Genomic DNA, 1,110,786 nt, shown 5'->3' with positions numbered 1-1,110,786 from the left:
CAGTGGTCTCAGCAGCACACAGTGTGGCATGCTCTCTCCTGTCAGTCATTTCAGATGACCCCCGACCCTAAGCTGGGCCTCCATACGCAAAAGTCTCTCTGGGTTGGACGAGGCTCCTGCAAAATGGGTTCAGCGGGCCTCAGAATTTGTCTTCGCGCTTAAAGTTCATTTCCCAGCACCCATGTCCATGAACGCTTGTAGCTCCAGCTTCAAGGAATCCCACCTCCTCTTTTGGTGGCTTCAAGGACTTTGAGCATGTAGGCACACACACACACACACACACACACACACACACACACACACACACTCATACACACTCACAAACACATACTCACTCTTTAAAAAAATGGGTTGAGAGAATGCCAAGAGTTAATCACACCTTTAATCCCAGCACTAGGGAGGCAGAGGCAGAAGGCTTTCTGTAAATTCAAGGCCAGTCTGGTCTACAGTGCAAGTTCCAGGACAGCCAGAGCTACACAGAGAAACTTTATCTAAAAAAATCAAAATTAAAATTAAAAACATGTGTGCACACACACACATACACGCACACACACGTGTGTTTGTGTACCCTGGTGTTTTGCCTGCATGTATGTCTGTGTGAGGGAGTCAGACCCTGGAACCTAAACAGCTATGAACCCCCCATGCAGGTGCTGGAGCTTGAACACGGGTCCTTTGAAAGCACAAGTGCTTTTAACCTCTGAACCATCTCTCCAGCACCCCAGCACCAGGGGTGGGTTTTTCCCCTCCCAGGAAGGGGCTCCATTCTTCTCACTCACCAGGTAAAACTCACAACAAGCTTTGTGGTTGCCTGGGATACCAAGGGGCAGGTGACCAATATTTCTTCCTTCGTCCCCCTTGTCTGAGGGCCATCTGTGTAGCAGCTGCCCAGCTTGAGTGCAAAGAGGCCTCTCAGGTCTGCCACAGAGCCTGTTGAAAATTAAGCGGCACCGGGGTGCTGTTTTCTAACCCACTGAGAATGGGTGTGGGCTGCTTCCCAGCCTTCTGCCTCTATCCTGCCTTGTCCCCACAATTTCCAACCAGACTTCTGCTCCGGATGCACAGAATTGCCCCACCTTCTGCGAGCACATGTCAAAAGACCAATGTTTTCTAGTGACCTTGGCAAAGGCCCGGGACGGGGATTGGAGGCCATTCCCCTGGCAGGGGGCAGAATTCTCTGCATTGGTTCCGGTAGGAGAGGTGACTGATGGAGCCCAGGGTGGGGGGTACAGACCCCTCCCCTCAGTATTAATTCCGAAGGCCAGATGTGTGGCTGAGGCCTCAGCTTATTTGTGGGTAACCACCAGGCCTCTAGCCAGCCCATCTCTGCAGCCTCAGCCCAGCTCCAGCCCCAAGCCCTTCTGCCTTTGGCAGGCCCCATGGCACTGTTGAAAACAGACGGACCAGGGGGAGCAAGTGCCAGGGTTGGTCACCAGTTCCTTAAGCCTCAGTTTCCCCTTCTCCTATCCCGAGAAGTCTAGATCAGACAGATGAGATTCAACTGTCCTGTGGTGACTGAATTAGACCCCACAGCAGGCCTGAGAGATCCAGAAGGGGTGGAGAGCCCCTCCTCCACCTTGTGCTGTGCACTGGCTCCTCCCTTAACCCTGGGTCTACGGTAAAATAGAGTTTATGGCCAGGGGCCAGTGGGTTCAAAGTGTGCATTGCAATGCCAGCGGATCTGTGTAGAGGGTGACTCCTGACCCTGGGAGAGGGGACTGCAGGATCCAGACCATAGTCCTGAGGCCTGCTTGTCCATGCATTCCTGCAAGATCCCTCTCGCTGGTCCCCTCTTTTGTCCTACACGGTCTCCTCCCTGGCTCCCTATGACACATGCCACACACTAACATTTGCTGGGCCCTCAGTGGGTCAGGCCTCAGACAGAGAGCCTGGGAGTTTCTTTCACTTTGCCTAAGGGCTGTGTGGTTATTATCACTGTTGGCTCCCTTTTATACCAAGGGTTGGGGATCACAGATTTGTCCAGGCCAGCTAGGAGGCTGGGGTCCTGTGGTGGGTGCTGCAGCCTTATCTCCCCCAACCCCACCAACTGCCTTCAGGCATCACTCTGGACTCAGCCCACCACCCTGCTTCTGTCCTCAGTGTTCTGAGCCCAAAGGCCATGGGGCTCAGGCAAGCCCTCTCTCCAGGATATACGCATCCTGCCCTGGACTCTGAGAACACTCCTGGCATCAAAAATCCCTCCCTGGCTCTTCAAGTCGTTTACCTATGGGCCTCAGCATGGGGTCTTCCCTGGACCCTCAATAGTATGGGGACAGCGCAGATAACAGCCCCCCCCCAGGGCCTCCCACAGCCTCCTGCTCCCATGGGAAGCCCAGTCATTGTCCCACAACTGGCTTGACTGTTGTCACCCACCCACCCATCCACCCACCACAGCCCAGGGACAAGTACAGCCTGGGGCTGGCTGGCCACACACCAGCTGCCCACACCATTCTCTGCTTTTCTTCTAGAATTTGTCAGTGTTCAGCCCCTGCCCTAGCCTGGTTCAGCCTCAAGCCACATCTGTGGGGGGCCATGGACCCCAGTCCCACCCTAGCCTGTAAATATGGGCTATTTACATTTACATTGTTGTCTCTCGGGGTGGCTCTGGGATTGAGCTAATTTACAAGACTGACCTTCACATTTAGTGTCTGGTTGACATGCACAGGACTTTTTTTTTTTTTTTTAGGTTTATTTATTCATGCATTTTTCTGTATGTGAGTGCTCTGACTTCAGACACACCAGAGGGCATCGGATGGATCCCATTACAGATGGTTGTGGGCTACCACGTGGTTGCTGGGAATTGAACTCAGGACCTCAAGCCATCTCTCCAGCCCAGTGATGGAGGATTTACAGACAAGAGCCAAAAAACACTACGAAGATAGAATGAAAACCTGAACCTGTCCCTTCTCTGACTAAAAGCTTGTTGTGTATTACCTGGGGGTATGGTCACATACCCACATGGGTCCACTCGGACCCCAGGACCTGACCTGCAGGCTCCTTCTTCTAGCTGCTCTATCTTCAGGAGGGTCCTTCCTGCTTCAGATGACATCCCTTACAGTCCTGTTCCTTCTAGATATGGGCCCACGCCACCCCCAGTCTCCGTGCATGCCCAGAATGGCCTCGAGCTGTTGGAGCCAGGGGGGGTGTCTTCATTGACCAGAGCTTTACTCAAGCAGCAGTTAAGGGCCTTCCTTGGTCAGGGACTGAGCTTCTAAACCCCTCCAGGCCTGGTGCAGTGGGCACTGTCTCCTCACCTGTGTGGAGAGGGGCAGTAAGACTCCCTTAGTTCCAAAGGGACTCGGGACCCTGGACACTCAGTCGGACAGAGCTGACAACTCCTAGGGACGCTAAGTACCAGCAGCTGTCCTCTGCCCCAGTTGTCCAACCAGCTGGTGGCCTGAAGCTTCTCAGCTAGGGAGGGGAGAAGCCTAGGTTTCCAGGAGCCTATGGCTGCACAGAATGGCCACATTCCAGTGAATTCCGGCTGCTGGCCACACAGACTTTCAAACCTGGCCAGACAGACTAAAAGGCTGAGCCCTCTGGAGGCTGCGTCTGTCTAGGGAACAAAGGCTTCCAGGCCAGTCTCTGACCACAAAGAGAGGTCGGACTCCCAGGACAGCTGGAATTTCAAAACATCTAACCCATTGTTGGAACGCTGGCCCTGGTGATTGGAAATTTACCATGACTGTCTGGTGGACATGCCCAGTACAGGCCAGGTTGTCTCTGACCCAGACTATGTCTTTCTGTTGGTCTCAGAGGCCACAGCCTGTTCTTTGCCCACAGAGGCCTGCCTTGATGCTGCAGTGGGTGTCTGTCCAGGGGAGTCTGTCGTTCTGGATTCTCCCATGCTCACTCATTCTTTGAGAAGGGGGAAGGACAGAGCATTATTCCATGCTCCTCCTCTCTAACACAGGAGACTTGAAGCAAAGCCTGGGATGCTGAGAGACTGCTCTGGTCATGCCCTGGGGCAGAAACATACCTTGTGGCCAAGCTAAGATGACCGCTCTTTCAGCCCTCCCCCAACTCACTCTGACATACAGGACTTTCAGTTCCTAAGTGGAGGTGCATTGATCACTGTAGGAACCTCAAAGGTATGCAGGCCCTGAAGCAGGGGCTAGGGCAGAGTGAAGCCAGAGGAGGGCCCCTTGCCCCTGAAGGCTCCAAGGACTTTCACCCTCACTCAGACTCTGAGGGGTTGTAGTGGTTTGAATATGCTTGGCCCAGTGAGTAGCAATACTAGGAGGAGTGGCCTTGTTGGAGTAGGTGTGGCCTAGTTGTCACTGTGTGACTCTGTGTGTCACTGGGTGACACTGTGTGTTCCCGTGTCACTGTGTGTCACTGGGTATCAATGTGTGATATTGTGTGTAACTGTGTGTCACAGTGTTTCACTGGGTGATACTGTGTGTCACTGGATATCACTAGGTGATACTGGGTGATACTGTGTCACTGTCACTGTGTGACTGTATGATACTATGTGTCACTGTGTGCCACTGTAAGTCACTGTGTGTCACTGGGTGACACTGTGTCACTGGGTATCACCTTGTGTCACTAGGTGACACTAGGTGACACTGGGTATCACTGTGTTACAGTGGATGTCACTGTGTACCACTGTGTGTCACTGGGTGACCCCGTGTCAATGTGTGACCTTGTGTGTCACTTGGTATCACTGTTTGACACGGGGTGTCACTATTTGACACACTGCAACTCTATCATACTATTTCTCACTGTGTGCCACTGTGTGTCACTGTGTCATTGTGTGACACTGTATAGGCTGAACTTTGAGATGCTCCCCCTAGCTGCCTGAAAATCAGTCTTTGCCTAATGGATCAAGATGTAGAACTCTTGGGGCGGTTAAGAGCACTGACTGCTCTTCCAGAGGTCCTGAGTTTAATTCCCAGCAACCACATGGTGGCTCACAACCATCTGTGATGGGATCTGATGCCCTCTTCTAGTGTGCCTGAGGACAACTACAGTGTATTCATATACATGAAATAAATAAATCTTAGAAAAAAAAAGATGTAGAACTCTGAGCTCCTCCTGCACCATGCCTGCCTGACCCTGCCATTTTCCCGCCTTGATGATAATGGACTAAACCTGTGAGCCGGCCCCAGTTAAACTCTTTTCCTTTATAAGAGTTGCCTTTGTCTTCTTGTCTCTTCACAACAATGGAAACTCTGAGCCAGTGGTCACGGGCCAATGGAGGCCACGGAAGAGGGATATGTGCAGACTTTTTTTTTTTTTTTCCTTATTTCTTGACCAGCCTTAGATTTTAAACAGTATTTGTTTATTTTGTGTCAGAAATGTAATCCAGGGCTTGTATGTGCTAGACAAATGGTCTACCATTAAAGCTGAACCCTCAGCCCTCCGTTTATTGACCTGAGACGGGATCTCCCTGTGGAGCCCTGGCTAGTCCAGAACTCAGAGATGTGCCTGCTTTTGCCCCCAACCCAACCTCAAGTCCTGTGCCACTAGGCACAGCCATTCTATCTATTTTCCTGGCAACTCACTGCATAGCCCACGTAGGCTCTAAACTCGTGGTCTGTCTGCCTGTCTCTCAGTGCTGGGACTACAGATGTGTGGAACCACAAGCCTTGCAAATGGACTAAGGTCATCTTGAAAATGGTTAAAACATATTTCTTTTGAGACAAAGTCTCATTACATAGCCCTGGCTGACCTAGAAGTCTCTATGTAGATCAGGCTGCCCTCACAGGAGGAGCCCATCTGCCTCCATCTTCGTGTTGTGGTTAAAGGTGTGTGCTACCATGCCTGGTCCTGAAGATGACTTTTTACATTTATTTTTTGCTTGTTGTGTGTGTTTGTGTGTGTGTGTGTGTACACACACGTGTAGCAGCATATTTATGTACTGGGCCAGATGACAACTTTCAGGAGTTAGTTATCTCTTGCCATGTGGGTCCCAGAGATGGAACTCTGGGCCATTGTGCCTGGTGTCAGTCTCCTACCTGCTCACCCAGCCAGCCCGCCCCAGCAGATCACTATTAAAATATAGTCCAGCTGAGCTAAGTGTGGCGGTGTAGACTTTAACACTAGCACACGGGAGGCGGATCTCTATGCGTCTGAAGAGAGTCTGGTTTACATGTAGCGTTGTTCCAGGCCAGCCAAGACTCTATAGTAAAATTCTGCCTCCAAAAAAAAAAAAAAAAAAAAAAAAAAAAGAAAGAAAGAAAGAAAAAGAAAAGAAATGGTGGGGGTGGAGGACTGGGAAGATGGCTCAGTGGTTAGAGCACTGATTGCTCTTCCAGAGGTCCTGAGCTCAATTCCCAGCAACCACACAGTGGCTCACAACCGCCTATACTGGAATCTGCTGCCCTCTTCTGGCCTGCCGGTGTACACGTGCAGATACAGTGTTAATATACATGTAAAAAAAGGGTGGGAGGTGGGGGTTTGGAGAGCTGAGAACTAAGATCTGTTCCCAGCACCCACATTAGGTGGCTCACGACTTGGAAGAAGAAGCTGGAGGATCAGACTTTTAAGACCAGCCTGATAGTGAGTTCAAAGCCAGCCTCGGCTACATAGACCCTGTTTCAAACACAAAACAACAACAACAACAACAAATCAACCAAAAACCAAATTAAAGCCAGGCAGTGGAGGTATACTTTAAACCCAGCACTCGGTTGGCAGAGGCTGGCAGATCTCTGTGAGTTCAAGGCCACCCTTGTCTACAGAGTGAGTTCCAAGACAGCCAAGGCTACGAAGACCATGTCTCAAAAAACTAAAACCAACCAACCAGCCACACAAACAAACAAACAAAACCCTTGGGTTTCTAAAATTCTCAGACAGGGACTAGATTCTGGGTGACATCGCTCAGAGCTGACACCCCAGAGCTAATAAATGGGGATTGGTCCTTTACCTGGGCTCTTTGCCTACCTTATCCAGACTGTTACAAGCCTCCTCTATAACTGATAGTGCTGGGTCAGGGCTGTTAATCACATCAGGTGATTCCAAGACTGCAGCAAGTAGGAGGCCAGCCTGGGCTACACAGTGAGTTCTAGGACAGCCTGGGCTACCTTACGGTTCTGTCTGAAAAGCTTCCCGTGTAAAGGATCTTTGGACACAGGAAAACCAAGAAGGCTATGCATGGTCTGTCACTCTACCATCAGGACCACAAAGATGATGTCATGTGTTGTGGCAGCAGCACAGACCTCTGCCAAGAGCCACAGCATGTCAGTAAGGAGAGTGAATGAAGAGACACTGGGGACACGTGAGGGAACGCCTGCCCAGCCCCTACCTCACAAGTTGGGAGCACACTTGTGTGACCAGACATAGAAAGCGGGCAGGGACAGAGGAGCAACACCCAGCCACTGAGTGCTTTCCCTGGCAATTCTCCCTTTCTAGCCACGCCCTCCGTGGTTAACTCTCACAGGTGTAGACATACTGGCACAGAGCATGCGCCAAAGCCTCATTCACAAGAGTGACCCAGATGTCCAACTTGGAAGACAGGTTTCAAGGTGAAGAGGTGGGAGAGATGCCTGGCCTCTGGAGAGATGACCCCAAAACCCCTGGTGGACTCCTGAACGTTGACTCTGGCCTCCACGTGCACATGGCATCTGAAGCCACACCATGCATGAAAGGACAATCAAAGCGACAGTGTAAATGTCATGAAGCAGAGAAATGGTAGTATGGCTTCTGGTAGTTTGGTATAGCTTGTGGCACAGGGCTTGCCTGGTGTGTGTGAGGTTCTGGGGTCAATCAGAACCACCAAAACAGAGAAAACAGTTTGGTGAGCCTTCTGGAGCAAAAGCAGAGGTGGAAACCGTTTCACTGTGCCCCTGCAGTGGGGACCCAAGTCTAATATGCAGGTTTGATAGTCTGTATGGAGGTGTTAGACAATGTTAGAAAGGTTTGAAATGTTATTGTATTTGTGTGGGCCCACGACATATGTGGAGGCCATTCTGGGGCTGATTCTAGCTTCCCCCTTTTTTGTGGCTCCTGGGGCTTGAACCCAGGTCATCAGACTTGCAGAGCAAGGCTGTTCACATCCTAAACCTTCTAGCCAGCCCATTGGACACTTTTCTTTTCAACTGTTAATGGAAGGTTTAGCAGCCTTTGATTTCTAAGCTCTCCCCTGCCCCCCAGTGTATGTCTGTACGTGTAGTCCTGAGCTCTGGCTGCCCTGGAGCTCAAACTACAGACCAGGCTGGCCTGGAACTCAGAGTGCCTTGTGCCTCTGCCTCCCCAGCATTGGGACTAAAGGCATGTGGTGCGTATCTCGTCACCACATCCGCTGATTTCTAAGCTCTTGATTTACTGAGTCAACACTGACTACAGAAAATTTCCAGCCCCTCTGCAGGCTGTGACAGGATCTAGAACAACGTGGCAACCATGGTGTCTTGACTCTGGGACCTGTTTTCTTCATTCCACTCCCTTAAGCCTTCTTTCTAGACAGAGACAGACTTGTCAGTTTCTGAATGAAGGCAACAGTCAGCTGCAAGGTGTGAATCCAGACTTTGCTGGGATTGAGTTGATGCTTCACTGGGTTCGCCAACCACTTGGCATCACTGCCTACCTAGGATCTCAACACTGAAGGACCTCTTCTACCCCAAACACCAACCCTTACCTTGTCCAGAAGACTCTGCCTGCACAGAGCCCTCAGTCCTGCCAACAAGCTATCTTCCAACACTGGTCTCCTGAGCAGTGCATTTAAAGAATTTTATACGTAGACTCCTGAGCTTGCGGCTTCCTTGGTGCCACCCACTCCTTTCCTAGAGAGCAACGGTAGGGAGGGAGAACCTTCTCTCTCATCCCCACAGCCAGCAGCAGACACCTCGCTGGGCTGCTTGGTGAGAACACTCTGGGAGCTCGGTGTCTCTTCACTACTTGGCAGAGTTGGTCAAGCCCCAGAAACTCAGCAAGTTCCAGAGCATTACAAAGACTCTAGCCAGTGACTGCTGGCTGTCCTAATGACAGCTGGCTGGAAACCATGGCAACTCGACTGCCCCTGGTCTGTCCGGTTCAGCTCTATTTGCTGATCCCCAAGGCTTTGCTTACTCCGCCCTGGCATGTGCGATTCAGGCACCCTCTGCCTGGGTAAATCTCCTTTCAGCTTGTGCCCTTACCCGCCCTACAGCTGCTCTTTCCTGGCAAGGCCTTGGGGTCATTTAACTGTGTGAGGCCTTTCCAAAGAGGCCCTGCAGGTCACATGCCTTTCCTCCCTCAGCACAGATGGCCCCCTTATTTATTTTAGCCACTGTTGGGCTTGTCAGCAAAATCTGGTTCTCTTTGCTGGGGCACACCAAGTCAGGGAAAACCAGAGTTGCCCTGGGCTACGTTCTGAGGAATCTCTTGCAAACACCAGTTTAGGTGTCACTGTGACCTGGGTTCAATTCTCAGCACTCACATGGCAGCTCATACCTGTCTAACTCAGACACGCAGACAAAACACCAATTAATATAAAGTAAAAAAAAAAAAAAAAAACAAAAAAAAAACAAAACCCTCTGAACTGTGGCCAGATGCAGGGGTGTATACTTAAGAGGGCATCCGATCCCCTGAAGCTGGAATTTCGGACAGGTGTGAGTCATCACCAGGGTGCTGGGAATCACACCCTATCCTCTGCATAAGCAGCAAAGCTCTTAACTATTGAGCCACGCCTCTAGTCCTGGGGTTCACACCTCTAATTCTGGCTCTGGGAAGGCAGAAGCAGAAAGGAGTTCAAGGGCTGCCTGGTCTTTATAGCCAGTCAGGTTGGCCAGGGTCACAGACTGTGATCTCCCGTCAGTAAACCGATCCACCCAATGCCTGACCTCTCTCCCTGGGGCACAGCCTCTTCCAGGTAACACTCTTCCCTTTACTGCAGCCTCAGGCAGGAACCTCTCTGGTGGGCTTTCCCTGGCCCTAAGTGCATTATCCTCCTTCCAAAGCTATTTCCATTCATTCCCACTGCTTAAATGTTTAAATAACTACCTGGGATAAATTCTCCTTACACACTGAAATACACAAACCCACGTTCTAAGAATTTTTTAAAAATCAAATTTAACATACGAGTGCTCTGTTGCATGTATATCTGCCTGCCCGAGGAGGTCTTCAGATTCCCCTATAGACGGTTGTGAGCCACCATGCGGTTGCTGGGAATTGAACTCAGGACCTCTGGAAGAGCAGCCAGTGCTCTTAGCAGCTGAGCCATTTCACCAGCCCCCGTTCCCAGAAAAATTTAATGATCAAGTTCATAGGTAATGAGAGATAGCTAGGAACCAGGCACAGTGGAGAATGATTTTATTAACTCACAGAGTCAGGTGTGATTCAAATTCACACTGCCACCTATGCACTGGGCCCTTACCGACAACTTTAAAAGCAGTATGTGAGGGGCCGGGTCGAGGATGTAGTTTATCAGTGGTAACCAAGACTGTCAGCACACTTCACAAGAGACACCAGGCAAGCGTTGAAGGGAAGCCTGCCAGTCAGGAGCTGTGTACCACACCCTTCTCGAGGGACAAAAAAACCTTCACGCCTGCCTTCAAAGAGTTTATAACCACAAGAGACAGGCTATACAAAGAGAGAGGCTTTCATGGACCATCTCACTCGTCACTCTGGAACACGAAGGAAAGACACCAGGTAGGTTCCCCCTCAGTGGTAAAATGGCTCACTCAGCTCCAACAGCGGAGCACCAGGTCTCACCCACTGCTCTGCCGCCCCAAGCTAATGAACAAAGGACGGTAAGGAGGTTAGAAGAGGTGGACGCCTAGAGTCCCAGCACCTGGGAAACGGAAGCAGAGGACCACCAGAGATGTCAGCAGGCTAGCAGTGAGCTCTAGGCCCCTGGGCCAAGAGTGAGATGCTGTGGGGTGGGAGAATAAAGAGAAAGGAAGGAGGGGCTAGGAAGTGGATAGAGACCACAGCCTGGAGGGGGCTTGTGTGTCCCTGTCTCAGTGTCTGGTTGAGATGAGGCCCTGGGTCTATCCAGCAGCGTCTCTCACTTATTTATCTAGTAGACTAACATGGGTCCCTTATCTACACCATCTGATTTCCATATCATGGACTAGGCAGAAGCCCCAAGTCAGAAGCTCTTATTAAAGTGATCCTGGTGGATGATGAGGCTTCCTGCCCGCCTCCCGACCCTCTGCCCAGACTCTGTGGAGTCACTCCAAGGCTCCCACAACCTCTGCACTGTGCTTTCTTGGGTCTGGAATCCCTGATGACCACAGCGGGACAGCAACAATTCCTAGGATGCAACTCTAAGGAGCCATAGAACTGGCAACTTGGGGTTTGCCTTCTCACGGTTCTACAGTGTTCTTAAAGAAGTGTGTGTAAAGACTACAGTGGAGCAGGATGGACCATCTAAATAGAAACGGCACACGGGACACACTGTGATACCAGCACTTGGGAAACTGGCAGAATTGTGTAGGAGTCTGAGGCCAGCCTGTTCATAGCAAGATCCTGTCTCCACACCCCACCCCCACAAAGATGGCAGAGCTGAAACCTTGTCCCAAATGCTGACACCACAATTGCACTTGTTCCAGGTCTCACCAAAGCCAGGCTTCCAAAGCAAGACCTCCCCACTGGGAAACCGGCCTCTGCTCCCACAGGCACCTGCCCATTGCCCACAGCCCCCTCTACTGCTGACATGGGTCCTTACTGGTGGGGACTGACAAGTCAGCATTTAAAATGCTAATGTAAGCCTTCAAGTTTAAGCCTGACTTTATCATCCCTGGAAACGGGTTCCTCGCCAGGAATTACGATGGAAACCCTCATGGATGAAAGTTCCTGAAGACCCGAAAGACCCAGAAGAGTATTCCAAGTCCACATGCTGGTGCTAAAATCTGTTTGAGCTGAAGATTCTTTTGAACCAGGTCTTAAGGCTGAGGTATCCAGCCTGCACCAGAAGTGGGAAACCTGAGCTGGAACTATGAAGGCCCTGGAACTAGGCCAGTGTTCAGAGTGTGACTCCCACCAGGACACAGATTAAGCTGTGGCCAGTGTTTGGTTCTGGTGTGATTTTTAACTTTGTTGATTCTAGCTAAATAATAAAGTTTAAATATTTTTTTTTTAAAAAAAGGAAAATGCAGATGGGAAAACTGGATTCAGGATCTTTATTATTGGGAAGACAAGATCTGGGGAACGGGACAAAGGTGACAAAGGCTGCCTTAAAACTCTCTGCAAGGCTAAGATGGCGAATACCTGTGATCTGAGCACTCAGGAAGCAGAGGCAGGAGGATCAACAGAGCCCAGAGATCTGCCTGAGCAGCAGAGTAAGAGCCCCCTCCCCTCTAGAAAGGCTCACCCCCAGCTCAAGTGAGACACAGATGGGGGTGGGGTGGGGACTAGTTAGTGAGCCCCAGAGAGTCTGACTAATCCAGAAGCAGCTGCTCGGCCTCCTGATGGGATCTTCAGAAGCTGAGGCCACCACAAAGATGGTGCCAAGCAGAGGAGCCTAGCCATCCTCCTGTGGCTACAGACGAGATGAAGATAGTGGTGTAAGCCTTCCACAGCCTTGGTCTCTCATGATCCTGTGAAGGTGGAGTCTTTCTTCACAGATCCATCATGCCCGCCTGAGAAGCTCCTCAGGGTCCTGCTTTGCAACCACAAAGATGACTGATTACATCACCCTCAGTGGCCTCTGGTCCTTAGAAGAAATCCGTTGATAGCAAAGGTTTGCCCAAGCCAGGCATACATGTGTCCACTCCAGGCTGGTGGGCCCCACGCAGTCTCTACAGCCTCAGGCTGAGTCAGGCAGAGCATCCCCAGAATTAAGGAACCAAAGATCTCCATTAACTTGGAGGCTTTCAGGATGTCAGAGCAAACTCTTCAACATAAAGCCTGATGATCGAAAAGACCCAGAAAGTAACAGACGAAATGCAATTCTCTAACACGTGATTACAGCACTGGGAGATTCGATGGCATCAAAGGATCAGGCCCGCTAGTTGCTAAAGTTCTGGTTGCTAAGGTTCACATGGCTCAATGTGAGCCTCTTACTCACGTCCACTGAGCCTGCTCAGGTCCCAGGCTGTCATGCGCTGCAGCTGAGACCCCGTGGTCAGCCTGCTGCCCAGTTTCTAGGCCTACTTTTGTGACTGATTTCCTTGGAGAACTGAAAGGCTGTCTCTGTCCTGAGGACATCAGCTTTCTTCACCGCTCTACAGGGCTCCAGGAAGCTCCACACACCCGGACGACTACTTGCAGCCAGCATCACCACAGGTCTGAGGTGTGGCCCTCGAACAGCAGAGGTAGGAGGGCCCAGAGCTTGAGGCCAGTCTGAGCTATGAGACCCTCCATGTCTTAGAGGGAAAAAAAAGAAAACGGAGGGGCTCGAACCACTCTTAACACAGCACATTTCCCAGTTATGGGAACCCTGGGCACGGGCACGAGGTCAACAGCCACACAGCCCACTCTGCTGACTGTAGCTCTGGGACACGGAATCCAGGCGAAGTCTCTGCACACCCAGCCTCTATTTTCTTCTCTGCCGTAACTTGTGTCTCGGCACAGCATTCCCATACTCCCTCTCTCCAATTTTCTCTGAGGCTCCAAGAAGTTTTAAATTATAGTCTGTGGTGACGTAAGGAACAGTCCCTTCGGGCCCAGGCTGAAATGGAAATACAAAACACACAATAAACACTACATCTCCAGGGGCTGGAGAGGTGGCTTAGTGGGTAAGAGCACTGACTGCTCTTCCAGAGGTCCTGAGTTCAAATCCCAGCATGCACATGGAAGCTCACAAGAGATTGTCTGTAACTCTAAGATAGAAGACACACAGACACACACGCAAGCAAAACATCAATGCACATAAACAAAAACTGGAAGAAAAAAGCGTATGCCCCCCAAGGACCCACTGCCTCGATCATGGCCGTCAGCTCGGTCTCACTTGCCCAGGTTTCTTGAGGCCTGTTCTATGCGGACTCACCTGGTTCTTGAAAATACAATGTGGAATGGAAATGGAGCCAATGAGCAGACAGTTCACAGTCTTTAAGTCTTCCGGAGGCAGCGGGGTGAGGATGTGGTACATCCGCTTCTCCATGTCAATGCCTCTGCAGATACCTTCAAGACACAGCGCGGAGTCAGCCACTCTGCAACGCTGCACATGTCAACCACAGGGACTCGAAGCTCAAAGCTGACATTAAAAGCTTAACTTTTGAATTTTACAGGTGAATATTTGGTTAGCAGTTAAGAGCGTTTGCTGCTACTCCAGAGGACCCAGGTTCCATTTCTAGATCCACATGGCGACGAGCACCTCTACTCCGTAGGGTCTGATGCCCAGTTCTGGCCTCAGGGCACCAGACACATGATGCAGACAGACATGAAGCACAGACACATGGAATAAATTAAGGAGTCTCGATTTCCAGAGCTTTACTTTCAGAATACAAAGTGCAGTCGCAGGGCTGAGGAGGTGGCCCAAAAGGGAAGGGGCGCTCGCTGCTCTCCATAAGACCCAAACTCAGCTCCCAGCACCACCTGCAGACAGCTCACAACCAACTGGAATGCTAGCTCTAGAAGGCCAACACTGCTGGTCTCTAGAGGCCTCTGGACTCATGTAAACACTCCCATGTGAGCTCCTGTGAACGTACCACATAATTTAAAAAATGACTTTTTTTTGGAGACAGGGTCTATAAGCTCTTGTTGTCCAAGAACTTGCTACCTGACAAGATTGTCCTCAAACAGGAGACCCACTTGCCTGTGCCTCTTGAAGTGAGCCACAATGCCTAGCCAAAAATAAATTTTAAGACGGTGCCATTTAAAGAATGTGGACGTCCCATGTTCAGCTGTGAGGGACTGAAACAGGCTAACAGAATGTGATGTAGGTAAAAAACAAAACAAAAACAAAACCCGCCATCTATGAACAAAGAGACATTAATTTTTACAGCGACAGGTGATTGTCTGGCACCAAATAATACAGCGTACAGACAGAAGGCCTGCTGTCTCCAGTGAAGAGGACAGGGTAGGAGGCACTGCTCCCTGTTCACTCACCAAACCCCAAGCAGTCACAGATGGGGTTCTGGGCAAGCAGGATGGGGCCCCGAGTGTAGCCTTTCAAATCGTCCACGATCCTGCAAAGGCCAACCCAGCTGGCATTCACAGCGTACAGTATGTGTGTAGGTGCGACATCTGCGTGCGTGATCCGGATAGCGACGGCAGTGAAGGGGACCTGGAGAATACGCCGTAATGTGCACCTGATTAGCCTCTCCTTTAAGACCGGTCTCCCTGAGACTCCTTAACTATGTCGTATGTGTTCATACATATATACTTTGAGCACACACATGTGTAGTCAGAAGTTAGTGTGGGCTTTGCCACTTCCAGCACTCTCTAGGTTGTCTGAGATCACAGGGTTCTTTTGCAGACAGTCTTACTATGTAGCCCAGGCTTACCTGGAACTCAATATGTAGACCAGGCTGCCTCAAAACAAACCCAGCAGGGGGTCACACCAGGCTCCCCTTTCTTCTCTCACTGAACCTACAGCTTGCTGACTTAGCTAGACTGCCTGGTCAGCAAGCGCCAGCAACCTTGTGTCTGTCTTCCCCGTGCCATCACACCCGGCCAAAACCTAGGGTTTTAAAAGCACAATTTAGGAAATGGCTCAGTTGATGGGGTCCTGGCCCACCATGGAAGTCCTGGGCTTAATCCCCAGTGCCACAAAACCCTGGGCGCGGCACGACTCATGGCACATGGCAGGCAGAGGCAGGACCCGAAGTTCAAGGCAGCCTGGGTTACACTTTCCTTCTTCCTAGATTATGTCCGTATGTTGATATCAAGGAGATACTGACACGTAAGAGACAGAAAGGTCAAGAGGTCACGGGGCCCCGAGGCTGCGGGAGAAGGGATGTCCCAGTAGGTCTTGGCAGCCACCTCCGCTCAGCTTGTGTCTGAAGCATTTGCTGGCTATGCTTTGCTGAGTGTGAACTTGCTTTCTTGGTTCCCTTCTCTTTAGAAGCAAACCTCCCGCCACCTCCATGCTTCATCATATCTAAGACATGTGCCACAGGTTGGGGCAGTGACAATTCTGGAATTACGGTGTCTTTAAAAAAATCCACAGAAATATTTTAAGAATATATTTTTTGTTTAATCCCAAATGTGGGATCTGGGATTGCTTAGGACTATCCAAAGTCTATGATTTGCCTCATGCCCAGAGAGGGTGGCTGGCCAGCTGCAGAAAGTTTGTGAGAGTGTGACTTCAGAGGCTATCTAAGTGCCAGGCCCTGAGAGGCGGGGCTGGTTGTGGTTTCTCAGTAGCCTTGCTCAAAGAAATCAGATTCAAGGATCTCCAGTGGGAGGGGAGAACCCACAGGTAGCAAAGCCCAGCTCCAGGCCACTTTACCCTTCAGAAGTAGGAGAGCAGAGGACAGGCTCTAGGACTCAGCCACCTCCTACAGACACAAACACAGGGGACTCTTTTGACATATCCAGGTAACTATGTCCCAGGTTTCCTCCTGTGTAAAGCACAGGGACTCTTGTTCTACAGAAGAGATGTATGCTGACATTACTTATTAGTCTTCAAACAAGTGCTTCTTGGTTTAAAAAACAAAATGCTGATGCTGTGTGTGTGTGTGTCAGTCTGTCTGCTTTGCCGCCATATTCAAAGCCTTTGAAACAGTAAGCCTGACCAATTAACCTCTTGTTATAAGCGACACAAACCTGAAGCTTAGGCTGAGTGTCATCCCACCAAACATAATCTATCACATGACACTAACTCCACCACCCTGGGTCCTAACATAACGTTTTCCCCCAAAGCAATTCCTAGCACCCTGGGCTCCACATTGTAGACCTGACAGGAATAACTAAGCCACAGCAGGTGCTCTAGGTACCAGGTACTGCCAGGAAGGCTCAGAGAGTCCTACAGTATCCTGAGACATCCTAAGACATCAGGTACTACCCCCATGCAGTTGTGCAAATGTGGGGCGGCCACCAGATCAGATAATTTACAGCTGTCATGAAATGACAATGCATGACAGACACTGAGGCCTGCCTGTCAAGGACCAAACGCCAGCTCTGCATCTTCTTCCAGGCAACCCAGCCTCACTGTTCCTTAGTCTCCCCATCTGAGAAATGGGAACAGTATCAGAACCCACACCACAGGGCTGTTTTGAGAATTGAGCAAAGAGTAATACAGGAGCAGACAAGTGCCCACCAGGACTCAGAACAAGCATCTTATCAGTATCAGATAATTTTGCCCACCAGCTCCAATTACCTGATAGGGTGTCAGGCTGTGCAAAGGACCAAGTGGCTCTGGCAGTGGAAGCATCATCTGGCTAAGGTAGCCCAACACTGCCAAGTCTCGAAAGATCCGGTTGTATTTGGCCCTGAAAAGCAGAGCAGAGTACCAGGAGTAGATAATGAGAACCACACCCACAACAGCGTCACAGCGACAGCACAGCACACTATACCCACAACAGCGTCACAGCGACCCACAACAATGTCACTATATATTAGGTAACACTAGACTTTGCTCTTTCAGGATATTTCTTAACCATAGGGTTGGAGATATGATTCAGTTTGGAGGGTCTGCCAACAAGTCCAAGACCCTGGTTAAATGGACTGTACTACACCTCTACACACACACACACACACACACACACACACACACACACACACACACACACACAGCAATCTCCATCTAAAATCCTGCTTTGACAACACACAGTCCTCCAAATACCAGGAATCCTAAAGATTCCTTAGCACTGGCAGCGGCATCAGAAGCCCTGCCTCCATACTGGGAACAACTCTCCTTAAAAAGTAGTCATGATAAACCTGAAAATCTTACATGGTTAACAGGGTTATTCTTTTTTTGTTTACAGGGCTTCACAATGTACTATAGACTAGCCTTGAATCCACGATGCCCATCTCTGCCTCCCCAGTGCTGGGATGATCCGCAAAGCCGCCAGGATACTCACACCTGAGCAAAGCGGCTGGCCCGCAGCAGGATGGTGTTCCTTACAGGGGGTGCACTTACCTGTTCTTCTCATTTTTACTACTTAAGAATTCTGAGTGCACAGTTAACAGTATATGTCCAGTGAAGACTGGAACTGGACTAGACTCTTTTTCTTCATCAGCAAATTCCAAATTGTCTCCAAATTCTGGAATTTCAAAACCTCGGTATCTTCGGATCTTGCTTTTTGTATACAGGCCATCTGTGAGCTCCACATATTCGGAAGTGAGAATCGGCACCGATTTGCACCGATCGTTAGACAACTGCACGACATAGTTGGGAGACAGCACGCGGATCAGGTCAACAAGCAGCAGCAGCCCGTCATCTGTGAGGGAAGACACCACAGGCACAGGTAAAGCACTGAACAGAAGAGAGGGCAGGCAGCATGTGCACACCTATCAATCTGCTGCCCTCTTCTGGCCTCCAAGGACACTGCACCCAGCATTCGACAAAATAGAAAAATCAATTAAAAAACAAACATAAATAAGGTGAAATATGTAAAAATATTAATTGGTTTCCCTTCAAGCCCCTGCTCCCAGAATGATGACTCTGAGACTAATTATTTATTAATAAATGCACTGCCATAGCCTTGGCTCATTCAATGATGAGCCACAGCTTATTTAACTCCTTCACTATTCTGCATGATTAGTTACCTCTCCTTCGGTCCCAGCGTGCTCTTTCTTAGTGTCTCCCTCAGCATTTCCTTTGAATCACTTATTTTCACTATTTCCCAGAATCCCGTCTCTTCCTGCTAGAGTCCCGCCTCCTATTTCCTGCCTCAGCTCATAGGCCATCAGCTTTTTTATTGACAGGTACTGCTTATGAGAGATCTGCTCTACAGAATAAGCAGCAATCCAAGGCCCTGAAGTTGGAGCCAGGGGTCCTGGGTTTGATCCGCAGCACCCCATGAGATGGGCAGTCATAAAAATGCCTACACTCTGCATGGGAACCTGTGGTAGGATCAGACATTCAGGGCTGCTCTCAGCTACAAGCTACCCACACTGACACTCATCTACACACTACAGTCTACATGGACAGATGTAACACACCCTGTAGACATGTGTACACGGCTTACCTGACACCCAACCCATTGTGTTGATGACAAGTGGGAATTCTCTCTTGTAATCTCTGAACACGTATTTTACTATCTCAATGTAGTTCTCATACTCATTGTGACAGTTCGTCTTCCCATAATACACCATCTTCTGTGGCTTCCTCTGGTGGGTATAAGGGGGTCCTAGGAAAATGAGAACAGGAGCAGTTACTAACCAAGCACTTGCCTACAACACATCCACGCTAGGGCAGTGCTCTCAACCTTCCTAGTCACCTTGGAGGTGACCCCATACCATAAAACTAATTTTGTTGTTACTTTGTAACTGCAACTTTGCTGTTGTTATCAATCATAATGTAAACATCTAATGTGCAGCAAACACTGCAGGGGTCAAGATCCGTGGGCTGAGGCCCTGCCAAGCTAAGGTGAACATGCCATGGCCACAAAGCAGTGACCAAAATTTTGTGTCCCTGCCAACTCTGACAATGATATTAGGAATTCTCAAACCACCAAGAATAGCCCCAATTTCATGTATGTAAGTGAATTCCAATCATGTTCTAACATGGCTGTATTTGTTCCAGGTACGTGGGATACAAGTGTGCACCTCTGCACATTTTAAGGCTGACAGACTATTGAAAATGTAATTAATGACCGTCAATAATCCCATGCTGAGTGGTGGGATATACTTCTATTTTTAAAGATTTATTTATTTGCATGAGCACACTGCCACTGTCTGCAAACACACCAGAAGAGGGCGTCAGATCACACTGGAGATAGTGTGTACGTTCCTTCCACCAAGGCCGAGCTCTGGCTTTCCCTTTGGGGTTTGGGGCCCTTACTGTGTACCTCTGGCTTGCTTGGAATTTGCTGTGTTGGAAGTCACAGAGTTCCAGCTGCCTTGTCCAAAATGTTGGGATTAAAAGTGTGTACTGGGACTGAAGAGATGGCTCAGCGGTTAAGGGCACTGACTGCCCTTCCGGAGGTCCTGAGTTCAAATCCCAGCAACCACATGGTGGTTCACAACCATCTGTGATGGGATCTGGTGCTCTCTTTTGGTGTGTCTGAAGACAGCGACAGTGTACTCATATAGATAAAGAAATAAATCTTAGAAAGAAAAGCAAACATAAAATTAAAAAAACAAAACAGTGTGCTGAACTTGATAATGAATGCTTTAATCCCAGCATAAAGGAGGCAGAGGCCCGTGGGTCTCTGTGAGGTCTAGGACAGCCAGGGAACACACAAAGAGAAAGCTTGCCTCAAAACAGTTAAAAAAGAAAAGAGTTAAAAAAAATCAGGGACTTAGCCAGGCCTTGCTGGCACATGCCTTTAATCTCAAGTTTACATCTGTGTGCAAATCCATCTCCAAGGGATCCAACACCCCCAGATTTACATGCAAGTCAAACATGATGCACATAAAAATATTTTAAAATGTACATAAAATGTCCATTTCCTAAAGTACAAACATGCTCAAGTTCGTTGTGGAAGCCAGCAGCAGAGTGATTCACTGCGTATTTTTCATTTTGTACAGAATTTTGTGAGTAGCCAGAGACAGTAAGCAGCGTGTAACACATACCCAGAAGTGGCTCTGTGATGTTGAGTAAAGAAATACAGCCGGGAGGAGTGAACTCTGTCTGCCCCAGATCACATTCCAGATAGTCAACCCCGGGAATGCTGAAATAGAGAGAGAGATCTCAGCCAGCCTTCCTCTGTGGGACGACTTGTGACACACAAGTATCATCACCCCGTGTGGCCTTGTAGCTGTTGTACTTCAAAAGGTGAAGGCCACGGTGCCACCCACAACAGCAAGGTATTGTGGAAACGAACGGAGGGCTCCGTGCTGAGCTTGGGGACAACACCTGACCAGCACAGATCCAGACCAGGCTCCCTTCTTCTGCAGAGCTGTCAGGATGAGGGACTCAGGCCAGCCGACAACCCCCAACTCAAGTCTGCCCATCAAGCTGGGCATGATGGCTTATGCCTGTAATCACAGCACTGGGGAGGCTGAGGCAGGAGAATCACGAGACCACACCTTAGAAGATCAAACAAAACCAAGTTTCTCCACTCGAATCTCACTTCATGCCCAGGTGACCAATGAAAACACAAGCAAGCTTACCTATTTAATAACTGGTTAATCAGTATTCTATTGAACGTTGATTTTCCAATGTCACAAGCGCCACACAACAGGATGACAGGGCAGCCATCTACTTTTGCAGGTAAAACAAACAATGAGTCCTGGTGTGAGCCAGTCCTCAGGACTCTAATTATGAGCAGTGACTGAGGCTTTGGGGACACCGGCATTTACGGCAGGCAACACTCACCACAGGACACACTGACTAACTCTTCCAGGGCAGAGAGTCCGCTCTCACTTAAGCAGATGCCTTTCTTCCTCTTCTGTCTCCTGATGCCGATCTTCTTCAGAGCTACAAACTCGGCATTGGTCCGAGCGGAAATGTCCTGAAATGTGACAACTGAACTATAAGGGACGTTTTTAATTAGCAGGCATTTGTTTACTTCTAAGTTAGTAATCACCATGGAGCTGTGAGTTACAAACGGAAAAAAGGCGGCTCCTTTCTCTTCATACCCAAAATCCAACCCTCACCACACGTCCCACCACCAGCCCCTGGCTCCCTCTTGAGTGCAAGTCTGTTTCCACAGCCCACACCCTCTAGAGATGAGGTGGGCATGGAAATGGAGGGAAGGCTCAGCAGAGGCCATGAAACACAAGAACCCAGAGCAGATGCAAACAAAGCTGAAGAGTAAAGGGCCGTGTGCATTTCCCTGAGGCCTGCCAGAAGCAGACAGAAGCCACAAAGGGCATGTGCTTGCTGACGGAGAGGCACCGGTGAAAAGATGTCACTATGCAGAGAAGGAACCTCACTCAAACACATGCAACCAGCAGCTCAGTGTAATCAAACACTCCTAGAGTCCCTCCTACGGAGGGTAAAAACGTAAGAGATGGCTTAGTGGCTAAGAGTGATCACTGATCTCGCAGAAGACCAGAGGTTGGTCCCCAGCACCCTTGTCCGACAGCTCACAATCAACTGCGCTCCAAGGAATCTGATGCTGTCTGAAAATATGTGGGATTCACAGACATATAAATGGAAACAAAAGACTCCTCAGAATACAATCACACAAAGGGCTAGGGAGATAGTGCAGTGCTGAAACTCTAGTTATTGGGACCAGAGTTCAAATCCCCAGTGCCCATGAAGAGCTAAGGAGATGTGGAGGCTGCTTGTAATCCCAGTACTTGGGAAGCAGAGATGGGAACTCTGGGAAAAACTGGAAGAGCAGCAACTGGAGGCCCCAGGTTCAGCCAGAGTCCTCCCCTGTATGTGGGCCTCGGGCACAACCTGAAGATCGCATTCTACATCAAGTTCTGGCCTCCACACGAGCATTTGTGCACAAAGAAAGAATAAAAACTTAACCACATGAGCCACCGTAGTAGAACCTATGCAATCCCATTTAGCTTCTCCAGAAGACCGAAGCTCTGTTCCCATCATCCATGCAGAGTGGACCCCACCTCTGTCCTCCACAGAGGCTTTGCACACATTAAATCCTGAAACAACAATCCCAGCAGCACGCCCACAACCAATCACTCCCAATCACCCACTCTTTCCTCACAGCAACTGAGGCCGCCCCTCTGCTCCCACACCAGGACTCGAAGGCTATGAGAGGACTGCAGCGTGTGCCGGCCTCTGCTACTATGCACATGAGCTGCCTGTGGGACAGCTGTTGCACACTAGTAATCTTAGCAAGCACACACCTATTGTTTGATTGACTGGTTGTCTGTCTGTTTTTTCTGAGACAATGTTTCTCTGTAGTCTGGGCTGCCCAAAGTAGACCAAGCTGACCTTGAATTCACAAAAAATCCTCCGACCTCCGACCTCTGCCACCGGAGTTCTTGGATTAAAGGTATGCACCACTATACCAAGATTAACATTAGCATTTAAAGGGTTGAGAACAACCCAAGTCCCAAGAAAATAGCAAGTCTCAAAAAACAAACAAACAAAAAAGGAAAGGCCATCTTGAGTGCCATTTAGTCCCAACAGAGAAAGAGCTTTAAAGGCTAGCCTGGTCTACAGAGTGGGGTTCCAGGACAGTCAAGGCTACCCAAAGGAAAAAAACAAACAAACAAATAAAAAACATTGAGAGACAGAGAGAGATAAGGGGGTGGGGGGCTGTTCTTGTAAAAGGACTGGGGTTTGATTCTTAGCACCTACATGGAAGTTCACCACCAGGCACACACAAGGGACACATGCACATATACAGGCAAAATACTCACATACACACAACATAATAAATTTTCTTAATAAGTATTTAAAGCCTGTTGGTGGTAGAGCACATCTTTACTCCCAGGATTTGGGAGGCAGAGGCAGGAGGATCTCTGTGAGTTCAATGCCAGCCTGGTCTACAGAGTGAGTCCCAGGATTGCCAGGGCTACACAGAGAAACCATGTCTCTAAATAAATGATAGATAAAATAAAAATAAAAACACAATTTAAACAAAACAAACATCTATCTGGTAACCCATGACCTGGGAGGCGCAAACACAGGCTGTAAATGCCACCCACCCACCCACCACCCACCCAACCAGCCTACTTGGCAAGCTTCAGGCCAGCCAGAGACTCTGTCTCAAAAGACAACGCCGGAGTAACAAAACGTAAGGTATCCTCTGGATATTCACACACACACACACACACACACACACACACACACACACACACACCTCTACACACATACACAGAACTATTTGTTCCTCCCAAGGTGTCAGGTCCTGGGGGCTTCCCCTCTCAGCACCCTCACCTCTCCCTGCCTCTCTCTTCTCGTCTTTCATTCCACCATCTTTCATTCAAGCAGGTTGTTTCAGAATTCCCCTTCACAAAGGTATTGCTGAACTCTGGCTCCATCCCGCTTAGCTTGGAGCCTCCGCTTCACTTCCTTTTCTTCTGAGCCCTTCAGCTCTCTCCTCCAGCCTCTTGACCTCACCATGAGACCCTCCCTCTGAATCTACTGAAACCTGTCTTGTCCAGATCCTCAGCCTTTACATGTGCCTTTCTCAGACCACCTTAGACTGGAAATGTCCCCAACCTCAGACTCCTCTGTAACTTCTGTACCTTAACTACCTCTGAAGGGACACTGCCCATACCTCACATCCTCCCCTCGGAGGCTACACCAGGGTGCTCTCTCTCTCTCTCTCTCTGCTCATTTGTGCTCTCAGATACCCTCCCCTCTGCAGCTCCCAAATGCACAGCCCTACCCTCTTCTCATAACTGCACTCTCCCATGCACTGCCTATCCGACATGTGCAACTGGGTGTCTCTTCTTCATAAAGCGGTGAGTTCTCCTGGGCAATGAAACCAAGGAAGCAGAGGGAACACGTTCCAGATAAACATCCTGTGAGCGCCTACATGAGTGTACACCTTGCCTCATATGTGAGATCAGAGAACAACACTCAGAAACACTCCGCTCCTGCCCGGGACAGGAAACACATCTGTCAGGTTGTTCAGCAAGTGTTTCACCCATGATACATCTCTCTATATAGACTATCTCCTGATAACACATGCCATTCCCCGGGACACCTATCTCGATCACAGGACAGAGGGAACGATCATTCTGAGAAAGGTCCCTACAGAGCCTTTCAGCTGACTGCTCTGGTGCAAAGGATCAAGGAGCACTGGCTTTACCTCCTGCAGGAGCACGTACGAGGAGCACTTAAAAGTCTTCAGGAAGTCCACCAGACGAGTCTGCAGCCGTTCCAGAATCAGAATGGAGCCCAGAGGAGGAAAATACCGTACAACCCAGTTTCTGTCATCTGCAAAGAGAAGAGGAAGGCACCTCAGCAACAGCGACAATTCCAGATACTGCAGGGTCTCACCCCAACTGCTAAGCTCTAGGCTGTCAAGAGCATCTCGAGGTACAGCTGATCTTTCCACATCTGGGCGGAGACACCTGATCCAAGTCTGCAACCTACTAGCTTCAACTTTAATAACTTAAGAGATACTCCATGACTTTTGAATACAGCGTCCAGAACATAAGGAGCTCTTAGAATCATTAGCCTCAATCGATATAGAAAGTGGAAGCCAATTACCAAGCTTCGTGTAAGGCTTGAGCAGGGCCCGGATCTCCTTTCTGATCCCCTTCTCACTTTTCTCAGGTTCCGAGTACGGAACCCCATTGATGGTCAGGTAAGAGTGGGTGTAGACAGAAAAGACATCTTGGGGAGGCTGGCCTTGTTTGATGATATAGCCGTATATTTCCAACTGGCCGTAGATGCAAGTCACACGGCAGATCCCACTAAAAGTAAAACCCTAGCAGAAAAGAAAAAAAAAAAAAATTATGGATGCTGATACTAAAGACAGAAAAACTCTAACACCTTAACACCTATCAAAATGATTTTTCTTTCTCAATTCAGGGCCTCAAGGCCCTGGCTGTCCTAGAACTAAGTTCCTTCGTTAAGATCCTACCATACCTGCATTCAGAGTGCATGTCGCCACACCTGACAGGGAAACCCATTTCTAAGTATCAAACTACACAGCACAGGGGCCGGCAAAGGCTGCTCATTGGATAAAAGCAGTGACTACTTTACTGGAGAACCCCGGCTTGGTTTTTACTTGAACACCCACATGGTGACTCCCAACCTTCTCTGCAGTTTCAGAGACTCCTAGGCTCTGTAATACACGGCACAGGCATCGTGCACAGAAATGCTGGCGGAACACATTCAAAACATAAACGAACTACGCCATACTAAGTAACCCAACATCTGTCAGGTTTTTAACCTAACCCTAAACACAGTACCTACATTGCAGCTCCCAACACACTCTCACACCCGATGCCTACAAAGGCTCACAGCATTCCAGAGTCTCCAATTCCTCAGGCTTCACTTCTGGACATAAGAGGGGTAAAGTCCTAGACCCGAGTCAGACTGCCTCCGTTTGACTCCTGGCTCTGCCCTGCTACTGTCTGACCTCTAGCTCGTTACTTACTTTGTGTTTTCGGCCCATAAACTCAGGAAAGAAATGGCAACTGTCACTCCCGTGAGAGATAGGGATGTTAAAAGGTTTCGAACATCAGGAACACTGGCGGCTCAAGTGCCAGTAAATCCGTCCCAGTAATTTGCTTAGGAGAGCACAGCTGTCAGGCCTCCAGGCTCCGGAGCAGGAGGATAAGGATGGTCTTGCACCCGAACCTGCATCCCGAGGACAAGGGCGGGGACCGTAATAGTCCGATCACCAACAGCGCCTCGCGGACGACTCACCTCTCCCGGCGGCAGCATCAGCAACACGCGGCCCGAGCCTAGGTCGCGCGCGGGCTGGGTGACGTTCGGCGACACCTTTCGGACAGGGCGCCCGGACCGGCTCTGGGGCGTGGAGTGGTTGCGGGGATTGAGCAGGCTGCAGGACCCGAGCTGGGTGCAGGGCGCGGGCGGGTCGCTCGGCGTGGGTTGGCTGCAGGGCGCCGGCCGGCTGCGGGCCCGGATTTTGCACTTTGCCGCCACGTGCGCGCCCGGGGGGACACCCAGCTTCCAGTCCCCGCCCAGCCCGTGTGCCCGCAGCAGCCGCCGTCGCAGGCGCCGCAGCTCACCCCGGGTCAGGACCCCAAACCGGCGACGGCCCCGACGGCTGAGGAGGAGGTGGGGCCGGATCTTCCGGACCCGCTGCCAGGAGGAGCGGCTCGGGACCCGCCGGAGCATCACCTCCGACTCCGCCATGCTTGGCCCGGAACCCCTCTGGAGGGACGATCTCGCGAGACCGCGTCGCCCCGCCCTCAGCGGAAGACGTGCGGGGCTGCCGGCGCCCCCTCCTGGCCAGTTTCTGCAACACATCATCAAACCCTGGGTTGCCAGGAGAGAAGCTTGGAGGTCCCACTCGGGGACCCATTTACATTATGCAAATGTCCATCTTGGCCTGTTGGAGACAGGGGAGCCAACCCCCCCTGGGTTTAACCACCAGGCCACCTCTCAGGAAATCCACCTGGGATTTTTTTTTCTTTCTGCAGAAAAAAAAAACCTTCAGGATTGGCATTTTAAAACAAATTCGGTCCATTTGTGTATGTTGGGTTTGCATACATTTGTCTTCTGGCGGATGGGAACAATCCTGGACAACAAGGTTAAACCACGATGATTAGCTCACACTTTGAATGTCTGAATACTGGGGTAACCACAAAGCCTGCTTTCAAGTTTGCTACAGAGGTTTACTATGTTCTGTAACTCTTGCTGACATAAGCCCGCAGGGCTGTCAGCTACTCCTGTGAAGATTTGATCCCTGGAGTTCAAAGCCAGCCTGGGCAACAGAGCAAGGGAACACTTAAAAAACAAACAAACAAAATAAACTAGCTCCGTGATAGTAACCCTGACCTTCAGTGCCCCAGTCCTCCCTCTCCACCCTGAAAACTAGCAGGACTCCCTTCCTGAGACAGGTGAGCCAGAGCAAGGACAGAAACCACAACCGTCCAGAGGAGGGGTCTCAGGGATCCACCTGGTTTCCATCCATGTCCTGGCCCTGCCCAGTTCCTGACGGAGACCACAGCCCGGAAGGCCAACAAACAGCCTTTCCACAGCTGGCCTCCAGTCCCACCCCTTTCAAGGGCACCAAGTTATGAAGCTTCTGGGCAGCTGTCATTCCTTGTATTTAAGCAGCCCTGGGCAGAGGTGTGCTCAGCCATGCTGGGCAGAGGGACATCTGGCCAGCATGTTTTTGTGGGCAGCGCACCTGCTGCTGGGCCTGCAGCTTGCCTTTGCTTGCTGCTGGGCTTTCAGTTGCCAAAGGACAGAGTCTTCTCAGGGCTTCAGTCTCCCTGGGGACTTCCTCCTTGCAGGTCTGTTCTCCCTCCATGGTGACTGTCTGGAGATGAGACACAGACCTCTGGTGACAAGTTGTGACAGGTAAGTAGGGGCCAGCCAGAGCTGTCACTTGGTGGGTTGGGGATGTGTCGGTTTGGGGCTTATATGTGAGGCTCTGGGTTTAGTTAGGCTCAAGTACCATATCGGCTGGAATTGGTGGGTAAGGCATTAGTAATACATATAATCTCTGGGAGATGAGATCTCAAGTTCAAGGTCATCCTCGGCTACACAGAGAGTTCAAGGTCAGCCAAGGCTAGAAAATCCTGTGAGAGAGACTCTCCCTTAGCTCTGCTCACCTCTGAGCTGGCCACTCCTCAGCAGCCTGAGTTAATGACTGAAGTCAAGCTGAGAGCTGACAGTTCATCCATTCTGCTATTTAGTCACGTATATGAGTACTCACCAGAAGAGGGCATCGGATCCCAACACAGATGGTTGTGAGCCACCATGTGGTTGCTGGGATTTGAACTCAGGACCTCTGGAAGAGTAACCAGTGCTCTTAACCACTAAGCCATCTCTCCAGCCCCTGTGTATTATTATTTATACTATCATATATGCTTGTGTTTGTGCTGTTCCAGTGGGTTGTAACTCTATTCAAGTCTCTGGCTTTTCTCCATTGGGCAGTGGAGTTCCCCGTCAGTTTCCTTTCCAAGATGAATGCCTGCAGTCTATGCAAGGCTCACATTGGGAAGGGAGGTTCAGAGTGCTGGCACTGCCCGACTGCTGGCTAGGACGTGTGGTTCTGGAACCCCTGGCCTGTGAGAACTAGGCCTAAGAGCAGCAGATAGGAAGCTGGGGGGAGAAATCTTGGCCTTGAAAGACAGGTTCCCAAAAGGAAACAAGGAAACTGGATTCAGGCTGGAGAGACAGCTCAGAGGTTAAGATCACTGGTTACTCTTCCAGAGGTCCTGAGTTCAATTCCCAGCAACCACATGGTGGCTCATAACCATCTGTAATGGGATCTGATGCCTGCCCTCTTCTGGTGTGTCTGAAGACAGCTACAGTGTATTTATATACAATAAATAAAAGACAGCTACAGTGTACTTATATACAATAAATAAAAGACAGCTACAGTGTATATATATATATATATATCTTAAAAATAAAAAAAAAATAAAAAAAAAAGGAAACTGGCTTCAGGTAACTGAAGGACTTACGGTGAGGAGGCCATGAGCCTCTCAACCCACTCTGGGGACACAGGTGACAGACACAAGGGGGAGGACCTCTTTAAAAAGGTAGAGAGCTGGGAAGCAGGGCAGATGGACACATGCTTTTTGTGTCAGATCCTCAGTCTCCTGTCCCTGGTGACAACAGTTACCAAAACTCACATCCTGGGTTGAGCCATGCGAGGCAGGTGTGATAGCTAATTTTACAAGTCAGTTTGACCAAGAGATGGCGCCTCAAGTTGCTGGCTTAAATGTCAGTTCAGAGGTTACTGCAAAAGTGTGTGTTTGGTGTGGTTAACATTTACACTGGTAAGCTGCGTGAGAGAGCTTGCCCATGGGCTGTAAATGGGCCTCACACCATCCATTTAAGGCCTTCAGAGAGAAGACTGAGGCCCTGGGATGGATCAGAGTATCTGTCTGTCCTCAGACTCAGCTGACTGTCCAGCCCCATACTGTCATGGGAACTAGTTCTGTAAAGTAATCCTCCCCTGTGCTTGTTTCTACATGCTTGAGGCTGGGGGTGGGGCGGAGTATGTGTTAACCTTGTTTCTTTAGAGCAGGGTTTCTTAAACTTTTTTGTTCATGGCAACTTTTATCTGGAAAAGGTTTTTAAAGATTTATTTTTGTATGTATGGGTATTTTGCATATAAAATGTATCTGAGTGTCTTAGGGCATCATATCCTCTGGCACTAGAATTACAGATGGTTGTGAGCCACTGTGTGTTTTCTGGGATTTGAATTCAGGACCTCTGGAAGAGCAGTCAGTGCTCTCAACCACTAATCTACCTTGCCGGTACCCCGAGGATTTTAAAAAGGTTTCATTATATTTAATGTATGAGCACTATCTGCATGTACACCTGCGTGCCAGAAGAGGGCATTACATCCTATTACAGATGGTTGTGAGCCACCATGTAGTTGTTGGGAACTGAACTCAGGACCTCTGGAAGAGCAGTCAGTGCTTTCAGCCTCTGAGCCATCTCTCCAGCTGCAGCCCCCTGAGAATTTTTAACATGACTTTAGGTATTCAAAATAGATAGATGTCTGGGCATGGCCATATACACCTTTAATACCAGCACTGAGGAGGCAGAGACAGGTGGATAGTTCTAGGCCAGCCTGGTCTACATAGTCACAGGCCATCCATCCAGGGCTACATACTAACGTTGTGTCTGAAAAAAAAAAAAAAAGAAAGAAAAGAAGAAAAAAGAAAAGACTATTGCATACTAATAAGATGAATGTATTTGTTTATTTTTTACTTAAATCTCAGCTGATTATTTGGCACCTCTGGACACAGAATTTTTTCAGAGTTAGTATATTGACTGCTGAGGACACTACCTCAAATATACAGTATGAATGGCAAAGGCACGCTTAGGGCTATTTTAGAAATTATTGGAAAGTCTGTCCCACTGCCACGCCTAAAAAAATCACTGGGCCAGACGCTTGGGTAATCTAGCGTTCTCCCTCCATCCAATCTGAAGACACACTGATCCGAGGCTTCCAAGCTATAGAACAGCAGCAGCCAAGAAGGAAAGGTCTTCGTTTTCCTTTGTTAAACCACCATGTTCCTGTAAGAGCAGAAAACTTTGTATGTTCAACAAAGACACTGCACTTTGTAATGTGTGGTGGTCTCAGTTCTGAGAACCTGAGGCCAGGCGTTTCAGACTGGTGCTGGTTTGGACAGAAACCTCAGAGCTTCCTTTGCCTAGGATGTGGGAGGCAGGGGGTGGGGAAAGGATGGGGGATGGGGGCTGGGGCTTTTACATTCTCAGTTCTCACCCGGCTTTCACTACAGGCCTGACAGCTTCAATGGCCATGGCTACCACCTCTTCCAGGCCATGCGGTTCACCATTGAGGAGATAAACAACTCCACAGCCCTGCTTCCCAACATCACCCTGGGGTATGAACTGTATGATGTGTGCTCAGAGTCTGCCAATGTGTATGCCACCCTGAGGGTGCTTGCCCTGCAAGGGACTGGCCACCTAGAGATGCAGAGAGACCTTCGAAACCATTCCTCCAAGGTGGTGGCCTTCATCGGGCCTGACAACACTGACCATGCTGTCACTACAGCTGCCCTGCTGGGCCCTTTTCTGATGCCCCTGGTAAGCTGAGCCTCAGGGATCTCTAGGGTGGAGGGCAATGGGAGCTGCCATCCTCTCTGAGACTAGGCCGCCACCCCTTGATGTCCCAACAGCCCCTGTTCCCTAGGAAAGGCTGCAGGCATCCTGCCTGCCATTGCTACTGCCCAATCTTCCTGTCTGCCTCTCTGCTTTCAGACTTCTGCCTCAGCCATCATGGGGAAAACCCATCCTTTAAAGTTTTTATCCCCCCACCCTCTGGGCTGGAGAAATGAATGGCTCAGTGGTTGAGAGCACTGGCTGCTCTTCCAGAGGTCCTGAGTTCAATTCCCAGCAACCACATGGTGGTGGCTCACATCCATCTGTATTGGGATCTGATGCCCTTTTCTGGTGTCTGAAGACAGCTGCAGGTGTACTTATATAGAATAAATAAATCTTTAAAAAAAGAAAGATTTTTTTCTTTTGTTTTGAGACAGGGCCTTACTATGTAGCTCTGGCTGTCCTGGAACTCACTATATAGACCAGGCTGGTCTCAAACTCAGAGATCTTCTGCCTCTGCCTCACAAAAGCTGGAATTAAAGGCCCACACCACTACACCTGGCCCTCCTTTGGAAGTGTTGCTAGCTAGCACTCACTTTCTGTGACTTTCCTCAGTCCAAAGGCTCCCTTGTTGCCTTCGTTATCCAAACACCCTCTACCTCCCACACCAGACACGGTATCACTGGCTGGCATGCCTTTTCTTCCTTGCTATTCCTTGGTGACTCAGTACTGCCCTAAGCCTGGTCCCCTGCTGTGTTCAGCAGTAAAGGAGACAGGGATCCCTCTTCTCCATCCCCTGTGCGCATGTTCCTGGCTTTCCCTGCCTGTCCTAGTCAGGGTTTCTATTCCTGCGCAAAACATCATGACCAGTAAGCAAGTTGGGGAGGAAAAGGTTTATTCAGCTCACACTTCCACATTGCTGTTCATCACCAAAGGAAGTCATGACTAGAACTCAAGCAGGTCAGGAAGCAGGAGCTGATGCAGAGGCCATGGAGGGATGTTACTTACTGGCTTGCTTCCCCTGGCTTGCTCACCCTGCTTTCTTATAGAACCCAGGTCTACCAGCCCAGGGATGGCTCCACCCACAATGGGCTGGGCCAGGGATGGCACCACCCACAATGGGCTGGGTCCTCCCCCCTTGGTCACTATTTGAGAAAATGCCTTGCAGCTGGATCTCATGGAGGCATTTCCTCAACTGAGGGTCCTTTCTCTGTGATAACTCCAGCTTGTATCAAGATGACACAAAACCGGCCAGTACACTGCCTCTTGCCATTGGATTTCCTAGAATGCTCTAGTGTAGCTTCTTTGGCTCTTCCTTTTGTGCCTCGGTTTTGGATTCGGTCCTCACTTGATCCAGCTGTAGCAGGAGTACCTACCTTGCAGAGCTACAAACCAAACAAGCGCTTGTCAGTCCCTTATCCTGCATGGTTCCTTTGTGACATGTCTGCCTGCCCACTGGCTCCTTGCATGGCGCTGTCCTTGGCTTCATGTCCTCTCCACCCATCTTTTCGTTCAGCTGCTCTCTCTCCATCTCTAGGGAGGTGCTTTTGCCCTTGAGGCATCAGGTATTTGGTATTTCCCTGGTCTCCTCTTCCCTGAAGTTCCTTGCAGGCCATGGAGACCTGGCGCTCTGACTTGTAAGCGCGAGTCCGTCACCCACTTTCCTTCTTCAGCCTTGCCATGGCATACGTGGGCCCCCCTTGGGTTTTTACTGCCAGTTTCTAGATCACCATTGAAGTCTGGTTTCCCTTCAGAGTCAGCCTTTCATCTTCTTGGCTTTTTGAGACAGAGCCTCATGTAGCCCATGTACCAGAATCACAGCCCAGAGCAGCTCTGAACTCCTGAATCTCTTCCCTCCTCTTCCTAAGAGCTGGAATTACTGGTCCTACCTGGTTAAACCTTTCACCTTTGAGAGTAATGTGTCCAAATCCCTCATACAAGTGATTTCATCAGCCTCTGGCTCCACTGAACATCTCCAGAACATCCTTCACTTTAATTAGAGATGTACTCCTCAAACTTGATCTGAATATGTTATTTCTCAGAGGGAACCTGAACTCCCCCAGTGTGCAGGACGGGAGAGTTAAGGTCCCCTGCCTGCCCTGCCCTATTCATGCCGAGGACCTACGGCCGAGAGAGCATGGCTTGTCCTGTCCGTTGGCCCCTTTGTCTGTCTGTCCGGCAGATCCCCACACTTGTGGAACCCCCTAGAGAGGCCTGTCCCCTTTGCATCCTCCCTATCCTGGGTGGGCACTGTGGGGGAGGGTTGATGCTGCTGGGACCCCCACTGGATGGAACCCCTCCCTGCAGGTGAGCTATGAGGCAAGCAGCGTGATACTCAGTGCAAAGTGGAAGTTCCCGTCTTTCCTTCGGACCATCCCCAGCGACAAGCACCAGGTGGAGGTCATACTGCAGTTGCTGCAGACTTTTGGGTGGGTCTGGATCTCACTCATCGGCAGCTACGGCGATTATGGGCAGCTGGGCATACGGGCACTGGAGGAGCTGGCCACGCCACGGGGCATCTGCATTGCCTTCAAGGACATCGTGCCTTTCTCTGCCCAGGTAGGTGACCTGAGAATGCAGCACATGATGCAGCATTTGGCTCGAGCCAGGACCACCGTGGTCGTGGTCTTCTCTAACCGGCAACTGGCTGGAGTGTTCTTCAGGTCCGTGGTGCTGGCCAACCTGACCGGCAAAGTGTGGATCGCCTCAGAAGACTGGGCCATCTCCACGTACATCACCAGTGTGCCTGGGATTCAGAGCATTGGGATGGTGCTGGGAGTGGCCATCCCGCAGAGACAAATCCCTGGCCTGAAGGAGTTTGAAGAGTCCTACGTCAGGGCTGTACCGGCTGCTCCCAGGGCTTGCCTACAGGGGTCCTGGTGCAGCACTAACCAGCTGTGCCGGGAGTGCCACACTTTCACGACAAGTGACATGCCCATGCTTGGGGCCTTTTCCATGAGTGCTGCCTACAATGTGTATGAGGCTGTGTATGCTGTGGCCCATGGCCTCCACCAGCTCCTGGGATGTAGCTCTGAGACATGCTCTAGAGGCCCAGTCTACCCCTGGCAGGTAAGAGATTCCAGCCAAGGCATCGGCATCGGGAGCGTCCAGTCCTGGCTGTATGGGTGCACCGAGTACCTGAGGAGACAATCAGTAGCGGGCTGGTGTCTCTCAGAGAAACCTTCCACTTCTTTCAGCTTTGTCTTCTCCCACCATGCATGCCCCAGGGAGGTCAAAGGCCAATAGTGTTTACAGAAGAGTCCTTTGTTAGAGGAGGCTGGTCAGGGGTCAAGGGAAGCTCCAGAAGTGAGACTAGTTTGCCGGAAGGAACCCGGCCTTTTAGGTGGGTTGGAGCCATCCAGGACAGAAGCACTGGAGAACCCTGCTTGGTTCCTGGGCTGCCTGGGTCAGTGTGGTCTGTGGTGGCTCCATGACATCTGTCTGTTCCAGCTTCTGCAGCAGCTCTACAAGGTGAATTTTCTTCTACATAAGAACACTGTGGCATTTGACGACAACGGGGACACTCTAGGTTACTATGACATCATTGCCTGGGACTGGAATGGACCAGAATGGACCTTTGAGGTCATTGGCTCTGCCTCACTGTCTCCAGTTCATCTAGACATAAATAAGACAAAAATCCAGTGGCCCGGGAAGAGCAATCAGGTAATGGGACGTGGTAGCCCACAGGATGACTGCTTTGTGTTACCAGAACCTGGGGAGTGATGTCTACCCAGAGCAGGACAGGGGTCCCACATATTAGGCTACTCAGGTCTGCAGTCCTGCCGGGGAGGCCCGGCTGGATCCTGGCCCAGCTGACCTCAGACTGTGCTCTGACAGTGAACCTGGAGGGTGGCAGCACAGATGTCTCGTCCCTGTCCCCACTGGGAGCTAGCTGTCCCTTGACTGCAAATCACTGTGGCTTCTAACAGGTGCCTGCGTCAGTGTGTACCACGGACTGTCTGGCAGGGCACCACAGGGTGGTGGTGGGTTCTCACCATTGCTGCTTTGAGTGTGTGCCCTGTGAAGCTGGGACCTTCCTCAACATGAGTGGTGAGTGAACAGCAAGAGGGTGGGTGCTCCAGCATCCAAAGCGAGTGCTCCACCACCCAAGGGCCCTGGAACTTGGCTTCCAGCTCACTGGTTTGTCAGTTAGTGTCCTAGTTAGGATTTCCATTGCTGTGAAGAGACATCTACATCTTTTCTTCTCTCTCTCTTTTTTTTTAAAGGCAACTCTTAAAAAAAAAAAAAAAAAAAGTGGGTTTATTGAGAATCTGCTCTCAGGAAAGTTCACTTGGCCCCAAGGACTGAGGCCAAGAAAGTGGTCATAGGAAGGGAGAGAGAAGTGTGTGTGTGTGTGGGGGGGGGGTGTGTGTGTGAGAGAGAGTGTGTGTGTGAGAGAGAGAGAGAGAGAGAAAGAGAGAGACAGACAGACAGACAGACAGACAGAGACAAACAGCTAGCCAGAAAGAGGAGAGAAGAGAGGAAGGAGAGAGGCAAGGCAATGCTTACAGAGGCAAACATCTTACTGGAGCTGGCTTACAGGTTCAGAGGTTCAGTCCATCATGGTGGGAAGCATGGCAGTGTTCAGGCCGACTTGGTGCTGGAGAAGGGCCTGAGACTTCTACACCTTTATCTGAAGGCAGCCAGGAGGGTCTTTCTTCCACACATGAGCATAGGAGACCCCAAAGCCCGCCTACACAGTGACACACTTCCTCCAACAAGGCCACACTTCCTAATGTGCCATGGCCATGGGCCAAGCATATTCAAACTACCAGTTGGGTTCAGGTTGGAGGACACTTGCCACTGGGCTGAATTCTGATTGGGCAGGAATCTGGAAGTCTCAGGCCCTGATGTGTCCTCTATGTTAGAGCTCTGCTTCCACACCCACCAGCTCCTGCAGATCTGCTCCTAAATGCAACTTCTTTATTCAAACAGACAGAGCGCTGCTGTGCTGTTTATAAGAATCCCCTTCCCTGTGCCAAGGAGTCAAGTACTTGGATGGTTTGAATTAAACTCACATGCTAGCAAGTTTATATCAGAAAGAAGCTAGTGTGCCCCATTCATTGACTCAAAGTGGAGGGCAGAGAGCACAGTAGGGGGCTATGAACTCAGCTTGGAGCTTGGGGGGGGGGTTGCATTCTTTCCTTTCAATATCTCTGTGGAGATAGGAGTGTCTATTGTCCATCACCAGAGGGAGTCAGGACTCGGATATCTTGGAGTACAAACTCAGAAGGTGGACCTGGTCAATGGAAATCTTGCAGAGAGAGAAGAAAATATCTTATCGTTAAAGCTGGTTGCTCTTGGGGGGGGGGGGAGGCTGGAGAGATGGCTCAGAGGTTGAAAGCACTGACCGATTTTCCAGAGGTCCCGAGTTCAGTTCCTAGCAACCATATGGTGGCTCACAACCATCTGAAATGGGATCTGGTGCTCTCTTCTGGCCAGCAGGATACATGCAGGCAGAACACACCACACACACACACACACACACACACACACACACACACACATACATAATAAATAAATAAATCTTAAAAGATGGGGGGGAGTGGGGCTAGGATTGGGGATTTAGCTTAGTGGTAGAGTGCTTAGGCCCTGGGCTCGGTCCTCAGCTCTGGAAGAAGAAAAAAAGAAAGCTGAACTGGTTCCTCTTGAGCTGGTCCCTCTTACCAACTCACAGCCTCAGTAGCAAGAGCTACTTGCGTAAAGCTCTGTGTTTGCAAACCCCCTTTGGGATCCTGAGCCAAACAAGCACACCCCTTTGAGGACGTGCTAAGCCTCTAGCTGTTCTAAGCTCAGCCTCTCACTATGGCTCCAAAAACCTGCCTGCCAAGGTACAACTCTCCCAGAGTCTTGCAGGCCTGAAAGACCTAGACCTCCCTTCCCCACCTTCCCTTTCTTCCTCTCACCTGGCTCTCAGAAACCTTGTCTTCCCTTCCAGAGCTCCACACCTGCCAGCCTTGTGGAACGGAAGAGTGGGCACCCGAGGGCAGCACAACTTGCTTCTCACGCACCGTGGAGTTCTTGGCTTGGCATGAACCCATCTCTTTGGTGCTATTAGCAGCTAACACGCTATTACTGCTACTGCTGGTTGGGACTGCTGGCCTGTTTGCCTGGCATCTTCACACGCCTGTAGTGAGGTCAGCTGGGGGTAGGCTGTGCTTCCTCATGCTGGGTTCCCTGGTGGCCGGGAGTTGCAGCTTCTATAGCTTCTTCGGGGAACCCACGGTGCCCACGTGCTTGCTGCGTCAGCCTCTCTTTTCTCTCGGTTTTGCCACCTTCCTTTCCTGCCTGACAATCCGCTCCTTCCAACTGGTCATCATCTTCAAGTTTTCTACCAAGGTACCCACATTCTACCACACTTGGGCCCAAAACCATGGTGCCGGTCTATTCGTCATTGTCAGCTCCGCGGTCCATTTGCTCATCTGTCTCATGTGGCTTGTAATGTGGACCCCACGGCCCACCAGGGAATACCAGCGCTTCCCCCATCTGGTGATTCTTGAGTGCACAGAGGTCAACTCTGTGGGCTTCCTGGTGGCTTTCACGCACAATATTCTCCTCTCCACCTGCACCTTTGTCTGCAGCTACCTGGGTAAGGAACTGCCAGAGAACTATAACGAAGCCAAATGTGTCACCTTCAGCCTGCTCCTCAACTTCGTATCCTGGATCGCCTTCTTCACCATGGCCAGCATTTACCAAGGCAGCTACCTGCCTGCGGTCAATATGCTGGCAGGGCTGACCAGTCTGAGTGGCGGCTTCAGCGGCTATTTCCTCCCCAAGTGCTATGTGATTCTCTGCCGTCCAGAACTCAACAATACAGAACACTTTCAGGCCTCCATCCAAGACTACACAAGGCGCTGCGGCACTACCTGATCCGCTGGGACTGTTGGGAAGGGGCAGACGGGAAGCCTCCCTTCTTGTGCTGAAGGTGGAGGGTCCAGTAGGGCGGAGAGCTTGAGGTGTCTGGGAGAGCTCATCCACGGCTTGCGATGTATAAGCACACAGAAGAATCCAATGCAATAAAAACGTGACATGTGTTTGTGTGTGTGTGTGTGGCTTCTTGGCTGCTCTTCCGGTCTGGGGAGAACTGGGGACCGCAGGCCAACTAACTGGAGTCCGAGCCCAGCGCACAGCTTGGTGTTACTAGGCAACTCGGGACCGAAGACCCAGAGCAGTTGGATTTACCCTTGGCACCGCCCCCTATGTTGTCCATTGGCCTTTCTCCGAGGCTCCGCCTTCGAGGCGGGTCCTAAGGACTTTGTGCCGCCGAGGCGTCCGGTTCTGGCCTGCGCGCCTCTACGTCACATCCGGCGCTGCGACGGCGGCGTCTCCGCGGTGTGGGCCGGGCAGTAGTTAGTCTTGTGGGCGGTGGAAGTGGTCTAGCCCGGAGCAGTGAGGCCGGTGCGAGCCGGAAGGACCGGTAGGGTGAGGAGGGCACTGGAGGGAGGCGGCGGGCCATCTCGGGCTCTAAGGAGTGTGGCCGCCGCCTTCCGCTTGCCGCCTGCGACCTGCAGGCGCGGCGTGGGCTTGGGTTACCTGTGCGCAGACGCCGTCCTGCCCTACTGGCTGTGCATTGGGTGCGCTACAGATCAGTTGGCGTTCACGCTTGTCTATTTCCAAACTCTCATTTTCATTTTTTTCCCACTAGCACCCTATCCCGACCGACCCTGTCCTGTCTCGCGCCATGCACTTCCTATCCGGCTCTCTCCCCTCTGGCCAACCCAAGCCGCTCCCCGCCCCAAGAGGCTGTCACTTCACTCTAGCTGTGTGCTCCGAGTGCACCTTCTAACCTTGACCCAAGCCTTCATCCCGACCTAGGTGGATGTTAAAGTGTCTATCTCACTCGGTTTAAAAGAGCTTTCCCGATTGGGGCTGGCCAGAGTGTCATGTTTGCCTTTCCTTCCAGATTATGGATGGTTCCTTTGTACAGCACAGCGTGAGGGTTCTGCAGGAACTCAACAAGCAGCGAGAGAAGGGCCAGTATTGCGACGCCACGCTGGACGTGGGGGGCCTGGTATTCAAGGCGCACTGGAGTGTCCTGGCGTGTTGCAGCCATTTCTTCCAGAGAATCTACGGGGATGGTTCCGGGGGCAGCGTTGTCCTCCCTGCAGTTTTTGCTGAGATTTTTGGCCTCCTGCTGGACTTTTTCTACACTGGCCACCTCGCCCTCACCTCAGGGAACAGGGATCAGGTGCTTTTGGCAGCCAAAGAGTTGCGGGTGCCTGAGGCTGTGGAGCTTTGTCAGAGCTTCCAGCCCCAAACCTCAGTGGGACAGGCACAGAGTGGACTGGGCCAGCCTGCCTCCCAGGATGTGAAAAGCCACCTCAAGGAGCCAACAGACTTGGATGAAGAAGTTTTCAGGACTCTGAGCCTGGCCTCCGAGGATCAGGAGCCCAGAGACAGTGAGCAGCCACAGCTCAGTACACCTGCTCAGAGCAGCCCAGCCTTCCTCTGTGGGAAACTCAAGCAGGCTTTGAAGCCTTCTCCCTCAGAGGACAAAGAGTCTGAGGACTGCAAAGAGCCCCCAAGGCCCTTTGAGGCTGAAGGTGCCCCCCTGCAGGGCGAGAGCAATGAGGTACTGTTTCCAGGGTGCTGAACTGGGGAGGCAAGCATAAGGGTAGAGCCGGACACTTCTGGAGCAAGCATAGGAAGCCAGTGGTCTCAGCTGACCTTCGAGCTACACTTGTCCATGGTTACCAGCTTCCTTGGGGTGGAGTGAGCATCAGGGTTACAGGTATTTCCATAGGATAGTCAACCTGGCCAGCTCCCTGCTAACATAGCCACTGTGCTCCAAGTCCAAGATGGCAGTCTTCTCTGGGCCCTGGAGGGAACTGTCTCTGGTAAAGGGACCATGTCGGGGGTGGGGCTTATGTTGGAACTAAAGTCGGGTCCCTGCTGATACATGGGTGACCCTACCCCCTCCCGCTGCCTCCTCTACTCTAGTGGGAAGTGGTGGTTCAAGTTGAGGACGACAGGGATGGCGATTACGCATCTGAGCCTGAGACTGTGCTGACAAGGAGGAAGTCAAAAGTGATTAGAAAGCCCTGTGGGGCAGAGCCAGCCCTGGTTGCCGGCTCCCTCACAGCTGAACCCACTGAGAGCAGAAAAGGTGCTGCAGTTCCCGTCGAATGTCCCACATGTCATAAAAAGTTCCTCAGCAAATATTACCTAAAAGTCCACAACAGGTAAATGCTGTTTTTTCTATTTTCTTTTCCTGTCTGCCCTTAAACGTTGTGAGAGGGGTCGTGTACTTCCCTCCTCAGGGCTCTGTGGGGCTGGGGGTTCTATGGCAGGCCCAGATAGTGCCTGCTCCGCATGCCTCCTCTTCCTGTGGATTGTGGGTTTGTGGACACCTGGTCAGTTGATTCTTCGCACTGTGAAGTTTGATTGTGGGCAAGCCTCTGCCCATGTGAGACATGAGACAAGCCTCTGGCCCCTTCCTGAGCTGGACCTGAGGTCTGATAGGCAGTGTAGGCTGTGACAAGAGGCTAATCTTAAAGACGGAGGCTGCCTGTGTTTCTGGGATGTTAGCTTTGCACATCAGTGATGTATAAGGGACCATTTGTCTAACAAGGACCCCCTATGACTTGAAGGTTTTTTTCCACTTATTAGTTCTGTGGGGCTTTTTGTTTGTTTTCTTGCTTGTTTTTTGAGACAGGGTTTCTCTGGGTAACCCTGGCTATCCTGTAACTCACTCTGTAGACCAGGCTAGCCTCAAAATCACTGAAATCAGCCTGCCTTTGCTTCCGGAGCTGGGATCAAAGGTGTGTGCCACTAACAAACTGTCCCTCCTTCCCCCCTTTTTTTCAAGCTGACTTGGAATTCACTATGTAGACCAAGCTGGCCTAGAACTTAGAGATCTACCTATGCCTGCCACCCGAGTGTTGGTTTTAAAGATGTGTATACCACCATACCTAGTCTTAGGACTGTTTTAAAACAGCAAAGCTCCCTCTCCGAAGGGTCTCTCTGTGTATCCCTGGTCCTATAACTCTCACTGTGTAGACCAGGCTGGCCTCTAATTCAGACACCTTCATCTGTCTCTCAAGTGCCAGGATAAAAGCCATGTGTCACATACCTGACTTGTTTTGAGTTCAAACTACTTGAGATCCAGTGCTACACACCAGGAATGGTGGTACACACCTTTATCTCAGTGCTTAGGAGACAGAGGGAGGCAGATCTCTGAGTTTTAAGGCTAGCCTGGTCTACAGCCAGGGACACACAGAGAAATCTTGTCTTGAAACCAGCGCCTTCCCAGCACACCAAAAATAATAACAGTGCTGCAGACACAAGCCTCCTCTTAGTTGCTTGGTGGGCATGCAGTTCTCCTGTTCTGCTGCAGCTGCTTTTGTACCAAGCCAGGCTGTGCTGAGCCACACTGTGTTGTCCCTGTGTCACGCTGGCAAGCCACTAGTGCTCACCTGGCGTAGGAGTGAGACCTGTTTGTCACGCCTGGGTTTGGCCTTCGGGTAGGTGAGGCTACACATGTCAGTCCATGCTCTGTTCATTCCTTCCTTGGTCTGTGGTCTGCTGATGTCCCTGAGAACTGGGAAGAAATGGCTCCAAGAGATTTTTGTATCTAGGTATGTTAGCACTGTTCTGTAATCCCAGCACTTGGAAAGCAGAGGCAGAAGGATTGCTGCAAGTTTGAGCCTGTGTAGTGAGTCTCAGGTGAGCCAGGACTACATAGGGAGACTGTGTCTCAAAAGAAAATCAGAAACTGAGGTCCTTGCAGTGGCAGGGACTAGGGGGACAGGGACACTTGTAGAGAAGAGGATAAGAGTAGGTTTGACTTCTGGACATACAGGAGACTCAGTGCTTCCCATGTGCTGAGGTCAGGCTCTGCTTAGTTTATTCTGCAAGCTGCTAGGTTTGGGACAAGATGCAGGTGACGGCCTTTATGGCGCTCGGATGCAGAACAGATAAAGCCTGTGTCGTGCAAGAAAGGAAGCAGTGCTTTAGAGTGAAGCAGACAGCCTGAGACTACACTTTCGCACTTTTAGGGAGTTCCAGGCCAGTTGGGGCCAGTGTGTGGTTCCCTGTTTGGGGAGGAGTGGGAGAGTAGGGCCCAGGAATTGGGAATTGGAGTCTGCTGTATCGATAGGGTTAGTTTCAAATAACTGTGGCCTGGGAGGTGATATTTATTTAATAAGAAGGTGGTGAACTTCCCCCTGCCCTGTGACCTTCAGTGCTAGAGACTGGGGCCAGGAGAAGGGAAGAGCCATGGCTGGGAATAGAGCTAGCAGTAATGCCCCTGGGTTAGGAGTTAGAGCCTGACCTGGAGTTGGGCATGGGGCAAGGTTAGTGAGGGGCAGGCTAGCACTTGTTACCCATGTCCTCTGCCCCCTGGGCTCTCTCGGTAGGAAATAGGAAGCACTGGAGGGTTGTGAGCCAAGAGGTAAAGAGGGCTGCCTTTTCTGCAAAGACTCTTGGACTTACCTCCTGAAGAGATAGGTAGGGAGCCAGGGACCAGTGGTGACTCACAGACCCCATGAACTGCTACAGCCACAGTTGCTGGTACCGGTGAGACGAGGTGGGCAGAACTGGTTGTGAAGTTTTACATTTACTTACTTACTCCATTGTTGGGGATGGGTGATTACGTATAGACATCAGAGTACAGCTTGTGGGAGTTTGTTTTCTTTCACCATAGGTGTTTTAGGGATTGAAGTTGGGTCCTCTGGCTTGGCAGCCAGAGCTTCTGTCCATTGAGCCATATCACCTGTCCTCCATATATCACCTGTCCTCCATATATCATCTGTCCTGTCCTCCATATATCATCTGTCCTGTCCTCCATATATCACCTGTCCTCCATATATCACCTGTCCTCCATATATCATCTGTCCTGTCCTCCATATATCATCTGTCCTGTCCTCCATATATCACCTGTCCTCCATATATCACCTGTCCTCCATATATCATCTGTCCTGTCCTCCATATATCACCTGTCCTGTCTTCCATATATCATCTGTCCTGTCTTCCATATCACCTGCCTCCATATCACCTGTCCTCCATTATCACCTGCCCTCCATATCACCTGTCCTGTCGTCCATATATCACCTGTCGTCCATATATCACCTGTCGTCCATGTCACCTGTCCTCCATATATTTATTACCTGTCCTGTCCTCCATATATATCACCTGTCCTGTATATATCACCTGTCCTCCATATATCACCTGTTCTGTCCTCCATATATCACCTGTCTTCCATATCACCTGCCTCTACATCACCTGTCCTCTATATCACATCACCTGTCCTCTGCCATGATGTTGGAGGTGGGGACCACAAAGGGGAGGATGTCATTTTATGTATGTGAGTACACGGTAGCTGTCTTCAGACACAGCAGAAAAGGGCATTGGATCCCATTTCAGATGGTTGTGAGTCACCATGTGGTTGCTGGGAATTGAATTCAGGACCTCTGGAAGAGCAGCCAGTGCTGTTAACCACTGAGCGGTGTCTCCAGCCTGCCAGTAAAGTTTTGAGGCAGCCATTGAGGGAGGCTGGCAGAAGTAGGCCTGCTCTTCCTGGCTCCCAGCTGTCTTTCAAGCATGGGGCCATATGTTTCTTTCCTCCCTGAGGATCTCTAAGCTGGAGGGGTTTTCCAGCCTTCCCTTACATTACCTACCTGGGTGTCACTAAGCCTACATGGTTAACTCCGGCTAGCCTCAGGACACCTCTTCCTCCTGGGCAGCACAGTATGTCTGGAGCAGGAGCTAGAGGGGATCCTGAGTACCAGAGAGCTGGGAAATGCTCTTAGCCCCCACACGTCTGTGGCCTTTCTTCTTCACAGGAAACACACTGGGGAGAAACCCTTTGAGTGTCCCAAATGTGGGAAGTGTTACTTTCGCAAGGAGAACCTCTTGGAGCATGAAGCCCGGAATTGCATGAACCGCTCAGAACAGGTACTTGGGAATTGGTCCAGGTATTTGTGGGCAGCAGCACAGTGTCTTCGTGCCACCTGGGAAGGGTCCTCAGGCAACCCCACGGGATTATAAAATAAGAACTGCGGGGCCTAGCACATGTAGGACTCATGAGTTCAGAGGGCACGAGAGATAAAGCCCTGAGGGATAGTTTGGGTTTGCCTGCCTGGGCTCCTGGTCCAGCTCCATCTTACTCTTTGGAGCAAGGAAAGTGTGTGTGGGAGATGGCTGCTGAGAAGGGCCACCTTGTCAGCCCCCTGCCCCAAGTGGGTACGTAGTGTATAGCTAAACCCCATCCCTCTGTCTGGAGCCGAGAAGGGTCTGGCGTGTGGTAGTGTGCAGTGCTCTGATGGTCAAGGCAGGCAGGTTACATGTTGCCCTCTCCTACCCCAGCATCCCCTACCCCAGGCAGACACTTCCCAGCAGCGTTTGGAAGCCCCTGCAGAGGCTGCCGTCGCAGGCAGAGGCCCTCCCTGATGCTGGCCCTGCTTGCCCCTCACACTGCCAGGTCTTCACATGCTCCGTATGCCAGGAGACCTTCCGCCGGAGGATGGAGCTGCGGGTGCACATGGTGTCTCACACAGGGGAGATGCCCTACAAGGTCAGGCCCTCTTTTCCCGGGGCCATGGGGTTGGGGGTTGGGGCGCAGCTTGTTGCCTGGGGTGGTGCCTGGCACCTCTTTTGAAGCCTGCCTTCTTTGCCCATCCAGTGAGACCGCGTCTGTAGATAGGGCCACTGTTTGTAGCCTTACTTAGCAGTTTTGTGGGGAGGAGATAGTATGGATGGCTGAATATTGCCCCCTCGTGGGAGCCAACCTTTAGCCATCAGGGACTGTCCTTGTGTAGGGCCTAGGCCTTTCCCCATGTGCTGAGAGCAGGGCACTGATGGTGCCCTCTGCACTGGACCTGAGGAGGCCTGTTTTTTTCAGTGTTCCTCCTGCTCCCAGCAGTTCATGCAGAAGAAGGATTTGCAGAGCCACATGATCAAGCTGCATGGAGCCCCTAAACCCCATGCAGTAAGTGCCAGGCAGGGCTGGGGTTCCTGTGGCTCCTGGACAGCTCCACGCTGTCCTCACCTGGATCCGCTCCTGTCTCACTCTCCTGCAGTGCCCCACTTGTGCCAAGTGCTTCCTGTCTAGGACGGAACTACAGCTGCACGAGGCTTTTAAGCATCGTGGAGAAAAGCTCTTTGTGTGTGAGGAATGTGGGCACCGGGCCTCGAGCCGCAACGGGCTGCAGATGCACATCAAGGCCAAGCACAGGTATGGATGAGCGTGAGCCGCTCCTTCCAGGGTGGAGGTGAGGGACGGGCAGCTTTGTTGGGCTGATGGGGAGACTCAGGCTGAGGCAAGTCTCTGCCTCCTGGGGCTAATTCCTGTCCTTTGCTTCTGGGAATGGTGTCCCTCACTTGGCATCACCCAAGTCCTACTGCTTACCATGTCCAGCTCCAGCAGAGCAGGTGGACAGGGATGGCTTCCCCACAGTGACGGCCTCTGCTTTGTGTTGCCATCTGAACAGGAACGAAAGGCCTTATGTCTGCGAGTTCTGCAGCCATGCATTCACGCAGAAGGCCAATCTCAACATGCACCTGCGCACACACACAGGCGAGAAGCCTTTCCAGTGCCACCTCTGTGGGAAGACCTTCCGAACCCAAGGTGAGGCAGGCCCGTCCCCTCTTTGCCCCAGGGCCGAGACAGCAACTGAGCCCCACCTTGTCCCCCACAGCCAGTCTGGACAAGCACAACCGCACCCACACGGGTGAGAGGCCTTTCAGCTGTGAGTTCTGTGAGCAGCGCTTCACTGAGAAGGGCCCTCTTCTGAGGCATGTGGCCAGTCGCCATCAAGAGGGCAGGCCCCACTTCTGCCAGATCTGTGGCAAGACTTTCAAAGGTAATTAGTTGGCAGGCTGTACAGTGAGGGCCTGGCTTCTGTCTCCTGCCTACCTGGGTGGAAGCTTTACACAGAGATGAAGGGCAGCAGTGGCTTCCACGTGCTCCTTAGACCCTTCCAGCCAGCCATCTTCCATGTGCTGAGATGAGTGAAGCTGTGTGACAGTGGGGGCGGGGACAGGGCACCCTGCACCTGGGCGGTGGTGACCACTGTGCGGTACTGTAAGGCCTTGAGTCAGGAGACCCTGCTCCTAATGCCCATGGTCCCATCCCTCCTGCAGCTGTGGAGCAGTTACGAGTGCACGTCAGACGACACAAAGGCGTGAGAAAGTTCGAGTGCACTGAGTGTGGCTACAAGTTTACTCGGCAGGTAGGCCAGGCCGGGTCTTTCTTCTGCTCCCCTCCTCCCTTCTGTTCCCAGCTCTGAGCTCCTGCTTCTCCCCAGGCTCACCTGCGGAGGCACATGGAGATCCACGACAGAGTGGAAAACTACAACCCACGGCAGCGCAAGCTCCGCAACCTCATCATTGAGGATGAGAAGATGGTGGTTGTGGCTCTCCAGCCACCTGCAGACCTGGAGGTGGGCTCTGCCGAGGTCATTGTGGAGTCCCTGACCCAGGGTGGCCTTGCCTCCCAACTCCCTAACCAGAGACTGTGTTCCGAGGAGAGCTTTGCTGGCTCCGGGGTCCTGGAGCCATCTCTCATCATCACGGCTGCTGTTCCCGAGGACTGTGACACATAGACCCCTGCCCAGTTGTCCCCTTGACCAGTAAACATGTGACTTAGCATTCCGTTGGTCAGTGGTCTGTCTGCTCCTTGGTGTTCTGCAGCTCAGGCCTGGGCTGCACTGACGTGCTCCTTCCCAGCCAGCCCCTCAAGAATCCACTCAGTCCTCGACAGGAGCGCAGCTGCTTCTGGGCTCTGCTAGCCCCAGCAAAGCTGAGGCGGGAATGGAGGTGGCTTCTGCCTGTGCCTCGCTCCTGCTCACCAACTGGTAGTGTCCTTATTTAGGAGGCCAGCTAGGGGTTGAAACCTCTGAAGTTGAACAAAGTGGCCATTGTGATGTCTTCATTGGCCAAGAATTCAGCAAATCCAATGAAGCTGCCCATGGCAGTGGCAGCTAAGCAAGCTGGCTTGATAGGCTTCTTGCCCACGTAGGGACCCATCCCTTGGGAGGGCCCTGTCTTGGCGCAGACCTTCCTTTAATGAGAAAGCTCATAGGTGGTCCCACCTCTTACAGGTCATGAGTAGCGCAGATGCTTGTTTAAATCTCCAACTCCTGGGTGAGTTCAGCAGCCTGGTGGAAGCCATGCTCACAGCTGTGGTAGCTGGAGTGGGCTTTGCCAGTCCCCTTGCCTCACAGGATGGCATAGCCATGCCTGCCCACCCCACTCTGTTCCCCAGTGGAGTTGGGAGACTAGGAAAATGGTTTCACTCAGAACTTACACACCCACATGACTCTTTCATTCCTTGAAGCAGCTGAGGTAGAGGTGATGTGTAGTCATTAAGCTGATTCAGACCTGTTCTGGAGATGCTACAGGCTGCGGGATTGAGGTGTGGCTCGGTGGTGTAGCACTCAGCACAGGAAGTCCTCCATCCATCCTCAGGGACCCTAGCCTGTTTCCTTCCCAGCCCAGGCACTGGCCTCCCCTGGTTTTAGACAGGCTCTGAGGAAAGTGATCCAGCTTGAAGGCTTTGAGGGCTGGGGAACCCTCTAAAGTAGTAGCTCTCAACCTTCCTAATGTTGCAACCTTTAACCAAAGTTATTTTCATTGTTACTTCATGACTGCAACAGCTCCCTCAGATGCTGGGCTCCCCAAACTTACACATGCTGACACTGCATTCTCATCCCCTCCTTCCCACCACACCTGCCTCCCACACCAGTGTGGGCCTTTGCACTAAGGATTCCCAGAAGACAGAGTAGCAAGATGTTGACCTAGCAGTTGGGAGGCAGAGGCAGGTGGATCTCTGAGTTTGAGACCAGCCTGGTTTACCAGTTCCAGTAGAGCCAAGGCTACACGGAGAATCCCTGTCAAAAGATGAAGGCCATGACACCTAGCATATAGGAAACATTTTATTTCAAAAATTAGGGAAGCATCCTAAAACCTTAGGATGCTGGACACAGAAGCTACAAAACAGACAAAAATAAATATACAAACCTACCCAGCCACTGGTGACTGAATGCCTTCCTCCTAAGGAAGGCGATCATAAGTCTCTGAAGTCATAAATATGAGAAAAAGTCCTTACAGATCAGCATCAAATACCAGGCACAGAAACTCGCATAACTTAACGTTGTCCTAACATATAAAAGCCTTACACACATGACCGGAACAGTCCCATACCCAGGTGGCCCAGCTTCAATCCCTGTTAGTGTAGAGACGTGTGTTAAGCAGTGGGTTACAGCCTAGAGCCAGTGGCAGAGGTGAAGCTGAGGGAGGAACTGCCCTGGACTCCCGGTGGGTCCAAAGGAAGCACCTACTTTCTATTATTAGTTTTTCTGGGGCCCCGATTTGGAAACCTGAGTAGCTCTGGCAAGCAGAGGGACCCTGTGTAAGCGTGCACTAGAATGCGGTAAACTTCTGCAGGCTGCAGGAACGCAGCTCCCTCCTCTGGAAAGCCTCCTAGCCTGCCCCCAGCACTGAGGTGTGATACACACACAGGATCCCACCCTGCTGTGCCAAGGCACCCCAGAGCAGAAAGAATGTCCACACCTACAGGTGGCCCCGGGAGGCAGCTCTTTAAGGTTCAGAAGACGAGGCACTCGAGGGATGATGGGCTGGTGGCACCAGAGTACTAAACAAGCCACCGCTGCACATCCCCAAGGGAACCCTGGGTCACCAGTGGGCCTGGGTTGGGACAGCATTGCCCCAAACCTACTGTCTTTCCCAGAGCTAGGTGCCCAGCAGAGCATTCTAGAACATGGCTTTCAAACTCAACAGGGTTGACATCTGCAGTACACAGTATCAAACCGGAAGCAGGTGGGTACCTGGGAAATTAAGGCAGCCTTCTCTGCCACCTGGCCGAGAAGAGGACAGAAGGCACGTGATGGGGTAGAGACATCTGCTCCTAGAGCCTCACCCGCCCTGGAGATCTCTAGGAAAAGGCATCTGTGAACTCTGGCTTTGTCTATAACAAAAAGTCCTAATGGCCTCTTCCCCAGAAAGGTAACAAACCCCACTGGGTACACAGGGGTCTCAGCTCCCAAACCCACAAAACCAAAGTCACAAAGAAACCAGGGATCCCCTAAGCAGTGGTCCAAGTGCCTTAGTGCTCATGTCCCTGGGCCTACGACCCTAGAATCCCTAAGTTTTCCACACACGACAGAGAAAATTCTCCTAACGATGGCTTTACACCTTCAAGTCAGAACCAACTTGTCTCTTACTGCTCCCAACTCTGCTTCTTTTTGAGGTCAAACCACAAGCATTTCAAACCTACAGCCAAGTGCTGGGGCCGCCCCACTCAGCCCTCTTCAGAAGCAGGATTCTGCTCCTGGGGAGGGTCTCCCTGTCAGGGAGAACATGTGCCATGGGAACAGACCTTGGGCTCACACGGTGGCAGTCCTCCAGCCCAGTCTCAGTACTGAAACTCCTGTATGGTGAGACTGACATCCTGCTACCTGCAGCACTGGCTACAAGGATCCTTGGTATTGGATGGGGAGTTTAGCACTTCACTGTAGCCTTTGTCTTCCTGGATCCCCAGCGCCAGACCAGGCCACTTTTCTGACCATTACAGGGCCCTTCTCTGGGAACAAACAGGCCCAGGAGGGGGCGTCGAGAAGAGGTACCCTGCAGAGTGAGCTGGATGCTACAAGCTGGAGGTGACTTCTGAAGGCAGATACATGCTGGTGGTCACCACCAGCTTAGTCCCCAGAAGGGTGACATAGGCTCCGAATGCACAGAAACCTTTACACGGTGCATCTAGGGGCTCACTAAGCACCCTCGAGCCACTCCCCTGCAGGTGCCAGGCCCCTTGCACCAAGGCCCTCCCCTGGGCCAGGCCTGGGCTAGCGTAGCTCCTCAGGGTTCTGTGGCAGCCTGTGGTGGCCTGCATCCATGTCACTGCTGCCACTGTTCAGCTCAAAGCCGCGGCCCCCTGCCGGTGTCTGTGGCATGAACTGGCGGAAGATGCTCACGCTGCCATGCCAGAACGTGGGCTCTGGTAGCCGCCCCACCACACTCCACGCCCGGGTCTCTGGATCATAGGCCTCCACCACGTCTGAGAGTTCAAAGGTGTTGTCATACCCCCCAGAGACATAGAGCTTGCCTCCCAGGACGGCCAGGCTGCCCCCGACGTGTACCTGTGGGTCAAGGAGGGGGAGTGAGAGGGACAAGTGACTGGCCGGGCAGACCTCCCTCCCCGATTGTTCTAGCACATCAAAACCACAGCACTGAGAACCATCCTCAGCCAGCAAGTATAGACAGGACAATGCTTCTTGTTCACAAACTCGAAAATGGGGTGCCCCATGTGGCCAGCATGGTCTCCAGGCGTGCGTGGCCCACACCCAGCATCCCCGCATCAGCCCCTCTAGGGCAGGCTTATCCCTCCTTTCCATCCTACAGACAGGACAAAGGATGCTGGTACAGCCATCAGGGACCCTGATGCTACAAAGCTTTCCAAGGGCCAATTATACCATCAGCCTTAGACCTTCCTTCTCAGCAAGCAGAGACAGGAGACCCTGACCAGACAGCAGCAGTGAGGGTGAGCCCCACCAGCACATGTGTGTTCAATAAACGTATTACCTCACCAAGGCCAATTCCTCAGGCAGCAAGTAGGGGTACGCCATATCCAGAGACCCGTCTGAAACCATTCCCTTCAGCCACAATGGCTGCTGGTGCTCACACAAACACACCAGCCCTTACTGTCTGTGAAAAACTCATCTGACTCCTCACCTCCCCTGCTTGGTGGCTCACAGGAAGGGTGGGGCGACACTAGCCTGGTACCAGCAAGTTTCAAAGGCAGATGGTAGCAGCAGCCTTCCATTGACTCAGAGAACACCTGGACCGGTCTTAATAGAAGCCCCACCTACCATGACTGTCCTCCAAACAATCTAATGACAGCTCAGCTGCAAAAGGCTTCCAAGGGCTGCCGCACCTGAAGATTTACCTGATTCATAGAGGGGATCTTGTCCCATTCGTCCTTAGTGGGGTCGTATACATCCACCTCGGCAGAGTCATCCCTGTGGAGCAATGAGGGAAGAAATGGCTGGTTAGACAAGCAGCACCTTGGGTGTGAAGGGCCAGAGGGCCCTCAAGTTGCTGACTCTTCCTGTGAACCTGTATGTGTATTTTTGAAACAGGGTTTTGGTTTCTAGTCCAGGCTGGCTTTGAACCCACTGGGTATCTCTACACTTCCTGCCTTCTTTCCAGCAGAGACCAAGAAGTCACAGCTTGAAGGGGCCGGGCTGGACAGGGCTCCCTATTCTTTTTTCAGCACACACAGGAGGCCCCAGATAGCAGCTCTTTCACATGTCACTGACAAGAGCTACAGGACCAGGACGCTATGGCCTTCTGGGAGCTCTGGCCATGCTCCTGACGGGGCTATCAAGACATAGGGGCACTCTGGACATGGGGTCACAAAGCACTGCCTTCCTTTATCCAGGCGTCTAGGTTGGGCTGAACCAGCTTCCTGTGTGGACGGCACAGAAGCAAGCCACTAGCTGGGTGAAGCCCTCCCACGTGGAGGGCCAGCGCCATCTGTTAAGGAGAGCCAGCAGGTGTCAGGACCCAGAACAGCCATGGGGAACATCCTGCCCTAGGACCTTAGGACAGGGAGGGCATTCTCAAAGGTACTGGGCTGGCAGCCACTGTAGAGGGGCTGAAGCAAAGACCTGGCACTCTTCGAAGTCCTATTTATAGCCAGACCCTCCCACTTCTTGAAGATATGGCAGGAGGAGGGGAGAGCCAGCAAAGGGCCAGGCAGTTTTATAACAGGATCCAGGAAGGCTCCAGGGCAGGCTCAAAGCAGACTGTCAGGTCCTGGGATTTAAAGACATCAGGTCCCTCAGCTACTTAGATGACAAGCAAAACACCTGTGTCCCCTTTAGACTTCTCGGGGCGAAGGGGCAGGGCAGGCAAAGGCCGGTGAACTGTTGCTGTTCTCAGGCCCAGAAGCAGAGGGCACACACCTTTGGGATCCTGGATCAAAGTCTGTGACCAAAAAGAGACTGTCATTCCCCTCCATCCCCCACGGCTACGGGCAGACTCTAGACCAGGAAGGGGAGCGGCAAATACACACACATGCACGCACACATGTGGCCTGCGGGTGCACTGCCAAGATCCCACTATCCTTGAGGCCTGATTAAGAAACACCTAAAGCCCACAGCAATGGCCTAAGGCGTGTCCCTAGCCTCTGATCCCAGCTTGACCACCCAGTACTCATCTATGAAATGGGTACAGGGATGAAGACACCCCCCCCCCCCCAAAAAAAAACCAACAGTACAAAACAGGTAGCCTCACCTGACAAAGTACATGAGTCCATTCAAAGTCACAGTTTTGGGTGCAAAGGACCAGGGTGGGAGCTGGCCACAGTCCACCAGCGACCACAGACCGGCGGCCGGGTCATAGCATTGTATCACCATGGTCTCCTTGCCGGCCAGGGAGCCAATGGCGTAGAGCCGGCCTCTGCAGGCTGTGGTAGAGCAGTTGTCCATGGGGTAGGTCATGGGCTGCAGGGCCTCCCAGGAGTCGGTGGCGTGGTCATAGCGCTCCGTGCTGTCGGCTGCCACCACGTACAGAAGCCCGTCTAGCACCGAGGAGCTGTGGTACTCTCGGGCCTTGAGCATAGGCGCCACCTCTGTCCACTCGTTTACACTTGAGTTGTATCTCCACACGCAGTCATAGAGCCGGGAACCGTCGGACCCGCCTGCCGGGGCATACAGAGGACAGATGGTCAGCCCACGTGCGGTGAGTCACCCACCTGTGCCTTCCTGGACTTCAGGGTGGCCTCTCCCTACAGAGGAACTAGTGTCATCCAAAATACATCTGTCCTTTTGGGGGCTTCACCAAGCTGCCACTGAGGCACTGAACAGACCCAGTAATTGCTATCAAACCACGGCTAAGCTGGTAGAGCGCTTACCACAGCATGCGTGAAGCCCAGGTTTGCTCCCCAGATAGGAACACAGCTAGAATTCAGCACTCCGGGTTACCCTGGGAGACATGAGACATCCCAAGAACATCCTAAGGAACAAAGTAAGGGTGGAGACCACTGGCTACCCTTGCGAGGACCCGGGTTCCATTCCCAGCACCCACATGGCAGCTGATAAGCATCTATGTCTCTAGTCCTAGGGGATCCGAAGCCCTCTTCTGGCTTCGGTGGGCACCAGTTGTGAATGTGGCACATACAGGTCACAACCATATTATAAGAAATAAAATAATAAAATGAAAAAGTACCCTCCCCCACCAACACCATCACACCCCTTAAATTAACTCAGAATGTCCCCTCCCCCTTAGATCTGAGCGGCTCTTTGGGTAGACACTAAACATGGGTCTTGGCCACCAAACCCTAGACTTCTGGACACTTTCAAACCAGGACTGTGCCAGGAGAGGAGAATCCGAATTTTCCAAAGAGACCTAAGGCAGCAAGCCACGCCTCCACACGCTCTGGGGTTCTAGTTTGCACTTCAAGGGAGGGCACAGGGGCATTTCGCTTAAAATTCTTACAAGTGTGACAGACACTGGTGTGTATGCGAGTGTGTACAAAAGTCATTTTTAAAAGGCTATTAAGGAGGTGAATCTCTGTGAGGTTTAGGCCAGTCTGGCCTACAGAGAGTTCCAGGGACAGCCAGAGCGACACAGAGAAACCCTGTCTCACAAAACAGAAGTGTAAAGTAGGTCTAAGACCATGAAACTTTCCTGCTATCAGGTGACTGCAGGAACCCTGGGGGCTGTGCCCCGGCTTTCCCGGCTGGCGCCGTGAACAGGACAGAGACATTCTGTCTGTCTCTCAGCCCACAGCTTTTGAGGAAGGAGAGTCTGAGGCGTCTTTGGGCCTTTTACAGGGACATGGCAAAGCAGCTGAGGTGGCTTCCTGACCCTTAGGAAAATCCCCTGCCAGCAGCTGAATCCGAGGTTGGTGCCACCTGCATGAACCTGATTAGCTGTTCAGCTGTGACATTTATCCAAGGGCGAGTCTGGCCAGTTCTGGGAAGGCGTTCTCTGCTCAAAATCACTAGTCAGACTTCGGAGGGGAGGGGGGCAGGGTGGCAAGGGAGGAACCCCAAACAACACAGGGTCAGCCTCAGGTTGTTAAAAAGGTATACATTCTGGTAGGGGTCAGTGGAGGGCTGGATTCAGGGTGGCTGGTCAGGAACACTGAGGTCAGAGCTGACACTGACCTGAGTCGGGATGTGTCCCCTCTTCAGCTCGACACAGCAACATCAGAGTAGGCTTTATGTGGGATGTGCAGCGCTGGGCACAGCTCCCCCCCCCCCCCCCCCCGGGACGACCCAGCCTCACGGCTGCCTGCCTGCCTGATAATAGGGCCAGAGCCCTCAATGGTCTTTCCTTATATAGCAGTTCCAGAGGCCATCCTGGTTGGCCTCACGTAGCCTCCCTCCTTCCAGTTTGATCAGGGACTCATCCTCAGTGAAAAACGTGGGAGAAGCCCAGGACCGGGGCAGGCTGCGGCCCGCCTACCGTGACTGGGCAGTGTTTTGGGGTTTCAGCCAAGTAACTGGAAGAAAATCTCTCAACATGTGACCATGTTTACAGTTGTAGACTAGTGCAGCCTAAACACCATGTGATCCGCAGTGCACCGCCTAGGTGCAGGCTCTAAGAAACCTTGTCACTGGTGACAAAGCCGTGAGTCAGGAGGCCCCTGTGGCTTAGCAGGGAGGGAGAAATGTCCCAGCTTTGGGGAGGGAGAGATGCCCCCCCCCACCAGGCGCCAGCCTGCATCCTGTCCCCGAATTCCTTGGGGATTAAAAGAAAGCACCCATTGTGCCAGGTCAAAGCCCGGGTCTTTTCCAACCCAAAAGAGGGAGGCACCTCGGGGCAAGGAATTGGCTAAGCCAGACTGGCTGTACCACACGGGGCCCAGAGACCCACAAAAGAACTATGTATCTGCTCCTACAGAGGCTCTTCTAGCTTGAAAGCAGATGGAGAAATTAACGCAGCCGCCCTGCCAAGGGCTAGGTCGGGCCTAGAATGCCAGGTCCTGAGTATATCTCTCTTGGAAATCCACCAGTGCACTCACCCGTCACGTAGATGTCGTTGCCCAGCGCCACGATACTATAGCCCCCGCCTAAGTGATCGGGGAACTCAGCCAGGTAGCGCCACTGGCCGGTCTGCGGATTGTAGCAGTCGACCGTGACCAGCTCGTCGCAGTCCTGGTCACAACCTCCCACCAGCACCAGAATCTCTGCCAGGCCGGTGGACGGGCGCGGACGCATGCGGGGGCAGGGCCCGCGGTCGTGCCGATCGTAGCGAGCCGCCTGGAAGTCGCGGGCCTCCCGCAGCAGGCGCAGGCAAGGCGGGCAGCGCGCCACCAGGGGCTCGGCCTCCACGTGTGCCAGCAGGTAGAAGCGGCGCACGAAGGGCAGGCGCACAGCCTCCAGCAACTGCGGCCAGTGCGCCGCGCGACGCGGCGGGTCCGCGCGGACCCAGCGCAGCGCCAGCTGGTAGGCCGCCTCCTCCTTGGGCACGCAGAGCCCGTCGTCGCGCAGGTAGCGCAGCAGGCGCGCCAGTGGCAGCCTCTCGAGCTGCTCGGCGCCCAGTTCGCCCACGTGGCGCAGGATGAAGCGCTGCGCCGCGCTCGCCAGCCCCGAGCAGCTGAAGGCCTCGGCGAAGTCCTGCATGTCCAGGCAGTTGGCCAGGTCGAGCTGCTGCTGCAGGAAGGCGCCGCACGCCTCCTTCACGGCAGGGAACTGCAGCAGGTCGGCGGCGCGCAGCAGCGGCTCGGCGTTGTCGCCGCTCACCGCCACCCGGCCGGTGTAGCTGAAGTCCAGGAGCAGCTGCAGCATGTCGGGCGGCACCCCGTGCAGGCGCACGCGCTCGGCGCGGCTCTCGCGCAGCTGGCCCGCGAACATGGCGCGGAAGTAGGGACTGGCGGCCGCCAGCACGGCGCGGTGCGCGGGGAAGTCGCGGCCGCCCGCCGCCTCCAGGGTCACGTCTAAGAACTTGCGCTCAGCTCGCAGCTGGCTCAGGCCGCGCAGCAGGCTCAGGGCGTGCGCGGGATCCGAGAAGGGAAGCACGGCCAAAGGCGCCGGCCGCTCCATGACGCGGGGCTGCGGGTCACAGGGACGCCCCGGCGCGCCCAGCACCGCCTCTATAAATACGCAGGCCAGCCGCGGCCTCCGTGGGCGGGGTCTGTCGGGGCGGAGCGCCACTAACCGTGCCCATTTAACCCTTCTGTTCCCAGCATTGCGGTCTGAGTCACCGCCGCCTACGCCTGTCCCTTTCCTCCCTTCCAGGGGTTCCAGTCGTCTCCAGCTGATGCTCCGCGGGGAACGGCGAGTGACTAGTGAGGGCTGACCCCTCCCCAACCCAGTGGTTGGCAGAAAGAGGCCTGGAAGAGGCGAGCTCGGCGCCCGAATCCGTCATCACCCCTTTGGTCCTAGATTCCCTATTGCGGCGCTGGAAACCTCAGGACTTCTGGAAGCCGCGACTCTGTTTTAGTTTCAATGGCTCCAGAGATAGCTACTTAACCCAGTCAGATTTCAAACAGTACTTTCACAATTCAGCACCAAAATACGAGCAATTTGAAAGGTTTTCTTTGTCGTCATCTTTTATTCTTGGCGCTCCACTATGTTCATGCCTGAGTTTCTAGCGCATCATCGGCAGTCAAGTTTAGTCAGCAAAGTAGTAGCTTTACTTTCTGGGCAGTCTTCCGGGGGTGGGGGTGGGGGAGGCGGGGTCAGGTCTGCTGGGAGTCGCTCAGGCTTCCAGCCCTCCGGGTGGCTCGATGGGTCCAGCTCGAGGTCCGCCAGGGAAGCACCTTGAAAAGCTGGAGAGCCCGTCTGCAGTCACAGCCCATCTGCAGTCACTGGGGGCTGTTTGTATGTATACCTATGTAATATATATGTATGGTACACTCGGAAAAGGAGCTCCCCACTTAGAAGCCATATTTGGGTTTTGCTTTGCTTGGTTTCAGGCAAGTGTGGCTAGAGAAACGGCGGCGTTTGCTAGTTAACTGTCTCCCGCCTCCTTTTTGAAAGCATTCCAGCCTCAAGCCTGCCCGTTGGACCCAGGGAGGGCCAACACCCTGAGGTCAATCCTCTGCCATTCCTGGACTGCTAGGTTGATACAGCCTTGGCTGGAGTCATGTAGTCTCCCATTTCTAAAACCTTTCAGGCTGTCCACGGAAGGGACCTCTCCCCCATTTCCAGTGAGAATGCATCTGGTCTAAATTTCAGGGTCAGCATGGGAGGCACAGGTTCTAAGAAAGCAAACATGCAGGTACCCAGGCAACCGCCTGTTGCCCATAGAAGGACTGTTCACGCAGCTATTAAAGGCAAAGCAACATTCCTGGGCCCAGGAGGCTGGCCAATAGCTTACACACAGCCCTTCTGACAGGCTGAGCAGCCAGGAAGTGGGATGCTGGTAGGAAAGTTCCTCGGAGTCAGCTCCACTCAGCATGAAGCCTCAGGATTAAACGCTGCCTCCAAGAACTGAGTATGGATTTTGTTTCTGCTGGAGATGGAATCGAGGGCCTCGGGCAAACATGGCAAGCACTTTATCAACTGAGTTCTAGTCCCTGCTCTCTGCTCCCCTCACGCCCAACATCAAAGGGTTATATGCACGCCATGTGTGAGCCCCATAATGCACCCCTTTAGGATGATTATGTAGAGTTATTTAGATGGGAAGACATGCATGTGTGTATGCTAGGTCTGTCAAGTCAGATTGCACATAGTGGGACCCAATTGTACCCACTTAACCTAGAGGGGAAAATGAGCCTTCTCTGTTCTTTTTTTTTTTTTTTCCATTTATTTATTTTACGTATGAGTACACTATTGTTGTCTTCAGACACACCAGAAGAGGGCGCCAGATCTCATTACAGATGGTTGTGAGCCACCATGTGGTTGCTGGGAATTGAACTCAGGACCTCTGGAAGAGCAGTCGTTTGAACCCAAGGCCTGGTTCCTACTTCATGTATCACATAGCTCTATCGGTAGCCCTAGAATTGTTTAATTTTTAGCTTTCTTGTGGTTTTACTTTCCTGTGTTAGGTGTGTCTTCATCCCTTAGAGTTCAGCTGTGTCTGAGAGGACACTAGCCTCAGGTGCTGACCCTTGACTTGCCTTGTTTTTGAGGCTGCTTGGATCTCACCGAGACCCACCTGCTTCTTCCTCTTGAATGCTGGAATTAAAAGTAACCAAACCTGCTAGCCTACCACCTTGCCTAAGACATTCTCTTAGTTTTTCACCAGGAACATCCAGACTGGGTGGACTTTAACCTTTCTCCACCCCCACCCCCATCTCCCCTGTAGCAGGGCTGGGATTACAGTGGATTCCATTAAATCAGTATTTATGTGGATTCTGGAAAATTTTGTTTTGTTTTTCAAGACAGGGTTTCTCTGTGTAGCCCCTGGCTGTCCTGGTACTCACTCTGTAGAGCAGGCTGGCCTTGAACTCGAGATCTTCAGTGCCCCATTCTTTCCTGACAATCTCTTTTACCTACTGAGCCACCTCCCCAGCTCTGTTTGTAAGGATTTTAAGACATGTAATCCAGGCTAGCCTAGAACTCACTATATAGCCCAGGCTGGCCAGGCTGATGATCTGCCTTAGCGTCTTCCTAAGAGCTGGGGTTGGAGGCGTGTGTCACCATGCCCATCCTGTGTTCTCTCTATGATGTACACAGTACTTTTGTTACAGAAGGAAAATGCAGGCATGGAAAAACAAGACCTGTGCCTAGCAGGTCCAATTCCAAGCCCCACACAAATACAAATAAATAAAGCTAAAAATGCTAATAAGAATTAAGCTTGGCCAAGCCTTTAATCCCGGTATCTGGAGGGCAGAAAAGGTGGATCTCTGTGAGTTCCAGGTCAGTCTGCTCTATGTGGCAAGTTCCAAGACAGGTATGATTAGTGAGACACTGAGAAAAATCAATTATACCCCAGCCGCTAATTCATATGCCCAGGGGCTTAGCTCCAGACTGGTGGCCTACAGAGTCCTCTTGATTCTTTTTTTTTTTTTTTTTAGATTTATTTATTAATTATATATAAGTACACTGTCTCTGTCTTCAGACACACCAGAAGAGGGCACGGGATCTCATTACAGATGGTTGTGAGCCACCATGTGGTTGCTGGGATTTGAACTCAGGATCTCTGGAAGAGCAGTCAGTGCTCTTAACCACTGAGCCATCCATCTCTCTAGCTTTCCTCTTGGTTCTTGAGCTGTCTTTACTAAGTTTAGTGTTGCCTTCCCCTCCCCCAGTCAAAGAACCTTCCCTTTATAGCCAATGAAAACTGTCACAGAAAACCACAACTGGACACAACAGGGCTCACAGCCCCAGTGGATACATCTACACCACAGCTCCTCCATCTATGGCTCAGGGAGCGTCCTAGAAGAGAGAGTGGGAAGTGTTAAGAGCCACTCACTGTACCAGGGATTCCACTGTCCCGCAGCCTCCTCTAGAAATGACTACATAAACAAGATTGAGACAGTGGTAGTATCCAGGGACATACTAACACGGTAGGGCGAGACTTCATGGGGTCTCGGCCAGACAAAGAAATATGGGGAGCTGTCAGAGCTGTCAATAGCTCAGGGCTAGTCCTTCCTTCCTACAGATGGGTCCCCTAACTGGTTGTCCAGTCCAAACTGGTTGGCCCTGAAACCACATGCACACTACCAACAAAAACAGACTCAGCAGGCTGTATTCCCGTATGTTTACATACACATAAACTCACATATGGATAACTGGGAAGGAGGGACCATCAATCTGAAAAGGGGAGTGAGGCGCTGTCATCAACAACATAGAAAGAATAATTAGCATTTAAGACCTTTCCCTTAACCACTGCTACTAAATATTCACAGTATGGTAAATACACTGGGCTTTTTCTTCTTTAACTTTTTATCAGATGTATTCACGTTGAGTAGTCTCCTTTCCTGTCTTTCTGTGCTCCGAAAGCTTGCTCGGTGCTGGGGGGGCTCCGAAGGGATCGCCACACACACTGAACCAGCTGGAGATGATTGTGAACCATCGTGGGAGTGAGCTTTTCTCAACCGCTGCTGAGCCAACTCACCAGCCCCACACTCTGAGTTTTGAGGTCAGCTTGGGCTTACTAGTGAGACCTTGTCAAAAGAACAAAACAGACATCTTGTGGGTTTTTTCAGTTTGCAGTGCTAGGAGCTGGTCTCTGGGCCTTACAGTTGGCTAGAGGAGCACCTACCGCTGAACTCCAGCCACAGCCCTTTCACTATTTCTGGCAGGCAGTTACTAAGTTGCTCAGGCTAGCCTAGAACTTGTATTCTTCCTTGTTCTCACTATCAAGTCATTGGGATTATTGGCATTAGCCATTACTACCAGCTCAAGTTAACATTTTTCTCAAGGTATTTAGGTGTTTTATTAATTTATTTAAAAATATTTTAGATTTTCTTATCATTTTATGTGTGACAGTTTTGCCTTCATATGTATCTGGGTACCAACATGTGCTGGTCCTTGAGGAGGTGGTGAGCCTCCATGTGAGTGCTGGGAATCGAACCTGGGTCTTTTGCAACGAGAACAAGTGCTCTTTAATTATCTCTCCAGCCCTTGGTTTGTTTTTTAAATTATTAACATTTTAGGGGCTGGGGAGATGGCTCAGAAGCTAAGGGCACTTGTTGCTCTTGCAGAGGACCAAAGTGACTGTTCATGACTTATGTAAATCCAATCCCAGAGGAGTTGATATTCTCTCCTTACCTCCAAGGATACCAGGCAAACATGTGGTGCAGGCAGGCAGACAGACAGACAGACAGACAGACAGACAGACAGAGAGACACACACATGCAGGTGAAATAATCATACAGATAGAATAATAAGTAAACCTAAATCTTTTTTAGCTCATTATGATGCCATCAACTTAACAGGCAGGGACTGGAGACCAGGAATGTGGTGAGAATAGAAAGGCCCAGATTTAGATCTCTCAGCTGTGTGTGGAATTCTGCATGGCCTATCAACCCAGGCATGCTAGTCCCTCCTTCTCCTTGGGAGTCTCAAGGGCTCAGCACGGGAATGTGAGACATTTACTTCATGCAGTGTGACAATGTCAGCCGCACACTGAGACTGAATGTGAGGACATTCTGGCTGTACTAAGGTAATTAGACCTTGGGTTATCCAGCACCCAGGTGTGGTACAGGCTCCTCTTTGGAGAGGGAGATGTTAAACTGTCAGATGACTTTATTTATAGATTTTAAATTTTATGAAAATCTGGGTTCACCTCTTCTAAAGAAAAAAAGAAAAGCAGTGCTGGAGGTAAACAGTTCGGTGGGTAGAATGTTTAGCACACGTGGGCCCTAGGTTCAAATTCCAGTCCTGGGGGGAAACTATTAAAACCTGTACAAGCTGCTGCTTCCTCCTCCTCTTCTTCCTCCTCTTTCCCCTTCTTCTCTCTCCCTCCTCCTCTTTTTCTTCTTCCTCCTCCTCCTTTTTTTTGAAGCAGGGTTTCACCATGTAGCCTTGGGTGGCCTGGAACTTGCTATGTAGATCAGGCTAGCTATGAACGCACAGAGATCTGCCTGCCTCTGCTCTGTCTCTGGAATGCTGGAATTGGAGACATTACCTAGCCTAAGTGACTTGGTTGTGATAATGTGAATTTAATGTTTGATATGTGATTTAACCAATGGTATTACTTAAATAAACAAAACCCCAACAAACAAGAGTTCTGGGCCTATGAGGTGGTGGCTCAGTGTGAGATTTTTGTTCCTAAGCCTAGTGACTGAGTTTAATCCGTGGAACTCACACTGTGGAAAGAGAGAACCAGCTGACATACCTCCTCTGCTCCCTATCCCTACCATAACCATTACACTCACTCAAATAAGTACAAAAAATTAAATTAAGAAACTATTTGCACAGGGTTTGATAGCACAGGCCTGTAATTTCAGCATTCGGGAGTCTAAGTCAAGGAGATTTTGAATTTGAGGCCAGGTTATCCCCCACACACACTAACTCACACTCCAAACTCAGGCCATCCCTGGATAGAAGGAAAAAGAAAGCACTTCATTTGGTGTTCAGATTCTAATCTTAGATAGGCAGGAGGTACCTTCCTTAGGTTTTGTCTCAGTATTCTTTGAGGGGGGGATCTCACCATGAAACTCTGGCTGCCCTAGAGGTCACTATGTCTGTCTTCAGACACACCAGAGGAGGGCATCAGATCCCATTACAGATGGTTGTGAGCCACCAAGTGGTTGCTGGCAATTGAACTCAGGACCTCTGGAAGAGCTGCCAGTGATCTTAACCACCGGGCCATCTCTCCAGCCTCCCTCCCCTCCCCTTTTAAAAATAGCTCAGAAGTTAAGAGCACTGGCTTCAGAACCTGGGCTTGATTACCAGCACCCACAGAGTCATTCACAACCTTTTTTAAGTCTAGTTTCAGGAGATCTGATGCCTTCTTCTGGGCTCCAGTTGCTCCAAGCACACATGTGATGTCCAGGTATACACAGATACAACATCTGTAAATACAATAAACGTTTTATTCATTTACTTAACATATCTAAGTGCTCTACCTGCGTGTATGCCTGCAGGCCAGCAGAGGGCATCAGATCCCATTACAAATGGTTGTGAGCCACCATGTGGTTGCTGGGATTGAACTCAGGACCTCTGGAAGAGCACACAATACACTTAACTTCCAGCCCCAATAATTCATTTACCTTCATGTGATTGTGGCTGTACATACACATTGGTGTGAGTTCCAGGAAGCCAGAAGAGAGGGCAGAACCCCTGTAGCTGGAGTAAGAGGTGTCGGGAGCTTCCTGATGTGGACTCTGTGAGCTGAACTCTGGCCCTGCAAGCACAGCAACTGCTGAGCCATCTCTCCAGCTCTTGTGTTCTGTTTGTAATCTACCAGTGGGAACCTAACATAAGCTGACTTGATTTCTTCACGACTATTCCCTGTGGATGATTCAGTGTGCAAAGTACCGATGAATTACTCATAAGTGTGCTCAGACTATAGGCCAGTACTACAAACTGACAACAGACACACACACACACACACACACACAGAGGACACACAAACATACACATGTAAGAAAGACACACATGGGCTGGAGAGATGGCTCAGTGGTTAAGAGCACTGACTATTCTTCCAGAGGTCCTGAGTTCAAATCCCAGCAACCACATGGTGGCTCACAACCATCTGTAATAAGATCTGATGCCCTCTTCTGGTGTGTCTGAAGACAGCTACAGTGTACTTATAAAAATTAAAAAAAAAAAACACACATACACACAAGATGCACACACACACAGACAGACAGACGCACACTCACACGTGTACACGCAGTCTCCTGAGCAGGAGGACGGGAGGATTCCTAAGAACTCTGGCTGGATCAAGTGCAGCAGCGTCAGAGACACTGTGGGCAGAACAAGCCTCTGGTGCAATTCTCACCCATACTCCCAACACAGTAACACCTGGAGGCAGAGAGTGTTCCCCAAAGTTCCCCCAAGTGAAGGAGCCAGTGAGATTTAGGTAGGTGGGGCTATATTTGGAAAGTCAATTAAAATAACAGCATTCTCAAATTACTTGCTGGGAAACCATGGTGTTCTTAGTATTTTTAACTTGCTGTCCCCTGGGCTAACGTTGGGCTCCTTCTCTCCTTTCATCAGCAATCACTACTGAGAGTCGACATTAACAAGCACATACTTCACACCCACCCCTGGTGACTCCCAGGGACTGGACGCTGTGGCCAAGCTGTTACTGAAGGAGTTCTAGGATCACTCATGGTGGGAGCTGGGAATAGGACACTGAGCCTGAAAAACCAAACAAAAGGCCAATGGCTCCCCAGCCAGAGTGAGCCTGGCCACAGCTGCAGACTAGGAGGCAGCTTGGGTTAAAACACTTCAAGTAAATTTAGGAAGTGGCTGAGAGCCCTGGCGGCACAGGCAGAGGACCACATGACTGACACCCTCTCCTGACCGCCACAGGCACTGAACACATGGTGGAGATGGTGCAGGCAAAACAACCGACACAGTTTAGATTTTAAAATACTTTCAGTTAAATGTATATACTGAGTGTGGGTCAGTACACTGGGCGCCTCTAGGGGTGGACACACAAATGGCTGTGAGCCACCAGGTGGTTGGTGGGAATTGAACTCAGGACCGCTGGAAGAGCAGTCAGTGCTCTTAACCACTGAGCCATCTCTCCAACACCTATTCATCCATTTTTTATTTGCTGCCCCATGACCTGGCTATCTGTTGACTTTTAAACAGTGCTAGAGATAGAGGGCTTTCACATGCTGAACAGCCACAGAGTAAACAAGTTCCTGCTTAATTTTCTTTTGGAGGGGGGCCGAGACCACTTCAGTGTATAGGTAGCCTAAGCTATTTCAGAACTCTGTTCAAAGCCCAGACTTAGGTTCCCTTATGTTGGGATTAGAGCCATAATCAATCATGCCTGGCCTAACTTTATTTTAACTTTTAGATTTGTGTGTATGATTATTTTTCCTTGCTTTTATCCTGTTCATGTGTGATATCCAGAGAGGTTAAAAGAGCTCACAGGATCTGCTGCAACTGGATTTACAGATGGTCATGAGCCACGGGGTGCCAAGAACCAAACATGGCTCTTTCTAGCCCCTTCTCTCTCTCTCTACAAGATTTTATTGTTAGTCTTACAATGTAGCTCTAGCTGGCCTCACTCTCAGAGTTCCTCCTGCTTCTGTGTGGTGAGTGACGGAATAAAAGGTGTTTGCTGTTCATTTTTATTTTATTACTATCATTTTGTGTTTTTTTTTTTTTTTGAGACAGTGCTTGCCTCTGCACCCCCCCTCCCCCATTGCTGGAATTAAAAGCATAGGACACCAAGTCCCAGTACAAATTTCTACTGTAAAATATGTTTCTGAGTGTTGATATTTTATATGGAAGTACTGCCTCAGAGGCCAGTGAACACGTGTCCCCTGAAGCTGGAGTTACACTCAGTGTAGGTTGTATGGTGTGGGTGCTGGGAACCTAGCCCAAGACATCTGGAAGGGCAGAGCTCTCTCTCAAGCAAGGAGGGAGGCCAGTCCTTCAGCCAGTGTGAGAAGAACTTTGTTTTTTTTTTTTTTTTAAAGATTTATTTATTAAATGTAACTACACCGTAGCTGTCTTCAGACACACCAAAAGAGGGCATCAGATCTTATTGCAGATGGTTGTGAGCCACCACATGGTTTCTGGGATTTGAACTCAGGACCTCTGAAAGAGCAGTCAGTGCTCTTAACCACTGAGTTATCTCTCCCACCTCGACTTGGCTGTTCACTGTGAAGTTTTTAGCACAAGGAGTAAAGCTCAGGTGTCACCATTTACCTCTTGGTTTGTATCTGCATCTTGAGATGGGCTCTTGGGACATCTGGGCTGGTCTCAGACTTCTTAGGGAACTAGGGTTGACCTGTCCTAATTCTCTTCCTCTGTCTCCCAGACTCTGGGCTTTCCAGGTGTGTGAGATCATGCTAGTGTGGTGTGGCACTTTCTTTTTTAGATTTACCTTTTTTAGATTGCACTGTGTTCATGGTCACCTCAAGGTCAGATGAGGGTGTCAGGTTCCCAGGAATGGAGTTATGGAGGGTTGTAAGTTCCTAAGTGAGTGCTGGGAGTTGAACCCCAGTCTTTTGCAAGAACAAGAAGTGCTCTTAACTGCTGTTGGTCTACCTCTGAACTACTAAAGATCCCATATCCTAAGCGAAAGCCTTGCACACAGCTCGGAACGTGCAGTCATCTTGGCTACAATCCTAGGCACCCCACCCCCAACCTTTTTGAGATAGGGTTTTCCTAAACTGTTCTGGTCAACCTCAGAACCTCTCTGTAATTCAGGAGTGGGGGTTTAACTTTGAGGAATCTTGCCTCAGCCTTCGGGTGCTGGATTTACAGACCAAACATCTGGCCATGAAGTCCTTTTTTATACAGGAAAAAACTAAGGCACTTCGGGTGACTCTGACCATGGGCAAAGGAGTCAGTCTCCAGACTTTGCTCTGGCCACAGCAATCAGGTAGCATTGTAATTCTGCGTCTACCTGAGTTTCATCTGTGCATTGCTTCACAGGGTCTCACTGTTGCTCACACCACGAAAAAACAACAGCAGCAGCAGCAGCAAACTACCTTTATTGACTAAGTCATGGTGATAGGTATTTTATGGTTTAGGGAACTGAGGCCGGTAGTATTTCTGAAATCAACCCGATGAGAGTGTCTAATGTTCCCCATGCTGGTGGTCCCTAGTTAGGGACAACTCTCCTTCCCACTTCCTCCTCCCCCTTATTCACAAAAGGTTTGACTGGCCACGAACTCACTGTGTAGACCAGGGTGGCTTCACATTCAGCTGGCTCCTTGCTTCAGGGCTATAAAGACGTGGGCCACCTCGCTTGGCCACACCTATTCCTATTTTAATCACTATTCTCATAAAAATTAGCTGAACCAGGAAAACAGCAATATTCACTGATAAACCTGTTCACACCCAGGCTCTCAAATATACTCTTTTCGGATGCGTCAGAATGTTTTCTCATTCGAATTTAAAATCTTGTCGCTCCTTTGACAGTTTTTAAAGTTATCAGGTATAGTACGGAATGTGTATTTTACGTACGTACATTTTTCCCTCTAAACGACTACTAACGTTAAAATAACAGTAGCAGCCTTACGGTAATGTCCCCAAGGCACTCCGCTAAGCGTTCCGAGTCGATCTTCCACACCCACGGGAGACCACTGCCCACTCAACCCTCGGAGTCACGGCGGGCACCACGCAGCTCTCGCGTTTCCCCGCACCGGCCGCCTCGGATCCCAGGAAAAGCGAAACTCGGGAGGCGCGGCGTTTCCCGTCGCCGCAGCCCTGAGGACGGCGAGGTGAGAAACAAAAAGCGAACTGAAGCCGGTGCGTGTGTGGCGGTGCTGCGCTGTCCCGGAGTTCGGTTCTATCTTCCGCTGCCAGCACCGGGCACCCCCACAAGTGACCCCGTCAGGCCCAACGCCACCGTCGCCTGGAACCTAAAGCTAAACGCCCGCGGCCGCGAAAACAAGTGCGCTCCGCCCTCGCGGACGTCAGCGGTCCGCCCCCATCCTGCCCTAGTAGCCGGGACACCCCCGCCCCACAAAGGCCGAAGCTGAGGCCCCACGGGAGAAAGCGGAGCCCGGGCCACCGCCCTCAGAGACCCAGGCCGCTGCTTGACCCCGCCCCGCGTAGCTCTCGGGCTGCCGCCCCTCCCCCACCAGTCGGGCGGTGGGAGCCCCCGCACCTCCCCCGCTCTGAGGCTCCCGAGTCTTGTCAGCACCGCCTCCGCATTCGTCCGCTGCCGCAGCGCCTCCTGGGAGTTGGAGTTCTCAGACAGTCACTAGACACCGCGGTACACCGCTAAGGACTACCACTCCCATAATGCTGCGCGCCGAGCGGGCCACACCCCCACATGACGAAGTATAGCCAACCTGGACTACAGTTCCCGACGACCCTCGCAGCGCTCCCGCCCTCCCTCCCGAGACACGAGCCGAACTGGGCGTCAGGTCGGGGAGCCGGTCGGGTTCCCGCTCGCTGTCGCCGCCGCCGCCCCCCACAGTGTCTCTCCCGCTTCTCCACAGCGCCGGACGTGGGAGCTGCATCCTCCTTTCAGTCCGCTGTGAAGACTCCAGTTTGGGATCATCGAGCCTGGGACGCGACACACCGAAACCCCCGTCACCTCCAGCCCGGGAGACCCCTCCCCGGCCGGGTCCGCCCTCGCCCTGCGCGGAGCCGGAGCCCCCCCTGGCCCTGAGTGTCCCGTGGGCCCGCTCCAGCACTCCGGCCTCGGCACTCCCACAGCCGCCGCCCCCCACCCGGAATATGGACTCCGACTCCTGCGCCGCCGCCTTCCACCCTGAGGTGAGTAGGAGCTTCGCCTCGCCGCCCCCTCCCCGGCCTTCGCTGCACTCCGGGTCGAGCGGGACCCCGGGAAGCCGTCTCGAGCCCGGCCTCCCTCCCCCACGTTCGCCCGGCGCCCCCAGCTCGGGCCCGCGCCTTTGCTCCCCGCCGGTCCTCCGGGCGCCGCGCCCACCCTCCGCCCCGAGGACATGGCCCTCCGCCGCCCCGGCTCGGGCTCGCGGGGTCTCCTCCCCACTTCCCCGGTGCGGCCCGGCCCCCTCGGAACGGCTACGCGCGCGGTCCTGCCACCCCCTCCACCGGCCAGGCCGCGCCCCGCCCCCACGGCGCCCGCGTCCGGGGGGTCCGTAGTCTGAGGCCGGTCTCCCGCGCCCGCCCCTCCCCCTCCTTCCGGGGAGCGGCCCCCGCGCAGCGCCTCAGGGCTGGGGTCGCGGTGCGGGGTGTGCGGCGGGGGCGGGGCGGGGCCCCGGGGGTCCACCGTGTCGCAGCTGCGGGCCGGAGGCGATGGGGCCTGCGCGGCGCCGGGACACCCACTCGAGTCCCGCGGGCGTCCCGCACCCCACGGGTGGGCCCCGCACCTTCCGGGGCCTGCGCGGGCGGGCGGCGCGCGCCATCTGCTCCGGGAGGGAGGGCGGGTCCCTGGCCACCGCCGCGGCGCCGCCCCGCACTCCTGTCCGAGGCCCGGGTCTTCCTCCCCCTCCCCCGCGATGTTCCTTCGGGCGAAATTAAAGTTTTTCCCGAGTTGGGGCCCGGTTGGACCGCCCTGTGGTCGCCCGAGTGCCGGGAGCGCGCGGCCGACTCTGTTGCCGGTCGCCTGCGGGGCTGGCCGAGGGGCGGGAGCGAGCGGCCTGCTGGAGCAAGTTGGGACCGTGTTTGAAAGTGCTGCGTCGCGCGCGGCTTTGCGGGAGGCTTCCGGAGGTCGGCCCAGTGCCCCCCCCAACTGGCGGAGCACCTGAGCACGGGTGGGGGTGGCGACAAGGTGCGGGGAGTCACCGCAGGGAATGTCGCCGGAGCCTCGATGCTCCGCCTTCTCGGGTACAAAAATTCCTTTTTGTGGAGGGTGCGTGGCGGCCGTTGAGAATGGTCCACTGAGCTCCAGAATAGGTCTTATGTCTTATGTGCGCACCGAAACCAAACCATGTTTTCCTTCTGACTCAGTCCGAGGGACACTTCGGTGTCCCGGCATCCTGCCCTGACTTGGGGTTCGGATGTGTCCCCTGAGCTACGGACGCTGGGCTCTCCCTCCCTGCCTTGGCCTGGAGAGAGTCAGGTTCAGAGAGCAAGGAGAGATTTAAGTAGCTGATCTTTAAAATCACTTAGAATGTATCTGTTTAGAGCCCCAGCTGCGGTTTGTTTTCAGAGTGGGGAATCTGTAGCAAAAATGTAGAATTTGGAGCCCTTGATAGGCCTGCAGGGACCAACAGATAAGGCGAATGCCAAGAGGTGGACTATAGACCACTGTTATCTCTTAGCCCGTTTCCAGTGTTCTTGGCACAGAATCTTAAAATTCCTCTTTCCACCTTAAGAAAACTGTTGTTTCTTGACTCCCAATTTACCTTATCTTGCTTCTAGACTAAATCCTGCAGTGTTTTGTGACTTGGCAATAAAAGTTGCAGCTTGCTTTGTTTTGGTCAGTTCCCTCCGCGGGAGCCTCCTCCACTGACTCTTTGTTCCCCTCAACAGGAGTACTCCCCCACTTGTAAGAGGCGCCGGACTGTGGAGGACTTCAACAAATTCTGTACCTTCGTCTTGGCCTATGCGGGCTACATCCCCTACCCGAAGGAGGTAAGGATCACAGGTTTTGGAGCAGATGCTCAGCCCAGGCAACATGACTTCAAAAGCCTTAGTAGGCTTGTCTAGAAAGCATCTAACTTTTTTTTCTTTTTTTTTCTTTTTTTATTTAACAACTTAATGTTTATTTCCAGTCACTCTTGTCATCCCCTTACTCAGAAGGATGAGGGAGATTTGTTTGAGGATAGTATGGGCTACACGGGGACATCCAAGCCAGCATGGCTTAAGAATGAGACCCTATCTCAAGAAAAGATTAACCACAACAACAACTAAGTAGAAAACAATCTGTGTTTGAAAACACCTTGGTTGGGTCTGCTTTTTTTTTTTTTTTTTTTTTTAAAGGGCCAGTATTGGGATGGACTGCCTTTAGAAATAAGAGCTCAGTGCTGTTATTTCTCCCTCTGCTTTGAAGAGTTCTGTGGACATTTTCTTGCCATAGGATCCGGGTTTTACCTGGTTGTTGGGAAAGGGCAGAGGGCTGCTGTGGGGTTCAGGCTGCCTGAGTCTGGTGTGGGGAGTGAGGTCTCACTTGCTATGCAGTGCATCCTTTACCACGCAGCTGCAAGTGCAGCACTTAGCCTGCTGTTTGGGGCACTCATTATCTACTTAGATTTTGCAAAGTTTTGGAATGCCTCCAGTTTTTACTTTTCACCCCCAGACAGGGTTTCACTGTCCTGTAGACCAGGCTGGCCTTGAACTCATATGTACCTGTCTTCCCTTAAAGGCATGTCTCCTGCCCTGCAGTTGTTTTTTTTTAAAGGTCAAACATTTGAAATAACTTCTATTCACTTGATCTCAAAGTATTTGTTGAAAGAACAAATGGAGAGGATTCTTACTGAGAGAAGAATAAACTATGGAAGTGTCTGGTGTTTTTGTGTAGGATTTGTGAAGGTGTTTGTGTGCAGTTGCACCCTGGTCTGAACCCCTATATTTAACCATGAGCTTAGTCCTGGCTCTGGGGCAGGGGTGAGGGTTCAGTAAGGTGGTCTGCTGTCACATTAGTATGCTAATGAGGTTGAGCCCTGTGGGAGCCCTGGGTTCAGTTGTATTTGCTCAGTGCAGGACTGACCTGGGGGGCGGTGCTCCTATTTTTTGGGGCTGGCTAATTACCAACTATTTCTTGTTATCCTATTTCAGGAGCTCCCCCTGAGGAGCAGCCCCAGCCCCGCCAACAGCACTGCCGGGACCATTGACAGTGATGGCTGGGACACTGGTTTCTCTGACATTACCTCTTCAGTTCCCGACCGCTGCTTCAGCCACCTGCAGCCTTCCCTCTTGCAGAGAGCTAAGCCCAGTAACTACCTGCTGGACAGGAAGAAAACTGACAAACTGAAGAAGAAGAAGAAGAGGAAGCGCAGGGACAGCGACATGCCTGTGAAGGAGGGGTACAGGGGGAGCCTGCTGAAGCTGGAAGCTGCAGATTCATATGTGGAGACCCCCTCAAGTCCCACCATTCAGGATATTCCTCAGGCATCTGCTGACCCCTGCTCAGGCTGGGACTCTGACACTCCCTCAAGTGGCTCTTGTGCTACCACTGTGTCACCCGATCAGGTCACAGAAATAAAAACTGAAGGAAAACGGACTATCGTCCGCCAGGGGAAGCAGGTGGTGTTCCGAGATGAAGATAGCACTGGCAATGATGAAGACATCATGGTGGACTCAGGTGAGTGTTTTGAGGAGAGAATCCAGGCCCCTAGGGTGGGACCAGAGTGCACTTAGGATTTGAAGGAGAACACGTGGAAGGAAGGGTGATAGGATAGGTGCTCATAAAAGAGTGTGAGCTCCTGGATATAGCCAGATTGCTCTGCAAGCCCAGGTGGGAAATGATGAAGCTGGTGAGTGAGAGGTGGAGCGATGGCTTGTCACACTTAGCCACTGTGTCTCTTGGATGTACAGTTCCCAGGGGAGAGGGCTCAGGAGGTCCCCATCGCTCAACTGTTTATTTCCTTCCAGATGATGATTCCTGGGATCTTGTCACCTGTTTCTGCATGAAACCCTTTGCTGGTCGCCCCATGATCGAGTGTAACGAATGTCACACCTGGATTCACCTGTCCTGTGCAAAGATCCGCAAGTCCAATGTTCCGGAAGTGTTCGTCTGCCAAAAGTGCCGGGACTCCAAGTTCGATATCCGTCGTTCCAACCGGTCCCGAATGGGCTCCCGGAAGCTTTTTCTGGACTGATCTGCAGCTACTGAGGAGATAGGCGGCGGGACTGGAAGGGCCTGGACTCTGGCCTCCCTTAGTTGAGCACAGAACTCCCAGCTCTGGTTTGGGCAGACCCTGCCACTCAGGTGCCTAAGCAAAGGACAAGCCGTCCAGATAGAACTGTACATGGCTAGTGAGCAGATAAAATGGTCAGAGCTGCTGCTCCAGCTGTGTTCTCTGTTTCGGAGGCAGACTGAGCACCACGTTTGCTTCTGCTAACAGGGTGCACAGGCATTGTTCGCTAGTTCCCGCCGGTGCTCGCTGTCAGTCCTGTCTCCTCTCTGCTCCAGAGCGGAGGTGTTGTGTTTCCCTGGCTGTGTTTATTCCAGTGTTGCTCTTTTATCACAAGTGTCTATACAGCAGCCGTCCAAGTTGTCCGCCCCTTTGTGGTCTCACTTTCTGCCTCAGTTGTACTTACTAAGCAAGGGAGCTGTTTTATGAGAGGTCTGGTGTCCCCAAGAGGAGCCGTGGGTGGAGGGGTTCTTTGGTTTTCGCCGTTTGTTTAAAGGAATAATGTGTAGCTGCTTTTCCACAGAGAAGGTTGGGGTGGAGGTGTTCTGTGCTCATAACTCAGTTTCTTGTTTTGCACGATGTAAAAAACAAAGGATTTTCCCCCCACGATACAGCCCAAAGTATTGGCCACTGTCCCACTGGGTGCCCATTTCTCAGTGCCCTAGGGTGCCCAGCGCTGTGCTATGGGAGCAGGCCGTTCCTTTTTAAGCTGCTCCAGTAGCTTGTCCTTGGAACCTGTGTGCTGTTCTTCTGATAATGGGTGAGAAGAATCGGGCATTCTGCCTTGCATCCAGGCTGACCTGCTGGGTTCCTGGGCAAGGCAAGGGTTGGAATTAGCGCTGTAACATCGGCTTTCAGGGTTTCAAGGCTGTGAACCTGGTCTAGTTGAGAGCTGGCTCAGCTCCTGGACATGGTAGTCCTGGGGCAGGGGAGGAGGGTGGTGCTTCTCCATCTAGCATTTCCAATGGCTGTTCTTTCTCAGCAGTGTTTGGCACAGCAGTGGGTGTGTTTCATACCTGCTTATCACAGGAGTTCTTTGTTAGACATGAGGCAGAGCAGAGTGGCCAAGTGTGTCACCTTTCACCTTTCTTCCCCTTCCTGAGCACCTTTGCAGGGTCACCAGCATTCTCCCATGAAATCTTAAGCACCAAAGGAGCTCAGACTGTAGACTGTGATTTGGCTGATCAGGATTTTTTTGTTTTGTTTTTTGTCTTAGCATCTTTTCCACTTACAGTTAAAGTAACTTTTTTAAACCCGTGTTGCTCATGTTAAAGTACAGAGAAGTATTGGCTGAGCTGTTGGTTGTGCAGACCTCAAGGGAGAGCTCTGCTAAAGAGGAGATATGACAGAAACAGTCTTGTCCCCAAGCTCTTGTGTGGCTCTGACTGGGGCAAATACCCAGGACAAGTTACAGGAATTTGCCAAAGACCTGCCCCGTGACAGTTCTTGTCCAGTGTCTTCACCCTGAGAATAACCAAAGTTCCAGTAGTGTTTTTTTAAGTGCATTTAGGAATATGTGTGGTTTTGTTGTGGAACGGTGGAGCTGGCCATTACTTGTGCTCAGAGATCCAATGCCTCTGGAATACATCTGACATCTCAGTTTTTGTTTGCTTGCTTTATGTTTTTAAGGGGATCCTTCCCTGTGGGTGGTGTCGGAGGTCAGACACCTTGGTTTGGGGGTAGGTTGAGCTGGGCAGCTGCAGTCAGCTTGCTTATGCAAACTGGGCATGACCCTCTAGGGGCTCCTGGCTGATGGCTGATAATGGGAGGGAAAGGTGTCATCCCCAAGTAGACCCTTCCCGTTGTCTTCTGCCAGGCCAGACACAATATCGTTTACATGTTCTGTGTAATTATAAAGTTTATGTGTATAAAGCAAGCTGTTTCTGTGAAACTGTATATTTTGTAAATAAAGATATTGCTACTTTGAGGTCCTGTGTCACCTTAAGTGCTCTGTACTGAAGAACACCTGGTCTCAGTCACTTGCCAGAGGGTTGGTCTGTCAAGGCTGAACTGATGATGGCCTTTAGCTGTGACCCCTGGTCCACTTATCCGCATAGCTCTTAGACCCAGTGTGTACTTTTGAAAGGCTTCCCTATTCCTCAGTTCCTGTCACACTTGTCTGTTCGGGTGTTCTGGCCACCCCTTCCCCTTAATCCCCAATTGCAGGAGCCTTCGAAACCACAAAGCCTTTGGGCTCTAGGAAATTTGAGATTGGCCGCATGCCTTTAATCTGGCCACACGCCTTTGATCCCATCCCTTGGCCAGCAGAGGCTGGTGGATCCGAGTTTGAGATGAGTCTAGTGCTAGGCATCTTTTGTCAAGTGGGAACTAAACCTTATCTGCGAGGCTGAGATGAAGTGAGTTCAAGGCCAGTCAGGCTCTGTAGGAGTCTCTAATTTGACAAACCCAACCCCTCCCGCCCCCGCCCCCTCCACCCCGCCCAGCAGCCCTGGAAGCTATAAACTATAAGGTGAGTTAAGAGTCGACGCTTTTTTTTTTAGTCTCCGTTTCCAAGGTTGTTACTTGGGCACAAGTTCTAGGAGGTTATTCCTCTGCCCTAACTTGGGGAGCTGAGCAAGCCTAGCTTGTAGAGCCCGGAGCCTGCAGACCCCGCCCCTCAGGCTCCGCCCCCGAGGCCGCGGAGCCGCCATCTTTTTTAGGGGCAGTGGGCCCTTCTTCGAGATGCCGAAGTCTTGTGCGGCCAGGCAGTGCTGCAACCGCTACAGCAGCCGTAGGAAGCAGCTCACCTTTCACCGGTGAGGGATGGGAAACTGGGAGCCGACCCTACGGAACGCTCGCGGGCCTCAGTGCCCGGGCGGCCCAGGGTTTGCGGGCGAGGCGAACCGGGGCTGCGGGGAGGGGACGGGCCGGGCGTCGGCGGTGCTCCCGCGCTTGGCCTCACAGCCTGAGCTCCGCCGCCCCCTCCTCGCCTGGAAACAGTAGGTGCTCAGTGCGAGCTAGAGGAGTGTGAGTGGCGTCTGGCTGTGTCCCTGCTCTGGCCCCTCGGCGCCTGCGTCACCTCGCGGGAGGCCTGGAGGAATGAGTCCTTCCAGGCTGGCCCGGCCTCATGGCAGGGACTTCGGTTGTGGGAAGGTGATGGATCCCCCGTCCTGCAGCCCCGTGATCCTTTTTTCCAGCACGATTCGTGCAGAGCCAGGGCTCGGCTTCGAGCGATGTCTGTGTCCCCAGGAGTTCCTGCGTCCAGGCAGCCCGCACCCTGCGTTCTCGCCCTCCCCGCCCCCAGCACACTGTTAATGCTTCTACTGAAGAGTAGCAACCACAGAAAAATGCACACATCAGTTGGCAGCCCACAGAATACGCTGCTGGCACTCATAGGCAGTCTCTTCTCTCGTCTGCCTACAGGGAGATAGCCTGCATGTGGCCCGGATTGCTGTAGCTCAGGTGTATTTTTCTTCCTTTGGGCCAGAGTCGTCCTTGCCCCACACGCACCATTGAGTTCTTTTCTGCATAGTATTCCATTGAACACGTACCAGAACGTCTGTTCTGCATTGAAGGGCCTCCGGGTGGCTGCATGGGTAGTTACCAGTAAGGTATCTCCAGGGAAACACACACCTCTGTTCGCTCTCATTTTTTCTTTTTAAATTAAGTTTGTGTGTAGAAGCATCACGGCTCTTGCCATGGTCAAAGGACACTTTGTTTCCTGTTTTGTGGGGCCACAGGGATTTTGCCAGGAGCCTATCTTAATAGCCACCTCCCCCCCTCCTTTTGAGACAGGGTCTTTTTCTGTAGTTCTGACTGAACTCAGTGAGCTCATTCTGTAGCCAAAACTGGCTTTGAACGTTCAGAAATACCCCATTCCCTTAATGCTAGGATGCAGGTACCATGTCTTCGAGACTTTTCTATTTTACTCTGGTATTGGGGATGGAGCTTGGGCCTTCAGGAGTAGTGGACAGACAGGTACTCTACTTTGGAGCCACACCTCCACATCTTGTTTTTTCAAGACAGGGTTTCTCTATATAGCCCTGGCTGTCCTGGAACTCACTCTGTAGACCAGGCTGACCTCAAACTCACAGAGTGTTGGGTTAAAGGAGTGTCCCATCACTGCCAGACTTAAGTGTTGCACGTCCTGGTAGGCTTCCTGCGGACAGTTTTGATCTGTGTGTACCCCATATTTTGACATGTCTCCTGTGCCCTCCCGTCTGCCTCCTGACTCTGTTCGTCTTTGCTTCAGGACGGTGTTGCTTCTGTTTATTTGAGAGGGCCAGTCTTGTGTAGCCCTGGTTGGCTTTGAGCTGGACTCCTTCAGGTGTCCACCACCTTGCCCCACTCTGTCTTGTTTGTATGTTCCAGTCACCTGGCTTTGCCTTAAGGGAACTCTCAATAGCTTTTGACCAGCTGGGTCTCTTCCCATGTGACTCCCCGGGTGCATCCTGACCTTTGCCCCAGATCTCCCTTGTCAGTCTCCATAGCTGAATCTTTCCCCCTTCCTACACAGTGCTGGCAGTTTAAGATGGGCTTCTCCCCAGTGCTGAGTTCTCCCAGGTAGGGACATCCTAGGCCTGGGTGCTCTGAGCTCTGCCGGTCTGAAGAGCACCTTGAGGACCCTCCTCCAAGGAAACATGGAGACAGGAAGCTCCTTCTTTTCCCCTTTCATCATCCTCAGGCAGACCTTGATATCTAGTGTTTGCTTTTTCTTCCTTTCCTTCCCCCTTCTTTTCTTTCTCTTTCTTTATTATTATTATTATTATATTATTATTATTATTATTATTTATTGCATGTGAGTACACTGTAGCTGTCCTCAGACACACCAGAAGAGGGCGTCAGATCCCATCACAGATGATTGTGAGCCACCATGTGGTTGCTGGGATTTGAACTGAGGACCTCTGGAAAAGCAGCCAGTGCTCTTAACCTCTGAGCCATCTCTCCAGCCCTCTCTTTTTTTTTTTTTTCTTCCTCCTCTTCTCCTTCCTCCCTCCCTCCCACCCTTCTTTCTCTCCCCCCTCCAAGTTCCCCTATCCAGCCTCAGCCATCCTGGAGCTCGATCTGTAGACCAGGCTGGCCTCAAATTCAGAGATCCACCTGCCTCTGGCCCCAGAGTGCTGAGATTAAAGGTGTGCGCCACTACCTGGCTGGTTTTGTTTTTGATGCGGGATCTCATTCTGTAACACAGGCTGTCCTTGAACTCACGTCGGTCCTACCTCAGCTTCCAAGTGCTGGGATTGCGGCTGAAAGTTGCTCGCTAAGCTGGCAGTGCTCTCACAGAGCCCTACTCTGTCCTCAGCTCTTTGCTTGGCTGGCTCATCTCTCTCTTCATCCAGAACCTACAGTAAAGCCCCCACCCCTAACTGAAGCCCTGTGCCACGTGGTCCTTCTTCCTCCAGGTGCCCCAGCTAGACCAGCATCTTTGTCTCTGTCCCACCTATCCTTTGTAAAGGCCACAGGCTTATCAGCACTTGCTGCAGGGTCTGTTCAAATGTCATTTTGGCCAGCCCTGACTACCACAGGGCTTCTTCCTGTTGTTTCCCCTGCTCCTGCCCTCCCAGCCCAACCACCTCAATGAACCTTGCTACTGTTTGAGGTGCAGGCTCCTAAAGTGCAGGGACTTGGTCCTGTCCACTGCCACCTTCTGGCAGGAAACCAGAGACTTGGCAAGCGGAGCTCTCGAATGACCAGAGGTGGCTCCTGGCATGTGCTTTGGAAGCGTAGCTCCCTTGGGCCCTTTGCCCACGTTTACGAGCCCGGGATTCATATATATTTGTCGGTAGAGGCCATGGTGATAACGTGACTAACAGTGGGTTCCTGAGTTTCCAAAGCCGTGCCACGGGGTGCTGTGCCCACAGGTTCCCGTTCAGCCGCCCGGAGCTGCTGAGGGAGTGGGTGCTCAACATTGGCAGGGCCGACTTCAAGCCCAAGCAGCACACAGTCATCTGCTCGGAACACTTCAGACCTGAGTGTTTCAGCGCCTTCGGGAACCGCAAGAACCTGAAACACAATGCTGTGCCCACCGTGTTCGCTTTTCAGAACCCCACACAGGTAGGGCACTGGCCTGACATCCAGCCAGTGGATGTTGTGTGTTGTTCAGAGGAGAGCTTAGAAAGGAGGTGGTGTTGGACTGAGGATGTAGCTCAGTTGTTTGAGTGCTGGCCTAGCATACAAGAAGCCCTGGGTCTGATCCCTAACACTACTTAAATCTGGGCTGTGTGCAATCATGGCACTCCAGAGGTAGAGGCAGGAAGATCAAATAGTCAACCTTGGGGTCTGAGGCTAGTCTGAGGTACATGAGACTCTGTCTCAGAACAAGAAAGCCAGCTGTGATGCTGCATGCCTGTAATCTCAGCTCTTAGAAGGCAGAGGCAGGAGGACTGCCCGACTCCAGCCCGCAGCACATAGTGCGCCCTGGGCCATGTCTGTAGAGGTAGGGCAGCCCGACAGCTCTCAGTGTGCTGATGGGAGAACAGGCAGGGCCAGGAGCGGAAAGAAGTCTGAGCATGCTCAGATCCTCAGTTTAACTTCAGTCCTCAGATCCCCACATTGAATTGGTGAGAAGCTGCAGATGGCCGCTGTGGTCACTGCTGGTCAGGGACTGTGGATCTGCTGTGAACCTTTCCATCGCATGGCGCTCTAGGGCAAACGCCCATTGAGAGCAGTTACCTGGCTTCAGGGCGATGCAAATGCATCAGGTCCTTGGCGCCAAGGGACCTGTCAGTATTGTTGGGTGTGCCCCACTATAGGCTGAGCAAGGAGACTTGGGTACCCTTAGGCCACCACCTGGCCCATCCTTAGGTTCCACTGTGTCCTGCCTGAAGCAGGGCTGTCTTGTAATTGGTGTGGGGGAGAGGTGAGAGCGCACCAGGGCTCTCCACACATCCCAGGGTGCTGTGCGGCTTCCTGGTCAGGCAGGGCTCACAAGCTTGAGTCTGGTGAAAGGTGAGGACACTCCCTGAAGACAGCAGGGTTGTGAGTTCAGGGTGCTTTCCTCAGGGAAGCTATAGCCTCAGGCTTCCTCCTCCTCCTCCTGCTGTGAGAGCTCAGTGGACCACAGGCTGGACACATGGACTTGGTGGGAGGGAGGGAGAGGGAGGAGCGGGCTCTGAGTGCAGAGGCACAGGGATTACTCAGGGATGGACAGTAGCAGCTGTAGGAGCTGGAGTGGGCCAGCTCAGCCAGCCTGACTCCGCCTGCTGTTCCCAGGTCTGCCCTGAGGTGGGGGCTGGTGGGGACAGCTCAGGGAGGAACATGGACGCCACAAGGGAAGAGCTTCAGCCTCCAAACCCCGAAGGCCCTGTGCAACAGGTAAGACCCTGGGTTCGAGGTGGTCTCAGAGGGATGTATTTTACTGCAAACAAAATGAAGAAACTCAGTGCCCTAGAGGACCCAACAGGAGCAGCGGGATAGGTGGTTGACCAACATGACAGCTCATCAGGATTTCCGAAGGGGAAATGGGCTGGGGCTGAACCAAAAGGGTGATGGGCAGCTGTGGCCCCAGCTCATGCCTTCCTGCTGAGGACACAAGGCTCTTCCTCAGGTCTTACCAGACAGAGAAGTGACGGAGGCCACGGAGGCTGCTGGACTCCCTGCCAGCCCCCTGGGGTTGAAAAGGCCCCTTCTGGGACAGCCGTCTGATCACAGCTATGCCCTTTCGGACTTGGATACCCTAAAAAAAAAACTCTTCCTCACGTTGAAGGAAAACAAGAGGCTTCGGAAGTGCCTGAAAGCCCAGAGGCTGCTGCTGCGGAGGACATGTGGACGCCTGAGAGCCTACAGGGAGGGACAGCGGGGACAGAGGGGACCACGGGCCAGACGGCCAACACAGGGAAGCTGAGTCTGAACAGGCTCTGGGATGTAGACGCTTCCACTCAATGCTCATACTGCAGGGCCCCTTGAGCTGGGCAGGATGGGATGCCACGACAGGCAGTTGTCAGGTGGGGGCCCAAGTACCGGGGAGTGAGAGGCACAGTCCGAGGTCTGGGCTGAGGCCATCAGCCTCGGGCAGCAACCCTGTCCACATATATTCCCCGAAGGAGAGGTGGTCATTCTAAAGCCTGTGGGGTCCTCGCTATATCCCCACCGGAGCCATTGTGATAGTGGGCAGGGCCAGAGTCCCAGTCAGCCTGTATTTGAGTGACTCCTTTTGTGCCTGGTTTGTGTGAATGTGGAATAAACCCTTTGAAGTCTCTATATAGGCCGTTACTTGGTTGTCCCCTTGCTTCTTAGAACTCTCTACCCCATAAAGGACAGACTACCTTGACTACAGACCTGACTTAGAGGAAACAGGTGGGGTGAGGGCTGCTGCATTCACACAGACGGCTCAGTGGTTGAGCGTTTGCTCTTGCCGAGGAGCCAGGTTCAGTCGCATTTACGGGAGAGCCCCATAACCACCTGTAACTCCAGCTCTTGGGGACTCTATGCCCTCCTCAGACCTCTGGAAACACAGTACACAGGCAAAGTTCTGGTCCACACAGAACGTATCTCTCAAAGGCTAGAGGTGCAATGCAGGAGGATCCGGAGTTTGGGGCCAGAACAAACCACATAGCCAGACTGAGTCAACCCAAACACCTTAAGTCTAACTTCCTTATGAGGTTCTGTATCTTAGACACTTAGCATGACTTCAGGTTGCAGCCAGTGGTCTAAGCTAACACAGGGATGGAAAAGGAACCCAGTGTGTGCCAACTGACTGTCCCTTGGTAACACGCACAGATGGACAGAAAGAGCCTCAGCTTTTAGGTCAGCTTTATTGTTGGGCAGTGCTGCCACAGTCAGCTTCAGACAGAAGGGGCAGCAATGCCCAGGGAGCCACAGGGCACTGAGGCAGGGCTCATGCAATGGGTCTGTGGGGCAACGAAACATCCTCCCAAAAAAAAAAAAAAAAAAAAACCAGAATGGAACTTTTAAAAACTGAAGGGTTGTGAGAGTGGCTGAGGCAATGCTTGCCTTCAGCAGCTACTGCTCCAGGGCCAGGGCCAGAGCCTGCAGTGATATCCAGGAAGTGTGTACCAGAGGTATCTGGGAACAGACTCCCTAAAGGGACCCTGTGAGGCCTGACGGGTACCAGCGCCATCTGCTGGGCACGCACTGGAGGTGCAGGTGCCTGGGCCGGCCTTGGATCTGGCCGACTCATGCCTGCCTCACTCCTTACAAAGGTCCTCTCCTCCTTCCAACACCACTCTAGGGGAGGGGGTCCTGAAGGCAGGACAGATGTCTCGTGTGGGGTGAAGGGTCCACTGGCAGCAGGGCCTCTTCTCTTAGCACTGTGGGCAGCGTACCTGGGCAGTGCACTTGGGGCCTGGAGGAATGATTTGAGAAGCTCTGTAAAAGTGGGAAGAAAAGAGACTAGTTTCCAAAGCTGTTGTTCACAGATAAAAAGCAGTTTTATAAACCCGCAGTCCTCTCCAGTCCATTCAGTGACGTTTCAGAAGAGAGGTGGCTTGTGGGAAGTCTACTGAGCAGCACACGACATGCCTTCCTTTCTTTCCATGTTTCCCATGAGCAGTGGGCTTCAAGGAAGAGCAGTCCCACGTGTGAGGGCAGAATGAGCTGCTGTGCACAGCCACTTAGGAGGAGGGCCAAGGGGGTGTGACCTCAGAGTCAGCTCAGGCAGGCCCCGCACTCCAGGAACATGATCCTTGAGGAAAGACGTGGCCGTGCTGTGGTGTGGCCAGGGGGCTCCTCAGTCCTACCCACAGCACCATGAAGCTAGGCTGTCTGCATATCCCTTCACATAATTGATACAGTGCCACCTTCTGGAGAAATAAACTAAAAACATCTCATGTCTGGGTTTTCCCTGCTTCCAAATTTGTAGCCTCCTAGGAAAAAGTTTTCGTAGCCTCTTTTTTTCTCAGGTTCCCGAGCAGTTTACCCGTCCGCATCGATCCTGTGAGCTGAGAAAGAAAAGAACAAGTCAGACAAGACAACGGCCAAGGAAGCTGCCTCCACTGCCTTCTGCGCCCCTGCTTCTGCTGCTCCTGAGGTTTTAGCCCTGGCTGGCCTGGAGCTCAGAGATCACTGGCCCCTGCCCCGAGCCCCACCACACTCAACTTTAAGCAACTGCTTCTGTGCCCAGGAAAAAGGTGGCACCTCTACACTGCCACTCGCAGCTACGCCAGGTGCTACATCTCCCAACCCCCTTTTAAAGTTTTTGTGTGTGGTGTTCTGTCTGAACAAACCACATGCATGCTTGGTGCCATGGTCAGAAGAGGGCATCAGATCTGAAACCGGAGTCACAGATAGTTGTAAGCTACCATGTGGGCACTGGAGACTAACCCTGTTTTCTGCAAAAGCAACACATGCTCTGCACTGCTGAGCCATGTCTAGCCTTGTTTTTCTGAGCTTGACTATGTAGCTCAGGCTCATCTGGAATCCACAGAGTTCAGCTTCCTGAGTGCTCAGAGGCCCACCCCTGGCCAAGAGTGTGCTCCAACTTTATGTGACAAGGCCAAGTCCCTGGGCCAAAGCATTTTTGTCTTTGGTACCCCAGTAGCTGTCACCTCATACTCAGATGTCAGTGTGACCCTGCCTGCACAGGGAGGGTGTAGAGAGCAAGAGGCAGTTACTCACATTGCTTTGGTATCCTCAGGGCCTCACTGTCAGGCACCATAACCTGGTGGAGCACGCCTCGGAACTGGTACAGCACTCGAAGGCTCTTTTCCTCCCCAACACATGGGTCATAGAACCCCGGCAGCCCGGCCTGCATACAAGCAGAGGGTCAGGTCTGCCCTGAGCCCCACACCAATCCCCTCTACCACCAGCTGAGCGTGACCTCGCTGAGGACACACACATCGGTGCTGGTGAAGGAAGAACACTTTATAGTTTACTTAGGTAGTGCCAGACTGGTCCTCCAGCCCCTTTCTCAGTCTAGCCTGAAGCCTGCCAGACATGGACACAGGTGACTTCTGAGCCCACAGCCTCTTTCTGAACCCAGCAGAGGAAACACAAGCACCAGGAAGGCTTTGCCAGATGTTTGCTGCCACTTGGCAGCTTAGTGGCTCCTGTACAGAAGCTATTCAGGCACTGAGGCCTGACTGTTCTTGTCACATGGATCTGGATCCTGGGAGCAGGTGGCCAAGGTGACCTGTGCTGTACCTTGGAGGCCTCTGTGAGGATGAGCTTGGAGTCCTTCACCAGGCACTGCAGGGGAACGGTCACGTCAATCACCTTCACCTTCTCATTCTTCCTGCTCTTGTCATTGACAAATTTTCCATACCAGGCGTTCACGATGATCAGCCCTGGGCACAGAGCAGCAGGGCTGACACAGGCCATCTTGCCACTTCCCTCTGACGATTTGAGAACCCCAGTGCCCTGCCCAGCGCAGCCCAGCGCGGGCGCGCCTCCTCACCCATTCGGGACTCCTCTGCTTCGATTATTCTCCGGACAGATTCCTGCATCAGCCGAACCTAAGAGAGAGGACGCTGGGCTTTAGTCAGAGCACAGCAAGCATCCAGCCGTGTCCATGTCAGGACGTCCAGTCAAGAACCGAAGGGAAAGGGGCTAATGCTGTGGGCTCAGCTTCACAAATCTGAAGCCCCGAGACCTATCTAAGATATTGTTGGGGAGTCACCTAACAAAGTTGACCCCACCTGATGACACCAATGGAAATGACAGTACCTTTCTTTCTCCTCAGTGATTTTGTACATGCAGGAGATGGATGAGAAATTACTGAAAACATGGTCAATGTTTAAGAATAAAAAGATTCATAGTGATGAACTAAAGGCTAACCCGGGCTACATAAGAAGTACGGTGTCATCTAGAACATGCCTCAAATTAGAGCAGCTGGACCCCTACATTTCTTGAAAAGGACCTGTGTTCTTTGTGAAGCCATTGAGCTGGGTAGGGCTGTGTGCTACCCCAAACAGGCACATTTGCCTAGGGACATGCATGGGGTCATGTGGTCTCTCACCTGTGTCACAGGAACCCCATGGCACCCAGGTATTAAATCACATAACAGGTAGCACACAGGAGGAGAAAACGAGGCAATGTGTGCCATGCTACAGAGCTGGGACTCTGGAGCTCGTGTCCCTCCCAAGGCACAGACTACAGTTTCCAGAGCATGCCCCTCTGACACGGAAGCTCAGGAGTGAATGAGGTTGTCAGTGAAGTAAAGCCCCTGGTCTCTGTCCGGGGTCACAGACGCAGCTTCAGAAGGATGGGCCAGAGGGTGTGCAGGTTTGCCCTGTGCTCTGTGTATCGGTGGTGGCACACTCACCGCAGCCTCTGCCTCTTGCTTCTTCTGCAGGATGTCACTGGCTGTGTTCTCTCTCTGCTTTTCCAGTTCCCTTTCAGAGAAGCAACCACAAGTCACTCTACAGCAAGCCCACTGTGCCCCCTGCTCGACTGAGCCCAGAGTGCCGTCTGTGATCTGAATTGGATTTCTACTTCTAGAACTTAAAAGATACTTCCAAAACAACCCCAGGCTGGACTATGCACCTTTCTTTAGCTTGAGATGGCCTTCCCTGTCCACCTCCTCCGTGGAGTCCTAAACTGGTGTCTCCCTGGGAGACAGCTCTGGCAAGCAGGGGTGATTCAGACTACTTTGGAAGCACATAAATATCTGTTCCTAAAGCAAAATACGAGGGCTCAAAGTCAGCTCACACAGCCATGTCAGAGACCGGATGGAACATATTCTCTGCTCTAGGTCTTAAAACATCCAAGGAACTGGGTCCCTACGCTGTGGTGGGTCACAGCCAGAAGGGCGCCCTGTTCCTCCTCTCAAACATAGCATTCGGAGCTTAACAAAGGGCCTCTCCATTTTTTGAGGGATGCTTAGACTCAGTTTTGGCTCAGAGGGTTTCCTACAAGAAACTGCAAAGCCAGCTGTTCTGTGTAGCACAGAACTAATCCATTCCACTTCAAGCTCAGTGACAGGGTGACATGTCTAGGAGACGGCCCTTCTGCTGGTCCTGTTTAGAGTCTCAAGTTTACAGAGCAGAGATAGTCACTTCTGAAAGTAGAAACTGGCTGGCCAGGGAGGGAGCACAGTTCCCTGTGGCTGCGGCAGCTGGCTGACTAGTACCTGTCAGGACCCAGGTTGCATGCTAAGCACTCTCTGGGCATTAACTTGTCACACTTTTCCAGTTCTCTTTCCAGTTTAGACGAGACGGAGGCGCGGGATTCCCACGTAAAACTCACTTCTCTTTCTGAGCCCTGAGGTACGGTCTGATAATGAGCCGGTGTACTGCCAAGTAGATGACCAGCGGCCCCACGGTGGCATAGAACACAGCGCTGGGGAGCAGCTGATCCGTCAGGTGGATGGGGAAGAAGTAGGTCTGACTGGCCCTGTTCAGCCTGCGAGGACACAAGGAAACCCACAGAATGGGTCAGGTCTTCCAGGGAGGAGAGGGAAACAGCCCCAGAGCCCAGGGAGGCACCGGGTTAACCTGGGGAGATGGAGCGGAGTATATGGGGTTGTAAAATGTGTTCATTACAAAGGATTCAAGTTAGGCATGGTGATGTGCATCGTCAAGCCTAGCAATGGGGCACAGAGGCCCTTGGAGCTTTGTGAGCTTGAGGTTGGCATGGTTTATCTAATGCGACCCTGTCTTAAAAAAAAAAAAAAAAAAAAAAAGGAAACGGTTGGAAGAACATGTTACCAATAGGAAGGTGACAGGAACAGAACAATGCTGAGAAATCTCAGACTTACACATTCCTTGAAACATGGTCAACAAAACAGCAAGTTAACAGAAGGTGACACAGAAAAGCTCTGTTTACATATAAAAAAATTGAACTCATTTAGATTTAAGTCCTACCTCCAAGATTCCTATAACACACACACAAATACTTGGAAACCTGAACTCTAACACTTAGGTCAAGGGTGAGGGACATCCAGCACCACAGCTGGAGGTTTGCAGCTGCTCAGGCCCGGGGTCTGACAGCTCGGGCCTCTGGGTACCCCCCGCACTTACGTGCATACAGAACCACAAATACACACAATTAAAACTAAATCTGTTAAAAAATTGTTTGGGTAGTTTAATATTATCACAGGAAACACAAGGTGACAGCTTCTCCCCAGGAATTCGCAGAAGTGCTCAGACCAAGCCTAACTCGAATCCAGTGCCCAAGCTGTCCCCGTGGCTCACCAGAGCTTTCGATCAGACAGAGGGCTAGAGTACACATAACCTGACTCCCGGAACCCAGGAGTCATCGGAGATGTAAAATGGAAGTGTTTCTGCACAAACCTACACATCTTCACTAGTGAGTGTGTGTATGTGTGTGAGTATATATGTGTGTATAAGATAAAAACATATTTGATTCATGTGCAGCAGGGTTCTGCCTGCACCATGTCTGCACCAGCTGCATGCAGTACCTGCAGAGGCCTGAAGTGGGAAGTTTGATTCATTGGAACTTGAATTATAGAATTTTTGTACTCAGAACATTTTTGGGGGGTGGGTATCCCTGTATGGAGGTCAGAGACAAAGTCAGGTGTCATTCCTAAGGAGTTGCTTCCCCTTTCTTTCCCTTAGACAAGACTTTTCATTGGCCTGGAAGGTGGCTAGCAGGACAGGCTGGCGGCCAGCAAATCCCAGGCACCAGCGGGTCTGCCTCCACGGGCTTTGGGGAGCAAACCAAGCTCTCCTCGAAAGCATTTTGTTGACAGTCATCTTCTAGGACTGCTGATGCTCAGAAGGCAGACATGACTGTCATGTCCATTGGCTTCTTCAAGTGTCTAATATGAATGCTGTATAAACAGCTATATGCTGCATTATCTGGATCTGTAACCCTCCTTCAATATTCCGATCCCAGCTGGCTTAAGTCCATACATGTGATTATCCATGGATGTGAGAGGACACTGTGTGTATGTGCTAGATTTTAAGGAAGCAGGCCAAGATGGGGCTTTAGAGGTGAGGAGTTTGGAAAAAGAGCCAAGCCATCCCTTGAGATTCATGGGACATGGGTTAGGCACAAAAAACACAGTCCATGTGGGAAGAACCCACACAGACAAGGCCTGAGTTCCCGCAGAGCTGCTGACACCAAGGCAGAAGAACAGGACAGCTGCCCTCTGCGAGCAAAGGAAGATGTCCAGGCGGCCACAGGCTACACCTCCAGGCGGGCTGGGGAGGACAGCAGCTGCAGTGTGATAAACAGATGAGCAGACCCGGAAGCTAAGTGCACGCACCTGAGTATGTGAGACTGATTCAAACAAAACATTCAAACCCTGGGCACTCACATGGCATGACTCAAGAACTGAGCACCATGGACAAAGGGAATGTGCTGGCATGCTGTCAGACAAGGTGATACTGCAATGCCATGGTGGCACTTTGCAGGCTTGGTGAGGTAAGGGCCCAGTGGTCACATATCACCTCGAACTCCTGCCATGTCTGTGTTCCCCTGACCTCTGCTCACATAGCTCAGATAGAAGCAATGGCATACTCAAGAATTAAATCCCATGCCCTGGTCAACAAGGGTCAGGCTCAACTTACTTGACTTTGAGAGATACACCCTGAGGGACGCCAATGCTCACAGCTGCACCCAAGACACTGTGTCGGGAGATCTTCCTCTCAGCTCCATACTCCACTATTGTGCCAAAGAAGCCTGCCCTGTGGGTGCAGAACACAGTTGCTGGCATGGTTTCCCTCTTGCCCACCAGCCCGCTCATGTGAGGTGCCTGAGAACAGAGCTAAGTCCCTATACCTCCCTCCCCAATCCACATCATGCACAAGAGCAGATACCGCCATGCTCTGGGGTACCCTGGAGGTTCTCTTGCAGTAGGGCCTCTCAGGGCTGGCTATAGAGCAGCAAACTGAACCAGCAAGAGGCAGTCAGGACATCACATGTGTGAGAATGACAGGCAGCTGCTGGTCAACAGCTCCACCCTGAGGCCCTCCACAGAGCTGGCTCACCCCTGTGCCACCAAGGCTGAGACTTACTTGAGGGACCCTTTCACTCGAGTCTGGTCGTCGTCCTGGAACTTGTGCTGATAACTGATCAGTGCAAACGAGTGAGGAATCCCCAGCTGAGGAGAGGGGTAAAGCACGTAGGGTCAACCTCACCACTGTGGAAGATGATGCCTAGCTGCCTACCCGGGCTGGGCACCTGCAGGCAGGAAGCTTCAGACATGTGAACATTTCCCAGCAGCCACTGTAAGATTCTCACATCACAAAATAAGGAACCAGAGACACCATTGGGTGACATGGTATTATTCCGAAATCCACCAGACAGGAACTGTAAACGCCTGACATGTCTAGTCAAGAGTACAGTGTATGAGACTCTCATGAAAAACCTCTGGCGGCACCAAGCCCATGGAGCTAAAGGCCATTCGCTCTCAGACGCCCCGCCCCCAGAGTACCATACTGATTTGAAGACGTGAAGCTACTTTACTTTTAAAATGATCTGAACACAGCCACCTGGGTGCCTGAGACATCCTCCTTCAACACCAGGGGCCGGTCACTGCTGAGTGTGCCCAGAGCTGCCCCTCAGGGTGCAGGAGGGTGAGGAGCCGCCTCCCTCGACTCCGGCTGCAGCTCCTCTACTCACCTGCAAGGCCACAGTGAAGTGGCAGGTCTTGGTGTCCCGGACGATGCTAGTGTTCATGGCCGACTGTATACCCCAGCGCCACTGCAGGTAGCCTACAGTGTTCTTGTCCAGGTTCCGAGCTAGGACAGTAGTAAGGCCGGGCCGGATTCCACGGGATGAAAACTGCAGAGCACAGTTTGTCGTCACAAAGCTGGGGACACAGACAGAAAGGGTCCAGCTGTCACTTAGCTCTACCGTGTCTTCTCATTATCAAACATCTAAGCCAGGAGAGCAGCAGCAGAGTCTTCTAGAATCCTCCTGGGGACCTCACTTCCTGTCGCTCACCGTTAGAGCCTCTAAATGTTTGCTCTGAGCTATCAGAAGGCAATCCTGCTGAACCCGAGCACGGACAGCCTCCAAGTGACATCATCGCCCCACCCACATGCCAGACTGAGTCCGGAGTCATGGGTGGAACTCTACCGTGTGTGTATACACACACACACATATTTTGTGTGTGAATGTTTTGTCTATACTCACCTATGTGTGCCACACGTGTGCCTGTAAAGTCCTCTGGAACTGGGGTTACAGACAATTGTGAGCTGCTATGTGGGTTTGAGGACTCAAACGGAGATCCTCCTCAAGAGCAACAAATGTTCCTAATTGCGGAGCCATTTCAGTTGATACCATCAAATTTTAAAACCTGCCCAAGGGACCAAAGGATCCTGAGATTCACCCCTGCTGTGAACTAGTCAGAAAGGCAGCTTTCCAGAAAGGAGCCTGAAGTCTGCGGTAGAGAAGAGCAGCTCCACCTTCTGGTTCAAGAAGGTATTTCTACAGTGCAGGATGAAGTCTGACAACAGCGCTGTTCAGATGCATCTCAACACTCATTCACTGAGTAGTCTAGTCACTTCTTTCTGGGACCATAAAGGTGATGATACACTAACTGTTCTAAAGATTTATTTATCTTATGTATGTGAGTACACTGTAGCTGTCAGACACACCAGAAGACGGCACTGGATCTCATTACAGATGGTTGTGAGCCACCATGTGGTTGCTGGGAATTGAACTCAGGACCTCTGGAAGAGTAGTCAGTGCTCTTACCTGCTGAGCCATCTCTCCAGCATTAACCCTTAATCATTATTGCTTCATAGATCCTTCCAGGAGCTCCCCTCAACTAAAAGAGCCAATTCCTCAGTTGCCACAGGACCCAGCCCAATGTCTGTCATCTGTCTGAAACTCAAGCCATGTTCTGCTTCAGCCAACATGAGCTAGGGACCCAGCAGAGAATGAGACAGCTAGAGCCCCAAGAGCTCAGAAAAGTGAGGCACAGGAATGCAACCCCAGGCTTACCACAGACTTAGGGTTTGATCCTGTCCCAAAGAGAGGGAAACAATCTGGTAGATAAGCAAGTCAGACACTGGACAGAGAGAGAGCATTCCACAGGGCAGTCTGCTCTGGGGTCTGACATGCTGTGTAGCCCAGGCTGGCTTTGGACTCCTGATACCCCAGCATCTACATCTCAAATGATGGGACCACAGGCATTTACAACCATGCTTGCCTTTCCTGTTTTTTTAAGACAGGGTCCATAAGTCCACACAGCCTCAAATCTGTAATGCTCCTGCAGCGGTGGGGATCACACACCAGTAAGCCTCATCTTACCAACTTTCTGTTTGTTCTGACACTGCCTTCTGTGTCCCATGGCCTCAAACTCTCCATGAATAGCTGAGGATAGCCCTCAGCTTCTGATCTTTCTCCTGTCTGCTTGGCTCTACTCAGCAAATTTTAGGACTGAGTTTAGAAGTGCCATGGAGTCTTGGAGGGAGACGTGGATCACCTAGATGTTCTACACCAGCGAGGACAGATTATCCCTGGCTGGCCTTAAACTCACAGAGATTCACTTGTCTCTGCTTCTGAAGTGCTGGGATCAAAGGTATGTCCCACCACCCCTGGCCTCTTTGTTCCTAACTACAGCTGTGATGAGGTCAGTTCCCTAAGTTCTTGCTGCTGTGACTTCCCACTATCATGGACTGTTACCTGGAAATGTGAACTGAGATAAACCCTCCCCCACTTAGCTGTTTTCAGCAGGGTGCTCTGTTACAGCAGCTGGGAAGGAAAAGTAGGACAGAAGCCTGGATGGAGGCGGTGTCGCCTCGTCAGCTACATTGGCCATAACCCCCCCACCTTGTGTGGCCAGGTCCACGAGACCAGGTAGTCCCACAGCCTCTGGGGGTAGGGGGGAACCACACATCTACAAACAATGTTTCACATCCTCACAGGATTGAAGGCAAATGGTCCCAAGTTGGGAAGTCTCTCAGCTCAGAAGATAGTCTGCTGGGGCTGGGCCACGCTTTCCAATACAGATCTCTCTCCAGCTGCAGGTGCCTATGGCACTTGTCCAACTGTGCTCACACCCAAGTAAGTGCAAATGTTCATGATCAAAAGATTTCAGCACCAAAGAGGAGTTATCTTGTATATTTACCATCTTGGTGTGAGATTACGGAACAGCTTGAGACCAAATAAAGGCCCCTGGAGGTCTCCAGCTCCAAACTCCAACTGTTTGGAAAAATAACAAAGAAAGCATTCACTGATGTTGTTCCTCCTGTAGCAGCAGCCCAGGGCTTGGCCTATACCTGGCCAGGCTCTGGACATAGGGCTGGCAGACTCCCAATGTTTCACTTTTCTCTCTGTCCCTGGAGTTGACTGCAGCCCCAGACCCACAGGGAGCACCGAGTGTAGACATAGACTCCTCCAAAGAAAGTCAACCCTGCATTCTGACCTCCCTTAGCTCAGGCCGGAGAGGAAAGAGGCTGACAGTCCACACCCTCTCTGCTATGAGCGTGTGCAAGTCCACACGCTCCCTGTAGTGCTGGCTCCTCTGACAGCAAGGTCTCCCTGGTTCTGGGAAGGGTCCTGGCCCTGCCATGCAACTCTTCAATATCTCTTTACTGGGCCACACTTGCTTAGCAGTGCTGCTGGCTTTTACTGCCATCAACCCTGGACTGGTGCCACCTTCTGCTGGTATCGCAAAGGGTCAGTTCAAAAAAGGACACGGACTTCCCAGGGTTAGATTGCTTGAGGACACTGATTCTGTCCCAATGTAAATCCCTCAGAGGACTGCTGGGACTCCTGATACAAGACATCTCTCTCTTGTGGCAAGTAGCATGACCACCTCAGGCAGGTGACTGTTCACTATCGGGACCACTTACCTCTCCCCACCCCTTTGCAGAGGTGACACGTCGGAGTGCAAAGTTAACGGAGCCACCGCCGTTGCCGTTCTGGGTGGAGAGACTTCCAGAGAGGATGGCTGTGTCTGTAGCTGTCAAGGGCGCCTAAGAGAAGACACCTACTGGTAGCAAGTGAACGGAAGCAATGGGATACAGTCCCCCCAGCAGGATGGCACACAGGGACAGCTGGCCTGCTCGGCCGCTCTGGTCTCTTCTTGTTTCACACCAATAACATGCGACCATGCAGGTGCTACTATGTTTTACAAAGCTTTGCTTCTGAGAGGATCTAACTAGGTAGCTCTGGCTGTGGGGCTACATAGATGAGGCTCCTGCCCTGTCTCCTGAGTGTTGGGAGGTAAAATCATACCCACCATATGCATTTCTCTATGTATGTGGTCCTAGGGATGAAGTCCACAGCCTGCTCTTATCAGGGAGACATGCTACCCCCTGAGTTACCTGTTGAGGGGCAGAATTTCAAGGGGGAGAATCTACAAACCCACAGGGAATGGCTGAACAGAGTCTAGTATACCATGGCAAGAGCTATGACCATGAGCTGCCCCATAATGTGCTATCTGGGTTCCCTAGTTCCAGCCACCAGGGTTCTTTAAAGCAGAAAGGTTCCTGGAGTTAACTCCATGGGGTCAGTCATGCACTTGGTAATAAACAAACAGTCCTTGGAGGCAGAGACCCCGATGCATCCAGGGTCAGGGTGGCACTCTAGTTCCCGGCTCAGGACCAGTTGCTATTGTCTTCCACAGTCGAGTACTTAGACTGAGAAAAGCTTTGAGAATTATTTGCTGGCCAGAGCTGCCTTCTTTCCTAAAATCACCATGACCCTGGGCTTCTATGCTTACACCATTAGCATTCCTAATTGGTAAGACCTGGACCTTGGGAGTTGAGCACGAGCACTCAGCTGCCTTGTGTGTGGGCAAAGCAGTAACAAGGCCCAATGGAACATGCCTGCATGCTCTCTCTCCTCCCTCTGGCTAACTGCAGCCCTTCATAAATAAAGATGAGGAGAAACCCTGAGTCGACTCCCATCCAGCTGCTCCGGCACTGTGCCTCATTAACTCAGGCCCAGGCTGTACTTGGAGAGGTGTCTGTGTGCTTTACCTCAATGGACTGGGATATGTGCATTTTATTAATCTCAATCTGCGGAAAGCCACTTCCGGACACATCTTCATATTCCTCATCATAGCGATCAAAAAGGTCAGTGGCATCTACTCCGACGCTGATGGTTCCCTGGGGAGGAAAAACAAGCAGTCAGCACGAAGTGCTGGGATCTGTGGAATAAAAGCACTGAAGCGGATGCTCAGCGTCCGACTCCGTGGAAGGACAGTGCACCATGAAGCCTGCACAGCATGAATGTCACATTCAAATAAAAAGCCGCAGATGACTCTAAGAGCCAGAAAACACCAGTGCCATGGGATGAGCCGGTCTGCCCACCTACAGAAGGAGCACGCACCAGGGGCAAGACATGGGAGCAAGAACCACATTACTTGACTATGTAGGGACCACACAGGACCCTGGCTTCATCACCTAGACATGGGCCTTGTGGACTAAGCACCTTCACTTCAAAACCACATTACAATTCCGAGACTCTAGAGTGCCCTCCAGACTAAGAAGCAGGTACAAAATATACACGTGTTCACACACTGCTCTACCTCTGAAAACTCAGTTGAGCAACAAAAGAAAGCATGTTCACAAGAAATACTAAGCGAAACTCTTGCTCATGATTGTCTTAGGGCCATGATGGCTGTGATCAAACTCCACAACCAAAATCCGTCTGGGAAGGAAAGGGTTCATTTGGCTTACACTTTCATAGTCCATCACAGAAGCAAGTCAGGACAGGAACCTGGAGGCAGGAGCTGAGGCAGAGGCCATGGGGCAGGGCTGTTTACTGGCTTGCTCAGCCTGCTTTCTTATAGAACCCAGGACTACCAGCCTGGCGATGGCTCCACCCATCAATCACCAATCAAGAAAATGCTCGGCAGGCCTGCCTACAGCCCGGGCTTAGGGAGGTATTTTCTTAATTGGGGTTCTTGCCTCTCAGATGACTCTAACCCGTGTCAAATTAACATGAAATTAGACAGCACATTGATTAAGAAAATGCTTCTCCTGAAAAACAATGTTCATTTTCTTTCAAAGTTCTAAGACTTCTCATGGGTACATATCTGAACCCTGTGGGATGTGCGCGTGTGTATACACATGTGTGCACAAAAATTACACGTTTTTATTAATTTCTTCTCAACCTATTATTTTTCAAGACAGGGACTCACTCTGTGGCCTAGCTGGTCTAACGTTCACTATGTAACTCTTTCGCTTCTCTGATTCTCAAATGCTAGGATTATAGAAATAAGCTGATGGATCAGCTTGACTCCATGTGTTAGGCGGTGGTGATACACACCTTTAATCCTAGCACTCAGGAAGCAAAGGCAGACCTCTGTGAGTTCAAGGCCAGTCTAGTTTATGGACTGAGTTCCAGGAACACAAAGAAACCATGTTTCAAACAACAGCCCAGCTATGTTGTTATAAGGTCAAAATAAGTTCATTCTTATTTTGTGTAAAACTTTGGTTTGATCATGTCTTGATCCATTTTCTGGAATTTGACATGTTCCAAACCCTATATCCTGACTTCCACCAATAAGACTGGTTGCCAAATAATTCTGAAATGTTTAGCCAAGTTTCTACATAACCAAAATTCCTCTGGAAAGCTCCCAACCTTGACCCGTCTCTGTGTTTTTGGACTACGAAAAACCCATCTACTCCTGACTGATAAAAAATAAAACTTGGATAATTTGACCAAAGAATCTGGGCAATGGTCTTTACTGTCATTCAGCGGGCTCTACACCAACCAGCTCTCACTTCTGATCCTCCTCCTGCCTCCACCCCCGGGGCTGGGATTATGTGTGTGCTACCAGGCCCGCAGGATTCCACGTTTTGACAGATGATGACATTCACCGAGCCATCACCAAATCAAGACAGGCTATTCCTATCACCCCAGAAGTAACTCAGTGTCCCCAAGGGGGGGGGTGATGAGTGAGCACAGACTTATGACAGACATAAGTGGAGTCTAACTGAAGAGCAAGGACAGAGGCCACTTGGGGCTGCATGAGGCCAAGGAGAGCTGTTGTTTAGAGCTGGATTCTTTAAAGACTAGGATCTGACTTGGCGATACACACCCATAGTTACAGCTGCTAGAGGCAGGGGTATCTTTTGAGCCTAGAAGGTCAAGTCAGCTTAGGCAAAAGCAAGCACCTGCGCCCTGAAACAAACATTCTTCCCCAGCTTTGTGCTTTCAGAGTGAGACCCAGATCTCTCTCTCCTTGGTTCCAAGATGAAGGACTCCACATGTCTCCCACATGGTGCCGCTACAGGCCTCAGAGCAGCACCAACAACAAACCCTGCAGAGGACAAACCTGGTCTTGCTTTTCTTTTAGAGACAGGGTTTTTTTTTTACTTGCTATGTAGCCCTGGCTGGCCTATGATTTAAAGCTCAGACTAGCTGGCCTCAAACTTGTGGCAACCCTTCTGCTTCACCCTCCCGAATGCCAGGATCACAGGCACATGCCACCACAAGCAGCTAAGATAAACACTTTGTGTTTGTTAAGTAACTCTATCCGGTGTTCATAGAACTATATACAGTTATAGAAAACCCACACAGGAGAATGGCACACTGGGGTCTCAGAGGGTGTGCCATCCAGAGGCTGTCTGAAATCACACCAGCTTCACCTTGTTGACCAAGACTTTTCATGCAGTATCACCACCACAGTAGCAGCTTTGAATTAAGATCAGAGTGGAGCTGGTAGACGGCTGAAGCCTACACTGCTGCCGAGCCTGACAGCCTCAGCTCAGTCTCCAGAATCCATGATGGAGGAAGGACGGAACAGAGTAAGTGATCCTCATCTCCACAGATGCACCACAGCCCCTCCAAATAAAATGGCAGAGTGCCCTAGCAGGTCACACTCAGCGTTCCTTTAGGGAATCTGTTGGTGTCTCTTGCACCTAACATACGGGGAGCTGAAATGCCCAGCAGGACTCCCAGTCCTCTCCTGTAATCTACTGCCTTCTGACTATTTATTCACCCACGCACACGATGTACAAGAAGAAACCTGAAGAGGGCATTAAGTGTCCAGTTTCAGGCTAGAGAGATGGCTCAGTGGTTAAGAGCACTGACTGCTCTCCCGGAGGTCCTGAGTTCAATTCCAGCAACCACATGGTGTCTCACAACCATCTGTAATGGGATCTAATGCCCTCTTCTGGTGTGTCTGAAGATTGGGACGGTATACTCATATAAATAAATCTTTAAAAAAAAAAGTGTCCAGTTTCTCTCTACCTGCTCCTTTGAGGCAGGGTCTGTCCCTGAGCCTAGGGCTGGAGGTCAGCAAGGCTCAACGAGCCTCCTGTCATGCCCCCATCATGTGCAGTGGAGAGGAACAGGACACATGATAGTTATGCGGGCAATTCCAGTCTTCACTGGTCTCAGTCCAGCCCACAAGGCAATCACCACACACAAACCAGCAACTGCAATCCATCCAGAAGAAAGCTCGAGGCTGACCAACCTGCCCCAGGAATCTCACCAGAAGTTCTTTGGTGCGTTTCTCTCGATGACGTCACCACAATGTAAAGCACTGTATACGTGTACTATCAGAGCTCAGATTCTGGTATCTGACAGATTCCAACACACAAGGCTGAAGCAAATATGGACCACCGAGCTCATGATGGAGAGGTCAGATGTCCGCTGAAGCTTCTAGCTGAGTGTGTCACACTAAAGCATACGCTTGTAAAAGTAAAGAAGCACTGACAAAGAACAAGACCCTTTTAATATCTACCACCAGAGAAATAGGTGACCCTCACACAGCAAGAAGGACTCCTGGAAACTGAGCAATCCTTGACTCGGCCTCTGTAACTCTGGGTGCATAGGGGTTAAAAGATCTAACCCACAGTAAGGAGATTATTAATTACCCCCTTTAGGCTGGTAATAATTAGTTTCCTGTTTATTTAGTCAAGCCAGTCAGAAGAATGAGACAAGCACACATTCACTGCCACAAGATCCCCTACTTCCCTTCCCTTCACCAGCCGTTGCTGCTCTCTCCTGAAAGAAACTGCAGCTGACAGACTTGTAGAGCAATCTTTATTTTCTCATTAATGGTCATGGATAAACACACACACACACCGGCTTTTTTTTTTTTCTTTTGAGACAGATCCTTACAGTTTCAACAGTGATCTTTATTAATTGAAAAAGGCCCTGTGGTGACTTGAATGAATGTCTGCAGTGGGCTTGGCATCAGACACTTGGTCCCCAGCTGGTGGCACTGACTGAGGAGGTTCAGGTGATCCAGCCTTACTGGAGGGATTCAAAATCTTCCAACACTTGCAGCTCGCCCTCTTGGCTTCCTGCTTTGCTCATGGCTATCCCTCCCTCACTACCAATGCTGCCAGGCCTTATCATTAACCCTTAAGCAGAAAACAATATAAAAACCATTCCATTACTTTAAATACTCTAAAGGTGGCATTTTGGGGGTGGACAGAGAGGATCCCACACATGACAGCCATGTGCTGTTTCAGTAAGGAGCTCCACCCACAGCCTTAGAGATGCTTTTGAGCCCAAGGGAAGCCCCTGTATAGGTTCCATGACGAAACACGGTATCTCCTACAAGGGATACACACGCATGTGAGCTGTATCGGGAGCGGTTCTTCAGGAAACTGCCAATTACCTCATACAGTTTCATAGGCTGGGGACTGAACCCAGGGTCCTGTGCACACTGAGCTATAGTCCCAGACATGCCAGACAACCTTTATTGTCAGCCAGGGCCTCACTGAGCTATCCATGGTAGCCTCAACTCATGGCAGCCCTACCTCAGCATTAAGGTGCTGGGATTATAGGCGCTGGCCACACCAGGTCCTTACACATTTGAGATGTAAGATTTAAACTGATAGCCCTACTCTGGAGACAAAGTCCACTCACACTTTCACACTACAGCACAGATGCTGGAATGAAGAGTGCAAGCAGCCCCTCCTCTGAACCTTCGGCGGCCACTGCCCATTCAGGAAAGTGTGTTCTGCCTCACTGCAGACACAGGCTACATCAAGAGGCCATGGAAAGACTACCAGCTCCTTATCATGACAGAAACAGGCTGTACAGCAGGGCTATCCAGACACACTGACAGGGCCACTCTGGGATAAGCAGCAAGGCCTCGCCCCACCTAGTTTTATATGCTGTCAGTTCAAAAAATGTCATTATTTCAACTTGGCTTTCTTTGTTCTCTGTGAGGCGGTGTTGCTTACCTTGGGGTTCGTTCGCTGCTGCAGTCTTCTCTCCTCACGTTCTCGCTGGAGCCTCTCAAACTCTTCTCTGATCTCGGCTGGTGTTCTCTTTCTTTCCACCACCTGGGAACATAATTGAGGAGGTGACTTGAGGGCCAGAACACCTAGAGAGCTGGACTCTTGCCTGACATACACATAAGAGCTAGGGGCCAGCCTGGCCGCCCTTGGGCTCTAAAAGATACGGAAGGAGCTGCAAAGAGCAACCCTGTATAAGGAGAGCAAGGCTGTGCTGGATTCTGGGCTCTCAAGATTGGCATTCTTTGTTCTAGTAACCTCTCAGAGGCTGTAGGAACCTCAAAGGAAATTCTACAGTTCAAATTTTGTATCAAGAAATCAACCTTCAATGAGGCACCCTGTGGGTTACAGAACTTGAGTGCATAAGAATCCCATCTGCATATGACAGGAGGCTCAGCACTGAACTGCCAGCGATGCTATAGTCTCAGGAATCAACAGGAGACATCATCAAAGTCATGTGTCGGTGACAAACTAGGACACTCTAGCATGACAGGAAGGCCATGAGGTTGAGGTTTCAGAAGCCGAACTTCATGAAGAGAGGGAGGCCACTGAGAACATTGGTACCCCATTTCCGAGGACACTACTTCCAAGTCTAATCCCCATGGGAGCAGGGTAAACAGTGTGGGGCTGGGACTCAGACCCTGACAGAAGAAACTGCCATCTGCTGCAGCCTGTCAGGAGCTCCAGTGAGGAGCCCAGAGCTGCTGTTCCTTCTGCTTGTGCCTGTACTTTATACTGCTGGTGCAGCATCAGAAGCAACTGTTTCTCCAGAGCGGTGAGGACACTTCTTGGGTGCAGGCATCTCCTTGTCACCCATGAGCATCTGTCATCAGGGTTCATCTGACAGATACTTTGACACTAAAGGGTTGTCGGGGTGGGAGGTGGGGGAGGGTCGGGGGAGACAGCTCTGGATGTGGTGTCCAGAACCTTAGCTGTCTGCTGGTGAAGTCCCCTAACCCTGGAGTTCATCACAGAAGCCTCAATCACCAGGACCAGTCCCCAGTCACAGTCTAGGCCTAGTCACAGGTACCCAGAAAGAGGGGTAGTGGACATCTGCAGGGCACATGGGGGATGGGCAGTTCACCTCCAGGGAGAACATCCACAGCCACAGTCTTTAGGCATTGTTGGCTCTAAAAAGTCTAGGATCCTAAGTCAATTTTCTTGGTGGTGGGAGGGGTTATTCTGAGATGGGTAGGTCTCTCTGTATAGCCCCGGTGTCCTGGGACTTACTGTGCACACCAAGATGGCCTTAAACCCACAGAGGTCCACCTGTTTGTGCCTCCCATAGAGTGCAGGGGCTAAAGGCATGTGCAGCCACACTTGGTTCAATGTTAATCTTTCTAAAAAATATTTTCCTAATCTTAAAATTTTTGTTTTATGCATTTGGGTGTTTTGTTAAAATGAATATCTACACCACTCATGTGCCTGGTGCCTAAGGAAGTCAGAATAGAGCATCAGATCCTCTATTAGAAGCCACTATGTAAGTGCTGAGATTTGAACTTAGGTCCTTTGAAGAGTAGCCAGCGCTCAAAATGGCTGAGCCATCTCTCCAACCCCAATGTCAGGTCTCATGTGGCCATGGACCACCAGTCAAGTCTACAAGACCAGCACTGCACATTCCTATTGGCAAATCCAGACTTTGTAAGTTCTGTGGGTTTCCCAGTAATGAAGCACCTGCATTTACTCTCACATTGTCTTAGTGGTCTCTGCTCTGAAATCTCCTCTTCTGACACTGGCTGTATTACAGGGTTTCATGGAAGCTAACTTTCTTGGGAGCTCTCCCAGAGGAAATGGACAGTGTACAGGCCCGGGGGAGCAGTCTGAGTACAGTTTCCACTCCACCTGCGGCCATGAGTGCTGAGACTGTCCAAGTGTCTATAGTTCAGTCTAAATTTCTCATCCTCAACTTGGGAACGGGCATCACACTGCTAGCCTGCTCCAGGCACTCACGTGGCTGGAGTCACAAGCTGGGCTGTCTATTGGTCAACATAGCAAGTTCCAGACCTCCCAGAGCTTCATAGTCAGACCCTGCCTTTAAAAAAAAAAAAAAAAAGAGCCCCAATTTCATCCCTAATTTCCTCCATTAAATGGAAGTGACATCACAGCTGAGGCCAGGTGCTTTGAGGTTTTTGAGCTGAAGCCACTTCATATACCCCACAAAGACCTTCATCCTCTACCAACTATATAAATGTCTACTGTGTTAACAGACTTTGACAGACACCCTTCAGCCACCAACAAAGACACAACGAACAGGGTATAGTGTCCTTCATGGAGCAAAAGCTACAACTGTGGAGAAAATACACGAAAACTCTCCAACCCCCGCCGCCATTCCTTGAAGGAACACTGGAGAGCTTACACGTTCTGTGTGAGTTGGGGAGCTGGCCTCCTACTGCACATGTGGTGCTGTTAATAACTCAAGATGAGGGCTGGAGAGATGGCTCAATGGTTAAGGAGCACTGACTGTTTTTCCAGAGGTCCTGAGTTCAAATCCCAGCAACCACATGGTGGCTCACAACCATCTGTAATGGGTTCTGGTGCCCTCTTCTGGTGTCTGAGGACAGCTACAGTGTACTCACACACATAAAATCAATCTTAAAAAAAAAATTAGCTACCTCCTCCCTGCCGCCTTCAGGAAAAAAAAATTAAAAACACCAAAAAAGCCTCAAGATGTTTTCTTTTTTCTTCTTTTTTTTGGTTTATTTATTTTCCCAAGATGGAGGGAGATCAGGCTGGTCTGGAACTTCGGCCTCCAATGAATGATTTTTCTGGGTTCTGCCCCCCAAGAGCTGGGAATTCTCCTGTGAGCCATTATACTGTAGAGAAGGGCTGATGACAATATGGTGTGGAGGACGGGACAAAATGAAAACATAGCCTAGCTCAAAGGGCAGGGTCCCCAGGGGAACTCAGGCCCGATGCTGCTAAGCTTCAGAAAAGAGCAACTGGAGATTCACAAAACCTCCCAGGACTCAAATCTCTGTAGCTACAGTTCACGGTGATGTGTCCATCAAAGCCCAGGTACAGATGGAAGGCAGCCACGAGCTCCCATTAGAACCAGTCGGCTCTGCCTTCTTCCCACCACAGCTCAAGCCTGAGACTGTCAGGGTCAGAGGTCAAACACAAAAACTGCAGGGGGAGTTCTGCATGAGGAAGACCACAGAAAACTGGCACGGGCGGCACATCCCTGCTAGTGTCTGATGGGATCCCACGGTGCCAGCACACAGACCTCCCAACAAAATTAAGTAACAACACAGGTAAACTGTGTAGCGATTTGGGGTCTGGCTTGCCCATACTCCTGCCCCAGGGAGGGGCAGAGTGACCGTATCTCGGTGTTATAGCTAGGTCCGTCACAGGCCCTAGGCCGCTACGGTGTGCTTTGTCAGTCTCACGGCTCCTCTTACCTCCCATCCTTCCATCTCCAGGCCTCTCTTCCCATAAATATCATAGATAGCCCTTGTTTGGGGATCGCTGAGTACTGCAATGGACAAAAGAAAAAAAAATCAAACAATGTACAACATGAATGTCCCCTCAGTCCTGATAATGCCGGAGGTCTTCACATTATTTTTTCTCTGAGGTCCCGTATGTTTTCAGGACCAAGAAGTGATGTAAACAAGTCTGTCCACACTCAAATCTGGTAGAGTAGAAAGAAGTGTGGGCCACTGTAACACACAGAGCCTAACCTGTTGAGCTAAACGGATTGACCCTGCTGAACAGGATTCGTGGTGTCTGCTGCGCTTTCACTGGGAGGCAGGCTTTCTGTTTACTTGTCTTTAGGTCTCTGAGCTACACAGCCAGCCATGTGTACCCCTGAGACACATCAGAACTTTGGTCACCAGACTGCCTATCATACACCACTGCCTAATTTTTACTAGTCACTAAAATTTAGATTTTCCCATTTTTCCCCAAGATGTCCTGGAACTCATTCTGTAGACCAGGCTGGCTTTGAATTCTACCTGTTCTTGCCTCCTGAGTAAAGACTAAAGGTATTACCACTTCTTGCTCAAAATCTAGCTTCTTTGCCAAAAATGGTAAGGTAAAATATGCCACCCATTTGGCCTGCATTTGAGGAGTCGTGTCATGTTGAGACACATTATATAACTTTTAGCCTCTAGTTAAGGACAGATTACAGGGGTCTGGAATGAGTAACTGATTTTTCCTAATCTCTAAATACCGAGAGAGAATGTATTTTAGTTTTTTTTTTTTTTTTTTTTTTTTTTTTTTTTTTTTTAAATCACTGTAAAACTTTTTACAACCTAAACCACTTTCAAATGTTCAATTTGGTAGCATGAAGCTCACCTGGCCACCATTCTTTCCAGAACCTTACGCCTTCCAAGAGACAAACATATCCCCAGTTTTCTTCTTTATGTGTAAGCCATAAATCTAAGCTCCTGGATGATTAGTCCCATCAGCCTGTTCACACCAGCTTTTGTTAGACCCTCTTTCACTGACTGATTTTTAAAAAAAGTCCTGTAGCTTTTCATAACCCCCCCCCACACTTTCTCTCTCTCTCTCTCTCTCACACACACTCTCTCTCTTTCTCTCTCTCTCTCTCTCTCTCTCTCTCTCTCACACACACACACACACACACACACACACACACTGGCTGGAGCTTGGACATCCTCCATCGAGACCTGGCCTGTTTCTTCATCTGGACTCTCATTTTCTTCTTACTGGACACATATTGATTTCCAAAGCAAAAAACGAGTCTTTCAAAGGGCTCTGTCAGTAAAAGGTACGAAACCAAGTACCTCTTTTATACACCTCTAAGGACTCCAGCTCTATCTTCCACAAGTCAAGTCTCTTAAAAATCGAATGTCTGTGTGCATGCAGCCAAGTCCCCCACCGACCTTCATAAGCTTGGTGCACAAGGTTAAACAGCCGTTCTGCCTGTGATTTGAGCTCTGGGTCCCTGTGCTTGTCTGGATGGTAAAGCATACACAGCCTCCGGTAAGCAGCCTTCAGCTCTTCAGAAGAGGCCTGGGAAGAGAAATTCCATTAGAGAGCAATCAATGGCACTTAAAACACTGTCATTATCAGAACCAGCCTTGAACCGGGGGCTGTCAGCCACATCCCATCCTGCCCTCCACATAGGACATAATCAAGTTATGCTTTATCTCCCCAATAAGGCTCCATTTCCACAGTTAATAAAGTGATCAATTATGTACATCAATAGCAACTGTGTTTGCTGGGGACAAGCTATCAGAGGGAATGAGAAAGGCTGTCTCCACCTTGGCTCACATGCTGCCCGGTTACACGTCAGCTAAGTCACCCACAGCAGACAGCACACAGGAGAGAACAGTGAGGTGCCACAGGCACAAGATGTCCACCAAATCCTCTCCGATAGAAAGGACTTAGCATGTACCAATTCTTGAAAGCTAAAGAGTGTAAAAGCAACACCCTCCTAACTTGGCCTCTTGACAGTGAACATGGAAAATGTTCCATTTAGCCTGGAGCAGACAGGCTTATACAGGAAATGCAGTAAACAGGTCTTTCCTGACAGGCCTGAGAGACACAGGCTTGGAGTGCAGGAAGAGGCCAGCACAACCATCTTCTCCTTGGCTATGCAGCCACCGAGAGTCCCTCCCGAGTCCTTCCATGGCACTGGGACCATCTGTTTGGCCAGCCTGTCTCTCTAGAACCAGCATGAAGTACATGCCTCCCCCCATCTTGACAAAGGAAGCATCCTGTGGGGTCACTGACTATGCAAGAGGGACCCAAGAGACCAGCCATCTAGGTGGAGATGGGACACCAAGGATGATGATACCCTAGGGTCAGGTACCAGCATGTAGGGCCTCAGAAAGAGGTTCCAGGGGCACAGTGAGCTCAGGGAGAGAGTGATAAAGACAAGGCCACATGACCTTCCATTGCAGGACTAAGCCCTGGTCTGTGTCCGTGGTAATCTCTGGCAGCATGACTTCTCTCACATTCCCGGCAGCATACCAGGCAGGTGTTAAAATCCAGACCCTGAGGAACCCCCAAAGGGAGACAAGATGCTGGGAAGGTGTGACATAGGTTCAGGGCTTGCTGGCTGACCCCCCAAAACCCAATGTGTCTGTAACTCAGAACAGCAGCGCTGAGGTTGGAGCCTGCAGCTGTCTACCGGACAGACTTACATCAGGAGCTGCCAGGAGATCCCCATTAGCTGATATCAGAAGAGGGCCAAGAATCAAGCGGAACAGCCCTCATCTCTGAAAACTAGGCTGACTGTCCCTCTGTCGGCGGTTTCCTCCTCTGCCTTCTCTCCCAGCAGCCTCGGGAATGTGCTGTAGAGCAGCTTTAGCTGCCTGCCTCTCCTTCCTCTCTGTACCTGTGTGATTTGCTGGGTGGTCTATGCTGACCTTTCATTCCAGTGGCTAAGAAGACAGGCTCGGAGTCCAGCGGCCCATGTCTAGACCTAGCCTATGCCATTTCCAAGCTCGGTGATGCTGGAGGAGAAAGCTTTCTATCGCCGCAGTCAGACAGCCCAACACAGGAAACTCACAAACGGTGGCTCTTCAGAACCTGCTGTTCCCTCCCTGTGAAACCTAGAGTCAAGACTGTCCCTTAGCTATAGTGAGTCGTACACCATTTGCTCGAATGCAAGCCAAGCAGAGCACACCACCAGAGAGCAATCCCCACCAGCATCGGGAGGAGCAGCGGACCTGCACCACACCCACCGGCCGTGCTCAGGACACAGCAGTCCCACTGCTGAGACTTCTGCTCACACTAATAACCATGCAATACTTCCTGCAGCGCTAACATGTCAACCACAGGAAACCCTGCATTCAAATTACAATCATCAACAGAAAACACACATCCTTCTGATAGCTCACTACTATGACTTAAAATTAAGTTACACATTCATTTCTGTAAATTTTTCTTTCTTTTGTTTTACAACAGAGTTCCTCCACTTAGCCCTGGCTGTGCTGGAACTGTCTGTAGACCAGGCTGTCCTTGAAGTCAGAGATCCACCTGTCCCTGCCTCCCAAGTGCTGGGATTAAAGGCGTGTGCCACCACTGCCATGCATTTTTTTGTTTTCTAAAGATTATTTACATGTTTGTATACACATGTGTGCACACATGTATATAAAGGTGTCCATGGAGGCCAGGAGAAAGCATGAGATTCTCTGGAGCTGGAGTTACAGACAATGTGAGCCATCTGACCTGGGTGCTAGAAACTGAATTCTGGTTCTCTGGGAGAGAAGCTGGTACTCTTAACCACTGAGCGTGTATCACTCCAGGCCCTGCATTCACTTGAAATAAAAATTATAGTGTAAGTGAAAGGCCCCAAAGCGGGGAGACCCTTACTCAAGTCTTGGGATAACACCCCCCCCAAGAACTCACAAGAGACTGTCCTTGCTGTAATCACAGGTTTATTTGGAGCCAGCACGCTGGGGCCGAGACAAATATCCCACACACGAGTAGAGGAGTTTGACCCCCGAGTAGCTGGGAGAAGGGGTATTTAGAGGGGAAAAAAAAAAACAAAAACAAAACAAAAAACCCACAACCCAAAAGGGGTAGGAAGGGAGTCATTGGAAAATACAGAAAATACCTGTGAAGAATCACGAGGGAAACACCTGGTTTTGGCTCTATTCTGCCTGCTAGGGGGTGGGGAGTCTGGATTTATCTTGGTCTTTCATAAGCATGTTTCTATATGTGGTAAGTGTGAGCATGAGGGTGACACACTGCACATGTAGAGGTCGGGGGTAATTCTGTGAAGTCTGTTCTCTTCTGCCACCTTTACATGGGGGTTCTAGGATCAAACTCAGGCGTCACACTCACGTAGCAAACACCTTTGTCTGTTGGGCCATCTTACCGGCTCCCTGGGTTTTTGAAGTAGAGACTTACCATGTAGCCTAGGTTGGCCTTGATGTGATCACATGCATTCTTACTCCAGCTCTCTCAGTGTTGGGGGGATAGGTGAGGAACACTGTCTGGCCTTCTTCCTGCAAACTCTGCTTTCTTGTGTCTTATGAAAATGACCAGTACAGGATAAATGGACCTGACTGACTAGGTTAGGAAGATACGTCCTGGTTATTAAAATAAAGCCAAGTGTCTGGGGAATAGGAATCTAGTCTGCAATGCCACCTTTAATCATATTAATAAATGGCATAGAGTGCTATTGATTAAGTAATGGAAATGAGAAGTTTCATTTTTAATAAATATCACATTCAATAAAGGTTGGATTGGGCCTTTCATCACAACTGAGTAGTTAAGGTCACTGGTTCGATATTTCATAAATGATAACCTTTCTCACTACCATTCAGCTCCGGGTGCCATTTCGGAAGGTAATGAGATGCCATTAAGAAGGGCACCCAAGGCTACATCTATCTCCAAACTTCCACAGTAAAATCCAGAGATGTCCCAAGTTTAAAACCAGAAAGTTTGATAGCCCCAGTCATCTGAAGAGAATATGTTAGGCCACAAATTAAGCTTCCATAAATCTTTTAACAAGATTTTTATTCTTCCATGTGAGCACAAACATACGTGTGTGGCTGTCTGTCTGCTTACACCACATGCGTGCAGTGCCCACGGAGGCCAGAAAAAGGAGACGTAGCTCCTTTAAAGCCAGGGCTACAGGTGGTTGTGAGCTGCTAACACGGGTCCTCTCGAGAACAGCAAACACTCGTAAACTGAGTCATTGGCCCAGCCCTGCAACAGAGCTTAAAGACACACACAGAGTCATTCCTCTTACCCACATGAGATCAGAAGCCTATTAGAGGAGACTAGACACTGTGGCTGTCAGACAACACACCACTCAACCCTCAGGAACCAAAGGAGGAATCATCAGGCAGGTTAAATACTCAAAACATAGGAAAATAAAATACAACAGGCCAAAAATCTATGGGATGGATCAAAGGCAGTATTAGGGGGAAAATTTGTGACTATAATCCACTACATTAAAGTCATAAAGTATGGCTGGGGAGGTGGCTCAGTGGTTAAGAGAGAGAGCTTACAGTTCAAATGAGGACCAGGGCTCAGATTTCAGCATTCATTTGACAAGCTGGTCATTCCTTCCAGCCTCTGGAAATGCACAGGTACATTTGCCCATGCCCACACATTTGTGCATACATTCACATAAATAACCACTCACCCACTCATCTGCCTTCCAAGAATGTCTTGGAAGTGTGCTAGAAGCTTGGTCCCCAGAGTTGATGTGGAAGTTGCTGTGGCATGCCCTCGGGGAAAGGTCAGAACCCTGGCTGCTCCAGCTCCCTGGGATCATCTCTCATGGCTCCATAGGTTTCAGTGGCATTCGTCACAAGGCCTTTCCTTACCAGAGACGAAGAGAAGCTGCTGGTACGTATGCCTCACATCTATCTCCCAAACAGCAGTCCCCAACCTCAAGCATTTTATTATAGCAGCAGAAAATAGACTAACACAAAAACTAAATAAAGGGAAAAAACTCTATAAAAGATAAAATCACAAGCAAAGGGCAGAATAAGCTCATACCTATTCAGGATATAGGAGTCAGACATCAAGGTCTTGCTCTCTCTTTTTAGAAATTTATTTATTTTATGTATATGAATACACTGTCACTGTCTTCAGACACACCAGCAGAGCGCGTCAGGTCCCATTACAGATGGTTGTGAGCCACCATGTGGTTGCTGAGAATTGAACTCAGGACCTCTGGAAGAGCAGCCAGTGCTCTTAACCGCTGAGCCATCTCTCCAGCCCTCAAGGTTTCCTAATGCAGCCAGGCATGACAGATTATGCTGGTAATTTCAGCATTCAAGAGTCTGATGAAGGAGGCCTGGATGAAGTCTGAGCCAGCCTAGGCTATAAAATGAGACCCTGTTTCAAACACCAAATAGTATCCCTCAAACAAATGACCAAAATAAATAAATAAATAAATAAATAAATAAATAAATAAATAAATAAAAATAAATAAATAAAATCACTCAACAAAGAGCACGGTTCATTCTTCTCAACATATTTTAAAAACCGAAGAGGAAGGAACTATTTTAACCATTCCACAGGGTTGGTATTCCCCATACCAAAGCTTCCTTCCTCCAAAGAAAGCCCGTCTGGGAGGGCTGCAGTGCGCCCAATGGCACCAAGCAAGACACCAACAAAAGAACCAGGGCAGGGAGGTCTCATGTCCAGAGCCCACTGATGATGAAGAGAACAGCTCTGACCAGCAGAAGTGCCCGTGAGAGGGACACCCCCCCCCCCACACCCCTCTCTCACAGATCTGGAACAAAGTGCTTGCTAGAACAGTTGTGCAAGATAAAAGAACACACTCAACTATAAAGGAACAGATTAGCTGTCTTCAGGGTGACATGCCCTACATATGGAATATGTACACACACACACACACACACACACTCTCTCTCTCTCACACACACACACACACACACACAACCTGTTACTAACAGAACACAAATTTAGTACAGTAGCAGAATACACAAAACTAGTTACATTTTCAGACAGTATCTGACAAAGGAGAACAAGGACAGCCACAATCAGAAAGATGCCCCACAGTGAGGACAGAGAACGCCCACCATCAGCACAAGCAACGAGAGGCAGCTCATGCCCTCTCAGCAACACGGAGACCTGCACTGCATAATCCGGGCCGGCCTCGAACCTCAAACGACCCCCCACCTCAACGTTTACTACATTTTCCATCTGTGCACACATGAACATATGACACAGAGTTCACGTATGTGAGAGAACCACTTTCTTAAGTTTGCTCTCTCCCTCCACCATGTGGATCCTGGGAGAAGGGGAGAAGCAAACTCAGGTTGTCAACAAGAGCTTTTCTCACTGGCCATCTCAGCAGCCCTACATCTGCCACACTCATAGCTCGGTTGTGTTTTGTCTGGGTTTGTTTTGTTTTTGAGACACTTGAACATCTGAAGCTGAAGTGCCACATGTCCAATTTCTATTGATGGCCTAGAACAAGCGACATGGTCCCCACACACCAAACAGGCATCAGGAAGAGAGTGGTCCTACTATGTGCCAGGCAAACAGAGAGCCAGTAATACTTGCTCAAGGTGCTTACAATGACAATACTCAAGCTCTTAATTCAATCCTGCGAAGAGTGAGCAGAGCACACTCAGCAGTGAGTCAACCTCAACCACACTGCACTTTAAGAACAAAGCTTAGGCTCTCTCTCTCTGAAGCCTGTGCCCTACTGACAATCACCACAACCGAGGACATGCGGACACCGCCTGTAAAAGAAAGACTCACCTAGTAAAAGTCCGGACTCTGGAAAATGATCCTATAGGGTAGAAGCTGATTTGGGAGCTAGTGAACGCCGGACCGGATAGGAGCCGCCGCCGCCTAAGGAACGGGGCCATGGTTCACTCAGTCACTAAGATATTGACAGCAGAGACCAAACCCTGCTCTCCGCAGGGCTGGGAACGTAGAGCTGGGTGGGGCACAGCCTTCTGTAAAGCGCCCTCCTCTACAGCCTGACCCTTTACAGTCAGATCCTCACATGCTGAGACCATCTGCCCACGCAACAGTTTCCCCTTTCCTTTTCCTTTTACTATACAGCTAGCCCTGGGTAGCCCAGAACTTGGAGATCTGCCTTCCTGTCTCAGTGAGATTCTACTGGTTATTGGGAGAACTTCTCTGTAACCACTAACTCCTCAACCATGCAGAGAAGAGCCTGTCAAGGAGGAAAAGACAGCATGGCCTCTGCACTGCAGAATGCGCCTGTGGCTGTGCAGGGCTGGCGAGAGAAACAGTGTGCAAAATCCCTCCCTGTGGGAAACTTGCTCTCTTTTACAGACATTACTGAGTTGGTGAGAAAGACAGTAGACAGACAACCCTTCCCGCTGCAATGAAGAACCTGAGAGGAGGCGAAAAGGCCAAACCCAGTGGGAAAGCCTCGTTTTCCTCTGGGCGCTGCCCACAGGCCTGCAGAGACCCCAATGCTCACTGCTCTGGGTCAGTGCACCCCTGTGTATGAATCTGTTCCTTTCCTCCTGTATCTGACTTCACACCGTTTTCATAAGAGAAAGCACAGATTTTCTAAAACAAAGATGAAGAAATTTCTTCTAGTAGCCAGTTCCTGAAGCAACTAGAAGACTTTACTGGCAACTGGAGCCTCAATACAGGGGTCCCAGGGATCCTGGAGATGGAGCAATAGACCCAGAGCTCAGATCCTCCCTCCATACTGTGTAAGCAGCAGGTGGGTGTGGCAGCCTGTTTAAACCCAGTACTCAGGAGAAAGAGACAGGACCCCCCAGACAAGGTGGCCACCTAAACACCTGAATTAGCAAACTCTGGGTTCAACACCAACACTAACCACCCCCCAACAACATACCCATGCAAAACAAAACAAAATTCTAAGGGTGGGTGTTCCACGAAGTAAAACAAACCCATATAGGTGAGCAGGTGGCCAGCAAATGCATACCACTCCTGTCAGCAGGACGACTAATGCCAGCTAGGTTCTGGGTACCACCAAAGAAACAAAAACACCACAGGATGGTCTCTACCCTCAGGGGACAACAGACTAGATGTGGTTTCATTCTTGAGACTTAGGAATAAGGCTGTAGAAATGGTCAAGCAGTTAAAAGCTCTTGTACAGCTCGTGCAGAGGACACAGGGGCAGGTCCCAGCACCCACACAGGCTGCTCACAACCACTTGTCACTGCAGCTCTAGACCAACTCCACACACACACACACACACACACGCAAGCTGGCAGCAGGTCAGAAGGCAAGGAAAGAGATCTAAGTGTGACTTTGGCTCGCATCAACTGGAGTGAGGCTAAGGCGTACACAGCACCAGAAGGACAAAGGAAGCCCGCTGATGGAAGCGCTGCTGTGGACAGCGTTGAGAGGGGAGGAAGGGGGCGGGCAGCTCACTGGACACCTGTCCATCTACTCAGCCCTTTAGCGGACATTTGCTAACAACACTCCTGCACTGTTCAGCAAGGAAGTGCTGCAGAAACATTCGGTGGCAATCTCAGCCACCTGAACACCAGAGTGGGCTCTGACAAGATGGCTAAGCACTTCTGAACTGTTCCCATCTCTGTGCACACAGTAGTGACAGATGCAGTAACTGGTCAGTTTCCTCGCAGTGGAAGACATAAATGTCACCACAAAGCAGAGAGCTAACATAAAACATCTGGTTCACTAATGGCTTTCAAAATGGATCTAGGTGACAGTGACATGGTTCAGTGGATGGGACACTTGCCGCCAAGCTGACAACCTGAAGGAGAGAAATGACCCCCACAGTCGTCCTTTGACCTCTTCTACGGGCATTATGACGTGGGAACATCTCTGTGTTTCTATACTCCCTCCCCCACAACACACCAATTTCATTAATGGAGCCCGACTTCAACACTCAGAAAGTAAGAGGGAATAATAGACCAGAACCGTACTTGTAACCCCAGCCACTGAGGGATGGCGGCAAGAGGATCAGGAGCTCAAAGTCATCCTCCAATACACAGTGAGTTCATAAGCCAGCCTGGTATGCAGGAGACGAATTCTTAAAAGTGTGTGTGTGTGTGTGTGTGTGTGTGTCCAAATGAACTGCCTGCCCACTCAAGGAAATATACAGAGAGGGATCTGCCAGGGACTCCTCCGCATATTTAAGCAGCTAATTTCAGCACTCACCCAGACACACACCCAGAGACACACACACACACACTTTTTTGAGACAATCTGGATTTTGACAGTCTTACTATAAAGACGCACTGGCCTTATACTCAGAACAGTCCATGCAATGTGGCGTAAGCGCTGCTAACACAGGTGTAACTACTCTTCGTTTTTATTCCCTGCAGAGAAGGCAGGCAGACGGGCTCTGGAGAACCGGCTGTTGTCTCTACAGGAAGTACCGTAAGCACCACACTTCAGCCTTGCAGACAGTAGAACTACTATAAGGATGAAGAAACAGATTCAGACAGGGCAAGCCACCCATCCCTTCAGCTGAGGCTGCCTCACACATCTGACCCCATGTGGAGACTATTTTCATTAAAGCGGCTTTCATGCACCCTTTGAGGCTTCACTATCTTCTGTGGACCAACAAACGCACAGAAAAACAATGTTCAAGATACTGGGCTACACTGTCAGACACCCTTCTCTGTGTCTGAGCTCTGTCATCAAGGTCAGGGGTCAAGTGGACATACCACATTTCACACGTCCCTCTGACACGCACCTTGGCCTTCATCACTCTTTCTGGCCATGCAAGCCTGCGTGTTTATTTAACGCCTTTGAGACAGCAGAACAAACGAACAGGAACGGTCTTTTGAAACATGCTTCCAGTTCTGGGCTCCATCAACAGAGATAGGAACTTAATCTGCTCTGCGCATATGTGCCCCACCCTGCCCACGCAGGCACACTCCTAGTAGTCCATCTCTTTTAGCTTGGCATTTTCCTTCGGGAGAGGTCTTTGGTTTCTGTACACCAGGGAAGGAACACTATACTCCTGACATGGAGGAGTAGGTCTCACAGTTCACGAGACCCAAAGGTGGCTGTTCCTTTCAGAGTGGAATCACAGTGAGTCCTTACAGCATCGAGGAAGCCACATCCCCAGCGGCCATCTCTCCCAGTCAGAGATGTGTGCCTGGCTCCTCTTTGAAACGTGTACAATTTATTAATCTCTTGTCTTAAATCCTTATTTGAACAAGGAAGCTATAAATGAAATAAGCAAAATTAAAGCAGGCAGTTAATAAGAATAAACACCCAGTTTTATAGCTAAGCAAAGCACGGGCCCCATATTTTCTTCTCTATTGTTTTATTACCAAATTTATAACAAACACAAAAGCTTCCAATTGGAGTCTGAGAGAAAAGGAGAGTGTTTGGCTGGGTAATGCAAACCAAAGCATAAAAATTTCAAGAAGCTATTACCGAAATGCCCAAAGCAGGAAGGTATTAACTGGCTTATGGTTCATTAACGAAGTAAATTTAACTTTGTATTGTTGGCTAATTACATTGAGATGACATTGAACCTGGCCAAGCATCCTCCATGGCTCTCCACACCACAGGCCGCCTCTCTCAAATCCAAATCCACTCCTAGTCACCCTGGCCACCACATGTCCTCACCTCCTCTCGTCCTGCCTCACTCTTTGGAGCATCTAGTGTGCCCCTCCATCGGCATCTGCAATTTCTAGTTTCTGCCCTGAGGTACATCTTGTTCTCAGGCTCGCCTTCCAGCAGAGCCCCACCCTAAGTCAGTTCTGCAGGAAGCTCCGATCCGAAGGACAGCGATAGCTTTTACAAAGAATAAACTCAGCTCACAAAGAAACATGGAAAACTTTGGGCACACATAACCTAATGCACACATTCTGACACTCTTTCTATGGCACTGAAGTTGCAGCCCAGGTCCATGTGCACACGTCACCTCTCTACCACCGAGTCACGCCCCCAGCACTGATTTCCGGTGGTACACCAGATAAGCAACTTCGTCAGCATAAGGCTGTCCACACACACACCTTTTTGGCTTGTCTTTTGTAATAGGGTATCATGTGGTCTGGAGTATCCTCAAACTCCCTACAGAGCTGATGTGGACCTTGAACTCCTGACCTTTCGTTTATCCTCCAAGTGCTAGAACACATGCATGCTTCACCATGCTGAGTCTGGTTTCTTCTTTATCACTCTCATGTTACACTTTAAAGAATTTCATTTTAGCAGTGCATTCTGAAGCAGTAAAATTATCTTGAGTTCAAGACCAGTCAGGTTTACATTAAAACAAACAAAACAAACTCTGTCTAAAGAAACCTGGCTGGTTAATCAAACATCTTTTTCAAAGAGGTTTGTGGCTCTGACGTTTGGTCATTTTTGTACTGTCTGCCATTGTCCCTGTGGTACTTTGTGTGAAGGTCAGAGGACAACTTGCAGGAGCTGGTTCACCTTCTGTGACGTGGGTTTCTCTGCATGAGGTCAGTAAGGAGTCTGGGGCTGACCCTCTGGAGTTTCCCATGGATACAAGTTCAAAGTGTGACATTCGTGGCAGTGATTGTGAATCAATGCTTGCCTTGGGCGTATAAGGTCAGGCCTGGCTGACCACAACCAGAATTGTCCAGGTAGCTACATTCTTTGTGCCAGCCTGTGAGCCAGGCGGCTCGGGGCCAGGAACCACAGCTCACTCTGCCTGACCTCACCTGCAGTTCTTCGCAGTGGAGACTCTTGGTTTGGTCTTGGTGCTTCTGTTGGGAGGTGCACTGCTCTGCCTGTTTTCCTTTTCGTGTACTACATGCAGTGCTTATTGTATGTGCGCATGCACATCATGTGATTACATGTACGGCAGTCAGTTCTGTCCTTTCACTGTGTGGGAGCTCAGGGCATCAGGCTTGGCCACAAGCTCCTTTACCCACCAAGACAGCTTACATGCCAGTCTTGTTTTCTTTGACACAGAAGTGTAGCTAACAGGCTGGGTGTGGTGGCACGTGTCTTTAACTCCAAGACTCCAGAAATGGGCCGGCCTGGGGGAGTGGGGAGGATGGCGCTGTGATAAGCACGGACTGTAAGCTAGGGCTGCACACTGCCAGTTGGGTGGAATGTGTGTAAAGTGCTAGACATGTACATTATTTAGGAATGAACTGGGTTTAAATTATATCAGTTCAAGAATGCCATAAAAAGAGCCACAGAAATAGCTCAGTGTTCAAGTACACTTGCTGTCCATGTAGAGGACCAAGGTTCAGTTCCCAACACCTTCCAATAGCTCACAACTACCATAGGAATGCATATGGTGCATATATTTACATCCATGCATAGCACTCAAACAAATCTTAAAAAAAAAAAAAAAAGCATTCCATAAAAAGCTATCAATCAAAAAGTTTAATGCTGAAATGGAAAGATGGCTCAGTGGTTAAGAGCACTGTTCTTCCAGAGGTCCTGAGTGCAAATCCCAGCAACCACATGGTGACTCACAACCATCTGTAATGGGATCTGATGCTCTCTTTTAGTGTGTCTGAGGACAGCTACAATGTAATAAATATGTAATAAATAAATCTTTTTAAAAAGCTTAATGCTAATTTGCTGTCAAGGAATTCTTTTTCCAGATGGTTTGGAAAAATCACCCCAGAAATCAGATGAGTTTGATTTTAGTCCTTATAAGGCATCTAATGCTACAAACCACACAGCCAACCTGGTCTGGTGAGCTCCACTAATGATAGATTACCCCAGAGGGCAGGGGCCACTCTATCAACAGAAGCTCCACAAAAGTGGAGAAAGGGGCCTCACTTGGGCCATGGGTTTTGTTTACTGCAGGATTTGGTGGTCCTGGCTACTTCCTGACACAGAAATTCAGAGTGCTATCGTGTAGTTTAAAACCTGAGGAGGGAGATTGTGGCATTTACTACTTTATTTAATTCTCTTCTGCATCTAACTTTTCTTTACCTTTATGAGACGTGGTCTCACGTAGCCCAGGGTGGCCTCGAACTCATTTTGTAGCCAAGGATGACCTTGAATGTCTAAACCTACTGCTTCTACTTCCCAAGTGCCACTGTGCCCAGTGTATTTTGTAAATGCAGTACCTGGTATGGACCATGGTTTCATGCATGTCAGACAAACATTCTACCAAGCCATCCACAGCCCAGTTCAGTCTTAGAACCTGCAAACACTGTCCTGGTTCTGGAGAGCTGCTGCCACTCACAACTGTTCATGGTGGAACACTGATCATTCTGAAGACGCCCTTTGAAGATGGTTCCAAGTGCTGGTGGGAAGAGGAGTGGATTCCTACAGTAACTCACCAGGATCAGAACAGACAGCAAATGCAGCAGCTGCTCAGACACTCATTTAACACACAACACAAACACACACTCTTCTCATATGCAAGCACAAGAACGGAGACTTCTTGTTTTGTTCTCCAGTTAAAGCATGCTATTTCAACGTTAGGTTTGAAAAAAAGTGAAACAAACAGAAACCTCTAGTAAACACCAATGTCATCATCTTTAAAGCTCTCTTTCCAGTAGAAGCAGCAGCCCAGGCACAAAGTCAGCAAGCAGACAATGACACTCAACACTGAATGTGTTGACAAGAACATCCTGAGACAGGCTTGTCTGGTGAGGACTTCATCAAGTTACAAATGCAGGGAGCGCCTGCACTCTCCGGCAGAAGTAAAGCATTCCTTTAAAAGACATATTTCTTTGGCTCCTATCCCAGCACAATAGCAATCAAAGGCCCTAAAATCCCAGCGGGTTCACATTTCCTTCTGAACCCCTGAAGCTACATAGGTTCAGTAGCTCTGGCCAACAGGTAAATCCCTGCCAACTAGCTTAGGACTCTGAGGGATTTAAAACAAAAGAAAACAACAAACCCATCACTGAAAGGTCGGCTCCTTTTGCCACTTGGCTTCCTGAAGAACCAGGAAATGTTTGGGCAATGTAGCTCTTGCCTTTCTTTCTAACATTTGAAAGGCAGCCAGATCTCTGTGAGTTCAAGGCTAGCCTGGTCTACATTGACTTCTTGCCAGCACTACAGAGTGAGATCCTGTGTCAGAAACAAAACAAAACCAAACCAAAATCCAGGGGAAAATTTGCAGTTTCATTCAACTTCTAAGTGGCTGAGTCAAAGAAACAATCTGCTCAAAGTCTGAGACTTTCAGCTATAGATCCAGAATGAGAACCCCCAGGTGCCAGGCTGCCGCTTTAACAAGACGGCAAAGTCCAGGAAACATTTCCTGGGGAGTTTATGCAGTAAGCAGTGGCTGATATGGGGCACACTATCAGGACAAGGAGCTTTGCTGTACATGATGTGGTAAACTGAGGCAGCTGCGGAGTTCAAGGGCTGGGTTTCTGGAGTTAAGACTGCCCAGGGATGAATTACACCTGTTTGTTCCCTCGGATATAAGTAATGGTTATGAGGGCAGCTATCACAATTTAAAGAGACACAGAGACAGTTCTTTCAGCAGGTGGCTGTGTACAAAGCAAACACTGAGAAACATGTTGGTTATCAGCACACAGACTAACGTTTACTGGCAACTGGGCTAGCTTTGCTGAGGATAGCCCAATTCGGCTACTTTTGATCACTACCAGAGAATCTAAAAAGGATTGGGATCTGTCTGGCAGGGCTGAAGGCCTGGACCCAGCAACCACAGACATCACGAATGCACACTATGACCTGACCTTGGAAGCCTTTCCGGAAGCCCTTCTCTGAAGGAGCTCAAGTGCAGGCCAGCCATAGAGAATAAGAACGTGTGAGAAGTATACACGTGCCAGACAGTGCGGACCTCTCGGGTGACTTTTTACTCTCGAATAGACCGCGTGAATCCACTTGACCTGGATGCTGAAGTCGGGTCAGAGCGCCGGTGCGTCTATGGCCTAGCACTTCTTGCTCATCCTCGGCCCCTTGAGTCAAGGCTGTGGAGGTCCTGCTCTCCAATTTCTGGGCAAAGGCTCAAGGGATCGAAGGAGGGCACGGAACGGTAGCCTGTAAGGCTAGACTCGGCTTCGGTAGCATCAGAGATTAAGGGGTTCGACTGAGCCCTGGAGAGGCTTCCGTGTGGCCTTGACCTTGGTATCCCGGGCTCCGTTTGCCCACCTGCTGGCTCAGGCCGGTAACCCTAACCCCTGGTCTAGGGCGGAAATATGTAGGGGGAGCGTGGGACCGGGTCGCCGGGACCGGGTACCATTGCAGCGGCTTCCCGCGGCCCTTGTCCCCTTCCGGCGAGTGCGTGGGTCCCGACCCGGCCTGGGCACGGTGCACGCCACGCACAGGACGCGGAGCGCGGGGCGGACGCTGGACCCGTGCCAGGGCGCGAGGGTCGCGGCGGTGTGGACAGCTCGACGGCTGGCAGACGCGCATAGCGGCGGGGTCACGCGGCCTCCGGGCCGGGCCGTGGCCTTGCCGGGGCGGCTGCGGGACCAGAACCGCCCGTCCGACCGTCCAGAACCACCGAGCCGGGCCTCATCCCCGCCGACACCGCGCCGCGGGCCTCACCTCCCTGCGCACGTTCAGCAGTGAGTAATAGTCTTCATTGTCCAGCTCCTCCTCGCTCAAGGCCGTCGCCATCTTCGCAACCTTTCACCCCGCCAAACCGGCGAGGCCGTGGTTAAGAGGGTCCCGCGCTGCGCGCGGCGCTCCCAGCGCGCCTCCCGCCTACGCCACAGCGGCCCCTGGTGGCTCGGAGCCGCACTGCAGGCCCTCGCGACGCGCCTGCGCCCCCGCGCGGCCGAGGCCGGAAGCAGGGAGGAGGCGGGGAACCTAGCACGTGCTTCTGAGCCAGACCGAGGCTTGCAGCCTGTGTGCTGTGTGTGTGTGTGTGTGTGTGTGTGTGTGTGTGTGTGTGGTATTTGTGTATGAGTGGATGCATTGTGTGTGGGTGGTAATGTGTGTATATGAGTGGGTGTGTGCTTCAGTGTGTGTGGTGTTTGTGTACAAGCGTGTAAGGTGTATGTGATATCGTGGTGTATGTATGTGAGTGAGTGAGTGTGTGTGTGTGTGTGTGTACTGACTTACTTGTGTGGGCAGGGTTAGCAGCCACACAGGGCCGCACCACACACATAAGACCCTTATGGCCCTGGTTCTGGGTGCCTAACCAGGGATGCCTGAGCTCCTTCCTTTTGTTTGGAGCTTGTTGTAAAGCCACCCTGAGCCCAGGCGCATCTCCCAGGCCAACCCCGGGAGGGAAGCCTCTGGAGGACCCCACATGTTGACTTCCTTGTGCTCAGGAAACCTCCGAAATAGTTGCCTATACCCTTTGTGGTCCACAGAAGCAGCCTTATCTTCCTCTTTTGTTTTTCTTAACCGTTGCCCTGCATTTAAGAGCACCTGGCCATTTTTTTTTTTCTTCTGCCAGGTAAATGAGGAGGCAATATCCATTTGCTTCTTAATTGCGTCTGGCGTGCATATATACCTGTGGTTCATACCTCACAGCCGTGCTACTGGAAATTTCTCCCGTATAATTTAGCAGTGGAGTCTAATTGATTTCAACCTGGTGCCTGCTGTTTGGCGCCTTATTAAAAACGTCTTGGTTACAATCATCTAAATATTTTAAGTGCCTTTGAAATTATGTTATCAAGTGGTGGGCAGCAGGGTAGGCTCCTCCACCTGTTGGTCCACATGACCTGTATCTTTTCTCAGGGGCCCCTGCCCTTCCACACACATACATTAGCTTGCCCTTCATAAGCTGGTATCCTGGGAAACCCCAACACCTGTCTGAAGATAGGAGAGGTTGATTTCTTTCCCATCCTAATTCTTAGCCAGATGTGCGCCATCTGGGTCTGTGTCGTGTTCCTTCCAAGTTGCCCACTCCTCTTAAGATCCTTTGGCTGGAGACATCTAGGTGTGTGGAGTCAGCCTGCAGCAGGCTTACTCCACGACAGAATCCACAGCCACAACCCATTGGCTCTCTCCCTGCAGGTTTATGGGCTTCCCTTCTCTCCCTTGCTTTGCAGAGCTGTGGTTCGGACTAAACTATCTGCTGACGTTTTCTGGGTTTTGAAAATTTCATACAGAGGCTGTGTGTGTGTAAACTCATGTATGTTGAGTTATCTCCTTTTTCCTCAGGTTTGTAGATATAAATTGGGCTCCAGCACTCGCTTGGGGAGAGGAATCCATGCAGTCCCTCCTCTGCTTAGGAGAGAAAACACAGCCTGTAGGCGTTACGTAACTGGAACATAAGGTGTGTTTCACGATGCAGGTCTGTGTTTCTGGGGTTGAGAATGACCTGGTTTTGATCACCACTCAGACAAGATAAATAATGACTCCGGGAGGCTCTGGGCCTGTCCACTCGGACTCACGACATTTTGTGTGGTGGATCCTTGGGAAGTGGCTGTGACAAATGGAGAGCTCACTTCGGTTCGACACAGGCTTAGGGAACGTATTTATTTCCAGGGTTGGCCATTTTCCTTTCTCCCCTCCAAAAAAAAAAAAAAAAAAAAAAAAAAACCCTGATGCGCTTATGGGCAAAATAGTGGGAACCAAGGGCTGTACAAATGTGTAAGTCAGAAAGCACACATCCAACATTCTCCTGGAGCCAGGGTAAGAGCCAAAAAGCCACTGTCCTTTGGAGCCTGGCACTGCATGCCTGGTGCCTGAGGATGTCAGAGAAGGTACCAGATCTCCTGCAATGGGAGTAACAGAGGCTTGTAGGTCGACAAGTGAATTCTGGGAACCCACCTGGGTCCTCTGCGAGGGCAGCCTGTGCTCTTCACCACGGAGCCATCTCTCCAGACCTTTGTTTTTGTAACTATGGATACATGTGTCTAGTCTACGTACACACAAAAGCTATTACAAGTGCACATGTGGAACACGCACACATAAGCAGCTGCTGTGGCACACTTGTATTATTATTATTTTTCTTTATTTTATTTTAATTTTTTTTGGGACAGGGTCTCCTATAACCTGGGGACCTTGAATTTGTGATCTCCCACCTTAACCTCACACATGCTGGGACTCTACTGTGAGCACCATTCTTGGCCTTTTTCTTTTTCTTCTTAAAAAATATTTGAATTCTTCATTGTACATTTATTTATTTATTATATATAAGTTCACTGTCGCTGTCTTCAGACGCACCAGAAGGTGGCATCAGATCCCATTACAGATGGTTGTGAGCCACCGTGTGGTTGCTGGAAATTGAACTCAGGACCTCTGGAAGAGCAGTCAGTGCTCTTAACTGCTGAGCCATCCCTCCGGCCCTGGCTCTCGTTTTCAAACAGTAAATCTGACACTCATCTCCATTATCACATATTCACGACCCTAAAATGTTCCACTCTCACTTAGCCACTCTGTAGACAACCATGAAGTTTCTTTTGCTTGATGACTTAATCCAATTTTAGGATCCTCCCTTCTAGCTTGTTCTGGAGATAGATCTGCCACATTAAATAAAGGATTTATTAAGTTGAAATTTAATTTCAGAAAGCAGTAATTACTTAGTTTAAGAGTAATTATGGGGCTGGAGAGATGGCTCAGTGGTTAAGAGCACTGACTACTCTTCCAGAGGTCCTGAGTTCAATTCCCAGCAACTGCATGATGGCTCACAACCATCTGTAATGGGATCTGATGCCCTCTTCTGGTGTGTCTGAAGACAGCTACAGTGTACTCACATACATAAAATAAATAAATCTTTTTTTAAAAAAGAGTAACTGTATTAACTACTTTCCTCATTGAGACAAAACACCAGGCCAGAGCAACTTAAGGGAGAAAGGTTTAGTTCTGCTCGCAGTTCCGCAGTGCAGTTCCGGGTGCAGCCCATTCTGCAGAAGTCCTGATGGTAGGAATGCAAGGAGGCAGTTGGTCACATTGTATCTAAGGTCAAAAAACACAGTACAGGTCAGCAATATAGCTCAGGGAGTAAAGGGACTTGCTGCCAAACCTGAAGCTCTGAGTTTGATTCTCAGAACCTACAAGGAAGAGAGAAACAGACTCCTAAAATCTGTTGTCCAATCCTCCATGCACTCAAAGGCATTCATGGACACACACACACACACACACACAAATGTAGTGCCTGTCAGGTTACAGTTCATTTTAACCATCATGATATTAATATCACATGGGGCATATACTAACTACCTATAACTCAAATTCAGCAGGGAATTCAGTTTGGATTAGAAATGTTCCCAGTGTGAGTGCGTGATAGGCTTGTTCCCCGCTGTGGTGTAGGCGGGAGTCAGTGGGAACTGTTGGAGCCAGAGTAGTGTGAGCAAGCGTAGTTCCTTATTGTGCCCTTAAGAGGGTTTACAGGACTGTGCTAGTCTTATGTCAGCTTGACACAAGCTAGAGTCATCTGCAAAGAGGAACCCCGGGTGAGAGGAAACACCTCCATGAGGTCCAGCTGTGGGCAAGTCTGTGGGGCATTTTCTAAATTAGATGGGGAGGGCCCAGCCGATGGTAAGTGGTTCTGACTCTGGGCTGGTGGTCCTTGGTTTCAAAAGAAAAGCAGGCTGAGCAAACCATGAGGAACAAGCTAGTAAGCAGCACCCCTCCATGGCCCCTGCATCAGCTCCTGCTTCCAGGTTCCTGCCCTGTTTGGATTCCTGTCCTGACTTCTGTCAGGGATGGGCTGTGACTGTAAGCTGAACAAACCCTTTCCTCTCCAGCTTGCTTTTGGTTATAATGTTTCATCATAGGAATAGTGACCCTAACTAAGACAGGGACCGGCAACCTTCTCTTCCTTTCTGTGTGATAATTGGCTTTCTCGGACACATCTTCTGTTACAGTATGTGACAGGTCCCCAAAATGCCAGGCCAGTTAGTCATGGATAGAAACTTCAAGAGCTGTGAGCCAACATAAACTTTCCTCTCTGTAAGCTTGTGGTCACAGAAAGCGAAGGAACACACAGGGCATCCTATAATTTCATCTGCAACCTCCAACTAGAGGCTCTCTGGTCCTTCCTCACTTCCGTTAGCCCTGAGAGATGAACAGCCGGCCCGCCCTGCCCCTTCTCAAGCCGATGAATCCCTGTTCTCAGTCTATGACTCAGGAGGAGGAATTACCTATAATCTTTTTATTATTCCTCTGTCATCGAGTCTGGGCTGGGATTTAGTGTTTGCCTGCCAACCACAGCCAATTCTTCCTGTGCCTCATGAGGGCTGATAACCCTGTTCACCGACAGATAGGGGGAAAGCCTCAGCTACAGAAAAGAGGGAATTTGCAGGCACTCAAGAATTAAATTTTCTCGATGTTATCTGTTCTCTGACCATCCAGTGACTTGTCACGGACATCTTTAGTCACGGCGATAATTGCAGTGGGGTCACCCGGAGGAAGAGTCACACCTGTCTCTGCCAGCCACACAGCGAGGTGGAGCCACACTGGCTGAGAACCCAGTGGCAGCCTCAGTGGCTCTGGAGACATGGAATCAAGACAGGGACATACCAGACACTCCCAAACTGGGCAGCTGAGCAAGAAGTACACACATCCTAAATCTCTAGTCCCAGCCTCCGCCCTTGGGAATCAGTATTTCACCTGCAATGTCATTTGTCCCAGGTGTTCAGGGGACGGCCTTCCATCACGTGGCTCCCAAGGATTCCACTAGGGTCCTCGAAAACAGAGGCAGGTGCCTTTACCCATCCAGACATCTCACCAGCCCCAGGCTCTACCTATTAAGGTAACCCAGCCTTTATACTCCCTTGGGAAGATGCAGGCGGGTCTCTTTCCTGTGTGCCTGATTGGACGGTCAGGTGATCCAGCACCTGCGTGTCTGGTCCTTCCTGCCACATCTGTCCTCATTCAGCAGTCTGTCTCTGTCACCACCCTCTGACTCCTCCCAGGCTGGTCAAGTGTGAAGTTCATGCTCTCTGACTTCTGTTGGGCTCAGTGTTAGACGACAATGCTTTGATGTGCACTTTAAAAAAAAAAAAAACACACCGATTTCTCTCATAGTGTCTACCCCACTTAGATTTACGGTCGGTAATGGACACCAGGGTTTCAGCAACACAGAGAGGGAAGAGGTTTCTGTGCTTGTGTGTGTGTGTGTGTGTGTGTGTGTGTACATACATACAGACAAAAAAAAAAAAAAAAAAAAAAAAAAAAACAACCAAGGCAGTTTGTATGCAAGGTGATTTGCCTTGGTTGGGGAAAACCTATCCCAAGAGGAGATTCTGAACTGCCAACTTAGCAAGCCCTGGAGGAAGAGCCTGCCTGTGCAGAGGCTGTGAGAGAGACAGGCGTTTGGTGTGCTTTGGCACCAGGTGGAAAGCCAGGGCACATGTGGCTGGTGTGGGCAGGGACAGGGCACATGCAGCTGCTGGGGGCAGGGGACATTTAGAGAAAATCAGAGGTGAACTGGGAGAAGTCCTGGGGACAGGGCTTCAGCATGCTGATAAGGAACTGAAATGTTTGTTCCTGACTTGCAGTGAGAAGCCATTGAAGGGTTTTAAGTTGCAGGGCAACTGTGAATTCTAGCCCCTCCAACACCTAAGAAATTAGAGCAAGGGCACCCAACCTCTTGTTTTTGGGATCTACGGTCATTTATTTACAAATACGCTGGGCCACATCCACAACCTGGAAACACCCTGTTACTGTGTGTATCAAGAGGTCATGGATGTGTCTTGGGGGTGGGATGATGGTGGCCTTGGATCAAGACAGGAGCAATGGTCAGACACAGGCTACCCACTCCTACGGTTTACACGCTGTTAGTTCCTCAAGGGCATGGGTGTTAGAAACTTGGTCTACAGTGGGGTGACATGGGAGAGGACAGGCCACTGGGCAGTGCAGTCCCAGAAGGAAGGATGTAGCTCTTTTGGGACAGTCTCAGACCTGTCTCAGTCATGATGATCTCTCTTCTGCTGGAATGTCATCTGCCTTGATGTGGCACTTCTAGAAGACCCTCACCAGGGCCAGCACCATGCCCTTCAGATTTCCAAACTGGAAGTGTGGGACACAAAACCATGCACCATACTTCTCACAGAACAGAAACCTGTTGCATGGTCACCTAGGTCCAAAACAGAGTTCCCCATGCTAATGAGGTGCCTAGAGGCCTGGAGGCTTAGCCAATAAACTTCCCTTCCCAGACATTCCTCCCTGCAGAAGGTACTAAATCTCAGGCCCACCCTGAGAAGTGAGTTCGGGTTTATGGATCCATTTTCCTTCCCCGGGAGCCATGGAGAACTTATCTCCCATAGAAGACCTCTCTGTGCTTTCACCCACCAAGTCCGCCACAGTCAAATTAAGGACAATCACCCTGCTGGGACAAGCCAGAGCTTCCCTCCCCTTCCCATCCCCAAGGCCAGATGCTCCCTTCTCTGCTCTTCCTCCACTCCCAGTGGTGCCTGATGACCAAGGGGCTGAGAATCCTAAGGCCTGGGGACCCCCCAACTGGCTCTGGCTTTCTCAGGTCTCAGACTGCGCCTTCCCATTGCAGTGCCTCAAAGCTCTCCTACTGCCCCCGCCCCGCCCCTCCCTTGCAGCATAGAACTCCATCCCACCTCCCCAAGAGGCCATGCCCCCTCCCCCCCCCCCCGTGGCAGAGGATGCAGCCTACATCCCTACATGTAAGCTACAAGAACCTTATTTCTTTGTGCACTATCTGTTCCCAGGAATTATCACAGCAACAGAAAGCAGACTGACATCTCACTGGACCTGGACCAGCCGGGGCTGCTGGCAGAATGGGTCTGGGAGTGGGGGTTGGGGGGTGAAGGGTAGGCGGTGGTGTGCTGTGGGGGAAGAGGGTGGCTTGAATAGGCTTGAGTAGGCTATGGATTTAACCCCATGCCTTTATACCCACTCTGTGACTACGGGAAGCCAGGAACTTGCCTATCAGGAAGACCACCCAGACCTTAATGGCTTCTACCTGGACTCCAGGCAATGTTGAACAATGTTACCAACCTTCTGCCTCTGGGACTGCACGAGGCTTTATCCTCCTCCGAGGGTCTGTATTTTCTCCACTGTTCCAGTCTCATCCTGTTGCGGGAGCCTGAAGCAGAAACCACGGCAGACACTGCTTGCTGGCTCACCTCCAGGATCAAGGTAGCCAGCTTTCTGACAGTGTCCAGGACCCCAGGCATGGATGGTGCTGCCCACACTTAGGATGGCTTTTCTCCACTGACTTGCTAAGATGGCTGATCTCCTACGTGAGTCTGCATCCCATAAAGCCGGCAAGGGATATTGACTGCCACGGGCCATCTGATGCATGTGTCTTTCAGGGCCATGTCCCTGACTCTCCTTCCGGACGGAATCCTTTGTTCCTGGGAGAAAATTTTTCCTTTTTGCTTATTCCCTGAATGCTCCCTGAACTTCTCTGCTCTGGTTCCCTTGTTGAATTTCTGGGGTCATTGACCCTCAGCCTCAAACCTCCGTGTGGAATTCTCTGGGCGAGCCTTCTGAGATTGCTCTTGGAGAGCCCTCTCCCGTTTTATCTGAAAATGATTTTTTTTTCTATCTGTAAAGAATACAGAAAGGCAGAAAATGTTTACTTTGGCTATTGTTTTGTTCTCCAGAATTTGGGCGATGCAATTTCATCCCCTTGGGCTTCTACTGTGGATGTTTGAAAATGCTTTTCTTTTGACTTTTGGTACCCCAATTAACCCTATTAGACACTAAGACCCATTTATTCTGTCTTTTGCTGCCTCTCCGTCCTCCTGCAGCAATTTAAGTCTCTCCCACATTTGCTTCCTTTCTTCCTTTTATCTTGTACCGTTTTATTGATGTATAGTTAATAAGAAATAAAACACACACAGTTTTTCTCTTCTTACTATTTTTAAACTTTAAAGCTGGGTGTGGTGGAGCACACATTTAATCCCAGTGCTTGGGAGGCAGAAGCTGGCAGATCTCTGTGAGTCCCAGGACAACCTGGTCTACAGAGTAACAACCTGCCTCCAAAAATCCAACAACAAACCCAAATAAAAGGTGTTAGGATGACAAGTTATGTCCTGTACATTGTAAATTACCACTGAACACAGGGACTAATGGGGCTGGAAAGATGGCTCTGAAGATAAGAAGACCTGGGCTCAATTCTCAGCACCCCCTGGCAGCTCACAACTGCTTGTAGCACAGTTCTAGGGGACCCTCACCTTCTTCTGGCCCCTATGGGTATGAAGCATGCAGGTAATACACCGACATACCTGTAGGCAAAACACGCAACACATAAAATAAATAGAACAAAAATAATATTTTTTGGTTTCGGGCATGGATGTCAGGTGTGTTAAAGCACACTCCCGACCCCAGCGCTGAGAATGAGCAGAGACAGGTGGAGCCCGGTGCCCTGCAAGCCACTTAGCCAAGCCTGCGAGCTCTAGGTTGTTCACTGTCTCAGAAAACAACGTGGAGAGGAAGAGAGGAAGATGCCTGACGTGGACTTCTGCTTCTACCTGTGCATGTGTGGAGGACAGACAGGCAGGTAGACAGACAGGCCTGGGAGAGAGGTGGGAGGAGGGAGGGAGAGAGATGGTTCTGGAGCTCTGACCTCTGGGAGCTTTTGAATTCAGAAATTTCAAAATTTTGTCCTCACTGTCAGTTAGAAAGCCAAGGTACATGCAGAGGTGCTGTTGGGAGGTCAGCCACACAACGTTCTAGAATTCCAGCAGTAGAATGTTCTAGAATTCCAGCAGTAGAATGTTCTAGAATTCCTGGAGTGTTCAGTGTGCACCTGACCTGGTTCTCCCAGCTTGGGCTCTACTTTAGAGAAGTGGCTTTGGTCCCTATGACAGGTGAAGATATCTTTCCTAAGGAGAAATGGGGTTTCAGCACCACCTCTGCTGAGTCTGGCACACGTCCTCTCTGCCTTGCCGATGCTGAGTATCCTTGGTCTCCACCCACACTCTGGTTTCCAGAAGCAGCGCTCTCCACCTGTGACAAGCACTCACGTGTCAGGTATGGTAGGAGTTCCAGGAGGAGGTCCCTCCCCGGGCTAGTTACTTTTCCATCGCTGTGACACAGTACAAAATGTCCCAAAGGGGTTATTTTGGCTCACAGTTTGAAGGTACAGTCATCTTGACAGAGAAGGCACTATGAAAGGAGCTGGAGGCAGCTGGTCCAACACCACACCTGCAGGGGGGAGGCAGCTGGTCCAACACCACAGCTGTAGGGGGGAGGCAGCTGGTCCAACACCACAGCTGTAGGGGGGAGGCAGCTGGTCCAACACCACAGCTGTAGGGGGGAGGCAGCTGGTCATACCACAGCTATAGGGGGGAGGCAGCTGGTCATACCACAGCTATAGGGGGAAGGCAGCTGGTCACACCGCAGCTGCAGGGGGGAGGCAGCTGGTCACACCACAGCTGTAGGGGGGAGGCAGCTGGTCCAACACCACAGCTGTAGGGGGGAGGCAGCTGGTCACACTGCATCTATAGCAGAGAGAAGTGTATGCTGGTGTCCACCTTGCATTCTCACTAAGAAAAGATTTCTTTCTGGTGGTTGTGTGCCACATGATACGGGTATAAGAAACCAACAGGTCCTCTGAAGGAACCCTGAATGCTCTAACCTGGCTGCCTCTTCCTCCTTTTTACTCAGTCCGGGGCAGAAGCGTATGGCAATTTCCCACAGTCAGAACGAGTCTCCCATCCTCAGTCAACATAATGTACTCTATGTAATCCCTCACAGATACACCCAGAGATTGGTTCCTGTAGAGATCCTAAGTCCCATCAAGTTGAAAATCAAAATTAGGGGCCGGAGAGATGGCTCAGTGGTTAAGAACACCAACCGCTCTTCCAGAGGTCCTGAGTTCAATTCCCAGCAAGCACATGGTGGCTCATAACCATCTGTAATAATGATCTATTGTCCTCTTCTGGTGTCTGAAGACAGCTACAGTGTGCTCATCTATAATAAGTAGATAGATAAATAAATCTTTAAAAAAAAAGAAATGAAAAATTAGCCGTCACCATCCATAAGCACAACCCACCTTTAGTTATGAGCTCTCCTAGGCGAGGGATAGTGAAACTGTCCACACACCGTAGGACCTTCTGTACCATTTCTCCACCCGCCATCTCCTGTGTCTTCTTAGCAGCTTCTAAAATGAAATAAAACAAGAAAATCTTTGTGGCATGTGTGTGTGTGTGTGTGTGTGTGTGTGTGTGTGTGTGTGTGTATGTGTGTGTGTGTGTGTGTGTGTGTGTGGTGCGTGTGTGTGTGTGTGTATGTGTGTGTGTGTGTGTATGTGTGTGTGTGTGTGTGGTGCGTGTGTGTGTGTGTATGTGTGTGTGTGTGTGTGTGTGTGTGTGTGTGTATGTGTGTGGTGTGTGTATGCACTCGGGGTGTGTTGCTAGGGCCGAGCCCGGAGCCTTGGGCATGCTGTAGCATTCAACCTCTGACCTACACCCCAACCTGAACAGAAAAAGCCTTAAGAGCCCCGTGAAGAAGAACGTTTGCTACATACCTGGCACCAGGTGTTAAGCGACTTGATTAACATCTCATTTGGTCTTTTCACTAATCCTGATGTCCTTAGGACTGGCCTCATTTTACATCCGAAGTCAGCTAGGCCTGGAGACGTGAAGTCCACGGACATCCGAGCAGAGGAGCGGGGACCCAGACTTGGGTTGTCCCTTTTCACTGATGGCTTCCCAGATACTCTCTTGTAGATTAATTTGTACGATGACGTTTCAGAGGACCTCTTGCTGCGTTTGATCGTGTGAGCGTTATTCTATCATTGCTCGGGTGTGCGGTGTGGAAATTTGTTATCTATGAGCACCTAAGGTGGGAGATGTTAGACCCTCCGTTCAACAGCTCCGCCTCCCAGATAACATCTCTGAGTTCCAGATAAGGAATTGCAGAGGGACAAAGCTGATTGCTCGGCCAAAGCCCGCTTCCTAGTTTTGTGGAACTGCTTAAGTGTCCCTTTACCAGCAGAGGGCAGACTTGTGGGCCCAGAAAGCAGAACTGGGCAAAGAAAGCACGCGGAGAGGGGGAGACTTGTGGGAAGAGGCACTGGTCTCGGACGCTTGTCCTGAGCGGGACCATTGTAGGCTGTATGGCTGCACTCGGCATTCGTTGTAGTCTGTGGAAAACTCACGAGGGCCCGGCGAGTGTGCAAGCGTGAGGTGTGAGTTCAGATCTCCAACACCCACGCAAAAAGCCAGGTGCTGTGTCTGATCTCAGCACTGAGGAACCAGAGGCAGGAGCTTCCCTGGAGCTTGCTGGCTCCACATTCAGTGATAGGCACTGTCTCAAAAAAATATGGTGGAGAGGGGAAAAAAGGCAGAGGTTGACAGCTGGCCTCACATGCACACACATTCTCTGTGTGTGTGTCGTTGTCTCTCCCTCCCCTCCCCCTTTCGGTCTCTCTCCCTTTCTCTCCCCATCCCTCCTCCTTTCCTTTCCCCTCCCTCCCCCTCCGCCCTCTCCCACCCTCCTCTTCCCCTCCCCTCCCCACTTTCCTCCCCTTCCCCCTCTCTGTCTCTCCCTCCCACTCTGTCTCTCTCCCTTTCTCTCCCCATCCCTTTTCTTCCCATCCTCCCTCCCCCCTTGAGCTCCCCCTTCCTCCCTCTCCCTCCCACCTCTCCCCCTCCCCCATCTCTTTCTCTCCATCTAACAGGAAGTTGAAGTTCCACCTGGCTTTGCTTTCCTGGTCCTGGTTTCTAATATTGAGCTGCTCAGGTTTCAAGGGCCTGGGCACTACAGGTATTATTGGCTGAGAAGGTGCTGTAGGCCCTGTTGGTCACGGGATGGACGGTGCTCCTGCCATGGCAGTCAAGATGCAGAGTTTTTTCTTCCACATCCTCCTCACTGGTAGATTCTCAGGGGCTCAGTGCCACAACTGCAAAGCAACCATGTGCTCAGAGCCCAGCGAGCTACACAAGAGCCCAGCATGCTCCTGGAGGCACGACACTGAGTCCTGAAGGCAGTGATGGATGTACTAACAGGAGGCTTGTCACCCTGGTCTTTATTTCACAGAGAAGGAAATTACCACCAGAACCCTTCGCCAAAATCCTGTCCGAGGCTGACAAGCTAATGAACTTGCCTGAGGTTTCACATTTACCTGCTTCCCCACAGGAAGGCCCCGGGAAGGGCCACCAAAGTGGGGGCTTCTCCAAGATTATTCAGCTTCCTGGAGAAACGGGCTCTCTCCTGCTGCCTGATCCTTCTGCCGGCCCCCAGAACTACATAGGAGCTTGGCAGGGTCGCATCAGTCACGGCAAGCCTCAAGTACAGCCCCTCCCTTCTCTGTGGAGTATCACACTCTCAAAATCTCTTCTGAGTCGGAGTGGTGGAGGCTGGTAAGTGTGAGAGTTTCCGCCTCCCCTAATTCTTCGATCCTTCTCACTCTGAACCTGTCTGATTGTGTTGGAAGTATAAGCTGGTTGCTAAGCCAACGGCAGGGGTCATTTGAGGGGGGTGAATCCAAGGATTCACAGATCCATTTTCTTAAGGAAGGCCAAAGGGAGTCCTCACCCGGAGCTAGGCACGCCTCCAGAACCAGTCCATCCATCGCCCACGAGGTTATGGTTAGTAGGCAAACGAACTAAGAGGCCAGAGTTTCAGTGTTTGGCTTCCTTGTCATGTTGGGTCTTAGAATGGTAGGAACTGGTCTCTTGATTCCTCTGAAATCAGCCAAAACCTGGAGGCCCAGAGGGACACCCACGCAAGCTTAGGTTTCAAACTAACAAAGCTGCCAGATAAAGCTCCCAGAAGAAGATGCAGCGGACTAGAGGCTGGCATTCCGAGGGCACGCCTCAGTCCAGAATGTGATTCTAATTTGGGAACGTTTCTGCAGATACCACTAAGGAACTCAAGATTAAATTACCCTGGATTTAAGGGTGACCTTAAATCAAATGATAAAGGTTCTTATAAGAAAAAGACTGGGGGATGAAGGCAGAGATAGAAGCAACGTGACCTGAAGCCAAAGGCATTTGTCCCCAGAACCAGGAAGAGGAAAGAAGTCTCTTCCAGAACCTTCTGAAGGATTGTGGTCCACTCGATACCCAGATTTGGCACCTTATCCCAAGTGTGATCTCTGCCCGCCAGCCCGTTGCTCCATGCAGGGAGCCCTTTTCCTGTGACCAGAGAAAAAAACTGTTTTTAATCCTGAGAGTAAAACAGAAAGGTGCAGGCGTGTGCGGCTCAGATGTCTAGATCTTCAGAAGTAAACCTAGGATGCGCAATCTGCACTGGCTGGTTGTGGTGTGTTTTGTTTTGTTGTCGTTGTTTGTTTGAATCAACCTGACACAGGGTCATCTAGGAAAAAGGAACCCGGGTGCCAGAGGTTGCCTGTGCCCTGGACTACTCCCCCCCCCCCCCACTGCCCTTCGGCTGAAGGTGTGGCGGCATAGAACCAAGGATGCAGACTCTGGGAGTAGGTGAGAAATGCTGCTCCGTTAATCCCCTCCTCCCGCGCCCCATTGGTCCCAAGAAAGCATCTCTTCTAAACAAATTCTAGATTGGATGGCGTTGTGTGCACCAGCAGTCCTCAGTCTCTCAGGCAGTCCTCAATTAGGTCCTCCTGCAGGAGAAGCTTTTTCGGCTGCAACCCCCACCGTTCCTGCTACAAACCTCACCTGAGAAAATGTATCCATGGGAACGGCCTGTACGCAAAACTGCGGGGCATTTTCTTAATTTCTTTTTTTCCCTTCCCTCCCCACTTTGGTTTTGAGACAGGGTTTCTCTGTGTAGCCCAGGCTGTCCTTGAACTCGCTCTGTAGACCAGGCTGGCCTCAAACTCAGAGATCTGCTTGCCTCTGCCTCTAGAGTGCTGGGACTAAAAGTGTGAGTTCTACCTTGACTGTACTGTGGGTGGGGCCATCCCTAGGCTGGTGGTCCTGGGTAAGGTAAGAAAGCAGGCTGAGAAATCTGTGAGGAGCAAGCCAGTAAGCAGCACCCTTCTCCATGGCCTCTGCATCAGCTTCTGACTCCAAGTTCCCACTTGCCTTTCTGCCCAGTCTTGTCTTGGTGATTGACCGTGATCTGGATGTGTAAGGCAAATCAACTCTTTCCTCCCCAAGTTGCTTCTGGCCATGGTGTTTATCACAGCAGTAAAAAGCAAACCTAAGACCTCAGCTCTGCTTAGGTCACAGGTCTGGTCTTGGTTAGCTCTAGACTCCCTTTGCCTTCTGGAACCACAGGTGAGCTCCCAGGGTCCTTTGTCTTTCCTGCTGCCCACAGCTCATTTCGAGGCTAGTTTCTGTTGCTACTACTCCTTCCATGCACCAGCCAGCATCCTCTTTTGTAGCATCATAACTGGTTTCCATGGATACAAAAGGCTGGGGTAGACTGGCGTCCGTGTACGTGTAAACTTCAAAATTGAACGAAGCACCATTGTTTTTGCCTGTTGTTGTGTCCCATTCATTGTGAGCACACCCCAGGGGAATCTGGGGTGGGTATCTCCGACTCCCTGGTCTCTAACCATATGCCAGCCTGCCTAGCTAACGAATGGGGGATCCCACCCCCAACACCCCAGATCTCCACCTCCCTCCCTCCTGCTTTCTCTTAGCTTTGGCACGTGTGTGGAAATGTCAACAGGTAAGGGAAGGTTTGCTATAAATAAGCAGTTGGTCTCCACAGGGTAGGTGAGATGGGAACTCTAGCAGGCACTGTCACAGCCAGAGTCCCCAGTCTAGATGTGTCGTTTGTGCATTAGAGGAGGAACACAAACCCCAGTCTGCTGTACCCACTCACAACCCCCAGTGGACACCCAGTTTCTGCTGGTTGTCTCCTGCTCAGGCTTCTGGTCACAACAGAGGCAGACTCTAGTCAGCCCTTGTCTTAGTCACCTTCCTGTTGCTGGGCTAAAATACCTCCACCAAGGCAGTGTAAGGCAGGAAGCGTTTAACATCAGAGTCACAGGGATGAGACCTGGGAAGGCAGAGCCGAGGCGTGGCGGCGGAAACCAGCAGCTTCAAGCTCTCATCCTCAGCCCTCAAGTAGAGGACAAACTTCAAGCGGGCAAGGCTTCCATTTCTCAAATCCTGCCCCTACCGACACACTCCTTCGACAAGGCCACGCCCACCAGCCAAATGTTCAAATCCGCGAGCCTATGGGAAGCATTTCTAGGAATGGAGTTGGGGCAAAAGAGCTCAGGGAGAGATGGGTCACGGTCTCAGTGTTCTATGGCTGTGAACAGACACCATGAGCACAGCAACTCTTACAAAGGGAAACATTTCACTGGGGCTGGCTCACAGTTTCAGAGGTTCAGTTCATTATCATCATGGCAGGAAGCATGCTCGCCTGCAGGCAGACATGTGCTGGAGGAGCTGAGAGTTCTACATTTGGATCTGAAGGTAGGAGAGAGAGAGAGAGAGAGAGAGAGAGAGAGAGAGAGAGAGAGAGAGAGAAAGAGAGAGAGAGAGAGAAGAGAAGAGAGAAGGAGAAAGAGACCAGGACTGGCTTGAGCTTTTAAGCCCATCTCCAGTAACTCCCCCCAACAAGGCCACACCCTGTAATCCTTCTCAAGCAGTTCCAGTTCCTGATGACTAAGCATTCAAGTGGCCCCCTCTAGGGGCCAATCCTATTCCAACCACCACACTGCAGCTCTCTGACCTTCAGAGTCATCAAAGGTCTGCACTCTTTCTAAGAGATGCCACTTTGGAAATTGACAAGGAGGTTCAGGGGTAAATGCACTTAATGAACACACATGAGGACCAGGTGTGAATCCCCAGAACTCACGCTGAGGAGTCGGTGCACATCCCTATGAGGAGATGTGACAGGGGAGCCCCTTAAAGCTCACTGATCCATGTGTAACACCCACATTCATCCATGTGAATTCAAATTCAGGCACGCACAGATTAGAGGGCGAGATGCCACCTGGTGATTAAGGCAGAGAAAGTGAGCCTTAGGTGGGGGTGATCTTAGAATTTTTTTTTTCAGAGTGAAAAGCGTCACCGTTAACCATACCATCACACAGGGCATTGCCTGAACTCTCTCTGGAAAGGGGGACATTCAGAACACTAACTTTAGGTCAACTTGTCCCTGGCTTTGTTACAGACACCAGGGCAGAAGAATCCCAGGACTGACACCAGGTCCCAAAGATGAACTGTGGGACAGCTGTGGGGATGTGCTAAATGCGTAGAATTCATACCAGGCCTCTCCCCACGTGGAAGCAGAGGCCACCGGATCTGTGAGTAAGGGGTAAGCATACGCCTGGTTCACACAGCAAGTTCTGTAATAACCAGGGACACATAGTAATGTTGCATTAAATAATAATAATGATAATAATAATAATAAATGCACCATTTCACACTATGCCGGGCACCGGCAGGGTGTTCTCACCTCTGCAGACGCTCTGACCCTTTGCTCTAAAATCTCTCCACCCAAATCCCTAAGTTCCCGTGGCGGGTCACTACCACACCAGCCCCACCCATCAAATTCTGCGCCTTGTCACCATACCTGTCTTTGGAACTCGTTTGCGTCACCGCATGAAGGAAAACACCACACAAACTTACTTTAGAATCAACAGGTAACTCAATCACTGGGCACAACTACCAACATCCTAATTAGTAACATGCTAATTAATACTAAATTAAATCCTCAGGTGGCGGATCTGCCATCTAACTGGGGGTCTCTAGTTCATTATATCTTGTATCCCCAAATCCTCCCCTCCCAAAGGCCTCCTCTCTTCCCCCACTTCGACCTGGAAGTCCCACCTTCCTCGCCCAGTGATTGATCCCCTGAAAATTTTATTCATTAGGGGAAGGTCCTTGCCACATAGTAAGATCTTGGCTCAAAAAAAAAAAAAAAAAAAAAAAAAAAAAAAAGAAAGAAAGAAAAAAGAAAAAGAAAAGTTGGGGCCTGGGGAGATGGCTGTCAATAAAGCATGAAGCTACAGAAATATTGGGGGAGCTGAGAACAGATCCCCAGAACTTCAAAATAAGCTGTGTGGTTGCAACCTCCTGGTCCCTGTACTGTGGATGTAGCAGGTCAGCTAGCTGAGCCAACTCTGGAAGGCCCAGGCTCAGTGAGAGATCCTGTCTCAAAATATAAGGGGCTGTTAGGAACTAAAGAGGTGGCTCTAAGAGAACTAAGAGCTCAGTTAAGAGGAGTACCTGCTCTTGTAGAGGATTCAGGTTCAATTCCTTACACCCCCGTAGTGGCTCACAGTTACATCTATAATCCCTTGAGATCCCAGGGGATCTGATGTTCCCTTCTAGGTTCTTGTGGCAACAAACACACATGTGGTGCTCATACATAGGTACAGGAAAACTACCCACAAACATTTAAAAATATATAAGGCGCCGAGCTCTGGAGGACTCAGTGCTGACCTCTGACCTCTGACATGAGCACCCACGTGCGGTACCCTGCCCCACAAAACACACTTGAAAAAAAAATGTTCAGAGTCAGACGCCTGGCGGAAGAAGGGGAGATTTATTTTGGCTCTGGAGCTGGGGAGGTAGAGCACGGTGACCCGGAAGAACATGGCCGCACAATGCTGACCCCGTAGGGAGTAAGGGAACCCGAGGCTCAGCTTATCTGGCTTCCCAGAGCTCTCAGAGCTTTCTCCTCGCAACCACGCACGACAGAAAGCCCCTTTGTCTGTCATTTGCTTTTGTGGTTTGGGTTCTCTGAGGTCCACCATGGCTCCCAAATTGAAGTAAACAGGTTTGAAAGCTGTCCCCTGTTCTGAACAGGAGGACAAAACCCCGAGTCTTTCCCCTGTGTCTCACCCAGGATGTGAGTCACGCCTTTGTCTGGGGGATCCGCCTGGATGAGCCACCCACCCGGCAGGCTTCATTTCAATCAGCGGATTAGCGACCAGTGCACCACAGTGATCACGTGACCGCACGTGGAGCCTCATCTATGTCTTTCACTAAACTTACTTCATCATCTAACCCACGTCACCAGAGGAGGAAATCCGAGGACACTGTACTTTGTGAGAAAGACCATATTCACACAATCTTATAGCAATCTCTTAATGTAATTGCTTAATTTTATAATTACTTGTGGTGAATTTTTACCGTGCTAAAATATCTTTTTTACATTTATTTGCATGTGTGCATGTGTATGTGTGTGTGTGTGTGTGTGTGTGTGCACACGCATGAGTGCAAACCACTGCATTTTTGTGGTAGCCAGAGGGCAACTTATAGGAGTCAGTTTTCTCCTTCCACCAGGTGGGTCCTGGGGATTGAACTCAGGTCCTTAGTCTTAGCTGCAAGCCCCTTTAAGACAGGGTTCTATGTATCCCAGCTTGCTTCCTACTGTGGAGTGACTTTGAACTTCTGATTCTCTCCTCTCATTTCCCAGGTGTAGGAATCACAGATGTAGGACGGCACACGCAGTGCCTATGGTGCCAGCTTAGCAAACACTGAGCCAACCAAACTTCATTCTCGTCCCCCTTTCCCCTCCATCCTTACTGAAACAGGGTCTCACTGGGCCTAATTTACAAACTGAACTTTTGAAAGAACGTACTTTTAAACGTAAGCGCACAAGTGTGCACCTGACGCATGTACCGGCATCGTGTGCGTCAGGAACCCAGGGAGTGAGAAGAGGAACTAGAGTTACGGGCGGTTGTGAGCCGCCTTGCAGGGCTGCAGTGAACTGAACCTCGGTCCTCTGCAAAAGCAGTCAGTGCTCTTAACCGAAGAGTCGTCTCTGCAGCCCTGACCAGTCAACTCTACCGCGGTGTAGACGTACAGGAAGCCGGTTTAGGCACCCACTGATGCCTTGGAACATGGACAAGAGGGGACCACTGTGCCTTTCCCACCTCTTTCCCGTTGACTGTTTCCCAAGTTCCTCCTGTCATTCTCTCTTCAGGCTCTGCCTCCTCCTTTTCAGGAATTCCAGAGACCTCTCTGCCTTTGTCCTGGTGGCTCCCATCCTTACAAGGCTCTCAGCAGCCGCTCTGTGGCTTGAGGACCCTCTCTTCCTAGGTCTGTTCCATCTGAGTCCCTTTGGCCAGTGTATATGTGCACACTGCCCCCTCCTGACATCTCACATTGTTGTTACTAGGTTTTTCCTCATTCATGTACACCAGGGCCTCTTGGACCATATATTTTATTAATGTCTTCCCACTGAAACGTGATAGTTAAGACAGATTTAAAACCTTTCCTTTGTCCCACGCTTTTCTTGCAGTTCCCAGCTTAGCCCCGAAACACACTTGATGCTTGGTGAATACTTGTTGGCGGTGGTCACCTGGACTTCTCCTGAGTGTTCGGTTTTCTTACAGTGTCAAGATACTCAGCCTGCTTTCCGCTGAGTACAGGGTACCTCTACTGCCGTGTGTGTGTGTGTGTGTGTGTGTGTGTGTGTGTGTGTGTGTGTGTGTGTGTGATTTTTGTCCCCTAGGAGGACATCTGGCAATATATAAAGATATCTGAGGTTTCTAAGAAAGAACCACAGGCATGTGGTGGGTAGAGAGAAGAGATCCTTCCCAGGACCCATACAATGCACAGAATACTCACCATAAAACAAGATTATACGACAACTCTGGGAAGGTCTAGAAACTTCGGAACAGCCTTTTCATGTTCCGGGTCATCTAATCTCACTTAACAGGACGTAAGCTTCTTGGGGACAGGCTCTTCTAGATTGAGTCAGATCCCCCAAATTCATACCGTGAAGGAAGTCCTAACACCCAGTGCCCGAGAGCGTTAGAAACTAGGACCTTTTAAATAATTAAATTAAAACGAGGCCACTGGAGTGGGCCCTGGTCCAAACTGAATGGCGTCCTTACAGTGCGGGGAAACTTGGACAAAGATGCAGGCAGAGGGAAGGCGGTGTGGAGGCATGCGGGGAGAACCTGGGCGGCAGGCAGAAGCCATCCAGCCAGAGGCCAAGAGATACCAGGCAAGCAGCAGAAATGGAAGCCGCGGGAGGAACCGCCCTGCAGAGCCAGAGAGAGCTCAACTGTGCCAACACCTAGAATCAAATTTTTAGCCTGCAGGAACTGGAGAGAAGCCGGGAATCTTAGGCTTCTCCCCTCATGACTCTTCCCACCCCAGAAATCTCTTTAAAAGTTTTTATTAGCATATACTGTTATACACAGTCTTGTATCGCATCACATTTCCATATGTGTACATAATGTACTTTGATTATATTCAGCCCTTCTTAGCCTCTCGCTCCCACCTTCTCTCCCAATTATCTCCTTCCTTTTGCAACTACGCCTCCTTCCACCTGTCTCTCCCCTACTCTGTGAACTATTGGGTTTAATTGGGTTTATTTACAGTAGCTTCGGTGAGGGGTTATTTACAGGACTATGGGTAACTCACCAGTGGCTATACTACTAAAGAACATGTTTGTCTCCCGGGCATGGTGGTATATGTTTTTAATCCCAGCACTTGGGAGGCAGAGGCAGTCAGATGGATGTCTGTGAGTTCAAGACCAGCCTGGTCTACAGAGAAACCCTGTCTTGAAATACCAAAAAAAATAAAAAAATAAAAAATAAAAAAAATAAAAAAAAATAAAAGAAAATGTGTGTCTTAGTAACTATTCACCGCCTATAAATTCCCTATAGATTCAGGGAGGGGTACAGCCTTGTGAAGCTGTCCCTTTCCTATGATAGAATGTGATGGGTTCAAATTTTTTTAAAGAAATGACATCTATCTATCCATGTATCTACCCATCATCTATCTATCTATCATCTATCTATCTATTATCTATCTATCATCTATCATCTATCAATCTATTATCTATCTATCTATCATTTATCTATATCTCTCTATCTATCATCTGCCTGTCTAATGTAGTGCTTTGCCTACACACATCTATAAATCACCTGCACACCTGGTGTCTGTGGAAGCCAGACGAGGGCATCAGATACCCTGGAACTATGAGCCATTATGCATGTGCCAAGAATCAAACCCAGGTCCTCTGCGTGGGCCACAGATGTTAACTGTGGAGCCAGCCAACTCTCCAGCCATCAGGACACTTATCTGAAAGTAATTCTTCGGTGTACATATAATTTTACCATCTACTAAAGACAAAAGCATGTGTGTGTAATGATGATACAGTTGTGCTTGTTTTCACATGAGGAGGCCTTGGCTGGATATTTGATATTGCAGGTTGAAGCCCATCATCAATGTCCTTCAGTTATTGATCCTTTGATTTTTATAAAAAGATCAATGCTGAGAGCTCTGCTTGACATTAAGTACATAGTACAAAACGACAGATATGTTTGGGGTTGTCTTAGTCAGGGTTTTACTGCTGTGAACAGGCACCATGACCAAGGCAACTCTTATAAAGGACAACATTTAATTGGGGCTGGCTCACAGGTTCAGAGGTTCAGTCCATCATCATCAAGGTGGGAACATGGCAGTTCCAGGGAGGCATGGTGCAGAAGGAGCTGAGAGTTCTCCATCTTCATCTGAAGGAGAAGACTGGCTTCCAGGAAGGTAGGATGAGGGTCTTAAAGCCCACACCCACTGTGACACACCCACTCCAACAGAGCCACACCTCCAAATAGTGCCATTGCCTGGGCTAGGCATAATCAAACTACCACAAGGGGTCATTTTCAGAAATGGCTGAGAACACCACTCTAATCCAAAACCAAAATACGTCAAACACTTCTTTCTTATGGAATTCAAGTCAGCAACTCAGACAGCAACTTTAAAAGCCAAACACTCTGACACAGTCTGACCCAAGGTCACACAAATTTGGTGCCTGTGTACTGAGGAGCCACGGTAGGAGATTTGAAAAAGTCCTGTTTTCTCAGTTAGACTGTTGTGTTCTTGAAAAGGTTGGAAACTTTGAATGTGCTCCCAGTGTACAGGGCAGAGAGTCTGAGCTGAGGGGTCTCGGGCAGCATCCTTTGGCTTTGGGTGTCATGGTGGTTGTGTGTTCAGAACCACGGCCATAATGAAATTTCAAAGAACCAAGCGGGCAAGCGCTTTCAGAAACAGCTCGGACTCACCATGCGTCTGAGTTAATTTTTTGGTTTCTGCGTGTTCAGAAAACCTTTGCTGCTAGCAAGGTTTGATTTCCTCCCCTGTGTTCAGTTATGGGGTACCATGTAGCATCATGTACACAGTTTAAGAAACTGGAGTTTGGGGCTGGAGAGATGGCTCAGTGGTTAAGAGCACTGACTGCTCTTCCCGAGGTCCTGAGTTCAAATCCCAGCAGCCACATGGCGACTCACAACCATCTGTAATGGGATCCGATGCCCTCTTCTGGTGTGTCTGTAGAAAATTACAGTGTGCTCATATAAATAAAATAAATAAATAACTTAAAAAAAGAAAAAGAAAGAAGGAAGTTGGGGTTTGAGCTTCCAAGTCTCTCTTCCTTAGTTACAGCTGCCCAAGAAAATTGATACCAGGGTACAGCCAGTTCCTAAATCCAAACTTGACACCAATGAGCTGGGTGCTTTGTAACAATTACATTAGCTTCTTGTGAAGGAAAGATGTGGACGGGGCTGATGCCTGGATGTGCAGTGTTTGACCCGTCAGGACCTCATCCGGCTTGGACTCAGCTTGAAGTGTGCATAGTAAATGTTCAAGGCCACCAGTCACAGGTCCCTCTATCAGGAAGATGACACAGGCCCAGGATTTCTCTTTTTTCTTTTTGCTAATATTAACACTTGGGTTCTGTTTCAGATCAATGAAAGAAAACAAAACAAAAGAGAAGAAAAAAACCCCGGGCGTTCTCATAAATCCCAGTGAGCCCATCCTCACTGCCACGTGATGCCCTGGCAGGGGCCCTGTCCGGCGGCTGACCACAGGGCCATCACCCAGCACGAGTGTAAGGAGAGCCTTCAAGAGCATCTGGCTTACCAAAGGACACGGTGTCATGCAGAGTTGACTGGAGGTTCTGCAGCTCCAAGGAAGGGCAATGCTTTCTAACACAACCACTTCCTTAAAAAATAAACCGATAAAGTCGGTTTCGGAGTAATGGAAGACTTGGGTTTAAGGGCGACTTACTGTCCCAGGACCAAGATTAATGTTGTCTGACAAGTTTTTGTGGAGATCCTGTGTAGCCTGGTTAGTTAGCTGGGCCGGGCCTGCTGAGATAGTGTCTTTTCACATACAGAAGATGCTATTGATTTCCTGTTAGGATTATCCTGACAATGTGCAGCGTATATCTATGGAGCAGAGACAATCTCCCACCGCCGGCTTTTCAGGAGAGAATGGTTATTGTATCTTTCCCCCATAAAATATAATCTCTCTCCCTCTTCCAGAATCCTTTCACCCAACCCCCCCCCCCGGGGGAATTTCCACTTGTAATCTGTGAAAGTGAATTGATTTTTTTATTATTATTTCTGCGTGCGCCAGGCTTTTTATCTTCGGCTCCTCTACATTCTCTCATTGTTCTCTGGAGTCTGGCGTTTCTAGGTTGTTACTGGTGCTATCTATGAATACAGAAATAAATAAATAAATAACCCAGGGAAGAATCCTCAGTCCGATCGAGAGACACGCAGCTACTCACATGATGGCGGATGGATGTCAAGTTCCCTGACTTGGCTCGGCCGAGGCAGCCCTGCTCGGCCCCTCTGTGTGTTCCAGCAGACAGAGGAACACAGGACCCGCTGAGCGGAGTGTTCCTGTCCACCGAGGTTCTTAGTGCTGTGTCTGAGGTTAGCCAGAGAATCGCTGTGATTTCTCGGGATGACCTCAGACACGGGACAATCATATGTGGATTGTCTCACGTCTGTGACCTCAGCACCGAACAGGCAGAAACGTGAGAATCAGAGTCCAAGGTTGTCTTGTCTGCACATGGAAACCTGTCTCGAACAAACAAAACAATTCATCCAGGGCTGGGGAGATGGCTCAGCTGACAAAACAGTTCCCCTAACTTGTGAAGGTCTGAGTGTAATGTCTAGAACTCACATTTAAAAAAAAAGGTTGGGGGGGGGTCTTAATGCCAAGTTCTTACAGTCTCAGGGCTGGGGAGGCAGAGATGGATGGCCGGCTGGTTTTAGTCTAAGTGGGGTAGTCCAGACCCTTGAGAGACTGTCTCAAAGAAGATGACATTTTTGAGAATGACACCCGGCTGAAGAGATGGCTCAGTGGGTAAGAGCACTGGCTACTCTTACAGAGGTCCTGAGTTCAATTCCCAGTAACTACATGGTGGCTCACAACCATCTAAGATGGGTTCCAATGCCTTCCTCTGGTGTATCTGAAGAGAGGACAGTGTACTCATATAAATGAACAAATCTTAAAAAAGAGAGAGAGAGAGAGAGAGAGAGAGAATGACACCCCAGGTTTTCTCTAACCTCCACACAAACACATGTGTATACCCCCTTCAGACACACACACACACACATTCTTAAAACAGGAAAGGGAATTGGGGGCTGGAGAGATGGCTCAATCCTGAGGATGCATGTTCAGTTCCCAGTACCTATGTTGAGTGGCTCACATTACCTGTAATAACATATCCACATGGCATAAAGACATAGATATTAATTTAAAAAAAGAAAAGGAAAATATCCATCAAACCCCCAAACAACAAAGACACAAGGCATTTAAAATATATAAATCTCTATACACACATACATAGTAATTTTATTTATTGTGAGGATGTCTGCATGTATGTGGGCATGTGTGTGAGGTAAGAGAACCTGATGAGAGTCGGCTCTCTCCATCCATCATGTGGGTCCTGGGGACTGGACTCAGGTCAGCAGGCTTGGTGGGAATCACCTTTACCTACTGAGCCTTGTCTCAGACATAGAGCCTGCACTGTATTTTAAATATCATGCTGGGAAACTATCTTCATAGCTGACAGGTTTGTCTGAGAAGATTCTCCCCTCCCCCTTCCCCCTCTCCCTTTCTTTCTCCCTCCTCTCCCTTTCCTTCTTCATTCCCCTCTTATCTCTCCCCCCTCTGCCTTCCCTTTCTCTTCCCCTCCCCCTCCTCTCCCATTCTCTTCCCTCCCCTCTCTTCCCTTCCCCTCTCCTCTTCTCTCCTCTTCTTAACCCCCCCCCCATAGGGGAATGATAGTTTGGACACTTTTCAGCAGATGTGGGAAGGTGCCAGGTCACATCTGGCCAGTGGCTGCTCGCTCTGTGACCTCAAGAAGAAATCAATTCCAGTCTCCTTCGGCTGACCCTAGGGCTGTCATCACAGGCCTGCCTTCCTCTGTTGTAATTAGATTTTGGTCTGTGATTTATACAGTCCTGTTTCTTTCAGAAATTATCACCAAGGTCCCGATGAGGCAAGGAAGGGAGGTCTGTAATTATGTTCAGCCTAGAGACAGCAAAGAAAGAGGGGACAGCTGCTAGCCAGTCTGGTCCTCCTGTGCCTGGGAGTGCAGATAACCCACCTGGCCATTCTAGAAGCTTCAAGAGGAGAAGTGTCAATAGGTCAGGCTGTGCTGGGGTGGTGTGGGTCATCATGGTCTCTACAAAGTCTCTGAGAAATAAGTTAGAGCCTTTCTTTAATTGTGTGTGTGTATGTGTGTGTGTAATGTGTGTATGTGTGTGTAGTATATGTGTGTAGTGTGTGTATGTGTGTGTTTAGTATGTGTATGTGTGTAGTATATGTGTGTAGTGTGTGTATGTGTGTATGTGTATGTGTGTGTAGTATGTATATGTGTAGTGTATGTGTGTATAGTTAGTGTATGTGTGTGTAGTGTGTGTATGTGTAGTGTATGTGTGTATAGTTAGTGTATGTGTGTGTAGTGTTTGTATGTGTGTAGTGTGTGTGTATGTGATTGTGTGTGTAGTGTGTATGTATGTGTGTAGTATATGTGTGTGTAGTGTTTGTATGTGTGTAGTGTGTGTGTATGTATGCCAGAGGTCACCTCAAAGGTGCCCATCTTGTTTTTTGAAAGTGTCTCCCTTAGTCTGGGGCTGTCTAATTCAGCTAAGGAGCTCCCGGTTCCCTCCTGTTTCCACTTCCCCAGGCATTACAAAGTTGTACCACATGCCCTATGTGTTTACATGGCTCCTGGGTTCAGACTTGGGACCTTGAGATTGTGTGGCCAGCACTTAGCTGACTGGGCCACCTCTCCAGCCTTTTCCGAAAGTTTGGAGCAAATTTCCTTGAACCTGTGCAACTTTGGTGTAGGAGCTACTGATGGCCCCAGGGGACCAGGGAACTGAGAAGGTAGGGCTCAGCTTTCCCTCTGAAACAAGTGCTCCTCCTGTCCCCTCCAGCCCCTTGGGCTGCGGAGATGCAGACTCCTATTCCGGCCGCTCCTGGGGCCCTCTGAAGACTCCAAATCAAGATTCCTAAACTAGGGTCATCTGCTCAGGTTATCTGTCCCTTCCAGGATCTGTCCCGGATGTCGTGTTTCTGGCCAGTTTCCATGGATATCGGCCTTGTGATCCTGGCTTTCTGCAGGCAGAAGCCGAGCTTTCCTGGGCTTTTCTCACTGTGAGAACTAATCTATGCAAAGCTCTCAGGATAAACCTTGTTTGTTTGTTTTAAATTATTTTTTAATGGCGGCAGAAGGATTATAGATCCCGGGGAAGCCACATGTGGGGGGAAGGGGGGCAGAAATAAATTCACACATGCTTGTTTATTACCAAACACTTGCATCTTGTTTTTTACTCAAAGTGCAAATCTGCCCCCCAGTTTAAGTTTGGAGGATGAGATGGTTGCTTCTGTGGCTGGGGACCCCTCGTCATTTTGTTCACTCTGAGCAGCATAAGGTCTTGGGTCCAGGGCCAGGAACACTGCTGCACCCCCACCTCCTCAAAGCCACACTGAGCGGCTGTGGACAGACGCACAGAGAGCTCTCCACCTGTGCTGGATGAAGAAATGGATATTTTCCCTTTTTTCTTCCCTCACTCAGCTGAAAAGAACAATTAAGTTTAAGACGCCTAGTTTAAGATGTGGCTTTTCTGGTTGTAAAAAGAAGGGAATGGGGGAGACACTCTAGGAACTGGGAATGAGGGAGGGGAGGGACCTGCGGCGCTGAGTTTGCTGGTGAACGCTTTTAATCCACCTTTAATCCCGGCGGCACTCCGGAGGCAGAGGGAGGTGGATCTAGATGAGTTTGAGGCCAGCCTGGTCTACAGAGTGAGTTTCAGGACAGTCAGGGCTAGAAGGAGAAACTGTCTCAATAAAATAAAATAAGGGGGAACTCCACAAAACACAAACCAAACCCAAATACCATGCTCCCATAAACAAACAAACAAACAAACAAACAAATAAACAATCAACCAACCAACCAAAAGAGGAAACAAACAAAAAATTGAAGCTGCTAGGGTGGTCCTGCTGGATGCGGGGCTAGGACCCTGGCAGCTTGCCGTCCGCACCCTCCTTGTTTCTGGCTGTCTCTCCTGATTCTGGTTGAAGAAACCGGCCTAAGGGTCAGTTCCACCCCCCCTTTCTAGCATGTTCCCAGTGAAGCTAGCCATGGTGACTTCCACACAACTGTATTTCCTCATGGGAGAGGAAGCGCGTTTGCTTTTAAGGGGGCGTGTATTATAGCTCACATTGTTGGTGTGGTCCAGTTTAAGGAGGGGGTTCTTTTGGTTCACAGTTGGAGGCTACATCCATCATGATAGAAAGGCAGGGCTGCAAAAGTGTGTGGGAGCCGGTCACATTGCCTGTGAAGCGGGCCTGTTGTGACCTCCACAGTTCCCGCCCCCCTCCCCCATCGCCTCCCGGCCAACCAGCATCTCTGTAGGCTTTCTGCGGTGGATTTTAACAGCCCTATATAAACTGGCTCTAGCAATAAGGCAGAGCTTCCGCTGGCAAAATTCCTAACAGTTTCAAACAAAAAGCTCAAATATAACTGTCTGTCTGAGTACAGGTGTCATCTGTGGCCAGAGAGTTATTGGATTCCCTGGAGCAGGAGTTTGTGAGCCACCCAACGTCCTGGGAACTGCTGATCTACTTACTACCTGCTGAGCCATCTCTCCAGCCCTGTTTATGGCTCTCAATAAACAAAGTCTTGGGTTGTGGGTTTGCTGTATTTCACATTGTCCACCTTTGGATGGTTAAACTGCATGGGCAGTGAGCTTGGACCCTCTGTGTTCCCAGAGGAATGTTCAAGAGAGGTAGAGGGCTGGAGAGATGGCTCAGTGGTTAAGAGCACTGGCTGCTCTTCCAGAGGTCCCGAGTTCAATTCCCAGCAACCACATGGTGGCTCACAACCATCTGTAATGGGACCTGATGCCCTCTTCTGGTGTGTCTGAGGACAGTGACAACACACACACACATGAAAGAGAGGTAGAGAATTTATTAGTGATTAATAGGATTCTTTCTTTTTTCTGTTTTTAAGATGTGGGAAGATTTGACTAAAGTTAAGGTTTAGTGTTTAATCAATGGCTAAACAAACTAAGCAAATACACATACACATCTCTCACACACACCACACATTCATGTGCACACACACTCACACACCTGCACACATTCACATACACACCTGCATGTATGCATACAAAATACACAAATGCATACACACACACACACACACACACACACACACACAGCCATAAGCAAGTCTATTGCTCTGTTTTGGGCTCTTCACTGGCTTTTCTGGAACCTATTTTAGGCCCACAGGCTCAACGGCTCCACCTTTATGTGTTCGTGTGCATGTGTATGTTTCCACCTGGAACAGGCTCACGTGTCACACAGGCAAAGAAAATGGCTGTCTGGTTCTGTCCTTTCCTTCTTCGAAGGTTGGTGCTCGGCAAGTGCTACTTTGGAGATGATAATTAATGTGTCCCATTTTGGTGCAAAAATATACCTTGTCCCGGGTCACATGACAAATGTAGCCATAAAAAGTTTAAAATGCTATTATTTAAAATTTATTTTCTCATAAAAAAATGGTTCCTGAAGTGATCATAATTTGAATAACTTACTCTATCGTTATAACACATTATGTCCTGGCCGGGCTCCAGGCTCTGTAATCTGGAGTTGGGAAGGAAAGAGCTCAGTCTTAGGACTGAATAGCTGACACCCCCTCGGGTGGGTGCTCCTGAGTCGCCTGAGGTCGAGTGTCCCAGCTTCCCACCTGCCACAGCTTTCCCGTGGAAAGTGAGTGTGCAGGGTTAAAATGGCCTCTAGGGGGCGGGAGAGATGGTATCGGAGAGACAGCTCAGTTATTAAGAGCACTGGCAGTCCCGGAGGACCAGAGTTCAAATTTCAGCACCCTCGTGACAGCCCACAGCTGTCTACAACACTTTTCTGGACTTCAGAGCACGGGACATTCGTGTGGTGATGGGGAACATATGCAGACAAAACACCCATAAAATTAGAATAAAAAAAGAACGCGGGTTTTAGTGTGCTGTGGTGGAGCATTCTTATGATGCTGGATGGAGGCAGGAAGTTCGGAAGGTTGGAGTAGCTATGGTTACACAGTGTGAGCTGGAGGCCTGCCTGCTGTGTCAAAAAACAAAAACAAGCAGGAAAACCATTTTAAGAATTGAGTGGACTCTAACTCTTAGATGGAAGGACCCCTTTGTGCTTCAAAGACGATTTATTTATCTATTTTATCTACCTACCTATCTATGGAGACAGGGTCTCATGATGTAGCACCGGCTGGCCAGGAGCTGACGTGTAGACCAGGCTGGCCTTGAACCGGCAGACGCACCTGGCTCTGCCTCCAGAGCGCTGGCATTGAAGTCTCACTGAAGTAAGAGGATTAAGACTCAGAACGACGTTCCCAAGATACCAATTTAGGTAGGTATGTACCCTTCCTGCAAGGACGCATTTTCCCTTTATCGCCCCCAAACCCGCAATGAGGTGCCGGGTGGAGAGTTATATTCTTCCACACTAACAGGAACACAGCTTTGTGACATCTGCTCCAATGCCAACCTGCAAGGTGAGGACAGCTTTCAGGCGATGCCCGGTCGTCCTCAAGCCAGGGGCTCATCATGCCCGGGTCCCCTTCCCCCAACCCCGCATCCCGCAGTGCTCTCTGCCTGATAAGGTTTTGTTTCTTCTTCACCGTGTGGTTCCCTGGGCCAGCTGCTCTGCCACACCCGAGCACTTGTTAAATGGGTCAGGTCCAGGCTGTGTGACACACCTGCTGTATCAACGCGTGTATCCTAACCAGGTCGCCCATGGTTCTTGTGCATGTTAGAGAGGATCATTTAGATCATAAGCCTTCTGAACTTTTCCCTATTCCCCCTAACCCCCTTCCTCCCTCCGGTGTCCTGAGACCGGATTCCTACAGCCTGGGCGTGGTTTCCTCAAGGCTGGGCGTGGCTTCCTGCAGCCCTGGCTGGTATAGCTCTGCTGGGTCCCAAGGCTGGGTGCCGGGTGGTGTCTCTGGGGGTGCAGTCTGGGAACCTGGCCGGTTCCTCTGGATGCTGCCTCTGTGTTGGGTGTACAGTGAGTTATCTGGGGACAGTACTGGACACCCTGTCTCTTGTACAACAGCAGAGAGGCAGAGGGGAATGAATGCATGGCATGTCTTTGACCTTGGTGTTAGACTGATCCTTCTCCCTTGGAGAGTGCTTCAACATGTTGGCCTGGTCCGTTCCGAGCGCTGTGGAGTTTTGGCAGAGTGGCCAATAAGTATTTTTAGTTCCTTCCTCCTTAGTCTTTGCCAGAAAACCACAGTCATTACTCAGGAGCAGGAGACATTTCCTTCCAGACCTCCGAAGAGTCCAGGTTCGCCCTCAGACGCCCACGGAGGCACCTTGGCCTCAGGCTCTCGCCCTCAGATACCCACCACAGCACCTTGGCCCCAGGCTTCAAGATGTTCTGAAATCAGAGACATTGCTAACACCTACGGCAAGGCAGAAGAACACCATGTCCTTTTTAATAGAACAGCCTGTGCGTCCCCTTCATTATTAATTCCTTTAAATCGTGGTAAAATGTGTGCTTCAGAAAACTTAGTATCTCGGCCACTTCTCAGTGGCTCAGTGGCACAGGGTATGTTCAGATGACTTGGCACCCGGCTTCCGGCACCACTGGCTGACTTGGAAACTCATCCTCTTGTCAAACTCTCCCCATCCAACCCTCAGCGTCCCCTCGTCCTGACCCTAGCATCCGCCATCCCTCCTTCTACTCGTATACAAGGAATACAATAATATCACCTCCCCACAATTTCTTCCGTAACCGACTAACATATCCCCCTCCCAACTTCAGGACTGCTTTCTCCTCTTTTGATAACCTGTTAAGTCTTCTTAGTGCTGCCTGCCTGTAGGTCAGTGTGGGGACATCCACCAGAGCAGGGGAACCTACACTCCTCAGAGAGGATGACCCTCCCTTTTCAGCAGCTGTGGACTGCCAATAGCTCCTTAGTAAAGGGTGGAGCCTAGAGAACGCCCCTCCCATCTCTTATTCTCTCTCTCTCTCTCTCTCTCTCTCTCTCTCTCTCTCTCTCTCTGTCTGTCTGTCTCCCTGTCTCTTTGTCTTTCTCGGTCCTGCTGAGATAGACCACCTCACTGATCTGGAGCTCCCTACATAGTCAAGGCACCTCAAGTTTATAGTAATCCTCCTGCTTCGGCCTACTGGGTGCTGGGGTTATAGGTATGCCCCACCTAACTGGCTGCTCTGCTGGGGTTGAACCCAGGGCTAGCACCCCTCACAGTCCTTCGCTTCTGCTTTCTGATCCTGCGAATCTGACCCTCTCCGGGTGGAGGCTTCAGCGCTGAGGTGCCGGGTGGAGCAGCCCATGCTGGTTTTCTTTAGTCTCTCTCTCATCCCACTGACAAAGACGATACTCGGTTAAAACACAACGACTGCTTTTTCCTTCTAGACAAGCAGTTTCGGATGAGTCCCGGACTGTCTGCACACGGAGGGCAGGGTTGCTCTGACGCCAGCACCAACGGCGGTGAGAAGAACCAGCCCTCTGCTTGGGTTTGAGGTCGGCTGCATAGGAGAGACATAAAGGAACACCCATATTTCTTTATTTGTGATTTTAACCTGCTCTTGACCTTTCATTTATAATCTTTAAAAAAATATAATCACATTGTTTCTGAGCTCCTTCTCTGCGGTCTAACCCCACCTATGTACCCCAAATTTATGCCCTCTTATTCTTCAATTATTGTTATCATATACATATATATATGCAAATCAATTCAGCTGCCAAGTCTGCTTATATGTATATTTTTGAAGGCTGACCGTTGACTATCAATATGACCATTTAGGGGCCTCTCTCAGGGGAGAACAAATTCTTCCTCTCTGCTACCTTAATTGGCAGCTCTTTGCCTAGGGGTGGGGCCCTGTGAGATTTCCCCCATCCTCGTTGGCATGACAACCTGTGTTGTCATTATTCAAGTCGTGTTTAAGCAGCCATATTGTGGAGAGTTCATGGGTGTCCCTTCCCTGTCCTATCTAGAAGGCACGACCTCACAGGGGACTTCCTGGTCCTCTGGCTCCTACAGTCTTTCTTACCCCTCTCTTTTGAGATGTTCCTTCAGTACAGGAGATATTTCCTGCCTGGGACTGTAAACCTGGTCAAAAGCCCATGTCTTAGGAGGCCATAGGCTAAGGGAAAGCCTATTACTGCTGTTATTTAAGCTGCTTTTTGAATATTTATGCGTCCTTCTATAGGTTACTGTGGCTCTCCGTCTCACTCGGGTAAGCTTCTTTGTGCTGTGGGCAGCAGTTAAAATGGGACATCTTTATCAACCTCACAAGACTCAGAGAACATCGAGGGAGACGGGGAGAGGTGCTGGGAAACACTAAATTCTGGACCTGTCTGGCCGCAGCTGTGGCTACCTGCCGAAGACCTTAGTAAGCCAACGAGGTCAACCAGCACTCCAGAAGACAGAGCCAACTGAACCCACTGAGCTAAGATGCAGTAGGGGATGGTTACGGGGCTCAAGCCTTAAGAGCATTGCAGCGGTCTGGGTTCAGTTTCTGAATTCACATGCTTGCTCCAGTGCCAAGAGATACAGCGCCCTCTTCTGGCCTGAATGAGCACTGCATGCACGCGATGCTCTTACATGCAAGCCACACATAAAGTTAAAAACCAAACCAACCAACCAACCAACCAACCAACCAACCAAACAAACAAACAAACAAACAAACAAAAAACCCAAGCGATCTAGAGAAGACATAAATGTGGGAGGGAGGGAGTATATAGGGAGTATCTGAGGGGAGATGGGGGGCAATTGGGGTGGGTACGATCGAGATGCATTGTGTTTGGCTGGAGAGATGGTGAAGAGTGTGTATTGCTCTTGCAGAGGACCAGAGTTTGCTTCCTAGTACCCATTATCTGCCACGTAATTCCAGAGTCAGGGGAATCTGACGCCCTCTGCTGGCCTCCTTGGATACCTGCACTCAAGTGCACAGACAACAGACACACAAAATAAAATTAAAATCCAAAAAAAAAAAAAAAGATCCATTGTGAGCCATTTGGCAATATGAAATTGCCAAAGAGTAAACAAAAGATAGTAAGAAAACATTAAAATGAACGAATGGTTGAATGAATGAATGAACCAGCAAGCCAAAGACCTTTGCTGCTGTGCAGATGGGAGTGAACTAGAGAGAGCCAGTCATCTGGGAAACTCCGACCATCAGGAGAGAAGGAAACCTTTGGGTTCAGATCTTCTACAAACATAGACATACCAATCCCCGCTGTGTGGGGAGAGTTCCTGCACTTTCAGCATCTTCAGTCTTGGTCCCTGCATAGATCTCGGTTTAATGGCTGTGCTTTCTAGACCGCAAGGGACTGGCTCCCTCAGAAAACTTTCTCTAGCAGGAGGCACAATAGCCTGGAGGATCTAGTTCACTAGACACAGGGTTCTTCTGCAGTGCGCTTTCCAAACGAAGTGCACACTTTGGGATTAATTAAACTCTTTTCTAGCTGCCTGCCAGTGTAACCTTTCTTTTATGCTTCTTAGGGGGGTACACGAGTAAAAAGTCAAATCTATTATGTTCATGACTCGGAGGGAAAGATCTGGAACAAAATTACCTTACGCACTGTTTTTTGCTTTCAAAAAAAATTTTTTTTTGAGTCCTGGATCAAATAGCTGTCTGGTCTCTGTGTTAGCTGAGCCATGCATTTGGCCCGGGAGAGGAGTGGTTTGAGATTTCAGCAATAGAAGCCAAGGAGAGGTTTCGGGGATGCCAGCACAAACCCCTAATTTCTTGGCACAGTAGGGGGGCAATCCGGAAGAGTATGGGAAAGCTGCGTGCTGACTGCCGGGCTGTGCTCCACTCTCATTCCCGTTCGTCCTGTTTTTGAGTGCGTGACATTTAATTAATTTTGCAGTTAACTCCGTACACCGTTCCATTTTTGACAAAGTGTCACTTTGATCTCTCAGCTGGTTGGGGGGGAAACTGTGTGTATCGGTCATTACCCTTGCTCAGGCCACAGCAGGAGGCTCGAGGGACAGCAGCAGACAGGATGCAGAGACAAGGATTCCGTTTGTGGACAGGTTCCTGGAAGAAGCTCAGTGCAGGGCGTGGCTTCCCTGCCAGGCCCCTCCTTCAGGGCATGGCTTCCCTGCCAGGCCCCTCCTTCAGGGCGTGGCTTCCCTGCCAGGCCCCTCCTTCAATGTTCCCCCTCACCTCAGTCACCATGGTCTTGGGGGGGGAGAAGCTTGCTTGCATCTTTAAGAGTTTTAAAAATACTTTATAGTAACAAAATTAAGTGGAAAAGGAGGGCTGTGCCCTGAACTCAGTGGTGAGGGTGCTTGTCTAGCACACATAATGCTCTGGATTCAATCCTAGACATTGCACATTGTATATATGTATATGTTCATAAATATGTACAAATACATATCAAACATACATAGATGAAACTGTCAAAAAATAAACAAAAATAGTAAAAAGATAAAAATGAATGAATGAATGAATCAGCAAGCCAAAGATGGTCATACCTTTGCTGCTGTATATACACACACACACATACACACACACATAAACACATACACACAAATACATACATACATACACACACATAAACACACACATATACATACATACACACATATACACACATATACATACATATACACACATATACACACATATACACACATACATACACACACATAAACACACACACATATACATACATACACACATATACACATACACACATATACACACATACAGTCATACACATACACACATAATACACATTTACACACATACACACATATACACAGTTACGCACATACACACATGCACAAATACACATATACACACATGCAAATACACACATTTACACACATATATACATATACACACATACACACACACATATATATACATACACACACACATATATATACACAGATACCTGTGTGTATACATCTATATATGTGTATATATGTGCCAGGCTTTTCTAGAGGAGCAGAGTTTACAGAATACATTCTTCTCTCTCCATGCATATGTTCAGTTAGTCCAACAATGGTTGTCTATCATCAGAAGGTCCGGGACTCCAGCAGTTGTTCAGTGCAGGAGACTGGCTGTGTCAGCTGGGCTTCAGTCTACACGGGGATGCTGACCAAGGCAGGCTCCAATGCCAGCGGAGGAATGACAGGCAGGGAGAGCGAGAGCAAGCGGGCAGAGAGCACTTCCTTCTACCTCGGGCTTTATACGGGCTGCCTCAGAAGATCTGGATTAAAAGTGGATTTCTCATCTCAAAGACCTGGAATGTATATACGTGTGTGTGTGCACGTGCATGTGTTCGTGTGAGTGTGTGTGTGTGTGTGTGTGAGTGTGTGCATGCATGTGTGTATTAGCATTGTTTTTAGCTAGGTGTGGTGGTGAAAGCCCATGAAATCTACTCAGAGCTTGAGGCATGAGGATGAAAAGTTTCAATTAATTAAAAAAATACACTTTATGTGTATAGCTGTACACTACCTATACAATATAGAGATATATATATATATACAATACACTTTTGTCTGCTTGTGTCTGTATACCGCATGTGTGCCCGGTGCCTGTGGAGGTTAGAAGATGGCAGTAGGCGCCCTGGACTTGGAGTGACAGACAGTTGTGAGTGCGTGTAGCTGCTGAGGAAGAGCAGCCAGCGCTCCGAACCACTGAGCCATCTCTCCAGCCCCAAGAAAGGGATTTTGAGAAGCAGGCTTCCCACGCTAGCCTGTTCTGTAGCGCGCCTTCCTCAGAGGCTTCTTCCCCTTCCTTAGCCGTGTTCTGCCTCCAGGGCACCAGGATTGTGGGCATTCGCTATTACAGCCGTGGAAGAGGGCCTTGGAGTGCGCACAGAAAACACCTGGACACCAAGTTCCCAACACCAAGAGATGTATTAGATGAGGGAGGGGGTGAGGACGGGCTGGGGGGATAGGGTGGGGGAGAAGCTGCCTCTAGATCCGTCAACAGACAGGTGTGACTGCAGGACTTGTGTTTAAGGAGAAAAAGGGCAAGTCTGTGTTAGGATGAGTTGGTAAATCCTGATTGGACAGGTCAGTCAGTATAGCCAAATAAAGCATTTGAGTGCTGGACCTTGGTGTTGAGTCTCAGGAATGAGTTAATGGTCAAACAAGGAGATGGGCCTTGGGGGCATCTAAGCAGAGGGAAGAGGAAATGTTTGCCAGGCCATACAATACAACAGGACCATAGTTTTCCCTCCTCCCTTCATTCTTCCCAGTCCCCCCGCCTCGTCCCCAGATCCACTTCTCTGCTTGCCTTCAAAAGGGAGCAGGCCTCCAAGAGAAAACGACCCAATACCACAAAGGCAAAAGCCCTCACACTGAGGCAGGACAAGGTTTCCCAACAAGAGGACAAGAGTCCCAAGAGCTGCCATCCCTGAGTTCTTAACCGTGTTATGTTTGTGTAAGGGCCCACGATTTTCTGAAGACCGGTACCCCAGACTCTAATAGTATGTAAACTCGAAGAATGTTTTATTCTGCAGGAGTCCAGCGTGCTGGGGTCTCCCATTACCAAGATGAAGAGACAGCCAAGTGAGCTCACAGCCTGATTTAAAAGCACATTAGGGGAATTTCGGGGAGGCGTAGGTGACCTTTATCTTAATGTTTGCTCTATCTCTAGGGACATTCCAGAACCATTGCTGGGGGAGGGCTGGAAACTGTTGCTGCGGAAGTCTGGAAACTACCGCTGACCCAGGCCAGATGGCAAGTTCTCAGGGCAGCTTCTGAGGCCTGGACCTGCTCGGTTCTTGGAAACAGAGATTTAGGCCTAGTCTCCTAAACTGCCAATTTGAAGCCTCTTATGTAGTCAGTCTAGCCTGTCTCACTTTAATCCCTGTTTCAAAAAGAGGATTTAAAAAAAAAGTGTCTGTACGGGTCCCAGAGGGTACGCATGCGCACGGTGCGCATGCTGCACCCGAGGAGGCCAGAAGTGGCCTTCAGATCCCCGTCAGTGGAATTTTAGGTGTAAGCAGCTCATGGTGGGTGCTGGAAACAAATCTGGATCCCTGGTAAGAGCAGCAAGGGCTCTTACTTGCGAGCCATCCTTCCAACCTCCCCTCAACTTTTCTGAGCGACTCTGGTAGCCCAGGCTGGCCCTGAACTTGCTATGTAGCGGAGAATGGCTCTGAAGTCTCCAGTCTCTGGCTTCTGCCTCTCCAGTGATGGGATTGTAGCCGTGGGTCATGACGGTTTATGTGGTGCTGGGCCTTGCGCATGCTAGCTAAGGGCACTCCCGATGATAAACATAGGCAGGTTAATTTAATTCTTCCGCGGTTTCTTCTGCTGCTCTCTGATCCCGCCTCCACAGAGGGACTGCTGAGTTTTGGACACTGTTGTCTGACACCGGAATAGATGAAGATGTAGCTTGTGTGCCCACCCCGCCCTCTCGGATCCCCTTTCTCTTTACCGCTGCCTTACTAAGGCCTGACTCATCTGCCTTTCCCCTTTTATTTTTATCGCCGCTTTATCGAGATATGATTTACATACCATATACTTCACCACGTGAAAACGTACAGTCGAGCGGTTTTGAGTGTGTTCTCAAAGGTTCACATCCACCTCTACACTCCATCAGAATAAAAATCCCGAGTCGTCCTGCCTCCCTGGCACCAGGACCTGGTGCCTCTCAGCCTCAGTCTCTCCTCTTGGACGCGAAAAGGGATCTGACCATGGCTTTGGTTTGTACAACTCTAACTACTGATGATTTTGAGCACTTTTCATGAACTTATGTGCTATTTATGAAAGTGTCTGTAAAAGCCTTTTTCTAGCCAGGCATGAGGGCACACCTTTAATCCCAGCAATCCAAATGTAGAGGCAGGTGCATCTCTGTTAGTTCCAGGGACAGCCTGGTCTACGTAGTGAGTTCTGGCTGTTGCTACACAGAGAGACCCTGTTTCAAAAAGTCTTTTATTGCTGCTTCTGGTGGCACACACCTTTAATCCCAGGACTTGGAGGTAGAGGCAGGCAGATCTCTGTGAGTTTTAGGTTAGCCTGGTCCTCAAATAGAGTTCCAGGGGAGCCAAGGCTACACAGAGAAACCCTGTCTGGAAACAAAGAAACAAACAAACAAGTCTTTTATGTGCTTTTAAAATTGGGTTGTCTGTATATTATTGAGTTGGCAGAATTCTTTATATATGTTAGATAATACACTTTATTAGATTTATATATTTTCTCCCTTTTAAAGTTTAGCTTTTTACTTTTCTGGGGTTTTTGTTGTTGTTGTTGTTTGCTTTTGTTTTTTTTTTTTTTTTTTTTTTTGAGACAAGGCTGCTCTCCTGGTTAGTTTTCTGTCAGCTTGACACAGCTATCGTCATCTGCTAGGAGGGGACGTCATTTGAGAGAAACACCTCCCTAAGATGCAGCTGTAGAACATTTTAATTAGAGATTGATGGGGGTTGATGGGGGAGGGTCTGGCTCATTGTGGGTGGTGCTATCTCTGGGCTGATGGTCCCAGTTCTACAAGAAAGCAGGCTGAGCAAGGCACGATGGGTAAGGAACGCCCCTCCTTGGCTTCTGCATCAGCTCCTGCCTCCAGGTTCCTGCCCTGTTTGAGTTTCTGTCCTGACTTCCTTTGACAGTGAACAGTGATCTGAAAGTGTCCCTCCTCAAAACAACAGACCCCATTCTTCAGCCTTTCTTGGTGGTTCTTTGGGACACCAACATTTTGGGGTTGGGTGAAGCTGAATTTATCTATTTTTTTGTTTTGTGACTGATGGTTTTCCTGTCTGATAAGTTACTGCCTAGCCAAAGTCAAGGCTTTACAGCTTCTAGACGTGTGCCCTTATGTGTTGGTCTCTGACAGGGTTTTCACTGAACGTGTGGGCCATTGTGGGGAGTTGCCCTCTGTCATATTGGACTATCCTCTGAGCCAGACTGGTTTGGTCTTCACCAGTGCAAGGTGGACCTGGTGCCCAAGATCCTCACAGCTGGAGTTGTCTGTTAACCATCCCTCTGGGTAGGGGGTCCAGGGGAGCATCTTCAGATCCTCACCTGAGCATCCTACTGCTCCTCTCAACCAGTTGTATGCAAGTCTCCCCTGATTGTACCTGGCCTCAAGGCCTGGGAGAGGCTGAAGGAGAAACGCAGAGAAGGCTAAGGGGAGGGGCTCCTTTTACACAGGCAGTGGGGACACATGGTGCATGCTGGGTAAAGACCTTGCAGTGTGGCGGCTGTAAGGTCACCCCATGTTCCTCTCCATAATTCCTCACCCAGTGCTTTGTCAGGAAGCCTAATAAACTTGTTGGTTCCCCAGAGTGAACTCTGGAGGAATTGCTAGCCAGTGTAGAGGGAAGGACTGAAGTAGTTTGTATGTCCCTGGGGAAGGAATTCTAGCATGCATGCTAAGGCCCCCGATCTATAAATGTGGATCCCACTAGACAGATCTTTTGAATGTCTTCCAGTTGAGAATATTTGTAAATTTAGTAAACTACTTACTTAATTAACTTTGAGACAGCACGTATGTATGTAGCCCTGGCTGGCTTAGAACTCTCTGTGAATAGGCTGCCCTTGAGTCCACAGAGATTGGTCTCTGCCTCTTCATGGTGGCATTAAAGGTGTGTGCCACCTCGAAGACTTCGAAAGGTGATTTTTGTTATGTGTACAGGTGTGTGTGCCAGGTGTGTGCAGGTGTCCCCAGAAGCCGGAAACGGACATAGGACGCCCTGAAGTTAGACTTAGAGACAGTCGAGGCTGTCCTGACAGGAGTGCCGCGAATCTGCCTCCCTTCCTTTGGAAGAGCAGTGACTGCTCCTAACTGCAGCCACTTCTCTCTAGCCCGGGACATTCTATGGCGTTTAGCTTTTGCTGCAGCTGCAGACAGAGCTACTTTCTTAATCCACATTCCGGTTGTTCATAGACTGTTTGTAAACCTGTTGTTCATAAACCACACTTCGCTGTTGTTGGTTTGTATTTCTTTGAGAGCGGTTCTTGCTAAGTAGCCCACTCTTGCTAGGAGCACACATGCTCTTGTTCCTGCCTGGTGAGAACTGGTGAGAACTGGTGAGAACTGGCATGCTGACACAGGTCCACGTGGTAGAGCACCCGCCATCCTGAAATCCTAGCACTCACGGAAGAGCTTGAGTTTTAGCTCTGGAACCCAGATTGTGGTAGATGAAAGAGGCCGGTTCTAAGAGTGTGCCTGCCAACTTTTACACATGCCGCATGTAATGTGCAACACATGCACACGAGCACACACAGATACACAACACATATAGTAAGAAAATTAGACAAACAGATGAAAACCTAGGAGAGCTGCCAGGTGGAAGTGGGGGCTGGCAAAATGGCTCAGTCGGTAAGATTTTGCACTGTGATTGCAAAGGACCCGAGTTCAGTTCCTAGCACCAACACCAGGTGGCTCAAAACTTTCTGTAGCTCAAGTTTCCAGGGAATACAATTGGTTCTTTTGGCCATGCTGGATGCCTGCGCGCACACACACACACACAAACACACACACCTAAAAAGTAAAAATAACTCCTAACAAACAGGGAGTGTGGGAGCAGGGAGATGGCTAAGAGGTTAAGAACACTTGCAGCTCTTCCAGTGGACTTGGGTTAGGTTCCCAGCACCCATCTGGTGGCTCACAACCATCTATAACTCCAGTTCCAGGGAATCTAATGCTCTCCACAGATATGCACTTAAAGCACATATATTCATGCAGGTGAAGCGCTCATACATGAAAAATAGAAAGAAAGGCGTGGAGTGGGAAGTTTGAAGCATGATGTTGACATGCATGAGGGGGTGGGTCTGAACCCCAGTACAACCCGTGCCCACGAGCAGTCACACCATCTGCGAAAAGACATGGCAGCCTCGCTGTTTAAACAATCTAGGCGCCTGCTTTACTTGCTCGACCGTCCCAGCCAGAGTGCAAGACACCCTGTCCAGGTGAACAGCATCTCTGAGTCACCCCTGGTTTCAGGTGACACACTTCAGTTTGTCATCGCAGAATGTGACATTCTATGTGTGCAGCCTCTGGTTTGAGGAGTGGGGCACATATTGATGGCTGCTGGATTTGTCAAATGCCTTTTCTGTAGTGGCTGAGATGACCGTACGGTTTTATCCTCTATCCAATTAACATGGAACGTCACACTGATTGATCTTCATATGTTAAACCAACATTGCATCCCTGAGATAAATCCCACCTGGTCACATAATCCTTTTTATATGGATCGGATTCAGCGTGCCAGCACTTTGTTGAGGATATGGGTGTGTAATTTTGTGAGCTTTTGTCTGGAACCATAAATATTGGTCTTATACACTGAGTCAGGGCATAGGTCCTTTTGCTATTGTTTGGAAATGCTCACGATGGCGTTTGCTACAATTAAAAAGATGTGTGCCTCTCTGTGTGTGTTCATGTATGTATATGTGTGCATTCCTGTGTAAGTGTGTGTATTCCCATGTGTGTGCACGTGTGCATGTGTTTGTGTGTGCATTCCTGCTTGTGTGTGCATGTGTGTATATGTGCATTCCTCTGTGTGTGTGCGCATGTATGCATGTGTGTGTGCATTTCTGTGTGTGTATGTGTATATGTGTGCGTTCCTGCATGTGTGTGCACATGTGTATATGTGTGCATTTCTCTGTGTGTATACATGCGTGCATGTGTGCATTTGTGTTCTCGTGTGCGTGTCTCCCTCCCACTCACCTTTCTTTCTGTGGAATGTCTGGAGGCCAGAGGTTAAATTGGGGTGTTTTCCTCAGTTGCTCATTTCCTTGCCTCCTTTTCTGAGATGGTCTCTCATTGAACCCAAAGTTCTCCATTTCTGACAAACTGGCCAGCCAGCTTCCAGAACCTGCCTGTGTCTTCCCATCACCCCTCAGTGCTGGGCTTGCAGGCCACACCAGTGGGGCCTGGGAATCTGCATCCGTGGTCTCCGGCTGTACAGACTTCTCCCATGGAGCCATTGCCAGTTTCCCCGCACGTGACATTTACTCTCTTGAATCGCTGTCAGTTACTTCTGTTATAGGTGTTATCATTTGGGTCTAGGGATCAGACTCACATGCTAGGCAAGTGCACAGCACTGGACTACACCCCATCCCAGTATCTTTCTTCCCTTCTCAAAATAACTTCTTGCTTCCATTCCTTTAGTTTTTGAGGTAGAGTCTCACCGTGTATCCCTGGCTGGCCTGGAACTCACACTGAAGTTCGGGATGACCTCAGATGAGCAGAGGTCCTTGTGCTGCCTCCCAGGTGCTGGGTTTGAAGGCCTGTGCCAACACATCCTCCTCCATCATCCCCATCTCCTCCTCCTCCTTCTTTTTAAAGATTTATTTTTGTATTTTATGTGTGTGAGTACACTGTCACTGTCTTCAGACACACCAGAAGAGGGCATCAGATCCCATTAGAGATGGTTGTGAGCCACCATGTGGTTGCTGGGATTAGAACTCTTAACCACTGAGCCATCTCTCCAGGCCTTCTCCTCCATTTCTTTTTCTTCTCTAGGCTGGTCCTGACCTTGTGATTTTTTTTTTTTTTTTTTTTTTGCCTCAGCTCCCTGAGTGGCTGGGATTACCAGCCACTTTCTGACTTTGACTTCTTTGCTGTCAAGGGTCCAAGGTTTTGATTGATGCTCCAGTATGGAAGACATTGCTTCATTTCCTTCTCCCTCCGTGGTCACAGCACTGACCAGCAGCACTTGAGAATGTGACGATGGGGGTGGGGGGATTTTGCTTCCTTGCTCCCCACCACCAACCAAGTCTGGGCCACTGTGGGCTGAACAGAAGTCTTCCTTCTTGCCTCTTGGAGGATTGTTTTGCTGATGGCTATGGCACTTGTGGGAATCCCCACAAAAAGTAAGTAGAGATCAAATCGGACGAATGACCTCCGCCTGGATGACAGCCTCAGTCAGGTGCGTCCAGGGCCCGCTTCATTCTCACCATCACCACTGTCCCAAATATAAAACTATTTTTGATTTGTTCCATCAGTGGCTTATGATAAGAGTTTTGAGTCACAATTGGGTCTCATGGGGGTTTTATCTTTCTTTCTTTTGAGACCAGGTCTCAGGTATCTCAGGCTAGCCTTGAATTTATTATATAGCAAAGGATGACCTTGAAATCCCGTCTCCTCTGCCTCCACCCTTCACGTGATTTGATCACAGGTATGGACCACGGTGGCCAGTTTCCACAGTCAAGCACTGTGTCATACAGGTGGCACCCCTCGGCCATTACTTGCCTGGTCCCTTCGTTGTTTGTCTCTGAGGGTCTGTGTGCACCTCTCTTTGTGGTAAGGTTCACCTCTTAACCTACTACCAATTCTTTCCCAAGTTCTCTGCTATCCCACCAAATCCCCTCTTTTACCAGCGACATCTCCACAGCACTCTGTCTTGCTGTTCCACAATAGGCAGGTGCTCACACAGGTTGACTTTGGAAGCCATTGTCCCGAGTTCCTGCAGCCACCAGCTCCCCGGGATCACCTTGACTCCTCTGGGCCATGGCATTTCCCTCGTCCCTAGATCTCTTTTCAAATCATATCTTTTTATTCTGGGTTTCTTTCCCATCATTATGGAACTTACCTTACCTCTTTTTTCCTTAAAGGAATAGTCTAGATCTTTCCAGAATATGATTTTAACAGGATTTAAGAGGCAATGAGCTCACATTGAAAGTGTGCCTGCAAATGCCCCAGAGAGAAAGGTGTGACATAAAATCAAGGAATTGATTTCATTGTTAATTCCTTGTGACTTTTCTCTGGTTTTGACTAATTATCCATTCTGCGGGCTAGATTAATTTTTGAATTTAATATCATCGTATATAGAGTTCATTCGGAAAAGGGGGTAGCCAAAGTTAAGGCTGCTACACAATTAAGTTGTAGTTTTCCCTTCCTCCCTAAAATGGAAATGTTAAGAATTTACTTCCTTAACATTAATCCAAATATTGAAAAGTCTATCAGCCACTATTTAAGGGAGATAATGTATGCACCATCCCCACTGGCACTTAGTAAGCTCCCTCCCCACCCCTGCCATCCCCCCCCCCCGCCACCCCCCCCCCCACCCCATGGGTATAATTTGTATTTCAATCAGGTGCTGCATGGAAAATATTTTGGCTTAATTCAACACTTTTTTTTTTTTTTTTAAGGGAAAACAAATTGAATGTGCAGCTCTTCTTTGTAAGGGGGATACGTTGTTTTCTGATGAGCAGAAAATCAAGAGGTGAAGTTTTGGGCCGGTGAGTCTCAGGGGCAGCCTGAGGGTTGCCTGTTAATGGCAGATCTTGTGACATCTCACTTCACGTTAGGAAGCTGGTGGCTGCTGTTCCAGATTTTTAACTTTGCGTCGAGAATTCAGGAGAGAGCCAGCCTAAGATCCTAGCACTTAAGAGGTGGGGGCAGGGGGATTGGAAGTTCAAGGTCACCCTCAGCTATATAGTGAGTCTGAAGCCAGCCTGGGCTATATGAGAACCCACCTCAACCCATCCCTCACTCCCAACTCCCCTCCTCAATCAATTCAGATTGGAAAGAAATTAGGGTAGGCCTGGGTTACCGGCTCATACCTGTAATCCCAGCGTTTGGGAGAAACTGAGGCAGGAGGATTGCTGTGAGTTCAAGGCCAACATAGACTAATGAGAAATTGTCTAAAAAAAAATCAAGTCAGAAAGAAATTAAAGAAGAACTTTATGTAATGATTATACCCAACACTGAAGGACTGAGGCAGGAGGATTGCCTTCATTCTGAGGCCTGTCCAGACTCCTTATGGCATCCAATGCCAGTCTGGGAAATTTAGAGAGAATTTTAAAAATAAACTTTAAAAATGTGAAAACTGGGACCTGGAGAGATGGCTCAGTAGTAGCCAAGAGCTCTAAATGTTTTTCCAGGGGACCAGGGTTCAATGTCCAGCACCCACAGAGTGGCTCTCACTGTAACCCCAAGATCTGACACTCACACATGTGCAGGCGAAACAGGAATGGACATAAAAAATAAATGAAAGAAATAACTGTAGTAGTAGAGCAGGTCTTTAATCCCAGCACTCAGGAGGCAGAGGCAGGTGGGTCTGTGAGTTCAAGGCCAACCTGGACCACACACCCTGTCTCAACAAAATAAGCAAGTGGCTATTGTGAAGTGATGAAAATCACACAAACACTGAAAATGTTTGGCATCCATGTAAGTTCTGAGCTTATTTTTTTTCTCTGTGTGAGTATGTGCTATATGTGAATGTACGTGTGTGTGTGTGTGTGTGTGTGTGTATGTGTGAATGTGTGCTTGAGTGTATGTATATGTGTGTGTATGTGTAGTGTGCATGTATACATGTGTGTATGAGTATGTATATGTGAGTGTATATGTGAGTGTATGTGTGAATGTGTGCTTGAGTGTGTGTATATGTGTGTGTATGTATAGTGTGCATGTGTACATGTGTGTATGAGTGTGTATATGTGAGTGTATATGTGTGGGTATGTGTGAGTGTGTGTATGTGAGTGTGTGTGTATGACTGAGTGCATGTGTGTGTGCTTGAGAGAGCGTATATGTGTGTGAGTGTATATGTGTTTATATGTGAGTATATATGTATGTGAGTGTGTATGTGTGTGTGAGTGTGCATGTGTGTGAGTATATATGTATGTGAGTGTGTATGTGTGTGTGAGTGTGCATGTGTGTGAGTGTGAGAATGTATGTTTGTACAGATGCATGTGAGGTTACACATCAAAACCAGATGTTGATGTCAGCGTCTCATTCTGTTGTTTTGAGACAGGGTCTGTTACTGAGTGTGCAGCTCTCTGAGCCCACTGACTGGGTTTGAGTGTCTGGCCAGCGCCCCCCCGGAGTCTCCCTTTCTCTGCCTCTCCAGGACTGGGGTCACAGGTGCTCATCACAGTGTCTGGCATTTTGATCTGGGCTCTTGGGGATCAAAGGTCTTCTCACGTGTGACCAACCCCTCGGCAACTGAGCCATCTGCTCCGGCCTTCTTTTCCTTCCCTCCATTTCTTTTATTTCTTAAACATATTTTAGAAATTATTTTATGTGTATGGGTGTTTTGCCTGCCTGTGTGTCTGTGTGTGTCTGTGTGCATGGTGGCCAGCCAGGCCAGCGGAGGGCATCGGTTGTGAGCTGCCGTGTGTGTGCTTGGGATGGAGCCTGGGCTCTTAACTGCCCAGTCATCCCTCAGGCCCCTTCCCTCTCTGTTCTGAGTCTTTATTTACACAGGCCATTCTTAGGTTCTTGGGCCCAGATGATCCTCCTGCCTCAGGAACACAAGCTCCAAACCTGCAACTTCTGGGTGAGGTCAGGGAGTATTTTCACCCCTCTCCGTTAGCATGAACGTTTGGATGAGGTAAGCAACTGCGAGACAGAGACACATGAGCAGCTGATAAAGCTCTTTCCCGGCTGCCATCCCTCAGGTGTAAAGAGGGAAGGTCCCCTCCTACCGCCTCCCCTTCGGAAATGGTTAACGGTTCCAGGTGAGGGTGCTGGAGCTACTTGGGAAGTGGAGCGGGGACAGATGCCTTCCTGATAATAACGTCTGTCACTTAGATCTTGAAACTGCCACTTCCTAGGTTTCCCCCCTTAATTTACAGTGCAGTAAAAGCGGTAATAAACGTAGGTGCACTTCACCCTTGCAAGGAGGTACGTATGTCTTTATGATTCCGACGAAGCTCACATTCTTGGTTTTACCCTCACGCTGTCCCAGGCTCAAGTATTTAATATTTAACAATCTGTATTCTATAAATAATGGATACCACCTGCCTTCCCCAGTGAAGACGAGCAGCAGGTTTTTATTGTTGACAAGAGTGATAATATTCTCTCACCTTCTTAACTTTTGATGGTACTGTTAATTTCCCCTTTGTGGCTGGGAGTCTAGGGAGGGGTTTGGGCCGTTCAGGAGAGAAATGAGAACCCGATTGGAACGGAGCACCGGGGAAGCTTGGTTAACTCTACGGCATCGCAGTGATTGAGGTCACAGACATATGGCAACCTAAGCCAGAGAGGAAGCATCCGGATTTCCCAGACTAAGGAGGTGGCAAATCTCTGGCCCGTGCCATCACCTGCTACCTGCAAAGGACACTGACAGTACCGGATCTGGCCACTGTCTCATGCCTAACTTGCTGCCAAGCCTAAGGACATCAGTTCTAATCCTAGGATCCACACAGTGGAAGGAGGGAAAGAACTGTCCAAATGTGTTCTCCATCCTTCACAGCATGCTCGACCTCCCACAAGTAAAATGTAATAAGAACAGAAAAAAAAAAAGAAAGAAAAGAAAAAGAAAAGGGAAGCAACCCTGGCTCTTAGAACTCAGATCATACACTTCCAGCCCTGCTGTCTAAGGTGACGTCACTCTGCCAATCAGCCAAAGTCTGAGGAAGCCGAGAGAAACTGCAGCACATCTCCAGTTTTTTGGGTGCGTTTCTCTCTATGGAGTCCCAACAAACGCAGCTCAACTATGCAATGTAAAGTGGACCAATACAGGAGTATTGTTATGGAAGAATCCTTCCTCTTGTGAGCTTTCACATGCTTGCTTTAGCAGAACATCCTGTGTCTGCTTTTGACAAACATTGTATCCACTTCAAGGGAAACCTTCCTCTACCTGTTTGTTCCAGCAAAAAACCACCCAACTGACTTTCCAAAGAACCCTTGAGTTTCCACTTCACCTCCTAGGTCCTCCCATGTGGAGACCAGAGGACCATCTGATCTGTTGTTCCTCCAGCTTCATCCACCTTTTACTTCTGTGATCATAACCACCTACAGCTCACCTATTGTCTTAGTCAGGGTCTCTATTCCTGTACAAACATCATGGCGGAGAAGCAAGTTGGGGAGGAAAGGGTTTATTCAGCTCACACTTCCACATTGCTGTTCATCACCAGAGGAAGTCAGGACTGGAACTCAAGCAGGTCAGGAAGCAGGAGCTGATGCAGAGGCCATGGAGGGATGTCACTTACTGACTTGCTTCCCCTGACTTGCTCAGCCTGCTTTCTTATAGAACCCAGGTCTACCAGCCCAGGGATGCTCCACCCACAATGGGCTGGACCAGGGATGGCTCCACCCACAATGGGCTGGGCCAGGGATGGCACCACCCACAATGGGCTGGGCCCTCCCCCCTTGATCACTAGTTGAGAAAATGCCTTACAGCTGGATCTCATGGAGGCATTTCCTCAACTGAGGATCCTTTCTCTCTGCTAACTCCAGCTTGTGTCAAGTTGATACAAAACCAGCCAGTACACCTATTCGGTGAGTGTAGCTGTCCAGTGATGTCTCTGTCTTATCGGAACCGGGACTACAAACATTCACCTGGCTTCTAACTTCATTTTTATGTTTATGGTACATGGGGTTTGTCTGTGCACCACAGGTGTGCTGGTACACAGAGATCTGATCCCCTGCAACTGGTAGTTACAGATGCATGTGAGCCACCATGTGGGTGCTGGAAACTGAACCCAGGTCTTCTGGAAGAGCAACCATGGCTCTTAACTGCTGAGCTGTCTCTTCAGTCCTCTCTCTGGCCCTTTAAAAGATGTGGGTTTTGAGGATCATGGTTGTAAAGCAAGCACTTGGTTGACCTGAGTCCGTTTTCCCAGGTTTGCACAGACATCACTCTGGAGTATACTCATCCGGGTACCCTTGTGCTCTCCTGAAGGAGGACCTGGAGCCTCAGATGCAGCAAATCCTGAGAGGATGTGGGGGAGGTGGTGAAGGATCAGAGGCAGCTCATCGAATGCAGATGAACATTTAGAGTCTGGGAATAACCTTCCCACCCCTGGGTGGCTGTGACCTCAGGTCAGCCCTGGTGTTGTTTATACACGTGATTTGTTTTTTACCAAAAGTTAATGAGCCAAATATGAATTTCCCTCCTTGCTTTCGGAACATAGAACAAAAACAGTCTAGTTCTGTTTCGGCTGAGTTGAGTAAATAAATGGGCCCTGTAGACACAGACGGGAAATGACCAGATGGCTTGGTACCTGCCTGGAAGAGAACTCTTACAATCCCTGGGAGGCTGAGGCTAGAGGATCTGAGGCAGGGGATCAGGAGCTCAAGGCTAGCCCGAACTACAAATTTAGATCCAATTTAAGCTGGGCATGGCAGGGCATGCCTTCTGCCCGTGAGCTTGGGAGGCAGAGGCAGGCAGAGCTATATGAGTTCGAGGCCAGTTTGGTTTACAGAGTTCTAAGACAGCCAGGGCTACACAAAGAAACCCTGCCTACAAAGTACCAAAACCAAAAGCTAAAAACCACCACCACCACCAACAACAACAGAAGAAGAAGGAGGAAGAAGGGGGTGGGGTGAGGAGGAGAAGAAGAAAAAGAAAAGACCATGCCTGAAATTTTATATCTATGCAAATGAAAAAGAAAACTTACAGATTTTGTTGGAAGTCACAGAGCTGGCTTCTGTAATTCATACCACTTCAAACAACAGCACTCCAATTTAGAAATAAACCTGAGGGCCGGCAAGATGGTTCATTGAGTAAAGGGGCCTGCTGCCAAGCCTGATGACCGGAGTTCTATGGTTGGGACACACACACATGGTGGAAGGAGAGACCCAAACTCTGCAAGTTATCATCTGACCTCCACACATGTGACATGGCTTGTGCACTTGAATATATATATAGTAGAATATATATTGTGTATATATTTAAATATATACATTGTATATGTATTGCTTGTGCACTTGAATATATATATAGTAGAATATATATTGTGTATATATTTAAATATATACATTGTATATGTATTGCTTGTGCACTTGAATATATATATATAGTAGAATATATATTGTGTACATATTTAACGAATATATACATTGTATATGTATTTTTAGGACATATATTGTATATATATGTATACAAATGTAATTTATTTTTTAAATAAAGAAGAGAGTGATGTCCCTGGCAGGTCCAAAGGAGCTCCATCAGGCATGATCCCACTGTGCCTTTCTGTTGCTGTGATAAACACGGAAGCAACTCGGAGAGGAAGCATCCATTTTCTCTTACAGATTACAGTCTGTCATCAACAGAAGCCAAGGCAGAGCCAGGAGGCGGCAGCTGAAGCAGAGGCCATGGAAGAATGCTGCTTGCTGGCTCGCTCCCCACGGCTGGGACGACCTGCCCCGGACTGGCACCACCTTCAGTGAGCTGCACCCCGATCGATCAATCGATCGCGAATCAAGATAACGTCCCGGAGACTTTCCCACAGGCCAATCGGAGGGAGGCAAATCTCCACTGAGGTTCTGTCTCCCCAGAGGACGCCAGCCTGTGTCCAGTGGACACTCCAGCCTGTGTAGATTTCTTTGACACTCATGACCACACAGGAGATGCCGCAGAGTCTGTATTATATACATTTTAAATTTAATTTATTCATTTGATTTGAGAATCGATCTTTCCATATTTCCCAGGCTGGCCTCAAATGGATAGTCCTCCTGCCTCAGCCACCAACTAGCTGGGTCTCCAGAGGAGAGCCACCACATCATATTTGACATTGGCAGAGGCTGGCCCAGGAGGCAGGTCTGGTGGGTGAGACGGTGCCTTTTGCCGACTGCTTCCGAATGGCGCAGCCCGGCTGGAAAGCCGAGGGGTTTCTGCTGATCCCAAGTAGGAGTTTGGAAACAAGCCCCCTCGCCGTCCACCACCGATTTCCTTTTCCCTCTCGTACAATTTACTGCTGACTGTGCGGTGGTTTGGCAAATGAGGCTCGATAGTGGCTTCGGTCTGTTGTCATGAACATGGCAGGAGAACCCCAGATCTTGTTAAGTAACCCTCTGTAGCCTCTAATTGTGTCCCCAGGGATGCCTGCCTTGAGGGGAGGCAGGCCGGGAGTCCAGGGTCCAGGCTGTGAAGAAATGTGTGTGTGTGTGTGTGTGTGTGTGTGTGTGACTGCAAAGTGGGCGCATGGCTGACCTCCCACAGTGCCACTTTAGCCTTGGTGCCAACAAGACCATGTCTCTGGGGAGGTTTTGGGGGTCAGGGCAGCGCTGGTGGGGGCGGAAGAGGGAATGTGTGCTACAATGTCGCCTCTCAGGGCCGGCAGTTTCTGCTCTTTATATTCAGTCCCATTCCCGGCCTATGCCAGGAGCCGATTCATAAGTCCCCACGACAGCCAGAGCGCTGACCGTGGCTCGCTTTCCCCCTTCCTAGGCTTGTACGGGTAACCGGGTAACCGGAAGCTCTTCTCACCCCGAGAAAGGGGCCTCTGTGGGAAGGCAGGAGCTCTCCCCAGCCTTTCACATAGGCTCTTCCCTGGGACGAGCAGCTTCTCTTTCCCATATTGGTTTCTAGCTCAGGATGGTGGGAAGCGGCAGGCGACTGGTCTCCTCCGGCCTCGAGGAGAACATCTGTTCTGCCGTTCAGCCCGTGAGGCTCACAGGGGACTCAGGACGGGTGGTCTGACTGCCACATTGGGTGGGCGAGCCAGCAGCCTGGGGGACGGAGAGAGGGCTTTCTTCCGGAAGTCCTTGTGTGCACTGGTGAATTCCGAAGTGTCCCAGTAAACATGGGTTGTTACTCGCTCCCAGTCTGAGCCAGGCTTTTCCGCACAGCAAATTGTCAGGTAGACTGGCTTTTAGCAGGCTTCCCCCACATTCCCGTTACAAAGAACTACCACAGATACGCTACGCCAAAATAACAGTTGGTTTGATCTCAGTCCCACAGACCCCCCCCCCCACCCCCCAAAGCCAGCATTTTATTTGACTGTAGTGTTTTTTAGAAAACAACACTTGGAGTCTTTGCGGCGTCTCCCCCTGCACAGAACTTCACGTGAGGGAGAGCTTTTCCAGTGTTGCCCTTTAACCATCAGAAACCCCGTTGTTTGTTGTTTGGCTGTGCGATGCTTGCCAAGGCAAAGAGACACGTGCGCATAGCCACTTTTGCGTTGTATTCGACTCTCTGCTTGTGTACATAAAGTGAATATCCTAGTTGGTTTTTGTCAACTTGACTCAAACCTAGACATATCTGGGGGTGGAGAGAACCTTAACTGAGAAAATGCCGCATAACACTGACCTGTAGGCAGGCCTGTAGGGCATTGCCTTGGCTAATGATTAATAGGAGGGGGTTCTGCCCATTGTGGGCGGAGCCACTACCGAGGGGTTGGTACTTGGTGGAAAGCAAGCCACCAACCGCCTCTGCTTCAGTTCCTGCCTCCAGGTTCCTGCCTTGTCCAGACTTCCCTGGATGATGGACCTGTAATCTGCAATATGAAAGAAGCCCTTTCCTCCCAAGTTGCTTCTGGTCATGGTGTTGATCACAGCACCAGAAAACTCTAAGTAAACAAGTGTGGTATGAATTCTTCATTGACACCTTTACTGAAGTTATAACAGCCATGGACACAGACGCCTGTCTATGCGGTTGTTTGAAATATTTACTTTTATTATTTAAAATGATGTGTGTGTGTGTGTGTGTGTGTGTGTGTGTGTGTGTGTGTGTGTGTGTCCAGAGATGTCCTGTTCCCTTGGAGCTGGATTTCCAGGTGGTTGTGAGCAACCCAACATGGATGCAGTGAACTGAGGTGGGTCCTCTGTGAGAGCTACACACATTCTTGCCAGCTGAGCCATTTCCCCAGGCCCAGTGTCTCCAGCAAGGCTTATCTGGGGGGAAGTTTCACCTCACCGTAGGTGCCGTCTCATGGTCTGGGGGCCTGGACTGAACCATTCATCTCTCTCTCTCCTTCTCTCTCTCTCTCTCTCTCTCTCTCTCTCTCTCTCTCTCTCTTTGCTTCCTGACTCTGTGTGGAATGTGATAGGCTGTCTCGCTTTCCTGTCATGGAGCTTTTCCTCAAACCAGGGCCAAAAGAAGCCCACCTCTCCCCCCTTTCTAGCCTGCTGTTGCTAGGTACTTTGATGCAGAAGAAAATAATATACAGAGGCAATTTTAAAGAAAGGCTTTATTGGGGCTGGTGAATTGGCTTAGGGCTGGATGCACTTTTGCTGGTGCAGAGGACCCTGGAAGGATCAGGATGTACCACTGCGCCTGCTTTCCCTGGGCACTTCTGACTCAGTGAGGCGGGGCAGCTCAGACACACAGATATCTTCAATGTGTTCTTAGATGGTCTTGGTGCCGATAATCCAAGGGCCCTACTTTTGAGAACCCTTGATCTAGAGATGTGTCTGGTTTATTACTTCAAGAAAGAAGGTTCATTACTCAAGATGACCCACATCTAACCCACCCGATTTCTGAATTTCTAGTTGGGCATTTCTAGAGAACTCTTTATGTTCAGCAGAAACAGCAACGAACGGCAAAGCCCATCTCTAAAATGACCCTTTTGCTTCCTTTGAGAAGCACATTGGTGTGGACTCTGGTCACGGAGAAGCACTGGCTGCCTTCCAGACTTGGAACTCATGGCTAGTGCCTTCCTAATATTCATCTGCCATTCAGGTCTCAAGGACTGGGACAAGTTCCTGAGAAGGTTTTCGTTCCTTTCTTGTGGGTGAAGTGAACTTTACTGATGGCATTCAAGAGAGTAGGAAGGGCTCCCTAGGCCCCTCCTGTTATTATGGGGGTCTGGGATGGAAATTGTGAGGGAGATGCTCAGTGTTGGGGGCCGAGTTGGGACGGGGACTCCTCAGCAGTGAGGAGGGTCTCTCTTTTGCTCCCAGTGTCTTTGCTGGGGGGTGGGTGGTCCAGGGTTTCTTACTCCTTGGAGGCCATGTAGGCCATGAGGTCCACCACCCTGTTACTGTAGCTGTATTCATTGTCATACCAGGAAATGAGCTTCTCAAAGTTGTCATTGAGAGCAATGCCAGCTCCAGCATCAAAGGTGAAAGAATGGGAGTTGCTGTTGAAGTCGCAGGAGACAACCTGGTCCTCAGTGTAGCCCAGGATGCCCTTCAGTGGGCCCTTGAATGCCTGCTTCACCACCTTCTTGATGTCATCGTACTTGGCAGGTTCCTCCAGGCAGCATGTCAGAGCCACGATGGATACATTGTCAGTAGGAACAGGGAAGGCCATGCCAGTGAGCTTCCCATTCAGTTCTGAGGTGACCTTGCCCACATCCTTGGCAGCACCAGTGGATGCAGGGATGATGTTCTGGGCTGCCCCACAGCCATCATGCCACAGCTTTCCAGAGGGGCCATGCACAGTCTTCTGAGTGGCAGTGATGGCATGCACTGTGGTCATGAGCCCTTCCACGATGCTTTGGATGTCATGGATGACCTTAGCCAGGGGGGCTAAGCAGTTGGTGGTGCAGGAGGTGTTGCTGACAAGTTTGAGTGAGTTGTCAAGTGGTTCAGGCCTATCACAGACATGGGAGCGTCGGCAGAAGGGGCAGAGATGATGACCCTTTTAGCCTTCTAGTGAGCCCCAGCCTTCTCCATGGTGGTGAAGACTCCAGTAGACTCTACAACATACTCAGCACCAGCATCAGCCCATTTGACGTTAGCGGGATCTCGCTCCTGGAAGATGGAGATGGGCTTCCTGTTGATGACAAGCTTCCCATTCTCAGCCTTGACTGTGCCATTGAATTTGCCATGGGTAGAGTCACACTGGAACATGTAGACTACATAGTTGAGCTCAGCGAAGGAGTTATTGATGGTAACAATCTCCATTTCGTTAGATGAGCAAGCAGCCCTGGTAGCCAGGCTCCCAATACAGACAAATCCATTCCCTCCGACCTTCACCATCAGGAGGAAGCCAGGAGGAAGGGGGGAGGAAGAAGAAGGGAAGGAAGAGGAGAAGGGGGGAGAGGGGGAGGAGGAGGAGAAAGAGGAAGACGAGAACATGGCCAAGGCATGTCCTTAGTAATCCAGTTCCTTCTAAAGGAGTCAGTTTATCCAGGACAGCTGGCTTGGGGCACCTCCATTCAAGAGCAGGTCTAATTTTCCCGCTAAAGGAGGCTTCTAGCGTCGCAGTCCCTTGCTTGCTCGTTGGGTCCAAGCTGCTGCCTCCTCCCACTGCTGTGTCTTCACAGCCAGCCCAGACTGTGCTCCATCTGCCTCCCCCGTGGATCTTGTTTTGGGGATGCTCTGTGTCCCATGACGCTGTCTGGATTCCCAGCTTGCTTCATAACTTCCCCTACCCCCACCCTGTGCTAATTCACCTCCTTTGTACCTTTCTGTTCCCCACCAGGTGGGCAGCATATCAGGTCAAGTCCTTCGACCTCCTCTTGCTCTTGGAACCAAAGCCGCAGCTCTTCCCTGCTGGAGGAGCCCTGAACCCAGGTCAGCTTTGAATGCTTGGTACCTTTCTTTTGTTTTCCTTTGCTGAATCAGTTAATCTTCTGCCTCCTTGCCTTTCCACTGATCCACAGGGAAGTCTGCCCCAGGGCCTTTGCACTGGTTCTCCCTCTGCCTAGGAAGCTCCGTCCCGAGGGATCCCCAGGGTTCCTTTCTTACCCGCTTCAGCCTTGTTCAGTTCCCTGATGGCTGCCTTTTCTCACAGCTATATTTAAAATTGCAACTCTACCCCTCATCCCCCCTTCCCACTTAATTTTACCCCGTCTACTACCGGATATATATATACATACATACATACACACACACACACACACACACACATATATATATGTCTCACTGTATAGCCCTGGCTGGCCTGGAACTTACTACATAGAAAGGCTGGCCTCAAACTCAGAGATCCATCCACTGGTCCTCAGCCTTCTGGGCACCTGGATTAAAGTCGTATATCACCATGCCTGGCTGATGTGTACATTTTAAACTCTGTTATTGATGTCTATATTATTTGATTGCCTCATGACTGAAACAGGGAGAAAGGACTTTGGGTCACAGTTTGGGGTGCTGTCTATCCTAGTGGAGAAGGCTCGGCTGCAGGAGTATTAGCTCATCTCGTCGGAGGCTGGAGGTAAATCTCTTGGTTGGACAAAGTCACATGTCTTGCTATGCTGGGCCTAGTCCTTAGTCAGGTGCAGACAGTGAGAACACTTCTGAGTGCTAAGCTCTTACTGTATACTTCATAAAGAAGCACACAGGGCCAGCTCATGTTTGAAACTCAGATCGAGTTTGAAACAAAAAAAGGAAAAAACGTTCATTCTGAACATCAGACGCCCAATTAAAATCCAATTCTGAGCCTGGCAGTGGTGGTGCATGCCTTTAATCGCAGCACTTGGGAGGCAGAGGCAGGCAGCTCTCTGTGAGTTCGAGGCCAGCCTGGTCTACAGAGTAAGTTTCAGGACACCCAGCTCTACCCAGAAACAAACAAACAAAAGACCAAACAAAAAACCCTGCCTCCAAATGACAAACAAAAAACTACAAAAATCAAGAACCAAACCCAAGCAAACCCAACAGCTAAACAACTCTCCTGCTCAGCCTGGCAACAGAACCATGTGGCTGCCATCTTTGAAAACCAGGAGGGCCCTGTTCTCCCTTTGTCTTCTGTCTCTCTCCTTCCTGTCACCCTTTGCAGTCACCGCAGCAGGGACACCACCTCCTTCCTTAGCCGTTCTTTACCTCACTTCAGTGTGACGCTGCCCTTGGCCTCCGCAGGAGCAGCACCCGTCAAGGTACCCACTAGGTCAGAGCCGAACAGGTCCTGTAACCCTGTAACCCGAGCTCTTTACTTTGTTTTGTGTTCACTTATTACGTGCGTGCACACTGTGCCGTGTGTGTGTGTGTGTGTGTGTGTGTGTGTGTGTGTGTGTGTGTGTGTGTTGTCAGGAGACAACTTCTCACCTTCCACCACAGTTCTGGGAATTTCACCATCAGGACTGTTTTACCTGCTGGGCCATCTTACTGGTCTCTGTGTTCTTTGTTTTGAGACAGGGTCTCAGTCTCACACAAGCTACCTGAAACTTACTCCGAACAGGCAGATTTCAAACTTTGGTGGTGGTTGTTGTTTGAGACAGTCTTACTGTGTAACCCTGGCTGTTCCGGAACTCACTATATAGAGCAGGCTGGCTTTGAACACATATGAATGTTCCTGCCTCCACCTCCCAAGTGCTGGGATTAAAGAAATGGGCCACCTTGCTCAGTTTTTCTGTGGCACCCAACAGCCCTCTGACTCAGCTCTTGAGCTCAGGATTACCACACATTGTTAATTAGTGAATGGAGCTGAGAAGGCTCAGAGGTTAAGAGCATTGGCTGTTCTTTCAAAGTACCTAGGTTCAATTCCCAGCACCCACATAGTGGCTCACAACCACTTACTTGTATTGCTAGTTCTAGGAGACGTGCTGCCCTCTTGTGGCCTCCATGGGCATCAACCACAACAACGGCTCACAACTACAACTATATTCATACATATGAAAACTAAAACAAAAACCCCAAGGAATTAAAACAGAATTTAACGACTCTCTGTTTTTCTGGAAAGCTTTAGAAAAGATTTTAAAAAATGTATTCTTGTTTATTCTTTAGATGAGTTTGCCTACATGTGTGTATGTGTATCATTTGCATGCAGTACCAGTGACGGCCAGAAGGGGGCATCAAATCCCTTGTAATTGGAGTCCCAGATGGTTGTGTGCCCCTTGGCCAGGAACCAAACCCGCCTTCTTTGGAAGAGGGTTGGTGCTCTTAACCACTGAGCCATCCCTCCCACCCTTGATTCCTACCCCACTCCCTTTTTTAGTCTTGGAGTTAAATTCTTACAGTTAAATGTTGCTTGTAGGGAGAATCTCACGGGTTGTGTGGTCCAATGCGTTTATCATCTTTGCACACGGGTGGAAATACCAGATAAACAAATTTCAGATGCTAAACAGAAAGGAAATTAAACTTCCGGTCTCAGGACCATTCACTTACTGTGCACGATCGCTCAAAATCTCATAATCTTACCATCCAATGTCATCTAATAGTTCGTGGTTTTCTTACCTTTCTTTCTGTTTTCAGAGAGAAAAACCCATCCTTTGGTTAATGACAATTATTTTTTTAAAAAAGGACTACTGCTTTTAAAATGACACACTCCTCCTCCTCCTCCTCCTCCTCCTACTAATAACAAAAGAGGTAACTGCATGAATGCCAAGAGAAAATGTCAGTGCATAAGGATTTTAGCCAGAGGCCTCTTTCTTACCCATCTCTAGGCACCTGGACTTTAATTCACAGGCATTTGTAAACTTCCTTTACTTTACTTTTCTCTGTTGTTGTTTTGAGACAAGATCTCAAACATATTTGACTGTGTAGCCCAGGCTAGCCCCAGCTTCTTACATGCTGGGATTACAGGTGTGGGCCGACGCCCTGAGTTCCCCCTGCTTTAAAAAAATGCATCTAGTTCTTTTGCACCTGGATTTTTTTTCATGTTGCCATATGTCTTGGCAATTGTACATCTTCGAGTGTACAGCCCAGTGCTTGGGACGGTGAGGACATGTAGACTGGCAAGCATGGGTGCTGCTGGAAATCTTCTGGAGTTTTCCATGCTATGCCAACCTCCCACTTTTCTTCCAATTGCACTTGTGTTGACCTCACTATAAAATCATATTTAAAAACAGGTTTCTCCAGGCAAAAGTGCCTCCCTTATCCTGAGACTTAGTCCCCGTAGACATGGGACCCCTTTAAAATAAAACCAAAACCCAAACGTTTTGGGATGATGTAATTAACGTTATTTCCCATTCATTTTCCTCCTTCCAAACCCTCCTATAAACCCATATTTTCTCGCTTTAAAATTTATGGCCTCTTTTTCATTAATATTTCATAGTATTAATTATTGTTATATAATTAATATTTAAATGTATACTTATGTTATAATCAATATTTAAATCTATTAATGTATATTAATATTTTATATTAATATTTTATTAATCATAGCTATGTGATATTTATACCTATATCAATAATCTATCATATATATGGTGTATATATATATATATATATACATATATACAAACATATATATATTCCTAGATACAACCTGCTCATTCTGTATACTGTTACTTCTATGTATATACATTCAGGGTTGATAATTTGGTATTGGATATCTATTTGGTGGGCTCCTCCCTAGGGAAGAGCATTCCTTTCTCAGCATTCCTGCCTGTGGTTCTTTGTTTAGAGTTGAGCTTCCCTCTGTCTATGTTGCATGTATGCTATTGCCTTTCCTCAGGTCATATTCAGAGAGCCATGTTGATGAGCCTCATGTGTATGAGCTCAGACAACCTACTGCTCCTCTGGCCCTTACAATCTTTCTGCCCTCTCTTCCAAAATGACCCCCAAGCCTTACATGCAGGAGTTGCCTCACAGATATATCCACTGTGACTGGGCTCCACAGCCCTGCATTTTGATTGGCTGTGGTTTTCTGTAATGGTCTCTGTCTATTGCAAGGGGAACTACACTTATCTGGCTAGACCCCAGAGAAAGCTGTGCAGGATCTGGTTGCATAACTACCCGATGTAGGAAGCCCAGGCATGCCACCTGTGGGGGCATTCCAGGGATGCCCGGAAGACAGCAGGCAGAATTATTAGTTCTTAAAGATGAGACGCCAGGCGTTCAGTGAAGTTGAGTGTCCTACCCCAAGTGATTCAGAGGGAGAGGATGCAGATTGGCCGGGAGGTATGCATTTAGCATAAGATTGATACATTGTATTCATGGATGAAATTACCCAAGATCTGGGGTGGATGGGGAGAGGAAGACAAGGAAGAGAAGGAAGAGAAGAGAGGAGGCTGCTTGCAGCAGTGTTTACATGGAAGGACATTTGGCCAGTGTGAGAGGAATGACCTGAACAAAGACAGGCGGCCCTTCATGTGGCAGGAGGTCCTTCATGTGGCAGGAGGTGGCACCAATACTGTTTCGTTCTCCAAATCACCGAATGACTGATTGCTCATGTCAGAAGAGTCTAGTCTGTTACAGGTTCAAATGCAAGCCCTGAGCTCCATCCTGCAAAGCCCAGACCCGCAGAACCTCAGGATGGGACTGCATTTGGAAGCAGGACTTGGAAGGGGAAAATGCTGGGGTTAGGTGAGACCTTTAGCTTGGGTCTTCACCCATCTCCTCCGTGTGCCTGTAAGGAGAGAATGCACTCACAGAGGGAGGACACCTGAACGGGACAACTTGCTGGTGGCCATTTGCCAGGAAAGAGAGAGACCTCAGGGCTGGAGGGATGGCTTAGTGGTTAGAGAACCCTGGTTCAATTAGCAGCATCCAGATGATGACCCACAACCATTTGTAACTCCAGTTCCAGGGGATCTGACACCTTCTCACCTTGACAGGTTCCAAGCAGGCACATGGTACTCATGTGCACTTACAGGCAAAAGCTCACTCATGTGAAACAAACAAGTCTTTAGAGATGGGGCTGTACTCAGAAGAAAACAAACCTGCAGATAAGCTGATCTCAGATTCCCAGTCTTCAGATCCGCGAGACAACCAATTTCTGCTGTTGAGGTGCCCAGTCTAAGGCGTTCTGGACAGCAGCCAGAGCAAACTGATACAGTATCCATCCAAGGGTGGTTTTAGCTTCTCTTCTACAGTGCACCGGTTCCTCTGGATAATGCTGGACCAGGCATCTCTGTGTGTATGCATCCATTTCTCCGTCCTTCCGGGCTCCGCCCGAGCACACAGTGGTGACCGACAAACATCTGCTTGTCACAGAGTGTTGTGAAGCCACTTCCTTGGAACTGAAATATTCCTTTCTGAAAGGAGGGAGGGGGCTCAGGAGACTCAAAGAGTAAACAGCTTTACAAATCCCAGGGGACTGAGATGCAAAAGATTCACAAGGTCTCTCCCCAGGGTTCAATGATGGCTCAGGAGAAGGAGGGAGGCAGCAGAACCTGGGGCAGCGTCTTCATCCAGACTAGACAAGCTGATTTGAGTTGTCCTGGGTTTGGGCTTCCATAGCTTGTCACCTGTATTGGGATGCAGCTGCCTTTGAGTCACTGATACTCCTGTAAGCAATCCCCACTTACCCATCTTCCCATCAGCCACCCATCCTCCTATAAGTAACCTTAATAAACGAATTGGTTCACCAGTTGAACTTTGGTAGAATCCTGACTTGGTCTGTCCTCAGCTCCCTATCTAGGATGAACTGACATTTGTGCTGCGTCTTCCCAGGAAAAGGAGATATTGTCTAATGTCCCACCTCCAAAATGCACTGTACCCTCATGTCCTCTCTGAGCAACACGAGCAAATATTCCCAGGGGAGGGGGGAGGAGATGAGAGAGAGATTAAAAATTAATTAGTGGCCCGAACCAGAATTTATAGATTGTTTTTCCTCCCTTTAAACAGCATCTTTCTTGCAGAGTGCCTTTTTAAATAAGGCAGTGGAGGAGGAGTCGAGTCGGAGATGGTCAGCATGCTTCCTTTCATTATGAATGTGCTCCAAGCGCCCTGCAAAGCCAATTTGGAGGGCTCGAAGCTCTGATGGTGCTCAGAGCTATTGATTTCCTGCATGTGTGTTTCCACAGACTTCCTCGAGACAGGGAAAGCGTTCATAAACTCCTAGCACCGTTCTGATCACCCTGCCTCTTGGCAAGGAGAGCAAAGGCTGAGACTGGCTTCTCCCACCCCCTGCTTCCCTAGACCCTGCTGCTACTGGGTGCCAGTAAGAGCCAGAAGAGAGCCCTGCTGGGAATTCCAGCCAAGACTTGCCTGCATGGCCAGCTCTCTCTTAGGAACATGCTCCGGACCCCTCCAGCCACTCCTTGTATCATTCCTTGCAGATACCACCAGCGGCGTGCCTTTCACACTCCTTAATTCCCTCCCTAACTGTGCCCCTCAGTGGCAAACACAGAAAGAGCATTCTTCACAGGGAGAGCCATTCACCCCAAGCCTTTCCTCCTAGCCCAGCCTCCTCTCTAGCAGAAGAGTCACATCTATTGCCAATGGGAAGAGTGATCCAACAGGTATTGATAAAGAGCCTCTCTACCCACCAGAGGGTGGAAAGGAAGCTATCCCCCCTGAGCATTTAGTCACACATATCAAAGGAGGCAACAGTCTCCATCTTCATTTGCATGGCACAGGCATTAGACGTGGTCCAGTTACACCGAGCTCCGCTTGATAGGGCAGAACTACCAGCCCTTTTCAAGCCCTGACGGAGACAGAGAGAAAACGCAGCCAGGCAAACAGTACATCACCCTGCCAAGGCATTTTTCCATTTTTAAAAGGACAGAGCAATTTGACATTATTTTTGGAGCCTCTTTGCAGGAAACATCCCTTGACATTTGTTCTAGTGCTCTGGCCAGACTGTCTGAAAGTCTTAGCGGGTTCCAGCCTGCAGCTCCTGAGTGTCACAGGGGACTACCTCTGCCTTGGCTCTTGAATATTTAGACATATAAGAAAGGGCAAGTGGTTTTCCCCTCCTCCTCTTTCTTTGTTTTCTCCTCTGTTCTTCCTCCTCCCTCTCTTCCTCCTCCTCTTCCTCCTGTTCTTCCTCTTCCCTCTCTTCCTCCTTCTTCCTCCTCCTCTTCCTCCTCCTGATCTTCTTCCTCTCTTTCTCCTCTTCCTCCTCCTGTTCTTCCTCCTCCTCTTCCTTTGTTTCCTCCTCCTGTTCTCCCTCTTCCCTCTCTTCCTCCTCTTCCTCCTCCTGTTCTTCTTCCCTCTTCCTCCTGTTCTTCCTCTTTCCTCTCTTCCTCCTCCTCTTCCTCCTCCTGATCTTCCTCTCTCCTCTTCCTCCTCCTGTTCTTCCTCCTCCTCTTCCTCCTCCCTCTTCCTCTTCTTCCTCCTCCTCTTTCTCTTCTTCCTTCTTTATGCTCAGGCTGATTGAACTTGACTATGCAGAAGTGGCCAATTAAAAAGTCCAGCCTGGTGATGAGAACACAGCGTTTTGGGACACCTAAAGTTCCCAAGCACAGAACTGACATTCAAGGTTCACAGTCATTAGAAGGCACCCATGAGGAGGGCTTCAGTTTTGCAGGTGTTTAGGAGACCCGAGGGGACGCCTGGCAGAAGATAATGAAATGATGGTAAGAGCTCACGGGGAAGAGGAAAACAGAACATCGACCACTTCCGGTTAGAGTGGGTGATGCATGAAGAAGTCTTCCGAGTCTGAAGAATCCAGATGTAGGTATTTTATGAAACCTGCCAAACCGATCACGTGCGCATGCGTGCTCAGGTTTAAGGACGCTATGCATGCTCGAAGGGGACGGAGGTTGACGCTGGGTGTCTTCGTTCGATTGCTCTCCACTGTAGGCTTTGAGGCAAGGTCACTCAATGAACCTCCAGCTTGCTGATTTTAGCTAGTCTGGCTGTCAGGAAAACCCCGCCCCCAGCCTACTCACACCAGCGTCTTGTGTGCACCATAGCACCAGCACCGGCTTTTTTATGGTGCTGAACCTGTGTGGTTCACTTGCCCTTTGCAGCCTCTCCTGTGGCTCAGACTGGTCTTTCCCAGGTCATTAACATCTGGTCCGCTCCTTGCCCAGTGTGAGGTGTTCTGTTTTGGGGTGGATGGTGGATTACAATGTTTCTAATTCTCAGGCCACGATGGCCTGAAACATCTCAGAGGCTGAGTGATTGATTAATCCTAGTCCGCCCTAGGAAATGTTAGTCAGCTGGCAAAAAAGGCCCTACACAAGGCAGAAAAGCAAATGACTTTGTCCGCAGGTGATTATGTTTGACAAGGAGAAACCTGGGCTTTGAGAGCTCTTGGCCCAAGTCGGGAGGCTGGGCTTTACACCGTGGATTAAAGAGGGGACAGTGGGGTCCTCACCCTGCCCTCCCAGAAGATCAAGGGCAGAGAAACAAAACTTCATCCCCCCCCGCCCCCGTATTTACTCTGAAAAGCTTGGCAAATCGGAGCGGGCGTCCCAGGTCTACTGGAGCAGTACAGTACTTCCATTCACAAGCAAATTGCCTTTCAAGAAACCTATTTTTGAATCGCTATTTACTACTGAAAATTTTAATTTTCGCTTTTAGTGTTGTCACACACACACACACGTGGTCTGATTCTTTGTGGGTGGTGTAGTAAGCAGATGGGAGCCTCCTCTAATGAAAGAGGAGTGTCTGCTTTCCTTCCGGAGGGCAAAAAGATTAGAGGCGTCATAATTACCCTTTGGATTCCGCACTGATCTCATACCCACGCTCACGGTGTGCTGAGAACTTGAAAGAACACCCTGCTGCTACAGAAACAAACTGTTGACTTCAGAGATTCTGATTTTTTTGTTTATGGCTTACAATTTTCTCTTTGATATTAAAAAAAATTAACCCCTTCTAAACTCCTTTGATGTGAGACGACTTCTCTTAGATGTCTTTGTGACTAATTCCTTTGCCTCTTTTTGAGACTGTGCTCCAATGTAAATTTATTTATTTAATGTATGTGAGTACACTGTAGCTGTCTTCGGACACATCAGAAGAGGGCACTAGATCCCATTACAGATGGTTGTGAGTCACCATGTATGTGGTTGTTGGGATTTGAACTCGGGACCTCTGGAAGAGCAGTCAGTGCTCTTAACCACTGAGCCACCTCCCCAGCCCCGTAAATTTGTTTTTTAAGGCACAAATTATTACATCGCTATGTGAAGTGTATGTATTTGGGAACTGCCAGCATGTTTCCATACAGGTATGGTAGAGAATGCCAGTTCCTTCATCATGACTTCATTGGTCATTTCTATTTAAGATGTGACTGCACATTGTGTGTGTGCATTTTTAAATGTGTGTGGGTGTAAGTAGACACTGGGTATCTTCCTCACTGGCTCTCTGCCCTTTACATCAAAACAGGGTCTCTCACTGGAACTCACAACAATCTGACTCAGCTAGTCTAAGTACGAGCTTGCTCCGGGGAACTCCAGTCTCTGCCTCCCAAATGCTGTGATTACAGGTGGGTCGCCACTCCTACCCCGCACTTCTCTATGAGCTGGGGATCCCAACCGCATGTTACCTGCTGAGCCATTCCCTCGGCTCTAGGATTGGCGCTCTTGGTGCTTTCATTTGGTTTGTTTTGGGACCGGGTCTCCCTACATAGCCTTGGCTGTCCTTGAACTCACGAGACAAGGTTAGCCTCTAACTCACAGAGAGCCTCCTCTCTCTGCCTTTTGAGCCCTGGAACCAAAGGTGTAGGCCACCATATCCAGCTCTCCTGGTGCTTTTGCCTGCCTCTTTTGTCTTTATTTTTCTACTCACAGCCTTCTCACATTGACTGTAGAGTGTCTTACAGAATATGGAGTGTCTCACATAGACTACAGAGCATCTCATCGAGACTATGGGGTGCCTCATACAGACCCTGGAGTATCATCTCACACAGACTACAGAACATCTCCTTACCTTGTATATTAGTCTTCACCAGAACAGAAATGTGAAGAACACAGGGATATGTGTTCTGCTGAAGATGTGTTTTATTTGCATTGGCTTCTCTGTTACAGGGCATGGCTATGTAACATGGGTCGTCCTTGATCTCAGGACCTTCCCACCTGAGCCTCCTAAGTTGTGGGATTATAGCTGTGTGACACCACACTGGTGTGATGTATTTTAGTAGCACAGAGCAGTGCCAATGGCTTGATATTTGATGGCTGTTGGTTGGTAGTGTGGGGCAAATGTGTCTGAACATTGGGAATGATCCAGAGGTTACCATACCAATTGGATCCTCTGGTTTGCTGCATAGTATCTATTGAGGGGGGGCACTTTTAACTGTCATTCTGTAGACAGGGTAGAAATAGAAAATGTGGCAATGCCAATTTTGTCCACACTTCCCTCAGTTTCAGTGGTCAGCATGACACAACCTAGAGTCATCTGGGAAGAGGTGACCCTAGCTGAAGAACTTCCCAGGACAAATTGGCCTACAGGCAAGTCTGTATTGCACATTTGTAATTGCTAATGGATGTGGGAGATCCTAGCCCACTATGGGCAGCACCATTCCCTAGGCAAGCCTTGGTTCTGTGTAAAAAGAGTGGCTGGTTGAGCCCAGGCAGAAGCAAGGCAGTAAGTAGCGATCCCCCACGGTCTCTGCTTCTGTCCTTGCCTTCAGTTTCTGCCTTGGCTTTCCCTTGTCGATAGACTAATCTGTAAGCCCAATCAGCTTTTTCCTCCCCCAAACTGCTTTTGGTCATGGTGTTTTATCACAGTGAAAGAAAGCAAACCGTAGCACCACATACACAGACGGGTTCTTTTTCCCCCCCCTGAGTAGGAAACACAGTCCCAACCATAACAGTTGTTGCCCTAATGGGTCACTAAGCAGTCTCGCATCTCTTAGCAAGCATCCTTGCTCGCCTGTGTCTGTCTCTGTCCTGTGACTTCTCTGAGTCAGCCTCAGCACCCGTCAAGTCCTTTCACTGATGAAGAAGCTGATGAGAACTCTTGACCTATCTTCACTTTATATCAGCAATAGAATCGTGGTCTTCATCTTGTTGGAGAGTGTGATGCATATGTATCTACTGCCTTTGAGAAACCTTGTCTAGGCCCATGGGTTATACCGTGGGATGCTGGCTATTATTTATTTTGTGTCTTCCCTCACACGTCCTCCATAAATCAGAAGCATATATTTCTGGATATCTAAAAGGCAATTAGAATTAGTCACCTGTCCTGAGCTGGATTCTGGAATCTGACCCTCTGACCTCAGCTCCCCCCACCACCCATCTTTAAGTGCAATACTGGTAACTAAATTACTGAGACACCAATCCCAAAGGTTGAGACCAGCACGGTGGAACAGACCTGTCATCTCAGCACTCAGGAGAGGGAGGCAGGAAGATCATGACTTCAAAGTCATCCTCAGCAGCATGCAGAGTTCAAGGTCAGCTGGGTCTACATGATATTTCCCCTCAGAAAAAGCAAAGCGTGGTGTGGTTTTGAATGCTTTTAATCCCAGTACTTGGGAGGCTGAAGCAGGCAGATCGTGTGGGTCAGAGGCCAGCCTGTTGTAAATAGTGAGTTCCAGGTTATCCAGGGCTATATAATGAAGCCCTTCTCAAAACCAACTGAACAACCAATCATCCAACCAACCAGCCAACCAACCCACCAACCAACCATTCAACCAACTATCCAACCAACCCACCAACCAACCAACCAACCCATCCACCAACCAATCAACCCACCAACCAACCAAACCACCAACCAACCAACCAACCAACCCACCCACCATCCAACCAACCAACCAACCATCCAACCAACCAGCCAACCAGCCCACCAACCAACCATCCAACCAACCAACCAACCCATCCACCAACCAATCAACCCACCAACCAACCAAACCACCAACCAACCAACCAACCAACCCACCCACCATCCAACCAACCAACCAACCAACCAACCAACCAACCAACCAACCTATCCACCAACCAACCAGCCAACCAACCCACCAACCAACCATCCAACCCACCAACCAACCATCCAACCCACCAACCAACCCATCCACCAACCAACCAACCAACCAACCATCCAACCAACCAGCCAACCAGCCCACCAACCAACCATCCAACCAACCAACCAACCCATCCACCAACCAACCAACCAACCAACCATCCAACCAACCAGCCAACCAGCCAACCAACCCACCAACCAACTATCCATCCAATCAACCAACCAACCCACCAACCAACGATTCAACCAACCATTCAACCAACCAACCAACCAACCCACCAACCAACCAACCAACCAACCCACCCACTAACCAACCAACCAACCAACCAAACAACCAACCAACCAACCAACCAACCAACCAACCAACCATCCAGCCAACCAGCCAACCAGCCAACCAACCCACCAACCAACCATCCATCCATCCAACCAACCAACCAACCCACCAACCAACCCACCAACCAACCAACCAACCAGCCAACCAACCAACCATCCAACCAACCAACCACCACCCTTACCATCCATTCAACAAAACAAACCAATCCAAATCCCAAGAGCCAAGCCTTGGATCAAAGGATTTCCCTTTATTTTCCTTATTTTAATTTCTTTTTATGTGAGAGATGGGGGCTTTGCTTAATGGTTAAGAGCACCTGTTGCTCTTTCAGAGGACCAAGTGTTGATTCTCAGCATCATAACCATCTGTAACTTCAATCCCAGGGCATCCAATGTCCTCTTCTGACATCCAAAGGCACCAGGCACATGCATGGTGCAATGCTGAGCCATCTCTCCAGCCCAAATTTCTATTTTTACCTCAAATTAACTCTTGAGAAAAAACCCTAGGTATCTACCTTCAGCCTCCACCTTAAATCCGCCTTACCACCTAGTAAGGCTTCCTCCTTCTTCCTTGGCTTAACTTTTGCCACCCGTCTTTGTAAATAAAGTTTTATTGATACATACGGCTGCCCCTTCACATACTCATTACTCAGCATTGCTTTTGTGGTGGAGTGGCAGAGTTGAGCAGTTGGCAGCAGAGAGCACAAAGTCCAGAAAGCTTAAAGAATTTTTTCTTTCTGGTTCTTTACCAAAGGCATTTTCTAACTTCGGATGTGGAAATCTGGGATGTGGTGATGGAAGATGCTGATGCTTACTCTATGGGACCTGTGACTATGGCCTCAATGGAAAACAGGTCTTTGTAGAAGTCATTAATGCTCTTGAGATGAGGGAGTCATCTGAGTTATCTAGATGAGCCCACGGTGCCATGCTGTGTCGCTCCATTGGTGCATGACTTCCCTTGCATGCACAAAGCCCTGGGTCTCTCTCTAGAATTGCAGGTACACAGTAGTGCCACATGCAGAGCAACCTGGCTACTCACGACCTTGTCTCAGACAAAAAAAGAGCAAGGCAAATAGTTGGTGGAGTTGGTACAAACAGAAGAGGAAGACTGTGATGGTTTGCATGTTTGGCCCCGGGAGTGGCACTATTAGAAGGTGTAGCCTTGTTGGAGGAAGTGTGTCACTGTGGGGGTGGGGCTTGGAGACTCTCCTCATAGATGCCTGAGGATGCCCAGTCTTCTGCTAGCAGCCTTCAGATGAAGATGGAGAACTCTCAGCTCCTCCTGCACCATGCCTGCCTGGATGCTGCCATACTCCTGCCTCGATGATAATGGACTGAACCTCTAAACCTGTAAGCCAGCCCCAATTAAATGTTGTCCTTTATAAGAGTTGCTTTGATCATGGTGTCTCTTCACAGCAGTAGAACCATGCTTTGTTGAATGTCCAAGTGCACAGAACTGGAATGTCATGTGCCCCTGAACTTGGATGAACATGGGCAAATACATTTAAACCACATCAAACCGAGGCTCTCAGCTTATTCCTGTTGCAGCCCCAGGGGTAGCTGTGGAGAATAAGTTCTTTGCTGTTGTCAAGTAGTGAGACTGGTATACATTAGGTGTGGTGGGTTTGTTTCTTTTTCCAGTTAATCATTTGAGCTAGAGATACTTCAGTGGGTAGATACTGGTTTATCTCTTTAAGAGATGGCAACATAGTATTGTATGGCTTAACAGTTAAATAAGTTTCTCTCCTTGTTTGAAAATGGAAAGGCTCCACTGGAGAGATGGCTCAGCAGTTAAGAGCACTTAACTGCCCTTCCAGAGGTCCTGAGTTCAAGTCCCAGCAACCACATGGTGGTTCACAACCATCTGTGTCTGAAAACAGCTAGCTACATTGATAAAATGAATAAATAAATCTTAAAAAGAAAGAAAATGGAAAGGCTGGGGCTGGGAAGATGTGCGCAGACATGAAGACCTGAGTTTGAATCTCCAATGCTCAGGAGCACACTGGGTAGCCAGCTTCACGGAAACAGCAAGCTTCTGGTTCAAGGATAGATTCTGAGAGTGCCAGAGAGCAAGAAGAACTGGTCACCACTGGGGGGCAGAGGCAGGATATTAGGAGCACACTAGAGACAGAGAGAGACAGCGAGACAGAGAGAGACAGAGAGACAGAGAGAGACAGAGAGACAGAGAGACAGAGAGAGACAGAGAGACAGAGAGAGACAGAGAGACAGAGAGAGACAGCGAGACAGAGAGAGACAGAGAGACAGAGAGAGACAGAGAGACAGAGAGACAGAGAGAGACAGAGAGACAGAGAGACAGAGAGACAGAGAGAGACAGAGAGACAGAGAGACAGAGAGAGACAGAGAGACAGAGACAGAGAGACAGAGAGAGACAGAGAGACAGAAAGACAGAAAGAGACAGACAGACAGACAGACAGACAGACACACACACACACACACACACACACACACAGAGAGAGAGAGAGAGAGAGAGAGAGAGAGAGAGAAACCTAACCTAAACAAGCAAATCAAGAATGCCAGAAGATCAGAGACAGTGAGATACCTCTAGGCCCCCACCCTGTGGAAGTTTGTGTCTTAGGGATGAGCCTTCATGGTGACCCAACATGACAACGCTGGCACACCAGAGGCTTTTATTTCAGTTTCCTTTTGCCGTTTAGTGGATGGGTGCCACGTGAAGAGGTGTGCATTTACCCAGGGAGGCCAGACATGAACTGTTCCTCAGGAGCTATCCACCTTGCTTTTTTGAAACAAGCTCTCTCAGGGTGTCCTGGGGTTTACTGAGAAGGTCAGCCAGCAAGCCTCACTGAACTTCCTGTCTCAGCCTCTCTGGTGTGCTACCATCCATGATGGGCTTTGGTGGATGCTGGGTTCTCACCCTTGTGTTTTTCTTTTTTTTTTCCCATGAGAAGAGGATTATTGGGAGTGGGGGGAGCAGGAAAGAGAAGAGGATGAAGGAGGAAAGGAGGAGGAGAAGAAGGGTCACCCTTGTGTTTGGAAAGCACTTTCCTCACCAAGAGGCTGTTCTTTGGGACGGAAGCTCTCTTAAGCCCAAGTTGGCCTTGAACTTGTGGTTCTCCTGCATCTGTCTCTGTCTTCTGGTTTGCTGGTGTTGGCCTCTACTTCTGTTGCATTTCAGGTGTCTGGCAGGTGATTTTGGTCTGTTTGTTTGCTCTGAAGAGTCTCACAATGTAGCTGAATTCCTCTGTTGATTCTCAAGCCTCAGCCCTGGAAGGGCTCTGGTGACAGTCCTTAGCCTCCGTGCTGGGCTCTTGACAGGTGATTTTCTTGTAACACCTGAGTGACTTTTTCCTGGAAGGCCGAGCATAGGTATGGGCTACCTTTGGAAGCATTGGTTATATCTATCTAAGGAGCCTCCTGAACAACTTACAGGCCACCAGTGATGGTCTAGGGTTACTTACATATCTTAAATCTCTGTCAATTGTCAGGAGCCACCGCCCATTAGACAGACAATGAAAACATAAGGAAGGTCTGGCTGTGCAGACACTAATGTTCCCTTGCCCCCTTCCTCTAATCTTTGCTGTCCCTCAGCCTCTATGTAGCCTTTCAGGGGAATCAGCTGCTCTCTCCTTGGGTCTCAAACATTCCTACAGCCATGGACTTGGGAACCCATGATGCACAGGTAGGTGCAGTAGGGGAGTTTTGCGCCAAGGCCAGGTAGGACGCTTTTATGGCCAGAGCTGTTGTTTAAATGACTTCACCCAAAAACCCAGTGACTAATGCTAATGCCCTTCTCTGTGCTCAATTGCTAGAAAGGAAATCAAGGCTGCCTGAAGTAGTCTGGGAGTCCTGGTTCTCTTTCAGTAAATACTGACCAAATGGAACAGAAGATTCACCTCAAAATTCTAGCTGGTTTTGGTTGTGTTGGTCAGGTCTTAGGCCGCTTTCTTTGCTTGAGATACCCGTTTCAGGGCTGGAGAGGAGGGTAGATCAGTGAACTGCTTGCTGTGTATAAGGATCTGCTGCTGATGCTCAGCTACTACAGGAAAAAGCAGGGCCTCATGGAGCTAGTCTTTAACCCTAGCACCAGAGACAGAGGAGTCTGGGGCCCGCTGCCCAGCCTATTTGGTTGAATTGGTGCGTTCCAAGTGTTATGAAAGACCCTATCTGGAAAAATAAGGCAGAGGGGCTGGTGAGATTGCTTAGTAAACAGAGGGGCTGGTGAGACTGCTCAGGAGGCAGAGGGGTTTGACATGAAGCCTGAAGACCAGAACCCAGTCGTCAGGATCCTCACAGTGGAAGGAGAGAGTTGACTTTCACAAGATATCTATCCTCAGAACTTCACGTGTGTGACACACACACACACACACACACACACACACACACACACAGTACATACACACAGTGCACACACACACACTGTCCACACACACATTGCATACACACACACTGCATACACATAGTACACACACACTGTCCACACACACACACATTGCAATCACACACACTATGTATACACACACACACACTACACACACACACACTGTACACAAACACACACTGGACTCTCATGCATATACACACTGCATACACACAGCACACACACACACACACACACACACACTGTCCACACACACACACTGTCCACACACACTGTCCACAAACACACACATTGCAATCACACACACATATACACACACACACACACACTACACACACACACTGTACACAAACACACACTGGACTCTCATGCATACACACACTGCACTCACACACTGCACATCTCTTAGTTATTCTCTCAAGCAACCCTGCTCCCTCCCCTTTCTCTAGCTCAGGAATTCCCAAACACCTTGGTTCAATAATTTCTTTATATACTTGATATCTCTGGGGACCCCACTGAGCTTTGGTTTATGTAAGTGTGTGTTTATGTTGGATTGGATGCCATTGTCTAAGTTAAAGGAAATGTACAGGACACCAGTTCATTTACAAAAAATAACAAGCTCATTACATATTAACACAAATTATGTTTTAAATGAGATATAGTTAAAGTACGTTTTTAATGAGATATAGTTAAAGTATGTTTTTAATGAGATATAGTTAAAATGTACCAAAAGAAAGCAAAGAATGATCCGGAAGACAACACTGCACATTTTCTGAGTTTGCCTGTTTTGTTAATATCGGGCATGACAGGACTTAGCTGCATTCTCCTGTCTGCACACAATTATTGTGGGGATGTGCATTACATGACTGTCACAGATCTGTGCAGGTGTGAGAGACCAATATGCTATGAACAAAAAAAAAAAAAAAAAAAAACCAAAAAAACAACTTTGGACCTTGTGGGTTCCCAGAAAGAGGCTTGGAGACCCCATGTCACACGGACCTTCCTACACTTCCTTTAGGGCCCACTACAGTGCCTGGTCTAGGGGTGTTGATGGTGATGGTGACACTCTCTGGAGGTTCATGTGACACTGGTTACTGCTTTCCGTGTTCTCTCTGTACTGTTCTGGGCTGTTGCTAATGTTGTCAGTCTGTGAGTCCTTAAGACAGATGCTCTCTGCTCATAGGTACAGATCTCATACACCATGTGTGTATGTGTGTTCACCAGTGTGCAGAGGTGAAGTTATTATTGTCATTGTTAAGTCCCTATGCTTAAGTGATCTTCTTGTGCCAGCCTTGTGTGTGTGTGTGTGTGTGTGTGTGCGCGCGCGCGCGCGCGCGTGTACAGGCTCAATATTAGCTTAAACCTATCATTACTGTTACTCATGTTTGACTGGGTTGCTTGCTTGTTTCTATGAACACCTTGTGCCTAATGAGTTATGAGGTCAGAGGTGGTATATCTTCCGGAACTGGAGTTGCTGACAGAAAACAGCATGTGGGTGCTGGGAACCAACACCAGGTCCTCAGCTCTCGCTCCAGCCCTAGGCTTACCTTTTGCCTCAGCCTCCCAAGTGTTGGAAGTGAGCTCCCATGGCAAGCCTAGAAGTTATGTTCTCATTAGGATTTTGACTTCAATTATAAAAGCAATCTATTGTGGCTATAGTATGAAAACCTGAGATACTTAAGCAATATTCTCAACCTCTTAGAGGCCATTTCTTGAATATGTCAGTCTTTTATAAGATGAAACATGCACGCTCACTCTTTCTGTTGCTCTCCTTTGAGAGAAATTCACTATGTAACTGGAGGTGATCTTGACTGTCTCTGACCTGTGTCCCCAGCTCCTGGGTGCTGGCACTATTAGCCTGTGCCACCGGCATGCTTGGTTTATGTGGTGGTTGAAGGAATGTAAATCTTCATTCATGCTAGTCAAAGCACTCTCCCAACTGAACCACACCCTTAGCTCTCACATGCAGAATTCTCTATCGATCAAGCCGATATATTTGTAAAGCAACACTGAAAACCTGTGTATCTCCCCTGCCTCCAGCAGTAGGTGAGTTTGTCCATTTCTGATACCTGTGACCGATACAGTGTTCCATTGTGTGGCTCAATACAATCTGTTAAACAGCCAACATTAGCTCTTTGGGATGTGTTCACTTTTTAAAAAAGCACTTTTTTTTTTTAACTATGTGTATGTATGAGGGATGTACAGGTGTATGTGTCATGTATGAGAGATGAATACAGGTAACCCTGGCAGTTGTGATGGGTCCAGTGTGGGTGCTGGGAACGGGACTGGGGTCCTCTGGGAAAGCAGACTACGTTTTTTTCACTGTGGAGCAGTCTCCCCTGCCTTCAGCGTTCACTTCTTTGTTGGAACATGTACAGAGATTAGTGAAAGACATCTTCACACACTGAGCAACCCCACACCCCAATTTGGAGTTATTTCCTTAGAATAGATTCTCAGAAATAAGATTACTAGGTCAAAAGATGTAGATATTTTTACGGCTTTTAATATATACCATGAAATTGCTTTTTGAAAGGGTTATTCTAATTTACAACGCTACTAGCTTTTCCAGGGGCAGGTTTCAGCTCCCAAATCGTCAACACAAGTGCTATTAAGAATGCTAATCGATAAAATACTGTACCCTAGTTGTTAAAATTTCACCTTTTTTTGAGGCTCATAAAATTAAAGTTTGTTGAAGAATGAGTATACAATACAAAACATTCTTTTGGGACATCTTTATTTTTGGAACAACCTTAGCAATTCTCAACGGTGAACACCATAAAAAAGAACACACGTGGTTAGGATTGGCACAGAGTGGCTTTGACGATCAATCCTAACGCCAAAACACTCGATCGACTTTTCAGTGTTTCTGCTAGCAGCAAACGGAGAGGGAAAAAAATGTTCAGGAATCAGTGCAAGTTTACAGAGAGGATCAGGAGCTCAGCTGCTTTTCAATAAACTGCGTTCTCGTTCCCTCCCTCCCGCGTCTCTTCGGTGCACCTGCAGAATCCCGGCACGATGTCATCCCTCCCTCTCTCCTTTTATCTGTCCATGTGCGGAATTCCTGCACTCTGTCCTTTTCCTCCCTCCTTCCACCCTTTGCTCTTCCTCCCTTTTCTGTTCTGGCCACGTGCAGAGCCCCTGATTTCTTTCGAGAAGGCGCAGTACTTTGCAGCTCTCCTGGCCGGGGCTTGTGTCTGCCGGGCGTGCGAATCCCTCCGGCGTGGAGCTGAGCGGAGCTGCAGCCCGAACGCGACCGAAGCGCCGGGAGCCCGGGAGGGACTGGCTAGGCTAGCCGAGGTCGAGCGTTCCGAGCCCTAGATCCGCGGCAGCAGCCTGGGACAGGCACCTATGACTCATCGGCTCCGCCGGTCACATGGGCAACGTGACCAAAATAAAGTTTCAGTATTTTAAGCCGCTAGAAAAGGGGACAGAGGAGCGCAAGGCGGGCGGGAGCGTAGGGCGGCCGCGGGGACGCTGCGCCGGCCGAGAGGGCGGGGCTCAGGGGCCAGGAAGGGGCGGGATTTGCCTGAGAGGCGTGGTCTGCCGGGAGGTGCGCCCCTCCCCCGTGGCGGGCAGCGACGCCCGGACTCCCGGCTAAAGGGTTCGGGAACACCGAGAACCGGCACGCCTCGGTGCCTTACATATCCGACCGCCAGGGCCGTCCCCCGCTAGCGCCGCAGGCTGCGGGATCCCGGAGATCCCAGCGTGTCCTCCGAAGACACTGGGACCCCCACGCGCCAGCAGCGGCTTCCCCGGGAACGTCCTTCAGCTCCGGGAGCACGCGGGAAAAGCCCCAGCACACCAATGAGCGAGCGCCTTCCTCATGACGGTCACGCTGGGGGGGCGGGGCTTCTCACAGCCGTTCCCAAGTTCCGGGAACCCCCTTTGATTGGTCTGGACGGCTTGGGAAACTCTGTAGTGACGTCCAATCAAAACACCACGTCTCGGCCTCGAGGAAATATTCCGTGTCAGCCTCATCCTGATTGGGCTGTCCTTTCGACCTCTGGCCACTAGGAAGCTTTGTTTAGGTCTAGAGGGCGGGTTTTCCTGAGAGTGGGTGGGGAGGGGGCGTTGATTCCAGGCCAATCACTTTAGTCGGTGCGGTGGTGATCAGCCAATGGACTGGGTGGATAGGACGCTCCTCCCGGAGAGTAGTGAGACCCCTGGTGCAGCCCGATTGGCTGCGGGAGCCGTGACTGACAGACGCACTACCCAGTGGACGCTGTGCGTGGGCCGCGGGGCGGGGCCAGGGCGGGTGCGCGGCGGCGGCGGGGTGGCTGGGCCGGCGGCGGCGGCGGTACGAGGCGCGCGCTCGGGGTCCCGGTCGCGAGGAGGAGGAGGATGTGGCGCGCGGAGGGGAAATGGCTGCCGAAAACAAGCCGGAAGGTGAGAGCCGGAGCGCGAGGGCCCGGGGCTGTCAGGGTGGCGGCGACACGGCGAGCCCGGGGCCGCGCCGGACATCCCGGGCATCGGCGGCGCGGGGAGCGAGCGCGGGGGCGCGGCGGGCGCGGGGAGGGCGCCGGCGGGGTGGGGGGGGGCGGAGCGCGGCCGAGTCCTGAGGTGACTCGCGGGCCGGCGGAGCGCGGCGCCCCGCACCCAGCCCCGGGGGCGGCAGGCCGGGGCGGGGGGCGCGCGGGGCGGGGGCCGGGCCCAGCGAGGAGGAGGAGAAGCCGCGACGCCTCCCGCACCCGGCCCGGGGCATCCCCGCCGTGCCGGTCGGGATGTCAGGGGGCCGCCGGGCGGAAAGTTTCCCGGGCCGCGGGGGCTCCGGGGCACCGGTGCCGGCGGCCGTAGCAGCGTCAGGGCCGGACGTTCCCCTCCACAGCCCCCTCGGGCCGCGCGGCGCCTCCTAGCGCCGGCGTGGGGGTGTCCCCGCGCGGGTCCCCGCCAGGGGGCCCCCCTCGTGCCGAGCGCCCCTCGGCCGAGGCCCCGGGCGACCCCTCCCCCAGCAGGGCCGGGGGGCCTCGCGTGGCCTCCCCGCCCCTCACAGCATGCTCTTCCACTCTTGCCCTTGTACCCTCACTACGGGGAGGGTGGGGTCTCCACACTGCCTTGCCCTTTACCTTCCGTGACCCCGATCCTCGCCGAGCACTGAGGGTTCCGTGTTAGCCTGTCCCCTTTTTGAGGGGATTCTCGTGGGGCCGGCGGAACCTCTGCACGCTGGGTTTATCCTTTTTTTGCCAGGACAAGGGGACTCCTCCGGCTACCCAGGTTCTTCCTTCTTTGCTCGCCCAGTGGCTTGTGGGGCCCTGTGCAGCTCTGAAGTCATTTCTAAATAGGCAGGCAGACACTTCTTCCAGATCTGTACTCTTTCCGTACACTTTCCTGGGTTAGGGTGAGCTCATTTCCTGAACACCCTTCGAGTTGCCCTCTTTCTTGTTGGGAAAACCGGACGCTCCAATGCTCCTCTTCCTAGCTGTCTGCCTCTCTCCTTGGAGTTCCCTGTCTGGGCCAGGGTGGGCGCCCCAGTAAGATGTAGGGCAGGCAGGACTTTCGATGTGCCTACCACTTGAGTGAAAAGGGACCTCAGGAATTACTTCTTTCTTGCAGGAAAGGAAGGATCTATTGCTTCCCGTTTACTTCTGAATCTTAGGGGGCACCCTTCACCAATTAACACGATCCCACTGGGAAAAAGGTCTTGTGCCCTTGAATTTGGTGTTCTGATTCCTGTCTTCTGAGCAGAAAGAACCAGACTTTATGAGTCCCACTCTCAAGAAGTCTTTGAATCTTTCTTGGAAATAAACTTCCTTTTTTTTTTTTTTTTTTTTTGTTGAGAGAACTCAGATTCTCCTTATGTCTCCTGTTTCCCAGTCAGCCGTAGTTAGTGAGCCTGTTACCTTGACTTTTTCTAATTTTCTCAAATCGTATTCATGTTGGCTGGGTAAGGAGAAGCCATATGCCTTTCTATCCAGAATAGGGAGCGTAGACACCCTTGTCGCCCACATGCCATTTGAAAAGAGGTAGCTTGTGTGCTTCTTGTTGTACCAGAACCTTCCTTTGGCCCTGGTATGTCTCTAGTGGGATCAAAACATTTCTTTGGATCTTGTACCTTTCAGGCAAAGGGGAAGTTTCTCTCTCTCTCTTTTTTTTTTTTTTTTTTTTTGGGCTGTTCTGCTTCTCTTTGGCATCACGGAAATTGAGATGCTCGACAATTGTTGACACACACAGACTACTTTCTGCATACATGTAATGACATCCTATACATGCAGAGGGAGTTAGGAGGGTCAAGTGACAGCTCCGTGCTCAGAGTATGTGGGGACTGTGTACATGCAACAATGTGCGTATGTATACATGCTTATCTAGGATACTGGTGGCTTCAGGATTAGAAGAAACCAAGGTGTCGTTGTGAAAAGCAGTTTCTCACTACTCTTTCATTTGTCATTTGTATTGTACTGAATAAGCAGAAAGCCTCGTGTTCACCACATCTCCCATGTGTGGAGTGCTTGCTGATGAATGCCCAGACTTTTCCATTTGGAATCTAGGGACAGTATTCTCAGCTTGATTCTGTAGGGAGTGAAAGTTCTTATCTTGATTTTTTTTTTCCCCCTGCAGTGTAGGAGAAAGCGATTTCCTGTGTTTTGGGGAAGTGATAGGAAATGGAGAAGCTGCTTCTCCCTGATAGAGCTCGGAGCTAGCTCCTGGCCTCACTCAGCCAGTGAAGTGAGAGACACTGTGAAATTAGAATCGGGTACCTTTGGAAAAGTGCTTGCCACTTCCTGGGGAGGTAGCTGGATTTCCGAGTGGTTTCTCTGGGGCTGGTGTGTGCTGAGAGCCTGCAGCTCTGGCCCTGCTCAGGTGTTCTCCCTGTCCAGCGCTCTCCCTCAGCAGTGCAGCCTTACTTTTTGACTGGCCGTCCGGCTTCGTGTTGTGTGTTCTTGTTCCCGTTCTACTGAAGTCCTTTTCCTAGCAGGGGGGTCCTCCACCTTGCTTTCCGAAGTAAGGAGATGTCTCAGTTGGCTCTGGCTTTGCTTTTCAACATGGTCCCCACCGTCAGAAAGTAAAGCTTTTGGTCTGATTTCTCTGAGTGTCTTCCATTTTTAGGCCGTTTAAAATCCTGTCTGTTGTCAGTTTAAGGGGGTTGTTTGTTTTTAGGGGTGTTAGTGAGCCTTGGAAAAAGGAAGAGTTGGTTACCTGCTGTGTTTGTCCTTGTAGGCCTGGGAGGGTCTTCTTGTTCTTGGTGATGGCTCCTGTGTGCCTGGCCCCTTGAAGGCCCGCTGCACCTCCAGAGCTGCACTGCCTGCCTAAAGCTTGCGCTGATGGTGTGGCTGGATTCTGCCGAGGTTTTCTCTTGCAGTTAGTCAGGTTACCCTGCTTCTCTTAATTACCTTGCCCCACTCCCCATCTTTCTGTTCAAACATTACTTCCTCTTCTATCTCTTACTTCCCAGCATTTGGGAAAAGCCAGATGACCTTTTTCTCTAGTTTCTTTGAAGACCTGACTTACCCGATCTCTGGGAAGTGTTGGGTTTCTCTGTCTTACCCCGCAGTGGGTTCTGCATGCTGACATGTGCACAGCACCCTCTCCTCAAGGTCAGACTGCTTCAGCTCTCCCTGTTCAGGAGTAACATCACTCTTCACTGCGCTCGGAGAAGAGTTTGTCCTACTCAGCCATGCTTTCATCCTTCATGTTTTATCAACACTTTCAATATCTTGTCTTTTTGAGACAGGGTTGTGTTTTGCAACTTAGGCTAGCTTAGAGTTTGTTATATAGAACAACTTGGCCTTAAATTTAAGGATCAGTCCTCCTGCCTCAGCCTTCTGAATGCTGGAGTCGTGTGTGTGTGTGTGTGTGTGTGTGTGTGTGTGTGTGTGCGCTCACCATGCCCATCTTATCCACATTTTCTGCTTTCTTGGGTTTTCAGGCTCTGGTTGTTTTAATTTCCCCTAAAATGCCCACTCCAGAGTGAGGAAGTAGTTTACCTTTGAGTTTACTGTTAGTCCATCTGTAGGTGGGATTTGGATTTGGATCTTTTTGATCTTGAGATAGTCACACTGGGGCGCATTCCCTACACCCTGTTAATTACTCTGGGCCATTCCTGTGTCCCCTTTATTGCAGTGTGAAGAACACTCCCTTTCACACTGTGGGGACATCAGTAGAAGAGGGGCTCGTGTTCTCCTGCACTTGTGCCCGTAGAGTCTGGTGTATTTCAGTCTCTGCTGTTCTGAGGAGAAGTCCTCGTGGTGTCTGCTCCGCTCTTCACTCTGGAGCCTTCCTGGGTGTCTGCTGTGAGCAGGGATTTGTGGAGATTCAGTGACTTTGCCTGACACCATGCTGGATCATGTTAGCCTTTTTTATGAATGACATTTCAGTCTCTCTGTGCTTGGCTTTAATAAAGTCTTAAGAACTTTTTCTGAATTTTGAGTTTTTTTGGATGGTAATCTTAAAAAAATTATACTTGAGTAGTGCGCTATCCTGTGGAGCCTTTTCCTTCCTCCCTGGAGGTGTAGGGTGAAGAGGGAGGAGGGTGTACTGGGAGGGGCATTTAGCAGCTTTCTCCTCACCACCACACTGTGGGCTTGTGTATGTTTGTGTGCACAAACAAGAAAGTAGACTTCACTCTTAGTCTGACTGTCTAGTTGTAACTTTGAGTTCATTTAGATATGTGGTTGATTGGGATGATAAGTAGACGTGAGAACAGCAGCATTACACAGCGGGAAACACGCAGTGTCAGATCCCTTTTTACATAAGTGTGTTAGAAAACATGCTTGTCTTTCCTGTGGTTCACGTTCTCGGGGATTAAGCAGTGAAGGAGCTGCCACTCTTGCTGTTCAGTTATCTAAATCTAATGCCTAAGTGTGGCCACTACTCCAAGGCCAGAGCCTGACACAGTCACTAGCTAATCATGTGTCCCTCAATTCTTTATGCTGCTCAGTAGCACCAGCATTAATACATTTCTTTTCCTTTTTGATAAAGCCTGACTCTTTTTCAGTACAGGTGAGACCTACATCAGGATGTTGATGTTGATCAAAGTCAATCTGAAATGTACTCTTCCTCTTCCTCTCTGGAGTCAAGTTTTCTCTCCACAGGGACTGGTAGAAAGAAGCCTGTTCTGTAGCCTTCACTGGCGTGGAAACCTTTAGTCGGGGGATGGCTCTATTCTTTGTCCTGATGGTTTGTTTTGCTGCAGCAGGTAATAATGTGTCTTTTGCATTTCAGTTGTGTGGGTCATCTGTAATACTATGTATCTTAGGGAATCATTCTACTTTATTGTTCTGAGTAACTCAGGTTCTACCTCCTTTTCCCTTCTCTACCTGTTAGGTGGCTTGGGCCCTAAGTCCCAGCAAGGGGACAGTGGTATTTATGATTGGAGTCCTAGTGAAGCACTATCCTTCAGGTTTCAGAGCCTCCCCTTGTAGGATTTTGGGGATTTGTTTTTGCTGCATTTCTCTGGCTTCTTTCTTTCTCTCTGGTTTAATTGCAGTACAGTTCTTCAGGTACAGTCAACAATCCTCACCCTGTGCTGTGGTGCAGGCTGATGTATGTAGTGAGGGTAGAGGTGTTCTGGTTCTGATTCTTTGTCCACCTTGCTTTAGGAAGGGGTGTCTACATGCCCTTCCCCTCACCCTTCCCTCCTTCCCTCCCTCCCTCCCTTCCTCTCTCTATACCTCTCTCCCTCCTTCCCTTCTTCCCTCCCTCCCTTTTACTCAGGTTTAGGGACAAAACTGCTCAGACATAGTCACATCTTTCTTTTAATGTCATCATGGGTGTAGCACTCAATTGTCTTGTGATTGTCAGCATTGTCATTAGAGTGTCGTGCACTCTCCATTTTGAATGTTGGCCTTCAGTGTGTTCAGTGTGTTCAGACACTATTTCCAGGTTTTCTTTCTCTGACTAGAACATCATAGCATGCAGAATGTCATGGTCTCCTGTAAAAACTGGCAGTGTGTCTTGAACATTTAAAAAATCTCATTATTTTTGACTTAAAAAGAAATACTATGCACTCCAGTACAGAGAGGCCCAGCCAGTCACCTCAATCCCACTTTACACACACACACACACACACACACACACACACACACACACACACTCTTTCTCTCTCTCTCTTACTCAGGAGGAATGCCTAACAGTGTAAGATGGAAGGACGGAGGTAGCTTTTGTTCATCTGGCTCTTAGGTGTTCATTCCAGTGGTCTCATTTTTTGATATGGTTGCGTATTTTCTCCTTTAGCCAGGCTTTTCAGGCCGTGAAACATCCCTTCCTGAAATTGTTAGCAGAGGGTGACTTTGAGGGAGAGGTGTTGGCCTGGACTGTCTTCTTCCTCTGCTTTCTGCAGGGTATCTGTGCACACACAGTACCGTGCCTTGAAAGACATGCCAAGTGTGGCAGTACTTGGAGACAAAGTAAGTGGCATTAGGTTTTATTTCCTCATGCCAACCAAAGCACCTCTTTAGCCTTCCCTTCCCCAAGTCCAGAAACAGTAAATGTAGCAAAATAATCTCAAACAAGGCAGGCCATTCTGAAGGCTAGTTCTGATGACTCTTGCTGTGAGTTTAGTCACTAGCGTGGGCTGGGGCACTATTGGTACCTTTGGGGACGTATTCTAAGTGTCATTTTTGCATCTTTCATGGGAGTATCTCTTCCACTTTTCCTTATTGGTCACCACAAGGTAACACCTGCCAAGCTGCTTATTTTTGTCTCTTTATTCGTTCCTAACAGTTTGAAGGGGACATTGGCAGTGGTGACTTACTGTGTCCTCTCGTGAGTTCTGCGTGCTTGGGAATTGTGTGTGACTTCCGTGAAGGTGCCGGCCATCAGGACTCTTTGCCCACGTCACTGGACACTGTTGTTGAGCCTGGTCTGTAGTGATGGAGAAACCAGGAACATCATCCTGTTTAATTTTTGTAGTGAGATTTGTTTATGGACGATGGCAGAGCTATGTGCAGGATGCTTCCAGAGGCACTTTCTCTTTTTATCACTATCTTTGTCCCTCCATGTTTTTCTGTTTATTTTTATTTTTTTATTTTTATTTTTATTTTTTACAGCATCTCATGTAGTCTAGGTTGGCCATGCATACATTGTGTAATGAGGATGACCTTGAGCTTCTGTGCCAGCCAAGTTCTGGGATTACAGACATGCCTCTGTTTTGGTTTGGAGGTGCTCATTCTACTGAACCCCTCCCCCACACTCCTTGTTTCTAGTTTTGAAAAATGTGTTTTCTTTCGTTGGGGTTGCTTGAGACTGCCAAGAATTATTTCTGAAGGCATGTGAGTAAAATCAGGAATCTCTGCCTTTGTAAATTTAGACTTGGTTTTAGTCAGTTTCTGAAGAGTCTGTCCCCTCTTGGTTTTTGGAAATGACAAGAGAGTCTTAGGAACTAGGAGACCATTGGAAGCACAGAGCAGCTAGAGTGATGTAATCGGCCATCAGTGATCACAGCCTGATGGTGGTGAGTGCCCGTGCAACAGAGGAGTGCCCGAATGCCTGACTCGCTTTTCACTACAAAGTTGTTGATAGCCTTGGTGATCTTAAAATTTGTTTCCTTCTTTTCTTTTAGAAAGTACTTGAGATAAGATAGTTTTTAGTGAAGAAAATGTAAAGTTTGGTGGAAGTTTAATAGAATGGAACATTTCAAAACTAGATTCAAGATAAGAATTTTTATTATGAATCCACAAGGGGGTAGTGGTGTTCCATCAAAGGTGCCTGTGGAAGTCTAGGTGATCACCAGCATTCCAGATCTGTAGATAAAACTGGCATGTTTGCATTTTAACTTAATAAGATCTCCTTTTCAAAATGTTTATTGGCAGAATTGTTTATTGTTTAAGTTAAAAAAAAATCCATTTTGGTGAATGGCCATTTTAAGCTGTGCAGATGGTTATTTGTACCATGACACAAATAGTGAGTCTGTGCTGTGGTCCTGTGCTGGAGAGGCCACGAGGGCGCTGAGACCGTTGATGTCTCCACGATGTAATCATTTTAACACTAGAGATACAGAACTAGCAGCCTGAGTGTCTTGAATAGAAGGAGTTTAAAACTTGTGTCTAAACTTTATTAGGTTTCAGTTCTGCCAAGGATGAAAGAGGTGAGCTCTCTTCGCTGCTTTAGCAGCTCTGAATGAATCAGAACTTGTGATGATAATCTGCATTGTTACATAAAAGCATCCTTTTCCTAATATAAAAATCCAAATTGTTCTGGAGGCCTGTGAGTCGTACCTGCTTTGTTTAGAATTACATACGATCAGTGTAGTGTGTCTTGTCGTTGTCCTGTGTATTTATTGGCCACATCGTGAGAGAACATTTTTTTCATTTTCTTTTGTAAGATTTATTTTATGTGAATACACTGTAAGTCTACAGACATGCCAGAAGAGGGCACCAGATCCCATTATAGATGGTTGTGAGCCACCATGTGGTTGCTGGGGGTTGAATTCAGGACCTCTGGAAGAACAGTCAAGGCTCTTAACTGCTGAGCCATCTCTCCTAACGTGAGATAAAGTTTTTTTTTTTAAACAATTTGTCTGTTTTGTGTGACTGTGTGTGAGCTGCCTGATTGTGGGTGCTGGGAGCCCAACTCTGGTCCTCTGCAAGTGCTCTTCAACTGCTGAGCCATCTCTTCAGTCCCAAGTGGAAAAAGGTTTTATGATGGATGCCTCCCTCCAACCCTCCTCCCCAACCCCTAAGTCTTTATAAAGTGCTAGTATTAACTAGTCACCTGATGTAGTTGGGTTGTTGACAAGCAATGCCTGTTCGTACCTCATGCATTGCTTGTTTCTCATTTCTAGACTAGAGCAAAGGTAAAATGGTTTTTCTGTTGTCCCCCCTTTCTTCATTTTGAGCTAGGAGGGGCCATTTTATATCCTTTCTTCACTAAGTGGCTTTGAGTTAACTTCCCTGAACACAGGTGCACACTTCCAGCTCAGAGCTGAGCTGTGATGTCAGCATTGTCATTCATGAATTTTGTGCTTTCTTTTTTTTTGCTTTTTATTTTTGAACTGGCATATTCACAAATCAGTTTACCACTAGTCAGTTCATACATCAACCATAAAAGATAAAACAGAGGATGAGGCACCACAGTTGTTTTGATGATGTCGTAGTTGATCCTGCTGGTCCGCAGCAGCTCATTTTGGGCAAGGTTGCTGGTCAGACAGCCTGAGATCTAAAGCAGCAGTTTTAATTCGCTTCTGATTTTTGTGTTAAGCTGTGTGATGAATATATTGACACAATTTTTGCTTTTTTGTTGTAAGGCTAGAGTGCTAGGCTGTGTTTGCTTTGCTACACAGGATATTTATATCATTTGCTGAATTGGAGGATTCTATTGCATTTCAAAGAGGTGAGGCCTGGGCATCAGCTCGTGATACTGTTTGTTGCAATGCACTGGGACTCCTTAGGTTGAGCATTTAGTCACTCTTGAAGTATTTCAAATAACTTGACTATTTTATCGTTTTAACATTTCTGTTTTGATATACTGTTGCTGTAGAAGGCACAGCATCCCTTGAATTAGAGTCAGATTTCATTTCTCTGGATCATACACTCATGAAGCTGTGGAATGTAGCTTCTCCTCCAGGGAGGTTACTGTTTGAAATTTGACCCAGTGAAGACAGACTTGAAGAACTCTTATTTGAGTTTTCCTCTGCAGGGCCAAGGTAGAGACTGGGCTTCTGGCTTCTGGCATTTTTCAAGCCCGTTCTTGATGAATGGTTACCTGTAAACAAGTTATTTATTTATTTATTTATTTTGCTTTCTTGGGGAGCTTCACTGATTTTCTGACTATTTAATTGACAAGGACATTTAAAAATAGCATGTTACTTTCAGGCAGTGCCATTTTTAGCTTAGTTCATGGTTAGAGTGGATGATAAAACTGTAGTCATTGCTGTTGATACCTATCTTTCTTAATCTCTCTGTCTCTCTGTCTCTGTCTCTCTCTCTCTCTCTGTCCTATACACACACTCACTAGGAGTTAAACTAAGGACTTTGCCAATGTATTTTACTCTCAAACTTTTTAAAACTAAACTTCCTTTTATATGTTCCTGTGTAAATCCTGTTTATAGTTTACAACTTTTTAGAAACCCTATAGAGGTACAGAGTTTTGAAAGTTGCGAAGTTTTATCATTAAATACTTAGTTTTGGGGCCAGCAAGATGGCTTAGTGAATTAGGGTACTTGCCGCTAAGCTGTCCACATGGTAGAAAGAACAGACCTCAGCAGGGTTTGCTCTGGCCTCTACATGTCTCTCCCACTATATTAATAAAAATTAATAATAAGGGGCGCAGAAGTTAGCTTCAGGTGTGGTGCCTTCCAGCTCTTTGAGGCCTTCAGCCTGGAGCTCACTGCCTACAATGGCAGGTCAGTAAGCCCCAGGGATCTGTCTGAGTCTACCTCCCAGTGGTGGCAGTGTGCTGGTGCACCCAGGTTTTACATGGGTGTAAAGCACTTTACTGACTGAGCTGTCTCCCAGACCCTGGGAGCAGCATTTTTAAATCATGACAACTCAGATACATTTCTCGAATCCTTAGGCTGAGCTGGAGCTTTATAGACTTCTGAGTTGTCTGATGGTAGCAGCTGAGCGGCTCATCTTGGAGCTGTTTTAGATGTACTAAGGGGAAGGAAGCATTTAGCTTCTGGATATGCATTTGAAGGTGCACATGACAGTTGTTATTTTTCCTAAGAACTAAATGGTTTTGATATTATTTAAATATAATTTAGAATTATGGAATTGTGTGTTCATATGTGCATATGATTGTATATGTGTATATCTAGTACATGTAAAACATTGTACAGATATAAGCTTTTGCCTTCAAGGGCTGCGGGAGTAGGATGCAGGGCTACCACTCAACTATTTGTGATGTTGAAGACAGGAATTTTTATTTTATTTAAAGTTTGTTCCTACATTAAAAAAATTTATTTCATGTGTTTTGGTGTTTTCCCTGCATGTATGTTTGTGTACCACTTCTGTGTCAAAAGAATGTATTGGATCCCTGGAACTGGAGTTACAGAGAGTTGTGAAGTGGGTGTTGGGTCCTCTGGAAAAGCAGGCAGTGCTCTTAACTATAGAGTTATCTCTCCAGGGATTTAGTTTTTAACGGTTATATTTTTAATTATGTGTGTGTGTGTGAGCACATGCAAGTACCATTGAGGTTCAAGAAGGGTGTTGGACTCCCTGGAGGTGGAGTCACAGTGATTGGGAGCCACTGACATGGGTGCTGGGGACTGAGCTCTAGAGTCCTGGAGGAACAGTGTGTGCTCTCAACTGCTGAGATTTCTCTTCGGTCCGGGTTTTGTTTTTGGTTTGATTTAGCTTATATGGTACGGTAGACACAGGCAGGTGAGAGGGCAACTTCCGGGAGTCAGTTCTCTCCATGTGGATTTCAGGGATCAACCTCAGCCCATCAGGCTTGCTGACAAGTGCTTTCGTGCTGACCCCAAGAAAAGACTGTTTACTGTTAAGACTTAGACATTTTCAGAACTGGGTACCTCTGTAGGATGTCTGAAAAGTTGGGGGCTGCAGTGATTAGGTTTTACATATTGGAGATGTCTCTTGGTGTCATCATTAATGTCCTTCCCTTACCCTGAATCAAGTAGTGATAAGCTAATCAACTGGCTTTTAATAAGCCCCTGTGGTTCCTGGGTAGGGCTGCTGCTTCCCCTTAGTAGAGGGGTGACCTTGGCTAAGGAGCGCCACCAGCAGGGTGCTGCTGACTTGGATGCTACTTTCAGGGCCAGAGGTAGAAGCCTCTTTCTTTGGCCTCCTTACCTCTTGTCCTTATCAGACAATTGCCTTCCATCCATTTGTTATTTTTGACTCTGGCTCCTCTCCTCATCTTGTCTTTGCCAGACCTCAGCTCTGTGTCTTGAGTTAGTTGGTATGATTGTGAGGCGATTGTCCTGATGGAAAGCGCTGTCCTAGAAATGACCTCTACACGTTCTCCCCATTCCTTCTCAGGCAGGTAGATGTAGTTTACTTTGCAGCTTCCTTGCTATTACTGGCTGCTCTGTGGGATTTTTTTTTCTTTTGAAGTTCTTATACCAGGTCAAGAATAAATATCTAGTTTCAAACCACGATAGGGGAAATGAAGTATAGCCTCTGAGGTGCCTCCTTTATGCTTGCTGTACATAGAAATGCCCCTTTTCTGTCTAAAGAAAGTTAAAAAAATTGTTAAGGTTTTTACTGAAGATGTTCAATATTGAAACAGTCTTCTTAGGTATCCTATGTGGTGGATTTAAAGCCTTTATTTAGGTATGAATGAGGGTTTATAGTTCTGGAAAGTAGATGTAAATAATATATGACTGCAGTTGAAAAAAGTATTATTTGCTGACCCCAGACCTGTATGTTCAAGATAGTATTTATATTCATTTAGCTATGTTTTTTGGAGTTGATTAATATAAGCGTTATTAAAATGTATTGATTTGCCAGTAATTCTGTAAATGCAGACTCTTCCTATTAAACTCATGGGTTGGGGAGTTGCCGTGGTCTGCTGCAATCAATAGTATAGCATCTTTGCTTGGACACAATCCCTGGGCTGTTCCAGATCGGGCATTGTGGGAGGTCTTGAACATAATTCGTTTTTTGAGTTTCTTTTGTACTTAAAGATACAGGAGGACAAGTTCAAGTGTCTGGTGTTCTTGTAAATATTCTTTGTCTTGTCCCATCTCTGCTGTTAAGAAATATGCTGGCTGAGTCGTTTGCTTTGACAGAGCTTCAGTGGAGGTTTCTTGCTCATTTAGTTTTATTGATGGAGGCTGTTGTGCTATAACAGTAGAAGGGTGGTGAGTGGGCACTCAGCTTTTAAGGACTGTGTTTCTTCCTAGGGGTCCTCCAGAAATTGATCATAGATTCCTTGACCAAATTTAGAGCCCAGAATTTACTGTAGGCGTTTTGGGTGGGAAGAGACTTCTGTTTATCCTAAGTGTAAGCCGTTTCTGCTTGTGCAGGTGCCCTCTGATACGAGTGTGCCAATGAGACGACTGCTTAGCCTGATCACACACTGTGACAGCTCGTGTCTGTCCTCCTGGTGTTTGTAGTTCCTCTGACCTCTGTGGTTGTGCTGTACCATTACTGGCTCTGGGCTGTCTTCTGCATATCTTGCCCGTCCTGCCCTGCAGAGGTAACTTGCTCTTGCCATTTGATGAAGGAGCAGAGGTAGAAATGTTGGCTCAGTAAAGTAATAAAAACGTAGGATCTTTCTGAATTTTTTTTTTAAAGTAAGCACTGATAAATGATGCACAGTGTGTGTGGACCTACTGCCAGCAAATGGTGTGCTCAGAAATGGCTGCAAGGGTAAATTGTGTATTGGTTATATTGTAGCACCACTGAAAGAGGAGAAAGCCATGGGGAAGTCTCATTCTCAAGCCTGTAATGCATTTTGGGCTAGTCAGCCAGGTCTGGACAGTGACTTGTAGACCAGCTCTACACAGTGAAGTCTTGTTTCATAATTAGTGCATTTTGGGTTGCAAGAGTCAGGTCACATAGGACAGGGTAAGTGCAGGCAGGTCTAGTTCTGTGGCTCTGGTACAGATAGTGAAGCAGCAGGAGTCTGGGGCTGTCCCGCGCATCTGCACTGAAGTTTTCTCTGGAGACACTTAGGGCTGAGCTGGGATCCCATTTTCCATGCCAAGGATTCTCTCTTCTGTTGCCGTTTAGTTTTCTAGCAGTGGGCCTTCTCCATTTCTTAGCTTAAGTTACACGCAGCTGTTGACTGCTGTGGCCACTGGTCATGGCTCATGCATGTTTGACTCTAGTGCTCACCATTGTCTGACTTCACCTTTGATGGGATGGGTTAGTAGGTATAGAAAATTCAAGACAGAATTGGACTGAACCCTGTTTTGTGTTCAAATACCAGGTTTTTGTCCTGGTGAAGATGGGCTAAGATGAGTGACCTGCTAATGTGGAGGGGCTAAGCAGAGAAGAGATTGTGCCTTTTTTGCCCTATGGGCATTCCCAGGTATGTTAGGCGTTTTTTGGGGAGTGGGCATCACTGTCAGCTGAGATCCCCTGGTTATGGTCAGTCAGCTTAGTATTAGAGTTTTGTATTCTTGGGTAAACTTGGAAGACATGGGCTGGAGAGAAGGCTCAGTAGTTAAGAGTGCTTTCTGGCTTTGCTCCAGTTCAGAGGACTGGAGATTGGGTCCCAGTACCCATGTTAGGTGGCTTACAGCTGCTGTAACTCCAGCTCTGGGAAGTCTCTAGGTGACTGCATTCATGTGTACATAGCTACATGTGTGTACGAACACACGCACACACACATATTCTTACTAAAAATAATAAATATAAATTCTAGAAGCAGTGGAAGAGAGTGCTCTGGGAATAGGTATGGGAGGAAGAACCCAGATGTATTAGTTCCTGTGGCCGCTAGTGTGCACCTCATTGGGCCTTCACAGTGGGACACCTCCCATCTTCTTCCTGTCCCTTCAGCTAGTCATAGAATTACAGAAAGCAAGTGGAAGACTATGAAAGAACAGTTTGGAAAACTGTAAAGGGTGGCTGGAGAGCCTGCTAAACTACAGGGGTTTAGCAATCGGTGTTTCACCGTGATGACCTTAAGTAGATGGTGTGCAGGGAGCATTGCCAGCATTTTGCTCTGCCTGGTCAAAGGAGGAAAGGAGGAGGTTTACTAGGAGAAGGGATTGACTCTCTCTCTCTCTCTCTCTTTCTCTCTCTCTCTCTGTGTGTGTGTGTGTGTGTGTGTGTGTGTTTATTGTCACTGAGGCTGACCTAGAACTCTGTATATAGCTGAGGCTGGACTTGAACTTCTGGTCCTCCTGCCTCTACTTCCCAAAGTGCTGGGATTACAAGTGTCACTACCCACAGCTTGATTTTTTCTTTTAACATCACATACACTCTGTGACTATTTTTGTTACAGTTGTGCAGCTGTCTCCAAATCCACAGCGTTCTCATGACTCCAGAAAGAAAGCCTGCTAAAATCAAATCACACTGTAAAAATGTTTGAGAAAGTCATAATGAAATTGAGTATTTTGTACAGTTAATACAGAAATAAAATTTTGTATGTTTTAGGAGGCATTCCCCATTCTTCCCTTGCCTTGAGCTGTTAGTAATCTGCTTCCTGTCTTGATGGTTTGTCTGTGGATTCATGGTATTGTGTTGTGTGGCTGGTGGTGCTCTGAAGTTCATGTCTCTTAACTCCTTTTCCGGTGCCAAATCCCTGTAACTGTCTGCCACATCCTGAGTATCCACTCACCAGTCAGTGAGGTTGTGTCCTCAAAACTATTTTGTATAGGCATGTTTTCTGTTCTCTGAGGTACCATGCCTAAGATAGAAATGCTGGCTTATAGTTTACTTGTTATTAAAGAGCCCGGATTCTTCTGCGGTGTGACTGCTCTAGATCGTGGCCCCAGCAGCAGGGCTAAGGGTTCCAGTTTCTCGCCTGCCAACTAACACTTGCTATTGTCTGTGGGAAGATGAGTGTCCTTGTAGTTTTCATTTTTGTTTCCCAGTGACTGATGCTGGGTCTGTGGGAGGTGTGCTGGTGATGCATTATTGTTTTCCCACTGAATGTAAAAGTTCTTTCTACATTGTGAGTATCAGTTCTTAATCAGATATTTTCATCCATTTGTGGGCTGTCTTTTCATTTTCTTGAGCATAGAACATTGCAGTATTGCCTGTCAGTTGGCCTCATAGTTAAGGAGGCATGGCCTTATCGAAAGTCACGAAACCCTATTCTTACCCTTTCTTCTAAGTTTATAGCTTTTGGTCTTGTGTTTAGATCTCTAGTTCATTTTGTATTAGTTTTTGTTGTGTGAGGTAGACCTTCTGTTCCTATGTAGAGTCTGGCCGTCAGTTGTCCAGTTGTTGAAGAACACTGCTCTCTTCAAATTGAGGTGTCTTATCCTTGTTGAACCCCTTGGTTATACTGTTGGTGTGAATTTTTTTCCCCTAGAACCTCAGCCCTTCTTTGCTCTCTCTACACATGATGTTTTGCCATCACATGGACTCATCTCTTACTGGGGCTTTGTGATACTGTGGTGTTAGTTTTGTTTTGAGGCTGATTTTCAGTGTAGGCCAGGCTGGCCTCACACTTGCTGCAGTCCTGCTGCTTCACCTGCTTGGCTTGGCTTGCAGGCCTCTGTAGGCTCCAGCTGTGTCCTTTTAAGGATTGCTTTGACTGTAATACATACTTTGTGTTTATTTGAATATTAGGATCAACTTGCCAGTGTCCACACTATATGCAATTGAAATTATGCTAAATCTGTATCTGTTTGAGGAGTTAAAATCATCCTAATGGATCTGCCTATGTGCTTAGTAACTCCTGCTTAGCTCAAGAAGTTGAGCATCTCACCTTAAAAGCATGCTGCTGCCTGAGATTATCAAGGCGGTGCGCTGTCTTGATATGACACTGATGTTCACTGTTAGGCTGGAGCTAGACTTTGGGTGTGAGACGGTAAGCAGCTGTGCTTACGGCCTGTAGATGCTTGAGTGCTCCTTTGATCTAAAGGTGTGCTCATAGTTTGTCTCTTTAGGAAAAATTTGGCATGCTGGTTAATATACATTTGGTTAATATAGAATGAGCACATTGTATGTATGTATGTAATTATTGGAGGTGGAACAAGTGGCATTGACATTTATCCAGTGGTTGGAGGCAGAAGATAGTCTAGTATTTACTGTGGGAATCTGCTGCTGTGCTTTTGAGTCAGGTCATTTACTCAGCAGATAATAACTGTCTGTGCAAAGCTCAGAAAAGGACAGATTCAGTCCTGTTCCTGTCTTCATGGAGCAGTGGGGGTGATGGGAGGAGAGGGGAGACTGGCATTAAGATGTCATAGAACTGCAGATGGGACTTAGTGCTCTTGAGGCAAATGTTACATAGAATGAAGGCGAACCTAAGAGGCAGGAAGATTTTGGATAGAACTTTGGAGAGCTTGGGAGTCTGAGGAAAGAATTACAGAGTTCTGGGTGACCAGGTGGGCTCATAGTATAGATATGTAGAGATTGTTAGGATATTTTCGGACTCTAAAAGTGTTTCCAGAAGACAAGTAGAATGGATTGGAGTAAGTCAGTTCTCCTAAGGAACTAATTAGGACTTTGGCTTCACTTTATACGCAGCTCAGCTACACCCACATGTTCATGTTTTCAGATTCTGCTTGTGTGGAGGATCTGTACTTCATGGTTGTAGGCAAAGTACAGGTCTCCTCGTGACTAGAAGGGGTCTCTTCTTCCAGAATGTTGGCCCACAGCTACCTGTGCTTGCTGGCTCTACCTGTCTGTCTCTGGGTTTCAGTTTAAATGACTCATACAGGCTGCCCTGACCTCTCTGTCCAGACTGGATCAGGTGTCAGCATGTCACAGCACTTGCTCTCTGTCCACAGTCTCGGGACCACTCTCTCAGATTTTCCCTCAGTTTCATGTTTCTTGAGGGTGGGCACGAGTGTCTGGGCTGAAGTTCATGTGTTGGTTGAGAAATGAGCCTGAGCAAACAAGATCAGTATCTGGGATCCTGCCTGCCTTGGACTCTTGGTAGTGTGTGAGTGCACACTCCTCCCGCACAGCCCCTCTGCTCTGCTAGTGAGTGAATAGTGAATGAATCTTGTAGCAGAGTGTAGGCCATGTTAGAAGGTGCTTTCTAGATTTTGAACCACATGTACTTGCAGCTCTGTGAGGCCAAAGTGAGATGTGACTGTTAGAGAAAGACCACACAAACATGAGTGCACACAGTCACGTGGCAGACGTGGGGGCAGGGGTTAAGAGGAGTTCAGTACCTTCCTTTCCTCATGGCACTGTCAGACAGCATGAGGACCCTGATGTTGAAGTGCATGGTGGGCAGTCTTCTTGGTACAGGGCAAAATGGAAAATGGTGAGTGCATCTGGAGGGTTCTCCGGGAGCACAAACGTCATGGAAGCAGCAGCCTTGCTTGACTGGGCTCAGTGCTGTGTCCTTCTGTCCAGAGCAGTAACTGCCTTTTGGTTGGATAGGGTGAATCATAGCAAAAGAATTAGAACTCTGTAGTGCTTTGGGTTGCCATGGGGAAGAGAAGTTATTTAAGGGTAGAAAGGGGAAGAGAATACATAGGTGCTGGGAAAGAAGGGCCAGAGAGGCAACTGAACAGGAACCCAGGTCCAGGATCCCACCGTGTGAGGCTTGGCAGTGGGTCAGGAGAGCAGAGAAGGATGGAGAGCTGGGCGATTCCTTGAGAATCTGAGTGGTGGGCCTGGAGAGGCGGTTCCATGCTCCAGAGAGCTGGCTGCTCCTGCAGCGGAGCAGGTTTGATTCTCAGCACTCACATGCAGCTCACAGCCTTCCGAAATGCCAGGAATCCAGCACTCTCTTCTGTCTTCTGCATGCGTCAGGCACATAGAACACGAATACATGTTAAGACATACATTTTGTTGGTATATGCAGATTATTGAAGGAAATGATAGTGAAGTGATGGTTTAAAGAGAAACAAAAATGGGGCAGCTATACCTGTTGGGCTGTGGCTGTAAGTTAATCTGCCGGTGCTGTAAAACATGACCACAAACTACCTCTTAAAACTTTACAGCTATTACTCCAGGGTTCTCTGTGTGTCTGGAGTTCAGAAGGGCGTGGCTAAGTTCTGCCTAGAGCCTCATGAACTTTTACCATTTCAGTGTTAGTCAGGGCTTGGTTCTCATTGGAAGGTTCAGCTGGAGAAGATTTGGCTTCCAAGCTCCCAGAGTTACCTGAGAATTCACTTAGTGGGAGGCTACCCTCACTCCCTTTAACAAGCCTTTCCCACTTGGCATTTTCCTTTATCTGCAAGTTGAGAAGACTGGGTAGCAAGGTGACAAAAGTCACAATCTGTTTCACCCAGGAAATGAAACCTTGCACTGGTCTAAAGCAAGTATGTGCTCTCTTCATACAGCCTTCAGAGTGTATGGAGATGTCAACATGATGGACTGTAGCAGGTCCATCAGGGAGGGAGGGACCGTGTGTTTAGGAGACATTGGGGCAGTGCTGCAAGTGGAGGCCCTGTGGATACAGGTGGGATGCTTGCAGTGATGGGAGTTATGGAAGAGATGTGGCTGTATGGTGATGCTTTTCAGGTAGCCTGTGTCACCACACTAGGGGAGTCACTTTTCATGCTATTAACATTGCTGTCTTATAAATGGCCCTTTGGTAAAAGTAGACTTGCTCACCAGAGGTTCCTGGCCAGCGCAGGCGACTCCTTCTGTTTCGGGTTGCTGTTGGTGAAATGAGTCAATCCATTTGGATGCATTTTGTATGTTAACACAAAGGGACAAGTCTGGTCTTTGAGAATATGTAGAATACATGGAATTTCTGGCATCTTGTTTGCTCACTTGGCTTCATTGTGACAGCCATAGGTTATGGAATTGAGCTATGTTTAATACTGTGCCTTTTGGAGCCTTGTGAGTGGAGCATTTACTTTTATGGTAGATGAATCCAAGCTGCTGTACCTTTCTAAGCCTTGGGTCAGTTTTTATTGTTTTAAAAAACAAACAAAACCTGTCTTTGTTGTCCAGGTACTCTTCTGCTGATGTGTGGGATTTTAGCACGGTTTCTTCCCTTCTGATTTGCTGCCTCTGATCTTCCCTGGGCTTGGCAGTCTGATAATTAAATGTGTTAGAACGTTGAGTAGTTTAATGGTAACCATGCTAGGAATGTGGGTTGAGAGCCATTCTTCTCAGTGAAGTAGGTAAGGTGCTGCCTCCTTTGGCCTTCCCAGTGTGCTTTGGCTTCCTTCCTAGCTCTGCTCCGTTCATGTTAAGGTGCACTTCCACACTTCCACTGGGGTGGAGCAGGTGTGTCTGCCATTGTCCTGGCCTTTGCTTCATTGCTTTTGTGGGAACCCTGTCTTTCTCTCCTTTAGCTTCAGTATTAAGGGCTGTGGTGTTACATGATAGGTGGTGTGAGTCACGAGCCAGAAAACACCTGAGACGTTCTGAAGATCTTAGGTCAGCACTGAGGCATGCTTTTCCTGCTCTCACTCTGGGAGCTTCCTAGTGGGGCAGCATTCCCAATGTCCTTTGGAGGATAGGAGCTTTGCAGGGAGCCTGTCTTCCTGCCAGTGATCCTGTTCAAGTGCCCAGACTTGCTCTTTATTTTTCTAGAATGGCCACGATGTTTGGGATTACTTGTTGGAATAAATGACGATTTTATGTGAGATGACACTTTATGTGTTGCTGCAACAAAATACCATCCCCCCCCCCCCCCGCGCTCCCCAATAAGGTTGGGGAGGAAAGGGCTTGTTTATTCAACTTCCACTTCCACATTGCTGTTCATCACTGAAGGAAGTCAGGACAGGAACTCAAACGGGGCTGGAGCCTGGAGGCAGGAGCTGATGCAGAGACCATGGAGGGTGCTGCTTACTGACTTGCTTCCCCTGATTTTGCCAGTCTGCTTTCTTATAGAAACCAGGAGTGTTAGCCCAGGGATGGCACCACCCACAATGGGCTGGGCCCTCCCTCATTGATCACTAATTGAGAAAATGCTTTACAGCTGGATCTCAGGGAAGCATTTTCTTAACTGAGACTCCTTTGTCTCTGATGACTCCAGCTTGTGTCAGTACAGATGGAGGACCTGGATGATTCTGTATTTCATCTCTGTCTCTGAGGAGTCACTAGCAACAGGGTTTAGATCTTTTTAAAAAAATTTTTAAAAAGATTTATTTATTTATTTGTTATATTTAAGTTCACTGTAGTTGTTGTCAGACACACCAGAAGAGGGCATCGGATCCCAACACAGATGGTTGTGAGCCACCATGTGGTTGCTGGGACTTGAACTCAGGACCTCTGGAAGAGCAGTCGGTGCTCTAACCGCTGAACTATCTCTCCAGCCACAGGGTCTAGATCTTATATGGTTGTTTCTGGAACATGTTGTATTGGAGTATGGATATTTGTACAAATGATGACATTTATTAGGCACTGTTTGATTGTTGAATATACTTGTGTCTTGGGCAAATTAAACTTATAGAAATTATAACAATAGTATGATTCTTATCTGTAAAGATCCCTCCAAACATTCTGAGATTATTTTATACCCCACATGCCTCTGTGGTCATGGTGAATTAACTATTTCTCTGGCTGTCCAGAGGGCAGATGCATTCTAATGTAGTTCTGCAGCTTCGTCGCTGTCTGCCGCGGACACTTCCTTACCTGTAGACTCAGCTCTCATGGAGTCTCCTGAGTTCTCCAGCTACCTCAGCAGTTGGTGCATCATTATGGTTTTTTGTGGGCTCCCCCCCCCCTTTTTGCCTGCTGGGAGTAGGGAAGAACTGCTTTCTAAACTTGCCCCTTTGGGTGCAAGCATTTGACTTGGTTTTGTCTCTATACTTGTGGGGTATTGAGAGGGTTGTGGTAAAACCATAGCCCTTAGGATATTTCTGACTTTGTGAAAGGTGGTGAGATAAATAAGTTTTAACGTATTTTTGTTCCACATAGAGACCTCCTCCCCATTGACCTTTCATAGTTCAGGCAAAGGATAATCATCTTGTGTTGTTCTTCAGCCCCAGATGTCGTTAGCCTGGTTTCATGGAGTGTCTCCAAAGTGTGTCTTTTGACAGACCTGCACTTTTCTTATTTAGCAGGCTTGTAGTGTAACCAAAAATTTAATATTGGTTCTTAGTGTCCATTACAATCATTTTGTCCAGTTTCTTAAATATCCACAACATAGCTGGACTGAGAGAGAGAGTTCATGGCTACGGATCAGCTCCTGTGTGAAGCAAAGGCGCTGAGGGAAGCACCTGAGAGCCCTGTGTGAGAAATACCACGTGCACTGTGGCTGTGATGTGCTAGCAGAGGCCCAGGGCCTTGCTCTTTCCTTTCCGTGAACTCTGGGAAATAGTGTTCGATTATAAATCCCACAAACACCTGAACTTCCTTTATGTGGCCGTCTTTGAAGCACTATGGACAGGCTAGACAGACATCCTTCAAGGATGCCCTTGATGTACAGTCAGACCTGAGTATGATAGAAATGTTTACCAGAGAAGAAAAGCAACTAGATTGGCTGCTGATGCAGTGACCTATGGATTAAAGGTGGTGCTTTTGGTTAGTTGAAGACATTTCTAAAAGAAGTGGGTCTTCTGCATTTAAACAGTTTACAGATGGCGTTATGTTGAGATGACGGGTCCTTTTCTGCTGCAGTTAGCAATGGCTTTGTGGTCAGTTCTCACCAGTGGAGTGAGTAGGGGAGTGAGCCTCTTCTACCCTGACCCCGTGGTTATGTGGGCATCTGTAACTTTGTGGACCATGGCTCTACCATCCTCGTGCTTGCTGTAGACTGAAGGGCTTTCCTCTGCTACTTCTCTCGCAGGGCTGTTAGTTGCTTGCTGCAGAGAGCTTTGTTTCATGAGCTCATCCATATGTGCTCTTCTGGCAAAAAGTGCCTGTATAACATCCTGGCCCAGGCTCTGGGAGAAGACACAGGGAGGGAGTGTCTACCCTGTTCTTCCTTACTGAATTGGTAGTTCTGCATTTTCATAACGGTCAGGCCTCACACAGCTGTCTCTGGTGTTCTCATGACAGTCTTTTCAGTCCTGTCTCTTTACCTAGACTGTGGAGCTTCTGCAGGCATTTTAAACAGCATTGCAGTGCCTCTTTTGGGTACTTTTACCAGGTACCGAGCACTGTGTTGAAAAAAGTTATGATTCCTGAAGTTTCTTTTAATTTTGTTGTTTGGGTACTCTGGCATAGTCTTGAAAAGATTTTTAGTTTGTAGAATAAGGCAATTGAAGAGTTTGCAGGACCAGAGGATCTAAGTTCTGATCTCTGAGGTTGGCAACCTGGTTCCTGATGACCGAAGTGTGGCTATGAATTGTGACATTGGTGTCTCTGAGGCTTTTTAGAGGAGGGTTTCTGGCTCCCTAGAGAAGAAGTAGGTATTGAACAAGGCCCTCAGAGTGTGAAGGGAAAGTTGGTGACATTCAAAGTCACCCTCCCATTTGACTTGAGGAAACAGAGCAAGTGGTTGCCCAAAGTCACACAGGTGTTTATTTCCGGCTGCGGGCTTATTTGTGAACCTGCGAAAAAGATGGGTAGACGGCTCTCCTTTCTAGGTATTCTGCCCCTCATTGGTCAGAATTGCATCCTGGGCTTCAGAATTTGAAAACTTCCCAAGTTGACACTGGTGGCCACAACTTGTTGGTTTGTTTAAGTTGGGATATAGGGTTCTCCCCCAGAGCTCTCACACTAGTGTGCATTTACCATGATGATTTAAATCACCCCACTTAGGGTCAGTGTGCCTTACCCCCTACATGACTCTTGAGGAGGCAGGGTGACTTTGTTCACTATTGGGTCTCAGCTCCCTGTACTGTCTGGCATGTGGCTTGTGGTTTTTCACATTTGTAGACAAAGGGAAAGGTTACAGTTAGAGAGCATGTGCTGTGGGAGGACTGCCTGTTTCTCATCCTGCATCTCCAACATGCCTAACCCTGGCCTGGAGCTTCCTGACTGGCACAGTGCTGTTGGAGGACTTGGTTCATACCTGTTCTTTCCCATGCTGCAGGGCTGTCCTTTTGGGGTTGATCTGTCCTGAATTGTTAGCAGTGAGTTGGGGAACCAAGAAAGATGGATGGCTCCAGCTTTGCAGATCTTGGGACTAGCAGGCCTTCCTTTGGCCAAGCCACTGCACTATTGCAGAGAGGCTTCGAGAGATTGTGTGCATGTGGTCCTGTGAGAGCCCCTGGATTGTAGTCAGTGTGGCTGCCTTGTGTTGTTCCCACTGTTTTGTGCCATGGTTTATGTGCTGTGAGAACCTGGAGGTTTTGAGGTTCAGATTTATAAGATTTTGCTTCCATGTTATGCAAGCTCTTTTCTTGTTAAATCAACTGGGAACCTTCTGAAGCCAGTGCTGTGGAGGGGTGTGGTTAAGCTCTGTCCATAGTGTCTGTCACACTCAATGTCTAATCCCTGTGTTACCACTTCCAATGTTTTACTTACTATTAGACTTGGAAGCTAGATTGTAAGGCTATTTATGTTAGTGTGTCTCACCAAACAGTAGTGATTTAAAAACCTCTGACTTGAGACTCTCACGATGTCCTGAGTAGTAGCTACCCTTACAAACAGTGTTAATTGTTTTTGGACATAGGCAGAAAATGTTAAGCCTTGAATGGGAAACAGTTGTCTCTGTGTGGTTAGCGTGCTTGTTTGGAGGCTGGCAGATGTGAGAAGGCGACGGGGCTTGCTTACTTCACTTCTCCCATGTTTCACGATGTCCTGTGATCCCCTGTTGTGTGCTGGGCAGTTTTAATTTGTTTATTTGGAGGGATGGTGCTTGGATCTAGATGTTTGCAGAGGTTGTCATTGTAGATGCCATCAGAAGTTGCTGCAGTTGGTTAACGCAGATGGAGAAGGACAGTAAAAGTCCTACAAGAAGTGTCCAGACGCTGGAGAGAAAGAGCTAAGGAACTGATGGGTGCTCTGGGTCTAAGACTTGCGTGTTAAGGGGCAGCTCTATTGGATTTACTTCTGAGACTCAATCTTCACAGCTGGAAGAGAGGAAAAGGGAACATGCAGGAAAGTCATGTTTAGTCAGGCAACTTCTTTGCTCTTAGAAGATGTTAAAATTGTTAAAGATTATCCTTGTTAACATTGCAATGGTGGTGTTTATAAAGATGGTGTGATAGTTGAATTTCCTTACTTTGAGGAAGATAGGGGAGGGAGTACTATCATAAGATGGAGTGTCATCTTGCCTCTCTGGTGACATGTCACCTCTCTAGGCCCAGGTTACTTCCCAAGGACAGCTAGTGAGTGATGGAACCACAGTCTTTGTACTTCTCACATAAATGCTATGGGTGACTGTTGAACTTGGAACTTTGTTTCTGCAAATGTAGAAATATGTGCTTTATAATATGTGATAAATAATCTAAAACCTCAGTGATGATTGCAGCCAAACAAGAAGTTATTCTTCGGACTGAATATAATTGACTGGAGAGACCCAAACAGTTTTTCACTTTTAAAAGTTCTTTTCCCTGTGTAGGTTTTGGATGACAACTTAAGCTTTCTTTGAATGGAGGGGCTTGGCAGCAGCGCCCATGTCTTCTGACCTCCTCCTCTTGTTCCTCCATGCAGGGCCCTCTGGTGCTCAATTGAGTCTTTTGTACCAGTTAGATGTTGGGTGCCTTGCTGGGACATGGTTAGCAATGTCGATATGGACTTCGGATGAGGATGTCCTGGACATTGCTTCTTATACATTAATCCTGTGCACAGTGTTTGTGTGCTCTATTAAAAAAAACCACACAGATAATGTGTGTTTACATATGTCTCTTAAGTTTCAAAGTGATCTTCAGCCTCCAGTGCAAAGCACTGTTATCTGAGAACTGTTTGCAGATTAGATGCCAGTGTCTCCAACCACTCCCAAATGCTGAGATGTCTCACAAACAGCATTTCCATCCCTAACTACAGTAGTTACAACCTGGAAATTCACATTGAGACATGTCTAACATCCTAGCTCCCCAAATCCTATTTCACTTTTGACCACTGTTAAAAAAGTAGTCCAGTCAGAATCCTGGCACACGGTCAGTAGCCTCATTCTCCTGGTTCACAGATGGCTGTCAGCGGCTGTCAGTCTGTCTCACCTGTGAAGCCTTGACATTAAAGTTCCTAGGTCAGTCATTTTGTGGGTGCCCACATTTGTCTGATGTTACCTCATGATTAGATTCCAGGTTTTGCAACTTTGGCAGGAATATCACTGAAGAGCCAGCAAATGTCTCTTTCAAAGATTAGTTTTACATTTTATTTTCTGTTTCCTTAGAGCGTTTCCCAAAGTGTATTCTGCGGAACTAGCACCTACTGTGTTCTCAACACCGTGCCACCTATAGAAGGTAGGATTTGAAAAGCTTTTGACTTTCAGGAATGGGTGGGCCTGGCAGCCAGAGTAATTCCTTCAAGTGCAGTGAAGATAGCCTGGACCAGGAGGAGGTCCTGGGCTTCTGCCTTTTGCTGTTGTGTGATCTTAGATGAGTTACTTGGTCCTTTTAGGCAATATAAACAGTGCTCAGCTCATGAGCTTTTGGTGGGGATTTAAAGCAACGGAATCAGCCACACAGACAGGTCCCAGCCCCTCAAGTGTTGGCATTAATCCAGCACATCTGTAACTGGAGTGCAGTACTGGGTGCTGTGCAGGATCCCAGTTGAGCTACTTGGAGCAGTGGATCTTGGCTAGTTGGTCAGAATCCTCAAATTCCTTATCTGCAGAGTGGGGTGATTAAAATGTCACAGTTCTCAGGAGCATTAAACAAGAGAGGCTAGTGTAAAATCCTGTCTGGTGCCTGGTGATTACCACCCACCTCCAGGAATGTCTGCCTTCGATCCAGTAACAGAACGTGACCACCTGTTGCTAAAGTTGGAGCCAAGTGAAGGAAGGACAGGAGAGCGCCCCAGAGCCTAGGTGTCACCCACTGCTCCTCTGTTTTGTCTGCTTCTGCCCATAGTTTATATTGAAGTCAAGTTAGAATGAATAGGAGTCAGCCTGGCTTCTGGGCAGGGACACTGACACACCTGAGAAGGCAGTGACTGAGCTACTCACACCTCCATGAAGAGGGGAGAGAGAGGTTGTAAAGTAACACTAGTAATTTACTAACTACTTTTTAACCATTTAGACTCCTTTTGGAGAGTTACAGATGGGTTTCATTTGCTTCATAGCGCCTGCTCAGACCAGCGCTCTGCACGCAGTCAGTGCTTTGCTTCTGTCTGTGTGACAGGAACTGCAAGGCCTTAGGTTAGTTGTGGCAGTGCATTGCTGTGAGGACTGTTGTCACCTGGACTGCACCAGTGTGTGCTTGTTTCTCTGAGCCAGTTCTGAGCCCACTAATTAAATCTAACACATAATAACTAGAGCCAAACAGAAAACTGTGGAGCCTCCTTTTAATTCTTCCTCTCCACACTGTTGCCCCCAGAAGAGTTTGCAGTTGGACTTCCTGCTAGAGCATGTGTGCTGTTGACTCTGGAGTCTTCATCGCTCCACCTGAGGAAAAGCTTTCTTAGTGGCCATCGGCCCCAAACTACCTTATTTGTATTCTAACTGGAAGATAATGGAGGGCTCATTACCAGACTAATCTAGTTAATATATTTATGAATTAGCTTGCAGAAATCAGAGTACCCTAGAAACAGGCCAAATGCATTTATCTGGATTTGAGTCAGAGATTTGGCAATTCGAATCTCAATTTTCAGAGCCAAAACTGAAGGTTAGAATTCAGTTAGCTGAGTGAACATTTTTTGTACATTTTAGAAAGATTTAGTTAAATTACACTATGAATCTAAAATTATCATTTAGAAAATATTTGAAGGTTGACTAGAAAGGATGGTTCATTCTCTAGAATTATAGCTGTCAGCCAAGCACATCATCTGTCAATTTCAAGAACCCTACTGGTTACATTTTTATTGTGAAGCAGGTTAGGAAATTATATTTTGAAGTCATGGATCCTGCGTTTTTGCTAGATAACAGTCAGGAAGTGCTTGCCTGTCGGTTAGTTGATACTCTCACTTGCAGTGTCAGAGTGGAGGTGTTTGGGTTGAATATGGAGTACAGTTGAAACCAGTTTATACCACAGTTTACTGTTAAGATACTATTACTGGGATTTCAAAACTAGCACATATGTTCCGTTATTTAATCATTTACAGCTATTGTAAAAACATTAAATAGTAGCTTTTAATTAAGATTACATTTTTATGCAGTATTACTGTGCGAACAGTTCTGTTCCAATGTAAAAAACAGGTTTTTTTTAATTAAAAAATTTTTTTATTGCCATGTTTTAACCAGAAGCACTGAAGTTGGATTGTTTTCCCCTGGTGCTGGGGCCTGAACCCAGGATTCTGTGCTCCTCGGCAGAGTCTACCACCTTGCTAAACTCTGAAGTATGAAGTATGAGTTCAGCTTTATCCCTTCTGAGTTCCGACTCTGCCCAGTATTGGACTTGGGTTTTCATAAGCTGGGCGGGGTTACTTACCCAGCATTACAGTTCCTAAGAGCACCTGGCCTATGTTTAACATGAACCTAGAATTCTGGGACTGGTGCAGTTTAAAAGCAGAGCAAGGGGACCTGCCATCCTGTCCTGCAGCCCTCGCTACACAGCCCTGTTGAGAGCTCTGGTGGATGTGACAGTGACACAGTGACAATGCTCACATAGCATATGTCTCCTCTTTACATATTTGCCTGGGGTCCACTCACCACTGTCTCAGCAAGTACCAGAGTGGAATCCTGCCTGGAGCTTCTCCTCAAACAGTTGCACTATTGAGAACAGGAACACACACACACACACACACACACACACACACACACACACACTCACTCATGCATATAAACTCTTACACACACATTCAACATTCTCATACACATTCATACAAATGTAACATTCTCTGTCTCAATTCACACTTAATGTTCTTCTTTTACACATTGAATTTCTTTTTTAATTTTATATGCATTGGTATTTTGTCCACATGTATGTGTTGGACAGTTTGTGAGCTGCCATGTGGTGCTGGGAATCAAACTCAGGACCTCTGGAAGAGCAGTCAGTGCTCTTAACCACTGAGCCACCTCCCCCCCACCCCCATAGCCAGGTAAGAGGCTAAAGGGACAGAAATTAGGATTGGTTGTGACCACAAATGGAAATAGGAAGTAGGGTTTCTCTTCTGTCCTGCTTATATGGCTTCTCAGGACGATGAGGGTCCATACACAAGGCTCTCTGCAGACTCAGTACTGTCCTAGTGCTGTTTTCGCATAGACGCCCATAGATACCGAATAGAATATGTATTTTAGGATTTCACCTCTACATTCAAGACTGTGTGCTTCACAGTTTTGTTTTTTACAAAGAGAGACCAAAACCACATTGGGGTAGAGAGCAGGAAAGCAAAGGCTCCTCTGATTTGCCTCATGTGCTTTTAAAGTCTATGGCCCAGGTACCTCCCTGAAGAAGTGTAGGGAACATGCATGACCATCTGAGACTACAAAGGTTTCACAGTTAGCAATTAATAGGAAAATCTTACCATCTTTCTTTGTGCTTATTTTTTTTTCTGTTTTAAGCAATATTTTAAAATTTAATCTTAATCGAGAATTAATCTTAGGTCTCCTAAGAACAGTTTCATAAGTTTTTCACTGCTACAGATACAGTTGTATTACAGTTCATTTGGCTGTGGAAATCATGGGCCAAAAGAGTTAGTAGACTAAGACTCTCAAGTTAATTTCTATAAAACATTCTGTATGATGTGGTACATTTTCTCAGACTAATCTTGTGCTCAATATTTATGTCTTCTGACCTTATCCACAAGAAGAAGAAACATGCTAATCAGATGAGAAATGTTTGGGAAAGAAATATTGTGACCGTAGAAGAGTTTTGTTGTTGCTTTTATTTACCCCTTAAAAGACAGTTTTAAATAGAAGCTCAGAGATAACTGGACAGATAAATTGCTGCATTTCACTGTTCGTATCATCAAATAGTGCCTGGAGACCTGTAAGGAAGCTGTTGCTGAAGGACCCTAAATGTTATAGACATTTGTCCTGGAGGGAGGATTGATGTGGGAAACTGGAGATACTGAGTAACTTGCCTAAGGTCACACACAGAGAGGCAGAACCTGCACAGGTATGGGCTGCGGACTTGGGCGGGTCTTCCTGTCTCACAGATGTCACGGATGCGGATGAGCCCACTGGGGCAGCTTGAGGAGGTTGTAATAAGCAGTCCCCAGACTCACTGGAGGGCCCGTTAGGTGTAGACTGAAGATTTCAATTAGCATAAAAAATTGGAATGAGGAATTTGAAACTGACTGGAATTTGCCACAATTGGCAATGAGTTTGGAGGTAGGATGGGATTGGGAAGAACCAACTTTCCAGGGGCGGAGAGTGAGTGCTGTGTAAATGGATGAGAGAGGAAAATGACTTGGGAAGGGAGCATCAGGTAGTCAGACCTGCTGTCCAGTCTAATTCGCTGAGTTCTTTGACTCACTTAGAAGGAGCTACATTTGATGAGCTGCATTAATTCTGCAGATATGTACATGGAAATCAACTTAAAGAGGCCTGTTTTTAGGTGGAGCTGAGAAAAGCTAGCTTCCGTATTACCTGTTAACGCCAGGCTTAAATTTTTTATGAGAGTCTGTGATTTCCTTTAGAAAGGGGAAATCTGATTTGTGTTCTAGGGGACAAAGGAATATTTCTTTTATCAATAAAAGTCACGTGTAATTATATTTTTTGAACTTCAAAATCATGAAACTTTAAACTTGGTCAACACAAGTTTCTGGATTTTGTGAGGTTTTTGTAATTTTGAGTTTGTTTTTTGAAACACTGGAAGAGTCTTTAAATTGCGTTCTGGTTCTGGGTGCTGTCGGAGCACTTCCCATCTGCTCGCTCGGGATGGGGTCAGCTCAGCCCACTGATGCTCACAGTCCATCTGAGAGCGTAGATGAGGAGCTTAGAGGAGTAGAGCCTCTGCTCTTGTGTTCAGCCCCAACAGAGTTGTTGCTTCTGACTTGTCAGTGTACTTAAAGGAGGCTTTCTCTTTCTTTCTCTGAATTCATTGTTTTCTTCTTTATAGATGATCATGGGAACAGCAATAGTAGTCATGTAAAAATCTTTTTACCGAAAAAGCTGCTTGAATGTCTGCCGAAATGTTCAAGTTTACCCAAAGAGAGGCACCGCTGGAACACTAATGAGGTAGATACATTTCGATTTTTAAGGGTTTATTATCTTATGGTTGGACTCTTTAGAATGTTTTACATAGAAGTACTTTATACTAGCTTTAAATTCAACAGGTGGAACAAAGAACTGGTCAATGAAAAGAATTCTTGAGTTGGCACAAACCAGCTTCAGTCTTGGCCAGTCTGGTGTGCTTGGCTTGCACTGCAGCTGTAAAGTGTGCACGTGACCCCATTAACACAGCATGAGGGTTGGTGTGTTTTCTTGCCCCTGGCACCTTGCATTTGGTGGTTTATCTCGTGTACCCCAGGGCAGCGTGAGTTCTATAGCCCAAGTGCTTGACAGAAAACAGTGCCCTGGAAATGCGGAGTCTGTAGCATTGGGGCCGGGCTCCTCAGGCCTTTAGTGATGAAAGAGAGTTTGTTTCAAATACTGACTGCTTTGCTTTACTAATAGGATTTTATTAGCACTGCAGGCTGGATTCTAAGCCACATATTTGACATCCAGATAAAGAGTAGGTGTGGAGTAGGTAGAAGGAAAGTTTATCTTCTTGGGCAGACTTTTCCTTTTGGTTAATTGTAATTTGGGAATCTTAATACTAGTAGTACATTGTTTTGCTTTTTAAAGTTTTAGTTTGAAATCTAAGTATTTAAGGTAGAGCAATGGCCACTAGTGCTGATAGCAACTGGATATTAACTGTATCAGTGTAAGGTGGGCCTCACTGATTACTGAGGTGCTGAGAACTGTATTCCCTTAATTCCCATGATGGCCGCTACCATGCAAGCATAGTGTACTCGGTTCAGTGTTTACTTGTAAGTTAGCTTCAAGTGCATCTCTCTCCTCCCCGTTGACGGATGTGAGAGGGAGCAGTGATGTCTCTTGAACCTTCATCTTGACTGTGTTTAGAGCAGTGGGGGGTCGTGGGGATGAATCTCTCCACTTTCACAAGCTGCAGTTTTAAATACTTACCAGAGCCTCGAGCTTCCTGCTTTGTCACAAGGAGTAGCTCTTTGAGGTGTGTGCTGTCCTCACTTGCATGGGGTCTTTGCTCTGCAGGGAGAGCAGCTTCACCATGGTTGGCATTAGCTTAGACGCCTCTAACTGGCGTGTTTTACTTATTAAGGATTTCATAAATTTTTAGGCCTGAAAAACAGAGTAAATATGTTGAAAATTCATCTTAGTCTTGGACTGTCTCTTGTCAACAGTACTGCAGACTTTAAAAGCTTTGCAGGAATTCTCTCCTAGGTTAGGAATTACACAGAAACTTAGTGTTTCTTGATCCCTGAGACACAGCTTTGGCACCACATTTTTATGCTTTAGCTCTGGTTTATAATTATCACACAGCATACACAGTTAGGCATGCTCTCCATTTATATTCCATAGGGCTAGTGATGGTGATGTTACAGACTACTCGATGGTGTGCTCACACGTCTCACAAGTGACGTGGCCAAGTCTGAGGCCTAGCTGATGATACATTTACATTGGTGCTTTAAACTTTTATGGAAATTTTAGGCAAATTTTTTTCATATATTCTGTGCTTCTAAGTCTAAATTATGTACACGCTCCACTTTCTAACATATTAGCTATATTATAAAACATCAATCAAGTACTTTCTGTATGTTTGTTCAAGACTAGGTCTTGATATGGTGTTAGTCTTGGTCCTCCTGCCGTAGTCTTTCAACTGTTACTATCACAGGTATGAGCTACCCTATCCAGCAGTATTGATAGAAGGTGTGATTAATGAGGGTGTCATCTCCAGTGCTGTGGGCTGCTGTTGTTGACCCCCTTTCAGACAACTGAAGTACAAAATTGCAGGTCTAGGAGAGAAAAGGTAGACTGTTGTGTGCAGGTGTACTGCAGCCTCAAGCACAGAGGGGACATATTGGCCCTCCCTAGCCATCATTTCTGAGGCTCCGAGGAAAAATCAGGTTTAAAGATTGGCCTGCAGTATGTTCGCGCTCCCTTGCTCTCTTTCTCTCCTTTTCTCGGCTTTAGAAGAACTAGAGGACTATGGAGTGAAGGTGGGAGGCTTAGACAGGAGTGTTAATTCTAGGGTGCCTGTGGTGACAGCACCGCACACCCTGTCCTTGTTGTGTTAAGTAAGAATCGGTCTTAGACTGTGGGGAGGAGGAACTGGTCAGAGTAGTCATGCAGGTACCTACTTCCTTGGTTTGGCTGTCAGGGCATTTCCTGAGTTCTTCCTTCTGTGGTCTTCACGGTGATCCCAAAACCTGAAGGTAAACCAGTTGGATGGATGTACCTCTCACCGGGACTTTGTGTTGTCTACCTGCCCATGAAGTCCCTGTGCTGACTGTGGTGTGAGTGCCGTCAGGGCCAGTGTTAAGATCCCACTTTCCTTCGAGGGTGGACTGGATGGCCATGACCCTGGCTGAGAGCCGTGTGAGGTAGTTGGCTTGTTGAGCTTTTTGTACAAAGACTTCTTTTCTCTAGATCAGCCTTCCTTCAACAAGGGGCTTATGCTAGAAAGGGGTGTAGCCTGAGAGCAACTTGAGTGTGTGGTGAGGTTGTGTCTCCATCTCACTGTGTAGCCTGTGTACCTACCCAGCCACCATGTTCTTCTACCCCCACCCCTCCTCACAGTTGAACTCCTGGGAATGATGTGTGACTCATTTGACTTTTGAGAAATTCCTTTACTCAACCTTACTTTTAAACATTTGTGGTTTGGGAAACCCATGTTCATACTGTGTGTGTCCGTCACAGGGAGAGTAAGACTCTCCATTCAGGTGCTGCTGTTTAGTGAGGACCTGCACTTTGCCAGTGACTGAGCCCAGATTGTTTCTAAGTCTGAGAATGTAAGGTAAACAAAACAGTATTTCCTTTCAGAGACAGACAGTGTAGGTAGAAAAGGGCTGGATAATTTAGTCAAGTCAGTTTTCTTGTTCTATAGAGATTGTTTCTAAACTTCATTTCTTATGTCTGTGACGTGTGTAAGTATGTGCGCCCCTACCCCATGTTTGAGGAGGTAGAGGTCAGCCTAGATATGGTATAATTGTTCAGTCATCATCCTGGTTTTGAGATAGGATTCCTTACTGGCCTGGTTTGTCAGGTAGAGTAGGTTGGTAGTTACTGAGCCCCTGGCACAGAGATCGTAGCACCCCTGGGTGGAGCCTGGCTTTTATCTTATACTTACTTTATTCCATTTGTTTAGTGTGTGTGCACCTGCCACAGTGCCCATACAGAAGCCAGAGGGTACCCTTTGGGAATCAGTTTTCTCTTTTACTGTGTGGGTTCTGGGATTATTTTCAGGCTGATAGGCTTGTGGCAGGGCCTGCAGAGCCATTTAACCGGATTTGTCACAAGCACGTTACTGACTGGTTCATCTCTACAGCCCACTGAGCTTTCTTTCTGGAGTTGGCTATTTACGCAGAAAACTTTGTTCTGTTCTACAGTGTTGGGGAGATGACCCCAGCACTTGTCTTGGCTTTCATTGTAAGACCTCAAACTCAATGACATCAGCAGACTCTTCTCCAGTGTAGTTTGGAGTTGTAAAGTGCGTGAGTAGAGGCTCAGTGGTGTGAGTTCATATTCCACTGTTGGATGAAGTTGCACATTCCTAAGGGAAGGCATTGAGGAAATGAGGAGGTGATTTTGGCTTAGTTTAGCTACTTTTGTTTAAATTTACTTTTTTTTTTTCTTCTCTGGACATAGGATATCTCTGTGTAGCTCTGGCTGTTCTGGAACTCACTCTGTAGACCAGGCTGGCCTCGAACTCAGATCTGCCTGCTTCTGTCTGCTGAGTGCTAGAATTCAGCATGTGTGCCGCTATGCCCAACTTATTTCTTCTTTTTCTAACGCATTGGGCTACAGAGTTTCCTTTCCTTCTTAAAAGTTATTTGCAACGGGGAAGAAATGAAGTATTTTATCCAGAAGCAAATCAAGCCAGGGTTTATTGGTAATTGATTGCTGGCTGTCACTATGGGTTCCTCTTCGTGAAGTGTGATGTTAATGGTGCTCTGAGAGTTCCTGAGCTGGGAAGGAAGTGACTGGGGACTGACGCCTGATAGGAGTTGGAACTTAAATTCTTTTTCCTTCTCTGTCCTGAAGAACTGTTTCTATATTATTTATTATCATGTTATTATTTCTGTTATTCCCTTTCTTCCTTCCCTCTTTAGTGCCCCCCCCCCCCTTGTTTTTGAGATAGGATCTCATATTTTTAAGGTTGATTTTGAATTCTGCATCTGGAAGTTTATCCCACCTCCATGTCTCAGGTTAGGAATTACAGGTGATGACCATTTTCCAGTTGGACTCTCAAGACCTAGCAGTTACTGTTGTGTAGAATTATTTGACTTTAAAAATTCATTTCTTCTTTTAGCTATATAATGTCTTGCAAAATGATTTTATTTTAGTACCATTCATTTCTTAGGGAAATAGTTTTGCTTTAGTGTGTGATGTATATGCATATTACATGTTTGGATGTATACATGTGTGTGTGGTCACATGTGTATGCTTGTGGAGGCCAAATGCCTGTCCAGTATCTTCCTCAGTTTCTTTCCACATTACTTTTTGAGACCGTGTCTTTCCCGAACCATGGAGCTCACCAACTTGCTAGACTGGCCATCAAGCTGCAGGTGTCCTTCTCTGTCCCCTTTCCAGTGTTAGGATTGCAGCTGTGTGCTGTGTGCCCATCTCCCCACACCTTACTTCTTAAAACACCCTTAAAAACCAACTAACTTACTGTCTGTCTTTCTGTCTGACCTTATTACTGACAGTATGCATGCCTAGATGACCGAGGAAGCGGTTCTCTGCTCCTACCATGTAGGTCTAGGGTCCTCGAGACCTAGGCCAGGTTGCTAGGCCTGTGGCGAGTGCTTTTACCTGTTGAGCTTCTTAATTTTTTTAAAATTTGTTTTGAAACAGTCTTGTTGTATAGCCTTGTTTGGCCTGGTACTTAGCTCTGTAGTCCAGGCTGGCTCCACGTTTGTCCATCCTCCTACCTCAGCCTTCTGAATTACAGACACGTGTCACCACATTGTCACTTTCCCTTTTGATGAGGAGTAGTTTCAGACTTCGTACAATGAAGAGGGAACATGGAAGGTAGAAACCGTGCTTATGTGTAACTTGGTGACCAGGCCTGGTTTATACTCCCAGGACTGAAGTTGCAAAGACCACACACAGCACATGGTTTTATTACTTTGTAGCCCAGGCTTACTTAACTCAGGGTGCCTCTGCCTCAGCCTACTCAGTTTTTGGGAGAACAGGCATGCTGGACTTTGCACCTTACTGGAACTCAGTGTGTGGTAGTTGGTGTTTTATTAGATGGGCAGAGTCTCAGCATGCTGAGTTATTACTTGGAGCCCAGAACCAGAACCAGTTATGTAATGCAAGCTCCTTGCTTGTGACAGGTGCTACTGCTCTGGGTGTAGTCACCAATTAACTGTTTGACTTAAAACCCAACTGTTCCTTTCCTGAGTCTTAGAGCTGGGTCTCAGATGACATACAAAGTTTTCTGGAGTAAGCAAATAGTTCCCCCTCATTCTGACTCAATTCTTAAAGTGGCATCACTTGATAGAGGCAGTGTCAAGGTTTTCTGTGAAGGATGCATTTAAACGCAGCTTTATTTCATATATGAGCGTTTTGCCTACATCTATGTATGTATGTGTACTATGTGTGTCCCTGTTCCCTTAGGAGGCCAGAAAAGGGGGACGGATCCTCTGGAATTGGATTTAGGTATATTTGTGAACCACCATGTGGTGCTGGGAATTCAACCCAAGTTCTCTGCAAGAGCAGTAAATGCTCTCTAAACCACCGAGCCAGCTCTCTAGTTCCTTAGGTACATTTTTAGTGCTTAAAATTTTTTGTTTTTAAATCTGTGATAGAAGCAAGCAGAACAGCTACAGCCAGAGAAAACCCAAGTGCACATCTAATGTTCTCAGAGAGAAGACCCTTTTAAATTGTGAGCAGCTTTCCTGGCTTTCTGTATTTCGGTTTTATTTGTTTGCTTGTTTAGTTTAGTTTTTTTAAAAGGACCATGAGACCCTGGGAATTGCTATGCCTCATTTATACTTTTAAATACAAACTGCCTTATTCTGTTAAAATTTCCATAATAGTTTTTGTGTGCAGGCATATAGTTCTCAGTACTTTTGTATTTTTAATTTTTCTTTGTGTATTTTTAAAAAGTTACAGCTTTAGGGTTGCAGTTTTCAGTGATTGGCTTTGCTGGTCTGTTATATAATGTTAGCTCTGAATTTTGAAACCACGGTTTGGGGATTCATCTAGGACTCTGGAAGCTTCCTGAATGTGTGCTCAGCTGGAATACACAGTGTTCTAGTTGGGAAGGCCATGGAGATGTGTTGGCTTTGAGGACTTGGGAAGTCAGTTAGCCTTGAAGGAGGCTTTGTGACAGGAGGTAGTGGTGGTTTCTGAGTCTGGGCAGGCTGCTCTGGTTAAACAGAAGCATGAATATGGGTGTGAGTAGCAGGAGCAGAGCCAGCCTGTGAGAGGGACACCAGCTGATTACATCTGTGACAGGTGGGCCACACAGTTCCCAGGACTCTGTCGGGTCTGCAGAGGCACAGGTAGACAGGGCCGGTTACACTGACAGCAGAGTCTGCCCTCACTGTTGAGAACAGGCAAGGAAGACTGCTCATTTCAGGCAGGGCTGACTTTGAGGACTGGCAAGAGCTGCAGAGGGCAATGCTTACAGAGTGAGTGGATGCTGAGGGTCCTCGTGGTCCTCATTACAGGGCGGTAGTTGCTGTCATCCTCCAGCTTAGGTCTTAGCTACTTATTACGGCCTTACTTCAGGGTGTGGTGCCTAGAAGAACACCTGACCCGTAGCCATTGCTCAGTAAGTGCTCATCTGGAATGAATGGAGTAGATAAAACTAAGTTTTGTAAGTTTTGGAGCTCAGCTTTGCAGTTATATGTTAATTGTAATTTTTACTATTAATATAGTTTCAGGTATTTGACACAGAAACTTCAGAACTGATAAAGTAGATTTGAATCATGCTGGTGGATGGGATGGATGATGCTTTGCTAAATCAAAACTATCTCTTGGGCTTGAGTATCTTACAGGCTGGGCCATTCTCAGTTCTTTGGAACTTGGCATGTGGTACTGTTCTGTGTTGTACAGTTTTTCTACCTCGTTTCCTCATGAGAAACTGGCTTTTGTATAGCATTTCTGTAAACGGTAGACCCTGGTACAAATACATCATTTAGTTTTAAAGTCACTTCTGTGATTTTTCTCATTAGCCCAACAAGAATTTAAATGACACTCTTGGGTGCCAAGGCAAATATAATCACAAACCACAAACTTGAACAATGAATTTTTGTGTTAGAGTATGTTTGTAATTGGTGTTACTGTTTCAGATGATAAATTAAGATGTGAAACATTTCAGACTCATAGACCCCTGGTAATCGTTTCACAGAGTCTGAGCCGAGCGGCCCAGTGTAGATACAGAGCTGGTGCACCCGGCACTGTGCTCTTGGCTCTGTGCTTGATCAGGTGTGTTATGTAAGACACTGGTCTGCCCAGCCTCCTCCAGCTGGAGGTGATTGTGTCTAGTGACCTTTGAAGATTGCTCTTGAAAGTTTGGAGTGTGGGACAGTTGGGGAAGCTAGACAAAACTCTGCTCTTGCATTGTAGTTGTGATTTTTACTGTTAAATCTTCCCTCATTGTTGTTTGTGAAGTGTGCAGCTTAGTGAGTTTTACGGTAATGACAAAATTGTGCAGTAACCACCACTTCAATTTCCAGGATGTTTTCATTACTCCTACAGCCTTGGGCCTTGATTTGATCAGCACACTTAGGAGTAAATACCATCTCCAAGGTCTTGAGTTCTTGGTCTTCTCGCTAAGCTTTGTGCCTGTTTAGCATTGGAGATGAATTCATCTTTTAATCCAGGTCATGAGTTACTAGACTCTTTCCAGAGATTAAGAAACATTTGGGTACAAATTCAGTTTGGAGAAGCTGAAGAGCATTCAGTTATAGTTGGAATAAAACACTCCACCCTTTTTAGTAGCGGAGGGACTTTGGATCGTGGTGATTTCCACAGTTGAGAAGCTGAACCCTGTGGGCAGTGGGCTGAGATGGAGAGAGAAGCTGTCTGGAGAAGTTGACATTTTCTAGCTACATGGCCTGAGTCTGGGGTCTCCTGAGCTGGAATGAAGCAAGAGTGGAAGAGAAGGGCCCAGTAGAGTCATCTCCATGCTCCCTGACAGCCCTTAGCTGTGTGGTGACAGACCCCCTGTCTGGGAATCACAGGTTTCTTGTTAATGTGAATATTACAGTTTCAGTTTTGAACTGTTGAACAAAATGTAGGCTTCTTGACTCCAGTTATTTAAGAATCATTTCTGTTAAGTGTTCCGGTTGTTATTAACCAAACTTTTTATATAAAGATAATTTCCAGTAAGTTTTTAATAATTTATTCTTCAAGCAAGCCAGAGAACCTGCTGTGTGTTTCATTTCATAAATGAGGATAGTGATATTAAGTGTTTGGAATTAGCATCTTCCATTATCTAATGTATTATACTGCTTGCATCTTTAAAGAAAGATTTACTTTTATCTTATGTCACGAGAGTTTTGCCTGACATGTGTGTGTGAAGAGACCATCACATCCTCTGGCTCTGGAGATACAGATGGTTGTGGGTCACCCTGTGGGTGCTAGGAAGCAAATATAGGTGCTGAGCAAGGGCAGCCAGTTACCTTAAGTACTAAACTCTTTCCAGCCCCAGCTTACAGTTTTGTGCTCTGGGTCCTACTTGTGCTGGGTCTCGGTGGACACAGTATCCTCTGCTCACAGGAGCCCGAGCACTCAGTGCAGTGCCGAGCACATTGTAAGCCTCATCTGCTGAGCTGACTTGATAGGAGCTGCTCTAACTTATCCCTGGGTTAGATCACCTGGTTCACTAAAGCCACAGTAGAAACCAAAAGAACACTTGAGTTATCCTTGGAAGATTTGAAAGAGAGGAGAGGAGCCAAGTATATTCCAGAAATCTCAGGAGAAACTCACTTCTGCATGTTAGCTCCCCTATCCCCACCCTGTTGTGGAAGGCAGGATGGAGGATGAGATAAGAATCAAGAGCCTCTTTGAAGAGGACTCCTTGCCGGGTTCAAGCTAGAGGCCTCATAAAGGAACTTCTCTTCACTGCTGACTTCTGTACCCATTGCAGATAGTGGACCACTAGAAACACTGCTACTCAGACCTTTTCTGTGCTAAGTGGATGTATCTTGCATATTAACCCAAAACACAAAATGCATTTTTGTGACCTGGGTCTTCTGTTCCTGTGTTCTGTGTTAGGCCTTTTTGGACAGCCATTCACAGTACAGTGTTCACTGATTGCATGTTAATGTTGTTTTAGCTCATACCATTATTATGCATTTAGTCATTTTTTGAGGTACTGCTATTTACAAGGCACTGATTAGAGAAGCTGAAGGCATGAGATGGACAAAACCCTGTTCTCTTGGGTTTGACAGCCTGTGTAAGTTAACAAGTAGGAAAGAGCAGAACACCAAGGTACGAGCACCGGGGGCCTCAGGGCTTTGCCCCATGAGCTGAGAGATTTGGCCAGCTGCCAGAGGATCTGAGGGAGGACTATTCTCAGCAGAGAGGGACTATTCTGAACTGAGGCTTGGAGCAGGGTTATGCTTGGTTGAGGAGCACTGTTGATTGGAGCAGAGTGATCTGGATCTGAACTAAGTAAAGGGGAGGATAGACCTGGTCCCATTTTCGAGTAGTGGAGAAGCACTGGAAGAGGAACTTGGAGGCAGTGAGTGATATAAGGTGTATGAAGTCCCTCTCACTGCTGTTTGCGCCATGGCTTTTGTAGAGGCACCGATGGAATGTTGGTGGCCTTGGTAAGAGATGATGGCAGTGATGGAGGGTAAAAGGGGTGTCGTGAGGTGGGCCTGGAGAGGCCAAGGGCAATCCCAGGATGGAGGCCTCAGCGTGGTGCTGGGGCAGTAGGGTATAACCTTACAGGGTCTGTGTGGGGAGCCAGGTGGAGACAGCTGTCCGGGTGGCTGCTTGAAGTGCGCCTGGAGGGAGTGGTTGCGAGCCACCTTGTGTAGGTAGTATTTAAAACTGAGGACCAAGTGAGGTCTTCTGGGTGTGAGAGGCAGACGGAAGGACACAGAGGAGCACTGCAGAGGCAGAACTTGGCAGGGTGACATGCCAATTGAGTGTCTCAAGAAGGAAGCCTAAGCTGGTGGCCTCAGTGTGGTAGCTCATACCTTCAATGCCATCACTTGGGAGGAAGGGACAGGTGGATCTTTGAGTTCGAGGCTAGCCTGGTCTACAGAATGAATTTTAAGACCTCTAAGGCTATGTAGAGAGACCCTGCCTCAAGGGAAAGAGATGAGGGAGCCTAAAAACCTAACTTTCTGTTCACCTTTAATTCCAGCTCTTGGAAGGAAAGGCTGAGGCAGGCAGATGTCTGAATTTGAGACTAGCCTGGTCTACATAGTAGTCTCTACTAACTAGGGATTCATAGTGAGACCCTGTTTTAAAACAGCCAAAGGCACCACCAGCAAAACACATCGATCTCTTGTTTGCTGATGCAGCAGACTGTCAGTTTAATGGTTCACGGCATAGGCAGTGAGTGCTCTCTGGCTCTGTGCGCCAGGCACTGGCGTAGCACTCAGGCTCTAGAGTCAAGGTGCGGAAGGTCACACCTTTCCTGAGGTTCTGCTGTTGTGGCAGCACTCTAGAGGCTGACCGCAGTCTGTAGCGTGTCTTCTCCAACTCCCCCTTCTGCCACTGAGTCTGCCCATCCCCAAAGTCAGCTGCCTCGGAGTCCTGCTGCTTTGTCAGTCAGACTCTGCTGCTTTCCTCCTGTTACTTTCAACACCATTTTCCTCCTCCTCCTCCTCTTCCTCCTCCTCCTCCTCCTCCTCCCCCCCCCTCCCCTCCAGTATTGGGGATATGGTGGATGAGTGCAGTGTGGTAAAGCCACACTCCCAGTTTGAGAACCCTGTCCTGTGCTCACTTGGATAGTCCAGGGGAATCTCTGTTGTAAGACCAGTTTATTGGCAACCTAAATTTCACCTTCTGCCTGATTAGTTTTACCATTTAGTGTATGTACAAGAGGTGGGGTCAGATGTAGCTGTCTGAGTGGCATTAATTATTCTGTGGTACAGAACATAGTGAAAGATTAAGGTTGTAAGAAGTTGAGTTAAATAGGATGGGACATCATATTGGGCTTTGATCACTTGGAGGCTCTTGGTGACCTTGGGACATGGTGTCAGTGGAGCATTGACCCAGAGGCAGGTTGGAGTGGAGTAAGGAGTGAGGAGGGATGGTGTGAGCTACAATGGTGATTCTCAGTGGGAGTCCTGTGTGGAGGAACATTTGTAGTGGCATGAGGTGCAAGGGAAGGACACAGGGAGGTCTGGGGGTGAGAAGCGAGGCCTCTGAGTCGGTTGGAGAGAGAAGCCACAAAACAGTTGGTAGAGATGGCGACAAGAAGGTAGGCTGAGTGTGAAGCACCTCCTTTGCTCGCCCACATCACACACACTTAGTAATTTCATGTGTGCTTGTCTAGCCTTGGAGCCTGGAGCAGCTGTGGCCTGGCTACGACTTGGTGCTGTTGGGTGCGTCACACTTTGTTCTTTCCCTCACTTTGCTGCCGCCTCCTCAGTTTTTCTGTTCATTGTTTCAGCAGCAGCTTTGATGGGATGCTAGTCACTGGGGTGTGTTGTGGTGAGGCAAGGGTATGTTCCCTGTGGACCTTGTGTTCCAGCTGGAACCTTCCTAAAGGAGGTAGGTTCTTCCAAGACAGTCTCCCAGGAGGCACCCTTCCAGGGTGCCTGGCAGTCCAGCCTGTTGCTGTCCTACTCCTTTATCTCATTATTGTGGCTTCCTGCTGATGCTGACCAGTGTTTCCTGATGTTGGCATCCGCCCTACCCTTTATCAGGCAGCCACCACTCCCCTCGCATCTCCAGCTCATTTCTTAATTGTGTGTTTCCTCCCCTCACCCCCTTTTTTTCTTCCTTTTGTCCTCTTTCCTTCCCTCTGTTCTTTCCTCCTTCCTCTGTCCTTTCTCTCCACCTTTTTTGCCTCTTTTCCTTGCTTCCCTCTTCCCCTTCCCTCTTCGTCTTTTCCCCCTCCCTCTCCCCCCTTGTCTACCCCTTTGCTCTCTTTTTCATTTTTATTTGCGTTTGTTTTATGCTGAATGTCTTTCTGTGTCATAGAGATTAGCAGTGAGCCAGTTCCTGAGTTTCTTCTCAGGAATCTTTTGGTTCAGGCTTCTCTTCTGGTTCAGGGGCAGTTTATTCCTTTTTAGTGAGGGTCATCTTGGTGTGGCAGGGAGCCTAGTGTGGGTTCATCTAATCCTGAGCTCTGTAAGCCTGGCAGTACATCTGGGTGCTCACCTGGTGTGTTTGATAACTAGAGAATGTGTGTGACCCTCAGTTCACTTTGTGTAAGCCTGTGCAGTAACAACTCAGTGGTCTGAGCACTGACCCCGTGGCCAGCCTCGTTCTCTGGCACAGGCACAGTTATTCATTTCATCACACCCCTTCAGTGGCACACACTCCTGCTAGGTGAGGCCTTCAGACACAGGGTGGCTTTTTAGAAGTGTGTACCCTTGGTGGTCTTGGTGGTATGACTTGGGTGGTCATAAAGAACATGTAGTTAACTTTTTGTCACTGCCTTTTAAAAATTTTCCTTATTTTGTGCATATGTGTTGGGGGCTACATAATCCATGGGGACAGGTTAAGGACAGAGATCTTTGTGGAGTTGCTTCTCTCCTACCTCTCTGTGAGTGCTGTGTATCAAATTCAGGTTGTCAGCTTTCTGTGACAAGGATTTTACCTGCTAAGCTACCTTGCCTGTCATAAGTTTTGAAAGGTGATGAAAAATATAGGTTTGTGGGTAGGTGTGTGTATGTTCTGTAGACAGGGGTAAATTGTGTGTGCCCAGTACATGCACATGGTGGGGTGAAGGCTGTAAGATACCCTCTAGCAGTGTTGAGAATACACTTCTCACACTAATGTTCATAGCCTCATGTGTGATGCCGAACTGGACGAGTACACTTGTCCCTGGGCCTGGCAGCCTTTCCACTGTCTGGCACTCTGTACTTCGAGACAGTTCCACTTACTTGAAGTGTGGTTTTGAGCTAAGAGCTGTGACACAGACAGGACACATTACTCACTGGCCTGGTGCTGATCTGTGAAGTGATATCAAGGCACAGAAAGGACAATTCTAAAGTAAAAACTTTATATTGGATTGCATTAAAAGCTCTTCTCTCTGCTAAATGGCCTCTGTGAATGAATGAGAAGTCAGGCCACAGAGTACATACGATTGGCCAGCACAGGCCTAGGTCAGAGTATTTAGTTCTGTAAGTCAGTGAGAAGAGCACCACAGATTGTCAGTTAAATCAGGGTGCTACGCTGCATGATCCAGCAGGAAAAGGTAGAGCAGAACCAGATGTGAAGATGTAAAGATGGAGCAGCCAGCATCTACATTAATTTAACCACTGCGGAAATCAGAATTGTCTATTGGAGTGGAAGAGGCATAGCATGCATCTTACCTAGTAGTTTAACTCCTTAGATATGTTGTTAACAAACATGTGTTTTTTTATGTGTTCCCCAAAACACAGGAATCATTCTCAGGAACTGTACTCCTCGTTCTCACAGTCTGAAGCAGTCTCAGTACTTAACAGTACAACAGAAAATGGCTGTGGTGTGCTTCAGTAATGCAAAGCCATGAAAATGAGTGGGCTTCTGCTTCATCCAAGGAATGAAGTGTTTAACAGGCATGGTTGTTGATGTAGACACGGCACACAGAAGGAGGTGGTGTATGATTCCATACACAAGCTAAGATGTTTGAACTAGGTGAGATAAGTTTATGGACTTGGAGAGTTGGGAGGATATAGACCAGCTTTTGGGCTGCTGGTAGTGTTTTGTCTTATGGGCATTGGTGCGATATATCTATATAAACACATATACTTAGGATTTATAGGATTTCCAGTTTGCATATAATATCTTAATAGTTAGCTCACTAAAATGGTCTCATAGAATGTAGTTGCCTGAGTCGGTTCTAAGGTTCTGTGTGACAGGAATTACATGGTGAGGAGGAGAGGCTCGAGAAGTACTACACCATCTCTCCTGAAGCACCTGAAAGGGGAGCCAGCGTAAGCAGTGGCCAGCATGGGCAGCAGCCACCAGTCTGTTGAGAGAGTTAGCTACTGTTTTCTTAGGCCTGCTGCTGAACCTCTGGTGGTGGCCAGCCTGACCACCGAGGAGAAAAGCTTGTGAAGGAAGAGCCAGTGAACAGGACGGTGGCCTGCTACCTCTTGTCATGTCTGTTCCCAGCTCATTGGAAAGCACAGCCGTCTCCTCAATTTCTGGGTGTCATTATCTTTAGCTGCTCGGGCTTTGGCTCCATGGCTGTCTTTTAAGTCTAGTGTAAATCCATGGAAGGCAGTCCAAGATTTCCCAAATCTTTTGTGTTAAAAGCTTCTATAGTGATGATTGTATAAGTTTGTGATATTCTAAGAACACTCCTGAGTGGGTGCTTTAAGGTGTGTGAATAGCATCACAGTAAAGTTGCAGCGTAAGCAAGGACTATGGGTGAAATGTACAGAAAAGCAAGGGGACTACAGAAGTTAGAACTGAGCCTTTGGCAGAGGATATGCTTAGGAAAGGGGGGTTCTACAATGTTTGTTTTATGATCGTCCTGTCTTCTGTAAATAGGACTGCAGGAAACAGAAAAGACAAAAATTTGCAGCCCAGTGGTGGCAGATAGTGTTCAGTGTGGTGACAGGTTGTGTCCAGTGTGGCGGGTGGTTTCTAGTGTGATAGCACATAGTCCTGTGGTGGCAGGTGACAGTCAGTGTGGTGGCAGGTAGTGTCTAGTGGTGGCAGGTAGTTTGTAGAGTCTAGCCAGAGTTACTTGCTAGCTGTCTACAGCTCTTTTTTTGAAGTTTGGAATTGAGGTTAGTAATTGCTTCTTACTTACCAGAGTCTGTAGAGATCGAGGGAAGGAACTGTTGTGGCTTGTAAGTCTCCTGATAAGAGGAACCTAAGTTCTAGAGCTAGTTCAGTAGAAGGAGTCTCACTGCACTCTTGGCCGTAAATTCTGTACTGAAGGATTTTTGAGCGTAACAGTAGAGACTACAGATCTGTCAAACTCCTATATTAAAATCCATTTTGATAATCTGAGAAATCAGAACATCCGCATCCTCTGCACTTGCTGGATATTGCCCTTTTCTGCTCTTCATGTACAGTGAGCCGCGGCTTGTGTTGCTTTCGTGTCCAGGGCTGCGGCGGTGCCACAGTTGGAGGTAGAAGCCTCAGTCGGGCTGTGTTTGCTCTCACTGTCATGTGACTAGGAATGATGGAGACTTTGATACTACCGGGTCAGGACAGAGGAGGTGCTGCTGCTGAGTGAGACTAACTTCTGCACACTCGGAGTTTATGACAGTAAAGCTGCTGTGCTATCGAATGTGACACCCTGAACTATTTGTGAAACTTCAGGGTTACCTTCTTTTTTCCCCCCTTTTTTTCCGTAATGAGATTCTTCAATTCTGTGATATAAGTCAAATGTTATTTTTCTGCTTTTTCTGTTAAGCGGCGTTCTGATAAGTGTTCTTGAGCGTCACATCTACTAGTCTGCTTCAGTGGTAGTTCTGAGTGCCTGCTGTGGGCTTCCCCTAGAGGAAACTGCTCAGCACAGTTGCTAAGGCGGCAAGGCAGGCTGTTGAAGGAGCACAGCAGTGAGGTTTTACAGTAGGGCAGAGTGGGCCCAAGTCTGTCCCCACACAAGGCAAGGAGCTAGGGTGAAGGAGGGGTGTAGGTGGAAAGTTACCAAGAAAAGAAACATTAGTGGTTATGGGGGTTCTAACAGAATCAACCTTCGAGATTCTCGCCAAAGGCAGAGAAGGGTAATCAGCCACTTGAGAGGGGCTGCTGGAGACAAGGATCAGATACTGAGAACAGCCAGGTACTGAGGGTGGGGTTCTGGCCACATCTCCTTGCTAGGTTGTGTGCCAACACTGGACTGTGAGCCTGTCTCCTGTGGGCACTGAAGAGAGTAATTCAGAGGAACCCAAACCGAGTTTGGTCAGGAGGCATTCTGTCAGTAGAAATTCTTGCTCTGAGGTAATCCCTAGGACACAGGAGAGGCTCTTACATCTTCAAGGAGGCATGAAGCTCAGTTGTATTATGATGTGCTAAGAGTACCAGGGAATTGCTTGTATCAGGTGTGTACGAGACACTGTATGGACACAAAATAGTGGAGTACATTTTGAAGGTGTTTGGTTTACCAGGCAGGCAGGATCAGCAAGCAAACTTGACATTGCTGCATGTACAAAGGGTGGGAGAAGAGCAGGCCCTGAGCACGGTGTGCCAGATCGGCTCTACACTGCACACGGAGGCAGTCACATTTAGTCACTGAGGTAGGTCTTCACAGGGTCACATATCAGATGCTGTGTATCAGACATTCACATTGCGATTCACAACAGTAGCAAATTTGCAGTTGTAAAGTGGCAGTGAAGATGATTTTGTGTTTGGGGTCACCATAGCAGAAGGAACTGTATTGGGGTCCCAGCATTAGGAAGGTTGAGAACCACTGCTCTAGAGAGTGCTGTGGAGAAAAGCTAGAATTTGGTTGAGGACTCCAAACCATAGCAATTCATTTAGTCCTGTTTCTAAGACAGTGGCCATAGAGAAGTTTCTGATGTTTGAGCCAGTGCCAGTAGGGTTTAAAGTGTCTGATGTGCACATGTACATGTATGCATACTTATTTTAGGGGCATCTGCAGAGAATTGTGATTGAAAAGAGCCAGACTTTGGGTCTTCCCTACTATATTAGTAGGCAAAGGGGAGGGCATCTGTAGGAAAACACATAAGGTTCGGGAGAGAAGGGCTTTAGAGTAGAGATGTGAGGGCCCCTGGCATGTGTTGTTTTGGCTGTCTTCTCGCCTGAGACAGTTTGAGATGTTCCAGGGGGAGGGGTTAACGACAGTTGAGTTATTTGGAGATCTCTGGGGGAGACTTTGCTTATAGGAAGATAAAGGATTTTAGAATTTATATTTTCAGCCTAAAATATCCTTTTTATGCCTTAGTGAGTTAATTCTGAGTTTCTGCTGGCGGAGGAGAGAAGAATTAGAGCACGTGACTGGAGTGAAATGGTGCCACAAAGCACAGAATGCACTGCAGGTTCAGCACGTTGGTCCATGGTTTATAGTGGAGCTGGGGGCTCGTGTGGGACACCGACACAGACACTCTTGGGAACATTAGCTATAGACGGCGGGTCCAGGCGAAAGCCAAGGAAGACAAGAGTGCTAGTTGTCCTTTCTTAGAGGAGTGGGGTGAATGGGCAAGGCAAGAGGTCCTGGAGAGGAACCAGAGCCAGAAAGGGAAGGAGACTGGGAAGAAAATGACCATACTAAGGAAGGCCAGCTGAAGATGAGGACTGGGGAGTTATGGAATCCTTACTGTTGTAGGCAGACGGGCCTGACAGCAAACAGAAGGTGAGACCAAGAAATAGCAAAGGGATATTCAGTGTAGTTATTGGGGGCCACAGGATGTTGAGCATCTTCAGCCTTGTTTTTTGGGAATCAGTAGTCTTGAGGTTCACACAGGGAAGAAGCAGGGGTGGGAGTGAGAAACATGCTTAGTCAGGTTGTTGTGATCAAGCTGTAGCCTGCTGAGCCACGTGCAGCCACAGACAAGAAAGAGGGTTACTGCTGTTGGGGGTTTCATCTGATCACATGCACTCGCGATCACACTGCTGGTTTTTGAACATCATCGCTTCAAACTGTGGCAGCCCCTTACTCATACCTTTGTGCGCCTAACCTGGATGGGGAGGGTCGCCATCTTTTAGACAAGGTTTCTTAGGTGATCGGTGTGTCTGCTGAAAAGTTGAGTAGCATTCGGACCCAGAGCAAGGAAGACAGAGCAAGGCAAAGGCAAAGATGCCCTATTTTATCCTGCACTTGTGCCCAAGCAAAAAAAACAGTGCTTTTAGCAAAAGCAACCTCTAAGTCCCTGTTTAATACCAAGGGAGGCTAGAGGAGCAGGGAGAGTTTGCAGTAGTGGTGAGTGGTGCCAGGCTGCAGGATCCATTCATATTTGAACGTGTACTTTAAAATTTCGTGCATGAAATCAGTACTGTCTCGAGGAAGGGCTGGAAAGTTATTTAATTGAATTTAAAACAATTGGTTTATTCCTTAGAACTATTAAGTCACTGTCTCATATTTTACAAGATAAGTCTAAAAATTAGATGTAAAAGCTAGAGTGCTAAAAATACTAGAAGAAAATATGAGTCAATATTTACATATTGTTGAAATGCTAAAGGCCATTCTAGTTATGATGCCAGAACCAGAAAGAAAGGCTGATTAATTTGACTAGCAAAAAAATCAATTTGACTACATGTAAATTTAGATTTTCTATGTGCTAAAAAGTCCATAAAATTTAAATGTAACTGGCAGAGAAAATTTTGGTATATATTTAGCAGAGGTTTACTATTTCTTTTTTATCTCATAGTGCAAAAAAGGGAAGGACTCATGAATATTGAGAGCGCTCTCTCTCTCTCTCTCTCTCTCTCTCTCTCTCTCTCTCTCTCTCTCTCTCTTTCTCTCTCTCTCTCTCTCTCTGTGTGTGTGTGTGTGTGTATGTGTTGTTGGTGTGTGTATGTAGATGTATGTAGATGGTATGTGTGTGTGTGGTTAGATAGCCACTTTTAGTAAGATGGGTCTCTCCCTCTACCTTGTGGATTCCAGGAATCCCCTCAGTCTGTTATGTTTGCAGAGTAACCTGTTGAGCCATTTCACTGGCCCTGAAGATATTTTTGTTTCTTCTTGCTTCCAAAAAATTGATAAAGTGCCAGAAGGGACACCTGTAGAATGTAAACAAAAGGCGGAATGGGAATGGGGTGGGCTTTGTTTGTTGGTAGAAGGCCAAATGTTTGGGTCCTTGTTCCTGGTGAGCACATAGAAAATGTGAGCAAAATTTAAAACAGATTTGTTTAAACATTATGGAAGCAGGTAGTCAGAAGACAGTGAAGTAGTGGTTTAGATTGTTACAGAGCAGGTAAACTGCCCGGGAGAATTCTGCTTGGCAAAACCATGGTTTCCAAAAGGGACAAAATGAGATCCTTTACAGATTAATGAAGTTTGTTACTGGGTAGTGATTCCATCTGTAAGGATGTAGAGACTTTGAGTTAGATAATGAAGGTTTGTGACAAACTTGGTCTCAGTGAATGGGTTTATCAGCAGATTAGACACAGTGGAACTGGGAAGTGGTGCATTGAAAAGAAGAAATGCTAAAATCACAATTTAGGGAAACACGAATCAACGTTGCTCCTGATAGGCACTGCCTGTGCATTTTCTCAGGTGCATAAAGAACATTAATTAGAACTGCCATTCCATAAATAAGTCTTGAAACATTCAAAACACTAAAGTTAGAATATCAGATTTACTAAGAGACAGATTCAATACTCAAATAATTGATTGGCCTAGATCACTACTTTAATTAGAGTAAAGCCCAAAATTGTGATAGTGTTAACACACACAAAACTGCCTGAGTGAGGCTGTGCTAGGGCGTCAGGCTAACGCTGAGAGTGGCAGCTGTCCTCTAGGTCACCTCTAGACAGCATTTCTGCTTACTGTGTTACAGGATGCTTCCTGAGTTCAGAACAAGAGGCTAGCAGGTACAAATGGGAGGAAAATGCCCGTGTGAATCTGCATGTTTGACTGTGTCTTTATAACATTAGTGATACGTAATTATTACCAATGAGCTCCAGTTACAACTGTAGTTCTACACTGATAACTAACGAAATGTAGTAAAGCCAGTCATTTGTCATAGTAGAAAAGCACATTTCTTAGGAAAAACTTGGAAGCAGTATACAGTACACGCCAGAGAAGTAAACAGCAGGATATACCATGTTCATTAACTAGAAAACTCATTTTTTAAAGATGTTGACTGTTTGCAAACTCTCTGCATATGACATAGTATTAGGCAATGGAGTGGTTGAAATTGACAAATGGATGTTAAAATGCATGTGGAGCTTTAAAAGGCTAGGCCAGGATAATTTTGAAGAACAACGTATATAAGCTTATGCTTTATGATAGCAGGATTGTGTAAACTAGTGAAAATATGATCTCGTAAGGCTAACAGCAGACCGTGGGACAAAGGGATCTCTAAAGAGATCCACACACCCGTCCACAGAAACCGTGGGTCACGTAGGTGTCCTGCAGCGCAGCAGGGAAAGGACACTCTGCAGTAGATGGAGTGGGGGTTGGTGATGTAGCTCATTTATGGAACCTAGTCTAGCACACATTGTAAAAGTAAACAAGTAAGACTGTGAGTATATAACCAAAAAGAATGTTTGGTTAATTGGCTACTTGGGATAGAGCAAAATGTGAGTCCATTCTCGGACTGTCGGGGTCCAGCCAGGGAAGAACTGATAGGTTTAAAGAAGACTGTAGTACACACGAGGACAGGAGTGACATATCAGGGACATGGCGCTGACTGAGGAATGAGGACTAGCACATGCCCGAGCAACCGATGAGCCCAGAGTGCAGGGCTCGAGTTTATCGTATGCAGAGAAGTCCCTAGACATGCTGCTGAGAACTGTTAGCCATGAGCTACGATCTCCAGGTGACCAGGCAGTGGCTGCACCTGCTGTAGGAGCTTGGCTGTTGGAGAAGTCATTGATGTTGAAGAGCTGGCTGTGTTAAAGCAACACACTAATAACATGAATCCCCAGAAGGCTAGACCTATCAAGATGGCAAGTGGGTACAATGGATGTCCTCTCCTGGGCAAATAGGACTGCGATGACCTTATTATGTATTAATTCAGGAACATGCTCTTAGCTACACTTAGAGCAAAACCTGACTACAACTGTAGAGGTGAATGCAGCCTGTTAGTAACGTGACCAGCATTGACTGGTCTCTGGAGAGGTATATGTCTGATAAGATACAGTCACCACCAAGAGAGTCATCAGAGAGTAGACATGTATTTAGAAAGCCATTCAAAGGGATGTGAAGCCATTGAAAATGTGAGGTGTTAGCTCTGTGATATGACTGCTCTAGAGAGAGCAAGCTTGTGGGGAGGCAGGCCTGCAGTGCGGGAGAGCTTGTCTTATGTGGGGAAGTAGGGAGCATGGGAGGCTAGAGAGTAGACCGAGTTGAACTGTGGTCAGCAGCTCCTAGACATAGGCTACACGGGGAAGTGGGATGTCCTTCAGCAGGTCCCACGATGGAGGTCTGAAATCATAGAGCTTTGTGCTCTGCTGTAGGTGCTTCACTGCCACTTGACTGGCTTTCAGAGACCTGAGGAATACGTTTGAAGGGATCCAGGGACAATGGCATGCTGGTACCAGGGTGGCAGCATTGAAGCTAGACATACCTGGACACAGCTGGGGGTAGGGTTTAGACATAGACTCACTCCTCTAGCCCTGGTGTAGGATGAGTATGGCCTAGGAAGGGAGGGAGCTGTGATGTCCCAAATTTCTACTCTAGTCACTTCAGAGTGTGGCGCTGGGTTTTCAGTGACCTTCTGTGCTGACTGTAAATTACTTGTTCAAGCCATTAAAAAAAAAGAGGAGGAGAAATTTGGATTTGAACACAAAGAGCAAATAAAACTGAACCAATTGCAAAGGGAGCTAGAGGCAAGGAAATGACAAGAGTGCAGACCAAGATACTCCACAGGTTCTGTGGGACAAAGCCTGTGTTTTCTGGCACAAATAGGAGATGTAACCAACTAGAGACATTCATTGTCTGAACAAATATTTGAGCCCCTGTAGGCTAGGTATTATTCTGAGCCTTTGTGATACATCAACTGCAAACTCACTTCTGAAGGGGGAGACAGACAATAGTAACCTGCTCAGTACAATGTGAGTGCAAACCAAGAGCCTATTGTGACAGCCACAGAAGTTTGAGAGGTAGGCAGTGAGGTAGACTGAGTAGCCTGAGAGCATGGCAGACATATCAGCAGGGGTCATGTTTACTGTTTCCAGGGCTCAGGAGAGCCGTGTGATCCAGTGCTCTGTAGGTAATTGTGGGAACAGTTGATGCTTGGTTCTAGGAACAAGGAAGGAAGGAGATGCAGAGGAGAGAAGGGACAGTCGTGAATGAACATGATGTTGTAGGGATATTAGTATCGATGACCAGAATGCAAGTCATGGTCAAGAACTAGCAAGACGTGTCAGCAGCCCCCATCAAGGAGGAAGGTGAGAACTGCCCCTGAATCGATGTGTCCCACCATAGCATACACACAGTAATGTAAACAAACTAGACGTGTGACTCTGTCTGCTCTGAATGGAGCTAAGCGTCCATTTGTGCTTTGGGTTCTTCAGACATTCTTACTTCATGGTCCTGGTTTATCTTCTCTGTCTGCTGCTCTAGTGAAATGTCCAGACCGTACAGTCTAATGCTCCTTGGGCACCTCGTCCAACAGAGAGGGCTTTTCAGCGGTCTAAAAACAAAACTGCTTTTACATATTGAGGATCTTTATAACCTGTGTTTGTCTATAGCATTATTCTGCTCTGTGTGTGTGTGTGTGTGTGTGTGTGTGTGTGTGTGAGAGAGAGAGAGAGAGAGAGAGAGAGAGAGAGAGAGAGTGAGTGTGTACATGTTATACTTATTTTGTGGCAATTAAACTGGTTTAGCTGCATTTGAACTGTAGTGACTATATGTTGGATCCGTTAAAGTATTTTCTTCATATCTTCATAGGCCTTTGCTGAGTTCAGCCTTATGGGTCTTCTTTGCTTGAATCGTAATGGAAGGCTGTAATTCTTTCCAATTTAGGCAAGCTTGAGGAGGATTTTGTCTTTTATTTGCTGATGCTTTTCGGGTGGAGATCACAAGATGTACCACATGACTTGACTGTAGCTCGAGACCATCTGCTTCTGGCTCATGCAGGATACTCTGTAGGCTGGGAGATTTTGGTGTTCATGTAAGGACTAGTAAGTCATAGGTAAGAAGATCTGATATTTGAAAGACTCCATGCTGTGCAAAAGGGAACACATGGATCAGTCTGTTCTTTGCCACAGATTATATATCTTTACTTCCTGAAATTACTTTATTACATTTTATTATGTAAGACCACTTAATATATGAGATTAATTGGAGGTAGTAATAAATCATCATTAAAAAATCTTACCACCATAGAAATGTAGAGTTTTAAAAACTGACACTTTCTGATTGTACTTCCTAGAAGATAGTCATTATAAAAGTTGATTTTGGGAATGTGTTATTTTAATTTTTTGTTTTTATAGTAAAATGCCTAAGGCTAGGCACTTTATAGTAAGAGTTTTTAACTTACAGTTTTGGAGGCTGATTGTCTCAGATCAGGTGGATTACTGGCTTAGCCTCTGGTGAGAGTCTGATGGTTGATTTCAGGAGTACATATGGAGGGAGAAATCGTATCTCCAGATAAGAAGCCAGAGAAGCCAGGCTAGTCCAGGAACCTCCAGGGTCTCTTCATAGGCATTCTGTTGCTCCAAGGATCTCTCTGGCTGGAATCTAAGTACTTTTTTCTAGGCTCCACCTCACAGAGGTTTCACACCTTTACCTTGGGGTCAGACTTGTGATAGAGAGCTTTGGGGGAGGGTAGTTTGAAACATGTCTAAACCATAGTAATGTCATTTTGGGGGTTCAAGTAATTAATGCTTGAGCAAATCCTGGGTGCTCTTGTGTTGCACACGCACACACGCACCTCTTTCTTGACTGTTTTCACCTTATAACACAGAAGATGATGGCCATTTTCCATGTTGCTACATATGTGTGGTTATGAATATGCATAATTGTAGAACAAGGGTGTTCACAAAAACTTAGCAATCCATTTTTGTTCTTACATCATTTTGGTTTGGATTTTTAGCCTTAGATGTTTAATATAGCTGAGCCTTTTAAAATAACACACTTAACATTTCGGTTCACATATTTTTGCATACTTCTGTAGTTATGTTCTCAGGACAGATGTGCTTGTCAAAGGATAAACATTTGGCATGTAAAATTTTAACTCTCGGGAGTCAGAATTGAGAGTACATGTTTCACGTGTTCTGACGCACAGTTGGTGCTCTCCCTCAGGAGTCTGTAGTCTGCTGGTGAGAAACTCCTACTTCCTTTGTTACCAGCAGATAGGGTCCCTCTGTGTAGCTCAGGCTGGCCTTGAACTCACAACCTCCTGCCTCAGCTTCCCAAGAGCTGGAGTTATGGGTATGTGCTACCATGCCTGGCTCCCTGCTTTCTTTAAATTTCATCTGTTTGTATGTTCTTGAGACTTAGCATTTTGGGACTGCTTGTGTAACTTGATGTTATTTTGTTAAAAAATTATCTTCATTTCTTTACTCTCTTTTCTTAAGTAGATTCTTCATCTTCTCTCCCACTGTCCTTGCTTTCTAAGTGTTTTTCTTCAAGATATATATCTCAACCATATATAGTTTCCTTGCACAAAGCCCCTGTAGTTAATCGTTAGCTTTCTGAAGGTGCTGGGTGCCACCGTGTAAACAGTGCACACGAACTGGCTCTTTCTGGCTTTGGAAGCTGACAGATAGGATTTCCTTGTAATTGTGATTGGGTCATCTCTCCAGATTCTCTCTTTTTGTTTTCTCCTTAGGTGTTTAATGTACTTAAACTGTTGAGAAGCCACAAGAGCAGAGTGAGGCAGAGTTGTAATTTCATTTTTTTCCCAGACTGCTCCTTGTGCAGAGTTGTTAATTTTTCCCAGTTAACTTGAAATGCTGCAGTCACCTTTGCTGCTGTGAAGTTCTGGACTCCATGTGGACTGTCTGATCTGTTCACTTTGGGTTTCATGTCCCTGTCGTGGTGGTTTTCTTTCCTTACAGTGACCCCCCCCCCCTTCATTCTAACATAGAAAGAAAATCACTGGCCGCCTCTGCTTAGATATCTGTGAAAACCAGAACATAGCTTTATAGTAGAAACTCATTTTTTGAATGAGTTCTGAGTTCCAGTAAATGAGCTCAAGTAATTTTAGGATCGGTATTGTTGAGGACGACTGAGTTTGAAGTAGGTCTTTCCACTGGCGGAAGACTGGATAGTTTTTACCTTTGTTTCTGTAGCCGGCTTTTCTTTGCCTTTCTCACATCTTGGCACATCACAGATATTGTTAGGCCTTGCCGTGATGGCTGAAGGGACGTTCTTGGTCTAGTCTGACTTGCCTGCTTCCTCGTGAAGGGTGTGAGGGAGGGACCAGCACCCATAGGCTCTGCTTAAATCACGCTTTCAACTCCTGCTCTGAGTTGTTTTACAGTGATGACCACGATGACCTGAGAGCTGGTGCTCAGACAGACAGACAGGTGTCTGTGTTCACACAACAGAAAATCTAGTGTCTTACTTGTTTCTGTGTACAGTACTATAGCTTAAAGTTCACCTTACTGTGCAACCACCACCATTATCCAGCTTCAGAGACTGAAACTGTCCTCATCACACATCCTGTCCTGCCCCTGACACCTTCCATTCTGCCTTCTGTGCGTTTGCTATAAAGGGTGTCAGGCAGTGTTATCTTTTTGTGTGTGACTGGTATAATGCTCTAGAATTTTCTCCACCTTGTAGCATATGTTAGCATTCCTTTTCCTTCTGGCTTTAAAGATGTACTTTTATTTTTAACTTTGTATTTTATTTTGAACTGTGTGACTATGGGTAGGTGCATATGGGTGCAGGTGCCTGCAGAGGCCCAAAGAGCCTCAGCACCCATGGAACTGGACTTAGAGGTGGTTGTGAGTTGTTGTATAGGGTGTTAGGACTGAACTTGGGTCTTCTACAAGAGCAGTTTGTGCTCTTAACTTCTGAGGCATCTCTCCAGCCTCCTTCCTTTTAAAAACCGAATGATAACCCATTATGTAGATAGCACCTGTGGCTTCTGTATGGCTTTTGTAATGCTACCGTGAACATGGATTTGCAGATTTGAGATCCAGACTTCTTGCTACCCTCACTTCTCCCCTTTCATTCCTTATTCAAGTGTTTCACTTTGAACCTAGCTTCTGTTATTCTGTAGTGCTTTCTTTCTTGGATCATTAGTGATCCAGAGTTCTAACAAGCCAGGCGTGTGATTTACACCCATGATCCCAGTCACTGAGGAGATAGAGGTAGGAGGATTGCTGTGAATTCTAGGCCAACCTGGGCCATGTTGGGTCTTAACAGTAACATCAACACAGACCTACAATATTGCCACCAACACCAGCAGCAGAGTTGCACACAAGGAACATAGCACAGTGTTCACACCAGCTCCTGGACAGCTTATCCATTCTCTGTTCTTTGCTGAATGCTCCTCTTACTCTTCTTCCTAAATTTAAAAACAGAATTTCTCGTCTTGCCTTTATGCTTTTGTCTGGTACTATTAAATGTGGACATTACTTGCTGCCTCCCTCCACCCCCAAAAAGAGAGCCAAGGAGATTTTATCAAGTAGGCTAGTTTCATCTTTGATGCAAATAAGATGCCTTTGATTAAAAAGTGTTCATAAAGAGGACAAGGACATAGATTGTCTGAATGACGGTGACTTGAAAGGGTGTGGCACATGTGATGAATGCATGGAAGGTTGAGGTGTGATAGCTCAGTGTATGACTAAGGCAGTCAGGTTGTCGAATGCTGGACCACGCCTGCTGTGTCTGTTGGTGACTTTTAGCAAAGTTAAAACTGGCAATGTAGTCTTGTTAACTGGTACTGGCAGGACTGTACCAGTTCCCAGTGAGTTCCCAGAGCTCATTCCTTTTACAGCTGAAAGTTTTACTCCTTGGCTAACATCTCACCACAGTCAGCCCTGACAGCCGTTGTTCTCCTGCCTGCTTTATGAGTTTGGGTCTTTCTCCCTCCTTCCTCCTTTATAGTGCTGTGCTAGTGATATGCTTACTGGGAGACCCCTTTCTTTTTCTGATACTCCTTCTTACTCTTGCCTTGTATAATCCCAGTTTCCAGATCTACAGCAGAGCTACCTCCCTGAGGTTGCTCCTGGAGTTCTGGGGGAGACTCCTGCTTAGTGGTTGAAATAGAGCTATCAGTTTCCTCCCGAGTCCTGTTCAGAAAAGAGAACCTCAGCGTTCAGCTCTAATCAAATCTTAGGGTCGGATTTAAGACAAACCTTTTGTGTTAGGAGAGTTGTAGAATGTCACTGAGCTCTGTGCCCCATGTCTGGCTCTGTTAGCACACACTGGCTCAGTGTCCCCAGTGAACTCCTGCCATCAGAACCTGTGCTGCACACTTCTTTCTCCTTCTGTCTCCCTCTTTGCTGTTCCAGGACCAGTCTGGTATGCCACACTATCTAGTCATCATCTCTTCTTAGACTTCATTCAACTGTTACCTTTTTGTTTTGGTGGTTTTGAACTTGACAGGAGAAATATTTTGTGTGATGTCAGGTTTGGGTTTGTTGATTTTCCTCATGATTAGATGGGGAAAAGAAAAGAACCATTCTTATCAAATTAGGTCAAGAATGCCTGTTTTCAGTGTAAGCTATTAACTGTTGCTATTAATATTGGCTAAATTTATTCACTGTAAGGTCACTGTTTTGTCCCCATTGAGGGTCATTTGGAACACTTTCCCCTTCTTTTGATCTGTATTGCACATTGCCCAGTTTTTCCTGGCCTTCCATTCTTTATGCCCACTACTCCCTCCAGACTGGAAGGACCCTTGGGCCCTAGACTGTCTTGGGGCTCTTCAGACCCTGTGTTTACTGTACCCCAGCCTTTAGTTTGGCCTCCATCCAGAGTAGTCTCTAGAAATGTTTTTTCCTCAGGACTTGGTCTGCACTCTGCTCAGGACTGAAGCCTGGCTGCTGGTTCCCTCTGCATCCCTGGCTCCTCTACAGTCCTTTCTTGATGGGCTGGTGCTCATTCTCCACTTTGTTTCCCTCAGATCTCTCTAGTTCCCCCTGTAGGCTCAGTGAGATGCCCTTGCTGGGAGTTGTTATAGCATCCCACATGTTTTCAGTGTGCCCATGCTGTCTGGCATTTCTTGATGTGGGTCTGAGCTGTTTGGTAGATGAAGCTAGGACGTTGCCTCTGCTCCTTCCTGTGTATCCATCCTTCTTACCTGCTCCCGAGGCCTGCCCAGAGGTGGGCATGCTTGATAACTGCTTGCCCTCTGGGTTAGTTTCATGAAAACCAATGCTCTTGACTTAGCTGGCAAACAAGTTCTCAGATGTACAATTTTTACCTCCGAGGATAAAGTCTGCATCCTTTCCCATGTGCTCTTTAAGGTGCAATGAGAAAATCAGTGTCGGTCTAGAAGTGCACACTCAGCCTTCTTGATGCCCCACTCATTTCCTTACTGAGTACAGAACCGGGGCCCTCTGCACTTCAGTGCCCTGTGGAGAGTATGAACCAGTTGGTATGGAGGAGACTCCCCACAGACCAGCCTCTTTAGAGTTTGAGCTATGTACCCTGAATTCCAACTTTAAGATTTACCCTCTTGAATCTGTATCCTCAGCCCGTATGAGTGTGTCCCTTGTAAGCTGGGGAGTCAGACATGAAGATGCTACAGTGCAGTGGTGTCATGCCAGCACAGAGCTAACGCGCACTGCCCTCCACTCAGTCCTGAGTTACTTCTCACAGCAGCCTTATGATGCGGGCAATGTTTTCATGTTGTAAATGAAGAATATGGGGCATAGTTGAAAATGAAGTACTACCCCAAGGTCACAAAAGGAAGAAACGGCAGACTTTCCTGCTTTAACCCAGGTTTAGCTAAGCATCGAAGAGAATCCATAAGTCCATAAGTCCATAAGTCATATAGCTGTCCACCCATCATTGCAGTGTTGTTCTTTCTGTTTTAAAGACTTAATTTTTTTTTTTGAGAATTTCATGTGTGTTTTGATCAGTCATCTTTCTTCTCCCAGTTCTTCCCAGATCTACCTTTCCTTTCTAAATCAATTTTATTTGACAGAATGATCCAGGAGGAATCTTTGTTATCCCTCCGTACCCCACTGCCAGTTTGTATTGCTCAATATTCTCGATATGTGACATGTTGTCAACCGGGGGTTATGATTGTAGAGAAAACTGACCCTTCCTCTCTCAGCACCTAACTGCTGCCAATAGCTTATGAGCAGGGGAATGAAACTTCACGTTCTACTTCTCTCTCTATGCTGTGACAACTGCTGTGAGTTCATAGGGGCAGGCACCTGCTGTAACCATCCTTGCCACTGCCTCTCACACCCTTTCAGCCCAATGCTCTCTGAGGAGGGAGTGCATACCATTTAGGGCTGACTGCTCTCTAGCCTTTGATTTCTGCTCTATGGCCAGCGGTGGGTCTTTGTTGATTGTCACTTACACCCATAGAAGTATCTCTCATGAGGATTGGGAATGACTTAAGTCTATTGGTATGTTAACTCACTAGAAGTTGGTTAACACCATCTTCATTTAGTAGAGTCATAGTGGGTTTCCTCCTGGGATCTATAGTCTGTGTAGCCAAAGGTTCTTGGGCTTCATAACAGTACCAGTGCCCATGCCTTAACAGGCTTGTCTTTACTGCAGCTTGCAGGGTTCACAGCTGAGTAAGATGGATTACTTTTCTCCTCTGGCGGTGAGCAGAGCACTTCCAGCATGATGGAAGTGAGCCAGTAGAGATGATGCTTCCATGCCAGTGTGAGACTGATCCTTCTGTGATAGGTGTGTGGTGTCTTCATTTATACAGCCTGGAACTTAGCAAGTTCTGGAAGGTAACCCAGCAGCATTGGCAATAGCCTGTAATGGTTGGGGGTTTTGGGGAATCTCACTAATCTCCAACTCCCCACAAAGTACCCTGTTCCTGGGGCTTTTGTTTGTTTTAAATCAGCCTCTAGTATCTAGTAGGGGCATTGTTGGCCCATTGTAAGACAAATCCACTTTAACTCTTTGCATGTATGCATAAGATATATTTTAGGAAGCTTCTATAGTCATAGGTTTCCATATGACATTTTCAGAAAGTAATTTTTGTTGCTTTTCCTTTTCAGTTTCTATCTTCCACTCTGCCCTTCCCTCCTCCACTTCACTTCATATGGAATTCTCTCAGTTTTGAAAACTTAAGGGCGTTTTTTTTTTTTTTTTTTTTTGGCACCTAAAAGCTTTAAGTCTTGGTGGAGAGAAACCACTAACAAGCTTTGGGTGAATTTTCTTCCTTTAAAAACAAAAACAAGCTTGTGGCACCAGCGAGTGTTTGGAGTGTGTGGATGACTCCTGCTCTGTCTGTGTGGCCAAGTTCTTGGGGAGTGTCCTGTCTCTTCTTCTGTCTTGTTTTAGGAACACTGGGATTACAGACGTGTGCTCCCACAGCTGGGATTACAGACGTGTGCTCCCACACCTGCTTTACATGGTTTCTTGCCATCTAAACACAGGTCTTCGTGCTTGAATGACATCATTTCACTTACAGAGCTCTCTCCAGCCTAGAATTTTCTTTTAAACTTAACATTTTAGCAGCTTTGTCACTTAATGGCTCGTTACCTCATGAGGCCAATAGGTTCATTCTCCCTGGGTCCCATTCCAGAGGGAAGGCTGTGGACTGCCCAGACTCACCTGAGTCTTGCCAGGAAGGCAGGCCCCATACGCACTGTTTGGCGTTTAGAACTGCAGTCTCCTGCTGTTGGAGCTTGAGATGCTGTTCACAGGTGACGGGTGGTTTAGATGGCAGCATCTCACCCAGTCAGAAAAAATAGTCTGAAAAATGTGTGTTGCTAAGAAATCCACAAACAAGGAATTTGATGAAGCCAGCAGTGGTACATTTGCTTTCTTTTTTATTTACTTCTTTTACACTTGCATTTGGGGGAACTTGTGCATTTGCCAACCCTTACCATGGTGGGTAACTCTGGAACGGAGTGGGTCTTGGCTATACCAAAGGTTACTCAATTTTATAAAGGTGGTAGGCCAATCTGATTTTGGTAATGGGATTATTTCAGGTGTGCCACCAGTATGGGTCATCAAGATAAATAAAATTTCAATGCACAGCATCTGTGTGTCCCTTATGCATGAACAGGGAGGAGTCTTTCACTGTCTGTGTAATAGACAGTCAGCAGAGCTCAGGGGCAGTCGCTTCCAGGGCCGCCCCAGAGGTCTGCTGGCTTTCTCTGCATGGACAGTCCCAGCATGGCCTGGTTCCTACAGTGCAGTGTGAGGCTACATCTGTGTCCTCAGCATTCCCATCCTCACACGGCTTTCCTTATTGAGGAAGTGTATGGGAAATAATACACTCTTTAAACATTGCTATTTATTTAGACGGTCTCATGTAGCCCTGTCTAACCTGGATTTGCTATGTAACATAGCTGAAGATGGTCTTGAAACCCCGTTGTCTGTGTCTGTCCTCTGGATGTACTACTGCACCCTGTTTCTGTGCTTCTGGAGATGAAATACAAGGTTTGGTACATGTTAGACAAGCATATTAACAACTGAGCTATAGCCATATTGATTGATCAAATTGTTTACTGTGTTTGGTGTATCTTTCAGGGAGGGCAGTGTACAGGCACATGTGTGTAGATCAGAGGGTAGTGTTGGGTGTCAGTCTTTACCTTCTGCCTTGTTTGACACAAGAATTTTTTTGCTCACTACTTCATACAGCTGGCTAGCTGGTGAGCCTCTGGGAATTTTCCTGTTTCTACACCATATCTTGTAGAATTACATAGTGTATATTTACAAGGTCCTGGGGCTCCCAAATTTGATTCTTATACTTGTGTGACAAGTGTTTATCCAGGGGCCATCTCCCTAGCCCTTCTATTTTTGTTTTTAATTGATACATAGTAATTACATATATATGGGATGTAGCATTACGATGTTTCAATACATGTATTCAGAGTACTAAATCAAAAATATTGATTGGCATATTTGTTAACTCGAGGGTGTGTGCGTGTGTATTGAGAATATTCAGAATCTTTTAAAGCTATTTTGAGATATATAATTGTTGCCCATCATTCACTCCTCTGTTACAGAACATTAGAAGTTACTCCTAGCCAGGCTCATGTCTGTAACATTACAGTATTTGGGAAGGTTGAAGTAGAGGACTATCATGAGTTTGTCATGTCTCAGAGCAACAGATACACACTGTCATTCCTTCTCTTGTACCCCCAGCCAAAAACCCCAGGTTCTGCTAACCTCTCTTCTACTTTAAGTTTTTGAGGTTGACTATTTAATTCTTGCACATGAGACCATGTGCTACTACTTTGCACAGTGGGGTGTTTGTGTGTGTGTGTGTCTGTGTGTGTGTGTGAAAACTGTTCAGTATGTACCTGCCATGAGCAGCCTCAATGCCATGGGCATGGCCGTTCCTCCCACGGTTCCTCCCTCCGGTTCTCCATTGCCTTTTCATTTCTTTTTCTTATCTTATTACATATCCCATCTTGGCTGAGATCTCTTAAGTCCTCTTGCCACAGCCTGCTTAATTTGGGGGTTACAGGTGTGTGCTATACTGTACCTCCCACAAAGGAATAGAGTGGGGGCAGGTGTGATAGCAGACAATTTTAATCCCAGGACTTGGGAGGCATATGCAGCTAGTCTGGTCTGTCATGAGGTTGAGAATAGCCAGAGCTATATAGTGAGATATTCCCCCTCCTAGTCTCTCCCCCCTCCTAGTCTCTCCCCCCTCCTAGTCTCTCCCCCCTCCTAGTCTCTCCCCCCTCCTAGTCTCTCCTCCCTCCTAGTCTCTCCCCCCTCCTAGTCTCTCCCCCCTCCTAGTTTTTTTTTTCTTTTGAAAACGGCTATAGTAAGAATGCTGTGATTGCCGTGACTATAGGAAGGGCCGTGACTGTAGGAGAGTGTTCCATCATGTTTGTAGTGAGTACCACGACATCTTAGTTCATCTTAGAGACATGAAACAGAAGATTGGTGCTTTGAAAATTTGCAAAACCAGAAGACACAGTGATGTTTGACAAAGGAAAGGAGGCTATATTGTATGTTGAGTCAAACATAGGGCCTGCGAACATGGGGACTGCAGACATAGAAGCCAACCACTTCTCTTTCTGGTGTTGGAGTAGGCTCTATTTCTACCATGTAGGGCAAACTAACATATACCAACTAGGAGTGGAATTGTAGTCTACACTTAACTGAATAGTACCTTTGATGCTACAAAATGGCACGGGATTTATGTATTTATATTTATAGATTAAAAACAATAAAATTTGCCCCATCACCTTAATCAGCTTTTTGCTAATTGTCTTTTTGATCAGTACACATGCTTGCTGAACTTAATGTCTGCTGAAGAAAGCATTACACAACAGCATTAAGAGCCACTTTGCAAAGAACCAGAAAAATATCTAGGGTTCTATTTTGATGGGCTTTTCAGTTCTCTCAGACCCTTCCTCACTCTGAATTTCTTCAGTTCTTTATTGTACGTTTCTTCCCAGCTCTTCTGTATTTGTTACTTCAGAAGTTAATGTCTAAGGGAAACATGGCAGCACTTCTCTCCTCTAGCAGACCTTTGCTCTGTCTGAGAAGTGAGCTGTTCCTCTTGCTCATAGATTTGTAGAGAAAAGGAATTGAATTTGTCCGTTAAGCATATCCCAGACAGTCGACTGAGAGTCCCTGGGGCATCCTGCTAAGCAGTAGGTACATAGATTTAGATCTAAGATACATAGAAGGGTTTGGAGGCTGGTTAGAGGTTCTGAACATTTACTGTTTAACTCTCTTACTAGTTGTGGAAAGAGACAAACTGTAGCTTTGTAGTTTCCCTGAGGTGGTCTAGAGCTCTGTCCTAGCTTGATAGAACAATTCTCCAGTTCTTTAGCTCTCTGGGAGTAACTCCTAAGTCTGTTTTCTGTTACTTCAGTGAGGTCTTCATCATGAGCTGACTGTGGCTTTAGTGAAGTTAAGGGATACTTCTGGAGAAGAAAAGGAAGATGGGTATTTTTGGTTTATGAGGTGGTCTACTGCTGCTTGAGGCCTGGGAATGGTCTAAAAGGCAGAAAATTCTAAAGGGAAACACATAACTCCAGTGTAGACTAGTGCCTTGGATGAAGATTGTAGCCGTCTATCTCTGAACCTCCTAGAGCTTGTGTTCCAGAACAGTGGTGTTGGATCAAGTAGGTGACCGCCTGAGGGTGTCCCATGCTGGTCTCTGCAGGTGCTGTGGGCCTAGAGCTGCTCTCCACATCTCAGAATCTAGTGCTGGTCTTTGCTGGCAGTGGCAGTGTGAACCCTTTACCTTCCTGTTTAGGTGCTTGTTAGAATTATAGTAAACTCCCTCTGGTCTTACCTTCTCCCCAAAGAAGAAAGCACTGGTTAAAATTTTTAATTGATTGTTATTTTAAAAACCAGCTGGATTGTTGTCAGCAAGAGCACAGTTACAGTCAAAGGCTGTCAGAGCTGCCATGGGTTTAGGTAGGAAGCACATGTCCATTCCCACGGGAGGTCAGGATGTGCTAGGGAACACCTGACAACTTGGAAGTCACATTAGCCTTGGGTGGTCTGTGCCTAACACTTCTGACTGGGACTGATGAATAATAGGCAGAAATTTGGGGAGCTGCTTCTGTAAGGAATGGAATTTTAAGAATGATTTAGAAGACTTTAAAAAAGCATCTAGAAGTCATCTTATTGTCAAGAAGATATTATGAATAGATGTTTAATAGTGGATGTATTACATACATTACTTGTTCTGAACAGGCCTGGTGCTTCTTTTTAATATAAAGTAGTCTAGGGAAACAAAACTTGAGTTAATACCACACTGCTAACTTTTTGCCTTGTGCTACAAACATGCTGAAATGGGCTCAGTGATGCCTGCTGAAGCACCGTGTGCATTGTTTTGATGGGGTGTTGATTCCTTCTGCAGTGTCCACGCTGTCTGCATGCCTTCCAGCAACAATGTGTATGTGCCAGGCTGTGTGAGATGAGTGTTGCAAGCAGAACACTAGTTTACTCTTCATAGCTGTGCAGCTTATGGGAGAGAGAGCAGTGATTTTAGAGATGAAGCCTTAAGGCATTAATGCTCTGGAATCCAGTGCATGCGATTTGCAGTTATTTTAACAAAACCTAATTAGAGGAAGCAAAATTATTTTATTGGTTGCCATAAGCCACTAGAATGAATCTCTGACTCCTTTTAACAAGTCCTTTGGACAGTTAGTTGTTCCCTGTAGGAGGATATGGGGAGGTGCGTTCCTTGGGGATAAAGTGTGGGATGTGGTGGCTCGAGGCTAAGGTGGGCCAGTGAGTGGAAGTGCTGGTGAGACGGGATTCTCAGTGCTCGCCACACCAGATTCCCTTCGCCTGCTGCTCTTCACCTCCCTCAGATGGCGGCCAGTGTGTGCAGGTCTTAGGCACTGTTTGGTCAGCATAAGAACCCTGGATCCGGAATGAGAAAATGACCTGCTCAGGTTTAGTTTTCAAAGTAGAGACAGGACATTTGTCCTTTGTCTGCTGATCAGTTTTCAGGGAGTGAGCATTTACTGCCATGTCACTGTTCAGCTTGTTGTGACCTTCGTCAGTTATGTGCCACAACTAGGTGTTAAATTTCAAACCAAGCCGTGGCTTTCCTCTTGTTTGTAGGAACATGAAGTAGTTTGTTAGTGGAATTGAGTAAAACACTGGTTGAGAGATGAAGCCTGTCAGATCCTCCTCACTCCCTGCTTCTTCCTCATGTCAGGCCCCTGCTAACTGCACGATTCCAGCAGACTTAACAAGTTGTTATTTTGCTTAAAATGTCCTTTCCCATGTGCAGTGAAAGTTGAATGTGGGAACAGACTTAATAGGTATAGTTATACAGTTTATTTTATCATGTATCACTTTATTGCTGTCTTCTAGATTATTGTTATACTAAATGTTTCAATAATGGGAATTTTATGCAGCTACTTCAAATGAAAGAAATTTGCAAAAACTCAATTTTGGAACTCATTCCTTGAGGAGAAGGAAAAAAAGAAAAAAAGAAAGAAAGAAAATCAACTCACCATGCTGTGACCAAATTAGATTCTTGATATGTTGGCAACTTATCAAACATTGTCATTTCCAGAAAACAGACCAGGGTGTGGATTCCAACTAAAATGAAATGCTGGCACTTCCTAGCCACTCTCGATTGGGAATATTTGAGGTTTTAATGTGATTGGTTAAATATTTGTTTTCTTCTTTGTTTGGTAATAGATGATTAAAATTTGGTTTTGTGCCGGAATAAAAATGGCTCTCCATGGAATCAGGGATGACTGTTCAGTTTCAGGGAGAGCCGCGCGAGCTTGCTTGTTGTCTGAGAGATGCTGCTTGTACTTACTGGAGCTCCTTTGTTTTGCAGAGATCATGATGCAGCCGCCCTTTTGGATTTCTTTTTAATAATGTGTGACCCTTCACCTTTGATCCCCTGACCTGCATTACCTTGGTAACCATTTCATTTTTTAATTTAATTTCATTTTTAATTTTGGTGTACAAGCTGTAACATTTCATCTCTCCAAGCACAGCACACTGATTTCCTCAAGTAGAGATTCTCTTTTGAGTGATAAAGTTGCAAAATGCTGTCTTCATTTTCTGTATTTAAATTCATTTTGATTTTTAAGAATAAAGTGTAATCTGTGTTTTCATCTTTTTAAAATTTAAGTTTAATGAGTGCATTTCCCCATGTAGGGTATTTCCTTTTCTGTCCATGTTTTGCAGAAACTATGAATTAGCTGATGTTTACATGTTGCTCACATATACATGCTTGGGAGCCTGAAGTTTTCCTTCTCATTCCACCCCTCCCATGCACACACACGCTCACACTTATCACACCCTCACACAACCCTGCTGCCTCCTTCCCTGAGAAACAGCAGCAGCTCCAGTTGTTGTTCTCTTTGATGCCGTGTATTTTCAATTGTGCTTTGTGCTCTCAAGTTTTCCTGAAAGAAAAGTTTAAACTATGTCATTAAAAGGCTAGAATACAGTTATCTCATTAAGTTTCACCTTTCTCCAGTTCTTAATTATCTATATCTTTTAAACATAAGGGAAATCAATGGTTTACCTGATCCACAATGTTTTTTGTCTTTGCCGAAATCTGGCCAGCTCTGGTGGACCCTATACGCCATTTACCCTTACGGTTATTTTTCAAGTTAATATAGTTTTTTTTTTTTTTTTTTTTTTTTTTTTGTTGTTGTTGTTGTTGTTGTTGTTTTTGTTTTTGCATTTACCTTAAAAATAAAGCAGAACAAACTTTAAAACAACACTCAGTTCTCTGAACTGATAAAATACCACTCGCCAAATGTAGTTCTTAGTATGGCCAGGGAGCACAGATTAACACTGAACACACTTGAGATCTCACAGCTGAGATTTCTAGGTGAGCACTGAAGTATCGCTTAGTCCTTTCCGAGCTGGTCGATACTCTCGAATGTTTACATCATTCATTAGAACCACAGAGGACAAGAAGCTGCTTGTTGGTGACCAGGGCTCTTGCACTTGGAGCTTCTGAGCTTGTTTTTGCCTGTTACACCTACATCCCTGGAACACTGCCTCTGGCCTGCTGGGTATCTTGTCACAGATTTGCAGAACGCTAGAGTTGAGAGATAGAAAGAAATAAAGTTTCCTGTGATTGATATGCAGCCTCTGGGACTTTACCTGTCCTGGGAATTAGGGGCTGAACCTTGACGATTCTTGTGATTAAAAAAAGATTCACATCATAATGCACGGTACAGTTGTACAGAATTTTTCTTCTCCCCAGAGCCCTCCTCATCCTAGTTGTGTCCTTTGACTGTTGGGTGCTGTGTCCTTTAGCACTGACCCTTGACATGAGTGACGGGCTCAGAGAGTGGCGGTGCTGGTGCTGTGACTCCTCTTCCCTCAGCTGCCTCATGGTGCCCAAGGGAGTCACAGGCTCCCTGTTGACAGTTGGCTCCCTAGAGTCTAGTACTTTATTCATAAATCTAGTAGGAGCCGAGGACACATTAATAGATGTAGAAGTGACATTTTCACTGTCACTGTGATTAAATAGACTAGATAACTGTACATTTTGAAGATAAAACCATTTTGCTTCAGAAAGCTAGTAACTTAGGTGTAAACAAAATAGTTCTGGGTTGGCACTTAGGACTTGTACCAGGCTGTACACCCCATAGATATTGTCCATGTCATTGTGACTCACTGAGGGGATTAGTATCTGAGTGAGAGTCTGCTCTGCACGATGAAGGCCTGGACATGCCATTCACATCTGCTAAGGCAGTTCACAGAGCTAGAAACTCCATCACAGAGATTTCAGAAGACATGAGTTTGGGTTGAAAACCGTTAGTTAGGAGCTTGGCTGCCTAGGTAGGAGTTTGTATGCCGTTTTCTTGCTTCCATTGTATTGTGTATGAAATACAGATGCTGTATGTCTCCTACTTGCTTTTTTAGGGTTGTTGGGAGGATAAATGAAACACACTGAAAACTCAGAAGAAAGGTGCTTTTGAAACTGAACCTCATCCTATGGCTGTGCCAAGAGGCAGTGGTAGTGAACCCCGTGGTGAAGGGCCAGGACCATGGCTGTGGAGCCAGGCTGCTGAGGTTCGAATCCCACCTTGGCCTCTTGCAAGTGTTCTGACTGCAGCACATTATGTAGCCGCCCTATTCCTGAGTTTACTGCCTCTTTAAATGGGGTGACAGTGATAGCACCCACTCACAGGATCATGGTGAGTCCTAGCAGTCGATGTGTGAGGTCTGTAGAGCAGCGCTAAGAGCAGTGTGGGCAGATGTGCCTGCTGCACACCTCAGGCAAAGTGGGCTCCAGCCCTTCCTCCTCAGTCCTAACAGAAGACCCACAGACATGGTGAGTAAGGACACCCGCAACCGAGGCAAGCTCAGGGCAGAGCTCCACGACCTCGTCTCTCAGAGCCCGGCTTCCAGGAGTAGCCTCACCACTCCTGTTCCTTTTTTTTTAAAGGTTATTTTGTTCACCTGTTTTGGACATTGGAGATGAAGGAAAGAAGAGTAGAGAGGCAGAGTCACTGTTTGCCTGGTTAGCTGGACTCACCCTTCACTTTCCCTTGGTAAGCCCTACAGCTAGCGTATTGCAAGTCAGGGTGTTGTGCTGCCCAGTGTTTTTCTCAACTGCAGAAGTCTTGAGTGTCCTCTTAAGTCAAGGGAAATGGCCTCACTGCCACCATGTGTGAGAATATGTATTAGGTGTCCTTCCCAGTTCTGTTACACATTGTAATCATCAGATTTCCAAGGAGGCAGGAGGGCCTGGCAGAGTGAGCTGCTGCTCAGGTAGGTTTCCACACTCCCAGGCCCACGGCCCTTAAGCCGCTTTCACTGACACACGTTAGTTGCACAGCACAGTTTTGCCATTTTGGCTGCAGGGCCTCATCTGGGTTCACTCTTCCTCAGTCATCAGACAGTAACAGAGCTGCCCTAAGCTTAGTAAGGCTTTGCAGGGAACAGAAACCTTTGTCCTACATGTGTATCCAGAGTCCCTTGCATAGCTGGTGAAACACTGGGATCAGTGCTCTACCCTTGCTCTGATCTTTTTCTAGCTGAGAACCACTGATCAAAAATTCTAGAAGTGTATTTTATAAAGAAAGAACAAAACAGGTAAATGATTTGCACACATGGAAATGTCTCTCTGGAATGTATGGGCTAATGATGTTACTTGGAGAGCAGATTACACTGCACACTAAAATGGGTCTCCCCTCATTGTTTAACCAACACTAGCCAGTACCTAAAGCCCCTATCATTGCTCTGCACAACAGTCCTGAGTGAGCAGCCATCACAAAAATCAGGCTTGTGCCTATGTTCCGAGGCTCCTGAAGTAGAGGTCCCTGGTTTCATTTCTGTTGCTACGGTATAAAACCAAAAACGTACAGAAAGCAGCTTAGGGGAAAAGGGTTTGTTTCAGCTCACATCTTCTAGCTTCAGGCCAACACTGGGGAAGTCCCAGCGGAGCTTGAGCCAGCTAGTTACATCAGGTCCTCACTGGAGCTGAGAACAGCAGGCACACGGGTACCTAGTACTCAGCCGGTGCTCTGTGCTTAGAGGCAGGGAATGAGCTGCCTGCTTGCAGGCAGAGTCTCTATATTAGTTAAGGTATCAAGACAATCCCTGACCCATGTACCTACAAGACAACCTGGTCATGGAGACCTTCCTCCTAGACGATAGATTGTATCAAACAGTTAGAAGTAAGCACCACAAAGGCCACTCTTGCTTCCTCCTTCTGCCACTGTTCCTTCCTCTCGTGTCTTGTACATTTGGGTTTTCTTTCTCCTTCCTCCATAGCTCTGCACTGCGCCCTCCCCCCCAATAAATCCCTGGCATTTACAGTGTACCTGTCATCACGATGTATGTAATATATTTACAAATCCTCCAGGGGTCCTAGCACATAGTAGATGTTCCAGTGAACTTTTAAAAGTATATTTTGTGTCTGTTTTTAAAGGAGTAGGTGCCACCCTTCATTAGCCTGAATATAGTTAGGCTGTGCTTGTGGTTGTCTATCCCAATTTTGTTCATCTTAAGGACTTGGGTTATTTGCCACATGGGCTTTATTCAGTAGGCTGAGAAGCACCGTGCTTTACGTCAGCGGGACCAAGCAGTGCCTGCAGCTTAGGCACTAGGACAGGCTGGTGCTCATTGGGGGCTTTTTACCTTGGGCTTTCACTTAGCTGCTGTGTAAGCTTTTAAACTGTAAGGGAGATGATCACCCGTGCTGAACCCCTTGATTTTGGTGATGAGGAATCTTCTCCGGAGAGGGAGAGCCTTCACACCCACTGCCCCTTCTGCTGCCACACCAGTCCTGTGTTAGGGCAGAGCAGCAAACATGGCAGCACAGAAGCTTGGCATTAACTGCCTACTTCCAGCAGTGTTGGTGGAGTAGTCAGAGTAATTAATCTTCCTCTTTCCCTCCACCAGAGCAAGTGATGTAAGGTTAAGGTGGTTCTGAGGGAAGCAGAGGTCTCATCTGGAGTGTAGTGGCTCTGTGTGAGTCCCTAGATCTGAATATTTTGTTCTGGTGACCTTTGGGGCCCTCCTGATTTGCCCTTGTGGCTGTGGGAAGTTCTCTGTGTCATTCCCCATGAAGGTCTGCCTAAGCCAAAGTGTATTGATAAAGAAGATGGCATCAGACTTAGGGGGATGTCATGGAAATGGCAGCAGCTTGTAGTTCTCATCCCCAGTGACTGATTCCACCAGAAGATGGTGGCCATAGTCCTGTGGGAGTGGCTGACCCTTTACTTCCAGTCCTTTTCCTTCTCCTGTGCGGATTCTGTTTCTTAATGCTTCATCTTTCCAGAGATGGTGCCAAAGGACAGGTTGAGGAAAGTAAATAAGGACAGGTAAAGTTCTTGGCCCAAGTCTTGTCTCTGGGAATCACCTGCTGGGCTCCCCTTAGGCCCCACCACACGTTCCTGCACATAGTAGACACTCAGCGAATGCTAGCTCTTCATTTCTCATTAGTGCAGGTAATTAAGAGCAGGCGCTGATAGACCGCACGTATCTGTGCAGAGATATATCTGTAATTAAAGTTTTAATTAAAGAAATACCAGACCAGGCAGATGGTTCTTATCCCTGCATCCTGTAAACCTAAGAGCTATGTCGTCTCGATCCTGCAGACAAAGGCAAGAGTAGCCGCCTCCATGGTGGTGCCAAAGGGGAGAGGGAGTCTCACTAGCTGGCCGTAATCTAATTTTGGTAGCACTCTATGTGATGACACATCTGGGGGTAATCATTGCAGTCTGATATGGAAAGACAATACATCAAAGGGACGTCCTGACCAAAGCTTTTAAGCTTCCAGTCAAGGGCATTACTGCGGCCCAGCTGGTAGATCACAAGGCGTGTGGTTTTGTGCCGGCTTACAAAAGCTGACAGAGTGTTATTTAGGACTATCAGCTAAGTACAGTGTTAAAGTAGAGCAGCAGCAACCTGGCGCTTCAGGTGTTGGCACAGTACAGCAACACCTGAAGTGCAGAGCTGAGATGTGACTCAGGCTGCCTGCCTCAGGTGCCTCACAGCAGGCCTCTGCTATGTCACAGGGACCTCAATGGTTAATCAAGTGCAGGTTTAAAACACACAACAAGCACAAAGGCTAACAAAAAAGACCTCTCTAGATCTTACACTACTCAGGACCTCCAGGGACTTCCATCCGTTCCCATGACCATCACAGGAAGCCAGAGCAGTACAGGGAACTAGGCAGGCCATGCTTGGGGTGCATGACACTCACTGGGACCTCTAGGACCTCTACTGCCAGGTTTCATTTCCTCAGTCTGGCACCAGGGTTGAAGGCATCCGTGCAGGTGCGGCAGTTTTACACAACACTGCTCCACTAATGCCTCATTTGCTGCTGTGCAACCCCAGTCCTGAAGACTTGTATTTCTCGGGGTTATCTCAGAGGTTAGAAGCCTATCCTACCTTTGCTGAGCACTGGTATCTCTGCCATCCCTTCTGTATAGCTTCCCCAGAAAGAACATGTATTATCCCAGGATGGTAGAACTTGGATCTGACTTAACCTATCAATACCATCTAAGAACAACTGCCGATTAGCCTGGGGGAAATACACGTGTAGATGTGAGACAGCTGCACCCGGAGGACTTGGGATGTCCTTTGAACAGAGTGTTTGTCTCAGGGTTGGTGAGAAATTCATCTGCCTCTGCTTGGGAGCCTTAAGTATTTGGTAAACTGTTCTGTGATATTTGTTCAGATCATGGTAGTATCCAGGCAGTGTCACAGGGCAGTGCCAGTGTCACATGATCTGTGTAGGGCAGTGCCAGTGTCACATTCAGTCAGCTTTGTGCATTGTGAATTTGAACCTGGCAGACTAAACAATTTTTTTTTTTTTAACTTGAGCTCAGAGTTTAAGATTGCAGGAGGCTTCCAGCTTATAAGTTAAACTCTTGCTACTTGGAAAGTGGTGCTTGTGTCTTGCTTCAAGGTAGCAAAGACACTCATTTCTTCAGGGAGGGGCAGAGTCTACAAGACTACCCAAAATGGTGTGCTTTTTGTTTTTCTTTTTTTTAAGGTGGCGGATAAAATCTCCCTCCTTGACTTAAGCTGATGTTATTTTTGTATCCATGCCGTCTTATCCTCCCGTGTGCTGGGATTACAGGTGTGAGCCAAGTCCCAAGCTAAGTGGCCTACTCTTCATGGTGTAGATTGGGAGAAAGTTTTTCACCCTCCTGACAGCTCCAAAGGGATTGATGCCTAGTGTTTATTCATTGTTCTTTTAAACTGTTACCAGAGGTCTAGTGTGAGCTGACTAGGTCCCTGGAATAGAGCAGTCACACAAGCCACATTTCCTCTTGAAGACCTTTGCTGGTTGGGGAAAAGCAACAAGAAACAAAAATCAAGTACCAGTAAGAGGGTTTATATGTATTAGCTTTCCATGTACTAACTCTCAGACCTCCCCTCCAGCACACAGCATGATCTGTCCCACTCTGTTCCCAGGTCCGTGGTGAAGAAGCCAGGGTACTGCAGAGCTAACTTGTCCACCTCACCAGAGTAAGCACTGCTATTGGTGTTCTAACCTAACTCCAGATTTTGTGTTAATGAAGCTTTCTGACCAGTTTACTTTTAATAATTAGCAGCAACAGGTTAACGCAATGAGGTAAACCGTGTCCTGTGGCCCAGGGTCTGAGAGTGCTCTTGTCACTCTCATTTAGGTATGACTTGAGCATGTGCCTCCCATTTGTTGATAATGCATAGTAAGCCATGGAGATTGGGAATGAGGGCATCCCAAGTAGGTAAGACAGCCCAAAAGCAGAGGCCCCAAGATGTGTGCAGGGCTGGCCACAGTGAAAGAGGTGAGGAGGACAGCTGCTGGTGCTGGACAGGTAAGGACTGAGCACCACAGGCCAGGCAGGCACCAGTAGTAGCATTCTGGGAGGCTTTACAGGTCATAGGTAAAGCTTGTTTTTGAGACAGTGTCTTACCTATGTAGTCCAAGCTGACCTGCAACTTAATATGTAGCCCCAAGCTGGCCTTAAATGCTCCATTCTTTTGCCACAGCTTCCTGAGTGCTAGGATTACAGATGTATAGCGCCACACCTGGCTAAGGCATTTTGAGTTTTGCTGAATGAGAAGCCATCATCCTTTTTTCTTTCTTTTTTCTTTCTTTCTTTTTTTTTTTTAGTAGAAGAAAAACAGGAAGAGAGCCCTTTAAGGTCCAAGGAGATGGCTACGTGTGTAAAATATCTGCTCTACAAGCAAGAGGACCTGAATCTAGCTAGATTTTCTTATAGCTTCAGGGAGGTTGTGTATAGGGCAGATCCCTGGAGCACACTGGCCAGGCAGTGTAGCTAAAGAAGTGAAGTCCAAGTTTAGTGAGAGATTCTGTCTCAGAAAATCAGGTGATAGCAACAGAAGCTCACACCTGGAGCCAGTCAGCCTCTAGCCTCTACCTGCACATACATGAGTGATTGCACCCCCACGGGTGAACACCCACACCCCTACCCCCCCACTATAGGCAGAGTCTAGGGCCGGGTCTGCACACAGTATCCCAATACTCATTTTGGTATAGCCAGCAAGCTCAGTGCCATTTACATTTTTAAATAGGATGAGGAACATGAGTGATAGATACTCTGGCACATCACAGTTCAGATTCAGTTGTCATCCTGTTGGGATAGAGCCCATTACCTCATGCATCTGTCTCAGCCTCACAGTGACCAGCAGGGCAGCTCCTACTCAGGAAGGACTGTCAGAAGCCCAGCAGACCATGTAGCTGCCTCAGGCCCTTTTTTAGAAAGTTCTGCTTCTCACTGACTTAGGAGCCTGGAAGCAGGCAGCCCAGTAAGGGAGAGAATGAAAGCGGATTAGTCAGGTATAGTCAGGTGCCGGGTATGAGGAGCTGTTCAGCAAGAGCTGATATATGGGTTCTCATGGAGTTGTGATGTCAACATTAAACACAAACTGGAAGAATGCAGTCTCTTGAACTGGGAAGACTGTGAGAATGGCAGATGAGGAAGAGGGACAAGGAGAGTACCTGAGCTGTGATTTGGGCAGATCAGCTTTTACAGCTGTCGTGTGTCTGTGCAGCTCAGAGGAGAGGCCTCGGCTCTCTGGAGCAGTACTAACACTACTGCACAGGGAACCAGGGAAAGACAGGTCTGAGCATGGACCCCTGAGCTGTGTTAAGGAGGAGGGAGAGTGAAGAACCAAGCAGAGAAGGTGGACAAGAAGGCCTTAGAAACGGTGCGGTCATCTTTCAGATTCTGCCAAGGTTTAAGCAGGACACCAATGAGGCGTCACTGGTATCAGCGTGGATTGACTCGTTAAGAGCTGTGGGGACCCAGTACCAGCAGCTTCAGATGAAATCGAGAGGGTAGAAAGTTGATCACTAATTTTGAGGTTCTGGTTTCAGGAGCTAAGTGCAGGCCAGGCCTGGACTGGAGTAGGACATGACTTAACCTGAGATGAGGCTGCTGTGAGTTGTGTTCAGTGGAGGAGCTAAGGAAGTGCTGGGAGTTCCATGGTGCTCAGAGTGGTGCTTGAGCTAGAACTTTGGAGGGTGATGGTGCTCATACACAGACCTCAGGCAGACTGTGCCAGCTGTGCCAAGGGAGCTGCTTTAAAGAAGTCAATGAAGTGAGCTGAAGTAGATTGCACTGTATTTCACCCACTGATTGTGATGTCTGTAAACAGGTGTCTTAGGGGCTCTGCTTTGAGCTTCTGCTGCGGGGCGAGTCTGAACATCTGTGTGATCTGAGGGCTGGTCTTCCCCACTGAAATTCTGGAGCAGAATTTCTCATAGTAACACCAGAAACATAGGCCATAATTTCTGAAGGCTCTTCCTCACATGGCGGCTTTCTGGTGCCTTCTGTCTGCTTTCATTCAGAAAAGGCCTTTCTTGGAGCAGCTAATAAAGGTGTTGCCCTTGTGAGTGTTCATACAGTTCTCCAAGGGGAGAGTAGCCTTTAGAGTTTTGTCTTTATTTCCGTGTATCTTTAGATGCTGATCTTTATTTTGGCATAATCCTCAAATCCCTCAGATTCTGTAAGTAATACTTAGCTCAACAGTCTTGAAGGTGTTTGAATCCCCACAGAAGCCGGCTTTTTAGCAGCTTCAGGGCATGTCTGTGTGGTACAGACAGCAGTGTGCACACTCTCCTTGTCCTTTCTGGTCCTCTTGACAAGGCCCGGGTCAGCTTCTACCATGAAGTTTAATCATTATATAGTTTATATCTGCACATGCACAAATTAGTGTGTTTGTATATTTGTGTTGCTTTGGCCCACATTGAGTCTTTGAAGATTAATAAAAATCGATCAGTCTAGAAACTATTTTTTAGTCTTAAAAGCTGGGAAAAGGCGAGATAGCCTGCAGGTCTGCCCCGGCTCACTCTGTTGTTGCTTTTCATACCAACAGCAATGCAGACTTAGTCTGAGCCCCAGGAGAAAACCGATGGGGCCCTGAGGCTGCTCCTTACCAACCCTGAGGTTACTGTAGGCTTACAGTATTAAGGTTAACTAGGGGTTCCTGTCAAGATCTTTCAAGCACAGTGTTTACGAGAGCCATTTTGAGCCTGTGTGCCATGTGGTCTTTCAGTGTGAAAGGAGAGTGAGGCTCGGGCCTGTGGCCTGGCAGGGCCCGGGCTCCAGTGCTGGCACAGACTGTTGTTTTCCACATGTATTCTTGCACCAAAAAATAAGAGCTCAGGAAGCATGTTTTAGAAATAATGCAGCTCACCTCCTGCATCAGCTCTTTACCCTAATGAGAGCCTGAGGGGAACGAGGGCAGCAGGAGCCGTTGGAAACAAGGTGGGAAATGGCTCCGATGGCTGGACCACTGCAGCTTGTTCAGGACTTTCCTCACCACCAAGAGGGTTTTGCTTATAGACGAGAATTAGACTTCAGTGGGCCCTGCAGAACAAGGGCCGCCTTCTCTGTCACTTGTAAGTCACGGGCCATGGAGAGAACCAGAGGCTCAGGGTGTGGAAGGTAGTGTTAGCACAATTAACTGTCATTCATGGAACGGTAATCTTACTGAAAGGAAGATCAGTTTGTCTAGACTGGGAAAGCGAGTGATCCTTGCTCACTGCCTTTTTAAATTTAGATCTGAGCTTCTAGAGTGCTTAAAACAAAACAAAAACAAATTTAGGTATAACATTTGAACTTGTGATTTATTTATTTTAAAAACTTGCTGGTGTTTGCTCTTCCTTAGGCAGTGCCTGCCCGTCCCTTGTCCTCATCTGAGAGTCCATCTACAACCCCGGTCCCTGACCGCATGTCCCCACCCAGTGGGACCTTGCTTGCCTCTGTTCTGCTCTGTTTGCTGCACCAGCCCACCCTCCTCCTCAGCCTCTGCAGGCCAGCGGGGACCAAAACCTTTTCTCAGGCTTTGCTCAGTACAGTTGACTCCAGTTCAGTGTTCTCGCAGGTGTGGCCCCCAGTATGAGGACCTGTGTCACAGTCTGTAGTCACAATCTCTTTCATGCAGTGAGGAAGTTCTCTGGAGCTGGTGCTGGGCCTCCCTCTTCCTCTTTGCCAGCCCAGCTGGGCTCCAGCATGTGGTGAGAAAAGAAATCAGGGTGGGGGCGGGAGAAATGATGGGGTGAGGTCCCTCGGGTGAAAGAAGAGAAGAATAAATGTTGTTTTGTTTATGCAGGTCTTAAGATTTTGGTAGCAGAAAGCAAATATGCAGAGAGCAATGGAAACAAGTCAGAAGCTGCTGTCTGGCCCCAGAGATGTCTCAGTGTATGCACATGTGATTTATGCTGAAATCTTCAATTTATGCTGGTAGCTCAAGTTGCTAATTCAGTTGAATAACACCTGGGGAAATAGGCCATGAGGACTGTGACCTGCCGAAGGCCACGGGTCCTCTTCACACTCAGGCCTGTGATGCACTGAGCATAGCCTGGTGCTGTGGGCCTTGAGCCCCCCTTGACCCAGTCCTGTGCACACCGTGCTGATGTGAGGGCTGAGAGGCAGCCACGCGCCTTTCACTCATGTGCACAAGTCTCATGACTTGTGAGGCTTGTGCTCCGCTTCCCTCACTGCCGCACAGCGCTGCCCACTAGCTCCTGACTGAGGGAGGCTTCCTTTCTACATTTGTGTACTTTGGGGTAGACTCAGAGTCACTGTGGAAGTCAGTGGCAGCTTGTTAAGACCTTACATTGATTAGGAAGTGTCGTTGACATAAGCCTTAAACATCCCTTTGATGTACTGCATTTTTCTAACCTGGGAAACTGGTGTGTGGTATCGAGTTGAAGTGGTGGGAGTTAAGTCGGCCTTCTTGGGGCTGTGCATCACAGACACCCTAGCAAGGCAGACTCTCAAAGAAGGATCTGCTCCATCAATGTGCAGGTAGACATGCTATTCTGGATGGCTCCCCTGAGATGCCATGTCAGAAAACAGCAAAAACTGTAGGAATGTGCTGAACACATAAGTAAAAAATTCTTGTAAAATTAGTGTTAATTGAGCTTGGACCTCGATATATTTGAACTTTTAATTTGTTTCTTTAAAAGTTTTGTGGTCTCTCAGATATAGCTTAATAAAATTTATACTGTAACATTGTCAAAAAGACATTTCTATAAGGTCCAATTTTGAATTATCTTAGGGAAATAGATCATGTGTGGGGTAGAGACACATGTACACATACACATTCATGTGTGTTTAAAATATGCTTTGGTTGGCCTTTATTCCCATGTTCTCTTCTTTCTCTGCCTCTGGAAGTAGGGCACATTTTCTTCAGTTAAAAACAGAAATAGAAGTGACGGCCTTGGCCCATCTCACACCTGTTTATTCCAGGCTCTCACCGCATTGCTCACGGGCGCAGCAAGAAGAGGCTCCAGAGCTGGAGCCATGAGGGCTGACACATGGGGAGGAGGCCATCAGAGCGCATAGGGGAAGCTTTCCATCTTACCAGCTCTGTATCTTCTTCAGGACAGTTCTATTAGTCAATTAATTGTATTTTAAACCCTAAGTGTATATGAACCGAATGTCACTAAAAGTGAAATAGATTCAAGTGACCCATCCTTCTTCATCCAGAGTGACTGAGAGCACGGCAGCTACTTACCTTGGGGAGTGGCCTGCACCTGTGTGCCCTGTGTCCCTGTTGCCCCCAGCAACTTCCCTCTTCTTAATAACACTCGCCTGGCAATGACCTGTGTGTGTTGATTCCTGCCTCCCAGAAGAATGGAAGCTCCTTGAGAGCAGGGCCCATTGCTGTCTCTGTCTCCAACACACAGGGCAGCTCCTGTTACATCAATAAATGCTGTTCGGTGAACTAGTGGGCCACTAGTGTTGCGTCCTTTCTCAGTCTTCCCTTTGACTCGCTGTTTATGTACTGTGTGCCATTGAAAATGATAACGTGAGTAGGAAGTCTTGTTTTGCAGTTAGGGAGATAGAAGATTCCAGAATATCGAAGACAGCGGGATTATGAGCTGCAGAGCCACCATGTGTTGTGGTGTCCGTGCCGCCTGCGGAGCAGCAGGCAGACAGGAATGAGTCACTTCCTGGCATGGCGTAGCATCACCATCACTGAGGAGAGTCCAGGAAGGTAGAAAAGCAGCAGAGACCCTGAATCGTCTCCTCAGCTCTCTAGTGATCCCAGTGACAGTTTCTAGTAGACCAGGTGCTGTCTAGTGAGCAAGCATTTACCAAGCGGAGCTGGAGGCTACACCATTCTGGTCATCGCTGCCTTATGAGAATTTAGGACTTAGTGGTCCCAGGACTGGCTTAGCCTATGGGGTAGGTACACTCTGTGGTATTCCTGTTGCCCGGGGTGCATGTCCGTATGTAGAGAGTAGCAACAGAAGTCCTGGCCCAGCAGCCTTTGCTCTCCCTCTACCCTTGTGTATTGATGGAGGGCACAGTACCATATTACTCCTGCAAATCTTGAGTTTTTATTTCAGAACAAAGACTAAGGAGCCAGTCTCCTGTGACGTGGGGTCATTGTCTCAAGGTGAGTCTGTAGTGTTGGTGTGATGACTGGTATGCAGAAGTCAAACCTCTCTAGGGTCTGTGTTCATCTCATTGTGAATGCTGCTTATTACACACAGAAAGTGAACTAAATCCACGACAAAGAACTGATCAAACCCAAGTTTTCCTCACCTGCAAAATGTCCAATAATGTCAATCAAACCAGCCTCAGCCATTTTAAAGTAAAGCAAAGGCCAGACCTCTGTGTCACACAGCAAGCCAGGAAGACAAAGCTGTGTAGTAGTGATGTTTGCACCAGGCAAGTGACCGAGTGATTCTGAATCACTCTTCTCCCGTGGAAGGGTAAGAAGTGTGGCTGTTGAACTGAGAATATAATCCAGGAAGTGGCTAAGGCGGCCGAGCTCACAGACCCCTCAGAATGTGTGCATGAGTAGATCCTGCTGGAGGGTACAGGAGTAGGGATGAGGCTGCATGCTTAGAACGGCTGTCACATGGTGAGCATGACCACGTGCTCATTCTTAGAGGGGCTGAAGTACAAACAAAACCAAGTGTCAGCTCCACTCAATAAAATGCGCTATGATCTTGTTACGGTCAGCGTCTCCTTTCTGATTCACCAAACAAGGTTTCTCAAATTAAGACGCTGACTTGTCCTTCTCGGTTGGTGCTCCTGTTCTGTGGGTGTGAAAGGAGCTGGGAGAGGTTGACCAGGTTACACGTCGAATGGGACTAAAATGGAAGAGAAGTTCTTCACGTCTGCTTTTATTTTGAAATGTCTTTTCATCATGGTAAAGATCTGATTGGTTTACTGTTATTTACATATGTACATATGCTTCTGTGTGTGTGTGTGTATGTGCGCTCGCGCACTATATGATTCAATGAAATAATAGTCACTGTTAAAATCGCATACTTAGCACCTCATCCATTTAAAATTGAGTTTGCATTCAGTGTTCCTGTATTTAAATTATGTATCATACACTTTTAAAGCGAGATTGCATGGTCAGTGCCCTCTGCTGGTGCAGAGGACATCAGGCAGAGGAACTTTGACCTAGGAGCCTTTAAAGAGGAGCCACTTTACATGGAGATTATTTTGCCATCTTTTCCTTGTGATTCTGAAGGCCCTGGTTGCTGATTTATACCCACTCGAATTTTGTCTTTTTTCTTGTTTCATTCTTGCCAGTTACTCCACTAAGCCTGGACCTTGGGGTTGACTTAGTAACAGTTTCATTCAAGTTGAAAGCAGTGCTCTGAGTGAGGGACTTCTCAGGTGGCCTTGCTGTAGGAGAACATGCTGGCATTTAGATTTCCCGGGGGGATCTGTGGGATAATTTTACATGAATTCCTTACCCTGCCTTTTGGAGAAGGGGCATTGCTGTCAGTTCCTGGAGTAACAGAAGTATTCCCTGCTAGCTTTGTGTGATGCACAGACACAGCTGGGCTCAAACTTGGTGAGTAGGTAGGTCTTGATGGCCTTATCTGTCCCCCTGGTGTTCTCTGGAGCCAGCTTTTCCACTGAGGTCCCCGACCAGACTCTATTACTCTGGATTTTGGCATCAGGTAGAACAGACATTGAATATGTCTCTAGCTCTGTACAGCCTTAGGGCCTAGAGAGGTGGTTCTGCCTTATGTGGGTCCTTGTGAAGTAGAGAGGAAGCCACACCTATGTCTCTGACTCTGAAGAGAATGAAGCTGAAAGATGAGGTCAAGGGCCAGACAGACCGCCTTCCTGAATGGCTGCTAAAGACGTTTTGTACACTTAACAGCAAGCCCTGCCTTTGATACAGAAAAGCCACTTAAAAAGCAAAATACCCTTATTTTTGAGTCAGCTTCATAATTTAACAATAAAGTTATAAAGATGAGACTGAGTTTACGCATATTGGTAATTCCTTTGATACCACTGGGTTTCCTTGAAAAGTGTTTTTATAGTCAGTGCACCTGGGTCAGACCGGGTGTAGGTGTCCACGTAGCATTTTGCTGAAGACTGAAATGTTTGCCTTCAGTACCTGAGTTTCATTGCAGGCAGACCTGGCACTTGTCCCAGACCACCTTCTGCTTTGGCTTCATTCCATGTCTCTGGCTATTTGACATTAGAAATACTTTGTGAGATTCTCCGGCATCTTAATGTGTCAGTATTCTCCGTTTGTACCACTGCCGATACGTGCAGCCTGGGGGGGGGGGTGGCCCGTGGCATCGAGTTTCAGCTCTGCTCTCTTCTCATACATTTAGATTGAAGACAGTGTAGAAGTATGTCTGCTTTCAGTGAATAAATGGTCCCCAAATGTTTCTTTAGGTAAAAACTCGGTTCAAACCTCTTTAATGCACATCATAATCCAGTCTGCTAGCTAGTGTTAGTATGTTTATTGAAACACATGGAAACTCCTTGAGGTTCATGTACTTCGGTTTAAGAAAGTGATGTGCCAGACACTTGTCACCTGCCTTCTTAATGCCGAGGATGAGAAAGGGAAAGCTTTGCCCCTATTTTATGAGCCAGGTGAAGAGGACCTAGGGTTGACCTGGTGGAGGGGGAAAGCAGCCCAGCACCTCTAGCACACAGCTCCTATAACATTCACATTTGAAAAGGCTGTTGCCCTCTGCATTGAGAAGACATTGGTGATTATCAGGCTGCTTATGCATAATAATTCTTTGATGCTTTGTGGCCACTTTCCTTCTTCTAGATCTTTATCAGCTATTCTGGAGTTGATATTAGGCCTGAAGAAACCAGGGCTCAGGCAACACAGGCTCATCTGTAAGTGACGGCTGTGTTGACCTCAGTGGCACCATAATTGGCTCCAGGGTAGCTGGGGCTGTTTCTCTGAGGCTTGGCTACCCTGCGATCTGGGTTCACTCTGTGCTGCAGATAAACCTTGACAGCAGAGATTGTGCAGCATTTTTTAAATAAGTGCATCTCCAGAGAAGATATTTGCATGTATGATGGAGGTGGCCATGCGTCAGGTAAATTAGAATACCTTGTGCATTCCTGTCCTATGAAAATTACACACTGTTGTGGTGTGCCTTGCTCCTCTTTACTTCTGATTGATGTCCATTCCTAAGAACATCTCAGAAAAGAGTTCCCTGTGCTTATAGCTCTGTTAACAGCACACTTGGCGTCAAGCGTCAGCCACTTTGGTAAGTTTGGTAGGTGGCATCTGTTGCTTTTCTCTTTGGCTCCTTTGAGATTTGGCTCCAGCTGGTTTCTTAGTTGCAGTATAACTGAGTACAGTCTTTAATTTCTGATCCCCTGCCTTCACTTCCTAAGTGCCACCTTGCTTATTTATTTGTACTCCTGGCTGTCCTGGAACTCACCATGTAGACCAGGCTTTGAGTTGAGGGATTCTCCTGCCCCTGCTCCAGAGTGCTGGGATTAAAGGTATGTGCCACAAAGACCTTTTCAGCTGGTAGTAAAGGTGGCTCTGTAAAGACGAATGGATTGAGATAAGCTCTGATCCCCTGAAAGCCTAGCGGCCTCGTTAAAGCTGAAAATGTCTGGAGTGTTGCCTGTTGTAGTCTGGCACCTGAGGTTCAGGAGAGCCGTCTGGAGTCAATTCCTGGTGGCTGTTCTTACAACTTCTAGTGTCTGTTGTGCAGATCATGGTTGTTGGTTTGCTTGCCCTCTTTATAAAACATAGACTGGCTGGAAAGGATGAACTTTGAACTCTGTAATTCTGTCAACAGAGACAATCTCAGGTTGGCAGAATCCAGGGGAGCTCCTAGGGGAGCTTTACATTACAGTGAGTTCTTTTCCTCCTGAGCCCACGAGAATGGCCCTAGTACTTGGCTACTTTTGCAGACTGAGATTTTCCTATCAACCATCGGAGATACTTAACACTTACCGCTCTCTTGTGTTGGACTCTGTAACTACTTACTGGTCCTAACTGGAAGAGTGATTATGACTTCAGTATAAATTTTTTTTTTGTATAAAAATTTTGTATAAAAATTCCAAACCAACAGGCCTATTCCCCACTCACCAAGAGCCAGTTATCTAAATAGTGAGACCACAGGCCTCTTAGCCACAGATGGTGCTTTTCTACATTTCTGTTGCCTTTCCCACCAAAGAGATACTACAAAACGAACAGAGCCTAGTTGGAAATGAGGACCTGAGCTGCCTGGTGCCTGTAGCAAAGACGGGGAAATGGCTGGGTCAGTAGCTTTGTGTGAAGGTTGGTGGGACATGGGCTTGAGCCTGCCTATTCAGTACCCGTGTGACTGCCCTGCACTGGCAGAGGCATTTAAAGTGGGTTTTGCTTCTTAAGTTTAGTTTTGAGAACCAGCTACTATGCAAACTAAGTTGCTGGGAAGTTTGTTTTAAAGATGCGAGCACCCTCTATTTCAGCTAACCCAGTAAAAATAGCATGGAATAAAATTTAATTATGCTGTACTGAATATTTCATGTAGAATTAAGGGGCAAAGCTGCCTTTAAAAAAGCATTAGGTTTGGGAAGAAGAAAGGCTTTGTAGGTTCTTTGGAAGATGCTATAATTAAAAGATTTGCTCAAATGTATTTTCTCCCTTTTTGAAGAGTTTAAAGAAATCCATCCATCCTCTCCTAAATTGATTCTTTCTCCAATGTCATTGCTGTCTGGCAGTCAGTATGCTACTGTGGTGCTGATCTGATGGCTGCTTTCTGTCAAATGTAAAGTGGTTTGTTTTTTAATCCTCTGATTTAGACTTTTAATAGAAAGCAAATGTTTGGCTTACTTTGGTTTCTGCTGAACCTGTATTTAAACCCACAAACAGTTTGAATAAAACGAAGGCACCACTGGACTAGCTATTTTAAGCATCTCAGGATGTAAGAATGCTAAATGGGGTTCCCTTGTAAAAATAGAAATGGTTGCTTGCATTTACATAATTACTGCTAACTAGCACAACATTTTAAACAGTGATAAACTCAAGCCAGAGAAAGTACCTGCTTTAAAAAGCCTGGTGATAGGAAGTTGTTCGGTGAGCCTTGCTGCTGATGAAGGGCCTCAGAGGCCAGCTCCTCAGTAAGGAGGAGGATGTGGGAAGGGAGGGGTGGCAGGATCTGGTTAGATGCACTGGAGTCTGCATCTGTGTTAAAGGCTGCCGAGGGAGGAAGAGTGTGAAGATGAAGGAAGGGTAAGCCTGGCTGGGCCATACCTGCAATCCCAGCACTAGGAAGCTTGAGGCAAGAGTGTGATTTGCAGCCAGCCTGGGCTGAGAATGCCCTGTCTCATAGAACCTAAATAGGGTATACAAACTCATTAGTTAAAGCCTCAACTCTGGAGTCACCACGATTCTCTTTCCCCATCTCAAACACCTGATCCCTGTCAGTTCCTTTATTTCCTTCTAATATGGGTCAGACTACATCTCCACCCAGCCAGGTCTCCTCCTCTTCCGCTGTACAGATACTTCCATTTCCTACTTGGACTTGCTGCCTCTCTTCGCTTCCTTGCGGGGCAGCCATGATCTCCCCAGAAGCGAGAGTAGCAGTTGCATACTTTGAGTACCTCTGGTCGGCCTTGTCATCCCCCCAGCCCCAGGTTGTTTTCTCAACCTCTACTTGCTGAGGCTGTCAAACCTAGAGCACATCAGACATGGCTCTCTTAGGCATTTCCTGTTTGGTCTACCTGGAAAGCTTTCCTGTCAGTCCTTTTCCACCATGTGCTGGCTCCTCTGTACCAGCCAGGCTCGTTAGCTGTTGCCATATCCAGTCTGCATCATTCACCCTGAATCCTTGTTTTCTCCACGGTGTTTATTAGTCAAGCAACTGCTTCCTTATCTTGCTTCCTGTCTCTTCCCCACCACATCAGTGCTCTCAGGTCTGCCTCCTCGGCGGTGTTCCCAGCAATCAAGTACCTGGAGAGCACAGGGAGTTGATGACCAAGTGGGCACGGGAGAGGAGCTTGTGTGGGAGGAGACTCCCCCCACCCCGGACAGCTAGCCCCCCCTAGGGCATCATGAAGCCCCCAGATGGGATGGAGAGCTAATGTTCTGGCTCTTGTCCACAGTGTGAGCTTGCTAGGTGGTTGGCTTCCTGGTTGGGGCCAGTGAGCTAGCATGACCTGTGTCTGCAGAGGGCCAGTTCTGAGAGGCAGCAGCCATTTCCTGTGGCATCTGTGATCTCTCTCTGTTGTGTATAAGCACACTCCAGGGTCAGCAGTCACTCTGGCTGGAAATAGATCTGTTAAGATACAGGTATCGGCAGAAATCTAGACCTCAGCTAAGAGCATTTGGCTTTTTAGTTTCTTCCTCAGAATTCCAAATCTGGGGAGAAAATATAGATAGCTGTTATTACTTGGAAAAGCGAGGGTGCTCATGTAGGTGGTTGGACCTTTTATACAAACTTCCTTAGGGAAGAGAAGAAATACATGTCCAACTCAGAGATTTGGATGTATCCTGCCTCTCTAAACTGACCGTTGGAAGTACTCACTCTGGGCCGGAATGCACTAGCTGGGGACTGGATTGTGAAACTCAGGAGACCTGTTTGCTGAGCAAAAGCACCCGGTGGGACGTTCCATTCTTGATGCTATCTTTATCAGGGCGTTTTGTAGTGATTGGGTTGTAAGCAGTGACTCTTCTATTAGTCTACAGTGAAATGGACTCTTTTTTTTTTTTTTTTTTTTTTAATTTAACTGAGATGTGGTTACTGCTCCTTGGAGCAGGAGGACTTGGGTTACTTTTGATGGAGTGTCATTTTATCAGCTGAAGTTCTCTCCTGTTTGATTGGAGCCTAATGCCTTGGAGATTCAGTTGCTGTAACTGCCCAGCTAGGAATGAACAAGGTGGGAACAAAGCAGCTGGCGCCTTCTGCTGACTGTGGGTGCTGTGTGTGCCAGCGAAGAGCTTAGACAAGGCTGGCCACTGTTGGAGGTAAGAGCAGCATCAGGTTCCGTGGCAGTGAGCGGGTGTGATCAGCAGGGTGTGCTGGGGGGAGAGTTGGCATCCTCCCGTCACTTCATGCCATCAGATCCCATCACGTGGGACTGGATCGCTGGTCGATGTTGTTTGAAGTTAACAAGGTGGCTTACTTCAGCAGAAGGTTGCAGCCATATTCTGTACACCTGGCTGCTGCTTGTCAGTGACCCCAGGGTTGAAAGGCCACGTGACTCCTACATACACCGTTAGAACTTGTGTGTACAGTGAATTTGGAGCTGTCTGATAAACAGGAGTGATAAAGTCATCACTTCTGCATCCTCTGATGCGTCCTGAGGTAATGGGATTGCTGCTTTTGGACATGCTGGCTGTAGTTGGTGGGCTGTGAGTGTCAGTCTCTTCCCCAGTCTCTTGGGGCCAGAAGAGTTTCCTACCACACAGGGTCCTAGCCTTTTTTTCTATGGCTAAGATATTTGCATGGACTTTTGGTGAACTACATGACTGTAATTTCTCTCACCTTTGAAGAGTCACGTTTAGTGTCTAAAAATACCCATGACTCCGACATTGTTACCGTAAGATAGCAGGTTCCAGAGATTCAGTTCCTGAGTCATGCTCACACTGGTTTTGCTATATGGTTGGCTGATCATTTCCTAAAACGGGTTGAGGAGATTAAGATTTGTTAAAATTATTGTGTGCCCTGATTGAGAGAACTATTCCGTGTGCTCATTTAACAGGGGCCATCTGCTGCTCATCCCTCTGGTTTATTGGTAATACATTGTCTTTCATGCCTGCAGATAGGTTGAGGCTCACAGGTCGTGCTGACTGGTGGGATTGGAGTGTGAATTGGCCTCTGAAGATGATATAGATGGTTTTCCAGGGGCTGTTCAGGAAGGCACGGGGGAGAGTTTTTCTGTGGTGTAGCTTGCTGGCTGCACTAACTTGATTCCTACAAGTACCTGTAGCCTCTTGGCATGAAGACCTCCCAGGAGGAGGCCCCTGGTTAATGTGAAGCCATGGCCTGTCTTCTTCAACATACCACTTTTTAAAATATAGAAATGGATTGTGTCTATCCAGCATCTAGGCAGTCTGACTGTCCTCTGTGTCCGCAGGCTTATTCGGAAACTCAGGTATGTTTCTAGGGTCTGTGAGGTCATGTGACCTTGGGTACAGCTCTCAAGTGGGGGAGCTTTGCTGCCTGTGGCAGCTGTACGCCATTATGGGAATGAACCCAGCCTGCTTATCCACCTTGGATACATGTGGATGATAAATAGTCACCAAGGCCCCATGATAGCTGAAAGGCACACTCCAGCCAGTGTGTGCTGGGCTGTAGGGTTTCCTGACGGATGGCGCCTATTCTGGGAAGCAGCTTATTGTCTCACGTGAACAGGCCTTCTAAAATAAATGACTGCTTTCTTAATGTTTTGAATCATTTTCCTCAGCACATGTTTTGTTGCAGTGGTTTGAAAGCTTGCCAAATATATGCTTTTGCACAGCTCCCTGCAGGGCTGGGTCTGCAATCAGCGCAAACAGTGATTTAAGGTTGAGCATAATTGGGAACTCAGCAATCACTTGCCTCGAGTTTGATCGAATGGCAGTAGAGTGCTTGAGACTTACTCTTCTGTTAAAAGTTATATATGTGTAAGTCATGCACTTGAGATGCAGCTCCACTGCCTATAGGGAAGAAGTCAGTGTGAGGCACTGGGAAAGATTCTGGTGTGGTAGAGGAACAGCTTCTGTGCTGGAGGAAGTGATTAACTTTGAACAGTCTTTGCAGGTGCCACCACAGAGGCAGCTGAGGACCATTGTCACATCATGTAACTGCAGGATGGACAGAAAGTCTCATGCAGAAATGCCTGTGCAGCCTTTGTTTTATCTGATGATCTGCTGTACATCGGTAATTGTGCCAGGAACTGGGTGAATTTGCTGTGGACTCTTGCTTAACTAGGGCCTTCGTTTTTTTCGTTTCAGACACTGCTGTGTTTTCAGTTGGTTATTGAGGTGTCTGTAATTGAGACCCTTCACGTGGGTCTGCTGGGGAAAAACACGGTTAACTGCTCACTCTTTGGAGCTCTTGGAAGGATGAAATGGAGAGTCTGCAAATCGGCTGTGAGCCCTCCTGTTTCCTAGGCTGAGGTCCTGTTACTGAAAACGCAGAGAATGCTGGGGAAGGGGGAGAGGCATCTGCTCCTTGCTGCCTGATGGGACTGCTTAACTGGGTATTGTGCAGGTTCCGGTCCGCCCCACAAGAGAGAGTGCATCTGAGACAGGAAACAGCGGAAGCCCCAACAGCTGCATTTTGTCACCTCATGTGCTCTAAATCTAGAAAGTGAGCTTTCTCTTAAGTTGTGTTTTGTTTTGTTTGTTTGGTTGGTTTGGATTTTTCAAGAGTTTCTCTGTGTAGCCCTGGCTGTCATGGAACTCACTTTGTAGACCAGGCTGGCCTTGAACCTAGAGAGATCAACTTGCCTCTGCCTCCAGGTGGTTGTCAGCACACCTGGCTGTTCAGTACACTTTGTAATAGTTGAAAGCAACCTATTGTCTGGAGTTTTAGTGAGTAGAGCTCCAAAATTTAACCTTTATTTGCAAAAATATGTAATTATGAAAAATTATGCAGTTTATCCAAACAAATCAAAACATTACTTATGTGAATATTTGAGTTCGGCAGGGTATATATCAACAACCAAGATCAAGATTTGAAAACAGTATTGGTTATAGTAGCATTCCTCACACAAACACTTCAAAGGAACTGTGTGTGACTGTGACTTCTGAGGACTTTAATGTCCATGTAAGAGGAGAGAGGGCACTGTGTCAAATGGCTTGGCACTTTCATGGCACCTGTCTTCACATTAGTTCTGAATCGGTGCCATTCTTATCCACATTTAGCTGGAAACACAGAGAACATAGGAACACAAGTCGGCTTTGAGAATAAAGCTAGATCACCGTTGCCTGGTTCCCAGACTCCCTTACTGCTCCAGCAATCAGGACGATGGTGTTGCTGAACGGTGGACGTGGAGATTGATGGGACAAAATTGGGAGTCCAGAAATAGACTTGGTCAATTGATCTTGACAAAGGTGCGAAGGTATTTGAATGGAGGGACCCTCCAACGAATAATAATCAGAGAGTCATGTGCCTGGACTCCCATATAGAAAGAGAAGGAGGCATTGTGTTCACCTTAGATGTCCATAGATACAGTTTATGTTACAGGGTTGTGAACCGTGGGGGAAAAACCAAAGGCTTGGGTTAGAAGGAACTCCTTGATTTGGTACATTCTGTAAGAAGTGAATGTCAGACTTCACAGAAATTAAAAAAGACAGGATCATGGAAACCAAGGCACCCAGAGCAAAGCAGTGTTTCCCAGGACTATGTGTGTGATGCCCAGACAGCTCTTAGGCCTCAGGAATATGAAGCCTCAATGGGAAGACAGGCAAGAGTTTGGAATATACACTTGAAGAAAGACAGGGAGCAGTGAAGTACATGGAAGATGTTCAGTAGTCACCAGGGGATTAGACCACAGTGAGACAGCACTGTTCACCAACACATGAGAGTGTAGCCTCACCAAGTGCTGGTGAGGATCAGAGCACCGGACACCCAGCTTGGTAGTGGAAATGAATACTCAAGGCCACAACTCCAGTCAAGTTTGCTTTTGTTTTGTTTTCAAACAGAATCTAGACTTTAAGAAAGTCTGATGAACCGTTGTTTATTATATGACCCAGCAGCTCCTCTTCAAGGTGCTTGCCCAAGAGAAGGAGGTGCTGCGTTGATATGTCTTTATGGATACTTTCTATGGCGCCTCTCTTGTGGTCTCTAGATCCATTAGCAGCCCAGATGTCATTCACCAGGAGATCAAGACAGCAATGAGAAGGACTAACATAATGTGGGTGGCTCTCAAGTGTCTTTAAGTTGAGAAAAAAAGAGACATGAACCATTCTGGAAAGGAGGCAGGCTGCTGAGGACTGTGAGGGGAGTTCATTGCTGCTAAGGCCCAGGACCTGTGGGGTGATTGAAGTCTCATGTATCTTGGTTGTGGCCCTGGGTACATGCTTGTGTGTTGTTAAGAGTGTGTGTGGCCATGAATGGCTGAAACAAGTTATACAAAGGAAGGTCCTTGAATAATAAGTGTGTCAAAGTCATTCTGCATATGAGGGACTCGGTGAAAGTGCAGTGTCCACAGGGCTCTGCAGTGAGGGAGAGGCTGCTGAGCTGAGCAAAGGGATGCTCAGCTGCCGTGAGCACTTCCTGCTCTCTCAGACTTCTGTCCTCGCTCTCACAGCCCATGGCTCACAACCACTTGTAACTAATCCCAGAGGAACCAGTGTCCTCTTGTATCCTCCACAGCCACATGCACACTTGGTACCCATGATACACATACATAAAAATGGAAGAAATTAAAGAATTACAGTCTCTGAGTTTTACGTTATTTTCCCCTGCAGTCTATACTATGGCCCAGAAATTCCTCTGTAAGTACCTTAAAGAAATAAGTATGAAAGCTCCCTTAAAGGATGTGGACAATAATGTTTATATGAAACCCCAGACTGGGAACGAGTCATGTCTACCAGCTAGCAAACCTCTAATGGAGTATTACAGAACTGCTGATTGCCGTAGCGATGGAACTCCAGAATGAGAAGTGTTTACTCAGCACCTGCACGATGATGTGCAAGCCAAGGAAACCTGCCAGTGGTGACCACGAGACAGAAGGGAAGCAGCCAGAAGGAGACCCAGCTTTCTGTGGTATCCAAGACTGAACTCCATTTGATGTGTGATAACATGGTTATGACCAGGTTCCGGTCCGTACCTCTTACTGTGTGTTATACCTTATATATGAGTAGCTAACTTTTATGGATACTTGAATCCCAAGTCCCAGTAGCCATCTTTTCTTGGCCACTCTTGGGTGAATCCTTCATATCTTAGTTTCTGGGTGGTGTATGGTGTTGGTCTGCTGAGGCAAGAACAAACAGGTCAGCTGCTGACTGGCCCATGCTCTGGGGCCTTCACCTACCTGTGTTTGCCAGTTGGCCATCTACAGAACCCCCGTATTAGGACGAGCTGGGGGACTTGCATGTGCACAGCCATAGAGCAGGCTTGAAAGCCAAGGCAACTGTAGCTCAGATACACATGGGGAGGAGGGGTGTGGACCCCTTGGCTCAGCCTTCTTTAAATCCTACTGTTCTTGCTTTGGTCTGTCCACTTAAGGGTGGTATCATCCATCATGTCTAGACAGCTCCTCAGTTACCTGCAGTGTCTCTGCTCCTGAATTCAGACTGCTTATCTAGACAGTGCTGACCACCGCTCACCCCCTCTACTCACACTGAATTCACAGTGTGTCTAGACAGTGCTGACCACTTCTCACCCAAATTTTGCACTACTGCTGTGTTCTGCCCCACCCCCTTTTTTGGACAGAGTTTTATTCTATCTGGCAGGCTGGCCTCATACTTAGTCTTCCTCCACCTCAACTGTAAAAGCTTTACTTGCAGGAGTGTGCCACTACTGGCTCTCCTTGAAGCTCTCACTAATCCATTGTCTGATTTCTGCCTCTGTGTTCTGGGGTGTCTGAACATCAGCTGGTGTTCACTATCCTTTTCTTTGAGGGAATCTTTGCCGCTTCTGTTCAGGGCACCGTCCTGCCCCATTCCTCAGTCTTTGCCGTCTCCTAGCCAGCCTTCCCTCTTAGCCTTCTCTTCTAGCAGAGCACATATCCATTTACTTGTGATGGTATCTGCCTCTGTTCTTAGCCTTACATATTCTTTATTTATATTACACATTATGCCCTGGCATCTCTGGGGACAGTACCTGCATCTCTCACTTGTATCTTCTGGGGCCAGATAACCTTATATCTACGATTATAGAGGCTGGTGGTACCACCACTTCCTTACTGGTCTTGAGTCTCACACAAACGTAATGTCCCCAAGAGACGTGTCCTTTAGCCAGTCTGTTGGAATGCATGGGCTCTGGACACAGGAGTCCAGTGCCTGCCTGCAATCTTGAGCCTCTGTGTGGCCCAGAATATACTCTGGTGAACCAGGACTGCTGTGTGGTGTGCAGGCTTTCCATTTAAGGTCAGAGGAGGAGCTTCTTTTGGGTCCTAATAATCCTGCCAGTGAAGTTACCCAAGATGGTCTTCTCAGCAAAGAAGGAAAGAGGAGAATTGGGAACAGTGCCCTGTCCAGGGACTCTGGGACACAGATCTGCCAGCCTCCTAAAAAGGAAATCTCCTGTGTTCGGTGCCTTGGCTGAGCCTAAGCTACTGATGCCAGTTGGAAGGGCAGAGGTAACTTGAGGCACAGCTGCCCTCTGTCCTCTGGTAGGGAAATTGGCGGCAGCCCTTTCTCCAGCCTTAAATAGCCAGTGAAAAGTTGGTATTTTAGATGATTCTACTCCGCTGCCATAGCAAGGGAGGGTGGCGGGGGTATGCCAGAGACCTGGCCATGGGCACACTGGAGCTGGACACTCTTAATCAAGGCCTAAATCCTTACGTCTACGCAGCATAAGGAAGGCACGGTGAGACTGTTTCAGAGGCAGGCCAGTTGGCGCTGAGACGCGTGCCTCCTCTTCCCACTCTGTAGCTGTTCCTTCATGTGTTTTTATTTAATTCTCCCTCCCCTCACTTCTGAGTGCAGCAGTCTTCTCCCTGAAGGGGGTGAGAGGCGAAGGTGCTAAATGAAATATTCTCATGCAGTTATTATTTGCCTGGGGCCAGTTTGAGTTTCTTGAGTAAATCAAAATATGCATTTTAGCTAAGTTTAAAACCTTGCTTCCTGAGCCCCGTGGGCAGCAGAGGAGGAATGATGTTGAGCGGCCAAAGAGGTGCAAGCTGGTGCAGCGTCCTCCTTGACAAGCCTTCCTCCCGAGCGACCCCAGGGTACGAAGAGGAAACGGCGCCTTCCAGGTAGCTGTCACTTAAGGCTTCTGTCTGCTGATGCTTTCGTTTTGTCTGTTGTAATTTCTTTCTGTTTGCTTTTTTAAATCCATGTGGTTTCCATTATGTCCTTGAGTTGGGGAAACAGGGAGAGTTACTGGGCATCCTGGAGCCAGGCGGCAGTGTCAACACTCTATCTGCTGAGTTGCCAGACATCTGGGCTCAGGGATGGATGGTGGGACGCAGTCCCTGACCTCAAGGAACTCTACTGTAAGGAGATAGGACAGATGAAATTGCAGCTTCAGCAGCTGCCCTCCCCAGAGCCCCTCTCTCTCCTGCCCCACAGCCTTCCACATTTCTGGGAGGTGTGAGGGGGAGTCGTTGCAGTTTGATGCAGGCATGCTTCTGAGTGGGATGAGCTGTGGTATAGGCTCAAATGAAGGCCGTGAGGAGCTCTGAGCATGCGGCACTGCGACCTTCAGTGAACCAAGGTGTCTGACAGGACTGCGTGTAACTGCCTGTCAGTGAGTTTGCCATCCCTTGGGCTGGTTGTCCCTTCCCCTGAGATACCAGTGAGCAGCAGGTACTGGGCTAGCCCACCTGGGGAGCACCAGCTTCCCCCTGGCCTGGGAAGAATGCCTTGAGTTGCACCAGAACTGCTCCAAGGGTGAGGCAGACCTTAGTAACTCTTTCTGGGAGCCAGCATGGTCCTCCAGCCGCCTGTGCCTTTTTGGGCTATCAAGTCTTTCGTTTTTCTAGTTTACTTGATCATAGTGGCCACTTGCAAGCGATTGCCATTTTGATGCTTGTTCTTCTTCCAGAGACCCTCACCACAGCTCTGCTTAAGCCCGGTTTTCCTGTCTTCCTTTCTGAACATCCCCACACCCTTCTCTGCCTTTGTAATTTTCCTGGAGGTACTTCCTACCGCTGGGGGATGCTGAGGTGGCTCCTAGCACTCCGTAGCTCTGCAGCATAGACCTGGTGGCTGCATGCAGGTACACAGCCAGCTGGGGCTCACCTCACTGTCAACACCCAGCCTCAAACCCAGAAGGCCCCTCTTAAAGCTGTTCAAAGGAACGCTTGCTTTCCTCCGAAGAGGGTTTCATGTCACAAGCTTCTGGTTTGATGAAGTACAGCCCTCCTTCATTTTAGATTTTTGGGGTGGAGAGTTGGGAGGATGGAAAACACAGCTCAGGTTCCCCTTGGGCTATGTGGGGCGTGAACTCCAGCCTAGAGTGGGATCCAGACAGCTGGGCATCTATGCGTGTCTCGAACCCCTCTTCCTGCTGCTCTGAAGCAATTCCCTTTCACGAGAACTTTCTACTGACAGGTGAGCTCAGTATTAATTGGGTCAGATTCCAGTGTCTTCAGAATCACACAAACGTTGAGGAGCCACTGCTAGAAGTACATGATTTAAATGTAATTTTCGGCATCGAGCCCACAGTGACAGGTGAGGTACATAGTAACACAAGCGCCCTGGCCTTTTTACATCCGATCCGCCCTTTGCTCTGCAGCGGAGGCTGGTGCCTTAGGACAAACAAGGGATTCCTGGCCTCTGAGGCACTGTCTGCTGTGGTCATCTAAGGCAGTTGGTGTGAACAAGATGTTTCAAGAACTTTTAATTTAGGTGAAAGGGCAAACAAAGTGGCCTACACTCTGTAGTGTTTAGATAGGTTATGTTTGAATTAATTCAGAACACTCATGGGAAGCTAGTTTGTGTTCTTACCCAGCATGTGGGCTGCCAGGTCCTGGGACTAGCACTGGCGAGATCTGGGAAGCTCCATTTTGGGCTGGAGTGTGTGGGGGCAGAGGGTGCAGTTCTCTGGTGCTTAGGTTCTCTACCCCAAAGGGGGCACTGGAGAAGACCTAAGCAGATAGATTTGGCTCAGGGCAATCGCCCTGTTAGCAGGGAAAACTCTAGGGAACCCAGTTATGGCCAGGTTCACAAACTTAGAGCCTTACACATGCTGCCACTGAGTCAAAACCCACCTGCCAGGCTGCAGGGCTACAGGAGGTGGTCCCAGTACACAGAGGCCTGGTGGGCTCACCCATAGCTTTGGGCTGATTGTGTGACCTAGCAGTGTCTACGTGAGGAAGGCTTTTGTGAAACACCTTGACGATTGTTACCGGTCTCAACTGTCTCAGGTTCAACTCCCAAGAGATGTGGGAGTGGGGTGGATGGCCTCTCGCTAGAGCATTAACCTAAAGCCAAGAAATGTTTCCTCCTAGTGTCTTTTCTGCACCAACTCCACAGCAGCAGTTTGGTCTCCTGTTCCTGGGGGCCAGCTGGCCTGTCAGAGCTCTCTTGGAACTCAAGAGCTTTGCTTTTCAGCCTTTACTGCTCTGGGGTCAAACAAAGACCTTGCTGCACTTCCAGAGCTGAGGTGATGCTACCTGTCCATCCCTGGTGGCTGCACAGCGATCTAAGGGGCTTCTTGTTAGTCCACAGTTGCAAGTTCATGATCCAGATGAGCCCAGCCTGCTCCAGCTTTCCGCATATACCTGACTGGGTAGAAGAGAAAAGCCTCCACCTGAAACTGGTACGGCTTACACAGAGTAAGTCTCAGCTGTGACAACTCAATGATAACCAGTCTAGCCTGTTAGCGTTCCCTCATGGGCATGGAGGAGAGCCATGAAGCTCAAGGGAACTTCGGTTTAGGAGGTCACAGACTGGTGGGACTTCTCAGTGGTGCAGCTTGAAAGGGATCCAGGGGACTTCCCGGTGGCTTGTTGGTCACGGTCCTGTGAGTAAACACACCTGGACCAGGCCTGATGTCTTCTCTCCCCTAGGTTAGGTCTCTAGGAAAAGTCATGCAAAGTTGTTACTCTTTTTTTTTTGTTTGTTTGTTTGTTTGTTTTTGTTTTTCTTTCTTATGCCAGGGCTCCTCTACATTCTTTGGGGTGCAGTCTGTCAGCAGGCTCAGCACCCCAAAGACTAGGATGGAACTTTGAGGGGTTAACTCACTGCATAGACACTTCTGCTGCTCCTAAGACAAGGCCAGCTGAGGAAGTCTCATTTATTTTTGTTTTTGATAGGGAAATGCTAGTGTTGTTTACAGAGTGGAAAATTCTGACCGAACTTTATGTGCCCTGGAACTGCAGGATAGCTGTCCTCTGCACCTTGAATCTGAATGTGTACTGTTGACGAAGGTCACTGTGTCCTTGAAGCCCATCTTGTACAGTATCAGTTTGTAGAGCGCAGTTGACATGGTCAGGTAGTCACACTGAATATATAATGAGAAAATACTTTAAAAACTGAGGCATGCATGTCTGTTACCTAGCAGGTCTGTGTGTAGTAGTTCTGGTGGCTTGGCCTGGACCTTATATCCCAGAACCACATCACTGGCCTTCAGACCCTCAGACCCTTCTGCTGGGAGTGCTTTGCTCATAACCGCTCAACAGTGAGGAAATTAAAGTGGCGGGTGAGGCATGGACCTGCAGGGGAGCACATGTCCCCACCGCTGTCCTCCAGGTTGTCATCCTAAATTGCAGTACATCTGCTAATGAGGAGACAAGGTGTTACCTTCCATTTGGAGCCACCACATTAATTAGACCCTCTCAGACATCCCCTGTGCCTACCACTCCGTCCAGCTTCCTGGGTTTTAAATTAATAGACCAAGTTAGAGGGAGTTGGGGAGGGAGTCCCTGGAAGGCTAGTGCCCTCTGCTCCTTGGACAGACAGAGAAGAGGACTTAGCCTGAGAACCAAGGCCAGTGTGGATAAACTTCCGGTTGGCTCTCAAGCCACACTGGGAGGAGGAGTGGGGCCCAAGGGGCCACTCCTGAGAAGGAGGCCATTTGAGCTGAGAGGCACTGTGTTGTCTCTGACTGAGCTAGGTTCTGTCAGGGAGGAGGCCTCTTCTGCCTGCTGGTAATTGTTATGAGCACCTCTGTGCCTTAGATAACTCTGTAAGTTATCTCACAAGATGGGTAGAGCAACGTGGGGTACGGGAGTGCTGTGGCCTGGATAGAGCTTGTACTAGGCCCTTGCCAGCACAGAAGAGACCCTCACAGATACCATGCTTGCTGAACTCATCTGAAAAATGGGAATGTGGATAGCTACCTCCCTCACCACCTGCAGGGCTGCTGTGAAGCACAGATTAACAACTCAAGTCAGTTGCCTTGAGTGTCCTTGCTGAAGGTCTGCAGGCTGCAGCTGTGTGTCTGGCATCAAGCACATTCCTGGCCCTCCCTGTGTGCACAATCAATATTTGTTGAGCAAATGAATGTGACAGTGGTCTACACAAGCAACAGCTAAGGATATTCCCCTTTGTCTTCTGAACCCTGGCTTCTATGCCCTCCTCTTCTTTCCTTGCTCTAATGGGGTAGGAATGGATTTTAGAATCTCCCCTCCCCCCAACTGGCAGGTGCCTGGAGATGAGCTCAGCTCAAAAGAAAGGCCTTTCATCTTCTCCGGCCCAGCTTTTAGGTTCATGTAGGATTGGTAGGTTTGTAGGCCTCCTTCTAGCAGTGCTTGCTTGCCGGAGCTCATCTCATCGGCTTGAGCAGCCATAACGTTGAAGGTCAGATCCCACCTGACTAGCTTCAGGGTGCTTAGTAGGCTAGCAGGTGAGATTTAGTGGCATCTTCCCTTTGTCTCAGGGTGAAGTAATATTCCCAAGAAGTCATCAAGTGCGAAAATGTGTGTTGTGTTGCTAATGGGATACTAATGAAATATTCACGTCCCCAACTCTTTTTGTCAGTGTCCCGGGTTCTCAACATTTCCTACCTCTGTATCAAGAGCTCCAGACGCTACCATTCCTGAGCACTTTCCAGATAACCTTGTGTTCCTGGTGAAGTAGGCGAGTTCATTTGCATTTGGTGACTATTCAATGGGGAAGAAGCCTTGTCATTTTGTGGGTGTTGGGATGGTACTTTGGATGGCATTCTTGGCAACTTGTTCTTGGACTGGCATCTACCATCTTAGATGCCACTTAGGCCCCACTCCCAATAGAAGGCTTTGCCCCAGTCTGTAGGGATCTGCTGTCCCAGCCACCAAGGACCAGGCTTGGACCGGGAACCAGCACGTTGCCAGATTTTGTGCCTGTCACTGATCCCTACAGCTGGCACCCAGAGAATATCCTGCAACCAGTTACAGGGATGGAAGCATAGGCCCAGGCTATGAGGCCTGTTCAAAGGCACTATCCAATATACCACAGGCAGGGTGTGAACCCAGCCTCCACACCTGGAGCTGTAGAGACGAGACAGATTGCTACCTGTGCTTCTCAGACCCTCTGTCTTTGGCTGCAAGTTCTAGGACCCCAGGCTTTCATCCTTGTGTGTGGCCTGCACTGATGGCCATCCCCATTTCTCTGAAAGGAAGTGCTCCACATCCTCAACCTCTGTGTGTGGTGTGTATCCTCAACCTCTGTGTGTGGTGTGTATCCTCAACCTCTGTGTGTGGTGTGTATCCTCAACCTCTGTGTGTGGTGTGTATCCTCAACCTCTGTGTGTGGTGTGTATCCTCAACCTCTGTGTGTGGTGTGTATCCTCAACCTCTGTGTGTGTTGTGTATCCTCATCCTATGAGTGTGGTGTATGGGCTCATCCTATGTGTTTGGTGTGTATCATCCTATGTGTGTGGTGTATGGCCTCATCTTACATGTGTGTGTATCCTTATCCTATGTGTGTGGCTGGCTTTTTTTCCTGGGCTCAGAACCAGGCCAGCTGCTGGGCCTGCATGTGTGTGAAGGTTGCAGTGGCCATCCACCTGACTTCTCTGACCCAGTGTGGCTGTGCTGCGCGGCCTGAATATCCTCGGTGGGCTCCTCAGAGCTGCTGGGGAGCTGCCTCCTAGAGCCCCTGTGGTCAGCACCACGGTCAGCTCCCAGGCCACCAACTCTGTCCTGAATCACTATCGGGCTTGGAGTTTGGGGGGATACCCTAAGTTTCCAGTGCTGTCCCGTGAGCACTATCCATGAATTCCTGTTCTCAGGCTTCAAAAGAAGCTTTTAGTGAGCCCTAGCCCTGCCTTGGGCACTCACTTCCCCTGAGTTTCCAGCCTAAACTCCTCAAGGGCCCAAAACCCTGATCTTTCCTTAGTGTCTCCTGTTGCTTTGAGTGGGCATTTGTATTTGGTCACTCTGGCTGTGCCCCACCAGGCTCTGTGCTAAGTGCTGAGGGAAAGTCAGTGGGAGGAGCTGAGGATGACCACCAGAAGCTCTGCAGCACAAGCAATGTCAGCTTGGGTCTCCAGGCAGAGTGGGATATTTGAGCCAGGGGCTTCTGAAAGAGAGTGGAACTATAGGCAAGGGAATTGTCCTTTGGTCTGGAGCACAGACTCAGTGTGCTCATGTCCCAATGGTAGATCCAAGTTGCACTTGGTCTAGAGCACAGAGACTCAAATGCATTCATGTCCTGGTGGTAGACCCGAGGTGCTTCAGGCCACGTTGGTTCGTACCACATCTCACAGCACCATCGGGATACCAGACGCAATGACTAGTTTTTTTTTTTTTTTTTTTTTTTTTTTTTTTTTTGTGGGATCCATATGATACCGACTTCATCCACATGAGTGTAGGCTTCAAAAGGAAAGGCTGGTCTCTGACGTCGTTGCTGTTTTCTGGCGCTTGAATACTGCCCAGGGTTTTCACATATGAATATACACTCAAAACCAAGCATGTTCAGACACAGCCCAGGGTTTTCACATATGAATATACACTCAAAACCAAGCATGTTCAGACACACATGGACACACACATGTGACTACAGACTGCTCTAGCTAGTGGCCACACTATGGCCTTCATTGTGCTTCTGACCAGTAGGAGGCAGCATGGAGCACCATTTGCATGGACAAAGCCTCTCCTAGAGCGGGGATGGGCTGCAAAGCATGTGGCTGAGAAGATGGAGGCCTCACACAGCCATTGGCTCGCACTGAGGTGTGCGCTGCCGTCTTCTCTCTGCTCCCCAGAGACACCTTCTCCCCCTCACCTGCCTTTTATCTTGGTTTGTGTGCTTACCGTAGCCCAGTGAAGACACTGTACCGCCTGCAAAGAGCAGTCCGGCTGAGTGGTTCTGTGCAGCTCGCTGGCAGGCTTTTGGTCGCAGCTGCTTCAAGGGTAGGCAGAGAGAGTCCACAGTCTTGTTTGGTTCTGCAGCTTCTCAGGACGCTTCCCTTGCCTGGCTGTCACTGGCCTAGGGCTTAATGAAGACTTCTGATTTCAATTCATTATTTTCTGAAAAAAAGGAGAAACTGCTTTAATGGAAGCTTTAAAGCCAGGACTCTGGGTTGGCAGGCAGATGGGTCCCTTTAAATAGTTGGAGCTTTAAAACAGAATATATTTATGAAAAAATTTAAAGATTATACTTTTTTTTCCCACTCCAAGAATGTAAGCACCACCCCTGAGAAAGTTCAGACAAGGAATGTAGTTTAAAAGAAACTTTTTTAAGAATGTGTCGGGGTGTTTTGTCCGCATGCACGTCTGTGTACTACTTGCATGTGCAGTGTACTGGAGAGGCCAGAAGAGGACGTCAGATTGCCTGGGACTGGAGTTACAGACGTTGTGAGCCATCATGTGGGTGCTGAGAATTGATCTTGGGTCCTCTAGAAGAGCAGCCTCTAGAAATTCTGTAACTTTTAAATGTTCTGAATTTTTGTGTTTATGATTTCTCCTGGCCCATATTGTCACATTCCGGGGGTCTTTAGTAGTCAACCATGACCGTCTATCTCTGCTGTAAGGCTGTAGTCAAGAGCCTTGAAACCAGGGAGGCCATTGCAGGCCTTCAGCAGAGCCAAGTTCACACTTACCTCAGAAGGAATGGTTTGCAAAGGCCAGAGTCCCTAGACTGAGGGGCTGGAACACACGCAGAGCCAAAACAGGACGGTAATTTGAAGTAAGTAACCTCTGGGCTTCGGAGTCCACCCTCGGCAGCCATGGCCACTCACATGGGGAGGAAGCTCGCAGTGGAACTGGGGATAAAGCATAGTTGATAGAGTGCTTATCCAGTATGCCGGAAGCTGAGCTTCACCCTCAGCACTGCAGAAAACTGGGCAACGATGTAGCAATGTCTGCAGTCCAGCCCTTGGAGGGCAGAAGAGGGAGGATCAGAAGTTCACTCAGCTGCAGAGGAAGTCTGTGGCCAGACTCGATTATGTGGGTCTCTTGTCTTTAAAGACAAAAAGGAAGCTACCAAACAAGGACAGCAGAGCTCTCCTGCTTGTCAGAGTTTCCAGTTGCCCAGCAAGACCCACACCGTCGGCTGGTTCTCAGTGGCTTTTCTTGACTCTGGTACGAGTCCTTATGCTCTTGGGTGTCGGTTTTTGGTGTTGGAACCCAAGAGTCTCCAAGACCTGTCCCCCTCCCTGAGTGCCATCCCTGCATTCTTGTTCCAAGACCTGGGAGGTGACCAGGCTGCCTGGGTGAGGAAGGAGAGAACCAGGGCAGGTGAAGCTTGGGGGGAGGGGTTCCTCTGTTCTTTCCTGCCAGCAGGTAGGGATCCTCAGACCGCAGTCTTACCCCAGCTGGACAGCACCAGGCTCTCCCACCTGTTGGTACGACTCAGGCATCACAGAGTAGAAAGCTCATCTGTTTTCCAAGAAAGGACGCAGAGAGAGAGATGGCCAAATTGAGTTAGGAGTGCCAGGAATTCAGCCAGATGCAGGCACAGCCCTGAGTTCCTGTAAGGCCTGCCCCGCCCACCTCTGAGTTTCCTCAGCAGGGGAAACCAAGCAGCTCTCCCCATGGTATTTCCAACAGCCTGATTTACAGGCCTGGGTGTTGGCTGCACATCTGTCTCTCTCCTCTAAGGTTTAACCCTTTGTTTGCCTTATGAATGAAGCCACTGGTCTTCTAGGTTTTTCCTTTTAGACTGAGATTTTCCTTCCTGCTTTGTATATGAACATATTCAGACAGCCCCCCTCCCCCACTCCATGGTACCCACCTTCCACCCCCACCACCATGCTGTGTGTGAGACACCCTTGGGAGTGCAGAAGTGAACTAGCCTAGTTCTAGGCCTCAAGAGATCACCTTGTGGGAATCAAGGAGAAACTACAGACCTGCAGTAGAGAGGCTGTCTTAGTAGTATAAAATAGTATCCCCATTGTGCCAGTGAGAGAGTGTGTGGCTCGCTCTCACACAGGGGACTAGGTGGACAGGACCAGCAGGAACCATGAGCTCGCTCTCAGGGAAGGCAGAGGCCCGTGTGGCCTGCTCAGGAAGACTTGTTCTGTACGGAGGTCGAAGACTGTCCCGGGCTGGGAGCAAAAGCAGCTCCATGATGCTGTGGTATCGTAAGAACATGTATTTGGGAGGGTGGCACTGAAGGGGGTTGTGGGTGTTGGTGATGCCCAGGCCACAACGGAAAGGCCCAGATGCGGTGATGACGTCTGGCTCAGAGGGGATGACCAGGTCAGCAAGATCTGAGCCAGGAGAACTGTGAGGCCGTGGACTCGCTGTTCTCAAACAGGCCACCATGGCAACAGTGTGGATCTGGACAGAAATGACAGATTCGGGTATTAAGAAGAGGAACCTTGAGGACATAGTCGTCTGTCACTGAGCTTGAGGCCAGGAGCCATGCCAGGGTAAATCCTCAGTCTTAGGCCTGGCTGGCAGGCAAGAGATCACCTGCACTGGCTTTGGGGCCCCAGAGGGAGGACAGTGATTTCAGCTGGAGGCTCCTAGTAACAAAAGGGCTTAAAAAAAGGATGAGGCAGAACCACAAAGAATTACCAGGAAGGCTGCCATGAATACTACCCCCCCACCATGTGGGCAGGTCATGGGGAAGACACAGGGTAACAGGACCAGGTGACAAGGTATTGGTTTCTTTGCAGTCAGTCAGTCTGGGCTGTGCCCAGCAACCCCAAGACCCTGAATGTGTTTCTTCAACTCCTGAGGCAATGCCTAGGACAGCCTCCCCAGCTCCTATTTGGGAAGAATTAGGTAACTATTCTTAAATGGATTGCGTCAGCAGCCCTGATGCTCAACAGGATAGAACCTCTCCCCAGTCCTGAGCCAGCTGCTTCAGAAGAGGACTGAAGAATATTTTTTTGAAGCACAGACCACATTTGTCCTGGGAGCCAATAGGAAGGCAGGGTTTAGGTAATCTATGCAAAGGCCCCTCAGTTGCCCCGCATCCATCATCTCAAGTGACAGAATTTACATCATTAATCATTGGTGGTAATAGAAAAGTCATTGAAATAGAATGTTGTCACAGGATAAATGTCTCCCAATTGCATATAAATGTCTCAGCTTTACTGTACTATTTGTGCTTGAGAAATACTGTGGCTTCAAAATGTTGTTTATACACTGTCTGGAAACCATGAGCACCCGGCTGGCCTACCCACAGCCTCACCGGAGGAAGCCTCCTTCAGCTCAGGCCTGCAGGCAGCACACACACAGTTCATCTCTGCCTCCCCGCTCCACAGAGATAGGACGGCCATGGGAAGCACCCATCCGTGGTCCCTGGGGGCTATCCTGTGGACACAGACACTTGCCCCTTCTCCTGGCTCCCAACTAGGAAGGTCAGCTAGCTTGGCTGGGCCTGGCCCAGTGGTGCTGGGTGGTCACTACTTTAAATCCCAGGGTGTGGCTTCTGTAAAGCTGCCCCTGGCTGCAGAGAAACCAGGGAGACACAGCAAGCCAGAGGCTGAAGAGCTGAGCCCTCCTGTGCCTGTTTACCATTTTAGAAACTAAGCCGCAGTGCTTTCTGGCTGGCGGATTTCTGCTCTGTGACCTGAAAACACTGTTTTTGGAAACTGTATCTGCTGACACCTTTTTGCTGAGGTTTGTGTGTCTGTGTAATAACGTACTGCCCTGCTTTGGTGGGTCAGCTGCTGGCTTGCTGTTGGCACTTTAGCCTCTCCGTCCCCTCGGAGATCTAGAATTGTCTTAAAGCAGTGCCAAGCATCTGAGCTGATAGGCTAGGGTGGGGCTTCATCAGTCTCTTGGGTGGAAGAAGAGGTTCCTTAGTTAAGATGTTTCTTGAATGGTGGTCTGTCAAATGTACAAGTGACAGCTACTCAGGGTGTCACAGGCTGGGTAAACCGTGTACACATTTGTGAGTGCGTACAGGATGGCCAACTCTCAGATCTGACCAAGTAAGGAAGTTGTAAGCCAATTCCTGTCCTCTCATAGAAGGTACGCCAACAACAGAGGCGGGGCACACCTTCAAGACAAGGCACGCTCCAGCTTTCGCCATGTTCAGCTCTATGCAGGATTTGTTCCTGACTGACTTCTCCCACACCCCGTTTTAAAATTCTCAGTTTGACAAACACTGGCAAGAACCTTCACCTGGCCCCCAGTCCTCCTGTTTCAGAAAAGCGGGTAGAGGAACAGAGGGAAGGGGCCTGGCCGGGGTCTGGGGCTCCCGAGGCTCGTATGTTCCAGTTGTTCTTGGCTTTGTAACAAATTACTCCTGACAGAACAGTGCAAGACAACAGTCATTTATTATGACTGCCCAAATCTTTTGGTTCCGGGTTGGCCCAGTAGCTTTTGCTGGGGGTGTTTCAGCGTAATCCCACTGCACTGGAATGAGCACCCCCAGATTCTCCCTCTGAGAGTCTGGGGAAATGCAGACATTTGGGGGACCCCCTCCCTCTGTGTAACCCTTTGGCACGATGGCTTCAGGGTTGTGAATTTTCACGTGAGATCTGAATGCACGGAGACCTTGGCCTTTCATAGAACAGCATTGCAAGGCAGGATGCCTCTGCTGTTTTAGGCTCTTAGTTACAAGCAAGCCATTAAGGCCAGCCTGCTCATGAGGAGGCAACCAGACACCACTTCTTGGCGGGAGGCATGCCGGAGGCTGTGCAGACTTGTTTTAAAACCACCCTACGTTTGCAACCAGTAGGCCAAGGCTGAGGCTCCCCTGGGAGGCTAGGTTTTAATTTGGAGCACTGGAGTCTTGGAGCCCTGCCCCCATTCCCTTAGAGTTCCAGGAAGGAGGCTGCAGGAGCACTCGCTCCAATAGGCTCACAGCGACAGTGGCAAACTCCAGTTTCTGGTTCCTGCTTGTACTTGGATGAAGTAATAAATTTCATGAATAAGGTAGATTCCATCAACTAAGCATCAATTAAAGTCTTTTATGATCATAATGGAGACAATGAATTAAAGTCAAGTTAGAGAAATAACCAATAAAAGAGCAGACTCCAGAAACAGGAAAAATCCCAGGATGGCAGGCGCTTGCTGCTGTAAAGCAAGCAACCTTCAACCCGCATGTAGAACCCTCTGCAAACAGGACTATTTCTCCAGGACATGACATGCTGCTATCACATGGGAGCGGGAGGGAAGGGGGTGAACAGATCTTTTTTCAGCCTCTCCTCTACATATGAGCTGTCCATTCAGCTCTAAGGACTGGAGGTGTCTGGTTCCAAGTCCCAGGGAAGTGAAGACAACCCAGCCAGGGGACCACTCATGGCTGCTTTCTTGGCCTGGGTGGGCAGCCCTCACTGCCGTCTGACTGCTTGTTGACCCAGGCTTCCCCAGCGCTGCTTGTCTTCCCTCAGGCTCACTGCTTGAGCTCAGAGCCCTGGCTGTCTGTACACCTCCTTTCTTTGGAGGCAGACGGAGCCTTGGACACCCTGGCTTTCCAGCTGAGGTGCCGGTCCCTCTGTCTGTCCCACCTAGCCTCCCTGCTCCTTTTCCACAGCAACTTGGGAGGGCAGAGTGCAGAGCTGTTGCTTTCTGCCCTGCTCACAGCTCCTGAAAGGGGATTAGCTGGTGGTCTGTCGGTAAGACAGACTTGTCAGTGGCCCCAGCCAAAACACGGCAGCCACCTCTGGTTAGACAAGTAGGAGCAGAGGTGCTATGGGCTGCTCAGATTCTCCCATCCATCTGTGGGTGGTGACTGAGCCAGGCACACTTCGGCTTGCCTCCCATGCAAGCGCTGGGGCGGTCTTCCTTCTGAATCCCCCAGGTCTGCCGGGTTTAGTGAATTATTTAATACTGCAGCTCTTGCCAGAAGGTTGGTATGAAATTCATCAGAGATGCCGTGCTCTCTCCAGGCTGGCCTGTAGCTCCCTACATTGAAGGGGATGCCTGGGTTGGTTGGTGACAAGCCAACAGCAGCTTACCTAAAGTTAGTCGGTAACAAGCCAGGCTACTCTGTCATCGTGCTTGTCCCAGGCCAGGTGCCACTCCCAAGTCTGCAGTGATGACAGGAAGAGCTGTCGTGGCTTCTTTGAAGGAGAACCACGGGAGAGCAAGGCACAGAAAGGCCAATGAATTAAAAGCGGTGGCGAGGAAGGCTTGTGGGACACAGGCTGGCTAGGTGATCCTGAGGAGTGGCCTGCAGAGACCCACGCAGGCCTTGGAGCTCAGCTCCATCCACTTGGTGACTGTGCATACAAGGTGGCTGAAGCCCCCCTCCCTGCCTGGCTTCTCCCCCCTCACTCACAAAGCATCCATTCTACTTTCTGGTCCTGGCCCTGTGAGCAGGAAGTATATATTTAGACTGTCCTGTATTCTCCGTGAAGCAGTCTCTTCATTCCTGGTGAAGACGGAAAAATGGGTCAGCTGTATTTACTAAGAAGCATGTCCCAGCTCCTTTGCCGAAGCTATTTATAAACGTTCAAAGATGCGAGCTAAGTTCCTACATCTCACTGGAAGCCGAGAGTGCCTATGAATACTCTTTCTATTACTACGCTGGGGATTTAGCGCTTCGGGTGGCAACACATTGAGTAGAGCTGGTGGAGCATCTTGCAAATAGCGATTTTGATGGGCTCTGGCAGCCCTAGCTGCCCCTTGGTCCGATTTCTCTGGGCATTCTTTCTTTCCTGTGACATGGTTGTAGCTGTCTTGGATATGATAAGAGATTATGCTGTGACTATAAATGTCGGGCTGAGGCCAGGCTGGGCCCTTCACAGCTGGTACCTTGACAGCTTCATCTGGAGAGTGAGACATTGAGTGTCCAGAGCCAGTGACTGAGGCCTGCCCTTGGACCAGCATGGCCTGCCGAGCATGGATTCCAGAGCCTGGGACCGGAGTGAGCCTTTTCTGAGTTCTCTCCTACTGTTCACTGCCTGGAAGCTGCCTCAACCCTCTGTCTTTTCCCTGAAGCCTTTGCTATGCCACAGCCTCTGCCACCCTTCCTGTCTTGAATGTCCTGCCTGTGCATTCTGGAGTCCTGACTTCAGGACCATCATGCCGAGTGTGCACAAACAGCCTGCGACAGTTCCTCAAGGTGACTGTTTGGCGTGTGTTCTTGCCAGATCTCTGCCGCAAAGAGGCAAGGCTGGGTCCCAGTTAGACCTTGTGGACGGAAGCCCCACAGCTACAGAGCTGCATACCATCCCTTCCAAAGAGTCACACTCAATGTTGACCAGCTGAGCTCTCTCAGCTTCCACAGCCCCCCTGGATCACAGGGGTCTGCAGCTGATCTTCCCACTGGAGGTAGTGGGTGGTTCCAATACTTCTCAGCTGTGTTGCCTCCCACTGTACCCACAGGGAGCCATGCAGATGATAAAGAGACTACTAATTGTGCCAGGCCAGCCTTGTGCCCAAGGGAAAAGGGCTGGTGGGAGGATGAAATAAGTCCTTCATGGGATGGAGGGAGGATGAAATAAGTCCTCATGGGATGGAGGGAAGATGAATTAAGTCCTTCGTGTGATGGGGGAGGAGGATGAAATAAGTCCTTCAATTGCTGGTTCAAGACTGTATCTGGCCATCCTGAGTGATGCTCCCAACACCATCTTCTAGCCACCAGTTCTGCTTTGGGGTGGGAGATGTCTTGAAGATTGTTGAGCCCGGTTTCTCTCAAATCAAAAGGACCTGGTTTGTTGGCCCCCAGGGTCTCTCTGTGATTAATTTTTAAATGACATTCTTAGACCTAAATATCTAACGATATCTATCTAGTTTAGACCCAAAGTCCTCAGTATATTCATGGTCTAAAAGCTTAATAGACACTTGAAAATAGACCCGATTTTTAAAATGTCCTTTGTGAGCATATCACTATGGTGGGTTGTGTACCCTTCACATACTTTGTGAACTCGAGAACCTGGGTCACATTGAATCTCTTCACCCTCATTTCCTGCTCCAACTGTGGGGGGGGGGGTTGTATGTGTGCTTGTTTGTTGTTGTATTGTTGAGGTACTTACCTACCACGTCATGGCATCCTCACGGGTCATCTCAAAGAATGACAGTGGTGAAGGTGAGCCACCCTGGGCAGACCGACAGGCCCCAGGTACTGCTGAGGGTTGCATTCCTCCCCCACCCCAGGAGTTAAATATGCCATGCAGGTCCCCTGCCCACAAGGTGCCTCGGAGCATTTAGGGAACAAAGTTCTAGAGACTTGGGGGCAGCCACTGGTCACCTGGGAAGTATATTTCTATCCCTCTGGCTCGGAGTCCTGTGTACCCATCGGGAAGGTTGGCAGGAGAGATAGGCAGGTCTAGGCACCCCACCTCCTGCTCTACCCCAGTCTATAGGACAGTAGGCGGGCCCTGTGTCCTTTCTTTTCTGCTGGAGCATCAGCCTTACTGTCTAGCCATTGGTAGAGGTGATCTCCATGTTCATGGAGGTACGTGGGCTTCCTGTCAGAGTGCCTTCAAGTCCACGGCTGCACTGCAGCCTCTCTGGGGGCCCAGTGATCCGTGCAGAGTGGAGTATTCCCTTTGCTGTTTTGGTGGGTGCCTGCCCCCCACCTGAACTGCTGAAAGCCACGGCTTCAAAGGGTTAAGAGCTCCACAACCCCCCAGTTTACAGAACAGGGGTTCTGAAAGGATCAGGGCTGACCTTTCACATCCAGCAGGTACCTGTGTCACGTAGACACAGTAGAGCTAACTGAGCTGGGGGGGGGGGTGTGCTTCCTGTTAAACAGGTGTGCCAGCCCCTCCTTTCCCTGCCCACTCATCTGCCTTCCATACCTATCCTGCAGGCAGGTCTCGCTTGCCCACTCTCCCCTTGGGACCTCTGCACCTTCTTGTCCCCCTTCCTCAGAGTCCTCTGCCCTCAGCCTCTCTGGTGAAAGACCCTGCTCACTTCCCAAGAGTTGCTTTCCAAGTCATTCCTCAAACAGTAGTGCCCTGCTGAGAGGAGACCCAGTTTCTCGGTTTGCTCCTCCCTGCCCTTGGAGCCAGGCTTTCTCCTGGCTGTGGAAGACACCTTTTCTCTCCTGTCATTTGGCCCTGGTTTCACTGTCAGTGAGCCTCTCCCCACGGGTGATGCTTTACGAGGCAGTGTGTTCTTTGTGCAGATGGACGGGACTCAAGGTGAAGGACTTTTAATTCCGCCAAGTAAGACTTAGAAGAGTTCCAGGTCCTGGGCATCACTAACGTCTCGTCAGAGAAAAGCTGGAAGGACTCGGTCCTTGAGTAAAGGACAGCCCTGCCAGCAGAATAATAAACATATATGTTTATAATAAATAATACATATTTATAATATATAAGAAATATATTTATAATAAATATATAACATAATAAACATAGTTATAATAGATATATATAATATAATAAATATAGAAATGAAATAACCAGTTGTTCTTCCTGTCCCTCGGGGAGATGGACGCAAACCTCACAAATGGCAGAGGTCATTGGTGAGCTTCTGGGGGCATTTGTCTCTCCAGCATCAACTTGGCACCATCTCTCCCACGCCCCGTATTCTGTGCCACAGTGTCTTCACAGGGTGTGGGCCCCTGGTTGTGATCCAGGTCTTAGACTGAGCTTGCTTTCCCTCGCTGTAGCTGCAGAAATGCCTTTGTGGGTCGTTCAAGACATCCTGGTTCCATTGATGCCCCCGTGAGCCTTTCCACTACCGGCCTGGTTCCCCTTGCCCTACGTAGTCACGAGCCCACTCACCTGTCCTCCCGAGTCCAAGTCTCGCTCATCTTTGTTGAGGGTCCCCGCAGGCCACAGTGCTCCTGAGGGTACATAGCTGTTTCCTGTTGGCAGCCATGAGTACCTTACTTTCCTGTTGCTATGACAAAATGTTCTGGCCAAAACACCCTAAAAGGATTCTTGGTGAAAGTGTCTTACTGAGGAGAAGTCAATGCAGCAGGAGCTTGAAGCAACCAGTCACATCACATCCGCAATAGCAGAAGCAATGGATTAATGCATAGATACGTTAATCATTAATACATAAATACTCAGCTCAAGTGCTCACTCTTTGTCTAAGTCAATGTTCTGTTGCTGTGAAGAGACACCATGGTCATGACAGTGACACACGTGCACACACACACACACACACACACACATAGGGCTTGCTATATTAAGAGGCTTAGTTCATTATGAACATGGCAGGAAGCATGGCGGCACACAGGCAGATGTGGTGCTGCAGAGGTAGCTAAGAGCTCTGTATCTAGATGGACAGGCAACAGGAAGAGGGAGCAGCACTGAGCCTAACTTGAGCATTTTAACCTCTCCCCCCACCCCCACACGCCAGTGACACACTTCCTCCAATAAGGCCACACCTCCCAATCCCTGTCAAGTATGTCTGCTCCCATTCTTGTCTGTGAGCCTTTGGGGGCCATTCCTATTCTTATATATAGGAACACTCACCACACTCTTATATAGTCAAGGATGCCCAGGGAATGGTGCCACCCACAGTGGACAGGGCTTCCCATGTCAATTGACATGATCAAGAGAATCTCCCAGATATGTCCACTGGCAACTTGAGCTGCATGGTCACTGAGATTCCCTCTCCTGGTAATTCTAGGATGTGATATTGACAAACTGTCACAGTAAGTTTGTAGGTAGGACAAATATCAGGTGACAACTTGGGTGCACAAACAGAGGCCCTTCTCTCTGTGTAACTCATTTTAACTTCTATCTGGATCAATCCCTCATCTCATCAGGCTACAGAAACTCTACCTTGTTTAATTCTATGTTTTCTGAACCAACTGAAATCTTCCCCAAGGGCTGGGTGTAGCTTCAAGGCAGAGTGCTTGGAACATATCAATGCCCCGGGCTCAATACCCAGTACCTAACCCTGATCCAAAAGTTGGCCGGTGTACTGGTGTGAACCACGCAAGGAGGTAAGGTCGTCACCCTGTACCCGTCCAGAGCCAGCTCTTGTCAGCTGGGTCTGCATCCCTCTTATGGGTTTGAGAAACCACGTGGCTATCACAGGTAAACCTTTGGGGTTCAGGTTACATGATCTCTAGCTCCACTTAAAGAACAGACTCAGGCCCTCTGCTGGTGCTTGGGCCCCTGAAACTCACAGCTAGGGAGGTGGCCTCTCGTTCACCACTGGCTTGCCCTGCTCTACGTCTGGGCCTTTGATTTTAAAATTCCAAAGTCAGGGCTTTCAGTCTCTGTCCCCTGGTTTTGGGTGACAGTCCTCACTTGCAGTGGAGAGGCTGTGGGTCAGGTTAGAATGTCAGTCTCCGAGGAGCCAGCAGGAAGAGTGATCCCATCATCCCTGTGGCACGTTCACCTAGTGCAGGACTCCTGGAATGTCAGCTTACTTGGGCGTGGAGGGTCTGTGCGGGCTGAACTCTTTGCCTTGGCCTGCCTGCAGCGTTCAGGGCTGGCGTGTGTTGCAGGGGTAAATGCCATAGCTTTCTAGTTTGCTGGCCTACTTGCTCGTGTGTTTCTCATGGACTCCAATGATACAAAGTACTAGAAATCAGATAGGGACACTTGCTCTAGCGGACAAGGACCTCGCCACATCCCAGCATGTGACTCTCCAGGTAATTTAATCGTAAAGTGTTAAATGCAGCGCACACCGGGTTCCTAAAAATGCTGGACACCGTGCTAGGAACCACATGGGTGTTAATTTGTTGGATCGTGACAGCCCTGTAGGGGCGGGGATGACTGGTTCCCTCATTTTATAGATGAAGAAATTAAGGCACTGTCATCTGCCGGAGCCCAGTTCAGCCAGCCGGGCAATCTGGCTACGGGCGTGTGCCTTCACACCTGCATGCAGATGTGCTGGCTCAGGGCCAAGGCACAGAGCAGGCAGCACATATCAGCAGAGCTCTCTCTCTGTACCCTCAGGGCTCATGTGTCATCTGTGGGGTGGAGGAATGAGCGTGTGCTTTTGAGTTGGGGTGCACACTTTTTCACCAGCAGTGACAGGCAAATCCCTGTGTCTTTTGACAACTCATTTTTCCCCTCTGCTGGACAAGCGGCACCTGTTCCGACTGCAGCCTCCTCACACAACCCCACGGGGCTTTGCTCTCATCACACACTTAAACAAACAAAAAAGCTTCCCCGGAGCCTGATTGATGCACTAACCTACATCAAGAGTGGACAGCGTGGTGAGTCAGGGCACAGAACACTAAACCAAGACAGGAAGGCTGTCTCGCCCTCCCCAGCCATGCCCTCCTCCCAGGCAGCTGTGAATTTACCTTGTCATTATAGACTGTTTTACATTTCCACAGTTTTCAAAACTTAAGATTGATTTTTTTTTTTAATTGTGTGTGTCTTAGTTAGGGTTTTACTGCTGTGAACAGACACCATGACCAAGGCAACTTGTACAAATAACATTTAACTGGAGCTGGCTCACAGGTTCAGAGGTTCAGTCCATTATCATCAAGGCGGGAGCATGGCAGCATCCAGGCAGGCATGGTGCAGGAGGAGCTGAGAGTTCTCCATCTTCATCTGAAGGCTGCTAGCAGAATACTGGCTCACAGGCAGCTAGGGTGAGGGTCTTAAAGCCCACACCCACAGTGACACACCCACTCCAACAAGACCACACCTCTCAACAGTACCACTCCCTGGGCCAAACATATACAAACCATCACAGTGTGTCTGTGTGCACAGGTGCAGGCAAGCACTCACAGAAGCCAGAAGAGGAGGCAGGATTCCCTGGCCTCAAATGGCAGGTGGTCATAAGTTGCCCAACATGGGTGCTGGGAACCGAACTCTGGGTCCTCACTGCTGAGCCACCTCTCCATTTTGAGGGTTTTATATAAATGTGGCAAACAGTGTACTTACTGTTCTTCTGTTTACTCAGTATAATCACTCTGAGATCCATCTCCACATGATATGAAACCCATTGATTCTTACTGCAGGGTAGCATTCTATCTTATGGGTATGAGACAGTCTGTCTGTTAACCTCCTGACAGATATTCAGGATGTTTTTAGGCTGCCACAAGTGTTTACACGGATGTCTATGTGGATGTGTTTTCTTGTTATTGCATGTACTCTAGTGCTCAGCCTGTGTTCTTCACTCATACGCAGTCCAGGACCCCCTGCCTAAGGAATGGTACCGCCCACAGTGGGCATCTCTTTCAACTTCAATCAATATAATCAAGATGATTCCCCATAGACATGTCCACAGGCTAACCTGAACTGGATAGTGTCTCATTGTTCTTAAAATGACAATTAAAATTAATTAATATTATAATAAGCTCAGTGGGTAACAGCATGGGGTAGAATGGCTGAACCACAAAGAGACTGTCATTGTTTTTCAATGTGGCTGTACTAATTACCACCCCACCATGGGGTGAGGAGTCCAGCTTCACCACACTGTACTGCTTCCTTCATGTGACCTAATAGGCATGTGGTTCCCCAGCAGGTGGGATGAGCTTTGTGAGTTCAAGGCCAACGTGGTCTACATAGTGAGTTCCAGGACAACAGTGAGACCCTGTCTCAAAACCAAAACAGCACTCAAAACACAAAACAGGGTTTGTTTTTTTTTTTTTCCTTGCCACTGAACTCTGAGAGACACTCCTCTGTCAGTCTGTCATACACGTCACGGGGTCTTCCTGCTCATTCTCGTCCAGTCTGAGGGCCCGTATCTTTAAATACAGAAGCTCATGTCTGCCTCTCCCGTTCTTAGGAACTGCAGTTGTGTCATGTCTAAGCAGCTTTCATGAATCAATCAACTCTGCTGTTCCCAGAGTCCTCTGCTGTTTCTGGTCTTACGGGGGATCGGCCTGGGGAATGCCAGGTGTGTGCTCTACCACTCAAACAGAGGGGTTGCTTTGTTTCCTCTAATGCTTTTAGATCACTTTCTTTTTTTACATGTATGAGTGTTTTGCCCGCATGTGTGTGTGTGTAGTGTGTGTGCCTGGTACCTCTGGAGATCAGAAGAGGGCACTGGGTGGATCCCCTGGAGTCACATTTTTGTGAGATGCCTTGTGGGTGCTGGGAATTGAACCTGGGTCCTCTTAACTACTGAGCCATCTCTTGAGTCCCAAACTTTATCTTTTCATTTTGTATTTCTGTTATTTTTTTTAACTTTTTAATTTGATTTTTAAATATTTAATATTATAATATAATAACATTTGTTTTAAATGTTATCTTTTATTACATTTATTTATATTTGTGTGTGTATGTGAGCATGTGTGCATACACACACATGCACACGTGCACACCACCACAACATATATCTGGCATTCAGAGGACAACCCCGTGAGTCCCAGGCCTTCAGCCTTGGCAGCATGCAGAAGTGAGCCGTCTAACTAGTTTGACTTTATTCATTTTCAGCTTAGCTCTTAGTCCATTTGGATTCCTTTCTTCCCTGTCACAGGAGGAGTGGGCGGGCTCGGTGTTTCTCATTCAGGCTTCGTTAACTGGGAGGCCTCCAGGGCACCACAGTTTGCTCTTTTCTAAAGAGCGATCTGTCCCTATCTGTGAGGGTTTATTTCTGGATCTATTCCATTGATCTGCTTGTCTATTTTTAAGCCAATACTACACGGTCCTGATGCTGGTAGCTGTGTGGTAGCTTGGATCCTTTGACACACAGCTGTCCCCACTCTCACCTTGATACCTACCTTCCAATTCTCTTGGCTCGGCCCAGCCTCCCAAACTGGCTTCTCAGCTTCTGAATCAAAGCTTGCCGGGACTTTGATGAGGGAAGCCCCTCATGCTGTGTTCTCTGTAGTGTCTCCTTTGGAACTGTGTCAGCTGGCACCCCACTGTGGCTGTGGGACCCACCTGTAGCCAGTCAGAGCAGGGGCTTTTGTGTTTAGTAAAGCTCTCTGGTAACCTTAGAGTTTCTGCTTTTGCTTTTTTGCTGTTGTTTTTTTGGTTCTTTTTTGTTTGTTTGTTTTTGTTTTTGTTTTTTATGCTCAGGTCTCATCTAAGGAATGTAGAGCTGAAAACCTCAACTATGCTTTTAAACTTAAGATTGTTCGAGGTCCTTGGTCATACCTTGGTAAATTCCCATCTTCCCTCCCAAGGAAGCATGCTCAAAACCTTCCTCTTCACCTGTCCCATGTCACCAGCCTGAGGCATTAGGGATTGAGGATTCATAAATGTGGGTGAGGTCAAGATGAGGGTTTCCTTTCCAGAGAGTTGGGGGGGTAGCTTAGGAATTCTGGGTGGTCCAGTCACGTGATGGGCAGGTACCACCTGAGGCCCCATGACCACCCTCTGCCAGCTCCCACCTCCCCTGTGACTTCTCTGCCTTCTCTGGTGGCTTTAGCCAGGCTCGACCTTCAGGGAAGGTCTTTGGCAGAGGACCTGTCGCTGGAAGAGGGAGAAAAGGCTGAGAAGGCTGAGGTGGTTCCATCAGGCTTTCCCGAGGACAGAGCACAGGCACAGGAGGCTGCCCCTGGGGAGAAGGAGCCGTTAAACTGTCAAAATAAAAAGTCAACCAAACTCCTCAGGCCCAATCGAAAGCACTTACCTCAGGCTGCAGGCAGCCCTGGCACCAGCTTTGCCTGCGATGTGCTACAAGGAGAAAAAAGGGCTGTGGGGGGGATTTAGAGAATGTTGAAAAAGTTCTCGAATATCAGAATAAACCCAAGTCAATAATACATTAAATCTGGGATTCATAAAAAGAAATAGTGGTGAAAATCTTCTCGAATAGGTTTTTATTCTAGAATCCGATGATGGATCTCTTGGAGCCCTGGTTATCCTGTAGGTGTGGTGTTCTGAAATACAACCTGACGCGTATATATTGTCAAATAATAAAGTATCATGAAACCAATCAGCTGTGAGCTCCCCACTTGGCAGTTTGGAAGTAAAAACCCTTTCTCCTTTACAAGGCCAAGTGACTCTTAATTCCTCCCAAGAGATCTCAAGTTAAAATGTGTTCGCTGCCAGCTGACAAAAGAGGCAGGTTTAGATTTATTACCCTGGCACCTGCAGAAAAAAAAAAAGAAGAAATGACGGATGATGAAAATATATTTAATTATCATTCGCTGCCACGGTTCTGTCTGCTCTGTCGTAGGGCTGCAGCTGTTGGCACGCACGTTATTTTAAAGTCAATGTGCTTATCTGGAGAGAAGGCCGCTCTCCGAGTAAATTGACTTGGGGGAGGAAGGAAATGGCGAGATCCTCCCGACCCAGCTGAGCAAACGCAGATTTGTATTCCGTGTGCCTGCTTTAACTGTCTAATCCACCGCACATCACGTCAGCTCTGGGATTTGGCTTTGGTAAAGAAAACATTTACAAAAAAGTAAACTTTTCCAGAGCTTTTCTGAGGCAGATCTGGGTGTTTTCTTTCCCCCTTCCTGGAGCGTGAAGTGGTGGCTAACACCGGATGCGTGGGTGTGAGAATAGCCAACGGCACCATCCAGGGATGGAGGGAAGCCCAGGGAGCCCTGGCTGGACCCTTTAGGCTTGGGAGGATGGGCTGAGGATCTCCACACAAGCAGGCTTGGATCTGAGATTCCTACTGTCGCGAACTCTGACACTGTGAGGTGGTGGGTGGGTGGAGACACTGCTTCCCAGACCCTGCCCCTCCTCACTGGTCTTCTGGAGACCCCTGGCTGAGCAGTGGGCCTCGGAGCAGCACATCAGATTGCTCAGTGTGGGGACTTCAGCCTGGCTCCTGGGACTCTCTGCTGTTTGTTTATGCCTAGGTTGTGTTGGTTGCAACAAAAATAACCCAGATAATAAACAGCGTCTATGGTGGCAGTTTTCCCATGGCATCTCTTCTTATCCAGAGAAGCCACGCAGCGTTGTGTGTGTGGTGGAATTTAGTCCAAACGGATGGAATCCCACCAAAAGCAGAGAGTACAAACAGCAGGCGCGGCAGATAGGGTTTCAGGACGGGGATGGCGCAGTTAGGATTCTGGGACAGGGATGGCGCAGGACCTCCCTAACAGGGCTGGCAGCCGTCTTCGTGGTGACCAGCGGGCAGCGGATGCCTGCGGAGGGGGTGACTGGTGAGAGGTGTCTGTGGATGCGAGTCAGTGCGGGGAGGGGCTCTCCCCCGACCTTATTGATGAATAAGGATTCAAGAATGCATCTGCTGAGCCGCGGGACCTGAGGACTGGGAGGGAGGGAGCTGAGCGCTGAGTAGGCTTGGGCTCCGAGCCCTCAAGTGTTTGGTCATATGAATTGGGTCACATTTTGCCTATAAGCCAGAGAGTGCATCCCGTGGTCTTCATAAACACCAGTGTCACATTGTCTTCATCATCGTGACCGTCGTCACGGCTGCCATCTTCATCTCTCTCATTGCTGTCACTGCGGTTGTCACCACCATGGCTTTACCAGTCCCAGCGTCATTGTCACTGTCATAGTACAGTCGTCATCTGGTCCCAGTCGGCCACTGATGTCATCATCATTATCCTCTCCAGCACCATCGCCATCACTTCTGTCATTGTCATTACTGTCAACATTAGCATCCCTTTTACCATCATCACCATCATCATCATCAACTTCATCTCCATCATCTTTATCTCCAGCATCATCACCATAATCAGCACCATTTCATCTTACTTGATAACGTACATTGTCATTTTCCCTGTACTTGACTCTTGGGTGAATCATCTAAATCGGTTGTCTCCTCTAATCCCGCAAGACAGGCGATCTGTTGTACAGATGAGGAAACAGAGGCTTAGGGAAACGACCAAGCTTGAAGCCAGACCCTGGAGCCCACTTTGTTACTTACACATCATTATTAAGGGACCTCAAAGGAACATTGAGAAGTTCCTAGGCATAACAAAAGGGAAAGGCCAGTCATGTGGTTTTGTCAAGAAAATGTCCTCAAGGATGTCAGGAGTTGTGAGACTGAAGACCAGCTCCTGTTGGTCCTTCCCCTGTGTGTGGTTTGTGAGAGGAGGGGACCGTTTTCTTTGGAGGACGGGCTGCTGGGTGGGTGGGCTGCTGAAGGAGGGCTCACTGGAGTCCTGGTACTGGAAGCTTGGGGGCGGGGAAGGAGTCCCTGAACCCCAGACTCGATGGATGTTTGTGACGGTCTCCATGGCATCCAGCAGCCCATTGGCCTTCTTGGTTTGAGGCTTTCTGGGGTGCAGACTGACCAGAACTGTGGCTTTCTGGTTACTGGCTGAGCTATCCAGAAACACGACAGGGCTGTTGTCACGGGCGGTGGGGGATTTGTTACCTCTTTGCTCTGTTGCTCTACAGTTCCACACTCAAGCAAGGTTTGGGATTCAGGCTAGCTCCTGGGGACGGCTGGGTCCGAGGATATGAACCTCTCAAGGATACTCCAGCAGATAGTGGTGTGACCCATGTCAAGCTCCGCCCTCATAGTCACATGTCCCAGTGACGAGCTTCACCCCCTGTCAAGCTCCGCCCTCACAGTCACATGTTCCATATCAAGCTCCGCCCTCGTACAGTTCTTCCCCTGAGACCTAACACAGACATGCACAGGGAACCTTAGGGAGGTACCATGATACACAGGACTGTGCAGATGAGACCTTGGGCCATGGGGGCTCAAGGGACAGAGGGGCAGGTGTCTCCTCCATATCCCCTTCCCACATGGAGGAAATGGTCCCGCCATCCCTAGCTCATCAGAGTAACTGTGGGCAAAGTAATTAATACCGATTTTATTTCCAACTGAGGTTGATGAGTCTCTTTTCCACATTAATTTTATTAAGCTTTTTATGTGTTACTTCAAAACCACATACTATTCAGAGACAGTTTAGGACACATTATGAGTTGTGCATTTTGTAATTATCAAATGGCCTCCATCCAGAATAGGGGAAAGAAAACAAACGTAGTTGTTTCCCAAGGAAGGAATCACCATGGTGATGTTTAGATAGGCCTTGGAGCTGCTGGCAGCCCCACAGGCTCTGTGATTGGGACCCAGTGCTGCTTGCTAACATCCAGGAGAGAAGCTCTCACATGTCCTCTGGAAGCCTGTCTCCTTATCTCCAATCTCAGGGCCCCTTTCAGCTTGATTCTCTATGACAGGAACTCCCTTCTCCATGGGCTCAGGTGCCTTTCGATCCGAGTTGTCAGATTGTGTGAGTCCTCCCTTCTGCTCAGGTCCCTCCTCACCTAAGCTTTCTCCTTTTGCCAAAGCCAGAGGGGATGGCCAGTACGTTCATCGCATGGGGTTTTCTTTCACAATGATTGTTTTCTCTTGAAGGGTTTCTGCTTCGCCATCCCACTGGGTCAAGTGTAAGATCCAGCTTGTCTGCTGGTCCATCCGATGTCTGGCCGAGTGCATGAATGAATTTCTCCTCTGAACTAGCTCCTCCAGCTCAGGGAAAGCTGCAGGACCAAAGTGGGTTGGCTTTTCTCTCAAAGCCGGAAACCTCTGCACCACAGGGCTTCCATAAGTTAAGCTGAGCCCCAGGAGGAGGAGAAACAAGTTCAGGATGGAAAACAAACCTTGGCCTGGCCCCAGCATGGTGGGCTGGGATTGTGCAGCTGGCCTGGGGGAGCCACGCCCACTAGGCTGCCTGGCTTGGTGCCTGCACAAGCTCAGAGCAAACCTGCCTCTACCCCACCTCCATCGAGTCTCCTTTTACTTAAATCAACTTGGTTTTTGAGTCAGGGTCTCATGTAGCCCAGGCTACCTTTAAACTAGCTTTATAGCTAAGGATAACCTTGAACTCCAGATCTCTTCCCCCCCACCCCCCCACCCTTCTGCCTCCTAAAGGCCGAGATTAGAAGCAGTTTCCACCTGTCCTGGCTTTTCTCACTTTTTAAACAGTTTTTTTTTTTTTTTTTTTTTAAAGAAGAATTCTCGTTTTATAAATGGTTTCCTGTACTTTCTAAGTGATGCTCACAGCACTTACACACCCCTTCATAATTGGCTCACGCAATCCACCCTGTTCAGAATTTTTAACCAACCATGGCAAGTGGCCCCAGCAGTTTAAATAAGAAAGTATAAAAATGAATTTAGTGTTTTAATATAGCAGTGGCATTCACCTTATATATGTGCTTAGCAATCTCATGCAGGCTTACAGTCTTGTATTCCTTTTCGTTTGGCTGGTGGGTAAAGCCCAGCTTCCAGGCCATGGCGCTTTACGCAGAGCTGCAGTAGGGCAGCTTCTCCCTATAGGGTTGGTTATCTGGGCAGCCAGCACAGGGCAGCTAGGGAGGAGGGACTCTGGTCTGCTGGTGTTGGACACAGTTCCCTTGGGCAAGCTTTGAGAATGACATCATTAATGTAGACTGTAGGGAGGACTATCCCGTCTAGTGATTGCCGTTGACCAACAAGACGGCATGCTGACCACTACATGTATGTTTTCCTTGTTCTACCGAACACTGGACAGCTACATCTAAATACATTTTCTATGCACATGACCATGAGCTAGCCCGTCCAGGGGCAGAAGGTGCAGTCACCTTTCCATGCATCCACTGTCATCGTCATCCCTCTCCAAACGCTTTTCATTCTCTAAAATTCTACGATGCACGCTACCTCAGCACCCCAGCCCCTGCTAGCCCCTGAGCCTTCCCTGCTGTAGCGAAAGGACTCTGGTTGCTGTAGAAATGTTTATGCGTGAGCCGCACGGCGCATGCCCAGTTCTCATAAATGAGCCACACGGCGCATGCCCAGTTCTCATGCGTGAGCCTCGTGGCTTGTGTTCAGTTGTGACTCGCTCCTTCACCCCGCATCATGTTCTCAGGGTTTAATCTGTATCGGAGCCGGTGTCACCGTTTCTTTCTTTTTAAGGATACGTCAGGTTTTATTTGTTAGTTCGTCCATAGATAGATCCTTGGGTTTCTTTCAAATGATGGCGCTGTGAACGTGGGTGTGCAGACCAAGAGCCAGTCCTGAAACTCACGCTGAACCGTGACAGTTCGTGGCTTGGCCGAGGTCCTCTAGCTCCAGACTGGGCTCTTAGAACAGAGCCTAGAGCTACCCACCCTGCCTCATTGCCACCTGCTCTGTCCTTTGCAGCCACACCCAGTTCCCTTCATGGGTGTGCTCCTGCTTATGCCACACAAAGGCAAGATGGATGCCCCTGTACCCCTTTCCCCCCAGAGTTTCCCAGCTCCCTTTCCCTTCCTTGGGTCTTAGCTTCCATGCATGTTGCTTGGCAACTGCTTCATCCCTCTGCGCCCCGTCTCTTTTTTATAATAGCCTTAGCTAGCCAGCAGTGGTCGCACACACCTTTGACCTCAGCACTCAGGAGTCAGAGGCAGGCAGATCTCTGTGAGTTCGAGACCAGTGTGGTCTGCAGAGAGTTCCAGGACAGCCAGGACTACTCAGAGAAACCCGATCTCACAAAAGCCAAATAACTAAATAAAAATAAAGAAAGCATCAGTTACCCTGCCTGATGTTTTGTGTGACTGACTTATACATAGTTTAAAAAATGAGATCTTTGAGAATTTTGTACAGTGAGTTTTGACCATATTCCTCCTTACCCTGACTCCTCCCGGACCTACACTTGTCCTTACCCACCCGACTTTGTGGCCTCTTCCTACATTCACCGAGTTCAGTCTGTGCTGCTTAAGAATTGTGGGATATGTGGCCTTCCACCAGAGTGTGGCTAACCTACCAGGGGCTACACTGTTAAAGCTGACTCCCCGTTCCAACAGCTATCAACAGCCCTATAGCTTCTGGCTAGGTGAGACTAGGTGTCCACACTGCCTCTTCATGCTGGGGTTTGGTCTGGGGCGAGCTTGCAGGGCCCATGTGTGCAGCTGCCTGACTGTGTCTGGAGGACCCAGCTTCTGTTCATTTATTTACCGTCTCTGCCTCTTGAAGCCTTTTCACCCCTTCTGCAAAGTTCCCGAGCTGTGGGGGGCGGGGTGCAGTAGAGATGATCCCTGTTGAGCATTCTCTGGCTTCCTTTTCTCTGCCCTTTGGTTTCTGCTAATCACCATCCCCTGCAAACCCAAGTTCCCTGATGGGAGCTGAGAGCTGTGTTAGGCTATGTGTGCAACGCTAGGTTCAACCTCAGCTTCCTCAAGTCCTGCAACCGTCAGCCGCGGGGTTCTTGGTGTGCATAAGGGACTGGATGGTTCTGGTGTCTGGCTTTTACCTGCTGGGCTATCTGGCCAGCCTGTGTTGTCTTTCTATCACTAAATTACAAGGGTTCTTAAAAAACAAAAACTACCATTGTGGTGGTGGTGGTGGTGTGTGTGCGTGAGTGTGCGTGCATACCATGGCATTTGTGTGGAGGTCAGAGAACAACGTTTGGGAGTTGGGTTTCTTGTCACTGAAGAGTCTAGGGACTGAACTTAGGTTGTCAAGTTTGTGTGACAAGAGCTTGTTCCTATTGGGCCACGTCACCCGAATTGCAAGGGTTCTTTACGTATTCTAGGCCTCTATCAGATATGTTGTTTCTTTAAAAATTCTGTATTGTGTTTCTACTTTTGTGACTGTCCCTGGGAACCAGAAGTTTGACACTTTGATGATGTTCAGCTTATTGGCTGCTGGGCTGTCTCCCTCCCACCCTCCTTTTCTCCCTCTGCCTCTTTCTTCCTTTTCCTGTTTCTCTGTCGCTGCTGTTTGTAAGACACTGCTGCCTAAATGTCACAGAGTCCCAGGCCTCTTAGCAGTTACAGCTTCAGCTCTTAGACCCGGGACTTTGATCCACACTGAGTTAATTTTTCCATAGGTTGGGGGAGGGGCACATCTCAGTCAGCACCATTTGTCCTCTGGGTTACCTGTACCTGGTTTGCAGGTCACTTGGCCATTACTGCCAGGGATTGTTTGCAAGCTCCCTACCCTGATCTCTGCGTCCTCCCTCCTGACAGAGCCACGCTGTCTTGCTGTCTTGCCTTTTTGGTTTTCTTGGCTATCCTGGGTCTACTATATTTCCCTATAGGTTTTAGAACCGCCTTAGCCATTTCTACCAAGAGGTCAGCTGGGGTTTTGATGAGGACTGTGCTGAGTTTTGAGACCGTCATGAAGACAGTGGCTTATTGACAACAGTTAAGTCTTTTGATACGTGAGCGTGAGGTGCCTTTCTGTTTTCATAGCACCTTAATTTCTCCACGACCGGTGGTTTTGAGAGTTTAATTTTTTAACTTCTTTTGCCAGAAACTTTAAAGCATTTTGTCCTTTCGGAACTGTTGGAAATGGAATTATTTCCTTAATTTCATCTTTACTGTGGTTCCTGCAAATGTACAGAGATGCCATTGTTTTTTGCCCATCCGAGCTCTATCTGGCCATCTTGCGGAACTTATTAATTTAATCATGCTTTTGTGGATTCCTTGGGAGTTTTCCGTGTACAAGATTATCTAATTTGTAAATTAAGACACTTTTGTTGCTTTCTTTTCAGCCGGTGTGCCTATTTTTTTTTTTCTTTCTTTCTTTCTTTTTTTTTTTTTTTTTTTTTTTTTGGCCCTATTGTACCAGATAAACTTATGGTTCTGTGGTGCTGAGAGAAGTTACAGATTAATATACGCTAACCCTTGCACTGTCCAAATAACTGTCATTGTAAGAGACCTGAGGTGTTGGGCAAGTTGTGTGAGGACTCTGTGTTAGACCCAGAATTGCTCCATGCAGGTCACCTGCTAGGATGCTTTCTCTTCCTGCTAAGACATCTCTCTGTCTATATAACCCTCTGGTCATCTGGATCTCAGGGATTATTGGCATGTGCCACCACATGTAGGTTTTATTGAGGGTTCCCTCATTCACCCCCTCAGCAACCTTGATGTCCCTGTTTTGTTGACAAGAAGCTGGCACTGGGAGAGGCTGGGTGACAGAGGGTGGGTGATGCTCAGACTCTGCCCTGACAGTTCTGTATAGCTCTCCATTGATCCTCATCCACGTGAGTTCCTTCTTGCTGGAATTCAGAAGGTTGCTGCTTAGAGAGGTTGAGTGCTCTGTTCATGGTGCTCATGAACAAAAGGGTCTCCCTCAGGTCCAACATTTGACCCCTAAGCTCTACCTGTTTTCTTTGCACCACAAGCCCAAAGACAATTAAGGAAATCCATTAAAAGGATAAGAAAACACAAAAATAGCCCTTCCCAGAAGGCCGTGCGGCAGGCACTCTTGCTCTCTGGCCTGTCTCTGTGTGGCGCCCCACTCTGAGGTTGCTGCTCCCCTGAGAGTGTGATAATCTTCCAGGGAAACTCGGAGAATGGACCATCTGGTGATGCAACAGAGTTGCTAACACGAACTCCTGTCTTTTCTTAGATAAGTCCAACTAATCCAGTCCTTGTGGCTAATCCACTCCAAGAAGTCATTTTCAGGACTGACGATTAATTGTATCAGGATAAATTGTTTGTACTTCAGACCCAGTGCCTGGAGGTTCCTTGGGAAATGGGGTTGAGCAAGAAGAGGAGTTTCGAGGGGTTGGGGATTCTTGAATGGCTGAGATTTCAAAGCTGAGAGTGATAAGGCTAGGGCCAGATCCCCTGTGAGAACCACAGCCTCTTCCAATACCTAGGATAGTAGGGTGGCCCGATGACGCTGTGGTGAGAATTCTGGGAAGCCAGTGCTGCTCTCCTCATGAGTTTGCTTTTTTATCCCACCCCAGAGCCAGGATTTGCTCAGGAACGGCAGACCTCCCTAGAGGCACACACAGGGAGTTGGCGGTGCTGACATGCTGCGGAAAGGCAGGCCAGGCACAGGAATGGTTACAGTGGAGTTGACCAGCACAATGCTGGGGGAGTCATTTTGTGTATCTGAGCCCCAGGCTTGTCTCACAGCTTACCTGGCTTAATATGTTCATTTAGTTCTCAAAAGGCATCAAACTGTGGAACCATCCCCCAAACTACAAAACCTTAGTGAGCAGAAGGGACAGTGACAGAGAGGCTTGATTACCTTGAATCCCACCCAGGCCCTCCTGGACCTGCTCTCGTTTGCTTTCCACACTAGCTGTGGAAGAGTTCCATCATCCCCTCTGTCGGGGAGGAAGGAGCCTGAGATGCCGGTGCACAGGGCCAGCAGCACAGTTAGGACAGAGCCAGGATTGGGCCCTGGCATGGGGCTGACTGACTCCAGGCTCCATGCAGGCCCCACGATGCCCAAGCACAGATGAATCTTTGTGTCTGTCTGCCGTCTCACCACAGTGTCTCTTGGATACTGAAGAGGGATCTATCTGTCCCGGGGCAGGGGACAGAATTGGAGAGGCAAACACGGGGTGAGACATTGAGGAAGGGCATGGCTGTCTCCTTTCAGGCCACGCCACATGCTGTCACTTTGTATAGAAGGCTAATGCTAGGGCTGGAGAGATGGCTCAGTGGTTAAGAGCACTGACTGCTCTTCCAGAGGTCCTGAGTTCAAATCCCAGCAACCACATGATGGCTCACAACCATCTGTAATGTGTTCTGATGTGTCTGAAGACAGCTACAGTGTACTCACATATATAAAATAAATAAATATTTAAAAAAAAAAAAAAAGAAGGCTAATGCTAAGAAGAGCCCAGGCTAAGGCTGCATATATTCTGTCTGTTTATCTCTGTCTGTCTGTCTATCTATCTATCATCTATCTCTATAATCTACCAATATATTAATATATTTATCTACTATCTATCATTTACCATCTACATATACATTATATATCGATAACCCCTCTCCTTCCTCTCTCCCTTCTCCTGTCCTCTCCTTCCTTCCTCCTCTCCTTCCTCCTTCTCTACCTCCCTCCTTCCCCTTCTCTCTTTCCTCCCTCCCTCCCTCTCTCCTCTCCCTCCTCCCTCCTTGTCTACTTCCCTCCTCCTTCCCTCCCTCCTCCTTACTTCCTCTGTCTCTGGCAGTGCTAGGATGGGTCCCAGGGCCTTGTGCATATCAGTCAACTGATCCCTCACAGAATGCACCTGTAGCTTCTTATCTCTTTAGTCTAGTGTAAATTACAGCATGGGCTATTACTTGGCATTTGAGGCTGAGAGTGTTGGAATGTGGACAGGGGAAGAAAGGCACCTAGGTACCAACTTCCTTCCAAAGCTGCATCTGACAATAAGCATCAGGACAGCATCTCCCAGTTTCTTCAAACAGCAGGACTGAGTTCTCACTCCCTACAGGACCCAGGGAAAGGCTTGCAGGAAGGACTGTGCTTTCCCCCATTTTCTGGGACCAAGAGGAAGGCTCTATGGAGGCGGGTGAGAGGGCAGGGAGTCACAGGACAAATAGGAGTATACATCTGCTTGCTTGGACCATAGGTGTGGGATCTAGGTCAGGTGGAACCTGCAGGTGTGGGATCTAGGTCAGGGGGAACCTGCAGGTATGGGATCTAGGTCAGGGGGAATTTGCAGGTGTGGGATCTAGGTCAGGGGGAACCTGTAGGTGTGGGATCTAGGTCAGGGGGAACCTGCAGGTGTGGGATCTAGGTCAGGGGGAACCTGCAGGTGTGGGATCTAGGTCAGGGGGAACCTGCAGGTGTGGGATCTAGGTCAGGTAGGATTTGTTCATTAAGCTGTTGCTGTTGAATCATAGATCTGATGATTCTGCTGAGCACATGTCTTTAGTGGAATAATTTAGCCCCTCTATGTCTTAGCCGTTGCTTCCCTAACATTTGTCAACTATGCCCTATGTCATGAGCAACCGTGTGAGGAATGAATGGGAGGGAGAATGTTTGGAAGTAGGGAGCCTGGCAAGTTCCTATTGAAAGAGTCAAAGATCAATATTTTCTCCTCTGTAAAAATGGGGTTAGAATAGGATCTGGAGCAGCATGGCAGCTAAGGAGGCAGCTCTGGGAAGCACCAATCTGGTGCAAATCTGTGCAGATAGCACCTCTGGGAGACCCTCGTGTGGTCTGGGGAGGAGATGCTTCTCCGAAGTCCCCTCAGTCAGGTTGCAGAGCCTTCTGTGCCTTGACCTCAGTCCCAGGAATGTTCACCTTTCCCGCCAAGTTGGAGTTGGAAGTCTAGCCCTAGCCTGGAAATGCTGTGTCTAGGCTGAGGGTTCACACACACTGTCAGGTGTAGGTGCAGCTGGCTTGTTTGCCCTCATCAGCTGGATGACTGTGAGGCGTGGGTGGAGCTGCTGAGCACAATGTAACTGAGGAGGGAACACAATGTAATACAATGTAACTGAGGAGGGAACACAATTTAATACAATGTAACTGAGGTGTGCAGTGTAAACTGTCAGGAACCTCATCACTAGGAGCAATGCTTTGCCTGGCTGTGGCATGAGTCATCCAGGGCACTGACTAACATGTCAGTTATGTGCAGTGTGGTTGTGACACATGCTATGCAAACTGGGAGGTGCCAGATCAGTCTTAGGCCATGTTTTCACTATCTAGATCTATGGACATTTCCTGTTGCTTCCTTGAGCCACACCCCCACCTCCCACCTATTCAGTCTCTGGCAAATCCCTCCTGCCAGCTTGCTGTCTGATGATGACACTGGCTATCTAGAGTGACATTTACATGCATTTTACCCACTCCCCCAAACAGTAGTGGGAGTTGTTTTAGCTGTGCTTTTCTTTCTGCCACTAAATAGCTAAGATGGTGGGGGAGGTTTTATTTTGGTTTCCAGTTTCAGAGATTTCAGCTCATGGTGGGGTGGTTCCATTGCTGTCAGGCCTCAGGTGAGGTAGAGCATGTGGGGGCAGAGAAGCAGAGACTGGTTCCCTCATAGTGGCCTTGGAGCAGCCTGGGAAGCAGATAGATGCTCTGAGACAAGATGTAGCCCTGACTCAGTCATGGCTCTATTACTGTGAAGAGACAACATGACCAGGACAGCTTATAAAAGAAAGTATTTAATTGGGAGCTTTCTTATAGTTTCAGGAGGTTTGACCCATGAGCATCATGGCAGAAACATAGTGGCGAACAAACAGACAGACATGATGCTGAGCAAGCAGTAACAGAGAGTATAAGTCTGATCTACAAGCAGGAGGCAGAGGGAAGAGACTAGGCCTGACATGTTTTTTTTTTTTGTTTTTTTGTTTTTTTGTTTTTGTTTTTTGTTTTTTTTTTTGAGATAGAGTTTCTCTTTGTAGTCCTGGAACTCATTCTGTAGACCAGGCTGGCCTCAAACTCACAAAGTTCCACCAGCCTCTGCTAGGGTTAGAAACCTCAAAGCCCGTTTCTAGTGACACACCTCCTCCATGAAGGCCACACCCCATAATCTTCCCAAACAGTTCTACCAACTGGGACCAGGTTCAAACATATACGCAAGCCTAAGAGGGCTGTTCTCGTTGAGAGCACTAGCCGCCCCAGGCCTGTTTCCTTCAACAAGGTCCTGCCTCCTAGCTCTTGTCACCTCCCCACAATGCTGTCCGATTATGAGTCCTTCACTGGATGAACCCATCAATTAAGTCAGAGCCCCCACAATCAAGTCTCCATCATCTGGGGACCAAACTGTCAACACATGGCCCTCATGGGTATTTTACCCCTGAATGGTTCCAGGTTGTTTGGACGTTTCTGGCATCAAATTGTACATAATAACGAATTTTCTCTGGGAAGAAATATTGTTTCAGTAATGAATTTTAACACAGTCAGTTGCAATAGTAAAAATATTCTTCATGTCAGGCCTTTGAAACATACAGAAGAACATTACCAGGATGCCGAGCTCTGCCTCAGGTCTGCCCACCCAGCAGCTGACGACGTTGTCTCTCTTCCAGCCCCTTTGAGCACCAAGGACTATGTTCTTTTTTTTTTTTCTTTTTCGTTTTTGTTGTCATATTCAGTAACGCTGGGGTTGTATTGTTTTTCCTAGCTTACTTTTTCATTTGACAATATATTGTGAATATTTCCCCAGTCATTAAACATTCTTTGCAAACACGGTTGCTAATGTTTGCCTAATAGCCCGTCCTGCGGCTACCCCGTCATGTTCTCTCCACGCTGCTGTTGCAGCTCGAGGAGTTAACTGTGGTTCCCACTCCTGGCTCCCAGCCCAGCCTGATAGAGAGCAAAGAATCTAGCAATGCGAATGGTCTCTCTTGCTATCCATGTTTCTGGCTACTGTAGGCTGGGGGCAGGGATGGCTCTGCAGGGCCCACAGGAGCTCAGAGGTCAGCACTGGTCTGGGATCAAGGTGGACAGTGTCCCTTTCCAGCACAAGTACCAGGCCTTGCCATTTTCTTTGCCAACCTGGCTTTTCTCTGCCACACACAGTGGGTTTTCCAAAGCCAGGAGGGTCAGCCTGCTCCGGGGTTTCCAAGATACTTGACCTTGGGCTCTACTTGGTCTTTCAAGACAGAGTTTCTCCGTGTGGCCCTGGCTGTCTGGAACTCACTCTGTAGAGCAGGCTGCCCTCAAACTCAGATAGCCCCTGCCTTTGTCTCCCAAGTGCTGGAATTAAAGGCGTGTGCCACCAGTGCCCAGCTAAGGACTCTACTTTCCTTAGATCCTGTGCCCAGAGTTTACCTTAATTCAAGGGTGTGTAAGTCACTGTACTTCATAGCTTGCTGGGGGTCTTTCAGAAGCAATGTGACGCTCAGTTCTTTTGTCCCTTTTGTTAAACGATCTCTTTGGTACAAATGCAGCACATGACCCTGCATAAAACGGCTAAGCGGGCACAAGCCCCCAGCAGTCGTGTGAAAGTCATGAGGTTACAGGCCAGCTTCCACAGAGAAGCCGCGGCCCTTCATTCCCACAGCTTTTCTGATGTTGCTGACCTCCAGCACCAGAAAGGCTAGGTCCACCGAGGGAGGCATGGGTCCTGACTGGGAGCCAGGCCGGGTCCACTGAGGGAGGCATGGGTCCTGACTGGGAGCCAGGCTAGGTCCACCGAGGGAGGCATGGGTCCTGACTGGGAGCCAGGCCAGGTCCACCGAGGGAGGCATGGGTCCTGACTGGGAGCCAGGCCATCTATAGTCACCCACACGTGCTGAGGGACTTGCCTGTCTTTTCTCCTGAAAACTTATACTTTTTCTGGTCTGTCTGTCTGTGAGCAGCTCCTGGGTCATGGTTTTCTGACAATGTCACCCCCGGATGGGCTCTTGACTGGCCAGTGTGTTACCAGTAAGGGGTATGAGCCGTTTGCGGAAGTGTCTGGTGCCGTGCGGGGACTGGTCTCAGTTCTCAGGCCTCGGTGGGTTTGAAGGGATCTACAGGTTAGGCCAGGGCTCTCCTACTGCAGAAGCCCCAGTCTGGATACAGGCAAGGGAAGCTTTCTGTCCCTTAGCCCTAGCTCTTACATTTATCCTAAAATGGCCATGCTGCCCTTCCTGCCCCTCAGGTTCTCCATGACCAGATGCGCCTGCCACGCCTCAGCCACTCAGTTATTTTGTCAGATCTTCACTCTTGAATGTGGCTTCAGAGATGAGGAAGAAATGTTCCCGCCCACTCCTTCCCCACCCTCTCAGACCCTCCTCCCACCCCCTCCCAGGCTCACCTCTCCCCTTCCCAGGCTCACCTCTCCCCCACCCCCTCAGACCCGCCTCCCACCCCCTCAGACCCGCCTCCCACCCACTCCCAGGCCCACTCCTTCCCCACCCCCTCAGACCCGCCTCCCACCCCCTCCCAGGCTCACCTCTCCCCTACCCCCTCAGACCCGCCTCCCACCCACTCCCAGGCCCACTCCTTCCCCACCCCCTCAGACCCGCCTCCCACCCCCTCCCAGGCTCACCTCTCCCCCACCCCCTCAGACCCGCCTCCCACCCCCTCAGACCCGCCTCCCACCCCCTCAGACCCGCCTCCCACCCTCTCCCAGGCCTGCCCCCTCCCAGACCCGCTCCTCCCCCACTCTTTTCAGGCCCTCCACTCCTTCCTACCCACCCAACTTTATGTCCTCTTTTTGTTATTTTATGCCCATCGACCCAGTTTGTGCCACCTAAATTTTCTTGGGTGTGGCTCCTGCTCCGCGAGCCTGATTGGCTTGTCAGAGGCCACACCCCTAAAGCAAGCAGCTCCTCTCTCCCTCCCTCTTCGAAGCTACCAGCTGCTGATAGATAGCTCCTCTCTCCACACTGGGATTTTGTCTGGTTTGAGCTCAGGTTTGTGTGCTGTCTCAGCCCCGAGCTCACACTGACAAGAACCCCTTTGTTGGAACTGCTTTCTTGATCCAACCCTTTTCTTCTTCCTTCCCTGTGCCCTTGGTGTCTTTGTGCACGTCTGTGGTGTGTGTACAGCTGTGCATGCCTGTCATACATGTGTGCAGAGGCAAGAGAAAGACATCAGAGTCCTACTCTATCACACTCTGCCCCATTCTCCCGAGACACTGGGTCTTTCACTAAACCTGGACTCTGACCTTCTTCGTTGGCTAGAGTGGCCAGGAAGCTCAGTGATCTTCCTGTTTCCGCCCCTCTCCCCAGCTACACAGTGTGGGTGTTGGAACTCCCACTCAGGTATCATGTTTGTGTGGGGTACGTATTCACTGCACCAACTCACCAGCTCCAGCTCCTTGTTAAAATGACGTTTTGAGACAAGAGCTTGCTGTGCACCTCCGGTTTGCCTTAAACCTGTGGCGACCTTCCTGTGTCAGCCTCCCGAATGCTGGGATTGGCAGCACGCGCCTCCACACCCGTCTTTAGAGCTTATTTCTCAGCATGCCTCGCACTGGCTGGGCCTCAGTTGCTTGCTTTCTTCCCGCTTTCCCGCTTCGTCAACATGGGCTTCCTCTTGGTCCCCGCACCCCAGCTTCTCAGGACCATCCTGACCTTTCTCAGCAGGCAAGCCTGATTTCCACGTCAGCATTTTGATTTTTCTTCCGCTCACGCTCAGTGTCCGTTTTATCGATTGTTGTCTCTGGTCTTTGCATCTTGCTCTGCAATCTGGAAGTGAGTCTTCCAGCCTCATTAGCCGGATTCTGAAGAGCACCCATCCCCCACCCCATTACCTCCCAGGCTGCTGGTTTCAGATGAGTCAGGGTGGAGGTGGGGAGCAGACACCTTAGGCTGGAGAGCTCTAAGCATCTGCCCCATCTCCCCTCACCATGGTCTGTCTCCCCATCCCTCTGCCCTGGGGATGAAGGTACTCGGTCCTCAACGTGTTAGGGTGGAAGCAGGTTTGAGTCAGCCCAGGCTAGAAGGAGGGGTTCTTTATTTACAGCCATGGGCCAGTAGAGAGGACGGTGGGGCATTTAGGGTCACTCTAGGGGCCAGTTAGATTGGCAGAGTCCTGGCCTTCAGTGAGGTTGTGTGGGTGGGGGCAGTTGGCTCTTGGAAGGTCAAATCTGGACTCCATTTTGTACTGTAGTCCTGTGCTGTGGCCCTACACCCACACTGCCAGAAGCAGGAGAGTCAGCCACCCAGAGGGCTGTCCCTCATGTGTGCAAGGCAGCAGCCCACCCTCCTGGTGACTGACAGGGAGGAGAGAAAGCACGGGAGGCCAGGTTCAGGTTCAGGTCTCCTCTGTAGCAGTGTTTCTGGTATGTTCTGGGTGGGAAGGTGCTCCACAGAACCTCGTTTGGGAGCTAAAGCTCACCCACCCCCCACACACCCTACTGCACAGAAGTGCACTTCGTGTCTACCCTGCCCTGAGTTCAAACCCACCTAGATGCCACTGCACAGCAGATCCCCGGGAGGGGGGCTGTTCCCTGTAGGGAGACCCTGATCTTCTGCCCACATTGGGGCCCCTGGAGGGGTTCAAGAGCAGGTCCCCCCACTTGCCCTCCACCAGTGCAGACTCAGCTGAGCTTTTGAAGTTCGGGGTGGACTTCAGGGACAGCATGGGTGTGAGTGGGCCTTTTAGAGAACTTGGGGCGACGGTACGGGTGTTCTGCGGTTTGCTGGATCGATGGCTGGCCCTCCTCAGACTCTTGCTTACCGTGCGCTGTTAACAAGAGCGCTCACAGTGTAGCCGTGAGGTAGAAACATGACTGACTTATGGCCACGCTTGTGGAACATCTCTGAACACCGGCCTGGAAGGCAACAGCTGCACAATTAGGCCATAAATTCTCTTTCAATGAACTCGTCGGTGGCAACAGTACCTATGTGACCATGTTGTGCAAGATAACTAGGCTTAATGGGTTCGGGAGGCGGCACCCAGGGTGGCCCCATGAAGAAGGAGATATTACTGGTTTTGTCATGCACGCCTGTTGTCTTAGAAGAAAGGGGGTGGTGTTCAGAGTTGGCCCATTAACTATCCTGTTGACTGGGACCAGGGTTGGGGGCAGAGGAAGCTTCTGTAGAACAGGCTAACACCAGGTATGCTGCAGGCCTTCGGATGCCCAGAGTCCCCCTAGAGCCATATCCCACCAGGGTCAGAAGAACTTAGAGCCCAGGCAGGCTCAGCTTTTGCAGAGATGAGCTGCTGCCGTCCTCCAGGTGGCCTGGCAAGCTTGGCCATTCTTCTTTTCATTTTAAACCATGTGTGTGCGAGCAAGTATGTGTGCTTGTGTGTGTGTGTGTGCATGCATGAGCATGTGTGTGAGTGTCTGTGTGAGCATGCATATGCATGCATGCATATGTGTATGCATGCGTATGTCTCTATGTGAGCATGTGTATATGTCTATGTGTGTACGCACGTGTATGTGTGTGTGAGTGCACGTGTATGTGTCTTATGTACATGAAATAAATCTTTTAAAAAAAGGAGTTGTATAGAAACCAGGGAGGGCTCTTCCACTGTACTGTGCTCTCTTGAGACCAGTTAACCCCTGAGGCTACTATCATCCTTTCTAAAAGACAGTACCTCAGGTTACCAAGGGCCACCCCTTAACAGTCTCACACCACCTCCAGACTCCGAGGCCTACGTTTGTAGTATACAAGCTCTCCTTGAGTCACACTCAAATTACAGCCAGTGGTAGCACCATGTAACAGTCACAAGCTTTGAAGGTGGGAACAGTGACAGGTCTAAGGGGACTTTTCCCCCATTGACCACATGCAGGTGGAGATCAGGACCTAGGGCCTCTGTGCCCTCTGACCTGGACCCAGGATAGACTTGGGTTTGCAGAAGGTCTGTTAGCTCCGTGTTGCTGGGATGGAGGAGCTAGTTTATTGATCCTGTGGGTTTAGAAGTTTAGCCAGGGTCACTTGGGCCTGTGGCTCTTGGGCCTGGGGTTGAGGTCTGACTTCACAGCAGGAATGGCTTCACTTCCTGGTAGCACAGAGCAGCAGAGTCCAGGTTCACCATGGCTCCTGTGCCCACACCCGCAGTCCTAACTTCCTCCAGGCAGGTTTCGGCTCCTACAGGTCCCAGCACCTGCTGATGTTGCCAAAGGCCAGTGAGCAAACCTTCACCTTGGCTCTGGGTCCATTGTCCTGCTGCTTCCTAAGCTGTCCCCTCCAGGGTGGCCACACACTATATTTATTTATTTAAATTAGTGAGCCTTTGGAGACATTTAAAATCTAGACCATGATGTACAGGTCCTAGGGGAGACCATAGCTGGACCATCAGCCTGCCCTGTCCTGCGCTAGCAGCCCTGCCTTAGATGCTGTGGTCCCTTATGGACCCTGCACCTCACACACCACTGGGGTCTTCCTGAGTGCAGATGACAAGCGGGCACCCTTGCCCTTCAAGACCTGCCCCCCTTGAGAAACGTGCTAGTCAGGAAGCAGACGCAACCTGAAAACCTGTCCAAGCATACACGAAGAACGTGCAGACCCTAGGCACTGTCCCAGCGCTCCAGCAGGGAGTCACAGCTGAGCGTGTGCCAGTGTTCCCCACTCAGGGGCTGCAGAGTTTCTCACACAACTGTGGATCCGCCCTCCCTCCCCATCCAGTCTGGCCAGGAGGCAGCCTCACGCTGTCTCAGATGGCTTCTGTGACGGATTCTGGGCATCTCCTCAGACCTGTCCACCCAACAGGCTTGTGGAGCACATCCCAGGAGACTTCCAGCCCTAGGCCTATTACTGGAGTCTGTCACCCAGAAAATCTGTTGACGGAACCGTTCTCTCTGAACCGCAAGCAAATTGGGGGATTTGAATGTTATGCAATGAGACTGCAGTGAGACTAAGCCTCCGAGTTGTGCAGGGAACATCTCTGCTCCGGGCCACACTTCCCCTCTGTCACTCCCTGAGCCGTCACCCTCCAGGGTGGCCACATACAGTATTTATTTTTTTAATTAAGCTGCATGGCCATGTGGCTTGGCCTCCGCAGATGCTTTATAAAGCCAGGCCTTCTCAGTCCCTGGAAGTCTTTTTTTTTTTTTTTTTTTTTTTTTTTAGCAGATAGTAAAATCAGGCTGTTATTAGAATTCACGAGAAACGCTCGTGGCAGCTCCACACACGTAATGAGAAGCCACCTGCAGTTCAAAGCAGGGTTTGATAATGCTGTAATTAGATTTGAGATGCAAAAACGCTCATTAAAATTAAATAACATATTTGTCACTGTTTTAAGAGGTACACATTGCCTAGACCCATGCTGGGCTCTTGACCTTGAGTATTTTGGTGGAGTCCTTGCTGCCAACGATTCCAAAGCAACAGCCGCAGCCTGCAGAGTCCCCCAAAACATGGTAGCCCTTAGCACTGTATGTGTTGAAAAAATCAGAGAGCCAAGGGAGATCATGGATTCTTACAGAATGTTCTGGAAGGAGACAGTACGATCCTCTCATCAAGCAGTCCAGGCAACCGTGCGGATCAGTACATGTTGGTGGGATAGTTGAATGGGTAGGGCCTAGTCCCCCACAGGATGGGGGTGGGGGTGATGACAGTGTGGAGGGGGTCTGCAGGAAGCAGTGGCGTTGGCTAACACTGCTTAGCCGTGTGCAGATGAAGCCCAGGACAGCTCAGAATCAGATTGCTAGTAAGTCCCAGGGGCCATCAGTGTGCTGTGACTATGACAAATCTGCTGGGGAAGGAAGCAGGACACCGCCTGGAGGTCAGGCACCTGAGATACAGCTGTGCTAGACTAGCAGGTAGCCATCAGGTGGGGCAGGCCCTTACCGCACGGGCTATGACGCAGCGGCAAGGTTCGGGGTTCCTTCAGGGGTTTGGTAGGCTAACCGGAATTCACCCTGCCACCATACCATACAGATGAATCAGGGTTCAAATCCGGGCTGCCCTGGATCCTCTGAGCTTTTCACAAAGTAGCTCAAGAGTGATGGCTGAGCAGAGGGTCCTGGGGGTGGGGTGGGAGGAGCAGATGTGTTTACTTAAGGGTACCAGCACTCGATCGCCCACTATTTCCTGGATCCGGTCCTAAAATCCTTTGGTCTGTGAACCATCTCAGTCGCACCTCAATGGCTACCCAAATGTGCAGACAAGCAAGGGGCAAGCGAGGCGGAGAACCCTGCCTTGACTAGCGTGGAGATACAGGACACATTCCCTAAAGGGGCTGATTCCGTTTAAAAGAGGTCATGATCATTATTAGGGGAAGAAAACTCGAATTGCCTCCAAGGGGCAAAGGTCAAGAAAGTTTGCCTGGAAACGAGAACCCCAAGCTGGCGGTGAGCAGACAGAGTTAGTCAGTGGAAAATGATGTCGGGTTGTACATGTAAATGTGGGCCAGTCTCCAGAGAGAGTCTGGACACCCACACTATGGGGCAGCTGGGTGTCCTGGGAGCGGGGAGTGTCTGTGGCGAGCTGCCCCTCCTCCGGGTGGCAGGATTGATTTCCGAGGCTGACAGTCTTGGCACTGGGTCCAGATTTAGTTCCGTGGAGAGCTCGTCTTTCAAAGTCCAGCTCAAATGTCACCTCCTCTGCGAAGACTCCCCAGCCCTAAAGCAAAATTAATCACTGGTTCCCCGCGCTCCCGCGGCACTGCCCCGCACTTTCCAAACAGTCTTATCACACCGGATGCAGACCCACGTGTTTACCAGTCTGTCCTCTGCCAGATGGGGACTTCTGCAGACAAAATCCACGGGGCTTTTGTGTCACTGGACCTGGGGCAGTACGGTGTCCATTGTGGGCACTCAGAGAGCCATAAACTTAAACAGGGATGGGGGGTGGGTGGGTGGGGCAGTAGATGTTGTACGAGACTATATACCACATGAAGGGCCTACTATAACCTTTTATCACGCTTACTTTGTGTGAGTTTGTGTGTGTGTGCACGTGTGAATGCATGCTTGTGTATGTAAGTTACATGCCATGGTGCAAACATATAGGTCAGAGGACCACTTTTTAGGACTGAGATCTCTCCTTCTTCCATGACCTTTCTTTCCCTGATGAGCCGCCTTGCCGGGTCTCACTCTAAGCTGTTTCTATAACACATCGATGACATACTTCGTCCTGGTAACAGCCATGTAGGATTTAGTCGTCGTTTTTCTGCAGGCAAGGGAAGCAAGTTTCTCCCAGAGAGGTCAGCCTCAGGCAGCTGGTGGCGGGAGAAGCTGGATTTTCAAACCCAGGCAGTCTGGGTGGGAATTTCTGTGTTAAGACTTTCCTTGTAGGTGGTGAATTCCTTCTCATCCCATTTGTCTGCCTTCAGGGAGGGTTGGAGCGAGCGCTTGTACTGTGTAAGCCACAGAGACAGCTCTGGCTGTGTATAATCAAGAAGGGGTTCCACCGTGAAGTGCAGAGTGAGATGAGAACACTCTGGAAGGCCGAGGGACCTGAGGGTGGGAGCCAGAGCCCAGGCTTCCCAAAAGGGCTGGCTGTCTTTACTCCATGGTTACACCTCTGCAGGTTTAGGTGCCGGCACCAGATCGCACTGTGTCAGGTCACTGACTGGGTGTTGTGTAGGCTTGAGGTTTGTGTTGCTTACCTGGTGCTGAGATTGCCACCAGGCCTCAGACCCATCCTGGCAGCAGGGCTGAGGCAAGTGTGAGGGTGTCTGAGGCCCCCGATACACAGTTTGGGGTGGGGGTAGGGGAGGTGGTGCTCTGATGGGAACGGTCACAGGCTGCGGCCTCTGCTATTTTTATCATCATCATCATCATCATTTTAACATTTCCAGGGGATTGATTGACCTGAGGTCATTCATTCTCAGCTGCCAAGGGACATAAATGCCACCAGGCTAGCTTGGCTTGGATGCAGGGCCACCCTGAGACAGAATGAGGTGGGGTCTGGCCCCTGGTGGGGTGGGAAGGTTGGGGCCAACTTCTCAGGGGCTGCTCTAGGCTTGTAGGGAGGGCTCTGCACATTCTTTTTTTGTGACTGGTCCTGAGGTGGCCTTTATTTAGCCAGCCCTTTTGGGCATCTGGCTGGCAAGCTGCCCTCCACTTTCCCCTGGGCACCCAGGTGCTGATGGCTCACTCTCTGGGTGTTTCACAGAGCACAGGGAACCGCCGGCCTTTGTACCTCCGTGGAGACATCTTACTTTACTCGTCTAGTGTGCTATGAGCTCAGACATGTGGGGCACTACGTCATGGGGACCAGCAGACAGAGTCTGTGCCACACATAGTAACATGTTCCCACTTCTGCACAGCTGAAGCATCTGTACCAGGCCTCTCTGTCGCTGCCTCGATTCACCTCACCAAGGTCACTCTGCCTCGCTGGGGGGCACGTCTCCAGGGGGAGGAAGGTGTCTGGCCTCTCTGTCATTCTGTGTCCCCCAACCCCATTTTCTGCAGGGTCCAAATCCTTTCACTTCCCATTGCAGGCTTCTCATTACTCAGCCCCTGCTTGCAGAAGCCGGAGTGACAATGTGATTTGGAGGTAATCCGAGGAGTGACCCGTGGACCCTGTTCTTCAGGGAATGGCTATGCTTGGATTAAATGCCCACGGAGGAGTCCCCTATAAGGCCATCTACTGACAAAGAACAAAATGGGCAAAAGGATGGGATGTGGGCGGGGCTCCTCATCTACTGGGCGGAGCTCTTCATCTACTGGGCGGAGCTCCTCATCTAGTGGGCGGGGCTGCTTTCATCAGGCCTAATGACTAAGGGGGCAGAAGAGGGCCCACGGGATGTAACTTTGACTCAGTACAAGGCTATTGTTCTTCTAGACCCATAGGTAACGTTGGATCCTCATTGAGGCCTGAGGCTGATGTGTGGTCCTGCAGTTACCGGATTATATCCAGTCGTGTCACCACAGGACACTGCACCCCAAGTATCTGGGTCAAGGTGGTTGGCACATGTCCCCTGCCTGCAGGACCAGGAGGACCTGAGATGGCCTGCTGCACTCACCACCCTTCAGCCTTGTGTGGAGGTTGAGGTCTTTGAGGAGGGCTTAGCGGAGCACTGGGAGGAGCATCCGAGGCCTGTCCCTCCTCTCTCCCAGGGCCTCCAGTGGAGGTCTCTGGACCTCGGAACAGTGCTTGAAATGTAGGGAGGAGGATCTCACCTCGGAGACCTGGATTCATGGCCCTGGCAAGGAAGACCAGGAGTTTCTTTACCAATACATGATGCAAGGCATTTTCTTACAATGTGTATGTGAAAGCCACTTTGGAAAAAGCTGGACTATGTATGTATGTATGTGCCTATATATGTGCACATGCCTATATATGTGTGTGCGCCTATGTGTGTGTATGTGCATGTATGATACAAGCTTGTGTGTACCTATGAATACATGCATTCAAGCTTGTGTGTGTGTTTTTACATGCATGCATACAAGCTTATGTATATGCACGCATGTATATAAGCTTTTGTGTGTCTGCATATGTGCATACAACTTTGTATAAGAGCTTCTATGTGTGTGCATGCATGCCTGCTTGTGTGTGTGCATAAGTGTGTGCATGCACACACGTATGTAGCGCATAGCCAACTCTAACCTGAGGAGCAGAGGAAGGAGCTCAGTTGTTATAAATAAAGCTGGCTTTATGTCCCCTCTGACTGAGTGCACTGAGAGAGGCCATGCGTTTCCACACCTGGTGGGAAGGGGACTGTGCTTTATTAGTCCCTGTGGCTGGGAAGGAGCCGGGCAGTGGTGGCAGCTGAAGCAAGGTGGCAGATGGAGGGGGTGCAGTGTGGTGACTGTGCGCCCTGCTTTCTCCAAAGGAGAAGAAATATGAAGCAGTCTGCTCCCTAGTCAGCTGCAAGGAGGAGGAAGTCCTGACAAGAAGCTCGCCGTAAAACCAGGGGCTGTTACAGTGGTTTTATGGGGACATTCCCACTCTGGGGTTATCAGAGTGACAAGAGCTATATTTGCAGATCACTTGCGATGGAGGTGGGGTGGAGCCGGATGATGAGGTATCAGCTGCAGAGCAGAGACCCTTCCAGAAGCAAACAGGATGACATTTACTGCGAGCAGGGTGTTCAGGTCTGGTGTTAGTTACGGCATTTCCAGTCCTGTGAGCTTTCTGGGGCTCCACACGACGACTCTGTCAGGCCTGCAGGTGAGGATGAGGGAAGTCCCTGAGTGGGCAGGGCAAGGCTTCAGAGGGCTGCTGCAGGCTGACCTGACTGCCACAGGAGCACTCAGGGAGCAACAGGGGGCCAGTCCACACACCGTATGGTTAATCCACTTACACATTATTTTTAATTTGTGTGTATGTGCGGGTGGCCATTGAAGGCCAGCAGCATTGAGTCCCTGGAGCTGGAGTTACAGGCAGTTGTGAGCTGGTTGATGTGGGTGCTGGGAACTGAACTCCGATCTCTGCAGCCCAGTTCACTCACGTGAAGTTATAGTTCAGGTGCTTTTTATACAGTCACGGAATCGCACCATCAGCACTACCGTGTAGACCGTTTTCATACCCTGAGAGAAAACCCCAATGGCTCGTCTGATGCACCCTGGAACCGTTACTAACATAGACCCCTCTCTGGACACCTACAGTGTCACTCACTGGTCATCCTCTGTGACTGGCTTCACTCTCTCAAGTCTCTCTTTGCTATAGCAGGCATGAAAGTGTTATCCTTTTTTGTGGCCGAATAATATTCCACTGTTCATCACAGTTAATTTGTGTCTTGGGTCCCCTTTCTGCCCTTTAAAGCCGTTTCCCTTCCTCCTTATTTTGAAAGATGGCCATGAGCAGAAATCAAGGAGACTAGGGAGTGGCTCAGCTGGTAAGGCCTGAATTTGATTCTCAGAACCCACATGAGAAGCTGGGCATATTGCTGTGCACCAGTAATCCTATTGTTGGGGAGACACGAACTGTACATCCTGGTGGGCTCGCTGGCCAGTTAGCCTAGACGAGTAAGTAAGGAACTCTGTCTCAAAAAACAGGGTGAGTGGCTCCTGAGGAACGACACCCTGGATTGCTGTCTGGCCTGCACACCCTCCTCACATACACATTAACATGGGCACACTCTCCCCCTGCCCCCTGCAACATATCACACACATACACCTACCAACCAACAAATGCCACCCCCAGACGCACAAGTTCATCCACCCACAAGCACAAACACCTACATGGACCGAGAGACAGCCCTGGTTGAGGGTCCCCTGTTGGACCCCTGAAGTCTGATTGAGGATGATCTTCTGGATTGAGGATTGAACGGTGCTCAAGGGCGTCGAGAAAGAGACCAAGAGACAAGCTTTCTGTCCTGTCAAAGGCCGTTCTGAGGTTGAGGTTCTGGGAAAGACGGCTTTGCTGTGTGCCAGCCTGGGAGCTTCCTCTGCCCGTGGAGACCTCAGCATCTGTGTGGAGGTTTCTCCGGGTTGTTGGTCTGTCTGGTCTGGGGCTCCTAAGCTGGGCAGTGTGGAGGCTATGGTCCCTGCTTAACCCTCCTCCTTCTATCTACTCCGGCTGGTGGATGAGGCATGCTGTAGAAGTCTGACAGTCTTATGTGGGGGCATCTCCATCTTCACCTTCCACTGAAGGTCTAGGGTGTTCAAGGTGAGGACACAGCTGTCTTCTCACCAGCTCCCATTTAGGAAGCCTCAGAGCAGGGCTGAAGCCAGAATGTCCCTTTTTATTTTATTTTTTCCTCTCTCACTCTCCCAGAAAGTCAGGAGGCTCCCTCCGTGACTCAGCTCCCGGTCTTAATTATTCTGCTATGTAAATATTTCTGAGGTCCCTTGGTTTTCTCAGTTGGCATTATATCACCGTTAATAACTGGAGGGCGCGTTATAAATATGCACACTAATAATAAGGCATTAGCTTGCAGAACATCGATGAGCTGCCAAACGGAGCACCAGCAGCCTGCTGCTCCCTTTGTGGCCAAGCCCAGACCCCTTCCTCCTGAAGCACTGACCCCAAGAATTCTACCAGGTCCCCTCTGTCCAGTTGGCATCCCAGGAGTAGCAGCTGCTTCTTTGTGTGCCAAGAAAACTGCCCTTAACATGGACCGAGTGTGTACCTGGCACTCAGGGACCTCCTGAGAGATAGGCACCTCTTGTCCTGGCTTGCTCCATCTCTGAGTTTGAACAAGAGGGCTAGCCCTTCTCCCTGTTTATGGTGAAGCTGCAAAGATCAGAGCCCCAGAGTACAGAACTTCATGAGTAATATCCCAGCTCCTTACCCAACAGTCTGCCTAGGCGTCATGGCAGCTTCTTAATCAAAGATCCTTTGATCTGACAGCGTGTATCCTCCTATGGGCTGCCCGTGTGCTGCACCGTGCTGTGCTGGCCAGGCCAATGCAGACAGTAAGAGTGAATGTGGTCAGTGTGTCCCAGCTCCGGCCGCTGGGGCACCAGTCTTGGCTGGACATACAATCCACTCTGGGCATCCAGGGAAGGCTCATGGTATGTGCTTGGCAAATGTCGAGCTGGAGGAGGAATAGGAGATGCTCTGGTAAAGAGAGGCAGGCTACAGGATGCTGGGGAAAGCATTAGGCAAAGGGAACAGAAAGCAGGGGGTGCCACGGAGGCGCAGGGTGGGAGCACAGAGGTATGTGGGCATCTGTTTGGTGATTTGTCTAGTCTGCCGACTTGGGATAATTTGGAAGGGTCTTGCTTTAACCTCGATTCCGAGGTGGGTGTTCAGGCTTAGAAAGCTGCTGCCTGTGATCGGTAAACAGGTCAGGGAGGAATGGCAGTTGAGACACAAGAGGATCAGCTATTCCATTTCCTGCAGAGTTCACTTGTAAGGTCAGCCTGAGATGCACCAACTCTGCTGTGGAGCAGGACACAGGACATACCTGAACCCAGGGCTTGGGTGGGAAGGAGGTAGGGCTTGCGACTTGTGGAGGTGACAGAGGCAGCCACAAGCCCAGTAGGGCTTGAAGTGAGGCAACCGTACGTGGGAAGGAGTCCTGGGCTCTGGACACTTGACTGCCACTCACCTAGTTACCATGGTCGGGCTCCTCACCTGAAAGTGCTTCAGGGCTGTGGGAGAGGGGTTGGCTGGGCCTTGATACCAGTGGCATACAGGAGGGACATATTCCTGGGTACAAACTGTGGCAGGATGGTCTTGCTATAGAGCTCGGCACACTTCTTATGGCTCGGTTTGTTTCTGTGGCTGGACTCTTCTCTGGGAGCTGACGAAGGGGCTTGGAGTGGGCTGGTGCTGTTCTTTCCATTTATAGAGAGAAGCTGGGGTGGAGTTCTTGCCCTCTCTAGCTGGTGTAGGCTCAACCTGTAGGTCTGCGTCTACTTCCCTCAGCACAGGGTGCAGACTGTGCTTAGATAAAGTTTTTATTTCTGAAACCACTAAAAGTGATAGGAGGGGAAGAGCTAGTCCAGGATGCCCCCAACCCCCAAGCATCCTTCTGGTTTTCTTCTTGGTAGCCAAGATTATCCCCCACTGTCTCAGTTAGGGGTTTACTGTTGTGAGCAGACACCATGACCAAGGCAACTCATAAAGACCACATTTAACTGGGGCGGGCTCACAGGTTCAGAGGTTCAGTTCATTATCATCAAGGTGGGAGCATGGCAGCATCCAGGCAGGTGTGGTGCAGGAGGAGCTGAGAGTTCTCCATCTTCGTCTGAAGGCTGCTAGGAGAAGACTGACTTCCAGGCAGCTAGGATGAGGGTCTTATAGCCCACACCCACAGTGACACACCTACTCCAACAAGGCCACAACTGTTCCAAGGCCACACCTCCTAATAGTGTCACTTCCTGGGCCAAGCATCTACAAACCATCAGACCCACCAGCCTTCCTGTGTCTAATTTCCATCAGCCGTAAAGCACCTTTCAAGGCAAGGATCTGTTCTTGTGACCGATCTTCCGCAAATCCATGGAGACTGCTGGTTTTGTTTGCATCCACGCACCTTTGGACATGCCTTTTGTGCCTTTTCAGTACACACACATCACATGTGTCTGGGCTCTGTGTGCTGCTCTTCCACCTGTTTTGCTGTGAGCCTGCTCCATGTTGGGATTGGTCTTAAAGATTTCATGGTCACAGGGTGGGGCTGAGAGGCTAGGCGAGGCGTCAGGACAAAGAGTGGCCTCAGACAGAGTCTGGGACTGAAATGTCCCAAGCGGCTTGCAAGTAGGTCCCCTCTCCTCCCCACACTGCATCTTACAGTTGTCAGAGTGTGGGTTTGGTTCTGGGCAGGTCTCCAGTGGAGAAGAACCACAGGCGGCCCCTTCATGAAGTTTTTATCTTTCATTTTTATGTGCACGAGTGTGCACTCCTATGAGCTTAGGTGCCTGGCGTGTGTGCAGGACACTGCGGAATAGAAGAGGGCATCAGATCCCCTGGAGTTGGTTACAGACAGTTGTCAGCTGCTGTGTGGTGGCGGAGAATTGAACTTGGGGCCTCTGGAAGAGCAGCCAGTGCTCTTAACCCTGAGACATCTCTTCAGCCCTGGTATCCCTTTATGAAAAGGCATCCAGGCTTGGACCTGAGATATGACCCCTTCCCCAGCATCCACTGTGGCATTACCCAGCTGTAACCTCAGATGGTGGGGGTGGGGACAGATGGGGCCCAGAGCTCATCAGCTACACAGCCTAGCCAATCAGTGAGCTCCAGGTTCAGAGAGAGTACCTGCATCAAAAGCTAAGCCAGAAGAGGGCTAGAGAGATGGCTCAGAAGTCAAGAACACTTGCTTTTGTAGAGGACTTGGGTTCAATCCCCAGCACCTACACCCCAACCGCCTGTAACTCTGGTTCTGGGGTTCCGATACCCTGGCCCACAGGCAGGCATGCAGGCAAAGCGCACATAAAATGAAATAAATAAATCTTATATGGATAGCTATGGAGGGTCTGTGGTCTATGCTGACCGTTGGCCTCTATGTGTGCACACATGTGCACATACATATATGCACACGCAAGAAAGTACATACAACCGGATACACAGTGGTGTTCAATGACTCTGTGTGTGTGTATTCACAGGTATCCATGGAGATAGGAAGTCAGTGTTGGGTGCCATTATTCACAAGCTAACCCCCCTTGTTGTTTTGAGACAGGATCTTTGGCCCGAGGTTGGCTGATTCGGCTACCCTGACTAGTCCCAGAAATCCATCCATTTCACCCCCCTTTCCCCATTGGATTACACGCATGTGCTAGTACACATGTCTGCTGTTGTTGTTTGACACGGGTCCCGGCTGATCTCTGCCACTTATGCCAGTATGGTAAGCACTGTGCTGACTGAGCCATCTCTCTAGCCCCTTGGTCAATGACTTCTAAGACTTGTCGTGTTACAGCTGTCACAGTGGCAGGCCGTGATGTCTGCTGGGATGAGCACCAGCAGCTGTCCTTGTCAGTACTGGGTAAGTGCTCAGATTTTCCCAGCTCTTGAAAAAGAAAGGAGCCATCCTGGAGAAGCAGGCCCTTGTCTGTGGCCCCCACAAAGCTTCACAATGACTGTGCTGACCGGTGTGACCTGATCCTGTCAGCTCCCCAACAGCCTTGCAGAGGCAGGAAAGATGGCTGGAGTAGAGCAGTGTTTGGGGCACGGGTGAGGCTGCTGCCCTGAGGGAGGGCCTCTGTTCTGGACCTCCCAGGAGTAGGTTATCACGGCAAGACCAGCCTTTGCTGCTCACCCTTGATGGGAGGGCAAAGGGCAGGAGGTAGAGACCAGGAGCTTGGCTAGAGGTCTCTGTCCTTCTCCTTTCTGCAGAAGACTCACCCAGGTTTGCTAAGGCACACAGGTTCCGGCTTGGGAAAGAGGCTCCCATCCCCCATCTCTAGCTGGCAGGAACTGGCTTTCTGTGTCTGATTCTTAAGCATTAAACTTAAACTGCAGGCAATAATGGGCACTCTGAAGGAAGCCACACCTGGCCAAATGGTCTTTAATAAAGACAAAAGAGAAAAGACCAGAAAAAAAAAAAAAAAAAAAGGCAAAGGTGCTTCCTTATGCCTTGGAGTAAATTAGTATCGATTTGACCTTTGACAAGTGTTTGAGGTTTTGCTTTTTCCATATTTGGCCATGTTTGTTCTCAGTAAGCACTCTGGTGCGCTGCATTTAGCTCTTGAGCTCTCTCTACCTTCCATGATTGCTGCAGGGACCAGGCTCCGAGGTCCCGGTGCGTGACCCCTCCTTCTTTGACCCTGTGTCCTAAGCATGCTACAGGGGATCTCTGTGCTGGAGACTGAACCAGGCCTTGAGATGCCCGGCGACACTGCTGAGCCACAGCTCCGGCCTCTTTCCACTTGTTCTTCTGAGACAGGGTCTGGCTAAATTGCCCAGGCTGGGCATGAACCTCACAGTGCTCTTGGTTTAGCCTCTGAAATGCAGACCTGTGGCACCAGGCCCTGAATGCCTGCCTGTCTTCACCCTTAGCCAGGAGCTGTTACTGAAGGGGCAAAGCTGAATAACAGGCAGAGGATTGGAGTAGGAGCGAACTTGACTCTGTGTCCAGAAATCAGACGAAGCTTGGTTTCTTTTAATTACAATTACCACCTTAGTCACTTTTCCTGTTTCTGTGATAAAATATTCTGGCAAAAGCAACTTAAGAGAGACAGAGATGTTTTGGTTCAAGGTTCAAAGGCCAGGTCCAATATCGTTAGCTTAGCTGGAGCATGAGGCAATTTGGTGATGTCACACCCACAGGTGCAGAACATGAGGCAGCTGGTGATGTCACTCCCACAGGTGCAGAATATGGGGCAGCTGGTGATGTCACTCCCACAGGTGCAGAACATGGGGCAGCTGGTGATGTCACTCCCACAGGTGCAGCATATGGGGCAGCTGGTGATGTCACTCCCACAGGTGCAGAACATGGGGCAGCTGGTGATGTCACTCCCACAGGTGCAGAATATGGGGCAGCTGGTGATGTCACACCCACAGGTGCAGAGCACATTGGGGTGGTGATGTCACACCCACAGGTGCAGAGCACATTGGGGTGGTGATGTCACACCCACAGGTGCCCACAGAACTGTACTGTTCTCAGTGTGTGGGTCTTCCCTCTTGACTGATCTAATCGAGGTGATCTCTCACACTCACACCCAGAGGCCTGTTTCCCAGATGAACTAGATCTTATCAAGCTGAAGATTGAGATCGACTAACACTCTGTGACTTTGATAAGAACACCCAGCGGGCGTCTGTCTCTGCAGGCTTGGAAGTGCTGTCTGCGGGCACAACCTCAGGCAGTGGGTCACTACAGTGGGTTCCACATGTGTAACTGATGTCTCATACACACTGGTGAGGTGGTTCAGTGGGTAAATACATGCTCGCTACCAAGCCTGAGCGACCCAAGTCCCGTACCTGGGACCCCCACGATTGAAGGAGTGAACTGACGCCCTCACTCTGTGGCACACAAGCGTCCACACACACAACCTGGGCCAGGACTGCTGGATGGGAGCCCTGTGAGGAAATACATCTGAAATCCAGCTTGAAGCTGCGGAACTCACTTGACATCCAATAGAATGCCAGGCTCTGAATGTTCAGGGGAGTGGGAGCGTGTCTGGGCCTCAGCAACCTGTGCAGAGCAGCCCGGGACCCTGGAGCTTAGCGTGGGCTGCTCTGCCCTGTAATAGATCTTGTGCTTAGTGCCAGGAACCACCACAGCGACTCAGGTGAGGAACGAGGAGAGGGAGGAGCCGGGAGCAGGAGGGGAAAATTGGAGTCAGAGAATCCAATTTGTCATACAGTAACAAAACAACGTGGCTGTGTATTCCCATAATGTCCCTTCAGTTTCTTGGGGTCCGGGGTTGCATCTATTTTTAAAAACACTCGGATCTATAACTCTGCTTTATGCAGACCAGTGGGAGGGTCTCTGGCTTGGAGATTTAATGTAACATAAACTTTGAATGGGGCGGCACACTGCACAGTGGCCTGTACATGGAGACAACCGGTTCTTAAGCCAAGGGATTGATGTCAATAACTCCCGCGCGAGGCTCCATTCTGGACGGTGGGACTTCTGGGAAGTGAGGAGATATTGCAGAAGGATGAGGTTGTCTGCCTCCAGCCTTCCTGTTCTTCCGCCATCACACTTCTTGTGAGGCTAGCCCGTACCCTCTTGGGTTGCGAAGGCTGGGAGGCTGCCCAGAGGAAGGCAATGAAAAGGCTGGACTTTCATCACGTGGTAGAGCATCCTGGAGGATTTTCCAGACATTAGGACTGGCTTTCTGCATAGGAGCCCAGCTAAGTAAACTGAGGCTCAAGCAGAGAGTCACAGCCACGATTTCTAGGTCAGGTCAATGGCTTGGAACCATCTGAGGGCCACATCAAACTAGCCTTCTCTTTGTCCATCTTTTGTGGGGCCCCAGCCCCTCCTCATGCTCTTATTCAGAGAGATTGTCCTGCTGCCATCCACAGCTACCTACCCTGGAGCTGCAGCGGGGCCAGAGACGCCTTTGTCCCTGCATCCTCTGCTGGAGTCCCACCACGATGGCTCCTCCTCCTTCTAACTAAAAACCAAGAGAAAGCATGCAGGCATAGGTGTTTTGCATAGGCATGTGTGTACACCATGTGCCCGCCTGGTACCCGAGGAAACCAGAAGGGGGCGCCAGATATCCTGGTATCAGAGTTAGAGACAGTTATAAGCTGCCATGCGGGTGCTGGCAACAGAACCCAGGTCCTCTGTTCTGTCCCCTAAGGGTGCAATGAGCCAGCACACGTCATTGCTACTGGCTGTGTAGGGACGACATAAAAGTTTTTCAGGGCTGGGAGATGAGTCTGTTGGTAGAGAATCCAGCAGTGGTGAAGGGGGACCAGGCCAATCCTTGGGGCTTCCTGGACAGTAGTCACAGCTAACTGGTGAGAGATCAGAGGATGGAGCGTGATAAAGACAATGGTGTTAATCCCAGCCTCCACACGGAATGGCACATGCACGTGTGTGTGTGTGTGTGTGTGTGTGTGTGTGTATGTGTGTGTGTGTGTGTATGCATGTGCACATGAATACACACAGACATACAGTATCAATCCCCAGCCTCCTCACAGGAGTGCATGTGTACCTGCATGTGTGTACACGTGAGCACACACAGACACATGTACTAGCCAGAGCTTTTCATTCGACTGCAATCTGGATCTCATTCTCTTCTGCTCTTGCCGTTTACCTCTTCCCAGAATCCTCTGCTCAGTGTCTTTCCCGGAGTTTTGAAACAGTTTTCTGAAATCCTTTAAGGCGCGTCCCTTACTTTCTTCCCTAGGCTTTCCCCCAAGCAAGGGCAACTTTGGAGAAGTAATGCTTCCCACTCTGTGCCCAGTCGCATAGTTCTCCGGTCATTGTCTCAAAAAAAAAAAAAAAAAAAAAATTAAATGTCAGTAGTTGCTAAGTCCAGGAATTGCAGTGGCTGGTGAGGCAGATATGAATTAATCATCTCGGAGAATCCCCCTAAATGTTAGCCTGGAGTTGTTCCAAGGCACTGGGAGTGCAGGGAAGATTACATTTCTTTGTTTCAATCTAATTAAATACAGTTCAACACCCCACACACTACCATTGGAGTCTGTCCTAAAGCAAGAGTTCCTGGGGCTCCTTTCTCCAAGTTGCATTGTGTGAGAACTCTGGGGCTGGACGAACAGAGTCCTGTCTATGTGCAGCTATTGCAATGGATCATGCTTGGGCAGTCCTTCTGGTGGCTTGACACCTAGCCAGTCAGGGCCATGGGAGTATGGGTCAGGGGGCACAGGTCAGGGAGCATGGGTCAGGGGGCACGGGTCTGGGGGCAGGAGCCACAGCATTTGGTACCCTGTCTTCACTGGCCCTACACCTTTTGAGGCATTTCTTGGTGTTGGTGAGGTTGACCAATCTTGGGGCTTTTCCTGTGAGCAAACTCCTATCCCTCAATGTAGGCATACATTTTTTTTTTCTTTTTGCCACCTACTTTTAGTAAGGGTTCAATACAGCAGAGGCAGTGGAAGAGAAAAGTTATTAGGAGATGGGGGAAACAGACCCGTTCAGCAAGAGTTCTCTGGGGACAAACTTGATCTTGGGCAGCAGTTCAGTCCCGTAGCAAACACCAAATACGACTCAGCAGCTGCAGACCAGTCAGTCCTCTGGGCAGGCAGACCCCAGGCACAAGCCAGCGACTGTAGTTCAATCCTGAAGAATCAATCGCCAGGCTCCCCGAGCAGCCTGAGGACAAGCTGCAGAAGTGGCAGCTGCCACAGGAACCTCACGAGCAGTTCTTGGGTGAGTTTCTCTCAGTGGCGGTATCACCGACAATGCTATGTAGGTGAACCAGGACATGCCTGTTATCGAAGGATGGCGAAGCGGAGCAAACCAAGCTAAGGTTCAGTGCTGTCTTCCGCTGTCTGTGGGTATATTTATACTCCTTCCTCCCTGGCCCTTTCACGCGTCTGCTTTAGCCTGTGCGCCCCAGCAAAACATCATTTGACATAACTGACTTTCCAAAGAACTAGAAGTTTCCACTTCACGTCAACACTCCTCCAGGGTCAACTTAGAGACTACTCAAAAAACGTTAGTCAGATCATTCCTCCACCCAAGAGTTTGCAGGAACAAATGGGGAGGGGGTCTAGTTTTTGTTTCCTTCCTTATTTATTTATTTATTTATTTATTTATTTATTTATTTATTGGCGGCACAGGGGCTTGAACCCACTGCCTCATGCATGTGAGGCAAGCACTCTACCACTGACCTACAGCCCCAGTCCTACCCTCTTCCCACTTCAGAAGAGTCTACAAAGCGCATGGTACTTTGACAGGTTATCCTGCCGACTTACACGCTCACAAAATGCCCTTTAGTGGGTGTTTCTGTGAAGGACTTGCCCCTTTGCATTCCAGGGGGAGACCATACTCGGGAAGAAGCTTTCTGGGGGAGACAACACTCGGGGAGCACTCCCGGGGGAGGATACTAGTATGGGGGACCCTGCTGGGGAGGACTCTGCTTCATGAGACCCCTTTGGGCCAACGAAAGACTTGAGCTCAAAAGACAAAAAAGGTGAAGGCGTCTAAGGGACAGTCCTTGAAGCCATCCTCTGACATCCACACACTCTTCTCTCCCTGGACTAAAAACACACGCACACTCACAATCCTAGCTGGCAGGGGGGCTGGGGGGGCCTGGGGGGTGTCTGAGACAGATGCAGGTAAGCTGTATCCTTCCCACCCGGCCCTTCCTAGTAAATCCTGGTGGAGTAGGGTCCTCAGTGGATCCAAAGGACAGAGGAGGCTGAGGCTCAGGCTCTGGTGGGTTGATAGTGTGGAGGGAGAGTCACTGAGAACAGCAGGATGACAAGGCTGAGCAGGAAGCAGGCCAGAATGATGGGGTAGGGGTGAGGGACCGGAGAGATGGTCCTGGGGACTGATCTTGGACTGCTGCCTCTGCTCCTGACCCCTGGAGGAAGTTCGTCCAGCATCAGTACCAGCACAGCCCCCAGGTACGACCTGGCTTCCCTTGGCTGCTTCCTGGAAGCCTCCTCCAGCTCCTGTTTTGTGTTATGCAGGGTCAGGCTCCTTGCGTTCTGCACTCAGGTGCTAAATGGCTCTCCAGCAGCTCCAGGGGAAGAGAGCTGTTTCAAGTGCTGGGAGGGGGCAGGGTAGTGAGACTCCCGCAAGGGCATCCCTTCCCAGATGAGCTTTGCAGCCTTCTGGAACCCTGAGGCCTTCAGAACTTCAAGCCACAATTTGTATTCAAATGAAGGTCATTTGAAAGGCATGACGAAATAAACAGACATTATTTCATTTTGATGGTGGCGCTGGAATTATAGTGATGGTTGAATTATTTTAGTGAGGGGCCTTTACCATCTACCTGAAGCCTATAGAATAGTGCTGCATGCCCCAAATTAAGAGAAAATTAAAAGCTGTGTATTTGGAGGGGATCCCCAATGTGTGGGACACTTCTATGTTCCTTCTCTGTGATGTTCTTGCTTGCTGTGGTCCTCCTAGGGTTCTGGTTGCTCAGATCACGGGACAAGGGAGAAGCCAGTGCTTCCTGTTGAGTGACAGAGAAGAACCCATCCTCTAACCCTTCTCTCTGTCACCGAGACCTTTATAACCCACTGTAGACTTTGCTTCTTCAGAAGAGCAACCTCAGAAAAGCCCTCTGAGGGCGGTAACCTAGGCTAACATGCCTGGGACCTACAGGAGAGGGGAGGTGTGTTAGTTAATTAGGTTTCTATTGCTGTGAAGAAGACTACGAGTAAATACCATCCAGGGAAAGAAAGGATAGGTTGGTCAGATGTCTTCTTTATAGTCTTGTCATTGAGGAAAGTCAGGGAAGGAGTTCAAGGAAGCAAGGAAGGAAGAAAGGAAGCAAGGAAGGAAGGGAGGGAGGGAGGAAGGAAGAAAGGAAGGAGGAAAGGAGGAAGAAAGGAAGAGAGGGAGGAAGGAAAGAAGGAAGGACAGAAGGGAAGGAGGAAGGAAGGAAGGAAGGAAGGAAGGCCACCCCTCCAGAACCACAATGGGCAGGTACCTTCCAACCATCACTGGGCATCCAGAATCCTCTTCCAAAGGTCTCTGGCCAACAAAGGATGCTTCAAAGAGCCCTAGGGGGCTAAAGGGAAGGGCATCCCTCAAGGTTCTTCAGTGAACCAAGAGCAACAAGCACAGGGCAGATATCTTTCAAAGTGCACTTGGAAGTTGAGGGCCCAGAGGGACTTCCTGTGGGTGGTACAGCAAGCCACAACATATAGGCACAGCAGGGGTGAGGTGGGGTGGGGAGGGGACAGGGCTGCTGTTCCCAGGTATATTGCTTCGTCATCTGAACCTGTTGGGGTCATCTGGCTGCATATGCACACACACACACACACACACACACACACACACACACACACATATACTCAAGAGGCCATATTTAAGGAAAAACTTGGATTCCGTGTAGACATAGTGGCAAAGTCCTGTGAGTCCCATCAGTTGGAAGGTAGATGCAGGAGGATTGAGTGTCCCAGTTCAGCCCAAGATGCCTGTGTGAAAAAAACAACCAAAACAAACAAACAGAACTCTGAACCATCGCAGCAGAACTCCCACTGGGTTACTTTTCTCTTGTGATAAACACAGCGACCAAAAGAACACATGAGTTTATTAGGGCTTACGGCTCCACAGGGATGAGAGTCTGAAAACACAGGGAGGCTTGGCAGTGGGCTGAGGACATGGTTCCAGGAGCAGGAAGTCCATCTCCATCCTCAAACGTGAATCACTGAGCAAACTGAACGTGGACTGAGGCTATAAACTCCCAGAGCTGGTCCCCAGGGACAGATTTGGTTCAACAAAGCCTCACACCACATCACTGCTCCAACAGGTGCCAAGTGTTCAAACATTGGACCCTCTGTGGGATTCTCTCCATCCACCGAAATCTCTGCATTCCACTTTTTAAATTTTATTTATTTATTTATTTATTTATTTATTAGAATTCTTAATCAAAGGTGAGGGCATGCCTAGGGGCACTTTCTCTGAAGTGACTCTCAAATGATGAAACCGGTGGCCACTGCCTCATCGACCCAGTTTCTGCTCTTTAGTCCAGGCGCCTTTTCACAGCTGTGTTCTTCCCCACAGCTCTGAACCTTCCATTAGACACGCATATGGACATAGTTCCCCCTTAACACACGATCTATTTTTATTATGTTTCCAAATAAACACAGTTACACGTTTTAAACGCTTACACAGTCCGATGGCCTCAGGGCTGGAAGCTGGGCTCCTTGACTCCCTGCCTGTTGCTGCTACCCTGAGTTGTGCCCCAAGCTCACAGAGAACCTTCCAGAACACACTGCTGAGCACGTGGGTGGGCACCGTGTGGCCTCCCATGGGCATGGACTTCCCTAGATGCTCTCAGAGAGCGCCATTTTGGGGTAAAGGTGCCGGGCAACCCGGAGGCTGCTGCAACTCTGCTGCCCTCTCCCACCCTGTCCAAGGGTAACTGGGGCATTGCTCAGAAAGTGTAGGGGGACCTCTTGTTCCCTGCACCCCTGGAAGGTGGAAGGAGCTGACTCATCACTTCTGTGGGCACGTTTTTTTTAGCTCTTCAGATTACAGATCTTCCAGTCAGTGTCTGAGGTCATTTATTGTCTTCTTTCTTGAGTGTGTGTGTTCTGTGTCTCTGTGTGTATACATCTACATGCATGGGCATACATGTGTATATGTGTGCACACATGTGTGTCCATGTGTGTGTATACATCTACTTGTACGTGTATGCATGTATGAGTGTGAAGGTCAGAAGATAATCTCAGGTATTTTTTTCTTCACTGGTCTGAAACTCAGCAAATGAGTCAGGCTGGCTGGCCAGGGAGCCCCAGAGGTCCTGACTTCATGGCATGGGTGCTGGGCACACTCACACTCAGGTCCTCTTGCTTGTCTGACAACTACTTCACCATTTGCTACTGAGCTGCCTCCCCAGCCTTCAGCCCCTGCCTCACTACTCTGGATGGTTCATTCTCCAAACTCTCCTGGGAACAGGGTTGTAAGCTCTCTTTATTCTGTGTTATTTCCCCTGTAGTTCCAGAAGGAATGTTGAGTGTGTGTGTGGCTATACGTCTGTGTGTGTATGTGAGTGTGTTATGCGTGTGTGCATGTAAGTATGTGTGTGTGTGTGTATGTGTGTCTGTCTTTGTATGTCTTTGTGTCTGTAGAGATGTATATGTATCTACATGAGTGAGTGTATGTGTGTATATATGTATTTATGCATGTGTGTGGGTTTGTGTATCTATGCATGTGTGTGTTTATTAATGTGTGTATCTGTATGGGTGTATATATATCTTTGTGTCTATGTGAGGGATTGTATGTGTGTGCGAATGGGTGTGCATATGTGTGTCTATTCATGTGTATATATGCATGTGTGTGTATATGCATGTATGTATATGTTTATGTATGCATGTGTGTCTATATGTGTGTCTATGCATGTATGTATATGTGTATACATGTGTGTCCATGCATGTGTGTGTGCTTGTATACATGTATGTGTGTGTTTATTTGTGTATGCTTGTGTTTTTTTGCCAGTAACTACTTCTGGACTGTCTTGATCCATGCTCTTAGTATATATCCAAGAGTGGGGTTCTAAGACTATGCCCCCACATCTCCTGTCCTCTCCCCTTCTCTCCTCTCCCTTGCACTGTGACTGTACCAGTGCCTGCCCATGGGAAAGGCGAGGCTGTGGGCTCAGGGCAGGAGCCCCTGCCCTCCTTTCTCTTTCCACTTCTTCCTCATCCTTACACACCAGTTCAACAGCCTGGAGAGATTACTGGCACCCTGAGGTCCAGGGCTTGGTTTGTGTGAAAGAGTCTGGAGTCTTCTGTGAGCTGCCCGAGGCTACCTTTGTGGTACATAATGAGGGTTGCGGCTACGAAGACTTCAGACTCTGACGAGGGGCCCACTGCGAAGCCTTACTGTAAAGGGAGGACTTCCTGGGAGGATGGAGAGTCCACTGAGAAGAGGGAGCCCCCTGCCTGAGCTTTGTACACAATACCTGCCTCACAAGCTTCTTCCCAACTCTCTTTTTGCAATGGACGACCTGCTGCTGTTTTCAGAGTAGAAATTTTCTCCCAAGGAGAACGAGAACCTGCGCCATCTAATGTAGGCTTGGGTGAGGGACGGGGGCTATTAAATCACCCATCCTGGCACCTTTTGTGAGTATGTTATATTTAAAAAAAAATACTTTTGCTGGGAACCTGATACGCATTTATTTTCTTTTAAGAACACATACAATAAAGCTCAAAGTTAATAGCACGAAGATAATTTCCACACTGGCGGTTGTAGCAAATCTTAGAATCGCAGGGCGAAGGTGGCTAGACGGAGCGAGGCAATTACGTCTATTATTAGCAATGCCCGGGAAGGATTGATGAACAGGGGGCTGTGTGTAAGCAGAAGCCTTCAGACGTGAACTACATTTTAATAGTGGAATTCTCATAGATTATAGCTCCCTTCATTAACATTTTCACACGCCGCTGACTAACAAATGAGGAGAGAGGCCTTCTGCATGCGTGGATTTATGATGCTCCCGACGTTCCGGGTACCCCTGTGCACAGGCAAGAGTTTCATCTTCTAATCTCTGACTTGGAGGATTAACTCTTCTCGGGCTGATTTCTCTCCTTCAGGAAGAAGTGCAAACTCTGCACATTATTATTTTATTATTATTATTGTGTGTTTGTACACATGTATGTGTGTGTGCAAGTGCATGTGAAGACCATTGGACATTATCTCAGTTGCTCTCTACCTTAATTTTTGAGCCAGGGTCTCTCACCGAACCCAGAGCTCACTGGTTTGCTAGATCGCACGGCAATGGGGCTGCAGAAATCCACCCGTCTCTACCCTACTGAGTGGAGGATCGCAGATGTGTGCTTCTCACAAGGCTTTTTTTTTTTTTTTTTAATGTGTGCTGAGGGTCAAGCACAGGTCCTCCTGCTTGGATGCTTTACCACCTGAACCATCTCTCTGGCCCCCTGTGTACACTGACTTTTAGAGAAGCTACTCTTGGGTGCTTCCTGAAATCCTCCATGTTTCCCATGTTGGTACCTGCAGTTGCTGTCACAGTTGGGAGGTTATTGGGGTAGACCCAGGCTGTGTCATCTGCCACCATGACATCCTTGGCAGGGTGGTCTCTGCAAAGATTTTTTCCTATTCAGGGATTGGAGGTGCTCAAGGGACATGGTGTTTCTCAACTTCAAGGGTGATCATTTGATATATCCAGCCTCCTAGTCACAGAGTGATAGTGACACAGCCTTCTATCCCCTGCACAGCAGGACCATAGTTCAAATTTGGCAGAGAGAATCTTGGGACAGCCTTGCTAGACAGAGCTGGGGGTGGGGGAAAAAACCCTTGGTGAGTATTTGGGAACTGACCACCTGCAGAGAGTTTCTGATGTAGTTTAGGAAGAAGGGGGCTGGAGAGATGGCTCAGTGGTTAAGAGCACTGACTGCCCTTTCAGAGGTCCTGAGTTCAATTCCCAGCAACCGCATGATGACTCACAACCATCTGTAATGGGATCTGATGTTCTCTTCTGGTGTGTCTGAAGACAGTGATGGTGTAGGTAAGTCTCTGTCGTACCTCCCTGGAGAAGGGAGAGGGGACTCTGTTCTTCGGCCATTTCCTTCTGTACAGTGCAGCCCAGAATGGCTTCTGTGCTTTGGTCTTCTGTAGCTGAGGGGGCTCAGGTTAAGACCAATGCTACACCAGCAGAGGGAGCTTCCCTGTTTCCCCTCCTCCCTGGGAACGTTAGCCCTTCAATAAAGTCCATCAACCTAGGAAGGACATGCTTGGCAGCTCCAAGTGGATCCTCCAGTTGGGGCTCTCTCAGTGAGCGCCAAGCTCTGCAGCAATGAACAGGGAGAGCCCACCCAGGTTACCAGCAACCAGTGGGCCCAGGTTATTCTGGAAGCTGGAGTCTCTCAGCCCCCCTCCTCTGCACCCTGGCACCCTGTCGAGGGTTAGGGAACGCAGGAGGCAGGCCTGACGCAAGCTCAGCTTCATTCTCCGGAATCGGGAGCCACTGAAATCTCCTTTCAGCAGTGTGCACACAGATCGACTTCCACACAATAAAGCCAGGGAATTGTACAAAGCAATACTTCTTAGGTGGTGGGTACACAGATGGAAACTCATTTAATGAGCTACAAGTCCCCAAATAGATTCTCGACTTCTTGTAATTACCCTGGAAAGAACCCCAGTAGAAACAGGAAGAAAAGCGTTCTGTGCTCTGCATTATGGAAAGTGGTTTTCTCCATCCTTTGGGCTGCCTTGTCAGAAATGAGCATCCGTGGTGATGAATTCTTACAGGTAGGATTGGGCCACACAGGAGCGAGTTAGCAATCTCTACCCTCCTTGCCAGGTTGTGAAGATGGAGATGTTTGTAAAGACTTAGGTGGGCTGCAGAGGTGGCTCAGTGGTTAAGAGCACTGACTACTCTTCCAGAGGTCCTGAGTTCAAATTCCAGCAACCACATGGTGGTTCACAACCATCTGTAATGAGACCTGATGCCCTCTCTGGGTGTATCTGAGGACAGCTACAGTGTACTTACAATAAATAAATAAAATATTTAAGACTTAGGTAAGAAACAGAATAGCTTTTTAGAAACTGTACCGAATTTTAATTTTTTTATAAGTTGTGTATATGTGTGTCTATATGTAAGTGCACACAAACGCAGTGCCCTTAGAGGCCAGAAGGGGGTGCTGTTTCCCCTGCAGCTAGAGTTACAGGTGGTTGTGAGCTACCTAAAGTGAGTATTGGGAACTGAACTCAGGACCTCTGCAAGAGGAGTTCACACACTTAACTGCTGTGCCATCTCTCCCGGCCTAGAATGGGGTTTTACATGGCATATTAGCCACAGTTCTCTAGAGGAGCAGAACTAATAAACGAATATATAAAAAAGAGATTAATTTGATTGGTGTCTTAGTTAGGGTTGCTATTGCTGCCATGAAACACCACGACCGAAAAGCAAGCTGGGGAGGAGATGGTTCTTTTCGGCTTACACTTCCACATTGCTGTTCATCACCAACTCAAGCAGGGCAGGAACCCGGAAGCAGGAGCTGATACAGAAGCCATGGAGGGTGCTGCTTACTGGCTTGCTCTTATGGACTGCTCAGCTTGTTTTCTTATAGCACCCAGGAACCCCTGCCTAAGGGTGGCGCTGCTTACAGTGAGCTGGGCTCCCCCACATCAATCACCAATTAAGAAAATGCCCCACAGGCTTGCCTGCAGCCCAATCTTCCGGAGGTATTTTCTTAATTGAGGTTCCCTCCTCTCAGATGACTCTGGCTTGTTCAAACTGACATCAAAACCAGCTGATGCATTTGGCTTACGTGTTGTGTGCTGGGTAGATCCCTGATGGGTGTGCGGGTGCTGGAGAGATTGGTACCCAGCAGCTGTGTAGACCGTGATACCGGATGTCTCCACAGTCCCGACTGGTGCTGAAGCCCTGGAGGAAGCCAGGATTGCTTCTGCTCTTCCGTTCGGGATGGAAGTCCAGCTGCGTCCCTCTGCTAATTCCAGATCCAGTCAAGTTGACAACCAAGATCAGCCCCTCCCTCGGCTGGATAGAATCAGGATGCATTTAACCCAGAGCTTTAGAAGCAGCCAGTGAAGAATCTGTCTGGCTCCTGGGAAGGCTGAGGAGGCCCTCATTTCAGAGAGCTGGCCAGCGCATGTGGGCTGAGCAGATGCTAAGTGGTGGCTCAAGTCCACAAGCTCCCACGGAAAGTTGTCCCTAGAGGGGAGGCCATTAGCAGGATTTGACCAGGATATTGGAGATGGAGTGGACAGGACCTACTGATGGTGCTATTGAGGAAGGTGGGAGCAGGCAGGGACAGGAGTCACCTTGGGCAATCCCAGCCTCTGGGGTCTGAGATAGTAACCATCTGGGGCCATGTTTGTTAGCAGTGGGTCTGGCCTCTGTGCCACACTCCCCGAGTACCCTAACCTGTTCCATATTTATTATGGGCAACAATTTGACTAAGGGGGAATTTAGATTAATAACATTCAGGCCAGAGAAGTAATTTCCTTAGAGAAAGCGATTTACATGCACTCTGCCAGAAAGAGCCGTCACCGGTCTCTTGTCCTGTCAGCTCAAATAATGAAGTTGAAAATAACATGGAAGGTTAATAGGTCTGAGTTATCTCCTTAGGACTGAAAGGGAAGATTTACCGAGTGGAGGCTGCTTTGCATATTTCCAGTGGGAATTGAAAGGGTATTTTTTTTTTCTTTTCCCTCTTCCTTCCCCCAAACAAGATTTATGAGAACCCATGGCTCAAGGTATCGCCAAGTTGCTGCTTCCAAACAAGACAGCAGCCTCTTCATCTGGTGGATACCCTCGCTGGCTACCAAGAGTTGTCGCCCTGGGGTGACTTGCTGGGAAAAATTCAAGTTTGCTCTGAAGGGAAATTCAAAAGCTTTGGAACCAGGAAGGTCCACCTTGCGTGTCTGCTAACTAATGAAGCGAATCTTAAACTTTACCACTTAGAAGTTAAAAACCAACCAACCAAACAAAACAACATAATTCAAGCCCGGTAGTGGTGGCGCGCACCCTTGATCCCAGCACTCAGGAGGCTGAGGCAGGTGGATCTCTGTGAGTTTGTGGCCAGCCTGGTCTACGTAGTGCGTTTGAGTCCAACCAAGGCTACATAGTGAGAGCCTGTCTCAACAAAACAAAATAAAACCAAGACCTCAAAAAAACAAAAAACAAAACAAAAAAAAAAAAAAAAACAAAAACAACAACAAAACCCACAACCCCCCAAAACAGCAAAAAGGTGGTATTCAGTTTTGATTCGTTGTTCCTGCCTCTAGAACTTGGTTTAAGGGATGTGGAGACACAGAACTGGGGGAGGGCAGGGAGGAGAAAGCCTAGAATGACTTCTGGAGCCACTCCAGACAGGACGTGGACTCCGATAGACGTCTCACGCAACCCTTCTGCTAACACGCCATTGGCTGACTTTGTCTGCAAAGGGCTTTAGAGACGGGTCTGGTCCTCAGCTCCTCCTTCCTGATAAAAGCAGTGTCGGCCAGGAAGAAGCCGCTGCCCGTTTTTAAAGCACAAACGCTTAGCGGATTATTTTTAAACCTTGTTTCCCATTGAATGCGAGCTGTTCACGTCCCTCTACACATAGCTCCAGCCGTGCCCCATTTATTTCCTTCCTCCCCTTCAGTGTTATAATGAAAAATTCCACATGTAGAGAGAATGGCTAAAGGCCTCACGTAGCTCCCCTCACTTAGCATTTTGCTGAGGTAGGATGTTATCCCTCGGTGGGAGAACGCTGGCCTAGCGCATGCGGCACTCCAGGTTCAATCCCTGGTACTGCCCCTCCACCAGCGCTATATTGCTTTATCCGGAATCCATTCGCAGAGCTATACCAATTGATGCTCTTCATAGACGGAGGAAGATAACGGCACGCCATCTTGGAATATGTCGCCACGTGTTCTGTACGGTCTCACGGGCCACATATTAAGTTAACCGGTGCCCAGAACAGTTCCACAATCCCAGAGTGCTCTTTTAGTGTCTTTCCAGTCAGCCCACTCTGCCCTTTATTATTTGAGGCGGGGTCTCTCACTAAGCCCGGAGTCACCACTGTAGCTAGAGTGGCTGGCCAGCAAGCCCTGGGGTTCTCCTGTTTCTGCACCCCAGAGCCCGGGCTTATAGGATCTATAGGATCGTACGTGGCCACGGCTCTTTCTGCTGAGGCTCATTTATTGTCTGAATGAGCGGCTCCGTGTGTGGCCAGCCTCTCGATGCCATCTGCTGTTTTCTGAGCAGGGCTGTTATGAGTAAAGACACTAGGGCTGCTTTGCACGAGTCTCTTCGAAGGGCACTTGCCTTTGTTTCTTTTGGGTAAGTGCCTAGGAATTGGGTGTTGTATTTATATTTTCTTAAAAGAAGAGAAAGCAAGTAAGCTGCCAGAGTCCGAGAGAAAGACTGAGGGGAAGGCACTTTCCTCGAAGCCCGGTGGCCCGAGTGCCGCTGCTAGGGCCTCTCATTTCCTCTCGCACACTGTTGCTCGTTTGTGGCCCCCCAAAAGAATAAAACACCTCTCAGATTCCCCACTAAAGGGACGGCCGTTTCCACCAACAGCCTGAGCAGATTCTAGCTGTCCTGCGCATGTGCCAACATTTATCCGTCATCTTCAAAGGGTTCGTGATGGATCTAAGTGTGGCTTCGGTGTACATTTACGCAACGACTGAGCACTTTTTTTTTTTTTTTTTTTTGATGCTTCTTAACCGTCCCCACATCCTTCACTGTGATGAGTCTGTTCCAATCTTTTGCCCGTGAAGGTCTTTTGCTTTCTCCTGCTGTTGGCTCGCAGGAGTAGCGTGTGCAGGGTTAACTACTGACGGTTCCTTCCCAGATACAGGCCACATATTCGTTATGATGCTGTCATCTTTTCCTGAGCTCAAGTTTTTAATTTTCCCCGGGGATGATTTATCGCTTCCGCCCCCCCTCCCTTTATGACTCTTGCTTCCTAGGTCTTTCCCCTTTTTGGTGTGTAGACACTCCCCTGTGCTTTTCTGGAAGCTTTCTAGTTTTAGCTCTGCTCTCCACCCCTGACTAATGTTTAGTGTATGATTCAGGAAGGGACATAGTGTTTTTCTTCGACTTATTGTGTTCTGTTTCCTTGTGTCGTGTGTATACACATGTGTGTGCACACACCTGCATGCCAGAGGCCAACCTGGGGGAACTGGTTTAATCCTTCATGAGTCTCTGGGATAGAACTCAAGTTTTGGTTTTGTTCAGCACTATGTACTAAAAAGGTTCTTTCCCCCAGGGTGGCACTGGTACCTTCGTCTAAAGTACAAGGGTGTCAGCGTTCTGAGCTGTACTCAGTTTACCTAACACTTTATAGACTGCCTCTAAATTAGCATCACTCCTTTCCCAGTGGGATCCGGGGATTGAACTCAGGTTTCCAGGCTTGGCAGCAGGGATATTTACCCATCAGTCACCTCACTGGTCCCAGAAAAATTTACTTATATTAATAAGAACTAGCTTTTTAAAAATAAAATAGTTCGTTGATAATTTTGTATCTTACTTTTTAATAAATCTTTAAAAAATTGTCCTTTTTTGGGCTAGAGTGTTACTGTGTATCATAGTCAGGGGTCGTCTCAGAGGCCCATTTGTTTTCTTTTTTAAAATACTTATTATCCATTTTATTAATGCAGGTGTGTGTGTCAGTGTGAGTTTGTGTGTACCACCTGCATGTAGCATCGCATGAGCATCACAGAAGAGGGCATTAGATTCCATGGAACTGGAGTTGCAGTGGGTTGTTGTGAGCTCCCATGTGGTTGCTGGGAATTGAACCCCGGGTCCTCTGGAAGAGCAGTCAGTGCTCTTAATGACTGAACCATCTCTCCAGCTCTCGTTTTAAAATCTTTCTCTTCTAACTTCACCGTTGCTTTGAAATGCCACAGACTGTCGTTTAGGCAGGGTGAGAGACCAAGAGATGGACTACTGTCCTTGTAAAGACAGTCTGTGACAGTTTTTCCCACGGACTTGGATAAAGCTTTTGATTGGTTGCTCAAATGTGGGCGGGACCTGTGAGGGTCCGTGAGCCAATCTAGGTACACTGTTGGGAAGCCGGGGAAGAGGTTAGGCAGGTTACAGATTTAGGGCTGGCTCTTGGAGGGCACAGCATGTGTGGGCTCGGTCCTAAGTCTGAGCGCCTGAGTCTTAGGAAAATAATGGAGGGTCCTGCGTATCCTATAGAGGAGGGATTTGGATAAGGCTTCTGATTGGTTGCTTGAATACTCGAATATGGGCAGTCTCCCCCCAACCCCCCACCAGGAGTTGGTTGGTGAGAAGCTGAGAAGCCAGATCCTCGGAATGAAGGGATGTGCTGAAGACGGATGTTTTTCTTACCCCAGAGTCAGCAATCATGGCGCAGTCCTTCTCGTGACATGGGCTCTTCTCCAGCCTACATCCTTTATAATTTGGGATTGTTTGGGGGACTCTATGGGCGACATGAAATGGAGACTTGGGACTCTGGTTATTCTCAATAAGAGGCTTTTTGTTTGAGCAGAATCCACAGCGTAGACTGCTTTCCACGCACTCTAGGGTCGTCTTTGTTCGAGTGGTATCTGTCTCGTCTCTCCTTCTCTCTGTCTGTGTGTCCCTCTGTCCTTCCCTTTCTTTTGAGATAGACTCACTTAGTAGCTCACACTATTCTGGACTTGTAGAGCCCATAGCCTGTTGAGTGCTGGGGTTATGTGTGAGCCCCGGGCCTGGCTCTCTGATTCTTAAGGAAGGACTTGCAGTTTCCTTAGTGTTTGCTGCACTGTGACACTCAGTGGGACCTGCCACAGACAAAACACTAAGAAACCGACAGATGTAGAAGTTTATTACTCCTTCTCCTCCTCTTCCTCCTTCCTGTATCCCACACAATTCTTTCTGCTTTGGTCTCTTTTTGGAGTTTTCAAATTAAAAGAAAAATACATTGAGGTGGGCCTATGGTGGCTCATGACTATAATCCTGGCACTCAAGAGGCTGCGGCAGGAGAATTGCTATGAGTTTGAGGCTAGCCTTGGCTACAGAGTGAAGTCTAGAACAGCCTGAACTGCAAAGGGAGGGATGAGACTCTGTTTCAATCACATGACACGTTGGAGAGTTGATCCAATGTGAATTATTCCTCTGTTGTTGGAAACAGTTATTCATGTTCCTTAAGTTTTGACACAGTGCTTGTCTTCGTCATGGTTTCTATTCCTGCACAAAACTTCATGACCAAGAAGCAAGTTGGGAGGAAAGGGTTTATTCAGCTCACACTTCCACATTGCTGCTCACCACCAAAGGAAGTCAGGACTGGAACTCACACAGGGCAGGAACCTGGAGGCAGGAGCTGATGCAGAGGCCATGGAGGGATGTTACTTACTGACTTGCTTCCCCTGGCTTGCTCAGCCTGCTTTCTTATAGAACCCAGGTCTACCAGCCCAGGGATGGCTCCACCCACAATGGGCTGGGCCAGGGATGGCTCCACCCACAATGGGCTGGGCCCTCCCCCCTTGATCACTAGCTGAGAAAATGCCTTACAGCTGGATCTCATGGAGGCATTTCCTCAACTGAGGCTCCTTTCTCTGTGATAACCCCAGCTGTGTCAAACAAAACCAGCCAGTACAGAGCTCTAATGTGGCCTAATCATGATTCCTTGTCATCCATGCAAAAGTTGGCTCCAGGACCCCCAAAGACACCAGACCCTCCAGCCCTTCATAGAACTGTGGGGAGTTTGGATATAACCAACAAGACATTCCTGCTACCGAGTCCTGTGAGAATGCTGTTAAACACTATGCGCTGTTCAGGGAACACTGATTTAAAAAAAAAAATGTTGTCTGTACACATTCAGCAACTTTCCCCAAGTGGTTTTTGTCTGTGAATATCTGTTGAGTCTGTAGCTTCGGACTCTGTGGCTGTGAAAGTCTAACCACACAAATGTTTCCCTCAGTGTGGATCAATGAGACTGTTTTAGTTTGCAGATATAATGAATTTGCAAGCAAGCCGTCCTTTCGATTGTCATTTGAAATGACATTTTAAAGAGCTTTGTTTTTACTTTCTGTGCCTGTACGTATGCACATGCTCCAGGTTTGTGCCTGGTGCCCGCAGAGGCTGAAAGCAGGTATTAGATCTCACAGGCCTGGAGTTATCGGTGGTTGTGCGTCTCCATGTGGGTGCTGGGAACTGGATCTGGGTCCATTGCAGGAGCAGCCAGTGCTCTTAACTGCTGAGTCGGTCACCTCCTGGACCCCGTGATATTTTTATTCCTTGAAAATTTCATGCATTTATACAACATTTGGTGATATCCATCCACTGCTGACCCCCTTCCCCTATTTCACCTGCATTCCACCTCCTCCTCAACTTCATGGCCCCTTCCCATCCCCCACCCACTCCCCTTCTCTCCCCTTCTTCCCTCCCTTCCTCTCCTCTCCCCCTTCTCACGCCTCCTTTCTTTCTCTCCTTTCTCCCTGTCTCCTCTCTCTCCACTCCCCCTCCCCCTTTTCTCCCTCTCTCTTTTCCCCAACCTGTTCTTGCTTTTTGTCAACTTGACACAAACCTAGACATATCTGGGGAAAGAATTTGCAGCTGTGGAGTTACCTCATAGATTGCCCTGTGAGTCTATTCCTGGAGCATTGTCTTAGCAGTGACTGCTGTGGGTGGTCCCACACCCAGCACGTGGTTCTGGGTGATACAAGAAAGCTGGCTGAACTCGAGCCCAGAGAGAAAGCCAGTAAGGGACTTTCCTCTATGGGCTCTGCTTTAGTTCCTGCTGCCAGGTTCCTGCCTTAGTTTTTCTCAGTCAGCTTGTGATGGAGAACATAAGCCAAATTAACACTTTCTCCCCCAAGTTGTTCTTGGCCAGTGTTTTACCAATGCAATAAAAGATGCCTTCCGAGTTCAGTTAGTGTGGTCCATACGCGCATGGCTGCAGGGCTGTCCACTGGGGCGAAGGTAACTTGCCAGTGGTCCTGTTCCCGGAACTAAAGGAGAGTCCTTCTTCCTCTCTCCATAGCCTCAACTGCTAATGGCTCTGTCCACGGGGTGGGGCTGTCCAGGGCTGGAAGTTTGACTGGCTTGATCTTAAATAGATAACCACAGTTTCTGTGAGTTCCTGATGAAACCGCTCTGCCATGGTCAGAAGTTGCAGAGGTTGGCGTTTCTCAGCTCTCCTCCACTTCTTTTGGCTCCGGCATTCTTCCCATCCCCTGTCCCCTGATGTTCCCGGAGCCTTGGATGGGGTTGGGTGGGAGGCTGGCTGGTAGGGGTGGATGGTAGAGGCTGGTTGGTAGGGGTGGATGGTGGAGGCTGGTTGGTAGGGGTGGATGGTGGAGGCTGGTTGGTAGGGGTGGATGGTGGAGGTTGGTTGGTAGGGGTGGATGGTGGAGGCTGGTTGGTAGGGGTGGATGGTGGAGGCTGGTTGGTAGGGGTGGATGGTGGAGGCTGGTTGGTAGGGGTGGATGGTGGAGGCTGGTTGGTAGGGGTGGATGGTGGAGGCTGGTTGGTAGGGGTGGATGGTGGAGGCTGGTTGGTAGGGGTGGATGGTGGAGGCTGGTTGGTAGGGGTGGATGGTGGTATAGTTGACTCCCCCACAGCTGAGCACTCACAGTTATTCATACTCAGCACTTGGACCAGTTTTGAGTCTCTGCAGAAACCACAACGCACCACAGAGTGAGGCTTCTCAGACCAAAGCCGAGAGCAGCACAGATCTAGGTACAAATGTAGATTTTCAGAAGGCAGTTTAATAACACGACAGCAACGTCGTTCTTCATTGTAAATTCTGTTAGGGTCCCAGTCCCGAAAATGTATAATGCTGATTCTCCGACGCTGATTGGAGCCCCTCCCCCAACCCAGAACTACCATCATGTCTTGGGTGAATTCTCTATGCACTTGTTAGCCCAGTCGTAATAAATCTCTTTTCTTTGTTTTTCTCCTTCTTTTTTGTTTTTGTGTGCATGAGCCATCAATTTCTGAGAGGGATATGTTAAAGTCTCCAAAGAAATCTCTTGATTTATCAGTTTCTTTCTGTGGCTTGGGCCAGTTATTACTCTGCATTTTCTGAGGCCAAGTTCTTAGGCTCGTATCTTTTCACGACGAGTCTATCTTCTTGAGTTACGGGCTCTTTTCGGAAGCATCTGTGAGCCTCTGTCTTACATCTCTGTGGGTGCGCTGCCGGCTGTTCAGCTTGAGGTCTTTATACCTTGCTTTAAATACTGGTTCTTAGTTCACTCTGCCCCATTCCAGTTCACCCCTGCCCTCGTGTATTCACCCCCGCCCCCTGCCTCTTCACCCTGCCCCCTGCCTCTTCACCCCGCCCCTGCCTCTTCACCCCGCCCCCTGCCTCTTCACCCCGCCCCCTGCTTCTTCACCCCGCCCCCTGCCTCTTCACCCCACCCCCTGCCTCTTCACCCCACCCCTTCCTCTTCACCCCGCCCTCTGCCTCTTCACCCCACCCCTGCCTCTTCACCCCGCCCCTGCCTCTTCACCCCGCCCCCTGCCTCTTCACCCCGCCCCTGCCTCTTCACCCCGCCCCCTGCCTCTTCACCCCGCCCCCTGCCTCTTCACGCTTGGCTTGTTATAGGAGGCTGAATAATAGTCTCCTCCCCAAATTTCCTTTAAAACTTAAGAACCTCTGCTCCTTTTTTGCTGCTTCTTGGGCGAGGTTCTTTCTTAGCCCTCGGTCAGCTCACTAAATTACCCTTCGGCTACTTCTCAAATGCTTCTTTTAGGAACAGAATATGCTACTCGGTGCCTCTGGCAGCTTCCACCCCTCATTAGAGGCCAGAGCTCTGCTTGCGGATTGGCAAGTGTCACAGCTGTCCCTCTGCATCGGCTCCACTACCTGCCTTTGTCTGATGTCCTTTGGTCTTGAGGAACCTGGATCCCTGGAGTCTCTGAGCCACCCAACTCTGCCACCCCCTGAAGACTTCCTTCACACGCCCTTTCTCTGAGCGCCCAGCTCCACCTGGCTTTCTCTGAGTCTTATTTCTCTTCTCTTGCTCCTGCTAAAGTGTTGGGGCTGTGCCAGTGGCGCTTTGTGTCTGTCTTGCCCTCTGATGTCCCTCGTGCATTAGCTGAGGCACCTGACAGACACCAGCTGATCAGTGCATAAATGAATCAATTATAACTCCGCACTTCTGCTTATTTCGCTCATGTATTTTTAATAAAGTCATCTTTTATTGGATGTCCGTGTATCAGGGACCATGCTCAGACCTGTACATTCATAACATTGTTCAAGTATTTATTTATTCATCCATTTCCTATTCTTACATTGTGAAAAAATATACACGACACAGAACTTGCCGTTTTAAGCATTTTAAGGGTACAGTCCCGTGGTATTAAGTGCCCTGTCTTCACCATCTCTCTCTAGAACTTCCAAAGTGGGACCTCAGTTCCCGTTACAAGAAGTGGTTGTTTTGTGCCCAGAGTGCCCACCTGGATCTTGACGACACCCACATTCCCGGCATGCTCCCTTCCCCGAGGCCGTTACAGGGTTCCTTTGCATTCAGTCCTGTCTGTCAGCCATGCAGACCCTCACACACCGAGGAAGCCTCTCTGCTTAGATGCCTCCGTGAGCGGTTGTTAAAGGAACATGGGCCTGGGCAGATCGAGGGGAGGGCTCAGACCCTCCACTGGGCTCCTTCTGAGGAGTTTGAGAGAATTCAGGGGTGGCGTTGCTTTAGAGTCTAGATGGAGGTGACCTGGTATTGTGGCACTTGCTTTCAAGTGCCATTCTGTATCCTGGCCAGCTCCCTTTAAAGTGCCATCAGCCCTTGTTTGGTTCCCACGAGTGGAGGGAGAGGTCGCCTTAGACGAAACGGATTGTCAACTTGGTAGCTTCTATATTATGTAGCAGGCAAGCCTCTGAGCACACCTGCGAGGGATTTTTCTAGATTAGGTGAATTCCAGAGGACAGCCTACCCTGAAGTGGGCGGTGCCATTCCCTGGGTGGAGCACCAGCCTTTCCTGCTCTCCGAAGGCGCATGCGCAGTGTGAGCAGCTGCTTCGCACTCTGATGTACCTGAACCTTGAACTATGAGCAGAAATAAGACTTCTGTCATGGGTTGCTTTTGTCAGGGTACATTAAAAAAAAATCACAGTGAGCAGGCTTTACATCCTGTTTATTTTTAAGACTTGATCCTGTCCTGTCTGCATGTCCTTAGGCAAGCTGACAGTAATTTTCTGCTCTAAACTTCTATTTTGGAATATAGAGCCTAGCAGGGGTCCAGTGCTTTCGTACATCTCTTCCTGGATATAAGCCGGCTCAAGGCACTTAAAAATATTATTTATTTTTATTTTAAGGGTGACAGTCTTGCATAATTATGGTGTATGTGCTCATCATGTGCATGTAGTTCCAGAAGGGGGCGTTAAATACAGAAAACTGGAGTTGCAGAGACTGCGAGCTGGGTGGGTGCAGGGAACCGAACCTACATCTTCTGCAAATGCAGCTGGTACTCTTACCCACTGAGCCATCTCTCTAGACCCTTCAGGTACTTCTGAGAAATGGCCCATACTTGTTTTTTTTTCTTACAAGGCAGAAGAAGCTTGAGAGCTGGCAGATCCTGTTCCTCTCAGATTGTTTTAAATGGGGTCCCGAGCGGCGCATTTAGGAGATGCAGACCAACCCACAGGCTCTTGCGTTGGTGCATGCGTACGTTGACTCTGTTCCTTGTGGCTCTCATTGCCGTGGAGTACCAGTGCGGTGAAAGCTGATTGCAGTCCTTCCTCAACAGCACTTCCCTCTTTATAATTGCTGACCCCTGGACTCCACGAGGTCAGGATGTATCGCTTTGCTCCTTGTCTTGTTCGTCCCCTCCCCTGTCTCCTGTGGAGAGAGCGGCTGCCGCTGTTGGTACCTCCGAGACCCTTCCTTCAGCGTTAGCCCCTGTGTGAACGTGCCCAAATCTGAATGCTCAGCACCCAGCGTGGTGACCTGCCTTTGCTAAGCGCTTCTCGTGTCAGGAGGTCCTTGTTTCTGTTGATTTCAAATGATGTCCTGCTGGACGGTTTTATGTCCATTTGACACAAGCTAGAGTCGTTTTGGAAGATGGAATCACTTTGAGGTGAAATAACCGGGACCCAACACTCAGGCACACGCATAGTTTCTTATCTAGGCAGAAAGCAACATCTTCGCTGCCTTGCCTTTCCTGTTCTTGACTTTTTCCTTTTAAAGTAAGTGGGTACGTGGGCTCTCTCTCTCTCTCTCTCTCTCTCTCTCTCTCTCTCTCTCTCTCTCTCTCTCTGTGTGTGTGTGTGTGTGTGTGCAGCAGGGCTGTGCTAAGCCTCTGTGTGTATGCAACAGGGCTGCATTAAGCCTGTGTCTCTCTGTGTGTATCTCTGTGTGTGAGCAACAGGGTTGCAGTAAGTCTGTGTGTATGTGCACAACAGGACTGCAGTAAGCCTGTGTGTGTCTGTGTGTGTGTGCAACAGGGTAGCACTAAGCTGGAGGTGAGCCTTGAGTCAAGGGACTGACACCATTTTTAATTTTTCATTCCCTGCCTGTACCCGTGATTCACATGAGATCTCTCGGTTTCCTGCTTAGCTTCCAGCCTGCCTGTTATCTCCTCTCTGTCATCATGGACTCTGGTTCTCTGAAACCATCAACTCAAACAAACTCTCTCATGGTGTTTTATTACAGCAACAAAAAAGCAACGAATACACAGTGCTAAGAAGTGATAGCAAAGGTCATTCTTGGTCCTTCACAGGCACAGTCCCCAACAAACACCCCCATCCACCCCAGCAAACATTCCCCTAACAAACACCTCCATCACCCCTCAAAAACACCCCATCAACCCCCAACAAACATCCCATCCACCCCCAACATACACCCCATCCACCCCTAACATACATCCCATCTATCCCCAACAAACACCTCATCCACTCCCAACAAACACCCCATCCATCCTCCAACAAACACCCCATCTACCCCCAAAAAACACTTCCTATTCAATACCCAACAAACAACCCCTAATAAACATCCCCATTCACCTCCCAACAAACACCCCACAGCAAACATCCCCACTCCCCAAACACCCTCTAACAAACACCCCCTGCCACCCATTGGCACATACATGAAAAATGTTAACCTTCACATACTAGCAAGATCAAAGCCATGTTCTGGGTCAAAGAAGCCAACAGCAGAAGCTTCTAGATTTCCAGAAGCATTAGTGTTGCTCCCTTGGAACAAATAGGCAGCGTGAGAGGTGATGTGAGGTCTGCCACCACACATCAAACAAGAGATTATTCATCATCATTATTTTTATTTTGAAAATTGTCTCCCCAAAGGAGTCAGGCTATGTGGTGCGTCTCAGAAGTATAATTCCGCCTCGTGGTGTAAGCTGTTTGGAAGTGATTTGGGCACAAGAATGCATCAAGCTACGAAAAATGACCTTCCCAGCTTTCCTCGAAATAAAAAATTGCCCAGCATGCCTAGGAAATGGGAATTATGGTGGACACTGCATTATTTTCTAGATGGATCATCTTAGAAATGAAAATTCCCCCATCCGGTTAATGGTGAAGAATTGTCTTTTTGAAGGAAGAATAATTGCCCAGGAGCAAAGGGACCCAGTCTGGTGGGTTTTGTTTGTTTGTTTTTTTTTTTATGGTATTTTTTCAAAAGTACTTGAACTTGTGTGTGAAGCAGCTGGGGCCTCAGCTGGAGAACTGGGTCCAGGAAGGAGAGGCAGGCTCTTCAGAATGACTTCTAACACACCCGCCCAGCACTTGCCCACTTGGCCCATGCGGTCCCTTCTTGTCGGTAAAATGTTCTCTTCAGAATATGTTACCGATCGACTCTTAGTTTATTGTGAAATGAGGTGTCTGTATAAACTTCACCTCAAACACGCGCGTGCGGATCACCACAAGACCATGGGTATTTGGTGAGGGAGAGAGGAGGGGGTGAGGTACTGGATGAGGCATGGGGGAGTTATTTTCTCCTGAAGATCTATTTATTACTATTATTTACTATGTGTATGTTTGTATGTGTGTGCACTGGAGTGGCATGTGCCCATGGAAGCCAGAAGAGGGCTTTGGGTCTGCTGGAGCTTGAGTTACAGGCCACTTTGAGTAACCTGGAATGGCTGCCAGGAACTGAATTCGGGTCCTCTGAAAGAGCAGCAACACTCTTAACTTCTGCACCCCTCCCTCTGCCCCTTCCTCCTTTCTGTATATATGTAATACATATTTAAGCCCATTTTAGTCACTGCCCTCAGAAGTCCTCTCCTGATGTCTAACACTGTTGGCATTGCCTGGCGCGTGCGCGTGTGCGAGTGTGTGTGTGTGTATATGTGTTTGTGTGTGTGCTTAGACACCCACCCTGAAGTCAGGTTTTTGGGCCATCGGGTTAGACTCTGACCCACAGTCTAGACAGACTGTTTGCTAATGGCTAACCTGGTCTGAGAACTTGCACAAGGATCCTGGGTGAGGCTGAGAAGCAGGTGGGGGTGGAGCTGGAGTCTGGGGGACACTGCCCAGGGTAGAGGGCTGGGGTGGAGGAAAGGGAACTTTGAGGCTGGGGAATGTTGAGGAGTTACAGTAAGTCTGAGTTTGGAATGTCGGGAAGAGGGGATAGGACTGATTCTGGGCTTAGGGGCGGTTTGAAGGAAATTTGGGAATTGCTTCATAGACCTGCCGTGATGTTTGGGTTTGAGTTTAATTTTAGTTGTGCCTTGGGCAGTGAGTGGGCTGTGCCTTAAAATCCTGGATAAAAGAGCTGGTTGGATAAGAGATTTCTAAGACTGGGGTTGATATTTTTCCATTATAAACTAATAAATGCTTATTACAGGTTATGTAAAAAGTACAGAGAGGGGAAAGCACAGGGAAAAAAGAGGTATTTTACTGCATTGTGGCATTCATCCTAGAAAGGCAGTGGAAGGCGGGTGCGGCTGTATTCCTCTTACTGTTTTTCCGATGAACACCAGAACAGAACAAACCCAGCCCTGTTCGTTCTTCAGAACCACCTGAGGCTCAGGGGCAGACAACCAGCTCATTAATTATGAGGAAGATGGTGTATCAGAGGAAAGACTCCTGGCTCTGAGGCTGCTTGAGATCGAAGCTGGGGCAGAAGCAGCCGTCTCCTTCTGCTTGGGCTCCCTGAGCTGTCTCTTTGGCCATCCAGTAGCTTCTCCTCTGTCCCCAACCCCAGCCTTTGAGGATAGGGTCTGTCCCCCAGCTGTGGGAGCCAGAGCCTTTGCCTTACTCCGCTCACAAGCTGGGATTTCCCCTTTACCCCTTGCGAAGGGGTAACAACCTTTGGAAGGTCTTTTTCTGTGTCCCAATAGCTCATTTCGTTTCTTAGGTTTTACTTTCTCTCTCCTGTCAGAGAGGATTTGTGGTAGCCCATAATAAACTGTACCTTCTCAGGGTGCTCACAGCTGATTTCCATAGTGCTGTCATGGCGTTCGGGCTGGGGCTGGTGCGGAGGGGCTGAGAGTGGGAGGTGCAGGGCTACAGTTTGGGGGGGGTTATTTTTCTGGAATGAAAGAAGGTCAACCCTGAAGGCTCAGTGGGTACAGCCCCACAGGGGCTGGCTGTCCAAAATCCTTGCTGGGGTGGGGCAGGGTGGGGGTTGAGGGGAGGAACTGGCCAAAAGGGCCTACACTGGCAACAGAGGCTCAGAGCCTCTCCTAGAACCTTCCTGTAAGGAGGCCTAACAGAAAGATGAGGAAATTACCTAGTTGGAAAGCAAAGACTCTTTCTAGGGGCACAAGCTTCTGTGTATGGAACCCACCCTAGCCCTAACAAGCTCCCGGGAATGAAAGAGCATCCTCCTGGGTCAGGGTCCTCCCCTGCATTAGGACCTCCCTCCCAGGGGTAGGGGGAGTACTCAGTCTCACAGGAAGTGGCTCAGACTCCTTCAGGAGCTTTCAGAATTCCTTGACCTAGACTCAGACTTCCCCCTGCCTTCTGCCCACACTCCTGACTTGCTCCCGCTCTCATGTGGATGGCTCTTCAGAGCAGGGCCCACGGTAGCCTGCTTCCGCCTCTCACACATTTCCCGACCTGCAACACTGCTCTGTGCCTTTCCATCTGCCTCCTTCCAAGAACATCCCATCTCCTCTCAGAGACAGGCACATTATGCCTGATGCCCTGTCCCGGGGTCTTGGCCCTTACACCGACCCATACACACCTAGCGTTAGCAAGACCGGGGGTGGGGAGAACCACTCTATGATTAGCACAGAAAACCAAGCCCTGGAAGGCGGAGGATCCGGGCAGGAAGACGTGACCTCCTGGCTTGGTCTGTGTATTTCTCTCAGCAGCAGTTGCTTTGGAGGGATTGGCTGAGTGGCCAGTGGATACTCTGTGGGGATGAGGGAGAAGGGAGACCTTCGCTTCTATCTGGGTCTCTGATGACCTACAGAGGGGACACAATACTGGTGGGCACTGCAGAGAGAGTTCACAGGAAGTAGAGGAAAGTAAGAGCCCTGAATTGAGCCCATGAGGTCTGTGCGCATGCGCCTTGGTCTGACAGGCTGTGGGGGGGAGAGGAGGGGGCCGAAAACACAGTTTAAAAATGTTCATTTGGCCTATTTGTTGCTTTAAATTAGTATTAGGCAGACACTAGGTATGAGAAAACAAACAGGCTGGGTATCTGTTTTGTCTGCGTGGCCTGCAAGGGGGTCTAACCTGCTTCAGATGAAGGTCCAGGGGGAGCGGAGGGGCTGGAGATGCCAGTTGGTTGGGCGGCGTTCTTTGGGACGCGGGAGGGGGCAGAGTTCTAAGCAGGACTCTATCAGGTGACCTATCCTACTGGAGGATGTTTTCACAAGTTAATGATTTCATCTTGATAATTCCGATTTTAGAAGGCCTTAGGACCCTTTATGAATGCCTCCGAAAGCAGCTAGATTGCCAATAAACACAAACAGTAAAATATCCATTTGAGATGATTGTTTCCTATAATTAAGTACAGAAAGAGCGAGGTTTCTGCTTACTTCTGGAAGGATCCCCAATTAGCTGAGTTATTTAGTGAATGAAATGTCCGACCTCATTTTATGCTTTAAGTGGCCTTTGGATAAAGGGTGGGACTGAGTGCTGGGGAAGACACCGAGGGAAAGACAAGGCCTTTCAGGCCTCTTGTAGACTTGTTGGAGCGGGAATTTCCAGTGTGGGTGGCCCCATTCCCTAGGCTAGGAGAGGAGTTCTGGCCAGGGCACTGGGGGGGCTCTGGTGCTGCTCTGACCCTCCTGGTTGAGTAGAGTCAGGACAGTAGCTCTGAAGGAATTCAATACCTATTGTACCCTTGACCTCTGCTCTACAGGGAGCTCAGAGATGGGAGAGAACTGGAGGGCCTTGGCATGGTCCTTTCCTCCCTGGACCCTGTTTGCTCCTCAGAACAGCACAGGCTTATACCAGGAACTCCTGAGGCTTCAGGTTGAGGATACAGGGGGATTCAGGGTGAGAGTGCCTTTTCTCCAGCACTGCCAGTCTAGGACTATGATGCTACTGAGACTTTAGAGAGGAGATGGAGACGGTCCCTCCCTAGGCTGCACACTGTGGACAGGCAAGCAAGCCACCTGGGTCTGAGCCCTTTCAGGGCTGTGGCTTCAGGGTCCAGGTCTAATTCAGTGGCCCTGCCTGTGTCCCTGGGCCTCAGGGGCCCCTTCAACCACCTGGCTACTCTGCTGTCTCTGCATCCCCACCATCTGTGCCGCCAGCAATTCCTCCGCAGTGCGCCGTGCCAGGGAGGCTGCTAGAGAGTGTCAGCTGCAGCCTCACAGAGGGGTGTGTGTAGCAGGGGCACTTTCATGCTTCAAGAGCTCCAGACAGCTTGAGGGTTAAGTGACAACCACACTGTACCTGTGCCCCAGGCGCTGTGAAAGCCACTCTGGTCCAGATTGAACTCATGCTTTGTCGGAGAGATTATTGCAGGAAAGGAAGGACAAGGTGGTTGGAGAGGAGCGGGGTCAAGGCAGAGATTTCTGAGGTGGGTTGTAGCATCGTTGTGTTGACAGGAGATCCAGAGGATGAAGATGGAGGTGAGGTGTGACAGTTCGCTTTAAATGACTACTCGAGGCATGAGGGTTAATGCCAAGTTGCCACAGTCTAGAGTCACCTAAGAAGAGAACCTAAAGGAGGGATTGGCTAGAACAGGTTGGTTTGGGATCTCTAAGAGAGGTTGTCTTGATTATTAACTGATGTAGGAAGACCCAGCCCAGTGTGGGTGGCACCATTCCCTAGGCTGGGTCCTGGTCTATACAGGGCAAGAGAAAGCTAGCAGGCAGCACTTCTCCATATTCTTGGCCGTGGATGTAAAGCCACTAGCTTCTTGGGTTCCTGTTCGCTTCCCTGCGCTGTAAGGGGAAGTGTGAGCCAATCAAATCATTTCCTCCTTTACGTTGCTTTTGGCTGAAGAATTTTTATCCCAGCAACAGAAAAGAGTCTGGGACATTTGAGAAGGTTGGAGGCTGGGACCCAAAGAGGGTGACAGGAGGAGAGGAAGGGAAAGAAGGAGGGAGGGAGGGAGGGAGAGAGGGGACAAAGGAACAAAGAGTGGTAAGCTTGGAGGAAAGGAATACGGAGTGTGACTTTATTCACACTCCTTATGTGGGATGGGTCCCTGGGCTGGCTGGGAATGTCACAGGGGGTTGGCAGCCTGAACTGTAGAAGCAGCCGGCTCTCAGGGGCTCTCTGGCAGCATATGCACTGCATTAGGATCCATGAGGAATGAGGAGGGAGTTTGGTGAGGGAGGCAAGTGAGAAGCAGACAGGGGGATGGGTAGGTCGGGAAGTTTCTCATACCACCTATGGCTTGTCATCCCTGGGGTGTGGAATCTTGGAAGACCCTGGAGAGATGGGGTGGGGTATTGGGGTCTTTAAAGATATGATATTGGGGTTTTGGAAGACTGGAGAGACTCTGATATCCAGAGCAATTTAGAACGCATAATAAAATAGTTATAAAACAAGATAAAAACGGTGAAGAAAATAAAAAACAGCGTTATCAGGGGACTGGGGAGGGGTTTAAACAGAGTGTTCGGGATGTGACGAGTTAGCCGGGGGCCTGAATAGTGACTCGGGACCATCAGTGTTCTGAGTATGGGGGTGTCCATGCAGAGCCCTCTGCCTTTAGAGTAGAGAGTGACAGAGGAGGCAGGGGAGGTGCTAGACGCAGGAAGGAGCTAGCAGGACATTTCTAGGACACGAGAGAGTGCGTGCGGAGCCTTGAGCAGCGCAATCCAAACCGGACTAGCTCACACAGACCCTCAGCAGCCATGGGTCTGCGCAGCGCCTTCCAAAGTAACCAGTCAGGAGTCAGTGAACCGAATCACACACCGATTGTGAGCGCCCAGAGCAGTACAGATGCACAGCCTGCAGTACAGGCAGCAGTCAAGAGGCTGGGCACACGCAGCTGTAAGAAATGGAGTTATCGGACAGGAAGATGGCTGATGATGGGCCAGCAACGACTGCCTATCCCAAGCCCCTGCGCTGTGCCGGGTCCCACCCATGCCGGTCCATCCATACCCGATTCTGACAGCTCATGAACCGGGCTTGCGCGAAGCTGCAGCCACGTGACACTGGTTGGCCCTTGCGTTCTGACTTGCACTCAGACCTTACCAGCTTCTGAGCCCGTTTGCCAAACAGCTAAGCTAATGGGTACCGGGAAGTAGGCAGGCTGTTTTCAGAAAAGGCTCTCTGCTTTCTATAAGCAGACACAACCTGGAAATGGCCAGAGATTCTCGGCTCCCAGAGTCACGACACACAAGAGCCCGGCCCCAGGTATAGCTGAGCTCAGCCAGCCTGGAGGCCGGATTTCTGGATACACACTCCAGACATGCCCCTGATCACGCCGCTAAAGTCTTCTTCCCAAGGCTATGCCCTCCTTGGTCAGGTGCAGGACTGGATCCTTCCTCACCCCTGCCAGCAGTGCTTTCCCAGTCATATCTCCACCCCATATGGATGCTGGCTGCCACACCTCATTTCTACTTCTGGTAGTTTCGGTAGATTTCTTTGCCTTCTTGGGCTGTGCCTTCTCTTCCCGTTTCCTCGGCCTGCTCCTCCCTTTCCTCTAAGTCTGGTGGGGCAGCGGCTCTGCCCTTTCTTTTCTTCTGTTGGTTTCTCAGCCTCTCTGTTTAACCCTGTTTGGTTTCTGGAGCCTGGCTCCTCTTCTGAGCTCACTGGTACCTCCATTTGTCCATCTTATCGAGGATCTGAGAGCCCATAATCCTCACACGGAACTACGCTCCTTCCCAATGAACACCATTGTATTAGTCAGGATTCGTCAGAGGGACAGAACTTATAGAACACACACACGTTATATGTGTGTATTCTATATGTATGTATGTATACAAATATGTGTATATATATATGCACATGTGTATGTTTATGCACATTATAACTATATGATGTATACACACATGTATACATACATACATTATGAGTATGTACACATGCTCTCTCACACACACACATGCACATATACACACATACACACATTCTCACATGCTCACACATACACACACTCATGCACACACATGCATACACACATGCACACACACTCCCCCCACATACTCACACACATATATACATGCACACACTCATACACACACAACACACACACACTCATACACACACAACACACACACACACTCACCATTTTTCATTTTTCTACCCATCTGTGGATAAGCACACAGAACTCAGTTTGTTTCTACCCCCTTGGCTTTCATTAACAATGCCACTGTGAAGACTGTTGGATCAATATTTGTGCAGGTCCCAGCATCAAGCTATTGTGTGACTAGAACTGGAAGTGGAATCGTTGGCACACACAGCAATTCTATATTTATTCACCCAAGGAGCAGCCAGACCATTTTCCACCATGACTGCAGCGTTTGCCATGCCCACGAGCAGTGCGCGAGGCTTTGGATCCCCACATCTTCGCCAACACTTGTTAGTCTCTGTCTCCCCTTTAAAAAATGGCTGCCCTGATTAGCGTGAAGTGAGTTTTATTGTGACTTTGATTTGCACTGCTGGACTGCTGGTTACACTGATTTTCACGATCATCCTGGCCACTGTGTATCTTTGGAGAAATGTGTCTTTCGATTCTTCGCCTGTGTTTGAGTTGAGGTGTTTGTTTTTCTGCTGTGAGGTTTTCTTTCTTTGCTTTTTTTCCCAATGAGACTGTTTTCCAGTTAGACTTAAAGAGGTTGTATCTTATGCAGAGGAGAATGGAAAGATATGGAAGGTTTCAGAAAAAGGGAAGAACATTTTTATCTCCCTTCCTCCCTCTCTCCCTCCCCCCTCTGTGTCTCTCTGTCTCTGTCTCTCTCTCTCTGTGTCTCTCTGTCTTTGTCTCTCTCTGTCTCTCTCTGTCTCTGTGTCTCTCTGTCTCTGTCTCTCTCTCTGTGTCTCTCTGTCTCTGTATCTCTCTGTCTCTGTCTCTGTCTCTGTCTTTGTCTCTCTCTCTCTCTGTCTCTCTCTGAGTGGCATCACAGAGGAGGCCTGAAGCAAGGCAGAAAATGGTGTTGGGTTAAGTGTCGGGGATGTGGAGATGGCACATGAGACATCATGGTGAAGGCTGCGTCCCCAGGTCTGGGTGTGTCGTGAGGGGTTGCCCTGGTTACTTGTTGCTGAGAGAAAAGACCTGGCAAACGATCAGAAATGAGAAAGGCTTTATTTTGGCTTGAGTGTGGGGGAGGGTACAGACCTATCCCGGAAAAGTCTTGGTGGCTGGAACTCGAGGCAGATGGCGACACTGCGGCTGCAGTCGCAGTGAGAGCAGGCCGCCGCTCGCCGGCTTTCTCCCCTTTCCTGCAGGGTGGGCGCCGCTCACCTTCGAGGTGGGTCGGGCCCCCTCAGTGAACTGAATGAAGATAACCAACCGTAGACAAACCAGAGACCTTTCTCTTTAGTAATCCTAGATCCTGCCAAGTTCACAACAAAGATGAACTACCTCGGGGGACACAGCCTGGTGGAGGGGGAACCGCTGTCCCCTCATTTGATGGCCAGCCCTGCCGCCATCCCGGAGGTGCTTGCTGACCCCTGTGAAGGACTGTCTGCAGAGTGGGATAGATTCAGGGCTCTGTGTCATTTATGACACTGCACACGGTGGGCCTGAGAGTCCTCAGGGCACCCTGTTCCCGGCTGCAAAGACTTGAGGGAGTGTGGGGTGGAGATGTTGGTCTTCTGGTACCACTTTCTACTCACAACTGTGGATAGTTCCTAATATGCCTGCTCTGAATGGATGCTGGATGCTTAGGGACCCCAGGCCCCCAGGACCAGCAGGATTCCTGCATCTCTCCTCTCTGCCTCCCCAAGACTGTTGCCCAAAGGACAACCAGTGGCTGAAACCTCCTCCAAAGTCAGGGGCAAGGAGGCTTGGCTGTGATCTTGATTGTTGAAACCCAGCCATGATGTGCTTCCTAAAATACTGTTCTTAAAATAGCCTGGTCGTGTGGGTCCCGCGTCGTGAGGAGGCTGCTCCACCCAGGTGACTGGCCCGCTGAGCTTGTGGCATTGAGCAGGCAAGAGGTGGGCAGAGTCGGCCAAGGCCTGGGCTCTAGGCACTGGTCCAGCCTAGCAGTTCAAAACCTACCCTACAGGTAGCACATGTGCGTGAGTGTGTGTGCATATGCGTGTGCATGTGCAGGGGTGGGGGGGGTCCTGGTACCTGCTGAAAGTGGCATCTGTAGAAATGTGAACTGAAGCCAAGCCTTGGGCCAGGCATGCAAAACCAAAAATAACAGTCTGTGTTTAGGGTGTGAGGCTATAAACAGCTCCCAGGCCTGAGGGGGTTGGGGTGCAGTCAGCTGTGAAGGAGCTGGTGGCAGGCTCCCTTCTCCTGGGAATCCCAACGCCCACAAGAAATGGGGACTGGTTTTCCCTTTCTGTGCCAGCTTGCCCTGTTAGATGGAACTATGTATGACAGGGCAAGGGGCTGCAAGAACAGCAGGCCTCTCTGTAGGGGAAATCCTGTCTCTGCTCTAAGACAACCCAGCAATGCAGGAGGACTTGCCCTCCCTGGGGAGTCTGGGCAGGACTTCACTCACCAAGAAGCTTAGCTGTTTAAGGAAGGGGCTGTCTTCTCAAAGATGGTATCTCTGTTCTCTTCCGAAGCAGTGGACCAGGTGAATGGATGGGGGAGTCCTTGTAACTACCATGGGAGTCCTTGAAACCACCATGGCCAACAGAGTAAGGATCAGAGGGAGGCAAGATGGTACTTTGGTTTAACATGATTAAGTAGCTGGTGTTGGTTCAAAACCCCGAGTGGTTTAGGCCTATTTATGCAGAGCACAGTTTGGTGAAATGTTTCCTGGTGATAATTAACTCAGCCCAGTGTACAGAATAAAACTTGGGATGTGACTATATCAAAGCTCTTTGCAAAGCACATTCAACATCGTCCACAAAGACGGGCTTCACAGAGTGACAAGCTCATGGTTAAGGGGCTGCGGGAGGATCTGATGTGGCCTTGGCCACGCAGACAGTGCAGATGTCACCATATCATTAGCCACATCCATTCCCAGCCTTCTGGTGGATAACAAGTTCTATATCCCTCCCTCTGAGGGGACAGCCCTGCGTGTTTGACACTCCTGGTTCCTCTGGGGCTGCCCTGTGAGCACAAAGACTTCAGTCTCCCACAGATGGGCATTCGGAAGGGTCACCGGTGCTGAGCAGCCTTTAGCTTTGCACCAGGGTCTGCCTGGGTCTCTCAAGGCTGGTGCATCCAAGGCTGCTCAGCGGCAGAGACTTTCAGCGCTTTTCCCAGAGAAAGAAAACAGAACACTTTTCTCGGATACCCGAGGGCGTCCTGATGTGGACACCACAAGCTAAATGATGTGTAAACTGCCTTCCTGCTTGGAGCCTCTGATCTGATCATTCCAAGTCAAGATATTTAGAAAATTGCAGGATAGGGTATTTCGAGGAACAGATGCGGGGAGGATCAGCCTCTGTCCCTTTTACTCCTGGTCCTGCTAGGCGGGGCTGAACGTTTGCTGGTCCAGGACCTTCAAGAGGGTCTCGTCTGTTCTGTGCATAAGCCAAGTGGCCCTCACAGCGTGATGACAGTCTCACTGGGCACCGCAGGAAAGCCGAAGTGGAGGTCCTGATGGCTTCCCCGTCTCCTCTTACTGCACCCTCACCTCCACAGAAGGAAGCCTGGTAAGATCTGCCACAGGTCCTCGGTCTCAGATAGCTTTATGTCAACTTGGCAGGAGCTAGAGGCATCTGAAGGGAGGAGCCTCAGTTGAGACATTGCCTCTATAAGATCCAGGTTTCAGGCATTTTCTTAATTAACGATTGATGGGGGAAGGCCCAGTCCACGGTGGGTGGTCCCATCCTTGGGCTGGGGAGCAAGCCAATGAGCAGCACCCCTCTGTGGCCTCTGTATCAGCAGCTCCCGCCTCCAGGTTCCTTTCCTGTTTGAGTTCCTGCCCTGCCCTTCTTTGGTGATGAACAGGGATGTGGACATGTAAGCTGAATAAACCCTTTTCTTCCCAAGTTGCTTTGGGTCACGGTGCTCATCATAGCTTGGTAACCCTGACTCCTTGGGTGAATGCTCTCCCTCTGCCTGGCTCACCCAGCTGTCGCTGTGTCCCAGGCCCACTGTCTGCCCTCTGGGACAGGGGTTACTACCTTCAGCACGTTTCTTCTGGGTGCATGGAATGCTGATGCTTCTCAGTATTCCCTGTGGGTATGTATGTATGTTTGTTGGTAAGTATGACACTTCTCAATGTTGTGTGTATGTGTGTCAGTTGGTTATTTGAATGCATGTGTGAGCATGTCTGTGTGCTTATGTGCATATATGTATGTATGTATTAAGTCTGTATGTATGCGTGTGTTTATGTGTGTATATATGTGTTTGCATGCATATGTCATCTGTGCAGAGTGTGTGACGTGTATGTAGTGTGTGTGTGTATGAGTGTTATTATTTAGGTGGCATTCATGTACATGAACACATACATACATCTACTTACTTATGAGGCAGGGTCTCTCTCTGACCTGGAGTGTTTGCCCAAGTGCTGCTCCCATTTCTTTTTCAAGATTTATTTTAAACTTCTCTCTCCCTCTCCCTCCCTCTCCCTCTCTTCCTCCCTCTCCCTCTCTCCCTCCCTCCCTCCCTCCCTCCCTCTCCCTTCTCCCCCCCTCTACTCTCTCTTCCTCTGTGTGTGTGTCCACACACACGTGTAAATACAGATGCTCAAGGAAGTCAGAAGAGGGTGTTGAACCCCCTAGAACTGGAGTTACAAGTGGTTAAGCTGCTTGGTTTGGGTGCTGAAAACTGAATTCAGGTCTAAAAGAGAAGCGTGTGTGTGTGTGTGTGTGTGCGCGCGCACACACACACACACACACACACACACACACACACACTCATGATCACTATGCTCCTTAGGCAGGTATCTGCTTGACCTACTGTGTGCTAGTCTCTGTTGAGACCTTGAGTGTTTGGAGGAAATGAGTACCCTGCCCCTGTCTTCATGGTGTCTTTTGGCTGGAGAGAGACAATCTGGTCCGTGTCCCTTCAGCTCCAATACACTTTCACATGTCTTCCTCTTTCCTTCTGCCTCCATTACTGGGGTCTTCGGGTTTTGGGTGGCATCCTGCAGGTGTCCTTTCTGGACTGACTGTGTGCACTGAAGTGGCTGTTGTCTACCTGTAATTGCTGCCTGCCTCAGCAGAGGTGGGGGGTATGGGGCTCGTGGCTATTTCTCTGAAGACATTTGGTTGGTGGTGACCATCTAGGTCCTTCTTGTGAGTGTGGGGATTGTTCAGCCTCCGAGGCTTTCTGCTGGATGATCTCAGAGATTTTCCTGCAGGACACCTGCACAAAAGTCCTTTCCATCCTTAGAGCTGATGGTCTGCAGATACCTGATTGTTTGACACCCTGGGCTCCAGCTGCTCAAGCGACCTGCCCAGGTCACTCGGGAGTTGCAAGAATGGTGGACTCACTTGCCACTGATTGGTCAGAAGGTGGCTTCTGGGCAGGCTTTCTTGTGGTCTCAGGCAGGCTTGGCCGGAAGCTACCATGAAGGTTTTGAAGGGAGACCCTGTTGCAGTCCAGGCTGAGCAGCCAGCCCCACAGGGCTCTTCTCCATCCCTCCAATGCAGGGTGTCCTCACTGGGCTCACTCTGAGGAGACACAACCTGCTATTATCTTCATGGCAGAAAGCACAGGCATCGGTGAGTGACACACAGATTACACACATTCTAGAGGACTCCATGGCAGTGTTCCAGGCTTCCTGTCCTTCCTCTGCAACCTCCTGACAAATGTAAACCACAGGTTCAGCTAGAAAGGCTAGAGAGAAAAGCTACGTTGCAGGACTCTTTCCCAGGGTCAGGATGCATCTCTGCCCTGCTGAGGTCCCCCCGACTCTTCCATTCTGGCGAGGGCACCATGGTGGGTGCAGCAGATTCCCGTGTGCTTTGAGGTGGCTGATATTAGTGCCATTGCTGTGTCATCTCTTGTATCTTCAACCCGGTCTCCCCCAGATTCCAGGGCCCTTGTGGGTTCTCTGGCCAGTTGGGGAGCTGACTCTGAGACTCTCCTAGAGCCGTCTTTATGCCCAAGTCTTTTGCTTGGTCATCTGCTCAGCATCTGTAAAGATGTGTCGGGGACATTTCAAAAATGTCCCCTCAGAACACCAGCATGCTTCATGGCCAGCAGAACTTGCCAAAGAATGGCAGTTAGCTGAGGGGTAGGATCCGGGGCTGTGTTTGTAACTCACCGAGTATTCGCTGTGAAGAAGACACAGGATTGCATGGTTCTTACCAGCCCAGCAGAAGGGGCAATATTTGGAATGACAGTAGCATAAGCCGAGGTGCCCTGAGCTAGGGTATGGCCTGCCAGTGCTGCAAACACTTCCTCAAGACAGAAAACAAGAACATGACCTGGCTCCCGTTGCCTTAGGTCCCCAAACCAAGCTGTCTCCCAGAGAATTTCTGGTTTATGATGGAGTCTGCACGTTGGCTCCCGACCCTCTTGGGCTCCTGGGCTGATGAAACAGTACGGTCTTAGAGGCAAAACTGTTCCTTTCTAGGTACAGTGTTTGTGATCCCAGAGGTCTCTAGGCTGTGCTCCACAGTGGCAGCCACGGGTGTCTTGTCATTCAGAGAGTTCCATGAGGGTTGGTGGAGTGTCGCTGGTGTGGCCAGGGTGACTGTGGTGGTACATTCACATCCAGTGTGTTACTCCATGCTACCAGTTTAAAAAATAACCAAGTATTCTGTCCTGAGGAATTTGTTCTATCTTCGGGGCAGGAGATGGCTTATTCAGGGCCGAGACTTGTTATAGCTGGGATCTGGGATGTTCCTCAAGGGCCTGTATCTTACAGGATTTGTCTCCTCCACCTGGAGTGCTCTTGGGACCCATGTAGCCCAGGCTAGCCTTGAGCTCAGTCTATAGGTGAGGCTGACCTTGAAGTCCGTGATCACCACCTCCTGGATGCTGGGCCTGTAGGTTGTGCCACCACAATTGGCTCTTGGAAACTTGACCATTGAGACCTACACAAGGCAGAGGGAATGCAGTGCTTTTCTTCTCCTTATCTTTCTGACCATGATGTGTGCAGTTGTTCCTCAGACCAGTCACAGATCAATTCCTCCTAGATGGCAGGCCATTGGTGCCCCCCCCTCTCTCTGTGTGTATGTGTGTGTGTGTGTGTGTGTGAGGACAGGATATGTGTCACACAAGCGACTTGATGTGGATATCAGGGGTGCTTTGAAGCTTGCCCTCACTGGGGAATCTGCCTGTGTCCCTTGGGTGGTTTCTAAGTATGACCGTGACCAGTGGACGAGCAGAGCTCAGTCAGGCAGCAGCAGGGAGAATTGAGGGCAGAGACTGCAGTGAGAAGGCCCGGGGTCCCCGCCCAGCACAGCTACACCTGGGCTTCCTCCTTCTCCTCCAGCTTTGAGGTATGCACCCTTGCCTCAGTTTCCTCCTCTGTCCCCTGGGTGTGTTGTTTCTCCATCCATCTCTGCCCCTCAATTGCACTGGGCCTGTCGGACTTGTGCCCTCTGGCTTCTTCCTTTCTCTTTTTACTCCTCTCCTCATTTATCTTGTTCCTTCCTCGTGTTTGTATGTGTGTGTGGGTGAGTGTGAGTGAGTGTGCATGGGAGAGTGTGTGAGTGTGTATGTGAGTGCATGAGTATGTGTGTTTGTGTGTAAGTGTATGTGAGTGTGCATGTGTGGTGGGTGAGTGTGTGTGTGAGTTGTATGTGTTGTGAGTGTATGTAAGTGAATGTGTGTGTGTTGTGTGTGAGTGTGTATGTGAGTGCAAGTGTGTATGAGTGTGCATGTGTATGTGTTGTGTGTATGTGAGTGTAAGCATGTGTGTATGAGTGTGCACGTATGTGTGTGAGAATGTGTTGTAAGTGTGTAAGAGTGCGTGCTGTAAGTGTATGACTATGTGTGTGTGTGTTATTGTCCACGTGCATGTGGACACCAAAGGTTGATGTTCGATATCTTCCTAGTCTCTCCTACTCTTTCTGAGAGACGGAGTCTCATGGAACCTGGAGTCAATGTGGCTCAGCCGGGGCTGGCTAGGGCTTTATAGAATTCCTCTCTCTGGCCCCAGGGCAATGGATGGACACAGCTATGTGCGGCTTTTACAGAGTCTGGGATCCCAACTCACATCCTCCTGTGTGCACAGCAAGCACTTTACCCACTGAGATACACCCCAGTCTCTGATCTAAAACACTTTCAAAAAGTCAAGTGAAAACCATCCCCCGTGTCAATGAGCAAAGCCAGGAGGTGGGAGGAAGAAAGTCAGGGGGAGAGGGAGACATGGACTGGTTTGAATGTGGCACAGGGTCACAGGAGTGTGGCATGGAAGTCCTCCATTCTTGGTTACCCATTGTCAATGACACCAGACAGCCAGGGCTCATGACACTAAGCCACCGCTCACGGTGACCTCCTGCATTACGCTCTGCAGGCACCAAATCTCCTCACAGCTTCACAAGGAGGGCAGGCTCAGGGCAAAGCGATAAATGGGACCCCATTCATACAGCATCACAGACTGGTATGTCTGATCTAAGCAGATTAACCCAGCACCACCCCTGGCTTCAGATATCCATTGGGGCAGGGCGGGTTCCTGAATGGTATCTACTGTGTTAATGGGGACAAGGCCACAGCTGGTCACAGCTTAGCCAGCACACCTGAGACTTCATTGCTTTACCATATGTCACTTCTGCCTCCGTGACCCCAGGTATTTGGGGCAGAAAAGCGACAAGAAATGTCTTTCAGTGTTTGGCTTTCAGGAAGGCTCACGTTCTGCTTCCCTGTCAGAGGGAGCCCGAGACCCTGTGTGGTGCAGTTTAATTCTGGAGCCTGGGCACTTTAAAATCCTCTCCACAGGGTCAGCAGTGACCACCGTCTGGTGAGATGTGGCAGCTATGCGCTAGGCCTGCATGTGCAGTAGCTCCTGTGTTTGTCCCCAGAGGTTCAGAGGGGAAGTGGAGTGACCTGCTCAGGCAACACAGCCAGCCGACTTCGGAGTTCTGCACATTAGCCTGTGGACACTTGCAGAGTCCCCGGCGCTGACCGGAGTGGGGTGCAGAGGTTGAAGGGAGCCGTCGGCAGTGTGCCCTGGGGCTGAGGTCACCTGAACCGGCTTGCTCTGGCTTCTCCAAGGTTCACGAAGCTGCCCCTACGTCTTCCTGCGTGCCTTGTGACATCGGCGCGGGGGAGTTCTCTATTATCGGTCCCTGTTCTTGCCAGTTGGCTGGCAATTGAGGGAGGCTAAGGAAAAGGGTATGGGGTGGTTCCCGGGTGTCTGGCGGGTTTGTGTGGGCTGCCTGTGTATTGAGAATGTTAGGAATGAGCTTTCATTCTGGTCTCCTCCCTGACTTATCTGGCAGGTGAATGAATAGCCAGGCAAAGTGTTTGGTTAACTCTGAAGTCCCAGCAGTGTGAGGGAGGCCCAAATCCTGGGTCTGATTCTATATTGATGACAGGCTATTTCTTGGCCATATACCAAGGGGATGGCTTGCTGCAACTGGGGTTGGTGTGTTTTTGTAATTGTTGGGTAATATGTTTTCTCCCCTGGGCTGGACCCAGGCTGGCTCTAGTTGGTCTTCTGGTCATGGTGTTACTGTGCTGTCTGGAGTGATCTCTCCTCCCCCTCTAGCCCCAGGGAATCATTGGATTGGTTACAATGAACAAAAATCAAAAGCTCACTCCAAAAGGTAAGACTGGAGGATGCTGGTGTCAGCAAAAAGTGCGAGACAGATGGACAGATGGATAGATGGACAGATGGACATTCTTGTATGTCTTTGTGAGTCAGTCAAGGCTTAAAGAGTTAGAACTGTGTTTCTAATACAAAACAGACCAAGAAGGAAGTCAATATAAAACAGAATTCTTTAGGGATAGGAATGTCTCTAGTCTCTGGCCACCCCCAGTTTATGGTTGCCATAGGAACTTCTTGAAACATACAGAAAGACTTGAAACACACAGGGAGACCAATTCTAAACTCTATATACTCATGAGACCACATCTCACACTGCACATGTGGATAGAAACTCTGAACCAAAAACCTAAAAAATAAAAATAAATAAAAAATAAAAAAATAAAAAAATGTTGGTTCAAGCAAGTGGGACCCTAAAGGGTTTGTAAGCTACAGGGCCCCTCTGGGGCTGATGTGTTGCTTTAGGACATGTTAGAGAATCTTAGGAGGAGATGCAGAAAGACTCCCAGGGTAGCCAGGAACTGAGACAACAATGATCAAGGAAGCCAGAAAGTCTACCACAGGCAATGAGAAACAAGTTCTGCCAGGAAAGAATCTGTGTCTCAGGAAGTAGACATGATGGTATCAACCAAGAACAAGTATGCTAGTAACTCTGCTATGATAACATAGTCTAACCAAAAACGACTCAGGGAAGGAAAGGTTTGTCTTATCTCATAATCCAAAGAAGACAGCCATCATGTGGGGAAGGCATTGCAGATGGAGCATGAGCTGATCTGGCAGTTGAGAAACACAGAGATCATGTTTCATTCACACACAGGAAGTAAAGAGAACAGAACAGGAAGTAATGGGAACACAACAGGAAGAAATGAGAACAGAACTGGAAGTTAAGAGAACAGAACAGGAAGTAAAGGGAACAGAACAGGAAGTAAAGAGAACAGAACAGGAAGTAAAGGGAACAGAATGGGAAGTAAAGAGAACAGAACAGCAAGTTTAGAGAACAGAACAGGAAGTGAGGTCTTGCTACAAACTTTCTAGCCCACCTCCCATGATGCATTTCCTCCAAAGCCTGAAAGTTCCATAACCTTCCCAAACAGTGCCACCTATGGACAATCAAGTGTTCAAAGACCTGAGCCTGTGAGGACATTTCTCATTCAAACCACCACAGACAATATACCAAGTATGAAGAAATAAAACAAATAAAATATATAAGAACTGAGTATGAGCTGGTTGGGAGAAGTGGGATAAAGAACCTGTCAGCTCTTTTAGAAATAACAATTAAAAATCATTATTTAGGGCCAGGTATGGTGGCACACACCTTTAGTCCCAGAACTCAGGGGGCAAAGGCAGGTGGATCTCAAGGAGTTTAAGACTAACCTGGCTTAAATAGAGTTCTAAGCCAGCTAGGGCAATGGAGTGAGACCCTGTCTCAAAACACAAAACAAAACGACCACAAGAACCCTCATTTCACACAAAAAACCAGACCTCCAGAACCCCCTAACTGAAGAGATAAATGGAAGGGTACACATTTTGCTCAAGGAAGAGCCAGTCACATAGCAGATGGACGGACATCGTCCAGACAGCAGGCTGGGCAGAGGCAGGACAGCACACACATCCTGCAGAGTCCCCGAAGGAGGGGGGGAAGAAGAGGGCACAGGCTTGAACAGGGCTGAAGACAGAACCAAGGCAGAGAAGATGAGCGCGGAACAGCGCAGTCGTGAATACACGAGGTAAGGGGATGTTGTGAAAATCATCAGAGGAGGGAAAAAAAAAAAAAACCCCCAAGATTCCAAACAACAACAACGAAAAAATCCAAACCACTGGCAGACCCCAGCCATTCAGATCCACTTGGAAAAAGGTAAGAAAATACAAGCCAGAGGCTGCTCTCTCTGTGACCACACGTGCTCCCGAGGAACGAAAGGATAGACAAGCGATGTGTTGGGGATTTCCGGCAGCCTGTACTAGCCACACCGTGTCGGCCTTTAAGAACCAAAGCGCCTGCGTCTGTCCATCCCGGGGTTTTGAAGCATGTGGCGAGAGCTGTGTGTGTTCCATGAAAACCATTCTGGGATAAACCTTCAAACGCCGGGCTGTGAGTCTGGGATCCCCTTGACAGGTGCAGCCGAGAACAAAAATGTGATCTTTCCAGGGTGCTAACCTCCTATTAATAAAAGAAGAAGAAGAAGGGAAAAAAAAAGCAAACCAAATTAGTCCTGGGAAGCAGAGAACCCTATGAATCAGCCTTCCTCTCTCTGAAAATAACTTGCTTGGAATTTATAGTACCCCAAGTTCTGCTGCTTTTTATACTGTTTACTTTCCTCGCCAAAATATCAAATAACTCACCGGTGGTCGGTGCGGGGACTGTACGGATAATTTGAAATGAGGAACGGACGGCTGGAGAAATTTCCTTCTAGGGGGTCAGTGCTGGGGTGACTCCCTAAGACTAATGGTCCTGGATTAATAACCCGGGGCTGCTTCCGCATTCATAGCCCGCTCCCTCGGAAGGCTGGGATACTTCCCACTTTTATGTCTTGCACAGAACTGTAAAGCAGAGATGGTTTCATTGCGGCCGTGTGCGCAATGAGATGCGCAGGGGCCGCTCCTGCCCATTAATCAGCGTTTGGGGGAGGCTTCTAGAAGCCTGACCTATCGCTGTGGTGGCTGATCTGAATGTAATGATCTCTCCCCTGTGGCTGCTAGAGCAGCAGGATTGAGAACTCCAGCAAACAGCCAGGTGGGGGTAGGGCAGTGGCCATGAAGTTGCACCCCAGGGAAGAGGGACAGTCCAACCTTCAGGGGTGCACACGTGAATAACCACGGACTCCGAAGTTCAAAGGCACCTTTGCAGGGCCCTGGAAAGCATTGCGGGTTTGCAAGGAGCCCATGTGGTCGGCTTTAAGGGCTTTACTGTTCTGGGGAGGGTGGGAATGCACCTGGGCCTGGGCCGGGGCGGGCCGGGAGACAGGAAAATAATGGGGAGAGGTTGCCTCTGGCTGTGCGGCTCTTCTTGAGGGTTGGGGGTGGCTGCACCCGAGCTCTGTGACCTGAGCTGAAGTCTGCGAAGTGTGGAAAAAAGAAGGGATGGTCTGGGAAAGCTTCAGCTACACGTAAGCAGGATTAGGTCTAACCGGGAGTCAGGGAGGACAGAATGCCAGCTGAATGTGGCTTTATAGGGAGATCCCTTTAAGGGATAACCTTTCTAAAGACCAGGGCGGGAGATGCTCCTGGCAGAAAACAGGGTAGCATTGCCTCCCAGACCTTGCCAGACTGGAGGAGGGTGGGAGGAGGCTCTAGGGGCCTGCCTGTGTTCTCACCTAGAATAAGCAGAAGCCACGTCGTCAGTCTGGGAAGAGAGCTTTCTGGGTGGGAAAGGGAAGGCTGTGGCACACTCTGGCTCTGGCCTCGGGATCCACACTCACTACCTTCTCTGGCACAGACTTCCCTGGCCCTCTTGTATCCGTGTTGCTTCCTGAGGGGTCTCACCCACTGCTTCTCCTAAGAGGTGCAGTGTTGGGGTTCCTGGCCTCAGAATTAATTTGATCCCTGGTTAAGGAACTTGAGAGCAGGAAAAGAAGTCAAGCTGGGTTCTGCCATATTATCAGTCACTGAGGGACAACGTGGAGAAGAATTGGGTTCCCTTTGTAGAACACACACACACACACACACACACACACATACACACACACTCATACACACATACATACACTCACACCTACACACACACACATGCACACACACATACACACACTCATATACACACACATACACTCACACCTACACACACACATGCACACACACATACACACACATACACACACATACACTCACACCTACACACACACACACACACACACTCACACACACACACACACACACACACACGCACACAGCACACTGCTTGCCGGGTTGCCGGGTGTCACAGCTCCCGAGAGGACACACATCTACATTAAAGTGTTGCTCTGAGGATCGATAGTGACACCCACGCTGCATTTAAATATCTGCAATTAAGCCAAAGGCCAAAAGCACAGCCCGGAGGGAGGTGCACTGGGCCTGGGGGAAGGGACAGAGGAACTTTAGTTATATATTTCCCTGACCCCAGGATCAATACACGTCAGCCTGCATTTTCCTGCTGCTGTTGTTTAATCTCAATCCCGGCTCTGATGTGTGAGGCTGTGCACACCCTTTGCTTGCTGGTTTTGGTGGCGATGTGGTAACTCCCTGGCTGGTAACACGCCTGACTCGTCTACGTGTCTGTCCACTGAGCCAGCTTTGGACAACGGAGGTGTGTCCAGGGTATCTGTGCTGGTGGGCAGAAGGGAAACCTGGCAAACCCCCTGATGCAAGTCTGGAAGTGTGCGGGGCAGATTTCATCTGATGGTCTTCAGTGCGGGATGCAGCCATCTGTCTGAGAGTTGAGGCAGCTGGGCGCGGGCACAGAGGTCCTTAGCCTCTGCTCACTTCGGTAGTAATGCCTGCCTATACTCCTGCTAGACAGAGAGACTCTAGAAGGTACTTCTTCCTGACAGTTATCTGGGTTCAAGTGTATGGCAGAACTAAACCCGGGAGGACCAGCAAGCTGTGTCATAGCCACCAGCCGGGGCTGGTTAGATCACTCGTGGAGCTGATAAGAATACCAGCCAGCCTCTCGGTGCTGGAGTGCTTCAGAGTGGACCTAAAGCCGGAGGTCACAGTAAGAAGGGCCAGGCTTACCTAGCCTCTTCTTTCCTTTAGCTTGGCAGGCCTCTCCAATGCAGGGGCCCTCTCCTTCCGGGTTCCTCACTGCCCTCTGCCAGTGCAGTGAGAGACTTGTACCCGGCCTCCTAACCTCAGGGTTCTTCCTAGGCCCCCACCTCCATCTCTGGACATTTCTCTGACCATCACATCTCTTACGCCCCCAGGTGGCCCAGGCATCTTGGAGCACCGGTTTGCATGGCTCCACGGGCTTAGGAGGAGCTCTGTTGTTCAGAGTCCTGCTCTGTCCCAGTTTCTTGACTTTGTGCTTCCCAGGGGACTGTAGGGTACTCTGCAAGTGTGTGTGTGTGCACACACACACCACACATATACACGCTCAACACACACGCACATACACACACACACACGGTCCCGTCTCCCGAAGATTCTTCAGGGCTCCAAGGATCATCTGCTTATGACTTATAGCTGTAATATATACAGTATTAGACATTAAACCTGAGCAATTACTAAAATATGTATTAACTCATTAAAACAGCAGTAATAAAACCATTTTGTGTTGATCAAAATGGCTTTCTGTATAATAAAGATAACAATATTTTTGGAAAGAAAATGAGATCTGGTGCGGAGCAACATGGTTTTGTATCTTTGCACATTTCTTTCATGTTTGGCTTCAAGAAAGGCCAGACTGGGATCTTGAACCTACACCTGCTGTCGACATTGTTCTGACACGTTGGATGAGGAAAAAAAAATGGACTTTTTGCAGGAGTGCAAATAGAACACAAGGTGTTGTTTTACTGGCTATTTTGGAGCTATTTTTGAATATTCCTTTGAATATGATACTGAAATCTCTAGCTGTGCCGTGTCAGTCTCCTCGATGTGGCGGTGACCCCCGGGGGTCAGGGGGGAGTTTAAACTGGCTCCTGGTTCCGGAGAGTTTTATGGTTCCTTGGGCTGTTTCCTTAGGATCTGAGGTGAGGACCCTCATGGTGGGAAGGGATAATCCAACTTGTTTTCATTAAGTCCTGCCTCGAAGACATCTGGACACACTGGGGCTTAAGTCTTCAGCCCGTGGCCTTTAGGGAACAGCTAAGGTCCCACTAAAGTGGCTCAGCAGAGAGAAGAAGTAGAGTTCAGGTCCCGGCACCCACGTACATGCTGGGTGGTCATGGTAGCCTGGCTGGAATTCCAGTGCTCAGAAGGTGGAGATGGGAACCAGAGAGTAAGGTGGCTCTGCTGAGCTCTCGGTGAAGAATGAGGAAGACTTCCAATGTTACGCTTGGGCTTCCACATGTATGCATAGATGTGTGCCTGCACATATGTGATCATGTATCCACACATGCATACCACAAGCACACGGAACAAACAATAACAAGACCCAGGCTGTGACAGGTACATTCTTAGAGGTTAGTTGCAATCTGGGATCCACCATCATACACTGATATGCGTGTTAGGCATGTTCCGGCCCTTCTTTAAGATCATGGGCCAAGAGATGCTGTGGTGGTCTCTTTGGGAAAGCATACTCTGTCTGCTCAGACCGTTAAATTATCTATGACTGTGTAGCAATAATTGTTGGCCCTGTTCTAGTAATAGCCATTAGCCTCTTCTTTTGTGTTAATAGAGAATCTTTTACTCTGATCATTGTGTGTGTGTGTGTGTGTGTATGCACATGTGTGTAAGTATGCATATACCACGGTGCACTTGTGGAGGTCAGAGGACAATTTTGTAGGAGTCCATTCTCCCCTCTTTTAGGTGGGCTCTGGGTATCAAACTTAGGCCATCAGACATAGTCAGGTTAAAAGTGCCTCTTTGAACTGAGTCTGGAGGAAAGTCTGGCTTACAGGTCTCCGGGGAGATTCCTTAACTAGCTGAGGTCTGATTGCAAAACGACACTGCCCATTTTGAAAATACTGGTTCACTAAATGATACAAGATCTTAAGAGCCAGCATGGCTTGTCACGTGACACGCCCCGGATTACCTTTGGGTGTCACCACTTGAAGCTCCAGAAAAGTCATTAATTTTCGTCAGCGGCTGAGTGAGCTCAGCCTGAAAGATACAAGTTTTCTCAGTTTCCGATTTTTGCCTAACGTTTCAGAATTTTCATCGGCAACAGCACAGCCAGTTGGAATGACAGCTTCATATTCAGGGACAAAGAAAACCCTATTACTTACTTGCTGTTCATTTCTAACCAACTCCTATTGTGGACAGAGAACAACACTGTGGAGAGAGTCTCAAATCAACCAGGGCATCTTATGGTGGCATTAACGCATCTTTATACTGAAGGGTGCGTCCTTGCTCAGGCACTTGGGGTTGGAATGTTCCAGAGACGTCCTGAGCGCGGCTGTGAGTTAGGCCACGCTAGAAGCGTTTCAGACCTTATCTTTCTGGTTTTATGTCTCTTTGCTCTTGTCCATTTCTCCTTACAGTTCTCCCTGTGTTGCTTGTGTGTTCATGTTTCCTTGTTTGCTTCTTGGGTTCTCACCATCAGAGGCTTTTTTTATAATTATAGAATGATCCCTGGCAATGTTTCCGCTCTGAAATTTACTGTGTGTGAAATTCATAGACCTGCTCCTGATTCCCTCCCCTCCCCTTTCCCTATTCTCTCCTTTCTCTTTCCTCCCACACGTCTCCCCACTTCCCTCCCATCCCTCTCCTTTCCTTCCCTCCCACTTTCCCCTCTTTTCTTTCTCCTTCTCTCTTTTTTCCTCCTCCTCCACCCTTCCTCCCTCCGCCCCTCATTTTCTTCCCACAGAGTCTTCCCTCGTAGCCTAGGCCAGCTTTGAACTCACAACCCTCCTACCTGAACCTCCCAATACTGAATACCCTTTTGCCACCAGACACAGCTCTACCTTCTCTGTATTAGTGTTTCATGGGGGACGCTTTCTTTGTTCCTTTTAGTTTTTAGGGAGTTTTGTCTCTGTATTTAAGGTCTATGTTCTTATGACAACGAACATATAACTAGGTCTTGTGTCGTAATACAATCTAAGAATCTCTGTCCTTTATTTGGAGTATTTAAACCATTTACTTTTAATGTGGTTAAGAGTATAATTAGGCTTCTATTATTTTTCTGCTTCTAACATTTGTTGTTTGTTCTCCTTTTCCCTTTTCCCACCTTCCTCTGGGTTAAAAAAAATTCCCGATTCCACATTATCTGCTTTGTTGGCTTATCAATCTTACCTGCTTGTTGTAAGAGTTATTTTAGAGTTGTCATCACTGTTTACAGGTGATGTGGTCCCAAACACAGCACAGCACGGCTGTCCGACGTTGCCATGTCTCACCCTCATCCTTTTACGAATTTCACATATTTAACTTTGTGCAATGCCATCAATCTTGGACTCCACCATTATTCCTTTAGCTTTAGACAGCTGTGTTTCAGAGGCACGTAGTTGATCAAAGTCTCTCTCTGGGTCATGGAGTTACCACTTTCCAGGATACCATTTCAGTTATCACTTTTTTTTATCCCATCTGCTAATTTCATTTTCTTCAGAACTTTCACAAAGCATCTGTATGGGTTTTGGCTTTTCTCATATCATTTCTGGTGAAAAACCAGAAGCTATATGCGTTTCTCTGCGCAGAATGTGTCTTTTTATTTTATTTTATTTTTCTGAAGATTTATCTTCGTTGCTAGATCTGAGCAAGTTGATCTCATCGAGTTGACAGCATTTGTCTGTGTATTTTTTTTGCTTGGGGCTCACTAAGTTTCTTAGACATACAAATTAATAGTTATTTTTTTAAATTAAATCTAGAAAACTTTATTTGTTTAAAACCTTTTTTTGTCCCTTCCCCTCCACTGGGATCTTTACCCACAGGAAGCTGTGTCAACATTCTCACGGTTGCTCATTTTCTTCCCTGTCTCTCTTTTTGTTTGTAGTTCTTGCCCGGATACAGGGTCTCATGTAGTACATGCTGACTTTGAACTCACTGAACAGCCAAGGATGGGTGTGAACTCCTGCTGCTCCTTCCTTTTTGTCGCTACTTCTTAGTCTGGGCCATTTCCATGGTGCGTATGCCCAGGGCATCTAATTTTCTGTCCTCCTCACCCACCATGTTCCCACTCCAGTTGCACCTTTGATTTTGACCGAAGTTCTCATCTCTAGAAACTTCGAGTGGACCTGTTTACAATCCCCACACCTCTCCTGAACGCCTTCAATCTTCTTACCTACTAATTCCATCATTGTATAATTTCTGATTTGCCTGTGATTGATTTTCCTCATTATAAGTCGCATTTTCCCAGCTCCTTTGCATACCTGGGAATTTCCGTTTCTTCTCAGACATTACAAGTTTACCATGTTGGGAGGTTTGCTACATTCCGGCTCCTATGAATATTCATGAGCTTTGTTCTGGAGCATGCTTACATCATTTGGGATCGGATGAAACATTTCAGGTCTTGTTTTTTACACTTTGTTACTTGGGTCCTCAGCAGCTTCGTGTCTGGAGTCAATTTTTCTCCTCCTGGGAGATCTAGGCCTCATACATTGTGAACGTTCCCATACTTGGTGTTGGAAACAGGTGTCATTCTATTTCTGTGTGTGAGTAGTTGGTTGGTTTGCTGTGTGGCCTTGGATGGTTTTCTCAGATACATGTGTGAATCTGTGTGTACTTGAACACTTGAAGGCCTCTGCATGGCTCCTGAATCTGAGCATCCTTTCCACTGCTCTGTCCTGTGACTTCCAGTGAGTTCGGCCCATGTCTTAGTCAGGGTTTCTATTCCTGCACAAACATCATGACCAAGAAGCAAGTTGGGGAGGAAAGGGTTTATTCAGCTCACACTTCCACATTGCTGTTCATCACCAAAGGAAGTCATGACTAGAACTCAAGCAGGTCAGGAAGCAGGAGCTGATGCAGAGGCCATGGAGGGATGTCACTTACTGGCTTGCTTCCCCTGGCTTGCTCAGGTGCTTTCTTATAGAACCCAGGTCCACCAGCCCAGGGATGGCTCCACCCACAATGGGCTGGGCCCTCCCCCCTTGATCACTAGTTGAGAAAATGCCTTACAGCTGGATCTCATGGAGGCATTTCCTCAACTGAGGCTCCTTTCTCTGTGATAACTCCAGCTTGTGTCAAGTTGATGCAAAATCAGCCAGTGCAGCCCACCACCATTCCTTGTTTCTTCTCCTCAGTTCAAGGAGATTCCTAGGTCTTGGTCCCTTTTTGTGCCACAGCTGGAATCTCCATAGCAAGTCATCCAAGAGAGCAGCAGAGCTCACCTTGAATGGCTTTCCCAGCTCTCACTGGCCATGGTTCTTCCGAGTCAGATGTCTATGTCTAGAGAAGTGAGGTTCTGCACTTGGCTAGCTTCCTGGTCCCTATCTTGGCCAGAAGCAGAAGTCCTGACAGGTGCTTGATTCAAAAGAACGGCGGTCAGTTTGTAAGTTGGCATCCAGTGAGAATCGGAGAGTTTATCTTGCAACACTAACAATCATGGGATTCAAGATAACCTTCAGCCCTTGGTATGCATTTCCTTCTTGTTACATACACATGATCAGGAGTTAAGAACACTAAACTTAAACTAATCTGTTTTTATCTTTCCAGGAAGGAGTACCTGTGTGTGTGTGTGTGTGTACTTATGCATGTGTGTATATATGTGTACAATGTATGTGTATGTACATACATGTACATGTGAGTGTGCAGCCATGCTTGTGTGTGTACATGTGTAAGCATGATTAGGTGTATGTGTGTGTGTGGTATGTGTACATGTATGTGTGTATGTGTGTTGTGGCATGTGTAAATGTGTGTACATATGTGCATGTATGTGCATGTGTCTGCGTGTGTGGTTATGTGTTTATGCATATGTGTGATTGTATATGTGTGTATGTGTATATATGTGTGCATGTGTGCATATATGTGTGTACACATGCACATATGTGTATGTGTGTGATTGTGTGTGTGCATGCATGTGTGTGTATGTGTGTGTCTCTCTCTGTGTATGTGTGTGCATGTATGTACATATATGTTTATATGTGGCATATATATATGTATGCACATGCCCGTGGATGTGCTTGCTCATGTATGTGATTGTATGTAGAGGCCAGAGGTTGCCCGGTGCCTTCCTCTATTGCTTTCTACCTCATTTTCTGAGACAGTGTCTAAGTGTGCCCAGAGCTTGCTGGTTTGGGTAGACTGACTAGCTAATAACCCCCTGGGGTTCATTTTTGAGCTTGGGTTCCAGTGTGTACAATCACCAGTGACTGTGGCTGAGCTCCCCCTCCCCCATTCTGTGCATATCGATCAGCTCTGGAACTCCTGGAAGGCCTGAGGCAGCACTACTGAGTAAAGCAACGAGAACGCGGAGAGGGTGGCTTCACACTACGTCCTTTTAGCAGGATAAAAGCAGTAGGTTCATCCCTAGGGCCTGTGAGCTCCCAGACATGACGGGTTCTTATGCACATTTACCATGCTAGGTATGTGTTTCTTCCTATGGAATAGGCACCAAGTTCACCCTGAAGGTGGCTGTCCACCCCCACAACACGTGTGACACTGTCACACCCACTGCTATACCTTGCTGTCTTTACTACAGCTTTTGGTGTTCAAAGCTGACTGAGACTGTTGACAACCTTTTCTCTCTAGCCCCCCACATAATGCCTTCCAAAAGCTGGTCACCATGGAGGAAACCTTCTGGTCAAGTGCTCGTGGGCAGTCAAGGGCAATAAATATAGCCTGTATTGTTTGGGGGATCTCTGGGGTCACCCCTGATCAACAACTTAGGGGGAGGTATCTCATACCTAGCACCAGGATTTTTATTTGGCCACCTACATCTTCTGGGATAGTGCAACTCAAGTGAAACTCTTTTGTATGAGTCTCCATGTCTGTCTGACTGTCTGTTTGTCTCTTCTATAAAGCCTATAAAATGGTAGGTTTCCATATGGTCTTTTCAAACATCCTGAAAGTTTAGTCATTAGTCTTCACCCACCTTCTTCTGCACTTGTCTTAGGGTTTTACTGCTGTGAACAGACACCGTGACCAAGGCGACTCTCATTAGGAGAACATTTAATTGGGGTTGGTTCACAGGTTCAGAGGTTCAGTCCAGTATCATCAAGGTGGGAACATGGCAGCATCCAGGCAGACATGGTGCAGGAGGAGCCGAGAGTTCTCCATCTTCATCTGAAGGCTGCTAGAAAACTGACTTCCAGGCAGCTAGGATGAGGCTCTTAAAGCCCACACCCACAGTGACACACCCACTCCAACAGGGCTATACCTTCTAATAGTGCTGCTCCCTTGTCCAAGCATATACAAACCATCACAACACTCCTCTCCTGCCTCTCTCCTCACCTAACTGGTCTTTTTTACATCACCTGTGCTTTATTCTCCCCCTACTGCACCCACCTTACTCTCACACCCACCAATCCCCATGAAGGAATTCCTAAGTAGACTAGGGAGAGAGTCCACGCAAGTAGTATTCCAATTGCCATTGCTTTTATCTTGCTGAGACCCCCGGTGCTACCCACCACTGCCTTCCCTTCAGCCATCGAGATGTCAACATGTTAAAAAAAGGAAAGTCTCTCTTCAGAGTTCTATAAAAGTGAGGTTGACCTCTTAGATCCCATCTCGAGGGCCCCCATCAGAGAGGCTACTTTGCAGACAGATGCGGCTGTTCCTGGAGTTGTGTGCGGGATGTTCTCCGTATCACTGTCTGCACTAATGCGAACCCACAGACAGCTCACACAGACTTCAGTAGTAGAAGAATGCTCAGATTGTAAACGTATTTTTGGGATGGGTTAGTACACAGTAGTGAAAACAGAGAGGAGACTATTTATGAGTATAGAAATCAAAGCAGCGATGTAAACAAGCTCAGAAAGAAATGTATCGTGTATCACAATCTAGATAAGCTTCCAATATAAAAATATGTGATTTATGAATATGTTCCTGCCCAAGCTTGCCTTCCGTTGCTGTGATAAAACACGTTGACCTACATAAACCCTTCCTTGTTAGGTTTTCCATTTGCTCACGGCAGTGGGAAAAAGCACCAATGAACTCCGCCTTTGGGCTTAATCTCAGCCAAAGGCAGGTTCTCCATGACTTAAGGACCCAGCACTAAGCCACGCCTCTTAGAGTCCCCATCCCTTTACTGGGAGCTGGGAACTGGGGACTTTTTCCCCACACTGGGAACCAAGCTTTCTGCTTTAAGATTTCTACAGTTGAGATGAAACATCATGGCCAAAAACCAGTTAGGGAGGAAAGGGTTTATTCCCGGTCAAAGTCCATCCCCGAAGGAAGTCAGGGCAGAAACTGGAAACATTAACTCCAAAATCAATTAACAATCAAGACAGTCCCTGACAGACACGCTGGCGTTCAGTCTGACCCAGGCAATTCCTCAGCTGAGATTTCCTTCTCCAGTGCGTCTAGGCTGTGTCAGGTTGACAGTTAAAGCCGGCCAGGGCGGTGCTTATGTAGTAAAAAATAAAATAAAATAAAACCTAACTGGGAGTCAATGGCCCTTGAGAGGGGAGGAAACGGAGAGGAGGCAGAGATATGTGTTCTGGTTGTCTTATGTATTCATGTATGAACATACATGTGGAGGTCAGAGGGCAACACTGAGTGTCTTCCTCTGCTGCCCTTCATCTCGGTTTTTGAGATAGGGTCCCTCAATAGCCAGAAGCACACCAATTCAGCTACATTGACTGGCCTGTGGGGTCCAGGGTTTCTCTGTCCTGCACTGGCTAACAGATGTGTCACTGTATGTAGTTTGTGTGTGTGTGTGCCTGTGTATATCTGTGTATGTGGTGTGTTCATGTATATATGCATGTGTGTATGTGTGTTTTTATATGTGTGTGTGGCATGTGCCCGTATGCATGTGTGTATGTGTAGGGGACGGGGGTGCTGCCATCAAACCTAGGTCCTCATATTTGTCTGGGGGGGGTGCTTTACAGACTGAACATTCTCTTTGGTCCCTACTTTACTTTTTTAAAAAAGATAAATTGATCTGGCAAAATGTTATGAGCAGGAGATGTGTCTGGGTGGCATGTGGACGTTACCTCTTATAGGTTCTAGAAAGTTTGAACTTCCATCAGTGTCAAAAAGTACGGGAAAAGAAAAGAGGAAAATACCGTAAACGTGCAATAGAATCTCAGAGCCGTGGAAAATGCCAAGTGAACTCTAGCTGGCAAGACCCGTCTCCCACTTATCAACACTAATGCCAATAGCTGCCGAGAGTCTGATCGGCCAGGGACTCACTCCCTCCAGCTTCACTCAAAGCTCCGTCACCACCCGGGATGCGTGCCTTTCCTTGGCTCTGCAGCCCAGATGTCTCCCATTCGTAAGTGTTGCTCGACCTGCCCGATGTCACATAGTCCGTCAGCTATGAAGACAAACCTGATGTCTGGGACTTGGGGCTTGTGTCTTCTTCACGCTGTACACACTAAGATGCTTTCTTCTCCTCAGACATACTCCTGTTGCTTCTCCTCATTCAGCTCCCCAGACTGGGTTCATTCTAGCAATGCTGGCTGTGAGTCACTGCTCTCGGGGACATTCCTTTTGTTGCCATGGCAACAGAGATGCAGTGGTTTGGGGACCTTAAGGTTGTGTGTCATGAGCTGGTGCATCCAGGGCCTGCAGCCTCTTAGAGGCCTTATTTCCTGGAGGGCTCTGTCATTTGCCTCTGCCGTGCCCTGCTGCTGCTGCTGGAAGACTTCTTAATTACCCTGAGAGTGGAATAAAACAGGAAAACCTTGGAGGTCGTTGTTAATAAGGTCCCTCAGATGCATCAAGCACTGCCTAAAGATTTACTTGAATTAATTGTGTAGGCGATGTAAAGAAAGATGATATACTTGCGTGGTGCCCATTCAGCCTTTCCTGGTTGCAGCTGGCTGATAAGGAAAGATGGGCATGGAATACTGGAGACGGTTTGGACGCATCTGGGAAGACAGGCTGGGGTATTTGGAAGAGCAGCGTCTGCGAAGGACCCGGAGGGGCTGTGCTGCAGAGGCAGGCAGATGTGCAGGAGAGCGTGTGCTGAGGAATGCACTGGCTTTTTCTGGGCCTGCTCAAGGAGTGTGGCTTCCGAGCCCTGCAAGCCCATGTGTGGTGCTGTCTGAGTGTTAGTCTTTGAGGCACTGGCAGAGGATTTTCTTTGAATTTTAGATAAATTTAAAACCAACACAGCCTGGGGATACAGGGAATCTCAAAAGCTGTGGGGCAGGGATATTTGGGTTTTATCTTTTTGTCACAATCCATACTCATGATGGTCAAAGTGATCAGCTCTACCAGGTACATACCTGTAATCACAGCATCTGGGAAATCTGAGGCAGGAGGATTGCCATGAGTTTGAGGCAAGGCTGGGCCACATAGTGAATTCTAGGTAAGCCTGAAGTACAGTGTGAGACTTTTTCTCAAAAAACAAAAACAAAAGCAAAGAAAACCCCAAAAAACAAAACAAAAAACCACCACCACCACCACCAACAAAATAAAAAACCCACAAAAATCCTAAAAGACAAAAAAGCAAACTTCTAAACAGAAAGGCGTAAAAATATGAAAAAGTGCTGACCCACAGCTTTAAGGGCATTTTACTGGTGAGGATCATGGGCAGCTGACGTGTATACACAGCAAAAGGGAAGGGGGCAGTGCCATTGGTTCCAGCAAAGTCAAGAGAAAGGGGGCTGGAGAGACGACTTGTTCTTCTAGAGGATCCTCTCTGAGTTCCTAGCACCACAGCAGACGGTTCATAACTATCCGTAACCCAAACCCCAAGGGATCTGATGCCGCATTTCCATGTGCATACATGCACACAGCACACACGGAATTGTAAGTAAAAAATAAAGCCTTAAAAAGGTATCATCATCATCATCAACAGCAAAAAACCGTGAGACTCTTCTCAAATGTCGTCCAAAATGGAACAGTGCAGAGCAGCGTCCCTTCTCAGCCAGCTGGCACTTGGTGACACCGACAATCCCTGTGGTCGGGAAGTGGAGTCGGGAAAATGAGTCCAAAGTCAGCCATAGCTACATAAGACCTTGTCTACGAACAAGACAGTAACCAACCAAATACTCCCCACCCCAAAGGAAGAAAAAGAAACCAAAATGCCCACAGAACCCCCAATCCAATCAAACAAAATGGTTAGCTTTGGAGTCAGGCTCCTACTTCCAGCTATGAGTTCTTGGGAAAGCTGGGGAGATGTTAGTTCAGTAGAGTTCTTTTGACTATGGTTTTATCCTCAGAATCTACATTTTAAAAGTCTAGAGAGAGTGGCAAAGGTTTGTAATTCCAGCATTTCCAGGATGAGGAAAGATCTCTGTGGCTCATTAGCCAGCTAGTCAGCCAGCCAATGAAAATCCTTGTCTCAGACAACCAATGAAAACCCTTGTCTCAGCTACCCAATTTTGGGGGGGGGGGTGGACTAAATGTGAATTTCAAATAAGTCAAGTCTCATGGTGCCTGAGAAGTGGGGCCAAGGCTGTTCTCCAGTCTTCCCATACATATGCACACACGTGAGCTCATACCGGCCTGCGTGTGCGCCATACTCATATACACACGTGCGTTCGCGCACTCGGGTGCACACACACAGCCCAGCAAATCATTCTACCCGTGTCTCAGTTTCCTTAAAGTGAGGCTGAATTAGGCGTTTGGGAGAGGTCTACACGATGGTTTGTAGAAAATGTGTGCCCTGTCACTCACCGCATCCATGAGTCAAGAGTAACAATGTCTATTCCCATGGTCCACAAGAGGGGCTCTGTGCTCCAGAAACGCTGTTCTGCCTTTCAGAGACACACTTCGAGATGTAGCTTAAGGTGCAGTCGCTACAAGCTATCTTATGGAGCTGGCTGGCAGGTGGTGGCTCCTAGTGCAGATGTGAACAGAGGACAAAGAGCCACATGCACGTTGACAGGAGGAGAGGGTATGGAGATACTAAAGGAAGAGTTAGTATCTTGTGTCTTCAATCTGCAAGTAGGTCATTTCGGCTTCAGTTGCATAATACAGTTTAGCTTTCCCCCCCACAACCAGCCCAGTGTGCTGTCAACCAGCTTCTGCCGTTACCAGGAGAAGTTTTGACAGTTTATCCCGTCTACCCGCCTCCCTCTCAGATCTGTCTGCAGTCTGATGCTCACCTCTGAGGACCATGACAGAAGATGCGTGTGATCCCTCTGGAGCAGGGCTGGCCCCTGATTTTACTTCCTACTGTTCTGTGAGAACCCTGCTTTGCAGCCCACTGCTGATCCCAGCCACTGAGGCCGCCCCTTCCTCTTCCATTTCCTTTCCTTCCTTCTCTGGTCCTCTCCTCTCTCTCCCCATCCTCTTTCTTTTGGAAGAGTTCTGGAAACTTTTACTGCATCTATAAAGATACAAGATATCCAAGCGACTCCTGCCTTTCATGTGGGTCAGAAGTGGACTCTCCTGCTCAGAGACAGTTGTCACTAAGCCCTGGGTCCTTCCTGATATCTGGACTTGAGGGGTCTGAATTAGAATATGTAGCACTTCCTGCCACATCTGAACTGTCACCCAGCAGTCTCACTTAATGGCATATTGGGAAACAAATGGGAGACGCTTAGAGGACAGGCAGGTATGTGGGGTGAGAGTGTCGGGAATCACTCAGAGCTAATTGGCATGTGTCAACCTGGCTGATGGAATGTCCTCAAAGCCCGAGACAAAATGTTCTAAGCAGCACAAAGCTGGGGGCCCTCCGATCTGTGGCCACCAGGTATCCAAGAGCTTAAACAGGCTTGCTAATTTTCTCCTCGTTATCATGGGCTGTGGGGCGTGGGAGGAAAATGGGCAGCCTAGAGCGGGTGGGGGTGAGTGCATGTCTATATTTAATTCACTTTCCTGGAAAGACGTGGAGACAAGTCATTTCAAATGCCTTTTCTTCTGGGGACATGTACCCCACAGATTCTGCTCCAAGTTGGGCGGAGTCCATTAGAAGTAGCAAGCCATTCTTCTTCTTCTTCTTCTTCTTCTTCTTCTTCTTCTTCTTCTTCTTCTTCTTCTTCTTCTTCTTCTTCTTCTTCTTCTTCTTCTTCTTCTTCTTTTATGGATGAATTCAGGAATTTTGAGAGCTTTTCAGTGCATATTTTTAAATGTGTTAAGTACTATCATAAGGCTAGAATACCTCAATCTTCTTTAAATAAATGGATTTTACAATTGCAGAACACTGACTTATTTGGGGTGCTTCTTTTTTTGGGGAGTGGGCTCCCAGCCCACAGTAGCTCTACCCACGAAGCTCATTTGGAGACACACTGACCGCCAAACCCTAACTGTGCAGGTTTGTATTTTTTATTTTTTGGCACCCAGCATTCTGGAACATAAAGTTGGAAGTTTCAGAAGCTAGGCAGCATATTTCAATGTAATCTACTGCCGTGGTGTTGTCTTTGCTGAAAGTGGAAGGCTGGGGCCACAGCGATGTTTTCACGATGCAAATAATTTGTGTATTATACATCGTCTGAGCGAGGCATGCATGCGATAGGCCGTAATAAAATCCGCCTAGATACGGTTTTTACATGACGGACTGTAATGCTCGCTTCCCAGTCGTAAGAGCCTGGTCTGTAAATAATCTGCATATTAAAAACATCTTAAATACGCTCAGACAATAGATGGATGCCTCCTCCAGATTCACTCCTTTCCCTGTGGATTTACAGTCAGCATCTCAAGTGCCCTGCCCAGGACCTAGCCAGACATAGACGCCGGCATTGGCTGGGGTTTCCAGTGCACTTAGCAATCCAAGAGCCGGGATCGTGTCCAGGTCTGATACGCACCAGCATCCGGACTCAGGGTTCTCTGTTTGACCTCCCTCCCACTCCTCCCAGAGTTTGAGCAAAGCTGGACATAGAGAACCCTGTATGATGTGTCCTGCCATTTAGGGGAAGTAAGGAAGCGACCTCTGAGTTGCTTCTTAGCCACAAGGGGGAAAGGGTCCGACCTGGGGAGATCAGGGCATGGGTGCTGCGGGCCCACAAGCCCCCACAGCCCAAGGCGGCTGGCTAAGAGCTCTCTTTGAACACAACACAACATAAATCAGAGCTGGAATCTTTTAACATTTACAGTTTTAGATGAAATTCCTGCTGAGAGTCTCTTAAGCTAGATTTATATCTGATTTTGCATTGAGCTGTGTCGTTATGTGGGGCCGAGAAACTCTTATGAAATTAAGCATAATGCGAGAACATGCTGAAGAGACAGTTCTGGGGGAACGGAGGCTTTATTGTGTTACAGAATCTCGGAGTGAAGAAATATGCATAAAGGGCCAATTACCATGGACATTTTCCTTTTAATGATCCTTGTACCATCCTCGGCAGGAAGGTTTGCTGACGTCTTCTCACAGAGAAGGGAAAACTGAGCCAATATTGGGATCCTCCTTCCATTCCGAGTCTCCAAGAATGCCAGGAGAGGGATCCTGTCTCAGGGTTCCAAACAGGGAGGCCAAGCCACTCCCCAACCAGAAATGGCAGGGTCTTGTGAGAACCTGTCACTGTGGCAGTGGCAAGTGTAGAGATGAACTTCTGGAGCTCTTGAGCTGAAGCTAAGGCCTCTTGGCCTGGGCGGTTTGTAGGTAGCAGCCCCACCTGGCTGTCTCTTGGTGCGGGGCTTGAGTTCAATTCCCCAGCTTATCTCAGGAGCTCCCGGGGCGGCAGGACTTGGGGCAGAGATGAGATCTCAAATCTTCTAGAAGCCCTCTGTCCCCACCCCCTTTCCAAACCTCCTCTCTGCCTGGCATAAAGCTGCTACCAGCTGGTGGGGGGAGGGGCAGCAATAGCTGAGGCATGGCTGCAGGCTGGCACCCAGAGCCTGGGGCATGGGCCAAAAGCCTGACTGGGTTACTCAGGGTCAGGTGGTGACCAGCCACTCCTGGCCCCCATGATCCTGCTCTTCCTCTCAGAATCTCTCAGAAGATCTCAAAGTAGTTGTTATTACCCAGTCTTCTGAAATTATGCAATGTCTGACTCATGACCACCAGAGGTCACTGTAACAAGGTGGAACACAGGTGTTCCAGAGTCTTAAGTTAGCTGCCTTAAGAAAGCACACGGAGACTGGAACAGAATTCCCTCACAAACGTTCTTAGTGAAGCGGATGAGCTCACACACATGGACCTCAGCCCTTGACTCCTTCCCACGTGTGGGAGGCCCACCAGGTGCATAGCTTGGCAGAGCCAGGAGTCGAACCCACTGGGGACATTTGACTCCCATGGTCCCTTGTAAAGATCTCAGGGTATGGTGGGTTCCTGATGCCTGAGGGCTACGCTCAGCTTTTACACACCAGCTCAGAGTCCCTTTCTTGTAGCAGCTTTAGGGTGAGGATATCTTAGATTTGGATAGTCTGGTTTACCTCCTTTCCAACCTCCTCCCCGTGTTCCCCTGTGACAAATGGGCTCAGCAGTCAACTGTGTTTAAAATCATAGTGCCTGGCTCCTGCTGGTGAAAAGGGTCAGTGGCCAGAGTTGTAGTTATGACCAGTGTATGTGTGTGTTGGGGAGTGATGACAAACATTTATACCTTCTCAGAGTAACTTCTTCATCTTCTCAGACATGGCCCTCCCTGTCTGTTTGATCATCTTCCTTGTGTGCCATTACAGTGGAGGGTAAAAACTCGTGTCTTTCTTAGCAGTGGCTCCTGAAGGAGGTTCCTTTCAGGCAAAGTTCTTTGTTTCTTTGTTTTCTTCTTCTTCTTCTTCTTCTTCTTCTTCTTCTTCTTCTTCTTCTTCTTCTTCTTCTTCTTCTTCTTCTTCTTCTTCTTCTTCTTCTTCTTCTCCTCCTTCTCCTTCTCCTTCTCCTTCTCCTCCTTCTCCTTCTCCTTCTCCTTCTCCTTCTCCTTCTCCTTCTCCTTCTCCTTCTCCTTCTTCTTCTTCTTCTTCTTCTTCTTCTTCTTCTTCTTCTTCTTCTTCTTCTCCTTCTTCTCCTTCTTCGTTTTCTCTTCCTCCTCCTCCTCCTCCTTTCTTCTCCTCCTCCTCCTCTTCCTCTTCTTCTTCTTTTTCTCTTCCTTCTCCTCCTTCTTCTCCTCCTCCTCCTCCTCCTCTTTCTTCTTCTTCTTTTTCTTTTTCTTTTTTCTCCTCTTCCTCCCCCACTCCTCCTCCTCCTTTTATGTGGGTACCTGTCAGGAGACTTTAGAGCTCTGGAGGTAGGAGGTTTCGTAGCTCTTTACTTAGCACATACTTGGGGCTGCCAGCTGGAGCTGCTGTGAGCTGCTCAGAACCTTCTCCTGCCTTGGCTCCCTTCTGTGTCACATGCAGTGACATTCCAGTAGCATGATATCTCTGCACAGTGACAGGCAGCGCTGAGAGCAGGCTGGATGCAGGCACATACACACATCCCTGGGAGTGTTAGGAGGATATATGGGACTTGGGGAAGGTAAATGAACTCCCTGGATCCTCTAGGGGACTATTTAGGCTGCTGGTGGAGGAGGCCAGGAGCTGATATATAGGAGAAATTCAGCCATCCGCTTCAGTGTTGATTTCCCGTGGACATCTCTGTGGGGATGTCACACAAACATGGAAAATCACAGGGTCTGCAGAGCGTGAGCCATGTGGCTGCGGCTGCTCATGGTGGACTGGCCATAGGTGTTTGGTCCTTCTGGTCAGGAAACAGGGAGACATGGCAGGGGCAGACTTGAGCGGCTGGCCACTCGATATATGTCCTGTGTGGCTGACAGCAGAACTCAGGATGGAGGTGGCTCTGATGGTAGGTGCAGGCTCCAAACTGGGGAAGATATAGGTGTGGCTAGTGTGTGTGTTGGGGATAGGACCTCCCTCACAGATCTGCTGGCAGACACTGAAAGAAGAGCCAGTCCTCTCCGACCTTGAAGACCTGGCATTTGGAGGCTGACTGAGCAGAGGGAGGAAGCTCAGCCCTCTCTGGTCTTCAGAGGTGTCAGCTCTTCAGTTACTTTGGAGAGGGAGCTTATTTCTGCATGTCATCATCCTCTTGAGCCCACCTGGGGTGGCATCTTCCCTCTCAACATTCCTAATTTCCTTTCTCCAGAGTCTCCTTCCCCTCCCCTCCCCTCTCCCTCCCTTCTCTGCCTTCCCTCTTCCCACCAGCCTGCCACGTCTCCTTCCAACACCACATCACTATTTCAATGAAAACCTGCAGGGCTGGGTGAGTAGCTCAAAGGCGCAGTGTTTGCCCAGCATGAGCAAGGCGCTGGGTTCCACCCCCAGCATCACAAACAGAAAGAGCTGGGGAGATAGCTCAGTGGGTAGTGATGCTGCATCCTCATCAGGATCCCTAGCATCCCCATGCTGCATCCTCATCAGGATCCCTAGCATCCCCATGCTGCATCCTCATCAGGATCCCTAGCATCCCCATGCTGCATCCTCATCAGGATCTCTAGCATCCCCATGCTGCATTTTCATCAGGATCTCTAGCATCCCCATGCTGCATCCTCATCAGGATCCCTAGCATCCCCATGCTGCATCCTCATCAGGATCCCTAGCATCCCCATGCTGCATCCTCATCAGGATCCCTAGCATCCCCATGCTGCATCCTCATCAGGATCTCTAGCATCCCCATGCTGCATTTTCATCAGGATCTCTAGCATCCCCATGCTGCATCCTCATCAGGATCTCTAGCATCCCCATGCTGCATCCTCATCAGGATCTCTAGCATCCCCATGCTGCATCCTCATCAGGATCTCTAGCATCCCCATGCTGCATCCTCATCAGGATCTCTAGCATCCCCACGAAAAGGCCAGGTGTCACCGTGCACATTTACAGTCCCACGCTGTAGATGTGGAGACAGGTTCACGGGTGAGCCTCCTGTCCCAGAGAGACCTCATCTCAAAAAGCAAGGGGGACTACTCGTGAGGAGCAACACTTGAGGTTGTCCTCTGATCCACACACACACACACACACACACACACACACACACACACACACAGGTTCAATATTATGTACATGAGCTCACTCGAGCACACACACTCATGCACATATGCTACAACACACACATACACATACACACATGCACACATGCTCACACACACATGCTACAGCACACACACACATGCATGCATGCTCATGCACATGTGCCACAACACACACACACATGATAACCTCCCCACACCCAACTATATAAAAGTTTCCTGTGTTGACTCTGGAATCTTCTGGAAGCAAATTATCGAAGATGATAACATCTCCACAGAGACCCTGAGAAAGGCAGTCCTCTACCCCAATCTTCCATGTGAACATGACTCTTTCTTTTCCCCGTGTGCCACATACAAAGCAAATACTTCACCTGCTCAATGTTTTCATCTCCAGAAGGACCACAAGAACCCAATACCAACATTCGCCCCACGTTTCAATGTACAACACAAGTTTGGAGCATTTAGGCATGGCTCGCATAAAGTCACCAACCAGAGCTGCACTCCGTATCCATTGCGTTATCTCCAGGGATGAGACCAGCCCGTCCCCAGAGGTCCCTGGCCATCTCTGGCTCCAGCTCCCTGTCAGGGGTTCCATCTTGCTTGATTATCTTTTCCTCCAATAGAATGGAATCAGCCACCACCACCCTGCATCTGGCACCTTATCCAACATATCATTAGGCTATTTCTGGGCCACCTTCCAGATCTTTAACCCTCTCTACCCTAGAAAGGTTATTTTTATTCCATTAGAGTTGATATATATATATATATATATATATATATATATATATATATATATATATATATATATATACCCATCAAAGCCCTTGAGGAAAACACAGTTTCCGGAAGGGGGGATCTGAAGGTGACCATTCAAAATACCGACTTGGCTTCTGGAGCTCGCAGCTCAGGTGGAGCCCAGATCGAGCGTCGTGGGTGGTTGACGGAATCTCCTCTGTGCAGGTGGCCTCTCGGAGCAGCTCTCTGGACCCGAGGCTGATAAGTGTTGAGCACGCCCTCTCCTCTTTCTAGATCCATTTCAATTAAAAACTGCAAATTCTGGCACTGGAATTCACCCATTTAGATTTTTTGATAATGAAGGCCACGTTAATCAGGGTGCCTGGCAGTGAGTTTGTCGCAGCAAAGGAAAATCACAGGAGATTTAATGAAGTGGTTTAATAATACTGTCCCTTCCTAGCTGCTTCTCCAGGCATCCGTGTGCCTCCCCCCTCCCTGGACAGACCTGGGGCTCGTCCAGCAGGTGCGTGATGGGGAGGAGCCCCACTTTTTGAGAGCCTTTCTTCCCCTGACCCCCTCTCAGCAGGAAGGCAAAGAAAGTCCAATTTCAGACCCGCTCCTGCATATTAATAGCAATATGACTTTTAAATTGAAAATTTCATTTTTTCCCTGCCTGGTACGGAAAGCAAACAATTGAGACCTAATTTACTTTATTTAACAAGCTCTTGGGCAGCGTGGTTAAGCCTGAGCTGATGAAAAAAAAAAAAAAAAAAAAAAAACCGGAGGACATTTGTTTACAACTTTCCCGATTTTCCTGGCTACCTTGTTTGCAACTGAGCACATTCCAGATTAGAAGCAAGATGAGACTTAAGACCATCCGGATGTCCCCAGAGAACCCCCAAGTGGTCCCCGGGTTCTCAAGCCAGCAGATCCCAGTGATGTCCCTGGTTCTGACTCCAGCATTGGCAGAGCCCCATGCTGGCAGGGAAAGGCTGAAGCATCCCTTCCTGACTCATGTGTCCCCAGGGTGGAATTGACACACTCACTCTGCAGACAAGTTTTGAGCACCTGACTCTGCTGGCTAGACCTAGAAGCCGCGGGTTCCTTTGAAGAACTCAGGGTCTGACGGGAGAGGAGGAAGTGACTCATTCCTCTGGGGACAGTGTGGGGCCGGCAGATTTGTCCCATTATGAGTGCTGCGCTCCTTGCTTATTAGACCACTGCCTTTGATATGTGCATTTAGTGCCCTTGAGCCTTGATTTCCCCATCTAACGATATATAAGGAATGCTTTGCTTCCAGGCTTACGTTCGAGCCTAATGTGGCATGGCTGTGCTGGGTTCCTGCCCATCTGTTTCTGCTATTGATCTAAGGGAGGGAAATGTGCCTCCCTGACCCCTCTGAAGTTGGGGGTGAGGGGGGAGTGACTCAGCAGGAGCTATGATAGCCAGCATCCTGGGTTTACAATGTATCTTTCTTAGGTCAATGCCCTTAGAACTGGAACCCAGAGGTTACAATGTGTCCTCCTGGAGCCCCATCAGCTCAGATCCCTGAATGAACACCGGGTTCAGGTCCCTCCCCTGAAACATGCAGTGTAGCATGAGAAAGAAGCAAATACTCTGTTTGCTATCACTGAGATGGGAGAGGAGATAGTTTCTGTTACAGCCACAGGCTGTATGGTGAACATGACATGGTGGGGTTGGGGGTGGGGTCTGTGTTCTCCCTTCAGCATGAGGTGGCTAAACCACAGAGAAGACAGTCAGGAATGAATGTCTAAAGGTGCCGGAGGGACAAGGGATCCTGTGTGGAACAACTGGCTCCCCGAAGCCTTGAAAGATGTCGTCTACTTTGTATGAAGATTTGAGTCACCCGTTCTCCCACCCCCCCCCGTCCTTTGTGCTGCCTGTCTCTTCTCTCTCCCTGGGGAGACATGAGTGAATGTCTGCTCACCTCAGGTACAGCTCCAACTGCATTTTCGAGTCTCCTCAGGACTGTTGCTGCTTATGTAACCTTGGCGACGGGCCTTATGAATCAGGTAACTCTCAGGAGTTTCCTGAGTCCTCAGTTTATCCTGATCCTTGTTAATTTTGACTACTGTCTTAGGGTTTTACTGCTGTGAACAGACACCATGACCAAGGCAATTCTTATAAGGACAACATTTAACTGGGGCTGGCTCACAGGTTCAGAGGTTCAGTCCATTATCACCAAGGCGGGAACATGGCAGCATCCAGGCAGGCGGGGTGCAGGAGGAGCTGAGAGTTCTCCATCTTCATCTGAAGGCTGTTAGCAGAATGTTGGCTTCCAGGCAACTAGGATGAGGGTCTTAAAGCCCATACCCACAGTGACACACCTACTCCAACAAGGCCACACCTCCTAATAGAGCCACTCCCTGGGCCAAGCATATTCAAACCATGACAAGTACTCTGTGAGACTTACACACCTCCCCTTTGACTCCAGGAGAGGATTTTGCTGGTCCCATTTGGAGACTATAGCTATGTGGTACCCAGCCTCTGTCCCCACCTTCTTCCTTCTACCCCATGCTGTTGCGTAGGGGTCCCGGAGCACAAAAATGACGCTAGGAACTGTTGTCTGGTGGGGCTATGTCCCCAAAGAGGCCTCTTGCCTCAAATCTCTCTGCAGCTCCTTGTCTCTAGCTCCCTAGGTTTCTTATTGCTGCTCCCCTGGATTAAATAGCAAAGCTCTTGTTAAGTCCAGAGACTCCACTTGCTGGGCAATAGTGAGGTGTCAGTCCAGCAGGAGATCTGCTCAAGTGTCATCCAGCCTTGTTCCCCGGCCTCCCTGGCTGCCAAGCTCTCGCACAGAATCCAGTGTTTCTATCACCAGGTGGCTTGTTCTAGTTTTCTTGACAAAGAAGAGATTTAGGACTTGAAGTAGCTGCCCTCCTCTGAAGGCTTCAGACACACTCCTGGATGTCCTTGTTGAAAGATCAGCTTCGAGTGGCCATCTCCTATCGGCGACACCAGGAAAGTTGCCAGGGCGGCTGTGTCAGTCGCAATTGCAGATCCTGATACCTGTGCAGGAAATGAGCTGACATCGGAGCTGTGACCTGTGAACCCCGAGCATGGAGAGGAGCCTCGAGAGCAGTTAGGAGGGAGCGGGAGAAGGGCAAGTTTACTGGCTGGTTCTGTGTCAACTTGACACAGCTGGAGTTATCACAGAGAAAGGAGCCTCAGTTGGGAAAATGCCTCCATGACATCCAGCTGTAAGGCATTTTCTCAACTAGTGATCAAGGGGGGAGGGCCCAGCCCACTGTGGGTGGAGCCATCCCTGGCCCAGCCCATTGTGGGTGGAGCCATCCCTGGGCTGGTGGTCCTGGGTTCTATAAGAAAGCAGGCTGAGCAAGTCAGGGGAAGCAAGCCAGTAAGTGACATCCCTCCATGGCCTCTGCATCAGCTCCTGCTTCCTGACCTGCTTGAGTTCCAGTCCTGACTTCCCTTGGTGATGAACAGCAGTGTGGAAGTGTAAGCTGAACAAACCCTTTCCTCCCCAACTTGCTTCTTGGTCATGATGTTTGTGCAGGAATAGAGACCCTGACTAAGACAGCAAGGATTCAGTACTGACTTCTCAGAGTTAGCATAGACATGCCCGAGACACTACTAGAGGAACACTGGCTTTGTAAGAGGCTCACTGTAGACAAAGGCAGTTGGGAGCTCTGTCACCTTGACTCATCCTGCCCTGTTTAACCGTGATGAAGTCTCACAGGCTGGCCATCCTAAGAGCAGGGACAACTCGAATTGTGCAACCTTTCTGTGGGCCTGGGACACAGAACACAGGAAAGCAGGAGGAAGTGCAGGATAAGGGCATCCGAAGTGGGGATCAAGATGTGCTCTCCTGCTGGCCAGCACTCGGAGCCACAGGCAATGATGACTTGAATATAATTGCTTGTGGGATAGAACTGATTAATTATAGTGACAAGGAGTTTTTGGGTGTGGCAGAGAAAGGGGTGTCACTCTAAGGCAAGAGAAGACACCAGGATACAGGGTGATGGCTAGAGTGAGGGAGGTCACAGCAGGAAGCATTTAAATCTAAGACACAATCAAGAGTTCACTTTTTTTTTTTAACGGTGGGGATTGAACCCAGGTCTTCTGCAGTCTAGACAAATGCTCTATCACTGAGTTATACCCTCAGCCTTGGAAGTTTTACTGTTGATGGAATTAATCAATTAAGAGTTAGTTGCAAGAATTTCTTTCCTGGGCTGGAGAGATGGCTCAGTGGTTAGAGCACTGACTGCTCTTCCAGAGGTCCTGAGTTCAATTCCCAGCAACCACATGGTAGCTCACAAACATCTGTAATGAGATCTGATGCCCTCTTCTGGTGTGTCTGCAGACAGCTACAGTGTATTTATATAAATAAATAAATCTTTAAAAAATAATTTCTTTCTTTCTCTCTCTCTTTCCTTCCTTCCCCTTTCTTTCTTTCCTGACTGGGTTTGAGACTAAGGCAAGTGCTCAGCCACTGAGCTACACCTTAAACATTGAATAATATCAAGTACGGATTTGTAGAAAGGTGGACTTAATTAATCCCAAGATAAAGGACTTTTATGGTGTACCCGAGAAGGAAAAGCCAGAGGCAAGTGTGTTCGAAGCTGACAGTTTGTCCAGTTTCTAGATGAAATGAAACCAGTTCAGGGCGAGGCAGTTCAGCAGCTAAGAACACCTGCTGTACTCAGAGGTCCTCCGTGTAGTTTAAATGCCAACTTCACTGTTTAGATGATAAATCAGTAAAGTTTTAATAAAATTTATATTTTAAATTGTATTAAGTTTGGCAGCTACAGGGATGACTTCGTAGTCCCCAGGACCAAAGCCAGATAGCTCAAAACGTCATCTAAGTCCAACTCCAAGGTATCTGGTGCTCTTGTCCGGTCTCTAGGAGCACACACCCCTCTTACACAGCCGGAGTTAAAAGTAAAACAAGCCTTCTTTAATTATTGATGAAGTCAGTAAGTTCCAGGCATTTCTTTTCCCTGGAATCAACCTAAAAGTGCAGATGGCTTGTGTTTCGGGCCCAAGCGGGAGCTTCCTTGGGAAGAGGTTGGGGAAGAGACTCTTCCTTTGCTTTTGCTGTCTAGATGAGATGGAATCAGCTTCCGGACACCTTTGCCTGTAGAACACCGCGGCAGGGGCCTCTTTCTGAGGGCTCTGCGCTGGGTGCACCAGTCCTCTGTGAGTGTCCCGGCGTGCTCCCCCGGCTCCAAGCGTCTGTTCTGCGTTCTCTTCTTCTCCTATCCCCTCTCAGCTGCTCTGGAGTCAGAGGTTGGTTCCACGGTGTGTTGCCGATGCCACTCCCACGCTCGGGCATTGGAATCCGAGCTTTGTCGGACACGGCACGATCCATTGGGTTCCTATGGTGGGCGTCCAGCTGTAACCAGGTCTTTCCCAAGGGCGTTTGGTATCCTTCACTGAACATCTGGGGCTCTCTCCCGTGCCCCCTTGGCCTGTGGTGCAGAAGCTCTTGTACCTTTTTAGGATTTAGTTCAGAATTAAAGCCGGAGATGAACCGCATCTCCTCACTTGCAGGCTGACACCAGCAAGGTCGAGTGGGGAGCTCCCCGGGGCTGTGAGAAGGAAATGTTCCTGAACGTCAGTTAATTAGCATTAAGACCAAACATCATCTTTGGCTCCTTTAAGCCTGTGGGTCCTCACACAAGCTGATCCACGTGGAAGACCCCAGGACTGTATGAGTCACATGCAGAGGAGCCTGCTCGATCCTGGGGTCAGCATGCCCTGAGTTGGAGGCAGAGCGGCTCCTTGGGACAGCCCAAGGAGGAAGCAGAGCTGGAGGCTGCTGGAGCCGGGTGTGCCAGTCAGCTTTCCCCACACCTTTACACATGTCCTCTGTCCTAGAGAAATGGGACAGATCCGGCTGGGCCTCTGGGCCTCGTCCATCCTCACTTCATGTCCCGTTTTCAAAAGACAGACAGATAGCTAATAAGATTGGATGCATGTATCCTAGGGGGATTTAATCGCTCACAGTGTGGCAGGCACTGTTCTAGACACCCGCAAGGCAGGAAGCAGCAGAGGACCCTCTGCCTTCCTAGAGAAGGGAAGCATTTAACTTACCTGAATTGGAACATGTCTTCCTGGAGGCCAGGGAGTCCTTCCAGCAACAGTACGGAAGGGATGCAGTGTTGGGGTACAACCAGGGAACCCATCCTGAAGAGGTATATGGTATAAAGCCTATGGAAAAAAGAGCCACTGGGAGGTCAGCAAAAGATCAGCTGTAGGGCCAATGCCCTGGCTCCAGTGCTATCTGTCCATCTGTCCATCCATCCATTCATCCATCCATCCATCCATCCACCCACCTATCCACCCATCCATCCATCCATCCATCCATCCATCCATCCATCCATCCATCCATCCATCCACCCACCTATCCACCCACCCACCCACCCATCCATCCATCCATCCATCCATCCATCCATCCATCTGTCTGTCTGTCTGTTATCTATCGATGTATGTATGTATGCATCATCTATGTATATATGTATCTATGTAACTATATAGATATAGGTATTTTATATCTATCTCTCTATATACATATATATAGATATATCTATCTATATCTATTTATATATATATCTTGTAGCCCTGGCTTGTCTCCTGTGTCTGATCCCACCACGGCAGCCATCCTGTCCCTGTTCCCCAGAGCTGTCTGTTTCCCTGCCTGCCTCATCTCTGCCTGTGCTGCTCTCACTTCCCTCCACCCCGGCTCCTTCACAGTAACGCGCACTGAAGGCGGGCTCCGTGCTCACTCCCACGTCGTTACCAAATTGTGTTCAGATAGGATGACATGTCACATTCTTGACAGAGCTGCCCAGAAGACATTGTGAGACTGAGTACTGGCTCATGTTCACATGTCTTTTTGGGCCTCTCTGTCTCTGTCTCTCTGTCTCTCTCTCTTTCTCTTGACTTTCTTTGACCCAAACCTTCCTGCTGTTGCCTCTTTTCTCAGAGCAGAAGCTGAGGTCCCCCGCACATGGGGTCTCACACCAGGTCCCTGTTGGCTTCTCCACAGCTGACACACTCTGTTCCTGGGACATAGGTCTCTTCACCATTTCCCAGGTGTACTACTGTCAGTTCCCCAGGCATGTGTGTCTCTCTGCCTTGCCGCTGTAGATGGGGGAGGGGCTTCTCACTTGTGACATTAGCACCTGTCAGAGGATAGTGCTATATGGCTGGTGCTCAGCTGGGATGATGAACGCATGAATGAATGAATGAATGAATGAATGAATGAATGAATGAATGAATGAATGCTTCCCGGAACCCTGAGACCTCCTAGATTGAGACTGCTTGTAACAATCCTGTACCTCGGCACACCAGGACCTCTGCTCCACCAGCCTGTACTCTCACTACCTGTTCTAGGTTCATCTCTGTCACTGTAATAAAATACCCTGTTTAAAAAAAAAAAAGCAGTTTCTGGGAAAAGGATTTATTTCAAGTCACAATTCAAGGTTACACAATTTCTTGTGGGGAAGTCACAGTGGCAGGATCTTACAACAGCTGGCCACATCATAGCCGCAGTAAAGAGCAGAGAGAGGGTGAGTGCAGATATGATCATATGCTTGTGCTCAGCCTGAGGTTTCCGCTCTGCAGTTCAGGGACCAGTGCTTAGGGAATGGTGCCACCCACAGTGGGCTGTCACATCAGCTATTTAATTAAGACAACCCCCCACAGACATACTCAATGCACAGCCAACCCAATGCTGACACTCCCTCTTTGAGACTCTTTCTAGGTGACTTAAGGATCACCTGAATCAAGTTGAGAGTTAATGTTAACCAACACGTCTTTCTCACCCTGGTGAAGCCCTGGTGGTCTCTTTGCTTGCTTGCTGTAGATTCTTGCTACAGACCTTTCCTTTCCTTTCTCAAGGCTGACAATTTACACATAAGCAGGAGTCTCCTAAGGTCTCTAGTTGACTTCCTGAGGGGAGACCCCAAGTTTACCACAGTGAGTAGGGACACGGGAACCTACAATTCTCCTGCAGGCTTGTGGGCATCTCCTACCAGGGATAGACCATTTCTTCCTCAGGATGGATGGATGAGAGGAGGCTGGGCCATTCCTGAGAATCCTTGTCGGGCTTGTGAGTGTGCAAGATGCAGTGATGGGGTCAGGGTCTCAGGCCTTTCCTGTGAACAATGTGTATTTATTCTACCCTGCCTTATTTCTTGTCAGAACCAATTATAGGCCATCTGCAGCTTGGGCTGAGTTGGACCCGCGGGTGTCTGAAGAACCGGGCACCTCCCTCCTATGTGTTGTGCTCTCTGTGAACTGCACCACTAGTCAGGGTCTGTAGAGACAGGTTAGCAGGGGACAGTCTTTCCGACCACGAGGCGATGAGAAAAACAGGCGAGGCACAGGTTAAGCCTCAGGTGGACCTGTACTACCATGCCCTACTCTATGAGCTCATCAGTGTGGCCATTTGCAGAATGGGACAGTAACAGCACCTGCCCTGTGAGTCGCTCAAAGGGTTGGTGGCAACCTGCGCGGTAACTGCTACCTCCTACTGTTTAAAGCGGATCCCCAGAATAAGAGCCACATGCTTTTTCCTTATGACATCATTACGTATCCACACACTGGGAGGGGGAGTGCAGCTCGGCTGGTAGAGTCTTACCCAGCATGTGCAGTTCCATCCCGAGTTCTATCCTCAGCACCACACAAACCAAGTGCAGGGGCACAAGTCTGCAATCACGGTGTTCAGGAGATGGAGGGGAAGGACCTGACGTTCAAGGTTATCCTCGGTTGTATAGCAACTTGGAGCTACTTAAGACTCTCTGAAGACAAAGGAAAGGAATGTGTCCTGCGTCATCCTGAGGCCTCACAGTGTCTTGCAGGCATGGTTCTGGGAACAAATGAAAGAACATACATACATACATACACACATAATACATACATACACACATACATACATACATAATACATACATAATACATAAATAATACATAAATACATACACACACATACACACATACATACATACATACATACATACATACATACATAGGAGAAGGGGCTTCCTGAAGTCTCCTACACGGTAGCCACTTGTCGAGAGCTGCCGTCTGGCCGTTATGAGCTCACTAGGCGCTGTTTGTTGAAACTTCCCTAAGCTATAGACAGTGGCAACCCTGTGTCCTGAAAAGGGAGGCATGCTAACTGTCCTGGCTCCCTTTTATTTGGATGTGTCTGCCCCTTGGGGACTATAGCAGCACCCCAGGGCAAGAGCCTGTTTCTCTGGCTAGCCCTGCAGGCCTCAGGCCCTGCTCACTCTCCCACACCAGAGTACGTTTGTCCAGGCATCCAGGGACCCTGATACCCTATGGTTTGATTCCTGACTAGCAGGGCTCAGCGGCCTGCCTGAATGGGTCATTCTGTCTGCTCAAGATGGGCCATTCCTTCTGCGAGGTTCCTGTCCTCCTGTCTCCCGGTTCCTGTCCTCCTGTCTCCCGGTTCCTGTCCTCCTGTCTCCCGGTTCCTGTCCTCCTGTCTCCCGGTTCCTGTCCTCCTGTCTCCCGGTTCCTGTCCTCCTGTCTCCCGGTTCCTGTCCTCCTGTCTCCCGGTTCCTGTCCTCCTGTCTCCCGGTTCCTGTCCTCCTGTCTCTCGGTTCCTGTCCTCCTGTCTCCCGGTATCTCCTTGACTGGTAGGGTCCTGGAAGGCTTACCATGCATCTCTTCTGGGGGTGGGGTTCAGTATAGCTGCCTGAGGCTGCACAGCTGGTCTCTGAGGCCCAGAGGTGACAGTGTCAGCTCAGGGAACTTGAGCTGACACATCAGAGGATTTTCCTCACCTGGTGTCAGCCATGTGAACCTCATTTCACACGCGCACACACGGCTTTACAACTGATTTTGATGCTGGCGCGGTGCTTTTGAGTATTTACAGGCATGGCTCCAGTAATTCATCCTGAGTCACTCAAATAGCAAGGTGTGGTTAGAGGCAATGCCACCAAGTGGGAAGGGGGGCCAGGGTCTGACCTATGAGGCCCTGGCTGTGTGACTCACCTGAAAGCCATTTTGGACTCATTTCTTTTCTGGCCCTTTTTATTTGATAATACCTTTCTTTCACTCTAATTTTTTGGTTAATTGTGTGTGTGTGTGTGTGTGTGTGTGTTTATGTGGGTGTGTGCACATTGCATGCATGTGTTTGTATCAGTGTGGAAGCTAGAAGTTAATATCAGCTGTCTCCCTCTATTTTGTATGCACATTTCATGCTTGCATGCATGTGTGTGCATGTGTGTATGTCTGTGTGGAAGCCTGAGGTTAATATGCTGTCTTTCTCTATTGTGTGTGCACATTGTATGAATGTGTGTATATGTGTGTGCATATGTGTGTGTGCACATGCATGTGTCTGTGTGTGTGCACATACATGTGTCTGTGTGTGCACATGCATATCTGTGTGTGCACATGCATATGTCTGTGAAAGTCAGAGGTTATTATCAAATGTCCTTTATTGTTTTTCTTTTCTTTTTTTTTTTTTTTTTTGAGACAGAATCTCTCACAAAACTTGGAGTTCTCAGGTTTGGTTAGAGTAGCTGGCCAATAAGCTTCTGGGGTTCTCCCATTTCCACCTAACCAATGTTGGGGTCTGAGGTGCTTTGGAACCTCGTATCTGGCTTTTAAGTGTGGGTGTTGAAGAGCTGAGCTCCGGTCCCCATGCTTGTCACTGAGTAAGTTGTCCACCTGGCCCCAGTTCATTTTCTTTTTGAAGATAAAAACTGTGCTCTGTTAGAATATCAGTTCGGAGCAAACACTGTAGAGCACCAGGTTCCAGGACGCCCTGACAGGTGAGCACAGATGGAGACTTCCGTGGGGGGGCTCAGGGCCTGGGGGAGGGCAAACGCCTCTCTGCCTGGCTCCTAGGGAAGCAGGTGCCAGCGCCTCCATCTCCCTTCAGGCCTACCTCTCTTTGCTTCTGCAACGGCTTCCTCCAATGACTGGAGTGTTGGGCTCACGTATACAGAGTCCAGTCTGGGACAGGGGTGAGAGAGCAGGTCCCGGCTCTCTGCTTTTCTCCCTGGGCCCGAGGTGAGCACGGTTCTGTCTTTGCAACCCAAGCTTCTGATAGCAGGTGGCTGCTCAGGATGGCAGGTGCAGCCTCTGTCTTTCATGGAGACACACCTGGGCGGGGATCACCTGGTCCCAGCCCCGCCTGCTGCAGTGGAAACTGGCTCACACTGCGACTGATTCAGCAGGAGCCGTCCTAGGGAATGGATCTTTGGAAGAGCTTGTATCACAGCCAGAACAACGTGTTTTTAAAAGCCAGCTTCATATATACATAAAAGTAAAATTCACGACACCCTATGTCGAGCAGACTTGGCACTTCTTAGGGTGTTGGGTAGAGCTCCCTGAAATTCAGATGGCTGGCCAGTGGGACTGAGGAGTCCAGGACTTTGGAGGGGCCTGAGAAGGCATCCGTCTGCCTGCGTGACTCGTCTGCCCACAGAGGCCTGGAGGTGTGCACATCTGTGAGTTTGCAGGGCTGAATGTGTGTTAATCAGGGGGTCTTCCTTTGTCCTGTGGTTGCTGGTGTCACATTGAGAGAGATAGAGACAGAGAGAGAAAGAGACAGAGAGATATAGATGTAGATATATAGTGATAAAGAGAAACATAGACACACCCACCCACCCACCCACACACACACACACACACACACACACCTTTCTTCTCTGTGGTTGGTCCCCACGTTGTTTTTGCCCAGGAAACAGCGGACACAGGTGAACACGCACGTGCACGCGCATGTGCTTCTTTCTTTTGATGGTGTCAGTCCTCATGACCTTTCTTCGCTCTCCAGGGTGATCTTTCCTGTGTCCCCTGGGGTCTCAGGAGTGCAGGGCTTAGGATCAGAGTGAGTGTGGTCCAGCCATTTGTATCTCTTACCTCCTAGCTGTGGCCAGGGTCACTGCTCAGGTCCCAGGCTCCCTTTCATCTCATTCTTAGTGTCCCCAGCACCTCCCCTCATCCCTGGCTGCTGACGGTCTCAGAGCGTTCTCTCCCCAGAACAGCCAGGGGAGCTCCATCAGCATCCCTGCTCCCTCTCTGCCCCCCAGAGATAAGAGCTTGGCTCAGCTGGTGGACTTAGTCTGTGGAGTGGTTGGTGGGGAGGAAGGGCTGGGGACAGCACATCATGGGAGTCAGGAGAATCCAGGAAACTGCCATCTTTGTGTCCCATATCCTGGATCTTGGTAAGATGGTATCATTTTTTTTTTTTTTTCTTTTCTTCTTCGAGGAAATTCTCTCCCCTTCTTAGGCCTGAAGCAACCAGAGTGGCTCATGTGCGTTGAGAAAGGATTGAAAATAGAATATACTGGGCGGTATTAATTGAGCCTTTTATTGTGCTGGGCACTTGCTTACACGCTGTAAGGCTATAATCAGATCTGAGTCTCACACAATGCTAAGACGCGGTTGCTATTGTTGCCTTACTTTAGAGAGGAGCAGCCCGAGGCTCAAGCAATACAGCAAACCGGCTGGGGCTAGGACGTGAGCCAAAGTCACAGACCCGCAACATGCATGGAGCGACATCGACCACTCCCCTGGCCAGCCCTCAGGACCCTGCTGCAGCTGTCAGTTAGCTTTTTACACACTGCAGTGTTCCTGCGTCTTCCGTGGACGTTTGCAGGATAGGAACCTTTACATCGTCAGGTTCTCCTCCTGAGGGGCCGTGTGAGCCTAGCGGTCCAGCCACAGCCAAGTCCCCAGAGCCAGGTGGGTCTTAGAGGTCAACCTCAAAGTGTCTACAGGCCTGGGTTCTCCTGAGGCCCCGCGCTTGCCTTACTGATGGTGTCTTCAAACTATTTCTTCTCAAGGCCTGTCCCATGAGCGAGACTTGTCCCCGTTCTGCAGTGCAGTGAATACGTGGTCAGTAGCTTATCTTTACCCGTGACCTGAGCTATCCACTCTCGGCTTATAGCTGAGCCCCTCTAGCCTCTGCTCCCATCCAGCTGCCTTCTGGGGTATCTCTGACTCAAGCGGCCTAGGACACAGATTTGAGCCTGTGAGCTCATCTTAACATGCTTGAATCTACAGAGTTGCCCCTGCCCGCTAAAGTCACACTTATTAGGGGGCTGGGCCCCTAACATGCCTTCATGGAGAGTGCGGCTCAACTCCGCGATAAACGTCAAATTGCTGCGGGGGACAGACCGGAGCTATGGGCTCCGCAGCATCCATCCACAAAGTTTGGGGTACCGAGTGTGGCACATCTTGTTTGGTAGTAGACCTCACCCCACCCCCATCACCATCCTTTATTTTGGAGGTGCATCTGTGGAGAGGCTGCTCCTCCGTGTGCACCCCGGAAAATTTTCGCATGGCTGTATTGCAGATGGGAGGCAGGCAGAGAGGGATCGCCTCACAGATGGAAACTTCCCACTCTTAAAAGGACAGATTTCTTACGAGATATTGTTGCCCGACCCCCAACCCCACACTTCAGTTTTGAAGCTGTTTGGTATCCGGATGCGCTCCCAGCGCTACTGCTTCCATTTGGACCTAGACTGCGGGGCAGCCTGTGCTTGTGCGCATGCGCAGCCAAGTCGCAGTTGGGCTGTGGGAACAAGTTCGCAGCCGTGATTTTGGCACCTGTCCTCCGTCGAGCATCCTCTTGCCGCTGGAAACACAATGGCATTTCTGTGTATGTTTCTGCAGTGCATGTTCTAGTGTGGCAGGGAGGGGAGGACAAGTTAGAAGGTAAAGCCGGTGCGCTGCCCGCCGCTCCAACAAAGCATCACAGACAGTGTGCGTGCGAACAATAGGCATTGATTTCTCACAGCGCCGGCCCTGGAAGGTCAAGACAAAGGTTCCGGTTGATTGTGTTCTTCTTGGTGAAGGCCTTCGTCATGGCTGATGGCTGCTTTTACTCCGAGTCATCACATGGGGGAGGTGTTCTAGCTCCCTCTGTGCTGCTGCGTTAAGGCACTCTGACCAAAAAGCAACCTGGGGAGGAAAGGGTTTATTTCAGCTTATACTTCCAGGTCAGGGCCCAAGTTAGGGCAGGAAGGCAAGCAGAAACCGCAGAGGATGCAGCCTGCTGGCTCACTCACAGCTCAGGATTAGCCGGCTTCCCTGTACAACCTGGGACCACTTGCCTGCGACAGTGCTGTCGGCAGTGGGAAGGCCCTCCCGCATCTATTAACAATGGAGACTATTCCCCATAGTCATGCCCACGGGCCAGTCTGAATCAGGCAATTCTTCAGCTGAGGATTCTCTCAGACAACTCTAGGCTGTGCAAAGCTGATAATTATAGCTAACCGGGACGGAGGGGTACCCCTCCCTCTCTCCTTCTCTCTTTCTTTAAAGTCACTATCACATCATGACAACCCCCTCCCTGACCTCATCTAACCGTCATGACCTCCCAAAGACTGCCACTCCCCCATCTCCAAACACCATCACATTAGGTGTTAAAACTCCAACACGCAAATGTAGGGAGACTCAGGTCATTCTTTACCAGCCCCCATATATTCAAGATAACTTTGTTCATGAAAAGTGCTGTGAAGGAGATAAAAAGACTCACAGAAGCAGTGTGGGGAGGGAAGGGGAGTGGGCGCTCGTCTAGGGCTGGACCCCTGAGGAAGAAGAATCTTGAGTTGAGCCAGGGAGGAGGATATGAAGGTTTGTGAAGGACCAGGAAAGCATTTATTCTCTTACAGGAGAAGAGAATAAAACATGTGTTTGTGTGTGTGTGTGTGTGTGTGTGTGTGTGTGTGTCTTTGTGTGTTATGGGGTTGGGGAGAAAGAAAGGAGAAGAGAGGGATTCCATGCTTTGGGGCAGAAATCCAGAGATCATAGAAATGGTGCCAGATGCCAAGAGAGGCAACAGAAGCCCCATCTAGGTATAGTAGGAAGGTGTGTACTGGCTGGTTTTGTGTCAACTTGACACAAGCTGGAGTTATCACAGAGAAAGGAGCCTCCCTTGAGGAAATGCCTCCATGAGATCCAGCTGTAAGGCATTTTCTCAACTAGTGATCAAGGGGGAGGGCCCAGCCCATTGTGGGTGGAGCCATTCCTGGCCCAGCCCATTGTGGGTGGAGCCATTTCTGGCCCAGCCCATTGTGGGTGGTGCCATCCCTGGGCTGGTGGACCTGGGTTCTATAAGAAAGCTGAGCAAGCCAGGGGAAGCAAGCCAGCAAGCAGCATCCCTCCATGGCCTCTGCATCAGCTCCTGCTTCCTGACCTGCTTGAGTTCCAGTCCTGACTTCCTTTGGTGATGAACAGCAATGTGGAAGTGTGAGCTGAATAAACCCTTTCCTCCCCAACTTGCTTCGTGGTCATGATGTTTGTGCAGGAATAGAAACCATGACTAAGACAGTGTGGGACTCTGAACAGTGGACGGCATCTGAGAGCTGGAGTTCTGGCTGTGAGATGGGGTGAGTTCGAATCTAGTCTGGGCACTGACTGGGCCGTGACTGCTCTTGTCTAAGCAAAGCTCAGTAGGCACAGATCAGGGTCTGGAAAAAAAAAGATGAAGAGAAATAGGCAGGTCTGAGATGTCTTCAGCATCGAAACCCATGGCAGGTCTAGATTCCTAACTGTGTAATCAATGCCTCTACGTATTGAGCAGGTGGGGCCTGGGAAGACATGAGTTTGAGGAAGCAAATAAAAACATGGATTTAGATGCGTCCAGCATGAGGTTGTGTTGGTACACTTAATAGAGATGCTAGGTACCAGCTGGGGGGCTGTCTTAGAGGTAGATCCTCAGAGCAGTAGCTCAGGCTTGTGCTTAGGACCATGAGCCGGGATAGGGCGGAATTGAAAGAGGAACAGACAGTGAAGTGAGTATCCGATGGTTTTAAGGTAAGGGAAAGGAGGAGAAGATGGAGGAGCAGGAACGTGGTGGAGGCCACGTTCCAAGTTCTGCTCACACTCAGGGACTTCCCATCCCTTGCCACGAGCTATCCTAGGGACCATTCCTGCGTCTCCCCTTTATCCTCCTCTGCTCCCGAGGCTCCAGTCTGGGAGGACAAAATCGCCACAGCTTTCCCCTACCTCAGTGTCTCGCCTGAGAAACCTGGCTGTAAGCCATCCCCGTGGCCATGGAAAAGGAAGAGCAGAAACACTGATAAGGATACGTAAGCCACTTAGAGAACACAAGGTGGACAGCTACGGCCTTTGAGAAACACTTTAGTTGGATACACAACAGTCCCACTTGCTCACGGCCTAAACAAGCCTCTGCTACGGAGCTCCAGTCACCTCTACCAATGGGGTGGCTTAGCCAACTCCTACATTTCTTGTTGGCTTTGTAGAGCTTGCGCCAAGGGCAGACAGCTAGAGGCTGAAGCTGACCTTTCCCTTAGGGAAAGAGCCAACATTAAATGTTAGACATTTGAAGTCAATCTCTCTGACCTTCAGCCATAGGAATGTCTGACTTGAGGTGAAGACGAGTCACCACGAGATGGACTCAGGGAAGAGGATCTGCTTGACAAAGATGGCGGAGGTTTCTCTTTTGTGACTGGATTGCTTAAGACACCCACCCAGGGTGGCCGCTCCTCTGTAGCTCCAGCTCATCCAAGGGTGGCTCGTGTGACACACACTGTTAGGGCTGTAGGCTTTTGACAAATAAACAGTGAGAATCCATTTATTGTTCAGAATTCCTGTACAGCAAAGGGAGGTGCACTGAGGCAGGGGGTTGAGGAAGGAGAAGTGAGCTGGGCCCCTGAAGAGGAAGAATCTTTGAGTGGAGATGTGAAGGTCTTTCTGTGGAGTGCCAGGAACATAGTCGAACAGGTTAAGAAGGTGACAGACCACACAGAGGCCGAAGTTACCTCTGTTCCCCAGGAGCTTCTCCCAAGGCTCCTGTACTTTGTCCATTTTTTTTGACCAAATGCCCAACAGGAAGTAACTTAATGAAGGACAGAGTCGTTTTGATTTATAGTTTGAGGGAACATGGTTAGTCATGGTGGACGAGGCATTGTAACGTCACTACATGGCAATGAAAGTTGGGGTAGCTGCTTCCTCAAACTGCAGGTGATCAGGAAGTAAAGAAGGCCTGAGGTTGTGAGCAGGATGTCTCATTCCTAGACTTTCTATGTGGCCTCCAGTTGCCAAAGGTTCCACAACCTCTCTAAAAGTAGCACCAGTGGGGCTGAGGACCAGGTATTAAACACAAGAGCCAATGGGACATTTTATGCCCAAAGCATGACATTCCTCCCTTTACCCCTATGGGCTCACAGCCAGTTCATAATGAAAAATGCAATCATGCCAGTGTCAAAAGTCTCCATGGACATAACAGTTTCAGCACTGTTTAAAAGTCTAACGTCTCTTCTGAGACGCTGGGCAATTTCTTTACTGTAATCCCCTATAATTTATTTTTTAAAGTTACATGCTCTCAATATATAACAGTGTAAAATGAACAGACCCACTTCGAAAGAGAGAATGGGGACTAGTAAGGAATTATCAAATCAAAATAAGACCAAAATCCATCAGAGGAAACATGAGAGTCAACAGTTCCTTGTCCAGCATTTGGGTTTTGTGGTCGTATCCTCTGGGCTCCAGTGGGTTTCGGTAGCCCCACAGGTTCTGTTGCCTGCAGCATATATGGCTGCTCTCTCGAGCTAACTCCCTTTTGGTGTCTGTACCATTCTTCAGTAGGTGTTTGTCTTAGGTAGGGTTTTACTGCTATGAACAGGCACCATGACCAAAGCAACTCATAAGGACAACATTTAATTGAGGCTGGCTTACAGGTTCAGATGTTCAGTCCATTATCATCAAGGTGGGAGCATGGTGGCATCCAGACAGACATGGTGCAGGAGGAGCTGAGACTTATACACCTTCATCTGAAGGCTGTTAGTGGAAGACAGGACTCCAGGCAGCTAGGAGAAGGGTCTCATTACCCACCCCTACTGTGACACTTGACCTACTAACAGTGCCACTATTTGGGCCAAACATATTCAAGTTACCACAAGTATCTACATTTCTGACATGTCTGATTTCTCAGGGTCCCCACCGTAGCTTAGCCTTCACATCTACAGCTCTTTGAAATGCTTTCTCAGGAGCTCCATGTAGGCAGTCGGACTATAGAGCATCTATAGCATGCTATAGCATGTTTGACCTGGTATTCTACCATACTGGTGTAAGCCACTGGGACTCACGAGTTCTTGCACCATTCCTGCAAAAACCTATACCACATAGGCAATACCAACTTCTGTTACCTGCCCAAGACATAAGCAACCTCCTTTGGACCATAGCTGCAGTTTTGCCTTTATGTGCCTTGTTAGGTAATCCTGAAAAAGCATTTACTTAAGTGGACTTGTTGGAACTAGGGGCTCTAGAGGCCATCTTAGTTCAGGAACTCTTTTCAAATGAGTTGTCTTGTCATATCTTGAGGCTGTTGGTGAATGGAATGGGGTCTTTCTCTTGAGGCCTGTTTTTTTTTATTGTCCTGGGACAAAGTTTTGAGATTCTTCTAATTGAGCTAATCTTGGTTGACAGTAGCAGCTGCTTTGTTTGAACTCTCCTCATTTGCCCTGTCTTGAGCTCCAACCACATCGATGCTCATTTCCCACAGCCCTATACATCCTCACCTTTCCCTGAGTCTTGTCACTGTGAATCTAAGAGTGTGGCGGGGGAGGGGCAGTAATTGTGCCATGGCTTGCATGCTACCCTGTTGACATTTCCTCTACTAAAGATCTTAGTCTGCTGCTTTTCAATCCAGCCTTATTCAAGACACAGAAATACGCAGAAAGAAAGCTGAGATTTTGCCAGAATGCATCATGAATAGCCTCTGTTCTGATTCCCAATAGTGTCCTTTGCACCGATACCTGACCAGCTGGTTGTTACTGCCACATTTCTATCGCCGTTTTAAGTTTCTGAATGTTCACAGTAATTTCCCGCAGACTCTGCTCACAGCGCTTTAGCCTGTATCTCCAAACTCTTCCATAACTCACCCATAAAAAACATTCCAGAGATCCACAAGCCACTTGGTTAGGTCTGTCACAGCAACAACCCCACTCCTAGTACCAGTTTTCTGTATTCAATATCCAGCAAGAAGCAACTTAAGGGGGGGAGTTCATTTGGGTTTGTGGCTTGAAGGGTTACAGTCTACCATGGTGGGGATGGCATGGAGGGCCTCTGTGGTGGTAGGAGCTTGCTCATATTTCAGAAGGCTAGGAAGCAGACTTGGGATAGGAGGTGGAGCCACGGATACACTGCAAGGCCCGCATCCATACCCACCTCTCCCAGCTATTGCTCAGCACAAGTATTTTTTTACAACCTCCCAAATGTTGCTATCAGCTGGGTACCAAATGCTCAAACATGTGATTATATGCCTGACACTTGACATGCAAATGAAGTTGCTGTCCTTTCTGCCATGATGGATTGCATCATGGGTTGCAAACCATAAGTGGGAATACCTCTTCTCTCCTTAAGCTTCTTGTCAGGTGTTTGATAATCGTGACAGATGGGAAAGGTGATGAATTCAGAAAACCCTTGCCGTGAGCGAGATTGTTGCTATGATAAACCTAATCTCGTGGCTTGTTGGGTTTTGGAACTGTTCACGGGAGGAATGGGGGGTGGATGTTCTGAGCTTCAGATTCTTTAGATTCAACATCATTCTGTGAACAGTGTTGGCCAAATGGGGTCAAGTGTCTCTGGGAATGCTCATATGTCTCCCTTGTCTCTGATCAATACCTTCTTAAAATACAGGATTCTCTGAACCATATGCTTTCTTCTTATATACAGCCTTCTTATTCTGCTTCTCTGAAACATCATAGGTGGTCAGTGTGCCCTTAGATTTGTTCCCATTACTATGGATTAATTATGTACCCATCCATCCACCCACCTCATCCACCCATCCAATATCTGTGTATGCTGCATGCCAGTAATTCTTGCAAAGGACACAGAAAGGAGCAGTTGAAAAAAAAACTTGCTAACTTTAGTGTGTGGCTACTCTGATAGGTTCTAGAATACCTGAGAGTGTCTGTACCTTTAACCAGGGACTGTCTTCCATGGTTTACCCACAATTTTTAGTCCTTGCCAACAGGACTTGAGTTGTGTGTGCATGTGAACATTTGGGGGCACAAGGAAGCCAGAGTTTGGCGTTTGATGTCTTTCTTAGTTGCTCTGCACCTTTTTTGAGACAGCGTCTCTCTTGGAACCTAAAGCTCCCTGATTAGATTAGACTGGCTGGTTTAGCAAGCCTCAGGGATCTTCCTACCTTCTGCCTGTCCTGTGGCCTCATATCTGACTTTTTAACGTGGGTGCTAGCAGCAGAACTCAGGTCCCTGTGCTCGCTTGTTCAGCCAACTGTTTACCCATGATCCATCACTCCATCCCTTGGCCTCCGCTTGCTGATGGTGAGTGGCATCTGCTGACCTCTCATGGCTTGAAATAGCCCATCTTCTTCCTCAAGATGCTCCGGGTTAGAATTTTCTGCGATTTTGTAGCCTGAGCCACTCTTGCAAATGGTACTGCATTCTTAGGCTCACATTCGTATGTCCTTTGCTAGTCCTTGAGGTTTCTTGTGCTGAGCTCAAACTGGAGACTATTCCAGCGCTGACCTGCTTAGCAGGCCGTTCCTCTCTCCCGTTCCTCTCTCCTGTTCCTCCTTGTAGCACAACACCTGGTTTCATATCCTGTGTGCGGCTGGATGTCAATACGTGCTTATTGAGTTGGATTTGAGTTTTCAGGACAGGAGTTTAAATTTAGTGGCTACCCATGGGCTTCTGTGAAATTATTGAAAGCCAATGAGCAGCCAGAAGGAAAGACAGGCTGATCAAGGCATGTGCTATTGGGCTGGGAAGACGGCAGTAGGCATAGACATACCCCCGTGAGGTGCCAGAGAAAATCCATCATGTCTCCTGAGCTCTGCTTTTTATGGAAAAATCCATTTCTACATAATCTGGACAAATAAAGTAAAAGGCACTTTATTGGAGTGGGGGAAAATTCATGGCTCCACATTTGACTGACCCGGCTTGCTGGATCTTTTCAGTGAGCCACGAGCACCTCTTGACAAGACCCTCCTGGCTACTCAGGGGCTGCCAAGGGACCAGCAGTCTCTCTCTCTCCCTTACTGCTCAGCATGCGGGCATGAACATCTCTCTTTCCTTTTACATACTACTGTTTATGGGGTGTTCCAGCTGAGCGGATTTATTGGCATGTTTTCATGTTTATAATTGACAGTGAAGAAGGAAGCCAGACTCCTGGGCAGGGAGTTACTCAAGAGCCCCAGGGCAGGGGAGGGGCAGAGTTGGCTGCAGTCTTGGACTTTTAGAGCTACAGATCCAAAGGAAGATAACACACCCACCTGTCACCTTCTGGTTCCCAAAGGACCATGGGAACCTCTATATACTTTTCCTTTTCTGAAAACATCTTTATTTTGCAAGGACTTCTTTGACCTAAAGGCCACAGGGGAAGCCTAACAGTATCCAGGAAGGGTTTTGTCATTTATTGAGCACTTACTGCATACTCCACTCTGCAGAGGGAGGTCTAATCCTCTCATCCAACCTTCCCAGAGGCTTCTCTGGGATAAAAATAAGACCCGAGACGTGCAGAGACCTTTCCCAGGGTCACATTGCTTCCAACTAGGGGAACCAGGAATAGAAAATATGATTTCTTTTTTGGAGCCTTTCCTCCTCCAAGGCCCATGTGATCAAAGTTTCCAAACCACGAATCTCTCTCACGCACACAGCCTAGTGTGCGCACAGATAAGGCACTGAGGTCTAAAATTTGTAAACGAATGACCTTGAGGCCAGAGGTGTGGAGTGCTCTTGCCAGTAGCATGGCCCAGCCCCTCCACCCTCAGGGGACCAGCTGTGTGACCTCCTTTTGAACTGTGGGTCCTGGGAAGGGATCCTGGACATTAGCTGTAGACCACGAGTCCAGCATGGGCACAGGGTCTTGGCAGAGGGAACCTTAACCAGGCAAACTTGTCAAGTCAGCAAAGCCTGCGGCCAAGATTCAAGTCTGCCTAGGCCCAGCTTGGGGAAATACTACACAGTAAAAAATAAAATTAAACAGTATTAACCACAGGCCCAAATTGCACCTATATTTTAAACAGTATTGTGCAGTTGAGGCTTATAAAGCCTTGTAGCAGCATGAGGCCGTCTTGCTTAATGAGAACTTCTGCAGTCTACCCCTTTCCTAGCCCCTTCCCAGGGATCTCCGTCTTCGAAGCACTTCTGGAGGTTCAAGTGTTCTCTGGACCCTGAAGGGTCTTCTGAGAGGCAAGGTCTTGTATACAGAAGGGATGGCAGAGTGAGGGACCGCAGTGAGAGGCGCCTGTTCAAACACACACCGAACCCCCGCATGCCAACCCGGAAGAGCCAGGAGCGATGCAATTTGTGGCTTTTCCAAGCGGTTCACGAGAGCATGCGCATTCATGATCTGCTTTCGGCGGGGTTTCATTCTGCGTCCTTTCTAAAGGCTGGGTCCCAAAGTAAGCTGTCATCTAGCAACTTGGTTTTCTTTGCCTGCAAAATGGATGCGACGCTGCTGGTCACCGTGGACTTCTTCCCCTTCCCAAACCCCAAAGCTCTCTAGATGGATGACAATTGGATCTCAGGACCCTACCCACTGGCAGATACAGGGATGCTCGTTGCCCCCTAGTGGTCACGGACAGAGGGAGTGGCTGAGCAGAGGTCCCTAACCTCTGCATCCATCCACTGGGCCCAACCAGAGTCTAGGTTTCCGAGAATCTTCCTGCCGGCTCTGGGCACTGCCCACTACCTGACTATGCTGAATGACAGGGAGGTGGCAAAGAAGAGATTCTAGGAAACCTCCGACCTCAAGCCTCCAGTCTCTGTGGGTTTTAATTTTAATAAACACACTCAGGCAAGGGAAAAGCTTGGTAAGCCACTGGCTTTGGTGCAGGGACCAGGGATGCAGTTTTTTTCCCCCCCTTCACTCCCAACCCAGGGGAGGGTGAGATTGGAAAGGACAAGCTGACTTGGGTCTGTGTATTAGGGCAAGAAGTTCCGGGATGGGGGTGGGGCAGCTGGTGTCTGTTGCTTGCAGTAGCTAACTTTGGCTAGTCCAGTGAGTGGGGCAGGGGAGTTGTGAAGGTTATGGCGCACAGGCCAAAGGTTTATTTGGGAACGTGGACCCGGCAGCGCCTCCCTTTCCCCCTCCACAAGGTCTCTAGTGAAAAATGAGCTGGAGATGGTGAGGGTGGGTTGGTCGGACTTGGATGTGTTCTTCCCGACCTTGATGGGTCATGTCCTTTCTGTTTGCAGTCTTGGGTGAGAACAACTGACAAATGACCTGGTGGGGAGACAGAACCAGACAATACTCCCTCGAAAGATACAGTGAATAGGATTTAATTGAATTTTTTTTTTAGACATTGATTTGACCCTGTAAGAAGTATATAGTAAATCATTAAGAGAATTAATATACACTAAGGTGTAGGCTGTTATCATGGGACATTTATTGTACTTGTAGTTATATCTTAATTATTATTTTAATGACTATCTGCATTTCAGATTGCGATAAATCTATTTTATTTTATTTTTTTAAATACATGGGCTGTGGTTTTACAAGGTGACGTGGAGTGTGGTGTTGATGAGTACCATTCTTTCATTAATGCAAGTGAACAAAACCGAAATAATTTACACACCCACAGGAAAAAAAAAAGCCAATTAATTGCTAACCATTAAGCACAAATGTTATAGATGAGATTCTCTTACCTATTCTCTGGGCTCCTATTGGATCATGCAGAGATTGACTTTTTTAAGCCAAGTAAGTGAGGGGCGCTCTAAAATCAGAAATGTGTGGGACCAATTAAAACAAAGGGCCCGGGCTGTGCGGAGCGGACACCACACTGTGGTCTCCTGCCTGGGGGGATCATTACCAAAATGCACAGTGCAGACAGAGGTGGGCGAAGGGTGTGTGGAGGCCTGCGGCTCTGTCCAGACGGTCCACGTTTGTGGTCATTTCTCCTGTGTAGAGGGCATGTTTGTGCTGGCCTGTGTGTGGTGTCTTCTGAGCCTCGGTGGGATTAAAGGCAAATTATTGTTCCGTGCTTCTCGGCCTTTGTACCCTGTAGACTGGCTCTGTGACTACTCTCAGATGCCAAGGAGGGTCACAGTAGCTTTCTCTGCGACTGTGGATGCTGGGTAATGTCTCCCATGTTGTGAGGTTCTTGAGCAGCGCTTCTTGGTAACCAGCAGACTGTAAAGGTATAAAGTATAATTCTGGGACACAGCACTGACGTTTATTAGGTAGAGGATTTTCATCCTGTTTTCTCGCTCACTTATTTGATATTAATGTTTTATATTAACCCAGTGTTCCAAGGCCTGGGGAGGTTCTGTAGTGATTGAGAGAAACCTCTGCATTCCAGGGAGAAATCTGCAGGCAATGAAACAACAGAATCCCCAAAGAATCACAGAAAGTCAGATGGGAGCAGGCTCTCCATGGGCCGACAGGAAAACAGTTGGGCGGAGTCCCTGTTGGTTTTTTATTTTTATTATTTTTATTTTTAATTCGGTAGTTGGTGAGGGTCTTACTAACCAAAGGGCATTTGAGCTGGGACCCAAAGGAAGGCAGGAAGGGAACCAGTACATCTTCTGAGGCTGAAGACACAGGGGTTCTGGAATGGGGTCCACCATTCCAGAATGGGTTCAGGTGTCAGCAAGGGCAGAATTGGAGGAACAGGATAGCAAGGAGTGGAGACGCAGAGGGTTCTATATCACACAGGGCCGGCAGGTCACTGTAAAGAACTTTCATTTGACTTTGAGAGAGATGGGCTGGTGTTGGGGGAGCCAGAATGTCACAGAGAGAACAGGGAGGAGGACTTTGCAGCCATTCAGGTGAGAAGTACTGCTGGCTTGATTCCAGGGGTTGACAGGCAGAGAAGTGTTGGACTACGGCAGCTGGAGGAGCCATTGTTAAGGTGTCTGCTGAAGAGATATGGGGGAGGGACTCAGAGACTCAGAGACTCAGTTGTGTGTAGAGATTATTAGTTATACCACTTGTTTCTGTGACCAAGTACTCGGCAATCAACATGAGAGGAAGGGTCTGTGCTGGGTCACAAATAAAGATCACGGCACGTCATGGTAGGGAAGCATGCGACAGGAGCCCCAGGGCCTGGTTGCGTTGAGTCTACAGTCAAGAGCACAGGATGCATAGGGTGAACAGGAAATGGTGGCAGACTTTGAGGCCTCCAGACCTACCCACACTCATTAATCACTTCCTCAAGTGAGGCTACATTCCTCAAAGCCTCCACAACTCCCCAACATCGTTGCCACCTGGGAGCCAAATGTTCAACTTTTCTACTCTGTTGCCTGCGAAGTGGATTTGGTCAACACCTACATCACAGAGTCATGCCAAGGCTACACAAGTGGCTATTGAGTCAGTGCTTGGCTTCATGGGTGTTTTCCAGTAGCATCATTGTCCTCTGGACTAAGAGGTGGGCAGGGAGATTTGAACTGTGGTGTTTGGATCCTGGGTCTTTTAAGGGGGAGTAGATCAAAAGTTTGGGTAAAAGCCCCATTTTCAGTAGCTGTGAAGTTCACAGAGAGATAAGAGTCAGCAAACATCCTGTGCTGTGGTCTGAAAGGAAGACACAGCCTTCCTCAGACAGACATTGAGCTTTGTTGTATGCTGTACAGAACGGCACATTTTCATTTCAAGATTAAAGCCATTCCAACTTTGAGTTCGAGTCTTTGAAGTATAGTTTTCTCCTAATTATAAAACATATGCTAATTGTATAAAAATGGGGAAAAATAGAAGAAAGTGCACAGAAATGGAATTGATTTAAGAACTTACGCCTGAATCCAACCGGTGTTAATGTTCTCATGAAATGTCTCCCAAACTCCTCAAAATGTGTTTGAGATTATGTTATACAACTTTTATTGTACTTTCTGACACTCTTATATGTCTTAAAGTATTTCTCAGTGGTTTTAAAAGGTAGTGCATGTGTATGCATATGCATGTGTGTGTGCATGTGCATGCATGTGTGCATGCATGTGTGTGTATGTGTGTGCAGGTACATGTGTGTGCATGTACATGTAAACACGAACATGTGCAAAAATGCAAACATGTGTCTGTGTGAGTGTGGATGTGGGGTGTGTGTATGTGTGTGTGTGTGTGTGTGTGTGTGTGTGGTGTGCATGAGTCATAGAGAGTAACACAGAATATGTATATAGTTCAGAGGCGTCATTTAAAATTAGTTATTTATTTATGTATATGAGTACACTGTAGCTATCCTCAGACACACCAGAAGAGAGCATCAGATCCCATTACAGATGGTTGTGAGCCACCATGTGGTTGCTGGGATTTGAACTCAGAACCTTTAGAAGAGCAGTCAGTGCTCCTAACCGCTGAGTCATTTCTCCAGCCCCCAGAGGAGTCATTTTTATCCTTCCATATTTACATGGACATCATGTAAGGTGCAAGAAAGCACAGTAAATGCTTTTAGATGTTCTGCCATCTGACTGGCCCTTATGTGCTTTAAATGTCTATTTTCAGTGTGTGGCTGTTTTGCCTACACGTATGTATATGCACCATATGTATGCAGTGCTCATGGAGGCCAAGAGAGGGGGTCAGATTCCCTGGAAATAGGGATACAGATGGTTGTGAGCTGCGATGTGGGTGCCAGGAACTGAATCTGGATCCTCCGCATGAGCAGCCAGGACTCTTAATGGAGTCATCTCTCCAGCCTCCCACAAATGTTTTTAAAGCGTTGCATAATGTGGGATATTTTCATTTCCCATCAGAATTTATTAGCTAAGTGAAATTATAGTAATATTTAGCTATTTTGCTTCAGTAATGAGTTCCAGGTCTGGTTTTAAGTGACTTTACATAAATTCCTCCACTTAACCCCCACAACGGCTCTGTATAGGTGCTTTTGCCACTGCTCATGTACAATGGTGCCTTCAGCACTAAACCAGCCCTTCACCGAGCCTGGACACAGAGGGCAAGGTTACTGTGTCACTTAGTAGCCAGCACCATCCCTGCCTGAGGACTGGGTGTGGCAGGTCACTGTGCAGCTGCCTCTTGAGATCACCGTGGAGCTGTGGGTAGAGTTCGCAGCCTGCCTTCTATTCCAACTTAGCGGGAGGGAGAAAGCCCCATGATGTTGGTAACTGTGGTACAAAACCCACAGTACCCTCTCCTCACCCCCCGTCTCTCCTCCTGGGCTTATAGTTCCATTTTTACACGCTTCTCTGTATTACATCCTGTTTTCAACTGCTATCTTGACCATTTTCTGAGCAGAGTTAGGGGTCTTCATGCTCAAAGACATGTCAGCAACCGTAGTCCAGAGAAGCAGTTTTCCAAGTTGTCCTTGGCAAGAAGCCAGAGTTATGTTTTATCTCTTGACCCAGAACACACATCTATATATTCACCTGGAATAAAATACCCAGAGAGAAGCTTCGAGAATACAGCACACATTTTCTTTTACAACCACACCCTCCACATCTCCATCTGACTTTAAGAGACATGGTTAGTGCCTACAGAAAAGTTGCCTCCCTGGGCCAGAGAGATGGCTCAGTGAGTAAGACCATGAAGAACCCAAGTTGAGATTCCCAGTACCCACACAAAGGCTGAGTGGCCGTGAATATGCATGCCTGTGACCCTAGCACTGTGGGGAGCAGAGACAGGGACGGGCTGGAGCCAGCCAATCTGTGAAAGAGCTCTAGGTTCAGTGAGAGACAGCATTTCGAAGGGATGTATGATAGTAATGCTATGTCTTTTCGTGGTCTCTGTAGGTGTGTGCACATGCACCAGGTCACAGGTAGGAGCAAATCTCGCTCCCATAAATCAGACTTGGAAGTGTTCGTTCAGGACCAGGGACAGCACCAGAAAGTAAAGGATTCAGGAACAGGGACAGTCTTCCCCCTACCCTTTCATGCACACTTATCTCCAGTGCTAGTTTAAGGGCAGGGTCGGAGCACCTACGATTTTGATTCAAGGCCAGTGATAGCACCCTAGAAAAGTTGTTGGTTCAGAACAAGGACAGCACATCCTCTCTCTTCCTCCCTACCCCTGTATGGTTTTTGGGCCAGAACCAACAACCCCTGTGCTGGTTCAGAATCAAGAACAACAACAACATAAAACCAACCCACCAAAAAACCTTGTTGGTTTGAGACCAGAACAGCCCCCGAGGCACGACTCTCTCCTCGCCCCCGACTCTACAAGTTCCTGACAGTGGACAGCACCCTACAGTGATGATTCAGGACCAGGGACAGCAACCACAATTGACTGTTCAGGACCAGGGACAGCAACCACAATTGACTGTTCAGGACCAGGGACAGCAACCACACGACGGTTCAGGACCAGGGACAGTGGCCACAGTGCCGTTCAGAACAGGGGACAGCGGCACTGCGGTGCTGGTTCAGGACCGAGGACAGTACTCCACTTTGTCACTTTTTGGGCCTCAAGTCTGGCCTGCAGGGACCTTACTCTTCCTGGGCTTTTCTATTTCAATGACCTTAGAACCTGTACTCAGGCGTCTTGCCTTCGAAGGTCGTAAGCTTACAAAGAACGTTGTCGCAGAGGCTCGTGTTTCCCCAAACGCATGACTCAGATCCCCATGGAATTTCAAGTGCTTACAAGTGAGGATGAGTTGCGCTTCCAGGCAGCTTTCTGGGATGCAGATGGCTACAGATCGCTGGCATTGACTTTGAAGACCAGTATCGCATTGGACACGGAGGGCCCTTTGTTAGAAACTCATTTTCACATAAAGACAAAAAGGGCTGAAGACACTACCCAGTCAACGAAGTGCTTGTCGTGCAAGCGTGAGGACACGAGCTCTTTCAAGACTCCCAGTTTTAAAAATCTAGATGGGATAGTATAGGCCTGCAACCCCCGAGCTCAGGGGTGGAGACGGGATGGCCCGAAGAGCTGGCTGGCCAAACCTCCTTGCCTACTTGGTGATCTCTAGATCCCAGTGGAGATGCTGTCTCCAAAAACAAGGTGGGCAAGCCTTGAGGAATGACCCCCGAGCTTGTATTTTGACCTCTACTCATGTGTTCATGTGCTCATATATGTGCATATACACACATGTTCAACCCCACACAGGCACACACACAGGAAAAATCAAAGCAAAGCAGAAACAAGCACTGAAGACCGCACCGGCCTCCCTATGCCAGTACCACCTTGTCACGGCCCTTTAGAGAGCAGGGTCTCTTTTATGGTTTTGACATTCTGTGTGCTCTCTCCTTACAAACTCCTCCGAAAGATAAATTTGATTGACCGAGGCTTGTGCCCTGCAGCCATGCGGATCGGTGTGACACACAATGGTACTTCTGGGTTCCTCATCTTTCATATGGCTGCTTGGTGTTATCAGAAAGTGAAGAAAGAGGGAAAAGAGTGGCTGTGTGTGTGTGTGTGTGTGTGTGTGTGTGTGTGTGTGTGAAAGAGAAAGGTTATATGTGTGTGAGAGAAAGACTGTGTGTGTGTGTGAAAGAGAGAGAAAGGCTATATGTGTGTGTGAGAAAGACTGTGTGTGTGTGTGTGTGTGTGTGTGTGTGTAAGAGAGAGAAAGGCTGTAGTGTGTGTAAGAAAGACTGTGTGTGCATGAGAAAGACTGTATGTGTGGGGGGAGGGCTCTGTGGGGGTATCCATGTGAGTGTATGGATGTGGGGATGCCTGAGTGTGTCCATATGAGTGTGTGTGGGTGTGTGTGTGTGTGTGTGAGAGAGAGAGAGAGAGAGAGAGAGAGAGGGAGTGTGTCTGTGGGGGGTATCTATGTTAGTGTGTAGATGTGGGGATATGCCCATGTGCATTCATACAAGCATATCCATGTGTGCTTATGGGTGCTTGTGAGTCCATGTGAGTGTGTGTGCATGTATGAGTCTGTGGGGGGTATTCATGTGAGTGTGTGGATGTGGGGGTGCCTGTGTGCATCCATATGAGTGTGTGTATGTGTGCTTGTGGGTGCCTGTGTGTCCATGTGAGTCTCTGCATGTGTGTGTATGTGTGTATATGTGCATGTGTTTATGAGCGAGAGGTCTGTGGGGGTACCCATGTGAGTGTGTGGATGTGGGGGGTGTCCGTATGTGTCCATGTGTGTGCATGTGTGCTTCTCAGTGCTTGTGTATATATGTGTTCAGGGCAGAGGTTGACCTCACGAGTTTTCTTTGATTACCCTTGACCTTAGTGCCAGCTTTTTACAAAGTCTGAACCCAGAGCTAGGTTACTCACCTCGACTGACAAGCCCCCCGACGCCTAGGGCCAGCACCCTCTACATCTGCACAGCACTGGGATCACAGGTGCATTCTACTGCACCCAGATTTTTATGTGGGTGCTGGGGACCCAAATATAGGCCCCACACTTGTACCTCAGCTACCTTACCAATTGGCTTTATTCGAGGCTAAGGTGTGTGTTGCTTACAGTTGGATCCCCGGGCTCTCTGCACTGTGGATTCCCCTCTGTAGCAGCAACATGGTGGCCCATTTGGGTTGTGAGATAGGGAGGTTGTATGCTGCATAAGGTAGGGTTTCCTGAGAACAAACTCCGCTCCTGTCTACAGTTCATGAATTCTTCTGCTTGTTTGCTCTTCACTCCCAGAAGCTCAAAGCCGGGGTGCTGGCCTGCCACACGGGGATCCTGATTACAGGTGTTAGCAGAGCTGGTATCTAAGCCTACCTCCTTTTGTGTGGGTGGGTTATGAAATTCAAACACTATTGAAACCCAGACACCTTTCGTCTATTAACGGCCACTGGTGGCCTATAATCAAGTCACACTCTGTTAGGTACACAATTAACTTGTTTGTTTGAAGTGTGAATTAAGGTTTTGAGGCATTTGCTAATGAATCTTCCCTGCTCCCTGGTTTAGTGGAAACCCCTGTATTTTCCTAAAGCAGGTTCCTCTGGAATGTTTGGAAAGGTAATTGTCAGGCCTGTTTTCTCACTCGGTACAGTCAACATCGGCTCTGGGTCTGAGGGAGATAACTCACAAGGTAGGGATGCTCATAGCACAGGACCGAGGACCTGAGTTCAGCGCTCCAGCACGCATGTGAGAAGCTAGGCATGCTGCACATGTGCCCCATCATGCACATGAAAAGCTCAGCACACCTGTGCCACATGTGTGCCTGTAACCCTAGTGCTGGTATGGGGTGGGGTTGGGGGAGTGGTAGAGACATGAACATCCTTTTTGTGTGCCAGGAAAAAAAAACCCCATGAACTCCACATTCTAGTGAGATGCCCTGTGTAAGGTGCCAGAGTTTGGTTTGCAGCACACACACTGGGCAGCTTTCACCCACCTGTAACTCAACTCCCACGGACCCAACTCCTATTCTGGCATGCACTGTTTTCCAAACTGTGTAACACACACACACACACACACACACACACACACACACACACACACACAATCTTTAAGAAGAGAATGAAGTAACCTCTCTAGTCCCTGTTACCCCAGGCCAAGCCTCCCCTTGATGCTCAATTTTGCAACTTCAGAAATAAGCTGCCCCTTTGCACGCTCGTGTGTCTGGCTCCGGGAGCAGAGGTGTGTGGCGGGAGTCTCCCCCTATGCCATCCTTTTCCGATTCTCTCTTTGTTTGACTCTCCTCTAGAGTGAGTTTCTTCTGTAGACAATGGGATTCCATTATGGGGTGTGAATGGCTGTGAAGCTGTCTGCTGTGAGGGCAAGAGGAGCTGCTGACCAGTGGTTTCCGCTTGTGTCTCGGATGTGTTATTTTAAGATGGCTTGCTTCTGTTTCTTTCTTTTATTAGTCTTATCGGGCTACGGGGTAGTGAGTGCTGGTGTCTGTGGCCCTGTCCATGGAACCAGCGTCATTGTCTACAGTCTTCAAGGTTTTCCTGACCTCTTTTATGGATGGAAAACCATTTCAAAATTGCTGTATTGATTAATATGCTAGAACAAACCATTATGGGTGGGAAGATCTCTCTCTTTCCCTTTCTCTCCCTCTTCCCCACCTTGACTTATTTAGCCAGGAATAATTCAGAGTCTCTTCTCAGAGAAAGAGACTCCACAAAGCCCGCGTGGATACATCCCATTTTTGCACAGCTTTCCCTTGTCCCTCACTCTCAGTGGGGGTTGACAGTATGTGGCTGCTGGTGACACTTTATCTGCAGACAGAATCCTGCCAAAGTTGAGGAGGAAGCCAGATTCATTACAGCAGGGCTTCTGCTTCCTCTCCAGGTTTGCATCATGGCTCTGGAAGCCACAAGCTCCGCTCTTAGGCTCTTCAGTTCTATAGCAGAACCCGTCAGGTCTGTGTCGTCCATTGGGAGCACGGGTGATGGACAGATGTTACTCCCAGGGGCAGAGGCAGTGCACAGTCCTGCCTGTACCATCTCTTGCTCCACTCTTGGGCACTGAAGCTTGTCTTGCTACCCATAGGCCTGTGGACAAGCTGTCTCTTTGACCACAAGGGCACACTCAAGGTTTTAATCCTGCTTCTTGAGGCTCTTTACCCAAAGATGGCTTCTCTGCCTGGGAGCACAGTCAAATCTGTAACGGTGTATAGCAAAGCCTTCACTGCTGGCCCTGTTGAAGTAACCGGAACAAGATTTGTCCTCTTGCCGTGACAGATTTGGACCAAATGAACAAAAAAAGAGTGTGTGTAGCAGTTGGGCTGTGGGGCCATGCTGCAGCCATTGCAGATTGTGAGCTATACAGCTCTGTGCACTTCCAGCCTGTGGGTTCAGGGTGCTGACTAGGGGAGGAGACCTAGATCAGAAGCAGAGACTGGAGAGGCTGAGGTGGTCAGAATATCTCAGGGCAGGGTATTAAGGAAGCATGGGCTTCGCAGACTGGTTGTTTCAGAAACATCTACTGTTCTTCTGGGTTGTTCTGTTGGCCTGTAGATGCGTAGGTGAAACTTTACAGACTGCATGCCGAGAGGTGAAAATTCCTCAGGGCTCCAGTGGAAATGGAAGTGTTCATGGTTGTATGTGTGCACATGCATACTCTTATGTGTGTGCACATGTGTGTCTGTATGTGTCTCTCTCTGTGTGCTTGTGTGTGTGTGCATGTGTGTATGCACATGTGTGCTCGTGTATGTGTGTGTGTGTGTGTGTGTGTGTGTGTGTGTGTATGTGTGTGTGTCTAAAAGAGAACTTGGGTTTTGATCTTTTCTTTATAAGACAGGGACTATTGGCTTGGAACCCACCAAGCAGGCTGAGCTGCTGGCCAGAAGGTCCCAGAGTCCCTGTGTTTCCAGCCTTCACAGCACTGCTGTGCCATTATTCCTGGGCTTACTTTAAATTACAAGTTTTAGAGTTTAAACTCAGGTCCTTGAGCTTGCTAGACAAGTGCTTTATCAAATGAACCATCTTCCTTCCCCTTGAGGTGTTCGGTTTTGATGGCCAGATGGGAAGTTCTATTTGAATACCTGGAGCATTTGGTAATATCTAACCATGGCAATGATTGGGCTGAATAGCTCTAGGTGACATATCTGCAGAGCATCCCTTCTATGAAGGTTAAAAATGAGCCTGAGGAGAGTCAGATGGATCCACAAGAATCTTAAATCTGCCACAGTGAAGCCTGGAACTTTTACTTTAAAGGCACCGTGGCCACTTGGTGGCTCAATGTTAGAGAACTTGGCTAGCATGTGCTCTGGCCCTGAATTCTAAACCCAACACCAAACAAAACTGTGTAATGGCTGATAGTTTTTTCAAACACAAATAAAGCAGTAACCCTGATGATTCGAGAAGGTCAGCAAATATGAAGAGAACCACAGGAAGATGCTCTGTAATCAGTGTGCTTCAAATCAGTGATGGAGAGAAACGCTTAGTCAGCCAGAAGGAGGTGAAAGACAGATGACAGAGGTCAAAGATGGATGCCTCCTGCAGACTTCCCCTCAGCAACTGTGAGGTCAGACAGCAATGGGGAAAGGAGACAGGGGGGTGAGACAAAGACAGCAATGGATGGATGGATGGATGGATGGATGGATGGATGGATGGATGGATGGAATGAATGTAGGTGTATGTGTCTGCCTAGAATTTTATAGTCAATGAATTCCTCCTTTTATGGTGCTGTAAAGTTTTTGCATTCTGATTGCTCATGTTTGTATATCACGTATTTGTTAACAGTCACTGGCTGCCCATATAAATCAGGACACACCTCACTGTATGCAGATTATACCCCAAATGAAGCTGATTAAATAGAGTTAACTCTTGGGGCTAGAGAGATAGCCCAGTAGATAAGAGCGCTTGCTGTGTAAGCTCTGTCCAAGCATAAGGAACTGCTGCATTCGAATTCCTGGCACCCATGTAAGAAGCATGCACAGTTGTTATATGTGTCTGCGCAGGGCAATGGAGACAGGCAGAGCTCAGGAGCAGGCTGGTGGCCAGGCTACCCAAAGCACTGCGCCTCTGAGAGGCCTTGTCTTAAGGAATGGGGTAAAGAACAAGAGAGGAAGGCAACCTCATCCTCTTACCATGTGAACACACAAGATCACGTGTAGCCCTATACAAACCCATATACATATATGTATATATATAGTTTAATTCAATAAGCTAATCTACATATATTATCATTATAATTATGCTCTCCAAGCTGAGGCACAGTATGACAGCCGAGGACTAAAACAGTAACTTTTTGTTCTAGAAGAAATGCTGTTTATTCTCATATATGGGAGGGTTCAGATCTCACCAGCCCCAGAACAGGATATGAGTTCTTTGGGGTCTCCGACTACCATGTGGTGGACATATAAGGAGCTTGCTGTCAAGGCCTCACCAGACACACTGAACATTTCCCCAAAGCCATATCGCCTCTCCTCATCCCCACCGTGTGCTTCAGCCTCTCTTCCAGCTTCCGGTACAGTGAGGCCTTGTCTTAGGAGAATAGGGCGGGGCAATAGAGGACACAGGTGTTATGGTTGGCCAGGATCCACCTAGACACCCGTTTCTTATTTGAGAAGGGACACTACCCAGGGCTGGAGACGGATGGACCAGGTGGCTAAGGGTGCATACTACATCTGCAGAGGACCAGAGTTTAGCTCCCAGCATCCATGTTGGAAAGTTTATAGACATCTGTAACTCCAGACACAGGGGATTCAACACCCTCTTTTGACTTACACACACACACACACACACACACACACACACACACACACACACACACACACTGGATGAATAGATAAGATAATAGATGGTAGATAGAAAGATAGATAGGCAGACAGAGATCTTCTGTCCAGTAGAAGATGGCTGCAGGGATTAAAGATAGACCTAAGGGTTCCCACACGCCGTGGTCAGAAGAACATCTATAACCTCTAAGCCGTGGAAGGAGAGCCACTAGGGAGACTGAGAATACCCTCCTGCACCCCACTGGCTGTCGTCCAGACCTTTAAAAAGAAGAGCACATGACCTCCAAATGACCACGCTGCTGTCAAGAGGATGAGCCGAGGCTTGCAGGAGCGGCCACAGACACACAAGGACATCAGTGGAGCAAGAGCTGGCGGGGGCAGCCTGTGGTGGATGGATTAGGTCCTGTGGGCAAAGCAACCTGCATACCACTGGGCTCTATGTCTAGGCAACAGTGCTAAAGTAATTAGGTCACCTTAGATTCACAGGAACCAAAAGACCTGTGGCTTTTCACTCTATGATTGTGTGGGTCCACTTTGAGATCTGCTCTGTGTGTGTGTGTGTGTGTGTGTGTGTGTGTGAGTGTGTAGATATGGAAGTCAGAGGACATCTTTGGGCACTGTTGCTCAGTTACTGTCTGTTGACCTTTTCTTAAGGTCTCTTATTGGCTTGGGACTCACCAACTAGGCCAGACTGGCTGGCCTGTGAGCCCAGAGTTCTATCTGCTTGTCTCCACTTCCCCTGCACAGAGATTTCAACTATGCACCACCATCTCCAACATTTTAATTTTTCTTTTAAACATGGGTTCTGGGGACCAAACTGAGGTCCTCATGCTTATGTGGGAAATACTTTACTCACTGACCTATCTTCCTGGCTCCCCACTTATAAATCTTAACATCCTTCTGAATGTTGGCAGAAGGGGACACGTCTCAGGGTTTAGCTTAAGCATCTATGAGCAGGGCCAGGAGAGACAGCTGGGGCCATCTTAATCTCTTGGTCACATCACCCAGCAGATGACTACCATGAGGAACAGTGAGTGTTCTGGTTGGTACAGCTCTAAGCTGCCTTTTTGGATCAGCCCATGGTCCTCCAGTCCACTCAGTGTCCAGGGTTGTAACTGTCACAGCAGAAGCCTTGACATCAAATGCTTATAGGTCCTGAGGGAAGCCAGCTGTGGAGATGCGTTAGCTATAGAGATCAGACACCCACAGGGATGCTTCCCCTGCGCTAGCCAGTAGGTGTCCCGTACAAACACCCATAGGTGTCTAACTTTGTTTTCCTAGAGCAGCCAGGAGCCCCCTCCCCAGTCTTCAACTGGCAAAGAGGACAAAAGGGAGAAAGAAAGCATGTGGAAGCCAGCCAGCCATGAGGCTGCCTGTGGGTGCCCTCGCTTCCAGCCTGTCCCCTCTGCCTCCTGCTACCTGCCAGTCAACTGAGTTCCCCTTTTACGGCGTTCATTCTGTGTGCGTTCCCATCTTCACCTGCCTCACTTCGAGAGCTCCCATCCCTTTCCCGGGCTCTCATCACAGTCTCTCAGCCGTCATCCCCCCTCCCACTACACCACCATCAAAGAGACATTTCCAAAGCATGGCTCCTTCTATGTCTCCCCTCCACTTAAAAGCCTTCCCTGACCCCCTAGATCTCTCTTCTGCTTAAAAGCCTTTTCTATCCCCCGGCTCTCATGGTGGGGACTCCACTCGCCTGGCATTTTAATTGCTCCCCAGTCTGGGGCCTCTGCACCCTCCTGCTTGGGTTCTGTTCATCTTTCCCAGACCCTGTCAACCCCGGCTACCGCATTTGCCGATGTTTCCCCGAATGGATTTACTCTTCTCGTTTCCTGTCTTTGCACATGCTGTTCCTGCCCCCAACGTCTCTGCCACCAGCCTGCCACCAGCCTGCCTGCACACTCTGGTGCTGTCTAAGTGCTAGCTCTTTGGCTCCACCTTCCCTTTTCTCCTCAGCGTGAGTTCATTGTTCATACTGCTAAGGGAACATCCTCACGGACCTAGCTCTTGACAGGACAGCCCTGGATCGCACAGTCCTGTCTGTCTTCCCAGATGTCTTTTCAAGAACCGCAGTCACTTCTCTTTGTACTGTTAGGACATGGTGTCTGGTACACAGTGGGCCCTCAATAATTCACCAGATCATCATAGTGATGAATGGATGCGTAGCTGTGGTGGTGTGAACTAGAGTTTCTGAGTGTCTCTGGTGGTTCATTGCTTCTTCACCGACTTGCGCTGGGAAGGACACACGGGCCCACACAATAGACAGCCTTGCTAGGCTTCCTGTTTGCAGAAGTTCAGCCTATTAGACATGAACTCTGAGAGCATTGCTACCCTGGAAGTCTTCCAGACACGCGTCTCCCGGAGGCCTTCACTGCCAGCGCCATACAGTCTGAGTGGTGCACCCCATGCAGAAACAGTGAAAAACCCCCAGTCCGTGTGCTCCTTGCTTCTAGCGGGTGCTCACCATTTTGAGTTGTGTTGCTTTGACTTGTGAATGGGGACTCAGAGTATCCCGTGCAGGTATGGGTTTGGTCACCCTGATGGCCCAGCGGTTGATAAGACAGGTACAACTGTTGATAAAAAGGATGGGAGCTCACCCCTTAGACAGTACCCTACACCACTGGACCGTGGAATCCATGCCATAGGAGTGGTGAGCCCAGCAGCTTTACTCAGAGTGCCTTGCTCTGGGAAGGGGGTATAGAATGGTTAGTTATTTAAATTAGGGCCAATTATTTTTGGTGAAGGGCAGTGAGTGGCAGATTCTGGGAAAGATTTTTTTTGCACCGTAAACACATTGGCTAGAAGTCATTAATATGACAATCACACATCCCTAATAAAGTACATCGCACGGAGAGCTGGCACCACCGAAATGCCCAGAGGACGCTCGCTACGAGCCTTAAAACCAAGAGTATTGGAAACGAGATATTTTTACTTCACATTTGGGAGTAATAAAATTGCATTTTGTGGCTCCAGCAGATGCTGGGGCCAGCTGCTAGGAGAGTACTGCCTTCTCCCCTCAGCGTCCGTCCTCACAGATAAAACCCTTGTACGGCGCTCACATAAAAACCAAACTTCTAAAATTACCCCTCGGTTGAAAACCCATTTTTCTATGCAAAAGGTAGCTGAGATTGTATGGACCACAGAGATATTTTTATTACTGAGGCTCAGGAGAATATAGTGCAAACATATACCAACATATATACATATACTTGTGTATACACACACACACAGGAACAATTATGAACACAAGTATACACACAGCCCAAACACACCCACAAAAACACAGACCCAAACACACACATGAACATATGTCACCCAACATACATAATATATGTGCGCTCAAACATGTATATACATATATATGCTCAAACATTCACATACACACGCATATCCAAGCATATAATACCCCAGAGCATGCATGCACATGTGTGTACACACAGAGATGAACATGCATTGCATATTCAAATATACATACATTATATATGCTCAAACATAATATCTACCGAAACATATATACACATGCATACTTAAACATATCTACATATATAAATATACACATTTACAAATGTATGTGCATACAGCGGTGCTTGCTCAGTTTATTAAAAATAGCACCACAGACTCTTCACAAACCTTTTCTTGACATCGAGCACGTGTCTGGAAAATGGACTCAGGGAATTGTTAGGAGCCTGGGCAGAGGTTGTCTTTTTTTCCTGAGAGTTGTTTCTGGTGTGATTGTTTGCAGACAAGCTGTAGTCTCTGGGTGGACTGTTCTGTGTCACTGGACAGACACCGTGTGTAATGTGTGTGCGTGTGCGTGTGCTCAGTTACATGCACAAGAGTCTGCCTGTACACTTGCTCATACTTGTCTTTGGGAGGGACCCAGCACCATTAAACTCAGTGCATTAAGCTTCTCTGAGACTCCCATATTCCACTACAGACAGGCCTCTCACATCCCAGAGGGAGGCATTGATCTCTTTTCACCGTGAGGGAAACTGAGGTGACAGTGGCCAAGAGGAAGTGTCTGCTGCTGGTGGCCCCTCTCTCCCACCCAGACTCCACCTGACTGCCAGAATGTTCAGTCTGTCACAGGCTCCCACGGTGTCTATTTAAGGCCACCATCCCACATAGCAGTCTTGTTTGCCACCCTACCCCCCCCAACCGAGCCTGGCTGAGGTGGGCTGGGAGTGGAAATACACGCCAGCTTTAGAAAAAAGTATAGAGAACAGGAGACAGCTCTACTGCTCTCTAAAATTAGGGAAACGCTATTTTGAATACACTTGGCTTAAAATATAAAACCTATTATTAAAGTTCTCAAATATTTTTTTAACCTTAAAAAAATGTAGCTCCTTGAAATTTCGAGACGACACATGGTGGCACATAGTGCTGCTACTCACTGTTGGAGGGGGAGGCTCATGTCCTGAGGGTGGGGCTCCAGTCCTAAGGGCAGAGCTCCAGTCCTGAGGGTGGGGCTCCAGTCCTAAGGGCGGAGCTCCAGTCCTGAGGGCGGGGCTCCAGTCCTGAGGGTGGGGCTCCAGTCCTGAGGGCGGGGCTCCAGTCCTGAGGGTGGGGCTCATGTCCTGAGGGCGGGGCTCCAGTCCTAAGGGCAGAGCTCCAGTCCTGAGGGCGGGGCTCCAGTCCTGAGGGTGGGGCTCCAGTCCTGAGGGCAGGGCTCCAGTCCTAAGGGCGGGGCTCCAGTCCTGAGGGTGGGCTCCAGTCCTGAGGGTGGGGCTCCAGTCCTGAGGGTGGGGCTCCAGTCCTAAGGGCGGAGCTCCAGTCCTGTGAGTGGGAATTCAGTCCAGAGGGCAGGTGGGAAGCTATTTGGGGAGTTGTCCAGTGGGCATTTCTATAGAGCACCCTGGATGAGCAGAGTTCAGTAGCAACAATGCACATGGCCCATCTTTGCCCCTTCCACCTGTACCAGGGAGGCTCCAGTGTGTCTTTATTATGTGTGGAAGAATTCTGCGTAACCCCATGTAGTCTTATACCTAGTCAAAAGTCACCTCTGCCTCTTTGCAAAGACTCTGTGGCTGTGTAGGGACCCAGACTCTCCACACATGCCATACAGCAGGAAGTGCCGTCTGGGTGCTGGGTGTCCTAGAGTACCACGGTCACTGTAGAGCAGGTCCAGAAGCTGCAGTTCTCTGTGGGGTCTAGGGCAACTAGGTCATCATCATCATTATCTGGACCCAAAGGAAATGCGGGCAAAGATGGTGAATTGAATGCAAGGTGGGACATGACTGTAGACAGCAAACCTCTTACCCACAGACCTCTAGTCTCCCCAACACCCCAGTGGCTCACTGCCACAGTGGACTTTGAGGTCCTCTCAATGCCTGGGGCATCGCTGACCCCCAATGATGGGTAGTGGGGTGATGCGCTATTCTACCCCATTCTGTACCCTCACCCTTTCTGACAGTGCTCTCGGGGCAATCCCTCTGCCTTCCTGTTGGCAGGGACTCTGGCTGGTGTGAATCAGAGTCTACAAAGCTGAATTCTATCTCCCATGGGCTGCTGTCCCTGCCCTGGCCACACACACACTGTTTTGGCAGCAGTTTTTCTATTTGAACATCCAAAGGACAAACGGAACATTTAAAATCTGCAAGCTGGACAGTCTTTGCTTTGGAGCCGGCAGTGAATCCTTTCACCCTGACAGTGGGCCATCCTTCGTGGTGTCAACTCAGGATCTGGGACAACTAAGGATAGAAGAGTAACAGGAAGCCAGCTGGTAGAAGTGCCAAGATGGCCGTTTGAGTCTGGGTCTGCTGTGTAGGCAGGGCAGGCTAGCATTTCCCTCACCTAGCCACATCCCGCTAGACACGTGTGCCTTCTTCTTACTCTTTAAAAGGATACAATGTGTGCTTTCTTCTTACTCTTTAGAAGGATACAATGTAACTAAATACATTCTAGGACAATAGTTCTTAGCCTTTCTAACATTGTAACCCTTTAATACAGTGGTTCTCACCCTTCGTAACATTGTAACCCTTTAATACAGTCCCTCCCCTTGTGGTGACCTGTGCCCCAGCCATAAAAGTATTTGCATTGCTACTTCATAACTGTTCTTTCCATACTGTATGAATCTTAATGTAAGTATCTATGTTTTCTGATGGTCTTAGGTGAGACCTGTGAAAACCACTTCTCTGCAGCATTAGTTACACAGTGTCTTCCCAGTAGTGTGTGGCCAGCACCCCTGCTAGTTCCTAACATCTATACCACCCCCCCAAATGAGGCCCTACCTCCTTTCTCCAGTCACCCCTCACCCCCTTATCCTCATCCTCCTCTACCACAAATTTAGGTTCTCTGCCAGTTGGTTGGGATGTTCTGTGTACTTCACTAGCAGCATTCCTAACATGTGACCTGGTGCGGGCTTCTTTCCAGTAGCACCGTGCCTTCATTACGTGTTGTGGCCTCTCGACCAGGACTTTGCCCCTGCTCATGTTTCTCCTGTGAACCATCCATCCACCTACAGACCGAGCGGCCTCTGCCTCTTTCTAAGCTCTTCCCAATAATGCTGCAGTAAACATTTACGTCTGTAAATTTCCTAATTTTAAAGAGTTTAGCAATGTTTCTCTCTCTCTCTCTCTCTCTCTCTCTCTCTCTCTCTCTCTGTGTGTGTGTGTGTGTGTGTGTGCTGTTTTGTACACACTAGTGCTGGTGTCTGTGGGGTCCTTGTAGCTGGAGTTAGAGGCAATTGTGAGCTCCCTGACATGGGTGCTGGGACCCTGACTCAGTTCCTCTGCAAGAGCAGTGCAGTCTTAGCCACTGAGCCTTCTTCATCCCCACGAGAATGTCTGGTTCCTTGTCTCCATCTGCCCAGTGAGTTCCTACACTTTGAACAGGCCACATCCAGCCACTGCCTGTCCATCTGGTGAGGAGGGGACAAACTCTGGTGAGGGAAATGGGCTAGTAGTACTGTGCAGCATGAAGCTGGGATTAGACAGGAGACCCAGACACCTCCAGCACATCTGGAGACCAGCAACAGCCTATGACAGCCCCTGGTGTCAAGCCCAGTCACCGTGACTGTACAGAGGCCAGATCTTGGTGTGAGAACTTAGCTTTCTTGCTTAGGAAAGCCAGTGGTAAGTGGGGTGGATACTCTTCCAAGCTGTGTGGGAGGTGTCACAGGTTGGAAGAAACACCACATATACATGCATATGCACACACAGATACACACACAATACACACAGAAAGATACAAACACACACACACACACACACACACACACACACTCACACTCACATGCACATCCATCACATGGAAGAAGGGAGAGTAGCCAGCTGCCAAAGGAAGCCCATTACAGAATGTGATTTCTTGGTCCCTTGCTTGTTTATACACTGGCTTAGGAGGCCCACACAGACCCTTTGGCTCAGCAGTTAAACACACATGGCCCTGCAGTAACGGGCCTCTGTAACTGCTCTGTGGCTGGCATGTCTTTCCCTCCTCCTTGGTTGTGAGTTCAACTGCAATATAGCCTCCATTGCGCTCTTATTCCTGGGCTGACACACAATAGGCGCTTAGTAAGTGTCTTTAGTGTAGCAAGGGTCCAGGGAGGTTTTCCTCTTTGGGGACAACAGTCTTAGGAAACCCTGCTAGACTGTGGGTGGAAGAATATTTGTGAAGGTCTGCAGGTCTGCGGGTCTGTGGGTCTGTGGGTCTGTGGGTCTGTGGAATAGAGTGAGAGATTCACAGGTATTAGTATGTACTGCACCCCATCTTTAGGTTCACTGGGGTGTGATCCTTGGCTAGGGCAGGGATATGGGGTGTGTTAGTTGGGGTTTCTATAGCTGTGATAAAAGTCACAGCTATAAGCACCTTGAGGAGGAAAGGGTTTAATTTCACTTACAGTTCCAGATCAAAGTCCGTCTCCCAGGGGCATCACAGCAGAAACCTAGGGGCAGGAACTGAAGCAGAGGCCACAAAGGAATGCTGCTTACTGACTCATTCCCTGTGGCTTGTGTGTCCTTATAGCCCCAGGACTAGTGCTTTGCAATGAGCTGGACCATCTCAGGTGGATCAAGAAATTGTACCATAGGCTTGCTCCTTGGTCAGCCTAGTTGGGGTCATTTTCTTACTTGAGGCTCCTTCTTTCCAAGTGACTCCAGCTTGTGTCAAGTTGGCATCAAACTAGCCAGTACCTGGGGTATCCAGACAGCATGGTAGGTTCCTCTAGAAACCAAATCTGCTAAAATTATGGCAGAGAGCTGGTACCCTCAGCATCTTGTAAAACAAATGGGATGCCACATTTGCTTGAGAGGGCAAGCAACTCTGAATTGTCATCCCAACATTTGTAATCGTTGTTAGGGTGAATATGGGAGAGTTGGCTGTCAGGGGTAGAGGCTTGGGAGAGATGTTTGTAAGCCCAGCTGTGGCCTGAACTGTCTCGTCACCTGCTACAGACTCAGGGGCCCCTAGACATGTAGCCCACACCATGTAATACTTATTACAGAAGCTTTTATTCCTGGACACACTGGGGCTGTCTGTGATTTAGGAGCTGCCATTTTTATAAGTGCCCCTGGAGGTGATATTTTCCTCTGTGCAGAAGGTTTGGAGGTCTGGGTGGGTTAAGTCATATGCTTAAGATGAGGCAGCTGAACTTTGGTAGACTGGAGACCTAAGGTCTATTTGCTTTCAGCAGGTAGGCAATGATACTGAGCTGTCTTTCTGTGGCAACTCAGTTAATGAAATAACTGTGAAGTGTACTCCAGAACCAATTCTGTAGCTTGTTGGGTCACACATCAACTATCTCTAGTGATCACACACACACACACACACACACACACACACATACACACACATGCAGCACTATACACAAAGATGTATACATTTCACTTATGAATGCATATTTAATTACAGAGTCCACCCTTCTCACCCATCCACCCCAAACAACTATCCACCCACCTGCCCATCTATGTATCCATCCCTCTTCCCACCCATCTATGTATCCATCTCTCTTCCTGCCCATCTATTCCTTTTCCTGCCCATCTATGTATCCATCCCTCTTCCTGCCCATCTATGTATCCATCCCTCTTCCTGCCCATCTATGTATCCACCCCTCTTCCTGCCCATCTATGTATTCATTCCTCTTCCTGCCCATCTATGTATCCATCTCTCTTCCTGCCCATCTATGTATCCACCCCTCTTCCTGTCCATCTATGTATCCATCTCTCTTCCTGCCCATCTATGTATCCATCCCTCTTCCTGCCCATTTATGTATCCACCCCTCTTCCTGCCCATCTATATATCCATCCCTCTTCCTGCCCATCTATGTATCCATCCCTCTTCCTGCCCATCTATGTATCCATCCCTCTTCCTGCCCATCTATGTATCCATCTCTCTTCCTGCCCATCTATGTATCCACCACTCTTCCTGCCCATCTATATATCCACCTCTCTTCCTGCCCATCTATATATCCACCCCTCTTCCTGCCCATCTATATATCCATCCCTCTTCCTGCCCATCTATGTATCCACCCCTCTTCCTGCCCATCTATGTATCCATCCCTCTTCCCACCCATCTATGTATCCATCCCTCTTCCCACCCATCTATGTATCCATCCCTCTTCCCACCCATCTATGTATCCATTCCTCTTCCCACCCATCTATGTATTCATCCCTCTTCCCACCCATCTATGTATCCATTCCTCTTCCCACCCATCTATGTATCCATCCCTCTTCCCACCCATCTATGTATTCATCTCTCTTCCTGTCCACCTGTGTATCCGTCTACCTGCCACCCACCTATGTATCCATGTCTTTACCCACCCATCAACTCCTCCATCTACTTGTGAATCTGGCCACCCACCTACCCCTCTACTCATCCGCCTTCCCATTTATTTACCTACCCATCTACCCACTCATCCTGCATCTAATAGATGTTTTCAGGTTTATCCTGTGCCCCAGGATACCATTAAGTCCTGTGAATGTGTCATCGATGGCATAACCTTTACTCTTGCATGGTCCGATGGGGAAGGTTCCTAGTAAACAAGCAATTAGGACACACACAGTGATGAATCCTGCACACTGAGGGAGGCGCCGTGGGAGAGTGGGGGATAGATGTCTAGAGAAGTAGGGCTGGCTTGGGCATGGGGTTATTGACCCACGCTGAGAGCCAAGGGAACGATTTTTCCCAAGGAGAGGAAACAAATGTCAAAAGGTGCAGGGACTCATTCTTTCTTTAGCTAAAAATCAATGGAAGGAAGTTGGACGAAGAGGCAGTTACCTCTGTCATTACTTGCTGCTTCCTGTGCTCGTTCTGCAGGATACAGTCTTCCAGGCTGTTGTGGCTGGGGCTCTTGTTTCCAATACGTGTGGCAATGGACCTTTACTATTGTGGTGGATTGTATATGCTTGGCCCAGGGAGTGGCACTATTAGGAAGTATGGAGTAGGTGTGGCCTTGTTGGAGTAGGTGTGGCTTTGTTGGAGTAGGTGTGGCTTTGTTGGAGTAGGTGTGGCCTTGTTGGAGTAGGTGTGGCTTTGTTGGAGTAGGTGTGGCCTTGTTGGAGTAGGTGTGGCCTTGTTGGAGTAGGTGTGGCTTTGTTGGAGTAGGTGTGGCTTTGTTGGAGTAGGTGTGGCCTTGTTGGAGTAGGTGTGGCCTTGTTGGAGTAGGTGTGGCTTTGTTGGAGTAGGTGTGGCCTTGTTGGAGGAAGTGCATCACTTTGCACGTGAGCTTGGAGACCCTTCTCTTAGCTGCCTAGGAGACAGTGTATCCTGGCTGCCCTTTGGATTAAGATGTAGAACTCTCAGCTCCTCCTGCACCACACCTGCCTGGAAGCTGCCATGCTCCTGCCATGATGCTAATGGACTGAACCTTTGAACCTGTGAGCCAGCCCCAGTGAAATGTCCTTATAAGAGTTGCCTCGGTCATGGCGTCTGTTCACAGCAGTACAACCCTAACTAAGACAACTGTGACCACAGAAGGTCTTGGTCTTCACTGTCCTGATGGTCTTCATGGCATGGCAGGTCATATTTCTACCCGTAACTGACCCGTGTCTCTTCCTTCTCCCCCAAGGGGATGTGGACCATTGCTGGCCACAGGGGTCAGGCCCATATGTTCAAGCACAAGATGCTCCTGGCCTCTGGGCAGACGGCATGCTCTACCCTGAGAAGCCTGGAGCAGCTTTGGCTGCAGCAGGAGCGGAAAGGGAACCCACCCTCATGCTCTGCATTTCCTTGACAGTCCATAGCAGCAATCCCTGTGTCGTGTTGCCACCAAGATCAAGGGAAATGTGTACCAACCCAGCCTTAATTAACTTACAATCCCAGCCAATTTCGTGTTAGCAGATCTGTTTGGATCTGGAAGTAATGGGCCATGTCATGCCTAAGAGAAGGCGCGATGACTTACGCTAGTGACTCTCTCTCTCTCTCTCTGGCTTCTTGTAGAAATTATTAATAAATCAGCATTTCTATCTGTGATGATGTTGTTGTCTTTATAAATATTTAATTTACCTTCAGGTGCCTACATTTTCTCAGTCTTTGCCTGAAACTCAGCTGACTTGGCTCTTCTCTGAGACTCTGCCCAATAGATCAAGTTAACAGTGGAAAAGGCTCTCTCTCTCCCTCCCTCTCTCTCTTCCCCCCTCTCTCTCCCTCCTCCCCTCTCCCTCTTTCCCCGTCTCTCTCTTCCTCCTCCCATGTCTGTCTCTGTCTCTAAGTCTCTGTCTTTCTGTGATTTGGCTCCAGGGTGGGGGTTGGGAGCCGAGCTGAGAGGATACAGCTCCCTGGTGAGGAAGCTGAAAGACGTCCTATTTCAGAGACTTGGAGTGAACACGGAGCCCTGTCATTGGCTTGTGCGTCCCTCCCTCCGATGAATGACATTTGGGACCTCAAAGGTTTCTGATGTTTTCTTTCCACAGAGAAATATTTTCACCCTTGCACTGACTCCTCCTTTGAAACCCAGGCTTTGATGGTGATTGTGTGTCTGGTTGAGTGGAAAGGAATCAGAGAAGCTGAGTCCCGGTCAACGTCTTTCTAGAAAATTCCGAGTTCCAGCCTGGCCAAGATGCACAGCATCCGGGGGGGAAAAATAACAACTTTTTTTTTCTTCTGCTTCTCAGGGTCCAACATGAGCTAATTGTTATCATTATCTTTTTTATTTTTCTGTTTCAGGAAATTGCGGCTTATTTAATAACATTTGAGAAACACGAAGAATGGCTAACCACATCCCCTAAGACAAGGTAATGTCCCAGACATCACGGGTTTTTTTTTTTTTTCTACTCTGTATGGTGAGAACAGATGATTGATTTTCGTGGCTTGCCGGATCCAGCCACTCAATGCAGGGTAACGCGTTGACAGGGCCATGTTGCGCTCAATGGCCCATGAAGGGGAACACTCATTAATTGGTCCAAGATGCAGGTAGTGAATGCAATGAGACGCCTTAGATGCTGGGCAACAGCTGTCGGGGCTTTGTAGAGGATGGCTCTGGGCTCCATCCTTCAGCCAGGCACTCAGAAACTTATCAGACAGGTGCAGGGCAGGGGGCAATTTATTTTTGGGAAAGTGCCCACCTGCCATCAGTAGCGCATACTCTTTGAAAAGGAAAACTAACTTAACTGCTGCCTGGCCCTCGGTGTGTTTTATACATCAATAAAGTCGGGTTGCCCCCGATCGCTGGGAGGGAGAGCTCCCAAATCAGAAGCAATGGCTAAATATTACGCAGTAAATGTCCTTGAACCCACTAACTGCCACAAACACTTAGCTTCTCCTGCCACCCGGGACGGGACGGAATTGGTGAGAATGTAGCTGACCCGTGTCCTGTGCGCAGAAATGATGTGATTATAGGCAAGAGATGGCAAGTCTGGGATTCGGGGCTCATTTTAAAGACAGCTTCTTATTTCCTGCGCAACTCTTTTACGTTTTTTTTTTTTTTTTTTTTTTTTTCTGATATGTTTGACGCCAAACCGTCGGAGATTTGCAGCCACTCTCTTCCAATTGCTGCGACGTTTCTATTAGCAGTGACAGGGCCAGGTACTCATGTTATCTGGAAGGTGGCCTGCAGCGCTGACTGCAGGGCTGGGTCTGAGAGGTGGGATTCTCAGTCTGCTAGCTGACACGGGGACCAGGACAAACACCTTCAGCATTGACAGCTGGGACCAGGATTAGGATGAGATGAATTCGGTGCACTCTTGTCCCTCCGTGGAGCCCATCTATCCATCCCGAGCTACGGATCAATGGGTCCTGGCTTTCAAACTGTTCCCTCCTGCGATGGGTGTAGTCATTCATTTCCTTGTTGCTGGGACAAAGCGCCTGCCAAAAACCAAGTTAAGAAAGCAAAGGCTTATTTTGGCTCTAGGTCTGAGGTTAAACGGTTCATCCGGGCAAGGTAGCCATGGCGGCCGGAGGGTGAAGCAGCTGTAAGTCTGTAGTCAGGATGCTCAGAGAGATGAACACTGCAGCTCAGCCCACTTATTCTTACGTAAGTCCAGGATTCTAGTCCTTGGGATGGTTCCACTCACGGTTCAGGCGTGTCTTCTCTCCTCCACTGTAGGATCTGCTAAGAAGGATACACACAGCTTCCTCTGAGGGGATTCTAGATTCCACCGGGTTACTAATATTGGCCATCATGCTCCTTAAATTCAAGTAGAAGAAAAGAAGGATTTTTATGAACCTGGGTGAAGTTCTCTAGAACATGGTGGGTTTTAAGCATACACGCATGCGCGCATGCGCGCACGCATGCACACCCATTTACGCATGCGCAGTGTGAGACCATTGCAAGGCAGGCATTCTCTCTCACGTTTAAGTCCAGGAATTTGGGGAATCGATTGAGAGGAGGATTTATCTTCTGGTCACATTGGACTCGGTGACTTTTTGGAGTATAATGGATCAAGACTTTTTGTCATGAGGAATAGGGATAAGTGCGTAGGAGATGGAATAGGGGTTCCATTCTGGCTTGGATCTGTCACTCATAGCATTGAGACAACTGTATGAACACCTTAAACTTCTTAAAAACCACCACATTGCTCCTTCTGTCTTTCCTTCCTCCCGTTCCTTCTGTCTTTCCTTACCTCATTCCCTTCCCTGCTTCCCCTCCCCTCTTCTTCCTCAGATACCCAAGGGTTAGGATTACAGGTGTGCACCAGCCTCCTCCCCATCCCTATGCCCCCTTTTTCTTCTTTATTGGAAATAGAGCTTCTATCCAGTCTGTCTTCCCCGGGTCCTCAAGAGCATCACAGGGGACATAACATCTGTCACCTGCTTTGCAGGTGTGAATGTCCATGTCCTTCACTGCCCGTGAGCAGCGTCCCCCAGTCTGCAGGTGGCCTGGACCTTGGAGGCATAGGGCCTCGAGTGGATTTCCCTCAGGCCCTGGGGTGGTCTGAACTTTTTTTCTCTAGGCAGCGTGAACACACGGACTTCCATTACATTCTTGTGCGCGCTGTGTTTATGCTTGGAAGCTTCTGGTCCCGGGAGAAGGACAAGTTTCCCTGGTTGTTCAAGGACCTTCCTAAATTAGTTATTGAGTTTGGATACCCCCACCTCCACCATTTCCAGTATTGAAATTAATTGGTGTGGTTAACTGCTGAGTCCCTACAAGCCAGCCTTCTGGTATTAGGGAATTAATGGTACCAATGCTCTGCTGAATGGGAAGGCAATACGAATTCTGTTTGCAGCGACTGTTAATTTCATTTTAGAAAATTAATAAGAATGAATTGCACCGTTGACATTTATAGAGTTTGCTAATAAAATGATACATTGTTTGTGTGGAAGAATCCTTATTAAATTAATTGCTGTAATCAGTCCACATATAGATGTTGGTATAGAAACTGTAGAGGGACCCACGTCTGTCTCTGAGGCTTGCTGGGGGCACTCGGGACAAATATCGCCCTTGCGTAGATCAGATCTCAACCCAATTACAGAGAAGGCCCCAGAAGCCCCCTACACCTGTTTGTAATGAGGTGTGCTTCAAGGATGTTCCCAGGATTGAGGGTCTCAGGGTGGCAGTGTAGCCACCGCAGGGTTCGATGAGGAATGCTCCCGTGAGTCATATTGTCTTATAAGGAGCTAGAATCTTAGGCCTGAAAACTTACCCTTGGGGCCATCTTTCTTTGACCCTTGCTGTGTGTTCAGCAGGATCACGATGTCATTTGGAGACTGCAGAGCCTCCATCCTCCCCGCCCTGCCAGGTGGATTCCTGACCCTGAGTAGGGCCCTCCCTCTGTCTAGAGCGTTCTCCTCCATCTGCCTTCAGGCTTCAGTTTGGGTGTCCCCTTCCTCTGTGTGATCTTTTTTCGAATACCACTCACGCCCATCCTGAGAGGCCCATTGCCCCTTCCCTTTCACAGTTTTTCACACATGTGTGAGCTGAGGTCTTCTCAGGTGCCTTTGTTCCTGGGTAACTCATGCCTGGCACATTCCCTCCATGTGTACAAGTAAGACAATCAGGGCGGGTAAGAAGTGGGGCTCACACCATCGCATTCTTTATGCACACACCTCGCCCCAGGACTGGCCAGCACCGCAGCTCTGTGCTCTTCCGAACCTGCCATGGATTCAGCACTGTGTTTCAAAGTTTATACCATGGCCAAGGAAAGGGCTCAGAGGTTAAGAGCACTTTCTGCTCTTCCACAGGTTGCAAGTTTGGTTTTCAGCACCCATGTTGGGTTAACTAGAAACCACCTGTAATCACAGCTCCGGAGCATCTGACATCCTGTGAACGTTTTCTCTGTCTCTCTGTCTCTCTGTCTCTCTATCACACACACACACACACACACACAGAGAGAGAGAGAGAGAGAGAGAGAGAGAGAGAGAGAGAGAGAGAGCGCGCTCTGGCAGGCCGCAAGACTACAGGACTTCCCCAGCTTTACTGCACTAGACTGTGAATTTGAACCCAGGAATATGGCTCTTCCTCTCCTCTTGTTATAGCTCATGATGGCAGAGAGTAAAACAGCCAGGGAAACTGGTCTACCATTTCTTAGTAGCAGCTGGGAGATGTAGGTGCCAGTTAGGGCCTCCCTCCGTGGGCCAGTGTGGCTTGGCTGTGCCAACCTGGTGGGCCTCCTGAGTGTTTTTTTTGGGGGGGGGGAATGGATTCCCTCATTCCTACTCTGAGGTGAAGGCAGTGCTGAACCATCATGGTGGGAACAGACCCCGCACAGCATTGGGTGCAGAGTACAACTGAGCAGAACATGATTTAGAAACCTTGATCATTTATTTCCTATTTCCTGGGAAGCCTACAGGCTTCCCCGTGAGCCAGGATGGACGAGGCTCAAGACCGAAGTGAGAGCCATCTCTTCCCAGGAATCCCATTTGTACCGGCGAGAAGAGAGTTGGAAAACTCCATTCGTTATCTAATTAATTAATTAGACTGGTACAGATAGCACCTTCACACCGACACAGAGGGGACCAGTAATAGAATTTTCCTATAATGAACACTAAATGCTTTTGGTCAGTAAGCAGTAAAACTCTAAACAGGAAGACAGAAGGCCGGGAGACGAGAGAAGCAGCCGGTAGAAGGAGAATATGGGGGTCCTGGGGGGTCCTCTTATCCTTTCAGATTCTCTTGACCTCAGATCCTGATCTTCCTCACCCCTAATGATGGGTGGACATTTTGTCTTGGATGAGTTCTCTCTTCTGAAGATCACTGACACGAACCTCTCTCCTGGGATGCTGGATACCATATCGTTACCTCGGTGTTCCTCCGCCTCTTTCCCCCAAGTTGTACCCCGGTTTGCTTCCTCTGATGTCTCGGGCTCTCCCAAGAGCTGCTTCACTTTCTCAGCCCTGCTCTTTCCTGTGGCTCTGCTTTGGTCCCCCGACTCTGACCGGTCACTCTGTGGGTCCCTGTCGTGAGTTTATGTTCTCCTCCACTTCCTGAAGGCTCAGAACTCCCTGCCCTTGCCATGTGCAGGGAGGGCACTGGGCTCTCTCCAGTGTATCCTTTGCCAGCTTTCCTATCAGCCCTGTCTTGCATCAGATCCTGCTTGAGAGTCTTAGAGGCTTCCCAGGAGACAGGGTTCTTATTCATGAGGATTGTCTCCCAGTTGCCACATGCCCTACTTCGTTTATACCCCTGACTGCCCACCTCCAAGCTCCCACTGTGACTAGAGTAAGCTACACTGTCCCCCATCATCTTCCTCACCCCCATCTTTGCCATCTTCCTCAGGCACCATATTGTTTTCTCTCACCCAAACGAGGCTGTCTCTTGTAGGACATCTTCCCTAGACCTGGCAAGTGCCCCGAGCCCACTCTTCTTGCTAGCTTCCAAAAGCTCCCTTTGCTCATGTCGGTGGATCTTATGACAGTCTGTCCAGAGCTGTAAGTCTGCCTCCCAGGCAAGCTCCTAGGGACGTGACCAGGCTGCTTCTTCGGTTTCCTAACAGCTTGGTACCAAAGCTTCACTTTGACAGGAGTGTGTGCAGCGGTTATAGTGCATGGGGTGTGGCTTGTAGGAGGAGTCCTTGCAGTTGGGGCCCAGGGGTGGGGTCAGTCTTTGAGCAGAGGGCTTGGGGGGTCATGACAGGTCCTGTGAAGTTGGCGTTGCCTGCTTCAGGTCTGGTGTAAATGACAAAGGGGATGGCCCACTGGATACCTTTGAGCACCAGACCTTCCAGTGGGATAATGATGACTCATTCCTGGTGAGAGTGCCCAAGTGGCCAGACAAAATGTTAAAAGCAACACAGATTTCCCCGGGATGCTCCAAACGTCCCAGAGCAGGCAAGGTGCAGAGCTCACAGGCTAGCTTCAACATGTACCTGAGTGGCAGGGCCAGGTACAAAGGGGCAAACGTCGTCCATTTCCGCTTGCATCAGGCATCTGGAAGAGTCAACTTGGGGGCGCTGAAAGATGACTGATTTATTTAGTTGGGGGTAATAGAAAAACTATGCTAGACTGTAGTGACCTCTGTACAGGGTGTGGCAGTGCTTGAAGCTGCTGTGTGTTTTAAGACAGCTAAACCAGTAACTCTCTGTGTTGCCCATGAAATTTGATGCTGTTGCTGTGGCTCTTCTTCAGTATCAGATGAGCAAGGTTGGTGGGGTTGGAGCTGTTCCTGTGTGTGCTGGGGGAGTGGTGGAAGGTGCCAGTGGGGAGGGCATTCTCTTACCCCTACCCTGGTATTGTGCAAACAACTGTGTAGCCACATCAGACAGGTCACTGAGGACAGAACAATGCAACAACCCAACCCTGGTCTAGCTTTATGAACTAAGGAATGTATGGGGTTACTTACAGGAATATGACTGACTCAGAGGCAGCTACCTCGCTGGTGCATAGATGACCCTCACAAAAGTTACATCCCTGGATCTTGGAGTGGCTTGCAGGCAGGCTGGCTGGGGGGATACTTTCCTCTCCCCAGTAATTGCTACTGCTTATGTAGTCCTGTGAGTCTTGTAACTTTTAGGAGTTTCCTAAGCCTTGTGAGTTTTATTTTCTGAGACTTGTGTATTTCCTTCACTTTCTGAGTCTCTGGAGTCTCTCTCTTCCTTCCCCCAGGGAATGTTTCAGTTCTTATTGAATTGGATACAGTAGCATGTCAGTTCAGGGATTCTCTTCAGCCTTAAGTGGAAAAACATTCCTTCCAATGTGGTGGTCTTTGCGCTGCACTGGAATGGAGACCTGCTTACATGTGCTATGTCACAGGCATCTGGACACAGTCTTCATGGGTGAATGAACAAGTGCAAATTACACCACTGTTAGCAAAGCAGCAACTGTGGCACCAGGGAGTGTGTGTGCTGGGGGCTTTTCGGGACTCCAGGGAGCCCCCTCATTGCCTGAGGTACCTGCCCTCTGAGGTTGAGGGTTAGCTGTGACCCAGATCCTGATAAATTATTTGGTGGCTTGCCATGGTGCTGGGGACTCCTCTCTAAGCCCTGTGTGGGAGTGGGTCTCTCCCAGGTCCTGGTTTTTTATTTGGAATTGTAGAATGCCAAGTGGGGAGACAGCTTGGAATTCAGCCTCTAGAAACTCCATCAGGTCTACTGAAGTGGCCAAGACAGAGGCAGCATCTCGAGCTGCCCATCAGGGAAGGTTACCATCTACACTAGGCTCTGTCAGAGGACTGTGAGCTTCCTGTGTTCCCAGTAGTACCTCGCTGCTTGTGGACTTGGTAGCACTGATTGTGTATGTGTATTTATGTATGCATATTTATTTATGTATGTATATTTATATAGGTGTGTATATATGTGTGTATGTACATGTTTATGTGTATGGCTATATATGTGTTTATGTATGTATATTTGTGTATGTATGTGTATATATGTGTATGTATCTGTGTATATGTATGTATTTCTGTGTTAATGTATGTATGTTTGTGTTTATGTGTGTGTATGTGTGTCTCTGTATGTGCACCTGTAGGTGTGTGTATATGTGTATGTATGTGTTTATGTGTGGGTATATATGTGTGTGTATCTCTGTGTGTGTATATGTATGTATGTGCCTGTATATGTATGTGTGTATATGCATGTGTTTATATGTGGTATATATGTGTGTGCATGTGTATGTATATGTGTATATGTGTGTATACATGTATGTGTATATGTATGTATATGTGTATATATGTGTGTATACATGTATGTGTATATGTATGTATATGTGTATATATGTGTGTGTATCTCTGTATGTGTGTGTATGTATGTGTATATATGCATGTGTTAATATATGTGGTATATATGTGTGTGCATGTGTATGTATATGTGTGTGTACATGTGTGTATATGTGTGTATATGTATATATGTGTGTGTATGTATGTGTTTATGTGTGGGTATATCTGTGTATATCTCTGTATGTGTATATGTATGTATGTGTCTGTGTATGTATGTGTGTATATGCATGTGTTTATATGTGGGTATATATGTGTGCACATATGTATGTATATGTGTATATGTGTGTATACATGTGTGTTTTATGAGTGCTCTTGGTGTAAGCACTGACTGTTGGCCTCATTATATTCCCCCTTTTTCCTTGGATCCAGGTCCTGTGTCTAGGGCCTGCTGCAGACTCTGATGGCTGTATCCATAGCCTTCTGGGGTCAGGCCATGGCTAGCTTTTGGCTCCTGTTGCCCATGCTCCTCCATTATTGTAGCTTTCTTTAAAATGTGTGAGCACATAGATCAGTAGGTCGAGAAACTCTAGGCTGCTGCTGAGGAGAACCAGCCTTTTGCCTGCCCTCTGGCCCACTCCCATTTCTCCAGGTGGACACTTCTTCCTTTCCTGGTCCTGAGTCTTACCTCCAGATTTGCAACGTGTGTGCTCTCCTCTATTCTGGTGGCATGGCCATTATCTCCTGACTGGCTTGTGTGCTCTGGGAGTACAGCTCTCTTACCGTGCTAGTGGGTGCTGGCCTTCCCTCCGCAGGGTGTGCTTCATGACAGGGATGGTGCCCAAATCTCAGTTTCTCCATGCAAGCTGTGCTGCTGCCTGGAGTTCATTTCCAGAAGGTGCCCCAGGCTCCAGCATCTTCCTTGAGGGCTGGAGGAGCTGCACTGTGTGTGAAGGTGGAGATGTAAGAGGGGCTTATCAAACTCCAATGCTGTAGCTTCCTAAGCATGCTTGATGGCAGAGCCCACCTGGCCTTGGCAAAAGGGTGTGGTGTGGCCGCTCCCTGGACCTAAATTTTGGGGTTCAGGAAGCAGCTGTGGTCATTTCAAGAGCTATCCAAATAAATCTTGGGCCTTTTCATTTTCACAGAGGTGTGACTATGCCTTTCTTGGGTTGCACTTGGATGCCATATGTATGTGACATTGCTCATGTGAGGCTGCCTTCTGGCCCCAAGCGGCGAGGACTGGTTCTGAGAGTTGGCAGAGTTCCAGTGTGCTCACACAAGCCCTTGGACCCTGGCCTGCCTTGCCAGGGACCACACTAGGCTGCCTTCGTTGCCTGCCAGAATCTTCTTAGCATCTTTGCTCCGTCCTGGGTAGGAGAATTAAGGTTGTCTAGTGTCTCTGCAGGGCACCTGCATTGGCATCTGTCATGTGTCCCAGGCCAGTGATGACCTATTACATGGCTGCCGGGTGCAGGGAGGTGGCCTGGCAAAGCAGGAAAGCCTGTCTCCACACGACCCCTTGGCAATCTCTCGGTTTCCATGTGGTGAGTAATTACCAAAGGTCTGCATGTCCTGGCAGCGTGGGTTTCAGTCCTCTCCTTTGGCCGGGGGGTTCGCTGGCTTTGCTATTTTTAGCTTTCCCACATTTCCCACAGCCTTTTTGTTATGGAGCTACAAAGTTCAAGCTAAATAAAAGAGGGCAGAACTCACTCCTGATTCTCAAGCCCGGCTGTGCGTCGCATGTGTGTGTCTGGCATACACTCGGGCATCCTCTTATATGCACATGCAGAAAAACACAGCACATAGGCACACACAGCTTTCTGATTCATGTGTGCTAGACATGTGCAAACATGGATGTCCACACTCCACAATAACAGAACATATGCAAACACATTTGCACTAATATTCAGTACCCAATATGTACCCAAACACACACACACACACACAGTGCACATATACATACATTGAGGCATGTACAGACATAAGTACAAACATGCACACACAGCATAATATGCATACACACACAAAACAGGTATACACATGTAGACACAAGCCCAGTTACTCAGTACATGCTCATACACAGTACATACGTGCTTAAGTATGTATAGCCACCAATACAAAGGCATACATACAAGTGTATACATAACAATATATATGTGTGTGTGTACAAACACACAATTCCCAATACATACACCCATATATACACATTCACAAATACACAAAACACACACACACACAGCCTTTTAGAGGTGATCACTCCTTGTGAAAAAGGACTTCTGGGAAGGTGTCCTTCTGGCCTTGTGGTTTAACTGGGAGGAGTTTCCAGGAAAAGAGAAAATGTCTACTGAAAGGAAACAATCTGTCCTGGCTGCTTCTCGCTTCCCTTCTGAGGCAACGCTATGGAAGAAGAATGCTCCAGGGTAGGGAAGGACCCGTGTCCTGAAGGAAACAAAGCCTGCAGGGGCAGGGAACTGGCCACAGCTTCTAAAAGGCTCATTCTGGTTTCCTTCCTGCCTGTGATCTATAGGAATGTCTGGGCCAGGTTGTTTTCCCTTTGGCAGTTAAGTAGGAATGGCATTGGGCTGTGGTGGAAGCGAGTTTGTATGTGAAACAGCAGCTGGTGCCTAGATTGAGGTATCAGCTATGTGAGCCCGCTGCCAGCCTAGGCAGAGTTGTGGAGAAAGGCGGAATTTATGCAAAGAGCAAACTTGGAGGAGTGCAGACAGACAAGTCGTTTAGTTTTTAAGCCTGCGGTGTGAACGTGCCAACCTTGCACACGCCATGTAAGATACAACCCACTGCCTCCATTGTCACAGGATCCCATGATGCATTTGACCTACAGACACTGGGGGAGCTGTCCTAGGTCCTGAGCTGGACAGAGTTCCATCTGGGGGAAGAGGTATTGCCTTCATCCTCAATTAAAAATGAGCCCCCGTCTTCCAGACCTGCAGGAACACACGTCCCTACCTCAGGTGGCTGGCTGTTGGCTGGCGTCCACTCCTCCACTGCGTCAGGCAGTTCTCTGAGCAGCCACTCTGTGCGCTGTGCTGGGCATTGGGATGGAACAGTGGATAAGCTAGAATGACTTCTAAGGTGTGGGATGCTGAGAGAGAGAGAGCAGGCAGGGGCACCCCCGAGCCAATACACTGGAAAGTGGGAGAGATGGCCAGACTATCATCTTGAGGCTGGGCTTGGGGTAGAGACCTGCTTGTAAGTGCATGTGTGAACTTGCAGGGTAGCAAATGATCACTGGCCATGCTGTGTGGCCCACACAGAGCCACAGTGGGAGGGAAATAGGGGGTGTAAGACTGGGCCAAAAGCTCTCAAAGGACGCCATAGAGAGGGGTGGCAGCGGAAGGGATGCATTGGGGACAGGGGATGTCGGGATGAGAGTGGGGAGCTGAGAGGGTAAAAAGTAGGGTGTGTGGGCTCCCAGTGGAGGTTCTGGGATGATTTAATAAGTGGCTGTTGGGGATGGGAACATGGCTTTTTTGGTGAAGTCCCTTCTGAGCAAGCACCCAACTTTGAGTCCCCAACACCCATGTAAAAGTTGGGCCTGGTGGCAAGCACCTGTCACCCCAGTGCTTGGGAGAAAGTCAGGAGAATTTCTGGAGCTCAGTGGCCAGTGCATCTAGCTGAGTGAGCAAGATCCAGGGTCAGAGAGACCTTGTCTCAAAAGACATGGTGGACAGAGACAGAGGAAGACACCCCGGAGAATCAACCTCTGGTCCTCTCCCCCCAGACTCAACACACATGCTCATGCACCTACATGCATCTACAAATATAGCCACATGAACACATACATGTACCCCTCATACACATATACACAGAGAAGGGGGGAGGGAAAAGGAGGATGGGAGAGGGGGAGACAGAGAGACAGAGACAGAGACAGAGAGAGACAGAGACAGAGACAGAGACAGAGACAGAGACAGAGAGAAAGAGAAGGGTGAGGCAGAAGCAGAGAAATCATCCATGGTAGATGAGAAGACAGGGGCACTGTCTTCTTCATGGTGTGTGGGAGATGGTGTGGTCTCACCTAAGGAAGGACCAGAAGGACCAACCAGGAGCATGGAGGGACAGGCATTCAGGGGCTCAGGTATCATGTCTGCCAACACTGTCCCTTTGCCTTTTGTGACCCCAGTAACCCCCACTTCCCCTCCTCTCTGTATACATCTTTCCTCATCAAGTGGGTATCCTGAGTGATGGCTCAGGCAGAGGCTATGGACCTGGCTGGCCAGGACAGCCTTCTCCCCTGGGTCTATTGCTGAGCCTGTTGTCTTGGATGGATGCTGTGATGGACAAGTGAGAGAATGTCTGGGAGGATTGTTCTGGAAACATTTGCCAGGTTCTAAGTACTTCCTTTTTCTGGCTGTGGTGCAGAACTCCAAGGTGGGGTGGGGGATAAATCTCTCCGTTCCCTTTATGAGTAAGCAGTTTGGGTCAGCATCTAAAAGGATTTTGGCCTTAGCTCCACATCCCATCATGTCTGCTGGGATTTCCCCAGAGCTCCTGTTTCTCTAGGGCCTAATTTCCTAAGCTGGTGCCAGAGGGTCTGTGAGGAACCATATGCATTTCTCAGTTTATTAATTTTGCATTAAATAATTAATAGTAAAGTTAATTGATGAATTATTCAATTTTCAGGTAAAATGGGATGATAAATATTCATAAACTTATTTTATTAAGGGAATTTCCATTTCCTATGTCATTAAATCTAGATTAACGAAGGCTGATTTTAAATGAGGATTGAAAACAATTGTGCTTTGGAATTAATTTACTAAGTTAAGGTCATCGTGTTGTGAGTTTACCCCTGCCAGAAAGTTCGGGCTTGTCCCTCTGGAGAACAGTCTGTTTCACAGAAATCACAGAACCTTTGCTTTGGAAATGTTCACCAGGTCTGCCAGGAGCTTTCTCAGACCAGAACCCACATGGAGGTACACAGGAAGAGGGAGCGCCATGTGACAGGCAGAACTCCTGCCTCCCTTAGCCTCAACTCCAGAATTACAGAATCTCAGCATGATGTGTTAGCCCAGGCCAGAGGGGAAGAGGAATCCTGGGAAAGAAGTGTGCATGCCTGTGTGTGTGTGTGTGCGCACACTTGCATGCATGCCTTAACTTCTGTCTGAAAGTGGCTGTAGGGTTCCCCATCAGGATTTCCAGCACGTGTGTGGAGATTTCCTACCCATCAGAGCTTCCAGTACAGGGCAGTGGCAGCTTCTGGCTGTGTTTGTGCCCCCTCGCTGGCTGGTTCCTTTTACCTCTGCTTTATGTTGATTTGCTCAGAGCACAGCCCAGAAGGGGCCGGAGCTGCAAGCGGTTGCTGACTTTGCAAAGCCCTTTGGAATCTAGGGTTTCAAGTCTTCATAGTTCTGAGGAGCAGGTAATACCCGTGGGATGTAATGAATATCCTGGTTGAGAGAGAGGAGAGCTAGAGAGGAGAGGGAGGGAGAGGAGGGAGATGGGAGGGGAGGAGAGGGACGGAGAAGGTGGGGGAGAAGAGATTCTTCGATGGTGCTCAGGTGAGGCAGCAGGCTCCGTCCGCTGCTTGCCCAGGGCTACTCCACTAATTAGCCACAGAAGTTGGGACTAGAGCCGAGGTCTATTTGAGTCTTAGTGAAGTGCTTTTTGAAAACTCCAGCGTCTCTCTGAATGGTTTCCAATCACTTCTACCCACCTACCCTCGGTGGCAAGTATGTCGAATCCAGTGGGCCAGGCTGTCTCTACTCCACCGAGCTGTTCATTATAATTTTCCAGTGGAGCCTGTTTGCCAGGAGGACCCTGATCCTGCACTAAGCCTTTGCATCAGAGGCGGGCTCTGGATGCTGAAGCTCCTGGAACCCGCTTCCCTGAAATTATTCCTAATTGGCTTGGAAAGAGGCTTCCCACAGGCAGGTGGCTTAATCTCTTGCCTTTCGGGTGTGACATGGGAGGTATGAGGATTCGTTCTGGTTTGGGAGACTGGTCTGGCTAATTTGGAAGTTAAGATACAATCACTGTTATGGGGATAGAGGTGACCACCCCTGGGGAGGGATCTTGAACCCCCAGCAGCAGCCTATGCTACAAGGGGTAGTGTGTAGCAAGTGGGAGTGGAGAGGAGACACCAACGTGTGATCCCACAGCATCTGGCCTTCCCTTGAGGCCAGGGCTGCAGTGGGCACTGTGGGTTGCTGTGGCAGAAGAGAGCAGGGCCCCAGATCTACTTGGAGAGCCAGGTCACACACACTGGTGGTAACCAGAGAGCAGTCTAGACAACACACACACACACACGAACACACAGACACACAAGTCTGTGGTGCATATGGTGTGTAGGTTCGTGTGTGTGTGTGTGTGTGTGTGTGTGTGAACATGAGCTGGAGAAGAAATCCAAAACGGGCCACAATCGATCGGTTGCAATTGATTTCATTGGAAAAACAGCACAGCAGCATCTGGGAGGGTGCCAATCAGAAGGTCACAGACTGTGCTGGGGGTCAGCGTGCACAGGGAGAATGACATTTGGAGGCCTCTCATCCTCAGACCACAGGGTAATTGGCACCTTTGGCATCAGTGATAAGGTTCTAGAGGTCAAGGGATGTGAGGAGAGGGGCTGTGAGCCAGGGACCACGCAAAGAGACCTGCCTTAGCCAGATGGCTTCTTTGTGTGTGGGCCGCCAAGAGTCTGTCAGGTCCCGAAATGAAGCAAGGCTGACCCCAGACTGGCTCACTTTGAAGAAAAAGATGCTCTTGAAGCTCAGATACCCCAACACACTTCTTGACTTGTACACAGGCCCCAGCGGTGAGAGGGTTCTAGATGCTGGGACCCCAGAGGTGAGAGCTCTCCACACTAGGATTAGCTTCTATGGTGGTCTATCTCAAAGGCTCCATTGTCCTTGTGCCTGTGTGGTGCTTAGGGCGCATGGATGGGGACATTCGAAGGTCTCCCCCAAGGACTCCTCCCCATCATGCAACCCTTCCCATCATGCAATACTTCTCAACCAGGGATGGCGTCTTCCTCTGCCAGGACAATCAGCAACACGTGGGTTGTCCTGATGGGAGAGGGTGTACACCTGGCATGTGGTTGTTGAAGGCTCCGCTGCTCACAACCATCCTACAGCACTCAGGACAGCCCTTTGCATAAAAGCATAATCCGGCCCCATATAAGACACCCCACTCTACAGTATGAAATCCACAGGAAAGCTGGGGTGAGACTGCGGCCCCGTGGTCATCACAAACCAGACTCTTGACTTGAATCCCTGTCTGGTCCATTTATTAGCAGAAAGTTAACTGTGTCCTGCCTCAGTTTCTTCTTTGCACAACGGAAAGGGTGATGGTATTTCCTGTTTTGAGGAGGGAGCGAGGGAGGTATGGTCAACACTTCACATGTGAGCAGGGTGTTGCTGGGTGACTCTGGTGATTTTTTTCCCAGAGTCCCTAGTGGCCCTGGCCTCTGGACACACACACACACACACACACACACACACACACACACACACACACACATGCACTCTATTGCTCCTGCATCTTGGGTTGTGCATGCACACATGCACATGTGCACGAGTGCGCTTGCATGTGCACACACACACACAAACACACACACAGCTCTATTGGATTGTGCATAATGATGGCAAATGTCCTAAGTTATTATTATATAATATCTCACCCTCTCTCTGTCTCTCTGTCTCCTTACCTGTCTCATAGTCCCTTTCTCTCTCTATCCCTGCTTAGTGGTTGTATAGTTCTGGCTGATCTGGAACTCCCTATGTAGCCTAGGCTGCCCTTAAACTTTCTTAAAAATAGTTTTTGAAACAAGGTCTTACTATGTTGCCTTGACTGGCCTCTGACTCACTGAGATCCACCTGCCTCTGCTTCCCGAGTATTGGACCTTAAATGAGAAGAATTAAATTAGTGTGTGTGTGTGTGTGTGTGTGTGTGTGTGTGTGTGTGTTCGTGTGCACACACACACACTCATTTGGAAGGGCCATGCTGCATGTATGAAGGCTGGAAGGCTACCCATGTGAGTTGCTTCTGCCCTCGCACAATGCTAGGCTTGGTGGCAAGCACTTTGACAAGCTGAGCTATCTCGCTGGCTCTGGCCTTGAACTTTTGCCTTTGCCTCCCGAGTGCTCAGATTCATACTCTTGACCACCCAAAGCAATTCATCTTTACTTGGAATAAGAGATGAGGTTAAGGGAGGGAAGAGGGGAAGGCGGGTTCCGACATTCATCAGTCAGGTGGCTAGTGTGCGGAATGGAGCAGCTGGTCAAGGCAGGCGTGTGTGCCCAGCAGGCTGAGCTGAGCGCCCCAGAGGCCTTCCTTCCTTTCTCCACCCCATATACTCTTATTGACTGGTGAACTTGTCTTCAAATCACCTCAAAGCTTGGCTCCTTTAATAGCATTTACCCATCCTTTCGCTATGCCTGCTGGGTAAGCTCATTGGACATCTGAGCTACCACATTTACTTCAGGTCCCCAAAACTGCAGTGACCATGTCATCTGGGGCGACATCTCAGGCCCCAGTGGAAGCCAGGTCACTTCCAAGCTCGCTCCCATGGGAGTGGAGGGTTCAGCTTCTTCGAGTTTCTCAGACTGAGGTCCAGCTCTTTGCTGGCTGCTGGCCTGGCTGCTGGCTCAGTGCTGCCCTCCGTCCCTTGCTGATGTGGCCCCCGCAACTTAGCAGCTGGCAGACAAGAGTCAGTTCCTTTGTCTGCTCATCTCCCAAGCGACATCTGCCCATGTTGACTGCAGGGAGCCTGTTGGTAGCAGTGTCTGTCAGGGGAAGGACCACACGGGTGCCACTCAGGTGCTGCCTGGTATCAGCATGGGTGAGGCAGTGAGAGGAATCAGTAGAGCTGGCCCAGAGCTCACAGTGAGCAATGTTCCCCTTCCTGGGACTCGATTTCCTTCTCCAACTGATGGGCGGATGGGGGTGCGGGGACTGGGGAGGTGGTTCAGTCATTGTCAAAATGCTGTACAAACAAGAAGAGCTGAGATAATCCCCAGCGTCCATTAAAAGAGGCATGGTCATGTGATCTTGTAACCCCCTGTGCTGGCAAGGTGGGGACAGGGGTCCTTCAGACTTTGGCTTGGCAGCTTAGCCAAACACATTGAGAGAGCATCTCAGAAATCAGTCTGAGGAGTGACACTCAAGGCTGATCTTGGATCTCTACGTACTTCTACATGCATGTACACGTGCTGCCTCACTTATGCATGTGACTTATAAGGATATGTCACACACACACACACACACACACACACACACACAGAGGCTAGAGGGACTCAGGGTTTCAAACATGCCTGAGCCTGCATTGCCCAAGACAGATGTGGCTGGTCACAACACCATCTCCCTGTGAGACTCAGAAGCCATCCTACAGCTGCAGAAGAAACCCATTTGCAGGCCTGGGATGGTCTACAAAGCGGAAGTCTGGGTTACTATGGTACCCCAGACAACTAGTCAGGTTGCTAGGTAAACATGAGCAGGTAAATCATTTTTCTGTTGGCCAGAGTGGCAAACAGAATTTTGAATTTGGGGACTCTGGTGGCCTAACCCTTCCCTCCCCAGACAGAACCAGTGATCAGTGGGTGGGGTCAGGCTATCCTGGAGTAGACTCAGCTCTGCCTCCTGATGCTTGGTCCACACTGTAGATTCAGCCTCTAACTCTGTTGCCTCAGGTGAGTCGGAGACAGAGCCCTGGTCACTGAGGAAATGAGCTAGCTACAGCCTGGGGGCAACTGTGCTTCCAATTTATCTGACTTTCAAGTGATTCATCCAGTTCCTTCCTGGATCTTGCTCCAAGACTCGGGGTGATAGCTTAATTTGCTCAGGAAATCTTGATACCGCCGCACACTGGCTTCCGGGAGCTGCCAGGGGGCACATGGCTAACAAGGAACAGAGCAATTTTCCTGGGCTGTGTATCTCATTACCCCACCAGTTAGGGTTCTACCCCCTTCCCCTTTAAACCTCCTTCTCCTGAGTGGCTGGAATATTCAGAGGTAATTTAAGACTACCAATTTGCGATTTTTTTTTTCCCTCTTAGCCACCGGGCTTCAGAAAGAGTTGAGAATCCAATAATTAATCCTTACAGCTGTTTATCCTCTGTGTCTGGAAATGACCTAGTGGCTGAATTGCTCCGCCAGGCTGGGCCAGCCTGACCCAGTTCGGCTCCCTGCCTCCCAAGGCCTCCTTCAAACATGCAGACTATGAATTATTCAGGCCCGCTGCAGGGGAGAGTGGGTGCTCTTCTTGTAACAGTTAATCAGCGGTCTGGGGGGCCCTTCACATCCATACACGGCCAGGCTCCCTCCAGGGCAGGTGAATGGGCAGTTTTCAGTGTTGGGTTGGACTCTTTCAGTTCCAAGGTTGGTGGTTTGTGCCTCAGAAGCCCTGTCCCTCTCCAGGGCTGGACCCTGTGGAATGGCTCTCTTCCCAGTAGATGACCCAGGGTCCTTCTGAGGCACTTCCATTCCCAGTATGTCTTAACGTCGGCACCTTCTCCTGTTTTCTCTCGTAACCAGGAAAGGCTTCCCACTGCCCAGACTTGCTTCTCTGTGCCCTATGCAGGGGGCTTGTGTTTCAGTCTGACAGGGAAACAGGGGCTGGAGGACATTGTCCTCTTGCTCTGTGGTTGCAGAGGCCACCTGAATCCGTAGGCTGATCTCAGCTTTCTTACCATCTCTCCAATCCGCTCTCCTCAGACCTTCTCCATGAATCTTTCCCAAAATGCCTCCCACCATGTTCAGTGGGTTAGTAGTCTTAGTTTCCTACCAAAACCTTCCTTTGCCCTTTGACCTAATAGTTGGGTTCTAGTGGATTCCAGTGTATTGTCTTTCAATCTCCCCTTTCCTCCCCTTTTCCCACTCTTGTTCCCTCTTCTCTTCCTCCCTCCCCTTACTTCCCTCTCCCCCATTCTTTCTCCCCTCCCCCATCTCTAGTTTCAGCTCCTCTTCCTTTTCCCCTTCTCCCTCCCCTCTGCCTCCCTCCTCTCCTTTCTTCTCTCTTCCTCTCTCCTCCTGTCCCCTTCTCCTCCCCTCTTGTCTTCTTTCCCAGGATCTTGCTGTGTAGCCTAGGTTAGCCTAGAACTTGGAACCTTCCTGTTGGAGCTTCTCGGGTACAGGCATGGTATGCCCTAACACCTGGCTTTTCTGGAGACCTCAGGAAGCAGAAACCCTTTGAACATTTCTGAATAGGCAGTCAACAGTCTAGTGTCATTTTAAGGGTGACTTTGGGGACAGGCCCGAGGGCCCCTTACCTTAGCTTGCTGTGTGCCAAGCACACTGAACATGTGACAACAGATGAACAGAGACACACCCCTCATCCCGCTGAGCCCCAGGCTTCCCTCCTCTCACCTCGGTGAGGTGAACATTTACCTCCCCGGGCTGCAGTATAGACCAAATGAGATTCGTGGAAAGGGAACAGACAAGGGAGCAACTTCCTAAAGGCATCTCATGCCAGGAGGTTGGGGTTTGTATCTATGGCCCCTGCCTGAGCTCCTGGTGGGGGAGGCTGTGCAGGGTCGATGGATGCAGAGGCGGGCATACTCCCTGCAGGACTTCCTGCACTTGCAGTTTCTGAGGACTTGGGTTCTATCTTGCCCTACTTTACAAGGAAGATGGAGGCATGAACAGTCTGTCCAAGGGTACCTGGCTGAAAAGGAGCCTGGCTGAAGGCCAACTCCAGATCTTGCCTAAGAGCGAGCATTCGTCCATCTCCAATTCTACACTCCTGGCGGATGACCAGCAGATGTTAGCTTTGAGTTAGCTTCAGAGACCTCCCCTTTTCCCTCCTGTGCCCTGCTCCCTAAAGGTCAGTCTTATGAGACCTAGGATGACAGGCTTGTGACACAGTGCTCGGACTCCGGCTCGTTCTGGACCTTGATACATGATGGGGTGTCACAGTCACAGTGTGCTGACCCATCCCTGTTGGTCCCACGTCTCCAGGGGACTCTCCAGGTTGAGGTACTGTGGCTACAGTGATGAGCTCACTCTCTTACATATGTGGTAACTTGAGCCCTGGCAGAGGCTGCCATATTGAATGTATATGCCCCCGTTCTGCCTGCTTCTCCCTTTGGCCTGTTGGTAGCAGCCTTCTTTGGCAGCCCTGTGTTCCCATCTCTCCTGGTCCCTACACAGCAGGCTCCTAGCTCACTCCAGGAGAGCTTGGCATAAGCACACTCGAGGCAGAAACTTGCTGAAGTGCAACGTGTGCAGATAAATTATTCAGCGAAACCCAGTCTAACTTTATTAAGCCCAGAATCGTCCTTTTCTGTCAGAAGCTATAGACAGAGGCTGTGTCAGCCAAAACAGCTCCTGGGTTGAGGACTGCGGCTGGCTGAGGGTTGCACGGACCTGGGGTGGGCCTTCCATGGGTACTCTGGCCCTTGTGCCTGTGTGTGGCCCCTTTAAACAAAAGGACTGGAGGGAGGAGCCAACAGCAGGGGTGGGGTTTGTTGGGGGTGGGAATAAGTCTGGAGAAAGACTGAGGGACTATGGGTAAGTGGCTTCCAGTCAGAGCATCTAGGACAGACAGATTTGGGCAAGAAGGCCTCATAGACAGGCCAGGCCAGCGCAGGCATACACGATCATGACATTAGCATTATAAGGAAGATTTTGTGGCATTTTAAGTGCTTTGCAGATCAATTTATATTCTAGCATAGTAATGAGAAGGCAGCTTTTGTCCGAGAGGTGAAATATGCAAAAGTAGCCTTTCCACAGCTCGTAATTAACCTTGAACGCCTTTCCCTCACATTAGTGATACGCTTTATGCTTCAAAACCATAGCGGGCCGCAAGATGTGCTGGCTTCCTGAATCCAAATTCCTGACAGCTGGCCATGTTGACCCAAGAGATTTTGCCTCTCCAGGGATTCTAGCCCAGAACCAAACAGAGGATCAGACAGTGAAATAACCCCAGAGCTCTTGGCCTTGTGGCCGTACTTACTGGCTCTCCTTCTCAATTTCAGGGCACACCCTCAGGCCCTCTATTCACACTGATTTGGGTAGAGAACCCCCAGTCAATGTCCCCTCAGTGAACTTGCAGAATAACCTTTGAACTGCAGCTGTGTGTGGTGGGGAGGTGGGGTGAGGAAGAGGGGTGCTGCATGTGTATGCCTATGTGTGTTCTTGAGGAGGGTATACGAGGGTGTCGAGGGTTCTACCGTATCACTTTATTCCTTGACACGGTCTCTCTCACAAAACCTGGTGCTATGTCGGTAACCATAAGCACAGCAATCCTCTCTCTATCTCCCAGAGCACTGGGGTTGAGGGGAAATACTCAACCAAGCTTGGCTTTTCACATGGGTTCCCAATCCAAGTTCATCAGCCTCTCATGTTCACATATCCAACGCTTTTACCCACCGAGCCATCTCTCTATGCCCCCTTCTAGCTTCTGTTTATCCTAGAGAAGCTCTCTGTTCCGAGCCTCAGCCTCCAGGGACCTAAGAGAGCTTTGGATGAGTAGTTCAATCAGCGTAGCCAGTCAGGGTGCTTTCTACAAAGGCCGTGTTCCTCGGGCCTGGAGCATGTGCTGACTCATGTGGGTGGATCTGGCCTCAAAGCTGCCCGCACTCTAATCTCTACTGACAGATGCAACTACCTCTGGAGAAGAGGGAGGACATACTGTCACTTACTTCAGGGTAGGGATAGGACCAGGGACTCGTGGAAGGGACAGCACCAGGATGACAGCCCATTTTATCAGAGCTTTGACATGCTACGGTTTTCCTTCAGAGATGGTTTCCGAGCTGTTTCTCACTGCATCTCTGCATCTGGAGTGAGGTTCCTTGCTGTTATGAGTGCCCTGTCTCTCCGTATCAGATAACTAGCATTTCACTTGCTTGTGCAAACATGCCCTGTGAAGCGTGGATAGGGAATGTGCTTTGGTGACACAGAGTCCCTTGTGTGTCAGGGGCTCAGGCAGGGACCTTGGCGGAAGGGCAGGAAGCCCGAGGGAGCTTGCTGTACAGACATCAGAGCAAAGAGCCATACCAGGGCATGTTTGCCTGTGGATGAGCTGAGTAGAATGTGGGGGTTCAGGGGTGCAGAGCACTGGGTGGAATGAAAAGCAGTTTGCTAAGTCAGTAGCTTCTAACTTCCATGTCTCCCAGATACCCACGTGGTCCACAGGCAGCCTGAGGTCTGAAGCTCAGGCGCTGCCTAATTTGACAGAGCTCTTAAAGGACCCCTAATGTCAGTTCAAATTTCAGAAATTAAAGGATTAAACGCCTTCTGTTTCCTCCAAGGATTTGCTAGCGTTTGATCCTTTTCATTAATGTGACTCCATTGGCTTAAGCTCCCTCCAATCCTAAGCTCCTGTGAGGCCGTGGGAACCCCACCTTTCTGTCTGTCCTGATGGGGTCTCAGGTTGAGGCTAGCTCAATACAGAAGCTGGGGAAACCCATAGAAGCCAGAGCTTCAAACAGAAGAGCTATGCAGTTGGGGAGGGGGGAGGTCTCAGCCTCTCATCCCATGCGAGGCAATCATCAGAATCAAGCTGGCCATTATCAAGCCGGCCATCTTTAATTGTGTCCTGAGAAGTATGAGCTCAATGTGGAAGGACACTTGAGTCCAAAGTGTGGGGGAAATCTTTGTTCCCTGGTGGGGTCAGGCTGCTGTGATCCAACCACTCTGGGCCTGTCTGGGATCCCTCAGGGAGTGAAGCAGGCAGCTGTATATAACTACAGCACACATGGGGCGCGCAGAGGACCCCCCATAATAGAAAAGCTAGCATTTCTGCGGGGGGGGGGGGGGAGGCAGAGATCTGATGAACCGTAGGGACGAGAATGACACAGCTGCTGCTGATTGGACGCCCATCTCACCTGGGGATCTGCTAAGGACTAAGCTGACACAGTTACCAGTGTGACCTTTCCTCAGTTCTCACTAAGGACCTTGCTATGTCTAACCTAAAACCTGTGAATCCCATGTGACTGCATGTGGCCATGGGACCGCGACAGCCACCACCGCCACCATAGGGCATTCATCTCCTTAAAACATCATGAAATTTCCTTTGGTGTGATTTTTTTTTTTCTTTTTGGTAACTTGATCACACTGCTACACTGTTAATTTTGTAGGTGACATCACTGGGTCACAATATCAGAAGGGTGGCTATGCCTTCATCCTCAAATGTTGTTTACAAGCCCAGCACAGCAGCTTCTGAGCCTCTGCAGCCCCCTGTAATTGTCAGTGATTTTTCACATTCTCTCCCAAGGAGTGTGTCCTGCGGACCCCCAGATACGGTTGGAGAGCTCACTCTGGTTCCTGAGGCCTCTGGAGTCCTGGGTGCCACTCACCTGGTTCTCTTCCTTTACAGACCAGGGCACTTTTGGTGGCATGAAGAATGGAGGTCCCACAGAGGCAGGGCTGTGGCTGTGCCCATATCTCAGGAAAGCTGGGTAGTGTGGACTGAGCCCGGGTGCATGACTTTAGGTTTGAGCCATGAGGTTGTCCACCCCAGCTCACCCCACAGCATCTTACGTATAGGACTGCATCTTTTAATGTGAGGGGTGAACCTTAAAATCTGCTGAGTACGTTAGACTATACACCATTCAGACACACATAGGCTCTGGGGCATGATGCCTCCCCTCATTGTGACTGTCCTGCCTTTGGGCACCTTCCAGGCACTCAGAGACTCTCAGCTCACACTGTGAACTGTGATTGTGAGGGCCTCCCAGCCACTCTCAGCTCACACTGCTCTGACTGTGAGCTGTCCCCCCCCACTTTTGTTCTCTGAACCATTTCCCTTCAGTCTCAGTTAGGGTTTCACTGCTGTGAACAGACACCATGACCAAGGCAAGTCTTATAAGAACAACATTTAATTGGGGCTGGCTCACAGGTTCAGAGGTTCAGTCCAGTATCATCAAGGTGGGAGCATGGCAGCTTCCAGGCAGGCATGGTGCAGGAGGAGCTGAGAGTTCTCCATCTTCATCTGAAGGCTCATAGCAGAATACTGACTTCCAGGCAGCTAGGATGAGTGTATTAATGCCCATGCCTCCAGTGACACACCTCCTCCAACAAGGCCACACCCCTCCAACAAGGCCACACCTCCTCCAACAAGGCCACACCCCTCCAACAAAGCCACACCTCCTCCAACAAGGCTACACCCCCTCCAACAAGGCCATACCTCCTAATAGTGCTATTCCCTGGGCCAAGCATATTCAAGCTACCACACCTTCTTCTGTGTGGGTCCCCTAGCCTGTGCTCTGTGACACTCACTCAACACCCTCCTGCCATATACAAGGTCCCTCTGCCATTAGGAGCAAGTTCTCTGGAACGTTCTGTTTGCCACTGGAGTGGGGAGGGCAGGATTAAATACAATCTCCTCTTCAATCCCCAACTCATTCATACTCCAAAGTCAGGGTGATGTGTTAGCCAAGGCTTCACTACAGGACAGGGTCCCTGATGCATTACAATTATTTGCTTATTTATTTAGTCTGTAGGTGGTCGTGGGGGACTGGGCTTTTCTCCTACCACATGGATTCTCGGGATCACACTCAGGCTGTCAGACTTGGCAGCAAACACCTCTCCCGGCTGAACCATCTCACCAGCCCACTAATGGAATTTTGAGCCATTTCTCAGGCTCTGCCAGTGTCGTGTATTGCATAGGTCCCTGAAGTTTCAGGTCATAGGTCTCCTTCCTGAATATCCACAATGAAGCATGGTGTTGGTAAGATAGGACTCGGGCCAGCAGGGCAAGAATGAAATTGCCGTAGGCGAAGATTTAATGCCCTCCTCGCTGGATTGCGTGCAGTTTGAAATGAACTCTTAGGGAACAGAGGCTTTTACGCTCTAATGAAATAACTGTTTCTGGAGCCAACAGCAGTAGGTCAGGAAGACAGGCACTGAATTCTCTGAAACCTATTCTTAGTGACACCCTGCCTCTGTCCCCGTCTCTGTCCTCTCCCCGAAGCATCCAGGGAGCCCAAAGCCTGCCTTTGGTCCTCAAATGGAATATTCAGTTTTGAGGAAACAGAGAGCTTTTCTGTGTCTTATATCCTCTGTCACAGCTCCCTGTGTTCCATGGGGAACGCCCCTTCTCCCACATTAGACCACTCATGGGGAGCAAGGAGCCTGCCGAAGGTATTTACCTCTGTCCCCTAGTCTGTGACTGCCCCACCCAAATTCCTCCTCTCCAAGTCAACAGTTTCTGATCTGAATCCATCTATCTGATGTAGACTGGGCCTCTCTTGTATCCCAGGGACCACACTGGGGGATGGGGATATAGGAGCGGATGGACCAGTGGAGCAGAACCTGCCCTCCAGGTCAGCATGGGATCGCTCACCCATCCATACTTGTAAGAAAATACCTCCCAGAGGAAAGTAACAGGCACTGAGACAGCTGGAGGTGAAGGAGTTGTCCAGGCCTGGGGAGGGTGGTGGGGGATGTTTCCAGGAGAAAAGAATAGTATGAAAAACCAAGAGTCAAGGACAAGAGTCACCCTGGTATGTGTGTGACAGACAGAGAGACAGAGACAGAGAGACAGAGTCAATATAGGACCATAGAGTAGGGCTGAAAGAAATGAGTCCGAGGGGCCTCCTGAGAACCCCCCTGGAGGAATCTGAGCTCTGGCCTGAAGCCAGGTCATGTGTCGGGGGCCACAGTGGGGCCACCTCCCCAGAATCTCACACCTCCAAGACTGCCATCCCATATGTCACATGGGATATCACAGGGCCGCTGGCTCTGCAGCCAGGGTGTGTCATCCTGCACGACCATGGTGCAGACTTCTCATGGCTTGTCCTTCTGTCCCCTCCCATTGGCTCTGCTAGGACCTCTGTCAAGGCTGCTGACCCCACCGACCAAGTCCTGTTTAATTCTGAACTCTGCAAACAAGAAAGATTAAATAATGGATTTTGCGATGTGCTGAACTCCTTCCTTCCTGGCCAGGATGATAAGATGTCAATGGGAAAAATTTAAATATTGATGAGTTTTAACTTTTGTATTGATTGGCCAGTGACATATTTTGAGTAATGATTCCCATTAAAAATACAAAGATTTGTATTGATCACCTGTATCTCCTGCTTTAAACTAACTGCATAGTCCTTGGACCTGGGGGAGGCTTTACAGTATTGTTTCTCCTATGAGCTGAAGAGCCAACAGGCATTTCACACGTAGTCCTTAGTCTGAAGTTTCTGCCGCAGTCTTGGTACCCTTGTCTGTTGTTACTCCTTGGGATCTCTGCTCCTTCCGAGGGTGGTGGGGGGTCTGGGGAGAGAGGCATCTCATCCAGCCATGCTGGGGTGACTTCAGGGAGGGTCTGTATTGTACAGCTTTTGAACTTGCCTTCCCCCTTTCCTGGGCTGCTGACTATGAGTAGGTATTTCCCAGGATGCCTCTGTACAGCCCTCTTCATTCGGGGCTTCGGATGTCTCCCCAGGGTCTCAGGAAGTCAAGTAATTAATCAGAATAGGCCTGCCAAGTCCTGGCGTTCAGTGCCTGTCAGCCACTTTGCTAGACCTGTGTGTGTGTGTGTGTGTGTGTGTGTGTGTGTGTGTGTGTTTATGTGTGCGTGTAGCAGTATGCATGTGTAAATGCCTGTGTGTTTGTGTGCACATGTGAGTGAAGGTTACAGAAGTCTCCCTTGCTTTCCACCTTATATTTTAGACAATCTCTTGCTCAACTTGAAGCCCTATTTGTTCTTCTAGATCAGCTGGCCAGCCCTCCATGGTTCCCACCAGGGTGCGGGGATTAGAACTCCAGTCTTCCTGCTTGCTCTGCAAGCCCTCCCCTGAGGCTCTCCTGCTGACTTCTCTCATCCTCCACTCACTAACTACAGTCCATGCAAGCTCACCTCACTGCCAAGCAGGTAGCATGGCCACGTCTGGAGAGGCTCACACTGCAGCTCAGCAGACAGGTGCTACCCCAGACACAGCTCTGCCTAATCTACCCCTGCGACCAAGGCTGTGTGGGACACACAGGGGACCTTGCTTAGTCAGGAGGTGGCATGAAGACAAGGTTTAGCCTGTCAGTGGTTCCTAGGATGACCTTGAGCCCGTCTTTGGGGAGGCCTGCTTGCAAAGTTGCCCCTTGTCCGGAGTCCTGGACCTCAGCTGGCTTGTCTCTCTCCTGGCTCAAGCGTGGTCCTCTGCATTCTCAGTGTTTTTGCAAACTGTTGTTTTACGTGCATGCCTTCTTCCATCTCAGAGGGTGCTGGTCTGCTGTGTGCAGGGAAGTGAGCCTCAGCCCCCACTATGTAAAAATCCCCAACCCTGGTCTCTGAGGTGCTTCCCTGGCAGACAAGGCTTTGTTTGCCCCAGACCTCCCCACATGCCCGTTCTCTTACTGATACCGCTGAGAGGGTCAACTGTAACAACTCCCAGCAAAGCCTGGGCCTGCAATTTCTGGATCCGCAGCCCTGGAGTCAAGGAGTCTCCCCACACAGGTAGTTAGAGATGATCTCACTGCTGGAGTTTATTTGACTAAGACATGAGGCAAACTACATGGTAACACATCTGAAACAAACCTGAGTGTGTGCAAAGGTCCTGGGGTAGCAGCAGAGGCAGCTTAGAGAGGTGAGGCAAAGCCAGGCAGTGGACATTTTACTCAGGGTGAGGAATCTGGACTCCACTTTTATTTTATTTTATTTTTTACAGGAACTTTATAAAATAGCAAAGATTAGTCTTGCTTTTAATCACGAAGGGAATATCATTCACTCGCTTGAGCTCTCAGAGATAGTTATGGGACAAGACTTGCCATGGATTTAGTTCCATTGGATACCAGAACACCTGCGTGCTGTTCTTAGTATAGATGGGGTGGACCCCGAGCCCTCCCGGGAAAGGCCATGAAGGAACAGCGATGCCCTGCTCAGCCCTGCGTCTCCTCTTCTGTGTGTGAGCATATACGCATTTAGGTTTTTGCAGGGGCGTAGACTGTTTCTTCTGGGAACCTGCCCAGAGTGGTCTGCCTGGCCCAAGTCTCTCCTGAATGCCTGTGTGTTCCACATGTCCTGGTGCTACAGCGTCACCTCACACACTCATTTGAAAGCCTCCGCTGGAGGAGGAGTTCGTTAGCTGTATCTCTGAACACGGGTGATGTTTCCTCTGTGCTTGCTCGACGCCTCTGTGACTTGTGGCATGAAATGCTTTCCAATCTTTGCCTATTTAAAATTTGGTTCATGTTATGTTATTGAATTGTCTCCAACTGCAGACATGATATTGACTCCAGGTGTCTTTGTTTTGCTTTTTGAGTCAGGGGTCTGGCTGGCCTGGAACTTGCTCTTCATGTAGCCCAGGCTGGCCTCAAATTCACAGAGATATTTCTGCCTCTGCTGCCAAAGGGCTGGGATTAAAGGTGTGTGCCACCACGCCAGGCAATCAACGCTGGGTTCTTCCTAAATGCCTCTTGTCAGATTAAAGGATTTCCCTTCCATTTATAATCTGCAAGGATATTGGGGGGTTGAGTTAACTTTTATATTTTATATAAATATTGGTTTCTCAAGAGCTAAAAATAGTACAGCACGGTCTCTCTTCCCTTTATCCATCTTTTCCCAGTGAAAGCATAGTGCCTAGCTGTTGGACATTGTGAGACCCCGGAACTGTACTGTTAGCTCATGACAGACCCTTGTTGGGGCTCGGTGGCGTTTTTACAATGGGTGGAGGCTGCAGGCTGTCAAGCACTGAAGCATCCACATTATTTGGTCCCTTTAGTCTCTCAATACCATCTTAGTTACCTCGGTTTCAGAATATGAAATCGATCTTTTACTTGAGCGTGAAGCGTTCTTGTCTTATTTATAACGGGATTCCGTATGCTTCTCTTTTGAGAAAAAAAATTTTTCTTCTTTTTTTTTTTTTGGCACACACATTTGAGGAATATTGACTGATAACTTCTTTTCTTCACACCACCACTGCCGGGTTTTAGTATTAGAATAACCTTACATTCATAAAACTTCTGGGAAATGTTCTGTCTTCCATATTGCAGAAGGGTCTGTGCCGAATCAGTCTTAGCTCCTCTGTAAGTGTTTGGTGGAATTCACAAGCAAAACCGCCGACAGCCACGTTGGATAGTTTTCTCTACCCCTTTAATTTAGATAAAAGTTTGTTTTATAGTCTGTATGTTTCTGCACGAGCTTGACACTCGTTGTCTCTTAAGGAATTGTCTGTTTCATCGAAGTTATGACATTGTAATAATTACCACAGAATTATCTCCCAAGCGCCCTCCCACGCGCCGGCTGTCTGGAGGACACATGGTGATGGGTTTCACTGTTCCTGGTGGTTCTGTCTTCTCTCCGCTTGCCAAAGGGCTATCAGTTTAGTGTTTGTTCTCAAGAGCCGCTGCTGGTTCCCCTCGGAATCCCTGGGAATTATTAGGAATTACTCTCCAGTACTGTCTGGGTCTAAATCTTTGGAAAGCTAATTAGCCTGGAATGGGAGCACATACTTGTAATCCCCAAACACAAGAGACTGAGACGGGAGTGCTGAGTGAGGCCATCCTGGGCTACTTAATGGATTTTAGTCCAGCCTGGGAGCACTGAGATGGTTGTCGTCTCTAAACAAACAACCAAACAAACACACTTGGAAAAAATAAAAAAACAAAACACAGAGCAGCCACTCTAGAAGTCTGTGTGGAAATTCCTCAAAAAGCTGGAGTAAGATCACGAGAGGAGGCCACTGTGCCGCTCTTGGGCGTAGACCCACAGGACTTTACCTCACCGCAGAGGCGCCTGCTCTCCCATGGCCACTGTGGCTCACTTCAAAGCAGGAAACGGAAGCAGCCTAAGATGTCCATCAACCGAGGAATGGTTAATGAAATGGATAGATTCGGCCTTTATGAAAAATGAAATTATAAAAAGGTGAATGGGTGGAGCCGGAGGTAATTGTTTCGAGCGAGGTAACCCAGACCCAGAAAGACAGATATCCCGGGCTTCCCCTTGTTTGTGGATGTCACCTTTGCATCTTTAGGTGTGTGTGTGTGTGTGTGTGTGTGTGTGTGTGTGTGTGAGAGAGAGAGAGAGAGAGAGAGAGAGAGAGAGACAGGCAAAGAGACAGACAGACAGAGAGAGAGAGGGAGAGAGAGAGACAGAGAGAGAGAGAGAGAGAGAGAGAGAGAGAGAGAGAGAGAGAGAGAGAGAGAGAGATCTGGAGAATCCACAGAAGTCAGGAAATAGTCAGTGGAACAGGAGGAGGGCTTTCAAATGAGACAGTAGGTACATTGTATGGCTGACCACAGACTTCTCCATGCTTCCCAGGCTGTGAAGGGAGTCTGGTGTTGAGTGAGCTGGGGGACCAGGGACCTTGGGAAATTGCTGCTTCCCAGCAGGCTGCTCAGGCTCCCACAGTCTTGGTTCAGCTGCCCCTGCAGGCAGTGTGGGGTGTCCCTGGTGCCTCATCTTTACTCCACTGTAGCCCGATGTCATCCTCTCTTCCAGAGGCCGCTTGTGCACCTTTGAGTTTCTCATCTTGGGTTCTGTCACGTGAGAGGATGTCTTCCCTCGTCACAGCGTTATACATCACTGGAGTTACTCTCTGGCATTCGGCTTGCTGGTTTGTCGCACTATGAAGCCCAGGCTGGGGAACTCATGATCCTGCCTGTCCTTAGTGCTGGGTTCACAAGCACACACCACCGCCGCGCCCAGCTTCCCTGCTGGGTTTTAATGTTCGCAGAGCGGCCCTTTCAAGATTCACAGCAGTCCTGCCTGGCTCTCTTAGGAGCAAGTGCTTAGCTTAGTGTGCTGGCTTCCTGTGTACACTGTACCGTAGCTGGCTAAAGTCTATGCCTGTTCAGATCCCATACTGGAGCCTCTGAAGCTTCAAATTCGAGCTACCCAGTGCTGGCCATGCATGTCATCTCACAGAGTGGATCACAGAGGGCTCCTCCGCTCCCTGCCTGGTCTACCTGAAGGGCATGCTTTGCTCTGGGTCAGTTTGGTAGCCCATTTGGACGCTGGACACACTTGTGTGATGGGTCTCACCTTTCCCCCATTTGCTTGGGGTGTTCTGAATACCCCATCAGCCCAGTTTTCCCCTCTCTACTGGGACATTCCTGTCTGTAGAGAGCAGTCTTTGGTGGCTCCTATTAAAGAACAAACTGAAGCCTTCCCAAGAGCTGCAGCAGCCTCTTCTGTGCCCTCTGCCTCCATGTCTGCTTTGCTCTCAGGCTCCGCACTCCTGGCTCCCTCTCTTCCTCACCCCCTCCCCCAACTTAGGTCAACAAATCAAAGGCTTGTGTCTCTGTCCTCAGCGTATTGCCAAACATTGGCTTTGGCATGCTGGTCACCTCTTCCTGTCCCAGCAGCTGTTTCCTAGTCCCCTGTTGTGGCCACCACTCTGTGCCAACCCCACATGCAGCTCCTATTGTCCTGACCTCATAAAGCAGAAGTGCCTGGGGCTCCCCCAGGGCTGTCTCCCTAACTTCCCAATAAACCCTTCCAGACACTCTGATGTGTGTATGCTGATGACCACAAACTCCCAGTTCTAGCCCTGATTGACTCTGAGCTTCCCTCACTGATCCCTTCCGACTCATGCAATGGTACATCTGCCCATGCTTGGCCTCTTCCCGGCCTCCTTTGTGTCTCTGCACCCCCATCTGCTGAGCATCTCTGGACAGGATTCCCTCTGTGAGGCCCTGCCCGGACCCTGTTCATCACTGGGATTCAGTGTAGATTTGGGCTCATGTTCTTGATTCCCAAGTGTATAAAAAAACCAACCCTTTAATATTAATTTAACTCCTTTGATATTAATTTAAAATCCAGAAATTAGATATGATGACTGGAAAGAAACAAATCAAAATTTAAATGTGCGTTTTTATGGTTAATAATTATTATAGAAAGAATTTACGAGGGTTTTGGAAATTCACAGTGTACAGAAATGAGTACCATAATGTGCAAGGGCTCTTCTCTCTCTCCTTCTTCCCTGATGCAGTCCCTCCCTCTCTCTCTTTCTCATCTTCTCTTTCCTTCCTTCCTTCCTTCCTTCCTTCCTTCCTTCCTTCCTTCCTTCTTTCCTTCATCTTCCAGTGCTGTCAAGGAAGCACAGGTCCTCATAAATCTATGGGCAAGTGTTCACCATTGAACTAGCCCTGAGCCAGGAGCGTGTTTAACCACAAGAAGCGCCTGCGGCTAACTAATAGGTTACTGGGAAGTTTCCCATCTGAGGGAGGTGTGCTTTGTCACAGACACCAACGTAATGCTCGACCTACTCCCTCCAGAGTCATGAGCTCTCCCTGATTCTCCCTCTCCCCCTTACCCAACCTCACAGGGTCACCCTGGCTATCTGACACCCTTCTCCCAAGGCTGTGTTTCTGCCTTAGCCCAGAGGAGGGAGGGAGGGAGGGAGGAGGGAAGGAGAGAGGGAGGGAGGGAGGGACTAGGCCCCTAAGCAGCTCCCGGGAGAGTAAGCAATCGGGTGCCCCAGGGTTTGTTATTCCTGCAGTAAAGATTTTGGACAGCTTCGTCAACTGTCTGTCAAACTCAACACTGGGTTCCCGGAACTGAATTCCAGTGGAAATGGGGGGGGGGGGACACAACACAACAAAACAAAGCTGTCTTCGGAGGTCCTACTGACGTTCCACTTGGTTAGTGTGCTTGTGATGCACACTGTAGCAAAGCTTTAATATAATTAAATTTTAAATTCCATGTAGATTCTAGCGGGTAGGCAGATGTACCGGTATGTTAAACTTTATGTCGCTTGAAAATGGTTTTCAAGTACATCAGAGGAAGACCATCCAGCTGTAAAATTATCTGCTTTATGATGCTGCATCGAGGCTCTGATCTCTTTCTTTTAATTAAAAATGTACCTTAAAGTCGAACCAGCCCTACTCTCAGCTACCTTTCTCGTCTTGTTCTTGAAATTTACTGACGGAAGACAGAGGATCGCTCCTGTTCTCTGCGCCTGTGGCAGGGATGGTCCAGGACATAAGATCTTCCGTGCTGTGTTAATTGGAGGCGGGTCCCTCATCCCTCTGACGTTGTCCAGGATTGAGGATGTGGTGTGTCAAACCTTCTCCTAGTCATTCCAAAAATCAAAAGAGCTACAGAATTCTGCTCAAGCAGGGGGTGGGCCCCCACCTGTGTTTCTGACTCTGCTTCAGAGTCTGCTCTGTGAGAGGCACTGCAGGTCTGCTCTGTGAGAGGCACAGCGGGGCTCCTGCAGACTCTTTCTGCACGTTCCTTTCTCATGAGTTTCTGCTGTCTGATCTGTCCCCCCTCAGGGACAGCATCCCTTTAATCTGAGGTCCTGTTTATTTAATTTATTTTTGGTCATGTATAGACAGTTGGTGGATGGGACTCACCAGGCACAGATGCATCATTGTGGCCAGTATCCCAGCCCCTTCCTCGAGAGGTAGGAAGACTCCAGAGAGTGCACCTAGGCTGTGGCCTTCATAGAAGTGGGCAGTGGATGGTGGGGGTGGGGGGAGGAGAGAGAGAGAGAGAGGGAGAGAGAGAGAGAGAGAGAGAGAGAGAGAGAGAGAGAGAGAGAGAGAGAGAGAGATGCTACAGAGATCGCTGGCTCATTCAAGTGCATGAAGAGCTTAGTTCAGATTCCCAGCACCTGTGTACAAAGCTGAGTGCGGATCTGGAGAGATGGCTCAGTGGTTAGGAACACCACTGTTCAGTCTCAAGGACTGGAGTTTGGAACTAAGAACTTCTGGAACAAACTGGGTACCCCAGAAACACTCTCCTTTCTCTGGCTTTGAGGAGTCTGACACCTTCTGCCCCCATCACAAATATGTACCTACACTCATACAAACATACACACATATACATAAAATAAATATAAAATACACATATACACAATATTATTAAGAAACAGGTGTGTAATGCATGCTTGTAACTGCAGTGGAGAGGAGACAGAGACATGAAGATTCCAGGGGCTCACTGGACAGCCTCTCAAGCCAATGGGAGACTCTGTCATATCTATTGAGATAGGTGGGCAGCCACAGAGGAAGATACCCACCTCTGCCCTTCACATAGGTGTGTGCCCACACATGCACACATGTGTGTATCCACACATACACCACACATATACACTAACAGGATATGTCTAGCCTTATTTAAGCAGGACACAATATATACATGTATACAATTGTCATGCTACTTGACATGTAGGAAATACCTCTGGAGGCACATTGGGTACTGGCTTCTCCCAGACTGACCCAGGTGACCCCCTAACAGCTATCAGCCCAGAAGTGTCACTCTGTTCTTGAGCTTGGGCCTCACCAGGTGTCTTCCATGAAGTCTGGGACAGCAAGCATGGGGTATATATCAGTGGTGAGAGAACTTATGAGGATGATCTGGTCCTGGAAGGCCTTCTCAAGGATGCTTCTGGAACTTCCTGATGGGAAAGGAAACAATTTCTTACATGCCCAAAGACCTGTCCAGCATCAGATCTGGATGAGAACTTGGGGATAGCCTCTTGACAACTGCATTTTTGCAGAGCAGGACTCAGGAGCTCCTCCTGGAGAAGTGGGGGGGGGGTCTATCCGGTTCTATCAGTGTGTCCTTCCTACTTCCTGCTCTGTCCAGCAGCTGGATTGCTTGCACCTTCACCTTCCTCCATGAAGGGTACAGCTCAGCCTTTGTTGCTCGGGTAGAGTGTATCTTTTTACTTGTGGTACTGTATCAGTTACCTTGCTAGTGCTGTGATGAAACACCATGACCAAGGCAACTTAGAGAAGGAAGAGTTTATTTGGGCTTACGGCTCCAATGGGTTAGATTCCATCATGGGGGGGGGGGCAGTGAGCACAGCATTAAGCCACAGACATGGCAGCAGCATATGAGAGCTGGCTGTAGTCATGGAGGAAGGTGGAGGGAGACTAAGTAGGAAGTGGGGTGAGGCTGTGAGCACACAAAGCTGCCCCCGGTGATGTATTTTTTCCAGCAAGGCTCCATTTCCCAAAGGTTCTATAACCTTACAAGCAATGGTACCAACTGGTGACCGTGTATTCAAGACCATTTATCATCACAGTGACTGTGTGGGTGGACTTCCTAAGTGCCTCTTGCAGTCTCAGACAGCCTTGTCCTGTTAGGCTACCTTGGTCCATGATCTCCATGGGCGCTAAAGAACCTTCCTGTCCCGAGTGCCTTCTGCTTTCTGGGAAGCAGACAGCTCCCTGTACCATCCACCTATGTGACAGGAAATGGCACTGCCCACCCTCATGAACAGCACTGGGCTGGTGCCTTTTAGGGCTATAGGACTGTATGTAGCTCCTGGGATGCAGGATGCTTGGGGAAGGTTGGCTACCAGGAGGTTGGGCGTGGAAGAAATTCCATTCCAGGATTAGACTCAGAGTTTGCCCTGGAGTGAGTCGCTCAGTGGTCTCTGGACAATGAAACTTCTCCTGCTTTCTAGTAGTTGCTCTGCAGAGAGGGATTGGTTATCACCCTACACACAGATGAACCTAAGGTGAAGGATACAAAGTATCCTCAGTGTCAGGGTGGGAGGGATGGGGGTTGGAGGGTGGGGGATGCCTGGGGACACATTGAATAGGGTAAAGATTGTTTTGTCCCGAAGCAACCAGCTCCCTGGGGTGGGCTGGAATGAGAACCCATGATGTGGGTGGATATGTCAGTGGGTGGTGTCCCAGAATCAGGTAGAGGACCTGTGGGCTGGGTTGGGGTAGCCACTGTCCAAGAAGGCTGACAGAACAGTTCACATACAAGGGCAAATGTTTGTTTCTCACTGGGTTTAGGCTTGGCTTTGAGTTAGGCTGCTTGAGAGCTGTATTCACAGACAGCATTGTCTGAGCTGAGATGCTGTCTGGCTTCTGCTGATGGCCTGGAATGAGGCTCATGGTAGAGTGAGGGTGGCTTTGGAAAGTCAGGGAAAACACGGCAGAGGTTTGCGGTGATGTGGAGAGGCCCCCGGCCTGTGACTGGCAGTGGATGATGCTCCCTCCCTGAGGCACAGGTTCTTCCCTCAGTGAAGCTGGGCCAGCTGCTGGGCCAGGTGCTTACGAGACAAACTTACTCACTGTTCCTATGCTGGGCCTGGTTTTCATTTCTGCAGGATAGTAAGGACCCACCTTGGGAATGCTTGAAAACCTTGGGGGCTTCGGGCTGCTGCCAGGCAGAGTTGTAGGCAGAGAAGGGCGAGCGCAGGGAGGTTCCCTGCAATAGGAGTAGCGCGTGTCCAGCCAAGTTCCAGGAGGGATTTTTATAAGAGACAAAGCTCTGAGCTCTGGGATGACTGACCATCAGGGGATGCAGATGGCTTCAGTCTTAATGAGAGACTATACATTTTAAAGTCTTAACCCCATCGTTGAGTATTAATCACCATAAGAAGCAAAAAAAAAAAAAAAAAAAAAAAAAAAATCCTCTATGAGACATTTAGAATGTTCCAGAATGAGCATCGTTTAGAGCCGCTTGAGATGTGTGAAACTAAAATTAATTACATTTTACACACCTAAACAAACTGTTAAGTGTCAATGGCAGGCTTCCTCCGGGCCCCTGTGTGTAGCAAATTCTTCTCACTGCCTGTTCTAGACAACCTGGGTTCCTGTCAGCAACATGTTTCCTTTCTCCCGTAGCTCCTGTCAGGGCTCAGTACCCATGCCTGGATGTTGCCTCAGCACCCTTTCCAAAGGAGGGTTGGAAAAGGCGATTTGGGGTTAGCTTGGGAAAATGGCTGCCAACTAGTCAGACAACACCTGCATCCGTGTGCTCTGAGCCGTGTGGGTCCACAGCAAGGCTTGCTCGCCTGAACCAGGGCACAGCTCTCAGAGACGTGGCTTTGCTTCATTCTTGCATTTCACAAGATAGCTTTCCCGGCTCGTCCTTGTCACTACCCAGGTCCCTCTGTCATCCAGCGAGGCTGTCCTGGACCCACACTAGTTCTGGTGCTTTACTGCAAGCGCACCCACACTGCACAGCACACAGCCTGCATACAGATGAGGCTCACTTTGGAGAGTCCTAAAGTGCTTGACGGAAGGGGTTTGTTTGTTTATTTCGTAGGGAGGTGACAGAAGCAAGTTTCTTTGGGGAGATGAGGGGCAGATGCATCCTTTGCCCAGAGCCCTCCTCACAAAACCTCCTGACTCTCCACCTTATCCCCCGAGCTGAGATACCCTCCTCAGCTGACCTGCCCCATGGCCATGTTCCAAGCTCCCTCCCCTTCTCCTCCGGGTCCTTCATCCTGCAGTAAATAAGGGCTTTCATGGGCTCCAGCCTATTCATCTATGGTATTTATGGAAACCACCAAAGGCTTCACGAAAGGGTTTAACTCAATGTGAGATGTGTCTTTGAAGAGCTGCGTTTAATAGTGCAGGGAGAATAGGCTTTCCCCGCCGGAGCCAAGCCTGCTCCAGGAGGGGAGAGCAGAGTGGGAGAACCTCGCGTCTCTCTGAAGAAGGAAGGCGATTTGGGACAGAAGGACCTGGCAGCTGCCCAGTTAGGCTCTGGGACTGCAGCTCTCTGAGAAAGCAAGGATGTGGGGTGCGACTGAACAGCCAGCCCCGTAGGACAGTGCAGAGCCAGGGTACTGCAAGGCATGCTGGGACAGTTCTTCATACACCCTCAGAGCCGGTGCCATGCAACGCTCCACCCCAGGGTCCCCAGGGATCCAGCTTGGAACTGGCTGTGCGTAGGGAAACCTCTGACTGGGGTAGGGGTGAGGTCACTCATAAGGGAGGCTGGCAGGGAGGTGTGAGTCCCTGTCCTGGGGAGGGCAGTTTGGGAGTACGATGTCCAGGGTTCCAATTCTCAATGTGCCACATGAGCCTGGGCCAGCTTTCTTGTTGTTGAGAGTTCAGTCTTTCTCATGTGTGAGCAGACAGTATGAACTGTTCGAGTAGTTGTTCCCCGGAGTAGTGATTCTGTGTAACAAACACTTAGGATACATATAGAATGATGTGAGTGTGCTTGTGTGCACACATGGAAGCCGGAAATAGATGTAGGGTGCCTTCTCCTCTTCCTCCTCCTTATTTATGTGAGTGTCTCACTAAACTGGAAGCTTATCAATTAGGCCTGCACTGCAGGACCTGCCTGTCTCAGCTCCCCACTTCTTGGATTATATGTAAGGACTACCATGCCTGGGTTTTTATGTGGGTTCTGGGGTTCTGAACTCTGGTCCTCGAGGCTGCACATCTTAGTCAGGGTTTCTATTGCTGTGAAGAAACACCATGACCAGAAGCTATCTGGGGAGGAAAGGGTTAATTTCATCCACACTCTTATATCTGCTCATTGCTGAAGGAAGTCAGGACAGAAACTCAGGCAGGGAAGGAACTGGGAGGCGGGAGCTGATGCAGAGGCCATGGAGGGATGCTACTTCCTGGCTTGCTCAGCCTGCTTTCTTAAAGAACCCAGGACCCCTTCCCCAAGAGTGGCACCATCCACAATGGGCTGGGCCTTCCCTAAGATGATACCCTACGGGCTTGCCTGCAGCCTGATCTTATGGAGACATTTTCATGTTTGAGATTCCCTCCTCTCAGATGAGTTTAGCTGGTGTCAAGTTGGCATAAAACCAGTCAGCACAACAATCCTGAAAGGTTTCTTTTTAAATGAGAAGTTTGAGAGGTCCAGTGTCCTGCTGGGGGCTTGGTAATGGGCACTTTATCTGCCATTCTTGCTCTATGGGGCAGCTGCTTGAGGCCCATGGTTCTTCCTCTAGCCCTCTAGCAGGCAATCTTCAAGGTCCCGGGCCTGGCCCACCCAAGGCAGCTGTGGGTCGTATAGGGTTCTAGAAGCAGGAAGCTCCTGGGCACCCTCTCTTAAGTGAATAAACATGTTGGAAGTAGGGAGCGAGAAGGCATGTTGGGAGGGATTCTCTCCCCCTTCTGGGTCTCTGTGTCAAGAACCAGGCCTTTGGTAGTCTGTGAGGCCCTGTGAACACAGCTCTTGGGTACAGTGAGTGACAACCACCCTGGATTTCTTCTGCACACAGGACATAGAGCTGGGCCTGGTCATTACGTGTCAAGTTGCTGAGACCCGTGTATATCCTTGGGATGGTTGATAGAGAGGTTGAACTTGAGGTTTGGGGGCAAAGTTGGGGGACTCATATGCCTGCCTGGACATGTCCACTCCTTGCTGGGCTGGGGACAGGGTGTAGAGGGCTGTTCTTGCTCTCAATGGCCATCCTTTTGCTCGGTTGCTTTAGGTCTTTCCCATTGGAGTGCAAGATAGACCCAGTTCTAGCCTTGGTGCCTTTCTGTGTGCACCCAGGGTTGCTCCGCTCTACCCTGGGGACAGCAAGCCTGAATTGTTCTACCCAGAAGCCCAGTGTGCCCCCCAGGCCCTAGCTCCTCCCTCCCTCCTCATCGAAGAACCTGGCGTGTGTGGCAGTGCCTTCCTCCCTCTCTCCTTCCCTCCCTCCTTCCCCTTTCCCTCCAACACTGGGGATCAAAACCAGAGGCTTGTAACCCTAGGTAGGTGCCCTTCCCTTGAGCATAATTATCAGCATCATATGCCTTCTGTAGGTGTATTTCTGAGGTACAGGGTAGGGGCCTGGAAGTTTCCATGGGATACTGACCCAGTTATCTAGAGTGTAGGACAAGGTAGAGGTGGGGCAGAGAGTCCCGGAGGGATAGTACCTAAGTACTTTCTTGCTGTTGCTAGCAGAACTTTCACTAGGTGGAGGTGGACAGTCCTTCCCCATTGGGGGCATCTTAGTTGGGTTATTATTGCTGTGAAGAGACACCATGACTATGGCAATGCTTTTAAAAGGGAAACATTTGATTGGGGCTGGCTTACAGTTTTAAGGGTTTAATTCATCATCATGGTGGGAAACATGGCGGCAGGCAGGCAGGCAGGCAGGCAGGCATACTGCTAGAGAAGGAGCCGAGATGCATCCTGATGCAAAGGCAAGAGACTGCCTAATCAGGCCTAGTTTGACCTCAAAGCCGGCCTCCACGGTGGCACACTTCTTCCAATCAGGCCACACCTTGTTGGGAAGTTCTAGGCACCCCCCTTTAGACTGGGAAGGGGTGCTCAGCCCTTTAGGCAAGGAGGCTTTGCTTTCCCACCGTGGGCCAGGCTGTGACACCCAGCAGAGCTTAGGGCTGCAGGATGGGGTCCAAAGAGGCTTCCTCCTGGATATGGCTAGTCTTCCGTCCATATCAGTACAGCCACAGAGCGTTGCTGAGGTCCGGGGGGTGGGGGTGGGGTGGCAGCTGCATTGTCCCAAGCCGGGTCCCTGACCTTCTGGACCTACGATAATCAAGCCTGCCTCTGGGCCTGTTAGGAGGTGCTGGTGATCTCATTTTCAGGAAGGCTAGGAAGAGAGCATTTTCTCGTTTGTGTCTCAACAGCAGGGCTAGACTTCCCGGCTGGTTCTGGACATGCTGAGGACAGAAGACAGGGCCACCGGGGGCGCGGGGGATGGGGGGGTGAGCTCTCCGTAACCAACATGGTGGGTACAGACAAATTCCAGGAAGAAGTGGGGCCTGGGTGGCAGCCAGCAGCTCAGACTTAGACATGGGGTGCTGAGGCTCATGAGATGCCGGGAAGACCACACACTTTGTGCCCGTGCAGGAGCCCGGTCTTCATGACGATGTACGACAAGAATGGTGGCTCTTCATTCTGTGCCTTTTGGGGGAAGGTGGTAGTGGCAAGGCAGAGCTCAGACGAAGGCCTGACTGTGGGAGGCACTACCCTGGGGAACATAAATGTTCTGGTCTCACAGCAAGTGGCAGCAGGAGCCTGCCCCAATGGACTGCGGGCTGGCGACCGTCCCAGAGGTGAGCCCTCAGGGTGCCTCTGTGAAGCGTCCTAAGTGCTACCAGGGTACACACAGAATGAGGCAGGCACAGTGGAGCTGGTGACATAGGACCCATCCCAGCACACAGGCAGGTAACAGTGGAGCTTGGATTGCTGGGTGTGGTTAGTGGGCTGGGTACAGAAAAGCCTCTCCAACTGGAGCCTGGGAAAGGGAAGACCAGAGGCCACAGGGCATAATGGAGCCAGACTGTTACTTCTCCCATCCTAGGGAGGAATGGTATTGCCTCTCCTCCCCAGAAACTCAGAAGTCTGTACCCAGGCACTCCCCACTCCTGGGATGGGCATCTGCTTAAAGAAATAAACAAAGTGGGCACAGCATGCCTGTAATACCAGTACTCGGGGGAGGAGGAAGCCGGAGGGTCAGGAGTTCAAGGTCATTAAGGGTACTATTAAGTTTGGGTCAGCTTGGGGCACTGGAGATCTGACCTCTAAACACAAACTGTCCTGAGGGTGGCTGCTCACCGTTGGTTTGTCCTGGCTCTTTGACAGCAGCCTTGGCTGTCGTTCAGTAGATACCAACATCCTCTCTCTCCAGCTGGGACACCCAAAAAGGTTCATCTACACTGTCCGGTGTCCTCCCGGTCACCCCTGCTGAGAGTCAGTGAGCATGCAGGCACACACTGACTCTCAGGGTTGCCAGGATCCAGTCGGCCAGTGGAAGGAGAAAGAAATGTAGATCCTGTGTTCTCGGCGCAGGGCGGTTCCTTTGAGGTTACTCTAGAGAAGGGTCTTGGTCGTGCACAGAGAGAAGCGGGGTCTGTTTCCTCGCTGGGGCCGCACTGCTGTGGTGCCACAGATGGGCTGAGAACCCATTTCCATTTTGCCAGCGTGAAGAAAGCGGTCAGAGAGAGCTGTTCAGAGTGATTGACTCATCAGATGATCTGCCACAGCTGCCTGCATTTGTTTACAGGGCGAAAATTAATGCCACAGATGTTTACCGTATAATAGGATTGGAGATCTGCTGGGGTGGGGGCGAGAGAGCACCGGTTGGAACCACTGGGCCAAGAATGAGGGAAATGCTTTTGCACGAAGGCGGATTTGGTTGACTAAGTAGAGCCAGTGCTGGCTGTCAGCTGCTAACAAGAAGCATGGCCCTCCTCTCCTCTGGCCAGCCTTCCTGGTTGTCTCCTTGGCTTTGTTCTGCACGGGGCTTTGATGTGGAACCTTGTAAAGTGTTGCAGTTATGGAGAGAGCTTCGGAAGGGAGTGCACCATGAACTAACACCTGTTTGATTCTCCATCTGTATCTCTGCAGGCCCCGCCCACCCCATTCCAAGCCCTGCCTCTTGCCCTGGGTGGGCTGCAGCCCTGGGCTGATAGGCAGGGTGTTGCTGGGACCTTGGGTATAATTGGAAGGTTCACCAGGTACCCCCTTGGCTCAGACCAGGCTGCTTGGAGCCAGAACCCAGGGTATACTCTGAGGTGGTGGCAGAGTGGATGAGCCTCACAACACTGAGCTCTGGGAAGGTGCAGCCAGCTAGGACCCTCCCTAAGCTCTTTTCTCAGGATCACGGCGGATAGGGCCCCTCTGCGGTTTCAGCTGCAGGTGCTATGACTTTGGGTAGGTGTATTCTTTGCTTTTTCTCGTTTCCATGACAGATAAAAACAATGTAAGGGCTGAAGGATTTCTTCTGGCTCAGAGTTAAGGGTACAGCACATGATGGGGAGGCCATGGAGCTGGGGTATAAGTTGCCACGTGCCACCCATAGTCCAGAAGCAGAGCGAGGAGTCCTGGGCCTCAGCTCCTTTCTCCCAGACCCCTACCCATGGATGGACACTACCTGTATGCTGAGTGGTCCTTCCAAGTTCAGTTAGCCTGACCTACACAGTCCCTCTCAGACATTCTTATAGGCTTGCCATTCTCAGAGGCTTGCCTCTCCTGTCATCCCAGATGCTGGCAAGGCCATCACAGGATACTGGCATAGTGCCCAGGGACCACAGGGGTCTGTGGGTACCTCCTTCCGGCCTGTGGACTCTTGTGCCCCCTCTCTGCCTGTGTGTTTCCTCTTCTTTCTGCTCTTCTCTTTGTTCTGTTCTGATTGGATTCACCACAGACTAACATTCTCCGTTATAGGTTCTAATGTGTGTGTATGTTTTTTTTTTTTTTTTTTTTAAAGCCAAATCTCCCTTCACAGATTGCTGTCCTTATAACATAGGAATTATTCTTCAGTCACTTTAAAAGCCTTGCTTCATTACCTTGGTGACTGTTTGGTAATTTGCAAAGTCACTTTCACAGGTTTTAATATTGCCAGGTTGAGAATCACAGTAATAAATGTATTAGCTCTTAATAGTGTTATGATTCTGTCTGAAGTGGGAAAAAATATGAGAATCAGTAATTAGTTTTGACCTCAGCTTAAGCCTACATGGACCAGGAGGTACTGGTGATTATGGGACCCATACACCTCTAGGCATCCCCCACCAGCCTGGAGGTGCTCTGACCAGTGCACCTGCAGCATCTCCTGGTGTTCCTCTCCCACCGGTAACGCCTGGCTCCTGTTTCACCGAGGCAGCAGCTTTGTACATCCCTGTTCCGGAGAAGCACACAGCTGGCAACATTGTTTCTTCCGAGATGGACAATCTCTGTTGTCAACTTGACTAGACTTTTTTTTTTTCTCTCCTAGGAGACACAGCTCTGAGCCTGTCTTTGAGGGAGCTTCCTGAGAGGAGACAGAGAAGAGGGGGAGAGGGAGGGGAAGGGAGATGAAGAATGAGTCTGTATGGGGGTGTAGGGATGTGGAAGATCGGGCAGTGTTCAGGTCTTTCCATAAGCTAAAAGCCCCTGAGCACCGTCTTTTGATCTGACCAGATGTGAGCGTCTCCTGGTAGGATGCTGTGCCTTCCCTCTCATGGTGGACCGTATTTCCTCAGACAACTAGCCAAAATAACCTTCCCCCTTTAAGCTATTTCCTGTCAAGTGTCTGGTCACAGCTATGAGAAAAGTAACAAAATCATCATCTTGCAGAAGACACCTTGGAGCTCCTGCCCTGGTTACAAGTTAACAGCATATTGTTACACCCCGAGTGACTCACCTCCCAAGACGGAGACCCAGCTGAGGAATTACCCACATCAGAGTGGTCTCTGGCAATCGTCTGGGTTGTTGATATACTAGAAGGGCCCAGCCCATGGTAAGCCTTGCTGCTCCTGGGCCAGAGGTCCTGGGTTGTGAAAGAAAGCAGACTGAGCAGGAACCAGGGAGATCGTGCCCTTAAACTGCATTTGTCTGTCACAGCTACAAAGGAGCAAACCAGGACATCCCAAACTGGGGGCTCATCTCTACCTTGCTCTTGGCAGATGAGGGCTCTTGCTCAGAGAAAGGGAGAGCTGGACCAGAGGCTTCCTTTTGGATCATCTCCCTCTCCTTCCCTCTCCTTCCCTCTCCTCTCCACTCCTCTTCCCCTTCCTCTCTCCTCCTCTCCTCTCTCTTCCCTCATCCTCTCCCTTTCTCTCCCGTCTTCTCTTCTCTTTTTCTCACCTGTTCCCTGCTCCTCTGTCTCTGTGTCTCTGTCTCTCTGTCTCCGTGTCTCTCTGTGTCTGTCTCTCTCTCTGTCTCCCTCTGTCTTTCTCCCCTCTCTCAGTTTTCTTCTCCCTTTCTGTAACAATGCCACTCCTGTGCCTTGTGAATAGTAGGGGCATTGCTAAGAACATCTATGGATAGGGAGAAGGATGCTTTTGTTTCTTGCTAGCTGGCCAGTAGGCTCCCCACCTCCCTGGAGTCTTCTCTGGAGTGCCCCGGCTTCCTGTACACACAGACTTCTGGTGCCTTTGCCCTGCTGAACTTGGCAGCTGCATGAATGCGTAGGAGGGAGTGGCACACGCCCCTAACCTTTCACAGATGTTGCTCGGCCAAGGTTTTCTAGCCAAATCGATTTTGACATTTTGATAAGAACTTGCTCACTGCGTTCTGTAGTCTGAATCTTTGACTCTAAGCTGTTCTGAAAACCAGCTGTGAAACGAAATCTTGTTTGCAGAATCTGCATACTGCATCAGCAGCAGAAGCTGCCAGCTCCTTGCGGTCATTTCCTAGACACTGAAAGCAAGTCAGGCAGCGCATGGAAGTATTGAATCACAGCGGTTTATCAGGCGGAGGCTGCGGGAGCTGCGTGAACCCTTCACTGCCTGTTGCAGTGTTAGGAATGAAAATGAAAAAAAAAAAAAAGAACCCATAATAGGAAGATTTTGTATTCATGAAAAAAAGAAAGTCCTCACTCCTTAGGAAACTTGGTTATGATGCAGAACTGAACACAGACCCCGGGAGCAGGGCAATCTCCTGTCACTTGGTATAAGGGGAAAGGCAGCACCAGACATTAAGTGCTTCAAGCCACGGAAGAGTGCGTGGCTTCTGCCCGAATCGAGCTTCCTGTTGACAAGCATTATTTTGAGGGAAAAGTGCTATTTCCTAGCTGAGCTGTCTCCAAACGGATATCCTGTTTATTGGCAGGGCAATGTATCCCAGGCTGGGAACCTGCACTTTACCATCTCTCTGGATAATATAGTCTAAGGCAAAGAGGCGGATCACAAAAGGAGAAAGGTGAGGAGACAGAATAGAAGGTGGAACCTCCTGGCTCCCCTTCTTCCCCTCAAGTCCTCCCAAATTCTCCACACTCTCCCCTTCCTCTGGGCATTTGGGGTACACTCAGGATTGATAATGGACAGGCACTAGAAGGCTGAGTTGGAGTGCAGTTCCTAAGGACACAGAACTTTGAGCCAGAGCCCTGGGCACCTGCTGATTCAGTTCCTGGCTTCCTCTGTCTGTCTGGGGCACCCATGGTCCCACGTGCAACTGGAGAGTTGGGTGGAGTGTAGCTGAGGCTGGGTACCCTTTCTCTGAAGTGTCACAACACTCAGATCAGTTCGACACATGCAACGTTTGGGGGCCCCGTCAGAAGATGGTTGAGTTGACCCTGGGGCTTACCTTCACTACAAATCCATCCGTAGAATCCTGGAGTCTGTGATGGGTGGGTGGCATCCTGTTTTTCCTCGGGTTCAACAGAGTTCATTCCCATCCCCAGACCTAACTGTGGCCTCCATTTCTAGCCTTTGCTATTTCTATCCCCACCTGAGTGTTAAGTGCTGTCCTGTCCTGTCTGTCTGTTTGTCTCTGGAAGGATGATGGTCTTACAAATCTATTTCCTACCAACATTGTAAGGAACTCACACACTCCACCTCCTTCTGCGGGGTCCTTTCTCAGGACTTCAAAATGGTCCTGAGGTGCTGATCGATCCTATGGTCTTTCTGCCCCTTCATCTGCCAGAGGCTGCAGCCATGGAGGGAAGGAAACAACCCACAGGGCTGGGATGGGCCTCTTTGGGTTTACTGGAATTCACAGTTATGAACTGGGGGGCTGTACTGATAATACCCTGTGGTTTGGAGGATCAGTCTTTCTTCCTTCCTACCCTGGCTGGGCTTGTGGGTGCCAGGAACCGGTGGCTGATACCTATGCACATAGTTTATTGAATGTCTTGCGTTCTGATGGTCCTTGGAGCATCCTTTCTACCCACAGCAGACAGGATGGACAATGTCAAGGTCTAGAATGACCTGCAAGTGAGAGGTGTCAGGTACAGAGAAGATGCATGTCCTAGAGGTGGGAGGCACCTCGGGCTGGTGGAGGTAACATCGCTGTATCCAGAGTGGAAGAGGGTGTGGAGCAGGGTCAATATGGAGGGCATGAGCCTCTCACAAAGTTGAGACCCTTCAATTATGCACAGTGGGAGGAAAGCAGGAGGCTCTATCCAAGTGTTAATCCAATGAACCAGCTGAGGCAAACAATTTCAAAGGCCGATGGTCCTTTGGCTCTGCATTTCCTGGATATGGTGGGATGCAGCGTCACGAGGGTAGTGGGTGGCTGAGCAGAGCTGCTCACCTTGTAGTAACCGGGAAGCAGAGAGTGATGTCTATCAGGAAGAGGCTAGCACCACAAGATACCAATGTGCATCCCGGGAATGGCCTTCTCTATGGAGTCCTCCCCAAATGTTGGGGAGTTGCTGATGCCCATCTTCAACTGGCTTCTCCAGTGTTCAGTCCCGTATGTGCTGGGAAGCTCTTCCAGGGCAGCATAGTGCCAATGGGGCATGCAGAGATCAGTGGTAGAGGGCAGAGTGACCCATGCACATGTGGGAACTGGCCAGAGAGTGCTTCCAACAGGGAGCCATGAGCGCCATTCCCCTCAGAGGGAGTGACTCTGATGTGCAGGCTGTCCCATCCACCCTGCAGGAAGAAGCAGGGACCAAATACCACAGAGACAGCACAGTGTGAGCTCGCAGCTCCCCATGATGCTACGGAGCCTGGTAAGGCTTCTTCACACAGAGATGAAGGCCACTTAACACCATTATCCTCACAGTGGCTTAGAAACAGGAGCCCTCTGACATTCTTACACATGTGTTGGTGCATGTATGCACTTGTGTGCCTGTGGAGGTCAGAGGTCAACCTTGGGCGTCATGCCTTAGGTGCTGGCTGTGTTGAGATTTGAGTTAGGTTCTCTCGCAAGCTTGGAGCTTGCCGGGAAACCTAGACTGGCTGGCCAGTTGGGCCCTGTGAGCTGCCTGTTTCTGCCTCCTGAGTTATATGTTTCCAAATGTGTGCAACCACCGTGCCCAGCTTTTAAAATGTGGGTTCTGAGGACAGAACTCAGGACCTTGTGACCACAGCACTTTATAGACCGAGACATCTCCCCAGAAGTTCTTGATATGTCCCTTGAGAATCATGTGTCAGGGGGAATTTAGATGCTTAAAAATGTATTTGAACATGTGCAATAGAAAATTTAACCACAAAAGCTTTTGGCAAATGGGAGGTAGAGGGGCTTCTCTCTTTACTAAGTATGACTTAAAAAAAAACAGTAGCTGTCAAACACTTAGATGAGAGGGTTCAAGTGACTGGTCACACTGTAGCAGACAACCTACTGCTTACTGGTTATAGTTCAAAAGAATGGGGCTTGGGGGAGGGGAGGTTGTCGGGGTGTCAGAACAGAGGGGAGCCACAGACACGAGTCATGGGGGTGTAAAAGAGCCTGAACATCTGGGAAATAGATCAGATGGACTCTTAGAGCCCAAGCACACAAGTACGCCATGATCCAGTGATCCCTCTTGTGAGATGTATGTGTACCCCATGATCCAGTGACCCCTCTTGTGAGATGTATGTGTATGGCATGTTTTCAGCATGTTCCCACACAGACTCCTGTGAGCACAGTCCTGGAGGTTGGCTCTTAACCGAGCACAGAGAGCCAGCCCAGAAGTCACCAGCAGCTGAATGTGGGAGCAGAAGTGGAGTCACACTTAGTGACAAAAAGACTCAGTTCTCCGTGTGTGAATCTCAGGAGCACCATGCTAGGAGAGGGAGAGGCAGCTTAGCAGGGAACGGTGTTTCCAACCCTGCAGAGTTTCCACATCAGACAGCTCACAAGTGCCAGTAACTCAAGCTCTAGAACCACGTATGCTGTTCTCTGTGGACACTTGTATGGGCACCTGTGTGCATGTGCATGCGTATGTGTACGCACACACACATACACATATGCATATATATATACATACACACATATACACAGACACCACACACACATACACCCAGAGTGAAAACACAGACACACACACATACAGAAACACATACGCACATAGACACACACATACAGATATACTTAGAGTGACAAACACAGACAACCAGACACATGAAAACACATACACACAGGCACACACACAAGTACACACACATACACACATAAATACATACACACAGATAGATACACACAGAGTTACAAACAGACACACATACACATAGAAACTCATTCAGACACACACACACACACACACAGGCACACGTACACACACACATGTACATACACACATCTTTTTAAAAACACACCACGAACCCCACCATGCTGAGTGGGAGAAGTCAGGCACCCAAAGTTTACGGTGCACATTCTCTTTATCTGAACTTCTAGATTAGGGAGAGCTAATCTATGGCAGAAAACGCCCTTAACAGTTATTGCTTGCATTGCTGATGACGGAGTCTATAATTTACTGGAAAGGGCTGTGATAGGAACTTCTCAGGTTCTGCGGTATCTTGACAGGAGCCTGGTTTCCATCCGCACTAGCATTTGTCAACACTCACCCCATGACATGCTGGAGTCCTACGCATTTCATCCTCTGTAAATTTTACCTAAAACAAACAAGCCACAGATATTGAGTTCTCCCTAATGATACGTCGGCAGAAGCGCCAGCGTCTGCAGTTGACTTTGGGATGCGTCAAGACATAGAGTCGATCAATGGGGGGTCGAAGGCGCTGGACAGATGGCTACGAGACAGAAATAGCAAAATGCTATTTGTAGAATCTAGGTGGTGGGAACTGGGGGTTGTCTGTAAGATTCACCTTGTCTGTACGTTTTATGCTTTTCACATTAAATACTGAGAGGACACTTAAGCAATGCACCACCTTTCAGTGTTTTGCACATTTCCGGTGAATGGGGAGCTACTGGACCGCGTGGCTAAGAAGTGTGAGAGTCAGAACAGCCGTTGCCTTTGGGTCAGGCTTTCGAGAACAGGGCTCAAGAGCTCCTCTGTGGGCGCTATATGGATGCTGAGGCTCCTAAGTCTGGAAGGAGTGGAGATGGGCCAACGAGTTTAATTTTATCTGAACTTTGTAACAAAGTCATGTATGTGTGTGTTTGAGGCAGGCTCTCGAGTAGCCCAAGCTAGCCTTGGACTCACTATGTAGCTGAGGCTGACCTTGAACCCCTGATCCTCCAGCCTCCACTTTGTAAGTTTTGGGATCTAAGGCATATGTCACCATGCCTGGCACATAGTACTTTAAAAAGTTATTAGTAGGGCAGGGAAGAAGGCTCAGAGGATGAAGTCTTTGCCACACCAATGTGAGGTCCTGGAGTTCGGATCGCCAGAGCCCATGTAAAGTTGGATGACGTAGAACGTACCTGCAGTCTCAAGGTTGCTATGGAGAGATGGGGCACAGAAGCAGGAGAATGCCCAGAAGCTCACTCGCCAGCTAGCCCAGAGAATGCAGCAGTGAACAAGGAGTCTCTTTCCAATGTGAAGGAAGGTAAAGATCAAAAGCTGAGGTATGTCTTACCCCATGACAGGGTGCATGCACTCAGACACACACATACACACATATACATACACAGACACACACACACACACATACACACATATACATATACACATAGATACACATACACACATATACACATATACAGACACACATATACAGACACACATATACAGACACATACACACATACATACACATAGATACACATACACACATACATACACATAGATACACATACACACATATACACATATACATACACATACACATACACACATACATACACATAGATACACATACACACATATACACATATACATACACATACACATACACACATACATACACATAGATACACATACACACATATACACATATACATACACATACACACATACATACACATAGATACACATACACACATATACATATATACATACACATACACACATATACACATAGATACACATACACACATATACACATATACATACACATACACACATACATACACATAGATACACATACACACATATACACATATACATACACATACACACATACATACACAAACACAGAGAGACACACACACAAAGACACACACATACACATACAGAAACATACACACACACACACACGTGTGTGTGTGTGTGTGTGCTCATGCAGTATTTTAAAATATCCCAATGCCCTGGGTATTTTTAAAGGAAACATTCTAGAGACGGAGAGGAGCTATGTTTGAAACTTATGTAGTTTGGGTGTAAGGCAGAGTTACTCTTAAGGCAGAGCCTGAGGGACAGGTCTACAGGAATCCACTGTGGGGTAGAACTAATATCCCAGTGACTTTAAAAGCAACTTTTCAGTGTTTCACTTAGTTTGAAAAATTCAGTGATGCATGGGTCTTTTAGTATATACATTTTGAATCTAAGTTTTTTTTTTCTTTTTTAAACTGGCCTAATGAGATTCGATGGTCAAATTCTTGTCCTGTGAATTTGTGGGCACGGATTTGATCACCCTTGTTAAAAAGCCAGCCTGGTAGCGCTCTGTTTGTGATCCGGGAGCTGAGGAGATGAAGACAGGCAGCCAAATTGCTGAGATTCACAATCAGAGGAAGCCCTGTGTCAGAGAGTAAGGCGGGGAGTGGGAGAGGAAGACACTTGACAGCATCTTCTGGCCTCCACACACACAGGCAACTTAACTCACACGTGCTCACACACACACACACACACACACACACACACACACACACACACATGTACACACATACACATGAGAAAAAGCACAGACCAAAACAGCTAGAATCTAAACTCTTGACAACCCATCTCTCCAGCTGATCACCTTCCCTCTGTCCCTTATCCTTGGCAAGTGATCACCCACTTTACTCAAAGGGTCCTCAGTCACACATACAGCCTGTCGCAGGTCCGCCACAGTGGAGGGACAGTGATCACCCCTTATCATCAGAGCTCCGGAGCCCACCATTACCCTCTACATCTCTGGGTCAAGGAGGTCTGACTCCCCTGTGTTTACTTTTGTTCTAAGATGATGAAGCGATCATTAGGTCCATATCAAGTACTACATGCCTCCCACACGGTCCAGGTTTTAATACTCCCAGTGGTTTGTTCTCTGTTATACAGTTTGCTTGTGTGTGTGTGTGTGTGTGTGTGTTTTCATGGGTGTGTAGGCACCTGTGCATGCATGTATATGTGCATGTGATCTCAAGAGGCCAACTTCCCAAGTTCCTCAGGCACTGTCCACCTTGGGCTTTGTGACAGTCTCTCCCTGGTCTGAACTCACCAAACCTATTAGGCTGATGGGTCAGGGATCGCCAGGGCTCTTTTTTACTTTCTTCATCCTTAAATGCTTGGGATCCCAAGAGTGCTACCTTGTCTAGGGATCAAACACATGTCCTCTTGCTTGAAGGAAGAACATGCTACCAAGTGAGCTGTGGCCCTAGCCCCAGTCTTTCCTTAACTTCATCCCTGGGCCCTGAGGGACTCTGCTCTGATTTTTCTATGACTCTCTGACCACCTTCTCATTTCCTCTTGGGCTCTTTCTGTGCTAATTCATAATGACCCCAACCCTCTGGGTTCTGACCAGTTTGAGGTCAGTCTGGGCTTGAGAGTAAACCCAAGGCCAGTCTGAGCTGTCTGGTGAAACCCTGTCTCAAAATTAAAAACCTCAGAAAGACTGGTGGTGTGGCTCAGTTGTAGAGTCCTCATTTGGTAAATGTGAGGGCCTAGGAATTTTTATTTCTTTTCATGGGTTTGGTTTCTATAGTCACCCTAAGCCCTTCCATTCCAGACAGTTCTATTGTGGTGTAGCACAGCCACCCAACTGATGCCAGACAGCTCCTTGTCATGTAGGTGCCTGTTTTCTCCTAGGGCTGTCCCCTCTGGGGTCTTACATGGTTCATTGGTTCAAACCTCTTGTCTCTTGATCTCAGTGTATCTTAGGGTTCTACTGCTGTGAACAGACACCATGACCAAGGCAACTTGTACAAATAACATTGGTGTTGGTCTATAGGTTCAGTCCATTACCATCAAGGTAGGAACATGGCAGAATCCAGGCAGACATGGTGCAGGAGGAGCTGAGAGTTCTCTATCTTCATCTGAAGGCTGCTAGGAGAATAATGACTTCTAGGCTGCTTGGATGTGGGTCTTAAAGCCCACACCCACAGTGACACACCCACTCCAACAGGGCCACACCCACTCTAACAGGCCACATCTACTCCAACAGAGCCACACCTACTCCAACAGAGCCACACCACCAGCCTTTGCATGGTCGTCTGTTTTCATTTTTTTTAGGTATGTAGAATTCCGAAGTCACTTGGTAACCCCACGTTCAGACTTTGAAGGAAGCAATTGGCAGCGTCCTTTTGTTTGGCTTTGTTGTTTTTCCAAAATGGCTGCCCCATTCTATTTGCAAGGTAGAGGATTAGTTTCAAAGACTGAAGGTTCTGTTTTCTCTGTAGCTAGAGATGGAATTTAGGAACCTGGAATAAAGCAAGAAGACCTGATTTCAGGCAACAGAGAGGAAGTGGGGCCCTTGGGAAGATGGGGCCTGGAATGATGGCTACTGAATCCGAGCCCAGAGTGCTGGGGCGCAGGGTGTAGACTGTGTGTACAGTGAGTAGACCTAGTCTAGAATGTTTGTAGACTGCATGTAGAGTGGATACAGACCTAGTCTAGATGAGAAGGCAGCTGGTTTTGCTGAGAGCGGAGGTCAGGGCACATGTTCCGTTGTCAACATGCAGATGGGTATCAAGTCAAAGCCGGCAGCAAACCCAGAGGTAAAGCAAAATCACTAGTGAGTCCAACACTAAACAGCAGACTTTACCTGTAGCTAGGGCTCAGGCAAGAGTCCAGCCAGGGGACTTTCACTGTCCCTGGGGAGAAGAGGAGCCCAGGAGATCATGGGACTCCACGGGGACAGGGTTCCTCTCAGGCACATGCCTACACTGCTGCTCCCTGCTACTGAGAGGCAGCGTTGTACATGGTCACATATACTCCTCATGGTCTTCACCGCTTAGCTTCGGTGGAGTGGAGTCAGGCTGATGTGATCCAAGGGCTGGGCGGTGAGAAATGACTGTGACTACATGTCTCCTTCTGGACTCTGGGCTCTGAAGGCATCTATGGTTTCTGTGGCATGTGGTGGCGGGGGCCAGACAGAGCAGAGACTCTAGAGTATACTTAAATACGATGGGAATTCCAAGAGAGGTGGAATCCGGGTAGTCAGACAAGAGGAGACTACTGGGGTGGAGGGGGTGACTGTCCAGGAGACAGTGGCCATTGGCAGGCACTGAGGCGGGCTGCTGCTGCTATGGTTGTAAGAGAAATGGAAAGGCAGTCGGGAAGTGTGGGCCGTGCGGGGAGTTGGAATGAGTGTGGCTATGAATGTCTACCTCCGGCCCCTCCTTCTCCATGTCTTCTCCAGCTCTGTGGAAGGAGGCCTGGTGTTTAAGGGAGAAACAACAGGCTTTGCAGCCCAGTGATGGGGACATTAAGGCCTCAGCGGGCAGGGAGTGATGGAGAAGGCAGAAGCTGAGTAGCCGGGAATCCACCTGTCCCCGTGAGGCTGGCCATCAGTACCAGCTCGGGGAGAACTGCCTGGCAGATGGAGGTCAAGGAAGGAGAAGTTGACAGTTCCAGAGACATCTGTCAGTGCTGTCTGGAGGCTGAGTGGCCAGGGTTGGATGCTGAGAAAAGTCCCTCGGGGTAGGAAGTAAAGGAGGTGGGTGTGGTGGGGATGGGGAGTTCAGAGGACAGGCGTGGGATGCCGAGTCCTCCAGGTTGATGGTCAGCTTGGGGTTGGGGATGAAGGATCCAGGCAGGATGGTGCAGAGTGCACGGGTGCCCAGGATATAAAGTGAGGGGCAGTTATGAGAGGGAGGGACATCAGCTGTGAGAGAACGGGGGCTCAGATGGAGGGTGGAAGCTCCAGAACCAGTATCAGGGAATAAGGAGGCACCAGCTTTGCCTTTGCTTCCTAAATTACAATATATGGGCAGTATCATCCTTGGGGACGGCCAGATTCATGGAGTCGGGAGCCTGAGAACTGACCCAGGATGTTGCTGATAGTCCAGGGGACCCAAAGAGACTCAGTGGGAAGATTAATGGGGGGAAAGCTGGGAGTAGACTGTGGAGGGCCGATGCCTAGGAAAGACTCGGCTCTCCGTGCTCCCCATGTGCTGATGCCTAGTGAAACTCAACTCTCAGTGCTCCCCATGTGCCAATGCCTAGGGAGGACTCGGCTCTCTGTGCTCCTCATGTGCTGATGTCTAGCGAAGGACTCAGCTCTCAGTGCTCCCCATGTGCCAATGTCTAGGGAAGGACCAGGCTCTCAGTGCTCCCCATGTACCATTACCCATAAAGGACTCTGTTCTCAGTGCTCCCCATGTGCCAATGTATAGGGAAGGACCAGGCTCTCAGTGCTCCCCATGTCTGGTGCCTAGAAAACACTCAGCTTGCAGTGCTCCCCATGTGCTGTGTGTCACAATGGCTCCAATTTGCCACAAACTCTGTCCTTCAGCAAGCACATCTCTGTGCTCCTGGCTCAAGCTCCAGTTTCTAGCATCTCTTTCAGCTCTTATGCTGTACAAAGAGTGAAGGAGGTTGATGGAGATGCCACAGCACCACAACAGGGCAAACCCAGACGTCTGTAAAGAGCCCCAAAGAAGCCAGGGTACTTTTTCTACTGCTGTGACCAAATACCCAACAAGAAGCAACATGAGGAAAGTATCTTTTGGCTCATGGTTTGTGGCTATGTACTGTCATGATGGGAAGCCTTGGCAGCAGGAATGTGAGTCATCTGGTCACACTAGCAGTGGCCATGAGAAACAGGCTGTAAACCTCAAACCCACCCCCAGTCACCCACCCCACCCCCAGCTTCATGTCCTAGTTAGAGTTTCCAGAAGAGACACCATGACCAAGGCAACTCTTAGAAAGGACAACATTTAATTGGGGCTGGCTTACAGTTTCAGAGGTCCAGTCCATTATCATCATGGTTGGAAGCATGGCAGCTGGCATGTGCTGGAAGAGCTGAGAGTTCTACATCTTGATCTGAAGGCAGCCAGGAAGAGACTCTTCAGCAGGCAGACAGGAAGAGGGTCTCTCTCTCACACTGGGCAGAGCTTAAGCACTAGGAGACCTCAAAGCTCACCACCACAGGGAGACACCTCCTTTACCAATGCCACACCTCCTCCAACAATGCCACACTTCCTCCAACAAGGCCACACCTCCTCCAACAATGCCACACCTCCTCCAACAAGGCCACACCTCCTCCAACAAGGCCACACCTCCTCCAACAAGGCCACACCTCCTCCAACAAGGCCACACCTCCTCCAACAAGGCCACACCTCCTCCAACAAGGCCACACCTCCTCCAACAAGGCTACACCTCCTCCAACAAGGTTACACCTCTTCCAACAAGGCCACACCTCTCGCAACAAAGCTACAGCTCCTCCAACAAGGCCACACCTCCTCCAACAAGGCCACACCTCCTCCAACAAGGCCACACCTCCTCTAACAAGGTTACACATCTTCCAACAAGGCCACACCTCCCCCAACAAGGCCACACCTCCCCCAACAAGGCCACACCTCCTCCAACAAGGCCACACCTCCCAACCGTGCTACTTCTCATGGGTCAAACATATTCAAACCACCACACTTTACCTCTTAAAGATTCCACAGCATTCCCCAAAGAGAGTCAACAGCTGGAGATCAAGTATTTAAAGGCATGAGCCTATAAAGGACATTTCCCATTCAAGCCATGGCAAAAGTGTATAGAACAATAGAAGTGTCCTCCTTTGGTTTCTTCTTCTGACTCTTTGTGGAGGCCATGCCCACCCTCAGTTTTCTGGCATGTAACAAGGCATGAGATACTAACTCGGAGCTTCCTGGAGCCCGCGGGAAACCACGGGCCCCCAGCTGGCACCATCAACAGCTATTTAGAAGTTGAGACAGACAGATTGGATTGGGTTGTTGATGGAGTTTGCCAGTTTGTGGTGAGAACTGAGCTGAATTTATTATCATTTTTTGCCAACAGTCCTCTGCCAGATATTTATTTAATCTGGGGATTTCTGGAGGATGCTGGGACTTTGATGGGCAGGTGGCAGGAAGCCAGAGGGCCTGTATTCGAGTTGGCATCCCTTGCTCTTGCTGGTACATTACCTGTTGCAAAGCGGAGGGTCCCCTGCGAGGTAACAGTTGGCCACGGGGGTCCATGCCTGTGGCCAGGACAGCCCTTAGCTGGCGTGTGCTGTGTTGAACATTGAGTCAGATGTCACAGGAGAAACAGGGAAGACTGAAGATTAGCAATTCCTGCTCTTTTTCCTCCCAGTGTCTTTTCCATCAAAGTTTATTCTACCCGGATAAGGGCTAATTAATTAAACTGAGAGCAGTGCTGTCAACCATGTGTAAGTAGTTTGGGGTGCTATGCCCTTAGGAGGCCAAGATAAACAAGTCAGGCAAATGTTTATGCCCTCCCCGTCTTCTGTTCCCATGGCAAAAGTCTTTGTAATGGTGTTGCTCTTTTTAGGAGTATCTCTCTGCGTGTGTTTGCGTGTTAATTTGTGTGTATGAGGTTTTGGCCTGCATATGCATGTTCAGAATCTATGGTGGCTAGAAGAATGTGTTGGGCTCCCTGGAACTCCTCGGAGTTATGGATGCTTGTGAGCTGCTAAGCCGTGTGGCTGCTGGGAACCGAGCCCAGACCCTCCGTTAAGGGCATCGAGTGCTTTTAACTGCTGGGCCCTCTCTCCAGCCCCTACAGGAGTATCTCACCTCAAAAGGGTCCCTTTCAGAACCATCACTTTCCCTTATAGAGGTGTGTTTCAGGGAGCTGTTGAAACTGCATCGTAGTTGAGAAATGTTGAACGTGTGGTATTAACAACCCAGACTTCACTTTCGAAAAAGGGCTCATTTTTAAAGAGAAGCTAACCTAACTCCAGGCTCGCTCAACCACTTCCATTGGCGAGAACTCTGCACCAGCCCTATGCCCAGGGCCATACAGAACCCAGCAGAGTCATGGCCGAGCCTGCAAACTCAGCGCTCTGCAGGTGGAGGCAGGGGCATTGGAAGTTCCAAGGTCCTCTTTGGTTACACAGTGAGGCGGGGACTAGCCTGAGCTGCTTAAGGCCCCATCAGTGACGGATGGATGAATAGAAGCACCCTGGATGAGCAACTGTTGTCAATGTGAAACAGTGAAGATGTTGATGTAAGTAGATCATTAACTTGTTCATAGATTGTACATATACAACTCGAGTGGAAATAGACTGTGTGCCAGCCACCAGCTCCCCCAATCTTAACCTTGGTCCCATTTGCTCTGTGGTTTAGAAAGAGAAGCAATGTACCATGCACGTGTGCCCACCACCCATGCATGTGTGCTTGCCACACGCCCCCTCTACCCCGTGCACACATCTTTATGTTCCGTTTCTCACCCCTCAGCAGAACATGGACTTTGCACTGCTTGTAGATCTTAAAACCCACACAAGTGAGGGCTCACTGTCTGCCCATCGTTGCTGCTTTGCCTCCCTTTGCAGACAAGCACAGGTGTGGGTGTGACATGTGGCATCCATCCTCCACACATATGCACACCACTAGTGTGGACACGTGTGCACTGTGGCTCACTTATTATTAGCTGTGGAACTGAACCTAATTGTATGTGTGTGTGTGTGTATACATCAATACATGCATGTACATATCTATAAGTATATGAGTGTATTATGTTTGAGCATGTGCATGTACATGTGTGCACATATATGTTGGTGTGCATGTTCAAGATTATGGGTGAGTATGGGTGAGTGTGTGTGTGTGTGTGTGTGTGTGTGTGTGTGTGTGCCTATCCATGTAGAGGCTGGAGGACAACCTGCAGGGACTTTGTGCTACTCGAGTGTCATGGGCATGGCTCTGGCAGGCCTTCTCCTTCTCCCCATTCCTCTGCCTCGCTAGAAACAATTAGATTACTTTCCTAAAGCTTGCCCCCAAGGTCTGTTCCCTTATTTGGCCTTTTTCTCCTCCTGAGGCTGACCACCAAGGTCCAGCTGTCAAAGTATTTGAAATCCACCTATATTTGAGCAAAATGTGTCTCTGATACATTCAAGGCATCTTCAATATTTATATTCACAATTTTACAATTTATTTTTAAAAATATTTTTGGGAGCGATGTTTCTATATGTGGCTCAGGGTGACCTTGAATTTACAGCAATCCTCCTGCTTCAGCCACCTGAGTTCTGGGATTATAGACCTGCACCATCAAAAAGCATTTACGTTTTATTCATGAATGCATCCTTAAGATAAACCCCCGAGAAGTTATTCTTAGAAAGATTAGATTTAAATTGCAATTATAATTGGTTTCTTTTCAATTATATTTTCTGTTTGTCACAGTTGTAATGATATTAATTTACTTTTGCGTGCTGATTTTATGTCTAGCTACTGTGGTAAGAGCTTTAAATTTGATGCATTGCCGCTGGAGTGTGGAGGAAGCTCTCTCTCATCACATCGGCAGTGTGTGGAGAATGGCGTTCCTCCCTCTCCTGAGTTTACAGCCTTTGTTTCCTCTTCCTGTATTGAGGCACGGACCAGGACATCTTGTGTGATCTTGAACAAGAACTGTACTCATAGGAACTCTCATGTCTTGTGTCAGAGGCTTCCGGGCTGGGGATATGGTAGAGTGCTGACCCCAGGGCTCTGTCTTCAGCACCATGTGGTGGTGCACACCCGTAATCTCACAGGAGGCAGAGGCAGGAGGATCATAAGGAAATCCAAGGTTTTGCTCAACTTACATAGCAAATTTGATTCAGTCTGAGCTATGTGATGCACACCGTAAAGGGGGGAGGGGGAGAGAAAGAGGCACACACAGAGACAGACAGACTGACAGACAGACCTACGGTGCAGTTAGTTTTCTACATCTCCTAGTTACTGATGGTGTTTGCCAAGGTCTTGCTTTGTTTGTTTGGCTGTGTGATATGCATTTGGGGGGGGGGAATGGGTGTCAGGAAAGTTTTCTTTTAATCTAGTTTTCCAAGGGTTTTATTCTTTGATAACACATGATCCTTCCATGGTAATAAGTATCTTTTAAAGCAGCCGTTTAGAATGGCCATGTTCAGGCTGGAGGTGTGGCAGCGGCTGAGAGTACCGCTGTTCTGCAGAGAACCCAGGCTAGGTCCGCAGCACCCGCTCAGCAGCCCGCTGCTGTCAGTAACCCAGTGCCACGGGATCTGAGGCTCTCTTTGGCCTCTGTGGGTGCTGCATGCGTGTAGGACCTAAGTATGAATGCAAGCAAAATATTCATTGTGTGTGTGTGTGTGTGTACGTGTGTATAAACGAAAACATTTTTAAAAATGGCTATATTTTTTCTTCCGTGAGGTTGATAGCGACCGTGAGTTGTATTTGTTCACTTAATATCAGTTTTAACTCTTCGGTCCTAGGAGGAACCCAACTTGCTCTCAATGGTGCCATTTTTATTCATAGTGGGCTTTGGTTTGCTGAGGTTTCTCAGAAGAGTTTTATCTCTCTGTCCCTGAGTCACTCTGGCCCCTGGGCTGTGTTTCCCATGATGCTCTTGTCAGAGTAGATGCCAGACATACTTTTGAAGCCTTGGGATAATTACACTGTGGAAAAACTTAGTGTAAGTTTGGGATTATTTACTATTTGAATGCTTAATAACCCGGAGTGGGGCCCGGTGTTTTAATCTACTTCGATTTCTGTGTTTATAAGAATGTTAAGGTTTCTAAGCCATATTTTCTTAAGGCAGTTTTGATGCATTTATTCTCTTGGAGTTCATCCATTTCATTTGCTCCCCGATTTACTGCCACAAGACGGTCATCTATCCTCCCAACAACGCTTTAATCTCTGAAACTTCTCCAGTAATGTTCTTTTCTCACCTAATATTGTCCTGTTTTCCATCACTATTTTGGCATTTATATTGTTCTCTCCAAAGAATGTTTGCGTTTGTCACTTGCATCTGCTTCATAGTTTTTCTGCCCTGTGGCCTTCTTTTCAATATTCATTGTCTATCTACTTCCTGTATCCTGTGAGTGTATCTGTCATCCATTCCTAATGTCTACTTCCTGTATTCCATGAGTGTATCTGTCATCCATTCCTGATGTCTACTTCCTGTATCCCATGAGTGTGTCTGTCATCCATTCCTGATGTCTACTTCCTGTATTCCATGTTGTGTATCCATCATCTATTCCTGATGTCTACTTCCTGTATCCCATGTTGTATATCCATCATCTATTCCTGATGTCTACTTCCTATATCCCATGAGTGTATCTCTCATTCACTCCTGATGTCTACTTCCTGTATCCTTTGAGTATATCCGCCATCCATTCCTGATGTCTACTTCCTGTATCCTACGAGTGTATCTGTCATCCATTCCTAATATTGTAAGTGGCAAGCTTGACTTACTCATTTTCATTTTGTCTCCTTTTCTAAAAAATTTAAGTTAATGAGTACATTACTGTCCACATTTTAATTTGTAGAATTCCTATTATCATTGAGTTCAAAATGCTTTATGACTTGCATTATGATTTCTTCATTAAATTGTCTAAAACGGTTCCCTCATTTCCAAACTTTATTCTTTTAGACTCTTTTTGTTCCCATATTCTTATTTGACTTCTAGTTTGCTTAGTAATTTGGAAAACATTACCTATATAATATAAGTGTTTCTAGATTAAATTCTGAATGATTGGTTTAGGTAGAGTTTGTGTGTGTGTGTGTGTGTGTGTGTGTGTGTGTATGTGTGTGTGTGTGTGTACATATGTGGACATTTGTGAGCACTGGTGGACATGCTCATGTCATAGCATATGTGAAGGTCAGAGCACAGCTTCTGGGAGTCAGTTTTTACCTTGTGCCATGTGGGTCTTGGGCCAGGCTTGGGGCCAAGCATCTTACTCTGATGAGCTATTTTATTGGTTGTATTAGGCTCTGTTCTATTACTGTGGGGAGACACCATGACCAAGGCAACTTACAAGAGAAAGCATTTAGTTAAGGACTTGCTTACAGTTTTCATTATCGTTATTCTTGAAGTGTGGCAGCAGGCAGGGATGGTGCTGAAACAGTAGCTGGTCATGTCAGCAAGTTGCAGAGAGAGAGAGAGAGAGAGAGAGAGAGAGAGAGAGAGAGAGAGAGAGAGAGAGAGAGAGAGAGAGCAGAGAGACACAGAGAAAGGCAGAGACAGAGACAGCGACAGCACAGACACAGACACAGAGACAGGGCCTACCATGGGCTTTTGAAACTCCACAGCTTACCCCCTAATGTCACACCTCTTTCAACAAGGCCACACCTCTTAATCCTTCACAAACAGTTCCACCAACTGGGACCAACTATTAAAATCTATGAGCCTAGATGTGGGACATTCTCATACAAACCTGCACACTGGCTCAATCTACTCTTTAGATGTTTAAGACCTGGTGCTGGTCCCAGTAGATATGGATGGTGGACTATGGTATGTGAGAGATGTTTTCAAAGAACAGAGCTTGCTACTTGTGTCTTTGAGTTATTCGGTTTTTCATCACCTTATGTGTTTTTAGCTTCTGTTTGTATGGTAGTCACAGTGAATGATATAATAAAGGTCATTAAGGTGGGTTTGTCCATTCTCTCTGTCTTCCTGAAGAGCTGTCCTTTGCCAGTTTCATGACTTGGTAAACTTGTTCTTCACTTTTCTCCTAGAATGGGGGAGAATGGAGTATTCCTCAGTCACTTTATTCGATGGTATTTCAGGGGATAATAAGCAACCCCGTGAGTAATGTGCTTGCTACGTTTGAGTAAGACCTCACTTGGATCCCACATTCCCACATGGTTGTGTGTGCTGGTGCCTGCTTATAATCTCTGGAGACTGCTAGTCAGTCAGCCTAGCCTAAATCTCAGGCCAATGAGAAACCTTGTCTCAAAAAATAAGGTAGATGGCTCATAAGGAACAATACTCAGGGTCAACGTCTGGCCTCCACGCACATATACATTCTTGTCACACACACACACACACACACACACACACACACACAGATGAATTTATTTCTATGGCTGTAGGAGTTCAGTCGATAGTCCAGATGCATTCTGCTGTGTTCTCTAATAAGTGTGTCCTCACCTACATGCACACATTTATACACGCACACACACCTATACACACACAGGCATGCATATGCACACACATGCACTAGATGCACACATACACACACACACACACACACACGCACACTCACGAATTTACCTCTAGCTGTAGGAGTGCACTCCCGAGTCAGATGCATCCTTCTGTGTTCTCTGAGAAGTGTGCCCTCCTGATAGGTCCTCTGAGGCTTGCCTTGGCTGTCCGTTCTGTTAGGAGTGTCTGGACTGCTGCCCACTCTCCGCTCCCTGCTGCACAGGCAAGCATTTTCTCCTCAGTTCATGACTGCTGTGTGTTCCCACATCTACCCTCCATCCTCTCATACCTTCAAAATGCTCCTCCCTTTGAATTGCTCCCTGGTTCAAACTTATAATTGATTAAAAATTCCTTTTATTAAGGATTAAACATGTTTGTTTTTGAGGTAGGATCTCACTTTGTAGCCCTGGCTGGCCTGGAAATCAGAGAAATCAGCCTGCCTCTGTCTGTGTGCTGGGATTGAGAGCGTGTGCCACCACACTTGGCTCCCGATTTGCAGAGTTAGTTTTTTTGGTAGGGGGCATGCCTGCCACCCCCTATGTAGAGGACAACTTACAAGAACTGTTATTTCCCCTCTGTGGATTCTGGGAACTAAACTCATTTCTTCAGGTTTAGGGCAAGGGCTTTAACCCACACAGACATCTTGGAAGCCCAGGATACATTTTACAGTGAACACTTCAGTGGTACCTTGTGTATTCACCACATGGTGAAAAGACTCCAGTTCTGGAACATCTTCATTACCCAAGGAGGGCCATGCACCTTCTTCCAGCTCCTTTGGCCAGCAAGGACTTCCCATTCTGGACATATCACAGGACAGAACAACATATTCTGTGGCTGCCTTTACTTAGCATATAGTTTTTCATGCTGTAGTGTTAACTGGCATTCAGTTCATTTTCAGGGTTGTGTAATATTCTGTGATGCCCACATTCTCCTTACCTGTCAGCTGATGAACACCTGGGTTTCTCTCTGCTCCACCCCAGCACCCCAGGCACTCTCTCTGCTCACTCAGCCCCTCTTTGGATGGGGTTTCTTCTTGATGTGTTAGGATGAGTTGGTACCAGGAAGGGGGAAATGAGACTGGGGTGCGGGGAGAGAAGGGAGTAGGGTTGCCTCTGAGATGTAAACTGAATAAATAAATGGAAGAAAAAAAGAGGAGGGAAATGAAAATGGAAATCTCCCATTACTCCCTGATTCAGAAGAACTTCTAAGATTCTAAGAGAGTCAATGGAAAGGTGGGGGCTTTTGGAGACAGAGAGAGCTGCTGCTTTGGACACTAAGCTGGTCCGTAAGGAGGAGAGGGTACCAGGAAGTAAAAGCACAGAGCCTGACTGCTTGTTGGTGTCCTAAGGGTGGTGGTGGGAGCCACCTGCAGCCCTAGGGGTGGGGGGGGTGGTTGAAGGAACCTGCAGCCCTGGGGGTGGGAGGAGGAGCCACCTGCAGCCCTGGGGGTGGGGGGAAAGGCCTGCAGCAATAGCAGGAGAGCCCAGTTGGGGACTGTCCTTGATCTTTAAGACAGTGGCCTCCCTGCCAGTCCTGCACTTTCAATTCTGCCAGACCTTCCCCAGGAAGACGGGGACGTTTGTACTTGGCAGCAGGAAGGACATTTGCTTCCTGGATGACACCTGGGTGCGGCTGGCATCCCCAGAGCCCTGTGCAATGAGGTGTGAGGCAGGCCTTTCTGGACCCGGGGGTCTGGCAACAGCCAGGTGTTGGATGATCTCCTGCATGGACAGTTCTGGGCCCTGGAGCTAAAATTAGATCAGCTCCCTGGTACCCGGAGAGGATGAAGCCGCCTTGTCAGTCCACCCTGTGCCAAAGCCTGGCCGGTGACAGGCTGGGCAGGAGGCTGACTCATGAGCTCCAGGACACCGTGTCCCTCTTATCTCCTTAAGCCGAGACTTCCTTAAAGAATGCAGAAATAGCATGTGACTGTCCTCTGTTCTCTGGAGGGCCAGCATGTCTACACCGGAATCCCAGCTCCACCACCTGTCCTCACACCGCAGATATGGTCACCGAAACTGGGAGTGACTGTCCACGCAGCATGGGGTGACAATGAGTTGGTACTATGGGTTGAGCACACCCAGTGCCCTTCGTAGCAGAGGCTGGGGTGATACTGATGCCTTCTGGGATCTCTGGATCCCACAGATGAAAGGCAGTGGTAACAGAAGGGCTGTGGAACCTGGGGCTTTGTACATCCAGAGTTTTTCTTTACATGATCCTTTGCTTGAGGAAGGAAGATGGTGGGTTTCCTGTAAAACCCAGTAGACTACTGGGAGAATGCTCGGCCAGTTAAGGCTGGAGTTTTGCCCCCAGGGTGCATGTAGAAAAACTGTCGTGAGAGCATACAGCAGTAACCACAGTTCAGAGACAGGAGGCTCCTGGGCCTTGCTGGCCAGCCAGCGTGTGATGCATGGCCAGATCCACATGCTAGTGAGGGGAGCAGTCTCATAGGGGTGGGGAGTGTCAGAGGAACACCCAAGCTAGTCTGCACACACACACACACACACACATATACACACACACCAAGCACATGCACACACACATGTACACACACCCAAATACACACATTTACACATGCACACATACACACAACAAACACATGCACACACACATGTATACACATCCAAGAATGCACACACACACACACACACACACACACACACACACACTCAGAATTAAGAAGGATCTAGAGGGGACCGGCAGGAACCATCAAGATCCAGAAGGAACCCAAGGAGACCCTGCAGGATTTGGCAGGACTGACATGGCCCAGCCTTCACTGTGGGTCACCTTGGTCACTGAGATCCCCAACTCTCCAAGACCAAGATTGTGCTGTCCGCCTTCCATCTGGTTCACACAGAGACTTTTCCAGCCCTTTCCTTGTCTGGAAGGAAAACAGCCCTCAGAGGCTTGGTGGCCAGGTTTCTCCAGGCCTGTGGTTCTTACAGGAACAGTAGTCAGCTGTGCAAACAACCACACTATTCTTCCGTTAACTCGTTAGGTCAGAAGCATAGTAAAAGTGGCCTCCTCTGCAAACACTGTACAGAGCCGCCATCGGCAAAGAAAATTTATGCTTTCAAAGTAAAAAGAAAAGCCAAAGCGCATTAGTCACAGTGAGGGAGTCTTCCCGGAAAAGGTTGTTCTCCAAGTAAATAGCCACAGTGGAATTGTAATCAAATTTCTTAATTATTTCCATAAATCTTGGGTACATAAAATATACAAGACCCCTTTTCAAAAATAACAACAACAACAACAACAACAACAAAATCACTGTTTACAAGTGCTGTGGATGAGAAAAGGGGTAACTCGAACCACCCTGTCTGACTGGAAGATTCCAGAAGGGAAGCCCTGAGGTAAAACTGAATTAAGGTTTCCTCCTCCCAGGCTGGGGCACGAGGATCACTGTCTACCCTCCATCAGACCAGCTTCTGAGGAGATAATGGGTGGAGGGTGACCATACTCAGGGATCCGAGACCCCTGCAACACTCAGGAGATGTGTGTGTGTCTCCATCCTCCAAAAGACTAAAAGAGGGACTGTGGACTTGGGGTCAGCTCCTTGCTGGGCCCTAAGTTGTTCTGGGGTGGGGTGCAGGGATGAAGTTTTGTAGATGATCTGCTTCAAGCTACTCGACCACACGAGTCTTCCTGCAGGACCCTCGCACCCAGCTTGACCCTGCCTGAGGAGGAAGAGGAGGAGGGGGAGGAAGAAGAGGAGAGGGAAGAGGGGGAGAAAGTGTCTCTTCCTATGTGTGCATGTTCACCCAAAAGTATCGGTGTGCATACGCAGGCCAGGGGACAACGTAGGACGTCAATGCTGTGGACCCTGACCACCTTATTCTGAGTCTGAAACTTGCCAAGCAGGCCTGGCTGTCCGGCCAGTGGTTCCCCAGGACTGCAGCACCTGTCACTACGCCAAGCCTTTTGTTTTACTCAGGTCCCGAGACTCAAACTTAGGCCTTTATACTTAGAAATCCAAGAAGTGTGCCATCTGGGTCATCCCCCTGTCTTCTACCCCTTCCCCGCCCCCCAGCCTTTTGAGATCTGTGAAGGTCTCTCATTGTCCGGGCAGGCTCTGAACTCACCGTGTAGCCCACATGACCTTCAAACCCCTTTTCCAAATTCTGGGATGAGAATGTAGAGAACCAAAAATTTAGGAAACCATTTTGTTGGTGCCCCCGGTATATATGTGATGCAAGTGCATGTGGTGTGTGTGTGTGTGTGTGTGTGTGTGTGTGTGTTATGTTTGTGTGTCTCTGTGTGGTATGTGTTTATGTGCTATGTGTTTATGTGGTTTGTGTGTGTGTGTGTCTGTGTGTGGTATGTGTTTATGTGCTGTGTGTTTATGTGGTTTGTGTGTGTTTGTATATGTGTGCTGTGTGTGTGCATGCTGTCATATGCTGGTATGATTTAGAGAGAGGAAGGACACTGAGTAGTGAGTGACAGGCACTCAGGCCTGGGCCAGGCACACATCCCAATATATAGGCAGGCACTGTGATACCCCCAGGAGCTGCATTTTATGCCCCAGGGTGCTCTGCAAGGGACAGTGGATAGGGCCCTGCATGTCTGACTGTGGTGCTTGGGACAGTTCAAAGCCACGGAGTACAGCTGCAAAGAGCTGCTTGTCAAAAGGCATCATGACATTTCCCCCTCACACACCAGTGTCTGAGAGCAGAATACCTATGCTGTTTTCTTTTCTCTGTGAGCTTGCTTAGCTCTTCAGGAAAGCCGGAGCGGGTATCTTGTTTGAACAGTTGGCCGCACAGTCCCATGATAACACAATTCCATTAAAACATTCCTACGTTCAGCAGAGAGGCACCATGCCAAATGCTCTCTGTGTTGGATTAAGCCATAATCAGAATTAAAATGCGGAATCCCGACCTTTCCAAGACGTGCTTTCCTCCCTGTGGCTGGGGGATGGAGATGCTCTGGAGGAGTTGCAGACTGGGGGAGGGGCTGAAGTGGCCACACAGCCAGCAGGAGCTCTGAAAGGGCCAGCATTGGGCCTAGAGCTATCCCCATCTAAAAGGTAGTGCTCCCTGGAGCCTCCCCTGGCTTTGAATGATTTCTTGTGTGGCTCAAAGACTGCAGTTGCAGGGACCTTTCCTCTTCTGCCTGCTGACTGTATGAACACTTTGTGTGTGTGTGTGTGAGAGAGAGAGAGAGAGCATGCGTGTGCATGTGTGCATGCGTGTGCATGTGTGCATGTGTGTGCACTTTATTCTCTTATACATTACTTGTAGCTTCTCCTCTCTTCATTCTGCCCAGTCCCCACGTCCACCCCCACAACCCTCCCTCTCCCTCAGATCCACCCCTTCTCCATCTTCCTTCAGAAAAACGCAGGCCCCCATTAGGGGTATCCACCAAACATGGTATAACAAGTCACAAAAAGAGGAGGCACATCAAGGCTGGGCGAGGCAACCCAGTAGGAGGAAACGGGGTTCCAAGACCATTAGGAGTCCCACAAGAGCACCAAGCTACCCAACTGTACTGTGTGCAGAGGACCCAGCTGCAGACGGAGGGGGCTGGGGATTGTCCGGTGGGTAAGCTCTGGACAGGAACCTCTGCCCAGTGGGTCTTGGTTTCAGAAACTCAGCTATGGAGCTAGACTTTCCGGCCCTTGGATAGGAAGTGTGTTATTTTCAAGGCTGTAGCCATTTCTCACTCTTCTTCCAAATAACCTGTATGCAAACTCAGAAATCCTCGGGTTTCTGACACTTCCATAAAGGCTTGCTGGCCTAGTTTGAGAGGCCTCAGGGCAGCTGGCCATGTGTGCTTGCACTGTGTACATGCGTGTGCGCATGTGTGTGTATGTGTGTACATGTTCATGCATGCATGGCTGTCTGTGCATGAGTGTGTGGAGGAGAGGCCAAATCTGGATGTCTTTCTTAACCGCTCTCCACTTATACTTTTGTTTTTGCTCTTACATTTTATTTATTACTAAGTCTCCTAGTTTGCTTTTCTGTTGGCTGTGGTAATAAGCACCATGACCAAATGCAACTACGGAGAAAATGGTTCACTGACTTCATGACCAGGTCACAGGCAGGAACTTCAGGAAGGAACCTAAAGGCAGGATCACAGAGCAAAAGCAGGGGAGGAATACCGCCTACTGGCTGGCTCTTAGATTCATACCCGCTGGCTCTCTCACCCAGGATGTCCTGCCTGTGGATGGTGCTGCCCGCAGTGGGCTGGGCCCTCGCGTATAGATTAATAATGAATAGACTCTCTCATGGACACGCCCATAGGCCGATCTGATACAACTGGGTTCCCAGCTGAGATTCTCTCTTCCCAGGCGACTCTAGGTTGTGTGACGTTAACCCAAACCAATACCATCCACACTGCAGTGTGTGGAATCCAAGGATCACTCATACAGACAGTCTTGTAAGCACCTCCCCCCACCCCCAGCCATCTCCCCAGCTGTTCCCCTAGTTTTTGTTTTTTTTGAAGCAGGGTCTCTCACTGAACTCCGAACTTATTGATTTGGTCAGTGAGCTCCAGAAATCTACGTATGCATCTCCTCAGCCCCGGGGTTACAGGCACAGGCCATTGCTCTCAGTCTTCACGTAGGTGCTGGGGACTGAACTTGGCTCTTCTTATTTGTAGAGCAAGCACTTCACTGACTGAACAGGTCCCCACTTCCTGTAGGTTTTTCTGTCATTTCCTCTCTCTCTCTCTCTCTCTCTCTCTCTCTCTCTCTCTCTCTCTGCCCGGTGATCCCAAAGCTGGGGCAGTGTGAGGAAAGGCACCCCCAACCTTGCCCTCCACCAGGATGTACCATTTACAAAAGATTTGGGGGGCAGTTAACTTCCATGTGTCTCTGCCTTTCTAAGGTCTGTGGCTCACCTAGCAAATGAAGAAGGCTCCGAATTTGTAATTAGGCTAGAAAATTCTTGGTGGCATTTCGACTGTGTAGCTCGCGTTGCTGGCCTTGAGGTAAATCGTATTCATTCCTCTAGCCTTCTGATTAACCCTAGGTTCACTTGGGGCCTCTTCTACTCTGCTAATCAATTAGGTCTAACTGGGTCTCTGCGCTTACACCCTGACTTGATGCTTAGCCAAAGGCTGCAGGCTCTGGTTTTCAGAGTCCCTTCTGTAAAGGGAGAAGGAGCCTCTCTGCTTGACTCTTCCCATAGCAGGCCCTTGCCCTGAACAAGTAAGGCAAGAATGCCAGCCAATAATGGAGACGAGGCACCAGTGACTTAGCCAGGCTGCAGAGATCTCCCTGCGGCCGTGCAGGAGCACGGAGTGAAACTTTCTTTAGGCTCCTTTCCAAGAGAGCCTGTCACCAACCCAACCTGGTGTCGATAAACCAGCCCCTCAGAGATGTCCTTGTCTGTGTGTATCTGTGTGTGTGCTTGTTGCTTGGAAACAGTTAGGGTCGGTACAGCCATTCTCAGCAGCAGCAAGAAGTTGCTTGGAGGTAGCCACACGGAACTTTCCAGAAGGGTGGCTCAGAGAAGTTTGAGAACGGCCCAAGATCAAGAATGCTTTCTGGAAGAGTTGGGGCTCCAAATGACCCACATCTGGTCCGGAGTTCCTGGACATCTCTACGACCAGGCAAAGGGTCTCCGAGGCTCTCTGTGGCTACCACTCCCAAATACCTGGAAAGGCAAGAGACGGCCTGGATCACCCCTCGCCTGCAGAGTCTCACTTCCTGTACCCAGGAACAAAGGGTGAAGAAGTGAAAATAACTACACAGGAGATGCAGGGATCTATATGTAGAATAACGTATAGAATAACGTACGAGCCACCTTTAAGACAGAAGATACAGAAGTGTGTGTGTGTGTCTGTATGAGAGAGAGAGAGAGGGAGGGAGGGAAGGAGGGAGGGAGGGAGATGGAGAGAGAGAGAGGGAGAGGGAGGGAGGGGGAGAGAGGGAGGGAGGGAGGGAGAGAGATATTGGTAGTGGAGATTAAAAATTGAATTATGTTTATTTTGTGCGTGGGCACACATGTGCCATGGCACACATATGAAGTATTTCTCCCTACCAGTGGGTTCTGGGTGTCCATTAAACATGGCAGTGCAGGCCTTTACCTGCTGAACTCTCTTGTCAGCCCAGTAATTTTTTTTTAACCCGAGACTCTCAGATGAGTTGGGTTAAAGCACAGTGGCAGGATTACCCAGGAAGTGACTGAGGAAACACACACACACACACACACACACTGTGCATACTCTGCACAGATCTGTGTGCATCCCACCATACAGAACAGGCCTTCTTCCTTACTGCATACAGCGTGGAGGAAAATTCACTTTGTATAATGTTACTTAGCCTCTGTGGGGTCCGTAAGGCAGAGGCACGGTGATCTCCATTGTCTGAGCAGAGCACATTAGTGCTGCTGTTGTTAGCAAAGCTTAAAAGACCCTGTCATGTGGAACTGTCGAAAAAGGAAGGAAGGAAGGACCTATTACAACAAAGTGAAACCAAGAAATAAATAAACTAAAAAGAAGTAATAACCGTGAAAAGATGTCCTGTTGGAATCTGCAGAGCGCATTTAAAGCAGGATCAGAGAAAGATCCACTCCCCTGAGCACTTTTATTAATAAAAAAATGGAGGGAAATGAGGGAGGTGGCTGTGGCTGTCAGAATAAACCAAAGGGAAGCAGGGGATGAAGAAACAACAAAGCCACCGAGCCAGCGAGCAGAACACGGAATGGAGGGTTAGACAACCTCACGCCTATTAGCACATGGTAACAGTGGGCAAGGTGCTTGCTAACAAGACAGGGTTGAGACGGGGCACAAAAGTTCAAGTGTGGACCGACAAAGGGGATACAATCATCGAAACAAAGGAAGTCAGAAACAGCCGGGGAGATGGTGTGCTCAGTAAAACATAAGGACTTGAGTTTGGATTCCCAGTGCCACAAAGCCAGGCATGCTGGCACGTGCCTGAGTGGGCTGACACTCGATATCACCCTGTGCTAGCGACTCTCCCAAGAAGACCTTTGAATGTCAGGGTGTGTGTGTGTGTGTGTGTGTGTGGCATAGATGTGCCATCTGCATCTGAGCACCCCACTGACATTTATTTTGTCTGCACTCTGATTAGTTGTGAATGATTAAAACACTATCAGATTCACAACAGTTTTCTTTTAAAGTGTTTCGATTGTTATTGTGGGTGTGTATTTGCCCATGTGTGTGCAAACAAGAGATCAGAGGACAGACTGTGGAGTCAGTTCTCTTCTTCACGATTCCTGTGGGTTCTGGGGCTCGAACCTGGCTCTTCAGACTTGCACGACAAGTGTCTTATGCACTGAGCCATCTCTTTAGCCTTCAGTAGGATTCTTATATCCACATGTGAGACCGTTGTAAGATGCAGTCACACCTAGAGGATATTTAGTTATCAACTTAGTGAGATGTTGGTAAAGCCCAGAGAAGGAGAGCTTCTCAGCATAGCCAGCACACAGGAGAGCAGTCCCGAGCACACAGACATCTGCTGGGCCTTTTCAAGCTATTTGGTGGCTTGAACACAATCTTTGAGGAAATACTTTTAAGCCTTTTGCAGAGACAACTGGAATTTTAGCCCATGTGAAAAACTGAATATGCATTAACCACAAAGGCCCTGGGGGAAAAAAAGCCATTGTGGAGGAAAACCTCTGTCAGACATGAGAACCAGCTGAGAAGCGCCTGCAGGATAAGACAGCGTGGAGCTGGCTCGGAAGAGGACAGAGTTGCAATAGCATTGACTTGTACGTCCAACAATAGACCCGAGTACCTGAGGAAGTTTAGTAGAATCATTCGGGATTCGGGCTGGAAAAATGTTCAGTGTTTAAGAGCACATAAGGTTCTTAGCGGGTACCTGAGTTTGATACCCAGCATTCAGTGGTTCGCAGCTGCCTGTAACTCCAGTTCTGTGGGATTTGACGCCCTCTTATGGCCCCCATAGGCAACTGCAGCTATGTGCACACACACACACACACACCTTATCGTTTGTTAAGAGGGGGCAGGGGAACAGATTTCAGATCATGGGAGCAAAGACATTCACTTTTCAATTCTCTACTGAGATGACTGAAAGATCTTCAGAAAAACATGAAATCAGCACGGGTCTTACACCATCCTTAAGAACTAAACTGGGGACGCATCTCAGACCTAAACCTAACAACCATCATCATAAAACCACTAGAAGAAACAAAACAAAACAAAACAAAACAAAACTTGAGAGCATTTCTCTGTAGCATAGCTGTGGGGCCGGTTTCCTCAACCTAATCCACAACCTAGACAAGGTTGATACATTGACTGCTTAAAACAACTTTGTATCTATCACTTGAGGGCCCTTTGGCTGAGATTGAGTGCGTAAAACAAGTTTGACGGGAGAGACAAAACAAAGTATCATAAGCCCAGTCAGGCGCAAGTGACGGGGATAATACCTATAAAACATATCCAGTAGAAACCACTACTTTTAAAATACAGAGAACTGTTGGGGGGCGGGGAAGCTGGCAGACGATGTGAGAGGCCATTCGTGGGAAGAGTGCACAGGTTGCCTTTAAGCCCATGGAGTGCCATGCAGCTCCGCTCGTAATTAGAGACATGCAGATGGCCGGGGCTCTGAGCCACTGTTTTCACCTGTCAAGTTGGCAGAGATTAAAAGGCTCAGCAGCACATCTGTTGGCAAGGCTGCAAGGGGACAAACGTGGCAGCTGGGGTGGGATGTAAATGGTGTGACCCTTATGAAAAGAGGTTTGGCTACCACGAGTTTATGTTTGGGCCCAGAAATTCCTCTTCTATGAAGTAAACGGAAATACATGGAGGAACGGAAATGCACACACGTACATGAACTCCCATGGGGCGGGGAGAAAGAGAGATATGCCTCTTATAGAATGTGTGCTAAAATACACTGGGGGGGGGCTGTCTTCCATTAACCATTCTACACCTAACCTAACACAGGCTGTTGGCTTTGTCTGGACTCCAAACCCTCCTCCTATATGGGAGGGCTTACAACCTACCTTTTACAGCGTCACTTCGAATTACTTCTGGTACTTGTTCTTGGTCCCAGCACAAACTAACCCTAGGTGACATACAGGGACAGGGACTGTGTATTGTGTCCAATGTATCAGATCACATGACATCTCTTTATCTAGATGTTTGTGTGACACTTGTATGGAACCTGTGGCTGGCATCGAGCACAAACCGCTTACTACAGAATGGCTGATGCTTGTAATACAGGTCCAGCCTCATGATGGGACTGAAACCCGAGAAGCCCATCACGGCTTGAAGACATTGTTGGTTGAAAATATATCCAATACGGAACATGTCATAGTGTTAGTGTATGCCTCGTGCTGGTGTCATAGAGTATAAGCCTCAGGAAGCCAGCCAGAACACAGAATTTGGGGGGTATGCACTAAGTGCACACCAACTTTAACACCTATTATAAAGTTGGAAAATCAGAAGCTGGGTTATTGTCAGGCAGGGGCGATTAGTATGGGAGTCACAGCTACCAGTGAGAGGTTGGATATTTATTAGTTCACAGTAAAGGATTCGCATGTTACAGAGTCCTGGGCAAGAGGAAAAAGAAGGGCAAAGCCTCCGTGGTCTAACTCAGGGTATCTCCCGGAGCAGGTGAGTGACAGCGTCCTGTGAGGTCTTGGTGAGGCAGGGTAGGGAGGGCAGCTGAGTGGGGTGAGGTGACACTGCACACTGGGCGCTCTTGTGAAAACTCAAAGCCCGTGCTCACAATGAGTGGGTTTCACAGTCAGAAATTGTTCCTAAAGGGACTAGGAAGACGGCTCAGCTGGTAGAGCTGCAAGCCCAAGGAGCAGAGCTCAGTCTGTAGCATTCATGTGACACAAGCCAGGGGTGGGAACATATCACTGTAACCACACAGTGAGAGGGATGGAGGAGGAGGATCCCTGGCTCACTTCCTGGCCAGCCTCACCTACCTGGTGAATTCCAGAGTTCCAGGCCAGTGAGAGACCCCGAGAAACAAGAAGGGCAATTCATAAAAACAGAACATCATCAGAAACTGTTCTTTGGCCACCACATGACATATGCTTGGTCATGTGTACACATGAAAACACAAGTGAATGCACACACATGCATACATGCACACACATGCACACACAATCCAGAATGCACACACACATGTACACACATATACACACACACATTTACATGCACATGTGCACACATGCACACACACATTAATATACACAAGATGACTGTACCTAAATAAAACTGCTTGAAGAAACTCCTCAAGAGCTAGGCTTCATGGTGTGTGCTTACATTTCCAGTACGTCAGAGCGGGAGGCGAGAGGATTCTATGACTTTGGGGTAGCCTCGCCTGGACTACAGAGTGAGACCCCGTCTTAAAAAGCAAACAGCAAACAAACAAACAACAAAACCCACCAGGCCAGGGGTGTAGAGCACTTGCCAATGCACATACAGAACACTAGGTTCTGTCCCCAAGACTGTCCCAACCAGCCCACAGCTGTAATGTCAGCACTGGGGGTGTGGCCGGACAGAGTCTGGGGGTTCAAGGGTATTCTTTGTCACACAGGAAGTTGGAGGCCAGCCTGGGTTCCCTCCAAAATGAAAAAATTAAGGAGGAGGTTGTTTGGCTCCTGCCATTGTGTGATAAAGAGAGTAAAATAGAGGTGTGTGCCTTTCTGTAGTTTAGTGAGAAAGCTCCCGGAGAGGGAGAGAGCAGAGCTGAATGAGATTGATGGGGACTGAAGTGGAGGGGAGAGGGCATGGGGAGGCCTAGGAGGGACAAACTGAAATTTCCCTGAGATTACCTTTCTGTATACGTTTGACATTAATAATTATGTCGATATTTCATAACTCTAAGAAAGCACTGAGCTCAAGGCAAAGCCCCACGTGGGATGAAGACAGAAGCAAGGCAATAAACCAGGCTGAGAAGTGGAGGATCTCTCCAAGTCACTGGGACTAGGTGTTTCCACCACCCACCCCAAGGCTACTATGAAACATGGCTGTAAAAACAACCTTCGTGGTTGCCAAAGTGGGTGCAGCTGTTTTCTAGAGGGATACGGATTCACAAATGTGCACTTGTGGAGTGTGTGCATGTGTGCGTGCATGTATATGTGCACATTTGCCTGTGTGTTCAAGTGTGTGTGTATGCCTGTGAATATGTGTGTGTACATGTGCCTGTGCATGTTCGAGTGAATACATACGTGTGTGTGTGGGTGTGTGTGCTTATGTGTTCCTGTGCACATGAACACAAGTCCTTGAGCACGTGAGGCCACAGGACAATCTTGGAAGTGATCTCTTCTCAATCACCGTCCACTTTATCGTTTTGCTCCTTTTGAGATGCGGTCTCTCATTATCTGAACACTCAGCCCCAGGGATCTCCTTGTCTTTGCCACTGCAGCTCTGGGTTTACAAGCATACATGACCATACCTGCCTGGCTTTTCTGGGAATCGAACTTGGATCCTCATTCTTGCATAGCCTCCTAGTTTCATTTCTGTTGCTATGACAAAACAGAAGGAGCAAAAGCAACATAGGAGAAATAAGGACTTATTTGATTTATAACTCCAGGTTATAGTCTGCCATGGCAGGTGAGTCACAAGTGGCAGGGGCTGGAGACAGCTGGTCACATCATGTCGAAGTCATGAAGAGAGAAAAAGGAATGCTCCTGTCCCTCTGGCTTCAGTTTTCATTAAGCTTTCTTCTGTCTTAAATAGCTCAAGATTCCCTGCCTAGGGAATGGTGCTGCCCACAGTAGGCTGGGTTCTCCTACATCCATTAAGAGTAAGGACAGTCCCCACAGACACAGCTGATCCAGATAGCTCCTCAATTGAAATTCTCTTACCAGGCGATTCCAGGTTGTGGCAACACGAGATTTAAAACTGACAAAGGCCAGCGCTTTGTGGAATTGAGCTTCCCTCCTCTCTTTCTCCTGGACTAGCAATTCTGAAATTGCTTTGCTTCTTGTCAAGATTGAAGACACAGGCAGTTATCTTGGGAGTCAGTGAAGGGAACTCTGTGTGCAGGCAGGTGGGAGGCTGGAATGAGTCCTGGGTGTCAGATTGGAATTTCAATTCCAGCTATGAGTATGGGGGGAGCATATATGTGCATATGCTGGTGTATTAGAAGCTCTGGCACCCCCGTAGAAAGCTTAGCACCTCGGTCTCACTTTCTAAACAACTTCCTCACTTAAAGGAACTGGAGACTGGAGAGATGACTCACCCCACGGCTGCACAGGAAAGCCTGGCACAGTTTGATCCAGGATTGGTAGGGATGTGGGCTAAGTTGCCAGAGCCGGTCCCCACTGCTGAGGTGTGAGAAGGCCACCAAAGAGAGCAGAAGAGAAACTTTTTTTTTCTTTTATGAGAGGCTGTGGATGAATGCAGAAGCAATTTACAGAGATAACACTCCAAAAGCCATTGAAACGTCAAGTGGGAAGTTTTGACTTTATAGGCAGAAGCATGGCAAGCCCCGCGGGGGTTGAGTGGTCGGGTGTGGTCAATCCTGGAGTGGCGGCCATCCCACGTCTTCCAGAAGCATGGACATCGTAGTCCTGAGCAGGCTGTGCTCCCTGACACTAATGTAGACAACCCAGACAAACCTACATGGAGGGAATCGTGCAAAAATGATTGGCCTGCGTGCGAAGAAAAATGCCAAGGCCATATCAGGAAATGCCGAGGAGCTGTGTGGAGGAAAGGGCACGGAGAGATTCATAACCCCTGAGCACCATGTGACGGGAGATGGATCCAGGGTCGCACATGTCCCTTGTTTTTTCTCTTGCTCTGTAGGATTTTCCAGGACGACTGCGAGGAGCCAAGGGTGGCATCATGACAGTCTCTTGTATGTGTTGCTGTTTCTATGTCTATGTGTTTAGATATGTATATGTCTTTACAGAATACACAGGGAGGAGGCACAGAGGCCTTGGGATGTGGCTGACGCTCAGGCAATTCAGAATCAATGTGTGCATGTGTGTGTGTGTGTGTGTGTGTGTCTGTCTGTGTTTGTCTCTGTGTGTGTCTGTCTCTGTGGTCTGTCTCTCTGTGTCTGTCTCTGTGTGTGTGTATCTGTGTATCAGCCTGTGTGTGAGAGTGTGTATGAGTATGTGTGAGCGTGTGTGTGTGTATGTGTGAGAGTGTGTGTGTGAGTGTGTGTGTCAGTGTGTGTGTGTTTGTATGGTGTAGTATGTCATGGTGGAGGAAAGGAGACAGAGAAAGAAAGGGCATGAAGGCACACATTAACAGTGAATCTGAGGAAGGAGAGACAAGGGCTGTTTATGCTGATCCTGCAAACTTTCCTTGTCCACAAAAATGTTTCAAACTAAACACCTCTCTAAGGGGGAGCAGCGGCATCTCTTCCTAGCAGAGTCAGGGTTTGAACATGGTCTCACACAGCAGGGCTAGTGCCCAGACTCTGTGGCCACTGGGGGAATGTCACTTTGGCCACCATCCCTGTGACAGTTTACATTGACTCTGAGGACTGTCCTCTGTTGCTGGGGTGCAGGTGGCAGCCTTGTATACAGCAAGAGCCGTGCTCTGGGAACCAGGGACTGGGATTCTCCTCACCCTGGTCCCACCAGCTGGGTAACTGCAGACCAGGACTCATCTGGGAGATCCTCCAACAGGCGTCCTTTAAGGGGTTTCCTTCGGTCACGGTTCATTTACTTACTCATTAACATGACGTCATAGAAACAAAGTGTTAGGTGCCAGTCCTTGCAGGAATCCTGAGCCTTGAAGAACGAGTATTATGGGACAGAAATGTGGGCAGGAAGAGAGTGGAGAGACATGTAGAGCCAGGCACGTAGCTCCCTTCAGCATTTCCCTGAAGGTTACAAAATGGATCTCCATGGAGGAACACAGCAGTCTCTGTGGTGGGGTTGGTGGAGTCTTTGCAAAGGATTGCACTGTAGTCTCCACGGAGGGATATGGTACAGTCGCTTTGGTGACATGTTTCAGGATCTTAGTGGTGGGTGTAATTCATGATTTCCTTGGGGGTGTGATTCAATGTCTTTCCTGGGGGTGTGATTCAGTGTGACGGGTGGGATGCAGGAGACATTCCAGTGTAATCAGAGCTCCTGGTGGGTCCTATTAGAGTTTCTCCAGTTGGTGCAGTTGACAGCCTCCCTGGTGGGGTGTAACAGGGACTCTTTCGTGAGTGGGGTTCATAGTCTCCTCATTGATGTAAACCAGGTGTCTTCTGGTGAAACATGTCTCTCTGGGCAAGGTATTCTCTAGAACCTTCCCTGACCTGTGATTCCATTTTCTGGGCATCGTGTTCAGCATCTCCTGTTGGGAGGGAGCTGATGCTCATATGGTTAGGGAGGAGGGCTAGGATGCTAGGCAGGGAACAGAGGATCTGGGGAAAGGTGAGGAGCTCTGGGACACTGGCCCTGACATCTTAGCAGACCCTCAGGGACTCGGGGCCACAGTGACCAGGTCAGGAGGGGCTGCTGCATCTGAGACACATTGGAGTTGACACATGTGTAGGTGAGATGATGGGCTGGGGGATGTGATCCCCTGTCATGTGTCAGAGAGCAGGAGCAAGGACAGCACCAGCCATGGACTCTCAGTCGAAGGGAGTGGCATCCCTTGTTGGAAAAGGCTCTCTTATGCCCCAGTTGCTGTTTCAGTGCAAAGCATACCTTCTTTTACGAACAAGTTTGAAAGCAGATGGCTTTTTAAAAACATCCTTAGTTAGGGAAATAAAAAGTTGTCAATCCCTGTTTGTCTCTCCATTAAAAATTTAAAAACTGGATCATAAAATCTGTGCAGCTGGGGACCGAGGCCTTCGAGATTTTCTGAATAAGGTTTGATGGCACTTTCCTACTAAAAAGATGTGTTCTTAAAACAGTGACATCACTTTTAAATGAACAGAAAATGACAGAGTGGGAGGAACACCCGTGTGCCTGCCCAGGGATTACAGGACCCGCATACCCTCCCTTCACACTTCATCGTAACCCTCGTGCTTAAGGTGTTTCCAGGCACTGCCTCCCCCATCCCCAGTCTTGGACAGTGAATGGGGTCTGCATCCCTGGGCAGCTGTTTGTCCGTGTGTGTGTGTGTGTGTGTGTGTGTGTGTGTGTGTGTGTGTGTGTTGTGTATGTGTGTATGCATGCTCATGTGTGCATGCACGTACAAGTGTTTTATCTACATGTATGTATGTATGTATGTATTATGTATGTGCAGTACCTGAGAAGGCCAGAAGAGGGCATCCCATTCCCCTAGAGCAGGAGCTATAGTAGAAGGTTGTGAGCTGTCGTGTGGGCGCTGGGAACTGAACTCAGGTCCTCTGCAAGAGCAGAAAGTGCAGCCACCACCCAGAACTCTTTGAAGCGAGTGCTTCTCCAAAGCAGGTTTGGGAAAGGCTTAACATGCAGTTACATTTTCAAAAGAAAACAATGACAAAGCACAGATCCCTTCCTGTCCACATCTCCAAGGGTACAGATTGGCGGCGGTAGCCAGGCCGTGGTGGTACACTATTCTACTCCCGGCCCTCTGGAGTCCGAGGCAGGCAGATCTCTGAGTTCAAGGCCAGCTTGGTCTATAGAATGAGTTCCAGGACAGCCAGGACTATAAAGAGAAACCATGTCTCAAGAAACCAAGCCACAACAAAACAAGACAAAAATACAGTTTGATGGTGTTAGTTGCAGCCACACTGTGTGCATGCATCTCCAGCATCCATCCACAGGATGTGCATTGTTGTCCCAATGTGGGTCAGCCACCATCAGACCGTCGATCTCTGTGCCTTTGGCATTAGTCCCCCTCTCCCCCCCCCCCCCAGGGACACCAGCCTTCCTTCTGGCCTCAAAAGGGACTGTGATTCGGTCACACTCCATCTCTTGTCTATTGCTTCACCTCGATGGACATCTGGGTTGTTTTCATCTCCTGGCTGTGAGAACAGTTCTGCCAGACACTGGGGTACCAGCCCCATCTCATTTCTCTCTTAGGTGCATGCTCCCCGGCAGAACAGTGGGCCAATGGTAAGTTCACGGCTGATTATCTAAGGACCTGTCACCTTAGTTGGGTAGGTATAGTACTACTCACACCTCGCCCCAAGTAAGGCCCCCATTTCTTGACATATCTCTGCCCACTCTCATCCCCATGTGTGCATTGGGGGCGTGGGTGCACACGTGTGAGGGAACCATAGCCGGACCCGAGCTGGCATTGCTCAGGTGCTGTCTGCCGTTTGTTTCTGACGCTCCCTGACCAGTTAGGCTGGCTAGCCACTGAGCCCCCCGGGCGTTCTCTCTCTCTCTCTCTCTCTCTCTCTCTCTCTCTCTCTCTCTCTCTCTCTCTCTCCATCTCCCCAGGGTCAGGATTTCTCATCTTTATTAGATCTTTGGGGATGTCGGACAGGGTATTCGGCTCACATTTCCCCCTCCCCCAACTCCTCCCTGATCCATTCCCCCATTCCTTACCCATGCAAACTTATGTCCTCTTTTTTGCTGCCTGTTTACTTTTGAATGTGTGTCTGTCTATCTGCTGTGGCACGGCTCATCTACCAGGACACACACTTTTGAAACTAACTTTCTGCTCCACAACACCTTTAATGCTAGCACATGGTAAGCAGGGGCAGACGGATCCCCGTGAGCCTGAGGCCAAACCTGGTCTACAAAGTGGGTCTCAGGCTAGTCATGGCTACATTAGTGAAATCCTGTCTCAAAACCAACCAGTCAAACAAACAAAAACAAAAATCATACACACACATAAATGAAAAAATGGATGTCATCAGTTTGCAGAAGTTCCTTGCATAAGGGTGGGACTCTGTGACACCCCCTCTGCATGCTGGGATTTTGGGGGGCTTGAGCAGGCACAGGTCTTGTGCACGCTGTCACAACTTCTGTGAACTCTGTGTGCAGCTGCCCTGTTCTGTCGAGGACATTTCTTTGTAGTCCCTGTCTGTCTCTGGCTCTCACGGTGTTTCTTCTGACTCATCTGCAATGAGCCCTCAGCCTTGGGAGGAGAGGCGTGACATGGATGTGCTGTTTGGTACCAAACACTGTGAAGCCACCTATTCTCTATCCCCCAACCGTGTCCGCGGACTGCCACCTGCAGCTTGTCTGCTGAGGGTGCAGAGATGCCCATCTCCGAGTGTTGTGGGGAGTCACTGGGAGTCAGTGTAAAGCATCCATTTGGCAGAACAATGATGTTGCCATACACAGTGTCCTTCCTAGGTGGGAGATGCTAGAGATAAAAACCTAGATTTCCATCACTCGGGGGTAGGTTAACTTACAGGCGCCACGTGGACCCCGAAGTGGTGCGGAACAGTGGGAAGGAATGAACCCTGGCACCAGATGGATCCTCTGGGAAAGCCACCTGTCCCCAAGCCTGACAATGTGAATTCAACCCCCGGGGCCCACATGGTGGCCATTCCCTCAGCTGTCCTCTGATCGTCACAGGTGCAACTCAGCCAGCCCATGTCCCACGTGCACAGGAGATGAGTAAGTTGTAATAGAAATAAAAAGAGTAGGACAGAACTGACAGCAACCCAGGGTATGTTAGTGAGGGAAAAAAAGCAAGACATAGAAGAAATTAAAATTATACACACGTGTGACTACATGTGAGTGTGTGCAAGTATGTGTACATGTCTGTGTGTGTATATGTGTGCATGTGTGTGTGCATGTGTCTGTGTGTGTCCGTGTATATGTGTGCATGTGTGTGCGTGTTCGAGTATGCATGTGTTTCTGTGTGTGTGAATCTGTGCATGTGCACGCATGTGTGTGTGTGTGTGAGCGTGCATGCCTGTGTAGGCATATACTTACTAAGTATAAGTTAGACCAGAGCTATGCAAGCTTTTGTTCACGACTCCTTTTCAACAGAGATGTGTTTATGATTTTTACCTGCCCCAGCATGTATGTATATGAGCTGAATTGAATATTAACTCACAATAAAACATAAGGAGCTTAATTTCAATTGAAAACATTTTAAATGTGTGTGTGTGTGTGTGTGTGTGTGTGCACGCGCACGTGTGCATATGAATGTGGTCCCATCAGAGGCCAGAAGAAGGTGTTGGATCCCCTGGAGCTGGGTTGCAGGTCACTGTGGGTCACTTAACATGAATGCTGAGTGTCAAACTTGGCTCCTCTACCCCTGAGCCATCTTTCCAGACCCTTTCAGATTTCTTTCTTTAAAGTTATTTTCATGGAATTCATTTTTAAACAAGTGCTTGATACACATATAATGTTTATCACTTATTAAAGATGGAAGCCAATTTGCATCCTTAGATGAATAGGGTTGCTTATTTTTACAAAAAGAATTCAATCTTGGCTGAACGTTCTCTGCCGCAGGATTAGGACATTGTCGGGGTTCTTCAGGTGGGCTGATATTCTGGTTTTATGGCCTCAATGCTGAGAACACTGCTTTGCATCAACACACAGCACGAACTGGCAGAGGTATATTTTAGAAACTGTTGAAAATTTCATCCTAACCCCAAGCCAAAATTCATTTAATGATTTTATGAATCTCAAACCAGCAACTCAAACAGCAATTTTTAACATCAAACATTTTAACGTAACCCAATCCAAGGATATTCTAATTTGATACTCACATGCCGGGGAATGATGGGAGGAAACAGTGAAAACTGTTTCCTGTTGTCTTTTGTAATGAAATCACTTGCTAAAATTTATTTTTAATTGTGTGACTGTGTGCCTGTGTATACATATGTGTGCATGTGCAGGTGTAGTATGAGTGTGGGTATGCATATGTGCATGTGTGTGTCTCTCTGTGTGTATGTTTGTGTGTAGTGTGTGTGTGTGTGTGTGTGTGTGTGTATCTGAGTGCAACACCTTCTGAAGCCAGCAGTGTTAGATTCTCTGGATCTGAAATTAACATTTGCTGTGAGGCAGCAAATTCGGGTCATCTGCAAGAGCAGTGCACAGTCCTAACCATGGCGTCAAGGCTCCAGATCACGAACTTGCTCTTTATAAGAACAGAAAACCATGTTTACAGAGGAAACATGCTAGTTCACGACATAACAGTAGTCTTGAATCTGAGCAAGGGTGACTCCATGTCTGTTGGAGTTACGTAGGAGGAGGTCCCATGATGCAACGGGGGAGAGTGTTCCCAGAAAGCCCTGGGGATGGATCATTATGTGTTTGATTTGGAATTCACTTTTGCTCCTTGTCTGCTCAGGAACCTTTGAGTTACCAGACTTCCTGTGACTCCAGCATCCAGTTCCATGACCCCGTGTGCATATGCATGCCTTTGTTTTTAGATTTGTTCATTTTCTTTCGTGTATATGACTGTCTTACCTGTGCACCATGTATGTGCCTGGTGCCTGTGGATACAGGAAGGTCTTGGATCCCCTGGAACTGGAGTTACAGATAGTTGTGAGCCGCCATATATGCATATGAACTAAACCCAAGTTCTCTATAAGAGCAGGCAGTATTAACAACTGAGCCATCTCTCTAGCCCCATATTTACACTTTTTAAAGCCATAAAGCTGGAGAGATGCTCAGAAGTTAACCCATCTCTTGCAGCTCCTGCCAAGGACCTGAGTTTGGTTGCCAGCATCCACCTGATGGCTCAAACCATGGAACTGGACGCCCTCTTCTGGCCTCTTTGGATATTGCACTGGCGTGTGCCAATAGATACAAAGACACACATACACACCTAATTAAACATTTTACAAATTAACAAAGTCAATAATCCCCAAACACAGAACGCTCTGGGAACACATGCATGAAGTGGTCGGCTATGATTGCTTTTGAAAAAGAGGCCGAAGTTAGTTGGGGACAGAGAATTTCAAGATTTTTTTTTTCTTATGATTCCAATTGTTTGAGTGGTTTTTATTACAGGAAAATACACAAAGTGTTTTGTTTTGCAATTCAAAAGTAGAGCTTCAGTCGGCCTGATGAAGAAATCATAAAACACAAGCTCCTGGTCACAGCACCCATTTATTCCGAGTGTGCATAATGGCTCCAGTTAATATCATCTGTACCCTCACTGGGAGGCAGGCTCTGCTGTAAGCATTTTAAACAACTCATTTACCCCCACAAATCACACTGTGAGGGAAGATAGCCATGTTTTACATGTGAGGAAATGGGCTCAGAGGGGCGGACTCATCTACTTAAAGTCACACAGCTTGCAGGTGGAGGGTGTTTATTTCTGCAACGACCCAATGCATTTTCGTAGTTAGGGATATGCTGTAACTTTTAAGATATGGAGTTTATGTTCTGACTCAGCTTTTGAAACGAGATACTACACACTGTGCTTGCAGGATTCAGAGATCATTAGCAGACGCCTGGCCTTCTGCTTGTTTGCCTTAATTTGAGCACAGCCCTACCTAGAAGGGCCCTCGGACACGGGAGGGAAGCCAGGCCTGTCAGCAGTCCTGATCTGAAACAGCTTTATTTCTGTCTGAGGTAGAGAATCACCAGGTAGGACAGTCGCTAGCTCTGTTCTGGGGTCTAGCTTTGAATGGAGGTTCAGCAGATTTAAGTTATTGGGGGGAGGGGAGGATGCTCCACTTCTGACGGCTGGTGCCCTTCAGTCAGTGACAGAAAGAGAATGATGTTAGTCCATTGCACACCAGACGATCAATGCCAAGGTGTTCCTGGAAGCCTTACTTGGTGTCTTTACAGAGTCCTTGGCTCTGAGGTGGGCTGGTCAGGTGGCACACCATTCCTTCTGCACCCGAGTGAACAGATTCCACCACAAAGGTTTCCAACGGCGTTGATTTTTGTTTCTTGTGAAGCCCTTAAAAACCGTTAAATTAATAAAAGCAACTTAACAGAACCCTGATTAGTTGGAAATTGCTTTAAATTCGGTCATTAAGTTTCAGGGAACATGTGATTTGCTCTACATCTGGCACAGCTGCAAGGCACGAGGGACCGAAGTAGGGGTAACGGATGGGAGGGACGTCTTGGATCTGTTCTGTCACTGACAGCTTCTGTGAGGCTGGCCAGCAGCACCCCCTCCCCCCAGGAACCCGAGTCTCGCCGGGATATTATCTGTCCTTGTTATTTCTCTAAGACAAGGCATTTTCTTCCGGCAAGCATCCAGGGAAGGGCAGAACGGCCGGTGTCTGGGAAGCTGGGGTCTTTAGAGAGTCTGGAACTTTCCAATTTACCCGAGGGCTGCCTCTGTGCTCTGTCATCTCCATTGACGGCACAGTCCTGGTCTTCAGTTTGTTGGAGTGTGTGTGGGCCAGGCCGGGAAGCTGAGTCTTGGAAGGAGAAGCTCTCTGGACGATGTCAGGCGTGCGGTTCGCCTAACCTGATGTGGGAAGGGCGTGTGACCACCACCATCCTAGCTCAGCAGCTTGTGCCTCTCAAGTGTTGACAGGCTGTAGCGTCACCTAGGAGACAAGCCTCTGGGCGTGCCTGTGAGGTAGTTCCTAGGTTGACTTAACCTAGGAGAAAAGTCCCACCCTGCACATGGGCATCGGATGTGCGGCACACTGGGCTCCCGCACTGAGTAAAAAGGGGAAGTGAGCTGAGCACCGCCATTCAGCCCTCTGCTTCCTGATGCTGGGCACAGTGACCCTGCCACATGCCTTCGGACTGTGACCGATGGTTTCAACCCTTCCTTTCTTACATTCCCCATGTCACAGAAAGCAGGAGAAGGAAGCAAAATCCAGGCCTGCATCTCTAAGGCACCCATACTCATGTGGGGAGGGTGTTTGCAGCCAGCCCCCTTCTCCTTATCTTCCGTTGAGGGCTGACACTCGGCGTGGGAGGGTCGTCTGATGTTTTCAGGGAGTTTGCCTTGGCTGGTATGGTACCCCGATTTCTGCTGGAACCAAACGAGATGTCTTTTCGTATTCTTTCCAAGGGAGCTTCCCAGGATTTTATAGGCAAGCCCCAAGGTGAAAGGGATAAAGTCACATGCCCTGGCAGGGAATGCTGGGACATTATGAGGAGGAACTCCTAGAGTCACGGATGTATGAGAGTTACAGCCTAGGGCTAGCAGAGACTCTGGTGGGACGATCTGTGTCCTTGGCCACAGCTAGCAACTGAGCCAAGAGTCACACGCCAGGGCAGTGGCCATGGCGGTGAAGGCCAGACCCCATGGAACTCTCTTCAGAGACATAATCAAAGCTGTCAGTCTTTCTCATAGCCCTCTGAGCGAGACCTGTGCCCCCTCTTTATAGATGAAGAAGTGCACTTGGTGGGGGCTACAGGACTTGCCCAAAGTCACCGAGCAAAGGAAATTGCTGAGGTAGAGAGGAAGAGGCAGGGATGGGGTAAAGGGTGGAGGGAGATACCGTTCACTCAGTGAAATGCTGGCCTTGCTTGCGTGAAGATGGGAGTTCCATCTCTAGAAACTATATTTAAAAAGCAAAGCATAGTGACACATACTCATAACCTCAGCAACTGGGACACAGAGACAGGCTGGTGTCCCTGGGACTCGAGGGACAGCCAAACGTCTTCCTCGGTATGTCCCAGGTCAGTGAGAACATCCTGTCTCAGAAAACAAGGTGGGTCATTTCTGAGGAATGATTCCTGAGGTTCCCTTCTGGTCTTCCTTTATGTTTATGTGCATACACGTGTATCCATACAAACATGCACACGTGCACACACAGGGGGCGTGTTTCTGGGTAGACTTTTCTTTACAAGCTTCTTCTTGACCTTCTGCAGAGAGCTCAGATCAGGTAGCAGCCAGGGAGGGATTCAGCGCCCTGATTCAGACCCTCATGACATCATAGCTCTCCGAGGGCTCTGGCATCTTTTGTAATAAACACATTTTCTTTTTGAATTCCTTCCCTGTACAATCCCCTTCTCTTGTCCTTTAAAAAAAAAAAAAGAGGCCTTTGCTCTCCAGAGAGCATGCCATTTTTCAAGTCACACATTCCCCCGGAGAGCCAAGTGCAGTCTGGAATTTATGGTCCTATGTGAGTCGCTGCAGCCGCATACCTGCTGGTGCTCTAGGCTCCGGGAGAGTTCCAGGAACTTCTGTGGCCAGAGGAGGAGACAAGATAGTGGGGAAGGGACTTTATGGACAATAAAGGACAGACCCTGGAGACAGAATCATTCTGGCACGAGCCTGCCTGAGGGAGGAAGGGACAAACCGGGGGTCACACACACTTGATGGCTGGTCCTGAGTCCAGGTGATGGTTCTCCAGATTATGACAGAAGTAGGTGAGGCGCTGCGAGCCCTGCAGGTGGCCTGAGGACCCTGGGGACTGCTGGCGGAGGAGAACAGAGCAGCTGCTAAGAAAGGAAATCGCTATGTGCCTACAGGGCATGAAAAATTTTATGGAAGAGGCCAGAGGCCCAGAGCTGTCACCAGCTGCAGGTTTCTCTAAATGTCATCTGAGGCTGAAATGACAGGACATTTGAAGCAGGGGAAAGCGGCACACAGTATATAGACTTTAATGTCCTTCCAGTATCCTGTTTGACGAAGATGGAGTCTCACACCAATGGACACCTACATCCGTGAGCTTGTGCCCCGGTGGAGCCCAAACTAGAATATTTGGGGTCTTGTTTTTGTTTGCAGACAGGGCATATCTTACTTTGCTTTTTGTTGCTGTTGTAACTACAGTGACCAAAACTAACTTAGGGAGGAAAGGGTTTAATTGGCTTACAGGTAACAGATTGTCATGAGAGACAAAGGCGTGAATGTGGAGCAAGAACGGAAGCAGAAAGCCCAGAGGAAAGCTGTTTACAGGCTAGCTCCCAGGCTCACATTCAGCATCTTCCTTACACAGCCAGGGGCCATCTGCCTAGGAATGGTGCTGCCATCAGTGGGCTGGGCCCTTCTCCATTTAATTATGAAAATGCCTTACAGATACACCCACAAGCAAATCCGATGGAGGCGGTTTCTTCACCGAGGCCCCCCTCCTCTCGGGTATGCCAAGCTGAAGTTAACTATGACATGGTGTCTCATAGCCCAGGCTGCCCCGGAAATCACTATGTAGCTGAGGCTATGAAGCTGAGGCTGACAATGAACTTATGCCCCTCCACCACCCAGGAGCTTCCGTTACAGGCTTGTGCCAACGGACCCAGTTTATAAGAAGTAGCCAGAGTCTGGAGCACACCGGGCAAGCAGTCTTTTAGCAGAGACCCTAAAGGATGTGCTTTAAAAACAAAACTGTATCTAATAACGTGAGATATTTCTGGCTCATGGAGTGATGTTTTCGAGGAGCGGAACCTGAAAACAAGCAATAAACACTTCCACCAAATTCCTTCCCTCCACACTCCCCGTCTCCTGTCAATATCCACTCAAAACATAACCCTTTTTAGTTCTTGTAAGTTAGTTTTAAAAAACAGCCCAGTCTTCCCCAAAGCACGGTGAAGTCTTCTTGGTGGTTTTAAAGATTCTTCCTAGTACGTTTGGAGTCCAGGGCTCTGAGTGCAGTTGGAAAAAAAAAAAAAGATCTATAGAGAGGCTATGTTTGGACAGGTATTGAATATAATAAACTATATTTAAATATTTATATGTGGAATTATTTTTTTTACAGTGCTGTTCTTTAAATCATTGAATAAGGTCCCATCATTTCTCCAAAAGATACACGGGCCCTGTCTGTCCGCATATAGATCATTTTGGTCTGTGAAGGGTGTTCTTAGCTTAAAAATGATTTCTACACGCTGTGCTATACGCAATTCGTTACCGTGCCCAGCATTTTATCCTGCTGTCTCATGGTAATGCTTGGAGGGTTTCTTCTGAAAATAGGATGGTCTGCAGGAGTCAGGGAGAGGAAAGAGCAAGGAAGAAAAGCCGATAGCTCGGGGCAGAGTGCCCTTGGGTCCAGCTGTCCCTCGCATGACCCCACCTTCCCTCAGCCCCTGAAGGAGCTCGGGGCTAAGAGAAATATTTGGCTCTTTTTTTTTCTGCTGAGAGTGTTTGAGTTGTGTGATTTTTTTTTAGTTTCCACTCGTGCCTTCGAGGCTTCCTTTCTTTGTCAGTTTGAAGAGCGCTGTCTATTCCTGGGAGTTATCCAGATAACAACCATTTGTTTTTTAGATTGATTCCTACGAAGTGCACTAGACATCTTACCCACTGCGGTGTGGGAGCTGTCACACTTCTCAGGGTCGGGTCCTGTGTGCTGGCTCGGAGGAAGGTTCCTGGGCATCTGGTAGAGGGAATACAAGAATATCACACACGCACACTTACCAGCCACCTGACCCACCCCAGGACAGAGGCGCTGAGCAGCCAGGTGGCCGATGGTTTTGTCAACCTTCCAAACATGGGGAGATTTCCATTCCTCCTGACCTTGTGATGTTTGGGTGACTGCACCTCTTGGTTTAGCGGATGGATGGAAGGAAATGACCTCGGCCCCTTTCAGATTGTCAAAGTTGGACTCTCACTCCCCAGCCCCCATCTTTCTTTCCCTGCCCTGCCCTTTTTGAAAGCATAAGTGTAGCCAAGCACTCTCACTGCAACTCCGAGAAACAACAAGGCCCAGACTCCCCAGCAGAACTCCAAGGGCTGTACGTTATGAGCAGTAAGTAAACCCTCTTCATTACGACGACAGAGGCGAACCTGTTCTGACAGATGGAGGCAGACACGGGCTGGTGGACACAGGAAATGTGGCTTTCTCTCACCATCGATGGCTCATTCACATTGTCCTGGGCGCCCCGGTCTTCCCAGACTTTGGGAGAAGCTGGCTTGCCAATATCTAATATGCGGTGATTGCTGTCCACAAATGGGAGGTAGAGGTGGAAAGTGACAGCCAGGTCTGGTGTCTTTGTCCCCAGGGCGCCACCACAGGGCATGTCAAGCCATCCGCAGGACAGAGGGTGTGGCTGAGTTTAGTGTTCCTGGAAGAGATCATTTTAGTCCAGCTCCATTGCTCTCACAGATGTTACAGTGATTTATATGGAAACAGTTTAAAGCATTTACTAGCTGTGAGAACTAATTTCCAATAAATCAGACAGGATTCCCCCAGGAACCAGAAATAAATGAGGGCAAAAGAAATTGCTAAGGGTTGTTGAGCAATAAAGAGATGGGTTCTAGATATCGGAAAATGATATTTAAATGGACAAAGTTGATTTAACTGTCCTTTTTCATGTCTGGGGTAAGATTTACATCCACAGCATGTCGTTATAAGCAGGAATTATTTACCAGGATGCCTCTCGCGCACAGACAGCCAAGCTGCAATGTTAATATTTTGATTCCAGTTCTGAGTCATGACGGAAAGGTATTAGTTACAAAGTCTGCTCAAAAAAAAAGTTTTTAGAGAAAGTTCAAACTTGGTCCATGGGCAGACCATCCTTTCAAATATCTTCGCAAGTATGTGTTAAGCACAGGCTGGTTGCCTGGCATTGTGTTATAAACCTTAATGATAGAAAGGAAACAGAGTGGATTGCCTGCCTGCCGATCTATCTATCATCTATCTATTATCTATCTATCTATCTATCTATCTATCTATCTATCTATCTATCTATCATCTATCTATTATCTATCTATCTATCTATCATCTATCTATCTATCTATCTATCTATCATCTATCTATCATCTATTATCTACTTATCTATCTATCTGTCTGTCTGTCTGTCTGTCTGTCTGTCTGCAATCATCTCTTCCCTGACCCAGCAATGCGGTGTGTAAGCAGAACCAAGTGTGTGCTGATCCTGACTCTCACCGGAATCACGCCTCGCAGCGGGAGCTGTAAGCCAGCCAGTGTCCCTTACTCTGTAATTGTCACTCTGGAGAAGATTCTGGAACCTGTCCCTTTCATGACATCCCTTTGTTCAAAAGTGTGGGGCTACTCCCAGAACCACCTTAGAGTCCCCTCACCTCTTTGGTCTCACTCCTAAAGTGACTCTGTCACTGGTCACTCCCAGCTGCCTGGCCAAGCTGGCATCTTTCAGGCTGCTGGTGGCACACTTTTTACAGCTAACTCTGTGCCACTGTTCCTGTTTGGTGCCATCTCTCCCAACACCCATGGCTTCGATGGCTCCCTCTGGTGTTGCTCAGTCTCCCTCTGACTGTCCCCGTTTATCTCACCTTTGACCTCTTAAGTGTCCACCTCCTGTCCGTACATTTCCACGAGTTAGTCTTCCTTATTGACTGGCCTCCAGACCCACCCGCCTGGGAATTCCCTCCCAACCTTCAGAAAGCCTACGAGGTCGGGAAAGTAACATTGATTGATACATTATCATTATCAGAAATCCCCACAATTGTCCCATTTGGGTTTTTCATAGCAGACAAACGAGGTTGCCGTCCTGGATTTCGCTCCAGGAGTCCAACAATGGTGACGTTTCTTTGATCTTGTAAGCCAGGTTCTCTGCCTGGGGTCCAACCTTGGGAGAATAATGATATTTGTGGAAGGCCCCGTAGTTTCTGATGTGTTTGATGTTTCTGGAGTGGTTGGATCTGGCCACTTAGCGTAACTCAGAGCACCCCAGAGGTGATGTCTCAGCCCGTCTTACCTGGAGGCTCCTCATGTCCAGCCCCCTTCCTGGTTGGCGTTTACTGGTGGGATGGTTGAGGCGGCCTGGCAGGCACCTGCACTTTCTGTATTTTCTGGCTTAAAATAAAAAAAAAAAAGCCTGATAAATATCTTATGAAGTGATACTTGGGGACTTTATGATCATCATGCCTCTTGTCAAACTGGAAACAGTTTTATGAGCGATTTTATTGTGATCTAACTTATCTACTGTATAATCCACCCATTTAGATTATTAGTATTGTTTTGTGTGTACGGGTGTTTTGCCTGCATGTATGTCTGTGCACCATGTGTGTGCCTGGGTCCCTGCAGAGGCCAGAAGAGGCATCAGATGTGGTGGAACCGGAGTTACAGGTGGTTGTGAGCTGCCCTGTAGGTCCTGGGAACTGAACGTGGGTCCCGTTGAGTCCGGGCTCTTAAGTGCTCAGCCATTTCTCCATCCCCTAGTGCACCCAAGTCAAGTACGGATGTCAGGTGGGTTTTAGTGTGAGGCCAGACAAGGCCTGCTCTTAGTTAACATTTTGTCACCTCAAAAAGATGCTTTTTCATCTATCTACCATCCTTTCTTTATAATGTGTGTGTGTTTGTGTGAGTGTATATGTGTGTATGTGTCTGAGTGTGAGTGTGTGAGAGTATGTGTGTATATAAGTGTGTTTTGTGCTTTTGAGTGTGTGTGAGATTATTGTATGTCTATGTGTATGTATGTGTGTGTTTGTGTATGTGTGTGAGAATTTGTATGTGTGAGTATGTGTATGTATGAGAGTGTGTGTGTGAGAGTGTGTATGTGTATGTATATATGTGTGAGTGTGTATGTGTGTGTGAGAGTGTGCATGTATGTGTGTGTACGTATGAGTGTGTGTGACTGTGTGTGTGTGAGAGTGAGTGTGTGTATGTATGTGTGTGAGAGTGTGCATGTGTGAGTATGTGTGTGTATGAGAGTGTGTGTTTGTGTAAGAGTGTGTATGTGTGAGTATGTGTGTATGCATGAGTATGTGTGTGTGCGCAAGAGTATGTATGTGTATATGTGAGTATGCATGTGTGTATGTGTGTAAAAGAGTGTGTATGTGTGTGAGTGTATGTGTGAATGTGTATGTGTATGTATGTGTGTATGTGTGTGTATGTGAGTGTGTATGTGTGAGTGTGTATGTGTGAGTATGTATGTATGAGAGTGAGTATGTGTGTGAATGTGTGTGAGTGTGTATGTGTGAGAGTGAGTATGTGTGTGAATGTGTGTGAGTGTGTATGTGTGAGAGTGAGTATGTGTGTGTATGTGTGTGAGTGTATGTGTGTGTGAGTGTGTGTGTGTGTGCAGGCCAGAAGTCAGCCTGGGTGTCATTCTTTAGGCACTATCCACCCTATTTTTTGATGCAGCGTTTCAGGGACCTTTGGGACACCAATCAGGGACAGGCTGGTGTCCAGTGAGCTTCAGGGCTCCACCTGTCTCCAAGCTCTGGGATTATAGGCATGAGCCACTGTGCCTGACTCTGTGTGAGGGCTGGGATCACCCTGGGTCCTCATGCTTCTGTGACAAGCACTTTACCAGCTGAGCCATCTCCCCAGCCCTCTTCGTTCCTTAGCACAGTCAACTAAAGTCCAGCTGTACAGATCCAGCACGTGTCTTTTACCCACCCCTCAGCTGATGCACATTTGTGCAGTTCTCACTTGTACCTTGCCATGATGTGACTGGCACGCATGATAACTCAGTAGTTATGTGTGAGGAATGGCCAGGCTGGGACTGTTCCAAATAGAGGTCCCCCATTAACACATCCATCCTCAGCAGGTGAGAGTCCCAGTCTTCAGTCAGTTACTGCTGACGGACTCTTTCATTCTATCACTGCGTGCACCGTGACATCCCACTGTGTGCACCGTGACATCCCACTGTGTGCACCGTGACATCCCACTGTGTGCACCGTGACATCCCACTGTTTGCACCGTGACATCCCATAGTGGGTTTGATAGCTCATCTCTGGGGCTGCTGACTTTTGTGAATATTTGCTTATCTTCTTTGGAGAACTGCTTATTCCGATCCTTTGTTAATTCTTTTGTTCTCGGCCTCTGTGAAGTCAAGATCCACAAGTTCATCACTAGACTCGTGATTCAAGAATGTTAACGTTGCTTTTGCTGTTCTGTATCCCTTGCTACCCGTGCTCCTCGTGGTGTACCGGAGATCTACTCATGCTCTATGGGTACTGCCTTGGTTTTGAACCCTGTCCCTCCCTCCCCCTCCCCCATCCCCTGCCCCACCCCTGTCCTTCCTTCCACACCTACCACGGGCAATCATTATTTAGTTTCTTGTCTCTGTGTATTTGGAGGTTTTAGGTCGCATGTGTAAGTGGCACCGCAGACCATTGTTACTTCTTTCAGTGGCCTCTTTCATTTAGCCTGTCGTCCCCAACACATACACCATCCGTGATGGGGTGATGGGAAAGACTTGTTCTGTGTTTAAGGCTGACTAGGATTCTAATAAATATGTGTGTGTATGCACATGTGTATCATGCTCTCTTTGTACCCTGACAAAGGCTCATGTCACTGTTATGTACGGGGATTGTGGTGCATATAATGATTCTGTGGACATGTGTGTCCAGAAGGAAGATCGTTAGACTCTGGTCTGTACTCTTTAGAGACTGCCTGTGCTTAAAGTGATACACAGGGAAATTCCTTCGGAATCCCAAGACGTGCGCTAGGCTTGCTCGGGTGTGAACTGTGTGCCCCGGGACTACTTTCATTTCCTGGTCAGCATTTGATTTTGTCTTATCTGTTACTGAAAACAGAGCTTGGAAATCTCCAGAGGCTGTAGCTGAATTACCCAACTCAGTTCGCTTCTTTGTGTGTTTGTTGCTGTTATCCAGTGCCTGTGCCTTTGTAGTGGTTACTTCCCAAAGATCAGGAAGGAGCCCTTTCGGCTGTGCCGCTGTGTGGCTGTGCAGTTGTGCGTCTGCGCAGCTGTGCGCGGCTATGCGCCTGCGTGCGGCTGTGTGCCTGCGCGGTGGCTGTGCACAGTGTTTCACTTTGTCTCTGCAAAGCCCGAATGCTTTGAAGTCTACATTGCCTCACATTGAAGTAGCCACTCCACTGTCTGTATTGTGATTTCTTGCCAATCCTTTTTATATTTATTCTTTCTGTTTCGTGTATTATTGTGCACCACTGCTGACTTTATTTTTACATAGCTATACGGTACTGATTTCTCTCTGTCCCCGAGTTTGTAATTTTACACTATAGTAAGAAAACTTCGGTTCTACACCCAAATTGCTGAAATTGATGCATTTTCTCGTATTTCTGCAGTTTCTTTTTTTCTTAAGATGTGCTTCTTTGGCCCACCTGGGGTTTAAGCTTGGGTTGGGTGTGAGGTATAGATCTAATTTTATCTTCTTCTACATTGCCTGTTGTCCCAGCAACGGTTATTTAAAAAAAAAAAATTACTCCCTTCTGCAGTGGTCTGAGAGCTACACTTATCCTACTGAACTTCCACCTGCAGTTGGATGACGACCCTCACTTTATCTCCTGCTCCACATCTGAGGCTGGGGAGTTGCTGCTTTAATTATTGCTGCCCTGTGGCAGTGCCTGGAAGGAGTTCTGCCTCCTACACACCCGAGTACACCTCTGCTTCTCCTTCCAAGATGTACTTAACTTTTATTTTCCTGAGTAAACTCCTAGCATTGATTTGTGTAGCTCGGTGGTACGGGATCCAGTTTGTAAATCAGCCCAGGGACAAGTGGCCTTCTTCCGACACCGAGTCACTCAGCTAAGAACAACTGTTGCCTACCCACGTTCCGTGAGAGCTGGAAAGTTTTCTTCTTTCTTTACAAGTTTTGCACACACCCCAATAAGTATATTCCTGTATATTTTATCTTTGGTGACTACAGAGGGGATTTCTGCATAGCGTCGACTTCTGCGAGTTAGTTTCCTTAGCGCCCATTTATTGACACCCTTCTTGATTGATCTCCTAATGCGGGGTTTCCTAATTTTTTTTCCCCAATAGTAACTGCTTTCAGTGGTTAATCTGAAGGGCAGGGGATGGCGGAGAAGCATGTTTCGTTCTAAATTCCAGCCTGGCTCCCCTTCCATGACCCTGACATGTGTTTCTACCAAATCCAGGTCCATCTGTGTGAGGTGATACGTCAGCCTCTGGTCCTCCCGGAGGAAGCTCTGGGCTGCCGTGTTTTGATTTGTAACCGCAGTGTTGGTATCCACGTTAGCAGCCACTGCATAGCAGCTGCTTTCTGCACCTTGCCAGGCTCTGTACAGGGCTTGGAGGTGGATAATTCCCAGTTCTCACCCCGAATGGGGCTTCCTCCGCAATTGGAGAGAAGATGGTTGCGGTAGAAGACACCTCTGCATGACACCAGGGCTTCCAGGCAAACATCTGAGGTGCCATGGGAATGACAGCATTGACAACCCGTTTCTGTGTAAAGTGAAGGAAGAGACTGGAGTGCCGGTCTCTCCCCCTTGCTATCTCAGCTTGGCCAGGAAGCGGATGCACACACTGTCTAGAAGCCCCGCCCCAGGTTGAGGATCAGCCCTGTTCCCTCTGATGGTGCCCGGGCCGGGTTGTTCCCTCTCTTTCTTTCTCTCTCTCTTCCTCTCTCTGATTCTCTTTCAGGATTTGAGATCTGCTTACAGCTCTCCCCTTCTTCCTGAGCCCTTCCCGCTCTTTGATGAAGGAATCCTCAAAGCCACCGTGCCACCTTCCCAGCCCCAGACATCCCCTCAGCTAGCGGGTCCCACGTTCTGATGCTAGCCCAAACGCAGGGTGTTACCAAGCGATAGTGGGTAAGCATGCCAGCCTGTGGGGGAGAAGTTTCCATGCTCAATTACATGCTAGCTCATCTGTCATACAGAGTGCCATGTGATGGAAGCCCCCTGCCTCCTGCTTGGTCCTTCTGTGACCACATGGCCAAGGGTGGCGGGCACAGTTACTGTGGACATCTGCTTTGCCTCTATTTGTCTAGCTCCACTTTGCTGACAAACAGCAGAGTCAATGCTTGTCACAGCTGGGTTGTTTCTGATTGTTCATGTGTACATTCACCATCATTTGTGACAGATACACCCCAGACCTCACTGGGGTTCTACACTTACTGGGTCAGCTGAAATGAGCACAGTGAGAAGGCCCCTCTCTACCATCATCCCATAGGGACTAGGTAACGTTGAGCACCAAGACCTTGGGAAGTTGTCCCTAGTCTGTCTCCTCATGTGACCCAGGGTGCATCAGGTGAGACTCTTAAGAACCCTTTGAGTCCTGATTGGGTTTTGCCAGCTTGACACATACTAGCTTCACCTGGGAAGATGGAACCTCTATGGAGCAACTGCCTCCATCAGATTGGCTATAAACAAGTCTGTGAGGCATTCCTTAGTGACTGACATGGGAGGGGGTCCAGCCCACTGTGAGTGGCACCACCACTGGGCTGGTGGTCCCAGGATGTATAGGGGAGTAGCTCCAGCAAGTGATGGCCTCTGCTTTAGTCCTGCCTCCTGGTTCCTGCCCTGACCTCCCTCCTCCACGGATTGTACCTTGCAAGAAGACTAAACCCCCTCATCCCCTGGTTTCGGTTTTGCTGTCTAGCACCCTAGAACATGTTATTCCACAGAGGGCGCCAGCCTGCAGAGCCAGTGTGTGCCCCTCTGGTGTGTGCTGTTGTGGCTCAGAGGGGGAAACTCTGTGTGCACCAAGGGCCTGGGGAATAGGAGGGATGCCCGCATATCTGGGGAGAGCATCTGTTTGGAAAAGTAACGGGATTGAGCGCACTGAGCGTAAGCCGGCAGGGTTCTAGCCACACTGTCCGGCCCATCCACAGGCTGTACTTGGCTCACTGTCCCCTCTCCCCTGAGTAGATCAGCACTCTGCCACCTTTGCAGAGGGAGCTGCATCTGAGGCTAGAGCTGACCCTCCACCCTGAAGGGGGGGTCACAGAGGCAGAGGTGTCATTGCCTACCTGGCTATACATAGAACTTCCCTTGTGATCTAAGCTATCCTGTGCCCGCCTGCTGTTTACACAATTCTTTGTTGCTGTTGTTGGAGCAGGATGGTAACTACGCTTGTCCTTAATGACTGCATTTGTTTCCTCGGTGAGCAGAGAGGCTCCGGAGCCTACACTGTTAAAAAGAGGTTAGGATTAAGTTTCTCAACCTGCCGCTGGTGTGAAGGGGAGATCTCCATGCCAATTACCGTCTCCTTGATGGGATTAGTCACTGCGTTAATTGCTACTCAGAAAAGATGCCAAGTTTGTTGTTTTAGACTTGAGCTTTTAAAATATTGCAGATGTCATCTCAAATGCAAATTGTATTTGGTCCTAGAGATAGCGGGTGATCTATTAACACTTTGGGGTTGATTCATATCTAAGGCTGTGTGAGAAAGAGGAGTCTCGCCCTTGGCTTATTAATTGCATCTTTGATGGTGGTTCCAGAGCGGCGTGGGGGGAGGCAGCTGTCAGGTCTGTTCCTTGGCGCTCTCTGAGAAAAGCCCATCCTCTGTCAGCGACAATCTGTTAGAACTAGCTGGAGTGATGTGTGCAGAAACCACGGGCTTCGGCTCAAGAGCGCCCCCTGTCTGCTGCACACTGCACCAACTCATGCCGCTACTGTAACTCTCCTCAGGATGGGCTCCTGGCCCCAGAGGTTCTCAGTCCTCTAGGATATCTGAGTCAGAGATGCCTCCCTGTTTTGGACCAGTTAAGACCGGTCAAAACCAGAGAATTCTGACAGCCTGTGCCCTTTTGATCTTCTAGAAAGCTTAATCTTGTGTAATCTAAAAACTTGAGAAATGTTCTAGAAACAAAACAAGAAATTATTGTATGCACTTTACCCAGATTCCCCACCTATGTGTGTGCTGGTGTGTGTGTCTGTCTGTGTACACATACATATTTGGACATGTGTGTACCTATGTGTTTGAAGGTATGTGTGATGCATATGGGTATGTGTGCATGCATGTAAGCGCATGTACATATGTTTATGTGCCTAAAGATATGTGTATGCACATTTGTATGTATACAGTTATGTGTGTATGTGCTTGTGTGCAAATTCATGCTCGAATTTATATGTGTGTACAGGCACATATGTATGTGTGTTTATGTGTGCATATATAGATTATGAAGTTGCATGTAAGGATGTGTCTGCACAGGAGGGTTTCATCCTAGGAACTGATTTTTGAGGTAGGGTCTCTCATTAAGACGTCGAGTTCATTAATTGTATGTGTACAGGTACTGTGTGTGTGGCCAGCAAGCCCCAGATTCCCACCTGTCTCCTTTCTAGAGCTGTAATTACAATCATGCCCCACCACACATGATTTTTTTTTTCTCCTTAGGAGTTATTTTTTATTTTTTTATAAAGTAAACAACTTTATTTTTAAAAAACAAAGATAAATGTACAGATTAACACATGAATTTTCTATTTTCACATGATAGGTGGGTATCAAACTCAGATCCTTCGGTATATATGGCAGACATGTTACATGCCAAGTTATTTCCTAAGATGCTTCCACTTTTTAATATATTTGTGTTTGTGTGCACGTTCACATGCATGGGCACGAGCATGTGTGTGCTCACATGTGTGCATGAGCTTGTGTGTGTGTGTGTGTGTGTGTGTGTGTGTGTACTTGAGATTCAGACAGTTGTGAACCACCATGTGAGTTCTGAGAACTGGACCTGGGTCCTGTGAAAGAGCAGTAAGTGTTTTTGGCCCCGAGTAATCTCTCCAGCCTGGCACTGCCGTGTGTGATGGGTTTTCTCTGTGGCATCCGCTTTGCTGAGTCACCGGGGAACCTCTGCATAACGAGGACATGGCTCTTTAGTAGGACCCGTGAAAGTGACTCATTCCTTCACTGTGCCACTCGGCGTTGGCTAAGATGGCGTCTGCCCATTTCCTTGGTGTAAACACACAGGTCTCCCCACTGTGTGATGGCTTTGCATTGGTGGGAGGACCGTCTGGGTCTGTACAAACACCTTATTGTTCATTAAACTCTTGCCCACTTGTCTTAGCTTCCATTGATGATTCTTATTGAATCAATTATTCTAATGTCTGCCAGATGGTGATTTTGCTAAATTTGCTTGTTGTTTAGTGTGCCCTGCCGCACTGGAGGGCTCACATGCCGTGCATTATTTATTTATTCGTTTGTTTATTTATGTCCATCTGGACTCCTGGATTCCCAGCTCAGTCAGTTTTGGCTGCTTCACCCTTTTGATAAATCTCCAGTACTTTCTGCAACATTTTTAGATGGCCTTTAAAAATATCTTTTTATTTATACCTCTCTCCCTCCCTCTCTCTCTCTCTCTCTCTCTCTCTCTCTCTCTCTCTCTCTCTCTGTGTGTGTGTGTGTGTGTGTGTGTGTGTGCGTGTGTAGTGCTCTTGCGGTCCAGAAGGGAGCTCTTGTTCTCCTGGAGCTGGAGTTACAGGCATTTGTGAGCTGTCCAACATGCATGCTGGGAACTGAACTCAGTTTCTCTTCAAAAGCAGCAAGTGCTCTTAGCTGCTGACTCACCTCTCCAGCCCCCTTCGCAACATTTTATTATAATGTTCTTTAAACATGCAGGATGTTAAGAAGTTTTTCTTGCTTTATCACAACTCCATCCATCCATCTATCCACCCACCATCCATCCATCCATCCATCCGTCTGTCCGTCCGTCCGTCCATCCATCCATCTATCCACACATCTATTCATCCATCCACCCACCATCCATCCATTCATCTATCCATCCATTCACCCATCCACCACCCACCCACGATCCATCCATCCACCCACCCATCCATCTTGTTTCAACCTTGCATCTCAAAGCAAGTCTAACATGTTTCATCCTCAAACACATTGACTGTCACAGTTGTGTTTTGGAGTCCAAGTGTTCTTAGCTGTTCTTTCATTCGAGAGATTTTAAATACAGCGAGAGGGGCAGATATTGAGTGAAGTGTTGATAGACAGCTCAGTGCATGCTCCCATGTAACAGAAATCCCATTGGGTGCAGAACGCCGTAGTCATCCCCTCTCCCATTCTCTTCTGCTCCTTTATGCTCATGGTGACTTCAGCAGAGCATCTGCTGTTCTGCTCCCATCCCCAGGATGCCTTCTACCATAGGCACTGGACTCATGTTCTCTCTCTCTCTCTCTCTCTCTCTCTCTCTCTCTCTCTCTCTCTCTCTTTCTCTCTCTCTCACTCACACACACACAATTGAAAAGGAAATACATGTTAGGAAAAGAAAAGAAAAGATTCTATTGCAAACTGCTACATATTTTCCAACAGGTAACTTGGTATCACAGTGTCTCTGCCCCTCAAGCACAATAATGCTGTGAGGTTGGTGTGTGTGGTCTGTGCCCACTGGCCTGTGTAGTTCTGGAGGGTGAGGGTTTTCTGGCCATCATTACCTTTGCTATTGAAGAGCCTCTTCAAACCTTTTGAGAGACATCCTACAGTGACATCCGTTTCAAATATAACAGCAATACAGACCCGTCATTAACAAGGCCTTTTGTGCTAATTGTACACAGATGAGTCTTAAGGACATACTCGAAAGGGATACTCTCTCGCACAGGCTGAGTGTCTCTCTCCCCGTGAGCTGCTTGACACCGTGGTGTTGTTCTGTGGGTTGCCCTTTCTTACGGACACTCAGCCGAATGTTCTTTTCAGTCTCTGCAGCTGTGGGGTTGTCATAGAAGGTAATTGGTGTCATGGCGTTTTGAGAAGAGAGCATTGTGGTTCAGCTGTCGGACACGAGTGTGACCTAGTGGGCTGTGCATAGGGGTGGGTCTGTGTGTTTGTGTACCTGTGTGTTTGTATGTATGTGTATTTGTGAGTCTGCATGAGTGTCTGTGTAAGTGTCCATGTGTGTGAGTCTATGTGCGGGTCTGTATGAAGGAGACTCAATGAATGGAATGATCCGGATGTTTGAGCGTCCCTGGTCCTGTGTGATGGCAGTCTGGGGTAGTGTACGTGAGCCTCTGAGGCAGGGCCCCACTGATGAAATCAGAGTGGAAAGCATTAGAGCACATGGCTCCTTCCCATTCTTTCGTCCACCTTGTGAGGACTTGGTGAAGTGAGGTGGCCATCGACAGACCAGAAAGAAGCCTCATCTAGAAAATTCTATCAGGGGCTGGAAAGATTGCTGCGAGGTTGATAGCAAGTCCTGAACTTGCAGAAGATCAAGTTCAGTTCCCCTCACATAGGCAGCTCACGGCCACCTGCAGCTCCAGCTCCAGGAAACCTACTGGTACCGCATGCATACACACACCCATGCTCAGACATGTATGCATGTAGATCATTTTAGAAAGGAAGGGGGTGAACAGAAGAAGGAAGAGGAGAAGGGAGAATCTACCGGATCCCTGATCTCTGACTTCTGCCTTCCAGACCCAGGGAAGTGTGGGTTTGATCTGTGATCCTTTGTCACGGCTGCCTGAGCCAACGTTATCCAGAGACTAAGTTTGAGAAAGGTTCATCCTCATATAATACCCTAAAGGGGCTTAAGAAATGTGTGGAGTGAGCCGACTAAGGTACCTTTGGTTTGAAATAGACCACTTCCGAGCTGCCATAATAGAAACTCCAGACCCTTCAAAGGATAGGAAACCTCTGAAGAGCCTTCTGCTCCAGGTCTAAAGGAGCAAGGGGGGAGCAGGGCATGCTGGGAAAATTCCTGCCCTGCAGGTTTCTCTCCTTGGGCTCTGAAAGATAGCATCTTCCTTCTCGGAACCCACTGAGAGTTTGTCACTCGCTGTCTTTGGGTTGCCATCCGTCCTCTGTAAGTCCAGGAAAAACAAAGTTGTGTGACTTTTCCTAAGGCAATGTGGACAAATGTCTATTCACCCCGGATAGGGCACCAGCAACAGATCAAAGAAACTCAGCCAAATCTAGCTCGTCGAACCACCGGCTTTATTGGGGTGACTGAGGGAAGAGGGATGAGGGTCACCTATATGAACATGTCTGACTCGGGCAGCAGCATTACCATGAAGCATTGCTCACGAAAGCTCCATTCCAGGAGCTCTCCGCACAGCCCGAGGGCAGCTCCACCCGAGAGGATCTTCCCCATTTATTGCTTATGTAAGTCCGGGAAGAATCTTGTTTCATTAGCCTTCGCAGCGCGGAATGCTTTGTAAGATTCCAGTCTTATGAATCTCTCTGCTCCTGAGAGAAAGTGTTTGAATTCAGAGGACGTGGTTATACAACACCTCTTCTGCTTTGTACCTTCTACGGGGCTCCCTCGGCCTTGGAGGGGGTGCACTGATGTCCGACTCTCTCTCTCTCTCTCTCTCTCTCTCTCTCTCTGTCTCTCTCTAATGTCCTCTATGCAACCGTTCCCAGCAAGTGGTTATTAATCTCCACAGTAACTGCTGCCCGCTGAAGAAAATAAGTTCTCCCCCACAACTGAGACCACCAGCAGCTGTCCGTGGGTGTGAGCCACAGTTTGTTTGCCTCGGTTTAAAGCACCACATGTATGTTCCCTCCGTAGAACTTTAATTCGGTTGGAAAACAGTTCGTTTCGCTCACGATGGTCATACTCCGTTGCCCCAGGAGGCACATCATGCCTGACAGGCTGATAGCAGGCCATGCAGGGATCACGGCTGTGGAATGTCGGTGCGTCTATTCCTGAGGGACTCACACTGGGACTGGGGACGGGGGTAGGACCATGCTCTTGCCTGCCGCCCCTGCCATGCAAGCCAACCCCCAGTTCTCAGAACAGTCTCTGGGCAGATGCCTGGCCATTGGCCATAGTTGGCTCCTGCTAGGGTCCGGGTGAACAGTCATCACTCCTAGAAATGGTGCAGTGTACCTGGAGAAATAGCCCCCTCTGTAGCCCCCACTAACTCTTTGGTTACCTGTCACTTGGACTAAGCGTCTTCCAGGGGCCTAGTGGCATATTTGATTCTCTGTCAACTATTTTTCCCCTTGAGACTTGGACTTGACACAAACCTTCAAGTGACCCTGATGACTCCTTTGTCTGGTTTGCCCATCTCCATTCCCCTGAATTGCCTGGGTGACGGTCACATGATGATATATCTGAGACCCATCCATCTTGTGGCGATCTAATCTGGAGCTCAGCAAGGCTGCTGAAGCTCAGAACAGCCACAAAGTCAAGCCCCTGATGAATTAACGTCTCCACTTTTCCCAATTCACACACACACACACACACACGCACACGCACACGCACACGCACACACACACACACACACACACACACACATACACGCACACACACACACACACGCACACACACACACACACATGCATGCACGCACGCACATACACACACACACACACACGCACACACACACACGCACACACACACACACGCACACACACACACACACGCACACACACACACACACACATGCACGCACGCACGCACATACACACACACACACACACACACACGCACACACACGCGCGCACACACACACACACTGTTTTAATGTTCATCAGAAGGGGGCATCGGATCCCATTACAGATGGTTGTGAGCTGCGATGTGGTTGCTGGGATTTGAACTCAGGACCTCTGGAAGAGCAGCCAGTGCTCTTAACCACTGAGCCACCTCTCCAGCCCTAACTTCTTCATTTTCAATGTAGTGCTTTTATTTACTCCTCTAGCACTTCATACATACAGACAACACAATTCAATTGTACTCACCCCTCTAAACTCCTTCAGGATGCCCCCATGTCCCCATCAACTTCATGTCCTCCCCCCTTTCTTTAAATAAAAAAAAAGACCCACTGTGTCTAACTAGTGTTCTTTTATTCATTGTTATTATTTTATTGGATATTCTCTGTGATTACATTTCAAATGTTATCTCCCCCCCCACGCTCCCATCTCCCATCCCCCTCCACTTGCTTCCATGAAGGTGCTCCCTCTCCCAATCACCCTCCCCACCTCAGCGCCTTGGCATTCCCCTGCACTGAGAAAACAAGCCTTCACTGGACCAAAGGCCTCTCCTCCCATTGATGTCAGACAATGTTATCCTCTGCTGCATATGCACCTGGAGCCATGGGTCCCTCCATGTGTGCTCAGTGGTTGGTGTTTTAGTCCCTGCGAGCTCTGGGAGGGTTTGGTTGGTTGATAATGTTCTTCTTCCCATGGGGTTGCAAACACTTTCAGCCCCTTCAGTCCTTTCTCTAGCTCTTTCATTGGGGTCCTGGTGTTCAGTCCGATGGTTAGCTGCAAGCATCCTCAACTGTATCCGTATGGCTGTGGCGCAGCCTCTGATGAGGCATCATATCTGGTTCCTGCCGGTAAGCACTTCTTGCCATCAGCAATCCAGCTAGTGTTCTTATATGTCCACAGGCATAAGGCCAACCTACCAAGGGCCACACCCTAAAGAAAACTCTTTCTTCCTTAGCAGCCATGAGTCACTCACTCCTCAGCGAGGGGTAGAGGCCCACGAGCCCATCACCAGCCATGCCGTGCTGCCCTGATCTTGCTTAGTCCTGTGAACACAACAACAGCTGCCGTGAGTTCATGAGTGTGGGTCTTGACATGTCCAGATGTCACTGGTTTCTTCTGCTCCCCCTAATCTTGGGCTCCTACGGTCTTTCTGCCCTCTCTTCCATTCCATTAACTCCTTTGTTGACTGTCCTATGAACACAGCCCCATCCAGAGCACCATCCTCTGAGCCCTCGGTTCCCTCTGTAATATCTGCCCTTTTCCATCTAGTCCCAGAGAGGAACTCAAATAGCCTCCCATAGGAACCTCAATTGGTGATACCTGAATGTCCCTAATGGCTCCCATGGACCTGTCCATCAAGGACCGAGTTCCTTTGCATTGTCTCAAATACTCCAGCTCTTATCTAAAGAATGATGACTCAATACTCAGATTTTCCACTCTGGGTTCTGATAGTATCTGGGTGCTGGTGGTGCTGTGTGACGTACACTCTGGGAAGATGTGAAAAACCACCCAGAGAGAACATTGACAATAGACCAGAGAAATGAGTCTACCCAAGTTTATCTTGGTGAATCAGTGGGTTTATTTGAACATCTTACAGGAGCATAGGGATGTCTGGCAGTTGCTATTAAAAAACCCACCCCAGCATGGGTGGTGACACACAAAACTTCTGGAGTACCCTGCCCAAACTGTAGGCAGCTCTTCTGAAGAGTTTTTCTTCTACACAATAGCTGACTGCTTCCTGAATCTTGTAGGTTTTATGAGCTTCCTGAGACTTATGAGTTTCCAAGGGTTTATGAGCCTTTCTCTTCTCTCCAGGAGGAGATGCTGCAATTCAAATAGCTGCACAGGGGCTGCCTCAGCCCTGTGGCTCTCATCCTTCCAGAAGGTCAGAACTCCCACTCATTACCCTAGAAGGACATAACTGGGGTCTGCAATTTTGGAACGGGTGCCATCTGAGGCTATGCTGGCCAAGGAGAAAGGAACTCCTTTCTGTGCCAATAGCACAGCCAATCTTACCAATGGCTATTACCCTGCTGGAGTGCACCCAAAGCTCACATGCCTGAATTGACAGGCCTGGAGATGTGGCTCTAAGGTTAAGTACTAGCCACTATGGCAGAGAACCCAGATTTGCTTGCCACCACCCACATGGTGGCTCATAACCATCTGTAGCGCCAATTCTAGGAACACGATGCCCTTGTCTTGCTTCTCTGGGCACTGTGCGTGCATGGGCGCGCGCGCACACACACACACACACACACACACAGAGAGAGAGAGAAACACACACACACACACATGCAGGCAAAACACTTGTAGACATAAAATAAAAGTAAATCTTAAAAAACAATCTATGTGCCAGGAGCCAGGCACATGCTATGGGTCCAACTTTGACTTTTGACTTCCTCCAAACCCCAGACAGACAGGAAATGTCCAAGGGCATGGGTACAGGGCAGAGATGGTGTCTGAGGAAAGACTTGTAATCATTAAAGTCACGCCACTGCCTGCCTCCCATCCTTCAGGCCCTTACCCGCCTCAGACAGTGCCACAGCTACCCCTCCCCCCCAACCTGGTCATGTGGTCACTTAGTGTGACCTGGTGGGGAACCCCCCAAGGAGCCTGCCAGGCAGCAGGACCAGAGGCAGGAAGTGTTGACCTCATGACTCCGGCACAAATGGACAGCATGGCTTTCTCAGAAGCGGTTATGCAGAACATTAGAGGCAACTCAGAAAGGACTGAATTCTGTAAGAGAAGCCACAGTGATGGGAAGTGCCCTGTGACAGGGGGTGGGGGTGGGAAGCACAGTGGCGCTCTCCAGGAGCCGTGGGTGACAGTGTTCAGTCAGGCATGACGTTTATTTACTTGTCGATTCATTCACCCATTCATCCGTTTGCGTGTCCGATGGACACCCAGCCCCCTAGCTGTTGTCACGAAGGATGCTGACATACAAGTCAGAGATGGACTCATAGAGTGACAGAGCCCTTTGGTCTTGGGAAGAGTATTCTTCCAGACCTGAGAGGGCTTGGTCAGGTTCACTGGCTGCTCCGCCTGGTTGTGAGACTTAAGCTCTTCCTTACGCCTTCCCAGCATAGCATAAAGCAGGTTCCAGGAACCCGGGCATGGACCACCGTGGAGGGGCAACCTCTGAATTCACAGATCGGCGTCGGGATCGCGGCGGGGTCCCTCAGCTTTGCCGCTCACTGGCTGTGGAATAAGGACCATAGATCTTGCATCTGAGTTACGAGAAATAGTTTGGAGATGATAATAATCCCTGGTCCAATGAGGGGATTAAATCCAGGAATGGAATGGAAGAGTCTGACACAGTCTGGTGGCATGTGACAAACTCTTTTGTGCATGTGCGTGCATGTGCATACACACACACACACACACACACACACACACACACACACACACACACTGCATTGTTATGAGCCCATCCTAGCAGGAAGCAGAAATTCTGCTCTAGAAGCCATCTGAGCCCCTGCACCATGTGAGGGCAGTGGGACCCTGAGTGCAGGTGATGGGTTACTGGGCTGCTTTCCTGCAGGCATGTCACACGGGCTTCTCATAATGTCAGCTGGCTCTGGGAAATGGACCAGGCGTGATTTCCAGCTAAATGAAATACTTGAGGGCCATCAGCCAAACGGATGATGCTGTCGGGAAACTCCCATGCGTGTTGTGTCGGACAGGCTTTGGGACCTGCAAGGCTGATGTTTTGTGTCCCCGTCGGGGTGATGATTCATCGTCTGGCCCAGCTGCTGGGACCCTCTGGCCGTGAGGATCCCTGCTGTATGTCTGAATGTGCTGGCTGGCTGGGGGAGGCACGGGCTTAGCGTGTGTGGTACATCTAATCCCTTCCTGCACCTCCCTGTCTTCCCTTTCCCATTCCCAGCTCCTTTCCTTTGTCTTGCCAACCACAGGATAAGGCACCGCTTTAGGACCATGTCCTTGCATGTTCTTGCGTGCCCCACTTCAAAGCAGGGACTGTGAAATGGTATCTGGCCCTGGGTAGGGGTGAACTTACATTCTGTGGGCTAAAGGTGGTTGTGAATGCTGGCTCTCCCAGGGGAGCCTTCTGTGCCCCGAGGGGCCACACTGCCACACGGGACACCTTGCAGAGCACTCCTCTCTGCCTGTGATGGTGTCCCATTCACGTGTTGGTTTTTTTGCCTCATGGAGTAGCTTGCCCAACAGGCTGACTGGCTCTCTAATCCCGATTTCCCATGTTCTGGCTCTGTGGGCTCAGTCATCCTCCCAAGCCCAGCTTCTCCCTCTCCTTGGTGTCTTGCCTGCCTCGGAGCAGCGGAGAGGGTCCAGCACGCTGCCGTGACACACACAGCACTCTCTGGAGCATCTAGAACTCGTTGTCTCAGAATTTCCTTCCCTTGCTGGGGAGGGCACCTCCTTTATCCCCAGCCCCACAAGCCACCCCTTGGTACATCTTACCATGAACCACAGCTTGGGGCTCTGCTGCCCCTTCGTGATCTGATGACTTGGATCTCTCTTCATGTATATGCCAGCCCATCATGGCAAAGCAGAGCTTGTCTCCGACCTCTCTTGGCTTACAGCCGGAAGAAGAAGGAGATTGCAGTAGGGCAGTGTGTGTGTGTGTGTGTGTGTGTGTGTGTGTGTGTGTGTGTGTATGTGTGTGTATATGTGTATATGTGTGTATGTGTGTGTATGTGTGTATATGTGTGTATGTGTGTATGTGTGTATATGTGTGTGTATGTGTGTGTATGTATGTATGTGTGTATATGTGTGTATATGTGTGTGTATGTGTGTATGTGTGTATATGTGTGCGTATGTGTGTGTATGTGTGTATGTGTATATGTGTGTGTATATGTATGTGTATATGTGTGTATGTGTATGTATGTGTGTGTATATGTGTGTGTCCCTGTGTCTGTTCTTATCTGTGCCTGTGCCAACTCATGCATGTGAGTGTGTACACACATGTGCGTGCTGTTTGCTCACACATGCATACACATGCTAGTGCCTATATGTGTGAGTCTTCATGTTTTAGAACCAGAGAGTAAGGGTTGCTTGGGAAATGCATGCTGGGTTATCACAGGGTCAAGAAGACTTCAGGAAGCAACTCTTACCTTCATGACCAGATCTAAGGAATTGTGGCTTAGAAACCAGGCTTATAAAAGATCAGCCAAGGGTTATGGCTCACCAGCAGCCACCGTCCCACAGTACGTAGGGAGTTGCTGAGGTGATGGGAAGAAAGTATGTGAAATAAATGGTAATGAAGAGTGAGGGCAGTGAGTGCTCCGTCGCTGGATCCCTGGGTGCTTGAGCCTCTGTGGGGCTGAGCTTTGCTGAGAACCCTTCCTGGCACGCAGTAACACTGGGCTCCCCAAGAATAAGGAGATTAGACGCTCTCTCCAGGCATTCACGTGGCTCATGAATATGCAAGGAAACTTCCTTTTAATCTCAAATTTTATTTTATTAGATGCATTTAACTTTATTAGATCTCAGTTTTTTTTTTTTCCGCTCGCATCTGTGGGAGATTTAATGAAGGCGCCATTCCATCTTCTGGGCTCCGTTAAGGAGTTGGGTGGAAGATTGCCCAATGGCCTGGTCAGCCCCGAGGGTCAGGGAGCTTGTGAGTACTTGATGATTACAGGGCATTTATAACCACAGTCACTCCCTCAAACGGATGCATGGCTGTGTGTGCCCCACGACACCCCTGCAGGAGCGCCTGTCACCTGGTGCCTGTGACAGGAGCCTCTGGGTCCTCCAGGGCTGGTTTTATTATAGGTGAGGCCGGAGCTTGGCTGGAAATAGAACTACAGTTTAAGGTCAGGCTGTGAACAAGCAGGCAGTGAACTTGGCAAGCCTGGGCTAGCCAGCCAGGATGCATGCGCCCAGCCAGCTTTGTCCCATCCAGCGCCACCGTGGGCGGCTCAGCTTCTTCTCAGAACGAAGAGGCAAAATGGAGAACTGGCCAAACCAGAGTGCGTTGTCTTCACACATACATACACACACACACACACACACACACGACTAAAATCTAAGATAGAAACAGATTTCTAAAACTATTTTCACTTGCTAAAATTAAGGATTTTTTTTCAGGAAATCTGCTGCGTACTGGCTTTATTTTTAAACAGCATCATCATTTTGGAGACGCCAGATCTGAGACTCTTCTGTGCCTATGGGCTGGCAGCGAGGAGAGGCTGAGCGGGGGCCGGCTGGTTATCAAGGGCAAGGCTGGAGGATTGGTCCACTCTCTCTGCAGGAGTGTTTGGGGGGTGTCCTTGCCCAGACCCCTGCTAGGCCCTGTATGGCAGCCTCTTTGTGTCTCCTGGATAGACTAGTGGCACCTTGCCACCCACACTACAGTTGCATTTTCCTGTCATCCTATACGGCTGCTGTCACAGACTTGGTTCACAGGGAGGCACATCCTCACTGTCACAGCCTCTGAATGGCGGGAAGCTTGGTGACCTGACCCAGCCTCCCTGACCAGTCTCCTTGTCGGAGCCAAGCAGGTTGAAAGCAAGTCTGTTGAAGCAGAGGGGGCGCAGGTAGCCTGCTGGATAGGGCAGAGCACTGAGGCAGGACTATGGTCACCTCTCTCCTCTTCTCCGCTCTCCCTTCCCACATCAGTGTTCTGGGGACTTGTCTGACACTAGCAAGCAGCAGGGTTCTTACTTTAAACTGGCTGTGTGCAGTCTGTGGCCCCAGAACGCCATGAATGTGGTCCAGTGCATTTGTGCATGACATGGCATCAAAAAGCTGAAGGGACCTGGGGAATATGTCACTGGGTAAAGTGCCCACTGTGCAAATATGAGGGCCTGAGTTCAATCCCAGCACCCATATAAAAGCCGGACATGACAGTGTGTATATGAACGCCCAGGTCTGGGGAGGTGGAGACAGGAGGATTCCTGAGAACATCCAATCTAGATGAGGTGGTAAGCTTCAGGTTCAGCGAGAGACTCTGTCTCAAAAATAAGATGGAGAATAAAGGAGAAAGATACCTGACATTGACCTCTGACCTCCACATGGGTGCTCAGGCTAATGCAGTCTCCTTACACATGCACACACACACACACACACACACACACACACACACACCCTACCACACACTCACACATATACTCACACACACTCACACACACCCACACACCCACAAATACAGACACAAAGGCACACATGCACAGAGACATACACACACACATGCATGCACACATACACACACAGAGATATACACAAACACACCCACACATACACACAGAGACATAAACACACATAGAGACAAATACCCACACAGAGACATATACACACATGCACATACAATGCATATACACACAGAGACACATATGCACAGACACGCATGCACACATACACAGAAACATTCACATATAGAAACACACACACAGAGACACACATACACAGAGACACACACACAGAAACATACACACAGAGAAACATATACAGAGAGACACGCACACACACACTCATACACACACGTACATGCACATGCACACACACACACACACACACACACACACACACACACTCCTTAGACACATCTATTTGAAGGCATTGGGTTTCTGGAGCTTGGGCTTGTCCGTCTCAGGAGTCCAGAGAAGTGTGAAGCATCCTGGGCTTTAATTCCAGAGGGGAACAGAAACTCCTAGGGTCCTGGAGTTAAAGACTCCACGGAAACAGGGTACATCCCAGGACTAGCAGCGGGATGTCCCAGCTTCACGTCTCTGCGTTCGTCTCCGCTCTGAAACAGGATGCAGGCACGGGCACGGGACCACAAACTTCTGCTCATCTATGAGTTTACAGAGCTGCACTCTCGGTTTGGAAGTCTGGTGCCCACTCTGCCCTAAGGACGGCTGACCTTCCCTCCTGGAAGATGGTGGTTGAGCCATATCCTTCCGGACCTGTCCTTCTCTGTGGGTGCTGGAGTTTCACGATAGCTCAAGCTATCTCCCTGTCCTAGTAGGAACAGTTTTTCTGTGTTCCCTCAGACATTACACCACGTTCTATCTCTCCACGTCTGTGCGCCACACCGGTGCAGCAGCCTCCGTCCTTCCTGAAGAGGTTGACTGAGCCTGTTTGGTTAGGGGAGCCCTGCGCATGCGTGTTAAATCGCTTCCATGTGCGGCAGTAATCGTACATGCTGTCTTGCTCTCTCCTCCAGTGGGAGCAATAATCCGCTATCACAGGGCACTGTGCGAAGTGGCCCGGGGACTGGGGAAACCTAGTGGTTCTCTCTTGCTCCAAGACCATCTCAAGATGGTCAGATTGAGGATCAGATTTTCCATTCCCTAGAAGCCCCGCCCTCAGGACTCTGAGGGAGAAGGCAGACTGTCAGGGAAGACAGGCCTGAGGTGAGCCCAAGCTGGGATGCTTTGTTCCTGACACCTGCCTGAGGTCACCCTGTTTGAGCTCCTTTCTCCTCCTTGCAGCCACCCAGATCCCCTGGCAATAAAGCATCGATTTCTATTAAATGATGTGTCTGACATTTACCAAATTTTTATGTGACAATTTAGAAGGATCCGGTTGCATTAAACTGCCTTATTAATATTGCAGTAACATGATTAGGGGAACATCGGAGCTGTTAGACCATGAGGCCCTGATTTATGAGCTCTGGAGAGCGGAGGTGCCGAGGTCTCTGTGGACCAAACATCTGCAGCTCAATTCTCCCCATAACTAATAAAAGGCAGGGGCTGATCCTGAGGACGCTACAGAATGGGGCTGCTCCCTAGGACTCTGGAAGATAGGACCATGGGCGTCCATGATTAGGGACTGAATGTGGGGATGGGAAACCCCGGGCATTTTAACTACCCAGAAAGCATCTTCTCAAAGGGCACAAGCTGGGTGAGTCTTTTTTCTGGGGCTCTGAATGCTGGGTGGGCTTCTGAGTGAGGCTCTGCACATCTTAGCTTCTGGAAAAGGCCGTGCAGTCAAAATGCACGCCCAGGGTCGGGCCTCCCTCTCCATTATAATGCAAGGGCCCACAGGACGGCTGTGTGGATGTCTGAAACCATCCGCCTCTTTGGATCTGTCTTTGAGAGGGATGAGAGCATAATATCTCCTACCCATGAATCATTGCAAGAATCAGACAGGGTCCACACAGCTCCCAATATATACAAGCTAGCACCTGCCAGTCCCTTTGGGTCACCTCCAGATCCACCAGAGATGTTTGTTGAAGTCATGACGCTCTTGTGGGTCATTCAGGAGGTGGAGATAAAGGGATGAAGCCAGTCAAGGTTTCTCACCTCCTGGTCAGGCATGCGCAGTACTGACTGTGACACAGAGAGACAATGAAGAGAGAGCTGGGCCGGGGTACCAGGTAGTGCCACACGGTGTGCAGAGGAGTGTCAGAGAAGTGATGTTTAACTTCATGGTGGAACGGGGAAGAGCTTGGTAACCATCAGAAACAGGCCTTGGAGAACCAACCAAACAGGATCCAGGGCTTTGGCCAGCGGTTGACGCAACAGCAGGCGGACTACTGGGGTTCTTGGGTTTCTATGATGCTATATACTCAAGGTCTAAGTGCATGCTCTGCTGGTGGTAGGGATGGGTGGGTCACAGGGCTTCAAGACATGTAAGGCAAGGGTGGGAATATAAACTGAGGCCAGATGTGGAGGCTTGGTCCACTGGCCCAAACATGACCCCCTCTCAGAACCATGAAAAGTGAGTATGTAGGCAGTGGAGGGAAGACTGCCCTGGAGGGGACAGGTGAAGGGGAACCAGAAGAAGGCCTCTGTAGATTTCAGGAGGAGGGATGAAGATGATCCCAGAACAGTGAAAGTGTGGTACAGGAGGGTGGGTGGGAGCAAGGGATGCTTTCTGCTACCAAGCCCTCTCTCTGCCAGGCACCAGCAACGCCTTAACACTGTGTGGCTCCCCCTTGGTCTGTGGGCTGTCATAGGACAGGATCCTGGGCTCAGCGACCAGAGAAAACACAGTGTAAGAGCATGAGGCAAGAAACCAAAGCTTGAGATAGAAACTGGTCTTCTGAGGGGTCAGGAGCAGGCCTAGACGGGCAGACAAGACAAGGAGGTGGTGCTTGGTGTGCGGGGGAGACAGCCCAGACAAGGAGGCAGGGCCCAGGAGAGTAGACCAGACAAGGAGGTGGGGCCTAGGGGGACAGACTAGACAAGGAGGCGGGGCCTAGGGAGATAGACTAGACAAGGAGGCGGGGCCTAGGGACATAGACTAGACAAGGAGGCGGGGCCTAGGGAGATAGACTAGACAAGGAGGCGGGGCCTAGGGAGATAGACTAGACAAGGAGGTGGGGCCTAACAGGAGCAGACCAGACAAGAAGGTGGGGCCTAGGGGTCAGACCAGACAATGAGGTGAGGCTCAACTGAGCCCTGCTTAAAGAAGCAATTTGTAATTACAGCACATGCTCTGCTCTCTTTTATTATAAAGCAGAATAGTATATGTTCATCACAGAAACACTGGGGCTGGGGAGATGGCTCAGAGGTTAAGAACATTTGCTGCTTTAGCGGAGAGCCTAGGTGTTGATCCCAGGAGCCATATCAGATAGCTCAACATATCTCCAAGGATCTGATGCTCTCTTCTGGCTACCCCCCACACAGAGGCGGCACACGCTCATACCAACACACATACTTTGCCCATGAGTAAAAATAACAAAAAAAAATAAATCTTTGAAACAAAAATTGGCTGCGGGTTGGTAGAAGGAAGGAAACGGACAGCCGTTGAGCTCCAGACACAGACAGCAACTGACAGTGAGATCCGATGAGTGTCATCAGATAGTTCTTGGGGTGTTGTGAGAGCCTGGTTGGGGCCTCCAGGCTCTGAAGCAGTGGGGTCAAGGATGCATGATCCCACAGACCTATCTAGAGCAGATGCTGGGAACCTAAAATGAAGGGTTCCGTGGTCCCCCATGGAGGGAAAGTGCCATCTGGCCAGGTTTTTCTTCTAGCCCTAAAGTATATGCCTTTTACTGCTGTGAACAGACACCACGACCAAGGCAACTCTTATAAAAACCACATTTAATTGGGGCTGGCTCACAGCTTCAGAGGTTCAGTCCATTATCATCAAGGCAGTGGACACATCTGCTCCAACGAAGCCACACCCATCCAACAAGGCCACGCCCACTCCAACAAAGCCACACCCACTCTAGCAGGACCACACCCACTCTAGCTAGGCCACTACTTCTAACAGTGCCGCTCCCTGGGCTGAGCCTAGACAAATCATCACAGTCTATGAAACCATTTATTGGAGGCTGCAGTTGCCAGAACCCAGGAGGTCTGTGACTGAGCACTGAGGACATGGGGATGTAGGGGCAGAAATGAAGACTGGAGTCTGTGGGGATGAGAGAGGAAAAGATCAGTGTGAGGAGTGAGCAGTCCCCAGTGTGGCCATGTTGTTTGGCCCTTGCTTTTTTTTTTTTTTTTTTTTTTTTTTTTTGAGGGTCTCAGGCTCCAGAAATATGCCCTCCTCAGCCTTTAGAGGCTGTTGAGCCTTTGTATCGGGTCTACTAACTTCATCTGCTCCTATTCTGGGCCATTCTACAGAGCTCTCAAGGCGGAGCTTGCAGAAAAGCTCCTGGCTTGTTGGCTTGTTGGGACATGACCCGGGTCTGCCCATGAGCCCTATGAAAACAAGCCCTGGTGGTGGTGGGGGGCACAGGGGGTGGTAGCGCCTGCTTGCTCGCTCACCAGGTGGGGGCTGTCTCACAGGCAGAAGGGAATTGCTGTTGGAAGGGCTGAGAGAAAGACTCATGTGAACGAAGGTCACCACTCAGGGCTCTCGTGCTTGGGAGCTCAAGCCCAAAGGATCCAAGAGAGGTAACAGGCAGCCAAGGTGATTTCTGGTGTCAGTCACAGCCTCTGGGAACAAGGCCAGAGGGGGAGGAGCTGGCCCTGCCAGCTCCTCCAAGACATGAGGGTTTGGGCCACTGAGGACTGTTGTATAGCTTCCTTTCCTGATTACTACAGGACTTTCCTGATTACTACAGGCTCTATGCCCACCGTTGGTCGGACACCGTGGACCAAGAGACCCTTAAGAGCCTGGGACAGGGTCAGGGTTAAACCTATAAGAAAGGAAACAGATCCAGTCTCACAAAGCCAGGGGCTCCCAACTTGCGTGTGCCTGCAGTCAAGTAGACACAATGAAGCCAGTAGACGCCCCCCCCTCGTGAGCAGATCAAAGCAACATATTCCCTGTGTGGTGAGGATGAAGCTCTAAACAGGCAGGTCTTAGAGGTGGAACGGGCAGGAGGATGGTGGAAGGAAGCAGAGTCGTCGTCCCAGATAAGAGTCTAAGCGATGACGTGGGCGGAGCAGCCAGACACGATGCTCTCCTGCACCGAGCATACCCGTGCGGGCCCGGCTGCACAGCACAGCCCCATAGATCACCTAGAGACACCCGGTATCCGGCCTCTGTGGTGGGTTTTCCTCCAGAGAGCATGGTGGCAGCTGCTTTGAGCTCAGTGTGAAGATCTCTCTCTTCACGGCGACTCAAGGGCCAGGAGCAATCCTGCTCGCCAAGCCTGTGGTGGAGACGCACAGCCCGCCAGAGTGGTCTTGTCAGGGCCCATCGAGTCTCCTTTGGCTCCCAAATGGAGCCCATTCAAGAGCAGGCCCAGAAGGACTCCTGTTCTGAGCCCACTTTACTGCCCGAGGAGCCTCACTCTAAGCCCCTTGTCACCTCGACTACACGGCTAGGACAGGTAATGCAGTCAGCTTCGAGGTACAGCCACAGCTATTTGGAGCTCTCCCGGCTGTAACCGAGCAGGGTCCGCTGGAAGCTATGGGTGTGGAGCTATGCCACGTGTGGGGTCACCTGGACAGGACTGGGGCTCCTGTGCTCGAGTCCCTTTCCCACTGCCTGGAGCAGCCACCATCCACCCATCTGCCACCCATCCTGATCTCTTTGCAACCGCAACCAGAATGTGGCTCTTTTGCCAGAATGAATTTTTATTGTCTGCACTAAAGTTAAAAAAAAAATGTTAAAAACAACTTCTGCTTTAATGCAGAGAACCCCCCCCCGCCCCCCATGACCCATGTTCTTGCGGCACTCACGGACTTTCGGGAATCTGCTTGTTCATGGTCTTCATTCGGCCCTAGAGCACGAACTCCCCGGGGCCTAAGACAGGCTCCGCGGTCCTGGCTTACCTGGGTGCCCGGTGCTTAGGGTGAAAGGGGCCCGGTGTCTACAGTGGTCCCTGCCTCTCCCTGGAAGAAAATTCGGTGTGATGTTTACACAGCAATCCCTTTACAGTACCTTCTCCTTGCCCATCTTTCTCTTAATAGTTATGGATTATGGAAAAGAAGAACAAAGCCCATTAAGAGGTTCCCCTACATTTGATTTGAGGAAGTTTTCATCGGAACGGCTCCATTTATTGGCCTTTAGCGGGCCTCCGTATTCCCTTCTCACACAATGAATATTGCCTTGTCTCCTTGAGAGAAATTGATTTCAACCAGGAAGGAGAATCGCAAGCTCCCTCCTCCTCCTTCTCGTCCTCTCTTTTTAATTTTTTTTTTCCTCCCACGGAGACAGAATTTATCTCTTAGGTAGGTGGGGGGAAGCAGGAATAATTGGACCAGAGGCTAATTCCCCGAGATTCATTGTCTCGAAAGCTCCCACCAGAGTGTGGGAAGCTTGCCTTGAATTGCATGCTAATGATAAATGACAACTTCAACAGACCCTCACATTGAGATGTTTAGTCCTTTCTGCGAGGAGATGACACATTAATTTTCTCCCAGATTTACACTGGATTATTAATAAAATATCGGTGGTGGGATGTGACAGGTGAGGGTCCGTGGGAGCGCCAGGCTCCACGGACTTGGCCAGATGAGATGCTCTGGGATGGAACAAGAAGCAAACTCTGGGTAACATGTGGAACTCCTGTTGCCCTGTGGGGTTGCTGCACCCAAGATCAGGACGGGAGGGTTCCTTTCCTTTGCAACGGCTTGAATCTGATAGTGCACGGCTGATGTTTCTTGTCCTCCCTGCTCCTTTTGTTTGACCAAATTCTCCAAACGCGAAGTCGTGTCTGCTGTTTGGCAAGTATTACAAGTCAGACAGGGCAAGGAAGCCCTAGAACTAGCCGCAGATAAATGAGACGGATGTACCTCACGTACTTCACGGAGTGGGCGGAGCTCAAAGATGAGGCCAGCACTCCGGAGGCCTGCGGTTCGATCTCCAGTACTGCTTGTCTCGTAACTGCAGCCACTTCCGAGGCAAGCTCGTCTTCGGCCTGAGCCAGTTCTAGGCCCACCCAGGCTACATTAGAACCCATCTCAGATACGCCAGCTCCAGCCTCTCTTCTGCTTCTCAACTCTTCCCGGTGTGGATGAGAGGGATGCACAGAAGCCAGGCTTTCCAGAAGCTCTGCCCCTGCCCCGTGGAGGCGTGGTCCCCTATTGTCTGGAGGATGCCTGAGTATCACTTTTTGTCAGAGTTTTGTTACCAGGGAAATCGAGGCTCCATTTTGGCATTCATAAGTCTCATTAATAAAAAGAATTTAGGAACGGATCAAAAGGAAGCACGGGGACAATTTTATTTTTCACTAGCATTTACGAGAAATCAGAGGGGTCGGTGATAGATCCCTGAAATTGCCAGGGGGAAGGTGGGAAAAAATAAAATTCCTAAGTTAGAGTGCTGAATAATAAAGACAGCAAAGAGAGCAGGTATCCCGGGAATGGAAGGGGCAGCGAAGGAGCAGAAAGCCCAGGCATCAGGCCACAGGCATCGTTTTACATGTGCTCTCACAGCTCCCGGCCTTCTGTACTGTGCTCCTTCTGCTCGCCGACCTTCAGTTCCCTGCTCCCTGTGTGGCCCGGCCTGAGGATGGCATAAGCCCTACTCTACCCAAAGCCCCCTCGGTTGGGTTAACTAGGTCACCTGGTTTGTGTCACATCCTCCTTGCAGTTTATGGTTTGATCAACCTTCTTGACTTGAGTCTTTTATCATGGAGAACTAACCCCACCCCCTTGGGCCTGCCTGGCTTTCATGACTTCATTGTCCAATCGAGCCCCTGCCCTTCCTGTCCACCATCCACCAGGGGAGGCATGTTCCCCAAGCCCCGAAGACTTGCTGCTGTCTCAGTGACAAACTTCTGCCCAGGTTTCTTACCTCACTTCTGCCCAGATGCTGAGTCCTGGAATCAGTCCCCAGGAAGCTGTGTCTGTCTGTCTGTCTGTCTATCTGTCTCTGTCTCTCTCTCTCTTTCTCTCTCCCCTCCCCCACATACCATACCTACCTACCTGCCTACCTGCCTACCTACCTACTTTGAGTAGCCAGCAAACAAACCAGCTCACTGTGACATCCCTTCCCACCTTTGTCCCAGAAGCCCAAGTCTGCACAGACAAGGAGGTGGCACCCGGAGTACCCCACATGAGTGTCTGGTCTGTAACAGCTGCTCAGTAAATGTTAACCAAATAAATCACCAGCTCTCATAATAAAAATTTTAGAGGACCTCGTGGGAGCTCCAGGCACGAGGCATTAGTGAGTTCTTAAAGACCCACTCTGGACTGGCTCCCGCTCATTTCCACCCCAAGAACCCATCACCCTTTCACCCTGTGACCTCTGACATCGATTTAAATGGACAAAGCTGTGGTTAGCAGCCTGAATTGAAAGATCCTTGGGAAATGCACACATGGACTTCCATTGTGGAGTTCTGGAAGCCCTGCATATCCTGGCTTACTGTCCCTTCAAAGCCATCTGGGCCTTAAACATGGGCTCCTGGCACCCTTAGCTGGAAGGCCTCTTTCCCCAAAGGTGATGTTGGTGTCTTTGCTGGCATCCACAGAGATTAGGCAAGACCGGCAGAGCAGACTGTCACATGCTGCCCCATGATTTTATCAGCGGTGTCTTCTCTGATTTAGAGGAAGGAAAAGCCCCAGACGAAGCTGTTTGGGGCAGCGACTTCCTGGGGCCTACTAGTCTCAAATGGCAAGAGCCAGTACAGCCGGGTGCTCCTGGCTCTTGGTGGGCTTTGGGGCTTATGAGTCTACCAGGTCGTTTATTGTCTGATAAGAAAGGCTCTTTTACGGTTTTCAATTTGCCCTTCTTTTAATGAAAAGAAGCTGGGGCCTGGACCGCCCAAGAAGGAGCTAATCAAATCAAGCAAATCGGCGTTCCCTTCCCCTCAGCCCTGTTATTTCTATGGCTCCTGTTAGAATTTATTATAGAAAGCAATTGGTTTTCATATCTGGTGGATTGCAGCCTGGGCCAGACCTCATGGTTCTCCCTACCCCATCATTCTACAGATATCCTGGAGTGACCATGACTTGGGAGCAGGGATGGCACTGGACAGCCGTGACCAGCCTGCTTGCTTTTGGTTGCCTACCCCCCAAATTGTGAGGTCCCTATAAACAAGCCAGGGAGAAGATGCCTGGCTGCAGGCTAGTAAACCAGCCCCGTGTCCTGAGAGATCTGAGCTGTTTCCATGGCTTCTTGGGGTTCCGTCTGGTGCTCTATCAACCTTGCTGTGTGTGCTAGCCATTCATCACGGCTCTCCCGGGGTCTGTGTGCAGGCGAGATAAGCAGGGGAGACGTCCTTTACCAGACTTTTTCCCTCCCCGTGCAACAGCGGGAAGAACCACGGGACCGATTTACAGTCAGGCTCAGACAGCCTTTCCTTTGTGTGAAGTGCTTCTCCATGGGTGTGTCACACTGACCAGAAAGTGCCTCGGTGGAAAAGGAAGACCGAGTAGCTGGGGGTTACTAGCCAGGTCCCACAAAGAGGTGCAATGCCGGTTTATGTCCCTGACCCTTTACCTTATCAGCTGCGTGACTTTGGGACCATTTCTGTCCCTCTGTGGGCTCTGTGCCTCCTCCCTTGGAGGACTAAGATGCGGAGTTGGTGGAAAGGCTTTACTGGCCTCTAGGACCAGACAAATGCTTAGTCAGTGACAGCTCTCCTCATTGTCATGGTATCATTGACATTTTGGTCCAGGCCACCTGCTTCTAATGGTGCATGTAAATCAAGCTATTCATGGCGAAAAGATCAGGAGAGGCCCAGGTACATAAAGTACGTCTGCCTCAATTAAGGGTGACACTTTCCATTTTCTAACTGCCCTCTGGAGCAGAGATTTAGGGCCGGCCTTGAGGATGGTATTGCAGTCCAGGCCCCGTCATGGGGGTCTGCTTTACTCGTGGGGTCACGGCTTGCCGGCGGTTGGAAATGCACAGGCTGCATTTTCCTGTACTAGGCCCACCTCCATGCCTCTGGCAGGAAGGATGGGACCGGAGGCAAAGATGGAGAGGGCAAAGCCGCTAAGATTTGTCTGGGATTTAGCTGGAGAAAGGGGAATGTTTCTCATGTGTAGAAGCCACCAGGATGTTGCTCAGAGTCCTACTAAGTGCAAGTATGTGTTGCTTTACGGGAAAGTGTAAGAGACAGACCTTACGGATGCCGTGGAGCAGGAACTGTCACTGTCACTCAGAGCGGTTCAGCAGCCTGCAGCGAGGACCACGGGGTGCAGGCTGGCCCTCAAAAGAACAGTTCCTTCAGCAGCGGTTGGGTCTCATTGTCAGCACGGACAATACTGATTGTTTGTTGGGGATTCTACAAATGATCACATTGAAAAGTGAGGGTTCTAGGAGAGAGCCACGAATAGGAGCTACGCAGGATGCACTGACTTCTGTCTAAGGTTGGAAAGGGAGTCTGGATAGTCACACACACACACACACACACACACACACACACACACACACACACACGGGAATAAGAGTCCAGAGCTCCATGCTGAGTGAACTCTTCTGCCTTTGTCAATGACCCATCACAGTTTTTGAGACAGGGTCTTTCACAGAACCTGGAGCTCACCCACTAGACTAGACTGGCTCGCTAGTGAGCTCTAGGGGTCCACCGCTCTGTCCCCAATCCAGGCACTAAGATTACAGATGCCTGAGGCCATCCAGTTTTATTTTGTTCTGTTCTTTAACACAGGTGGGGGACTGAACTGTAAGGAAGGGGCTGAGGTAACTCCACTCCAAATCCCACGACAGTCATCTTCCCTTGGGACACTGCAAATATTTACAAGTGTAGACAGACTAGCTACAGGCTTCCACATCCCCAGGCCGGCCTTCAGCTGTGGCCAGTGCTTGGCCAGCCTGGTCTCTTGACATCTCCCGCCTTCCCACCCACTGACATTACTGTGAAGTAGAGCTCAGATGGGCAATTTCATTAGCAAATACTTTGATCTGTATCTCTAAATGACAAGTTGCATTTTAAAATTACTTCTGCGTGCAATAATCAGTCCAAGTTAGTAATAATTTTAAAGTTCGAGACAGTGTTCAAGATTGTCACACAAATTCCATATATATGTGTGTGATGTATGTATACCATACATATGTAGAGACATGTATATATATTGTACACAAATAACACACATATATACCAACATGGACACACATAAATGTACACACACACATATACATATACAAATATATATACTCACATATACATGTAAATACACATGCCTGTACATGTATATTCACACATATACATACATACACACCTATACATAGACACTAATATACATACCTACACTTATTCACATATACACAAACACACATAAAAACACATATGTATACACACATAAGTCTATGTGTACTTACTATCTGGTCCATGAATCCTCACCTTAGGAATACCCATTGCAGTTGATGGATGTGTTTCTGTCTGTCATGATGCATGTCTGACTCCAGCTTGTTCCTATTCCTTCTCTTGTTTTGTCTCAAAGAACTGGCTAAAAAGACCGACCATTTGTCCCGTAGTGTTCCTACACGGTGACATTTAAGGTGTTCCTATTCCCGCTAGGCATCGATAAAATGGAGGTTAGGTACACATATGATATACGATCATACATACCCATCCCCCATCTCTCCGACTCCTCCTGGACCCTTCCCCACAACACACACTCCTCCAAACTTTATATGTTCTCTCTCTAGCTCTTTTGGCTTTGTTCAGTAGCAGAATGTGTTCCCGTCGATGGAACTCTTACTACCAGGCTGGCTGTCTGGTGAGTCGCCTTCATGGCCAGCTCTGCTAACTCACTGGAGATTGCTATGACAGGGCTTTCTCTTGCTCCCTTCCTCCTCCTTTTTAATTGGCTGGAGGGCTTTTGTAAAGGAAATTCTCTCCTCATTTGATAACCCAGAGGAGTCGTTGGACAGGGAAGACAGGATGCATGGGACTCTCTCCCTACCTCTCCGTTTTTCTTCAGGTTTTGAAAATAATGTCTTGGGTCACTGGCACCCTCCAGCAGTGAGCAGCGTGTGCGTTTGTGGCTGTTGCTTGTTTATTTTAGGATCACAATGAATCTGGAGATTAAACGTATTGAATGTGTTCTAACTGTACTTGTTTCTCTCACTCATGAACTGAAAGACTAGACAGGTCAATAAAGCAAGAAAAGGAGAAAAAAAGATAGCCACGGCAGAAAGGAGGGAACTAAATAGTGTTTTTCATATGTGCGTCTTGATTTCACACACAGACCGTCTATATAATCTACAAAAACCTTAGAGGAACTAATAAATGTAGAAGGTCACGGAGCAGACGAGGTTGTCACAGCCAGCTTTCCCGGTTCTCTGAGAAAATACTCAGACAAAAGCAATTTAAGAAAGAAACAGTTGCTTTGACTCGGGGCTCGTGGGGTCCGCAGACGCAGAGCTGAAGCTTGAGGCAGCTGCTCACGTCGACTCCACAGTCAGGAAGCAGAGCAGTGGATGCTGGGGCTCAACTCACTTTCTTTCTTTTATTTTACTAATATCAATTATTAATATTGCTGTGTATTATAGAGATGCATGTGCCTGGTTGTGACACACACATGCCTGTACATTGCAAACTCTAAATGTTACTCAGGGAGAGCCCAAGATTCACATAGTTGGAGAGACCTTCTACCTTAATGGAGTTAAAAAGCCTCATCATCAGACGTGGCTGAAACACTAGGTACTGTCAGACAGCATCTCTCTCCAAACTGACTTCTTCATTCAGCCCTCACCCCAGGGTCCCAACTTTGTTTAGCTCCAGTTCCAGGGGATTCAATGCCTTCTTCTGGCCTCTGCGGCCACTGCACCGCATACCAGTGGTGATTAGACATCTTTGCAGGCACAGATGCATTCACATTAAAAAAATCAATCTAAAACAAAGGAAAAACCTTCAGTCCTTCTCCTCAATTCTAAAATTGTCCAGTTAATCATAAAATGGGCACAGGAGCGCAAAGTTCTTGGAATAGCCATAAACAACTGTGAAGGGGGCTATGGTTGGAAGACTCAGGGTCCCTGATGTCAGAACTGCTCCCGTCAAAAGGATTGGCACAAGGATGGAGAACATGGCAGGGCCTGAGGTTCAAGAACAAAAACTTACGTTTAGGTTTGGTGTATTTTCAAACATTTGGTGGCTGGGTGGGGAGGCGGGATAGACATTTTTAGTCTAGAAAATGGTCTTGGGACAATCATATATCTGCAGGGCAGAAATCAGCTTAGACCTTTGCATCACCAGCATCAAACACTCCTACAAAGGGTACCCCAGGCCTAATGAAAGAGCTATGAATGTAAAACTCTTAGAAGAAAACAGGAGACTTTTATGACCTTGGACTAGGTTACAAGTCTCTTCATCCCTAGTAGTATGAGTTAAAAAAAGAAAAAGAAAAAAAACAACCCTCTCGAATCCTGGGCTTGGTGGTAAAGTATAAGGATCTCCGGCGGCAACTCAAAAATCCAGCAATTTAATTGAAAATGGGCTAAAAGATTCAGATAGAATTCACCAAAGAAATTCTATGAACACCTAATAAGGACATGAAAAGATGGTTAACACCAGTAGTCATTAGGGAAATGCAAATTCAAACAACCACACACCTACTAGGGTGGCTTCCATCCAAAAGGCTGAGCGTGGGGAGGCTGAGAGGGTACCAGATTCTCCCCCCCCCCCGCACCCCTCCACCCCACTCCTGGAGCATCGTTTGCGGGGTTGGAGTGGAGCTGCTGCTGTGGAAAACCTTCTCACGCCTTTGTTTTACGTCATCTGATGGAGACAGCTCATGCGTGTTAACCCTGAGTTTTGAATTGTGGTTAGAAAAGTGTCATTCTCGTTGATGATAAAGGAATCCACCTATATTTTCCTCTCCAGTATTGTGGTTTTTATCTCTTACATGGGAAGCTACTGGTCTGCTTAAGAGGTGATGTGTCAGTGGGTGAGGGATAACCCTCAAAGGCATCTTTTTCCTCTCCAGTGATCTTACTATTGCGTGTTAAAATGCTGGTGCCTTTCCTCACTGACACATAGCTTGGGCAACTTTTGATCTTCCTGCCCCCAGCCTCTCCAAATAGCACAAATCACAGCCTGCACCGCCATGCCTGTCTCTTGGCTTCATTAACGGAGTTTATCTGTTTTTTCTTGGTATGTATGTTTTATAAATGACACAGATTTATTGTATTTTTATGTGTATATGTGTGAGAGAGAATAGGTCTGCGCACTATACGTATGCAGGCGGTCAGAAGAGCAAGTCAGATGCCCTGGAACTTGAGGTGCGGGTGGTTGTGAGCTGGAGAGGTCTCCGGGGAGTACCATAGACATTTTAAACCACTCTGCCGTCTCTCCATCCCCTAAGTAATTTTATAAAAAGAGGTCTACATTAAAAAAAAATTCTACTGGTGGTTTTCTTGTCAGAAAATAACTCAAGGGAAGGTTCACATTTTAGGACTTTACTTTACCCTAGCCGAGACAGCCTACATTTTTGTAAGTATCAAACCCCGCCTTTATAGCTTTTAGGAGATTTTGCAGTTGTCTTTAGATTGGATCATTTTCTTATTAAGTTCTTTTGCATTTTTAAATTTTCTTTAAGTTTTTCTTTTTCCTTTATTGTAGACAGACTTTATCAGTCTATCATTTGTCCTCAATTATCTATCTTTCCTGTGTGTCTGTCTGTCTGTCTGTCTATCTATCTATCTATCTATCTATCTATCTATCTATCTATCTGCCTGCCTGCCTGCCTGCCTGTCAGTCTCTCTGCTTATCTGTCTGTCTATCAGCCTATCTATCTGTATATATTTGTTTTCTATTGTGATAAAATTCCAGGACCAAAGTGACATGTAGGAGGAAGGTTTATTTGGCTTACAGTCCCAAGGGTTACAGTCAGTCACGGAGGGAAGGAGCGCAGCGGGCAGCAGCAATGCCTCATAGCTTGAACCACAAGCAGGAAGTAGAAAAGGCCAACAGGGAATGTTGCATGGCTTTGAAGCCTCAAAGCTCACCCCAGCTTTCTTCAGAGAGACCACACCTCCTAACCCTACACAAACAGTCCCAGCAATGGGCGACCAAGTGTTCAGACATCTGAGACTACTGGGACCTTCTTCAAACTGCCACACTGTCCAGTCTGGTCTCTCTCCGCTTTCTGTCCATCTGCTCACCCTCTCATACACTCATCTCCCTGCAGCATTTTATACCTTGTTACAATCTGTGCTGAGTGTAACAGATTCTCATAACTGTTAGTTTCTTACATAAAAGGGTTACTTAGATAAAGGTTTCCTGCTTAGATAGAAGCTCCCCAAGGCCATGTTCTTTGCAGCGCAGGGCCAGTGGGACTTGGGGGGCTTCCTGAGGCTCTCAGACTGTCTGCCTTGGCTTAGATGTCCCAGAGGGAGATCCTGAAAAGGAGATTAGAGTCTAGCCCAAGAACCCAAGACTCCACAGCAGGGAGTGTGGTGGTGAAGGAGGCCATGGATGGATGTAAATAAAAGTCTCCACTGACTTCAGAGCAGAAGTGTGAGGACCAGATATAGCAGCCAGCATTGCCTTAGCTTTGAGGTGAGGCCTGGGATTGCTCCAGAGTTTGTATCACAGGTAAGGAAGCCTGGAACAAAGCCAGAGTCACCCCAGTAACAGAAAGAAAAACCCTGGACATCCCAATTATCTTAGCTATGGGAGGATTAGTCTGGGACACCCCCAGATTTACCCCAGTCACAGGAAGGAAACCTGAAGTAGATTACACTCAGATGCCACTGACAATAGGAAAGACAGCTCAGGCGGCGCATTACCACAAGAAAGGAAGTCTGACCTCCGTCGCCATCCTGACGCCCGGTACTGTGCTAAGGTTGCTCGGAACTCTACTGATTGCAGCCAGGAAAGCAGGCCAGGCTTTAGTCTCTGCTTACCTATCAGCCTCGGCTTCTCTGCCACCCACAGACTTACCAGGCACTGCAGCCTATGAAACTGGTTATCTGGGGATGCTGGCAGTGCCTCCCCAACAGAGTTGGTGTGCAGGTGAGATCATATGCATATGACAGGTGTGCTCCTGTGTGATACCCCCCAACCCCTGCCAGCAGCAGGTACATGTGAGTGACCAGGGCACAGAAGGCTGGACAATGTTAGGTTGCTGGCTTCGTGCTCACGTTCAATATCCTCGACCTGCCATCTGTGTCCCTCCCTCCCCACCCTGCCGGAAGTGGTCAGGTAGTAAACGCAGCTCCTCTGTGCCAACTCCTGTGACCTCGCCCTCCTTCTCCACCCTAAAGCCCACCTTCTTACTCTCCCTCCTTCTTGGGAGCCCTTCCCACAGGCTCAGAGTTGCTTGCATCAGGATGGCAGTGCAGCCTGTCTGATGCTATCCTGTGAGGCACATGGCTCCTCTAGCGGGGCCATTTTCCCCTTTATCCCTGTCGAGGCCTCGGACTGTGGTGGGGCCTCCGTGTCACAGAGAGCAGAAGCATACTGAAGTGGGACCAGAGGAGAGGGCCGCACACAGCTGGGCTTCTCGTCACTGTGAATTGGGCTGAGGAGTCTGTTCACTGAGGTCATTTCAGCCCCCCTGGGGATGGTGTCCTGCTAAAGTGACGATGGCAGACAGGGCCACTCTCAGAATCTTAAGGTGAGGTCGACTGGCAGAAGATGAGGTACAAAAACTGTACCTGACAGAGTGTGAGGGAGTCCCCCCTTTCTGGGGACCGTTTGCAATATGGTACAATGCTGACAATCCTTAGACAATGGAAGGGGTGGGACAAGTCACAGGCTATTTCTTGGTCCCTTAGAAATGGTGGTTTACTCTGAGGTCCTCTTCAGAAGGTAGTTTTGTGTTGTTTTGCTATCAGGGCGTCCCTGCTGTGTTTCCATGCATGTCCTCACTGCTCCTGTGTGAGGACAGGGGCACAGAGTCCATTTGCCTGCCTCAACATACCCCTCACACCCTCACCCCTCCAGCCAGTGGCCTTAAGGATGGGAGCTTGGGTTCGGGGACCGAGAGGGCTCACTGTGGTCTGAGGGTGCAGTGCTAGACCGTGGCTGAAGGAGACCGGCACAACCCCACCCCCCTCAGCAAGGTGACTCCCACGAAGAGATGGAGAGCATCCATGGGGGCTTCCAGTGCAGACCTGTAGGCTTTGATAGGTATGGTCAGGTGCTGGTGCCCGGACAAACCCCTGGAGATGTTTCCTGCTCTTCTTTCAGTTGGTGAGGGCTGAAGGAGGAAACAGACTTGACAACCAATTGTGCTTAATCAGGGAACGATGCTGTGTTGGGAGGCACCACCATGGTCTGTAATCTCCCATGGGACTGCTCTTTAGTCTTGCTGTGACTGTGGAGGACACAGCCAGGCTGGGTGGGAACCACAATTAGCTGCAATCACGTTGGAGGGTTGAGTTTTCTTTTCACCCTCTAGACAATGAAAGATTAAGCCATCACTAGCCAGCCCTTTCCTAGGATTTTGAAATGGCCCATTGTGCAACAAAGAAGCAAAGCTAGAGGTGGGAGGCTCTCCCCAAGGTGGGGGTGGGGCAGGAAGGAATGGTGCTTGTTCCCTCTTCCCACCTCTACCATAGTGGAGGAGCCGACAAGCCAAGGGGCATCCATAGGCGCTTTCACAGCCCGCTGCTTGTAGCAGATGAAGATCTGGCTCAGAGCAAGATGGAGTACCCCTGGCTCCAACACAGGCACACGCGCATGCACTCGAGGGCACACACACACACACACACACACACACACACCATGGCAAGCCTCTCCGTGCCCAGTGCTCAGGTGCAAGTGGCACATAGCCGGCCACTGGGTGAGTGCGCTGGCTTCGGAGCTGTAATCTGCCCAGATCTGCACCTGCAGCAACTTTATTCTGGGATGGCTTGCCAGAGCTCTTAGCTCTCTTTTTCACTGTAGATTTTTACCCAAAATATATGGCCATGGCACCTTTACACACACACACACACACACACACACACACACACACACACACCATATCACTTCTCTCTTTTCTGTGACTGAGGAATGCCTCTTCTTTGGGAAAACTAGGTTTGGTTTTGTTTGAGGCGGGGTCTTGATTGTCCCAGGCTGGCACTGAACACACTGTGTGGCCAAGAATGACCATGAATAACTGCTCTTCCTCATTCCCCATCCTAAGGCTGGGGACGTAGCACTCCGCCCAGTTTGTTACGTGGGTGCTAAGGATCCAAACACACAGCATATCCAGTGCTTTCTTAACTGAGCCATGTCCTCAGCTCTGCCTGTTCCTTTGAAGCATCACAGGAATATCCATCTCATTCTTGGCATTTAGAAAACGGGCTGCCATTTTCCTTGGCTACCCTGGCTGTGGACCGAATAGATGAGGGCTCCTGGTGTTATGTGGGAGCTGAAGCTCAGATGGGGGGCAGTCAGGCGCCGTGCTTGCCAGAGAAGGAGGATCTTGGTGTCCTCTGCATCCAGCAGTATCTAAACGCAAGCAATGAATCAAGAGAGGTTGTTGGCCTCAGCACCCAGGGCTTCCATTGGTCTGTTCTTAACATAGTCATCTAGTGTCTGCATTAAACTTATTTATTCCCTAATGCTGGGTGATGGATTAAAAGACGTGTAGAAAATCCTTCTACAAGAGATAAGATATTGCAGGCTGCCACAACAGCCTCGGCTCTCTTTGCTCTTTTTATTTTTTATTTTCTGCTCTTCCCCCCTCTCTCTGTTTTGCTTACTTTTTGCTACAGAGCTCAGGGTACCCACACCATATATCGTGATTAGTTTGTGGAAATTACTAAGGGGTTGTTTTTTAAGCCTATCATTGACACATTTAATTCATTAGGTACCAAATCCACAGGCAAATTTTGGCTGGCCGTAAACCACGGTTAATCCGGGGAGCGGCGATAAAAGGTGAAAAATTATGTCCCAGCAAATGTGGGGTATGGCTTTTTCTGTAGAGACTTTTTACTGGTCTGAGATATCTTTCTTCATAAATTTCCCTTCTGCTCGGTTCTCTCTGTAACTTAACCACTTGTTTCTTTCAGACCGCAGAATGGCTCCATGATCCTCTACAACAGGAAGAAGGTGAAATACAGGAAAGATGGGTACTGTTGGAAGAAGAGGAAAGATGGGAAAACAACCAGAGAGGACCACATGAAGCTCAAAGTCCAGGGAGTCGAGGTAAGAGGGGGGAAGGCTCTCGTGTCCCCCACATGCTATTTCTGGCCCACCACAGAGAGTCTGGAATTGCTTGCAAGAGACCCGATGCCAGTCACCGCTGTCAAAAGAAACTTTGTTCGCCAAGTCCAGGCTGTTGGTATTGGTTTCTGCTCTCTTACCCTGCAGTTTTTCCTCCCTTTTTCTATGGAACCAATCACAGCCTACTGAGGGCATCACTGGTGTGTGTGTGTGTGTGTGTGTGTGTGTGTGTGTGTGTGTGTGTGTGTGTAGGGATTGGCAAGGTGCCTGAAGGGTCCTCTACTGTGCTTACTTTGGATGTGTTTCTGGGCGCGTTGGGCTGTGGGTGTTGGGGAGGGTGGATGTCGTCACAAGTACCCTTGCACGGTGCTTCAGCCAGCTGGTAATGCCCTTCAGGGCTGAGCAACTCTTCCTGGGCTGACCAATGGTTTATCTCCACGTGGGTGTTTCAGCTTCAACAGGGGTTAAAGATGATGTGACTGGTTATCTGGAGCACAAAGCTGATACAGTGTTGGTGTGGAGAGGGATCTGCAGGAAGGGCACAGGACATTGAGTAAACTCAGTTTTTGGTTTCCTGGAGGCAGCCTTGCTATTCTGGCTCTGATGCATGGGCAGCCTTAGAGAGGGCCCTTCCCTTCAGAGGGCCCCCAACCAGGTGTCCCATAAGACCAGCTAATTAACCAGTAACTCCTCTTCCTCCAGTAACTAGTTCCACCGAAGGTCTTACTTGCCACCCCTAGAGGGGTGTGGCCAGCTCTACCACGGGCAAGATATCAGAAGCCTTCCATAATTGAACTGCCATTTCAGGGAAGTCAATGACAGGCGTCCCTTCTGCTACTGCCATGGCAAGTGTCCGGCATATCTCGGTGACAGTGAGGACTGTGAGCCCACTTGAGTTCTGAGGGTTGCCCTTGGGCACTAACGTTTTTTGTGACACACTTTGTCACGGAGGTTTTTTTTTCCCCCTATATTAATTATGTGCCTTTATGGCTGCCAAAAATAGCATCAAATGACTTTTATTATATTACCCCATGGAGAGAGATAACTTTCCTTTTATGTGTGTGTGCTTTTTTTTTTTAATATACCAATAAGAATTGTTTTATGGTGATGAATAAGAAAAACCGAGGTATGGGAGATTCTAGTTCCCTCCCCTCTGCCTCGTGTGCAGTGTGGTTTAATTGACTGCATGGAACATTAATGTGCAGATTACCCGAACGTGCTGCTGGAAAGAACCATCTCCAGGACTGTGACCGGGGTCCTGCTAGTACATAGCGTTAGCTCTTCTTGCAGGGAGCCCCGAGGGGTGGGGCTTACTCTCTGGGAGGAGGGCTCTTATCACCCCACAATGGAAGAATAGGTAGACAGAGAAAGCTTGGGTTGGGGACCAAGAGAAAGGAAGCTGCTTATGCAGGGACATAGAGAGCCTACAGGAACTCACACTAAACCTCAGCAAGCAGCACCCCTGTGCCCGGAGGCCTATGGTATATTTCATCTTTAGTAATACGTAAATCAGGAACTCCTGGTTGTAAGTAACAGCAGGGTGGAATTCGTCCTTAGCAGTAGCTCGGAAGCCTGGGGGGCTGGGGGCTGGGCAAGCCACCGTATTCATTTTCCTCCCCTCTTGTTATAAATTAGAATTGTCACCGGATGGAATCCGGATGATTTATGGCTATTTTAGGCCATATTTATGTTGGGAGTTATTTGTGGTGCTCAGCTTTGCAGACTACGGCCTGGTTGGTCCCTGGAATCTGGGGGAAGGGAACACATTCAGACCAGGAAGGGCCTGTGTAACCTACAGCAGATACGAACAGTTCTGTGGGTGTTAGGACTGAGAGGCTGCCGTGGCAATGCCTTGGCCAGTGTTTCTGGCTTTGGAAGGAGGTACTTACAGCTTTGCTTCTTGGTGGCTGGTCTTTCCCATTGCACTTGGCTTATTATCCCATCGAACCAGATAACAGATATCTGCTTTGGTGAGCCTGTGTGCCGTCTGTGGAGAGAGAGGGATGTGCGGTCACTGCCATGGGCTCTTAGGTGGCCAGGTTTGCACATGACACTTAACACTGCCAAGAGGTGTGGAAGGCAGAGCATTATTAGGCTAAGTGTCCCCAGGAGTCCAGAATGGGCTTCGGTGACCTGAAGTGGGGTGCGAAATGAATTCTGGGAATAGCTGACATCTTGTCTTCCAGTTCCTCACCTAGGATCACCTGCTAAGCCGAATCTGTGATATCCTACGTTATGGAACGTAAACAGTTCCACCAAACTCTATTTAAATACTAAATTAGAAGCCTTCCAGACTTTGGGGATTATAATTATTATTTCTCGAAGTGGTCCCACACAGGTCTTCTTGGGCACATGAGCAAGTTGGACCAGGAATTTCTGCGTGTGAGAGTTTTAGTTTTGCTAGACAAGGCCAGATCTCTCTGGAGTAGACTGTTCAAATTACATGTCCACCAGCACCAAACACAACCACTTCCCTCCGCCGCCCTCTGGCACACTGCTCCTCAGAAGATGGCGCTCTGTGCAAATTTGAATTAAGCTTGTCTCTCTTATTCATGGGAACGGGCTCCTTCTTGTCCAGTTAGTTGCCTTTCCATGGTTATGGGATTTTAAATAATATCAGCACCTGTACTTCCTCAGTGGTTGTTCATGTTATAGCTGTGATCTGGAGCAGGGCTGGGAAGCCCAGTGGGCTGCCTCCACCAGCTGCTGCAGTGTTGTGTGGTGTCTGCTTGCTCTCTGTGTATTCCCCAGGCAGGTCCGGTACTGAGCACCTGCGTCCTACAAGCCCCAATCCTCTCCAGCTACCTTCCTGCTGGATGGACAGGTAGTGTAGCGGTGAATTGTAGTGGTGAATTCTTGACTATCCCAGCGGGCTTCCTCCATCCAAGGGCATGATAAAGACACCGGAGTCTGTTGGTTAACATATCACTTGCTATAAGCCTTCCCCGAGGCCAGGGAAACTTCCAGCAAGCTGAAAGAAAGCTGGGTTCTGGCTCCTTTTGTTCTCAGGGGCTGAGGCGTCCACACAGTGATTTTTCCTTGGCTGGGCATAGGGTACCAGTAGCAGCTCTTGAAGCCGAGTAGCTGCTCGCACTCCATCAGCTGTCTTGTCTGGGAGCCAAGGGGAAGCCTGTTCAATAAGCTCCCAGGGACGACAGAAGCTGGCAGGAGGAGAGGGACGGGGACTGAGGTGTCAGCATGTCACAAAGGAAAGACCTCAGCAAGTCTGAAGTGGGTCCTGCCCCCAAGCTGACTCCTGTCCGCCGATCTGATATTGCCCAGGGAAGGGGCATAAGGTTGTTCTAAAGATCACCATGCCTTAATAATTCCTGTAGTCACATTCACACCTGTCAGATCCTGTCAGCCAGAGAGCCGTTCTGGAAGATTCCTTCCTAAGTTTGCTCATGGTCCTCTTCTCTGGCCCCAGATGTTGACACATTGCTTTGTGTGTAATCTCCACTCTCATTGGGCACTCACCAGCCACTAGAATTGTGACAGATACTGAGGGGTACAAGGGTGCAAAGAAAGGCATGTGGTCTCCAGTCTCACGAGGGGACAAACCCGTTGCATGTAGCTTTTGCTATCCCACCTTCTAGGACCCGGAAGTCCTGCCTATTCTTTTTGCCAAGCAATTGGCCCATGGCGTCTTTACTGACAGATCAAGAGCCAGTTGGGGAACAGGACCTTAGCATCAGCACCACCCCTACACAAACCTTTAGTAGGGTGTCAATGATCACAGGGACAATTCCAAGGCTCTGTGTGGAAGGTGTGGGCTATGTCGAAGGTGGACCCAGTTTGAGGGCAGCAGCCTAGTTGGAAGTGAAGCAGCCCCGGGAGCTGCTCAGGTTACAGACAAAGGCTGGGAAATACAGATAGAGTCTGTTGAAAAACAATCTGCGGAGAAGTCCCCAGCGAGTGACTGGATTGGAGGCATGTCCCATGTCAGTGTTTTTCCCAGCCCTGGACAGACTGGTTACTGGCTTTCTGGTGCCTGGATTATTGCATGAGCTCTTTCATGGGTATCTTTAAACAGGTAGAGAATCGATGACAGACAGAAACTCAATTCTATGAACTTGGGGGAAACTGAGTTTATGGGGGTTACTGGCAGAGCAATGGTAAAGGGTTGCTTAAATGAGTCCAGGTCACCCCAAAGTGCCCCCATAGCAGCCCAGCTGTAGACCGGTCTTGAGTCAATCTCCCATAATCCATACTCTGTGGTGCTTCCTAGTTCACGAGGCCATGTCTCTGCGGGGCAGAATTACCTACAACTGTGGCAGAGGTGCTGGAAGCACTGCTGAGCTCTAAGGTGAGGATCACACAAGCCTCTCTGACCCCTCCTATAAAGTAACTTCGGCAGGCCTTATCCTAAGGGAGACTTAGGAATAGTCTCAGCTGCCCTGATGCTGACAAAAATGGCTGTTAACACTGGCAAGATAGCATTCCACAACAGAGCCCTCCTCTCTGGTCTTAAGATACCCCCTGCCCTTTGGAGTCAGTGAATGGGCCCGGTGTTGAGGCAGCTGGTGTACTGGCAGGCTGGCCCTGGCCCTGTTGCATATAGAATCCAAGACTTTGTGATGAAAAGAGGTCCCTGGCCTGGACCATCCCCAGGGAAGAAATGCCAGTCCGTTTCCTCTGACTGTCATTTTCAGATGTGAACATTTTGCTGATCCGTCTGTGCTGCCTGGAAAGAACCCAGTGTCTCTCACTTCTCCATTAGCTGCCTGAAAGCTAGAAGGCCGGCGTTGGCACAGCAGTGGCTGTAATGAGGTTACATTTGGGGACTCGTCCTCATTAGAATGATGTTCTTTATTTGAGCACTTAGGCCACATATTAAAAGGGGGGGGGGGAGAAGAAAGCGCCTCCTTTGAAAGAGGAAACGATATCGTAGTCACTGCATTAGGGATTAACAGGGTATGAAATAGCTGCCTCGTGGCAGAGCCCGATTGCTTCAGCTCCGTTCCCAGCCGTAAGATAAATAGGTGTCTTGCTTGCAGACGATGGCATATGCTTGCAGTAGCCAGCCTCAAACAGGTCCGGTCACCAATTCAAGTTTGGGAGACAGCTGTAAATAGAGGATGCAGGTCAATGAAATGAGGGAACCACAGAGCCGCCAAGGGACCAGCAGCCTGTCTGCCACCACCCTGTACATCGGACAGATACATGATTTCTGTTTTCAGTAAAGGGTTGTGTTTGGTCCATGGTATCTCCTCTAGACTCACTGACAGCATCCCTCACACAGAACATGTTACTTCCTGGGTCATGGCCACATGGCTTTTGAGTCTTTCAGGGTCCAACCCTGCTTAGGGAGGAGTTGCCCAAGCATGCTTATGCCTTTTCTTTGATGTCAGTGTGTCCGGCACATAGACAGTTGAGAATTTTATATCTCCTACACCGTAAAGCTTCTGTCTGGTGTCTAGACACTGGGTGACATCAGTGTATTGCCTGTGGAAGAAGATGAGGGTGTCACACTCGGTGACATGTAGAGACAAAGCTAGTTGTTTCAATGCAACAGAGCCAGTGAGCCCCAACATACTTTCTGTTTTTGTGCTCCAAGATTTGGGGTTACAGATGTATGTTGCCATGCCTGTTTTTTTTTTTTTTTTTTTTTTTTAAAACGTGGGTCCTGAGGATTTGAAATGCTTACATAGAGCAGCTTACTCTATCTGCAAAATTTTATTTTACTATCTTCAATTGTGAGCATGTGTGGGAATCTGTGTGTGGGTTTATGCACGTGAGTTTGGCGCCCTTGGAGAACAGGGCAATAGATCCCCTAGAGCTGGAGTTAGAGGTGGCTGTGTGCTGCATAGAGGTGCTGGAAACCAAACTCGGTCCTCTGGGAGAGCAGCAAGTAGTTTTAACGACAGGGTCCCCTCTGTGGCAGCTTATCATCCAGGTTTTAGAGTGACCAGTGACCTTACTTTTCCCCTCCTACGGTCTGAGTGAGATCTGCCGTGTGTCTGAGAACTTTTGTGGTCATCACCTTGCCTGGGACTCATGTACCCTGGTTACCTTATGCAGTTGATATTTAATCTCAATTCCTTGCATAGCTAAAACTTGGAACCAGGTCATGGGAGGAGGAGAGAGGTGATAAAGAGACAGGAGAGGAATTAAAAAGGAAGAAGAAGACAAGGATGGACGACTTGGTACATGGTTAAGGGCTGAGGAGCTGGGATGGCTCAGTAGGTAAACTGCTTGCTATGCTCATGTGAGGACCTGAGTCTGGGTCCTCGTAACCATGCAAAAGCTAAGAGAAGCAGCATGCATCTGCGGCCCAGTGCCGGGAGTGGGGTCGGCAGAGAGGCAGGTTCCTGAGGCTCATTGTCCAGCCAGGACAGCTAAGATAGTAAGTTCCAGTATCACCAAGATACACCCTGTCTCCAGAGGAAGATGGAGAGGGACTGGAGTAAGACACCTGGTGTCAACCTCTTACTTCCACACACCTCTACACATCTCCACCCCCCCCCCCCACACACAAGACACCCAAGTCAGACAACAATAAATATCACCTTAGTCCAAGTACATCTCAAATATTTCCTGGGGCATATTAATAATAAGGTGGCCCCTGCTGTGTTTAGCACTCACACTGCATCGGCTCCTGCCATTGACTGGCTCTCTCTTCTGCTGTTTTCTTTGTCTTTGCAGACAGGAGCTAGTCTGTTTCTGTAACGTCCTTCTCCAAATACAATCTGAGCCATGAGTTTGGTGGACACTTCCTGGGGGAGGCAGCTCAGCAGGCCACAGGCTTGAGCTTCTGAACTCATAATTAATTTTTATCCCTAATGCTTCCTAAACATTCAGACATGCTAGTCCACAAGCCCATGAGTGGGAGGCTTAGATCCAATGGTAACCACAGAAACCCTTGAGTACCACTATCAGACTCACCAAGGGCCCTTTTCTGACTGAACCGCTACATAGAGCTCAACATGAGAGTTACTTAAGTGCTTGGAACTACCCATCACGGCCCCATACAGAGCTGAGCATGCATGGAGACAGTGACACGGACTTGTGTCTTGGTAGACGATCAGATGTAGATGTGGTTGCTTCTCGGGTAGAGAATACCTCTGGCCCTCACATGACTCAGTGACAACTGGTCTTGTGTCTTTCGGATCTTACCATTCCTATCAAACTTACCACCCCCTCTGGGATATGTCCCTGTGGGGAGCTCCATGCTCTTGAGACAGGAGAGGGACCAAAAACGCTCTACACAGTGTTCAGGCTCTTCAGGTGCTTCTAGCACCTCAGCCACATCTGTGGGGGGAACAGAGGGGTGCGGGGGATTACAGCACCTCATGGGAGTGGGAAGAAGGAAGGGCAACTGCTGAATCAACAACAAAGGGTAGCCGTTCCTCTGGTTGCCAAGGTTGAGGCTGCTTAGGGGGCACTGGCTAGCCTCTGTGTTCTGTCTGGATGCTTGCGTACTTTTAACTGTCCTCTGCATCTCATCTGTCTCCCTGGAAACAAAGCCAGGGTGGGAGGTAGGAAGTAGATGGTTTCACAGGAGAGCCGTTGTGTGCCTTGAGGGTTTTCTCCTGGAAGTCAGACGGCCCTCTGATGCCCAGCTGCCCTCCAGGTGTGCGCAAGGGCTCATATTCTACTCTGTCTAAACCTGGAGACAGTGCAGAAATCCTGGAGTTCACTCTGGCTCTCACCCGGCTGCTCACAGGTGGTCTGTAGACTCCAAGTTCACATTACCCAAGGCGACTCAGCCTCTGCCCTGCCCCAAGTGGCCTTGGTTAATGGATCCCCCCCATGTGACTCACATACCTCTCTGTATGCAAAATTACCCCCAAGTGCTTCCTCTTGTTGCTGGTAGGGTTCTGTGTGGGTGTTTCAGCCCAAGCAGCAGTTAAGAACACCGGCTGCTCCTACAGAGAGCTCACTGAAGCTTTGGTGGCTCCCAGCTGTCAGTAACTCCAGCCCCAAGGGAGCCAGTGCTCCTTGTCCCCTCACCAGGCACACACAGGAAGCACAGAGATACAGAAAGTCAAAGCCCTTGTATGCATACAAGGGAAAGTAAGTCAGTCTAAAAAGATATTTTTTTGGGGGTGGGTGAGTTTTGTTCTGTCTGGAGGAAAAAGTCAAAAGGGAAATTTCACAAGTCGGCGTGGGAATATCTTACTTCACCACCAGCACCTTTTAAAAATCTCCAACTAAATTCTCTGATGATGTGGCCGGGCCTGCCATTACTCAGACACTGTCGGCAGAGCAGGAGGAGAAGGACACCAATTTTCTGAAGCAGAAGATGCCACAGCCTTCTGGGGACACAGCCCTGTCCCATGTCCCCGTCTCTTCTGCACACTAGCCCAGCTCTTGGCATGAAACCTCATACACATTTGGTACCTGACTAACTATTGTTTGAGCAGATCTTGAGTTGCTGGAAGTTTTCTTGGAAAGGTCCAAATAGAAAAAAATATTTTTAAGAATTTGATTAGTTTTGTGTGTGTGGTGTGTGCACATGTTCAAGGGTTTGTGTGCACATACCTGTGTCCCTATATATAGATGCCAGAGGTCAGTATCCCTGTCTTCTTTAGTCCCTACCCACCGTAATCTTTGAGACCAAGCTAGCTGGCCAGGAAGCCCAAAAGTCTCTGTCCTCTGCCTTTCCTGTGTTGTTGGGAATACAAGCATGTGTCACGTGCTGGGGAATCTATCCAGGTCCTCATGCTTCTTCTTCTTCTTCTTCTTCTTCTCCTCCTCCTCCTCCTCCTCCTCCTCCTCCTCCTCTTCCTCCTCGTCCTCCTCCTCCTTTTCCTTCTCCTTCTCCTCTTTTTATGGTTGTGAGCCACTGTCTGGTTGCTGGAATTTGAACTCAGGACCTCGAGAACAGCAGTCAGTGCTCTCACCCGCCGAACCATCTTTCCAGCCCCAGGCCTCATGCTTCTATAGCAATGTTATACGAACTGAGGCATCTTCCTAGCCCTAGACAGAGGGTATTTTGGGGTCTGTGATTAACCAGTTTGTTGGAACAATCCAATTCTTTCTTTCACGTAAGCAGCCATAGACGATGCCCCAGGAATGGGCAGGGCTGTGTTTTGACACAACTTTATTTACAAAGATGCACTACGGGCTGGATTTGGACATGAATGCCGTCTACTTGTTCCTCTTTTGGATTATGATTGTTTCTAGAAGGGGTAAGATACTGTGAGACCTGGTCAGAGTTGGGAAAGGGGGTGGTCGTGAAGATGCCAGGAACCCTTCGAGGACTTAAGTCCAAGCCCTGTTGTGTCCCCATACGGGTGCTTGCCACTGGACACTCTCTGTGATATACGTATATAATGTGAGCAGAATATGTTCATGTATGTGATTGTGAACATGAACAGAGCATGTATAGAAGTCCTCACCTTATTTGAAGTAGGGTAGTTGTTTGCTCACTGTACACACACACACACACACACACACACACACACACACATCTGATGTGTACGCCAGAGTAGCTGGCCAGGGAGTTTGTAGGTACACGGGACTGTGTTTGGCTTTTGTTTGGGTTCTGGGAGTTTGAACTTAAGCCCTGCGCTTGCATGAGCAGGGCTTATTCCTTGTGCTAACTCCCCAGCCCCTAGTTAACACTATGATGTAACAGGGAAGTTAGAACATCGTCAATTGTCTTTCTTTCTGGTAGCAAAAGGTCCTGTGGCATAGGCTTTATTTATCTCACATTAAGTCATCTCCAGCCTGAGAAAGTCAGGAAAGGGGCTTTTGAAAGTGACACCTTGCAAGTAGGACTCCACAAACCCCATGTCTCTCCACTGTGGAGCATCATAGGAGCCCCTGGCACATCTCAGTGATGTGATGTGTGCGCTAGTGTACTGAGACAGCCGAGCCACCAGGCTGTGTCCCTGCAGAACACAGGGACAGATTAGGTTAAAGGACCACATCATTCCAGAGATAGAAAGACTCAGCATGGGATGTTCACAGTCCCTTCGCGGAATCGCGACCATGGAAAGGTGTAGATGTAACCTGTCCCCTGCTTAAGTATTTACACAACAGCATGGGAAATGACAAAGACTCTTCTATTCTTCCCTGCCACGACTTATGTGCAGTTCATGATGGATGCGAGATGCAGGCATTTATCACAAAAGCACAAGAAGCGTCGACTCCTCTCGAATTGATTATTTAGAATTTATTTTAGTAAACATTTTAGGTGGCGCGCAATAAACCAAACCTCTGAGGGCGTGGAGCTTAATGATTCATGAACCTTCGGTGGTGACAGGGAAATCAAAGATCAGACGTGTCATTTCGGAAGAATACAGATTATTATTAGACCTGGAATGGGCCTCTCGAGAAGCTCCCTTAAGGGAACGTACATATCAATAATTTCTTCTCCACGCAGGACTCCTAATGCTTCACTTATGGAAACATAAATTCCACAGCAAGTGGCTGTGGGGTTTCCCTCTCTTTAGTCCCTCACATCCTTCACGAAGATGACAATCCTCCATCCTTTTGTTGGTGGATCTAATTCACAGTGACACGTCGAGGGCGTTTGCTCCTGACTAACTTTGCCTTTGTGTCTTGTGTGTGAGAGCGTGAACTTGCATGTACCACTGTAGCTGTCAGCCTTAGCCTTCCACCTGGTCTGAGGCGTCCCTTTTGCACACAGCAGCCTAGCCAGACCTTAAACTCTGAGAGATTTTCTTGTTTCCACTCCCCGTCTGGCCATAGGAGTGCCGGGATCATAGGTATGTGGGTTCTCGAGATTTGAACCTAAGTCTTCATGACTGCATGGTAGCTGCTTTACATGGGCCACCTCTCCAGCCAGGCTTTAACTTATAGCATAAAGATTCTCTGTCCAGGTTGGCTTTCAGCTCTGGAGATGTACATGGGGATCCAGTTAGTGTGTGAGCCTATGTCCCCTTTGCTTGAAATGTCACAAACGTTCGTCGAATTCTCAGAGGACCCATGAACACTATTAGATCTTGGGACGCCAATAGCAACAAGGTTGTAGGGTGTTGCTCCAAAAGCCAGTGGGGCCGTAGAGCTCGTACACAAAGATGAGGTTAAGGGCAGGGAGGGGTGCTCTGTTCAAGTGTTGTGGTTGGCTGCATTAGTTACTTTCTTTTGCTGTGATAAAACACCATGACCAAAAGCAACTTATGGAAGAAAGAGTTTATTTAGGCTTATGGTTCCAGAGGGAGGGTCCATACTGACCAGAGAGGTGTGGCAGCAGGCAGCTGGACCAGGAAGCTGAGAGGTCACAGCTTCAATAGCAGGCAGGAAGCAGAGAATGTGACACCTCTCTTGAGAAGACGACACCTCCTAAAGGTCCCATAACCTCCCCAAACATCACCATCAACTGGGGACCAATGTTCAAATACCTGAGATCTTGCTCATTCAAAGTAGTGCAGGGCTGTCTGTGGTGGTTTGAATATGCTTGGCCCAGGGATGGCACTATTTGGAGGCGTGGCCTTGCTGTAGTAGGTGTGGCCTTGCTGTAGTAGGTGTGGCTTTGCTGTAGTAGGTGTGGTCTTGTTGGGTGGAGTAGGTGTGGCCTTGTTGGAGGAAGTGTGTCATTATGGGTGTGGGATTTGAAGATTTGAAGCTCTATGCAGTGCAGAAGAGCCAGTCTTCTCCTAGCAGCCTTCAGATGAAGATGGAGAACTCTCAGCTCCTCCTGTACCATACCTGCCTAGACATTGCCATGCTCCTACCCTGATGATAATGGACTGGACCTCTGAACCTGTGAGCCAATTAAATGTTATCCTTATAAGAGTTGCCTTGGTCATGGTGCCTGTTCACAGCAGTAAAACCTTAACTGAGCCAAGGGCTAAGCCTGTTCTCAGACTCAGTGAGCCAGAAGTTAGGTCCCACTGCTGAAGATAACAGAGTGTGGTTGAGCAGCCTGCCACCGTGGAACAATGTTCCCAGATGCTGTGATGTCTGCCAGAGGTCACAAAGCCATAAGCATTTTGGTGGAATTCCCAAAGCGTTTGCCTTGTCTGATTGCTTGAGGTTAAAAATGCTCCCGGATTCCCTTTTCTTTTCGAAATGGCAGGCAGATGCCATGTACTGTGACCTCTCCCAAAAGAGACCACAGGAAGGAATGACAAGACTTATCCCTGCCATGCGCCTGCACTGAAAGTGGTATAAGGTGCTGGTGTTATACTCAACCCCGCCTTCCCTGATTCTGGCACATGTTTTAAGTCTGTAATTAGACCTAAGCGTTAATTTAATGTCCTGTGATATGTGGGTTCCCCAAAGAACCTTGAAGCACTCAGTAATGAACTCCTCACAAACAGAACTTTCCACATAGCTAATTGGTCCACAAAGAAATGGTTCCTTCTGGGACTAGAAAGATGGCTTAGTAGTTAAGGGCAGTGGCTGCTCTTCCAGAGGACCCAGGTTTGGTTCCTAGCACCCACACAGTGGCTCACAACCGTCAATAATACTAGTTCTAGGAGATGCAGTGCCCTCTTCAGACTTCTGTGGGCACCAGGCCGAATACAACATGTAGGCAACGCATAAAATAGAAATGAATAAATCTTCATTTTTAAAAAATAGATGAGTCTTTCTGCTAAAAAATATAGAAGGAAATGGACCTTTTTGTTAGTGTGTGTGTGTGTGTGTGTGTGTGTGTGTGTGTGTGTGTGTGGTTTCCAGAACATTTATGTATGCATGCATTTTGAGGCCATAGGCTTACATGGGACCTTCTTCAGTCTGTCACCACCCTTTTTAATTTGTATTTTTTCGAGAGTGCCCTGATCCTTCTAGACTGGATAGCTGAGGAGCCCCAAGGATTCCCTTGCCCCCATGTCCCCAGCAGTGGGATTATGGGAATGTACCCCTCTGTGTAGCATTTTCCCATGAACTCTGGGGGAATGGAGCACAGGTCTTCATGCTGGTGTGGTCATCAGTTAAGCAGACTGAGCCTTGTCACAGCCCTTGCCACTGACTTTAACTCTTTACTTGCTGTGAGGAGTTGAGTGTTAGGCCTGCAGACCACGTGGGCAGACCACGTGGGGCTGGGCTTCCGGTTTCTGAGAGGCTAAATGGAGGTTTGGAGGGATGACAGAGGCAGAGGCAGGGACCACAGTCATCCCTGCCCTTGTCCTCCGTGACACCTATCTTTTCCCGGAAGTCCCTTAAGTAACTGTACTGACGCAGCTTTATCCCCAGATTAATGAATATTTTCAGACACAAAATGTGATGTTTGGAAACGAGACGTATCTCCCCCTTTTGCGGCACCTGGCAGTAAGATTCTCAGGCTGAATACCAGCTGAGAGCGTGCTCCGTTATGTATGGCAATTTTGTCTACAACTTTTTTTTTTTTTTTTTTTTTTAAAGCCTTCCAGATGGAAGCCTGTTCTAAACGCAGAGGCTGAGGGGGGGGGGGGTGGTGGTGGTGAAGAAACGAGTACGCTTCGGAATAAAGAATCTGTTTTTATACTTGCTTTTGCAAATAACGTTCGCAATGACATATTGTGAACGGACTGAGTTATAACAAAAACAGAAACGAAACAGAGCTGGGGGTTGGGGGGGAAGGAACGATTGTTGCACGCACTTTAACGGATACATTGCAGATCGACGGTTTTTACACCCAATTAGCTTGCACGTTATGTCGGACTCAAGCCAGAATGTAGGATGTTTTGGGGGTTTTGCCTTTACGTGATTAAGGGAGAGGAGATGAAATAAATTCTGTAAATTACCCTTCCCATTCTCGTTTGCTTTTTTCATCTGAGATGCTTGGTTTTCTTCATCCCTGGTAGTGAGGAAAGCCATGCAGCCGGGGTGGAGGCGGGACAAGCAGAGGTCCCAACCTCTAGTCCCAGATGGGATTTGGTCCTCCCAAAGACCCATCGCTTTCCAATAAAGGTCGGTCCTCGAATTCTGCTGCGTTAGCAAGGTGATGCACCAGCTGTCCGAGTTTTCGGGTTTCTAGGATTTTACACTTTGCCCACGAGCGAGGAGGAACAAGCGTGTGACAGGGGCCAACAGATGCCAGCTCACATTTAGGAGACAGACTCCAAGGCTGTGAGGTTTCCCAGACCTTCCTTTAATTTCTTTTGCTTCATTATCTGTCTTTGCATTTTTAATGCCCCTAATATGGTGATATTAAGAACTGCAGCATGGGGTTCTGCGTTGCTTATTCCAGTGTCTGTTAGACGTGGAGGGATGTGGGTTGCTGCTGGCAAGTGGGGGCAGGGGAGTTGGGGGGCCCAGCCTGGGGTTTTTGCAGTAGCAGCGCCAGCTGCCTCCATGGAACACATAGGGGGATGGAGTCCCTTCCCTGAGAATAAACATAGAGGAGGGTTGCTCAAAGTTCCAGCAGCAGAGTCACCTGGTCACCTGGGGACTTAGAATTGGCTGTGTGGTGGGACTGGCTCCTGCAAACATCAAGTCTTAGGGTGAAGCTGCCAGGGCTGGGGAATTCAACTTTGAGTAGTGAGGAAGGAGCACCTTCAAGGAGGGAAAATGGTGTCCTGTCCCAGAGCAGCAGAGCAGCTCGTGCCCCCTGACAGCATCAACACCAGGTCCTGGCATGCACCCAGAATGACTCGGGCACGAGGCTTCATTCTGCCACAGGAGGTGTGTGCAAGGGCCTGGGTCAGAACTTTCGTGTGCAAAAGGAAAGGCCTCCCGGGTGTGGTACACTCGGTGAGTTTACATCTGATATTCCAAAGCTCCAACACTAATCAGAAAACAATGGGAGAAAACTGTTAGGTACAATATCCAATTATAATCATATATATACATACATATATAACTCCAAAAAGCACATCAAATAAATAATGCAGTTTATGTTACTTCGAGAAAATGCAGCAGCATTAGTTAATTTACATAAATTATACAACTCATTATCTTTGTTTATAAAAAGCCTTAGCAATATTTTGGCTTATGGATGGAAAGGGGGGGTATCCCCAGGCTGCAGCTCCACTTACCTTTTCTGTCCCAGGCAGTCACCACTGCATTTATTTACAGAAAGGGTGACTGTGGTGGCAGACCCCTTCGGGGGGCTTTCCTTTCCTCATGATGAATGGGGTGCCTCACATCTACCTGTCCTTCACTAGGAAACCAAATAAATTCCAGTGGATTGATCCAGACATCAGAAGGAAGCTTCAAGCAGCAGGCACTTTTCTCTGGCTGCCACACCAGCAGGCTAAGGACGGAGCTCTGGGGGCCGGGGTATCTTGGGTCCCTATACCAGTTCTTTCTTGGAAGTTCTGATAGGCTGAGGCTGGGCAGTGGGGTGACTCGTCTGACAAGTCGCCTGTGGGCAGCTAGACTCTTTAATCCAGAGTTTTCTAGACCAGCAACTCCGAGTCACACATGGCTGCTGAGGATTTGAACCCTGACTACTCTGTATCTGTAGATTCTGTTCCTAGTATGAGAACAGCCGTGTGGGGGGCGGGGTACAGCCGAGTGAAGGGTTTGCCAACCAGAACAAAGAGACCTGAGCTTGATCCACAGAAGCTACAAGGACAGCCTGGGTGTGGTGACCCATACTTGTCATTGGAAGGTTGGAGATACGTGGATCCCTGGGGGCTCCCTGGTCAGCCAAGCCCAACTCCAGAGTGAGTACCAAGCCAAGTGAGAGACCCTATCTCAATAAACCAAGGTAGATGGTACCCGGGAAATGGCGCCTGGGGTTGATTTCTGGCCTCTTCCTGCATATTCACACATATGCACTAGCATGTGCAGGTGCTCACACACACACACACACACATATATACACACAACGTCTGTAGGCTAAATAAAACCTTATTATTCTTTATTTATTCTTAGAAACTTTCATGCACGCATAAGACGATCACACTCACCCCTCCAGCTCCTCCTGAGTCCCTTCCAACACATCTCCTCATCCTGAGTTCAGGGGCCCATGTATGGGTGAAGAGCCATTCGGCCAGGCATAGGCAAGCTCCCAGCAAGCCCCCTAGACATGAGTGACTCTTCCTACCCCGCTAGAGGTGCCTTCTTTTTTACATCCCTGCCGTCACCAAAATGTTATAAACACAGCTTGACTCCTCTGCTGGGCCGCACCTGACTAGTCAAGGAAGAGACTGGAGATCCAGCTGACTCTTTTGCAGCCCATGATTTAGATTCTGATTCTGGGCTCTGCCCCATAATCTGGAACTTAGGATGCTGCTCAGTGAGAAGGCGCACAGGAGAACGACACGGTAGAATAATACTGAGCTCCGTTCCCTCGACAAGTGCTTGGTTGCTGCCTGCGGCTTAAATATTAAAGCTTTTGCTGGTGGATGGGGGGGGAGCCCAGATCCCAGGTTGTTTGGGAGGGAAACAGGAAAATTTGAAATTCTTCATCACTTATGCAGATATAGTTGGAGAGCAGTCAAGCCTGCCGGAGCCTTTTCTGCCAAGCCGTGGGGCACCGGTGTGTGGGTGGGAGACGAAGGTAATGAAGTGGCTTCAGTTGTGAGCAGACCTGGACCGGGCTCCATGCTGGGGTTGTCTGTTCTGTGGGCACCAGCATGGGCCAACATAACTCAGGACTAACGGGGTTGTCTGTGAGACCCCCACAGGGTGCATAGGTCTAGCCTAGCACCTGAAACTTTGCCGACCTAGTAACTAGGAGGATAGAAAGTGAGCAGCGTGTCACACTCAGGGGATGACAGATGACTGAATTCTTCCATCCATTCATTCGAGAAATATGACTTACGCCCACCGCGTCTGCGACTTTGCTTGGCACTGGGGAGGGAGCACTATCCACAGCTACCATGCTTCCTACCCCTGCGTAGCGGATTTAGTGGTAGAGAGAGGAACAGGGACAGGGCTGGCACGCAGGGGCCATGTCCAGATGCCAACCCAGCTATTGATGATCTATTGGGATCCAGTCACACCCCACTGGTGACTAGAAAGAATTGTCCTTTGGTGGGTGCGTCATTTCCAGAGGGCAGGACGCTAGTGGTGCTCTAAGGTCAGAGACACCTCAGGTACCCTGCTGGGTCAAAGTGAGCAGAGGCAGGGGGGAGATTGACAGGGCGATGGGGGTTGGAGATAGTGGTCAGGAGCTCAGTTGGGGGTCAGAGTTTGGATTCTGTTTCCAGGGTTCTAAGAAGCCACTAACGAGGGAGGTTATAGCAGGAGCCTGGGAGGCAGCTTTGAGAATTCCCAGTGGGTGACACCATCCTGGGCTGAGTGGCATTGGGCAAGCCATGTGAGCCCTCTGGGTGTCAGTTTCCGGTGCGTGGGGATGGAGGAGTTGATGGAGGGGAAGGCGTTTCTAGTGTTCTCTGCCAGTACTTTAAGAGTGTCTGTCGTGATTCTGAGTGATTTACTCAGACCTTGGCCTGTTTCGTTTGTGCTGGGGCAGCTGTGGGACCATCTCCAGGGTTCATGTCTGAGATCTTTGACTTCAGAGATTGAAGCTAGAGCGATCCTTGGTGGGGGATGGGCGCCACGGAGCAGAAGTTTGCCTCCCTCTGCTCAGGGTGTATGTAACTGGGGCACCTGTGAGATTTCAGACGTGTTCTGTATGGCGGGCGGGTGGGGATGGGGGGATTCTGCATGGTGGCTTATCTGGAACTCCCTGGAGGCTTGTACCTCAGGGCACAAAGTAGATCTTCAGCCACAGGCCCGCCGTGGGGAAGTGAGACAGAAACTCAGGATCCATGAGGTCGGCTGGGACCACACCAAACAGAAGATACCACATCAACCAAGAGAGCAGCGTCTCAGCTAAGAACAAGGATCAGGTAGGTGACTTTGCACAGGGAACAACCACTGTCACCTATTGGATAAGAAATCGGTTGTAGGTGGGGGGCTGTGGGGCTTTCTGTTAGATTCTTAATGCGCGTGCGCAGAGCTAGAAGACCCAAGGAGTGGAAGCTAGCCACCCTCAAGCGCTACCTCCCCCTCTATCTTGCACATCTTCCATAATGCTTAAAGACCCCAATAGTAATGACAAAGAACTCCTGGTTTTACCCAAACCTACTGGAGCCCGAGCATAGCTGTGTTGGGTGTTAGCTCAGGGCTGTGTGGTCAGAAGAGATAACAGGGCTTTTTTTCTGATCTAGCCAGAGCGGTTTCCAAGCCACAGCATGGGCGTGCGTGGGCAAGCAGAGCGTGGGTGGTGGTAAAGGAAATGGTTCACTACAGCGTGGGCCGGGTAAGCTGGTCTTGCAGCTTGTTGCTCTATTAGCTCCTAGGGTCATGAGCAAGCGACCTCCTGACCCTGCTGCCTGACTTACCATGCTGTGCTCGACCTCCACCTATGGACCCATAAACCCTTCCTCCCTTAAGTGCTTCTTGTCAGGAACAAGTTACTAATGTAAAACTGTAAACCAAATATTCCCAGAGCCCTGGGAAATCGTCAAACTCAGACTAGCTTCTTTAATACCTGGGTATCTGCTAGCGGCCCCAGAATGATCGCGGGTTTCAACGGGGCTGCTGTTGAAACTTCTCCTCTGAATAGATCCACCCTTTAAGGGAAGAAAAGAAAGAAAGAAAAAAAAAAGCAGAGCAGCAAACTTCAAGTGAGAGGTAGTCACCCAATGCCTGACGAAGCGAAATTCAGCATCCTTTAAAATCACATAACGAAATCCACCATCAACAATGCATTATTCACAATACCCAGAACTCAATAAAAGTTATTAGACAACGAAAGAATCACAGATGCACAGCCAGATCTGGGAGAAAGAAATCAGTCCCCTAAAGAGCAGTGACATTGGTGTGGAACTGAAGGACACGAGCTCAGAGATGACACCTCAAGGTACCAGTCCTTGGTGTGTGTTAGGCACAGGCCCAATTACTCACAGGGAAGGTTGAACACAGGAAGCAGGACTGATCAGAAAATGTTATACGCAAAGCCAGATCTCACCAGATGCGTTCTCTGTCCACACACTATGAATTACCGCCGATTCAGCAGCCAATGGCTACAGTTTCAGAGGGTCAGAAAACAGGCAGGAATCAGAAGTCACCCGTGTCAGGGCCACTCGTGAGGCTCAAATCAAGGAACCAGCCAAAGGCTGGGGGCTCCCTGAAGGCTTGGGTAAGAAGGGTGTGCTTGTGGGAAGATTCAGGTTTTTACCAGTTGGTGGACCAAGGGCTTCAGCTTTTAGCTGGCCATGACTCACAAGCCTCCTTCCCCACCTCACTATATGAGCATCTTACAGACAGAGTAGTGTTTGCTGGTAATATAGAAGTCGTAGTTTCTATAACTAATCATAGCTCTCCGTCTTGCTATTATAATTGGCTATTTAGATCGGTTCAAAGCAAGTGGCCAGTATGCCCACAATCAACAGGTCAGGAGGCTGCAGTGGGATGGGCCCAGGAGTTAGGGTTTATTGAGTCTACCCTAGAGTCTGGCTGCCACAATAGGCCTTGCAGCAGGTGAGACAGGACATAAAATGGCTCAGGGAATATGGACCTAAAGCAGTAAGAGTCACTGGTGGAATCCACCCAGAGCAGAATAGGTGGAGGGAAGTAGAGAATCTTAATAAACTTCGGAGCAATAGCACACGATCCACCGTGTGTACCACTGGGGGACCACAGGGACCGACACTGTAGAGAGGAGCAGGGTGTGGTAGTGTACTCCTGCAATCCCAACACTCAGGAGGCTGAGGCAGGAGGATGGTAAGTTCCCGTCTAACCTGGGCTACATAGTGAGCCCCTGTCTCAAAAGCAGTCAACAACAGCAAAGACATTTTGAAGAAATACTGGTCAAGATCTCATCAGATTTGATGGGAATTACAAAATTAAACAGAACCTAGATACTCAATGGACCAGATCATAAGATAAATACAAAGATTATAGGATAAATACACAAGCAATAAAATTAATTCCCAAACAGCAACAATGAAGAGAGCTTTCAATTGGGGAGAGGAAAGGCACATTATAAAAGTAAGAAATACCACTTTAAAAAAAAATTCCAAACATCACAAAATAAGGCTATGAAGCCAAGAGGAGATTCCCCCTTCTCCATCCTCCACAGCCTGCAACTCTGTACTTGGTGAACATAGTTTTAAAGAGTGGGGAAAAAAGACATTTTTAGAGACACGCACACACACACAGACACACACATCAACAACAACAACAAAACAAACACCCCCAAAACACAATAAGCCAAACCAGAAAACCTGGTAAACTGAAGGGAGAGAACTTGCTGCTGCCAGGCCTTAAGACATCAAAAGGAACTTCTCAAGTTGAAAGAAACTGTTACAAAATGAAAGTTTCTGCTTGCACAGAGGACGGGGAACATCTGAAACAGTAAATGCGTGGGCAAATGGGCTACCTCTTCCTTCTTAGTTTTAACACTTAAGAATGTAATTGACCAAAATCATGAGAAAGCTATCACTTCCCATGCCTGCATCAAAAGAGAAAAGCAGAAATTGACCTCAAACAGGTGCCCAAACCTCCTCCAAGGAAATGAGAAAAACAAAAAAGAATGAGACCAGAGGAGGGCCTGCCAGATGGATTCTCCTTTTCCTCTGCCTCCCTGCAGGATGCTGCGACAGCTGCCTTCCTGTGGGGCCAGAGTCTCTCCCGGACATCATGAAGGATGGATGGGGGAGCTGTGGTCCAAAAGGATTAGTGTCTTTAATAAAAGCCATCCTAGGGGCTGTCAAGGTGGCCGAGGGGTAAGAGTGAGCGTATTGTTTCCCAGAGGATCCAAGTTTGTGTCTCATCACAAACTTGCATCAGGAGCTCACAGCCACTTATAACTCCAACTCTAGGAGACCTGATGGCGCTGGCCTCTGTGGGCACCCACACACATGTGTGCACACATGCGCATACACATACATGCACACATACACACGCACACACACACACACACACAATTTTTTAAAATGAAATCTGTTTTTAAAACTGGGGAACACATCGCTTTAGCTCTTTCTTTCTCTACGAGGAAGATCTAGAGGAAGACAGGATGAGAAGGCGGCCCTTAGATGACCAGGAAGAGAATCCACAGCAGAGATCAGATTTGCTGGTGAGAGAATTGCTTTCTGGAATCTACGCACACAGTTCTGTGGCTTCGTGTTAAAGCAGCATCCAAGCAGCTAGGTGCAGGGCAGGAGAAGCAACTGGAGACTCAAGGCAGCAATGAAGAAAGCACAGAGCAGCAGAAATTGGTTCTTTGAATATCTAGCAAAGGCTGGGTGTGGTGGTGCACACCTTTGGTCCGAGGGGCAGAGGGGCAGAAGAGACAGAGGGGCAGGGGGACAGAGGGGCAGGGGGACAGAGGGGCAGGGGGACAGAGGGGCAGGGGGACAGAGGGGCAGAGGGACAGAGGGGCAGAAGGGCAGAGGGACAGAGGGGCAGAAGGGACAGAGGGGCAGGGGGACAGAGGGGCAGAGGGACAGAGGGACAGAGGGACAGAGGGGCAGAGGGACAGAGGGACAGAGGGACAGAGGGGCAGAGGGGCAGAAGGGCAGAGGGGCAGAAGGGCAGAGGGGCAGGGGGACAGAGGGGCAGAAGGGGCAGAAGGGCAGAGGGGCAGAGGGGCAGAGGCAGGTAGATCTCTGAGTTTGAAGATAACCTGATCTACATACATAGTGACTCCCAGGCTAGCCAGGGCTACATAGTGAGACCCTGACTCAACGTGTGACAAATGGACTAAGGAAGCTGACAGACATTCTGAGGTTGGGGAGAGAAGATGATAATATGGATCTTGTAAAAATAATGGTTCGGCTGTGGAAGACAAGGACAGTTTCCCAAAATATGAATTATGGCTGCCCCATGACCCATAAATGAAATGACCAAAGGGGTTAAAATCAGGAAGGAAGGAGAGACTGTTAGGGACAGTGGGATTAGAAAAGAACTGCTGTGAGCCACTTAGTGCCAAGAGCTGAGGGTACAGAGGGGACCATCCAACTGTAGGCTGGCAGTTGACTGCTGTGAAGCGCTGAGCATGTGTGGCTCGTTACATTGTAACAGAATTAATCGGCAGCAAAACAGGTACCTAAGATGGTCCTGGATACTTCTAGATAACTTTATTTATTTTTTAGTGAATGAAAGCTCAGTGCCAACATAGAAAAACCGTGGCTGTGAGTAGAACTGAAGGGAAAGTGGGTCTTAGAGGGAGACTTGTGTTCTCAGAGCTTCCTCCTGCGTGTGTGTGGAAATCAACCCGTCTCATCTGTATTAGCAAGTGTTTAAAAGGTTAAGCGAGCTTTTCTGTTTAGCAGGTAGAAAAAGAGGAGCCGATTAGTATCAAAGTAGAGAAGTAAGATGAAGAGCAATCAGTGGTCTTAGCTAGATTTCTATCCCTGTGATAAAACACTGGCCAAGAGCAACTGGAGCAGGAAAGGTCTGTGTGACATTCATGTGTCACTTACAGCCTATCCTGGAGGGAGGTCAAGGCAGAAACTCAAGAAGGTTGGGAACCTAGAGGTGGGAGCTGGTGTGGAAGCCACAGAAGAGTGCTGGTTACTGTCCTCTCCCCCCTGATTTGCTCAGCCTGCTTTCTTCTAGCACCCAGGATAATCAGCCTGGCAGTGGTCCCCCACAGCAGGCAGGGCGGACCCCCAACAATAGTTAAGAGCGCACGGACTTGCCTATTGGCCAATGCGACAGAGACATCTTCTTGGTTTGACGTTCCTTCTTCTCAACGATTCTGGATTCTGTCACGTCAACAAAATCCCAACCAGCACATCAGTGAAACAACAAAGGGAATTATCAAGCAGATGAGCAATAAAGACAATAAAGGTGGGGAGGAAGGATGTGTTGTAGGCAACCCAAGGAACCGGGAGAGGGAAACAGGAACTGGATGTGATCATATTTCAATGTAGACATGGACGGAATTCTCAGAACTAGAAGAGACGCTCTTCAAAGATCAATAAATGGATAAATATAGAGCGAATGTGATCAAGAAACAAAGACAGAAAAAGAAAACCAACAAACGATTAGCATCGTGAATGAAAAGTGACCTCAGAAAGGAAACTGTATCCAGTGTCAGTATACATAAGAGAGCAGCTGGAATCCTTACAGATGGATGGAGTGGAAAAATATCTTGAAGAGAAAAAAATAATAGCAACTAAGGTCTGCACAGGAAGAAACGGAAAATCTAAATCATTCCATGTTTATTTAAAAAATGATTTTATAATTATAAATCTTTCTATGAAGACTCTCCCACGCTGAGTTCTGTCAGACGTTTAAGGAGAGAATAACGCTCACCTTACAGAGCTCCGTTCAGAAAAGAGAGGAGGATGGAGCACATCACTCAAGAACTTTGTTTCACAAGGCTGGGATACTTGATCAGAAGTCAAAATGGAGGCGTTACAAGGAAAGTACAGACCTATAACCGGCAGGGACGTAATTGGAAAAATCCTTAATAGTGTATTAGCAAAGGGGATGCAACTACGTGTGAAAAGAATAATTCACCGTGATTAATAGGGTTAACTGGGGATGTGCAAGATTGATTTAACATTTGAAAAAAATCGATGTAATTGCCTGTGTTCAGAGAACAAAGGATATCGACCATATAATCTTATCAACGGCTACAGAAAATGGCATGATTGTGTATTCATTCCTGATTTTTGAAAACTCTCAGCAAAGCAGGCATAGAGGAGTTTCCTACTGTCTGATAAACGTCTCAGGTTGGAGAGGACTCAATGGGTTCTTGATATGCAAACGTGAGGACCTGAGTTTGTGTCCCCAGAACCCACATAATGTCAGAATGTGGGCTCGGCTTACCTATGGGTATCTCAGGAGGAAATGAAGCTTTCTGGGGGGAAGTGAATCATGGGGTGGGTGGGGTTTGAGAGTGCATAGCCTGACCCACTTCCGGTTTCCTCTCTCTGCTTTGATTGCCATTGGGGGTGTGAGCTCCCAGCCTCATGCTGCTACTAAATGTCTTACTCCTAGACAGGATGGACCCTTAGTCCTCTGGAGCCGTAGGCCCAAATAAACTCTTTCACACAGTACTTTTGGTCTCGGGATTTTCCTGCAGCAGCATGAACATAACTAATACACAAGGTAGAGACAGAGAATTCTTAGAAGCTCATGAGCCAGCCAGCTGGGAGCACACAACAGCAACCAACAACCGAGCTTGTCTTGAACAAGGAGGAAGGTGAAGACAGTTATCTGTGCCTGTCCTCTGATCTCCACACCTGGACTGTGGCTGTGTGTGTGTGTGTATGTGTGTGTGTGTGTCTGTGTCTGTGTGTGTCTGTGTGCACATATGCATGCACATATGCGTCTCTGTGCACATATGTGTGCACATGTGTGTGTAGTGCATGAATGTGTGGTGTGTTGTGTGTACATATGTGTGCATGTGTATGTGTTTAACATGTGTCTGTATATGTCTGTGCATCCACACATGCACACATATGTACTTTAAAAAAATAAGCATTTAAAGAAGTCTGCTGTGATGATCATAAGCAGTATTCTGTTGTACTCCTCCCTAATGTTAGGAACTTCTTGCACTTGACACGAAGGCTGGTCTACATGGAGGGCATCCAGCAAGTGCTCAGAGGCATTACAGCCAGGAAAGGATGAGTGCCGTTTGTTGAAAACAGTAATAACTCTATGAAAACCTGATTGGAACTGGTAGATGATTTCAGAAGGACACCCCCTCCCCCAAACAGGTGAATTGGTAAAAAGCAACTACATTCCCAAAGAATGGCAAGACTCAGTTAGAAAACAGAGGCCAAGTAAAATACACATCGTGACAGTGTAACACATTGAAATGTCTAAAATGGAGTTAGAAAATTTGTAAATACTCAGCATTTGAAGCTATACTGTTGAGGGAAAGGACTTTCAATGGAGAGGTATACATGTTCATTGACTAGATACACCATGTTCATGGGAGGGGGTCACACCATGTTCATGAGCTGGATGCACTATGTTTGTGGGGGGTAGACCTACTATGTTCATAAACTGGATGCACCATGTTCATGGGATAGACATACCATGTTCATGGAGTAAACATACCTTGTTCATGGATTTGAAGACTTGGTGTCATTCAGGTAGCAATTTCCCCCAAGTTGGTCTGTATTTACAACACAGAAACTCTACCTACTAGTCTTATGGACATCAATGTGCTGACTCTAGACTTCATATAGGACATGCTTTGAGTAGCTCAATGGATTTATAAAAAGAATAAATGTGGAAGAGTTACATGCTGGTTTTAATACAGGAACTAAAGGCACAGGAATTAGGACAGGGTGAGGAAGGTCCCCAGGGGAGACCTTCCAAAGAGACACATTTTAAAAAGGTAATTACACTTATATGAGGAAGGGTACCCATGCTGCATGCCACATCATGGCTGTGGTGTTCAAATGACAACTTACGGGAGTTGGTTCTCACTTTCTATCATGGGGTCCTGAATATCAATTCATGTAGTCAGACTTGGCAATAAGTCTCTCTCTCTCTCTCTCTCTCTCTCTCTCTCTCTCTCTCTCTCTCTCTCACACACACACACACACACACACACACACACACACACACACACACACGGTATTATGTGGGTAATTTCACTGGCATTAGAATAGTTGTCACTGGACTCCATTTCAAGCAAAAGGCTTCTTTGTAAATGACCCTGTGATGCACTTGACCTAGTTTCTAAACTTGAGGATGTTACACTTCATCTTGCAAATGATAACTTTGTACCCAGTCAGGAATCCTTCCGGGTGTGTTTTGAAGACTCCTGTGTGCAAGCCTTCTCTCCTTGCCCAATTGTTTTCTTGGGCATACTCCTGGACACATCCTGGTGACACTGGGTGTGTGTCGAGCTCATCTTGAGCATGTTGGTTGACGGCACCACCAGTGCAATACAGGAGCCGATGCTCTGCTGGCTTGGCTGCCACAGGCGACTTGGTGCAGGAAGAAGCACTGGGAAGGGGAGAGAGGTTCACTCAGCAGAAATGATTTGTGTCAGGGCTGGAGAGATGGCTCATCACTTAAGAGCAGTTACTGCTTCTGCTGAGACCCCAAGTTCAGTTCCCAGCAACTGTTTTAGGTGGCTCACAACCACCCGAGGCACAGAGCTCCGTTACCCAGCCCAAGGAGAAGAACTGCACAGGGCGGGTGTCTTCAGCCTGGGCTTGCAGGTACTGCAGTAGGAAGATGCCCAGCCTGCCACTCGGCCCTTTAATGATAACACCAGTGACAAGAAAACCAATGAGGAGAAAAATGCAACACAGGGTACGCCTTGCTGTGCCAAGCAGCTTTCAGATGATAACTTTTCAGTAACTGCATACTGTCTCACAATGACGAACAGGTTCAGACAGGTGTTTAGGTAATTCAGGCCGCTTTAGCTCCTCAGAGATCCCTCCTCAGAGACTCCCGAATCTTAAGTTCAGTCTTCTCCAGCATGTATTTGAAATCCCCTAATTGATTGAGACAACTATGCTAGCTACCAAAAAGGTAAAGTACCAGGGGCATGAGATCTTTCAGCAGATGGTCAGGGTGTCTGGGGACCTACAAAGGAAGCATGGAAGATGTGGTGTTTCATTGACACCGTCAGCAAGGACCAAGAGGCAGCATATGCAAAGGCCCTGGGGCACCAGAAAGAACATGTGTTAGAGGGAAGGCATGAATGCCAGTCAGTGTACCTGCAGTACAGAGCCTGTAGGGGGCGGTGATGAGAGGAGGGTTGGCACTGAACTTTGCAGGGTCCATGAATCTCAAAAGTATGTTTAGAACTTGAGCTGAGAACTGCAAGAGCCACTGGGAAATAAATGTAAGTGTGGGAATATTCTCATCTAGTTATTGTTTTAAGCATGCACTGCATGGGATATGGGCAAGTGCCAGGTGCAGACTTTTATCCAACGGGCTTCTCTTTTCATTGCTTAAGACGGAGAGACCCTGTCCCTCCTTCTCTCCCTCCCCACCTCTGCTCCTCCTGTATAGCTTTTAGTCATTTTTCGTTTCCTGATCAGTTTTGACATTCTGGACCTCAGGCGTGGGAAGTTGGAAGCTACAGATGGCTTAGGCCTTGGAGCAGCAAAGTCAGAGAAAGCATGGCCCCCAAAGCTGTCAAAGTCACAGGAGTCATCCTTTAGAGCTGCAGATACCTCAGCAGAATGTCAAGCAGTTTGGCACCAGGCGAAGCTGCTCTGAGCAGCCCTGAACATCGTCAGAACACCGTAAACAAAATGGCTAGGTTGCCACGAAGCTAACCTGCTGGCCTCCTGCCTGATGCGTTCTGCAGTGCCTGGGGCCCAGCTCTCTCCACTAGCATCTGTTTTTGCTACTTCAGGAACCCCCCAAGCAAGGCTTGGGAACATCATGGGCTTGAATGCTAAAAGACCTCAATCAAAACAGGGCTGGGTTCTGAGAGCCCATCTTCCGATGCCTGCCCCCTACAGCCAGAGCCTTAGCACTGGTGGAAGACCCCAGGCTGGAGAGGACCAGTTCCTGCCCTGGGAGGGAGGTCAGGGAATGGACTCCAACTAGACAAGATTAGAGGGAAGGGAGGGAGCTGCCCCAGGAAAGGCCTGTGTTTGTTACAGGAAGCTCAGAGCACTGTGCTCACAAGCTCCACCGGACACTTTTATCCCTACAAATTTCAAAGATGCTTGCTTTAAGAACAACAACGACAAAAAAGATTTAGCCCGATATTGCAGCACATCCCGCTGACATGTGCAAGACCCTGTGTTCCGTCCACAGCGAGGTAACAATAGGCACTGAAAAGCCCGCAGAAATGACAACATCGAGACACAGTGCTTGTACCCCTCCCTCTGGCTATCAGACAACTGAAACAAATGGACCCAAGGGTTGGGATCCCCCCAGGTGTGCCTCTCGGGGAGAAGGAAAAGGCTAAAACCGGGTGGCAGCCAGAAGGGAGCTGCAGTTCTAGAAAGAGGTTCCACAGAGTTCTGACGACCCGTCAGACCGCCTTGCAGGAGAGACTGGAGCCGAGGCTATGAGGGGGTGGGTCCACACCTGGACCACTGGCTATGGACACTTCTCACCTTCTGCTTAATCCTAAACCGCATGTCAAGACTCCCCAAAGATAGAGTTGGGGGGTGTCACGACACTTCTGTTTATCTTCTGGATTTGATCATCTTCTTCCACAGTTATTTTACTAAGTGGTTGATGGGGGGATGGGCAGCTAAGCCTAGATTGTTATGTCTTCCAGGACCCAGGCCCTGACCCTTTGACCGTCGTGATAAAAGCAGCCTCCCCCCTGTAACTACAACTCCAGGGGACTGAAACTTTCTCCTGACCTATATAGGCACCTGCACACACACACACACACACACACACACACACACACACACACACTTAAAAAATAAATCTTAAGAAACAATAATCATAAAATGATGGATGGCTGAGTCTAGGTTGCTATGGCTACCAAGTCCCGAGCTGTAGTTGTGACCATTCCAGTAACAATAATATTAATAATATTAATACTAGTACTAGTAGATGGCCAGTACCCAGTCTCTGGGTCTAGCTAGCCAATGTGTAGCTAGACTTCTGGCACACTGGGTACCTGCCCTCACACTGGTTTCCTCTGCCCTCTGGGCTTCCCAGTTAAAAGTCCCCACCCGCATATCTCAACAGTACAGCCCTAGGAAGGAACTTAGAACAACCCACCTCCTCAGCTTCCTCTTGGCCCTCTTGGAGTAACACTAGGACACTTCCCAGGTTCCCTGCTTGTATACTACTAGGCCCTTCTTGCCCTAAACTGGAGATCCTGGGTCTGGCAACTGTCTCTGAGTTTTTATGGAAACAGGCTGCTGTGGGCGCATGCTGCCAAAGGGGGGAGTAGTGGCGGCAGGACGCTCTGGCGGCCATGGTGGCCATGTGGGTGTCATGGAAGGCAGTACGAGCCAGCTTTCCTGGGCAGGCTGAGTGAGAAGTACCTTATGGCATGGCTTCACAGTGGCTGCCCAGGTAATTGCTTCCTGGGTGGCTGCGTCACCTCCCTGTTCAGTAAACTGTAATAGGAGAGCCTTCGGTGGGAGGCTTGTAATTCACATTCCATTCCGTCCAGGGGAGCGCTGCGTTTTGCATTTTACATCTAGCACGCAAAAGCAGACTCTATGTAAATGATCTCCGAAGGTTCTTGGTGAACTAATGACATTAGTGTCTGGATGGATGGAAATTGTCTTCATAATTGGCACGCCAGCAACGGGAGAAAGACATTGCCGCTGGAGTCTGTATGCCTTTAAAGTTATTATTATTAGAACCAGATTAGGAGGGAATTGCTGAAAAGCAAAAATACCAAACCCAGAAAAAAAAAAACCCAAATATTTTCTTAACAAGAATCCAAAATGTGACAGTACACATTTGTTTTGACTTAAAGAGCCAGACTCTTTACAAACACAGACCGAGTGTTTCCACTGATAAGCTTTCAGAAGGAGAAAACTTAGAGCAGGCAACATGGAGACAGTCTGTCTTCTCTGGCCAGATGCCACTCTTCGCTGGGACATGGGGTCCCTCTGGTCTTGTCCCCAAAGTGCCTTTTGTTAAATGTATTCCAGGGTATTTATTGTTTTTGTTTGTTTGTTTGAGAATTTCAAATGAGTAGTGCTATGTTTAAATCATTTCCATCCCTTGTTCTCATCCTCTGACTCCTTGTGTCTCCCATCTTAAATTCATGACCTCTTTTCCTACAATTATTATTGCTTTATGAGTGCACACGCGTGCACACACACACACACACACACACACATACACACACACACACACATGATAGCTTTGCATCTGGCAGCGGGACCCTGTCTATATTGGTATTTTAGCTACAGGCTAGTTTTTAAAACACAGACTTATCATTTTTTAAATTTAGTTAAAGCGGGACAGAATCTGTGTCTTGCAAACCAAATCAAGAATCTCTATTTTAAAACAGCATTCTGGGCTTTGGGGTTTCCGGCACCTACTTAATAGGTCGAGGTGCATTACATTTAATGTCAGTGGCCTGGTCTGTCCCACGGAGAGAAGAATTGTTGCAAAAAGAAGAACGCAATCATCTTCCAGGTAAGTCAATGTCCTGAGGAATTGGATCCCAGCCCCTGGAATAAGATCCTTTATGAGTTAGGTCCCAAAGCAGAGAGAAGTCAAGACAGAGAAACAATCAGAATATGAGCGTGTGTCCTTAAGTGAAAGAATTAATCATGCTAAATTAGAAAAAGTGTTAAAAATAGTTCCAGACTAATGCAGATTCTAAGTACCAATATAATTGCAGCAGCCTAATTCGGCATTAAAAAAAAATCTAATGAAATATTTTCAGATCACCGTCCATTCAATTTACCAGCTTGATTTGCACTAGGTAGTGAGTGGCTTTTAAATTACCATGGCGATGTCTTCTAAATCCGTGTTTGGTTTGGGGTTCTGCTTGATGATGTTTATGGAAGGAGAAAAGTGTGTGTGTGCGCGTGTGTGTGTGTGTGTGTGTGTGTGTGTATGTGTGCATGGTTCGTGGTTTCTTTCTTTGTAGATTGGGTAAGAAGTGAGTCCTCAGTCTTGCCAGCTTTGTTCCTTTCTGGGACTGTGCATATTAGGCACAGGGCTCTGTGTTATCTGGGGATGAGGCACGCATGGTGGCTCTGTGGAGACTTCAGGGGCACAGTAGTGCCCCAGAGCTCTGCACCCCAGCCCTTCTTTGTACAGTTGAGGAATATGATCGTGCCACCATTCTAGCAGAACTTTATGGGCTCATTTTCCATGGAGTGTCTTGTTTACCGACCGAGATGAAGCACCTGACTGTAGAATCTGTCCCAGCATGCTTTTCCACAGATCCTGCCGGGTCAGTGCCCTGGCACCTCCTAACTCAGAATGGTTCAGGTTCCTGGCTGCTGAGGTGAGTGTCCTCCATATTCTGCCTGTTCTGTGCCTGACTCCAGCCTTCTCCTCCACCCATGGAACATCCTTCTTGCTCTTTTTATCTGTCACCTTGCTGATGACTGCCACAGATAAGGAACAGCAATCTGGATGAGCTCTGAGCCAGCTGCCAACTCCTAGCTCAGGAGGACTTGTTCCTTCCCTCGGTGGGCTAGCTTGGGGCATCTGATAACAGCCTACTTTACTACCATTAAAACTCCCTTTGATGCTTTCTTTGATCCAGAAGACTGCCAGTAACCTCAGCATCCTTAAGCTGTGGTTCCACTGGAGGCCATGTGAAACAGATCATATAGTCAGGAAAGCCAGGCTGGCCCACCCTCCTGAATATGCAAGCATCCTGAGGAAGGCATGAACATAGTCACCAGAATTTGGACAACTCAAGACAGCAGGGGCTTGGGTTTGTTGCCTTGAGCCAGGAAGGATGGATGACAGGTAGTGATCAGGACAACAGATAACAGAACCCTGTGGCATCTTGCAGTGGGGTTGATGACAGGGACCCGGGATGATCTGAGTGTCATGCGAGGAACCAGTCAAGCTGATAACAGTGCTCTACAAAGACATGTCGGTGCATGCTTATAGAGGAGAACAGAGGAGACAGAAAAGAAACCACGTATAAGCCATTACCCACATCCCATTCCCGAGGGATTCTGTACCATTCTCCTGTCCAGCCTTCCACACAGGGCTGCTCTGAACTATCTAATCAGTGACCTGCAGGCTCACCTTCCTCTGCAGCGCCACCCATTCATCTTACTATGCTGTTCCTGTCTTTCATGAGTTGTGGATAAGATGCCCTCAGACCAGCCTGTGTAGAGACGTGCTCTCCTTATACTCTACTGTTACCGTCACCTGCCTCCCTGTAAGATGGCAGCGCTGGGGAGAAACATCAGTACTAAGATGGGTACAATGCTACAACTGAACCAGCCGCAGAGCAAGTCTGTCATGCTCCTCCCCTGTATCCTGTGTGTAGAGCGGGGGGTCACTCGGGGAACAGCGGGAGAGGGGTTGTCTGGTTAACCCCCACCCCAGCCCACGCCTCTGGTGTGATAGTAACTGTGGCCATTGTTGATTTGCTTTAGGACTCAAAATGGTTGCTGTTCACTGTGGTGGCGCAGACATCCACCTCTGTGCCTTGAGGGGTGTCTGCAAGTAACAAGTGCACTGAGGGCGTGAGTGAAGGCTAGAGGGGGAGGGTTGGATTAGAGGCCCTGTCCCAGAGGATTGAAGACACCAAGAGGTTCAGATAGCCAGTGAAGGGCTAGCCTGGGTAAGACAGAATAGCAAGAGGAAGGGTGCAGGTTTCTTATCCACAAGCATGCCTTATCTCCTGACCAGTGCACATTGGGGTGCACTGGATTGAACCACCACTCCCTGAGATCTTAGAATGGGATCTGATTTAGAAGTCAATTCTAAAATCAAATCAAAATGACACCATACTGGCCTAGGGTGTTCTGAGAAAACAAAACACTGGATCTAGACCGAGAAAAAACATGTGAACAAAGAACTGAGAGATTCTGGGGAGTTGGGGCAACCTGGGAGCAGGAGGAGCATGAGGAGCGGGAGGAGCGGGAGGAGCGGGAGGAGCAGGAGGAGGAGCAGGATGAGCAGGAGGAGCAGGAGGAGCGGGAGGAGCAGGAGGAGCGGGAGGAGCGGGAGGAGCAGGAGGAGCAGGAGGAGCAGGAGGAGCAGGAGGAGGAGCAGAAAGAGGAGGAGGAACAGGAGGAACAGGAGGAGCGGGAGAAGCAGGAAGGATCCTCCTGTGGGGCCTGCAGAGGGAGTGCAGCCTGGACACCTTGTGCTATGTGACCTCTGTAAGGTTACATAGAGAGTTAGCTGTTGCTCCAGGCCCAAGTTATTTCCTAGTGATGAATTAGCTTCAACCAGAGGGATGCCTGACAGGGTTACAGCAGCTGTTGGAGCTCATGAGGCTGGGCACTGGACTTTGTGCCTTCATGTAGTTTTCTGGCTGAAGAGAAGGGCCAAGAACTTGGCTGCGGCTGGGTGGCTGAGGGTCCAACACAATCCATTCGGCTCTGTGGCACAGCCGGGGTTGGCCTTGGAGAGCACTGGCTATTACTGGTGGCTGGTTTCTTAGTTGGAGATCTAGTGAGTGGCCTTTTTTCTAGCCACGGTCTGGAAGTAGGGAGAGCCCCCCCTCCGCCCCCCACAAAGCAGACACTGGCTCTCCAGTGTCCTCAGAAATGGAAACAGAGAATCCGGTCCCAAGGCTTGAGTATCTGTCTCAGAGCTGGCCTCTGCTTTGTGGGGTGCATGTCCGGCTCAAGAATACTGTGATGTTTATATTGAACATCTTAGTTTGCAGATATTTGAAATTAAATATATTTTCCACCTACGCTACCAAAAAAAAAAAAAATCCATTTATGGAAACCAAATCAAATTGGCGATCTAAGAACCGCTGGCCAGAAATGAAATATTTTAAAAATGAAATATATGGAGATTGGATTGCTGAAGTGGTGGTTCACTCCTGGGCTCCCGTGGTGTAAGCTAGAGGGGCGGCTGATTGGACGGAGCCTTCTCTGGGGATCAATTTGCAACTGCCCTGTAGTCCTGCAGTCTCTCAAGCAAGAAGGGGTTCTTTGAACAAACTTAGTTACCAGAAGCAGCCAATCGCCTGCGATTTCTGGAGGTGACTGTGCACGCTCTGGTAGACGTGTACATCCTGAGGGAATGGCCAGGACCCCCTGGAGAGACTGCAGGTTGCATTCGAGCGTCCGCCCCTGGCCATCCAGCCTGCCCCTCCACCCTCAGGCTTTCTCACCTTCTGTAAGAAGAGAATCCACACCGCTTTCTTAGAAATGTCAGCCTGACACAGAAGCAGAATCTCTCCAACCTCTCAGGCTCAGTTCAGGCTCCAGGATCCGAATAGGTGCCTGGCTGTGTTCCTGCAGAAACCTTATGAATAGGGCTATCTAATCAAGATTGATAAAGAACATTCACGTTTCAGCCTTCAGGGAAAACCACCCCAGCCCAGCCCAGCCCAAGGTAAAGTCTCCTAGGACCTTCCTTGCCATGGTACCTAGCACCTTCCTCCCCCACATGGTGCCCAGCACTTCTCCTATTGGTATCCAGCACCTCCCCCAGTGGTACCCAGCACCTCCCCCAGTGGTACCCAGCACCACCCCCAGTGGTACCCAGCACCTCCCCCAGTGGTACCCAGCACCACCCCCAGTGGTACCCAGCACCTCCCCCAGTGGTACCCAGCACCTCCCCCAGTGGTACCCAGCACCACCCCCAGTGGTACCCAGCACCTCCCCCAGTGGTACCCAGCACCTCCCCCAGTGGTACCCAGCACCTCCCCCAGTGGTACCCAGCACCTCCCCCAGTGGTACCCAGCACCTCCCCCAGTGGTACCCAGCACCTCCCCCAGTGGTACCCAGCACATCTTTTCCATAGCCTCCAAGTCCAAAGCTCTTGATCACAAGTGTGTCCCCAGCTCTCCCTAGAGACATATGCCCTGCAATTCATCTCCATCCTGTTCCCAAGATCATACCTCCGTTTCCTTTTCTGTTCACATATGTAACAAGTCGAAGAAGGAAGGCGCAGCCTTCTAGTTACTGCCTAGCAGTTGCCATGTGGTTCTGGGGCAACAGCCTGCAGCCTGACCTTAGCATCCCACAGCCTGACCTCAGCATCCTGACAGCAGCCCCATCTTCTTTTTGTTTGTCTACAGTGGTGGGTCTCATTGTGGCATTTTACACATTTTATATGTGGTTCCAGTTCGTCTCCATCTCTCTGCCTGACTCTACTTTCCTGCTTCTTTCTTGCTAATCTCCCTCCTCCCCACAAGTAGTGTTCCCCTTTGGTATCACATCACATACTCCATTAACCTCTTTTCATCCCTTCCCCTCCTCCCTTACAACCTCATCTCTTCTTCCATAGTCTCTTGCTGCTTTACACACACACACACACACACACACACACACACACACACACACACACAGTATCATATGAAAGAAAATATGGTGTATGATTTTTTTCCAGGCCTGGCTTATTTCACTTAACACAATTCCCAGTTCTATATATTTTCCTGCAAATGCCATGATTCATTTCGCTTCGTCCATGTCTAAAATCCATTGTGTATATATAGCATATCTTGTATATCTATTCATCAGTTGATGGGCACCTAAGCTGGTTCCCTCTCTCAGCTGCTGCAAACAGCACAGCAGTAAATACGGACAAGTGTTTTGTGCAGTTCGCTGACCTGCAGACCTTCTGTGGATCTGCTTTCTGTTAGTCTTCCTGCGTGCCCTGGGCATTCAGCCTTGGCTTCCGGTCAAAATCTGAGTCCGAATGTCGCCTGCTCTCTATGGCTTGGCAATCTAGGCAAAGCAGTATGCATAGTACGGAGCAGAGCCTCGCCTAAACCCAGAGCACAGGGTGTTACTGCCTTCCCACATGCATGTTCGGAGCGCTACTGAGCTACTGTCCCAAAGGTCTCCCACCTCGCACCTCCAATCTGTGACCTGCCAGTGCTGTGGAGTTGAGAAGTAAACAGGGTCCCCAGTGCTCTTTGCCTGCTGACATGGGTCTCTTCAATCAGTGCTCCTCCTCCGGAAAGGCCTGCTGTGCAGCTCTTTGGGTTTGAACAGTGATGCCTGCAGATCTGGGCTCCTGCTATAAACACCTCGATTACTAGCTGAAGAAGAACGGAGAGTGGCTGCCGCCTTGAGACAGAGAGTGTGGGTTAAGAAGCGCGTTCTAGGCTGCCTCGAGAGTCGCCATTTTACGATCTCATAGTCACCCAGAGAAAGCCCACTCCATGAAACAAATATCTGGGGAGTCCTTGTCCCATCGCCGGCTTGCTGGGACTTAGAAATAAACAGAGATGTCATCAGCGCAGGGGAGTTGAGTCTTTCCCAAGCTTCCTCCCCACCGTTGATGAACGATTGCCTTTCCCAGGCTCTTGGATTGGGAACCTTGGTTGCTGTACACTGAATGCCACCTCAGTCCCTTGCCACATGGGCTTTCCATCCTCCTGCAGATCAGTGTAAAGATGAGAAGAGGCAAGGGAGACCCCAGACTCAGGGGCTTGCAGGAAGCCCGCTTTACAAAGGGAAATTAAAGGTCGCAGAGAGCCAGAGAGTACTCATGGGAGTGGAGGCTAGGGCTGCCTCAGCATACCACTGCGGGGGACTTGTCTGACAGGGACTTGTAGATCAGAGCTTGGTAACGTTTGACCACACTGGGGAGTGTTAGGACTGAGCTGGGTTGGAGTGTATCAGAAGACAGAGTTGGCAGAACTTGTCAAGAACTTGGATATGGAGGCTGGAGCCATGGCTCAGTGCTGAAGAGCACCGGCTACTCCTCCAGAGGCTCCAGGTTCTATTCCCGGCACCGGCATGGTATCTTACAACGACCTGGAACTACAATTCTAGGAAATCCGAGGTTCTCTGCAGGTACCAGGCATGCATGTGGTGCAAATACGTACGTGTGAGTACATCAGAGATGATTCTGAATTTGGGGATGTAAGAAACCAGGTTACTGGTGGCACCATTACCAGGATAGAGAATTATGGGGAAGGAAGACATTCCTCAGGCCATTGTAACAGTGACATTTAAGTATAGACATTGGATAGTCAATTGACTCTCCAGGTCTGAGGCTCTAGGGAGCCTTCAGACCAGAGAAGCAGATGTTTGAAGTCATCAATCATGGATGACTACCAAAAGAAGGAGCCAGCATAAAAGGAAAGAAAATGGCCAAGGATCCAGGTTCTCACAGGAAACGTTTAACATTCTGGAAAAAAGGGAAAACTGCCAAAAGAAATAGAGACACAGGGGTTTCTGTGTGTGTGTGTGTGTGTGTGTGTGTGTGAAAACCAGGGGACTGTCACTCAGAAGCCAAGTTCAGAGAAACTTCCAAGGTGGAGGGAGGGTTGGCTGAACCAAACTTCCGATGACAATGAAATCTCTGAAATTGTAGACTCAGAAAGATCCTGGCTTAATGGCAGGGTGTTTGCGTAGAGAGTCCAGAGCCCCTGGTCTCAGCATGAACACTAAAAAAAAAAAAAAAAAAAAAAAAAAACAACCCTTTAAAAAGATTTATTTATTTATTTATTTATTTATTGTGTGTGTCTGTGCACGTGTGAGCACACAAGCGCAGGAGCCCTCACTGGTCACAGGAGGCACAGGCTACCAACACTCTCTACCACTGGTTCGCCATCAGCCCAGGGATTTCTTTTCCCAGTTGGTAACTGCCTCCCTCTAAGCCACTCCCATCAGAAGCTTGGTAGAGCTAAACCCTCCTTCCACCTTGTCTGTCCCCAGGAATTTGGCTTCTGGGACACTGTAATTAGATCTCATAGCTCTAAATTTACAAGTGACTGTCAGCCTTCTGATGTGGGCACAGGACCTGAACGTGCGTCCTCTGTTAGTACATGCTTCTGGCAGTTAAGTAATCTCCCCAGAACCCAATGAGCCCCTCCCAGAAAGACCCCGACTTTGCAAAACCAACCCCCTCCTCACCAGAAACCCCCTTTTGATCTTGATTAAGAAATCTGTAGATCAGTTCAACCTGTGCACATGGTGCACGGCCAGGAGAGCTACTCTGCGAGACAGTTGGTAGGGGCTCTGTGTTTCCAAAAGGACATGGAGTTTGCTACTGCTACTCAAGCCAAAGGTCTTCTAAGAAAGGGTAATTACTGGCAGATCTTCAAAATCTGGACAGATATTGTGCCTTTTGCATATTTCTGGCCCTTGATCTCAAGGCTTCTCCTGTTTGGAGCCTTAAATGATCTCCCTAAGTGCACAGCGAAGGTTTTCTAATTCACATAGGCAGGAATCCAAGGGTCCTCATGTCTACATAACCCAAAGTACCCGTGCTCAGTTTGGGTCTCTGCATGTGGGCAGCTTTGCCTTCTACCAAGTTCCTCCCCGGGGACCCCCAGGCCGTCCATCTCTGTGATCCCCCTACGCACATCCCTCTCTGCAGGGCCCAAATGGGCAATGACCACCCCCAACTCTGATTCCTTTCTGTCATCAGGGAGGCTACTGAGCTTTACCTCCCAATGAAATAATTCAGAAAACTGGGCGAACCCCGGGCCTTACCCTGCATTTTCTCTCTCGCAGGCCCAGGGCCTGAAAAGTGTGTTATTGGAGGATAGCATCTGCAGGGGCCTTTGCTGAGTTCTGTGGTTGTCTCCAGAGGCAAAGCAGTGACTGCACCCGTCCTCGCTGCAGATGTAACCTCTCTTTGTGTCTCTGTGTCTCTCTGTCTCTGTCTCTCTCTGTCTCTCTGTCTCTCTCTCTCTCTCTCTCTCTCTCTCTCTCTCTGTGTGTGTGTGTGTGTGTGTGTGTCTGTGTATGTATATGTGTGTGCATGCTCAGAGGCAGGTCCTACACTAGTCTTCACTGCAGCTGGAGCCTGAGATGCTTTGATTTAATCTTTAACACTCTTCTGGTTTCCTGTAACAGTGCCTTACAGGACAACTCATATGCTTGTGCATGCCTGTGAGTGTGTGCATGAATGTATGTGTTTGTATGAGTGTGCATGTGTGTATGTGTACATGCATGTGCATGTACTTGTGTGTGCATATATGTGAGTGTGCATGTGTGTGCACATGTGTGTGTGTGAGAGAGAGAGAGAGAGAAAGTGAGAATGCATGTGTGCATGTGTCTTGAGACGTGGCTCAGGGCTTCGGGTTGAAATGAAACAGTGGAAATGATTTGTGACTGAAACAAACAAAGCCTGTTAGATTTTTCAGTTACATTCAGGGGAATTCTCAGGGAAGGATTCACAGGAACTCCCATGATGCCTTGGGATGGCAGGCTATGGGGCTGAGTGTGAGGGTGGGCTCCTCCTGAGATAATCAGGATAAGAGCCAAGACAGAAGGGTGCCTAGTGCAGCAGCTAGGCTGTACCCCAACTTCAGGCTCCCCCAGAGATACCTGGTCCTCTGACCTCTCCCGTGTGATTTAACTTCCCACCCTCCTTCATTCTGAATTCTCTATTGGTCCATCTGAGGCCTTTGAGGTCACCAAAAATACATTTCCTACTCTTAGACACATGATTATGTCTTCTGGCTGGAGACTGGGGATTGAGAGGTGACCCATAGGGCTCTCTGCTGGTGGGGACGGCCCTCCCTCCCTCCTGGAAATCTGTCTACGCTGCTGCCTTTCTCCAGCTTCAAGACCGTGACTTCGATCTCCAGTATACTGCTGCTTCGTGTTTTATGTAAAAGGTTCTTGGTATGACGGGAAAATGCCTCTTGCCTTTTCTTTTCTTGGATGACTCAGTCGGAGCTACACAGAGGGAGGGTCCAGCCTGCCCCACTAATCCCTGCTTTTGCTGGATTTCTCCCACTTGTTTATGGTCTGGGCAATTTGCCTCCCGCTGCCATGTGACTCAGAACTATCTCCAATCGGAGCCTGCAGCTCCCTGGAGTCAACAGCTGCTGTGGGTTAGTTTTGCCGGAATCTTCCCCCAAAGCCCTCCGCCCCCTCCCTGGCTGCCTTAAGCAGCAGTGGCCAGTTCCCAAAACTGGACGGGAGCCCAGTTCTCAGACCAGGCAGAGGGAGGCCCTGGGATGTTCCCACCCTGCTGTCTCTCCCAAACCGGCTTTCTTATTTTCTCATTTTGTTTTTGACACCTCCCTTGGATCAGGGCAGCCCCTGTTTTATTGTGGGGGATCTACAGGGGGGTAAATAACAGAAAATAATGGGCAAGAATTTAGCCCTGGGGTCTCAGAAGGAACCCCTGGGGTGCCATGTGATGAAGGGTCCCACATCCACATCGCTCACTTTACAGCAAACTTGATGGCAGTTCCCTTGAGATCACTGAGACTTGAACTGACTGTTCCTGTACCTCCTGTCATCATAATTTGGAATAAAGTAAACACACACACACACACACACACACACACACACACACACACACACGTTATATATTTACTTTAGAATCAGGCAGCCACTGTGTGGTTTCCATTTGAGCTTGCATTCTCTTTTAAAGACCAGAGAGTGCACGCCTCGCAGCTCCCAGACTCCCCTCTGGAAGCAGAGGCACATGCAACTCACAGGGCCAAAGCTGGCCTCCAGCCTCCAAGCTCAGATGGAACGACATGGTCTCTCCTTCCTTCTTTTTTTCCTCTGCTCCTAGTCCCACCCTGCCCTGGCTGCTCAACTCCACAGAAACCTTCCATACTGAACGCATCAGCAAATCAGTACCTCTAACTACGATAATAGTTTATAGCATGGGACCCGAGGCAGCAAGAGATGGTGAGGGATTAGCCAACAGTAAGAAGAGACAAGTGGACTGGGATTCTGTCATCAGTGGGTGACATGTTCATGCTCTCTTGGTCCAAAGTGATTCCCAAGTAACTTTATTTGACTAGACCGCGTTGCACTCAAAGTAAATATTAATTCCATTATGCCATAAACTTTTATTTATCACGACAGCAAGTCATAAAGTCTTCTTGCTAGAATATCGCTTTTAAATTGCTTATCGTAGATGAGATACAGCACACATTGGATCCAAGCGGCAATTACCCACCATTCTTTATGCGAGCCCATGTTAAATGTGCTTTCCGATAGGAGCCGCGGCCTGAGCGTTTGCAGGGAGCCTTCCGCACCATTATTTGAGACTGCAAATATACGAGTTGGGGTTACTGAGGAGCCAACTCAGCAGGGGCTGGCCCCCGGGTCCCAAGTACAGCAAGGCACCTGGCATAGGAAGTGTCTTTACAGAGGGTCTGGCTTTTAAAATTACGTAAATTGCTCGTTAAGAGTGTCTGGCAGTTGCCTTACTCTGTGTTGTTAGGAGAAGCGTGGGTTTTAATTATTCTTTTTTTTTTTTTTTTTTTCAATTTGTAGCACAATTGGACTTGCTGAGAGTGGTAGTTTGAGAATAAGGCACCCATTTTAATTGAAGTGAGTGAGAACAGATGAATATTTAATCAAACTGTTGGGGACTGTAAGGAGTCTTGTGGGTGACCATGGGGCATCCCAGATGAGGTCTGCGGAGAGTCCCTCCTAGCAAAGGGAAGGTTCTGGTACTGCTTGGCCAGCAAATGATGTATGAAATCTGGAGCATGTCGGAGGATAGATATGACATCTTCAACAAGATCCTTCCCCATCACCCATAGCCAGACAGGCCAAGAAATGCCAATGTCTCTCTGCCATCTTTGGAGAGAGGGGTAGGCATGATGGGCTCTGGAGGGGGGGCGGTGCAGAGGACACTGGGGTATCTGCTGTGTGGGTGCCTTCCTCTCTGGTCCTTTAATTAGGGCAGCTTGGCTTTGGAGCTGCCAGGCTATGTCCTCTTCTGCAGTGGAGGCCTCTGTGCTGAGCTCCAGAATGGGGTGTGGGCTTTCCCAAGCTCCTGGGCCAGGCTCCTGTCATCCAGCACAGAGGGCTGAAAGCTTGTGAGACCACAGGTTTGGGGCTAACCTTCCAGGATCTATATTATTCCAGCTCCTCTGCAGCTACCTCCCTGAGGATGCTTCCCCTTGAGAGGCAGCCATTCTGGGACCCACACTGGGAGAGACAGGAGTTTTCTGTTTCCATGGTAAAATGATGTACTTGTCAATATGGTAACAGTATCGATCATGTTTTCCATCCGGGTCCCTCGTCTTAGTTACCCTCCATTAGAAAGTCTTGCACTTTGAAGCAGGCCAGCACCAGGCTCACAAGCATCAGGTTCGTGCTGCTAAGCCCCTCCCATGGGGAGCAGCTCACTCTGGGTGACAGCACTGGGGACAAGCTTTGTCCTAAAGCCGAGCCTGTTTCTCCTCTTTCTGTCACCTGTTTTATGCAGGTGGCATTCTGTTCCGGGGCAGACATCAGTGACATGAGAGATCCTCTAAGTACGGGCTGCCACGCCAGCTGTCATTAACCAACCACTAGTTGTGCCTTTATAAATTTTTACACATCACTAAATTATACATACACGATGCGGATGGTAATGAAATATGCACCTATAACATCTGCAGTTACAAGATTTATATTTTCACAGGCATATGCAACACATTGGAAGTAGGTGGGGAGCCTTGTCTGTTTCCAAGTCAGAGCCCCTCCTGTGTTTCTCGGCCAGGGTTCCTCATGCTGTGTTTCCCCCTCAAGGAGGGTCTTGGGGACAGCCTCTCTCACGTGTTGGGGCCTGGTTTCTCTCCTGTAGACTTATTAAGCCTACCTCCGCTAGATCACCCCGTCTCAGCCTCATGCTGGACAGTAACTTCACGGCTGAAAGAGGTTTTCCATGTTCAGGGTCTGTCACGGAGTAGGACAGATGAATGTCCCTTGATGAGAGCCAAGGGGATGGGCGTTCAGGCTCTGTGGGTACAAGGATGACCTTGGACAAGCCTGTGACCTCTGTGTCCGTGGGGAGCGGTGTGTTAGGAGTCACACAAAGCTCTTACACTCAGCAGCGAAGCACTTGGTTTCTTCCTTTCTGTTAGCTTGTGGCGTGAGAGGGACAGAATGTGCTCTCCCTGTGGGAGAGTGGAGCTTCAGCAAGTTTGAACTAAAGAGACGGGGAACTGTCCACAAGAGGAAATAGCTTTATTTCGTATAAAACAACATATTGTCAATATGTATGCAGAATAAAAAAAAAAATATGGAGTGAAAATGCCCCATCTGTCTAACTAACTAACTAGCTAACTAACTAACTAACTCTCCTTCTCTACCTCACACACACACACACACACACACACACACACACACACACACTCCTGTTCATAGACATACACACCCTCATTCATAAACACATACTCTCACACACAATGTTATAAAATGACGACATGCTACACATGCATCAGGTTTCTGGTTTTGATGGAATCCTGCTATGCTGTGGTGACTGGTCTTATGTCAGCATGACAGAGGCTGGAGTCATCAGAGAGGAGGGAGCCTCAACTGAGAAAAGGCCTCTGTAACATATTGGGCTCTAGGCAACTCTGCAGGGCACTTCTTTAATTAGTGATTGATGGGGGGAGGGCCCAGCCCACTGTGGGTGATACTGTCCCAGGACTGCGGGCCCTCATTCTACTCAAAGGCTGAGTGAGCCATGAGGAGCAAGCCAGTACGCAGCACCGTCCATGGCCTCTGCATCAGCTCCTGCCCCCGGGTTCCTGCCCTGTTTGAGTTCCTGTCCTGACTTCCTCCAGTGATGAGCCATAATATGGAAGTGTAAGACTAATAAACTCTTTCCTCCCCAACTTGCTTTGGTTGTGGTATTCTATCACCAAAATAGTAACCCTGAGACAGTAGCCCAGATGAGCCCGGAACTCTCCATCTGGTTATCCTGTCTCAGCCTGAGTGCTGGGACTACAGGTGCGAGGCACCACTGCTTAACAAGTAAGACTCATTTATTTTTATTTTATGTGTCTAGATGTTTGCCTGTGTGTGTGTGTGTGTGTGTGTGTGTGTGTGTGTGTGTGTGTTCTCCATAACTGCAGTGCCCACAAAGGCCAGAAGAGGACACAGGATCCTCTGAAACTGGAGTTAAGATGGTTGGGCTGCTGTGTGGGTGCTGGGTACTGAGACTGGGTCCTCAACAAGTCCTCTGAACCACTGGGCCATCTCTCTCTCCCAGTCACTTTTAGTATTTGCTCCTTAAGCACATGGCTTTATGCCATCTGGTAAGTACATCTTCTTAGCAGCTGCCTGGTGGCCACTGTGCCTCAACCCCATGGCTCTGAAGTCTCGTGGTTTCTCTGATAGCGAGCATTTGCTGGACAGTTACTAAGGTCCATCTTTCTAAGTTCTGGAAACATAGTGGCCCTTGGGAACACATTCTCGAGTACTGATAAAGGACACTGAGAACTAGAATAACACATGTGTGTCACATGATACCACATGCATGTCACATGACAATGAGAATCATGGGAAAAAATAAAGCAGAGGCAGAATTATTTTTGTGGTTTGTCTTATGTATCTGAGTGTTTGTCTCCATGTATGGCTGTGTACCGCATACATTCCTGGTGCCCATGGAACTCCAAAGAGGGTGGCAGGTCCCCTAAAACTCAAGAAGGTTGTGAGCCACCATGTGGGTGCTGGGAATTGGCCCCAGGTCCTCTGCAAGTGCAGCCAGTGCTCTTAGCCACTGAGCCATCTCTCCAGCTTCAGATACCCAGTTTTAAATCAGGCAGGCAGATAGGGCCCTACCAATAGACTGGTGGTGGGGTAGCGAGCTGAGGGAGTGACATGTGATGTGCCACACACCTCCGTGCTTCTGTCTACTTCCTGTGCCACACACGTTATGCTGTCCTGTAAGGTGTGTGGCTAACGGAGAGGGGTTGTTAGTATGCTGCTCCTAGACGGCCTCTGCTCCAAATCCTCTCCCTGATAAAAGCTATTCTTTCCTCCTCGAATTTGCTTTGCACTCTGACAAATGAAATCAGCCTGTGCTATGGCGTTCATTTCTGGCAGGTCTACTCTGGTCTGCCGATCTACATGCCTTTAACTTCTAGCACCAGATCACTGGCCTGATTGCTGGGGGCTCGTGTACGTCTTAAAATGAGGTAGTTGGGTTTTCTTTCCTTTCCTCTTTCATGTTTGTTATGGCCATCTGCTTTACATCTTGGCGTGAAGTTTTGGGTGAGTCTGTACAGAGCTACAGATGAATCCTGCCGTTCGTGTGCTCGGTGCTAAGTGGTATCTGTGGAGAGTCAGAGATATCTACCGCTCTAATCCTTTCATTCGGAGTCCCAGGGTGTGTGTGAGTGTGTGTGTGCATACACGCATACGTGTGTGTGTGTGCACATGTGTGTATGTGCATATGTACATTGTGTGTGTGTAGGTTTGCATGTGTGTATGTGTGTGTGCATGTGCGTCCATGTTCGTATATGTGTGTATGTGCATGTGTGCATTGTGTGTGTGTGCATGCTTAACTAGGACCTTTTTATTTCATTAGTATTTTGTGGGTTTTAGAAACACTGTCCTATGTAACTAACTGTCTACTTTGTCCTTAAGAACCATCCTGTCCCTGTAGACATCCCCCTAAGGTACCACCCAGTTTCTTTAGACATCCTCCTTAGGTGCCCTCCTGAGTCCCAGTAGACACTCTCTTTAGGTTGCTCCCTGTGACCCTGATAGACGGCTATCATCCTTTCCCCAGCACCAGTAGGAGAGGTTCAGGACACTTCCTGGGTACCAACATCAGGGTTTGTTGACTTCTCTTTATTGTGGCTGAGGCACTGATTTCCTAGAATCAAGGAGATGCCATATTAAATCCAGAACTGAGGCATGCGTCTTTGTAAAGACATCAGGTTGTCCTCAGCCACTTGTATGTCCTTGTACAGTTAGCCCGATGCACTACCCAGGAATGGGTGTCTGGGGAGACCGCGCATGCGCAAACAAGAAGGGTGGCCTGAGCCTCCTGTCCTGGCCCTCCTCCGCAGGCGGTTAGAGATGTTAGGAGCCCAAAGCTTCCTTGTGTGTTTTGTTTTCTTTACCTAGGACTCAAAATTCCAACCCAGGTCAGACAGAAAAACCAATTCCTATATTCCAAGGTGAAAATGAGGAAATTCCTTTCCTCAGAGGGCGCCTTCTCCAGGCTGCACGGGGGTTACTGGACAATTTGCACATGGGCTTCAGGTCCACCTGTGTGTCATCCAGTGACATCTTCCTCCTGGAGGCCCAGACTCTCTCTCCCATGAATGTTGTAGTTTTCAGACTCCTCAAAGGCAGACTGAGACTGTCTGTAGAATTCTTTATCCACCTGCAATACTCGAGTGGGCTGCAGAGGACGGCGGTGTGAGTGGACACGCCCTTAAGTCTGCCCAGAGCCAATAGCAGACAGGAAAAGTCCTTTGGGGATGGGAGGGCGGGGAGGGAGGGCCGGGGCGGGGCGGGGGTGCGGGGCGGGGCGGGGGTGCGGGGCGGGGGGGCGGGGCGGGTCAGAGACTCAGCACCAGAGTATAAAGTGTCACTGTGCTCGGTGACCACAGAGGACAGTGGTGACGCACGCGCCCATCGCAAGTCCTCAACCACCGCTGCCATTGGCACAAGTGTTTCTTTACATCTCAGAACCCAGGCGTCCTAGATTATGACTACCAACAATCCTAAAGTAAGAGTCCAAGTAGGCTGCAACGGGACGGAGGAAACCGGCGTGCTGGGAAAGGAGAGGCAGAGCACTGCTTGGTACCATGGCTCGACTGTGGGATTCCACGCACAGTGGACAAATCGTTCACATTCTGGACACAGTTTTCTCCCTCTGGGTTATAAATCAATCCACCCCCATTCTTCATTTATGGGGCACAGCTTCAAGTGCACTCCGGGGCCTCCAAATTGCTTTACTGCTCATCGAAGGCCCTGGCAGTAACTGCCCCCCCGACCCCCACCAGACCCAACCTTCCCTCCAAGTAGCAGGCAGCCTTCCGGAGTTCTAATCATCCTGAGACTCCGGCTGAAGGGCAGACACGACCTTGAGAAGTGGACTTGAGAAATGATTAGCCTCAGAGAAAGAGAGAGAGATTGGAGGCGTGAGGCCGCTGGAGGGGTTTTGTACTTCAGGGTCAGGGATGGGTGTCAGAGAGCAAGAGGATGAATGTGGACATGTTTGAAGCCACAGTCCTGCTGCTCCTCCTGAAAGGCAATTGGCAGCTGGTGACTTGGAGCAGGACCGGGTCAAGGCTGGCATTAAACCTACCTACACACGCTGGGACTCTGTGTCTTCAGAAAAGGAGCCGGCGACTTCGGAGTTGGAGATACATTGTTTCTCTTGTCCTAGGCTTCAGTGGTCTGTTGGGGGTGGGGCTGCTCCAGGCCTGGGGTTACGAGAGGAATTTTGGTTCTGTGGATTTGAAACCTAGTAACCAGAGGGAGCACCACTGTCTTCTCTATGCTTTTCTCCTGTGTGGATGGCTCGACTCCATGACTCAGAGTGGGGCCAGGGAAGCAGAAAGGGTTGCTCTTGACGCTGGCTGGTCACTTATGATGCATCACCTGTCAGCAGGCAGGGTACTCGTCCCCTAGGACCAAGCTTTTAAAAGGGAGATCTACTTGTGTGCTCTTGTAGTAAAGGACCACAAACTGGATGGCGTTCAAAACAAACCAAGAAAACCAGGCACTGTGCCAGCGTGCTAAAGGGTTAATGCGTGCTGTTATCCAGGACCCTTCCCTGTCCCCATGTCCAAGGAAAACCCTGGGCTCACAGTGGGAAGGCCCAGTCCCTCATGGAAGGGACATTTTGATGGCAGGAGTTGAGGCAGCTGGCCAGGTTGTGTCAGGGGTAAAGAAGCAGAGGACAATGGTTATTTTCTTTTTGAAAATGTAAGCTAAAACCCAGTCCAGTGGGCTGGCGACACCCAGGGGTAAGATGAGTCTTCTTCCTACCTCAGTTAACCAAGTCTAGTCTAGATTAACCCCTCACTGTGTGCACCCCTCACTGTGTGCAGAGCCTATGCTCATCTAGGTAATCCTTCACCGCATGACCGAGGGCTTGTCTCTTGGATCTTGTCAAGTTGATGACAGTAACCACGGCAGGCATCGAGGTGTAAGTTGGGGACTTTCTCAGCAGAGGTTCTGGGTGGGATCCTACTCCACTCTTAAGATTCTAGGTGCCTCCAGTAAGGCTAGCTTCTTGCCATATGATTTATAAATACATGGCGCCAATCTGGTGTTCTTCGAATACACCTGTCTTCACTTGACCTTCTTGTAATGATATCATCATTGGGTGTAATCTGGTAGGACCTCATCCTAACCAGCTACGTTGCCAGAGGTCTCTGTCCTAACTTCCTATATGCTGCTGTGATTAAAATCCTCTAATAGAAAGCAACTCAGCAGAGAAAGGGTTTATTCTGCTTACAATTCCAGATTACAGGTGGGAACTTGAAGCAGTTAATCCTATTTACAGTCAGTATCAGATAAAGATTAAGTGTATGCAAGCCTACTGTGTGCCTGAGCGCATGGCTGCTGTTCATCTGGCTTGTGCTCAGCTCCATTTCTCAATTTTTGTACAATTCAGGATACCTTGCCTAGGGAATGGTGCCACTCACAGTAGGCTCTCATATCTATGACCTCATCAAGACGATCCCCCCTCCATAGAGATTCTCTTCCCTGTGATCCAGGGTGGTGTCAAATTGACTATTAAAGCTAACAACCCCTTTCCTAATAAGGTTTCTCTTGAGGTTCTGAGTGGAGATGGATTTTGGAGGGACACTGTTGAGCCTGGGAGAGATTAAGGGAGACATGCTGTCTTTAGGGTTTTACTGCTGTGAACAGACATCATGACCAAAGCAACTCATAAGAACAACATTTAACTGGGGCTGGCTTTCAGGTTCAGAGGTTCAGTCCATTGTTGTCAAGGTAGGAGCATGGCAGCATCCAGGCAGGCATGGTGTAGGAGGAGCTGAGAGTTCTCCATCTTCATCTGAAGGCCGCTAGTGGAAGATGACTTCTAGGCAGCTAGGATGAGAGTCTTAAACCCATGTTCACAAGGCCACACCCACTCCAACAAGGCCACACCTCCTAATAGTGCCACTCCCTGGGTCGAGAATACACAAACCATCATACATGTGCCTGGCACACAGGAGGAAGGGCCTAATATGCAAGAGGATATGACAGAAAGATCTTAGAGGTCTCTTGAGGCAGTAGGATGATTCTCCAAGGCGGTAGCTTCTAGGACTAGATGACTCCAGGTCCCCCGAAATCCATGTGCCTATGAAAAGGCTGCAGAGGTGTCAGCCATCTGCACTGAGGTCTAAGTCTGAGGCAGCCATGCTAAGTGCTCTCTCAAGAGTGGGCCCTGGAAGACTTGGGGTCCACGGTCAGTGGTCAGCAGCAGCTATGGCAAGGATGAGTAAGCCCAGATCAGTCAGCCAGTGTGACCTCCAGGGAGCCACTGTTGTCGTCTGCGGACCGGAACTGTCAGTAGTGTCACCCGAGGCTCCAATGGGTTGACAAATGTGTGTCGGTGGAATGACCAATGCATGAGCGGAAAGCCCTGCTCAGGGCTTTGCCCGTACCCCTAAGTAGACCCCTCCATCAGAGGACTTTCGTGGACCGGAAGCAATTCCGTGCGTGCCCTTCCGATGGTACTTGATGTGTTCACACAGCAGGTACAAAAGATAGTAATGCTCAGACGAGAGCAGCTCAGCAGAAGGAAGTCCACGTGGCCAGTGACCCATCTTGTCCTTGCCCTGGGCCCTCCAGCTGACGTCACCAGGGCTGTTCCAGCTGACGTGCTGCCTGCCTACTCTAGGGTGGGAGGAAGCCCCGGGGAAATTCTCAGGTACAGGAAGCTAACAATCCTGAAAGAAAGCAGGGAAGGGTGTATCACAAAGGTGAAGACAGAGCCCATGTGCCCGGGCTGTACTGGGGAAACCTCTCTTTTAGAGTTTCTTGCTGCTCAGAGCTCTGCCTGTGCACCTGTAGTCAAGGCTGGAATTACCCTGCACTGCATCCGAACTCAGGGGAGCCCCAGGCAGCACTAGAGAGCATGGGGAGCTTCCCTGATGTCTCAAGCGTTGGATCTGCCATAGCGCTTCACAGAGGCAAGGAGAATTTTATCAGTGGTGACTATGTGGGGGACGCTCTTCCGGGCGGTCACCCGGTGCATTATGAACACAGCACAATATTGAGCATAGTCATGGGGATCAAGGAAGGTGGGGGCCGGGGCTGGGTGAGTTTGACAAACATTGGGGGGGTTGTTTACAAGAGATAGTTACCTTGGTTACAGAGAAATGTAAAGTGACCAGAGAGCTAAGTGTTATTGATTTTCCTGCTCCATCTTAGTTTTAAAGGAGTCACAGCTACCACAGGATCTGACTGTACTAATAAGGTCGTCTTACTTGTGTGGAGAGAGTTACCACATTGGGATTCCACTGGAGAAGATTACTGTATGTGATAAGAGAGAGAGGAGGGGGTCTCCTCTCAGTGATTTGGGGGAATGCATAAAAAGAAAGCCCCCTCTCTGCAACTAAGTAAGAATCTCTTTCTGCTTGTGCCACACCCCCTTCCCCCCTCCCCCATGAACCCTGCCCTTAGATGTCATACGCCTTAGTTACGGCTGTTTCTCTAGAATAGCACAGCTCCTGGAACACACAGGTGCCTCAGGGTAAATCGTGCAAGTGGATAGAGGGTGATTAGCGGGGGGAGGGGTCTCATGGGGGAAATGGGAAATATGAAAATACGAAGGTCGCATTGAAATCTCACGCATCTGCTGAACTCTCTAAGAGGCCAAAGCGAATTCATTAAATCAGGCAGTCATCCAACGTCCTGGGGCAACTTCCTTATGCCGGGTCCATTTCTCACGGTGGAGCCCACCGTCCAGTAGGGAAGATGCACACTGGACAGCCACCTACATGATTTATTACTGACATGCAGCGACGGGACACTTCAAAGGAGAGTTTTAACATGGACTGGCCCTGGAAAGGGATGTTGCTAAGATTCCTTCCCTGGGTGGGGGAGGGGTGTGGACGGAGTTTACTGCCCTTCCCAGGGCTCTAAGAACAAAGCGCAGTCCAATTCCATCCCAATGGCCACTATCGCGGCAATGAGTTTATTGAACTTACAGAGCATGGGGAGTGGGCGTGGCCCCAGGGAGAATGTACTGTGGAGTCATGGAGCCCCTTCCCTTTTCCTTCCCCAGCCCATGTGCTCTAGCTCTGTCCTAAGACACTCCCAAGGAGCAGTTGGGGCACAATTGTATACTAATGGCTGAGAGTAGTAGTGGAAACTCAGGCGAGAGGTCCAAAGACCTAAGTCTCTCCGTCTAGGAAGAGATGACAACAGTCTGCAGGCCCCTGTTGATGGGCACTCACCAGCAGGCACAGCTGGATTCGTGAAGATGGCGGTATCATTTCCAATGGGATTGCACCTTCCTGAAGGGGCTGGCGGGCAGGTCCCCTGAGGAAGTGCTACGTGGAGACCTGGAAGAAGAGAGCAAGGTAGAGGAAAGGCACGGCACGTGTAAATGTTGGTCCGTGTATTCACTGATTTTCAACAGTTGAGTCCTGAGCATAGTGAGGGCCAGTAGACTCACTGGGTGCAGCCTGGTGCTTCTGTCAGATTTATTCCTTGAGAGCTGATGTTCTGGAGGCCTTTTTTACTCTCCCCATTTTGTGTTTTACGGCTGCTGACACGGAGAAGTACAGTTCAATTTTTATGTGCGCCGACCTCAGGCCCAGCATCCCTAAGTTGGTTCAGTGTGATAGTTTCTCTCCTGAATCCCATAGGCCTGGCGTGTAGCCCATCATCCGCCCGAGACGAAAGCCTCAATGTGTCCTTCTATGATCTCCATGTCCTTGGTTCTCTTTCTCTTGCTCAACTGCACTGGTTAGTTTCTCAAACAGAAATGGCTGCGAGTATTCTTGTCTTTCTCCTCAGACTGTATTTTTGCTCCATTTAATTTTGATGGTTGTAAGCGAGCGTTAACAGCCCTCCCAAGCCGAACCATTTCCTGAGGCAGAAGAGAGTGGAGCTGTCTACAAACCTTCCACTGTCCTGTGTGTGCTGTGCAGCTGAGGCTGTGCTGCTCTAGAGAAGACCTCAGTTGTGACTGGTTGACATGCCAGTCAGTGGAGCCTAGACACCACAGTCCTTCCGGTCCTTCTGCTCTCTCCAGGAGCCACACCAGAGACAGACTGGAGAGAGGCCATCCAAACCTCTTTTAGATGCTCAAGGGAGGTACTCAGCCCCATCATCTTGGGATGTGAAGTTTTAGATGGCAACCTCAAGAGACACAAAGAGAGGATTTATGCTTTCCCTGCATATCTGACTGATCTGGTACCTTGGTGTGGGGCTAAAACCACTTAGTAGCTTAATCCCTACTCACACACTAGATGACACAAGAAATGACTACCGTATGGACCCATAGTTCAGGGAATCCCGTATTGGTGAACTTTGCCCAGGAATTACCAGGCTCCCAAATAGCAGGGTGACCATGGTAACTCTTGAGGGGGGGGTCTCTGAGTATCAGTGTCAACTTGAAATCTGCATCCAGCAGTCCTCAAAGTATCAAATATTCTCATACCCAAATAAGTGGTGACAGGCCTTAGAGAGAACATCCTCTGAGTAAACTTGCTACAGAATCCAGGCTCGTCCTCCATGGCAGCCGGTCCATCTCTGCTTTCGCCGGGGTCAAGGTCTGAACATGACTCAGGTCCCGACGCTGGGTAACAGACTATGACTCTGTTCTGCTGTCAGCCTCACTGCTGGGCTTCTATTAACCAAGCTCGTCAGCTACTCATCCCTCTTGGCCTGGGTTCTAATGATCTTCATCAGTCTCTATAGAACCTGTCACACACACACACACACACACACACATACACACACACACACACCACACACACCACATACACTCACACCACACACACACCACACAAACATACCACACACACCACACACTCACCACACACACACACCACACACATACACACAAACACATCACACACACCACATACACACCACACACACACCTCACACACATACACATACCACACCACACACATCACACACACCACACATACACACACACAACTACACACACACACACACACACACACCACACACACACCACATACACACCACACACACATACACCACACACACACCTCACATACACACACACTCACCACACATACACACACACACACTCACCACACACACACACACACACACACACACACACACACACTGTGATTCCAGTCAGCCAAGTTCTCCACTAGCTTCTCTTCTGTTGGTTCCCAGTCTTGTCATACAAAGAAGGGTACTGGGCACTTGGAATATCACGCCCACCTGTCTTCCCCGTGGAACACACTCTGGCATGTTTGGTGACCTCACACAGGAGATCCACTCCTTCATACCAGTTTCCTGGGCTCTTTAACCTCCTCCTCTCCTTTCTGCCACAGTGTTTCAGCCCCTTCCTCTGCATCGAGAGAGAGAGAGAGAGAGAGAGAGAGAGAGAGAGAGAGAGAGAGAGAGAGAGGGAGAATATAACATCTCTGCAGGACATTGCCCCTGCCATATTGCTAGACTTTAAATGGCTCTTTACTATCCAACTTTATGAGCAGGTCCTTTGACCCAGCACCCTAAGAACCTAACCCCATGTCTGCATAACTCTTTATAACTTTCCATACATTTTCTGATTTCATTTACCAAAGTATAAAAGATGTATCTTAAATGTCCCACTGTCAGCTTCTCCTTGAGTTTTTTTTTTTTTTAAACCATGTTGCTTTATCTAAATGCATCTGCCGCTGTGGTGAAGGGGCTCACGGTGGATGCTGAAAAGTTTGGTTTGTGGGAGACAGCGGTGGACCAGAAAGTCAAGGTGCTTGCTGCCGAGCCTGATGACCCTTGGACCGATGTGGCAAGTTAGTACCAACTAACAAAAACATTCCTTTGATCTCCACACATGAGCTGTTGCATGTGTGCCAACACATAGGTGTGTACACACACACACACACACACACACACACACACCAAATAAATGAGTCACTTTGATCTCCACACATGAGCTGTGGCATGTGTGCCAACACGTAGGTGTGTACACACACACACACACAGACACACACACACACACACACACACACACACACACACACACCAAATAAATGAGTCAAAACTGGCATTATTGCCTGGCATTTCCTACATGACTTCCTGTGCGGTCAGTGGTCCAGTTCTGCATTTTGGTCATGGCGTGTTTAAGTAGCGAACACAATAGTCGGGTTTTTCTTTCAAATCAAGGTGGCTTCCTTTTCTTTTACTTTGAAGACTGAATCTGTTCCATTGGATGTAACTGTTGATTGGCTTTAACTCATTATTGTTTTCTAGTACTTCTCATGTTTGGGATGGTGTGTGTGTGTGTGTGTGTGTGTGTGTGTGTGTGTGTCCATGTATGTGTATGAATGTGTGTATGAGGATATCTGTATGTATGTATATATGTGTATGTATATGTGAGTGTATGTGTAAGGATATGTGTGTGTAAATGTGTATGCATATGTAAGTGTACATGTCTGTGTATATATAAATGTATTGACATATGTGCATGTATGCATGTGTGACTATGTGTGACTGTAACTGTGTGAAGTGTATGTGTAGGGTGTGTGTGTATGTGTGTGTATATGTGTGTGTATGTATCTGTGTATGTAATGTGCTTGTATGCATGTGTGAAAGTGTATGTGTAGGGTATGTGTGTTTGTCCTTGTATGTGTGTGTGTATGCATGTATGTATGTAATATGAGTGTATGCATGTGTGAAGTGCATGTGTAGGGTGTGTTACTGTTTCTTCTTTTTTCTCCATTCACTGAGGTCGTCCCTACCACTTACATTTGTCGCTGGCTTAGCTGTTACATCTTTTATTTCTACTTTTTAGTGGCTGCTTTGCAAACTCTAACCTAGATTCGAAAGAGGACAGTCTAAAGTTAATCAATAGTGTGACTGCCTCTCAAACACACAGAGAAACATACAGAGACTCCCCACGGGGACCCTCCGTGCCCAGCCAGAAACGCTGTTGCTGGGAGGATGGTTTAGTGCCTTAATTCCTTTCCTTCTCCACAGAGTAGACTCCGCTGTCACCTCTGTGGTTAACACCCCATTCTGCCTTTCCACAGAGATCGGAACCGTGTGTGCCCGAGCTCTTTTCATGACACTTAGGACTCACCATGCAGGGAACAGCAAAGCTCCCATCTCCATGGGTCTCTCCATGCTGGTGGGTGTGACAGACCCTAACAAGTCATCATGGGTCCTAGAGGAATCAGGAGCTGCCAGCAAGTGGCAGTTACTATAAAGAAAGGGGGGAGTGGGGTTTATGATGCCAAGGACGGCTGCCCACGGGCGGTGGGGATGGTCTCCATGACGTAGATGGTGACTTTAAATAAAGCCTGGGGGACCAATGATTGCTTTGCACAAAGTACATCTTGCAGGGCTGCAGAGAGCTGACTGAAGAGGACATGGAAACCGTTACCAAGTGAGAGGAGGTGCCAAGTCACACCAGGTGTGGCCAGGCTGATGGCAGAGGGGTGGACACAAGACACACTTGCTGGTACTTCTCTGATCTTCTCCCATAGAAAGAAAACTTTAGTTCCCAACCCCAGCACTGTGACCTCATCTAAAAATAGGATCTTGAAGACACAGTCAAGTTAAAGATTAGTTCCTGGAGCCAAGTTGTGTCTGTGGGGGATCGTCTGGTTCTGAAGGAAGCAGGGCACCAGGAGAGGTGAGGCATTAGGGCAGGGGAGAGAGTGGGGTCCTGATACGGACACATTTTAGTTGTGATGCCTGCATCCCAAGGCTGGGGTTCCAGGAAAGAGCGCTTGCAGGGCCTGAATCTCCCTCAGTTCTAAGGAATCAAATACAAATGTGAAGTTGATGAGGAGAGAAGTTTTTATCCCAGCTGCACTGTGGCTGGGGAGAAGAGGGCTGCCCTGGTCCTTTGCGGCAGAGGTGGTGGGTCTGCTCGTAGCTGATAGAATGAGTGTCCTGGCTAGACTTGTCCCTCAGAGGGTAAGTTCAGTAACCTGCAAATGTACCTCTGGTAGAAGGAGAGAGGGGGGGAAAGGAGGGAGGTAGGGAGAGAGAGAGAGAGAGAGAGAGAGAGAGAGAGAGAGAGAGAGTCTGTGTGTGTGTGTGCAATCAAGTTAAGGGGATTCAGATACTGGATTAGGATGGCCCCGGGTCCAATATGACTGTGTTTCTTCTTTTTAAAGAAGAGTAATGTTTGGACAAGGGTCCACAAGGACACAAAACAATAGAGGGCAATGATGGATGTATTCTGGACGCCCCGGGCTTCTGGAAGCAGTGGGAAGATGATAAAGGAGAGGCCCTCCTCCAGGGCCTTCAAGGAGAATACGGTCCAGCTGGCACGTGGCTCTGGAGCTATGGGAGCAGGGGTTCCTGTCATTACTTGCCACCTATCACTAGCAGTTTGTGCCTCCTTGTGGCACCCTGAAGAAGAATCCACCCCATCCCTGAGACTCACCAGGAGAGACAAGAGCCAGGAAGGCGGTGTAAGAGGGGTTGTCACCTCCACGACTTTCAAAGAGAACTGATCTGGCAGCGACCTTAGCTGCCTGCATGTGTGCATGTGTGTATGTGTGTGTGTGTGTGTGTGTGTGTGTGTGTGTGTGTGTGTGCATGCATGTATGTGTGTTCATGCATGTGTGTGTGGGCATATGTGTGTATATGTGTGTGTGCGTGTGCATGTATGTGTGTGTTTGTGCATGCGTGTGTGGTGTGTAGGCCAAGTGAGGACACAGAATGTCTCCCTCTCTCCCTCTCCATCTGATGCTGTGAGACAGCATCTCTCACTAAACCTGGAACTCCCTAACGAAGCCAGACTGGCTGCCCAGCGGGCTCCAGGGGCCATTGGTTTCTGCCTTCCCCACTGGTGGGATGAGAAGCCCACACTACCACCTCTGGCTTTGAGTGCTGGGGGTCCCATGCTTTCACAGACGTCTCCACTGCCCTGGGATCTTCGGGAACACACAGCATGTTGAATAGAAACGGCAGGGATCTAGTAGGGAGGAGGGTGTGACAGGCAGAGGCCGAGTGCCGCTGGGGAGATGGCCTCTGTGACGAGGAACATTCTTCTTGCCTTATTTCCCACTTCGTGATTCAAGTTGCTCCCCCATGTCCCCTTCCTCTCTCAGAGGCCTGACCTGGGAAGCTTTGTTCATGGAATCTTGGGGGAGGTGGACATTCCCAGGCCTGGTTTTGTTTCTGAAAATATCTTCATTTCTCTGGTGAAAGGCTGCTTTTGTTGGATATGTAATTCTTCGAGGTTGACAGGTTTCTTTCTCCTTTTCGCTCTCTCTCTTTTTTTCTTCCCTCTCTAAGCACTTGGAAACAGTAGCATAGGGCCTCCTGGGACTCCTGGTTACATTGAGAAATCAGCTGTCTTAGTAATTGTCAGCATCCTTTGTTCGGAGTCTACCCCTGGGTTCTGCATTTTACCTCTGATGTTCCAGACAGGGGTTTGTTTATTTTTTCCCAATTGCATTTCGCTGGGCCCTTTAAAACTTATTTGTATCTGTGGTATGTGTATATATGGTGCCTTGGGGCTGGAAGAGGGCGTCAGATCCCCTGGAGCTGGAGTTACAGGTAGTTGTGGGCCTCCCGAATCTGATGCTGGAAGACATCTCATCCTCTGGTCAAGCAGCAAGTGCTGTCCATTGCTAAAGCCACAGTTTCAGCCCCTTCTTGGGGTTCCTTTGTTTTGGTGCTGGGGAACAAACCTAGGACCTTGGGCTTGCTAGGCACGCACTCTCCTGCAGATCTACACCTCTGTCGTTCATCTTGAGCAGGGCCGGCAAAATATTCTCAGAGAACCCGGATTCCGGATCTTGCTGCAGTCTTTTTTGTCCCGGTCCCTCCCCATTGTGGGCCGACTTCTGCATCTCTTCTACCTCCTGTTTTCCAGCATGTTCTCTCTGTCTTGGCTTTCCTAATAAAACGCTTGGTTGCTGTTCTTAATTTTTGAGGCAGTGTACCACTCTGTAACGCAGGCCTGGGGCTCACTTTGAAGTCAAGCCTGACCTTGAACCTCTGTCCTCCTACCTCCCCCTCCTAAGTGCTAAGTGCCATTCTGCAGTCATATTAATGATATCTCTTGATTTATCTTCCAATTCACCAATTCTCTCTTTGGCTCTATTTTCTTTTAAATGAGCTTTAAATTTTATTTGGGGTGTGTATATGTGTGTTTGTTTGTGTGTGTGCTCGAACATATAGGTACACATGTTCATGCGTGTATTTTTGTGTGTGTATGTGTGTATGTGTGTGTATGTGTGTGTATGTGTGTGTATGTGTGTGTATGTGTATGTATGTGTATATATATGTTTGCATGTGTGTGTATGTGTGTGAGAGTGTGTGTGTGTATGTGTGTATGTGTGTATATATGTTTGCATGTGTGTATGTGTGAGTGTGTGTGTATATGTGTGTATCTATGTGTGTGTATGTATGTATGTGTATATGTGTGTATGTGTGTGTATGTGTGTGTATGTGTGTGTGTATGTGTGTATATGTTTGCATGTGTGTGTATGTGTGTGAGTGTGTGTGTGTATGTGGTGTGAGAGAGTGTGTGTGTGTCTGTGTATATGTTTGCATGTGTGTGTATGTGTGTGAGAGTGTGTGTGTGTGTGTGTATGTGTGTGTGTGTGTGCATACATGCATGCTGAGGCCTATAGCTGACATCAGGAACCTTTCTCAGTCACTCTCCACCTTATACAGCAAGCCAGAGTCTCTCTATTGAAACTGGAGCACACTGATAAGTGTAGTCTAGCTATCCAGCTTGTTCCATGTTCGATCTCTGCCTCTTGTGTGCTGGGCGTGCGGTGGACCGCCGTGCCCACCTACCGTTCCGTGACTACTGCACAGCAAGCATGTCATCTACTGCACATCTCAGTGGCCCCACCTTTAACTTCTTGGTAATTTTGTTTCTGCCTTTACAGGTTCTATTTGTCCCTTAAACCCACCTCTCTGGTTTGGGGTTCTCTTACTCTCTCATACTCTGATTTCCCCTCTTTTCCATCTTTAAACAGGTCACACACACACACACACACACACACACACACACACACACACTTCTATTGCTGTTCCTTTCCATGTCTTGTTGCTGGTTCTTACCTGCTGAGGGTCTTCCCCTCTTGTGCTTGGTGGCATTTTTATGTCAGTGCCCCTAAGGATACCAGAGATATAAAGATGCCTCCACGCCACCTGTGTCGTCCTCCTTCCTGAATCTTCCCTTCCGCATCCCAGGGTACTAACTACCACAGCTCTTTACTCCAGGAGCAGAGTTGTTAGGTACACCAGGAGTGGAAGGAATGTTCTAGAAGGAGTTCTTGAATTGCAAATTAGTAACAATGTCATTTCTAATTATATTGGGTTTTCTAATCTCCCTCCCTAGATGAACATAAACTGTGACTAGATGTTTTCTAAATAATTAAATTGAATATTTTTAACAATTAGGACATGGCAGCTGTGTTCATAATTAATCACGTCTCCCCTTCCTGTAAGACTGTTTTCATTAAGGAAGGAAATCCCAAAATTCTCAACCAAACTTAGCAGCAAAAAGTACCAGGGTAGCTTTTTAAAAGTTTGTCACTTTATACAGACAGATGGTCCAAGCTCTAACCTATACAAGGTTTAGTTTTAAGGTTTTATGTTTCTGGGGTGATTTTTTTAAATGCTTTTCTCATGGGTGAACTGTTTAGAACCACAGAGCAGATAGAGGTTCATTCCTCCCTGAATGTTCCTTCCACATCCATAGGGGTGTGTGTGTGTGTGTGTGTGTGTGTGTGTGTGTGTGCATGTGTGTATGTGTTTGCTCACATATATGTCTGCATGTGCTGGGACTGGAGAGAGCAATGGGTTGCCTCCTACCTTGGCCGGAGGATGTACTTATGCCTTAAAAGTGTGACCCTCTGCACCAAGATGAGGGCGGAGAGCCCAGTGAGGACCAACAGTGCCTGACTGATCTTCAAGGGGACTTCCACAGAGCAGGGCTGGCCACTCCCTCCTATCAGCTAAATCCCTGTAAATTAAGATGGAAGCAGTGTCATCTGTCTGTCTGCCTGTCTACATTTTGAATGAAATGACTCCCCAGGATGAGAGAATGTTTTCAAGAAAATAGAAAGCAATTACTCAGCGTTACTTGTACTAGCTGACTAAGTGATAAGAGAAGAGAATGGATTGTTCATTAGAAGCCCTGTTGTAAGGACTGTAACAGGAAGCACTGACCAGCAGGAATCCTACCTACCTGTTAGCTAGATGTTGGGGAGGTGGTAAAGTTTTTTGTTTGTTTGTTTGTCTGTTTGTCATGGCAACGGGTACTTATCAGAGTCAGGGTTAGGCTGCATCGTAGGTCGCCATGGAGACCACAGTTCAGCTCAGTGCTCCTCAACATCATCCCTGAGGAACACGTGCAGCTGAGCACCCTAAATCAACAACCCCCAGGTAGATCTTAGGATCTCTTCACAGTCTGAAAGATCATCGAGAACCTGAAAGAGTTTGTGTGAGCAAAATAGACCCATGTTCATGACATTGGAGTTAACAAGAAGCAAGTTTTCAGATGTAGAATGTCCAAGCATCAACATTACCCCACTCCATGTTCCAAGAGCTTCTGTAAAGTCATCCAGAGGGAGACTCTGCTCAGAACCACGTGCTGGGTGCTTGGTTTCCCATAACTTTGACCTTCTGACCCGCTGTGGATAAGGATGAGGGGAAAGGTCAGCCAGAATGACTCTGTTTGATTCTTCCTTTTTCTAGTTTGGATACTGTCACAACCTTCTCTGGAACACTTAGTGTTTCAACATCAAGAAAGAAATCCTGAGCTTAAGATTTGTAACCGTGTCTCCCTTTTCCACCACAATCAATCAATCGATCAATCAATCAATCACCAATCAGTTTGTCCCTCCTGGAACCTAGAAAATCAGACTAGATTTGGTAAACATGAGGACCCACAAAATACATTGGCCTCATTGGCCCATACCTTTAACTGCAGCAGAGGCAGAGGCAGGAGGGACCCTGGAGCTCAGTAGCCGGGCAGCCTAGCTGAACTGGTGAGCTCCAGGTTCAGTGAGAGATTGTCTCAGAAATAATGTGGAGAGCAACTGAAAAAGATTCATGACATTAGCCTCTATACACATGCATGTGCACACACACATACACACACAAACATGTGTACACAACACACACACATACACACAGGAACATGTATATACAACACACATACACACATATACACATGCATGTGCACACACACATACACAAATATGTGTACACAACACACATACATATACACATGTGTGTGCACACACATACACACACAAACATGTGTACACAACACACATACTTATACACATGTGTGTACACACACATACACACAGGAACATGTATATACAACACACATACACACATATACACATGCATGTGCACACACAAACATGTATACACCATATGAGTGTATACATACACATGAACATGTAATACACCACACACTTACACACACACACACACACACAAGTATTCCCCTTCCTAAGTCTCTGTACCTTTCTGCTTGTCACACCGGTCTGATGAGTTCCAGGATGAGGCTGGAAGCTTCTCTTTGGACACGTGGAGACACAGCAGGAAGGGCACTGAGTAGGAGCTGTGGACTGGGGGACTCCCAGGAGCAGGGTGCTGCCTTTCCTGTCAGTCTTTGGCCCCTGTCAGGAAACCCTTGAAAAGCAGGGCAGCAGGGACAGGCAACACATGTTTATTTTATGAATAACTTCGGGGAATGAGGGGGAAATCCCCCTGAATGTCACCCGGGAGCCTGTGTTCTTTTTATTATGTTTTGTCGGTAAACAAAAAAAAAATTGCCACATTTAATACTTACAATGGACCCGTGGGATTTCTCTGACTAATGTGAAATGACAGTTTTTGCAGCATTCCATATAAATACAAGTCTGTTTGCGGGAACCTGTTCTATTTTTAATGTAAACCACACCTAACTCGCTCTGAAGAACGGCACCCTTGGCATTCAGAGCCCTGCCTGTTGTCTGTTCGTGCTGCGGTATCGTCTCAGGAGCAGCCTGGAAGCGACCGGAAGCGTCCCCAAGTTTTTAGTTTAATGAGAAAATTATTCACCTAATTTCCCTGCAGCCATTGTGTTCCTTAATTTACGGTTGCGCAGAGCCCCGGGGTGACGTGGCTAATGAGTGACGCGGGTAGTCGGTGAGCCGATCTATAATTTAGAGGCTGCTGCTGATCTTACGCCGTCTGCACCCTGAGCAAAGCAGGCAATAAAAATAAAGACTGCTTCTAGGTGACACGAATATACACAGGCCCCTGGAGACACACGTGTGCACAGATGTACACAAGCACATTCCCTGTTGGCATGCTCATAATCTATGCAACACACAAACACTTATGCACACACCTATATATGTCTATTAGTAGGTTCATAACCCCCTCCATGTCACATGCATCCCCCATGTATATGTAATACATTCCCTGCTAGCATGTTCATAAGCTCCCACCCTCCACACACATGTACACATACTACATCCCCGCCAGGAGGCTCCTAAGCCCCCGCCCCAACATGTGCATACATACTCCGTATTAGTATGCTCATACTCCCAACATGTGCATACATACTCCGTATTAGTATGCTCATACTCCCAACATGTGCATACATACTCCGTATTAGTATGCTCATACTCCCAACATGTGCATACATACTCCGTATTAGTATGCTCATACTCCCAACATGTGCATACATACTCCGTATTAGTATGCTCATACTCCCAACATGTGCATACATACTCCGTATTAGTATGCTCATACTCCCAACATGTGCATACATACTCCGTATTAGTATGCTCATACTCCCAACATGTGCATACATACTCCGTATTAGTATGCTCATACTCCCAACATGTGCATACATACTCCGTATTAGTATGCTCATACTCCCAACATGTGCATACATACTCCGTATTAGTATGCTCATACTCCCAACATGTGCATACATACTCCGTATTAGTATGCTCATACTCCCTTTGGTCTCATGGAGTATGAACTTACCCCTCCCAGATATGAACGGAAGGTCTGTGTCATTGCTTGTAGTTGACCCTCAGGCTGCCAGCCACTCCTTTAAGACCATGGTGAAATGGGGGGGTACAGGGGGCATCGCCAACAAGTCTAATGTGAAGATTACCACAGCTTTCTTCCTGAGGTTTTCCACCCTGAACTCACTGCAAGTGACATGCAGATGTCCGTGAGTGACAGCAGCCCCTCCACAAGACATTCAGGGCGCCCTTGCTCTGAGGTGTGGGAACAGGGAGAGCAGAGTACAGCTCCTTTGATGACCCTGGGTTCCAGTCATCCCCACAGAGCCCTGAGCTTGGCGCAAATCCCGTCTCCTTACCGTCTCTACAAACAGAGGCCCGAGAATGTCTGATGGACCCCAGACCCCACTCTAATGAGGACAACCGCGTAGGTGTCCCTTCATACAGAGTCAGACCTGGGTGGGGAGGGGGTAGGCACAGTCTGAGCACACTCCCCTTCTGCTCTGGGCCTCCCTGAGAGGGCTTGTGCTCTGTTATTGAGAAATGCCCTGTAGCATCAGAACCCTTCTCCCTGAGGCCCAAATAAGTAACTTGTCCAGCCTGCATTTTCCCAGGACCCTGACCTACCCTGCACCATGTTGCAGACCCTCCTATCAACACACGGTCTTCAGAGCACCTCTTGGAAGCAGGAGCTGACATGTTTACCTACTATGGAATAGGTTCAGGACTCAACTGTAGATTTTCCTCGCCTCTCGCAGTCTCCGGAATAAAGCATTTTTGTGGCCCACTCAAAATCCTCTCCCCGCGTTTACATTTTAATGGCCGTTCCAGCGAAATGCAGGAATTCCGTTCCTATTATTACTGGTATCTATCAAGAAAGGAGGCGGGGTGGCGCAGCAGCCAGATGGCATGGCAGCCTGTCTTTAGGGTTTCCTTGTGTCTTGGTGGCTGTGACTTAGTGGAAGCATATTGTTTAGCAAGGCCAGCCCAAAGACGACGCCATTTGGATTTGGGTTTTTAATTTATATTTCTTTGAGTTGACAAGATTTTTAATAGTTCTGTACATCTTGAACATACTTAAGGTAGAGCAGAGGTCTCAGAGAAGTGTGTGTGTGTGTGTGTGTGTGTGTGTGTGTGTGTGTGTGTTCTCACTGGTCATGTGGGAAATAAAACTCTTTTAGATAATGAAGTACCATTCAGTTATCCCCACAGAAAAGAGAGCAGGCAGAGAAACCGTTGATGTTCCTTGGCAAGAGAGTACAAGGCCACCTCAAGGCCTTCTTGACATCTGAGAACCGTGTGGGCTACTTTCTGTGCTGTTTCAGGGGAAACCCTACTTGGTTGCTGGGAAAGAAGCCACTTTTCAGAATGGCGGCGTGTACTTTCAGGGGTAAAAGGGGGTTTCTGTCCCCCCCCCCCCAGCATGCAGCCTATGCAAAGCTCCCCCTATCTGTAGCAGCCCATCATTGGCATCACAAAACCGAGTCAGGCAGCTTCTGGGCCCAGGACCACACATAACTACCCATGTTCTCATCTTTTTTCCAGCGATGCATCTATCTCTCAAGCCTTCCCAGTCACCCCCAGGTGAGCCCCAATTAAAGCTACAGATGTGGTTTAAAAATACCCTCACCAGATGTTAGCTTAAAGTGACCCGTGACTGGCTGTGGAGCTGGGGGAGGCTGAGCTTCCGAGGGCTTCCGGTGCCCAGCACCCTTTTCCTCGGCTGCCATCGAGATGCAAATGAGGCTGAGCAGTCTGTTCCTCTGAGCCAGCCATAAAACCCACTGTTCTGAAAGCCACGCTCGGTAACCCTCTCACCTGGCATCTGGCAGGGGAGCGCTCAGTTCCTAACTAGAGCGTGCCTGCTGCAGCGGTGGGGGCGGGGAGGAGGCGCGCTTTCCACAGGCAGACAAATTAAACCGTGGAGCCCCTTTGTGGACGCTCCTCCTGCAAACTTGAGAACTGACTCTTTATGTAAACTGGCTCCCCGGCTCTGAGAGGCACCTGCCCCATCAGTCTGGATTCGTGTACCACGGAAGAGAAGACCACCCACACCCACAACCACCACAGCCGGGAAAGCTGAAATCTCCCCCAGAGCCCGCTCTCCTGGGAGCTCTTTATGGTCTTCTTGTGGGAGTCTTCCATTAAGCTCTAAGCAAGTGGAACTTCTGTGCTTCCCGCATAGCTCAGGAATGAAACACACCGCTCAGGTGCAGAAAGACTCCTTCTTTGTCCAGAGACTGACGTTGACATTTTTTTTAATGGTGCTTTTATCAAAGTAAACAAGTGGGTCAACCAACAGTTTATCCAGAAGTCACCTGTCAGGATTTGGGCTGTGACAGCCATCAGAACAGCTGAGCCATCTCAGCTCTTCCCCAGCCTCCTGACACCCTCAGCTTCCTGAGGCTCTGTATGACAAGATGCACCCCACCCCCACACCCTGGAGGGTCTCACACAGCTGGCTCTGGGGAGAAACCGAGGCCAGGCTCTCAGACACAGCAGAGAGAGAACAGAGGCCGGGCACATGGTGCTTGTGGTGCATTGTGGTAGGTGGAACCCACCTGCCAGGCTGACTTGTGACATGGGGTTTTGCCGTTCAGTAGTGGCAGATGTGTTTACAGATGATGCTGAAAACGAGGCCAGTGTAACCCTGGCATTTAAAGTGCAGAACCCAGGTTTGTTTAATCAGTAAAATGTGTTAAATAAGATAGATCTATTGGTGTGGGGAAGAGCCTGGAAGGCAGATCCGGTGTCTCCGAGGCATAATTATTTATGGAGCTAATTAAAACGCAGCCACGGATCTGCACTCCGACCTGGGGCTTTCCTGCCCACGGAGCAGCCCTCTGCTGAACACCTGCAAGCTTATTTTTCTCTCACAAGTGCGCAAAGCAATAAAAGACCACATTGGTCTTTGAGAGAAGCCACTCCTACAGCCTGCCTTCTCTTCCTGGTCTGGGGTGGACAGTGGTGCTGATGTTGGTGCTGGGATGCTATGTAGAGAGGGGAGAGGTAGGCTGGCCTGCGAAAGCCCTGGCTGAGAAAGGTAACCCCATTGCTTCTGGAAGGAACAACCACAGGAAAAGTAGAGTTCCCTTAGAACACAAGTCCCACACCTGGTAGGCCTCTCCAGCTACGTAGAGGTACCTGCAGTCCTAATATGAATTCCAGGCCTGGAGGAGTCCAGTATCTTGGGGGAAGATACATGGTAGGGATTGCACTAGTCTCCTCCATCTGTCAGCTGTGGTACCTGGATCTGGGGGCAGACAGCATTCTAGAAGTTTCTGTAGAGATGGGCGTACCTCAGTACTCTCTGAGTAAAGCAGCTGCCCCTTGCAGCAACGGTGGGCCTTTTCCAGTTAGATGTAGGCCTTGAGAACAGAGTCCAAGGTTTTCTATACCTGAAGGAATGTGGCTCAGGTCTGTAGCCTAGAAATTCTGCCTAAGCTCCCAGCCTGCTGTGCTTGAACTTATACCCGAGGGGACGGCACCAGCTCCTGGCCACATTTCTAGGCTGTATTTCTACCCCATGAACGTGGGGATTTCCAGGTCCCAGAGCTGAGCCAAGTATTCAAAAATGAATCTCTTTCCATCGTCCAAATATGCAGGTGAGGCTCCATTACTAGATGTCTCTGCCGATAGGCATAGAGGTATCTCTTATTGGCTCATTTCTACGAGGAGCCCTAATATGTGCATCAAATCTCCCAGATTTTGGAGGGTTTGACACCATGGCCACCCTCAGAGAAGCACGTGGGAGATTCCGCTCCTCCCACAGTCACAACTACAGGCCGATGGACACACAATGGAGGAAGAGTTTCCATAGTCCAGGATCTCCTGCTTAGTGAGAGGGGCTGGGCACTGTCTGCCGTGAACCAGGCTCAAATGTGCACCAGACACAGGGCTTGGCTTCAGTGAAGCCCACACCCACAGAGATGGACTCAGTCCATGGACTTGCCAGTCATTTTATTTATACCTACCAAGTGTCGGGCTCTCTACTCAGTAGGGCAAGTGCCTGGAGAAATGTGACCTTTCACCTGGAAGTGAAGCACAGGGGCCTGCATTATGTCAAGTAGACCTGAGTCCTGCCAAACAGGTAGGAAAGGGGTTCAAAATACACAACCATGACAGTAACAGTAACGTGGAAATATAACCGTATTTAATGAAAGCAGACCTCACATCTCAAAGTAGCTAAAATGGTCAATTTTATATAGATTCTAAAAGAAAAGAAAAAAAAAAAGATAGCTTTAACGGAAAGAACATTAGAAAAATAGCTCTCAAATACTCTGAAGTTGGTTTTAAATTCTACACTTGATTTACATTTAAATTCTATGTTCTGAATTCTAACATGGATTAAGCAACTCTGAGTATCCTGAAGCCCAGAGACTTTGTCCGCTCTAGATGGGGGTGGGGGGTGGGGGGTGATTTTGTTGCACGGTACCTGTTTCAGAGAGAGGAAACATGGGCAGTTGAGGTGGTGCGTGTCCAGGAGATAACTTTCTTTCTTATTACAAACCCCAAGGGCTGGCACATCTGGGGGCTGGCACAGCTGGAGGGAAGCTCTGTGGCCAACCACAAACCAGAGTTCGGGGCCAGTCTCCTGCAGCCTGCAGGGAATTTCTGCCTCAGGGATTCTTGTGGATTGAGAGCTGGTGACCAGAGCCAGGGGGATTTTTGTCAAGGGTGAGTCTTCTTGGTTTGGATTAGATGATTCCTGCCACGTGTTTATCATGGCATTAACTCCAGTGGCTTGTGGGTTGGGTGTGAGTTTGTCCATGGCAGGAACCCTTGGATAGTAAGGACTATGTCTGCCCTCTACTCAGTCCTTGAGTTCCAAGTCATTGTTTGAGGAAGAGATGAAGAGTTGGTATTAAGGTTCTTGCCAGCAAGACAGGCCATGGGTAGATGGATGGATGGATGGATGGATGGATGGATGGATGGATGGATGGATGGATGGATGGATGGATGGATGGATGGATGGATGGGTGGATGGATGGATGGATGGATGGATGGGTGGATGGATGGATGGATGGATGGATGGATGGATGGGTAGATGGATAGATAGATAAATTGATGGACAGGCAGATGGATGGATGCAAGCATGCATGTATATAAGAAGAGAGAAGAGAGGAAGGAACAGAGGAAGAGACAAAGGAAGGGAGGGAAGTCTTTCAAGTGGATCAAGTCTTAGCAGCTGCCAAGAAAAGCAGCCAGGCTCCAGGAGAGGCCTGAGTCCTGGGGCGTCTTCACCTAGGGTTCTCTACAGAGATACACGTGTCTGCCCTGTCCTGTCTGAGCTGTTCCCCTGGGATCCTAATCAGAGGGATAGCCTGCTTGCCTTTTCCAGGAGGCACAGATGCTGGAGGCAAATGTCTCACACTCTCCCCGGTCTAACCCTCACTACAAAGTCTTGCTAAGTGACAGGCTGGAGCTAGGGCTTGTGACCATGGGCTAAATCCAGTGGCTGCCTGGATTTGTATATAAAATTTTAGAGGAATGTTTTCTGTGTGTTTCCAACTATACTGGCCAGCAGAGGTTAGTCCAGCCGCAAAAAGCTGATGGCTCAAGGCAGCTGAAAGATTTACGTTGACACGCACCACGAAGGGACCATGTTGGGGCATTTGGTTACTGAAGGACATGAAGACAAAGCAGTGTTCAGTCTCTGTTCCAAGTTGCAAGCCTTGAACAGAATGGTATATATTCCAGAAGGCAGGGCCAGCCATCACTGTGTCTGGAGGCATGAAAACATTCCTATTCTCTTGTATCCCGGCACAACTAAAATATGTTAAGGACATTTGAATGGGAGGTAAGTTCCCATCAGAGGACTGGTTTCTCCCCAACTCGAACCACTGCTCCCACCTTACATGACTCTCTGGCAAACGAAAACAGAACAGCTCAAGCAGCTGTAGTCCTGGGTAGGGTAGTGACAATCAGGCTGGCCTCACGTCCCCAGTACAGCCCATGGTAAATGCTGTCAGCATGTGCTCTTAGCTCTTTGGTGTGCAGGCTGGACAACTCCAGAAATCTCGAGGTTAATTTCTCTCCTCTTGGAGGATGAATCAAGATGGCGTCTGGAAAAGTAGAATGAAGTTTCAGAAGGGGCCAGGTGTTCGTTCCAGGGATGTGAGAAGGACAGGAGCACAAGGCTGGTCTCCTGGGGAGCTGAAGGGACATGAGCTGAAGATCTGAGGACAGCTTTCGGGAATTTAGATGGGCTGGCCTCCCAAGGAAGCTGAAGAGACAGGGTATTGAGCCCGAGTAGATGTTGCAATTGCGATAAAAATAAAAAGCTTTCTGTTGCTACCAGTCTCACTCTGAGGGAGCTGCTCCAGCATGGAGCCGGGCACCTGGTCCCACAAGGTCCTCTACATCCCGGTAATATCATGACTGAACAATCAATAACTTATCAAACAGATGTACATGTTGAATTCTCAATCCACAATACATCCAAACAATACATTCACTGCCAATTAATAAGGATATAAACCGCCCACCTAGACAAGATAAAACCGATCTAGTTCACCTTGATCTGAACCATCCTCCTCTGCCACCTCCATCTTGAATATCCCGCTTTCTCCTTCTCTTCCACCTTACCAAAACCCGGTCCCCACCCCACTTTCTACTGTCCAATCATATATTGCCTTGACAGCAACCTATACGTAGAGATACAGAGGGGCAAGGGTTGGTCTTCTACAATGAAGGGGACAGGGTCCTAGGGTTGGCTAGGAACAGAGATTAACTTCCTGGGTAGCTGGCTGAATGGACCTGCAGGCTAGAATCCTATGAGGTTGGGGAATGAGGCCCAGGGATGATTTCCTGGGGGTTCCAGGGGCACTTGTTTCCATGGTACCAGGTCCATCCTGCTGGTACCCAGACTGCAGCAGTCATTGCTGACTGTGAGCCAACTCTGCCAGGCAAGCCATTTCTACACAGCATCTCACAGAGTCCTCATACCCACAATCACTGACTCCCTTGCCAACGAGAAAACTGGGGTACACAGTAATGTCCTTATTGGCAAACAAATTATATGTCATGTCTTTCATGCTTGAGGGCCACCTCCAGAAGCCACTCCAAGTGTCTGATAGCCAGAGCAAAGGGCAGGCGCCGCAGCTGCATGAGTCCAGGAGAGTCCAGGCTGCAAGCTTGTCCGGGGAAGTAAAGTTTGCAGACCCTGGGCTTTCTCTGGGCTCTCTCAGGTCCAGGGCAGGCCACCTACTCTCTCTTGATGGCTGACTGCAGGTGCTTCTGGGATTGCCCTGATGTTGGACAGTGTACTGGGTTCACATGCCTTCTCCGCCGAGCTGTCATCTCCATGGTAACCTCTACTTGTCACCTGCTCCAATGGGTCCTCCAGGAATGCACAGGCCACAGCCTGTGGGCTGCATGCTGCCTCAGAGAGCTGTGGATGACACTGTGCTGGCTGGCCTTCACTGTCAGCTCAACACAGCATAGAAATCACCAGAGAAGGGAGTCCCAACTGAGGGATTGACTAAAAAAGGTTGGCCTATGGGTGTATCTATGGGAGACTGTCTGACTGTTTGTTAGCTGATGTAGAAGGCCACTGGAGACCTCCCCTTTTCCTGGGCTGTGCCTTGAACTGCATAAGAGTGAAGTAAACAGGAATGTGCCTGTTCTCTCTCTGCCCTCCATGGGGGTGTGACTAGCTGTCTGTAGTTCCTACAGTCACTTCCTCTCAATGATGGGCTATCACCCAGAACTGGAAGCCAAATCAATCCCTTCTGTACTGGTTTTGTGCATCAACTTGACACAAGCTGGAGTTATACAAAGAAAGGAGCCTCCCTTGAGGAAATGCCTCCATGAGATCCAGCTGTAAGGCATTTTCTCAACTAGTGATCAAGGGGGGAGGGCCCAGCCCATTGTGGGTAGTGCCATCCCTGGGATGGTAGACCTGGGTTCTATAAGAAAGCAGGCTGAGCAATCTAGGGGAAGCAAGCCAATAAGCAACATCCCTCCATGGCCTCTGCATCAGCTCCTGCCTCCAAGTTCCCGCCCTATGTGATGTCCTGTCCTGACTTCCTTTGGTGATGAACAGCGATATGAAAGTATAAGCCAAATAAATAAACCTCCCCCCCCCAACTTGCTTCTTAGCCAGGATGTTTTGTGCAGGAATGACAACCCTGACTAAGACACCCTCCCCTCTCCTGCCACTGCCAATCAGAATACGTTCCTTTAGTAATAGAGGTAAAGTTAGGACAACCCACACAACTTAAGCAGAACATCATGGTGTGTGTGTGTGTGTGTGTGTGTGTGTATTGTGTGACTTAATGATGCAGTTCTTAAGTGTGGCCTTGGTAAGTGACAGCATCTTGATACTGTCAGAAAGTTGGTCATACTTACTAGGAGGTCTGAAGAAGTGGTGACCCTGAGACACTCTGAGCCCAGAAGTGGAAAGGAATGACCCTCCTGCCCCTGACTGGTGGCAGGACCTAGAACAGCCCTGGAAGAATGGTTCCTGTGGTAGGTAGAGTGAGAAATGTCCCCAGTAGGCTCATATACTTGAACATTTGGTAGCACTGTCAGAGGAAGCTGTAGACTTGGAAGAATAGAAGACTTGCTGAAAGAAGTGTGTCACCAGGTTGGGCCTTGAGAGCTTCTAATCTCATTCCATTCACACCCTTTGTTTCCCGTGGGCGGTTAGAGACGTGAGCCCTGCTCTTCTTGCTCCTACCTCTGCGCATGCCTCCCTCGCGAGGAGCCGAATAGACCTTTCCTTCCACGGGCTGCTTTTGGCCGTGGTACCTTAAAAGTAAGAAACCCGGTCCTCTTGTCCTAGCATCCTGCGGCACAGGGTTCTAGATCATAAGCTGAAGCCTTGTTAGTTGGCAGGCAACTGGAGCCTAATACTGGAAAGAGGGGAGGATTGGAAGAGGGGGGACTTTTTCCACATACCCAGCAGGCCATTCGAAGAGCTTCGAGAGACACATCGGAGCTGAAAAATAGAGCATGCCTGGTCACACACAGCTCTGGGCAGCTGGTGGGCAGGCTGTTGTCTGCAACCCCAGCATATCCTTTGGGAGGCATTTCTCACTCCCTATCAATCAGAGAAAATCTCCTTTCTCCTATTAAGGTGGAGACAGGTGCCCTCCATGCTCAGCAGGCTCCGATTCTACGGCCGTGCGTCAAACAGCGCCAGCCCCTGGCTTCTTCTCCCTGACCCCACATGCTGCTAAAATATTGTCCTGTGGATAGGAAATGAAAAGGGTACAACCTTATTTCTTCCAAGATCGCCCAATCTAGCCCAGAGGTATAATAAAACCCCAAACTTTCCTCTCAGAATCATCTTTTATAAGTAATGTCTTCCCACGTTAAGTGGTAGGCACATGGTTGTGAAATCAGACTCGAGGCTTAAGGGCTCTGAGTGGATTGGGGATCTGGAAGGGAGAGGCTGCGTTTTATGGGCAAGGCTCCCGGAGATTATAGGATGCAAGGGACATATGTGTGGCAGCACTGTGTTTGGTCACCAAGACCAGAGGTGTCTTGGCCACCCTCCAGTGGGCGTGTAGGACTTATATCTGGATCATCTGTCTCGTGTGGGGTTTTTCTTTTTAAAGAAGGGGCCAGTGATATGGCTCAGGAGGTAAAGGTACTTGCTGCCAAACCTGTCGACCCATGTTCAAGCCTCAGGATTGTGATGGAAGGAGAGAACTGGCTCTCTCGAGTTGTCCTCTGTCCTTTACCTGTTTTCCACAGTGTGTGCCCCAGGAAGCCTGGTGGAAACACAGGCTTCTCACAGCTAGCCATACTTCTTTGATGAACCTGCCACACTGTTGGTGAGCCTGGCAGTGCCAGCTCTAGTCCTGGAGCATGGGAACTGGCTGCCACCTCTCTGAAGGTGTCTTCATAGGCTCCTGTGAGTCACATGGGCGTTTGTTCTTCTAAGAGGTCTCGTCATAGTTTCCAAAGTGGTCACCAGTTGGAAGCCATGGTCAGTGTGTTAGCATATTCCAAGGCTCCAGTTCTCTCAGTAGAATGCCAGGAAGGACCTGGACAAAGCCTTTCCAAGCATTTCCCAACCTGTGGGTGGGTATGATGCCTACTTAGGGCAGGTACCAAGAGAACACATCGATTCTGAAAAGCTGGAGCAGTTTTAGTGCCCATCCCGTTATTTACATTGAAATTCACTAACAAAGCTCAAGCTGTTCTAAAACTCTTCATTCCCCTACCTCAGTTTCCAGTGCTTAGGATCGCAAGCATGAGTCACCATGCCTCCAATCGTATTCTTAAGTCAGATTCGTAAGGGAGGGAGTGGTAAGTTATGTGTTGACCTCTGGAAGGAAAGTGGAATGTTCCAGAAGGCCTCCCTCTGAAAAGTCCAAGCCCCATTAGGTTGCCTACATCTCAGGGAGCTCTTAGGGTTTGTCTTTTCATATGTGTAAAAGAGGTGGTACCAGTGTCTGATCCTCTCCAGAGGCCAGGCTCCTCACCCCATGTTTCTTTGGTGCTCCTTGCAGCAGAGGACTGTGTGCCAGCACACAACACACACGCAGACACAGCCATGCATCCTTCCTCTGACCACAGGGCTGCCTGTCCTTACAGCTTGGCTATGTTACGGTCTCCAAAAGTTCCCACAGTCCCCAAAAGTCTCCTCTGAGAGCAGATGATTAGATACTGAAAAGATGCTGCACCTCCTCACGCCTATTCTGCATCCCAGAGATGGTCCCTCTGGTGGAGCGGCAAGCAGCTTAAAGACGTGGCTTAGGAGGTGCGACTCAGTGGGCAGAGGGCTTGCTTAGCGCATACGAAGCCCTGGGTTCAACCTTCATCACCGGTTAAAACCAGGTGTAGCTGTACACACCTGTGATCTCAGCAGGTTGGAGGTAGAGGCAGGAGGAGCCAAAGATGGAGGTCCTCCTCTGTTACATGGTGAGCTCAATGCCAGTCTGAGATGCACGGGATTCTGGCTCGAAAGAAAAGAAAAAAAGAGCTGGTTTAGCATGTGGTCTCTGTACTGTTGGCCTATCTCCTTTCTACTGTTTCTGCAGACATTGCCTGTTGTGGGAAATACTAAAAAATGGCACCATCCCATACCACACACATGGCACCAGCGGGGTGTTCTTATCTCTGCAGACTCTCTGACCCTTTGCTCTAAAAAATCTCTCCACTCAACTGGCTAAGTTTCCATGGCGGGTAACTACCACACCAGCTCCATATATCAAATTCTGTGGCTGGCTGAGGTGCCTTGCCACAGAACTTTCTCTGGAACCTTTCTCTGAGTGAAGAAAAACACTACACAAACTTAGTTTAGAATCAACAGGTAACTCAGTCGCTGGGGCAACTACTAACATCCTAATTAGTAAGCCATACTAAGTTAGGTGGGGAATCCTGGCGGATCCTCTGTCTAACCAGGAGCCTCCAGTTCATTACATTTTGTATCCCAAGCTTCTTCTCCATCCAAAAAGCCTCAAGTCCCCTTTTTCCTCCTCTCTTCCCCCACTCTGAACTGGAAGTCCTGTTTGCTCCTCACCCGGTGATTGGTCTCCTTGAAATCTTTATTCATTAGAGTAACTTTCAGCTTGTCACAACCTAGAGTTGTCCAGAAAGGAATCTCAACGGACAGATTCCCAAATCAGGTTGACCTGGTGGCATTTCTGTGGGAGGTTGTCTTGATAGGTAATTGGTTAGTAGAAGAGCCACCCATTGTGGGCGCCACCATTCCCTAGGCAGGAGGCCCTGGGCTATATAAGAATGCTTCTAAGCACCAGCCTGTGAGCAAGCCAGCAAGCAGCATTCCTTCAGTTTCTACTTCAAGGTCTTGCTTCCATCCCTGTCCTGACATCTCTCAATGGTGGACTATGACTGGGGAGTATATGCTAAATAAACTCTCTCCTCCTGGCTGCTTTTGCTCAGAGCAGGGTTTTTTGTTTTGTTTGTTTTGTTCTTTGTTGTTGTTGTTTTTTGTGTTTTATCACAGCAGTAGAAAGGACAGAAGAATAAAAGTCACTAGTAAACTCTGACTGCTATGGGGTATATCTTCTGGGCCCAGCCCCCACTTTCCCAGGAGGAGCCATGTTTCAGGGCAGGTTGAGGAAGAGGCTGACCTGAAGCCCTGTCACTTTAGACACCTGCTATTACACTGACTCCCTGGATTGCAGCCTTTGCTCCTGTGTGTCAGAAGTGTGTCATTTGGTGATATCAGGCCCCACCTTGCTCGTATCACCCGTCTGTCCCATGACAACCATCAACTGGATTGTGTAAACTAACAGACTATTTCCTCACAGCAACAGAGGCCAGCAGTCCAAAACACGGTGTCTGCACAAGTACTTACCCCAGGACTCTGGGGGGTGAGGTCCATCCACACCTATCCCTGCATCCATCAGCTGCTTGAAGCCTCTGCTCCCCCTCCCCCGGCGGGCTGCTGAGTCACATGGGTATCCCAGCCATATCACACTGCAGGCTATGTGTGCATCCTTTTCTGTCCTATCATCTAGGGACACTGCCATTTAACTTAGGTGCCACCCAAGTCCTGCCTGAGATCCTTAATTAAGCCTGTAGAGACCCTGTTTCCAAATAAGTCACATCTCTAGTCTCAGAGGCTAGGATATGGGCGTAGTACCTTAGGGGTGAGTTCACCTTAGTAGGAGCTCAGCTTGCCGGATCAGCATGGGGCTGAGGCTCCAGCCTCTGTAGAAAGACTGAAAAACAGGGGTGGCTGCCGTACAGGACTGCTCTGCCCAGCTGGCTCCTGTATGTTGCCATCTCTTGATGCCTCTACTTGTTTCTTAGTCCCAGTCACCTCTCCTTGTTCTCTAGCACACACATTCCCTATCTTTCGGCACCTACATCTTCCTTCCAAGTCTGAGGTGTGGTGATCCCATCCCCTCTCTCTGGTCTCAGTCTTAACAACTCTAGTCTCACCGTTGGCTCTGATTCTTCCTTGGGTAAGACATCTCAGCCGGACACCCTTTCTTCCCACATCAGCCCAGCATTCTGCTGACTGGTAGGGCGCCCTGCGTGTGCCCTCCTAGTCCAAGCAGTGTGGTGGAGCTGTGGTACTGAGCAGAGAGCCCAAGAAGGGGCCAAAACATACCCACAATGTAATGGAGGCTGTGGGTGACAGACAGCACAGTGTCTGTGAGGAGAGGCAGAAACAGGCCCAACTGAATGGACCATTGTGTGTGGACAGAAATGTGCTCCGTGAGATTCCAGGCTGAGACAACACACAAACAATGGGAACCTAGAGATCCAAGCAGACAGAGGAAAGCTTTGGCCTCAGCCTTCTGAATGGCAGGATCCAGGAATGCTTCTGTCCTCTAAGCACCAAGAAAGATGGAACCGATGCATTTCCTGTATCCTGACCTTGGTAGGCAGAAGAGGGAGCTGCCACGGAGGGAAGATTTCCCAGCAGCCCTCTTGGTGCCCCTCAAAGTCAGTCTCTCATTCCTCTCCAGGCAGTCCCGGAAGCCAGGGCGCATCTCTGCGCCCCTTTCAATCCGGCCACGGTAACTCGTTTCCTCTTACCTCCCATGAAATGCTATCGTTTGTCTCTGAGAGAATCTGTCCCGGGGAATACCGTGTCCCTACGCTGTGGGCTTAAGATGGCCAATCCGAGCCGCGACGAACCACAGAAGTCGTTATCATTCTCCGCGCTCGCTCGCGTGTTAACGATGCCTCGGAATGGCGATAATTAGACGAGGCATCATTTCGCACCACGGCCCGCGTGCCTCACGTTTATTTATCACCATCCTTTTCTCCAAAGTCAGCAAAACGGAGACGACATCCCGGAGCATTCAAGGAAGGGCCCAGCCCTCGACTGTTAATTACTGCCTCAGATGCATGGAGCCCAGCCATTAGCACTGGTCTCCTTCTAGGGTCTCTCTCTGCCTCCCTGCACCCCTACCCTGGACCATCTGATGTTTGTAGCTGCCCTTTGCTCAGCTATCAGGGGCTCATACCACACTGTCTGCTGAGGCTACCAGATGCCCTCAGCCGGGGTATTGCCACAAGGGATCAATTCTTACCATCCTTGGCCTGTGCCCCGAGTCCAGGGAGACTGCTCAGTTGGTAAAGTGTTTACCTTATAAGCACAAGTATCAGAATTAGATTCTCAGAATCCCACGTTGAAAAGGGGAGCAGGGGCTAGGTGGTGTACACTTGTAACTCCAGCACTCATAAGGGGTTCACTGGCAGGCCAGCTTAGTCATCTTGGTGAGTTCCAAGCCAATGAGAGACCCTGCCTCAAAAAAAAGAAGAAAAGAGGTTTTTAAAGTGCTTTTTTAAAAGCACCTACTACCAAGGAAGAGCACTCAGAGCTGCACCTGTTCACACACACACACACACACACACACACACACACACACACACACACACATACACATACATTTCCACATATATGTGCATCTACACAAACATACATGCACATATAAATTAGTTAACTAAATTCATGATTTGTTAAAAAGGAAGAAAAAGAAAAAGAAAGGAAGGGAGAAAGAGAGAGAATGAAAGAAAGAGAAAGAGAGAGAGAGAGAGAGAGAGAGAGAGAGAGAGAGAGAGAGAGAGAGAGAGAGAGAAAGAAAGAAAGATCTGGTCTCACATGCAGTTAGAGCCTGACACTTTGGGAGCTGGGTCTCCCACAGATGAAACTGGGGTACACAACTCAGACTATTAAGTCCCTGAAGGCACTGACAGCCCTAGCCACGCATGTGCTGAGCACTCCCCTTGGAGGCCCCCTTTGGATGGGGAGGGTCATGTTTCTTCTTTTAGAGAGAGCCGGAGGGCCCCTCAACACTTTCACCAACTCCCAGAAGCACAGAAAGGGCCACTTTCCTAAGGACTGGGTAGATATCAGATGGCTGCCATGCCGGACACTGACTGGAGTCTTTAGTACCTCTCTTTCCTGTGCCAGGCATGGTCCCATGTTCACATACATGTTCTCAGCAAGCTACAGAGCAAGCCTTCCAAGACACGTTATTGATATTCTTTTCAATGTGCAGACTTGAATTCAGAAGGGCCTAGTAACTTATGCAAGGTCACACAGCAAGTTAAGTAGTGTGATGGGATCCGAACCCAAGTCTTTTATTTCTACACCACGATTGTGCCAGGTGTTATGAGTATCTGGGACAGAGCGCCACAAAGCCAGAGACGTCACTCACTCTCCCTTTAGGGACACAAGACAAAGATGACCATGTTGGGCAAGGGATGGAGGGTAAATCATGACATCTTTTTTGCCTTTCTGGGGATGCTGTATTGAAGGTTGTGAATGGGCACTCCCAGGACAGAAATGCATTCTTTCAGAAGTCTCTGAGTCTGGCCGTTGGATGCCTCGGTGTCCACAGAGTGGGTGCCTTGTGCTTTCTAGGAGAGAGGACCAATTTCAGACCCTCCCGGCTTCTGGTTCCTCAAGTTTCTGAGGCACACGGGTGGCTGTGTCCTCCCTATGTCCTCTCGGTATCCCCCCCACCCCAGGGTGTGCTTATCCACATTTATGATTCTAATGAGGGGTGGCCATATTTAATTGGAACCGATGCTAATGACCTCAGTAACAGTTTGATCATCTGCAAACACCAGATTTCCACAGACACTAGAGCTCAGAACTCAGACAATTTGTGTGTGTGTGTCACTGGTCACCTTATAATAGTCGTGAAGCCAGGCATATCTGGGCCTTCTTCTGTTCAAGGTGGTCAAATGAGCCACGTCTGCTGGGCCTCTAAAGACAGGTCAGGGAGCTGTTACTTCTCAGGTTTAACTGAGAGATGTCTGGCTGCCAACATCTTACCACACACATGTGCATGCACATAAGCGTGCATACATGCACATGTAGAGTCTGTCTCAGATCTGTCTCTTTTCCCCAGAGTTCTGCAGCCACACTCGCTCATGCCTTCTTTCAAAACCTCCTCAGCTAATGAGCTCCTCCTGCATCCAGACACAAGTCTGCTTTCCCTAAGCCCATGTCCTCTCAGGCTGGCAGGGTTCCCCATAGGGAACTGTGTGCTCCCCAAGAAGAATAATTGAGAAGACCCTGCAGCCTGTGCTCACAAGAGACTCTTGGACACAATGTCACCCCCATCCCAGATTCCCCAGTCTTGTTACCAATGGAGATACAGTGTCCAACTCTGTGGCTATCTGGGCTCAGGGGTATATGCAGGCGTTCAGATGATGTCCCCCACTGGCTTCCTGTCTAGGGAACATTCTTTACCACCTACACAGAGATGCTTTTCCAAGAAAGACGTTTTTAAGTAAATTGAAATAGACCACATACCTGCTGGGACTATGGTTTCAGGCCAGCAACTCCAGCCCATGGAAATTCTTTTGGGTGCTGGAGACTCTCCGGTTTGGGGAGTACTGTGGGAGGCTCATGCTGGGGTTGAGCTCAGGGATAAGGACCTTCCTAGTTTCTCACTTGGTAGTTAGTCCTACCTTTTTTCTGGCTGGGCTCAGGACTCTTGCCAAGGATCCATCTGGGGTGAAAAGCCTGAGGCAGAAAGCTCTCATGGTTTACAGTGAGCCCATGTCACCCAGAAACAGAGAGGAGGGTCCAGAGAGACTCTGCCAGGGATTTGCCAGCCTTGCCAAATCACCACAAGTACTCTTGGGTGCCTATAGATTCCAGGCTCTGTGTGGGATGTCAGGGATCACCATCCCAGAACAAGGGTGGGTTCACAGAATCAGAAAATAGCAGGGACCTCACTAGTCTGCCTAGGTTAGGCATGAACTTGGCCACATGCAACAGCCAGACTTCCGCTCTGCCCAGTCTCCTCACTGGTGACACAGAGCTCATGATTATGCAATCAGTTGTCTGTAGTCGAGGTTGGACTCGGCTTGTCCCTGCTGTAAGCAAATGACACCTCATGTCCCATCTCTGTCTACAGCCTCCACTTATATCTCAACCCCAGGGCTCTGACACTTTCTGGGAGTCTCCATCTGGGTGCCTATGAAACACCCTAGACCTAAAAGAGGCAAATGCAAACTCTGTCTAAACCTCCACCACCCATACCATCTTCCACACCCCCTGTCCATCTGCCAAGGATGTCAGGGACACCCTGATCTTTCTTCTCTGCCTTCCTCATTGGCTGGCTCAACCAATCCCAACAACCCCACTCCCAAACACACCCAAGCTTGTCTTCATCCACCACTGCTGCGTTTCCACCCACGCTCCACTCCTGGCAGCTTAAATACCACCCTCCTTAAAACACTCCAATAGCTCTTCCTCTCAGTAGAATCTCATTTAAACTCCTGCAAGCAAATCCCGGTCTACCCAGGCAAGCCTGCACCTCACCCCCTCCCAGGACTTCTGGTAAGTCCGCAGGCTTGCTGTCTCTAGCTGAGCTCCGTGCCTCACACTCTGTCCAACTCTCCCGCTCCACCTTTGCAAGGCCAGGTCCACTTGGCCATGGATCCCTTCTAACATGTTGGGGTTCAGCTCTGAGGGACCAGAGCTGCTTCATTACAGGCCACTGTTGCTAGTGGGGGTAGGACACTGGTCAAGTAAAGAAACTTTAGAGCTGGGGCTGTAACTCGGTTGGTTAGGCTTGTGTAGCACGCCAAAGCTCACTCCGTTGCCAACAACACGTAAACTGGAGGCTGTAGCATGAGAGGCTTGCACACATGAGATCCTCTCACAAAATAAAGCGAGTTTAAAAATGAAGGGGGAAAAAAAAACACGCCCAGGGACTTTGGAGTTTTCCGACACAGATTCAAATCCTGGCTCCTCCATTCCCCGACTGTGACAGAGCTAGCTTCTGTGGGCTTCCGTTGCCTTCTCTAGGCTTATGTGGGTTCATTCCCTGCCTCACAATGTCAGTGAAGATTTGATGGGTGTCTGAGCTGTGGCCATCCACACAGTACCCACCTGCCAGTCCCTTCTGTTCCCTCCTCCCATGAGCGTCCCAGAAGTGCATAGTTTAAGCCCTGGATCTCGGGAATCCCTTCACTCTGGCACCCTGGGCCCTGCTGAAGGCCGTGGTTACAAGAGCCTATGGGTACAGGGGTGCATTTCATGCCTCGGGAAATTTCTGGAGAGGTCTCTCCTCTCCAAGGAGAAGAGAATATGCCCAGTGTAGGAAGTGGCCATTGTCAGGGAAGCTGAACCCAGTTTCCCTTCCTAGGTCTGTCCTGTGCAGGGGACCATGAGGGGCTGTCCAGGGCTCCTGGGGAAGAACAGGGGCTGCCAGACTGCTCGGGTCTTAAGTCCTGACACTGCCCTCTCTGGACCCCCATTGTTTTGTTTATAAGCACAGGTGGTGTGAGGAAGGTCTAAGGGCACAGTCACTCTTCTCCAGAGCTGTGAGGGAGGTAGAGATGAGGTGGGGGGATGGGTGAGCAGCCCTCGAAACTAGACAGCCTGCTCAAATCAGACCCTTTTCCTCGGACTTGAGGGATGACGTGGGTTAAGAACACTTGCTGCGCTAACACTGGAGGCTGGCTATTGCCTATAAATATAGTTCCACGAGATCAGATGCCTGCTTCTGGGCTCCACAGGCACCCACCCATGCGCACACATGCAAGCAAGTGTGAATACATACAAATAAACATCTTAACTGATAAAACCACTTATTTGCTTTTGTTTTTGTTGTTTGTAAACTGTCACCTGGGGGCTGGAGAGATGGCTCAACCATTGAGAGCGCTCGCTGCTCTTCGGTGGAACCCAAAGTTGGTTCTCAGCAGCCACATGGAGCCGCTCACATTTCCCTCTAACTCCAGCTCCAGAGGATTGGTACCTTCACACACACACACACACACACACACACACACACACACACGAGTGCGCGCGCGAGAATACAATTCTTTAGAATGTCTCTAAACCAGCAGGTGTCATCAACAATGTGTGCCTTTAAAATCCAATGTGAGTTTGGAAGAGGAAGTCCCAGGGGGCAGAATAGAGTGTGGCACCTATGAGTTAGATGGGGGAGTATTCTTTGCATGGCCTGACTTCCTGGTGGTGCTCAGGGGTTCTGGCTTCTGTGCCTTGTGTGTGCCATTGATTGCTGTTGGATAAGAAGACCCAGAACCAGGCTGGGAGGCCCAGCTCAGGGATAGGTTATGGAAGAAAGAACTGGGCTCTTTTGACAGACTATGACTAGCAGACAGGGAGGAGACCCCAAGTCCTTGTTTTCATTCGCTGGTGTTGGGAACATGGGACCCTTGGGTTGCTTTTCTGAATCTGTAGCAGAGGCCTTGATAATGGGCCGTGGCCCCGGGGTAAATTTGCCTATTATCTAGAAGTCACGGAAGCAGACTTTAAAAATGGACTTCGTTATTTTGCAAGGAGTCTGGGCATATCACCCAGCTCATAATGAAAAATAAACTTATCATCTGCTTGGTGGCGTTTTACACCGTTGGTATTGTTTTTTTGGGTTTTTGTTTTGTTTTGTTTTGTTTTGTTTTGTTTTTTAATCGATGTCCTCACATTTAGGTGGCCCACCTAAATTTAGGGTGGACAGGATTTCCATCTCCTCCTTCCAGGGCTACTGGGACAACAGGCCCTGCTTTTCCACCGTCCCTTGGGTTCCCTTCTGGGAACTAGCTGAGCCTGAATGTTCCTTTCTTCTTCACTCACATGGTCGATAGGTCAAGGAAGGACTGCTGTATTCAATCCCAATTCAGGCTTTGGAGTCTGGTTGATGGGACTTTCTTATCATGACAGTGTTTACAGGAAGGACAAGTGACTCTGGTTTGGTCTCCCCAAACCCTGAATGTGTGACTAACATTAACAAGGGACAGAGGCCAAGGGTGGGCTGTCACCACAAGGGCCCTGTGGGCTGACTGCTTTGGATATAAAACTCTTACCTTTTAGCAGCCTATGAGGCAAACAGAGGACCGGGAAGCTCCCATCTAGAAAATTTGTGGAGGCTTGTCTGTCCCCAAAGGCTGAATGAAGGACATCAGGTGGGACCTGCTTCCAGAGGTGTCCCCTCTTGGCTTATTTGCTCTTACCATGCTACATGCTTGTAGGTACTTTTGAGCCCTTTTCATTGAGATGCTGAGGACACCAGGGCCAGTGGACAGCCATCTATCTTGTCCTCTTTCTTATGCCAGCCACAGTGGCTGTGGAAGATGTGTAAAAAGCATGCCAAGGTTGTCCCTAGTATCCCAGAAGAGCTAAGCAGTTGGCAAGCCTAGCTTCTGCTGGGCTCTCTCTTCTAGGCTTCCCACCATCACCACTGACATAGACAGTCTCTTTCCAGACCTCCAAACTCCCAGAAATCTCAAAATTCTTCAGCTCCCAGACACATCACACCCCTTCCCAGGTCTTTCCTTAGAAATAATCCCTGTCTTCCACTTTCTGTTTGCAACTTGTCTTTAGCTCTGACATTTGTTTACCACTATGTCAGAGATGTGGTGGTTGGTCTCCAGGGGAGAGCTGTCTGAGGGTACATGGGACAGTATCTTTCGTATTCTTGCCCGGGCTCTTGTTTGGATTCTTGGACCCAAACCCTAAGAGGCAAGATGTCAGGGTGGGATCATGACAGTCAGGAAGAAAAAAAAATACCTGCTTGTGACCACATTAGACACAGGCCAGGGCTAGTGTGTGTGTGTGTATGTGTGTGTGTGTGTATGTCTGTGTATGTGTGCTTGCTAAGCACCCTGGTTTGTGGAAGCATCATCCTGTGACATCCTGGGTTTGTGCTGTTCCAAACCCCTGCCTTCATAAGGATGGAGTTATATCGGACTGGGTTCCACCTTGAAACCTCATTTTAACTTGATAACCTCTGTAAGACCTCATCTCCAAGGGTCACAATCTGAGAATTAGGGGCTTGGGGTTTTGAAACAAAGGTTGCAGACAAGCTCTACGCCTGGGTCAGCGGTGCTTACACCTGAGGCAGGCCTGGCGGCCATTTCCTCCACAGACATTGCTCTTCAGGACACTGTCAGACGGAGTGTGAGGAAGGCCTGTGAATTGATGTGAAGCAAGCTGTATCAGTCCATAATTCCCCCACACAGGACCCGGGGCAGGTGGCTTCGATTCTCCTCAGGCTCCAATTCCTGCTTGTCAGCTGGGAGAACATCCCCCCCCCCAGAGGGCTGATCTGGGACCTAGCAAGATGACAGCCAGCCTGGGTTAGCACCCTGGGGAACACAATGAATTCTCATGGCTTTTGTGTCCTGCCCCCTCGGCTACACATTCCCGGGGCCTGGCCAAGCGACGGACAGTGTTGGCTGACCAGAGATTGAGGAATCTGCTCACATGAAGAGGGGAGATGGGGGAGGGACCTTTTCCTCCCCCACCCCCTGTCTGCAGCCGCTTGGCAGGCAGGGTGCAGTGCGACTTGGCTGAAGGGACTTTACTGCCAAGTTTAATGGGGTCGTTTTCCGCAGCACATAAATCAGTCTGTGCTCAGCCACTGCTAATGGGATTTGCCCCTGGAAGATAGGCTAGGTGTGAGGGTGGTGTCCTGGAATTTTCCTCCAACTCACGGCAGCTTTTGTCATGGAAGCCATGTTTGTCTCTCCAGTCACTACCTGCCAATCCGGCCAGAGAGTCGTGTCTACGGACAGAAAGGAGTGTGTCCCAGTCATGGCTGTGATGGCAGCAGCGGCCTAAGGAAGGAGGGGGTTATTCGGGCTCACTGTTCCAAGAGAAGGGGCCATCATGGTGGGGCAGCAGGAACGGAAGGAAGCAGAGGAATGGACAGTGGGGTTCAGCTTGCCTTCTTCCTCTCCTGCACCCAGGACCTCAGCCGGTGGAACAGTAGGACATGACTCACATTTAGGCGGATGGGTCTTCTGACTCCACCCAATCTAATCAAGACTAAGCCCTCGCGGCACGTCTGGGAGGCTTGTCTCTTCTTCCAGTCTAGGTCCTGCCAAGTGACAGTATTAGCCATCACAAGGACACACAGTATATTTGCAATTTGGGGGTTCCCTCCTCATCGCAAGCTTTCAACATCGTATTAGACCATGCACATCCGTTTATTTGGTGAGGCGACTCAACTTTCAGCCTGGGCTTGGTGGGCCGCGGATGCAAATAGGACAGATTTGGTCTCCAGTTGCCACCTTTGGAAAGTTCTTTGGGGAAGAGATGTGTCTAGGCAAAGCTTCCCCTGGGGTGGACCCTTGTAGTAGACACTTGACAGACCCGAGCTGTCAAGAGGCGAGACTTGAGACTCCCAGATCACTGGGAAGGAATGTCCTTTTCCTTCAAGGCCTTCTGTGACCCCCTGGTGGGGGAGACTTGGGTCTGTGTATCTAAGTCTCCTGGTGACTTCTCTACAGCTTGACTTTTTAAAAAGTCAAAGTGAATCTCATCCCGTGCAATAAATATTAACCTGAAAGGCTGGGGGCACATTAAACTTTTATGTGTGACAATCAATTTCTTATGCAAGAGAGGCGTTGCTGCTAGTTAGAGGAATTTGGAGCCGCGACGTCCCTGGTGGGGGATCATCTTCTCCTGCCTGGTGAGTTGCACCAGGTTGCCTCCAAGCTGGGTCCATGTTTATTAACCATCTTTGATCCCCCATTCCCTTTCCACTCTGACTGTATCTCTCATGATTCCCCCAAGCCCCGGGGCTGCTCTCGGTCTTGGCTGCTCTTTGAGGAAGAGTTTCTGATATCTGCCCTCTAGGCGTTTAATATGCCTCAAACATGCAAGCCACAATCTGTGTTCTAGGAAACCAGACTTTCTCGATGCTCTCGCAAGCAGTCACTCAAAGCCGCAAATGCCCAGTGGCCTCCTGGGAGCCGTACGTGGGTCAGCTACCTGCTTCGCATCCAGGCCACATAATATGGAAGCTGGCATGAATCCTATCTTGCGAGTGTGAGCTCCTCTCTTACATCAGGAGGGGAGCTGAGTTGGCGGCTGTGATGCAGTGGGCGGTGTGAGCAGTCATTGGTCTTGGGTGGTGGTGTTGGGCTTGGGTGGAAGAGGCAGGGGTGGGCAGTTGATGGTCTTTGATAGTGCTTCTGGACTTGGGTGAAATAGGTGTGTATGGGGAGGGCTCCTGGTCCTGGATAATGTAGGGGGGTCACATGGGTGGACACAGTGGAGAGTCACAACTGGCTCTGCTGACCTGCTCAGTCAAACAAGCTCTTCAGGGACGAGGGTTAGGGAGAGACTGTCCCGTGCAGAAGTGATAGCAAGTGTGGGGCTTGTGAGCTTTGGATAGTTTGCACATCGCCCTTGTCTGATGCAAGTGCTACATCAGCAGGATGTGGCGTTTACTCTGTGTCACCCGGGACATGTACCGGGGCTGTTTTTCTCGCATCCATCTCTCTTGGTGATTAATACCTTTTTTAATGTTTGGCTACGGTGACTTCTTAATAAATTATTTTGTAACCCATTGAAATCACTTGGTAAGCTCTTTGTTAAACACCTTTAAGAGGCCTCTGGCAATAAAATGTGACTTTATCATTTCCCCGTTCCTGGATAGCTGCTGTGACACACACGTCTTGGAGGTTGTTAATAAATAATAAATGGGGTGATGATCTGGGGGTGACCTTTTGTGGAATATCATCCATCAGCCAAAGTCCACTTAATCCTTCCCTTTAGGCTGTCCCCGGCTTTGGATTGTGGCAGTTTTAAAGTAGGTGGTTTGGCTGCTGCCGCAGAATAACGTGTCACAAGGTGGGTGACATTGGAACCGTGGGCATGTGGTTGCCTCCAGAACCCTCAGAAGGACCTGAGCTCTGAGATTGGCAGGTCTGTTTTGGGCTTGGTGTGGGTTGCATGCACCTCCTCCAGTGTATGATGAACCCCCAGCTCTATCCAAGCACAAACGGATCCCCAACAGACGAGGGGTGTGTCTCAGAATCACGGCAAGTTGGAGAGTCTCAGGGAATTAGCCACACCCAGAAGCAAAAGATAGCCGTTCAAGAGCCACGCATCACAATGTCACTAAAACTTAAAGCCCGGAAGAGCTGACTAGATGACTAGACCAGTACCTAGCAGCATCGGGAGGAGAGACGATTCAGAAGAGCCAGGAGTGTCCACACAGCTAGTGTGAACTGTCCGCTGGGCCATTGCTCACCATCAGAATGAGTCTAGATCCTTTCATTCATTCGTAAGCAAACATCCGCGGAGAACCCACTATGGCAGGGTTACACTCTAGCAGCAGGGGGTGCCACGGGGTGAAGAACATGGTGTCTTACTTCTCTGGGGATCATCTGCCTCTCAGGCTTGTGTGTGCACGTAAAAGTCAAATATCTGCCTTTGCTGTAAAGACAACGTGACAGAGGCTTCGCGGTCTGTGGGCGGGGCCGGGAGAGAAGAGGCCATCCGAGAAAGGGCTGAGGGAGGTGTGCAAACCAGAGGAGTAGAATGTTCTTGATGTCCTGGGAGAGGCCATCTTAACGTGTCATGGGGTGTGGGCTCACAAAGACAGGACTCTTCTGTGGTCATTGCAGCAGCCCAGGTGTACACATGGTGTTCTGGAAGCCATCACACTCTGATACGGAGCAGTTGTCCGCTGCAGGGCTTATGGGTGGATGAACTGCTAGATACACTGATATCTCTACTTGGTCAAGCTGGGGATGATGGTGGTGGGTTTCTGGCGTGGAGAGCTCCGGGCTACATGTGGCTGATGCTGAGGGAGGAAGGGGGATGTGCTGGGATTGGTTGTGGGGGTCCCCGGGGTGGAGATGGGGCTCTATGAAGACTGATCCACAGTCCCTGGAGTCTCTCATTTGGATGCTGTCTTTCCAGCTCCTCCCTGGGCATCCTCAGCAGGTCCTTAACAGCCTCCCCGTGGGTAGGCTTAATGGACCAAACCTGCAACACCTCTCAGGCACCTGAAAATCACCCTGAAATCCTGTCAGGAGTCTTATTTCCTTAGTTCAGAATAGATCACATTTTATTGTTGGACACTGAACCAGCCGTATTACTTTAGGAAGTATCACCACTGGGGAATTACTCAAAAGGAATTCCTCTCTCCTCTTTGATTAAAACCTCCTATTCCTATTTTAAAAAATAATTTCCAAAAGATTTGGCTTTTCTTTCCTTCTGAAGGTATGGACACCCAGCCAAGAGCTTTCTCTCCCAGTGCCTCGGGACGGCATAGACTTGTCTTGGGACAGGAGCAGTATAGCACTGCTGGGGTCCAGCACCAGGCTTTCTGTACCGGCCATCTTGGCAAGGATGGCCCTTTCTTGCTTTCTGGCTCTCCCTTTTGGAACTGGTTTAGGACATCATCCCTGGGTTAATCAGCAAGGTGGTCTGGGAAAAGCTGGGTATGGGACCCAGTGTTTGCCTTCTCTGCTAACAAAGAAGGCCCAGGGGAAGTGTCTTGTCTCCTGCCTCAGGGGGTATATAGGAAGTTGCTTCCCAGAACTAGCCAGTCTGTGGCCTTCTGCAAAGCCACCAGAGGCCTGGGGCTGAGTTCTGGCCCAAGACTGTGGCCCTGGAACGTACCCTGTGATACTCAAAAAGTACTTGCAGGGTTGAATTTACACTGGCATCAGAAAGTAGGGTGACCTAAGAGTGGCTGTGAGGTTCTTGGGGGCAGCGACTGTGTCACTGTCCCTTACACCAGGTGTCCACAGTGAGGTAAACCCTGCTATACCTGCCTCCCCTCACTCACTTGCCTGAAGCTGTGTCTCCATGGCTGCAAAGCCTCAGGGTTCCACCCTCGGTAGAGTCTCCCATCTCCCCTACCCCCCCACCCCGGCCTGCTGGGTAGGCACAGATGGAAGCAGAAGCTACTGTCCTTGGGCAGAGAGACTTTGGAGAGCAGAAGCCCTCTCTCTCGGGCCCATTCCTTCAAAGCCCTTGCAGTGCTTGGAGAGAGCTCAGAATATCTCCATGGCTCCCACAGAGACGCTAGTGGGGTGCGCACGTGGCTCGAATCCCTTTCTAGGCTCAGCATATGGAATTCTTTACAACCCCTGGTGCCTCTCTTCCCCTGCTCCCCTGAGCAGAGCTGGCAGGTGGAGTGGATGCTCTTTTTGCAGAGCTAATGATGGCGTTCCGTCTTCCCACCTTCCCCCAGCCCCCCAGTGTCTTCCACAGTGTCTTCCTCCTTCCCCAGGCAAATCAGAATGAAGCTGCAAAAGACTGCAGGGGAAGCCCCTGCCGAGGGAGGGATGCTGTGCTGCTTGTGCGGTACACCAGCTGGAGACTAAAACTGCAGCTTCCCGCCACCTTGGCTCCTGGTGCACTCCGTGGGGCCCCCACTATGGAGGGACAAGGGGAGAGCACCAGTTTCTAATGCAACACATGTGTCTGTGTCACCGGCTCCAGAGTTAATTTTGGATGGGACTTCACAGTGGTTATGCAAAACCTGCCCTTAGCCTCATCCCTGGGCCCCTGGTCCTCTCCTCACTCTGCGGCTTCTGTCGCCTTCATCGCTGCCATCCCTTCCCTCTTGGAAAAAAAAAATATCCTGCTGACAGGAGCTTTCTAGCTTGTCATTTTGGAGATCATCAACAAATTCTATAGAGAGGTGACCTCCATTATGAGGAAAAGACTGGGAGTTGGACGGGCCCCAAGCCGAGGCGCTAGAGCCTCCTCTGACTGGCAAGGTGACATTGTGTGTCATATCAGCATTCATGGCCAGCTCTCTTCTCCTCGGAGAGTAATTATTTCTTTCAGAGCGAAAGGTCCAATTTGCTGTAAAGAACAGAGCCCCAGGTAAAAGGAAAGAGCTGGCTATGAGCTCCCGTGACACAAAGGACACCGGCTGCCCCCGTCCTCGGCGCCGCTTCAGACTCTACATCAGAATGGCCATTCCGCCAGATTTATTATGTTTATTTGTGCTTCCTTCCTGCCACAACGCATTAGGGAGGCTGCACACTTCTTCCATGAGGCGGCTCAGCAGGTAGAGCCAGGCGCGTACACCCTCAGGCTTCTGCGCCGGCCTCTCCACGGGGCCCAGATGGCTGTTCACGGGATATATGAATTCCCAGACCACGTGCCCTCTTCCTGAGCAAGGGCCAACTGCAGTCCACCCACTTCCCAGAATTTTCTCAAAGTCCGAGCGGTAGAAGGGCCTATGAGAAGATGGTTGGTTAGGGGCTGCCTGGAGTTCAGTTCTCATCTCGAGGCTTGCTGGTGTAAGAGTTAGGGGTTGGGGGTCCTGTTCAAAGACGGCTTTCACTTCTGACACTAGCTGTAAGCTCAGGGGACCAGAACAACCTCAAATCGGACCCAGAAGCCAATGAACTGTTAAACCCGTAGTTCTGAGCTGCCGTAGTGACAAGACAAAGATTTTGGCCAAAGCAAAGGGGGCCTGCGAAGTGGCTTAGCTGGTTATGGCGCTTGCTGCCAGGCCTGACAGTCTGAGTTTGGTCCCCAGAACATACGTGGTGGGAGGACAGAACCAACCCCACAATGTTGTTTCTGATCTCCACATCTGCACACGGGTAAGTATATGAGTAAGCAAGGAAAAGAGACGCCGGGGGTCGTCACTGTGTGGAGTCATGGGCATGATTGGCCTTTATCCTTGCGCGATGCTAGCAACCAGAGAGACTAGCTTTGCCTCAGCACCCAATCCCTAGACAGGGTCATAAGGTCATAAGGACTCTGGGTCAAGTGGCCTTGCATGGTTGACTTCTACCTTCTGATTCTCTGAGGATGGACTGGATGCCACAATATTCCCTGTGAGTGTCATTGCTCCTGATTCGTGGTGCTTCTGCTCCTGCCTCAGAGAGCCGCAGACCTGCCTTTTCTCCCAAGTCCCTGCCTTCCCTTCCCCAGACTTCCATCAGCAGTCGCTGTCTTCCGCCAGCAGCCACCTTCCTGTGGGGCATCAGGGATGCTCACACCACACTGGCATCTACGTCCCTCACCTCCAGCTGCAGCAATGGCTTTATTTGGTTTGATGTATATGAAGAAATAAAACTCAGAAGTCAATTGACTTAAGCGGGGAACAAAATGCAGCCTGGTTGTTATGGCGTATGCTAAATTTTAATGGCATTTAGAAAGCGTTTTGTGGGGTAGAAAATAGAAGCAAACCCATCAAACCTCAACTATGCTCTATGTTTTATAGTGCAGAACATTTTTCTGCTACAATCCAAAGACTTTAAAATGTAATAAGGTACGTTCGAACCCAAGGGTTTTAAAATATACGTCAGAAACACGAGCGTCCCGAAATGGAGTAAAATAATCCATTACGACCAGGCCGGATTTGCGGGAAAACACACATTAGCAGGACCACTCTCGACGCTTCGTGTTCCACAGGCTGTTATTTATTGGCACGTGAGATTGTTCAAGGATTAATATATTGCCAAGTGAGAAGGAAAGTGTGTCTGAGAGAGGTTTTCGTCCTCGGGGTTGTTGGGATTTATTTATTTATTTATTTTTTTTGCTATTTATTACTGTGTTTACTCAATATATATTTAAAGCACATGGCACACGAATTAATACAGCAATTGAGGAATGATGCAGATTTCCCATTCCTACGTTTCATTAAAAATTCATGCAGAACTTCACGTGTGTCTTGTAGCTGGTGCTGTGTTTGCCCACCCTCTCTGATTGTTTAGGATTCTTTATCTTGGGTCCAGGTTCTGGGTCCTTTGGCCCAGCCCTTTCATAAAGAAGTGTATATTTCTGTGTATATGTGTGTATGTGTTTTTCTGTGCATATCTGTGTGTTTCTGTGTATCTGTGCATTTCTGTCTCTCTCTCTCTCTCTCTCTCTCTCTCTCTCTCTCTCTCTCTGTGTGTGTGTGTGTGTGTGTGTGTGTGTGTGTGTGTGTGTACAGTATGTGGTGTTTATGTGTGTGTGTCATGTGTGTGGTGTGTGTATGTGTGTATGGTGTGTGTATGTGTGTGTGTGTGTGTGTGTGGTGTGGTGTGTGTGGTATGGTGTGGTGTGTGTGGTGTGTATATGTGTGTGTGTATATGGTATAGTGTGTGTGTGGTGTGTGTGTGTACTGTCAAGTTGCCTTAAACTAGCATTTAATTTTCCCCCTAATGATAAGTACGATATTCAGAGGTTCATATCTGCACCTACAGTGCGACAGAGGGTTTATCTCAGGCTTTTCTCAGGCACACATGCCAGAGCCTTGATCACTCGATGATCATCACCAGTGCTGGGCATCCTAACGGCCTCTGCTTATTGGCCTTTCGCACAAGCTGCCGCCACCTCGTGTGCTTTACACGGCAGACCCGATTCAATACCCACAGCAGCCTGTGACGTCAGTGGGTCCTCATTACTCCCACCGCATAAGAAGGGGGCCTGGAGGGGTAAAACTTGTAGCAGTGGAACCCAAGACTGGACCCCAAAGGGGCCTCTAGGAGCTGCTCCAGGCACAAGCAGCCATGCCCTGTTGGATCTACACTGGGTTAGCCTGGGGGTGCTTTCGTCCTGCCTTCTCATCAAACTTCATTGCCAGTTGGGTGTCACAGGTGGAGAAGGTGTGACAAGCTGTGCCATCTCATTCTGTCCACATATAGCCAGCAGGGCTCTCAGAGCCTATGGAATGACCACTCCTCTGCCCAGGGCTTCTAGCTGTTGGCATTGTCAACGCTTAGAGGGGTAAGGTGGATCTTCCTTGGAGGGACTGTCTGTCCTGTTCAGGATGTCCCCACTCATCCCAGTCCCCTCTAGCCCCTAGTCTTATCTCCAACCCTTTTACCAAAAGCCACCCCCCACCCCTGTGGGTGTGATGACAGCAGGAGACTGGGGGCGGGGCATGGTGGAGGAGGGGTTGTTTGCTGCAATTGGGAAGTTCTGCTGAAGCCTGCCTGGGAGGGGAGTTTTGCTAAGGTTTAAACCTTAAAGGGTCTTATTCTCAGTGGGTGTCAGGCGTCCTGAGGCTGAGGTACAGAGTAGGCAGACACTGATCCTAGGCAGGAAGGGATGGTTCATTCTCTACCTCTACCTGCTTCTGTCCCCTCCACCTAGGGGACAAGGGAATAGGGGAAACAAGGGAGCAGGGAGCTGGGGACCTGGGCATCTGGAGATGCTGCTCCTAAACCTGACCAGGAGACCCAGAGAGCACAGGGGCTGAGAAATGCCAAACAGTAGCCTCCAATCTCCAGACGGCTTTTCTCTTCTTGCCTTATGGGGAGCATATAAATCGTGTGGAGGGCGGCATTAGTCTTTGTGCTTCCGAGAGGGGTTCTGCATCTTTAATAGAGCCTGGTTTGGAAACATAAGTCACAGAGTTGTACAAATACCCCATCAATAGTGCGGTGGCTCATTTCATTGTTCTCGGCGCATGGAATCTTCGTTATTTGCACTGTTGATAAAAGGCGGTGGCGTACTCAGAAGATCTGCACCACTCCATTTAGCTGGGAACAATGATTTATCCCTCCCTCACCACTGGGCATCCTCAATTTCCTTGGGTAATAAAGAATGCTCCCACGGATGGGCTGAGCGGGGCCGACTCGCTGCTCGGAGCTTGGCAAAGTCCATAAGAGCAAGAGGGGTCCTGACCAACGGCCCCGCTAAGGGAGAAGCGTCTCGAAGCTGCCTCCAGCCCCACTAGCTAACCGCAGCCTCCGGTGCGAACCCAGAATTAGCACATGTCATTGACAAATTGCCCAGGAAACGGCTGGATCCCCGATGGAAAACAGCCCATCTCAGCACAGACAGCAAGCAAATGCCTGCTCCAAGCCTCTCTTTCCTCTGCAGACAAAATTCTAACAGAGCCTTATTCAGCCTCCGGTTGAAGGATGGGCAAAACCCTTGCCTGTGTGCATACTCTGGAGCCCTGTTTGCTTCATATCTGAAAATTCACGTACTGTTGAAGAGAGGAAATGGGAGTAATGCTTCTGATTGGAAAATGCAGAAAGTTCAAAGGGGGGGGGTTGTTGCAGTATTAGGTGGAATGGGCTTAGCAGAGGGAACAGGAGCAGAGGGGAGGGTGCAGTGGACAAGGATGGAGAAGACCTGCATAGATGCTTTCCCCAAGCACAGAGGCAGTTTGCTGCGTCACAGACTTCCTGAGCAGAGAGAAGATAGGGTGGGAATGTCAGATGCCTAGGAATAGAGTCCTGGCTCCAAAAGTCCCTCCAGCTATAGAAATGGCCACCAAGTTACCTTCAGAAGGTGTCCATAGCAAGGAAGGGGGTCGGGAGGCTCAACAGAGGGTCCATGGCTCACAGATTCTGGGAGGGAGTGCCCGGAAACCCTGTGGGTTTCTTACTGACTTCAGAGTTACTGTTAGACCAGGAGACAGACACCAGCCTAGCCAGGGACCTGAGACAGACCTGAGGACAGAACACTGGTCCATTTCTTCCCAAGGTCCTCCTGCCTGCGCTCCCGTGCAGTCAATGCTAGATGACCCCTTGGTAGAGCTATGTGCTGCTAGAAGGTTCTGGAATCAGAGGACACAAGTTGAAACCTGAGCCACTTCTTGGGGGGCCACTGAGTTTTGATGACCTGTACAAAGGGGGTCATTGGGCCACCTCTAGGAGAAGACAAAAGGCCACTCTTCCCAGTTCCCTAACTAGAAAGTAAACCCCTCTCCTGTACCACAAGCCAGTCTATCTTCCCACTGGCCACATTCAGTGACTATGGGGGCCTCAGATCACCTCACCGCACAAAAGCAAAGTCCTGCTTCAAAGAGAAGGCGTTTCCGCGGTAACTGGCCTTATTCGCTTCCTGGTCGCCACTGTGAGTTTGAGGTGGACACACATAAGTACATTGGCATAGAAAATTAAAATGCCAAGGGACCCCCCCCACCTAGTGGAGATGGGCAAGCTTGCTGTGGTGTTAATTCAGGTTCCTGTCTTGAGCAGCTGGAGGCCTGGCCTCACCTCATCTTGTTGGTCGGCTTCCTCTGATTAAAGAACACATGGTCCCCATGGTCACCCAGGCTAGAGGGAAGCCATTTATTTTGAGGCCTGAATTCCAGGCAAGAGATCTAAGTCTTGTGTGGATTTGTGACCTTGGAGGTCTGACTTTTCCAATCATACTGGCCTTTGAATTGATCTGCACCTACCTGAAAGCCTGTGAAGCCTGCTTCCTAAGCCCTCTGACAACCAACATGGGGGCGGGACACTGAGAACATGGCAGAGGGTGTTTGGAGGGACAGAACTGAAAGAACAGAAGGCACAACTGTGGCTTCCATCACATGTGAGATCTTCCTTGGGGAGGGGGCGCCCAACACCAGGTAGGGTCTCTGCCTGCTTGCTCTACCTCCCTAGACTAGGAACAAACACTGAGTCCCCAGATTCTCAAGTGTTAATGGGGAGACTGGATAAATATCCAAAGGTCACCAGCACAGAGTTCCCTCGGGCCTTGTTTACCTACCTACAGCTGCGGAAATGCCTCAAATCACACAACACACACACACACACACACACACACGAACAGGGATGCAGCTCTCTTTTTATTTATTTGATTGTGAAATTTATTCATCGATGGGCCTCAGTGGAAGCGACAGGCAGAGGCTCTACCCTGGCTGATCGTGTGGGCTGGGCTGGCGTTGATATATGCCTGCCTCTGTGAGGCACAGAAGACAGAAGGCCTACACGGGCTCCACCCTTAACTTCCAGGAAGGCTGGGCAGGAGTCTGTAAGCCATTGCTTACCTGTGAGCTGTCTGGGCATTCCTGAGGACACTCACCTGGCACCTTGGAGCATCTATAAAGGTGGTCCATAGGTAGTGCCTAATTGAAACTGGCCTGGTGGCTTGGTTGTTCTATTAGAGCAAGCTCATGGGGACTCTACCCCCACCTCCTCTTTGAGAATAACACCCTTTGGAGGGAGTGGGGCATCCGGTGTTCATATAACCCTAGGGGCCAGGAAAGAAAATCAGCGTATCATCTGGCATGCTGTTATTAATCATAATGCAAATATATGATGTGCAGCATATCTGACATGTGACCCCTTTTCAGGGGTCCTTCGACCCCCACCCTAAAGCGGAGACAGCCCACACAGCTTGAGAACCACCGCTCTAAGGAATGTGAGCTCGAATATGGAGTCTTAGGTGGGTGCCCATCCCTGCCCATTCTGGAGTGGCTCAGTCATAGCCTGGCTCCGTTCCCAAGGGAGAGAGAGCCGTAATGCCCGCAACCCCTCCCCTCTCCACCCTGAAGGAGACCAATTCATTCATTCATGCAGCAAGCATGGGCTGAGGACTTCAAGAATACAAGGCAGCTGTCAGCAACATCTGCCTCATGATGACAGGAATCCAAGTAGTTACACGTGTGTGACAGATGGGAAGGTCAGATAAGTAGTGTCTGGTTCAGGTGGTGCTACTTGGTGTGAGCTCTCCTCAGCCCAAAGCTGGCTTCCTTGGGGTACAAAGTGGCTGCAGGCATTTCACACCTTCCCAGTGACACCACCTACCCTCCCCATGGAGAGAGAACCTATCTCTTCCCAACCAGCAGGGACCACTCCCTCCTCTCTGTCCCTGTGGCTCACCACCTGACTGCTCTGAGCCAGCCAATGAGCTGAGACTACGGTTTGACAATCCACAGCCTGTGGCCCACATCCAGTCTGCCATCTGCCTTTCTTTTTTATAAATAAAGTTTTATTGGCACAGAAGTGTGCCCATTTGTCACTGTTGAATATGACTGCTTTTACAAAACAGAACCGAGGTGTGACGGAGACTGTGTTGCCTGAAATGCCAAAAGCATGTACAGACAAGCCTCATGTGGGAAGTTTGCCACATGTGGGTCTATCCTGGAAGATGGCGCTGGGGAAAGTCTCCAGACTTTGTGAGGATAAACAAACACTGAACTCCCATGGTCATTTCCTCTGCGCAATACTTGCTGTGCGTCTATTCACACATCCAAGTGTGGCCCCCTCTCAGCTGAGGGTGAGACGGTTCTTCTCTGAAGTGAGTTGGGCAGAGGCTAAGCTCCCTCTAAGAGCAGGGCAGAGCCAGGACACTCAGTTGAGCCAAGGCCAGGTTGCAAAGTCTGAGCATGCGCAGTTCTGTCCCGTTTAACTCTCCTGTTGCTTTCGGAAAGCACTGTGACCGAGGCCGCTCAGAGAAACGGTTTATTTGGGCTTATGGTTCCAGAGGGCTGGCGGCAGTAGCTGGAGGCTGAGAGCTCACATCTTGAGTCACAAGCAGAAAGCAAAGAGAGCAAACGGAAAAGGATACATTTACCCCTCCACTCGCATGCCAGCTCCCAACAGCGCCTTCTCCAGCAAGGCCGTACCGTCCAAACCTCCCCACCTGAAACAGCATCACCAAGTGAGTTCAAGTTCCTGAGACCACGGGGCTTACTGGTCACTAAACCACCGAAGTCTCCCCCCAGCTGGAGAAGTGTCCAGAGCAGATAAAACCTCAGTGCAGAAGACAGATGGGAACTATGAGGGTGGGGCAGGGGCCGGGCACTGTCAGGCTTCAAGGAGTTTCCTTCCAGGATGCTGGGAGTATTTTGGAACCAGGTAGTGGTAGTGTGGTGCAGCTCAGAATATAGTAAGACCCCCACACACCCCTGCTGAACTGGGTACTTAAAAATGGTATGTTTGATGCTGGGCGAATGCCATCTCAGTATAAAAGTCAGAACCGGGTCGGCACCAAACTTGGGAATGTGGGAGGGTCTGTGGGAATTGAGAGGGAGGGAGGGTGAGGTGCCCGGAGCCCTCTGCATCTCTGACTTCCAGGGCAGCTGACAACTGACAAGCCTCAGGCACCCCACAGGCCCTCTTCACCTCTCTTTCTTGGGTACCCCAAGATAAAATACCACGGTGTGTGACAGAGGTCTATAAACCTACCTGTAGGTTTGGGCGGTTTTGTTTGGCACCTTTGTAAAAATATTATTTCCCACCGCTCCCCGGGTTTTATGATGTCAATATACTCAGACCCTGCTCTTGCTATTACATTTTATACACAGTGCCGCTTGCCGAACACCCTGAAGCACATGTGTTTTTCTAAGTTGGCTTTCAAAGAGATATCACAGGAGAGCTGCTGCAGGTAGTGCTGAAGGTTCTTGTTTTGTTTTTCTTTTTCATTTTTAAATCGCGGTCTAGAGCAAAATAAATGCCCAAGTCCTTAATTGGAATTCACCTTTAGAATCTGAGTCATGTATTTGTTACAATTTGAGATCCATGGTGAGGGAACGTTGTATGCGGAGATTCATTTCCTGGGAAGCGACTTCCTCGGTGATGTAATTTAGATTTGGGGAATGGGGAATGAACATGGGAGGTTATTTCAAGCCACTGGCAGAAAAGGCTACAGTTTCAAATTCCAGAACAGTGCCTCAGAGCACAAAGCCTTTCTGTGGCTGTGACCCCATGTCCTGAGTGTAAGGTTTCTCAAAGTCTCCCTCCATCCGAGTTCTCTGGTTAAACCACAGGCAGGATGGACAAAAGACAGATTCAGGACAGTTGGTGTAGTTTCTGACCTCTGGCTTCCCAAGCATATCCATGTCTTCATAAGTTCACATCCCCTCCCATAGGTGGGAAGGATAAAAAAATGTTTCACATGAGAGATTAATACGTGAGTATTTGTTTCTGTGATTGATTAGTCTGGCTGAATAGATGGGTGAATAGACAGACAGACAGACAGATAGACAGACAGACAGACAGGTAGGTAGGTAGGTAGGTAGATACAAACTTACATAATACATACATAGGTAAGATACAGATAGATGATAGGTAGATACATATGTGTATGTATGCATACATACATGCATATGATGATAAGATGGTTAGATGAGAGATGATTGTGATTGGAAGAACACCTGCCACACTGGTTACCGTGGGATGCAAATGTGGCAAGGCGTGGACAGGGCAAAGTGTAAAACGAACTTATTGGGGGTGTCAGGTGCTTGGTGCATGTAACCCCAGTGCTGTGGTTGTAAAGACAGGATAAGCCCCGGAGTCCCTCTTGGCTGGCCAGCCTAGCCTAATCAGCCTGACAGTCTGTAAGGGTTCCTGTCTCAAAATGTAAAGGGGGTGAGTGAGATGGCTCAGCTTCAGGGTGCTTGCCACCAAGCCTATAAACTGAGTTTGATCCCCAGAACTCAAGCGGCAGGAGAAAACCTGTTGCTCATAAGTTGTCTTCTGATTTTTACCTGTGAGCTATAGTGTGTACACATCCCCCACCTCCCCCCTCCCTGCACAGAATAAATAAATGTGGAAACAACATAATGAGGTGGAGAACATGTGAAGAAGTCATACAGGCGGGCACACACATACCATACACACATACATGCAAATACGCACCAGTGTACGTGCACACACAGACACATGCACACACATACATGCATATACATGTAGGCACACACACATGCATATACATGTGGGTGCACACACACACACACACACACACACACACACACACAGAGCAAATCCCGACAATGCTATAGCAGGGCAGAACCCAGAGTCACGAGCAAGCAGTGTGAAAAGGCTGTCCTTAATTAGCACCCACCATTTCAGGAAGTACAATGGCAATTTAATTAATTGCCCATCGTCAGTGCTGAAGACGGAGTCTGCAGAGACGTCTATAGAATGTGAGGAAATTATTACAAATGGAACATTCTCAGCCCTGGCGATGAATAACAAATCTAGACGTCCTACTGGATGTCCTGTGCCTCGACATGTCTATTATTTATATGAAAATCTGGCCCTAGGAGGAGGATTTTCCCCCAGAGAGTTGAGTTTCTTTTCCTGCGGGTATAGGAAGTGGCTGTCCTTTTGCCTGGTGCCTCCCCCTCTTAGGCATTCTTAACAGGGTTTCCCAGTGAATAAGGGCTGTGTCACACTTGACCACACCTCCCCAGGGGCTCTAAACTGAAGTAGTCCTTCCCTGTAGATGCAATTCTGTCCCTCTTATCAAGACTTTGGTGCCCAGTTGAGGTCTGGTGCACCAGTTTGAAGCATGTCTGGGTGCCAGGCAGAGGTATGCAATTTGAGTTCCGTGAAAGCCATCTGTCCAGACTACCTTGCCGATCAGCCACATGCTTGCAGAGATCAGCAGCCATTGCCCCAGAGAACAGCTGACCTGTAGCTAGTTGGTTTATCCTGAGTATTCACACTGGGCCAGACACTCTGACAAGTGCTTTAGCATAACATTCTTGTACCTTGGGAGGATCTCAGAAATAAGCTACTTTCTAAAGAAAGTGGTAGGAGGATGTACTTAAGATCCAGAAGTGAGGTTCACCAGCAATGACTGAAATTACGTTGGCAGCTTGAATTCTCTACCTCAAAAGACTGTTCAGTGACAGAGTGGAGACTGGTGAGCTGTCATTATCCCATCCACCCATAATGCAGGACTACTAACCTCCACGTGTGGCTTCTACCTAATGGTATGAGATAGATGTATAGAGCTACAGATGCACCCTGACAAGAATATGGAGACCACATGTCATGATTAATCTTAATAGTCTGCCTAGTGGTATCTAAATCATTTTGGACTTCTGGGCATTCTTGTAAGGGAGTATCTTGATTAGGTTAATTAAGGTAAAAATACCTGTCCACCATGGGCAGCACCATTCCTTAGAAAGGGCATCTGGGACTTCATAGCTAAGCATCCATTCATTCTCCTACCTGCTCTTGACTGTGGATCTCATATGACCAGGTCTCTCAATCTCTGGCCACTGTAGCTTCCCCATCTCGATTCACTGTAACTTGAGCCAAAATGAACCATTTTTTACACTGGACCAGGCGATATTTTACCACAGTGACTGAGGATATAACTAACATACCACATCCCAGTATATCTCATAACCTTTTATCTATAGCTACAATATAACTTTAGAAGCTTGGAAATGTACTCGTCACTCCTAGCTTGTCATGTAGTTACTAGGTTGGGGGTTCTGGAAGGTGCGTAAGAAAGAAGGGGATTGGTATAGGCAGACATCAGCCTCTCTGACAGGAACCACATCACAGAGCTAGTGTATATTGCAGATAAATTGAATCTGTCTTCCATCTGCCCTTCTCTATGAAATCATAGAGGTGCCGGGGCTGGGTAGGGCTGGCGAAAGGCACGGGAGGTCATCTCGAGATTAGTCCTGGGATGCTGGATGTAGCAGGAGGTCTCTAAGAGATGCTGCCACCATTCCACAGGTCAAGCACAGCCCTGCTCCTCAGCCCCAGGCCAGGTGTCATCCTTAGACACCAGGAACCGGAACATCAACAGGTTCGCTTCACACTTTGCCCTTCCTAACCTTTGCCATGTTTAGACCCCACAGTAACCACTGTGGCAGAAGGCCTTTCAGTCATGGTGAAGAGGCTGTGCAAGGCACATCCCACACCCCACTCAAGTCTGAACTCATTCACTTCTTCATTAGTTCACACACCCTCCTGTCTGTGGGGAGGATTAAGAATGTTTTATATGAAACCCCTCTGTGCCATTAATATATGCCTGTTTGTTCCTGTGATTTATTAGCCTAAATGAATAGAAAGATGGATGGATGGATGGATAGATAGATGCATGCATAATACATAGATAATTAAAATGATTAGGTGAGAAACATGTGTCTGAAAGAACGCCTGCCACCCAGATTGTCATGGTGTCCAAAGGTGGCAAGGCTTGTGAAGGGCAAAGTACAATGAACTTTTTGGGGTTCCTAATGTCTAGTGATGGGGTCTGGCTGAAGACAGGAGAGCAGACCTGTGCTGGGTGTATTTGGTGGTCACAGCTTCTCTAGAGCCCTCAACTACATCCAACACATATGAATGGGCTGGGGGTAGAGACAGAGACAGGGAGAGACAGAGATGGAGAGAGACAGAGACAGGGAGAGACAGAGATGGAGAGAGAGAAATGGATAGAGACACAGAGATGGAGAAAAACAGAGAGGGACGGAGATGGAGAGAGACTGAGAGAGACAGATAAACAGAGACAGAGAGAGACAGAGACAGAGAGACAGAGAAAGACCCAGGGAGATTTTCTAGTCCCAAGGTGGAGTCTGGGACATTTGCAGCTATTAACTTATTTGTTTATACAGTGTGCCTGTGTGCATGTGTGCGTGTGCATGTATGTGTGTGTTTTCATGTGTGTGTGTATGTGTGTGTGTTTACTGACAAATCCTCTCTGTATATCTTGTGGCTGAAGAGACAGACTGTCAGGACAGCATAGTCCTCAGGGCCAAGGGGGACACCGCCGGAACGCACAAACACTGGAGAGTGTCCTCCATTCCTGGGATCTCGACCCGTGACCCCATGCCATCCCGCATGAACTTGGATGCCCGGCGTCTATTTTCCCTTTGACTCATTTGACTTGCGTGTGGATGCAATGGTTCAACCAATCAAACTCTTGGTTCCGTCTGCCCAGGGATGAATCTTAGGCAAACAAGGCTAAGATCGTGTGCCTCCCTCGTCCCCTGTGTCTGACTCACAGCGTTGATTAAAGTAAGGAAGTGTACATGTCACAGTCATCGGCGATGGTGACGATGAGGGTGATGGTGCTGTTGGTGAGGAGGAGGCTGGTGCTGATATGGATGATGGTGGTGATGGTGGATGGGGAGGAGGAAGATGATGAGGATGAGAATGGCCGCGGAATATTATGGACTTCATGTGGTGCTAGCTCCACCCTCGTATTTACCTTCATTCTTCTGGTATAATAAAAGATGGGCTTAATCAGTGCCACACAGGGGACCGAGCTGCAGACAGGGACAGAGAGATTGGGCCCAGGCTGTTGCCAGCTGGCTCTGGGACAGGAGAGGAGAGCTGGGCAAATCACAGCTTCTCCCTAGGACCCCTCTCTGGGAGGGTTGATCCCTATAGTCTACAGCCAGCTTCCTCTGTCAAGAGAGCAGGAAGGGGCCTTCGTTCACCAGGACCTGGGGGCTTGTTTTCCATTCTGAATCCTGCTGGCCAGGCCTCCCAGAGCTGTGGGTTTTACCTGGTACCTACCCTGCATCTCCAGGTGTGGGTCTCCTGTGACACCTCCTCGGGCCGCCTCATCACCCACTCTTCACTGGCTAATAAGTAGATCAGATGCCAGTTTCTCCCCTTTTCCCATTTCAAGTTCTAAGCTGGTGCCCATCTGAGCGGCAAGGGCGTACATTCGATAAATCAGCAAATCTCTGCCCCTTTGTCAGGCTTCATTATTGCTAATTTAATCAAAATGAAGGGAGAAGGGTAGGTGTGCTGAATCACGGACCATAAAATCCTCTGACTCACTCCAGCGTGTGACCAGGATGCAGCCTGGCTGTTAATCATGAGGGTCGGACCTGTGGCTTTGGGACCCAGAGTCTGGTAGGGACACTGGGTTGGCAAATGGACAAGCCTTATGCTCACAAGGGCTAATGCCTTTCTTACCCGTTAGCGGGGGTCTCTGAGATGACCCCGCTGGGCCTGAGCAGAGACCGGACCCTCCTCTTGGTGTTGTAGCCTCCCAGGTGAGAGGTCCCTCTCAGGAGATGCCAGCATTCGGCCCACAGGCTTCAGACCACCCAGCTTCTTGGGGGGAGTCACACACCCCGTCTCCTCTCCATTTGCTATTAACAAGTTTTTGTTGGACAGCAGCAAGCAATATTTCCAGAACAAATAAAGCTGCGGAGACATTTGCCTTAGGCATTTTACAGCTCAACTTGAATATGTTTATCTCGGCCTCGCTGTTTGAATAACATCTCTAAAGGGATATTTGGACATTTAAATTTTCAGCTCACAGGCCAGTACTTGGAATGAGGAGGGGCGGACAGCTCTGGGAAGGGCCTCCAAGGCTGCCGCACACTCTCCAACACTGGAGGGGGTGAGAACCGTAGAGTACAGCTCTGGCCACCTCTTCCAGAGACATCTGTGTCCTCCGTTTCTCCAAGGCCGAGGTCAAGCAGACTCTGAGCTATGAAGCCAGACACATGGTCTAGAGAGGGGCTGTGGCCCACTGGAAGATAACCTGTCATGAGAAAATCTGTGTCTACGTATCTCCCACCTGGCCAACCTTGCTCAGAATTGGCCATGTTTTCTGTCCCCAAATGCACTGAGTTTTGACATGAAAAGTCCCTCATAGGCCAAACCAGGGACTTGTCCACTCCACAGGTGGAGCCTCTACTGTGTCTCTTCCTAGAACTTCAAGGTGGCTTACTGCCACTGAGACGTGAAGAGAGCTACAGGGTAGGCTGCCCAATCCCACCTCTTCATTTGGAGGGATGGGCACACAGCTGCATTGGCACCCATGTGGAGGTCAGAGGAGCATCGGTGGAAGTCAGTTCTCTCCTTCTGTGCCCCGGAGAGCAAGGGTACATCAGACCCAATGATGATAAAGGTGGATGCCGTTACCTCCTGAGCCATTGCGCTGGCCCAATGGGGTAGGTTTTGAAATGCGCAGTGTGGGAGCAGAGAGGTAATCTAGTTGGCAGAGTGGTTGGGGAACATTCACAGAGTCATGGTTTTATCCCCAGTACCACGGCAACCAGGCCTGGCGATGCCTGCCTGTAATCCTGCCCATGGGGAAGTAGAGGCAGGAAGATCAGGTATTTCAGAGTACCCTCAGTAACTTAGGAAGTTCAAGTCCAACCTGTGTAACCTAAGTCCTTGTCTCAGTACAATTGTGCTGTGTGGTGTAAAAACTGATATTAGGAGACCGGACAGAGGCTGTGCCGGGATAGAATTTCGATTAATCTTTGCATGAAAAGAATCCCACGAGGCTGGCAGAACCGAGTCAGAGGGAATCTCTTGTGCAGTCAGTCTTCCTGCCATATTGTCTGTGACACAATCGATCTTCACTCTTACGCCTTGACATGGCTTATTTTTTTTTCCCTGCAGACAATGCGTTGAAAGCCTTTTTGGTTGTCAGGGGTAGTTCCTAGGGAAGGCTTTAGAATCTTTATCCATCTTCCTCCCCGCATGGCCTCTCTCCTGCAGCCAGGTCAGGAGATGGACATTTCTGTCTATAACTTGCTGGTCTTGGAGGGCCTTGGGTTCAAATCCTTGCTCTGGCCGTGGGCAGATTGCCATTCTGAGAATCAATTGCTTCTTCATCTGGAAAATGGAGCAGTGGTCCCTCTGTGTGAAGCCTTTGTGGGAATTAAAAGAAATGACCCAGAAGAATCAAGTTGAAGTAGACACAGCTGTCTCCTGTCATCACGGTCACCGTGAGGGCCAGCAGGAAGCTGTCACGGCTGCTCAGTGTCCTGCTCTAGGGTGCTGCTTCAGAGTGAAGTCCTCTGGGAAAAGCAGCCGCCATCTTTATCAGCTCATCCGTACTTGCTTGCTGGAGTCAATCACCCCAGGGCCTGAGGACTGCGTGTGGTCTCTCATGGAAGGAAGGTGTGGGGAGGGGCCTTGGACCAGCCACTCCTCTTGGCCACTTGTGTGCAGTTTTCTCCTACTTGTGCATGGCCTTGGGAGAAGAGGGGACTTAGGAGGTGCAGAAGTCTCCAGGCTAAGGGAGGACTCACATGGGTTCCTTTATACAACCATAGGGAAACCATCATCCTTGCTGGGTGAAGACTCCCAATGTGCTGATTTGGGGCCACCTGTGTTCCTGTTAGGGACCTTCAGCCATGCTCTGTAAGGGAGCCAATACACTCATCGATTCCCTGGTTGGACTTTGGTAGAATCTTACACTGGTTTGTCACTGGGGCTTTATGAGATGGAGCTGTCCTATATGTCCCCCCCCCGGAAGAATTCTTAGAACAGATGGCCAGCTCTAAGCTGTTGTCCTGTAGGCACAAGGGCCAAGATGTCACTGAAAGCCAGACTAAAGGACTGTCTTAGTTCATCCCCATAGTCTTTGGGGCACCTGGCCCATGTGGGCAGAAATGGGATTCTGGCTCAATTTGGATATCTTTGTGATTAATAACCCTCTCTTTGGAGGTAGGTGAGCAGATAGAACCACCCTGTTGCTACTAAGCAAGACTTGCAGTGCTGAATATACCTTATTTCCAGCCATCTCCTCCCTTCAGCCTTTCTTCTGTCTCCTCTTGGCTCACCCCTTCTCCCCAGAGCTGATTAACAAAGCTCCTGTCTCAGCGAGCACTGGCGGCCTCTGGCATCCGGGCTGTGTGCCCCATCAGTTCTGTTTGCAATGTCCCTGTCCTGTTATATAGGGCAGAGAGCCAGTGTAACTGGGTGGCTGGGACTCGAAGTGAGCTCTTCACGGCATTTGTTCTAGTTTCATTTCTGTTGCTGTGATAAAACACTCTGACCAATAGCAATTCAGGGAGTAAGTTAATTTGAGCTTACACTTCCAGGTCTAAGTTCATTATTGAGGGAACTCAGGGCAGGAACTTGAAGGCAAGCAAGCCTGCTTTCTGTTCCATCCAGTGAAACCATAGAGGATGCTGTTCCCTAGCTGGCTCACAGGCTGGTTTACACTGAACTAGCTTTCTCATAGTGAACCATCAGCCTAGGGAATGGTGCCACCCACAGTGGACCTTGACCTCCCGTATCAATTAACAACCAAGACAACCCCCCAAAGACATGTTCACAGGGCAGTCTGACATAGGAAATTCGTCTCTCAGATGATTCTAGACTATGTCAAATCTAGCTAGGATGGCATCACATACATATCCTCACCTGATGTCCCAAAGTCAGTGAATTTTATAATCAGCCTCTTCTTATAAAGACCTCTTCTTAGGGTGTTGCTACTCAGACGGGTCATGTGGCTGGGATGGGTTTTGCCTCACATCCACCAATTCTAGAGCTGTAAAACCCTGTGCAGAGATGCGTGAGCGTCGATGCCATAAAGGATAGGACACTTCCATTAGCTCAGAAGCTCATGCCAAGCTCCAACATGCACACAAGTTGTTGTCTGCTCAGCTGCTTTTATGTCTCGGGTAAATCTCTAGGCGTGAAATTGCTAGGCAAGCCTGGTAAACACAGTGAACTTTATAAAAATCTGATAAGATTGTATTCCAAAAAGATCATCGTGTCCTCTAGATGCCCACCAGCAATGTCTGAATTCTCGCTAACCCTCTCCTTGCCAGCAAATAATACTGTCTCTGAAGCTAGTAAGTGCAGGTCACTGAGAATTTCATTTGTGTTTGCTAATGACAAGTGATGTTTTCCAGGTGCCCGACTGCATGCACTTACTTTGTTTTTCTTATTATTAACTTTTTCAAGTGTATATGTGTAGGGGTGTGTCTGTCTGTGTGTGAGTGAGATGTATATATGTGTTTATTTGCATGTATGCGTGTGTGTGTATGTGTGTGTGTGTGTGGTGCGATGAATGTATTTGTTCACGTAAGTGTTTGGATTTGTGCGCGCCTGTGTATATGTGTGTGGTGTGACATATGCATGTGTTCATGTGGGTTTGTGCATGTGTATGTATGTGTGATAAATAGGTATATGTTCATGTGGGTTTGTGCACACATGTGTGATATGTAGGTTCGTGTAGGTTTCTGCACGTGTGTATGCGTAAATATGGAGACCAAAGGTCGGCATTAGGTATCCTCCTCCTCAATAAATTTTCACCTTTTTTTCCCTTTCCACATGTGTGTGTGTGTGTTGCACAAATGTGAACAGGTGCATGCACATGTGTGTGTGGAGACCCGAACTTGATATCAGAGGCCTTCCTTGATTGCTCTCTGTCTGATTTAGTGATGCAAAGTCCCTCCTGGACCCAGAGCTCGCCCACACGGCTTCACAGACATCAGTTTGCTCCACCACCCCATCTGTCTTCTCAGTGCTGGGATGACCAGCAGGCCACATGCCTACCTGGTTTTCACGTGGTCCTGGGTGTGTGACCACAGGGCCTGAGCTGGCTAACCAACCAATGGGCTCTTGGTATCTACCTGACTGCCTCCTCAGCCCTGGGCTTACAGATGGCCAACTGTCGGTCTGCATTTCCGCCTTGCTGCTGGGATGCCGACACACCACTCGGGGTAGGAGAAATGCTGTCCAGAGTAGGGGTTACAGCCCATGTTTCTCTGGGTAAAAACAGTGGGGTGTGACAGGTGTTGCGGTTCTCAAACCCCTGTGTGCCCAGACACCACTGGGGACCATGAGGAGTTGGGAATGGGGGGCCACAGACCCATGATGAGCCAAGACTGGGTGGGATCTGGTTTGCTTCCTAGTGGATGCCGGAAGACAGATGGAAGAGGGGCCTCCCATGGGAGATTAGGCATGGCTCTTTATGGTGAAGACCTCCGCACCCCCTCCTCCACTCCCTTCCCAACCAGGGCAGTCCTTGATAAAGGAGCCTTCCCTTGCTTGTCTAAACTGTTTTATTCTCGTTGGATGAGGATGCATACATCTTACTCAGGGTGAACCAGGGATTAAAGGCCTTTTGCAGGAAGGGATGCCCAGGAAGGGAAACTCACTGGATAAACACTTGGGGGTGCTATCTAGATACCTCATTAGCACGGAGAACTCTAGATTTGTACGCTATGTGACCAGTTGTCATGGTCCTCTCAGTGGGGTGTCGCGGTCACATGCTCCAGGTCAGGAAACTGGTCAAGAGTTGATTCTAACACCTACCTTCCTCAATTATGAGACTTACCTGGGTTGTTTGAATCTGCTCAACCTTGCTGGTTCTTCTGTCTGGTGGCACAGTTTCCACTTGCTCTACAGCTAACGTCAAAGATATTTTAAACAAGTGCTTGGGCTCTGAATTCCTGCCCTCACACTTAGACAGCAAGCAATCCACTCTGAGCTGTCTGCCTGGCACCTTTCTTGCCAGTTTTCTTCAAGCAGACACAAGCCCTTTGTCCTGTATGTGTCTTGCAAGGGGACCCTCCTTGCAAGAACATTGGTAAGAAAGGTCCCTAGCTTGTTACCTCACCTTCACACTCATCCTCAATGTGTCTCAAAGGACAGGTGACCTTTCAATAAGGTCAAGTTTCTCCACGTTTTGGTGGTGTTGGTCAGGGGGTTTCCTGTTTTTGTTTCTGACTGGTGCTTTTACTAACACCAATATCTAAGCCAGGGTTGCCTCACCGAGAACACAGAAGCACCGTGTGCCTTTTCACTAGTGTCTGTCTTACATTCTATCTGGGACTCGCCTGATGTTCGTATTTGCTTATGGTTTGAGTATTGATTAAGGGTTTTTTTCCTTAACATGGATATCCAATTTTTCGAGCAGTGCGTGCTGAAGAGACTGTCTTCTGGCCACAGAGTTGCCTCTGCACTTGCACTGAAAAATCAATCGACTGTATGGGGGAGGTTCTATTTCAGGACTCCCTTATTGGTTCCTGTCTCTTTGCCAGGCGCGCATTGTCTTGATTACTGTAGCTTGATTCCGAGTCGTAAAGCCAGGTAGGGTGTGTCTCCCAGCTTCGCTCTTCGTCCTAATTGTTCTGGCTCGTCTCCCTCCTTTGCCTTTCTGAACAAATTAAAAATAAAATCCGTTTGTTGATTCCTTCAGAAAACACGTCCTGCTGGGACACTGATCAGAGCTGCGGTGCATCTGTAGACTGGTGGATTTGGGAGGATGCTCACGGGTGCTGACAGCTCATGGCTGCCCAGGCTCTGATAAGTCAGCACGGTGCCCGGCTCTCCTTCTCGGTCTCTGATCTCTCCCGTCAGTCCTTCACAGTTTCCAGAACACGGATCCTGCCTGTGTCTTGCTAGATTGCATCTGAAGTCCTTTGTAGACTGTGGAGCTATAACAACCCCCTCCCCTTCCCCCTCCCCCTCCCCCAGCCACACACTGATGCTCCTCAGAAGGCAACTGCCTTTTGTTATTGTCTAAGGACCCGAGTTCTGAGTTTTGGGGTGCCCACATCCCTGCTGCCTGCTACCTTCCCTCCTCACCCTGGAATTATGTCCTTGGTCTCAAGAGTGAGTTCTGGGAACTAGGTCACTGGGCTACGGTCCCAGACAGACTCTGAGTCACCTTGAAGGAGTGAGTCACCAGCTCTGTAGTTTTCCTCTCCCTGAAGTGAGAACTGAGTCACCTGCTCCGTTTATCAGTCTAGGAACGCTGGGGCTGGCGACGAGGGCTGCACAGGCCCCGAGCCTGAGGTGAGGAGGCACTGCTGTCTAATCCAGGCGCTGTTACAACTGCTTCTGGAGAAGCAGATGAGTCAGGAGACATTAACCCAGCGGGCTGCCCCCTCCACCTTCCCACAGTGTCTCCTCAGACTCAGGCTTGGACACTTGACTTCCTCCCACCCACTTTTTCCCACTGGAGTCAGCCTGAGCGGCACCTGTGTGCGCACAGCTGACACAGGGGACCTGCCAGTCCCTCAGGCCACTGCCACCCTGTCCTTATGGGGGTTGGTTGTTCCGTTTTCCAAACTAGAGAGAAGAAGGGACTCTGATTTACTCGGTGGCCCATCAGATGCCTCTGTGGGGACAAGCCAGCACCCAGTCACACAGTGGTTCCCTCTAGGTCACTGGCTTTTTCTCCCCTCCTGGCCTCAGGTTTGCGATGGGTCAGGGTCAGGTTACAGCAAACACAAATCGGAACAGGGACGTGGGCTTCGGCATGAAGAAGGCGATCAGACACTGACGGAGGGTTGGGGACACGAGCATAGGAGATGTCTCAAAGCATTTTGTAGAACTGATGCCCATTCTCTATGTTGAATTCTTTCATTTACAAAAGCCCCTGTCACAAAATGTACTTGGGGTATTTAATGAATGAAGGAATGAGAAAATGAATGAATGATTAGGAGAATGGATGAGTGAATGAATGAATGAATGAGTGAATGGGAGAATGAATGAATGAATGAATAAGCAAATGAATGAATGAATGGGAGAATGAATGAGTGAATGAATGAACAAGCAAATGAATGAATGAATGGATGAATGAATGAATTATGTGTCAGGGACTCTGCTAGAAACTTGGGGAAAGCAAGAAGCTCACAGCTCAGTGAGGGAAGAAGACACAGAAATAACAGTAACACTTTGTGGAGAAGGAAAGATGGCTCCCAAAGTGTATAGTGAAGATGGGGAACCAGGGAGGGCTTCCCAGAGGAGGTGACTCTGGGCTTTCAAGGAAGCATGTGAGCTGGTCAGGGCATGAAAGAGAGGTCCAGGGACAGGAGGATTTGGGAACATGAAGGGTCCTTCCAACCTTAAAAGTCCTGCCCATGGTGTGCTACCTGGGGTCAAGGTCATGACCGTGGTCTGGCTCAGCCTGAGATGACAGCCTGGGCTGATCCTCTGTGGGAAGAGAGGTTGCAGTTGCCTCCGGCCAGCAGCTCCAGCTGTTCAGTCACTCCCCCCTTGCCACAGGGCCCCGCAGGTGCTGGTTTATTACATAAATGGCCAACAGTGTCATAGGTGTCCCTAGCCTCTGGCTTCTTAGGGGACTCCCTCAGAGGGAGGGAGGGGTCCTTGCCCAATCAGCTTTCGTGACTCTGAAGAGCTGGCAGCTGGCACCAGGTAGTAGTGATGTCACTGTGCCCCTCCCTAAACACGTGGGTGGGGAGTCTACGGATTTCACAACCAAGAGCTATGCGTGCCTGGTGCCTCCCCGAGGTCGCACGGGTGGACTTTGACCTCAGACTTTAGCTCTCTACTTCAGATCACTTAGCCAAGCCCTCAGGTTAGCAAAGGGGAACAAGCTGGCCTCCGAGCAAGGACACTGCTTCAGCCGCAGCCTACTAAAGGCGCAGGAACAAAGGCCTTCTCCAGCCCTCCATGGGCAGAGCAGTTCCTGGAAGGTCTGTTCTTAAGAACCTTCCCCGTACAAGGCAGCTCCTAGGAGGGCGTCAGGCCCCTGACTCTGGGCCCTTGTTGTATTTAGAAAGCAGATGGGAACAGCCACACGCGCGCTGGACTCCTGCCCGTGACCTCCTTGGCACGTCACAGTCACGTCTGAGGGAGAAGCAAAACATGCTCCACAGATTGCTTTCCTGACTTGACTTTTGTTTTCTGTTTTTTGTATAAAAGAACGTATTTGTTATCTGGGGCTCCTGTAACAATGACTTGGTGGCTAAAAGCAGCCCTGAACTTTAGATCTTACAGTCTGAACATCTGAAGTCAAAGACAACCTCAGAACAGGGAAGGTTTGCTGTGAGGCTTGTCGCCTGAGGGCGCAGTCCCTTAGTCACCGAGGCTTGAGGGGATATTCCACCCACAATCACAAACACCAGCTTTCTCCTTTTGTGTAACCTGGGACCCCGGGCCATTGAATAGTGCTGCCCACATTGAGGGAGCATCTTCACCCCAGACGTGCCCAGAGCTTTGTCTCCTAACAACCACACAGGTCATCCCCACTGGCTCCTGAAGGAGGCTCCAAGAGAGACCTCAGTCTCTTGCTTTGGGGCAGTCTCTTTGCACACAACCCCCCATGTTCAAAACCACAACTCTGCCTTTCTCTGACCTTCCTTTCTTCTCAGATGCAGGCCCCTCTGACGACAGTCCGAGAAGGGGCTCTGCTTCTAGAAATGGCAGCCCATCTCCGTAACCTTCTGACTCTGGACCCCAACTCCAACACAGTCACACAGTTCCTTCTGCCATCGAGTTGTGTGTTCCAGAGAGGCACGCACGGACATTTCTGAACGGCCATCCTCCTGCCCATGTTAATGTCCTCATGTGGTTCAAAATCAAACCAAACTAAAATGAGAGAGATGTCCGTCCACTGAACAAGTGTGCCAGCTTTCTTGCCGAGTTTGGTGTTTGTTCCAGTGCACATGGGGGTGCACTGGAGCCTTTGCACACATCCCATCCATTTGTTCGGAGTTGCCCTGTCTTTTTTTTTTTTTTTTTTTTTTTTTTGGATTTAATGAGCGACTGCAGAGACTGTCTGCCACTGTTACGGGAACTTTTCTGCTACCTCCTCTGATTTTACTTTTTTCCAAACTCACGAGGTCATAATTCACTGCTGTTGTTGGTTTTCTTTTTCCCCCTATGAGAAATACTGTATGTGGAGTGTGCCCCTGCATACATCACTTTCTGCTTGCACAAGTACAGACGCGGGACGCGTTCCAGAAATGGGCTGGCTGAGGCCGAGGGCAAACGCACTTGCTGTTTTCCGTTTGGTACAGCTCACCTGTCATTCCCTCCGTCCTTACGTAACCACTGTTCAGCAGTCTCGCCACCATGACCTTGGCTTAGTCTCTCATCACTGAAGTATGGCTGCCGGTCCGTGCTTCTAATGCAGTATTGTTTTAATCTTTCGTGCGCTCGCCTGTGCAAGTGTGCACATGCCACAGTGGGGGTTTGTGGCTCATAGTGAACGGCCTTGGGAGCAGGGGGTCAGTCCTTACTCTCTACCTTTGAGAGACAAGTCTTTTCGTCTTTGTGTACATCAGAGTAGCTGACTCGCACATTTCCAGGAAGTCTCCTGTGTCCACCTCTAGGGGTGCTGGGATTGCAGACACTTATGTCATATGAGTGTTGGAGACTTGAACTCAGGTTGTCACGTTTGAGTGGCGTGTGCTCTTACCCACTGAGCCATCTCAGCAATCCCAGTGTGGAATTCTCCACTGGCCACTCTCCACCCCACCCTTTACCCTCCCCATCCCTACGCAGATCTGGTCCGTTTTGCTATATCTGAGAGCTCACCCCAAATACCCTCCTTACAGAATTCAGCATGTACTTAGACACTGGCTTTCGGTGTCCCTTTGCTGTGCCGACCCTCTGGTGTCCCCAGAAAGGTAGCGAGCACCCACAGCACAAACTTCCCTGCATGTAGACATCTCTGGAGTTCAGTCGTTTCTCCTCCATCAGCACAAAGCTGAAGACAAGCTCACAGAAGCAGGTTGCATTATTGCTGTTGTCCATTAGGCGGGGACCTCTCAGCTGCTGGCTTCCCGGGGACCCTCTTCAGCATTCAATGTTATTTCCAGAGCCCGGCTGAGGGTCCCCTGCAAGAAGCCCAGCTGAACCCTTTCCTTTGGGGCAATGGGGAAACTGCTTAGAACGCGATTTGAGAAAGTCTTCGCAGAACAAGGAAATTGATATAAGCAATTTCAAGTCTCTAATAGAACCAATCTGCACCGCGAAGCCTCCAGTTAATGATCGGCGTAAAATAAAGGTCTTTTCAGTGTAACAGTAGATTATCCATTACTTTTACAGTTGAGTTGGAATGAAAATATCAGTAAAATGAGTGGCGTTGAGCAGTATACCTCAGGTCCTTGCGTTTGTGCCCGGTGAGTCTGGGCTAAAGGCTAGCCTTCCTGCTGGAGCTCTGTCCTGCCCCCTGCAGGTCACTGTGAGGTATTGCCTCCACGCAGACTGCACCCGAGATTACTTTTTCTGATGTGGCAGGGTATCCCATTTGGGTGACCGTACATTGGCCTTGGATGTCAGTTTTGTTTTGTTTTATGCCCGAGCTCCCTCCATGTGCTAACCTGTAAATGACTGTGGCACCAAGCGACCCTTGTAGGTGAGCGCTAGACTCCTGCGAGTGCAAAGCTCAAGGCTAGCTCAGAGCCCTGGAGGCGCTTGCCGGCTTGGCTCAGTTGAGGGAGGAATGCTGCTGGCTGCGGCAGCTCTGTCCCAGAAGTTGAGGGCCAGGCGGGGCCACTGTTCTGTACAGAGCTGCGCGGTGCGAGGAGAGAGGACTTTGGAAGCGTTTGCTGCTGGCGCTGTGTTTGGGTTCAAAGCTATGCCCTTTGAACTTCCTGTGCTCTGTGCTCGGGTTCCTGCACGGGAAGAGGTTAGACTATAAGAACACGGGCGCCCACTACTGGTGACGCGGGGGTTTCGCAGCCATGTGGGCTCAATGCCTGCTCTTCCAAGAGATGCAAACCTTGAGTCTATTGGTTGCTGGACGCATAGAGGGTGGGAAGGACCCCACCAAGTCCTCAGGAAGCGGCACGGAGTGTGGGAGCCTGGTGACCGTGGCCCCAGCACTTCTAACGTGAGCACCAGGGTTCCCAAGCCCAGGCAGTGACAGAGAAGGGGGGCTGTTCCCACAACTTCAGGGAGCTCACTGAGCAGTTCTGAGATGGGGGAGGGGAGGGCGGACAGAAGCTACCACCGCGGGCGAGTATACATCTCAGAAGTGCTTTAGGGTGAGGACAGTCTTGAAAGACTTTTATAGTGTGCTCCTGGGAAATATTCTCACACTAGCCTAGCCTTTGCTTTGTCTCTCGTGGTAAAGTGCTCATGGCCAACATACACAGGCACACGCACGCATGCATGCACACGTATGCATATTCACACATCATATGTACACGATGCACATACGTACTTCATACACACCACATATGGATGCTGGAGGCTGGCTTCTCTGCACTATGTACACACACACCACATATGTGAATACACTGTGCACATACACACAACACACATGCACATGCTATACACATACATATCACATATACAGCACACACTATGCACATATGTGCCACGTACATCACACACAAATATAATACATATATATATCATACATTCACACATGTTATACACATACTATAGATATACACCACACACATGTGTAAACATACATATACACTATACTATACATGTACACACATATATGCCACACACAAATACTACACATATACATAACATAAACACACATACATATCACATACATGCACAAATACCACATATATATGCATACATACAACACGCACACACCCTACATACAGATAATACAAACACCATACACACAGATAACACTAACACACACAAAGAACCCATACCACCCACACATATTAGACCTGCATGCACACTATACATATTCACACCGTGCACGCACCGACACTACACACACATACATATCACACACATGCACAGATTATACACATATACACAGCATGCATGCACACATTGCACAGTACACATATACAGCACGTGCATGACACACATATGTATTACCTGCACACACTATACACTACACATATACAACACATGCACGTGCACACACACGTACACACACCCCACAAGCAGTTGCTCAGTATTCCCCACACACCTCACTTGTGTGTCTGCAAGCTCCACTTCAGAGTTATCTGTGTAGACACTGTTGCTGCACATGTTCCTGACAGAAAGAACAAGAGCCAAGGCCTTGTCAATCCTGCATCTCAGTCCCCAGCCAGCTGTCCCCTGGGCTTGGGTGACAGAAGTGAGCACCCACTCAGTCAAGCTCCTAACCCAGCAGGGCAGGTAACTGGCCCATTGTGAGACAGTCACCACATGGTCACAGAACTCTGTTTGATTAGCTCAAGACACACTGGACTTTGGTGACATCTCCACGCACGGGATTTCAATGGCACACTCCTGTCTGGTTGCTGGAAGCACCGGTTGGTTGAAGGGTTTTCGAGGAAACTGATGTGTCGCTTCTTGGCTGTTGTGAGAGCATATAGACCCTGCCAGAACACTGACCCGTGACAGCCGCTGGGGTCTGGGGCCAGGGGTCATCTATGGAAGAAGTTGGGAAGCCCCTGCTCTTGCTCACTCTGGAGCCTAAATTCCCTTGGTTCAGAAAGGAGCCACAGCATTCAGACAGACGCTGAGCTCGAACTTAGTTCTCCATGCCCAAACACAGATGCGCTGCCATCCAAGTGTCTGCAAGGTGATTTGGGGGCCCCTGGCGCTTGTCTGTATTCATACGTGTGTCTGCGAGCAGGTGCCTGTGTGTGTGGAGGTGCATGTGCACCTGTGTGTGGAGGTGCATGTGCACCTGTGTGTGGAGGTGCATGTGCACCTGTGTGTGTGGAGGTGCATGTGCACCTGTGTGTGTGGAGGTGCATGTGCACCTGTGTGTGTGGAGGTGCATGTGCACCTGTGTGTGGAGGTGCATGTGCACCTGTGTGTGTGGAGGTGCATGTGCACCTGTGTGTGGAGGTGCATGTGCACCTGTGTGTGTGGAGGTGCATGTGCACCTGTGTGTGTGGAGGTGCATGTGCACCTGTGTGTAGGGGGCAGCATTCCTCAGGTGCTATCCACCTGCAGCTGCATGTCTGGTATTCAGGCATCTCCATCTTTCTCTTTTCCTGTGTGTGTGTGTGTGTGTGTGTGTGTGTGTGTGTGTGTGTGTGTTGTGGAAATGGAAATAGACCTGAGGCTTCAGGCTCCCCCCCCCCGCTGTGTTTTAGATGAATCCGGAGCTCCCCATGTCTTCTTCCCACTGCATTTAGAGTCTCGGACTAGAGTAGCCCTGGCCACCCTCCTGTTGGGAGATCTGGGGCTCCACACTCACCTCGATACCTTCCTGTGGCCTTCTGCCCAAGGTCATGATAAAGGCAGCCCTGTGGGAGCTAAGTCTAGAGAGAGCTGGGTCACAGGCTGGGTCATACTCCAAGTGTCACCTCAGGTCAGGGAGACTGGAAAGCCTGCAGGTCAAGTCTCTGTGGGGACAACAGTCACTTATAGTCCCTGGGAACTGGAGATGGGTATCCACCCTCTTGAAGTGGCTTTTCTTGTGGGAAAGGCCTCTGGCCTTCCCTCCAAGTCACTAAAACCCCATCCCTAAGCCCCATGACCTGGGGGGGGGGACTCACCTCTGGGAGAGTATGTCCCTGCCTGGCTGTCCCTCAAGGAAAACTTGATGACGGCTGTACCTACTGTTTTCCCTCAAAGGCTTCTGAGACTTCCTATGACACAGTTGGCAGTTGTCATCTATGTAGGACCTACCAGTCTCCTGGGCATATGTGTCAGGACTCCACTGTCCCACCACCCCATGGTACAGGGAAATAATTGTGCCTAAAGGGAAAAGGGCTTCACAGTTGATGGCTGCTCGATGTCACAAACAAGTTCTTACAGAGGCTAAGCATTTTGTCCAAGATGTAGGAGTTTTAGCATGTAATGCTTACTTTTTGTCTTTTAAAGTATGTATGTATGTGTATATGCGTGTGTATGTATGCATGCATGTATGTCTGTATGCATGTATGTATGCATGCATGTATGTCTGTATGCATGCATGTATGTATGCATGCATGTATGTCTGTATGCATGTATGTATGTCTGTATGCATGTATGTCTGTATGCATGTATGTCTGTATGCATGCATGTATGTATGTATGCATGCATGTATGTATGTATGCATGTATGTCTGTATGCATGTATGTCTGTATGCATGCATGTATGTATGTATGCATGTATGTCTGTATGCATGCATGTATGTATGTATGCATGTATGTCTGTATGCATGCATGTATGTCTGTATGCATGCATGTATGTATGTATGCATGTATGTATGCATGCATGTATGTCTGTATGCATGCATGTATGTATGTATGCATGTATGTCTTTGGAAGCATCCTTAAACACATGCCTAAAGGTGTGCATCCTAGATGCATGGTCATACTGAGAGCTACCGTAAGACAGGACTGGGAGCAGGAAGCTGGGAGTTGCTTACTCCGAGGCAGCATGCCAGGAAATAGACAGCAGGGGCTGGGAGAGCCACAGCCAGAGGAAGTGACCCTAAGGAAGCCTGTGGCAAATGACCTTCCTGGCTGAGCCAGTATCGAGGCTGCTGCAGTGATGTATTTAGATGGCCAGAACCCCAACAGTGGTCAGGAGTCTTCAGAGCGGTCCTCAGGGCCTGCAGCATGGCATTATGGGTAAACTCTCTGGCTCACAATTCCTGATTCAGCAACATCTTCAAGAAGACCCTGATGAATATTCATGGCCAGCGACTGTGGACTGCAGAGCATGTCTATCACGGCTCATCGTGTAGAGCTCCTGACTGGAGAGTCTTTGAGCATGGACCACGGAAGTGATGTGTCTGCATCCAACATGGCTGCTGTGCACACACAGTCCAGAAGGCTGCAAGCCCCCTCACACCATCAAAATGCAGGTGCCACGTGAGCCATGGGGACCTGACAGGCTCTTCCTGTGGTGCCACATTACTATACATGAAGGACATTTCCCCAAGATCCCCGGAAGACCTGTGAGTCTCCAGTGTGCAGAGCAGGTGCACGTGCACACAAGCACACACACGCAAGCATATGCACACCTCTTAGGATCTCTTTTCGGAGCTGCACAGATTCCAAGTTACACGATCTGACCATTGCCGTCAGCCTGGCTCCCAGGCAGCTGTCTGCTCTGTTCCTCGGGATAAGGAGACAGCGGCTGACTCAGAATGGACCCCCACCTTCTTCACCGGCAGCTTCATCTAGCTGCATTTGGAAGGGGGGCAGGGCAGTGTCTGGGGCAGTTGTTTTAGTCATCCTGAAGCTTCCCCAGGCTCTGAACATTAGCATAAGGGCACAGGAACTCCATGAACACACTGCCTGGGTGTGTCCCAGCCTGGCACCCATCACCACTGTTCAGGAGGCCCACCAGAGCCCTCTGCCTGTCTCTGTGAATGGACGCAACCCTCTGACTGTAGGAAAATGTCCGGTCTCTAAAGAATTAGAATTAAGTTTAATTAAAATGACAAACAGTGCCCACTGGGAGGGGACACTTTCTTCCGAGATGTTGGCGAGGACCGAAGCCACCCTTAACAGCAGACAGCCTTGTGGACTTCGTGAGGAGGGGCCAGGTTCACGGTCTGCTGCCAGACTGTGTAAAAATGACTGAAGGGTGAAGAGATGAGCGGTTGTGATGGGGTCCAGACAGCTTTTGGATGTGACTTAAGCAAGTCTGAGATCCTAGGACCACTGTAGGCTGCCCCCAGTCCCCTCAGCCATTTGCCAGCACAGCCTAGAAGTCACGGGGCCCTGCCACACACACACGCACATGGGCGTAAGTACGCACGGACATGCGCACAGTGATCCTAGAAATAAAATGTGTGTGGTTAGAAGTATCCTGCTCTTCCAGGTAAAGAAGGGGTGGGGTCAGGCAGGCTAAGATCCAGGCCAGGTAGCTCCAACCAGCCGGACCGGGCTTTGGATGCTGCCTGTGTAACTCCAGGTTCCTACACTTTCCCACCTACACTTTCCCACTCTCCAGAGCATGGGTTCCCTGTAGCCTCATGGCTTCCCGACATTGACTCAGTACTGAGACCGAGAGCCTCAGTTTCCCCATCCGGAAACTAAAATGGCTAGTTCAGTTGTACCTTCAGCGCCCCCTGTTGACCACTGTGAGGACTGGTCGCCTGTGCCCACGAACAACCCACCTGAGGGCAGGCTCTTTTCGGCCCTCAGAAGCCGGGTGCACGCCGGGCCCTGGGTAGACTCTGGCACAGCCATTTCCCATGCACTACTCCTCAGAACCCGGATTTGAGGAAGTGTGTTTCTCAGGAGTTTAAAGCCTCAGGGACGATAACTACCATTCAGGATCATGAAGACAGAAATGGACTTAAGTGGGGTCTGTGGAGAGAGCCAGGGCAAGGCTGCCCTCAGCCCCAGCTACAGCAACCTGGGTGCTGCCTGCATGCACCAGGATGGACATGTTCTGTCGACAGTCACCTAGGAGCATAGCTTAAAGATGGAGACGATGCTACCAGGAAGTCTGCCTCGGGTTCCTCCCTCTGTTTCTCTTCAGTAAGATGGGGCCACCTGGACAGCTTTACCCACATCAGCTTTTGTCAATGAGTATAAATGTTCCAGTCACCAGCATACTTACTCTGCCTCAGTTTCCTTATCAACAAAATGGACTACTGCTCCTCTCGTTCATCTCCTAGGGCCTTTGTGAATTAACTTAGAGAAAGCCTTCATAGAACCAACCAACCAACTGGCGCTTCTGAGATTCTGTGTGTACTCTGCACTCATTCATTCATTAGTATGTCTAGTAAAGGAAAGTGATCTAAAGATAAGTAGTGTCAGAGTTAGGGTTGTACTGCTGTGAGCAGACACCATGACCAAGGCAACTCATAAGGACCACATTTAACTGGGGCTGGCTCACAGGTTCAGAGGTTCAGTCCATTATCACCAAGGTGAGAGCATGGCAGCATCCAGGCAGGCATGGTGCAGGAGGAGCTGAAAGTTCTCCATCTTCATCTGAAATCTGCTAGCAAATGACTGACTTTCAAGCAGCTAGGATGAGGGTCTTAAAGCCCACGCCTACAGTGGCACACCTACTCCAACAAGGCCACACCCACTTCAACAAGGCCACACATTCTAATAGTACCACTCCCTGGCCAAGCATAGACAGACTATCTGTAGGCACTAGGATTTTAGGGCAGACACTCTGAGAGTGATCTTAGAGTCTCTGTTAGTCAAGTGAACTATTCGTCCTTCAGGAATTGCCCAATGGTACCTCCTCCTTAAGGCTGCAGGAGGGTCATGGGCTGCTTAACAGCACAGTACCATGTGACAACTTTGAACAGAGGACCTCTCTGCATGCTCAGGGGTGTACAGGACAGTTTTGCATGCTCAGAGAGTGTGCAGTAGAGTCTTAAATGTTCAGGAATTATGCAGTAGGGTCTTGCATGCTTAAGGTGGGTGAAGCAGGATCTTGTATGTTCAGGGGGAATGCGGTAAGATCTTGCGTGTCCAGGGGGTGTGCAGTAGGGTCTTGCGTGCTCAGGCGTGTGCAGTAGGGTCTTGCATCCTCAGGGGTGTGCAGTAGGGTCTTGCATCCTCAGGGGTGTGCAGTAGGGTCTTGCATGCTCAGGGGGTGTACAGTAGGGTCTTGCATGCTCAGGGGTGTGCAGTAGGGTCTTGCGTGCTCAGGCGTGTGCAGTAGGGTCTTGCATCCTCAGGGGTGTGCAGTAGGGTCTTGCATCCTCAGGGGTGTGCAGTAGGGTCTTGCGTGCTCAGGCGTGTGCAGTAGGGTCTTGCATCCTCAGGGGTGTGCAGTAGGGTCTTGCATGCTCAGGGGTGTGCAGTAGGGTCTTGCGTGCTCAGGCGTGTGCAGTAGGGTCTTGGTAGAAGGAAGCCCAATAGACATACATTCCCATGCCTTTGAGCCATGTGGTTCTTGGGCTCCAGGCTGTAGTCAGCATCCACTGGTCCACAGGTACCTTTCTCTCTCCCCTGGGAGGCTACTTCTCAGACACAGGCATCTCCTCTCTCCTTTATCAACAAGAAGCATCTTGAAAGCACTTATCACGTAAACATTCAAAGATACTTTTTTTAAAAAGGAAGGCGCTGGATTAAAAGCCTCTGCCTCCACCTCGCTGCACTGCAAACCGAATGGCTTTGCTCCCCCTTGGTTTCTGCCGGGTCTTGCAAACATCATTTTGCACAGCGTGAAGGATCTGCCTTTAACCCTCAGCACTTTCTCCCCTGACAAGCAGCAGGTAGGAGCAGAAGGGGGGAAGAGCATCATGATGTGGGAATCTCCTCTCTGACTCAGCCCTATGGATTCATTTTGGCTACATAGGGAGTTGGAGGCTAGCCTGGGCTATATAAGACTCACTTTTAAAAAAAAGGAAGCAATGCAGCTTAGAGGAGAAGAGGGCAGCCCTGTGGGTGCCGCTCTCTCATGCGTTAAATTTTCCTCTTCCTTACACTGAGGCCCAGACAGGCAAATAATCATGGCACAGGCTCATGAAAGGTAGAAGCTGGCCTGGGAAGCAGGGCCCATAAAAGTCTCACATTGCAGTTTGGTGATGTGAGATGGGTCCATGGCCAAGGGAAGGACTTACTCAGAAGCAAGCTGTCCTCGGCCAGCACTGAATCTTCTCTGGAATATGAACACAGCAGTGTGAAGATCTGAGCCCTGCAGAAATGTCCTCTCAGAACAGTCTTCCCACTGGGGAGGGACGGCGACAAGGAGAGGGAGCTGTGCATTGCCATAGAGAGTTAGAGACCATTGGCTCCAAAAGCATCTCCAGAATAACTCAGGCAATGGGAACTGTGGCCTGCGGTTTACAGTGCTGCTTACTGACCCGGGGAAAACAAAAAATCCCCCTCACTGTACTCATGCCTGGGGGGCATCTCAGGGGTCCGTGGACCCCACCCAGGACGGAAGCAGGGGCTGGCTTCACAGGGTGGGGGTGTCTGGGGATACCTGCTCTCAGAAGAAATCCTAGCAGGCAAGCAAAAGCTACAGGCTTCCAGCCCAGAGTTGTGGCTCGGCTGCTAGGGGTTGGCACTGACAAGCCTTCTAGCCTTGGTCTGTCTCCTTCCGTCATCCTGGCAGAAGCAGGATCCTCAGCAGAGGCTCGGTGACAGTACTGAGGTGACGAGGGACTGGCCTGAAGGAGGCTGTTGGGGGAAGGCAGACTAGGAAGACTAAAGAGCCAGTTCTTGGGACTGGAGCTGTTGCTTACTGGGTGGAAAGTTTGCTCAGCCTCCGTTAAAGCCCAGGCTTGACCACAGGCCAGGCACTGTTACACAGGTCTGTATTCCCCACACTTAGAGTGGAGGCAGAAGGGTCAAGGTCATACTTGGCTACCTAGTGAGTTAGGGACTAACCTGAGCTACATGTGACCATGTTTGATAAAAACTCTTGATGCCAGAAGACCAGAGAGGCAGAGGGGACAGCAGGGCCATCTCCACCCCTTATCTCCCGTGTGTGACCAGGGCAGGCCCTGCAAACATCCATCCGTCCTCCCACTTCCTAAATAAGGGTGAGAGGCCCACACGGGTCAAGGTCTGCGGTGTCCTTCAGACTCGGGCCTTGCTCTCTCAGAAGAGGTGTCACTGAAGGACTTCAGGTTCCCTCTTATCTGCCCAATCTGGAATTGTCACAGAGCCAACCCCAATGGCCATTTCATGCCGTCACTCACTGACATGACCGTAGACACAGCACGCCAAGCACGGTGTGGGGGACTGAGATCAGAGACGGTAGAGGCCCCGAGAGCTTGGGCGAGCTGGGGAAAAGATAGCATCCCCTCTCCTCTCGGAGGCTCTCTGCATGCCCTTCCCACCTGGGCCAAGGCCAGCACGGGCAGGTGGGCTAGGGACAGCACTGGCCCCTGTCCTGGCTGCAGATGTAAGGTAAACGAGCTCGATCACCACCCAAAACTGCCGACCTGGGGTTTCCAGCTCGGAGCCCATTACCCGCTAAATAACTGCATTGATTCGATTGATACTATTTGTTAGATAAGGCAGAGGGCCCTGGATGGGGCTGAACAGGGCCTCATTTACATGAAGATCATTTAAAAGATTAACTTTAGTGACTGCTTGGAGGTTTGGAGAATCCATAATTAATCAGCCTGCCTCATGGCTTTTGGAACGGAGAGCCGGTGGTAACTCAGCAAAGAGGCCGAGGGACCTCCGTCCAGGGAGGGGAACCCTGAGATCTGAGTTTTTTGTGCTGAGTTTGAGCATATTAGCTTGGGCGTGGCTTATAAATAGGGGCTTTTGCAGAACTGCAAACTCCAAGTACAAAAGACCAAAGCGCAGAGGCGCCAGCCTTCTGGGAGGCAGGACAAAATTGAATTTGGTCCTTAAATCTGGCCCTTGTTTTAGTAATTTATCAGGGCACCAGTAAGGCCTTTCGTGCTCAGCAGGGACACTGAGAATCATGTTTTCCACACGCGACATCCTGAGATGTCACTCCCACTTAAGCCTGGATGGAAGGAAGCTTCTAGAATCCAAGCAGCAACGTGCGGATCAGAAGAGGTTGTTTTCCATCCTCAAGGACAAGTGAGAGATCCGTCGGGTGGGAGACAGGATGTGTGTGAGCCTGGAAGAGCTATTTGTCAGAAGCCTGAACATGCGCTTGGGCTGCTCTGATAAAAAATTAATGCTAAGATGACACAGACCTTTTTGGCTGCTTCCTAAGTGGCCCACACGTGTCGGGGAAGTGGGTTTCTTATTTGTGCACGGTGGATTCCTGCACACTTAGCTACTAATCTTGAGAGATTAATGCTCAGCTGTTCCGGTCCGGGGAACATGAATGTAATATTTATAAGTTGATTGTGCGTAACCCAAACTTGGAATTTCTACAGCAATACATTCAGAGAGTTTTTCAAACACTCTCCGAGGGTGATTCTTGCCAACACAGCCAAGCTCTGGGAAGGACCACAGAGTCTAAATTGGAACGTGAAGATTTCGCATAGAGCTACACAATGATTTGTTTTAAGTGGTATAAATGGTATTCTGTTTCAGAAATTGTTGACAGGAAGTTTTGAAGGTCAGGTTTCCCCAACGCTGAGTGTATTTGTGTCTAATTTTCAATCTCTAAGTCTCTTTTATAACCCTGAGTGGCTTGGCTTCAGAAGTATTTTTAGCAATGGGAAATTGAATGTCAATTTGAGGACATCTCCCCCCGCAGGAGCACCCCTGCCCTCTGTACACATTGCCGAGTCCAGAGCACAGCATAATCCTAGCTGATCCCCTGGGAAAAAGAGATGAGCATTGGGCCCTGGACACCGCAGTAGGTCCACCAGCATCAGCCTGGAAGCACAATGAGCTCTAGCTTCCAGAGGTTTCTCTAACCCTCCTAATGTTCCTTTTTTCCTTTTGAGATCACCCATGCTTGGGGTTAGGGATAGACCCAACACAGATAGACAGAGGTGATGTGACTCACGTCTGTGGAAAGCAGTATGACTGCTGGTGTGGTCCCTGCAGGTGTGATCCCTGCAGGTGTAGTCCCTGCAGGTGTGGTCTCAGCATGTATGATCCCAGCACATGTGGTTCCAGCAGGTGTGGTTTCTGCAGGTGTGATTCCATCAGGTGTGGTTTTAGCAGGTGTAGTCCCATCAGGTGTTATCTCAGCAGATGTGGTTCCAGCAGGTGTGCCATAAAAACAATTTAGCACCAGAGAGCCATTGGCTCCCAGCAGGCTCTGGGGAGCTGTGGGTCACAGGTGCCTTTGGGAAGCACAGTCCCAGCAGGGATAATCCGGGCAGCCTTTCTGGGCATGCTGGTTCTCATGCCCTGCCCGAGAGGTGGGTCTTGGGGCTGTTGGGGCTCCCATGGCATTCCATATCACTACAGATCAACTTGGTGGAAGTTCTCCATGAGTAATTGTAGATTTTCTACTAACAGAACCTTGAGTGTGGGCTCAGAAAGAGGGGTGGGATGTGTTTAAGGTACACCCTGTTGCCTTCTGGACTTTGGCAGACTGGCCGTGAAATTATAAATCATATGGTTCTTGTGACTTTTGTCTACCTAATTTGTGTTAGAGAGCCCCAAGGCACAGTCTGATCCAAGCACCTCATCACATCGGTCATAAGCTCTCCACAGACAAGGCTCAGTCTTCCTTCCTGGAAGCCTTAGTCTGAAGTCATCCTCAGCTCTTAGTTCTCCTTGGCTTCCCTGCCCTATCCTCCACGGGAGTAGACCCTCTTTTCCCTAAAGTCCCTCATTCTCACTTCATGCCGAACCTGAGAGTTCATGGCATCTTGTCCCGTGTTAAACACCGGGGGACTTGCATCTAGTCTTGAAGCAGGATTGTCTTCCTGCATTAGATTCCTCGGCTAGCTCCTGGGCCTGTACAGATTGTTGATTCTATCCAGTACTTGGTAAGTGGAATTCCTCACGGCCCACAATCAGTGACAACATATGGCATGTAACGCATGTAACACTGTCTCAGGAAAAGGCTCGTCACCATTCTGAGACTTACCAGGTGCTCTCAGGCTGTGTGTCAGCCTCTGTGCTGACAGAGTAACCTGGCATCCCAGCCAAGATCCGTCCCTCAGACATGTGTGTGTTTGTGTAAGCCATCTGAATGCCAAACCGGATACACAGAAAAGTAGTCACAAGGTCATGATGGTGGTGTTGGGGGTGTTGGTGCTCATGGTAACAACAATCGCGGTGATCTTAGTGATGGAATGACAGGGGACGATTATATAACTGAGATTCTGCTGTGGATAATTATGGTGATAATAATTAGGTGATGGTTGTGCTGGAGATGTGGAATGCATGGCGTAGATAATAGTTATCCAGGGGAATGATGTCAGGACGGTAGAGAAATAACGGAGATGGTGATTGTTGTCATGGTCATGGCGGTGCAATATTGGCAGTGATGTATGACAGTTGTTTTGGTAATAGTGATGATACTGGACTGAAGGGTGGTAAAAATGGTGCTGATGGTGGTGATGGTCATGGTGGTGGAGGGGAGGATGAAGGTGGTGGTAGTGATGGTCATGGTCACGGGGTGGTAATAGCAGTCATGACACAGAAGGTAGCTACTATGGTAGTGGGATGATCCTGGGTATCGGTGATAGTGGAGATGATGCTGATGGTGGTGATGGTGACAGGGGTGGTGATGATGATGTTGAATAATGGTGAGAGTCAGGAATGATGTGGGGAATAATAGTGCTGGGTGGTGATTGTGGTGATGAGGCTGGAGCTGAAGAAGTGAATGTGGGAGGGGAGGTATAGTGATGATTGTAGGAGGATGAGGGGACAGAGATTTCGGTGAGATCATGGGGCATGATAGCTGTGATGGTGATGGTATTGGATGATTGGGATGATGTTGGGGATGGTGGACGGATTGGTATGGACATGGTAATGATGAAATAACAATGATCCCGGGGTGGTGGTTCTGATGATGGGGGATGGTGTTGGGGATGCTGATTGACAGAGACAGGTGATAATGATGTGATGATTGTGGTGATGATGGTGATGGTGATGGTGTCAGTGGTGATGATGGTGGTGATGGTAGTGATGTGGTAATGGTGATGGTGTCAGTGGTGATGATGGTGGTGATGGTAGTGATAGTGGTGATGGTGATGATGGTGATGGTGATGGTGTCAGTGGTGATGATGGTGGTGATGGTAGTGATGGTGGTGATGGTGGTGATGGTGATGATGATGGTGTCAGTGGTGATGATGGTGGTGATGGTGATGATAGTGATGCTAGGTGTTTTGGTTTGCTTTGTATTTCTGTGATAATCATCATAGCCAAAGCCACCGAGGGAGAAAAGGTTTATTTCTTCTTACAACTCCTGGGTTGCAGTCCATTACGGAGGGAAATCAGGGAAGACAGGGTACGAACTCGAGGCAGGAATCCAGAGGCAGGAGCAGAAGCCGATGAGGAGTGCTGTGTACTAGTTTGCTCCCATGTCCCTCTCAACCTGGTTTCTTATACAAGCCTGGGATCACCTGCCCAGAGACTGGGCTATCCCACATCTATCACTCACCAAGAAAATGCCCACAGGAATACAGTATGTGATGGCCATCCCTCCGCTGAGGTTTCCTCTTCCAGATGGTTTTACTTGGTGTCGAAATTAACCAGCACAGTGGAATCGTGACAACGGTGGTGATAGAAATGATTTGAGATAGCCATGATCGTGGGGGGTGATAGTTGTGATTCTGACGGTGTTGATGCTTGTGCAGATTCTGACGGTGTTGATGCTTGGAGTGATGGGAACAGCGATGGTGAGATAGTTGAGGATGGTGAGGGGATTCATGGGATAGTGATGATGATGGAGGATGGTGAGAGGAATTATGGGATAGTGGTGATGGTGGAGGATGGTGAGGGGAATCATGGGATAGTGATGATGGAGGATGGTGAGGGGAATCATGGGATAGTGATGATGGAGGAGGATGGTAAGGGGAATCATGGGATAGTGATGATGGAGGATGGTGAGGGGAATCATGGGATAGTGATGATGGAGGATGGTGAGGGGAATCATGGGATAGTGATGATGGTAATGGAAGGTGAGGGGAATCACGGGTTAGATATGGTAGAGGAGGGTGAGGAGAATCATGGGATTTTTGACAGGGATAATAGTGATGGGTGTATTTGCTAGCTTGATCTCTGACTAGTTTCAGGGTTTCTTCAGGCTCAGAGGCTACTGCAGCTCCCCTCCCCTCCTCTGCGGATTCTTCCATAAGAAATCCTGTTTTAGACACCACCATTTCTGCTCTGTGAGCTGTCTGAGACACCAAGTGAAATCCTCCTACCTCCCCGCGCCTCTAGAGCCACCGGCTGCTCCCTATTAGGCCTTCGTGCGTGCCGTTGACATATTTTTATTGTCAGGTTAGAAGAAAATATTCTGCTTGTTTGCAACATTCTCATTATATCCCTTTATAACAATCTCTAAAAGAGAATAAATATAAAATATTTCTCTGTGTTGTGGCAATATTTCAGCCTGACTTTAATACGCTGCATAGTTTTCCAGCTCACAATTCTAACCTTGTGATGACAGTTAAGAAATCTTCCGGCCTGGGAAAACGTGTGGATCAATGAGTTAGTGGAGACGCAGGACACTTTATGGAAACTTAGGGAGAGAAGCTTTCTGCAGCCTCAGAGGTGCTTCCCAGCCTGGTGAGAGTGAACAAGCATCCCAGAGTCTCCCTCTCCAGGGCCATTTCTGAGCACTCTCAGGATCCCTTGGCCTTTGGATCCCATTAGCAGTTGAGTACCCTAGGAGCCTGCACAGGAGCCTTGAAGGACAGAAGGGAGAGCCCTGTCCAGGTGACCCTACCCCAAAGGACCCATATACAGTGTGCCACTGGAGAACAGCTCCCACTGAGCCTCTGTCCCTGAGCCCATGGTGGGTCCAAATGCCCACCTTACATGTATACCACCATGAAGGCAAGCAGCTCCACTCTGACATTCCCCTTGAGAGACAGAAGATGTTCCAGACGGTCCTCTTTGAGTAGATGGACATTCAGGAAAGGCACGGGCCATCAGCACCTGGTACCCTCTGCCTCCTCAATCAAACCCTACACTATATGCATCTCTGAAGTCCTTAGATTCCTGCCTCTGAGCCCTTGCTGGGCACCCCATACCCTGTGTGACATACCCAGCATGCCCTGCTTTTAGACTGTTCTGCTCCCATAGACCTTCGAGACCTGAGTCTATAAGCCTAGCTACACTGTGGCTACCCACTGCCCTGCTCCAAGATCCCTGCACTATATGCTCAGGGTCCAGGTCTATAGTCCTGATGATTTTGATGCCACCAGAATGGGAGACGCTGGAAGGTCATGGTTGTGGTCATCCACCTCCCTGTCATCATGGAATGAATTAACGGTGCCCAATGTGACTGGGCACTTAGAAAGTATGCTAATGATGGCACCAGGGTGAGTAGAGCTTTGAGCATGCAACAGCAAGCCTGGCGCTCAGGAAGCTGCCTTCTATCTGGGGAACAAGACCCAGACCTGAGAGTCATATGACTTCCCAAGGCCAACCTGCAGCAGGTGGAGCCCTGCAGAGCACGCCGGGGGACATGATGGGAGCTACTGTGTGCCGTGTAGACAATCTGTGCCAAGATCTGTGGCTGCTCTCTTGGTCTCTTCAACCTTCACTCTGCTTTCTGAGCTGATGGGGGGGGCATCTCTACTCTGCAAACAAACAAACAAACAAACAAAAAACTGGCCCAGAGAGGGCATGCGACTTCCTGGAGGCCACACAGCCCAGAAAGCATAAAGTCGGAGTCTGAACTCAGGTCTGCTTACAAATCAGCATTCTCGGGGATCCCAGTTTGTGGTTGTGTTTGTAGTGGTCCAGCGAGTCAGCAGAGACCACTCTCCATGCTATGGAGGATAGATGGGGAGGCAGCTGCATGCTGTGAGAATTTGGGACTAGCTACCGATAAGGAGGCCCCTGGCATGGCCCACAGTGGGGCGAGGCAGGGGAGGGAGTCATGCCAGTGCTTTAGCCTGTCCTTGCCAGCCTATGGGGGAGGCAGGTTTGGGGTCCCCTGCAGAGTGAGGCCCTGGAGACTCAGCTGCTCTTTCCTGTCTGATATCCGCCTCTCAGCTGTCTCTGTTCCACTGAGTGGAACAAAATTTGCTAGCCCCCTTGTGGCCCTGCATCTTCCTCTGTCTCTATCCAGGGCCCTCCTGTCTTTCAGCCTCACAGGGAGAGGATTATTTACAGCCTTGTTTATTTCACTCGGTAGGAAATGCCCAGACTGAGCTCCCGCCGGGGAGACAGGTAGGGCGGGAGCAGCCAGAGCCTGCATCTCTTTGAATTAAAGCCTCTGTGCCTGGGTTAGGGCTGCGTTCCAAGCCAGCCCCAGAGGGTCTCCTGGTCCCACGGGCTCAGCCCCGCAGAGATCAGCTCCTTAGAAGGAAGAATGTAGCCCTCTCTGACCACTGGAGATGTGATGATCAAAGATCCTGTGTCATTCTTACAATAGGACAGCTCAGTCATTCATTCATCTATTCATTCATTAACTTCCTCAGGAGCCCCAGACCTCCCTCTGTGTCTAGCATCTTACTAAGCACTGGGTACTCTAACCTGACTCTGAGTGGATGTAGGTCTCTGGCTGTTTGTGTGGTTGGTATGGAATCCCTCAGATGAGGATATCGATGAAGGACAGATGTTGGTTGTGTAGGGCTGGGGAGTCCATGATCAATGGATGCTCTCATCAATGTTTTCTTGCTGCAAGGGGCATGGCATGACGCAGAAGACCAAGCTAGCTTCAGCTGGATGAAATCTCATTGACTAGACCCTTCATCTCGTTTATGACTGAGGAACATTTTCTATGCATTCTGGACCGGGGCAGGGGGCAGAGCAGATAGAAACCCAGCAGTCTGCCTGTTGAGGAGTTCATGGATGGCAGCAGAGAGCTGAGAGTCTCCCTTGTTTCTCCTCTGGTCATTCAGGATCCTGTGCCACCTACTATGGGCATCTTCCCACCCACAGTAACCCCTCACAGACACGCCCCTCTCCCAAGGGCCAACCAAAGGCAGATAGTTCTCCACTGAGACTCTCCCTGGGTGGTTGATTATGTATATGAGCACACTGTCGCTGTCTTCAGACACACCAGAAGAGGGCATCAGATCCCATTACAGATGGCTGTGAGCTGGTGGTTGCTGGGATTTGAACTCAGGGTCGCTGGAAGAGCAGTCAGTGCCCTTAAACACTGAGCCATCTCTCTTTCCTGGGCGATTCTAGATTGCTAAAGGAAGTCATCACAGGGGAGGCAGATGAGCAGGCACAGTCATCCTACCCCATCCCGGACTCCTTGGCTGTTGTTCATGGTCACATTGCCACGGGACCTGTCAGGTTGAAGAAGAGAGACTGAGGTCTGCAAAGGACTGTGGGTAAAAGCCTCTGCTAGAACCATCTTAGGGCTGGGTCCCGCTCCCCGCACCATGGCTTCCAGACCGGGAAGCTTCTTCCTGGGTGGGGGGAGAGATGTGAGGACGTGAGAACGGGAGCTAGGAATGGGACACTCTGCATGCCACACCATGCCGTCAGCCCAACAGTAACTGAGCTTCCCACGGTGGGGCGGGGGGGGGGGGGAGGAAGGGAAACCTGCTGATCCCTTAGGCTAGGCTCTGGTCACCCTGTGGCTGAACTGTTGATTGCAGAAATGCCCCTCAGCTGCCAGGTGTCTTCATGCACATAGTGTGGCAGCAGGGCAATGGGATACTGCAGGCTGGGAAGCAGCCTGACACTACAGTCTCTTTCTTCAAGACCCTGGAAGCCCCGCATTCCGGACATTTCTTTAGTTCCCCCAGCCTAGGTCCACCTGGAAGAGCTGACAGACTCCCAGACTAAGGCTCCCAGAATTAGCTGAGATTCTGGGGCTTATCTCTGCCTGCAGATGGCAGATGCAGGGCCCCAAGAGTCTTAGGAGGGAGGCCTGGGCGAGCATAGAGGGGTCCCATCTTGCTAGGGCTTGGAGCTTTCTCCCCAGCCCCCTGGCTCTAAGGGCCTGGGACTCAAGTTCCAACCAGGTCTGTGGCGTCTTGCAGGCCTCATAACATCCAGGTTCCTTATTAAACAAAAGCTCTCGTCTTCAAACATATCCCGGGACAGCTGAAGCACTGGGCTTCTGTCGGACAGGGAGGCAGGGAGGAATCTCAGTGCGGTGTGGAACTGAGAGTCCTGTCATCTAGGGGGTGGGCAGAGCGAAGCAATAGGGGCTGTAAATAAAAGTGGAGCCACCAGAACCAGGCACAGCAGAAGGTGTGTTCTGACCTGTGTACCAAGCCCATTGCTACATGGAAGGAGGCAGGGCACGCTTGCGTCCCAAAGATCTCTTTCTCTAGCATCGCAGCTGTGAAGCACGGTGGCGGGCTTGCTCCCGTGAGCAGAGAACAGACTTGGAAAGCAGGCGGCTCCTGCAGTGCCCAGGAGAGGCAATATAGGCAGAGACCCAGTAGAATGCTCGCTAAGCCAGGGATTCTCAACCTGTGGGTCGCGACCCTCTTGAGAGTCAAACAGTCTTTTCATAGGGCCGTGTATCACTCGTTTACATTATGGTTCGTAGCCAGAGCGATATTACAGTTGTGAAGTAGCAACAAGATACTTTCATGGCTGGAGGTCATAACACAAGGAGTTAACTATATTAAAGGTTGAGGGGGTGAGGACCACGATCTACGCATGCGCAGCACAGCTCCCTAGTCCTAGGTTCAGGGCTGCTTTTTATCTCCAGGGGACGAGGACCTTGCTTCTGAGGTGGGTGAGGTGAAGGAAAACTCTGCTTAGGCTCCTGAGGGCCAGGACGGGGTTTCCAAGGCTCTTGTGCAGCGCAGCACGCCTGTATGAGCGTGGAGCTTCTCCTGTGTTCTGGTCTCCTCTCTCAGAGAAGGGGTGGGGTGCAGCAGGCTCTGAGGAGCTTTCACGGAATTGTCGCTAGTGTTTTTTAAACCCATCTTGAGAGCCCAGCTCATCTGATAGGTCCAGGAAAGTCTGAGGCCTGGGACACACACCTGTGCTGGGCTTCCACACCTGTTCGTGTGTTAACACAGCCCCCACCCCAGTGCAGGCACCACACACGGTTGCCGTCACCTAATGACAGTCAGCCTCAAGACCCTCACATCAAGGCCATCACAGGCCTTGCAAAGGAGAGTTGTTTAGTTCACAGCCCACAGCCCCCCCCACCTCCACCCCCACCCAGCAGTGTCCAAACTGCAAGCGGGGCCCCAGCTCTTTTCCATCTTGCCTGAAGCAGGAGCAGGCCAGTGTGGCCCCAAGGACTAGGCCTGGCAGACTCTCAGTAACTGGGAGGAGCCGTTTGCTTCCAGGGAGACCTCGAGCCCAGGGTGAGCCTGCACCTCCAGCGTTTGATTGATCACACCCTTCAGAGCAGATATATGTTTTAATAATCTGTTTCCAAAATTAGCCTCTCTGTGTACAGCAGCTGTCACAAACAGCGTGAGATGCATTCTCTCTCTCTCTCTCTCTCTCTATCTCTCTCTCTCTCTCTCTCTTACTTTTTTTTTTTTTTTCACCTGTCAAAGGTAGCTTAGTGTTTGCCTTCACAAGTGTGGCAGGTGTGGCCCCTGGGTCCCAGAACCCTGGGAGCTGAAATACACTTCCACATTCTTGCAGGCTTTAGGAAATGGGAGTGGGGCAAAGTAGGGAACTCAGCCAGACTTGTCACCTCTTGTCCCTTCTCACACAGCTGAGAACCAAGAATGTCCCTCCACCACCCTCTCAACTGTAAAGTACTTATGGTAATTAGTCATGACATGCAGGGAACTGTGATTAAAATAGATGAGAGCCGTAGCTTGCACACAGTAGGTGCTCAGTGAATGTTCAGTGAGTGGGGGCTTTGCGCACGGTCCTTTGGCCTTCCTGGCTGGTCAGCCTGAGATGTGCAGCCTCTGCTGGTGCCAGCTTCAACCCTGACTCAATCCATGTGTTTCTTTGTATGTGTGTGCATGTGTGTGTGTGTGTGTGTGCTCATGCATGTGGGGGCCAAAGACTGTTGGGTGTCTTCCTCAGATCACTTCTCTGCTAACTGTCTGAGACACAGTCTCTCACTGAAGCTGGAACTCACAGATTTTGCTGGACTGTTGGGCCAACAAGCCCCCAAGGGTCCTTCTTTGTATTTGTCCCCAAAAGAGCTGAGGGAAATGAGCCCATCCAGTGATGCAGAATTAGCCATAGCTTGAACTAGTGGAGACTGGGGGAGGGGGAGTTGCTTTTCTGGGAGAAGATACTGAGCTAAGCTAAGCTTCTCAAACTTCAGACTTCACACTGGCTAAAGGGAAGACGTGGCAGGCAGGTGGGGACGGTGCCCCGAGCCAAGGCCAGAAGGTGGGGAAGCTCTGCCAGAGGGACATCTGGATGACAGGAGCCCTGAGCTCCACCAGCCCTGCTCATTAGCCATTGACAAGGATCAGTGGGTCTCAGCCTTCTTGAATTCCATGCCAGCTCAACCTCGCCACTTCCCCAAGCTCTCCCACTAGGCTGGGCTCTGCCTGCACCGCAGCCCACCCATTCCTGCGTTTCTGCGCCAAGCTCGTACAACCTTTTGACATTGAGATGTAACACCTTCGCCATCGAGAATCATACAATCCAGATATTTGTTTGTTTGTTTTTATAATTCACACAATATCATTCATGTTTTAAGAAACTTTGCAATGTTGTGCTGGGCCACACTCATAGCTGGCCACAGGTTGGACGTGCCTGGTTCAGCCTCAGAGCAAACTAAAGTGAGCAGCCAGGGCCCAGGGTAGGTTAACTCTGGCCCCTTGCCTGAGTCAGTACTTTCCCCACCTTGGTCTTCTGGGGACCCACGGGACTTCCCGGGGATGCCCTTATTCCCTCCCCCTGCATTGCCATGGAGACAAGCAGACTACTTTATTTCTCTCCTCCCTCTTTCTGAAATTTCATCTCCATCAAAGTGAGACCCCCTCATGCTCAGCTCTCAACGAGGCTGTGGTGATTAAGCACTTAAATTGATTAATCAAATTTCCTGTGATGAGAACTCCCGTCATTCATTAATCTGAGCGGGATTATAAATAAGGAATGGCAAGCGCGTTGGCAGACGGGCGTCGTGGCGTGAATTGCGAGCAGGCTCCTGCTTCCTGAGGGCTTTAGCAGTCGGCAGCCTGGGGCCAGAGCTTCCCTAAAGACAAAATTAGAGGAAGATTAAAGTATCCTGCTCTAATAAGGAACTATGCAAAGTGAAGAAGCAGCCTGCGCCAGGAGAGCACAGCTTGCATACCAATGTCCAGGCTGTGTGCACGCAGGGACAGCACGGGGGTGGGGGGTTGTCTACCTGGAAATAGACACCAAAGAAAGGTGTTTCCAAAAGTCTTACTGTGAGGACATGGGTTTCGTGGTCAGGTGAGCCCAGGTTCGATTCTCTTCAGTGGGATCTGCCAAGGTTCTCAGTCCCAACCTAACGTAACCCTAACCTGATAACTCACTAGCCTGCTAACCACAGCTGGGGTACTCTGGTGAGATGGGGGTGTTAGGGATGCCCCTTTGGGGTGGGGGGCTGTTACTATTAAATATGCTGTGAGACACAGTTTATCTAGACTGCTGGTGTTTAGAGCTCTGGTATATAATGGTATGGAGCTGGTATTTATGGATTTACAGAACGTAAGTACAGCCCCCTCCCCAGTAGTTCTGGTGGGGAAGACCGGTGCTAATTTACAAAGGCCAACGGGGAGGTGTCATCACCCCAGGCTTCCCAAGGGCCCAATTCTCTACTGACCTTTTGGAACTGCTACAAGGATATTTTCTGTCACTGGTGTCCACAAACTCTTTCCCACTGTGTCTGTCCCTTTCCAGGACACTCGGCCTGACGTAGGAGCCTCATAGGTGCTGACAGGATTGTCACTCCTGGCTCAGTGTCCTGCTATCCAACTCCTCTGAGACCCTGCAGAATGACCGCAGAGGCCTCTGGCCCCCTGCCCAGGCACACAGGACCCACTAGACCTACTTTGCCCCTCACAGCTTCAGTCTCATTGTAGGACCTTAGCTCACAAAACCTTAGCAAGTACTTATGAGTTGGTCATACTGTGCTGAGGTGACTGGGAGCACAGAGCATCCCAAGGACATCTAGAGGAGGGTAGGGGGACAAGATCCCCCAGGACTGAGTGGCCTTGTCAGCAACTTCTGGAGACGGTACCTGGACCATCTCAGCACAGACACATCTGTGGCACTCCTGGATGGATGGCATTAGGGCCATCAGGACACTGGGTACCCAGTTTGCTTTTAGCATGGAGCAGGGAAGACCCAGATGAGCCAAGATGCTTACCTTGGCCTGGGATAGAGCCAAGGTGGAGGGCAGAGCCTTCCTGGACAGGTCGTGTGGATATGGAAGTCCAGGGAAGAAAGGAGAGTAGGGTTTCTGAAGTGGTCCCCCAGGTCTCTGCGTCCCCCTTCCAGTCATCTCTGCCTCTGAACAATCGCTGGCAGCCCTAAGAGTTCCCATAAGCTGGCCAAGTCTCCTCCCACACCTCTGCCTATGCACAGACCAGGACATGCCAGGCTAGGACTTGGTGATCAGTCCGGAGCCGGTGAGCCCATCCTCTTCAGGCTTTCCAAAGAAACCACCATCTCTTAGAGGGGATCCTCTGGTGCTCCTGTAAAATTAAAACTATCAGTCCTGCCTGAATTGGCTTCTTGTATGGGTTTACTAAATATTTTAAAACTCCTTATTAAAAGAGATATCATTTTTAAATGTCAGCCTGTCTGCCAGCTTGTCCTTTCTCTGGAGTGTGGTCTCCTTAGCCAAAATGATCTCTGCCTGGGACCCAATATCATAAGCCACTTTGAGAACCTGTTCTGTGCCTAGCGCTCTGGAATATCCAGGCATCTGGTAACTCAGCCTGTGCCTCAGCAGCTCCAGTGGGCTCTGCTGCAGAAGACATGAGGCAGGTGGGAATATGGGCAGGGAACAGAATTCTAGTTGCTACTTCCTGCCTCTCTGGTGCTGGACCAGACCAAGAAGGCTATAAGCAACAATGTCCTGTGTCCCAGGAGCTCCCTGGCCTAGGGCAGAGACAGGGACACGGGTCCTGGATATAGGCAAGGTCCTGAGCCTACAGGAATAGTGGAGACGCTGGGGCTGGTGGCACTGACCAATGGGTATCCACATCAGTCTGAGAGGAGAAGACAGGGCTCAGGCTGAGCCAGGATTGGGTTAAGATAGGTTAGGTTAGGTTATAGTTAAAGTCAGGCTAGGTTAAAGTTAGACAGGATTAGAGGAGGATTAGGTTAAGGTTAGGGTAAGGTAGGCTAGGTTAAGGTTATATATGGTTAGGTATAATTGGGTTAGGGTTAGGTTAAAGTTTGGTTAGGTTAAGTTAAGGTTAAATAAGGTTAGATTATAATTAGATTAATCTTTGTTTATGGTTAAGGTTACATAAAGTAAGAGTAAAATTAGGTTAAGGTTTGGTTAGGGTTAGGTCAAGGTTAGGTAAAGTTAAGGTTCTATTAATGTTAGTCTATGTTAGGTGGGGTTAGGTTAAGGTTAGATTAGACTAGGATTAAGTTAGGATAGGTCAGGGTTAAGTTAGCATTAGGTTAGTGTTAGTTTACGGTTAGATAGGGTTAAAAACTAGGGGAAGCCCTGACTATCTAGAAATGTGTGTAGCAAGTTCCAACTTGCTCAGTGTGGAGCTAGACATAAAAGTGCCCATGGGGCTGAGGGAGTGTGTTTCAAGAGGCACACTGCAGCCTTGCCCTCAGCAGAACACAGACGCTCCTGACGCCAGTGACAGGGAGCTCGGCCCCAGTCCCTTAGCAGGCTCTGAAAAGACTCCCCAGTGTGGCTTGGGCAGAAGGCAAAGAGGCAAGAATGAAAGAGTCAACAGGTCAGGCTATGCAGCCCAGGAACAAGGCCTTGATGGCAGAGCAGGATGGGAGAACCTGTGGGATGATCTAAGCAGCTACGATGAGTAAGACTCTAGACAGACATCCAGCACTGCTATGTAGTAGACAAGACGAGGCACTAGCTTTGGGTTGGAGTTGGGTCTGAACATCAGTCAGCTAAGGGTGGATGGCCCTGGAATCTATGGGTGCCGGGAGACCAGCGCCCAGTGTGGGGAAGAAACGCCCAGCTAGGAAAACTGCCCTGTGACCCTGGGCCCAAATGGAAGAACCTAGCTGCCCCCGGGCCAGAGGACCCAGACGTTTTTACAGAGGGATGATGAAGAGAATACCAAGACCAGGCCCACCCTCCTGTGTTGGAAGAATGTCAGAATGTCTTCAGTTTTTCAAGGTGGTCTACATTCACCTACTGTGGGATGGAATTTTCCATCCACTGCAGCTCCTGTTGACCTAGGTTTGGGACAGAGAACTGGGGATGTCACCTGGGTCAACCTGAACCAGCACACATGCTTAGGAATCTAGAGGCTGTCTAGAAAGTTGTTCTCAGAGCCACCAGAGGCTTGGGTCCCATCTGGGTCCCACACACAGGTATCAGAAGCAGCTTGGACGAGGCTGTGCATGTCTGGGATCCGTCTGTCCTTGTGTGGACCAGGAAGGAGTCAAGCGGGTGGGTAGGCGGTCCCAAACATCTCCTTCAGCTCCGCTTCCCACCCACTCACCTTGCTGTCGGCAAGAGTTAAGTTTTAATGAGAAAAGAGAGTCTCTCTGGAATATTGAGTATAATTAAAACTGTGAACAGAAGAAGAGAAAGAAAAAAAAAAAAGCCCAGCAAACACCGAGAGTCCTAGAAGTGGGTGGAAGCCACGACCCTGCCTTTCTTGCCCCGTGACATGGATTATTAAGTCGGGTTTGGGAGAGTTCCTATTAAATATTTAAATTTTTCATTAAATATTCATCATCTCAAAAATTGCTTCCTAACAGATCCTTAGGTAAATATAACAATATTTGATCACAAAAGCTGCTTGGCCTGAGAGAGGCTTGGGGGTAAGAGGCTGCCTGGGGTTCAGACCCCCACAGGTACGGGGAGCCTGACCTGGGAGGGAGAGCCACAGAGAGGGCTGTTACTGGTTGTGGGAAGCGTCTATCTGAGCACACGTTGGCGTATCCAGTCTTTGGGGCCAGCGTGGAGGATGCCTCCCTTAGGATGCTGTGTTCCAGCTTATGTCACCTGAAGGGACCGTCCATCAGAACAGTTACTGAACCGATTAAACCCAGGTATCCCTTCCTTCCCATGGGCCATAAACCGGCCACTCCTCCAGGGTTGTGTGTGACTCTGCTCAAAGCCCTGCTGCTCCTGGTGTGAACGTCTGCTCTTCCATAGCACACGCCTCAGAGCATTCTGTAAACAGAGCGTGTAGCATCCCTGCTCTCTGTTTTCCTCCCTCCCGGGAGCAGTTCTGGATCCACAGATGACTCTCACGCCACTAATGGTGTTTTAGGACCGGATCACTCTCTGTGGACTACACCATGAGACAGTCCCATCATATGCCCCTCCTTACACGCCCACCCACAGTAGTCCAGGCACTGAGGGTGTGTCTCTGCAGGATCATAGAGGTGCACGTGTGTGCTAGTGCTGTGGATGGGATGGGATAGCCTTGGACTGGAGGGCTTAGAACGGGTAGGGATGAGCACCCGTGGGTGTCTGAGGTAGTATTGTGCTAGTTGCTAGTACACATTACAACCTACAAACCTTGGACCCCGGCCTCTGCCGTGCTTCCATCTACATCCTCCCCACCCCGAACCGTATCCGCTCAGGGCCTCTTCTACACACCAGCATGAAGCCGCCCCACCCTCCAGGGCTCAGGCTTCTGGCAGCAAGCTCTCTACACTCACCTTCTTAGACCTATCCAATACCTATGCCAGCCTTGGCTACTGGAAGGGACACCAGGCCGTCACTGGAACCTGGCACCTACCATGCGGCACACCCTTCCAGGATCTTAGTCCCCCAATGGATAGCAATGGCCAGTTCTTGCTTTCCTGCGCTCTTGAGTCTCTCCTCCTGAGTGCTTTCCTAAGTCCGGACAGCTTCTCCTTTTCAGTGCCACCTGTGGGGGACAGGGTAACCATCATCTCCTGCTCCATGGGAGACAACATCGGAGGAGCTATTGCTTCCTGGGGTGACCCTGGGTTGGATTTAAGGGGCTCCCAGATGCACGTCAGACAGATGTTCACCACTACAGGAGGCAGAAGCTATTGTATGCTTCTCACTGTGCCCGTCCTTGGGTACAAAAAAAAGAATCTCCACTATTTGTCCAAGGTCACATGGTGGTGTAGAACCAGGGTCACACCCAAGAAGGTCTAGCCATAGCTCCGGCGAACACTCAGACCACGCTCACGAGGCCTCCGGCAGATTAGCAGGGCTTCTCTACGGCTGCCTTCTCCCTCCCCGCTACACCACCCTCTGTGTTTGCAGAACAGAGTGGAGACCTAGGTGCACAAGCCCAGCCCCTCACTTCCCTCTTCTCCTTCCCTGAGCAAATTCTGGGGTGAGGAGGAGGCCACGAAGATTGATGGTTTTCCTCACAGGCAGCAGGCACAGGCATGGGGTTCTCTCTCTGCACAGCCCTGATAAATGACACCTGCTGCAGGGACCACCTCTTGGGCTCCCAGGCTGACAGGAAGGCATGAGATCCCACGCTTCAGTGGGTCTGGAATTCACTTGAGCCTGTGTCCTGGAGGAAGGACCATCTGCCGGGGAGAACCTGCTCTCCAGGCGGTGCTCAGGGAGATCCTCTGCCAAAGAGCCCTGCTAGACACCAAGGCAGGTAGGAGCAGGGCAGGAACCACTGTCCTCGGGAGAATCAGGGACAGAGCCTTTCTCAGACTAGTATGCTGCTATAATAAAACACTGCCGAACAACTGACCTCATACACACACACATACCACTCACACACACTCACACACATACACATACACATACACACACATACACACATACACTTACACATACTTACACACACACTCACACACACTCATACACACTCACACATACTCACACACACATAGACACACACTCACACACATACACATACACACACTCACACACATACACACATACACTTACACATACTTACACACACACTCACACACACATACACACTCACACATACACACACATAAACACACACTCACACACATACACATACACACACTCACACACATACACACATACACTTACACATACTTACACACACACTCACACACACTCACACACTCACACATACTCACACACATAGACACACACACTCACACACATACACATACACTCACACACATACACACACACTCACACACATATACACACACACTCACACAAAAACATACACATACATTTACACACACATACACACAATCACACATACACATACACACACTCACACACAAACACTCACACTCACACTTACTCACACACATAGACACACACACTCACACATATTCATTCACACACACATACACACACTCATACATGTACATATACACATACACTCATACACACACATACATATACACATACACACAGACACACACACACATATAGTGTGTGTGGTTTTCTTGCTTTTCTTGAGGCTAGAAGGCCAAGTCCCAGGCTCTGACAGATTCATTGTCAAGTTCTCTGGCTGTAGAAGTTGCTCTCTGGGCCCTGGAGTCACAGAAGGGTCCAGGCCGCTGTGAACAGGGCACAGGTCTGGTTACAGAGCTCTAACTGAACCAAGTCCTCTCCACAAGAGCTGTGTGTGTCCCAGCATCACTGGTGTGAATATAGATCCCCGAGCCTTTCCTAGAGGCTACACTCTGGGCCCTGCTTGTTCTGTGACAACTAAGGGCCGTTTTGCATACAGAGATATGAAATGGCTCAGAGCGCAGAAACAAAGGGGTCCTTAAACATCACCCTTCGCCAGTACTGATGCCACCGTGGCCTGTCGGGCACCATGAGTAAGGTCAAAGAGATGCCCGGGGTACAGGTGGCTTTTGGGAGCCACTCTGAGCAGGAAGCATGGAGTCTGACGCAGAACCTAGGATGTGGGCTATACCTCCATTTCTAGGCAATCAGGATTCTTTGAAGCTAATGATTCAAGAGGTACAGGTCCAGACCCCATCCTGGACCCACGGGTGAGGCACCCGCTTTTTAACTAAGGTTGCCCATGACAAGTGTGCCTGAAGTCAAGTGAAGTTTGTCGGGTGTGAAACGAGGTCTCTGACTCAGAAAGACAAGGGGCGAGGAGGACAGACTCTCCTGGGGTTGGGCAATTATGCCAGGAGGTGGGATCCAGGAGCCATCCCCCCCCTAACCCCTGAGGGACTGGTTAGGAACAAGGAAATGCTCATTCCCCAGAGGAAGGGAAGGGAGGGCTTCAGGACCAAACCTCGATGCAGGCCGGGCTGCGGTGGAAGGAGGCTGCGTGCATGTGAGAAGATAAGGAGGGGACAGGTCAGGTTCAGCTTCTGACCCCACCATCCCGAAACTGGGGCTAAGGTGAAGCCTCACCAGCTCACTGGGGGCACGGCTTGTAGGGTGCTGCCACCCAGTAAGCCAGGTCTGAATTCCTGCTGGTGTAGACACATTCCGAGCCTCTTCATGGTACAGTAGCTGCAACCCCCCCCCCAAGAAAAAAACGAGGTGTCAGTTCTTTTCTGGAAGGGTTAATGTGAAGACCAAGGGCCAGCAAGGGCACTGAACACTCAGTACACATGTCACTTCCTTAGGACGCAGTGACTCAGAGATCTAACTACATCCAGCGAGACTCTGAATGGAATTCGTTAAACCTCTCAGGAGCTGGAGACATGGCTCTGAGGTTAAGATCACAGGGTGCTCTTGTAGAGAACCCAAGTTTCACTCCCAGCACCCACTAACAAGCGCCTGTAACTCCAACCCCAGGGGACCCGGCACTCTCTTCTGGCCTCCATGTGTACCCACATGAATTTGTACATACATACATACATGTAGATACACTCACATATGAACACATATGTTCTTTAATCTTTAAGGAAGCTGGACATGTGATGTCACCATGTATGATGTCATCACTCATGCCCAGAGTTCCACTTAAGCTTCAGAGAAAGGGGAGGCAGGCTTCTGGTGGCCTGACCCACCACTGGTGTGTAGGAATGGCTTGTGCAGCTTGTGAATCTGAAACAGGTGAGACCCACCCCCTCCACCCCCTCCACCCCCTCCACCCCCTCCACCCCCCCCCCCCGCTGCCACTTCACCATCTTGCTCATGAGATTTGATGCCACCCGCCTAGGTTAGCAACATTTTGGGATTCCAACAAGTCATGATTTAGCACCACCCAATGGTTGCAGGCAACAAGAAGCCCGTTTCTCTCCCATTTTATGCAAGCAGAAAATTGGGACCGCATGCAGCCTGTGTGACATTACACACTTTAAAATATTGCGTTCTCTCTTGCCGGAGCCTGCAAACCCATTACAGGGTAGATAAAATGCAGGGCTAAGGGTGGGAGCCCAGAGAAGGCAACTAAATGTAGGGTGCCCGCATCCCATCATTAAGAAGAGCAAGCCCACTGCTCCCGCCCCGGGAGGCTCATCTTCCCAGAGGCTGCAGGACAATCTGTTATTTTGCCCAGGGAGGCCAGCAAAGATGATGCTCGCCACAGAGATGCAGGTGTAATTGCAGAGACGGGGCAGGCTGCTGCTTTAATGGGTGTGGGATCTGCAGGTAGCCTGTAGTGAACACCAGCTAAGCCCCTGAGCTCCGCTCCCCCCTCTTCAAAGGTCCCAGCCCCAGGAAACCAAGCCCCCCTGCCTTGTACCACTGAAGCATCCAGCCGTCCTCCTCCCCCTGCCCCTGGCTGCAGTGGAGAGCCATTTACTTCCAGTTGTCATCTGCAGATTACACCTCTCACCCACCGAGGCCTGGCTCAGAGTGCAGGAGGGACTTGGTGAGCAGATTTGAAGGGCTCACAGAGGGGAGGTGTGGCGCTGTGGCATTCTAGATACCCGCTGAACTGTGAGAGCAAGCGGACCTCCTTCCCACCCTGGCGGGTGGCGGACTTCACCACCACCAAGAAGGGTCTAGACTCCGCCCTGAGACTAGAGAGATCCTCGTCTCTGCTGTCCCTGTTCTCAAAAGCTCCCCCCACCCTCCCCAAATTTGATACTCAGATATGTGACTTTCCCAGAAAATTCTGTTTGTGCCAGGTTGAAGAGGCTAAAGGGAACAGGCAGACAAACCTCCCTAAGGAGCTGTGAGAAGGGTAAAGGGGCGGACCCCTTCTTGCCATCTTGTCTGCAGCAAGCTTGGCATGAGACCTGGAAGATTGGGCTGAACTGGCCCACAAGCTTCTGAGGATGGCAGCTACCAGCTGACTCAACAAGGCGCTAGGCTTCATGCCCTTGGTTTCTCAGGGTCCCTAGTTGGGTCCCAACTCTAGGCCTTTATCCCTAGACTCCTCTGTGCTAGCATATGGACACAGGAGCCGGAGGTCAACACGTGTTTGTACATGAGTATGTAAGTCATCGGCAAGTGTTAGGAAGAAGATAGAGATGTGGTGAGGTGTGGGGGGAGGGAGGTGCCTCTGGTGGACCCATGTTGAGGCAGCTCTTCCCCCTGAGGGACCAGATACACCATGATATAGTACAGAATAGAGTTTATTCAGGGTAGGGGGAAGGGAGTTAAGAGGGTGGTAGAGGCAGAGAGAGGGAGAAGAGGAGAGGAGTCCAGCCATGAGCACGTGGAGAGAGGGTGGGGAAAGGGAAGGGAGGGAGAGTGGGGTCAGGAAGGCAAAGAGCAAGAGAGGAGCAAAAGAGGAAGAGAGAAAGAGGAGGGGGCAAGCAGCCCCTTTTATAGTGCCAGGTAACGTTAGGGCAGAGTATACCTGGCTGTTGCTAGGTAACTGTGGGGTGGGGTTTACAAAATCCCAACATTCCCCCATTTTGTTTTAATTAAAAAGAAAAAAATTAAAGGCGATTGTGGAGCAGGAATCGGGTCGTCTCGATCTCTGCTTCACGCTTGCTTCGGGGCGACGTTTTCTCAGTGAACCTGGAAAAGTGGAAATGGGGATGTTTGTCCAGCCTTAGAGTTGGCTGTTTCCTTGCTGTCCAGGGTCTGTGGAACCGTCTGAGGATAGTTCAGAAGGAACCGGTTCAGTGGAAGCGTCTGTGTCGGCGAGAGAAGGCTGAAGCATCTGTAGGTTGCTTCTCTGGAGCTGTTCTAGATGTGATGAGCACCTGGACTTGGCAAGATGCTGGAACACACACACACACACACATGCACACACACACACACACACACACATACACACACACAATAGGGAGAGATTAAGTACGTTTGTAAGAAGGAAAACTTCTGCAGGAGCGGTCCTGGAGCTAGCAGAAAGTACAGGGAATACGCATCATATGGAAATATGGTGATGACATCGCCTCACGGTCAAATTGCAGGCCCCCTGGAATTTGAACCCCTGGCAAAGTGTGTATAAGGGACCCATGAGGGACAGCTGGGCTCTGAGTTCACAAGGCTGCGCCAGGCAAGGAGGGCCAGCAATCACCTCTGACGGAGACCCGGTGGCCTTAGCAAGTCCCACATCACAGGCACACCAACGGATGAGGGACTTGAGTGAGCCTGTGAGCTCTGTGACTTCAGCACTTCATGCCAGGCTCCCTGTTGCCCTCCTTGGGGACGGGGTGTGACTCCAGGATTTACCTGAATTGAGATGCCTCTCATAGGCTCATGTGTTTGAACAGTGAGTCTCCGGCAATGGTCCTGTTCGCTCTGCAAGGTTGTGGAAACAGGAGGCGGAGCTTCACTGTAAGTGAAGTCACTGGGGCAGGTCTTGGGGTCTCCAAGTCCAGCATGACTTCCTGCTTGTTCTCAGCACTTGGGAGGGGAAAGCAGGAGGGTCAGGAGTTCAAGGCCATTCTTGGCTATATGTTACATTTGAGTGCAGCCTGAGACTGTCTTAGGAAAAAACAGCATATATTATTATTACTATTATTATTACTATTATTATATTATCAAAACCCACGTTCCTTGGGTATTTTTGTCAAGCACGTTGCCATAGCAATAACTAAACTGTAACTAAAACAACTCGATAGACTGTGGCTTCTGGCTTCTGTCAGCTAGTCCAGTGGTTCTAACTGCCCACAGCGTGCCCTGTATTTCTTTACGCGGGTGAGTAATGTTCCTTTCTAGGGCGCTGTTGTATCTTGTCACCACTTCATCTCAGGATAGACTTGTGGGCTGCCTGAGTCTGGTGTAAAGAGTGTCCCTGGGGGTCTGTGTTACGGAAAACTCATTCACTCTTTTAGAGCATCTACTTAGACACCCGGATGCTGGCCAGATAGTAATGCTGTGGTGACTCTGTGAGGAACACACCACAGTTTCTGTGTAAAGGTCAAAAAAGACGACCTTTTGACCAGCGCCACTGGGTTCCATGGAAACAGATAGAGCAGGACCCCATTCCCTCCCAATAGGAACTCAGATCTTGGTCTGAGCCCACAGGGCTGCGATGGGGGTGGGAGGGCACAAAACCAACCGCCAAGTGAGGCAGATGATGGAGAGGTTTTAGTCAGCTGGGTCTCCCAGCAGGGTTCTGCAGAGGGTCACCCAGCAGGGTTCCGCAGGGGTCTCCCAGCAGGGTTCTGCAGAGGGTCACCCAGCAGGGTTCTGCAGAGGGTCTCCCAGCAGGGTTCTGCAGAGGGTCTCCCAGCAGGGTTCCGCAGGGGTGGGTCACCCAGCAGGGTTCTGCAGAGGGTCTCCCAGCAGGGTTCTGCAGAGGGTCTCCCAGCAGGGTTCCGCAGGGGTGGGTCACCCAGCAGGGTTCTGCAGAGGGTCTCCCAGCAGGGTTCTGCAGAGGGTCTCCCAGCAGGGTTCTGCAGAGGGTCTCCCAGCAGGGTTCTGCAGAGGGTCACCCAGCAGGGTTCTGCAGAGGGTCTCCCAGCAGGATTCTGCAGAGGGTCTCCCAGCAGGATTCTGCAGAGGGTCTCCCAGCAGGGTTCTGCAGAGGGTCTCCCAGCAGGGTTCCGCAGGGGTGGGTCACCCAGCAGGATTCTGCAGTGGGTCTCCCAGCAGGGTTCTTCAGAGGGTCTCCCAGCAGGATTCTGCAGAGGGTCTCCCAGCAGGATTCTGCAGAGGGTCTCCCAGCAGGGTTCTGCAGAGGGTCTCCCAGCAGGGTTCCGCAGGGGTGGGTCACCCAGCAGGGTTCTGCAGAGGGTCTCCCAGCAGGGTTCCGCAGGGGTGGGTCACCCAGCAGGGTTCCGCAGGGGTGGGTCACCCAGCAGGGTTCCGCAGGGGTGGGTCACCCAGCAGGATTCTGCAGTGGGTCTCCCAGCAGGGTTCTGCAACAGTGCCTCCTTTGATCACAGCACGTGGACATGAGCAGCCCAGTTCCTGTTCTTCTGAGACTAACAGCAGGCTAGGCCGAGCCACACATGACCAAGAAGAGGGTTCTTCCTGTCTCTGCATTTCTCTTCTTCACAGCCAGGGTGATCCTGACAGGGGCCTAAGTCTCAGTGCTTCTGGACCTCAAAGCCACAGTCCACCAGCTAGAAAGGTTAATCTCCCATGTGGGCGAGCATCAAAGCAGCCAGGCTTGGCGGCCTTGTGCTCACAGATTCAGTATTTCTAGGCCTTGCTGTGGGTATCTGGGTGCTGTATACAGTAAGGGACCTTCCTTGCCTACTGAATCCTAGGAACAGACTGTGAAGAGGAGAGGGAGGGGAAGGGAAAGAGTGAAAGGGAGGAAGAGAGAGGGAGAAGGATTGGGAGTGCCTTGGACCAAGACCTTCCCCATTCTAGGACTAGAAGGGGTGGGGCAAAGTGAGGGAGGCCAGGAGTGACCCACTTCTGCTGAGGTCACCCAGTGACCATGCTACACAGTCAGTGGATAGACGATCTGGCTTTTACACTTCCCCACTGTGGAGTGGTGAGCCCAGCCAAGGTCATGAGGTCATGACCTGAGTTTCAAACCAGGCTTAGGGGAAGGAGCCATCCAGCAATGTGGCCAGGTCCAGCAGCCCCAGACAACACCACTGATTTTGAATAGCCCTGACCTCAGACAAAGGAGGGTTCTCCCACTGCAGCCCAGCTAGGGATCTCCAGGGACCACCAGAGGGGATACCATGAGAACTACAGAGATGGGGATAATCTGTGGGTATCAGTCACTAAAAACACATTGTCATTTCACCCAGCAGAACTGCCAGATTGGGGCTGACATCCCTCCTTGCTCCCACTGGCAGACCCAGATAGAACACAGCTCTGACCCACAGTCATTATCCTGGGGTGTGTAGGGGAGTTTCGAACCCACACTCTGTTCCTGCTGGGGTGGGTTTTCACAGGACATACCTTCCACTGTAGATCTGTGCCTGAGAATGCAAGATGAGGAGAGGCCTCTGGGCTTCACTCGGCCAGCTAGACTCTATCCACGCTGAGATGGCCAAGTTTGGACATCAGAAGAGGCTAGGTAGGGTAGGAGGCCCACAGCTCTTTAAGGGGCTGGAGCTGCTGAGAACTCTTTTTTCCATTCTCCCAGGGCGAGGCTGGATGCCCATCCTGGCACACATGTCCACGCCTGACTTGGCATGAGTCTGAATGTGTGTATTCTGACATGGGCTCCTAGATGGGTTTCTTTCCCAGGGGGGCCCATCCCTGCCACCTTCCCCTCTTGTAGAGATGTTTTTGTGAACTTAAGAAAAAAATCGGGAAAAGGTCGATTCCTGCTGTCCAGCCCATTAATTCTGCACGCTCAGGCCAGAATTAACCTTGGCAAGCCTTGAGAGGAGAGAGTAATTCTAACCTTAAAAATCTGCTGATTAAAGCTGGTTTGAGGAATTCGACTCCCTGCTTAATGTCTTGGCAGGGAGCCCAGCCTCGCATTAACATAGCCAGTCTGGCCTGCCATTTCCCCCACCTCCTTCACAAACAAAGCCTCATGACCTGTTTTAAGTAAGAATCCCTTCCCAGCGTGAGTGCCTCTGGGTGGCAAAGGTGTGCCTTGGTACCCGGATGGTGTTACAGGTGTTTAGCAGATGCAGTTCCGGAGCCTACCTGCAGAGGGAGCCAATCCCAGCCACCACTTTGTGCTTCCCCCTTCTCATTTAGAATGGCCATTGCCTGCCTAGAGTGTGGGATTCTGTTAGCCACCTCTGCTGCCCTCTAGGGGATAGGCATGGAGGGGTGGGAGAAAGAGGGTTGGCTCCCGGGAAATGCAGAGAGACCCTAGCCCCAGAGAGCACAACCTCACCTTGGACAGCAGTTCTCCCTCTCTCTAGTCATTCTAAATGCGCAAAATACACAGGGGATGCTGTCCACAGGGATGCCAGGCCAAGAAGAGCCTACGGAAATCCATTGTCTACGTGAGAAAACCCTGGACACCTAACACAGACAGGACGGACAGATAGCTTCATACCAAGGGAGGGAGGGGAGCTGTCTAGTTGTCACCAGTACAAACCACTGGCACGATCAAGATCAGTTCCAACCACTTGACAAACCTACAAGAAATGAGTCTGAGCAATGCACTTTGATGAGAAAAAGGAAATTTCGCTTCATTTATTTATCACTTATGTCTTGTAGCTTTGGAAGTATTTGTAATAGAAATGGCAAGGCTATATTGAAATCAGCTGGAGGTACAGACCCCTGATGGCTGGCTGAGAACACACACACACACACACACACACACACACACATCAGGACAAGCAGGGCCAGAGAGCCTGGTGCACCCACAAGGGGAAGGACAAAGGCCATGTTCCTCCCAAGTGGGGCCAAAGATCATGTGCCAGGACAGGTAGCTAAGGCTGAGAACATAAAACCTCCAGCATCCATCCGGCTCCCCAGAGCAAGTGGGCCGGGGCTGGAATGACAGGAACCATGTGCTCCTGCCCGTGGGTCCCCAGAGAGTGGGAGAATGTTCAGGTGAAGGTGGCTAAGCACCCAGACTTCAGCCCAGGAGGCAGACTGGAAGGAGCCGATTGTAGGCACAAGATGATCTCAGGACAGATGTGCACACCCACTGCGGCCTGGTCATCCCTGACCAGGGCTTCACAGCTGGAAACAGTGCCGGCCACACACCCAAATGTACCTTATTACCAGTTTTTGGCCGTTACTATATTTTATACCCATTAATTTATTAATCTTGGAAACCGCCACCACCCAACCCGCCCCCCCCCCACGCTAGCACAATAAAGTCAGAGCTCTGGGAATTTTATTTATATCTTTGAACATGATTTTTATGCCTTCTTATCTAAAACTTCATTTAATCTTTATCGCAGTCCTCATTCATGCGATCCTTAGGCTGACGAGGCTTTACTGGGGCGGTTTCTCTGCACAAGCACGGTGTCTCCCGAGGGTGAGAGCCCAGTTGGAGGAGGTTGGTGCTGCTGGAGGCTGGCGCCAGAGTCAGGACTGCTATCCTTGTGCTGTGACGCTGAGACCGGCAGTCTGCCCCCCACCACCACACTGGCCCTTTCCCCAGTGCTTGCTGCTTCTCTCCTGCAGTCTGCCCCCCACCACCACGATGCCCCCTCCCCCGTGCCTGTTGCTTCCTCAGCTTCCTACTCTTCCCAAAAGGGACCCGCTAGAGAAGTATGTTGAGATGCCAGGTAACCCTCTAGTTTGAGAACCCTGTCTCCATATTTTCCTGGTGCACCCCGCAGGGCCATCTCTCTGTGCCTTTGCTGAGACGGAGGTGGCAGAAGAGAGCTTCAGAAGCAAGAGGTGGGAGACAGCAGGTACCCTCTTGCCTGGAGACTAGTGGGGCGTGCTCAGTGCCACACCATAGTGACCCCACCACTGATGTCTCCCTCAGCCTTCTCTGCTTGCTTCTACAAGGGAATTCCCCTACCCTGAGAACCAGCCCATTTAGGGGGCTGTAGTGTCTGCTGTTTGTGTGTTCTGGGGCCAACAGACCTCTTTACAGAGAAGAGTGTCCCAGGAAGAGACAAGGGTCTCTGTCTTTTCTTTCTCCTTCACATGCTTCCTGTGAGGGTGGGGAGCTTTGAGACATGTCCTGCCTCTGTCCAGCCTTCTCTCTTCCTTCTCTTGGCTCTACCTTGGCAAACCTGTTTCACAGCCAGGCTGAGCCACCTGGTCCCCAGCATCCCTCTATGGTGTGGGTCAAATCTTTTGTCTCAGCGCTCCCATGACCCTTGCAGTTCTGAGGAGAGTCCAGAGTTTAGCTATGACATCACTGTGACCTTATCCAAGGAAGACCACAACAGGCACATGTATGGAGAGAAAATCTCATCAGCCTTCTTTAGAAGATCTCAAGATGTTCTCTATTGGGCCACCCATCCTTCCAGGTTCCCTATAGCACCCAGTACAGCGATGCTCAGTTAGATGGGCTAAAGACCAGCTCAGCATCCTGAAAAGACAGGACCTCATGATGCCAGATGAGGAAAAGCAACTTTGAGGGAGGAGGCATCCTTTGGAAGATGATCATTGGGGAAGATTTTTCATCCCTGCTCAACAACATCTCTCTCAAGGCCCCAAAGAAAGCACAGTATTCAGGGCTGTTTCCAGGAGAGACCCTGAGCACGATGCTGGGCAGCCTGGCATCTCCTTTGGCTATTGGGGAAGGTCAGGACTGAGGATTCGGTGACCTTTGCTCACTGGTCATTGTCCAGTGTGGCGAGGGACAGGCCATGTGGGGAGGTCTTAGGAGTGGGGCGGGGTAGGAGCTTTGGCCAGTGATGATCTAATATTCCCAATTTCTGCTGTCGCTCTACCCTGGAGGCCAAGTCAGCCTGCAATCCATTTACCTCAGACTCATTTGAAAGCAATTCACTATTCAAGAGTCCCCAGCCCCAGCACCTGTGCAGGCAGCATGCAAATTAAACTATTGGGTCTAATCTTAAATTAATACAAACCAAATCCTTCAACGAGGACAGTTCTAGAAGCCACCCCAGGGACTTCATCACTTTTGCTTGAGACAGAGGCAGGTCCCGTGGAGGACCTGACTTCTTGCCCATTGCACCAGTGAGAAGCAATCAGGGGTGGTGTGCTGTGGGAGAAGACACAAGGGCTTCAGGAGGCAACCAAGGCTCCATCAGGTCCCTAAGATGCTAGGTGACTTTGAGCCTGACTAGGCATTGGGTCCCCTCAAAGATGCCTCTGTGCAGTTAGAGGGCCATTGTGTCAGCCTTCACGTGTCCCATGCAGGCTTTTCCCCAAACGCCATGGACCAGTCTTACGGTTCAGGGCACCTGCTTCCTTCTTTCTGTGCCTTGGTATATATTTGCTATGGTTAGGGGTATCTAGGAGGCACTGGGAGAAAACTGCTCCTTGGGGAAGTACCTGTCCCCTAATATGTCAAATCTTCAGCAGGAAAAGACTGCCCTGACCCTACCCTGAGCCTCTGTACCACTGTACCTAGCAGACACCAGCATTTAGCTCATCCTCAGCCTGTCTGCAGCCAGTCAGCCCTTCAGGTCTTAGGAGAGCCCCACAGGCCCTCCAGCCTCCACTGATGCCCATGGAATTAGGCTCACTACCCAGAAAGGTTAAGCCCCTCTTTGGTCCCGTCACCCCAAATCTAGAAGCAATAGGCTCAAATGCCTCTTGGGTCACAGCTAGAATCAGGGAGCTCTTATCCTCTACCATGTAAAGACTGTCCAGAAGCAGTAAAAGAGGAAAACTGGGGGGGCAGGGGGAGGTGAGACACGGACACAGGGGGAGAGCCACGCTTGGCCCGTTGGCCCACAAAGCTGCCCATAGTCAACTGAGAGTCCTGACCAGTGGAGAGGGAGGGACCCACAGAAGCCTGAGACATTTGTTTCACACAGGGAGTTGACACACTGCTCCTGGGTCTTAATGGGGCTGTCCTTTCATAGGACTCTGCCCACAACTTCTAATACATAGGATTCAGTTAAGAAACGCAGGAAAGACCCATGGCATCCCTTCCTGTCCAGAGTCTGTTCAGAAGGTCACTGCCATCTACCCAGTCTGGTGTCTTCTGCCTGTCACCTCCCAGGCCACCTCCTCCTAACCCTCCTTATCTCGACACAAATGTCCCTTCCTCTCTGGTGGCTTTGCTGACCTTCAACCCTGAAGGAGCACATGTCACCCTCTCTGAGGTCTTGGGCCTCTTGTTTAGTCTTTACCCTCTATTGGGGTTCACTCAAGAGCCTAGGAGATAGGAGCAGATGTTATTCTGGAGACAATAAGAGTAAAAATCTCCTTGAGATCACCTCTTCTTTCCATGTACCTCTAAGCCCAAATCTGCTTGCCCAGGGTGACCTCCCGTGCCTCCAGGGTGCCTGTGGGAGTAGGGCCGAGTCTCACCTGGATGCTCACCTCCTCAACAGGGTCAAACTGGCATCTTCCAGAGGGATTCTCTCTTCCCTCCTGTGGACTCCATCATCACCTCTACACAGAGGCTCACTTTAAACCCATTTGTCATCAGATACAAGTGAGAGAATTAAACTAGGCACACCAGAATCCATTCACTTGGGCCTTTGTGGAGGAGGGCCTTTGTGGAGACGGTTACCTGCGCCCACCCCCACCCCAGGGAAGAGGAAAGCCAGGCAGAGCTCTCTCATCTTTGCCTCTGAGGAGTGTAGAAGCTACTGCAGCAGCTGCAGCCAGATCTCAGACCCTGGCAGGCTGCCTGGCTGCTGTGATCTCAGCAGGGACTTCCACAGAGGAGGCACCCTACCCTTTCGAGAGGATTACAGATGAGATTTGCTGGCTCATGCCCTGGTCTGAGGACACTGCATGTAGTATCCATGTTTTAGAGCCGACTTCAAGGAGTGAGCTCTTCTGGGGCAGGGTCAGAAGGTTCTGGGAACCTTTGATGGTTGAGTCCTGCTAATCCTGGAAAAATGATGGGTTTGGGACATTAGACATTTCAATTCCCCAATTCCCTGCTCCTAAAGCACCAAATTCTCCATGCCTTGGTGCTTGGGATTCTGCTCTAAGGGTCTCGGCCTATTAGTGACATTTCCTATTGGTGGGACAAAATAGCCAACAAAAATTTTTGAGGAAGGAAGGGTTGCTCTGCAGTTCCGGGAAGTGCCTTCCACAGCAAGGGAATCTCAGAGCAACTGGTAAGGCTGCATCTGCAGGAAGCAGACATTGGATGCTGGTGGTGAGCTGGCTGTGCGTTCCTTATTCATTCTTTGATGTCAGCCTATAGGATGATGCTTCCCACAGTTCAAGGTGGGTTTTCCCACCAGGATTAACCCAATCTAGGAACTCCCTTACAGATAATTCCAGAGGTTGTTTTCCAGGGTGAATCTAAGCCCCACCTTCACATTCAAGGCCAACCATAATATTGTGTCTTGTGGCTGAAGAGCTGAGCTGTTCATTTTAATTCCTGTAAAGGATTTGCATAGCCACACATGGCTAGAGGCTGTCCTGTTGAATAATGTCTCTCCGTGGAGACCTGGACAGTTTCTTCTGGCGCTGGTGTAGGAGGCTCCAGGAACCCTTGCTGGTTGAGTCCTGCTGGCCTAGCATGAACAGACTCTGGTCTTCAAATGATTTTGCAGGCCCTTGTTTCTGATGCCTTGACTTCTCTAGGGAGAGTGCTCTGTGTACCAAACCTTAGAATAACATGTGGCTTGTCTTCCATGTGGCTACCTTTCCCAGGAAAGGAAAGTCAATAGCAAACTGGTCTTTCGAAGATGTGGGGCTCCCTGTCTACTACGTCGTCCTGAGAGGTGAATCAGTGTGATGGGGTGTTTCCTCTAGGGAAACCAAGTATCCAGTGATGCTGTACTCTTCCAAGGGAGAGTGGTTACACGTGCTCAGTCTCAGGGTCAGAAAAAGAGCAAACCACAAAAAGTGCAACTCAAACGCATATTCAACCCACTGTATCATGGGAATGTTTGTTAACTGTTTGTCCTGTGGTTTCCGTCTACTTGTGCTGTGGCAGCGCCTTCCTAACCTTGCTTTGATAAACAGCCGAGGTCTGAGAACGGAGGGACAACAGTGTCTGCTGTAGGTAGGGGACTTTTTTCTTTTTCTTTTCTTTTTTTTTTTTCTTTCTTTCTTTTTCTTTTCTTTTTTTTTTTTTTTTTTTTTTGAAGAACCATATAATGCTCATGTCTCCCTTTCTGGTGGGTGGGGCTTGGCAAATTCTGGCTTGGCCTAAGAGCCAACTGTGGGTTTTACATTCCATCAACAGTTTTCTGAAACCGAAAGAAACAGCAACACTCACGACGTGTGGAAATCACGTGCAACTCACATTTCAGTGTCTCATTAGGGCAAGCCACATCTATCCATAGACCTGTCCCCTAAGGCTGCTTTGGCCCCACAGGGAAGAACTGAACAGACTAGTGGTCTGACTCACAAAACTAAAAATAACTAAAAATGCTTACCATCTAGATCCTGTCCCTCAACAGAATGCTTGCCCGCCCCTGTGAGAAACAGAAGGGTGGAATGTGAATCCCCAATCACGAAGGTGTGCACCATTCTCTCCGGGAAAGTCTCTGTGCTTCTTAATGTCCCTACAGACAGCATGCACTCTCCTGTCCAGGACCTCTGCTATGTAACTGGAATAGAAAGGGTTCTTGTGGGCTCCTGCAGAAGCTGAGATGTGGAAAAGACAGAGGTGAAAAACAGGCAGCTGGCCTCAGAGCCACCCCTGGTGAAAGCAGGTCTGCACCAGAGATTCCGGAGGCCAGCAGGGCACCGTGAGCCAGTGTTATCTCTGAGAGAGCAGAGGCATTAGGGGAGCTTAGTTGGGTCAGTAGAAGTGTCTAGGCCCCGCCTGTACCTCTAGGGCTTGCCCTAGATGGCTTGGTTAGGAAACGTGGGCCTTGTGTGATAGAAGCTGGAAGCCAAAGGGAAGAGGTGTGTGTGTGTGTGTGTGTGTGTGTGAGAGAGAGAGGGGGGGGGGAGTCTGAGAGATTAATGGAAACAATGAGATGAGACAGAGAGAGACAGAGACAGAGAGACATAGAGACAGAGAGAGAGTCTGAGAGATTAATGGAAACAGTGAGATGAGACAGAGAGAGACACAGAGAGAGAGAGACATAGAGACAGAGATAGAGACAGAGAGAGAGAAAGAGAGAGAGAGAGAGAGAGAGAGAGAGAGAGAGAGAGAGAGAGAGAGAGAGAGAGAGGGAGCAGAAACAGATGGAAAGGCAGAGAGAGCTGGAGAAGGGCTCCCCATGGCGACTTGCCCATTCCGCCCTCCTAACCAATACAGCAAGCTCTGCCTTTGGCACATGGAGACCAGCGCACCTGTTGCTCTGGGTGATGTGTTTAATTTGAAGACAGCTGTTCTTGGTTGTTGGTCCCTCTGTTACTCCATCTCTCCTTTTATTAAAAGATAAAACTGTTGTGTGGCTTACAGGGAAGACCAGTGTGTTAGAGGGAGGTTGCTGGACCTTAACCACTAAATGTGGCTCTTCTCGGGACTACTTCTGGCATTACTGAAGATGTCTAGTTGTCTGTCTGTCTCTGTGTCTATCTGTCTCTCTGTCTCTCTCCATCTCTCTGTTGCTGTATCTCCACCCACCTGACATTTGTTTCCTAACTAGCATACCAAGCAACAGGTTCCCTTGGGGTATTTTCATACACCCTTAGTCTTGCTCTATCCCCACCCCACCTGCCCCTCTCCCTGATCTCCAGCCTCTGTCCCTAATTTCATGATTCTTCCCAGAACCTCCATTCCGTTTGTGTAGCACGTGTGTCCCATGGCACAGCCCGCCCTCCATCTTGAAGCCTCGTTCTTTATAGACACGCATCCATTTTTCTCTGAACTTTATTTTGCTTATGTAGTGATTCTGGGCACTTCTGGGCAGACGGGTTGTTGGCTGGCATGTGTGGAGAGGGTACTCCTGCTCACTTCCTTTCCACAGGATTCCAGAAGGCTAAGATCTACAGATAGGAGGGCACTGGAGAGAGATACAATGCTAGAAGCCGCCTTTGTTCATTTCACGTCTGGAGGAGAGTAAACATTAAGAAGACACAGACAAGTGTCTTTTATTTCAAAGGGACAGGAACCCTTCGCTCAGCCATCAGTGTCCCCTCCCCTTGGCTCATGAAATAAGGCAAACAAATAAATAAAAGGTCCCCTGAAGGAAAGAGGGTACAGATAGTCACAGGTGGCCGCTAATTTCGTTGCTAAAACACTTAGGGGAAAAAAAGTCCAAGCAAGAATCAACCTGGCAAGAAATGAAAAGGGAAAAAAAATCCCAATCACAAAACCAAAACACAGCATCTTGCAAACCAGGAAAGTCGGGGAAGAATATTGCCTTCTTAATAATAAATACATTTCGTGGGCAAGAACTGCAAGGGAACTGTTTAAATTAATTTCCGCTTTGTTTGTTTGGTTTGTACAGGGCTGAAATCCCAGCTGACAGCGATCTGTAAAAGTTCTAACATATTGGAAATCTGATTTTCTTGCAGCCTGAATCCCAGAGTCCAAAATGATTTCTCTTTCAACTCTGCTAATCAGACAGGCAGGGCTCAAATGGACTCTGAGTCGAGCCAAATTGCACTTGGTCTTTCTGGGGGATATAAAAATGTCTGACAGAAGGGCCAAAGGGAGGCTGCCTGCCATTCCTCTCTGCTACGGGGAGATGGGAACAGTCCCTCGGTGTCCTGGGCAGCTCAGCCAGCTTGCTCTTCTCTCTCCACTCCACCCTTTCTGGACTGTATCTTGACAAGCCATGGGAGCTCTGAGGATGGAAAGGGAGAGGTCTGTTTAACTTGGAGCTGAAAGCCAAAAGCAAAAGCTCTGGTGTGGATCCCATCACTAAGCACCGTGAGACAGCCCTTGCCGAATCGGTGAGCTGTGGCTGGATATCCTTCTCTCCAGTGCAGATCTCCAGAGGACCCTAACTGGCAGGTCACCCTGGTTCCCTTCTCATCTCACCAGCAGGCTCACCCCTTGAGAACCAAGCTCCGTATGCAGATCAGCTGCCCCCACCCAAACATGGGGGCTGTAACGCAGTCCATCCACCAGTCAGCTCCACCTGAGTGGCCCAAGTGATAGGTCCTGAGGACTGACCTTCCTCCTGAATCAGCCCAAAACCTCAGCACCCCCTCCCCCATTCACTAACCAAATCTATCTGCAGAAAATACAAGAAGCAAGCAAACAAATGCAGGAAGCACCCAACTAACCAACCCTTGCTCAAAAGCAAAAGTGGGTTACATAGGAAGCGGTAACCCCACCTCTGTAGACATACTCCACTGTTGCCCAGCCTTGTTCCCATTAGTGCTGGATTTATGTCAACAAAGGATGCCTATCCTGGGACAGTACGTGTGTATGCATGCGCACCCACACACATGTCTCTCTGTGTGTGCATACATGTGTATATGTGTACATGTGCACAAATGTCTGTGTGATTGTGCACATGCATGCGTGTGTGCATGTGCACACATATATGTCTGTGTGTGTATGTGCACACAGCTCTGTGTATGCATGCATGTGTGTATGTGTGCATGAGCACACAGGACTGTGTATGTATGCACATGTCTGTGTGTGTGTATGTGTGCACATGCATGTGTGTGTGTGTTGTTTTGTTTTATGCCACACAGTAACCCTCAGTCCTTCCCATGTACCCAAAGGTCTCAGCCTAAGCTGTAGTAATCAGCATGGTGACTTCGGCCCCTGACTGCCACCTGGCTGTTCTGAGTTCTCTGATGTCTCTAGTCCTCCACAGGGTGCCCGCACACCCGCCTCAGGCATGCCCTGCAATCCATCTTAAACCCTATGCCTGGAGTCCACCCTGTGCCTCAGTCTCCCCAGGCCTGCCAGCAGTGGCGTGGCCCCTCTTGCTCCTCTTTGTCTTCTTCCCTCCCTTCCCTCTTTCCAACTGAACTCTCGTTTTTCCTCTCTCCCTAGTGCTTGTACGGCTGCTATGTCCATTCCTCCATCATACCTACTTTCCACCGGAGGTGCTACTGGCTCCTTCAGGTAGGTGGCTGGGATTGGATTCTTCTTGCGTCGCTTGCTGGTGCTTGGGAAGGGTCTGTGGAGGGTGCAGAGGGGGTATGGGGCTCCTGTGTGTGACAGCGATTTGGGGGCTGAGAGCCCTGGTGCGGTTTCCTAGTTGTCGGTGCTATTTGACAAGGCTGGTTTGGTGACAGGTCTGATTGTGAGATTCCATGAAGGAGACAAGAGCTGGTGGCCGGGGTGTACCTTGCTCATTCAAAGAGTAGATGCTTCAAGGTGCTTAGGTTCCTGGTTTCCTTATAAAAGAACAAAAAAAGAAGGCTTGGTGTCCCATCCCTCACTATAAAACCCCTGTTGGCTACAATTCATGTATTAATTTGCTTTCTTGGTTAGTCAGGAGGTACATGTGGCAAATAGGCTTCCAGGGCTGTTTTTTGGTACGGTGGGATTGACAGCGGTGCCTGCTGGGGAGAAGTAGGTCTTGACTCCTTGGGAAGGAGCTCTGTGGTTAATTTGTAAAGCCAGCCTTAAAGAATGTGGTGTGGGAGCATCTGCCATGCTCGTGGAGGATGGTCTGTGCCTGTGGTTGTGTGGTGCAGCCAGGCAGCCTCTGTCCGTGGTACTGGCCAGGCAGCCTCTGGTTACGAGCAAACGTCTATGTCTGTGGTTACTAGGCAGCCTCTGTCCATGGTGCTGACCAGGCAGCCTCTGTGGTTATTAACAACTATGTCTTGGTGTGGCTAGGCATCCTCTGTCCATGGTGCTGGCACAGTGGGTCTAAACAGAGGCTATGTAGAAGCTGATCAGGGTAGGATGCCACTGTTAGGGATGCAGGGCTGAGGATCTATCCAGTGGGTCTGGACCTGGGTCTCTTTGCAAGCTATCTGCTCTACAAATTGTCTTTGTAGGACCGAGCCCAGTGGGCGTGTCTCCATTACCCCTACACATAACTTTGTCCTACCTGCCTCTGTCCAGAAACTGCTGCCTGAGGGCCTCGAGACTGTGGCCCAACTGTCTGCACTCAGTTCTGTCCAAACCGACAAGCACAGGAAGGTTGCTGTCCCAGGAATCTGAGGGGCCTGGTTGGGAAGACACTGACAGAAAAGAGCCTCAAAGAAAAACTGATACAGAGAGGGCACTGCTTCCAGGGAAGACGGTCTGGGAAGTGTCCACAGGGCTTGGGGCTGTCAGCATAGGGAGGCCACAGCTCAGCTTTGTCAGGACCCTACCAGCCTGGTCTCCCAGCTGTAGCCACCAGTCATGTTCTCCCTCAGTTCCCAACCTGTGTCTCAGCACATTCCTTAGAGAGCGAGCAATGAAAATACTGTTGATCTACAAAGTTGACGCTTCCCTCGCACCGTGCCCCACTGCCGGTTGTCCTGTCTCTGTGTCCTTTGGAGGCTGATACAGGAGTGTCTTTTTTCCTAATCTCTCAGAACAGTGTCATTTGTGTGTGTGGAGGGGGGGTGTTTCACGTGGTCACGGGGTTCTACTTTTGTTAATAGCTGTTGCCCTGGAGATACTAAGCCATCACGTGGGTGTTTTTCTCCCTCGCTGGGTCTCAGCTCTGAGGACAGCACTCAGGCATGGCTGCAACACAATCTTGGTTCTTCAATGAACCCAGGACTTCATTCATTCTAAGCATCCTGCAGCCTTTGAAAATTTCTCCCCAGATCTCTAGCTTCCTGTCCCTGGCTGTGGCTCTCCTTGCCAGCTCCTACTGGCATTGCAAACACCTCTCCCTGAGGGTGGCCTCCTCCCCCACGCTTCTCCTATGCCTGCCTCCATGGCCTCCTCTCACTCCGTCACGCTCATGTGGCTTTTTAACTCCATTAAACTTCCTCTGTTGGAAGCAGAACACCTTTGGGCAGCATGAGCACTGAGCTCTCTTCTCCACAGCTGTGCTCTGATGCCTTCCGGACACCCCCCCCCCCACCCAAGCAAGAGGGAAAGTCCTGTCTGTCCTCCGCACACTCTCCATCTCTGCTTCTGTGTCCTGGCCTCTGGCTGCTGAAGACATGCCTGGGGTGATTCGTGTGCTTGTGTCTCTCTGTCAGAAGCCAGCTGACAGGAAGCTGCGTTCCTCTCCCCCCCCACCAAAGGCCAGTGAAGCAGAACTAACTTGGATGCTCTGGTGCGTCTTCATTTGCCATCCCATGCCAGGGGTGACTGTCATTTCCATCCTTCACCTCCGGGTCCTCAAACACCAAGTACCACAGAAAAGGGTTAGTGGGCATGAAGGTGACAGGGCTGGGCCCCATGGAGCTGAGAGAGGAAGGTGCTGAACAGTTCAGGGTGGCATTCAGGCCCTGAGGTAGTGCTGAGGAATGCAGCCTACCATCTTCTGTGCAAATTAGCTGGAACAAGACAGCCTTCTAGAAAGGGTGGGACTTTCAGGAAGGGTGCAGTCAGGGGAGGGCACAGCTGTATAAAGGAGCTTTCTCAACGGATACCCCTGTTAGGAAAAAGGTAAAGGGAGGGGGATATATTCTGCGGAGGTGTGGTGAGGTATGGGGGTAAGGGGGAGGCCTCTTGCGGACCCATGTTGAGGCATCTCTTCCCCTTGAGGGGCCAGCCACACGATGGTATAGTATAGAATGCAATTTATTCAGAGCATAGGGAGGGGAATTTAGAGGGTAGTAGTGGCAGAGAGAGAAGAGGAGTAGAGAAGTAGAGGCCGGCCATGAGCATGGGGAGAAGGGGGGAAGGGAATGAGGGGAGAGCAAGAGAGTGAGGAGGTGGACAAACAGCTCCTTTTATAGTGTCAGGTAACTGTGGGGCAGAGCATACCTGGCTGTTGCCAGGTAACTGTAGGGTGGGATTACAGAATCCCAACAACCCCCATCCCTGGCTGCCAAAGCTTCAGCTCAGTAGCCAGCTCTTGCCCACAAGCCATGGTTCGATTCCATCCTCTGGCATCTTCCAGTGGAGGCCACCTTGGAGCTCCCACTGCTGGGACCTCTTCTCTGCCCACGGTGAAGTCCACTGAAGCCTCACCTCCTGCAGTGCTAGATCCCCAGCAGAAGAACTTACTGCTTCTGTCTTCCCCCAGTGCCAAGCACAGAATCTTGACCAAGGTAGGACAAGAGCCAACATGTCCTAAAGGAGAGAGTTTAACTGAACACATGCCCTCGAGGGGCAGCAGGGAGCAAACCAAGAGCCTGAGGTCAGCACCGAGACCCAGAAGGTGAAACCGAGTCATACGGAGTTAGAATTTTTTTTGAGCCACCTAACTTTCTTTGGAGGGGGAGGGGACTCTGCTGTGGTCCAGGCTTGTGCTTGGTGCTGAGGGACATGGGTGGGGGCTGCTGCTTTCTGTCCATCCATATGTATCATAACCCCCCCCCCCCCGCCGCCACTGCTAGTGAAGTGTCTACTCTAGTCCAATCCAGGACATAAGCAAGCAAGCTCTGCAATTCAGGGCACTGAAACCTACCTAGTTCACAGGCCCAGGTCTGGGCATCTCCCAGGTGCATCAGGGTGGGGCCACTTGTGCCCAAGACAACATCCCAAAATGCAAGCCCCTATAAATCCAGAGCAGATTGTACTTCTCCATTTCCTGCTCCGGCTGGGCAGACCCTGTGGAGAAGGTCACCTTTGCAGGTTTCACCCATTTCACCCCTTTGCTCACACCCTCAGCCTCTGTGTCACAGCCAGCGGGGCCCTCAGCTTCAGTGACCTCCAAGATCAGCAGAGAACAGGGCCAAGGCCAGAGTCACGCACAAGCCAGGTATGGGCGCAGCAGTGATCTTTCAGCCTCTGCTCCCACTGCCTGATGGGGCCTGACTGTAGCTTGCAGGATGGAGCCGCACTAGGGCCAGAGACAGGACCAAGGGATGAAGCAGAATGGAGTAAAAAGTGTCCCCCCACTGGGGCCCCCGGGCCTCAGGCCTCCGTGATCCATCCCTTTGAGCGCAGCTCTCCCTGAGAATGAACTCCATTTCTGGCCACGATTCCCAGCAGACTGCTGGCTTCTCTGCAAACCGTTTCTGCTTCTAATGAGTGTTTTCCTCTTTACCATTGTTCTCTGAAATGCTTAATGAATGTTTTCTGCACATAAGGCAGGGGGGTGTGCCTCCACATGGCTGCTTGACTGCTCATTCCAGCCGTGGGGCAGAGGCCGTGGGGATCCTTCCCTGCTCAGCACAGCCCCGCAATACACAAAGACCGGTGGGAAGATAGACCCTGGGCATCCGGGAAGAACATGGCACAGGGTGTGGGGGTCCCAGTTCACTAGAGACGACCTGGCATTTTAAATCCAAGGTCTAGGACCCAGACCTGGGGGGAGCACTGGATCCCGAGTCTATGGAGGTCGAGCTAGTACTAGACAGGCTACTCTGAGGACCAGCAGCTGTACCCACAAGGCTGACTGCCTGCAGCTGGCCACTGCGTCCTGGCCAGGCAGCCAGCCTTCACTAAATGCTCCTTGTCGCTAAGGCACTTCAATCACTCAGCCACCAGGGGGCAGAGTGAAGCAAGACGGCAAGGTCTATGGTCAGCTTCTCCACTTTCCTTTCCACTCACTAGGCTTATGCTAGCCCTAGAAACGCCTAGAAAAGTACAGAGAAGTGACAGGGTATTGCTATGATAAAATCTCCCGGGTGCTGCCATTGTGATGAAATGTCCTCTGGGGTATAAGGGAGAAATGTTTACCTAGGCTCATGGTTTCAGAGGTTTCCTATCCCTAGTCACAAGTTGCTAGGTCCTCTTCCTTTAGGTGTATCATGTGTGCACATGACATCATTATATACATTATAATATATGGTATACACACCATATATGTGTGATATACATATGTCATACATATACATCATATACATAAACACACAGACATATGCACATATGTGTGTGTGTGTGTATGTATGTATGTATGTATGCTCCAGTGACCTCCATGGGGTTCTTCACCATAAGTTTCTGCCACTTTATCATAGTGCCACTGACTGGGGACCATAACTTTAGCACATGGCCTCTGGGGACATGCAGATTCAAGTCATGGGGTGCGGGGTCTGGTTCATACAGTGCATTCTGGGGTAGCATAGCAATGGGCCAGGCAATCTGAGAAGGCTCCCTGGGAGAGGAGGTGAGTCCAGAGTTGAAAGCTGGAGAAAACATGGTGGGAAGAGTAGCTCCAATGCTCTTTTGCCATGAGGTAGGAGTGGGTACGTGCCCAGTGGTCAGTGGGTTAATGAAGGTTTTCTGTAGGATTCAAGCAGGGGGTACCGTGGCTGCTAAAGTTCTCAGATCCACACGCCTGGCACAAGCCCACTGGGAAGAGGCCTAAGGAAGGTCCAGGTTTGTATGGCAGCTCAAGCCAGGAGATTTGAGAGGGAGTAGAGGGGAGAGGCCTGGGATTCACTATCTCTGCTTCACACTCACAGTAGAGCGGGCAAGAAGGGGCCTGGGCAGGCTGTCGGAGCAAAGCCACTGTGGGGAGCCGGGTCTGGAGCCCCAGGGCTCTGGAGGATGGTAGAAAGGGGTAATGAAAAGCAGGCAGTGTTCGAGGCCAGCCTGGGCAGCAGCTATACCCCATGTCACAGACAGAAACGATACTTTGTGAAGGTTTTTCTACGTTAGCAGTAACCACCACCATTACCACCACCACCACCACCACCATTACCACCACCACCACCATCACCACCACCACCATCACTACCACCACCACCATTACCACCATCACCACCACCACCACCACCACCACCACCACCATTACCACCATTACCACCACCACCACCACCACAACCATTACCATCACCACCACCACCACCATTACCACCACCACCACCATTACCACCACCACCACCACAACCATTACCACCACCACCACCACCACCACCACCACCATCTCTGCTGATCACTTCATTCACCACAGCCCTCGTGCTTCTGAGCACTTTGTGGTCCTCGTGAAGCTGGTCCGTCACGTGGCTATGACCGCTGTGTAGAAGGGAGTTTGGGATTGCTTCCAGCACCTGCTTAAGCTGGCCATCAGCAGATCTCCACTTGGTGTGCTGGAGGCCTTCTGGTCCCAAACCAGACACCAGCTCACTGCACGGCGTCTCCAGATGCGCTGTCCCTGCTTAGGGAGGAGGACCGCGGGAAGGACAAGAGTCTGTGGGCCAGCAGGGGCACTGCAGGAGAAAACTGGTACTGGTGTCACAGGGGCCGGGGGAGGGGGCGGGAAATGAGGACCATGGTGCTCCAGGAAGGACAGCTAGGTCCTATGCAGTCTGGAAGATTCCAGTCCAGGGGCGAAGCCGGTCAGATAAACCGTCTAGGAGTCTCTCACCTAGGAAACCAGACTGAACGGGTTGTACATGTCAGAGGAGAAGGGGCAGGAAGAGAAGAGTGCTGGCAGAGACCATGCCCGAGATGCCTTCTTATCCTGGCTTTATTCTGACGAGCAGCTTTTCCCTCTTTCTCCATTTAATGTCCCTTGAATAACGTGATCAGAAGATTAGGTAGACACCAGGAATTTACGGTGCTATGCAAAATGAAAAAAAAAAATTGCTCAATTCCATTAGGATTTTAGAACCCTGGCCAAGGCTGCGAAACGGAGCGGGTAGTATTTCCTCCTTAGATGTCTTTTCTTGATTGCGATTTACGATGCCAAGGCCTCGGCTGTACCCACACAACACTTCCAAAAAATATGGCAGGCTCCCAAAGTCAGCTCTTCTCCTCTCCGAGGCATGTGACCGGGCAGTTTTCACTTTCCCCCCATCCAGATCCCTTCCTCGGGTAACAGGAGAGATAGTGAATGTCGTTTTCATGGGTGGTCTCCGGTGGGAGTGGCCACTTGCAGATTTCTGTAAACCAAAGTTGCTGGTGTGCCCAGAGCCCTCTGAAGGCACGGGACGCTCTGCTGCCGCCTAGTGGACCGAACGGGTACTGCAGATAGAAAATCCTGGGATCCGGGTTGGGGCCGCCAAGTTTGAGTTCTTAGTTCACCACTACTCTTGCTAGCCTGGGTGTTCTAATGTGGAGTGAGTGTGTGTGTGTGTGTGTGTGTGTGTTTTCTCTGTGTGTGTCTGTGTGTCTCTGTCTGAACCTGTGTGTGTGTGTCTGTATGTGTCTTTGTGTTTTTATGTGTGTGTGAGTCTGTGTGCCCGAGTGTCTGTGTGTCTATGAGTGTGTATAAGTGTGAGTGTTTTGTCTATGTTTGTGTGTCTGTATATGTGTGTCTATGTGTGTGTATGTGTGTGTGTCTGTGTATGTATGTGAATAAGAGTATATGTATCTATGTGAGTGTCTGTGTGTAGGTCTGTGTGTGTGACTGTGTGTCCATGTGTCTTAGTTGTGTGTAAGTGTATGTGAGTGTGTGTGTCTGTATGAGTGTGTGTGAGTGTATGTGAGTGTGTGTGTGTGAGTGTATAAGAGTGTGTGTCTGTGTGTGTCTGTATGAATGTGTATGTGTGTGAGTGTGTGTGTCTGTGTGTGTATGTGTGTGTGTGTGTGTGTGTGTGTGTGTGTGTGTGTAGGCATTAAATTCTCACTCCAAAGAAAGATGTCAGGCCTGCAAAGTCCTGGTGTCCTACTTGGTATGTTGACCGCTGCCCAATGCCAGAGTTTTTACCCCGGTAGATTGTGTGGGTAACTGCTGTCAGGGGTGGCCCCACGAGACTGTTTCTCCACAAGCAAAATGTAAAGTCATTTAGATGTCACCATGTGACTTAGGCCCCAGAATCAAGCTTGTCCCACAGCCTTGGGCAAGGATTTTTCCTGTGGTCACATGAGTTGGAGCCTCTACACCTGTCAACTGGTCTCCGGTCCCCTCACGCTCCCGAGCCTCACTCGCTCCGTGTCCCTTCTCCTGGAGCACTAGTTTTCCTCTGTCCTTCAGCAAGGACTGGGCTGCCTGGGCGAGTTGGAAGTCAGAGACAGAATAAGGCTGCCAGGGCTGCGGTGCCTTGGAGATAGGAATTATTAATTAGTCTTATTATCCACAATGTGGCAGTCTCTTAATCCGAGGGTCTGCAGAGGGGTTTGTGGCTCCGCCGCGTGGGCTGTCAGCTTGGCGAAGGCAGAACAATGGGTTCTACAGTTTGGTTACTATCTTTATCTATCACGCCCAACGACTCCTGCCCCACCCCCTCACAGAATACCCTTCAAAGGCGAGGAGAAAGCTTAATTTCCCGGCTCGATGGCTTATAATGCAGGCTTTTGTCTAATTATCCTGCCTCTGTAATCTCGAGCTGACATTCTGTCTGTAATATCCTGATCTTCTTTTGAGCAAAGGGGGAACTGTGCGGCTGCGCTTCTCAAAGCGCCAGACAAAAGTTGGCCTGGAGGAAATTCTTACGGTGTCGCCTCTGAAGAAACTCAAAGGCCCGAGAAGGAACCGGGGATGTGATAGAATCTGAGGCGGCTGCCACGCGCTCTGCCTGCCTGTGACCGTCGCAGCTCACTTAGGCCTCTAGCTGTGCCCCAGTGGTTGACACCAGCCTTGGTGGAAATGTTCTAGATCCAGCATGAGGAGGTCGTGCGATCTGTGCCACTGCTTAGTGTGGTATGTCCAGATGTAGGGACGAGACATGTTACATGCTGCAGACATGTGGCAGGGGGTTTTAGCTATACATGTCTGCAGGGTGCACAGGCACATACACACATGCACATCAATGCATAGGTGTGCAAATGTACACCAATAATCATAAGCATGTACATGTATAGGCCAGTGTGTACAGGTGTTGGTAACATACAAGTGTGCATTTATATAAGTGTGTACAGGCATACACATGTGTGCACACATGATCACAGGTGTTCACAGATGTGCACAGACGTACATAAGTATACCCATATACTCACAGGTATATATGATCACAGGTGTGCACATGTGTGTTCATAGGTATACACAGATAGCCATAGATATTTGTGCATAGGCATGGCTACATACAGACAAGGGTAAGTGCTATCCATATATGTGATCACAGATGGACATAGGTATGCACATGTGTTTGCAGATGTGCAGGGTATACAAATATGCACATGTATACATATGTGATCATGGATGCAGAGATAATCATAAGCACATACATGTGTACACAGGTATGCATGGTTTCATCCAGCATCCCTGGTACCCATCCCGCCACCTGAACTTCGCCCTCCTCCTACGCCTAGATCCTGCAGGAACTGAAGAAACCCTCTCTGTCCACCATATCCCAGAGCAGTGGATAATGGGCAGGACTTCCCAAGGAGTAGCCCGTGTGGTCTCCTCTGCAGACATGCCAGTGGATACGTTGGCACAGGGTGTCACAGGGTGAAGACAGCCAGAATGGTCCTGTGCAATGCTCACCCATCACCTAAAGGGCCCCTGCCCTACCTTTCACTCTGCCCCAATTCCATAACTTCCGGTTCCCCATGATCATCTGCTTAGCTATATCCAAAACCACCTCACCGTCCTCATCTCCCCATGTCCCTGAAGTACTCCCTTCTGGAATGTTCTCTGCTGCCCTCTGGTCTCGCTGCCCACTGTGTACAAACTGTCTCCCTTCCACATTGCCTCCTGGGCTCAGCAGTCCCACATCTTCATGAGCCGGTCTTAGGCTAATGAGTCCTACCTTCAGACCTGTGTGCTGACCAAGAAGGTAATATTTCCAGCAGTCTTTCTAGAGCTGGGTTACTGCAGGACCCAGCAAGACTCCCGCTCTAAAACCCCTTCATCCCCAGGGGCTCTAGCCAGCCCTTCACCCCTCTCTCCCTTCCCTGCTCAGAAATATGTCTTCAACCCGGATCCTCCCTACAGGCCCTCCTCTGCTGCCCCAAGACAAGCCCGGGCTCTCTGCATGGTTCGGCCAGGTGACGCCCTTTGCAAATGACCCATCCCCTTGCAGCACACTAGGGTAGCCTCTAAAGACTGAGATTGGCTTCCCTTCTCTATCACACACTGAACTCAACCTTCCCCATGCTGAGACCCTTTAAAACAGTTCCTCAGGTTGCAGTGACCCCCCAACCATCAGCCATTGTTTTCATCGCTACTTTGTAACTGTAATTTGGCTACTGTTATGAGTCGTAAGGAAATATCTGATATGCAGGATGTCTGGTGTGCTACCCCTGTGGAAGGTCATGTGACCCCAAAGGGGTGATAGCCCACAGGTTGAGAGCCACTGACCCAGAGGTTCTACTTTGATGGTTTCTTTTGTTCTTGAGTAAAACCTAGCTCTAGATGCCCCAGGGCCTTTGCATGTAGCCTTTCTCTAGCTGCCTGGGCGATATCCTGAGCCTTATGTGACTGGTTAAAATGCAGGTCTTAGCACAGTCATTAAGTGATGGTCACAGTTTTTTTGACTCTCACTCAGTTCTGGGCAAACCACTCCCCAAAGGGTGTGGCTATTTAGGGAGGCAGAGCTTTGACCTTGTTTACCCCGCGCTGTCGCGCTGTCCTTGGCCGGGGTTTTGGGCTGTAGGGAAGCCCTGGGACACCACTCTGGAGGTGGGGAAGCAGGACTGAGGTCCCTGGAACAGCTGGAGCTGGTTCGGGAGTCCCCCAGCCTGTGGCGAGGCCAGGGCTGTCTCATTTTCGGGCTTTCGGACACCCAGGCACCACTGGGAGCTGCAAAGGAGACGAGAACGGAGTGGGGGGGGGCGGTCCACAGGCTGGAACCAGCCTGGAGCCAGAGGAAAAAAGGCTTAGCTAAACTGGGCTGACTTTCAGGGTCCCACACTCCCCTAACATATTATAATGCTCTGAGAAGCTGAGAAGATTTCACAAGTATCTAGAACCCCGTCACTACTGGCTGTCTGCCTCTGACACCATGTAAAATCTGAGCAGTAAAATCTGAGTCTTTTTCCTGCACATCAGAAGTCGCCCGCAGAGTGGGGCTTCCACACAGTTGGCATCTGCAAGCACATCCTCAACCAAAGCTCAAGGTTTTCGTGGTCCTTTGTGTCTGAAGAGTTTCCTCCATGACCCAACTGCGTGTGACTTACAAGTGTGTAGATTGTCATAGCCCGGGGCCATAAACTGCCTTCCTCCAGAAAGTCTGGTGCTTTATCCTAGGCCCCTTGACCCTCTCCCAGAGGTCAGCCCCTGCCTGACATTTCCCACTGATGTCCGGATGCTTTGGAACAGGTAGAATCGCTGTTGGCTAACTTGGGGTTCCCTTTCATAGGCTTTTTAGCTTTATTAATCAAATAATTTTAAAACGGACTGAGAAAGAAGCTCAAGGACCCTTTTACTAGAGTTAGGGGAAAGCAGGCTGTAAATCTTGGTAACCGCCAGGAAGAGAAAGATGGAGATGAAGGGGGGAGAGAGAGAGAGAGAGAGAGAGAGAGAGAGAGAGAGATGAGATTTGGCCAGGATCCGAGAAAGCTAGGAGCTGTCATGGCTTCCCGAGCATGCTCTGATCATTCAAAGAAGCCCAGGTGAGGAAGGACTTCTGGTCTCTCTGCAAACTGGTCCCTGCCACATCTTAATCATTTAGTCCTGGCACTACCTATTGTCACAAAAATCCTGTAGACTCCCGTCCCTCGCCATGACATTACCATCCTTACGGAGGGGACAGTCCCACACAGAAGGAGGGCTGGAGGGGCCAGCAGTCTCCTGCGTTTCCCTGGGGCTCTTTCCAGTTAACTCCCACAGCTGGGTCTGCAAGAACCTGAGTCAGGACAGGCAACGCACAGGGTGAGACTCCCTCCTCTCCCTCTCCTGCAACCCTTCCCCCTTCCAAGGAGCAGGCTTAAAATTCTGAGATACAGTTTGAAGTGGCTTCGGAGTGAAGCTAAGGTCTCTTGGAGTCTCTGGGGTGCCCTGAAGGCTTACCCTCGGGAGGCAGAAATCTCTCTGAGGTTAGCTTGGAAGCTTGAGAGGAAATCCAGGGAAGTCATATTTGCTGATCCTGAATTGCTAGCAGATTGCCCAATTTAGAAACAGAGTCCTTACATCGTCATTTGGAAAGAAATAAGCTTCAACTGGGCCCCTCACTGCTGGGAGGAGTGTGGCTCTGGGGCTCAACTGTGGCCCGTCCCCAGCTGAGTGCTAACTTTAATAGTTCCAGGAGCACAACGCTCTGTGCTCCATGTGGCTATAAACTGTGCCTGTGCCTTAGCCCAGGCTGGTCCTTGGGGAGGGCACCTTCAATAGCTCCAAAGGGCTTTAGGATTCCAAGTCATGACACTGGGCCAACCCAACGGAATCCCCATGGTCACAGTGGCCTGACTAGGAGCCTAGAAGATACTTCAGCTTAGCTCTGGAAACTGTCCCCACATTAGCTGTGGCAGTAGTACTCGGTCCCAATCCCCTGAAGGTTGGTAAAAGCCTGCATCTTGCTATATGGGGCCTAGGGCTGGAAGACAAGAACCATATGTCCCTAATGTCTGCTGGAAAATTTAGGGCATCCCAGCTGTACAAAAGCCAGAAGACAAAGCCTGGAGCCTACAGTGCTACCTAGAAGTGACCCCTAGAATGGGCACTGTCCTGTATACTTAAAGTATCACCTGATGCTACCGCAATAGGAGCAAAGGACCTAGTTGTCACTCCACCCCTGACCCTTGGGTAGACAGGTCAGAAAAAAAAGACATCTCATCTTGCTCCACTAAAGGCTAACTCTGCCCCTCACGGGTAGGTAGTAACTGCTCCCGGTGCTGACCTGACAAGCTTCAGACCCCGGCATTCACTCCTAGGCAAACAGAGGAGATAAAACAGATGCCCACAGACACCAGACTCTGTGTTCCAAGCCGGTACCAGCTCACCCAGAGCATGGTACCAGGTCCAGATGGTCCCCGAGCCACACAGCCCCCAGACTTCTGTGATAACATGAACAACTCCTTAGAAGGGTTAGGGAAAATGGGTCTCCAGAATGCACCCCAGGAGCTGAGATCTCTGACTCCCCTCAAAGAGGAGAGGCTGCCACACTGATGTATAACCTGATCCTACTCCGAAAAACACACAAAGCTGTGTCACTTCGGGCTAATTAACTCCAGGTCTGGGCTCTGTAGGATGCTGCATTGCAGTCAGAAAGGGTTCAGAGGAACAGCACAGCTGAGACACAGGCAAGCGGCAGGTGGTGACGGTAGCTGCTGTCATCTTGAGAGCTCTAATGTTACAGTCATGGGCCATAACCCTCAGCATGGCCCCAAGGAGCCTGCATCCTGAATCCTTTCTCTGATGGTCTCCAGCGCTTCTCCTTCTGCTCCTACCAGATTCTGTTTCCCACAGTCACAGCTGGTGCCCTAACCAGGCCAGGGCTTCACCACATGCCCTTCCGGGTAACTGTAGGGTATCCTCAGAGCAGCCCAGCTAGCCTAGAAGCAGGCCAGGCCCCCATCTAGCACCTTCTATGAAGCCAGGATTGTGAAGATTGGTTGTCAGTGAAATACCATTCATATGGCCTGCCCACTTATTTGGCCTGCCCACCTCACCCACCTGGCCTGCCCACCCACCTGGCCTGCCCATCCTACCCACCTGCCTGGTCTGCTTACCCCACCCACCTGGCCTGCCCACCCCACCCACCTGGCCTGCCCACTCCACCCACCTGGCCTGCCCACCCCACCCACCTGGCCTGCCCACTCCACCCACCTGGCCTGCCCACTCCACCCACCTGGCCTGCCCACTCCACCCACCTGGCCTGCCCACCCCACCCACCTGGCTTGCCCACCCCACTCACCTGGCTTGCTCCCTCACCTGGTCTTGCTCTCCCTGTGTCTTGTTATCTCACATTAAACCTGACAACCTCAGTGTCTCCACAAGGCAGCTCCAATGTGCCATGTGTCACAGCTGCCTCATGGCAGCTGCCTCTCAGACATGTCATAGCAGCCACTGCCATTGGCCCAGGTGGAGAAGGAGATACTCATACCCAAACCTCCTGGCAAGACAGGAATCCTGTGTATTGCCACTGTCCAGGCTGTGGGACACCCTTCCATGCCCCACTTTCTAGAAGCAGCTGCCTTGATGTGGGAACGGGTTCCAACCAGGCACCCCTTCCGCCAGAGCCATCACCCTGAAAACAGATCATGCAACAGCCTAGGGTCAAGGCTGCAGCAGAGAGAAAATTCAGTCCTATTGGGCAGATATGGCCTTTGGCAGGACTGACCACTGCTAGGATCCTGTGAGACTCTGGTTCACATGGAGTGGTCACACTGAGCCTTCAATCCATGCTACACAAACACACAACAGGTTATGCAGGTGGCCCCTTTCTGTCTGGAGAGATTTCAGCACTGTTGACAGTACCTGGGGTCCCTTGGGGAACCAGCTTCCCAGCCCCAGAGAAAAGCAACCACCCAGAGAGGTGCCCACTTATCTGGGAATGCCCACAACTTGGTGGAAGAGCTGGGCTGAACCCCTGCATCCTAAATGCTAGGCCAGGCATCTTTCTGGGTTGCCCCTCTCCACACAGACTGTGTGTGAGCCACTGCAGTTTTAGCATTCTGGGCTGGCTTCCCAGGACGCCCCGGCACGCAGCTCAGCCGCCAGCCGCTGGTGTCTGATCAGAGAATACAGCCTCACAACATTAGCCCGAGTCGGGCTTAATTAGATAAAAGATCAGTCTGCTGCCAGCAACACATCGCGCCTGCTCGGCTCCAGAAAGGATGTTCGAGTTCAGCTGCTGTTTGGGATGAAGGCTCTTTTCAGGAGCTGGGCTGCGTGTCCTTCTGCTGGTGAGGTTGAAAGATGCCCAGATTTTGTCCTGCAGAGCCGGGCTGTGCTGGCAAATACCCAGCTACCAGATCTCTGGGATAAAGTAAAAATGGATGCCTAGTTTGGAAGTTCCCAGTTCCCATGCTGCCAACTCGCAGCTCCCAGTGGGCTACCCAGTTTGTAGCATTCCCCAGACCTTAGCAGGCAGCTACTGAAAGCCAGGTGCTCTGGCAGGCTGGCTGCAGCTCGCCAGTGTCAGCCCGGACTGGAGGTCATGTCCGGTGTCTGAGGACTTGTTTGAGCCTCTCTCCATCTGCTTGTGACACTTGTGCCTTGGTACCCGAGAGGCAGAATCTGTCTTGAAGCTCCATGGGAATAAGTAACCCAACACCATGCAGGGACTCTGGGGGTGGAAAATCTGAGGCTGGGTTCAGTGTCCTACTGGATTCAGTGTCCCTAGACATAAGGACTCGACTTGCCCTGCCAGGCGCAGCCTTCAGTCTCCTCCCCTCATGCCTTGGATGACAACGGATGACCTTTAGCAAGGGTCATGGCAATGCTGCTGTGGGACTTTCTTCACCAAGCCTAGCCTTTCCATCCTGGGTTGTTACCGCTCCATCTCTACCCCACCAACTTCTGCAGGGACGGAGCTAAGGCTAAGTCCGACCTCCCAGCTTGCCCTAGGGAGAGCTCCCAGAGATGGAAGCAGGAGGAAGGGCTTCCTGCCTTCCCAGAATGCCCAAGCACAGAGGAGAAACCCAACTCTACCCTTATTTCTTTGGAAAAGCCCCTTAGCTTTGAAAAAGTGTGGCCCAGTATCTTGGTATGGTCAGCGGAGATGTGAAGTGTTATTGTGAGAGGAGGGGCCCTAACATGCAAAGCACTTCGAGTGACCATGGTATAGAGTAGTGTTAATAAGCTAGTTGCTCGAGACAGCAATGATGTGTATGTGTGTCCAAACATCACATAATACATGAATTAGGGACATCACATTATATATATGCATTTAGGACATGTATACATACATACAGTATATACATATCTACACACAACACCCGTGACATGCATGCATGCATTGTACATATACAGTATATTATTATATGTGTATACACACCACATGTACACACAAGCACATATGTATACATATGCATGTACAACATATATCTGTATGCATATTTGTACATGTACACACATAGTATATACAGACATACACACTCTGTGCACCCCCAGCACCATGTGAACTCTGACTCCAGAAGGACACACCTTGCAGAGGTCATGGCCATGTAAGCTCCTCTGTCCTAAGCAGGGAGAGGAGTCCAAGACTGTGCTCTAGTCCTCCTGTCCTCTCTGAGCGGCACTTAGGACCCATCTTTCTCAGAAATCTGCTGGAAAGGTGCATGAGCCCAGAAGGCTTGGAGCCCTTCCCTAAAGCCCTCTCCATCCTGGTGCAGATGGATTCCCGCTCACGCCCTCTGACTCCACGCCTTTCGTCCCCTGGCTTTTCATGCATGTTGTCAATGTCCTGCTTCTCCAAGGAAGACGGATGTCAGTGTAAACGAACCTCTAAGTGGGCAGTGGGCCCTTGATGCTGTTTAAGTAATCTGAATTAGAAGTCGGCAAGTTCTCCAAAGGACCACGGGACAGGGCCTCCTCCTCACTGTCGCAGGAAGGCTGTCAGGCACGTCCTAGAATCCGGCAGATGGGCTAGAGATTTGGAGAAGATAAGGCAAGAGTGAGTTTGGGAGCTATGGTAAGGAGGATGCTTGCCCCAAAGTGACCCAACTCTTCCCTGCCATGAGCAGGGCCAGTGACACTCTCCACCTCTGTGGCTATGGTCAACCTGGCCAAAAAGATCCTCCTTGGATGGCATTCTTCCTTTTGGATCCCAGAAGCTTCTGGAAAGCCTCCTCTCTGGCAGAGGACGGTAACAAGGGAAGAGCTGTCTGGCCCCTGTCCTCTGGATTAGTCCTTCTGATTCCTAAACAGTTCCCTGATGTCCTGCACCAGCACCTGCAGGCCCTCTCCCGCAGGAGCCTTACGGGAACCTGAACTTGCTCTATGGCTTCTGAGCCTGAGCGATACCATCCTCAGGGGGTGTGGCAGTCTGGCAGGATGCCACCCAGTGGAACTGAACATTGCTGCTCTTCCTGACGGCTTCCCTTATTGCTTCTCTGTTGCCCAGCTCTTGACCTTGGACATGTTGAGCAGAGGACCCCTGGCTACTCTATCTGCAAGTGGGTCTTCCAAGACTTACCTTGCAGAGGCTCTGTTTTAAAAATTCTATGAAGTCACCTGTGTAAAAAAAGTAGACTCACATGTAACCTTGGCTCCCCATGTGACCTCATGAAAGCAATTCTCTTTCTCTGGGCTTCAGTTTCCTCTCCTGAGGAAAGAGGATTTGATTCACACAATGGAGCTTTTCAAAGTTTAAGTCTGGAAGTTGTTTTGTTTTTAAGATTTATTTATCTATTTTATGTATGTGAGTACACTGTTGCTGTTTTCAGACACACCAGAAGAGGGCATCGGATCCCATCATAAATGGTTGTGAGCCACCATGTGGACGCTGGGAATTGAACTCAGGACCTGTGGAAGAGCAGTCAGTGCTCTTAACCGCTGAGCCGTCTTTCCAGCCCCTTAAGTCCGGAAGTTTAGGGACCTAATTGCTCTTTCCTTCCTCCTCAGTGGTCACCTCTCTGTCACCCATGCACAGCCCTACCTCAGCCTCAGCCAGTGCCTCCTGCTGCTACTCAAGACTTCCCAGGCCTCAGCACACTTCCCATGGTAGTTGTCAGACTCTGTGCTCCCATGCAGAGGAAATAAGATGGGTTTGGGGTGGTCTTATTCTCTGTGCCCCTCCTGTCTCTGTGCCCCATTTCCAGAAGCTGAACTTCTTCTACTTCCAGAATGCAGAGGGTGTACTGGAAGGGTAGTACCTTCCAGAGGGACCCATATGGGTCCACATCCAAGACATCTTTCAGAGGGTCACTGTGAGGGGAGGAAAAAAGCTGCCGGGGGCTGGAGTGGGTTCCAGAATGTGCAAACTGGTTCCCAGAGGCCATAATGGCAGGTTTGTGAGTCTAAAGAAATTTACTCTTTGGACATCAATGTAAATTAGTAGAATCAGGTGACATTGCCAGATTCAGGGGACATGGGTAAACCAGTCCTACGGGCAAAGATTCAGAAAGACTCACTTGGGGATCTGGTGGCAAATCCTTTGGAAAGCCAGAATTGCCATGAATTTTTGTTTCGTGAATCTTGATTTTCATGTGACCCGAATCTTTGAAGCAGGGCACACAGCCCCCTTTACCTCCTGAGGCCCAAAAGATAAGGAAAATCTCCGTGGGCCTAGATCCCAGCAGGGCGGGCCCCTGGGGCATCCTGTGACTGAGAAGTTACTATGCTATGTCCTGTGTCCGCCCCCCCCCCCATGCATGGGCCCCTAAGCAGAAGGAATGACTGGCCAAGGAAGTCACCAGCCAGCCTCTGCTGCTCAGCAGACTGTTGACCTTTGGAGACTCCAGGAGAACACATGGGTGCCACTAGAAACTGTGTGTGCTTGAATATCAGTCCCCCCTCCCAGGCTCTGCGTGCACCCTGCAAGCAAAGCTGTCCCCTACACTCTCTCTGCTCAGGTGGCTTCTCCTACAAGAGACCTGGGTGTCCTGGCTAATATCTCTGAGTGCTGTCAGAATAAATATCTCTTCTTCCCAAACCCAGAATCAGACTCCCCCTGCGTCACCCAGATGCGGAGTGTCTTTCGCTGCGCCCTTCCCTGGCTTCCTGCAGATCTGCCTGGGAACAAGGCATTTGGCCTTCCGTGCAAGCCCAACTGAGATTGCTGGGAGTGATACTGAATCCCACTCCTCCGTGTGAGGGATCATCTGAGTCACTCAGAAGCACCCTGTTACCTGTCAGGCTCTGGGCTGGAGGGAGCTACCCCGTAGGGTCCCTCTTAAGTGGAAGCTGTGCCCACTTCTGTTAGTCTTGCTGCTGGGTCTTCAGACATGACCTCAGTGGCTGAAGGTGACAAAAAGTCTTGTCCCTGTGTCTGGTAGATATTGTTCCCCAGACAGAGCAATGTAGACAGAACCCAGAAACCGCTTAAAACATCAGGATCAGGTGGCCAGTGGTTTCCCTCCATGCCTGCATCTCCTGACCAGGCTGGCAGAGACCCCTTGACCCAGTTCTGTTTTCAGACTGGCTCCATCCTGTGTAGCTTCCTGTCTGCTTCTGTGAACGGTTGTTGATTGCAACTGACGTGATGAAATCGCTTTCAGCTTACTTCTGAAATCATAGGAGATCTTAGCCTGAGTTCCGCCCACACACCTGCAGTCCTCTGCTCGGTCCTGGCATCCTGGTCTGCAGAGCATCCCTGATGCCCCTCTTTTCCCTGCCACTGTCCTGCCTTTGACACCGTCCAGGCCAAACTCGAGTACTTGAGAAGGCCATGAGCAAGCTCTCACACTGACCGGATAATGTCCACAAACAAGGGAGGAGAACACCGGTCCCTACCGTTCACGAAAAAGGCTGAAAAGAGCCTTCAGCCCCCAGCTTGGGTTCACAGAGGGAAAATGGCTCCAGAATGCTCTGCGAATACCACTCAGTGTTCATTTGTGTCAGAGAGAACCCGTTATGTGCTGCCGCGGCCATTAGTTAATGTATCTGGGTGGGGGTCAGAGAGGGGAGCTCTAAATAATTACTAACCCGTCTGCAGAAATTTTTTTTCCCTCCTGACTAAGGTTAAAATGAATAGTGTTGATCCACTGCCCAGGCAGTAGGCTTGTTAAAGGAAATGGTATTTAAAATGATTTTTGAGCCAAAGCAATTTGGCTGCTCCAAGGCATCCTTTATCTTTTGCTTTCAAGAGGATAATAATGTTTAAAAACGAAGTCACTCATACAGTTTCCTGTCGGGAAGCCAGGCTGTGGCGGGTACCTCCTCTTCTGGTTTGTTTACTTGATCCACGATGGGAACTGCAGGCCTAATGGGCCCTTCTGGTGAACCGTCAGTGCTCCCTCTGAACAAAGTGCTGGGATTGAACTGTGTCCAGCCTCACCTAAAGCCTCAGTGGTCACGCTGGATTTCACCACCACGTGGTCTAAACAGGACACCCAGGCAACATCCGTTTCCAGGGTTGAGAAGTGGGGGAGCCATCTAGAATAGGAGAGACTCCCCATTGGCTAAGGGGTGTACCCTTCCCATGGAGAAGGTGATGGGGGCTCTCCCGTTGGGATGGTACCAGGCAAGCCCTCCAAGGCAGGAATATTCCTTATCGATACTCTACCTTGCCTCCGACACGGCAGGAACTCTGGACCTGCCTTGTAAGTGGACTGAAACAGCCCAGCCTTTCCTCATGGGCCCAGAACTTCTCTGGCAGAAAGAGGGGACCGCACCCTCTTTAGGGTCTCTTACGTGTTTTGTGCTTCCTGGTTGTGGCTGTGCACGGTTTATGGAGGCAGTGTGGATAAAGACGGAAAGGAACTGATCCCAGCCTTATGCACTCCCAGAATGCCCTGCTCAGATGTTTGGATGTGCTCACATCCATCCTTCTGCGTCCTCCTTCTCCTCCTCCTCCTCCTCCTCCTCCTCCTCCTCCTCCCCCTATTCACAGCAGCTAGAGACAAAGAACCACGGAAGGGACATGGAGGACTTTCTGTGGCAGTAAAAGGGAGGTACAGTATCTCCTCCTGAGTCAGAACACATACACGCACACACGTGCATGTACGCCCATGCACATACAGGTACACGAATTACATAGGTGCAGACCACACAGGTATGGCAGACATGTGCATTTAGACCCATGCAGTTCTGAACTTGCAGCACCGAGAGCAGGGCTTCCCCCTGACCTCAGGAAACTCATGAGGAAACATGGTGGTACATGTTGTCTTTAGGGGACTTTTGGCTTCTCTGAAGACCTAGGATCCTCTCTTTGAGGTTCCTTCTGATGTACCTTGTGAGCTTCTTCCTGATTCAAGCTACAGAAGGAAAACAGAGACTATAATCTGGGGACACATGAGATATTGGGGATCTCTGTGACTATGCCTTTCACCCAGATTTGGGGTCACACATGGCATCTAGTGGGGACAATGTCCTCAGTCCCTTCTGTTTTTTCAGGCTGACCTCACTGGTCACATCCCAGGAAGTGCTATCAGTCTGGTCTCTGCAGGCTGAGCAGGGGGTGGTCAAGGCCCACTACACCCCTGATACACTCTAAACACTCATGTACACCTGGTTCATTTCGCCTTTGAATGGAGAGGTCGGCTTCTGGGTTTTCCTTTCAAGAGATACAGACTTAATGAACCATGACTCTTCCCCAGAGCTTTCTCTTTCTTCTTCTTCTTCTTCTTCTTCTTCTTCTTCTTCTTCTTCTTCTTCTTCTTCTTCTTCTTCCTTCTCCTCCTCCTCCTCCTCTTCCTCCTCCTCCTTCCCCTCCTCCTCCTCCTCTTCTTCCTTTTCAACAAAAAAGAAAGAAAAAGAAAAGGCAGCATTAAAAAAACAACTCAGGATTTTTGTTTGCTTAAGGCACGAGTCAGGGGGTCCTGCTTGCTGTTCGAGCCCTAGATTTTCCCGAGAGATTAGTGTGCTCGCCTGCCAAGATGTTAGCTAAAAGAAACACATTTGGTATAGATCAGAAATGTTTATCCTTTTTTGGGTAGGACGTGAGAGGTTCTAGGCCCTGGAGCTGCAGCTAAACTGGAAGACTGGGCAGGAGACTCAGGGAGTCCCCGAGAATGAGAAGCCATGTGGGGGTGTACATCCCTGCTACCCGGGTCTATGGGGGTGTGACGGTCAGCAGGTCCAAAGCCAGTGGTTAGTAGGGAAGTAGATGTCAGCTTGCCCAGTAAGCTGACTCACCCTGAAGCAGGGGCTACCCATGCCCTGCTTTATGTTGTTCTAGGATTGGGGGCCATCCTGTCATGTCCTCAGAGAGAGGTGGCTTGTGCCAACCCTGATCCAATTAACTAACAGACAAGAGAGGAAAGGGTTTTGGCCTCCTGGAGCCAGCTCCATGCTGGATAGCTGTCCCACCTCCCCCAAAACTTCTCTCAAACTTAGTGGTTGTCCATGGCTGCTTCAACAGAGTGACAGGCTTGAGCTCGTGAATGACCAAAAATCTTAGCATTGACATCTGCCCCACTACAGTCATCCTGCACCCTCCCGGGAGACAGAGAGACAGCCAGTGACAGGCGGCAGGTGAGCTGGCTCAGCAAGCTGTTACCTACCTGTTCTTCTGGCGTAAGTTTGACAGTCAGTCTTGCTATATCTGAGTTCAGTGGTCCTCATAGTCGGGCCCCTCTTCTGGGCGATCAACTTTGGGTGGTGGGTGGTGTCGAGGAAGAAGCAACGTGCTCCGTGTGATGTCAGAGCCTGCTGTGAGATCCTACGTCTCCAGGACCCCATTTTCCATTCACTAAAATGACGGACCTTTACCAGCTAGTCAGCATCTACCCTCCTGAGCATAACAGGCCATGGATACTACCTATAGCTCCTGGACTTGCTATGGCTTGGCCTAGCCTCTCATTCCTGGGCCCAGTGAGTATGAAGCATCCAGACAAAAGCCAGATCTTGACTGTCCTCCCAACACTCAGATGGCCCCCTCTGGAGTCTCGATCAGCACAGGTAGATTCAGGATGATGTCACCAGGACCTGCCTGTCAGAGATGGCCTTGCTGGCCCGGATTTGGTTATGAGGAAGTCTGCACCCTTTCACCTGGAGGGCCCTAGATCTTGTTAAAGTAGAATTCATCTCAGAGCTCTCGGGAATAGGAAGCCAGTCCTGGACAGATTGCAGATCCCAGGGATTTATAGAGAGGCTGAGCCGCGCTCATCTATTTCTGTCTTGTTCCCAGACCTCCTAGCCATAATTCCATCTCAGGTGGATGAAAGCCCCTTTCACTGCCTCAGACATGCAAACCACCTTTTTTTGTGGTCCCTGATCCAGGAAGAGCTCTCTGAGTGTCCCCAGAGGCTATGGTAGGGCTCCCAGAAAACTTGGTCACATACCCAGCAAGGGACAGTCAAAGTGGCTATCCTCGTCCTGGGGTGTCAGCCTGAGGTTGCTCACGCCCAGGAACAGGCTGGCTGTTGTACTTGAAACCCAGCTCTCCTGCCGAAAACCCAGCAGAAGGAAGTTTGAGCCCATGCTGGGCTTTCTGTAGACCAGGCTGTATGGGACCATGAGTTCATGACTCTCTGGGATGAAGGACTTAGGGAGAATTCTGTAGCTAAGTGTGAGAGAGTGAGCTTGTAGGCCAAAGAATGGGAGAAGGAGGCAGAGGTGGGGGTTGGGAGGGGAGGTCCCGTGCTCTGCATGTGGTGGTGAACTTGTCCCAACCTGCACCTTGGCTGTGTGGCTCTAAACACTGGTGAGTGCCACAGCAACACCTCCCAGGAAGGAAGACACCTCCTGGTGTCTATGTCAGCTCTCGCTTGTCTGCTGTTCCCCATGATTAGAGAGCTGGTTCTTCTGAAAATGAAGGCAGCATAAGAGACAGCATCCCTACCCTGTCCTGCTGCCATCTTTAGAGCCATGGCACTACCCCTCTGCTTCACATAAGCCTGCCATCTAGACTTCCCCAGGAGTCAAGGACGGAGGCCTGCTTGGCCTCAGCGCGACCTTCTGAATGCTAACTGCCGCTCAGGCTCATCCCAGAAACCTCCATCACAAGCACTCAAAGCAACACATTTTTTTTTCTTGGCTGTGAAGAGGTGAAACAGCCCAGGGACAGAGGCACAGATGCCAAGCCAGGTCCTCAAAGACAAAGGGCTAGGACAAGTAGCAGAAGCCACCAAATTCCCTTGAGCCTATGCACACTGGTACCAAGGACATGTCTCTGGAACCTAGGCTCCCCTGTTCTGTTTCCCTGAACGTCAGGCTGATCACCCCGGACCCGCAGAGAGAAGCAAGTTACAGCTTAGCTTCCAACAGGGTCATAACCATCTGGTTCCTCTCAGGCTGGGAAAACTGGAGGTGTCTCTACAGAAGATGGTGTCACAACAGGCTCCGTGTTCAGCCCTTTAACCACGATGACTGGTCACATATCCTGCCCTGTCCCTTTAAAAGTCTGAAGCTAGTAGCCAGCTGCTTCCTCCTGTCAACTACCTCATTGTAGAAGGCCACACCCAACTCACCCCCTTCCATCTTCTGAACCATGCACCATCTGGGCAGGAGAAAGGATGAGCCATGGGAGAGATGGGCCCTGGCTCTGTCCCACTGTCGAGCAGCTCTGGATGAGGCACAGGGTGGTGACAGCCCTGGCCCTGCCTCTCAACCAACAGTGTTGTCACTCTGCACTGTAACCCCAGAGGACTCTCCTGGCCCCATTCATCTTGATCCCGGTGTGCTTCTAAACTGAGGGTCACATCACAGAGTTCTCAATGGACCTCTCAAAACCTCATGAACATATGACTGTCAGCTCCCCATGTGTCTCTTAGGAACTGGGAGGGACAACCACAGAGAGTCAGAGCCCAGAAAGAATGACAGCAGAAGTCACCAATGAGAGTGGAGATGAGACAGACAGGGACATGCCCTTCTCGGGGAACAGGCTGTGGATGGGGAAGGTAGCCTACGTTCCAGAAACCACTTTCAATATTCTGTGCCAACACACAGAGATCAATACAAGCAGCCCTGCCCAGCTGTGCAGACAGGAGGTGTCTTAGTCAGGGTTTATATTCCAGCACAAAACATCGTGACCAAGAAGCCAGTTGGAGAGGAAAGTGTTTATTCAATCGGCTTACACTTCCACATTGCTGTTCATCACCAAAGAAAATCAGGACAGGAACTCACACAGGGCAGGAACCTGGAGGCAGGAGCTGATGCAGAGGCCATGGAGGCTGCTGCTTGCTGTTTTGTTTCCCACGGCTTGCTCAGCCTGCTTTCTTATAGAACCCAGGGATAGCACCACACACAATAGGCTGCCTCCCACCCCCATCACTAGTTGACAAAATGCCTTACAGCTGCATCTCATGGATGCATTTCCTCAACGGAGGCTTCTTCCTCTTTGATGACTCTAGTTTGTGTCGGGTTGACATACAAAGCCAGCCAGTACAGGGTGTGACTGACTAGGCCCTTGGCAGACGGTCCTTGCCTGCTAGGTGCCCAAGAGACCCTCAGCACTGTCTGAGGAAGTCTCACCACAGTGTGCTAGACTGAGCCCAGCCATTCCTGGAGCACCACTGCAGAAGGACAGAGTGGGGACACAAGTGTCCTCATGGCTCAACAGGACATGCTATGTGTGTACCTGTGTGCGTGTGTATGTGTGTACAAGGTTATGAGTGTGTGTACATGTAAAGATACACATGTGCACATGGATGGTATAATGCATGTGAGCGAGTGTTCCCAGATAAATGTGTACATATGCGTTTTGCACGTGTGTAGAGCATATATGAGCATATGTAAATATACTTAAGTGTTGATGTGTGCTATGTGTGTGTGCTGTGCTATGAGCATGTATACATGTAAAGATGTACATGTGCATCATTTGTGATGCATGTGAGTATGTGTTCATGGACACATGTGTGCATATGCATGTTATACATGTGTGTAGTATATATATCAAAGAATATATACATATATGTTTACATGTTGTAGTGCTTGTGGATGTATGTATGTGTTCCTTGTGTGTGAGTTGAGGCAGACAAGTAAATATGTACCTGTGAATATGTAATGTGTATGCATAAGTGCTACACATGTATGTATATATGGTTGTTGTACATGTATGTTTACCTGTATGCACATGTACAGGGCTGACTGCATATGAATGTTGTCATGTGGTTTTGTATGGTATGTACGTGTGAGCACATGCATATATATGTGTGTTACTCGTGGGATATACTTAGCTTCAGAGAAAATGAAGCAGATACCTGTTTCCTTTGCCATGCTGCAAGTCTGTGGCTGGATGGCGCCACACAGCCCAGTCAAGTCTGTGTCCTTGTCAGCCAGGAAGTAGGCTGGCTTCACACTCAACTGACCAGACCATCTGGGCAAAGGAGTCACAGGCAGAGAGGCCTTGGAGCTTTCCGGGAGAACTAGCCTGTGGCTGTGGAAGCGTCACTCAACCCTGCAGAGACGCAAGCAGGGCTTGAGGAAGCCAGTTATTACCCACCAGTGACATGTGTCATTTGTCTTGATGCCAGCGAGTTTATGGGCCACTGCAGGGGAGCCAAGCTCAGTAGCCAAAAGAGGAAGCTGAGTAAGCAGATTCTAGAAACTTCCTTAGAAACTCTTGGGGGGGGGGGCGATTTCTTTACAAAGCAGCCTCTTTCTCTGCCCTTGGTCGGCAGCAACAAAGTATAAGAAAAAAGCAAAAAAAAAAAAAAAAAAAAAAAGCTGAGAGAGGAAAGCGCAGAAGCCTACAATGAAGGGGGGCTGGTGACAACAGTTTGTTCCCAGAATCTCCCAACCAGATGTGCCCTCCTGGCCGCCAGCCTACTTGTGCTGTCAGCTCAGATTTCTGTCTTCCAGAGCCCTGGGGCAAGTGTCTCTGGGAAACCATCTCTGCGGGCTCTGCACCTGTGGGATGGGGCAGAGCCGACCCAACCTGAGGACGACCTGCGCTAGACCCCAGAGGTTGGTCTTCAGCCTTGCAAAAGTCTGCAAGTAAAAATATCAACTGCTCCATGGATTTGAATTGCAGATGAACCAGGAGCTCTTGTCGAATTATTTTAAGTACGAGGCTATGGATAGGCTTATAGTGACATCTGCCAGTGGGGTTCCTTCTCTGTAGGTCTTTCTGCCTCTCCATCAGCGTCCACAGCTTGGGGGTTCCGGGATGCACCTGCTGGAACACAATGGGATGCCTGTGTGCTGTGGAGTTTTTAGAGCCCCTGAACCTCCAGCAAAGAAATCTGGCCCCTGGTGTTTGTAGTGAGTCTTTGTAATAGGGTCCACAGAGGAGTTAGGCACATTCCAACAGGGCCCAGGCTCTGGCTGCCCTGGTCCCTGGTCCCTGGTCCCTGGTCCCAGGGAAGGAGCAGGCAGTAGGGAGACTGGTGGTTTTCTAGTCAGGATTGGAAAGGAACAAGGAAACTGCAGGTGGCCAGGACTGGGCCAAGGCCCACAGGATCTTTAAGGGGCTGGTTAGGAATCTCAGAGTGGTTTCGTGCCACTTGGCTGTCCGGAGCCTGAGCTGCCAGCTAGCCTCCAACCTCTGGTCAAGGACATCCTCAAAGGCCAGCCCCTGCACAGTGGCTTTTGAGGAAATGTGTCCTCTCTCTGGGCAGAAACATTGGCAGTCGAGCCTGTGTGTAGAATTTTTATTTCTCTAATACGGCCCAGGCAGGATTTAGTAGACAAGTTCTCCAGAGGAAATGCGTCCAATAAAAATTTGATGGGCTCCGGCAGCTCAGCAGAGTCTCCTTGCGAATTCCAAGTGCCTGTTCGGGCCCTGGCTTGGGCAGAGTGCAGCTTCAGTCAGTTTTAGGGAGGGCATCTGGAGGGAAGGAAGCCCCCAATTAGGAAGTCACCTTCAGCCTCTACTTCCCAAGAAGTCCACAGGCCCCCCTCTGAGCCCAGTGGGGGCTCCTGACCTTGAACCTGCAAAGGAGGTAGGCCCCAGGGCTTGGGGGACATGGGGGTCTTCTTCATGATATGCTGAACACCGGCTGGGGAGCAGGTGGGTTCTGGAGACTGGGAAGTAAAGTGACATCCCGGTGACTGTCCTGTGTTACTTCTCCCTGCTCTGCCCATTTAGAGATGACAATGGTCCATGTCCTCTCAGGACCTAATAAGGAATGGGGGTGGGGCGTAAAGTGAAAACTGGAACTGTTCTGGTCACCCCTATGGACAGGGCATGCCACTCCAGAAGAGGAGATGACCAAGAGCTGGGGACAGTGGTGACAGGAATCCAGGCTAGCCCGGACTCTTCTGAAATGGGATCACACTACAGTGATGAGCTCTCTATTCCCTGCCTACCAAGGGCTTCGGACAGGCCAGTGCTGGCGTCCAGAGAGAGGTGTCTCTCTGTGTTACCAGAGCTGCTTGGCAGGAAGGAAGCTAGGCCAGGAGACAGCCCACCCAACACTGAAATGACATAGCTACATGAGCCCTGGCAGAAGCCTGGACAGACAGCTGTGGAATGACCCTGGGCAGTCTGCACACAGGGCCAACTTCTTCTTGAGCTTACAGGTCTAGACAATCTTGTACATCAGGATCTTGCATAAATCCCCAGGGATGGCTGAAGGCCAGGCTTGGGCCTTGGGAACCAGGGTTGTGCCCCCCGCAGGGAGGGCACAGGAAACAAGAGCTATGAGGGCTCAGGGGGCTTGTTTGCTGGGCACTTCATCTGCGTAGCCTCCCAGCTCTCCCAGTCCCAGAAGGCTTTGTGGTCTCTTCTCACTTAAGATGCTTGTTGATGGGCCTCCTTGAGGGACTAGTTGGAAGAAAGAGCTGGTGGTGACAAAGGGGAGGTGGAATCAGTAGTAGGTAAGGAGACCACAGACTGGCTCCCTGTGGGAACATGGAGGAAGGAAAACTGATGACCAGAAGGTCTAGCAAGTAGGAAAGAAATGTTCCAGTAAACACGGGTTACAAGAGAGATGCCAGAGAAAGCGAGGCCGGCTAAGCACCAGACCCTGTAAGTGAGGCACAGTGAAACCATCAAACTAGGCCACTCCAAGGGTAGAAAGGCTTGTTGGAGAATCCACACAGTGAGGTTCTCTGGGGCTGGGATCTGGGCAGAGAGGATAGCTAAACCAAGCAGTGCCTTGTGGGTTTTAAGGGGAGCAGAAAGAGGCATGCACATGAAATTAACCTGGAAGTTCAAGGTAGTAGAAGCTGGGGTGCAGGCCAGAATAGCAAGGGAACTTTGATATGTTTCAGGCACCAGGATTGTTTGAGTTCATCAGGAACTAGATGCCCACCCTCGCCAGAGTTAGTTGGTTGTGAGCAGTATGTGAGGGAAATGAGGCCTTTTCTGACAGATAGAAGGCCTCTGAGGGATGCAGGAGTTTAGGTAGCAATCCTCTGTCTACCCTGTGAGAGTCCAGCCGGAACTGGGCCTACACTGTCACGTAGAGCATTGCCAAGAGCACTGCCTTGGGAGGTACCCAGTGTACCCAACATTCCCCATTGTCCTCAAGCAAGGCAACAAGCCCCACTTGTGCCCAGAAGAGCCAAGGAGACTTCAGAGGTGTGGTTTGAGGTCTGGGCTTTCCCACACAACACAACACACACACACACACACACACACACAACTACTACACAGGACTCACAGTAACTCACAGGCTCACAGTCACACATGCTCACAGAACACACTCAGCCCCACCAAACCCTTTTCTCCTTGTACCTTCTCTGAGACTACATCTCTTCTGAGGGGCCTGGCAGCCTGGAGTGGGTGGGTGACACTCCCGGCTCTGGGTACTGTGGAGCCATTTGCTTCTGGGGATAGCATTTAGCCTTGGCTCCCGGAGAACTCTGAGCATTCCCAGAAGGAAAGTGAGCCCTTTATTACCTCCTGGGCTCAGCTCGGCTGTACCCATAATTGAAACTGGCTTGACTCAAAGTGCATTTCCCCCAAGGAGCTCAGAAGACAGGCGTGTGGGAGCAAGAGTGGGCAGAGGGGAGCTGCCAGCCCCACTTTGAGGAGCCACCAGCCTGAGAGACAGAGTCTCCTCCCCTTAGGCCTCCTGGAACTAAGTGTGGACAACAGCAGAGCCTGCTTCCCAAGCAGAAGCACCCCTCAGAGAAATCCTCCCCACAGGCTCCACCCAGGGGTGGGGGTGGAATGCTAGTTTGTGCCCCAGGGCCTTTGCTCATGCTGATTCTTCTAAAACCCACTTCTTCTTCCACAAACCACAGTGCCAGCAAGGTCTACAGAGCTCTTGGCTGTGTCTCTGACCGGGCTGTACACAGTTAGCTCATTAAGTCCGTTTGGAGACCTCACGGGGCAGGGTTGTTCTGGCTGCTGCATTAGGGAGAGAGAAATGAGATCTTTGATGGGTGCAGCCAAGAGGGAGTACTAATGGCCTTCATCTGAGGCTTTCTGTCTCTGAACTGTGCTGGAAGCAATGTGGGGTTGATTCTGCACAACCCTCTGTAGATCTCGGCAACGCATGGGACGGATAGCTGCTCCCACCCCATCAGAAGAGGCGTCTGGAAAGTTTCTAGACACTGAGGTGGGGCTGGAAAGACCCTCAAAAGTTCTGAGATGAACTTGGTGTCGGTGGTGACAGTTAATGTACGAAAGACCCCATAGCGGTCTAAGGGAACTGAGGGGGTGGGTCAGCCATGGAAGGCACGTTAGGACCTCTGAGCATGCACAAGTTAGGCACCTTGTCCTGCAAGTCCCTTTGGCAGGTTCTGTGTCCCCAGAACAGAGCCTTAAACTAGGAAAATGCTCAGGTGCTTGTAGGATAGAATTAATGAGGAAAGTGGGGGGGGGGGGCGCAGCCAGGGCCTGAGCAGCAGGAACTGGACCCAGCCCACCTCCTGAGGAAGTAAGATCTGGCACCCTCTGCCACTGTCGGAGTCAGCACCCTGCTGCCCTCGGGCCTTTCCTTCTATCCTGGCTTCTGCGCACACTCAGCCGGGTGGGTGCGGAGTTGGTGGAGGCGTACTTTGCCTGGTTGCCCTCTCAGGCACGACCTTCGTGGTGAATGAGGTTCATCCCTGGACTGGCTGGGCAGAGAGCTGGAGGCAGTGGGGGATGGGCACTTCCGCCAGCATTTAGCAGTGACCAGGGGGTGTCTGGGGATCAGACTGTTCAATTATTGTCTTCTCCACTCCTTACATGGTCACAAGGAGCAGCAGGGAGCCATCTCCAGACCCCGACCCCTCTGGCCAGCCTCTAGCACCAGGTGGTGCGCCTCCGAAGCACTGCCCAGCAGCTGGCTGAGGACTAGCACAGGCCTCCAATAGGCTGGGGACACTTGCCAGAGAGGATTCAGGACAGAGACCAAACATTGTAGCACTGGCTTGATTTCTGGACTGTCGGCCGTGACACTTTATAGCCCATGGGGCCGTGGGCCATTTTTCCCTCTCTGGATCTACTCCATTTCTGGATTGCAGTCCATAAGTTTCAAAATGGCCCAGGATCCCTGAGTGGTTTATAAATTAGGGCTGTGTTCTGGGAGCGCCCAACATGTGGTCATATTTTAGGTGGTGTCAGAGTTTCTATTATAAGCCCCATTTCTCAGAGGTTTATAACTAGGCCATAAAAACACACCGAGGCCTGAGGCTTGGACCAGACCTTACACAGCTGCCGGGTCCAGGCTCCAGGCAGGGACATCAGCAGACCTGCCACAGAGTAAGAGGCCAGGATGCCAGAACTCTAGGACCTGGATTGAGGGTCGTGAGCATGGGGCATGGCTCCCGCCAGACGAGAGAGTTACATGGGCTCTGCGACCATCTGTAAATGATCACATGAGCTGAGGGAATCAGGTGTTGCCTGACAGCTGGGTGACCAAAGGTGAGATGTTCCTCTGCCTCTCAGGGAGCGACCTCTGGACCATGTGTGCCGAATGCCATTCCAAGGTCACCCTGGGAACGACAGTAGTTTATAAAGTAGACTCCCTGTGAGACCATAGAAAGCCTGAAAAGTCACTAACCAGACATCAGACCAGGAGCATTCCAGACCCTGTATGGTGGGGGAGGAGGGAGGGAGCAGGGAGGACACAAGAGTCTTGCTGTGTAGCCCAGGCTAGCCTCAAGCACTCCAGACTTCAGAGTGTCAGGATTAGAGACATGCTCCCCAGATTCCAGACTGATTTTCACACCAGAAGAAGATTCCACATTTGGTAAAATAAAAGGGGCTTAAAACTCACCCCCCCCCCATCATTTTCAATTAAGTAACCCTTCTTTAGAATGTAAAAGCCAAGATTGGCAGCTGCCAGGACATTGTCTCCCATAAAACATAAAGGGAGCTCACTATCTGGGCACCCTCAATGTCAGGGAGCTCTGCGGAGACGCTCTGGGTGGTTTCTGGTGTCAAACAGACTGGAGTGGGTCCACCTCTGATACCTGGTGCTGGTTGCACCAACAGTGGAGGGAAAGGCAGTAGGCAGTTGGGGGCAGGGGCTTCTCTCCCTGTGTCGGAACCTCAAGGGCAGTGGTGGTCCTGCTGCCCGGGGCTGTGGGATGCTCCACACTGAGGGCTGGGACTTTGTGGGGGCATCAGAGTTAAGTTGAGTATCTCTACTAGAGAGATTGCAGTTCCTGGGACAGGAGTGTGGTATTTATGCAAAATGGTTTTCTTTCCCACATTCGCTAAGACACAGAGTCCCCTTATGTTCTTCCAGTTTCAGGACCCATGTCCTCCCCCTGAGCACCTTGGTTTATAAGAAGGACCATCACCCCTGCTCTGGCTTGAGGGTGCTGTGGCTCACTGTGGTTTGGGGGTCACTGCAGTTTCACCCCCAGTCCCTGACCGAACCTTACCCGCACATGGCTGTGTCCCCGGGAAGGCTCCTGAGAGCCTCACATCTGCCCTCTTTAGTCTCTCTGTGTGATTCTTCTTCAGCATCTCCTCTGCTGACCTATTTAGTCTTCCCGTGCTCCTTCAAGGACTGCTGGAGACCACATGCTTGCGAGTGATCATTAATTCCACGTGTCAGCTGATGCTCTTCAAAGGTGGGGACCGTGCCCTATCATCTTGTCGCTGTCTTCCTTCCCTTTGACGTCAAATCTGGGAAATTAAGCAGAGCACCACATAAAAGTTCAACTTTGCAAGTCCTGAAGTTCCGGCCACAAAGATGACTCAGACAGATGAGTGTGCTCCCTGCCCAGCCTGACCTCCACATGTGTGCTGTGGCATGTGTACCCAAACACACAAACTCACACATGTGTGCACACATATACACATGCACACATGTGCACACACAATACATGCACATGCCTGCACACACTCATACATATGCATATATGCATGTACACATACATACACTCATGCATGCAAGCACACTCATACCCACACCACACACATGCACACTCATGTACACTCACACCTATAGACACTTACTTACACATGCACATTCCCATGTGTGTGCACACACACACACACACACACACACACACACACACACACATATACATTCAAGAGCTAGAGAAACTATTTAGTTCTATGGCATTTTGGGGTTGCCCCATGCATAGCTGAACATTATAAGGAGCAGAGATAATGAATGTACATTGTTAAGAATTTAAAAGTGTATTGGTCACTCACTGTCACGACCAAATACTTCTGAGGCCAAATCGCCCTCTAATACAGACAGTAGCCAGTAGATCAGAACCACCCCACTTCACTGGGCTCTCATCCAATGCCCTCGGCAGTGAGCCCAGACCAAGTAACATGGAAACCCCAGGGACTTTACAACATGACAGAGCTAAGGATACAAAACAGCATGTGACATTAGAGGGGGTGCACCTCCAGAAGGCAGGGATGGTGTCTCACATCTGTCTTGGATCCCCTTCTGGAGGCCTCTTCCAGCTCTCTGAGTGAGGGAAAAGGTTGGGGTCTTCCTTAGGCTTCCCATCAAGCCTTGTTGGCCTCAGTCACTCAGACACTAGTCCGCTCCTGAGGTCAGCCACTGTGGTGGAGGCATCCGTGAATGGATGAAGGCATTGGTTCCTTCACCAAGCACCTACTGTGTGGCACAGCACTGTGTGCAAACTTAGAAATGCAAGCAAGAAAACATTAGGGACTGGAGTGTGGCCTTGGGGACAACTTTGAAGGACAGGGATGATGAATCCCCGGGAGAAAGATGGAACCCCTTTGTGTACAACCAACTGGTGCCAGCAGGGAGGGAGAACCCACAGCGCAGTCCCTCCTGCCTCCCACAGGCAGGATCTGAGCAGGCTAACTTTGTAAGACTCTGCCTCTTAACACAAAGTCACAGGCTCCTCCACAGAGGGGCTTTGTTTGGAACTTAAAACACTTGCTCAAATTAATGACCAAAAATGTCAGATGTGTCCACAGCTAATTATTCATTAGATGCTTAATTAGTGTGGGATGATCATGACATTTTAATGTTATTAATTTTTATACTGTAATAGGAATTAAATCGTTCTGATGTCCCAAAGCCTCCCAGTGGAGGCCTGCTGTGGACTGGGGGAGCCAGGAGGAAGCAGGAGCCAGGGGGAAGCAGGCAGTGGACAGGAAGAGTGCTGGCCCAGATCCAGAGCACACGAACCTCTCCCTTGGCTGGGAGGGACTTTCTCTAGGCCATGTATAGCCCTTCTACAGTCAGAACCTTCAAATGCTGTAAGTCAGGTGCCCTGGATGTAGATACCCTAGATGGTGGGTACCCTGGGTCCTGGGTGCCTTGGATGCAGATGCCCTAGATGCTGGGTACCCTAGGTGCTGGGTAGCCTGGGTGATGGGTAGCCTGGGTGATGGGTAGCCTGGATGCAGATACCCTGGATGCAGATTCAGGGCTGATAGCTGAGACACGGCAGTTGCTAGTAGAGCAGACGGGTCCTTCCCGCTTGTTCCTCTCAGGGTTCCACATGCTTCTTCTCTTTCCTCAAAGACATTAGGAAACCCAGAGGACCATCCCAAGAACCCTAGATGAAAAAGAGATAACATGGGTGGACACCCCAAGGGTCACAGGGCAGATTCCCATACCAAATGTGCAGAGGAAAGAAATGGAGTCTGTGTTCAGACAGACGGGAGGCAGCCATGTCTGCAATGAAGGGTGAGGTGTGTGAAAGGTCTGTCCCTTGTAGACTTCACATAGCCACTATTTTCTAAATTAGGAAAGCAGCCTGTGCCCAGTTTTGGAAAACGAACCAGATAGAAAAGGAAAGGGGTTCTAGAAAAAAAAATCACACGACATCCCACCACTTAGGAGTACTTGCTTTTCAAACTTTAGTGTATGAGCTTCCAAGCCACTATCAGGCATGTGACCATGGGCTTGGGCAAATGTGCTCCCGTTAGACACAGTGGTGATCATCTACTGTCGCAGAGTGGAGTCTCACGAGCATCATTACAGGCTAAGGAGTCCGGATCCGAGGAGCCCTTCTCAGTGGCCCCATTGTATCCTATTCAGCAGACACCTAATCGTCCTCTGATGGTCAGACTTTTGATGATTTTTAATTGTTCTTAATGAACACTCGAAACCCCCTGGTATCTTTTCTGTGCCGGTCAGCTCAATTCTTTGTGATAAACTCCAAGACACTGCTCTGCAAGGTGACAGGGGACTTTGTTGGAGAGGAAGTCTTCTTGATTTGTGGCCATAGTCAATGTTTTAATCCCCCTGTAGCCATGCTCCCTACCTATGGGATGATGGTAATGACCGCAGACCCAGGCACCAAGCCCAGCACTTCGTAGATACAGTGGAATTTGCCATGTGCTGACTCAGTGTACAAAGGACATCTGTGCATAAAGTCCCTTGTCACCTTATCATCTCATGGGCTTTGGCTCCCTCTCTTCCTCTCTGCCTTCTCCTTCCCTCTGCTTTCTATGAGATCTCTCCATCATGAGTCTGAGCTCATTGCTCAGAGTCCCCGTGAAGGCCTTCAGAGGTGTCTTGGCATCTCAGAGCACTGCTGAGTTGGGCTGAGGATTAACAACAAAGAGGCATGCTTGGTCAAAGCCACTGGAGAGCCTCAGAGAGCGGCCATGTGCACCCTTCCTGCCCTTGGGAGAGGACTCTGTGCCCATTCAAAGCTGTCTCCAGCAAAAGGCCCTACTTGACCTGCATCCTTAGGAGGACATAGACACATTTCATCAATTTTTCTTGGCCCTTTCTGCCTCCATCTCTTCAAAGCCAAATGTCATAACAAATCTGTAGAGCATTCCATCAGCAGGCAGAGGGAATCTGGCAAACATTGATTCCCCCTTCTGAAGCCACACTGGGAATACCCCTGGGAATACTGGGCACCTGTTTAGCCACTTTTGGTCTCTGTGACAAATATCTGAAGCAAAAAAACTTTAAAAGGCAGAAGGTTTTATTTTGATTCAGTTTCAGAGGCTCCAGTCTGTGGACATCCTGTCACTCCTTGGGTGAGGGACACCATCTTATTGGAGGGGCCCAGTGACACAAAGCTGCTTGGTTAACTCATAACATCTGAGAAGCAAGAGAAAGGCAGGGAGGAGCTGAACGGGGGCAAGATCTACCCTTGAAAGACACACCTGTCCCAGTGACCCACTTCCTTTGGAAAGGTCCCATCTCCTGCTGTGTCCGCCCAGCTGTGAGCTCACCGATGGGGGGGTGCATGGGAAAGGTCATGTTCTTCTGATCCACCAGCCTTCCAACAGTACCACCAGGGGCTGTAGGATGGCTCCATTTGTAAAGGGCTCGCTGTACAGGCATAAGGACCTGAGTTTGAATCCCCAGCACCCACAAAAAAAGATTAGTCAGGGTGATGTACAGGAGGACCCAGAAGGTCTCACACCAGGAAATCTACTCAACTGGATGAACACCATGTTAAGCAAGAATCCTGTCCAAATAATAATAATAATAATAATAATAATAATAATAATAATAATAATAATAATAATAATAATATTATTAAATAAGCTGAAACAAAATTTGAAACAGCACCCAACATTGACATCTGGCTTCCACATGCATGCACATGGACAAACAAGCTCATTCATGTGCGCACACGCACACGAGCATACACATACGCACACACACACACACACACACACACATGGAAGCACATGCACACACACATGCAAGCACATATACATACACATACACATGCAAGCACATGCACACACATAGACACATACATAGGCCCACACACAAGCACATATATACACATGCACACATGGACACACACATACACAGATCCACACATGCAAGCACACACACACACACACATCCCCAGATAGGAGCCAAATCCTTAACATATCAGCTTTTGAGAGGGATAACTCATATTTAAATCTAACCATTCCCCAGATTAAAAAAAAAAAAATCCTGTGAAGGCTACACACTGTGAGCCATGATGCCATAGGCTAGCTAATAGCCTAAGAAGGGGGGACCAGTCCTGTGCCAAGAGCAGAGGCTCCTGGGAGAGAAGCATCAGCCCCCAAAAATCCTCCCGGCCAGCCTCTGCCACATCCGCCGTCATGACCGACCACCTGCTTCACATAAAGAGAGGAAAGGAACGCGCAGTATTAGTGGCTATTCATCTTGAGATCCTAACCACTTGCTCTAATTAGAGGCTTCTAGAATCATCCAAAGCTCATTTGCAAGGTGAGACGCCCAAGGTGCCCTGGTGTTGATGTGGAATCCACCCCTCCCACCCCTCACTGAAAAGCAGGAGTTTAGGATGACCACATTTGTCTCTTGGGGACATCCATAGGTAGGTAGGGCTGGAACAGGAGGGAGGGGCGCTTCACCCAGACCTCAATGAGGGCAGCTATTGTTTGGGACACCTTAAGAAGTGGCTCTTCTTCAAGGACACCTGCCCACCACACCACTTTTAACGGGAACTTTGTACACTTGGAACGCTCACATGGAGAGACAGTGAGAAGCCCCTTCCACGCATCAGCGTTCTGGAGCTAGACATGGGGCTTTAACTGGCTTTGTGAAGCTCCTGGGCCTGATGGTCCTGAGTCACTGCAGACCTCTTCCCTGAGCCACCTCAGCCACACCCACTGTTTGGGCAACAACTCCCTAATTCCCCTCTAGTTTTCAGCCTCCTCTGAGATGCCTGCCTGACAGAACATCCTCCCTCAGGAGCCCTCAATGCCAGGCTCATCCGTGGCCTGCCCTGCAGGTCCCTGCGTCTCTTCTGAGGCACTCCCTCAAACAACAAGTCACAGCCTGTTCACACTTCCTCAGTTCTCCATGTTATGTTTTAGAAAGGATTCTCTCTGGGTCTGGGGCCCAATGACTTGCTTAGACCCCTGGCCAGTGAGGCCCTGGAATCTGTCTGTTTCTACCTCCCTGACGGCAGGAGATCTGTGTCACCACGCCTTCTTTGGTGCCTCTCCTCTGTCTGTACATCCAGACCCCTCGCTTGCTGTTCACAATTATCATTCTCTCTTTGCTCATCTTGGGGACATCAGCTGCCCTGCTCTGGTGCTGGGCCTCAGGACTCTCAGAGGTCTTTCTAAAACATGTTATTTCATGATACTCCACTACCCAAGTCTTCAAAGACCCTCAAAGATCCTCATATGGGGAAGCAATAATCACCCACACTTGGGGCACCCCTTCATTTGCCAGTGCATCGTCTCTGAGTTGTACTCACAGAACCTACCTGTGGGGGCCCAGCAGGAGGCCACTCAGTGTGCCTTCTTCCCTTTCTTCTTTTTTTCTCCCTACCTCCTCCTAAGTTTACCTCAGAGCTGAGAGCCCCTACTGTGAGAAGCACCAGCCACTCCCCTTGGCTCCAGCCCATGGGCCACTGCATCAGGAACACTGGGAAATTCGCGGAAAATGCAGAGTCCTGGGCCCCGCCGTGGCCCTATGATGTCAAGCCTCTACAGCAGGGTTGCACAGCCAAGCGTTAAGAACTCATCTACTCACATCATCCTAGGACCCAAGCTCTGTGCCTCACGGAGTTGGGGGGCAGGGTCATTAGTAGACTTCCTTGGGGGCGACACTCCCCTTTTTCTCCCAGGCTAATGTGCTTATGTGGCTGTTTAGGAGGTTGACTCCTCTGTCCGTGTGTCAACCTCTTCAACAAACGCAACCGCGAAGCCATCAACACCTCCTCTCATGTGGTCTTCCCTGTTGATACTTTTAGAGAAAAAGAAACTGAGGCACAGAGAGATTATGTGTCTAGCCTGAGTTGAAAGGTCAGTGAAAAAATCTGAGGCTCGAACTCAAGTACTCTGGTTCCAGAATTTGAGTTGTGCCACTTTGAGGTGATGTGACTCATGAATAGATGGATGGACGAATGGACAGATGGATAAATGAATGGGTAGACGTATGGACAGATGAATGGACGGAAGAATGGACAAACAGATGGATAGATGGATGGGTAAGTAAGTGGATAGACGGATGGAAGAATGGATGGATGGGTAGACAGGTGGATGGACAGAAGGATGGATGGACAGAAGGATGGATGGACAAATGGATGGATGGATAGACAGATGGATGGGTGGGTGGGTAAGTGGGTGGACAGATGGAAGGATGGATGGATGAATGGATGGACGAATAGATGGACGGAAGGATGGACAGAAGGATGGGCAGACAAATGGCTGGATAGACAGATGGATGAACGGATAGAGGGATGGATGGACTGAAAAGCCACTTGCTCAGATGATACCACACACATCTATATTTAGAGCATTGCCCAAGGTCTGGGGCTCTGAGCCACATCTTCAAAGACACAGTGCTGTCTCTCTCTGGGAATGATGAGGCAGGCAATAAGCTGGAGGGGGACACCTTGGTCCCCATGGCCTGCGTTCTGCTTTTCTATCACTCGACCTGAGAATACCTTGTCCCATGTCCATTCCACAGTGTAATCAATAAAAGTTCTGTATTCAGAGTCACACTCTAGATCCCAAGGGTGACCAGGCAGTGTGTGGAGCTATGATCTGTCCAACACCGGGAGCTGATACAATCTGGCACTGGGCTCCTCTATAACAACCCGCAACAAGGATGCATGTGCGGGCTCAGCAAAACCTAATTTCTAGCCACAGGGATTGCACACCATGGGAGGGATTTGATTAGCGAGTCTGCACTGGGTGGGGCCTCCTGCAGAACTGCTGAGTGGAAGCTGCTCTTGGAGGAGAGAAGGTTGCCACCTCACTGAGCCATCAGCAAAAGTGTGGTTGTGGAGGCATAGATCTGTGATGGAAGACTTAAGGAGAAAGGAACCACACACAGACAACAATAATCAGGATAAGTCTGTCCATCCCTTAGAAAGGTCTGGTGCCCGCCTCAACCTGCACTTTATGATTCCTTCCAGAATGTCACAGTCTGTACCCAGACTGGCCTTCCCTGAGACACTGCAGAATCCCAAACACACCACCACCACCACCACCACCACTACCACCACCTTCCCGTTGTTTAAGAAGCCTATGCTTGACATTAACAGCTCTCCAATGACTGTCTTCAGCCTTGAACCGCTCAGAGTGACGCTCTTGTCCGTCTGTAGAGAAGTGTGGGATACTTTTGAAGTGTAACGGGCTGCTCATACACCATGCACATTTCAAAGGGACCTTTCTTTATTCTGGACTGCGCCCTCCTGGTTTTAACTGCACATTAAATGTCCTTTCTTTTATGAAGACTCAGTGGCAGAAGAGGAGGCGGAAGGTTTTTTGGTGTCTTAATCGACAAAACTGAATGACAATTTCCATGTCTATTTCTCCCTTTTAATTAGAACTTTTATTGGGATGATCATAGATCTGTCTGCATCCATAGGAAGTAACACAAAGAGGTTCCCCAGGCCACTCTCTTCCCTTTCCTCCAGTGGGACATGCTGGGAAAGATTCTGTGATGTCGCAGGTGTTGATGTAGCTTACCAATCCTACTCAGTAGTCCCAATATTGCGGGCATTGATTGTGAGGTTGTTCGAGCACGTATGTGCATTCCCATGTGTATGGTGTGCATATACGTGCGTGTGCACACATCTCTGGGTTGTAAGTTCCCCTGTATACATGTCATAGAGTAAACACAGAGGTCAGAAAACAAACCTCAGATATCCAACCTCACCTCCCATCTTGCTCGATGTCAGGCCATTGCTATCGGTGGCTACACACACCAGGTCAACAGACGTGTGCAAATGTCGCACTGTGGAGAGCCATCCCAAACTATGGCATGTGTGTAGTAGCTCATTCCTGTTTGCTGCTGAGGGTGATCTGTGGTCCCCAAGCATCACCGTTTGTGCAACAGTCATTCCTCAAAGGATGTCTGGGCGCATCTGCTCTTCAGCTACAGCCAGCACCTCTGTGCTGCGTGCTGTGTGCAGAAGTTTGTGTGAGTGTGGACTTTTGTCCTCTAAGATAGATAAATATCTACATGTGCATTTGATGGATCAGTTGATGCTTAGCCAAATGAAATTGTTGCCGGTTTTTCGGAGTGCTTATAATGTTCCCATCATACCCAGAGTGTATGAAGTACCCACCCTCTCATCCTTGCCAGCATTTGATGCTATTCCTAGGTCTTTGGGAGGGAAGCATCTACTGAATTTTATGTATGTATGTATGTATGTAGATATGTACGTATGTATGTATTTATTCATTTATTTACTTGGAGGGGACATGCATTTGATAGTACACACATAGAGGTCAGAGGTCAGAGAACAGCCTGCTGAATTTGGTTCTTCCTTCCACCATCACACACCACCGCCACCTTCACCACCACCACCACCGTCACCACCACTACCATCATCACCACCACCACCTTCCCGTTGTTTAAGAAGCCTATGCTTGATGTTAACAGCTCTCCAATGACTGTCTTCAGTCCCGAACCGCTCAGAGTGACGCTCTTGTCTGTCTGTAGAGAAGTGTGGGAGACTTTTTAAGTCAACATTTTCTTTACAGACCCGTATGTGTTTGTGGTATCATGTCCCCGATTGCTAGGTACCAAACATCTTCTCTCTGTTTTTACTGACCATTTAGCATTTCTAAGCTCAGCCCGTGGTTGGTACTTAGTTATGTGGGTGGTCAGAGCAACAGGTTGAAGTTCCCACTGTAAGGATATTGCAATATCTTTATTTTTGCCGGCTTCTGGTTTGGGGAGGAGGTTTCGGGGTATGTCTGCAGACATCCAATTGCCACAGCCATGTTTGTTGAAAACATTACTCTTCTTTTATTTAAGTGCTTTGTACCTTTATCAAAAAGCTGAACTTACTTGTACCAAGGGACAAACTCTCCGTTCGTGTTCTGCCCCATCGGGTCTATGTGAATGCCCCTTCTTGGCACCCTGCTGGCTAGATTGCTGTCACTCTGTGGTCCTCCTCAATGTCAGGCAGACTGGGCCACATCCCCCTCTTTATTCCTCTCTGTGGGGTGTCTTAGCTCTGCAAGGGACTGTGTCTTTCCACATGATAGGATACAGCTACCTGTCAAAAAAAAAAAACAAAAAAAAAAAAAAACAAAAAAAAACACTGCTTTGGGAGCTAGGGAGATGGCCCCACAGGAAAAGCATTTGGCACACAAGAGGAATGGCCTTTGTATTATATAAATGGAGTCCCAGTGCACAGGAGGCTGAGGCAGGGATCCACAGGGCAAGATGGGGGACAAAACTGCCTGAATCAGCAAGTTCTGGGTTCCAGTGAGATAGAGAATGACTATGAAAGACAAAGTCAACCTTAGCTATACACACACATGCACACACATGTACGCACGCATGCACACATGCACACACGTGCATAACCACAAAAACATGCGCATATGTACATAGATACATGCATGTGCATATACACGCATGCATGCACGCATGCACATCCATATACATACAGATAGGCATACATGTCATCTCATAGGTTTTGGTAGATTTGGGAAGGATTAGCATCTTCGCTGTGCTGGGTCTTCCGTCCCTGAACAGCAGATGCTTCTTAGGCCCTTCTCGGATGACATCAGTAGCATTTGGCCACTTCAGCACGCCACTCCTATACACAGTTTGCAAAATGTCAGCTGCAGAATCTCCTTCTCTTTGGTGCTCTCATAAGGGCAACTGTGAGCCTCATTCCAGCTCCCTTATTTATCCTGCCTCTCGTCGCCTTGCCCAGCCTCTTTGGCTGTCTGGGTTAGGGGGCATCTGCTCTTCAGCTACATGTTCTGCATGAAGCCAGGGACTCTGTGCCATCTATAAGCTGGTTGTACGTCTGCCAGACCAACCTACGCATCTTCTACTTCTTGTCTGTGCCTTGAGCTCCCTCTACTGTGTGGGCTGACAGTGCGGCAGGCGTCCCCACATTCGGGCTGTCACTATTGGGGATTTTGTGGATGCTTTTTAAAAACCAACCTACCCCTCTCCCTACCTTGCTGAGAGGCACTTTCATTTGTGAAACTTGGAGAACCATGGGTTTGAACCCCATGAGTCACTCAGCAAGCCTGAACTTTAGGCCATCCCATAATAGCAGCATGAGGGGTGTCACTCTTCCTAGAGAAAGCCCATCTAACACATACCTCTCTGAGTGCCCCTCATTTCATCCGCCACACCACATGTGACTACATCCACCTGTGCTCCCAAGGACTGGCCCAGGCTAACGCTGCTCCTGGAGCCGCTGCAATCTCCAGTTTATTTTTCCAAGCCACATCCCCAGAGTCCATCCCTCTCCCAGCTTCCACAGCAGCCAGAGGATGTGCTGCCTTGTCCCAGCCCAGCTCCTGCCCTGCAGCCTTCTTTCTGCAGGTGCCGCGTCCTGTCTCCCCACAGCTGCAGGATGACCTACTGCCGGTGCCCTTGGTGCTGGTTGTTGTTTTTAATCAGGGAAACAATTTCTGCCTATGCAAATCTCTTTAATAATAGCAATATTATTATTGTCGTTATCATCAGTGGCCTCAGGCAGAGTCCCGCTGAATTGGAGAGAAGCCAAGCTGATGGTTTTCTGCACCAGGGCTCTGAGCATCCTCAGGCTCCAGGTAGAGAGGAGCACTCACTTCCCAAACAACTCCAGCCAGAAGGGAAAGTGATACTGAGGGCCACACAGTTCATCCACCCACCCTCCCCTGCTGTCTGCATTGAGCACACATCTCAAGCCATGGCCACTATGGGACAGCTTCTGGCTTAGGCCCTCCCTCCATAGCATCCACAGACCATACCCACCATTGACCATATGCAGACTGTTCACGGGGGCCGGATAGGCATGCATGACCTGGTAGCTACTCACAGTCTGAGAGGAGAGACAGTCGGGACAGAGCTGAACATGTGGCCAGTCCTCTGTCCCCAGCACCAAGGACTTGGAGATGCTGGTACCTCACCCAGCCTTGCCCACACTAGGGTGCAGCAAAAGAGGCAGGACCTGGCTACAGAATTGAAGGTGGAGCCACGAAAACCAGTAGATAATCCTATTTCAATGAAACTTTTTTTGGGGGGAGTCAAAATGTCCCCCCAAAAATCAGCATTTTAAACGAAGATAGGAAGGTTAAGTGGCAAAAGACTATGCATTGAAGGAGACAGACAGACAGGACAGAAGGAAAGAAAGAACCTTCATTCCCCATCCACACATCATCATCGAACTTCATGTCCAATGTGGTCCCTACAGGGGCCTCTGCTGGCTGTGTGAACTCTGATGGGCTATACTGGGGCTCTCCCAACCCCAGGAGCTGGTCTCGAATTCCTGGGGCAGCAACTTACCCTGTTGCCCTTGCCACACCCCTTTCCTGCAGCTGGGCAGCTATGTGCCAGCCTGTGGCGCCACCTACAGAAGGTTCCAGAATGCCCGACCATCTTGGCTGGGGCTTCGGCCTGCCTCAGCTCTTCCTCCTCGCTGTCACAAACATAATCAGCGGTTCATGAAAGGGACCGAGGCTAACAATTTAGGAAGTAATTTGTTATTAGTGTGGCACTGATGCGTTGAGTGACCAAAGTGCCTTTCAGTGGATTATTATTAAATATTAAGCCTATTGATTTGATGCTGAGCGGTGCACTGATCGGTCCCTGGGAGCAGGGGAATGTGCATTTATTTTCATGATTTATGGAAACCAAGCCTACTCCAAGGAGCCTCATACGTGTCACCATCCAGTGCAACACAGATCTCCTGATTGCTCCCTGAGTATGTTGTATAAATGAAGCCTGAGGGTCAGAGATGTAAGAAGGCTGCCCAAGGCCACACAGCAGAAGTACAAACACAGTACCCACTCAGGTACTGTGTCTGAGTCAGGCACCTTCTACCTTGTGCTGTGTGCCAGTGTGCTGTTGCATGTGCACCAGTATTTCTTCCCAATGTAGTGTTGTGACCGTGAGAAGGGAATGTGGAGCTTCCAAATTACTAAAGTATTCCTGACATAGAGTAACTATTAACAGGCTCAGAAGGCATTAAGAGGGACGGACAGAAGGGTAGGTGGTGGGTGGAAGATGAGTGGATCAACGATAGAGGATAGTTGGGTGGATGGACTGATAAATGGATGGACTGATGGATGGATGGATGGATGGATGGATGGATGGATGGGTGGGTGGGTGGGTGGGTGGGTGGGTGGATGGATGGATGGATGGATGGATGGATGGATGGATGGACTGATGGACGGATGGATGGATGGATGGGTGGATGGATGGACTGATGAACAGATGGATGGACGGATGGACGGGTGGGTGGGTGGGTGGGTGTGGGTGGGTGGATGGATGGGTAGATGGATGGATGGATGGACGGACTGATGGATGGATGGATGGATGGATGGACGGACTGATGGATGGATGGATGGATGGATGGATGGATGGATGGATGGATGGGTGGGTGGATGGATGGATGGATGGATGGATGGATGGATGGATGGGTGGATGGATGGATGGGTGGGTGTATGGATGGACTGATGGATGGATGGGTGGATGGATGATGGATGGATGGGTGGATGGATGGATGGATGGATAGATGGGTGGATGGATGGATGGGTGGATGGATGGATGGATGGATGGACTGATGGATGGATGGGTGGGTAGGATGTGATGGGTGAATGGAAGAAAGATGAGTAGAGATATGTATGAGTGGATGCATATTATGGTATAGAATAATAAATGTATGGATAAATGAATAGACATAAGAATAAACTGATGATGGATGGATGGATGGACAGATGATTGATGGAGAGATGGATGGATAGATGAATGGATGAGCCCTTGCATCATTTCAGGGGCTCCAGGAGAAGAGCCTCAGATCTGAAAAGATAAACTCCAACTCAACAGGGGGCTCAGACCATGCCTAGGTCCAAGAGGGCTCTCCTCTGCCCAGCTCCGGAAGTAGCTGAGAATCTGGGCCTTCACTGATGGAATCGTAAACCCAATAATGGGAACTGAGCCTTGAGCTGTTCCCCCACCCCCCACTGTGTGCATTCTTCCACCCTCCACCCACTCCTACCCCCGCCAGCCTTTGGATATTTAGTGATGACCCTTAGTCTTGACTCCCACCACACCACAAGCTGACCCAGTCTCTTAGATAAGTGGTTCTCAACCTGTGGGTCACAACCCCTTGTGGGCTGACCCCCACCTTTTCAACGGGGTCACCTAAGACCATTGGAAAACGCAGGTATTCACATTGCAGTTCACAACAGTAGCAACAAAGATAATTTTATGGTTGGGGTCACCACAGCATGAGGGACTGTATTAAAGGGAGGTTGAGAACCACTAGCCCAGACCCTTTCTTTAAATCGGTACCTAGTTATGAACTGGTTAATGGTAGTTGTCAACTCGATAAGACAGACTCATTCATGCTCAGAGGCATCTTTGGGGGAGGCCCTTGATTACATTAGCTGATGTGGGAAGACCTGTCTTAATAGCAGACAGGAGCTGGGCTGAGTGTCCAGAGCAAGTTGAGTGCCATTTTGCAAATGTACATCCTTACTATTCTGATTACAAACAATCTGTTTCTGTAAGCTCCTTCCCCTGTGACTCTCAAGTCATGATAGATGGTAACCTGGACTTGTGAGTTAAAAATAAACCCTTCCTTAAGTTGCTTTTTTTTTTTTTTTTTTTTTTTTTTTTTTGAGACAGGGTCTCACCATATATCCATGGCTCTCCTGGAACTTGCTCTCTAGTTAGACCTAGACCGGCCTGGAGCTCAGAGATCCTCCTACCTTGGCCTTTCCTGTAGGACTGCTGTTTCCTCTAGGAGTATCTCATCAGAGCAGCAGGAAAAGACACTCAGACAGCAAGTGTGTTGCAGCTTGCAGTTAAAAGTTACAGTTACAGGTGTTTAGCAGGGCTGTTGTGTTCAGATGTGGGGAAACTGTGGGATCCTGCCTGCCCATGTGACTAGACAGGGGACCTGCCAAGGAATGGAAAGGCTGTGGGGACCTGCCCAGAGATACAACTGGAGACCTGCCCAGATAGGGGTCAGCAGTTGGGGTCCGCCGGGGTTCGAGGAGTCTGTGGGGACCTGCCCAGGTGTGGAACAACCATGATAAGGACTTATCAGGTGTGGGGACACTAGGAGGACCTGCCCACGCATGTGACTGTAGAGGATTCCTCCAGTCAGGACCTTCCATGGTCTACCACAGGTGCAGGATTCATGACTCCTCCCTCCAGGGAGCTGGAGGAGCCACGGGAGGCCACCAAGCCTGAGTCTCTGAACTTCTCCATCTAGACAGACATTATAAAATGTGCAGACAGCATCTTTCTTCATCTTGAAGGGCTTTTCTAGAGGCCCCTTTGACAAGCCTGCCCTGGCTGTGTCTACTCCGCACCCTACCCACTGACCACTCTCTTCTGCCCTGCCCCTTTCAAAGAGCCCCAGGGAACCCCTCAGCTGATGCCAATGCCACCGATACTCACCGCCCCATGCAGCCTCTGGTCTGCCAATACAAAGCCATACATCTTGGGGTGTGACAAATCACTTTTTAATTGCCTTGAGGAAGAAATCCATTAGTCCTCCCTTACGTGAGAGCCATCCTAATCTTGTGGAGACTGGCTGGAGGCTAATTTTAGTTTGCATCAACAGCACTGAGCTCCAAGTCTTCAGTGGAGAGAGCAAGGAGTACATCTTCCCAAGGCCCTGGTGCCTTCTCTGCCACATCAACCGAGCTTGGCCAGGGTTGGGGGTGGGGGAGCACTCCAGCAAGAGGCTGCCTCCGATGGAGTACTAAAAGCCCACGTGAATTTGTCTCACGTTTCACACGGAATTCATTTCCTCATAGATGATCTCAGTCACCACCTTGCTAAGCAGCTGAGTTACTCAGGGGTGAGCCTGGTAGATAGTGCCCCTGCAGAGTGAGCTGTCTCCTCACTGTGTCCTGTCCTGTCCTGTCCAGCGGAGTCCCTGCAGTGGGCAGAGGTGCAGGCTTCCTGACTCCACTGCCCAGGACCGCACCATAGCCGGCTCAGCATAGGGAAATTCTTCTTCTCCCTCCTAGAGCCCACAGGTGGATTTAGAGACAGGCCAGTGGCCATTTTCACTCCTCGTCCTTGAAGCTGTCTCAGGGACACTACAAACGGGACTTCTGCCGGTTTTGACAGACTCTGAAATTGGAGTGACAAGAATGGAGAAGAGGAAAGGGCAGGAGAAGGAAGGAGTTTCATCCGAGAAAGAGGCATTGCGGTTATGTGTTGTGTGAAGACCACACTCTGCCCCCTAGATGACCTACTACCGGACCCGTCATTGAAACAGGGCTGTAGGGGAAAGTGAGCCCCAGTGGGAATGAGTAGATGTCTGTGATGAAGGGCTCTGATTGGCTGAGACCCATTCCATAGTGATGGGAGGCTTGACTTTGACTTACAGTTGGGGAGTACAGTCTGTCCTGGAGGGAAGACTGGCCACGGAGCTAGGGGCAGCTGGTCATGTGACATCCACAGTCAGGGATGAGAGAGAGATGAATGAGAGGGTTTCAGCTCGCTTCCTTCTTTACATAAGATTCAGGACTCCAGTCCGTGGAAGGTGCTGCCCACGTTTAGGGCTGGTCTTCATTCCTCAGTGAAACTTTTGTGGAAGCACCTTATGCACACATCCCTGTTTCCTTAATGATCCTAAGTCCAGTCAGGCTGACGATGGTGACTAACCATCACGAAGCATGTGCTCTACAGGATCAGGGCTACCCCCTCTAGCAAGATGCTTCTTGGGAGCTGCCCCTCCTCCCACGGGCCTTTGGTGTTTTGTTAGGAGGCTGGGTCCTTAGCAGTACAGGCAGAATCAGGCACCGGAGAGTGGGGGCTGGGAATCCATGCCACATCATTGGGCATTGAGACTATGGTCTCAGAGGACAACCAGCCTCCTGCTAAAGACATAAGCAGCTTCTGCCCTGCTCTCTGGGGTGCAAGGCAGGAACTCGGACAGTGCTCTTGTGAGGTACAGTTGCTGCAAAGGAACCAGGGTTTGGACAAGGAGGCTTCCGGGTGCCCTTTCTCCTATGTCCCCAACACTAGACCCAACCACACCCGAGAGCTCAGCTGGTCAGGGACTCTTTGGGGCACGTGTTAGAGAGGGCGTTTTGCAGGGAACTCCAGCTCTTTCTTTTTTAATCAGAATGAGACGCTTACAGTACAGACCTATTTATGTGCATGAGATTCAAAGCTCCAATGTTAGGGCTCCACCTGATGCTAACTAATAGCCTTAATTGCAAATCCTTTATTTATAGACTCAGGTTCTAACAACCTCTGCCTGGTATTAAGGTAAATGCTGAGTAAGGCAGGGGTGGGCAGAGGTTCCCTAGCGGCACCCCCTCCTGAGTCAGAGAAATCAAGAAACGGGCTCATAAACCCAGCCTGCTTCCTCCCCTATGGAGGCGGGCTCCCAGGGGGCAGCCAGTTGAGAATCTCATGAAAAGCAGATCTCCGAGCATTCTCATTAAACCAGCCAGGCCTGACTCAGCGCTTTGGGGTGAGTAGAGAGCCCCACCCTGCCTTGGCAAAAAATCAAAGGAAGAAGAGGAGGAGGAGGAGGCAGAGAAGGAAGAGGACACAGCATCGGAGGTCACTCCTGGCCCTGTGTAGGCGCCTGGACTTTGCTCCGGGTTCCAGGTTCTCTTCTTGGCTCCCACAAGAGGCCTTGCAGGGTTCTGAAACAGAAAGGACCTGATTTTGGTGGAGCAACACCACACCTCAGTCATGACTCCAGCCCAGTGTCCCGCTCTGGAAAGAGCCAGGCAAGGGCTGGGGAAAGCGCTCAGATCTTCCTTGCCTGGTCTGCTCTGGGGAAGATGGGCGGGCCAGCTCTGGGTACCCTGCCCAGTAGCAGTCTTATCGCTGAGCAGCAGATGCTCACATCTGTGTGAGACTGGGGATAAGACGTGAAACGTTCTGGACCCACTGAAGCCGTCCCTCTACTTCCCAGCCCTCCGCCCCGCCCTGGCTCTGAGGCCTGATGTGTTAACTCTCAAAAAGGGCACCTGCACTGCCTTCCATGAGTCCCCCAGCTGAGTACCACTCACCCCAGGCCTCAGGTTTAATGATTTCACCCCCCCCAATGCTTCCTCATGCTCCTTGCCCCTCTGTTCTCTGACATAAATCACCTCCTTGCAGGAGCTGGCAACCCAAATGGAGTGTGGTAGGCTGGCCCCCCATGCTGGCTTTTCTTACTGCAGAAAGCCTGGGGCCAACCCCAGGCTTAAGCCGAGGCTCTGGTCCAGCTAGGTAACAGTTGCTTAATGTCAGGGAGTGGCCCTGGGCATCTGCCTGCTGTAGGTCCTCTTCCCCTACAGTTGACAGAGGTAGCTCTCCTGAGCAGGAGGCATACGGCCTAACCAGAAGGCACGCACCACGCCACAGTTTATGGGACGAAGCATGATTAAGTGGACAGGACTTGGGGATATCTTTGTGGAGGACACTTTGTCTCTGACCTTCTGCCAGAAGAGCAGCCGACCCAGTCAACAAGATGTCCCCCATCCCTGCTCGGTTTGAATGACCCCAGCGGCCAGTATGCTCTCTGCCCAGAGACTGACAACCATCGGCTGCAGCCCCTCAGCTTCAGAGGCTAGTGAGCCTCTTCCGGAGTAGCAAGCAGCACATCCCTGACTCCAGCGAGCCCAGCAGCCCACCTCTGCATGGGGCCAGAGATAGGAGAGGCCAGGCCCAGGGTCAGTGGGTGACGGGCTGAGACCAAAGGTTGTATTGCAGGAGCCGGTTCTGGGAGACACATCTGGGGTGTGCTAGATCCCATCTTCCCAGAGGGAGCCTCTTGCCCTTGAAGGGCACCCAGAACGAGAAATGGAGCAGATTGTTCCCTAGAAACAGCTAAGCCTGTCCTTGTTAATCAATCACCTCCCTGGAGACCAGTCCAAACCCTTTAGCCCCAGACAAATAGAGACACTCTTGAGCTCCTCGAAAGACATGAAATTCTAATTGCGGATGGCTTTATTGGGAGAACATTATTCAGAGGGACACTACAGGTCCGGGAAAGCCTTGGAGTAGAGAATAAGGATTTTTCTGGAGTTTTCATGCCTGGCTATGACTAACAGGGGTGGACCTCCTTCTCTCAGAAGGGCCTTCTCTACTCTTTCATAAAACAGTACCCCACCTCACCCCTCCCCCACCATGCACCCTCCTTTGGCATCACCCCTAGATCGGTTTGTTTCCTGTTTCATCATTTGATAGTTGTGAATAAATGTGTGTGCACACCACACACGAATCTATCTGAAAGTCATAAAGCACAGCCTTCAGGACTCCCAGCTAGATGGGACCAGTGTGCCCACAAATGCTGGCGGACCAGCTTCCTGGTGGGAATGGGCGTGGTGGTGGGAATGAGGAGCCTGATTTGTAGTGTTTGCCAATTTCCATCATGGCTGATTTCAAACTACAGACTGACATCCCTCACGAAGATATTTTAGAGCACAGAGGTCCTCGGGTTTTAGAATATGTGTGATCAGGCACAATCAACACACCTGTCGTTTGGAATTTTTGCTGCAGACTTTTCCTTCTCGACACTCAGAATGCCTCAAGGCTAGGGAATGGAGTGACAGTTCAAGGGTGAAGGGCAATGGTTGCTCTTGAGGAGGTCTCAAGTTCCGGTTCCCAGCATCCATATGGATGCCCACTACCTGTAACTCCATTTCCGGGGAGGATCTGACGCCATCTTCTGGCCTCTGTGGGCAGTGCACTCACACGTGCAGAAACACACATGTGAGCTCAACGCCCAGACACAAAATAACACATAAATATTTTTTTAAGGCTTGGGGTTTAGAGCAGTTTGGATGAAGGATACTCAGCCTTTGCCAACATGATGTCATTGGAGTGCAATGCTGAGAGAAAATGCAGGTTAGTGAATCAGTGTGAGCCGCCACTGTCTACAACATGTAACCGTCCCAATTATGTAAAACCCAGATCTGGCCACCCACGTCTGTCTTTACTTATGATCCAGGAGCTTCCGAAAAGTCCACATGTCCAGGTCTATGCAAGTCTGGGCTCAAACCAAGTAGCATCAACCTAGGGACACAAGCGATTCCCACTTTTCCTATTCAGCCCTGGAAGAGTCCAGGGCTCAGTCCAAGGTTGACTATCCTTGTTCCAAAATTCTCTGAACCCTGAAACCTTTTTTTAAAAAATATTTATGATTTTGTTTTGGTGGGGGCGTCTGGATGTTTAGTTGCCTGTATGTATCTGTACATGTGACTGCAATACCTAGAGAGGCCAGAAGATGGCGTCCAGAAGTCCTTAGCATCCAGGCTTTGAAACTCAAGGAAAATTCATCTAAGCTCTCAGTTCAGCCAGGGGTGAAATCCTGGCTCCTACCTGCTCCCTACCCCAACTGCCCTCCCACCACCTAAGACTCTTCCTGTGGGTGACAGTTCCCAGATGCACAGACCCTGCGGTTTTTTAACCCGTGTGTTGTTTTAAAAAACATGGTGCAAGCTGGCGGGAGGACCCAATGGGTAAAGCCCTCTGATGCCTGTACCTGATTCCCCAGAGAGGACCAACTCCTACAAGTTGTCTTCTGACCCTCCACATGCACACAGATACACACAGATATACAAATAAATCCAATTTAAAAAAATTAAAAAAACAAAACAAAACAAAAACAGAAACAGTTGAGCCTACCTAAAAACCTTGCGATGTCACACAAGCCTGCTGATTATATGGCTTTTCCTGAAGGCGGGAAGCCTCAGCCCAGCGAGTCTAAATGCCCCCCTGTGGTTACAGCAGGGAGCAGAGGGTGTGAGCAGCTGCCCCAGATGACATGCGGGGAGCATCTGGCCACCAGCCACACCCCACGCTCTCTGCCCAGTGCTCCAGCCAGCCAACAGCTGCCATCCCTCATACCGCCTGCGCTGTGGGGCCTTTATCTTCAAGAAATACTCGCAGCTGCTCAGGTTGTTTTTACAAAAGTGGTCAGTGAAGGATGGGGTAAGTGGTCCATGCATTTGGAGGGGAAGCACTCGGCATATTTCTTCGTGGGAGAGAAGAATATTCCTCTCAGGCCGTTGCACTGGATCATTCCAGAGGATTCCCCATACCGGCTCGTGGAAACAGCGCCCCCTAGGGCCGTGTGCAGCACAGGGTGCAGCCTGTTGAACTGCGTGTCGTGCGCAAAGTGAAATTGCATCAAAACCACTGCCTGCAATCAGCCGTGCTAACGAGTGAACATACGTGTGGCTCCACCCGTTGCCGTGGCGATCTTGCGGAGAGTCTGGTCGTGCATGATGAGGGCATATGTGTAATATCAAGGTCCAAAGATGGGCAGCCACCTTATGGAATGAAAGTCCCAATGGACAAATATGAATGTGTCAGAAGAGCCTCGGAGCTAAGATGCTGTGGGGAGAACGAAGCGTCAGCCTCTGCTGGGCTCACCCTTCCAACTACAGAGGTTTTATGCCAAGCCTCTGTCCCCCGCAAAAAAAAAAAAAAAAAAAAAAAAAAAAAAAAAAAAAAAAAAAAAAAAAAAAAAAAAAAAAAAAGCCTAACTAGGAGGCTGCTTCCTCCAGGATGCCTTACCTTCCAGAAAGGTCGCCATGCTTTCCTCTGAGTTCCCTTTATACCCTCTACCTGCCCTACATTGTACATCATTCTGTGTGTTATGATCCCATTGACATGACCCAACTTCATTGCAAGGGCCATGTCTGGTTCATGGAGGTCCCACTGCCTGAGACTATGCTGGTACATGGATGAGGGGGTTCAGTGAGTACATAAGTACATGGGTGGATGGATGGATGGATGATGGATGGAGAGATGAATGGATGGATAGATGGATGATGGATGGATGGATGGATGGATGGATGGATGGATGGATGGATGAGTGGGTGGAAGGATGGATGGATGGATGGATGGATGGATGGATGGATGGATGGATGGGTGAGTGGATGGAAGGATGGATGGATGGATGGGTGAGTGGATGGAAGGATGGATGGATGGATGGATGGGTGAGTGGATGGAAGGATGGATGGATGGATGGATGGATGGATGGATGGATGGATGGATGGATGGATGGGTGAGTGGGTGAGTGGATGGAAGGATGGATGGATGAATGGATGGGTGAGTGGATGGAAGGATGGATGGATGGATGGATGGATGGATGGATGGATGGATGGGTGAGTGGGTGAGTGGATGGAAGGATGGATGGATGAATGGATGGGTGAGTGGATGGAAGGATGGATGGATGGATGGATGGATGGATGGATGGGTGGATGGGTGGGTGGATGGATAGATGGCGAATGAACGGTCAGAAGAGAAGATAGATGGAGGGATAGCCATATGGATGGATGCAGACATGCATGGATGATTTGATGGATGGGTCTGGGGGAGGTGAATGGATATATGGGTGGGTGTGTGAGTGGAGGGATGGACAGACAATACAGACGTTTCTCTCTGAGAGGGTAGACTGAGGCCCAGTATCAGAACTGGAGAATATCCAGGTTTAGACAAAGTGAGCTCAGTTTAGGAACCAATTTTTACTAGAGGATCAGGATTAACCAAGACTCTTTTCATGAAACCACTGAGCAAACCAGCCTGCCCTGAACAGTGGCCCCAGCTGAGAGTTTCAACAGTCCTACAGGTATAGGTCGGATTCTTCCAACCCCAGGTCAGGAGTTCAGGGATGCCCTGCCTTCTAGGAGCACAGGTACATGATGCAGAAAAGACTATGTGGCTTTTGCCTCACAGACACGTGGATCAGCCCCCTCTCCTGCCTCTGCTTCTCAAAGATATCAACCTAGACACATGGGTCCAGTACTAGCCCTTCCCAGATTACAAGCGGGAGCCACAGGCCAGTTGAGGATGAAAAATGCCGCAAGTTAAAGACTCCTGGGGGATAGTTATATAGTTATACAGTTTTCAAAAGGTCAAGAAAACTATTGCTGAGAGCCCAATGCCAAGTGCAACTCTCAGCTGTGATTAATTGACTCAGTCGAGGTGGCCTTGACCTACCTCTCTGAAGTTGAATGAATTAGCTGGTTAGTTACATGAAGCTGCCTCTCCACCATGAGGAGGGAGAAAATGGGTCACTGGTGTCTAGCTAATGGCATGCCCCAGTGAGTTGCTCCCAGCTTGCCCTGGACCCATGGACCTGAGATTCTGAGGGGCACAGGGTCCCCAGGAAATGGACTCCTACCACAAAATAACTCAGGGCTGTGCTGAGCAAGGGAAAGCAACCTTCTGTGTTGCTCCAGCTGCTGTGGCCCACACTCCTCACTTGGCTCCTGTCTCTTCTGTTTGTTGCTTTGCGTTCTCTTTCTTTCTAATCTGCCTCTTGTGGCTAGAACTTGTTCCTTGACTGTGGTCTTGTAGTTTGAGTAGGGCCTTCATGGGCTCTTCACCTGTCCGGAGGAGGGAGATTCCGAAAATGGCAGCTCTAGACAGGGCTCATCAACGACAGCTCAGCTCTAAAGGGGGACTAATCACCACCTTGTCATAATTATTGATGGGAACTGGATTTGCTGAGTTGGATGATAGGAGATAGGTTGGTATTATGGCCACAAGACTTGATCTGGTCAATAAAGCAAATTGGTTTAAGGGAAAATAAAGCCGCGTCCGCAAGTCTATTAGAAGAGTTAAGTAATTGCTGTCCAGGGTGCGTGGAATATAAATCTCTGTTTGCTTGAAATTATTACAATGTAGTATTGATTACTTTCAACCTGCTGCTGCCTTTTAAGTTATAGATTATTAAAGGGTAATATGTTTAACAAATATCTTCCGAGGCATGCCCCGACAAAACACATGGACATTACACAGGCAAATCACCCATCACCCTCGCAAGTTGTGAGGTCTGAGGTCACATGACCAAACCCCAGGCATGGCTGGTAGGAGCTGAGGACCATCGCCAGCTCCAGTGGACTCTGGCTCTCAGCAGATCTCAGGAAGAGATGAGAGGGAAGCAGTGTCCTTGCTCCTTACAGGTTCCTTGTCACCCCCGTCCCCACAGCCCCCATCACGTGATACACAGGAGGTGGTACATAAATATTGGTTTCCACCGATAGCCTTTTCTCTTCTTCGACTTTTTCTTTATTAAAAATATTTAATTACGGAGGCAACTGAGCCCATTATAACAAATGAAAGCATTATTCTTAACCATTTAAAAATATTATTCTAATTAAAAAATTAGATACACTCACAGTAGCATGCTTATGAGCCATAGGAAACTATGAAAAAATAGTAAGAGTCAGCCAGAGACCCAGAGACAAGCCCTGTTTCTGCTTTCGGCCTATCTCCTGTCAGACCTTGTGGCTATGACATGGTGCATATAAAACTTTGTGTTTTGTTCACACACTATTCTATTCCCTTAACCTTATATAACATGGCTTTTTAATGGCTGTATGATATTCCACTTAATGATAGACTGTAATTTATCATTCCCTTCTGTGGGATGTGGTTATCTGAAGAACACTTTGTTAGATCAATCTCCCATTTCACCTTGGAGTATTCCAAAATAGCATGTTTTCAGAAGGCCAGCACTTGACAAGTGTCCCGGAAAGGGGCAGTTCCTGAGCCTACAACTTGGGCCAGTTCATTCTTGAAAGTCTTGGTGCATCTTGAAGAAGGGATGGGTCACACGGTTTTGCACCTGGCCCCCAAAGTTCTGCAGAAGTTCTGGGAGAAGCATCTCTGCTGAGGTGGGTCTCAGAGCAATGACTCAGGAACCTGAGCCAGGTCCCCTTCATCCCCGTGAGAAGCAGAGATTGGGGCCAGCTGGGAGTCGCTGCCACACAGGATTTAACACGCACGGCTGGGCAGATCTATATAGCACTTTACTATGTTCTCTGTGTTCTTTTTCAAACTGGGGGTTGTTACAGAATTATTTTGGTTTTTCTTGATTTCTGACCATTATTTTTACCATTTCTTTTTTATTTTAAAGCAGTCACACAAGCTGACTGTAAATTAGAAGCCACTGCTGAGCATTTGGAAGTTGCCAGCCTCCTCGGCCCCTGGACACTTTAGACATATTCCCCTACATAGCCGTCTCAGAGCTCCCAGATGAGGATCCTATGGCACGCATCCCTGGTGCCTTCAGTCCTCAAGTGAGCCCTTGGCATTCTCTTCAATCTGCGGTGTTTGTTCTTCTGTCCTTGGCTTCTGTGACTTTGTCATCTTTGAGGATCACAGATTTGTTGTTTCTGAGAGTGTCCATCATTTGGCAGGGTGTCTCCTCCTAAGGAGATTCTGGCTTTGTGATTTCATGTCCAACTGCACCAAGGGGCCCCAATGCAGTCTCTCCCTATGCGAGTTAGTCTGAGTCTTTCCCACTCTTTAGTTAGTAAGTATTCTGAGTGGGTACTTTGTACCATCCCTCCTCAAACCTTCCGTTACTTTGTTTATCTTCACAATGTAACAGACTAAGTTTCCTCTTTTGTTCCATGGATTATGATCCTCCAGTGATGTGGTTGGTTGTGATGCTCCGACCTGGATGGTGGGTGGGCTTCTGCACCATGAGAAATGAGCCACAACTCAGTGAGCGTTTCCCCATGTTGGGAACATAGAATTCCAGGCATAGCTGTACTTTTCTAGAATCCACCATTTCTCCAAAGGCCCTGGTTTCTTTGAGAGGAAAGTGATATTTAAAAGCCAAGATACGGGCTCCTCAGTGTGTTCATTATTATCTTGGTATCATTGGCCCAAGCCTTGTAAGTGGATAGATCAGGAAAATACACTCAGTGTCCATGAGTTCATTCTGTACTTACAACTGTATTTACCATCTTAATAAGCTATCTCCTAGCATCCTGAAATATGTTTACACATGTGACCAAGCTCCCTGCAAACAACTGATCTCATAATCTATGCCTGGGCTCTGACAGTCCTTGAGAGGCCACCATACCGTGAGCAATTACCTCTTATCAGTCAATGAAGCCATCAATCATAGGAAACATTCTGAGGTTATCTCTAGGCTGTTTCCAGGGGAAAGAGTACTGTTATCTACTAGTAATGTCTGTAAAGGACAGGCAAGGGGGAAGTGTCGACCACTTACCCTGACCTGGGAAAGAAGAAGATGACAACAATTATAACTAATAAAAATAAACAAATTGACAATCAGTGTCTACTGGGTCACATAATTTCCCCTTTTATTGGGTTCTGGGAAACAGTTCTGGGTCTGCTCTACAGGTTTGCACCTATAGCATTGAACATCTTTCTGAGCAGATCCCCTCTGGTTCTAGTCCCTTCCTGTAGCCTGGGGAGTCCTATCTAGAGCTTGTTAAGAAAGTGACCACACAAAGATGCTCTAACTCCTTCTAGTCCCTTTCAGGGTCACCCTGAATGGAAGGCCTACTGCTAAAAACAACCTGCTTTCAGACTGTTGTCCACAGAACCAAGAAGTCACAGATGGCTCAGCAAACGCCCTCAGAAGCGTGGTAACTCAGTTCCATACCTGTGTGCCAGGGCTTTTAGAAAGGTCTACTGTAGAAAGTGTACTCAGTAGATTGTGGCTGTGGGCTCTCCCAGCCTTGCCCAGGACCTATTCACCCTGCAGGTGTCTGCCTCAGAGACTCAGCTGGACAGTGCTCTGGGGTGACCTTTGGGGTTCATAAGGGAAGGGAAGGAAGGGGAGGGGAACTAAAATCTAAAACCAAGTTACCCTGAATACCAGAAAGCAATATCTGCTGCAGGGGTGAAGCTCTGAATAAGATAGGCAGATACTGAGAACCTGGGAGCAGGCACCTACCACTCCATCTAAAGGACCACACTGAGAACCTGGGAGCAGGCACCTACCACTCCATCTTAAGGACCACAACACCCACGGGAGAAAGCAGAGATCCCTGGAGGTCTGAGGTAGGGAAGTGTCTAGATGGAGTAGAAAGAAGACCCAGGTTCTGATCTGGCTCCAGAAGCTTCCTGACACCCACTAGATCACAGAGGAGCCCAGATCCCCCGATGGTTTGGCTAGGGGCTAGACCTCATGGCTCTCCCCACACCTTGTCTTTGGCATTTGGCCCCTGACACCAGTTCCTGCTCTACTCCGCTCTGCCCTTCCCAGATGCTCTATCCTTAACAGGGAGAACCCTTGTCTTGGGCTTTGCCATAGCCTGAGGGTCCCAACCCAGAGCCAGGCCCAGAGCTACACCAGAAAGGGAGAGTGTCAGAGCAGCAGAGACTTGTTTCAGTATTGGCATTGCCTTTTTTTTTTTCTTTTGAGACAGTCTCACTTTAGCCACACTGGCCTCAAACTCATAGCAATCCTCCTGTCTCTGCTTCCTAAATGCTAGAAATACATACAGTCTTCTTTATGAGCCATCATGAGACCCTTAGACTGCAGCAGCCCTGTAAAATGCAGTAGAACATTTTGGGGTCCTACAGGGAGCATCCCCATCTCAGGCACCCCAAGATCTCTTGGAGAAACCAGGGAGAACATCCATAAACTGACAACCACTCTGAACTGTATTTACTATGTTAACCCACGTGGGCCCAGGAGACAGGTCATGTGACAGGAAGTAGGTGAGGGCCTGGCTGTCCCATGTCCAGCTACCGAGGCATGCACTCATGTGGCTATATGAGCATGCTCTTGTGTGCATGCATGTGTGTGAGCACACAAACACATGTGTCTTGGTGTTTGTGGCAGGGACATATGTAGGGCACATGGAGGGAATCTCCATCTACTTCCCAAACTCTGTTCCTTTTTGCATTAAGACATCTGTGAGCCTAAGCATCAAAGGCTCTACAGTCTGGACCATCTGTCCAGCCAACCCCAAGTGCATAAGTGTGTAAGTGAATCTATAATGGAGGGAAGAGAGGATGGAGGAAGGTAAGGATAGCGTGCTGGAAGTGACAGAGAGGTACTACTCAGCCCTTTGAAAAAGACAAAGAAGGCAGTCATGGTGGCACACGCACTAGGAAGACAGAGGCCAACAATCTCTGAATTTGAGGCTAGCCTGGTCTATGTAGCAAGTTTCACCCCAGTCAGTGTTGTTTAGTAAGACCCCGTCTCAAAGGGGGAAAAATACCATGTGGAGCTGAAGAGATGGTTCTTGGGATGGAGTACTTAGAATATTGTGGCTCACACCATTTGTAACTGCAGTTCCGGGTGTCTGGTGCCCTCTTCTGGCATCTACAGGTACTGCACTCCTGTGGTGCACATACCTACATGCAGGCAAAACATTCATCTGCAAAAGGAAACGTAAAGAACTCTTAAAAAGAAAGGCCAACAGCATCCCTTCACAGCAGCCTGCTCTGAGGGGTGACTGTGGGCCAGGCCTTCATGGAACCCAACAGGAAGATATGAAATAGGAAAAACGCTGTCATCCTCCGGCTGATTCCACTCTGCCCAGTCTGCATGGGGCCTGGCTGATTGCTGACTATGCTGGAGACCCCCTAATGTGGGGCTAAAGAAAATTAAGTAAGCTTATCCCTGCCCTACGTTTGCCTCCAAGAAAGGGAAACACTGGGGCAAAGTCTCAGGAGCCGGGCTGCCAGAGCTCTGGTGGGCAAGAGTCACGGACTATAAAGAACAGGGCCAGGACATAGAGAGGAAGCCCCAGCCTGAGCATCAGACAGCCCACACAGACCGAGACGCAGGTGCTGGTGCCCTGCTAAGAGGCCAGGTCCGTACCTGGGCCCCAGACCTGTGAGGGAATTGTGAGGACATAGGGATGGGCTCTGTTTGAGCATCCAGGGCAGGCAGATGCCAGAAATGGAAGGAAGAAAGAGCAAGACACTGAAGGTGGTCCAGAAGAGAGCTGAAGTGGAGCACAGAGTGAGGTCTTTGCTGGGAACCCTCTGATACCTTCCTCTCCTTCCACCCTTCCCCCCACCATTCCCAGAATACCTCTCTCCCTCCCCCCTGTGCTTTCTTCAGAGCCCAATTATTTCACAGATCTTGAGGGAGGTCTGTCCTGGTTGCTATGTGGAATTCAGTTCACACCAGCTTCCTAGCTTCGTCTATTCTAGCAGTTACTAGAGATAAGAGTGCTAAAGAAACGCAGAACAGGACAGCTTCTTCAGAACTCTTCAGAAGGAATGTTCTGGAAAGAACACTTCTGGAAGGCATGTGGTGCTTGTCTTCCCATCTTCTGAAACATTTGTCAGAAACTTGAGGACAGCAAATCCTCCAGGTTCCACCACCTTCCCTTCCCATGCCCAGGACAGACATTACTAATAGATTGCAGAATATGTTCGAATAAACCTGCACCTCAGAGTTGTCAGCTTGGCCCACAACTGCCACCTGTCAGCAGAAGCTGGTGAATAAGCTGGAATCAACTGGTCTCTTCATTTCACCATCTCTGACCTGACTGTCTTCCATTTTCAGCATCACAAAATACCATACATGCATTTCTCATGGGCTTCTTCTTATGTTCTTTGCCCACAGTTGTCCCAAGTCCGCATGCTTTAATGACCCTTTGGGGTTGCCTCAGTCACTGGAACCCTTTGATTTGGCTTGCTTCACCCCCAAAATACTAGGAGCCAGATCTCTTCAGAAGAAACACAGCTGGCAGCCCAGGCCTGATGGCAGGAGCCCAAGTCTGAGTGCTGAATGTTTCTGGTTGGGTTCCCCGCCCCCAAAGCAATCTGCTAATGGAGGTGAGAAAAGAGAGCACGGAGTTCACAGCTGCCTCTGCCAGCCCTGGGTAATGATGCGTGAAGGCTGACACCTCTTCATAAACTGAGAACTTCCAGACATCCCAGGCAGTTCCACTGTCTTCCAGCAAGTACACTGGGCATCCGTAGCCCCCTGAGGCGGTGGTGGGTGGTCCTCTCTGGAGCAGGAGGGCCTGCACCTCGAGGATCTACCATGAAGTCACAGAGAAGGCTCCTCTCTTGTTTGAAACCTGGAAAAGTAACAGTCTCTACTCCTCCATTTTCAGCATGGGTGATGTTCATCTTGTATGCGCGTGGGAGAGAACCAGGAGAGCGGATGGGTTCATAACTTTCTGTAAACGAAACAGACAACCCTGCACATCTATTTCTCCAACACCTGTGTGATCCCCTTGCTCCTGTTTCCTGTCTTCCTTTTCTGAGACCCGGGCTAGATCACAGAATGGTTCTTTCTTTATCTCCTACTGAGAACAGAGCTAGGGTCTGGGATTCTCCAAAACAATAAGCGTGGGGCTAGGGGTATTAACCAGATGGTAGGTACTTGTCGAGCAGCATGAAACCCTGGGTTCGAACCTCAGCACTGTATAAACCAGAGGTGGAAGTGCCTGTGATCCCAGCACTTAAGAGATGGAGGCAGGAAGTTCAGAAGTTCAAGGTTCTCCTCAGCCACAGAGCCAGTTAAAGGCCAACCTGAGTTATATGAGGTCACGACTCAGAAAAAAGGGGAGAAGGAAGGAGGAGAAGGAAGGAAAGAGGGAGGGACAGAGGGAGGGAGGGGGAGAAGAAGGAAGAAAGGGGGCTCAGGGAAGGAGAAGACTACAAGCTGAAGACTCTGAATCAAGAGCCTAAAATTTGGGGTTCCTGCTCCCAACAGTGGCTGGGAGGGCCCTGGTTCCCGTGAAGTTTCTGGTAAAGGTCATTTTCTTTCTTTCTATGAAACTAGTTACCTTCAGAAGCCCCAGCTCCCTTGGGTGGCAAGCCCTCACCAAGCCTCACATACCATCCAATCACCAACTCCCCACCAGATCCGTCCATCTTGTCTCTTCAGCATCCCACGTCCAAGGCCCTTCTCAGCAGCCAGCCCGACTCTTCTGCTGCTGGCTCTCAGGTGTGTGAGTTGCTGTGTGTCGGCTACCATCTAAGAGACAACAATGTCGCTAAGAAGCCAGTGTTGCCCCACAGAGCCCTTTGAGGAGACATCCAGGCCAGTCAGGGCAGAGAGAGGGTGAGGCAGAACCTGACAGAGACAGGGGTGATCCAGGAGGGATGGCTGGTGTGGAGTGATGGCGTGGATATATATATTTGGAAACAGGGTCTCTCTGTGTAGCCCTGGGTGTCCTGGGACTCACTCTGTAGACCAGGCTGGCCTTGAATTCACACAGACTCACCTGCCTCTGGGCAATGTCTTCCCTGTTGTAACGAGGCATCTCCCCATGTGTTCTAATCCCCCTGGCCTCAGGGAGATACTAGTGTTCAGATTTGGGGCCTACCCTTGTCGGTCGGTTGGTGGGTCATGACTTCACCTCAGCTGAAGTAAACAGATCTGCAAAGACGCCATTTTTAAGTGAGGCTGCATTCCAAGGCTCTGAGCAAATGTGAACCTGAGAGGTTTGCTCTCTTCCCTGCCCTGTGACTGTCTGGGGCTGGTTTCCTTCTTGCCACGCCCTGACCGTCCTATGCCCTCTGCTCCCATAACTATTTGGGGTCCGATGTTCTCTGGGACCCGAGGTACCAACTGGCCTCCGCTTAGGCCCAGACAGCGTCCACCGTATCCCTCACATAGGTTCCTTCTCTCTCCCACAGCCTCGGTCACTGGCAGAACTCCATGCCTGCCAGCTCTCATCCTGCTGGGATGGTCCGGGACATGAGTGTCCCCAGACATCCTCTTTATCGGTCCATGTGTTCTAGAAAAGCACATGAAGCATGTGGTTTGTGGTTCTTGGTGGGTTTATTTTTCATCATTTAAAATAAATTGTTGAATAAGTGAAGCGCTTTGTGGACAGATGGTAGAATTCGGTGGGAAGATGGTCTCTGCTCCCACGGCTCTGCCCATCGCTTGAACGGCTGCATGTTATTCTTGAGCTGACGACGCATCTGACTCCAGCCTAGACACGGGGAGCTGAGATGGAATGGCACGGCCCTGTCCTGGGGGCTGCGGCCGTGGAGTCTATGCGGTCTGGAAGGAAGAGCTCGCAGGAGGAGTGTTGAGGGTCTGGGGTGCCAGCAAGCACCTCTTCTATCTGAGTGAATCCAAAAAGAAAGAAAGAAAGTCCAGGAGACCCACTGAGGGCCTAGCAAAGGCCAGAGACAGGAGAATGCACTTGATTTCTCTCACATTCCCGTTCTCTCTCTCTCTCTCTCTCTCTCTCTCTCTCTCTCTCTCTCTCTCTCTCTCTCTGTCTATCTCTCTCTCTCTGTCTCCTCTCCTCCTCTCTCTCCTCTCCTCTCCTCCCCCTCTCCTCTCTTCTCCCTTTTGTCTCTCTTCTCTCCCCTCTCTGTCTCTGTCTGTCTCTGTCTCTCTCTATGTGTCTCTGTCTCTCTCTCTCCTCTTCTCCCCCTCTCCTCTCTTCTCTCTCTCTCTCTCTCTCTCTCTTTCTCTCTCTCTTTCTCTCCCCTCTGTCTCTCTGTCTTTGTCTCTCTTTCTCTGTCTCTGTCTGTCTGTCTGTCTGTCTCCCCCCCATGACTTGAGTCACAGCCATGGTCGATCTCCCAGATCCCTCATTGTTTAGCTCTGTCTCCCACAATTCTCTCCCTCATCTCCTACATCCAGCTCTACCCAGCCCCAACCCCACCAGCCCCCTGGGGCACACATGCACGATTCCTGGTCTCCGTTCAGTCCCATTCTGAAGAGACTTAGAATATGGGAATGAAGAACCCTGGGCCCCAGCCTAGCACATTAGGCCCCGTCCACTTGTCCAGAGTACAGATCTCGGCAAGCTCTCTCAGTTTTCTTGGCTCCAGGGCAGAGCAGAGGAGCTGTTTCCTTCTTCGGGGAAGCCTTCAAATACAGTAACGATATGCTTTGCTTCCAGAGAGGCCATGTAGAGGCATACACCAGAGCCGATGGCCACCAAGTACTAAGAAAGGACACTTGGCCACATCCTGTCCCCAAGACTTAACATATATGTGGCCTGGAGACAGGGGTGGCAGGGTGGTCCAGCTGACGCTGCCTCTGCCCTTAGTTAGTCAAGCTGGACTTCTATCCACAAAAGCCCGTCTACCCACTGTGACAGGAGACCACTAAATTGAAGGAGGAATTTGGCAGCTGCAGCCATTAAGATAAAAGTCACACTAATGACTCAACCGTTATTCAGTTCTGATATCTTAATTTAATTGGATCTTTTTTAATTAAGAAAAAGCGCTGTAATCCTGCAAGCACTGAGCTGTTGCTTTTCTGTGGGAGACCTTAATGGCCTGGGCCTCTGACTCGTCCCTGTTGTCAAAGGCTGGGATAACGTGGAACCTGGTGTCCAAGAACAGGAAGCAAGCAGCCACCTAGAGAGAAGATCTTAGAGCATCACCCCAGGGTCAGGGAGTGTCAGCTGACACCAATGGTGGTGTCTGCATCGGTGTAGACTCTGCTCCAGTACACTGGGGGCAGCCCCCATCAGCCTTCCTGTAGTCATGGCAAACTTCTGCCATGTCCCCCACCCCAGCGTCACTTTGCCATATCCCTTCATTGATGAGTTTTGTCCTCTTCAAGGACAGCGGCCTCCCCACCCCATTCTGACCAGAGCTGGCAGTGCAGTGGAAGCTGGGGGCAATGTGCCTGCCTACGCCTTGCTCTGCCCGCTGCCCTCCCCGCTGGGCTTTCACAGCCCGGCGCTGCCTGGTGGGAGTGATGGATGGCTTACCAATAGAAGTGGAATGAAGTTTTAATAGTCTCAGATTAAAGGATCAGGGAGCAGAGAGGAGGCAGCCAGCCCGGCTGCGTGCTTCAGATTTTCACAGAGTGCAAAGCTTGGAGCTCCGTGGACCTGCTCAAGCCGATCTTTTGGGGGTTGAGAAGGACACAGAAACTGAGCAAGATGATTCCAGTGACTAAGGCCCTCCATAACACGTAAACACTAACAGTCCCTGAATGGGGGTCAGGAGCCTGCCCCTAAGATGTCCATGTCCTCAATGAAGCAAGCCTGCCGCTGCACCCACTTTCTATAAGCATTCCCTTCTTGATCCAACACTGGGGAAAAGAAGGAAGGGTGAGCGGTCCTCAGGTCTCCCACATGGAGAATTCCAGACAAGGTCCCAAGTCAGGTTCCAGAACATCTCTGCACTTTCAAGTAAGAAACTGGTCCCCAGTTCTTCTTAGGAAACACAAACTTCCTGTTGTTTGAGGGTGATTCTTTGCCAAATAATGTTTACTTCTTTCAAAAACGCGCGTGTCTTGGGGATCCTGAGGATGGAGGCCGATCTCCACTGAGTAGATATCCTCCTCCAGTATGGCAGCTCCTCTCTCCTGCCCTCCCTACTGTGGGTTAAACAGTTTGTCTGTGACTCTAAGAGGAAGCAGAAGGCTCTGGTCCCACCACACTTCTTGGAGCCCCTGAGGTGTTCTGCCCATTTTCTGCAGGCCCCACTGCCCCTGGCTCCCTGAAGTCCCCTAAGACAAGTGTCATGTTCACCCTGCTGGGCTCGGGACTAGGAACTGAGCCGAGGAAAAGAATGACCTATAGTGTACCCGAAGTGACTTTGGCAAGATGTCCTTGTCCCCTCTAGGACTCATCTTCCATTTCTTTGAAGTCAGATGTGGGTGAGAAGAGACCACCTGTGTCCCTTTGGGGCCTCACAATTCACAGGCATCTGGGCCGTGGATATATCCCACCCCCAAACCAGCCATGACATAAAGTCCACTGGACCAGACACGGGTCAGCAGGGGTGGGATGTGAGGGGTTATGCTTTGAGATCTCCAGGTTAAAGTATGTCATCTACCTGAAGGTGCAGTGTCAACAAGCTTGGGACCTCACCTGTTCAATAAGAAAATTACCTAGGGGCGTTCCCATGAGAGACAATAAACATAGCAAGTGGTACCTGGGGTGCACAGCTCAACAAGGCCGAGAGGATGGAGAAAGGCTGAGAGAAGGCTGGCCACCAGAGGGAGATGGGTAACATCCTCACTGTGGCCCAAGGCTCCAAGACCATCACCCAAGAGAACTAGGGACTCTGTGCCACATGGCACAGACTTTAAGAGCAGCCGTAGGCACTGGAAACAGGCCCTCTCGCTCCGGGCGTAACTCTGGACGTGGCTCCTCCCTTACTGCAGAACCCTCTTCTTCATGGGAAGGCTGGCAGCAGGCACGATGAGCCATTTAGGCAATAGCAGGCACCCTCCTATAGGAGACAGGGCTCCCAGTTCCTGATGAGTGGGTACCACAAGCTCTCATCCCATATCTTCTGAAATAATCTCAAATAGGAACAGTGAGTCCCTTTGACCCAGGAAACAGTCACCTGGCTCCCAGGGAGGAATGTGGGCAACAGGCCAGCTGGCTCACGGCCAGGGTAGGGTTCTTGTGAGGTGACCTAGGCGGGGGGGGGGGTCCCAAGGGACAAATTCCCACCAGGGAGCCCCTCTTTCTGAGCCAGGCCAGTGATAAGATGGTTCTTCGCCCTACTTCCCAGAGGCAGGAATGGCTCATACACAGGGAAAAATTCATGACCCCCCCATAACATGATGGCTGTTTTCCCAAGCAGTCTAATCCAGCTCATGTCCCGGGTCACAGGAATAATGCTAAGCCTCCAGAGGAAGTCCTGAGAGGTCCTTTAGAACTTGTCCCACTCAAAGGTCATGGCATGGGTGATAGATTAGAGGTGTCAAGCAGAGGAACCCTTGAGTACCAGGAGCTGCCTCTCCTTCGAGCACCTGCCGCCAGCCAGCCTTACAGAGGTTGCTGCTTCCCCGGGGCGTGGGGTTCAGCACACTCAGAGCTTTGGGGCTCTCTAAAATCTGCTATTGTATCAACAAGGCAAACCCCATAGAGTCAAGTTCAGGGGACAGTCACTCCTGGGGCTTATTTGCTTGGTTTGGATGTGTAAAGGCAGTAAGTGAGCTATTTAGCACTTTCTTGGTGGCTTGGGGTGTGACTCAGTTCGGCTCCCACTGTGGTATCATCCGGGACGTGGGTAGTTGAAGTTTCACTTCCCACGGAAGCCAATACTTCTGCCCGACTCTGCTCAACAGGCTGCCTACGTGTCCCCGAAATGTTATCTCTTCTTTGGAGATGTCACCCCCAGCCATCTGAAGCCACCTGAGTTGTTGTACAATGTTCTCAGATGGCTTATCTCGCTCCTCTGATGGACACAGACAAGCGCCCACAGAGAAGAGGCTGGTGTTTGCAGCTGTTGCAAGCTTGTCTGTGGCTCCCACATTCTCCAGTCTCTGAGTTAAGGGACCCTCTGTTTCCCCAGCTCCTCAGACCCTGCCTGTAGCAGAACCTGCAATCTGAGTTGTGTGAGGCTGCTGGGTACTGACAGAAACGTTTTCTGAAAGCTCCTTCCTGCCTTGCCCTTGACAGCCAGCCGTGTTCCTAGTGCCACCCAAGCATAAGTGTACACAGACCTGCTGATTGTCACCCATATCTACCTATCAAGTTTGGTTCACCCAACCCAGCACCCTGTTTATGTCTGTCATGGGCTCTTTCTCCCACGTGTTCGTTGTAAGCCACTGTATCCTGACGTGAACATTCTTCTGGGTCTGTCAGGAGCTCCAGCACAGAGCACTTGGGAATGAGCGGGCCAGTAGCTTAGCTCCACAGAGGAGCCTGGGCAGAACTAGTGCCCGCCACCCTTGAGGCCTAAAGCACAGACCATCAGCGAGGCTCAGCAGGCCAGACAGGCTTGGCAGGGCTGGCAGGTATCTCCCTGGGTTCCTCCGGGGCCTGGCTAATGTCTGCTGGCTTAGGAATTAAATTCAGCGGTAAGAGAACTCACCTAGCAAGCACCTGACTTCAGTCACCCGCACTGGAAAAGAAGGAAACCCGCGCCTGCTGCCCAACCCATGTCACATGCCTCAAAGTGACAAGGAACACACGGGGACTGTTACATGCTGTTGGCATGGGCTCACTGTGAGGACCAGGGCCAGGTTATACCACTGTTCTCTGAACTTCATTTCTGGGGTTTAGAATCAAGCAGGAGGTAAAAGTATCATCCTGTCCAGTGGGCCATGGTAGAGGCTATCCTCAGGACAGCCTCGTCACATTCCTTTCCTGGGCATCCCCCTTTCCCCTCCGTCTCCTAGGCCCTCCTCAGGTTTGCCCGGCCAGGCTCCAAGGAGTCCTCTCCTTCCTCGAGGTAGGTGGCTGCCAAAAGGGATTACAGCTGCAGATGTGATTTGTAAGCGGCTGCAGGAGGCGGCTGCCTTGGGATTGTGCGCGCTGCAGTTTGCAGTGAGCTCTGAAAATTAATTAGAAAGAGACTCGTCTTTACCCAGTAAGTGCTTAGGAGCTTGCTCTCTAAACCCCCTGCTGCCACAGCTTGGGGTAGAGCCTAGTGGTGGAGCATGTGCTTAGCATGCACACAGACCCCGGGGCTCCATACCCAGCACCAAAATACAAAATCGGCTCCCTGCTAGCTTCACCACCATTCCGAGCCCCGGGCAGTAAGAGCGAGGTGAACCCAGTTCTAGTTATGGGTGTCTGTGCGTGCTGTGTGCGTTGTGTGCTCAAGGGTGAGCACGTGTGTCTGTCACGTGTGACCTCTAGTTATAACCATGGCCCATGAAGTTCTCTAGCCCGGTCCTCAACGCCTCATATGGAAAGAGGGTTTGAGAGTGGCTGATGGGCACCATAGAAGCTGGGGTGGGGCGGGGACAGCATCTGTGAGGTTAGGGAAGGCAGTGGAGAGCCAGGCAGAGAAGGAGGACTCCGAGATACATCAGGGGAAGACTAAAGAGAGCTGAGCGCACGCCACATCAGAGGCTGGCCTTCCCCAGAAGGGCCTGCTCTGCTGGGCACGGGATTGGTAGGGCTGGCTGGCGAGGCTGGCAGCTCTCTGAGATAGCTTTAGCCCACTGAAGAGTCATGTCCTGCTCCAGTGTGTTTGTGAGTGGGAACACCTGGGACTCGGCTGGACAAGGAGCCGGGCTTTAAGGGAGGCCTTCTTTTTTTTGCAGTGTAAGGTTCAGGTTCCAAATTCTGCATTAAGGTAAGGGACACGGTTCAGTCCGCCGCACCTCCAAATCCCTTGAAAAAGAGAGCTAGGGGGTCAATGTGTGTTCCAGGCTCTTCAGAGACTGGAGGTGGGGGACTTGGGAAGAGCTAAGCTGGGACCCGCGTGGCCCGTAGGCCTTCTCATCCCTCGCTAGGTCTACATGGTAAAGCCGACCTTATCTGTGGAGGATGTGGCGTGGAGAGATTAAGGTTATTTTTAAGTATAGCAAGTGGTCTTTGGAGACAGCCCTGGTGTAAACAAGGTTGATTTTATTACCCATAATAAACATTTATTAAGCACCCACTGAGTTCCAAGTCCTGCAAAGAATACCAAAGAGACCCCAGCCCGGCTCTGCCAAACTTGCTTCCAGCCCCGGGCTCACTTCCCTTCTTCAAGGCTGCTGCCAAGCAGAGCAAACAGGTAGTACAGAGAGACTCTCAGCAGCGCCTTCGAGTGGCCAGGCTGGAAGCAGACCTCCGGCTAGGTGGACCAGGGCCCCCCACACAAGCTGGTGTTGGACCCTCTGGTCCTCAGTCCCCTCCCTCCAGAGGCTTCCTTTGTTTCTTTCTTCATTCTTCATAATCTTCCTGCTCTTTTTTTCTTACCATCCTTCCCCACTTTGCATTTCTATATATTCTGGGTACTTCCAGTGAGCAAGCAGTCGGTGGTCCCCAAGCCTCTGACAAGTACTCTCTCCTGGGCTATGGAAGGTGGGCAGAGAGGACTCTGGTCCTGAGCTCTCTGGCCCTCCTGCCAGGCTTTGTCGGTAGCGTCCATATGCCCTCAGGTATAGTTCCAAACCTGTCTGTGCCTGTTCCCACATCAGCAAGTGTGACAACCCTCTGCTGTAAGTCAACGCATGGGAAGCCTTTAGAATATTGACTGGCAGGTAAAAGGTGATCAATAAATGGTCACCATCACCACCATTGCCACCATCACCATCACCATCACCAGCATCACCATCACCATTACCATCACCATCACCAGCATCACCATCACCATCACCAGCATCACCATCACCATTATCATCACCATCACCAGCATCACCATCACCATCACCATCACCATCACCATCACCAGCATCACCATTACCATCACCATCACCAGCATCACCATCACCATCACCATCACCATCACCAGCATCACCATCACCAGCATCACCATCACCATCACCATCACCATCACCAGCATCACCATCACCATTACCATCACCATCACCAGCATCACCATCACCTTCACCATCACCATCACCTTCACCATCACCATTACCAGCATCACCACCATCACCAGCATCACCATCACCATTACCATCACTATCACCAGCATCACCATCACCTTCACCATCACCATCACCAGCATCACCACCATCATGATAGTATCAGTCAGTCCATGTGTAGTGAAGGCTAGCCAGTTCACAGATGCTGATGAGGTGAGAGGTCTCCCAGACCTCATTTGAAAGGGCACTGCCCTCACTCAGGAGGCTCTGGCCCATGGCTCGCTTACCCCACCACGGCCCCACCTAATGTGTTGTTACCTCTGCGTCTAGAATGTCAGCTTCATATGTTGGGAAGGGCATGAGCATCCAGGCCTTGACAGGACTGAGGGCTGCTAAGGACCGGAGGGATGAAAGCTCAGGCCGGCGTGATGGGGAGGCAGCCTAGATCCTCTATCAGCTTTCCTAGTTCAAGTTCTCCTCAGAAGCAATGCTCTTGTCTAAAGCCACATCTGCGGTTCTGTCCATACTGGGCCTCGGATTCCTCCACCTGGCGTCTCCCAGAACCGGTGGGCACACTGGGCAGCAATGGAACCAAAAGCCGTGCCCTTTGTCCCAGGACTGCTTCCTCCATGCCACAGCTACTGCCCTAGCCGGTGGGCCAGCAATAGCGTTAGGAGCGCTTCCTGTGAGCTTGGATTCCCACTGCAGGGCGAGAAGGCTGAGGCCTCAGAAGTGACTTGGAGCACAGATGTTCTGAAGCCGAAAGGTACCGTTGGCTCCAGGGACCGTGGCTACCTCTTTGCCATTCTGATACAGCCCTTAAACTCTGATCCCTGGCTGCCCTAAGACGTGACCACAGGGTGGGTTACCCTAGACCACAGATCCCTGCTGCGTCATAGCTTTCAGGTCCTGCATCCAAGAGGAAGGTGCAGGCAGGTCAGAGTCTTCCCTGGGCCCTGAGAGAAAAGCTTACCTGGGCCTGAATCCAGCCCCGGTGACTCCTGTTGGGTTTTGACATTCCCGGGCTGTCACCCCTGGTTCTTCCTCATGAAGCCTTCTCTGTATCTCTGCACCTCTCCCTTCCAGGACACCGGATGTTAGACCGCCCTCAAGTACTAAGGTGTCCGTCACCTTAGCTGACTACTTGGGAAGGGTCTTTCCAGACACTGTAACATTCTGGTGTTCCATGTAGACACACACTTTGGGGGAACCTGATTTTACTCAGTTTACCTCCAAGAGGCAACCCCTGCATCCCTGTAGTATGATATCCCTAATGGGAAGGGCTGAGGAGAAGTTATGAACAGACAGGGCTAACTGCCCAATGGGAAGTCTTGTGGGTTCAGTGTCTTCCCTGGGGAAACGCCTGGCGCCCCTTCCCCACCCCCATAGTTCTGGAGTCACATACGAAACCCAAGTCACAACCCAGGGAAGTAGCATGGTCTGGTCACCACAAGGAAGCTAGAAGGTCCAGGTGCCCTGCAGCGCCCTATGAGGGGCAGCAACAGGGACAGCCAGGTATGGAGTCCCAAACCATGTGCTGCACTCTGACCTGTGGTCCGTGAGCCGTAGATGGTCCTATAAGCCCACCAAACAAGACTCTGAGCAGACACGTCCCACAGAGACCCGACAGTGTCTGAGAGGAACCGATAGAGAAATGTGACCCTCTCCCTCTCTTTGGGGTTAAGCACCCCAACATAGGAATGATGAACTGTGATGTTAGGGGGTATTGCGGCTCAGCCCAGGACGTGCGGGGGACACTCCCTGGGCCACTGAATGGAAAATATAAATTACCTGAGTGGCTGAGTCAGACAGGTCGTTTTGCCAGCAAGGCTCGGATACCCGGTGCTGGGCACAGCCCACGATCAATACACCACTATTTTTAACTCCGGGATCAGCAGGGTCATTTTCCGGAGAGGAAGGGCTGTTTATTCTGCTCCCTCAGCTCTGTCCTTCTGTAAGCCTCTTGACCAGCCTCGGACCTCTCTGCCTTGGGAGACGGTGTTTGGGCTTCTGGGGCTTAGGTAGAGCAAGGCCAGGGGTGAGAGAGCTAAGACAGGGCAAGAGTTACGGGCTCACGGCTCTCATCAGACCGTTGGGTCATTTCCTCTCACAAACCCCAGACCCTTCAGGCTCAGCCTCTCTGAACCTCACCCCAGCCCAGCGTCCCCAGGAGAATAGAAGTTTAGTTCAGTAATGGTATAGACCCTGCCCACAGGCAGGTCCCAAAGGCAGCCAAGCCCAGCTCTGGACCGCTGTCCTGTACACGTCTCCTGACTTATCCCCAGCGAGATCTGCTCCCCGCTGCCCTTGCTCTCGCCCTAGAACGGGCCAGCCTGCTGCCTCAGAAAGCAGCAAAGGAGCCCAAGGCTTAACTCGTGTTAAGCGCTATGCACTGGCTGTGGCCAATTCAGAGTGCTCGGCTGGCGTCCTCAGGATGATTCTTTCCTAAGTCTCATGTCCCTGAAAGTGGGAGTCAAGCCCGTGATGGCTGGAAACAGGAGCCTAAGCTCTGCTGCACCCTTTGTTCCTCTACCCCACCCTAACCCATCTCTGCCTCTCTGGACCAGTGCCTCCCCCTTCCATATATCTGAACTACAGTCACCTGGAGGACAGCCAGTGTGATGGACTTGACCTTATCCTGGAAATACAGGCTTCTTCCAGATCGCCGTTCCCCAGGAGCGTGTGATGCAGGAGCTAATTTCTAGAAGAGAAGTCCAGAGTTCATACACAAGCTTATTTATGGAGCCCCTTACATATGGGGAGGGTCTATATGAAGAAGGGAGAGAGAAGACCTAGGTTGCTCTACCTTAAATCACTACATGATTTTGGGCGCGTCGCCTGCCCTCTGTTTCCATCCCAGAGAACCCATGGCATATAATTTCATCTCTCTTGTAGCATAGATGAAAGGGAAATCTAAGTTCTTGCTCAGAGAGGAGAAAATCTGAGATCAATTAGTAATGCCTGTCACTAGTATAGGTGTTGGTCAGGGGGGAGGCATATTTGTGACTCATTTCTCATAATCACACCCTGTGATGTTTTTCAGTCCCTGCCTCTCTGGACACTTCATTTAGCAAAGGACCAGGTAATGGGGGAGTAGGGGGAGCCCTGGCTATAGAGGCTAGTCTTGGGGTGCAGGCCAGTATTGTCTTGTTGGTGTGGACTGAGTGTTTGTGTCCCCCTTCTCAAAACACATGTGTTGAGATCTTAACTCTCCAACACGATGGTATTGGGAGGTGGGGTCTTTGGGAGGCTAAGGGCTCATGTTGGGATTTGTGCCATTTTGGGGAGGCCTGAAAGAGTCCATGAGACACTGATGAACCAGGAAGTGAGCTCTCACTACACTCAAAATGGGCCAGCACTTCAACCTCCAAACATGAGAGCCATAGAATGTAAACATCTGTGGTATACAATCAGGACACAGACTGGCTGAGGTGCGCAGGATCTACCAGAGCAGGGGATGGGGGCAGGCATAGGGAGGGGTCATTACCTACCAGTGCCGGAGGGAAGGGGACCAGGGCACAGTGGTCCCAGGACAATACTGAGAGGGGCCTGCAGGGGGCGGCCTTACAGCTCTTTCCCCTCTGCTGGTCCAGGACCACAGCCATCCATAGATACCCAGTGTGTGGAGCTAAACGTGTGGCTTCGACATCAGAAGTGCCCCCACTATGTTTATTTAAGGATTCTCTGCAAGATTTGCCTCAGAGAGCTTTTTGGACCTCCAGAGCCAGTCTTGCAATCCCATCTCTGTTACTGGTGACTGATACAGACCATGGCGCCCCCTCCTGGCCAACTTTGACAAGGCAGGGCTTGAGCATAATCCTTGGTACAATCTCTCCTGCAGAGACACCTCTGTTTATGGAAGAATGCTCCTTCCAGGCTCAAGCCCGGGGAACTTCTGTGGAAGGTAGACATGAACTGCCTGGCTCACCTTCCTCACGTCAATACTCCTCTGGTACAGTCAGACTGACTTCACATCCCCACCCTCTGTCTCTTTAACAGGCTCTTCCAAAGCTGTGGTCTAAACCCAAAAGTTGCCATGTTTCCTTTAAAGATACAGAGAGTGCTCTCCGACTCGCGGCCTTTGTCATGACACCCAATTCTGCCCCCGTGGCTGGAAGGCCCTCAGACACAGTCGCTGGGTACACCGGCTGGTTCTGTGTGGATAAAGCTTTATTTGTAAAGCACATGAGTGTCAGTTTGGGTGATTGGGTGATCGTTCGCCAGCCTCTGCTGTAGTGCATTGTATCCGAAGCTGTTTCAAGTCACTAGTCTGTTATTCCACAAAAGCAGCGTTCTAAATTATGTGAGCGTGACATCCAGGGAGAGATAAGCCTGAGGGGTCCCCATGCCCTGCCCACTGTCCCCATAATGCTGAGACTCACCAGGAAGCAAGCTGACACACCATTCCCAAACACATTTGACCACGAGAGGAGGAGTCCTGTTCCTACTGAGACCTAGAGATGGTCTCTTCACTTTCCTGTTTCTCCTCCTCTCGCCTCTCCCTTCCCCTCATCTCTATTCCCCTCCCCTTCTCACTTTCCTCCCCTCCTCCTCCTTTTTTTCCTCCCTTGCTTCCTCTTCCCTTCCCCTACCTCCCTCCTTTTAACATCCCTCCCTCCTTCTCTCCCCCCCACCCCCGTACATACACCTGTTGACATCTTCCTTAGGAGCTTAAAGAAAAGGTCCATGTATCCGAACCACGTGGCCACAGGACAAGCAAGGCCTGGCCCGGTCCTGAGCCTTGTGCAGCCTCTCCGTGGCAATGCTCATTTCTCAGAGAAATCTCGTCCTGGGCTGCCGGTCTCGGGAATTTGAGAATTTCAGGAACAGAGAGCCCTTTGGTGTTGCCCAACCCCAGACTCTCACACCACAGGGACATTAACATTCATGGTCCGTGGTCCAGGTAGCTGGTTACCCACTAACAAGTGGCAGGCGCCACACATGGATCGAACCTGTCAAAGAGGGATCCTGATGGAACTCAGAAGATCCTAGGGTGATGTGGGAATGTGGGCAGAAGTCAGATGGCCAGGCCAGGCGTGGTGGCCCATGCCTCTGATCCCAGTGCTGAGGAAACAGAGTCAGGGGCCAGCCTGCTCTGTGTAGGGAAAGAGGCAGGTCATGAATCGGTTTATAACAACTTCTGGTGGCTCTGCTCCCCTGGTGTCTGGTAACCCCAGTCACTCGTCACGGGGCTGCCTAAACCTCCAGGCCCAAGGACCCTGGGCACCTCAGCCTGAGGAACTGACCTTTCCCAGGTACCGCAGTCTCTGGGTCAGACTGCTAACTCAGGGTGACCTTGGGGTAGATCTCTTTAGGGAAGGGGATCCCTTTCCTAGGTACCTTTGCCAACACTGCACCCTCATCCAAGAGGGGCTCCCCAGTATGCGGGAGACGTGTCCTCTACCTCATCCATACATGTTAGCCAGGACCTCCAAGAAGCTGCTAGGAAAACAAGCCAAGGCAAGACACCGCTGTGATGACTCGGAGCCAAAGGTGCTAGAGAGCCATGGAGAGCCCCAAAGCAGGGAGACGCAGCTGGCTTCAATACCCTACACAGGATGTGTCAGTCGGGCCTCTGTATCCTGCTCAGTAGGTCCCCTCTCCCTCCATCAGCACCTAGTGTCCAAATGGCCTCATCTGCCTGGAAAACCTCACTGCTGGTACCCTAGGGGTTCTCAGGTGCCCAGAGATCCCACCCTGTAGGCTTCTATGGGCACTGGGAAGCCAGAAGGCCAGTTCCTGGGGTTGTCTCCATCCTCTTACCCAGGCTCCCACACCTCCCTGAGGGTGCTCTTTTAAGGTGCTCCCATGGTTGTTGCCCCGGTGTGGCTCAGGACCCTAGCAATTTCTGTGCATCCACTACCACCTCAGAGGGGCCAGCAGTCAGGTTCTTCCGATTGCTAAGCAACGGTGGCCGTTCTTGCAGATGGAGAAAATTGAAACATTGATTTATCTATTTGTTTTGCAAGGAGCACTAGCGGCTTCATTACTCTGTTCCCCGGGGGATACCCTCCCACGCATTCAAATCAAAAATTAACTCTTTTTACCTAGAAAGGGGGCAGCTATGGGTCTTTAATTTGGAGAAAATACAGAAACAATAACCAGCCTGCGCGCCAGAAATCCCGAGGACAGGCTGGCCAAGGCGACCTCGGGGAGCTGCAGGCATGGCAGCCTACTGGGCTCTGCCAGTTATGGGTGAGCCCTGCAAAAACGTGCCAGTTGTGATTGCCCCTTGGGACTATAGAGGCAAGCCTCCAGCTAGACAGGGGCCAAAGGGGTTCTAGATTTCTGGCCCTTGGCTCCTGTCGCCAGGAATCCAGCAGCAGAAGCCAGCACCATCCTCCCCCTGTGGTCTTAGAGCACCACCTCCTGATTGATATGGTTCAGTTTCAGCTTCTACCTCTATCCCAAGGGCCCTGCTGGGAGCCATGCCTCAGTTTCCCAGGCCGTCGCAGGAGACCAGAAGCCCTTCCTGTTTCTCACAGCATGATTACAGAGTTAGGTAAAGCCTCAGCAGAGGTCATGGGGACGTGGCAAGTTTAGTACCTGGTCCCGGCAGATGTCTCCCTGCTTCCTCCTCACCCCAGCTGAGTGGTCACTTTCTGGAAGTGCTTGTTCCTGGAGAACCTCAGGAAAGTAGTTTCTGTAACTTTGATGATGCTGACAGCTGGTTTCTGCCCCGAGAGCGCCCTCCTGTGGTAGGAATCTGTAGTTACCACCAATGGGAGCGCGAAGCAGCTGTGCTCCAAGAAGAAAGGGCTGTCATCACCTAAGCCAGTGGTTCTCAACCTGTAGGTCACAATCTCTTTGGAAGTCAAGTGGCCTTTCCCAGGGGTCACATGTCAGATACCCTGAATATCAGATATTTACATTACAATTCACAGTGGTAGCAGAATTATAGTTACGAAGTAGCGATGAGGAACTGTATTAAAGGGTCATCATAGCATTAGGTCCATCTGTCGCTCAGGAAGAACAACTTCCTACCTGCCTGACATCTTCTTACCCTCTAGCCATGCTCCCAGGACGTTGCTGTCCAACCTTCATTCACTGTCACTTAGCCATAAAAGAACTTTCTGGAATTACCCCTGGCATGATCTGTCTGAGCTCTAGATTCTCATGAGTTGGAATCACTTAGCCCTTCATATATATATATATGCTAATTTTTAACACAAATAAAAGTTCCAAGGCTAAAGGTTTTCTCCCTGCAACAGAGCTGGCCAGGGGCTTATTGGGCGCCTCCGGCAATGTCTAAGGGAGCCAGGCTTCTTTGGTCTTGTTCTAACCATCTGCTTCTGAAGGGCAGTCCAATATGTCTGCCCTTATGCTAGGTCTCATTGAGACATCCCAGCTGCCGGGAAAGAGAGGCCCAGCCCTCCATTTTCAAAACGGCCCTGAGAACTTGCCTACCACACCGTCAACACCCTGTTGGCCAGTACTCGGGCATGCAACCATACCTGATGCAGAGAAACCTGGATACTGTCACACAGCCATCAGGGTGACCATGTTTCCAGGAGCTGGGACATTGGGGGCCAGTAAAGAAATGGGCACCTCTGCTGTGAACACTACAGCTATCTCCCAGAACTTTCTGGGGCTCTTCCCAGTGGTTGGGTATAACAGAGCCCCGGACCCCAAGGATAGCCTTGTCCTGGAGCGTACCCCTCTGTGACTTCTACCATGGGAACCAACTATGAAGGACAGGAGACCACTGAGAACCACTCAGCTCACCCTGGGTGGAGACAGCTGCCCAGCATGGCTTCGGTGGTAGAGCTGTCTCTTCTTTAACATGCTAATCCCTCGGGGAGAAAGGGTCCTGAGCACGCAGGAAGCACCGTAGGGTGTGGAGTGGAACCTGCCTGGTGCTCTGAGCACCAGATAGCCGTCTGGAGTTGCCAGAAGGGGATAAGAAAGTCATGTCTTTTGGACAGTCCTCTGTGACACTAGGCTTCCCGAGACAGGTTAATTTCACGGTGTCATCCATGTTTCTGTTGCTGTGAAGAAACAGCAGAGCCAAAACCCTTGTATGGAAAAGGGCGTGTCTTTGCTTCTAGCTAGAGATGGCAAGTCAATAAAGCAAAGGATGTCTAGCAGTAGCGGGCATGGTGGCAGACGCAGGAAGCTGAGAGAGTCAACTGCAAGGGAGGAGAGGCTTCACCCTTCAGGGGTCCCAAAACTTTTCCAAACAGTGCCCCCAACTGGGGACCCGTTGTTCAGCTATTCAAGCCTAAGGAGACATCCGTCATTGAAACCACCACACTCTCCCCTGCTGAAAGAACCCAAGCAGAGGCTGAACTGTCAGTGGGCAGAAACCTCTCTTCCTGGTGCAAACAGGATAAAATCTTATCAACTTCCCCAGCTCCGGGTCTACTGTCTTCCCAGTCCCCTGTGTGTGACTGTATTCTGAATTCCTGGGTTTGCTCCCAAGGTGAGTGAGTTCACCAGAAGGTTCGGGGATAACATGCCTCCAGCCAATGGATAAGCGTCTAGCTATTTATAAAGCAGCTTCTCCGCTCTAAAGCTGTACTGTCTGGGGTCAGCCCTGCCGTCATAGGATCAGAAGCAGGATTCAGGAGCTGGATTGCCCCCTGGGGCTTCAGGTCCCCTTTGGGTGTGAATAATTCCAGAAAGGTGATCCATCCAGGATGGCTCAGGAAGCCCTGCTGGGAGGGGACTCTGAGGACATCCTGATAAGCCCTCGGCATGAGGGACACAGCCCAAAGCATGAAATCCTTGATTTCTTTAGGCATCAGTGATGTGCAGTCAGGAAGAAACAGCTAAAGACAGGGAGGGAGGAAGGGAGGGAGATGCCAGGCATGGGAGCCGTGGTAAGAGGCTGTTGGAAGAGAAAGGGGAAGACTGAGTTCCACTCCAGTTCTAACAAGGACGTGTGAAATTTTCCACCACTGACCAGAGGGAGCAATGGTTGGAGCTGGTGGAAAATGAGTCAGGGCAGGAATCTGGCCAGTGGGTCACAGAAGACAGAGAGAAGTCAGCCTCCAAGGGTAGCAGAATTCTCACAGAAGGAGCAGAGAGGGGAGTCTCTAGGGGTACAGCCTGCAGGGGACATGAAGAAGGGGACTCATGTCTTAGTCCAAGGAGTGATCCCTTGACCCAACCAAGTAAGGAAACCATAATGGGTATCCCAAGTGCTGGGGACACAGCAAGGCACAGCACAAACAGACTCAGGTTGGCCATGAGCCACAGAAGGGAACCAAACCAGAAGTGGACAGGTCTCTCTTTTGAAAATCCTTGAGCCAGATGCAAGCCAGGGGACCTTAACCGAAGGCCTGATGATGTCTGCAGACACTGTCCTCTCTCAGCCTAAGGAGAGGATGTTGCCAGCAAGCATTTTGGGCTGGTGGCCAGAGGGTCTGCTAAGGCGTGAACTGCCCCCACAGCAGAGCCGTCTGGCCCATGAGACCAGGAATGTTGAGGACTAGAAGCCCAGCGGGAACACTCAGAGACTTAATACAGTTCGAAGACCATATATTATGTAATGTCCCCAGCGGGGTGTGGAGCAGCACCCCGTAATCAAACGCATTAATATTTCTACAGCGAAATGTATGAATATTCACAGGAAGAGGGATGAACCTGGGCTATAAATAGCCCTCACATTCGTGCAGGCCACGTTTTGCCATCAAATGAGTTATGAACAAGCTTTTGGTTTTCAGAGCTTTATGGATTTTGGAATTGGGTTGTGAGCCTGTAATATAATTTCAGATCGTGATAAATGCAGTAACGATAACAAAGCAGAGGCAAGGAAGGGGTGTCAGGGTTTCGGGCAAAGTGGCCACATCAGGGCCTCTCTGTGCTGAGAGGACAAGCAGATGCCTGAGTGATGTGACACTATCTAGGGACTGCTGATCTGCACATACAGTGACTGTGCAAAGGCCCTGAGGCAGCTGGGGAACTCCAGGAGGGCAGCACATCTTTGGGAGATGCTCTAAGGGACAGGGTGCACACAGACCCAACCTGAGGGGCTACAGGAGTTGGACATGAGGTAGAGGAGCACAGCAAACTGAAAAGAACAAAAACAGACGGCCTTGAAGGAGAAGTCACGCCCCAGGGTGGCCAGGTCATAAAGAATAAAGGCTAGGAGATGTTTGCCCTTAGAAACTGGGAGGGACCAACTGTCACTCACCTCTCATTATGCCAAGATCCCTGTCTCCAGGACCTTGTTCATTTCAGCCTCATCTGGTTCAGCGTGGGGCCGAGCCTTCTGTCAGCACCTGTGTCCCACAGGACCCCAGACACTTAGACCTTGATGGATTTCGAAGACAGGGCAGTTCCCAGGAAGGCAAGATTTCAAAGATCGGTGGGCCCAAGGCAAAGGAGCCGAAATAGGGGTCAATGGGTTTGGCAGCACGAGGAAGGAGGCTTCTCTGCTGACCAGGCATCCTGATCGTGGACACCGCCTTGCCACAGAAACATTAAGCCAAGGATGTCTGCAGCTGCGTTAAAGCAGGCAACTGGGTGGCTTGCACTGTTCGTAATCCCAAGAAATTAGGGACTGTCCCTGGCTCACCGGCCTCAGTCTTCCCCCCTTTGGGGAAGGCGTTTTGTTTAGAATCCAGCTGTATCTTACAGGGTCCAGTCTCACCCATGGGCCTGTCCCATGGTTTGGGAGCTTTCAAACCTCGACAGCCAACATTGCATCAGCACACCCCTCCCCCACTACCAAGGCCAAACTGACCATCTGAATCTAAGGACCAGAAGATTAGTGCTGGGTAGGTTGGATCTCCCCTGTGGCCTGGTAGCACACATCTGGGTCTCGTTGCCCTCCCAATACCACGAGGGGTCTGTAGGCACGTAACCATGGGACACTCCATCTCTTCTGTGTGCCACAGCCGCCCTCCCACCTTACTGAGCTGGGTACATTGACAAAGAGCTACCTAACAAGTGACTCGTCCCAGCAGGCCAGCCCAGCTTAATGGAGGAGACCTTGTCATTCTCAAGGTGTCTGATGTAAGTAGGGACATCAGAGTCTCAAAGGTATGACAGAAAGATAACAGGGCTTCAAGAGCTCAGTGACATACTGGGTGCCCTGGCTCATGGGACCAAGTTTTCCCAAGCCATCTTGGCTGCCTGTACTGGGAATCCTACACCCCTTTATTGAAGGGGAAATTACAGTACCCTGGGAAGCTTGTTGACCAAAAGTGTCTTTGATACATCAGGCTGAGTCTGTGATGTCCCTGTCCCTGAGACGTCCCTCCCCAAACAACCATCATGGAGAGCAGAAAAGCCTCCAGCTTGGAATTGTCTGGGGGAGGGCCACCTGCATCAACCTCCAGCTAACAGGAGAAAAGGGACACAAATCACAAATGTCTAGGCATGCCCTTGTCCCCCACACCTGCACCCAATACTAGCTCTACAGAAGAACATCAAAGAGAGAGACATAAATGCCTAAGCATGTCCCTGTCCTTCACCACTCTGCTCAACCAGACACCAGACCCCACATCTTCCTAGATCAGAGAAGCAGCCTCCGGGCCAAGGGTGGCTGTAGGACACCAGGGAATCTAGACGGCGTACCCCACATTTACTGGAGAGAATCAGGGGCCCACCAGGGTTGAGTGTGTCGTATGTCATGCCTGTGTGCTAGCCTCTGCAGGGCTTTCTGCCTTCCACTTCCAAAAGGGATGCATCTCTCCTGCCTAGGTACTGTGCCCAGGGATCCATCTCAATCCAATTACTGGGAGCATGGGGTGTGCTTCCTCTGTGAGCCTACAGACTCCCCTCCGCTCTCTCCTCACGAGCTCTGCACCGAACTTCCCGACATTTAGGGCCCTCTTCCCTTTCTTCCCGTTTTTGACGATGTCTCTGAATTATGCATTAAACTTATCTGGGCGAGCCATGCCTCACGGCTCCTGTGTCAGACCGAAAGCCGCCGACTCGTCGCCATTGCATGTTTACGTGGCTGAGGACGGAGAGCCTTCCCCGCCCGTTTATCTCCGAATTAGCGGTCACTTCTACACTGGGCAGCAGATCCCAGATGCCTTGTTGAGACCTGTTTCTGGTGTCCATCCATTCATTCGCTCACATCTTTGTGGCAACTTCCATGCTGCTAGGCAAGCCTGCCAGGGCTATCAACCGTGCTCCGGCCTCTGGGGCTCAGATTTCACAGAACAGCACAGGACGGGCCCCTGTGACCTGGCAGCACCCAGCCTGGGCCTCGGTGCCCTGCAGCCTGTATGGCTAGTGCAGCTCATCTGGGAAGCAGAGCACCTATGAGTCTCCTCCCTGCTGCCGGATGGGAGTTGTCCCCCTTGGCCCAGAAGCCAACATGACCATAGGACACCCGTTGGCTCTGCCTAACCTCATCCAGTACTGTCTCCTTATTTCAGGAAGGCGGTGGGAGCTGGGCGCGTACAGTTTGAATCCAGCAGATCCCAGCCCTTGGGCTCTCAAGCCCTGTGCAGTGTGGCTGCCCCTAGCTCCACACTGGCCCCCTGCAGTGCCCTCACTAGCAGGGTAATCCCAGGTTTCTTCCTGGCAGGTGTGCCCAGGCTGATACCAGTGACATGACTCTCCCAGTGGGTACCAGCGCCTGCCCACAACCTTCGGGCTGCAGTTTCACCGATAGGGATGCGAGGGACCATTTATCATATCAATAAACTTACACCCAGTACTCTCGGTCTTCCATAATGAAATGGGAATACAATCGCCGTGTTATTGAGCACCGGGGCAACCCCGTATTGGGCGCTTATTATTTTCTGCCGCGATCAGGGAAGACTGATCGAGCTCAGATAAGTACAGCTTAAAATTGAAAACCAAGCAATTTACCTTCAATAGCTCCCTGGAATCCTGTGCAGCCAGAGACAGTTAAGGAGAAATAGACTCCCTTCCCATGTTAAGTGTTTCCCATTAACATTTGATTCTGCCTCCTTGGGAGATTAGGACTTGGCCAGGAGAGGGGGAGGACTCCTCCCCTTCACAGAGAGGACAGGCAGCTCAGTAGTGCCTGGAGGAGCTAGCACCAGTGAAGGGACTGGGGCCTGGGCCTATTCTTGGAGCTAACAGAGACAGGGTGCCCAAAAGGATGTGTGACTTCCTAGAGGTTCTGTGCTGTGAAGGTTAATCATCAGTTCTGTGGGATCTAGAATCACCTAGGAGACAGGTCACCATGGATGCCTCTGAGGGATGCTCTACATTTGGGTTCAAGACTGCAAAAAAAAAAAAAAAAAAAAAAAAAAGCAAACACAAGCAACTCACCAGGATTCATGTCTAGCTCTATCCCAGGGGCCTTCTTCACCCTATAATCCCAGTCCTGTGTAGAAGCAGTCAGAGGGAGGAAGCTGCAGCCATGCAGAGCGCCATGAACTGTGGAGGCTCAGTAGGGGCTTGAACACAAGCTGGGACAATGTAGACTGATGTGGTAAGCCTCTGCCGCTGCAGCCTCTATATGACCTGAACATTCTAACCCTGGCGAATCAAGGTCAAGAGAACCCCACTACCCTGCAAGCCACCCCGGGCTGATATCCGCACACACAGACCATAATATGAGATGTCTAGCCTTGCTGCCTCTGCCTATGCAGAGCCGTTCGCAAGGGATGCAGCTGGAGGGGACCTTTCCCATGGCGTGACCTATCAGTCTGCTGCTCCCGGCAGCCACTGTGATGTTCCACCCTCCTTCCAGTCAGTGCTAATTCCAAACGGATTCAAGGAGCCATAACACAGCTCCAGTCCCTTAAGGTCCTGTTTTGGTGACTTATGCCTCGGAACACACTCAGAGCCTGACTCTAAAGCATATCTGGGCAGGGCTGGGGAGATGGCTCAGTGGTTAAGAGCATGTGCTGCCCTTACAGAGTTTGGTTCCCAGTCTTGAGGGGGTCCAACACCCTTGACCGACCTCTAAGGACATTCACACACAGACATATAAGCAGATACAAATAAAAGTGAAATCTTCCATGCACACATGTGTGGTTTTAGGCCCAGTGGGGGACACATAGGTTGATGTTGCTAGGTCATAGCCCGCTCGGTGAGTGTTAAATATACCTGATGAAAACTGGCCAATGGCTCAGAAGGTAAAGGCATTTGCCACCGAGCCTGGCGACCTGAGTTCAATCTCTGGGACCTACATGATGGAAGGAGAGACTCTTATAAATTGACCTTTGACCTCCACACTCATACCTTGGCACGCACGTGCCCCTCCAAAAAGCAAAATCTGAATAAGTAAGTTCTTAAGTCACTTGACACGCATTTTCAAAATGTCCCCCCTTGTTCAGCCACACACCAAATCTGTTCACTTTTAAATTAGCTTTGTGTTTTTTATTGTCACGCAAACAGCACCAGAAAAATCTGCAGGAAACACGAACCTGTGGGTGAACAATTATAGAGCCTGTGACAATACATGGGGACAGAGGAATGTTAATACAGGATGGTCCTAAAGTTCACGCCTCCCCCACCATCCCGCCATACGAAGAGTAGCTGCACCAAGACCCAAACCCGTGGCCGTGTTTCTGTGCGGTCTCTGAGCTCTGAGGCAACATCTATGCCACCACCGATTCGCTCCCCTCTCCTGATCTCTGGGGGAAAGGACAGACCGAAAAATGACAGGATTCAAGAGAGATTAATTTGTTATTTTAGACCCTTAGAAAGTGCATTTGCGCAGAAGCAGAGTCCCTGGGTCGGAACGAAGTTCAGATCAATTAAAACAATTTACTTTGCGGCTAATGATTCCAGAGCATTGTAATTTATTGGTAAGTAAACGACTTCAAAAGTGCATTCCTTTGCTGGCTGCACAGAGGGAATTTTAACAAGTTCCTGGATAAATTGGGTCTGGAATGTGTTAACAGACCGTTATTGTAAACCATTTAAGGAGTCTTTGCGCTCTGCTCCAAGGCCTCCGAGTTTCCAGAAACAATTAAAACTTATAATCAGCTCTCCATGTGCTTAGCCTCATCCGGCTTCCGGCTACCGCAGGTCATTCTGTATCTCTCCGCCCACACCACAGTGAGACCCCACTCTCTCTCCTCTCCTCCAGAGAACAAGTGCAGCCCACACTTCTTACCCTGACCACTCCCCAGCCTTTGACGCCTCCCGATCTACAATGGCTGTGTCCACAGCAGCTGCAGGATTTAGGTCTCAGCTCAGCAGCTCCTCCCCACACCCCCGAATTTATTCCTTAAGTTCATTCCTGCATCCCCTTTATCCTGGCTTATGGGATGGCCATGGTCCTTGTTTTTTATCATATTACATCTTTATAGCCACATGCCGCTTGCTCTTAGGGCAGGTCCCTGGGCTGGGGACATCACTGCATCCTAACCAAAATGTGGCAAATAGCACTGAGAGAAAGAACAGGTACCGACTCCAGGCACGAAGCATGGCCAGCATCTTGGGGGCCATGGTTACATCTATGTATCTTCCTTTGTAGAATCAGGTGTTCTGTGTTCAGATAACATTTATTTATTTTATTTTTACTTATCAAACTGGATGCTGACTTCTCTGTGTTCTAAATATAGGGTCCACGGAGTATTCCTGAGGTCCACTAGGATCTCTTGGGCCCTTTTCATTGGCACTGAAGACTTCCCATGATCCCCCTATCCCCCGAAGGCTTGTCTCTTTCAACCATGGCGGCAGTAAGAACCTCAGGACCTGAGCAAGATCAGGTGCTGTGACCTCCAGAAGCCTAGTCTCCGTTAGCTCTTGACAAGGTTGTGGTCTGTGTGGAGGGGCCGCTGCCGTCTGGAGGTTAAATGCTACATCCAAGCCACACAGAGTGTAAACGGCAAAGTTGGGCTCGCTCTGCCTTTGGTCTGAAACCTCTTATGCTGTACCACCCAGCAGGCCTTCTGAGGTACTTTCCTGCTACTCCACACTGGGCTGGTGACTTCTAACCGGGGGGCTGAGCGCAATGAGAGGTGGCTCAGTACCAGCCCTAGCCACTGTCAGAAGGAAGCAAGTGAGGGGCCATGAGCTCCTGACATGCACGTGCATGCCAGTGAGTGACGTGGGACAGGTTCCTGCTTATTTAATCCTAGAGGCCTACATACTAAAGCTTACACCAGACACAGTTCCCAGCCCTACAGCAGGCCACCTAGTGGGAAAGATGTCCCTGTACAGATAGACAAGAAAGGCCACCAGCTTTGAGGTCAGTACTCTCCAAGGTGGGGTGACATCTGGACCATGACAGAATCACAGGGAAACAGCCTGTAGGAACCTTGGGAAGAATGTTCCAGAGGGACCAGCCAGTTCAAAGGTACTGAGGCCGGAAGGCAGGAGAAAGCAGGTGAGCAGTTGACTGGAGCTGATAAGCCAGGTAAGCACAGGAAGGCTCTGGAAGGAAAGCCCGAGGGTGCTCCCACCCAAAGCCAGAGAGTGCTCGCACACAAAGTCCGAGGGTGCTCCCACCCAAAGCCAGAGGTTACTCCCACCCAAAGTCCGAGGGTGCTCCCACCCAAAGCTAGAGAATGCTCCCACCCAAAGTCCAAGGATGCTCCCACCCAAAGTCTGAGGGTGCTCCCACCCAAAGCCAGAGGGTACTCCCACCCAAAGCCAGTGGGTACTCCCACACAAAGTCCGAGGGTGCTCCCACCCAAAGCTAGAGAATGCTCCCACCCAAAGTCCAAGGATGCTCCCACCCAAAGTCCGAGGGTGCTCCCACCCAAAGCCAGAGGGTACTCCCACCCAAAGCCAGAGGGTACTCCCACACAAAGTCCGAGGGTGCTCCCACCCAAAGCCACCCAAAGTCCAAGGATGTTCCCACCCAAAGTCCGAGGGTGCTCCCACCCAAAGCCAAAGGGTGCTCCCATCCCGGGGAAGGGCAGAACACCTCAGTTTTATTTGGATACTCTAAGCAGAGTAGTGATGCCATCTGATAAATGTGCTTTTAAAGTTCTCTCCTGCTGTGATGGACAAGGTGGCAGCCTGTAACACAGCTGGAAGGCCCCACTGGGTCTCAGCAGGAGGACAGAGCAGAGGGATGAGGTCTGAGGTGACTGTGGTGAGGTTTACCAAACTTGCTTAGGGGCAGGCAGGCTCTGTTTAGAAAGAGAGGAGACCAGGGTGACCAGTAGCCTTGGACTTGGAGAACTGGGGTCTGGCAAGGCTGAGGACATGAAGGGATGGAAGCAGGAAGCTGTCTAGGGAAATCATGGGTCCTCCCAGCCATGTTGGGAGCAAGGCACATGTTGGGCATCTGGGTAGGCATTTCAGGTAGAAGATGAACTCTGTGCACTTGGAGTTGGCCGGACAAATCAGTAAGTCACAGGCAAAGCCGTCAGGGCCACCACCCAGGAAATAGGGACACCAGCACCTCAGGTTAGGAGAGGGTAAAGAGAGAGTAGAGAATTCTGGGTAAAATGCCTGTGGATCCAGGGCTGACCTCCCACCCCAGACAGGCCCTTCTCCAGGGCGCCCGGATCGGTTAGCCGGAATGAGCTATTCCATCTTGGATCAAATGTGATCAGGCTTTAGATTCCTCGGAGCGAGCTAGCAAACCTGCTAGAGCCAACAGACGCTGTGTTTTTAGCAATTTTCATAATATTTTTGGCAGATGCGGAGACTCCAAGGCAAGGCAGAGAGCCTTTTAATGGAACACCGAAAAGCAGTTTTTAAAAATACCTTTTAGAATGCTATTTCCATTCCCGTCTGCGGCAAAAAATTAATGTATAAACTTAGCACCTTAATTTGGTTCTTCTAGGATCCGAGGAGGTGGGAAGCTGTTTCCTCCCATGGCTCTGCCGAATGCGGAGGCACACCGTCAGCTGGCGCTTAGCAGTCTGGATGTTTCTAGGGATGCTCTGTGCAGAATGGCACCAGTCCAGACGCTTGGCATGAAGCTACTAAGTGCTGGACTTCTCACACTTAGGGCATGGGGACACTGAGGTCTAGACTGAACGGTAAAGAGCTGAGAAGAGAGATCAGACAAGGCAGTTCATTCTTGTGTACCCAGGAGGCTGAAGCAGGAGGATTACCATGAGTTTGCGGCTAACCCAGGGATGCATAAGAAAACCTTGTCTCAATAAATTAATTAATTAATTAATTAATTAAGGAAGGAAGGAAGGAAGATAAGAAGGGCTAGCCTCATCTCAGAGACAGATAGACAATAGGAAGTATGCAGTGCCAGAGGGGTCTGAGTCACTCTCTCGCAAGCTTTCAGCATCGTCTGCAGACTGTCCTCCCCCTCCCTCCCCTGGATATCGAAACGTCCTGGTGGCCTGTAACCACCTCACCTCTCACCCCAGCAGACGTCAGAGTATCTGGGAACATGTCGTCTCCCAGGATCCCACGTAAGGCTGGGGCTTTGACCTACCTCAGAGGCCTGAACACAGAGCTTCTCATAGGGGCCATGAACCCCAGCCTACCTCAGCCCCTCAGAGTGCCTGTTCTGTGGGAAGTTCTCGTGCAAGTGGGGCTCAGAAGGGCGTCAGTGCCCCCATGGTGCCCCCTGAGGCTTGGGCAAGTTCCTGCCACACTGCCTCCTCGCCCACGGTTTTCTGTGTGTGTACACATATGTGCATAAGTGTGGAGGTCAGAAGCCAACCTTGGGTGTCTTTCTTCAGGAGGCATCCCCTCTACTTTTTGAAACACAGTCTCACACTGGGATCTAGGGCTCACTTGTTGGGTTGGGCTGTCTGGCCAGAGATTCCCCAGTGCTGGGATTACAAGCCCACACATTTGGCTTAGTAGATGGGTGCTGGAAATCAAACTCCATTTCTCAGGATTTCGTGGCAAATGCTTTACCAACAGAGCCATCTCCCCTGCCTCTTACCATGGCTGTTGATTTGGAGTCAAGAGATGCCAATGCCAGGCAGACCTGAGCAGCTTCCTGGAGACAAACACAGAGACAACTTGCTCTCTGAAGACCAACCTCAGCAGGGTCTTCTCCAAACAGACACCCCTTCCCTGTGTCCCTTCTCCGTCAGCCTTCCAAGGAGATGGGAATTTGGGACAAGGTCAAAGTCATGTCCCCAGAAACCTGGCCAACTGCCTGGGTATGCACCGGGAAACTGGCATCAGGGGCCGGTACCCACATCTTAGGCACAACGCCCCAGCAAAGAGCATGAAGCTGCCCATAGCCTATGCTGCTAGCACATCTTCCTTGAGAGTGGGCAGGCAGGGCAGAGCATCGGGTCAGATGAACCAGCTTGCGGACAAACAGGGGCTAACTCAACCACGCCTGTCCATTCACAGCAATGCAAGAGCCTTGCCCTCAACCCAGGTATGGAGAACCCAGCTTTGCTCCAGCTGAGCATGGAACCAGACCCTGGGTTTCCATCAGCGCTGGTACGAAGTTCCCTTTACACTCATTGGCTTCTCACCCCTGTGCTTGGTGGATACCCCCTACATCAATGCTAATTGCACATGCACACCTCCCAACCCAAGGGGGCCTGACACACCTCCCACAGCTACTCATGATCTGTGTCACGCCCCACCCCCCCACCTGACGGGCCCAGCCTGTTCCCGTGGGGCAGACTGGCACTCAGTGCTCAGATGGACTAGGTGGGAGAAGAGGTTTCATGAGGTCACTCATTTCTCAGGTCAGTTTGCCCCAACTTCCATTTCTCGCCCTGGTTGAATTGGCCATCACCTGCTGGGACAGCCATATCTGTCAAACCTCATGCCGCTCGCTGTTTTTGCCTCTCTGGCTTTATTGCCTTCCTTGGAGCGATGAGGGGCAGCCAGCTGCTGGAGAATCACTCAAATTGACATAGCTTTTTAGATTTCATTTCCTCCCCGTTCTCCTTCATGCTTCTGTCTACAGGAGGGGACTGTCAAAGTGACAATCATGGGACACAGAAGTTCCCAACAGAAGCAGAGCCAGTGCCTCCAGAGCAGGTTCTGGCACCCCAGGAACCCAGTGAACCTGAGGACCTAGAAGGGCAGGTTTCGACATCGAGAGTTTCCATTCACTTCCTGGCGGACTTATGAGAGGAAGTGTGTGGCATTAGCTCTGTGTTCTGCACTGGACAAACTCAACAAATAGCAGTGGCTGCTTGGTTGATGGTTGACTGGCTCCAAGACCTTCAAAGACAGGGAGAGGGAGCCTGACTCTGGGCTAGGCAGTGGGTGGGATAATGTACGCTGAGGAAGAGTCTGTGGGAGAGAGTCTGGGATGGAGCTAGGAGAACAAAGACAGGAAGTTTATAAAGCGTTGACTCCTACGTCTGTGGAGCCTACAAATCTGTATTTTTCAGGACAGGCCAACCATCAAGGGACCGAGGACAGAGCTGGTATTCCAGGAGAAGCTGAACAGCTGCCTGGTGGTGGGATTCCTGTTTTCTTTGAGACCTTGGCTTGTGTGTCTTAAGACCTTCAGTTGATGGCTTGAGGCCTATTCACAAGGAGGCCTAAGACTCCTCACCCATTGGTTTTAAATGCTAATCTCCTCAAAGAATTCCTTCCAAGGCTGGATTCTGTCAGTTGACTTGTGAGATTAGCAACAGGTGTCCTCTGGCCCTCTGATGACACTGTCCTGCCTGATTAGTCACCTCCCACCCACAATTTCACCACCACACAAAGCAACTAAGCAAGGCCCTTGGTCCCTGGGTTGGGAATGGGATGCCTCAGTTGTCATAAACCCTGGAGGTGCTGGGCAGGCCTCCCAGCCCTGGCACAGCCCCTTCCAAACAGGCTGGGGCACCCACAGGAAGTAACAGAAGGGGTTTCAGATGTCTGTAACCGCCACAGCCTCTCTAGAGGAGTGTGTGAGGCCAGCAGCTGCCACCCCACACATGGCTGTTTCAAGCCAGGAAATGGCTGCTTTGAGATGGTACTGGCCTGCCAGCGTGGGACCCTCCTGAGAGAGGCTCAGATCAATGCTCCAGTTTTATCTTTCTTGAAGCTCAGGGTGTTGAAAACTAACCTGTGTCTGTGGCTGATAAAATACCAGAAACCTGCTGTATCGGCTTCCCTTTGATTTTCTTCAACAATTACCTCCAGCATGCCCGGCGTTCACAGACTGAGATTCTAAGTGTCCAAAAAAACTTCCCAACTGAACCCATCAGGGACTTGTCTGAGCTGGTTTTTTTCACATACCGAAAAACACCCGTAATCTTCGAAAGAGCCTAGGAGTACATTTTGAATTTCAGGCAGACATTCCCTGCTCCCCAGGGATTTCAGGAAATAGCTCTTCAGACCCTGAGACACACAATCCCACCAGATTCCTCTGGGCTGAAGGATGCCCTGGCTACATGCTATGGCCAGGGCTAACTAGCGGGGACTGTGGTTCTGGGAATGACTGGAATTTCACTAGATGTGTTCTTCCCTGGAGCACTTATCTTGCCCTGGGATTGAGCTGGGGGACAGGAGGATTTGTGGGTAGTGGCTGCAAAGAGAGTAGGTGGGTCAGTGAGTTGATGGACAGGAGATAGATGGAGGAGTAGGAAGTGAAGTGGGTGGGAGGACATGTTGATGGACAGGTTTATGGGGCTAATAAGTGGGGTGTGGATGGGTGAGTGGGTAGAGAGATGGGCGGAAGGATGAAGGCTTGAGGAGGTGAATGGACAGACAGATGAATGGATGGACAGACGCATGGGTGGATGTGCAAATGAACAAGTAACTGAACCCCTTGTCTAACCTTCAAAAGGGAGCATCCTCTGGAAGAAAGAACTTTGTAGCAGCCTCATTGGCCTTGGATAGCTGACGGGGCTGAGAGGCAGCAAACCCTCCAACCCAGGAATGTTCAGAAAAACCTATGCCAGTAGGAAGTGTCCTTGAGCTGGCAGGGAAATGTGTGACAACCTTTCCCTTAAGCCCCGTACTTAGAGTCTATGAACCAGTGTTCCTTATGTTTGCCCGAGCCACAGGAGCCCACACTCTGCCTTCGCCGTCGCTGGCTGATGGAGTGGATGGAGTGGACACACTCTCCTGCCTTGCCTTTGATTAAACTCTCAGGAGCCAGACTTATGTAAGAGAACAGAAACCATGTGATAATCACCTGACGCTTAGAGGTGAGGGGCTGGGAGGGAGGGCAGGGGGCGAAAGAAGACATTCTGCAAAGTCCCTGAGGGAACAAGTCATAGAACAGGGCAGAGCTTCTGGGGATGGTGGGGGCGGGGGTCAGTCTTACCTCTTAAAACAAGCATATAATCTGACACCCAATTCCTCTACAAAGTGAGAGGCCAAGAGAGACGCCAAAACTCAAGGTTTCTACCCAAAGAAAGGAGGCCCAGAGCCCCACCCTGCTGCAGGCCCCACACCCATCCCATCCGAGTGTCTTTCTCTTTGGAACAATCTAATCGCCTGTAGCTTCTGAGCTGCCCATCAATTTGATCTCAGCTCAAGGGCACAGGCAAGGCTCACCTTGTTCTGCTTAAATAATGCAGGCTGTGAGGTCATCGACAACCTGTCATCTGCTGGAAAGTGGCTTCAACACGGCCAGAAGCCCCCCCCAGGGTCCCAGGTCCAGCCTATCGCTGCTGGACTAGCAAGTCTCAGGGAAGAGGCTGGGCCTCAGCACAAGCCTGCCTGGTCTTTCTGGAATGACCTTCCCCGGGAAGTCACAAGGGAAGGCAATGTCTGTTCTACTGAGCCAGGCTGTGGGCTGGCTCACAGTGCAACTGGGCACCCCACAAGCTAGGGTTACACTGAGTCCCTTCCCACCAGAGAACAGACTGGATTCTCAGGAGAGCCTGTGCCTTCCCTGCATCTCACACACTCCTGCGCCTGCCTGCATGGAGTCTGTGAGGAGGAGGCTCTGCTCGTCTCTAAACCAGAGTAGATTGGGTTTTTTTTTTTTTTTCTGTGTTTAAAAATTCCCTGCAGCATGGCAGATGCCCAGCTGCCGGGTCACCCCATCGGCTGTTCTGTCATCAGACATCATGTTTGCCCGTCAGACGCTGTTTTCCTGACACTCGACACTCAAAATAATGATCTCGTTGGAGCATCTTCATGAATGATTCATGATGCTCTGCTCAACTTTAGGTTAACAGCGAATCAAAGCCCCTCTGAAGGGCAAGCTGAGGAAAAGCAAGCTAGGGCAGCATCCCTGCCCCCCTGGGAACATATGGGGACCCTGGAGCCCTCCCTGGGGACCCAGGTCCTGTCCTGCTGAGTGAGCTGGTCTCAACCAAGCCTCTGCACTGGCTGCAAGCAGAACAAGACAGAAGAGTTCCAACTGCCACAACACCCCCAGCAACCTTGTGGAGGATGTCAGATTGGAAACCCTGAGCCATTTCCCTCGGTCCCAGCCTGACTGTCAACACCAGTGGGAGAAATGACCTTGAATAATTCCCCATGCTCCTGGAAGTCCCCCTGTTATATACACATAAGGCTTGAAGAGGTGAGCTCTAACCAAAGACACCAAGGGGTGACAAGCATGTACTTAGTTGTCTTATAACCAAACTGATTGTCATAGGGGCTAGACACCTCCACCTGCTGGTGGGTTACAGGACATTTCGTAGCTACACTTCCCAACCCATATGCTTACGCACAGTTCAACACAGTGACCTATGAGCAGGCAGGCTCTGGAGTAAAGGCTGCATCTGAGAGCAGTCCTTCCCTGCCCTGTTGACCAGCTTCTGGGAGGGTGTGTTGGGTGCACTCACAATGTTGGCTCCCACTCAGGACTCTTGGGACTACCTTTGCCCTTGGTAAAGTCTGATGCTGATTTTTATCGGGAAGACAAGAGCAAACATCCGCTCACCCTAGAGAAGGCACCGGCAACAGACCTTCCTGTCTAGCTTGGCGTACCAATGGGCTTAGTTGGGGTTACTCACGGGAAAATGGGGAGATTGCACACAGCTGCACAATCATTTCTACATCCTGGAGGAGGACTTGTGAGCCAGAGACCCCCAAGGCTGTGAGGGTCTCCTGGGAGTGATCACAGGTGTTCTGAGCTCAAGGTGACTGTGGCCACGGTGCACAGCTTTCCCCCTTCCTTCCTTCCTAAATGCTCTTCAAGCACCCTGGGAGGGCTCCACCTCTGCCCTTTACCACCCAGGGTACCCTGAGCAATTCACCTCACACTTCTCCAGTATCAGAAAAATATACTGGGAAAGTATCAGAAGAAATACCCTTCCTCCTAAGGGATTCTGTGGGGCTGTGAGGGAGAGGACACAGGGCAGGGTGCCTGAAGGCTGCTGGCTCAGAGCCAGGTCTCCAAGGGTGACAGGTGTGATGGTGAGAGGAAGGTCCGTTAGTGATCCAGTCGGTTCAAAGCACAGCTTCACTTGTAATGAGCGCTTTCTACAGCAGGTCCAGAACACCGCATTAAACAACATCTTCGTCACTAAGGGTTTCATGTATATGTTTGTTACTTTCCTATTTCTGTGCGGAAACACCGTGCCTGGGAAACTCATAGAAGAAAGGGTGTATTTGGGGGGGGGGGTATAATTCCCGAAGAGTAGGAATTCTTCATCCCCTGCAGCAGCTGAGAGCTCAGATCCAATCCACAAACAGGAAGCAGAGAGCGCTAACTCAAATTTGTTGGAGTCTTTTGAAGCTGTAAAGCCCACCCCCTGCCCGTGACTTCCTTCAGCAAAGCCACACCTTGAAATCATCACTCAAATAGTGCAAGTACTCAAATGCCTGAGACTTGTGGGGCCATTTTTCTTTAAGCCTGCACATTCCACTCCCTGCCCCCCCCCCCATAGTCTCATGGCCGTTTCAAGATGCAAATTACATTTAGTCTCGCAACACTGTTCAAAAGTCCAAAGTTCAAGCCTCTTCTGAGACTCCAGGCAATCTCTGAACTGTAAGCCCTGCAAAATCAGAAGGTAAATCACACACTTCCAGCACACAAGGGCACGGCAACTACATTATCATTCCGAAGGGGAGGGATCGGCATACAGCGAGGCAATATTGGACCAAAGTAAGAGCCAAACCAAGAAGGGAAAACTCCAAATCTTCTAATTCCGTGTCAGATGCCAAAGAGTTTAGATCAGTGCCTCTCATTCTGTGGGTCATGACCGCTTTGGTGGTTGCATATCAGATATTTACACCGGAGATTTACATTACAATTCGCATAGTAACAAAATTACAGTTTCAATGTAGCAACAAAGCAATTTCGTGGTTGGGAGTCACTGCAACTTGAAAATCTGTATTAAAGGGTTACAACATTAGGAAAGCCCAGAACTACTGCTTAAGATGGCTCCACCCATCCAGCTTTGCTACCTGCGAGGTTTATCTCTCTCTTGGCTGGTTCTACTCTCTGCTTCAGCTTTCTTCGACAGCCCATGGCTCCCGCATCTCTAACGCCTCAGGGTCTCCAACACAGAACACTTTCACAGTTTCATGCAATGGCGTCTCAGGGCTCTTTGCATTCTCAGACCTTCATGCAGGGACTGCCCTGGCATGCAACCCCTGGCATGAATGGCTCTGCTAAACCGTCGAGAAGGTTTTCAAAGCCTTTTTGTTTATATATTCTTCATGACTCTAAAAACAAAACCACGTGGCCACCATTCCGGTACCGCAATCTGTGTTTATACTCTCTAAAAGAACAGAACTCACAGAACTGATATACATTCACTTTGCACGTAGATATAGGCAGATGAGATAGATACAGATACTGATAGAGATCGAGATACAGATATCGAATTTATTAGAATAGCTCACAGGCCATGGACTGAGTAGTCAAACAATGGACGTCTCCCAAAAGACACATCCAGAAGGAGCTTGTAGTTGTTTGGTCCATAGCCTGGATGGTAGTTTCAGTGTGAGGCTGAAGTCCCGGGGGATTCCTGGAGAGCTGCTGGTCTTAGGTCTGTGTTGTAATCCCGAAGAACTAGATTCTAACACCAGCAAAGGGAAGACTCAGCCAGAAGATACACAAACTTACCCATGAGACTGAGGGCAAGCAGGCAAAAAGCAGAAGCTTCCTTCTTTGTGTCCTTTGATTGACATGCCACTAGAAGGTGTGGCCCAGACTGAGGGTGGGTCTTTCCTGTCAAATGAGCCAATCAAGAAAATCCGTCTCGGCCATGTCCAGTTATTGGGGTTCAGTTGATTCCAGACATAGTCTATTGACAACCAAGATTAGTCATTACAATGTCTCCTTACTTTTGGGGCCTTGGTCAAGTATCTCATTTGTCCTAGCTACACATCTCAGGGTGGAATCCTTTGCTGGAGGTGTATGTGAAAGAGTTTGAGGCCAAGGGAGGGGTCATCTTAGAGGAGCAAGGTGAGAGAGGCAAGCAGGGCTCTGCCACCGACTCAGGTCTCCAAGAAAGAGGAACATTTAGCCTGAACCTAAAGAGGATGTGTGTGTGTGTGTGTGTGTGTGTGTGTGTGTGTGTGTGTGTGTGTGAGAGAGAGAGAGAGAGAGAGAGAGTCTGCGTTCTTTGTTAATAATCCCATGTGCTTCATCTTCCTTTCACGATATTTCCTAAAGATAGCTACTTCCATTGCCCCCATCAGGCCATCTCCAGACCTGTAACCCATTGATTAAAGGGCCGAGCAGAGGGCTGGAGAGATTGCTCAGTGGTTAGAGCACTGACTGTTCTTCCAGAGGTCCTGAGTTCAATTCCCAGCAACCACATGGTGGCTCACAACCATCTGTAATGGGATCCAATACCCTCTTCCGGTGTGTCTGAAGACAGCTACAGTGTACTCATATAAATAAAATAAATAAATAACAAAAGGGAAAAAGGGGGCCCAGCAGAGACCAGCGGGGAGGCACTGTGCAGGCGTGTCCAACTCCAGCTCTGGCATCCTGCCAATCAGCAGTTACCCTCAGGAATAGAGTTGAAGCTGAGTCACTGTCTCCTCAAGTCATGCGAGGTGTGATCTGTGCCCAGCTCACCAGAAGGTAGGGAGGAGACACGAAAGCAGTGGGTCTGATGCCCATGGTGGTCCTCACAGGAAGGGAAGTCAGACTTGAGGTCTAAAGAGATACTGGAGGGGGGGTCAGTTCTGAAGGACAAGAGATAGGAGGCATGGAGGCAGCCAGCTGCTTTAGGGCCTATGGGAATAGATATGTCATGGTGCCTGCCCACAGTGATGTCAAACTGAAGACAGGTTAAACAGAACAAGATGTAAGCCCCCTGCCCATAGGGAATGGAAGCTGGAGCTCAAGGACATTGATGAACGCCAGATGATCCGCTGCTCAGGTTCCCAGTCAGGAGAGAGTGTTTTAGTCAGGGTCTCTATTCCTGCACAAGCATCATGACCAAGAAGCAAGTTGGGGAGGAAAGGGTTTATTCAGCTCACACTTCCACACTGCTGTTCATCACCAAGGGAAGTCAGGACTGGAACTCAAGCAGGTCAGGAAGCAGGAGCTGATGCAGTGGCCATGAAGGGATGTCGCTTACTGGCTTGCTTCCCCTGGCTTGCTCACTTACTTTGTTTTCTTATAGAACCCAGGTCTACCAGCCCAGGGATGGCTCCACCCACAATGGGTTGGGCCAGGGATGGCTCCACCCACAATGGGCTGGGCCAGGGATGGCTCCACCCACAATGGGCTGGGCCCTCCCCCCTTGTTCACTAATTGAGAAAATACCTTACAGCTGGATCTCATGGAGGCATGTTGATGCAAAACCAGCCAGTACAGAGAGCAACAGCCTTGAGGGAGGGCTGGCCCTGAGAGGCGCTGGACAGAAAGGATTCTAACAGAAGAACCAAAGACCCTAGGCTAAAGGTTCCAGCTGTGTCCAGGGACCAGTCTGGCTGGAACACATGAGCTGGGGGTCAAATGTGTGTGAGGAGGACCCTTAATATCCCTCAGCTGGACTACAGCTATGACACCCCTCCACCAGAGCTCCTCAGAGACCCATCTGGTCTACTCACCACTGCTCAGCTGCGCAGAGCCCGGCTCCTGCCAGAACCACCTACGGTTTGTCTATCTTCCACTTACACAAAACCAGACTCTGGAGACAAGCGGGGACATAAAAGGAGAAGAGAAGATTCATTGGTGCCACAACCAAGTCTATTCTGGAAAATTGAAATATTTTGTACACAGTGACAATGGAGTCACCGCGCGACCTTCCCAGAATAACTTCCCAGATATATGACAGCGCCAACAGCCAGCCCATTGGCACTGACACGCTGAAGGCTCCCCAAAGCCACCACTTAAAAAATGCCTCCTGCGTTATTAACATTCCTCACTCGGGATGCTTATAGCTTGTCACCGTTATCAACGGCAACAAATTTCAAGAACCTATAAATGACACTGCCCCCAGAGACAGGGCCTGCAACAATCCACCATCAACCTGCCCAGTCCAGACTCAGCCATGAACATCGAAACGGGCTTATCTAATGAGTCCCTGGTGTACCCTAGCCCTGGATCTCTTGTTTTCCTCTCTCACCTTGACCCTCCAAAGCCCCAGCTCCAGATGCATCCACTTTGCCATCTACCAGTGCTGCTGAGGCAAGGCGGAAGATGCTGGGATGCCACAGGGGAACATTCACTGTCAGGGCTTCCAGACAGGGCAGGGGTTGTACTCTTCGTGGTTGAGGTCTTTCTGCCGCTCACGCTATACCTCTCTGAAGAGTTAGGTCCTCATCCAGCGAAATAGCTCACCGGGTTCAGGTGCTTGCTATGCAAAGTTGACAACTTAAGTTTGATCTCCTGGATCTCACAAGAAGATGGAAGGTGAAAGCCAACTCGACAACACTGACCTAAACATACACACACATGCATGCACGCACGCACATACACACATATGTACACACAAACATACATGCACACATACACATATGCACATGCACATGCTCACAAAAAACATGCACACACAGATATACATATGCATGCACATACATGCATGCACATGTACACATGCACACACATGCACATGCATGCACACACATATATGCACACACATACACACACACATGCACACACACTAAAATGAAGAGTTAAATTCTCCCCTAATCCATTCACTGTTTATTCATTCATCATCTGTCCTTACCACAGCCCGCTTGCTCAAGTGGTGGAAATGTTGTGTGGATGCTTGGGTCACCAACAGGATACAAGGCAGAGATTTCATCCCACAGGTCAAGGAAACAAAGGGGAAGTCTTGGGACCCAGGATGTTAGATTCACAGACTTCTGGTCCCCAAGCCAGGATCAGAAGACAGTGGATCAAGAACTTGGCTCTTAGAAAGAGATGCGAACTCCATCCCCCACCTAAGTCCGCCCTCTCAATGATGGTAGCCATTGTTGGAAACAAGCAGGAAGCATGTAGCAGAATGACAAAGAGCTGGCTCCCTAACTGTACTGTAACCATGGGCACAACACCTTAACTATGACAGGGGCTGCTTACATCTCAGAGTTGCAAAGGTCACATGAACCAACAAAGGTCAAGGGACAGACATTTCTTGGACAAACACAGTGCTTGCTTAAAAATCCATTACTGTCCATTAGGAGTCTCTCCTTTTTGCTGTGGACATTAGGTCTCCTAAAAAGGAAGAGACCCCAGCAAGACATCCTTAACGCTGCTTGGTTTAGAGAACATCTGTCTGACGGGAGAAGAGGGGGAAAAGTCATTTTGCAGATGTGGGGGAGGAGGTTCAGAGGAGGTTGTGTACCAAGAGATGTGTTGATGTTGCCAAGTGCTGGCCTTGGCCAACCCTGCTCATTTTTGCCACCACAGAGGACCAACCAGTCACTGACACCCCAGCCTCAGTGTCTTTCTTCACTGACATCTTCTGAGACCTGCCACCATATCTGTCTCCTATGATAACTATCTGTGGGGTGCTCTGTACAAGATTGCCAGGGAATCTAACAAGATAATGGCTGAGAGAGGGCTTTGAAAATGCCTAGTGTTTTGTAAATGTAAGAGAATATTACTCTCATTCACCAACCCTTTTAAAAGGATATTTTCCCTCCATTCAGCCAGATTTAACTTGGATGATGAAGAACCGAGCCTGGGCTTCCCAGCTATAATTTTCTTGCTTCCTTGTGCCTCTGAATATTAAAACATAAAGGTTCACGTTGCCGAGAGGAACCAAAACAGCAGCCTATTAGAGGCGTGATGGCACCGACAGAATTCAAAGTGATATTTCAAGCGGGGCGTTCTGTTTATATAAACCTTGAGAGTACTCGAATGTCAGCAGAACTTTGAAATTAAAACCGCTCCTTTTTCCATATGCCGCTCGCTCTATTACTGAGCCTGTGTCTTGGGTAGCCGTGGAGGTTAGAAACCACTCGGGGGTTTACTTCACAACGCTGGAAATGCTGAGAGGAGGAAGGAGGGAGCAGCTTCTCAAATTGCTCTGTACACTGCAGCCCTGGCCGCTGGGAGCTCTGTCCAGAGTGCTGAAAAGAAGGCATTGCCCCAGGGAATGAGTGACTGCAGAAAGGTTGGGCAGGGTCCTTCTCCAGGGGCCCTTACTGATCGCTTCCTAGAATCTTGGTGGGGAGAGAGGGGTACCCTGGGAGGGTGCTGGATGAGCGGGTGTGGGCAGAGCCCTAGAAGACAGACAGAGAGAGGTGAAAGGAGCTGAAGACAGGGCTGCCTCAATGACTTTGGAAATGAGAGGTAAGCTAGGAAGCTGGAGGGACTGGAAGATGCAGTAATAAAACAGAGCTACACTCAGTGACAGCAGAAAGATAAATGGAGCAAGTTATACGCAGGGCTCATTTTTTGTGCAAATATTTGGGGCTCTATAAAATAAGGCTGTTTATTACAAATCTGTCTTTGGAATAAGTCTTGCCACTACGCAGATGTCACCTGGAGGGTTGAGCTCTGGGGATCAGATGTGACATGCACTGATTATTCTATGATAGCCCTTCCCGTGGGAGCTGCTGGGAGCCAAGGGATTCGCCCTGGGCTGGTTTGGTAACTTGACCTTGATCTCCAAGGTTGCTGAGGATCTGGTTTCCTGACATCAAAGCAACTGGCATTCATGTAGGTTGCAGCCAAATGTTTTTCTGTAGTCCTTCATACACAAGAGGCCCTTCTGCCAGTTCCCCTCCAGTAGCAAGGGGGCAAGATTGGATGGCTGTCCGGTGCTCTGTCCAGCGTGCTGAAAGGGAAGTGCCTACTCAAGGGAGTAGGTGCAAGAGGGTTGCTCAAGGCTTTCTCCTGGGGGTAAAGTCTCTTTCTCCTTAGAACGTTGACGGAGTGGGGTGAGATTCTCTAAGAGGGCTGTGTGAGCTGCTGTAGGTGGGCATCCAGGAGGCAAAAGTGGAAGGTATATCAGTAAAGAATCAGGCAACATGGATGGAAAGCTCCCAGAGCCTATTAAGCTTTTCCCATATAGACTGAGTGCCTACATAGTGCTGCCTGAATTGGTTTTAGAAATCCTCTCTGGGCCCCGGGTAATGGTGAGGCACCGCTAAGAGCTAGGACGAGTCTTGTATCCTCCCTTCTGATTCCAGTTCCGTGGATAACCCTTGACCACAATTCCAGTGTCTGCTTTGACATAACCACAGCCAACTGTGGTCCAAAAGTATTAAGAAGGAGCCTCCAGAAACAAGCAGGTCATACATTCTAAGTTGCACACTGTTCTGAATATCGTGATGAAAGTTCACAGCATCCCACCCAACACATGATCCATCTCCCCATGTATCCCATTCACGCTTACATGAGCCGTACCTGTTAGCTGCTTAGTAACGGTCATGTGTCTCAGATCATCTGTCCTGGGATCGAGGTGCTTACATTCAGACCAGGCTTATTTGTCTCAGCAACAACTCTATCGTGCAAATATTCATCGTTGCCAAGAAAGCACTGGAGGACAACACTTTGAAGGACAGAGTAACTTTGGTGCTATGTGACAATGCCATAGAGCACACGGGGGACACATGGCGGACACAGTGTATGTAGAGGACCCAGAGAGCTAGCCACCATTTTAGGTACTCACTGCAGATAATGCAGGGCTGCTTCTGTCTACAAGGCAAATAAGGTGCTCACGAGATGCCCAGATCTTATGGTGGCATCTTTCTCTGCTATTCTGACACATGGACACCCCAGGGAGGACAGAGGGATGATAAGTATCTCAGTGGTAGGGTCACCCTGTAGACTTTAGTCACATATAAACTCTAGAATTAATGTTCTTAGGAGTTTACTCTCACGTCCCACACTTTGATATGTGTGTGTGTGTGTTTATTTGATGGAAGATGGGCACATGTGTACTTGCTACAGCATGCACATCATCGAAGGCAGCTTGCAGTAGTCAGTTTTCTCCTTCCACCACTTGGGTCCCGAGGACCAAACAGGTCATCAGGGTATATGGCAAACGTCTTCACACATTGAGTCGTCTCTCCAGTCCCTAGACCTTCTTGATTCTAAGTCAATCCAGCAATGGTGGAGTCAGGAATCTCAAGCATCCATCCATCTAGTATCGGGACCAGGTTAGTCAGATGAAAGAACATGATTCCTGGATCAAGTGCTCTCAGTCATGCTGAGAAACAGCGACAGAATCGATTCCTTTGCCTCTCCAAACCTGTGTCCTCTGCCCCTAAGTGATGTGAATCCTAGTGAGGTTCTTCAGATAACCTGGTGCAGGGAGATGCTTGAAACCTGCAGCCTGGGGCCTAGTCAGATGGACACTGGCTCTTCTTAGCACGGTCCAAGGAAACTTTCACTCCTGCTTCATGAACATGGTAGGTCGCCATGGAGATGTGGTCATTCTGTGGCAGCTCTGATAATGCTCCAGCAGCAGCAGCAGCATCCCACAGGGTCATCTCGGAGAACCTCCATGGTTCTGCATCGTCTGTCTTCTCCCACTAAACCCGGAGGACGAGGCTCTGCTTTTCTACTGGTACACTGCCAGAGCCTGGCACAGTGCCTCTCAAGGAACTGTTAGTTGTGGACTGAAGAGGTGATTCAGTGGATAAGAGCGCTTTCTGTGCAAGAATGAGGATTTGAGTTTGAGTCTCAAGCACTCGTGCTAAAAACAAGGCCAGGTTTAGCCATGCACATCTATGGAGGTGCTGAGCCAGGAGAATCCCTGAAGTTTGATGATGCTATTTTAGGTTCAGTGAATGGCCCTGTTTCAAGGAATAGGACAAAGGTTATACAGCAAGACACCTGTCATCCTCTCCCTGGGTCTCCAAAGTTACACACATAGGTGAGTGTGTGGATGCATACACACAGAGACACATAAGTATGTTGTGTGCACACATATGTGCACTCTAAGGAAGGAAGAGGGGAGAAGGGGAAAGGGACAGAAGAAAGGAATGATGGAAGATGGAAGGAAGAGCTAGTTATGTGGTGTGTGGAAAGACAGAACTTCAGCCTCCAAACATTGCAAGGGCCAGGCTCCCCAATAGCCAAGACCATCTTACAAGGATGGAGTTTTGCCCCTGGGCCTCCTTTCATCAGACATGGTGGGAACCCCAAGCTTCTGGGAAATAATTTTCATTCTCCCAGCCAGAGGCCTTGGACCCCAAAGATGAGCGGTAGTGTTTTCTAACCCTGTCTTAAGGCCCAAGCCAAGAGACTGACTCTTTGAAATTGGTCCCAAACAACTCTAATATTTTACTATTTTCTTTTTTTTTTTTACCAGCTTTTCAAAGCTGTAATGAAAGAGAGACAAAGACAAAGAGAGATATCAAAAAGAGAAAGAGAGACAGGTAGAGACAGAGACACAGAGACAGAGACAGAGAGAGAAAAAACAGAGAGACAGAAAGAGACAGAGAAAGAGAGAGACAGGGAGACAAAGACAGAGAGAAACAGAGACAGAGAGAGAGAGAAGGCCAAACATTTGGAAACATTACCAGACAGGAAGAAATATCCTCTCTCCTTGTCAGCTCAAGTTGAGCATAGTAATTTACATGAGAACTCTGTGGCTTGAGGTGTTTACCTCCTACGTCACCAGCTTCCTCTCCCATTATGAGAATGAGATAGTTAAAATATGTCCCTGTTCCTTTGATATTTAATTAGGTTAGCTCAGCCCAAGTGCGCATGCCAGTATAAAGCTCTTGTGTTACTGAGTTGTATCTTAGACCTATCTATTTTTCCCAGGAGAAAAAAATTAACATTATTTCCACCTGACCCTGGATTAGATATAGGGCAAGAAATGAGGGATTTGTTCAAATCTGATGATGAAGCTTGTATCTTAAAAAAAAAATTTTAGGGAGGTCAGGCCAGGGAGAAGCAAAGGCTAGGACACTTATCCCACGGCAATCCTTTGGATTCTCCCAGTGTGAGGCAGACAAAGTACAGACAGGCAGCGTGAGGTGGGTGCAAAAGAGGAGGAAGAAAGGCTGAGATCCTCCTCCCTCCACCCACTGATGATGGTTGCTGCCTTGGCCCACTGTGAGAGCCACCCACACTTATAGAGAAACCCCACCTTCAACAGATCCAACACTGCAAAGCTCCTGGTGAGCTATTTGCAGGAAGGTTAATGTAGAGGGCTCGGTCATGTTCCCAAGGATTCATGTTCCTGTTATACATGTTGGTGTCACAAGACAGAAGTGTCTGGAAGTCCTGAATCCTTTGCTCAGTAGCCAGAGCTAAGTCAGGTCTGGACACTTAGAAAGACACTTGGCCAATCAGGCTCACCTGCCTGCCTCCTGAGGCTCATGTCTATACAAGGAGGATGGGCTGGGGTTGCATTAAATGCCTCAGAGAAAAAAAACTCAACCATAATACCTTGGGATGTGCTTTCTAAATGTTGGACTCAGTCACAAAAATGTATATGCAAGAAACCAGAGGTAGCTGGGAATGCTCCCCCACAATAGACAAGAGTCAGACCTCTACTCTTAAGGGACAAGTTTATTCCTCCACTCTGACCGTCTCGGCAGCTGAACATGGTACCCAGGGAATGAGCAGGCTCTGGGGTCATCATGAGGCCTGGGGTTCTTAGGCAATGGTGCTTTCACTCTGCATCAAACACTTGACAATGCCTGGAGACATTTCGTTGTTGTGATCATTTGAGATATTATTGGCACTACACGGTGATGTTGGAAAACCTGCCATAAAGCACAAGGACGCCTTCGACAATCAAGAATGACCCAACCTCAAACCTCTACTGCTGTGAGACATGCATCTAGGATATTCCCATAATGCTTTGCTCCATGGGGAAGGATACAAAAGTAAGATGGTTTGTCAGCTAGATGTGGGTAGAAACTGGAAAACACAGATCTGCCTTTGTCCATCCTTCTTTTCCTTCAAAGGGTTTTGTTTGACCTCCTACAAAGATGCACAGGCATAGAGAGAAAGAGAGGTCACTGCAAGGAGACTATCGCCATTAGAAAGCAGAGCCATGTTCAGCTACCATGTCCACCCCAACCAACGTGAGTGGGTATCCTGTAGAACTGAATAGAATGAGGAAGAAGAGGACTGGATGGGGGGGTGAAGGTGTGATTGGAGCAGGGCCCTCCAGGCAGCCTTCAGAGGAGGCTGAGATTTTCTGGTTCTTAGCTGACATGCACTCACTGTTCTGGAGTTAGTCAAGGGGGAGTCAAAGCCTTTGTGTGAGAGAATAAACTTGACAGACAAGGCCAAGCCAAAGGCTGCTCTGTCAAGAACAGGTGGGAAAAGATGTCAGGGTTGGCCCAGAAGACAGATGTGAGATCAACAGGACAGGTGGGAATAGATGCTAGGGAGGGTCAAAGTTCACGGGAGGCAACCAAGTATTGGTTAGGGGCTGGGACAGCAGGGAGAAAGGGCACTAAGCAAGCCATGGAGCCTCTCCTAGGGGTAACCCAAGGACAAGAGGCTACCAGCTCTTGAGAAGCCAATGAGCATGTCCCCAGAAGATACCAGGAAACTCCAGACCCTCCAGACAGACTACAGAAGGGTTTTTATCTTGTCTTGGTTCCATGAGGAACAGAGAGATTCCCTGAGAGACTGCAGTCTGGAGTACCATGGATTCACTATTAGCTTCTGAGTATTTGCTAAGTTAGGTACCAGCCTGAGAAGGGAGCAAGAGAGAGGAAGCATCCTGCATCCCTGTGCATCACCAATACTGGAATTGATGGGAGCCCTAGTAAACACTGTCCTGCAAAGTTAATTAACTGCAAAGTTAATGGGAAACTAAAAATTTAATTTCCTGCTGGGTGCCTCTGCCTGGAAACAACAGCCAACACACCCTTCATCACCAGCCTGAATTAGGATGAGGGGGGATGGGCAACCATTCTGGAAGCTTACAAGACGAGGGTTGGAAAGGCCTGTGTGCCCCTCGGTAGAGCAAGGGTGCCCAGCAGGGACCAGCCCCGGTACCAGTATTTTGAGAAGGTAATTTGATTTAATCTAAAGAACACTGGGCACTAGCTGAGCTCCTCCATGTCATGGCTTCCATTTGTCTCTAAAAACAGGGTGGTACATCTTCTCTGGACGTGTGTGTGTGTGCGTGTGTGTGTGTGTGTGTGTGTGTGTGTGTGTGTGTGTATCAGGAAAATTGACGCCCACCATGACCCTTATCATGGAGCTAAGAGGAGACATGGTGCTTGCCCTGCTAAGGGGATGAGGTAAGGTGAAGGACAAGAGACGTTGATCAACCTTCCCAAAGTCAGAGTTTAGAGTGTCCCAAGGGAGACATGAGCCAGGGTCAGCTCCACACCTGGTCCTCCCATCATGCAGCGGCGAGCAGGACAATGACAGAGCCCTGCTCCCTTTCTAGCTCTGAACTCTGGAATTAGAATTGTGACTGAAACTACTTGGGACCCAGCCGTCTTTCCCCCATTCTACACCCCCACTGACAGATGGATTATTCCTGCAGAGCAAGCCTTAAGCAATGGGAGCTTGGTGACTTCCCGCAGGGTGAGCTGGGTTCATCTTGTGCAGCTTCCTCAATTTGAGAAACAGCCCTTTCTGGTGATCTGATCTCTACGCACAGAAGTTTGCCTTCTGAAGAGAGATTGAATCTCGACTTCAATAGAGAGCCTCATTCAACATTAAAGTGTTCCTGGGCCCGTTTACTTACTCAGCAAATATTTACTCAGCCTGGCTCTGGGCCCTATGCCAAGCCAGATGCTGGGGAACAAGATAGTCGTAAGGCCACTGTGATGGGAACTGGCTTTTATCAGTCTCTTTTGGGCCACAGAGACAGATCTTCAGGCCACCTCATCATCATCATCATCATCATCATCATCATCCTTTCCCTCCTCCTTCTCTCCCTCCTCCACCTCTTTTCTTCTTCTCCCTCCTCCTCTCCCCCCACCTCCTCTTTTCTTCTCTTCTTCCTCTCCCCCTCCTCCTCTTCCTCCTCCTTCCATGGAGGAGTCCTACATGGTAGCCTAGCCTGACGTGGAACTCACAGCAAACCCCCTGTTTGAGCCTCTCAAATGCATTACAAGCATGTACCACATCTGGGAATTTTAAAATAATTTGGGGGGACTTTACTTGAGGGTGTATTTCTTAGCCTGTTTCTTCTTTTCCCGGCTGTCTCCCTACATGCTCCCTAAGGGCCTATGTCTGCCCTACAATCTTTATCCCTGGTCCTAAACCCTTCACTTTCCTCCTGAGCCTGTCTCCCCAAAGGTGGCTTCTCTGTCATTTTACAAGCAGCATTATCTCAGCACCTGTCCTCACAGCCCCCTCTGAGTGCCTTGGAAAAGGCGTGCCCTGTCAGTCCCCACTGCGGTAACCTGCCATCTTGGACTCACTTCTAAAGCCTCAGAGAGATTCCACAATCACCTTCTTTAAATATTTATAGTTTGTCTCTGGCAGCAGAAGCTATGTCTTGTCCACAGTAGATCCCAAACCTAGGCCAACCCTGACACCTCAGAGTTCTCCAAAGACATCTGTTGGTGAGCGGGTGCCCAGCCTCTGAGGTAAGCAGAGAAGGAAACTCCCTATGTGCCCTAGTAGCCCACAGCAGCCTCTGGAACCCCCTCTGACCTTGCAAGTTCACTGACAGGAAAGCCAGAGATGAAAATCATCAGGTGCTACATCCTCCGTTTTAGACAGCAGGAAAGCACATACGACATGTGCATTCTCTCTCTCTCTCTCTCTCTCTCTCTCTCTCTCTCTCTCTCTCTCTCTCTCTCTCTCTCAAAAGCCATGTGACAGCATTAGACTAAAAGCACCCTCTTTCAACTTTGGCTTTTAGCATCCCCTTTTCCAGAAGCTTCCCCGAAGGAGCTGCTGGCTCAGTGTCGCTTCAACCACAGGATTAATTGCCGTCCCTTAGAAGCTAGTGTCTCCTAACAGCTCCATGGCAACCATGCTTCGAGAATGCCAGCCGGTGTTTTTGCCAAAGGGACTCTACCCCTACACAAAATAGAACCTTCTGAGTGAAATTTAAACACACTGTCTGAACGGCACTGTTCAGAATTTCTTCACACTTCACAAATGCTTTCTTTGCAAACATGGGTGTCCCAGTTACCCTGGGCGGGTGCCAAGGCCCTCAGCCCAGTGTGTTTTCTCAGCTTCCAGGCAGCAGTGGTGAGACTTGAAAACAAACAATATTCGAGAGCTGTAGTTCCCTAACCAAGGAGGACTTGCACTCATGAGTGTACGTTTGCACATACACGTATGTGTGTACGTGTGTGTGCATGGGTGTGCACATGTGTGCCTGTGTGTATGCATGTGTGTATGTGTGCATTGTGTAAGCACATGTGAAAGCATGCATCTGTAAAAGCACGTTCTTGTGTGTAAACATGTGTGTATGTTTGCACACATGTGTGCATTCATGCATGCATGTATTTTTGTGTGTGTGTATGTGTGTGCATGTACATGTGAAAGTGTGTGCCTATGCAGGTGTGTACACATGTGTGGGTGTGTTTATGCATGTGCATGCATGCATGTGTGTCTGTGTGTGCATGTGTATGCATGTACATGTGAAAGTGTGTGCCTATGCAGGTGTGTACACATGTGTGGGTGTGTTTATGCGTGTGCATGCATGCATGTGTGTGTGCATGTGTGTGTATGCATGTGTGTGTGTGTGTCTTTGTATGTCTGTGTGTGTCTAGTTGGTATGGCCAACAGTACACTGAAAAGAGACTCCTGGGACCTGGAAAGAGAGCCCCCTGCCAAGGCTTCATATAAAGAAGAGAGCAGACCATCTTGCTGTGCTCCCACAGGGAAAGCAATTCTAGAGGACCCTGCTGGAGAAGTGTCCAGGGAGAGAAAGAGAGACTGGTCAGTGAGTGACCAGATCTAAGCCACTCACTGGGTCTCTGGGACGCTGGGACACTGTGGATCACTCACGGCAAAAGCAATGCCCAACTTTTGAAGCACAGAGGCTCCCAGTCATGGGTCCATGATAAACCCACAGACATCCATTCACTAGCCTCAGGGGCCAGTGTGTTCCGTCAGTCAGTCATTCAACTACAGACTTGGGTGGTGTTTCTTCTGGCTTAGATTCTGATCTCGGGAAGCCTTGGTATTAGAGGGGAGATGTTGTCTCCAGCCCACAGATGAGGGAGATGAATCTGGGCTACCCAACTTTGCCTGTGAGCTCTTGAGAGAACAATATTCCTTTTGGTTTAGGGAGAATGAAAACTGTAAGGATGGTGTGATGGTGGAGCTGATATTTCATGAATGTGGTGAAATTCCAGACCTTGAGACAGAGTGGGAAGGGGCAGCTGACAGAGCAGGCTGGGGGTGTGTGTGAAATGTGTCTGGTAACCATGGAGACATTTGGTGCCCGGAGTAGGGTCGTGTTCACAAGAAACAAGGGGTTACGGGGATATTAGCACCAGAGCTGAGACTTAGAAGGTGGCTCGCACAGTCAGATAAGGTCAGGACCCACACAAGGCAGGGAGCTCAGGCTGTATAAATGACCAGAGGAAGTGAGGATGCTGTTTGCACCCCCATTACTGTTCCCCCGGCAACACTGCTGACATCAGTGGCAGCAGCATCTAGGGGGTGGGCTCTAGAACCAGAGCTACCTGGTAGCTTTGAGACTCTGCTGCCCCATCTCCGTCTTTGAGAGCAAGGTTCAAGAGACGCTCAGAGCAAACTGGAGGCAGCCAGTTCTTTGGGATGGAGGAGCTCCCAGCAGGCTACACACACCTCCCCATCTTTGTCCTCAGAGGCCATAGGAGAACTGACATTCTGACGCAGTGTTGTGACTTGGGGACTCACCTTGCTGCTGCCTGAAGTGTTGGCATCAGCCACTACCTTTAGGAGACAGCAGTGAAGACAGATGACCCCTCCCCCTCCTTCCTCTCCTCCTCTTCCCTCAGAGCCATAGATTGAACCCAGAGCCTCATGTGTGCCTGGCAAGCACTCCGTAATTGAACTACATCCCAAAGCGTGCACATTTTTATTTTCCGACAGCATCTTCCTCAGCCTTGAACTTTCAATCCTCCTACTGCCCTGCTGTCCCTCATGTCCTGACCCTTGTTGGTATTCACCACATGAAACTCCATTGGCCGGGGTTGGGCGGCAAGCTGGCACTCCCTGTGTGGGCTCTGAAGCAGGAGTGTCCACACAGCATCCCTGCAGAGGGCGTGGCTCCCGCTTTGCCGGTGTCATTAGCTTTGCAGCCCTGTTATTACCCGAGGAGGCTTAGGGGTTATCAGTGAGCTACAGGAGCCTCCGGAGAAAGGATGAAGAGCAAGAGGTTTTAAAAGGAAATAACGAAAAGAAGAAGCATATTTTCTAATCTGAACCCTGCCCTGTCATGGCTTTGTTAACTCCAGTCACTCTTTACAGGACACGAACTGTTAAGGGCCACAATGACTTCCGTGATGATACTTCATCCTCACGTTAAAAAAAAAAAAAAAAGAATATATATATATATATATATATATATATATATATATATATATATATATATACAACCCAATTTCTCCAAAAGCCCCTCTCAAACCACTGCTGGGATCTCACAGTTATGGTTGCTTGAGCATGAAAATCCTATAACTTCTCCATAGGCTGGGCAACTCCCCTGCTTGTCAGCCAGGGGATAATTGGGGTTGGTGTCTTTAACAGAACCTTATGAAAGCATCCTCCAGAGATTCCTCAGAGGAGGGGGAGGTGACCAAAGCCTCTGCTTAAAACCCCTTCCCCTCCTTTACTGCTGGCTGGAGACTCTGCACAGAAGGCAGAGCCTCCGACTAGCTCAGTCCAAGTGTCCTTTCCAGCCCAGAAGGATCCCCCACCCAGAGACTTGTTAGGAAGGTCAAGACCACACAAAGGAGACACTGACCAGGAAGCCAGAACTGTGCTGAGTGTCACTCAAGTGGACAATGTCAAGTTTTGAATGCAGGGGAGGTGGCACTGTAGCTTCCATAAAAAGCTGTGAGCATAGACAGATGGCCAGCAGGGTGGACGAGAGGCCAGCAAGCGGGAGGGGGAAGAGACAGCCCTCTGTCTTATTCTCCCGCTGTCCCTGTTACACCCTCTCTTGGTTGGGTGTTGCTAGCTGGAGTGGAAGATAAGTCAGCCTGCATGATCTCTGTTTCGGCTTTATCAGTTTATGAGCGAGAAGCAAGAGCCATGTGCTTCCCAAGGTCCTTGCGATCTTTCATGCACCAGCTAAACTGCACAAAGCACCCAGGTGGTGAACAGCAATCACCAGAGATGCACTTGAAAGGCTGGGGTCCCTCGCCACCCAGGTGAGGACTAGAAGTGAATCTTGTGGCCCCAAAGATTCCCACACGGTCAGGTGATGTGTGGCTGGTGAAGCCAAGGGATGATTGCCCCAAGTTCACAGAGGCTGCTGAACTGGTCCCCGAGAAAATGTAGCTTAATCTCGGGAGCTAGCCAAGAAGTGTCTCTGAGATTGTGTTCGCAATTGGAAAAGAGTGGTTTGACTTTACTTCAAATAGTGGTTCTATAAGACTGGAGTAGACTTTATAGTAATGTTTTGAGATACATTGATACTGTCTGGGGAGGGAGACCTGGGCTATGCAGAGCCCCTTTGAAAGGTTAGGGCTTGTTTGATACTGTTTCCTTTTACCCTCAAAACACTGAACCTGGCTTTTTAAGCGTCTGTAGATTTTAGTTTACATAAGAGCATTTTGCCCTGCATGTATGTATGTGTACTATGCACATGACCGGTGCTTGTGGAAGTCCGGAGACGGCATCAGACCCCTGGAACTGGGATTACAGGTGGTTTTACAAGCCACCATGTGGGTGCTAAGATCTGAGCCAGTGTCATTCCCAAGAGCAGCCAGTGCTCTTTACCACTGAGCCACCTCTCCAGCCCCATGGCGTTTTTTCAAAAGCATGGGCTCCGGGGCTTGAACTTGAGTTTGCAAGCTTAAATGGCAATTGCTTAGCTGGCTGAGTCCTCTCTCCCTTACAGAGGTGAGGTACTGGGACGTGACTGACCATTCCACCACCTGGGACATACTTCTTTAGCTTCTGGTAGACCTAGGTTCCGAGGGTGGGGCTTGAGAAAGATCAGTGATGCTTTGCTCTTCAGGTTCTCTGTGTGTCCAGAGAACTCTAGTCCGTGGTCAGACCTACTGGGAGTGTCGTGGGGCTTAACAGAGCCAATTCCTGTGACGTGCTTACCACCCAGCACCGGGAGCTCTCGGATCCAGATAAACTGTAATTCAGGGTAGTCCCGGTGATAGTGGAGACCGTCGCCGGTCCTCCACACAGGCAGTGCGGTGCAGAGAGAGCTCCACTGCGGCAATAGAAGGCTCGCATGAGCTGATTTCTGTGTGAAGGAGTGCATAAGGGCTCAAATTTCTGAACAAACTTAAGTTGTGTTAGCCTCAGATGTCTGGATCCAGAGACTCCATCAATGACACGGAGGCTGTGTCAGGGAGCTTCTTAGATGCCAGTAAGAGATGCTGGTAAGAGATGTTTCTAAAACACAGCATCCATTATTTTCTTCCCAGATGCCCAGTCACCCCACCTCTCCCAACTAGACCCCCTACTGATTCCAGCAGCTTCCCAAGGCCAGGGGTTGTGAGTCACTGGGGTTCTCCTGCTCTGGCCACACCTCTGCGGGTAATTCGTTCACCCCTCCCCAGCCATTCTTGCCTCATCCACAGGGACCCATCACCCAAATTTAATCCAGCTAGAAAAACCATTCCTGCATCCCTGTGGCCCCAACAAAGTTCAGAGACCTAGCAGTTTCTGGTTGGCTTTAAAGTCCCGTTCCTAAATGAGTATCAATGGACTCGTGACAGGCTCAACCTAATCAGTTGAGGCACTTGTAAGACCCTGGCTTATATGAAGGATAGGAGATGGTGTCCCTAAAGTAAACCTTTACACTGCTATCCTCAAGACACAATGTGCCCCAGTCATGTCCCCCTCTGCTTCCCATGAACCATGTGTCCCTGAGTGGTTCAACCGATAGCACTCAGTGAAGGGGGACATCGGCTCATGCACAGCTTCTTCCAGGGGTGGAATAGGGATGTCTTAGAGAATCTATTCCTGCACAAAACATCATAACCAAGAAGCAAGTTGGGGAGGAAAGGGTTTATTCAGATTACATACACTTCCACATTGCTGTTCATCACCAGAGGAAGTCAGGACTGGAACTCATGCAGGTCAGGAAGTAGGAGCTGATGCAGAGGCCATGGAGGGATGTCACTTACTGGCTTGCTTCCCCTGGCTTGCTCAGCCTGCTTTCTTATAGAACCCAGGTCCACCAGCCCAGGGATGGCTCCACCCACAATGGGCTGGGTCAGGGATGGCACCACCCACAATGGGCTGGGCCCTCCCCCCTTGATCACTAGTTGAGAAAATGCCATACAGCTGGATCTCATGGAGGCATTTCCTCAACTGAGGATCCTTTCTCTGTGATAACTCCAGCTTGTGTCAGGTTAACACAAAACCAGCCGGTACAGGGGACAGGGGCAGGTGTGTTCCAGAGTACTTTGGTCCTCTAAAGGCAACCTGGTGATTGTGACACCATCACTTGGCCATGGTTCTGAGTTGACACAAAGTCCCCAGAAGAAAGGACAAATGGAGTGTGGGGATATTGAGGAAGGTTATAGGCAAGGGCAATAGAAGAGGGGGCTTCTTCGAGGTTAGTGAAGTCATGTACCCCAGGGGTTTCAGAGACCTGCCTACCCCACTGCCTTGTCCTCAGGCTCTGCTTGGCCAGCATTTCGTACCTTGGGAAGGATTCCCTGTAGGACTTCAGAAGGCCATGGCTTCTTGTCCCTGGGCTTGCCAGAGGTCATCTCGCAGTGAGCTCCTGTAAATCAAAGCTTGGTTCAAGGTGAGAACAGGAAGCAGATAGGACACAAACCGGCGATCTGATCAAAGCCCAGGCTCCGCCAACCACGGGCCATGGGCCACCTGCATCCCTGACAGGCACCTAGCAAGGGGAAAAGGAATGGGCAGGCACAACACTGGCTGGCATTTCCAGCCCTAGATCCCTCTCCTCTGGGAACACGGAGCATCATGGTCTCTCCTTGGCTTGGGCTCCAGAGGGAGAGAACCCTGACATGCTGTTCTCCCAACACTTCTTAGGGGACTAGTGATATTTGTGGCCCACACTTCCCTTACTACAGTGAGTCCTATGTCCCCTATTAGTTTGTTTGTGCTATAATTCCGGGGTGCAGGGACACCTCTAATCTTAGCGCTGGAATCGTAGGGGCAACAAAGGACTCATCTCCTTTTGATCCCACAAAAAGAAAATGGGAATCACTTCTCTTTGTGTCGGAATGGAGAAAGCTTTATCTCCATTTTCTGGGGACTGCCCTCACCTCTGCAGGGAAATGCACTCACCTTGGCAGCCTTCAGTGTTTAGGTGCTGCACCATCTCATCTCTCCTGCCTGTGCCCTTGCTGGTCCCAGCAGCAACCTTTAGCCCGCCCTGAAGTCCTCTGACCCCATTCATGGGGCAAGTCAGTCCCTTCTCCCAGCTACTAGTCTGCCCACCAAAACTACCCCCGCACACTCCGTCAGTACCTGTAATAGTTTAGTGTCATTGCAAACACAGAGATGTGTGATCAGACAGCACTTGCCCAGATCACCAGGGACTTGAAACAAGCCATAGCCTAAGCAAGCTGGTATGAACTTCGCATCTGTCCACCTGGAGTCTAGACAGCCAGGGCTAGCCGGGTAACAGGAAGTTCACCCCAGCAGCATACATCTGGATTATTTTGGCCTCCTGGGAATCTGAACAGAAGTTTCTAGAACTTTCCAGGGGAAATCCCCACGGGCAGGACCTTCCGGCTTTTCTTTATGCATGCACAGTTTGTCTGCTCTGTTCCAGAGACAAACTGCCCTTCGGGTGCCCAGAACATGACAGGACCTACACAGGCCTGGTGCCCTACATTTGTGCGCCTCTCCTTCTTACCTACCAACCAGGGAGTCAGAGTCAGCCAGCCCCTCAGCCGGCATGGATCCTGGAACCCCACACCAGGTGGGAATTGTTTAACAAGATTCCCGTGACTGGAAAATTCTGGTAATTGTGTAATAACAACAGCACTCGGCAATTACCCAGGGTTTTCATCTTCAGGCCACTTTACCCACATTAACTAATTAAGTCTCCCAGCCTCCCTCGGAAGCAGGAAGGGCTGCCGGCTCAGCTCCCGACAATGTGTGTGTTCATTGAATGATAGCAGCCCTGAGACAGGGTTGGGGACACCCTGGGCAGCTGGCCTCTGCCCCAGAAAACACCTCCCAGCCTCTTACTGGTCACCCACCAAGCTCCCCTAACCCTGCTGGACGTTACAGGGAAACCTGTTCCTTGGGTTGCAATGATAGTCCTGGACTAAGTATATAATATGGGACCTGACTCCCGGGAGGATAGTTAACCACTGAACTTTGCCATCCTCAGGAACACTAGACACCCCCCCCATCAGGTTCTTCTCTCTACATTCTTTTCAACACACACACACACACACACACACACACACACACACACACATACACTGCTAAGTTACAGACACTCAAGCCTAATTCATGTTCCCCTTGTGGCTTTTCAGGACCTCCCTACAAAACCTTACCTGACACTGACAGCATTCTGACCGCATTCTGACCTATGACCCTGCCTGACACAGATGGAATTCGGACCTCTGCAGGCACTTGTTGTAGATGCAGGAATGTCTGACGCCTTGCCCTGCCCTGAGCTCTAAATCCAGTCCCTGTAGCCCAGGACCTAGCTGGGCCTCTTACATATGATTTTGCTCCTGACCTGTGATGGGCACTGGGCTGGGAGCACATTCTTTTCACTCACCATCCAGGAGTCCTGGCAGAGGGAAGAGCATTTAGCTGGTGTGGGCTGGACTCTCTGTCCTCAGACACTGTGTCCTGTGGGCAGGGTAGCAGTTTCTCAGCACTTTGGTGCTTAGAGGACTAAACCAGGCACACTGTGGCTTGAAGGTGAGGCCAGCACAGAGCTGTCCTCAGAAGCCATCTCTGAAAATAGAGGCTGCTCTGTATATGGGGGGATCTCACTGGACAGTCCTGCCTCCAGCACCCAGTAGCTATCCAGAGAGGGTCATAGACTATGCCAGTTAGATCTACTGCGGCAGGAAAGGATCCCTTCTGGTCTGTGTCTTTCAGGACTGGTGGACCTAAGCAACAAGTGCCATGGTCCCTGACCCTTCTCAGAAGGTGCTGGAGTTCTAGAATTTTCTTCTATCCCTATGGCCTGCTTGAACTCTGTCCTGACCGTAAGCAGGCCTCTTTGGGGAATGCGGGGGCTGGACTGCCCTGCTGGGTGCTCTGAGAGCTCTTTGCTGGACCCTCCATTCCGTTACTCGAAACATGGTAGGCTGCCAGAGAGATACAGCACGAGCAGGGGGCTTCTGTCTTACCACACGGCTGGGTGACACCCCAGCCCTGAGCTGCACACTGCCTGTCACTTATCTATTCCCTAGTAAATCCTGTCCTTCCATCTGCCACCTCCACACTCTGGGGTGACGGGCTCCCATTCTGGTTGTTTATTAAGCACACAGGTCCAAAAAGCTGCGCCTCTTCAGATCGGGCTCACGGGGTCCTCTAGATCTGCATAAACGGCGCTAATATGACAGATGCAATCACGGAGAAGGCTCTTGGCACAAACGATGCTGATTTACTCCCCGCCGCTCTCTCGGGCTCTCCCCTGCAGCCCCCTCCCCCCACAGCAAGCAGGGAGGTGTGGGGCATTATCCCGGGCTGTTATGACTTTCTGGGTAACGTATACATTTTTGCTACCACGCAACCTCACTCCTTCATTTTTCATGAGAACTGGCAGGAGATTAATGGCCGAGCCTCAGAAGAAGCGGAGCACCACGCCACTCTGATTTATTGACCACTTAGCGTTGATGAAGCTGCAAACAAGAGTCAAACAGATGTTGCAGCTGCATTTTTCTTTATCAAAACCAACCGTCTTTTGCATTTTTAACCACTTTTTATGTCGCTGTCTCTCTTGCGTTACACAAAGGGCGCTGGCTCTGACCCTCCTTCCCGACAGACGAAGGAGAGATGTGCCCAGGGAGTGGGACCCTACCTGGTACCTAGTTCATAGTAGAAGTGACCAAGTAGAGGACCTAGGCCTCTTGCTCTTGGCAGCTCGAGTCCCTTGGTGGATCTCTGATAACTAGTTCACCCATAATTGACTCAGGACCTGTCAGATACCCTGGGTGAGCCCAGCACGGAGGCTCCACAAAATAGCAACTCCTTCTTAGCTCCATGGTTACCTGTGGCTGAGCACTGAGCCTTGTGCCCTGTGCACTTCTGATAAGCTGTGGCCAAGACCTTCAACATGAGAGCTGGTGGCAGGGAGGAGACCGTTTCTCTCCCTCCTGGCGTGGTGACAGCTGTTGAACTGGCCTCCCTCTTCTGATAGGACAAGTACTGGGACTGGGGATAACAGCCATGTGAGGGCCTCTGACCTTTGCCTTTCCTCTCAGAAACCAGAGGTGACTGGTTGTGGGTACTCCCTTCATGGGTAGCTGAGGGCCCTCAAAGGGCTAAGAAATGTGGCCCATGTTAGTTAGTTAGGTTTTTACTGCTGTGAGCAGACACCATGACCAAGGCAAGTCTTAAAAAGGACCACATTTAATTGGGGCTGGCTCACAGGTTCAGAGTTTCAGTCCATTATCATCAAGGCTAAAACATGGCAGCATCTAGGCAGGCATGGTGCAGGAGGAGTTGAGGCTTCTCCATCTTCATCTGAAGGTTGCTAGTGGAGGAATGACTTCCAGGCAGCTATCAGTAGGGTCTAAAGCCCACACCCACAGTAACACACCTACTCCAACAAGGCCACACCTCCAAATAGTGCCACTCCCTGAGCCAAGCATATACAAACCATGACAGCGCCCCCTCAAATGTCTGCTCACCCCATGGCTGTCACCAGCTTGAGTGCCCTACTCCTCTCCTTTGGTCTTTAACTCTATGACACCTTTTCCACAAACCTGGCCTAAGGTCCAGCCTCCCAGGCCAAGGTTTTACTATGAACTGACTGAGTCTAGACCTCTTTTGCTAGACTTCTGTAAGGGGATCTGGCCTTTCCCAAGCTGTCGAGAATCTATCAGGGAAAAATGCACGTGGGCAGGTCCCTTCCAGCCCCCTGGACAGGTGCCCCTAGCTGGCTGCAGCTGTGACATGGCTGGAGGTTTTGGCAGAGCCTCTTCATGTTAGCATGAGTTATGAGAGTTGCCAGTGAACCAGCCCCTTGTACTGCTGGCCTTGGACGTGGGCACCACGTGGATCCATGAGGGTGGGTCTGTGGATACGTCTTTGTTCAAAGCAGTTTTATTTCCATTTTTTCCCAATTCCCCTTTGCCCACACAGCCCCCCCCCATCAGCTTTCTACATAGGAGCTCCACCTCAGGAGGAGGGGTGGCATTGGCCACAGCAAGGGCCGTGAGAGCCCTGTGGAAGAGGAGAGTCATGGAGATCCTCCAATCCAGTAAGCTGGCAGCGAAGTAAAGCAGTATCTGTTGGGTGGGCTCCATCTGGAGAATCAGGCACATCCGACATGGGGCTCAGGGAGGCAGGCAGTGGAGGCGAAACTCTGGGAGGAAGTGTCAAGCCTCCTCCTGGACCTGCCAGACATTGCTGGCTTTGACATTTTCCTTTCCTGATGGATCTCAATTGCAAATAACTTCTTGGTTAGGTAGGCGAGACCCTGCTCCCACTCCCACTTCTCCATGCTGGGATTTTGTTCGGTTTGAACCTGTGGGTTCAAATGTGAGCCATCCCTGTTGTGTCTGGGTGGAGAAACTGTCTCATAGCCATCCTCCACCCCTGACTCCTCTTCCCACGTAAACCCCTGAGCCTCGAGGGGAGGGGCTAAACAAAGACATCCTATTTAGGGGTTAGTGCTACAAAGATAGGGGCTTTCTTGAGGTACAGGACACATCAGCCAGCCATAGCAGCATAGGTGATTGGGGGTGGGGATGAGTGGCATTTCGGGGGGTGTAAGACAAGAGGTGGCTGGAGAGAAGCATGTGCTTGCTGGGACACCGGAAGAGTATGTGCGTATTCTATTCTCTGGCCCAGAGAGCGATCATATGTTATTGTATCACACCTGCTCATGCTAGAATGGTTTAAGGAACAAGGAAAAGAGAGAAAGAGGAGACCCAAGAGACAGGCCTCTCTCCAACACCCACACCGTTAGGAGGTTTGCACTTGGGCTGAGAGGAAGGGCCCGGCTGGCTCTGAGGAAATTTGGCATAGGTGACAGTTATACAGTGGGACTGAGGAAAGGGTAGCTGCTCTTTCTAATGAGACGAAGGTAGACCGTTGTCCTCCTTCATTGAGTGCAGCCTGGGCGGAGCCAGGTGCGGTAATTGCGTTTAGTCACATGGAGCTGGGGGCTCTCTAAGGCTGTGTGTAAGAGGAGTTGCTTGCAGGTTTAAAAGGCAAATGGGCTGCAGTAAACAGGGTCAGGATGGAGGGGGTCTAGGAATACTTGGGAGCTTCAGGTTTGTTGCAAGAATAAGGTCACTAGGAAGGGAGGGAGGAAGGAAAGAGAGGACTAAATTCCCTGTGCCATACCCCCACCCATCACGAAGAGTCTGTGACCTGTGACAATGGAGACAGGCGTGGGCTGCCAGTGGAATCAGGGACGTCCCCACAGATGACATATCTGCTAAAACCCAACACTGCTCGTCCTCCCAGGAAGGACTTCAGGCTCTGTGTGTGTTTGTTTGGGTTTTGGTGGCCACTGGGGCTTCAGTGTCTTCCAGAGGCCTGGTGGGGTTCCCACCAGGAAGCTCCAGGGTCAGAGAGGAGTCCTGCTTCCATTTCTAGCTGAGATGCTGACATAGAACCCACAGGGATCCTCCAGTCCTGACACTTAACGCCCTGACAAGAACTCTAGGATATTTGGGCTCAGCTTCAAAGTCATGTCCACTTCAAGGAGAAGCCTCTAGCTTCATGGGAATAAATCCCCGAACTGTCCCTCAACCCCAGCCCGCAATGACAGCTGGCAGAAGCAATGGGCTTCTATGACATTGGAGTGAGCCTTCCATGAGACGGGTGCACTGGAACACTAAAGCCAACAGGTTGTTCTGCCAAGAGCACCCCATAAAGCGTATGGCTAATGAATAAAACCACAATGTTTCCAAGAAGAGATGTGTGCCCCCACATTTTAAAAACACAGCAAACATTCTATGTTTTAAAATCGACCCAAGCTGAGAAGTAGAGATGTAACGCTGCCCTAAGGATCCCCAGTACTGGCTCCCAAGGGTGGAATCTGGAACCTAGCACTGCCTGCCTCTTCTTCCAAACCCAAGCCAAACTCCTTGGACACCAGGGCCCGGGTTCCTGCTAATTCATCAAAGCAATACAGAAAGGCAGGCTGACAAAGACCCTGTGGCAGGCATGTGCTACTGGGAGGACATTAATCTAGGACCCTCAAGTTGGTGGTAACTGAGAGTCCAGATGCCGCTGATTCTGTGACCCTGTGAAGTAGAGTGTAAATACCATTCAGAGAAAAGCCAGGCCTGGTGGTGGAGACAGTGACTCGTATTGTGATCCAGCCCTTAGGAGGTTGAAGCAGAAAGCTTGCTGTGACTCAGGGGCCAGTATAGTCCATATAGTGAACCAACCTAGGTACAAAGACAGAGAGATGGCAGATAAATGATAGATAGAGGATAGAGTGATAGATAATTGATAGATGATAGATAGACAGATAATGGATTAATAGATACATAAATAATAGATAGATGATAGATTGATAGATGATAGATTGATAGATACATAGATAAATAATAGATAAGTGATAGGTGAATGGATTGATAGATAATAGATTGATAGATAATAGATAGATTGATAAAAAATTGATACATAGATGATAGATTGATAGATACATAGATAATAGATAAATGATATATTGATAGATAATAGATTGATAGATATAGATAGATTGATAGATACACAGATAAATAATAGATATGATAGGTGAATGGATTGATAGATAATAGATAGATAGATAGATGATAGATTGATAAATAATTGATACATAGATGATAGATTGATAGCTACATAGATAATAGATAAATGACATATTGATAGATGATAGATTGATAGACAATAGATTGATAGATAATAGATGATAAATATAAAGATAAATTGATAGATGACAGATAGATAGACAGACAGACAGACAGATATATAAGATAGAAAATTAACTTTGCATGTCAGTATTCACATTCGGAAATTCTTCCCTGCCATTTGTGGGCCCTGATGTCAGCAGACATCACCTCAAGCTTCAAGGGGAAGAATCAGAGTCTGAGTCTGACCTGTTTCCATTTCTACAAACTTGTAGTGGCCGAGTTATTGCCAGGGCTTGATACTATCCCAGGGCCTTGTCCTGAGATCCAGAAGAGACCCACATTCAGACATGGAAACATCCAGTCGATTGGTCAGTTACCAGTCCATCAAATCACCATGCCCTGGAAAGAAGGAAGGTCCTTGTGGAGAAGAAGGGCCTCCTGTGCACGTCATGAACAACAGGAGGAAATGGGTTGTGTGGAGGGCAGCAGGAGAATCTTGAGAAACCATCCAGATGCCTAAATGCAGGAACTTTAGGCTGCAAGCTTGGGTCCACAGGCGTCCTCAGACACCAGGCTGTGCTCAGTGAGGCTAGGGGGATAGAAGGGAAGCCACAGCTTTTTAACTCCCAGACACTGGGCATTCCCTCCAGCAGGGCCAAGCTCCCTCCAGGGATGAGATCAGAGGAAGCCCCAGGTGACCTGCTGGTCCCTGCTGCCTTTTGATCCAGACTCTTATCTTTTCTCCTCCGGCTCAGCAGCTAGCCAGGCCCTGGATCCAGCAAGAACCTTCAGTCATGCCCTGGCCTCGGGGAGAGCAGAACTCAGGGCTAGAGAGTCAGTCCAGAGAGTCAGTCACCTACATCCCTTCAGCCACCCCATCCATTTGGTGGGCGTGGCAGATCCACACAGCCCACCCACCTGTCGGGCGAGCGCGTTGCAAGAACAGAGCAAAATAGGGAGGCAGTCGGCTGAGCAATAAGCGGCCACCAGCTGTCTTGGCAAGACATGAATCTGAAGTCAGAGCCCTGGCTTCCAGCCCAGGCAGGTCCCTCGCCAGGAACAGAGCTCTGGGCAAGCAACTCACAGAATCTCCCTCTCCAGAGGGAGGGAGCCCTGCCCTGGCCTGCCCACCTCCCTGGCTCTATGGACACCAAATAACAGTGTGAAAATACTCTAAAAAAGAATGGATCGGCCCACAGTGGCAGGAATTATCTTTATTATTAAAGAGCATGATTTCCACAATCCAGAAAAGCTGCCATTAACGAGAAGGCTCCCGTTCATGTTGATTTAATTTCCTGGTTAACTGAGCGTTGGCAAGGAAAAAAAAAAACCATGTTTCAACCCTTATTGGAAATCTTTTAAAATTATGCCAGTTTGCTTTCTCACACTGGTCATGGTATAGTCTTGAGTCTTTATTTATTAATGGGCTGATTGATTCATATTTTCGTTTATTACTCTGGCTCTGACTGTAACCAAAACAGCAACCACGGACTCGGCCTCCCTCTGCTGGGGACCTCGTCCACTCCTGGGGCTCCAGTTTGGGACAAACTGGGGAATCCCGGCCTGCAGAGCAAAGACAGAGAGGGCCTGCCACGTGGCTTTTCCAGGGGGGTTTTTTTTTTTTTGTTTTGTTTTTTTTTTATGTCTTGATAATTCCTTAGAAAGCTGGAAGAGAAAGTGACTTAAGAAACACTTTCTGGTCAGGGTAGAGGGCTGAGCAAGGATTTCTGGGAACATCTGTGAAGATGTATGATCGGTCTGTGATGGTGTTTGTTTGTTTGTGACATGGTCTTATGTAGCTCAGGTTGTCCTTGAACTCGTTCCTGATGCTTCACCTCCCCAATACGACATAGACATGCAAATCCACACCTGACTCACCGCCACGGTTGTTCTGAACTCAACTCAAGGGTTGGGGGGACCATCCAAAGGCTTGGGGAGTCATTGCCACAAAGCTGTTCAGAAGCCCCACTGTGCCGCCATCGGCGCTTCTGGTGGCAGAATGCGGTGGCCGTGCGTGTGCATTGGATCTGTGGGGAAAGGCTGTCCATTTAATAAAAATGTTTTCAGCTGGAAACAAACATCCTTCAGCTGAAGGCCTTTCCAGTAAGCTCTAAAGCAGGCTGGAAGAAGCTGTCTGAGGTTCCCGGTGACAGCTGTCTGCCGGGTGAGGCACCTCGACACGTGCTCTTGCCGTGTCTGCCGGGAAGGTCCCAGGCTGCAAGCAGAGGCTAGTACCGGAGACATGGGTCGGAAGCTCTGGTAGCTACTTTTCTCTTGCGAGTCCACAACAGTGACTTCAGTGACTGTGACCAGGAAGGAGCAGGGGTGGGAAATGTGACGTCTGGAAGCTCACAGGACATACAGTTCCATCTCTCGGTTAAGGTCCTTGGCTTCATGCTTGTCAGCCACTGTGTATCTGTGGTTTGCATCAGGGTGATTTGCCTCTGAGGGCCCTGGATAAAGCCAGAAGCCTTTCCCGTTGTCCCAGTGAAAGCAGGAGCCTGGTGGCACATGGGAGCTATAGGCCTGGGAAGGTGCTGGCATCCCACGGTGCCAAGCATGGTCTCAAATGCCATCGCCTGGTTCCAGCATAGAACAGGAGCCGCAGGGCAGCGTGGGGATGGTGTACGCCTGCTGTGCCCTCATGTTGCCAGTGTCTGCTCTCCCCACAGAACCCCGACATCGTCCTGGTGCACTACCTGAATGTGCCGGCCATTGAGGACTGCGGCAAGCCCTGCGGGCCCATCCTCTGCTCCATCAACACCGACAAGAAGGAGTGGGCCAAGTGGACAAAGGAGGAACTCATTGGACAGCTGAAGCCCATGTGTGAGTAACTCCCTGCCCCCTCCCCAGCCAGCCCTGCCCAGGAGGAGTCCTGTTTCTCTCAGAGGTGGTGACACTGTGAATTTAGCTCTAATGGCATCCCCTCTGATGTCTGTAGTCACTTAATCCTTACAAGCTTCTGGACTGCCATCAAGGCACAGACTCCCAGACCCGGGGCTAGGTAGATGGCTTGATCGGTACAGGGCAGCTTGGCAAGCATAAGGACCCTGGTGATTTACGTAGGAAGCCAGGCACAGCCGAGGTGGTGAGATTCAAGGTGAACTCAACAGGGCCCGGGAAGCTCTCCAAACAGCCAGCCTGGCCTACCCAATGTAGCTCCAGGCCAGTGAGAGACTCAACCTCAAATACAAAGGTGGGAAAATCTCTGAAGACTGCCATCCCACGTTGTCCTATGAGCCCCCCCCCATACACAAGCACCCCCATGACATGCACTCCTCAGACTCATATGACAGATGGAGAAGGTGAGGCTCAAGACACACAGACAGCATAAGCTGGGATAGAGCAAGAGTGCATCTGCACACATAGGTAACACCTATACACCATAGCAGGGTGAGGGACTGAGGAAGAGGGACAAGGCAGGGATCAGAAGAATGACTGCCCATGCTGGCCCTGGGCTGCCACAGTGCCTAGCCTGGGTGACAAAGGGCTTTCCGTAATTGAGTTGATTTCATTTCATCAGCAAAGTGGAGTTTCTGCAGCATCTGTCGGGTGCGAGTCACCAAGACAGATGGCCGAGGCTCCAGGAGCCGAGCGTCCTTGTTCCTACAGGTACCGCCATCCCTCCTGCCCCTACCAGCTAGGCTCAGCCAGACTGAGAAAACTACGAGGCTTCTCAGTGCTTGTCAGGGCACGTGGGCCTGCTGGTTGTCTACTCAGACACCGTCGGGACCTGGTAGAGCAGACCTGTAGGTTGCACAGGACCATTCTGCGCCACCCAGAGGGGAGCTACAGTTATTGGGCACAACAGGGGAGTCAGTAAACTCCAAGCCGAAGCTAGGACTGGCTGCCATGACCCACTTCTTCTGAAAATCCCTACATGCCCAGATCCCAGCCTAAGCTCTAGAGGGGGTTAATACGGAAACATGTTATGTATTGGATGAAGACCCAAAAGGTCCACCATGGGGCTCAGCCTCAGGACATAGCATCTCCTGGGCTGTCTTCCTGAGCTCAGGTGCTGTCTCTGGTACTGAAGGTGGTCCAAGGGCCTTTGGGGTTCAGGATTCATCCTTGACTGGAACTCAACCGTGTCTGCACTGGCCTGACGCCACTGGTACAGTCCTCCTTCCTGTCATTGGCAGGCAGTGCCTCTACCTCTGTACCCACCCTGAGGCTTTGTGGCCATCAGTGCCTTTGGCTCCCATATCTGGCCTCTCCTCTCTTCATTTTTTTTTCTCCTCACCTCCATTTCTGGACTCAGCCTATACAACCCCTCCCTGTGGCTTAGCTCATATACTCTAGAGCCCCCTAGTCTTCTCAGACCTATATTCCGGGGAACGTCAGACATAAACAAACCCACCACCATCATCCAGAGGAACCGCACAGCCTCCACCTAACTCCACAGAGCGAGGAAACATGGGAAGTCCTGACATAAAGTTAGTGCTCAGAATGGTTTGGGGTATGGGTCAGTTAGGGTTTAACTGCTGTGAGCAGACACCATGACCAAAGCAACTCTTATAAAGGACAACATTTATTTGGGGCTGGCTTACAGTTCAGAGGTTCAGTCCATTATCATCAAGGTGGGAACATGTCAGCATCCAGGCAGGCATGGTGCAGGAGGAGCTGAGAGTTCTCCATCTTCATCTGAAGGCTGCTAGTGGAAGAATGACTTCCAGGCAGCTAGGATGAGGGTCTTAAAGCCAACAAGCACAGACAGGGGTCCCTCACAGGCCTCTTGGGCCTATTTGTCCTTTCTCATAGGTAGTGCCTCAAATTAGCTGGGGCAGGGACTCTGACCAGAACACACTCTAATGCCACCTGGTGAGAGAGTAGATCCAGAGCTCGGACTCAGGACACTAACCATTGTCCTGGTTCTACGGCTACCACAAAACTGGAATTCGGTTCTTGCTACCTGTCACTCTCAGAAACCAATGAGCAGAGGCTGGGTTGACATTTCCCGTTATTCAGAAACCCAGGGATCTTGGGTTAGCTTCTTGAACCTCTGTCTTCTGTGTCAGCTCCAGTCAGCAGATCACCTAAGGTCAGAGACAGAGGTAGTCACTCATCCTCGGGCTCAGCCTCCGCCCTCTGGTCAGGTAGTCAGTCCTACTTCTGAGACTTGTGATATCTGTGTCCCTCTCCTCCTTGTCCCCTGCCTTCTTGCTGGCATTTAATTACCACTTCCAAAATAAAGGCCCTAGGGAGGACTCCTGACTTGAAAAGGTGGCAAGGGTCCGAGGGCTTCTGCCCCTGGTCCACTCCTCAGAACTCTGTCTAGCGGGCACTTGGCTCCAAAACCCATCACTGGGTAGAAAAAGCACATTAATTACTCCCCTCTGGAACGGTCATACATGTCTTCTGGGTCACACAAAGAGTTCTTCCTGTCACCTGCCATTGGCAAATTAAGGACTATTTGCAGATGACAGGCTCTACCCAGGCCACCAGGAGCAGATGACAGGGTCCTGGCACAAGTGTCAGAGATTGTTTGTGCCAGAAGGACACCAGGGACATGCTACCAGAGAAAGCCATGTCTGCCAAGCTGACCCTTATGCTCTGCCTGGGGCTTCCTCACTAAATGCATACAGACAGCTTCTACCTGAAGTGATCGTTGCCTTGACACCTTGAACAGAGAGCCACCTCCAGGCCAGGCAAGAGTCTTAGGCTCCCAAACTCCAGGGGACAAAAGGCAGGCTTGATTTGGCTTCTGAGGTTTAACAGGGTGTGGGGTGAGTGAACGCTCACTCAGAGCCTGCAGTGCGTCAAGTCACATAAAAGCTACAAGGAGACCAAGAGGTCGAATCACTGAACGAATGCTGTATGCCTGCCCTGGGCTTTGCTGTGCAGGCAGCCCTGCCTGGGAGCGGACACTTGGAAACATGGCTCCTCTAAGTGCCTCACTGCTGGTTGAGCTTGCATAGGGCACAGGTGCCAGCCAGCAGTATTCAGGGAAAGCGGTGTTTGCTGAGAGCCAAGAAGTCATCAGACGGGATTCCAGAATCGGGCATAGCATGAACGCTGGAGCCAAACTCATTAAGCTTCATGAATCGCATTCCCTCAAAGGCTTCCCTGTTTGACGCCCCGATGTTTCCCAACCTCTCTGCCTGTCAGAGTTGTCAGCGGCTTAATCGGAACAGGACGCCAGTCAGTATAAGGCTCTGTCCACACTCGGTCTCTGTCTCACCTGTCTCGAAGCAGGAGAGAGGTTCCTTGTATCATCTGGTCCTCTGGACAGAAGGGCCTTCTCTTCCCCTGCAGCCTGAGGAGCCTGTGTGTAAAGAGCGAATGCAGAGGGAAAATTAAGATGTCTGACCGAATTCCCAACAGGCTTCCCAAGAGCCTCCCTGACTTGTAATCCCTCCTAGCCAAACAACAGTGGCCTAAGCCAAAGAGAAATATATTTCGCTTTCACTTTTACATCTTCCCTCAGCCCAGAGTTGAAATGTCAGTGCCCTGTATCTGAAGTCAGCCCCTCAGGCCCCTCCCTGCTGGTGCTCTGCCATTTCCCGGGTGCTGCTCACTTCTACGGGTTAAAGATGGCCGCTCACACATCATTTCTACTCACGTGCCATTGAGCAACAAGTTATCTTAGACTCGCGCCCGCCTCGAGGAGGAACCTGAGGCAGTGTGACATTTTGCTAGGCGCGTTTTTTAAGAAGTGACTTTGTCCCCGTGCGAGCTCCAGTTTTGCTGGCTTACGGTATGGCGGGCTGTTGACTCCGGCCTAAAGTCTGGGCGTGACTGCCTTGGGTTTTGTCTTGGGATAGGAGAGAAGGGAATTCATCTGCATATGGGCCGGTCACATCCTGGGAGTCCTGGAATCTACTCTCCTGCAGTTCCTGAGCCTCCATTCAGCTCCCTGCAAGCTTCACTAGTAAGAGCCAAGTGCTGGGACAGGAAAGTCCCCCTCCTCCCAGGCCAGCTACAGAGAGATGCTTTTGAGTGGACGGCTGGTCTGCAAGCAAGACTCTGGCTCTTGGTCCTTCTAGCTTGCTGGGAAATTTGTTCAGGGGTTCAAAGCCACCGCCACCACGTCCCAAATCAAGCACTCTCAGCTTCTGTGACCCAACAGAGAGCCGGATAAAACTGGTTCCCATAGGGCAGCCATGGCTTCCTGCCCTATCCCTATCTCCTGGCTGCCTGTCAGGAAAGAGTACGCCAGCCTCTTCCCAACCAGCAGCCAGACTGATGCGCCGGGACTTTTAAGCTGTTCCTAGCCCTTCCCTGAGCTGTCCTCACCTTGGGGTTCCATTTGGAGCACCCTGAATGGCCAAGCGGCCCTACAAGAACAAGTAAGGGCTGAGTTTTCAGCAGGCCTCCACCAAGCCCAGAAAGCCCCAGCCTTCAGCCAGCCCAGTTTTAGTTCTGCCCAACTGTCTTCCATGAATCCCGGCCTTCCATGTCACTCCCGGTCTGTAGGTCCCCACTGCAGGTATTTTTAGCTACAAAAGGAGGACCAAGGAGGAACGCTGTCTGGGACAGTAGTCACCTCATACCCACACTGCCCCTGCATTGTCCCATAATGCCGTGCACACTCGCACACATAGATACCCATGTGCACACAGCACCCTCGCCACCTTGGACACACAGACCGGGACACACACAAGAGCTCAGAACGGGGAAGCTTGGTTTCCTGACCCCATGACTTCTGAAACTTTCTCCCAAAACAACCCCAACCCCTTTGACTACCAGTCAAGGGCAAGGGCACTCCGGTAACCAGCCAGATGAGGACACACACTTGAGAAGTGACCCCCATGATGGGTGGCAGTGCCAGCAAGGTGACGCCATGTAAGAGGGTTTCCAGCAGAGGTCAGAGGCAGGATGTAAACTTGGCAGAGGTGAACTGTGAGGACACAGAGCCCCCTCTCCCAGACTTGGCCACCTGAGCTCTCGGAGTGGCCACGTCCTCTTTCCCGGGACAGATGACAATGAGCTGGTTGACAGGTCCCCGTGGCCCTGAAATGACATCACAGATGTCAGATAACCAGTGTACTGGCTTCAGCTAGGAAATCCTGTCCAAAGGACAGAACAGCGCCCCCGGAGGCCGAGTCCTTAGCTCAGCAAGGACACCCAAAGGCCACCTAGACATCTGTCTTCCTCCAGCCACTGGGCTTTGGGACGAGGCCAAACACGAAGAGGCCCAGGCCGTCTCTCGGGGAACCAATCAAAGGGAGCCTGCCTAGAAGGCATCCCAGGACTGTAAGGTGAACAGGAGGTCAAGGGTCACCATGTTGTAGGCTACAGGGCATCCCAGGCAGTGTGTGGAACATCAAGAAGGAAGCGGAGGTAAGGAGAGTAGAGATCGTGTGTCAGCGTCAGGATTGTGACCTGCAGGGACGGTTGGGGAGTGGAAACCATGCCATGAATGAAGAGACCGAGGCCATGCTGAGTAGGGGGAAGGGGAGAACCATAGTAGAGGCTCTGGCGAGTGTCGGCTGGAGGTCACAGTGAGTGTGGAATAGAGCCATGGTGACCGTGGGCACTGTAAGCATGGGTGGTGGTCATGGTGACCAAGATGTCCAGGGTGTTATTGCTCTTACCAGTCCTCACATGCCTGGACTCTTTGGTCTTTACTGGAAACGGTTTTAGGAGCCCTTCTCCTCATACTCAGCAAGAGCCTTTTTCAGCTCCAGGACAGCCAGCATAGACTAGGGAGACTGCAGACAGGGACCCCGCAGCCGGAGCTTCGGAGGCAGAGACAGAGCAGTACCTTTCCTGGGAACTCCACCCTTCAGCTTCTCCACTACCCTCCCCTCTAACCCCCCGGGGCACCTTCCCACCTGGTGCCAACACACCTGACCGAGTCATAGAGTATGTGTTCAAAGTATCGTGTTTTCTCACGATTTTTTTTCCAAACAAAGACAAATTCTGCGAGGGGCAGGTGTTTATTTGTTTTGCTTTTTTGCTTAGATTGTAATCCTGGTGATTATGAAACATCAAGAAGATCAACAAGGGTACTCTCCTTTCCTGGCTCTTTTAAACCAGTTCCTGGTCCTTTAGCGCCACCTGGTGGCCAGTAGTAGCAGAGGGCCTCCCGGATGTGCCTACCAGCACTCCTGTGGGAATTCCCTGAGCACAGCCAGTGGAAGTAGGGTGTGTGGCCTCGGAGTGACAAAGCAACTGCCCATGGACTGCAAGTGTGGCCACGAGAGAGCAGAGAGTCAGGGAGCAACCTGCTTCAAGGGAGGACTGAGGCTTCCTAGTCCCTGAGGTGGAGGAAGATCTCTAGGATAGGAATGACAGAGTCTGAGTCAGGTGTAAGTTTGGGTGTCTGGGATGCCCTGTCGGAGGCTCGGAGCACCCAGCTGCACCTCCTCCTCTGGATCACTTCAGCACAGAGCACAGTGGCAGGAGCTGTTTCACTTCTGAAGCACTGGGCAGGTCTCGAAAAGGCAGGCTGGGGGATGGGGGGCGCTGTCCAGCTTTGTTCTAATTTCAAGGGTAGAAGCCGACCAGGAGACTCTGGGTGTTTTAACACCATTCGCATGTTGGAATCTCCACGTTTGTATTTTCTAAAAACTCTAACCTGAGGCAGACACCAGAAAGAGGCAAACCCTGGGCCTGCACCCTCACCTTGGACCTCTTGGGATTGCAAGGAAGATTTATCAGGAAACTTCCAGAGGGAAATGTCCCGAAGTTAGGAAACCTAGCTTCTGGATGTTCCGGGACTGAGATATCTCCCTAGATACCTAATTAAGATCTGCCACCCTTAATACTTCCTGGGTTTGCAGTTGGAGTCTTGGTGCCAGCACATGGTGTGATCTCTTGGGACCCCTGGGGTTTGATCCCAGAGCCTCACCCGTGCTGAACAAATGCCACCCCTAAACCACAGTGCTAAGGCCCCTTTCCATTTTGAAGATAAGATCTTGCTACATTCCCCAGGCTGGACTTGAACTATGGGCCTCCTATCCTAGCCATCTGAGTGGCTTGGATTTTAGGCCTGTGCCACCGGGCCTAGCTGACATAGCAGTGTCTTGCTGAACACTGTTGACTGCAACTCATGAAAAGCCCTGAGTCTGGACTGAACCTGTACAAAGAACACCTTTGTCCCCGGGGCCAAGACTAGCAGCTGTGTCCTTAGAGACAGGAGTCTTGTGTCTTGCTGTGACTGCAGGTTCTGAGAGCCTGTGAAAACAAAGATAGCTCCCCAAAGGCCTGGAGAGGATCTCCTGTGCACTGTACCTTCTCTGGGATAGGAGGTGCTGTCCCTGGGACGTCAGGTGGGCTACGCCCCTGCTCGGCTCTGCCACACTCCTGGCAACACATCTCATGCTATGCCTTGGTCATCTTCCAATCTGGCACAGAGGGGGGTTCCTTCGGCGGGCTCCCCCTGCCTATGGGACCTTGGTTCGATTTGCAAATGTTCTTTTGTCCCTTCAGGCGCTGATGTGTCCCATCAGAAGAGACATGCTTCTGATTTCCTGCCTGTCCCTAGCTGCCTGTCCTTTGAGGCTCCTTGGGTGCTTGTAACCCCTAGATGGTTCCAGAAGTTTCCTCTGGCCTCCTCCTCCCCATCCACCAGCTCGGCCAACCTTTTGTGGCTTGTTCTCAGGTCTGCCCTGGGCCCGAGAGTCAAGGATCTGATTCTAACTTAGAGATAAGCTCGCTAAACAGATCATCTAGTGATATGTGGAATTCTCTAACTCCCTAGGTTTTATGTCTTCGGAATAATCAAAATCTCTGGACCACACACTTGGGAACTAAGAAGGTGGGCTTCCCCTAAGGGAAACCAGACGTCTGAAATGTCCCTAGTTTCATGTGGCCCTGAAGCTCTGAACACCCAGCTGTTCACAGATACATGTTTCCTTCTTGGCTGTCTCTTCCCTCACGTGATGGGAAGGGCTGGTGGCTCCAGATTTGAAGCACCAAAACCAGGAGAGACTCCTCTCCCTGGCACACAGAGCTTCCTTCTAGCATTGCCAGCAAGTCAGGGGTTCTAGCCCATTCACTACTATTGTGAAGAGCCCCCAGCCCATTGGGAGGAGAGGCTAAGCCTCAGGAGGCAAAAGTTCTCAGCCAAGGCCAATTTCTAGCTTCCATGTCTGCCTTTAAGGTTTTCCAAGAGGCCAAATGCAGAAGCCAAGGCCACACTATTCCCATGTGGTCTAGATTCCCTGGTCAAGGAGTCCCGACCCCTCACCTCAAATGCCCCTCTCCTCTAAAGTAATATGGCTTTAGAGTAAGTTCCCCCTGCACAGCTGACACCAAACCCCAGCTTCTGGCAATCACCAGGGGTGGGTGTGACAGGGCAGGAAGTCAAAGCCTCTCGATAGAAAGGGGCTCCTAGCATGCCATATCTCAACAGCAAGACACAGCAACCAGGCTAATTGGGGACACTGCACGCAGAGGATCCTTGCACACAGCCAGCATGCAGGCCACCCCAAACCTCAGCCCCAGCAGTGCTTCTCAGGAGAGTAGAGCGGGGAAATGGAGAGATGGCTAGTGTGGGTGTCTGTATATGAGAAGTTAAATCTAATGAAAACGTCATCTGGATGAACCAAGAAATCAGAAGCAGGGCCTTTATCCCTGTCAACAAGGATACAGTGAGGATTAAACCTACTCACGGCTGCCATTTTCTATTGACCTTGTTGCTATGGTGACAGCCTTTGAGCATCAACAACTCCGAAGAATTCCAAAAGGGCTCTCATTCACTGGGCTCCCTCTCCAGATAGCTCTGTCACACTGCTCACAAGTAGGGTGACCCCAAGACCAGGTTGGCCTGGGAGTGTCCCTGAGTCCAGGGTGGCCTGGTTTGGACAAGTTAAACAAGTGGTCACCCTTGCGTGGGTCACTCTTATGTGGCAGGTGCAGAGTGAAAGCGCAGCTGAGCTCAGACAGAAGAGGAAGAAGGGAAGGAGTGACCCAACAAGCCCTGGGACAGAGACACTGGACAGAGAGACACTACCATACCACAAAGACACTGCCACAGAGACACTACCACAGAGACACTGGACAGAAACACTACCACAGAGACACTGGACAGAGACACTACCACAGAGACACTGGACAGAGACACCGCCACAGAGACACTGGGCAGAAAGACACCACCACACCACAAAGACACTGCCACAGAGACACTACCACAGAGACACTGGACAGAGACACTGCCACAGAGACACCGCCACAGAGATACTGGGCAGAGACACTGGACAGAGACACTGCCACAGAGACACCGCCACAAAGATACTGGGCAGAGACACCGCCACACCACAAAGACACTGCCACAGAGACACTACCACAGAGACACTGGACAGAGACACTACCACAGAGACACTGGACAGAGACACTGCCACAGAGACACTGGACAGAGACACTGCCACAGAGACACTGGACAGAGACACTGGACAGAGACACTACCACAGAGACACTGGACAGAGACAATACCACAGAGACACTGGGCAGAGACACTGCCACAGAGACACTGCCACAGAGACACTGGACAGAGACACTGGACAGAGACACCGCCACAGAGACACTGGGCAGAGAGACACCACCACAGAGACACTGCCACAGAGACACTACCACAGAGACACTGCCACAGAGACACTACCACAGAGACACTGGACAGAGACACTGCCACAGAGACACTGGGCAGAGACACCACCACAGAGACACTGCCACAGAGACACTGCCACAGAGACACTACCACAGAGACACTGGACAGAGACACTGCCACAGAGACACTGCCACAGAGACACTGAACAGAGAGACACCACCACAGAGATACTGCCACAGAGACACTGTCACAGAGACACTGAACAGAGACACTGCCACAGAGACACTGAACAGAGAGACACCACCACAGAGACACTACCACAGAGACACTGGACAGAGACACCGCCACAGAGACACTTGGCAGAGACACCACCACAGAGACACTGCCACAGAGACACTACCACAGAGACACTGGACAGAGACACTGCCACAGAGACACTGAACAGAGAGACACCACCACAGAGACACTGCCACAGAGACACTGTCACAGAGAGACTGACACAGAGACATTGTCACTTGTCTCCTATTTGCCACAGTGCCAAGCATCTCTTCCTGTGGGGTCGGGTCAGTGGTTTCTCACTGGTGCACCTGTGCCATTGCTGTGGCAATTAAAGCTCTGGCCACATCACCAAAGCTGATGGCCCCCTCTTCCTTCCCTTCATCCTGTTCCTTCCCAGGGTCTGTCCCCCTAGCATGAAGTCACTGTCCCTCTACATCAAACCTGAGTCACCACTGTGTCCTTAAAGTTCCTGGGGAGATGGAGGGGAGCCAGGGGAAGCATCATGTTACAGATGAGGGAACCGAGGCAGAAGAACTCGTCCAGGGGACAAAGCAAGGAGCTGCAGCCACCCTGAGGCTGCTGCAGAGGCCGCTGTGGCTGAAAGTTACCCACCTGCCTCGGGCTTGCAGTCCCGCACCGTCTTCCCTCAGCCTTCAACACGAGCAGCCATGAGACCAGAATGAACGTCTGCTGACAGTTACACACCCTTAGCTCACCTCAGGCAGGAGTGCCAAGCGAGGAGGCCGGGTCTTAGGGTCACACGTGCCACAAAGGTCTTAGCGACACTTCCAAATCCCAGGTTCCACCAGTCTGCAAGCTCATCCTGTATAGAGATCTCCACATGCTTGCCTATGCAGGCGCTCGGCCTGCGGAGAGGGAGGCCTGGCTACACCTCCTAGTGCCTGGGCTAGGGCAGGATCTGAGTCCTTAGGCCTCCTGCTGCCCTAGTGTGGACCTCCTCTCCCCTCCCTCTGCTTGCCTGGGGGGTGTCCCAAGAGCACCTACCTGCCAGGCATCCTCCTAGTCTTCTCTATTCCCCCATTTCCTCCTCGTCCCCCTGCTCTCTCAGCTTCTCCCTACTCCCCCAGCTCCCTCCTCCCTCCTCCCCCTGGTACTTTCTCCTCCCCAACCTCCTCCCTAGTCCCCCTACTCTACTCCCCCAACTCCTTCCTACTCCCCCAGCTCCTCCCTACTCCCTCCTCCCCCACATCCTCCCTACTCCCCCAGCTCCTCCCTACTCCCCCTGCTCCTCCCTCTTCCCCTGCATCCTCCCTCCTCTCCTTACTCCCCCTGCTCCTCCCTACTCCCTCCTCCCCCTACTATTTCCTCCTCCCCAACTTCCTCCCCCTACTCTACTCCCCCAGCTCCTCCCTCCTCCCCACCTCCTTCTTAGTCCCCCTAGTCCCCCCTGCTCCTCCCTCCCCCCACCTTCTCCCTAGTCCCCCTCCTCCCTCAGGTCCTCCCTACTCTCCCCTGCTCTCCCAGCTCCTCCATACCTCCCCAGCTGCCCCCACACTCCTGCACCTGACCTTGGCCTTTCACCTTCCAGAACTATGCAGAATGCACCCCTGCCCATTGTAACCCCTGCCCTAGCCTGTGGTACTCAGGGACCGGGTGTGTACACCATGGACGTTGGTTGCTTCCAGTTCTGGAGACTGGAATGACAAAGTCAGAGTGACTTTGAGGTGGGCTTCTGGTGAGGCCTCTTTCTGCCTTGTGCAATCTCTGGCTGCCTTCTTGCTCGGACCGCATTCGGCTTCTCTCTGTGCTGAAGCCCTTCTGCACTGCCTGCCTATTGCATGGGGTCCTATGACCTCAGCTAGTAATGACCTCCTTAAGGACTTACTGGGGGCTTGACATGGGTATCTTTGGGGGAATACCATTCAGTTCATCATGGGGGGGGGGGCTTAGGCCCATGCTCTCCGCTTCCTCTGGTGACTCGGTACCAGAGCTGCCATAACCAGGATGCCCTTAGCCACCTGTGTCAAGTTCACCCAGCCCCCTCCGTGATGCCTCAAGGCAGCTGGCCGCCCCTTGGGAAGGCGGTTTCTGTCTCTAAGCACAGCCATGCGCCAGCCCCGGCTTCAGCTGTTCACAGTGGTGGGAGCCACCTTACCATGGTTCCGTTAGGGAGAACATCTTGATCAGCCGGATCAGCACTGAGGAAGGTGAATGGTTTCTCCAACGGTTGTCCTCAGCTCTGCTTCTACCTCTTAGCAGGCAGCCCAGGGCCTCCGGAGGGCTCAGCAGGAAGCCCTAAGATGGAGGTGTTTAAGATCCCAGCATCTGTTTCCTGGTGGTCTATGTGACCTTCCCAGATGTTCCTAATCCTGGGAGGGCCTGGGCTAGAGCAACTTACCAACTCCATACCTGCTTCACTGCCTCTCTTGTCCCTGCCTTCCTGGGGACACAGGCTCCCCTCCACCTCTTCACCAACCCAGAAACCACCCAAGTATGGGGGCGCCTAAAGATGGGGTGCCTCTGCCTGAGATTTTTCTCAAGCTAGGGCATCTCCCAGAGCCCAGAGGCAAATTGTGGCCAGGGACAAAGAAATGACCAGGAACCCCCACCCCCACCCCTGGCTATTTTCCTGGCTGTTACTTTTTGTCTCTGTGTCCCATTGTGACCTTGCATTTGATCAAGGGCTCTTCCTGAGTCCTTTTTCCTGCTCTCCTCAGGAGGACATGGCCCAGGCAGGGACAGCGAGTGACAAGTGCCCTGTGCATTTATAAACCCTCCTTTCAAAACACATTTTTTTCCTTCCCCTGTAGAAATCTCCTTTCCCGCTGATTCATTACGTGTCGGGAAGCCAACCATGACATGTTAAGAGCTGTCTTGATAGTATTTGATAGTACTAACAGCTCCCCATCCTGAAGGAGGAGGCTTTTCTCCCCCTTCCCCAGATGGAGGAGGGAGATGATCTGCATATTGGATGTACCAAGACACTAGGTAATTTGCATTAAGCGTCCAGAAATTCTCTGCTTGCAATCTGTCACCCTTCGCCGGGTTTCCTTTCGTACTTCCACAACATACAGAAGAAGGCAGGAGGCTAAGAGAAGATGGGGTCTGTGGCAGCTGGGCCGGAGAAGAAACGGGATGGTGGGGAACAGTCCGAAGATCGGGAAGATGCCACTTAGTCCACCCAACCCGAAGCTCCATGTAGGACTGACTCGGCTGGAAGCCAGCATTGGGGTAGCCCTGAGAACACTTATCCCCCTAGAAAATCAAATTTATGTGAGCTGGGGGGTTCCCCAGCACGTGGCTTGGCTTTGCAACTGGTGTCTGCTTAAGGTTTCCTTTCTGGATGCTCTGCCAACACAAGGCCCTCCTTCTTGGACTTGAACTCCTTGCCAGATCAGAGTCAGGACAGAGCTCTGTGTTCCATCTTGGTGGCATTTAGGGGCACGAGTTTGCATGCGCGTGCACACAAACACACACACACACATGCACACTGTGGGAGCTTTAAAACATACCTGCAACACTGCAGCCCCACAATATCAACAAGCTCTTGCTGCAGTGGAGGGAACACACAGCTGGGATCTGCTGTTTCACATTCCGGGGAGCAGAAGGGGAGTCTCCATGGTTCCCTCCCGCTCCTGCAGATGACACATCATCTCCCCTCGCTGAGCCTGTTTTCTCATCCATGAAATGAATCTGGAGAGGTAAGTGGCCTGGCCCATGCCCAGGACCCTGCTGCTGCTGTCCAGCCTGTATGCTGGGACTCTAGACAGAGCGTGATTTGAAAAGAAGGTTCAAATGTGTGGTGATTGATGCCCAGCAACCTTGGCCCGGGCCAAGCTTTCCGGCTCTTGCAAAAATCCTGTCAACACAATGTTCAGAAAGAACAAACCCAAACTGGTTTAATTAGCAAGATCTAAGGCCTCTTGGATCTGTGGGGAGTCCCATTCCCACTAGAACACAGACACACACACACAGAGGGGGCCCAAGAACAACAAGCCCCCTTTCCCTGCAGAAGAACGGACTATAAACACCACCATCTCGATGCATAGGGCCCTCCCCATAAAGCTCAGAACAGGCAGGAACATCTTCAAAGCTACACATACCGGCAGACTACCAGCAGAGGCCACCTACGAGATGCTGGAACTCACTGGAGACATCAGAAGCTTACGGAGTCAAGCCCCTGAAAACACACTGAGGACTAGAGGACAAGGAAGTTGAGCAATCAGTCACCTGGTCAGTGTCACAAGAGGAAACCAGCCTGGAAAGAGACACCCACTCCTTCCCCCGAAACCCCAGCACAGTGACGAGGAAAAGCGGCTTGAGGTGGACAGCCACCTTTGGGGTCTGCACCGGGTTTGGCAGCCTGAGCTTCCTTTCAGACATGGACCTCTGAGCCTCAGCTACCACTACCTGCTTTGCTCATGTCAGGACTCATGTTAATGGGTCCCCACCATTAACAGATATGACAACCCCGTTCTCTGCTCCGTTTTTATGAAGGCGCACAGACAGGACTTCTAGCTGCCCACTGGTGAGGCACACTCCGGTCTGCTCTCATTTTAACTTCACAGATGGGGAAGCAGGTTTGGAAAGCCAAACTAAGGCGCCTCGAACTCACGCAGCACGGCTCCACCTTGGCCTCAAACCCAGGTGTGACCCTGGCCCAGCTTCTTCCTCTCTTGCAGATTAGATGTGCCCCATGGCTGCATTCAGGAGCCCTGCGGGTATCTCTGTGCTTGATACCCACCTACCTCCCTTTTCCACCAGCCTTGTCCTGCCAGGCAGGTGGAAACCTCTCATTCTGGGCTTTTCATCCCAACTCCAGAGACTGCAGACAGCCAAGGATGAGTCAAAGCCCAGGGCAGCTGGAAAGACAATGGTCGTCAATGGGAACCGGGATGGAGTTCTCTAGATTCCCTTTGGAGTAGAAAAAAGTGAAAAGAGTAGGAAGCTGGGGTCTCCGTTTGGAGAGAGCCCCCTCCACACGCATTCTTGGGGTCTTCCTGCTCACTGAACCCTCCCACTTCACACCCTGTGAGCCGGCAAAGCCTTACAGTCTGCAGGCACATGACAGCACCCCAAACCCTGTCTACTTCCCCGTCCTTACTTTATTCCTCCTCTTGGGAACCCCCTAAAGAGCCATCTAAGGACCTTTGACTTTGGGAAAACAAAAGTAGTTACGATCCTTTTTGGGGGTCAAGCCACCCTTCACAAGGGTTACACATCAGATATCCTGCAAATCAGATCTGTATATTATGAATCAGAACGGTGGCAAAATTATAGTTTGGAAGTAGCAATAAAAATAATTTTATGGTGGGGGGGGGGTCACCACAACTTGAGGAACTGTATTAAAGGGCATTAGGAAGGTTGAGAACCACTTCTGTAGGCGAACTATTCCCCAGTTCAGCAAAGGAGGAAAACACAGGGTCTCAGAGCTCCTGATGAGACTCTGGTGGCTAGCTTGGCCTCCCAAATCAATACAGAACCAACCTCCCAGCAGGCTGAGCTTTCAGAGGGCCAGGACAGGCCCATCACTAGCAGTTCCTGACTCTCTCTCTCTCCATCTCTCTCTCTCTCTCCCTCCCTCCCTCCCTCCCTCCCTCCCTCCCTCCCTCCCTCCCTCTCTCTCTCTCTCTCTCTCTCTCTCTCTCCCTCTCTCTCTCTCTCTCTCTCCAGTCCATGGCATCAAATGGACCTGCAGCAATGGGAACAGCAGCTCAGGCTTCTCTGTGGAACAGCTGGTGCAACAGATCCTCGACAGCCACCAGACCAAGCCCCAGCCACGGACCCACAACTGCCTCTGCACCGGCAGCCTGGGTGAGCTGGGGCCCCTGGGGGGCATGTGGCACTGGAGCCTGGTGGTAGGCTCTGATGTCCTGTCCTGGAAAGGGGTAAGGTCTCCAGAAGCCAGGTGGCACTAGGCACTGGGGGCTGGGAGGAACGGCAGGGTACTGCTCTTCAGTCAGTGAGCAAAGGATCAAGCGGAGGCTCGGGGGACAGATGGGACTGAGCCGTCCTGTCCTGTGAGCGAAGAGGCCTGAGCTGAGGATCCTAGAGAACAGGTAGTGTACAGGGCACCCTCCCATCATATCCAGAAAAGGAAAGAGATGAGGAATCAGTCTATCTAACAGCAACTGAGAGAGGCAGCCAGTAGGCCCTTGGCCCTGGTCTAACCTGCAAAATCACCTTCACGGCTTGCTTTGGGCAAGAGAGGGCAGTCTCCAGTGAGGCTCTCTAGTGAGGCTGTGGGGATATGGGGACAGGAGTGGCACACAGATGTCTGGAAGAGTCGAGATGTTTGGTGTCCAGGGTCTCCACACACTAGGTGCCCGTGGGAAGCCTCAGCAGGAGGCTTGGGGCTCCTGCTCTGAGGTGTCTCAGCATCTGTCCTGAGACAGTGAGACCGTTTAAGCTATGCCTATCTTTCACCGGTGTCCTTCAGGGAGGGGCGGTATCTCACACTGCACTGTAATGCCTCCCTCTGCCTTTCTGATCGTGGTGTTTGCTTTGTGAGATATGACCCTCCACTACCCTGACTGCCTTCATTAGAGACGGCCATCAATCCACTGGGTCACTGTTCTGTGGAAGAATGACGCCGGTCTGATGGCATGGAAGCAGTGACCCTCGAAGACATGAAAGTCCAAAGAGTTAAGGACAGAGTCTAGAATGTTCTTCGATCCTAGGGCCCGGGAGCTGTCCTGGAGAGGGACATTCTTCACCGTCCCAGGCCAGCTCTGCCTCCTTGTCCCCAGAACAAAGTTCCTGGAGGGCACAGGTTTCCTGAAACATTACACAGCCACAATGTCTGGTGTGAGGAGCTGGGTTAGGGTGGAGTCACAGCCGCAATGTCTGGGGCGACCCTTCTGAGTCAGAAAGAGTCATTCCAGATGAGCAAGGTTTGGTTTTGATGGTGAAGAGGACTTTCTTGAAAACACACACACACACACACATACACACCACATCACACACATACTTACACACCACATCACACACATACTTACACACCACAGGAACATACACACCAGACACACACCATACATATACACACATATACACTTACATACCACACACACACTTACACATACCACACTTACACCACAAACACATACATACACACCACACACACACCACACATACACACATACTTACACACCACATACACACACCACAAGCACACACACACATACATATGATACACATACACACATATACTTACATACCACACACACATACATACCACACATACACAACATACATACATGCATATACACACACATACACACCACACACATACCACACAACATACACATACACATACATACAACAAACATACATACACACATATATGTATATACATACACACCACACACATACATACCACACACATATATACACCACACACACACATACACACATACACATATACACAACACACACATACATACCACACACATATATACACCACACACACACATACCACACACATACACATATACACAACACACACATACACACCACACACATACATACACATACATACAACACACATACATACACACATATATGTATATACATACACACCACACACACATACATACCACACACATACACATATACACACCACACACACACATACCACACACATACACATATACACCACACACATACATACACATACACACCACACACACATACACACCACACACATATACACACCACACACATACCACAAACACACCAGGGCTTCGTGCACATCCTACTGATTTTGAAACAAAGAAACAAACAGAAACAACAACAGGATTAAAAGGTTTTAGGATTGTCATTAGGATGGTCACAGATGCATGGCAGAGCCTCCGGCCTGGAAGTAATCACAGGGGCACAGGGACTTCGCCCTGCCTAGGGTCTGGATGGGGACTTTGTAACTGGATGGGTTCTAACTGCTTGGGAGAAGAATTAGCCAAAATCCCAGCTCTGACCTCGTGTGTGTGTGTGTGTGTGTGTGTGTGTGTGTGTGTGTGTGTACATGTGTGCATGTGTGTGCTGTGTTCCCATCTCCACAGGAGCGGGCAGCAGCGTGCATCATAAGTGTAACAGTGCCAAACACCGCATCATCTCACCAAAGGTGGAGCCTCGGACCGGGGGCTACGGAGGCCACGCGGAGGTTCAACACAATGACGTGTCAGAGGGCAAGCACGAACCCAGCCACGGCAGGAGCACAAGCCGGGAAAAGAGGAATGGCAAGGTGGCCAAGCCAGCACTGCTGCACCAGAACAGCACGGAGGTTTCCTCCACCAACCAGGTGGAGGTCCCCGACACTACCCAGAGCTCCCCCGTGTCCATCAGCAGCGGGCTCAACAGCGACCCAGACATGGTAGACAGCCCGGTTGTCACAGGTGTGTCCAGCATGGCGGTGGCCTCTGTGATGGGGGGACTGTCCCAAAGTGCCACAGTGTTCATGTCAGAGGTCACTAATGAGACCGTGTACACCATGTCCCCCACCGCTGGCCCCAACCACCACCTCCTCTCGCCTGATGCCTCTCAGGGCCTTGTACTGGCTGTAAGTTCTGACGGCCACAAGTTTGCCTTCCCCACCACGGGCAGCTCAGATAGCCTGTCCATGCTGCCTACCAATGTGTCTGAAGAGCTGGTCCTCTCCACCACCCTCGACGGTGGCCGGAAGATTCCAGAAACCGCCATGAACTTTGACCCCGACTGTTTCCTCAATAACCCAAAGCAGGGCCAGACGTACGGGGGTGGGGGCCTGAAAGCTGAGATGGTGAGCACCAACATCCGGCACTCGCCGCCTGCAGAGAGGAGCTTTGGCTTCACCAGCGTCCTCACCAAGGAGATCAAGACCGAAGACACCTCCTTTGAGCAGCAGATGGCCAAAGAGGCGGCTTACTCCTCCTCAGCGGCAGCTGCCGCGTCTAGCTCCCTTACCCTGACCGCGGGATCTAGCCTCCTGCCGTCCGGCGGTGGCCTAAGTCCCAGCACCACCCTTGAGCAGATGGACTTCAGTGCTATTGACTCTAACAAGGACTACGCGTCCAGCTTCAGCCAGACAGGCCATAGTCCCCACATCCACCAGACCCCCTCCCCCAGCTTCTTCCTGCAGGATGCCAGCAAGCCCCTCCCCCTTGAGCAGAATACCCACAGCAGCCTAAGCGAGTCAGGGGCCGCCTTTGTGATGCCCACGGTCAAAACGGAGGCCTCATCCCAAACCAGCTCTTGCAGCGGCCACGTGGAAACGCGGATAGAGTCTGCTTCCTCCCTGCACCTCATGCAGTTCCAGGCCAACTTCCAGGCCATGGCAGCAGAAGGGGAGGTTACCATGGAGACCTCACAGGCAGCTGAAGGGAATGAGGTCCTCCTCAAGTCTGGGGAGCTGCAGGCCTGTGGCTCTGAGCACTACATGCAACCAGAGACCAACGGGGTGATCCGCAGCGCAGGTGGCGTACCCCTTCTCCCGAGCAACGTGGTGCAGGGACTCTACCCGGTGGCCCAGCCCAGCCTGGGTAACACCTCTAACATGGAGCTCAGCCTGGACCACTTTGATATTTCTTTCAGCAATCAGTTCTCAGACCTGATCAATGACTTCATCTCTGTGGAGGGGGGCAGTGGTACGATCTACGGGCACCAGCTGGTGTCAGGGGACAGCGCTGCACTCTCACAGTCGGAAGATGGGGCACGGGCACCCTTCACCCAGGCGGAGATGTGCATTCCCTGCTGCAGCCCCCAGCAGGGCAGCCTGCAGCTGAGCAGCGCTGAGGGCGGGCCCAGCACCATGGCCTACATGCATGTTGCCGAGGTGGTCTCGGCCGCCTCGGCCCAGGGCACCCTGGGTATGCTGCAGCAAAGCGGACGAGTGTTCATGGTGACTGACTATTCCCCAGAGTGGTCTTACCCAGAGGTAAGCTGCAGATGCCACTCCATGCCACCGTCCTACCACCCCCCTCACCTGGGCCATTGTGCAACCTGGAAAGCTTGTTTGCATGTGGCCATTCTTTGGATGGAGCTCTGACCGGAAACACAAAGCTGTTCCCTCCCATGGTGGCTCTCAGACTTCACTGTAGCCGGTAGCTTTGCAGTCAGGGTTATCCCTGGAGGCAAGCCGCCCTTCCCGGCGCCCATCAGAACAGTGTGCGTTCCTCCTTTTCTTTCTATTTCCCTTTCCTCCCTTCCACTCCCCTCCCTTCTTTGGGGGATGGAGGGGTGTCTCGGTGCTGTTTTTAAAGTATCCAGACATCAAAACCAGAGTCACGGGGTTATCGGTCCCGGTAAGCTCAAACTTGACCTCACTAACGCAAACGGGCAGTGTTCCCATCCACACTGAAAGGGAGGGTGCAACTTTGGAACACTCAGCCATCTACAGAATCAGAAGCATGGCATGTGACCCAGGATCTAGCCTGTGCTCCTGTCACCATGGGCTGTCACCTTTAAGACTACCGCTCCAACAGGATCGTAGGAAGACCCAGGTCTTGCCTGGTTGGGGCGGGGATGCAATCAAATAGGATGGGCTGGGAAGGAGGCAGTGTGGTTTCAGGTCTCCTGAACACCTTGTTTGCATGCATGCGACAAAGCTTGAACTCTCCCTGGCTTCACCAGTGCATCCTCTTGGGCCCAAATCAGATACTATCTCCCCCCCGGGGGGGCTGGCTATGCATAATTCTTGGTCCCCTGGCCACGTACGTCATCTAGACAACAGGAAGGGAATAGGCTCATAGTTCTTCATCCCTCTGGAAAAGCCAACCTAAGATGATCTATGTACAAATAGCCCAGGTCATTAAAGTCTCAGAGTAGCACAAGCCGCAGCCCTGCACCAGCAGCCCGGCAGCCTGGCAGCTTCATAGGCAGAGCAGCTGTTGCCCGTATGGTCTTGTGCGCGTCCATGGGACACTGTTGGAAGTGGTGAGAACATCGCTGTAGGTAAACGTCCAGGAGCATGGTGCTGGAGCTGGAACTGGACAGGCTGGTATGAATCCTGGCTCCACCCTTAGACGCCAGTGACCTTGGACAAGTTGCCATCTTCCCTGTCTCTAAAATAGCAACTGTGGAGAGGCTTGAGAGAGAGAGAGAGAGAGAGAGAGAGAGAGAGAGAGAGAGAGAGTTGGCTCAGCCATTGGGAGCATTGGCTGCTCTTCCAGAGGGCCCAGGGTTCAATTCCCAGCACCTACACAGAAGCTAAGGACCATAACTCTAGACCCAGGAGATCTGAGCACCCTCTTCTGGCCCCTTCAGGCACCAGACATGCGCAAACACCATGCAAGCTAAACACCCATACACATAAAAACTTTTTTTAATCAAAACAGCAAAGGGACCCTGGAGTCTCTGAGGATTAAGTGCCTAGGCAGAGCCAGCCTTGTCCACCTCCACTCTGGCACACCCCAACCCCCTGGTAGGAACCCAGAAAAACCCCCACTGGGCTTCCTCTTGGTATGGCTCAGCTGTCCCCCAAACTCTCCTGAGCATACATCCTTCTACCCCCTGCTATGCTCGCCAGAGGCCCACTGGGTAGCCTCCTCCAGGGGGCATAGAAAACCTGCTAAAGCAGGAAGGAAGGAAGATGAGACCACTATGTATTCTGGGAAGGTCATATCAGCCTTGTGACCTGACTCAGATCTGACTCTCTGGGGCTCTGTTCCCTTTATCAAGACACAGAAGAGAGGGGTAAACTTGAGATCTCCATGTCTTAGGACTTTGGAGGTGCCATCCTCAGGAAAGCTGCCTACAATGCCTGCTACAGCCACGTTCTATAACACCTAGGAGGTGGGATCGTCTTGTGCCCAGGCGAGCAAGCGCACAAGCCAGCTCTCTAGCCTCTGCCAAAAGGAGGACTTCAGAGTCTCTGTTCTTCACCAGCCTATGCAGCCTTCGGCCGTATCCTGGAGACTGTCAATTCCGCAGCTCTCCACCAGAGGGCAGCCCAGGATGGCATATGCAATAGTCAGGCGTGTCCAACCCAGGTTTTCCAGAAACCCCGGCACTCTGAAATGGAAGCAGAGCAAAGTCAATTTAATTGGAGGGGGGGGGAAACCATTTTGGTGTCCAACGTGGTGAAGCCTCCAAGGTGGCTTTCTCTTTACCAGGCCCTCCTACTCAGGAAAATAGTGGGGTCATCCTGCTCTGCAAAAGGCAAACCTTATCTGCTGGCATTTGCACCCCCTCCCAGCCCCTTGTTGGCATGACTGCCCGGTATCCTGCCTTCTGTCCCTGCCAGCTGATAACGGCGCATGTGCGAGCCGACTTCACCAGGAGCCTGGTTTGAAGTGGGCTCTGGCAAGTTCAGGAAGAAGCCCTGCAGCTTTAAGTCAGGTTATGTGGGCACTGGTATGCCACCCTCACCAGCTGTAAACTTCAATGTCCCCTACCATGCCATGCCTGCCCTGTTGGCCCTTCTCTGAGTATGCTACCCTTTGACCTCTGCTCCCATGACTCCTTCACACCTACCCACCAGGTGACCTCTCAACTGGTCCCTAACACACACACACACATACACATATACACACACACATATACACACTCACACATATATACATACATACACACACACAGACACATACACACACGCATACACATGCACACACACACATATATACATACAGACACATACACACAAATACACATGCACACTCACATACATACACACACTCACACATACATACATACACACAGACACACACATGCATACTCATGCACACACACATACATACACATACATACATGCACACACAAACACATATGCGTGCAAACACAAGCACAATGTATTCATACTATGTGACCACACCCAGAATACATTGTAGTACACACTCTACCACGCTACACACATAACACACGGCACAGACACCACACCACATACATAGAACACACACCAATGCTCTCTGTGCCTCAGCATCTGCCCAGGGTCCACGGGAATTCAAGACCCTTCATCTCAGGACTCACAGGACATAGACCTCAGATGGCACCACTGCCTCTCCCCGCCTCTCCCCTGCATCATCTCCCACCACGGGCTCCCGCTGCACCAGGCAGAATTAGGGCTGTCAGACATGCACGCTTCACAAACAACTCAGCGCAGCCAGGCGGAGTGGTTGCCATGGGAACCGTCCCTGGAACTGATAAATTCTGAGGCATCCTGCGGCAGTTGCCATGGAGAAGGTCTTGATGTTCTCCAGTCTCCGCAGCTCTTTGTCCTCTCCTCCATCCCCCAGCAAGCCATCGCTGAACTAGCAGCTGTGGGCCACAGTTATCTCCTCCCGTTTTTCTCACGTGGTAACCGTCCTTGGCCTTTGGAAGCCAGTGTTCTCCCACGACCCAGGGTTTATGGGAGGGTCACTTCCAACCCCGTACGCCATAACTTTGACAGAGCCCTGAATCTACTTTATGGACCTGCTGCAAGCAGAAAAGCTTCTAAAGTCACAGCTACCAGAGGGACTGAAGTCACAGAGTTATCAAGGGCAAGAGAGGACGCCAGGGAGGCTCGGCAGCTCCTGCAACACCCACTCACAGCTATCTGGAACTCCAGTTTCAGGGGTCCGGTGCCACCTCCTGACCTCTGAGGGCACCAGGCACACGCAGGCAAATATATACACAATAAATAAACGGAATGGGGGTCACACTCTGGTTTTGGAACTCTGTCTTGAGCTCTCTCCAAACCTCGGTGGCACCACAGAAAAATGACCTGAGCTAGACATCACAACCAGAGGAAGATGTATTTGCCAGCATCGAACACCTTCCTTCCAAGGGCCGCAGATAGCCTCGGCACATCATCATAGTAAACAGCATCTGCTGCTTCATATGCCCAAGGCTAGCCCTGCCGTGCCTACGTCTGGGTTCCAGAGAACATTGTAGGGGAGTGGGAGTCTTGAGAGCAAAAATGGGTATGGAAGTTGGAGCTTCCTCTAGGCCAGGGACAAGCAAGGGCTAAGGAAGAGCAAGCGAGTATGAGGAACTGAACCGGAGAGAGTCTGGCAGGCTTGCCTGGGGCAGCAGTAGAGAGCTAGGGCCCAGGCCTGGAGCAGGGGGAAAGTCGGGAGTCAGCCACAGCTCTAACCAGGCCTCGCTTCAGCTCCCGGAGCGCTTTCTAGCCAGGGCGCCAGGTGGCGCTCTCTTCCCTGTCCAGCACAGCTCTCCGCCCCCCTGCAGGGAAAGGTGTTTACTTGTTTGGGGGTGGGGTGGATGAGCCTCTAGGGTGGGTCTATCCAAGGTTAGCCAGGAGAGCCCGAGGCCAGCGCCCCTGCCTTTACATCCCGGGGCAGAGCATCCCTCCACCCCGAATGACCAGCCTCTCTTCTTGGCTAAGCCGTAAGTAGGGGACCTCTAGCCTTCTCCACCTGGGGCTCAGGGGAGAGACAGACAGAGACACAGAGAGAGACATTATTAGTCACTGACGGGAACAAAGGCCCTAAAGGGTTTTCCTGAGAGCAACCACGTGAAGCTATTTGTTCCGGGGTATTCCTGTTGCCTAGAGCAGGTTAGAGAGAGCCCAGCGTTTCTAATGCTTTCTGACGCTTGGCACCTTGGGTCTGTGAAGACAGTTTTCCCTTCACTGGAGCAGAGGAAGGTCAGCCTAGGCTCTGTAGACCAGGCTGCCAGGCTGGTGCCTGCATGTGTGGTGCAGACGTGCCAATGAGGGGCCATTCTTGTGTCTACATAGCTGGAGATACCCCGAATGACACAGCAGGCAGGTAGGGAACTGGAGGGTCAGTCTATCTCAAGACCCAGGTCAGTAACACGAGCTTTATCCGAGCCCCTCCAATTCTGAATGCTTCACTTCATTTTTCTCCTTCCCTATAGAGAGTTCTTCACCCCACCCACTTCCTGGGCCTCCCGCCATCACCACCATCTCCTACCACACTGGGGGGGGGGGGGGCTTCCTTCAGTTTCCTACAGGAACATCTGTCCCTTGGGGTGATAGTTTCCAAATCTGAGTTTCCTCCACCTCTTCCTAAACGCATGACTCAGAGTCCCCCGTGTCCCCTCTGCTTCCTTCCTGGGGACCCTGCTGGCTGGTTCTCAGGTGCACCATGGGCTAATTCGGCATGAGGAGCCCTGTGTCCCACCAGTGTCATTCTGAACTTCCAGGGTCAAGATGCTGGAGGCCAACTAAGGACAGCCTGGGGGGAGGGGTCAGAACAGCTGCAGGCCTGTCTTCTAAGAGGACATCTCGGTTGTCAGGCCTTTCTGGAAATGGTGGAATTCGGCCTGGGAATCTGCATGTGTAACCAGCAGCCCTTCCCCATCTAAGCCTGCAGCTGCAGGGGCCTCCTGTGTGCTGCGTTCCCCAGGGGACCTGCTCCACCTCTTCTCTCTCCTCTGCAGGGAGGAGTGAAGGTCCTCATCACAGGCCCATGGCAAGAAGCCAGCAATAATTACAGTTGCCTATTTGACCAGATCTCCGTGCCTGCATCCCTGATTCAGCCTGGGGTGCTGCGTTGCTACTGCCCAGGTGAGGAGGCTGTACCCAGTGGGGATGGGGGAGGAGGAGGACTGTAGACTCTGAGTCAGACTTGGGGTGACCTTGACTCTGCTTTCCTCGGCCATGAAGAGGTACGCTCACAGTCTATTACATAGCGCCGTTGGGGCTCGTGGATCTTGTATCAACTGGGAAGACCAGGCGTACTCCGTGGGGGTTGTGCCGAGAACAAAGCAAAAGGACTATTTAAAGAACCAATTAGTCAAGTGACATATCCGAGTTGGGGCCCAGCTGGGGCCAGGCCAGGGTGACAGATAGACAAGTCTCTTCTACAGTAGAGCCGATCTCACTCCTGCCCCGGCCCAGGCCACCCTGAGGCTCAGAGGACTCACGGCCTTGTGTTCACAATATTGGCTCATTGGGGCACGGGGCAGGTTCGAGGAGGTCAGGGAAGCCTTCCGTGAGGAGGGACTATGGGGAGCTGGGGTGTGGGAGTCAAACGAGGAACGAGGAAAACAAGCCCCCTTGAGAGCTACGCACACAGGTAACATGCTTCTAGTCTCAAGGCCGCAGGGGAAGCCAGCCAGATGCTCTGTGCCCTCTGTAGTTCCATCTTCTCCTTTTCCTCACATCCTGGGCCTCAGTATCTAATTCACGAGGTCTTAGGCCTTTTAGCCTGTGATTCCCTTTTACCTGAGATCTTTCTAAGGGACCTCAGAGGTTCAGGCATGTAAAACTGGTCAATAAGTCAAACACTTAATTGTAACAAACCATAAGAAAATTGATTTTAAGACAACTATTTGGTATTCATATAATTTATCATCTATCAAAGATTCGAACAAATTTGCACACTAACAAATGGATGAGTTTGTTTGTTTTTCCACCAAATATTAAATCTTGGGTATTTGATACCAACGGGCGTAGAACATCTTCAGTATTTTTCAGTTAACCGATATCTTGATCTTATAATCATCAGTGCTGAGAATATGTCAATTTCCACATAGATGAAGTATAAAGTGGCATAAATTTGGCTTTGGGCCACTTTAGAGATTGTTGGAAGTTCTGTCGTAACTGCAAGCCAAAACTCATGTAATGATTTAAAAAAAAAAAAAAAAAAGAAATAAACTAACCCACAACTCAAAAAAGCAATCTTTAAAAGCAGACGTTCAAAATACAACACAATCCAAATGGACTCGTGTGATATTTATGTGCTGAGGAGCGATGGAAGGAAACTATGTAGTCTCTGTTTTCGGGAGTTGAGCAAAGAGCGTGGTGTAAGCAGCAGAAACACTGCAGTTCTTAACAGACAAGTCCCAGATCAGAGACAACGTGCTTCAGGTACGGCTTGCTGGTGTCGTGTACCAGGACGGCCAGGAAGAGCAAAGCACCTATGTTACATATTCAGTGAAGTCACTTAAGCCAACACGGGCAATCACAGCCCAGAAGGCCTCAGACTCACTACGCATTTATGTTGGATTTTTGGTTGTTGAATGCTTAGAAACCTTTCACTGTTGCCAAACTTGGCGTCAACTTTGGTGTTCCATTTGGCAACATCTTATGGGATCATGTGACCCACGGTTTAAGGAGCTCTGATCTCTTTAGATTGGTATCTCTATCTGGCTGACCTCTAACTATATCTACTTCCCTGTTAGCCTGTGGAACCCATGAAGACAGGAGACTGTGTCACTCTTGGTGACTGTTATGTCCCTAGGGATAGCAAGGGGCCCGAGGTGCTGGAGATCTGTAAAGAGGAGACTGTGTCTCCAGGAGCTTGAAAGCAGTTTGGAAAATATGACCTTTCTGCTCGCTTGGCTGAAGCTGGGAAACCTTTGTCTCACTAACCTCCCGCATCACCAGCTCTTTGGCTAGCTCGTCCACCTAGCCTGGGCACGGGACAGAGAGGCAGAACAAGAGAGATGGGACATCCGATGTTGTCTGAAGCCAGAGATGGTGAAAGTAGGGTACTTCCAGAAGAAAGGAGGGTACTTCTGGCAGAATCCAAATGGGGAAGGAAAGAAGAGACTCCCAGACAGAAGCAGGTTAACTAGGACTATGTAGGCCAGTAGGGTTTCCCTATCCTCAGTGTGGCCTCTCCCCCAGTGCCGGTTTGTCTTGCTGACCCTGTCTCCTACTGCAACAGTCTGGATCTTACAAACCAACCATTCCTCCTACCTGATCTCTCCCTCTCTCCCTTCTTCCTCCCTTTTCATCTTCCCACTCCCATCTTCCTCCTTCTCTCCCTCCTCTCTCTTCGCCTTTCTTTGCAACCCACCAGATCAGAATGTCCAGCTTTTTGGGGTGGGCATCAACTGTTCGGCTTAGTCTAGCTCTTCACTCTGCATGCTCCAGGATGCCTTATCTGGTGCCTGTAGCTCCCATGCGTGTGTATACACACACACACACTCACACACACACACTCACACACACACTCTCTCACACACACACACACACACTCACACACATACACACTCTCACACACACTCACACACACACTCACACACACACACACTCACACACACACACACACACACACACACACACACACCTTGCTGCTGACCTAGCTCTCAATAGCTTCAAGGCTGGCTCCAGAGGTACCCAGCCCCAGGTCCTCCCAGCAGCCACCCAGATGGCCACCCTGGGCCGAGGCAGCCTATCTCAGTCCAGGAGACATGGCAGCGTGCTATTAAACTGTCTACTGTGCACCTGCTGTGGGAAGGGACTTGCCTCGCCTATAAATAGTTGACACATCTATTATACCTGGCTTAATACCTTGCCTCGGGTTCCTGACAAAGGACTGGGCTTTGAATGACCTCTAAATGATGTCCCATGTCAGGACACAGAGAATTCTGGGGGCTGGAATCAGCCCCATCCAGGTATGTCCTGTCAGCCACATACCATCTGGGTAACCTTGGAGATAAGTATCCTTGAACCTTAGTCTTCAGAGACCTTCTTCCTTACACCAAAAAGCATAAGGTGATCAGGGATCATGAAGCGCTTGCCTTGGGGCTCTTCCCGCAAAGGCTTTCCTAGAGAGAGTGGGACGGAGGAAGGAGAGCCAGGACCGTTCTGGTCTCCTCAGGTAACTTGCCTGTTCTCTGCACACTTCTGGATCCCCACTGCTAATCTGCAGAAACCATCCAGGCCACTTTTTCCTGGTCACTGAGGAACTTTAGAAGGGCCACTGGTCACTTCTAAAATATCCTTTCTCCGGCCAGATGCCACAAAACTAGGAGCCGTGTGCCACGGTCTGGCTGCTGGGCTCCTTCTGTTGGTAACCAGCCTCACAAAGTGTGTCCCACAAGTGTATATCGTTTTAACATCGCAACGGAAGCCGGTCCTGTCCGGCGTATTGATTGGTTGGTTCATTCGTTCATTCACTCATTGCTTCCAAATCATCTGTAAGAGACTCCAGCTTGCCATGGGTTGAGTTGACACTTAGACTGCAGCTAAGATGAAGTCCCAGCCCAGGGGGACACCTGACTCAAAGAGCTTGTAACCATAGGCTGGGTCGGGTCAACCAACTGCTCCCTTGGGAGGTGCCAGCTGCTAGAGATGTCATCTTGGGGTCTTCTAGAGGAAGCCAAGACCAATCCTAAAGGACAGATACCAAAACCAAACTGGCTTTGCCCACAAAAAGGGGCTCAGAGGCTGGTGAGCACAAGCCAAGCCACCTTAGAGGCTGAGATTGGGAAGGGAAGAGAGGCATGGAGAACGTAAATGCCAACTGCCCGGCAGCCTGGTGCATCTGCTTGGGCAAACCCCAACCTTACAGAGAACAGAGTTCCTCCAAGTTCACACTGTTGCTGGCAACAGTGGACATATGGTCTGGGTCTGTTCTGAGCCCAGGGGGAGGTTGAGTCAGGTGATGCCGTGGACTAGAAACAGAAAGTGGAGGAGTCTGCCAAGAAGTCTGCTGACTTGCAAGACCCACTCGGTCTCCTAGGAAGCCGTCAGAGACCAAACGGTGAACCCGCAGTGAGCAGTACACGTGTTAAAGCAGCTCACTTAAAGAAGTTGCGATTGGCCAGGACAGGATCTTGACAGAGAGTGTGGCCTTGACCGGAGGGAGCTGAGCTGACAGGGTCTTAGCTGTTGGAAGCTCTGACACTCTTCTACCTGAAGACAGAAAATGAGGAACAAAAAGATGCAGCAAGGGGAAGTGGAGAGGGTGTGGCCAGCAGAGAGGGTGTGGCCAGCAGAGGGGTGTGGCCAGAAGAGGGTGTGGCCGGCAGAGAGGGTGTGGCCAGTAGAGGGTGTGGCCAGCAGAGGGGTGTGGCCAGCAGAGGGGTGTGGCCAGCGGAGAGTGCACAGCAGAGTGTACACAGTGGAGAGACTGCACAGCAGAGAAGGTATCCACCGTGGAGGTCCCTTGTAAGACATATGGATGTGCATCTCTGGGAGGCTGGCAGAAAAAGGGTGGTCCAGAGCCAGTCTAAGGAAGGATGGAAGAAGATGTCACAACAGGCAGGGAATAAGGAGAGCACAGAGGCCCTTAGGCAGGAAGAGGTTCGCCAACGGGAATCTGATTTAACTGTACTTGCATGGGGAAGCCAATGGCTTTAGACAGCAGAACGGTTTGATCAAAATTATGTCTTTAAAAGATGATTCTGAGCTGATGTGGTAGTGCACACCTTAATCCTAACACATGGATCTCTGTGGTTAAGGCTAGCTTGGTTTATGTAGTGAGTTCTAGTCTGCCTGAGGCTACATAAGAGACCCTATTTCTCCCCGTTCCCTCCCCCCACCCCCCAAAAAAAGATTATTCTGAGAGAATGGGTTAAGAGGAGCAGTAACCTAAATAGGAAAGCCAGGAAAACTGGGCTAGGGGTGACCTTTAAGGAAGAAGAGTCCCCTGGTAACGTCCTTTGGGAGTGCTCAAGGCAGCACCCCCCATTGCAGCAGGAACAGGCCTAAGACAATTGGCTTCGTTGCCTTTGGTGAGAAGCCATTGTGTCCGCAGAGGCAGGCACAGAGGAGACTCAGAGGGAGTCAAGGAAGCCTGTGGGTCCTGAGTCTGACACCTTGAACTGGCAGGTCCCCCTTGTACTGCATCCCTGGGCATGGTGGGACACTGGACACAAATACACCTGGAAAACAGAGCGCCCTGGGATCACAGGGAAAGTTCTCAGAGCCCTTCCTCCCTGTTGGTAAACCAGGCACATCTCTAGGAGAGAACAGAGACCACAATCTTGGAGTTTTGCCCAGGGATGTGGGGTGGCAAAAGACTGAATATTGTTGGGGATCCGTATCCATAAAAGAATCATGGGAGGTTCCGCAGGACGCCCAAGAAGCCCATCCTTTCAGACTGTGTCCTGGACACCTGGGCAATGATGTCCCCAAGACCTGTTTTCTACATACAGCTCGATTGGAGAAAGGCCATGGCCAATGAGATGGGTTTCCCGTCGGAAGTGGGATCTGCAGATGCCCTTTGAGGGAAGCCAGAGCTTCACCCTGTCCTCAGGAGCAGCTGACTTGGATGGCTTCCTCTTGACCGTAGGCTTTTGAAAGCCAAGAGCCCAAACAGTAATATGATTCCTGTGCATTCTCCCTGGAAATCAGCCTGCTCCTGCCGGGGGAGCGTCTGTGTGGTGGCGTCCCAGCTCCAGTGAAACAGTGCCCAGAAAACATAACCTGACCCCTATTAGGGTATTGCGCCCCAACAGAGCCATTGTAGCCTACAAGACATCTTTGGAGACCACAGTGCAGCCCCCAAGATGTCAATGGTAATATCTTGGTGGCGTAGCCTCCGGTAATATGATGTTATATTGTAGGTCTCCCGCAGATGTAGGTCTCTGCCTCCAGCAGGCTTCTCTCCTGTTCCTAAAGAGAACATTTCATCCATTTACGTGGCTCATTCAGGAGTTGTTGAACCCCAGGTTTGCATCAGAATACAAGCTCATGCTTTCCCAAGGTCCTTGGAAGTAACACTGTTCTCGCATCTCACTGAAGCTCTGTAGCTACCCTGCCCACAGCATCTCGGGCTAACAGGGCCCCAGGGAGAGCCCCAGATGAAACTCTTGCTGCCATCGGGATGCTAAGCTCCTAAAGCATTGAGGATCTCACCCAAAGTGAGTCAGGACAGGGCTGCAGGAAGGGGCCAAAGAAACACAAACCCTCGGATGTACCCGGAAAGAAAGCATGGGACAAACCATTGGTCAAACCTCAGGTCGCTGCCCATCCCAGGTAGCACAGGAACAGACTGCTAAGACACAGAGGCTTGTCAAATATGATGGCACATGCCATTAATACCAGAACTCAGGAGTTGAGACTAACAGATCTCTGGGATTTTTGAGATCTGCCTGGTCTGTATAGTTCCAGGCCAACAAGGGCAATATAGTGAGAACCTGTCTCTAAACAAACAATCAAACAAACAAACAATAAACAATCCTTTGGGGATTCCAGACACCTGGTGAATCTGGAGTCAAGAATTTTTTCAGAGGTGCCACACTTGGTCCTTTTGGGATAGGCGGGCATAGGCTGGGTAAATAGCTGGTTGTTAACTGAATAGGGGGTTATTGGGAGGGAACCCCTCACCCTGACCTGTCTCTTTCTGACTTTCAGCCCATGACACGGGTCTTGTGACCCTACAAGTTGCCTTCAACAATCAGATCATCTCCAACTCGGTGGTGTTTGAGTACAAAGCTCGGGCTCTGCCCACTCTCCCTTCCTCCCAGCACGACTGGCTGTCATTGGACGGTAAGAATGGCGTTCTGGTCTTCTTCTTGGACACAGAGGGAGAAGAAGTAAGAATGTGGGGGGGGGGGAGGAGCTGGCAGAGAGGGGCAGGGACCGGTGTCAGGGTCAGCTAAGAGGATCTGCAGAGTCCTGCCATTGACTATGAGTACACACAACCATTCAGCTTGTGTCGGGCTACTTGTTAGCCCTATCTTAATTCAGCCTCTCTTAGCAACAGATGAAGCATGTGAAGCTGGCTTGTAGCTGTCACTCCTGCCAAGGTGTCTGGGTGGTTGAACAAGCTCCCCGGGAGCTGGGAGAGCCCAGCAGCAAGTCCAGCTATAATGGCCCTCTGGTGCTGCCTCTGTATCTCCTACAGGAAGAAGCAGGGCTCCTGGGGGCATAGCCCAGCCCCATGCCTCCTGGAGAAGCTAGTAACCCGGGTGCTGTGGGAGCACCTGAGGCCTTTGTTCAGCTGACAGGCTTGGGCGGCCAGGCTGCAGGCCTCCAGGAAGCTCAGCACGGCCATCAGCCCAGCTTCTTGGCTGGGTTTAAGCCTCTACCTGGTCCAGCTCCTAAGACAAGCCCAGGTTCAGAACCCTAGCTGAAAGAATACTGTAAAGGAGGGGCGGGGCTTGCTAGCCAAGCCCCAGAGTTGCTGGCCTTGGCCTTGTGCTGATGGATAGGTTTCTTTCACCCAGAAACAAAAGAATCTGTGCAGGAAAAAAAAAATGGCAAAGACAGGCTAACAGGTCCCAGGGTTAGAGGCTGCCTCCCTTTCCTACCTAGGCATGATACAAGATAGCCCAGAGCTGGCAAGTCCTGGGTGGGGCTTTGCAGAGGGAACAAATCCAAGACCTAGGCTAAGCACCAGGGCAGTCCGTAAAGGGGACCGTCTACCTGTACCTTTGTTGGAAGCCACAACAATCTCTGTGTGTTGAAGGGCTAAGTACTACTCACCCACAGTGACCTCAACCTTCCTTCTCCTGTCGGCTGATGGTTCAGACCCTGCAGGGCTTTCTAGAACTTCTCAGTGTGTTCAGCCCAACCTTATCCCTGTCCCCACAGCCACAGGGTGCCTGGCAGCTAGCCACCTTGGCCCACGAACCCTTCGGAGTTACTCCCAGAGGTGGTTTGGGGTCAGCAGGCATCTGCACGCTGGCAGGACTGCCGAAGAGCACTGTGCTGGTCTTGGCAGGGTCCCTGGCTGGGGCTGGAACCAGCATGAGCTGGTGGCCTGTAGTGTGTAACCGAGAAGGGCAGAGTGACCAGGGGCTCCTGTTCAGGAAATCCGGTTTCAGTTTTGCAGAACAAAATGGAGAATGAAGCAAGATGCTCTGCAGAGTCCTGGTGACCCAAAGTGTCTCCTTCAGCCTCACTAGGGTGGAACCCAGGGATGCTAGGACCAGTGTCAGGTCCTGCCTTGAAAGCAAAGTCTCAGACTAAATGGTGCCTTCAAACACACAAAACATCTGCTGGCCCTTGGAAGCCCAGAAAGCCAGATATACCTAATGGTGCTTATGACTAATTGAAGGCAGGGGAGGACGCTGGAAGAGGGGAGTAACCTGACTACCTCATAACAAACATACTCCCAGGGCCCAGGCCCGGATTCCCCGCAGCCTCCTGCTCCAAGACGGAGCTCTCTCTTCTGTAGCTGAAATTCCTTCAGCCCTTGGGCACAAAACAGGAGAGATGGCATTAAGACGTGGGCATCTGAGCAACGCTGGCTTTTTTACCACCCAGGACCCTGCATGGGTATGGGGGCCACTCTGAAGAACCAGACTGGCCCTGCCTGTTTGGGGGAAGGCCATCCTGTTATCCACCAAGGCTCCTGAGCACTACAGAGGGAAGACCCGGGTGGCATTGTCTCCCCGTTTTTGCCACCAGTTCTTTCAAGTAATGGGAGGAGACAAGGGGTGGGGTCAGTAGGACTGTGCGATCCCACCTAACGCTTCTAGATCTCCTAGATGAACGCGCTTGGCTTGCCCACCACTTCACTCATATGATGGTCCGTGGGGGAGGGGAGCAGCTCTGAGAAACGCCAGGGGCATAATCTGCCCGGGTGCTGGAGACAGCTGAGACAGCCAACAGGAGGGCGGGGGTCTCTCGGCCTCCTGCCAACCGGTTGGCTTGGCAGCGAGCTTTGTGTAGAGGCAGAAGCTGCAGCGACCAGGCGGGTAAGCATCTCCCCTTTCCCTCCTTCGCGTCACCATTCCCTGCCGCGGCACGGCCACTGGGCACCTTCTCCATCACAGCTCACCAAACAGCAGGGACGTGTGTGCAAAGGCGGGGGTGGGGGTGAGGAGACTGCAGTACCGGGAGATCTGGGGCAACGCGGGCGGGAAGCGCGCACGCGATGCACACAGTACGCCCTCCCCACCACGCGCGCGCGCACCGCCGCAATGCGGGGTCTTTTCGCGCAATAGCTGGTGACGCGGGTCCCATGGGGTTCCAGTGCACGCTGGCTGCCGCAGAACTGCGGGTGTTCATAGGAAGAGCGCGCAGCCTTTCCTGGCTGGGAAAGCGCAAAAACACTGCGATTGCAGGCTAGTAGCTTTGCTGTCCTTCCCGGCATCGCCCTCCTCCGACTGTGGAGAGCGCTCTTTGTCCTTCCCCTGCCTTAAAACCCGGGATTATTGGGGACCATAATTTCAGCCTTTGCCGCTTTAAAACAATGGACTTGTTTACTAGATTCAAGGCCAGGTGGGGGCGCCTGGTTCCGAAACGCAGAGCATTAGCGCGCACCAGGCGCGTGCACGAAACAGCTGCGGCTCCGCCTTTGTCCCCCGCTGCAGTCTTTGTCCCCAGCGCTCAGTCTTGTCAGCTACGCAGCTTTTGTGTGTGCAGCCCCGCCCAGCAGAAAGCGATTTTCTTCTAGGTGGGGTCCTGTGGCTCAGGATTTAATGTCCCCAACCCTCCACTAAGGCAAGGCAAAGAGAATGGACTTGCAGAAGGGGGAGGTGCACAGGCACAGCAGAGAGCCTTCTGGACTACCACACCCTCTCAAACCTAGGTGGTTTCTCTATAGTGCTTTCCTTACTGGGCACTGAGGACAAAGGACCACATCTGCTGAGACCTCATTACGCAGGCAGCCTGTGGTAGTGCGCAATGCGTGGCTGAGTCCTGATTGCACCTACGCATAGGTACAAACAAGCCTGAGGGAGACAAGAGCGTTAAACCACCCTACAGCTCCAGCGCTCCAGGATGGGGGGTTGGGGGTTGCGCGGGAGGGGTTGGTGCTGGTGGTAGTGAAAGCCACTCAAAGGCCAAGTAGGCAGCAATCATCCAGGCTAAGAGGGATAAAAGGAGTGTCCTGGGAAGAGAGGACAGAGGGGAGGAGAGCCTCCATCTTTGTCCAGGCTCTGAGTACTGCCAAGTTTCTCTCCAACACCTAGATCCAGAACAAATATCCCAGGTTATTTCCATAGGACCCCAGGATGGTCAGCAATAGGTCTTGCAACAGGACATTGCTCCAGGCTGGAAGTAGGCAGTCATGAGGTCTGTTTCCCAGGAGGCTGTCTGGGAAGTGTCTCCTCTGTCTGCTATGGGTCTAGTGGATATGCACAGCCAGGGCTGTACACAGATCTGGGCATATGTTCATAAGGAGAATAAGCCCAGGCTACTTGCCACCGCAGCCCTGGAGCTGAGGGTGTGCTAGGCAGAGACTCTTTAGGCCACAGACAATGGGGTACCAGGTGACCTCTGTCTCTGGAATGGAACCCGTGGGTGTCTTTTTTTCTTTGTTACCATCAAATTCTCGAGAATCCAGTGGGCTGACAAGATTCAGGGGGGAGCTCCCTGCCCCTACCCCACCCCTACTGACTGTTTGAACTTCTGTAAGCTCCTTAGACTGTTGCTCTGCTCCTGCTGAGAGAGCTGGACTGAGTTGGAAGCAGCTCTCCTGGGCTGGTCACTTGGACAGGCCGCTGATCTCACCCTAGGGAGGGAGGGACCTTGACATCTCAGGCAAGGAGGGAGCTGGGGCGGGGAGCTCTAGCTCTATATCCAGCCTACCTCCCATGCAAGCCTCAAGCAGGCTAGAGGTCTCCTTCAACTCACAGGACAAAGGAGATTATTCCCTGACACACATATACACAGCCCCTCCCCACTCCCCAAGCACCCTGGCTTTGGCCTAAAAGAAAAGGTAAGGTGTGGCTTCCTAGTTTAATCTGGTCTGACCTGCCCTCTGTGTAAACAGATGGCAGAGATGCAGCTGCCTCTGAGTTGTGAGGCTGCTGTGAGCAGGTCTAGCCCTGGCATATGGTCCCCTCCTAGCCGGCTTCTGACTCCAGCCTATGCCCAACACAGTTAGGGAATGACCCAGACATAGATACATTGCATACAATCCTGAGACTCTAGACACCTCAGGAGCTAGAGGTTCTCAGCTCCAAGACCCTCCTCCTCTCACTCAGCCCTATGACCTTCCTCCTGTCACTCAGCCCCAAGACCCTCCTCCTGTCACTCAGCTCTAAGACCCTCCTCCTGCCACTCAGCTCCAAGACCCTCCTCCTGTGAAGTTAGTAGCTGTTCTGCTAGTGAAGCTAGTAGCTGTTCTGCTTCACTTGTTCCTGAGAGGCCACCAGGACGCATCTTCTTCACACGGTGGTATTCTAGGGCCTTCCGACGAGGGCCCTCGTAGACCTGGGCATCATCCGCTTGGGGCCTGCTGGGTGGCAGAAGAGACTATATATGGGTGAACAGAGACCCAGAACGGTCCTCCCCCCCAAAAAAAATGGAGGAAGAGAGAAGCATTAATTTTGTATATTATAGCATAGAATACAATATTCACAAGAATTTTGTTTGCTAGGAAGAGTCTCACTATGTGGACTTGGCCGGCCTGAAACTCACTCTGTAGACCAGGCTGGCCTGAACTCATAGAGACCCACCTAGTTCTGCCTTCCAGTACTAGGATTAAAAACAGGGGCCACTGCACACAGTCTACAGATCTTATTTTTAAGAGAAGACAATAGTTAATTGTCTTGCCTTAGATAAACAGCTTCAAATCCTAGCATACTTAAAGCCGGGAAGCCCAAGATCATTTTGTCCTGTCTCTAGGGACACTGTGGACTTACTGTCGCCAGTAAGTAAGCAAAGACCAGAGAGGGAATAAGGACCCCACCTGGAGCTTTCCAAGTCTACCCAGAGTGAGCTTTGAGCAAACAAATGCTTGTTAGTACATGGGTCTCTGGCTGCTTCCCAGTACATCAGCCACCTGGGGGACGCGAGTGGCAGCAGGGTTGGTTTGAGCCAGTCTCACACTAGGGTCTTAGAGCTGAGTGACAGGAGGAGGGTCTTGGAGCTGGGGTCTTGGGGCTGAATAACAGGAGGAGGGTCTTGGGGCTGAGTGGCAGGAGGAGGGTCTTGGAGCTCTGGTCTTGGGGCTGAGTGACAGGAGGAGGGTCTTGGAGCTGAGTGACAGGAGGAGGGTCTTGGAGCTGAGTGGCAGGAGGAGGGTCTTAGAGCTGAGTGACAGGAGGAGGGTCTTGGGGCTGAGTGACAGGAGGAGGGTCTTGAGGCTGAGTGACAGGAGGAGGGTCTTGGAGCTGAGTGTCACCCTCTGGACATGCCCATTGTCTTCTCCATGCCATCTCCTTGCCAGTCCCTCCTGTTCTTTGTGGGTTCCACATGACAGGTTGGGGGCGTGGCTACTTTCCTTTCTGTTGCTGTGATAAAACACTGACTGAAGGCACCTTAGGGGACGGAAGCCCCCTTCTGTGGCTTCTACATTAAAGTCCTCATTCATCATCAACATGGGTGGTCAAAGCAGGAACTCAAGCAAGAGCTGGAAGCAGAAGGCTTCTTGCTGGCTTGTGCTTGGGTTAGCTTACTTTACAGCCCGACCACCTGGCCAGAAGACGGTGTTGCCCGCAGAGGAGTGTGCACACCCACATCAGTTACTAACCAAGACGATTCCTTATAGACATACCACAGGCAAATTGGATCTGGCCATCCTTTAATGGAGGCTCTAGGCTGTGTCAAGTAGGGGCGGTTAAAGAGAACGAGGGTTGATGTAGCTGCATGGGTCCTGTCATGCTATTCTTAATACTGAGGGTGAGAACCAGGTCTGCATTCAGTTGTGGGAAGCAGCTTGGCTATGGAGACTCCTAGTCAGACCGTCTGTGGCCCCTGTTCCTGGGACCCAGGGAAAGTAACTTCCTGATGTTTACATCTGGAGTCACCCTAAGTGACTTCACATAGAGCTCCTCTCTGTGGCTAAGAATAAGTCTCCCTGCAGCTTCTTTGCCTTGCCTTCCTGGAGTAGTGACAAATGGTACCCTACCAAAAAAGGGTCATTTAGGAGAGAAGCCAGCCCCTACAGAGGCCAAAGAAACAACCATTGCTATCCCAGTACAGCTGCTTGGGTAGAAAGCAAAAAAGTGTCATGGAGGAGGCCGGGGGACCTGTCAGGTGCAGGCCACATTGTGAACCTGGCTCCCAGCCACTGGGGATGAGTTGGCTGCCCCGCAAGCCTGTGGGAGAGAGTCTCCATCATCAGCAACACCCCCCTTTGACTTCCGGCTTCCCCTATAGCTACAATATAGTTACCAAGAAGGGCAGAAATGTAGGCCTGAGGTCCAGGGCAACAGGGCCAGGCTCCCCTCAGAGGATGTGAGAAGAGTTCCATGTCATCTTACCCCATGGCAGATAGCTATTAATGGCCTTTGTCACCCAATATAATATGGTAATATAACCCCAGTCCTTCCTCCGCTGACATGCGGTCATCTCTCTTCTCTGTGTATCTGTTTTTATGTAAGGTGCCATCTAGTCCACTGTGACCTCATTAACCAGCCACCTCTGGCATTTGGCCCTACTTCTGAATCAGATCACACGCTGAGGTTCCAGTAGGCAACCCAGAACACCAGCTCTTGAGGACTGGTGTCCGGGGGCATCCAGAACAATACCGTGGTGGTTGGAATGAAATACCCTCCCCAGTTTCTGGTTTCTGGCATTTGAATACCTAGTCTTCAGTTGGTAGAGCTGTTTGGGAGGCTTAGGAGGCAACAAGGAGGCCTTGGCTGGAGCTTGAGGTTTTAAAAGCCTTTACCATTCCCAGCGTGTCTGCTCCCTCGTGGTTGAGATGTGAGTTCTCGGCTGTTCTGCTACTGTGCCTGCCTGTTGCCTGCACTTTCCTGCCATGATGGTGACAGACTCCTATCCCTTTGGTCCATAAGCCCGAATAAGCCCTTCCATAAGTGGCCTTGGGCATGGTGTTTTATCACAACAACAAAAAAGTAACCAAGACAGACACCCAGTGTGGTCCGGGCCATGTTGTAAGGGAGCTGAGCTGCACAGAACACAGAAGCCTCAGCAGGGTTTGATCTCCATGGGACGCTGACCAGATGTGGTGAGGTCTGCAGCACGGTGCAGCCCCATACTTAGGAGCAATCTGGAAGGGAAGTGTAGCTCCACACAACAGAGAGCGCTTATTTTGTGGACACTGGGGTATTCACAGAGAAAGCAAGCTACTGCTGGGATAATGATGCTTTATGCTGGTCCTGAAAAACAGGACCAAAACAAGGCATTGGCATCCAGTTTCTGAACCCACACATCCATGTACCATGGACATGTGGACCAGCATAGCCCTTGCCAAGATCATAGTCCTTATTGACCACATGACCCTTCCGCCCTATGAGCCCTGCTAATTAGTCCTGCCTCTTTTGAAGCCCCTGTGTCCAAACCTCTGGACCTTCACACTCCTCCAGCTCCTTTCAACTCCCCTGCCCTGTCACCAGCTCCTCCTTCTGGAAGGTTCTATAAATGCCTACTTAGCTGGCCTCTTTCTTTTTTTCTTTGCCCACCTTCCCTGAGGACTCAAGCCTAGATCTAACCCACTCTGTCATCTACCAGTGTGCTAACGGCTTCTTCTTCTTCTTGCTATGACCAAGGGAGGAGTTCATCCCATCATGGTGGGAAAGACGTGCGTGAGAGTGAGGCCTTAACATGATGTCCATTCGGGAATCAAAGTGCTGAGGCCAGGACCAGAGGCAGCTATAGCATGCAAGGCCTTCCCCCAGCACCACCTCCCAAACAGCTCCGCTGGCTGGACACTCAGTATTTAAAATACAAGAGCACAGGACATGGTGACCACTCCTCAGTATGTCTTCCCAGATCTAGACCTGTCACGTGGCTTCCTATGTCCCACACTTCTTCCCGGCCTTTTCGATGAACCCCAGGAGCAGAGTGGACCCCCTGCTTCTTCCTCCCTCCTCCCATGCCAGCTCCAGCCTGGTACTTTTCTCTCCTTCATTTCTTTCATGCTTTCTACTTCTCCCCATCCCCAACACCGCTGTCATATAGCCCAAAATAGTTGTGCACGTCCTAGCCTGTCTTCTGGCCTCCTTCCCCCAGGACATTCATTCTTCCGTCATCCTGTAAATATGTGCTAAGCCTCTGTCGGGTGCCAGGCACTGGTCTAGGCCCTGGGGAGTCTTAACTCTCCCAGGGGGTTATATTCTAGTGGGGAGAAAGACAGAAGACAAGTTGCAGATAAAAACACCTGCTGGCAGCGAATGCTTAGCAGAGCTGAGCTAGCTGATCTGAGAGACTGATTAGGCAGGCATTTGGGGTTTGGGGTGTAAGAGAGGTACCTGTAAAGATGAGGTGTGTGTGAGGGGGTAGAATTCAGCTCATAGGACGGACATGCTAGTCAGAAAGATTCTGGAGAACCCGTCCGCAGGAGGGTGGGAATGAGTTGGGCATTACGGCACATCCAAGGAAGAATAAAGGAAGGTGGCAACGTAGGGGGAGTCAGCTAGAGGCCAGACACTCCAGTCCACGTGAGCTTCATCATCCAATGTAGGGAGCTAACACTTCGTCCTAAGGTCGGTAGGGAGCTGCCATGGAGGACAACCCATGTGCTCAGGCGTGTGCTAAGTCGGTGAAGTGGTACGCCCAGGTGCATGTTTAGGTAGATGACATAATACACTAGGCCACCCCAGCTGCTGTTTGGAGACTGCGCTGTGTCTCCATCCCGCAGGCTCCCTTCCCAGGGGCCAGAGCATCCGCTTAAGGCAACAGAAGCTAGGAGTGACTCTGACAGATGTGACTCTGTAACATCTTGCAGAGACACTGGCTCTGAGAGACATTTGGATGTAAATTCAGACATCCTACTGGGGTTTGGATGTCTGATGAGGAAAGGCACTAGGTGGGTTGATGTCCAGATTTGTGCCTTTAACAGCTAGAGGGACAAGTTATATTCTGAGACTGAGAAGTTTGAAGAAGCACCTGTGGGAGCCACGGGTGATGTGGCGCTTGGTTTTGGTGTGGTTAGGCGGGGACAGCAATGTTACAGTTGGCTTTGAAGGTCTGGAGATGATGGAGAATGAGGAACAGAATAGAGATTGAGGAGATCATGAGCATATAGGTGGGTATGTGTAATTGCTCCATGGAAAAGTATAGAAAGGGAAGTGGTGTGGTAACCATGGGTTAGGACAGGAAGTGGTGGCGTGTCCCTTTAATCTTAGCACTCAGGAGGCAGATGCAGGCAGATCTCTGGGTTCAAGGCCAGCCTGGGTCTATAGAGCAAGATTCAAGAAAACAAAATTTTAGAGAAACCGTGTGCGTATGTATATGTATTTTAAAAAAGCAAAACGGACCACAGGCTGGCCTAGCGCTTATTCATAAGCAGAAGAGGAGCTAGCAAAGAGGCTGTGCAGTCATGGAAGGCAGAAAGAAGAAAGCATTTCAAGAAGGCCTTGGTCATCATATCCGAGAAAAGAACATTCCACCCGTGTGTTGGAACCGTCTAGAAGAATCAAGGGAAGACCAAGTTTAGAGACTAACTCAAGCGTGTGGCCACACGATAGTGCCAAGCCTGTCTCAGCTCAGAATGACAACCTGGGGCAGGGCACCAGAGGGTATGAGCCTCTCAGACTGACCTGGTAGAGAGGCCCTGTGCATCCCACTGTTTGCTCCTTCTACCGCAAAGCTGGAAGGGAGAATCCAATCCCTGCTTCTCTTACCTTACACATCTGTTTGCTAGGACCGTGGGCACAAGGAAGGTAGCCTCACTCTTCCAAAGGGGTTGAACTCTAATCAGGAATAAACAATGATCATCCCCACCCAAATAGCATGCTGATGTCAGATGAGGGGAGGCAGCTCTAATCCTTGGCCACTGGACACTGCCATGGTTCAGGGATCCTGAAGGTAGGAAGGCTGCCCATCAAGTCTGTAGTGTGGCTGGTCCACTCTGCCATTTGGCTCGCTTCTGTGGTGTTCCCTAAGCCAGGCTCCAATCATCTATCTCTCCGAGAAAGGATGAAGAGGCTGGTCGGTAGATCCAGCTGCAGAGAGAAATGGCCCTGGAGCCAGGACAGCATCTGCAGTAAAGAAGCAGAGAGGCAGGATGCAGGTTGGGACCTTTGGAGACTTCAGAAGGAGACACTGCCCAGGTAGTGCAGCTCCAGGTGTGGCTGAGGGATGGTCCTCAGCCTCTGACAGGAACCAAGGCTGAGGCCTCTCCTCAAAGTTTCTAACAACATACATGTCTGGTCCTGTCTTCATGGTCCAGTGACCTAATCTATCACCTCTGTGACACCAGAGCATTCCAAACAGTCTTTGACAGACTGAAGACCAGCTTCCTATACTGTAGTCATGGCCTACTGTGAACTAATGGCATGAGCAGTTAAGGGGGGGGGTGTGAGTTGATCTTTAGTTAAAGCCAGGAACACAGGGTGAAAGCATCAGTATATGAAAAACAAACCCAGGTCTCACTTGCAGGAAGCCTGGGCCCTGGAAGACCAGTGTCCCTATACCAAATCATAGCTGACCCAAATGGACGTCTCCAAATAGTTCCCCCTGCATGGTATCTTCCCTTCCACCTGCTTCCCCTTCTCCACCCAACAGCCAAGCATCCCTAAACCCCAGGAGACAGGAAGGCAGATGAAAAAGAAGCTGGCTAGAACCCCAGAGCTTCCAGCAATGTAGTTGCTTCTAGCAACATAGTTACAGTTTCTTTATCAGGGTCAAGGGTCACCAGAGGTAACCTGGCTGAACAAGCTGATGCTCTTTGCCAATAGTCACACCAACGAGAGGGATGGAACCTGACTCTCACCCTGGGCTCCAAATGCCACATGCCAAGGAACCAGTTCTGTTATCAGCAGATGGGGACCATCTCCAGTGGAAGCCTCTGGGGGACTTTTCTCCTGCTGTTGCCACCTGAGATGTATGGGGGTGTGAGTAGAGGACTCCACCCCACCCATCCTCTCCCCAGCTTGGTGCTACTTTTGGAGAGTCACCCTTGAGACACACAGAAGAGTTGTCATTGTTGCTGCCCAGCTTTCAAAGTTCACCATGCCTCAGGTCACAGCCACAAAGTATTCATGTGGTGCCTTTACTCTGATTTTCCAGTAACCTTCCAGGTCCTTGTTCACAGGGGAGGACACAGCCACCAGAGTGAGTGGGTGGTACAGGGAGTGGAGGATACAGTGGCCCTCCTTTTACCTCCATGCCATGAGCATCTGTCTTCTCAGTCTCTCCCAAGTCCCTGTGGCGCTGCCTGAGTATTGTCCCCTGAGCTTGAAGCATGCTCTGCCCCTGCTCCCTCTCACTGCCCCCTGAAGAAAGCCTGCATATCCTGCTTTCCCATAATGCTTTGTAAATTCCTCATTAGCAGCTTTCCCTGTAATCATTACTGGAGTAGCGTGTGTTCCCTTTAGCCACCAGGTGCTGTCCCAGTGCTGGGAATCAGAGCAGGTGCAGGTGGGTTGATGAGGTCCATGGACTTGCCAAGTTTAATGTCAAGCAGAAAAGAAAATTCAGACCTGATGGAAAACTCAGGATGCTTCTAATGAGGCAGGACTCCTCAGTGAAGTCTAGGAGGGATTTGTTGAAGAAATGCCCTTTGAAGAGATCAGTAGGAAGAGCAAATGTTGATTCCATGAAAACAGAAGACAGGAAGATTCCAGGCCAAGGTGACATACACAACAGCTCTATGATGGGATGGAAATATTTGGTGAAGGCTCTGAGACGGGAGAGAGGTGGTGAGTCTGGCTGGCAGTGACTGCAGCACTCAGTTCGAAGAAGCCCTGGACAGATTAAAGCAGCCCAGAAGTATGGGAGGTAGACCAGTTAGCTGTTCTGATGAAAGATCAGAGAAGAAGGCATAGAGTTAAGGAACAAGGGGGGAGGTGACATTAGTACTGCCTGTGGATGGTTTGCCTATGGGCTCCACACCATTCACCTTGGAAGACTGGTCTGAGTTTGGTGAAGCTTGATTGAAGGCCCTTTGGAACTTTTTTGAGACCAGTCAATGATAAGTGGCCACAGCTTTCAAAACCTAACAAAGCTGACAAGCAGGAGTAAGGTGTCTGCATGAAGGTGGTCCTGGATAGAAGGAGTCAGCGAATATGGATGAGACTGACAAGGGCAGGAATATAGCTGAGTCCCAAGCAAGGACTTTTTTATCTTAATTAGCACTGTAAGAGCATCTGCTGTAGAGATGTAGGGATGTACCAGCTCTCAATAACTGGATCTTCAAGTGGGATGGATGAGTGGGTGAATTGATGGATTTATGGGTGAGCAGATGATCATGATGGATGAGGAGGGAGGTGAGTGGGTAGATGGATGGATTGATGAATAGATGGATGGGTGAGTGGGTAGGTGTGTGGGTGGGTGGGTAAGTGGGTGGATGGATTAATGGATGGACAGATGAATGGACAAATGGGTCACTGGAGAAGCCCAGCAATGTCTTTATAGCCTTCATCCCCACCGCTTGCATTGGCTTTGGGATGTCTGATGTCAGAACCAAGCTGGGGAAGGTGTCCATCGTTAACTTTTCTGCTCACTGGACAAGCTTCAGGCAAGTGACTCAAGGGGAGTGTGTAGAAGCATCAGAGAGGAAGGAAACTTCCCAGGCAAGTTACTGCCTGGCATACTGCCCTCCAGGAGGGCTTCATTGACCTTCTGTGACACCAACTACATGTTCAAAGGTCCCTAAGGGCATTGATAAATTATGAAAAATACAGTGAGGGTTGCTAGTCTCACACCGCAGCGTGTTGCCACAGAAGGACACAGATCATAGTCAGAAACAGATGTGTACGTCTAGGGGGTTACCAAATGCGGAGCTCCCATTTTCTTCTGAGCATGCTGTCACGAGCCATGTTGTTTCCCTGGCACTGATGTGTGACAGTCTGTGGCTCTGTCACACGAGCTCTGGTCAGTTTGATGGCACCAAGCCACACTGTTAACCTCTTGGCATGGTATTGCTGAGCTATCCTGTGATCTGGATTAGAGATAAAGGCCATATGTCTCCACCACTTAAAGTGGTGCTCCCTGTGTGTCCTCCCCCCAGTAGATTACATGCTTCTATCTTCGTGGTGGGAATGCTGAAGATCCCCGTGTGGTCACTTGTTTTTAAAGCACCGTTGTGCAGCTTGTCAGGAGCACATTTTATCCAGAAACATGATTCGAGTGAATATTTTGTCTTCTATGGAGACTATTACGGACAGTTCAGTACTCCCCCCCCCCCACTGCAATGTGAAACCAAATGGGTTCCAGATCAGTCTACCTAGATGTGAGATTAAGTGGGGGAAATGCAGGTGCGTCATTAGCTATGGTGGTTATTACTCTAAATATATTACTTCAATCACAACAATCACTCATCTGTTCAGTGACCCTGAAAGGACCCTGAGTCTCACTTCCATCCTACAGATAGTACCCCGGGCTGGAGCAATGTTCTCGTTTTTGTTAAGTGTTCTCCCAAATGTTCCTTCCCTGTGGCAGGCTTATGAACAGTTTCTCCCCCTGCCCACCACCCCCCTTTTCCCTCTCCCTGAACTGGCACCCATGAGCCTGGGGAAAACTAGATTATCTTGTGTGGCTGACCTCAAGCAGTGTCTCTGTGACTTCCCTCAACACTGATGGGAATGGACCTGGCTTGGCAAATGGTAGCCAGCTGATAGGTGCCATAGTCTTTTACTGTGGAGACGGTTCGATACGATGCTTAAGGCATCTGGTGGTGTTGACTATACCGTCAGAAGGCTGGGTCTAGGCTATCCCAAAACAGCTAAAACCAGAGAATCAGGGTTAGGGGACTGCAAACAGGGCCTGTATGGGGGCTCAGGAGCCAGTGGCATCCAGAATCACAAGCAGGGTCCCAGCAGGCTGGGCTTGAAGCCTCCAGTGCCGTAGAACGTGGAAGCCCCCAATGATCCCTTTCTCCTTTGTTCTGAGCTAGTCTCACTCCGAAGCCCAGGCCGGCCTTGAACTTGCTGCAATGCCCCTGTCTGACCCTCCAGAGCACTGGAATTGCAGGTTTATATGCCACCATTCCTGTCCAGCCTGGCGCATTTTGAGAACCCTTCTACTCCCTTTCCCACCCCTGGAAGCATCAGGCAAGAGCAAGCTGAGTGGATAAGACAGAAGTAAAAAGGTCTGGAACTCCAAGACATCCCCCTGCATCAGAGGCAGCCTGCCTTGTCTCCCCACCACTCCTCTCTGTTCTTTCTACACTTTTTGAATCTCTTTTCTTCCCCTTAGCCCCCACCTTTGTTTTCTTGTTGCTGCTGTCAGGGACTGAGCCCTAGCCCTCGTGTTTGGAGGCCTGTGTATATCTCTACTCGGTTTCATTCCCAGTAAGAAAGTGAGCAGTGCATAGGGAGTGCTTTGAGTCAGCTGAACAGGAACTGAACCGCGGAGAACAGGTGGGTGGGGAGTTTCCTGTTCCCGGGGGCAGATAACTCAGGGTTACCTGGCCTCCTCCTCCGTCTGGAGGGCAGTCTAGATCACAGTGTCCAACTAACCCAACTAACTTAGGAAAAGTGGTCAGCAGAACCAAACGTAGTCTCAGAGCCTGGAGTTGGCACCGTGGGGGTGTGGCTACATGGAGAAGGGCCACTGTGGAGACGTGATCTTGGTGTCAGTGAAAGGTCAGCAGGAGTGATGGGCACGCATTTGTACCCCCTGGCCACATTCTTGCCCTTTCTGGCGATTGCATTTAGCACCTAGAGTGCCTGAAAAGTCCCTAAGCTAAATCTGTCACTCTTGCCCCTTTCCTGGGTGCTCATCTAGCTGTTACTTCCATAGCTGTCTGATGGCCACTCAGGGTGATTCCAAGGTGGCTGTCATTCTAAGTGGCGAGTCTTTTGACTCTGTTATTGCCTACTTGTCTTTGGTCAGACCTCCTACTTTTTAAAAGGTATCTGATGCTGACCGCTTTAGTGTGTGTGCTTGCTTTGCATGTGTGCGTACGCACTTTAGTTTTTGAGACAGGTGGGTCTTACTGTATATCCCTGGATGTCCTAGAACTCACTACGTAGACCAGGCTAGTTCTGAACTCTTAGCGATCAGCCTTCCTCTGCCTCTATAGTACTGTGACTAAAGGCAAGCCACCACACCTGATTGGCTAATCTGTGTGTTTATGAGTGTACCTTTCTTATGGAAAAGTGGTGTCTGCATAGTTGTAGGTACCCCCACAGTCTTCTTTGGCCAGGGTGGTGGTAGTGGGTCTGCTGTGGTTCCTGCCTTGTACAAAGGCCAGTTTTATCCTCCAGCTGCTCTCAAGTCCTAGGCTCCTGTCTTAGTCATGGTTTCTATTCCTGCACAAACATAACCAAGAAGCAAGTTGGGGAGGAAAGGGTTTATTCAGCTTACACTTCCACATCGCTGTTCATCACCAAAGGAAGTCGGGACTGGAACTCAAGCAGGTCAGGAAGCAGGAGCTGATGCAGAGGCCATGGAGGGATGTCACTGCTGACTTGCTTCCCCTGGCTTGCTCAGCCTGATTTCTTATAGAACCCAGGTCTACCAGCCCAGGGATGGCTCCACCCACAATGGGCTGGGCCCTCTCCCCTTGATCACTAGTTGAGAAAATGCTTTACAGCTGGATCTCATGGAGGCATTTCCTCAAGGGAGGCTCTTTTCTCTGTGATAACTCCAGCTGTGTCAAGTTGACACAGAACCAGCCAGTACAGGACCAGAAAGACTGATCGAGGTTTGCTCTGGTTTGAACAAGAAACTATAAAGGAGGGTTAGGGAGGTATCTGTGCTCTCCACGGAGGGGGCCTATGATCTGTGCCCAAAGAAATGTAAAGAAATGCCCAAAGTTGTGAGGTTGGGTTGAGCTTGTTTTAGCTGACACCGTCCCTGCTGGGTGGGACTTCTGAGCTAACCTGGGGTGTACTGAAGAGTCTGGGCCTGGAACCTCTCTCCCCAACCTTTCCTGTAAGGCCCAAGAGTAGGACTCAGTTAGGGTAACTCTCCCCCATCTGTGTGGGATTATCTACCATGGCCATGGTATCTGCCAGCTCCCCCCCCCCCCAGCTCCACAGAAGACACATTTATTTTGATACATAGGAAGTGGGAAAGGGTCTGTTGTCTCAAAGTGAAGGTGTCCTTCCTGGTCCACGAGCCTTGCTGAGCACCCACCCAGCCTTTGGGTTTTCCTTGATATTCATTTTGTTCCATCTTGACCCGATCTCCAGGAGCTGTCTCCGTCTTCATTCTAACACAAAGCCCACATCTCAAAAGGGTCTAGTAAGTTGTCCTATGTAATACAGTCTAGGGATGGCAACCCTGGGGCACCTGTCCCCAGAACTCTGACTTCTGATCCTACACTCACTGCCCTGAAGAGAGATGTCTCTGCACCTCCCCCCAACTTTAACACGGATAATAACAGTGGACTTTATCCTTCGCTGTGGTACTGACATTTGGGAGTGTTGGGAATGAATGAGTCCACAGAAGCAGTAAGAAGATTAAGCTTAAGATGATCTTTTCCCCCTGCATTTTGTTCACAAAGAGAAATCTACCTGTTGTCGGTCTTGTGGAAAGGGCCCTCTTATAACAGCCCAAACAAAGCCAACAGCCTTCCCAGGCTGAAGTCCATCCATGTAGTAACTGCCTCTCTTCCTCGCTGTCCGCTGCCGTGCTAGCGGTAGGCACTGCTGTGAACAAGCCACCCACAGCCGAGGGGCTCAAAATAACACAAGCACATTTATTTTCTGGGCACTGTGGGTTGGTCGAGCTCTGGTCGAGTGGCATGCAGGTTCCTTGCAGGAAAGCTCAGAGGCCTTGATCTCAGGTCGGGTTGCTTTACAAATTCCATCGAAATCCAGTCTAACCTCATTCTATGTGGGCGGAAAGGGGCTCAAAGTAAAGGAAGCAGAAACCTACCACTCAGGGACTTAAGTGTTGCAATTGGACCCAAAATTTAGGCTACTGTCCCGAGTCTGGACCTGCCTCTTACTGAATATTCCAAAGGTCCTGGCCAAGGACTTGGCAGGGCAGTGGGAGTCTATAAAGCTGGCTGTGGTATCCCCAAGTCAGCCATCCAATGGGGTGTTGGAAGAGACTTCAGCTCAGGAGGTGTTTATCCAAGACCAAGCAGGCCATCAGAGTAGATTTGACCTTGCTTTCTTCACCCTCCGAAAGGACTGTTAGAGATGTATGGCCACCTTCTGGCCTGTGGTCCTGGAAGTCAGCATCATGAGACATCACTGAGAAGCCTGAAGTCCTGAGGCAGAGCCCTGTCTGTCGAGAGTCTTCCCCTTCCTCACACAGAGGGCTGAATACAAAGGGCTCGTGAGCAAGGTTCGCTTTGGAACCCCACCTCCGTGTCCTGAGCCCTTCTTCTGAGGTCTAGTCTTCTTTCTAAGACTTAGAATGTGTTACTATCTATGTGCCTATGTGTGTGTGTCTATATGTGTGTATGTGTTTGTGTATGTGCTCATGTTTATGCTTTGCAGCTTCATATATATATATATATATATGTATATTTATACATATGTGTGTGTGTGTGTGTGTGTGTGTGTGTGTGTGTGTGTGTGTTTTGCCTGTATACTGTGTGGGTGCCATGCTCCTCCAGAGACCAGGAGAAGGCATTGGATCCTCTGAACTGTAGATGGTTCTGAGCTCCCATGTAGGTGCTAGGAACTGAATGCAGAGCCTCTGGAAAAGCAGCCAGTGCTCTTAACCCCTGAGCCAGCTTCCCACTTGCTTAAAGTACAAGATTCAGAAGTCTCTAGTATATCCACAGGGTTATACAGTCACCAGAGATGTAATTCTAGATCATTCTCATCCCCCCTCCCCCAAGAAACCGCCATGCTCCGAGCCCTACCTTAGTAATCCTCTTTGTCTCTACAAATCTGCCTGTTCATGGCATTGCCTGTAGAAGGAATCAGGCAATGTGTGGCCTCAAGGCTGCCTCCTGGGTTCCTTGTGTAGTGTGTGTATCTCCTTCCCTGGTTTATTGCCAGACAAACTTCCACATGTTGAACATCTGTTTCCCTTTCTCTCGGGTCCATAGCTAAGAAGAGAAGTGCTGGTCTATATTAGATCTATATCAGAGCTGAAGGTCCACCGGAGGAACTGCCAGGCCAGTCTCCAAAGCGATCTCTCTATCCTACGTCCCCACCAGTGGTGCTAAGGGGTTCTGTTTCTTTCTGACCACCTCTTGTTATTGTTGCTTCGTGACTGTCTTGTTGGTGGTGGTGGTGGTGGTTTTTTGTATGTTTTTGTTTGTTTGTTTGTTTTATACAGAGTCTCAATATGCAGCCTTGGCTGGCCTGGAACTTACTATGTGGATCTGGCTGGTCACCTGCCTCTGCCTCTCAAGTAGAGTGCTGGAATTAAAGGTGTGTGCCACCATTTCTGGTCCACAGTAGTTTTTATTTGCATTCCTCGGTGACACTGATTTCGCCAGATGCCGAACATCTTCTCATGATCATTTCTCATGTCATTTGCTCATCTTCTTTAAAAAAAAAAAAAATAGAAAAGAAAAAGAAAAAAAAAGTTCATTTGCTCCCTTACTTGGTTTAAACAAAATAGTGATTTACTTTTAAATTTAAGCTGTAAGCATTCTTGATTTTAGACCCAACTTCCTTATTAGATGCATTGTTTACATATTTTCTCCTGGTTGGTGGACTGTCTTTCTACTCCATAGTGTTGTTCTTTGAAAGACAAGAGTTTAATTTTGCTAAAGTTCCTTTGACAGCTTGTGTTTTTGAGATCATACTTAAGAAACCAACAACAAATTCCATGTCAGGACAATCTGCTGCTGAGATGCTTTAAAGAGTTATAGCTTGGGCTCTTTCAGATTTTTGTTGGATTGTGACTTAATTTTTATATACTGTGTGGAGTAAGAAAAGGTATGTTTCTGTTCTTTTAAGTGGGGGGGTATCCAAAAATAATTATTTGTTCATTTTATGTATATGAATATACTGTCACTGTCTTCAGAAACACCAGAAAGGGCATCATACCCCATTACAGATGGTTGTGAGCCACCATGTGGTTGCAGGGACTTGAACTCAGGACCTGTGGAAGAGCAGTCAGTGCTCTTAACCACTGAGCCATCTCTCCAGCCCAGCAGGTATCCAGTTTTACAGCCCACTTGTTGGAAACACTTCTTTTATTTATTTGTTATATCACTTCATCGCTCCCGCTGTTCTTTTTAAAGACATAAACATGCACATTACACTTCTTTATGTTTAATTTAAATTTTAAAAAATTTTGTTGTATGTGTCTATGCAAGCACCTGCCTGCGTGTAAGCCCACCATGTGCATGTCTGGACACTGAGAGGGACAGGAGACTGCAATGGATCTCCTGAGACTGAATTGCAGACCTTTGTGAGGCACCATGTGGGTGCTGGGAATCGAACCTGGGTCCTCTAAAAAGGCAGCAAGTGCTTACTGCTGAGCCAACCCTCCTGCCTCTTTTATGTTAAAATATTTATTGTGTTACTGTCTTTGAGCTTACAGGAAGCACACTCGATTGTTATCAGATAGGAGAGATTAGGTCGTGCCTCGTTGTCTAATAGTTCAATGTTCGATGTCAGTAGCTGATCAGCTACACTTCAAGTATTGTCAGGAGGACTCTGCCTGTGATGTACCTTCAGGGGTGTACTTTATGTAAACAAGCGTTCACAGTGTCAGGGCTAGGGAAATGATTGTGGCTCTTCAAACTTCTGTCTGTAACGACACAAGTCATTCCATCTTTCACTGGCCCAAGGAAATCACGTGGTCACATGGAACATCAAAGGAGTCCACCCCAGGACAAAGCATCCCCGGGGATGGCAGGCTGGAAACCTGAATGCTCTCTTTTCTCCCTGTAGGGTACCAAATAGAAGCAGCTGATTTTGCCTTTCTGCTGTGCACCTGAAACTTTAACCATTGTAAAGAAACTCAGTCCTTTTAGACTGGTACCTTTTTAGGTGCCCAGAACAGGATGAAATGGGGTGCTGCTTCAGACCCCGAAGTCCCGGTTCGCTGCTTGCCAGCTGCCGAGTCCGGAGCAAGTTATCTGCCTTCTTGGAGCCTTTGTGTCATACTCTGTCCTACTTGCAGAAGAATGAGCAGTAATGGATAGGAGAGCCCAGCATAATGGGAGCAGATAACACTCACCCAACCCGCTGTACACCCCTTCTTCCCTATCAGCACTCAGGGTCCCCAGTGAGCAGAGGTGGGTCTAAGATTACAGCAGACTGTATCCACCTAAGGGACAAAAAGTGCACTTGGTCTGGCTTCCACCAACTGCACTCATAACTAACTCATGAAAGCTTTCTTTTTCTCCATGTCAGAAAAAGGGACCCAGGTACAATCAAAGCCTCATAAACCCCCAGTGTGATACTCTGCTTGAGTCACATGAATGTTCCGCCCTTTCATTTTTCTGGAGAGCAAATAAATACCCACAAGGAGCAACCCACCACCTGTGGGCATTTGGCTGTAACACACTTGTGAGTGCTCTGCAGAAGCATCTGGCTCACCCCAGTTCCACCCAACTCTCTGTACACACGCCAAAGAGGATCCCATGGTACAATGGGGATTCAGAGTGGCAGGAAGTGCATTCTAGGAAACTATGCCCATCAGAGAAATTGTAAGGGGACAGTCCTGCTCCAGAGCCATCACTGCAGGCTGCCTGGATACAAAACTCCAGCCTGTAGACTCCAGACTGGACAGACGGGCTCGGCCATGCCTCCTGAACTGCATGCAGCAGCCACAGACTCTGTTTTCTTCTCACACCATGTGGACGTGGGGTTGCTGGAAAGAGAAGGAAGGGTCAGTCCTATATTCCCTGAGGTCTGGGGTCTCCCACCAGACAGCTGGGATACCCAGAGCCGAATTTGCCCCTTCTTTTACAACCAAGAGAGACAGAGACAGACAGACAGACACACACACACACACACACAGAGAGAGAGAGAGAGAGAGAGAGAGAGAGAGAGAGAGAGAGAGAGAGAAAGAGAGAGAGACAGAGAGAGACAGAGACAGACAGACAGACAGACAGACAGACAGAAGAGAAAGCACACTTCCTCACACGAGATCCTGGGGGAATCTGTTTCTTAGCCCAATCTTGGTGCATTCCCTGGCATGTTGGAGTACAGGGCGGGTGTCCTTCTCATGTTCTTCTCACTTACCTACTTTGGGTGTTGTTCATAGTTGACCCAAGGCAATCCAACAATCAGTGAGGACACAAGCCCAGCTGCACTGTCTGTCGTTCAGAGAGAGACGAGGGCTGTCCTGCTAGCCTTGGAGACTGTGATGAATATACAGTATACATATAGAATATACAGTACGCATATAGAATAATGTGCAGATCACAGATGCAAAACTAACACTGTCCAGGTCAACCATAGAACTGCAGATTCAGAACCTACAGCCCCATAACTTCTAGTCACTGCTCAGAAGCTCAAGGTTCCCATATCTAGCTAAGAAAGTAACAATGGCTAACTCTACAAAGTGTTTACATCAATTTAACACTTGCCCCATAGACACAAATGAACAGACCACATAGGTAGCCAGCCAGTGTGAGCATCTGACTGAATTTGGGCAATTTGTATCCAAAGTTAAAGTGTCCTGCTGTGTATGTCCCTTAGACAGAGGCAGAAGCCACTCACTGTGTGCTGCAGCTCCAGAAGTGACAGTGCTATCAGCATGGTTCTACCCACAGTGGCAGGGAACAGTGGGGTGGCGAGGTTTAAGCCAAGCCCTAGATATCAGCAGGTTACCCTAGAACATGAAGGGTGTTGGGAAGTTGTGGGGCCCCTATGTGGGACCAGGGTAGAGGCGTATGGACTCCGAAGGACCTGGCAGGAGTGTGAAGCTGCTGAGGAGTCCTGATTGTGCTAGCACAGGCCTGAGAAGTGGATGTGCTCACGACCTGTCTGTGGCCGGACTCAGCCACCTGCTTGCTTTGTCTGCTTTAGAAGCATGAACACCGTGTGTCTTTCACTTGGATTCTAACCACGGATTCACTGTTGGTTGTTCGAACTTAAGGGCTATGCAAAAGTGTGTCGTTTTCATAATCTAATTGGGTAGGATCAAGAGGCACCTGCCTTTATCTGTAGCGATTTGTAACTCATATGGCAGGAAAGACATAACGTCATTTTAAAAGCCAATATAAAAGAAATGCAAACAAAAGATGGGCCATCAGAAGCCCGCGCAAGTTAGCAAGGCCTTGGTGGGCGAGTGATTAACTGAGTAAGAATAGAATATAAATGTCTGAGAGAAACAAGGGTCGGTGGCATTTCTCTGGGACGTCTGAGAAGGTTGTGGAGACAAGGAGCCTTTAGAGTTGTGTTTAGCTTTGTAGCAGGAGGCAAAAGAATATTTTGGCAAAGTATCCAAGTGGGTGATTACAGCGCTGTAAGTTGGAGAGAGCGAGGCTAGAACTGTGTAGGCGAGGCCCCATGACTCCAGCTAAGGAGTTGAGCTCTGAGCACAGAACTGGAAAAAGCCTTAAACTCCCAGGGGGTGCAGTCACTGTCACAGCCCTATGGTCCTCAGGCCCCACCTCGGACAGCGAAGTGTCCCCCTCCCCCAGCTCTCTGCATTGCAGACGCAGGGGCCATAGGGCCCCAGAGAGTGGGCTGCCTCCCAACCCCCCGACGGCGCTGCACAGCCAGGAGCTGCAGCGGCCCGTCGGGCTGGGCGACGCCCTGCCTGCGAGATGCATCCAGGCTGGAGGCCGAGGGAGCGGCCGCGAGGGCAGGGCGGCGGCTCGGGCCCCACGCGGCCCCACGCGCGCACGACGCCCTCCAGGCCCGGCCCGACGCCGTCCAGCGCGACACCGCCAAGCTGGGCGCAGTTCCGGCGCAGTCCGCGCGCCGAGCCGCTCCGCGCCCCACACCTGCTTCTGCCCGGCTCCGGGTGACGTAGCGTACTTCGATTGGCCCTCGCGGTGCTGGAGGCGGAGCCAGGTGCGGTGAGCTCACCGCCGCGCCCCTCCATTGGCCGTGCGGGCGCACTCGGGCTGTGGCGGGGAGACCGCGGTACCCGGAGCCCAGCGCAGCGTTCCAGCGGCGGCTTGTGGAGTGGAGCGACTCGGGCGGGGCCGGGCGGGGCGGAGAGCCGGGCACGGGCGTCTGGGCGCCGGGCGGACCAAGGGTGACTGTGCTCCCACGTCCCAGTGAGTGTGCGCGAGGCGGAGGGGCGAGGGCGGAGGCTGGCGCGCGGGCGGAGGCGTGGGGACAACACGCGTGCTCGCGGGGGCGCGAGCGAGAGTGAAGAAGGAGAGCGTCGGAGGAGCTAGGTGCAGGCACGGGTGATTCTGGAGCGCGTGAGAAGCAAGGCCATTCGAGTTGTGTCTTTACAGGCGCGGCGGTGAGTGCGCGCGTGTTTATGGCGCGAGTGAACCCTGGAGTGTGTGCAGGGACCTGGTGTTGTGGGGGCGTGTTTTGGAGCGAGTTGGGGTGTGGGGGGAGTGCAGTCGCAGCAGCAAGTCGGTTTGAGGACTGCGTGTGAGGAGCGCGTGTGGGTGTTCGGATGAGCGTGGGGAACCGGTCTGTGTTTCTGGAGCGATCGCTGGCGCGAGGCCCGTGTTTACAGGAGGGCGTGTGTTTGGGTGAGCGTGCGCAGAGCAGGTGTGAGACACGCGGGCTCGTGGGAAACGGAGTGTGTTTACGTGCGCCAGCGAGCGCGCGGGGCCGGGCGTTGGCGCGCGTTTCTGGAGCGCGCGTGTTTATGTGCGGCGCGGCGGGGGCGCGCGGGCGGGGGGCGCGCTCCTGCTCCGCGGCTGCCGCGCTGAGCTCCCCCCTGTCCGCGGGCCCGCGCCCCTTGCCTGGATCCCCGCCCGCGGTGCGCGCAGCGAAGGCCGCTTTGTTTTCCACGCACCCAAGGCAGGTGGCGAAGTTGAGAGGGAAGGTGTGGAAGAACTTGCTGAGAGCTTGGCTTACCTGCAGCCCAGAAGCAAGGGCGAGGAGGCACCTTCTTCTTCATGGCCACCCATTTAGATGCCCAGGGTGGGTCGTCTTGCTTTTTGATTCTCCGTGGTTTGCACGGTGTTAGAATTAGCACTTAATAGGCTACTGTAGAACAGCAGGACCCACTTCTGAGTCTTGCGCATTGTCTTCCTGTCTCACTTTTCTACTTCGTCCACCAAACCTGAGGTAGCAATGGGAGTAGCAGATCCAGTAAACAACCAGGAAGGCTCTCGGGTCTTCAGAGTGCCTCTTACGTGACTTAAAGGGGCTTAGTTCCTCCTCTCCAGGAAACCAAACTCACATATGATAACTGTGCTCCCGACCAGTTTTGTGGTAAAATGGATAAACAGTAGCTAGACAGAATTTTCCTCTGGTCTTTGTGCACAAAAACTATTACTATGGAATCCAGTAAGGAAAAACATTGAGCAGCTCACAGCGCTTTTCCTGGTCTGTGTTTGTAGGTAAATCATTTGTTATTTGAAAACCAGAGTTACTGGGTAGCAGATTGGCTTGTGGGTCTTTTTGTGTTGGATTTAGGGAATGATACTCTCTAATGTTTTAGGAGACAGCATCTACTTACAGGAGATGTTTGGTTTAGTGGGTAAAAAATGGCATTGAAGTTGTGAATTGCTTAGGAACCTCGTGGGGTCTTTGGTTAATTTCACTCTGGACAATCCAAGTGGACATGAATCATGTAAGGAAAGAATTAACATTGTTGCATCGTTGAAGGCTTTTAGAATCTCAGGCATGCGGTTTCAGGCTTTCCCTCCGCCTTGCATTCAGGACTGAGCCGGGTCCTCCTTCCTAGAGTGTCCCCCACTGCTGCAGTGTAGGCTTGGGCTGCTTCAGAATTGGGGGTAACAGGTGGAACTGAGGATTCTTTGTTTCACATGAGCAAATCAAGCTGAAGAATCAGTTGCCAGTGAAAGTATCCAACCAAGAAGGCGTGAAGCTCTTACTGACAGCTTGGATTCCAGGCTCAGCTCTGGAGCGGCTGGCCCCTGGCAGTGTGGGACATGTAAATTGGGGGATCTAGGGTTTCCTTTGGAGATCTGTCATAATGACTTCGGGTGTGCCACTCTTTCTCATGAACTTGGAAGTTACAGTACTGTGTGTATAGCCTGCTTTAAAAAAATGTTTAAAGAAAATCGAATACGTTCATACAAAACAGTTTTTCATGCTGCCCAGTAAAAATCACGGGAGACCATTTTGTTAGGCTTGGCACAGCCCTGTGGGGTTTTCTGGAAGCCTTCATCTTTTCCTAGCTGGGTGTAGCCGCCTTCCTCAGCTCCTCACTGTTCTCTGCGTGGCTGGTGTGTCTTTTCATATGTAAAGGGCGTTGCTTCCTCAGGTTAAAAAGGATTTCTTGTTTGTTATCTCTTTGAGATTTTCAAGAGAGGAGTCTCAGTCTGGTGCCAGGTCTTCATTATTAAACATTAGCAGAGAATCTGGTCACGGTGCCCGAGCCTAATATTTGGGAGCTGATTTCAGTTACGTGTTTCTTTGCCAAAAAGCTTCTGGCAGCTGTGCGTGGTGTGGTTTATTTGTGAGTAGCTCACCTTCCATCCAGGGGGATGGGGGAGGGACTTCAGGGAGGCCACTGAGATACAGATTACACGTGAATCCAGATAAAAATAGATGAAATAAAAGAGGATTAGACAGGAAATTGAAGGAGAGAGAGAAAGAGAGCGAGAGTGCCGGGGAAACTATTGAAATTAGCAAACAACACTGTAAAATCTTACGCACTTCCTAGGGTTTGGCCATAGCTTTACTTAAGGCTATCTAACAAGTGTAGACTAAAGTCACATGGGAGTAATTTTATCTTTCTTACTCTTCTAAGATATCACATAAGGTCAGACAGCCACCGAGTCATTTTAAATAACAGTGGGAGAAATCCGGATGATATGTATTAAGTTACGTCAATGGTCACATGTTAGTATTAGCCACATTTGGGAAGTGCTTATTAGCCTACTAGGTGACACATAGGGTGTTGCCACCTTGTGTCATGGGGGTCTTGGTGCTCACACTTGCAGAGGTCTGTTTGAATAGACTCACTTTCGGCAAAGCACCTGAAAGCCCAGAAGCCGAAAGACTTCTTGCCGTTTTCCACTGTTCTCACACTTGGCTTGCCACACAGTAGGCATCTCTGCTGCTCTTACATTTGGGCTACCACACAGTTAGGCAAACAAGATGCTTTTGCCATCTGGAAAGTCACTCTTTAAAAGTGACAAAATAGCTTATAAATAGTGTCCCCCCCCCCCAAAAAAAAAACCCCGCAGGCGTTGAAGGGGCTAGTTGAATGATCTTTCTTGATGCTTCATTTTTAGAGAAGTTTTTCTTGTGGATTAATCAAAATTTTGACAGTATGGTATCTTTTATTTGTTGAATTTTGCATTGTTGTCTAAGACAAGCATAGCAGACATACCATGTGAAGAGATGGGCCGACCTTTCGAAGCATCTACTGTCTACAGTGTTTCAAGCAGATTGTAACTGATAAGAACAAAGTTGCAGAAAGGAAATATAGGAAGAGCAGGTGTTTACAGTAATTAAAATGCAAGAGCAGATGTTTCAGTAATTAAAATGCTGATAAACTTAACATTTTTCTTTTTGTATTGTGGGGAGCAAGGATAAATAAATAGGGGTTTCCATTATTTTAAACTAAGACATGTTAACTTCCTTTTTAACAACCATATCCTCTGTACGCCGTCTCCTACCTAGCGGTTCCCACCCCCATCCAGGTCTGTGACTTGGCTGCTGAGTACGGATCTGGTATTAACGTCAGGTCAGAAGCTTCTGTATGTCAACACTCCATGTTAGATTTTGTCGGAATAGCCTCCAAGCTTGATTCAGGTCCCTCACTGATTCAGCCTCCTCTAGCATCTGGACTAGACAAGTGTCTGTTAGCGGTGTGTGAGGTGGGTGTGGCTGCAGTTTCCTTCCCCGACTCTCTCTGGCATGATCCGGTCTAGGTGTCGAAGCTTGACACACACCGATGAAGACCTAGCTCGGTCTTATGCACCTCGATAAACAGCGCCAGAGAAACGGTGAAAATATTCTTTAAGCTTGAAACCAACATGATCCTATTTATACTTTAGGTCTGGTCTTGTCTCTTGGCAGTCTAGACACAGACGTCACATGATCTCCCACTGAGGTCGGTTCAAGGTCTCTGCTGGATGTGAGCCCTTCTTAAGTGGTCTTGAGGTGGCCCTAAAAACCTGGACACTGTCTGTACCCATGGAAAGTGGCTAGGTCAGACATGTGGATCATCTTCCTGGGTTTCTTAGGTTGGCGGGGGAGCTTACTGTCCAGGAATGCGTATAGGCAACAGCTGTTTGATGTCATGTCATGCAGCAAGATGGGTACTCGGGTTGTGCCCCCACTTTGCCACTAACTGAATTAGTAGGGACTGTCTTATATCCCTGCCCTTCCACCCCTTACCTACTTCCGAAAGCTGTAAGTGGCTCAGGAAGTCGGTTTAGTGGGCCAGCACCACCAGTTTTTAAAATCAAAAGTGTGGTGCCCATGGGAAGTGCTTTTGTTCAGGTATCTGTGTGTCTGTCTGTCTGCCTCCTGCCTGTCTCGTGGGTTCTGTTGCTGTAGGCCACAGTAAGAAAGAGTCAAAAGGCAATTCCTGAACCGCCTCTTCAGGTCTGGTGTTGCCGTTGCGGTTCTGCTCCGTGGGGTGTGTCTCTGTCCCACAGCCTCCTGCTGTAACTCAAGGCTTGAAGAGTTAAGATTCTTCCAGATGTAAATTCCTTGACAGACGGTCTGCACCTAGGCCGGAGCACAGTCTGCCTTTGCCATCTTTCTGGTTTCTGTGGGTAGCGGCATCACTGTGCTCCAGAGAAGCCCAGCAGCTTGTATCTGCCGTAATTTACCTGGTTTTCTGGAGAAACTTAGAGCAGTGTAAGGGCAGTGCTAAACATGGTTAGTGATGGGGAAGATTTTTACTTATGAGTGAGAAACAGAACCTCCCTGGTATTTGGCCAAAAAAAAAAAAAAAAAAAAAAAAAAAGACTCATCTTTCGGTCTCTTTTAAAATTAAACAAATTAAACTTTATTTTATGTGTATAAAGTTTTTGTCTGTGTTGCATGATGTATATGTGGGTGCTTGCCTGGTGCTCATAGAAGCTAAAAGGCATCAGATCCCCTAGGACTGGAGTTACGGCGAGTTACCAGCCGCCCTGCAGCTTGGAATCAAACCTGGGTCCTCTGGAAGAACAGCCGGTGCTCTCAACTGATTGGCCGTCACTTCAACCCTTTTAAAATAAAAAGAAAAGGACCATATCGGGGGAGTCTGCCATTGAATATGGGGGAGAATCCCTGCCCGTTACGACACAGGTGTAGAGGACAAGGGACATTAGGAAGTCTGTTCTCTCTACCGATCTTGATGTGGTTTCTAGGGGTGGAGCTGGGGTCTCCAGAGGAAACACCTCCCCTTTTCTCATGGAGCCATCTCAATAGCCCCACCACATGCCTCTTCTTTACCTGCAAATGACACAACTTCCTCTTGAATCAGATTATGTAGAAAGGAAGGCCCCTGAGTCATTGAATCCAGGTTCGGCATTTTTTTTTCAGGGACACTGGTTCTGGGTACTCAAGGGACGTCATAAGGAATCTTTCCTCTTGTCTTGGCTCTTTAGTCTCAGGCAGGTATTCCTGAAGCGGCCTGCTCAAAGTGCCGAATTTACACCCTGCCGGCTTAGCAAACTTGTCTGGGAAGACAGACCGACCTTTGCATTTCCCGAAATGTCCCTTATTAGCACAGATGAGCCACTCTCTGGACTCTGGCCCAGCTGGAGTCTAGCGTCCGGCCTCTATCCATTGACCCCTGGCGTCAAGTGCCTGTACCCCCTTAAGTACAGGGCAACAGTAGTTTTCAGTCTGGGCAGCTGTGACATCATACTCTCGGCAGGCAGTTTATGAACGTAGTAGTTTCCACAGTTCTGGAGGCTGGAAGTCCCAGGTCAGGGTGCTCTCGTGTGTGCGAGGTTGTGTTCTCCTGGGTGGTGTGGCCAGCCGCTCACATCCTTGTGTTACAGAAGGACAAGATGGTTCCCTGGGATCCCTTTAAAGGCAGTAGTCCTGTTCATAAGCACTCCACCATGACCTGACTATTCACCAGAGACCCGAGTCCTAATGTTACAGAATTTGAATGTGGCCTTGAGGCAGGCTCAGAAACACCTCGTGCCTCTTCCCCCGTAGGGCTGTGGTCAGAGGAATCACTTGGTGATCCTTACACCAGATTGTCACTCTGAAACCACAGAAACGGAGCAGTAAAGCCCCGTCCTGGGTTCTCACTCCCGCCCCATTTTAGAGGAGACGAAACCAGAGCTCATTACCGTTTATTGACTCCACAGTGGTTGCTGACCAATGGTCCTTAGGACCGTTTTTTGTTTTTTGTTTTTTTCAGAAAATACAATTCGGTTTCTTAACATCCCACACTTGTGGTTTGGACTTCCCAACAAAGACTGTATTTTAAGTATCTTGCCGTCCTTTCTTGTGAAAGAAACCATTGATTGTATACTCTGGCCAGAATCAATGCCCTCGGCTTTTGGATGTGTGAAAGGTGTTTTGGTTCGTACTGTAAAAAGCCGGGGAGAGCATGCTGTGATGGGGCCCATACCCAAGGCCACCCAGAGAGAAGTGGGGCGGCAAGCAGCAGGAGCAGAAAGTGGGTGTGTGCATGTGTGCGTGTACGCGCGTGTGCATTCATGTGCGTGCGTGTGCATACACGTCTCTTGGTGCAAGCATGGGGCAGAGACTGATCTGAAGAGTGGGACAAGGCTTTTAATCTCAAAACCCTCCCCCAGTTACTTCACTTCCTGCAACAAGGCTGTGCTGTCCGGATCCCCCTAAGGGCCACCAACTGGGAACCAAGTGTTTAAAATCCATGACTATGGGAGACTTTTTTTTTTTTTAAGTTTATAGGCCTATTAATACTTCACACTTTAAACAGTCATAGGTCTCTGGGCTAGCCTGACAACAAAACCAAAAACCCTTTAAACCTGCAATAAATAGTTTACATTTGCAGGGGGCACAGAGGTAACATGGACAGGCACCGTGTACCATAAAGCACTGGACTGCATAGCTCACAGAAACACGTGACATACAGTCACAGTATGTTAGATACAGTCACAGGGAGATAGTGAACCTTACATCGTACAACAGTGATCCTTGAGCAGAAATTTACATAAGATAGTTTAGGAAATGGAAACGGTTTTTGGTGGGGGTTCTCGCACAGAACTTGGATGATACTCTAAAATAAGAAAAGCCAAGTGCTCTTTTTTTTTTTAAGATTTATTTATTTTATTTATATGAGCACACTGTAACTGTCTTCAGACACACCAGAAGAGGGCATCAGATCCCATTACAGATGGTTGTGAGCCACCATGTGGTTGCCGGGAATCAAACTCAGGACCTCTGGAAGAGCAGCCAGTGCTCTTAACGGCTGAGCCATCCCCTTGGTCCATTTTGTAACTGTTTCCCCACACCTTTAGAACTGTACTCTGAATGAAGTGGTTCGAGGAGTCCCCTGTGGGACTCCTAGGACAGGGCTGCCCCACACGAGCTTGGAGTCATGTTTTGCACCACTGTAGTGAACACTGACTGTTTTGGCTCTTCATCAGAAGGCCAGGCCCGGATGGAGTTGGATTTAGACCTGGCCTAGGGTGTGAGTGCTGAGTACCACAGTCAGCACATGGAATGAACCCTGTGCTGTTGTGGATACAGATGGAGCCCAGGACCAAAACAACCATCTCAGAAAGATGCTGAGGTCCAAGCATTTCCTAAAACTGTTAAAAAGTGTATCCATTTATCAGAAAGACCTGTAGTGGATAGTAAAATACCACTTTAAGTCTTTTATCTGTTGAGACTTACCTCTATTCTGGCCACTATTTTAGGGATTACATCTGTTTATTTCTAAATTATTTTAATTGATTCATCTAAAAGGTACTTTGCCTGTATTTATCTCAGAGTTTATAGCATTGCAAAAAAAATATGGTTATTAAATGTTCAAGTTGTGGGATAGAAGTATGCCATTGTAGAACTCTATCTTTAAAAAAAAAAAAACAAAAAAAAAAAAAAAAAAAAAAAACAGGCTAGTCTCTGCACTTGTGAAGCAGAGGAATCTCTGGGAGATCAAGGCCAGACTGGCTAGCCACAGCTTCATAGTAAGACCCTGTCCTAAAGATAAACAAATAGATACTCGCTTTTGAATTAGGAACTTCAACATATCTCACAAGTTAGCAAGTCATCAGAGTGTGTCTGTGCAGATGGCACCCCACAGTCAGTTTTGAGAGCCAAGGTTTGCCAGCCGCAGAGATTGAGTCTGGAACCAGCAGCAGAATTCTTCCAGTCAGTGTGTGGAGCGCAAGGTTTCTCAGATGTGGAAAAACACCAGGAACCCGGGACTAAGCATCCCCGGTGAGGAGAAAGCCCTAACTGGAAGCAGGCAGGGCTGTCTGGCTTCTCTTCCCAGGTGCTCTATAAAACAGCCTTTCTTTTGTTACTAAGTTTCCACCCCTGCCTCTGGGGTAGCACCGCACTAGAGATTGTTACAGGGTCTTGGTGAAATGTCTTGTTTGTTTCAGACATGGGACAGATAAAAGATGGCCTGCCAGATGCAGGACAGGAAATGGGAGGGGGCGTGTGGTGCCGGTAACCCCTGCATCCGGGAGGTGGAGATAGAAGGATCAGAGATGATGATGGTCATTCTTGGCCAAACGGTGAGTTTGAGGCATATGACAGCCAGGACCAAAAGATAAAAACAAAAGCAAGGACTTGATTTTAATAACTCGGTTGGAAAACAATGGACCACCACAGAAATGACAGTAGCTTTTTACTAAGGTTCACATGTTATGTTTCAGATGGGGGAAGTCATTCATTTGCCAGTTATTTTTCCATGTGTATTTTTCTCCCTCCTCCCTTTTTTTTAAAGACAGGGTCTCTACATAGCCCTGGCACTTACCATATAGACCAGACTGGCCTTAACCTCACAGGGATCCACCTTCATCTGCCTCCCCGGCGATGGGACTAAAGGTGTGTGTCACTGCATGTGGCCAGCTCAGTGGCAGGGCTGAACATAACCTGGTGGCCTGACTGTGTTTTGTGCGTCAGACTAGGTTTCTTCAGCCAGAGGCTGAGCTCTCATGTTTTAGACCCTTGTTGGTTAACAAAACTTGAGCTGTCTTGGTTATCACTCTCTGTAGCCCCAGTTCAGGTGCAGTGTGAGTCTCTTCCCGTGTCCCTCTCCTCCATACGCCTCCCCCAAGGATTTTAACTGGCGTTCGGTAACACCGGCAACTGTGAATGTCTTCACGCCTGCTGACAGTCCTGCCGGCATTGTCCTTGTCGGTCCTCAAGCATTAGGGGTTTTGCTCTGAATTTCCTTCGTTCAAGCCAGTTAGCTTTTTCTCCACCCCCGCATCTTCCTGCCTGTCCTCGGAGTCGCAGGCTAGCGCCCTGTCTTTGAAAAACCTTGGGCTGTGGCATAATCTGCCCCCACTGATGTCTGTCTCGTTCTCTGTCAATCACATTTCTTTTTTATTAACCTATATTCATTGTCTGAGACTTCAGGCTTCGTTGTGTATTGCATTTTTCTCAGTGGGCTGGGACTGTTGGGGTGGCCCTTGGATTTGGCTGTCTTTTGGACAGTTAGCATCCTTTAAGGGGCACTAATGGGAACGGTCACTAATCCTCAGTCGGAGCCCAGTTCTCTTTGGTTCTAATGGGCTGCCTTGACTTTCAGGTCCTCTATTGACAAGGTCAGTTCTTGCAGTATCTTGGGGCTCTCTCCTGTCCAATGCTCTGCAGAGACAGTTGAGCTCTGTGGACACCCCATGAGTCTGGAGGTGGGGTCCTTGGAGAATAATAGCTGCTGCTCCTCATGCACCTCTGGCTGTCATATTGGATGACCGCAGGTGGGAGAGAAGCATTCGGTTTGCGCTGCTCCCCATAGCTGCCACGCCTGCCAGTTGGCTTTGGTGGCTTTGTTCAGCAGCCTCCCAGAAGAGTCTTAGGGCATTCCTGAGACTCTGGTTCAGAATTGTGGGGAACAAAAACGTAGAGGAGAAATTGGAGTGCCAAACCCCCACAAGTGGAACCAGGTGGAGGAGACACCTTAACTAGAACAGGAGTCCCTTCCGGTGTTTAGGTCCGGAGAGTTGGAGGGTTTTTTTAAAAAGTGGAATATGGCAGGTTTTTCCCGAGGCTAAATTTAGCAGTTGCTTTGGAAAATCGGAGTGGTACAGTGTGTGCCCTATCGTGGGCTGGCCCTTCCCCTTCCCTCTGCACTTGGACATCTTGGGGCTCGCCAGGGAGGACCAGCTTAATGGACCCCGCCGGCCCCGTGTATTCTGGGGAGGGATGAGGTGACTTCACTTTTCCCGTCTTTCTGAGATTCCTGAAGCATTTAGGAGACTCCCTAAGCAACAGTTCAGTGTTTCACAGTAATAGTCTCGGCCATACCTCCTCCTGCTTGGTCAGCCCTTGCTGCCACTGAAGCCAAAGGCTGTAAATGGAGCTAGAGACGGCCTCTTGTCCCCTGTCCAAATAGCAACAGGAGGCACATGTGCACTTGAGACACAAATAGCGTGTTTTAAAATAGCAGATGGTATTTGATGGTTGCTCCTTCATTCATTTACCTGCCAAGGCGAACTTTCTTCCCCTCTGGCCAACAGAACTCAGAAGTGGCTCGGCGCGCACTCCCGAGCCTCCTCCTGTGCTGTGTGGTCAGCTGAGCTGCAGACATCCGTGCCCAAGTATGCATCTGAGGTGGTTCTAGAAAACTATCTCTTTTGTTTCACAGAATTAAAAAGTCCGTGTCCACGCAGCAGCTTAACCTGGCAGGCTTGTTTAAGACGTTGGTAACCAATTGCAGGCTCTGCTTCCGGTTACGGTGAGCTCCTTGCTGGTCGTTGGCAGAGCCCATTTCCCGAAGGGGGCACCTGACAGTTAGGGGTCAGTGGTATTTTTAGTGTGCAGCCAGTGGCTGCAGAAAGTGACATTGCTCTGCTAGGAAATTCCAGCGCGAGTCTGTGAGGACGTCACATGCTTGGGTCTTGCTGCCAGGCCTCTCGGCCAGCTCTGTGTAGTGACATCATCTCTTTACCTGAGCTAAAAAAGAAAAAAGAAAAGAAAAGAAAATGGCAGCCAGCCAGGAAAACAGCCTTTTTTCCTCCCGCCTTCTAAGTCAGCTCCATTGCGTTTTGACCATTTTGACCAATCCCTCCCTGCTGAAGGAAACGGTAAGAATGCTGGTTGGCGCATAGATCCACCGTGGCAGTGAAATTTGCTGAGTCCTTGGCCGCCGGTCGGTAAATGACCTCATCAATAACTTGGCTCCCAGGTGCTTAAATTAGAAAATAGTACTCCCTCCACCGAGCATTCTGCCCGTGCCAGATCCCTGTGTCCCAGAAGCCCAGTCTTGCCAGTAGTGAGATGGCCTATAGGAAAGCAAATGTGTACCGTTCGCAAGACCGGGAAGGGCAGCCGGGTGGAAAGAACACCACTTTGGATTCCAGCCTGTGTCCAGATCTCTGTTCTGACCCTGAACACAGCATGAGTCTAGGTAAGTAAGCCTCGGCTCTCCCCTCTCTCAGTGAAGAGGGAAACCCTTCAGTTGTTGGGAAGATGGGACTTAGACGGGAGGCGTCCCTGGCTCCTGGAGGTGCTCTGTGCGGCAGCTATTACTACCCCAGCGAAAGCGCTGAGCTTACAGAGCATCAGAAGTTCACAGGTGGACTGGAGAAAGGGTGACATTAGCTAAGGCCCAGAGGCATGGAAAATTCCTGGTGTGTTGGGAGAACAGTTCATTTGGAGAAAAGGGGACCGAGGGAACCCACCGGAAAACAGACGAGTGACCTGGAGCAGTTGCTGAAGAGCATGCCACCGTACAACAAAAAGTTGAGTTCCACATTACAGCTTCCAGGAGAATGATTTGACTTAAACATTTTTTTAGAGATATTTTGAGTGTTTTGCCTGCATATAAGTGCATCACGTGCATGCAATACTTGTGAAGGCCAGAAGATGGCGCCAGATCTGTTGACCAGCTCAAACAGCAGGGTCCGCCATCCAAGAGGGGGATGTGGGGTCGGGGACGTGGGGGTGTCGGTGCTGGCGCATACTCACACACTTGGTAGATAAAGCAAATTTTGACCACTTTATTTTTTCCCTTAGCCACAAGTTACATGTTCTCTACAACAATCACCCCAAAACAGATTCTTCAAAAAACACTAAAATTACTCCGCAAAGGAGACTTACAGCAGGTTATGGCGCACATCTTCTTTTGAAACTCATACCTGACTAAACATTTCCTGTCTGTCTTTCTCTCCATGAGTTCATCTTAACCCCAAAGCAGTGATTTTTTTTTTTTTTTTTTTTTTTTTTTTTTTTTTTTTTTGCGGTTTATTAACAAGTCTTAAGCAAGGCAGACAGTCTGTTGTAACAAGTGTTTCCCTGTGCTTAGCTGACAGTTTTAATTTAACAAGAAACAGATTGTCCTGACACCTTGTTTTTGAAGTCTTGTTCGGCTAAACTGGCTAATTGTCTGTTCTCTATTCTTACACTCAAATTATAGACTTTTCATAACCCTGTCTTTTCATGGTACGCACTGAAACCAGCGACTACATCCCTGGATCATAAGTGCACAGACCCAACTTGGAATGAAATGCTTTCTTTGATCACTAACTTGTCCCGAGCCTGTTTTTCTCTTCCAAGTACAGTTACACACTTGTAAGGCACGACTGCTCTCTGTGCACCTTTTTCGACCTCTGCAGCCTGCTCTGTTCTAAGAGGGAGGGGGACACGTTCCACTATTAACCCTATTGTATCTTTCTAGCAGAACAGCCTAAACCATCTTCTTAAACTTTCTGTCAACTCCCCTAAGCTTCTACAACGATTTAAGCCAGGGATTCATCTAAACAGCATCATATCAAGAAAGTTCATCTTCATATTGATCTAAAGGAAAACCGCCCAAGAGGGTGGGCTGTCTCCCAGGAAGCAGTCACACCAGACTATAGGCAGTGAAGGTGTCCTCACCCCCAAGCCCACCATGTCAGACTCCAGGCATATAGCGAGAACAGACATGGGAAGGCGCAGCAGCAGAAAGTACACAAAGAGGGTGCCCCCAGGGCTGTGCCTCCCAAAGGTACCTCCGATGCAGCTTCTCCAGGAAGCTTACCCGCCCACCGTAGTCCCTCCTGCATGGCATCTGCCACAGATTTCTGGAACGTGGGTTACTAATGATTCTGAGCCACCCTGTGGGTGCTGGGGACTAAACGTGGGTCCTTTGCAAGAGCAACAACGGCTGGGCCGATTTTATGTGCATGTGTTTTCTGTCTGCATGTATGTGTATGCACTCGTATCTGGTGCCCAGTGAGAGCAGAAGAAGGGACTGGGTCCCCTGAGACTCGAGTTACAGACAGCTGTGAGCCACCATGTGGTGGCTGAGAACTGAAACCCAGGTCCTCTGGAAGAGCAGCCAGTGCTCCTAACCACTGAGCCGTCTCTCCAGTCCTGGGCCCTGGTATTTTAAATGATTGGATCTCTCGTCAGAAACCATTCAGTAGAGCCATGAAAATCGGTGAGCTCTAAAACTTAAAATGGGATGTACAACATCAGGAGCAATGCAGCAGGCTCAGGGTCTTTCTTGGCATAGACTCCCCCTCACTGGGAGCAGATGCTTAAGCCTCTGGATGTCTGCACCTTCCAGTAGCCCACTCCATGTTTTCTAAACTTAGAACATGCTGTGTGCATCCGATTTCTCGAAAAAATCTTTTTTTCTTTCAGCCTTAGAAACTTTAAAGATTTAGGCAACTCTCAACTCAGAATATTTTCAATGAATCCCTTTTGAGAGTTAAGAATCCCTATTAGAGAGACAGAGAAGTCCTCTGATGGGCTGCATGATGCTTTCCATGATGGGGAAGGCTGGCTTCAGGTACCCGTTCTTGTGAGTTGTTTGAAGCTCTTTTGAGACTGGGTCTTACTGTGTAGACCTGGCTGGCCTGGAACTCATCATATAGACCAGGCTGGATTTGAACTCAGATCTGCCTGCCTCTGCCTCCTGAGCACTGAGTTCAAAGGTGTGTACCACCACACACAGCTTCAACAAGCTGTTGATTCTTGGGCAGTGATTGGTTGGTTGTGTGTTTTCTTTCTGATCTTTGGAACCACCAGTTATCCGAGACTGTGAGTGGTTTCCTTTATACTTACACTTTTAAAAAATATTGTTGGAAACTTAAGGAACTGGAGTAAGAAAGGCTGGGCAGGTTACCGTACCTTCTGTGTGCCTATGAGGTTCTTGCTCCTCTTTTGCAGTCTGACTTACCACTGGGTAATCTCTGCAGCCTGTCTCCTGTTTCTGGGCTACGTCTAAAAATCCAAACAAACAAAACAAAGACAAACAAACAAACAAACAAACAAAAAAAACCCACTGTTCTTTCTGTCTGTGTTTCCGTGGCCCCGAGGGTATAAATGAAATGAACATTAGTCACGGCTATCAGCATGGAGTCATGTTTGTTTTAACATACAACAGATGGGTTGCTGTGGTTGCACGTGTCGGGGTACATGCGAGCGTGCACTAGCTGTGCACTGAAGGAGCCTCGAAGCAGTGACGCAGCAACAGTAAGGACACGCAGCACGCACGTCTTGGTTCCTAAACACAATCCTCCCATGAAAGGAACTCCACATCTCACTGTTGCTTCCAAGGCTGGGGCAGGAAGGCAGGGCAAACCAAGGAAACCTGCACCTTGAAGGTTGAGGAAGCAGTCTGAAGAGAAAGATCAGAAGACTGTGGGCCAGCGTGGGCTCATGCACTTGGAACAGGGACTCCGCAGTGTAGTTATGTACGTGGTGAGATTATGACCCGGGGTGGACCATAGTGCACCGAGACCAACCTCTGACTGAACAGAGATGGATAGCCTTCCTTCCTCAGCAGAGAGCTCCAGGTTACACATGACACCTCTTCCCCGTGACACGGAACTCGGGGCGCTTCCCTGTGGGCACAGACAGGAGTTTTAGTTCCTTGCTTGCAAAGACTGCTTGGGAAAAATCCCAGCTTAATCAGCGAGTCCGGCAGACCCTGCCCAAACCAGACGGATCAAGGGTCACAACTGTACATCATCCCTGACCCCCTGGGATTCTCAAGATCCCACAGATCCTGTCTAACCAGCGACAACCCTAAAACGGAGGATCACCCGCAGAACGTCCAGTTAGGATTCTTCAGAAATACAGAGTCAAAAAATCGAGAGCTACTAAAAGTCAGAAATCCAAGGAGCCTTTCTCTCAGGCACTGATGTCCCATGGAGAACTGCTTCTGCGAAAAGTGGGTAGAACGTGGTCCTCACGAGGGGGTGGGGCGGCTCAGCCAGGTTATTTACTTTCTGGCTTTGGTTCAAGTGTACGGTGTGTGCTTGACCTGTGGGAAGGAGCCACCGACAGCTAAAGTACCTTTCCTGAAGCCATGCGGGGAAATAGACCAGTTGAGAGACTTGCAAAGGCAAAACTCAAGCCTGGGCGCACTTCCCACCTTGAACAGAAGCTGGCAAGAAACAGTGGGAATGTAGGGTAGTGTGTGGCTGGGTCAGAGCCGAGTAAAGGTGGGGGTGGATTGGATCTTAACGGTTTCAAGTCATGACAGGTTGGAGTTGGCTCTGCACTTGGAGAAAAGGTGTAGGTCCCCGTTCTCCTCAACGGAGCTGGTGTGGATGGGAGAGTTTACCGGAGGCTGGGAGGAGTCTGTGCCACTGTCAGATTGTCATCCAAGCACGGGGTGGAAGAGGGGTGTTCTTTCACAGTGGAAGCAAGCCAGGGCCTGAGCCAGGCTCCTTGAAATGTGGTCCCGACTAGCATCCTCGGCATCCCCTGAGAACTTGTGAGAAATGTAACCGCTGGGCCTTGCCCAGACCTATGGGGTCAGACACTCTGGGAGTAGAGCTCGGTGGTCTCTTAAGCCCTCTGAAAATGGAAACCATTGGTGTCAGTCTATTTCTTAGTAATAAAGTCCAGTGCCTCCTCAGTGCCCAGGGTGCATTGGGGTCAGGACATCACAAAGGTACCAGGACCTAGGAATACTCGGGCCTCCTTCACGATGTGTTTGCACAGAGCCTATGTGTTTCTTCCCATGTATCTTATCACTTTACAGTTGTTTGCCATGTCTAATATAAGGCAAATGCTGTGTCAGTCAATGTGCGTATCATTAGGGAATGACAAGAAATCCATACAATACTTTGTGTACTCATTTGGTGGGATTGGACACACACTGAATCACTGACAGACAGTCCTGGGCATTTTGGTGTTTGATTTTTTTTTTTTTTTTTTTTGACAGCATCACACTGTGTGTGTCTGGCTGGTCTGGAACTTGCTATGTAGACCAGGCTAGCCTCAAATTTTGGAGATCTGCCTGCCTCGGCCTCCTGAGTTCTGGGATTAAAGGCGTGCCCTCCAGGCCTTTTCAATTTTGAAACAGAATGTTGATAAGTTACCCAGTCTGGCTTTGAACACTTGATTCTCTTGCCTTAGCCTCCGAGGTAGCTGTGATTATAGGCCAGCCACCAGGCCTGGGCTTTTTGTTTGCTTTTATCTGTGTTTTAAGTGCTTCGGCATGGCGCCGGAGCTCTCAACAGTGGTCTTCCTCCTCACCCCACCTTCTTCATTTACCTCACACTCAGACTGGGAGCTCAACCAGTTCATCTGGTCTGCTTTTCCCCAGAGATCCCGTCTCTGCCTCTTGAGCTGGGCTTCTAGACAGGTTACCATATCTGCTCTGACTTTCCATAGTGACTGGAAATCCCAAGTTCCCCTGCTTGCAGGGCAAGCACTTCATGGACTGAACCGTCTCCCCATCCCCCATCCTCATTAAAAAATACTGTCCATCTTTCAAATGAGCCCACGGATGCACAGAACACGGATACAGAGGCAGCTCTATCTGACACTGGATGATCTATCAAGCAATGGGTGTTTATTTGGCTCCTGATTCAGAGGCTGGGCATCTTTAGGAAGTGCTTCTTGGAGTAGCCTGTCAATAAATAAGTACTCACTGCATAGCAACGGGGCATCCCTCGGTAGCCTAGTGCAGGTCCAGAGGTGAACGGAGGTGAAGCTGAGCTCCAAACTGCGGGAAGGAAGCAAGAGCCTTTGCAGTGTCCCAAGGAGGATATCGGGGTTGCTGCTTCAAGCTGAGCTGTGACCCAGGGTGTTCTGTATACCTGACCTCTGACAGAGCGTACCCTTTGGAGTCCTGGGATCCAAGGACCCTTCAGTAATCTTCCCCACCTTCCCTTCCTCCCAGACAGTGTTGGTTCCAAGTTACTCACATGGGTAATACTCAGATGAAATCCCCCAAGATGGCTGTATCTACTCAGAGCAGAGATGGGGGGAAAGTTTCCATTTCACTCGAGCGCACCAGGCTTGTTTCTGTTTATGGTATTTGTGGAGGCGACCTCGGGACTGGGAAAAGGTCTCCCTCTTGCGTTTTGGTTTAGTAAAGTAAAATGAATTTGATAGAAAGTTAATATTTAAAGTTTCCGAGGGAGGGGTTTGTTTTTCAGGGCACTTCAAGCCTATGTCTGTCTTTCTCTGATATTTCCTTCCTGGGGAATTTGTGTGGCCAGAGAGAGGAGCCGTCCGTGTGTGCAAGGCAGCACGCAGTAGCACCTGCCTTCTGCATTGCTGAGGAGCTGGGGCCAGGAGTGGTGACACCCTGGTGTGTTGTCTCTCCCTTTGTTCTTTGTCGTATGTGAACCCCCCACTCACCAGTTTGGGGTTACCGTTAGGGTGGCCGGGAACATCGGCTGATGTACACTTTTCAAGTTTTCCTACGACTCGGATGCCCGTGTCCTGGACGGAGCTGTGCCTTTCGAAGGTTTGGGGAGAAAAACGTTCTACAGCTGCCGTTAGCAAGGTCCTAAAGGCTGTGGTTCGCCTTGGGAAGCTGATGCCCAGAAGACTTTCTTAGGGCACGTAGTACATTCTGAGCCGTGGCCATAGATGAACAGATGTGATTCCCACTGGGGAGCTGAGAGTTAGGGGTACTGTGGGTCTACCCTTGCTGTGTGGTTAGCTGACCAGTCAGCAGGGTTCCGAGCAGTCCACCTCTCCAACTTACCCTCCCTCCTCTCTGGCCCGCCCCTCCACCGCTCCTTGCATGTCCTGCCTCAGTCCCTTTATTTCCGGCTTTTCTCTTCACACCGGCCAGACTTAAGGGTCACCTTTCCCGACCTATGTCAGCCGCATGCCCACCCATTGTTCCCGGCCGTGCACACTGGCCGCCTCATTTGTACACTTTCATTGGGCTCCAGCATCAAGAGACCTCTCCTGTCCTCTTCCGTGCTACTGGCACCGAATTTACCAAACCCTGTGACGTTCACATGGGCACTGGTGCTGTTTGTAATGGTTTGGGGCTCCTCTTATTCCTGTGGCGTGCCCCGATTCATCCCGTGTGTGTGCTTGCACGCAGGTTGGGATGCGGATGTGCTGTCTGGGTTTTACTCAGTGGTGTAGACTCACGCTTTCTGAATTACAGTCCCAGCCCCTGCAGTGAGGGCAGGACCAAACCTGTACCCGTCACCTGTCACCGACCGAGAGCATTAAACTCCATAAGAGAGCTCATACTCTCCTGCCTCCTTTCTTGAAATCTTTATCATAGCCACTTCCGGTGTCTGCCCTGGGTGGTGGTGTAGTGGTTGTGGGGGAATGTTCTGTCAGATCTCAGGGTTTCTGTGGGGAATTCCACAAACAAATAGTGAAGCCGGAACCCAAAATTGAGGTTTTTGACACAAAGGGATCTTTTTTTTTTTTTTTTTTTTTAAATCTCGTCCTTCCTGTGAGGACTGTAAGCGTTCCACTCTGGTGTGCGGAGGCAACCCGCGTGCCGTGCTGGGGAGACTGGCCTGCTGTCGTCCCTCACTTGGCAGAGCTGCTGACAGTGTCTTGGACACTGGAATCACAAGTTGGCATAGGCCACAGGTCAAATGCCTTCCTTCTAGGGCGCAGTCTCACGCCTCCCACTCTGCCCTAGATAACCAGTTCAGGATGTCCATCCTGGAGCGGCTGGAGCAGATGGAAAGGCGGATGGCTGAGATGACGGGCTCCCAGCAGCACAAGCAGGCGAGCAGCGGAGGTGGTGGCAGCGGCAGCGGAGGCAGCGGCAGCGGTGCCGGAGGGGGCCAGGCCCAGGTAGGACTTGCTGTAGGCGGCTGCAGCTCCTCTAATGTTTCATCTGCTCCCAGGGTCCTCCCTGCTGCCCCGATGTCATTCATAGATGAGGAGAAAATGTCCAGGGCTCTGCTTCGTGGTGCCCGGGCTCAGTTTGTGTGGAAGAGGCCTGGGTGCAGACAGTTGGTTGACCAGCCCAGTTTTCAGCTACCCCTCTTGGTCTCAGGTGTCACTGTGTCCCCTGGCAGTTGGAAGGAGCCACCAAGGGGCGATGCACATCTGCCGGAGATCCGGATCAAACCAGTTCCTTCTCCTTCCTATTCTGACTCTCAGCCTACCTTGAGAACTTGGAGCATAACTCAACCCAGCAGTCAGTCCTTAAGCCTTTTATAACCCCCCCCCCCCCCCGAAGATGAACTCAGAAAATGGTCCAAGGACTGTCGACCAGCGAGGCCCAGCATCTGGTCGATCATCTCTCACAACACGTTTCCTTTTGAAATTTTATTCTTCATTTTTTTTTTTTGTTGTTTTGTGTACCTGACACACTTGGGGGCTAGGGGACCCCTGTGGGGAGTCTGTTCTTTCCTGACACCTGGGTTCTGGGGACTGGATGCCATTGTCCACTGAGCCATCAGTCCACCAGCCCAACTTTTACTTCCTTCAGCGGCTGCACAGAGAATGTACCGTGTGTCCACACACAGAGAGATGGCCAAGTATTGCTGTGAGACTACTGTCCCTGAGGCATCCGTCGGCAGCCTCGCTAGAAGCTTTATTTTGAGAAAGTCTGAGAATAAACTTTCCTAAAACACTCGGAGGTAGAAGACCCGGAGATATTTCTTGCTTCAGCTACCAAGTCTTTTTTTTTTTTTTTTTTTTTTTTTTGCCTAGAAGCCACAGGGAAATCCCCTTCCTATTCTTCACTGTGAAGGATGGTTTCCTTTGCAGAATTCTTTCTCTCCTTCTGTATCCCTTCTTCCATTTTGTTTCGGTTTTGTTCATGAGATCGAGTCTCCATTTAGCCCTGGCTGGCCTGGAACTCAGGCTTTGAACTTGTTGGAGATTGGTCACCTCTGCCTCTTCAGGGCTGGGGTCAAAGTTGTGTATCACCACCATGCCTGACAGAATTTCCTCTTTTGTTTGCTTGGAAACCTTGAAAGCATGAAACACTAACGATATTTTAATTCACTTCTTAATTTATGCACGAGTGTTTTACCTGTGTGTATGTGTGCATGCAGTGCCTGAAGAGACCAGCAGAGGGCATCAGATTTCCATGGAACTGGAATTACACATGGTTGGGAGCAATCATGTGGGTGCTGGGAATTGACCCCTGAAAGAGCAGCAAGTGCCCTTAACTGCTGAGCAGTCCCTCCAGCACCAGAATTTTCATACTAATAACAGATGGAAGCAAAGCATTAAAAAAAATCTCAAAAAAAATTTTTATGTCTCCCAGCTTCAGAAACTAATGGTAGAGGCCACACATAATAAACTGTTAAGGCTAGCCTAGACCGCAAGGGATCTACCTGCCTCTACCTCCCAAATACTGGCTCCAAAGGCCTACACCACTGTATCCAGCTCAAGACAGCTTTGATTTTTCACCTGATACTACTAAGTTTTGTAAAGCATGTAGCCCGTACATTGATCTGAGGGCCGAGTGGCCGGTTCCTGTAAAATCCTTTTCACATGCAAACGCTGCATAAAGGGAACACTTGAGCACAGTCTCGGGCTCAGCCCTAAGGCAACTGGCCCTCTGCGACGTGATCCAATGTCAGCACGAGTACTGGGAAGCATTCTCACTGATTCAAGTTGTCCCTCCAGTAGAAGATGACGTCTACGCCATACGGCAGAGACGGGGCCGTGTGTGTTTAATTAGGAATTTTCCCTGCTTAGACACTGGCTGATGGCTTCCATGCCTCTACTATAAACATGTCTGTTTGTCGTATAGAGAACAGGCTTTCTGCCTGGGTCAAGGTCAGTCTGCTGCACTGGGGGATGGCTCAGCCATCTCCTCTGGAGTGTTTTGACAACTCTGGTGCAGATTGCATTGAAAATAGACTGTCTGCCTTTTTAATTCTTGGAATTTTTTTTTTAAGATTTAAAAATAAAAAACACCAAAGAGCAGTATTCTTTCTGTTCTAGTTGGATTACATGGAACTTATTGCCAGAAAAAAAAAGGCATTTACAATAACACCAAAGGTTGGTTAGGCTAGATGTGCCACTTGGCTGAGAGTGTGTTGAACAGAAGACTTGTACCCGGGACTCAGCTTGTTGGGGTTACCAGTTTGATTTTCATCTCTCTTCCGTTGCTGGTGTTCAGCAAGGAAGCCATGTGGCCAAGGCTGGCGAACTTAGGCTCCATGGGCCCTGCTGATGAGTAACTCCCGCGGCATCACCCAGGCTTTCCCAGGTGCCCCTTTTCACTTTGTAAGAACTTAAAAACAATGAGGGCTGAAGAGATGGCTTGTTGGTAAGAGCCCTGGCCGCTCTAGCAGAGGACCTGGGTTTGAATCTTGGCACCCACGTGGCAGCCCACAGCCTGGATGTTTTTAAAGGTAAAAAAGAAAAGAAAGGGCCTTGGATACTTTTAAGCCACTTTGTTTTAAGAAGAAAAATCCTCTTGAAGTGACACCACGTCCTTGGTTTTAGAAGTAGCAGGGGGCAGCTACTGGTGTGATGTGGATCAGATCCTGCTGCCTGTGGCATCTGCTCCGAGCCGTCACTATCGTCACTATCTATCGCTACTACGAGGATGGCAAGTCACCTGCTCCAGAGAACCTAGCTTCCTATTCTAGCCTCCTCTGATACACACCTGCAGGCATTCATCATTGATACAAATGTAACTAAAACAAAGTAACCACAGTGCATGTGTGCACTTAAGCCAGAGGGCAGCTTATGGAGTGGGTTCCGTTCTGCGGTCCTCACTCTTGGCAGCAGCTGCCTTCCCCCTCAGAGCCATCTTGCCAGCCCCATCTTTAGTTCTTGAGGTTCCTTCATTTTCTCGACTAACGTGCTTTCTGCTGACCGCCAATTGTCACTTGCCTTGCTTGAGAGGAAGAGGGCCCGTGGCCACGGCTGTAACGTGTACTTTCTCGTGACATAGTGTGCATCTGGCGCTGGGGCCCTGGGGAGCTGCTTTGAGAGCCGTGTGGTTGTTGTGTGCGAGAAGATGATGAGCCGAGCCTGCTGGGCCAAGTCCAAGCATCTGATCCATTCGAAGACTTTCCGTGGGATGACCCTCTTACACCTGGCTGCTGCCCAGGGCTACGCCACCCTGATCCAGACCCTCATCAAGTGGCGGTAAGGCCAGGCGCATCTCCATTTCCCAGGCTTTCCTGCTGGTGGCTAGGAATCCGCTCACTCATTGTGTCCCGGCCCCTGAGCCGGGGATTTCTCCCAGGATGGGGGGGAGTGGGGAGGAGAGGGGTTAGGTGCCCAGTTTGGTTTCACTTTTGGTTTTTCACTGTTTTGCCTGTTTTTCTTTGGCCGTGTGTTAGTGTGTGGTAACCTCTGTTACTGTGTTACCCCCACAGCACAAAGCATGCAGACAGCATTGATCTGGAGCTGGAAGTTGATCCTCTGAACGTGGACCACTTCTCCTGTACTCCTCTGGTAAGAAAGAGGCCCGTTAGCCAGGCAGTGATGGTGCACACCTTTAATCCTAGCACTCCAGGGGCAGAGGCAGGTCGAGGCCAACCTGGTCTGCAGAGCAAGTTCCAGGATAATACACAGAGAATGTCTTGAATGAATGAATGAATGAATGAATGAATGAATGAATGAATGAGTGAGTGAATGAATGAATGAATGAATGAGGAACCTTATCTAGTCCCCTAACTATCTCTCTAAACTGATGCAGGGACTCCAGACCCCAATGGGATCTGAGAATGTCACTTAAAAGATGAGACTCAAGACAGAGTATGATGGTGGTGCAGACTTCTAACATAAGCTTTCGGGAGGGGTAATTGGGAGGTTCACAGGTTCAAGGTCATCCTTGACTACACAGTTCAAGGCCAGCCTGGGCTGTATTGAGACCCTTTCTGAAGACAATACAGAGGTAAATTCTGATGTAAGAAAGTGAATTGGTAAACTCTGGGGCAGTGTCAGACATGCATGCCATTATTTCTCACGGGAATCCGGCAGTCATTAGAGAAGCTCGAAATGGCACTGTTTATCCAGTGGCCCCCACTGAGAGTGCCAACAGAGAAGAGTGACATCCGTTTTCAGACTCCTGCTGAGTCCCTGGATCTGTCCCCCTGGCTTTCAGATGTGGGCCTGTGCCCTAGGGCACCTGGAAGCCGCTGTGGTGCTGTACAAGTGGGACCGCCGGGCCATCTCCATCCCCGACTCCCTGGGACGGCTGCCTTTGGGAATCGCCAGGTCGAGGGGCCACGTGAAGTTAGCAGAGTGTCTGGAACACCTGCAGAGGGACGAGCAGGCCCAGCTGGGACAGACATCCCGGATCCACTGCGCCCCAAGCGAAGAGCCGAGCCCGGACAATTGGATGTCCCAGTGGCAGAGGGAGGCCATGAGCTCTCCAGAAATACCCAAAGGAGTCACCGTCATTGCGAGCACCAACCCAGGTACAAACTCACGAGGGTGTCATCTCGGAACCTGCCGCTCCCCCCATTGGCTATCCGCAGCTTCCCTTGGAAGAGTCTGTAGGGAACTCACGTACATTTAAGGGTTGGTGGGAGGGGGCTACATTCTGCTTTTGATTTTCCTTTAAAAATAGTACCCCTCGCACTATGGAAGCTCTGTGCAGGAAACACATACTTTTGGAGGATTGTCTAAGTACAGCGTTTGCTGCTGGGGAGGATTTGTGCCCCAGGACCATGCCCTGCGCTCCAGCTTCGCCCTCCTTATCTCCCAGGCATAAAGTGTTAATTTTTAGGATTCCTACTTTCCTCACCTGACCTGACTGTCCTTTCTGCTGTGCTTTTCAGAGCTGAGAAGACCTCGGTCTGAACCCTCTAATTACTACAGCACTGAGGGCCACAAAGATTATCCGGCTCCCAAAAAGCATAAATTGAACCCCGAGCCCTTCCAGGCAAGGCAGGAGACGCTGCTCTGCACTGCACTGAGTCCGGAGCAGCCAAATAGCAGGAAGCAGAGCCCTAGGTCTAAGCAGTCTTCCCCCGAGACAATCAGCCCCAGTGAAGGAGTGAGGGGGTACAGCCGGGAAGCCTCCCCTCCCACTCCAGAGACTGCAGCATCCCAAGCGTCTGCTTCTCAGCCTGTAGTAAAGTGGAGTTCCAAAGATCTTTACATTGGTGTGTCTACAGTACAGGTGACTGGAAATCCGAAGGGGACCAGTGTAGTAAAGGACGCGGCACCCTCACAGGTGCGCCCGAGGGAACCAATGAGCGTCCTGATGTTGGCAAACAGAGAGGTGGTGAATACAGAGATGGGGGTCTACCGGGATAGGACAGAGCACGAGGAATGCTCCCAGCCCATGGATGATATTCAGGTAAGCCAGCAGAAGCTGGAGCCTCACGGCGGGCCCAGGACGTCACCTTTTAAGTTCTGAAGGTTGTGTGGGTTTTACAGCCCCACACCCCTGACCATCCTCATGCCAGGAAGGGTTCGCAATCTGGTCTTCCCGGGGGAACGTTGAGCATCAGCCCCTCTGAGACCCCTGCAAACCAGGCACTGTCGATAGGACCTGAACACAGGCCCTTAACAAAGCCCCTCCTTCAGTGCCGGCCCCTTGAGAACCAAACTTCCCACACTCTGATAAGTGTCCTGCTTCCTCGAGTCCAGGATGACAGCTTTGCTGTTTTCAATTCTGGTCATAATAGAGTCAAGGCCCTAAAAATAGCCAGCAAGGAAGCCTGCAGACGGGGTTTGGATTATCTGAGTGACTTTGACCAACACGGCTGTCACCTAGCCATTGTGAAGGACATCTGTGGCTCGAGGTTCACATGGCGTGTGGTGAAATACCTCCAGGGCTAATAGCTGACTGCCCTTGTAATGAACTAGGAAGCAGAGTCTTCTGAGGGCACTAAAGTTGTCATAGACTAAACAAGGCACCAGGCGGTTAGACAGAACCCATCAACTCAGATACACAGAAGCAGTCAAAAGGGGGCAGCCAGAGAGCATGGTTTTCTATTCTCTGTCCCTGGGCCTCTGTTTCCAGATTCCTCTTGAAGCATCCCAAAACAAAAGGAAAGCTGTAGAGAGCACCTCCCACCTGCCTAAGGGGTGATGCTGGGGTGGGAAGGCCACATGCACGCCCCTGCCAACAGGTCCTGGAGAGATGCTTGTGCTGAGTCACGCCTGAGCATTGCACCCTTGGGGAGCTCTCCAGTGCTCTGTGAAGGACAAGAGGCCTGCACGCCTATTCACAGTGTAGCCCCTGCTCCTGGTGGATGGCAGACCCTCACCACTGATTTACCAACAACCGTGTAGCCAGGAGGATGCCTGCCAGGTTAAATCAAACGATACTGCTCGGGCTCTGCACGTTAGGCAAACACTCTCCACTGGGCACAGTCCTAGGCCCCTTTTAAGTTTTATCTAGAGACACGTTCTCATTAAGTTCCCAGGCTGGTGTCCGATCTCCAACTTCAGCTTCCCGAGTCGTTAGAGGTGCATCCCATCCCGCCCAGCCTCAGTCCAATAATGTTGTAGACAAAAGACTGGTAGGTTTGTTTGTTTGTTTGTTTGTTTCTGTAAAGGGCCAGATGGTGGTTATTCTTGCGGCTCGTACAGAAACGGTTATAACCTTGGCTGTGCCATAAGCGTGGGAAAGTAGCCGAGTGTAGCTGCCTTTACGGTAAAGCTCAAATCACACGAACCTGCAGCTGTCTCTGCTCTGCCTGTCCATCTGCCTAGTCCTTGGTGCAGACGGCCTCTGCTGGCCCCTGTGGTGGTTACTTCCCTTCTTGGAGTGACGAAACCAGCTGAAGGGGGTGGTGGTGGTGATTTCTGGTTCTGTTTGAAGATATCGTGCTGGGGAGGGCATGGGAGCAGGAGGGGCTGCTCTGTGCAAAGCAGCCAGGAAGCAGCTGCTGGCTGGTGCTGCCCGCTCCCTTCTTATTCAGCCCATGGGGTGACGATGCTCACATTCAGGGTAGGTCTTCTCTTCTTAGCTAAACCTTTATGGAAACACAGTCACAGATAGTTGTTCATTGAGGAAATTTCATCTTAGACATTTAAGGTAGTTTTTTTTTTTTTTTTAAGGGGGGTCTGGTTTTGTTTTTTTTTTTTTTTTTTTTTAGATTGTAAAATCCACTTTAGCCAACTTTAGATAGTTGTCAGAAAAGTCTTACATCAGCTGTGCTTCCTGCATCCGCCCCTGGTGTCCCAGCTGCCCCCATCCACCCAGATCTGATTTCATTCCCAGAATTTTGCTTTTCTGGAAGCTTCTGGAAGACTAACTGGGATGTAGCCTTCTATGTCTTAGTGTTGTCGTGACCAAAAATACCTGATGTAGAACGGACTAAAGAGTTTATGGCGGTGGTGGGGCTTGGCAGGGACCCACTGAGCATGCTCAGGACCCATAACTGGAGTTACAGTGCTTACCACTGTGTCTTAGACTCTTCTGATGCTGTGATAAAATACTGACAAAGTCAACCTAAGGGAGAAAGGTTCATTTAGTACACGGCTCAAGGAACAGTCCGTGGTGGCTGGGAGGTCAAGACAGCCTGGAGCAGCCGCTCACCCTACACCCAAAGTAAGAGACGCAGGTCACCGAATGCTTCTCTGTGCTCAGGCTGCTTTATCATACACAGACCAGGATACCAGCTCAGAGAGAACAGCCAGCCCACAGCAAAGACTGCTCTTCCTTCACAAATGCATGTAGTCAGAATAACCCTCCACAGACATGCCCAGAGGCCAGAAGATCTGGTGGAAACCTAAACTGTTACAGTCTTGATTATTATTTTTAAGAAGCGTGCAAGGAGTTTTAGAAAGACTCCTCCAATCCTAAATTTTATTTTTGCAAGTGTACAATGTGTGAGACTGTGCATAAATGCATGCCGGAGGTGGATGTCTTCTCCTGTTGCTCCCCACTTACATCATGAGGCAGGGCCTCTCACTGAGTCACCCGGAATCCTCCTGTTTCTGTCTCCCCTGCACTGAGATTGCAGGCCCATGTCACTGTGCTCCGCCTTTTTATATGTGTGCTGGGGTTAGGCTCGTGTTCTCACACGTGTTCTCACACGTGTTCTCACACGTGTTCTCACACTTGCACACTGCACAGCGCTGCTAACCAGAACAGAACCATCAGCCCTCCCCTATGTGTAGGAGATCCAGGAGTGGGTGGGCATAGCTGAGCCGAGGTTCAGCCGCTGTCCACAGCTCTGGGGTCTCCCAGACATGAAACAGGGGCAGTGGTTGGATATTGGTGAGGGAAGATGATGCTTTAGGGGCTGGCGAGCTATCACTCGGCGGTGAGAGGGGTTGGTGAGGGGTTGGTGATATTGCAGAGAGCCCTAGTCTGGTTCTCAGCACCGTGCCGTGTGGCCCTCACCTCACGGTGAAGATCTAACCTCCTAGATAGATAACAGGGGATCTAACACCCTCTTCTGGGCTGTGAGCAGCTGCTCTCATGCATGCATGCGCGCGCGCGCACACACACACACACACACACAGTTAAAATTAGATATTTAGGGTCTACAGGATGGCACAGCCGGTAAAGGTGTTTTCCCTCAGCCTCCACATCTGAGCTTGGTCTCCCAGACCACAAAGAGAACACACTCCTGCACTTTGTCCCTCTGGCCGCACGTGTGCAGGCACATAAATAACTATCATACTGTTTTTAAGATCCTATTTTACCCGGAACCCCCCTCCCACTTCCCCGTACCAGGTATGAGGTCCATAACTGATTCGTGCTGTTGATAGTAGACAGTTCTCTAAGATGTCACCAAGGTGCGAGGCCCAACTATGACTAGGAGATAATCAGGTCTCAGGGTGAGTCTCATCGTAACTTACAACGCTATTTGGATGCATTGTGTGGAGGCCAATGCTGCCTGCCTTCCCAGTCTGCACACCCCACCTCCATGTCTGGTACAAGGTCGGGGGTGGGGAGCAGAAAAGCGAGTTTGAAGGTTTGTTTTTGTTTGGCTTTGTTTCTCCGGAACTCACCTGTCCTGCGGCCTTCTGCTTGCAGGTGAACATGATGACCTTGGCCGAGCACATTATCGAGGCCACACCGGACCGAATCAAGCAGGAGAACTTTGTGCCCATGGAGTCGTCGGCCTTGGAAAGAACAGATCCGGCCACCATTAGCAATACAATGAGCTGGCTGGCCAGTTACCTAGCTGATGCTGACCGTCTGCCCAGTGCTGCCCACATCAGGTTGGGAAGACCTGGGGTCGGGGATCCTCTGACCAGGATAAAGGCCTGGATTTAACTGGAGGCAGGGAGGCCGGGAGGCCAAGGGTAAAGAGAGACTTTCCCTGGGAAAACACAGGACATACTGCCACTTCCAGACCCTGGTTCTGCCTCTCTCCCTCTGTTGCTTTCTCCCACATCAGTGTTTATAAGGGGCAGTGTCATGGGGCTGGAGAGATGGATCAGTGGTTAAGAGCACTGACTGACCTTCCAGAGGCCCACAGTTCAAGTCCCAGCAACCACGTGGTGGCTAGCCATCTATAATGGGATCCAATGCCCTCTTCTGGCACACATGTGCACATGCAGATAGAGCACTCGTACATAAAATAAATGTTTTTTTTAATAAAAGAACTAATGCCAGCTCAGGATACTCCTGCTTCCTTAGTATTCAGCACGGTGCTAAACTGGATAATAGGTGCTCAGTAGGAGCTTCACTGAGGTGCAGCCAGAGTGTGTTTAGCTACCCACAAACAGAGTGGAGCATCTTACTGGCCCAGGTAGCTTCGGGTGGATCCTGTCTTGTCTAATTAATTACTGGGGCATTAATTAATGGACCACCCTCTCTTTCTCCTCTTGTTTTAGGAGCACGTACACTGAGCCCCTAACTCCGTCTTCTAACGCCAGCTTGAGTCCCGCAGGCTCTCCAGTCAGTGAGGTGGCTTTCGAGAAACCCAGCCTTCCCTCTGCGGCAGACTGGTCAGAATTCCTGAGTGCGTCCACCGGCGAGAAGGTGGAAAACGAGCTTGCTCAGCTCACACTGTCCGACCACGAGCAGAGAGAACTCTATGAAGCTGCCCGGCTTGTCCAGACAGCCTTCCGGAAGTACAAGGTAAAGGAGGAGCATCTGCATCCCGGCCCCGCTTTCCCGTGGTTTGTGGTTTGATAATGTGTCTATTGGAAGATGTTCTGTTATGTTGTATTATTAGCATAATAACTTTAGGAGTTTTAGTCAAAGAAAACCAGTGGAGTGGCTCTTGTCATCTTATTGTTGATAAGCTGACACCTCAGGGTCCCAAGGGAAGTATGGCCTAAATCAGGACCTGAGACCGTGGGCTGTCCTGAGCCCCTAGGGACCTAAGGACTGTTGACTGCCCTGAGAACTCGGTCATCGTCTTAAGACAAATGCTTTCATTGGGGTGGGGCTGAGCCAGGGTGGGAATCTGTTATCTTCTACACATGCCTAATGGAATATATCACTGTCCAGAGGTATTTAAAAAAAAAAAAAAGTAGCTGGCCTATTTGGGAAAGACTGCGGAGAGTCTGAAAGATTAGTAGTGCAATACCTAATTTGTTTAAAACCTCTTAAATGCATATTTCTAGGCCTCCTAACATCCAAATATGGTTTGACTTTTAAAAGCAAAGATAGTTGGAGATTTTGTTCTGAAATTTTCTTTTTCTTAATTTATAGTGACCGTTGTCAATGTGGTTCAGTAAACCTGGTTTTTTAATTCTTGGATCAGGTACATGACACAAGTAAAGGTTTTAACTTGGTGTATGTTGACAGTTCTTTGTGTGTGTGTGTGTGTGTGTGTGTGTGTGTGTATACAATTTACACGTAACAATTTAGTCATTTGAGGGTGTCAGATTCCCCAGAGCTGGAGTTGCAGACAGTTGTGAGCTGCCGTGCGGTTGCTGGGAGTTAAACTCAGGGTCTCTGGAAGAGCAGCCAGTGCTTAACTGCTGAGCCTTCTCTCTAGCCTCCATCTGTTGATCCTTGTGTTAGCTTGGATGACATGAGTTAAGGTTCGAGCTGTCTGCATGTCGACAGTTCTCCGGTCAGTTCATTGATCTCCCTTGCCTCACCTTTCAGGGCAGACCCCTGCGGGAACAGCAGGAAGTGGCTGCTGCCGTCATCCAGCGCTGTTACAGGAAGTACAAACAGGTAGGCTTGGCTGAGTGTCTCAGAAGGGAAGGGCACCATCTAAGCCACCCTGGCTCAGAGGAAGATGCTGCTGTGCTGTTTGGCTGAAAAGCACCACCTCTAGCTCCTGATAACAAGGACCTAACTTGAATTGCTGTAATTCAGAACCATAGGGAAAGAACAGCAGCCTGACCCCGAGCCTTAGCCAATAAGGGCAAGAATAGCAGGCAGGCCTGTCTCATGGAGGCCTCGCTGCCAGCTTGTGGGGCAGCCGGACTACATGGAGGGACAGGGTATGCCAGTCTTCCAGGAGCACCGTAGCCTCAAGAGTTACTCCAAGCAATTTTTTTTTTTGCCATTCAAGGAAGAAGCAGGCTTGGAAAAATGAAGCAGAGTTTGTAGATATCGAGGTGGTTATAAAATACTGGAACTTCCTCATTGAGTTTAGACTCAATATTAAACCTCAGACCTTTCACTGGGGAAAGTGGCACAAGCCTCTGGTCCCAGCCCTCAGAGAGTAAGACAGAGGGTTGGCGAGTTCAAGGCTGACCTGGCTGGACACACTCTGACACACACTAACAGGTGGCTCTGGGAAAGGTTTTAGATAAAAAACCTTGGAATTATTTTTTTGGACTTGAGTCACCCTTACATTGTTATGGAAAGGAGATCGTGTGTTAGCTTGTATATTAACTACAGAGAAATTTGGGGTGTGCTCTCCCTCTGACCCAGGTTTTTGGTTCCTAACACATGTTACTGTTTTGTTTTGTTTTCCAAACTTCTTTAAACTCTATAAAGGGCAGGGAGGCAGGGGTTTCCAGCTCTGGCCAGTTGAGTCTGAGATCCCAGACACTGAAGGTTTATTGTGTAAAACGCTGACACCACGGTCCCTTTGTCTCTGTGATTGGTGGGCAGACTTCATGTTAGCACTAGATTATGTCATATTCAAGTCTGTGGTGATAGCAGGTATTTATTTGTTTAAAAAAAAAAAAGAAGTAAAAGATCCCTGCTGAGCGAATGTTGCCAGGAAGCATTGTCTTTAGGAGTGGCTGAGAAGTGTAAGAACAGTATTTCGGATGGTATTTCGGAAGGTGGAAGATACTAAGACAGCTGCCTTCTTGTTGCTTTGGTTTTGGTTGGGAGTTGTCCCAGTTCTGGGTCTCTTTGGTTCATTCTCTATATCGGGCAAACTAACATTAACTCTGTATTCTCTGTTTCTCCCCCAAGCTGACATGGATAGCCTTGAAGGTAATGGCACACCAAGTTCTCTCACAAACCATTTCACCAGAGTCATGAATGTCATGCTCGTCACCAGCCACAAGGGGGCGGGGTCATTAAGATGGCACATTCATCAAACACCCCTTTGCTAAGCCGCTCAGATCTGTTCTTGGGGACCTGTGGTTTTTCTAGTGGAGGCATTAATTACAGGCGGACATTTTCATTGCCAGGGAAGTCCATCAAAGCTGGTAACTTTGGACTTAGTGAATATTAAGCAAATACCTAATCTCTGTGGTGGGCTTCACCGTGGCCTCAGGGACCAGAACATGAACTGTGTGTTCAGAACACAATGCTATGATCCATGGATGCTTCGTAAGCCACAGTGTTCTTACCTTAAAGGACTTTCAGATGGGTGGAAAGGAATCTAAAGCAGGTCAGGGGAGACCAGATTTGCTTTTGGGACATCCCGAGAAGTCAGCTTCCTTTCCTCGTGTTACGGCACAGCTGGCGATGTGGTTAGGCATGGGATTAGGGTTCTGAGTGGTTGGTCCCTTAACAGTAATAAGTTGCCATAAGCAAAGGGCTTCGTGTGACTTGTTCACTATGTCAGAAACTCCCACATGGCATGGTGAGCGAGCTTTGTGTTCTTAGGGCCAAAAGACTGATTCAGAAGCCAGGCCCGGCTCCTGTCCCTTCCTCAGATCTGTGGTTGTGGAGTAGGTTGGTTGAGGGCCTCTGACAGCCTCCCAGGGTTCATTCCCAGGCCTCCTGCATGGGTCTGACGAGTGTTGTCACTCTTTCCCAGGGTGGAACGACTTAAAAGTGTCAGCGTTTCATGATAAGCCTCGTATTTGGGACCTTGAAACTCTGTCAGAAACTTGTGGCATGGAGCAAATTAGAAAGAGGTGCTGACTGCTAGGCAGCTCTTTGTGTGAGTGGAGTCAAGACAGTAAGAATTAAAATGTTTCCAAATTGGATTGTAAATTCTCCTCTTAAAGGCAGCTTAAACTTTTAACATTTTAAATGCCTTTGGGAATCTTGAAGAGAGGCAAACATGTTGCTGTGTGAGGATGGAGACTTAGTGTCACCTGCAGGCCAGCCTGGAGGTGGTTCTTTGCATTTTGGGAGAATACAGGAAACTTACTGTCAGCATCCTGAGGTCAGCTCCTAGCAGAGACTGGGGTAGGAGGGAAGGAGGGGCTCTTACCTCCTAAGCTCAGAGGACTTCCAACTCTTGTTGTTACTGTCCCGTTCCTTCTGTGTCCTCCGCAGTATGCACTTTACAAAAAGATGACACAGGCGGCCATCCTGATCCAGAGCAAATTCCGAAGTTACTACGAGCAGAAGCGGTTCCAGCAGAGCCGGCGCGCTGCAGTGCTGATTCAGAACTTCTACCGGAGTTACAAGAAGTGCGGCAGGAGACGGCCAGCCCGCAGGACAGCGGTCATTGTGCAGCAAAAGCTCAGGTGGGTCACGAGCCTGCAGGCTTTGATAGAGGAGCTGGCTGGGGTGCTATCTAGAGCTGCCTCTGTGCAGGGCCTGAAGCATGGCAGCACCTTCCTTTCTAGCGTAGTCTAGGCGTTGTGGCTTTGTCTGACAGTACCTGTGCTTAGTCTCTTAGAGGTCCTTTCTCTTAACTGCTACATGGTATCATTTTTATGCCATTGGCCAACTTCAATATAGATCAGAATTTGCCAGGACCAGAGTTTGTACTTAAATAGCCGTTCTGCGGTGTTCTGAACTTTGGTCCACTTACTCCCTAATGACCCTGGGAGAGTCCATAGGGCTCCGCGATTGCAGTTTAGAAAGTGAGAGACTAAAGATGAAAAACAGGTAATAGACCAAAGAGAGTATCAAGCTCAGAATTAACTCCGAAACTGAAGAAGTCTAGCTAGCATCAAAAGGCCCGTTTCCACAAAAACAAACAGGGAACAACCTGGGTATGGTGGTACACGCCTTGTAATCCCAACACTCTAGAGGCTAACCTGGCCTACAGAGAAACTGTCTTACCTTAGACAAAGCAGTAAGTTGTAAGGGCATATGGAGGGACCATCTTATTTTTAGTCTTCATATTGTCTCCTTAAAATGTGGGAGAGAGCCATAGCTCATGTGCAAAACCCTGGGCTCCATTTCCTGTATCACATAAACTGCTCCAGTGTGCATGCCTGTAGTGTCCAGCAGTTGGGAGAAGAGGGCAGGGGGATCCGGAGTTCAGAAGTCTCCCCTACACTGTGGATCTGATGCCAGCCTGAGATGCATGAGGCACTGTCCCAAACAAACTCAAGAAAACAAAGCCGAGGCTTGGGAGTGTCCCCAGGCCGATCTCGGCACCGGGGGAGCTCTGTGCACTTGGCGATTAGATTTGTGACACCCGTTTAACTGCAAGCCGCCTCTGGCTATAGATCGGGTTGGTTCAGGGTCTGCACTGTAAGCTTTCTTGGGACCTTTTTTGTGACAACAATGTTCTGGCTTTTCCAGGAGCAGTTTGCTGACCAAAAAGCAGGACCAAGCTGCTCGAAAAATAATGAGGTTTCTGCGCCGCTGTCGCCACAGGTACCCCAAGCCCTTATCTATTGTGTTCATGGGGAATGATAGGACAGCCTGACCTTTCTAACCGTTTGCTGCTTCTGTGTCATGCTGGTGACCTCCAGCAAGCATGGGGCAGGCACTCGAGGTTGTAATAGGATGGTGGCATCTTGGGAAGGGTGTGTGTGTCTGACCACAGAGACCCTCCCTCCCCAGTGGTGTTTTTCTGTTTTGATTTGGGCATGAATGTAGTTAACTCAGACTAGCTTTTAGTTCCAAGTTTCTTTTTAAACCTGTCATTCGTACACCAGTTTGCACTGTGGTCTGCTAATAGGCATCTACACAGAAAGTCAAGGATGAGAAAGGTCTAGGTTCTCACATGCGGAATTTCTACTAAGTGGCTGGTGCCCTCTGCTGGATACGTAGAAGATAGCACCTCCACTCAGTTTACCACAGAGCCAGCCTGATTTGGTCCGAGGTGAGGGCAGGGAACACAGAGGGAAAGACAGCCTGTTGGTCCCTGAGGACATAACGTGCTTTCATGGAGCCTAGCTAGAGGAGCGTCTCCTCAAACGTGAGCGTTCTTGCTGAAGACTTAGACGTCTGGGCTGGGGGGAGGGGCTTGCTTTCTCTCTGTAGATGGAGCCTGGAGTCCGCAGTGGTGGCCTTTAGAACTGCAGAGAGGGAGTGTGTGTTTCCGAAGCAGTCAAGAGCTGTGCAGTTGAGAGCCGCAGACTCTGGCCCTGCGCTGTCTGCTTTTCCTCCTGTCTAACCATCCCCTCATTCCTCAGAGACCTCACGTCAGGTTCTCTCTCTCCCTCCTAAAGCCTTTCATGTGCCTCTGAGACTTACAGTTTTAGCTGGGAACTTGACTTATTCCCACTTAACACAGACACACATCTGTATGACCGTAGAAAGGAGCAGTCATAAGAGCCGCTACGTCAGCAGTAGTAGGAAACCTTAGAGAGTGGCTTCGGGTGCTGGGCGTTCTCTAGATGGGACCCAAGTTGGCAGGCCCATGCCCTGTCTGCTCCCCCGTGCCTTGGATCAAGGTCTTCCTCTGCTCTCCTCCACCTGCCCCTCCCCAGCCCCTCCCACCCTAAGAGCTAGCACAGGAAACGCAAGTGTAAATAAGCTGACTGAAAAAGGCCGGGCAGGAAACAGTAAACTACAGGGTACGATCTCATGTAATGAGAGGGATCCTCCAAGTCTCCTCAAAGCTGGTCAGTCTCCTGTCTCTGCTGTTAAGCTGCACCTTTCAGTTGGCAGTCAAGCAGTTATGACTTGGTAGAGTAACTGAGTTTCTTGGGTTGTTTACCTTGGACTCCCCCGGGTAACTTTCCTTACCTCCTCATGAGTCCAGTTCCTCCTTTTTGTTTTGCCTGCAGAATGAAACCCCCCAACACACTGCGCAGCACAGAGACTAGTAGACTTAGCCCCCCATGGTGCAGAGCGGTCACTCTGCTTTGTGAGACTGGTTCATCTGGTCCAGACCCTAATGTTGCTTTTGAGACTGTTTTCCATAAACAGGACCATCCGTGGGTCAAACTGTGCTATGCTCTATCCAAGTTGTTCCTTGAGTCCAGACGTGTGTGAGAAATGCAGTGTGAGCAGAACTCCCCGAGTTCTTCGCTGACTTTCCAACGCGTGTTCTTTTGAGGGAGTGTGCTGTGTTTACAGTGGAGGAGTCAGTGTAAGATACTTGAAGTACGATTGTGTAAAAGACTGCTTGCTAAAGTAGGCTGGACAGAGGAATCCCTCTCTTAACTTTAAACCAGCTGAGGAATTTGCCGAAGATCTCACCTGTCCTGACTTCACATTTTAACCAGCCCATCCTCACGGAGGCTGGCGGGGTCTCCTGGGAAGGGGAGCAGTCCGGTCTGGGGCTCTTTCTGCTCCACCATTTGCAGCAAAATAAAGACTGTTGCTCTTTCCTGGTTCAGATGGCAGTAGGAGGCACACTCGGACAGCAGGAGCCTCTGTGTGCCGGCTGCGCAGTGTGCGCTGCTCGCTTCCGGCTTCTGTCTGTCTGCTGAACATATTTTGATAAGGAGTCCAGTGAAGTCCAACTTGTGTTTTCCCTCAGATGTGTGCAACCCATTCTGGTTTACTTAGTGTTACTTTCATAAGCGGAACTGCCATGGCTGTTGCCTTTTAGGATCATTACAGTCTGGGTTAAGTAGGAAACCTCATGACACCCTCTCAACAAGGTAGGTAGACAGTGGTCTGAGGAGTCAGCAGGACCCATTTCTAAGTCATGTGATCACAACGGATTTTTAAAAGTTGACGGGTTTTCTTCCTGCTTGTCCCCATTCCTGCCACCACCCTTCTCGGCCTTCCCCACAAGAGAAACCACCTGCCGGTGACATGTCTTTGGGTGACTTAAAGCTATTGATAAGATTTCTGCCGTGACCCTCACATGCTAATAAAGCTATTGATAAGATTTCTGCCGTGACCCTCACATGCTAATAGCTCTCTGGTGTTGTTTTACTGTCTAAAGCCCCCTGGTGGACCATAGGCTGTACAAAAGGGTGAGTTTAGCTGCCTGCTAGCCAGTTTCTCCTTATCTTCCATTTTCAATATTTTGCTTTTTGCTTGCTTGCATGGGGCTGCAGCGTAGGTATGCCAGTAAGTTTCACATCCATTCTGAATGAAATTAAAACAAAATAAAAACTAACCCTGAGTACTAACCCTGCTGTCTATGCAACAGGAGAGCAGCCACTTACAGTTGATGTGCACATGCATGAAGAAGTGAGGGAGGGACCTTCTGAGACCACCGCCCAGCATGCTTAGGCCAGGCGGAGCGCCTTCCACACAGGCCTTCCTGCTGATGCTCAGCAGCGTTACGGGAAAACATTAAGCAAGTGGCTTTGTAACTACAGTACTTCACCATGTCAGATTTCCTCAAAACTGGTCAAAATTTCTTAGGCAAAAAAAAAAAAAAAAAAAAAAAAAAAAAAAAAAAATCAAAATCAAAACTCATTAGAAAGTGCTAGGGTGGGAAAAAATTATTTATTTACAGATACTACTTCCCTGGTACCCTGCCTAGAACTTCAGTTTCTAAACCTCTCTATCCTTGTGGTGTGAGGTAAGTCAGGATACAAAGCTGTCCTACAGAACCTGCCTAGGACACTTGAGTACACGGCGGAGGCGAGCCGGATGTGCACTCCTCGTTACAGTTGGAAGTAGCTATTCCAAATGCATTTGTCTTCTGCTGACATTGTCTTGGCTAGATAGTAAACACAGCCAGCGTTCCCACGTCAGAGCATAGCATTCCGGGCTGTGGGTGTGCACTGCACACACGAGTGTGCAGGACACACACCGGAAGTGACGGTGGAAGAAAATACCAGAAAACTTTTCAGAAGGCTGGGACAGGAACTCAGCAACATCGGGCTGGGATCTGGATTAACTGTGTTAGCCTTTTGAGAGGAAATTAATTCAGCATAACACGTCAACCGGTACAGGCCTGCTGCCATGCCGACCTGATGATACAGCAGTGAGTTTTTACACGTTTTTCCTGAGAAATGACTTAGCTGTAGAACAGCTGTGACCACCTTAAACCAGGGAATAAGACAAGCTAACCGTGAACGGTTACTGAAGGGAAAACTTGGAACCAAAACCAGGAACACTGCAATGCTAGTAATTGATGGTTCCCACCCTTCTTAGTGTTAGATAGTCGTTCACCACTGAGAGAGTCCAGGCCCCGTGTGGTAGAGCCTCTCAGACAGGTCTGGTTGAAATAGAGGAGAAAAATGAGAGGCGGTTCCACCTTTCTCACTGGAAACAAGAACGAGCCCTCCAGAGGACAGTTGCATGCCCTAGCACTCAGTTTACCTCCGTGGTAGTATCTTGCATGCTAAATGCAGTTTGGAGAGCCTGCTGAAGGGGACTGACTTTGGAAGTGGTTGCTGAAGCACTTTTGAAGCTTGTTAGTTTCTGGTATGTCAATAACGACCATCGTCAAGGGCTCACTCTCTAAAAGCTCTTTCAGTGCAAACCAGAGTCCCTTCTTTAATTTCTCTAGTGCCTGCTGCATTCTGCCATGAACTCTGGAGACTCCCACTCATGCATGGGAAGCTGGAATCTCATAACATCCCTCATGCCTCACGCAGTCAGCAGGGAGCTTGAGAGAGAGGAGCCAGGAGGGTATCAGGTTCCTTCTGGGACGGGACCATTTATCCAGCTCCTTACTAAGGAATGGTTTGTCTATGGCTTTGTGCAGTTGCCAATAAGATCTCCTCTCCCTCTCTCTTCCTCAAGGACTTGCAGTGGCACCCCACCCTGTAATCCCCCAAGTCGAGCTTCTCGGGAGCCGAGCATTCTCTCAGGTGTATAGTCCTGAGGTGGTGTGTCACCGAGGCTAACATGCTTATTTTGTTAATGTATAAAGTCCAGCAAACCAGTTAGAGGTGTCTATGTTGAAAAGTAACTGAAAATGTACAGTTAACATTTTTGTGGTGCAGTGTGGAAAATGCTGTTGGCCAAAGTCCCAGGCCCACAGCAGAAGGACCTCCACAAAGGTAGGCGCCGATATCAGCAGATTTAGGACACCGTAGCTCATCCTGGGTGCACAGTATCACAGCTGCAGGGTGACCCAACATTACCAACTGTGTCTTTTCAATTTCAGCCTCTCTGTGGAAGGCTGGACAGGAGCAGCACACACTCATCTTTATCCAGAGTGCAGCTCATTTGTTTCCTGCCTTTCACCCAGGCTTAACTCCTGGTTTATCCAACAACTGAAAATGGAGTTATCAACTTCTAAGTGTGTGGTTTGGAGCTTTGGTTCCTTCCCTCCTTCCTCCCTCCCCCCACCCCCACGCCCTCTCTCCAGACACAGTTTTACTTTAAGAGGAGAATGGCTATTCTGCATCATTGAAATGAATTATTCTTTACTTTTATTCACATGGTTAGTGTATGATGTTTAAGGTTTAAGGATTTCCCAAAGTTGTCTTGTGAATGTACTGCCTTCTACACAGACTACTGGTGCGCCCCCTGTGGTGGTTCCCAGTTTCACAGTAGAACCAGAGATACACAGTCAGGAACTAGCGAGTCACTCACTGAATCACACAACAACTTGGCCTCAAGGTACTGAGATATAATTGGCTGAAAATGCATGCAGTCACAATGCCGTGTCCCTTTCCAGATGCAAGGTGGTTTTGTCCTCTCTCTCTTAGGAACAGTCCTTTTGTGCCCCTCATAAACAAGAGAGGCCATTCTCCGTATATCCTCAACAGGTGTCTCCCTTTTCTGTATGAGGTAACAGGGAGGGGTTCAGAAAGCACAGTCAGCAGAGGGTCTTAAGGGCCTTGGTATTTAAATAACCTATTTTTAGTAATTACTGACTTACTGCTCATGTGTAATGAAGGTGGGTGGGCCTCTTCTACCGAAATGAAAGAATCTTTGTTAGAGGAAGAAGAGGTAGCATTTCAATCACAAGTGTTCAAACCGTGGGTGTTTGAGAATTGGGTTCTCCAATCCTTCACTTTGTGAGAAGTGACCAAGCATTTTGGTGAGCGGTTACCTCAGCCAAGCACCTTTGACTTCCAGAGCAGCCCTGTGAACTGCCTGGAGCATGCCACCAGGTTCTGAGGGTCACAGATTGGCATTGGTTTTCTATCCAAGGGATCATTTTCTGACCCCATCTGAAAGAGCCGTGTTGCGGAAAGTTGAGCCGTCATCAAGGGCCAACAGATGTGTTAACCACATCTTCAGTTAATTGTGGCATGAGGTTTAGATTCCAGGTGGCCCCGTGTTATCCAAGAAGTTAGAAATGGATGTGAAACATGTCAAGGAGGATGGGTCTGAACCTCTAAGTAACTGTCTCACTTGCCTCTTTTAGGAAATGAATATTTTTGGAACACAGTGGTGTGTGTTAAATTGCAGACAACATGCTCTTTGTCATTCTTATTGGGCCTCTCTGTCTTTTTTATTTTGCAATCCAAATGAAATTTCTGGAATATGGCAAGATCTCTCTTTTCCTAAATTTCTCACAAGCTGTTGCAGCTCTGAGAGCAACAGGTAACTAACCAGAAAGCAGCATCAGGCTGCCCTGTGGTTTTTTTTTTTTGATGGCCAGCACTGCGAGGCTCTGCCTGCTAAAAGCCACTGACTCATGAAACATCTCTCTGGCTGAGTGTCACCCAGTAGGTGTAATGAAGCGGCTTTGCCTGACGCTTTTCCCATGAAGCCATTGTTCGCTAGAGTCTGCAGCAGGCCTCTCATTTATTCATGTATTCTCATTGGACATCTGATGGAGCCAACCCTGTGAGCTTCCGCGGGCTTTCAGGGCTGCTGCTTATATACATCCCTCCAGACCATTTGATGCAGCTTTCTTTCTGTTTCTGGTTGAGACACCACCGTATCTCACAGTGTGAGTTATTTGCAGCCTGAATGCTCGAAAATAATCTTGGGGATTGTCTGGTGATTTGAATGGTCACGATTCAAAGACTTGCTGCTCTGATTCCTGTACCTCCAAGCTAGTCAAGTACCTTCCAAATTACTGATAAGAGAGTCAGAAATAGGGTCCTCAGGCTGCTGGGGTGTCTTGGTGGTTAAGAACACTTGCTATTATAGCAGAAGGTTGAAGTTTGGTTCTCAGCATCCTCTTGTAGCTCTGACTCCAGGAAAGCACACCTACACTCTTAAGCATGCGCTCCACACAGACACAGGCACATAAATGAAAGTGGAGAGAAACGTGCCCCTCAGCGCTCTCCTGAGGGGAAACAATACCTGGGGCACAGAAAAACTGTAGCTTCTGTCCTGCATTTGTCTAACCCATCTCATGCAAGACTATTCAGAAACAAGTACAATCCATTGATGATAGATAGATAGATAGATAGATAGATAGATAGATAGATAGATAGATAGATAGATGATAGAGAGAGAGAGAGAGAGATAGATAGTGTAGAGTAGGGTGTAGGTAGCCTGGGCATTTTAAGTTCACTTCATTCTTAGTCCTTAGTCAAAGCCCCAGCTTTGTAATTCTTTAAGAAAACCCAAACTTCAGCAATATGTAGCGACTGTGTAACACAGCGGGGCTGGCTGAGTACCCCTGCTCTAAATTGCACAGGTAGTAATCATGGGTACTGCGTTCTTCAGTAAAACTCCAATGTCAGAAATTGAGGTCTGTGTTTACCAGGTTCATGTACTGAACATATGTGTCGCACAGAAGACACCAAGAAAAAAGGTTCTGTTGTGTAAACACATTTATAATACTAAGTTGTGACAGATAGAGAAAAATATCTTAGGGACCTTTTGGGGCCCATGAGATGGCCCCGTGGGTACGAATGCTGCCAGCACTAACACTTCCATCCTCAGAATTTACCATAGGGGAAGAGAATGGACTCCTGAAAGCTGCCCTCCGACCTCCATGTGTACATATAAGGCTGCGCACACACGCATGTTCACACACACCCACACGCTAAAAGTAAAATCTTTAAAGGAGCATCTTAAAGAGTGCCAAACTGCATGGTAGTTAGTAGAGAAGCACGTATCGACTGTTGTTCACGGAGAACACAGGAGGAAGGAGGAAGGCACAGAGGTGCTGATTAAACTTAGATAGCTTTCTTGTTCATGTTTTAAATATGCCTTTTAATGAGTATGTCCATGAATGAAAGGCGAAATCAGCTTTAAAAAAATCTTTGAAATAACTGTTTCTTGGAATTTATTGGAAATTCTAGTACTTCTGGTACTGTCCCAACTCAACTTAGAAACATATAATTTCTTTGGAGGCAATATAGTTTGATTTCCTGATTTTTATCTGCCATGTGTTTGATTCAAAGGACAATGTAGATACCTATTCCACCCTCATTTTTCCTTTAAGTACAGTGAAGTCCTGTTTGGTAATTTCAGCAGCACTGACAGCGCAGGTCTGTTTCTTGCTGTCTCAGTGGGTTGGTGTCAACAGGGTGTGTCTGTCTTACATTTCAGGCTGTCTTCTTGGATTAGACATATTCTTTATGTGTGTTCCAGGGTTCCAGGACAGCATTAGACCAGGTGCACTTTTGTATGAGGGTGTTCATATCATTGTACGTAAGTTCTTCACAGATGATGGTGTCTTGGAATGGAGAAGACAGAATCATTATTAGTTTCCTTCAAACTATGGTCTAGATTTATTTTTCCTATTAAAAAGTCTTTTTGGAGAAAACAATATAGTAGGAATTTTAAAAAACAAGACTGTTGGAGGCAGTGGAGTGGAACAGAATAGCTTTTAAGTCAGGCATGGTGGACGCTATTCTGGTATTTATCAGCTGCACAGGTAGAGGCAGGTTGCTTAATTCCTATGAATCTTACAGTCTGGATTTACAAATTCAAGATTGTAGCAGTATTTCTCTTACAGGCACTGGGTAACCTTTAATGATACTGTGATATGACTTGCCTTTTCAACCCCACACCCTTTTCTCTAGTTCATCCCTTAACAGACTTCCACTTAAAAAGAGTTCTATGGCATCTCACTCCTCCGATGTCATAAATAATTCCAGTATAGTGTTGTGACTCAGTGGTGAAACTAATGTACCTGAAAATTGGAATGTTCTCATTTTCTTTCTATGTAGACTTCCTGTGTGTGTGGACATGCCTCTCTCCTTAGCAGTGTGTGATATCATTAATTCATAATTAATTCAGCACTCATTATGTGGCAACCTAAATCTTTGTGAAAACTTAGCTGACATTTTAACTAGTTCTGAAAGAAGTGGCAGAGGCAGGGGTGTGTGTAAAGCCCATCCTTTTAACCAGTTTAGCTAGATGTATAGAGTTAACTTACGCCTATCCTGACAGGCTGGCTACAGGTTCCTTGGTATGAAGTTTCCTAAAACATTCCAGTCTCCTTTCTTATTCACCTCAGTGATGAACTTAATATGTATAAAGCATTTCTGATGGTTCTAGAGAGACGAAGGTCTGTATCTGTGGTGATGCCACCAGATTTTAAGTTCAGACATCTTGAAACTCTGAGGTCTCAGCAGCGATGCTGTGATGGAGTTCTGTGCTAATGCACAGAGAAAACATGGTATCTGATGCAGCATGCACATCTTGCAGGACTTGGGCAGATGGGTCTGCGTGAGCACAGACACTGCATGTCTGGAAGTGAGGTCGGCATCCATGCATGCCTTGCATTGTCCCAGCCAAAAGGGATGTTAGTCTAGATGCTGCATGTTTAAAAATTGAACAGAGATCTATAGCATGTTTCAATTTTCAAGACGCTGTTTGTCAAGTATGCATGTCCAAAAGTAGGGGCCAATAATCCTGTACTATTCTACACCACAACGCGGTGCCACGCCCTAGGGCCTAATTCGATTTGGTGTGCTTAATTATTAAATTCATATTAAGCAGGGCAGTGGTGGAGCACAACTTGGATGTCAGCACTCAGGCAGATCTCTGGGTTTGATCTACAGAATGAGCTCCAGGACAGCCAGGGCTACACAGAAAGAGCTATCTCCAACAAAGAACAGCATCATCAACAACAAACATATTAAATGTAGCTTGAAGAAAGGACAGTTTAGGAGACACCCGGCCATTTGTAAATGAGCTACGCTAAGCTGGGCTTGACATACGCAGTGAGTTAGATAATCAAGTTCTTGTGTACAATAGCAGTTTAATATAAATGATAAAGGTTTTCTTCCAAAGGATATAGCTTCTTTCTCTGAAGAGATCACAATAGCTTTCACGCTCCTAAGAAATGATTTTGTTTCAAGGTTGTCAATCTAAAAGACCTTAAAACTGCTCAGAATGTATGTTTCCTTCCATTCATTGCCTACCTGTGTGATCCACCAATAGTGTAATCCTCCCCCCCCCCCCGCTTGATGTTCCTATTTGCCTGAGTTTTATTGCATATATTTAGAAAACACTAGCATTCATCATGAATAACTTTTAATGGACTGGCATGTCTTAAACCACTAGGAGAGGCCTTAGATGAAGGCCACTTTTGACTGATGTTCGAATAAGCCCACGACCAATCAAATGTGTCCTTGTTCTGTCACTGGGGCAGTGTAGGAAAGCCTTCAGCAACTTCTGCTTCTGTCTGGCTGAACTGTCCTCTCATGCCAACTTCTGGGAAGTAGACGTTACTCTGTGGCAGGTGGCATTTGAGGACTGGCTGGCTCAGAGCACTGCCTTGCACTTCACTATTCTGCCGTTAATGAATGCATTTGCCACTGTCCATGCAGAGGAATAGCTGCATATCCTGCAACACTCCCCTCGCACCTCATCTCATTGGGCACCAAATTTTTTAAGGCAGAGTCTTACGTTTTAAAAAATGGAAGTTGGAGCATCAGTTTATAAAGCTCTCTATGGAGTGAGCTCTCCGTGGCGGTCTTTGAGCAGCCTTGCTTAAATCCAAAACAAAGTCCCTGCTCGGTATTGATCCTAATGCTGCCCATATGGGAGCTCTGAAAAGGAACATGAACTGTAAAGTTACAGTTTGAAACGTGAGGGAACCAAGAGTTATGAAGAGCCAAGACTCAGAAATACAGCAGAGCGGGGGAAGGAACGTGGTGCTGGTTGTAGGGTCAGGTTTAAGGTAGCCAGCAGCTTGGCATCTATGAGTGAAATGATTCAGTCCCTGGGTCTACTCAGAGCTAAACAGATTGTGTGCTGATTCCTGACTTGACATCACACGGAATTGTGGGGCATTTATAGTAGTCCATCAGCCAGAGGAAGAAGTTCCTCAAGTAACTAAATGTCCCCAAGCTACAAGTGTCATCCTTGATTCAGAACAGAGCAGATAGCTTTGCTCTCTTCTTGGCGCCCCCTCTGTGAAATGTTACATGTTTTTACACAGACTCACATCCTCCTTTTTTGAATATTCTCCCAACAATTTCACAAGTTTTCCTATTGTCAGTCTGCAGAAGGGGCTTGTCTGGGCGTCTCATTTCAGGGGCAAAAGCCCCTCTCCTTTATCTGGTCCCAGTTCCACTTGGTAGTTATCACCTGGTGTTGTGTTTTGTTTCTCTTCCAGAGTGAAAGAATTGAAAAAGGCCAAGGAACTTGAAGACATACAGCAGCATCCCTTAGCAATGTGACATTGCTTCTCAGACTCTTTCCATTTCTGTTTTTAGCAGAGACATGCAACAACACACACGCTCGTGCACACATACATACACACAGACACAGACACACACACACATACACAATCCCTCTGCAGTTCTGGGGAGTCAGCTGCAGGATTTTAACAAGAATGTTTGCTCATTACATTTGCACTCTCATGGACAACTTTTAATTTGATCAGCAAGACATCTTGGAACTCAATCTTCTGTTGGATCACAGGAAAAAACAAGACACCAGGAGGAACTGGAAGGGCTTCACCTTAGGAGGAAGCCGCTTTCCTTGTCATTAGGGCTGTATTCAAACATCGTGTGGAACTGTACAAATATTTATACCAAAAATATAGATAAGAACAGGCGGGGCGACGTCAGCCACACGAGGAGCGCTGCGCCTGCACCTGCGGTGACTTCCAAGAAGCTGAATCCTTGGTTCTCAGTGGAGGGCTTAGATCACCTGAGTCGTGCCAGTCCGCCTGTCCTCATCTCCTTCACTGTTTGATCTTGAGTTTCCGTTCCGTTTTTCTTTTTTGTTTCTTTCCGTCCGTTGGTTCGTCCGTCCGTTCGTTTGAATCTCTACAGCACACTTAATGCAACTTTTAAAATCTGCAGGTTTTTAATGTCTTGTGAAAATTTGCAGAGGGGTGGATGTGTGGCAAACGGGTAATGCACGGGAAATAACGAGAAACAGCATACGGCATTTAAATTCATTTTCTTGCCCCCACCACCTCCCAGGAACCTGCAAGGATAGTGACCACCCCGCCCCTTCTCATGGTCAGCACTTTAGTTTGTCTGCCCCACTCTCCTGCAGTGAGGATTACTTAAGACTTGGTAACGCATGTAGCCTTTTTTAGTAACCCTGGAAACTGTAGTAATTCCAAGGGATCATAAACCTTGCCTGGACATTTGCCACCTAAACGACCAGTGTGGTGCTGCATTCTGGCCAGTAAATTCCATGTTTTGGCTCTATCTCATCCAAGCGGAGTGGTTTTCTGTGTACATACAAAAGGTAGAAATGAAAAAAGAAAGCGAGAAAATATTTCAAATGGGGTTATATTAATTGCTAAATATTTTATTCACAGAGGTCAATAACATGGCAAGATGAAATTATTTGTATAGTTTTGTCTGAATGAGCGAGAACAATGTGGATGTATTGTTTGTATATATTGTATATATTAAAACAAAGATGTGCATGAAATCAAGAAAAAGAAAAAAAGCAAAGCATTAGTGGCTATGGTCTGTAAAATGAAACAAAAAAAAACTTTATTTCACTATAAGAGTACTTTATTTTAAATGTTCTGTAGAAGAACATTTTGCAAAAGCATGACCTGCAAAAAATAAAAAAGAGCTACTGTATTTAGAGTTAGGAAAAGAGGCAGAGTAGCATTACTTTAAAAAAAAAAAAAAGGATATGTTTACATTTAATTTTGGCTATCAGGAGTTTAGTTTATTTTATTTAAAAAAATTTTTTTGCCAAAGGTGCCAAGTAATGTGAATGCTAATATTGCTTATGAAAATTAAGTTACTTTTGCAAAATAGATAATCATAAGATGAATCCTTAGAGACCTTAACACCATCCACTCACAACAACAAAGAACATTAAGATGAAAGAAAATGAGAAAAATGACACGTTTTCATATCTCCTGCTGGAAATTTAAAAAAAAATAGAAAAGACTAAAATTGCTCACGAGACAAAATAAAAGGGAAACTCGGCAAAGATGGGTGTTGAGGGAAGGGTGCCATAGCACAGTACTTCCCAGGTAATGAGGAGCCAAAGAAATCCAGTGCTTTTAAAGCTAACCTATGATGTCAAACGGAGAGAACCAGTTTTGTGTTTGCTAATGCTAGTTTAAAATTCCCAGGTTAAGTGTGAGAAATAGTTGGTATGAGATTTTTTTCTTTTAAAAAAAAAAAAAAGACACACTAAAATAAACCAACATGGTTCTGGCTGCCAACCGTGAGTTAAAACTCAAGGCTTGTTGTGAAGCCTAAAAATATTCACAAATGAGCTTTAAGCTGGTGTCTTCAGAAGGGAGGTAGAAACAAAAGGATTGTGGTAAAATAAATAAATAAATAAAAACTGGGGTCAGTGCTCTCGGTGCCTTTTCTATAATTGTACTTGTTTTTTAATTACTTCCTTTCACTGCCAACCTCAAATTACTGTACAGTACATGTCTTTCTGCTTGTGATCAGCTTGGAACAGCGACAGCCCCATAGCTAGGAGCCACCTGTACATTTGTAAGCTGACCTGACCCAGTTTTGGTTTTACCTGTGTGGGTTCTGTTGCAGCTGTTGCAATCCTCGACCCCCCCCCCCCACTCCCAACATACCTATTATTTTACACAATTTGACCTGTCTGAGGACACTGAGTAATTTACAGAAACAATTGTACTCTTAACAGGGAATAGAATGTAAAGCCAGCTCTTTCAGAATATCCTGTCTCAGTCATGGATTTGGATACATTCACTCCATTGCTTATGGTTCAAGTGAATCATCATTTGACCAGAGCAGTGATCTCGGTGCATTTGCTTCAAACCCTCACATTATTTTTTTTTTCCCCTAAGTGTTTCACATGCCACATTATTAGCTGAATACGTTGGAAAACTCTGGAAGATAGAGACATAGAAATAGTTCTTATAGAGGGGATAGAAGTAGGGTCAAAACCCACCAGTACAACTGTGAATTCTAGGTGAAGTTAAAGCGTACTTCCACTGACACAAAGCATTTCCGACCACCTTTTTTTTTTTTTTTTTTTTTTTGTGACTCTTAATTTTGGATATAAGGTGATAGGTAGGTGCAGCTTTCTTGGATAATCTGAATTCCCAAGTGCCAGGAGTAGGATTTCATGATAAAATTAATAGCTAATCTTATTCTGTCTCCTGAAGGTTTAATTGCTATCCTTGTTACCCATTCAAAAATCAGCTGTACTGTGTGAATGAATTAAAGACATTAAGACGAACCCCTTTCTGGCTGCACGGTAGCTTATGGCAGTTCCACACAGTAGTTGGCGCCCAACGGGGGGTCCCTGGGACTTGCATGTAAAACTAGTCTAGATGTCTTCTTTTTTGTAAGTTTTATTTTTGTAATTGTGCATGTGAAGCATCATTGAGTCAATGGATCTGTCGAAGAACTCAGCTGCTGGAAACCATGCAAAATGTTTTGAATTGCCCTTAAAAATATGGAAAATGTTTTCTGAATGCTTTATATTCTTTCTGCTGTAAATTAAAAATGAAGAAAATTTCCCCATATTATCTGTGTTTTGCTTTTAAACTTGACCGGAAATCCAAGGTGTTGAGGATGGAAAGTATTTTTTACCTTCTGCAAGTAGTGTTCTCCCACCCAGAGTTTCACTTAGAGACACTTCCCCAAAGCACTTGCTTTCCACCTACCCTGCCTAGTTCCTCAACGCAGTGATTTATCGAAAATGCAGTTACTTGGAAGATAAGGATCTCAATTTTAAGTTAACCCTTCTCATGTAGCTCAGAGTAGCCACAAGTTCCCCAACTCTTAAATTTAAGGATGACCTTGAACCTCTTAACCGTTTACCTAAAGCTTTTGTTGATATTACGGGTGTGCCAACAGGCTGGGTTTTATCTGGTTCCAGGGGATCAGACCCAGGACTTCATGTTAGACAAGCACTCTGCCAACTAAGCTACACTCTTCAGCTCTACTAGGTAGGGTTTTTTTGTTTGTTTTGTTTTAGGACCCTTTCCAGCTTACCTCATGCAGACGTCCCTGCAGGTCACTGTTCACTCTTCACTGCAGAGTTCTGCTGTCTCTGAGAGTGCTTCACTTCTCATCGACCTCAGGACTAGTGCCAGTTCCACACTCTGACCCTCCCACTAGGAGTGCCCATTGCATTTTCTGCTCACTGTTTATTCAAGCCCAGCCCCACAGTCTGTACTTCCACCTAACCAGAACGGTTTTTCAATAGCTACTACTCGACCCAGTACCCACCGAAGTGGCGCTCTTTCTTGCAATACACACCTTTGGGAGTTACCATGCTGAAGTGCATTTCATTTAGTGAATTCACCCACTGAGCTTATTTTAGTCTGTTTAAGAGACTGCTGGGATACTTTGCAACATACACTACTCACCCCCTCTGAGCAGACGTTTGAGTGTTTCTTCTCTGCTAGGACCAAGGGATTACAGAAACGAAGACCTTTACAGTTCTCAAAGTCAAAGCTCCCTTCAGGGATTGTAATATCCGTGCAATGACAAATATCTGTCATGTAAGAACCTGAGAGTTATTTCTCCCAAACCCTGTGGTCAAGACTCCAAATGGACTTCCTGTTGTCGCTTAACTTTCTCAGAAAAGAACTTTGTCTCCTCAGGTCCACTAGATTATGCTGGAAAGTTAGGCACGTACGCTGTTTCTAACCTTGTCAAGACCCAGAGAGAAGGTATGCGGGCTCAAAGTAATGTAAAACGCACCCATTCTCACTCTAAACTGCCTTTCCAGGGCTAGAGACAGGGCAGCGGAGACACTGCAGGAAGCTGCTAGGATTCCTTGGCAGCAGAAGAGCCCAGCCCAAAGGCGCAGGCGCCGCGCTCTGGCCCCGCCCACTTGTCCACCGAGAACGCCCGCCCACTCTTCAGCGCCGGCGCTACTTCAGCGCAAGCTCTGGCCCCTCCCACTCTGGTCAGCCCGGAGGTTACAACCCTTGTTGCGCCCGTCCCGCCCATTTCCGGCGCGCCCTCGGCGGCTGAGAGCGCATCGCCGGTTCCGGTCCGGCCCCTGCTCTTGACGTCACTACGGCCCCGCCCATCTCCTCAGCCTCTGTTGCCGACCGAACAAGTCCACCGACCCTGGGCCATTCACCGCCGCCGCCAAAATGTGAGTGACGCGCTGCGCCGCGAGGCGGAGGCAGGCTCCGGGGACGGTGGCCCACTCCTGGGACCCGCTTCAGGCGCGGTGGCCGCTGCTTGGCACTCGGACTCGAATGGAAGCCTCGCGGGCTTCCGCGCAGCGTCCCGGGGCCTGAAGTGGGCGGCGGCCCCGCGGTGCACTCTGCCCCCGGACGCTGCGGGACGAGTGGCGCCGCGACGTCCCCGAGTGCCCCGCGGCCGGCGGGCAGACGCGGAAGGGCGGGGATGGGGGCACCGGCTGACGGAGGAAGCGGCCGCCACACCCGGAGGCTTCTTCCTCGGGAGGGGCGGGGCGACCGTGAGCGCTCGCTCTGCGCGGTGGGGTCCGGCAGGAGCGGGAGACCAGGAGGTGGCGGGGAGCGGAGGCCCAGCCCGCGGTGGAGCGGCGTTTGGCGTCCTCGGAAGAGCTGCCGCTCTCCCAACGCAGTTTGGCAGTGGCTTTGACTTTTGTTTTAAGCAAACACACCCTTCTTTTAAAAATTGCTTTCTAACAGTAACATTCAGTGGGAATTGATGTATATGAATTCTTCTACTCGAAGTTGTCACCATTTAAGATGTACCTGGTCAGACATCTGTGCAAATGGCAGTGTACGGACTCAAGAGAATCAAATTGGACCTGGCTTCACTTCAGCCAGCTGCATGTTTCATAAGATGAGAAGGATAGTATCCCCTTGAGAGAGTTACTAGGCTTCAAAGAGGACATAAAAAAATACATGCATAGTGCTTCCAGAGCGCGGCCCTTAACTGTTTAACTTTCGGGCCCTGAGTTCTATGAGACAGCCATTAGTGTAGTGTCCTTGGTGATGTACTTAAAAAGAACTGTTGAGTCAACCCTAGGGTGACAGTTGTATAGGAAAGCACAGGTTGGGCACTGTTTTAGATACAGAAGGGTTTAATGGAGGCAATAAGGACTTAAAGGCCAGAGTACTCGTGAAAAGTGGGAGTGAAAACATGGACTCACTGAACCTACGGGAGATGAATGATTTTCCCACAGAGACAGTTGCTTCAGCCACTTTCCCATTCACACAGACCCTTCTGGTGCACTTGGAACCTACGTCTCCACGTTGGTTGTTCTGTGATTGTTCCTAACCATAAGACAGTCCTTGCCACAACAAAAAGATAAGAAGACTGCTGAGTGCCTTTAAGCATCTGTGCGTCTTAAAACAAGTTTAAAAAAAAACAACAAAGCACTTCATTGACACAAAACAGATCTTGTTAAACTCTGGTCATTATCAAGTGATACCGTCTTAAGAATTATTGAGGGATTATAAAAACACAATTAGTGTCTTTATTTTCGACTGCAGGACTTTTAAGAAATAATTGCAGTATAGGAGTTGATAAGACTGAGTCCCAACGTAACAGTTTATACACATGAACGTGCCACAGTATACTTGAGAGCAGCCTTACATGGCAGTTCTTGCTTTCCACCTTATTGGAGATAGTATCCCTTGTCCAGTACTGCATGTATCAGGTGAGCTGTCCCTCAGGCTTCCGAGGCTCATGTGTCCACCTCCTGTGTCGTGGTAGGGGATTGGGGATGTTTGCCTCGTCAGGTGCACTGGGGACCGTAATGTACTCATACTTGTGACTTACACCTTTCAGGTCTACGGCTGTGCCTTCAGGCTCCAGTGCTGCCACTGGCAGTAATCGAAGACTCCAGCAGACACAAAACCAAGTAGATGAGGTACTGCTCCAAAGTTTCAAACCAACGTGGCGATTCTCTAGAATTTTATTTAGAAAGAGTCATCAGAGCTAGAAAGATGTCTCAGGGGTTAAAAGAACACTCACTTGTTCTGGGAGAGGATCAACCTAGATCCCAAGCACTGTCATTTGGACCACGAAACCGCCTGCAACTGACTCCAAGGGTACCTGCATGCACCTTCACACACTCCCACACAGACACACATGTAATTAATGTTTTTAAATGTTTGGGGATAAAAGCATCATGGATATGTGAGCATAAATTTTTACTGTCAAAAGTCATCTTTCTAAATGTGTATTTGCAGGGCAATAGTATAAAGATTCTGTGAGAAATTCAGACCAGTATTCCCATATTCTTTTTTTTTTTTTTTTTTTTGGAGATTTATTTTTATTGTATGTATATAAGTATTTTGCCTGATTATTCTAGAAGCCATCTTCTAAGCACAAAGGAGACTCTTCCTGGTCTCAAGCTATTTTTCTACTATCAAATCACAAACCTAAACGTATCTGAAAGCTTGTTCCCAGAGCCACCTGTAAGATGGGGTAATTGGATTGCTCAAGCCAGGAACAAGTCTTTCTGATCTGGGTTTGGTTTTGTTTCAAAATTGTTGTGTGCCTTATATCAGGGTTTATTCCTTACTTCATATAGGCAGTTGTTTATAGAAGCTTTCTCTGATACTTGTTGAAGGACCATAGTACTCCCTTCTCTCTCTGGAATTCTTGAGCTAGCGGAGTCTTGTATCTTTTGTTTGGGTGTGTACATGTAGAACCACACTGAGGATCCTGTGAGAAACGCAGACCACTACTTCCATATTCTTTTTATTAAGATTTAATTGTATGAGTTTTTTGCCTGTGTATATGTGTACTGTGTGTACTGTGTGTGTATGTGTGCACGCATGAACAACGAGAAGTTTCTGCAGAGGCCAGAAAAAGACACCAAAACCCTTGGAACTAGACTTATAGAAGGTTGTCAGCTGCTTTATTGGTGCTGGGAACTAAACCCACATTGAACCATATCCCTACCTATACACATACATATGTACGTAAACACATACATATAGACAGACATACATACCTTCCAGACAGGGGTTCTCTGTAGTCCCAGCTGCCCTGGAACTCACATTATAAACCAGTCTGGCCTCAAACTCAGATCCACCTGCCTCTGCCTCCTGAGTGCTGGGAGTGAAGGCATGTGCTGTCACCACCTGGCACAGTCTTTCTGCCTTTAGCTGTCCTAACCCTAGTTATCTTAGATACTATTAGATCATACAGTAAGAAATTGTCATGATGGTTTCTTTGTGAACTTAATTCTGAACATTTTAGGCTTTTACACTAACTCTGTCATTTAAAAACTCAAATTTTATCCTTTTTAGAAATTAAAGAAAATTTAAACTGAATCTAGTTTTCATTCTATGAGGAGAAATTCCTTTAACATACAATTAAGCATTTTTGAAAGTCTCCCATTTAGTGTATATTCAGTATATTCAGTGAATTACACAGCCATCTCTCTTCCTGCCCTCAGGGCTCTCTTGTCCCTGCTGAGAAGCACCCTGAACTCATTTCATAGTCACTCACCCCTGGTTCTCCTGGTTGCCTGGTAACCTGTAGTCGGCTGTTTCTTTAGGTTTGCTGATTCCAGGTGTAGCATGTTCTAGGGTCAGTGTTAGGCTTCTCTCTCCTCCATGTGTTCCATGTTTGTGGTTATGGTCTATGCTGGCACCCTATTCCCTGTTTTGGCTGAGTGATTGTTCATGATCTGAATAAGCCATGATTTGTTATCTAGTCATACTTGGTGGGTAACTGAGCTATTCCAACCTCTCTGCTGCTGTAATGTTGCCGTAAAATCCAGGAGCCAGATCTTAAATGTGTTTTAATTTCTGTTCCATTTGGGTGTGGACCTTTCTCGTTCATACAGTAACTGTATGGCAGCTTACTTAGCCTGTGGTTTCCTACAGCAGCTTACATTCTGGCAGCAGTGTCCTGTGTCCTGTTGCTCTGAGTTTGGGGCTGCAGCCATCCTAGCAAACAGGTGGTGGTATCTCCTTATGGTTTTTGAATTAATTAATGATTTGATTAATTAGTGATCTTTCTGGAGTATATTGACCATCTGCGTGTCTCTGAAGGGGTAACTATTCAAGTCCTTTACCCCCTTTTGAGACAGGGTTTTATTATATAGCTCAGGCTAACCTGAGACTCACTATATAGCCCAGGCTACTGTTGAACTTGTCTCTGCCTCCCACGTTCTAGGATTAAAGTTATATTTCTCATACATACTTCTTCATTAACTTGTAAGGCTCTTTATGTATTCTTCATATCTCACATTTATCAGAGATGTAGTTCATAAATATTTCCATCCTCTGGATTGGTTGGGTTTCATGTTTTTTATAGTATAAAGTCCATTTTATCTCTTTAATTACTTGAATTTTTTCTTTTGTTGCTCTTGCTTTTGATATCAAATCTAAGAGTCCAGAACCAAGCCTGAAGTTGTGTGCTGGCTAGTTTTATGTCAACTCAACATCAGCTAGGGTCATTTTAGAAAAGGGAACCTTGATTGAGAAAATACCCCTACCTAATTCCCCTAAGTTCCTTGTTTGAGGATTGATGTGAGATACCCAACTTCCTCTTGTAAAGTGTCCTGGATGAAAAAAACAGGCCGAGCAAGCCATGGGGAGCAAGTCCACCCAGCATTCCTCAGTTTCTGCCTTGACATCCCTGGATGTTGGACTACAAACTGTAAGATGAAATGAGCCTTTTTGGCCTGAACTTGCCTTGGGTCCTGGTGTTCTAGCACAGCAATAGAAACCTTAAACAAGCTGCAAAGCCCTACGTTTTTCTCCTAAGAGTTTTTATAGTCTTAGCACTTAACCTTAGCTCACAGGTCTGTCTGACTATTAGGTTGTTGAAAAGAATATTTTTTCTTCATTTGTTGATCGTAGCATCCTTTTGGGAGTTAGTTGGCAGGCTGAAAGTGTTGCTCAGTGGTAGAGCACCTGGCTAACCTGTATAAGCATTCCCAGCACCAAAATAGATCAACCAATAAATAAACCAGTTTAACTGGCTATAAATGTTTAAGCAGATTTCCAGGTTTTCAGTTCTTTCTCACTGGTCTTCATCTTCCCCTGTGCCAGTACCACAGTTTTGATTATTCTAGCTTTGTGGTGAGTTTTGAAATGACTATTGTAACTCTTTCAGTATTGGTTTACTTATTCTCAGTTCTTCTTTGAGCTTACATGTGAAAAGAGCCAGTGGAGTGGGAGTTACATGACAGTCTTTCTGAGGGAAACAGAGCTGTTGGGATTATATTGATTCTGTAGGTCACTCTAGGAGTACTGCCATTTCCACAGCATTGAGTCTTCCAATGTGCCAACATGGATCTTCCCCTTATTAATACTTTAATTCTTCTCCCCACCCCACTGTGCGTGTGTGTGTGTGTGTGTGTGTGTGTGTGTGTGTGTGTGTGCGTGCGTGCGTGTGTGTGTGTGTGTGTGTGTGTGTGTGTGTGTGTGTTGCCTTAGCCTCCCAAATGGCAGGTATGTGCTATTGTGCCCAGTTTAGAGCAGTTTAGAGCAGTGTTCTGTATTGTTTTGGCTTCTCTTTTGTGAATGGGTGAAGCATATGCATGTGTCTACATATGTACACCTATGGTGACCAGAGGTCAAAATAGAAATTTTCTTCTGTTTTTTTTTCACACCTTAATTTTTGAGACAGGGTCCTACACTGAACCCATAACTCATCTGTTGACTAAACTAGTTGACCAGTGAGTCTCTGGGATCCTCCTCTCCCTGCCTCCCCCAGTGCTGCAGTCACAGGAGCAGACTGCCACACCTGTTCTCTTCTGTGAGCATTGCACATCCAAACTCAGATCCTCATGTTGTGTAGCAAGCCCTTTATCCACTGAGCTGCCACTCAGTCCGATGTATAGTTTCTCTATTCTGCAAGTCTTCCAGCTCCTCAATTAACTGCTTGTAATTTTATTTTGCGTTTTTTGAATTGCTCATTGCTGGCATGAAGCAAAGCAACTAATATGTATTTATCTTAAATGCTGCAGCTCGACTGAATTTATTCATTGTAGATTATAATAATCCTATTAAATATTTTTATTTAGTGGGTATTTGTGTGTGCATGCTCGTATGTGAGTGCTGTTGTGTGTGCTGAAGAGGTAAGGTACTTCATTCAGCAGGCACAGATATGCTATGGCATATGTGTCGGAGGTCAGAGGTCAACTTTCTTGAAGTTGGTTCTCTTCTACCGTGTTAAGGCGATGCCTCGTTTCTGCCATGCTGTGCTGTGAAATGCAGGGCTAACTGGCCCATGAACATCAGCTGATTCTCCTGTCTCCACCTCTCATCTTGCCTTGAGAGTGTAGGAATTACTGACGGGCACAGATCTGGCCCTAAAAATAATTGGTGATGGGAAAACACAATACATCCACCACACGCAGAGGTCAGAAGACAACATGCAGAAGCTGGTTTTCCTGTTTCACCATGTGGGTCCCAGAGATTGAGCTCAGGTCATTAGAGCTGACAACAGGAACTTTACCTGATGAGTCATTGAACCAGCCTTCTTACATGTGGCATAGTTTACTCTTCCTTTCCAGCCCGGATGCCTTTCTTCCCTTGACTGATTGCCCTAAGCAGGACTGCCAGTGCAGTGTTGAACAGCCATGAAAGTGAAGCACCCTGTTCTGCTTCAGATCATAGAAGGAGGTCGAGTCTCTCACCATAGCATGTGAGACTAATGTGGGTTTCCCCCCGTTATTGAAGTTCCCTTCTATTCCTGATTTGCTGAGTGGATTTACCACAAAGGCCTGGGCTTCCTTTTTAAGTGAAAGTTTAGCTCAACATAATAAAGTACTGATCTGGAAAAAATACAAAGTATCCATAGATTTCATGTGGAGTTTTGTTCTTCCTCTCCTGTTTGTGTAACTGTGAGCATGTCCATTTAGGTGGTTGACATCATGAGAGTCAATGTGGATAAGGTGTTGGAAAGAGACCAGAAGCTCTCGGAGCTAGATGACCGCGCAGATGCACTGCAGGCAGGGGCCTCGCAGTTTGAGACAAGTGCTGCCAAGCTCAAGAGAAAGTACTGGTGGAAGAACTGCAAGGTGATGCTGTCCTGACAGACCTTCTCAGCGGGCCCTCCCCAGTCCCCAAGCGTTGCTCAGGCACATGGCTGTATTTGGTGACTCTTGGTAGTGGGTAGAGCCTGGGCCAACTGTGAGTCTACATCTCTTTTCCTTGCCCTCAGCTGGGAATCTAATCCCATGTTTTGTGGCTAAAATTAGAAAACATGCAGAATCAGACTGCCCAAAGCAGTCATGGGCAGTAGACCCCAGCTCCGGTTTCCGAGGACACACTGATAGGAGGTGTTGGCTTTGATGCTCAGTTTGCTGCCCTTTCTGGCTCCAATTCCAAAAGTTAAATGCTAAGAAATCTCACCACGTTCAACAAGAGGAGAAAGCAACATGTGAGTGTTGCCCAAAGCAGACTTAGCAAATGAAAATGTCTGTGATCTGATATTAGACAACTTCCTGTTGTCCTTTGTTTACAAGGGACACTCTGAGATGATGGAACAAGATCAGGAGCCTGTGTGGAAATGTGTGTCTTTCCAGGGGTCAGAGGATTGCAGTATACTTCTGAAAGCCCATAACTAAATTTCAGGCCTTAACTGAAAGTATAAAATTTTGGCTTTAGAAATGATATAAATTACTTCACACTATCTGTTGCTGCAAACACTGTTTTGCAATGTTAAATGGATCTCTCGTTGCAGATGTGGGCGATAGGGATCAGTGTCCTGGTGATTATTGTCATCATCATTATCGGTGAGTTACCCATGGTCATAGATGTTTGCCTGTGCAGAAGCAAAGGGTAGATTCAGTCCAAGGTTTAAATATTGTTCTTTACCAAATGGGTGTTTTGAGATGGTGGTATTGAGAGAAGTTTGAGGCAGGGTCTCAGTGTTTAACCAGGCTGACCTTGAACTTGTGATCTTCCTGCCTCAACATTTTAAGTGCTAGGATTATAGGCATGGCCAAAAAGAAAAAAGAAAAAAATGACCCTCAAATATTTGAGTTTTTAGTAAAAAAAAAAAACAAAAAACTCAATTTGTAAAGTCTGCTGTTTTGTTTAGAGAGATGGGTGGGTGGGTGCATTCACCCTTTTAAGAATAGCAAATCTCATTCCCACTGTCTGGTCAGTTTTTTCTCCTATGCAATTTTAGTCTGTTTTCTATTGAGGAATGTAGTGATTAGCTGAGACTACATTGATCCATCCCAGCTCTACTACCTGTAGTAGAGGTTCTGTGGCCTTGGGCAAGCTGTTGGGTCTAGAACTCAGTGTCCTCATGAATAAAATGAAGATAGTAATGGTGTCCACCTTGTGTTGTTAAGACAAACCTGGTTACTATATAAGAAAGTACCTGGCATAAGAGAACAGAAATGGTAATTATGTAAGTAATGTATATAGTGTGCACATAGCTACTACCCCCACTGCTGTGGCTGTATATTAGAATTCATTCTATTTTCAGTTCAACCTGTGGAACATCCTAGCAAAGCATGCCTTTCTTTGCTAGTTCATGTTAGTAGGTATTTCCTTTTCTTTTTATTTCAGTCTTCCTCAGAACCCTGTAGCATGTAAAGAATCTACCAGTAGAAAACTGGCCAAGTCAGTTTCTCTTTGTCCCTGTTTAGACAATAGAAATACCTCTGAGTATCTACACAGAAAGACTAAACTGCCCTTTTCATTGTCTCTAAATTTTCCCTGCCTCTTAGTGTGGTGTGTCTCTTAATGAAGAACAGATGAAACTGAAGCCCGAAGTTCAGGATCTTCTTGGAGACTTTCTACTTAGAACCAGCTGTGTTATCGAGCTTACCTATTGTTTTTTTCCAAATGATTATTTTTGTTAGTTTACATACAGTTCAGTGCCTAGAAAATGTGCCTTTTTTATATGCACTCCAAACTGGAGGTGTGACATACCCTGCCCATATTTTGCACAGTGCCTTTACAGATTTATGGGCTGGGAAAGAGGACTTGTGTGTTTCAGAGTGATGAGATCTAGGTGGATGTTGTCACTGATGACCTGTGGATTCCAGGAAGGGGATTTTGTTCAAGTCAGTTGTCCTTACATCTGACATCAACTTCAAAACCACATTTTAAACCTTTGGGTAATTAGATTCCCAACTTGGACCTTCCAAGAAGAACACTACTGCCTAGCAGAAATCAGTGACAACTGCAGGGTGTGCCTTATTTTGATAACTAGGTAACTATTCATTAAGAGTAGCCTCCATTTGTAAGCACTACTGACTCCCTCTGTATTTAAGATGCTGGTGAAGAGCTCCTGCTCTTAGTTAGATATGAAGATGTTTACTTTCTCCTTTCTTGTTGTGTATCACTTCTAAGATAGTATTTTAATCAGAAATAACCCTTCAAGATGTTTTTATAGGACTATGACCAAAGTTTCTATTTTGCCAAAAGTTAAATACAAATAAATCATCCATAAGTTTGCCCCTTGTAGATAAATTTAAGTAAGTGCCAAATGTAACTCAAGGTGCCCTTAAAGAAAAAATGTTAATACTGTGTGAGCTGACAACATCTTGACAGTCCTTCCTGTGGAATGCTGGAGATAAGGCTTCATTCTGATTTGGTTTCTTTCCTAGAGCTATAGAGGTGAGCTCAGATCACACCTGTAGACAAGATATTTAGCCAGCGGTTTGCAGACTGAACTAGGCTGTGGTCCTAGTGTCCTGTGAGCAGCAGCTGTGCAGCCTCTCAAAGGCATCAGTCTGCACAGAGGGTTCTGGAAGACTTTGCTGCTTCCCCTCATCCTCTGTATTATGCTTGAGGGGAAGCATCGGTCACTCCTAGAGGATAGCTAAACAGATGCCTGTTGCTCTTAGGATGTAGCCATTGCTGTCTGAAACAATTTCTTTGTTTATATGAGGCTTTCATCAAGGTTTGGTTTAAAGATGGGAGTTCAGGGAGTGGATGAATTTGAGGAAGTGATGAGGGGCAAGCCTGTGGAGTGCCACTAGAATGTCCTGAAACCTCTGTTCGTGTGCAAAGCAGCATTAGTCAAGATACCATAGAGTCTGCTTCTAGCTTTTTATCTGTTCCCTAACATTACGGAAATAATACAAATGTTGACAACATGCCTTGCCATATCAGCCTAGGGCCTCTGTCCTGGTCTGACCCCACAACTGGTGCTGTCTCCTCATACTCTGTCCCATGTAACTCATTGGCTCCTGTATTAACACAGCAATACCTCGCTTCTCTGTGCATTTAGCTGGGAATGTTCCCACTATGTGACCAGAATAAAGTTGTTTATTAACACGATCCCGTGTCATTTCTTGGAGTGGAGTGGGGGATACACCTGATGCATGTCCTAAACTTCTGACCCTTGATGTCCTACCCCAACCCCCCCAACAAACTACCTTTTTTCTTATCCATTCTCCTAGGGGCACATATTCCTGTGAGTAGCTGTAGATCTCTGTGTCTTAGGGTTCTCTAGAGCAACAGAACTGATAAGATGAATATATATATTTAAAAAGGATTTCTGGCCATTGGGTTTCTTAAATATGGTCTTCTGGATGTGATCTGTAGAGCTGACCCTGGTAGACTACATAGCCATCAACCAGGTAAACTTGGAGAGGTTAGGGATGTTCCAAATGTGTGGCTTTTTTCTATATCTGCCTTCCACTGAATACATTTCCCCTCATTCCCCCACTCTTGCAAACGATGTAACTTGGACTAGATAGGTTTTGATGTTTGCAACCCAAGTGTAAATACTTTTTCTTAAGCACAAGCTCCATCCCAACCTGGCCCTTTCTCACGTGTTCTCACGTCGTCCCTTCAGGTTCTTAATGACTAACCTGCTCTGCTCAAGGATGGCCTGCCAGGGGTGGTGCTGTTCACCCATTTCCCCCACCCCAAAGGCATTACTCAGATTCAGTTCCCCTTATCATCCAGCCTATTTCCCAGGGCTCTTTCCTCCATCCGTAACCTCTGTCCTTCCCATTCCACTAGCTTATTTCTTACCAGCATCTCAGGCTTTCTTGACTTTGAGGCAACATTCTGTGTTGTATGTTGAGTATGAGAGAATTTGGTCCTGTCCTCAGTACAACCCCTGCCCCCGTGTACACTCAGTGTTTGTACAATGAATGTTTCTTGAAGAGCTCCGGAGTAAAGTGATCCAGGGTAGAGAAAGACTTACTTTAGAAAATCGGTCATTTGTCTGATATGAAATGTGTATACCCACCCTTTGGCATTTTCCCCTTCTCCTTTGACATTTTCATTCATCCAACAAATGCAGATGTGTTTTGTTTTTTAAGATTTTATTACTTATGTGTTGTATGTCTGGATTCACGCATGCGTACGTGTGCAGGTGTCTCAATCGAGGGCATGGGTCCCCTAAAACTGGAATTACAAGCACAGTGAGACATCTGATAGAGGGTACCTGGGAACCATCCAATGGAAGAGCATTAGGTGCTTGGCAGTCAAGCACTGCACCATCTATCTCCCCACCCACTGCCGAGTGTAATCTTGATATATCCAGGCAGCAGAAGGCTAGAGCCCTGCCCTGTACCTTTCCTTTCTGAACAGTAGAGATAGTTATGTACAATGAGCGTCCCGGCTGTTTCCTTGAAAACGGAGCGTCGTTTATATTGTCTTCCTCCTGTTGCCAAATAAACCTGTAACTTGAGGGCAGCCAGAGAAGTTACCAGTTAAACTTGAATTTCTGAAAATACGGTTGGATTCTACCTGGGTTCAGTTGCCTATATTGGCGGGAGGGAGAAAGCAAGTTTAGGAAAGATTAAAACAATGGGAACCCCAAAGCACTGCGTTTCTTGGGCACCGGGGAGCCCCAAAGGCCTGTAGACCCAGAAGTGCCACGAGTTCCACTCACCTGTTGGCCGCGCAGACCCCGCCCTCTCGTGACGGACAAGGCCCAAGGCCCCGCCTCCGGGAAGACCAGCAGTAGACTTGCGCGGCCCAGCCCCATCGTCCCCAACGTGGCCGGGATTGGCCGAGAGCCGCCCTCGCCCGACCCGCGCGTTATGTAAGGTACTCCGGAGCCTTTACACCCTCCCACCCGCCCGCACTTATGTAACCCCCGAGGTGCCCGACCTGGACCCCGCCCTCTGACCAATGGGAGCTCGCATGGCCAGTAACAGTGGCCAATCGCGCAGGGAAGGGGCGGGGCCAGGTCCCTGGCGCGCAGGGGGGCGGGGCCGGCGGTAGCTCTGCACGGGGCTGGCCTCGAGACTCGACTGTCCGGGTGGGCGAGGCTCTGCAGGGTGGCGGGCCGCGGCGAGTGCTCGGCTGGCGGGACGCCTGCGAGCCCGCTCGGCCGGGCGCTGCTCCCTAAGTCTTCCGCCCGGTTACCCCGGACGTTGCGCTCTTAGGTGTTTCTGGATGCCCGCCGGCTTTCCAGCACGGACGGTGGAAAAGTTGTTGCGGGCTGAACGCGCACCCTGAGAGCCACACTGGTGGTCCGGCCAGCCCGCTTCCGGCGTCGAGCTGTCGATGTAGCTCGTCACCTGAGCAGATTCTGTGGAAATGCTGAGAAAAATGCCCCTCAGATGAGCGTGGTCGACGACCAGCCTTTCCCGAAGGCGATGGCAGGGACCAAAACAAGCCGGTTTTGGTTGCTAGCTGCAAACTGAGAGAAGCAGGCTGAGGGCTGCCAGGCGGGATGGATCCCTGTGGAGACCCGACAGTGCCTGGTAGCGACTGTCCCCAGTCTAGGGGACCGGGGCTCCAGGGGGCTTCTGGCCAGGAAGGTCCTCTGCAGGGCATTTGCGTGGACAGCAGCCACAGGTGACGCTAGGGAGCCTCCTCACCACCCTCTGTGTTTTATTGCCCTTCCCTGGATGGGGGGAAAAGCAGGATTTACAACTTTTTAATTGTATTTCTGACCCCGGGGATGGAGTAGGGGGGGAGGCAAACTGAAAGGGAACTTTCAGTAGTTCAGTGAGGATTGATGGGAGGGGGAATGTTACTAAAGTAAATGACCAGAGTACAGAAAGAAAGAAGAAAATAGTTAATTGGACGAGTTGGGGCTGAAGGGAGAATGAAAGTATAAAATGTACCCTATCTGGAAGAGAAAGGGCATTAAACCTGTGACCTGGGCTAGTTGAGGCTCCCAGACATCACTAAAAATCAGGTATTCCCGAAGTCTCCATCATTACCGTTTTTTTTGTTTGTTTGCTTGGTTTTTTTTTTTTTTTTTTTTTTTTTTTTCTTTTTTTTTTTTTCTTTTTTTTTGCTTGTTTTTTGTTTTTATTTTCTATTTAGTGAATGTGAAGACCGAAACAGAATGGCTGAAGAACTTATAATGGTTGTCCAAGAAATGAAAAAGTATTTCCCAGCCGAGAGACACAGTAAACCCAGCACCCTAGACGCCCTTAACTATGCCCTACGCTGTGTACATAGTGTGCAAGGTAAAGGAGTTGTAGCGGCCAGGGTGGCGCTGGGCCCAGTACTCATGTACAGTGGGATTTCAGTCTCAAGAGGTGTGAGCTTTAGCCAAGACAAGCAAGTCTAAAGCTGATGTAATTTAGGCTTTCCAAGTTTGAGAAGCTGGGAGAATGTTACTTGTCTGAGAGTTTAGTAACTATGCAATATTGTGCCTGTCTGTTGCAACAGTTAAGAGTTGAACAGTTTAAGTAAAACTCTGAAGACTTTTTCAAGGAGCATTGCCTTCTGTGGAGGTTACAGAGCAAATACATGTATCACCCCGCCCCCCAGGTCATGCACACACTTTGGAAATTCAGTGACAGTATATTAAAAATTGACTAAATCAAAGAACAAATGTTTTCTCTTTCCCTGGCATAAACTGCCTCCAGTCTGTGATAAGTAGGTAGTTTGTGAATTCTAGTGTTTCCTCCATAAAAAACAAATATATGGATATGTGAACTCTGATTTTTATGAACTCACTTTAGAGCTTCAAATGAATCCTGCTCCTTGTAACCTAGGGCAGGCAGGATTCATAAAGCTCAGGGTGTTAAGTTTGCATAACTAACCATGTTCTTGATGCAAACAAAAAACAATCACCTGGTTTTGAGGGAAACACACTATAAGGTATCCTCATCTTAGGAAATGTGCCAGCTTTATATGCTAAGAAATGGCTTCTTACAGATACCGTTGTCACTGGACTGTCTGTTTATCTCCCTGTGTTTCTTAGCAAACAGTGAATTTTTCCAGAGTCTCAGTCCACACGGAGCACGTCAGGCAGAAGTGACTGTGTACAATGTTGAGGAGCTGACCTCTCTGGCTTCTGAACACACTTCCAAGAACACAGTAAGAGATCTTGAGTTTTGCTGTCTCCCCTGGGTGACTTTTCCTAACAACTGGTTCTGGGTGTTAAAGTAGTCACTGGCAGCTTCGCTGAGGAATAAAACAGAAATTCTAAAAAGGCACTGTGTAGTCTCTTGCCCATACCAGAGTCCCTGTCTGAAGGTAGATGCACCGTGTGCTGTATCATAGGTTCCTGTGCTTAGCCGGCAGGTAATTCCCTCCCCTTCGCATCCCCTATTCTCTCAAAGAAAAATAAACAACAAGCAGAAGGTGGCAGAGTAGTGTCCTGCATCTTACTCTAACCTCCAAATTGTCCCTTTCCATTTATGTCATTCTTAGTTCCAATACCTACTTCTAAAAAGCTGGATTTTGTAGTCCAGGTGAGTTGAGGTGTCATTTTTTTTTTTTTTTTTTTTTTTTTTTTTTTTGGAGTGACATTTTTGAAGAGAACTTCAGTGGTCTGTTTCTATTTTTCAATCTCTTCTTGTTGACAGAGTGCTTAAGCCTCGTACGTGTTGATGGTGGAGATCCCTGCATTTGGTGTTTAGACTCCAGCATCACCTGTTAATGGTGTTTATAGTCCTACCACAGGAGATGTGTAGTGTCGCATAACAGCTCATTCTACCGACATGCCCGGTGATGTCGTAGGTGTTTAAACAGCAGGGTTTAAGAAAGCGTTCACTCTCTAAAATCTTCATAGTAAGTCTAGACAGAGAAGCACAGTGGCTAATTATAAAGGGAGCTAGCAGCTAATAGAGCAGGTCTGAGATGCAGTTCTTATGTAATGAGGTCTGGCGAGGACAGCTTTGTGGAAGAGGAGATGTTGAGCTTGGCCTTTAAGCCCAAAATCTGCATTGCTGGCAAGAAGACAGTCCCTCCTGGTGGAGAGCACAGTTTGCAGAAAAGGAGGTTGGTGTGGGCTTTTGGGCACAGAGATTAGACTTTCAAGACAGCATGGTACAGTTTTTATAACAGTTGTTAAGAGGTATGCTGGAGAAAACTATTTAGGAAGCTTTTTTTTCTTTACAAGGGGTGGATGTGTGTGTGTGTGTGTGTGTGTGTGTGTGTGTGTGTGTGTGTGTGGTGGGAGCCTCGTATGGTGGTAGAGAATACTTTGCAGGGGCATTGTTTGTAAGTTCCTCAAGTGTCTGTTTTAAATATTTCCCATAGGACACCTTTGTGGCAGTGTTTTCGTTCCTGTCCGGAAGGTTAGTGCACATTTCTGAACAGGCTGCTTTGATCCTGAATTCTAAGAAAGGCTTCCTCAAGAGCTCGCACTTTGTCAACCTGCTTGCCCCTCAAGACGTGGGGGTGTTCTACGCTCACACTGCTCCAGCTCAGCTTCCTTTCTGGGACAACTGGACCCAAAGAGGTATGGGACCAACGTTGGGTTGAGTGGCTTGCGCCAAGATTGGGTTGTTCTCACAGGAGGAGAACAGACATTAACATGTTATTTTCAACATATGGCCCGTGTCATTTCCCTTGTTCCTTTTATTTACTGTAAGTATTTATTTTTGGTTTTTGTTTGGTTGGGTTTTTTTGGTTTGTTGTTGTTTTGTTTTGTTTTGAGACAAGGTTTCCTGTGTAGCCAAGGCTGACCTTTGAAGTTGCTTCGTAGAGGCTGGCCTCAAACTCTGAGATCTGCCCGTCTCTGCCCGAGTGTGGGATCAAGACCCGTGCCACAACTACAGGCTTTATTCTTTTTTAAAAGAGCACAGCGAAATGGTATTTTTATGGTTTAGTAACATTAAAAAAAAGTGCATTTCTTTTTTACTTAGTGAGATTTCACATATTGTATATGGAAAATAGCTTCGATTGGTGGCACAGGCTTTCTTCCCTCTGAATTAGAAGGACCTGCTCTCCTCCTGTGTTGACTCCGTGATGCGGTTGTCTGGCAGATGTGACTTTATAGTAAGATTCTGAGGGCTCCAGTTCAGTTTGTCTGACCCCTCAAAGTCCGTGGCTCCCATAGCTTGGCTGCCTTGTGAAATGCTTGTTTACTTGAACGGGTCTGCATGGCCGTAGTGTGGTCTGTGGAGTTCCGTCCGTGTGATTTCCTTTTTGAAGTTGCTCATAGCCGCTTACATGTTTTGTGAGTCATCTCCTAAAGAGCTCAGCATACACTACGTGCCTCGGCCTTTTCCTTTATTTCAGTCACTTTTCTCTATTGTTTGTTCGTTAGTTGTAGCCCAGGCTACCCTCAAACTTGCCTTATAGCCAAAATGGCCTTAAACTGTGGCCTTCCTGCCTCTCTCTACCTCCTGAGTGACGGGATTACAGTCGTAGAGGATCAGGCCACTGTCGGCAGTGCTGGGGACAAACCTAGGGTTTCATGAGGCTAGGCAAGCATTCTGCTGACTGAACTACATCCCCAGTACCACTTCATCTAACTGTTTAAAGAGATTTTCCTTTTTAAATGTATGTATGCGTGTTTTGCCTGCTTAAATGTCTGTGTGCCACGTGGGTTTTAGTGCCCATGGAAGCCATAAAAGGGCAGTAGATGCCCCCTAGAACTAGAGTTATAGATAGTCGTCAACATGCGGGTGCAGGGGATTGAACCTGGGCCTCTAGAAGAACAGCCAGGGTCTTCACCACTGAGTGTTCTCCATAGCTCTCCTCTATTAATGTTTAAGGAACATTCCTGTCAGGGCGTTAGACAACAGGTGGTCACAGCAACTCATCCCCGAACTCTGGGGGATGAGGCAGGGTGGGACTTCAAGGCCATTGTCATCCACATAGTGAAAACCCCCCAAGAAAGTGTAGCACCAGGTTTGCCATCTCAAACGGGGATTAAGTTGAGGCATTAGAAGTATGGAGAATGCTTACGTCCCATCCCTGTGGAGCAGGCCGCTGCTCTGTCATCTCTCAGCCACCGCTGGCACTCAGTCCAGTCAAGCGTCTCTACTTTGATCCAACTGTATCATCTCTCTCCTTTCTCATCTTAAAATTCCTGGTATGGTTTATCTCCCTTTCCTAAATGCACATTCTCAACCTTCGTCTGTCTATGTTTGGCTTTCTGATTTCATTAATCACCCATCGTGAGAACATCCCGTGATAGCATGGGCCCAGGAACCATTCCCAATGCTAGGGTGCTAGACACGCTTGTCGTCTGTCTCTTTGCATTTCTGTTTTGGTTGGGTTTGGTTTCCCTTCACATCTTCAGCCTTTCTGCTCTCTGCTGGCTAATCATTGCGGTGATATCTCCATCCCAGCTAAAACTTTAATATCTGCCGAAATTTAACTCCTGCCACGCAGACACGATGTGCCTCTGGTTTACCTCGGAGGCTGTGCTTCTGCTCAGCTCCATCGAGAACGGTTAACAAGCTCCGGTCCTGCTCTAGGCTGTAACCCGCTCACCTGCCTCACCTGCTCCGGTCTCTCCCGGTGAGCTTCCGGGGCCTGAGAGGACGCAGGATGCTGTGTACTCCACTTCACGTGGGTTGTGTAGACCTCTCGGGAGCATCTGATGGTTCTTAAGAACTCATTTCCAGAAGTAAGAACTCGCACGTTCCCAGCTTTGTTGGGCACCTTATGGGCTTGTGTCCCCTGAGATCACAGAGTCTGGCTCATAGTTCTGCAGTGGCTTGTGGTGAACACGGAAACCTGATGTAATGTGTGCGTGGTGTGAGCAAGAGGCAGTTTTCTGATTCTTCGTATGATCCTTAGATGTGCAGGGACATAGCCCTGTTTGGTATTTCCAGTCTTCAGGACTCTTCACTGGTTATGTTAATATGGATGTGTGTGTTTTAACAGTTTTCCACAGTTAAGTGAAACATTTGGGCAAAGATTCCTCCTCACCTGACTCCGAAATGCGTTTACCTCTGGGCTGTCACCACATGTTTAAGAAGGGCTGGTCAGAGGGAGGAAACATGAGGCCGCTGAGAATTGGTATAGGCCTCGAGGGATGACTTTAGCACTACCTAATAGATTCATACATGGAACCCAGAGCACAGCTTGCAGAAATGCCCCAAGGACAGAGCTGAAGTAGAGGAGAACCATCACATTTACACATCAGAGAACTGAAATCCGAGGATACTGGGATTTCCCCAAAGTCCTCATCAGGTCCTCACGGTGACATTAGGATAGATGTGTGCTTAGCCGTGAGCGAAGGAAAGACTGTGGGCAAATGAAGGAAAGGCCAGTCAGACTTCCGCAGGGGAGAGGACGCCCCTCAGGAGCGTGTGAGGGTCAGAGTGCTGGGACACAGCCGCTTCGCTGAGGAGCTGCCCTGGGAGGGACAGAGCGATCACCTCTCTCTCTTTCTAGCCTCGCAGTATGAATGTGCACCAGTGAAGCCCTTTTTCTGCAGAATCTGGTAAGTATAAAAAACACACAACAAACAAAAAACACAGAGGCTGGAAATATGGCCTATTGTCTAATTTCTATTCAGCCTCTAAGGTGATTCCTTTGTGTTCAGCTAGATTCTGTTTCAGATACAACAACAGCAGAACCCTCTTGGTTGTTGCTGTGTGAATTTATGAATTTAGAAGAAAACACTGAAAGACAGTCGCCAGCCCCAGCCGCAGAGCCGGTGGTTTGGGGTAAACTGTAAAACAGCTGTGCTCCGGGGCCAGTTCTGCTTGCTTGCTTCTGGTTTTCAGTTCAGTCATATTTAAAGTTAATTTATAAAATGTCCTCACACCTGCCACTCAGTTTTTAGAATTTTTAAGAGCAGGAATTAAAAAGAGAGTGATCTAGAAGAAAGTTGGCCACAGTTTAACAGGAATTATTTTCTTGGAGATAGTTGTCACCCTCTGAGCTTAACTACTGTAGTGTCACTTTCGTAGGAAAAAGAAAAACTTTTCCTTTTTTTGTTTTTGAGAGTTGGTCTCTTTGTGTAGTCCTGGTACTCATTATGTTGATCAGCCTGGCCTCAAACTTACAGAGATCCTCCTGCCTCTGCCTTCCCAGGGCTAGGATTAAAGGTGCATGCCACCGTTTCAGGCAAGAAAAAAAAATTTTAAAGTGTCACAGTTACTTAATATCAGTATTGAAGTTAGTAACTACTCCAGTTGTTTATAGAAGGACAAAGGTTTATACTGGAAAGTATCTGAATGCATAGGGAAGATGGGTGGCCTAACAGAACAGCACCGGTGGGAGGGGCCTGCGTGCACTCCTGAGTCATTTACAAGAGCATGCCTGAAACGCATTGAGTGACGTGTGCATTCATTACGGTAAGTACTTTCAGGCTCTACCTGAATCAGATACTTCACACAAAGCAACATTTTTGTTGGCTGGTGTTGGGATAACATTTTCTACATTGCGTGAAGGTGTGTCTCTATGTTTTCATGTGTCACTTCTGTATGGGAGAGCTAAATGCTGGAAGGATGTTGTCATTTCCGTGGCCCATCAGCGACCTTCTAGTTGTAAATACTTGTTCTTCTGTACCTGCTTATGTATATGAAGGTCAGACAGCCCTCTATGCCTAGTAGGATGTGGTCTCTCTGCTGATTGGTTGTAATAAAGAGCTGCTGGCCAATAGCGGGGCAGAAAGTAGAGAGGGCGGGACACTGGGAGAAGAAAGCAGAAGAGGGAGGGGTTTGGATGGGGTGTTAAGAGAACAGACACCGAGGGAGCAAATGGACCAGAGTGGAGCAGAGAAAGGTATAGAACTAGCCATGTGGCGGGTCCTGGGTAAGACAGTCAGTTAGTTTAGATGAACTGGCTGGGAGATTGTGCAAGCAAAGGCCTAAGTTAAACTATGTAGAAGTCTCATGCTATTATTTATACCGCTGTTCCGGAAATATCTCTTAAGTTTTGTAAGCAGGAAACCAGAATAATAAATAAATATAAATGTGCCCACTAGCAGCAAATTCTGGACAAGAGAGAGATTGCTGTTTTGTTCAGAGTCATTTTGTCTGTTTTCTGTTGTTGTAATAGAATACCTAAGAGTGGGTAGATCTTAAGGGAGAAGTATTCATTTTGGCTCACAGTTGGAGGGCTCACAGTTGGAGAGCCTAGTCTGCTGGCATCTGGTCATGGCCTCATGACAAAGGACAAACAGACATGGTGAAAAAGGCAGAGGGAACTAGACACCACAACAGCCAGCTCTCACCAGGGCTAACCCACTCTGACAGAAACCGCACCACCGCCATCTTGACAGCAGTGCTCCCGTGACTCCCATGAGCCCTGCTTTGCTCTCCGTACATTGCACCTGCAGCCCACGCATACTTGGTGGCATCATGGCACATCCACACTGTGATAGTGATGAAGGAAGTCCTCTCTGAGGGATCCCAGCTGCTGCCACAGACCTGAGGAAGGTGGGAGTAAGCCAGGCGAGTGTGAGGACGTTCCTGAGGTGGTCCATGCCTGGTTTATGCCTGAATCACGCCCTGGGGTCCCTGGACGTGCCTTGGGTTGGACCAGGCTGCTGAGGCGAACAATGAACCTGGCTAGACAGAAGGGGAGGGGAGGGCAGGTTGAGATTGATTATCTTCAAACCTTTTCCATAGGACTTTTTAACCTAACGAAAGCAGAGAAACTATTGTTACAAGCCAGGATGTTCTTATTGGTCAGCTATAAACCATGGCCAGCCTGGTGCTCCTCCAATTCTCCCCCATCTGCTTTTATCTCAGATCTCAAACAGAACATGCTTCTAAAAGAACAGACTTACCATTCGCTTTTCTAATGATGAAATTGCCCGTCTTTGACCAGTAGGGTGGCTGCCCTGCCCCTGTGACAGGACCCACATGACCTTTGGCAGCCTCCTCTGGTGTAGTCACGAGCATCCCATACTGAACAGAGACTTTATCGCAGAGTCTCAGGGCTGCCAGTGATTGTGGGACTTTTCCAGACAGGGCTTGGGGTGCGTTTATTAAGAAGGCATATTTTGCATTGGAAAGGACTGTGGGCAGCTGTGTAGAGAAAGGTGCTGTGAAAGACCAGCCTGGGTTGTAAAGGTTAGGCTGATGAGGTGCTGGAAGAAAACTATCATGTGATACAAAAAGGAGTAAGGGATGGCAGGCAGTAGGAATCTTGGGTGCAGATAATTGAGACCCAGGAGTAGCGAGCAAAAGCACCTTCTTGGAAAGGTGCTTAGTTGTGTCTGGGCTGATCTGAGGTCTACACTGAGACTGTGAAAACCTATTCTAGTTAGAGGTACAGCAGTCAATGTCTAAGGTAAATGTCTGTAAATGACGTTTGGAACCCTTGGCCCTGAAGGAGTCCTTACAGCAGTTGGAGGGAAGCTGGATAGATAAAAGCAAGAACTCTTGTCTGGTTAGAGGATGGTCCTCATCCAAATGACTAAAGTAGGAAGCAGGGTCAAGGGGTGAGAGGAGCTGTCACACTGGGAGTAGGGGTCACTAATGTGGATGACATGAGGAGACAAAGAGGAAAGGGGTTCACACTTGGAGGAAAGACTCTACAGGCTGGTAGCATGTCCCCCTAGCAACGGAGTACATACCTTTTTGCTCGTCCTCAGAGCTGTCATTGGTGAGAACTGAGAAGGGGTCAGGCTCTGCTCCAGAGGCCAGGTTGGGCAGCTGGGTCCTAATGCCCCCTTTACCCAGCCCGGCATCTTGCAGGACAGTGCTTACCTTCAGGCTGAGCCCGCAGCAGCCAAGGAAGTAGCTGAAGAAGCTTTGAGATTGTCTGTTCTTTAAAAGGGGGAAGAGGGGTAGCTGAGAGTCGGGTTTGGGCATGTGATCACCCAGGACCCCCATTTTGTATTTAATAGTACTTGGTGTGCCTCACAGAAGAGTAACACTGGGAGTACAGGGCACGGTCATAAGCCAGTCACGGGGTGACGGACAGTGATGTAAACAGTCCTCCATAAATGTCTCACACAGTGAAGAGCGGGTGTGTGTAACTGCCCAGGGGGCTGAAATTTCCAGCCAACCTTCCCTTTGGGGAAACAGCATCTCTAAGCATTTTAGATTCAGGTCTTTCTGTGTCGGGAATTACCGTGGAGCACTTTCCAGCCGATCAGCAGTGCACTGAGTGCCCGGGACAATCTCTAATCACCTTTGATCTCTCCAGTGGAGGTGGAGACAGAGAGCAGAAGAGGCATTACTCCCCGTTCCGGATCCTCCCCTATTTGGTTCATGTACATAGCTCTGCCCAGCCAGAACCAGAGCCTTGCTGTCTAACACTGGTTGAAAAGATTCGCTCTGGTTACGAAGGTAAGCCTGTAAGTACGCCCTGCCCTGCTCTCGGGAAGATGCTGAATGGCAGTGTGAGACAGCAGTGTGGGGATAGCAGTCCTGTAGTTTTGGGACAGAAGACTTCCGTTTCCAGTCTGCTCCAGAAGCACTTGTAGCTGGTGTTCACTGACCTTGTGTTCCTGTGCTCTTCTCATTGCTGCAGTGTGGCCTCATGGGCTGTGCCTCACACTCCGATAGACACATAGTACTTTTGTCCCTTCTCTGTAGGGGACCTGTTCTGTGGCCTTTTATATCTGTCATGTATGAAATGGTGGCACTAAAGCCATGACATGAAAAAGCCACAAGAATGGTTGAGTTTGCTAGGTAGCACATGCTCTAGGGACTGAGGCGTGTGTGCCCCTGGGCTACATAGTGAATACCTGTCTCAGCAAACCAAAAGCTGGAGGTAGAGCACAGTGGCAGAAAGTTTATCTTGCTGTGTAACCACAAAGCCCTGGTTAGATCCCAGCATCACATTATAAAAGTGTCTGGAGACTTCCAGGAATTTCAGTGTATATGTTCAGAAAACAGAAAGATTTATTTATTTATATGAGTACACTGTAGCTGTCTTCAGACACACCAGAAGGGGGCATTGGATCCCTTTACAGATGGTTGTGAACCTCCACGTAGTTGCTGGGAATTGAACTCAGGACCTCTGGAACCTGTTTGGCCTCCTATACCTACGTGCAGGACAAATGCCTATGGACAAAAAATATTTTTAAGGAAATAAATAACAGGTTTACATGCCAAACCAGTGGTTCTCAACCTGTGGGTCATGACCCCTCTGAGACTTAAACTATGCTTTCACAGGGTTGCTTATCAGACATCCTGCATATCAGATACTGTTCGTAACAGTAGCAAAATTAGTTATGAGGTAGCAATGACAGTATCTCTATGGTTGAGGTCACCCCAACATGAGGAACTGAGTTAACCGGTCTCAGCATCATGAAGGTCGAGAACCACTGTGTTAAACAGTAAGAAGAAAACCCAACACTGATGTCACTGTGGCCTGGGATGAAGCAGTTTAGCCATATACAGTTGAAACGTGTGCATGTTGCCTACCTCCAAGCTGTGGGCTTTGACACATTTCACTTAAGGTGTCTCGCAGCTGAAATCATACTTAAAATCACAGTTGTTTCTTACGAGATACGATCTGTGATAGCTGAAGGAAGCCATGTTCTCGGATGCTTGCCTGCATGTCCCGTGCACAATGAGAGCAGAGCTTACCTGACTTAGTGGTACTGGTTTTATTACGTAACAAATCCCTTCTGCACCATCTCGAGTGCTCGCCACCGCTCTCTCAGCATTACCATGAAGACACTGGCTGTTGAGAACACAGCAGACTTCCTGTATTTAAAATTAACCACGGTGCAGACGTCGTCTATCGACCTCATTTCAGTCAAGTTAGGAACGAAACGTTTACTTGTACTGTAGCTTTGACTCTGACCAGTCAGACCTTGGAGTTAGATTTCTGCCGTTGTGTGTGTGTGTGTGTGTGCGCGCGCGCGTGTGTTTTCTCCTTGTGTGTTACATAGCTAAGTGGGTAGATGATCAATTGGATGTTTGACCCTTAATCAGTCTTTCTCCTTTTTTAATAGCTCCTCGAATCCCTGTAGATAAAAGAATTTTTACCACAACACACACGCCAGGATGTGTGTTTCTTGAAGTAGATGAAAGGTAAATACTTTTTGGAGCCTAAAAGACATTTGTTTCTGAAGACGAACCAAGGTACCAGAGGTCTGAGGGGTTTGTGTGCAGCTGTGTGTCCTGTGACAGACTGTTAGGTTGCCATAGTTCCTGCTGGCTACAGCCCAGCTTAAACTGCGCCCTCTTAAATAAATATATTTTCTGTTCACATTTACTTGTTTGTTTATGTGTATGTTTGCTGTGCACATGTGGAGGTCAGTGGTCACCTTTCTAGCATTAGGCCTCAGGCCCAGGTCATGCCAGCAGGCTGGGTGGTGAGTACCTTTACGTGTCTAGTCTTCTCCCGGTGCCAGTTGGCTGGATTTTACTGTAAACACCTTGCATACTGGACTTTTAAAGGTGACTTACATGATATCTCACTTGAGCCATAAGTGGCATTATTATTATTTTACATAAACCAAGGACCAGTTCACCCAAAACATCTGACTGTATTCAACTTAGGACCAATACTCGGTCTTTTTCGGGGTGGGGGGGAGTGTGGGCTATTGAGACAGTTTCTCTGCATTCATGGCCGTCCTAGAACTTGATCTGTAGGTCAGTTGAATCTGTAGGATTCAGTTCAGAGATCCACCTGTCTCTGGCTCCCAAGTGCTGGGATTAAAGGTGTGTGCCACTATGCCTGGCTAAGACTCAAGTCTCTTAGCATTTACTTTAGTGGTATTTCCATTTGATAAATGTTCAAATCAATTCTCGCTAACTATTGTAATTAGTCTAAAAAGGAAAAAAATAAATAAAAGTACATACTTTTTCTAAAAAAAGACGAGCTTTGTTTAAAGAATTTTTCTCTATTTTGAACTTAGGTTACCTTTCTTTTGTAGGGCAATTTTTAAAATGGTTTTGTTATTTTTTAAACATAGTGAGAACAGATGGTACTTATTGCCGTTTTCGGTATTTCTTGGAAGAAAATTATTTATGTGTCTGGCTGCTTCGTCAGAGCTAATATCTGTACCACATATGGAGAACCTCTAAAGAGGCCAGAAGAGAGGCTCAGATGATGGTCCAGAGCTACCCTGTGGGTTCTGGAAATCTAACTCGGGTCTTCCAGGAGAGAGGTAGCACTGTCAACACCGAGCCAGCTCCCCGGCACTTGTTCTTTAGTATTTTTGTGTGGATAAAGCAGACATTGCTATCACATATACAAATTTAGTTTAAATTTCTATTTATTCTTGAAATTAGAAAAATCTGAGAAATCTGACTGAGCCACGTGTTAGTGTGAAGAGAAGCCCAGACACTCACTGTTCATGGTGCCTGGTTTGTCTGAGTCATCCTTACTAGGCTTCTTTACCTGAAGCACATTTGGTACCTTGTGTGATTTTGGCATTACAATGTATCCAATTATTAATTTTTGTCAGCTTTTGATACTGTCATGAAAAACTTATAAGGAGGAAACAAAGTTTTATTCACTGCTCAGTTTAGGCTGCAGTCACTTGGCTGGTTCCATTGCTTTGAGACCTCTGGTGGGATAGGACATCACGGTGGGGAGCAGATGATGAAGTATATCTACTTACTTCATGGTACCGGGGCAGGAGCCTGAATGCAGGAACCATGGAGGAAGGCTGCTGCTGGCTCACTCCATGACTCGCCCATTGCCTTTCTGCTAGCCTTCTCACACTGTGTAGGAAGTGACGCCGCCCACTGTGGACTGGGTCTCTTACATTAAGTTGGTCCCAGATATGTCCACAGACTAATGTGATGATGACATTCACGCAGTTGAGACTTCCTTCAGATGATGGAGTTGATGGCTCATGCCGACTCAGACAGGGCCCAAAGGGTTACCCCAGTGACCTAACTTCTTTCCACTGGGCTTTGCCTCCTGAAGGCTTCACCTCCTAAGATTGCTGTGGGCTGGGGACCAGGCTTTCTGTGTACTAACTCTTGGGGGATATTCAAGGTCCACCAGTGCTGCATAAATTTATGTACATACATCAATCCGTATACCAACACTGTGTAAATCCACAGCCCACCTCATCATTAACACCTTCTGTGTTGCCATATGCCAACATGACGAAGAGCACAGGAACCCTGAGAAACATACTGAGAATGTCTGTGGGTGATTCCGAGTTCCTGATTCCTGGGCTCACAGTGAGCTTGCAAGCCTGTTATAGTGTGTGAGATGCTTTTGATGCCACGTGGCAGAAGGCCTCAGAGTTTGTGTCTGTCCCCCATAAACAGGCGCGCAGGGTTTTGCCATCTTGGATGTATTAATGGGCATCTTTTCATTAGTATTCTTCCTGTGTACAGCTAGTAGAGAGGCTGGAGTTTGATGGTGATGTTCTGTTCTGCAGAGGGGGGCGGAATCCTTACATATGCTAAGCACATAGTCTACCTGTACCAGCAGGGGTGGGTATTTTTTAAGTATGTAAAAACGACTCAATTACCTGCCCGGTATAACATGCTTTCTATGCTGTATGTGCCCGTGCCCCAGAGCAGTGCCTTTGCTGGGTTACCTACCTCAGGATCTGATTGGAACACCCATCCTAACATACTTGCACCCAGAAGATCGGCCCCTGATGGTTACCATACACCAAAAAGGTGGGGCCTGCTCCTTTATGGAAGTTGTTGTCTGTCACTGATTGGTTGTAACTTTTCAGTTCATTTCTGCTTAGAGTTTAGCTTTTACCAAATTAGAAATGCGTTGAAACTGCTAAAATCATTGTTTGCTGTTTTAAAGTGAACAACACAACAACAACAACAAAAATCCCAAACAGATAACTGAGCAGGGCACTTACAACTTTACCTGTGCAGAGTTTGGATTTAATCCTGTTGCTTTCTTTAGTTTTAAAGTATGTGGGCCAGCCTCCGTTTGAACACTCGCCCGTCAGATTCTGCACGCAGAATGGAGATTATGTTATTCTGGATTCCAGCTGGTCCGGCTTTGTGAACCCCTGGAGCCGGAAGGTCTCCTTCATCATTGGTCGGCATAAAGTCCGAACGTAAGTTCATTGGTTGTTGCTCTGGGGTGCAGAGGTGAATAGAGCAGGTGTTGCTTCTCGTGGGAAGATGCACTTGATTGGGTATCAGGTGCCCGAGTTCAGGAGTCCTCTTGCTACTTTGATGGCTGCCAGCACTCTGATCTGACAGTAACTGCAGTCTCGGGCAGGCAGTGTTTCAGCATTTAGGCCACCATAGCTGCACTGTAGATCTGAGCAGATCTACTCCAGATCTGGGGGATCCAACAAACGCCCTCCTCTGGCCTTTGCAGGCACCAGGCATGCAGGTGGTGCCCAGATACACACTCAGGTGAAACACCATACAAATAAGAAAAGAAATGAATTATTTATTTGAATTTCATATGTATAAGTGTTTTGCTTGTGTGTATGCACAGTGGGTGTGTGCCTGCAGTTGTGGAGGCCAGAAGAGGGCACTGGCTCCCCTAGAACTGTAGTTACAACTCTGGTGAGCTGCATGAGTGCTGGGAACCAAACTCAGGCCTTCTTCAAGAGCAGCAAGTGTTCTTAACCATGGAACCATCTCTTGAACCACTGGCCTTGCTATTTCTTGGTTCTTCCTTCCATGCAGCGTGGGGCTAGGCAAGCAATCTCCCACTGGACCACATCCCCCAGCCTCACACTGAGTGTCAGGGGATCATACCTGCATCATAAGACCTTATGAGATGATGTGTCTGATTCCATATTCTTCATTGGTACCCACTGCTAACAAAGTCCTAAGAGCTGCTTTCATGACATGGCAAAGGTGTGAACCTTGGTACCTAGACTGGTCCCTTCCTTTCTCTCTCCTCTCCCGTTAATAACCAGGGACTTGGAGAAGGTCCCACTGAAGGGATGATTCCATTGGACAGATGATGGTTGTAAAGCAGTTGGAACAATGCTGATCACAAGTTAGGCCAGTGGCTCTCAACCTTCCTAATCTCTTTAATACAATGCTTCATGGTGACCCCCAGCCACACAGTTATTTCACTGCTGCTTCATAACTGTTATTTCAATACTGTCATAATAGGAATGATTTTGGTACTAGAGGTTTGCCAAAGGGGCTGCGACCCTCCGGTTGAGAACTGCCGCTTTAAGGCGTCTTAACGATGTTATTTTCATGTTCTAAAGACTAGGACAGTCTTTAGGAGGAGGTCCTGGTAAGTGTCAGTTCCTCATCTTTGTTACATTTTTTGCCATTCACTGCATTCAGGTAGTAAGCTTTGTTTTGTTTTGTTTTTTTAAATATTTATTTATGTTAGCACACTATAGCTACAGACACACCAGAAGAGGGCATCAGATCCCATTACAGATGGCTGTGAGCCACCATGTGGTTGCTGAGAACTGAACTCAGGACCTCTGGAAGAACAGTCAGTGCTCTTAACCACTGAGCCATCTCTCCAGCCCTTATTTTTTATTTTTATTTTTATTTTTTTGAACCAGGGTTTCTTTCGGTAGCCCTGGTTGTCCCGGAGCTCCCTGCGTACACTAAGCTGGCTTTATACTCACAGAGATCCTCCTGCCTCTGCCTCCTGAGTAATGGAATTAAAGACGTGCTACCATGTCCATGGAAACTTTTTAAATTTTTACTAGTTTTTAAATCCTGTGTGGCTGTGAATATCTGCATGTGGTTGCGTGCAGGTGCCCTTGGCGGCCAGAGGCATCAGATCCCCTAGGGGCTAGTGATACAGATGGTGTTGAGCCACCTGACATGGGTGGTGGGAATCAAACTCAGGTCCTCTGGAAGAACAGCATGTACTAAGTAAGCACTGGGCTGTCTCAGCCCAGCTGTAACTGCTTGGCAGCTTCAGAGTCTTAAAATTCCTGCTGAGGTTTACTCAGTCAGTCTCCGAAGCCAGTCCTTGCCAAAGCTCTTAGGAGCAAAAGAAATAGCTAAATAGGCATTATATAGTTAGTTCTGTACTGGTTACATAAAGACCAGTGCTGTGGAGAAATTTCAGCTGTGCCAGGAGTTTGTCTGCCATCTCAGTTTTCAGGAGGCAGAGCTAGGAGGCTAGCCTGGCCTATTGGAGCAAGACTTGGTCTCAAAAAAACCAAGGGCTGGGGATGTGGTTCAGTTGTGGAATGTTTTCCCAGCATGTGCAAGGTCCTATGTTCGAACCCTAGCACCGTGCAGGTTAGGGGCTGTAATATATCTAGTTTGTTTCTTTGGGAATTTTAGCTCCATGCGTTCTGTATTTAGAGTCAGGGAGTTGTCTCATTGAGACATAACTAATTCTGTAAATGGTCCCCAGCAAGCGTTTTAGTCTCCATGTCAAATGAGTCTGTTTCGTGACATGTTGCTTCACTGGCGTTTTATAGGAGCCCATTAAATGAAGATGTTTTTGCTACCAGAATAAAAAGGGCAGCCAGTAACGACAAAGGTGTCACAGAATTACAAGAACAAATCCACAAACTTCTCCTGCAGGTAAAGTGGGAGGTTGTTTTAAAATGACGTCATTCCCAAAATTGTGCTCCATGTTGGCTCAGTCCTAGTGAAGTTGCAGGAACCCCCTGCGAGGAGAGAGGAGCCTGTTTCTCCACCTCACACACTTTTCTCTTCTTCGCTTCTGTGGGCTAAGTTCTGTTCTGTTTTGTTTTGTTTTCTTGATAATTCGGTTTTTAAAAATTGAGGAGCGATATGCTTGGTCTCGGTATCTCTTGTCATGCTAAGGGAAAAACAGGAAACTCCTGTTGAAAAGAACAGCCGTTGAGGTGCTGTGTTAGTAAATGAGCCGTGTGCCCATAGCATGTGAGGCAGCCGTTTTCAGGAATGTCTTTTATAAGATTTCTAGGGTTCACGACGTGTCCGAGGTTTTAAAAAAGTCATCTCTTTATTTCACATGTTCTGTCTACTCTAAAGAAATAAAGTTTATTTTGTTGAATTATTTATGATTTTAGAAAAGTCAGTTATAACATCCAAAAGTACCTGTTGCTGTAATTCCCACCTAGACTAAGAAGTTAGACTCTGCCCAGAGCGCGGAGAAGCACTGGGGAGTGTCTGACACCAGCAGGCGGCTAGCAGCGTCAGCCCCTCCACACCCACTGTAGCATTGAGGAAGCTCTTAACTGTGTGGTGACTGTAGACTAGAAACAAGGTCCTTACCATGGGCGGAGCAGTGACCGAACTGGTCCCTTCCTCATAGCCGGTTCATGTTACTGCATCCAGCGGCTACGGGAGCCTGGGCAGCAGCGGCTCACAGGAACAGCAGGCCAGCATCACATCGTCCAGTGAGTCAAGCGGACACTGTGCAGAGGAAGCCCATCAGGAGCAGGTGTGTGGCAGATGCAGCCTGGCGCAGGTGCTGTCCTCTGTCCCATGGCAGTGGCGGTCCCGTGCCTGGTGACATCTTAGGATTTGTTTGTCGTTTACAAATGTTAATTTACTGAGGAAAATGGTTGGAATGGGTATAGATAAATACAAGATTTGAGCAGTCAGGATTAAGAGTCGGAGACCAGCTGGGCTACACCGTAAGAACCCTGTGCTTTTCTGAGCGCAGTATACCGTGGGTAGGCGGGTGGAACAGTCTGATTGGTGGCAGTGTGTCTCGCGGCACATTGGAACTAAAGTGAGGAGTGCTTTTAGTCATGTCTCAGGGAACCGGAAGCTTGGTGTGTATCGTTTGTGTTTTTAATGCGTGTGCACACACACACACCTCCACTTCTTCTCCCTAAGATGAGCCTGCAGCAGGTCTATGCCAGTGTAAGCAAAATTAAGAATGTGGGCCAACAGCTCTACATCGAGTCGATGGCCCGGTCATCGGTGAAGCCAGCGATGGGGACATGCGTGGAACCACAGGGTGGCGGTGAGTTGGCAGAGCGGCCCCAGCCACTCTCATACATTATAGCTCAGTACACTTGAGTAAAGATACCATCAGATTCTTAGCTTGTTTCCTTTCTGAACTATTTAAACCCTGAAGAAGTTAATTTTTAATACATTTCATATAATAACGAACATTGAAATGATCCTTTTTTTTTTTTTGTCATTTCAAACAAATGGAGAATTACATAGACTGAGCGGAAAACATTGATCCTTTACACCTTTTCTCAGATGTGAGGTAAGGCTCACTCCAGGAGTAGGACCAGTGGATTCTCTTCTGCGGCATTATGTTGAAAGCTAGCCTGGTTATGAAGCAGCAAAAGAGGTGCATTGCAGAGACTGGGTTGGCTCGCTGGGAACAGAGCCAGGGTCTCACCAGGACAGCACTCTCCTGCAGTCTCACCTAACCCTAACCCTAACCCTAACCCTAACCCTAACCCTCTGGGCACTGACTGACTTCCAAGCCCTTTGTTCATTCTGCCCAGGGATCGCTGTTAACTTAAACTCAGTCTTCTTTCATTTTCCTTCTTGAAGTTTCCTATAGAAACCGTGGGTTTTGATCATGTAGATTTTATAATGGTGTTTATTTACCATTGTCAAATGCAGAGCGGTGGCAGTTGCCTTGTCGGAGTGGTACCGACAGTGACGAGGTTGTTGAGGACCTGTGGTGATTTTGCGTGGCCATGAGCATGAGCGCAGACCCCTAAGACTCCCGTAAACACCACGTGTGGCCGCACGTGCTGCTGAGCTCTGGAGACAGATCCCAGGGACCCACTACCCGCCAGTCTGCCCAACACAGTGAGCTCCATAGGGTCCTATGTCAGAAAGTCAAGTGGACAGTTACAGACACCCAAAGTCGACCTTTGATCTCTACTCACACATGCACAGAGAAGCAACATCGCCACCCCCAAAACACAAATTACTATTCACATGTTACGTAGCCTTGGATACTGTATACTGTATGTGCATGTTTCTGAGATCCCCTGGTGTCATAGTATAGACCTTTAACCCCTGCAGTCAGGAGGCAGAGGTGGGTAGATCTTTATTGAGTTCAAAGCCAACATGCTCTTCCTAGTGAGTAATGGGCCAGCCAGAACTGCAAAATGAGACCCTCTCTTCCCTAGATTTTACTTTTCCTTGAGATTATGGTTTTCAAACAGGAAGGTGTTGATCCTCAGAGTGTGGAAAGGGTCACACGTGAGTAAAGAAGGGACGGTAGTCAGTGAGGGCCATGACTTTGATTTTGAGAATGAGCTTGAATCCCCCACATCTTCCAAAGGAAAAGCAAAAGCTCTCCTGGTGTGACAGAAGGACAGACAGCAAAAGGAACGTAGGTAGTTCCTTCTTTTATCACATTTATAGAGCCTTGCTACATCACTCGGGTTATCTCAAACTCCTGAGGTAGAAAGATCCTTCAGCCTCCAACATGCTAGGACTAAGTGAACATCGGCACATCCACCACCTGTGTTAAGATCACTGACCCCCTTCACATTGTCTGCTCAGGAATGAATAAAGAGCATCACCTCACACCTAGAAAGTGACAGCAAACCCACAACCTTTCTTCACCCAGTTGGAGTCCTGAAGCAGCAGACATCAGTGTAGAATCCAACAGAGGCTCGGGGGGGGGGGGGGCGAGCAAGCTGGAAACACCGGGCTGCTGCACTGGCTTACTGAGCAGAACTACTCGGGCCTTCCCGGGGAAATGGGCTGCTCGGGCTCCGCTGCTCTGCACGGGCTTGCAGGACAAGAAGGGAGCCCTCACTTCCCACGAGACAAAGTGGGCACTGGGAAAAGACTCGAACACAGCGGTGGAAATGCAGGACAGTAGCTTGGAATGGTTCATCGCAAGGCTATAGGCAAAGGAAGCAAAGCCGGCTCTGAGGAGGAACCGAGCGGTAGGGCCGAGTGAAACGGGATAGGCTGGAGGTACTGTGTGTATCTGCTGCCTGCTTTCCCACTGAAGTGTCTCGGTGATTTTTAAAATGTTCATATGACCCGAGTCAGAAGAGACTAACGTTCATGTGTACATAGGATCAAAAGGTTTCGGCAAATCAAGACCTGTAAAATGGGTGCCATCAACTCTCCAGAAGGTAGAATCAGTAAGCCCTAGGATAGATTGCTTTGGATCTCACTCAGATTACTCAGGCTGAAACAGAAACAGTTCCTGTCCAGGGCTCACATCAAACTATCTAATATGGGATCGATCGGGATCCTAGAAGAAGTATTTGAAGATGTAACAGTCAAAATTTTCTTCAGATTCAAAGAACATCGGTCTACATCACTGAAGGCGGCAGGGGACAGGGGGGCACAGGTAAGATGTAACAGCACATCTCCAGAAATCATACAAGAAGACTGGAAACTGCATCTTCAAAGGAAAGATTGTCAACTGAGTTCTGTACCTGGTGGGAAATCCTTCAGAATCAGATCTGTCAATCAACCGAGAATTTGACAGCACACTTCTCTACCAGAAATGCCAAGGAATTTCTTTCGTTTGTTTAACAATTTATTTTAATATGTGTGTGCGCATGCACACTTACACACACACACGAGTATGGATGCTCATAGAGGCTAGAGGTGTTGGATCCCCTGGAGCGGAAATTACAGGTAGTTGTAGCCGCCCATCATGGGTGCTGGGACTTTGTTCCTCTGGAAGGGCAGGACTCGCTCTTAACCACTGAGCCATCTCTCTCTCCAGACCCAGGGGTTTCTTATCAGGGAGGAAATCCAATAAACAAAACCTAAGGAGTGAAAATTACTGGACAATATATAAAAAATAAGTTTTACTTATTTTTTGAAAGATTTATTTATTATATATGAGTGCACTGCAGCTGTCTTCAGACACAGCAGAAGAGGGCATCAGATCCCATTACAGATGGTTCTGAGCCACCATGTGGTTGCTGGGAATTGAACTCAGGACCTCTGGAAGAGCAGCCAGTGCTCTTAACCACTGAGCCACCTCTCCAGCCCAAGTTTTATTTTTAGTGATATGAAAGATAACTGACTACAAATAGCACTCTTCATCGATGACATACAAGTAAAACCATGGCAGCTCCATTGCCCCGTGCTGGATGAGCCTTGGGGAGCATCCATCGTTGGCCTTTGCCCTTGAAAGCATGTAATCACAGAGGTGACCCCTGAGCACCGTGTAAGTTGGATGGAGGATGGTGGGTGAGCAGGCGCCGTGATAGTCCATCTACTGCTGACCTTAAACAGCTCAGGAAGAACTAGCTCTTTCTGGTGATGCCGAATCAGTCAGCTCAGGATGGCGCTGGGTAGGCAGACAGCGTGTATTCCCTGGACAAAGATGCTGTACATCCGATGTGGGACGGAGCAGAACTGTGAGGTTGCACCGCAGTGCTGAGAGTAGTAAATCCTTGTCTGGGAGGTGCAAAGCCCTCTGCTCAAACCTGTTCTCCAGGAAACTAAAAACCTCATGTGCTGAAAGCACAGGAAGCAAGACCAGTGATGGGGATACGCACCGAGATTGAAAGGGGAGAAGAGCTGCCTACAAAGGGGTAGCTGGGAGAATCCATGTGCTTGCCAAGAACCATGAACATGAGTCCCATTCCAGAATGTAGAGAGAACCCAAGACCACGTGTGGATAAATCCGCTAAGCGGGAATAGCAGAACCATGTTCAAGGAGGTGAGCTCAAGTGGCTTTGAGAAGAAAGAAAAATATTTCAGCTAGATGCCAAATAGAGAATACTGAAGTGGCCCATGTCCGTACCCAGGCTGGTGTGTATCACTGTGTGTGCTCCGGCTGGACAAACCAGTGCAGACGCTGTAGCGAGTAAGCTAACAAGGTTTCCCTCCTGAACAAGTTGTAAGTAACGAAAGGAGGAAGTCTGGAGTAGATTTTCCTGGACCAGGGTAGAAGCCCGTGGAAGAAGGCATTCAGCTGGATAGGTGGATGGACAGATGGACAAAGGGTTAACATGCAGACCTGTATAATCAGCGCTGACCACTGAGAAAACATAGACACTCGCCTAACACCAAGATTTTGGTTGCTGGCTGTATGTTTTTTGAACAGGGCCAGAGTGTAAAGATATTCAACAGACAGACAGACAGACATCGGAAGGGCACAGGAAGAAGGGGGCTTGGAAGAGCTACAAAGTAGCTCAGGCTAAGACAGTTTGAGTAACAAAACTCACCATGATAGTGTTGGTTTATAACGAACAGGTTAAATGACTCTGTCTTACTGACAAAAGACCAGAAGACTGAGTCAAGGTGGGTTCCAGCAGAGTTAAGATAGGACCAGCATCACTGCGATCCTGGGCTGGATCCTGAAATAACAGCTACAGCCAGTGATAGGGCAGTGAAAATGCAGTCTTCATTTCAGCGAACACACTTCCTCCGCTGTGTGTCTTACGGTTTATCACATCATCGTGGAGCTTGTGGAAGCTCCTGGGAGGGGTATGGGGCACAAAAGCTCCTGCCGTTCTGGAGAGTTGAAAGGAGGCTATCCGAAGCCATTTAAGCTCGGCTCTCCAGGCCAGCTGGAAGTGCCTGTCACTAAGAACAGAAGCAGCCGAGGCCACAGGCCTGCTAGTCATGACATAATCACACACTCCCTCCGGAACCCTGCCATTCTTGCCAGCCAACCATAGCACGCTCTGCAGGGCTTCCTGCCTCCTTCCCTGGGCTCCATCTTCTTTATAGGAGCTTCCACTTCTCTTGGCTTCCCCCTCTCTCCACGCCTGTGCCACTAGACACACTTGAGAAGTTCAAATTCAAGTCAATACAGTATTATTTTTGTCACCTCTTGGCTGTGGTGGCCAGCATATGAGACGGCAGGACCACAGCCGTCAGCGCCGTCGAGGCTCAGCACTGGCAGTGCTCTGTGCCGCACCCTGCAACCCAGGAGATGTGTGTGACACCGGTTACTCCGGTCTTCGTGCCCACTCACCGACTCAGGTGCTGCCCAGGGGGAGGGGCACATGGCATTTAGGTGTCATAGCCAGTTGGAATAAGTAGTATTAGCCAACACTGGGCGTCCCCCACCAACTTCTCATCTGAGAGTTGCATTGGTAAATCCTTGCCTGAGACACACGCTTCGCTTGTTTTTTTAAAAAAATACCAATGTAGTCATTGCGTGTAGCTGCTTTTGTGCCATATTCTCTTCCCTGATATTTCTGTGTCGGTCATTTAGATCTGAGCTCATGTTCAGTGATGTTAAATGTGCCGCGTGATACTGTGTAAATGTGTGTTACGAGCCTACTACAGTTTGATGACTATTTCTCACTACATGCTAAACATTTTAACACATCTCCTTCCGTTTCCTTTCAGATGAGCGGAAGGACGTTTCTTCCTCTCAGACACTGAAAAACAAAAGCGCAGGCACCTGCTCCGGTGGCGATCTGCGGCGAGAGCAGCCCAGCTCGTCCTATCAGCAGATGAACTGTATTGACAGTGTCATCAGGTAAGAAGTGCAGGTCTTGGTGGTGTCATTTCTAGGCGGAGGCCTTAGTCACCGTGGAGCCACATGGCACGTTGAGAGATGTCAGGATTGATTTCGTACTGCACATGATAGGGTCGGTTGCTGCACGCGGAGCTCTTGGAGCTGCCGGGGCAGTGGTGCTGAGTCCTCTGTGTTAGCCTGTTACATACAGTTCACAGTTTATTGGAGCTGCCGGGGGCAGTGGTGCTGAGTCCTCTGTGTTAGCCTGTTACATACAGTTCACAGTTTATTGGAGCTGCCGGGGGCAGTGGTGCTGAGTCCTCTCTGTTAGCCTGTTACATACAGTTCACAGTTTATTGGAGCTGCCGGGGGCAGTGGTGCTGAGTCCTCTCTGTTAGCCTGTTACATACAGTTCACAGTTTTATTGACCGTTATTGGGGACACAGAAAATAAGACACTGCATCTCTTGTCTGAGAGAGCTGTAGATAGTGAACGCCTGAGCTGGTCAGAGTTCAACGGTGCAGGATGTGAAGACCAAAGAACAGAGGAAGCGAGACCTAAGCTAGTAACCCAGGCTGGGATGTCGAGACCTGACCTCATCCAAGAAGAAAGGGCCAAGTCCCCCACCCCCACCCCGTCCTCCCCACCCCGTTCTCCCCACTCTCCCCATGGGGCCTCAGTGGCAGAAGCAAAGCATGGAAGGGGGAGTGGCCTGGTGCAGCCAATAAGAAGACTCAGCCCGGTTCTGCCACTGTAGGTATCTGACAAGCTACAGCCTCCCGGCCCTGAAAAGAAAGTGCATCTCCCGTACAAACACATCTTCATCCTCAGAAGAAGCCAGGCCAAACCCGGAGGCGGACAGCAGCGGGAGTGAGTGCTCTGGACTGGGTGATGCCATTGAGTTCAGGGGTCCCGGTGTCTTCCCTTAGGTGGCTAATGACTTAAATGGTCAGTCACTGACTCCCGTAAGCTTCCGCTTGGCGTTCACCATCTGTTTCCCATCCATATCACCAGACACTGAACAGCTCCTGGACATGCCGAAACAGGAAACAACTGGCCCGTCCACAGACGCCGAGGGAGGTGCTGCACGGACCCTGTCCACCGCCGCACTAAGTGTGGCGTCTGGCGTAAGCCAGTGCAGCTGCAGCAGCAGCACTGACCGGGTCCCGCCCCTACAGCCAGGTACTGTATCTTATGTGTACGGACGCTTTGCCCGCATATGTGTATGTGCATTGTGTATGTGTGCCTGTTGACCACACAGGCCAGAAGAGGGCGCCACATCTTCTAGAACTATAGCAGGTGGATGTGAGCCTCCATGTGGGTGCTGGAAACCAAACCTGGGTCCTCTGTGAGAACAGTGGGTGTCCTTAACCTCTGAGCCGTCTCTCCATCCCCTTTTCACTCATCTTTTCTAAAGGTGCCTCTAACACATGGAACGTGTACTGTCATCTTGATGGGTCACACGTGTGTTCCTTTTTGTGTTGACTTGCTAGGTCAGTGGACACACCCTTCACAGCATTCTTACTTACTCAGGGAGCTACTCTGACCTTAATCGTTGGACTTTTTCAAGGCCTCGTGCCCTTTAGACTCTGGGTTTTCACGGTGACTTGGTAGGTGAGGTCTCTGAAGTTGAGTGTTGGGGACCAAATTCAAGTCAAATACTTGCTGAGCCATCTGCAGCCAGAAATGGGGTTTTCTCATCTGGCCAAGAGAGGAAGTGCTGCTCCTCAAGCCTGAGCTGTCCTTCCCTCTGTCTTGCCGCCCACTCACGAGCTCAAGGCAGACCCTCCCGAGTGCCAGGGTTGGGAGTGTACTGTCTGTCTGGAGGCCTCTCTGTCCCTGTCTTCTCTGCCACTCCCCTGGACACTCTAGCCTTTCCTCTTGAGTTGATTAGACTCTGCCTTAGGCTCAGGGCCCCGAAACCTTTTATTTCATATCTGTGTCCACTATGTTCATTGTTGGAGGCACGAAAGTCAGTCTGGTCCCAGATGCTCTGCCGGCCACAGCACTTATGTGGACTCAGACTAAGTGAGAGCCCATTTCTGGAAGTGGTGTGGGCCCAAGCCTGGCCAGGCTACCTGGGTATTGCATAGCTTTGAGAGGTGGGAAGGGTGCTAGGAAACCCAGCACAGCACCCAGCGTGATTTTTTTTTCTTGAATGAAGTAACTCTAGAAGCGACTCAGAATCCGCATACAGGTGCGTGCGCCTGTACGTGTGAATAAAGTGGGTGCTCTGCTGTGTGCAAGAGGGTGAGATGTGCACTGAGGAGTAGGAAGTGGAGCTGAGCCAGAGGCTAGCGTCCATGAGTGCCTCTTCAGAGAAGACAGAGTGGGTGGCAGCAGATGACCCTCTGCACTGTGCTCCCTGTCTGTGCGCACAGGAGCCAGAAGGGCAGGAAAAGAATGGTTTTCCATCGGGAGAAGGAAAAGAAGATTTGTGGTCTGTGGAAGGCACAGGAAGAATGTGCTAAACTAATTTTTAAAACCTGGTGTTTGAATCATGTGAGGATGTTACCTGTTTTTAAAATGAGCCAAGGGACAGTGGTGTGCGCCTTTAATCCCAGAGTTCAGGAAGCAGAGGCAGGCAGATCTCTGCAAATTCAACAACAGCCTGGTCTGCTTAGCAAGTTCAGGACAGCCAGGGCTACATAGAGTGACTTTGTCTCTGAAAAACAGATAGAAAGAAATTCAAAGGTTGAATGCCATGGCACGCTCCTGTAATCTGGCGCTTCAGAGACCGATGAACTCAGGACAGGTAGATTAGTTAGGAAGTCCCACCCTCTGTTTCAGAACTAATAATTTTGACCCAAAATCTGAAAATGTAAGAATGTGGAAAATGTTTGTAAATCAAGGTCTAAATGGTTGTCTGTGTATTATTATAGTAATATATAAGTAAAGGAAGACAAGAAGAATTTTTGTGCTGTACCGATGAAGTTTTTATATTCCAACAACTATGTCTGTAGAGATGTGTTGAGGGGCAGTTACAAAATAAAAATAAACAGTTGCCATTAGTTATAATTGATCTGTTTGCCGTGATCCCAGCGGAAAGTGTTGCCGGAGCGTGTGAGCCCTGGGCCCTGAGAACAGAGGCCTCTCCCCTGACCGCAGAAGGATTCGAACACGTGGGGCTCACCGCGGCCGTCCTCTCCGCGCACACGCAGAAGGAAGAGCAGAACTATGTTGACGAGTTCCGGGAAAAGATCCTGACCTCGCCCTACGGCTGCTATCTTCAGCAAGAAAGCAGAAACCATGCTAAGTACTCCTGTGTTCAAGGTAGTTACATTTAGAGAATGCCCCTGATATCTTTACATTAGTAGAAATCAATCGTACACAGGCTGAACTGTCCTCCTGTGTCAGTGGGAGATTGCTTCCAGGAAGAACTGTCTGACACACTGTCACACAATCCACAGACATTCAAGGCCTCTGTATAAAAGGGTAGAACGCTTGTTCGTGACCCACTGACGCTTTCTGTGTCCTTATCCTTGTCCCTTATCTAACACTTCCTGCACACATCCTTACAGTTGGAGGAGTAACGGGCGTCTGATCGTATCCAGTGTGTTTTTCTGGGTATTTTCCGGCTGTGGTTGGCCAGGTGGGCAGCTCTGGCCCCTGTGGCTGTGCTGGGCCAGCTGAGTCCAGGAGAAGGGTGGGCAGTGGGTGATTTCCCTACTCCACAGCTTACGAAGGAGCTCTAATACGAATCAGAAAAAACCAGCTAAAGTGCCGGATTTGGGTGATTTTAGAACACTAATTTTTACCTCGAAACCTTGTTGGTTTAGAACAACTCTTGTATTTGTGAAAGTCTTGGCGAATAGCTGCTTCATGAGATAATACAGTTCCCTGCAATGACTTTCTCTACAGTTTTGTCTTCCTCTGTAGCACGCCGCCTCCTTTCTCATCAGCAGGGTCCACCTCTAAGCACACCAGATGCCCTGGAAGTGAGAGACGGAGGCTCAAACGGAAGAAGTTGCAGATGCCCGTGGACACCAGCGGCCCCAGTGCCCACCTCTTTCCCCATGTCAGAGGACTCCTTCCAGATGTGCAGCACTGGAGCCCTTCCCTTATCTCCTTCCCCTGTGCCGCAGGCCTGGCTTTCCCCTCAGCCCTAGTACTTCCCAGCCAGACCCCTCATCTCCCTCCCTCTTTTCCCCTCCAACATATGGCCTCTCAGGGAGTAGGGGATGCCACAGCCGGGGGAGCAGCAGCTGAATGTCCACTTCTGTCCGCTGGCCCTCAGTCTGTTTCCACGTTCCCTTCTGCTTACTTGGATAACTTCATGACCATCTTCCTGCACAACACCCCCCTCATTCCCCTGTGGCCAGCATTCCTGGGGGCCACAGACTCTTCTCAAATGGCACCCTTAGTACCAGCAACAGCCCCAAACCTGGAACCAATGTCTTCAGACCACAGCCAGAGGAGAGTGGAGGAGAGCTGGGAGACACACAGCGGAGAGCATCCGTTCATTAGCTCACGGAGCAGTTCACCGTTGCAGCTAAATTTACTCCAGGAAGAAGCGCCTGATCCGTCAGAGTCCACAGACGCGGTGGGAAGAGGCGCTGGCCCAGACGCTAAGCATGTAAGTGCAGCCGTCATGTGGGTGCAGCCGTTGTGTGAGTGTAGCCGTCATGTGGGTGCAGCTGTCATGTGGGTGTAGCCGTCATGTGGGTGCAGCCATCATGTGAGTGTAGCCGTCATGTGGGTGCAGCCGTCATGTGAGTGTAGCCGTCGTGTGGGTGTAGCTGTCGTGTGGGTGCAGCTGTCATGTGAGTGAGGTGCCGAGGGCCTGAGAAAGCCTGGGTCCTTTCACCAAGCCAGAACTAGGCACCAACAGCCTCGCCGTGCTGGGTGGTCGGCCCCACTGCTGTGATTAGGACTAAGCTCTGCTCTGTGCAAACGAGAAATGTGTCCCTGTCCGCTGTGGACTGGAGACCAAGGAATCTTCTGTTCTCAATGCTTGGGGAGGTTTTTCACAGATTTTTCTGCCTTTCAAAAAAACAGTTTGTGTTTGTTTGTTGGAGACAGGGTTTCTCTGTGTGGCCCTGGCTGTCCTGGAACTCGCTGTCTAGACCAGGCTGCCCTTGAGATGTAGAAGTCCTGCTTTCCTGTTTATGCACATAGTGTGGGGGCGTGTGGATAAGGTAGGAGCCAGGGTCTGCACAGTCGGAGGGAAGGCAGCTTGTCCTTCCATGGTTAGACATGCCATTTTCAAATGAAAACGTTTTAGGTAAATTATTTTGAACTTTCCAAACTTCTTACTTAGAGAAGCACTTTGAGATGTATCTTAAATTAAACCTCAGAGTCTGGCGTTCCTGCGTTCTGGTGTGTTTTGCCACATGTATGTGGTGTGCTACAGGGGCATACCAGAAGACGTAGCTGGGTCCCCTGGAACTGGAGGTCCAGACAGTCGTAAGCTGCAGAGTGTGGGTGGTAGGAACCGGGCCCCAGGGCCCCTGGAGGCACACCAAGGGCTCCGGACTGATGAGCCGTCTCCCCGGTCACTGCTCTTGATAGCTTATGTGCATAAAGTTTAGGGAGCTTGGAAATAAGACAACAGCAGCTCAGGAGCTGGGTAAACGGTTCAGTGGTTAGAAGCAGAGGATATCCCAGCCCGGCATCAGCTGTCCAGCAAACCCCTCTGACTCCAGCTCCGAAGGACCCAAAGTTCTTATCTGTCCTCTACAGACATCTGCACACACTCGTACACATATACACATAGACACATGAGTACTTCCCACTTAAGTACATTTTGTTTACGGCTGTGTGTACTCATGTTCCCCGGTATCCATGTAGAAGTCAAAGGACAGCTCTGGGGAATTGGTTCTCTCCTTACAGTGTAGGTTTTGAGGACCAAACTCAGGTCATCATGGAAATGGGTGCCTTCACTCAATCGTGCTGACCTAATAATATGAATTTTAAACATATATATGCTGACCTTGGCTCCTGTGTCTTTACAAGAACACATACAGTGTCCACGTTATGTCCAGATGACGGGTGTATGGAAGCCCATGCTGCCGGCCGCTAACTCTCAGGGTGTTCAGTAGCTTTGTGTCCTCCCTCCAGCTCTGTCCTTCAGCTGACAGTGGCAGTTGGAACCGTCACTGTGCCATGGGTGAGCTGGCCACAGCATCAGCGCAGCAAGAGTCTCCGTCTGCAACCGCCTCAGGTAGGTGCCCAGAACAAACAGCCTCGCGTTGTCACCAGATCACTCCGTCCAATTGCACACCCCACCAGCATAGAAAGGAAGTCCCCCCCTTCTTTCTGTAAGGCTTCCTTTCCTTTTGGGGCAGGTTTAGATTTAACAAAGCTGATGTTGCCTTAACTGTTACAGGCACCTAGAATATCCCTGTTGCTCTAGAAAGTTCTTCTGTAACCGTTTACAGCCCATGTGAGTTACTTTTCTCACTGCTGAGACACTATCTGACTGAAACAACTTACAAGAGGAAGGATTTGCTTGGGCTCATGGGTCTGTAGGTACAGTGTATGGTGGCCAGGAAGGAGCGGAGGCTAGACCATCTTGGTCTGAAGGACCTCAGCATAGCAGACAGGAAACAGCTTAGACCTAAAGCGGGGCCATGCTATAACCTTCAAATTCCTAGCCCGCAGTGATCCACCTCTCAAGCATCCTGCCCCAAAGGGTCTACCACTTCCCGGTACACTCCACCAACAGGGGACCAAGTGCTCAAATGTGTGCCTGTGGGGCTGTTTTATAGTCAGCCTGACAGTCAGCCTCGGTCCTAACACACGGGTGTGCTTTCTACCGCTTCAGATCCTGTATGTGCGGTGTGAGAGCTTCTTGCATGGAAAGTCTCTTGGAGTAGCGCTGTTAAGATTGAGCCTCATTATACCTTGGTAGTCTTCCTTTCTGTTGCTCAAGAGGATCGCATTGTGTGGATAGTTACTGGGGTTACATTGTATGGACGGTTATTGGGCCTATGATTGGTAATGCTGTGAGCCATTTGAAATTGGAAGGTCATTTGGCCAGTGTCTGGTTAACACCCTCCGGAACTGCTGCGGCTGAGATGGGCGGGTAGGTGCCACAGTTGGTACACGGCCTCTGTGGCAAGCAAACTTCTGACGGGTGTCTTTAATCTTGTCGATCTTTGGCAGGAAGCAGCGTCAGCAGCGTGTACTTCAGTAGCAGTGACTACACTTCTGAAATCTCTGAAAATGGACAGAGGTCACAGGATGGACAGAGAGATGAAGTCTCCCCCGGGGCGGCTGGAGAGTCCATCTGGAGAATGATAGAACGGACGTCAGAGCATGTTCTCATGACGTACCAGGTGCCAGAGAGGTATGGAAGCGCTCCGCAAACCCCGCTGGGTGCTTGGACGACTTGTTTCTTTAATTCTAAAGGTTTCATATTACCATTTATTTTGTGGCTTGTTCATGTATGAGTGTGCCATGACACACGTGTGGAAGCCTGTTCTTGCTGTCTAGCACTCGTGTCCCAGAGATCAGACTCAGGCTTGGCGAGAGGGGAAGGGCCTTCCCAGCTGTGGCATGTGTATAAGGTTGGAAGATGCAGTCCTGTCACCATGTTTGTCCAGAAGTGACCGTCTCAAGGCATCACACTGGCTGTTCTTCTAGATTCTAGTGTGGCTTTTCTACATAAAATGATTTTTTAAAATGTTTTAGATACCATCATAGAAAAACATGTTTAAGAATTTGTTCATCTAAATTTAAGCAGCGGATGGTTCTTGAAGGAAAAATTGTAGCCACACATGTGCAGATCCATACAGAACAAACACGTTGCTCACTGCAACCAGGACGAGAGCGCACAGGCTGTCCTTCCGGGACGCACACGCTCACGGAGTTTGCTTTTGCCCTGGCAAAGGCGGACTGGGGAAGTGCATTTTTTGATGTGGTTCATCCAAGGAGCAGAAGTTTGCCACTGTAGCAGATGATCTGGGTGTGTCGTAAGTCAACAGCGAAGTGTGTCAGCCCTGGAAGGGAAGCACGCACTCAGAGGCCTTCTTGGTCTTAGGGGTAGAGATGAGGTGCTGAAGCAAGACCTGGAAAAGCTTCACAGCATGGAGCAGCGGCAGCCCCATTTCTCTCCTGCGCAGAAGGAGGAGCTGGCCAAGGTGCGGTCCTGGATCCACAGCCACGCTGCCCCTCAGGAGAGACACCTCCAAGTAAGCATGCCATCCCTCACATCATGACTGTTCTGTGCCAGGCAACTGGTGTCCTTCACCTACGCCATTACCTGTGTGCTTTAAATACCAAGTGTGCACACTGTGAAGTTTCCTAGGAGAAACATAAACAAATGTCTGTCCACCCCAGATAGGGCCCAGCCCCAGACCAAATACTGTTGAAAGTAAAGGCAGACTTGGCAAACCAGCGAATTTATAGAGCTTACGTTACAGAGCATGGGCGACTCTGAAACAGCCATATCACTGGGACCATCTCACCCCAGCATGAGTGAAGACTCCATAGACAGAGCCCTCCACCCCCTTCTGCACTCCATAGACTCCCATCGCCTCCTGAGAACTCAGGCCACCTGAGGCGAAATCAGACAGAACTGGGAGGTAAGCGTAGGAAAGAGGCTGAGGTCTGCAGTGACAGTCTGCAGTGAGGTCTGCAGTGACAGTCTGCAGTGAGGTCTGCAGTGACAGTCTGCAGTGACAGTCTACAGTGAGGTCTGCAGTGACAGTCTGCAGTGAGGTCTGCAGTGACAGTCTGCAGTGAGGGTCTATAGTGACAGTCTGCAGTGAGAGTCTGCAGTGAGGTCTGCAGTGAGAGTCTGCAGTGAGGGTCTATAGTGACAGTCTGCAGTGAGGTCTGCAGTGACGGTCTGCAGTGAGGTCTGCAGTGACAGTCTGCAGTGAGGGTCTATAGTGACAGTCTGCAGTGAGAGTCTGCAGTGAGGTCTGCAGTGAGAGTCTGCAGTGAGGGTCTATAGTGACAGTCTGCAGTGAGGTCTGCAGTGAGGTCTGCAGTGACAGTCTGCAGTGAGGTCTGCAGTGAGGGTCTGCAGTAACAGTCTGCAGTGAGGTCTGCAGTGAGGGTCTATAGTCAGGGTCTACAGTGGGGGTCTGCAATGACGGTCTAGTGACTCCCTACCCACTTCCTGTAAGGGAGGGTCAGCAGTCTTAATCTTAAAGGTCTCTTGTGTAGCCACAGTTCTTTCCTTATGTGAGACAGCATTCCACACATGATGAAGTGGTTCTCTCCCACCAGTTGGAATGCTTAGAGTAATAAAGACTACCCTGGAGTATGACCCACTGAGGGGAAGTACAGAGATCCATGGTTCAAATACACATCCCTCTTTAAACGCTCCAATCCAAGGCCCACACGGATGGAAGTTTTCTTACCCCACAGGAGCTCTTTATCCATTTCCTTCCCCTTGTTGGTGCACTGAGAACCGTGAAACTGAAACCCAAATCATTCTTACATGTTAGTGTCCTAAGTCAGGTCATGGACCAGCAAGCCAGGGCTGTAACAGCCCACGGCCTTGAGTTACCACCTCTGCCCTGGTCTGCAGTGTTCCTTCATCACTTCCTCCCCTGGTATTCAGTTGTTTTGTGTGTAGCACTGCGAGTGTCTGCACAACTGCACGCATGTGTGGTACCCACAGAGGCCACAAGAGGGCATCAGATCCTCCGGAGATGGAGTGAGGAGCAGCTGGGAGCTGCAGTGGATGCTGGAATCTCACACAGCAGCATCCAGGGCTCTTCACCACCAGCCATCTCCAGTACGCAGCCTAGAGTAACATCTCCCCTGCCCCAGCCTTTGATTTTGTGGATTGTCTGATTCCTCCCTTCCTTTTTGAGGAGTTTCCGAGATAAAGGACTCACGGTGGAAGGAGTCTTTTCCTTTAAGTACTCTGACTGTTCCAGCATTCTGTCTTCTGACCTCCAAAGTTCCTGCCGAGACATCTGCGGATGATCTCCTGAGAATCCCACGTGTGGTGTGTCCTCTCCTGGGTTTGACTGGTTGTGATGTGTCTGGGTGTGTGCGTCTGAGCTGGTCCCATTTGGAGGTCACTGAGCTTCTTGGCTGCTGTATCCAGAGCCTCCTTACATCTGGAAGATTTCTCAGGCCCTCTGACGGCTGTCTGTGTGCTCAGACCAAATAAGCCTCGAGTGATGCTCACTCTGTGGGTCTTTTCCTTCCTGATGATGGTGATTGTGACGATGGCGGTGGTGAGGGCGATGACGGCAGCCATTATGGATCGTTATCTAGTTTTCAGCCGTTCAGTTCTCACTTCTCCAGACTTGCCTTTATTCCTCCAGGGAGCTTTATCTCAGTTTTGTCTTTCTCGGGGTTAGAAGGTTTTCCTTGTAGGTGTCTCTCACTTCATCGACGCTTCTGTTTGCTCGTCTGTCTCTTCCTGCTTTGTCTTAGCTTCCTGTCCTCGTGATAGAAGCACCAAAACCCCTCAGAAGGAACGTTTCACCTCACGGGAAGTCAGGGCAGGAACAGAAGCAGAGGCCATGGAGGGGTGCAGCTTATTGGCTTGCTCCCCTTGGCTTGCTCAGTCTGCTTTCTTACGCACCTGCCCAGCAGTGACACAGCCCACAGTGATGGGGCCTTCCCACACCCGTCATTAATCATGAAAGCGCATCGCCGACTTTGCCCACAGGCCAATCTGATGGAGGCGTTTTCTCAGTTGAGCATCTCTTCCCAGACATGTCTGGGTTTGTGTCTGTCGAGTTTACAAAAGCCAACCAGGAAACCTCCCCTCAACTCAGCCTTTTCCTTGTTTTCAAACTCTCTAGATGACATTAACCTCAAATAACACACTTGCCTTTGTTCTCTTGGAGAGCTGTGTCTCCTGTGAAGACAGAGGTTCCATTGGTGACACTGCAGAGGTCCGTGAACAGCACCAAGCAGAAGACACCAGTTGAGCAGCTGTGAAGATGTCACACCCTCTCCGGGTCATGCGGGACACAGTGTGTGTTACCTCACTATGGTCTCTTAAATGGCAGTCGTCAGCATCAAGATCTTCCCTGGCTTTGTTTTGGTTTCGGTGGCACTGGGGATCAGACCCAGGGCCTTACATCCGCTAGGCTGGCACTCCCCACTGCTGACCCGTGTCCCCAGAGCCCCCATTCAATAGATGGCGTTTTCCAAAAGCAGGAGTATGTGTAGGCTCTTGTTCCTGGTGTCAAAACTGCCATCGAGAAGCCTCCTCTAGCTCAGCTGTCACCTGACGTTGGCTTGCGTCTGACAGCGTGATTTCAGAAGTCACCCCGAGTAAGTTACAGTTGGAATGAGCCCCACGTCTCAATCTCCTTTGTTCTGTTCTGTTGTTACAAAATCATTTTCCCACTAGAATACTTGAAGAACTTGTGTCCGTGGGCTGTGTGTCTCTCACCGTGTTTTCCCTGAACTTACCACAGTGATCTCGGTTTTGTACAGCATGGTGCTTCTCCTCCCGATTGTAAGACATTCCAGCTTTCCCACTAAACGTCAGAGCTCATGTTCTCTAGGATCTGTGGGGACGGTGGTTTTTTTTTTTTTTTTTGGTTGTTTGACCCCATTCTCATCCATGCACTTCCTGTGGCAACCGCCTTTCATGGGAGCCCTTTCCTTAAAATCTGTCTGCTGGACAGGACGTATTCTTTGGACAACTGAAGTTAAGCTTTGCATGTTAAGAAGCTTCTTACTCAAACAGTAGTGTTTTTAAAGTTTTTTTGGGTTATAAAATAAATGTGAAACGTTTTAAATATTATGTTAATGTTATTATGCAGGTGTGTGTGCCCAGGCTTACCAAACAGTTAACTTTCCCTTTTCACCGAATTACACACGAGGTCTCCATGCCAACCATCAGTCTGACTGGCCCTGCTTTTGTTTGCCCCTGAATAGGGGTAAGTGTTTGGGACCTGCAGAGTAAGACACCACACTTATGGGAACCTGGGGACCCCAGCTCGGTGACAGCAGAGTCCCATGAGTTTCCTCTCAGAAGTGAGTGCGACTATGTTGTCCACTCGCTGTCCGGTGCTCTAGTTTAGAGAAGCCCAAGGCTCCTTCTTGAACACAGAAGGCCGTGGTATCCGCCGTGCAGGAAGGAACTGATGGGGAGCTTTACAGTGGCCTTTTCCTGCTTCCCTTCCTGCAGGCCAACTTAGTTTTCTTTCTTTCTTTTGCCTTTTTTGTTTGCTTGCTTTGTTTTGTCTTAGGAAAACTTTGTTTTCCTCTGACAGTTTACAGCTATTGATAACTGTAGTGCCATTGAAGTCAGGAGACAGTCACAGTCACCGCTGTGCACAGCGCTCCAACCCGGCGGCTCGGACTTCTTTCCTAAAGTAATGCCTGTTCTGGACTGCAGTCTTATCGGAAGGTGTCAGAAACATTTTAAAAGGCTGCCTGTGACGTTTCTTGGAACTTTCCTGGTACTGAGCATCTCCAGATGTGTGTTCTTGCCGCGCGAACAGAGGGACTTCTCAGAACCTACTCTGTCTGGCAGTCAGGTGGTCCTGGAGGCTGTGTTAGTCAGCTTGGCCATCTCTGGAGAAGGGCTGTGCTTGTGGACCTGCCAGGATCCCTCTGTGTTTGTGTACAGGCGGACCTGCTGGTTTCTGTGTGCACACTGCAGGCTGATGGTTTCTGGTGAAAGAGGCCCTTTTCTGTTGGTTTTGGATCCCCGTTTTCTCTGCAGTCCCTTATTTTCTTGCCTGTGCCCACACCTCATGGAGTCTGTGTTATGCCAGGCTTGATTTGAAAATGGTGCTGTAGTCAGGTGTGCAGAGCCCCAAGTCTCACCTCTGCCTGGGTGCCGTCAGCACTCCCAGCAGGCCCTGCCGCTGAGGGCCGGTCCAGCAGAGGCTGCTGCCCCCCATGGGGGTCATGCCCAGTGGAAACTCAAGCTCACTGACTTTGTATTGCTAACTAGAGAACTGGTCCGGAAAAGTGTGCATTGTAGACTTGAATGTCTACATAAATGTTTCCCCCAGAGCTTTATTTTCTTGGGTCAGAGGTCAAAATTTATGAAAATAAAATATTGTGTAAATGGATTAAATGAAATAATATCGTTCACAAGGTGGCAAGTTTTAACCAAATTGGCAATTTGTTCATATTTAACTGTAAATTTGCTCATACTTAATGGATATTTATCTTTTCATTGGGTATCTTTTTGAGTAAAAACATTTAATGGGTATTTATGTTTTCATTGGGTATCTTTCTGAGTCAGAACAATAAACAGTGTATGTGTTCCAGTGGAGCCACTGTGTCTAGTCCCCATTTTAGCCCTGAGAGTTCACTGAGCCCTGGATGTTCATATGTGTAAACATGTGGATAATGGTATTTGCTTATACCAGTGTGTGGTAAAATTACCAAGTTATTCCAGAAGTGTCTTTAGGGTAAGCTTGCAGTTTACAAAGTCTGAGTTACTTAGAGCAAAATCAAGACATCAGAATGTGGAGCCTGAATCCAGGCAGCAGGGCCTTAAGTCTCACGCCTGTGTAGTTGTACCTTCTCGCGCCAACAGCAAGGGCAGCAGAGCCCAGGATTTACAGTTTCTGCCTCTGGCCGGGCTGGCGCAAGTGCTCTGTAGAAATGGTCTCATCCCAGCCTCATACAGCCGATGGAGGCCGTTCTCTCTTTACAGGGGAGGCTGCTGTGTTGGTGAGGACTCAGCTCCTGTGGCTGAGCTTAGCAGTCTGTCAGGAGATAACCACCCCAAGTCACTTCTAGTGATGGTTTAGATTATGCTAGTACACCAGAAACCCACTCAGGCGTTTTGGGATTGCCAAAGGGGAGCGAGAGCTAGTTTGATTCCCACACTAAGGAGCCGCAGCCTCATAGCCAGACTTGGTGGTAGGATGCTTGAATCTGCAAGCCTGCTTTCCCTACTGAGCCATGCTGTTGTATCAAGATGAGGAAAGCTTTGTCACATGTACATGAAGGCACCAGTGATGTTTGGTGACAAAGGTGAGTGAAGTTTACACAGGGCAGGTGTCTGGTCATCTACAGACTGTCACAGTTGTGCGTGAAATGCTGGTCTATATACACATTTGTGGGTCTTAAAGATAAATTACCTGCCGATTCCATTCTTAGGGCTCTGACTCTAAGAACTGTAAGAACACTAGGTATTTGGCCTTTGTTAGCGGAAAGAAATAGGTTTCCATTCCTTACAGTGAGTCAGCTCTGACACTGAAGCTCACAGATTGAGGACAGGGAAGTTTCCAAGCGTTTGATAAGTTCTTGAGCCTGCTGAGAGCAAGAGTGTGAGCACACAAACTTGCCTCCAAGAAACAGTTCAGAGCAACCCCAGCCGCCCCCCAGCTTCCCCCCCCACCCCATGGCCTTTTCATTAGAGCTTTGCAAACTCAGGTACCGCCCTCCCAGAAAGCAGAACTTAATGCTTGCCTCAGGAGCAAGAGAAGCTCTGTGATCCAGCCTCAGCGTGACCCACACTGGATATGGTGACATCCACTTGTGCGCCTAGCACTGGGGAGGTAGGAGGCAGGAGAATCTGGAGTTCAAGGCTGGTGCTGGATACATGGGACCCTGTCTCCCCAATCCCATCCCAAAGCAACTTGGGTATTTATTTTTTAGGGCTTGAGAAGATGTCAACACAGTAATTTATTTTTAAATCATTTTTTACTTCAGAGACTCTTGGCCAAATCATTTTTTCTTCATGCCTTTTCTTCCTCTTCTCTGCTGTGTGCTTACTTGCTGCCTTTACTTAGACATTCCCCCACCCACCCCCTTTTGTGTAGAGCCCAGGACGGAACAGAGTTCACATAGCCAGGCATGCTCTCTGCCACTGAGAACTCTCTACCCCTCCCGCCCAACTCGTATATTTCCAAGATAAATGGGGGCAAAGGCAGGCTGTTGACTTTTCAGGCTGTATACACAAGTAAGCTTAACTGCGTGTGATACTTGAGAAACAGAGGTTTTATTTCTCATAATGGAGAACAGGGTGTTGTTGGCATGATTTTTTCTTCAAGCATCTGCTCTTTTAGTTTCCTGAAGTGATGGTTCTGAGACTAGCGGATGCTTGTCTCTCCTCAAATGCAGTATTTCCAGAAGCATTCTGGGGCAGTCCCGTGTTGCTTATGCTGTTTCCTGGTTCTTGCCAAAAGACGACTCAGTACAGTGTTAGCATCTCCCCCAGCGAAAGCCTGAAACCATGAGAGCAGAGCAATAGATTAGTAGCCCTGAGTCATGAAACCATGAGAGCAGAGCAATAGATTAGTAGCCCTGAGTCATGAAACCATGAGAGCAGAGCAATAGATTAGTAGCCCTGAGTCACAGTCCTCACTGGGGGTCTCTGGAGCTCTCTTCCAGTTGGCCTTGAGCTCCCCTAACCTTCCTGTCGGGGTTCTAGACACTTGCCTTGTGTACAACATAGATCATAACTGTTAAAATTGGCTTGTTTTAAAGGTTGAGCCATAGTTTTCTTTTGATTCTAGAATACAGTAGGTACATCCTACATTTCCAATTTTAGGAAATTTTAGGCCATAGGGGATAATCCTTGTACTGGATAGTTTTATGTCAGTTTGACACAAGCTAGAGGTACCAGTTAGGAGGGGGAGACTCAACTGAGAAAATGCTTCCATAAGATGTCCCTAGGCCAGCCTCCAGGGCATTTTCTTAATTAGTGATTGCCGGGGAGGACCTTGCCCACTGGGTAGTACTGTCCTGGGGTGGGTGGTCTTGGTGCTATATGAAAGCAGGTGGGAAGCAAGTCAGTCAGCAGCACCCTGCTATGGCTTCCGCATCAGCTCCTGTCTCCAGGTTCCTGCCCTGTTTGAGTTCCTGCTCTGACTTCCTTCACTGATGAACAGTGCTGTGGAGGTGTGAGCTGAATAAACCCTTTCCTGACCAGTTGCTTTGGTCATGGCGTTTCATCTGAGCAACAGTAGCCCCGACTGACACTGTCCTTCTCTGAGTGATGACTTTCCCCCAGGTGCACAGGGAAACTATATTAGTCCCCTAAAGGCTTCGGGATCCCTGTCTCTAGGATCTCTTGTGACGGTGATGGCTAGCAAGATGCTGGTGGTGATGACAGCCACGGAGGTGTCTCTGGTCCAGCCTTTGCACCGGGGAGGGGAGCACAGCATCATCCGACCCTTCCCAGGCTACATTGTTGCTGCCCAATGCTGACTACAGCTCACTCCCCTGCAGATCTGTTGAATCACAGTTTGACTAGTAGGGCCTGTGGGTGGAGACTGAGCATTTCTCACCAGCTTCCTACTGATGGCACTGGGCAGGATGGACGGCAAGCCTGGCAGCGCCTCACCTGCTGCTCCTTTCTCTTACGTCCTACTGAAATATACCCAGAACAGGCACTTGTTACTTTCTTGTTACAAGTTGCCCAGAACAGAGGCCTGTTCAGTCCTTGTTACAGTGGCATATTCTCTTCATCCTACTGCGGTTCACCACCGGAGTCTGCTAGTTCTTGTTACAGTTACATAGTCAGTGTAGAAAAATTCTGTGTCTGGACAATTATTTTAAAGTGTGATTCCTTAGAACACCCTTGGGTCATGAATTATGCGTTCAGATTTTCTCCCTCAAAAGCCAGAGCTTCTACACCATCTCTGTCTTCAGACACACCAGAAGAGGGCATCAGACCCCATGACAGATGGTTGTGAGCCACCATGTGGTTGCTGGGATTGAACTCAGGACATCTGGAAAAGCAGTCAATGCTTTTAACCACTGAGCCATCTCTCCAGCCCAAGCCAGAGCTTCTTACCTTCCGCAAGCTTCCTCTTGGAGTGGGAACTTCAGCGCTAGGATCTGGAAAACAGTTTGACACCTTATGTTAGATCTACTGCTGTGTGTTAATCTCTTTTTCATGGTTTAAGTGGAGACTCACCATATAGACCAGGCTGGCTTTACCATGTAGACCAGGCTGGCTTTACCATGTAGACCAGGCTGGCTTTACCATATAGACCAGGCTGGCTTTACCATGTAGACCAGGCTGGCTTTACCATATAGACCAGGCTGGCTTTACCATGTAGACCAGGCTGGCCTCACAGAGATCCACCTGTGGCATTTGCCACCACACCCAGCAGTTCCACTTACTGCAAAACATACAGAATCTAAGAGTCTGAGGCTGGGGGATGACTCTTGGTGCAGACTAAAGGACTGAAGTTCAGATCCCCAGAACCCAGGGAAAAGCTTGGTGGACGTAGAGGCCACTTTGGTCCCTTAAGCACTCAGAACATAGAGACAGGACCCCGGGGACAAACCAGGTAGGTAAAACAGCTGGATTAATGTGCTCTGGGCCCAGAGACCCAGCCTCAATAAATAAATTGAAGAGAGCTCAAGAAAAACAGCCAGTGTCAACTCTGGGCCTCCCACACCCCCGCATGGACCCACCCTCATGCATGCACACCACACATGCAAAAAAAAAAAACAAAACAAAACAAATAGGACACCCCTAAATCGTGTCTCATTTCCAGCCCTTTCCAGACCGAGGCAGTATGTACTTGAGAGGAGGCAAGGATTCTGACCTCTGAGTTTTAATAGTTTCTCAAACACTGTAACTGGACTGTCAGTCTGTCTGCTCAAAGACTCTTCATCCTCTGCGCACATGTTCTGAGCTACAGAGGAAAACACTCAAAGCTTCGGTCTCTTCTCTCAGTTGCTTGTGTTGCGATAGGGTCTCGGGCTAGCCTCAGACTCATGGTTCACAGGTGTGAGTCCCCATGTTTGTCACTGATCATTCTGACCCTGTTTATATTTTACTTCAAAGTCACCCCACGAGGAAAATTTTCTCACTGCTGCTGCTGCTGTTTTGTTTTGTAATGGAGTCTCGTTTTGTAGTCTAGGCTAGCCTCTCAGGTCTACAGAAGGGTAGACAGGGTGGCAGAAGAACAGGCTAAGAAGGGTGTACAGTTCAGCTTTTAGCTCTAGTAGCTAGAATAGAGCAAATCTAGTAGCTGTGGAATCCACCCATAAGGGCTGGAGAGATGGCTCAGTGGTTAGAGCACTGACCGCTCTTCCAGAGGTCCTGAGTTCAAATCCCAGCACCCACATGGTGGCTCACAACCATCTGTTGTGGGGTCTGATGCCCTCTTCTGGTGTGTCTGACAGCTACAGTGTGCTCACATAAAATAAATGAAGGAACAAATCAATAAATGCAACCTGCTGAGCTCATTGTTGCTAATAAAAAGAAAGAAAGAAAAAAGAGTCCGCCCATGAGCCTAAGAATGTCTTTACCTGCTTCCGCAAGGCTTTCCTCTGCTTCTGTGCCCATGGTCTGGCGCAGTAACTGCAGGAGGGCGGTCCTCTCCAGCTCCCGCAGAGCCCGAAGAGCGTCTTCCTCAAGCACTGTGGGGTAGAGACAGACAAGTAGCCTACCCTGGGCTTCACCCTGTTGTCAGTGAATACCAGATCCTGGAACTCCAAATCCTGGTGATGTGTCACAATGTCACTTGTCAGAAGTAAAGTGCTACACAAGCCATCAGGAGTCACAGAGGATCGATCTCGTGGGCGACCCCTCCCTGCCGATGTGGCCACCTTAGTACCTGCCTGGGGTAGGAGCCAGTCTGGTTCCTCATTTCCATGTACCAGTGTGAACTCCTGCTTTGAGGTGTCTGAATGGGAGGCAAAAGGAAGGAAGTTGACGGCGGCACCTCTACTGCGCCTCGCAGTGGGTGTTCTTGTGAAGTGCAAACACTGCATTGTGACTTCTGTGTGAACCATGATCTGAAGTGTGCGCGCTGAGGGACGTAAATGCATGTAAGGTATGCGAGGGAAAGTGTATGTGGGCAGGAGCTGGATGTGTTGTGTGTGGTGTGAGGTAGAAGGGCAGACAGCAAGTGTGGCAAGTGCGTGTGAGGGAGTGAAATGGTAACATGTACATGCGTGGAGTGCACAGGGTGTGTGGCCAGTCGCAGCAGCAGGACATGGGCCTTGGGCAGATGCCAGCAGGTTGAGATGCTCTGGAAGTCTGGCTGGAAAGCCACATGAGACCCTGGCATGCTGCGGGCTGGCAAATGTTCATCTGCAACCCTGATGGAAGACAGTGGGAAGGCGCCCGCCTGAGCAAGCAGCCGTGGCAGCCCTTGCGAGGCAGCCTCCATAGTGTGGTGACGTGTGAAGGTCTGTGATGAACGACGTTTGTGGAAAAAAAAAAAACTGAGAGGGAAAGACATCTGACAAAAACCACGGCATTGATTTATGCCTGGCCTCGACTATCCGGCTCAGTGCCAGTGTGAACCGTGACCCCAGCAGCAGAACGTGAGTGATGCTTTGAGATACTCTGAGTGCCGGCGGAGGCTGGACGGTCCAATGGCTGGAAGAGAACTTACTTAGGGAAAGGTCTGAAAGGACCCAAGACCCACGCTAGTCAACTGGCTTAGCAGACAGAGGTTGCCTGCCACCAAGCCTGCCCACATGCTAGAGAACCAGGTCATCTTCTGACCTCCACATCCGGGCCCTGGTGTGTACACACACACAATAAACATGAAGGAAACTTTGCTTAAGTATCTAAAACCAGACATTGAAGTCCAGTTACAATTTCTTGTGTAGGTAATGTTTTAAGTCAGTACAATGTTTATAAGCAAAAGTGACAAGGAGAGTTAAAAGTACATTTGTCACATGAAATGAGCCATTTGTTTAGAGAAGATCATGCCCATTGCTGAATCTAAGACCTGCAGTCAGGACCCCTTAAGCCTCTTTTCAAAGCATGGTTGCACCCACAGAAGACCCCATTCAGCCAGCATCCTGTGCCTAAGCGGTACCCAGAATGGATGAACAGTCGCCTCACCTGGAAGCCGAAGAGACCTTTCAACAGTGTCCGTGACGGGGACAGACAGGAGTGGACTCAGGAGTCCTATGAAGAGCAGGCAGCAGAGGGGCACCCTGTCCATGACGACGGCGAGATGTCTGGCTGGGTGTCTGCTCCGGAGAACTTCCGACTCTGCGTTGAGGGATCGCCCGTTTTATCTATCATCCTGTGACCTCATATGTCCCCTCCAAAAAAAAAAAAAAAAAAAAGATGAATTTATTGGCTAGGGAGGCTAAGAGGCAATCACTTTGCATTGATGTAATTTTTCAAAGTAACAATCCATAGACAATAAATTTGCTGGCTTGTTGACTGGTGTTCAAAGTGGGTATTTATCTATAAAGCACTGTGAAGTTTTTAGCTCTGGCAAAATAAGTAACTCAGCAATAAATCACAGGTGAGAGATGGGGACAGACGATGTGGCCAAGGCAGAAGCACAAGGATTTATGAATGTTAGCAGAGGTGATTCGGGGTATGATGTGAAATATCTCTGCTTCCTTTTCAAAAAATATCCTTCGCTGGAGGATAGATGAGTTGTCAGGTTGTATTAAACCAGTTGTTTGAAGTAGCAAAGACACACCAAGCATTGCTCAAAGCTCAGGTCCAGCTCGTGTGCTTGGCTGTGTGTAAAATCACAAGCACTCAGCCCTCAGAGCACGGTTTCCTTAGGACTGGACCGCAAGGAGGATTGGAGGATGTCCTCAGGCTGCCTGGCCAACGGCTTCACTAGACTCAAGCCAGCAAAGCGGTGCTGTTAGCAGCCAACTCATAACCCAGGTATGGCTGGTAGAGGCCAGCGATCCCAACACTTGGGGTATCAGGAGCTCAAAGTCTGTACATCTCTTTAAAAGTCTATGCTGAGGGGCTGGAGAGATGGCTCAGCGGTTAAGAGCACTGACTGCTCTTCCAGAGGTCCTGAGTTCAATTCCCAACAACCACATGGTGGCTCACAACCATCTGTAATGGGATCCGATGCCCTCTTCTGGTGTGTCTGAAGACAGTTACAGTGTACTCACACGAAATAAACAGGTCTTAAAAAGAAAATGTACAAAAATACCTAGACTTCTAAAAGTCTATGCTAAGGCCAAGTGATAGGGCACTTCTTGAATCCCAGCACTCAGGAGGAAGAGGCAGGTAGATCTAGAGTTTGAGGCCAGCCTGATCTACAGAGTGAGTTCTAGGACAGCCAGGGCTACAGACAGGAACATGTCTCTAAAAGTAAAACAAAAACTAAGAATCCGTGATGAAATGTTCTTATGAATGCACTCTGTGCACATGTGTGTGTAAGTCATTCAGTCTGCCGACAGGTATGGGACAGGCTGACCAATCTAGGGGTCTTCAGTGCCCCTTGAGGACAATTGCAGAGGGAGACGGCAGTGAAGTCACACCTTTCCTTCCCCCAGAGGCTACTTGCCAAGCTTTGTCATTCTCTGGTGACTCAGGGGTCCTGAGAGTTATTAGTGAAGGTTTTACTGCATGGCCTAATTAAGTTAGGATGGAAGGCACAGGCCTCAATGAAAATCAGCATCTCTCTTCAATAGGCTGTCAATGACAATGTCACCTTGTCCCAGAAAGGCTCTGAGCCTTCACCCAGCCCCCACAGGTGGTGTGTGAGGGTGTATAGAGTGTTAATGCTTTATACACTGCCCTCTGAGCACAGCAACCATCCTCACTAGAAATCCCTGATTAGGCACAGAAAGGAGTTGGGGGGTTGGGGTTGTGAGGGGGAGAGAAAGGTCATCAGACTTCACCTGAGACTCCAACCACTCCCTCCTGTGCCCGCCTGTGGAGGGTTAACAGGAGGACTCCATCTATACCACGGTGAGTCTCTCTTCATTGATCAGCTGATTTGGGGTGATCCATGCTCCTGTTTGCTACCTGTCTTAGTCAGGGTCTCTATTCCTGCACAAAACATCATGACCAAAAAGCAAGTTGAGGGGAGGAAAGGGTTTATTCAGCTCACACTTCCACACTGCTGTTCATCACCAAAGGAAGTCAGGACTGGAACCCAAGCAGGTCAGGAGGCAGGAGCTGATGCAGAGGCCATGGAGGGATGTCACTTACTGGCTTGCTTCCCCTGGCTTCCTCAGCCTGCTTTCTTATAGAACCCAGGTCTACCAGCCCAGGAATGGCTCCACCCACAGTGGGCTGGGCCCTCCCCCCTTGATCACTAGTTGAGAAAATGCCTTACAGCTGGATCTCATGGAGACATTTCCTCAAGTGAGGCTCCTTTCTCTGGGATAAGTCTAGCTGTGTCAAGTTGACACAAAACCAGCCAGTACAACACCCCTCACACATGTTCTGGAAGCCTAGTGAGGAACATGGTTTACCGGGTTGAACTGTGGATTCGCAGCTTTGGCCTGTGGTTGGTGGATGCAGATGCTTGTTCAGGGAAGAGTTCGAACTATAGCGCAAGAGTTGCAGCTTCATGTCTATGCTGGGACATCCAGAAACAGCGACCACCTGAAAAGTATCATATCTTTAGCTAGCTACAGAGTTTTTCTGAAAACAGAGGGATCCAGATGGATCTACCCAAAATGCTCTCCCCAGATAGCTAACTCCTTCCCCTACCTTAATGGACCAACATCATCTAAAACTACAACCTGTATTTTCCAGCCTCCCCACCGCCCCTGTGTGGTGTGTGTGTGTGTGTGTGTGTGTGTGTGTGTGTGCGCGCGCGCGTGCGTGCGTGCGTGTGTGTTGGGGGCATTGCATGCATGTGTATTCTCTTGTGAGTCCCTGAAAGAACACAGTAAGGCTAGGGGAGAATGTCAGGTGTCTTTCCCACAGCTCTACAGTTCATTTTTGAGGAGCTTATCAGTTAGTTAGACTGCCTGGCCAGCAAACTGCAGGGATCCTCCTGCCTCTGTTCCCATCTTTCTTCATGGGACTATAAACTCAGGACCTCATCCTTGTCTCGTAAGCATTTTACCCCAATTCTACACCCGTAATGGGCAAACTTACTAAATGCCAGATCCCTTAGCCTATTGTTTGGGTTCTATATGTGTTCTTTCAACTGAAGCTTGTTGCCCGATCATCTATCTTACCCCATGGTGGTTAGCATGAGACTGGCCCCATAGGCTCATCATGTACTTGAATGGTTAGTCCCCACTTAGTGGAACTGTTTAGGAAGGATTGGAAGGTGTGGCCTTTATGGAGGTGTGGCTTTGATGAAGGAGGGGTGCCACTGGGGAGCTTGCTTTCAGGTTTCAAAAGCTCACTCCAGACCCACATACATATTCATATTCCCTCCCTCTCCCTCTCTCTCCCTGCCCCTTCCCCCACCTGAAATTTATAGATCATATATGAGCTCTCAGATTCTGCTCAACATGCCACCATGCTTCTTCCTGCCATGACGGTGGTCATGAGCTAACCCTCTGCAACTAATCAGGCCCTCCCCCCTAGCTAAATACTTCCTCGAAGTAATGGAACAGTGACATAGACACACCCCCAAACTGTGATTCACTTAGTAACCTGTTACTAGTTCATTATTCTGGCACTAGCTGTTGAAAGCCTGTAGCTTCCCTCACTGAGGAAGTGACCTCACTGTCCACTTGGAGGCTACCCCAGGCTGATTACTGAGCCTTTCTCCCCTTATATCATTCCCAGCAGCCTTGACCTGGAGAGCTCCAGGGCTTTTTGAGACAGACCACAGACAAAATCAGAAGTTCCAAAGCCAGAGCTCAGGAACTTCTCAAATACACTGCACTCTCTTGTTCCAAGCAGGCTGGGCCAGCCCAGTGTCAGGGCTGATCCACTGACATTCAGGGCTGCTTGACCTAAGACCTACAGATGGAGCCACAGAGGCAGGCAAGGCCAACATGGTAGAGGTCATTTCTGCTGGTGGCATCTGCTTCCTGGTGTGTGCAGTGGTTGTCCTCTGCCCCTGTTCTGTTCTCTTATGCATAGCCTGTGCGCGTGTATGGAGACCATTGGTCAGCCTCTGGTGTCATTCCTTAGGAGCTATCGGTACAGTGCTCTGAGACGGCAGCCAGAGCCAACTCATGAGGAGGAGGCTGGATGGTTGTCTTCTTGCCGACTTGATAGCCTCCAGAATCCTCTAGGCCACTGGATGTGCCTGGGTACTCCAGAGAGGATTAACTGAGCACAGGACTCACACTGCTGGCCTTCCAGTCCCTGTTTCCTCTCCGCTGGATCGTACTGCTCTGATGCACTGAACCCTCTGAAAACATAAAGGAAATAAGTCCTTCAAGTTGCTTCTGTGCAGCACTGGTCACAGCAAGGGAGAAGCAACTGGCACAGATGTATCAAATCAGACTTTAAAAGTCATATACAAGATGGTGGCAGAAAACAGCCCGCCTGTGCAACATTGTTTCTTCTTTCCTACACAATGGTTTCCACAGACAGAGGGGGCTTCTCGGAGCTCCCAGGGGCGCCTCAGAAGAAGTGTGCTCTGCCGTTCTGTGCTCTGGGCTTTTTAGAGAATGAACTCTGGGTTAGCCTGCTCCAAAAATGTGTCCACATCCACTTTCAAAGAGATCACTGGATGACATCTACCATGGCTGTACACGGGGAGGAGGCCCATTCAGGAGCATAACCTATGAAGCCTATGCCCGTGCTTCCGCAGGAGGATCGTGTGTGTGTGTGTGTGTGTGTGTGTGTGTGTGTGTGTGTGTCCGTGTGCCATGTGCCTGCAGGTCTCTGCAGAAGCCAGGAGAGGCCATCTTACTGGAGTTACAAATGGTCACCCAGCCATGTGGGTGCTGGGATCTGAACCATGGTCCTCGACAAGAGCAGCCAGTGCTTTAACCACTGGGCCATCTCTCCAGCCCCACATAGTCTTTTAATAAACGTTTTAAGAATGAATCTTGGATTCTGTATACAGAATAATGTGTTCCAGCATGGCACCTTCATACACATGTATCATTACATTTTGTTCTCCTCCCTCTCCTCAATGCCCTCGTTTCTGTTCCACCTGCTTCCTGCCTCCTCTCACTGAGTTTTCACACAAGTGCTCGGTCCTGGGTGCCAGGCAAGCACAGGCGTGAGGGAACCAAGTGGACAAGGGCATTCTCCACGATCAAGCCTGTCCCAGTCTGTCTTCCTCAGTCCATCAGAATGCCCACATCCCTGTCATCCTGTGCGAGTGAAGAAGATGGCCTAGGCCATGTTCAAGCTTGCTTTCCAAGCTGGACAGTTTTAGCATTGACATGCAGGAGTCCCAAGCCTCTGGGCACACCCTTCTTATTTGTCTGCTGAAACTCTGATCCCCAGTATGATGGGGGGGGGTGCACAGGAGAAAAGTAATGTGAGATCAGATCAGGAGAATGGGGCCCTCGAAGTGTGATCAGTGCCATTCTAGAAAAGAGTTAAAGACCTGAGAATCCTGTGCGTGTAAAGACAGTTAAAGAAGCCCACAAACTGCCAGGAGCCCTCCCAGGACCGAATGCACCAGCACTTGGGACATGGTTATCCAGCCTCCAACACAGGGGAGGCTTGTGTGTGTGTGAGACCCCTCGGGCTCCAGTGTTCTCTGGAGGATGGAAGAGACAGCAGCAGGCAGAACAAAACTCCAGAGCTGAGGACTGGGGGGCAAAGCCGTGGTGACATCCCCACTTCTCAAGTGACAGATGCTCCGACTCAGGCCAGGCGGGACTCTTGGTTGCTTTGCTGTCTTTGGCATGACCTTGACTATATTGGAAGGTGCATACTAATCCCTTTTAAAGGTAGGACCTGGGCCCAGGGCCCGCCACTGCCACGTACATCTATGTGCATTAGATCATGTGGCTCTGTCCATCCCGTCGTGAGCAAACCAGTGCACAGGAGCAGATGGCCACAGTGCACAGTCAGAGCTCTGTTCCACAGAGCCTAGTGCACATGCTGAGGTTGCTGTAAACACTGCTGTGAGCCCCTGGGACCCTGTGCCACCCTGGGGTGCTGCAAGCAACGTTTGCAGGCTGATGCTTCCATTTTGGGCATTGTTCTTCCAGGAGAGGTGTCTATAACTGTCCTTGTGACCCAGAAGGCCACCTCACAAAACTGCCTGGGTACAATCCAGCACCGATGTGTCACATACCCGCGTGATGGGGACAGGAAGGGTGACGTACAGTAAACATCCGCTCTAGTTATTGATTTGATTCATCACATTACCCAGTGACTCAAATGTCACCGCTCTGGTGCCGGCACAGCTTCGCCAGTGCATTGTCCTATTATTGATATTAAAGGCTAGCGAGAGCCAGTTGTGGAGCTAAATGGGCGTGAAGAACCACGGCCCAGCCGTACCACACAAGGATGCTGTCGGGAGTGCTGAGGATCAGCTACCTGCATGATTTTCTTTCATGATGTTGTGTGTGTGTGTGTATGTGTGTCTGTGTGTATGTGTGTGTGTGCAAGTTCATATAGGTGTATGTGCACATTCATATAGGTGTGTGTGCACATTCATATAGGTGTGTGGTGTGCGTGTGCACATTCATATGGGTGTGTGTGCACATTCATATAGGTGTGTGCACATTCATATAGGTGTGTGTACATTCATATAGGTGTATGTGCACATTCATATAAGTGTATGTGCACATTCATATAAGTGTGTGTGCACATTCATATAGGTGTGTGTGTACATTCATATAGGTGTGTGTGCACATTCATATAGGTGTGTGTGCACATTCATATAGGTGTGTGTGCACATTCATATAGGTGTGTGCACATTCATATAGGTGTGTGCCCATGTGTGTGCATCATCTGGAGGACAGAGACCAATGTTGGGCATATTCCTCAGTCGCTCTGTGCCTCTCTCTTTGCAGCAATCTCTCACCGAACTGGAGTTCATTGCTTTGGCTGGACTACCTGACCACTGAACTCCAGCTTGTCTCGTCCTGCCCCCAACACTGCAAACATGTGCCACCACACCCGGCTTTTACACAGATGCTGGAGATGCATGCTCATACCCTCATGTTTGTATTGTGCCCACTTTAGCCCCTGAGACTTTGCTCCAGCCTGGTTCCTGATCTTTACTATTACCTGTCTGTAACTCAGTGGCATGGGAAGGGTGGGCTGAGATGTATTATCAAAAGCCCATTTGGTAAAACTCTAAGACCCAGGCTCTCAGAATGAGGCTGTGTTTGCAGACAGGGTCTTTGAAGAGGCGATGAAGCCCAGGTGAGGCCTGGAAGGTGGGCCCTGAACAAAAATGGAGAGTATCCTTGCAGGAAGCATCATGAGACAGACAGACAAAGGGACCATCATGAGAGCACTGGAGCCGGGGAGGCCTTAAAAGGACCAACCTGCAGCACCTCTGACTTTAGCCTGCAGGCCTGTGGGAAAGACCAGAGCAGGCAACGCCACTGGTCCAGTGGTAATTCTCCTGGGGTTAGTGAGTTCAAAGGGCAAGTTCCAGTACTGGCTCCCAGATGCTGTCCAACCTGAGCTACGGTCTCTCACGATTTGACTGTGAAATGTGCCTCATAGGCTCTTGCTCTGACCTTTGTCTCCCAGCAGGTGGTGCTGTCTGCGAAGTCTAGGAAAGCAGATGGAGGCAGAGCCTGGCTGGAAGAGGGATGCTGCTGGAAGGATGGGCTTTGAGGTTGTATACCTTGTCCCACTAACTTCCCTCACTCTGTTTCTTGTGTGGGGATAAAAGATGATCTCTCTACACCCTGACTACCAGGCCGCCTCTCCCTCCTGCTGCCTTCTTTTTCAGTGATAGACTCTGCCCCTCTGAACTATATACCAACCCCATTCTTCCCCAAATTGCTTTTGATCAGAGTGTCCTCTCATAGCATCAGAGTTCAACTAGAGCAGCTGTGCTAGCTGGCCCATAAGCCCCAGGACCCACCTGTTCCTGCCTCCCAGCTCTGGAATTATAACTATGTGGCTTCTGGGGATCAAACTCAGGATCTCACGTTCACGTGGCAAACACTTTTTCTTTATTTATTCTGCTATATTTAAAATCTCTTTGTGGAACTGGAGAGACGGCTCAGCGGTCAAGAGCACTGGCTGCTCTTCCAGAGGTCCTGAGTTCAGTTCCCAGCAAACCACGTGGTGGCTCACAAACATCTGTGATGGGATCCAATGCCCTCTTCTGGTGTGTCTGAAGATGGTGACAGTGTACTCAAGTCTCATTGTGATCAGAACAACAAATCCTGCCCAGCCCACCAGAGCACCAGACTCACAGTGCTACCTAACTGCCCATGAGAATGTTCTTGTCCCTTGGGTAATGACTTAGTTTGGGTTACTGTTGTTGTGATGAGACACTGTGACCAATGGTAACTTGGAGAAGAAAGGTTTTATTTCACTCACACTTCATAGAACAATTCCTCATCAACAGCAATGAAGGCAGGACAGGAACTCAAGCAGGGCAGGAACCTGGAGGCAGGAGCTGATACAGAGGCCATGAAGGGATGCTGCTCACTGACCTGCTCCCCATGGCTTGTTCAGCCTGCTTTCTTATAGAATCCAGGACCATTATCCCAGGGATGGCCCCACTCACAATGGGCTGGGCCCTCTCCCATCAATCACTAATTAAGAAAATATCCTCCATTCTGGTGTAGTGGCACAAACCATTCCTTCCAACACATGGGAGGCAGAGGCTGGTAGGTCTCTGTGAGCTCAAGGCTAGCCTGGTCTTCATAGTGAGTTCCGGGATATCCAGAGCTACATAGTGAGATCCTGTCTCAAAAAATTAAAAGCAAAATGAAAGACCTATAAGTCAGTCTACAGCTTGATCTTATAGAGACATTTTCTCAAATAAGGCTCCCTCCTCTCCAGTGACTCTAGCTGACTCTAGCCATGTTAACGTAAACCAGCCAGCATGAGTAAGAAAGCACTTTGATTGCTAAAGTCTTCTTTATGGTTCTCAGGGATTGCTCAGGGCAAGAATCTGCCCAAATGCCAGTTTACTAAAAGACCACTGGGCTCTTGCTCTAATTTTTGCTTTAATTTTTCTCTTCCTTTCTTATTAAATCCTTCAGCAAAACTCACTAGAAACATACCTATAGCATAGAACATTGGGTTTCTGCCTCTTTCATAAAGCTGTGCCCCATGGGATGTGGGTAAGGGATCATTCTTAGGAGATGTTGAAAGAGCTTCTTACCCTGCGCCTGAGCTGTGGGTGAGAGGTATCCATGGAAGCTGGGCTTAGCTGTGAGTAGATGACAGGAGTCAAACAATCTCTGCCAGGAGTTTTTGTTTGTTTGTAAACATTATGTTATGGTTTGTATATGTTCAGCACAAAGAATGGCACTATTAGAAGGTGTGGCCTTGGAGTTGGTGTGTCACTGTGGGTGTGGGCTTTAAGATCCTCATCTTAGCTGCCTGGAAGTCAGTATTCTCCTAGCAGCCTTCAAATAAAGATAGAGAACTCTCAGCTCCTCCTGCACCATGCCTGCCTGGACGCTGCCATGTTCCCATCTTGATGATAATGGACTGAACCTCTGAACCTGTAAGCCAACCCCAATTAAATGTCCTTATAAGGGTTGTCTTGGTCATGGTGTCTGTTCTCAGCAGTAAAACCCTACCTAAGACACATTATGTTTATTTATTTGGGAGAGAGGCATGGATTTGCCACAGTGCCAATGTGGCTCAAGGACATGTTGTGGGAGGAGCCAGTTCTCGCCTCCTACTATGTGAGTTCCAGGGATCAAACTCAAGTTGTTAGGTTTGATACCAAGTACCTTTAACCACTGCCCATCCCACTGGACCTCAGACAGGCTATCTGTGGTGTGGTCATTTACACCCTATTCATCCTACTGGACCCAAGACAGGCTATCTGCGGTGGTTAGTTTTAACTGTCAACTTGACACAACCTAGAATCACCTGGGAAGAAAGTCTCACTGAGGGACAATCTGAATCAGACTGGCCTGTGGGAGCATCTGTAAGGGACTGTCTTGGTGGCATTTATTGATGTAGGAAGACCCATCCTGAATGCGGGCAGCCCCTTCCCTGGTTTGGGGCCTGGCCTGTGTAAGATGTGTGCGAGTTTGCATGGCTTTCTTTTGGCAAGGGACAGTGGGTGGCTGTCACGGGGTCAGCTTCGCACTCCAGCTGCTGTGAGTTCCCTGAAGTGAGGGACTGGGACCTAGAGCCATGGGCTAAAATGAACCTTTCTCCCCCAAGCTGCTCCTCAGCAAGGTATTTTGCCCCCTGAGCTATGTTGCTAGTTCAGGGTTGTTTTCCTATTGTCTTCCTGTACCGAAGAGTTGGGGAGTTTGACCCTCAGAGCAGCCCTGACTTTCTGCTGCTCCACTGTGGAATTGTGTCTTCCACAGTTTGGGAAGCGTCCTGGCTAGTTTTATCCCAACTTGACACAAGCTACAGTCATCGGAAAGGTGAGAACCTCAATTTCGAAAATGCCTCCATAAGATCCAGTTGTATGGCATTTTGATGGGGGGGGGATGTCCAGCTCATGGTTGGTGGGTCCATCCCCGGGCTGGTGGTCCTGGGCTCTATATGAAAGCAGGCTGAGCAAGCCAGTAAGCAGCACCTCTCTATGGCCTCCGCATCAGCTCCTGCCTCCAGGTTCCTGTCTTGATAGAGCTCCTGCTCTGACTTCACTCAGTGACGAACAGTGATGTGGAGGTGTAAGGTGAGTTAACCCTTTCCTCGCTCTTTGGTCATGGTGTCTCACCACATCTGTACCAACCCTGACTAAGGCAGGAAGCCGTCAGTCTTTAGACCTTCCTATAGTTTTCTGCACCACTGTGGAATGAATACACCTTCCCATAGAGGAAAAAAATCACATCAGCACTTAGAGATTAGTAAGGAAAAACTCCATAATAGCACAAGGCTGGTGCTGGAAATCTCCATCAGTGTTCATCCTTTCCCACCTCCAGCTTAGAGTTGGAGCAAACAAACATGTTTCACAGAGACAGGAATTTTAAGATTGGTTGTTTGGACAAACGGGGAGATTTGCAATGTCAAAATTTTGCCACATTATCTCTGGAAGGACCAGGATTGCTGTCCCCAGGCAGCTGCTAACCAGAGCCATCCTGCCTGCCTGCTCTTCCCAACAGAACTGGAGAGCTCCTTTATCTTAATTCCACCTTGTGTAACTTAGTTTTTCTTTGTCCTAGATGAATACAGTGTCTTTCTCCTTATTCCTGAAACTCCGATACCTCAAACAGCTAGATCTTTGTGTGTTACCCCAAAGAGCCATTGAGATTTTGCTTGACCATTTTTTCGTGATTTCTGATCTGCTTTTTCAAATGGGGTGCTTTAATTTTGGTCCTAGTCGGTTCTGTTTCTTTCCGTTGTCCTCATCTCCGTTACATTGTTTCAGATAATTGAGTTTTCTAGTTAAAAGCTTCTGTTTCTTTTCATGATTTCTATTTTCTATTGAGAGCTGGGACCTTTCTCTTCCTGAAATGCTAAGTGCTTTGTCTCAGCATCTAGAACACCTGGAAAGGAAACATTTTCCTTTCCCTTGAAAATAGCTCATCTTTTCCTGGTGCTAACTTCGGATGCTTTAATGACTGCTGTGGGACTCCATCTTCCCCTAGCTCACTGGCAGTCACAGGGTAGATACATACACCAGCCCCACCAGTTCCATCTTGTCATTTCTTTTATTTTTAATTTTTAATTAATTTTTATTTATATAAGTACACTGTAGCTGTCTTCAGACACACCAGAAGAGGGCATCAGGGCATCAGATCCCAATACAGATGGTTGTGAGCCACCATGTGGTTGCTGGGAATTGAACTCAGGACCTCTGGAAGAGCAGCTAGTGCTCTTAACCACTGAGCCATCTCTTCAGCCCAGCCCCCAACTTGTCATTTCTACCAAGAGTTCCTATTGTCACTTAGCTGTTAAAATGTATCCTCTCTCTGTTCCTTCAGGTGTAATGCATGATGGTGCCATTTAGAGTTTATCCTGGGACCCAGGCAGAAGTTTCAGTCAAAAACCTCAGCTCCTTCGACCTTCATTACGCTGTTCTGGGTTCATGTACACACGAAGGGTTATTAGTATTTCTTTCTGTTGCTGTGAAAAATGTCTGACCATTGCAGCTGAAGAAAGGAAAGGTTTATTTTAGCTGGTGGCGGAAGGGTTCAATCCATCAAGGCAGGAAGGTGTTAGGACAGGAGCATGAAGCAGCCGGTCACATCCGCCGCATCACCTCTGCATCTGCATCCACACAGTCAGATGTGAATCAAGCAACGGATGGTGAATGCTGTGCTCAGCTCCCTTTCTCCAGTTTACTGGGTTTGAAGATGATGTCTTTATGCAGAAAGGGAGGTCCAGGATAAAGTGAGGCCTGTCATTGGACAAGAAGGAAAGATGGGCCGAAAGAAAGTTTTAGAAAGAGAGGGAGGAGCAAGAGTGAGGAGGAGGAGGAGGAGGAGCTGGGAGTAACCATGGAAGCAGATGTTAAGATTCTTGCATATGCATAGATACAGGTTATTAGGAATATTTTAAAGAGATGGGTGTGTACAGGATTGTGTGCTGTCTGGATGGGCAATTTTTATCAGTTGGATCAGAGGTATTGTATGGTATGTTCTTTCATGTAGCGACTTAATTGGGTTCAAGAGAAAGTGCAGTGACAGGCACACCAACCCCACTGAGGAATTGGGACCTGTGTGCCTGGTGTGGTAACAACCCGCCAAGGGAATTGTGAGAAAACAGCATGGCGGGGATGCAACACTGGCACAGCTTGTGGACCACCGAGGCATTGTGTGTGTGTGTGTGTGTGTGTGTGTGTGTGTTCCTGTGGCCCTGCACAGCCGAAGCTAACATGGGAGCAAACTCTTGGCAAACCTGGAGTTCTTACTCTTGATTTTCAGCTAGCCATGGTCAAAAGGGACTGAGACTTGTGTGTTATTTGCTTTCTCTGGTAGCGATGGAAAAAAGGGAAAGAAAAAACCGCTTTGGTAATTGAAACCTTTCTCAGCCCTAATTAATTTTGTCTAATGATTGAATAAAAGTAACTGGAGTGAGCTAGATTGTAGTCAGCCTTTTTTCCTCGAAGGCTGAGCCTTTCTGCTCGTTTGGAAAACAAAGGCTTAGCATCTTGGTGAGCTTCTGTCTCTAGTGCATCACCTGCGGCCAACATCAATCAATCTGACATAGGGAAATTCTACCTTGAGATAAAAATCTCAGTGTTTAACAACACAGATGCTGAGGACGTGAGTTCAGTTGTGTCCACGCCAGCCTGTCACTCCAGCTCCAGAGGAATCTGATGCCCTCTTCTGGCCTCTGTGACATTCACACACATGCTTGGCACAATGTAATAGGCTCCAGGGGGCTGGATATGGCTTGGTAATTAGAAACTGTGGCAGCTCTTGCAAAGGACCTGGCTTTGGTTCTCACATCCACATGGCAGCTCACAACTGCCCATAACTCCAGTTCCACAGGATCTGGCATCCTCGTCTGGCTTCCCCAGGCGAACAGGCTTATGATGTACAGATATATGCATGAAATAAATATAACTGAATAAAATACAAAGAAATTGTTCTTAAAGAGTGTAACAGGTGGTAGGTGGATGTTGCCCAAAGACTCAACTTTACACTGGTTTGGGAAGTAGTTTTAAGTGCTTAGCCAGGATGGCTTCAGCCTCTTTCTCCAGTTACCAGAGCGTCACCACCTCCTGGAGTCCCAGCTTTAAAGACAGACTATTGGCAGTCAGTAGGGTGGGGGTTTCCACTAGAGAATCATAGCTCTAACCAGAGTGCATCATCTCTTGTGCGTTCTCGCCTCTTGACTTTCCGCCAGTCCCCGGTCAGCACAGCCTGACATGTCTCAGAAACTATCGTGTTGCCTTGGGGTTTTGGCGGGGGGAGTATGGGGGTCACAACGTAAACTGCAAACGGAGGCTCAAGTCTGGCTGTCCTTGTGGGGACCCTGTGTTCCTTTCTCTCTGCACAAGTTCACTCTTCCCTGCCGGAGGGAGGGTATGACGTGGGTATGACGGAGGCAAAGTTGCAAAAATTGTCAGGTACTTTTGTAACTTAAATTTTTTTCCAATGCCTGTTTTTAATGATGGTTCTTAAACGCTTTAACCTCCCTTGTAGCCCACCACCCACCAGAGGTAGTAGGAAAGAAAGGATATGGGGAAAGTGAACCTGTTTAGAAAGGCTCTTTGGGGCAACTCCTGCCTCTGCTGTCTGGAAATGGGCATTTCAGCTCACAGGTCAGCAGCAGCAGCTCAGTCCACTCGTGAACACTTTATAGATGCACCAGCAGTTCAGATTGGTAGAGTCAGGACACCAAACAGGAGTCAACAGCGGTGGCACTGCCTAGCAGACAGCCAGGCCTCAGCCTTGGCTCGAGTCAGCAGGAGGGAACAGCAGGAAAACCAGGAGACTGTTCTCAGCTGTGCCTCTCTCAGGGAAGCGGAGATCAGTGAAGTCAGGAAACCCACACACATTGCACACCTAGCTTTACCATCAGGCCGAGCTCAGCCTCCATCACTGTCTGCCAAATCCTTTTTATGCCTCCTCCAAACATCGAGTGTCCACCTAGGCTCTTGCCTTAGCATGTGAGTCTGACACCATGCAAAGAACCCTTCTTCATGTGTCCTTCACATACATGCTTTAGCAGAACATGCTCTCCCGTGTCTGCTTCAGTGAAATGTTCCTTCCCGTGTTTGCCCCAGCAAAACACATCCACTCATCAACTATGTGTATGTGTGTGTGTGTGTGTGTGTGTGTGTGTGTGTAAAGTTTGTGTGAGAGTATGTTGGAATTTTGTTCCTTCCACCAGCCAAGTCTATATGTATATATGTATATGTGTATATGTGTATATGTGTATATGTGTATATGTGTAAATGTGTATATGTGTATATATGTATGTGTGTATATGTGTATATGTGTATATATGTATATATGTATACATGTATATATGTATATATGTATACATGTATATGTATGTATGTATATGTGTAAAGCTTGTTTGGGTGTGTCTTGGAGCTTGCTCCATCCACCAACTGTATGCATGTATGCATGTATACTGTATGTATGCATGTATACTGTATGTATGAAGTTATTTGAGTCTGCCTTTTGCTTCATTTACTCACTGTATTACTCATATGCATGTGTATGTGTGAATTTTCTCTCTTTCCTTCTCTTTCTCACCCACCCCAAGGAGTTAACAGAATTCAGAGGGTTTTTTTGGTTTTGTTGTTGTTGTTGTTTTTGTTTTTGCTGGCCACAGGGAGTGCCAGCACCAGGAAATTAAGCTTTGTTCCCTCAGAGAAAAGTCTGCTGAGTAATTTCTCTAATTGCTGGCTGCCTTCGGCAGCACCTCCATCAGTATCTGGACAAATCCCCTGTCATCTGCTCTTAGCACTGTCATCGGCTGCCTGCCTCAGTTTACCCACCACGCAGATGCCAAAGCCCATAATCGGCACAGCTCCAAGATGGCTCTGTTGCCCTCCTGCCCCAACTCTGCAACTGTGCTGCACCCACAGTTGGGCTCAGCCTCTGATGTGTTACCAGTGAGTCATGGCTTTTGTTCATTCCGTAGCTAGGTCTGCATCCTGATCTGTACCAGAAGATGCCTGTAGCCTCTCTTCCATCCTGCTGTATGTGAGCATCATTCCTATAGCACGATCTCTGCTTTCTGCAGGAGCCACCCTGGTGACCTTGTCTTAAACAAACCAAACTCTTGATAGAAGGGTAGACCTCACTTATGTTAGGTGTCCTGGCTGGTTTTGTGTGTCAACTTGACACAAGCTGGAGTTATCACAGAGAAAGAAGCCTCAGTTAAGGAAATGCCTTCATGAGATCCAGCTGTAAGGCATTTTCTCAACTAGTGATCAAGGAGGGAGAACCCAGCCCATTGTGTGTGATACCATCCCTGGGCTGGTAGACCTGGGTTCTATAAGAAAGAAAGCTGAGCAAGGCAGGGGAAACAAGTCAGTAAGCAACGGATATCCCTCCATGGCCTCTGCATCAGCTCCTGCTTCCTGACCTGCTTGGGTTCCAGTCCTAACTTCCTTTAGTGATGAACAGCACTGTGGAAGTGTAAGCTGAATAAACCCTTTCCTCCCCAACTTGCTTCTTGGTCATGATGTTTGTGCAGGAATAAAACCCTGACTAAGACAAATTGGTACCAGGAGTGAGATATTCCTGTGACCTGACCATGTTTTGGGGAGGACTGTGGAAGGACTTTGGAACTTTGAACTAGAAGAGCCATTAGCATATTAAGAACTCTGTGGGATGTTCAGTAGGAGTCTGGAGGATAATGCTGAGAACAGTGCAGAAGATGGAGGCCAGGCTTGTGAAATTTCAGAGGGAAAATTAAAGACTCTTATCAGGGCTATTGCTGTTTTGGTTGTGAAAAAAATCTGTGGTTTTGGTTAGCTGGGGCTAAAGAATCAGCTGTGATTAACAAGATACCAGAACTACTAAAGCAAAACCTTTGCATTACTGGTACTACTGATGCTGGTCAGCTGGAGCTAAGAAATTAGTGTTGACTAAGAAGAGACCAGCATCACTGAGATGAAATCTTCTGGGAAGTGTTTTCTGAGAGCACAAAGAGGATGTGTTCCAGAGATAGCCAAGGTTGTACCTTGTGCTGTGGCTGGACTTGGTAATGTGTAAGAGTCACCCAGGTGGTACTGGTTTTGAAGGAATGAAGGGGTCATGGAGAGCAGCTGAGGCTCGGCACTGTGAGAGGCCATGGAAGGCCATTGGTGAAGGTGCAGCCTCAGTGGCAATTAGTGCCCCAGGACTGACAGTGGTGTTTTGGAGATGCCAGTACCATGAGATGACCACCAAGAACAGCAGCGGCAGTGGAGAACAGGCAGCTGGAGCCTAGAAGACAAGGTGTGCGCTACAAAGGGCAGAGCTGGAGAAATGACCCAAGCCCTTGGAGGAGCCCAGAGGTTCATAAGTGGATTCCCAGACACTGGATGGTTATTGATTGGTTTTGCTTTGACTGTGACTGTGCCCTGATATCTTTCCCTCTTGAAGAAGAGGAGCCCACAATTTAAAGACTTTGAATTGTAAAAAGACTTTGATTTTTTTAAAGAGACTAAATATTTTAAAGGCATTGCAATTTTAAATGTAAGAATTGTTAAAGACTGTGGGACTCTTAAGGTTATGTAGATCTTGGGGATGAACAAGAAAGTAAGGGTTGAAGCTTAATATTGATTTGTTTGTGTGTCAAGTTGACAAGGGGTCAATTGTACTGGCTGGTTTTGTGTCAACTTGACCCAAGCTGGAGTTATCACAGAGAAAGGAGCCTCAGCTGAGGAAATGCCTTCATGAGATCCAGCTGTAAGGCATTTTCTCAACTAGTGATCAAGGGGGGAGGGTCCAGCTCACTGTGGGTGGAGCCATCCCTGGCCCAGCCCATTGTGGGTGGAGCCATCCCTGGCCCAGCCCATTGTGGGTGGAGCCATCCCTGGGCTGGTAGACCTGAGTTCTATAAGAAAGCAGGCTGAGCAAGCCAGGGGAAGCAAGCCAGTAAGTGACATCCCTCCATGGCCTCTGCATCAGCTCCTGCTTGGGTTCCAGTCCTGACTTCCTCTGATGATGAACAGAGATGTGGAAGTGTGAGCTGAATAAACCTCTTCCTCCCCAACTTGCTTCTTGGTCGTGATGTCTGTGCAGGAATAGAAACCTTGACTAAGACAGTCCCTGTGCACGTGTTGTTAGGTTTCAAACCAGGGACAAGTGGTGCCTATTTAATGTACCAAAGTGGACCTGGCTTCTGGATTCTCCCAGCATTCCTTAGTCTCTACCTGTTATGGCTGGCATACCCCACCCTCTACCCAGCATTTTCCAGCTCAGGGGCTGAGCTGTATGTCCCGTGGAGGTTTTTCTCTCAATAATCTGGACATTTTGGTTGCCTACCCTTTCTGCCTCTTCTGCACCTTTGGCTCCTGGCTGCTGTGCTTGGCTCCCCTCTCTCCCTTTCCCTCCCCCTCTCCCCACGAGCTTCAGGGTATGGACCACTCTGGACTCTCCCAGATGTGTCTGCCTCTGGCCGTGCTCTCCCACGTGTCTATAATAAACTCTCCCCTCCGCTGTTCCTAGTAACAGGCATGTCCTTTTATTTATTTGTTCATTCAATGCCATGTGTGTGCAGGTGCCAACAGAGGCCACAAAAGGGTGCTGAGTCCCCTGGAGCTGGAATTACATTGTGAGTAGCTCTTCAAGAGCAACAAAAGCTCATATTCTCTGAGCCATCATTTCAACCCTGCCTCCTGCTTAAAAATAGTAATTAATAATAATAATAATAATAATAATAATAATAACAATAGACAAGGTCTTGCTGTGTAGCCCAGGTTGGCCCCATACTCCCAATCTTTCTGACTTAACCTCCCAAATGCTGAGATTACAGATGTGGCCTTCCATGCTTAGACAAGATATGCTCTCTTGCAGACTCAGGCCTTTCTGTGGAGTTGTCTATGAAAGCAAAAAAAAAAAAAAAAAACAGAAGCTAAGTTTATAGCACACATAGAGATCACAGGGGAAATGATCTAGGTCACTGAGAAATAATGTGGTGTTTGGGGGAATGCTGGACAGTTGATTGATTGATTGATTGATTGATTGATTGATGATTGAAGTCAGAGATATTTCAGGATGAATTTAGGCTTCTCAGCAGCAGGGATCCCCTGCAGAAGGAGAGAACTCTGAGCCATTTTTCAGAACCTTTTTTTCTTTTCTTTTTTTAAAAATTTATTCTATGTATATGAGCACACTGTAGCTGTCTTCAGACACACCAGAAGAGGGCATCAGATCCCATTACAGATGGTTGTGAGCCACCATGTGGTTGCTGGGAATTGAACTCAGGACCTTTGGAATTGTAGTCTGTTCTCTTAACCTCTGAGCCATCTCTCCTGCCCCTCTATTTAAGTTTTAATTTATTTGCTTTTACTTTATGTGTGTGTGTGTGAGCCTGCTTGAGTTTATGTATACCACGTGTGTACGAGGAGGCTGTGGAGGTCGGAAGAGGTGTGGGATCCCCTGGGGCTGGGAGTCACGTGTGCTGTGAACTCAGGTCCTCTGCACGAGCAGTCAGTGCTCCTAACCACTGAACCATCTCACCATCTTCCTAAACTGCTATTTTAAATGGGAATTTTTTTTTTCTTTCATATCATTTTGTTGTGTTTGAGTTAGAAAGACCAAGGTTTCTAAATGTTTGTTATTCCTATTAAAACATTTAAATGACATTTTAATTCATTTTAGTGTGATTTCATCAGGGGAGTGCGTACCACAGTGTGCATGTGAAAGTCAGGACAGCTTGCAGGAGTTGGTTCTCTCCTTCCTCCATGTGTGTTCTGGGGGACAGACTCGGCTTGTCAGGCTGGGTGACAGGTACCTTTACCTATGGAGTCATTTGAATGGCCCTGGTTTTGAACCCGTCTTGCTTGGCAGACCTGGCCAGTCTGGAACCGGCTGTGTAGATCAGCTCTCATGTTACCGATTCACCTTTGATATCGCAATGACTGGTCCGATGCTAACACATGCACCTCTGGCAGGTTTGCATGCAGAAATTTGTTAAAATTAGGCCCACCTACAGTGACAATATTCTTCTTTTAAAACAAGATTTTTAAAATTAGGCTTCTTTTGCATTTATGTGTGTGTGCACTTGTTTGTGTGTGTGTGTGTGTGTGTGTGTGTGTGTGTGTGTTCGTGTATGTGAGCTCAAGCACATGCATGCCATGTTGCAAATGTGGAGGACGAGGGACAATTTGCAGGAGTTAGTCCCCTCCTCCTGTGTGGGTCATGGGTATTAAACTCAAGTCATCAGTAGCCCAGGCTAGCCTCTAACTTATTGTGTAGCAGAGGGTGATCCTGAACTCTTCCTTATTCATTTTTTCATAGTAAGCATCTCACCAACGGAGTCTTCACCCAACTGTTGTTTCTGATATTTCTGAGACATAGTTCCGGCTAGCTAAGAACTCAATGCAGAGACCAGGCTGGTCTCAAACTTGGAACAATCCTCCTGCCTCAACATCCTGAATGCCAGGGTGATAAGCACGCACCAGCAGGCTTGACTCTAGCAATTTCTTGGAACACGGTGAGATTTCAGGGTACGTTAAACACGTGAAGCTTGGATCTAAAACAGTCCGTGGGACCTTCGCTGTGGGATTCATCCCCAGGGCTGCATAAACCGTGGTGGTGATTTGTAATCCAGGTAGAGGCAGGAGGGTCGGGAGTTCAGAATCAGGCAGATCTACATAACGACTTCGAGGCTAGTCTGGGTTACATGAAAGCCTCTCTCAAAAACAAAACTATGCCACGTGTCATACATGCTTTTAAATGGTCTTAGTTACTTAAATCACTGTCTCTTAATTTTCAGTGCTTTGCCCAAAGCATTCTGAAGATATGCTTTCTTGTTAGGAACTTCCTGGCTCCAGCTGTCCCTGAAGACGACTGTCATTTCCCCTTCTTGTCCCTGGGAGGACAGGTGAGAATTAAATTACACCTGGGGGCCACTTCATCCTGGAATCTCCCTGGTCCCAGGTAGCCACCAGCTTAGTGGTGGTGTCTCCCGCCCTCTTGTGGTGGAGGGAGTTTTTCTTTCCAATTTCTCATCTGACAAAAAATTCTCAACAATGGATGGGTACACGTGGGTGTCAAATATTTTCATTTGAGCATCGCACTTAGTGACGTTAGGGAGAAATGGGGAGAAGGATTCAGAGACCCAAAACTGCTTACAGGAGTGTCTGCACGTAGCTTCTGGGAATCTGCCCTCAGCTGGTTCTGACTGGTAAATAAAAATGCCAATAGCTGGGGGGGGGGGGTGTTGGGGGCTTGAGATGGAGAAGGAGATCCAACGTGCCTGAGAAGAGCAGGAAAGAAAGGCAGAGCCGCCTTGTGAAGGAGCGGGAGAGTGTGACCTGGGAGGGCGGCCCAGCTGGGCCCAGGGCAGCCAAGATAGAATATAGAGTTTAGTGAGCAACACCTCAGGGTCGTGGACTAACTTAAGGACCGTGGGGCGGGGGCACAGGGTCTTTCCAGAACATAAAGCATTGAGGTGGGTAGTAAACCTGCCACCGGGATTATTTGATTCAACACCCAGACAACCTGAGACCTGTTTCTGCTCGTGACTCTACACTGGGCTTTTCTGGTTTCGTGATTTTTTTTAAAAAGACTTTTGGGTCCTAGAATAAATGTCTTCTGATATTTATATTGGAGTATGATTTCCGCTGCTTTTGCTACCGTCCAAGTTTTAAGACTTGTCTTTATTCACGTGTGCATCTTGTGCAGAAAGTGTACCGAGTGTATGCAGAAGCCTGCAGAAGCAAGAAGAGGGTATCAAATCCCCCAAGGCTGGAGTTAAAAGTGAGCTATCAAGAATGGATGCTTGGTTCTTCTGCACGTGCACTATGCACTCTCAACTTCTGTTCTAGTGGAAATATTTTTAAAATCATCATCGTCGTCATCATCATCATCTAGTAGTAGTAGTAGTAATGTGGTGTTACAGACTATAGTGCCTACGTACCACATTGATGCAGTCCCCAGGCCGGCCACAAGAGGGCATCTGAGCCACCATCCAACCCGTAGACTGTGACCCGTTTGGGGACTGAACAGCCCTTTCACAGGGGTCGCCTAAGATTATCGGAAAACACAGATATTCACATAACGATTCATAACAGTAGAAAAGTTACGGCTGTGAAATAGTCCCCAAATAGTTTTATGGTTGGGGTCACCACGTAAGTGCCTGTTTCTCAAGGAGACCATGCCAGTGCTGGGAACGGAAGCCACGCCCTCTGCAAGAGAGCAGCAAGCGCTCTCAACGGCTGAACCGTCTCTCCAGACCCTACTGTAAATTTTTATTATGCTGGGTTTTTAGAAACTTTCTTTAGGGGAGTGTGTGAACGCAGCCCCCACTACCACAGAGTATGCAGTTAAGTTTCCCACGTGTGGGGAAATCTCAAAAGTCAGCACATCAGAGGGCAGCGGAGGAGCCTCGCCCTGGGAAACCACCCTGTGGTCACGGTGTCCCCTCCCTGTGAGGACTGATAAGCTCGCCCAACATACACAGTGCAGGTGATTTGTTTTGAACTCTTTTCACTTCGGAGTAACTCTGGTTACTGCCATTTATTGCTTGTTCGTAAATGCATACAGCATTCGGCGTTTGTTACTAAAGTACAGAATAAGAGTTTAAAGAAAAATCTCGTGGGCTGATGATACCGAAGCACAACTGTACTTGGCGAGAACCTGGTGCATAGCTCAAACTCGACACTAGGTGGCGCTGTGGGGCGCTTTTTTCCACCGTGGTTCTATTTATTTTATTTTATTTTACTATTTTACTTATTCACTTTACACCCTGCTCACGTCACCCCCTCCCACAATTCTTATTCCCCCCTTCTCCTGTAAGCTGGGTATACCCCCACCTCGGCATATCAAGTTTCTGCAGGGCGAGGCACATCCTCTCCCACTGAGGCCAGACAGGGCAGGAACATATTCCACAAACAGGCAACAGCTTTAAGGACAGCCCTCGTTCCAGTTGTTCAGGACACACATGAAGACCAAGCTACCCATCTGATACATACGTGTAGGGGGCCTAGATCCAGCCTGTGTATGCTCTTTGGTTGGTGGTTCAGTCTCTGAGAACTCCAACTGTCCAGCTTGGTTGACTCTGTTGGTCTTCCCAAGGAGTTCCTATCTGCTTAGAGGCTGCAATCCGTTCTCCTGTTCTTCCATAAGAGTCCCCAGGCTCCATCCACTGTTTGGCTGTGGCTCTCTGCATCTGTCTGAGTCAGCTGCTGGGTGGAGCCTCTCAGGCCAGCCTTTCCTAGCCTCTTATCTGTAAGCCTAAGAGTATCAGTGATCGTGTCAGGGACGGTGCTTGCCCGTGGGATGGGTCTCAAGTTGGGCTGGTTATTGGTTGGTCATTCTCTCAGTCTCTGCTCCATCTCTGTCCCTGCATTTCTTGTAGACAGGATAAATTCGGGGTCAAAGTTTTCTGGATGGGTTGTTGCCCCTGTCGCTCCCTTGCGGTTCCTGCCTGGCTATAAGAGGTGCCCTCTTCCGGTTTTGTATCCCTAATGCTGGGAGTCACAGCTAAGGTCACCCGCATTGGTTCTTGGGTGCCTCCCTTATCCCAGGACTCTGTCTCTTCCTGGAGATGCTCCCTACCTCCCACCCCTGTCAGTTGCAGATTTCAATTCATTGTCACGGCCATCTGGCCCTCTCTTCTGCCCTCTCCACACATGATGCTGAACACCTCCAGTCCCCTTCCCATCCCCTCCCCCACCCAGTTCCCTCCCTTCATCTGCCTCTTAGGACTATTCTATCCCCCCTTCTAAGTAAGAGTCAGGCAATCCCATTGTGGCTTCCTTCTCGCTTAGCTTCTTTGGGTCTGAGGAGCATAGCCTGGGTACCCTATATTTTATGGCTAATATCTACTTATAGGTGAGTATATATCATGCATGTCCTGTGGGCACTGGGCAGGGAAATGCAAATCAAAACAACTCTAAGATTCTATCTTACACTGGTCAGAATGGCTAAGATCAAAAACTCAAGTGATAAATGCTGGTGAGAATGTGGAGCGAGGGGAACACTCCCCCATCGCCCTTGGGATTGCAAACTTGTATAAACACTTTGGAGATCATTTTGCAGCTTCCCAGAAAATGGGGAACAGTTCTATCTTAAGATCCAGCTATACCACTCCTAGGCATAAGCCCAAAAAATGTCCTACGGTCTCACAAAGACACTTGCTCAATACCTGTTCATAGTAGCTTTATTCATAATTGAAATGAAAATTTAATTTTTCCGAAAGTCGGCTGAATAGTGTTTTGCTGGGGCAAACACGAGAAGAAACAATTTGCTCTGAAGCAGACATAGGAGAGAGGATGTCCTGCTAAAGCAAACATGTAAAAGAACACGTGATGAAGGATTCTTTGCTAACAACACGAATGTATTAGTCCGCCTTACACTGGGTAGTTGAACTGCATTTGTCGGAGCTCCATAGAGAGAACCGCACCAAAAAAACTTCTGGTGCTGCGCTGCAGTTTCTTGCTGATTCTGCAGACTCGAGATGATTGGCAGAGTGATGTCAGCTGAGGCAAGGCCCGTGGAGGACAGGTGGTGTTTGGAGAGAGGATTAAAAGGACTCAGTGAACAGTGACGGGGACTGAGCTTGGCTTGCTGGTGGCTTGCTTACAGAGCTCGCTGTGCAACACTTTTGGGTCTCGAGACTTCGTTGATCTTCGCTTCCCTGAGAGAGGCAAAGCCAAGAACTTTTCCTAGTGTCCCTCCGGGTCCCACCTACTGTCTCTGCTGGTAGGACCACCACTGCTGACCCTAACTCTGTTGTGGGCTGGTTCTAATGCTATTTGTGTTAATTCGGCTCCCCCAAATTATGTGGGAACCCACACTTCCACATGTAAGACGATGGTGGTCCCCGCCCCCGGTTGGCTTTGATTGGTGAATAAAGTTGCCAGCGGCCAATGGTTGGGCAGGAAGACAGAAGCGGGACTTATAGATTCCTGGGCAAGGAACACGGGAGGAAGAATCTTCATGCCAGGAAAGGAATAAGATGATGCAGTCTTGAGGGATGCAGAAGCCACAATAGCAGCCGTGTAAGAGCCAGGGAAGAGTGACCCCAGCCCGCACCCAGTTGGGTCTAGGGTAGCAGAGATGGAATATAGATTTTAGTAAGTAATAACTCAGGAGTATCAGAGGGGAGGCGTTAGCACTGTGGAAGTCTGGGGCCATTGCTCTGTTTAAGTCATATTAAAATAGAAGGCTGTTTGTGTGTGTGTGTGTGTGTGTGTGTGTGTGTGTGTGAGTGTGTGTGTGTGAGTGTATATGTGTGTCTGTGTCTTTTAATAGAGAATCCAGAGCACTGGGGGCAGGTGATGAGGTATGCCGCTGCAGGGGAGATTAGAGCAGATTAATCAACTACCGATACACGACTCTACCAAACCGGACTGCTGGTATATCCATGAGGTGCTTTGGAGTAGATGGAGCTGCCCCTGTTGACCTGTGAACTGCCCATTTCCAGACAACACAGATGGGAGTTGCTCCAAAGACTCTTTCTAAACAGGTCTACTTTCCCCATATTCTTTCTTTTCCACTACCTCTGGTGGGTGGTGGGTTACAGGGGAGGTTAAAGCATTTAAGAACAATCATTAAAAATAGGTTCTGAAAAAAAAATTAAAGTTACACGTAATAGCTGGAAACTGGAAACAACCTAGCTGTCCCCTGGCTGAAGAATGGATAAAGAAAATGTAGTTCGTCTACACAATGGAACACTGTTCAGCTACTAAAAACAAAGATGTCATGGATTTTGCAGGTGATTTGATGGGTCCTGAGAATATCAACCGGGGGTTACCTTTACGCCAGTCCTCTGCTGTGCTGTGGGGAACTCATGGTGCTCCATTTCTCTCTGAGGACCTACATGCAGTTAATGGTCACTGGGGACAGGAGAGACATTTTCCTCGGCAGTGAAGCTACTGAGAAGGTTCACAGGATCCTGAGGAGTTGCTGAATCATACACAACACACACAAAGACATAACAGAAAGCAGAGGGGCTTGTTGTGACAAGGAAGGGGACAGGGATGGGTAAGGGGATAGGTGACTATGACTTAAATATATTACATATACATATAAAGTGTTATAATGAAGCCATTATTGTGTATAATCAATATATGCTACCTAAAACATTAAAATAAGCATGTAGGGTGAGTGAAATAGAGAAGAGGGGGTTCTATCCAGTCAGTCAAAGGTCTCAAGAGAGATGGCTCTTCCACCCAGCTGATGACCTTCAGAGGCTGGGACACTAGCTCTTCCTAAGGACACCCATCAGACTCCTGCTCCGGCAGCAAGGAACACACATGTCATATCCTGTGAGTCTGCTAGGAGCTTCATATCAGGACTCTCCCAATGAGGTGGGGGGGGTGCCCTAGGGACCTGCTAGAAACATGAGGCACCCCCTGGGCGGCTTCTCATCAGGGTAGGGTTCTTATCAGGAGAGCCGGAAGCTCTGCCCATTAGGCATCCGGTTGAGTAGCGATAAGACTTCTATGTAGCCAGCAGGCACCTCCCCGCTCCTGAGGGATTCTGAGAAGCGTATCTGATACCCTGGTCTTTACTCGGCAGGGGCACTTCCTGCTTTCATTTCCAGGATGCACGGTACAGGCAGCTGAACCAGTCAGAGATGGAGTTGGAGGTGGCAGCGACAAGCTTTGTCATCAGTCCCTGAGTGTCCGCCTGACGCACGCACCTGGCCCTTCCTCAGACTGTTAGGCTTGGTGGGAAGTACCTTTACCTTCTGACATTTCACCAGCCGAAGAATTTGCTCCGTGGCTCTTACTACTCCCACAAAATAGGCAAGCAAACATAGAAACTCTTCAAATTTCCCCACCTTGAGTGCAGCTTGGACAAAAATACTAAAGTAATAGCAACACCAGAAACCAAACACAACACCAATGTCAACCCAGCACTAAACCCCTGATTCTGATGCTCGTGCTAAATCCCACATCCTAAACCAAAATGCCAACCGACACCAACCCACTACTGATGCCAAATTAATATCAGTGCTGGTACCAAAAAGCCACCAAGCCTCTGAGCCCCACAGCAGTACCAAAATCCAGCATCAGGACAGATGTGGACAACAGGAGGAACTTCCAGGATGAAGGTGTAAAACCCAGGGAACCACAGAACTCCAGGGAAGCCTGGTGAAGACTCCCGAGTGTCCAGGAGCTATGCACATTTACAGAGCCGTGCGGAATCCCAGCTGACCTGTGTGACAGGCACAGAATTATTACTGAAAGGGATGCAGAACTCTACCTTCCGCATGGATGGCAGGAAATCCGGGGAGAAACTGGGGTGTAGCTCTTCGGGGTAACTGCCTACTGCACAAGACACCCAGGCTCCACCGCCACAGAGCAGCGGCACACACGGAATCCCAGCACGCTGGAGGTGGAGGAAGAAGGGAGCCGGGGGATGGCTCAGTGGTTAGGGGGCCATGGCTGCTGTTCAGAAGACCTGAGTTTGGTCCCCAGCACCCACATCCAGTGGCTCACAACCACCTGTAACTCCGGCTCAAAGGGATCTGACACCCTCTTCTGGCCTCCACAGACCCTGGACTCATTGACACACACACACAGTAATTTTAAAAATAATAGAACTTATTTTTTTAAAAAAAAAGAATCAGGAGGAGGGAAAGGAGGAAGACCAGAGTCCCAGAGGGAAAGGTCACACTCAACACAAGGCTGGGGTGGAAGGAACACCCTCTGCAGAGCTGAGCTGGCTCAGTTCTGTCTCAGCAAGCATCAGCCAGTCCATCCTCTACATGTGCTAAAAACATTAAAGCTGTGACATTTTCAAACCCCAGACATTAAACTTCTTAGCTGTCTCCCCACTGGAAACGGTCTGCGTGGTTCTTGAGGGCCAGCTGGCATCTCTTTTTCTTCATCCATGACTGTGTGGGAGGATTACCCAGAATGCTCCAAGACATTGATCTAACACCTTCATCAACTGCCTCTCTGGGCTTCATTCAGTTCAGATCCTGGATGCTCACAGCCTTGTGTTTCTCTTTGTTCAGACATTCTGTTGGAGGTGACTGTTGGCAGGTCTCCAGAATAACTTAATTCAGGAGCTGCAGTGCCTTCCCGCGGTGGTGTGTGGGAATGCCTTACAGTGTGGCACTGGGGCCGGCCGGGCCATGGGACCCCAGCATGCAGGAGGCTGACACAGGGGTTCTGTGGCGGTGACATGAACAGGAACAGCAGTGGCCGGAAGGAAGGACGCTAAGGAGAGGTTCATAACTCACTTCAAGAATTATGGTGTGGTCTCAGTTTAGACAGGAGGGCACTGGGCAGAATCGGCACTGCGGAGAGTCCACATGGTGGGGCCTAGAGAGGACAGGCATCCTCTTCCAGCCTGGGGGGAGCTTCGTTTAAAGTGGGCATGAGGGGGCTGGGGAGATGGTGAGCAGCTGAGGACATGGGTTGCTTCTACAGAGAGCCTGGGCTCAGTTGCCAGCACCCGTGATTGCTCACAGCTGTCTAGTACTCCCGTTTAAGGGGATTTTATACCCTCTTCTGATCTAGGCATGTATATGGTGGGCAGAGACAAATACATGCATGCAAACAGGTATACATGAGAGGGAGGGGAGGGGGAGAGGAAGGGGGAAGGGAGAGAGAGGGAGGGGGAGAGAGAGAGGATACCATGATGAGAGGGCTGTTCTGTGAGTGGGGTGGCCAGGGGAGCCTGTTACCTCCCAGAGCTGATCTCCCTGAGGAGTGGTGGTTTGTTTGTTTTTTTTTTTTAATAGTTTAATGTATTTTAATAGCAAACTTACAGGAACAGCCCAGAAGACAGACAACTTAAAAACATGTGCTTGCATAGACGACTCAGTTAGAAAAGTCTAGTGAATGGGTGGAATCTACCGGATGATAAAAACACTACAAACATCATTTAGTTGCCGTCAATAAGAATTTACTTTTTTTTTTTAAATCCAAATGCTGGCGTTGTCCGGAAAATGCTAACAGGTTTATTTATAATTATTATAAAGTTGAACTGTTGAAATGTGTTCACTGAAACATTTTGCTTGCATTCATGCTTTACATCTTGCATTTATATTAAAAATTCACACACAAATGAACGTGGAGAAACTGCCAACACCTGATTCTGTTCCGTGTTTCCACTCGCAATTATATACTTAGGTACCTTTGACCCCATGGAAAAATTCAGAACTACTGGTAACAGGAAGAAAAGGGATTTTTTGAGAATGAAATGTTTCCTCTCACAGTGGACTCTTAAGCACGTTCTCCGCGTATGCGGCGTGCTAGCTGGATATCTTTCGGCGTAATTGTTACACGTTTGGCATGGATAGCACACAGGTTGGTATCTTCAAAAAAAAAAAAAAAAAAAAAAAACCAACCAGACAGGCCTCGCTTGCCTCCTGCAAAGCGCCAATAGCTGTGCTCTGGAAGCGCAGATCTGTTTTAAAGTCCTGAGCAATTTCTCGCACCAGACGCTGAAAGGAGAGCTTGCGAATCAGGAGTTCAGGGGACTTCTGATAGCGGCTGATTTCACGGAGTGCCACAGTGTCTGCCCTGGAACGATGAGGTTTCTTCACCCTTCCAGCAGAGGGCGCACTCTTGCGAGCGACTTTTGTAGCCAGTTGTTTCCTGAGTACTTTACCACCGGTGGATTTGCGGGCAGTCTGCTTTGTATGAGCCAGGGTATGGGCACCTCCTTACTTACCCCCTTCTCCTTCGGCTGGAGCTCAGCAAGGGAGAGGCGGCGCTGGCATTAGAGAGCAGCGGCGGCAGACTGCAAACACAATTCCCCGAGGAGTGTTAGGACCAATTGCCCAAACTAAAGAAAGATAGGAGTGTCTCCCTCTCTATAGTCACTATAGAAATTTCAAAAGATAAGGAATCGTAGGCATGAATAATGCCCGCTGTAAACCAGGGGTGTGGAAGCTCCATTTCCACAAGGGCTTTAAGGAAAACTAAAAAAGATGGGCTACAGAGACTGTGTAGTCAGCGGAGGCACATTAAACGCAGCTAGATCTAGAGACATCCAAGAAGTCCCCAGAAAGCAAAGATGGGTCCCCCTACACAGGGCAGAGTCAGAGGGAGAAGAGCAAGATTTTGTTCTGCTGGCGGGAAGCTGCCTCAGTCTGTTTGGGTTGTTTAATAAAATCCTGGCGTGCTGGGGTTGTTTGTTATTGTTTGACAACTTGACATATAGGCTGTAGCCATCTAGGAAGAAGACCCTCAGCTGGAAAAATGTCCCCATCAAATTGAGCCCGTGGGTAAATCTGTGGGGCGTTCTATTGGTTGTTTGTTGATGTGGGCGTGCATAGCACACTGGAGCCATTCTATTGGTTGTTTGTTGATGTGGGCGTGCCCAGCACACCGGAGTCTGTACTTTCCTTGGGCAGTGGTCCTGGGTTAAGAAAGCAGGCTGAGAGAGCCTTGGAGGCAAGCCAGTTAACAGCACCCCTCACTGGTTCCTGTCTTTGCTTCCACTCGGGCTTCTCCTGTCTTGATTCTTCTTGATGGTGGACGACACTCTTCCTTCCCCAGAGTTGTGTTTTACCACAGCAAAAGCAAACAAACTATTGTGGGGACGGGCATGACCTCAGTGTTTGGGGGACGATTTTGGAAGTGTATAGAACTTTGGATTGAAAAGCCATTGAGTGTTTAGGGCTCAACAGACTGTTCTGCGGGGTCAGCGTACCAAAGCAATAGTCCAGAGAGTCCAAGGCTGCATGCATCTCAAGCTGGAAGCGAACTAACTGTTATTAATGTGTAAGAACCTCCCGTATGCTGCTGCTCAGTGTGGTGGCCTGAGAGGGTCAAGGAGAGATGCTGAGGCAGCAGGCGGTAGGGTCAGTCCCTGAAGATGTAAGGAGAAGCCACTGGTGAAGGTGCAGCCTCAGCTGTAGTGGATACTCCAGTCTGCTGAGGATTCCAGAACTAAGGGGCTACACCAAGGACAGTGGACGGTGTAGCTTGAGCCAGCATGAGCCAGCAGATCTGGGCTGTGGTCCGAGCTCATTTGGGGCTTATAGATGGATGCTTGTAGCTATATCCCAACAAGGTGTTCCACTCAGCCCTTTGTGATGGTGCTAATTCTATGCATTAAGGCTTCACCCTCAATACCTACTGGCCTTGTAATACCGCCATCTTGGGATTAGGATGCAGCCTATGACTTTGGATGGTGCAGTGCAAAGCACCCACAGCAAGTGTGTCCCACCGAGGAGCAGCCTGCAGAGCGGCCATAGTTACACGGCTGCTGGCTGTTGACTTTGTTCTGATTTAACTGTGCTCTGCTTCCTCCTTTTTGAAATGATAAATCCTGTAACTTATTTTTGTATATTACAGACCCCAGTTAGGAGCCTTTGGGCTTTTAAAGAGGTGTCAGATATTTTAAAGACACTGAACGTTTAAACCATTTGAATCTATTAATCTATTAGGACCATGGGGCTTTTAAAGTTACACTATGTTTTATATTGAGTTAGGAACATGAGATATTTGGAATCAAACACAACAGGCATGCCTCATGCTTAAAGCTATCTGCCTGCTCTCCTGAGTATGAGCATTCAGTCATGTTCCAGCACTCCTGGCCAGGCTGCAGTTGGAGAGTGGTGTGTTAGCTGGTGTATCACATCAAGGGATCCATTGTATCTGTTAGAATTTGGTACAAGTTAGAGTCACCTGGGAAGAGGAAACTGAGAAGATGCCACCATCAGACTGGCCTGGAAACCAGTCTTGAGTGAGTGATGTGGAAGGGCTGGGCCCACTGTGGGGCAGTGCCATCCCTGGGCAGGTGGTCCTTGGCCTCATAAGAGAGTAGACAAAGCAAGCCATGGGGGCCAGGCTGCCAAGCTGATGGCCAGTTTTTATTCTAATACCGAAGACCTCATTCTGCAGGTTTTTCAACTGAATGAAAAAACCCTGGATTGTCACCGGGTCACTTGCGTTTTGGCTGTCCTTCCTGCCCTGGGCCTTATTCCACTCTCTGGGGTGTCACTGGCCGTCTCCTCTACTTCCAGTTGTCTCTAGGACTTTCAGTGACTAACCTCCAAGGCCCTAGCCAAGACTGCATTCTGATCCCCAGATAAAGCCCCGCCCAGCTCGCTCAAGCCCCTCCCAGCTCGCTCAAGCCCCGCCCAGCTCGCTCAAGCCCCGCCCAGCTCGCTTGTGCATCCTCACATGGGGCTCCCGTTCTGTCCTTTGGCATCGGAGTCTGGTCATGCCTCTCTTGAACCCATCTTTCATATATGAAGGAGACTCCATCAGATCCCTCCTGGGGCTCCCAGCTTCCACAGGTTAAAAATCCCAGATGCTTGCTTTACCTTAGAAAAGGTGAACGCTCATGGAGTCTCTCCTCAGCCTCACCCTCCTTGCCTGCTTGATGTGCTCTGTGACCTCTGACCCCAGCAGCCCCAAACACCCCTCTCTCGGCTTGTTAACATGAACTCCCTCCACCTTCACGCTGCAGGTGCCAGGCAACTAGCTGCCTGCCAGCATCAGTCTGACTTGATCTGGCTGTCTATTCCCAGCACACAGTAGGGCCTCAAGAAAATGCTGTGTTATGAAGGATATCCCCCTAGAGAATGAGCACCCTGCCTGATGAGGCTCTGGTCCGCTTTGCCAGTTCCCTTGACTCAAAGTTCCCAGTTGGAAAGGAATTTATCATGGTGGCTATGAATGCAGTTTACTACGGGTAGCGGGTGGCTCAGTACCCCTGACCCAGTGGGAGAGTCATCTGTGTCTTGTGGGCTCTTTCTGTGAACCTGTCAGAATCTGCGTTCTCTTGTGTAGCTTGTCTTAGCTTTACTGCTGCAAACAGACACCATGACCAAGGCAGCTCATAAGGACAATATTTAACTGGGGCTGGCTCACAGGTTCAGAGGTTTACTCCATTATCACCAAGGCAGGAACATGGCAGCATCCGGGCAGCCATGGTGCTGGAGCTGAGAGTTCTCCATCTGCATCTGAAGGCTGCTAGCAGAATACTGGCTTCCAGACAGCTAGGATGAGGGTCTTAAAGCTCATACCCACAGTAACACACCCACTCAAACAAGGCCACACCCACTCAAACAAGGCCACACCCACTCAAACAAGGCCCCGCCTGTTCCAACAAGGCCACACCTCCTAATAGTGCCACTCTCCTGTCCAAACATATACAAACCATCACATAGCTAATAAATAAGTTATTGATGACCAAAAGAGTCTAAACTATGGGGCCTGAGAAATGACTCAGCGGTTAAGAGCTCTGACTGCTCTTCCAGAGGTCTTGAGTTCAATTCCCAGCAACCACATGCTGGCTCACAACCATCTATTAAGATCCAGTCCCCTCTTAAGGTATGTCTGAAGACAGCTACATTGTACTTACATACATAAAACAAATAAATGATTCTTTAAAAATAAAAAAGAATCTAAACTATGAAACCATTTTTGAAGAAGAGGTAGCTGAGAACAGGGTTTCATTTTGTGGTCCAGACTGGCCTCGAACTCATGGGCTGCCTGCCACAGCCACTGCCCCAAGTTCTGGGACCATAGGCATGCACCATGCTCAGTTCCACATTCAAAGTGTGTAACACACTTGGGACCGACACCTTTATCTAGCAAGAATGTCATATTCATTCATGATTTGTCTTAATGGGGTAGCATTGAAAGTGGCTTGTCTCAGCCATCAGAAACAATGACTTTATGAAATTCATAAGAAAATGGCTGCATCTAGAGAATATCATCCTGAGTGAGATAACCCAGTCACAAAAGAACAGACATAATATGCAGTCATTGATAATTGGATACTAACCCCAGAAAGCTCTGAACACCCCAGAAACAACTCACAGACTATATGAAGTTCAAGAAAAAACAAAGGCCAAAAAAAAAAAAAAATAATAATAATACCAAGTTTTTAAAGATATGTTGTCTTGGGCTGGAGTTCTGGCTTAGTCAGCTGAAGTGGCTGTGGAGTAAGTTTGAGAACCTGAGTTTGTTTCCCCAGCCCCACCTAAGAATCTGGGTGGAGCTCACACCGGGAATCCCAGTACAAGTGAGACAGGACTTCCCAAGACTTTGCTGGCCAGACTAGCCAGTCAATGAGCACCAGGTTCAGTGAGAGACCCTGTGTCAGAAACAAGGTAGAGCGCAATCAAGAAAGACACCTGATACTGCGTTGGCCTTCACGTGCACTTACAGGCACATGCGTTTGTAATCGCACCGACAACAATCGCTGTCCTAACTCCGCCCCACGCAGAGCACACAGGTGCTGTGTATGCTGTAGCCATGGTGTGTGGTAGGTACATCCTACCCACAAATGGAAACATCTGCTTGGCCCAGCTGAAGACACCCACTTGAGGAGCACCGTCCCCCACCCCATCCCCGCCCCCGTCCTTGAGAGCTAAAGTTTCCATCAGGGTGACATCTCCCACGAGGAACAAAAATCAAACTCTCAGAAATAACGTGGGTTTGTTTTTAAGAACATGAAAGCTTAACTAATTTCATTTATTTTGATCATTGAAATGTCTAGGTAGTCTATTCAAACAAATTATTGGGCTTTCCCAATCGACCTTCCAAAGGGAGCCCATCTTCCCTGTCTCCCTTTCCTTTCCTGTTACCTACTGCGGAATCCGTGACTCGTATCCCAAGATCCTCCTGCACTTTTCGCTTACTCCTATGAGATGCCAAAACACACCATGACAAAAGTGTCATATAGTCTGAGCAGCTGGTGCAGAGCTGGAGGTTCCACAGATTATGGAACTGTGGGGTCTGGGGCGTAGCTGGAGAATGTAGACCCATTCAGGGCGGGCCTTTGAAGGTTGCATCAACCTCCGGTGCTGGCCTAGCCTCCAGCCCACCAATACGTAAGGAACTTCATTACATGCTCCTCCCATTGCCGCTAACATGGCCACGCCTTCCCTCCCAGGATGGCCTGGATTCCTCTAGGACAGAAGCAAAGCAGACCTCCCTTTGCCCCGCCTCTCTCAGGTACTCTCACAGAGATGAGACCTCCACCATACAAGCGCACCCTGCTGTGTGCTTTCTGTGTTCTCAGTTGGGAACAAATGAAAGTAATTCCGTTATCCTGGATGTGTCACACCAGAGAGGTCAAGGGGGCTCACGTCCACATCGCATAAGGATGGTGGAAAGCACAGACAGACCGAGACACTTAAGTGTCCAAAGACAAGAGAGGTCGCTTCCAAACTTACAGGGTTGCCAGGTAGGTGACATGTCTGTTGTCCCAACTACTCAGAAACCTAAGGCAAGAGGATCCTTGATCCTGGGAGTTCCAGTCTGGCAGCAAACTGATACTCTGTGTCACAAGGCAAATTTACTTAAAATAAATAAAATAAAAATAAAGAAAAAACAGAAAGGGCAGTACTGACATGTAACCCTAGCACTTAGGAAACTGAGGCAGGAGGATCAGAAATTCAACATGATCCTTTACTATATAGCTGATTTAAGGCTAGCCTGGGCTATATGGCCTCCTAATTCCTAAATGCCCACTCCCACCCCCAAAATAATAAGAAAAATAAGACCAACATGAAGAAGAAATCTCTGCACAAACCAAGAATGGGAGGGAACTTTCTCAACCTAATCAAAGAATTTTACATTTCTTCTGTAAAGGAAAAGAATGGTTGAGTTAAGTCCTACCACCTAAGAGTAAGAAATGAGAGACTGGCCAGGCAGTGGTGGCACAGGCCTTTAATCCCAGCACTCAGGAGACAGAGGTAGGTGAATCTCTGTGAGTTCAAAGCCAGTCTGGTCTACAGAGTGAGTTTTAAGACAGCCAGGGGCTACAGGGGCTGTCTCCAAAAAACAAAAACAACAGCAACATACTAGAAAAGGAAGAAACATCTGTAAACAAAGCGATTGTCAGTGTAGAAACAGATTTATCTACATGTTATGAGCAATAACAAAAAAGGCCACATTCCTGCCTCCAAAAACAAACCACTCAAGAGTAACGACAAAGCAAAAGTCTTAGAAATAACTATCAAGGGGGGCTGGGGAGAGAGCTCAGAGGTTCAGACTTGACCCTGCAGCCTCTTAGGTGCCTATGACACCACCCCAGGGGATCTGACACCATCTTTGGGCCACTCAGATGCACACATACTGGCACACAGACACATGTACATTTTATATATAAAATAACAGATCTCTAAGTCTAACAAAAATGTGAAAGAAATAAGTAGAGACCCTGCTCTCCCTAAGGACAGTCCAACAGTGTGGCAAACACTGTCAAGCATGTTATTTTAGGGGCTGGAGAGATGGCTCAGTGGTTAAGAGCACCGACTGCTCTTCCAGAGGTCCCGAGTTCAATTCCCAGCAGCCACATGGTGGTTCACAAGCATCTGTAATGGGATCTGGTACCCTCTTCTGGTGTGTTTGAAGACAGCTAAAATGTACTTATATTTTATAAATAAATCTTTTTTTTAAAAAATGTTATTTTATATATAAAATGTTTTCCTTTCTTGAAGTAACTCCAACTCCTTGGGGGGAAAACATTCACCCATTGAAGCTGGAGGTATCCGTTCCCTTCCTCTGCCCGGCTGCCCCTATTGGCCGAGAAACCCTTTCCCAGTAACCAGACAGTCTCTAGGACAGCCTAGGAGTGTCCAGATCCTCCCCTCCCATTCTGAGGAGCACTGCACTCCAGCTGCTAAAACCCAGGAAGCTGAGTGGCCTCCTGTTGCTGCCAAGACTTCCCGACAGGCCCTGCATTGGCCTTGGAAGACATCCTCCAAGACTAGCCTATATAAACAGGTGGCCCAGCTTGCCCATTGCCCATTTTCATTCTCACAGATAAGAGGGAGCTCTGTTAACTTCTGATGGTGGCTCTGCAGAAAACTGGTGGAAAGGAGACCTAGGATTGGTCTTAATGTAAGACTTCCAGTTTGTGGAACTGAAAGCTGCCCAGTGATTGGTGGGAATTACCATGCTTCATTTGCATGCTAACCCTGTTCCAAGTCCCCTTTGTTGCTTCTGTGACCGGACTGTTGGGCCCACTTTAATTTTTCAGTTTGTGACACTTGTTTACTTCTTTGTGCATGTGGATGCACATGCGGGCACATGTGGGACACGTGTGGGTATCGTCTCTCTCCGTTCGTCACGTCGGGATTGGTAGCAAGCACCTTTACCTGCTGAGCCATCTCAGTGGCACTGCCCCTGCCATGGTGAGGATTCCATTATATTATACCCCGTTCTCGGGAACCCTCGTGTAAAAACAAAGAGTCTTTAGTGCATGAGTCTGGACCTGGACCCAGCCTTTCTTGCTCCGCAGGTTAGGAACGCAAGGCTGCGTCTAGGGCTTTAGGGTATATATAGGAGAATGCATAAGTTGGGGCTCTCTAGCCTTGGCGTTACATGATTGGACAGGGGGTAAAGGTATGCCATCCTTCCCCAATAACATTTGTTCAGACAGTGAGGCCAAACTGCAGCTGGAAAAAAAGACCTTTTTTGACCTGAGAAGTAACTCATTCCGTTATCAGAGGCCACTGTGTTGTTCCAAACCGGTCACAGCTGTCTGGGAACCCTTAATCGCCTCTTTCCCATAACTCTAGAGTGTTCTTATCACTTCTAAGTCCTTCTTCAAAGGCCAGAGCCATCCGCACTGGGGAAGCGCTGGCTGTTAGATTTGTCACCAAAGGGAATGCAAGGTTAGGCACCAGGGATTGATGCTGAGACCAGAGGCTAGGAAGGACTGCCTTTTGTCTGGAGTTTGGGGGAGGGAGCGCTGGCCATTTTGGCTCAGCACAGAGACAAGAGAGTGCGGGGTTCCACGCCAAGGATTAAAGCAGAGACAGGGACAGGTTACATCGCATCTCTTCAATTACAGCAACAGCAATGGGAAAAGAAGCGAGAATAGTGGCCAACGGTCGGTTTCTAGAATACAGAAGGAGTTGGAATAAGTTGTTAAGAAAAAGGGGGATCAGGTTCTATTTAATGGGGCAAAGCATGCGCAAATATTTCAGAAAAAAAAAAAAAAAAAACACAAAGAGCAGGAAGATGGCTTCGTGGTTAAAATCACTGGCTGTCTTTGCCAAGGTCAGGGGTTCAGTTCCCAGCATCCTTGTGGGGCAGCTCACAACCTCCAGGAATGTCAGTTTCAGGAGATCCAGTGCCTTCTTCTGGCCTCTGTGGGCAGACATGCATACGCTACACATAAACACAAGAACTGATGTGTGCACATAAAAATAAGTATTTCACTTAATTTTTACTTTTTTTCATTCTCTCTTCCTTTCTTTGTTTTTGATGCAGGGTCTCTATGTAGCTCTGGCTGTCCTGGAACTCTTTGCATAGACCAGGCTGGCCTTGACCTCACAGAGATCTCTGCGCCACCATGGCCAGCTAAACCTTCCTTTTTAAAAGGAATAGATATTATGACACGATCAGACTTTGTCTGTCATGAAGAAATGCAAACTGAGACCCCAGGAAGTGCCATTGGCACCAATAAACTGGCAAGATAAGGGACTGTGACAATGTGGAGAGCAGACCGACGGAAGGCGCTGGAGTAGCGGGATGATGGTAAGAAGGATGTCCACACTAGCCCGACTCCTGCCACGACCATACGGGGCTCACAGGTGCGCCACCGTGCCCAACTGATTATCATATTTATGGTCGGTCATTGGCAACCTAGCTATGTGCCTGGCTCAAAGGTTGGCCTCAAACCCATCACATCCGGTCCTAAGTGACAACTATTCCTCTGTGGAGAGATGTCCAGTATTCCGATTAGAAGCTGCTCCCTCCACCCAGGTCCCAGAGACAGCTCACAGAGGTGCTGTTCGCAGTGTTGGTGTGACAGAACACCAGACATGATGGTTTGAGGGAGGGAAAGTTTATTTAGGCTCACAGCATCAGGGAGAATCTGTCCCATCAGAATGGAGAAGGCGTGGCATCCGGGGGACATGCTGGCATTTGTGGCAACAGGAACAGACACAGAAGGCTCTTCACAGAGACTGGATCAGGAAGCAGAGAAAGCAGGCTGGGACCAGGGCCATGTAGAACCATCGAAGGACTGCCCTCGGAGTTTCTCCTGAAAGCTCCAAGGCCGCCAATGCGGAGCCAAGCCCTCAGAGCATGAACCCGTGGCAGACATCTCAAACTTGAGCCATGACACAGAGCCACAGCAGCCCTGTGATCAGAGTACGCAATGGAGTTAGAGGCTAGGGAAAGATGCTCAGCCAGTTACATGCTTGCTCTGCATGCATCAAGACCTGAGTTCAGTCCCCAGAACCCATGCACACTCATAAGCCCAGCCCTGAGGACGGTGGAGCCTGGGAGATCCCTGAGCTCAGAGCCAGCCACGCCTGCTTGGTAAGCTGTAAGTCAGTAAGAGATCTGGGGGATGGCACCCAAGGCTGACCTGCAGCTCACGAATACACACACACACACACACACACACACATTAAAAAAGACACATCTCTTCATTTTGCTGGGCTCTGTTGAGATCCGGGGGCGTCATTTGTTCATTTCTGTATAATCTGGTACATCTAACTGGTCAGGGCACCTGCTGTAAGGCCAACAACTGGATTTCAGGGCATCTCTGCAGTAACTGGGTGCCTCCCCAGTGACTATCCTGCGCAGGCAAAAGTAAAGGACAGCAGCAGCCACCATGATTGAGAAGTTAAGGGACACCCTCAGTGCTACACACAGCAATCGGAGTTACAGACCCAGTTCTGAAAGATTAAAGCAGCCACCACCACTCAGCATGGAATCGGGAAGCCCAGAACTCACAACACAGCTGTAGGGCACACAACTACACAATAAGGTTTTCTGGAACAGGGCGTGAAAAAAAAATAAAAACAGGCTCAACTTTTGTAAGATCCCAATTTTAATAGTTTTAGGTGGCTTTTAAAAGTAAATGGGCTAACTGGGGTGGGAGCATGGCGAACAGTTCAAATCCCAGAAGTCTGGAAGCAGAGGCAGAAGGATTTCTGTGGGTTCTAGGCAGGCCAGGGGTACTTAGTGAGATGCTGTCTCAAAATGAAAGTAAAAACCATTCTTAGCTCTTATGCGGTATGGGAGCCATACAAAGGCATGTGCTCCAACTGTGAGTCCACGGGTGTGCCCACCTCACAGTGCTTTGTGCCTTTTCTACGTGGCCTGTTCGTTGATGACCTGACACAGCGGACACGGCAGAGGCAGACCCTTGAACTCCCTGAAGGTCCCCCTCAAACCCTGACAGGCTTTTCCCAGACAGGAATGCACAGGTCCCCCACCCTTCAGACAGTAGAGGGTGGTACTATAGTGAGAAACCAAGGGAAAATGGGTTAGAGAAACATATTGCATCTTATGGCTTATTGTCATGTATCATATTTGTGTGTGTGTACATACACACACACACACACACACACACTTATTTCAGCTGAACCATTAGTTTATGAGACCCAAATGAAACTGCCATTTTCTTTAGATTATATACATATATGTATATATATGTATATATATATATTATACAATGGCTTTAATTCATAATTTGGTAATTTTAAATAACAGTTAATCCAATTGATATCTCCCAATAATTTCTGAAAATCATTAAGCATTTTAAGATTATCCTTTCTCATCTCCACCTTTTGGGGAATGACAGCATATGGATTCATTCTTGCTCCCAGGTAATTTACTAGGTCGCCCTTTTGGACCTTCTCAGGGGTAATAAACAAACCTTTGTCTTCTAATAATTTTAATAATTCTCCATATGCGGTATCTAGTACGCCTTCATCCTTAGCAGTTAACAGAATGTCGTCCATATAATGAACACATCTCAAAGCAGGGAATTTGCTTTTTAGCGGGGCAATGGCATTGCCCACAAACAGTTGACACATTGTAGGGATATTGGCCATACCTTGGGGGAGGACCAGCCATTCATACCTCTGATCTGACTCCTCATGGTTACATGATGGGACAGTGAAAGCAAACCTCTCACTATCCTTAGGGAAGAGAGGTATAGAGAAAAAACAGTCTTTTATATCTATTACTATTACAGACCAGCAAGTCAGCAAGAAGGACAAGAGCGGCAGCCCACATTGTACTGGGCCCATGATCTGCATCTGTTGATTAATGGCTCTCAGATCATGTAACAATCTCCATTTTCCTGATTTCCTTTTGATAACAAATATTGGATTATTCCAAGGAGACACTGATGACCTTATATGATTCATTGCCAGCTGCTCTTGTACTAAAATTTTTGCTGCCTCAAGCTTTTCAGAGGAAAGTGGCCACTGAGGAACCCACACTGGCTCCTCTGTCTTCCAGGTAATGGGAATGCCTTCCTCAGTGGCCCCTAGGAAAACCCAGTCCCTGATTTTTATGTCTCTTTTGGGTAATGACAGGACTTACTCTTCCTTGGAGGTACTTCCCTATTCCTTTACCAGGAAAGTACCCCATATTTTTCATAATCTTTTGTGAAGTTTCAGAATACTCATTGGTCAACTTAAAGCCCATGTCTCTCAGCAAATCTTCCAAGCACTGATTGATGGCTTCAGGGAAGGCTTCTATTTGTTTCCTGACGGAATCAAAATCCTGACCTGACAGGTTTATGTGAACCAACTCCTCAAGATCATATTAAAGTCACCCAGGAACAACATGAACTGTAGTGTGAAATGGGTTCCACATTTCATCTATGTAAGATATGTGCTGAGAATAAGGATGTGAAGTGAGCCCTGTGGACACCTCATGTGCACATCCTGCCTCACGTCATGGCAGGAATCAGAAGGTCAGGGCTGTCCTTTTTGCCGATGTAAAATCAAAGGTACTGAGCCCATTGTGGTGGATCCATTTGACCCCAGAGGCAGTGGCAGTCTATTAAGGCAAGGAGCAGCTAATGTGTTTCATTTTTGTATTGGTCTTAAGAGTGTTTTTGTAGTTCTACAGTCTCTGTTAGGAGAGAGTGGGTTTTTATTAAATGGTAACCGACCCCAGAAGCAGCACAGAAAGCAGTAGAGGTGCTGTGCTGTAGCCCTAGTTAAGAACTTAAGACTTTCCTGTTAAGGGTGTCTGTCTCTGTGTCCTGTCATTATAAGATTATCCTGCTGTATGTGAATCCAGGCAGGGAGTTAGCACAAGAGCTTCAGGAAGGAATCTCTGCAGACTCCCATTTACTGTGGTATTGCACCTAGTCCTGCTGGATATTACAACTTCAATCCTCCTCTTTGGCTTAGATTATCATGTACTTAGTTAGCCATGTTTTATATTGTTAGAATACCCACTGTCCTTTCCCTTGGAAACTCCTTACTCCATCTCCTCCTGCACTTTCTTTTCTGTTTCACTTTCTGTCTTTTTAGATTTTTTTTTTTTTATTGTAACATTTCGAGGGCAACCCGCCCCTTCTCTAGCACTTGCTGATGATACTTCTGATCCTTAAGGCAACTTCGCACCAGCCTCCACACAGGCCAGACTCCGGGCTTTAACGTCCCTTAGTCCCAAGCGAAATCCAGATCTTTCCCTAATTTATCCCAGCACGCCACAGTTAGGTTTCCTGAGACTGCGAACCATGGTGCACTGGTATCACACTCATTCAAAGACTTCTCTAGGGTGCTCTTCTTCATTTTGAGGTTTTTCTTTGACAAGAGTAGCTCTTGAAGAGCCAGAAAAATTGGATGAAACTGCAAGTTCCCATCATAAATCTTTTACTTTCGGTTTGCTGCAGCAGCGAGGGCCCTTTTACTTTCGGTTTGCTGCTGCCGCTGCTGGAGAGAGCCCTTTCACTTTCGGTTTGCTACTGTTGCAAACTTCCTCCATGGATACTTGAGCCCTTACTGCGGCTTTTCTCCATGGTCTCAACTTACCCTGGGAACTTTATTGCTTTTCTCCTTGGTCCTTACTGTCCCACCTTACCTTGGGAACTTTCCAGCACTGCCCTGACTACAAGAAGTTCTGATCTTGAGCGGAGATTCCCGGATTTCGGCACCAATTATCGCGCCCCACCTCGACCAGCAAGGAAGACACGACCCGGGGAAGATCTTCTTCAAGCAGTTTATTCAGGATCCTTGAATAAGCTTCTGCTTCTGTTTCTGCTTCTGACTCCGCTCCCAGGGGAGGGAAGGGAGCAGGCTAAATACTCTAGGCTGGCAAACCATAAGCTGCCACGTGGGCAATGCAGATAGGTTGTAACCATGCGGAAGTTAAGGAGCCAGGCAAGTGCGTCCAAATAAGGAGTTGTTTATCACAGGGAGCGCTGCCATCGGGAAGGCGGAGGGCGGAGGTCGGCGCCATCTGCTCCCTACAAGATACACCAGAAGAGGGCATCCAATCCCATTACAGATGGTTCTGAGCCACCATGTGGCTGCTGGGAATTGAACTGAGGACCTCTGGAAGAGCAGTCAGTGCTCCTAACTGCTGAGCCATCTCTCCAGCCCCATAATTCCCGTTCTTATGGAGCCAAACCTTTCTCTTCTGGCCTCTGCAGGCATCAGGAGTGTCAATGCACACACACACACACATGTTCAAACAGGCAAACACTCATTCACATAAAATTTAAATGACAAATATATTAGCATTAGAAGAGACTAGGATGGTGTTTCAGAACAGGGTGGTGGGGTTGCTTGTGCTACTCCGCAGGATGGTGGGGGGTCCTAGTGCTTCTCGGTTTCCTGAGGGTCCGCACATCTCCTAGGATGGCACATCACAGTTCATAGCTTCCTCCTCCTCCTTCTTCCTCCTCTGGAAACCGGCAGCTACAAGCATCTTCCTCTTGAGCTGCTCCAATCGCCATCTTAAATGCTAGAGAACAACAGATACAGTGTAACAAATGACAGCAGAATGATGTAGAAAACAACAGATATAATGTAACAGACCGACAGACAGCCGAATGGCTTATCTGTTTACACGAGTCACACCTGGGAACCTTTCCAACCCCACTGTGAGCAAGCTTGCAAACCAGGGGATGGCAGGTATGAGCTTCCTCGAGATAGTTTATTTTATCTTACTGTATTTTATTTTACTGTGGTTTGTTCGAATACTGGGTCTCACTCTGTTGTCTCACTGACTTACAAGTCTCTCTCTAGATCAAGCTGGCCTTGTGATGACCCCCGAGATCAGCCTCCCAAGAGCTGGAATTACAGGCATTCCCAAACATGCGAGAATTTCCTCCCTCCCTTCCTTTCTCCCTTCCTCCCTCCTTTCAGTTTGAAAAAACATCTTCTATATTTTATACAAGGGCTTGAAAGCAACAAGGGGCTGGAGAGATGGCCCTGAGTTCAATTCCCACTACCCACATGGTGGCTCACAACCTTCTGTAATGGGATCCGATGCCTGCTTCTGGTGTGTCCAACGAGAGCAAAAGTGTACTCACATACACAAGATAAATAATTCTTTAAGAACAAAAGCAAACAAACAGAGGACAGGGGCTGGTGATATGCTCAGGGGTCAGGATAGCTTGCTGCTCTTGCAGAGGACCTGAGTTCAGTTCCCAGCACCCATGTCAGGAAGCTCACAATCTCCAACTCCAGGGTGTCTGCCTCTGATACACATAACAGTTACTTCCACAGGCACATATATACATAAAAAATAAGCGTTTAGGAGAGGACTTTTAAAAAGACTGAGGAGATGGCTCAGGAACTGAGGTGCTGGCTGCCTACTCATGAGGATGGGAGTTTAGCCCCCCAGAGTCCCACAAAATGGCCAGGTGAGCATAGCAGCCTGGCTGTAATCCAGACTTGGGAGGTAGTGTGAGGAGACCAGATCCTCAGAGCAAGCTGGCTAAAGTCCAGTCATATAGGAGAGCTCTGAGTCTGATCCACAGACTCTGCTTCAATGAAAAAGCTGAAAAAAAAATCAAAGATGATTCCTGACATCAAAATAGGACCTCTACATGCACATCCCCCCCCACAGGTATGCCCAAATGCATGCAAAAATGTACAAACGCATACACCACACAGACACACATAAATGAAGAAGGGGGGAGCAAATACTTAGACCTAAATCTGAAAAAAAATGCATACAGGACTTATATATTACAAATTACAAAATATCGGTAAGGTAAGAGAAAGCATAAATGGAGAGACACACTATGCTCATGGAGAGGGATGCTATCGGGAAGATCTGCAGGTTTCACGACACCACTGTCAGAACACCAGCTGCCTTTCTATAGACACAGGTCAGAGTCTCATGAAGTTCATATGGAAATATAAAAAGAAACAGAATAAACAGCTAAAACTAACCTGAACTAGTAAGATGGGGTGGGAAGGATCCTCTACTCTCTACCCAGTTTTGAGACTGATTTTGTAATCACAGTGATCAAGACTGTGGTGCTGGAATTGAAAGTGACAGACCCTGCTGTGAGCACAGCCAATGATCAGGGACTCAGCCCCCAAGAGCACAGCCAATGATCGGGGACTCCGCCCCCTCATGAGCACAGCCAATGATCGGGGACTCCGCCCCCTCATGAGCACAGCCAATGATCGGGGACTCCGCCCCCTCATGAGCACAGCCAATGATGGCGGTAGACAGAAGGAGAATGTTTCTTTGAGTGACACTGGAACAGGGCACACACAGCTCCCTAACCCCCCCACACACCCCACAAAACAAGTCTCCACTTTAATTTCTGACACTTTATAGCTAACTAACTTAGCTTTAAATGTCAAACACAAAAGTGTGAAACGTAGACACTGCCACTGGGGGAAAGTCTCAACCCTTCAGACCCAGGATGTAGGGAAGGGCTGTTAGATGAGCTGGCGAGGTAGCTCGGCTAAAAGCACCTGCTGTAGAAGCTCAAGGGCTTGAGTTTAACCTCTGGGACCCACGTGGTAGAAGGAGAGTACCTATTTCCACGGGGACTCGTCTGACCTACCACATGCACACACACACACACACACACACACACACACACTCGTGGCCCCCTATGCATTCCCCCCAAACATTCATCTATTCCCCGCCTCCTCCCCACACACATTCACATGGGGATAGAGGAACATAAAAACTATTTTTCCTTAAAAAAAAAAAAAGTGTCATATCTGCATGTCCACCTATGCTCCGTAAGAGGGCATCAGATCCCATTACACCCATTACAGATGGTTGTGAGTCACCATGAGGGACCTGAACCCAGGACCTCCAGAAGAGCAGACAGTGATCTTAACAGCTGAGGCATCTCTCAAGCCCCAAGGAACTATTTTGAAGCCAAATCCAGTGGCGACCTGTGGTAAGACTTATGGCAAGATGGACGAGAGGTAGAGACAGGACGAGAGGGATGGGGGTGGGGGGAATCAAGAGCTTGAGTGTGCCAGCTTAGTCCACAGAGCTTCGTGGAAATGAGAGACTGCCTCAGCCAAGTGGAAGGGGAGAATCTCCTTCTCCCGGGGGTCTTCTGACCTGGCCCACAGAGTAAACAAAAGTGAACTCAAAAACCTTATGACCCTACAATTGCATTTAAGAGACACAAACACCTAAACTTCACATGAAACCTACACACCATCAATTTGGGGATTTTTGTTTGTTTGCTTGTTGTTGGGTAATGTGACTCCTGCTTCAGTCTCTCCCATGCTGGGGCTCCAGGCCTACACCCCGCTTTACAAGTTGTCTACTTCTGTTTCATTATATGAATCTACACACTCGATAAAGCAGCAGACGGCTGTGCGTGATGTCTGTACTTCAGTGTCCTGGTCTCATTGTGACATATGAGTCTCGTGGTTGCCACGTGACACTATTCTGCTCCTTATATGTGACTTTCTGTGAGTGTGTAATTATATAAAAATCAAAAGGGTTTAAAATTTTTTTTAATTGCAGATCAGTCATTAGTAATTAATACCTCTGTAAACATGTTCACAAAAACCTGTTGGCTCTCTGGGTGGGAATGTGATGATGATTCTTTTGGTAGGTTAGAAAGAGGGTTCCACCGGAAAGAGGCCTGGGCAGGAGAGGAAGACCAAAGAAAAGGAACAAACATCCGCCACTGGGGACGTGCGGTGTCCCCCTTCATTGACAAGGAAAGGACAAAGGGCCCCGTGGGAAGACTTCTCAGCGTAAGAAATCCAAACAGCCAATCAAAGGTGAAAAGGTGTCTAACCTCAACTATCATAAAGGAAATGCAAATCCAACCACCACAACGAGCACCTCTTCCCCACCCACCAGACAGATAAAAATAGCAACTCGGTTGACAGATGAGGCATCCAGTGTGGTCCTTATCACTTCAGAAAGTGACCTCCTGCCTTGGACCTAAGTTCCTCCTTCCCACATCTCCCCTGCCACAGGTAAAAAACAAAACAAAACAAAAAAAAGAAAAAGAAAACCTTGATTCTCTGACCAGTGAACAGCACCCTTACTGCTGGATCACCTCTCCGGTTCTATCCTCTGACTTTTTACCCTGTGCCTGTGTGCCTGCGTGTCAAAGGACACCCGTGGAGTCGGTTCTATTTTACTACCCAGGGTTTGGCCCCAGGTCATCAGGCTTTGCAGCAAGTGTCTTTACCTACTGAACTCCTCAGATATTTCAGCCAAGCAGACAGACACGTTACTATCTGCTATCATTTGGGGCTGCAGTTTTGCCATCAGAACATCTCATCGGCCTATCGTGTCCTTCACAAAGTCAGAGCACAAGATGCCCCGTCTACGTAAAATGCGTGTCGACCCTGAAAGCTTTTGTGTAGGGTACTGACTCTGCACCAGACAGTAGCCTGATTCCTTGCAGCATTGTATTTAGTTTATGAATGGGGGAAATCTGCCTCCGAAAGCGTTCGTTCATTCACTCCCCAGCATCCCACCCTACAACCACTTCCACACCAACCAGTTCTCCCCACTTCCTTAAGTGAGACCTGAGGCAAGACCAACGCTATTCACCATCCAGAGAAGTAAAGCTGGGTGGGTGGGGGGTGGTGCTTTGTGTAGCAATGTGCACACACTGACACGTGTGCTAGTGCTCACGGATGTTTGAGGTCAGAGGTCCACCTTTGCTTGCTTGCTTTGTGTGTGTGTGTGTGTGTGTGTGTGTGAGTGACAGGGTCTCTCACTAGTTTGGACTTCACCAACTAGACAGGGCTAGTTAGCCTGCCCCTGGGACCTGCCAGCCACTGCCTGCTCTGCACTGGAAGCACGCCGCTGCTTCTTACACAGATCTGGGTGTTAGCGTGTCCTTGTGCAAAGCAAGCACTTTACCAACCGAGCTAGCTTCCCGGCTTCCGAGCAACGTTCTTCCCTGGTTCTCCGGTGCCGTGAACACAGGCTGACTGGGTGCCCAAACTCACATGTGCACTGTTATCTGGGACTGTGGCATATGGCTCTGATGTCCTATGCAGACCTTGGTCCTGCTCTGTCTCTGTTTCTGCCTTAGTGGCCACCCTTTGCAGTGTGGAGAAGAACAGCTTCCTCAGTCCTTACTCCCAGCACCAAGCCACAACCACCCCAACTGTGTCATCAGACTCTTGGCTGCTTTGTGGGTCCTTTTTCTTCCACCCATCTCTGCCCCTTAACTTCTTCCCTTCCAACCCCCTAACACCAGGTAAGAGAGAAAGAAAGGATGGGGGGGGGCGATGATATCATTAGATTACTCCCTGCTGACTGGGGCTATCAAGTTCCTTGGGGCAAGTTTGATCTTTGCCTAATTTCTTTTCGTCTCTTTGCCCCCGGACTACTCAGTAAACCGTAAACAATAGCATCCAACCACCAGCCTGCCAAACAGCACCTTCTAGGGGGCCCTATAATTATTTTTTTCAGCCTCTGAAAAGTCCCCAGAATTCCAAATGTCACACACTCGAAGAAGCCACCTGCAGTTTGCAAAATCACACCCTAGTTAGAGCCTGAGGCAAATCACAGTCAGCTGCTGTGGACAATCTGAAGCAGCCTCAGATCCCACACCTGGGATTAAGACAAAAACACATATTGCTGTGTTTTTTAAAGAAATCCAGAATCTCATTACACAGCTGCCTCCAAACATTGCCAATGTCCCTATGGGAACAAGCTAGTCCTGGGAGACAAAGCATTCCTAGAGTTGTCCTCGGACTCCCTGACATGTGTCCTGCCTCCCCACCCCCACCCTCCTACATCCCATGCTGTATCGGCCTTACGTTGCTTGAATATGTGGGGGAATTTCTTTCTGATCCATTTGGGCACAGAGAACCGGAGAATGATGAAGATGTGGACCAGCAGTAACACTGATATCAGCGCCAGGAACAAGGTAAGGACCTGCAAGGGGAGCCCTCCTTCGGGAGCAAGGAGACAGATACCAGAGTGGTTAATGAGGACAAGCTTGATCTGAACTACCCCGGGAAATGCATGGGCTCTGGAAAGGCAGGGCCCAGGCACCCCAATACGTCATCCAATAAGCTTAGATGACTTAACTGTCTTGTTTATTTATTCTGTTTTGGTTTTTTGAGACGGTGTCTCACGTATCCTAGACTAGCCTCAAACTCCTGATCCTCCTGATCCTCCTGCCCCCACCAGCATAGTAAGGTTTACAGGTATACATCACCATGTCCAAATTCATACAGCTCTGAGGATGTTCCAGCATATGAGACAAGTGCTCTACCAACTGAGTCACAACCCAAGTTCTAAACCTAAGTGGCTTTTAAAAATAAGCCTAAATGTGGGCTGGAGAGATGGCTCTGTGGTTAAGAGCACTGTCTGCTCTTCCAGAGGTCCTGAGTTCAATTCCCAGCAACCACATGGTGGCTCACAACCATCTGTAATGGAATCTGATGCCCTCTTTTGGAGTGTCTGAAGACAGTGACAATGTACTCATATGTAATGGCTTTACTAGAAGCCTAGGGAAACTAAGTAGCCTGTCCTACTGAACATAGAGAAAGTGTGGAGTCTGACAGTCCCCTGGGCTTGGCCTTGGCAAAGGTACTTTACCCATATGGCACAAAAGCCACTATTACTAATTACTAACTGAGTAACAACATCCAGGAAACAAGATGATACAAAGAGGATGGTCTGCCTGCTGTGGGCGAAGCTGGGACACCCAGCAGTCTGAATAGACATCATGCCTTTGTTTAGATGAGGCTTTTCAAGGGGTTAAGAAAGGGGTAGGCCCTTTTTATGTAGCCTAAGCTATCCCAGAACTTGCCCATTTCCTGCATCAGCCTCCTTAGTGGAGCGATTCCAGCTGTACGCCACAGTAGCTGCTCATTAACTTTTACTTCACAGCGATAAAAGAATCACCTGGTTCTCCCTCTGGCGTAGTCACCACAGTAGGGGCGGTTCCTGGAGAGAAGCTGACCACAGGGGGACCACAGACCACGTCTTTCTCCTTGGTCCCGTTCTCAAGTACAGACCTTCCATCTAGAGAGCAGCTTAGGTCAAGAGAAGGAGCTCAGATGGTTAATTTACAGAGGACCACCGTGAGAAACTTTGTATCCAAGTGACAGGTGGGCGGGCCTGGGCTCACAAGCAGTGGGCAGATGGTGTGAGAGAGTGTAGAGAGGCTCTCTGGCCTCCGGCCCTTCTCCCTCAGCTTCTGGTACCTAAACTTCACCCACTCCACCCTCCCATCAGGTCTCCTGTCTCCCCAGGCTGGGGAGCCACACGCATTCTTATTCCATTACAGCTAAGTTCATCCAATGTACTCAACGTGCCCCATTTTACAAACACTAACTTGGACATTCTAATCAATTTAGGTTGAAGGAGCCTTAAAAAAAAAAAACATATTAGTCAGTTACCCACCAGCACACTTGTTAAACATTATAAATACATAACCAAAGTTACAAAAAGACAAACCAAAAACAAACAAACAAAAAACCCAAAACCCTTGATTTCTACTAAGGAAATCAAACAGGAGAAGATCACAGGCATCTAAAATGTGATTTCACCATCAGGGTGGGTAGTCTATGACGGCCATCTTGCCTTCACAACCTCTGAGCTATGCATTCCCTACCCAGACCTGTTGTCCTAGGCACCATCAAACCTCACTTGGGCCAGTGGCCACCTCCAGAGCCCAGTGCCAACCTTGCAAGCCCTAAGCACATCCGGACCATCACCCCACCCCGTGTCCCTCCAGTGGCCAGCTCAGCACACACACCTGTGCTGGAGACAGAGGCTCTGCCTTCCTACACACACAGTACGGGTTCTGAGGAAACGCCCATATTCACATGAGCTTCTGTAAGCAGAGTTCCCCTGTCTCCTAGGGGTTGTCACTGCAGCTTTACATTCCAGTGACTGACAGTGTCCTCTTACAGTTTGCCCCAGGGTCTTTGTGTTGTAAGAAAAAAACCCAGAGTGCATACGTACTTTGTCCAGGGTCGGCAGATGCCAGCACCATTCTGGTCATTAAAGGTTCCCAAACCGCAGGTTTTACAACCTTAAAAAAAGGTCAAGAATCAGTAAAAGGCAATTTACTGTCTCACAGCTTCCCCAGTGACGAGCAACTAGCCGGATTAGGTCAGCCTGTGCAAACGGCTTCGTGGTTAATTTGGTGATTAGTTTCATTTTTTTTTTTTTTTATTCTCATGTCTCTTATGTGAGTGCAGAAGCCCATAGAGTGCAGAAGAGAGCCACAGATCTCCTGTGATCTGTCTCGTGTGGGTGCTGGGAACTGAACTGGGGTCCTCAGCAAGGGCAAGTCGCTCTCAAACACATGCTTAACGGTTTTTGCACAGGAAGCCTGGGGTTGCTCAGGGTCAATCTAATCATCGGAGGAATGTTGTGCACATCTGAACATGTATGGGCGCATGGCCCTGAGACTAACAAAACATCCTGGTTTCAGGTTACTCCCACTTATGGAAACACAGTAGCATATGCCCTAGGATGGAATGAAACCCCTGTTGGCAACATGTCTGTGTCTCTGTCCTGTCACCTGCCCGGTGCAACCTACCCTGCTCTGTTAGTTCCTGTCCGGGCCTGCAGTCCTTCTCACACCTGGAACACTTTGGCCCCAAGCAGTGGAATCCTTCTGTGCATTCACACTCTGCGTTGTGGGTAGAGAAGCAATGCTTCTTGAACCTGAAATAGCCTATAAAGCCCCAGCTCCATGTTACCCTTGACCTCCGAATTCAGGAAGCAAATCTCTGCTCTGCAGTTTTGTGTGTGCATATATATCATATGTACATATATACTTATACACATGTTATATATACCATATATGCATTATATACACACATATATATCATATACACATATCATATATACACATACACATTGTATGCACATATATACACATAATACATGATATATATCATGTACACACACATATATACACATATACATCATATACACATATACACCATATGTACATATATACACATATACATCATATACACACATATATGCATGTATATATCCATGCTTGCTCTGCTTATGTTAGTGACATTATAACTTTAGAACATCATGTTTGCCTGTTTACTTTCTCTTTTGTTGTTATTGTTTTGAAACAGGGTCTTGTTGTGTGGCCCTGGCTAGCGTTAGACTAAAAATTCTCCTGTTGCAGTTTCCTAAGCTGATCTTTGTGCCACGAAGCCTGGTTCCTACTGTTCTGTTTTCGACCTCGATTACAATACTTTTACACTTTTCTCATTAAACCCTTTCCTTGGACTTGAGGTACGGCTCTGTGCTAGAGTGCTTGTGTACCGTGTCAAAGCCTTGGGTCCCACCCCACCTCATAAAACAGGCATTCCCAATCTGTGAGTGTCATAAACTGTGTGGTGGCTGGGGACAGAGATGTCACTATGCCCGGCCCCAGGGGCTCAAGCTTTTAAACAAAGTCCAGTTAGTAAATAGGGAACGAAGCTTAATTCTGCCCAACAGTCTTAAAGATGAAGATGTCTCCTCTCTAAAGCAAACCTCCAGACTTGGGAGGCTGAGGAATGGGAGTCTCGGGTTCCAGTCTAGCCTGGGCAACAGCAAGGTCTCCTTTCAGGACAGACAGACAGACTGAGCCTACCTTCGCACACCCTGCAGATGTCGCAGTATGGCCGTCCCCCTGTGCTGGAATAGGTGCTTGGAGGGCATCTGGTGCAGACCGGATTGTATTTATTACAGAAAGTACCTTCAAGAAGTGACACAGGCGTTTGTGTCTGACAGCATATGACCGGCACTTGCAGCCTTACGACATTTACGAGGATGTCAGAATATGTTTTCCGTCTGCCCTCCCAGCATCACGGTGATAAACACATTTACTGACTGGCATCTTAAGACTGCACAGGTTTGCAGCCCTTGGCATAATCCCGCAACCAGGAACAACAACATATAAACATTGTGACAAATCAATAAGAGAAAACCCCGAATCTGTTGAGCAGCTCCTCTGGGAAGAAGAGCAGAGGACTGGACCCAGGAGGTCAGTGCGGCCGGCCACCTGCTTGCTCCTTGCTCCTTCTTACACCTGCTGAATGCGCCTCCAATACAAAACCCACATTTACTGTATGCTGTTGGGAGCCTGTCCTGGGACCCTTCCAAGCAACCCTGTGAGACAGCTTCTCTGATTATGCTCAGATGGCAAGTTGACGTGGGTTAAGTGAGCAAGCTGGGTCCCCACGGTTGGAATATGGTTGGCAGGCCCATGTGGTGTGGTATTATTAGGAGGTGTGACCTTCTCGGAGTGGGCGTGGCCTTGTTGGAGGGGTGTGGCCTTATTGGAAGAGGTGTGGCCTTGTTGGAGGAGGTGTGTCACAGCAGGGCGTGGGCTTTGAAGCTTTTTAATGAGTCAAGTCCCACCCAGTGTGCAAGAGAGCCCCCTCCTGGCTGCCTGCAGAATACAGTCTCCTCCTGCCTACCTTTTGGATCAAGAAGTAGAACTCTCAGCACCAAGTCTACCTGTTAAGATGATTCCATGCTTCCCACCGTGACGGATAATGGCCTGAACCTCTGAACCTGTAAGCCAGCCCCAATTAAATGTCGTTCTTTATTAAGAGCAGCCTTGGTCACGGTGTCTCTTCACAGCAATGGAACCCGAAGACATCAGACTAACCGAACTGAGTCTTCAACAGTAAGAGAAAGCACATACCAGCTTGGCACTTACCAGCCTCACAGCTGTCGCAAGGGTTCTGCGCGGCTCTCACCTTCTCGGTGCCCACCAACAGCAGCACAGTGACCACCATGTTGTAACAGTTGTTTCCCATAGCGAAATCCCACATGTACACGGCACTAGCAAAAGAGATTCCAAAAGCGTCTCAGTCAGATGAGCTGCTCTCTGGCTGCTGCTGTCGCTTGACTGGCAGCATGCTTGCTTAACACGCCCCAGTGTGCAGAAACCCGGGGCAGTAGTGGATGCCTGTAACCCCAGCACACAGGTGATGGAGCAGGAGGAGCAAGAATCATCCTCAACCGCAGAGAAAGTTCCAGGCCAACCTGGGCTACAAGAGTCTTTAAAAGAGGGGGCTATCTCACAAGTGTCATTCTGTAAACTATAATCAGGGTGGGTTTCCCTTCCGGAACTGTCTACACCGTCAACAATACTTAAGGAGTTCCACAGGGTTTTAAGGAGCAGTTAAGACTGGAATGTTGGGGCTGGAGAGATGGTTCAACGCTTGAAAGCACACGCTGCTCCTGTAAAGGACCCAGGTTCAATTCCCAACACCCATATTGGGAGACTCACAGCGATCTATAACTCCAGCTCCAAGAGATCCCGTACCTCCGGCTGTCTGTTCTCAAGTGTCCAAACAAACATACAAATACAATTTAAAAATGTAAAGTCCTTTAAGAAAAAAAACCTGGAATATTATGGAAACAGGACGTTCAGAGTTCTATAGCAGCCACCAGCTTTGCGCATGTCTGCAAAGCCCAAGGGTGAAATTTCATGCTGTTCATGAATGTAGGGACAATGGGAGCAATGGGAGCGTCAGAGCTCTCAGATCATCAGTGCTGACATCCAGATTGCAACCAAAATGCCCCTGAAGCAGAGTCCAGATGGCCAGTGCTATCTGAGGGGTCCCCTCACCGAGAGGGGTGCCTGTGGCTACTGCTCTGATTGTTTGCCTGGACATTTAACAGAGCCCATTTTAAAAGACCCCTGTTCATTCACTTTCAGGGTTTCTTAAGCACAGACCCGCACTTGCCAGTTTTGAGATTTAAAGTTTGTAAAACAAACAAACAAAAAGGTGATTTAAAAAATTGGGGGGGGGGGCTGGTGCGGAAGCTCAGGTGGTCGAATACTTGCCTAGCATGCACGAAGCCCTGGTACTCAGTCAGGCACAGTGGTTCACATCTGTGATCCTAGTACCCAGGAGATGAAGCCAGGAGAATCAGAAATTCAGGGTCATCCTTGGCTATACAGAGTTTGAGACTAGAATATACAAGACCCTGTCTCAAAAAAAGAAAAAGAAAAAGAAAGAAAGAAAAGAAAAAGAAAAAAGAGGGGTACCAACTTCATTTCTCTTGGTCTTTATGTAGTGGGGTGTGAGACAGAAGTTATAAATTACAAGGAAGAAATCTGCACTGAGAGCACAGCCCATCCTAACTTCTCTAGCCCCCCATTAGTCTGTCCTAACTTCTCTAGCCCCCCATTAGTCTGTCCTAACTTCTCTAGCCCCCCATTAGTCTGTCCTAACTTCTCTAGCCCCCCCATTAGTCTGTCCTAACTTCTCTAGCCCCCCACTAGTCCATCCTAACTGCTCTAGCCCCCCATTAGTCTGTCCTAACTTCTCTAGCCCCCCACTAGTCCATCCTAACTGCTCTAGCCCCCCATTAGTCTGTCCTAACTGCTCTAGCCCCCCACTAGTCCATCCTAACTGCTCTAGCCCCCCATTAGTCTGTCCTAACTTCTCTAGCCCCCCATTAGTCTGTCCTAACTTCTCTAGCCCCCCACTAGTCCATCCTAACTGCTCTAGCCCCCCAGTAGTCCATCCTAACTGCTCTAGCCCCCCACTAGTCCATCCTAACTGCTCTAGCCCCCCACTAGTCAATCCTAACTGCTCTAGCCCCCCATTAGTCTGTCCTAACTTCTCTAGCCCCCCATTAGTCTGTCCTAACTGCTCTAGCCCCCCACTAGTCCATCCTAACTGCTCTAGCCCCCCACTAGTCAATCCTAACTTCTCTAGCCCCCCATTAGTCCATCCTAACTGCTCTAGCCCCCCATTAGTCTGTCCTAACTTCTCTAGCCCCCCATTAGTCTGTCCTAACTGCTCTAGCCCCCCATTAGTCTGTCCTAACTTCTCTAGCCCCCCCATTAGTCTGTCCTAACTGCTCTAGCCCCCCACTAGTCCATCCTAACTGCTCTAGCCCCCCACTAGTCCCAAGCAGACAAACCTTGCGATCTCAGAGCAGTGAAGAATGTTGTGCTCCTTAGCAGCTCAGTGGGGCTCTGCCGCTCCTGAAGACCACAGGTCAAACACAGGACCTGTGACTCAACTGAGCAGGGCCTCCTGGGAAATCCCCACGCTGCTCTGTGAGGTGGTTCATCTCCTCACTACCCTCAAAATCCCCAGAGCTGCAGTCCTTACTTGGTGTCACTTTGAAGGGTTTCTTGGAATCAGCTGCCGACCATTAGGACATTTCCTGGACAACTTTAGGACATGAATTTGGTCACCTAACAATAGTCCTTTATCCATGCCAAAGCTTTTAATGTGTCCTTAAAATACTGGAGTCTTAAGGACTGAGAACAACCTAAAGGGTTTGTTGTTGTTGCTGCTGCTGCTGTTGTTTTGCCACAAATCATCTCCTAGACCCTAAGGACAGAGAGACAAACCTCTTAACCCCAGCACTGAGCTGCGCTTGGAGGACATGATTCAACCCTGGAAGGGACCTCAGGAATTCATCTAGCCAGTACTACTATTAGGGTGCCCTTGTGCCAATGAGAAGGCTCTGGCTGTGTGTCCAGGCAAAGGATCAGCAGGGCAGGATGTTCTGTGATGCCTGTGTGTGAAAGACTGGCTGGGAACAAGAAAATACAGGGCAGGAGAGGGAAGGGAAGCAGGCTCTGGCAGGCAGTGGGTGATGCCACTGAACAAGCTGGAGATCTGTAAGTTTTAGATTGAGTGGGACCAAAAAAGCAAAAAAAAAAACCAAAAACAAAAACCAGGAGAGGAGAGGGAGGAGGGGGTGATGAAGAGCAGAGGAGGAAGGGAAGGAGATGAGGAGGGAAGGAAGAAGAAGAGGGGTGGGGGAGGGAAAAAGAGGAAGCGGTTGCTATGGAAACTGAGCATGACAGGTGACTAAAGATGCTCAGGTTAGAGCGAGAAGGCCTGGACAGACACACAGCTCTAATTTTAAAACCTGGGTGGCTGAAGCAGGAGGATCACAAGTCCTGAGTTCCAAGTATGCCTGGGTTACGCAGTGAGACCTTGTGTTTCAAACGGGTGGCTTTATTTAAAATAGATGGGCTTCCCACTGGAATTCCAATGACTAGGAAATGTTTTTCCACAAGAGAAATGGAGGCTTGCTCTTGGACTGGGAGATGGGGGACCAGAAGAGAGCTGATATGTAGTAAAACACACGCTGAAAGCTCTCTGGGTCTGCCTGAGGTCAGTCACATCGCTACCCACCTTGGACGTATACAGTAGAGGGGCCGGAGAGGTGGCTCTGTGGTTATGCCGGCATAGTGCTCTTGCAGAGGACCTGAGTTTGGATTCCAGCACCCACACGGAACAGCTAACAAGCACCTGTACCTCCAGGGAGATCCAGTGCCCTCCAATGTACCCCTTGGGTGACTGAATTCACGCATACATACTCCCAACATATACATAATTGAAAAATAAAAGGGGCCGGAGAGATGGCTCAGTGGGTAAGAGTATATATCGCTCTTGCAGAGGACCCAGGATCAACTCAGTGTCGATACCAAGTGGCTCACAACAGCCTTTAACATCCAGTGCTGTTGGCATCTGTAGGCACTGACACACACGTGCGCACACCCCCGCACAAATGTACATAATTCTAAGATGGTTAAATAAGTCTTTAGATTGTAATAAATCTTTTAAAAAATAAATATCCAGACGCTTTCTGTGTCCATAAACAAGATTAGGCCATAAAGCTCATAGGACCTTTAGGACCTGACGCTAATAAAGATTTCATGTCCTGTAACATAAACTTCAACATTTGAGTTATACATAGCTCAGGAGATTGTAGAATATTCACTATGCACGAAACTGTCACCTCCGGTCCTGGATTGGTTCAGTGATCAAGGGCACTGGCTGTTCTTGTCAGGGCCTTGGGTTTGATTCCCAGCATCCCACAGGGTAGCTCACAGTTGCCTAAAACTCTCAGTTTCAGAGAATGCGATGCCCCCTTCTGGCCTCCTCAGGCATTGCATGCATATGGTGTAATATCCACATAGGCAAACACACATGGCATGATTTTTTTTTTTTTTTTTTTTTCTGAGACAGTGTCTCCCTCAATATGTAGCTTCGGTTGGCCTGGAACTCACTATGAGACCAGACTAGCCTCAAAGACCAGAGATCCACTTGTGTCTGCCTCTGCCTCCCGAGTACTAGGATTAAAGGCATGTGCTACCAAGCCCAGCTTTTGAGAAATATTTTAAAACAGAAATTCCTAAAGCCAGGCATGGTGGCACACACCTTTAATCCCAGCACTTGGGAGGCAGAGAAGGCAGATCTCTGAGTTCAAGAATAGCCTGGTCTACAGAGCAAGTTCCAGGACAACCAGGGCTACATAGAGAAACCCTGTTAGGGGGTGGGGCGGGGCACATGACAAAATCCCACATATGTTGTGTCTCCCTGAGACTAATCTTGTCTCTGGGCACTTGTCTCTTCTACACATTCATAAAATACAATTAGCCAAGCTGTGGTTTTCTGTGACAGGCTCTTTTCACTTAGCGTATTTTAAAGACCCATTCATATTGTAGAACGTGGGTTTTTTTCCTGGTGTAGTAATATTTCTTTCGACAGACATCTCCCATGCTGTTTATCCATTCAGCAGTTGATGGCTATCTGAGTTGGTTCCACCCGTGGTTTTTATGCTGCTGTTCAGGTGTGCGCGTACCTGAACTGTTTTCCTTGGTGTACACTTATGGGTGGGGTTCCTGTGTTCAGTAAATCAGTTTCACTTTGAGCTCACTGTTTCCCACCACAGCTACATCAACTCACAACCCCATCCGCAGCACACAACTGCTTCAAGTTCTCCACACTCTTAACACTTGTGATTTTCCCACTTCAGAAAAGCGGCCCGTCGTCCCGGAGGCTGGCAACGTGGTAAGCCTCTGAGGTTCAGTCTGCTGTCCTTGGGATTCTGACTTGAGTCACAAGCCCACACCGACCTGGATAAACCTAGACTCTGACATTTATACTTAAGTGACCTTGACAGATTTCTTAGCATCCTTTAAGGCTCCACTTATCCAATCAGACTTTATAATGCAGTGATCCTACGTACTGGGGAATCGTGGGGACGAAGTAATGTGGCTTACATAGCTCAGCGCCAGGCATGTGTTTCCAAAGCAAACAGAGCTCTCGTGAGATGCGTTTTTGAAATTCCACCTCCTGACTCACACGTAACAATCAGCAAAGCACTAAGGACCAGAGGCAACAGGGGAGGAGCCGTGGGGAAGGGGCCTTCTGGAACCGTACCCTTTGAGGTTTGTGATCATCCTGCTCCAACTTTGGTGACTGGAAGTAGGTCACACCATAAAACACACAGCCACGCTGACCAGATCATCCGAGGCTTCTAACGCCAAGGGCTAACCCAGTAGCCTTTGTGAGTATCATATTCACCTGTGCTCTCCCCCACCCCCCACGCCCACTGTGCGGTGACATTTAGCCGAGCGCTGGCTTACTCCTGCCATCTGTGTGGTTGTGGGCAGAGATGTCACCTCCCCTTAAGGGATGTCATGTCTTTCTCACCACAGTGACATTCATGGGCTCCTCTGCCCATGACATGTCTCCCCCGAACTAAGAGATTCTCAAGATGAGTTTTATCAGACACGCCGCTCCACCATGCTGATAGATGACACAAGTCACCACTGCCCATGCCAGCAAAGCGCTTGGTGGTCATTTGCTTTTATTTTTAATAATATTTATTTAAGTACACTGTAGCTGTCTTCAGACACACCAGAAGAGGGCATCAGTTCCCGTGACAGATGGTTGTGAACCACCATGTGGTTGCTGGGATTTGAACTCAGGTCCTCTGGAAGAGCAGTCAGTGCTCTAACCACTGAGCAATCTCTCCAGCCCGGTCATTTGCTTTTAAAATACAGGAGCTACTGCTTAGTCCAACTTGTCTTTCTAATCTTCCAAATGTAATCAAAAAAAAAAAAAAAAAAATCACAAAAATACAACCTCTTCCTAAGTCCAGACAGAGAGCACCAGCCCTTGAAACTGTACCTATTAAACTTCTGCCCCATTCCCAGGTCTGAGCTGGGACCAGCTCAGTGTGTCTATGAACACGTCAAGTGGGTGTGACTCTGAGCCTAGGCTGCACGAGGTCTCCCCTGCTCTAAGGACTAAAGAAATGTTTAGAAGAAAGACAAAGATGCCAAGCACCATAGCACACACCAGCAAAGCAGGTGTTTAGAGGTGGCGGTAGGAGAACCAGAGACTCAAGGTCATCCTAGGCTACACAGTCTATTCCGGACCAACCTTGGCTACTTGAGATTCTATAAAGAGGTGGGCGGGGAGGGAAGGAACGGGGGATGGGAAAGGGGGACATGATAGAAGAACTAGAAAGGAAAACAGACTTTCCCTGTGAAAAATGCCTAAGGACTGTTACTTGTCCTTCTGAACTTTACCTGTTCCCTAGGCAACTGTGAGAGAGGGCAGCGAGAACAACCGTATAGGTATAAATGTTGACATTGACGCGCCCAGCGCCTCCCCTCCCTCGCACTCTCTGGGTTGCTCCGCATGCCCCCTCCTGTCCCGCTGCTGCGCCCTGCCTGGCGCTCCTCCCCGAGGGGCCCCAGCAACCTCTCCTCCTGAAGACTGCATGAGCCCTACTGGGGAAGAAAAGTAGAAACCCAGCCGCTTAGGCAGCTGGGTGTAGAGCGAAGGAGGAGGGGAGCTGGTGGAACCCGGTGGAAATCTCCCGGGCAATCTGACCACACTTCTAAGGGAATATCAGATAAGGTACTTAATCACTTGTGATGCCCATAGACGCTGATCTAAAAGAGGAAATCAAACAAAACATGGACAAAGGAAAGTGGTTTAAAAAAAAACAAACCATGCCCGAGGGTGACCTGGAAAGAGAAAGCAGCAGGTAAGAAGAGGTGCTGACAGTCAGTCTGCTTGCTGGCTTGTGCACTCTCCCTGTGTGGTGTCCATGGCTCATAAGACCTCAGGGTCCCGATCCTGCTCTGTGCACGGGATATCCCTGGATACCCTCATGTCACATCCAGATATTTAGAAGACAAGTGCCGGCTAAGATATTACTAAGATCTGCTCTCCAGCCCAGCCTACAAGCCTACACACAGTTTGCAGGTGTCTGACCTATGACTGGACCCTGGCAGGAGGCGCCTACCAGCGGGCCATACTGTGAGGGTCCCTGCTTTCCAGATGCAGAGTGCGACACACTCCCATATAACCGACCTAATAGGAGATTCTGGTTCCCCACATACCCTACTTACGTTCCAGCTTGTACTTAAAAGGCCTGGCAACTCGTGGAATTTGTAACTGCTGCAACAATACTCTACAACCATAAACATCTTCCTCAAATATGGATGTCTGGGCTACACGGCACAAAAACGTCATACTTAATCTTTATTAGAATCATCTAGAATGGATCAGAACTCCAGAACTGTAAGTAAGTTTAATTCCGGAACTTGCTATAGAAATTAGTTGCTATACAACTCCATAATTGTAATTCTTGGGTGGCAGAGGCAGAACTCTGTGAGTTCAAGGCCAGTCTAATCTCTATAGCAAGTTCCAGGCTACCCAGGGCTGCATAATGAAACTGGGTCTCGAAAAAACTCAACCCAACTTAAGGAAATTTTGAAACATTTTTTAAAAAGCCCATATTTAATATTTCAAAATAAGTGTCTTATTAAATATTAGCATTTAATAATGGCATTTGCTACTTGTTTTACTTTATAGTTTAATTTTTTTTAAAAAAAGATTTATTTATGTATTCGAATACACTGTAGCTGTCTTCAGACACACCAGAAGAGGCCACCTGATCCCACAACAAATGGTTGTGAGCCACCATGTGGTTGCTGGGAATTGAACTCAGGACCTCTAGAAGAGCAGTCAGCGTTCTTAACCGCTGAGCATCTCTCCAGCCCCTTATACTCCAATTTTACCAGATAATTTTGAAGCCTTTAAGAAAACATATCTTAAAGTCAATCATAAAATTTGAAATAAGCGATTTTAATTGTGTGTGTCTGTCTTGAGTATGTAGACATGACATAACTCCCCAGCCCCCAGGAACTGGAGTTAAAGGCAATCATGAACCGCTTCGTCTGGGTGCTGGCACATGCTTTTACCAACTGAGCCATTTCTTTAGCCCCTGTGGTTCCAGACTACACGTCAGCTTAAGGGCCTAGGGAAGGGTCTGTCATGGTCTCAGCCCTACAGATACAGGACATTTGGGCTATAAGCCACCTTCTGTCCTAGCTGGAGGAGCTTGGAGGAGCCCCTGCATGGACAGATAATGTAAGGGTCATCTAGACGATTTAGTATCTTTGGTCCTGGATCTGGGAGCTCGGTACAGCCTGGCCTTTCAGACCACACAGATTGATCCCAGTCTTCTGGGTGGAGAAGCAGGTCATCCTTTTCCTTTGAAAAACCAACCCTGTGTGTTTAACGTGCCTGGTTTCCCTGTTGATCTGTGGCACTGAGATATCCTGCTCCCAACAGCACCAATTTCTCTGCATGTGGACGCAAAGGCAAGTCTGAAGAGCTTGAGCATCTGCAGCTGAGCCGGAGTAGCTGAGGCTAGCCTCGATCCTGCAGCTGTCCTCCTACCTAAGTGTGGTGTGGATGAGAATGGCCCCCGTGGGCTCATATATTTGAATGCTTAGTTATCAGGAAGTGGCACTATTTGAAAAGATTAAAAGAATTATCAGGTGTGGCCTTGTTGGAGAAAGTGTGTCACTGGAGGTGGGCTTGGAGGTTTCAAAAGCCTATGCCAGGTTCTGCCTCTGACTCTGTGTGTGTGTGTGTGTGTGTGTCTTGGTCTCTCTCTCTCTCTCTCTCTCTCTCTCTCTCTCTCTCTCACACACACACACACACACACACACACACACGCTCAGATCAGGATACAGCTCTCAGCCCCTGCTCCAGCACCACCCCTGCACGCTGCCATGCTTCCCACCATGATGATAATAACAGAGTGAACCTCTAAAACCATGAGCCAGCCCCAAATTAAATGCTTTCTTTCTAGAAGTTATCATGGTCACAGAGTCTCTTTACAGCACTAGAGCAGTGACTAAGACACTTGGCTTCCTGAGTGCTGGGATTACAGGCATGAGCCATCACACCTGGCTTGAGTCTTGTGCCTAACCTCATAGCCATTCAGAACTGTGGTTACCATCCTAATGTGGGAGGAAGGGAAACTGTGTTATTACAGGCCAATGTTCCAACTTCTGCTGCCCCCTCTTCATCCATGACAACCTCTGAAGTAGACAGATGCCACTAGTGTGGGGCCAGGGAGCCGGGGGACAGGGTAAAGTGGGGTGGGGGCTAAGAGAGCTGGGAGCCAGGAGACCAGGGGAGCCGACCCCAGAAACCTAGTCCCAAGATCTACAGAAGTAGGATCACGCCCACTTGCCCTGGGCCTGCATATCCAGCACACATATAGCCCTGTGCCCTACTGAGGAGGTCACATAGCCCTGTAGCCAGGTTAAACTTTCTCTGCCCTTATAAGGTCATGTCCAGCAACACCTGGAATTCCTCCTTATGCAAATGAGGCATCGCTAGCACCCTAGCCCCTGCCAATGATGTAACTCACCCCAATAATAGCCCCTAGTCACCCTGCAAATGTTTAAATAAATCGAGCCCCCCTCCCCATTAAAATGAGCTGTTTCACTGAAGCCTGTCTCCCGAGACTGTTCCTGAAGAGCTCACCGCCTCTGGTCTCTTAACCCTTAGCTGTTCCTGCTTCGCCTCCCCCTGAGGACCCACAGGTTGTCATCACAGGCTGATCATGCTGCTATGGGCAAAGAAGTAAAACCTGAAGGACAGCTGACACCTTAGTGTGTGACACAGACACTGCCAGGACATGCAGGAAGAAGGTGAGCAACACACACACACACACACACACACAGACACACCAGGGAACATCCATCGATCCACCAGATTCTGCCTCCCCATCATGAGGACTAGTAGTCTGTTTTTGCCTTCGATGTCCTTCCTTCTGTTTATGATGTCACCTTCTGGCCAAGGTTACTGCTTGGCATTGGTAGGTCCCCAGCCCCATACCCACTTGGTGTTAGCCATAGCCCCATATCTTTATCTCTCCTTAAAAAACAAAAACAAACAAACCAGAACAAACCAGTTACACAATGGCCACTTAAGCACCCTTAGAATGGTCACTGGCTTCTCTGAGATTTGCAGGCAGGCTCAAGTCCTGGCTGCCCAGGAAGGACCCTCTCTGAACTGGGCAGTTCCAAACCTTTCCTAGCATGGGAAATACCTTATCTTGTCAGAAGGAGTCCCAAACTAGAGGGCTATGAGCCTTGCTCAAAACGGATGGCATGAAACTTACCCAGAGGTGCAAAAGAATGGTAGCTGGAACTCAGAACCCCTGACCACAGGGCCCCTGTCACTCTTTGTGCTGAGGGCTGGCCTACAGCACTTCTGAATTCCAGGAAGGACGGATGGGCGGGGCTTTGCAGCTGCAGTGTCACTGCCTGGCCTAGAACTTAGACTCTTCTTCTTTGCTTGACTTTTCTTTGAACATTTTTGTTTTGTTTTGTTTTTCCCTAATAGTGGAAATAACTCAATATTAAAGATTCCATCACGGACTATGCCCCCACCTCCAAAGCAGGAATAGCTAATTATCAATGGTCCCTTGGTGGAAGAAAAAATTTAGGGGAACTAAATTTCTAATACAGAAGCAAACACACAATCAGAGCATAAAGCACTAAGCCAATGCTGTTTAAATTTCCAAAGGTATTACTCATCCACTATGTGGATGATATCCTGGTGTGGGGGAGACTCATCCCCCTCCCTCTTCCCCTACCAACTTAAGGATCTTTAATATCTTCCCTGTCCTCCCTAGGATTTAAAATGTCTCCTCACAAAATATAGCTTAGTCCACCATCACACTCTTGGGAACAGAAATTTTCCTCACTTCAGTATGCCCTCTTAAACCTGCCCTTTCCTTTCCTCAAACCTTAACTCTCATCTCCCTACAAAGCTTTTGGGGAAACCCATCACCAAGGCCCTCTCAGTATTCACTGATGGAGGGGAGAGGGGAGCCACAGCAATAATATAGTACTCCCCCAGGGATGAATGCCCCACTATCATATTTATGAGAGCTGCCCACCATTCCCCTCAGTGTAAGGAACCATATGCTATTTCTTTAGCTCTCAAAGAAGTCAATGGACCCTTAATCTTTTCTCAGTGTCTATGCTGTGAATTTGCTTCCCTGGTTATCAAGATGCTTTTGTAAATTACATGCTAACCCACTCTCCCCTCTGCTTATCCATGTCTCTACCCTCTTACAGGGACTGGCCACTCCCTCACCATTCAGCTGTCAGATCTCACTGTCCCGTGCCAGATCCAATATCTGAGGGAAATGCCCTCACTGATCAGACAGTCTCTGCAGGAGTGTGCACAGTCTCCATCAAGGAAGCACATCAATTTTATTCACACACACACACACTCACACATATGCACACACACAAACACACACACACACTCACACACATGCACACACACAAACACACACACACTCACACACATGCACACACACAAACACAATCATACATAATCATACACACACTCACACACATGCACACACATACACACACACAAACACACACACTCACACAATCATACACACACATTCATGCACACACGTGTTCATGTGAACACAAATATAAGAGGGCTTCATACCCTTTTCCCCTATATCTCTCTTGCTCGGCTTCAGAGGATAATAAAAACACGCTCTTCTTGTGTATCCCTTATCATTACCCCAGCTTTATATTAACTATGGCCACCAACCCCAAAGGTCTCAAATCCAATGCCCCTGAAAAATTGATGTTGCCCACATTCCCCAGTTCTCCCACCAAAAGTATGTCTTTGTCACTGTGGACTACATATGGGCTACGGTGGTTTGTGTTGTGTTTTGCTTTTTAACAAAATCTCAAGTGTTCGTTTTCACCAATGAAGACTTGGAAGGCAGATGACGGGTGAAAGCCTGCTATCTCAGAGAGGCAGAGAAAGCACCCAGCTGACCTTCCTCCTCAGGTGAAGTCACAGGAGTCCCTTTCTGCCACACCTTCTCAAAAAACCTCCTCCAGACTGAATGTACCTACCTGCTGCTTCCTTGCATCTATCTCTCTACTGGCCCCGGACCCCCCCCCCAAGGTTCTTTACTTAATAATCCTAGGTTCCGTTCCTGTCACCGGTTGATTGCTCTGCCTCTTGACCTATGGCTCACTTTATCTAATCCTGTTTACAATATTCAAGCAGAAAGCTCTTAGATTGAAGGTGTGTGCTCAGGCTGAGCCACACCACAACTAAAAACAGATTTTCCCAGCACACAGCACATTCTCAGGGTTCACAGTGTGACTAAACATCCCACAACACTACAGCCCAAATGGGAGAAAATTCAAAAAGATGGGATGACCACATGCTCTCCGCCTTTGCCATCATGGGCATTCCTCAACAGATAAAAACTAGCTCTCAATTCAAGACCTTCTGCTCTCAATGGGAGACAAGCACCACATTACATACAGTCCCCAGAGCCAAGGAATCATAGAAAGAAAAAAAAAAAAAAAAAAAAAAAACACCAAACTCTAAAAGCCCAACTTTAAAAACAAAATACAATCATTTACCACCACCCTCCAACATGGCCCTGGCTACTCTAAATATATTTACGAAAGTTCCCAACGTCCTCCTGTCTCCACCGACTGACACACACTGGGACTAACTCCTCCCATCCTGGTGTGATCCCTTAGAGAGACTATGGAAGGGACCTGACCCTCTCCTCATGGTTGGAAAGGGTTTTTTGTCTTTCCACAGGACCTGCCCAGGCCTATTTGTATCCCAGGCAGAAATGGCTGACACCACCACAACGGGAAGACATCCTGTCTCTCCCTGATGGGCCATGAACTGAGGAAGCAAAGGAGGTGCCACTCCTGAGAGAACAACATTTCCTGGAAGGACATCCATGACTTGACGGCTGCTGCCCAGGCCATGTGCCCCCCACAGGCCTCTCTCTTCTCCAGTTTGTGACGCTCCATTCTCCACAGCTGCTCACTTGGCCCCTCCCTGATCTTCCCAATACCCACCACTGGAGAATGTTTGTTAGACGAACCTATTGTGGATACCATGGGCCTACAGGGACAGGACATTGCCCTCTAATTGTGCAGGGAACTTTTGCTCCTCCTGGCCCGTTTCCAGTCTCTAAAACACCAAATCAGCAACCTTGCTGAAGTCACTACCAACCAGGTTCTGCTTCAGTACCAAACCAGTCCCAACCTAGAGGCTGGAGTCTGATGATCCCTCCCCTTTACAAAACAAGGGGAAGAGTGGGGCCAGAAAGCCTGAGGCCAGGGGAGCCAGCCTGGAGCAAGAGTGGGGTTGAGGTGTGACCAAACCCTGGAAATCTTGTCCTGAGATGAGCTGGAGAGGCTTTCACCATGGAGGAGGTCAGGTAGCCTGGAAGCCGAGCTAAACTTCATTTCCCCTTATAAGGTCATGTCCAGCAGAACCTTCAGGAGGGAATCAGAGCCTGAATAGCACACTATTATGTTTTATAGGCCAGGAGCCTGAGGCATGAGGGGTTAGTAATTTGCTCAGACAGCAAAGAGCTGGGTTTAGGCCTATGCAGGCTGCAGGTTGCTACCGGAGGGGGCAGGGTTTCCAGCAGCAACCAAAGTTGAGGGAGATGCCAGGATGGAACCCAGCACTTCTCATTCAGAAGGCAACCTGAACCTGGGGCAAGAGAGATGACTCCGGAGCTGCTGAGTAGGTTTTACTCCTGTGAATGAAAAAAAAAAGTGTGTTGACTCAGCAGGCAGGGGTGAGACTGTAGACTCAGTGGTTTGAGAGCTAAGGCAGAAACCACAGCTACGTGAATGGCTGACTACCCAGAAATGGCAGATCCACTCACTTCACACAGATGTGATGAGGAGTAGCATCAGCGGCCACATGGAGCCATGCTTGTACTTCTTGCTTGGGAGAGAAAGCTGCATGTACTGGCTGGTCTTTTGAGTTTGCGATGCTTGCTCCCATGACTGGCAGTTTGAAACTGTAAGCCCACCCTGAAGGGATCAAAGCTCCTCTTCTGGCACTTGCACAAATGGCACACGCGCTCATGTGTGCACAAGCATGCGAGATGTACACACACACACACACACACACAATCTTTTTGACTCAGTGGTTATCCTAGCTTCATTTCTGTTGCTGCAATAAAACATCCTAAAAAGAGACAACTTAAAGGAGAAAAGCTTATTTTATCTCAGGACTCCAGAGTACAGTCCATCCAAGCAGAGGACTCACAGAAGCCTGAGCTAGAGACAGCTGGTCACACCATATCCACTGTCAAAAGCAGATAGGAATGAATGTGTGCATGTTTGCTTGCTTGTGCTCAACTCAGTTTTTCCTTAGTTTCAGACCCCTGCCTAGGGAGTGGTGCTGCCCACAGTGGACTTGGTTGGTCTTCCTCCATCAATTAACAAGACAATCTCCCCACAGATGCACTCACTGGCCAACCTGATCAAGATGGTCCCTTATTAATAACTCTTCCCAGGTGGTTCTAGGTTGAGTTAATGATTAAAGCTAATCAGAATGTATAGTATAAACTTGACATGTACAGGGTTCAACTCTCAGAGAAAAAGGAGGAAATCAAGAGCATGTGACCAAAAATTATTAAGCAAATAAATATGTTTTTTTAAGAAAGTAATTGAATGTCACTCAAAAGAAATATATTCCCTGAACTGATGACAATTGTGACATGCACAGCAGAATCATCCCCAAGGAACAGCAGAATTGTATGACTTTTGTTTCAGGCAGAATGGGGGAAAGGGACAGACAGGAGGAGAATGCAATGGCACACACAAGACGCAATCCAAATCAATCCCCAAATTCACCCGATTACTTCATAAGTTCAGCTTTTGTCAACTAGCATTCAATTTTTATTGCTATTCACATAAAGAACAAGACCATCAGGAGGCAGATCCCTCCCCTTCTCTATAGTTTTTCAATGGGCCTGTCCTATTCATTGGCTAGACTAGCTGGTCAGAGAGCCCAGAGGATCCTGGTCTCCTCCACCCCAGTGCTGGGATTGCAAGCACATGCCACAATGCTTGGGTTACTGTTAATGTAGCTGGTATATTTCCTATTAATTTTAATGCTTACCTCGGAGTCACTGCCCAACTCATTTACTTTGAGTTCTGGGGAAAAAATTGTATCCTCATGCTTCTGAAAAAAGCCTGTGGGCACATCTGAGTCATATCCCTGATACCCCTGAGCTTTTAAATGGTGGCACACAATCCAAATAATTCCAGATCATTTTGGTTCTCCTGCATGTCTCTTTGCTGCCCCCTCACATTTGTTTTTAATAAGGATCGATGTATAAGCATTGCCTTTTGTTTGTTTTGTTCAGTTAAATATTGCCACACTAAGCCAAAGTTCTAAAATACCTGTGTGCAACTTGTCTTACACACACACACACACACACACACACACACACACACACACACACCACTATATTCCACCACAAGTAATTTCCAAGATTTATAGTTCGGTCGTTCAAGTTTTTCTTGGGGCTGTCAGTGTCACTTGGAGGCAAAATGTGTGCTTAGCGTGCATTTGACCAACTACACGTAAAAGTGTTTTTCTCAAGTCAGCAAAGTCACTCCACTAAGCGTCCATGGGCTGAGTGTCCACACCTGGTCCTGGTTGTTGGCTTCTGCTCGGCATACCACCGTGTCCTCCTTTCTCGACTGTCAACACACTAAACACCCTGTGACACGCTGACAGGCTCACTGCTGCTCTCTAGTTTGAAATGCTCTTCCTCCCACTGTGTGATTCATCTTACTTGTGTTTCCATCTCAGAAGAGGAAAAAAACCCTCTAAACTGCTACCGATCTACACAATACCTGTTCATCTTTCGGAGTCCTTCATGGTATAATACACACTACACACACTCACTCACACAGAGTGATGTGCTGCATATAACAACAGACCACACACACCAGCCTGGTCCCAGAAGGTGCTTGCCTAATAATGTTGATGCTGAGTGTGCATACGAGTGTCTGTGACGTCTACACAAAACCAACAATGCAGTTCTCAGAACTCGTCTCCGTCATCAGTGACATAAGACTGGGTGTTATCTTCTATGCTGGTCTTTCTCCCACTGACCAGACAGTACCTGATAACCCGGGAAGGACACTGTCCACTGTTACATCCCTTGGACTCAGAAATCAATATAAACCGTCACGAACGTCTTCCTGTCTTGTGAGGCATGTTTAGACACAGCGCTGTTCAAGTGATTCACAGCCAGGAGAGGAGGCAGCTACATACATGATGCACACAGCCTTATTGTTCTGGGACAAAGAGCCATAAGACTACAGATGTTGAATCACACTGTGGAATGTGGGCAGAATGTAGCTGGTATATTTCCTATTAATTTTAATGCCTACCTCGGAGTCACTGCCCAAATCTGCAGATTCAGAGAACTACAAACGAGCACACCCTCACTCAAGCATTTTGTCTTTATTTAACCTACAGAAGAAGGGTCCCGTTTATATTAGCTTCTATCCACCTTGACTGTGTCTCAAAGTCTTTAAGGCCTGGCCACTTGTCCTCAATAAACTAATTAGGCGCTGAGTTCATAGTAAAAAGCAGAAAGGGAATTCGGTAAACTGTCATTTTCTGGCCAGCCCGTTTGCAGCAGTCAGCAGCAAGCGCGTAACACCCTCAAGTCGCCTTCTTGCCCGGGAAGTCCGCAAGGTCGCAGTACTTGGTGACCTCAGGGAGCCTGGGGACCGCAGGGACAATACACCTTCCGGTGGTGCAGTAGGTGAGAGCACGCAAGCTGCGCAAGCGCACTGAGTCCCGCAAGAGCCGCTCGCGCCCCTGCCCACTACGCTTAGGCTCAGCCAATCGACGGAGCCACCCTGACGGAAGTAAGCCGTGCATTTCTGCCGGCCAACCGACTCATTTCCTGCGGGCGGTGCTCCGTGGGAGTCGTTCCGGGTGGTTCATCCCGGAGAAGCTTTCACACCGTCCGGACCGACGCTAAGCGGCTTTCGGCCCCTCATAGATCTCCGAGTCAGAATTTCCCCCTTGTGCCAGCGCGACCTCAAAGGTCAGGGCTCGCCCACACTCCGGTCGCGCCGACCTGACCTTTTGTGGGCTCTGAGGGGGAAGTTCTCCGCGACATTGGAAACAGGAATATCAGCCGGGCGTGATGGCTCAAACCTTTTATACCCATTATAGGGGAATCAGAGGCAGGAGGATGCCGGCGAATCCTAGTTCTAGTCCATTGAGTTGCAAAGTAGGACCGTCCCCCGCCCCAAAATTTTTTTTTCTATTTTTGGTAAACGTCCCAAAGGCATTTCCTCTGCGGCTTAGGTTAAGGGAAGCACGAATGAGTTAAAAATGTTAACTTCCCGCTACAAATGGCACGTGTTAGAGTCACGATCTGCTCAGATGACCTTGATATAAGACATGAGATTAAATATGGCAATTGCTTCAGCTCACCGACTATTGAAACCCAAGGGAAGTTTTAGCCTGTACTTCTCCCCACAGTGCATAATGATCTGAGGAACATTGGGTGAATTCGTGGATGGCCCTGGGGCTCTTCTAAGAGGTGTCGTCATGACCAGAATTACAGCAATATATTTTGGTAAATGCTTGGGGTTTTTTGTTTTTTGTTTTTTTTAACTTTGTTCGGTGAATATGTAGCGAGAAATACGTTTGAGCTGTCATAGTGTTACTGGCAATATTAACTAATGCTGGCAGCGTGTGTGGTGGGCAGAGTGTGAATTTTGGCATCAGGTTATCTGAATTTGTCCAAGACTGCAAGATTTTATAGAGTCACTTTATTCTCCTCTACCTCAGTCTTCATATCTGTAAAATGAAAACTATGATTAGTTTTCTGTATTAGTTACTCTTCTCCTTGCGGTGGCAAAATACCTGGCAAGAAGTAATTTAGGGAACAGAAGGTTATTCTCGTTTACAGTTGGAGGGGCTAGCTCATCATGACCCGGAAGACATCCCTACCAGAGCTTGAGTTCCAGTCATATTGCATTGGCACTCGAGAAGTAGAGTGTGGATACCAGTGCTCGGTATGCCTTGTTTTTGAGCCTTTAGGGAGGAACTGTCCCCATCCCACAAATGGTGCTCCCCACATTTACAGTGCTCTTTCCACTTGCACCCAATCTAAATTCCTCCCACTTAGGTGCAGAGGCTTGTTTCTGTGATGACTCCATGTCTTGACAAGTTGACAGTGTTAACCACCACAGACGGACACCTTCCAAAGTCAAAGAGAAAACAAACATCAGCATTCCAGCTAGAAATACTGAGATCCAGTTAGGTGTGTGGCATATTCTTTCAACCCCAGCACTTGGGAAGCAGGGGAAGGCAAATCTCTATGAGGCCAGCCTTGGCAGAAGGGGATCATTTAAATGGGGTAGTAAGGACTGAGGGCAGGAGGGGTCCACATGTGTCATTTGTGGAGCAATGGCAGTGGCTTTCCTATCAGGGCTTTGCTCAATCCTGGGTTGAGACAACATTCCCTTGTCAAGACTGACACAAGGATGGGAAGGAAACCACATCATACAGCTGGAAGGGAAAAGCACCTTTCTGGGGGTGGAAGGAGAATCCAGCTCCCATAGGTAACAACATTCAAGGATTTGTAAAAAGATTTATTTTTAATGATGTTGTTCTTGTGTGTAGTTGTTGTTGTTGTTGTTGTGTGTGTGTGTGTGTGTGTGTGTGCGAATTCCCTGGGAGGCCAGGAGGTGTCACAGGAGCCCTTGGCATTGTACAGGTGGCAGCTGTGAGCCACCTAACGTAGGTGCTGGGAATTGAACACAAGTTTTCTGCAGCACTTAGCCACCGCGCCATTTCTCCAGCCCCAGTAGGTGGGTTTTAAAACGGTCTGCAGTTGACTCTGCTCTGTTTCAGTCCCTGCTGATGGCGTGGAGCTGTCAGGACTGTGAACTTCTGTCCTGTCAAAATATTGTCATGGCATTGCCACCATCCCACCATGAGTCTCACCTTATTTATTTATTTTTCTTCTTGAGTTTGTTTCATGCCACAGTAGCCAACCAGCTTTCTGAGCCTTTCTTTTCTTGTTCTTTTTAGCTCTGGAGTTTGGAATGAGGGGCCCTGACCCATAGCTATGTAAGCACCCTACGACTACAGCTTCACCCACATTGGTCCTTTGAGACAGGGTCTCCCTCGGTTGCCCAGGCTGGCCTGGAACTTGAGATCCTGACTCAGCTTTCCAAATGATCCTGTCTAGAGTGCAGGAATGAGTTCATATGCTCTGCCAATTAAAGACCTAGAAGGCAAGAAGGATGTATTGCCACAAACCTGGACATCTCTATGGAGTCATAGAGACTGGGGAAATCGGGGTCCCTTCATTACTAAAATAATTTAAGAATGGGTAGAATGGGTGTGGGGAGAAGGTAGCCGAGTTTAAAAATAAAAACCCAGGGAGTCAAGCTGTTCACCTTGAAGCTGCCCCAGAGTGAGAGACTGGAAAAGATGAGCTGGCACAGAGGACATGGTGGTGGGCAGCCACACAGTGCGGAGAGGAGCTTTAGAAAAGAGTGAGGAAGCTCCAAGTTAAGGAGTTCAAAAGCGTCTTGCGCCAGTGTCAGGAAGAGAAACAGAAGAAAAAGGAATAGTTGTGCCTTTCCATGCTAAGGACTCCAGAAAGGAGAAGCATACGTTCTCAAGGTGAAGCTGCCTTCCTGGGGTGTTCCCAGCCAGGTCCCTGAACTGCATCACCGAATTAACCCTTAAGGGAAGAGATGAGAACATCATGTTCCTCTAGAGGGGATTTCGTCCTTTACTTAAGTACATGGGCTTCCAGACATGAGCGTGAGCCCCAAACCTTCTGTGGATCTTGAAGCATGCATCTGACAAGTTGCCTTGGTCTTCCTTCCGTACCTTCAAAGCGGAAGAGGCTGGCTCTGCCTTTTCCCTTTGCACTTTGCACATACATAGTGAAGAGCCAGTCCATTCCACGGCTCCTAAAACAGTTGCACACGTTTTATTGTCTAAACAACTTAACAATTTTAAAAATTAAATAAACGACTCCCACTGTAAGAATTCCCAGTTATAAGATTTCCAATATGAACCTATAATGGAGGTCAGCCAGTGTCTGTGGGGTATTCAGTCTCTATAGGAAGGAAGGCAAGCTTCTTTCTTGAAAGTACTGAGACCTGCCAAATGTGCTGCCTTTCTCTGTGGTGGGTACCGAAGGGACCAGGTGAGGATGAGTCTCCCCCTTGTAAACTGAAAGATGTTTGTTAAAAACTTAGGAGCAGGCCAGTGGGAGGGCTCAGCAGGTAAGAGTGCTTGCAGCACACCTAAGGATCTGAGTTCCATCCCTGAGAGCCCTGTAAAAGAAAGAACACACTAAGACAAGTAGTCTTCTGTGAGCTTCCACATGCACCCTTTGGCACGGGTTGAGATGCGCACACAATGAACCCAAAGTGTAAAAAAAAAGAAAATTAGATAGTTAAATAATTTATCTTATCATAGATGTCAGCATTGCTCTAGAACTCCAGGGTGCAGTAGGGCATTTTATTGTGTGCACATAACTGCAGTGCCTGTGGAGGCCAGAAGAGGGCATTAGATTCCCCTGGATCGGGAGTTAGGGAGTGATGAGTCTCTTTAAGTGGATGCTGGGAGCCCAACCTGGGTCCTCTGCAAAACCAGCAAGAGCTCTTAAACCTTGACTCCCTCCTGCCCCCTTGTGACCCAGGGGACAGGGTGACCAGACTTATTGGAGAGGGACAGGCCTGGGGTGACCTGAAACGAAGTACTAGCAGGCCAGGAGCAAATCCAGGGAATGTCATAGTAAGGGGCAAGAAAGGGAAACAGCCCACAAAAAATGTGATGTAAGATGTCTTTCAAAAATGACCTTGAAGTTCAGCTTCCAACTCGCATATGCTAGGGTTACAAGTGTAGACCACTGTGCTGGGCTTTTATTTTCTCTTCCCTTCTTTTTCCTGCGTTGGACAAGCGGCAGCGGGGGGTGGGAGGAAGGGTGGTTCAAGCTGTAGCCCAGCCTGGTCTCGAACTCGTAGTCACTCTCTATCCTCTTGGTAGAGAGGGTCAACCGCACAGGCGCTCGCAAGGTGATTCGTATTCTTGACTGGAGGCGGGGAACGTGTTACAGGCGACTGCGCAGCCGTAGTATATCCTCTGTGCGCTCCTCACCCCAGGTCCTGGGCACAACCGGATGTGACGTAACGTACACCGAGGCGGAAGAGGGGTGTGTGCGCAGCCTCAGCGTGGTCGGCACGCATGCGTGCTGTGTACAAATTTGTGTGAGCCGGGTACAGGGTTCCTGTGGGACTGGCTGTGGCTTCGCGTGGGTGGAAGAGGCGCGGCTGCAGGTCAGCGCCCCGGGGCAGGAGGCTGCCGGGCTGTGGTCTGCCCGTTGCCCAGGGAGGGTCCCGGCCGGGCGGGCTGGGGGCGGCGGCCGCGGTGCATGCCGGGCCAGAGCTCTGCACAGCACCCTCAGGACTGTAGTGAGCACAGTTACTGGAAGGCTTGACCAAAGTTCTGATGTATGGGGATCGTGCAGGGAAAACACGCGGAAAATGCCTCCGAGTGGCGACTAGTGCTCCCGTCCGCAGCACGGTTGACCTCCTAAAGGGATATTCCGTCTTTATTAATCATTAGTAGTGTGGTCAGATTTTGCACCATTGGTCTCCCCCCCCATCTCGTCCTGACATTTTAGCAGTTTATTGAAGCAGCAACAACAAAACCTTCAAGATTTACAAGTTGGTTTTTTACCAGTGAAATTGGGTTTGGGGTTTTTTTGGGGGGAGGAGGGGGTGTCTTTTTGTATAATTTGGGTTGGGTTAGGTTTTTTATTTTTATTTTTATTTTTTTTGTTTTTTTTTTTTTTTTGTTTTTGTTTTGTTTTGGAGACAGAATTTCTTTGCGTAACCCTGGTTATCCTGGAACTCACTCTGTAGACCAGGCTGGCCTTGAACTCACAGATAACTCCTGTTTCTTCCTTCCGAGTGGTGAGACTAGAGGTGTACACCCAGCTCGCTCAGTTTCTTCTCTTTGCTCTTTCTTTTCTTTTCCCTTCCTTCCTCCTTCCCTCCCTCAAGAGTATTTTAAGAAAGCCTGCCTCTCCATAGTGTGACTGTTATTCAGGGCCCATTATAGGACCTGCCTTTTTAAGAAATTGGTCCTAAGAAAGCACAGAAGGGGAAGATGCAGACAGTACTAGCACACATTAGCAATCCCAGATTTACCGTTTAAAAACAAAAAGGATTTGTTTTTTGCGTATCCGTGTTCTATCTGCAGTGTCAGTGGAGACCAGAAGAGGGCGCTGTATCCCTTGGAGATACACAGACAGTTGGGAGTCCCCCTGTGGGTGCTGGGAACTAAACTTTGGTGCTGTGCTCTTAACCGAAGGCCATCTCCCCAGCCTGGCCATCCATCCAGAATTAAAGTGTCTGAAATGCTGCCATGTGAACCGGTTTTAACCTAAGCAGCTTTCTTTCATTTATCCCACCTGTCCATGCTTTCTCTGCATAAACAGATGGTTGTTACAGTGGCAACATTTTGAATGTTTTTCCCCTGTTTTTTAAAAGTCTTTAAGAAATAGAAATGGCTTCCAAAAGAGCTCTGGTCATCCTGGCCAAAGGAGCAGAAGAGATGGAGACAGTGATTCCTGTGGATGTCATGCGGCGAGCTGGGGTGAGTTTCCCTCGTGGGCTAGCTCTCCCTATTTTAAAAGGAGGGGGAGGTCAGGGGCTGTGTGCTGTCTCACATGTTAACCTGGCTCCTCATTGTGTGTTTATATAACAGGGAGCATGGAATGCACTCACGTTTGCCAGGTTCACCCTGAGCATTTCCTTCCACAAACCTGACAGCAGGCCCGTTAGGTTAACTCTCTGCCTCTTCTCACGAACCCCAGGCAGAGAGGCGCAGCCACACTGATTTCCAGTTGGAGCAGGGCTCAGGCCCAGGCAGCCTGTTCACACTCTGCTCTCCTCATTTCTTGCTGCTGCACAGTTGGGACAGCAAAGGGCTGGATGCAAAGCCACTGCCCCTCCCCCTCCAATGACAGCCTTAGGAAACTGGAGCAGTTACGCCAAGGCTTTCGTTTATTTTGTGTATATGAATGTTTGCCCGCATGCTTGTCTGTGCACCACATGAATGCCTGATCCCTTGGAATTAGAGTTATAGCTGGTTGTGAGCCACCATGTCGGTGCTGGGAACCAAGCCCCGGTGCTCTTAACGGCAGGCCATCTCTGCACCCTCTGTAATAAATAATCTCTTGTGGGGTTTATTTGTGCAAACATGATGGTTTTTCAGGCTCTATACCTGAAGGTGGGGTGGCTGGGCCAGGACTGTGTAGTCAGCATCACTGGATTTTGACAAGTTGTCTCTAATGTCACTTACTAAGTGTTTTGCAGGATAGAGTGTTTCTGGTTGTTTGCTGGGCACTTCTGCTTTAGAAAAAGCCCGTGAGGTTTGAATAAGGACATTACCCTCAAACCGTGGGTTATTATTAGGTTGGCCCCGGTAACTTATCTCCCAAACTCAACACGTGTGAAATAGAGGATGTTCTAGCCAGGCAGAGCCAGAGTAGCAGCTCAGCTACAAATTAGGACTGTCCCGGGCAAACCAGAAGAGACTGGGTATTATTTGCCATTGCCTGGGCTTGGTCTTGTCCTCCCTGACAAGTTACTCACAAACCACAGGATGGGTGTCTGTCAGAGTGCTGCCCCTCGTCTGTGTGTTTTCATGTTCTTAAACGTCTGTTCTTTGTCTAGATTAAAGTCACCATTGCGGGTTTGGCTGGGAAGGACCCCGTGCAGTGTAGCCGTGACGTAATGATTTGTCCAGATACCAGTCTAGAAGATGCAAAAAAACAGGTTTGTTTTGTCCACGTGGACTTTTCCTTCTTGGGGCTTATTCCTTCTTTGGAACGGCTTTTGGCCCTATCTGTGACTGCAGTTAGAACAGACTTCCCTTAAGAAGGACTTGGCCTGGATGGAGGGGCTGGATCCTGTGTCAGTAGCTGGGTTAGGTGGGGATGGGTGCCATGTGGCTCAGTAGGAGAACACTTGCCTAGCGAGGTTGTGGGCGCTGTGCGCAGCACCAGGAAGACTGAATAAACGGCACGCACTGCAGCGTGTGCTACTATGATCACTTTCTCACTCTCTCCTTTTTAACGTCAGCAAGTTTAAAGTTAATTAGGTTTCTTGGATGTTTGAGTGTTTGGGTTTTTATTTTTTTATTTTTTTTTAACCTTTTAAAAATCACTGCCTGTATTTTTGTTGAAAAGGTCACATGGCAGAGACATACATAAAGTCAAAGCGATGCACTCTTTTCTCAGGCTGGACCCTGTCAGCTGCTTTACATGCATGTCTGTGCTGGTGCACGAGTGTGGTGGCTCTAAGGCCCTGTGCTCGGTGCTGTTTCCTCTACCACAGTGCATATACTACACGTGCTCCCAGGGCTTCCTCTCATACATTTCCCATCACAGATTTTTCTACATTTTAAGAAAGTCATTGTGCGTGCGTGCGTGCGTGCGTGCGTGCGTGGGTGTGTGGGTGTGTACAGGGTAGGGTGTTGGATCCCCTGCAACTGGAGTTAGAGGCAGTTGTGAGCCACCATGTGGGTGCATTTTTTTGATTACAGTGTTTCACCAAAAGGACACACCCTTATTTATTTGTTTCATTTTGATTAGTTTATTGTTGTTATTGTTTTGAGACAGGGTCTTATGTATGTAGCTGGTCTCAAACTTAGTAAGTAGCTGAGGGCAGCCTTGAACCCTTGACGTTGCTGCTTCTACCTCCTTCTGTGGGTGTGCACTACTATTCCTGGCACTCACTTAGTTTGGTGTTAGAGAGTCAGACCCAGGGCCTCATGCATGCTAAGAATGTGCTCTATCACAGAGATACATATAACTCCACCCCAGCCCCCTCCCCCTCACACACACTACTCTCTGGCAGATACTGGGTTGCCATTTAACACAGTAAAAATGAACTGTTCCCCTTTATTTCCCAACTCACAGGGACCATACGACGTGGTTGTTCTTCCAGGAGGAAATCTGGGTGCACAGAATTTATCTGAGGTAGGAACTGCACGGTCACGCCTAAGTAAAGAGGTTGTGAAGAAGCTCTCACAGCATCTGTTTCGCTGTGTCTCGTTTGCTCTGCTGTGCTTCAGGGATGTGCTGTAGGCACGGGAGAAACAGCCGAGGTCAGCCGTGAGTCCAACACTGCAGAGCACAGTTCTGAGAACATGGCCGCAGACTACGGCTGCACACAGGCTTAGCGAGTGTGGACCGGCACAGGGCTGCAAGCATCCCAGCTGCCATGGCTACAGAATTGGATGGAGGACAGCTGGGGGGCCACAGTGACAGTGTGGATACAGGATGGCATCAGGCAGCTCTATGTGAAGAGTCATGCAGGAAAGGAGGCGAGAGTAGGGGGTGGGCTGTTTCTTTTCCCTGTGCCATCCAAAGCTGCTGAACCCTGTGTCCCCTTACTTCTGCCTCATCTAGAACACAGGACAGGGTTATGTGCCTTGGTGACGTTGCTTTTTTCCTTCCGGTCTTTATTGTGGTGGGCCTTTCTCTTGGGGTGAATGCCATTGGCCAGGCTTGAGAACACAGACACATTAGGAACCTGGACACTTTGGTACTAGTTAGAATGCTTTCTGGGAAATGGCTAGAAGTGAGTTAAGCTCTCCTGTGAGAGACTGTGTCAGTGGTGACTGGGTGTTTGGGTTCTCTCTCTAGTCGCCTATGGTGAAGGAAATCCTCAAGGAGCAGGAGAACAGGAAGGGCCTCATAGCTGCCATCTGTGCGGGTGAGTAAGTGCGGGGTGTGGAACATGCAGCTGGCTGAGGGGCTGGCCTGTCTCTGGGAGCTTGACTGCACACAGCTTGCCTTCATGAAGCCAAAAGGCGCCCACACTGGCTGTTTGGTTTGGGTGGCATGAACTCGTGTCATGGCAGCACTGAGCCCAATTGTTGAGCTTTCTGTCTCTCTCTGCCCTAGGTCACTAGTCTGTGAAGCTCAGTGTTTTCCCTATTTGGTTGACCTCAGGGAAAATAAGGCTTCTGGACTCCAGCAAACAGCTTGTTCCAGCACATCTCTGTGCCAGCAGTTAGGCCTGCCAGGAGAGTCAGCAAGAATCTGACCGGCACAAACGCCACAGATTTCCCCCGGGCTCGCCTGCCTCTGGGTGCATGCTGAGTCTTGGCCTGAGTGCTCCCGAGCACTCGCTTCAGATGAGGTCTTTCGGACATGTCCTGAGCTTTGAAACTCTAACAGTTTGCTTCCTGGCCCATTTAAATTCGTGCAGTTGCTTTAATATCAGGTGATGTTCTGGCATCTGGCGTCTTCCTCATTAAGTGTGTCACAGAACAAATGAGTCAGTTACTGAAGGGATGGATGGTTTTGTTTGGGGACCAATGGACTCTGTCCTAGCTCTGGTGCCCTGGCTTCCCCCCCAAGGGACAAAGCAGATACTGTAGGGACATCTGTGGCTGTTTCTGTCTTATTGAAATGACATCAGACTGTCAAAGCCATCCTTCAGATACAGCATTGTGCTATACTCTCCTGTTTTAAAATTTTCCCTGGGGGCTGGAGAGATGGCTCTTCAGTTTAGAGCACTGGCTATTCTTCCAGGGGATCCAGGTTCAATTCCCAGCAACCACATGGCAGCTCACAACTGTCAGTAACTCCAGTTCCAGAGGATCTGACATCCCTACACCAATGCATATAAAATAAAGATAAAATTAAATAAAAAAAAAAATCCCATTTGGGCTGGCTGGGAAACCAAGCTATAACTGCGGTGCTGTGGGGGTAGCTGTGAGTTCAAGACTATCCTGAGCTACACCGGAGAGCCTCTCTCCACAGAAGGAAAGAAAGGGGGGAAACGTGGGGATGAGTTCCCAGTTTGGGACCGAGCATGGCTGAGTTGTATATCCCTAGCATGTAGGAAGCCCTGGGTTCCATTTCCAGGACCAAAACCAGACATGCAAAGCAATTCTTAATCCCTGAAGTGACTGAGGTTGTGGGCAGCAGGGGACCCCAGGATTGCTGCATAGGAAGGCACTGGGAGCATCTTACCCTAAGCTCCCATAGCTCTGGCTTCCTGCTGTGCTGAAACCCGGGGAATTTCTGTCAGTTGATGGTCTTACAGTCCCTGTAACCTGTACTGTCCTGACTGTAGGCAGGAAGTCATCAGTGGGCTGGTGTCTGAGAGACCGACCTCCCTAGGGTTTGCCTGGGTTTGTTCCTTAGATTTGTCTGAAAGTAAACTGCAGTGTCATCGTGTTCTGTGTCACTGACTAGAACCCTTAGCTGGCTCACTGGCTCCCTTGTGCTGATTTCATTAACTGTCCTGTGTCACCCTTGATCTGTTGTTACTACGGTAAGGAACTCAGTTGTTAGCAGCACTCTTGGTGCTGCTGAGTCCAGAGGAAAGTCATTCCGGGGAGGCTTTCCTGAGGAGGAGTCACAAAGAGCTTCACTTTGAGCCAGGGAGAGAAGGAAGCCTGAGGTGGAGGGGCCCTGGCAGGTGGTCAGAAACATGGAGTGTCAGGATTCACCAGGAACCAGGGCGCCCAAGGAGCTTTTGTTGGCTGAGTGTTCAAGTGTCCACCAGGTGGTGCTGTAGGAAGGGGAGGGGCGTCTGTCTGCTGCCTTGAGCTTGCTGCCACTTCCCAGAGCTAACTCTTGGTATGGCCTTCATCAGGCTCAGATAATGGCAGTGGTAACTTGCTTTGTCTGGATTTTTAAATCATGCATTTGACCCCTTCCCCCAAAACAAGCAAATAGTAGTCAGTTGCTTACCATGGTAGAGAAGGCAGCCATGCAACCTCTCCAGATGTGCTCACATGGTGTTTAAGCAATGGCATTTAGAGTTGTGACTATTCAGACTCGAGGTATTGGATTTAGAAGAGTACTCCTAGTAAACTGTTTTGGGTTTTTCTTCATTTTTCTGGGGTAGGGCCTTCTATGCAGTCCTTACTGGCCTGGGACTCGCTCTGGAACTGGCTCTGTAGAACAAGCTGGCCTGAACTACATGTGCCACCTCCCATGGCTGCGTTTGGTTTCACAGCATAGGTTTTTCTCTCTAACCTCTCATGTGTATACATGCATCTCATTCCTAGGTCCTACAGCTCTGCTGGCTCACGAAATCGGTTTTGGAAGCAAGGTTACAACACACCCGCTGGCTAAGGACAAAATGATGAATGGCAGTAAGTGTATCTCTACCCTGTGCTTTCTTATGACAGAATCCTAGAACACTGGAGGGTCCCCTGGCATGGAGTAACAGCCTTGTTCCCTCTGCGTGCACTCGCCTAGGCTGGTACAGAGGAGCATCCCAGTCTCAGAGTACAGGGTGTTAGATCCCTGACTCAAAAGTAGAAGGATTATGAATGTTAATTTAGTTAGTGTTTTAACCAAATCCTTGACAGCAACCCAAGGGTAGAATTTAAACCCTGACAGCAGATTTATCAAATGCCTTTTACCCACAGTACAACAGACCTTGGGGGCAATATCTTCAGTGGCAGGCCAGCTTCCTTGGTGATGTGTTTGCTTCCTGAGTACAAGCTGGGCATTTGCGTTTTATTAAATCTATGAAAGTAATTTCTCTTCATGGTAAAGCAAGCAGACAGGGTATGCGGGGTGAAGCGAACCTGGATGCCCCTCCCCTCCTCTCCCCTCCTCTTTCCTCCTTTTTCCCCCTTTGCTTCTCAGTAAGGCCTGTGAAGTATCTGTGGCTCTAGAGCATCCCTGCATCCTTTCTGATTAGCATCTCATTCAGATCTGATTGGCCACTCTGCAGCCGGCCTTTGTGTTTGAGATGGGACCTCACTGTTGCACAGGTAGCTTTGACTTGGACGGAAGCCATCCTCCTGCCTCAGTCTCAAGTAGCTGGGCATGTAGGTGTGTGCCATTGTGAAGCCGTAGTGTCTCACCTTAACCTTGTTGTTGCTTTAAGCTTTTGTAGGTTGGCTTCACTGCTAGAGGGATTTCCTGTGTCTTGTGTTTCTTTGGCTCCTGGTATGGACTATGGCTGGTTTCTGCTTCTTTGCCTGTGGGAACCCATGCTGTCGAGAAGCTTGTTTAAGTTACTGTTTTATTTTTAGTTATGTGTGTGCACAGGAGCAGAGCTGTGCACAGGAGCCAGGAGAGAACGTAATATTCCCTGCGAGCCGAGTGTCTGACATGAGTGCTGGGAATGGAACCTGGGTCCCCTGGCCAGAACAGAGAATGCTCTTAACCACTGAGCCATCTCCCCAGCCCCTGAGAACATTCTTGAATTTCATATCTGGGCATATCTAGAGCTCCCTTTTTGAAGTAAAATAGTATATAATGCATTTTTTAAAAATGAGTACCCTCTTTTGTTCTAGAGGCTAAGGCTCAGTCGCAGAGCGTGTCTGGTGTAATTGTTAACATTGTCAATCCCAGCTGCTCTGAGCACACTGTCTCTGTGTAGCCTTGGCTGGCCTAGAACTCACTCTGTAAACCAGCTTGTGCCTCCCAAATGCTGGGATTAAAGGCAAGCGTTACCTCATGGCACATTTCAGCTTCTAAAAGTCCCGTAGCTGGGCCCACCCACACCACCCATGACTCAAGGTGCTCCACAGACTGGCTCCGCTGCGGGCCAGCCTCCCGAGCGTCTTCTCGGTTGGCACGTGGGGTTGCTCTGACTGTACTTTTGCATGCTCTTAGCTTTGTCCCGAGTGTTGTTTCCCTGAAAGCCTGAGACTCTGTTTCAGTTATAGAGGGGGACTGTCCGTAAAACCGAGTGAAACCGCTGTTAAAGCTCTGGCCCTTGGGGTTAAGTACAGACGCTGAGTCTGTGTGGAACTCATGGAGTGGGGTCACAGTGGGAAGAATGGAGGAACTGAGGATGCACTGTGTGACTGTGTGCATGAGGGGACAGAGTAAGCGCTGGTCCTGTGTCACCTGAGCTTCTGAAACATGGATGTTGAGAGTACACAGTGGGACCTCAGAATTCTGAAGCCTTGGCAAGGCTCCCCCACCCCTGTGTCATAGCTAGGCATGGGATCAGTAAGTCCTGGTTTTAGGACACTGTTTGGCCATTGTGCCCCCTCAAAAGCAGTCTGAGGGACTGTAGCCATCCTCCGTGTGACTGTTCTGGGTGAGGCTCTTCTGAGGGCTCCGTAGCACACGTGATAAACCACCGGGAAGGGAAAAGCTTCTCTCCCCTGCCATGACAGTGGTGATACTTCTCAGAACTGTGTTGGGTGAGCACCATTCTCATGACAGCAAGGCTCAGAGAGAGTTCAGGCAGCTCTGAAGGGCAGGCTGAGGAGGGACTGGACCTGGATTTGCACACACAGGCGGCAGCCTTCACTTCCTGCCTCGTGTTCTACTTTCTCTGAAGATTAGTTCATGTCTGTAAATTTATCCTGAACCCCAAATCCCAGCACTCTTTCTTTTCCCAGGCTCCGCAGCAGCTTGCTGCGTTGGTATACTTCGTGAGGCTGTTCCTCACTGTGGCCACTAGGGGGGGACCATTGACAATTATTAACCTCTGGGCGAGCCTTTTAACCTTCCTGCCTAGGGTTTAGGCTGGGTTTCTAGTGTTTCGTTTAAAATGCCTTGTCCCCGTTGTAGGGCTGGGTGAACTAAACTTTCCTTCCAGTGGGGTCTCCATTTTCCGTGCTGTAGTGTAAATGGGAAGTTTCTGATCAGCAGATACAGATGAGGAGCGTTTGCTTCTGAGGGCTCTCAGTGAGCTCTGCTGTCCTGGGTTTTTTGTTTCTGGCAGACACGGGATACATGAAGCTGTGCCCAAGCATCTCAGGTCGGGGCCATGCTGGTGGCTCCCACTGAGCTGCGTGGAGATTCGTGATCATCCTTTGCGCCTGTGTGCCTGCCCCTCACCATCAGCAAGCAAACCTGCTCCTACAGGAGCCCTTGCCCTGGAGGCCCTCCAGAACTCTGGCTGTCCTTACTTCCCAACATCCATTTCTTCCCTAAGGTTCCGTCCCAAACCACCCCTTCCTCTCTTTGCCTCTGTGCTGAGGCCAGAGCCCAGAGAGCCTGGGCAGGCTCTGCACAATATGCACTGAACAGCGCCCTTGGTGCCGAGAGAAACAGGGCGGCCAGGGTGGGATGCTGGTCGAGAGCCCTACTTCAACAGTGGCTAGACTGCCTGGGGGAATGGAGTCAGTGAACTTTCACCCTGGACTGAAACCTGCTTCTGTGTTCTGGTCCAACAGAGACAGAAGAGACCCCAAGCACTTTGAATAGCAGGTGCTAGAGAAGCAAAGGGACCCAGTGCTGCGGGTGCTGGAGGGGATGAGAGTTGCCAGGACCGGCAGCAGGCCCCCCTGTGGGGGTCAGCCGGCCTTCTCCGGGACCACACTGCATTGGCCTAAGGGCTTGGATTCTGGGAACACAGCTAGGCTCCTGAAAGGCAGCCCTGGGCTGTAGGGTGAGGAGAGGAGAGGAGTAAGAGGAGGGCAAGTGGGATGTTTGGAGTGTGGGTCCAGTCATAGGGGAGAGCTGGGGAGCTTTGGTGGAGCCCACATTGCTTTAGTTGCTCAGAGGATCAGGGGAGGCAGCTTCCAGTCCTGTGTGGTCTGAGGCTGCAGAGAATCAGGCTGTTTCTGTTCTCACCGCTGCCCTGCCTCCCCCCTGGCCTGTGGTAAAGTAGGAAGTGGAGAAGTCCATCACCAGTGCCCCCAGAGCTCTCGCCCATGTGCACCGTTGGTCCCTCCGACCCACCTAGCCCCAGTGCCTTATCTCCCTGCAGGGCTGTGGAGGGCCAAGGAGACAGACTCGGTAACAGCTGAAGCCTGTGTGTCATTTACTCACTGAGGACCAGGAATGGCAGCAGCAGTGTGTGGGAGGAAGGGCTCTGTGGCTGTCATCACCTAGAGTAACTGTCTGCTCCCTGCAGGTCACTACAGCTACTCAGAGAGCCGCGTGGAGAAGGACGGCCTCATCCTCACCAGCCGCGGGCCTGGGACCAGCTTCGAGTTTGCGCTGGCCATTGTGGAGGCCCTCAGCGGAAAGGACATGGCTGACCAAGTGAAAGCACCACTTGTTCTCAAAGACTAGAGCCCAAGGCCTGGCCCCCAAGCTTGAGCAGGCATTGGAAGCCCCCTAGTGTGTCCACAGCCCAGTGAGCCTGGGGAAGCAGCCGCTCCGCAGGAGGCTCACCCTGGGTCGGTACATTTCTAAACCTTGCTCTTAGAATAAAGTTACCAGGCTCCTGACAGCTGCCTCTGTCTGGCTGCTTTTGTGATGGGATGGGCTGCGTTCGCTGGCGGTGCAGTTGGTACAGCTACAGGCTAAAGGAGCTGCTCTGCCCCATCTGCAGAGCCATCCTCTGACCAAAGGGAGCTTCCTGGGCTCAGCCGCCTCCAGCGTGAGACAGGCATTGTTAAGTGTCACTGGGTTCTCACTGAGGAGTAAAACGTGCTGGGGCTGGGCCTCATCTGCCCTGACCATATAGCCCAGGCTAGGCCTGTCAGCAGTAGCCAAGAAGAAACGTAAAGATGGAGTAGTGGTGGCCATCTTGTCACCGTGAGGAAAACTCAGGAGGTGCCTGGCAGCTCCTGTCAAAGCAAAGCTGGAAACTGCACATTGTTTTGAGACGGGGACTCACTATTTAACTCTTGACTTTTCTGGAACTAACTGTAGACCAGGCTGGCCTCACACTCTGGGGCGCTGGGACTAAGCGCATGCTGTGATAGATACCAGCAGTAGCACAGTGCTGAGGGAGAAAGAACTGGAGACTCCGTGACGTGGGGGTGTACGGGCTGGTGAAACTGATACCAAGGACCATGCTTATCCTGAGAGTGGGGGTTGGGCTGGGTGCGGCAGTGCACTGCTTTGATCCTAGTACTAGGAAGGCTGAGGCAGGAGGATCATCCACAAGTTCAATGCGCTTGCAGTGAGCTCGGAGACAGC

The 1,110,786-nt window shown here is 49.2% G+C and overlaps 13 protein-coding genes and 1 pseudogene across 33 annotated transcripts; 8 read left to right on the top strand and 6 right to left on the bottom strand.

The window, feature by feature from the left end:
- Positions 1 to 12,049: 12,049 nt before the first annotated feature.
- NOL9 (nucleolar protein 9) lies at positions 12,050 to 26,617 on the bottom strand (the record flags this gene model as incomplete). Its single annotated transcript, XM_080921368.1, has 12 exons — positions 12,050 to 13,528; positions 13,847 to 13,980; positions 14,908 to 15,085; positions 17,123 to 17,234; positions 17,885 to 18,185; positions 18,936 to 19,097; positions 20,485 to 20,582; positions 21,025 to 21,112; positions 21,230 to 21,365; positions 24,594 to 24,721; positions 24,998 to 25,217; positions 26,165 to 26,617. 12 exons carry the CDS (start codon positions 26,615 to 26,617, stop codon positions 13,394 to 13,396), a joined length of 2,145 nt encoding a protein of 714 aa, XP_080777494.1. The 3' UTR covers positions 12,050 to 13,393.
- A 979-nt stretch (positions 26,618 to 27,596) lies between these two features.
- On the top strand, positions 27,597 to 37,891 carry TAS1R1 (taste 1 receptor member 1; the record flags this gene model as incomplete). Its single annotated transcript, XM_080921365.1, has 6 exons — positions 27,597 to 27,790; positions 30,700 to 31,006; positions 33,329 to 34,090; positions 34,472 to 34,684; positions 34,951 to 35,071; positions 36,960 to 37,891. The coding sequence occupies 6 exons, from the start codon at positions 27,597 to 27,599 to the stop codon at positions 37,889 to 37,891; spliced, it is 2,529 nt and encodes an 842-aa protein (XP_080777491.1).
- Positions 37,892 to 38,376: 485 nt separating this feature from the next.
- On the top strand, positions 38,377 to 46,574 carry ZBTB48 (zinc finger and BTB domain containing 48). The gene is made up of 11 exons (XM_080921369.1): positions 38,377 to 38,438; positions 38,925 to 39,593; positions 39,962 to 40,203; positions 43,804 to 43,915; positions 44,442 to 44,534; positions 44,862 to 44,948; positions 45,040 to 45,194; positions 45,451 to 45,587; positions 45,658 to 45,822; positions 46,103 to 46,191; positions 46,267 to 46,574. Exons 2-11 carry the CDS (start codon positions 38,928 to 38,930, stop codon positions 46,561 to 46,563), a joined length of 2,043 nt encoding a protein of 680 aa, XP_080777495.1. The 5' UTR covers positions 38,377 to 38,438; positions 38,925 to 38,927; the 3' UTR covers positions 46,564 to 46,574.
- A 1,308-nt stretch (positions 46,575 to 47,882) lies between these two features.
- Positions 47,883 to 56,234, bottom strand: KLHL21 (kelch like family member 21). The gene is made up of 4 exons (XM_080921372.1): positions 55,014 to 56,234; positions 52,277 to 52,682; positions 50,925 to 50,997; positions 47,883 to 50,118 (listed from the first exon to the last, which is right to left on the bottom strand). The coding sequence occupies exons 1-4, from the start codon at positions 56,032 to 56,034 to the stop codon at positions 49,825 to 49,827; spliced, it is 1,794 nt and encodes a 597-aa protein (XP_080777498.1). The 5' UTR covers positions 56,035 to 56,234; the 3' UTR covers positions 47,883 to 49,824.
- Positions 56,235 to 67,389: 11,155 nt separating this feature from the next.
- Positions 67,390 to 73,569, top strand: PHF13 (PHD finger protein 13). Its single transcript, XM_080921380.1, has 4 exons — positions 67,390 to 67,755; positions 69,436 to 69,537; positions 70,681 to 71,206; positions 71,497 to 73,569. The coding sequence occupies exons 1-4, from the start codon at positions 67,717 to 67,719 to the stop codon at positions 71,721 to 71,723; spliced, it is 894 nt and encodes a 297-aa protein (XP_080777506.1). The 5' UTR covers positions 67,390 to 67,716; the 3' UTR covers positions 71,724 to 73,569.
- Positions 73,570 to 74,402: 833 nt separating this feature from the next.
- Positions 74,403 to 84,070, top strand: THAP3 (THAP domain containing 3). Of its 2 annotated transcripts, none has more exons than XM_080921383.1 (4): positions 74,403 to 74,515; positions 77,561 to 77,753; positions 78,912 to 79,013; positions 83,950 to 84,070. In XM_080921383.1, the coding sequence occupies exons 1-4, from the start codon at positions 74,442 to 74,444 to the stop codon at positions 84,049 to 84,051; spliced, it is 471 nt and encodes a 156-aa protein (XP_080777509.1). In that variant the 5' UTR covers positions 74,403 to 74,441; the 3' UTR covers positions 84,052 to 84,070. The 2 variants fall into 2 exon arrangements, with proteins under 2 accessions (XP_080777509.1, XP_080777508.1); XM_080921382.1 differs by lacking the exon at positions 83,950 to 84,070 and adding an exon at positions 79,246 to 79,898.
- DNAJC11 (DnaJ heat shock protein family (Hsp40) member C11) lies at positions 80,482 to 117,623 on the bottom strand. Of its 2 annotated transcripts, XM_080921373.1 has the most exons (17): positions 117,542 to 117,611; positions 106,800 to 106,973; positions 102,574 to 102,703; positions 101,128 to 101,201; positions 97,676 to 97,777; positions 92,501 to 92,629; positions 91,370 to 91,492; positions 90,643 to 90,716; positions 88,185 to 88,374; positions 87,578 to 87,663; positions 87,131 to 87,247; positions 84,843 to 84,998; positions 83,920 to 83,989; positions 83,053 to 83,110; positions 82,800 to 82,942; positions 82,275 to 82,404; positions 80,482 to 81,598 (listed from the first exon to the last, which is right to left on the bottom strand). In XM_080921373.1, exons 2-17 carry the CDS (start codon positions 106,929 to 106,931, stop codon positions 81,573 to 81,575), a joined length of 1,740 nt encoding a protein of 579 aa, XP_080777499.1. In that variant the 5' UTR covers positions 106,932 to 106,973; positions 117,542 to 117,611; the 3' UTR covers positions 80,482 to 81,572. The 2 variants fall into 2 exon arrangements, with proteins under 2 accessions (XP_080777499.1, XP_080777500.1); XM_080921374.1 differs by lacking the exon at positions 106,800 to 106,973 and having other exon boundaries at positions 117,542 to 117,623.
- Positions 117,624 to 193,946: 76,323 nt separating this feature from the next.
- CAMTA1 (calmodulin binding transcription activator 1) lies at positions 193,947 to 967,109 on the top strand. Of its 14 annotated transcripts, none has more exons than XM_080921354.1 (25): positions 193,947 to 194,059; positions 219,281 to 219,350; positions 224,049 to 224,167; positions 452,269 to 452,336; positions 581,674 to 581,809; positions 739,417 to 739,488; positions 863,488 to 863,641; positions 879,222 to 879,362; positions 881,606 to 883,455; positions 888,861 to 888,987; positions 895,516 to 895,650; positions 937,774 to 937,931; positions 941,008 to 941,204; positions 941,438 to 941,516; positions 942,169 to 942,484; positions 943,187 to 943,371; positions 947,014 to 947,201; positions 947,862 to 948,066; positions 949,048 to 949,119; positions 950,323 to 950,343; positions 951,586 to 951,779; positions 952,792 to 952,866; positions 955,340 to 955,370; positions 958,679 to 958,857; positions 963,791 to 967,109. In XM_080921354.1, exons 1-25 carry the CDS (start codon positions 194,015 to 194,017, stop codon positions 963,852 to 963,854), a joined length of 4,881 nt encoding a protein of 1,626 aa, XP_080777480.1. In that variant the 5' UTR covers positions 193,947 to 194,014; the 3' UTR covers positions 963,855 to 967,109. The 14 variants fall into 14 exon arrangements, 12 of the variants coding, with proteins under 12 accessions (XP_080777480.1, XP_080777474.1, XP_080777483.1 ...); XM_080921348.1 differs by having other exon boundaries at positions 942,848 to 943,371; positions 947,820 to 948,066; XM_080921357.1 differs by lacking the exon at positions 958,679 to 958,857 and having other exon boundaries at positions 947,820 to 948,066; positions 952,798 to 952,866.
- A 1,531-nt stretch (positions 967,110 to 968,640) lies between these two features.
- On the top strand, positions 968,641 to 978,772 carry VAMP3 (vesicle associated membrane protein 3). Its single transcript, XM_080921079.1, has 5 exons — positions 968,641 to 968,709; positions 970,344 to 970,425; positions 975,388 to 975,546; positions 976,212 to 976,263; positions 977,212 to 978,772. Coding segments are annotated over exons 1-5 (312 nt in total). The 5' UTR covers positions 968,641 to 968,707; the 3' UTR covers positions 977,229 to 978,772.
- A 1,985-nt stretch (positions 978,773 to 980,757) lies between these two features.
- PER3 (period circadian regulator 3) lies at positions 980,758 to 1,017,745 on the top strand. Of its 4 annotated transcripts, none has more exons than XM_080920730.1 (21): positions 980,758 to 981,256; positions 981,734 to 981,879; positions 982,623 to 982,738; positions 983,906 to 984,107; positions 987,002 to 987,050; positions 990,716 to 990,858; positions 992,478 to 992,556; positions 995,012 to 995,118; positions 995,363 to 995,519; positions 997,836 to 997,941; positions 998,660 to 998,788; positions 999,190 to 999,319; positions 1,004,620 to 1,004,752; positions 1,005,489 to 1,005,601; positions 1,005,746 to 1,005,913; positions 1,007,774 to 1,008,004; positions 1,008,637 to 1,009,307; positions 1,010,792 to 1,010,894; positions 1,011,839 to 1,012,022; positions 1,012,716 to 1,012,866; positions 1,015,498 to 1,017,745. In XM_080920730.1, exons 1-21 carry the CDS (start codon positions 981,132 to 981,134, stop codon positions 1,015,579 to 1,015,581), a joined length of 3,327 nt encoding a protein of 1,108 aa, XP_080776856.1. In that variant the 5' UTR covers positions 980,758 to 981,131; the 3' UTR covers positions 1,015,582 to 1,017,745. The 4 variants fall into 4 exon arrangements, with proteins under 4 accessions (XP_080776856.1, XP_080776855.1, XP_080776857.1 ...); XM_080920729.1 differs by having other exon boundaries at positions 1,008,634 to 1,009,307; XM_080920731.1 differs by lacking the exons at positions 980,758 to 981,256; positions 981,734 to 981,879; positions 982,623 to 982,738; ... (1 more) ...; positions 987,002 to 987,050; positions 995,012 to 995,118 and having other exon boundaries at positions 990,807 to 990,858; positions 1,008,634 to 1,009,307.
- Positions 1,017,746 to 1,019,688: 1,943 nt separating this feature from the next.
- UTS2 (urotensin 2) lies at positions 1,019,689 to 1,024,503 on the bottom strand (the record flags this gene model as incomplete). The annotated part of the gene is made up of 4 exons (XM_080920987.1): positions 1,019,689 to 1,019,802; positions 1,021,377 to 1,021,420; positions 1,022,849 to 1,022,959; positions 1,024,401 to 1,024,503. 4 exons carry the CDS (start codon positions 1,024,501 to 1,024,503, stop codon positions 1,019,689 to 1,019,691), a joined length of 372 nt encoding a protein of 123 aa, XP_080777113.1.
- Positions 1,024,504 to 1,053,036: 28,533 nt separating this feature from the next.
- On the bottom strand, positions 1,053,037 to 1,054,920 carry LOC308424385 (histone H3.3A-like; annotated as a pseudogene). The gene is made up of 2 exons: positions 1,054,915 to 1,054,920; positions 1,053,037 to 1,053,449 (listed from the first exon to the last, which is right to left on the bottom strand). The product of its transcript is annotated as a histone H3.3A-like (transcript).
- A 12,448-nt stretch (positions 1,054,921 to 1,067,368) lies between these two features.
- On the bottom strand, positions 1,067,369 to 1,077,737 carry TNFRSF9 (TNF receptor superfamily member 9; the record flags this gene model as incomplete). Of its 2 annotated transcripts, XM_080922040.1 has the most annotated exons (7): positions 1,067,369 to 1,067,466; positions 1,072,740 to 1,072,874; positions 1,073,836 to 1,073,966; positions 1,074,901 to 1,074,970; positions 1,075,484 to 1,075,621; positions 1,076,549 to 1,076,653; positions 1,077,623 to 1,077,737. In XM_080922040.1, the coding sequence occupies 7 exons, from the start codon at positions 1,077,735 to 1,077,737 to the stop codon at positions 1,067,369 to 1,067,371; spliced, it is 792 nt and encodes a 263-aa protein (XP_080778166.1). The 2 variants fall into 2 exon arrangements, with proteins under 2 accessions (XP_080778166.1, XP_080778167.1); XM_080922041.1 differs by lacking the exon at positions 1,072,740 to 1,072,874.
- A 21,357-nt stretch (positions 1,077,738 to 1,099,094) lies between these two features.
- Positions 1,099,095 to 1,110,089, top strand: PARK7 (Parkinsonism associated deglycase). Its single transcript, XM_080921180.1, has 7 exons — positions 1,099,095 to 1,099,234; positions 1,100,453 to 1,100,558; positions 1,101,641 to 1,101,742; positions 1,102,888 to 1,102,947; positions 1,103,617 to 1,103,686; positions 1,106,001 to 1,106,087; positions 1,109,771 to 1,110,089. Exons 2-7 carry the CDS (start codon positions 1,100,469 to 1,100,471, stop codon positions 1,109,929 to 1,109,931), a joined length of 570 nt encoding a protein of 189 aa, XP_080777306.1. The 5' UTR covers positions 1,099,095 to 1,099,234; positions 1,100,453 to 1,100,468; the 3' UTR covers positions 1,109,932 to 1,110,089.
- The last annotated feature ends 697 nt before the right edge of the window (positions 1,110,090 to 1,110,786 follow it).

Source organism: Micromys minutus (assembly GCF_963924665.1).
Source record: "Micromys minutus genome assembly, chromosome: 9".
NCBI lineage: Eukaryota > Metazoa > Chordata > Mammalia > Rodentia > Muridae > Micromys > Micromys minutus.
This window is presented reverse-complemented; position numbering and strand designations above follow the sequence as displayed.

Coding starts and splice junctions, on each gene's coding strand:
- VAMP3 (XM_080921079.1), top strand. Junction 970,426..975,387: donor CACAAAACCAAGTAGATGAG/GTACTGCTCCAA, acceptor ATGTCCATTTAG/GTGGTTGACATCATGAGAGT. Junction 975,547..976,211: donor ACTGGTGGAAGAACTGCAAG/GTGATGCTGTCC, acceptor CTCTCGTTGCAG/ATGTGGGCGATAGGGATCAG.
- THAP3 (XM_080921382.1), top strand. CDS start 74,442: ATGCCGAAGTCTTGTGCGGCCAGGCAGTGCTGCAACCGCTACAGCAGC. Junction 77,754..78,911: donor CTTTTCAGAACCCCACACAG/GTAGGGCACTGG, acceptor TGCTGTTCCCAG/GTCTGCCCTGAGGTGGGGGC. Junction 79,014..79,245: donor CCGAAGGCCCTGTGCAACAG/GTAAGACCCTGG, acceptor GCTCTTCCTCAG/GTCTTACCAGACAGAGAAGT.
- PER3 (XM_080920729.1), top strand. CDS start 981,132: ATGGATCCCTGTGGAGACCCGACAGTGCCTGGTAGCGACTGTCCCCAG. Junction 997,942..998,659: donor TCCACAAACTTCTCCTGCAG/GTAAAGTGGGAG, acceptor CCTTCCTCATAG/CCGGTTCATGTTACTGCATC. Junction 1,010,895..1,011,838: donor TCCGTCTGCAACCGCCTCAG/GTAGGTGCCCAG, acceptor GATCTTTGGCAG/GAAGCAGCGTCAGCAGCGTG.
- DNAJC11 (XM_080921373.1), bottom strand. CDS start 106,931: ATGATCCCAGGGAGCTGGAGCAGCCAGGGTTCTGACCTTTCCCCGAGG. Junction 87,664..88,184: donor ACTTCACTGTGGCCTTGCAG/GTGAGTAGAGGA, acceptor CCCTCTCCTCAG/CTGGGGATTCCTCACTCGTT. Junction 83,990..84,842: donor CTCAGGGCTCAGAAAGAGAA/GTGAGTTTTACG, acceptor CTTCTCTGAAAG/GGAACTGGAAAAGCAGAGAG.
- PHF13 (XM_080921380.1), top strand. CDS start 67,717: ATGGACTCCGACTCCTGCGCCGCCGCCTTCCACCCTGAG. Junction 67,756..69,435: donor CCGCCGCCTTCCACCCTGAG/GTGAGTAGGAGC, acceptor TCCCCTCAACAG/GAGTACTCCCCCACTTGTAA. Junction 71,207..71,496: donor AGACATCATGGTGGACTCAG/GTGAGTGTTTTG, acceptor ATTTCCTTCCAG/ATGATGATTCCTGGGATCTT.
- ZBTB48 (XM_080921369.1), top strand. CDS start 38,928: ATGGATGGTTCCTTTGTACAGCACAGCGTGAGGGTTCTGCAGGAACTC. Junction 39,594..39,961: donor TGCAGGGCGAGAGCAATGAG/GTACTGTTTCCA, acceptor CCTCTACTCTAG/TGGGAAGTGGTGGTTCAAGT. Junction 44,535..44,861: donor CAGGGGAGATGCCCTACAAG/GTCAGGCCCTCT, acceptor TGTTTTTTTCAG/TGTTCCTCCTGCTCCCAGCA.
- KLHL21 (XM_080921372.1), bottom strand. CDS start 56,034: ATGGAGCGGCCGGCGCCTTTGGCCGTGCTTCCCTTCTCGGATCCCGCG. Junction 50,998..52,276: donor GGACTCATGTACTTTGTCAG/GTGAGGCTACCT, acceptor ATTGCTCCACAG/GGATGACTCTGCCGAGGTGG. Junction 50,119..50,924: donor AGATCCCCTCTATGAATCAG/GTAAATCTTCAG, acceptor CTTGACCCACAG/GTACACGTCGGGGGCAGCCT.
- PARK7 (XM_080921180.1), top strand. CDS start 1,100,469: ATGGCTTCCAAAAGAGCTCTGGTCATCCTGGCCAAAGGAGCAGAAGAG. Junction 1,103,687..1,106,000: donor CATAGCTGCCATCTGTGCGG/GTGAGTAAGTGC, acceptor TCTCATTCCTAG/GTCCTACAGCTCTGCTGGCT. Junction 1,106,088..1,109,770: donor GGACAAAATGATGAATGGCA/GTAAGTGTATCT, acceptor TGCTCCCTGCAG/GTCACTACAGCTACTCAGAG.
- CAMTA1 (XM_080921348.1), top strand. CDS start 194,015: ATGTGGCGCGCGGAGGGGAAATGGCTGCCGAAAACAAGCCGGAAG. Junction 224,168..452,268: donor ACCGCTGGAACACTAATGAG/GTAGATACATTT, acceptor TTTCTGTTTCAG/GAAATTGCGGCTTATTTAAT. Junction 958,858..963,790: donor TGCAGCTCTGAGAGCAACAG/GTAACTAACCAG, acceptor TTTCTCTTCCAG/AGTGAAAGAATTGAAAAAGG.